This window comes from Harpia harpyja, chromosome 8, assembly GCF_026419915.1.
Source record: "Harpia harpyja isolate bHarHar1 chromosome 8, bHarHar1 primary haplotype, whole genome shotgun sequence".
NCBI classification, from domain to species: Eukaryota; Metazoa; Chordata; class Aves; order Accipitriformes; family Accipitridae; genus Harpia; species Harpia harpyja.
Genome location: NC_068947.1, coordinates 4,388,564 through 5,472,834, shown reverse-complemented (window position 1 = coordinate 5,472,834; position 1,084,271 = coordinate 4,388,564). Strand labels below are relative to the sequence as shown.

Below are 1,084,271 nucleotides of genomic sequence, written 5' to 3'. Positions count from 1 at the left end.
CTTCATCAGAGAACCTAATCGCTTCTAACACTCAACTCTTCCCACTCCCCAGACCGCGTCCTGCGCAAACAAAACACCATTTTATCGCCCGTTACTCAGAGATCCAGCTTGTGATTTCCACCCCCTCCCCAGCGGGTAAGGCTGTGACCGAGACCCACTCCCTTCTCAGAACCCACGCGGGAAAAGGCAAGGGCACCTGGGGAACGGGGACCCAAGGGTCTGCCCAAACCTGCGTGGAAATGTCTTCTCCTCTACTGGGCTCACCCCACAGCTGCCGTGCCAGAGGGCTGCAATGCCAACTGGGGGGGCTCGGCCCTCCCAGGACAGCGCTGGTACGGCAGAGCGGCGGAGAAGACAGACAAATCTTAAGCGGCCGAAGCACGGCTTGTGCGTAGAGGGCTTGTTTGATACTTAGGTTTGATTCAACGATCAACTACAAATCGTTCCATTCTCATGCAGCTTTCTTCCAAGCAGATCACTTAATGTAATCACACCTACTTTCAAGTAAAGGTCTTACTTTGTGTTGTCAGACTGACATTTATGAATTTTATTCATGGAAGGGTCATAATCATTGCAGAAGCTGATTTATGCCGGGAAGACAGCATCAACCACATCGTCCCCACACGTGGTTATTTTCATTTCCCTGCCTAAATATAAATCCCCGTTTCATTTTGAGCCCTGTAGCGTACCTGCTTCTCACATGAATTACACACCAGCCGCATCCCAGTATCTGAAGCGGTACAAAGCAGCTCTCGGATTTAAGGCAGTTTCTACATACATAAACAACTATTTCTTACTTTCCACTGCGCTCAGCTGAAAATGCATTTATATCTCTGTCCTTCCTCCATTTAAAACTAATCTTCCTCTGCACAGGTGCCTCTCTAGGTGTGGCTGTTTCCTGCTAAAAGCACTTGGATAGCAATTAGGCTGCTATTACCATGAGTCAGGTTGTTATCTAAAGCGATTATCATCTTCTCTCTCCTTCTCCCTCCCACCCCTCCTCTTCTGCCTCGGGGTCAAACGTTTAAAGAGAGAGATCCCAAGTTTTTAGTAGCTCTGTTAAATAAGTAATTTTTAGCCAGGGGCGCATCATTTCTTGACACAAGCTTATCAAAATGCTGATGGAGTCCCGGTGGCAGGGGAATGCCTGTTGGAGAAGAGAGTTTGAATTCTGCCCTCACAATTCTTCCTAATAATAAGGCTATTTTAATACAACTAAGATCACTTAAGAAGGCAAAGAAAATTGTAATGAATATTTCAGTAACTGTTTGGTTGATATTGTGACCAACTGTCAAGAAACTGATCTCAGAAGGATAGTTTATAACCACCTTCAGCATACTCTAGTAGCGTCCTTAGGCATTTTTTACAGAACACAGTACTCATTGCTGATAACACGATTATAGCAGCCAGGAGTTTTATTGTTTATATGTAGCGTGACTGTGCCCCCAAGAGTCCGAGCCCATCGCCGTGGCAGATGAACACTACCTGTGTGCCTGCAGGAAGGCTGGGTGTGCAGCGTGACCAGAAAAATCCTTGGCATGGGGGGAGAAAAGAAAGAGAGGGAGGAGGAGGAGGTTGTCAGATTTGTTCCAACCTGCAGCTCCTGCATTTGGGTTTAACCCCTTTGCAGGCTCTGATTTCTTGTCCATACCAAGAAGCGGTGGGGGGAAGAAACAGGGATAGAAAGTTCAGGCTGGGCTTTGTGCTAAACGTGAAAGTGAGCATTTCATGCTCCGATTGCTGTGTTCAGATGAAAGCAAAAAGCTGAGCACTTAAACCGAAATAAATGCAGTTCTGCAGCGCTGGTTCCGGCCAGGCGTATTGCTGGGGTTTTACCTCGGGATGCTGCTGCAGGGCAGGAGCAGGCTGGGACGTCCCAGCACCGGTGGGTGTGATGGAGCACCCCGAGGTTCAGCTCATTCCCCTTCTACTGGTCTTTCGAGGGCTGAAGCAATGGGGAATTCTTTAGGACTAGCCCTTCCCTGAGCTTCTTTCTACCATGCCTGTCTCTCGGAGAAGGGACCCGCTGAGGATGTAACCAGCTGCCGGTATAAATGGCTTGGGCAGGAGGGGGATAAAGGGACTGCAGGTTTTGTTACCATGTTAATCAGAATTGCTGTAAAATACCTTTGGTACTGGTGTGGACGGGGAGGCATCTCTTCCTCTCCCAGATTCAGGAGGGACGATTACCCATTTAGGGAGATCACCACGTTACAGCGATGACTTCCTATGGGTTTTAAACCACTATCGAGATATAAAAGGCCTTTTGCTGCACTTTTGCTAATTGGTGAAGTTGGTAACTTGCTAGTTAAACACAGCCTGCATGCCTACGACAGCTGCTCTGTGTCCGCTTGGCATCTCCACGTTCACAGAGGCAACCCATCTCTGACAGACTGATACGATGGCGATGGATGGTGCTCAGAAGGGGCAGGAATTTCTCCAGCTGCATTAATTACAGCGTGGACGCACCGGGCGGCTTCGGTGGGTGCGTTGATATCTGCCGGTGCAAACGGGCAGGGCTGGCAGCCGACACGGACCGAGCCCCGGCTCCCGAGCTGTCTTGTGCCGGGTAAAACCATCCCTGTCTTAGAAGACCATTTACAGTTTAGAAATGTATAGCAAAAAAATGACTAACGTGAGGGAACAGAATTTTAGGGCAAACCAGAATTATTCTGTGCATTGCGGCGTTACTTCTGCTTCTGCTGTACCGGGAAGAGCTGGCTTGCCGTCTCGCCGGCATTAATGCTGACAGGATTAGGGTGACTTTTCGGAATATTAAGCAGGCTTTCTAAGGGCTGAAGGGAACAATGTTCCTGAGGGTCATTCTCAGACCTTCTTACATCTCTGTCAAGGCAAATGTTGGCCGAACTACCTTGCCTGAAGTGGAAATCCCCTCAAGGAATATTAGCAGTGCCTCACTTTGAGTTAACATCTGATTATTACCGAACTCCGTGCTGCCATCCCCCCCCCCAGCATTACCCTCCCGCTTTATCTTTCCACAAGGCTGCTCACTGCGGGCTCCTGCACTTCTGCATGCCAAAACCCCCGGGACTCCCCCGAGGTTCTTCTCCCTCCTCCTGCCACGCTACCCCCCGTTTGGCGGTTTTACACGCTGCTCTTGGGCTGCTCCTGTCCTCCCTAACCTCCCCTCGCCCCTATAACCCCCCTCGCAGAAGATGATCCCGGCTCCCCTGACAACCAGAAGGACCAGTAAGACGGCACAGCTGGATACGGAGCATCTGGAGGGAAGCGCCGGCAAAGGGTGAGGATGAGGGACCCCCGCAGAGGCGGAGGAAGCCCTTGCCGAGCCGGCTTTGCGAAATGTGCTGGGAGACGGCCAGGAGCTGAGGAAAGAGGTTTCACAATTTTCCCGGTGAAGACAAGTCTGAGGGGCGGCAGCGCTTCCAGCCACTCCCCGGCTGGAAGGAGCTCCTCCGTATTTAAAAGAAGACAGCGATCTCGCCAGCTCCACCCGTGACATTTTTCAAGCTTAAAGCGTTGTAGCATCCCACGTGGGGTTTCATTCCCTCCCTCCGCAGCCGCAGCTGAGTGGGAGACGTGAGGGACCAGGCCGTGCAGCGGCTTTTTTCCAGGTTCATTTTTGTGTAACCAGCGCTAGAACTATGAGAATAAAATCGTAGATGGCAGAGTTGACCTTGGTATTTTCATTGATGCGATTCTCCGGTTTTCATCTTCACGTGCAAACTCCCTTGCCTAAAAATGGATCCTGCTTAGAGAGTAGAACAGAAAAAAACAAGTAATCATTTGAACAGCACCATTCTAACACAGGTGACAAATTCCAAATTTCCAATCCGTAGAAACTATTTATCAAAAGAAACATATTAAACATGTTAGAGATAGGCTTAGCATCAGTAGGATCACCAGTTTTAAGAAAGAGAGGTTAGAAGTTTTCGGTTCTGGCACTTTAAACCAATTAATCTCAAGGTGTTATTGACCTATTTAGCAAAAGCTGGCTCAAGTGTCACTTCAGAAGCACAACGCTTGACTGAAGAGGTACACCTGAGAAGATGAAAAAAAAAAATCTACTGAGCAGTCTGTTTTTCCATTAATAAGGTCATATTAAAAATACACAGCCATGTTCCTTAAAGTCTGGAGAAATCAAGCAGAAATTTGATTATTTGCTTATATGCACCTAGCATTTATTATTTCAAAAAAGCATAATCTAACAGGTAGGGAAAGGTTAGTCTATCAAAAGACTTTTTCCAAATATCAGCCCAGAAAAGACCAGCAACTGATCCCGAGAGGATCTAGGCAATCGCAAATCAATGCGAATTAATTGTTCAGCATCAGAACGTACGTAGCATGGTTTCAAAAGTGGCCCCTGCTTTTGCATCCATCCTTGGGAAAGAAAAATGAACCGGGAGCGGGTGGAGGAGGGGGTAACAGCTCTTACTGTGCCTCAAAGATTAATTTTTTGCTGCTTCGCTGGCAGTTCTTGTGGAGATCCCCTTGCCCCGTGCGTGCGCACAGCTCCTTTCACCCAACGTGCTTTGCCACCTTAGCAGTCCCAGTGTTGGGAAACGCTGCCGTTCTTAGTGCCGGCAATCCTGAACCTTTCTAAAAAAAAAAAAATAAACCAACCCATCAATCGCCACAAGATTCATGGTGTATTCCTGAGAAGCAGCATCACGCTCGTTGGCTGTGGCTCCCGACTGAGAGATGGGTTTAATGATAAATAGGGAAGGAACGGGCGGCGGCAGCCGAGAGGCAGGATGAGCTGGCAGATGCAAACAGCTGGTGAGACAAAAACTCATGTGGACTTAACCAGCATTACTGCTACATTCTCTCTAGCATATTCTGACTCTCTTATTACCCTGCTTTTTGGATAGACACCTAGTGTCCCCAGATTCTCTTCTTTATAACTACGTTCATGATCCTAGTGAAATTCCAGGTTCCTGCTTCCAGTGCCTCTTCCCAGATGACACTTATCCATCTTCTAGACATCTTAGCATCTTCCGAACTCAAGGAGAAATTTCCATAGTTGTCATAACCGTGGCTCAGGACAACTTATGATATTCACAGCTCACATTTACCAACACTGCACGTATTGCTACTACATCCCCTTATCCTGGCTACTCCGTGCACGTCTCAGAAATGCCTCACCTTGCTTCTGCAAAGAATTTGGACCTCCCCAGCTTCAGTCTCACAGTAACCAAATTTTATCCAGACCTATTCCAGCCAATGTCACAAAACCTGTACACTCAAGGCCATATGCAAATCATTTGGAAGTATGCCACTCAAACTGCTATTAAGACATTCAATTTCAGATGAAGCTGCACAGTTCGTAACAGACAGCTGTGAGACTAAGATTGGGCGGAAAGGTAGAGAGGTATTTATTAGTAGAAAAAAGAACTAGGGGAAATTATATTTAATTCACACAACTACTTTTGTTTTCCTTCAAACTATGTTCTAACACCCACGGTGACAAGTTTATAGTTTTAAATCCAATGAGGGTACCAGCTCTTAGTAAACATTCGCTTTATCAACTTCTCTTAGCAGCCTTGATCTGTGAGCACTTATTTAATTTCATTTCATTTCCTCTAGTCTTGCCATTTTCTTCGTCTTTTACTTTGCCCTTTGGATATACCCCTTTGGCCTTGGCAACTTTTAATGTGCTCTTCTTTGAAATAAGGATATCACAAGTACATTAGACAGTTGGATCAATGATGATATACTGAGCAGCCCCAAGGTAGCTTTTTTTTCTTCTTCTTTTAGTTCAGGCCTTGGCCAGCTAAACTTAGAAAAGAAGCTAGAGAATTAGTAATTGGAAAACCAATTAAAATGAATCAATTAGAACAACATACGGTTCTTAGAATAAGTATGGTAAAGTTTCTTTATTTCTGCTAGCCTATGGTCTATTGCAAAAAAACCAAATTCCAGACTAGACACATAGTCCAGAGGACCCCTATGGAAAACAGGACGTCTGGTAATAAATATACTTCTGAAGACTGGAGCAAAGGAGAATGGTACCTGCTAGAATCACATTCATTAAATCAACTTGAAACAATTAAAATAATAGATTCATCCTTTTGTAAAATAATACATTACCTTTCAGGCACGAACATGATTCTTTCCTAATGATTTCACCATATATCTAAGGTACTTGTGTAAAAGTCAATTAATGTGATGTCAGTTGTCATTACACACACTATAAGGGTTATCGAACCATTTATGTATACAAAATACTCTATTGCATTTAAAGAGCGAAGGCAGTTGTAAGAAGATAAACCAGTCTGAGATTGCATTCAGTTTGCATGCCAATTGTTGTATACTGGGAAATGAAGTTCATTGGTGACCTGTTTCTTTATTCTGCTCACAACACAATCAGCAGCATATTGGAAAAATCCATGATACATGTTCTTTTATCTAATGAAGTCATACAGCCTCTGATCCTTGTCTATTAGATGTGACCAACATATTTTAAACTGCAGTAAAGCAAAAGAAGATGAAAAAGAATGTGTGATCTTTCAAACACAAATTTAAAAAAAAAAATTGAAAAGACATGTTTTGTTATAGGCAAGTTGTATCTTCTTTACTCCAATTAAATAGCACTTTTCTTTGCAAGTCATTAGCTCAATGGACTGACTCATGAAACAAAGTATTATTCAGTTTGAGTAAGGGCATCAGACGCAAGCCTTTAATAAACAAAGGAAGAAAATTTCTCCAAAATATATGAACAGTAACTTCAGTGATGTGGTCGTATCTTAGAGAGAAGCTATGTGTTCAGGTGCTCCTACGCAGATTGAAGTTCCCAACATGAGACATCCAAATCTGATAATTTTGGAGGTAGCATGTTCCCATGCATTTGTCGTCGTTGTTGTTGTTATTAATGTATTTATTTATTTTGCTTTTGGTAGATGGGGTAGGGTTAGGCTGTGAGGAGATGTAACCCTATTTATTTTTATTCATGTTTGACGACAGGGAGGCGGGATAGCAATGGAGGAATGAAGAGAGAAGAATGATGCGGTCAAAACAAGGAATTAGTAAAACAATCTTCGTAGAAGGGTGGGGAAGGCAGGACTGAATTTGTCAAGGCTGTTGTAGTGCTTGAGAATGCAGAAGCTGAGAACTTGGACAACAGCCATCTGTATCTGTTGATGCACAGCTATTGTAAATGGCACGCAGAATAAATTAAGGTAAAAAGAGAAGTGAAAGATGTAGGTGTTGGGAAAACAAATACTATTGAAGGGGTTTTTTATTGTTATTTAGACAGAAGAGAATAAAACATCTTTGTACTGTGAAGGTAAAGACACAGAGGAGTTCAGAAGAAATGCAAAAGAAATGATACTGGGGATATGAAGCCATGGAGACAGACAGAAGACATCAAATTAAAAATGAAAAATTGTAGGAGAAAAATGAGAGCAAGAAAAGTTATAGTGTCCTGGAACTGAAAGGTTGAAATATAATTTTAATTTGGGGTGCTCAACAGTTCTTTTATGAAGGAAAAAAGTGGAGGATTAAATAGGAAAAAGTGTGATGGCAAGTAAAAGATGTGAAAGGGTCTGGAGATGTGGTCAGCTGAGTTGCAAAAGGATAGTCATTTATCTAGGAAGACTGAGGAGTCGTGACTGAAGCACGGGGAAAATCAACAATTATGCTCATAGGAGAAAGGAAAGAGGGTAGGAAGGAGATATCTTAAGATGAAAAATTGTCATCGAACTGGCAGAACTGGGTAGCCATAGAAAAGGTCGTGGTACTGTTGGCTAGGGACAAGTGGGAAAGAAGCCCAGGCAACGACTAGACTGGGAAAACACAAAGAGCGAGAGATCGGAGGAGGACCATGTTTGGTGAGAACAGCCCTGGAGAGGTGACGGGGCTGCCGAACGGCGCGGTGAAACGCACAGCAAAGGGGTCGCCTGGATAATTACCACGGGAGCTGTAGGCAGGGACGAGGCTGTGGAGAGAAAAAAGTGAAATTAGAATGAAATTAGAGAAAAAGACTGATGGGTTCAGATCACAGGAATCGGGAGGTATGAGGAGAGAAGAGCGTAAAAAGTTGCCTTCAGATGAGGAGAAAGAGTGCAAAGAGAGAGACTGGAAGTGTTGAATAAAAGAGAGAAACCGGAGAAGCCCAGGACGTGCTTTGATCCGGGATGCACAACGTAAATCTGCAAGGAAAGGCAGTTACATGAGTAGTACCAATTTTAAAGACATGATTCCTTGAGACAGCTAAGAGCTGAAGGAAATGTCTAGAGGCTCCAGAGGCACACTAACTTTTATAAATGGAGTGGTCATTCTACAGACGGTAAGAGAACGGGAGGAAATAGAAATGAAGAGGTGTAACGGTTCTGATGTAACTTGTCATTCCTCAGATGCATCTTCCACTTTTTGGCTAAAATGCAGATTACCACCTTTCAGTATTTCCTCTAGAGATTCCTCCAGAGATTTTCCTACTGTGGAGTCCAAATATCAGACTTACAGCAAGTCGAGTAAAGAGGTCGTGATATCGTGCCAAAATTCTCCTGAGCTACTGAGGACGTGAAGTCATACTTTCAATTTTATATTAGTATTCCAATTTTGTTTTACAGAGTAATAATAAAGAGAAAGGAATGCAGTTGAGAAGTATACTAATATTACGTGGAAAAAACTTGATATTCTGGGATGGGGATTTTCTGCAAAGTTTAAATGGATTTTTGGATCTGAGCAATGGTTTGCCGATGGAAGTGTGCCTAGCCCCGACGGCTGACTCCCAAGTCCCCTGTGGACAGGGAGAGCTGGCAACTTTCCTGCCAGCCTCCTTTTCCTGGATCTCTCCTCCTCTTCCTCTTGAAAATGAAGATGGAGAAGAGAACAGAAATAGCTGGTCATTTCTCATTCCTTACTCGCACTTAAAAGAGAACAGTCACACCGATGGGAAAGCTTTTCCTAGGCAGAATGCCCCGGAGACTATTTTTAACAACTTGGAATTAGTTAAATTTCTTTTACGTGTACGACATACCATGCCTGACTTCTCCACTTCTTAATTATCTCATTCTGGCCTGGCTGACCTGACTTGTCCCACACGAACTCAGCCGTAGTATTGCTTGCATCAGCTGTAGTGGGAGCCAGAAATATAAATGCTTTTAAAAATCAGGCCTCTGGCTTTCAGCTGGCTGTGGGAGTGGGACACGAAGAGACAAACAAACAAAAAAAACCCGCTTCAGAGCAGCTTGTCCTGATTAAAGGCACGCTACCACAGAGGCCTTGGTATCCATTTCATGGAACCTAATCCAGCAAACACACGGTCCTTACAGCCTACTGTGACTGCATGCTGTTTTACAGCCTTTGAAAGAACAGATTTATTCAAAGCATAGATTTTGTATTTGTCTTCATTTCTACATTATAGACAGCTGTGGCAATGCAGTCTGGAGGCAACAAAATGAAAGGCACTATGTCCAGACCCACTTGCAAAAGGAAGAATTGAATTTGCTTGTAAGGTAGAGAGAACTGAAGACTCTTTGACACTATATTCTTTCATTGTTCAGACTGAATGATGAGTTAAACTAATTTTGAGATTTCTCAGCACTTGATAAATAAAGGTCAGTATCTTTGACAGAAAGAAAGGTTGTAATTTTGGTGTTCCTTGTATGGCAAGCCTTGTAAGGGGAACAGATATTCTGCTGAGTACTTCTGAATTTTAATAAAACTAGAAGCCATGGTTGCTCCCTACCTTGCCAAATACCTTATATAGATACTGAAGAAGGAAAACAAGATAGCTCGTTGCCTTTGAGCTGTGAGCTCTAAGGGAAAAGAATAGGTATGCAGCACTATAGGCAGAAAGCACGTAGAAGTTACCAAATTTTGCCTTTTCTTCTCCCTGCTATGTATTTGTAGCTGGATGCATTTTTATATAAGCTCCAGAGAAGCTGTACACTATGAACAATATTTTGAAGCCATATTTAGTACTGTTTCTTCTCCATGTCTTGACCTAAGGCTTAATTTTGAAGTCTTCCTGATGCACATTGTTAGAACTAATTTGAATCAATTTTGTATCCTCTTTCGGTTTGTCTGTAAATTAACAGAAGAAAGGCCTACTACTTCTAGCATGACATGTTTTGATGAATGTAAAATGTCAGCTGGAAAGCTTCTAATTTCTTCAAAGTGGAGTTAAATGTTCAAAAATACTCTCTAGAAACAGAAGACCTATTAGAGTGTCTATAAAAACAAGTAGGAACTCAGACTGATCCATAGCACCTTGGGGAATGAAAAGCCTTTGGATCACTGAACTGTCATCTCATAATTTTATATTCCTGTTCCAGATCCTGTGAAAAAAGACTAGATAACTCCTCATTAAAAAATAATTATTTTAGTAGTATCAGTTAATTTCTTCATGCAAGTGAAATATGCGATGGTATGGGAATGGAAGAGCGCTTTGACAGCCTTCCATTCTGTTAAGCAATTCTTCAGCCGTGTATTGCAGTATGGAAAAGTCGATCATTCAAATTGGCTGACCTCCATATTTTTTTCTGCCTCTCATTAAATTTAGTCATGAGTGCAGTTTTGTTTTGCAAGAAATAAGGTGGGACAACAATCTAAAAAAATGATCGTAAGGTGAAGATTGTGGGTGGGCAAAATGAAAAGTCTTTTCATCAGAATATTTAAAGCAGTTTGGTTTTATTCAGGTTTGGGGGATTTCTATATTTGATCTTTTAACTTTTGTGCCTGGTGAACATGTTGAACAAAGGGCATTAATATTAATAAGAAGCAGAGGTATTTGGGTACTTCTCAGAAATGGAAAAAATATATTTAAGGGATTTCAGCATTAATATATGCAACAGCCACAACTGAATTTGAGAGCCAAATGACTAATCCTGAGGAAATATGTAAATAGTCTTCCTCACATTAACAGTCTGATTTAATATTGTGGTTATATTTAGGGCAGTGAAAATATATCTCAATGCATAGCTAGAAATGTATTAGTTTTCATGGTTCAAGCAATTTGGTTTTAAATTCTTTTTATAAGGTTTAAGTCATAATGCATTTAGGAACATGTTAGCTAAATTGACCTGTGCAGCAGTAATGTTAGTCCACAGCTCCTGTAATTGAAACGCATTGCATAACACGGTTTTAAAGATGGAATATTTCTTGGCTTAGACGTGTCCTGATTGTAAGATCTGATTCAAAGCAATTTCCTTTGGGAGCTTTAGTCTCAGAAGGATCACAGTTTTAAAACAAACCTCTCGTCCTCCCAAAGAGCCGCGTGAATTTGACATATCTTTTCATTACGCACAAGTTCGTAAAGTACAGAGATGGGCATGCTGCTATGATTGATTTATCGATTAATGTGCAAGTTTGACTGAGGCCAAAATAAATGTTTGAAAATGAGCAGCAAATGCTTGAAGTGAACATAGAGCTAGAGACAAATGAACACATCTTAGCCTCTGATGTGATCTTGCAAGAATTACAGCTAGCTAACTGAAAAAGTAATTTTTTTGTACAAAATGGTTGTGAAGGGAAGTTTGAAACCTGATGTGATCATAACCAGTATTTTCTTATCTGAGTCTGCAGAGAATCTAAACCAATGGCTCCGAGCAAAGAAGCCAGCGTTATATTTGCCAAGGGTAAGCCATTTTCAAAACTCGTTTTTGATGTGTAGAACAGAAAAAGAAAGGAAGAAAGAGGCCAGCAAAACAAAATCTCCTCTGTTGCTGTTTCAAACCAGCCCAGCTTCGGTGCTGCAGATGCTAGGTGGGGGTTCAGGCAGTACCTAGTCCACATTTCCAATCTCTTCAGCAGCATACCTGCCTTCATTTCTTACTGGTTTCACCTCGACGAGGGCCGATGGACTCACGACATCATTGCTTATTTCACCACCAGCAAAAGGGTGTTCTCCCCTCCTCTGGTCGCACGTGCTCTGTGGTCGTGTTGGTGGGGCAGGCAAGGCGAGTGCGAAAGCAGGGATGACGGGTTGAACGTCAAGGCGTGGAAATGGAGGAGAAAGAAAAAAAAGAAGTGATCGTTACATTTTGAACAATTTCTCTGCCCGACTTCAAGATGGGAAATCTGAGCCCGTGCCATCTCGTTACCTGCCAGATGCTAATTTCACCCAGGATAATTTTCTGGAGCTTTTCCCATGGCTGTATTTTGATGTGAGGATTTCTGATCTCTAGCAGCCCTTAATTCTAGTTCAAATATTAGTGCCAGGCAGCCCATGGAGAGGAAAGATCTCGTTATTTTTCTTTAGGATTCCACATTTGGCAGGAGCTATAGCAAATGAATTGTAAAAGGCTGGTAAAAGGGTGCATCATCATTCTGACATGCAGTTCACACACTGCTTATGTTAAAATGTCGTTACTTCTCAAAGGGGTTTTACTAGGCGGATGGATTTTGGAGGCTTTCTGAGTGGATGACACACAGTCTTACTGATGCCTGAAGCTTGCAGCTTCCAGATATTTCCAAAACCAGACTTTCCTGAGCCTCCGGTTTATGTGGTGGAGCATTACCCTTAGGACTGAAGTGTCTGCAAATCAAAATGTAGGGACCCAAGGAAGTAAAAGGGCAGAAGAAACAGAAGTATTTGGGTACTTCTCAGAAATGGGAAAAAAATACATTTAAGGGATTTTAGCAGATTCAGGATTTCTTTATCTGCTCTTGTTTTTAAGGTGGTAAAACATTAAAAATGCCACAGATGTAGTTCACAGCAGGGCCAAAGGGAGGTTAAATTAATCTCCAAACTCACAACAGGGACAGTTAATTCTCATTTGTGAGCTGTGGAAGTGCCAGATTTTTTTTCAGTCCTAGGACTTTACAAACAGGAGGTGAGAAGAAAGGAAGACTCATTTGGGTTTTTTTGCTGATGTAGAAATTAATGTTCATCAACTCACTTTCTCTAATGACTCATTGGGACAGCAAGAAGGTAAAAGCATCTCATTTTCTCTGCAGATCGTGACATAAATATTCTATCTCCATGCCACTGTAAGAAAGAGGCATTGCACATCTCTTTTTTGGAGTTGCCTGGCTGTGTTACTGTGCATAAGCATAATAACTGTTATTTTCTGTCATTTTACAGTGGTTTTGTGTTCTCTTAAACACAGGCAGTTGAGCTCCGTTGTTTTTACTGCGAATGCAAACCCAGAAATCTTCACTGAAGTCAGTGACCTGGTGTAAACCAAGATGCACACAGAACATACACAGCTTAAAGACCCAAGATACAGGGTGCTACAAAATGGCAATAAAGCACATGTACGATGATCGCGGAAAAACTCTCCTGCCTGTGACCTTCATAGCACTGCTGGATGCAAGAAAAATTCCAGCACCTGGGCGAGCTGGGATGCAGGTGGGGCGAGAGTTGGCATAAATAAGCGGGAGGTGAGAAGGGGCTCGGCTGTGATGAACTTGCCCTCGGCTCTTCTGTGCCTACATGAGAGCTAGCAAAGCAGAAATATAACTGACAACTGGTTTAGTCTTAATCTGCGGAGCAAGTTTACAAGGACTGAAAAGGGGAGGTGTAAATTGTCACATCTTTGCCCCGCTGACCAGTAGTACCGCTCCTATCAGACAAGAAATGTCCCAGCAATGCTCTGCCTGCTGGCCCCATGTTGATGATTAGGTGTAGGATGCCCCATGGCCGGCTACGAAGTTTGAAAGGTGGGAGACGTGGCTGAGCAACACGCCAAAGCCTGTGCTGCGGTCCTGAGCACCGTGCGAGGGTGGTATTTTTGGTTTAATGTGTGTTAGACAAGCTCTGTGATTTTTTGTATGTGCACTGCCCACAGCAGCAATCACTTAATGCATCATTAGATTTTGCAATAATTGGCTAGTACGGGCTCCTTTACAAAAGGAGAAGTGATTTTCCTGGCATCATGTTTTATATAAGTGCGTTATTAGTCATATGCCATTGCTGGTATATTTGACTTGTTTGTTGTCTAATGTTTGAGGTGAAGACCATTTAAGATTTATTTTGTAATTTTCACTATGCCAATGTAAAACATACAGCTTGTTGCCATCAGGTTGGAAAAAAAATTACGTCTTGATGCAAAAAGGGTGTCAAGACTTGAACATTCCCAGTGATAAATGACAGAGGCACCAAATATACCTTGTTCCTGTACATCACTTCTTTGACTATGATGTGCTTTTTATATAACATTGTGGGTTTCATTCTTGTCCCCAGAATACCCTTGGAACTGAGGAGTGCTGTCCCAGCAATGTTATTATGCTGACAAAAAGATTTTAATTTTTAGACAGGTATAAAATATATGAATGCAGGCATAATGTTTTAGTTGCATAATGTAATACCAAGAATAGCTCACCAGTCATCTTAATCAGATCATCATTCACTCAAAATCCCAATAATTTGCAGTATACCTTCCTTGCCTAAATGGAGGGCAGAGAAGACACTGGTAAGGTCAGCAATTAGTGCTGATACTGAAAGCTGGCACTCAGTAGATGGGACAGTAATTACAAACTGTATAAAACTTAAAATATTTTACACGAGAGGCTGCTACAATCTTGAGGTCTTTTTTGGCTCCTGTGAACTCTCATCCACTTACACTCATTAATGCTTTCTGATTTGAACAGATCCACAAATTAAAGGAAGAGCTGTCTTCAAATCATTAGCTCTCCAGTCTTTTTGAGTTAATACTGTTGATGTAAAGTCGCTGTTTGCAAACCTTCCAAAATCTAATCAGAGCTCTAAAATGACATTGCACCACATCTGTTCCATTCAGTTATGCCCGTTTAAAATAATTATAATAGAAATTCCTCCTTGCTGAGAAAACTCTGGACAGCTGGAGTCTTCCCTTTAACCTGCATAAAACTAACAGGCATCACATCTTTCGTGCTAGCAATTCTGCATAATATTTCTCCTGCCAGTGCCATTTAAAACACCTGGTTGCCTGAAGTAAGGTCAGGAAGATTGAAAAGACCAACAATTATGCTGTGTGCTTTCTTAATAATACGAATATATTAGATAAGTGAAAACGTTTATTTTTTTCATTGCAAGAACAGTTACAGAACTAACTTGGAGATTTGCTCTATTCCTCAATAATGATTGTCTAAATTACTCCCATCATTGGAAAGATGCTTACAAACATTGTTAAACATCAAGAACAGTTTTAGGTTAAAGATCTAAGAAAAAACTGGTAGCTGAAAACTTAGCTCATCAATAATTCAAAATAGTTCTGGGGAATGTAATCTATTTATTAGTGACGCTTTAGCTAAAACTATGTGGGTGTATGGGTTTGATTGCTCTCCTGTGCCACAAGGTGTCATTGTTTTACCAGGATCAGCTTTTAAAAGCCACACGGCAGGAAAAGATGCAAAAATCCCTTCGCCTGGCGTTTTAAGAACTTGGAAACATACACAGATAATTATCTAGTTTTTAGCTGCTTGAGGAATGTAGAAAATGGCAACCTGTCAAAGACTAAATCAGAAAGATCTCCTTGACACCCGCTAACGCACCACCAAGCTCCCGAGGTCTTCAGGTTGGTTTGGTTCTTTCCTTCCTTGAGTAAAGGCCGTTGGATACGCGGTAAGGAATTTTATTTTAATTCCCTGTCGATGGCTTGGAGGATGACACGTGGCATTTTGCCAAGCCCAGGTTTCTGTCCCCGCCGCCTCAAGGCGAAGGTTGGGTTCGCGGACTCCCTGCTCCACCGCTCGCTTGACGCCAGGACCTGCGCGGTTGTACTGGGATTACGAACGCAGCGCTTCGTATGATGCTGATCCTCTTACGCAGACATCAGGTGGGATACTGTCAAGAAGAAATTCTACTGTTAAGCACATATAGGGGACAAAGGGGCTCCAGCGTTAGTACTACAATATTTTTTTTGCAACTGCATCAGCCAAATGAACCCCCAAGAATATTTATGCATTCAGGAGGTTTTCCAGATAGATACTTAGTTGGCAACACATGGATATGTTTCTCAGAGAAAGCCTAGGGGTGGGGGGGATCCATCACTTCTACGGGGCTTGGCTGGTGGGCTGCTCAACTGGGATTTCCCCTCTGTTCTGAATGGGAACCACAAAGGGAGCTGCTCAGCCATTGCGCTATTTGCTCTGTGCTCAGGGCAGCCAGAAAAACTATTTCAGAATGAGTTCATTAGGCAAAAACCTTCCAAAAATCTAGGGGACTAAAGAGAGAGAGAAAAGGATGAGTTGAGACCTGGTATTTACTTGCAGGGCTGGAAGAAGCGCTGGGAAAAAGGGATGTAGCAAGGGAGTTGTAAGGGAATGTTGTGTGGCAGATGAGGAGGTCCTCCTTGGGCTTTTCTGCCCAGGCACTTATGACCTTGGAGAGGACATCTGAGTTTCCTAACATGAGATGGTTGAATAGGAAACTTTGATATATTAATAGGAACCTGTTGGTGTATTACACAGGCATTCACGGTTAAGACCAAGATGATGGGCTGTGAGTTAAGAAGGCCAGCTACAGCCATCCTGTGTGTATCCATAGGTTATAAAGCTAGCAACCTATTGCTGTAATAAAATAAAATAAAATAATAAAACAGATATCCTAGGTATCCTAGGCGTTAAAACGTATCACTGTCAGCTGAAAATGGATGTTAAAGATGGTGAGTAGATCCTTCATTTTGTAATCTGTCTTGGAAATCTCAGTAGACCTTCCAAAACTTCAAAACCATTGGAAATGTTTCTTCATCCTGGGATGAAGGTTACTGACAGAATGGCATGTGAAAAGCTTGCTGGAAATTGCTGTCTGAATCATTACCTTTTCTGTGCATAAATAGTGACAGTCTCTGAAGAGCATTCAAGTATAGGAAAGAGGGAATTTATCCACAGGAGTCTGCTGGATTATAGAAAGACATTATACTACGTGCTCGATATCAGTCAGATTGCCATAGGCAGAGGAAAATATGGCTCTGTTTCCTCAACTTTTCTTGTGAATTTTAGCACCGGTTAGTTAGAGATATGGTTTTTGAGCAGCCAGAGAGCTAAGCTCTTGGTGAGGGTCCTTTGTGTAATTCAGTATTGATATTTAAAAAGTCAGTAGTAAAAAAGCACACTGATTCTTCTCTCTGGGAATCCCGCTTTGCTTTTCTTACCAGTGAATGTACCAAACGTATTTTTTTTTTTACTTTGATTTCGTATGCACAACAAACCACGCTTCTTTACTCCATGTCTCTTACCTGGGTCTTCTGCAGGTGTCGTCACGCAGTGTTCGTTGGCGGCGGCGGCAGCGAGCAGCGTGGCATCCACTGCACTACGTGCTGGTGTCTCCCCTGGTCCTGCTTTCAGCTCACACGGATGCACATCTTCTCAGGCAGGTTTCCGTGTGTTTAGCTATTTCCCCCTGCTTTTTTTTCTGCTTTCATTAGGTTTCACTAGCCAACGTATGTATACTTTTAAGTATTTAAACTGAGAATCAGTCTTCACAAAACCAGTGTTTACAGTACTGGTAGTTAAAGCTCGTACTGGCAGGGAACATGACGCCTGTCTCTGGGATGGAAGGTAACGTAGGATGGTTGTGAGCTGTGTAAAAGCTGTCAAGGGTACCTATCACCTTTGCTAATGAGTCCCCAAGTGTCACCGTGTTAATGATCTCTTTTCAGCTCAAACCGTAAACCACTGACTGTCTATTTCCAAGGAGACAGACAGCGTGCTTTGTGTATAAACTGCACCTCAAACCAAATGGAAAATAATAAACAGCAATAACATTTCTGATGGAAACTGCCTTCCACAGAAGGGCTCAAAATGTCATGTAATAGTCACAAAGCTAATGTCTCATCCATTATAAAAAAACCCCACCAAACCAGGAGCTTTTACGGTGCACTTTATTTGTCCAGCCTAGGAAGAGGTGAAATTTCAGCCGTCTCCTTTGCCTCCTCGGGTGCCGGCGCGGATGCAGCGGCGGTGGCTCTGGCCACCATTCGCAGCTGTGGCTGGGATGGCGTGGTGGGGATTTCTGGAGTGGGACCTCAGAGACCTGCACACTCCCACCATTCCCGGTGACACCGTCTGCTGCCGGCACAAGGTCGGAGCACGGCCCTTCTTCCCCTGCAACCCTGGGGAGAACAGCCCAAGTGCCCGAGTGTTGCTTCAGCCTCACTGGAAACATTTCTCTGGTGTTCGGAGCAGCAAGGCAAAGAAACGCTCGTATTCTTTTCAGGGCTTGACAAGCCTCATTTCATAAAGGCTTTTTTGCATTTGCCAGATTTACAGTAGCTGATCAGGAGCTGTTTATGCAGGCGCAGCTTGGTCCCTGAATACCTTCCAGGCAGTGTGTTATCATGTACTCGGTTTGTACAGCCTGCTTTTTACACAGTGGGTATTCAGTAGATTCACTGAGTACAGTCAAGCTGTCACGCATCAAAGAAAGGGACAAAAAATCAAAGTATTATTTGTCTTGTCAGAGTCCTTCCAGGCTAAACAGGCTGCCCCCAGTAGCACGCAATGACAACGCTCCATGCTCAGTCAGATCTTGCTCTTGAAACACGTACCCACGTACAATTACCAGGGACCACGGCGAGGGCTGGCATGAGTCACGGTGACACGATGACAGAAATACTGGGGCAGTCATTCTGCCCAATTTTGGTACTCCCTTCATCACGTCGTGCAAACCAGAAGAGAGCTGTGTGGACCCTAAAGGCAGAATCAGGTGGGATAGAAGTTAACTTCAATGTGGGGAAGAGAAATTCAGTAAGGGTTAGTGGGGGCTGCCCCAATAGTCAAGTTTTGCACTCACTAGGTTTAACTTGCTTTTTCAGCTCCAACCAGACTATTGATTGACTGGACAGGAGAGTCAAGTGGATGATTTTAATCTGTGGGAAAGATAAAGAGGAAAAGAGGTGACCCCTTAGAATAACTCTTCTCAGTATGAAGAGGCTGTTACTGAAGACCACTTAAAAAACAGGTGTCTAGTGACTAAATTATTTTCTTTCTATCCCACTGTCATTATATTAATCAAAAGAGTTACAGATGCTCGTCTACCAACTTCTCACTAATGTCAAAACCACCTAACTCCTATTTTTGCCTTTAAAAATCTTCCCCCATGATACTTAATACATTTCCAGCAGTTCTTCATGCTCAGCATTTATCACATACCCAGTAATCCCTATCTTCTCCAGCTTCTGTGCTGACAAATGTTAGCCCTATATTTCAAACAAATTAATAACCACAGGGACACATTTCAACTTAACAGAAGCTTAAGATTGTCTTGGTTTCCCACAGCAACCATCAGGAATCCTGGAAGAAAATGGGTCAAATGAAAACATTATATGGCAAAACAGGAGGCAGAAGTATTATAGTCTTATTTCTGGAAGATGGCTGCACAGTTGCTGAGTTGGGATGTGTTTTACACACCAAGTCCTCTAAATTATTCTAATTAAAAAAAATAAATTCATACTGTAGGAACACTTGACCCATTTTGGATAGAGAGCAAAATTAATGGTTCAAAGGAAAGCAGCATGTACTTTCACTTCTGCATGGCATTTTAGCGATGCATTTTCTAGAAACTCAATGCACAAAACTAATTCTGTTTTTCCTGATTGGGGCATTGCCATAAAAATTATAAATTGGACAGTTAAAACAATCTATGGTGCAGATAACAGCAAAATATTGATCTAGGAACCACAGGAATTTGATTTTAGGCCAGCTTTCTCTAACACTATCCTCGGTTAGTAACACGTGAATACCTTACAGTTTTCTATTGCTTTTATTGCTGCTATTTGTTATTTCATCACAAAGTATTTGGGAGAATCTGTGATGCTCTAGAGAACTACTGTATAAAATACAGAGAGCAGGGAAGATTTTTTAAGATCCTTATGGTCCTTCCCCAAAGACAATCTGTTCTTTGCAAAGGATAAGCTAAATACGTTAGCAAATTATGCTAACTTTTGAGAAAGTGTGAAACTAAACAAACAGGGTGTAAATAGATCAGGTACTTGGACAGAAAATAAACTAGGACTAAATTTAGAAATACTTTGGTTAATAAATCAAGAGAAAAGCCCAAATTTTCAATCAAGTAGATCAAGCTTGAGAAAATATACGGGTTTAACATTGCCACCTTATTTTGAGTAGGAATTGATCGCAATCTATTGAATTCAATGAGGAGAGTAAACGTTCCTCTTGATAAGCTGACAAATTGAATTTCAGAACATAGGTGCTGTCTTTATAAGCTCAGGAGAGCAAAACTCTTCTCTCCATATAGTATATTGCTTTGGTTTTCCTCAAAACCCTTCCCATGGGAGAACACAATCAAATGCCCTCTGTAGAGTTTCTCATTTCTGATACATTAGCTGCTTCTGCACTGGATTGAATAGGGTGAGGCATTATCGAAGAACGGTTTGGTTTGGTTTTGTTTCTTTTTTTTTTTTTTTTTTTGGCTGGAAGGCATCATAACACCCAAGTCTTTTCTTTCCAGTTACATGCATTATGAAACGAAGCCGAAGACGACCTCTTACTTCTGCTGATTCTGTTCAAAATTGTTGCAGGGGAAATGTGGCATTGAAATTTTATATTTTTTCATTTTGGTTTTGCTAATTGCTTCCTCCACCCTTTCTACACCTTTCTGTCCTCTGATAACAAACACTAAATTACTGTCTACCGAGTTCTTCCTCTTCCCCTTTGGCCGGGTCTTGGCTTAAAGCCTATTTCCCACCAGGGACCAGTCTGGACTGAGCGGTCCTCTCTTATGGCACCGAGTAACTCGTGCCCCAAGGCACATTCCCCTCCATCACCGGGACCTGCTCAGCCACCTTCCCAACTCCATAGAAATACTGCCATAGGTCTGAGTGGAGGTGGGTGAAACCTCTTGCTTCTCACAGGCTCTCATCCGGACTCTCATGTCCCATATCACAAACGGGAATCTTTGTTCTGATCCATGTCTTATGAATTTGAGGCACATGAATTTGAGATTATTTTCTACGCATGATTTAACACAAAGAGCATGGTATTCTGCTTTTACAAATAAACAGGAAAGAAGTTAAGCATTAGATACCAGCTGTTGAGCTTACCATCAGCTATTTTTGGAACAAACTGTGACTAAAACTATGTAACAAGGGGACTTGCATAATAGAATTTACTTTATTCTGCATTGTAATGTAAATGTCTATGGTCTATGACTCCAGCCACAGTATTTTATATCAAAATAGCTGATGATGCAAACCAGATTTCACTATGGCTGAGACCTTGCTCTCTGATCTTTCTTTCATTCACTGGGGGAAAAAAAATACAATTTCCTTCCAAATGTCTCCCCCAAAAGCTTTTGAGAGATAAACATTTCCCCCCTCCTTTATTCTAATGTAAACTTGAACCCATAAAGTTTCATTAGAAGAGTGTAAATCTTTCCCCTCCAGAAGTTATCTGCCATGTTTCTTCTTATCCTTTGGATGACTGCAGTAATTTTTACACTGTGCTGTCAGGAGTGTAATGTTAAGTGCTTCATTAATGATGATTTGTGCCATTGAAAAGTTTAAAATGGGCAGATCCTGGCAAGGGCCTGACATTATTTATTTTCGCTCTTTGTATTAAACTCTGCAAAGAACATTTTAAGAGCACTTTTGCTTCTACTTCGGGATGCTATAAGCAATATTTCACATGCCATTGCCTCAGAGACAGCATTAATCAGGAGAACAATAATAATGGCTGCACACATTGCTAATAAATATTTGCATTTATTTGTAATAAAAGGGATACATTTCACTGTGCGAAAGGAAGGAGATAAGTAGAGAGATGCTTGTCTGCATTCGGAAACGATGATGATGCCGGAGATTTGCTGCTTGAAGGGTTAAGAAATAATAATTGGACCTCAAGGACCCAGGCCCTGCAGAGCGTGGTGCAGCGGAAAGAAAACAGAACTGGAAGCTGGGGATTGCCCTACGGGACAGACTGGGGCTCCCTGGGGTACCTCGAGTCAAAAGAAAACCAGGGGATCACACTTTCCTTTGGAGGTGGGGAGGGATAGGATGGAGCCGGAGGTGGGACGGGATGTCTCAACGCTCTGACCTGCTGATGGGTTTAGCTCCTCACCTGGCTCCTGGCTTGGGACCTGCGCCTGGGTTTGGGGGTTTCCAGCTTGTTATTTGCCTGGAGAGTGAAGCAGGGGGCAGAACTCATGCTAAAATACAGGCGGGATAAAATAGTCACAGCACAACTTAATGTCCGGAAACTGAAAGACTTTTTTAACATTTCACTGTCTATTGGAATATTAACTTTTTTCTTTTTTTTTTTTTTTTCTCCCCACAGTATATTCTAAGTGGAAACAGAGGCTCATTTGCTAAGCAAAATTCTTTGTACAAAGATCAACACAGGGTGGTATAAAATGCATATGTTTTTGTTGCTTAACTACAATTTTTGCAAGGTGTTGTAAAAACATGAAATTTATTGGAAACAAATCTGAAGGAAATGTAAATTTTGGTCTATTTGATCTAAATAGACATTTTACTACAGCTCAAATTTCACATGACCTCATTTAAACACCAGGCATAGGGAATGTCAAATGCTAGGTAATTTCATTTGTGTGTTTTAGTTCACTCTGACTATATTTCTCTAGGTAGACTGGGGCTTAAGTATGTACATTAGTAAACTGGAGAGAATTACTTCTGAAGATTTGAGGCTCTTGCCTGTGAACTCCAAGGTGGCTTCTGGAAACAAAGAAAGGGAATAAGCTGCCTTTCACAGTCAGAAAAAAAAAAAAGTTAAGAGTGCCGTGTCCCAAAAATCAGTTTTAGGAGCAGTATTAAATAACTTTGCAGGAAAGGAAAGGTCAAACACAGTATTAAAAGGCTCTGAATTAAATACCCTAGAGAAATTAAATTGTTAATAAAGACTCTTACAGCCCCTTTACGATTAGTGTTTCTTGGAACTTCGAAGAGACCAGATTGCTTGTGCAATGTAAAATGTCACTGCAAAAATATTTATTTAATCAGCATGGACTAAACTATATGAATCTTTGCCTGGCTCAACTCAGCTGCAATAATTTTCCAGCCCACATCTGCAGCGGTCAGATACCAGCCTAGCTGGGTCTGTGGTTCATAGTTCAGTCATTCATTGGTTCCCCTGTACCGGAGAAATCCAGCAATCTGTTTTATAGAGTGAAATTCTACAGAAATTACAGTTGCCACAACAGAAATAATAACACAAAGTTAGGTGTAAAGGGGCCCTCACCAATTTCAGTGGCCAGACCGCTATTTATTTCAGTACGACTGGGAAAAAAAAACCCGCACGAATGGGCTAATGACAGAGGAATTATTTACTACAGATTGTATTTAATTTTACACTTAATCAACAAGCATAATTTAATTTAGGGGTAGAGAAACAGAGCCAACAAGGAGGTACTTGCCATGGGGGGAGGAAGCCATCCCGGGAGGAGAGGAGTCTGCAGGGGGGAAGAGGAAGGAGAGATGTCCAGCTGGAAGAGCATACTGGTGCCAGTGCCCGCGAAGGGGATAGAAACTGGGACCCCTCACAGCTACCGCACTTCTCCTCACAAAAAATAGATTAACTTCTCACTAGGTTGCAGGATGCGGCAACCTTGACATGCTGCTGGTCTGTGGGATGATATGAAAGACAATAAAAGAAGGGAATGCGTTCACTGTAATTGATAGGGAAAAAAATTAACAAAGCAGCAGCAAAGAAATTTTTGTGAACTAAAGCTTGTCGGGGACAGGCCCGCCTTATGAATTGTCCAGGCAATGCTATTCCCAACAAATCCAATTAATCTGAAGTAGTGATGTTTATAACCAGGATTATGATGATCTCATGTCAGCAACAATTTGGTGGCAGTGTTAACAATGGCAGAACCCATACTTAGAAACTCCCAACACATTTAAAGCAACACAGATGTCATATGTCTACTCCCAGTAAGCAGTACAAGACATTAACAGGCTCAGTGATCAGTTTTAAAAAAGTTTTATAAAGCCTATGTACATCCATTTGCCTTTTGACTAATGAAACTGCCTTGAGGTTTTCTTTTCCCCTCCCATTTTCTCCACCTAAAAGCAGCAGTTTAGGAGTCCCATTTCCATTACAGATGCTGTTGGTGCATAAAAGGAGAGTGCTTGTGGAGAAAGCTCCGGATTAGACATGCTGCCTGTGGAGTGCTCAAACCCCATTTCTGATAAAACACGCTATTTGAGTTATTTTTCCTTTGTAAAGAATCTTCCGCAAAACCGTGCTGCAGCTTGGTCACAGTATACGAAGTGTGTGGTGCCCAACCCTTGGTGTACAAAGAGAAGCTACAGCAGCGATGGGTAACGGCCCAAGCGCAGGGTCTGCTTAGGAAACTGCACAATCACCAATAGAACCATGTGGAATTTTTCAGATTAATAAATTACTCTCTTGAAATATATCTATCAATAAATCAAAATAATTTGTCAATGTGTGCCGAATTTCCTAAGTAGTTTAGCATTCCACACCTTCCCTCCTCCCCAACTAGTACACGAAATTGTGATTTTTTTAAACCTATTTTTACTTGGTTCTTCTCCCACCATAAACCTGGATCTGTTTGCATATTTCAGATTGACCATGCTGTGGAAATCTCAGTTTTTATATTTTTAACATATTAGGGAGCTGGCTAGATAAGGAAAATCCTGTACAGGCCCACTTTGAAAAAAGGCTGAAGTAAATATTCAGTTTGTGTAAATTATCTGAGGCTCCATACACAGAGAAAATGTGTATGGAAAATACACAGACATACACAGACATACACAGGATGCATGTCCTGAAGGAGGGAAACATTGCAGGGAGAGTTAATGCCTCATCACCTTAGTCATCAGAGACTCAACTATAAGAAATTAATCCTTAAGAAACCAAATTTCATCAGTTCCAGTCCTCATGGCACTAGAATCTAAATAAAACTTCCTGACTTTTATGTGTCAAATGATGTTTTGAGGTTAAATGGATGTGTCCCTCTCTCTCACCGCCCCCGCCCCCCCCGCGTGCACCACAGGTAAATATCCTGAAAATTAAAGAAAATGTTGAGTCTCAAATGCAATCTTCCTTACTTTAGGAAGAACACTGAAAAATATTTCTTTAGGGTCACCCAAATGTATTTTTTTTCCATTTTTTATTTCTTTACCATGATTTAAAGTATTTTATTTTCAGAGTTTCAGCCATAAACTGGAGTCCCATCTGCTTTGCCACAGTTAGTGCAGAACAGCATGTGTGGTAAAACTTGTCTTTTATTTTCTGTACTGTCTGTAAAGAAATACCCATTTCTTCCCGTGACACCAGACCAGAGCTGCTCCTTCTTCCCGAATCCCATGATCCAGAAGAAGTGGGGAGCACAGCATTACTTCGCGTGCAGTCTTCAAATTTGGGCAGGACTGGGAGCGATTAGAGCTGCTCTGCCAGATCTGCCTCCTGTCTTCTGGCAGACAAGGTGATGCTTTTCAAAACTGCTATGTGACCGGAGAAATAGAGGCTAAAGGAAGACAGAAAACTCTGCCTTTAACTCTGATGTGAAAAAGAGAAAGGAAAGAACAAATAGGATTGGTGATGTGCTGTTTTAAACCCCTTTGAAAGCTAGTAATAGAAATCATGAGGCCTTTTGAATCCTGTATTTTTTGCAAAGAAGACATCGTGGCCTTCTACAGGTAGACGTAAGGGTGCTCTGAAAATGCTCTTTAGTCTGGGAACTGTGTAGGTCCACCCGTGTCCTTAAACTAGCCAGCCTGCCCGCTGGAAGGGTCACTGCCACACTGATGGCTGCATGAAGGTGACAGATGATACAGCTTTTGGCTCATGCCAAAAAATGGGCAAAATAACATCATGCCTGTCTGCAAAAACTGTGTCCTTTGTCACCTTCATGCAGGCATCATATATCAATCTTAAAAATAATGAGGGTTTTTTTTGTCCTTATCAACAATGGGAACGTTAGTCCAGGGTCTCAGCGCTCTGGAAAAGTGGGAGGAAAGCAAGCAGCAAACAGGTAAAGCAGTAAAAAAATGGGAAGAAATCATTAAAACAAAGGCAGGGGGTGGGAGGGGAGGAACTTGGAGAAACTGAGAAAGGTGCTAAAGCATGACATAGCACTAATGGGGGGCAAATGTAGATGTAGGTGTTTCTCCTACACCAGGAGAAACTTTGGGAGGTGACCTTCATCTCACAAAGTTGTGTAGAGGGGACAAGGCAATAAAGGAACAAAAAGTAGTGTGCTGTAATGTGGCCTAAATTAGATATCCTTTTTTTTTTTTTTTTTTTAAGAAAAAGTATTTCTGAATCTTTATTTCCTAATCAGGGAATGTCATGGTTCCCTGGCAAATCCATGAAATAGGACTTTGTCAAGACCAGTGATGATTTTGATAGCTGGGCTGAAAGCTTTTCAGTCATATGTTAAAGAAGGGGAAGAAGTTTATTAAAGGAATTTTTCTTCCAACTTTTTTACTGAGTCAACATGAATTCAATGTTTTGTGGCAGTTTGAATAAAAAAGCCATATACTGCATGAATCAAACTCATGTTCTCTTTCAAAGACTGGGTTTTTTTCTTATGAAAAGTATCTATATCTGTGAAGCCTGAATACTTTCCCATACTTTGACTATAGAAAATGCAGAAAGCCATACAGATCTGGTATATCAACACGCCACACTCCTGAAATGACCGTGTGTCTACTTTATATTGTAGTTTGAACCAGGATTGCATTTTTGTCTCCACCTACTACGCCTCACATCAGAGAATTGTCTTGGAGGACACAAACTAGATTCCTCGATGAAAGTGAACTGGCAGATACTGTCCTGATGTCTACGTAAGGCACTTCAGCCACTAATGAGCAATTAATCGATAAAGCCAGAGTAAAGCTCGTCCGGCATAACCCCCTCTGAAATGCTTATGGTACATAGGACAGGTTCGGGGCATCATCAGCAGATCCTCTCCCATTGCTTTGCATTACTTGCTAACGTAGTCATAGCTTAAAAGCGCCAGCACCCAGTGCTTGAGGGAACATCTAACCCACTGGGCTAAAGCGCATTTCCCAGTTGCCCGTTCTGGATGCCCACCCTGGTCCTTTTCGGTCTGCGTGCCACGGCGGGACCTCAGCGTGCGACGTCACGGGGAGATCTGGACCCACGGCCAGGGGCTGAGGTATGGTGTGTCCGAACAAGTACCTGGGCTGGAAAACTCGGGAATCAAGACGGTTGGGTATGCTACGCTAATAGAGACCACCTCTCCAGGAGCGTAGCCACAGCTGATGAGAAATAACTGCTCCTATGCTGAGTTGGAGGCACAGAGGATGAGTTATTTGGGGCCAGAAGGTTTGTCTTTATGTGGAAATATTTCTCCTGAGAGTCCCACGTGTCATTCTGGATGGTTTCTGTCTGACAAATGTAAAGCTCTGTGCTTGCTGCTTTTCAGAAGTCGCAGCTGCCTTAGGTGAATAGGATATCTGTTCTGAACGTACATTAACCATTCCTCTAAACTCTGCTTTAAATTCAAATGAAACAGATAATGTATGAGAAGCCATAAGTTACCGGTAATGTGTACAAGAATGTTGTACCTTATTCAAGGCAATCGCAAAATTAAGGAAAAACACAACAGGGAATACAGGGAAGGCCCCAATTTACTAAAATAATATTTTCTTTTTTTCCCTCAAAAAAAAAAAGTCTGTCTCCTCAGGTGTAAGGCCTCATTCCCAGGGTTTTATTTTTAATGAAGAGAAACCACCTCAAGGTTAGCCTTGAAAAAACACATAGTAGTATATTATCGTACTAGACAGACAGCTTTGTTAAATGATTTTTCCCTTCATAGATTTCTCAGGCTTCTCAGACTGTATGTGTGAGCAATATAGCACATACAGAAAACAATTTCATTCTGGACATAGAAGAAGAGGTCGGAATACATATCACCATATAGACAGTTGTACTCACTCATAAACATACATGTATACTCACATGCACTGCCAAATAATCTTAAGCACCTGTCTTTTGCCATTCTGGCGTGCATACAGCTACGGAAGTATCAGTATCTATATCATTTTGCCCATCTATATTTCTTTCTATGAATGATAAATAATTAGTGATGTAGCTATAAAGCTTATGTATTTCTAGCCAATGACACCTTCAAGGTCCCTCTGCTGCCTACTGCTTGACCTTGGTTTAAAAGCACACAGAATGGAAACCTTGAAACCAAGATCAGCAGGATTCATTCTGACAGAAAACAGATGCAGCACAATAGAGAAAAATACACATTTAATTTTAATCTTTTTTTAAACAGCCTGACTATTACCAGTTCTTAAAAAAATCTTAAGGTACAGACTGTCCTTCACACAAGTAGCATACATTTTAATACTCCAATTACATTTGGATCGGATAACATTGCAACTACAATAACTATAGCAATGTCTATATTATTCCTCCCTTTAGACACGGTAGCAGGAGAACACATACGTACCTGCGGAAGTAACATAACAAAGGGCTATGGCCTTAAGATGAGCCTTCTTAATGAAAGATTCCTGACTCCATAAAAGTACAATAAGAAGCATTTTATTTCATAATATTTGGACAGGAAGGTTACGAGGCTTCAATATAGACAGATGATACACAGTGATGTGACCTTAAAGATACTGCTTTTGTCTCATGTTACTTTTCAATTTTATGTTCTGTCTCAAGCCAGCTAATCTTAGATAGGGCTTAATAGGCTTCTTGTTTTCTGAACGGGAACGAAAAGAATATCTTTACCAAGTGGGGAACAGAATTTGAGATCACGTCACGCCACAGCGGTGCCGGTCGACATGAAATGGACAAAACCAAGCCCGGCTCTCCAGCTGCGCTTGCCCGTGGGCAATGGTCACTGAGTAGAAGGCTGTTTCAAGTCTTCCCACCAGGACGACTGATTGCCCCTGCATTATTCAGTGCTTTTATCGGGAAGAAAATATAAACTTTTGCTGATACAGGTTTACAATGTCACAAAGATGAAAGCGGTGCTTAAATAATAAAAAGAGGCAGATCACACGTACAAAGCTGCCTGGATTGCTTAAGCTGCTCGTGACCAAAGAAAGAACATCTTAATATCGCTAGAGCATAGGAACGAAGAATACAGGACAATGTTTATGAGGTTATCCTGGAAAGCAGCAATACTTAAAAGAATTAACTTAGAGTAATGGTAAAAAGGACTAGCATTATAGTTGGATGAAAAAAGGAGGACATACTAAAGGAGTAGGAAAAGATACTTATAGTGGCATCTATAGGAACAATACTGGAAGACAGTGTACATATCCAAAGTCTATTCTTCATAAGAGTATGTGGAGATGGTTTGTAAAGACAGGAAGGTCTTGAAGACCTTTCTAATGATTTGGGTAATTTAAAGAATCATAATGTGAGCATCTGATTTTTGGAGGCACGTGAAAATTAACTACATTCCACAAATGGTTGAAGACTCAATGTAACAACGATTGTTGATCCTACTCTGACAAAGTAAAAGATGGCTAACAAATTGAAAAAGCGGGTGGAATGGATCACTGTGACAACTGAATCTTTCTGTCATGCCACAAGACATTTCTGCAACAGCAAGGACTATTCCTTCTTTTTACATGGGTAAGCATTGTAGAATCTGCTAATCCATGACTCAACCTTTCTCAATTTGTGGACATATAACCATTTTTCAGCATACAAGCACAACCTTTTAGAAATTTCATGTATGCAAATGGTTAAAGAATTTCTGGACTTGTTCCCTTCTGTGAATTACATAGAAGCAGCACATAGGCTTCCAGAGGTTTCTTCATCACACATTAAATATCACAACATTCTCTTTTCTGTAATGGACATCTTTATGGACCTCAAATCACCAATGTAGTCTTTTTCCAATCTCTCCATTTTTCTACTTATCCAGTTCAGTGCTAGCTTGACGACAGTCTTAGCCCTATAATTCAGCCCAATACTTGCAAATGCAAGAATTGCCTGATGTTTCATGCTTCCTTCTGGTGTTTTCAGGCATCACCATGTCATGGCTGGCCTCCCAGTTTAGCACGGAACAAACTTCTCTTTTTGCCTTTTAATAGGAAAACAGAAACTTTAATTCTCCATTTCCTTGGGGATCACTGCCTTCAGGTATAGCCAGAGAGCCCTTGTCGTACCTATTTTAGTAAGCTGGTTTTCATCTTTGTTTCCATTCCTGCGTACACACATACACAACATACGTTCACACCCATACCTGGATATGTCTGAAGCTCAAAAAAGTTTGATTGTAAAGCTAAGTAAAATTTAGGAAAGAAAGTGCTTAATTTATTCTAGGAATATGGTTATGTATAGTTGAATAGGAGGCTTGTCTGCTATGTTACTATACAAGGGGGGTTATTTTCTTTTTATTTTCTTCTTTATAAATGGAACTTTTCTGTGGGAAAAAGTGCAGATAATAATGAGAGCTTTAAGCACAAAATGTCTGATAATGACAAGAACAATGAGAAGACAAGCAAGATGGATAAGAGAATAAAGACACTGTAAGAATGGCAGAAAAAATCCTGGAAATCTGCACATGGGCCTGGGAGCATATTATTGAATCTGAACCATAAACTGTATTTAATGTAATTTTATCCATTGCACCTAACTACAAGGGTGAACGCAGGCAGAGGTAGGAAATACTTCTATGAATTGTTACGCTTACTGTTTCTCTCTTCTATTTCTTTTTATTGTTAACCACTTGAAACTAAATTAACTTTTAGTTAACACCCTTTTGTCTATAAAACTATAAATGCCCTATAGCATGTTTTTGAAGGCAAAACAAGCTCCTAACCTGAGCGACAAGTAAGAGGAGCCTGAGGTCTTTTCATCAAAGCAGCCTAAGAAATGGTGCGTTGCGGACTTCAGCTAAGATGGTGCAGTTAAAGGGAAAGTCAATTGATCACAGGAAGAGAAGAACAAATATCAACATTCTTTATAAATTATATATATTTATATAATTATAATTATATAATTATTTATAAATTTCTAAATTATTGTGAGGGATTCACAGTTCACAGTTTTGGGAAAAGGTTAAAGCAAGAGATTTTGTTATGCAAGAACAAATCTCTCTTGGGAAATTCATTGCTGTTTAAATGATCCTCTGACCAGTTTTCCACCATTAGGTTGCTGGAACAAAGCCTGGGGACCAGTCTCCTCACCAGTGGTTATTGTGATGCTGGTTAGGATATGTCATTACTTCTTCCTGTACTGAAGCACCATAAATTAGCTAGCAAATTATGTATTTCACCCTTTAAAACAATGAAATCAGGTAGAGATTTATTTATTTATTTATTTTTTAATATGAACTGGCCTTCACAGGCTTATGCACTTGGCAAAACCTTTGTTTTATATTTTAGATTTAGGAAAACCCTTTGTTTTATATTTTAGTTTTAGAGTGCTTCTTTAAGCTGCTTAAGCATAAGTAGAACTTTCCCCTCAGAAGCTGCTTATGTTGTTTTTGAAGATATATTCATGAATGGGGCAGGTGTCAACTTCTTATCTTTTGAAGTGGTGTATCTCAGGGAGTCTGTTTCAGCTTTGAATTAACCTGCAGCTCTTGCAGGCAAACACAAAGCACTGACAACTCTACAAATACAAACAACTCTATAAATAAAGAGAGACCAAGTATTCATACACTCCAAAATGTGTGCTGATCACTGAGAAATAAGAAATGGACTTCAGAATATTTAAATGCATAGGAGACACTGTCTTAATTAGATTCCTGTATCAATTTAGAGCTTAGAAGGACATTCTCAAACGGCTTGATTCAAAAGGAAAAAAACAATACTTCTGATTTTCTAAGTAACAGCTGACAGTTTCATTTTACTGACATCTTCTAGTTCATAATTTGGTAAGAGGTTGGTTTTTTCTTTTTTTAAATGAGGGTCTATAATAAGTCCTACATTACAGTGAAATAAAATAAGACTTTAGCTTTGGCTTTGTTCCAGATCTTAAGCCAGAAATTGAATTTTTAATAATATTTATGATTTATCTTGGAATGAATATATTCAAACTACTGTTTAAACATTAATTAATATTAACTTTGCTTCCAAAATAATACTCTTTATCTAATACCTAAAAATATGGAGCAAAGCATGAGGCTCCTGCTTATCAGCTGAATTAAGCTGTTCAGCAAGAAGAGAGTCCCCTTCCCTCCTTCTCTCCGCCTGGCTCGTGGTGACATCTCATCTGGTCCTTGCCAGGCAGCTTCTGGGACTCCAGCATGTCGTAATGTGGAGCCCTTGCACTGCTTGAGAGCTTAGAATCATAGAATCATCTAGGTTGGAAAACACCTTTAAGATCATTGAGTCCAACCATCAACCATGCCCACTAAACCATGTTCTGGAGCACCCCGTCTACGCGCTTTTTGAATACCTCCAGGGATGGTGACTCCACCACTTCCCTGGGCAGCCTGTTCCAACGCCTGACTTCATTCGTTGCATCTCCAGTTAGCTTTATTACGGTGTAAGACATGCCTCTGGACATCCCTAGCCATGAAACACTAACCAACTCAGTTTCCAAAGCTGTTGTGTATAATAACGGCCCGGACAGATCCAGCGGTACAGAGCTTCAGATACCTCAGAGAGCTGCCTCCCTTGTCGGTGCTTACCTCCAACCAGGTCATAAAGCGACCTGAGATCTGAGAATCCATAGTTAACCGCAGCATTACATTTGTTCTGTGTTTATACAATAATCATAAGTCACTTTGGACGGTCCATTTTCGGGAGATGACTGCCTTGCTCTCCAGACTGAAATCTCTATTCCCTCAGCCTTGTGACTCTCGATGCACCTTTAGTCATATTTTAACCTTCAGCGCTGCACTCTCTGTCACATCTTATTGCTTAATACATGCTGTCGAGCACAGCAACATTGCACCACCAGATAAACCTCAGTGACTTCCGTATGAAAAGCAAGTTCATTTGCCTGGTTTTTAATAAGAGTTCCCCTTTAATATGAGTGCTTAATATGAATGTTCCCCTTTAATATGAATGTTGCATGCATGCCCTTGACATACTTGCTCGATAATAATAACAATAATGTCTGTGTACACAAGGGTAAAACAGGGTAGTTTTTGCCATATTATAAAATCATGCTGGTTTACTGGGTTTCATCTCATTAGATTTAATAATTCTTTTTAAAAAGCCAATTGAGCTGTAAACCACAATAGATTTGGGGATGTTTCAGGAATGACTTTAATCTCTTTACATTCAGAGACACCTTCCCTTCTATGTATTTCATATGGAATCTAGTGAAGTAACGGTAGCTGCAGAGAGATAAAGGAGCCCTGAAATGCAGTTGATATTTCAGATGTATCAATAGTTTATTCTATGGCTTTACAAACTGTATGCCTTTACGAAACCATATTCTATGGCAAACAAAACGTCCTATGCTATTTCAGAAAAGAGAAGCTACTGAGGAATATGATATGGGGTTGCTAATCCTCACCAGTCAAACATCACATTAATAAAAAGATAATGGGAATTTACCCTACATAATCTTTAAAGGCATTTTTTTTTTTTTCAATTTGTTCTTTGGTTGTTTTCACCCTTTGGAAGGAATCTGTTTGTTTTCAGAAGGGTATCAAAATCCTAGGATCACTATTCAGACTCTACCATGCACAGGAAATAAGAGACCTCACTGTTGTTTACTTGGCAACATCTCCCTTTTCTTTCCCTGTTCCCTGGCTTGTGAGGAGCTGAGATTTTAATTACCTGTTGTCCCTCTGGCCAGGATGCAGAGACGACCCATTCACAGCTTTTTCTTGGAGATCTTGTTTTCCCAATTATCTTGCTGCGATATTTGCTTGTGACCATCCCAGTGCTGTCAGGGAGCTTCCAGCTCCCACTGGCTCCTTCATACTGGTGGCAGCTGCTCACCATCCCTGGCAAGCCCTGCCCATCACTGCTCATTCCCCTTCCTCCACAGCTCTCCTATGGACACCTCCAAATTCCTCAGACCCCCCATTTGACTCTCATGTGGTCACCAAGAGGGTTTTTCACACCAACCAACTCCAACGTGGCATGCTCTCCTTAGGCTCCTCTGAGCCTGCAGAGATGAGGGAGCTGTGCCTCCAGTGCAGCTGGATACAGTAGGTGCCTAAAACTAGTTAGAAGGAACAGTTGTCTTTGTTTCTGAGATCTTAGACAACATTATTTTACCTTCTCCAAGATATGAACAGTGCTCTTACTGCTATTATGGCTGCAATTGTATTGATCATAATAACTGTGTAATTGTAATTATTGTAATAATAAGACAATATATAGCAATAACAACGATATTAGTTATTTTATCCATTTCAGTTGAAGACCTGATATTCCCAATACGGTAACATTTACTGTTCTACCACAGAAGAATGGATTTCTTTCAATATAGGCCAAGATTTTTTCCTAAAGGCCCCTCTAGTTAAACCCCTCAATCCATTTTTAGGAAGCCAATTGCAGATTCTTGCTACTCTTCACAATGGGTTCACTTATGTGCTTACAAGGAGAAAATTTTTCTAAATCTTGGTTTTAATTTTTAATTATGGCATGAATATCTCAGATTCATCATAGACATTCAAAACATAATTTTCTGTTTAGAAAGTGGAAGCCATGCATTTTCCTCAAATGAACACTGAATGTATTGCAGTTTTTACTGAAATGTGACAGAATGCATCTCTACAGTAAAATTTATGGTTAAATAAATACCAAACAGGACTGGATAGGGGAAAACCAGCAATATAATCCAAATGCTTCATTCCAGGGAGACTGCTTTTGTTTCTAGATAAGAATTTCTTATACTTCATACTGATAATCTTTATGCATAGTGTTTCACTAAAGCAAAGATAAAGAGGTTAGACACTGACATTCAACCTGCCTTAACCTCCTTTCACCACACAAGGAAATTGTGTAACATATTCAAAAAAGCAGCAGAAGATACTATTGGCCAAAGACCCATTCAGATCTTCAGATTATTAATGAAGGAGCGATACAGATTTAGTAACAAGTTAAAAGTTAATAGAACGTACCTTGCCCCTTTTTAAATACTTAGGTTTAGGCATTCCTAGTGGAGAATAAAAATATCTGTTGCATTTGTTTTATCTGTTGTATGCTGGAGAGGGTGTGGCAAGACTGGTAATTTGGGAGGAATATTCAGTGACAAACACAGTCCTAGCAGGTGGCCAGTGCAGTCCAACTTTCAGCCTGTTGGAAGATAATGGTAGGGCCAAATTCTCTACACTTCCCCATGTTCTTTCAGAGAAGATAATGCTTTCTTCAGTGTTCACCTCAAGTGTAATTCCACTCAGATTTCAGAGCCTGCTTATAAGGATTTAGGGAAATTAATTGGAAAACCTTCTCCTTGAGAGTTTATGGAAGTGAAGACATCACGGAGGTGATAAGCTTTAGTCATATCCTAGTGAGAGACAACGAGAGACTGAGTGGGATACTAGCAAGCACAGACTTATCTCTGCAACTGCAGCTAAGGAAAAGCATCATTAAATCCTCTAGCCTTTGCTTCATTACTAGGTAGTCCTTGTTGTGGCCTTATTTTCTCACCACAACAACCAGGAACGGGAGCTTGGCCAAACCTCTGTAGAAGTGGGCTGTGGTGTGGGAGGCACGGATCACATTGCTGCTCCTTGGGTCACCAGGCAGATGCATTTTGTTTCGGTGGTGTCTCCTGCAAGTCCAAATGAGGGGATCCTGAGGAAGATGGTGATGGAGACAAAGAACTGATTTCCCGCTAACTCAGGTTTTATCTTGGCTTGAACCACAGCCCCCAGCCATTAAAGTGAAAACCAAGTGGCTGGCAGACACTGCTCCTTCCCTTTTAGCATGGGCTGCAGCACAATTACATACGCCTAAACTGAGTGACTGTAACCTTCTTAGTAGCCCTTCAATTAATCCAAAGATTTGCAAATAGCTTTCTTAGCTTTAATCTGCTTGCTCTTATCCTTTTCCTGCTGCTTTGATGGATTGCCCAAACAGGATAAACAAGTGACAAGACAAATACTTTCAGAGGTGGGAAAGTACCAAGTTCGCAGTGCAGAAAATGCATGTCCTCTAGTGCTGCAGCCTAAATTTTAACTTAGGAACTCTTATTTTTGGGAAAGAGTAAAACGATGTCACCTTTCATCTGGCCTACTGGATGTGTTTAAATTAGCGTTTTCATTTGGATCTGGAGTAAACTTTTGAAACTACTCTCTCAACCCTTCTCGCTTGTGGTGCTTTGGTGTGCACCATGGGACAGTCTCAGAGTGTGTGGACTGGATTTCCTTCAGCTGAAACCAAACCCAAAAGAATGATCCAGGAACACACCTACTGTGCTCCAACCACTAATGGGCATTAATGGGCTCGACTACAGTAAATCTGAAGAAATCATGCTCTGCACTTGGAGGGTGAACGCCAAGTCTCCAGATGTAATGGTTTCACTCTACGGATCGGTTTCTATTGCCCTTTTTGACTTGCTATGTGGCTGTAAGCAGACATAACAATTGCGAATTGTTCAAAGCTCAGACAGAGTAAGCAGTTCTTATTTTATGCTGCAATAGAGCTGTCATGCTGCTTAGGTGTGTGTATACATAGCATGAATATATAGAGGCACCTCAGGCTGGAGCTGCTTCTATCAAAGACAGGCTTTTGTAAGACAAAAAAAATCCTAAACCAAAGAGGAAAGTCAGGATTCCCGCATGGGGAAAGCAAATCTACTTTGCTTTCCACATTTGGACGCCAGCAGCATTACTGTCAGTGAGACAGAAGGACCTATGCTATTTTCTGTGTCCGAAGACTGCATATAGGCACCAACAAAAAGTTCACATTGTTATGTGAAATCTGCAGCAGCAGATGGGATTAATTTCTAGTAAACAGAAAGTCAGAGTGAGGATCTAGATCTCGGAACCATATCGAGTGCAGATGAACAAAGGATGCGACTGGAAGAGGAAATTCAACGGTTTATGAGGGTAAGACATCTAGATGGTAAAACAGAACATCGTGAGACCGAGGCACGCGGGAGCTACAGGGCCTTGTGAAGCATTCAGGGAGGCACTGACAGGTATCGACAGATGAAGAGACGTTCAGGGTTGCTGCAACTCTCTTAAGCAGAAGTACCCGTAACATTGCTCAGGCTAGGAGAAGGAATAGTGGCAAAAGCTGACACTCGTTTCTCTGACTGGTCCTGACAAGAGTAGCATCTATTTGCTTATCAAGCTTGGGAGACACCTGTGGGAAATCTGAGTTAATTCTGGGCTGCCTGGTTTTTTTCCCTTGGGCCAAAATAATGGAAAGAAATATAGCGGAGAAACTACAAACTATCAGCTTCCTCTGAATATGGTTAATGGGGCAAATGGCTACTGTATGCAAAAAAATTTATTTTACATGCTTCCTGAGAATGCGGTAATAAGATCAGCCTGCATGTCTTGAGCCATCAAAGAAGAGATTGTGCAAAGTATGTCCAGCTCCTCTTTAGACCCACAAGACCTGTGAGTGCTCAGCCCCTTCCTGAAGTCCAGAGGGGATGACACAACCTGCAGTAGACTTCTGGTGATTAAATACAAATATTTAAAGTAAGTCTAAAATGCTTTCCAAAATCTACTTTTACAACCTTAACAATTCTATTCAAGGCTGAAAATAACTTTTGTTCTTTCGCCTGAAATTCATTAAGATGCTAATTAACAAATCAAACATAGTTCATTAAACAAGAACATAGTAAATGTCATTTTATTCAAAGTTTTACCTTGGAAAAAACCAACAATCTCCTCAGATGACAAAGGACTTGCAAGTACTAGAGAATACAATAAGAGAGAACTCGCAAAAAACCATGCAGGTATACTCTTTCACCACGTGCCTTCCCTAACTGGAAAAAGAGGATAGAAATGAAGAGTCCTGTTTTCTCTGCTAGTATTAAACAAAGACTGATGACAGATATTATTGAACTGCATAATAAATAGTACTCCCTGTGATCTTAAAAATATTTACTTCAATGTCATAAAACAATTATTTGAAAAAAAACTTATTTTAATTTTATGGGATTTTTCTGAAAGGTGAAACTATTTTGATACTATTTAATACACTTCAGTGAAAAATTATTCTTTCTCAGTAGACGTTTCAGGGGATTAAAAGCTATCCAAACATTAATCTTTCATATCATGCATCATTAGCAGAACTAAAAACTCATATTCTACAAGGTTTTGGAGCACAGCTGTAGAATACCCAGAGCACACCTTCCAGCAGCAGAAATTAAGTAAGCAGTTGCATAGTTTCATACAGACCTCAGCTCTCTTATTCAAAGGGTTGCTTACTAGAACAGAAATTTCATCCTTTCTGTTCCAGACACCAGCAAATCAGGTAAGCAGACAATACTCAATTTAAACTCGTACTTACATTGTTTGCTGGATCAGGACCGTAGCTGAGGTTCTTGATCTTCAGCAGAGGATTATTGCTCAGAGGCACATGGAGTTTCAGACAGCAGTGCCAGTGAAGTAGTATTGCATTTGTAGGAGCTGTATTTATTAAAAAAAGCTGTTAAAGTCTTTTGTGATCTGTGAAAAAAAAAAAAAAAAATTAAAAAATCAAGAAACTCCCCCCAGGAGCCTTTTTCTTGTTAGCCCAGAGTGCTGTGATTTGAAATATGGCTTCAGTAATGTACTCAGCATAGAAAATTCTGAGTATTCCACTGGATAAAATAAATAAAAACACTAAAAGGTTCCTGCTAAACAATGAGATTTTTAAAGATACGAAGAGCATTCAGGCCTTGTTTATGAGGCTGAGGAAGAAATACGTGAAGGAAAATGCTTACTGTTTAACCGTTTTTTTATAGGTTAGAATAATCTCCCCAGCCTTAAATAATTACTTGCACATCAGTGTAGCCTGCTTACTATGGAGGAGAGGGGAAGAAGAGGGAACTGGCTGATCCATCCCTTAGAGCTCCGTGTAGGATATTTCCCCTGCCTCTGCTGGCCATGTGAAACAGATTTGGAGCTCCTCATCCTCTTCCCATCCAATACAGTGAGGACCCTGTCCTGCCACTCAAACACCTTGCTAGCTCAGGTAGCACAAGTTGAAGCAGTAAAAAACACGATCTCCAATGCAGTCATGTCAGCAGGACTTCCTAGTGAGTTGCACTTATACTGCCAGAACTGCATTTTAAAAATATAGCTTCCTTTCCTGAAAATTCATAGCTTTACTGTGCTGGCTGTTCTAATAGAAACAATCCACAGACCTACCGGTATAACTGCAACTGTTTTCTGCCAGGGAAAGCAGCTCCTAAGACAGCTTCCCTAAGATAAACAAGACAATTTATTCTAGGAAAAGAATGCCTACATGGAAAATTACACTGATGTAACTATACAGATGGAGCAGTAAGTTTCCTCAAGACTGATCCTTCACTGTACTTTCAGGACTGGTTGCCTGAAGTTAGATCCCTAAATCTATTTTCTGGCACACAGACAAGTGACCTGATTTTCAGGAGTGCTCAGTGCTCGGCAGATTGCCCAGGAAACAGTTTACTTTTTAGTCACTACTGCTACTTTCAGAAATACCGCATGACAGATAAATCTGGGTTGCAGGGTTTCCTCCAACTATTTATATATGGTAAATTTTTTTTCCCGCTCACCTTGCCTAAAAATAGAACAATGCTACCAATTTCATTACTTTTCATTCCCTTAATTAAAAAAACCTCCATGCTTAAACAGCATCTCACGTTATGACTCTTCTCTAGCATCTGGGAAATGGTACAATCAAAATGACATTCCTATCCCACGTGATATATGATTCCTCCGGGGAAAGAAAGTCGAGACCACAGATAATACATTCTCCCTTTCTAGCTATTACAGACATCATTTAATACTGCACACAACTTTTTGTTCAAGTATTTATAAATGTCTTCAACGAACTTTAACCCAGAATGCTTTAAAATGAAAGATACAGTCATTAGGGTTGGGTAATGGAGAGAAAATTAATAGTCACAGATAAAGAAAAATATGATTTACGACCTGTCGGTTGTTAACTAACCAGTACACATGCCCACACGTGCACGCACACACACGCACTCTCTCTCGGGAAGCACGGCCCGGGAGTGACAGCGGCGTGGGAAGTGCTGCCTGCTGGCTTCTTTCCTGCTACGGGGCACCGGTCGGATCAGGGAATTTGCTGTGGGAAGGGAGGCGTTTGGGCAGTTCAGACTGTTTTCCCAGCAGAGCATTGGGTGATGCCACAGCTGCTTTGACATGGTCGGGGTCAACGATTTGCTCTTCAGTTGCGAACATGACAGTGCTAATACACGTTGCTCTTCATTTAGGATTCTGGGCACTGTCACAGCCTAGTCCTAGTAAAATATGAAACAGTGCATTGTAGATTGTTACTGTGCTGAGATTTTTGGAATGGAACATTCACATCTTTTTATATAGTTTTACTTGCTGCTATTTGAACACAATGAAGAAGTCTGTCTGCCTGCTCTAGTTAGCATTTGTTGTGGTTTTTTTTTTTTTAAGTCATGTCTGACCTTGTTCGTGTTGTTTTGTTTAGTGTCCTTGAGCTTAGCTTTAATCTTAAATAAAAGCACAAGAAATGCTACGTTTTCAAAGACAAAGCTGAAAAGCCATTGACAACAAATATTGTAATATTTTTATTGCAATTTACTAAACTCTTCTACTTGTTAGGAGCTCTGATTCAACCAAGCTAACAAGGTTATCAGATTATATGTCTATTGTCTTGTTATGACTTCCTTGGCTGAGTTCCTGCAGTAAACAATGCTGATGTGATGCTTTGTTCAAGTAGCGGAGCTGGAGGGAGCTGGAGGGAGGGAACGGTGCGGGGACGAGGGTCACGGAGCTGTCAAGGCCTCCACGGCGGTGGTGCGGCGGGGAGTGCTACCTGCGGTCAATATTAATCAGTCTTGCTACATGTGCTCTAGGTAGTCACTGCCGGTCTGTGACAGCCAAGGACCCAGGTCTGGGAACCTGCAAAACATCCCCCAAGATAACAGAGACGCAAGCAAGCAGGACATTGCAGATCTTATTTATCCAAGCTGACACATGCCAAAAACCTTTGGAGGGAGGTAATTAAAACCATTTAAAGGCATTAAACCTATGCATTAACTTAAAAATATATTTCCACTCGCTTCGTCGTATGCCAGAGTGCCTGAGTTACAAAAGGAACTGTTTAAATTACCAGTAAAAAGGAAACATCATTGCACGCTACCTTTTCTGTTCTTCTGTGTAAATGCCACGTGCATTCAGATTTCCTCTAAGCACTGTCATAAACTTGCTGTCTCCCTGCCGGTGTAATTAATATATGCAACTATCGCTTTCTACATACCAGAGAATGCCAGGGCAGCAGCTGCACGGTTGGAGAACCCGCATTAGCGTCATGCCAGTTGGCTAGCAATTCTGGTCACTTTTTGGACTGTCACGGCACTTTGAGAAACAGAAAAAATATTAACCCTTTCTATAGTATCAGTTGGTAATATGGAAGTAACAGCAGTACCTCACAGGACTATGGCAGGATGTACAGCAAAATTCAGTATTGAATTTTTTCTGGAATGGTGCATGTGGAAGTTCTTGGAAACCCTTGGTGCTCTTTCCCCTTCTTCCTCCCGCTCCCAGCAACTTTCAAGCAGCTAATGTTATTGTTCATATTCTCGCCAATAATTAGTGATTAGTTGAAGACTCCAGTGAGTCCCTGTGCAGGTACCAAATAGAGACAGGAGACCTTGAAAAACTAAGGCTTCTTTGAACTTTTTATGACTGAATCTTAAGAAAACTCGCTGCGTTCAGCTCTACGCCGACAACCAAGTCGTGGCCAGCAGCCTGCTTCTGGACAGGATGGTTCCAAAACCGTATTCGAACGTGACCACAGCTTTTACACACCCAAATTACTGCTGCCTGAGGGAAAAACGTACGCCGACTTGGACCAAGGGCACCATCGCTCGACCTGTCTGCGACGCGATCACCTTTCGCAGCTGTGAGGACCCGGCCCCAGCGCCTCGGCCTGTGGAAGCGCGTGCCCCCGCCATCTTCCCAGCGCCGTCCCCCCCATTTCTCCCCCCGCCGCGGCTCCCGCTCGTCCCCAGCGGCGTCTGCCCGGCCCCGTGTGCTCCCGGGGTCTCGGAGCCGGCTGGAGCCGGCTGGAACCGGCTGGAACCAGCACGGGGCGGTTCACGGCCGCCTCCTGCCCTGCTGCCTGGCGGGCACAGGCGAACGGCACCGTGTGCCTTAGCGTTTTAGCTCCTCTTTCCCCTTCCTTCTTCTGTAGGTCCTGATTTCCCGTAAATTACCGGCATGCTTCTTTGCTGGCCTCATTTTCTAAGTGATCTCTATCTCCTTTGTAAATGTTTTTTTCCAGGGGGACGCTGCCTCCGTTTGAGCTTGCGACTGCCGAAGTCTTTACGCCCGCTGCGTACCCTGTTCCTCGCTCTTTTGATTAAATCGTGGCTCAGACCCCGCTCAGCCTCTCACATCACCGTAGCTCTTGGCTTCATTTAAATAAACCCAACCCCCAACAAACAAAAACCTGCTCTTTTATTTTGGTTGGGTGGCTTCAGGGGGAGCATAAACTGGGAGAGGCGGGGAGCACGGAACAGCCCTGCTGCGTGTGCCGACGGGCCTCGGAGCTGCTGTCAGAGCGCCCGAACTCAAAACCACAGCAGATTTACCCAAATAAATCACTCGAGTGCCTTCAAAACCGGCGGCGGACCGGTGTACTCTGCACCCTTTCGGCTTCTCTGTTGCGTGGTAGCATTGGAAGCCAAAGGCGGAGAGAGGCCAAGGGAAAGGATGGTTGATTCCCGACGTCCTTCCACCCGCAGGGAGACCTCCTGGGGCCGTACCCAGCCGTCCTCCCCATCTCCCCCGGACAGGACCCGTCTCCTGCCCGTCCCCTTCCCTCCCCGCGGCTGGGAAAGAGTCAGCCGCACTGAAACAGTCCGTGTCCGCACCCAGGCATGCCCCTTGTTAGGACAAGAGCTTCTCCAGTTAGTATTTTAAAAAAGCCTACTGTAAAATGCGCTTCCAGACTGCTTTTTTTGGGTAGCAAGGTTCTCGCACTGTGTGCGTACTGTGCACAAGAATAGCGTTATGATTTCAAAAAAATCCTCTGGCTCCCGACAAAGCCTTGCTGGGTCACATTCGTTTCAGGCCATTGCAGTAAGGTATTTAACTCTCAGGCTGTTTGATGTTGCTTGCTTCCTAACACTTCAAACTCTATTTTACTTTCAGGTCAAATACAAACAGGGCACTTACTATTCATTACAACTAGGCATGTGTTACTAGCATTGATAGCGAATCAAATTTGACTTTTTCAAAGGGAAATGTCACAGGATCCAGAAGGGTTTGTGTATGTATATTTCTTTCAGATGCTGGTTTTCATCTGACCTTCACCTTTGGCAGTTCTCTTTGTGCCAGTAAAGTTTCAGTGGATAGAGCTAAAACCAACTCATACGGGGACTTCACCAAAATGTCTTATCCCTATAGGAGCAAATAACTGAGTCCAGTCTTTGTGATTCAGGAGATGGTGATCTACACAAAGGGCACCAAATGCTTCAGCAGAGCCTTTAAATCTCCAGACCCTTTGAAGATTTGGTTTTCAAAACACAGGAAAATTGTGGCATTACAATTACAGAGGCCTGGGTGAGCAATTCATGACTGCAGAGTACAGAGACAGCTTAGTCATTTGGGTTCTACAGCTTGAAATCCCTCTTGAAGAACCACACCTCTAACCTTTCAAATCAAATACTATGGCATCCCCTACGACCACCCGTGAGACACCCCCCACTCCCCCCCCCCCAAAAAAAATCAAAACTGAGAGAGAGAGAGTGAGAAAGAGAGAAAAGACCATGTTTCACATGGGGAACACCTGGCTAGTAGCAGTCCTTCAAAAAGGATCTGGGGACTACAGTGGGTGACAAATGGAATGTGAGTCAGCAATGTCCTCTTGTTGTGAAAAAGGCATACTACAAATTAGGATGCATAAACAAGGCTAATGTTTTTAAGGCATGTCAAAGACTCTTTGCTCAGCATAGTGGGGAGTTGGCTGTATCCATCTCCGGACACTGTGCTAAAAGTGTAGAGAGTGTGTGCAGAAGAGTAACAGGATGATCAAAGTGGTTCTTACATTGCTGGTAGGGAAAAACACAGCAAGTGGGTGCATTATTCTCCTTTCTGGAAATGACAAGAAGTCACAAGCTTAAATTGTCACAAAAAAAGGGGAAATACAAGATGGAGGACTGTGCAGCAGTAAAGCAAATTGCCTTGGGAAGTCGGGTGAATTCTGTCCATGTAGGATTTTAAGAGCAGGGTAGACACACCTCTGGTAGGAGTGACATATAAAGCTTTGGTTTCCTCAGGCAGAAGAGGAAAACTAATCTGTGCAATTCCCACTTCGCATGAGAGTTTTAACCACTGAACTTCCAGGTGAAAGGGAACAAGCCGTGCTCTGTGAAGTCTGCTTCATATGCTCCATTGGGTGTGGAAAGGGAGACAGTTGGGACATTATTTGTTTGCTGAAGTGAGTTTTCAGTTTTCTGCTTGGCACTGTCCAACCTAGGGGTTTTTTTCAGCACATCCTGAAGTGGCTTCTATGTTCCTCTGTATAAGTATTCATGAAAGCTGGTAGTTTTAGATGTCCTCAGAGGTAAGTTGAAAGCAAGCAGGAATTTTGGAGATCTGAACTTTGGATGTGGATACTTAGCAGCTTTTGGTCTCCCTGCATCCTTTAGAGGAAAAACTGCCTTGGAGAGATGGTGGGCAAGAAGGAAGATCCAGGGAACTACAGGCTGCTCAGCCTGACCTCAGTCCTTGGGGAACCAATCTTGGAAGTCACTTCCAGCCACATGAAGGACAAGAAGGTGATTGGGAGCACCCAGTATGGATTTACTATGGATTGTGCCTGACCAGCCTGATTGCCTTCTCCGAGGAGATGACTGACAGCGTGGATGAGGAGTGGATATTTACCTTGCCTTTAGCAAGACCTTTGACAGGGGCTTCTGTAGTATTCTTTAATAGGTGAGTTACAGACTGGATGGTAAGGGGAGTTGCAAATTGTCTGGATTGTTGGGCTAAAAAGATGGTGATCAGCAGTACAAAGTCCAACTGATAGCAGGTTAATAGTTGTGACCCTCAGGGTTCATAATGGAGCTAATACTGGTCAACATCTTTATTAATGATGTGGACATCTGACTGGGGGAGCAGTCAGTACGAAGGAGGAGGGCAGGTTCATTCAGAGGAACCCAGACAGGCCAGGGAACTTCATGAATTCCAGCAAAAGCAAAACCAATGTGCTGTACCTGGCACAGAACAACTCTGTACAGCAGTACATGCTGTGGGCTGACTGACTGAAAAAAAGCTTGGCAGGAAAGGACCTGGCAAGACAAGAAGTTGAACACGAACCAGCAGCAGGCTCCTGAAGCAAAGAAAACCAACAGCATCCTGGGGCACAGCAAGCATCTCTAGGGAGATGATCCTTCTCCTTTCTCTGGGCACTGCTGAGACCACAATGGAAATCCTATGGACAGTTTTGTGAAGTACAAGTACGAGAAGGTTCCAGTATGAGAAGGACACTGGTGCGAGTCCAGCTCAGAGGTACCGTAGCGGGCAGGGGGCTGAAGCACACGACGTGTTGAGGAGCAGCCGAGAGATGTGTGTTTGTTCAGTCTGGAGAAGAGATGCCTCAGGGGACATCTCACTGCTACCTACAACTACTTGATCGGAAAAGATGGAGCCAGACTCTTCTCAGAAGTGCACAGTGGGAGCATGAGAGGCAACGGCGAGAAGGGAAATTCTGGCACGATATAAGGAAGAATGTTTTCATTATAAGGGCGGTCAGACAGCGGAACAGGGGCCCAGGCAGGTATTGAAATTTCCACCCTCGGGGAGATTCAAAACATGACAGGACACGGCCCTGAGCTATCTGCTCTAACCAGACCTGCTTCCAGCCCACGGGGTCCTGGGATTCTATACAAAACACTGGACCGGAGTTTCCTTAAACAGTTTACTTAACACAGGGTTTTGGTTTGTAGATTAGGATGAGTAAAGGACAGCAATATCCGTGTGATCCTTCTGTTTGAAACTACTATTTAAATGAAAATTAAATGGTAAGGCAATGGGCATTAAGATGCTTTTCCAGTATTGAGGCTGCTATTTATATGGTATAAGTGAGCAGAGAATCTACCAGCAAACCCTGGTGGTGCATCGATCTTAAAGACACTTTGCCCTCCTGTCTGCTCCCTAGCTGTTCACCTGAGAGGTCTGAGGAGAAAGAAAAGATCTCTTCAACATTAGATGTTTTCCTTTGGTATTTGATTAGGCGTGCTTGAATTTCTTAGCCTTTTCTATCCTGGGAACATGTTGGTGTGCATCCTATTTTGCAGGAAGCGATATATGCCTGCTAAATGTGTATCTGCTCCCCTGCCTCCCTTCCCTCTCTCACTTCTATTATAGAACCAGGAATACACAGCATGAGTCCATAATTTATTTAATATTATTACATATGTTTCACAACACAGTCTGGCTGGCTTGTCATAGTTAAACTACCGATCTTCAGGGCTCACCAACAACAAAATGTATCTTTTACTTGAAACAAGTTTTAATTTGAATCACAAATTCTTTCATGTCTGATTTATCAGCAGTGTGTTGTACGGTAAGGGTATCCAGGAGTGAATCACTTTCCAATTCAAGCTCTACAATACTACCAGCTTATTGAAATGATGTATTTCATACCCTTCAGGCATTTCAAGTGTACTGCTAAAATTTCAATAGACAATTCCACAGCATGCAATATTATTAAGATGAGCTGGTGCTTTACTTGAAGTTCATGCCTATCAGCCATAAGGCTGTGCCAGGCACATGGCTCTGAATGCAAAAAGATTTTTAAAATAGTCTTTTTTAAAGTTTTTGAAGGATGACTACCAGACTGAGTCATTTGCAGCTGGACAAAGATGACATGCCATGACCTGATCAGTGAAGGTAACTTCTTCATATATGCCTTATAGAGCCCAACATAATCTTAACCAGGACAACCAAACCTTTAGGAGCCATCACATGCAGGGCTCATGAACTAATTAAGAATAAGCTAACAGGCTCAGGTGAGACCTGAGCTCCTGTCACATCTTAATTCAAAACTCAAACCAAAGGAAAAATAACCATCATTCATGACACTAGAGTTTGGTACATTTTTTAAATTCTCCAGCACAGTTTCCTAGCAGAACAAAGCTTTTGTGAGTTTGCCACCTGTCTGTTAGTCCCCCTTAAACACTTTTTAAATGTTGGACAATTTCAACAACAGTGATAGAGATTTAATGGCCTCAGAGATGTTGCATTTCTGTATCTGGCCCACATATTTTATTGTTCCAAGCTATCATTTCTGATTGGTCTCATGCAGGATGTGCTTCCTGGGCCAAGAAATGAAAGAGCAGAAATTCCATTTCTATAACATTTCTTCCCAGAATGAGACAAGGGAAAAAAAAAAAAAAAAAGTCCCACATGTATGCTATTCTCTAAGACTCTCAGCAAAATTTTTTAGATTTCAGACCTTCATACACACAAACACATGCACACACATGCAGATTTTAGTTATTTTCAGTGTTCAGTGGAATATAAAATATAAGCTTTAGTTATTAGTGTTCCTGTTTTTAGATCAGAGCTGCTGTTGGGATTAGATACCAATAAATAAAATAATTAAATTCTGCAAAACTCTGGGCAAATAAGTCTTTATTGGCAGACTTCCCCTTCTGATTTCTCTCTTCTCTACTTAAATTGTAAGCTTTTCAAGAAAGGGACTGTCTCTAAATACATTTTTGGACAACTTTTAGCATCTTGAGCTTGGCCCTCTGAGCATGAAAATAATAACACCCCCCCCCCAGTAATAATGTTTTTTCAGACTATTATGTGGGAAAAAAGTAAAATCAGTTATATGGGTAGGACTAATATTCTGTTAGGGTGGTAGACTCATAGCTCTATTTTGTGTGTGGCTGACTCTTGAATAATGTGTTTTCTCTACTGAGAACAAACCAGAAATCTTAATTTAAACCTCAGAAAAAAAAAAGTTCTTATTTTGCCCATTCATTCTCCCATCTCATTACAGTTCAAATCTTTAGGAAAGCCAAAATATTTCTAGGGAGTCCAGATTGTTTTGCTTAGCACTATTACAAAAGAAAATGAAGAAGAAAATAATTTAGTAAGGATTATCTCTAAGAAATCAAAGTGTTTTAATGAATATGTTTAAACTCTTTAAGGCATTACCTCTGAGGCATCCCTTTTGCAAGCATTATTAATTTTAATTATAGGGACATGACGCATATACGTTTGACTCAATCATCTTTTTATAAATTACTTAGCCTTAGCCTGCAGACTCTGGGGGATAAAAACTGTTTTGGAGTCCAGTGTTTGCAGAGCCTAGCAATAAGCAATACAAATAATCGTAATTTAGCCTGATCTATGCAGTTATAAATAAAGGTGATAGCTGGGTCATCCTGTCCCAGAAACACTTTTCTTACCACTGCTGATTTGAAGCATTTTTGGCATTTCATTATTACTTTTTTTCTGTTTTTCTTGGGAGTCATTTGCCTGGGAAAGCTTTCTTGAGGGGATTTGGCAGCAGGCTTGACTGCTAGGCGTTGGGAATGACTTCTTTTTCCTATCAGGGAGATAAAGGAATGGGACAATATGATTTCACATCATCTCAGTTTTGTGGGACCAGGGCTTGGAAGTGCAATATTCAGGTGACCTTCCATGGCAAATTAGGAAATAGTATTGTGGTCTTTCACTCTCTCAAGTGCCTAAGAAATTAAACTAACTTTGTGTAAGGTATTAAGATATCTTTGGCAGTTATGATGAATTAAAATATAGTACCCATGCGTACTTCTGATTTTGGCCTTTTTAATTTGGAATCTGACATGCTGGACCATGACTCTGACTGAGTCTGAGGCATAACTGAAGGTTGTTTTACTTCAGCCCTTTTGCCCTCCCCGAGAAATGTTTAACACGCTTCAATGTAGAGACTATTTTAGTTCTGGATCTGAAGGTCTCCCTGCAGCCTTCTGGAAAAGTCTCTGAAGTGCTTCCCTGACTTCAAGGTATATACAACAATGACAAAGTACCCGAGTACCCAAGGAAGCGGCGCATTGTTATATTTGTCTGTCTGCCAAGTTAAATCTCCTTCCTTGCAGCACACAAAGTCAAAGGTCAGAGGAGCTGTGTACATTTTAAAAGGTGTTGAAAATGCCTGTGATGTCACTGCATGAGTGGGATGCTTTTTTCTGAGATAACATGCTGTAGGTCATGCCGCACTGTTATACTCTCATAGACGTGTGTTCTCCTCTGTGCGATATATGCTGTAATATCCTATCTTGTCCTTTGTCACTGATTACCATGCAGGCCAGTAGAGGCAGGTGGGAGGCTAAGTGTAGAGTTAGGCAATAACAAAATGTTCTTTCTAATTTTTCAGTGTGTCCAGTCTGTCTCTGGTGATGGAAATATGGTGATGAATTAAGTTGTTTTCCTTCCCTTCCCTTCTGCACTTCTACTTATGTCTTTTTATAAAGAGGTATAGCCAGAGATGGACCTGAAACTCTTGCCCTTTTTCCCAGTTCCACCAGTCCTGAATTTTGTGCATGTTTAAAATCAAAGCTGTATCTAAGAATGATAAACAATCCTTATTTTTATAAAAACTCAAATAAGAAGAGGCCTTAAGCTGGAACTGTACACCACTGATATTGGAAAAGCTGGAGTTGGGGTGAGAAAAGCTACCTTATACTATCTGAGAACCTTGATCCCATGCTGAAATCCATCAGGGTGCATCTTGAAATCCAGATTGATATTTGGTGGCTTGTACTTATCTTATGCTTTCTGCGAGTAGAAGTTTTAAAGAACAGAAAACTACTACTTGGCTATTTACACCGCAAGTTTCTTTAGTTTCTTGTCTATTATTAAACTGAACACTAACAGTAATTTTGTGAGATGCAAAGAAATCCTACATCTTACAGTTCAGTCCCGAAAGAAGCTCAACAGAAGCACAAGCAGCCCATTGCTGTTCTTCGTATCAGTAGCTGTATACGTTTGCATAGCTCCCCTCACCTATGGCAGGTTAACAGCAGCTTCACAGTGTCTTAGTACTGGAAGCAAAATGACACTGATGTTAGATTGTCTTTCCTCCTTTTTTTCTTTTCTTTTTTTTTTTTTAATTTCATTTAGTGACCTTAAAATTCCTCCAGAATAACATTTACTTCAGTTTAAACTGTGAGTAAAAAGTAAAAGGTTAATGCATTATCAGCTCATTCTACCGCTTATTCTAAGCTTTTCAGTTTTAATTATCTATCTCCTGCTTCTTACAAGTTTAACCAGAAATGAATGAATAGAAATACCAAAGCCGAATAGATAACGTTGTCAATCAGCTGACTTTTTTGCTTGTTCTGCTTCACAATTTTTATTCATCTTTCTTAAGAGAGGATGAAAAATCATACAGGTACAAATCTTTAAGGCACTAGGGCTAGCCTGTGATTTGGAGACTCATTCAGTTGCTTGCCCGGAAACTCACTTCTTGTATGACCTCAGGCTCTTGTAAAATGAAGATAATAGCACTCTGTAGCTCACACAATGTTGTGAGAATGAATACACTAAATATTTTGAGATGCTTCAAATAGACGGGGATTAGATGGGTAATGAAGGTAAACCGGCAGGTGAATTTATATCTTGTTTTCTAAGGAGGAAACTAATGTTTAAAAGCACTGAGGTGATTACCTAATAAATCAGTAAACCTCAGTTTTGCAGTTTCAAGTTCATGTAAAGAAATTGGGAGCACAAATTCCACAAAAAGACAACAGGTTTAAGTTTTCCAACCTGTGGAAAAATATACCTTTTTTCTTTCCCTTGTCCCTATAAAATGTGAAAGATGGCTTTATTGCAACGTAAAAATAATTATCAAGATTTAGAAGGAGCTTAATACAATTTCAGTTTTCTCATGTAAGTTTTTCTGTAACACCACAGGTAATTTAAAATGTATTTGGACTTGTGTTCTGATAAAATAAGGTAAACCCTGGATCGGATAATGTGCAGAATGGAATACAAAAGTCAGTGTATTTGTTCCTTCAAGTACTAAACAGCAAAGTTTAGAGTATCACAGGAGACTAATGAACAGCAGATGACATAAAAATGAGAACTCAGTGCAGAAGCATAAGACAAATGACACAATACATTGAAGAATCACGATTTGTTTTAGAGACAATTTCATTTGAAGGAGTTCTGTTAGTACTTGTAATTGATTAAGTATGGCCTTAGCATATTTGTCAGGAGGAAGAAAGAAGCTTGTTTTCATGGTATCTAGGTGAACAAGGTCAAACCAAAGCACAGAATAAGATAATACCAATCCTAGTGTAAATATGAGAACACTTTAGAGGCTAGTTAAAATATTATAATGACTTTTCCAAAACGCACCTCTCCTATGAGAGGTTTGAATGATATTTCTCTGCTCTCTTTTAGGGTATGTGTTATCCACAATAAACCCAAGAAATTGTCCATAATAAACCCACGAAGTTGTAGTTCCAAGAATAATCAATATTTATTGTTTAAGCAATCAAACCTAGCTTCTCTTCCTTGGAATGTAGAAATGCTATTTTTTTTTCAAACCCTTCAAATTCTTTACTAAGCAATGTTGCTGTTGATGCTGTTGCAGGGTGTGCCCACTGTTATTAACAAACAAAATAAGAAAGGAGACGTGGTTTCCTAAAATTTACTATTGAGTACTGCTGTCGATTAGGATGGCAGCTGAGCTATAGGCACTGCAAAGCGTGGCAACGCGCAGCTCTCCCCTTCGTTACCAGTGTGCTGGCTCTGATGATAGCTCACTCAGTGAAGTGCTTCAGGTGAAGGTCCAGCGCTTTATTCTGTAACATGGCTAATGTTAGCCTATAATATATCATGGTGAGAAGGCTGACTTTTTGGTTCATGGCAATTAGTTTCTTCTCCAAATTATTAAGATGAATAGTTACTGTAATTGCTGTCTCAGCTATGGCAACCGCAGATGCTGTTCTTTGTACGTTGGGGCCTTTTAAAAACCTAAGTCATTTGCCTCAAGTATTTTCTATTTTCTGTTTGTTACCTTGTGTTTTCAGAAACTGCCCTCTTGTCCTTCAAAACAGGAAGGCTCGGTTGGCCCTCTCTGTTCTCTGCATTCTGTCGTATGCTTGTATCTTTTCTGTGCTTTCTTTTCCCAAACCGAATAATTAATCTTTTTTTATCTGGTTTTGAAAGGGAAAACATGCCCCCTTCATTTCTGTTCATCATCCCACAGTCTCATTTTGCCTTTTTTTTTTTTTTTTTTAGCTCGGTTTCCTAAGGCTTGCATGTGCACTCTCTTTCTCTGTAGATGTCTATATACCCTTATATGTCAATTTATAACGGCATTCAATTCACTGACCAATTTTATCTAAATTTGTCAGGGGACAGAGTTCTCAAAGACAATTAGCTCCCTATAAATAACTTTTAAACAAGAGGTTAAGAAAATGCAGCAATGTGACCTCACTTTAGCAGACTTCAGAGAATTCACACCTGACAGGGCTTGAGAGTGCTCCTGGGGAAAGTCTCCTTCAGAGAAGCTGGGCTGCCCACCTGCAGGCACTTACCAGGACCTCATGGAAGTACCTGTTTTTAATGAGGGGCCTAATTGAGAAAGAATGAGGAACTGCCAGCACGTCCGGGAAAAATACTTGTATTTTCCCTCTTCTTCGCCTTAAGTAGCTTTTAAAGTTTTGTCTTTTAGCTCTCTGCTGGGCAGTAAGGGGCCAGATCCATGTATCGTCCTGTTCCTCGTGAATTCCTTTAATCAAAGAAGCCGACCCAGCTGTACCAGTCCCCCACGGCCAACCTCCTCGCCTCTAGCAGAACGCGAGACCAGAGCCGCTCTCGGAGCCACCGGCTACGTCTGCAGCCCAGGACGGCAACGGTGACAGCCGCGAGGAATTCCCACCCTTCGTCGTTGTGCCCGCTGCTGAATTTCCTCCGCGTTAGTGCCGGAATGAGGAACCTGCTAGCAGTCATAGAAAACCTCGCGGCTGCAGTGGGGACAGTGCCAGTGCAGCAGAAGCAGTGTGTTCCGAAATGAGCGCGTGTTTAATGCGCAAGTGTTAGGAGGTGTTTAAGCACCTCTAGAAATGAGTGCTACCTCATAAGCATATACTTATTTTAGATCAAACCAGATCACATTTTTCGTTTTTACACTCAATCTATTCTTCTGTTAATTCCGTAATAATAATATTAACTCTATTCTGTGTGTGCAGGAGAGTAAAAAGGGTCCAAATGGAGACATCTATATTGTTCAACAACAGCCAAACCAGAAATACTAGAGGACGTCAAAGAGGATGATAATGGTCTCTGTTTTGCCTATATGCATCCTTAAGGAAAATATTGTACTTCTTTTTTGTTCTTTTCACCTTCTGCCTTTTATTCTTACTACTATGAAATTTCAGCTTAGGGAATATACTTGATTATTCCTGGTACCTCTACATGCTTCTTTGTGTTAACCTTCTACAAGAGATGACTCTAGTAAAAAATAATGCAAAGACAGGGCCTGTGAAACTGAATAATCCTTACTCATGTGAGCAGTCTCAGTGAAGAGAATTTTTCTAGCAGCTGACTATTCAAGTACTTTTTGCTTTGTATAAAAATAAATTATTTTGTTTGCTTACGCTTTTTTTCATACAAAACCTGTTTTAACTGCACATGCTGTTTAACAAGTAACTTGATGCTTATTGAGAGAGACTAATCCCCACAATACAAGCAGATCACAGTAAAGAATATGCTATTTTCATATAATTGGAAAAAAAGTTTCCTATTTCCACTTGAAACAAACAAACTGCTTTCACCTTTCCAGTTATTAGTACTCATAAGGCGACATTATCAGTTACTAAGGTAACATGGATCAGGAAACATATTTACTTATCTTTCAAGGCCACAAGGTTTTATCATAGTTAAGAGACAATGTTACATTAACCTAAACATCTGCTGTGTATAACAGAAAACAATCCGAATTATATTTTGAGTGTTTACTATTAATTATAAATAACAACACAGCTTTTATTCTAATGACATCAGCTGTGATGAGGACTTATAGTATAGGGTGTATTTAAAACTATTCCACCCATTTGTATATATTTATCATTGATTTTTCTTTAACATTAAATGGCTTTTAAAAACACATAATTCTGGTGTGCATTCAATTCTTATTGTGCAAAATTTGCCAGATAGGGCCCTCCTCAAATGCCAAGGGAGGTTTAGGACTGGTCTGGCAGGCCCTGCCAATGATCTGCTATCTGCAAGGGTTCTGCTGAATTCCCAAAGGAAGTCAATATTACCAGCCTGCTTAAGTAGGTAAGACTCACCCTCCTAGGAAAAAGACAGGTTTGACTTCTCTAGCAGTAGCATTGAAACAATTTTCAACATAATTTTTTATTTTGACAACTCCAATAAATGTCTTGCCTTGCTCAGAGAGATGCTTCTGGAGCAACATTCCCTTGAAGAACCATTAGAATGACTATACCCATCAGAGGACCACATATATCTTCCCAACAGAAAGCAACATTCATAAGAATAAATATAATTATCATGGCAACATCTTTACAGGGCTCAACAAATCAAAGGCATTTTCTTAAAAAAATAACATTAGGGTCATATGTGTAATCGAAGCAATATTTTCACAATTGGAGACGTGAATGTAGGCTTTTTTCTATAACTCAATTTAAGTGATTTTGCCTTACATCCACAGAATTTAGAAGAGAGTCGCGTACAAAAACCATCATACAGCAACAGATTTCTTTGGACCTGTTTCCAGAACTTGTCTTCATTTAATGTAGTTTTGTAGAGACAAATGCCCTGCTGCTAAAATGTCGTAGCTCTCCTAAAGCCAGTGCTTCTGCAGTGGATTCCCATTGAGAAAATGCTTTATAGCATGAGATTCTGAGCATCTTCCATACACAAGTAGTAGCTAGCTACATGGAGTCCAAGAGGCATGCAGTCCTACAGCTTTGCTGTGAACAGGAAAACTGTTTGTCTGAAGCCAGTACTAAATGAACCAGACAAATTCAGATCTATTAGGAAGACCTTATATTTCAAAATGTGGCCATGTGCTTTTTTTGAAATTTATGAATTCAGCATAATTTTATGTTATAATGATTTAATTATTTCTATTCCAGAAATTTTGCTTCAAAAATAAAAATGTTTTAAAAGTTGCTGTAACAGAAAGACTGTCCCTTTCCAGAGACTCAGTGGTAACGCTCATCTGGTCATTGGGTCAACTTGTCTTCTGGCAAGTTAGAATTTTTTGCATTAGTCAAAGATCTGGGGAAGTGGAGCATGGAAGAACAGTGGAGTGGTGATACTGTTCAGTGTCAATGAGGGAGCAAAAATGTGCATGGATCACCCAGCAGAAACTCCAGTAAGGCTGCAGCTGGCCTGCCAAATGGACTGGGATCGTGAGCCTCCTGCCCCCAGAACAAGGTCTAGACCTACCAGAAGCAACATGGCTCTGAGAATAACATCTGCAAGACTCTTGTATCACTAGGGGAAGCTTGGCCAAGTCACCAGGCAAGCCGCAGAAGGAACAAGGTGAAATACCTCGAAATGAGAGGTCTTGATCCAATGACTAGAAAGACTCTGCCTTTAGGAATCTGTGGTCATTAGAAGATCTTGTTGTTTTATGAGAGGAGGCAAAGTCTGGGATGCTCCATGGACCAGCGCTCAGATGTTGTGCTTAGCGATGCCTGAAAACCACCGTTGGTGTTGGATGTGCTTTTTTAACCGAGTATGTGATTTTTCCCTCTGAAGTTCAGAATTTGACACTGTTGGGTGTATTACAAGACAATGTATGTTGTGAATTACACCCAGCTGGGGGGCTGTAAATGCAGAGGCTGAATACGTGTGCTGCTCAGAGTAAATGGGTATTCCTTATTCGATGCTCATATGAACTGTATTTTTAAAAGGATAAAAAGAAACACAGATGATTCACAGAGCCACACAAAGATTTCTTCCTCTCAGGGCTTCCTGTGAGCATAGTGACAAGACCCTGAATCCTGAAGCATTTTTGGGGGGATGAGTCACAGTCCTCAATTACCTGTGAAATGTTCACAGCAGTCAGCCCTCCACCACCCACCTTGCACGGTCCCAGGTGTGTCCTGGGTGGTTCCTGAGGTGGAAAGGTAAATTGAGATTTGCTATTTACCCAATCTGCTTCTGACACTTGAACTGGCTTAATATCACTACCTACAGTGGATTGCATAGTGCATGCCCACCCTCAGGCACTGAGCTCAGACCCCTTTTCCTCAGAGGACAGAAGGACCTTTGGTTCAGATTTTTCTCTGTTGTTTGCAGAACAGCATTAACTGCAACAAAGTATTATATTTCAATGAACCATTTTCTGGCCACTTTTCTCTATTTCCCAATTGATATTGTGGCCACCATTGAGTACAGTATCCTTTCATCTTATTTTTAGTCATAGAGTCCCCACCAAAATTTTTCAGAATGCATCCCAACAGGGTAAAAGGGCACTCAGAGTTGACAATGTCACACCTATTTATGACAAAAGGTTTTGTACACTCGTCTCCAATCTATTGTCAGCAAAGGCGAAAGGACCTTTTCTCCGCCACGCATCTACATGTAGAAACACCAAGTACCAAACATCAAATACAAAACAAGACATAAAATCAAGATATTAATTACTATGCCTGCAGGGCTTCTAAAGGGAGCAACAACCACACCCCAGAGTAAACTTCCCTCCGTACCCTTCAAATACCTCTATTTGGCATTGCACCATTGAGTTGCTGGCTACCCCGGCGTGGAGGAGGGATCGTCTGGAGTCCCCAGTCAAAAGGTCGGTGCGCGCCGGAGTCTTCGTGCCATTCCCACTGCCGGGAGTCAACCAGACGAACCGGGCAAGGCCTATGGCCGTCCCATTTGGGGTGCCAAAATGTCGTCCCAGAACTTGTGGGATCGTTCACCCGGTGTGCAAGCCAATAACATGCAGAGTCGAGGTATTAGCTGTTTATTGCCGGTTCTGCGCAGAAAGCGGTGCTAGGGGGTATCCCCACAAAGCTAGCACACCCAGCACTAAATCAGTCATTCATTTACACATTGCAAATTAGCATGATTACCACACTCATTGTTTATCAACCTTTTACTGGTGCCCATAATTCTGTATTTTAAAGCTGATTGGTATATAGTGTCCTCGTCTTCATTTAAAGGTGCACTGTCTTTCAATTTTACTGCGTGAGCTCAGTGGGTGAGGGTCTTCAGGTGGAGGCGGGTATCCTAATTTCTAGAGGTGTGGTCTTCATATTATTATTAGTTAAGTTCACCTAAAAGGCATGTTTTTAACTGATTCATGTGGTATAGCCAAGCTTCCTGGGCAACCAGCCTACTGAAGTTTCTGGTTCCTAGTTTTAGGTCAATTTGTTCCTTCTAATTCATTGTCTTGTCAAGAGTTACTTATTCAAGTGATTTACATTGATTACTTATCTTTTGTTCCCTAAGTTTGTAAAAAATTACGACCATAAAGATTTCAATATCAATGTTGTGTAAGAGCTTACTCTAGGAGACTACCATGGTTCGTTTTAGCTTCTGTGAACATACGAAGCTATTACTTACAGTTGTAGTACTTGGTAAGACAGCCCTGTATTTTCTCTCATTAGCTGTTTTTCAATAAATATCAATGGTTTCATGATGGATGTTCCCCCCCTGAAGAATTAAGCATTAGATTTTTTCAGTTTCAGTACAAAAGTTAGGGAAGAGGAAAAGCATACTGTTATGCCTATATTAAAATACTTTTACAGCTGTTTACTTGAGATGATTTATTGTTTGGGTCTTAGAACAGTGACTTTAAATGGGGCTGGAGGGCAGCTCTGCTGTCAAAGCTCTGCCTACCATGTATAGTATTCCCCAATCTGGATAAGTTTAAACAAAAAAGAAATCACATGGGTATGTGTTTCAAAGACGTGCTAGCCAAATTGACTTCATTAGAGATTATCAGAGTCTGGAAATTAAAATTTTTTTGAGGTTTCTTTGCACATGGGACACTCTGCTGCCCAGAGATTAGGGCACAGGCCTTCCTGATGGTGTTCACCTCTGGCTTCAAGCATCCCTCTGCTCTGGATAACAAAACTGGAAAGAGGATGTGTATCTCCGTTATGTACTCATCCTTCTCCCTGGCAGGACTCCAGCAGTACGGAGGAAAAGAAAGAAGAAGCAGTTCCTCATGTTGCAGTGTTTGACTTTGACTTCTACAAATAGCAGAAGCTGACATTTAAAGTAAGGAACACTGGAAAGGCATAAAGTTATGAAAAGGTAAGCTAGCACCATTCCTTCTTTTTCTTTTTGTCTTTTACCAGAAAGCACTAGCGAAGTGCTTCTTGGTTGGTGATATTGCTCATCAATCGCTATTGAAAGTCTGATCAGGTGGTGAAGATACCCTTCAGCCTGCAAGAAGGATTGCAGTGACAATGACTGCTTTTGGGGGACAAAGTAAAATTAACTTCTAGGTTATCCCCGTCAAGGACCATTAAGTCCTGAACTATGAGGGACACTGTGAACAAGTCATATTTTAACCTCCCGTGAGCACAAAAGCAGGCAGGTTCTTCTCCTCCCCCCAACAAATCTGACCTTCGCTGAAATTTATGTGAAAATGAAAAAATAAAAGAAGGCTGTAGCCCTGCCAAACTCTGATGATGTGACTCATTTTAATTACTGGTATTTGGAAATTAAATGGCCTGAGTTCCATTCGGTAGTTTGTTTCAGGAAGAATGATTTAAGCAAGCTCCAGAGTTGCAGCACCTTTTACAGCAGGTGTGAAGCAAGGCATTCATTTTCCTTTAAAAGGTGTCCTTGTAAGCATAATAACAATTAGGAAGCTAGGTCTTCACATCAGAATCTCCTGTGCGCTCTGACATTACCTCCTTGGGCTACTTCATCACTTCTAATTTTCTCAACAAGTTTCTCAAATACCAGTTTCAGTAAAATGACATTGAACAACATTAGACGTACATGATTTCTCTAAAATCAAAACATGTAAGAGACATAGACAGCTAGAACACATGCACTGATAATGTAAGCTTCTTAATTAACTCTTTCCCTTTGAATGCTTTCCCCTTATTAGCTTCATTAAGCCAGAATATCCTCTACACCGAAATAGTAATTCTTCATTCTACGTATAGAAGAGTGAGGAAATAAGAGCTGTCTTATGAGAGCAGTGGTGGGTTTCCTTGCTGTTGCTTTTTTTACATAGTTTTCTTCAAACAGATAGAAAAAGAGAGAGAAAGGATCAGAGGAATACATAGTAGCAATAGTAACACTACCAACTAATTCTTATAGAAGTCACAATACATTTATTCTTTTCACAGCTAATCTAGCTGTATTTTAATGGAGCGACTTTTCATATATTTAGTCTGTCTTTAAAAGAGCACAAATCAGCTTCAAAAGATACAGGAGTTTGCAGTGCTACCTCAAAGAGAGATGCTGGACTCTCTTGAAGAGAATTTTTCAGTACCGTTCAGTGTTTCTGATAAATTTTTTTGGCAGAAATATGAATTCACACATTCAGGAATAAGTAAATGAGGCACAGCTTTCAGATTTAGTGTTGAGAGGAGGGCTTAAAATGTTAATTTGTGATTCTTGAGTTTACTCAAGAATCCTGGAATTATTCTAAATATTTTAAACATGTTTAGACTATAATTTAGACTGATGTTTTCAAATATGATGGTAATGATTATTAGTATTTTTATTATTGAGGAAATTGCACCAATTCAGACTGTTAAACACATCTTGTTGTCAGCTTTTGAAACTGTATTCTGTACATCATCCAACAACAGCAGGGGATAACCAAGGTATTTCTAACTGTTTGTTTTGTAAACTATGCTTTAAAAATGATTGGAGAAGTGAAGTTGGTACTTTTTATTAAAAGTCATGTTTTCCTCCTTGCATATCGCACTGAAGGACAAGACCAAAGGACTGAAGTACATTTTTAGACTGTTCACTAAAAGAAATTCTTAAAAAGAATCAAACAACAAATCAGATTTATAAATACAAACCATGAAGAAATATTGAGAATCTCTAGATATGAGACAGAAGTGAATGTATATGTCTGATGTGTGTTGTTATTTCATTTTGGCAATCTGTTATTGTAAAAAGAACAGCATATATCACAACAACAAGCAATATATATTTTGATATGGCTCATTGCAGGTTTTGCAAAATAAACTCATTTCCTCATTTTCCTGCGTCCCCATTTCTGTGAGAACAGGAAGTGAAAAAAATGTCATAAAAACTAAAAAACAGGGAAAGATGTAAAAGTGGGCTTTGTAAACAGAGGTAATGAAAGAATTTCAGGAAGACATCATTATAGTATATTAGTCTGTATGTTCTTAAACTTACATTTTGAGGGCCAATTAGGAAATATTTATTAACGGAAAGATTTTATGGAAAATCAAACACATTTTACTGACAATATATAATTACCTCATTATAAAGAAGGACCTTTCATGCTCAGTTCCATACAGATTAAAACTTATTTTCTTTAAATGTTCTTCAATACTCTTGAACCATTCAAGTTAAATTCTAAAGAAGAGTTTATGAGGGTCATACTGGCTCAAGTAGAAGCCGTGGAATAGTACACATCGCATATGACTCCAGCAAACTGCAGAATCCTGGACCATCTCCCTTTAAGATAATTTTTGTCCGCATATTGTAAAAATATTTTAAACAATAGTGCCTGGCTGAGATAGGTACTCCCTTCCCTGGAGTTTCTTCATAGGTTTGAGGAACTGGAGTTGTACTTTGGAGGAACAGCAGCTCAAGCTAGGATTTAAAATGGAAATACATGCCTAACTATTGATCAGAAAGGAATTAAACCACACCTACTGTTCTTTTGGATAGACAAGATTTCTACCATTATTGCTTCTTTGGGAGATCCTCCTCATAACACATCTATCTGAAGGCTAATACTACAGGACTACATTTAAAATGGTAGTGCTATAGTTCCAATAGTTATGCTACAGAAAGCTTCAGAAGTGAAGTATACTGTACCCGATCTCAGTTACGGAGCTACCCAGTAATTGTATACCGAAATTCTAAGAGAGTCCAGATTTATTGATGGTCTAGTTAACCAGAGCAACAAATGGCTGAAAAACAAAGGGTATGCAATATGTACAGATTAAGGTAAGGTGCTAACAGCTGTACTCTGAAATGAGCAAAGTACATTGTACACTTTAAAAGGGGGATCAATACTAAATGGTCAGCAAATGCATAAGATGCCTTCTTTAACTGAAGTATTCCTTCAGTTATTGGAAGTGAAGATTATAATAGGAAAAGGTGGGAAAGATATGGATATTGCAGCAGTGTTTGCAACTACTTTAGTTCTGAATTTAAATTATACTCAAAAATTACCTTATTTTCAGTGAAGGAAAAGCTAGGAAATGGAGCAGCAAAAATATGTTGCAATGGTTTCTAAGAGAGAAAAGATCTCCATTTCTCTGTAGAATGGTTGTTTGCGCTGTTATAACTACATTCACATTTTCATTCCTGCATTTCTGGAGAGCTGACGTCTTCCTGGTGTACAGTGTGAATTGTGGGGAAGGTTAGCAAATAATCACAGAGGAATACACCCATGAAATGAGATGAGTCTGTTATATAGTAGATCTTACGTTGGGTTGAGGGCTCTCGACTCTCAGTGAGCATCTGGTCTGCTCCCCATCACTACTGGGCTTTGGAAAAAAACAGAGGGCATTACTTCATAATCCCTTGGGATGGAGACTGATTAAGTAGGAGCTTAATTTCCTTTATACAAAGGGTAGCTTAATCGTTGTTCTGATGACTCTACTCCGACAGCTGCATGCTCCATTGATTCATATTTTACTTGTATACTTTGGCAGAAAGAATTTGATACTCAGTTTTGAGTTGAGTCTGTAGTTTGGAAAAAGAGTACTGAGCTAAGTCTGATGATTTTGTTCAGCTAGAGATTCATTAGTGTCAGGGGTCTTGTGATGTACACACCTGTCCTCTAAAGCTGTAACTCTGCTCTCAAATTCAATAACTGCATAATTCACGAAAAGCCACTAATACAAGTATCGATGGAGAGGATTTCTTCTTTGGTGACATACAAATTAAGGTATCTTATTAAAAATCATGCCACTGTGTATCCTAGCACTGGGAATGTCAAAAGACTGATATATGTAGCTTTTTCCATATTTTCTGTTGAATTTTGAAAGATATTTAATTCAGTTCTTGTAATGCAAACTGTATCAGGAAGAAAAAAGTAGGGAAGAGGACTGGCCTGTGTTTATTGACATAGTGCTATGATGAGATATAGCCTGTCAATGTTAGGTGCATACTTATGTGGCCATTCCGATGACATGCACATGAAAAGAATGATTTTTCACATGAGGTAATCACCTTGAATTATTCAAAGTGCAGCTTCTTCCTTCCATATCTATCATATATTACTGCTGGGTCAGATAAGTCGGTGTTAGATGGTGGTGACATATTTCAGTCCAAAGTGGGCTTTTAAAGATGAATTATAAACCCCTAAAAATAAAATAGGAGTTTATCATGGGACCTTCAACTACAGAAGCACTAGTAAGCATAATTAATACTGAGCTCAAGAATGGGCAATCTGCTGCAGTCCTCCACTGGAGAAGGAACATTACATGAATTAGAGTGCCTCATGTAATGAAGAGAAAGAGATCTATTATTACCATAAACTCTTTCTGGTTCCATTATCTTCACCTCCAAATCTGTATCAACTACTGCAGTGGTATCTATGGAAGGAATATGATAGTTGCCTCAGGAATTCTGAAATAAATACAATCTGTGCTAAAGCTACGATATGTAGCGAGATACCAGCCTTTAGTTAACGGTCAAAAAAGATACAAGCACCAGAAATTAATGAAAGGTTAACGTCAAGGATGAAATTGGGATAATTCTACCTGTGCTATAGCTTTATGGAGGGATAAAATTGGACTGGCCTTGCCACTCAAGCTACAAGGACCCTGATTAGACAAGCTGAGAGCAGGTAACAGGAGAAGAGCTCTTAAGATCAGACTGAATCATAGCTCTTTGGAGAAAACACGTTTAACAGTGAAGAACTCGGTACAGCAGGATTTATAAAAGAGGAGCATCTTTTGTTTGGCAACAGTGAAACACTGAATGTCAAACCTACCTTGATCCTCAACCATGGGTTCCTGAACAGTGGATTCCACTCATACTTGACGCATAAAAACACAGCTCTGAGTTTTTCACACCCCTTGCATTATTCTTATATTCATATCTATAGTTCTATGTGTACTGTCACATATATTAGTCACAAAAGACAGAGGCAGCATTTTGCTGTGTTTCTAAACAGAAGCACAACTAAAGTTTACTGCCGATGGTATTTAAGCCAACAGTAGATCTTTAGTACCATTCACAAATATCAGCACAGGCTAATTGAAATATCTGTCTAAAATGTGGGTAATTTTTCTTTGAAATACAGCATACACAAAATATGAAAAATTTATTTTTAAACATGCCTACGTCTTATTCCACTTTTCTTCTAAATTGTCTTTAAAAATTAAGCATGGGGAGAGAGAATAGTAAATCTTACTATTTGTAAAAAATGATAATACAAAAGATGTTTTAATTTCTTTTTTAAAAAGATCTCCACCAGCCTCTTCTTGTTTCTTCGGCAGTCTCTACACTACATGGGGTTGTGGTGCAGCTGTCCCTCACTTTCACATATTTGTCTATTTTAGGCATCCTTCATCTTTTTTTTTTAGTTCTCATTTATACTTTCCCTGGCCACAAAACACCAGGATTCTCTCCACTACACCATATAAAATGATATAGCTTTCTTTGTGTGTAGTTTTTTTTGCTGCAGTTGATAGCTATGGGTCTTAACTTTTTAAGTACAAGTGGTTTCACTATGCTTTCATAGTAGAGAAGGGGCAAGGTTTACAGGGAGAGGGCATATCTTTTACTAGAAGAGCTGGAAAAAGTGTATGGATTTTCAAAAATACAATTCTCAAACGTAATGTAATTGAAGAAAATTTCCTTAGATCATTACAGCTGCAACATTAAAACTGCAAAAATGCAAACATCAAAGTACAAGAATATGCATAAAGAACAAAGAATCTGAATCAAGTATCTTATTTCTGAAGGACGTCTTTTATATTTATGTTATACTCATTGACAGGAAAGTGTACCTAAAAGCTTATTTATTTTTCCAGACATCCCAGTTGCTTTTAGTAAAAAATTCTCCTTTAGTACTTATACTATGCCTTGCTTTTATCCATCGTGGCTGTAACAATGCTACTAATTTTGAATATAGCCTTCACCTTGACTGAGCTTCATGTCATTGTTCCTCCTGTTTTCTATATTCTATATCTCTTACTGTACCAGTAACTTTGTAATGTGTTATCGCTATTTCATCTTTCTAAAGCATCTACGTTTTTTTTCCTTTCTTTAAGCCACCCAGCACTTGAATGTATAAAGGCTGAAGCTTGAATTTTCGTACAGTTTAGTACAGTGTCCTTTTATCAGACAAGCATAACCTAGCTATCGGCATATGCAACTATATTATTGCTGTAATAATTCCTTTTTATCCAAAATATAGTGAAATATCTGCAGGTTACTGCAAGAGACTGAATGCCAAAGGGTGATTTTGAACATTTAAACATCTTGAAATGTTTAAAAGCTCCATTCAGCAGTCTTGATCATATTGCACCTCGGAGAAGAGGAACTGGGGACAGAGCTTTCTTATTTTAGATCTATTTTACCTCCTAAAATGTCTTAAAAGTTTGATTAAAAAAAAAAAGGAAAAGAAGCCTCAAGCTTATTATTCTGCCTGTGTTATGTTAGGGTGCCTTATTGTGGGCCTTAGAAACAAACAAGGAAGAAAAGACAGATGCATGTTCTGTTCTATCTGCCATTTCATGTCAAAGTGAAACAACTCCAGGTGAAGCAGTAACTTCTCTTCTCTGCAGATAACATGATCTCAGCCAGTGCAAAACTTCTGTAGTGGCCAGAAATTTCATCTGTCTCTGGAGTTTTAATAAGACGGTCACCAAGTCCCTAGAACTACCACTCTGCAACACCTCTGTTCACATCAGCAGCAAATCGAGTTTGTGCAAAGCCTACTGGGGATACCACACTGAGAGAGGTGCTGCTCCAGATGCTCCATCATAAGACAGGTTAGCCAAAAACTGTTCTGCTTCCAGAACAGGTTCTACAAGTCTCCTCTACTATACAAAATGTCTTTTCACCTGTTTTTAAAAACAGTTTACGTCTGTGTTGAATGATAAGAACATTTATTAAATTGCCGCACTGGAAACTTAAAAATCTCTTTTCCTTGATGAGATACATGAAGTGACCAGTCATGCCCTGTTACTGTCAGCCAGATGAGATCTGCATGAGCGAGGTTGGAAACTGCAGGAGCAGCTACACCAGCTCATTTGCCTCTGTGAAACAACAGACATTACGCCCCTGGCCATTACCTCCTTTTCAGAGGCAGTACAAAAACGTAGGCAACAAAAATACTTATCGAATGAGGAACTGGTCAGCAGAACGGGAAGCGAGAATACAAGCTCCCAGTACGAGAAGGAGGGCTGAGTAAGCGTGGGACTAGGGAGCACATCCAGTTTGGCAGGGGATAGGGAAGGGGCTTGATGTGAATTCTTACAATAGAGGAGAGATAGGGGCTTTTAACCTGGACATCTCAAAGGTCGTGGATCTCTGTCCTCAGAGACACAGTTTGTCCTTTAAAGACCCAACCGTACAAAGCCCTGAAAAGCCTGGTCTGAACTTAGTGTTGAACCTAATTCGAGCAGGAGATTGGACTAGAGATGTCTCAAGGCTCCTTCCAAACTGAATGTTGCAATGAGTCAATGACAGCTGTACACGCGCAGATCCGTAGTGGGAATGCTGTAGCACCAATGGGCCCCGGGCAGGCTGGACTGACTGCGCAGATGAAGCTGTTAAAGCAGACGGAGTCCTATCCTTACCACAATTATCAGGACAGTAGTGAGACTGCCCACACACTTAAAAAGGAGACTGTTGTGGCACGGGAAATTGAGTATTCAACATGCGCTGTATGTATACAAGGCATTTCACCTCTAGAAGTAACAGAATACACAATTTTCCCCTTAGAAACACACATTTAATATTATCTGTGATCTTGGAGAGATTCTGCCCTTTGCTTCCTATCGCCCTCCCCTGCCTGAGTCTGAGAGGTGCTGGACTGACTGACCACCCGCTGCACCTCGGCCACGCAGCCGCTTGTTGCTGATGAGTTTATGGATGTTACTACTCCACGGACCCACCTGTGGACCATTTTCCTATTATCTACTGCTTTCCCCAACTTTTTTTTGCTGAAGCTACTGGCATCTTTTTATTTGATGCCATGTTTATATTTCTTGACACATTTTTCAACTTCTGGCTACTGTTCCATTTTCCCCATCTAACCCATTCTCTCCTCCACCAACAGATGTGTTAGTATTTACTTTCCTTCCATATTTCCCCCCTCCAAAATATTTTTGTTATTTTTTATCAGTTAAAGCTTGTTTAGCTTGCTTTCAAGGAATTTCTCTTTTTCTTCCACCTTTTCTCAGTAATTTTTCAATCACATCAGGATGTCACGAAGCCAGTTACATAGAAGGGTTACAAATGTAAGGAAGCTGTTTAACTTGTCACCCTTCTGAAAGCATACCACCACCTGTGAGAACATATTGTGTAGACCATATATGGCTGCAATACTGTTCAAATTTTATCATACTGCAGGTAAGATACCGCAGGCCACAGCCTTGACTAGACCATTCATAATGAAATGTGACAGAGGAGATGGAGAACCCTGTCATCCTTGTATTCTATATTACGCATTGTCATCCTGTCAAGTAAAATCTAATATAAATGAATCACATGAATCAGAAAATGTGAATTTCTGTTTGACAAGCTAAAGGAGCATAACAACTTCAATTAGACTAGCTACCTAAAATTAGCTACTGACACAAGCAAGTATACATGGTCAATTTGCCTGCCTGAAACTGAAAATCAAGTAAGACTTATTAGATAATAGATAGCCCCAGAGTGAATGCAAGGCTGTAACTCATCCAATGGGCCATGCTGACGTCACATGAAACCAAAATTAATTCAGCTATATATTCAGTTTAGGGTCATCTGCTGGTGTATGATTTATAGCACATATTTTAACCTTAAATGCTTCAGGCTTTGTTCATCAATAATTCAGTTCTTTGTTTAGAAAAGATGGTAGAAGCTGAGCTCCATGTTGCAGGTGTATTCTTAAATCTTGTGCTGCTCTGGGATCCCAGCTATGAAAAAAAGATAGCAGGCTGGATAGGCCTTCTATTTTTGTTGGTTCAGTGCACAGTAGAAACATATTTTCCACAAGCTTATTAGGATGAAATAAATGGAGGAAAGAGGAATAGGGAGAATATACACATGAGCAAGGGCATAAGAGGCTTGAGTGTAGAAGATAAGGAAGGATGGTTTCTAGATGCACTCACCCTGAAGCTGAGGCTAGGAATTGCTGAGAACCTCCCAAGGTAGGGTGCTAGCTCATGATCAGATGATTGCCCTGTGGCTGCCAAGTATTCTTCAGAGCCCTGTCCTTGGAGAGCTGTGGGTATGTGTTCCCTTTTCAAATGGACAATACAAGACTAGTTCTTGGCACCCTGTGCTCCACAGGTATCAGTGTTTAGACTATCATTACCCAATTACTGACCTAGAGATGTGTAAATCTGCTTCTCAAGGCTATGTTAACTCTTGCTATCAGTGTGGCAGAAAGAAATTAAACACACACTAGACTCTTAGCAACAATCATCAGATATTTCTAACCTTTTCCACAGGGAGCCAGAGCTAAATTCAGAGGACAGATGAATTGCTTTTCTTACCACTTGCCTTCTGGATCTTCAGAAACTAAAACAAAATAGATGAGGCTAAAAATCTGTAATATTTCCAGGTTTGAAAAAATCTATCTTCCTTCCCTAAAGACCAGAACTATAATAATTATAGAAATAATAAATATCAATTACAAACCAAATAATACTCCAGCACTCGCAACATCAGCTTCCTTTAGGTTTGTGCAGCCATGATTGTGTCTGATCGACACAGAAAGCTCTGTACCACAGCTAAATAAGTATCTGCTCTCTCCTTCTTCCAGCTCTCTTTCTTTCCAGGCTTCTTTTCCTTCTCTTTCACATATTCATGGTGGCTCACTGTTTTTCATGTATTTTTTCTCTTTCTGAGAGTAAATTCCTCCAAACTGCCACAATCACTTTGATCTAGTATAGGCTACTTCCATTTCCAGTAACAGCTCAAACTCCTTGATTAACCTAAAACTCAATTAGTCTGGCAGCTTAAGCACTTCTAGAGAAATCTACTTCCAATAGAGAAGAATAAGCGGAATAAAGACATATAGATTTTGAGACCTGAAGAGACCACAATGATCATGTAGTTTGACCTGCTGCACAATGTAAAACATCTTCTACTGATTGCTGCATCAGGTACTTTATCAAGCTTTAAATCTCTCACTGTAGTCATGTGTTATAGAGTAAAGACTTTTCTCTTTAGTTAGCTCTTCTAGTATGTGAACACCTCTCCTTACTGTGTGAATAGCTACTCATCTTCACTTTAAAAGGGAGGTTGATAAATATCAGAACTTGTCCTTTGACTTTTCCAGAATGGTCCTGCTAATACATTAGGAAAGAAAAATGGCCACGGGCAAAGATTAAATACTTTGGGCATAAGGTGGGCAGGCAAAACATTGCTTTGCTTATTGTAATTGGATAAAGACAAAAGAGAACAGATGAATCAAGAGACACAAGTTCAATACATGATGAGACATCACATGCGTACTGGGCAGATGAACATCCCTTTCAAATGTCTGGCTGCACCTACCATAATACAGAAATACAAGAATTTTGGTCACATAACAGGGTAGAGGACATCAGGAAGTAACTTCAGATGCCAGAAATAACTCATTAAGCCACCTCTGTCCATTCCAATACAATGTTGAAGGTACACCTGGAGAACAGGGCATCAGACCAGTTGTATGACAAGTTGTTCTGGAATTCATCCATTCTGCTGGCTGCAGACCAGTCTGAAGAACTGTTTCAGGGCTCAGGCACATGAATGACTTGCAGTAGCCCACCATGAAATTTTCCAGATTGAGTTCATCATGCTTATCCCAGGCCAGCAGTCTAGGATGAGATGAATGATGGCAAGGGTGCCTCTCTCTGCACTGACTCTCTCTGAAGGGAGCCTAAATTACTTTGATTAAGTCTGCCTTTTATTTGAGATGAATTTCACCTCCTGCTCACATGAGATGTGAGCTCACCCCTGTTGTACTGCTCAACTTAAGTATCAGAGGTTTGTGCTGAATAAAGGGTATCGTGCAGTTACATTGACCCAGGTGATGAGCAGTAATATAGTAGGAAGCTACAATCAGACTGTCAGATCCTTACAAAATGGAGTTCTTACAACCCTTTGAGAAGAATTTGGACCTTTGTCTGCCGCATCATCTTTGCTTTGAGAGCAGCAGTTCTTCATAGAAAGCACTTTCAGCCATAATTCATTTGAACAGTGTACTAGCAAAATACATAATGAAGAGCTGCAAAACTATATTTGTGATCTAAAACCAGAAAAAGACCTCTACTAACAACATCACTTATCCTTTTCTTGGCAGGGCTATGCAGTATCTTTGGAAAGCTCCAGAAAATCCCGCAGCTATGGGAAGAGTTTGACCCAGCTTGGATCCCACTGATAAATCATTCAGTGGGGTTCAGAGGAGACTGAAAATCTCACTGGGAAGTTTGCTTTAATCATGGGGAATATTTTTTTTTATGTACTTGACTGAGAAACAAAGACTAATTGTATACATAAAAAAGGAGTGTTATCATTTTCCATTTCAGTATCTTTACAGTGTTTAATCAAATACCTCCAGCATCTTTTGTCAGTTTTGCTTACGGTTTTTAACAAGTTAATTGAAAACAGAAACAAGCTTAAACAATGCTTTTACTCCTTTAGACTTTATCTTTTGTACTTTCTTCTCTCTGTATCTCTCATAAATATAAAGATAGTACTACTATTATGAACTTCTTATTTCTAGGGCTTCCTTGGCAGACCGCTCCCCTCTTAGTTTCACTGAAGTTACAAGAAACCCTATGTGGAAGTGTGGAAGGAAGTGCCAGAAAGCTAACACAATTTATTTGAATTACATGTGAACGATGCCATTTACTTGTAAATTATATAGCAGCTCATGTGAAGAGTAGGCTGCTCAGGAGTTCACTGCTGTATTCCATTCTACCACAAAAAATCAGTTCCGGCCAAAACTCTGGGACATTGTCCAGAATATTAATTACCTGCATTATTAGCAACTAAAAGGGATTTCTACTGTTTTTATATTAATTTCTATAAGTAGCAGAAGAACTTTGTCATGCCTGTTTTCTGACTGATGATGTAATAGCCAGCCATAAACATTTGCAACTCTATGCTGTTTGCATCTGTCGAATGATTGCAGCTAGTTGCATGTACGTACTTTTCTGAAAATGGGATAATAGATATGGTAATGTAAATAGGATGCTTTACAAGTTTTCTTGCACTCTTCACACACCCATTTTATATTTCATTAAAAGAAAACAGACATAATTGTTGTTGTAATGTGAGTTCCTAGTTTTGATTTTCATATTTCTTAGACTGATAGTGCAATTAAAATTACATTAAGAAAAGGAACAGTTAACATGAATCAAGGCCAAACGATGTTTGGGGCTTGGTTGTTTGATTGTTATTATACATAGAAAGAAGAGGATATTGTCTATACAATAATTCATGCTATTATTAGCATGGATCATTAAAACATACATTCATCACAAAATCTTCTCAACCTTCACTTACATCAACAAAAAGAATTCCCCACACCAAATTCAAAATAACATCATCACAACACAAAGGTGGTGGTGTAAAGGTATTATTGTTTTTTTGGCAAGTTGACTTCTCCATGACAGGAAAGTCAAAGATCTTCATAAGCTAGCAAATGATGAGAAAATCGTAAGGGCTCTTACAATAGGGATCTTCAGATTTTCAGCATCCATGGATTTATCCATTTCTAATACTTCACAGAACTGCTAATAATAAAAAGGAATGACTATGGAATGTTAATTCTATATATCTAAAGTGAACATTGAAAAAAAAATCAGAAAATATCATTTTGAGGATATAACTTATCAGCAGTGTCATTTCACATAGTTGCTAGAGCTACTATGAAGACTGGGCAATGGATCTGTAGAGTATCACACTAAACAATAAAAATCTCTGTAGAATTTCAGCCTCTTAAGTGATACAATCACAACTGTACACAGTATGGAGGATCTACTACTTCTGCTGATATCAACAGGAATGCAAGGCATGAGCACTTTGCCAAATAAAGCGTCCAAATCTCTACCTTGTCTGCTTATGAGGAGAAATGGGCAGACCTGCCCTATTCCGGTCAGGTCCCTATGATTTTAGCTCATGTTTTAGAAACCTCTCTCTCCTGGAGTTTGTGTGGAAGGATTGCTCTTCTGTGGATTGCCTAGGTTTCAGAACACTAGGCTTATTTGGTAATAAAACCTGAATTTTCCACCATATTAAGACAGCTGTTAACATTCAACTTTGTCTTCACAAGTATGGGTTTTACAACCTTGAGAATAAACATATCAGACTGGAAACAATTAGCAGTTAAACATACATTCCTTTAAAATTGGTAATGACTGTACTGCTCAGGAAAAAAAAAAAAGCACTTTAACTGCCTGTATGCCAATTATGGTTTTGAGAAAAAAATAAATACAAGAAAAATTATATTCACTTGACTGGTATTATCAGGCACTGAGGACAAAGGAAGTTTATAGGCTCATTCCAGGATAAGAGAAGGTTTGAAGAATTTGAACTACTGCTTCCATGACCAGTTTGTCAGATTCTGAGTGCATGGTATTGCGCCAGCATCTGGCCTGAATGAAAGACAATACAGCTATAAAATTTATTAATTGGAGATGTCTGAGTGAGTCAAGAAAATCTCATGTTTATAGAGTGTTTTTATTATGAAAAATGAAACATCTTTAAGTGTATTGAACACTATGCTTTCCTTCTCCCTTTTTCTTCTGGAAATTCGTCCCCTCTGGATCTCAAATTCCAGGGTTGAAGCAAAAAACCCCCAAACATTTGGAGAGGAGAATTCAATATATTCTTTCCCCAGAATTTTCTAATAAGAGAGAAGAGATAATTCTTAATCAGATACGGTCTCTGGTTTTAATCAAAGTTCAAAAGATGAGCCTGAATATTTTCAATGGCCAAACAAAAAAAAAAGTAATTCAAATAGAAAGTAATTCAAATAGGACATTAAGACATAAGATTTTAAGTCATTTTCTTTCTTCCACTTGGGTACTGACCGTTTTGCATAGCCTTACCTAAAGAGGGAAACACCTAAGGAAAGTGCTGGGCAGCCCTCCAGATCAGCAGTTGTTCTTGTTTTCCTGACTGTTGCCAATTCTGCTCATATTCTTTTTTACTCCCACTCAATTAAGCAACCTATGTTTCAATTCCTTTAATTCAAAGGGATTTCCATTACAGCTGTATGCATCTGAGGATCTTCAGTTCTCACACAAACTCTGGAATCCACTGTCAGTGACCTCATGGATTAAATAAAGAAAAACAAAGACTGACAAAGCAAAAAGTAAATCAGCAACAGCCACCAACATCAAAATAAACTGTCAGACAAAGGAATTGCAAGCCTTGCAATTGAGCTGGAGCCCACAAGAAGCTTCAGAGCTCATATTGAACTTAAAAATTAATAAAACTCAGTGGGTATTTCAAAAAGGATGATGCAATTTTCACCTGTGCAAGACCTCTGTGACTTTAATGATGTGACTTTTGGTTTTATCTTTGTTACTGCTGGATCTCTGATTACATGTAGCCCAGAGAATCAGGATATACTCTGATGCCTAGTTCTGTTCCACAAGTTTCTCTCCTCTGCAATATTACCCACTTTTCAGACAACTGCAAAAAATTTAAACCTCCTTGGCCTCAGTTCCTTGAGTGTACGGTTCCAGCTGTGACCCATTCATTGATGACTGCAGCTTTGCTCTCAGCCTTTACACTTTGGCAATAAATTTTGTTATGCAATTTTTGCCTTTTTTTCAGGAACCTTTTGTACCTATTTAACTAGGCTTACAACAGGGCAAGGGTTGGAGGGCCGAAGCTAAAATCAGGCATAGAAATCTGTCCAAAGTCATAGGAAACCTGGAACACTGCATGCTGATGAAAGATTACAAAACAAGCTTCACAGACTGGATGCATCTCAGCCACTGATAATGCTGAAAAGATACTGTGCCTGTTTGCTGAATAAACATCACATGGAAGTCATAGAAAGCCCTGATATGGCTTATGCAAACACATCCCTTGCCCAGGGATTTTCCACAGTAGATTTGACAGGAAATAGATCCATTTAATGAGCTTTCCATTCATTTACAATGTGATTATTAAGGGCAAATGAATGTTTCATTTTCTCAGTCTATGTACTTCAGGTAATATATCTCACAACAGCTGTCAGCGCCACTTAGAATATAATCTTTAATTCATAGGAGCACAAATAATGGAGGAGAGGTGTAGGTAACAGGTATAAACTTATTTTTGCAACTGATAGTTTGTCTTTCTCCAGGCACTGCAACTTCTCTCACCTCTTCATCCCCACAAACCCCATATATTCTTTGGTCTAGCCTCAGTTTTCTCTTGCTACCTTTCAGGACAGAGGGCTGCTCAGTAATGGTTCTCCATAGGATGCCAGTCCTTTCTGCAGCTGCCCTGCTGCTTGCTCAAACTGTGGTTTCACTCACCTTTAAAATTTCTAACAAAATCTCACTGGTTGCTCACAGGATCTCAGCTGCAGGAGGAGAAGCCAAACAATGCTGATTTTGATTTTCTCTGCTTTGAAGGAATTCTTGCAAGATGCAGAATTGCTGAAGCTCAATTTCTGCTTTCACTTTGATAAAAGCACTCGGTCAGTGATGTTTCCTAATGGCAAGGCTATTATTAAAAATCATAGGAGAGGTTTTTATATGAAGGCATTTTATTTACCTGCAGATTAACAGGAATTTTTTTGGCAGCTGCTCTCTTCCTTCTCACCAATGGCTACGAATGTCTATACAAATAGTTTTGCAATTGATAGAATTTATTCAGTCTTGCAAAAGCAAAGCAATAAAGTTAAACCACCTGGTTAAAACATATCCTTTCTGCTGACCACAACACGTGGTTTATCTTAGAAAATAATAATCCACAAGTAGTCTTCTGTCTCCTTACTCAGCCTCCTCATCATACTATCCTTAGCAAGCTATTCTCATCAGTTGCTGAGGAATCTGGCACAGAAGCATGTTGACCTGAGAGAAGACTGAAGGGGAGAGGAAATGGCAAAAATATAATGGTCATATTAAGACTAGTATTGATGTGTGAAGAAGTTATGCTCTTGTGAGACTTTGGCATTACTGCTCTTTGCAGGTAGGTTCTGTGGCAGTAATTTTGAAAGCTTCAAAATACAGGTTTTCATATGTTAATTTTTAGACATCTTTAATGCTTAATAAAGACTTCAGACCTACTGATGGGAATGGATAAAATAGATGTTGTGAGTAGCTTGGAAAAAAAGAGCAATGGCTGCCTGGAGATATATGGACCAACAAGAGTTGCATATAAAGTCTATGTGAAGTACTTAAAAGACTGTTCTGGTACTTCTATCCAACGCCATAATTCTGTGTGAAAATTCACAGTAAAGGTTTTTCAAGAAAAGAACTAGATTTATGTTTCGTAGAAAGCCTATTCTGAAATGTAACCTTAGCTGTCAAATCACTCTCAGAACATTTTGATACCTACATATCTTTGTCAGTCATCCTTCCCAGCATATTGAAGAACATACACTCAATCCCTTTATTTTAAATAGGATTGTACAAGTTCTCACGTCTTTTTTTCTTCCTTTGCAGAAGTTTGGTTCAGAGAAGACAGCAGAGACTCAGTTGCCTTCTCAGAGGAAGCTGCACAAAGAAACTTAAGAAAAGCTTCTTTAGCTAAAACTGAGCCATTATTTTTGTTTCATGCTTATTACTGAAACAGTGTTCAGCATTCATTTTCATAGACCAAACAGGATACTTGCAATCTATTTATGATTTTCCACCTTGCTTCTAAAAATTTTTTTTTAAAAAAGAACCCTTCAGAAATCACTAGATTTTTGCTTACATTTTACTTCCCCCCACCATCATTAGGTCTGGCTCTGACAATAAAATATATACGGTATTGAGAATATAAGATGGCAGTGTAAAGAAAACATCCTCATTTGTTTGCAAACTGATGTACTTCCACTGAAGTCAATGAAGCTATGTTAGCTTCCTGTTGATCCTAAAGACTTTTCAACTGAAATCTAGCATGAAATGAGATTACATACCAATTGGAAAAAATAATGTAGTGTTATTTCTTTCAAATAAATAGTATTACCTATCCTTAAAATGGAAGGTAATCTGCTTTTATACCACAGCAGAGAAAGACCTATTTTAAGGTCATTAAAAACAGGCAGTACCTGATGTAACACAAACTAATGAGGCTAGCACCGTGAGAATGGTACAACCCTGGCAAAAGGCACCCTGTAGTGTTTGTTGACATTATATACGTGAGTAACAGAAGTAGGGACAGGTGACTTTTGAAGGACACTGCTGCTTGCAGGAATAGTTTATCATATGTAACATATATATATCATATATAACCTATTGAGAGATAAGAATATGCAGCCTCTCACAGCAAAATATAGGAGCTATTTTGATTAAGTCCTGGGCAAAGTAAAATTACTTCATTATTTACTCATTGAACGAAAATCAATTGCTGCAACATAATCCTATTGACAAAACCTGCATGGACACATGGCCTATCAACAACATAAACAGTTACAACACTAAAATAAATAAACATTCAGACCTTGAAAAAGACAAACTAGTCATTTTGGTTTTAGCATTAAAACTATCACACTCCTATGCCAAACAGTCACCAGGTTAACAAGCTTTTATTTCAATTAATTCACGAGAATGAAAAGAATTCTGATTCATCTCTGCTGTCCTTCAGAAGTACTCCAAGCTATGACCAAAGGACTCTTAACACTGGTTCCTCTTAAACGGAATACTATTATTGGTATCACTAGTGTGTAGCACAGGAAGCAGACAAGGCTATTTTTACTGAATGCTTGCTGAAATAACTAGTACTTTCCACATTAGAGCTGTCACGATAGCTTCTAGAGTGGATGATCCAAACCAGCTTGGCAGCGCACAAATTTTTTAAGCAACGTAGGACTTGGACATTACAAGTCAGATCCATGAGTTTATACAGGAACATGCTTTAAAGTAGAATAATTTCAGCTATAATCCAGGGAGAGAGATGTGTGAAATATTTGATAGTCCATTATCAAATCTCACTCCACATGCATTTTAATCTGCTTCCCTAAGGAAAAAAATAATAATTAGGCAATCGCCCTAAGTTTGCTCACCAGTCTGCGTGGCACTACCCCACCTCAGTAACTTTTAACTGTTTGTCCAATTTCAACCAAAGTTGACACAAGTCACAAAAACACTACATTCCTGTAATATGCAAAGTAAGTAGGTGGGAGCAGTGGGAAGGATCTCTGTTAATGGTCACACTTCAAAAAAGGCTGGTTTATGTGTTTTTCTCTCTTTAGACATCAGAAAAATCTGTGCTAGTACTTTACTGCTGAGACCAAGAGGCAGACCTTGTTTTATTTTTAGCTCACACTGAGAACACTGTGTGGGACGTGTGTTTGTGCCACAAGCAGGAAGTATTTAAACACTTAGTCTTGGGGCTTTTGCCTTTCTGAACATTTCAGAAATGCCTCGCTCTCTGATAATCCTGAAAATGCTTTTGCAGTATCTGGATGTCCTCCAAGAAACAGTTCAGGCAGTCTTTGAAGAAGTCATCCAGAATTTAATTTTGCAAGACAGATTCATTATGCTACTGAATACATTTTTTAATGCATTAATTTAGCAATTCCCAAGAACAGCAATTTCAGAACCATACCCACAGTATTAGAGAAGCTAAGAGGCAACACTGTAACTTCATCTTCAGAAGTATAAGATGACTGGAACAGCACTTTGGGAATTCCACCATCACAGGCCCCCGGAACTCATTTGCACTGTACAGCACCTATACAAAGATCAAGCGTGTATGGATTTCAAAACTGTCTTCACTATAGAATTCTTGTTTGAATCCGTGACCACAATTAAAACATTTCTTGCCTTCAATACAAAGATCACAGTTCTTGGTAAGATTTCACTGTTCTCTTTAAAGGCTTTTGAAAGGGAGTAGCATTATTTTTTGTCATGTAACAATTCATATAAAAACAACAGAAGTCCATCAGCTTTTGAAGAAATGATGTGATAGAATCAGAAATTCAATCAGCTGTGAGGGATTCTTCAAAAGCCTCGTGAGCCATTTAAGTGCTATCACAAAGGCAAATTTCTTACAAACAGTACATTCTAAGCATAATTAGATCAAATCATAGAATTTACTGTAAATCTAATACTCTTATTCTTTCATTTCCTTGCACTACCTGTTCAACGACTACATTTCCTGGATAATTCAAGAAAGCTAAGTATCTCTGTGTTTTTCACACCATGAAGGGTTTTTGGAATATCATACATATGTTCATCTTGCAATAAAGTATAACAGGTAAGAGAAAAAACTGTATTTAAATAGAAATTGGAAGTTGTTGTTGCATCCATCAGAGATTGCTACAGCATCAATAAGAAATATAAAAAGATGAATAGGACAGCTGAGAATGCATGAGCACATGTACAGTGTTGGATATCAGAAGTTTCAAAGCAGAAATGGTGTGGGTAGTGTAAGGGTGACTTTGAGAGTTAACTTTCTTATTAACTTTTAAAAGTAAGCTCTGCTAAACTGATTAATGGAAAAGTTTTTAATGGCTCAGAAGTTTAACTAAATTATTTCAATGTGCTGTAATACCAATTTACTTTGTTGTGATTTATTTCACCTAAGAAGCCTTTATAACAAAGACTGTCAGTGTCTGTTGGATCAATCATTGGAGGAATAATATAATTTAGGGGAAGAATCCATTTAGAGAAAATACTAAGTGACATGCAAATCTGTGCTTCAGACTTTTAAGGCTGTCCTGAATTTTGAATGCAGCTAGAGTTCCAACTGCTGTGCTCTCCAGAGCTGAATCTAAACTTGCATGCTACCAAAAAATATGAGAAAAGAAGGATGTAGATGAAATTTAGAAAAATTAAAACAAATTTTAAGCTGTACACTATGGTTGGAATTCTTCAAACCATCTGGGCTAACCAAACTGGGCTAATTCTGTTCTCATCGTAAGGAATGCTGGGGATAACGACGGAAAGGGATCACTCAGGCAGTGAGCTCTGTCCACTCCTGTTGCAGAGGACATTATTATACAGCCCCATATGTATCTGCTAATGGATGCACAGTTAGGCCAATGCCAATGTCAAGGAAACCATTCCTAATGCAGATTGTGTATGAATCTCGAGGGAGAAATTTATGCATATGACTGTTCTCGTTCTTTGTGGATTTGCTAAAATTAGAATTTTGTTAAGGCTTTTCACAGTGTCAGTGTCTTTTGTTGACTCCATACATTAAGGTTGTCACATACCTGTCCAATCCAGTAAGCTACTCAAGAAACAGTATAACTCCCGTATATGTGTTTGTCATTGTGTGCAGATTCCTTATGAACAAGCAGTAACTGTTCATCTTTCTTATATATATTTGTGTAAAATGTGGTTTCTATAGGTGGGGTACAAAATATTATATAAATATATGGCAGCTGAAAAAGATTAATTCTTAGACCAGGAGCAGAAAGAGTTTTACTTGGAGAAGATATGTTTTGTTTATGATAGTCCAAATACCATTAGTTTTTTCATTAGCATCAAGTAAAAGTGCATTTACCATTATCTAGCTGCTGTATTTAGTTGAGTCTGCCTAGTAGAAAAGAGCATTTCAAAGGTATTTTTATGTAACAGACATTCTCAGTATTACAGGACAAAGGAACTGAGACATGAGGCGATGACCTGATGAAATCAGTTATCAGATCTAAATAAAGGAAAGTCTAGAGGTGTAAATTTCTCTTAAAAAGACCCTCTCAAGAAAGGGGTACTGAAAAACCTCCACATCATGTCCTTTCAGGAAAGAAGGAGGATTTTAAACATTATCAGATTTTCTACCATTAAAAACTGTGCTCTTATTACCCTCTGGTAAGATACAAGTGCATCACCCAAGCAGAAGCAAGTCAATCCTCTTTCACTTGGCCCCCAAGAGAGATCTTATTTACCTCCTAACTTAAGAAGCAGGCAAACCTTGAAGCAGGAGTTGAACAAGATGGAAACAGCAACATCTGGGATGACAAGAAGTGGGTTCTGGGGAACATTCTGGATGTTTGGGTGAGGAACAAGTTACCTGCCACAGAGAATCCTAGGAAGGGATCTTTCCTGCATCCTTCAACAATACAGATCTCTGGATTTCACTGCAGTATTAAGTGTATTAAGTCAAACCTAATTCTTTACAGTGAAGCCAGCCAATTTCCTTTGCACTTTCCCTTCCCACTAGTGTATTAACTGTGCCACTCAGCTTGGTGTCATCTGTAAACTTGCTAATGGTGCACTCAATCCCACTATCTACATCATCAAAGAAGTAGCTAAATAATAATTGGTCCCAGTACAGATCCTTGAGGATACCACTCATTACTGGTTTCCACTTGGACATTGAGCTGTTGACTGTAACTCTCTGGATGCAGTCCCCCAGCCAATTCCTTATCCATTTAATAGTCCATCCATCAAATCCATCTCTGTCCTCATTAGAGGTAAGAATGTGGTGGCGGACCAAAGGCCATTTAACCAGAAATGCTCCTCATGTAGTTCCAAAACATCATTAACTTCATCTATGAATAGGAGCACTACCAAGAAGAGCAATCTTCATATTGATCATTCTGTATCTTCAAAATGTACTGCACTTACTACAGAAACATCCCAAGAGAAGTGTTAGGTTTCACACTGCAGTCAGTTGATGATATTGTGAAGGACTTAGTGATGTCAGCTTTGCTCTCCTGGAGAAATGTTCCATGTTTGGCTTTGCCATGAGGCTTTTGAGTGTAGTACAAGTGCCCTGGGACTAGGCTACAAGCATTTCAGCATTACGAGATATCTGTGGCTTGGCAGGTCACCACACAGACTGACTCCGTCTCTGCAAATGGTGATACTTTCGTCCCAACCTTCAATTCAGAATCTTGCTCAACACCAAGTAAGTTATTTTTAACACACAGTGAAGAAATATATAAGAAACTATGCCACAGAGAAAAATGGCATGCAGAGGAAGAAGCAGTGCCCTTGTGTGACTGTCTCTTTCCTCTAACAACTTTGTGCTTTCCAAAGCCAAAATAGAAAATGTCGGAGAAAGCAAAGACATTGCTGGCCTCTGCCTGCATCTATGCTTTTTCTGTTCAATCTGTTCCTGAACCCTGGTCTGGTCACATAAAAATCCTCCTTTTCTGAAGAGTTGTCTCCTACTGCTGATTTGTCTCTCATATGGGAGTTCAGTTTACTCTCTTTTTCTCCCTGGGCTCTCTATATAATAGAGTTCCAAGAGCATCCTCTACACTGAGCAATTTTAATTGTTGAAATGTAGCCTTAACCTTCCTTCCCCTGGAATAATTTTGTTTCTCATCTCCATCATACTGGGATCTGCTACAACAGCTCTCAGGCAACAGCTGTGTGAGGGATGGATAGGGAACATTATATAAAGTAGAAATACAATCACGCTGTATCTACATTAGCAAGTACTGCAGTGCAGCACAGTGGGAGCCAATGTGCAGAATAAAACAGTTAGTGCTGAGGATTCAGCATCCATACTATATGCATTTCAGGGGTTTTACTTTGGGCTAGCTCCAGTTTGGTCTGGAGAACCAATCCCATTAGCAGCCAGAGAGCATCAGGTACATTTCTGGGGAAAATCTTTCGGTTTAGCTTCACCCAGAAGAATCTAGTTTGCACAATCCAAACCCACACTACAACGCAAATCAAGACATAGTCTGTGGGGATATTGAGGAGATGCATTTTGAGAATGTCCTTCTGAGCTAAACTAAAATACTGACTGGACTGCTGTATTAAGTTCCTTCCTTGAACTTCTTTTCTTCTTCCTTCCCCCCTTCTTTTTATCCTTCAGAACTGGGTGTGAAGTAAGCCCTCTAAGATAAATCAATACAGTGTTCTCTTTAGCAATAGCACCTGTAATGGTGGAAGGAACAGCTGAGGTAATATTTTCAGCTCTATTATCCTTTTCTTCTCTTGATTTTCTGCTTAATATTTGCAGAAGCACATAGCACAGCACTGTCTCAAAGAACATTTTCTTAAAAAGTATCAGGCAAAGACACATCACAAAATACTAGAAGAAAACAGCTAAATCATTGTGAAAGAATTTGTATACAGAAAAGCAAAATATATTTCAAATACCATCTTTAAATTTGACATTTATTGTGCCTATATACTATTTTGAATATTTCTGAACTGTTAGGGATGGTTTGTTCATTGGTATCAGAGAATTATCTGTTTCTTAAGAAATGTCATCAGTAAATTCAAGTGAACTGGCAGAGCTGTTGAAGTTAAAAAGAAAGGAAAATAGTCAACCCATAACTGTCACCAAAATTAAGTTAGGAAGGAATGGAATAGCATCAGCTATTAAATGAAGGTAGATTTTTTAAGAAGGAAAGCAAGCCAAAGATAGTGGATATGTATTCATACCTGTCTGCCATCGTGGACAAGACAAATGAAGCAAAATTTGCATTTTAGCTGACACGCATGGTAAGAAGTAGAAAAGTGAGCATGACTTGAAACTTGTCACTCAGAAGTTCCGGAAACCACGTACATCAATTAATATACAGACAAAGGTAATTTTTAAAGTAACAGTCCGTAGACATGTAAGAAAACATATTCCCTTTAAAAACAGACTGATCTGTAGCCTCAAAAAGGGGCCTCAAAGCTCGCCCCTGAAAGGGGTTTGCTGTTCTTACTGGAACTACTGCTTTTACTTTTCATCTCACCTGCACTCAGCCACCTGTGAACCCAACAGGGAGAATGGCACAAGAAAATCCCAGGACACACTACAACTAAAGTGGCCATTTTTCACCTCAAGTCACTGGAATAAATTCTGAACAAACCAATCAATTAAAAATGATGTTGATGACTTTTTTCCATATAAATGTCACTGGCTTTATTACAATGTTACAAAATTCTTTATTGATAATGCCATTTATTGAAAATGGCTTTGTGAAAAAAAAAAAAAAAATCAAAACTAAACCAAAACAACCTGCACTCCGACCAACTCTACTAGCTAGTCATTAAAAAGATAGGCTTTATAATGCCCATAAAGAGTCTGCTGCAGAAGGAGAACAACAAGGCAGAAGCATTTTCCATAAGGAAATATAACCCTTTTCATACATCTGGTTGCAACCATGTCACCTGCCTGCTGCTGCCTGCTCCCTCTTTCAGAGGTTATTGCCCCCAGTAGCCTGGGGGCTCAGCTCTTACCCAAGCATTTGGTCCAAATCAGGTCAAGTTCTTTTTATGTATATCAATTTGCTCTGTAAATTCCCTAAAGAAACTAAGATTTCATATTCCTAATCTTTCATCATAATTACTTTTGAAATGGGGAGAATTAAACTAACCACAACCAAGGAAAATTTTAGAAAACATAACTCCTTATCTACAAAAGACTTGGGCTATTTACTAATTTAATAATCTAAAAACTAACTTCCCTCAGCAGTTTTTAGACATTTTCACTAGTGCAGACCTTAATCCATACGTCCACATATTTTGAGGAAAAATGTGGTCAAACTCTTCAGGAATGCTAGAGCACAGGAGAAGGAAGTGCTATGCACAGATATACCCCAAATAGCTCTAAATGAACTACCTTATACAATGAAATCCGTAACAGTTTTGATAGTGTGGCTTTTCAATCTGCTGCTTGGCTGAGCCATACCAATACAATTACACCGCTCAGTGCACTGCTGTCAGAGATAATCAAGTCAGTGCCCAGATTAGCCCTGCCCATGTTAAACTGTGCTATGTAGACTATTTCACATTGAAAACCTTAACTCTATTATGAGAAACAGTTGGAACCCTACATTCAAATTTTGTCCAGTTCTGGGGAATTTCCAAAATAAATTCTGAAACCAAGGCGGATTCAGGCAAACTCCATCTGGATTTTCAGTAAAATCTTATTCACTTCATTATTTTCATTGTTTTGTATTTTGCTCAAAGACTGGTACTCCCTGCTAATCTTTTTCTTTTTCACTTATATCTATATCTTTTTTTATGAAACAACAGTATTTTTGGCACTGCCACATAACAGTTTGCTGTGCAAATACTGCCATCTTTAAACATGTTTTGACGGAAGTCAAAGGTGTGAATTATGAGACTGATATAGCAAGAATTTAGAGAATGCCAAGGGCTATTAAAGTAGTAGTAGATCTCATGTTCTCTGACAGGTATGCAATTCTGAAAGCACTATTAGCAGCTAAAGGCACTACTGGATTAAGGTTAGTATTCAGCTCTGCAGCTGTGATTAAATGCACACAGAATTGAGCTGTTGAGTGCAATTATTTTTAATGTAGTCTTTCCTTATAGCAGACTTTCACCTTGAACTATGCTTCCTCCAGAAAGTCTGCTGAATGGTTTTCTCATTAAAACCACACAGCCTAAGGGGAAAATAACCATAAGTTCCATCTAGTCACAGTATGCAAATATGAAACAGCCAAAATTCTTAATGTAACCACTTAAAATATTTCAGTCGCACCTCTTCCTATGTCCTACTGGCAGCTCATGAGCAATACAAACTGTGGATATCACAGTGAGCCATGACATCTTTTGCCTAACTACTGATGAAAGAAAACTGTGGCTTACAGACATGAGAAAAATTTACAATAATAAAAAAGCAATGAAGAAAGGGATCTGGTGAGGTTATCCATTGTCAGCTACATTTAGAGCATCTGGGCACATTATCTTTTACCTGTGTTTATCACAAGACATGAACTCTTCCCAGATTTGCTTGTAATGCTTAAAAAGAAAGGTTAATGAAAACCAGAGATTTGTAGATACCAGTAGCTGAATTTTCTATAATTAATGAATCTTTTTCTTTAGAGATTACTAGTGCATAGTTCGGAATCATACTTCCAGTTAGAAACCCTCCATCAACCCTGTGCATTGCAGCCTTCAGACAAAGTCCTAGCTGCAAACAAACTTTCTATTTCTAGTCTCAAACATTTGAGAGCAAAGACTGTAACTGCTTGTATCTAACATCAACAAAGTGGAAAATTTCATTAAAAAGATGTATCTCCTTCCTTCCCTCTTTCCACTGGGTGTCACTTCTGACCCATACTGACAGACCAGCGTGTACTTAATCTTAGTAGTAAGAGATGATTCTTCAGCACTGTTTGGAGTCAATCCTTAACCAAGCACGAAGTTTAACACTTTGTAGTTCCTGTCTGGAGTGTACTCTACAAAGACGTACTTTTATATTTTGAAGTCTGCACAGGTACTTATCACAAGAAGCTGTTAATAGTTGCCCTTTTATTTTCTTTTAAATATAATGCAAATCCTTATCCCATTTGGGATTATTCTGGTGATCAGGAGCTAGTAACGCAGCCTGAAAATAAACTTTTGAAGTGCCATCTAATTCCGCAGTGTGGCAATATTTAGGTTTAAATTCATTCCTATAATTGGTCTTTGTATGGAACACCCGTTTTGGATGGTGTAGTACCAGCTGAGGCCTGTACTAGTATGACCATTTAAATTTTATACACCACTGCAACTTTCTTCTTGCCAACAATAGCATCTCTCATCCTCTTGCAGCTCTTGTTCTACAAGATGCTGGCTACCCAAAACATGAGGAAAAGCAAACAGAGCTGCCAAAAGATGGACTCCGCGTAGCAGCTAAAAACTTTGGGATGCTTAGAGAACTGCTCTGAAAACAAAAGAGAAACCCTGCATGTTAAAAAAGCCATCATGTTCAGAGATCAAAACTGTTGACTGATGCCTATTAAAAGGCAGAGGAATACCTACTCCACAGTTTATTTTTAGTCACTTGCATTAGCCACCACTGTCTTTTACATATTTCAGAAGCTGGGTGTGAATTAGTCTCAAAGCCCAATACTGTCTGACCAGGTTCTTTTAGATATTCCACACATGGAGGGTGTAATGTTTAATATCAAATTTAGTTAGTTACAGGTTATGTTACGTGGGATTTCTGATTTAGCAGAGTGATACAAAATACATTGCATAACACAATACAAATGTAAGTTACACTTAGCAAAATGCTTATATAGCAATTGCAATACACAGTTCAATCACAATACCAATTCCCATTATCACCAAATGGTGATTCCCACTACCAGCCTCTATAATATGCTCACCATCATGATGCTGGGTATTCCCAGTCACTAGGAAAGCATACGTAGGCTGAAGCCAGCTCAAGCCCATTGCTCTCTTCAGATTTCTTTTGGTAGTTGTTCAGGTTTTATACTCTGTGTTGGGATGAGGCAGGTATTCACTCCCCCCATGCTGGTCTGGCTAACTCAGGGAGACATTCACACTCTTCTAATGAAGTCAGGGAGAAACATTTACACTGCCAGTTGATCTGCTCAACTGTTGATTGCTGTGTACCTAAAACAAAGGCCACCCTCTTGTCCCCTTAGTGTTGAGATAAGCCAGCTTCTTTGCAACAGCTCTGGTCAGTCACACTCTGCATTATTCCCTGAGCTTCATGGGCACATCTCCTTGCCCATCTCCTCTGAGCCTTCTTCCATTGTAAGGCCTTATTGGTCCACCACGATTAGTCTTAATTTGCAGACTTAAAAAAAATCATCAGGGAGACTAAATTCAAATACAACTGAAAAACATGGAACAGAAAGTGCTTGAGTCAGTGGATATGGAAAAAAAAAAGTATGAATATAAAAAGATAAAGCTGGAACTTAGTTATGCTCTGAGGTGCTGTACAGGAGCAACTTGTTCTAGTAGGTGGAATACCTCCTTCCTAGGCACGCTATTCATAACCTGTGTCACCGCCCTGCATTACAGCTGGTGAAACTATCAAGTATCTATATAAACATCACTGAGTAACTGTCTCACTGTCATGAATAGACATTATTTTGAAAACATGCCTCTGTGGTAGGAAGGTATTAGTCCCCTTTCACAGACTGGAAACTGAAGTCTGAGACAGACTGTTTTATCCAAGGTCAGTCACAGTATCTGCTGTCCAAGCTGGGAAATGAACAGAGATCTCCGTTGTCCTACACCGGTACTCTGCCAACATCCCACCTAATGCTACCATTATGTTTATATTGAATATGACCTTAATTTAGACTTGACATCAGCTTAAAATAAGCTGCTGCTTGCAAGCCTCCTTGCAAGCTTGTAAGGAGTTAACACGGTTGAAGCTAAAACTTTCAGTAAGTGCGAGTTATTTTAATTACAGCCCACAACAGTATGGTATTTTTTTCTCCAAACAACAAGGACATAAGTCTCTACACAATAACTTTTCCAAATAATTAAAGAGAAAAATAGGTCAATATCAAGGATTAAGTGGTACAGCAACACAAGGTTAATCAAAGTTAATATTTAATTCACCAGGAGAATAATCCCGTTTTGTTGTTTTCCAGGCTATACTTTTAAATGAAGTGCTAAAATGGAAATACAATAGTGTTTCACTTCATTCCTTTTCAGTTCTTAACAATTCTAACATCAGGTCTGTAACATCACATGTTCCACTGCTGTTAAAGCATGTAATACCACAGGGGTCCATGATTCCTATAGCACAGTAGAATGTGTCAGATCTAAAATCTGAAATTTATAGTGCCAAATTAATATCATTAAGCCAACTATATGGACCTTTATAATGAAGGTAACAGTTATAATGCTTTCAGTTTGTATATCCATAATTTTCATTTTCTTTGCATGAAGAAAAAACTTCACAAATAAAAACAGAGAAAACCTCTTACTTTATGCTTTAAGGTGCTGATCAACTAGAGAACCATTAACACATGGGAAAAAATACAGCATCTAATGGCAAGCAGAAAGATGAAACAGGTGGTAAACAGAAATAAAGGTACCGTTAGGAAAACACAATAGACAAATTTAATTCACTATTATATTATTGTGAATTTCTTGAATTCCTTCAATGCACTGCCAGCATTTTTGTTAAACAATACCTTTTTTTTTCTCTCTGAGGAACATTATATTTCTATTGTCCTTGGTATCTCTTCAGATTTTGTTATTATGAAATCATTTCAGAAGAGTGTTTCCAGTGAAAAGAACACTTGGTCACTGTTCTTTGCTTTCTGAATAACTTACATGTTTTTAAAGGTCATAGATGGAACTTTTAATAAACAAACTTTTCTTTAGACAAAATCCCCTTACACAGGTGTACAAAGTCATAAATATTTTTGTTTATCATTTTTGTTTACCAGACAGTCAAACCATAGACACTGAAATAGAAGCAGAGCTGTTCTGCTTATGTTTTTGAGCTGACCATAACCATTTTAAATCTCAGAAAAATAAACTCAGAAAGCTCTCAATACAATCACTAAGTGAAGGAAATCAAGGAAACTGAACAATAAAAGAATTGGATACAAGACACCTTTTTTTATTGCTGAGTTACAAGGAAAAAGGCAAATCACAATACTACCAACAAAGTCCTAGTCCCTGTTGTTGCTATATGTTATGATGATGTAGCTAATGAAAGTCATAGGAACTTAGGAACTGTTATGCACACTAGCCAAGGAAAGCTCCATTAATGCTAATGGGGCTCAGAGTAGCCTGGGACACCTCTAACAGATGCTATAAACTCCTCAAGACAGAGGTCTACACTTCCACAATTCTGTGAATTACCATACACATTTATAACATATTACAAATTATCAGTACCATATTTTAAATATAAAAGGCCTCTGCTCTGAGTGATTGCTTTTCCGTAAAGAAAACCTATCAGTCTATTGTGTACTTTAGATCTCTGGACCTTTGCTCTTTTACCTTCGCAGCACATCACAGTATAATTGCATACAACAGTATGCGTCCGTGTGGTATACTTGAAACCGTTTGACTGACAACTATGTACTGCTGTCTAAAAATATCATTGTTAATGTGCTGAAACATTATCTTGTTGAGGTAATTTAGAGCTATAACATGTTTCCCTTCACCTTCCCTGTCTCTACACTCTGTGGTGCAGCTCTCAAGCACGGTACTTCCATTGTCCAATGATCGCCACAAAAGCGGGTATACAAAAAGGTGAATTTCAAGCAAACAGAAATGAAAAATTCACTCACAGAACTGTGTCATAAAAACAATGGATGTGGTGCAATAGACATTTATATGATTCAACAAGGAGCTGTGCAAGCTAATCAGAAAAAAAGTGATTTTACACACAGTTCATGCAGTATGGATGGACATAAAATTGAAGAAGTGGCTCTAACATGTAATAAGAGTTTACTTGCCTATTCTATTGCTTAAATTCTGATTCCCAAGCTGGTGGATAAATTTGGTTTTAATGCCATTCTACAGCAGATACAGTTTAAACTATCTGCTATTATTTTCCAAAGCCAAAAGAGACTATAGTCTTAGCAGCACAGGATTTAGCATACTTAAGACTTTAATGATCTACTCTGAAACAGTATTTGTGAGTATCTATCTGGAGGGTTTATGTACTGAGAAACATGAAACGCTGCTGTATCCTTAATTCTGTTGTTGACTTGTTTGGAACAGTAGATAAACCACACATACCTACTTCTCTTTCTGTAATTTGTTATAAACAGTAATGAAAAGGACAGGCTTTGTGTGTCCCTAATTTACAACACGTAAATAAGGAATTACAAGCAATTAGCAAAATCAGGCTGTGATTTACAGTGAAAAAAAAAACAAACAAACAAAACCCAACAGAAAAACAGAGGGGTAGAATTCCAGTATATGTTGGTTTGAGTGAAGAGAGACAGATTTTATTTCATCTTTAGACAGATACTGAGCTATTCACCCTCCACTGGCTATGCTGAGTATTTTTTCTAAATATTACTAGCCTCATTACTAAGACCGCAAGTTGCTCATGGTATTTTAGGAGGCATGTTATCCTCTAAAGAATCAGCTCCAACTTTCATAGGGGTATGGGTAAATTCTTCTCTACAAATGGAATTTCAACAGGTAACTTACAGACAATAGGTATAGAAGACTGGGTACTCAGAGGGGGTGCAAGTCACCTACAGCTGCCGATATGCTAGCACCATGCAGTTCAGTAGTGCTGTTTTTGTGCTTACGTGAATAGAATTTTCTTTGCTGATGTTCTGAGAAAAGCCTCACAGGCTTGTAGGAAAAGTAAGAGAAAGCCAGCACAGTTTCATAATGTGCTGCTGATAAGAATGTCTGAACTATTACAGTCTATTTGACAATGTCCTTGGAGCTTTAACTTAAGCTTCTCTGGGGGAAAGAGAAGTTCTAATAGATCATTCTTCTAATAGTAATGATAGCAAATAGAACTGATATCAGTCAGCTGTTGTATATCAGGAAAAATTGCCTCCTGTTTATTTTAAAATGACATGGTCAAACCCCATCTGCACTGTCTCATCTCACACATTTTCTGGAGAAAGGGCTTCTCCTGCTTGTTACTTAATAAGGGAATAATAATAATTAAAAAAAAAGTCAGTGGAAAATGGGCACTAGAAGCCTTGCTGAAATAACATGTGAAGATTCATAGTCTACATATGACAACACTAAGTTGTTTGAGACAGTAAGTGAAACGCACACTGTAGTCCCACTTCAACAGTGATGCATGATGTAGTCTGCATTTCTCTTTACCCAGTAGTGACAGGAACATCCTACTGTCTACTGACTGAAAAATGGTGCAGGCATTTTTGTTTACTGATGAAATTTTTTTGAAGGAGTAAAAAAAATGCTCCGTAGTGTGGTAAGACAAATGGTTTTGAGCTAGATTGAGTTAGGCCTGGCTGGAACAAAGTAGGGAAAAGCAAGCGAAAGCTACAGAGAACCCTGAACTAGGAATCATAAGCGAAGAGAAGGCTGAAGATAGGGTTACTGTCTTGCTTTGTTTTCTGATTATCACTAGAAATTTCAAGTCAAAAGCAGGAAGCAAATGTGTCCGACACAAGAAAAAGTAGGGGTTTTTCACAATACTTTCTGCAAAGACTGTTTGTGACACACATCATTCTTGTTGAGTTGATACAGTAAAAATGAAGAAACTTAATTCTACTACAGGTTTTCCAACAAAACAACTGCATTAACGATAGGAAAGAGGAGTCAGACTTACTTTTTATTTGTTTGAGCATGTAGAGACCTATCTTAAATATAAGCAAAAGGTTTAACAAATTAATATAGAAGAGCTTGAAAGGAAAAGAAATCCTCTAGGCTTCTATTAAATCCACAAGAAAAATGATCAATTGCATCACTAACACAATAGTCCCTGCTCAGAACAGAACTCTGGGACAGAGTCCAATCCTTCCTTGCGTGGAGGAAAACAAATACTCTTTGTTATTGAAAAATCACATAACTCTGCCTATATTTTTGTCCAGTGACATGCAACAATCTTGCCCAGAGGTTTATATCCAGTGAGAAGAAAGAGAAGTTAGTTCATTTGCTCTTTGCATGGAGACTAACTAAAGTATATGGCTTTTATTTTCCCCAAACCTGAACACAGCAGCAACCTTGTTTTACTCTTTACATACGTCATGGCAAAGTCTTGCTCATCTCAGTACATCTTTTCCTTCAGATGAAATGCTAAATCAAGAAAAAAAAAACGTAAACCAAGAGGACAAAAAAATAGTGAATTTGCCTCATGAATCTTCTTGGTACAATTTAACCATCTGCTGATCAAAACTAATTGTATGTGTAGACAGAAAAGCTAAAGACTAATGATAGAATATGAAACTGCATCAACAGATTCTGAGGTATCTTCTGCCTCCCATAGGTCCTTACCAGTACAAGCACTACTACAGATTTCAGAAGAAAGATATGGAGCACAGGTTACTAGATGTGACAAAATTCAGCCTTAAAAAAGAGAAAGGAAAATTAAGTTTTTGAAATATGATAACTCTGTGGGACAAAAAGTATATTCAAATGGAATGGATTTCATCTATACACATTTAAAAAGCATGTATATCTATATATAATTATGTACAAAATATATGAACATATTTAAGAAAACTGAAAATAAAGTCCAGTCAAAAAATCATCTAAGAATGAAGTTCTGTGAAGACAGAATGGGAGCAGGAAAAGCAAGACTGAACCCTGAAGTGTACAAAACATGCAAATAAGACAGTTACATTGCCTTTAATAGCAATAAGCTGTAACAGCAAAGAACACAGAGAAACTTGTAGGCTTTGTCATCCGAACTTTGAGATGCCAAGAGTGTTTTCAAGGTCCTCAGTGTGGATGCATACTCCAGCTACACCCTGAATCCGAGACATGATGTGGTTGTATCAAGACATGTTTCCATCCTAAACCATCCCCTCATCTCCAGTGCCTGGGCTCGGTGCTCTGTGGCATCAGAACTCGAGGACATAGAGGAACTTGTACTTGCTGCTCAATGTAGCTACTGAAGCTATCATCACCTTGTTATTTCTAATCTGTCCAATGTGTGGCAGAACCAAGGCAATTTGTGTGTCAGACTCTCCGTAACCGCAGGCCTGAATGTCATATGGATGATAAACTTTTCTAAGTAGTAAAAGAACTATGTGCATGAAACCAGTTTCTGCCAGCAGTTCTGCAAGTGCTGCAACCTGCCAGCTATAGAAATGCATCTATTATTTTAAATAGTTAAAAAGTTAAAAATCAATACTGCCAACCATCAGGGTGGAGAGCATCCAGTTAAAACAAGTGAGAATGTACAAGACAGTACATTATTTCATTTTAGTAAATTACCCTTTTTTAAAAAATGAACTTAATACTCCAGTCAGAGTAAAGATGAACATGGACTATTTAGTATACACTAGACACAGTCTAGTGCCACATAAATATGGGGTGGGGGAGAAAGCAAAACTGATAAGATCTCTAGCTTATCCGTTAGTGATCTTGGATTTTTTCATACACAACATATTGTAGTGTTTCTACTGTTCTGAATTCTAAGTAACAGGATGGTCTACTGTTGTAATGAATATGCAAGCTATGCAGAATGTGTCTTCTGCATTCTTTTGCTAGAGCTTCTGTTGCTCTAAGATCCTCTTTGTGCCATTCCCATCAGTTCCCAGTGAATGAAACCAGGGCAGAAAAGGCCTGATAAGACAGTTAGATTTTCTCTGTTTCACTGGTGAAAATGTCTGTTAGCAGAACTGCAGTGAAGACATTAGAAATAAACCAAGAAAATGTCCAAAACTGTTTGAATCATTTGGTTTGACTTTAGGTGTTACAGGACCAAATTGCAAGGCTATGATAAAGAGTTGACCTGAGAGAGAGAGGTTTAATTTAATTTCATTGAATTTAATTAATCACAAAGGCACGTTCTCCAACACTCTAAGTTTGCAAATATTATGCTCAGACCAGATTTCTTGAATCCATGGAAAATAATCATATGCCTGAAGTTAAGCACTAACAGAACTTTCCACTAGTTTGGACCTTAAGTAATGTAGTTAATAATTGTGACAAAATGTAAAATGTGAAATGGAAAACTAGCGACTAACTTGACCCCATAAAGGTAGGATACAATTTATATGAACACTTGTCAAGCTTCTGCTCCCCCTGATTACTGGCTGAGCACCTTTTAGGACTTGGCTCACCTATGATCTTTTTGTACTGTAGACTCTGAATAAATTAATTAAAAAATTACCATAACTGGAGGATTAAGTAGAAACTAATTCAAAGACATCAAAAATATTAGGCATAAAATAAAATACTAGTTATTGAGGGAAAGGAATGGATGGATGGATGGGTGGATAGATAAATGGATGGATGGATGGATGGATGATGCATAGCTCTCAGAGTCAAAATAAAATGAGCTAGGGGACAAATCAAGGTGTTCACAACCTCTCAGGACAACTTTCTGATACAACTATTTGTCTGAATCACACTGCAGGTCATGAATTGTTTTTCAGTCACTCTTGTTATCCTGATGGTTTTTTCCATCACTTCTGCAAATACTCTATTTTCTGGGTGTTTGTTTGTTCGTTTGTTTTTATTTTTTTTTGGGGGGGGGGGTGCTTTGTTTTTTCCTAGTTGATTTCCAAATCAGTGGATTTGATTCAGTCGTCTTATTTTTTAACCGAAAGACTTAGGGCATCCCCAGACTGGTAAACTTAACATTGAGCTACCAGCTCAAACCATTGACGTATTCATTTTCAAAAATACTACTCCTGTAACCACTGGGAAATGGACTTGTATTCTTATTATACACTTCTATCATCTAAACAAAAAAGAAAACCAAAGCTGGCAGAGAAGGTTTTATGAAAATCTCTAAATCTGATAGTGAATCAAATGAATCTGTGTTCCTCCATGATCTTCACTCTAATTGATTAGAGTCTTTTAAGAAAGCAATCAACTTTTCAGCAGTCATCAGATCTTGAACTTTTCAATTCATTTATACAGTCATGATCTGCTTCAGAAACACCTGCATTCAGAATGAATAAAGTACATCCATATGGTGAGATGTATGAATACATATTTCTGAGGCAAATTTAATATCATCCCTGGCATATAAATCTGAAATTTATGGAAATTGCTTTTTTTCTTTTGGCATAAGCAGAAAAAAAAAGCTGGTCTGCTTCTTGAACTAGATTTTCTCCATTGCCCTGAGTTAAGCACTTAGTTCTCAGCACCAGACAAAAAGGACTAAGCATGTAAGAACATATGACCATAGAGGTAATAAAGCTACTTAAAGGAGAGCATAACTGTACCAGTTTACTGAAAAAAAGTCAACAAAATAATTCAGTCAGAAGCACTCATTTAAGGGTGAATTTAATGGAACTAAAAAATTGCACACATTTTTCTGACTATTTGGTGTTTAATTAAAAAAAAAAATCACATATCTCTTACATAAAATTAAGTACCAAATAAATCTTTTTGATATTCAGCAAACAGTCTTCTCTACTGGGAAACTGTAGATATGCTTGCTTGGACTATACAAATTTTGCTCTGCCTACTTATTCTACCTATCTTGTTTCCATTCCCTTCTGCATGGCTCTTGGCCTGCAATGAAGTAGCTAAACAAACATAAAGTTGCTAAAGCAGAGAGCAATGTGTTTCTCTGTACATAACTCCAGGGTTCATTATTTTTATACCTGTTTTCATCGGTTCACTATGGGACTGTTAAGCTGTGCTGTTTCACTGACCAAAATTGCTGGGCTAAGCAGAGTTACATGCCCTGATAGTAAATATGTAATATGCAACAAGGTTATCACGCAGGTACAGCTTTAAATTGGGAAAACAAAGTCACTCCTCCTTCATTAACCCACTATTTATCACTAAATTAAAACACTGAAGTTTTCACTCGTTTTTAACAGTCAAATCAAGGATAGTAGAATGCAAATTGTGTGCATTAAGTTGGAATCTCACAACGCTGGCTTTTTTTTCCAGATGGTGTCTGTGAGGATATTAAGCATATGCTTAATTTCAGCATAATGCTAGGTTTCTGCATTGGAAAATCTCTGTCTTCTTCCTGTTTATGTTTTCATTTAACTTAAGCAATTAACACAAAGAACTAAAATACCACTCTGATGGCTTTTGATGATTATGAAAGAACAGACCCTCCTATCCAGCTTTTCTAACCATATTTTCTTCTTCCCAGCCCCAATTCCCCAGAAAGAGTGCATGTGTTCAAGAAATGTGACACAGATGTGAGATAGTATCTTCTATGTTTTGGAGAAAGCTACTACAGATATGAATGGATCCTGAAGTTAGGCTACAGAATGGCTACAGAAGCATTTTCAGAGAAAAACTCAGGCTTTAGAGAACAAACACCTGCATGAAAACACCATACAAGGAAACAAAGCAGATTAAGGAAAGTGGAAGAGGAAGTTTTGCAGAATTTAATCTGCCCTGGAATATTTACTGGGTGGAAAGGGCTCTGGCACTTCATCAGCAGAGGACAAATAGGCCAATGTTGCCAATGGTGGTACTAGAAATGTTGATTACTCCATTGATGTTAACTTCCACTATTTCTCTGAAAGTGGCACTTTGATCCAGAACATTCAATAGCCAGCATGATTCAGACCTTTGTGAATAGTGCTCACATTTCTCAATGCTTCATTGATGAGGAAATTGGCTGACCTCTGTTTCAGCTGATTAGAGAACCAAGTCTCCAATTTGTTTTTGTATGTTCAGCCAAATGAACATACTGTATTGAATGTGGCCTGTGGTATTTTAAAATAAAGTTGTATACTAGGCCTGGTGTGGAATGGGGAATGAAGCAGGGAAGCCATAATATGTGGGATGAATCTTAGCTCCATTGAATCTAGGGGAAAATTTGCTGCTGGCTTAAACAAAGCCATAATTCCACTGACAGATTTGCTCCCAATTCTGTTTTTGACTTCCTAAATAACCTCAGGCAAATAATTTCACGTCTTTGTTGCTTGTCCTCTCTGGCTTTGATTCTCTTCAGTCAATTGCAATAGTCCCTGTGCCAAACTGTTGACAGTCTCTTACTACTAGCTACGGAGTTCCTAAGCACAATGGCACTCTTATCTCAGTCTTTAGTTATCATCATCCTACATAAATGACAATATAAAAGCAGACTGTGTCAGGAAATCCATGAGCACTCGGTATTTTCACTGGGGCCAGTTGCAGAATTGCTGGGAATAATGATGAGTACTTACACATGAACCCTCACTGAAGAGAATCTTTTGATAGCTACAGACAACAGCAAACACCTAATACAGAAAACTGCACTACTCTGAGACACATGGCATTGAAAACAGCATATTGATACAGAGTCCCTATAAACCAGACAATGTGAGAGAATTTAGAACAGGCTCTCTCACTACATTCTTGCCCTTGCACTTATAGCACAGGTTACACATGATATGTCTGCTTCTGTGTCACAAAGCCTACTGCATGTCAACACTTACTCAGAGCAGGGCAATTTAGGGTGACAAGTACTACTTGAAGTATGTCCTTTAACTTTCCTTAATTGTCAAACTTTAAGAGTTATCTTAAATTTAATTTTGTTGCATTTAAGGTCCAGCTTTACGATGATATAATTTATTTTGGACATTACCAGTGACATTGTTCTGCCTGTCAAAGGAAACATGAAAGAATATCATTATAATGAATATCCATGGACTCACATAAATCACTCAAAATACTTCAGATATGCATGGAGATTTTCCATTGACCCTGTAATGACTTTAATAAAACTGTTTCAACATGAGCTGTGTCAGCAACAGAGAGATGAAAAGATGGTGTTTCAGCAACACCACCTCAGCTTTTAAATATTTTAGAAAAACACTGTTAATTTTCTTTTAGTAGTGTATCATCCTTCCCAAATTACAGTCTCACACTATAGCATAGACACCATATGCCAGGAACACATGGGATTTCCTTTTTATGTTGCTTGATAACATCAGGGAGCTGTAGCTATTACTTGGATCAAATCAAAGGTATTAGGACTATGTCTACTCGTCAAAATGAAGATGTGAAACCACTGTAGCTTTAATTTAGCCTTAGGAATGAAGGTGATATAACTGACAGCCTGGAGGACTTGGACAGTGACTGTCATTTCCATCACGTCAGTGCTACTCCTTCTAGACTTACTAAAACTACTCGTTTAATTTTGCAGGGTGGATAAAACCTTAGAGGACTTTCTTTGAACGGTCAGAGGCACTGCAGTTTTACATCAGCCCTAACACTGGTGTAATTCCAGTAATCACAGAAGAATGTCACAAATCGGGGTGGAGTTCAGCATCTGCCACGGAATGGAATCAGACTCTTCGTATCCTTTGGTAAGCAAGACCTTGCAAAAAAAACCCCACTCATCCAGTTTCAGTTACAGTAAGGTAATGTTTCTCTCTCTTCTTTCCACATTTTTAATTATAGTCTGACCTGCTTCAAAATGAACTGCTCTCTGCTTACCAGGAAAGACTGGCAAAGATTCAGGCCGGCTATGACATAGAAACTTTTGTAAGAACTAAACTCCTCTGGGATTTGGAGGTGGAAGGGAAGAAGACTGTTGAGAGGAAAAGGAGGTCTCCAGGGAACTTCTGGGATATACGTGTGTAAAGGACTAACCCTTGTCAAGTTTGGTAAAGAAAAGCACACAAGTTTGCCTCAGGAGAAGTAAAAAAAAGCATCAAAAAATCAGATTAAGATTTCTATGCTCTATGTGGGAACTATTATTGTAAGGACAGAACACAGCTAATTGAAAGTAAGAAGTCATACTTCAAATCAGAAGTAAACATGGCTGTTTTACTCCAAACTATCCCTCATGTAATTGCTAAAAGTTTTAGATATTAACATCTACAATCAGCAACATCCTCATTTCTCATTCTCAGACCATGCTCCTGATGTTCTGAGATTAAAAGTCCAAGGTAATGATGTGATTTACTGCATTACAGGTGTACAGAGAAAACTTGTCCTTGAAAAGAGTGAAAGATTTAAACTGAATACGGTTCTGGATGCAAGAAAAAGACAATGAAGTGTCAGTGATGACATTTTAGTTGGGTTTTTTTTTCTCCTTCTGATGTGGATCCTCTGCATGGTGCACACTGGTAAACAAAATAAATTATGAAGGTGTGAAAGAAGGAATTCCCAATCTTCCTCTTCCAAGGCTTTCCACTTCCAGTTTTCTAAGTTAAAGTTTTCCTCAACATGCCCACTTACTGTCCCTCATTTTCTATGTCACATGTACATCTTATGGCTACTCTATCACCATCCAGTGGCAGTGCCTTTCATCCTTCTTTGCAGGGACCTGTTCTTTCGCTCCTTCACACATTTCTCCTCCATCATGGGTGCTTCTCATCTAGCAACAACATACATGTGTTTCACTTGCTTGCCCCTCTGAACTAAAGCTGCTAGTATGGACATTGGAGACTAACAATTTTTTGCTCAGTAACTTTTCTGTTCAATGCTTTGCATTTTCCTCGATATCTAGAAAAAAAACCTCAGCAGATGATTCAGTAATGATAAACAAACTTCCTCCTCTTTTAACTCAGCGTTCAGTGTCTCTACCTTCTCCTTGTCATGGTCACTGAAAAACCCACAAATCCTTCATAGTCACCAAATGTAGGAGGAGTGTAACACTAGCCAATGCTATTAATTTGAAGATGATTAAATCCTAAGAAGATTTTATTTTTTACTTCAGTTCCCTGAATCAAAATGAAATGAGAAAGGTATATATATATACATCAGTACTGTAGGCTCTTTTTCATCTTTGCTTCTAAGCAAATAAAAAAATCCCAACACATAACATGCGTTATCCAAAAGTTAACATAATATAAATGGCATTCTCTCATGGACGCACACTAAATTCTAGTTCTAAACGAAGTTCCTTTATTGCTTGATTAGTATTCATGGCAGAACATTCTAAACATTATTAAATTGATTGCCTATGACACCCTTATTGAACAATTAACTCTGAAATACCTTGATTCATGTGGGGTTTTAAATGAAATTTATACTATTGATTTCAGTATTACTATCCCAGTATTTAGAGGTTTCAGAATGTTCTGAGAAGTGGACCTAAAAAATGCAAGCCTAACCACTCACGTCTGTAGACATGACAAACATCAGAAGATTCAAACTCTCACAATCTTCTTTCCTGTTCTTTTTTCTTTTCTCTCTTTTCTTCTTTTTTTTTTTCTTTCATCTTTATCAACTCTGTCTTCTAGAAGCATAAACTGCTAGCTCTTTAGGTGGGTTCATACTTACTGCTCAGCTAAGACAGTTGTGTGGGTAAAGAGACCAAACATGGGTTTGACATGAGGGAGAGAGACACTAAAGAAATGCACACTTTTGAAAGTACAAAACTTCAGTACTAGTCCTTCAACAGAAGTTGTTTACAGAATCAAATAGCTTCAGTGCACGCCCTTCTTTAAACTGTTAAAGGAGTCTGAACTAGGTAGGCTACAACAAGGTAACAGCCAGGCACAGGTCTCTCTCCTGTACTCTATGATCAGTCTCAGACACTCAAAAATGTAACCCTTGTTATTAAAGTATCATGAACAAGCCACAGCTTATTCACATATCTGCCACTCTTCGCGAAGATACTGCAGTGTAATTAAAAATGGCAAAGTTTTTGAAAGATGACAAAATTAAAAGATTTTAAAGTATCAATTCATTACTCCCATTGTTTAATTAATATGGAACAGCAGAGAAAAGAGGGTGTATGCAGTCCAGCATGTAAACAGGACATGAATAAACAAAGACTTCTAAGTCCTGTCATTTTCTCCTGCCTTGTTTTTGCAGCTAGTGATAATGAGAAGCAAAATTATCTGTCCACATGACTCTGCTGACCTGGCTAATATTTTTTTCCTCAGAAATACTGCTTATGATGTTCTCTAATGATGCAAGGTCAAGAGTAAACATTGCAAGGTAGTATCAGTGCAAAGTTTGGGGTGCACATCTGAGATGAAAGTGCCTGGTGCAATAATACATACAACCACACATATTAGAAGCCACACAGTAGAAGACATACAATGTGTCTTAACAGCTCTGGAGATGCAAGAGGAATTATACTAAAATCGATGTACTACTGGAAAAGTGAAAGAGGGCATCTGAGAAAAAAACACATCTAGAGCTATTGCCAGGAAGTATTAGAAAGGTGGTGATAATAGCTAAAAAATATATAAAAGTCAAACAATTAAAGGATTAGAGATAATGAAAGAAAATGACTATAATGGAAGACATACATTTGAGTACTGTAGTGAGTCACTGTGTTCTAGCAACACCATAAAGGTATTTTTAAAAATAATCGGCAAGTGTTGAATCAATGTTAATAGTTTTGCAATACTATTCACAGTATCTTAATACTTATCGCCTGTTTAACAGTTGACGATTACCACTTTAAGGTTCTGAAATGGCTTGAGTATCCATATGGATCTTAATATCCATCACTAAGTGGGAAGAAGTTTGCAGCTCTGCCTGCATTCTTTACCAACCAAGGCTGATTTACAATTCAAGTGCTTCACTAGAGGCTTGCAATTCTGCTTGTCACTACATTTCTTAGTTACACTCTACCTGCAAACCTACCCAACTGCATCTTTGTCTAGCTGATTCTGAGAATGCCTAAACTGTCAGAGCCAAGAGTACTTCCGAGCTCTTTCACCAGCAATGTGCAGCTCTTGATTTGGGTGAACGCCAAGCATGCCGCCCTTCTTCTTCCCTTCTTATTCCTGTACCTTGGTGCCCATGGGAAGTAGCCTTGTGCCAGGAAAGAGCAGGAGCAGCCTCCTCCGCAAGGGAAGGTGAGCCAAAGGCTGAGGATCACAACAAGGGGGACAGGGGCCATTTCCTCATTGACAAGGTGTGCATTCCCACAGTACCTCAACAAGTAGAGCGGAGCAGGTCCAGTGATGATGACTAGCGTTGGCCATAGTCCAGTGATCAGCAGGCAAGCCTGTAGCAGGTCCAAGGCCAAGCTAGGAAGTCAAGGCAGAGGGGTCAAAGTCAGGTTGAGCAAAGTACAGGGCCAGGCACAGGCATATCTACAACATAGCTCAGACAAGGAGCAAGGGTCTGAGCATAAAAGCAACCCCTGAACAAAGCAACTCCTGAACAAAGCCCAACGAGGCTTCTCACAGCTCTGTCTCGCACAGCTCTGGCCTAAGGTTACACAAATGCACATATCAGAGCTAGCTTGGAGCACAGGCAGCTAAACCCTAAGGGTCTGGGGAAAGATGTTGCAGAACAGAACCTCTGCACCTCATTTACGGCCATGGCACCCTGCGTGCGTGGATTCTAAGAAAAGTACAGGGTGTTATGGCCAAGTCCCTGATCTGGACAACATGAACAAGGGGATCATGGAGTACGCTATAATATATCACTCTGCCTAGGTTCAGCCAAAAGTAACCACTCAGATACAACATTCTTTAGATTCCTGGTAAGGCATTTTCCTGAGTGATGTGACATACCAATTAAAACATCAGCACTATGCAGTACCAATAAAGGACTTAACAAAGTTAAAAATTAAATGGACAAAACACACTTATCAAGAAGAATATTTCCATCTCTAACTCACAGGATGCCTAGGCATTCTTGGATGATAATGATCAACGGCGATGAGGAGAAGTAATCCTAGGCCAAGAAAGCTCTCCTCTTGGATTGCTGGACCTGTTCATATGAAATGCATTATAATGCAGAAAAATGCAAAACTGAAAGAAAGGCATCCTACCTCTGTTAATAAACAGCTCTCTTGTGGAAAGAAGGAGATCAGAAAATTATTCAGGGAGTCACAGCAGGCAAGCAATCTAACATGAGTTTCCAGTGAGATAATGACTCAAAAAAGTTTACATGATCCTTTAATGTATGAGACCTAGAGTAATGAATGTGAGTTGAGGAATGACTATGTATCTCTCTATCGCACTGTTGAGAACAGCATAATTGGAATATTCTGTGCATTTCTGATGTCCACTCTTCAAAGGGTGTTAGCAATTGGCAAAATGGCCACAAAGGACATCAATGGAATAGGCCTTCAGAGAAAAAACTTGTTCAGAGTGTTAGTTTTCAAGCTCTGCCTGTAACCTAAAATCTGTTTCACTTATTAAAAGATGAGTTACTACTGACAGGCATAATTCCTGTGTTCTTAAATTAGTAGGGAAAGGTGTATCAGGAGCCTAGAAGTTATAAGCTGAATCTGGAAAGTAGTAGTGCAGTGTTAATTTTATACAGTAAGAGTGATAAAATCCTGGATAAACAGACAGTGAGGTGGTGGGCTTTTACCTCTGGGACTGAGTTTTCAAATCAAAATTGAATGGTTTTCTGCAGAGGCATAGAGATGGGCAGAAGTTGCACTTCAGTCAACAAAAGCTCAGTGTTTAACAGTGCCTTTAGGAAGTCCAACAAGGGGAGCTGGTGGTTCCAGCCGGCCTTAAAGTCTCTGAATCTCAGACTAGCCAAGGATGTTGTCTGGCTGCAGCTGAGACAGATTAAGATGTTAGTACTTCTCACTGTACTTCGGGCTATCAATGACTGCAAGTACCCTAGATGTACCAACATAACTGCCGGGTCACTCCCTAACCCAGTTTTGTTGAAAAGATCTAGATTAGCAAAATCCTGTCTTTAAAGAGGGTAAGATAACCTGATTATTTTGACAAAACTGAAGATGTAGTCTATCTTGTCTGCCAGCAGAACAGAATGCCAAATGATTTTCCTGCTAGCTACAGAAGTGTGTATTTTAGAAACCTGGTGAATTGTGATTGAAGCAAAGAATGTAGCTAAAGAACTGCAGAAGTTATTTGAAGATTATAAATATTTGAGATACAGATTTTAGATTTTAGGGTGAACCTATAAATCATTTATGCATCTGTCAAACTCATGTATGAAAAATGGTAAGAAGGAAATAAATAATTTTCTAATACCATAACATGAACCTGATTTAATGAGAAATTATATCACTGATTCACCAGAAGGATGGTATTTTAAAATATCTAACTTGGGTGAAATATGTCTGAATTAAAATCTATGGAAAGATGTATAGATTTTAAAAGTCCTCACATTGCTTTTCAGATAAAATGCATGCTTACTTATAAGCTTATTTAAATGTAAATTTTTTATTAGTAGCATATCCCATGATATTACTCACAAATGTAAGTGTATTTGTGAACCTGTCAGTCTCAGTCAATCGGCTGCAATAACATATGTATTTATACAGAAAAGTCAACTTAAGAATTGGTGTAACAGATACACAGTGTCCTATTGCCATAGCAGTGCTAGAATGTGTTTTATTCTTTATGCCACAACCTTGAACAGTGTATTAAAGAGCTTAATTTACCAGCTTTTTGCCTGTTATTCATCTGTTGTTCTGTATCCACAATGTATTCCTCAAGGCAAATAAATGTAATAAGCTCAGTAATTCAAAGTTATTTCTACACTAGTATTTTATAACACAATTCCCTTATTCATGTGTCATCAGGAGGAGTACAGATCAATTTCAGATAGCATTTAAAAGATGAATTTAAAACCAAAGATTGCTACAAGCCCTCTCCCTCCTACCCCTAGTTTTTCTGCTCTCAAGATTTAGGGTTTTACCTCCCTGAGGGAGCAGTTCCACATGGTGGCTGAGTGGAATGATGGCTTGCAGCCATGGTCCTGCTCTTTCCCCCTTTCTCCTCCCACTCCTGGAAGGGAGGTCAGGCCACTCCTTTCCACCTGCTCCGGCACTGGTCTGATCCCTAGCTGAATGAGTTCAGTTCAGTGAACCGGCAGAAAATTGCATGTTTTTTCTTGATGGGCTAGACTTTTTGCTGATTCAGCCAAGCAAAATTCTGCCAAATCACAAGTGTTACAGCTTGTCAGGTTGGGCAGAAACTTCAAAAGCATCACGGGGGAAAATAAAGCAAGGAGAGCACGTTTCAAGGCTACCTTTCTTGTAATGACTGTTACAAAAATTCTGCCAGCTTAATAAAAGGATTTGGCTTACCAAGGAGTCACGTGAGTGCCAGAGCTGGCACAAGGAAAGCAAGTGCGCCTGTGGGAGTCACTCTTTCAGCTCCAATGAGCTCCTAGATTGGCTCGGCTGGTCTTATGGGACTGCACCCCTAAGATGCCACACTGGCAGATGTTTGGGAGCTGTATGAACTCACTTTGGACAAAAAAAAAAAAAATACTTATATTTAAACACTGAAATGGCCAACCCCCAATAGCATACCTAAATGGTTTTAGATTGCTGGGACCCACAGCTCTTTACAGAGCCCAAAGATCAATCTTTTTTTAATGAAGAGCTGAGTGCCTTTAACTGGAAAAAGTTGATAGTGTTGCTTCTCTTCCCCTAATTTTGCCTCCTCCAAAACATAGTTTCATTAGCTAAGGTGAATTAACATATGGGTGCAACAAAAAAAGGTCAGGGATATGTGAAGGCCTCCTTAAATTGGCTATCTGCCAGTGGAAATATGACAGTGAAGTGCATGGTCCAACAACAGTAAATTCAAATTCAGGATTCCTACTTCTGTATCCAAAATGCCATGGCTCAGGTAGCATCAATCAGGCTCTTAATATGATCCTCCCAAGGAATCCATTGCCCATCAAGAAAGGAGACAACAGTGCCATCAGGGATACATGGTACAGCATATAGGTAGAACATTACTCATGGTGATACTTTTCCTTTAATCCCCACTTATTTTCAAGTAAACACTCCAGTAAAACAGGGGAACTGTGAATGGTGGTCAGTCTAACAAATGGACAGTCACAATGAGAAGCACATGAAAAACAGCAATATACTTAAATTCCAAAACCTTGTTTTAATGGAGTACCTCTTATACAAAAGACATCTTGCTAATCATATCCTTGTAACATATTCCACACTCAACCCTTTTTTTCCAGAGAAAAAGTTAACTTCTCTTGTGCTAATCACCAAATTGAGTCTCAGTTTTTCATCTGATCTTAAGATCAAATTTTATTTTTCAGCATTTATACTGGAAGGAATAGTAGGTATTTAGAGGATATCAGGATCCAATTCCCCATTGGAAAAAAGCTCGCTCTCAAGCTAATGATGCACTAAAGCACTGACAGCATAAAAACAAATGCTTGTTTGGTCTTGTTCTGAAACTGAAGTCTTGCCCTCTGGCCAAGAACCAAATGTGCTACCAGATGAGTGATACAGAGACACTGAAGAGCAACATGGAACAGTAAGACTGCCAAGACTGCACTATATCACCTTCACATCCAAGGCTTTTGTCTGAGTTTAAAAAAAAAACACCCACAACCCCCCCCCCCCCCCCCCCCCAAACAAAAACAACCAAAAAAGTCGCAAATAAATAGTCCTTTGTCTGGAGGCATGTAAATCTATACATGACTGTACCATAAGGAGCTTGGTAACACACATGCAACATTAGATCTTTTGGCAGAAATTGGACACATCCACTTTTTGTTAAAAGTTTTTTTGTGCATTTTCCATCAAAACAATTACCTGTCTGTGAGGGATTTTTTTTTTCTTTTTGGTTTTAAATAGAAAGCTTTGTTGCCTTTAATTTAGCTTGACTGCTATAGACAGGCAGAACTCAGACTTGAAAATAAAGACTGTTCAAATTGCTAAACTTCAATATGAAAAACACTAATAAGTATTTCTAGGACATTCTTCATGTTTTAGCTAGGAAAGGGATGATCTACCCTGAAAAAAATGCCATGTACATTAGGATACATTAAGATACATGAAGAGTTAGAAAAAGAGAAATGAGTGGTTACATGCACTCATGAGAGAAGGAGGTACACTTATAACTACAGTGATGTAATTTCTGGCACTGCATAGTAAATCAACTTTCAGTTTCAGTATGGGATACCCATGTTGACATAGTTATCAAAGACAAAGCCTTTATGTATAAGTTGGTTTAGAAAATTAACTGTGTCAGCAAAATCATTATAGGACAGTAGAACTGCATCTACATTTGAGACTTGGTTGAAAGAAAAATGCCTTGAAAAATTAAAAACCTGCAACCAATATAGCTACATCAGGAAAAATTTCTATTGTAGACCTGGTATAAAAGCTAAATATCGCCTTTGTCTATGGCCCTGTGTAAGCATCCTCCTCCCATAAGAAGCAGAATGTTCCCACAATTGGAGTCCAAGGTCGAAACTGCAAAGGCAATGATCCGAGTCTCGACTGTACGCTTTCCCATAGATACCTTCCAAGTTACAAACTCATAAAAACCAGTTAGATTCCACAGTCAGTCTAGTAATATGTACCTCATGAGAGAAGTGCTAGTCAAACCAAGTAAAAGCTTAGGGATACTCATTTTCTAAAACTTGGCAAGATTTATCTCTGAAGTTAGTGCAACACCCTCCCCTCCCCTCCAAAAAACCCAAAACAAAACCCACCAGCAAACCCACAAAAAACTAAGAAGGAAGAAGACTAAAAAGGCAAAAAGAAACCCTCTAAAATCCCAACATAACAATGTTGAGAAAACACTGATGAATACAACAGGGAACAACAGAGAATGGCAAGGAAATGTTCTAGAGAAGTAAATGAGTGTTTTCCCATTACCAGTGATACTTTTCAAATGAAAAATTTGGTAACACTTGATATTATTAAATTTCTTTTGGAATTCTAAGCATTTTTTTTCCTTAAAGGATGTTTGGTGAAACATCATTGCTACTCCAGGGACCTAACTGTCCTGTCTGCAAACTGTAGACATCGCTTCACTGATGCAGTGTAACAGTTCTCCCCTACTGCAACGCCAATAAAGGGCTTTATCATATTTGCGTCTGTGGAAAAAATGCATTTCATAGGTAAAACCAAAGGTATAGTACTCCAGATTGTGGACAACCTGCATTTGGAAAACAAGGTTTACCTGAGGCAGATAAGCACTCACCAGTGCTTTATATAAAAGTGCCTTTTGTGCTGTTTGTAAAGAATAGCCCTTCTGAGTCCAATTGTGAAGAAATACTTGGAGAGAAAGGACTATATACCTATGTAAGCTGATAGGGTGGGACTGACTTCACAGGGAAAAGAAATTGCTGAGATTCAGCCTGAAGTCATTCTGTTTCTAAGAAATCCAAAGCACTCAATGATATTTGCTTAAAAGACATGCATACTTTTATTGAAAGGAAATGCAGCTTTCCAGGGGTCATTTAGACATCCCTTGGTAGCAAACACTGATGCGGCAGGTACAGAAGGCTGCTTGCAACCGGCTGCTTTCTCTAAATCTGTGCCAAAGTTCTTCCAGATCACATGAAACATAAAATGTTTCTGTTTTAACCCGCATGCAGCACACAGAAGTAACTCTTTACTTTCTGTAGCCATTAAGTACTCTTCTCTGCTGCACCTACTTTTAGTTAGGCCAATTGAGAAAGTAAATGTGCTTATTTTTCATTCAAGAGTGAAATCACATTTGGACAATCACTATTCCCGTATCCCTCCTGTGTAAACGTCAAGCCTGAAAGGATTATTTCCTTGCTTTGGAGTCCATATGCCACTCGGAGAAGATGGGTCTCAGAAAAGTGGGTATCTGAGTCTAGAAGGAAAGATTCACTTCAGGACAAGCAGAGCCTGAAAGGAAAATCGAAATGTTTTAAACTGATGGATGGAACAACGTAAGATCAGAAAGACGAGCCATGCATTGCAAAGCAGAGGAAGGGAATTATTCATGGGGGATGGTTTCACAGAGAAGCTGCAGGGGCACAAGCCCCACGACACCGTGACGGAGCCTTGCTTGCCCCCCAAACTCACACAGCCACCCTGGTTTGGGCAGCAACATGTCCGCTTCTCCCTCCCCGCACAGCAGCACTGAGGTGTTAATTAGGCGCACGGGACAGCACTCCTTAGGACAGGCACATGTAAAAGCCCTTGGCATCATTAGCGGCGTCTCCTCTTTCCCCTCCTGCGGGAATTACATTCCTCGGACCAATTCCGCCCTCCCTCCCCTCGATACACCTTCTCCTTCTCCCGCCTCACACCGCTCGGCGGCACACCGGCCGCCATTTTGCGACGAGGCCCCGCGGGGCTCTCAGGGGGCGACGGCGGAGGGCAAGAGGGGCAGGCGGCGTGAGCCGCCCTCCTCGTCCCACCCTGCCCTGCTCAAAAAATCCCGGGATAACATAAAACGGGCCGGAGGGGGAGAGAAGGGGCGAGAAGGAAGGGGGAGAGAGGGCCGCGGGCCGGGCGAGGAGGGGGGCGTTTGGCCGCTTATCGCGCCGCAGCCGATAGACGGGGGCGGCCGGCTCGCCGGCTCCCTCTAGGCATCGCTGTCTCAGGAAAGGAGGAGGGTTTTCTTTTTTTTTTTTCCCTATTCCCCCCCCCCCCTCTCTCTTTTCCAGCCAGTAAAGAGTGTCTGCCCCTTTGAACCGCTGGTACAGCGCCTGCGGCTGCACACACACACGCACAGCCGCCGGCTATAAATTAGTTACGAGCCGGGCAGAGGGCGAGCAGTGCGCGTCTCCCAGCGGGCCGAGGCGGCGGGGACCGCTGCCGCCCCTCCGAGCCGACCGACCGACCGGGCTTCCACCCCGGGGTGCCATGGCGTGCGTGGAGCGCTGCCGGTGCTGCGCGGAGAGCAGGCGGCACGGCAGCATCCTCTACAACATCCTGAGGAGCGAGGAGCGGGCGGCGCGGCCGGCGGGGCAGGGGCCGAGGCGGGGGCAGGCGTCCGGCGGCTGCCCGTGCGGGTCGCGGCGGCGGGTGGCCCTGAGGAGCCCGCAGGTGGCATGCAAGGCGGCCTCGGCCGTGCTGGTGAAGACTCTGCGCTTCGTCCAGAACGTGCCCTGCTTCCAAGAGCTGCCCCTGGACGAGCAGCTCCTGCTGGTCCGCAGCTGCTGGGCGCCCCTGCTGGTGCTGGGGCTGGCGCAGGAGCGGGTGCACTTCGAGACGGTGGAGAGCGCCGAGCCCAGCATGCTGCAGCGGATCCTCACCACCCGGCGGCAGGGCGAGCAGACCCCGCCGCGGGCACCGCCGCCGGGCCGGCCTCACCACGGCCCCGGCGGCCCCCACCTGCCCTCGGCCGGCGAGATTCAGGCTATCAAGGGCTTCCTGGCCAAGTGCTGGAGCCTGGATATCAGCACCAAGGAGTACGCTTACCTCAAGGGGACGGTGCTCTTCAACCCGGGTGAGTGACTGGGGGGGGGTCTCTCTCTCACGGGCGGCGAGCGGGCTAACGGGGAGAGCCCGCCCGTAGCCCCCAGCGAAACGGGGCGGACCCGCGGCTTTTCCTCAGGGGGAAAGAGGTGGCGGAGGAGGGGGACGCGGAGGAAGGTTTCACCCGCTGTACCCTCTTCAGGGCCGGCAGCGAGCCGGGAGCGGCCGCCCCCCCCCCCCCATCCCGCCTGGCTTTACCGCTTGGAGGGCGTCCGGCTGCGGCTAGGTCGGGGGTCCCGGCGGCTGGCGCCTTCCGCAGAGGTTTTCGGCGAACAAAACAAACCCCAGGCAGTCGCTTAGGGAAAGTTAGGAGTCCGGAGCGGTTCCCGGCTCGTTTCCCAGCGGGGCGCCTGGCGGCGTCTCCTCAGAGGCCGGGGGGGGGGGGGCGGTCACCGGCTGTGGCGGGTGTAAGCGTGCTCTGCCCGGGAGGTCTGCCCGCCGCGGAAAGCGAGCGAGACGGGGCTCCGGGAACAAAGTGCTGTTTCGGCTCTGTGTGTAGCATTTGTGATGGGTTTTTTGGGTTTTAGCCATCGTCTCTCGTTGTGGAGATTTCCACAGGTGCGGCTCTGCCAAGGGATCGATGATCGTGTCGGTGACCCGCCTGAAAGGTAGCCGGCGGGTTAGATACGGCGCTTCCTAAATATGCCGCTACCGCGTGGAAGTGGGACGTGGCTCTTCCTGTGCTCCCACTGTCAAACTGTTAGTTGGACTGAAAAGGGGAAATCCTGCACACTCTGTCCTTCCGTACCCTTACTATGGTTGACCAGGAAACTTTCTGTTGTATGCCGGAGTTAATGCTGCCTGCCACCTGTAATCTGGAGCTACCCAGAAACAGCTGTCAAAAGATGCCTTAAATGTGAATGATGCGTTTTGTAGGAGTGAACAAGTTAACAAGTTATTTTTATTGTCTTCCCCGCTGTTTACAGATCACATTTGTCACTCTACAGGTGTCTCGGAGAACATTCTTCAGTCAAAGTTTTTGTTTTATCAGCTAATCTATTTAATGCTTAAGTGAATGTTGGCAAACGTTGTATTTCAAGTTTGTGTAGTGGAGTATTATTGAAAGTCCAGAACACCAACATGATAAGATTTTGAACTGCCCTGTAGAACTTCGCGTGTTGATTCAGCGTACAAGAAGTCCTCTAGCCATTTCATTTGTTTCATTCCTCGAGTGATAAATACGATCCGTAAGCTGTTAGTAGTTGTTCTGTAAGAAGACTGTTGTTTTGTAGACAAAACCTATGTAAGCAAAATAATTTGTTTTTCTTTTCAGATCTACCTGGACTGCAGTGTACACGGTACATTGAAGGACTGCAGAGGGAAGCACAACAAGCTCTAAATGAACATGTCAGACTCATTCACAGAGGTGATGAAGCCAGATTTGCCAAGCTGAATGTTGTTCTATCCTTGTTAAGATCTATTAATGCTAATGTGATTGCCGAACTATTCTTTAGGCCCATCATTGGAGCAGTGAACATGGATGACATGCTTTTGGAAATGCTTTGTGCAAAATTATAAAGGCATGTAAAATAATGAAAATAAATCCAATGCAAAGGAAGCCCTAGAGCAGATTAGTGTAAAGTACTGTAAATAAACTAACTTATTGTTTTTACATAGATAGTATTTTTGTATTCCATAATAAAATATTCTTTGAGTTCTGAAATTAAATTTTATTAAGCACAGTGTTTTTGGAATAAGATTACAGTCATCAAAGCAAGCTTTAAGGTTGCGGAGAATGTTCATATCCAAAGTCAACTGGCTGTTCTTTTACCATGTCTCTGAATAAAGATCACACTTACGATATTGTACTTTCAAGGTGAGTAATCGCTGCTTTTTCAAAATAAGCAGCAGTCTAGGTTTACATTTTAAACATAGTTGGCATACAGAAGGGGGAAAGAACAAGCCATTTACTTCACATATTTCAGTAATATTAAAATAGGGTACCGTAGTCAGTTCTGCTCATAGTTCGGATACTGGCTCTGTCAAAGGCTTACTGCAGTCAGTGAACTACTTCTATTGACTTTAACTGAGTTGAAGTCTATAAAGAATATTAAAATATTCACCTAAGGCTTTCTTCTGTATGGGGAAAATGCGTTAGGAATATTTTGAGACTTAAAGTAGCTTGGCCAACTTGTAACACTGGGAGTAAAACATTCCATTCTGCACACGTTGGGCTCCAGGAGAGGACAGTAACTCTATTCCCCAAAAGAGCAAACAAACAAAAATGCCTCTAAAAATATCCAAACAGCAGATGCTGAACAGGGTCAGGAGAACTACTGGTATGCACTCCATGTTTTTCTTTGCTTTTCATCTAGGTAATTGCTAGCTAGGATTTTGAAAGCCAGATTCTTCAGGCTACTTTATTCCTACAGAAATACAAAATTATTATGCTGAAACATGGTGTACTTCTGGTACATCCATCAGAATTTGTCAGCTAGCATGAAGATGTCTTAATTAAGCATCAAGCTTACACATTCTTTTTTCTTTGTTTTGTTTTGTCTTGGCCTTGATACTTTCTCCGAAAGCAGTTGTGTTTTTATTGAAAAAAGTCCTATTTTAAAAGGGAAAATCAGTGATTTAAGGGGGATTTGTCTCATGGTTTTCCTTTCTCTGTGTGCAGTTTTCTAGCCTTTCCCCTGGGGAATATTGGTAAAAAATGGAGAGAGAAGTGCAACAGTGTTCCTGAAGTAAAAGTTACCAGTAACTCTATGTATCGTTCACATATACATTAACCACTAGCAATAGGAGGTGTTTTTTAAAACACAGTTAATAAAAGTTGAGGCAGTTACTCTCCTTAATAGGAGGTGTGTGGGGAAGAGAGGAACGCCTTTGAAGAGCTTTCTTTTGCTGCCACCTTGCGCAAAGGATAATCACAGCTCCTACACTCAGGTAAGGAGCAGGGGGGACACTTGTTATCTTGTACCTACCCTACCTTTGGAGAGGTAGCCAACCGTTCCTAGGGGGACAAGTTCACCCATAAGTAGTATCACAGATCTGGATTGCCATGGCAATAAAAATCTCATCATGGACTAGGATGCTGTCACTAAGCAAACAAAACAAAGCAAGAAACACAACCTCCATCCTGAAAAGCAATGGTATAGCTTAAATGCACACTCTTTGGTCCTCACGTAACTCTGGGTAGGGTTGTGTGCCCTGAGGAGCTCCCCAAAAATGCCAAAAACCAAAAAGTATGTAAGTAACGTGCTCTTCACTACCAGTCCAGACTTCAGACCAGTTCAGACCGTAATACAGCAGGCTTAGTCTTTATGTTGATGCCTTTATATGTACACACACATGCATGTAAACATATATAGCAAAGATAAACATATAAACAAAGATAAACAAAAAAAAGAATATTTACTGTGTATGTATAAATGTTTTGTGAGTTTACAATAGCTTCTAAGCTTATCTAACATCTCTGTAACATAAATATATGTATATGTTTCCCTCTGTGAACAGCATATAAGCTTACAATAGTTAGCTTTCAAGGATGCTGACAAAGCAAGCTCTTCACGAAAGCACAAAGCATGATGATAAAACTTTTAAGTAGTGGTTAATGGCAGAAGATGAATCTGTGGTAAAGACTAAAGAAAAATTCAACAGCCTCAGATTAAAACAACTTCATCTCCACTGAGAATTTGTTAATATGCACACTAGTGTTCAGACTTTTCTGCTGAGCGGCAGAAGAGACTTTGTGGGAGTACTCCTAACAATGAACTGTAATAGCTGAACCTTGGTCACAGGCAAGGATTTTCAGCTGAAGAGTCACTTTGAGACAGTTTGGATCTATTGTGCCACTAAATACAAAAGTTTTCATGACTCAGGTGGACCTGCTTACATCTCCAGGTTTGATATCTGAACAAATTCTGTATTCTGCTCAATTTTCTGAAGGTTGTCATGAGAAATGTTGCTTCTGTGCACAATGAATCCACCTTGAACTCGCTGTACTCATCATATTTCTCTTGGACCAGCAATACTGTTAGTCATTTAGCTGTTGTCTATTCAAATGGAAGCACCTGGGAACAGTAAGTAGGAAATCTGAATGGGAAAACCATTTTATCAAGGCTTTCTGCAGAGAACTGGCAAAAAACGTGTCTCTTCATAGGTCAGAGGAACAGGAATGACAAAGCAAGAAATTAAAAACAGACTTGTAGGAGGAACCAAGCCGAAGACTTGGAGATCCACGCAGGAATGGGAGAGAAGAGACTAGTATGGTTCTGGAAGAGGGTGGGGAAGGGTCTGATTTTAGCGTGGGGACAATGTACCAAGAGCTGACTGGAAGCAGGCGGAGAGAGATTGTAACTCGCAAGACGAGGCAGACCTTGGGCAAAAGGGTGTCTGTGGGAGGACTGTGTCAAGTCCAGAAAATACTGCAGAGCAGGGAAGAACCCACCCCAGGAGCTGACCCAGAGGAGGACACGGGCATCCTCACCAACCGGTCCGGGTGGCCTGTTCTCTTCTCCACCAGTGCCTCTGCTGAAGAAGGGGCCGCAGTGGCAGCTGTGAAGAGCGAGCTGCTCGGTCTTTGCGAGCAGAAGTAAGCGAAACTACTCTGTTGCCCCAGACCTTTGACGCTGGGTGCTCTACAGCACAGTTTTCCGCTGGGTGGGAGAAGTACTGGGCTAGTTCCTTAGCTCCTTCTCTGCCCCAACGCGGTCCTGTGCGCGGTGAGCGAACTCTGAACCGGATAGCCGCCGCGGCCGTGACACACGAGGTGATCTTTCTGGGTATCCCTGGCAGCAGGGGTAGGACAGCCTGCCGGAGGCCTCGGGCAGGCAGGGGAGAAGGGAAGGCTGGGCGCAGGAGAAGGACGCGGCCATGGCGATGCAGCCTTTACCAGGAGGAGTGGGGGGGTCCAGACCCTCCTGCAGCTCCGTGTCCCTGCAGGGTTAGGGGGTGAGGCGGCTGCTCCTCGTCTCTCCGGGACTCGCGTGGAGGTAGCAGCCTGCCTCGCACCCGGCGGTGCTGCGAGCTCTGCGCCCGTACGCACCGCTTAACGCTTCTCCTCGCGCTCTTACACCTACCGGCAAAGACCGCTTTCCAGTTCGGATATTAACAGGACTTCTGAGGATTTTTAAGCATTTTCTCTGCTCTCTATCCCCGGCATTCCGGGCATGAATCTTCTCACGAGCACGGGGTTTTTTCAGCCCTCCGGGATGTTAAGAGACGTTTTAACTAAGAGCAGCCTCCCAAGCAATTTAATCTGCAATCCCCACAGTGACCGTCCCAGATAGATAGAAGCGGTGCTGTACAAAAAGCCATTCCCATCCCACCCCAGCGCAGATGCCCGTCGCTTGTGGTCAGGACCGCCACGCCGGCAGTCCAGGCACCGGCTTCTAATCACAAAGCACCATTCGGCGGCGGTTACCGCTGCGCGATATCCTTCCCTCTGAAGAGATCTGAGAAAGGATAATACAGAAACGAACTCGCATTTTTAGTTAATATGGTTACGAGTGTTTCTTTTAGATAAGAAAAAGCATGGCATTCATTTATAATCTCACTTTTCCAAGTTTAACATATAACCTTTGTTTGGGTAGTCTTTCTAATAGTTTATTTTAAACTTTGCAGCAGTTTGCTGTTGTGGATAGACTGTGAATGCTGTTCATGCCTAATAAACAGTAACTTTGCTCCCAAAGGAGGGGTTCTGCAACTTAAATTTTCTTGTTTTCATGTGACCTCATATACTGGCTTGAATTTATTATACTGTCAGTCTTTTTCATTTCTCTTCAAAGACAGAACTTATTCCTCTAGTGGACCTTCTGGGCATTGCAATATATGGCAAAAATTAAAATAAAATAATACAATAATAAAATAAAATAAAACAAAATAAAACAAAATGTCAGAAAGCCAGTTGGGGATCTGTTTTTCTTTCATTGAAAAAACATCCCGAACAGCGTAAGCAAGTACTATATCAAGACATTTAGAAGTTTTGAGATGCAGCTTGAGATCTGCGCATACGTATTAACTTAGCACTCTTAACATTTGTTTTAAATTATGTAAGTCTAGTATTTTAAATCCAAAATGTACACAAGTAAGATTCAATAGCTGAAACAACTAGAGACTGGCAGAGGAACTTGGACAAAAATGTCCTTAATTCAACAAGCACTGTGAGGTCACAGGGCTATAACTTGTTAGTTGGCACTGTACGCAAATCCACAAATCGTTGACGTTGTTGATATAAATCAGTAGCCATTTCACTGCTTATGTCAGCAATGAAATTGGCCCAGCTTCTTTTAGATATTGACACCCTGCCTAGATGTAGGTAAATAACCACAGAAGTGCTTATACAAGCACACATGATATACAGACACCTTTTCTTCGGTGTGTGCTTATGTTATATAAGGAGAATTACACTAGTTTCAGGTTCAGAAAAAAGAACTTGTCCTTTCGTTTTATATAACCACTCACTGTTTTGTCGCACAGGATGAATTTCACCTTGCTTAAACCGAGCTGTCTGAAAAGTTGACATGCAGTCTAGTCGGGGCATCTAGGCTCTGCCTGGAGCGGGTGGAGAGGCACAAAGACCTCCTGATGGCGCTGGATCCCAGCGTACCTCTTTTACGGCGGTGTCGTTGATTCACACTTTGCAGAATAAGGCTAGATTCAGGTTATACACTGACCTATCAATCGCTACAGTCTGGCAAAGTGAAACTTGGAGCCTTTGGAGGCACTTCTGGCAAGGCATTAATCGTCTTCTCTCAGCTGAGACTGTAGTCCAGCTTCTCACATAGACACGTGTCCCTACACAGGTACATATGAGTAGCAAAATATAGCAGGACAATTCATATCTTCTTTTTCTAGTGGGGCTGGGTTAAGAGAAAGAACAAAAAAGTCGGTAAAGCGTACAAGAGTAGAAGAGAGGTATTTAGAAAGAAACTTTTCTACACATAGCAACGTTCATGCTAGGAGCTAGTAGGCCTGCTGCTCCAGGTTTTAAGTACACAACTAATATCTGCCATCTTTAAATAAGAATTAGCCAAAGAAAATGAATCCATTTCTCAAAGAAAGAGAGAATCCAGTTTATTTTGTCTCAGTTGACAGATCTTTTTCTTATTTTTGAAGCTGAAACGAGCAGTTAGGACTCAGTGACGAAATGACCAAAATGATCAGTACTGGAATAAGGATGCTTTTTTTTTTTCCCTTCTCTTTTTTTTTTTTTTTTTGTCTTTTCCTATCTGATCTTTACTGGGTCAGGAAACCATAGGAACAGACATAACTCTGTGTTCAAAAGATTGCAACTTAGCAGGCAGTCATCCAGTATGCTACTACTTTGTCAAGAACTCTGGTGTCCTGGTGAACCAGAGCTGGATGTGATCTTTCGGGAGGATTTCTGGAAAGCTGGGGAGCAGTGATGCATTTCTAATGTCTGAAATGATTAGGTAGAAACCCTGCTTCTCAATCAATTGAATCTCCAATAAGGTAAAGAGAGCAAAATCCTGTTGCAGATGGGATCGGAGCTGGGAATATCAGCTGTTCCAAAACAAGGTGAAATGACTGAGGAAGCATTTATGACCTGTAATGTGTAAGTTACTTCTATCTAATTTCCAGACAAGCTAAACAGTGCTGAAGTTGAGGGATGTAAGAATGACGGCTGAGTGGGCTCTGACAAAGAAGTCCCAAAGCTCAAGAAGTTACCACTTTTAACCTGTTTTGCAACAGCTTCTTTCCATCACTTCTGTGATATTTGAGTTGCGAATAAAAAACTGTCACTGACATTTGCTGTGGACAAATTATCACAGCCCAGTTAACATGGAGTAACTCTTTAAATTAAGGTTAAGTGGATCATGCAGCTGAACTTTAAGGCACTTAACGGGAATCAGCTGGAACTAGTTACTCTATCTAGAAATTCTGCTCAGAAAGAGCTCAGACATTGAAAGTCCGGCTCAATTGGAAGAACTGTGCCCTCCTGTGCCTGAATACACACCCCAGCGTGTATGCCAGCAGTTTTCTCCCTCAGTTCTCTTCCTCCCTACCTCACAGTGCTTTGGTTTTCATAGGAAGGTCATCGGATATGTGGGCTGAAAGTAAGTTGTGATTTCTTCCAGTTAGGCTATTGAGCTGGACAGCCATAGAAGGGTAATTGAACAAAGAAACCCTTTTTCCGTCAGTTATTTTAGTACAGAACAGTAAAGGTGACAAGAAAAAAAATATGAAGAGAAGCAGAAAAGCTAAAACAGGTTATAAATTATAGTGGGTATATATTCTGTTCTTCTAAGTAGTTGTATGGCTGGAAGGGATTTCGGGTGATCATCTAATCCATCCTCCTGTCCTGACAGGATGAATTATATACCATGTTATACCTGACAAGAGCTTATCTAACCTGTCTTTAAAAGTTTCAGTGATGAGGTCTCTAAGACACCCCCATTCAGTCTATTTCTGTGTTAATACCCTTAAAATTTGAAAGTTGTCCGGGCATCTAAGCTGACCCTTCTGTATTGTAACATAATCCCTCGTTTTCTTAACTTATTCACCAGCCACGCAGATAAACTTTGTGGCAGAAGACCCTTGCATATTTGAAGGCTATTCATCTTAAATTTTGTGGAAAGCTACTTGCCTGGATTCTTTCAACCACACATGTTTCCTAGACCTCTTGCCTCCTGTGGACATCTGTTTGGCCAACATCTTTCCTGAACTGCAACTGCCAGATTTTCTATTGAAATGGAAAAAAACCCAGCTTATGAATTATATTCCTCTACAATCCATTTGCACTATTTTTTAAATAGCACAGTGAATCCTTTATAGAAATACTTTATACATATTTGTTTTGTATCAGTCTAGCACTTTCTGATAGTCAATAACCAGGGATAAAACATATTTTCCAGCTGCAGTTCTAAACATTCTGCATAGGTATAAATTGCATTTTGGTAAATCAGAACACTTTTCTAACCTCACGGTTGTAGTACTTGATGTAAAATGCAGATATATTTGAAATATCTCTTGGATTTTCTTTTTTCAAGGTGGTCTTGACGCTTGTGAAATTTTAAAACTCGACTGATCTAAACAGTTAGAAATACCCTAGAGGGACTGTTCTTAAACTGTCAGTGTGGTTTTGGCTGGGATTGAGTTCATTTTCCTCACAGTAGCTGGTATGGGGCTCTGTTTTGGATTTGTGCTGAAAACAGTGTTGACAACCAAGGGATGTTTTTGTTCCTGCTGAGCAGTGCTTACCCAGAGCCAAGGGCTTTTCTGCTCCTCAGCCCACCCCACCAGCGAGGAGGCTGGGGGGGCACAAGGAGTCGGGAGGGGACACAGCCGGGACAGCTGACCCCGACTGACCCGAGGGATATCCCGGACCATGGGACGTCATGCTCGGCACATAAAGCTGGGGAAGAAGGAGGCAGGGGGACGTTGGGAGCGATGGCGTTTGTCTTCCCAAGTCCCCGTTCGGCGTGCTGGAGCCCTGCTGTCCTGGAGATGGCCGAACTCCTGCCTGCCCGTGGGAAGTGGGGAATGGATTCCCGGGTTTGCTTTGCTTGTGTGTGCGGCTTTTGCTTTACCTGTTAACCTGTCTTTGTCTCAACCCACGAGTTTTCTCACTTTTACCCTTCTGATTCTCTCCCCCATCCCACCGGGGGGGAGTGAGCGAGCAAGCGGCTGCGTGGGGCCGAGCTGCTGGCTGGGGTTAAACCGTGACAGCGGGTAAACTCGGTGGATGGGTAATTTTGAGTGCCTAATTGCCTTGAGTCTATGAAACGCGGTGCATTACATCAGTTCATTACAATATCAGCATGTGCCATTGTCTCAATGACCATTATTATGTTTTCCTGAGAGAAACAGGTTCAACTTAACAGTGGATTTTAATTTACTTCTTTAAACTATCTTAAACAATAGAAGGGAAAGAAAAGAGGAAAAGGAACCAAGTGCTTGTGTAACATAGAAGTTCTACTGGAATTAGTATGCAGAGAATATGAGAGGAAAGCCACTAATCTTGTTTGCAACATGCCCAAAGAAGAATGCTTTACATCAAAAGTTAAACACTATCATTATTGCAGACCTTTTACTTCACAAATAACACAGGCTTTTATACATCAGAAATTTTGCTGGAGAAGAGGAAAAATGAAATAAAATAAAAAGAAAGCAGAAAGATTAAAGGAGCATATGATGGCTGCTATAGAGCCTGGCAAAATCTGCAACACAGCAGGTCTTTCTGTGGCTGCTATGCCATGCTCTGTCAAAAGCAGCTCCCAAATGTGGTGAAGGAAACGTTAACATTTCTAATCTTGGAAACATTCAATGGTGCCATCTCAGTTTCATCAAAAGCCTGTAATAAAAAGCATCCAGAACGCTTTCTCTCGTGAGAGCTCAGTGAAACACAGATGTTGCTGCTCCGTGTTTTCCCAGAGACCTTCACCCACTACTTTCACAGAGACTCTGGGCTTCCCATAACCCCATCGCTGCCTCTAACAGCAGCCTCCCATTTCCATCAGCGTTTTGCTCTGCAGAATTGCTGACATTGTGCAACACCGCGCTTTTCTGTACGTTAAACTCGTTAAAACTAAGGCAGTAGTAGCGTATCATTGCTATTGCTGGGGAAGAAAGCAGATACTGCTCGTATGCATCCTAAGAAAGGAGAAGGAAAAAACCCAACTGAAGCCTGTTTCAGAACTTCCTTACGGAAATGTAAAAACAGCACAGCCCAAAAGGCAAGGGAATTACACTAATCAATATTCACCTTATGCCCGGGAAAGAGCGACTGGGATCCGTGCTGACATTATCAAAAGCTTTCTTTCTTGCTCATGTACTTTTCAATAACAGGCTTATTTTCCCTCTCTCTTGAGACTGGAATAGCCAATTAAGGCTTTTAAACATCTATGGATTTTTCCAGTAATCTGCACAGTGAATATTAATCATCTTCTATATCTTACAATGCTGCTTCATGAAAGTCAGCATTTTTAGCTATTATGTTCTGTGACATCCTTCAGTTTTCCTTGAAATCTGATTCTTTTTCTTGATCTCTATTGAAGTATTATTTTTTCTTAGTTTAAATAGTTTCCTCCCTCAAAATATTTTGCATATGAATATTGGTATAACACAGTGATTCCTGTTGAACAACACTTTCCAATACTGTCATATGCACATGCAATCACACAAATTTCGTGTATCTAAGCAAGTCCTCATTAATGTGCCTAGTTATTAATTTGGAAGAGCAATCACTGCTTACACATGGAGTTTTGAAAGTTAGACATACAAGGCAGTCTTTGTACCTTGAAGAACCTTTGTCCGTTTGTAACTCAGCTCTGTCTGACCTTTCACAATCTAACACTTAAATGGCAGGATGTATTAAGATGTATTGTTGTATTTGAGTAGTTTTAATGGGGAATTTTAAATCTGCACGTTATGGTTGCCAGCACTGATTGAGGACCTCGTGGCTATCATGGTGACCGGTGGACTCTTGGGGCAGACGTTACTTTCGACAAGTGAAACAAATCTGTCCTGTCAAAGGGAAGAACTGCGTTCAGGAAGCTAAGCAGCAGACCTGCTCAGACTTGTTAAAAACTGGTGTTCATTCCGTTAGAGGAATTTGGAATTGGAAATTCCGACTATATCATGATAAAGGATATCACGCCGGATCTGACAGCTCAGGGAGGTGAGGCTGCTGCCACTCTGTGTCCCCAGGTCCAACTGGTAGTGAGGCTGAAAATGTATTCCCAGCAGGCACCCACACGCGTGCACCCCACGTATACAGATACGGACAGACAGCTGGACATTCGGGGCGTTCACGAAACACAGGCAGCACCAGTGGCCTCATCCTGCTCCCCTCTGCGGCTGGGCGGGACGGAGGACCGTTAGTGGGAGTACACAGCCGTAGGCACAAGGTGGATCCGTCCAGCTCCGTCTCCCCAGCTGATGGCATCTGGATTTATGAGGCTGCAGCCCCACTCCAGTTGCTGGCACGACAGATCCCCAGACAGACAGACACACGCAGAGGGTAAAGAGCCCCTTACTGGAAAGCAGTTGAAGGTGGACTTTAATAAGTAGACAGGCAGACTGCGATGATCAAGGGCAGGGCCAGACAACTGCACTGACCATCCCTTGCTTACGTGCAAATGGCCCCTCTGTTTGTTCCTCCCCAAACTGCCTAAATCCCTTCCTTTTTCTCACCTCTGATTCCTCCCTTAAACATCCCATAGTAAATCCCGTGCAATCCTAAAATATTCTTCCCCTGCATCCCATAGCGTGTCCCACCCCTAGACAGCAACCACCCTTGGTCCAAAAGGTGATGCAGGGAGCTGCTCCCAGTGCCTCATGGTGACGGGTTTCACGCCTGGATACTGGGGCTGGGGCTTTGCTGGGGCAGCACTGGGAAGGACCCGGACAGGGTATACCCTTCCCGTTGAGTCTTCAGTTGGGGTTCCCCCCTGCCCGCTGTTGTGCCCCTGGGCTCCTCTGGGCTTTGATGGGCTGATGGCTCCTGGGATGGACCTGGCAGGGGCTGGGCAGGGTAATATTTGGGCTCCCCCCCTCCATTGTCTCTCTGACCCCTTTGTGGGTGCGCAGATGAGCTTTTAGAAAAGAACCTAACGCATTCAGTTTGTCTTGTAACTACAGTGACCAAAAACTCAGTAAGACTGAAAAAAATGCTCAGCTGCAAGAGAATAAAAAAGGTGGCCCATCCTAACCACCTGCCTTCTGAGACAAATTTGATATCCCGTGTGCTTTTGTTTTAGTGATATACGATAGCTATGGCCATTCTATTACAGATAGAATTTGCACGTTAGGCTGGTTTATCTCCCGTCTTTCAAAACGCACTCCCATCACTACAGAAAATACTTTTTTTCTGTATTTCTTTGAAAGAGTGCAGGATGACAACATCTCTTGAATAAATTTTGGTAGATCATAGATAATTTCATCACCAAAATTACATCAGTTATCATCCTGTCTACATTTGTTAGTTTTGGGGGCGAGTTACTGAGGAGATGTGATGATGGTGTGTCAATGCGTGCAAAAGCAGCTTTTGATTCCTAAGCACTTCATAAAAGTAATGTTCCTCCATGTAACTTCACAGTGTCATTCTTACCTCCTCCATTATACTTTGTCCAACTCATTTTACCTGCAAGCGATGTGAAGCAGAAAAAATTCAATGATCCACTGTGTAGTTTCAAAACAATGTCAGTAGGTGAGCGAATTCAGGCTAAGGCGAGACCCTTAGTATACATTCATGCAACGCCACTGATTTTTCTACAGGCAGGAGAAGTAACTTGAGCAGAACTTGGCCCACAGCATGACCGACACTTCACACAGCCATGGTGCCACATCGCCCACCCCCCATCCCCAGTGGTATTTCAGCATAGCTTCTGAGCACCAAACTCACTTTCCAGCTTCCATGCACAGTTGTGGCATGAGAAAACTCAGTAAAAACCTCCTTCGTGTTTGAAGAGCTTAACAGAGTTTCCTAAGCAACAAACGTGCTAGAAGTGGAGCTGAGAGCCACCTATCCCAGACTGCAAAGTAGTGTTAAAACCAATGGGGAAGACATGCTGGGTGGGTGTGCAATGGGTGTGCAAATGCTTTATAGGATGGGAAATTCTAAGTCATGTTATATTTACCTACATAACATGCTGAAAGTATTCCTAGCTGCAGTGCACTTGAACTTGTAATTGAGGTCCTCTAGTACAACTGAAGTCCTAGTTCGAAAAATAAAGCTTGACTTGAACTGCAAGACTCAGGGTAATTTGAAGGGATTACAGAGATTATACTAACAAAGTAACAGTCCTAAAGTTATCTCAACAGATATGTATAAAAGTGAGCTTTTGCAGTTGGTCGTGACTAGTACCCAGAACAAAACCCCCTTTTCTTCTAACACAGGTAGCCTCAACTAATTCTCTGCAAAATGCAGTCATAGCTGTTTTATATTGACAGCAGTTCTAATTTGCTCCTTTTGAAAATGAAATGGGAAAAAGCAGACAGAATATAATGGAATTGCTTGAGCTGGAAGCTAGACATGGTATCAAGGCTAGTACTGGAGAACATATAATGGGATTTTCAACTGATAAGGAACTTGATCTTATCTCTTATCTTCAAAGGAAATTCTTCTAGCAAGCTGGCGTTTGCTACCATGGTGAAAGGCAGGGATGTAAGGAGCAGACCTGAGGGAAGCATACTGCCTAGTGAGTTACCAACACCTACACATCGCAGGATTTAGATTTTTTTGGAAGCTTCTCACCCAGATACTATCCAGCCCCATCTGTGCTCAGCTTGAGAGCTCTGCTGTAGCCAGAGCTCAAAGCTGCAGGCCAAATTGGAGATGCATGAACTGATCAAAATTTCCTCTAATCCTACCTCAAGAATAAGTGACTGAAATGAATTCCATCAACTCTATACATTTGCAGCCGTGCCCCTGGCGCATTTAAGCTGATTGGCTTATTGCCATAATGGTTTCAGAAATATACTGCACTATAAATGCATGAGTTCTTCACAGTAGCATGTTACAATCAAAATTCCTACACATCTACACCTGCTATTATTTAAATCGCTCACTGCAACTCCATTGAACGTGGCACTTTATTACAATGGATGCTTAGCAAGAAAATCAAATAGGAGAGGACAAAGGGATAAAATCGCAAGAAAGCGAGAGCACATAATCAAAGAAAAAATATATAACGCTTTGGGATCTCCACTTTTATCCTCACAATATTAAATCATTCTCTTCTAGTCTGTAGGGGAGAATCTGAGCGACTAAGAAGGCTAAATGCAAGTTTGCAATGCTGAAATAGACACTGACGGGTGAAAGAAATCATGACTACTTAAAAATCATGATTGAGCCTCTCAGCAAATTCAGCATATCTAGGATTTCGTCCCAAGTGACTACAAGTGTCCAAAAAGGATTCCAAATAAGTTTAATACATTTTCTTCCTCATAACTTGGAGCACCATGTAAATCATACCCTGCCTCTAGAGAGGGAGAATAGATTCAAAACCATGATGTATATCTACTGTATTTTTCAGGGCTACACAGAGTAAAATGTTTCTAGGGGGCCCATTCAGCAATCCAGCTGCATGAAGTCGTCTGCATCTATAGGTAGCACAGGCCTGTGCCTCAACTGATACTTTTGTTTTTTCCTAACATATAGGCCCTAGCGGCCACCTTTCTTAAGATGGAGCTTCTCAGTTGGAAGAGCTGAATCCGCTGAGAATGTGCAGTTGTATCAATATTAAAGTTTCAAGAATTGTGTGCATTCTGACAGGAATTTTATCTGAAAAGAAATCCATGGATTTTTTTTTAATAGTCAAACATCCTTCTCAATATCATTGAAATAAGAGATCCATTTTTGTTTTCAAATTGCTTGTCTAGTTTTGTCTTTATCTTTATATTTTAACTTTGATGAGCACCAATATGAAGTAGCAAGAAGCAGGATTGATTGACAGACAGCATTCTTCCCCCCCAACCCCAATGAGCTCTTTTGCAGCTTGTGTAGAAAAATGCTGTGTTTCATTCCAATTCAAAACAAAGACAATTTTGAAATTCTCTGTGAAACAGAATTTCCCTATGTAGTACACCTTTATCAGTAGATATCTCATTCACTAATGGCAGGTGAAATGTTTGGACACATTTGGAAAGTATTTCCAATTGGATATTCTTCCTGGCTAATGATTTTCCAGTTAGCCGATATATTGCCTTACCTTGGCCTCTCTCAGGCATTTTAATCTTGGAAGAGACTCCTCAAAGTCCCACAGCAAGAGAAATCATTTGGTTTAAAACCTGTGATGTTAAGGTTTCCAATGGCACATTAATACTTAGACAATAATAACCATCTTCATAGTCCATCTGACTGTGCTATTTTCCATTTAATTACCCAGTTGATTTATAAAAAAAAAAAAAGTTAGTAAAATCTAAATTCTCTAAATATCTAATTTCAGTGCTCTCCTTACACTGATTAGCAGAGAACTTCATGGTTGTGTAATAACCTGCTGTATGCCTCTTCTTTTGCTACATTCATCCCCCTCTTTTAGGAATCCATCCACATTCTCAGGCATAGAATAGGAACATATCACTTTCTTGATATCTCTGTCACTATTACATTTCCATGCCATTTTCACTGCTGACTGTTCTCGAAGACTCAAGGGCCACAGTTGTTTTGTGCCTGTATTATAATTCTTAGGCTGAAAGGACTAAAGCCTGAGATTTTGTCTATCAAGAAAAACATTTTGTTCCTATCTGGATATGAAATGCAAACAGCATAATATGTCAGACTCTTTCTTGATTACTAAATATAAACTCTTTCTGTATCATATACAAGCTGCTCTATATCTCAACCCTTTCCAACTTTTTCTCTATAGGCAATCTGTATGGTATTGTTTTTCACAGCTTAAACTGCAGGCATTTATGTCTCAATAATGTTCAAGTAATCAACTTGAAAACTGGAATACTTCTCCGTTTTAGTATAAGTCTCTCTCCAGGAGCTGAAGTTATGCTAAAGTTAATATTGGGGGGGAAAAAAAAAAAAGTGAAAAGTTGCTCTGTTGTCTTTGTATTCAGTAAAACCTTTGCTATATTCATTTGCCCCCAACCCTGCCCCACATTTGTAAAGCACTCGTGGACGAATCAAATACTTGACATCTGAATTCTTTAAACTTTGCTATGAAAAAAAGTGATATTATTACTTGAACAAATATACTTTGTGACTTGGCAATAAAAAAGGGCTATAACTGAGATCCATGAATTGCTAAACATCATTTGAATTATGCATGCAAAGTTTATGGGACAGCCTATCAACTGATCATCTCCTTTTTGTCATTTGATGCATATTAATTTTATGCTCTACTGCTTCAGCTGCTATTTCATTAGAATGTTTACTGCTGTTTAAGGTATATTACTTCACAACAGAAATAAAAGTTGTTGTTACATGCACATATTCTTTCCCCTTCAGCATTGTAACCTGTGTAAAATTTATTTCCTTCAAAATTAAATACAAGAAGATAATGACTACAGTGTTGTAACTTTTGTGATTATGCGGGTATATTGTTTTCTTTTCTTCCAAGTTTTTTAAAATTAATTTAAAAATCAACAATGGAAAAAATCCAGGACCTCCTTCTTAGGTTATGGTCTGAATATTTTTTTTTAAAGACAGGGGGTAACGGGAAAGATGGGAACCAACAGCATTGACTTGAGCCAGGCAACACATAGACAGATGACATAAATATTTCACTCAGAGCTCCTGGATTTTTTAGGACTAAAGATGAATTAAATTAGAGATGTGGGATTCATATATATAGCCATACCCTACCCAAACAAAGTCCGCCCCCAATCCGTCCTCAGACTAGTTTAAAATATCTGCAGTTTTCGAAGTGATATCACAAGAAACAAGTAATTTTGCTGTGCACCTAAAAATCTCTTATTTCTCTCAATATGGTGCTGGGTGTACAGTCCTATTTTAAAAAAATGACTTTATCTAAGTGTCCCTGTGCCTTCACACAACATAAGAGTGGTCAACGTTAGCAGTATCGTTTGGATTGGGAGTGTACTTTCGAAGTGAATTTTCCAGTCGCTCCCATTTACCATGCCTTGGTCTTGAAGAGCAGGAGCTGGATTCCCTTCAGATGAAACTAAGCCAAGGAGGTGAGTTCCAGCTGCTTGCAGGCATCCAGTTCATGGGCCTAGGCTAGAGTTAGTTCAAAGTAAAATATCTTTACAGCCTATAGTGTGAATAGTAGGTCTTCAACACAGTGGTTTACAGGTCCTCCTGTGCTGCTCTACTTCTAGTCTAGGTTTGGTCTTTGACCCTGCTGTGTCTTAGCTTCTACCCCAAGCCGGTTTTGCTGCAGTCCTGGAGCTTTCATCCTCTCCTGACACGCTCTTGTCAGCCATCCCCAACCATAGTCCTGGAGAGCTGGTGGAGAAAACCAAACAAAACCAACCCTGGTGATAATTGGTTAGGTTAATGCTTTATAAATCTGTTTTGGAAAAGCCAACGTTTCACGTACTTATTGGTCATAGAGATTATTTCCCTCTCTAAGCTCTGATTTTGATGCTATACCGCAGAAAAGGAGAATGAAAGATCCTTTGATCCTTATTATGTCCTTTTTGTGAGAAAGGGAAGACGCTCTTTGCCCCTTTCTTTCCCCATTGCCTTCTCAGAGTGCGTGCACTGAACAGTCCTTGCGGTTGATACCTTGAATAATCTTCAGGACGTTATGGTCCATCTGGCTTTATAAACAGGCTGGGTCAAAGCACTTGCAAATTTTCTCCTTTAGTGTAGGTATGATCTCCTCCATTTTGTTATCTCCTTAGCCTGATGGATGGAAGCTGACGCTTCCAACTAACAAACCTACACATCCACAGGGAAATGCAATTACAAAATCTGCATAAAGAGATGACATCTACATTTGCACGCCTGCCATAAGCAATTAAAAGAGAGAACTATCGGCTACAGAAAATACATAAATAAGGTATATAACCTGGAAAGCTGAGATGTCTTGGGGAAAGGAGGAAAGGGAACACAGCTTTCGGTAATTGAGCACCGCCAGTTCTGGGGGTTACAGGGCAGGCGCTGATGTGGATGCGGTCGGTGGTCACCCGCAGGTCACCCCACGTTGGGCAGAGCGGCTAGGTCACAGCGGTTCCCTCCCCAGGAGGTCTGCCGAAGGTCACACAGGCTCCCAGACCAACGGAAAGTGAATTTTGTATGGCACACTGAGGCTAAAGGTCCTAGGAGAAGTGGAAAAAAAAATAAAAATAAAAACCCCCCTTTTCAAAACTGTTTTGTTTTGATAGTTATGCATAAACTAGCAGTCCCCTGTATTGCATATACTTCTTTTAGAATATTAGGTATATTCCTGTAAGAGGAAGAAGATATGCTGCAGCTATCAAAAGATACAGGAGAAATGAGGAGCATCTTCTTAAAAACAATCACTATCCTCAGAGGAAATCTGTGGTATTTTACTGTCCAGGTTTAAACCAATAAGAACAAGGCTTCTCCTCAAGCAGTGTAATTTGTCACAAGGGACTTTAACTTTTTATTTTGTTTTCTCACACAGTATTTCATGACTGCTGTTTCCCTTACTTCAGTGGAACACTAAATTTCATGGAAGTGTGCCTTTTCCTTTCCAGTTGAAATATTAGGCAATGTGAATCGCAGGCTGTTTCAGAAACATAAGCAAACCAAAGAGCTTGGAATATATTTTTTTAAATATAATACTTTCTATTTGTGAAATAAAACTTGTATTTTTAATTTGTGAAGGAATAAGGTGTCTGAATTTTCTGTTGTGAGAAAAAATCTTCTTGAAATGTTCCTTTCTATTCCAATAATGTTAATGCAAATGGGAACCACAAAAGGCATGAAAGACATCATAGTGAATCAAACTGCATACCCAACTTAGGAATACTTCAGTTTTAATTCTGTATCCTATCGTAAATTTCCCAAATGATCAAACCTGACATGAGATAGTTCTGTCGTGGCTGCTTCTAATACAGGGAGATACCTCAAATACAGTTTACTAGATGAGTGTCCTATGGAATATTGTTTTTTAAAGTATGTGGAAAACATAGCTCTGAAATTTCAATCAGTTATTTCAAGATAAGCATTTATATTTGTAAACTTATATTTACTTTTCGTAAATACAAATATGTAATGCATTTATGTAAATATAGCTGTATTAAAAGAAATTTATATAAAGTTATGTGTTTGCATATATTTATATTTATATGATACTCTCGTAATTAATTTTTATTCCGGACTCGGTTTGGGCTCTGATACTGTACAAATAGTACCTGGCAGGAATAGTAAAATAGCTGAGCTTCTTGTTCTGGCTTTTGCAGCCCTGACCACATGCTGCTGCAGACGAGAAGGTCTGGCCCCTCGCAGGAGTATAGCTGCGGCACATCCCACGCACCTCTTTTAATTGCCAAAGATATGCCCGGTCCTGTCCACTCACTCTCTTTAAGGTCTGAGACCTCTGGTTTAGCTGCAGTGTAAATTTGGCTTTGATTCCTTACTGGAGCATCATCTATATTTTAGGTCTGTGAAACAGCGGTGCAGGATAATGTCACTGAACGCTTACTCTGCAAGTAAAACTAGAGCAAACCTTCTCTCCTGCTTTGGGAAACCGAAGCCGCGCATTTTGTACACCCGCATCTGAAATTTTGATTCATGTCTTGCTCTGAATAAGAGAGCTACCTTACACGGCCAGCTGGGTCCCACAAAAACGTAGAAATGAGCTGACTGTATACAGGTGTTTGCTGTTTAAGTTTACCTGAAGGGTAGAATAACCTGGCTTTATAACACAATTTTACTACATAGTTCTGGTAAGGATCTGTTGATGGCACCTCGCTGCAGACGCGCTGCTGAGGAGCAGGGTACTTTGGTGTGCGCGTGTTAGAGGAGGTGGTTGGAGGATGCCTTTGAAATCTGTGTCGAAATTGTCTGAGGACTCATTCTTGTTTGGCAGCCATTTATTATCATTATCAAAGCCTCCCTGCTTATGAGACACCGTGCTCTCAAGTCCCAGGTCTAAATTCCATTGTCTTGCCCTCTTGCCAGATTTTGGACGCTAATATACCACCGAGCCACATTTAAGACACTCATTTTCTTGTAAGCTATCTGTAGCCTACTGAGAAAGTACAATGATCCTTGCTGCACTTGTAGTAAAGAAAATAAAAATGCATTAGGGAGGTGGCAGGGGAGAGAACAGATCACTGCTTCTGGGAAGCACAATTAAACAGATTTTCTTCTCTTCTGCTTCGGTGTGGCAGATGTGAAATGCGAAAGTGGTAAAAAGCAGGTTTCGTACCGCAGGCGATGCTTTGAAAACCGAGCGGGTGAAAGAGTCAATGGGACGCTGCTAAAATATTGGAACACAGGGCAAGAAGTGGGAGGATTTGCAATATCAACTTTTGACTGTACTTGAAGGCCCTGCAAGTACAATTTTGAGATAAGCAAACAAACAAACAAACAAATATATCCTGAAGCATGAAATTTACTGGGGACTGACAAGAAATTCTCATTAGCATATGGAAATGAGAACTTTGCAGACACATGGGAACAACAGCGGCAGTAAATGGTATTATTAAATGGATTGTTTATCTATCACCTCATCTCCTGTTCACCTTCCTCAACGTTTTTAGATGGCTTACTGCAGCAATAAATAAGAGTTCCGTGTGCTCAGAAGGATACAAAATGTCTCCTTGCCTTCCCAATCTTAAGACTTAAGGATGTTATTTAGTATATACAATAGTATTCAGGTGCTATTATTCGTCAAGCGTCAGTAAAATATTTGACTCCTCACAGGTAGCTCTCCAGATTTTATGCTTATTACTGGCTTTAATCTATTTCGTAGGGTAGGCAGGACAATTTTTGCTTTGTGTTAGCTTCCTAAAGCCTCAGTATTTTTTTACCATTTGATTAATTATTCTCATAATTTTTTACAGATTTTCTAAGAAACGGTTATTACAAATTATTACAAGTTATTTTATTGTCTTCCTTATCATTTTGTTAGGGTAGCTGAGTACTTTTATTATTTTACCTCAAAGCCATCCTGTTTATGCTAGTAAGCTCTCCTTCCCCTGAGATGATAGTGTTTCCATGTCTACTTTCTAAGTCCATAATTTTTATTTTTTAAAAAAACAGAATTTGCACATACCGGGAACATTTTTGGAATGCATTTCAGAGCAGTGAGAGAAAATGTCAAAATGTAACAGAAATTTAAAAATAGCTTACCGTTTCAAAGGAAAGAGAAGCAACCCAACCTACAGCAACCACACAGGGCAATCACCTTGCTGGCTGCTAGATTTAAAAGGCGCCAATGAGAAAAGCAGGCTGGGAATATCCTTGTCAGAATACAAAGCCATACTGAAACATTCAGTGATACCTGCAGGGAAAACTAATAAAAGAGACATTACTGGGGCAGAGACAATCATCTAAGTTTGACAAATTGAAAAATTTGAGATGATTATGTCACTTTGCTTCTAGGTGCTATTATGATTGTGTGGTAATAAAATCTAGGTTATTTTAAACAAGTTTTTTGTACTTAAAATTTAGTAGCATAGTAAGTCTCTTACTTTAGTATATGAAACTTTCATTCAAATACAGAACATATCGAAGTCCTTACCTACTTCACAATATGCTCAAATATAGGATAAAAATGCCTACTACAATACTCTATCTGCTCAAATACATCATAAAATTGGATTTGTTTTCTTGTTTCTGCAAGAATCTTTAAAGACTTTAAAAGACCTAGCAAAATAGTTTACTCCATTCTAAGTAATTAACATTTTATAATTTGAAAAAATCCTATCTCTCTCTATATAATTTACTATAATTAAGTAATTTAAAAACTTGATTTCATCAATCATAACCATGATCCTGGGCTTCTACACAGATGAGTCTAAAAATCTAGTAGCATATTTGAAGAAATATTATGGTAAACAAGGAAGCTAAATAAAACTGAATGTTGTCATAGCAAGCTTACTTTTTTTCCCCAGTAGCAACAGAATTGTAAAGAAAATTAACATTTTTTCCATCATCTGAACTTTGAACTTTTGTTCCTCAATATTTCACTCTTGGTTAATTATGACTGTATTGTTTTTATACACTGCAGTGCACAAAAGTTTTTCATTACCTATTACTCCATATATTTAATGATTCCCATCTTTTGGCAACCATAGACCTTCTAGCTTTTCAGTTTTAAAGGTCCACCATACTTTGGCAAATTATAGTCAAATACCTAATCTTCTGGAGAAAAACATAAACAGCCTGCACTGTATATATCATTGTCATAACAAGACTTCTATTTGCCAGTTGACCTATTATGCAGGCTTACAAGATTCATTGGTAAGTCTTTTCATACAGTAATTACAAAAAAAAATAAAAAAAAGGAAAGATATCAGCAATGTAAATTTATTGTAGGTTGAAAAAGATATAAATCATAGCCTACTAAGCTATCCAGAAAGATTGCTACATAGGAACATGTAATTTAACAATAAAGATATGTAATAATAAGGGGAAGTGCTGCCTCTATGACCCTGTACCTTTTTAATTTCATCTTTAGTCGACTCCTTACGCACATCTCCTTAGTGCATTCAAAACCCCTTCTTGGCTGGCAAGGGTTCACACTACTTTCTGATTCAGAGCGGCTCAGCTTCTAGCCTGCGAGCCACGATCAGCTTATGAAAATGCACCCTTCGACCCCTGGGTCGTTTCAGCTTTCCAGGGATGTATAAGCACATGCCAGGGAATAATTATCCATTGCTCAGGTGGCACCTGAAAACTATTTTTTGAACAGCCTCCTTTCCTGAGCTCTGTTAGTACAGGGTTGGGTTACGGGAGGCAACGCTGCATCCGTACGAGAAGAAAGGATGGTAAGGATAGTCGTCATGTGTTTCTGAATGTGTTCCTAAAAATCTTTGTACTAGTTGTAGTCCCTTGTAGTTCATACTTGGTGTTGTTCCTAAAAATGGCACCTAGTTCCTACTAGGTGTAGGCAATTACTGACAAATAACATGGACTTGTATAACCCAGAATGCGTAGCATGCCTTGTAAAATACAAATAGTTGTTTGTTCAGTCCTTCCTATCTTTATGTTTCCAGTGTAAGGAGGGCAAAATCCTGATGCTGTTGAAGCCAAATAGCTGTTTTGCTTTTGCTCCAGCAGTTAGGCTCTTTTTTTCCCTTAGGAATGCAGCTGCATTCCTGCCTGGAACCAAAGCGCAGATTTTCAGCTTAACTTTGAGATAAAATTTCAGAAAGAACATGCATTCACCCCCACGCATGCTGTAAACACCCCCACAAAACCAGTGTATATTAAGCATGATGGTGGTGTCATTTATTTCTGCATAATGAACAATATTTTAAAGAGGGAGATTTTCTGCTGTAAAAATGGAATTATAATAATGACAGGGGAATGGAAATAAAAATTGATGACTAGTCAGGAACATATTTGGGTGTGGTGAAAAGATATTCAACTACCATTTATTTCAAGGTTAAACTATCAAACGCTCAAATATGTCTGCAACTGACTCAACAGCATTATAGCTGAATAGACACTATGCGATCAGAATATATTAAATCCCTACAGAGGCAGCCCAGGAGGAGTGATGCTGATAAACATGCCCAGATTAAGAGGAGTGACAGAAAGACTAAAAATAAAGGTTTTTGACAATGTAAAAGTGCATTTTTCTAAATATTTTATTGAAAAAGACCATATTGGATCTGCCAGCATAAAAGATGGTGTAAAATTCAGGGATTTCAGGTTCTGCTGCTTGTTCTGACAAAGCATCTGACTAAATTACAGCACCAAGCAAGTACTTCAGGACAGAAATCAGGCCTCAAAACAGCTTAAATTGCCCTGCAACACTTGGTGTGATTCTTCTCACTCTTCCCCCACTCTTCCACTCGTTCCCAGGGAGGTTCAAGAGAAGGCTGTGCAAGGCTTTTTCAGTTGACTGTAGGCAGCTTCCATACGCTTGGGTTTTCTTTCAATCCAAGCTTCCCTGAATGACAACTTGTGCTGCAAAGGCTCAAAAAGGGCAGAATCAACTTCTAAATTTTCATGTTTTCTGAGGCTGATTCAATAACGTTATCATCTCTAGCCTGATAGAGAGTATAAAATGAAATATTTATGGGTAATTTTGGCTAGTGTTAGCTTGTGTGAAAAGTGCAGCAGGAGGAATGTAAACTCTCTAAATTTTCAATGGGTTTTTTTTCCCTTAATTTTCTGTTCTGCTATAGTTTAGTGTCTCATAGGTCACTTATGCAAATTTTACACAAACCAAAATGCTGTTGCAGTTAATTTGATAGAAAAAAAATTAAAAATGGACCAGTCAAAGGAAAGGTATTAGATGAGAACAACCAGAGCAAAATGATCAGAACATCAGTGACTTTATAAACTCGTCTTGGGAGTACCTTCTTGTTCTTCAGTGTCTGGGCTCTGGGGCTCCCATAACAAACAACTTTGCCCCATTGCAGTTTGGATTCAGCTGCAACTGCAACTGTTTTAGTTTCAGTTCCATTACAAACCCATCAGAACTTTGAAATACGGTTTGCTTTTTGTTCTGGTTTAAGCCAAAAAGAAAGAAAGAAAAAAAGACTGCTGCTTGTTCAACTCCCTGTTATCCATTACTCTGAAATTTGTCTTTTCAAAACACATGTATTTTTAGGTGCAATAAGTGGTAGGGCACTCTGCTACTTTTAACAACGTTACTTTAAAATTTGAGTCTGTGGATTGTGTATTTCCAAAGAATACTTTGGGTGAGAATCAGTGTGTCGCAGCACAGATGAGACAAATAGGTAAGTAAAAACCTCTTCCATAAAGCAGATTTTATCATATTTGAAAGTGGCTGGCATATTTGTCAACTTAAAGATAATGGAAGATCCATTCACAGCTCCTGTTTTTATCTCAGATTTTTATTCCTGCAGTACACTGAAACACATCCCTGATTCATCAATAAAAAGCTGAGTTTACACAAGTTATTTACTGTCAGTTCTAATATTAGGGATTTACCTTTGCATAATACTGACTACTTATAGTGGTACAAATGGTACTATGAACATGGAAAGGTCTAAGTAATACTGAAGAAAAAACACTGAGCTTTACTTAGGTCAAATTCAGTAGACTATTAATCATCTACTTCTGCCCCCACAGTCTGGTTTCTGAATAGTTGATTCTCTTGCATATCTCCATGTTTTAGCTATCTTCAGTTAGCATTCCCATCCAGAATGGTTGCTATGCTCTCATTCATAGCAGCTAGGGAATATGTGAACAATATTAAGGACAGCAGCAGGAAATGCAGAAATACAGGCAGAACATCTTCCTCGAAAAGCAGCGTTATTTTTTAAGTAACCAGAAGCATGCATCAAGAATTGAACAAGTACATGAACAGCAAACAATGTGGCACACCATCGCCATTGATTACCACTTCCAGACCAGATATATGTAGTTCACAATAGAAAACATACCCTGCATTAAATTTCAATTTGTTCCTAAAGTCCCTAGCAGGGACAAAACAGTTAGGGAAAAGGATATATATAGTCTTTGCAATAAAAATGGTCATTCAGTACTACTACTGTGCAATCTAATGATAGTGGTGAGTCAAACATGAACATTATCAGTGATGAGGAGGAGGAGGAAGGGAAATAGGGTGGCATCTTACAAACTGTGTAAAGCTATAAAATTTTTCTACCCTGGAAGAACAAGCTTAGCATAACCCTTGTCCGTAAGTAGTAATCAGTCCTGCTGATGTCAAACTGAGACTGGGCAGTAAAATTTGCATTCTTTTGATTAGGAGAACTGAGATTAACATTGGAAGTCTCCTCTGATTATATCTGAGGAAACGGGAAGTCCTGTGAGAACTCCAGAGGGAATGTGATAGCCTTTAAATGAGCACATTTTAAATGGAAGCTATCAGGTCTCTCATTCCTTTGAAGGCAAAAAAAAGAATAACTTCAGACTGGTACCATGCGAATCTCATGCAGTTTACCTGATGTTCACTAACCACTTCAGGGCTGCTGCCATTCTAAAGGCCAAAGGAAAATGCGATAGTAAGAAGCAAAAGAAAGTGGAAAACACTGGTGGTGGAATGTGGAAGAATCCTGAACTGAGTAAGAGAAAAATATAAAGCCACTTTCATGACTAGTTGTGCTGATGTATTTCATGAGTAACAATGAGAATTTGCTTTTAGACATAAAATGAAATGAAAGAAAATACATAAATCCTAGCCAACAACTTTTGATGAGAAGGAGTGGCTACATTTCTGTCTCTTACAAGGCCAATTACAGACTCCTCACAACTTTTTAAAGAGCTGGGTTGAAAGTAGGAAGATACCTATTTGAGTTTCCCAAAAAAGAGGTAATAGGCTTATTGACGCAATCACTTTTATCAATTCCTTTTATCACTATGCAATATAAATTCAGAGTGACAAAATCTCTTTACTCATGTTCTGACATCTTCTGTTGTGGCAGTCTTCTCAGGCTCCAAGCCTGCGTGCCTATCTTTTGGGGTTTTTTGGGGAAACATCTAGCAAGATATACTGTTTCTTTCTGCACATGTTGCAGTGGAGAAAGTTCCATGCATAGCCCATTATTTTGCTTAACATTAATTATGGTTTACTAGACCTTTATTGGCTTTTTTTATTCCTTTGCATTTGAGATTTTATGTTGTATTAGTATTAGTTCCTGCAAGCATGCTCGGCTTTTTCTACAAATACAGGCGTAATGGATGCACTGAGTCAGGAGAAAGTCCGCTGTACGTGGGTATCTTGTCCCTATTAACAGCAAATACAGATGTCTAGAGAACGAAAACAAGCAACAATGCACAAGAACTCACAAAGGAGCTCAGAAATTTAGGGATTTCCTTAAAAAAACCTGCATCCAGACTACTCTTTTTCATAACATTTAAGGACCAGCTCCTCCCATCTGTGCAGTGGTCTAACTCTTTTCTGAACCCATATGAACCCACAGAAACCTCTGGCAGTAAGTTCCACAAATCAGTTGTGCTTTTTGTTTCTTTGAATATTCTTCACAATCATTGCTTTGGTGCCTACCCGGGACATTTTTTCTCCTGGTAGGAAATCATGGACACATGTTACAGGTTTGACGTCTCCTCACTGCTGAAGATTTGTTTTTTATTTTTAATTTGTGTTATGGAAAGAATTATTTTTCTTTCAACATTGAAAACTTTTGCTCTTAGAGCACTGTGCAGCCCTCCAGAGATTTCAGTTCAAAACCACAAAGTAAAATACTCTTCCTTCTTCAGAGAAACCCTCAGATTATTGGGCATGCTAGAAAGACCCCTTAGCCAGAAGAAACAATGGAAAATACAAAATTTATTCTGTGCATCCCCAACAGGTATTCAGCTACATACTGCAGACTGCTGAGAGACATTTTTTTAGTCATACATGCCTGTGCCTGAAGAAGACGACCATGGTAATTAGCCCTGCTCAGGGATGCAGGAATATAGTCTGTAGATGGCACTGCTCCCTCACTAGTTCTCTTTTCAAGTGAGCCATGACTCGCAGTTTGTATTGAAGACATTATTTTTTCTCCTAGGGACATGTTTACTTTGTGCATCCTGAGCCACAAACAGAAAAATGAGCTCTCATTCAGTGTGATATTAGGAATGAAAATGCCATTAAACCTTTAAAGATCAGTATGGGCCATGTTTCACTTACTTACCTTTTGCATCGGACTGCTCATACGGTTTTAATAAAATTGTTCTTCCTGGTTCAGTGGACTAAAGCCCTTGCTTTCTGTCCAATTTAGTGTGGAATTCCTTTGTTTCTAAAAAAAAAAAAAAAAGGCTTGCAGGAGCCCACTTTACAAACGTACAGACCTTGCAGTAACATGAAGACTTGAGTGTTTCTTTAAGAAAAAGAAAAATAAACTTTCGATTGATGAGCAAACATGAATTAATGAAGGAAAAAATTTACACACACACACAAAAAGAAAGAACACTAAACAAATGTGTCCTACTTCATGCAGCAGCTTATGTTTGATCAGGCTTTCACTGGAGATACAAAGCTAGCAAGTAAATTGGACAAGGAAGAATTTTCTTCTCTATTCTCTGCAGTGTGGCACCTCAGTAAAAAATGCTGGCTAAAATTTAACACTGGACTGTGGCAAGGGAAGCAGCATACTGTAGTAATTTGGTGGCTGCATGCTCTCCTTTTATTTATCATAAGCTGAAATAGCAATAATGCTTGCAGTTAACGTTTCATAATGTTTTCAAGACTTGTTAGATAACGAGATGGTTTGCCTGAGTTACAGTATCTCCAGTTGTTTCTTCGAAGAGCCCTATTGTCTCTGTTTGTTAGACAGTAGATTTCAATTTTCGCAGAGGACTAATCTTGAGGACGTAAAGGTGGCCATTACTTCTGCTTGACTATTTACACTGATTTGACCAGCTTATAAAGCCGTTCAAAACCCATGTTCTTACATGTTTACCAGAACTCTTTAGAGACTTGCTGTAAAAATCTTGCAGCATTCAATTTGCTCTAGGCATACGCTCAACTCTACAGAAGGCTCTGCAGGTCATCTGTCTTGAGCATAGCTTAAAAAACAGGACCGAAGCTCGCCGCTGCAAGTACAGCTCCTGACGCTGCACAGACAAACTGCAAAGTCTGCCTGCCCTAAGTGAACGTGCACGGGGCAGGATACCCGCAAGGGATTTCTGTACCACATCCAGATCTCGAGGCGTTGATACGAATAGTCGCATTTAAGGGCTCCTAATAAGGCAGTGACAAATAACCCGTTTTATCAGGAGGTGTAACTGGGCAGATACATGCTCTTTTTGGTCCCCATATACGCAGTACTCAGTACTGAGGCTGCAGCCACTTTACCGTGCTGTTTATCAGAAGGAGTTTGCCATGCCCAGGCCAATCCATCGCTGCTTCTGCTCCTTCAGGTACCCAGAAGAAGAAGGGGAACACCGAACTCTTGACTTGTCACATTTCTTCCATGTCCAGTAAATTGTAAACCGCTGGCAAATTGGAGGGCATGTCTCCTGTTGAAGACAAACTCTAATGATTATTTTGCCCAGCCCTTAGCCAGCCACAACTATGGCTGAAGTTAACTAGCAGAGTAAAGCTGAAAGCAGATTGAATCTGAGATATTCCTGAGGAGTTGCTGAATATTTCCATCCTTTGCTTTTCTCCTTACACTCCTGCTACTCTTTTTCTGCTCCCTGCTTGCTTACTGATGGCAGCCATTTCCCCTCTCCCCCCTCCTCACCACGAACAAACAAGCTTACTATTTTCTTTAATGTTCCTATTTGAATTGTCCCTGTGTAAATTCAGCAGGACGATAGAAGTGTTATTGTGCTATCTACCCCAAATGTGAGTCTTACTGATTTAAACTCAAATACGCTAAAGTGAGTTTTAGATGATGATTCTTTGTTCTATTGTCTCTACAGAATTCACTGTTCTAAATGTGTAACTTTGGGAAGAAAAAAAAATTAATATCTTGTGCTTGAGGCACTCTTGGAAAAAGCCAGTGCCCCACGCGTATAACAGGGAGATACTAATCTGAACAAAAATATGTCTGTTAGACGTATGAAGACATTCTCTATGCATTCTCCTTTGAAAAGCTGTCCTAGTCTCACCCACCCCACCTTGTTTCCCTCTGGCTCATTCTAATCTGACTCCTCTGAAATTTCCTTGACCCTTCCTTACTACTCTGTCTTGACTTTTCCATTTCATGTCTTTATATATGGTAGATGAACAGTTTTCTTTGTACCTCTGACAGCTCTTTTTATAGCCACCCCTGTGGTTTTGAACAGCATTTATCTCTGGGCAAAATGGCTTTTAACTGGATTATTTAAAAACAGGAAAAACAACAAACCAATTTATATGATGTTCCAAATGGAGCTTTTTAAGCAAGAAGGAAAAGGGAAATATTTAGCAGGACTGAAAGGTAAGCACTTCAGATAATGAAAGCTGATTGACAGTTACCGTTGCCTTTTAAAGGGAACAATTGGACTGAGGTATTGGGAACAACTATTGTATCAGCTAATATTATAAGGAAGAGAAAAGCTTGACTTACTGATGCACTAACAAAGGTAAGTGCTAATTGCCTTTTAAAATGAGTAGGTTTTAATACTGAGCAAAAGAAAGTTGACAGAGGACTTGACAAACTACAACACGCACAGAACTACGTACATTGTTTTCTCAATGGTGTATCTAGGTTTGACTTCAAGGATGAAGAAAAAAGACAGTCGAGCGGGTCAGCAGGGTAGGAGTAGGGAAAAAAGAGAAATACAAAGTGGCCATGCCCCGCTGACTACTCTGCCTTGGTCGAGGACCTGCAAAGACGAGCTGACTTCTGCTGTGACTGTGGGAAAGTTTGGGAGATGTAGGGCAGTAAGCGTGGCTGTGAAGAAGTAAAGCTCCTCTTGGAAGTATCAGTTGTTCTTTCCATCTCTCCTGCCTTACCGCAGGTTGCAGCAGGAGCAGCAAACCTGGTTCTCCAGGATCCATTCAAATCTGATGCTTCCAGAAAGGAAAATTTTTTCTTTCAGCCCTCCTCTGAGACCACCCTCATAGCTCTGCCTTCTCCTCTGGCTTCTTCTGTCCCTGTGGCAAAGCGGCCCCCGCTTGGTTCCACCACCTTGCAGAAGCAATTTACCAATTCAGCTTGACTCTGGCTTTTTCTCTTTGAAACTGCTGTGAACACATTACACACTATATAGAAATAGATTATCAAAACTAGCAAGCCAAAGGCTGTCAAATGACATAATGAAAATTATTGGCAATTTTTTGACATGAATCGTTCTATTTTAAAGTCCAGAGCTTTCTACAGAAAGGTCTGGTTCCTTCTCATCTCAGCCACCGCTGCGATGATGTGAACACAACTGTCAAGCACTGAGATGCTATAATGCAGATAGCTATAGAAAACCCTGTGAGGAAATTAATAATGCTTTATTTTCATAGCAGGGATTTAATAACGTGCAGTAAACAAGACACAAGGCCACTGTTAAACAGCGAAGATAAATACATAAATACATATAAATGCACACACAACACACGTAAATAAATACCTAAATACGTCTGTAAAATAGTTGATTCAGTTAAACAATCATCTATTGCTGTTAGTGAGGTTGTTTCCTGTGGAAAAAAAGAAATAGTATGCAGCATGTAAATAAAGATAACCATATCTGCAACGTCCACAACTAGCAGTAGGCAAATTAAAATCATACACGGTACTCAATTCTTACCCAATCATTAACAACGATCTTCTGGATTTTTTAGTTTCTTGAGTTGAAATTGTCATTGTATAAAAAGAAACAAAAAAGAAAACAAATCAGCTGGCTATTGCAGTCTGTATCTCTGTTCCAGAGACCTAGGCCCTCTGAGCTGACAGAATTGCGGATGGAAGAGTTATCTCCTCATCGGCAGAGCAACACTCAGCTAGGGGCAAGATGCTTTGCAGCGGGTTTCACAGTTATCAGCTGATAGCAGCGATACCTAAAACTGGAGTCCTGTTTTCTGTTCCAAGCTCTGGGCATATGTTCTGTTGGGTATGCGCTCCTCTGCTTGTTCTTCTCTCGTATCATCACCTCTCCCCTGCCTTTTTCAAAATTTCCCTCCCCCAGTCCTGCCTCCTGAGGTTTAGGGCAAGAAAGTGCAGGGTTTTTAAATCACTCTCACAAAGTTTGAGAGAGAGACAAGAGGGTGTTGTGGTTTAACCCCAGCCAGCAACTAAGCACCAAGCAGCTGCTCACTCCCTTTCCCCCAACCCAGTGGGATGGGGGAGAGAATCGGAAGGAAAAAGGTAAAACTCGAGGGTTGAGATAAGAACAGTTTAATAGAACAGAAAGGAAGAAACTAATAATGATAATAACAACAATAACAAAATGACAATAATAATAAAAGGATTGGAATATACAAACCAAGTGATGCACAATGCAATTGCTCGCCACTCGCCGACCGATGCCCATTTAGTTCCTGAGCAGCAACCCCCCCGGGCCAACTCCTCCCAGTTTATATACTGGGCATGACATCACATGGTATGGAATACCCCTGTGGCCAGGGTGGGTCAGCTGTCCTGGCTGTGTCCTGTGCCAACTTCTTGTGCCCCTCCAGCCTTCTCGCTGGCTGGGCATGAGAAGCTGAAAATTCTTTGACTTAGTCTAAACACTCCTTAGCAACAACTGAAAACATCCCTGTGTTATCAACCTTCTGCCCATACTGAACCCAAACCACAACACCATACCAGCTACTAGCAAGAAAATTAACTCTATCCCAGCTGAAACCAGGACAGAGGGTAAGTTTTCCACATTTAATTTCGTTACCCAAGTTTCCTCCAGTGTACCTGGAACAGTCCCTGGAGGAAAGATGTCCTCAAATCCTCATAGCCCTTTGCTGCAGGCTGCTTCTCTTCCTGCAGAGATGGTGCACTCACTCTTTCCTCATCCGTGGGGGTTGAGAGGGGACAAAGTTATTTCCAGCTGAACAGCCTAAGTAATTCTTCACATTTTCAAAAGCTTATGTTAGTCCAGATGTCAGCATCTTTTCACGAGAAGGCTCATACAAATCACAAAAGCCACTCTTGATATTGACAAATATGAAACCACAGCATAGCCACAGCATTTCAAATAAAATATTTCCATATTTTTTAACATTTGCTAAATAATATGTTTGCTGTAGCTGGGAATAGATCAAATTTAGAAAGAATATTACAAGCACCTGAAAAAGGGCCATCTTAGAGGAAACATTGGACAAGTTTAACAGCAGAAGTTTTCACCTCCCCTGTGGTTGTTAATTAATTGATGACATATTTATTATCTTTACCTGCATACCCTTTAACATTTTCTTTGGATTTGGAAGACATATTTCTAAGCACAGCTCTAAAGCTACTGGTGCTGTCCCATGGAAAGAAGAGGATAGCTTTGTAGGTAAAGAACTCAAAGGAGCACTGGAAATTAAGTTTTTGGAGCTCTTATCAATATAAACTTAAAGACATCCTTTAATCTTTCCAACCCTTGCTTGCCAAAATACAAACATTCTTCTGTTTACAGCTTATGCTGTCCTCCTAAATTAAAGGCCCCCACTGATAAAGGAAAAAAAAGACAAGTCATTAAAAACTGAGCTTACTAGCCAAAGTTAGATGTTAGGCACCTTGTTCCTTTAGGCTCCTTTTGAACCTATAGATTTAACTTGCAAGCTTTTAACAGGACTTACTTTTTGTATTTATTTGTATTTATTTATTTGGTTTTATTGTCCACTAATTTTTGCATTCACTGTAGTAGAGAAATGCTAAGCTAAGCTTAGACTGACTCCTATTGCAAAATAAACAATAGAGAACTTGCAAGTGCAAATGGGTGTTTTGATGTGTGCCTATATAAAATCTGCCTAAAAATAAAAATGTATGGTTTCTCACAAGCATATGTACATCTTCAAAATGCTGTCACAATTTTAGACATTCTGCTTGTAGTTAAGTCCTCATTATCTTAGGTCTTTCAGTCTTCCATGTTTCAAAATAACTTGCTTTCCTATCTTAAATTACAGTATGAAAGCCAACTCTACAGCATACCAACTAAGAGGGCAATTTTTCAAAATTATTACAAATCAAATTACAATCTGACAAGACTGTAGGATTTAAACTACCTGATTTCTGTATTTATCTATCTGTCCTTCTGTATGCCTGTGGTGGTGCAGCCCCCACCCCAGGCCACGTTGCGATGTCAGGACCAGCCAACATTGTGTTCTCGTGCATTGGGTTGGGACAAGCTGGTCCTGGCTATGGTATAGAGAGTTCAGATGATTAGGCACTCCCTAACTGCATCTGAAACTCCTGCTGACGGGGTCATGGCCCGCCCTGGAAGGTGCCAGAATTACCTGACAAGAACTATGGCCGGAATGGAAATACACTGACCAAAGCCAATCATCTTGCGAACCTATAAACGGTGGTCCCAAGTGAGGCTCTTTGAGCTCTCTTGGACCACCACGGGCTGCCACCAGCATCTCCCTCCAAGGTGGATGCCTCTCCGAGCTCACGAACTCTCTGGTTTGCAAAGCTTGGAGGACAGTCGCCAAAACCTGATGATGGGACCTGAAACCCTTCACACCTTGAGGCTCAACCCTCGCCTGTTGAGAAATGTTGAGACATTTGAAGTGAATATTTCAGTGACCTCCAGGGGAATTTTTAATAGGTATACCTTTGTTTATATATATCTCTATATCTCTCTGCATCTGTGTGCATGCATGTGTGAATTGGCCTAGGTGTCCAGCAGCAAGTATTGTATAAATATTGCCATTTCGAATCTGTAATTGTCACTGTTGTGATTGTAGTAAATTCTATTGAATCATTTTGTAAATGTGAAGTTAGTCAATGATTAAGTGCTGCTAAATCTTGTGATCCACCATAAACTGTGAATGACCCTTAGACTGCTGCTACACACATGTAATCCCTTAAGACACAAACAGTTGACCAAGTCTGGGACTAGGAGTGGATCCAGCTGCACCTAAGCTCCATCAGGAGTTTAGAAAGCAAGGGGGTCTTCTCTGAACCTTGTGACTCAACGGGAGGGTCTTCCCTACTCTTCTGTGTCTTTGGTATCTGTATAAATCATTCCAGTTTGATTCTAATCTGATTTTCCTTTGTATGCTTCATCCTTGTATTAAGTAATAGAGTGAACCTTGCCATCGAACTTTGTGAAGTCGTGCTTTTATAAACTCCTATTAAATCTCTTTCACTCATACCCTTTATGGTGATTCTTTAAGCAGCCCAAACCACTCATTCACGACAAATTGGGATAGTCGGCAGGGTGGAAAGTAGTAACACTGATTACTTACGAAAGCACAATATTAACCCAAACCACATCTTTTCAGGAGAATATGGGTCCGTGATAATTGGTATGAATGGGAAGTGATAGAGAAGCAATTGAATGATGCAAGGGATATGACCAAGGATGGAAAAGATAAAGTAATTATCTATAAAATGTTAGGCACCTGCCTAGAAGCCACCTGTCAGGATAGGAAAAACCAAAATAGAGAGAAACAAGATCTGAGAGAGGAAATAGAAAGCAGAAAGGCAGCTGAGTTATTACTGTCCCTGAAAATTGAGCAGCTGCAGAAGCAGTTACAGGAAGAAAAAGAGAAAACACAAAAGTTAGAAGAAAAGATCGAGATGGTGCTCGTGCGGGCCCCACACCAGCCTAACCCCATGTAAATTAAGATATTAAGTGTCCCCAGAGAACTGGGATGGTGATATTTGGGGTGATCCTGACGACTATGATGAGGGAAATGATGACCCCTTTTTCCACTCAGATTCCTCTGAATATGAGGCAAGACCCATCATTAAAGCAGAATACATTCCGATTCCAGTTGGTCTTCAATGACAACTGGTGAAATTTCTAATAGATATGGAAGCACAAATTTCAGCACTAACACAACGGGATGCCGAGAAGCTGGGTGTGCGACCCGGACAGTAGAGAGTTAAAGTCACTGGAGTAAACAGAGCAAGTGTTATTTGCCAAACCGCAAAAGTTAATTTATGGCTCCCGGGCGAGAAGCGCATGCCGTCTACTTGCTTTGTAGTTAAAGATCACAATGAAAACATTTTGGGGTTTGATGTTTTAACTAGATGAACCTGGCGCTTGCCAGATGGCAGCGTGTGGTTCTTGGTACAAGTGCCGACCCCAGCCCCAGTAGAAACTGGGAGGCTACAGTGTGTGTACCCTGTGCAGCTCCTGCGCTCCCGGATTTAAAGATTACTAATGTACCGCAATACCCAATTTCTGCTGCAGCATGAAAGGGAATTTCTGAGGTAATAGCAGACTTGGAAAAAATGGAATATTATTTCCAGGACGCACTCCCCATATAATTCAGCAGTCTGGCCAGTCAGAAAACCGGGTGGGAGACAGCGACTAACAGTCGATTACTGGCCCTTAAATGCCAACACAGCCCCACTAGTAGCTGCAGTACCCGATATTGCAACTCTAACAGCCACGCTACAAGCCGCCGCACACCCATGGATGGCAGTGCTAGATGTAAAGGGTATGTTCTTTATGATCCCTTTGCAGGAGGAGGATAAAAAGAAATTTGCTTTTACTTGGGAAGGTATACAATATACCTTTAACAGACTGCCACAGGAATATAAACACTCACCTACAATTGCTCATGCTGCGCTTGCTGAACTCTTACAAACAGTCTCATTCCCTCCAGATATGAAACTGTACCAGTATATAGGTGACATCCTAATTGGAGGGACCTTCCCTGAAAAGGTGGGGGAAGCGGTAGCAGCAGTGTGGCAAGCACTACACGAAGCAGAAGTTGAGATCCCACCTGAGAAATGTCAGGGACCAAGCAGAGAAATAAAATTTTAGGTACTTGGTGGAGAGCAGACAATGCAGTAATTCCTCCAGATACCTTAAGTAAAATAGAACAGTTGCAGATGCCCCAGTCTAGGAAGGAATTACAACAGCTCATGCATACTTTAAGATATTGGAGAAAACACGCACCTGGATTTTCTATCATTGCTTGCCCACTATACTCACTTTTACAAAAAGAAAAACCATGGAGATGGAACTCAGAACATGAAAAGGCAGTCAAAACTCTGATAGATACAGGAATTAAAAACATATCAGTCATTGGGACCAGTACACCCCCCCCAACCCTATTATAGCAGAATGGGGTTTTGCTGAGCATGGTACTTACTGTAACCTACTCCAGACTGGCCCTGACGGACCAAAAAGACCTTTAATGTTCAGCTCTACTGCATTCAAAGAGACAGAACAGAGATATTCCAAGTGAGAAAAGGGACTTTTGTCTTTAGTCACTTTAGTCTCAGTGAAACAAGTAGAGAAAGTACACCAGGAACAGCCTGTGCAAACCAGAGGTCCATTTAAATTACTAGAAGCAATCCTAAAGGGGACTGCTCCCTCAGAAGGAGTTGCACAAAACTCTGCAGTCAGAAAATGCTATGCCTACTTGACAGGAACTGCAGAAGAAATGAAATTAACTGAAGGACATACTAAAGTTTCCAAATTACAGATACCTATACGTGCAGACCCATTAGCATTACAACAACCTTTTAAACCCTCACCAATTTTAAACGCACCTTCCCTCACTGAGGGAACACCAACAGAAAACATTTGGTTCACTGATGCCTCAGCAAAAAGGATGAATAGTAAATCGCAATACGAGACTGCTGCATTAAACATTACCACTGGCGAACGAGTTATAGAAGGTGAAGGTAGTGCACAAGTAGGAGAATTAAGGGAAGTTATTTTAGCAGCACAGAATGGAGCAAAAATCATATATGTAGACTCGTATGCTGTGTGGGCTGGCACCACACAACGGCTCTGTCAATGGGAATCGCTGAACTGGGAAGTAAATGGATCTCCCGTTTGGAGAAATCAAGATTGGCAACTATTATTAAACATAGCCAGAAAAACCCCATTCAAGATGGGATGGGTGAAAGCTCACGCCAAGGATAGTAAGCCAGCAACAAACTGGAAACAAAGGGTGGACAAACTGACAAAGATTAGGAAAATAAAAATAGGGAACTCCTTACATTCTGACTGGTATTGGTTGGGAGAATGGCTGCATCAAAAATTAGGTCACACAGGTAAAGAAGCGCTTTGTTTTAGTGCACAGAGCAAGGGTTGGCCCCTAGACGGGAAAACTCGTAAAGTTATTCTCACAGAATATCTTCAATGTAGATTAAAATTACAAACAAGTCACCCTGCTAAAGCACCCACCCTACATATCAATCAAGGAAAAACTTTGTGGTCTACATGCCAAATTGATTATGTCGGGCCATACAAATCCTCTACGGGGTATCAATATATCCTCACAGGAGCAGAAGTAGTCTCTGGCTTACTTGTGGCAACTAAATGTCGAAAAGCTGATGCACAACATACAGTATGAGGACTATCATCTTCGTTCTTGAGTCTACCTACTCCTGATACCATCCAAAGTGCTAATGGCTCACACTTCTCATGCAAGGAGGTACAAGAATGGGCAAACCAAGAAGAAATTCAATGGGTATTCCACACCCCATATTACCCCCAAGCAAATGGGATGGTAGAAAGAGCTAATGGCTTATTGAAAAAGAACCTTAAGCCACACGAGGCCCAGTGGGATACTCAACTTTCCAAAGTACTTCACCAATTGAATAATTGGTATGGGCCCACTGAGAGCCCTGTGAGCTGAGCATTCTTTGCAAAAGCCAAGTCTGATGCTCCCCCTTCTGATGAAAGAAAATGTCCGATAACATCACAGCCAGGACAACCTGTTGTGGTGAATCTACCACAAACTGGAACCGTGCCTATGACTCTAACTAAACCTTGTGGCCCACTTTCTTGGGAAGCTACTGACAGCAGTGGTGCAGAACATAGAATCAATGCTAGATGGATTTATCCTGCATCATAAGAGCGGTAACCCATTTGGCCTTCCCCACCAAAACCTTTTCTTTTTCAGGTGAAAATGAACCTATATTGATGGCAACAACAACGGCAGTATGCCCCCAACTCAATCTTGTTTCTCCTCTTAATTGGGATAAGTATAATCCTTCCAGTTCAGACACAAAATCCTTGGGACCGTGCACTACTAAATTGTACTGGAAGTGTTGGAATCCCACCAAAAGATAAGGCAAACCTAAACCTTGCTACTTTGGTTAGGCATGGAGATGAGGCATATCTAAAAGATGAATGGAGATTGGAGACACTATACAAAAAAAGATTTAGGATATCTTACAATAATAGTAACATTCATGAAATATTATTGCTTCAGACCACACCAGGAGAAGAAATAAAAATAGGGTGCTGGGCAATCAATGGATCTACACATGCAAACCCCACCAAAATTAAAATATACTACACTGATTTTTCTAAACCAAAACCCAACGAGAAATCTTGCTATAAGATACCACAACCAGATTGCTGGTACCGTTTCACTTTTACACAACCTATACTCACCTCTGGGGTAATTGTGGTGTAGAACTATTGTTTTATTTTATGATTAGCAAGCACAAAATATGGAATTTGTGCATGACAGGGTGGCCATGGGTTGATGCGTAGGTACTTTTTGATGTACCTACACCTGATCTAAATTTATCTGCAACAGCACTACATAATAACATCACCTTTCATAGACAGGAATGGATTATTGAAGATGAAAATGAAAATTAACAAATTCCATCTTTAAGGGGAACCAAACAAGACACCATTTTGATAGGATGCTGAATTGAAAATCTCACTAAATATATGACAACAGCTTTAGGCATTGTTGTAAACTACGTCAAAGGAAAACACAACATACATATCTGTCCTTTTAAACACAAATGCTAGTATACTTTTACTATATCCCATTCAGCACTTCACAATGTGTCTTTGGGCAGACCCAGCTCTCATTCCAGCCTAGGTCTTCAATTCAAGATTGATATCAAATAGCCAACTCAGCCCCCTATCAAACTGTCTCCTCAGGTTAATAACACTGGTCCCTACACAATTAAAAACATAGGAAACAGCGAGTGTTATTTGACCCATCATGGTCCCTCAAACGAGTGGAATTATCAGTGCAGGTTAATAGCTCTGCAGTTAAACCTACCTGCTCACCATTCCTGAATACATCTTATACAGGATGGTTAGCATGGTTGCATGGACAAACTCTCACCTCTCCAAAATGATCGAAGAGAGGTGTAACTGGCATCCTGGGAACAGAACCAGGAGTATTAAACAGCATAGATGCTGAATTTTTAACAAACAAAATAAGCTTGGCAACAAGTAAGTCGCAGAAAGTAGAACACCCAATACGATCTTCTTTGATGGCACTAGGAAGTAGTCAATGGCTTTTAGTTGATATTTTACCTAAGTGAGAAAGAACTAATGAGAAAGACCACCAACTAATTATCAATGCATTTGGCATTACCCAGAATAATGTTTCTCTAGCTCTTAGCTGCATCCAAGCTCAGCTGTGGATACAATCTCCTGTAACAGTAATTATAAGGGAAGGCGATGAGGACACCTTACCCACTGAAATTCAAAAGGTAATCTGGGATAATGCAACTAAATTTGAAAGGGAATTGCAATCTTAGTGGCACCTAATTAATTTCACTTATGACCTTACCGGCAGTAAAGCCACAGCTTTTGTTTTGACAATACGCAATGCTTCAGTGCACGTCGTATCCCCAATCATTGCGCTGGGGTTAAATCACGTTACTGTGCAACTGTACTCTCTCTGTTAGAACATAGAGTATGGGTCCAACAAAACGGAAACAAATGGCAAACTGTCGATGTTGATGCATGCGTTGTACAGGAACAACAGGGATTCATTGGTGAAAGTAATACCCTTAAGGCCCAAGATATTTGTCTTGACACTGAACAAATCATTTGTCATTTTGAAATACATCCTGATGAAACCCCTGAGACTGTACTTAAATATATTGGAAATGGATGTATTTGTATGAGAACCCTTTGTGAGTCTATATTTATAGACAACACCACTGTAGAGACAAATAATCATTCAAATATCTGTATTTATAATTTTACCGAAATTATGGGATGCGACTTTAAATGTTCAGCTCCTGTCACAACATATCAATTGCTACAATCTAACTATACATCATATCATGACTTACTACCTACCCCCATTGATGTGGATTTTACATTGATGACAAACTGTTGCAACATGATGACCTGAGTCGGTTGCTAAAACAAATTCAGAACAATGGAAAAAAACCCCCTAATTACTGTCCATCATGATGCAGAGGAGATACACCATACCCTGGAAAGAGCGAAGAAAGATGGGGAACACCACTGGTGGGATACCTTATTCGGATGGTCACTGACAGCAACAGGAACTTTGAATCAAATGTTACATACCATTGTAATTTTACTAATTTTTGTTACATTATGCTTGTCATTGAACATTATTCTATACGTTAGAGTGTGGAGGATAACTAGACAAGTATGTCTGTTAAGAAAACCTCCTCTCATATATAACATTGCTTAGTCACAAATCTAACAAAACATTAGTAATTAAGCGGATCAACCAAAAAATTTCCCTCAAATTACAGTTGGAATATGGCATCAATCTGTTATAGGCACAGAGGCAAGAGGTGACCACACCGCTACTCTGTGAGATAAAGACAGATTGACTTTGGTCCTGGGATGGAATGTGGGGGTGCAGCCCCCACCCCAGGCCACGTTGCGATGTCAGGACCAGCCAACATTGTGTCCTCGTGCAGTGAGTTGGGACAAGCTGGTACTTTCTTGTCCTGGCTACGGTACAGAGAGTTCAGATGATTAGGCACTCCCTAACTGCATCTGAAACTCCTTCTGCCAGGATCATGGCCCGCCCTGGAAGGTGCCAGAATTACCTGACAAGAACTATGGCCGGAATGGAAATACACTGACCAAAGCCAATCATCTTGCGAACCTATAAACGGTGGTCCCAAGTGAGGCTCTTTGAGCTCTCTTGGACCACCACGGGCTGTGACCAGCATCTCCCTCCAAGGTGGATGCCTCTCCGAGCTCACGAACTCTCTGGTTTGCAAAGCTTGGAGGACAGTCGCCAAAACCTGACGATGGGACCTGAAACCCTTCACTCCTTGAGGCTCAACCCTCGCCTGTTGAGACATGCTGAGACATTTGAAGTGAATATTTCAATGACCTCCAGGGGAATTTTTAATAGGTATACCTTTGTTTTTATATATATATATATATATATATACACACACACACACCCCTTTGTGTCTGTGTGCATGCGTGTGTGAATTGACCTAGGTGTCCAACTGCAAGTATAGTATAAATATTGCCATTTCGAATCTGTAATTAAGTCACTGTTGTGATTGTAGTAAATTCTATTGAATCATTTTGTAAATGTGAAGTTAGTCAATGATTAAGTGCTGTTAAATCTTGTGATCCACCATAAACTGTGAATAACCCTTAGGCTGCTGCTACACACATATAATCCCTTAAGACACAAATGGTTGACCAAGTCTGGGACTAGGAGTGGATCCAGCCGCACCTAAGTTCCATCAGGAGTTTAGAAAGCAAGGGGGTCTTCTCTGAACCTTGTGACTCAATGGGAGGGTCTTCCTTACTCTTTTGTGTCTTCGGTCTCTGTATAAATCATTCTAGTTTGACTCTAATTTGAATTTTCTTTGTATGCTTCATCCCTGTATTAAGTAATAGAGTGAACCTTGCCATCGAACTTTGTGAAGTCACGCTTTTATAAACTCCTATTAAATCTCTTTTGCTCATACCCTTTATGGTGATTCTTTAAGCAGCCCAAACCACTCATTCACAGCAATGCCCCACTAGGTAATACCTGAGTTCCCAGAAAAGCAAAATATTTGTATCACCTATTCCGTCAATTATACAATGTCCGATGTTGTGATATTGTCCTTTGTAGTTGTATTTCTCTATTAGCTGCAAATTGCTTTCTTTTCTGTGCCTTTAATAAACCCGGGACCAATAATGACACATACTGTTTCTCTGAGACAGGCTGAGGCTGAGAAATATGCAGAGCATGATTAATTAGCCAAGTGAAAGAAACTACCCAGCTGACAAAGTAATCATTGGCCCAAATGACCTTTGATGTCTCGGTGCTTTTGGCCAGAGGGTTTGGCAACTGCATGAGGGGGAACACTAAAATAATCTACAGCTAACGCACATATTAACATTCTGAAGATAGACTATTTTCACTGCAGAAACAGTGTGTTTTAAGAGAAGCCATTTCAGTTGTTATAAAGCCTGGTGGATTTAGTATTCTGGTAAAAGAAAGAAGAATTGGTACCTTAGTTTTTAATAATATATTCTCCATCTCTACAGTAAAAAAGAAACACCTACACTTTTTAGTACAGTCAATATATTTTCAGGCTCTGACACAGTGTTAAGCCTATGTGGTGGTAAATCCCACCATGTGGCAGTCATCTATGAGAGTGATACTTTTTAAATAACGGTAAATCAGTTTTCACTGAACTGAAATATTTGTAGAAACAAGAAAACAGAAAGGCAGGAGCTTTGAAAACTTAAATAGTCAAGACAGTGATCATTAGCCTCTGTGGTTAATGACAGAAAAAAGCATTTCTGGAGGATGTTTCAATATACCTGTCTTAGACACTCTTTTGAGAATGGACTGAACAGATTCCTCGCTGTGCTGCTTTTCTGCTCCACTGCTAAGGAGAGACTAGATGGCTTACCAAGACTAGCTACCTCACTTTGTAGGAGTTAACTTTGGTGAGATGAATCCACCCACAAATACATTGGTGCAGTGATCTCTAATGTATACGTGTATATACACATATTATACATAATTAGTGTATTGAATTAGCATCACAAGGCCTATACAATGGGGTCATGACTCTTAGTTGGCTCTCTTGTCACCACAATACAAAGGAACAGAACCACAATACGTAGTATGTAGAGGGGTTAATATTTTGCCAGAACTTCTTAAAGGAGTTTGTGGGAATTGTGCTGGGAAACTGCTGGAGAATCCCAGCGGCTGCTGTTTCCATCACAGGCATCTCAAACCACTACTGCTTCTCACTGGAGGTCAGTTTTGGTTTGGGAGTGTGGTCTCATCACATGAACTGGGTTCCTTTGGGGTGAAATTAAACAGGAAAAGGTGCTCCAGGAGTGCACCTAATGTGTTCCAGCCATTACAGGGCTGGAGTAGACTTAGCCTGAAGTAAAACTGCAAAGCACATCCCGTGTGGATGCCATCCAGCTGGTTCTGCTCAATAGATCTGCTCTTGCAGGGCTGAGCAAGCTGATGACGTAGGCATAGCCATTACATACTAGAGATCACGCTTGTTCAGTCATGCCCATCCACAAAGTTTTACTCAGCACTGCATGTGTCACTTAAGCTTGTTTTATTGGAGGAAGCATGGTGAGTAGGAAGGTTATCATTCCGGTGATCAAAAAAGAGCCAGTTTGTACAGCTGAACCAGTCACTTGGACGCAAAGATCCTGCTTGCTTATAGAGGCTTACCTGATTATTTCAGTTTAATCCTGACATGCATTCAGTGCTTGACTATCACCTCCTCTCAAGTATTCGTCATATATTTCTTAATATTTTACTCAGTAATTTGCTTAGCATACAGTCCAACTAACACCATATGATTGCTCATGCACATGCCATGGCTCTCTGAATGACACATTTTTGGTCATTCCCTGGTCTGCAGATCCCCCTTTGACCCCTACTCTTTCTGTGGCTGAAAAAAGACATTACAGGTACCCTTACGGGATTGGTACAGACTCAACTTTTGAAACTCAGTTTGCTGTGGTCAGTGCCTTCCCTACTCTGTCACTCAGCTGTAAGCAGTTAACCACAAACATGACTTAAATCCTTTTCCACCCAATGTATAAGTCTCATCTCCCTTCTGCCAGTTCTCTATTAAATCACAGTTGTGAGAGTAAAGTGCCCTGGGCTGCTGTGAGTCTGTATATCTCACCCACCATATGAAATGAGACTCTTGGCTTTTATGTTGCTACTGGCCTTTGCCTCCTAGCCTGCACGGTGTAATGGAGCGACATCCTAATCTGTAAGTATTGAAAGATGGGAAAATGATAACGTTTGTGACAAGCGAGATAAAAAGTGCATCTAGCTTAGATTTGGACTGTGAGAAACAGCTGGCCACTGTTAGTGCTCCAGCACCTCCTCCTGTATAAAACTGGTCCAGGAATGCATGTACCTAAATATATATATAACGACATATACGAAGTTCAACAGAGTTAACCTCGTATTTCTTAGGAACGGCTGACTTACGAAGTGCAGCTCGGCCTCATCCTTCCCTGCCACACACAGCTTAGAAACCTTTCTGCTAAAATAAAATTTAGTCCAAGCACCTAAATCAAGTCCTACTCAGGCAAATGGCAGACTTTGAGAGAAGAGAGTCAGGCTGTATTTTTACTTTAAAGACTGTAACAAGCATCAGCTTTAATCTTTGCCCAATGTACTGAGGGGCTGTGTCACTGCAATGCCTCCATTTGAGAGTCCACTGCCACAATCATATAGTCTGTGTCATCTTTGTTTTATATTCCCCAAAGCTATAGATCCAGTCGGAAGGCCAGCAGTCCCGGAGATAGGCAATGTAGGAAATGGTGCCCATTAGCATGCAGCAAAGAGCAACAACTCTTTTACTTGCTTTGCTGCAGAACTCACAACTCTTTAAGACTGAAAATGTAAATGTTGTATTAGAGACTTGCTAATAAACACAACATATATTGTTGCTAAGATCCTGGGTAGACCTGCAGGTATAAAAATCAGATGGCATGACTTGTGGATGTTTTAATGAATGATGACTTGAGAAATTCTGTCTTATTTTAATATCATTAACTGACATTTTGTCTAAGGAGGATTTTTAATCTGGAAGTTAGAGAAATTAAAAATGCCGTGCACAAGCTATTGCTGTCCAACACAGACGTGTCTGATTCGTTGGAAGCTGACCTTTTTTGGAGGACTTACGCCTCTCATTTGCTACCAGGAATGACATAGTGACCTCCTTGGTATTTAAATAAAGGCAAAGCATTCAAGTTTATATGGAGGTGGTCTTCTCAAAACTATAACATTTTCATCAATACTTTTGAAACTTGTGGCAGAGCTGGCAGATCAGCACCGTTAAGCTAACAAAGCCATTTTCTTCTCCCAACTTGTGTTGTCTTAGAACCACAGCCCTTTTTATGCTGCCCAGTTGGCCTTGCTCCTTTTTTTGTTTTTAGAAAATACCTGAAATTCTTTAAGTATTGAAGGTCAGAGAAAGGCCATTATTTCACTTACCTTGATTGTATCTCTCAACGCCTATCATTAATTCCTTCCTTAAACAAACTGACCCACCCCAACCTACTGCTCAGATTTTTTTTTTTTTTTAAATTGTGAGAAGGTTCTGCAGAACATTTGATGTTTTGATGGTTAACCAGAGCAATACTTCAGACATTCTTCCTAATATACCTACAAAGAATCTATCTTGTGAAGCAAGTGAAAGAGCAGAAGGATAATTAGGATATGAAGAATTCCACTATGCCGGTGTTATTCCAGAGAGCAATGTCTAATGAATGAGAACACAAAGGCATGCAGCAGCTGTCAGCTGAATGCATGCCACAGTGCAGAGCAGCTCTATAAATGCTTCTGAAAGATTTATAGACTTTTATTTCTATTCTGGTATTGTGTGAGTGCATTTTATTTGGAGGATAACTTAGGGGGAGATGGGATAAGGGTGGAAGAAAATGAGATCCCAAATTAGATCACAGATTAAGATGAGGGGTAGAACTGCTCATGAATTATCATAGGCTCATAATAGAGCTACTGTATATTCCATACCCCAGAAAAGCACTTAATACGTTCTGCTCAGTGCCAGGGTGATTTTGGTTAAAAAAAAAATTAAAAAAAATTAGATGGTCTTACAGCTCGCCTTAGCTAAGTAGGCATTTAGTAATTAATGCATATTTGGAAGTGTTGCTCAGTGCTTCCTTACACTTGTGAATCTGTTGGGCTGTTGTTCTGGAAGCCCGTGTGCTGGGATACACGTACGTGTCGCAGTGTGTGCTCTCGAAGATCAGCGCAGGTGTCTGTGCATGAAGCCATGTCTGCAGGATGATTAAGGCAGTGACTATGACTGGAGGACACGGCTATGGAATATATATTTGCTTCTTTTGAATTTTTGTTTCTTCTCGTTTCTGCCTGGCATTCTCTGCCAAGTTTCCATGCTTAGCTTTGTCAGTCTTCCTTTCCCTGTTAAGGCTCACTGGGAGGAATTCAGCTCTGGAAATCACTCTCTAAAACTTGTTAAATTAGAGCTCAACTAAACCATGTTCAGCTGTACCTCATCTTTTTCGTGACCATCACTGAAATAATAGCTTAGGAAAGGTTACCAGGAGTTATCTAGTTTATCACTCTGCACTAGGGTGGGATTTGCTCTCATTATGAAACCTATGCATGTTTTATCTAGTCTACTCTGGAGTATTCTTAATGGTGGTCCCCCAATTACCCCTCTTGACAAATCTTTCCATTGTCTAATTGTCCTTGCTTTTAGCATTTTTATTCCTTAAATCTAACCTAAATTAATTTTCTTTCTTCAAGTTTCAGCCCATTACTTTCTATTATATTACTCTTAATCACTTGAAGTAATTCCTCCCCATATTTTATGTTACGTCTCCTGAAGTAGTTAGACACAGTTATCATAGCTGCTCTTTGCCATTTTTCTCTCAGCTTACAGGTTACATAGCTTCTTGTCACTTTGTAGATCATGCCTGCTAAACTATGTATTGTTTTTGCTACCTTTCTTGCCATTTTCTCTAATTTCTTCCTGTCTTTTTATAGTCGGGAAGCCCACCATACACAGCCAAAATAAAACCTGTTAAATAAGGAAAAGTGAACATGGTATCTCATTTTGTCGCAGCCATTTTAAGAAAGTGTTTTGAAGGTTTATCAAGGTATTACGGACCTAATTAGTCACTTCTATAAGTACTGAGTCACTGTGTTCTGTGTCAGCATAATTAACTTATGTTAATGTATCTAATAAGTAGTCTGAATAATCAACCTTCTTAAAAGTGAATATATCATTTAATACAAAGTTTTTGTTTGGTGTCTTGGCAGAATCATTCAAAACCTAATTTAATCTCATGAACATTGCTGGATTTGTAATTATTCTGAGTTACACAAACAGTCTTGGAAAGAACAAAAATTTCGGAATTAAGTGGGTTGTAGATGCCATTCAACAGGAAGAGAGCAAATTCACAGGTGACAAATTCAGCTGATGGCAGTAGAGATAACTGCACCTACGGCAGTGAGGAAGCAGCCCTCATTTACGTCGAGAGCGTCTTTCATGCCGCTTCAGCTTGAGAAAGAGTCATATGTCAAAGCAGCCTTTATTAAAAAATAAATGTTATATAAAAGTAAAGCTTTGATCACCTTATTTTATATGACCTTATTTTGTCCTTGGGCAGGCAATTTCAGAAAGCTGCTTTACATTTTAAAACTGGTAGTTGTGTTTTAAAACCACACCAGAACTCTAGCCAACCACAATCAGCAGCGTCTCGGATAGGGCCCACGGCAGCGCAAAGAGGCTCCGGAGCCCAGGCGGTTGTCTCTAATGCTTCTTGAGCAGTTTCATATAATCCAGAGTGAACTTGGGAAGGTTTGGTCAGGAAAGCTGCAGCAATTAGGAGCCCTTCGGTGTTACCGTTGGACACTAACATCAGGCCATTCTCTTCACTGAAGAGTTTATAACCTAAATATAAGATGAGGGATGATGCTCAGGAGAAAGCGCTGGTTACATCTACTTTGTGTTCCCAGGTTCTGGTGCGTGCTGGATTATGTCTCTGTGATAGGGGAGAAAAGAGAGGTGGGTGCGTGTGTCTTCCACTTATAATCTTGGTTTCTACTGCCAGAGAGGAGCCATGGTATAATCACAGTATCCTGGTGCTGGAGCATGACAGAGCTCAGCCAGGGCAGGAGATGTGGCCTGTCATCTAGGAGAGTTCAGAAATGCCACCATCCATTGCAAAGAGCACTTGCTAAATTCTTCTTCGCTTTGTGTAAATCGCAGTGAAGTTTGTTCAGGGATTTCTTTTTCTTGTACTCCAAGAACAAGAATGATAAGAAGAATCCATCACAGTTTTGCCCCAAACTGTTGCTTCTAGTGACAAGCTCCAGGATGCTTCATTGCATGGCTTTGCTCAGACTGTGGTTTATATTTTAAAGAAACAAAACCAGCAAGACATACTAAAGTCAGACTGAGTTTTATGAATATGCATTTTGATAAAAATAGATTGTGTTTTCATAAAAATCTTTGCAACGGAAGTGGCTTTTGGTTTGGGTATTTTTGTTTTGGGTTTTTTTCTTTTTTTTGAGACTTAATGCCATGGCGTCTCCCACGTTGCCTTTCTTTCAGTGGAGTCATGCCCTAAACAACATCGCTTAAATAGGCACCTCTTACAGAGCGATGCAATTACATGGTCAGTCTTGCAGCTCAAAGAATTTGTATATCCTCATTAGGAAATAAATTATAGCTTTAATCTCAGGACCATTTAATACTGCATTAGTTACACTGCCCAACCCTTGGAAGGTGCCAACTGTATGTGACAATATGTGATTTCTTAATTGAAATCTAGCCTATTATATTTGCAAATGCTATGCATGGCATTATAGCACACTGATCATTTTCCTCCAGCTGAAGCAATTCATTCAGGAGCCACGTGCCTGTTTGGCTGCTCACTGGAGCTGGCTTGACCCGAAGCATATGCTATGTGGACGAGGGAAACGGGATGAGAATGCGTGGGTGGGAGACCAGACTGAAATTTTCCCAGATTCAGGTCCTTAGAAAAGCAGGGAGACCATTTCATCTAATTTAATGGCAGCGTCCCATGCTGGCAGCTTGCAGTCATTTCATAAAACGCAGTTGAGAGAAATGAAAAATCAACAAATATTATTGTCCATTTGAAAGCAACTATAATTCAGACAGAGCTCAGCAAATGGATTGCTGTTATTTAGGATCCGGGGAGAGCTGCTCATAATGCAGAGCTGAGCTATACAGGCTATTAATCCACACTAGTTGTGTTTCACACCTGACCAGGTCCAGATTTACTTTCAAGAACAGATAATTCTATCTATAACCATCAATCTAACTCTGCTTGCATATATGCCATTAAAGAAATAATGTATTTCATCATGCCCATTGGAAAAACTTGTGATTTGACTCAGAAACGTAGGTCACAATAATGCCCTAAGAGCATACCGTTTGCCTGATATAGTCAAAGCGAGCATTCTCATTTAGTGTGAAAGAGAAAAGCTTAAAAAGAGGAACAAGAATTCCAACATTCAACAAATAGCATAAGAGGAATTTTAATCCACACCAAAGTTAGGTTTCAGTAGGGCTACTGAAATGGGAGGTATGGCTAGAACAAAATCACTATGTCATCACACTGTTTTGAAAAAAAATCTCTGCATGTGCCTCTATATGTAAGTCTAGGATAGCATACATCATGGCAAAATCTGAAGGAAAAACCCATACTGGAGAGGATCTGAACATGGTGCATGTTTCACCAAGAAATGCTGACAATACTTGGCCTCCCCTCTGTTAAAAATAACTCATTTGGCTAACTGCTTCATAAACTCAATATACGAGAAAGTTGGTAATAAAGATTTTTTGTAGATTCATAATTAATGTAAATAATTTTACATGGGAGAACAGATAGTAATTTCTGGATTAAGAAAAAGAAACGAAGCAGGTCTTGCTGGATAATGTTCTTAGAACTTCTCTAATTATTACCGTTAATTCCTTCTGTCATTGTGATCTGGCAACATATTTAACAGTGTTTCATTGTGTAATTTCTATGGCATTGGCCCATGTGTATTTCAAACATATCAAGCATATTTCCAACATTTTGTATTTGGTAATGATTTTAAAATTATTTTACTGTTGGTGGGGCCACAATTTTTCTGAAATTTGTCCTATTTGGAAATACAACCTCGACTTAATTGGTATTTGGATATTTGAAAATCTAAGATGGTGCTGTCTTTTCAGTGCTATCAGTAAAGCCACATTGGAATTGGTTTCTTCCAAATTTTTATGCATATATTTATTTATCTTGTAGTCAACTGCTGTAGTTCTGGTAAGTAACTAAATTTGAGTTTAAAATAATCCTTGCTGAAGGCCTTCAGTTGGCAAATGCCTTTTATATAAATAACAACTGGTTCAATTTAGGTTTTCATTATTTCTGATGGAAAAGAACTAGTAATACACTGGAGCTGTGATAATGCAAATTGAACAGATGGAATTGGATGAAAATGACATAAAATTCTGTTTAATTATTCTTTTTTTTCTTTTACATAGAAAGAGCTTAGTTGTTTGTCCTTTAAATAAAAATAATGAAGAGGATTTTGTAGGAGATAATAAAATTTAATCATATTTAATATGAAATAAGGCATTGCAAAGTAACTCAGTTGTCATTGAGAATAACTTTGTAGGGAAGTCCTTCACTGTACTCTCCCTCAAGAATACAGATAGGGTACAAAAGAAGCAGTCTGTATTCTTGCGAAGTTTGTTGATATATCCACAATAAAAGTTAATGTGTTCATCAGTCTCAGAATGAAGTATCTCTTGTTTTCTTTTTCATGTTCCACAAACTTGAAAACAGCAATAAACAAAATCATACTTAGACAGTAAACTTTCAGAATGATTAAGTCATGACTGTGCTCTCATTTGTGCCTTTATAACAACAAATTTATAAATCCAAATATTCCAGTGTGCATTATTCCCAGCTTACATTACAGAAGAAAAATTAAAAAGATCATTTACAGTTTTTCTTTTTCATACCGCATTAAGTAGAAGCCTTAATGATCTGTTCCACGGTAACATCTGGAAGTCTCAGTTAGATAAAACCCTTTTGTGTTAGGTCCCCTACAAATATATGGTTGGAAAAAGTCCAACTCCGAAGGAGCTTTCACTCTCAGAAATGCTTGAGGAAGGGAAAATAATGACTCGCTTTTTGTAGCTGCAGACACGAATCACAGAAAGGTGATGTGACTTGCCCAGGGATATACATGCAACCTCTGGCAGAGCTGGGATTTACGCTTTCATCTCACTGCTCAGTGCCTTAATCAGAAAACCTTCATTCCTCTTGCAGCCTGAAAGTGACCCAGCTTTGCTGCAAAACATTTCTGGTTTTGAGGAAATCGTGTTGTCCAGCTGTTCTGAGCCCTAGCGTTCCTTGGGAACTCTCGGCACGAGTTCCCAGTCCCAAAATCTCCCTAGCTGAATTGGGCAGAATTTAAATTTGAGGGTCGATTTGCAGGACTCACAATACACATTATTAGAGACTGAGGGGCTTTAGCACAACTGTGAGAATGTATTTACAGCTGCCATCACATACATCAGCAGTCTGAGATTTCTCAGTCATTAAATTAGAAAAAGTGACTGAGTTTGTTTTAAAAGCATTTCTTTGTTTATACTCACTTGTATAGCTCTTATCCTGTGTTCTTGGCAAGCTATCCTGTTCTTTTGTAATTAATAAATTTGTATTCAACAGAATATAACAGCTGGGTTTAGTTCTTGTTATTACAGTATTTCCGTTGGTTACCAGCCATTGCCATGAAATGAGGTTTGATATCAGATCGGGGTGAGCGGGCTGAATTTCTGTGTGGTTGACATGTTAACAGCAAGGTTTGAAAGGGCAGATTTTTAAAACAGTGAGCAAAATGATTAACGTGAGACTGAAGGGCAAAGTAATAAAACTTTAAAACCACTAACTAAGCCTGGAGGCCATGTAAGAACATTGTAGTAGAGGCACAGATGGCGTGCATACCGATGAGCAGGAAAACATAAAAGAGAGAGCAAAACTGTATGGCTAAATGAAGAATTACGTAACTTTTACTGGGGCAACAGATGCATTATTTTCTAAAGCAAAACCCCACTGTAGACAGCAAAGAGAAACTCAGATGGAAAGCTATAGTAGGTTCACTACCAAAACAAAATCGGGGAGTGAAGCTGCGGAAAGAACAAATAACAAAAGATGGGAAATAATGAAGTGGCAACGGGAGATTTTGAGACACAGAAAGGAGTTATGCACCCGGTTAGCACTCCTGGGAGCCTAGAATCTCCATTGATGGTGTTGAATCTCAAGGTGTCTATAGTCACCTTGTTGGGTTGTCTTGGCTGAATGCTGAAGTATTGCAGACATCAGCCTGTGACCTCTTTTATTCTCATCTCCTGAAGCTCGTGAGTTTCTTGTCTTCTGCCTTTGGCTCTTGAGCTATGTGTGTTGGTCAGACTAATGACACACACAGTAATCACTCTGGAGGGAAATTTCTAAATCATTCCTTTATTTTCAGTCCAACTAAAGAATGAATGACTCCATCCATGTTATAAGAGTAACAAAACATTCTGCCCTCCTATTCTCCTAATAGTGGTATCTTCTCTGTTTTAAGGTGCTAGCTTTTGCCATCTACAGAGATGAAGCTAAAAGTACAGCAGATAAAGATGCAAATTTTCTGTTACTGCCTTGGAATAACTGCCACCGAACCTGAATTTTCATTCGAAAGATCATGGATACCTGCAACACTTACCATCGTATATACTCCCAGGTGATTAATAAAATGGTATTTTTTCTGAATCCATGCTGCCAGAAAGTCCTGAGAGCCACATTATTATGCAGCACCCTTTTCTACCTGAAAGGCTCAGGTCTGGATGGGAATACAGCCCTGGGAGTGTCAGCTGGGCATGTGGGAAGCAGAGCAATGGGGAAGGTCAGGCAATCACAGAGGCTGCTGATCCAGCATTTCCCTTGTTTCCAACAGATCTTCTGAAGCACCTAAAAAGCCTCTACTCATTGGTTAAACTCTTAAATCGTTACTGTCTCCAGGGAGCACCATCAACAGATGCTAATTACAACTCTTGGGTTGCTATTACTTAATCTAGCCTATCAAATGCACTGCTTCACAGCAATAGAAAAAGATTTTCCATAGAAACTGAGAAAATATTCTCAGTCCTTCTGTCCAACTTCTTAGATGCAGCGTGGCTTGCTTCACAGTCTGTCTTTGAGGCATCTCATCCTGGTCACCAGCTGTGTTCAGATCCTCAAAGTCAGTTCCTAAGTTTCCTTCATTTTTAAGTTTATTGCTATTCTGCCAAAACTTAATCAGTTCTTTTATCCCCCTCTTCACTGTTCGGTGCCTACATACGTGGAGTTCTTTTTGCATCTTCAATTTAGAAAACAGTAAACATTAGCAATATCACCCCTTCTGTTCTCAAGCTGACACAGTACTCCTTGATCCTCAGGTAGTTTCGGAGCTTCTCAGCTCTGCTTCTGAACTCAGCATGAGGAAGTGCCACGCACTATGGGAGAAGCAAAGAAAGGTGAAATTAATTCCATTTCACATTCATCTAATATTATACTGATAGCAATTGACTCGTGTCCTTGTGGATGCTTCACTTGGGATCTGCAGCTGGACTGTTACCTTATAAAGATAACTCCTTTCTTATTATCCATTAACTCTCTATGGTTGCAAAATAAATTGTCTAAGTATATGTTTGTGATAAACAGTATTGCTGAAATGATGCAAAAGCTTTAAAGATGTCATTGCGGTCTGTGTTAATGGACATGTGTTCAGTAGAATTTTATTTTTACGTGTGGCTTCAAATTTCACAGCACTTTAAAACAGATTAACAACGTTAGAAATGTGGGTGAAATACACTTGAGGCTATTCTGTGCCAAAACTAAATGTCTGCCCTTAATTCAGTGGCTGTAACTTCTGCCTTCTTTCCATATTTTAGGCAGGAGTGATGAGACCCAGTGCCACGACTGGGCCAGTGGCATGTATTGAGCTTTCTGCTATTGTGAAGCTATGTGCTAGTCTCTGAGGTCTGAACACCCTCTCTGATCCCTGTCTGGAGAAAGTCTGGTTTTCTATAGTCCTCTACCTTCCACGTATAGTGGAGATACAGCTCACTGGACCGTGGCATCAGTACCTCTCTGGATATTGTGGAGGGCTTTCAGCAAAACCAGGGCATGTTACCAGAAGCCTGCTATGAGATATGGTAGACAGCAGTATAAGTTGGGCTTAAAGAGCTGAGGTACTTATTAAAATGATAAACATAACTACATAAGTTGCTTGGTCCTTCCGCATAACATTTCTGAATTCACTAAACTATACTCATTGGGCGCCTTTTAATAGGCAACACATTTCTATTCATAAGCACAAGGTTTTAATAGGAAATACAGAAAATTTTCTTAGGAGACAAAAGCAGCAACAGTATATCTGCATGATTGCTTGGTGAATCACTCCGCCATAATATTGACAGCAGTCTCTTCGTCTGTTTCCCCACCTTGCAACAGGCTCTTTATCACAGGCTTTCTCTGTTCCGTTTATAAATCACCACATAAAAGCCTATATCTCAGGCATCTATCATCCCAGCACCTAGCAATACGTTCGGGCAATCCTGCTCTGTCAGAGCTCGCTGGGCTCTGCAGTTGCAGCGTAGGGCTGAGCGTGAGAACCTTCTCCTCGCCCTCCTCCATAGGAGCATCTTCTCGCTGCCGCAAGGCCGTTAGCATGGGGAGAAGGCGGTGAGCAGGATGCTCGGAGTTACCGCGAGTGGCTTTCTTGCCACTTCATTTTTTCCTTCCCGATGCGTTTCTACTCTCTGACCAGTATACGGTCATTTATGTTGACTCCCGAAGTGGTTTTGAGAAATCCTGGCTCGAACTCACTCCTGTGGGCACTGACACATGGGAAGAGTTCTTGATGTGCCCTGTCACCAGCCCTGGCCCAGCTCTGCTCCTCACAGAGGGACAAGGTCTGCCGGAGAAGGTCCCTGCCCCGGTCTGTCCCACGGTCCCTGCTGCACCCTGACAGGACACTCAGGGGTTGCAGGTGGGAATCCAGCACGGGTGCTGGTAGCTCCGTGCTGCTCATGGACCCTGAGGCTCTGTTCACAGTGGATCAGAAGAATACCCTGCGGGACAGTCATCTAGATTTGCTGTGTCTCAACCTTCCTTCCAGAATTCCTTCTTACGGTGACAGGATGATGTAAGCAGGTTAGTGATCATAAATACCACACAGAAATAAGATAAAAGCATCGAGGGCATGGATGCTGGTGGTTATTTATGGCAAAGGAATGGCATTTTAGAGTGGATTTTGCTGCTTAGTTCATCCAGCTCATAACCTTCTTTCCCTGCTTGAGTATCTTTCCCAAGAGCTCCTCAAAAACCATCTGCAGGCTTGACAAACTGCTCTGCTGGCAGTGACATCTCATTCTCTGTCTTTAATTTTTCCTGGGGGCCTTATGATTGCATTCGATTGTACGACATGCCCAGACAGGTAGTCGTAAAGGAGAAGGGAATAAAGGGCCTTTGGAAAAATAAAATCTAGGAAGGAGCTGCCTCTGCCATTGCCAAAGCAATTATTCTGGGTCTTCCCTACATTGAGTCTCTGAGTAGCTCCCAGGACAGAGCGGGGCTTGTTGCAGATCACCTGGATTGCTCTGCTGGCTGCAGCTCATTTTTGGTTGCTCTCTGCTCTGGTACACCTCAGACGTAGGCAGGGATGAATACCAGGATGAGTGGACTTTGCATGGAAGTGCTGGAAATGCTATGGGGTCCCTGTGTACAGGGTTGTCCATAGAAAATGGTCTGTGGGTCTTTTAGATGAAAATTGAGCACCACTTGCCTCTAGCAACCCCTAAGAGCTATCTCCTGTTTAGATCCCTGCAGTGTCAGGTCCCAAAGACACAGCCCAAGGTCAGCATTTCCTCAATTTGTGAGGGGTCTGCTAAATACTTCATGTTGAATTCCCTAGGTGAAAAGAAACTGCACCCTAAAATGTTTATCTTCCATAAGTTACTTCTAATTGCTTAACTATTTCCCAAGCACTTTTTGTTTTTATGAAAATAACTGTCAGGTTCCTACCAATTTGGGGTGTTTCACTTTTATTGTGCAGTGATGGTTACTCGGCTTTTATAGTTTGGCTAAGTCTTGATCCTTACTTGTTAATACAGGTGTTATTTAGCATACATAAAATTAAATTCAATGTAACTACAGTAAGAGCTGTATCTTGCTGGGGGGTGTGTGTCTGTATTATGTATGCATCTATTATCTTACAGCAGATATAGTATAGTATATCTATATAGTTTAATATGCAGATACTTTATAGAGGTCTCATATTCACGGTTTTCTTTTTAAAGAGAAATTAATAAGCCACATAATAATCATTCTAAACACATACAGCAAAACAACTCTACAAAAGAGGGTTTCATGACCAGAACTGATGAAGATGCAGCACTGCGTTGCTTTGGGGAAAAAAAAAAAGTCTTGGAGTGAAAAATATTCCTGGATCAGAAAAAAGGCACAAGGAAACATGCTGATTAAAAACTGAAGTGTGCTCCACTTTTGATTGTTCAAAATTCTTTATGACCAAAAAAAAAAAAATGTACATGCTTAAAAATTCTAATTATTCACCATTAGATAATATTATCTTCTGCAGAACACAACTACTATTTCCAGCTGGTTCATACCAGGACTTCCTAAATGTTCAGCTCCCCACATCTTCATTTCCTCCCTGGCCAAACTTTAATGAATAAATAGAGTTAATATTTCAAATATTTTAAGCTAAGTAAACTAATTACCTTTGTGTAGTATAAAGTCGAGATACCTATACATAAAGCTGTAACTATTGTAAACAACATGAGTAGTGGTACCAGGTGGTATATCTTGGAAAGCACTTTGCTTAAATTTCATCAGTAACATTAATGAAGTGCTTACTGAATATTACAATTGCCTAAATATTCTGCAGCTGTACAACTGAGAGCCTGAGCCTTCTCAGTTCTTGTGTTCCTTTGAACAGTGTATCTCTTCGTAAAATCTTCCAAGATTTTGAAAAAGCAGAATAAAATATTCAGTAGGAAAAAATCTTGAAAGATATTGGTTTATGATAACAATATTAATAATTCTAATACTAAACCAGATCTTTTCATCTCTTCATAAAGAATTTATACATGAAAGCAACCTTTTTGATTATGCAGTAGTTCTTAGTCCTGCCAATGAAAATTCAGTTTGTGCTTTCATGTTTTTACAAGGTACATGCTGTGTATCCAAATATTTGAATACATCTCTTCATCTTTTATCTGCATCGATATTATTTTTATATTTATTTTCAACCTTCACCTGGCACTCCTTTTTTATTTTAAACATTGGGGAACTAATAAAAAAGCTTAGCTTCTTCTATATGCTTAAGGACATTATTGTTAACTTCATTAATGCAATTCATAAAATCTCTAGCTTTATGCCAAGAAGTGAATTTTTTAATTAATTCAGAAGTATTCACGGAACAAGAATTGCTTTTCTTTGTATGTTGTTGCAGAAATTCCAGCTCCATTTGCAAAAATTGGACCATTGTTGTCTAAAATTTTTCATTATCCCTACTTTTAAATCTTGTAATTAAAAAAATCAAACTCTTCTCCCACTTCACAAGCCAAAATATTATTATCTTCTATTTTTGTGATTACCGTGAAAAGCATCTTCAATCCACTTCAAAGAGATAAAGTACAGCCGCAGCAGGATTCTTGAACAACTCAAAAATCTTGGACACCTATCCTGTGAGGGGGGAAAAAATCATTTACATCAACATGCTTATTGACTCTTAGTTGCAGAGATAACCATCCCTTTTGATATTTTTCAAGCCGCAGGGGGACCTGGTTTATAGCAGTTAATGGAGTTGTGGGGTTTGGGAAGGAGTACCTATTGCCGCACTTCCATGCCGCTGATGGGAGCGACCCAGGAGACCAGTTAGAAAGACCCAGAAGACTGGTTAGAAACCCAGCCCACAACAGACCTGTTCGCACTGAATTTTTGATGCAACAAAAGGATGGGCTTGATGAGGTTACATCCTACCGGACCACAACTTATAGACAGTGTCTCTCGGTCAGCGCATCTCGCAACAGCTGAAATCCTTATCCCAGTGCTGCCTGAAGATGGAAACTGGTATTGTATCCTGGGTTACAGACTTAATAGACTATTATAATTTCTGCTGCTGCTTCCACCTGCGGAAGGGGACTGTACCCCGTGACAGAGCCCACACTGTTATTTGAATTGGCCTGTTGCGTGTAAAGCTTTGTCAGCACTCAACCCACAGCCGCTGAGGCAGGAGTGGAGCAGCGTGGCTGGCTGAGGAGGTATAGCAGGAAGAAACATCACTTGGCAGTTTTGACAAATACATCTAGAAGTATCCAGTCTTTGTCCCCTTTGGAAGTTTGGGCCTCCTGAGGCAGGTTTGTCTCTAGGGAAATGATTTTGAGCAGGTTTATGCAGTCCAAAGTGGGCCCTTCTAGCATAGGTAATTTCATGTAGCAGTGAAAGCTCTGGATAATGGTGGATATTTTTGCCTAAGGATTCCAGAGGCAGACATCGATGGCCAAAAGAATACCTTGTGTGGATCTTACGATGTCCTAAAGATGTGAAGCCAGCCAGGACTCTGTATTATGAAATAAACAACTGTGCAGCATAGTGCAGGACCTCCAGGCAAAGGAATCTGTGGGATACTTGCAGAAGAAAAACAAATGAAAGCCTGTTATCGCCCATATTCCTACTTGTTTGTAAATGTGGGAAATAATGAAATAGAGCTGAAGCACAAGGCTCAACAGAAATTCCTCTGGTTCATATTCGACGGCCTTGCAGGCTCGTGCTGCTCGGGAAGACCAGTTACAGCTGCACAAGAGGAACTATTCATAAAACAGAATGAACAAGCTTTGTTACTAGTGGCAACTGCCACACAGGTTTTCTGACCTTGTCAGGCAACATTTCTTTGACCCGGTGTCGAACTAAAACTAAGTAAACCCATCTGTGAGGTCCCTCAGAAGGTCACTGGGCTCTCAGAAGTATTTTTGGAAGAGAAATGAGAGCGGTGCTGGACACGGTGGTGACTGAAGAGACAGCTAGTGAATGGCCCATCGCTGATGACTGATGCCAGGACAGTGGGGTACAGCTCAGCCCCGACTGAATGCCGATGACACCAGTCCATGCCCCACAAAATCACAGAGTGCATTCAAGTTGGAAGGGACTTCTGCAGGTCATCTAATCTAAACACCCTGCTCAAAGCATGCCTTGGGATAGACCTCATATAGACATATGACTACAGTGAAAATAGCTTGTATGCTGAGATCCCTAAGGAATACCTCCTCCTCTATTTTGTTATACACTACGAGTTTCAAAACAATTTTTACCCTACCTATGGGTGTCTTGGAGGTGGTAACTGGCATGGCACCATGCCAGGGAGTGGACCAATAAATAGTTCCCATGTTATATTTAAGTCAGAAACTATTTCTACTTGACAGCAAAACTAGTTACATCATCTCCCAAGTAAAGCATCCATGCCGATCATGGATTTTGCATGATGTTGGTAGCTGGATTCCATGAAGGATATGAATGACAGAAGTAAGAGCCACCATATTCATTTATGGTCTGACAGCAGGCAGGGCAGGCGAACCAGCACACCCGTTATAGTAATTTTTCCTTAGAAGAGTTAACCTTACAACCACCTCTGAGCTGAGAGTCTGAGTCTGGGACACAAGCCACATAACTCCATGCTGCTAGTTCAAATGTTGCGAGACGCACGGCAATTCGGGCTGCAGGTGGTCGGCCGGGCATGCGGTGGGTGACCCTGCCTATAGCATCCCCCAGCCAGGGGGGAGAAGCTTCCACCTCCAATGGCCGGACCAAGTCCAGAGCAGGGAGAGGGCTGTTGCACTGAAAGGAGAAATTATCCTAGTTCTTCTGGCAGTTCTGATAAAATGATCCCTACCAGGATACTCATTTTCAAGTTCTTGTTTAGTTTTGCCAATATGCCTGTTGTGTTCTTTCTTCCTGGCCTGTGGAAAATTGGGTTGAGATTGTCATCTTAAAAGGCAGCAATAAAATCTGTCAAATAGCTTTCTTTCCAAATTTCTGTAGCATATCTTCTGCATTCTCACAGTTTAAATCTGCAAAGTAAAAAAACTCAAACAAACATGCTTCTCTCCCAGGAGTATAGGACCTGGGTAGGTAAGCTGATGCAAAAATATCTAAACATGAGCTGAAGCAGCATTAGGAGTGGAGTGTATTTCATAAGCCAAATCATCCCAAACTTCTTGCATAGCATACAGAATTAGTATGTTTATATCTACACTTTCAGTTTTAGACTAAGGTCTTTCATCACCCTTCCGATGCAGGCAAAATCTTTTCTTTATTATGTGTTAGGACCTAAAGTATGCGAGAGTTTTGAGGTGAGTCCATGCATATCTTTCCCATACAGAGAGCTATTTTATGTTCTAGTAAAATATGGCATTTTCCTTTATGCTTAAACTAGAATCATTAGCTTTCTGAACAGAGAAAACTAAAACTAACCGGTAAGAAAAAGCAGTAACAAATGTCTTAAATGTGATTCTACCTCTAGCCATTGTGTCCTTGCTTCTAGTCTTATTTTCAGTCAGCTTATTGTCTTGCTGAGTTTCAGGAGGCTCTACATGCACAAGCTTCCTCTTGTGCCTAGAGAAATTCGACCTTGAGACCTGGTTTGCTCGCTACTTGCTGAGAATTTTATTCTCCTGCCACACTCTGCAGCACCTAGAACTGTTTCTCTCCTGAGCAAGCTCATCTACCCTCCAGGGTATACCAGCTGCTGATTTTTTTTTTTTTTTTTCCTTTAAGGGAACCAAGAGCAAACAATCCAGACTCCATTCATCCCAGTCACGTTTTTTGGAATAAAATTAATTATGTGCTGACTGCTGAGTTTATTTTTGTTGCATTATATCCAAGTGACTTCCCTATTAAACCCCAAAATATTCCTATTTCATTGAAGTCTAAAACTACCAGAACAAAAGTTCAGCAATTAAGATTTCAGTAAATTATCACATTAGGATTTATCTGTGTTGTACTGAAAAAGTGATAATAAACTGACAAACATACAACCAGCAGTCCAAGTAAGGCCCACTCCCTCAGAACCACTTACAAAGAGCTGCAGAAGAAAGAGCAAATGAAACAAAGCAAAACCTTCATTACAACACTCCCAGTCTGAATACAAGCATAAAACCCAATCATCCTGCTTTTTACATCTGTAGATTTTGGTATCATGCCAAGATAATCAAGATAATTGCCAGCTCATTTTTTTCTAATGTTAAAATAAAATCGTTCAGCAAGCTTCTTCACGGTAATCAGGAACACCTCACATCTGCATTATGAAACGGACAATTTAAAATATTTAGCTTAAAGCCACAATGCAAGACAAGTGGCATCCTGTATTTCACTCATCAAAACAACAGGACACCTGACTGCAAAAAACCAGAGATCATCACATCAGACAGGACAGCTGGCCGTGTTTGAGTCGCAGATATGCTTCTCAGATTCAGTATTATCAGTTAAAGGCCAGGAACGACTTCTCTTCCTTACTTTAGCTTTGGAAATGAGAAGGCTTTGTCCGAATTTCTGATGAGAAATATTTCTCGATATCCCCTTCAGCGACTGCTTCAGAACATCATGTACTTGTGGCTGTGTGGAGGCAGAGGGTGTCTGATTCTATCAAAATACCAAGCATAAGCTCTCAAAATGACGGCATCTCCTCCCACTTGGAAGCCACCATCCCAAGCTGAGATGAAATCTGTAACCTTCTCCCAACCAGAGGGACATTCCTTGGTGCTATCAGACAACGTTAGCTCTCTCTGAGACATTGCCCCAGTCCTGTTTTGGGGGTTGGAGAGGGATGTCTGGGCTTTTGTGCTCTTCCAGATCCCCTGTCACTAAAGGGCAAATGAAATGTCCACCCGCAGAGGAAGGCTGTAGAGTGCCTTTGGCACTTCTCCGTGCTGCCTAAATACTTAATTATTTCTTGGGTTTGAGAGGAGCTGGCACCTACTTTGCTCCATATCCTGATGATACACAAAATAACCCCTGGATGTGGATGATCTGGGTTTAAATCGCCATTCCAGACCAGAAAAAGGGGGTCAGCCCCAGCCCCAGTCTTCTACATGAATGAGTGAGAGCCAATCGTCAGCCCTGATAGTGAACTTGGTTCAGAAATACTCATTAAAGTCAGCACCAGACTAAACGTCCTTTCATCTCCTACCAAAGGGTGGTGGTGGTAGGGAAAGGAAGAGCGCAGAAGGAAGACTGAAACCTCTTGCCACAAATGCAAATTAAAATATGTTCAAAGCAGAACATGTGCATTAATAAAACATATCCTACTGAGATAATTCAGCATATGAGATTATCTATACAAGAATGCAGCTAACAAACTGTCGTTTTCATTTTCATGTAAAATGAAATAAAGTAAAATTTTTTCAGACCAGTATGTAAATCAAAACCTAAATAAAATCATGCAGTTGTTGACCATCTGCTTGCAGAGGACGTTTTTGACTGTGATAAGCTATTTAATGATGTTGCCCACACTAACAATGCCTGTGAATTAGAGGAGTCATGTGCCTTGCAACGATGTGCTTTTATGTGTCTTTTCCTAAGTACCTTTATTGTAGTTGTTATACACTGGAATTTATCCAAAGTAGAGAGTAATTAAAGCTGGCTGAAAGCTCGGTTCTCAGAGCAGAATGTCGAGCTCGGTCAGATGAATGCTGTTTCAAGCTCTGCCAATGACCACTGACTGGTATTTCAGCAAAAGGCAACATTTAAAGTAATATAATGTACCTGGTCGTGTTTTGCAATACTGTCCACGGCTTATAAATTCTTACTTGAACCCAACGTGATTTACTTTATCCTCTGTCGCATGAAGTTTGATTATCCAGCTTATCATGCGTAACTGCAAACATTGCCCATAAGATTATCCACTTTTTTCAAACTCAGCTGTAGCATGTGAAGGCTTGAGCTCCTCTAGCAGTGGATTGTGGAAAGCCTATCTAAAACTCATAAGTTATATTAACTTTAAATACACACACACTTGTTATTAAATGTATAGCATGGCTTACATGGTTGCAAGAGAAACTGAATAAGAGATTTTGAGTTTTCATTTCAGAACACAACATGAAAGAAGGTGATATTACTGTCAACAGATGGCAGCAGCTGAAGAAAGCCCTAGGCTCAGGGACCTAACTCCCTGGGAAAAAGAGGAATGTCGACTCTGCGTAGCAGGATTTCTGAACTTGTGGATAGTACAGAGGATGAAATTCTCCAGACTTATCTCGAATCTTCCCAAGAGACTTGGGTTTGAACCTGTAGAAGTCAGATTAGTGGGTTTTATGAAAGGGACGGTTCAGTCACCACATTGCTAACAAAGGGAAATAAAACGAAAATGAAGGATCCAGCAAAACTCATCTCCAGAAGGGTTCTGGGGCTAACACCATCTCATGGCACACTACAGTCAAGTCCTTCTGTTGTTAATTACTTGCTTGGCTTGCAGTAGAGCTGAACAAAATGTTCCTAGTAATACTCCAAATGATGTGAAATATGCTTGTTTCTTAGGTTTCATTGCAAATGATATCATTACAGTGGTTTTGTTGAGATTCACAAAAATGTTTTGAGTGAAAATGGGTCTTTGTTGAGGAGAGAGGAATTGGTATTTATAGCAAAAGCATTGAAAAAATGCTAGTCTGCCATTCTGATGTGAAAGACAGTAGAACTCGCCTGAGCTTTATTTTATATTCTCTGATCCTTAAGATGAACCTCAGGAGTTATAAATATAGGTGGAAAAATGAAACATGAGACTAAATGATAACTTATCGTGTTTCACCTTGCTTTGTTCCTACTACTTATAGCTAAATTAGTAAGAGAAGAGAATTAACTCATTAAAGGGGTAGGGATGATGCCTTACAGAACTTGAAAAATCTCATTACTTGCATGCAAGATAGAGTGGGCCTAATTTGCATTTATGTAAAACCACTGGAAGAAATGCAATTATACTAGCATAACTTAATGTGAAGATGAATCAAACTTGATGTCTTTCTTTATAGCTGTGGGGAAAAAAACTGGGTTTCACAAAGACCCTTTAAGGTGAAACTTAGGTTTCTAGTTGATGGGTTATTTCAATGTTTCTGCCTCAGGAAGGCAATTAAAAAATCCCCCCCCTCCTTTTTTTTTTTTTTTTAAAGGTGACGTGGGGGATTTACTGGGAGTTACTTTTGGGTTATGCACATATCCTTCATGTACACTTTGTAACTGAGCTAGCTGGTCAGCAAAGCTCAGGTTTGGTTGGGCTACCCTGCAAATTCTGCCCTTTGCAGCTAGTGACATCAGGCTCTTTTAGCAGGGACTCAGAGATATCTGGCCTGCCTGCCATCCACCCCACGGTGTCCCCTCAAACCCCGATCAGAGACTATGCATTTCTGTCATTCTGCTTATGTGATCACTGCTCCTCCTGCCCCTCTCCACTCCCAGGGTTTTCTGGGGGGCTCCTGGCCCAATTCAGTGGCTCACCCACATTGCAGGTCACCTCACGAGATAAGCCCTTCTATCCTAGAGGAGATTATAAAAGCCAGAACACAGGTACTTATGCAAAGTTTTCACAAATAAGGCAAGAAACAAAGAGGTCCCCCTCACCATCATCAGTGATTATATCAATGCAGGGGTGGACAGCCATCCATGCAAATTTTTGTGCAAGTAAGAACCCATGTTTTATATGCTTAAAATAAATTTTTTCGAGACCAGATGTTTGAAAACAATAATCTACGAGATGCCTCTCTCTTCTCTAAATTGTCATTGCCAGGGAACAAAGCCCTGGAAACCTTGGTCCCTGTTTACTGGTCTGAATCTCACAGAGGACTAGTTTTTTAAAAGAGGAGCTCTTCTTCAGGACATTCCTCCATATTTTTTGCTTGCTGGAGTTATTATATGATGTTCGTAGGTACAGCCAGTTCTCTGGGGAATTTTTGAGATGGGGGAAGAATAGGAAGAGCTGTCACTCATTGAAATGACGCCTTAGAGTCAGCGAGAAAGTAGTTATCTGGAGCTATATTATTTTCTGCATTTCAGACCAGACTTCTAAACCAGCATTTTGCAGAACGACTATGTTATCATTCTATGTCAGAAGCAAACATTTCAGTAAGTAAATTGGGCATTCTGTGTTCTAGAAATAAGGGTCAGGGAAAAGATGCATTGTCTCCAAAAGATCTAACCTGAACTGACACTGATGTGTATCTGGCTGCCTTTTTAATATATATAGTATATATATATTTATATAGAAATATGTAAATATATATATCAACATATATGAACGATCAAATATATAAACATTTACATATATATGTACCTGTATCAATATTCCAACAGAGGTATAGTATATTTATAGTATAAGTGAGAATAGAAGCAGCTTCTCGGAGCTGGTTATTTTACCCAAACAGCAATTCTACTGTTTCATTGATTTTAAGACCAGAAAGAAAGGCCATTAAATAATCTCCAGCATAACACAAGAACATTCAGAAGCCACCTGTGAAGCTCATAAACATGATTACAACAAGAAGCACTAAGAAGCTCTGTCTATGTTTCAGTGTAGTCAGCTTTACATTAGTTTAGCTCAGGTACCAGAAACGATCTCGTTGTAAGATACTGAGCACACTTTGGGGTTTCCTCAAGGTGTGTGTTGCTGAAGATATACACTGTTTTTACGACTCATACTGGTGTGTTTATAACTAGCTCAGCTGTCTCTAGGTGAGGGAGAGGCATAGACAGGTTCCATCTTTTGATATGCTTGGTTTGATGCATTAACCCAAGAAAAAGAAAACCTAATGGGCACCCCCTCCCAATTGCCACAACACTGCAACAGCATCCTTGAAGGTGTTGCAGGATCCAACTGGAAGTTTCTTGTCTATGTTACTAATTCAGCCCCATTTTTTTGGGCAGGAAAATTTTAACAGGTAGGTAGGTAATCCTGTACATGATTTGTACATAATGTCAGAGACATAATAAAGTGTATAAACATAACTAGAAGAGTACTGTAGTTTACTGCAGTCTCAGAACTAAATGGGGATTAAATTAAGAAGCAGCACAAAAATCAACAATAGGAATGTACCAGTCACCTGATCATAAATTGATTTTCTTACTACATTACCTCTCAGCACAGTCCCATAAACAAAATGCCAGATTTAATCAAGTTACACTAGATTAAAACTTCTATCAATTTTATATGTCCTCTTAAACTCATTTACCACTCAAATATAGCAAACATGATTATGAAATTTTCATAGAGACTTTCATGTACTGCCTTATACAAGTAAACACTCTGTCTCGTTGTTGTGACTTGTGAAATAAGAAAATGCAACACGGAAATCATGGTGGGAGAATAAATACGGTGTCCTGCAATGCCATTACTGCTGCCACTTTTCTGTTACTGAGCTTTAAGGATCCCTTGGTTTTGATCTGTGACAGAAGAACTGATTTAAAAACGAAGTTTCTTTCCCCAGTGAAATTACTTTTTTTAGGCAATTCTCCTCTGGCTACCATGCTGGCTGTCCATATGTAATAACATGTGATTCAGGTAACCTGGGAAACCAGTATTAGCAGATGTAAAGGTCTACTGTTTTCCAGCTTTTCCCATTTCTTGTCTTACCTCATCTCAGAACTGTTGATAAAGTACATAATACAATTCTTGCTATTGAACCAACAAATATAAAGATGTTATAAAACTCAGGCTACTGGGGCAAAAAGGTTCCTTCTCCAGGTGTGCAGAGAAGATATGAAATGCACGGGGGATTCAGAACACGCACATCTCTACAGCTGTCTCAGAAATGAATAGGGAAGATGTTTTTAGGATAGCTGCAATCAATGACAGTTCCAGCTACAACTAAAATGTTGAAAGCAGGGAACAGAAGATGATGTTATGTAGCTATACTACAAGAGAGTGGGTATAGGCTGATTAGTTTGATCATCACACACACTAAACTTGTGCGTGGGTGAAAATACCTTCTGGTTGCTACAAAGACAAGACTCTGCGGTGCGCAAGTTAAGAGTCGACCAGAACATTGGTTCAAATACAACTGCTCTTGTCGTAACAAGAAACAGCTTGGAAGTTTGATTGAGGGACCTCTTGCTTTCAAGGGGAGGTGGAGGGAAGGGAAGCCGACGGATCTATCGTTCTCCCACTCCTCGCAGAATGAGTTTTTCAAGAGGGGGATAGATAGCTACTGCTTTCCTGACTTGTCCTCTCTTAGTGACTGTGTGTGCAGAAGGAAAGTCGCATGTCCCACCATGAGACTTCTCTGGAAGCCACCGCATCTCCATAGCTATGTGGTGTATCTCCGTACTTCTACTTACCACAATAATTACTGTACAACCAGGTATTGACAATGTACAGATCGATCTCAAGAGCCCACTGACCAATTGCCTTTGCAAACAGGTATTTTTAATTAAATTACTGTTGGAAACTGCCTGTTCGCTCTTCAGTTTGAACCAGTGATAAGTACATGATATTAGCTAGCACATTAATAAGCAGTTGACCAATATTGGCTCCAAAACTTAACACAAAATTAAGTTAAATATAATAAAGAAGGAAAGAAAGCAAAACTTTCTAGAAGTAAATATAATTTTCTAAGTGTATCTGATATCTGTGGCATTGTGTTACATTTTTCCTGGTATAGTTTGTTGCAGATTTGAGTCTTCTTGAGTGGGTGTGTGAGAATTATATAGAATTTCATTGAGTTATCCAGGCTTACTAAAATATAGCTCTTGCTACATGTCATTTCCTAGTGACAAAGGATACACAGTAATTCTCAAGGCAATAGGAAAAGATTCATATAGCCTATCTATGGCCATGATTCCTGTGGGGATTTGATCTCCCAAGAATGCCTACAGCCCTGTCAACATCTTAGAGTCAAGCATCACTGAGACTTAAATTTATAATTTAGCACGTGTGTTCCTGTCGTAGCTTTGATCTGAGATCTATTGTACCAAATACTGTACAAACACAATTTAAAACAATTCACAGAAGAGGTGGAGTGTGAACTACACGGTAACATGGTGGGTTTGAGGGCTTCCCTTTCTATGTAGTCTGTCTTTCAGGTATGTGCCTTTTCTACTACTGGGGTTCCCAGGGCTCTGCCACTAGCCCAAGTATGAGCCTTCCCTAAATTCATTGTCAGTTGTGGGTGTTTATTCCATTTTATATGCCTCCTTCCCTCACTCACCCATTGTCTGGATGATTTAAAGACCTAGTTCTCCCTTGCTAGCTTTTCCATTTCTCCTGCTGACACCTAATCTCCTCAGCTCCTCCTCCCTCCTACAACTTTAGCCTTCTTAGCAGTATGAAGCACACATAGCTGATGAAAACAGAAAGGGAAAATGGAGATGCAAACCACTAATTTAGTATCATCTTTTTTCAACTTCTTCTTTTTAGAAACTCATCAGGGAAAATCATAGTGCTTAGGCAGAGTTTAACATAATTTTCAAACTACCCTAGCACAACTGAGCTGCATGATAAATTCTGATATCTCCAGAGCCAGAAATGACCCAGAAAAATTAAAGGCCCAGATGGGGATCATGGCTTGGTCTTGAGCAGACTGTGGATTGAAATGTGGAACTTTACAAATTTTGGATTTTTTCTTCAACCTGAAACTTGAGAAGGACACCCACCAGCATACTGTTCGTATCCCAGAAAAGATCTGAACTTTCCTTGCATGCCACCAGGAAGCTGCTCTGCTCCAAAAAACTGGATTCCCAAGGTTTTCAGTTCACCTTAGGAGAACATGCTAGTCAAATACAGGGGAAAAAACGAGTTCATATAACAGTACAATACAAACCCCTGGTGCTTTCAAGTTAAGAGTCTGGCCACAAACATCTACCGCTCCACACCTACAGAGTTGACCAGTGAGATCTGTTCGATGAAGGAGAGAGAGCACAGGCAGAAACCTACAGCACTCATGGTAGTCCTTCACAGGAAGATCAAATGGCCAGTACCAGGGCTTGTTGCCGCAAATGAGGCTGAAATCCCATTTCTGCCCCTCCAGAAATCAAATACAGCAGACTCATGCTCAGCAAAGCAGCAGAGGGTTTCTCTTTTTTGGTAAGAAAGGCAGCTGAACCAAGCAATGAAGTGCTGTTGGTGTACTTTATCTGACAAGGCAAAAAAACCCCAGGGAACTTGGGGAACCTTGTAGAACAGTGCCAGAAGACAAGCAGGAACTAGCTTCAGAATAACTTTGTCTGCCCCCCATCTCAAAAAAACCCCACCCCACAACCCAGTAAGAGGAGACTGTGGGAGGAAAGAAAGCTCTGAGTCACAGCAGAAACAAAAAAGTGATGCAAAAAAACCAGCCTCCATATGCCATAATAAAGAGACCTCTTATGTATTTAATTAGCTCATTATAGAAGGGTGTAAAGCAGATAAAGGAACCCAGTATGGAATTATTAAATCAAATGGTATTAAAAAAGAAAGCAGGGAGGAGAGAAGTTGCTCGTGATACAAGTTGTGCTATTAGTGTGTCGTTCTAAGCAGAAAGGAAAAGAAGGGATCTGTAAGGGGTAAGGAAGAAGAAGGATGAAATGGAATAAAAAAGTCTGGACATAATCTGCTGTACTGGAATTGTCCATAGGAAGTGAATGGCAACATTATATTACTGCCAACATTATTTTGCATATGTGTCTGTATTCCTGAAGAGGCTTCTCTTTCCATATCCACGTTCACTTTCAGCTCTCCAAACACAGTAATACCCCAGGTTAAAGAAATGTTAAAAAATTATGTGGTGTAGCATGATGTGTCAAAATGTAGACATCAAGTGTAACATTATCCTGACATTTAAAGATAAATGACACCAATTTCATGCTGTAGCTACCTAGCCTCTGCTGTTATATGATCTGCAATTCTGTAGCAAATGAAAGGAGAAGAGCACTTTAGGTACTATAAGTGTTCTGGCTGCAGCACACCATCAGCATAAGTTATACTTTTCAGCTCTATTGTCACAGAAATGACCTGCTAGATATTTTGGCACATGCATGCTTCGTGCTTCTTTATATTCCTTTGAGTTGCCAAAACAAAGCAAAAAAGGCAAATAGGCTTTAGAGACCATGGCATAATGCACTTAAACAAGTTCAGCAGCTTTTGGAAAAACAAGCAATCACGGAATAGTATCAGAAACACAAAGAGCTGCCTTTGAACTTACTCGTCTCCACTCAATGCAAATGGAGTGGGAGGGTGTTGTAGTAACCTCCTCTGTGCCTCTCGATATGAGCTATGCTAGATAGTAGTTGGCACGACTTGGATCCTAGACGACAGGTATTTACTGCTTTGGCCCTTTTGTGGCTACACAAGGGATTGCAAGTGTTGTACTCATTCCTTTGGCCTGGTGAGCTCTTGCACGGGGGAGAAGTGCAGGAGTTCCTTCTTCCAAGCAGGAAAAGTCCTACTCATGAGTAGAGAGAGATAGGACTTCTTCCAATACCTCTACTATACAGTACTCTCTGCTGTCTTCATTAGCAATCAGAGTAGCTGAAATTATGGATAATAGTGAAAAAATGATCTAAAAAGGGGAAGATGTAAACTCTCAGTCTGAGGCGGGGCAGAGCAGGGGAAAAATTAGAAGAGTTCTCCGCTGGCAATATAGCCCTGGGTGCACCAGATCAAGATGGATGATACAATGCTAATCTCTCCCTGTTGTACCCTATACTAGCTAAATTACAAATCTGACATCTTCCTGGAAGGAAACGTAGACCTTTCCAGTCGTTTTGGGTGTGCACTTAAAAATAAATAAATGCTGCGAATATTTATACCTCAGAGACTGACTTGTGAGGGCCATCTCCTACCTTTCAGCATCTTTGACCCTGTCCCTGTGATGCATCCCATCTTGCAGAGGGACAATTTCTGGTTAGTTATTAAGAGAGTAAGCTACATGTGAGCCGAGTGGTTTCTTATGAACATATGGTATCTATATCAGTAGTGCAGGGACTTTGGTATAGAGTTTACGCTAAGCCACATAGATCTGCAAGTACGTGACAGCCTAACACTTCACGTAGCACTCCGAGTACCCTACAGTCTAACACTTCACATTTGCTCTGCGCTGACTGGTAGGAGCTGGATACCGAATAGGCAGTTGCTGAGAAATGGTGAACTCGATGTTACCCACACATAAATAAGTGAAAGGATGCGACGCAGGTGAGAACAGGATCTCACAGTCCACAGTCAGGACTTGTGAGTCCTTTGCAGTTCTCTACACATTCATTTCTAAAGAATTAAGATAGGCGAAGCACCACTTACCTCTTAGCTTCAGTTCTATTTTCGTGTTTCTCTTTCCCCACTCCCTAGTCTCATCAGACAATTTATCCAACTGCAAGAAGGCCCAAAAGAGGTAAATTCAACCGAACATAAAAGCCATAAAAATTTCACATGGCACATAAAGCTGTTATTTAAATTGTATGTGCAGCAAAATAATTTAAAATCAACTCCAGTTGTGAATTCAAAGTGTTGCAGTTAAAAATAGCATGGGTATTAGATTTCAGAATTAAAATATCATCAATTTGATTTACACTAATTTACTAAAATTTTAGGTCACTGTATTTTGAATACTGAATTTGAAAGTTGTTACATCTTAAAATTCCTATCTTTGTTTATTTGGATAAATTTTTCTGATACTGCCTGGATAAGTCTGGAATTTTTATTCATTCCTCACATAAGGAATTTAATTTAGCTTTTAACTAAACTGGTTATGCATACTTCATGACTTTCAAGAGAGAAGAAACTCTTCAACAGGAAAACATATTCCATGGAGCTGCCTATGATTGTGACTTTTTGCTCCCTTCTTTTTCTTCGCTCTTGTATCTGCCAGAAAATGGAGACAAATGGGACTCTTCCAGTTTGTTCTGTCACTGGGAACTAGTGTTTAACAGGTGCCCAGCCACGGCTGAGAGCTTTTGGTGGTTTCCCATCTAATTACTAGACTGGCCTATCACCCCTCCATTTCCCCCATTTGTCTTAGCGCAGTCAAAACTACCAACCCTTCTTATGGAGGACATTATAAATCATTGTCCACATTTTCTGCAGCTATAGGACTGATAAACATAGATGCGTTTATTTATACAGTTCAGTGCCAAGACTGAGGACCCAGGTTTGCTGCAGCCCAAAGCGTGGGCAGTGAGGCAGCCCCATTTCCAGACCCCACTGAAAAAAAGGCGCAGCCCCGTACCTACACATCTGAATGGTGCTGACTTGCATCCTCTTCATCTGGAGTCTGATTAGGGCTAGCTTGAAACTCTACGCACGCCTTTTGGGAAGAAGCTTGTTACGCTTCAGTGGCTCTTACCCATAGTTATGGCTTATTCTGCCTCCTGTCAAACAGCATCACAGACCTCAAGGTCGGAGGAGCCTGTAGGAGGGTACCTCGCTCACTTCTCACCTGTCCCAGGCTCTAAGGCAATATCTCATTTACCTAAAAAAAAAAAAAAAAAAAAAAAAAAAAAAAAGGAAGAGAGAAAGAAGCATAGAAGCATAACTGCTAGTCTAGAAAAAGGAAAAAGCCCAGATGCTTTTAGACATTCAGAAAAAAACCCAAACCCAAACCCATGCTTTGGTATGTCAACTGCTAAAAGAGTTCTTCTTTAAAATGTGTATTTCCTGGGGAAATGCTAGGAATTCGTAGTGTCTTTTGAAACCATGTCACACAGTTATCCTGTTTAACTACCTGTGACATTCAGAACAGCAATATGGAAAATGTGAGATAAATATCAAGGGCTTGATCCTGCCCTTTGGTACAGCAGTTGAGCATCATTTCCAGTTGTTTAAAATCAGCTTCTGACTGCATATGTCCTCGAAATGTGGGAGGCAAAACAGGAAAAACTCCTTTGGCTGTGCGTATCTCAGCAGAAAAGGTGATGGCATTTTATTCGGAATTGCTGCAAGTGATTTTACCTTAGTTTGTTATGTGAGAAATGTGATGTTCAGTTTTAATTTACACTGCCAACACGGAGCAATAATGCCACCACAGCAAAAATGTAAGAACAGACTTTGTAAAGAAAACGAATCCAACCAGCCAAGTGAACAGTGCCCACGCAACTCAGTATCTCTCAAAACCACTGGCATTGTACTCATTTTCTCTCCAGAATTTTTCAGAGATGTTGGTTAGGTTTTTTTTTTTTTTACACAATGCTCATTCCTGGCACCACTGACTTGCACAGAGGTCCATATTGTCAGAAAAATAGTTTTAAAACAACTCATAAGCATAGTTTGGAGGCAAAACAGATTTATTCATATACCTGAAGATTCCTTCTGTGTCTGACTATTCACCCAAAAAACTCCAGAAAATTCTGCCTTTCCTACACGTGGCCAAGAATCCATAATATATGCTGTAATGGAAGAAATATAGAGGGAGGGAGGAAAAAGGAATGAATAAAAGGAGAAGTGAGACAGGACAGATTCAGACAAGTAACACTAATAAAATGCCTAGAGAAAATTAAGGGGAATGGGATGAACAGAATAGAGAGCAGAACAAATGATGTACTGAAACAAGCTAAGCAAAGAAGTTAAAAATCTGATAAGGGAACAGAGATGACAGAAACAAAAAAGAAAAAGGAAAGAATTAAGTTAAAAAAAATCCCAGAGGAGAAGCAGAAATCCAAGTGCCTGTTCCTTCATTTGTGACACAAGCATTATTTTTCCACTTACTTTGATGGGAATGAGATAAGACTCTTAATGAAAAGTAGAGAAATAGAAAGTTTTCTTGAAGATGAAGGAAGGGCAAGGAGAAAATGCTCCTAGAGAAAAATAATAAGAATTAATTCAACATTTTGAAGATGAAAAGTACTCTAAACCTGATATATATTATTATTGGGAATTGTAGAACTCACAGAAATTGGGAAAGAGAATTTATCACTCTCTTTTAACAACTTACAGTGGTTTCTCTTCTTGTCATAGAAAAAGCTCTCTGGAGAAGTGCTGAATCGCAGTTTACATTTCTGCCTCTTGTAAAGTTTTTGCCTTTTGTCTCTTCTTTCCTCCCTTCTTCCTGATAAGATCAACTGAAAACGGTTATCACTTTATGGAATTCACCTGGTACCTTGATGAACGGGGTATGTGGCATTTTTATGCTCCTAAAGTATGCTCAGAGGGCACAGGAGAAATACTTGCCAGTTAAAGCTGCTTCTCTGTAGCAAATCTGGAAAAAAGATCAGTCCCTGCCACAGCTCTGGGGCTGAAAATATGACTTTTATGATTACCCTCCTATGCAACAGGGCGGCATCTAAACGTGATGAGGGAAAGGTGTTTTGTCGCTGTCATTGTATGGGTGCTCCATGTCTCAGTGCTCCCAAAAGAAGGGAGAGTGTAAGGATAGGAGAGGGAAGAAGTAAAGGGGTACATCCAGTTCAGTGGTGGAGTTCAAAAGGCACCCCAGCACAACCCTCCCTCTCACTCATGGATGTATTGGTGTATGTATATTTATTTATATTTTTATATTTTTTTAATTTATGTGTATGTTCTTATATATATATGAGACCTCTGTCCTCCCCTTCCCATTAACTTTGCCTCTCCATAATCGCACTTTCCTCTTTTGTAACTACTTTATTTCCTTCATAAAGGGTGATCGAGCCCCGCAAAGTAATGGGGAATAGAGCAAACTGACCACACGGGGGAAAATATAATGATTTGGGAAGCCCTGCAAGATTGCCGTGGGAGGGGAGGAAAGCGATGGACGTCAGCTGCAAAGGCAGAAGCGTGGAAGGCAGCAGGGTCTGAGTTGCAGAAGGAGGCAGAGAAGACAAAGAGGAGTTTGAATCAAACCCTTTTGCTGAGAGGAATGAGTATGAGCTGGGTTTAATGACAACACTATTAAGTGAAGTGTTTCTGCTGCAGCAAAGCAGCAAAATGTTGTGGGAACACATGTTTTGCTGGTAGGGACAGAGAGGAATGACTGGATTTCTCAGATACATAAGAAAGAGCAGCAGGATTTAATGGCAATACTGAGGGGAAAAGAAATGAAGAGAGAAGTTAAAAAAAAAAAGCACCGACTTTGTGACACTGATGACTACAGGAGATCAGAGAGTTGCCAGTGGTGACAAACAAAGCGGAGGATTTATGTGAAAAATGTGTAAGTTAACCTCCAGCAAAATGCGAAGTATCAGCAAAATCTGGGAAAGGAGGTATCTACTGGATGATTTATCTTGCTGAGGATCATCTAGATGTTGTAGTAATTAACTTCTGAAATCCTCAGCTTCGAAACATTTCAGACACCTACGTTCCTGGGTTTTACATTATTCCCCAATTAACCAACAAAACTGTAACTTGACTAATTTCAGTTTTATCTGTGTGACTTCCTGGGAGCTGAGTGAATTGATGAAAGGAAAACAACATCACATAGGGTTGAACTTGAGAAAGTTCAGTCTCGTTGTGAAAGTAATCACTTTAAAATAACTCCCACTGTTTTCAGTACATTTTAATCTAACTCCTGGCTAAAAGTCAGCCTGTCCTTAGTGACTCAGTTTGGTGTGTTTCAAGTGCTCCTTGTTGGCTTCCAGCTGCCATTATTCCTGTATGAACTGCTGTCTCGTGATAGGAGAGGAAAGCAATTATATGGGAATGTCTCAACATGGCATTCGCCGTTCTTCAAGACGCGTTTGCGAGAGGGACTTTGTGTGAGGTTTGGGTAACTAAAGTCTCAGGTAACGAAAAGACCTCAGATGTGATCGGCGCTTTGGGCTCTGATCCCTGCCGTAGCACACGGTGCTGGAGAGGTATGAAAGCAGTCTAAAATATTATAATCCTTCCCAGGGAAGAGCCCTCTAGAGCAGAAAGTGTGGAAATTGCCAGCAGCTCTGTGGAATCAGAAGTTTTAATGACTCCTTCTGCCTCAGTTTGCCATTTGAAAAAAATGAATGCTAATTTACCTGCACTTTAGAGATACTGCGGGAGGTGACCTACTTAAAGTTTGCAAACCATTTCCCTTCATAATTTTTAAACAGTGTTATTTAGCTAGATTGAGAGCACTTGTGAACGATTGTAACCATGGGCTTGAATTCATAATTGTAAGGCATATTTTGTTTAATAAATTCACAGTGAGAGCATTTGTAGCACCTTCACTGGTTTCAAGTACGTTAGTGAAGGCTCCAAACCAAATATATGCCCCCATCTTGGTGAAAGACCCTTCTTGTCTCATTGTTAGCCTAAGATCTAAATAATAACAACAACAACAACAACAATAATAACAACAACAATAATAGTGGCAATAATCATCATCATCATAATAATGAAGCACTCTGGTTTTGGTGACTAAGAATCTTCCCATTGATTTGAATGGATACTAGATCTAAGATCGAGTCATCTCAACCTCCTTGACTGGATCTTTGTATGAAACTTTGTGTGGAACTGTTGATGTCACTGTTGTAGCAGGAATTCACAAAATATAGCTTTCAAAGTCTAATGACCTCCAAAGATACTAAAAGCCACAGAGTCAATTGAGATATTGGTTTTGTGGCACACTGCAGTTTTTCCCAAGCCATTTCCCGATAACTCAGTGTTCCATAGGTGATAATTACTAATTTCTCTTTTTGTCCCGCAGGAGCCGATGACCTTATCATCTCTTCCTTTTCTAACATCCCTTTTTTCCTGACTGATGCCATCCACATTTTTCTCTCAGATTGTCTAATTGAGTAGCATAATTAAATTAAACTCAGAGCAGTTCTTTCCAGTCTAGAACTACTTTGAAATTGCTACTTCTATTTCAGACCTAAAAAATATCTATTATTTTCCTCTTTTTTTCCCTACATATTTAGCCATGTGGTAGTTCAAAAACAGTTATCACCTTTCTTAAAAATCTTAACTCGCTGAAGTCATTATCACCCTCACTATATAAAAGAAGAAGAAAAAAAAGAAGACATATGTATCCATGTTTTAGACTGTATTGTGAGTTTTTTGAAATGTTTTCTATAGTCCCAGTTGCAGTCTGAGCAGTGTTGTTACAGAGAAAAATGGGAAGGTCCTGTTCTGTAAATAGTCACACATTGTATAATGCCGACAAAAAAAAGAAAATGGAAATGCCTGGGGACGGTCAATCAGGGCATCAGTTTTCTGCTGAAACCTTCAAAACTCTGTATCTGAATGGAGGTGGGTTTTTTTTCCCTACAACTGTGGAAGGAAGAAAAGTTAGAACATATTTCTAACCCCCAAAAGTCATCACACCTAGTTTAAATCCAATGAGCACTTCTGACAGAAGTCTACGTGTATATGGGTAGGTATGATTTTATTATGCTGTATTACGTTACTCATTGTGACCTGAAATAAATATTTGCAAAACTTTCTACTCTGGCTCAAGGACAGGACCAAAAATGAGAACGTAGGGAAATGTAAGTCTTGTAGAGGAAAACCACGTTTTGGACTAGGAACTGTTTGCTTGTTTGTTTGTTTCCTCCAAATTACATAGCTTTTTTTTTTTTTGCTACTATCATATACAAATTCTGAGTTAGTAAATCATCTGGTTTCCAAGCTATGACATTTACATTATTGGTCGTCTTGGTTTCCAGGAAATATTCTTTCTCTGCTGTTCCTCAGGGCAGTTAAAGAGCAGCCAAAAGAGAAGCCGCAGTTACACTTTCTTACACCAGAGCCCACCCATGCAGCTGGTGGAAAGAGCCTGGCCTGAAGGAAACCTCTGGGAGCAGCACTGGGCCCCAGGGGAGGAATGGCCCAGAGCTTGTTTACACCCATCCTGGCAGTTTCTGCTGTCAGCAGGTCTCTCAAGACTGAAATACTGCCCCGTGATTACTCTCATTATATCTATTATCCCAGATCCAACCAGCTCAACACAGGAATAGAAAAAAAATGATGCTAATTACTCCCTAGTTATGACTGTTGTGGGGTAACAAATTCTTTCGCCTAAGAAGACATATCAGGAAAGCTGGTGAAAGCTTAAGAGAATATCAATAAAGTGCTGACTTCCTCAGCAAAAAGAAATTGTGTCTCATTCAGCTTTTAAAAGAGCAAAATTAGCAAAAGTAGAGAATCTCTCCTGTGTGTCTGCATGCCAACTCCATTTGTTTATTTTTCTGGTATGACTGAATATCCGCTAACCCTGCTTCTGAAATATATTTTATTTTGGGATGAGAGTCTAGATCACAGACCTCATGATAATTTTTCCAGTGTACCATGAACGACGAGTATGGGCTTGATACGCTACCAGGTAATTCAGATACGGGTAAGCCCACCTATACCAGCTAGGTAATGATTCCCTTCTCCCTTTTAATTTTATGACATTAACATAAGAAAGAAATTGTAATGCAGAGGCATGGGCATGTGCAAAACATGCTACGGTATATGAATTTACAGACAAGCAATTAATCTATAGTAACTGCCCTGGGCAGACTCCTCTCCCACAATGTATTCTGGGGTAGCAAATGCTGTTTTCACTCAAAGGCAAACAACATGAATTTGCATTTACCAATGAATAATTGTGACCTGACTCCGTAAATTCACTCTCTACCTTCCTTTGTGGTAGATTGTTCATAATTTCATATACTAAAGCCTGACTGCAAATGAACCTCCACATCTTCATCTCTCTTAGCAACGCAAGAAATTGCTTACATTGGGAAAGTTTGTTTGAGAAAGTGGGCAAGTTATGTCAGTAGGAAGCACTGGTACGCTGGTATAACTGTATTTACACTGGAATTGTAGCACTATATTACTAGCCCCTTTCATGTGGCAATCAACACAGGCTAATGCAAAACTTGTGCATAGATTTGATCTAATATATATGCTAATGTACAATAGAAAACTGCCCCTCCTCTGCTCAAAATGATGGAATAATATGCACACAGCTCACCTCTCTAAGCAAAATCCTAACATTTGCTTTTGCGTGGTCCCATGATTACTAGAACAAAGATGGATTAAAGTTAATTTGTACTTTGTCACCTTCATAGAATTAACTGCCTGTATTTTGCATGTGCCAAATTTTTTTGTAGATTGAAATGCAGACTAATTTCTTAAAAATCGATCCATGTTATATGACAGTAAATGAACAAACAACAAATGAGCAGGTAATTTTTCCTCACTGAAAAGCAAACAAATACAAAATACATTATTTTCTTTATTATTTGAAGGGTGACTAATGAACCAGTTTCTTCTAGATTATTTGAAAGGCAAACAAATGATTTTACTTTACATGCTCCAAGTACCAGCAATTTAATGGTAGACATAGTCCTAATTTCAGCCCTGGTGTCTTGTCCGTCTAGCACAATGTTCTCAGATGGAGGATTATAAACTTTTCAGGGATCAGGAAAAAATGCAAAGAGCTGCAAAATATTAAAAAAAGCAGTACTTTTCTATTTGTCTAACGCCTACTCATATCAAGAAGAGGAGATGCTGCTGTCATTACTAGCTACAAATATTTATATAAAGATATGTCAAGGGTAAAGCAAAATGCCTTGGAGTGCTGTCCCTAGTACAGTTCCCACAGGGCAGAGAAACGAACATTTACACCCACGCTGAATAATTGCAGAGAGTTCTCACTTTCCTGTCCCGAGGAAGTTGATCTCCAGCCATCCCAGAGATTAGCTGAGAAGGGGCTGCTCTTCTGAGAAGTCTGAGATGCTCTAGTACATCCAACATAGCCTGATACTCAAAAAAGCCAGGCGCACGTAGAAGCAAAAAGTCAATGGCAGTGGCAAGGACTTAGCACCTTGGGCAATCAGGCCAGAAGGCATTCTCTTAATCTTCCCACAGGTGGATCAAGTGGGACAGAGGCCATGAATAGTTCAAAGCTCTTAGAAGAATGGGTGTATTTTGTCATTTTTTCAGTTCTGCACTCTCTCTCACCTTGCATTTCTGACATATTTTCTAACTAAAACAGCAAGAGAAAGAGCCTGCCCTGTAGCTGGTCTCTCTAGTTTAATTAAAAGCTTTATTTCAGCTTTGTGCAGATTGTGTGTGCTTACTCGCAGCAGTTTCAGCAAAGAAGAATACTGTCTTCAGTCCCACCAGTCATCTCCAGGTCAACAGCAGAGGTATGGTCCAGGGGACAAACAAGGACAATTGAGATATTACTTTCCAGCTCGTCACTCACATACTTGTGTTTCATCTTCATCTTTCTTTCACTTCTTCCTTCTCCCTTTCTGTAAAGGGTAAAATCTTTTGCTCTGCACTTTTTTTAACATGTGTAGTGCTTTCTATATAAATGAACACTCATTTCCCTTGTCACTGCGCAGCAACAGACTCCCCTTAGCATGAAACCGATGCAGTGGTTAAGTAAAATTATTTCTCCAAATTCTCCCAAATGGTTTGGAGTGGCTACAGTCTTTGACAACTCTACAGCTGCATCATACTCACCATAACTCTATCATGCAAAGGTGCCTCTTGCTCTTCTGCATCTCTGAAGGTTTAAAAATAAATTTACCAGGAGAAAAAAAAAAATTTTATGTAAAAAGCTCATTTGTCTTAGCATCCTAAATTCCAGTCAGCCATAATGGAATCTAACTGGCATGAGACAATGCCCCACATGGACTGCATGTGTTAAGATCTGAAATGTTTGCAACAATAATAACACAAATGCCAATGACAGTTCCACATTTCGGCCGCTCACCTTCAATCCATTGCTCCACTACAGCTCCATTTTTTTTCTGGGCCATGCCAAAGTGCTCATTTTGCCATTCCTAAAGCAGGATGCCAAGTATCATGGACTAGCTTTCTGCTTGGATTTGATATTATCTCTCTCACAAGCACTCAATGTTTACTGCTAGCTTTGAATGGTAAGCTCAGTATAAAATGATAATTTTTTTGGTCTCAAATCTGTTTACTCTCTTAGTTTTAAATATGCAAATTTCACCTCAGTCCAACAGATTAGTTTGAATAGCATTTATTTTCAGATTGAGCTTCTAAAATGCAAAAAACTTTAGCTTTGTGCGATACATAATAGATTTTATAACAGGTTCAAGTGGATTCAAAATGAATATTTTTTGCTGGACTAAAATTAAAATCAATAATATGTCAGAATATCATTATTGATATTGCATATCAATAATATGTTAGTTATGCAATTCTTTCTCTTTTGTAACCCATTCAAAAGACATCCAGATGTTGTCCTGGGCAACCAGCTCTAGGTGGCCCTAACTGAGCGGGGAGGGTGGACCAGATGACCTCCAGAGTTCTCTTCCAACCTCAACCATCTTGTGATTCTTAAGGATTGAAAGGCAGCACAAGAAATGAAGGGAACATCTCAGTATTCTGCAGATTTTTTAAAAGAAATTGTCAAGACCGCAAAGATATTTGGTTGTTAGAACATAATGACACTTTTTCTTGGTGGGACCCAGATATCGATGGGTTTTGGGAAGCAGAATGATGTTAAAAACAGGAGGATTAGGGCACTTTTTTGTATTCAATGAGCATTTTTAACATCAAGACTGTTTCTGTTCTTATCTCAAAAAAAAAAACCTTTTAAAGATTTTCTCCCAGACGGCCAGAAAGAGAGAGGCAAAGATCCTACTGCTTAGAATTTTCAGCTGACATATGAGCATGAGTAAGTTCTATGCCATATTAGGACTTACCACCTTTCTTATAAATTGATATACTGAGGGCTTCTTTGGGTTAGCCATTTCTTTTGGCCAAGGCTGCAGAGCACACTTAAGTGGATGTTTTCATGTGATACAAGGTTAACTGCAGGTAATGGTTCATCCTGTTCTGTTTCCTCTCATCCTTTCTTTCCAGTGAAGGCATATGGCTGATGTACAAAAAGTTCCAGCCGAGAAAGTCTTTGATTTTTGTCTCCTGAAAAAGTGAATGGGATTTCTCACTAGCAAAATTGTGTCTTGCCCCTACAGGTGTTGGCGACATGGGGCACTTTATCACATAAACTCAAGAACTAAAAGCTGCTCCTGGATTTAGTTAAGTTAAACAGGCATGGATAGAGGACACCGAGGTTCAAGACCCTGGTCTGATTGACAGAATTAATTGGGAATGTCAAACTGTAGGTTTCCTCTCATACCACTAAGCTACTGACTACTGTGGAGGTGTCTACTGGTGGGTGGTTGGGTGGAGGGGAATTCCAGCAGTTCAAATATCAAATTGAGAAAATTTTCCAAGCACTGTGAAAACAGCTAGGTTGTTTTTGACACATCAGCATTTTCTGATTAAAGATTTATTCGATGTTTTCTAATTGCTTCTAAAGCTAAACAGTTGGGACTTACGGGATAATCATATTAGGAGATTTTTACAATGATCGTCAGTGTTAATTACTATTCTAAAAATTAAATGTATGCAATTACAATTCAAAACTAAGACCAACAGGGCATTTCCTACTACTACATGATATTTATTTAAGACACCAAACAGGTTACTATTGGAAGATATTTGAAAGGATGTTCTTTATAATGACAAATTCTGCAGTAACCAAGAACAAAGAAAAGGATTCTCAGACAAAGAACAGATTTTAGGGCAGCTGCAAAATCACTAAGGACAGGGGTAGACACACATAACAAAATTAAACAATTAGCAGTAATTGTTTAGAATAATTCTGGAGTATCCTTTTCTGATTTCTGACTTCCCTAGTGATTTTGCCTGAACAAAAAACAAAAAAACCAAATAAGTACTGAAGAATCTCAACTACTTGCTGCCAAAACAAGAGAGACACAAAAATGCCATCATGAGTTGCATCTTATAGGTGTCTTCTTCAATGCAACTGCTATGGCTGAAAGCCCTAAGTGCAAGAGATCTTAACTGAAAATATAAAAAAGTAATGGCTGCAGCTGCATATGAAAAGCAGACATGTTTCTTAGGTAACAGAGTGAAGAGCAAAGCAATATAGGAAAACATTTGTGACTGAGATTGTATCTAACCTCAACAAATTTAGTCACTGATGTATAGATTTGTTTCAGAGAAGTCAGGGAACCAAAAGCTGACATTACAGCTTGTTCTGTCTCCTAGTCACCAGTCTATCCTCAGCCCTTGTGTCTGCTGAAGCCTTGTTGTCAGGCCCCGTTTTGCCACTTGAGCTGTGATAATCTGCTTCAGTTCTACATCCAAGACAGTGTTATTTCTTCAGTTTCAATATCTCCAGGTGAGCAAATCCCTATTTCCATTCCTAGCTATCTTTCGCCTGTCCATAACACTAGCTGGAAGCTACCTTGATAGCAGTTTTTATCCAGGGCTTGGAAAGCAATTCTCTCAGCATACAGGCATCCTCAGGGCCACGAGAAGTGTAACTGTGAGAGCCTTTTACCTCCTATTGGCTTTTTCTCCCTAATAAAGTCCTGATAACATTTATATGTTGTCCCCGAATGGTGTTGTCCTGGTTTCGGCTGGACTAGAGTTAATTTTCTTGCTAGTAGCTGGTATAGTGCTGTGTTTTGGATTCAGTATGAGAAGAATGTTGATAACACACTGACATTTTCAGTTGTTGCTAAGGAGTGTTTAGACTAAGTCAAAAAATTTTCAGCTTCTCATGCCCAGCCAGCGAGAAGGCTGGAGGGGCACAAGAAGTTGGGAGGGGACACAGCCAGGACAGCTGACCCACACTGGCCACAGGGGTATTCCATACCATGTGATGTCATGCCCAGTATATAAACTGGGGGGAGTTGATCAGGAGGGGCGGATCGCTGCTCGGGAACTAACTGGGCATTGGTTGGCAAGTGGTGAGCAATTGCATTGCGCATCACTTGTTTTGTATATTCTAATTCTTTGATTATTATTATTATCATTTTTTCATTATTATTATTATTATTATCAATAACATTATTATTATTTTCTTCCTTCTCTGTCCTATTCAACTATTCTTATCTCAACCCACCAGTTTTACTTTTTTTGCAATTCTCTCCCACATCCCACTGGCTGGGGGGAGTGAGCGAGCGGCTGCCTGGTGCTTAGTTGCCTGCTGGGGTTAAACCCCAGCAGATGTACGTATTTCATGAGATGGATGGGAGTGAAGAAATTATTGGAGTCCTCTCTCATCGGTCCCTGCTCTGCATTGCTGGCAAAATCAGATGATCATGGTGACAAGTTCACTGTCTCCCTCCCTCCAGCACACTTGGTCCCAACATCCCTGTGTTTTCTGAGGGAAAGTTTTAGTAAACGAGGGATCCGCTCCTGGAAGAAGAACAGCGTGGAGACAGCCCTCAGCTGAACCCGTGGAAACCAGCTGGGGAACGGGGAAGGAGGGTGGCCAGAATGATGGCCTCGATGCAGCGTTCCCAGGGAAGTCCGTGTGGGGACACTCTGATTCTGCGAACACACAGATGCTGATGTAATCAGTGACAAATGAAGGCTGGTAATAACAATTATAATTGCATTCAGTACTATTTTGCTCAGGTGGAGTTACTTTTCACTTCCCAAAACAACTGCAAATGACTCTATTAAAAAAGTGATTAAAAACGCCCCAAAAAGACCTGCGCATAATATGAAGCTGTGTTCAGTGTGTGCTGTGTTCAGAGCGCTGTCTGCAATCACAGGCAGGTTCAGTCCGAGACAAATCATACTGAAAAACCACTCTGATGGCATCTGATACTTCTCATAGTGTTTGGGGAGACAGAAATGACTTTGGACATTGAAATAAACATTTTTTTCTCTCTTTGCAATATAATTTATTAGTCTCGTATATACCCACACATTCATACACGCATACTCACGTCCTCCCTGTCAGCTGTGGTGACACAAGTAAACCAACTTTATGATTAGTGAGACACATTAACTGTATATAACATGAAGAGAGGAATTTGCCTGATCAAGTGGAACAAGGAACAAAGGTAAATTTGCCAATTGAAGGAGAGAATCTTACTGCACTTAGTATATTAGATAGGCATTTTGTTCCACCGTCTCTTCTATAACGCAGCTAAAAGTCTGTAATTGATTTATACTTGGAAGTGTCAGAGTTCATTTAAATAACGGTATAGAAGAGGGGAAAAACTTTTCAGAGACAGGATTTAAAAGCATTTACTGGATTAAATCAAGGAGGGGTTGTTAGTGAACAGGATCTTCTACAAGGAACAGTAATTTCAGTTCAAACAGCACCTCCCGTAATTGTGAAAAAAGAACACTTTACAGAGGGAAAGATCTTCTACAGTCCACAAAATCAGTTTTTAAAATTGAATCTAAGAAGTTAAGTGTTTTGGTCTTGGAAAGTTACTTGGTAATGTCTGAGGTTTCCCTGACCTTTACTTGCTTAAAGGAAAGTTTAACTGGAATAAGTACCAAACTGTGCATGTGTGCACCATCATATATTATGAAATAAAAGCTTCCTTTTATCCTTTTATTTGTGCCTGTGAATAAAACATTTATAAAAAAATATACTACTTGATCTGAGATGTGATTTGTGTTTTGTTTCATGAAAGAGGCTGCAGCTCAATTCATCCTCCATAAAGCTGCCAGATTTGTTAATAGAATCAGCAAATATAAGACCCTGGTACATGCCAGCAGATATTTTTTACAGTGGCATGGGAATTTGAATGATAAATCCAAAAGAAATTTTCCTGTCCTGCAGATTGAGTAGATATTACAAACGATCTCCTTAAATTTGAAGACCTGTTTCTCCCAGGAGAACCAGTGGAATCCCCAGTGCTCAACCCACACCAGATGTGGTCAGCAAAACACTGGAAGAGGTTGTAGGGTAGGGAACAAGTCTTCACAGGCTGGGGAATAGACTGGTGGACTGAATAGTCTTTGCCAACTCTTCTTTGATGAGATACCATCAAAAATCTACTGGAGAAATCATGATGGAATTAGCACCAAAATATAATTTTAAAGAAGTTTTAGTGAAGAAAAATGTAATAATAGTCCTTAAATACTCTTATCTTCTTGGCCCATGGATGAAAATTCAATGTAACAAATGTAAGTCTTCCACTGGACAAGAAGTATCTTTGAGAAGCATGTTTTGGGGAAAAGAAAAAAGAATTTCAGATTCTGTCTTTGATTTGAGATATGTACCTTGGGTTGCATCTCAGGACTATTGAAGTCTAAAGGAACAGTTTTATTCTATAATGTTTAGTCACTCTGAAAAGTGTAGGTTAAAGTATCAACATTTTATACTTCAGGTCGCATGTCATATCACTTAATTTCTATGAATGTCGTGGTTTAACCCAGCCAGCAACTAAGCACCACACAGCCGCTCACTCCCCGCCACCCAGTGGGATGGGGGAGACAATTGGAAGGAAAAAGGTAAAACTCGTGGGTTGAGATAAGAACAGTTTAATAGAACAGAAAGGAAGAAACTAATAATGATAATAATAACAATAATAACATGTCAATAATAATAAAAGGATTGGAATATCCAAAACAAGTGATGCACAGTGCAATTGCTTGCCACTCACTGACTGACGCCCAGTTAGTTTCCGAGCAGCGATCCCCCACCCCAGGCCAACTCCCCCTAGTTTATATACTGGGAAAATAACCTCCCAGTCCACATGTTCGGGTGGGAGCGGGAACGCTCCTTTTGTCCCAGAGCAACCTCTCTTCCTACATCCAGCCCGCCTCCTACCACCTCCTTGAAAGCCCCAAATCCTTTCCAAAACACCCCAAACTGGCACCCCTTCCCCCTCGAAGGCTGCCCACACGACCTGAGCTTGGTCATACCCTCCCAGCACCATTATCACCCCTCGCGGACTGTCCTGCCCTCTTCCCAAAATCCCTCACACTTCCCGTGCCAGTGTCACCATCCGGGGATCTCCCCCTGTACCTGTTGGCCTGGGTCAGACCTCAGTGCAGCATGGAACGTCATGGGTGGGTGGTCTTGCGTATTTTATAACGTGCTTATAAATCACGTTATATCAGCTTAATAAATCAGTTTAATCTCGCTTAGGGGGTGAACTGGAGGCTGGGAAAAGGAAGCGGTCTGGGTAATAGAAGATGCGTGCTAGCTCTGCTTTCACCCATGCTACGAGGCTGCAGATTGGACTCTTAGGATGCTCAGTGTCGTGGCTTTTAATATTCTGTTACGCTTCTGAAAACTTTCCGTCAGGGAGAATATTAATCTGTATTTTGAGACTTTCAGTCCAATGCGGTTAGACGGAGAGGAGGGGAACCGTGAAGCATCAGATACAGTCAGTCATCGTTGTGCTGGTTTTGGCTGGGGTAGATTTAATTTTCTTCACCGTAGCTGGTACTGGGCTATGGTTTGGATTTGTGCTGAAAACAGCGTTGATAACCCAGGGATGTTTTCGTAACTGCTGAGCGGTGCTTATCCAGCGCCAAGGGCTTTTCTGCTCCTCACCCCACCAGCGAGGAGGCTGGGGGGGCACAAGGAGTTGGGAGGGGACACAGCCGGGACAGCTGACCCCAAGGTGTGACACAGTCCACCGGAGAGGGAACGATGGGTTACAGCTCCGTGAGCACCTCCACGCCTCGCGGTAAGCTCGCGCTTGCTTCCTGATGAACTGGCACAACCACTTTGTACCAGGCTTGCAAACCCCGTGGGACCTACTCAAAGGAAATTTTTCTTTATAATCCAAAAGAATTATCATATAAATTCTACTGTAAGGATAGGGCTTATATCCTCACATAATGTGATCCTTTTCCTTTGGGATTCCCCTGAATCACTGAAAGTATGTTAAGTATTTTCTAGTAATACTTTTCAAAATAAAAGTAAGATTTTCTAAAAAGAAGTTTGCTTTTCTAGAAAGCATGGTGGAACATTTTGGATCAAAACACTTAGCCAAAAAGGCCTACTTTTTTCTCTGTCTTAAGTCTTTGTACTTCAATGCTTTCAATTCTTCACCTTTGGAAATGAAAGGAAAACAAATAAAATAAAGGTATGGGGAAGTAAATAAATAAATAAAATACAAATCAGGAAATAATGAGTTGGAAAAGTTTGAATTAAACAGGGTTGAAGTGTTTTTTTTTTCATTTGCTTCATTTCTCTTAGGAAATCAACATAAAATCTTTCTGCTTTAAAGGGAAAATCACCACAAATAGTAAAATTTTCAGCATGTTTGAAAAGTTATTTTCCAGCAAAGAAATCATTGATGGAAAAACTATAAATAATTCTTATTCCACTAATGTCTATAGCACTTAGCTGGAACCACAACATGCATTTTACAGATTAGCTGTAAATTGTCTAAAATAAACATTTCCTTTCATCAGTTTAGAATCTGACACTTGCAGTTGTGTAAGTTGGAATAAAGAAGAGTTCCAAAATGATTTGTTTTGTTTACCAACTGCATACATTTTTATCTTGTTCAGTTCATTTCCGCAGTAAACAGTCTTAATCTTCTTAATTAATCTTTGTGACTTTTTTATGCTTATAATAATTCTTATTGTTTGCCACTGAACAGTCTCAATTGCTGTAATGGTATATTTAGTTTGGATAACCAGAGCCAAATACAGTATTCAATGTGTGGTTGTACAATTTTATTTGAAGACTTTATACTTTGAGGATTATTTCTATACCGCTATTTATGCTCCTTGCAGATTCCCATGTGCATGCATGTGCTTTTACTGCCACAGCCACAATTAGACTGAGGTTTATTTTGAACGTGAAATGGTCCTTTACGTTTAGCTAAGAGGTTAGTTAACTTAGACCCCACCAAATACACTGGGGTATGTCGAATTATTGTCTTGCATTTATCAATATCAAACCAAGGCTGCCTCCATGCTCTGTATGAGATCTAGCCAAGCAGCTTCGGGGTGTCCCTAGCCTTGAGGGGGATGCTTCGCCTGGGACTGATCTTGTCTTGCTCTCTGGTCCCTTCTCTAACTCGGGAACATTGCTACTTGTGTGTCTGTGATCACACCCCACCATTACCCTTCCGCCTTACTGAAAATTGACCATTTTTTCTGCTTTGTTTTCTGTCTTTAGCTTTTTCTCATCCCTGACAGTACTTTATCTTTCATATCATGACAACTTACATTCCTTAATAGCTTCTTGTAATGTACTTTTTCAGAAGCTTATGAATAATATCTGATGAATCACGGATTCAAACTGCTCTCTGAACGTGCAGGGGCCAGGAAACAAAAAGGGAATCAGTAGATGAAAGTAATTTTGCATTATGTCAGTAAATCCAAAACTGATTAGACTGCTTGCTTAAAGAAATACCCTGCCTGCTGCAGAAAAGGCATAGATTCTGAAACATGAAATGGAGTCTGAGGATTTTATTTTGACATGGGCACTAACGCACCAAATTGTTGACCTCTTTAAAAGCCAATTGAAAAATATATCTCACCTAAATGTCTAAGTTGGGTCTCTGTTTTTAAGGTTACAGACCTAGGTCTGTGTGTCTGATGGGTGGTGCTGGGAAGGGAATGCAAACAGCATGGGCAACTGAAGAAGGGAGATTAAGCACAGTCCTCATGCTGTCAAAGGCTTAGCTCCACAGATATTAGTGGCCAAAAGCTTTTGACAGGAGAAGATTTGCAGCAACACAGTGGGAAATATGATTCTTGCTAAGGGCAGGCTGTACCTGACTGCCATGTGATGAACTGGTTAATATTTACGTTATTGTAGTGCTTGGGGGGTCCAGGTAGAAGCTAAGTCTGCATTTCACCGGGTGCTTGCACATAGAAAACGGGTGTCTTGAGGAATGTTTCAGCCACCTGAGATCATTTTCTTCTCCCCTGGCAGAGAAATGGGAGCTGTGCACACCGCTGGGTTCAGTGGGAAGCTGAGGGTCACTAGAAACCAGACTGACAAATTGGGCTGATGAGGAAACGGTTCTCTCCTTCCTTCATCCCCTTCTCTCACATGTCGCAGAAACTGTAGCATTTCACTAAAAACCAAAACACTTAAATCCATGAGGAAGTAAAGTGTATTTTACCATGAGATGATATCACCATGTCATCTGAAAGTTGTAGCTCATGGACTTGAAAACCTAGGTGTCCCTCAAGGGAGCAGTCAAATGTTAAGCTATCTTTTCCCAAATCCACTGTAGTTTCTTACGGTGATGGCCTCTGAGACATTGTCAGCCCTGGGGTCCTACAACCAGTGTGTGTGAAGGAGAGGGAAAACCAAACCCAGAACAATTTGTTCTGGGAATACACTTGTCTTTTTTCTATTTATCCTTCAGGGCAATTTAAGATTTCTTTTAAGCCTTGAAAATGGTCTTCATCTCCCTTCCACTGTTCCTTTTCTTTTTAATGTTAATTCTGTAATGAGATCGTTTAATGCTCCAGCTCTCCTCTTAGATTTTTTTTTCTCCTGGTTTCCCTAGTATTTATCAATGCAAACTACAAAATGAGAAAAATACAGACACGGCTGCCAAAATAACATCTGCAGTGGAGAACCTCTAGTAGTTGCAGATTACATAGGCATACTCAAAGTAGCTCTAAAATTTGCAAGTTTGAATGGTAATAACAGCTGCTGCAGCTGCTAAGACCTATTGAACATCTTTTTTAACACCTGCAGAGTCCTTTGCTGCTGCTGCAGACTCACCCTCGTCCAGCGCTAAAACCACGATGAGTATTCAACTGGTCGCTGTGATTGCATTTCTGGGAGGTGCAATGGTACCTTTGACTACGGTGTAGACATAACCAACAGAGATGATAAATCACCACAAGTAGTAAAATTGTCCATAAGTTAAGAATACAGAATGAAGCTGTTCTCACCTGCAAATTTCCATTACAAGGATGAGAGCTCTTCTAAAACATAATATTCTTGAAGGATGAAAAGACAGTGGTTCCCATGGTGATGAGAAAAAGGATATTGGAATGAACATGTGGAGGTCTCTTGAAATAACTAGCAAACAAATGATCAGTCGTGTTGATGAAATGGTGAGTAAACACAGAACTATGGAAATGTATGGTTGAATCAAAAGAAAGGCACAAGCTATGGGCTGCTCTGAGGGTCAGGAAACACTTTGTTTTGTGTTGGTTAGATATATATGACTTTTGTGTGTGGGAAACCTATGTTCACTTTAAAATAAAAAGCATAAACCTCATTTTTATTGCTAGATATGGATGTATTTTTTTCCCTCTAAGTATATTTATGCTGAATTGTTTTGGTTTTAAAGAAAAAAAAATCTTAATTTTACATGAAAGCAGTTTGGATTATGTTATTAACGTCCTATTTTAACAACCTTTCAGAAATTGCCGGAATTATATTGCCTTTTTGAAGGTCATCAAATATATTGAGTCTGAATTTACACATCCAGGATTTCTAGAGATCATAGTAGTGGTATAAAGTTTAAGATCAATCTTGAATTCTTCAATCTACTAAAATTTTCAATATAACACATCCAGACTAAATGTCTGTAAGCAGATATGTTGTTAACAGAATGTTTCTAATAACATTTCTCCCCCTGGTTCTCCCCAAGGAGTTAGTGTATTTTAGAGATTGTATGTATTTGGACTTTTAAAACATATGGCTGCAGCATGGTAAATCACCAGCTAATTTTTAACTTTTCAGGCATGTTCAATCACCAGATTTGAGGCATAATGAAAGAACGAAAAATTGTTCTGTGGTTTTGCCAAAGAAATCAGGCAAATCAAATGTAGATACAAAATTATTTGGTAGAAGGAGAAAAGTCTTTTGAAGGAAAAAAGTCTTTTAAAGGAAATGTAAAATCCCTTCCAGTGTAGGTGAGAATGTGACTGAGAAAAAAACCCAGGGAGCTAGAAGAGAAGAACAATCTGAGATCACATACCCATATCCCTAACTGGTCAAAAACTTCAGGGGTTAATCTGATTTTTGACACAATGAAAGCAAACTGTTAAAAAAGCCCATCTCTCCTTTAAGTCTCTTAACAACCTGGGGAGAGCGCCGCAGGGATTTGGGTTAGCATGGGTGCTGTATTGTGCCTTTTAACTGAAGCTGGATCAAACTGCAGCCTCTTTAAAATACTAGCAGGTTCCTTGCCTGCCTTATTGTTCCTCTCCTATGAAAAATGCACCTGACTTTGTCTTGGACTCTGTCAGCTGCTGATGGATTTAACCAGCCAGCCCTATTCACATCTTCCTGCTCGTCTGTTCTCCAGCTTTTAGGATCTCATGCAATTCCTGAGAGAGAGCATTTAGAATTAAATCTATCAAATGACCTCACACAGGAAATAATCCATTTTATTCAATTTCCTTTGCCATGGATTTAGCTTGCAGACTTGATATACAGAATCCTCATTTTGGTGTACTAAACAAGATCAAAGGTGACTGACTATTCCAAATTCCTTTGAAAAGCTAATCTGAATCATTATGCTTTAGACAACTTCTCTCCTAGGAGGCTTTTCTTTAATGAACCATTGTTCAACATAGCACAGGATCTGCTCAACTAAAATAAACCCAAGCATCTTAGAATTTTACAGCTGCTGCAATTAAAGAGACATTGTCAGGCCAAACTTTTCTAAAACCATGGAGCAGAGTATATTTTTGTTAGACGTTTATATATATATATATATGTGTGTGTGTGTACTAAATTCAGTGTATCAGTCAAGAACGTTTTCAGAAATACTTTAAATCCAGATATAATTGTCTGTTGCCGATATGCAAAAACTGAATAGGGAACCTGATTCAGTGATCATTATGACTGAAAGCACATTTGAGTTCATTGCTTTGTTCAAGCAGAAGACAAGAAATGATCTTATGAAATGTTAGGGCTTGATCCAGTGGAAGTGAATTAAATAGAACTGAAAATTAAAGTGAATGGAAATCTTTAAGCTCTTTGTCTTTCAGCAGGTGATGCTGCAGTTAGTGGTAGCGTTAAGAGCATCTGATTTCTTCTGAAAATATCTCTGGGCAAGAATATCTCTTCAGTACTCCAAACATGGTAGCTGTAGGTACTAAAACATTCAAAGTATTGTCATGAAAATATTCATAAGACTAGTGCTTGAAAAGACAAGAATCCATTTTCCATAAGAGAGTCTGATTCCATTATCTGATTTCCTTTAAGAAAATATGTGGGTAAGTTTTCATGTTTATTTATAGCTGCTGCTTTCATTATATCTTTCTTTCTTATGTGCCATTTCATACATTATGCAGGAGCAAAAATGAAACAAGACCCAGTGAAAATTTGGCTACAGAACAGCCCTGAATTTCACCAACTGAAATCCCCTGAAGTCTTTGGAAAAGGGAATATTTTCCGCTGCTGGTGAGAGAGGCATGGGCTGAGCCAGGGCGGTACCCAGGCGCGGGCTGGGCTCCCCATCGCCCGAGGAGGAGGAGGAGGACGTCAGCGCCCACGTCTCTGTGGCAATAAATGAAGAGCCATATCTGAAACGTGGCCGTTTTTATGTACACAAGGGAACAAAGCACAGTGGCTTTCACTCTCGTTATCCAGACAACCTTCAAGTATTACTGCGTCTAATCTGACGTACAGAATTTCCAGTTGCAGGCAGTTGATGCCTCCTCGGGCATGCCGTTGATAAGATGCCTTCACAGATTAACAGCAACTGGGTATGATTGACCAACTCTTACATCCCCTTTAAAAGTCTAGGGACACCCTTTGGTTTTAACATCTTTTAAAGTATGTATTTTCTCTCTATCTTTTCTTTGCTGGGCTTCCAGGAATTAAAAAAAAAAAAAAAAAAAAATCACGCACCCTAATTCACGTGACTATTTCTAGTCCTTTTTAATCCAGCCAGACTTCAACCATGAGAAAGATAATTTTATTCTTTTAACATTTGGTTTCACCAGTCTTCTGTAAGTTTTCTGTTAGCTGAGAAAGCTCCGTAAGGCATTTTATTACAGGTATTAATATGACATCTGATTAATACAGCCACCATTATAATTACAAACCCCTTGTTCCAAGAGGATAATTACATTTCATTTTCTTTTGATTCAATTATATTAGTATATTACACTTGCATTTTAATTTTCTGTTTTTAAAGTGTTACATTATGATAGGAAAGTTTGCTTTCTCTGAAATTTTGAATGTTTTTAAAGATTATATTTGGTCTCAATTATTAGATAATCAACAGAAAACATATAGCTGTATATAGAAGAACCTGCTGTTACCGATACTGCTATATTTTTTTCTGTAATTTGTTACTTCCAGACTTTGGCCAAAATCCACGAGAGTAAACAAAGTGCCCAATAAAATGTTAAAAATTAGTCACTTTCTGCTACATGGCAACTGATACTGAGCTGGCCAAGAGAGACTGGCTGAGGATATGGCAACCTTCGGTGTAGATTCTGTGAACAGAGTGTGTCTAAATAATCATTTGAGTCACTTTCTGTTAAACACAAGAACATTATCATTAACATTTTAACCTAAGCAAAATGGTCGAGTTACCAAGAATGATGTGTTATCTTCAGCTGACATCTTCCCGCTATAGTTGCCTGTCTCGGGCAGAAGAACGATGCTAGCCTTCAAAAGGTACGTGCACACACAAGAAATCTGGGGAGAACCTTTAACATAAATAACCTCCCATGAAAAATGTCATACATGCAACCTGGACTTAAATCTCACTCTCAAGGCGCTTCTGACTGTGGCAAAGCTTTAAAAGCCAGAGACCTCATGAGAATTTCTCTGGGCAGAATTAACAATGTCAAGATTTTTTGAAGTAGCACGATAGTTAGATGATTGATGAAATTAAGGTTGTAAGCGTCATATGCAAGTTAGATTTATTTTTTTTTTATAACTTGAAGGCTTTTCCTTTTCCTTCCTGCCCACACAATCATTTTTCCATAGGGTGTTCTGGAAAAACACCAGATTGACATTTTGGAGACATTCTGGTCTCGGCATGTGCACAGAACAAGGAACAGCACAGAAACAAAAGTACAAATATCAATGTACTGGCCCAGAAATGAAGTGTCAGTCTGACTCTGAACATTTATAAATCAAAGAAGGGTGAGATTACTATCCACTTGGAGTTTTCCCCTCCGGGGTACCCAAAAGCATGCCAATTAGTGCCAGTTGTGCTGACAGCTATTCATTAAGTCTATCAGGAAACTGCTCTGAGATTTAGGGGTTTCATTAATTCCTCTAAAAGCATCAGAGCTGGCGCTTTATCCATAGTGGGAAATCCGAATGCTTCCTTTTAAGATAGCTCATGTATGCTTCAGTGTGGTCGATAATAATTTTGGTGAGGGTCATAAATGGCAGAATACGCTGCTTGCTTTGCTCTTGCCTGCTGAAGTAAAGCAGCCGGCACTTACCGGCAGTTCTGGCCCTGGCAGCGAGTCTTTTCTTTTCTACTCCCCGTAGCAGAATCTCACCATGCACCTCCTGTGCCCGAGCCCGTGATGCGATCTGTAGTTTTCAGGGCTAAGTTCAGATCATACAGGCAAGCAAGAAGAACAACAGGAAGAGATTTTTCCACTCTCAAGGATTTTCCTACACTTCAGAGAAAAGCAGCTGGGATTTTCCTCCCGTCCCACTCCCCAGATGGGTGCCCTCAGCACCAGCTGGCTCACCCTGCAGAGCCTCTTCTCTCGTGAGGCAGTATTTATCAGTGCAGACCTCGACTATCTTGTGTTCTGGGATTCAGTTGGCTAAATTCTCCCTAGCAACAGAAATTACTATGGATGATCTTCCTCTTTAGCTTATGACATGAAGGATGAGAGTTTAACTCTTGATACATTTTCCTGACTGACACAATATGGATGCTATTATTATCCACGTAAAGCTCGAAGTTTCTTGTATGCCAAATTTTTGAGGTTTGAGTCCCAATGATTGCATTTTCCTCTAGAAAGAAAGAACCTCCGAACACTGTATCCAATTTTTACTTAATATCTTTCCATTTTTTGTCACCACTTACTCTGTTTTATGAAACCTGTGAATTGGCGATGGCAGCTGCTATTTTATATATCTCTATCGTTATATACGCCTTGTATGTATCTCTATCATATAGCCTTTGTCTCATAAGCACATTAAACAGGTTTGGCCATTAAGGTCCTTCACAAATCAATTTTTTAAATTATATTTTTTATTTCTTTTCTCTTACTTACTTCTTTTTCTATGCTATAACTTAAGGCAGGATGGCAGAACTGAAAATACTATCGGTACTAGAAAAACAACAATAATTGATATAATCTAATCATCTCCATCTAAGCTGATCTCTATTTTTCTTTTTTCTTTCTTCATGTTTGCAGAACATCGGAGTTAAGACTTGAGACAGAGAGAATAGAGTTTGCTTCAATGCAAATCATGTATGTATGAGCGATATTTTTTCTTCTAATTTTTTTCCTTTTTAACAATCAATTTACTTTTACTCACTCAAATTCCAAGACGTGTGTATTAAACAAAATGATTCCCATACTGTGGTTTTGAATTCTCATCTTTCAAATCTTTCCAAATGCAACTGGCATATTTATTATTAATAAACCTAATTTCACAGCCTCCCCATTTGCACATCGCTATGATCTTGCACAGCCTTAACTGAAATGTGTGTGTGTATACCCATATACACATATGCATTATATGAAATCAAGAACTACTTAACAAAGATGGTTTCTTTTTCCCCTGAAAACATTAAATATCTACCTTGATGGCATAGTTTCAAAAGGCACTGTGTAACTCTTCAGGATACACTGTGAAATTCCCATTAACACTAATGGGAGAAGAATTAGTTTCATGAACCAAACACTTCTGAAAACCTTGTAAAGACTCCACACGTACAGATGTTTGCAGGAACTGTAGAAGGGAACCGGGGCTTTTATATTCTCCATCTACAATTTGTTAATGCATTAGGCTGTATTAACTCTGAATTTTTTTTTCTCTTTCTTGATTTTTATGACAGACTTTTCTGTCACTTTTGCTCAGCGCTGGAAAAATAGATGACTTGAGCAAACATTTTACCATTCAGGCGAGCGTAACTGGTATCTTTTTTTTTGTCTAGAATTTAATAAAACTTTGAGTTGAGCTTCTTAGCTCCTTCTTTCTTTTCTTTGTTATTTTGTAATTATTTATGCCCTTATTTCTTTAAGTGATTCAGAAGGTGACCTTGAAAACTAAAAAAATACGGATTTTGAAAGAAATAAAAGCACTATTTAAGCACTAAAGCCTTGTATTACATATTACTATTATTAAGCTGGGCAACTGCCTTGCTATCACAGGTCTAGACCGGCCCCGGGGGGGGGTACGAGATGCCAGGGATGGCTCAGCTGCCCCTGGGTGCATTCCCCCTCCAGGAACCACTGCTTTAACTCTTTATTACCTCTAAATTAGATTGTCCACCCAGGCTGCAAATAACCTCGCCCATCACGTAGCCCCAGGGCAATGTCTTTGACTTTCTCCAATTCTAAGACCAATTAGGGTCTGTCGCTGGCTTTTCCTGCCTTCTGGCCTCCCTCCCCAAGAGCGTTACAGAAGTGTGAAGTTAGGGACAGTTACTCGCAAAATTCATTCATTGCTTCTCTGTTTTTCCACCTCCTATTGGACTCACCTCTCCAGTAAGACCCGAGCAGATGCAGTCCAGGGTCCACTTTCCCCAAGTGGTGCTTTTGGGTGGGTTTTTCCACATGGCAAATGCCTATAAGGGTTTGGAATGGGACTGTGGCCATTTCTATCCAACTAACAGTAATTTATGTCCATTTCTTGATGGCGTTTGTTCAATTGTATCTGTGTCCTCAGGTGACATCACGTATCCCCAAAAGAATTTTTAATTCTTACAGGAAGACTGTGTTCCTACTAAGAAATGTAAAAGCAGGAACTAGCCCTGAGACTGGCAATATTTTGTTATAACACTGATCTTTTCCACTGTAGAACAGTGAATTTTAGCTGATCAATTTATCTGTGAAATGCTTCCTTATGCCATAAAGTACTATACAGGAGGATGGACTCTTCAAACAACACAAGGGTACTGCTGCCAAAATGTCTTTTACTTAAATAGAATTAGAGTCCACATTTAATGATGAAAGTGCTTACATGTGATGAAAGGGCTTCTACAGCTGCACTGACTTTCTGATTAACACTTCCCAGCTACAAACCAAACTAACCAGAAGTAATTAATTTTATTTAACAGCTCCAAAATTATGACAGAACATAAGATTTACAGTGCTGTAAATCTTTCTCCTTCTCCTAAAAGAATGAAACACTTTTTGTCTGAAATACTAAAAGCAATAATTTCTTAAGTTCAGTTGATAATGGGCACTTGAACAAAACATAACCAGAAAAAAAAAAAAAAAGGGCAAAAAAAAAAAAGAAAATGAAGGAAGTTCCCATGACAGTTGTAGGTTTCCATTCTTTTAGGAACCACATCCCTGAGTCAGGTGTCTGTGTCCTGAGGCCCCCCTTGCCACAAAGGACAAAAGAACGAGCAGAGCTGTCCAAGGCAGCTAATAAGAGATTTTGAAAAGCAGGCACGTCGTTCTGACTGCGGTTCTTTCTCTTGAAACTGGTTTGAGGTTATTACCTTATGTTGGCCCTGGCTTAGAATATACGGAGAGGTGTGTATCTTTTGAGGTAGAGAGAGCAGAAGTGGAGATGGGCAGAGGAATGATGAGTTTAGGAACGCGTACCGCCGCGGTGCTGTTTACCACGCTCTGCCTGCCTGTGTGCATGTGCCTGACTTTATATACAAGAATACTTTATATATAAGAATACTTTATATATAAGAATAGCTGAAGTCTTGGTCCCTTCGTAGCCTACTGGAGTTTATGCACCAACTTTGATGAAAATGGGTTTTCGGTCAGAACTAGGGAACTTTTTTCACAAGCATATTTATTATATTGGAACATAGTTTCCCATAGGAAGTGTCAAAGGCAATAATACTAATTCACTTCAAAAGCTTTTTTCCATTCAGCTTCTGTGATCCTATGAATATTTTGGTTTCCATTTCACTTACACTAATATATCTTTAACTCCAGCTTCAAGACTGAAAAATTACATGTGTTACATGCCCTATTTGGAGAGACTCTTCCTTACTAAATATCACATACTTCATCAGATTAAATGAAGCAACATTTTGTTTAATAATCATGAGAATAATGAGAAAATCAGTAGTGTATATGTTTAAATATGTAGCCAGAGCACTAGATCCAGCTGATAGAAGAATGTAATAAAATAGCATTTAAATTCTTAGTCTTATAGGCAATCATGGTGACATTTCTAAATAGATGTTACTAAATGAAGGATTTCAGTTTACACCCCCCTCCCCCAAAAAATCAAAATTTTCTGTAGAGGAAGTAATAGGTCCAATTTTCCAACTAGCACTACTTCAGAAAACTTCGATTATGAAGGCCATTAGTCTGACCTCATTTACCAGCACAGAATTCACTTAAAACTGATTGTAGGAGCAACTTATCTGTCATGCTCTTTTTAAATACAAAGAACAAGAAAAATTGATTCAATGTAGTAATTATACTAAAATATCTTCATTTTTCATAATTGTTTTTACGTGTTAACAAGCAAGAACAATGTAACCAATGAAGTAATTACTTGTTTCTATCTGATCCCCATTTTTGTAAGAAAAAAAATTAAAACCCTGACTAATTATTTTAAAACTCTTCTTTTACCCTGCCTTACTTTTTATATCCTGGAAACCAGAAATCGATGTGTTCAGTGAAATAATTGACCTAAATGCTCCTCTTTTCTGCATATATTCATGTAATGTGTGCTGAAGAGAGGAAACAACAAACAAGTCAATGAATGGACTACTGTAGAAATTGAAATCTTTCTATTCTTTCCTGTTTGGATGACTTATCCTAGGCTGAAAGGAAATACAATTTGATGCCTTTTCTAACACGGTTTTAAATAGGATTGCAGCTGGGCCTCGCCAGCAAGGCGCTTAGCGGCGTTTGTATTCTGCTCCCTTCCCTCCTCCTATGAGCTGATGCTGTCTGAGTAGAGCGAAACGCCGCAGGCGATGCTCAGACACCGACGTGGGTGGGGATCCACGCAAATACTGCTCAAGAGAAGTGTATCCCCTGAGGTGGAGTGGCTACAGTTTTATAGGCTGTCACTGGTTTAAGCTGAGGTTAAAATGAGGACTTGCCTTAGACGTAGGTTAAGGGAAGAAACCTGCTTCAGGAGGATGCAATGTGCAGGGTGGGATCGAAGCTGGTGCTTGCATTCACTGGTTTGTTGAACTGTGTGGTTCTCTTCTGCAGCGAACAGAAGTCTCTAGCTACGGCTAAAGGCAGTGCCAAATTTTACTGCATCTACAGCTGCACGGTTATAGCCAGATGTTGTACATCTTAATATCAGATCCAGGTCACCCTTCTCTGTCTTCCAAAGTGTATGTAATCTATTTGTGTCTCAGAGACATGATAGGACATGTAGTAGTGGGCATGGTGGTGTTGGGTTGATGCTTGGACTCGATGATTTTAAAGGTCTTTTCCAACCTAAACAATTCTATGATTCCATGATTCTATGACTTTTTCAGAAGTCAGCAACAAGTCTGCATTCTGTGAAGGCTGCTGGCTTGAGTTCTACTTCCACATTTACTAACACAGCCCACCTCAGAACCACTTCTTTCTTCAAGAATTTAAGGAATTACAGATACGATACTCACTGATTCAGCTCCTTCAGTTTGGAACTGTTCCTGAAACCTAACTCAGATTCAGTCCTAAGTCAAGATTTAGCTATGTAGATACATACATACATGCGTACATATACGTATATTCTACACATATATATATCTTTACATATACACACACAAAGAAACACACCCACTCATGCAGCACAGTGACCACTATTACCCTGGAATGACAACAAGGTATTCAACTTACTGACAATTGCTCTCACCCAGTCAGGACCAGCAATGAGCCTAATTAACTCATCAGTCCCTGCTCCCCCCAAACGAATCCCTAATGTTGAATTTACTGACACAGCCTTGCGACACCCATGTCCCTCCCTTAAACATTCCTGTTGTCACTAATCCTCATTCTAGTATCAGAATGTAGAGTATTATCCACGTAGGCACTTCTGGCTCCAAGCCTGACTGCAATCCCCACTAAAGCCAAATTACCATTACAGCAGAGGACCTCGTTATACCCTTAGTTAACGGTAATACATCTTTACGAACCCTTACCCTTGCCCTGTGGTACTTGGGCAAGAAACCTAACATTTCAGGTTCTTCAGAGTCCTAACTCCAAATCTAACACCATCATCAACATGAAACTCGATTGCTTCCAGAGTTGCAGTAAATCCTGCCTGCTGTCAGAACTGTGCCACTACTTTTTGCACTTTCAAACAGGCTTCACGCAAGCCCTCAGATCCTTACACTTCCCAACAGAAGACTGAGGTCTCTTGCCTTTAACCTGAGCCTCACCCATAAGGCAGCTTTAACCATAATTAGTCTACAACTTTCCATGGGCTACTACCATATCCCTGAAAATCAGAACTGATTTTAAATTATTTGTTTCTGCCGATGTTCCTGATCCTAGTATTAGCAGCTTGAGAGGATCTCGAAATGAACGTACCTGAGTAACCGCTGCTTTCAGCCTGAGACATGATCCATGTTTTTCCAGTATCATAGCCTAGTTGCACCAATACACAAACTAGCACCATAAATCATAACCTCAGCCCCTGCTGACACCCAGACTCTTAACTCTATAAATTTAGAAGGATACAGATACAAACCTAACTCCTGAACTGTAATCTATACCTGAACACCAAGTACCATCCTTTGCTTATTTGTACTCCAGCAACCTTTTCTTGTTCAGGACTACCCTTCAAGTTGCAACTACACCAGTGCAGCTCAGCCCAACCCTGCAAACCTTGTACCTTGCTTCAATCAAGAAGCAAAAACTTTTTCCTCTGCCCTTAGACCAGAGATTGTCATATTGCTTGTTACTAAATGTAAGCCTTTGTTTGACCGCAGCGATAATCCTAGCTATTCAGTCTTTCCTGCCCTGAACCCTAAACTGAAGCTGAGTCACAGCTTCTTCATCCAGAAATTATCAGAGATGCATTTCGATTTTCTGTAAGTTTTCAACATCTTAGCCACGAGGATATAAGATGATTTAAGCAGTAAAACTATTTCTTTAGACTTTACTGCCTCAAACTCTAACTTTAATATGCTTTGCTGACAAGCGGACCCTTCCGGGTCCAGACAACAGTATGATACTTATTCCTCTCAGCCAGATACTTCTCACCAGCCTTCCATGACCCAGTTTATTCATTATTCTTCTTTCGTCTGGATTGTATTTCAAGACACAAACCTAACTGCAATATTTAACGTAGCCCAGTGACCTAAAACCTCCTAAAATATAAACCTAGCCTAATCCTCACCCAGAAACAATTGCACATCTTAAACCAGTAATTGTTTTTCACATCTGCGAATGCTCTTCCTTCCTGCTTTGGCAAGCAGATGAGGATGTGGCGAGATCAGACAAGGTATTGCTGTTGGGACTGGCAAGATTTGAGTTAGAACTAGATTTTGCTTTACCATTTATGACAGCAGGGGTTGGGAGGGAATAAGGTTTAATATATGAAGGCCCTAACCTTCAAGCTAACCAGCATCAGAAGCTATTTTAGCCGGTGATGGCTCACGAGATGAACAGGTGTAAACATATAATCATGTGTAAATTGGAAAGTTGTGTAGATGCTTGTTTTTGTTGGTGTGTCAAATGGAAAAATTATAAGTTTTCTTTATTTTTTGGGAGGCACTGTGGTTAAATTGCTGTTCTTATAGCTATTTATATAAATTGTCAGACAAAGTGATATAAGTGGAAAACTAATGGGGAAAAGTCTGAAAAGCTCATCTAACTAGCAGTGCCTGCGGCTTGCTAAGGAGTAAGAATTATGCTTCTATATATAAAACATCAACAGGGTTCGATATTTGTTTAACTTTTGCCTGAACCAAGGAGGAGTTAGCTGTTTGACTGGAGGAATGGTTCACTGAGCTCTGGGATTATTTGGGAGGCTGTGATTTGACAATCCAGACACTACTGTTTATTCATTAAATAAACTTGACTACTACCTCTGTTAAATATGCTTGGCTCCTGTCTTTATGAATGCTACCTGGGCCTCTCCTGAAACTGAAGAAAAGAAAGCACATGTTTCTGATCCTGGTAAGCTGTTTAATTCTATAATGCCAGTACGACTGCCTCCGGGCTAGCTGAGGGCTGTGGCTAACATGAAGTCTGAGGACTGATAGAGAACTGGAGATATTAACGATAATGCTAGGATTTCATCAGGCAGAATTTGTGTTAGAGTTCATGATTAAGATTAGTACTCATGGCTTCTGCCCCTCGTGGGGGCAGAAGCTGGTTTCGCCCCCAGAGTCTGTAAGAGCTAGGAGAAGGGACTGGTGCTACAAGCATATAAAAATTACATCCTCACTCCGTAGGTCTGGCATGATGTAGAAACACTTGGTTCTTTAAATCCTGTTACTTCTAGTCTTAATCCTAATGAAATTATAGTGCCACCACCCATCAATTCCTAAGAGTGTTTTAAAACATTCACTTGTGAAAAACTCCTACCCTAGCCTCACAGGAGTGAGCAATAAATCTCCCAGTGCCTTCCTGCTCTCCTGTCCCCTAACTCTAGTCTTAATCTATCCATGACAGTGTACAGCAGAATCTGTCACTAGCTCAACAATTAACATTAAGTCACCCATGTTAGTACTGTGACGGACTTCTCGGAAAACGTCCGAGTCCTTTTTGTCAGGGCAGGAGCTGGCAAGAGATACCTGCTACCGCTGTTAGAGCTGAAGTAAGATTTAGAACAGTGGAGCCAGCTGGATATTTTGGTCCTGCTAAGATCAATAAAGGTCGTTGCTGATACAGACAAATACCTTACGCAGAGTTCGGGAGGATGATGAATTAGAATGGGTTTCGTTATGGTTGGGGTTAGATGTGGAACAATCCCGTGCTTCTGCCTGCCAGTGCTGCATGTCTAACTACAAGGAGCAATCTTGGAGCAGGGAAAGTTAATCCTGGGGTGTTTGAGGACTTCCAGGTCATCCCTGGAAGAGCAAGGAAGGGTGGCCTGGATCTTTCAGGATACAGGGAGGGATATTTTTAACCCAGGGTTAGAACTAAGGATAGCAGAGGCTGAAGAACTAGATTAACTCCTGGATTATTACTGCCAGGTTCAGTTTATACTTGATTCTGAGACTGTGAGGGTTAGTGCTTTATTGCGTTAAGGCTACATTTAGGCTTGTAGTCGCAGTTTGGGGCAGCTGAGTTAGGAGAATTAATGTTAAGTATGAATTCTGCATGGCACACAGAACTGGTCCTTTTAGAAATATTTTGTGATAAGGTCCAGCTTAGATGGAGCTAATAAAGTGTTATATTAAATGTGGGTTTGGTATTAGGCTTTAGGACTAGAGGGAACAAAAATTATTGTATTGTATCAGGCTAAGTAGGAGTGAATGCCTACAGAGGTAAATGCGCTGTGATTTCTGCCAAAGAGAGGGTTGCTGGTTGACTTTGTTGAAGGCAGGGTTACATCTGAGTCAGACTTAATGTCAGTATTTAGAATAACAGGCTGAATTTAACTAGGGATTAGCTTAATTGCTTGCCTGTATGAGAATAAGCTAGCATCAGGTGAAAACGCAATTTAGTCTTAAGATCCAGATAACTGCCACTGGAAGAAGAGTATGACTGGAAAGTGCTGAATAAAGGTGAGCTATATGTTTGTGATTACTGCTTGAGTTAATTGAGGTCATTATAGTATTATGTTCTTACATAATGCCAGAATTTGGTTTAGGATTAGCATCAAGTCTGACAATTGTGGTTCACTGACAGATCCTACAAAGCCTGAAGAGCTAAGATGAAGGTCAGTGCCAGCAGTGGCATTTGGCTTTTGATTGATATTGGGACTCAGGAAGGTCACTGCAGTTGTGTGTTAATGGTTGTGTTAGGGCAGGCATTGGAAACAGCAGAGCGAGGTTTATTGATCAAATTCGCAAGATTACCGGGGCTAGGATGGTATCTTAAGTAGGTCATGCTTAGTGCAGGGACTAACAAGAATTGTTGCTCTACTGTGTTAAGTTTGTAATTAGAATTTGCTGTGTCAAGGACTAAAGAGCTGAAGCCGGCAGACTGGAGAGGAATCAAACTGAGAAGATAGGCTTGTTGTTTGTTCTGGACGTAATTATCCCTGGGCTGTGGGATACCTGATAGGATAACTATGTAGATATGTCTCCATTTAAAAAAAAAAAAAAAAAATAAGAGGGGTGGGATAGCCCAGCTGATGGAAAAATTCTGATAATAGCCATGCCCTGAAACTGATTGCATAACCTTACTTCTAGTCTATTACAATTTATAAAGCTCAGACTACCTTGAATCCCCTCCACTTTGGAGCTGGAAAGGTTGCCTAGCTCAAGTATAGTTTAGCAAAAACAGATTTATCCTGCTCAGGTACAGCACTGAATTCTAGCTAATAAGCCTTCTGAAATTCAGAGCAGTGGACAGCTCTGGCTGAGCACAGACTCATTCTGCACCTGAGGTACATCAGGACTTATTATTTCAGATGTAGCTGAGATTGCCCTGAAATATTTTTCTCTTGTAAAGCATAAACTTCTGGTGAGTTATGGAGCAGATCTTGGGGAAAAACAATACAACACAAACCATCCAAAACCTCCCCAAATTAAAAAACCCATGATACAAAAGTTGAGAACACATTTGCAAGTAACTGAAGAATAGGTTACTTTACAACCATAGTGTAACTATTCTAACTAAAATACTACACATGTGGTAATCAGAGTTGCCTTCTACATATATGGAGTTGGAAGAGGACGTCTTTCTTAAAGTCTTCTGTGAAAGTAAACAACAAGAAGAATAAGTGATATTCATAATTCCATTACTAGACATATTAATAAAATATTACTCTCTCTTTGTCTCAAAAGGAAGTTTCACTTTAAAAAAATAAAACAGATATTGCTAAAATCCTAGACATTTTTAGTTTTGCTTTAGCATAAGTATTCAATATATAGCCATATAGCAGTTGAAAGGATCTGAATTAATCTGTGAAATCATATAAAAGGAAAAAAACCCAAAGGTCCCAAACACTTTGCAAAATGGTTTTAAACACTTCTCTCATCTGAGCATCAGAGAGCAGCTGATGTGAGCATTTCCAAGCAGCTCAGTCAGATTATGAAATAGCATTGATAATGATGTTTGGTTAACGAGGTTTGGGCTCATTCTAGCTGTAAATGACAGGGACGAGGCTGGCAAGGAAGAAAAAGCCAGTGGTTAATGGTGAACAGAATGGAGAGATATTTTACACATGCATCCCTAATAAGTAAAAAAGAGGAAAGAATTTGGACTTGAAAACAGAAGTTAGAAGTGATAGATTTTTAAGGGAATTTTCTCACCTGCCACAAAAATTTTAAGTAGATGCTGAGAATGGGCATTTCCTTACTGAACTATGGTTATCTCACTATTCAGCATATATTACAAGTTATGCTCCCTTTTCAACTAGAAGGGAGATAGGCATCCTCAGAATGGGATTAATTCGTCCTGTTTTAGCTATTGCATTACGTTTGGCTAGATTACTCTCTGGAGACACCTTGGCCTCCAAAGTTTGTTTAAAGTAATAACAGAATAGGGAAGACAGTGTGTATGTTTTTACATGGAATTACCTGTTTGATTGTTGGAGTTGAACCATAATGTTTCAGTTGCAAGCACTCCAATATTAGCATGGTAACAAGTTCAAAGAGGTCATAATCCTGTCTGAGACGTTTGGATAGTTTCCAAATTAAAAAAAAAACATAATCTGAGGACCAGGATATATTGTTTTGATCTTTAATGTAGAGAGCCAGCTAGATCTTCTGCAGCATGCTTCACTCCTCTCTCACAGTATTAGTGCATTCATCATCTTACAAGTGCATGCAAGTACTTTTGAAAACAACACATGAGGGTTGATGGGGTCTGCTGTCCCTATAAAATCATTTTGTCTGACATTTTTATAAAACCTGCATCAAAAGTGCTCTCATGAAGCTGTACCCAGTTAGGTGAGGTCAGTATGTTCCTGTTGTTGTATGGTAAACCTACTCATTTTTCTGAATATGAAATGATTTTCTAAAAATAGTCGGTTGTAAAACAATCTTAACTGGGGTAATGCAGCCCGTGGTAATGATGGCTGTTCTCCAAATTTGTATAATCTTGTCCACTTAAGTGAAAAGTAACATGTGCATATATCGGCTATAATCCTGCTCTTTCAAAAATACCAGTCCAACAGATACTAAACAATGCCCAGTCACGCTAATTTTATGAACGGACATTTGCATTTCATTACATGTATATTAGCGTAGAACGATTGACACTGACGTTGTCCAGAGTTCATGTTTGCAGGCAATTTTCTGTCCATTTCATAACAACTTTATTTTTTGTAAGCACAAAGAAGGAAAAGGAGCGGTTGTGTGTCCGTTCCTCAATCAGGTGCAGAGAGCTGGAGAGCAAAGCAGCGGGTGCCGAGCAGCCCACGACCACGGTACACGCATTTCAAGCAGGGGGAGGAGGAGATTTCAGGCCAAGTCTTCTCTGGTTCCATGGACTGACCTCCCACTCGCACGTGGGGCACATTAAGTGAACTCCTGGAGAGTTTGCTGAAGTTCAGTTAGTTACATCCAAAGGGAATTCAGATCAAGTGCTCTGAGCCACCTCTGTGATGTGCGCTAAAGCATAATAAAGAGGGAGCATTGGAGGAACACTTTGAAAGAGTACTCCCGACCCAAGTAAAACACTAATGCAGACGCTCAATGAGAATAGGAAAGTACTAATGAGAATAAAATAAACATTGTTTTCACCCACTTTCAATTATGGAGATGTAAGAGTCAATTTACCTCTCACCATCACCAGCTGGCAAGTGAGATGAAGCAAACAGATTCCTTTCCTGTTTGCCTATAAACCTTGAATTATCTTAATCTCCTTTTAAATTCTGCTCTCTGGGATTATCATGGGAAATTTTGAGACTTAGACTAACGGTTCTAATTGCAGGCATAATACCAAAACGTATCCAGATGAGGAAACACAGTCCTTATTAAGTAAACAGCTGTAGAAATAGTCCCTTTCTTATTTAACAAATTGCTGATGCAGAGAGTCAGACTACCCTCTTCTTTCTTTATCAGCAGGAGAAGTGCTGGGGGTAGCAAGGCAGTTTGGGACAAAACTGGCAGGCACCCAAGGAAAGGTTTTTCCTTTGTGAACTATTGAAAAGCCAATGCTACCTATTCTATCTGTTCTCGCAAATCTTTGGTGAAATCATCAGACTGGCAGCGACTGAAGAAATGTGTGATGTGAGAAGCAGAATGTCATTCCAGTTGCATATATAACATCTGGCCTGAGGGAAAAATAAAATATGAGAAAATGAATTAAAAATAAGTTAAACAGAATAAATACAGAGCATGGAAGATGTCAGTGTGAAAAGGCCTTTTTCTGATTAAAAATTTAATTGAATTTCCAAATGCTCCTCTCCAGCCAAATGCTGAGGAAGCTCTGTTGTGTATTCACAATTTCCTGGATGTCCTAGAACTGATTGATGGCAAGCTATCGTTTTGTCACAAGAGACAGTTATATATGGAAAGAAAAAGGAAATATTTTCTCAGCGTGAAAACTGCAGGTGTATTGAAGAAGAAACTTGTTTTTAATACAGTGCCATTGCATTTTCTTAATAGGTAGGACATCTGTGATCAATCGCTTAGGCCTGAACACTCAAATAGATTTCGAAATGCTACCATTCAGCAGACTAGCCTGTAATTACACTGGGGATATGAGTTTAAATGCTCTCATTTAGTTAATAGTGACAGATTATAATGTAATCAATACACAGAAGCAATTGTTTACTGTTTGTGATAGCTAATGATGTTTAATTCTGAGAACTAATGACTTGGATAAAATGAAGAGTAAAAGCAGAAATCTAATTTGTGAGTAAGGCAAGTTTCAGTTTCGTAAAACTGCACACTGTTCAGAGAGTGAAAGACAAGAAAATGCCACTTCAACCACTACAAATATGTAATTTCAAATTGAGGGTGTTTTTTAAGTACTGCAATAAGCAACAAAGAATGATGAAAAGAAAATTTGTGTTAGTCAAAGCACAAACCAGGTTTTTACCAAAGTGTAACGAAGTCTCACAGAAGCCACTGGAAGGTTGTTTAAGATGTGCAGTTTTGGTTAATTAAATTTACAGCTCTCAAGGACATTTATTTTAAAGGATTTCATGTGACTCACAAGTCATGTAGTCAGACATAGTCCATCGTGAAATTTGAAATATTAGCATCTTTATCAGTTAATATTGGAGCCAGAATCAAGGGGTTTACCATCAAACACCTGGGTTTTTTGTGGTTTTGTTTTTTTTTTTTTTTTCCTGCTTTGGGAAGATGTGCTGAACAGACCATAACCTCAAATGAAGAAGCAAATAATATCATTGTTTTTATAGCTACTAAATCATACTTGCTAGTCCTCCCATGTCAACTTCCATTTTCTCATCTACAACCTACCGCATTCAGTTGTGATTTGCTATGAGCTCGGTTAGCTATCAAAATAAATCAAATGTGATAACTTATTGGCACTAGATTGTCATTGTAAATATCAGTTAGAAGTGTGCTATTTTTAATTTTAAAAGGGTAAGTCAATAAAAGCCAACTTCATGTGCTACAGGGCATTCAGAAAAATAGGCAAACTCTCAAATTTTTGTCTCTAATGCAGAAGAAAAATGTAAGGTGCCACTGTGGTTAGTGATCTTCTGATACACGCTATGCCTGTGCTTTTCAGGAACTAACGGATCTGAACCTTTTTGCTATTTTAGATTTAAACTTTGGAAGAATAAAATCTGAGGGAACATAATCAAACACTAAAATTAACAGGATTCTGATTTATTTTCTCCTTAATAATGACATTAACATCTCTTTACAACAAGCGCACCATTGGAACGTGTCAAGTTAGCTTCCTGTTAGGAAAAAAACTGGATTGGTGACATGGTACTAGGGTATGTTCTCAGTATCACTTGTTTCATCTAGATGCTGTGCATGTCCTTTGTAACGTGGATGGTCATAAATGTCAAATTCCATTGGAAGTTGCCTCTTAGGTGGGGTAGGCTGCAGAGGAGGATGGGTGGCTGTGGGCAACCCCGACCATCACTGTCAATCTTGCTGAGATGCACTTGGGGCTTTCTTCAGAGTCCTCAGCTTTGACGTAATACCCAGCGGCTGGAAATAAGTACCTCTGAAATTCACTGTGTTCTAGGAAATTAAGGCAGGTAGCTTTCCATCTTCCCATATCTGCCCTAAAGAACGAGTTATACAAAATCTAGTAATGAGAAGTTTGGTTTTTTTTCCCCAAAGCCTTACATGTAAATGCTACGTGCTTAGATGTAAAAGCTATATAACTATTCCCATCAGCCTTGTCTTCAGGAGGAAGGATGGAGTCGTGAAAATGAGTAAGCAAACACATGACAGCACAATTGCTTTCATGATGATGAGGTTATTCATGTTTTTAGAGACTAGTTGTACCTACAGCGAATGCAAATCGAAGCTGAAGAGGACTGTGGAAAAGAGGAGGGGAGGGGAGAACCGCACGGTCCCCGCTGCTCTTCCCGGCAGCTGCCTGCATCAGGGAATGGCAGAAACAGGTCTTGTGGCTCTCCAACACCCTTACGTGGATATGCGCCGTCTTGGCAGCCAGTCTGCAAGACCCTCTTCAGGGGCCACAAGACAATCTCTGCAGGCTTCTGTGCTTTCGTATTTGGCTGCTTCTGCTCTAATTCATAAGGATGAAGGCAATGGGTTAAAGACATCCCTCCTGTAACTGCTCTGAAGCAGCCAAGGATTTGCAATGACAAAGATTTATGCTTTATTTATAGTCTAAGTTCCTCCAAAAATTTGGAAAGGTATTTTTTTACCACAGATTAAAGAGAAGCTAGTCCCGGAGACAAAAATCCAGAGGTGGCAGACTGAAAGGGTCAAAAAAAAAAAAAGATTGGCGTTGAGCTGGGCTTTCCATTCTCTGCAGTACGTATTTCTGCCTCAGCTTATTTTTAGTTGCTTTTTCCATTACTAATGTTGATGTTCCCGTTATTCCTGGCAAAACCAGAAATATTACCTTTGTCAGCTTCGTCCTTATCATCAGGAGTTCTTGAGGGATAATTCTCTCTCTGAGCTCTCCATAGAAGATAAACAGAAGGCCACTGCCACTGGACCTGAAAGTCTCTTGCATTTAATCTGGTTATATCCATGATATACTAGGATAAATATCTTAACCAGCTAGATATATAGGCTGGTTTACAAAGACATTAAAGAAAGTACTGATGTACGCCCACTGTTGTTGGGAATGTTCCCAAAAAGACTTGTCACATTAGATCATTTATTCATGGCGTGCAGCCTGAGTTCAGCTGAGTTCCAGCTGCTGACAGGCCCGACGTTGCTGCAGCCAGTATCAGGGGGTTTCTAGGAAAGGCTGTGACAGTCTTCTGCATCGGATGCCATCGCTGCAAGGGCATTTGGAGGTTTCACAAAGCATCAGGAAAAACTATTTGGTAAGCACGTGCTGGAAAACATCCCAAGGGACACAATACACTGGAGGTTTTCTCAAGGAGCTACTAGCATGGATTACTCCAGAATGTGGCCCAAGAGAATTTTTGAAGTTGTGTAGAAATATAGCAAACCCGGTAGCTAGCCTGCCTGCAAGGCAATTCACAGCTTTTCCAAAGCAGGACCATGGAAATAATAATAACAATCATCAACCCCCCCCACACACTAGAGAGTCCTCTGTTTTAGAGCCCATGTTCCATTTCACCTAATCCACTTGTAACGCCGTACATGGCAACCGTAGGCAGGAAAGATAAAAAATTTAGTCCATGGAATTATATACATATTTCACCTGAACCATGCTCCTTGTTAATTCACCTGAGTGTTAGGTTGGACCCTGAACGGCTGCATAAGCAGTAAGGAGGTTAAGAATCAGACCCACTGCATTTTATACTTAGTATAGTTTTTGTTATTGTTATATATAGCACAATAGGGGCATCTGATGCTTGACAAGTAGGGAAAGAGCTACTCTTAAAACTGTCAGCAATTTCCATACAGCTTTTTAAAAAAGTGTATGGAATTAAGCCAATAAAAAGCAGAAGTTTCAGAAACTTGGCGGTCGGTACAGCCTTGTACTGAAGATGACTTCCCATTGCAGATCCTTTGAGTGCTTCTGGCATGGCCCATAACCAGGCTGCTCACAGCTCTCCCTCTATTTCTCCCAAACCGAGACCATAGTGTTTTAATCTAGGTGGTGACATGGTTTATGGTAATAGTCTATCATCATGGTGTTCATTGCTTTTCTGAATTTAGACTCTCGTCAAAGTTGTGCCATTATGTTCTGGTGACTGTATATCACATCTCCTAGTAAGGATCAGGTCTAGAGTGTTGTAGTGACCAAATGGGATGGGGATGTCTACTCTGTTGTCTCTCTCTGGATGCAAACCAAATGACAAGCACAAAGTATGGTTTAGTTTGTTGCTGTTTTTTAAAGGAATACGTGCACATAAATAGATAACATCTAATACCCCTGGCCACTTAAGGTAATCGTTTTTAGAGATATGCTACGTTAGTAATATTTAAATTCAGTCTGGCTTTAGTTCCATTTTCTGCACTGCTCAGCTGAAGTTCGGATTCTTTATTGTTATTGAAAACAGATATAAACTCTGATAGAAAGTGATTAAGCTATTTGTCTAGGGTAATTTAACATTTTGGAATTTTAGACAGTTCAGGTTTTAAATAGCTATAACAACTTCAATTCTTCTTAAAGTTATATACTTTTGCATTTAAAATTCTACTAATGTTTAAGTTTCAAATAATAAAAGCAATTAAATTTTATTAATTTAATAAAAGTGATTAAAGTGTTGTATTTTAAAAGATAACCTTCTAAGTAAACTCTAAAAAACATGAAGTTTGCTGTTCAGTTAAATGGGACTACTGAAAATTGCTTAGGTCACATCTGCGTTATAATTTGGTAACTGCTGCAAAATTACTTTGAGACTTTGTATTAAAGATGCTCCAGAAACACAATGTACTGCTCATTCATGTGAACACAGGAATGATCACAGAAAGAACTTAAAACTTTCTTTATACTTCTTATGAGGGTGCTGAGTTAGGCTATGCTTTATGGTAGCCTGACAATCACTCTCCCTCTGTTACCAAAATGGATTTTTTCTTATGGGCAAGAAGACAACATTGGCAGATATGGAATAGGGAGGGGGGAACAAGGGCCAGATCAGCATTATATAAAAAATCATCCATCTGAAAAAGGAATGAACACAATTCTCAACAATGTTCTCCTCTGAATTACCTTCAAAGCACATAGCCTCTTGTGAAATTTCACTCTGACCATCCTAATCGGCAGACTCCAATGCCAAGCGTGCTCCCCGGAGGTGTGTTCATATAAATTACAGCTGGAGCAAGGACCATCAGACAGAAGAGGCAATGTGGATGCTGAGGCTGAATGTGCACCATGAAGACTAGAAAAAAAAATAATTTAAATATATGTGGGCATACATTTTTAGATTTAGTTTTGCTGCTGACTTAATCTAACAAGAAGTAATGTGTCCATATGTAGTATTACTTAGAGCTACTTTGGAGTCCTTTTTAATATTCAGACACTTACCAAATGATCGTTTTACGCTTACAATGCTTTAGGTTGGTGCTGCATTTGCTTAAATCAGTGTCTGTTCTTTTATTCCCTTGGATTTTCTCTTTCTTTTTTATGAACCTTTCATATTTGTGGTACAATAAGCTACTTCTTGCAAGGTATGTCATGTGTTCTGCACCCAAGAGATGCCAGAGAGCTCCAGCTGAAGGATGCTATGCTTGGTGTAAACATCGCTGAAACCACTGTGCCTTACTTATGTTAGATAGCTGTCAGATCTGAGATCGCTTGATAGCACAGAGCTTGGGCAGAGCGTGTTTACAAGGCTGTGTACAAAAGATATGCAAAACCTAACACGAGAAACTTAAGTCTGAATACAGGCTTTACTTGATTTTCAGTTCTCTATTTGTGGGACTAGTACAGTAGTCACCACTAGTGTCGGTACAGTACTATCCCAGAAAACAAGAAGCTAAGGATAGTAAAAATACATTTTTTTCTGAAGACAAATATTAAGTCAGAAGCAAGAATTTTTGTCCTATTCTTGCAGTCCATACCATTGTCGTCTTTAGTGCTTCTGCCATCTGTGTCATGGTAAGCTTTAATAAGTTATGATTGCTGTACTTTCTCCACTTATCTGAACATAATAACAACGAAAAGCCCATTAAAATACATATCTGACTTGCAATAATTTACAAATTATTAGGTAGTCATCTTCACCCACTTTAATGTATCAGTTCTTGTGTTTGTTTGCATGATTATTCCTGTCATATAAACTCTTTGTTCCTACTGGGCATGCTTTTTGCCCTTTAATCCTTCAGGAAATTCAGGAAGGAAAAAAAACCCCAAACATTAAAATCAACCTGTTTACTTCTGTCCAAAGAAAAGAGCTAGCAACAGATTCTGAGGCATTAAAGGCAAAAGGCACCTATGTCAGGCAAGGAGAGAACAAGAAAAAGTTTTTTATTAATGGATGTGAAGCATTCTATAGTTTTCTTTTTAATGCCTGAACAACTACAGAATTTTTCTCTACTGTAAGGCCAGTAAATTAATGAAAAAGTATATTTGCTAGGTTTTTATGAAAACCGTCTACCTTTCCATAAGAACAAATAAATTAAATGGAGGAAAGCACAATAAAGTAGTACGAGCAAAGGAGAAGGACTCCAGGGAGATTCTAACCTTTAATCAAGGCTGTAAGAAATCCCACCTGTGTGAGACAGATTCTCAGACATGCTTTTCAAGAGGCAAAAAATCCCACCTATGGGACTTTCTAGATCCTCATCTCCCGCTGAAATCTTTCCATGTTTAAGTATCACTTCTCAGGTATTAATCTCGTAGTTTGTCCCATCCAGGCATATGTTGCATGGATTTACAATGAAGTCAGGAGGGACTTCTGGAAACTCAGCAATAATCTGGTGTCAAATCATTAAAGAAATTGTGTCTAGGTTTCTTAATCTCCAAATAGAAACAAACTGGGGAAAAAAAAAAACCCAGCAGTATTTATTATCTTGTCTTACAGAATTAAAACTTACTGTTACAAATTTACTTAATTGTTTTGGAAAAGTGCATGTTTTCCTGTGAAACGATAAGTGACCAGAACAAAGAACATTGCAAAAAATCCATCTACAAAAAAAAGGAGGGCTAAATTCACTGAAAAAACCCCAATTTATTGTGGGTTACAATGCCTTTGGCCATCCCACGTTGCTTCAGAAAAATCTAATAGTTAATTTGCTGGAGAGGGTGAACCTGCAAACTTTAAGCAAAGTGGGAATGGGATGAAGGTAAAAGGTATATGAAATTAGACATCCTCTTCATAAACAAGCTCCTTACCCATAGGTTCCAAAGTCATTTTACCTATTCTTTCTTTGGATTACTGAATATTGAATTACTGTATGTGAAGTGGAACAGCTTCAATGGAAGGGATTTATCCTGCCTTAAAAATCCTTACCTGATAATGCCTAAATCAGTGCCACCACCCTAGGCAGGAATGGAGGAGGAAGAGGGTGAAGCCTTCACAACCCTCGCACCAGTCTGAGTTTGAGAAGGAGTTTCCGTAGACGCTCAGCTCAGGCGTTGAATTTCTGTTGGGGACAGACAACCCGTGCTGGCCTGAAGGGAAATGTCTAACTCTAAAAGAAAGGTACACTTTATTATATGTGTTTGTTCTCACCGTTTTGTATCCTCTGGCATAGATGTTCATTACTCCGTGTGCTATTTTGTGTGATTCGCCTTCTTAAACATGAGGTTTTCTTCCTGCACGGTGCAAAGAACATAAACTCTTAGGAAGGGCTGTGAATGTCTCTAGGCAACTGTGTACCATAAAGATGGGCAGTGCATTGTCAGTCTGCACTCTGAGACTAATTTTTCTTGACCAGTCTCAAATTCCTCTGTAAGGACATGACTTATGCCTGTGTTTTGACAGGTGGCAGTGACCCTGGCATTGAAAGATCCAGTGACGGGCAGACCACGCTAACAAAACTATACTTTTGGTTTTCCTTCTCCATCCAACTTGAGAGATCAAAATCAGTCTTTTCCAACCTCCTTTTTCATTCTTTGTAGTAAATGCTCTCCAGGTCAAATCATACCCCCCGTGTATATTGTTGCAACCCTACTGATTTCCCCATTCCCTTGGTGACAGCTGTGTAGTCACATTATCTTCATTTTATGTCAGCTGTGGCACCTAGGCAACCCGAGGACATCAGTAAATTGGATCATTGCCTCAGATTGCCTTAGACTGCAGCCAGTGTTACTTTGGTTATTTCTGTGAGGAAGCTTCCACTTATACCCAGCTGTAGCTGGCTCTGCAGAACTGATAACAGCAGAAGCAATAAAATCTTACATTTGTCACCACATTTACCAGGTATTACCCTGAATAAGTATCAGAAATGATCCTGCTTCAGAGGAAAAAAGAAACATTTTTAATTTAGACACTTTGCAGAGCCACCTCCCTGCTCTCCGCCCCAGTACATTTCAAAAATTTGATGTAAGTTGACAGAAGATAAGAAGATTTAAAATAATGCCTGACACTTCATCCATAATCCTCACTGCGGTGCCATCTTCCTGCCCTCTTTTAATTTAGTTTAATACAGTGGCAGGTGGCAAGGACATGTTAGGTGCCTTCACTTCAGATTTCCTGATTCTGTTAGACCACTGTGTTCATTTGCATGTCATTGGTATACTTCATAACAAGAAACCTACTTCCTCCTGTGTGGAAAGACAATGAACAGAGCCACAAAGAACGAACAAATGAATTCTAAACCGTGGGTATGGGGTTAAGCTAAGTAGGAAATTAGATAATTGAAAGGTGCTTCACCCAGGTGAAGCAAACCAAGATAAAGTTGAACCACCTGTGCACAGATTTTGTAAGGCAAGTATTGAAGAGTTAAAATTCAGTTAAAAGTACCTTAATTGGACAGACCCGCTGCTGGCCAAAGCTGAGCTGATCAGTGACGGTGGTTGCGCCTGTGGGATAACACATTTAAGAAGGGTAAAAACTGCTGTACAACAGTAGCAGGGAGAATGGAGTGAGAATATGTGAGAGAAGCGGCAGAGATGAAGCGTTATAGACTGACCACAACACTCATTCCCCATCCCGCTGGGCTGCTCGCAGAGAGGAGGTAGAGAAGTTGGGAATGAAGTTGAGCCTGGGAAGAAGGGAGGGGTGGAGGGAAGGTGTTTTTAGATTTGTTCTTATTTTTCATTATGCTACTTTGATTTTGACTGGCAATAAATTAATTTCCCCAAGTCAAGTCTGTTTTGCCCATGATGGTAATTGCTGAGTGATCTCTCCCTGTCCTTACCTCAACCCACGAGCCTTTCATCGTATTTTTCTCCCCTTGTGCTGTTGAGGAGAGGGAGCGAAAGATCGGCTTGGTGGGCACCTGGCAGCCAGCCAAAGTCAACTCATGACATGCAAATATAGAGAAAACCTAAGATTCTACAGGAATAGCTCCACAATAAATAAATAAAGAAATAAATATAATCTCCGTAGCAGCATGGAGAGAGATATGTGAAATAAGAGAATTATTCAGCAATACAGCAAATACAGTTCAAATTGGAAGAAAATATTTTCAGTAATCTGTCCTCAAAACTTGTCTTGAAAGCTACTGCTATTGGTAACAGTTGCATGAAATAGCATCTCAATAATTCCACTACAGAGGAATGCCTCAGGGTAAAGAAACCAAACCAAAGCGGTAGTTTCATTTTTTGGAAATTCTTTTTATGTTAATCCAGATCAGGAACTTTCTTAAGATGCTCAAAATTCTTTTCAACAAAATCAAATAGTATGACTAGAAAAACATGGTATTTTTATGTAATGGGAGGCAGGGAGGCCTAAATCATGTCTTGGAAAATCTTGTTGGATAGAACAAAAAACCCACTGACTGTTGTTTTAGAGACAAAGTGCAAGATTTACTAATGTGTACCAGCTTTTTCTCTCTTTTTCTCATATTATACTACTAATAATGTATCTTTGTTTCAATCTGTGATTTAGCTGAATCTCATTTTTAGATGGCACAAAAGAAATCTCATGTTTTGCTTTCTACTTTTTTTGCTTGTAGTTGGCTGTTCTTTCAAACGCATGAAAAGCACGTTTCCAAATATTACTTGGGTTGTTGTTTTGTGCTTTCAGGTAATACATAGCCTGTCACGGTCTGATATTTCACATCAGAAGATGCTGCAGACTTTGAGAAGCATATGCGCTGATTCATGTCCCAGTCCAGTTTTCTCTGGGAAAAGCTGAAGATTATAGTGAAGTTAGGTCAGTAGATGGACTGAAAATGCCGAAGAAACTACTGAAAACACCTTTCTTATTTCTTCGGTCTTGATTAAGTCTACTGGTATAGAAATGAGGAGAAATAACAATCAGAGTTCAGAATACCATTTATGGAAAGTTTTGTGTGTATGTAGTAAGTGATATTTTTTATTTCTCCACTGGTAAGTTAAAAAAACCCAGCCTATCAATTATATTATACTATTGAGCTGAAGGCAGCTACAGTCTATGTACTTTTGAATATAATATAACATTAATTCTTTTCATCAAGTCAAAATATGTTAAAATTTTATTATGATACGATTTCAGCTCCTACGAACAAGGAGAGAGGCAAGGGTTCTCTAGGCTGTTCCAATTTCCTTGCTATCTATTTGGGGACAGAAGATACTACGTCCTTCGTACTTGACCCTACATACACAAGTAGGTTGACTGTCTAAGAACTCATCTGAAATCTGCTTGGTTGCAAGCCAGGGGATGCTTAGCAATGTTGAAATTATATGAAGTCTGTAGTCTAAAGTGGTCTACAGTATCAAGTATTCAAAGCTCTCATCAAATTCACAAGACATTTACTATTAAATACGGAAATATTTCAGGTCTGTAAACCTTTAGTGTGTTGCTGCTTAGTGTTTTCCAGATGTTTTTTGAAATCGTGAAGATTGGGCATTTTTTTCTAAAAAGGATGGTAAAATTATCCCAAAATATTTCTTTCTGAGTGCTTAAGCTTTAAGACATGCTCCAAAATGTGTGAAACTCATTATAAGATTGTGAGAATTAGCAACTTTCTGCCCTCGTTTGCAGTGAATGTGAAGGAAGAGCTGGGGAACACAGTGACTCATCTACACGAGTTAATTAAACATTGCCTGTGGTGCTCTATTATCTCGCTCTCACGTTGTTAAAAGGTTCTCTGGCATGATTTTGCTCCGGGCCACCAAGGGCTCTCCTAGTCAGTGCCTGAGCAAGTCTGCGTGACCGTTCCTAATAGACAATTTGGATAAGGCACCTCTTTCAGATGCCAAAAGAGTTTAATAGTATCAATGCACCAGTTGGCCCCAGGGCCAAAGAATGGGCCCAGTCACTGTTTGATTTGCTAGTTTCAAGGTGACCAAAGTGAGGAAGACTTGTGAAAACTTATGTGGAAAAAGTATAGGGAAGAGCAGCAGACTCATTGGGAAAATCCCTTCCTCAAAAAGAATAAAAAAAACACTCACTAAGGAATGGAAAAAAGAGATACATACTTACAAAGTGAACTTAGAGGTCTCTGGTTAGATAAAATCAACAATGGCAAAAGTCAAACTGAGTTAGAACTTGCAAACGAACTTATGCCATAAAAATAGTCATATAAATAAACAAGAAAAGACATCCCACCTCCACCCCTGCTACACAGTGAGGATGGAGCAAAGATTAAAGGCAGTGTCGGCATGAATCCAAATGTAAATCAAAGCTTTGCCTTTTTTCTGATAGGATTGATGAAGGTGGCTAGCCAACTATCCCAAAAGATAATGGGAAAGACAGTAGGCAAATGGAATTACGAAGTCCAAGAATGAAGTAAAACTCAATTTGGAGATATCCATCCCAAAGGTCTAAAACCACTGCACACTAAATCTAGGTCAAATAGTAAGAATTGTTAATACATTTATGAAGTTGATAACTGTACCTCTTGGCTAAAGAATTGGAATTGTAATATCTACATTTAAGAAATGGAGAAAAAGTGAGAGCTGAGTACAGACTCCTTTATCTGACTTTAGCAGTAAGCAGGATTTTGGAATATTTTAGAAGAAACTTCTGAAAGTTATGGAGGCAAATAAAAAGGAAGTTGAATAGTGTGGGTCTATCATCTATGCATTGTGCAACACCATCCAGGTAAGCCCTCTCTAGAAAGGAAATAGAAATTAAATAGATCTAATCAATCCAGGTTTCAGTAAAACATTTAATATGATGCTGTATGGGAAATTATTAGTCAATAAAGATGAATTGATAAAAGAATAGATAAAGGAGATTATGTTGGATTATGTTGAAAAGCAAATCTTTCAGTCAGGAGAGGCTGGTGATGGAGCTCTTCTCAGGTCAGTCTTGTGGACAGTTTTATCATCAGTGTCTTTGTTCTTAGCTGTGCTAAGGAAAAGTTCTGATTCACAACTTTGGGATGCACTGTCAATAAATAAGTCTAAGAATAAGATGCGTAAACAACAGAAGGCCTTAAGACTTAACTAAAGACTGGAAATTGATAAGGCATTATTAACAACTGCATCCAAAAAACAAAAATGAAAAATAACCACTAACCCCAAACCCTTACATATAAAGTTCATAGTTCATCATAAGGCAATTCTGAGTCATTGTCCTAGACATCCATAAACAAAAAATTATTGTAGTCAGGAAAAATATGTCCAAAATAGAGATAGACATATCAGTGACATTTTACAAAGCATTGGTGGCAGATTTCTTGCAGATCATTAACAGGATACTGCAGGCTCAACTGTGTTCAAGAAAGATGTTTTCAAACCAGAACCATCATGGAGAAACCTTAATTATGCTGAGGGGGCAGAGTATTACAGGAAGACTAGACTAACTTGTCTTGTTTATCTTAATAACAAAAAAGCCTGAGAAGAACATGGATGATACCTAATATCCTATTATTCTGTGTGTAAATGCAAAGAATGAGAACCATTTCAGCATAGAAACAACACTGTCACAGAAACAATATATTTAGGATAAATGTTTAATGACTTCTGAACAGTAGAAAGTGATGGTCTGGAACAGTATACCCAAGAGAGAACCAAGAACAAAAATTATTTGGATTTAAGCTTAAGAAAAGTACCACACTGGCTACTTATAGTAAGGACTGGACTTGACAGCCAGTAGTGTTTGTTCTAGTGCAATATTTATAGGACTGTCCTTTATTTCTACTCAGTGGCACCTTCTAAGAGCTATCTGAAGTACGTACCAAGCCTTTTTTGGACATCTCTGGGCTTCTTTCGTGGAGTGTCTTTTTCATAATTAATAGAGGAGATTTACACTTCTACCCCACAGCTTTGCAACTTATTTTCTACAGTGGCCACATCCTATAAAGTATTTTAAGACAACAAGGACCTGAAGAGAGAAAATATTTCCCCAGAAATAATTTCCCAAGTGAAGGAAGGCTGGGAAAATTACTTCACACCCACTGTAAATTCATTCGTAGTTCTGGGAAGAGGGTGAAGGTCTCTCCCTCCTACGGTTAAGGCACCTACAAGTAGGAGTCAGGAGGAAAAACCAAATTCTTTTCTGCCGTTTCTCAGTGGATATTTTTTTACCAAGTCTAATATAAGGATGAAGAGTTGCATAAATTCCTGATCTGTGAGCATAATCTCTCTAGGAACAGAACTATCTCTCTCCACATTGAAATAAAAGCTCCATAACACTATAATTTGTGCTCCAGGTTCTGCTGATGTATAAAGCCTATTAGATGGCAAATCTTAAAAATTATCTCCTTAAAAGTTAATTCAGCTTCAGACTACAATAGCTCTTGTAAAGTGGTCCATGTAGGTTTGAAGGCCAGACCTCATTTCTCAGCCCCGCAGGACAAACTCTGAAGGGAACCTCCAGCAACTGACATTTTATTTTAGCGAAAAAACAAAAATCAAGGATGGAATATCCTTCTGTTTTTTTAAGTCTGACGGCTTTTGTCACTTCTGAATCAAATCCTTGATGGTATTTTAGTATTTGTTTAAAAGAATTTCCACTTCTCCCATTTTTAATTAAAAGTTATAAAATTCATTATTTACCCAGGAGATTAGATCAGAGCCATTCCATCCTATCTACAACAAAGAGAGCCTGTACTAAGTCCTTGAAACCCCTTCTAATCTATTATATAAATATTTATTTAATCAGTTTAAAAATGCTAATTATTTACCAGAGAGACTAAGGCAACTTCTACAAAGTTGCTATGGATGAAAACATAGTTTTTGAGGGTTTTTTGAGAGTTTCATGTACTTAATAGCTTGAAACAGTTCCCTTACAAGATGCTCAAATCTTTTTTGGCAAATGTATATTTAGATTGCTATCTGTTTATCGTATTTCATTTAGCTATAATCTAAGGAGAATTTTTTTCCATGCATCTATTGATTACATTAATTGCTAACTATTTGCTTAGAAGTGTATGTTCTGTGATTTCGATCATTAGAAGAAATGCTGCTCTTCACAGTTACTTACCATTTTAAACTAGTCTCTGCTTTCATACTACCTGTACTGGGTTTGCATGGCAAGGTTTTGGTAGCGGGGGGGCTACAGGGGTGGCTTCTGTGAGAAGCTTCCCCCACGTCCGACAGAGCCAATGCCAGCCGGCTCCAAGTCGGACCCGCCGCTGGCCAAAGCTGAGCCCATCAGCGATGGTGGTAGCGCCTCTGGGGTAACAGATTTTAGAAGGGAAAAAAAAGTTGCTGTGGAACAGCAACAGCAGCTGGAGAGAGGAGTGAGAACATGTGAGAGCACCAGCCCTGCAGACCCCCAGGTCAGTGCAGAAGGAGGGGAGGAGATGCTCCAGGCGCCGGAGCAGAGATTCCCCTGCAGCCCGTAGGGAAGACCACGGTGAGGCAGGCTGTCCCCCTGCAGCCCAGGGAGGTCCACGGGGGAGCAGATCTCCACCTGCAGCCCGGGGAGGACCCCACGCCGGAGCAGGGGGATGCCCGAAGGAGGCTGGGACCCCGTGGGAATCCCGCGCTGGAGCAGGCTGCTGGCAGGACCTGTGGCCCCGTGGAGAGAGGAGCCCACGCTGGAGCAGGTTTTCTGGCAGGACTTGTGACCCCGCGGGGGACCCACGCTGGAGCAGTCTGTGCCTGAAGGACTGCAGCCCGGGGAAGGGACCCGCGCTGGAGCAGAGGACGAGTGAGGAGTCCTGCCCCTGAGGAGGAAGGAGCGGCAGAGACAAGGTGTGAGGAACTGACCCCAACCCCCTGCCCCGTCCCCCTGCGCTGCTGGGGGGGAACAGGTAGAGAATTTGGGAGTGAAGTTGAGCCTGGGAAGAAGGGAGGGGTGGGGGGAGGGTGTTTTAAGATTTAGTTTTTATTTTCTCATTATCCTACTCTGATTTTGATTAGTAAGAAATTAAACTAATTTCAAGTTGTGTCTGTTTTGCCCGTGACGGTAATTGCTGAATGATCTCTCCCTGTCCTTATCTCAACCCACGAGCCTTTTGTTATATTTTCTCTCCCCTGTCCAGCTGAGGAGGGAAAAGAGATAGAGCGGCTTTGGTGGGCACCTGGCATCCAGCCAGGGTCAACCCACCACACCACCATCTCCCCACTTTTGTATAGCCAAACAAATATACACTCCTTAACTTTACAACCATTTTTCTATGAGAATGTCCTCTTAGATGTATCAAAACAAGCAAGATATCAAAAGCAAAAACTATCTTCCCAGAAGACAGCAAAATAACGTGGTATATCGATAGTACATGAAATGCTATGGCCAAGTAGAACATATCATTAGGAGTTCCATCCAGATGAGTTTTGGAAGTTAACTTGGAGCAAGTCACCTCTTGCAGTAGGGAGTGTGGAGGTGGCCAAGCTAGCGCTGTGTGGAGGAATTCAAACGGTGTGGCTCAGCATTGTCTATCTATATATCTCATCTGTCTGGGGCCACAAACTGGGACGAAGCAAGGTCTGGTGGAGGCAACAAGGAATTTATCATGTGGGGTGAGGTGTCAACCAGCATAGGAGGAAAAGCTCTTTTTCTTGCATCCTCTTTCATGGTATATTCCTTCTTTAGTGCTTTTATATTCTTTCCATTCTCTCCAGTGCATGTGGTGCTACTGTGGGGTGCAGGATGATGCTCGCTGGAGAACAAACAGCCTGTGGTTGTTGTTGGCAGCCTATCCAGTGCTGCTGACAGAGAAGCCACAGTATATTCCCACATCAAATATTTGGGCTATGTTGCATCTGACAGCTGTCTCCACTATAGCCAGTACTAAATGTGATGATAGTCAACACCTAATTTCTCAAGCCAGAAATGAGAGTGCCATATAAAGTAATCGTAAAGGGCACAGACTTTGTCCTAGCTTTACCTTGCTCAGTCAGTGCACATTCCTCTGCAATGTAAGTATGGAGAACATATTGAATTGGCTAAGGTTCATCAGTGTTCATAGCCTAGAAGAACAGTTATTTGATTTTGTGGCATGCATATTGATTTCAAAGAACAAACCCATTCTGAATGTAACTGGAAAGTAAAGCACTTTAAAGATCGCTGACTAATTTTCTGGAGGCCTTTTTTCAACCTCTAGACAATGCATTCAGACATCACTTCTACGTTACTCTCTTATCTCCTCTGTTAGCATTATTCTCAGTACTGTAGTTCCCGTTCTGCTGAAAAATATGCTTACTGTTCATTTTACTTTTGACATTTGCTTTCACTGAGCTTTGAAACTAACCTGTCTGTCTGTAATCCATGAGCCTATTTCAGGTGAGGATGCGTTTCCCAGACCTTTTGGAATCCATTTTGAAAACTCAAACTGCAATTACAGATCTACCTTGCATTGCAACGCCTCTTTTTTTTTTATTCTCAGCATCACCTTTTGTAGTATATGACTACCAGGGTGTCTTTTGTGATTCTTAGCAGGTTGTTTAACAGAAGACCTTGGATATAGTCTTCCAGTTGAAATAAACCAGCTCTTTACTTACAAACAACAGTTTTATTTGCAGTTCAGTGGATACCATAAATACCTGAGCATTTAATTTTCAGTTATGTATTACTTCAAATGACATTCTGATGTTCCTGATGCAGTAGTTAACATATAAGCTCACAAGAGTGTGAATAGTTGTATTTCAGAGCTCTGTTCAAGAACCTATATGTTTCAATTAGATACCACACTGAATTCCTAAGGCGGCAAACCTAGTACTTAAAAGATGCATATTTTTTCATTAATTACCAAATTCAATTATCTATGCAAAATAAAGTAAATAAAAAAGAACAAGTAAAAAAAGCACATTGGGAAAAATAGAAAAGGGAAGTAAGTACTCATAAAGGAGAGGGAAAATCTACAATCTGATCAACGAATGAAGTTGATTATAATAATAATTTGGTAATCCAAAAAACCCTGGAAAGCAGAGATAGTTTCCTATGCTCAGGAACTTTGTTTCCAGTATTTGAGTTACAGTATGCTGAAGGGGAGGGCTGTGTAAGGGCAGGAGCTTCTAGCAGAAGAAAAGAAAACATGAATAGTTCTGTGGTTTTGTCAGGAAACAGCCATCATGAAATGGAGTTCCAGATAACCACTCTCTGTGGTGGTGCGGGTCAGGAGTACCCAAGAAAGCTTTGCAGACGTGCTCTAAGTATTTTGAGCAGTACTGGAGCTTGTTGGTGCTTTTTCTCTGTCTTTCAGTTTGTTTGGCTCTGTCTCTGTCTTTATTTATTTTTTGGCACCAGGACTCAAGTGCTCTTCCAAGCAATCTTCTTGTTTACTTACTTTTTCTTGTGATTGCCTCTCTTCAAGCATGCAGCCCTATGTGGCTTCCCAGTCTGTTTACATGTGCATGATTTTGGGAAGGATTACCATCAATTAATAAAATTTCTGCATTTGTACTTGTCTCAGCCATGAGTCTAAGAATTGCAAGGAATGCAGAGTAATGCAGTAAAGAATAGAGCATTGTGTTCTTGAATTTTTTTTTTTTATTAATGTCTGTTTAATAGCAATATTTAAAAAATGTAACTAAATATACATAAATATTTTTTGAATTTACAGTGGATACCATATTTCTGTGCACTTGACATGCTGGTAGTTAAGCAATCATAACTCTTATGATGTCTAACAGAATGCTAAATGCATTTCCTGCCACCATACCAGGCCAATGAATTGTGGTGATATTGGTGAAACCATGATCACTTAATCAGATGATCTTTCGTATAGCAAAGACAAAAATCCCATGAGAAGTAGATGCAGCAGACCGCTTCAAAGTTCAAAAAGGTGACTGTCTGTAGAAACAATATTTTGTAATATAGGTCACCTTGACCCCACGCTTCGGACTGCAGGTGCAAAATACAGTGGTTATATTAAAAATGCATTTAAATACGCGTTGCTGCAGGTAAACAGATCCAGTTGTCATGTCTTAAAAGTCTTGTGATACTCACCAGCTACAAAGACACAGGGTGGTCTATGGCCTGGGAGCAAGAAGATTGCTAACTCTTTTGCCAACTTCAGCTCTAGCTACAGCATATGCTCAACCTTTGTAAGAGCTGCTGTGCCCTGGTGCCTGTCTGTTATTGCGAGACCCCAAATTCTTGTGTCACAGAGGTTCAAATTTGGAGCAATTCCCCTGGAATCTGAGGGGATACACAACTTAAAAAAAAAAAAAAAACGAAACAGTGGAAACAAGTTTCTTGCATCTTTCAAAGAGTTGAGGAGATGAGGGTCTTGATAGGAAAGCCAAAAAGAAGGTGACTGCAGCTCATGCGACTGGTATAACATGGGTATAAACCCATTGCCTTGAATAATGACACTCCTGATTTATGCCATTGCAGTTGAGAAGAGAACCACAGAGCTCACAGTCCGTTCAGAAAACCAAGGACGGAATTTGTCCTGACCCAGCCATGATGTCATATTCAACAAACTTAAAACCATTCATCCAGGTTTTCAGTAATGCCTTTTTGGACATTTTCTTGTTCGCTTTCATCTGTACGATGACAAGATTGCGTGATTTGAGCTATTTCTGTTCCGGTACGGTTCCTGTATCAGTCACTGTCTTCCACTCTGCTCACACATACCACACTCACTGCTAAAAATAAGTTATTCACTACCATGTTACTCTATTCCCCTGTCACCCTGTGGTTCCAGCGGACCTAAACAGTCATAAAACTTGAGCAATGCAGTAGTAAATCAAACACATATGTGTGCACCCATACATGCACACAAAATCTTTCACTCAGAGAGTTATGAAACTGCGCTACTTGCTTTACTATGAATAAATCCATAACCCTCCTTTTTTTTTTTTTAAGAAAAAAGAACACGCATAGAATATATATATCCTAAAGAAATATCCTTAAGAAATAAAACAGCAGAACAAGAGGAAACGACAAGAAAGGAAATATTAATGGAGGGATATTTACTGTTAGAAGTATTATTAAGCAAAAGGTCAGGTTCTCAGCTGGTGTAAGCTGGAGCAGCTCCATTGCCTCCAGTGGAGCTGTGCCAGTTTATCCAATGCGTATGCTCTGGCCCAGTATGTCCTGCAAGTCAAATCACTGAACTGGAATCTTCAAAGCCTTCCCTATCATGCTGTTAAATTTGTACTGCTATTAGCAACAATTTCTTTTAAAAAAAGTTTGCATACGCAAATTATTCACATTGCTTTATTTTTTCTTTGTCAGTTCACAAAAAAGTATTTCAAGTTGTCATAACCTTGCACTTAGCCAGTGAAAGAATAATCTTGAAAGGAGAACATTTTTTTACAAACTGGACACATACCCTGTTTATTTTTCTCTAAAATTTGCACACCATAAAGCAAGTAGGGTTTTTTGTTTTGTTTTAAAACCTTCTTCAGATAGTATTATACAAAAATATTCATATGCAAGTAATAAAGATTTTTGTTTTAAACATCCAACTTTTTTAAACCTAAAGCAAAGTCACACCAAAAGGATTTTTTGTTTGTTTTTTTCTGTGGTTTTTTAATCTAGACAAAGTACACCTTGTGCTTTAACAAACCTATGGCATCATGTGCTCTTTACAAGGATTCTGGTGAATATGCTCATGTGTCATTATTCATTAAATAATGTAAAACTTGCCTACTTTTGTGGATTTTACATTTCCCTTAATCCTCTTTTTTTTTTCCCCTCTGTGTGTTATTTGTGTTTGTATATATGTGTGGAAAAGTTAAGGCAAGTGCAATCAAAGTTACAAAAATCAATATTTCTATTGCTAACATGTGCAGCATTCATATTTACTGAGTGATGTCTTTTCTCCTGTAAGAATAAAAATTGATGAAAATACAAAAATGTTTAATATGTTATAGTTGTTACAATAAGCTGTTCAGTTTTATATACCAGGCTTGGTGAATTTTCCAAAAGTTAGGATAACATAAAATGTGTTCTTTTTATAGTAACATACACTGAAACTAGGTAACATTTCGATCACGACTCTCTTGCTTCTCAGCAATGTGTATAATATTACTACAAAAATGCAGTTGCTTTTAGCTATGACCCATCTAATTTTTTTAAAAAATAAATATAAGGTAATCTCTTCAGGTAAATTATTTAATATACAGTAGGCATAAATATAGGTTGATAACCTCTACTAAACTTTAGTGCTTCTATTTTAACTTAAGTGATTTTGAACAATGTGTATAAAGGAAGCGGCGTATTTTCCAGTTTTTAGTTGTATCTGTAGCCTTAAAGAAAGCCTTGATAAGAATGCATATGTTAATCTATGGTTTATATGGCAATAGTAATGAACATTTGGAAAAGGCAATGATGCTGAATCTTCAATTAAATTGTAGAATAACCAGAAATCCATGTTCACAAATTCTGGGCCTGATTCTGCTCTTTTTTGCACCAGTTTGACACAGCCTTTATTCTGCTGACTCGAGTAGAATTATTTTTTACTTTTACCAACCATTAAGCAAATTAAGAAGAATGATCCCAAAGCCTAGCATGGCACTTGCTTGTTTCATTCCATCAATGCAACATGTTTTAAAGTTGGCAAGTATACGTTTATACCTTCAATGTATGTGCATGTATTTAAAAGGAGCTACAGAGCATTTCAAGTGTGGTTGTTCCCAGCATTCCAGAAGGCCAGCTGAGAGCTTTATTAACAAAAAATGCTTTATCAAGATGCTTATCCTGCTATTAACTTTGAATAGCACGCTCCCAAGATGGGACTGTTACTGCTTGAGTTGTGTTACTGTGCTGCTTATGGACAGCCAGCTCCTCCTGAGCTGAGTGAAGTAACGGAATAAAATTAAAGAAACTAAATCCCCTAGACAAATTGCCGCTGGTAAAAAGATGCTGCAGTTGACATTAGAATCAAACAATCCTCTACAGACCTTTGTTTCTTTATTTGTATTACATTTGCAGCTTTTTTTGTAAAAGTGAAGGTGGTGAAATTTTTCTTCTACTACTGCAAGTAGGCACATGTTCTTTCTTACAAAGGTCTTTTTGGTCATTTTGTTTTCTTAGCTTCTGAAGAAAGTGCAGTTATGTACAATATGCTAATAAAAATATATACCTATGAAATGGTGCATATGCTTAAGTTTACATATTACGAATAGCCACACGACACTAGTAACTGCACAGACTTTATAGCGTGCTTTTCTTGCAAAATTGATATGTGACTCAAAATTGTCAGCAAAATTGCGGTCAAAAGTGACAGCGGTGGATATTTAGATGTAATGTTGGGAAGATAATTTAATTCCATTTTACTGTAAGAGCTAAGATGAATATTTTTGCCTTTTGGCACCCTCAGCTCACTAACTGTGTTGGCTGCTTCACCACTGCCCAGCACTGTGCAGCTGCCTACCTTATTAGCTGCTGAACAGGTATAAAATAAAAACAATTAACAAATCTGCAAACCTTTATGGTGAAACCAAGATGTTATATTAAACTATTTCTGAGTTTGCTGACTAATATAGCAATAAAAAAACCCTAGATCACAATTTTACAGGACCTGTAAAATAAGTTATAGCCAACGACTAGCTAGGGCAGAGGGACAGCAAGAGGTGTGGGATGAAGGGGCAGATATCTGCGTTCTAGTCAGCTATTTGAAACAATCAATGATGATGATATACATTATTTCCATTGATTCACCTTGACTTTGAAACATCTGTTTTTATTTTATTTTTTGAGTCTTAGGAGAACCTTAGCAAGCCAACAGATGGCAATCAGAAGGCCAAAATGAGAAGGAAACCTCAGTTTTTTCACAGAAATCTCATCTCTTAGTGAGCACGTGGCATCAGATTCACTGTGTCTGAGACTCCAGGTATTACGGCACCTGAAAGCACCATTTTCCCTTTCGAAACCTCTTTGTCGGAGTGCCTCTGAAGTGGAGAACTGACTGAAGTGGGAGCTAAGGAAATCCAGCAGCTCTTTGAACAGGTAGGAGACTTTCAGCCTAGTTTACGACGACTTTCCTCCAGTTCTCTGGAGCTCAACTCCATTCTTTCTAATGTGGCTCTGCCATCACTAAACTAATGTAGTGCAATGGTACCTCAGTCCTGATGTCTGTTATGAAAACAAAACAAAATAGAGCTAAACAACCCAAAAAACAATACAAGGAGCTACAAGGAATGAAAACATCCTTGAAAATTATATGCATGTGCAGTTCAGGCTGTCTCCAACCCCTTATGCTCTAGAGTGCTCTTCGCCAGGATTTTGAAAGCAGCATAGCTGGTAAGGTGCCCAAAATGGCTAAGCAGGGAATTTTTCTTCAACATTCCCTAAAGAACAACTTGGCAAGTGTCATTTCAAGTAGATAGTGTCTTTGCTGCTGTTTCTCACTCTTCAAATATCTAACAGTAAAAAAAAAAAGGGGTAGGAATGCTATTTGCTATATGTCACTGAGAGCTATTCACGATCTCTTTTGTTTAGGAGAGTGAAAAGGTAAGCGGAGAAAATAGGAGATGAACCGTACTGACTCTAATTTTTATTTACAATGATAGGAACTCTGGCAGATGATTCAGGTAGATCCTGTCATCTAGAAAAAAAACATTTCCTAGCTCTAACAAGCTTATATAAATGGCTTCAGATAGCACCCAGGAGGTGAAGGAAATACCTGGTAAATTCGGGTATCTAGTGTCCTACAGGCAAAGGGTGTCTGTAATGTCCCGTGGCAGCAGGACTAGATGAGTGCTAGTCATGTCCCACCTACCTGGCTGTGACACGACCAGGAAAGATCTCCGGTATCCTTCTCCCACCCCGTGTCACCCCGAGCCACCTAGCAATGGCCTGGTTGCAAGTTTGTCGTCTTCTTGCAGCACATGGAAAATGTTGTTCTGTGAACAAACCCAGGTTTGGGGGGCTTCCTTGAATTTTTATGAGAGTGCTACTTATTTTATTTTGTTGTACTGTTCTGTGATTAAATGATTAGAAGTTAAAATACCTATGTATAGGCATAAAAACGTATAAAGTGCTTTTTGTGATGTAACAAAGATTGGAGAGTGCTTATTGCAACAATTTTTCCGCAGGTATCTGCACATTCTGCAGATTCATGTGTTTTGCTGAGGTAGGCGTAGGTTAGCGATCTCAAAGAAGGAGCCTGATGTCACTGAACTATTTTGCTAAGATAGATGGAGAGACAGTTTTGTCGCCGTTTTCCTCTCTGCTTTGTGTTTATGTAAATGTTCCATTTGATGTTGCCTGGGTTTTAAGAAGATAAATGTACAATGTTCTAATGTGATGCTGGAGGTACATGTATAATACTAATTGTTTAAATTTTCTACTGAAATGTCCCTAAGAACTTAATTAGGTCTGCAGTGAGCTGTTCACCAGAGAATATTAACTCTGGCAAACAATTTCTTCTAAGTCTGTAAATTCATTGCCACTTGTGTTTTAAACTTAAAATGAAGAATGGGACTTTCTAGAAAAATAAATAAAATCTCCCTGTGATTTACCTGTCATGCAAAGAATTAAAAGAAAATTTAGAACAGTCTCTCACATAACTTCCTACAAAACAGCAGGAGAAAACAACCTTCCCTGAAAAAAAAAAAAAAAAAGCAGCCCTTAAAACCAGGTTTAAATAGGGTTTAGTAATTGCATTGCTATTTTGCATTTCTTTGTTTATTTTTGTTTTTGTGTGCAGACCCTGCAGCTCAATGGCAGATGCATGGGTGAAAATATTTTTTGCTCATGACTGATCTTTTTAAGACTTTCTTTTTACTTCACAGAAGATTCAGGACAGTATCAGGATATGCCTTCACGTGAGCACTCTGCGGGGATGTGAAAAACGGTGTGCGAACTGCGAACAAAAATAAAAACTTTTTCCAAATCAAAGCTTTGCTCTTGTAAGGGTCTTCTCAGGAGAGAAGACATCTACTCACCCAAAACATCTCTGCAAAGAGTTTTTGCATGTACCCCAACCTCAGGGGTCACAGCTAGCTTTGTGTGCTTGTACTTTCAAAACAGCCTGCAAGGTAAACGGTGGGGAGAGGATGGGATGGGGTGGGATGGGATGGGATAGGTTGGGATGGGATGGCGTGGGATGGGCTGGGGTGGGATGGGAAGGGAATGGAAGGGATGGGATGGGGTGGGATGGGGTAGGATGGGATGGGAAGAGAAGGGATGGGATGGGATGGAAGTTGCTGTGAGGCAGCTCAGGTGTGGTACTAGCTGACTGAGACGGCAATTTCCCGTAACTGTCATTTAGTGGATTGCACTGCACACTAACCCAGCAAACTAACCTCTTTCTATGCTCAGTGTTGGCTTTTATGGGAAACACCGTCACCTGTTTCTACTCTTTCGGCTGCTTTGCAATAGGGTATCTGTACTTAGCCAGCTGATGGCACTCACGTTTACTGTCACTAACATCAAGGTTTCCTGCTCACCTTCTCTGCGTGTTGCCTACAGCAGGTGGAAGAGTCGTGATGTATTGAGCCTATAGTTCCTACTGCACCCACCTGACACAGGAGTAACTAAACACGATGGCCAAAGGGCCCTGTGCTCGCTCTCTCCGCGCACACGGTCTCCCCACTGGTGAGCTTCTCGGCTGCAGCCGTGTGGTGCAGCTCCTCACTCTGGTTTGCACTTCTTTATCCATCACCAAATGCGTTTGAGAGTATGGGCTCGGTAGGTATTCATTTTTCCTGGATGGTTTTTGAGGGGGGCAGAGAGCGAGCTAATATTTGATAAACAGAGAAAAAGAAGGTTAAAAAGGACAGGCATTTTATTTTTGGAGTAATTTGTGTGTTCCTTCTGTCATGCCTTGACGGTTGAGAGAGATGTCTTTATAAAAAATATTAAGAATATCTCCATCAAGTTCTTAGCTCTCAGATTTTGCTTCAAATTGCTTTTCTAATAATAGCGACCCAGCAAAGAGATGTTTGTACTTTCTGTAAGGTCAATACTAGATAGAGATTATCCACTTTATTTAACATATAGGTCCTAAAGAATCATGTTACTCTTAATCCACCAAAATAAAAATATTTTAACTGACTACTGAATGTTTCTGATATTACATTATATCTAGGGTATTGGCTATTTAATGTAAGAATGCTGATAGGCTTTTGGAATGAGGCTGGTTGTAATAACAAACAGAATAATTTCCTTCAACAACCCTCAGTCTAAATGTATTCATTTTTTAGTAATCTGAGCAGCTTCAGAATTTATACATTTTCCAAGTAAGGTACCAGGCGTGCCTTTGTAATTTCTGCTCTGACTACTTCATGACTCTCTGGATTCTTGACCTTGCACCCGCAGAGCTTATTTAGTCCAGAGCAAATCTCCAACTTTGTCTTAAACAGAATTTAAACAAAAAGCATAGGAAAACTCTTAATAGCTGAAGCGTTTCTATTAGTTTCTCTCCCCAGGGCAACATCTCCGAGTTCTGGAACGTCAACCCAAGGCCAGCTGGAGAAGTGCGATGCTGCCAACACATCTTCTTGGAGGGTATAGCCAGAGTCGATGGGAAATAGCCCAGCAAAATTACATCACAAATGACAGCTCAGCATCCATCCTAAATTCAGTGAATCTCAAATGAAAGACACGATAGTGTTCTCCAACCTCCACTCAGTGGGCTATTTAGGACGTGAAGAGTTGTGATAATACAGAAAAAATGCAGAGGAACTTGCAGCATTCGTTATATGAGACTCATTGTTATGAAATTGCTTACATTTTTTCTGATGCCAGTCATTAATCTCTCGCTCAGCTGAGAAATGGGTTAAAAAAAAGTGTTCTAATAACAGCAAATCAGATAAGGGGTGGGTGTGAAGGAATCTAGTTACTCTGGATAATAAACTAAGCCTGTTACGGAGATTTTTTTAGCACTGACAGATTTCTGCCATCCTCTGTTTCACAACAATGGAAGACACACCAAAAACTCTCTGTGCTAGACTATCAACAAGTACAAAATGATTCGGAAGTGTATCAGACATACAGGGACACATTTGTGTTGCTCATCTGTCTGGATGGGCCCCAAAAAAGCCAGTTGCTTGATGTAGGTGAGCCAGGGTACGGAGCTTTGCGTGACAAAAAAAGCCGTGATACAGTCAAAAACCAGGTGTGTATTTTGACCTTTCTTCTCCATTGGCCTTTAACCTATTTTTGAGCTTACTTTGCTGCGGTGATTTTTTTTTTTCTTCTTTGGATTTTAATTAAACTCTCCTTAGGCTTGCTAGCTTGACATTTTCTTCTTTTTTTGTTTTCAGTTTAAGAATGAAGGAAGCCTGTTTACCAGGCCAGTTTTCCCCAAATCTCACTGCTTTATCTATAATTTAAATGTGTCATTAATGCACAATATCCAAGTAAAACTTTGTGAATTTTAATCAGGCGGGTATAACAAGCTTTCCAATTATTTTGGAGCTGATTATCACCCATTATGTAACATACACATGGTTCTCACAGCTGTGCAGTAATAGAAAAATCTTAGTTTGCATCTAAGCCTAACAGTATTTAGCGCTGAAGCAGATCATATTGAAAGTGTTTGATGTCGGCTGCCAGGTGAGAACTGGGTCCCTAATAAAATGCAGAGGATATCTTGCTGCTGCTTTCCTTGCGGCCAAGATTTCAGCTTGTCACAGACTGCAAATATGAATTCCTTTTCTCTTTGCTTTTCCAATTTTCTTCTCTCACACAAATCAATCTTACACTCATTCAGCTTTATTAGATTTACTCTCAAATCATACTGCTGCAACTGAGAACAGAATCAGACCCAGCAGTGCACTTTGCCTTCAAAATAATTAGCTGCATACTGTACAGTCCCCCATTTCTGTCCAGCTATATGTGCTGTCCGGAGAACCTATATACTGAATTTCCACAGGCTGTGCAACAGAGTCCTTTAGTTTTATATCAAGGACTACCCTGATTAGAGAGCGCCTTATAAAGACAAAGCACCACACTTGGATAATTCATGTGCATAGAATCCACATACAGACCCAAAATTATTGACCAGGCAGAGTAAGTTTTTCCGATCATCACACTGTGCAGTTTTTAAAATAAAGTGCTATTTGCTTATGGCTAAACCTTATATGTGACTATTGCATGCATGCTTCAGGCTGCATTGGCAAAAACTGGAACACCTTCACCAGAAAAGGATGGAGCCTAAGCACTAGGGTAATGACAGGTTTGGTTGACGTTTTGGTTTTTTTTTTCATTTTATTTTGTGTTCCAACAGAACTTTTGTCAAACATAGAGCACGTGAACACGCAACAGTTTCCTTCACTGTTCCCCACACAGAGATGGAATACTAAGGAGGAATGTTTCTAAAGCCATAGACAGCTTCTCCATTTATTTCAGGTTTCGTTTTGCGGTTTGTTTCTTTTGTTTGTTTGTCTTTCTTTTGTTTAATATTGTGACAAAACATAATAAGAAAAACTTTTTTTAAGTAGTGTGACTATCAAATAGTATCCATCAATCCCTGAATCATGCTATTCAAAGTGCTTAAATCTACACTAAAAATAGAACAACAGAAAAGTACTCCCCATGTGGCTAGGGAAACACATACCGATCGTCTAAATGTGACTGCGGTCAGATAGTTATATCCTACATTTTTTCCACATCCCAGTCTTTACCCCAGGGCATGTAATGGGGAGGGAAAGGGGAAAAATAACGCATTGCTTTCAGAGGATACCAGGGTATTTGGCATCCAGGCGAATGAAGGAAAATGCCATCAGTGTCTGACAGGTGTCTGTAAGAGCAAATAAATAATAGCTTTCTTACGCTAAGAAAATAACTAAATGTGCAAAGCTCTCTTAAAATTTTATCTGGCCTGGCAGCTTCATTTCCATTTTGTGGATGTTTTGGCACATGTCCAGAGGGAGACACCGTAATAAAGAGCAGATTGTAGGAAAGGACTTGAGCAAATTGTCAGAGAAATAAACATTTTTAAGCAAATAAAAATCAGTGCACATCCCAAAGCTCTATTAGCTTGTTATGCAGATACTGAGATTTCTTGACTTTCACAACAGGAGCATAGTCATTTCCTCCCACGCTGTCAGTTCTGGATTACTCCCACAAACATCCCCCAAACTGCAGTTTAACCGCTCTCTACCCATCACTTCTCATTAAGAAGACCAAAATATTATAAGCTGTACTTTTCTCATTGTGACAATCAGGATGACCGAACCCCACACATCCATTATATTGGCCAATATCATTCAACTGCCATAAAAATACCTAAAGCTAATGAATTACATAAATAGACTATAAGGTCTGTTTGCCAGGATACCAGTTACATTTCTGCCAGGGTAAATCAAACCCCTGACTATATGACAGTGTGCTGCAACCAGTAACTCTGCCCCAGCTCCTCTGCTTCTGAATATGTTGTAGAGCTACAACACCGCTCCCCTCTCTTTCTAAAACCAGAAAGGACTTCTCCATTATTTAAAACGTAAGTATGAGTAAGATGCTTATTTCATTTGTCTTAAAGATGCCCAGATGTAAACATAGTGTTGGGTTTTTTTTCTTCCCTGGCAGCCATGGTACACGCATTATTTGCAACTCCTCAAAGATAGAATCATACATAAAAAATAAAACTAATTTATTTATTCATTAAAGTGAATAAATTGTTTTTAATACTTCCAGGTCTGATTTAAATATTAATTTTGTATAAATAAAGTTTATTCTGAAAACAATGATATTTGTTGGTATTCATGTCATTTTTTTCTGCCTGAGTTCTTACTGAAATCATGTTGAAATTAATAAAGTTTTACTTATTGTTACAAGCTAAAACCAAATGAAAGCAGATTTCTTAATCCTGAATATATCATTTTAAAGCAAATACAGTTTTTGGAACATTAAAATACAAGGGGACTCTGTAATCCACAGCAAAATAATGTTTTGCTCTTACTCTTTTAGAAAATAACACTTTCTGTAATACAAAGTGACAAACCATCTACAATACTGTCTTTTTATTCCCCTTTGGTTTGGAAGTCATCACTGTAAATATCAGCAGGACTCTCTGCACTTCAGTGCCTATTGCCTCACTTGTCTTACTCGCCTGACGATTGCAAAAGATCTTATTTGCAGGATTTTGAAAGGGGGAAAAGAAAAAGTTAAATGCTTAAAAATAAAATCCACAACCACATTAATATTTTTCCAGGAAGTGTTAAAAATAGGGTTTGCTTTTATATTTATAAAAGGGATACAATCAACTCATTCTTAAAATAATAATTAAAAAAAAAAAAAAAACCAAAAAAAAACCCCAAGAAAGCAAAAACCAAACCATCTCTAGTTTCTACACACTCTGTAGTGACTACTGTGAAGCAACCGATACAGATTGGGTATATTCTGTTGTTTGACAGGTATCTACCAAGTTACATGTTAGATGATCAGACTGTAGTGTTACCCCGAACGGGGATCATTGTAAGGGCGGGGAAGGAGCAGTGTACATTACGGGAGTAGAAACGAAACTGGAGCTCTCAGTGAGGGATGGGGTCCTTCTAAGAACAAATATTCTCCAAAAGAGGTGAACTGCAGCAGGCATGGCCTTCAGGAATCAGGCTAGGCAGGCCAACAAAATGGATGGTGCTTCTGATATCAACATAGCTTTGTCCAAGCATTCCCAAGAAAGGTTAAAACCAAACAAACCAAAAGTCTAAAACTATACTAATGAAGCAAAAAAGTTTCCTATCTATACAGCAGTCTCTTCATTTAAAAAAATGTAAATATACAAATTCCAATGACATATAAAACAAAGTCGAAAATGTGAATGGGAAGAGACATGGGTAAAACAGGAAGACTGATGCTACAAAGAAATTGCAAAAACCATATGTACAAGACCCTGTTTTTCCTCGTATGTTATCGATTGTAATGCATGTTTAACAGCAGCAGTCGAGGATGTAGTTCCAGGCACTGGACTGCAGACTCAGCTCCTACTCAAGGGGGTTGACGGCCCCTTGCATTTCGGTCACCAAATGACACTCGATATACTGGTCTCCCGTGGCAAGAGGGGCAGAATCGCACTGTTTGTGTGAGCCTCTTCGGGATTCTGCTCCCTGTTAGTTTTTGTCTGTGGCCGCTGACCGTTTATAAGTGTCATAGGGATGTTGCAGTAGGTATGCTGGTTACCTATTGAGGTAAGCGGCAGGGTGCCGGTAGGAGGTACATCGTATTCATAGCTTCGATAATAGTGTTTCTGGCGCATCTGTGAATGATATGTGTTATGAAAGGTGGAGCGCAGGTCCGGATGGGCAGTGGCAAGAGCAGTGGAGGTGGCAGCAGCCATGGAAATTGCGGAGACTGTCTGCAGTTCCCCAAAGGGCCCCTGCTCACTGACATCTAAAACCTGCTCGTGTGTGATGGGTTCAATCCTCTTAAAAGGCATTTCGTACTGTAAACGTTTCCAGAACTTGGAATTCAACTTGTTGCATTTTGGTCCGTGCCATTTAATGACAGTGAGGAGCTTGATGGTATGTTTCAGGGCCTCGACCTCCTGGTAGTTCATAACTCCTCGTAGTTCACTGCATTCAATCAGTATCACTTTGATTTCGCCCGTGACTAACATGTTTCGAAGCCGCGTTTCCAGTTCAAAGATGCTCCAGCCTCTTCTTACCACATAATTTGGAGTCATGACGATGATCAGTCGCTTGCTTTGGTCTACACATCTTGCCACGTCTTCAATGTAGGCTACAAAATAAGACAATTGCTCAAAAATCAATCTAAGAAAACACTCTGCTCCCATAGACTGGAGAGAAACAACAGAGGCAAATCCCCGCTCCCAGAAGAGCTCACTGATACATGTAAAAACATCACTTGCAAACGTGCCAGGTTTGCTTGCCAGGACATGGTCCTGGGCAACCAGCCCTAGGTGGCCCTGCCTGAACAGGGAGGTTGGACAAGACGACCTCCAGAGATCCCTTCCAACCTCAGCCATTCCGTGATCCTGCGAAACATCTCTTCCCTCGTGCGCTATGGATTGTGTTTGTTTATGAGCTGTGGTTTTGTATCAATATCTGTATCTTTATTGGAACATGTGTGTCCATCAACATTTTTTTCTTTAAATAGGCAAAGTCACCCAGGCAGGTAACAGAGCAGCAACTGTGTGCTTCAGGGGCTCAGTCTCAAACCCAAAGGATACTCTAAAGTCTACTGTAGGGTTAGATTCTACTTTTCCTCTCATGCCCCCACCACACACATTCACAAACCCAGTGTTGCCTCCTGCAAATTAATGTTTAATTTGCTGTAGATTCAAAAAACATCCATGTGATCATTCGATGTTGTGCTTTGCCTATACCAAGCATCCTTTCTTATCTTTAGTAAAAGATACTGATCTTAGTAGCGGTCTGTATGGTTACACTGAAGTTATGAAGAATGCTAGAGCAACTTGCAAAAAATCACTGTACGTGGGTTGTAATACGTGAAAGAAACATGAAAAAGATCTACTTGTACCAGCTGGAATCAATTCTAATTTTCAGTCTCTGAGAATGATCCAGTACCTCCACTACACATTTATCAGCAGTGGACACTAGCAGAATTCACTACTTTGCTCTACTGTAGATGGTATTACTAACCCTTGCCTTGGTCCAAACACAACTTTTTCTTTCCTGTCCGAATTTCTGTAATAAATACTCAGAAACATGGCTATCTTTCCAGGTAAATTCTAAGGAACAGAAAACAAAGACCTCTGTATTCATTCCTAGATAGGCAAGCTCTCAAAAAATCTGTGAAAAAATGTTAGTCTCATTCATTTCCTTTACTTATGCATGCCCTTTCTGCACTGTCTCACCTTCAATCGACATAATACAAAGACTAAAAAAATAATCCTCTTATCTGGCAAATACACATGAAGTATGTTTGGTGGCTTATCTTCACCATTCTCTAAGACAAGGGAGGAAAGGTGACATTCTGAAGGAGTAGGTGTAGAAACGATACTAAAACAATCGCTGCAACTGCTGCATTTGCTGTTTAGGAAACACACAAGCATGAAGACATGACTTACTTCCCGTGGGAATCAAATCTCTGTCTGGTATGAACAACTTGTATCCATAATGCTTTTCAAGCATATCTGGTAGGATCTCAAGAGCAAATCTTTCTTCTTCTCCAGTTTCTTGATTCCACTGGTCAGGATCCACTTTGGTATAAGATAGATATGCATCATAGTCTTTGTTGTCTAAGGAAAGAGAGGAAGAAAGTAAGTTAGCTTATCCATTATTCTTGCAGATGTCCTAGATGATAATTCTCCAGGAATTATTTCTGGGACAATTTCCCAGGAATAGGAAATTGTTTAGATAAAACAGCAAGCCTTCGCCCAATCTCCAGATACGAATCCATTCAGCTTTCCTGTTTTACCTGGTAGAGGCAATCTTTATTTACACAGATGCGAGGGAGAAGGGATCCATATCCATACACTGAAGTCGGTGTGTTCATAAGCATTTGTGTAAGGCTCCATATGAAGGAAATCCACTCAACTGTGGGGTGACAGCTTGGGAGCACAGAAGAAAAAAGTTGCTGAAAAGAATTTGAATTCTTCTCTAGCTTTCAAAGGGAAAAGAAAAGCATGGAAATATCTAAGCTAATGTGCAATTGTCTCTGTTGCATAGTAAAAACGTTTCAGTCTTGCCAGATTTTTACAATAAATTTAGGGCCTGGGGCTGGAATGTTCTAAGCATATGTGTAGCTTACTTGTAAAACTCATTAGCTTTCCAGGTCTGAAATTATTGCCAAGCTTAAATCTTTGCACCATCAGCTCCTGATAATGCAGTTTAAATCTCTTGAATTCTGTGTGCTTAAATTTGCAAATTTAATGTTGCATTAATGTACATTTCGTTACTTAACAGTGTGTTATTTCATTTCAATATGAGAAATAAATGTGCCTGTTTCTTAAATGTGCTTGGTGTGCATACTTGAAAGGCTAAATTAAAAGAGCCATCATTAATTTTCATTAGGAGGTCAATAATGCCAAGTGCTCTGGAACTAATTCAGTGGAATAAGAGGTCACGTTTTGACTTTTGTTGTGAAGAAAGCAGAAAAAAATCAATCGTGAGAGTAATGAAATGTTAACATCCTTCTAACTCTCTCAACAACACTAGGCACAGGCTATCGAGAATATCAATTGCTTGTAAAAGAGACTTGATTGAATACTCATCGGTGTGTCATAAGTAACGTCATATTCAGTCAATGCTGACTTCAGTTATTGACCGAGCCAATCCTTTCCTCATTTTACACCTTTTTGTACTCTGGTAGCATTTTTTGGAAAAGCCTGACAAATGCAGGATAGGTGCAAAGAGTATAAATGAAATTAATGAAATGTTGCTAATCTTGAATAGTCCACTTCCTCTTCCTGAGGAACCATGTATACTATGCTCATTGACATTTGCAGATGACGAAATTAAAATGGTAAAACTGTAACTCCTTTCAAACTTTCCAAACCCATGAAATGACCGTGTGCTCATTCCCTCCCCTACAAAATACACTATTTGTGTATTACCTATGGGATTGTTATATCGGCAGAAAACAAAACAAACAAACAAAAACAACAACAAAAGAAAGAAAAAAAAGAAAAAGAGGAGCACTGCCTTCTATGGTTCACTCTTCCCATTATTTTTCTTTGGAGTATTTGTGAAACCATGATCCTTAACAATAGCAAGCGCCTAATGCCTTTGACAATGCCTTGAAATAACACTGAATGGATCAAGTATGAGGTAAAGGGAGATTACATAGCAGGTTTTTGCTTCTACAGTAGGACAGTGTTAACCCAGCAAGCGAGTTAACACACAGAAAGGTCAAGAGATATATGGGGAAATTATGACAGCCGACAAAATGATGATAAGGTAATGCCATTTTCTGCTGTCACCTTAGTAATGGTCATAACCATAGCACATGCTCGAGAGCAGTGTTGCTCTGTTGGAAGTCTTTGAGTAAAGATGAGAATGTATCATTTCTCAAAGGGATAAATAATAAGAAATAATGCAGTGTTCGAACTGTTTTAAAGGCTCAGGGTATTGTCTGTTAAGATGGTTTGCACATTCTTATTTAGAGGGAAAATTATTCTTGCTATCCCACTGTTTTCTTGCATATGTAATTATCGCACTGATGCATTTATTTGAAATATACATTTTTCATACCATGGAGGCTCCAGCATTTCCACTGACTACAACTGCATTACCCGGTATTGCAGGGAATATATTTATTTCCACCCTAGTCCCCTAGTTTTAACAGCATTTGAGGGGCAAAGAATGGCCAGGATCAAGGGTACGTCTACACAGATGGGTCCAGGCAATCATTAATTTATTCAAACTCCAATCCGGCAAGATACGTAGTCTGGTTTGGGAAGCTGCTAGATGCATTAGCACAGTGGTTTCCCTGAGCTATTATACTCCCCATCTGTCAAGTTTTTTTAATTTTGTTTAATGAAAAGTAAAAAGTTCAGTTTACAGCAGAATTACCTTATGTGGTAATTTTGTTATCTGATGGGCTGACATACTGACATGAGCAGACAATCTGCAAAATGTGAAATGCCTGGGATACGCAGGGGATGATGACATATGCCTTTGTTTTACTTCCATGATATTTATGTATTAGCCTGCTTTTAGTTAACTAAAATTATTTGGGTTACATTGCCAACTCTGTGAAACATTTTAAGAACTACAGAAGGCAGATAGCTACGCAGCCATCCGAAGCTATCTTTTCTGTGATGTGATCAAAGAGCAATGGCATTATTTACTACTTTCTCTAATTGTTACGGAGAGTCAAAAAATGTAGAATTTCAGTTGTAATGAAAAAGGTGAGAACTCATAAAATTGTTGAAATCTCCCATCTCCAGGAAAGTATTTAAACACACAGTAGGTAACGTCTCTGCATGTTGTTCTTCTCCGTTAAACGGTCCCACCTACTCCTGCTTGTAATGGGTGGGACTCATGCCTACATTCTAAAGAACATCTCTGATCTTAATTCAGGTTTTTTAACGTGCTGTCCCAATGGACTGAGAGGAAAAGATGGGAGCCTGCAGACATCCAGATCTTACAGCTGAGTCAAACTCTGGGAGCTGGGGCTTGTATCTTGCCAGACTCTTGGCCACGTCACGTGGAAGCAGGAGGCTCTCGGCTTTGCTCTCAAGTCCTTTGCTCTCGGGCTGTTTTCCATGTAAGCCTTCCGTCGAGCAAAGCTTCCAGGAGTCCCCAGACTCCCAGCAAGCATGCAGGAAGTCCATCACTGCTTTTTGTTTTCTTCATCATTCACTGGAACAGGTATTTCACCCGCGAAAATATTTGGTGGCAGCACACCTGCCTTTTCCAAGAAAAAACAATTTCACCAGAAAACTCCCGATCTGTTCCTAATCACAAATCGAGTCATAAAGGACTTGATATTACTGCTTATATTATTACGTAGTATAATAATTACAGATTTGGCTATGCAATAAGTTCAGATACTGGCTGGATCTAATATGCAGTGTCAGAAAAAAAGGGCAAAAATCCAAATTCAGAACAAACAAAGCTGGTGGCAAACTAAGCTTTTCTTTAAAATGAGAATGTCCTCATTTCCCTTCATCAGCAAACAATTAAGTCTTCTATCCAAGCATCTTCAGAATGAAAATGTGATTGATTGTTGCTTGCACTTTGGCTTTAGATATAGATTATGCCATTTCGAAGATTTATTTTTTGCCAGGCTCCTGTGCATTAGCAATAAACTGGAATATAGTTACTCACTACCTGTTTCCTCCCACACTTAGGAAGAAAAATACGTGTTAATAACCAAAGGCAGGGATGTTGATCATTTAATCTGAAACTTTTTTTCTTTCCCATGGAGATTGAAAACAATTATCTACATATACTTTTGTACCTGAAAGCAGTCCTATCCTGTTAACCATTTCAGGATTCTTTTTTTAGAAACATATCAGAATAAGTTCATCCTGCATTGCCTCCAGGTATGTTGCAGAGCTGTATTACGTAGCGGCTGTCCTTTAATTTAGTGAACACAACTGGGTGTGACATGCACTATCATGCAACAGCAATATTTTGAAACATTTTGGTGTATTAAGTTTCCTCTTCTCATTCTTTGTGAATGGACAAGTAATCCTCTCCAGTTATGTGGTTTGTAGGTGCTTTCTGCTGCCTACAGGTAGTATACAACGAGGGTGGAGGTCTTCAACTCAACAGCCTCCATTGCAGTGAAGTTTGGTTGTATTCATTAATTGAAAATATTGAAAAAAAATCTAAAGCAGACCTTGCATGGCCAAATTCAGCCAGACTTGATATAAAAAAATTCTTTGTTATTGTACTGTAGACAACCGTGAGAGCATGTGGAAGCTCTGGATCAGTTAATCACAATGGGGCCAAATACAGCCCGTGCTCGAGGTATGATGCATTCATTCCACAAATATTTCAGTCAGCCCAAAACCACCAGTACCGCAAGACTCGGGTCAAAACAGACTGTGAGGTACAAACTTTGCTGTATCATTTCAACTGTTCTATAGAGTTGAAAGTGAGGACACTGGGTAATGGCCATGGAGCTGTGCTCAGCCACGGATCTGACGAAATTGTTTGGATCAATCTTACGGGTAAACATTGAGGGTGAAATCCCAGCTTCATTAATAACAGACAGAAACTTTACTTCATTTAGTGGCCCAAGATTTTAGCCAAAACACCTGTTGCACCATTGCTACTTGCATTCTTTAATGTTGTCCATTCCTTTCGGTACTCATCCAAACGTAGAATATGTTATCATATTCCCTGTAACTTTCTACAGTGTTAATCCAGCAGAAGTGATATAAACTTCTAGGGCATGAAGTTGTAAATGCTGCTTGTTATTCCAAGGATGTGCTCAGCAGCAGTCACTTAAAGGCTCAATATAAGCATAAAATGAAACCCAGGCTCTATATGCATCTACTTTGTCACATGCAAATGGGATCTTTGGGTAAGTAAATTGCTATCAGACATCTAAGGACTCATCTGTATGCATGCTCTTTTAACAGCTACACATGAAGAAATGGTAAGCTGGTGCCTACAGAAAGATAGATGAAACTTCCTCTTCTACACGGACCAGCAAACAGATTCAACTTTGAATTTGTATTACAGATGTACATGTTTTCTAATGACTTCCACGGACTCCAAGAAGCCAGAAGTTTGGGCCTTTTATTAAACCTTAAACATTGCAGATACTTCTCCTAGTGGGGGACAGAAGTATGTATATGGATGAAAAATCAAAAATAAAAAAAACCCTTCATAGAGTCAGTTTTTTCTTATCAGTCATGTTCAAGCAGATGCCAAACTCTGATTTTCAGCTGGCATGATATATTTTAGCACAAGACAGATTAACAGAACAAAATAAAGAGAAATCCCACAATGTCGTCTTTCACAGTGAACCTTATCTAAAGAAGCTGTAAGACCGAGACACCAGGCTCAACCTCCACCTCTGCCCATCCTGAAATCCTCCAGAGGAATTAGCAGTGCCTTCAGAAACACCCAGTGCACCGAAGGCAGCTGCCCACGCGAGGCTGCTCCACAGCGAGGTGTAGCCGCCAACACGGCTGGCTTCGACACATCTTCCATTTCTAGATCAATAAGGAACGGGATAGCTGATCGCCCTCCTTCGCCAGCGCACGTGCCAGCCTAGTAGAGACTCAGATACACGTTGCTGGAGTCTAGGAGGAATGCGCCGATTTAATTGAGTTTCAGGATTTCAAGCGGGGCTCTTGGAAAAGACAGACCAGATCCTCCCATTGCTGTAGGCAGTTGAGGTCAAGCAGGCGCAGGAGGCTTTCCTCTTTAAAAAACGTGCTGTGGTCAGGAAAGGTTGCAAAGTACTGGGCTTTCGAAATTTCCCAGAGACCCTAGTTGCTTCAAAATTATAATGACTATGCATTTCATAATCTGTATTTGTTTCATTACCTGTGGGGCCACGTTTAATGTACACACTGCAATAGTGTTCGTCACCCTTAACGTAATGAAAAATGTAATTTAAATGCTTAGTTGAGTAAAATGCCCAAATCCTAAGTCTTTCAAAATGCTTATACTTTTCCTCACGCTATTTACTGTTGCATATGAAGCTCACCATAACATTCTCTTTTATTTTTAAATGTCAAGCCCTTTTAATGTTAATACAAATTAAGAACTACCAACACTAGCTTTTTCTGTGGCAAAGTATTTGTTAAGTGTAGCATTCCTAATGATAGTTCATACCCTTGTGCAGAGTGGGTAATGGTGAATTGGAGGGAGGTTTTGTAAATGAAACACTGGGGAAGAGGTTAAAGAAACGTAATCAATTCTAAATAGATTCTGGAGTTTTCTCAGTATACTGCAGACCAGAAAAAAAAAGGTTCTTTGTCGCTAGTAGGCACATTTATAAAAATATTAATGCAATGGACATGCGTTTCTTTTTTGTTTTTTTTCCTCCTTTTTTTTCTACTTTTTTTTCCCCCCCATTAAGCCACATTGAACTTTGGAAGTCTAAAGAACATGAAAAAAATAAAAGAAATGCCAATTTTAAATTTGATTTTATAAGAACATTTATGAAAACCCCAAGATATCAATGCTGCATTTGACATTTCTTGAAAATTAGGAGTGATTCCCAGCAGATAAAAATTCAGTCAAAAAATAATACAATGACATGATTTCAAGTGTAAAATAAATTCTCTCTGTAAGCTATATTTTCCCTGGGTTTCTGTAATTACAGCTAAAGTTTGTCATTGATAGATACATAAAATAGAATATTACTTATTTAAACTGAATAACCTATTATTAAAGTTAATTTTTTCTCTTATATTTAGTCTGATTTTTTATTCCTAACTAAATGAAAAGCACATCTCAAATGTTTCTCATTCTCATTAACATGGAAGTTTAAATTTATTACTACTACTGAAGACATTCTACTTTCAATATAAAAAAACCTGATGAAGCATTAATCTTAGAAGTTGCTCTTGACAGATATGAAAACTCAGAGATCCTTATAAGAGCTTCATAATATTAAAAAATTATGAAAGTTAAAAGATGGTGATAGAAATTATTCTCTTGGTTGTTATGAATTATCTGCAGGTCAAACGTCAAACTAAGAAAAAATATACTATTAGTAGATACTGAAAGACCGAGTGGTAACTACCTAGCTGGAGACATAGCATAGAATGGTAGTTATCTATGAAAGACTGCAAGAAACTGGCTACTATTTAAAAAAGGAGAAAGCAGGAGGAGGCACTAATAAAGAGTGTCATGTAAGCTCTGAAAATGGAAGAAAATATTTTTTTTCTATACTAAAGAAATTCCTTAAATAAAAAGTGTCAAGAAGTGATGCTCTTATTATGGTCCTAATTCAACAAAGCAACTAGCTCTAGCTACCTGTATATAATACATGCTTAATTTTATGTATATTCCTTAGCTCTGTTGATCTCAGTGACAGTACTTGTATCTTATCATTGGCTTTAGTATTTTGAAAGCTGGAGCTAAGACAGCCTTGATCTAGGCAAAAGCAGTGAAAAGTTAAGTAAATCATTATAAATATAAAAAAAAACTCAAGGAAGAAATGGCTTGGAAACAGACTTTCAGTCTAAGATTCTTGAAATCAGATGCCAATATGCTGTGTTCATCTCACCTACCTCCAAAATCTGCAATGTTCTTTGGCCTTTGATAAAAAACCTTCAAAGCTTAGAACCATTTGACAGAGCTGCTGGTTGAGGAACAGGAGATATCTCAGCCTTCACTGATTTATATATGGTAGTCATCTTTTTTTTTTTTTTCCTACTTTATATCTGGACTTTCTAACCTATAACAATCTTCTAGTTAGGAGTCTAAAGATGTTCCTGGTGATATTGTTCTTTTATTTTGTAATATATATATATATTACACATGTACTTTAGATGCTATAAAATAGGAGGAGAGAAAAAAGCAGTTATTTTTCTTTCAATTAGTAAGTTTCAAGGAAAGAATCTAGAAAATCCTATATTCAGTGGAGACATAAATTGAGATCTTACTGTTTGAATTGCATTTCAGATGTAAATAAATAACATAAACAAGAAGTTAAGAGAAGCAGTTCTTTAACAATAAAATTGTAATTAAATAAGAGGAAAAACCCTTTTTGTAAGCAGTAATATTTAGAAAGATGAAAGCTGCATTTTTCTAAAGGTGATTTTAATAGAATTTGAAATTGATATTCATGGAGCAGGACTTCTTATTGCCACAATTTGCCAATAGCCAATAGGAATACATACGCAGTGGTGAGGCTGCTATTGCAAACTTATTCTATGGGTCCCCAGGGAAGATTCTGTAATTGCAAAGTCACTAACTTCAGCAGTAATTTCAGTCTAGCTATACCTGCATAGCATAATCATTAACACAAGTGCTTTGGCGGTGCCTAAACTGTTGGTAGAAGTTATATTTGAAAGTTAGCAACTAAGTCACACTGAAACATTAAGAATCTCAAAGCATTGCCTTTCCTTGCTGCGTAAGACGTTTACTGGAATGAAAACCAGGAAACCACTAAGAAGTGTATCTTACCTGCTCGTCTCGTATAGTTAACAAGATATTATCTGGGCAATCCCATAGGTCTCTCCATGAACCCTGTTAGTCTTTTGCAGCTAAATAATGGTAAGGACAAAAATCATGATTACCTAAGGACTCCCAGGTGCAACAGAGACTTCAAGGCAGAAACTGTTTCATCAACCTCCTAATTCGAGCATTGATTTGCTTCCCTTCCGCGAGCAGTAGAAACTCATCTCTTAAGAAAGTGCAACCAGCACAGCCAAGAAACAGCCACTATCGATGTCATGTACTGAATCCAAACAAGATTTCCTGAATTTAGAGAGCTCAGCAGTGACACATTTTAAGCACGTTAGGAGCGCTTTTTGCTTTTTTTCGGTAATGCGGGGAAAACAAACAAACCAACAAAAAGCAGCAACGTGCAGAACTGAAAGCGAACTTTCAGAGTTCAAGTGAAAGTTCAGAGGAACTCACCGGCCCTGGCTCCCAGGTGCTTTCCCTGCCTGCACCGAGGCTGTGTCTTCCCTCAATTCACCAAGGTTTCCTTGGCAAGGAAAGCTGAGAATATGATCGGGGACACCGCAGAGAGCTCCTGTCCAATGTTGTAGAAAGAGCTGATGGGACCTAAAGGCACCAAGGGTCATGGCGACGGTCATCATATTAGCTGCTAAGCAAAGCTCTCACTTTCTAGTTATCAGCTACCTAGGGGTTTTTTGTTCTTGAGCCTAAAGCTTGACTTCTTGGCAGCCTAGCTGTGAGAAATGATATTTATGTAAATTTCATTAGAAAACTATTTACAGCACATTTGTTCAGACTTTCTCTTTAATTGCGACTTTTTTATTCTTATCAATTTTAATGCCAGCCTCTTAATGTAGAATTTCTTCTTTTTTATGATAGTGTTCACCCCTTGGTTATTAATTCCTTCATACAAAAACTTCCACGAATTTAAATGGTCACTAATGTACCCAGGTAGTGGTAGGGGCTGGTGCCTGCAGACTGTTCCTGCTGCTAACTGTGCCATATGGTCTCTTCTGTGAAACTGGAATCTGTAATGCAAACTCAATAAATACGTTCATGTTTTTGAGTAATTTTGCCTATCTGACCGTGTCCAATGGTTTTCAGCCTGTCAGACATAGACTTCTAGATTTATCCTTACTATACCTTAAAGCTGGAAACTCTCAGGTCTTGAAATGGCAAGAAAAAGTTGAAAATAGCCGTTTTGATGACTTTGAGCCTCCTGTCCACTTTAAAGCAGCATCATAAATGGTGCTGCTTAGGCAGCGGTCGCACTCCCCTCTCCACCCTCGCTGTGTCTGCAGGGGCTCTCATGCCTGGGGACTGATCCTTGCACAATTTGATGAGCAGGAGCAGTCTCACAAAGGAGAAAGTTGTCCCAGGTAAAATCCTAGGAAAATTTCCATAGATTTTAGGGGGCCTGGAATTCAGCTCGTATGTAGGCAAAGAATGGATTTTGGGTTTTTTTTACAGTGGTATTATCTCTTCTGCTACAAGTAAACTTTCAAGGTCACAGAATGCAAGGTAGAAAGAAGTCAGGGCATGTATTGATCGCAGGTACTTGTAAATGTTTACTTGCATTTTTACTCTTTGTTAGTTAAAGTACGATAGTTTGTAGATCAAGTCATTTAAAAACTGGGAAAAGCAGCAAGGGAAGATCCTTGCGAAAAAAAAAAACCATAAACAGTAACTGCTAAAACACTCCGAGGATGATCACGGTATAAAATTTCTTGTGTTGGAGCTCAATTACAGCAAAATAGAAGAAATCATCACTTCTAAAAGTGATTTTCACTAATAATGTGTTAGTTCTTAAAGTGCACTTTATGGACAAGGCTTTTTAACATAAGCTTTTAAGTTTAGAGCTGCAAATCTAAAAAGATTGCCTGATGTTTAACAATGATCAGCCCTAAGAAGTTCCCAGTGAAGCATCTATTTCTGAAGATGTTGTTGTTTTCAGAATGATACTGGACATTTCTTTGCATGAAAACCATGAAAACAAAAAAGGGGGCTTCGATGCCCGTTCCCAGGAGACAATAAAGGCAAGACTGAGCTAAAGTGTTTGCAGGAGAGAGAAAAGACCAGAAGGAGAGTCTAGTCCCTAGGAAGAGAGAGAAGATGGGAAATTCAAAGCTGCAAGTTAGAGAAATGAGGAATCAGCAGCTGCAATCCCTCACTAAATCTGCAGTACCCCTACAGAAAGTAATAAATTAAGTTGCATTAGCTGTAAGGGTTAAATATTTTGTTTTCAACTATTTTTCACAATTTACCCATACCTCCCACAGAAATGCATAAGCTGGCCTGAGAAAAACTGATGTGTCTAACGCTTGGGAAAGGAAAGAGGAATTGTGATGAGATTTGACATCCTGAAGGGCTTGTTCTCTGCTCAGGGAAGAAATGAAGCCGTGCATTTTAAAAGAGATTTTCAACTGTAAATTTTAATTGGACCTCACTTTTAAAGTGTTTCGAATCCTCCCTGGGTACAATATAGTGCACACAAAAAAAAGCCTGTGATATTTTGATGTTTGCTTATCTACATGCTGTCCCGAAGTATGACAGAACATGGTGTAAATTATGAATAGCACGTGGGCGCTCTGCTGTTGCACTGCAGGAGATGCGGTTAGAAGAAGATTTTTAGAGTTCAGCATTTCGTGTCTGTCAGTAACAAACTAAGCCAAAGGAAAGGATCTGAATGTACGTCTGCAATTTATTTCTGCACAAGCCGTGGCTTGGTCTTCTGTGGGGCATTTTCTCTCTGTCTTCTTGCTCTTGCAATAGTGTAAGTGAAAGAGAGTAAAAAGCCCAACTGCAATAACTTCTTTGGCATAATGGGGTTTATCCATGTTGCTAGTACATTGAACACAGTAGGAGCTACAGGTTGCCGTTAGGAATCTCCAGGTAGTATTTTTCTTCTTATATTGCTGCTGTTAAGCACCCAATCTATCAGTACTTGCATTGATCATCTAAGGGGAAACCCTGCTTTATCTTCTTTAACAATGATCTTTGCTCAGAAGGATAAACTGAATGGATATTGATTTTCCTCCTTTCGAATCCCAGAACAGTATCCTTTAGAGGTCACTTTTGTGTTGTTTAAAACATGTGATTAAAGTGGTGTTGTTCCCAGGTGACCAGTGTTGGGATGGGAGGACAGAGAGGTAAGCACGTAACACCTGGTAAAGCAAGTTTGCAAATGAATTGGAATCTTTTGAGATAACAATAAATGACAGCTGTAAAAGTAAGAATTACTGATACTGAGAGAGAAAACATTAAATTGCATCTATTTAAACAATTATTAATTAAACTATTTCTGCGTAACATGATATGACTATTAAGAAATTCACACAATTCATACAAGTAAGCATGCCCCTTTAAACTGGGGACTGCTTTGTGGAGAAGAGACGATCTCAGCTCCTGAAAAAAAAAGGGTGTCTGCCAAAATCCGCCATGAGTCACAGTCCATCTGGGCCTCAGTTTCCTCCTCTGTAAAATAAGTAGAATAACCTAATTTTTCCCCCCACTGAGCTGCTATATTAATGCATCCTTCTTGTAAATCCAGTAGAAGGATACAAAATGTTCTAAAGTTCTTGGGCTTGTTGTTCTGAGCATCTTCTATTTTGAATCCTTGTGCATTTTTAGATGGGAGGCAGAAGTGGGTCATTCCCTAGTGATCTTATTATGGAAATCTTTCCCTTACATAAGGACCTCTAATTCTTCTCACTTATCGGTGAGAGATTTAGCCAGTGCTTGTTTATCAGTACGTATTTATTTTAATATGTCACAGTGGCTTCTGCCCACAGGCTATTACCTTGAACTGTAAAATAACTTTTATTAGTCTTTCAGTAAAAAAGAAGGTCCTGTCACCAAAGACGTAGTGGTAGCACAAAACATCAGGAACTCTGACCCAAGAAACCAAACCAAATTAATCAGAGCCTGCAGCTCAACCCAGTTCACTGTTCAACAGCAGTTTTGATTAGTAGGGCTAGAGGCAAAGAAGACCTTTTTCTTCAGTGCTTAAAAAGAGAAGGAAAGAAAATGCACGTATACATTTGACACAGGCCGGTGCATACGTTGCGGATTACTTTTGTTTAGGCTGGGTGTCCTTGAATCACAGAACAACTTTAATGACCATTAGCCGCTCTCTCAGTGATTAAGTAAATGAACTCAAGAAAATGAACTGCTGGGTACATTCCCAAACACTCGGTACAGTTTATTGAAAGTGATCAGTTTAAAGAAGCAGTAAATTGAGATTCACTTCAACCTCTACCTATTCGGCTAGTACAATTAGGGAAGACAATCCCTAGCTTATGGAGGAGTGAAGCTGGCTTTCGGTACTGACAGAAAGTAAAAATCTTTAATGCGTCAACATTGCTAATCTACATTCAGTGTCGGGAATAAAAATCTAAAAGACATGGGTGTCTTCTGGAGCTCCAGAGAGCAGCGCGTACATCAGCTCAGCAATCACTGCTGCTAATGTGCTGTATGAGGAATGCATATTCAAGTCAGAGCCTAATGCAGTGAGAAATAAAAATTGCAGTTGTTAACGCATCTTGAACTGAAATGAAATTTGGGCCTTGGTGGAGAGAAATAAAAGACAGGCATACTTAGAAAGTAGGAAATGTACTAAGAAGCTGCCTTACCTCCATCTAGTTCTTCAGCTCCAAAATGATTCCTGTAGAAGAGCATAATCTCTATCTTGTAACACTTGTAGATAGTCACTAAACAAACAAGCAGCAGCAGAATAGCACCAAGCCCACCAGCAAGCTCAACTGTGTACATCAGCTCTGCAAAGAATTACAAAACACAATAATAACCACATTCCAAACCAGAGAAAGATTAGCAGCAGACCTCGCACTTATGTTAAACATTAAAATAAAATAATGAATGATGGGTTATTTATGTATTTTGTGATAGGGCCCTTGAAGAAATACCTAACTAATAGAATTGTTTTTCCTTTATTAAACTATTTTTTCCTCTGGCACACCATCTGAATTGCTCATTTAAGAAAACAACAATTGCTGGGGATGTGTGAGAGTATGTGCATATATATAAGAGATATTTGATAACTCTCTTCCTTCGCGCTCTGTGTAGATAGATCACAGTTTGCTTTACACAGATAAATGTTGACATTCTACTTACAATGAAAGCGGAGGTGACTGTTTCTTTTTGGGGGACTATAATGCAAACACAGCTCCTCCCTTATTCCACATAAAAATAAGAAGAGTTTCAGTCTATGTGGTAAGATTACACTAAGGATTTGATTTTTTTTTTTCAAAATAAAAATAAATTAAAAAAAAAAACAACAAAAACTTGAGAGATGTGAAAACAGATTATCCCAGGAGCCCCACAGCCTCACATCTCAGTTGCGTGTTAATATCTTTGACACAGTTTCCCAACGATCCGCAGTTCATCTTTATTCTCCCCTTTCGCCCAGTGGGGTTGGCTTATACATAGTCACAGCAAACCATCCCAATTTGTCCGTTCCGACATTCCCATTCAGACCGTGCCCCGCTGGTGTCTTTGCTGCACTCTGCCACTGGAGACTCGCATGATGGATTGAGATCGTCGCCATGTAGCTCTGTTCCTGAGGACGGGGACTCTGGTCAAATACGGCCACAACTGTCTACTACCAGTAGTATCCTCAGTGGGGCCACGTACCAGTGCATAACCATCACGGACTTTCACCTCCCTCAGTCTCAACCATTGCACGCTCATAGAGGCTCACCCAGCTACGTGGCATCCGTTTTGTTGTTACTTTTCATTTGCTTATTGACCGAAAACTGGCAATGTTAAAAAAGGAGGGTGGGAGGAGGAAGAACGTTACCAACAATTTTTAATCTGAAATGAGTAATAGATGGCAAATCTGAAGACCACCCATACTTTTCCAATATCACTCGGTTTTGAGGAACGCCAAGAAATCAAACCTTGGAAATCTAAGATACACAGTTTTCTTCATAAAAATCTGTGCCGGAGAAAGCTCAGTTCCGTCTTATTTTCACAGTATGCTCTTCCAGTGGGCAGCTTCTGTCTGAGTGAAGCAGGGTAGCCCTGAGGTAACCTTTTTTTGTGTGTGGTTATGCAGATATGACACTCCAGCACAATACAATTCAATTAGAGAAAAAAAAGGTTAGAGGAAAAAGTGACAATTCCATTTATTTTGACTGCGTCTACTGAGAATCACACACTTTTTTTATTATTTTTGAGGCAACTGTAAGAAGATTTCATTGCTCTCTAGAAGACACTAAAAATGTAATAAAATAAAATAAAAAGGCATTTATATTCCATGTCATTCTCTCCAAAACTGTGCTGGAAACTCCTTTGTGTTAGATATTTTTAAGACCGACATGGTTATTTCAGACTTTCAATACTTTTCTAGTCCAGAGAGGGGAATGTTATTAAAAACACCCAACAAAAAATTGTTTGCATAGACAAGTAATACAGTATTTTAGAATATAAATGGAAATGGAAATTACTCTGCACTGGCTTCCTATGCCCTGTTTATCATTTTGTACTACAGGTGATGCAGCTGTTCAATGCTAACTAGAAGAAAGGCTTTAATATTTCGGGTTGCTAGTCACAAAATACTCTTTATGTGCCTGCTGTTATGACTCATTAAAGGCAAGGGAAAACTTTACAACTGGAAAACAAAAGTTTTTCCTAAATTAACGATTTCGGGATTAAATGGAATAAATAACTGCAGGTAGTCATCTGTTCTCTGTCACTGTGCATGAAATCAGACCGCACTGCATCACTTTTGCCAACAGAGTCCCTCTTAGTTATCTTTTTCCCCGTAAAATAATTCAAGATCATGCCTATATTTTTACTTCAGTAAAGTCTACTCAAACACATGTGAAACCGTCCTAAACTAGGCAACCGAAGCAAACAAAATTCCCTAAGTTACCCTGTAACATACTAGAAACTACCTTTTCATGTGCTGCTGCTGAGCCCATAGGGATCACTTATGAGCACAAGGATAAGGTGGTTCTTTCTTAAACAGATTTGTTTGCAAATTAAGCTTTATGCTCTATCCATCTAGCATAGCAAGCTCGTATTTTCCTCTGTGCTGGACAACATCTATCAGCACACGTTCGCTCCCTGTCTTGGGCGTTATTTGTCAGGGTTCAGAGGCAGAGAGGAGCAGTGATTAGCTTGGCAGACCGCTCCATCCTTACGCCCAGCCCTGCAAAAGCCTGAGCTGACCCCCAAAGTGCTGGAAGTGGGACAGGCGCATCTGTGGAGCGCGGTGGAAGGCGGGACGGATTGGTCCGGGCACCGTGCCGCACCAAGTCGATGGCTTTCAGGCCTTTGGGTTCGTTTCAGGCTCGGTCCTGCCTCCGCTGTCGGCCCCTTGGGTGACCGCAGCCGTTTCACATTTCTGAGCCTTGGTTTTCCCAGTGTGAACTGGGGAGGGTGCTTCTGCCTCCTTCGTAGGAGAGGTTTACTTACTGCTGAAAGGTGCTCTGCGAGCGCCAAGGGCGTTGGTGATGCCTATGTCAACGATGTCAATGAGGACGTAGTGACTGTTAAAGCTAAGTTAAAGTGTAACAACAAGGTCAGAGTGTAAGGTTACCTTCACAATAACAATTGTTTCCGCTGCTTTATTCTGCCCTTTGCATTGCAATTTGAACACAGTTGCTGCAGCAGGCATTACGCTCCCTTTGAAGTGTGATCTGTTTTTCCTGCTGAAACTCAAGTTTCCTGTAGTGGCTACACGCTAAAAAGATTCAATTTCAGCAGAATTCCACATCAGAGGGGAGAGACGAAAAGTGCAAGCCTTTTAAAATCTATTTAGCCTCTATGTTACGTTGCTCAAATTACAGACCTGGCCCTCCTTAAGGAGCTGAGACTGAATGTAGAAAATAGTAGAGGAAAATTACTCGGCTAACCCTTAGGGGGACAGGCGTTCTGTTAAACACAACAAATGAGCAAGTGCCAGGGAGTTACATCCAGAAGCACAGCAATCATTTAGTTACAGGCAATTAACAATAGTCCTCCAGTAGCACAGGAACAGTTCTACTCCAAGGGAAAACACATTGATTACTGCAGCAGTAGTAGATTGGTTTCTGAATAAATAGCTTCAATTTAAAACAAGATTTGTTACAAGCATTTTGACCAATGGCTACAATTTTTTTTTCCTTATCAGGAGGCTTTGGCCAAGCAACCCAGTGAAAGAGATGGCTAATTAAAACAAAGTACTCGTCCTCTCCAAATACCAGGCACGATAGGGCTGGTAATAAACACACTCATTTTATACCGATTCTGTCCTAATTATAGGCACATTTGTCGGATAGATCTTTGATCTTCACCGGCTTTAATATTTGATAAACTTCCTTTCACTGTGTCATGCAGGTAATTCACTTATCGTAGCTGTAGTTGTAACAGGAAAGCAAATAGAAGGGTGCCTTCAAAGATTCCTATCTTTTGACATATACGACATGCTTCAGGGACTTTACTTTTAATGATCTGTGATAATTTAAAATTAATCTTATTCTATTCATTAGTCCACATACAGCTGAGCTACTAAGAAAAATAATTATATTTCAAACATTCTTTTTTTGTGATTTATAACTCTTCGAGGACATGTGATTTATATCTGTGTATTCAATTTCTGAGCCTGTTTCAAAATCCAATTACAGTCTATCTAAGGTTTCAATTTTGCAATCACTTACGCAGATTGCTTAACTTCATGGACTATAAGTAATCCCTCTGAAGTCAACAGGACTACTCACGGAGCTTCAGGTTAGCGCATACATAAATCTTTGCAACTTTGTGGCCAAAGCTCATTTCCATTCTCTGCTTGTCTTGGACGATTTAACTCACAAAGCTGCAAGGTTTGGTTAGAGACAGTCCTCAGTTTGTCTAGGTATGCTTTCATAGACTTCAATTATGAAATGAAACATAAAGGTAATAAATAAAATTTGAAAGGGGAGCAGCTGAAGACAATACGAAAGCTCTCGTGACGACACCTGAGAGAAGATAAAGAAGGCAGATGCTGACAACCAACGCAAGACGGATGTGTCGTAACGTGCAGCTTTGGTTGTAAATGGGTGTGTGTCTTCTAAAGGAAGGAGGAGGCTGGCTGACACAGGAATACTCATCTGAGTCTCATTTCAGACATCAGCAGTAAACAGTAGGCAGAGTTTAGGTTAGGAAGAAAGAAACCCATACTCACAGTTTAAAAATGGAGAAGTGCGTGCTTTTTTTCTCTCTTCCCCCCCCCCCCCCCCCCCCCGCTTAATACAGTATTCATTATGGCATGGCTGTAAAACAATTTATCTTTCCAAAGTACAGCATATGGAACCACAGCTTTATACAGCATATGCATATCCAATAAACATATATATATATAAAAATCTATTTTCTACTTTTCAGGATTGTTTGTTTGTTTGTTTCAACATTCTAAACAAAATCTGTTTGTATTTAAGGTACCTAGATAGCTTTATGAATACTGTTGTGCATAATTACTGATGGCTATTGTAGAACGATAATACTTCTGATACCAGTAGAAATAGATTTGGGATGTTCATTAGCTTGATTATGAAATCATTTCTTAGCACAAAGTATATGCTTTCTGCCAGCATAGGCCACGCATGCCTGTAGATGTCTGCAGAGTTGACTTAAGGTGGCTAAATATAGTTACAGTTTTTAATACGGTTTTCATTGCAGTAGTTTCATTTTATTTATTAGAGCTATTGAGACCCAGTTATCTCACTTTATTTTTTAGACCAATATATAATACAAATTTGTGATTCATCTATGAAAAAGAACTAGTCGGGTTGGGGATTATATGTACATATGTATACATGTGTGCAAATACAAGACAGGGATCTTGTTAACCAGTTCATTGGTATGGCAGGCAGCATATCTGAGCCTTGGTGCTGTTGCATTTCCAGTGTTATTATAATAGAGATAGTAAATTATTATAATAGAAGTATATTCTTACCGATGACATTTTTATTTCTTCTGAGAAGTGTGGGATACCTGTTCCCAGCAGGAGAATAATTACACTATCTCCAACAGTACGTTAGCTCAAAAGAGGATAAGGTTGAAAAAATATAGATGCTGCAATGTTGCTGAAGTTTACCACATTTAAATACAGAACACTGCATTTTAAAGGCAGTTTATACTTCAGGTTGAAGGAAAAAAGTGTCATGGTGCGGAATTGCATTAATCTCTGGTTAGCTTCCCCAAATAAATGAATTGCGTATGACTTCAAACCTTACTGATTAGGAGAGCTTCTATTTGCTTATTGCACTACAGAAATCAGACAGCCCACACGATTACTTCTTTTAGATCTTCTGAAAGAAATGAATGTAAGAAGCACTGGGAGGTGCTAAAATGTGGGGAAAAATGGAGTACCAAGTTCCAAGGATGTAAGATCATAAAACATACTGTTTACATTTTTTTCTGAGGATAGCATTAATGAATAATTTAGCTCTGCATGGATTATGGGAACAATTTGTGACATTTTATTTTAAAATATTTTCATCCTTGCCAATCAAGGTTAGAACTGCACTTAGACATTATATAAAGAGAAGAACTATGATAAAAGTGGTACAAAAACCATTTTAAAAAGGAATCTGTTAAACAAACCAACTTGTTTGACACTTTGTCAGAGGAAAGTTAGATTTGTCAGGGGAAAGTTAGATTTAGGCACATGCCAAGTAATCTGACCAACCTTTTTAATGGAGATGTCTTAGTCCAATTTTCTAAAAGTAGCGAGAAACCTTACTGATGAAGAAAATGGTCTTATGAAGAGTTTCTGTCAGGCAGTAGTCTAGTATTCTACTAATTTACTGATTTTAGATGAGGTTGAGTGTAAAAAGAACAGTCACTTTTGGTTAGGTCTGGGCCAGGAAGGGAGGCAATATTCGACTTTTGTCCCTATGTCATGAACCTCTTGGGCGACTGAAGCTTTGCACTGCCACTGAAGGCTTCTTCAATGGCCATAGGGGGATGAAAAATCAATTCCTTTCAAATGAAATCAAATCCAATTTCAATTCCAATTCTAAAACCTGGTGAGGAACTCAGAAAAGCTTTTCCTGCAGTGCAGAATAAAAACTGAATGCTTTATATGCTGGAACGTATACATGTGTAAGGTCTTAACTGACCAAGTGGGTCAGAGTTTTACAACAGTTTTGCTTCCACTGAGACTCAGAGATTTGCTGGAATGTTCAAGTAATTAGGACAAATTAACAGAAGTTGAAATATTAAATTCATTGCTCTCATATCTCATGTGATGAGCTCCCATTCAGAAATTTCAGAAGCATCGTGAAGCTTTATGGCAAAGGGAGCTATAACACCTGCAGTTTCTTTGCAGAGGTTAGAAAAGAACTAGTTTCTTTTCTCTTTTAAGTCGTAATTGTCATTCACTACCACTGTGTGAAATCGTGTCCTAATCACTGAAAATGCTCATGAAATCAAAACCTTGACATATTAAAGTCGTTAAGTAATAAAACAGATTTACAGTATTATGTGAATGACACTGTAATTTAAGGTGCTCGTCAGCAATTCTGTTATCATTAATAACCATATGACGAAAATTCAGAATTACTTGCTATTCAGAATTTGCTGTTAAATTGTACAGGAAATATTAATATGATGTTTATGCATTAATAAATGATGAGTTTAAAGTATGCCTACCTATTTGTAGGTTTCCTCAAGATTAATTTCCTATAGGAAATATTAACTTTTATCTTTTTCAAACAGATATTCTCACGGACAATTTCAAACAGAACAAATCTATACCTCTAAACAATTTATTACAGTGAAAGTCTTTTTTTGTCCCAACCGAGAAAAAAGTTGTTTTAGCCATCTCTCATTAACCTATAGTCAACAAGACCCATATATGCCCATTGAGAACACCTAAAACAGAGGAAAACAAACCCAAAACATAAAAGAGGCCCAGGAAATTAGCACAGAGAAAATGGGAAGAAAGGGAAGGAGATACTTTGAAAAAAATGCATAATGTATGTTACCTGCTCTCAGTTCTGGTGTCTGTCCCATAAAAATTACAGGTATATTATTAAGCTTTTAAAATAATATGAATAAGATTAAAAAAATAATACCAAGATAGAATTTGAGATTATTTTTGCTTTGGCGTTTTAGTTGGAGACATGCAGACAAGAATTTCCACCAAAAAAAAATCACAAAATTGGGTAATAATCTGTGTTTCCAACATAGTCTATGATTAAATGAGACTACGAAGGCTTTGATCCAGCATGAAAGTCATACTTCTCAATACATAACATTGTAGAAAAGCGTTCTTTCTCCTTATGCATTACATTTTTATGTACTACATTGACAGACTATGGGTTTGTCTTCTTGAATTAAAAACCTGTGAAAAAAATAGAATTATAGTGTGTGATCCACCCCTTATATCATCTGCAATATGTGGTCTGTTGTTAATAAATTTGTGCTTAGCTGCTGTCAGTACCACTCTCAAAATTAATTTCTAGAAGGTTCCTCTACCTGCCTGAACATTAACCTGTAACTGCTACAGATGATAGATGATAGCTATCACCAATAAGTAACAAAATCAGCCTTAGATCATAACAAGTAGATTTTTTTTTTTTGCTCACACAAACGAGAAAATAACTTGTTTATTGTAAAGGTGATAGAGATTTGGCCAACAGCTAGAGGAAGGGAATGAAAGTTAAATCTCCTGGGTTCTGATCCCTCTCTTTTTCTGATTATTTTTGGACAAATTTCGTGGGAATGGACCAGAAAAGGAAACAGCATTGCCATTGTCATGCTTAAAATGCTCTACTGCCTTTAGCTCTGAGTTAAATGCTCCCTATGCACAGCATCTGAGGCAAGTTAGGAGCCTAAAAATGGTTAGCTGGCTGCACAAAAACATAGATCATAGGTTTTCTCCACTGGTAGTCAGAAAGAAAAAGAAGCTTAGGAGAAAATTGGGGCTCAGCTCCCCGAGGTGCAGAGGGCTGGCATCTGGGCTCCAGGGAGGTACCCGGAGCCCCAGCTTTCTCCCAGTGCTGGATGCCCAAACTGGGTTCTCTTGTCCTGCACAAGTGATGTTGTGTTCCGCTCCCCTCCTAAAATTCCTCTGGGGAAAAGGCAGGCTCCGGGTTTCCATTCCAGTGCCACGTCAGGGAAGGAGCAGAAGCCCCCGGTCCCCGGCTGAATGTGCCAGGCACTGGTTTGTGGTGGGGACCACCATCGGAAGGACCCTGCTTGTGTTTTCTCCGAGGTGAGTGGGTGTCCCCGCCGGGCTGAGCACTGGGAAGAGCGAGGAAGATGCATCCAGGTTTTTGCCGGTGATTTAGACTCTGAACTTCTTGCCCTTTCAGGGCCTGTGTAATTGCAGGCATATCCAAAAGCTCCCTCTGGAAGTTGAAGTTTACAGAGAATATACTGACCAGGGCGAAGCAGCAGTTGCAAGGGTGTTTGAAAGGCTTAAATTTTGTACCTGAACCCCCGCTGCAGCGTTTAGCCCTAAATACCTCTTTTCCCAAGAACGCTCTTTGTTCAGTAACAGAGCTTTCTGCTTCCCTGTCCCTTCTGATCCTGGTGATAATGTACCACACATGAAGTTTAAGAAGGATTATAATTTCTTTTTCAGGTATCCAGTGAACAGTCCAGATTCAGCATTTTCGTCGGCTTATACTGCTGGGAAAAAAGATCGCTAACTAGAAAACCAGCCAAAACTGATACCTCTGCAAATGCCTCGGTGTTCAGGAAGAAAATGTACCTATTTGTTAGGTCCCAATTGTTCTAAGTGAGCCAATAATCAGAAATTAATAAACAGCTAACTTATTCCTAGCAGAGACTAAATATGGATCTAAACAAGGAAACCTAAACCGAAATGTTGTCATGGTGATATACAGGAGACTGAGCAAGCAGTGCAAAGCTCCTCTTCCTAGGAGACCTGAGAGACTAGCTCAAATTTTTATCTGTCATGGTTAATTTATCATTTCACTGAAACAGTTGTCAACATGCAAAGTATGTAGAAGGCTTGTAACAGGTACCTTTTGTTTTTTGAGGGCACAACAGATTTTGTTTCCAAATCACAATTTCAGATCCAGCCTTACTTAAAGAGGAAAAAAAAAATATTTGGGGGAATTTTTGCTATGTTTAGCTTTTTGCTATTTATAAGGGCAATTAAATATTGAGATTACTCCCTCTTAAGCATGTCATCATGATGCCACATACTGTGGTGTGTTTGACATACTGATTTCTCCAAGAAAGGAAACAAGGAAAGTAGACCCTTGCAAAATTTATGCAGGCACACTGTTAGATTAAAAAGCTGCTGGTCACAGAACAGAAAAGACCTATGTGTTGTCAGTCTTGCAGCTACAGCTTGTATAGAAGGGAAAATAAGGACTCACCATCAGCACGTGACTTTAATACACGACAGTTAATTATGTATTGGTTTTAAAGTAATTTAAGCCTTAAAAATTCTTTATTTTCAGTGTTCTGTGCACTAATTTCATTATTGAAGACAAGCCATTGGATTTCAGTGTTTGTTGGGTTAAGATCTTGCTCTGGGTTCAAATGACTCTGAATTAGGAGTATATGGCTACTAGCTGGTAAACTGTCGAGGTTCAATTACTTAGCAAGTTAATTTCCCCTCTCAGTAAATTCAAGGAAATATGGCAAATGCCAGGCTAAGCAGAACATCTGGTTATTTACATCTGCATCGCTTAAGAGGCAATGACAAGTGTCCAGAAAAATGGCTACCAATTAGTTCTATTCAATTAATTAGAGGTACCCCCAAAATACGTTTAAATAAATGAGTCACACTATCTTGATTTATAGCTTCCTTTTAAACTTAGACAGACTTTGCACACTACAAGACTAAAACTAGGGAAGACACCACTGCTTTGATATAAATTGAGATGCCACAAGCAGTTCAGCACCACAGTAAGAACCCGCTTTGCTCACCTTTACAAAGAGCCTAAAAAAAGCGCAGTAATGACAGCGAAGTACAGACACTGCTCCTAATTATTCTTTGCTCTCTTAAACCAGCGGGATGCTGCACAAGGGTGGGGAACGTCAAGCCCAGGCATGTGGAGCACCCTCTGGGAGGTAAAGTGAACAAAGTGGATCTGGGAACCTTGCTTTGCAAGAGATTCTCCACCTCTCCGTAATTATCTCCATGGGAGATGGCCGCGGCCGTTAGGCAGGCTGGAATCACGGGATGTGAGCGGTGAGTCGAAACAGGAAGGTCCTTAGAAGTTTCTGTCATGATACTTCACTTCAGAAATGTTGGTGTTAAACAAATGTGTTAGAAGAAAAATGTCCACAGTCGGGCTGTGCAGGAGCTCCCCTGGCATGGGGTTTAGGTGGCATTTCTGATAGAAATGGAATGCATTTTTGTTGGCTTTTCTAATATTTGGGTTTGTTTCTTACAGAAAATTATTACAGTTGTATTACCTGTGGCTTCCTATTATTTTTTTCTCTATTGAGCCTTTATTAGTTTCAGAGTTCATGAATTATTAAATGCATCTTCTATATAAATATAATTAAAAGGTGTTACTGTATTTTTCCCAGTGACAGCCATAGTTAATAACAACCTTTCTGTTTTATTTTGAAAGTTGGACAAACACCTGGGAAAAAATAATCATTGCCTATTAATATCTCAGGAAGCCAAAATTCAGGCTTGCATCAGAAGGAATCTCTACAGGCTGACTGCCCCTATAATGGACCATTTCATAGAGAAAAGCTGCATATTTACCCCTTTTATGTAGAAGAATACTGGCATGTCGGCGTCCATTTCCATTCTCGACGTAGCACGAGTAATTCCCCAGGTCTGCCTCTTCCACAGAGTCAACAATCAACGAGATGGAAACCTCCTGCTCCCCAAGATGCTCCTTGAGAACCCTGAGAAAAAAAGCAACCATCGCTGCTATTCTGCTTGTATCATAGCGGAGCATTAGACAATCATGACATAATAATGCTACTTACAATTCACAACTCTCTGGCTTCAAATTTGGCTATGGTTTGATGAAATCTTAATTAAATTATATCATGCCCTTTTCTTCCTCACTTCTAATGAGGAGGTTTGGCTTTGTAAATGTTAATGAGAGCTTCAGTTAATTGTCTTTAAGCAGGATGATGTGCACACTGATAATATATTATTGCACACTCTGATGGAGACCCTGAGCGGTAGTATGTGAAGTCTTGAAATGTTAGAAGAAAGAAAAGTGAAAACCGTTATTTGGGTTTTTAGGGTCACACTAGGAGTCTGGACCAAACCCACTATTTGTGCTCTTTCTGAGGCTCTTCAACATGTCACTCAGAAACTGTGTGTTTATGGCAGGGTCTGAAAAATTATTTCTTGAATGTATTATAAAATTTGACCGTCTATTATAAATCAGTAGAAAGAACTGGCATACCAGATGCCACTCATTCATACAGATGATAAATAAAAGAAAAGACCTCCTGCCTAAGACTCCACTTCTCTTTGCATTGCCTTCTTTACCTCTTAGCACATCCATCAGCAGTTTTAGAAACCCAGCAAAGCAAATGACAAACCGCTCTAGGCTGCTCCCTCACACTCACACCCGATAAAAGAAGTGGAAACCAGCCTTCCTGCTCCTCCCTGCCCAAAACGAGGTTCTTGTCACTTTTTTATCAGTTTTCAGAATGCCAGGTCTCTGGCTGAAGGGCTAAAGGAAAGCTTTAGATGCGAAATACAGCTGATCTGGTTGTCACGTGCCATTTAGTGTATTGGTCTTGAGCTTTATAGAATAAACTCAAAGCACACTGGGGGGAAATATGCTTCCATTTTGCCTATATCTGGGGACATGGAGATGACCTTGAATGTCTATGTGGCCTTCTTGATTTTGGTAAAGGAATTTTCTCTGTTGCTTTGGTTACGCTGAAGAAGTCCAAGGTCAAGCTGAAAATGAGCGTGACTTCATGTCTTTTGATGAGATAGTAACTCCTATGTAAGAGGTGAAGTGTAAATAAGCTCATTATGTTTTATTATAGACAATCACTGTAGATAACACATCCGTGATTATTTAGCTTCCTTTGTAATGCACATTTAGATTTGCCTTCATTTCTGGGTTTATCCATGACATATAGGGCACAGTGGCATACACACATACAGAATTATAAATGAAAAAAGAATCTCTTCAGATCCGAGTAGATACTTCATATCGGATAGAAGTTGGTACGCTATGTCAAGCATGTAATTCTCAATACGAACCCACTTTTTTCTTAATTTCCAAATGAGGCAGCACTTTCAGGAGCAGTAAAAGTACATGACGCGAATTGCCAGATCCTCTCTAAAACAAGTATTTCAGCAGATATAAGCAGCCCACATAACAGGATGCTTGGCTCTCACAGGCCAGATAACATCCCAGGAAACTCGTTTTTTTCCTTGAAGAAAAGAAATCAAAACGTTCCAGAAGAGAAGCCAGACTTCAGCATTTATTTAAGGCTCCATGTCTTAGAAGACTTCTTTGGAGCTGTTTTCCTTGATGTATTTATCTATCTTTATTTCATCTTAGTAACTGTCTTAATGGTTCTTATTGTAGATTGCCATAGTTTGAAAAAATCTCTATGCAAATTCCAGTCGGTTACACTACAGTGATTGTGGGGCAGCTATTCTGCTTTTGCAGCCCTCTAACATCAGATTTGGCCAAGGCGTGCATTTTTTTCTGTTCTCTACTGGTGGAGTTGAAAAGGTAAAGAATGGGTGTTGCAAAAATAGGGACCGGGCCCAAAGCGTTCCTGAGCTAGTCTGTGATAACAAGTATTACATTAACTATCAAAAAAAGATATTGACTGAAAAAAACAAAATGCTTTTTCTTTTACCTGATGTCACTTTCCCAGACTCGACTATCATCCAAGTCCTCAATAAACTTCTCCCCTTTCATCCAGTAGATTAAAGGACTGACATCTCCACTATATCCAAAGAAAGCTCGGCAGGTTAGATTAGCAGAACCGCCTGTTACAAAGAATGTAAGAAAATATGTTATTTCAAAATTTCTAAAAAAAATTTCATTTTTGAATCAGTTGCTTTTGTTGATTTAAAAAAAAATATATCTGTAGAGACCCTCAATTTCCAGCTGCTATTGAAAATGTCCAAAAGTATCTACTTGTCTTGCAACTGTTGTTCAATATATTTTCTGAAAATAAATACAATAGAAATTAAATTAAATGTTACATAAGAACAGAATTCAATTTTGTATTCTTTCACCAAGTTTTCTATGTTTGGTAAGGAAATGAAAGACTCTGTTTTTTCAAAAAAGAGCTAACTTAGCCAAAGATTTCCATGTTTTCACTGAAAATAGATTAAGTTTAGGTAAAATAGACATGCAATCACATCTGTGCTACTTCAGCTTTGCAATGGTTTTTGCAAAGAGGCTGGTAGATTCCTGTAGGGTACCATTTCCAAAGGACAACCAGTAGAAAGACGTATGCTCATTGCTAAGTTATCTCTGCAGGAAAGTATTAAACACTGAAACTGAAAAAAGAAGGTATCTGAACTCATTCTGTACACTGTGGGACACATCTCACTGTATGAATGGGAATAACCATTAGGTACAGGCAGCAAGGAGCAGAAATTCCATATATGTGTAGCATTACTTATTTAATCATTACAATGAAAATTAAAAATATAATACGCCTTCACTTTGGTTTATTTTCATCGTGTAGTCTTATATTGTGTTAGTACCACTTGGCTTTGGGGTTTCAGCTACAGCACGTACAGGGATCGAAACAGTACTTTGCACATATTTTGTGTGTTGGTAAGATTGGATAAAACTAGCTATACTTTGGACAGCCACATAGTTAAAGATCTCCCATTCACTGCTGTAAAGATGTTTGTCACAATATCCATCAACCCTTCTAAACTGCTATGTGCATTTCTTCACTGGATAATTACACAGTGATTTAAAGAAGTGTTGTGATTTAAGGAATGTTCCCCCCCCCCCCCCCCCGGAGGGTATTTTCATGGAGTTTATATTACTGCTGAGACCAAAATCATATTTTATTTACACTTTCAATTTTTGATCTTAGGATTTTAAAGCTGACTGACCAGAACTCCTGGAAAAAAACCATATGCACTTCTAACACTACTTCATTCTGTACCGAGATGCCATGAGAAGTCCATCTGGGTTCAATGAATTTCCTTAAAAATACACTGCTTTGGGTCAGGACCGGGTCCTTCTCAAACATATGGCATTAATATTTGAACATCTTATTTACTTTTTAGTATGGCAACAAATGCAGGATGCTGTATAACAAGAAGATTAATTATTAAATAAATGTCTTATTTATCTGAAATGATTTGTGGTTTTCTGCAACAGCATCTGACTCCGCTACCGGGAACTCACACATCCATGCCAAAAAGGTGCAGAATCCAATGTTTGTAATCAAAATATGCAACGTCAAGGCAAGTACCATCTATGTTGCTATCGCAAGCTGTTTAGGAGCTGAGTTGCTTTTAGTCATTACGTGAGCTTTTGGGTGGTGCCGCACCCTTTGCCAGCAATGCCTGCTAAGGAGACAGGAGTATCCCAGAACTTGAAACGAGGATGGAGAGGAGGGTCTCATTTGTAATCAAAAGGTACGAAACCAAATCTCTGACTAATGAGACATTTTGATAATCTCATCTCATTTAGAGCAAAGTTACCAACTGTAAGCTGAACATCTTCAGCGAGAGGGCAAAAACTCTTTCTAAAGATAACCACAGCTCCTGTTTCCACACCCCAGGGACCAATGGTCAGGACCTCTCCCTGGAAACCTACCTCCTCAATCTCTACACAGCTCAAGAAGTGCCATTTGGAAGGACAGAATTTTTTTCGCAGTCTTGAAGCCATTTGCGGGGAATGAGATGAGCGTTGGGACAACGCTTCGTGTGGGTCAAGTACACAAAAACTTGTAATGGAACATGATAAACTTCCTGGTTGTGCCCAGGACATTTTATCAGATGCAAACCCAGTTTCTTATAGCAGTTGCGTAGCAGATATAAACTAGCTGCTTTTTTTTTTTTTTTTTTTATTTTGCATCATAATTATGATACATGAACATGTGAAAATGAAAATTCAAAACCTGAAAGGATTATGAATATCTTGACCGCAGTCATCCTATCTAGCACATGTTCAGGGCTGTGAAATGCCTAGTAACCACAGCAATGGTGGACTCTGATCACTCTTGAAACGGGAGAAGTTACCTGCACACCTAAAGCAAAAGCAAGTTCCTGTGATAATTGAATAACCCACATGGCATTATCTACCAGTCTTAGAGGGAAGAGTGCTACCTAATGCGTCACTGTCGCTTCTTGGGCTTTTTCTGGAGCTTTGCCACCAAGTCAAGGCCCGGTTGAAACTTTTTAGCTTTTAAGCATTGGCAAGATCACAGCTGGAGGGACTGTAGCTTCTGGACAATTTATCCATGATTCACAGAGATTAGGCACCACAGGTACTGAACCAGCAAAGCTCTCCAGGCTCTTCTAGCTAACAGGCACCCACTGAGAGTTGACTTTCGCACTGTGCAGGCCTCTAAGCCTTTTACAGGTGAATATTAACACTCGTAAGTTTGTTTTTTAAAAATAAACATCATTTGTTAAGGGCAAAAAATGCCAGAAAAAAAAGAGTTTGTAAGATTAAGGCTTTCCTCCTCATTAAATTCGTAAAGAAATTTTCCCCTTAAATAAGACAAGTAAACATATTTTTAAACACAGTATCCAAAGTTTCAAATTACTTCTGAGAAATAAATTAGGAAGGATGTAATGCCTCTTAGTAGTACTGTGTGGATTACAGTCGCTGAGCAAAGGCCATTAGCGTGCCAGGTGTTCAGCTATAAATTACCTACACTGTCTACCTTGACCAATCTTCACAATAAGCCAGTGGGAAGTTCATTAGCAGGTCATCGAGAAAGATTCAGTGACCGGCTAATGACCAACTGTGACTATTAATGAGGAGGTCTCTTACTCCGGAGCTCACAGCTCGTTGCAGAGGGTAGCGGAGCTCACGCGGCGGAGCAGAGCCGCTCGCAGCTGCGGCCACATGTAAGTAACGGGCAAAGGCTGACGGAAGGGCGATATTACGAGCGGACAGAGTATTTTGGGAGCATATCTCGGTCTCTGCTCCAGAGCTGCCCTCGTGTGAATGAGTGGGCTGTAGGACGGGCAGCGTTTGTCCCTCGAAGTGCACCTTTGAGGTGAGCGGGCAGAGGATGCTTAGCCTGGCACGGAGCGGCTGCTCTGCACTGAAGAAGAGCAGCGTCTGTTTTGAAGAAGTCTGCAGATTATTAGAAAACATGCAAAATTTAAGTAAATAAATACAAGAACTGCTTTGCTTCGGGTGAAACTAATGTATAAACCAACCTGTCAGCCAATTAAAAGAAATCATTCACAGTTAACCCTATGCAACTCTTTCCCTTCGTGTGTTTTCTGTGCCGAGAAAAACTGTAGAAGTGATTGGAAAACTGTGAAAGTTTGATGAATGGATATGTAATGTTTTCTACGCCATTAATTTAAATTTTCCTGTAAATGCTGGATTATTACAGTTTTATAGTCTGTCTCTGAAGGAATTTAAATACACGTTTTAAATTAACTACATGTTTTAAATTAAATTATTAGGGAAATCCATATCTCTCTCTCTGTCCCCTTTGCTGTGAGACGTTGTAAATTCTTGAGAATGTTCTGTCTCAAGTTACGTCCTGGGTAAACTGCTTTTTTTATGGACCCTGGAAAAGTCCAAAGGCATGAGATTAGAATTATTAAGTGAAACTGATAGTGTTGGTGTTTTTGTTAACACACCCCCCCCCAAAAAAAACAACAAAAACCCAACCAAAACCCAAAACACCCTCAAGAAAGGATAAAGAGAAAAATGGCACTTCTGACTTCTTAGTATAATTATCTTTACCGTGAAATAGTGCAATAAAGGCATGTAAGAGAACACCTAAAAAGTAAGGTTCAGCTGCATATTTCTCCATCGCCCTTATTTCTGAAGATGAATATGCTCTTACTGTATTGAGCTGACTTTTGTAAAAATTGCACTATATAATGCTACGTGTTCCTGCTGCTCTCTGAGATAAAACTGCACTTTCAACTCTAGCCAACTGGGTTCAAGATAAATTAATCAAAAGCTCCTTGCCGTCTAAACGGCGAACAATTTTTGTTACACAGGATGCTTTCAAGTAGAGCAGAAGGCAAGGAGGAGGGACCACAGCAAAGTGTACTTCCTTGAAACCACCAAATCCCTTCGGCAGAGCAACACACGAGTTTTGTGGCCATTTTCTCGAATTGGCAACAATTCTTCGAATTAGAGGCACTTTGCAAACTACTGCTATGGGAGCCTGTGTCCAGGAGAGGGCACTGTCTAACTTCTAAACATTAAAAAAACCACCCCCAAACCTCAAAGTCAATTCCTAGTGTATAAGCTCTAATTAAAAACATCAGCCTGCTAAGAACCTGCTAGATGTAATTAGCAAATAGTGAATGTTTTGTGGTTAGTGAAATGTCATCTTGTATGGGCAGTCTAAATTACACTTGCACCATTAGTCATACAAGTTAGCGTACACCGTGATGGCACCCGCCCTAGCCTTTAATTTGACAGATCCTTCAGTGAAAGACAACCATTTTGGTTGGAAGCAATGCTAATTATCAGGTATCTTCTGCAACCTCTTTTTAGAAGAATCCTCAAAGACTTTTTATGGCAGTGAAGCGCTTGAGAGCCATGCTCAGCATTTAGTAATATTGAGGGCCAAAAGAGTGGCAATGTTAAGTGCACTGAAATATGGGACTTTCTTTTCCTGTACGTACCACATAATCCATTTAAACTTATGTAACATGTAAACTTATGCACAGGCAGTACATACACACTTATAAGTATGCCATTTATTTGTAATATTAACACTTCAAAATGAAATTATAAAAGGCCAAGGCAGACGCAATCAAAATCTCTCACTCACATATTAAATACCACTCTTTCAGTTCGCGTTAGAGAAAATGTACTGACAAAGTATCAGTCTTTCAAGTGGAGGGATGTAAAAGCTGTTAACCTCCTAGCTGTGGCAGATAGGTGGCAATTCCTCACAAAGTCAATGACCAACTTATTTTGCCAATGTCATCTGCCAAGCCCAGTGGGCAGGTAGGTAGAAGCTGCTCATGTTTTCAGAGAAATCTCATGTCCTAAAACAGTTCAACAGTTCTTGAAAGCCTTGTTGTAAATGCAATTAAGGTAAAAAAAGAAAAAAAAAAAAGAAAAGAAGGAAAATAAGGTACCACTTAGTTTTGAGCCATGATCCTTCATATTCTCAGGATCTGAAAATCTTCCCTTAGAGCAGGATGAACTGCAGAGATTCCTCTTGATTCCTTCCTTGCCTATGCAAAGCATCACCTACTGCTATGCTGCCCTCCAGTTTACATATATAGTTTCACATCTTGATATCTTGTACTCTTTTACCAGATCGTAACTGTCTTGCTCCATATTTGATATAGCAGGTTAGGCCAAATTTAAAAAAAAAATAAAAAATGCTGTTTTCCAAAATATAACTGCAAGCTGGGAACTGCTAAATTCTAGTCTTGTTATTGAGTGGTATGTTGTGAAGCCTTTGGCAAGCCATCAGGTCTTGCATCCATACAATTGTGAAGATACAATGTGCAAATTCCCTCTACTTTGAATTCAGTGGATGTAGGTTTGAAAGAGCTGGGTATTATCATTCCACTAAATATTATCATGCAAACATCATACAAAGTGGCTGAATGTGATTACACAGCTGTATCTCTTCATTAATAGATCTGTCCATATTTTGCTATGCTGCAGAGCAGAATGTTGATTGCATGGGACTCTGAATTACATATTGAATGAGTTCTTCAGGCCATAACTGTGTAAATTTACAGTACACTCAACCATTCCTCCACAAATAAAACCCATCAGCTGAAGGTTTGCAACAAGATCAGAGAGAAGTTGTAGCTTTTGAACTCTTTTGAACTTTCACTGAATTTGTAGATATCACTATTTATTGGAGAGGTTAAAAAATCACTTCCTTGAATTTCTGACTTATTTTTTTTTTAATTGGAAGAAAGCCTAATTCTTGTTCCTTAGGGTTTTCTTTGGGGTTTTTTTTAGCAACTAGCCCTCATTCACCATAGGGCTAAACTCATTTGCCCACTCGTAGTCCTCCACTGCCACATGAAAAGCCTTTTACCCTGCAAGGCTTCCAGCTGCTGAATTCCAGTTCAACAGCAGGACACTTAATGGAGGTGTCTGCTTACATGTTCCCTGCCCTGAGATATTTGAGTCTGCAACGCTTAATAAGGTGCTATACTGAAATACACATGGTAAGATCCAAGATTAACCTAAAGAATATTAAAAATTTTTGGTGGACTGCTTCATAGCTTGTGAAGGAAAAGAAATCCAAATCCTTTCTGCTTTGAATGGGCTCCTTAGCAGCAGGACTGTCAGAGAAAGAGTCAATGAAGACAGCAACCGCCACAGCAGACTCCAGAAAGAGAAGTGATGTATGGGACTTTGGGCTCTAAATGCCCAGAACATCTCTCAGGTACGTATATTGTTAAACTAACCTTCATTTCACAAGAGGTAACAAAACCCCTGAACCAATAATCTTGATTTTCCTAACAGCAGGCCTCTCCTCTTGATAGATGGTAATGTCAGGCTGATAAATTAGTTGTTCAGCAAGTATTTTTCATTCCCTCCTCTTCAGAAGTAGAGACTGGAGTGGGAGACAACTATCACAAGCATAAAGCAAGAGTTGCTAAAGAAAAGGAAAGTCACTGCAATTGTTTTATAAGCTTGACTTAACTTTTACTCTAGAAGCTCATATTTTCTCATGCTTTTTTTCAGACAAATGCATTTCTCAAACACTTTTTTCCTGTGTGCTCTCTGTCAGGTCAAAAAATAATTTCTGTTTTAAAGGCTTAGCTGTTTTTAGATATAAGTCACAAGAAAATATGCTAGGTAACAAAATATCTCCAATTGAAAAAAAAAAAAAAAGAGGTGGTTCTAAATGTCAAACTTCACATGTTTTTTAGCTCTTAAAGACTTATAACTCGGGAGCTTTAAATCTGTCCACACCATGCATAGCTTAATATTGTTCAGTGTTTTGTTTCTGGATTCTTTTTCAACCATACAGCCTTTGACTATGGTGCTGTGGCTTTTGCATTTTAACGATGCTACATGGTAAGAAAACAAGCTTAGCTTAGCTAGCAGCCTTGCATAAAGGAGTCCCATAGGGGTGCCTCAAAAGCGAGGCGGGTGGGTCACGTACCCAGGGACGCGGCTGCCTGCCCCTCAGCAGACCTGACCCCCCCAGAACGGCCGCTTGCGGCTTTAGCTTTGTGAAGTCCTGCTCCGGGTCATGTTTTGGGAAACTCCTAGAAAAGCAGGAGGGGTTTCCTGGTTATCTTTTTACATTTCAGGGAGGTTAGGTTAGGCAAAGAATTAAAACAATTCCGTGTGTGTCATAAAAGACATACACGTCATATTTATTGATAAGAAATATATTAAGAACAGTAACCTCCTGGAGTTCTGTAGATGACTCTGTGCCCAAGCAACTTCAAAGCTGGAATAATATCTGTCTTAGTTAAGGAAGACAGTTTCAAGCCATTACAGCTCTCACAACATTTTCCTCCTTCCCATACAAAATCCAGAGGCAAAGCAGCAGCAAACTGAAAGTGGGACTCAGGCGGATCCTCTGAGTTAGAACACAACTGTTGCTAAACTTGTTTTGCTAAGGAGTTACTTGAAAGTAATGATAAATCCAGCCCACTCATGCCTACGACGACAATAATTTTCTAATACAGCACACTTGCAATAGCACATCTCCCTTTTCACTTTGCTTTCTTTTACCTGTGCAAGCTGTAGAAATAACTGACTTTTTTTTTTTTTTTTTTTTTAACCTGAAGAGTGTTGGCCCAACAAACGAAAACATTTAAATCTCTTGCCATGGAGGTTTTGTTATAAATCCTGTTTTCTTGTTCTTTCTGAACAGAATATAGTGGGTTTGCTTTCGTCTCTTGTGGGTGCTAGTCCACGTCAAAAACCCCTGCACATAAATCACAGCAACCAGCTGCAGCCCCAGTACCTTCTCCCAGCCTCCCTCCCAGTTGCACTGCACAAGGCTTTCCGTACAAGGGAAAGGCAGACTATGTCCTGGATTCTAGATAATGACAAATAACATACATTTTTCCAAAAGAGGTTAACTCTGGGGAGCTGTAGCAAACAATTTACTGTGTCAGATCACACTTAAATGAAAATATCAATAATCTTAAGGAACAGGTTTGGCAATTCAGTTTACATACAAATTATTGGCTATTCAACCAACCTCTTGCGGCTATTTCAGCCCCTAACTCCTCAGCCAGTTGATTTCTTCAGGCAGCGCACTTATTGAACAGCGTTAGAAACTGTGTTTTACTATGATGTCTCATAATACCTGCTCTTTAACTGCTTTGGAAAGAGGGATTGTAGTGTTTGTGCAATCATTAGATAATTTGAGTACATATAGCAAATTCTCAGCTTTGGAGTCACAAGTATATATTAAATAATAAGTTGTGGGTTTATTGTCCACTGGTCAGCCTGACTACTCTTTTCCTCCCTTTGCTCTTTCTTCATAAGCAAGCCTACCATGGACCGAGTAGGTTGCAGGGAATTATTCGGGCAAGGAAGTATTCTGAAGAATACTGTAGAGATGCTGTATATGGAAGATACTTCATGAAAGTAGCAGGCACAGTGTCACCTACACCTGCTAGGTGGATATTAAGGAAATTGGGACTCCAAATAACAAACAACAAATAAACGCTACATGTTCCTGTGGTGAGCTTTACTCTTCAGCACAAACTGGAAACATTAGCCGTTCTAAGATTTTAATGAACTAACCAGTTCTGTCAGATCACACCGTATGATGGAAAAAGTCATTTGGAAAAGACCCAGGCTAGTTTGTCAAGGATGCGGATAGGGAAAACTACCATTCCCATGAAGCAATGTGGCACAACAGGATAAATACAATTGAAATAAACCACATCTATTACGTGAATCAAAACATTTCAATTTGGTTCAAAATGATGTGAAACCACTTCTCTGTTTAAATTTTCACCAGGAAAGCCATTAAGCACCACTGAAAATTGGAGCCCTGATGAACTGAACCTGTTGATTACTAACAAAACAGATAAATAAAATCAACACCAACTTTCCCTTTTACTGCAATAAAGCTCCTGGCCATACGAAGGTATTTCATGCTTATTCATACTGGGGTTTTCTATGCAAACAAATAATATATGTTTAGTTTAGATGTGCTTCTGCTTTAAATCGTGATGTCCCCGCCTTATGTCACGAAGATATTGCAATGGACAGAGAAAATACTAGTTCTTAGCATATCCTCAGAAATAGCTGATGTTTGCCATTTAATTATCACATGGACTAATATTTGTTTATATAATTTAAAAGTCCTAACGCATCAAATAATTCTACTGCATAAAAATGTGAATGCATGCTGTTTCTAACAGCACTAAGTTTTCCGTTTTTATACGACAGCCATCACACCATGTAGTCTTTCTACTTCTCTTGCATGTGTTAGTCCCATTTTCCAAAGAAAGCCCTGAAACAAAATCCATGAAAACAAACCCCTCTCATTCACAAAGATGCAAAAGGAGAAACTCGATTGCTTGTCCGTGACAAATATGCTATACTCTTGGACCACACACATGCTGGAATCTACTGCTATTGATCAGCGTCCTTTCTACACGAAAGGCAGACAGGCTTTTTCAGTATATACTGCTACGTAATTGCATACTGATAGACAACACTTAGCGACGGCGGCTGCACAAATGCCATCAATGGAATAAAAAGAATCCAGCTAGCACTGTATACGTGCTAAGTGATTTTAAAGGGAAAAAAGTATAGAAATGGGGGCAAGCTTGAATTCTTGATGCTGTACTCTGCTTTCTGACCTGCAGGTATACGAGTGGAGTAGAGGACCTGTGTTCTAACCAGAATTCCCACAGGAGAAAAGATGGGTCTGGCTGAAGGCAGGATTCCTGCCGCACACTCCTGGGCCACGCAGCATCTTCTGCCTCCGGGTCCTCGCTCTGCGTGAGAGCTTCTGCTCCACGGCAGGGCCTGCCCACTGCTCCCACCCCCAGAAACTCGCCTTCTCTCACTGGGATTTTGGGATGGGTGAAGACCTGTGATCTCCATCCCCCTCCGCAGAGAGTAGCTGTTCTTGCACTACGTAGGCAAGAGGGGAAGACTTGTTCTTGTACTCCTAAATAACACCTGCTCGAGGGCTGGCTTTACGTCAGCGATCACTCTTTAACACGAAAATGGGCTGGCCAGGCTGGAGGAAGAAGCAGAGCCTGATGTCTTCATCTGTGTTTGAGGTAGGCGCAATCCTGGGCATCATAAAACGTGCTTCTTCCAAAACAACTTCCTTCTCAAGAGCAATTAATCATCAAATTATTTGGGCTTCTTGCACATCTTTGTCAAGAGGAGATGCTCTTGAGTACTGGGAAGTCTGGACAACAGCAAGGCTGAAATGATTTATCTTCTTGCAGCAGCCACATGGGACTTATTTCTCTAGTCCACCTTCATTCTCCTTTAGTTGTAATTTCCATAGTTGCACAGTACAGGGTCTTGCCAGCAAAATTTCTGAGAGATTTAAGGCTCCTGTATCTGAAGCCAAATACCTGAGGTCAGCAAGCAGGATATCAATCCTCATTACTAGCATAATTGTGAATTTCCTGATCAATTTGCACAACCTACCCTCCTCCTGCTGCACGCCCACCAATACTGTAATTTTTGTTTTAATTTCCTAAGTGCTCTGAGAGGCATGGGACTTGTGACATTTCTTAAAAGTAGAAGAAAGTGAAGGAAAATTTCACCTTGCTCCACAAAAGCCCCAGGAACGCAAAACGTTGTCTACAATGTTGTTTGTGGTTTTTAACGGTTTTTGCAGGTCTCAAAGCAAAGACTAAAAGCGGAGTTTGAGTGACAATAGAAATATAAGGTACGACAGCTGCTGGTTACAGGAGCAGAGACAAATATTCATTATGCAGTATTTATGATAAAAACTGTGCAAGAGGAGACGGGGCAGGCTGCTGTTCCTGGCAGAGCAGCTCTCTGCAGAGGTGCGGGGTGCCAGCCTGACCAGCAGCCCCACTGCTCACCCAGTCCTCTGCCCCTCCAGACTCGAGGGTGCCGGTCATCCCAAGCCGCACGACGGCTTTTTAATGTGGACACCTGCCCGCGAGGGACCAGGGTAAGTTTGCAAAACCCCTTTTCACTTGTGACTTGGAGCTAGAATTTTAATCCAGGTCTGGGGAAGAAGAAGAAGAGGGTGTGTTAATCCTTGCACTACATAGCCCATCATCGGGTCTAAAGAATACCATTGCAGCTATAGGCTTTGATTTTTATTGATGCAATAATTTGAAAGTGCTGTTACAAACTACTGGGTAATAAAACAGTGATGGATTTTTAGAAAGGGCTTAGTGCAGTGTTTACTTTCAGTTCTTTGGCATCTAAATGGCAACCCTTTAAAAATGTGTTATAACTGCGGACATATGAAAATGAGTATTATTTATAAAACAGTTCAAAATGAATGGCCTTAGGCATTAAATATTGCATGAGTACATGTCCAGCCAGTTTCCTAAATGTATAGTGTACACTCTCAATGGAGTTCAAATCCATACTATCTTAAATGAAGTCATATGGATTATCTAAAGTGAGAACAGTGGGGGGGGGGGGAAACCACTTTAAAATCCTCCTTCTTTCACAAAAAAAAAATTTTTTTAAAATGTTAATTTGGGATCATTAATCTTCAAACACAAGAAGTGGGAAAGAGTAGAACAGCCACCCACAATGAATCAGAGCAAAGATCCACTATCCCAGCACCCTGCACCCGAGAGCATTCAATAGCAGGAGGGCAAACGTCTAGATACGAGAGTCATAGTCCCTGAAAACAGCCTTAATTTTATCATGAAAATGTTGACAGACTTTAAACTACAGCAATGCCAATAATAAAAAGCAAGATCATATGGCTGTCCTCTGCAGGCAATTAAGCTGTCTGTTCTAACAAGATGCACATATAAAACAGGACAAGTAATCAGCTTCATTAGCACTAAGAGACAAGAAAAAATAGCCTTCTGATAGAAGTTCATCAATGTGCTTTTTAACAAAACATGTGCATTTATCTGAGAAGTTAAAAGATGGAAAATTTATTGGTATGATAAAAAGCAGCTAGGTGAGCTTATCCAGTGGAATGCTTTGCCCCCAGCTTGCTATCTTTTATCTTCTCCAGGTTCCAGGATAATCAGAGATAGCTATGACTAAAGTTTGGCAAGAGTTATTTGGGTTTTTTTTTTTAATGCATTAGATTTTGGATAACAAGTATATTAAACTTTATTTTACATAAAGTATTCTCCTAAAACACTTTGTAGTGTGAGATGATAAAGTTCAAGTGTTAAATAATGAGAGAATTTAAGAGGCATGAAAAAAAACAGGGGAAAATGATGAAAGGCAGAGGGAAAAAGGCAAAGCTGTTTCCACCCTAGGTGGTCGTTTGATGATGAAGTGAGGATTTTTTTCAAGACTGTGATGGCAGGCAGCATTTCTTTGGTGTCCAAGGCAGGTAATAGGATGACATGGGGTGGCTGGTCCTGTAACTTTTCTATTTCCTCTGAGTCAGTCTCTAAAACTAAAACCTGTCCTGATGAGTGTGAGAGAAAAGCTGACTCAGTGGGAACAGTAGTAACTTTTAAATGTCCTGCTGAATTGTATCCCCTTATACCACAGTAAGAGATTCTTGTAAAAGCTATTTCCATTTTTAATGTTTAGGTCAGTATTGTGTGGAAGGAATAGCTGGGAAGCAGAAAAAGATTGTTGCTGTTGAGATTAGGACCTGACCTCTTCAAGGGTGTGTATATGGGAAGCTGGATGATGGTAACGAGAAGATAATCATCTAGAGATGGGCTGCTGGCACCTACCCAGTGACTCTGCAGTAGCTGAAAAGCAGGTTCTAGTAAAAGGCTGAGCTGAAAGAGGAGGATATTGCTTTTTCTCCTCAAAACAAAAGCCCACAACACTCCTGTTGCCCCATGTTTCCACAGTCATCCTTTCTCATCCCATCACCTCCTCCCCATCCTGAGAGACCTCCTGCAATTTCCAGCACCTCCAGGACTAGACCTCCAGCACTCAGCTCAGGCGAGAGGCAGCCTGAACCCTGTTAACATGAAGATATACATCTTACACCTCTGTCTTTACACATAAAGTCACGAAGGCTGGAATCTGCTAGGCCCCTAACATAAGAGATCATCAAATATTACAAAATTACTTTGAGGAGTGATCAGGAAGAAAAAAAAAAACCAACAAAATAAAGTAAAACACTGCAAAAGGGATGTGGGAGAACTGGCTGACAGCAGCTACTTTCCTTCACCCATGAGAAAAATTCTTCTGCCGTACGTTTAAGAATGGCATTACAAATAAGAACTAGCTAAGAGCAGCATTTTGCCATCCTGAATAAAATGAATCATTCCTAATATGATTAGCACATGTTACATATTAGAATGAAACTGAAATGTAAGTTTGAAAAGAGCATTTGTTGAAAAGGCAGAAGAAAAAGGTTGACATGACATTTTCTGCATAAATGAAGACTTTGAAGGGAAAAGAAATCTACTTTTTATGTTCATTTTAGAGATATTTCTATTAAAAAGCTATTAGTTACTCAAATGTCAGTTTTATGAATAAAAACTTACCTTGGTGACATGGGCGATGCTGCAGATGAACTGTTGTTTGTGTAAAGAGCTGCAAGCCCCCAGATTTTCATTAAGACAGACAAAAAATGCAGAACTACTAGCTCACCCTTTCACTAAGTAGGCATATGAAAAGCTCCAACAGATTATTTAAAATTACCAAGGCAAATCATTAGATTGGTTAGACAGGAACAAAACCACATCTCCCATAGAATTTTTACAGTTTTATTTATGAACTGACCATAAATGAATGATTCAGAGACTGCACACACTGTGTTCAATAGAATTAAGTTTCTGTAGGTTAGACAGTGGGATGGAAAAGCAGAGGTTTCCAATAAAAAAGGCTTGCCATTCTGTTTTCTTGGATTTTTTTTCTGTCTGTAAATTTATTTAATTTGAATGGACTAGCACCTCAGAGCTGTTTGGCCAGGCTAGTCCCAAGAGCAAGGCTGGCCTGTTAAGCCAAGATGCTGGGATCTCTCCCAGGACTGGCAGGCTCTGAATTCAAGTGCTGCAGGAGGAGGCTTGGAAACCCTGCTGGAGCTTGACCCACCTATGTTCTGAGAGTTTCTGAGATGACAACTGTAGCCCATGGGAAATTCAGACTTCCAGCTTTACTGATTAGGTGTGAAAGGCCCCACGTGAGTGTCGATATTCAAGACCGGGGCATTGTAAACCTGGGGATCTCCACCGACTTGCCATAAATCTCAGATGTTTGATTTGCCAAAATGCTGCGAAGCCCATTTGTTCTGGGTGACACTATCTTTTACCAAAAATTTCTGACCTTGACATTTAGGTGCAGTTCCAGCTCTGCTACATCTGTTCTGTATGACTTTGGGATACTTACTGACACTTTCTGTTCCAATTTACCTGCCATCAGGGCTCAGAGAAATTTGTCCTCCCATCCTCTGTTTTGTTTAATTAAACTGCAAGGGCAGCAAGTCAATGAGGTTCCGCAGTCGAGACTCCCCAGCATCATCTGAATGAATGAGTAGGCCTGGGTATATTACATGGTAAAACAACATGCAGGTATAATAACTAAAGTCCTAAAAGCGATATAGCTGTGAAGTGCTGTATTACATCGTCTGTACTGCTTCTGTGCCAGAACTTACTCATTCTGAACCACATCGGTGATATAACTGTAGGATGCGTTGCATACTATAGATCTATCATTACTTTTTCTTCTGTATAAACCAGATTAAAATTTCAATGGATCCTCCTTCTGGTGGAGGCCAGGAAATGTCGCTGTGATAACAAGTATTGCTAGTTACATTTGTGATTGTTCATTTTGTCATTCACTTTTTTTTCATCTGTTCCTCAAAGAGGTTACTTGTTTTGGCAGGCTACGTAAAGAAGTGTGAAGAAAGGGGAAGATTTATTAATGTATTTATATAAAGGGTGTCAAGTTTAATTCAGTATAATCTGTAGGGCAATATTAGTTTCGACTTATTAGAAAAAGAATAAATAAAGCTTGAATGGCTAGACATGGGAAAGGGCTCTAAACAAATTGCTAGTGGAACCTTAGCAAAAAGCACCCTTGTTATCACTCCGGTCTAGGCTACACTTCTGCAACGAGGAAACTGCTTAACACTCTGTAAGCTACGAGATGACTCATATGCTTCAAATCAAGCATTTACATAACTGTTTATAGGCTGGGGGCGTTGGATCATAAGCTTCATGGTGGAAGAGAATAATTTCTTTCATGCTCATCACACACCTAAAACTTCATTCCTTTTCCAGAAATCTTCCTGCCTCTAGTAGGAACATCTTTGCAATGTTTGTTATAACATCCCAGATATTTTTTTACTTCCTTTTCTTTTCTCTGTTGACTTGTAGCAAATATAGTGCTTTCTGGATGTTTTTGTTCTCGAAAGGAAGGCACAGGTAAAATGAAAAAAGGCAAAGTAGTAAAGATAAAAATCAGGGAAAACATTTTGTCATTTAATTCATTGTATTAGAGAAGGAATTATAAATGGAAGAAAAACGTGTGCTGGTAACTACTTTGTTAATCTTATATAGAATCTCCATGTCATCTCCATATTAAGATGAAATCTATCTGCATATGATCTAGAAATAGATGTACATTCTTGTGTGAATATCCATGTGCTATTTAATGGTCCGGGTACTATTATTTCAACAGATTCCATGTTTCTTCAGTCAATATGTGTGTAAGTCTTTTAAAATATATCCTAAAAGCATAATTACTGTTGTGAGTGTTATTATAATAGGGATGAATTTGGACCCTAACAATATAGCCTGATGAGTTTTTACTGGTTACAGATGATATTTGCTAGAAGATGCAGATGTGAAGAAATTGAAACATTCATCACAAAGTCAGAACAAACATTTGTCCTGTCCACCCCTTATTAAAATCGTTCTCACTTCCATGTTATATAGCCAGTGTGTGCCCCATATATCGATTCACTTTTTTCCTATTTCTGCAATCCAGTGGGAAACTTTGACCTGTTTCCTTTCCCCAAATGATTCATTTCACCTCTACTTTTATGGATAGCATTTTGTATTTCTATACTGCCTTCATATTGACCATCTAAGGTATTCTACAGTGCTGTTAAACAGCACAACAACTTTTCCAATACGAATGGCTGGCTTTATGTTTTCTGCCCAGTAGAACATAATGAATACACTTCTGCGATTGCTAGCATGACGAGAAACCAATTGCTGAAGTCCTGCCCAGGCTGACAGCGAACCTCCCGTCCTAGTCTGGGATTTCACCCACTGTCTTCACAGCACCACGGCATTTTGCACAGTAATATGCCATCTGTTGATGGCTGGCAAAATAACCCTCATCATTACCACTGCCCAGCTCAACAGCTGTAGTAGTGTAATAAAATATAAAACCGTTTAAGGCTCCTATTGCTGTGAGATAAATGCATGAGGACAGTCCATACCACTCCTTCCATGCAAAAGCGTATCATCCTGGAGTCTTTTACTATGGGTGAACAGTAGGCAAATGGAATTTGGGTGTTTCTGTGGACTAAAAAGAAGGGGTTTAGTCAATCTTTCATGCATGGGTCACTGAACAATTTTCAATGCTCACAACAGTTACTGATGTGCTTCTTGTACTTCTGGCTCACGTTATCAAGGAGAGCCCTGTCGAATGCTGCCTGTCTTCCACCCTCAAATGTGTTTGTGATGATCACACAACAGAAGAGTGTGGTGAACCGGGAAGAGGAATATCAAAGTAGCTCCTTTGAGAGCTGAGAAGAAAGATTAAATCTCAGTCAGCTGGAGAGAGTGAGTAATTGTGAGGAAAGACACATCAAATCAACCCATACCTTGCAAGAAAGGAATTTTTTTCTGGTATTAGGGGATGAACACTTACCGTTAATACAAAAGGCAGTCATGGAAACACAGTGGCTGCAACGGAGAACTTTCAGACCACGGAGTCCACGTCCTTAGCACAGGATATAGTTTTCATACTTCTAACCTACTTAGTAGATATTAAACTGATGTTTTAGTAGAGCTTAGCCAAAAGACCAGCAAGAAAGTTGCATAATTATGTGTGAGATTTGGACAGAAGCCAAGACAAATGCTTTTGCATTAAATACTATATAATTAGTTTTTATTCACTATAATGCTTTAAAATTCCCTGGAATGTATCCCCTTTATTGGTAGATTGAAATAGATTCCCTTTGGGAGAATGTTGGAGGGAATATTTACCCTCATGAAGTAAATACTTATTCTCATTCTCTTCTCAACCGCCTGATAACACAGTTGTGGTAATGGTTCTTTTGCCAGCTTTGCCAGTAATCTCCGTGGTTTGCTTGGATTCAAGTTATATCTTCTCAGGGGGGATGGGTAATAATTCAGTTTAAAAATTAATTCTTTCTTCCTCTTCTAAATTCACAGAGAACATAAGGTTTCTACATGTTAAAGATGCAGTAAGAAAATCCTCTGGGTTTTTTATGCATAAAAAGGAGGACTATCCAGAGACTATAACATCATGGGAATTGACCTATTTAGTAATGCTTCCTAACTAATTCTTATCCTCCTCAGAAAGTCATCTTAAGTGAATTAAAGGGTTCATGTATATAAATTGCCTGGAACTATTCAAGGATGATAATAAAAATAAGATGAAATTTGTAATTCTGTTGGTAGAAAGGGGAACTTCGTTACAGATGGGAGAGAATGGAGTTGGTAGAAGGAAGAAATACCTACTAGTCACGTAAGGTAAGACTACAGGCTCGTTCACAAACAGAGACAGGCAAGGCCTGTCCAGATGCTTAGCAGGGTGCATTAGCTCTCATTCAGAATTGTGACAGTTCCAGTTAATCAGGACACTGCAAAGAACAAAATTCCCAGTAAAAGTCCATATAGAACGTGACTATGCCTCCTTCCTTAGATGTACACAAAGCTTTTATGTAATTCACTTTGCTTTGACCAAGGCAATGTTTTCTGCAGTGACTATCTAATTTTAGAAAACAAAGGAAGAAAGATGCAAAATTATTTGTGAATTCAGATGGGTTTTGGCTGACAGACTAGAGAAAGGTAGAAAATATCAATAGAGTTCTTCTGACATTTTCAAGGAAACTTTGTCAATATTTCTTATTCTAATTTATTTTATTTTGAGAAATGACCTACCCCGACAAAGGAAAGATTTTTCAAAGGGGATTAAAAAATTGGAAAGGAAATGCAACTTATTGTCTTGTGTTGAATGAAAGAGTTGGCTGCTCCAAAATGAAACACTGCATGACATCATTGTTGCACCAAATATTCCTGAAAAGATTATTGAATTTCAACGCTTAGAATTGCACTCTTATTTCTTACCCAAGTATTGAACCTTGGCAGAATCAAATCGTGAGGGTTGAACTGTGCTCATTAATGTGAGACCAGACTTCTTTAAGGTATTAAGCTCCTGTATCTAAATTTTCCTTTCACCATAGCCTAGCCTTTCAGGCAAATGGTATTTGGTAGAGCAAGAGGGAAGGGAGAGGTATTGCATCTCTAGATATCTGAGTTCTGTCAAGGGGTGAGATATGTAAACACAACATAACGTAACACTTTACATGCCTTCACGTGCCTTAGACTTGTACAGAAACATGCAGAAAACATGCAGAACTTCACTAAAAGACTATGTAGAGGTTTTTTCTGCCAGCCTTTATATCTCCATATGTGACAGAATGGGAGTGGTATGTAACTTAATCTTGCTCAGCATACACTTACTGGAAAGACCCCAATCTGACAGTCATTGAGAAATCTGCAGAGCAAGGATTGTCTTGGCTAAACTATCTTCTGTGAGTTCAAATTTCCTTTAAAATATGCCAAGTGAGTGATTCGTAATAGATTACGTGTTTGTATGGTCACTGTCATCCTGCTGGGATGCAGAGCAGCATGTGGACATTAAATTACACAGAGCCTAAGAAATCATGGAAGAGCCTGCGTGGATTTTACTTGACTGCTCAGTATTCTAAAATCAACAGACTGAACCAAAGGACTTGGAGAAATGATATGGAAAGAGATTTTCTGTAGGTCCTGATTTTGTCTGGGCAACATATCTTCAGAACAGCAACAAATTTTACAGTATTTTAGCCAAGAGAAGTTTATCTGTTGCTATCTATAACACACACAAAAAAAAAAAAAAGAGAAAAAAACTTTTTGGTCATGTATCAAAATCGAAATAGACCATAAATCCTTAGGCTTGGAACAGTGTGCCATCACAGAACAGTTTCTATATAGGTTACAGTGCTTTCAACAACTGAAGTTGAGGTCATTTTGACCTTTGTTTTAGCACTTCTATTCTAATATAAAGCCAGGAGAATTACTTGTGAATGTCATAAGAATAGACAAAAGGTGTTAAAATTTGCTGAACCATTGAGACAATGGTTTGTATTTGGAGTTTGACTTGCATTTCAAATAAAATATTCTTTTCTGCCGTATTCCATGCACCTCTGTAATTCAGATTTAACTATCCCAAACAGAGTATTAACTGGCATGACAGACTAACGCTCGCCATGTGGATCATTCCACCTGTTTATGTCGTATGTACCCACATTGTATGAGCGAGAGAGAATGATATTTTTAATAAAGGTTTGCTTAGGGATTTTTTTCTTTTTTTAATGTTCAGAGTATTTGGATTCATATTACAGAAGCCGGGTTGAAGAATTGCCCCAGGCACTTGGAGGGCAATGCTGGGATTTCTGCCCTATGATTCATCAGAAAAGTCTCCACCACAAAATAAGGTTACAAAGAATTTATCAGTGTAACTGTAGAACTAACCAAGGACATATCAAAACTCTCACATAACGACATAAACAAAGAGATAATTTACTAAACCAAATGTGCAGCTGATTTTTCCTGATTCTGAGGTGCTATGAGGATAACCCAGTGATCTGGTGGAAATGGCAAACAGCCATAATTAATCACAGATGTAGGACACAACCTTTCACACTGATTAAGCCGAAATACTCTGGAGATGACCTCTTGTTTTACATCTTGTCAAGGTTTTGATTCAGCAGCATGGAACATGCTTTATGGAACATGCTTTAAAAATCTCTGTCCCATCTCTGCTGCACTCACACAAATTAAATCAATTAGGCAAAACTCACAGTTTATAAAGGAAAGTACATAATTAAGAGCTAAATTGAACTGGTATCAAATTATCTTTATGTAAGGGGAAAAGATCATTTCTATCCACAAGTCTCAGTATTGGTGTAATAAACATCATAACAACACTACAGAATTACAAAAAATACATTTCACATTTTTATCCTTGCTTGTAACAGTCCTTATTACTGATGTTAAACTCATTCATCAAAAGGTTAGAGGTGAATTACAGAAATAGATTAAAGATGTACACAGATGTATGTGTTTGCTTAAATTTAAGTACCTGGCTACCCGTACTGAATTATTCAGATTCTTGAGGTTGAACAAAGTTTTGTTTTGTTGGACAAGTATCTCACAATATCGAATTTTCCCAGTAGACATTCTCTATAATTAAAACTACACCAGGCTTTTCAATTTCAATTGTTCTTAACATCTGGAAAAATCCTTTTATCCACTTCTAAAACCTTCCAAGAGTGGTCTCAGTCTCACTCATGACCACTGCCATTGCCTAATAAAGAACAGATGAACTTTATACATTAAGACAAGAAAAGTTAATCCAATAGAAAATTATACCTGGCAAAAATAATGATAGGCTATTTTCAGCACCATGAGAAGAAAATACTAGTTTTAAATCATACTGAAAAGTTTTTATTCATGGCCATTTCAACATTTTTCATTGTAGTTTGAATTAATATAGTGAGAACATAGCCATGGAAAACAAATTTTAAGCACAATTGACCATGTTAGACATACCATATATCTGAGTATAACATTGGCTTATTTAATACAGATTTTCACAATAACAGGAGACTTGCCTTGCTAATCACAAGTCCCTCCAAATCTATAGTCTAATAATGCTCTTTTTTCTTGAATGGAGAATAATTATCATGTAACACAGTAAGACCTCTATTTTAAAGATCCCAAAGACAGGAATTTAAAAATATTAGGCTCAGCTGTGCCCACATGCTACCCTTTGGTTTCAAATGGAAATTGTATATGAAAAGAGAAAGACGTAGTCTGCTCCCATGCAAGTTAGTCTGAAATTTGTACAGGTCTGGTTTTCAGTGACTAAGGCTGAATCTTCAAGTTATTAGTATGTCTGTATTTAATGTGTCCTTTATTAAAGTGTGAATAATTTCAAATGACTGACAAAAATGTTATAAAAAGCCATTTAATCCTCCTCTACCTTTCCACTGCATCCTGAAAGGTATGAGTCTATTCATGTACTATTCACATGACACCATTCCTGAAAACTGACAACATTAGGCTTGAAGGCTGCTGTCATTAAGAAAATTCAGAGCATAAGGTGATATGTATCCTGTAAAAAGGGGATTTCAGGCAAATAGGTCTGAAAATTTTCCATCACTTTGAAGTTATTACCTTTGCTGTTGCTCTGTTAAAAAAAAAAAAAAATAGTTGATTTCATCATGGCCACAATCTGGGTATGACGTTGGTTTTATATTGTTATAACAGGAAGTTTGAAATAGATTGAAATACTATGGTAGATACTACCACAATCGTTCTGGGACCAAAAACTTGCAGAAATGGTTCTGTTGCTCATGAATGCCATAATTTCATCTGAATGCCAGGTACAGTTTAAGCAGGCACACGCTCACTGGTCCCTGCTCTGCGGGCACTGCAGCTTTTGACTCCTTGCCTGTTGTTTTTGAGCAACTTCATAAAACAGTTTCCCAGGGCAGAAAGACTGCAGGCAGCAACCCGGAGAAAGAAAAATATGACTGCACATCTTTCCGTAGGCTCAAGAGTATGAAATGACAGTAACTTACTACTGTGGTCAGACATTGTATAGCTCATGGAAAAAAGTAAATAAGAAATCTAATAGTATGGAAAGGAATTTTATTCAAAGTAAATTCTGTATGGTCACAGTTTCAACAGTCTTCATTAAAAACCATGCTACTTAAAAAAAATCCCACATGGACTTATAAAACATGGACTTAGAACACAGTAACTCTTTTCTATAGATGTCTATGCAATCATGGTCAACTAAAGAGAGACTCCCTAATAATTTGAAATCAATTTACATTACAAGAGCCATTGGACATCACTGTCTCCTCATTTTCACTAAATGAAGAGATCTAATATTCTGTCTTAGCAGGTGCTCTGCTCCGATTATTGAACATAAATTGCAAATTCTTTGCTAGTCCTAGACTTCCTTTGACATATGATTTAGGAAGAACAATGATCTCTAGTACCCTGGGATCGGATCTCTTTGAATTAAAATGCTGTAAACACACTGCTCATAAAAATGAAAAAAAGAAGACTCCACAGAGGGTAGATGATGGGGAGACTAAAAGGGGAAATTACACTAAAGAAGCCAAAAGGAAATAGCTTAACACCTTCAAAGATTTGGATGTTTAGACATTTCTAAAAATGGGGAAGTCAGAAGTAGAAGTACCACTTGCTTTCTGCACCCACCCAAGGGACAAGAAACCATAACGTGTCCTTTGACTGATGGCAATTGCTTGCGTGTGACAGAAGAAAAGCAATTGTGAACAGATCCAGCTCTTGCTCTTTCCCGTGCTGTGAATGAAGAAGGTGTCTAAATCTTGTTATTTTCTTCCATGGCATTCGTGATATCTGCCCTTTCCCAACATCCCTAACCTCTGAAGATCCACAACATCCCATCTAATTTCTACAACAGCCTTCTGTCTAGCAGTCTTGTAGAACGTTCTCACCCATTGCCATAAAAACCTGACTACCTTCTTTGAAAGCAGCTTTGACTATCAAAATCCTTCATGTCCTCACCTGCAAGGTCATTCAAAAACACTTTTACTCTCTCCTTATTCAATCTTCTTATTCTTTTCTGTTATCTAAACAGTTTGCTACTCCTAAATTACTCCAAATAATGAAGTCCAGCACAATCTCTTAATAAGGTAAAAAATACTGGAAAAAAGAAATGGATGTTTTGTTTAAAAATGGAAACAAAATTTAAAAAGGACCAAATCTAACACTATCTTGAAAAGTTTTGACTGATCTGACTTATCTTGAAATTTTAATTCTTTAAAGCTTTTGTGATTTTGATTTATTTATTCCAATTGAATAATTTTGGGAAAAAAGGTCATTGTAGGTCATGAAAACTGCCTCTTAGCCAGCTATGGCTCCTTGTATAGATACTTGATTTTAAGTGGATATGTACACTGCCACTTGACAGAAAGTGCTTTTACTACTTCCTTTTCATCTTAATCTTTTCTATTAACCAAGTTAGGAGGGGTTACGCTGGCAGAACAGAAATGATTGATGCATTACCATGGTTTCAGTAGATTCAGGATAAAAGTATAAATATCTAGTTCATAGCTTTAACTCCCTTCCTTTTGCCCCATGTTGCTGGTCTAAGGATTTGAAGTATCAAGTAACTCGTATTTCTGGTTAGAAACTTTCTCAGACAGAGTTTAGCTGTGATAAATAAAGTTTACAACGGTCCAAGTTTTCAGTAAGGGAAAGACCCCGCTAGAGACTTGAAAGAAAAAGTAATTTAGAAGCATTATTTCTTCATTGCCTACTACTGGGCTTTAATCTTCATTAGCAAACGGATGAACGGATACAATTTTCATCTATTCATTTATCTGTCCAGAAGAAGTATTTCAGGACATTTTTATTACCTTTGGAATTTGGGATGTTTACAACAGCTGTTTTATAACGAAAATAATCCTTTCTGCAAAGGTGCACACAACAAGGTGTACGGTGGGCAGAGCTGGCACCGTGGAGGCACGGGAGCAGAGGGAAGGGCAATATATTGCACAGAGCAGAGACGGGAAAGACGGATATTTAGGGCAGCGCACAGAAAGTCAACCAAAACAAATCGTTCAGCTCCACCTTGGATTATCAGTAACCTGTTGCTCAACTACTGATACCACAGGAGAACCCAGATACCTGATCTTTGCTAGCTAGGGGAGGATTTGCAGCCATTAGATCACCACCTGGTTGCTTGCAGAACTCACCTACCATCAACGCTTTTTTCAGAGAGGAGGTGGTAACTCAGGAATTAGCTAACATTGGAAATAAGCCATGGAAAACTGGCAAAACCTGATAGCTTTGCTGAGTGGAAATGTCATTTTTCTCAGTCTGTGGTGTTATAAGGTTGCAGGTTCATAGTGCCTTCCAGTCTCTAGGTCACGCAGGGCACTTTGAAAATAAAAAGATGATTTTTACCTAAATTCCCAGTCCTCCACACTCACAGTGGGATCCACTACACCATTTTCACATGCTCACTGTTCAAAAAGTGGAACAATGTTGTAAAGGTTGTCTCGTGAACTGAAAATTTGACATACGAGGAAAACTCCAGCATAAGCCCCCAGCTGGATGGTGTTTCTCTCTATTACACCAAGTCTTTGATGTCTCAGCGTTCAGCTTCATGCCAGCGTCCCTTCACCCACCGTGGCCCCCTTAAATTAAAATTCATATTTGAACTACTTAGCTGTATTGGTACTTGGGTAGAAATAGATGACATTTTCATTTTTTCCTTCAAAGGGTAGCTGTAGTGGCTCACTACGGAGTTAATCTTACACAAGTTTATCATACGCAAGATAAAATTTGAATCATTTAGACCAGTAGTTTTAAAACTGTACTGTTTTAGTTGTCCTGAAATATTTTTTTTTCCCTTCATAACAAAACTCACTCAAGGGATATTAATATTGCCAATTTTTTGAACATCCACTTGCAGTTTGAGTAAGATGCAAATAGCTACACTCTGAGAAATGAAGAAAACTAGGCTGCCTTTATATTTTACAGCACAAGGTTGAAATTAAACGTGCCATTTTTCACCAAAATATTGTTTCCCATTACTGAAGAGAAGTGATGGGCCTGAGGGCCTCATGCATTACAAATCTCATGTGCTTTAAATTGCTAGTAAATCACTTGCGGTTTTGCCTTTGGTAGTTTCTGCCGAGCTCAGCGTTTATTGCTTACAGCTGAATACAGCCACCTAAATCATCCATCACATTTTTATAACCTACTGTAGCTTTCCATTTCATACACCAAGGAACTGGCACGTCTTCAGAATGGGAATGGGCTAGCACACTCTATATACACTGAATAGTGCTATACGTGCAGTTTGATGCCGTGTTTTTAATAGCAGGGGGGGAAAATACCCCGGAGTTTCAGCCATCAGCAGCCGCCGGTGTTTGCACTCACCCACGGGGACAGGGACGCGGTGCCTGACCCTTCCCCACAGGCTGAAGTTCACAGAGACTTTGTATCCAAATGGATATTACAGTCCATCCATTTACCCAACAGTTGTAAAGTCACTTAGACACATGCTTAAAGAGAACAAGGGACTTATTTCCCTGTAATTTGATTGATCTGTCCTTTAGATGCTATGGCGGTAGATTCTTACTGGAAAGGGATAAGTAGTTTTACTGCAGATACACTACAAGTGGAACTTATAATTATAATCAATAATAATTAATAATAGCTATTAATCATTAGTTACTAATCAGTATCAACTAATTATTTAGCAATTAATCACATTCACCTAAGTATTAATTATTCATTAATTGATCAGTATTAACCAACTAATAGTTAATAATGAATTATTTTTAACTACCTAAAAGTAATAAACTCTTCTTTCACAAAGGGACACTTTTGACATTTTTCAAAACTTCCTTCATATTTATTTTCTTCCTCATACTTTTAAGGGGGAACCCCTGCTCCCAAAGATAAGTCCTCTGATCCTTTGGGCGCACAGTCTGTGTTTGGGTTAGTACCAGCCTGTCACAAAAAGCCCTATATCCTTAATTTGTCCTGGTGAATTAATTCACTCCAATAGACAGTGATGCATTAAAAAAAGTTACAAAAAAAAAGTAAAAAAAAGCCAGTCACTGAGTTGGTACTTCAATATTTGAATATAGCTTTTAGCATACTCCAGACAACTGAGTGTCACTTCAGGAAATTCCAAGACATTTTCAATCAAAGCCCTTCAGAATTCATTCTTTTTTGTTGTTGTGACATACACCTTTAGCTTTCCTAATTCCGAGTATCAAAGAAATATCTACAGTGGTGCTAATGGGATATGCCACCCAGGAATTAGAAGCCCCTTTCAATGTGCTGACTGCTATCCAGACAGAGACAATCTGATGCTTAACAGACCTTGCAGATTAGTTTGTGGAGAAATGAAGACTAGAGTATCTGTTTCTTCTAAGTATATCTATAGCTTTACATGTATTACCCCAGAGTGCAGAGTCTATCAGGAAATACGATCTCATTTTCTCCAGGCATGACAGAAAAATCTTAAATTTGTGGGAGTCATGCCAAGCATTTAGGCTGTACAATGGCTATGGAAATCCAGGAGTCTTCATCAAGAAGACTTTTCTAAGGAAAAACAATATTGAGGTTTTGTTAAGGAAAAATAATACTGACACTCATTTCCATTTTTTTGTTCAAACTGCTTCTACTCACTAAATTCATATAAAATAGGATCCAAACAAAAGGAAAATGAATGTAATAAAACTGGGAACTCTGTGATTTCAGAAGCCAATATGTATTACCCAAGGTTAGACTGTGTTCATAAACGCATGCACTTCACAATTTAATATGACTGATACAATTTATTGCTACTGAAAAAATGTAAGTTTCAAAAACCAAGACAGAAGTGCAGACTGGTATATGATGACCTATTGATTTAGGAAAAAAAAACCCACAAAACCAAACACAGGAGAACTAAATTTGCTCAGAACAAATTCTTATTTTTAATTGGTTTTCTACAGATAAAACGAAGATTTAAATGATCTTGAGCTGAATGTATCTGCTTATATAATAGGTGGTTGATGACACGTAACGTGAGGGAGATCACTGAATCTCCAATTAACTGACTTCCAGTTGTAGTTTGGTTCTTATCTTTTTCTTTGAGTAATGGAAATGTTATAGCCACGCTGGATCTGTTTCAATCTATGTTTATTCATCTGCTCTTTAGACCATAGTAGCTTTTCTGGCTATACCTTCATTCAAATATTGGAAAAAAAAATAGAAGGGATAAACATGCCTGGTCCACAGCTGGTATAAATCAGCACAGCTTCTCTGTCTTCAGTGGAATGACACCAATTTATAGCAGCTGAGGATTTGGCTCTTGGAGCCAAGTTATGAGCCAGATGAGCACAATGGGATGCAAAAAGAAGGCATAATGCGGCCATAAATTTGCTCAAAGGCTCTTCACATTTCAATGATAGTCTCTTTGTAGAATTCAATTAGCATTGCTGTTTCTACTCATAAAATATATGCCCTTCCTGAATCATTTTTTCTTGTTCTTTTACAGTATCCAGAGGCCAAATCTTACAGCTGCTACTGAGGCTAAATTCTACTGATTTCACAAGATGCCTTCAGTATATAGGCTGGACTATTTGAATATCTATGTTAAACAATATGAACTCAGAAAGCAGCCTGGAAAGAGTCCTTGGAGTGCAGAATCTAACATTTGCCAGCTGTCTCAGCCCCTCACAGGTTCAACCCACAGGTTTGCCTTAGTGCAGTCGTTTTATTTTTGAAAAGTATCAATTACGTTTTATGTTGTGTTAGATTTCATGTGCTGTTTCCCTGATGTTGTATTAAAAAAGTGTATTTGTGTGTGTGTGAAGAGTATGCTATAAATCAATAAATAACCAAAAAGAGTCAGAATCAAGTATCTTATTTACTGTGTAGTAATATTGTAAAAACTTGAGAGAAAATTACAGGAACAGCCTTTTTAATCTTGTTTGTTGTGCAGCAAGTGAGAAAGTAATTAAAAACAACGAGTTTCTGTTAGTATGCCACTTGCAAACACCTCTGCCTTTAAAGGTTTATTAGAATGTTCAATATATGTAATGTTCTAAATTAAGAAAAACAGAGACAAAGCCCAGCAATACATCGTTACTGTTTTCATGTAGTTTCCTGCCTATTTAATCTTAATAGCTAGTTTGAGCCTTTTGACTGAGTCAACAACCTAAGAGGAGCAGTAATTGTGACCAAATTACAGTCCCTTCCCTGTCATTCCTGGGCTGAAAAGTCATGGCAACTGCAAAGGTCAGACTGTTATCCTCCTTCCATGCTGCCATCAGCTGCATTTTTGAGATGCTAAATCAAAACTCCTTTTCCTGTCTACCGGAGAGTGATATCTGCATCCCAAAAGTGGCCGACCTTCTCGAGCCTTTTCTAGGTACCATCCGGAAAGTGTTGCAAAAGCAAACTGTTCCTTGTGCCTACACTAACATTCTGTTTGGGGTACGTTGTATGTTTGGCCTTTTTCCAATTACATCTCAAATGTCATCTTTTCACTTTGCCTGTCCAACTTTCAGTCCACTTTTTCACACAGTTGCTAATGCAACATGTGCCCAGTCTCTCCCCTCTCCTTTCGAATTCCTCCTCAAGAACCCTTCTTAGAGATCAGCCACAAATTCTAACCAGTTCCTTTACTGGTATTACTAAGGAACTGACATAGCATAGTCTAGCATAGTCCTCTGGATATGGACCTTTTTAAGAGCATTAGAAAAAGAAGATTTATCAGCATTTTTGTGTCTAATGCGTCTGTCCAGTCATTGCCCATCTACTTTGTCTGTAAATGTTTAGGGGCAAGAGCTACGTCTTCTTTTATGTTCTACAGAATGTGGAGCTGGTTGTGAGCGCTTCCCGAAGACGGATAATCACAATAAATGACAAACAGTGCTCAGACTCCTGAGCAGTCCTTGGGCTGGGAACACATAAGACTTAAGAACATTCAAAAAAAACTACAAGAGCTGGAGAATGTGACTGTACCACAACAACACAGGCCATTGAACTGTTGAAGAGAGACTAGATCACAGGGTGTAACATTTAGGAAAAACACATCCTTTAAAATAAACATTTATAGTATATTGGAAAATTGCCTGGCATAGAAAGTTTCAGAAAGCTGATTTTATAACCAAAACTAAAAAGTATGAAAAAATCATTGGAAACAAATCCAAATATTAAACCATGACAGAATTAACAATATTCTAACAGTAAAAATAGTGACAATATAGCACAAGAATTCTTTAGCAAAGCCATAGTGAATTTTAAGATGAACTCTGTAAGATTTTCTGTTCCATTTTATCTGAGCAACAAAACCTTCTCAGAAACATTTTAATCAATGAATATAGACTTCCCTTTAAAAATATCCTCTGATTTAAAGGAGTAAAGCTGCCATTTGCTTTTGTGGTTGGTAATTTTTCATCATGTCTGGTTTTTATTTTTCACATCCGGTCTTATAATTCTGCAAACACAGAAAAAAACTTGCAAATTTTGCCTGTTAATTTATGCTAAACCGGTATTCAAAGTGAACCGCTGTTTTTGTTTGGTGCTATTGACTTTGGAACTGGCCAGGCAGCTCAAAATGAATTGCAGCAAGTTTTGGATGTCCTAGTCAGATAATATTCAATCTGTTTCTTTAGCCATATATCAGTAATGGTATTTTTGTTCTTTTCTCTGACAATGGCTGTTACATACATGAGCAAAGAGCTACTTTATCAAACAAAATTGGTCATGTACATGTGATCTTACCCTGGCCTTCATTCTTCATCGCCTGTGGCCATTTAAGTCTGTACAAAATGAACATAATGAAACTGTTTCATTTTGGCAGTATTTTATTCCCATACTGCTCGGTAAGCAGTCTTTAAGCAACAGAGATCCGAGCACATTCTTTCCTCTCACCCTCTTTGTGCAGCTAGGGTGCTAGTCTCAGGACTTTTTCTCTTCAACAAAGACAATACTTTTTAAAAAACCTATGAGAATAAGGGCTAAATTTTAGTTTCCATTTCTTTTTATTTTCAGTGATACCAGTTAGGCTCAGAAAATCCAAACAAAACAGCCTTTAGTTTGGTTTCCCATACTTAAAGCTTTAATTCTGTGCCAGATTCTAAGTGAATTTATTCTACTGGCACTGCCTAGATGCCTGAAAAGAAATCACAGGAGAACCGATGAATTTTTTCTTCATCAGGCAGAAAAAGAAAAATTATCTCTTTTCCTCTCATCTTAACTTGAACTCCCTAAACTGCAATGATTGCCAAAAGAATATCCTCCAATTCTATTTGATTTTTTAAATCTGATATTACTAACTACCTAAATTAACTAAATAGTGTGAAGAGACTAAAGGTGGAAAATAAATTATTTGCCAAAACCATCAGTCAGGTGAAGATCTGTCTTTCGTATTTCACCGGAGGCTAACAAAGGCTGTAAATAACATATGGTTAAAAAAAGATTCAGATGAGCATAGCAAATAATTGGGATTCACCGATAACATGTACTTAATACGACAGTTTTCTATGGGTCTGGATTTTGATCATATGGCAATTTTAAAACAGGAACTTCTCTTACTTTACCAATTTACTTCCCATTACAAAGTTATAAATGAGATGAAATCCCAATTGTGACTGAAGCTGTCAATTTTCATGTCCAAATTACTAATGTTTGATTAAGAGGAAATACTGATACATAGTTGTGACCATCTTTTACTGGGCTGATGATGGCTGTATGCTGGGGTCCCACAACTGACTATAAAAATTAAAATTACGATATTTGAAGGAATCTCTCACAGAAATGTCGACATAAAAATCTCCTTTTCTTTTCTTAGAAAAGCCATTAGAGATTTGTCTTTTCTAGTGAATCAGATTATGAAGGTTTTAAAAGATTCTTTTCAACTTAGAAGTATATATAACAAAAGCATTGATAAAGTCAAAATCCATCATTGTTACATGAGATTTTTTTAAAGAATTCAAGTATGGACTGCTATACAATTACTACCATCTCCCAGATATTAGAAAGAAATAAATGAAAAGCAAAAATTGAAAGCTTTTGAGAAACAGGTGCCACTTAATCATTTTTATCTGCTCATTATCATCTTGGTATCTCAACCTCTGACCTGAAGGTAATGCTTTACATCCTTTCTTCAGGTTTTCCCAAGAGAACAGCATTTGGAATAGAATACAGATTCTGAAACCACCTTCTGAAGCTCACCCGAGGGCTTTGATTCCTCTGGCTCAGAAACAGGGGAAATCATCCCCTGGATGTCAGAGCCCCTCCCTGGCACTGCTGAAATTGGGGCACCATGACGAACCCCCAGGTCCACGAAAAGTTGCCCTGTGAAATCTCCAGAGAATTGGTGTTCCCCTTCCTCGGCTTTAACAACAAGATTTGGAACTGTGTGTCTGCAGAACAGTTTATACATTTAAAACTGCTTGTTTCTAAGTTGTTTTAATAAGTCAAGGATGACCTTAATATCATGAGTCTTAGTTCATTTTCTGTTGTTTGAGAGGTATTGTTCCATAATGTTTCAAAATAGTTATATGTCTAATGTAATTAATTTCTTCACACAGAAACCTTTTTTGTCAAGGAAGGCTTCTTTGAACAAGATACATCATTTTGTATTGTGTGAGATGTGAAAGGAGAAGACCGTAGGTCATGTGCATTTGGAAACACATGTTGTTAAACATATACTGAGATGTTCTGCTAGATGGCATCTGAAATTCCTATGTCTACAATAATATATAAAGGGATAACTAAAGGATATTGGCAAATATTTTGCCTTTTAAACAGCTTGCAACTTTCAAAAATGAAGGAGGAATGAAACACTGAATTTGCACAGTGACATTTGGCTAAACTACAAGTCCAATGAGCTTACCAGATTAATAACTGCTTTAGGGGAATTTCTTCATTTTTTTACTTTACATTCTTACGCTCTTGCAGTTTTTGTATCTAGTTCCACAAAACAGTTACTGCCAAAGCCAGTGAAATCACTCATATGTTTAAGGCTAGGTATATGCTTACGTGCTTTGCTTCATCAAAGCGCTTCATGTATTGCTACAGTCACACAGCCCTGTACTTTCTGTGCTTCTTTTGTGCCTTTTTTGCTGTTTTTACTCATAGATCTGTGACATATTCTGAAATCTGCAGCTGGAAAGAGACATCTCAGTGACCAAGCTCCCTGTATCTGCTTGTTGGCTTATTTTACACAGTTTTCCTGGGGAATGGTAATATCTCTGTAATGTACTTGCCTGTTGTCTAATACAATTGCCCCAGGGCACTAAAGAAATACATAAATAAATAAACAACAAATACGATATTGTGAATCTGTTCAGACTTTTTTGATATACCACCTTTTTTGAAATCTCGTAGACAATTGGGATTAATAATCTGTTGCTAAAGTTTTGCTTTAGAAATTCAGAGAAATATTCTTGTGCATTGAATTATTTATATATGTATATATATCTATCATTTGTTACTCTTGGGTTTGACTCTTTCTTTTGTCATCCTGTCTTTGCTTTTCAGACAGCTCACCAGGATGAGACCACTTCTTCTCTAACTCCATGCGTCAGTATGATTATTTCTAGTCACTGAGTGCCACATAAACGTGGCATCATGGTGCATTGGACTCACCAAATCTTTAGGACCCCTGTGTTGAAAATCCGTCTCAGAACAGCTGGATTCTATCCACAGGCCACCGATTTCACACAGCTTTCAGATAAACCCTATGCTTTTTCATCTTTGTCATTATATGACACTTATCTGCATGAAACACTAGGGACTCTTCCTCACAAGCTATTTCATAACTACTTTGGCTACTTTAAGTATGAACGATGTTCTAGCACTATTTTTTAACTATAAAACTGGCCTAATTAAAAGACATATGAAACTTTCCTTTTCTGTGATTGATTGAACTTTTAGGAGGTAATTTAAGGTGAAAGGCTATACCTCAGATGCTTAGGAAGAGCCTTGAAACCGCCTTGGTTTCTTTCATTATGCTGTTAAAATTTTTAGTTTCAGGGACCTGAACATTTGAAACCATTCTATTCTTGATATGGGAGTGCTGGATAAACTTTTGTCTGTAATAAGCTAAGATGTTTTTAAAGCAGTATAGACTGGTAATGCAGATTTTTCTTTGATAAATATTTATTACTCTCCTACATAAAGCTATTGATGGATCCTCAAGTGATGCGAGCTGTCTGATCTTTACGGGAGGGATCACACGGTGAAGATACAAGAAGACTGAGCAACTGGAAATATGTTCTCCTGACATATTCTCATTTATAATACCTCCAATGGCAAGGGTAGAAAAAAATGATGTTAGTAAGGTAGAAAATACTGATGTTCAGTGAATAATTCCTAAGAGTCTCTAACTTTTATCATGTTTTTTTTGTGTTGTTGCTACTTCAGGTAATCTAATAAGAGGTATTGCTTCTTACTCCCAACCTCCAGTGCTCCATCAGGGCACTGTGACCACTGTCACATGGGGTCCTCTATTCTGAAGGATTCTGCGTGCTGGCAACGCTTGACTGAAAATAGCAAAAAAACTACTTTGGGGCTGGAGTGGTGGGCTGGTGAAGAAGGATGATACTGTATTTCTCTTGCCTAAGCAGCAAACTTCTGCCTGGCTTTTCTTGGACAGCCGGGGAGCTGTGGTACCCCACTTGCTGTAGGTAGGTAGAGCTACACACTGCCACAAGTAAGAAACACACCCATGCCCCAGAACGAATTCATCCAAATTGTTGTGGAGCTTTGCCCAAGCTAAAAATCTGTAATTCTCAGCAGTCCTGGGAGGTGCTGCGACAGCATGCTTCTTTATCGTCCGTATCGGCTGTGAAACATCTCTCGCCTGCTTTTCAACTGTCACGGCATGAAAAGCTTCATCCTGAGTTCATCTTTTAAGGCCATTATAATAACAAGCAAACAACCCGAGACGGTCATTAAAGATTTAGTTTTAAACCCTTTCCGCAGGAGGGGGACAGAACAGATTGGTATTTTACCCCAACAATTTCAGAACTGCTATTTCTCTTTTGGAAGATGTCTCTACCTTGCTCCGTAAAATCTCTGGGTTTGGTAATAAAGGTTTTAAATTCAGCTCTCACGGTGGATGATTGATAACTAGAATGAGTATGCAGAACAGAAGGATTATGGAGAAAAATACTGAAACGTGTAAGAGGTCTGAAGGGATTGACATACAAGAATAGATTAAAATTTTAATATGTGTAGAGTAGCTAAACAAAAACTAAGAAGGGATTGATAGTCACGCAGGGAGTAAACACAATAACTTGAGGCAACTGAAGGAAATTAATCAGAAGAAAAATTAGTGAGAAAAAAATTAGGAAAAGTAGAATCGATTAATTTCCCAGAACAAAAGGGGAATTCCCAACACTTCAAGTCTTAAATCCAATATAGAGGAAAAACATAATAAGACATTCTCTTGGGAGAATTCCTGCACTGCAAACAGATATTACTTTCTGACCTACTAGGTCCTTTTTGTCACTAATTTGTCTGTATATGTAATTAACTTTTGGAAGAATGCCAGAGAAAATACTGCAGCAAATGCTGTAGAATACTGTCTCCTTATTTTCATATGGGCAAAGGTGATAGATATTAACTGTGACATACTATGGGAAACATGTACTGATTCTGTGGTTTTTAAGAAAATGATAGTAGACTGTAAGCCAGGCTGGAAACTTCATGAATATTCAAATTAAATTATCTTTTTTTCCTATCCTCCCTACTTTGCCACCTGTCCATTGTAATGTCTGTTGCTCAAGAGGTTACCCAGAAACAAGCTTTGGGAATATATTGTCCCTTGAGAAATGTAATTAATTACTATTGTTTCCCCCAAAGGATTTAACTTTCAGATCATTTATTTTCTAAAGTCACTGATGAGCTGACTGGGAAAATGAAACACTTGAGTTTAATTACCGGTTAAAATTACAGCTTTCTGAGCAGGTACTTCATCTCATACCCTTTTTATAATTGTCTCTTCTTATGACATAATATGCAGTTATATCTGCTGCCTTTCACACTGTTAACAATGTCTTACTACCACTTTGAAGGCAAAATGAATGTAAGATGATTGTAAGATGACTTAAGTGTGGCTTTAGAGTGCACTAAGCAGAGCACAGTTTAATCTCTCACAGATGCTTACATATTTTCCCAAGACTGGTGCGGAAATGAAGAACAGAAATGAACAAGTAAATTACTTGAAATGACATGTTGACATTACAACTTTAAGGTCTTTTCAAATTTTAGTTTATAAAATCTAATGCAAATGAGACAATGGATATAAACTGCATTATTAATTTCAGTGGTACACTTCAGTGACCACTGAACGTAGCACTTGAAGCCAGATTCCCAGTGGAGGGACCATAAACTCAGGACCTGAGCTTTGATCTGCAGTGGGAGCATCCTCAAGGTAGGGTCATTTGTAACAAAACACATATCAACACTGCTAGCTGCAAAAAGACTAAAAATGTCAAGAAGTAATATTTTATTCACCACTGTTTTTTTAAGATCTGATTTTGTTCCTAAAAAAGAATAGCTTTCTTTTTCCTTGCTAGCTTGCTCAGGTATTTACAGACATGTTATTCTTTACATTGCTTATGCTGGATGATTAAATGGAGTTGCAGCTGAGTAATTAGCTAAACTAATAGTTCAGCAGTCTTTTGACCTCCATCTTCTTATATTGCCACCCTCATATTCTCTGGTACGGTCTTTGCAGCATTATTCTTTCTTCTAGGAGATGGGAGAGAGGAATTCAGTGTAGATGAAACTGTGAAAATGAAATTTAGGAACGGACCACACCAGAAGCCCAGCTCTGCAACTCAACATTTGGTCTACTCCAAGTAGGAAAACGTTTATTGCTATGATCTATACCTTATAAATCATCATTAATTCTGGTATGTATCTAAGCATACTTCAGGATTCTTAGCCAGCAATTTTATTTTATTTTACATTTGTAGTTATAAATTAGAATTACTGGAGCTAAGCGAGCTGCTAATGGGATGGAGTTATCATGCAGCTAATAACTGCATATCTTCAAAGATGATAAAGATTTTCTTTTTCAGGCATGGATAAAATTTATTCTTATTAATTGCAAATGTGAATTAATGAGACAAATATTATGATTTGAAACCATGTCATATTTTCTTTTGTCTTATGTGTTGCCTAGGGAGAGTGACATCTAAGAGAAAGAAGTAAGACTATACAAGTATAAGGTCAGTTCTTAGGATGTTGACAAACCATTTGATAACACGCCGTTTACTGAGCTTTAACACATGCACACATAAATTAGAACTGAAGATCTCCAATACCATTACTGTTCATCTAACTGGCTTCAGACAACGCTCTTATCAACTTATTGTAATGTTTCCACAAATAAGAAAAATCTATGATGCTCAGTTGTTAGTTTATGTATCACTGACTACATATCACTTTGCTTCTGCCTCCAACAAAAAAATTCTATGTGCTTTGATTCCTCCAGAATTCTCTGTCTCCTCCACTGAGAAAAACCCAACCCAAATCCACCGAAGACACAAATGTCTCTCCAACGTACTGTCTATAAATTGCTGCACATTTCTTATTATCCACTTCTTCTGGCTAATACACATGGTCATAGGCCTGAGTTACCTCTTGAGTTCTACTTCTGTTGGTTTTGGGCTAATAGGAAAAAACGCAAACCAACAACCCCCCCAAAAGACCAAAAAGTGCTGAAATCAGCTGTAGAGACCACCCAGAGGAAAAAAGTAACCCCCCCCCACATCGCCTGCCCCCTCTCTCCTTGGTTCTGGGATGTTTACTCCTTTTATTTTGATGGTGTAAAGTTACCAGCGTTTTTTTCAGTTGGGCTTTTTTTGGTTTGGTTTGGTTTTGGTTTGTTGGGGGTTTTTTGTGTCTCACACACAAGATATTTCTTAAAGTTTTTCACATATAAACTTTCTGTTTCTTATAGTTGTTTATTTGATTTGCTAGATTTGAGACAGGATACAGGTGTATCACGTGAGCAAATGCTCAGAATAGAGAATTTCTCCTGGTGAGAGTAAGGGATGTTCTGGGTAGTTTTGCTTCTCCTCCCCTTCTGCCTCCCTGGTATCCCCTTTGGTCTTTACTATATTATGCTTTCAAATTTCTGAAGTTTTTATATGACTTGACTACTAATATTTTTGAAGGCAAAAGTAACTTCTTCATTAGCATTTATACTGGTTTACTTTCAGAAGACAGGGGAGATGACGTTAATCCTACCCATCAGGAAGGATAATAAAATCTTAAAAATACAAGGATCTAAATTAAGACGACAAGAAGCAGCACATTCCATGTGAATGTCTTAAATTAAATAGAATCCTCTGAAATGTAAGGTCACAGCATATGATCTATCTTATAGAATATTTTGCACAAAGAATGGGTTACCTGTCTATTATTCAAGTTCTTTATAGACTCCAGCTAGATCAGCAAGGGCTTTAGAAGTGAAAGCACTCGGAGAAACTCTGCTTAAGATTTTGATCAGGAGTAATTTGTGCACAGAACAGAAGAAATGTCTTAGGTCACCAGATTTAATTGTCTCACCTTGTTGGCAAATAAAGCTAATAGTCAAAATGCAGCACCATTTCCTTACGATGTGCAGTACCTTTACCTTCAGGTTTAGATTAAAAGCTTCACTAAACAACAGAGACTCAAGAATTCACAGTAACTTTTAACTAAGAGACAGAAATGAAAGAACTGGAAATGTGCTTGCTATCTGTTTCCAGTTATAATGAAAAACTGGGTTTGTCTCCATAGATCATTACTGACCCTTACAAAATGGAACATCCCTCCTTCAGAAAGCGAGATTTCTATAAGACATTTAGAAAGCCTGATTTCCAAAGCAGCTTCTCCCCTTTTCCCACTTCCATTACACCTGCAGTGGGTGAGTATTAATCTTAAGAATAGTTTAAAAAAACTCAAAAAGCAGTTCCAGTCACTGCAGACACAGCAAGCTGGGAAATCTTGTCATCCATTTTTATATGAAGATGCAACAGTGTCACCTGTTAGGCCGAGCTAGAATTGGATAGTTCACATTAATCAAATGAGGACTACCTAACTGTGAGGAATTTGATTGGCCTCGGGCATTTTCTAGTGTTTGCTCAAAACCCTAAATCTGTTGTTTTTCTTAGTCATAAAATGTGCCAGACAGGAATGCAGCCATTTATATAAAAAAACAAAACAAAACAAAACAAACTATCTTTTTTCTTGTTTTCCTGCCATAACAATGGAAAACAGGGTAACATCAATTTTATCATTATTATTTTTAATGTGGTAGCTAGGCAGGATGACTGCCACATTTCTGTTGGCAGTGCATAAGCACAGGGACAGACATATTCCCTACCCTACAACGTCTAAAGTCACAAGCCGTTAAGTGGCAATCAGGTCCAGCAGCTTCCCATTTTGAAATCACGGGATTTCAAATCTTAGGGAAGGGATTTTTTGGCAAAGCTTAGACCTAACAAAGCCTTCCTTTGCTTCCTGTTTTCAGGGAGGCAAACTCTCATCTGCTGCAATGTATTTCTGACCCGACTCGGTTCCTGCATGGCTCACAGAGAGCTGCATTTTCCTTATCCCAGCCTACCTCATTTGAGTGTGCTGTTGGCACGATAATATACCATCGTCATTCATTATTAATTGAGGCGGAGTGAGTCAGTGACTTTTCTGTATTATTTTTTCAGCTCAGATCTTGCCCTGCAGAGGCAGCTAGTGAACCATTAAAGGCAGCAAGATGTTATGAGACCTGTAATGCCCCATAACTTTGATATGCAGCTCTCCCCGACACCTCGTTCAGGCAATAAATATTTTAGAAGGGAAGCAGACAGATAACTGAATAAGTGAATTACTTCATAGATTCTTATTTATGAAATGCTTGCTCCCAATTCTGTTAAAAATTTACTTATTAGAGAAATGGAAATTTGCTTTCATGAAATGACCATAAGCCTCTCCCCACCGCAGAACCCGTGCTGCGAACGGCACACGGGCTAGGGCACAACCTCCTCTTGAAGGGAGAACGCTTGCCCTGCATCAGAGATCGAAAGCCCTGACAAAATTGTTTTCGTCTCATCGCAGCATTTGTGTGAGCAGATATGCCCATCATTGAAGAATAAAAAAAAAGTCGTTTATTTTATTTATGGCTCATTACCCTGGGACTTTAATTAACTTGTAGAGGGTCAGAAAACCTGTTTATGCTTCAAATAAAGCTGCCTTTCCCCGTTGAGATAGTTGGTCTCTTTCAACTTGTTCCCTGATAAACATACGGTTGCGTTGAGGCCACCTTTATATGCAATACTCTTTCTTCTTTCTCTATCTGGGACATCCCTCACTTGGAAGATTTTTTTTTTGGCAAAATATTTATCTATCACTTCACTACTGGTTTTGATCTGTCATGGAAACGGAATATATTTTCATTTCTCAAAATATTTCCCAGCGAGACCTAATAAAAGATCCTTATTAGAAGCCATGATTAACGTATTTTAGACCAGTCTGTTACATGAACTGAGTAGGACAGACTGTCCGAGGGAATTCTTCCCCTGCCCCCAAAGCAACAGATATGCCTGCACCATGCAATGCAGGAATATATCATTACTTCCAAAAAAGAGGATTTGTCTGTACGACACAGCTGGGCTGGGCTGGCAGCTTTTGTCCTAACCGTGTTACAGGCATGCTAGCAGTTTGTATATGAAGTCTTCTACCCTGAATGCAGTTGCTAATGCTCCTGCCAATTCTTGGGCTAGTCCAGGTCTGTTGATGCAGATGTTGTAACACATGGTGCAGATTTGCTCAGAGAAATGCCCTTCCTTCCAGCCAAGGCTATTTGCCCGAGTGAGAAGTGATAGTAGCAAAAGTGTCATGTCTGAACTTTTTGACTGGGTTTTTTTTTCCCTTTTTTTCTTGTCCTCCTTTGACTTTGGATGTTTTTAAATTCTTTGTAACGGATATTTACCACTACTGCTTCCCATTTCTGAACTATGACTCACTGAGTCCACTTTAGTCTGTATCCCATAACATCCTTCTGTTATTAGCTGTCCCACGGTCCCTCTGTTCCACTGACATTTTTTCCCACCTTCTGTTGTCCTTGGGAATCTAGCATCTCCCCTGTCTCTCACCACCTTCCCACACCTTGCGATAAAAGGACAGTACATGAAATACGTTCAGTAGTCTTGGGAACCATAGCTACTAATGAGGATTTCTCCCTTTGAGGTCAGTGCCCTCATGGCAGGACAGAGAATCATGCTCTTTCATTTGCCCTCTTTCTGGCCCAATAAATATTGCGTTATTTCTTGAAAGGGACACATAGTTCCTAGGAGCTTGCAGCTAACATCCAGCAATCTTTTGGAGACAAAGGCAAATTTGTGTCCTCCCAGTTTAAGGATGCCTGGAGTGCAATCCTACTCCTTCCAGCGTGCGACGGCAGACCTAACAGCAGAAATGTTCCCACCAGCATGTTTCAAAAGAAAGGACTGATCCTCCACTCCATTTTTTTAAGATAACAGCTTCAGTTTCAAACTCTGTGACAGCGTTTAGACGCATGAATCCCAATCTGACAGGAATGCTTCTCTGCAGACCTGAGTTAAGTACCAAAGCCTCTGAGAAGAGTGACATTTAAGTTAAATCCTGCTTTTCAGTACTCATACGAGACACTTGAGGTGGCTCTCTGCTGCTCTGAAGCTTATGGCAAGTGTCTCATTTTCCCCAGGTAGGCAGTTTATGGGACTGTTTTCCACTTTGGATTCCAGTAACTAAAAAATAAGACGTGGTAAAGTTTAACTCTGCAGTGCTTAAGACACTTTTTGAATTGTTTTTCAATATTCTTTACACTCTTTAATCTTCATATTACAATCTTAATGTTTTCGCTGATTGGTGCCACGTTGGACTGACGAATCTCTTCTTTCAGTCAAGCTGCACCTTATTTTTCAAATCAAAATATATACCACTGTCATCAGATTGATTAATACAAATAATTAGCCAAAAGAGACACCCATAGAGCTCTCATTGACCTAATAATTAGGACCATATACTCTAAAAAGAAGAATGAAAGATGGTGGGCTAACAGGCAGATAATAAACTTAGATTTTTAGCTGAATTACAGTTCATTAGTTTTTCCCTGTACAAAGCTGAAGACAATAGATTGATTTTGCGTTGACTTTTAACATTTTGCAGCAGAGTGATGTTAAAGTAGATACGCAAGCATTATTTCTGTGAGCATAAGTCTCTGATTAAAACCTTGCATTATTTTATTTGTGATCACATGCACTGTGAATAACTCCACAGGACATCTGGCCCTACAATGTACAGGATGCATAATATTTCCCCATGAGCAAATGTCCCATGCCAAACCTTCTATCCCTACAGTTCCATTACACATCTTTCATACCAAAACTTCAAAATAGAAACAACTGCGAACAGAGATCCTGGAGCTGAAAAAGTCTAAATTCTGAGAAAATTAGGATTTGGGGTTGGGCCTTTGGAAAGTATGACTCACATTCTCCAAGTGGGTGTTTCAACTGTCCTTTGCTTTTGGTGAAGGAATTGGAGAACTTCCTAACAGTTGTTCTTACTTTTCAGTCCTTCTTATTTCCTTTTTAGTAAGCCAGTAACACTGAGAAGTACTGGTTCATTGTAGCCATCTCTCCTTGATCAGTCAGGAACTTTCCATACTTCCACTGTAACCTCTTTTCTTCTTAGGTTGCCTTCAGTTTGCAGCATGAGCAACAAACACACATCTTTTTATGTGAATTCTCTAGTGGAGACTTTCTTTTTCTGAACTCATCCATGTATCCAGGAACTGTTACAACCATACAGTAAAGGTTTCTGATATTTCCTTCATCGTGCTCAAGGTCTTTCTTTCATATCCCATGGGGTATAGACCGACATTATAATTTTAAAAGACAATAGCAGCTAGGATCACAATCTGGCAGGAGGAAGTAGAAAGCATTGCATGTTTGTAAAGTTTAGGTGAGACAGGGATCTTTGTTTCAGTGATATGAAAAGCCCTCAGCTGAACTGATATTTTAAGAGAGAATAAATGAGAAAATTCTTAGCCAGCTGAAATTACTTGATTTTTTTTGAAAAACAGGACCATGGACTCATAGCTACTATAATCAAAAGAGAAAAACATCCATATTTTTAGGATAAATTCTCATTCTTTTTAGCAATATATTGCTATTTAAGTGCGTGTCAGTCAAATCGCATAGGCACTACCCTGAGCTGACTGAATCCGGGGAGAAAGACGGTTCTGCTATGTCGAGAGCAGAGCTATAGCCCATTTACCTCTCCTTTTCCTCCTTTTATAAGTCTCCACTTAAACCAGTAATCATATTATCACACATTTTACATAAAATTGAAAAAAAACAGTTCTGCAGATTCCAAATGTCTAATGCAGACGTGCTCCAAAAAACCTGCACGTCAGCTGAATTTTTAGTGCAAACTCTCTATACTTTTAAAATAAACCCTTGGAAAAAGTTCTGCTTCCTTTTTCCTGTAATACTACAAAGCAAAATAAGCAAGACACATTACAATGCCAAAAAGGAGAATGCCACCTAAAAGCTTATTAAAGGCAACAAACACTTCATTGTGAATTCACGGCAATATTTCATTTCAAACAATCTCCCGTTCTTGAGTGCTAGAAATGACCCATTGTTGAAAAGCTACGTGATTTGTGACAGTGGTGGTGTGAGAGTTCAATGTAGGAATCTGTAACACACTTCAATTCTCTTTCAGTAATTGCTGAAACGAGCATAAAAGACCATTTTTAAAGATTTAGGGTTTTTAATTTTTTTTCTGTTTCTTAAATCCACATTTAAGCAGACCACAAAAATCCTTACTTTTCATCCTCATATGGCACTCCTCACAAATGTCACCACTCTTCAGGAGATCATTAAATTGACAACTTGCAACTAAAGCTCCCCCAAAATAAACACGTTGCAATTTATTCAGGGATACAAGCATGTCTCACCTTGTCAGCTTTCAGACTGTTGAGCTGAGAAAAATAGGTGCAACTTTCCATTAAAGGTCTGCTTTAAGCCTGGTAGTTAAGAACATAAAAATGGTACCTTAAAGATGGTTCCTAAATCCTAACTATGAACTGCTTAGAGCATTGATTTTTTGAAGTGCTGAGCACTCTGTAGTTCCCTTTAAAGTCATAGATTGGTCAGGGCAAGATAAATGCCTAGAGATTTCTGTGTGTCCAGCCTTAGATGCCCACATATATGGGTGCTTTTGTATTTAGGCTACATGTATAAGTGCTTAAAAGAAGACATTCCTTCCTTTTTACTAAAGTTGTTCTACGGGGATTTGTAGGCTACAAAACGGCTTCCCCCGCTTTTCAGGGTGTCAGATGGTGTGGTCAGCTACAAAAGCCCTGTTAAAAAATTTCAGATGTGAATTCTGGGAATGTAATCAAGATGAAAACATGCAATAGAAGCATAGCGGAGAATGACTGCAATTTGTTTCCCTTGTTTACCTGATGAGCCTTGAGTCTGCTGATATTCATAGCAGACCTAGCTGTTTACATGCGCTTTCTCTGAGTAAGCTGTAATAGCTACACCGTGTGCTTGGTGTTTACACAACATTTTACAAATGTATTGCAAGGCATTTTCTTAAAGACTTTGCAGTGACAGTCAACTCAACCCACTAGGCAATACTGGATGGGATGATTATTCATGATAACAAGAAATGACTGAAAGAAGCTTGCGAGTGGTCTCTGAATGCTAGGAAGGAACGCCGGGGGATGAGAGGATGATAGGAAGTCAAGAGAAGAAGAGGAAAAAAGTAAGGGAGAAGAAGGAGGAGGGAATGTGCAGATGAAAAGAAACTAGAAATAGAGAAATCAGTGAGATTGCAAAGGGTTTTGTCATCAAGAATTAATAGCTTTACCACGAAACAAAGAAGAAAAATAGTCAATAAATGGATTCAGAAAGGAGAGTGACATGATCAGAGCAAGAGATAGGAAAAGAAGATTCCTTTGGCAATGGCACTGAAAACACATTAAAATGGGAGAGAGTGGCGGGCAGTGGGGGTGGATAATTTTGGGGAATCAAATCCAGCCATGCTCAGCTCATAAACACATGGATTTCAGCAATGCAGTATTATAGAACCAGTGGCTTCCAGAGATGTTAGAGAGGAAAAAATCACATTTTCTAAGTGTCTGAGTATGTTTGTGTTTTAAAAACATACCACCAGTGGGTCTGTACTTCACTGGAAGACACATTTACATTGCAAGATTAAATTTCTTCCAAGAACCCTGAATCAAGGACATACTGCAGTCTGTCTTCTTGAACTCTAGCCCTCATTACCTTAATGGGTTTAACTTAGACCCTTAATCGCATATAATACTGGCCATTGCTGTAATGATATTCCTCAGTCATAGAAGGAAGATACATGGTTGGCAGCCTGCTAACAGCACCGTTGGCCACAGCAGGCTGGTCTGGAACTAATTTAGAACGAACTAACGTTCTAACGAACGAACGAACGAACGAACGTTCCTTTGCCGTGGGGTCAGGGGGACATGGCCGCCCCCCTCACAAGTCCTGCTGTTCAGCAAAGATGATAACGAGGAAGCTACACTCTGTTTGGTGGCCTGGCACCTCATTTTTCTATTTGCTAATTCTTTAAGACTGGATTAGGGAAGCTCTGGGAGAGTTGTAGCTCTTATCTGCCGGAGGTGATGCTGCTGCTGCTGCTTTGTGCTTCTGTTTTCTAAGTGAGTGAGTCCTGCGTAACTGCCGTCCCATTTTACACCCCAGATACACATAGCCTTGCATTGCTACTATGGTGGGATTTTCCGAAAAGGGGAAGAGGCATCAGGGGAAAGAGGTTAATTAGGCAGAGAAGACTTCTGTCCCTAAACAGTGAAGCAAGTGCCATTATAAAAGTCAACGTAATGAGGCAAGTAGGATGGACTTTGACACAGGGATCATGTTAAGTGGGTAAAATTACCCTGCTTTCTTTGATAAATAATAAAATATAATTTATACTAGCAAAAGTCTTAGCTCAATGTAAATCTTCACAAATATAGATAAAAAGTTGCTCCTTTCCCTTTTTATTAATTTTTAAAATGCTCTCTCCTATGGTCTGAGGATGTGGCCCACAGGTGAAAGGAAGATTGCGATTTATTCACATCACCTGGTAAAAGACTTGGGCTGTTAATACTGGTGTTCAGTCCTTCCTCTTGGTGGTGTGGATAGTTATAATCCAGCCAACAGTTTATGTTTGGGAAACCTTAGCTAATTGAAACCACTTTGCTAAGATGAGTTGGCCTTTTAGCTCTGCTGGTGTCTATAGAAGACTTCTCTGTGAAAGTATTAAACATAACTTAGCAATATGGTTTCAATTCAGAGAATCTTGTCCACTTCAGAAATGTCTCAGTAACCCCTACAGTGAATATTATTGATTATTCCAGTACTCAAAAAAAGTCAGTGAACGATGTAAGTACGTTATTATTTATTTTGTTAAAACAGACTCTCTAATTTTTGAGAGCAAAATTAGCAAAGCACAACAGCAAGGTAATAACGCAACCAAATTCCATCCCCTTTTAAGAACAAACGAGAGGAGTCATTTTAGCGTAAGCGTAAATAGGGGGATAAAAAGTATCTGAAACATCTGAGGTAACCGGCAGTAAAATCAGCTACAACGAAAGTATAAAACCAAAGTCGCAGAAGAATCTAGCCTTCAGGTGTCATCTCAGTCAATCAAAGAAATCACAGACCTTGCCATGGCAAAGCACTGGCATGACATGACAGCTTCTGCTGTATCTGAACCCCAGTCAGGTTTCAAGGTTAAAGCCATATTTGTGTTTTCAGAGTTTTTCTTCATAATTTGTGAGGTTATATCTATGAATATTATAATATCTAATCTGAAAATTTCTAATAGGTTAAAAGGCAATCTATCATCATCTTTAAAATGTGATGTTAACAGCTTTATAGCTAAACTAGGCCATGAAAAATGGCTAAAGGTTGTCTATGAAAAAGCTCTTTTTTATGACAAAGATAATTGAACCCATAGAGAAGAAAGTATAAGCTGAAAATAATTCAGAAAATTTATCATGAAAGAGTGTCATTAGATTAATTTAGAGAGAAAATAACTTTTTTTTATTTACCTATCTCTGATGAATTAATCTTTCTTCATACAGAGAAGCTAGGAGAATGCCAAAATGTTAATGATGAACATGTCAAAAGTTAGACTTTAACCTTGTCATATTCTGTGTAAGGCTGAGCAGTTAAAAAAAGTATTTCTGACGTGCTTGTAATGCAACATGAGATGAATCTTTGTGAGCCTTTTTTTTAATTTTTTTTTTTTTTGTTTAAGGTTAAGAGAAAGATGTTTGGGAAAATTTGAATTCAATCAATTTGTTAGCTTTTCTCATGTCAATGTATTATGCAATGAAACAGTGTTCTAGGAGCACTGAAAATTTCACTTCAGCCTGCATATAAAATGACTTAAATTATTCTCAAAATGTGGTTCTTTATCACAAGATAATGCAGATGACAGAACAGAATATGAAGAAGGGCATTTCAAGTCCTGTTACTGTTTTTTAGCTGTGAATATTAGTTGCAGTGCACACTGACTCAAAATTTTTCCATTTTATCCATGTTTGTTGAGTAAATTATAGTCAGCACTACTAATTGCCCCAGTAATGAAACCAATGAGCATACTTCTAGAACCAACAATAATGAGGCAGAACATCCGAAGTAATAGATGATAACTAAGCTGTGTCACACCCTGGCACATGTAACTTCTTTTTAAAATGAGTGTTCAAATATCATTTATCTGTTCCCTTAGACATTTTTCATAATGAACCTTCATTTTAGTTCTTCATTTTCTTAGTGTTCAAAGATAAAAAACCACTTTGAGCATCTCTATCTAGCGTTAGGACTCCACAGAATTTTGTGAATTCTCATAAGAAACGGACATTTTCTCTTCATGACAAATGAGGAGTTTTAAACAATGAGTATGGGCGATATCTCATTTGTTTAAAAAAAAAAAAGAAAGATATGAAACTAAAAATTTTATTGAACCTACTGGATATTTTAGTGGTGTTCACCACTCATTAAATAAAAATTTTGCTATTATTTCTATTTTACTGAAGTACTGATTCAGCCAGGAAATAAATTCTCCTCTTCAAAATGTAGTTGAAAGATCTTCTCTTTGGACAGGTTTTGTAAAAGAAGAAAGGCATGTATCTGGGGATGTTTAAATTTGAACTTGTATATCTCAAAAACTCCATAAGCATTGCAATGTATTAAGGTGAACTACTGACACTTAACAGTAGAAAATTGGGGCTGTTTCTGCTCTCATTTACATTGGCTTCATATGGGTGTATGCTGTTTACTTCTGCTAAATACATTTTAATTTAAATAAGTGTATGTGAATGTAAAAAGGAGTCCATTTGGGTTATTTTTTTTGCCATTATGTGCATATTTCTATACATTTCATTATAACCAAATTACAGCTGAGCAGCTGTTATAATGCACTTGGTCAAAGTTCAGGGTCCTTATGCCTCTGCTCCCTTCTCCCCCAGTTTGCTAAATAGAACAGGTCAAAAAAAATCTGTTCAGAAAAGGAGAGGAAAATGAAATATGTTGCTCTGCCTATGCTTCTGTGGCAATAGCTGAATGCAGCGTAAAGGAGTAACTGTGATGTTGCTGTAACATCTTATCGTTCCTCCACAGAGCGAAAATCAATAGTTTGATCAAACCAGATATTAGGACAGAAGACAACAAGTTCCCAAGATATAAGGAAGGAAATTTTTTATAATGAGAGTGGTGAAACACTGGCCCAGGTTGCCCAGAGAGGTGGGAGATGCCCCATCCCTGGAAATGTTGAAGGTCAGGTTGGATGGGGCTCTGAGCAACCTGATCGAGTTGAAGATGCCCCTGCCCATGGCAGGGAGGTTGGACTAGATGATCTTTAAAGGTCCCTTCCAACCCAAACCACTCTGTGACTCTATGAAAACAAATTGGTCTGCAAAAATGGCTGCACTTATGCATTACATCGTTTTTTTGTGTGGATGGGGTTGTGTATACAGGGACACAAAAATAAAAGTATATGTCTTCCATGCTCAGTGGATTTAAATCTAATGTTTGTCACTGGGGTACCTAATTAAAAATACATTTTTAACCAAGTTAAAGTTCATACAGAAGGAAGTTTATAGAACAGCACACAAAAATCTCTAAATTCTCTTTATATGTGAATAGAAAAACTATGAACTTACTTACTTTGAAGAAGAAATAGTTCAATAAAAAATTTTACTTCCTTACCTTTTGTCATAGATGATAAAATTTTGCCATAAATAGAGGGTCAGATGAACAAAAGATATTATCACAAGCATAATTTGGGAATACCTTTGATTTATTTCCATAACAAAGAACGATGCATTAAAGATAAATGAGATGTTCTACCCAGCACTTTTAGATGACATCACCTGTAAAGGAAAGCTAGCTGCAGATACTGAATCAATAGCCCACCGCTTTATGAAGCTGAATTGTAAATTAATACACACCCTTGGACATGTATTTTGAGATCTCTATGTAAACACAAGAAAGCACATTTCAAAATAATAACTAAGGTGTTTATCATTATCAGATAGAAAACAAAAATATCACTGTTGAAAACAAACTACAAGTGAAGTACTAGTGACCCACCCTCCTAAATTTAAATCCACGAAGAATGGTACAGGGCAAGAGAAAGGAGAATCTAGTAGTTTACAGTAATTCTCTTGAATATGTTGTTCCAGAGACATAGACTGTTAAACCTGGTTTTAATTATTTTTTTTTAATTAAGAAGCAAATAACCTTATTAGAATAATGTTCTTCAGCCATTCAAACTAGTTTTCTCCAAGAAACTCAATTACTGAAGTCTCTGCATGAGTTACAGAGACGATTCCACCAATCAAGAAGCAAAGGAAAGGTCATCTTTTATGTTTCATATTAGGCATACTTTATCAGTGCTGTTAAATTACTTTTCTGTGGATTAAATTCCTGTTAACTGGTTGATTTTTGCATTTCATTAACTCAGATCATTATTAATGTCATGATATGCGCTAATGAAATACAGCTTCTTTCACTAATAGACTGTCATGGTGATGCTCAGATAGATCTTTTCCTGGGTAGTCTTTCTCTCAAGTACGCCTGAGATGAGGAATAGCCAAATCAAGACAAAAACAAGCTAAAATAATTGGAATGTATCCCTTACATCTACGCCTTCTTTCATAAAGATCAATACACAGAAGAGCAGGAAAGCTATAACTCCATCTGTCCTCGAGAAAGAGGAGATAGTACACAACCTCCTCCTTGGGCACAATTTTGCTGCTAACTGGGAATGACTTGGTGTACATCAATCTTTAAGTTTCTATGGTTTTTCCAAAGATGCTTTTAGGTCAATAAGCTGCATGTTTTTGAATGTAAAGAAACCATACAGACAGAGTGGTCATCATCCCTCAGACAGTCAGTGCAGTAAGCGTTTATGTGTATTTTGGGTACCATGGGTCTCTCTGAAAGGCAACATTGAAGTATATGTACATACATATCCTCATATAAATTTTAGACTTAGTAGCATACCTACCAGGAATGACCCCGTATCTAAGTAAATTTTTAAGATTTTTCTCAAACACTTCAGCCATGAAACGTGATTATTGAATCTTCTTTACATCTGGCCATAAGTAGAAAAGGTCTCACTGGATGACCCAGAATGTTGTATTGAAAGAAAAAAAGGCTACAAATGCTGAGCTTGAAATGTGTCGGTGTGGGTAAGCTTCTAGTGGGCCCCCAAAATGGCAGCGCAGAATAAGTATCCTCCCATGACACCTTAACCTTTCACAGACAAAGGAACTGATAATCTAAAACTGTTTTTCTGAGTCAGGAAAAAGGCAATAGGTATAACTAGTTCGTACTGGTGCATAGTTCAGAATGGGATGAATAATTTTCTGGAGTCCACTGTGTTGACTATACCTGTATTGACTCCACCTGTACTGACTACAGCAAGAATGTAGGAGCCCGGCTCACATCTAGACACGCACAGGTAGGTATCCTAATCCGTAAATTCATTATCAATAATGAAACTGTAATATCTGAAGAATTATTATGAGGGAATTTACAATTTATGAGGAGATGCTGAGCAAAAATTATCAAGCTGTGTAAGTACCCAGAAAATGAAGCAGTGTCCACAGCACCAGAACTTGAGCAGAATATTTATTTCTGAACCTGTTATATCTCAGGTATTTTGTCACAAAAAGCAGGGAATGCATGCATACACATGCATCCTCCTGGTCTCCTGGCTTTTAACTAAACAACTTGAGTGTGGAATAAATTGTTCAATTTTTGCAGGAAGACAAACTGAGTTCTATGGGACTATCTATGCCCCAGATACTCCCAAGAAACTTGTGGAAGAAATCACAACCTGTAGCATTTCAAACAACTTATTTAGAAGCACTGCATGTTTATCACAACTTAATTAGCGACAGAAAAAAATAATAGTAATAGCTAATTCATGTTCAATCTAATACCCTGTGCATTTGTAAAACTAACCCCAAACCTGCTTTTCAGAGGAAGCATTTGGACATTTTGCTCACGAAGTTACCTAGAAAATCCCAGATTCTTAAAAGACATAGTTTCAAGATATGTCTTCAAAAGCAAGGTAGCATCAAAAAAAAGCAAGGTGTTTCTGGTTTTGCTTTCTTTCTTTTATTTTAACTCCTTTCTTCCTCCCCCCAGTTCTTCACTGCCCAGACAAAATGCAGTAAAGTTGAATATTATGTTAACTGCAATTACCAATTTTTCTCAAAGAACTTGTTATTTGAGCTCTTTCAATTACATCTGAAATCATTGGAATCACAGTTCTCCCAAGTGCCTTGCTTTTTTGTCTTCTCTTACTCAGATCTCATTGTGACAGTCTAGATAGAGGAAGCATTTTGTAGCATTTATTTGAGTTTTTTCTTCTGTTCTTATCTCCTACTGCTCCACGGGCAGCTTTACTAGAGTTGCCCGGCAACACAAGTGAGAACGTTTCTTCTGGATTTAGTTCAGTCTTTCTGTTTGCTTCAGATTCCTCTTCCCCAGTCTTACTAAGTCTTCAGATGATCCATTTTATTGACTGCATTTCAGGTTTCAGACCCATGGGTCTGTTGTTCCAATCCAAGACCAGTCACAAAGACTTCTATGCAAACAAATTCTAAAATGCAAACCTTGTTTCTAATTGGAATAAATTAAGAGAAATTAGAGTGAAGTACTATGGATCTAGGCCAAAGTGGCTTTTGTTTTCCACTTGAGATTTTAAGAACCCAGTTCTCCGTATCAGTTCTCTACAGCTATATCAGCAAAGACCAGGGTGATGTTGCCCTGAGATAAAAATCTGCAGAAACAGGGACTGAGCATAGAATGTCCTGCCCTGTAAATCACATATTTCCTACATCCTGCTTACAGCCATGTGGACATTGGGGTGGTTTAATTTCTTTCTGCAGGTGACTATGTTTAACCACGCATGACATAAGAGAGTCATGTTCTCATTCTGCCTTCCCCCTTTTTTTGCACATGGATCACCCCAAAGCTTTTATAATAGCGCCATCCTTATGAAGCTTGTCTGACAAAAGGCGGCACTTTTTTTTTTTTATACAGTTGTACACTCCAATTAAAAGAGTTTAAGCAGGGTACGCTTTACTGAATGGCACCATGCTACCACAGAACAACTCCAGCCAAGTGATGATGACTTTAAGTAAGTGAATATAAATAAAGGTTCCCAAACAGAAATCTTTAATGCCTTTTTTTTGGTGTATTTCATTTACTTTAACTATTAGATGTAAAATATTTAAGATAAAAATATTTAGGCTATAAAATATATCCTAACATAAGTGATTATTGCAACAGTCTTTCTGTTATTGTGTTCACATGGTTCAGGCTTAGAAAGAATTGAGAGCCCTAAGCATAACCTTGTACATGCTTAAATGAAGTGATCTTTCTTGAATCGCTTGCTAAACCACTTCCATGACTTAAGTGACAGTTTGCTCCTTTTCACATTCATGTTTTACTCATATTTCTACTCCATGATCAGCACTTGACTTCAGCGCATTTGCTGTCTGACTGCAGAACAGTGTTAAATTGAATAGAGAAGGATCTGGGTATCACATGTCGATGAAAAGTATCTGTACACAACAACTAGTACTTTGCTCTTGTCAGCGTTTGATCATTCCATCATGGCAGGAGATGGTGCCTATGGCTCAGTTCAGATAGTAATGCATATGCCTCGAGTGCCATTTCAGTTGCACTTATACAAGACATTTTGTGGGATTGGTTTGGGAGACCAATGTCCTTGCAGTTGCAGAATGGATGGGATACCCTAGGCTATCTCAAAGGACATAAAGGTGATTGAATCCTTCCCTATCTAACCTATAAGTCTATTCACCATCCACAATTTCCCCTTAGCCAAGAGTTAGAATTTTAAGCTGGTTCTTCTGTTTCTATTGCAGTAACACTTCCCTAGTTTTAAAAATATGACTGTTGTTTGAATCTTGTTTTAATGGAGACTTTAAAACTCACCACCACCTATCTTTTCAAGGAAAAGGTTCTGCACAATAAACTAGAGCGGTGGTTTGGGGGGTTTTTTTGGTTTATTTTGTTTCTGAGATACATGAACTAGAATATGCTGGAAAAGACATCAGTCACTTCTGGAATTTTAATCACAATATAAGCACTATGAAAACAGTACCACTGTCCTCGCTATAGAGGACTACATAGTCAGTACAGAGCTCAGGACACAAATTACATACAGCCCATCCTCTGGCAAACTTTGGCACTGCTGATGCCAGGTTCCAGATTTACAAAAATGCAACGCTAGCGAGTCTTTCAGTGGTAACTGGCACTCTCCACAAACAATCATTTTTAAAACATCTGTTTTAAAACGTTACTGTGATTGACTAGGGCTGAGACTGCTCAGACTAGGTCAGGTTAAAGTTCCCTCTACCCCAGTACCCAGGCACCACTGGGGGTAAATAGGGGGTACGGAGGTCAAAACTGAAGCAGAAACTATGCTTGTTCTGAGATTAAGAAGATACCGCAGTGCACGTCAGGGCATGTAGGTGCTTGCTTGACCCTGCTCTCTATTTAAGCTTGTGAAAGTCTCCTCTTCCCTTAGCATTTAAATCCGAGATATTCTGTTTTAGCTCTTCCTCTGCTGTTTTCTAAAGGGTGAGTTAATACGAGGAGGACCGTATTAATAAATCATGAATCTATAGCCCATTAAAAAAAATTCTTCCTACAGATTTCATCAAGCTGCTCAGAGCTGCAGTGCAGTTCTGCAGGCAGACCTCTGCTCTGTTATATTTACCAGGTACAGACAAAGTTTTCAGAGGAGCCTTGGTGTGAACTAAACTCTTTAAAGAGAACCCCACGTGTGCACCAAATCTGGTCCCTTTGGGCAACTTTGAGCCACATACATGGGGGGGCTGTGCAGTCACAAGGACCGGTCTAAATCTGTTCTGAAGTAAAACTCCAAAATATAAACACTGTCAAAATTCAGGCCTCAACACAAACCGCCTCAGTCTATTGGACTACTGATACTGCACCAAATTGTTTTTCAAAGTAGAGATACTCACTGCCTCCAAGCTTCTGATTTCAGTTTATAAACTCCAGTGTGAAAGTGATTTTCAGCTTCTTAAATCTCAGAATTCCCCACTGGAAGGAAAACATTAGGATGGCATATGTTGTATCTATCTTTCAGCTGTCAGTATTATTAAACCATTCAGGGGCACAAATATAGCTTTATATTTGAGACAAAAAACCCAAGCAGATAAATAGGACTCCTGATGGCAAATTGTATGCTAATAAGAAACCAAAAGATGATTTATGAGTTGAAGTCCTTCCCAAACACCTTTCAGATTACTCAATTCACTCTCCATTTTTCAGCTTCGATTTAAGCACAGAACACAGTATACTTGTATGGAAGCTAGCAAAGTTGTACTGGAACAGAACATTAGCTACAGATATAATACCTCTTATGGAAACTGGATAAAGGTAAAATTGATACATAGGAGACACAAGGGCACTTGAGAAAAGCAAGAAAGCCAGCAGCTTAAAAGCCTTCATGTGAACTGATCTGTGACATTTTGAGAGAAAAAAGAAATTAACATTTCTTCTGGAATGTGTAATATTCTTCCATGGGGAAAGGATGGAAAATGTGGTCATTTAAAAGTATACCAGATGTCAGATCTTTGGAGATGATTTTCCTCTGTAGGAAAAAAGCATTGGCAAGAATGGTGTATTACAGGAGCTAATTATTCTTTTTTATTTCTCTAATGCCTATAATTATATTATGACTGGGAAGTTATGGAAACGTTGGCTACCAGCTTGCTGAGTGGCATGGTGTATTCCAGTAATAGCTATAGTGCATTCCCCTTTATAAAATTAATTAAGCTTTATTAAACCTAAAGTAATTTATTTCAGGAAAAGGCATATGGTATCTTGTGAAAGGAATCCATATAGATGCTGGAGGAACTGCAGTTGTGAACAAATATATCCAGTTTAAAATAGAATATCACTATCCCATGGACACTCTTTGATAGGATAAAGAGGCTTGCATTCCCATCATTTGGGCTGGTGCTACTTCACAGGGCAATGGAGCAAGAGACATTGCAAGAGGATCTTCACATGCCAGGAGGAAAAAAAATGTCGATATAAAAGTGACAGAGCAAAAGGTCACTAAGTAGTGGCAGTTATACAATGGCTTTTGAATCTTAAATAGCAGCATGAAGGAGAAAAAAAAAAAACACAACAGGCTATTGTGGTCCTCAGATTCCATCAGTAATGGAGAAAGAGGGAGGGTTAGTAAAACTGCAAAAATGAACAGCAGCTTTCTTGGTACCATTCAAGTTAACTTAAATGGTATCAATGCAAAGTTGTTTGCTTGTTTATTTTGTTTGTGCTTTGGAGAAAATGTTCAGAAGCAATTCATCCTCATGTTAAGAATTTGCAATTTAAGATTTACTGTGTAATGTAGCCAGTGATAAATGGGTTTATCTATAACCTGCACATGTTAAAGCTTGGAAACATTTTTTAAACTTTTTTTCTCAGAAGAACTCTTTATTTATTTTTCTCCCTTTCCTTTCACTTTCTGGTTTAGACCAGTTCTTATTCTGTACTTGGAAAAAAGACCATGTTATAAGGTCCCTTAAATACAAAAGCTGAGTCTGTTATCATAAATGTGGCCATCACTTCAAAGACACTAATCAGCAATCACATCTGGTCTCAGTTATGAGCCTATCATGAAATGAAGTATTAATCTCCTTTATTCGTACACATGAAGTTTGCAAAAATCATAGCTGTTGTTTTATATCTTTCTGTAAAATACAAAGTTCAACATATGGAAAAGATTTCCCATTGAAATATCTGTATTGCTGTACTAGGTAAGAAAGAACATTTTACTCATAGGTTAATGACTTGCTAATTGTTTAAGGAAGAGAGAGAAGATGTCTGCACCAATCCTGTCTAAAGGACATTAGCATTTAAAGAGAAATAAGAGCAGCCCACGAAGGAAACTTCTTTGTGGTTAATTGCCTGTCAATATTTTCAAGGACAAGAAGAGATTTTGAAGTTAAATAAAAACATAAGCAATGGCATAAGTATGCAAGTTTAGCATTCTCTTCTGTCCAAAAGACCTTTCTCATGAATGTAGTCTGAAGACGAATGGCTGGCAGGACGAACAAGTTCCTGACTGTGCAGGGTAAGTATGTGTCTACAATCTGGTACTAGTCCTAGGGAGAACTCCATCTAGGTTTACAGAGATTGGATTCTGAAATAATCCAAATACCTTCTTTTCTGAACACTTCTATCTTTATAAACTTTGCTGCTAATTTTCTGTTGTTGTTGTTTTGTAAATTAATTTGTTTTCCTAATGGCATGGCTTTTATTTAGAATGATTTCAAGATATATGGGTAACATATACCTGTAGGATATTGTATACTTCCAAGATGTTCCTATGGTTTACCAAATTTCTGCAGAGAATCCACAGCATACTTCTGCACAGATGAGTTTGAGTGTCAGTACTGAAATGTCTAAATGGATCAAACACGAACTGGCAACTATTCTCAGCTAAGAAATTTCTTGTTCTGAAGGAAGTTACACTTAAGGAGTACACTTAATTCCTGATAGGCCTAATGGAGTTTATAATACAAGTATGCAAAATGAAAATTAAGATGAAGGACTCTTACAAAGGTTAGATATTTCACATGCGTTGGATATTCTCCAGCTAAGTCAGAGAACAAAGGTGTCATTTTGTACTTCTGAAACTACATATTGCTAGACAGGAACAACAGCTACTTTTCATCTATATAAAATAATGAATCTACAATACTAATGTTAATGTTTTCTTCTGCAAAGGTTTTGTGATGCTTTCTTTTGCATTGCAGTGTTGTTAAAGGTTACATAGTAAACCCTATAGTTCTGGGGGAAAAAAAAAACAACCCATAGAGCCAAAAGTTATATTTCTACCAAGACATGCCAGGTACATGAGTGCAAGATATTTCAGAAAGAATTTACAATAATGTAGAGGAAACTCTGGGGTTTTTTTATTATTATTTTTAATAGGAACAAAATAATAATTATAAGCAATTTGGGAGGGGAATGTCTGTAGCTAACACTAGATGTATCAAAATTAAGTGTACGTAGGTGAATGACTTCTTTATTGTTATATTTTTTATTATTATTATTATTTTTCATCTCATAAGGAAACAAAGCAGTGTGATAGCCTAAGTCAGCAAATATTTACATTAGGCTATCAAAAGGTAGAACAAGGGTACTAGAGAAAGGAACAGAAAGGGCAGGGATATTACTGTCCGTACTGACTGCAAAGTGCTGGAAGGTTGTATGACACAGACTGCTTTGGAGACGCGGTGAGATTGTCTCCGCAGAAGAACTGGTCAAGGTGGAGCCAGCTGGGCTGCCTCGTACACGCAACACAGCTACACCACAACGCACACCATCCTCCCACGGGTAACTGGGACTTCACTGCTTCGTGCATCCTTGTTATCACTACAGTTATCTCACTCTCTTTTATAATTAGTATGAGCTAAATGTGGGCAAAGAACAGTTTGGCATTCAGAAGATTTGAATTAGGCTATATTGCTGATTTGTCTATGACTGCCTAGTGCATGGGATGAGAGTGGGTTTATAACAATTGCTCTCCGAAAATGACTAAGGATTAAGTCACTTTTAGTTAGGAAACCCTGTGCATTGTCTCCCTCGATATTTTTAGTCTTCTGCTGTTTGACACAAAGGGAAGTACTGAATGTATATGGAATGAGGCAGATCTATTATCGTAAAAATTGATGTTTAAAAGCACTAGATAGTTCGAGTGCCTACACGTTTGCATACCTAACTTGCTATCAGTTTTTCTAAAGGGCATCTTGTCAAGCCTCTGTAAGCAGCCCTACCTTTCCCTTAAGCTACCTTAGCAGCACCTCAGTGTAGACAAAGAGCACATAAGTAGTTACTTTTGAATATCCAGGCCACAGTCTATATGAACTCTGAAGCATGAGAGTAGGTAGGGATGATGGCTCTAAACTCGATGAATTCATTCTGTGAAACCAAATGTCCTTTTCTTTATTTTTCCCCAAGAACTCTCAGTGTCCTAAGGGGGAAGACGATGGAAAAATAATACGTCACTTTTAATCCCAGTGAACAGGGAAGAACATATTCAAAATTTCATGTCATAAAAAGAAAAAAAAAAAGTAAAAAAAAAAATATTAAATTAACAGTGGCATCTCATTGCTTCATCTTGCTTTCAGTCTCAGTAAAACTACCAGTGGGAGGAGACACCACAAAAGAACAAGAAAATACGAGGACAGGAAGAAAGACTGGTACAAGTCCTAGAGCAAGAAGCATTGTATGTAAGAATCAACAGCTCAGACAACAGAAATAATCATTATTATTAGCAGCAGGTTTCCCAGCAGCGTCAGGCTCTAAAGCAGATGAATTTGGAAAAGTGACAGTAGTAAATGGCCTGCAAAAATGCTAGTGACAGGAGGTCTTCCAGGCTGGTGTCCAAATGTTGGATGATGCCACATCAAAATAAACCTTATCTATCAAGAATTTCTATTTCAGAGATCTCCGACTTTTAAATTGCAGCATAAACCTTACATAGTCTCATGTACCAGTACTGAGCTCACAAGTTCTTGAACATCTGTTATTTCTTGCCCTTTTGTAGCTCTGTGTAAGAGAGATGTGGGCAAATCTTCCCTTCACATCCCCACAGCTGAGATTTGAGCCAAGCCCTGCAGTAGAGCCCAGTCACCATCGCTTCTTGATCCAAGAGACTCAAAGGATCTTTAAAAAATAGTCTACACATGCTGTATATGAGAACTACTGCTCTGGATCAGACCCAACCTTGAGTAAGAATAAGTGATGTGTAGAGCATTACTCCCCACCTATAATTCCAGTTTCTAAGTCTCACCAGTTCAGAATCTTCCTGAAACAGCTCTTGCATCTGTTAAGGAGCTCTTCCATGAATTTGCTTCTCCTTTCTTGAAACTATTTCTATTTTTGCTCTCAGTCACATCCCAACACGCTAATCTTACAGCTGCTGAGAGCTGGTCAATAGGAAACACTCGGGACAGAAGTACGTTATAGTATGCAGCAGCATTCAGATATTAACAATGTGCTATGATTTGTTCCCTCCCAGTACCCCCAAATCAGTTATGTTTGCTTTTTTTTTTAAAAAAAAGAAACTTAAACCCAAACACACCACCACTCCCACCCCAATTTCCCTTGTCTTTAATAACAAGGACACTATAAAATATTTAAAGTTAAATGAGACCATGGCTCAATCCACTCAATTCCAAATCACTTCTTTTGTCTCTCTTTTTGTCTCCTTGATATGTAGGCTAAACCACTACCGGTTTGCTGTCTTGAAAAAACCTCCAGGTACAGGAAAAAACATAAAATTCCTCAGACTCTTACTTGAAAATTTTGCATGTGGGGGAGAGGAGAGAGGGGCTCCTGAATTTAAGTTAATCGTGCTTGTGACCCCTTCATGAAAAACACTGTCAAGAGCCAGGGAATTTCATTTCCTTTCATAGCAAAGGAATAATTAAGACAGGATTTTACTTTTTGAACATTTGCAAAGTCTACATTTACACAGCCTACCCTGAAGCTAGCTGACCCTTGGTCAATGGAATTAAATAAGGACTTGTAAGATGCAATTCATCTGACCTACTTTGGACACCACTTGCGTTTACTCCAAAGGACATCCAGATCAACAGATCAGAAGAAAATATCTACATTGCAGATTCCTTCATTTGTTCAGATGACTTTCACCCCTTCTTTGGATCCTGAAGGACTTGACTTCACTGTACGGCAGAGAGAGTTCTGGGCACGTGTGGAGTCACAGATGTGGCTGGTAACTAAACCAAATAACTGCTCCAAAATAAAGTTGAGGCATTCCTGCTTGAGGTAGCAATGAATTGCCATTTCAAAGATTACAATTGTCTGTACAGAAGGCCTGAAGATCCACTACACCTTTCAGCGCCTAAATTCTTGTACCTTACTCTCTTTTGTAGGAGGGAGAACTAGGTTTTAGGAGGCTTTGTTGTTCATTACACCTTGTTTTCAATCTCGGTGTTAGAAACAGCCACTACTGACGAGAATCACATTTGCCAATGTGTCAATACATTGCAGGCGAAATACTCAGAGGTTAATGACTTGACCCTTTTTCCATCCCAAATTATCTCCTGAGACTGTTCTACAAGCGTGGTTTTTGTTACTTCATCTACTTCTAAAAAGTATATTGCTTAGCTTTAAGAGGCAAGCTGAAGAAGAACTATAAAAATCCTTCAGCAACCTGTGTATTTCCTGCTATTGGGCAGAATTCCATTTTTTATTATTTTAATTTTAATATGTAATAAAGATTAGAAAACCATATTCCCACAGAGATGAGCACACTCTAAAATTGGCACAGCTAGGGTTTGCTGTAGATTCTAAAGAAGACAGAGCTGCCTCATTTGGTTTTAAAATGGATACATTGAATATAGCACATGTAGGGAAGAATTAACTAACTGTAGCAAAATGTTTTTCTCAACTGCTTCTCTCTGCTGGAAATCCCACTATCATACTTAAAATCTAAGATAATGAGAAAGCCTCTAAGCTGAAAAAGCAGTACCTCTAATCATTTCAATCCCCATTTAATATACAATTTTATAAAACAGAACAGCCTTCCTTATCCCAAATTCAGATTGAAATATTTTCTTTTCAAATTTTAATATATTATTTTGTTGCATATTCTTACAATGCACTGCTACCCACGCTGGCATCTGATCAACAGCAAACAGGCTCTTGCTACGCTTGGGAGACAAAAGCGAACAGGAACGTACAAAAGCCCAGTGAAAAAAAAACTGGAGGTAAGATGCCGAGTACACGCTGAGGTGTGACAACAAGCAATACAGCGTGCCAGCAACAGACAAGGACAAGATCACACGGATATACACGATAGCAGGACCTAATCTGAAATAGCTGGGCTCGGTGACAAATACTGCCAACTCCAATAAGAGTTCTACTTAGGCGAGAGGAATTTCGTTCAGCCGCGGGCGCGCGAGACTCCAGTATTGCAGAGGTGTTGACTTTCTTCTTCTGCTTATGGCACCATGGGGCACTAGGGACAAGTACAGAGAGCAGAGGAGTGATTTTCCAAGCGTGCTAGTTAGAGCGCCTAACATTAGCCATTTAAAGACTGGCTGTCCAGTTCAAAAGAAATCTAGGTTCCCTTTGTTATCACAAGATCTGCTCCTTGGGGGGAACTCAGCCTTTCCAGGTTCATGTCTAAAGTGGGGTAAGCCTCCTTTGGGAGATGTCCCTCTCTTGCCCTTAATTATATAGCAATTCTAGATGCTTAATGTTCAGATAGTCAAAGCTAGGAAACTGAACCCTCTAAAGTTTGGGGAGGGGGAGCAGGGAAGCAGGAGGAGGGATGGAAGAGAGAAGGAGGTTTCTCATTAATTTTTATGTTCTTTTTCTCTAGTATCTAATACTCAACTAGTAAAGATTAATATTCATTCCTGCTAATAGCACATACGGCACATGAAATAAATACTATCTTATTTGCAAAAAAGCCTCCAAACATTTTGAGAAACATTAATATTTCAAAGTGATGAAGGAGTTCTGCATGCCCGAAAAGCCTGGAAGCCACTTCACTCGTAAGTCTATTGACTGAAAGTAAAAACAACTTTCAAAATCTATTTCTGTTCCACAGGTTTTGTCCTATGAAGTGGCAAAATGGAAAAGGGAGTGTATTTCAATAATGCAGATGAGGTTTCTGAGTAAATCCAAAGCTTTCTGCACGCTGTGCCTTCCTGATGCCCCCTCCCACTGAGGTAGCATGCCAGCAGTTTGGCTGCCATACCGGGATATGGACTGGAAATTTATTTATACACGAAGTAGATTAACCTGACTTTCTGACAGACAGGAAATTACATCTAAACTGCTTTCAAAGTAGCTGAAAAGGTTACTGAATGCCAGACGTGCTGGTCTTCATCGATGGGCTTGAAGGATATAGTTTTCATTGCTTGATGGCATGATAACTTTTCTTTAAAAAACTTTTTTTGGTCACTAAAGGGCCAGAGTTTGTAAAAGTTTGATTTCACATTGTATTTGCAGAAACTGCATTACTGAACTGAATTATTCCATTATTGTAAAGTCAGGCAAAACTATGTTTTCTCATTGTTTTGGTTGGGATAGAGTTAATTTTCTTCTTGGCAGCCCATACGTTGCTGTACTTTGGATTTGTGACCAAAACAGTGTTGATGATAACACAGGGATGTTTTCGTTATTGCTGAGCGGTGCTTACCCAGCGCCAAGGGCTTTTCTGCTCCTCAGCCCACCCCACCAGCGAGGAGGCTGGGGGGGCACAAGGAGTCGGGAGGGGGCACAGCCGGGACAGCTGACCCCGACTGACCCGAGGGATATCCCGGACCATGGGACGTCATGCTCGGCACATAAAGCTGGGGAAGAAGGAGGCAGGGGGACGTTGGGAGCGATGGCGTTTGTCTTCCCAAGTCCCCGTTCGGCGTGCTGGAGCCCTGCTGTCCTGGAGATGGCCGAACTCCTGCCTGCCCGTGGGAAGTGGGGAATGGATTCCCGGGTTTGCTTTGCTTGCGCGCAGCTTTTGCTTTACCTGTTAAACTGTCTTTGTCTCAACCCACGAGTTTTCTCACTTTTACCCTCCTGTCCCATTGCAGGGGGAGTGAGCGAGCAGTTGTGAAGTGCTTATCTGCCTACTGGGGTTTAACCACAACGCTATGTGCTGTCTCATTACCACCTTTACAGAGGCAAAGGTTTTACATCCAAACATTATGGAGCGCAATTTCTAGTGTGAATGTAGCCAAGTTTTTGATGGATAGATTCTTGTAGTCACTTGTTTGCAGAACGTTCAAACACGAGTTTGTATAATTTTATATAATTATGTAATAATATCCAAATCTGGGCGCATTATTATTGAATTGCACAACAAATGTTTAATAGGATCAGATCTTTATGTAATGATTTGACTCTGCATTTAGAAAATAAAATAAGGAAACATTAAGTAAACATAAAAAATTAAAATAATGATTTAAATTAAGAATAAAAGAGATATCATCTGCACATATGAATACACTGTATGCATATGACTTGGGTTATGTGCTGGTTTTAACATTACATGCTTTAGATAGAGCAGCATTATAATGCAAGCATAAAACAGAGAGGCAAGTTAATAATGTTTGTGCAGTATGTTCTTTTACAAAAAAGTATATGAGCTATTTCAAAAGCATGTTGGCAGTTTGCTAGTTATTGCTTCTGGAAATAGTCCCATAAAATGAGTGCAAGCTGCCCTCTAAATTATAATGTAATTTTCTTATTTTAGTGGAAGGTAAGCATTTGGAATACCATCTTGTTTATCGCAAACAGGGAGCACCGCATTTGCTCAATGGAAAATTTTAATCAGTTAAGTGAAGTTTGTGGATTCAATTTAACCTTTGTTAGGAGTCTGGTTTAAATATTATACTACGGAATATGTTCCTGTTCAACTGATGACAGTGACCTGTCCACAGAATTATCACGATTACACATGTGAAGTTATGCGCTGCATGAGAATTTTTGTACGCTGTAGTATCAACCCTGCCTACTGGACTTATTTTAACCAGTTACAAGGAGAACATTCTAGCGTATAATAAAGTAGGGTCCCATAAAGGATAACGAGTATCCCGAGACCCAACACATAGTCTTGTCTTTCATCTAGTTTCCCTTGTTTTGTGTGGGGATGGGAGAAGCAGGGCTCTGGCCGCTTCTCCAGTTGCTGCACATTTGAGTATTTACTTGTCTAAGATGCGTGTAAGATATGTCGGACCTACTGTACGTGTATGCACTGATTAATGATTATGAATAACGATTCGTATGCAGTTAATCCAATATATTTGCCAGGCAAACTTAATGAGCATGGTAAGATCACTTTCTCTGAGCATGAACAGCATCTAGAAACCTCCCCAGATATGTCAGAGCCCTCTTCACTGTGGAGCCCTCTTTATTTTATGCATGTTTTGCACATAAGAACTAGGTCTTTTATGTCTCAGCATAACAAGCTCATAATATATGTGCTATTCTCTTCATGAATATGTGCTGAAGGTAGAAATATGGCAATCCTATCTGGAGAAGGTAAATCACTTCTCTGGGCAGTCATGCTTGGGTCCACTGTAAGTGGACCACAAAAGATGCCACTATCCAGCTCTTGTAGCACTCAAGCCCAGAGCAAAGGAAAGGTCTCCCTGTAAAAGGGATGTCCCAGTGGCTTCATTGAGTGATACTCAGGATGGTTCAGTGCCTTCAGTAACCCTGGGTAATCGGGCTTAAAAAAATCTCCAAGGGCTTTCTTCTCAGTAAGCAGTGGTCAAACATTACCCTGTACAAAGGTGTGCCAGAGTGTAAAGTATGCAGGCAAATAATGAACTAAGGACAGTACAATTATTTCAGTCACAATCATAATACATGTGAGGACTATCTGTCCTACAAATTTTAATGTTACTTTGCTTACTAGTGCTAAAACAGAATGAGGCTGCAAAGCAGTATTCCTGAGAGCCAGAACCTGTTACACATACTGGCCATGCGGTGCCAATGCCTTCAAAAGAGATTAATTGCAAAGGAAGATAATGTTCAGTATGAGAAAGGACAACATAATGTAAACCTCAGAAGTTTCACAGGTTTGTATCCAGAGGGAACCATTATGATCATCCAAATTTGATTTCCAGCAAAACAGCCCCAAAAGCTTCAACTACTAATTCCTTCACCGAGCCCACAATTCTGGTGGAGTTTGAGCATATCTTTTAAAAAGACAGCTAATCCTAATTTAAAGACTTTAAATGATGGAAAGTGCTCCACAACCCTCAGCAAATTGTTACACAGTTTAATTACATTTTACTGCTGAAGAAGTCTACCTCATTTCGACTCTGAATTTATTAAGCTTCTAATTCCAGCCACTGGGTCCCATTCTCCCTTCATCTGTAAGATTAAAGAGCCTTCCACTACCAGAAAGCTTTCCTCATGTGGGCAGCTGCGGACTACAAACAATTCACCTCTTAACCTTCTTTTTGTTTAGTTAAATAGACTGACTTTTTAAAGTCTTTTACAGTTGAGGCAGGTTTTTCAACCTTACATTATTCTTTGCGTTCTTTTCTAAATCATTTCCAAACCGCTGACATCCCTTTTACACTCTTGAAATGAAAACTCTACAAAGAATTTCAATAAGTTCTTGTTAATATCGTGGATAGCACTAACCACCTTATACCTACTTGTTACTCTCACCTTTATAAAAACAAAGTCTGTGTTTGGCTTCAGAGCCACAAAATCACTTTGTGACCTCAGGTTCAGATGCTTGTGCCCCGGGGCCTCCAACTGGTCTACTGGAACAGGTAAAGGTCCTTTTGAAATTCTTTCATTTTAGATAGAGATCTTATTAAGCTATAATTCTAAATAACTTTCAGACAGAACCATATTAAGAAATCCTTATATATAGAAAAAACTGTAGTGCATGGAAAAAGCCATCTGCTCTTACTCATGTATTATCCCAGGAATAAAACCATTCATTAGCTGAATAGGCAATAATATAGTGCTAGTATAATTAATATTTTTATTAATTATAAAATTTTGCTTAATTAATTAGGAAAAAATCAATGGGTTATAAATCATTGCTTACTAGAAACAGTTTCCACTTGGGTAATGTTAAAACTAAAATCAGGGGCTTTAGCTGAAGCTCTTATCCATTAAACACATAAAGAACTCTACGCTTACTAAGCTAGACATTGAAGTATATCCTGAATAGTCCTGATGAACAGAGGTTTTAAACTACAAACATCAGTCCAAGAAATCAGTATATGATTTTAAATGTCTTTTCTGTATCTAGAAATTTTCCACTTACACTCAAACTGAAAGGACAGCATTATTCCTCCTCCAAGTGAGTAAGCAAGCCAAAAGGAAAACAGGTATTGTCAGATTTTCTCTTTTAACATTTTTACCACCCATGCTTTGGTCCCCAAGCAGCAGAGAGATACTAGTTATAGTGGTTACTCATGGCTGGGTTGTTTAGGGCAGAGTTTCCATCTTCACAGAATTTTAATGATTTGTGCTACAAGACAACTTCTTAAATACGAATTAAATTTTGAATCAGTGGCTGAATTGGTTTTGTTCCAACACAAACAATTTTAAACACGATTTTACAGTTCTTAGTTCTAGGGATAAAGAAACATTGTTCTTGGCTTCTACTGCAATGACTGTCCGTTTTCCTGAGGGCTAGACTGATCTTCTCCTCAGCATCATTTTGGGGTTTCCTTCTTGTGAACAAGAATCTAGGGAACGTATTTGCCTCTGTATCATACTTCTCCCTAATTCCTTCTCACTCTGCTGCACTGTGTCTTTGAGGGATGGACAAAGGGCAGCAGTTAGTTCCTGCTACTGATTTGTAGCCTAGAAATTCTCCCTCTGTGGGACTTTAACCACGTTTGTCAAGAACTTGGAAAGAGAGCCATCTCCCTTCTCTTTCTTCACATTCCTTATGGACACCCACCCACACAAACTTCAGTACAAGAGCCACCAGGAATGAACATTATCACTTTCCTATTCCTACTTTCCCTCTTACTGTAGACATCCGAGGAGAACCTACAGGTTAGAAAAGCCAGGCTTGTGCTGTTCCATCCTCCACATGTCCAGACTGGTCCTTAGAAAGCAATACTGCGGTTGTTCAGCAGCTCGTATTCCTTCAATATAATTGCTGATATTTTGAAATTCTGAGATAACCTCTTATTTTCACACAGGTGAGAAAAACTGCTGCACATCTAGGGACTAGTGACAATCGGTAGATGAGCTGTGTTTTTTTCTATTCAGCTTCTAAAGAAATTACTGGAAATTGCTTCCATGCCACAAAACTGGGGACATTCTCCTTTCCTTCCCCATGACTTTCAGCAAATACTTAGAAAAATTATTAGCTGCTTTCTCAACAGTTTGTGGAGCTGTGTGAAACTGAATTCCTCACTTGCTGGAAGCAGTGTATTCAGTTTTTGTTTGTTTGATTTTTTTCTTCAGTGTTCTGCTTGCGCACGTTGAGATCTTCTCTGAAAGCCAGATTATAACAGATCCTAAACCTCAAACAGGACTGACAAATTTCACTTGCCTTTGCATATAAAACTATGTAAAGCCCTGAACTCCTCACAGAATTGCAAACAGCATCTTAATACATGGCTCACAGGCTTTGCAGCGCAGAGCCAAATCTGGATGAACTCCCAGGGTCTGTGCAGCCCTCCAGTGCCCCTGTAACTTTGTGAAATTACACTCGTCATCTTAAAAGTTCTGCATGGTGCTAATGGGTAACCCTGTGTCATAGACAAATATGAGATTTGCAACCCTGTAGATTTTTAAGGTACTCCCCATGGGGCCTATTTTGCAAATATCAATTGCAGTCAATGAAATAACTCATAATTATAAACAATGCTGTAGTTAGAAAGATATCTTGAGCTCGGGTTCTATTTTTAGTAACAGAAAACAAAGCATTTCTGTTAAGAAACATTCAAAACCACTCAATGAATTCCAAGGACAAATACTTGCTGCTATTTCTAAGGATTACTTATCAAAACATCGCAGGATGCTCATCTCTTTGTTGTCCCACAGCAGTACCCTAGACTGAATGCAAGTTCTGCACTGCTCCATGCTGAGATATACGGAATGCCTGGCAGGCTCAGAATAAAGTTTTGTTAGCCTTCTGAGCACCTGTATTACATGGTAGATCGATTTCACCCGCTGCCCATCGTTAAGGTCTCTGGAATAACTTTTAGAATGTTGCTAGACTTTGCTTCACGTCTTTAACAGATAATGTGTTATTTTGCTGGAAGTGTATTTGTTCACATTTTTTTTCAAGTTGATATTTTTAGGCTAAATTTCTAATCTCCATATAAATACTAAATCTCAATATAGATTTTATTACTTCTTTGTAGTAATGTTACCACTGATATTAATTCTCTCTCCTCTATATATCATCAGTAAAGACCGTTCATGTGAGAATCATTCCAAATTCCACAGCAAAAATTACGGTATTAATCAAGATGGATAGTAAAATCTTTTCCTGTGGAAAGCCACTAGACACCTCCAGTCAGCAAAATGCTATTTATCCTAATGATTAGCTTAGCTGTCTTCTGAACAACGAAAAGCAATTTGTTGACATTTTGTGCACAGAATCTTGCCCTCCATAAAACAACCAGCGTCTGCTGTCAGGAAAGAAAAAGGAAAAAATATTTGTGAGAGTACCACAATTAGCTATTTATAGTTACTATGGAAACAAAGCAGAATCAAATAAGCACCAGAGCTTGTGTGATTACATTTTTGTTCATTTGACAGTGTATTGAACCATAGGCCTGCTTTTAATAGCATTTTCTTTCAAATATTGATATAATTTAGTGTGATGGATTTCACATTCAGGAGTACCCTATTTGATGATGATAAGTGGAGAGATAAGAAGGCTTAAATTCTGCTAACCTATAAACATGAGCAATGTGCAATGTAGAAAGTTTTACATCTCTAAAAGAACAAATTCCCAAAGTAGGTTGTAGAACAGAAAATGTTGCTGCTCTTTGCCAGCTGTTCTTTGCTACAAAAAAAAAAAAAAGATCTTGCTTTTTCAAGTCATGAAGATGATCTCACTATCATGAAAAAAAGCATTTATGTAGACCTTATTGGGCTGCACGGATTAACTATATCACAGATAAGAAAATGGAAGCTTCTCAAGCTATGCTGAATCTGAAGATTGTTGTTATGAATGGAAGAACTTAATCAAAATGCTTTATCTATTTTAGCTTCTTTTTGCTAATAATACAAACAGCATGAAGACAATGATACATGGGGGAAAGATTCCAGACAATACTTTTGTTCCAGAATACATTTTTGCTTGGTAATGAATACTAATCTGATCATTGCCAAGTCTTATTGCAGATGCTCATAAAATTAACTCTTTAGCTGTGTAACGAATTGACTGAGAAAAATAACTCCTCAACTAAGAAATTTATAGCAACACCAACATAAAAAACTGCTTTCTTCTTCATACCTACCTACCTACTTTTAAACCAAAAAAAAAGTCAGTTTCAGCTTTTCACATGGTTTTCAGACAAAAGACAACATACAAAGTATATATACACATAGAAATAAAAATTGCATATATAAAATTTGCTTTGTAGTCCAGTTTTCAAATAATTCTTGCTTTCTCAGTTTATATTCTTTGCTTGTACTTATATTATATTATATTATGTTATGTTATTTACACATATGACTTGTGTGCAGTAATAATGTGTGTGGAGGCAGCCAAATAAAAGTTTATCTAATAGCTCCATCACTCTCACTAATACCACTATTTGCCTCTGATCCCTCTGGCCTCTCCTGATTATTTGACAGGGAGAGTTATTTAGTGGTATGTTTTTGAACGATAGTACTTCTAAAGCTCTGAAGGATATTAGTGAGATTTGTACACAAGAGTCTTCCCTGCAAACTGCAGAAATTGTTACCTAGTAAGGAAATTAAGGATTATTGGCTTTGATTTTTTGCATGCAGAAAGTTCACTGTCAGAAATTTAGGACTACCATTGCACATCATGCTGAATCTTTACTCATGAAGAAGTTAGACTGCATCATTTCTGGTTTGATTCTTGAAAGATTTCAAACATCACTTTACTGAGATAAGCCCACAAAAAATACCTAAATCTTTTTGTCAAATGGAAATATTTTGTGATATAATGTTTTCACCAATTCTTTAGGAAGGAATTTTGCCATCTGATAACTTCACAAACAATTTTTTAATATTTGGTAACAACTATGATCTTAATTTCATCCAACTATGTAAAATGTAGTCATGAATATGATAATAGCTTATCTTTTGGTTTAACTTTTTTCCCCAATTGAACACTGAACAACGCATAGGTATTTTATTTAAATATAAGGTTGTGGGTTCATTTCCAGAATAATCAATGGTCTGGTTTTTTAATTCAAAACCCTCATATAGTTCTTGGAAAAGGTAACCCCACAAAGAACCAGGCAGACTGGAACTATTCCAAAAAATTAACATCAATCATAAGCAGCTGCTACCTGTTGTAAATGTTAGCTCAAGCCCTGGAATATGGCATTAACTTGAAAGGGAACTTGAAGTTATGTATAAAAAGAACATCTTAACATCAGTGTAGAAAAGGTTTTCTTAAATGTGGGAGGGAGGCTCAGAATGTCATACTTTCTGACACCTCAAATACATTTGCTTTTTTGCACTCCACAATTTAAGTAAAAAATTGTATAATTAATTTATAGTTTAGATTATGCATTTAAAAAAATTCTAAAATTTTACGTTGTGCCTTTGTTCATATTTTGCTAAGCTCAAGATAGGCAAATGATGTGGCACGGATTTTTATTTTGGGACGGGGACACGTTGTCCAACTATGAAACTTGGAGAGATACTGATGTGTGAGGTAACCTAGAACACGTAGTGCTAATGTTATATAAATGAGTTAGCAGTTGTTGAGGAATCCAGTATTGCTCCTCACACAGTGTTATTCCCTGTCACTGATATGCTCCACGCAATTAGTGCACCTCCTCCTTAGGTATCCAATTCATGGAAAACGAGGAGGATGCCATTCTGTTTCTTTGTGTTTCAGGACATTTACGTTCTATCTACTTTATGTACCAGGCTTTTGCAAAACCCAAACCCCAAGATGAATGCTTAGGGAAAAAAAAAGTACAGGCTTTAACTTTTTGTGTTTTGGTACATGTGAAAATAGGGTTTTACATACAGGATTGATGCACCCAGTCATATCAAATCACTAAAGATGAACCAAGCAGTAGATTAAAGGGAAGAGGTACTTAGTGACGTCTATGAAATATTTAAAAAATGTTGAGAGCACAGCTTAAATGCATGAAAGTAACTGCAGCATTTTACACAGTCCTTAGATGCAACTAATTTTAAATATACGAATTATTTTGGAAATTATCTCAATTTAAGGGTATTAAAACAGAAAAAAGACAATACCGTCCTCTTACTGCAATTCATGTGTCCAGGCAGGTACAGGAGTGTCCCTGACGCTCGGCACAGATTCAGATTTATTACATGTATTTACTACTCTCGCTGTTGTTACCGCTCATGGGCACTACCATGGCAGTAGCCCCTGGGCGTCTCTATCACGAAGGACAGCCAGCAACAGATTGCTGTCTCACACATACGCTATCCATCAGCGTGTTTTCCTGAGACTCCTTCTAGCATCTTAAGTAGCTTCTGATTTTTCTTGGTTTTATCTTTACTCCCTTCCTTGGAGGAGGAGGGAGTTCATCTCCCCACCGCAGACAGAGAAGCTGCTTCACTGCTCCTTCCACAAAAGATCACAGTAATAAAACGCTTTGAAAGAAAGACCAAGCTATGGATGAAAACCAGTGCCCGCAGACACAGAGGCCACGAGTTGTAATTGCAACGGTAGCTCTACGACAAAAAGAAGCAGAAGCTCTCGGTTACTGGAGTCCAACTTGCTCTCACACCCAGAAGGATTCCAACTACAACCTATTCTGTATTTATTTCAACTAATCACCAGTTCAAAGATCCATTTCAGTCATGTAAAGAGAATTACAGTGATGGCAGCACCTAATTTTTCTAATTACAAGGGACTTGTAGGTACTAAGATTGTAATCAAAGTTTTTGAAAATATTTTGACATCTTTTACAGTGCACACATTACTGTGGTGTGGTATAACGCTTTTATTGTTACGGCTTTGGAAAGCGTCCTGTCTCCCTTACTCCCCTTCATGGTGATAAAAACATCAAAACTCAGATTTCTTTTTCTTTACCACAGCTCTTCACTCTAGTTCCTCAGCTGGGCTCGTGATAAGTTCTGTATTTAAATCAGCTTTTCTGTTAAGAATGAAATTACTTTATGGATGATATCCTGGTTCAATTTACATCAATAGCAACATTCCCCTCCCTTCGTTGGAGCCAGAATTTCATAATACAAGCTTAAATTAATTTTAAAATTATTACTGTAAGAAATGCAGCTTCCAGAGGCAGAATTTGTCTTGTTTCCAAATGCTTTTAATAATATAATTTTTCACACTTTCATATAAGTAAAGTGTATCCTTGTCCAGGAAAAAAAAAAAGGACAGTGAAAGAGAAAAAACCCCTCAATTTCCTATGGTGATACCAAAAAAAGGGGGAAAAGCAATAATTTCAAGAATAAATTTAGTACAGTTGTGTACCACAAATGCTGTAACACATTAATCAAACTGATGGGGTTTTGTAATGCTATTTCAGAAGGTTTTATCTATGACATATTTATATATGTCCTGCTTTTCCATATTTTAAGACATTGGCTTCATTTTCAGTATGATTAGAACTCCTGAATTTTCTCACTTTAGAAGTATCATAAAATCCTTGTGATGTACTCAGATAAGTTTCCAAAGAACAACAGATTCTTGAATCTCAATTGAAATTCTTTTTTGGACTGAAAACGTACTTCTATATGTTATTATGCCACTAACTGTTGACATGAGTCAAAGACATCCTTGAAAAATATTTCTATCATTTGGTGATGAACTTGCTTGGGAAGTGTTGCTAATACCTTAATAAATGAATCACTTCATATCAGATTATTTAATTTTTTTTTTTTTTTCAAACTGGAACTGACATGCACATAAAGGTCTTTGAAGGCCTGAAATTTAATAAAAATAACTACATTTCTTAGCCTCTCTTTCAGGTCTTTTTCACATTTGGTTCTCATTTTTCTGCCATCTTTCTCCTCTAATTTCTGACAACATCATGTTTGATGAAATTGAGTGAGTCAGTAAGAAAGAATGTGTTGCAGACTTCTGTTTATAACCCAACATCTGACTGATTTGTAATATTAGAACATCTTGTCAGCTATGTGAGGAAGTACAATGTGTTTGTTAGCTGGATTCTTCGTTTAGAATGTTTCTGGGTTTGTTGATAAAAATTATTATTTTTCCAAATACTGTATCATCAGGGAAAGGAAAGACAAATGTTTCCTCAGCCTATTACAATTAAAGAAGGCCTTCTGCTGCCAACAAATGTACATGTGTTTGCTTCTAAAGACACAGTCCTTATGAAAGAATTACAATAAATACATTTTGGTTGGTTTAAACAACAGATGGCTGACATCTTTTACACTTTCGTTTTCCAGTGCTATTTTACCACCATCTGAAAAGCTTGAATTGTAGCACTTCTTGTGGTTTTGTTGATTTTGTGATAGGAACCAATCTGGGAAGGAGTAATGACATCTCTGTGAAGGGTAAATGTTTTGCAGCAGTCTGCTGCACGTAAAGTCTGAGACAGTGAAAAAGGATAGGTAATCTGAAGAGTTTAGCTTTAGTTATGAAGCTTAGCTGGTGAGAGATTGGAGTGAAGAAAAACTATGCTGGCAAGAAATTTCTAGAAAAGGCAGTGTGCCTCCTTTCTCCTTATTGAAAAATATCAGAAATTGCTGGAAACGTCCAGTTCTTATTGCTACACCAAGACCTTTGACTTTGGAAATAATTGACATTGTAAAAGCTCCTTTTTTCCTCTCTAAGCAATTTACAAAGTGGAAGATGTGATGGAAAGCGAAATAAGGATGGAAAAACTGCAAGCTTTCTAGATGAAACAGAAACGTTTGGTCTGAACGCAGAAACTCCTTAGGCGTGGATTCCCTGGTGAAAGCAGTCGCGTCAGTCGGTAGAAGTAAAAATCTAAAACTTTCTCCTTGTAAACAAATGTTAGTATTTTCACTTTCCCGTGAAAGGCGGAAAGTCACGCTACACCCAACTACCTTCATCTCATGATTCTCAGGCGCAGGCTGGAGAAGACACCCCGCCGGCTCCGTGTCCTCCCTCCCCTTAACTTCTCCTTCCCCTCCTCCGCACCCAAAATACCTTTCACACTTCTGCAGGCTTTAATCTGTCGCGGGGTAGTCAAATGGATCCTGGGGAGGCTTACGCAGAGCAGGTGATTGGCAAAAGCAGAATAAGTTGCTTTAAAGCAGAGTTAGTCAAATCTTTCTGGCAAGTGAAATTGCATCAAAATGTTGTTTTTTAGAAAGCTGAAAAGCTGCCCAGAGATGTGTCAGTTTAGACAAAGATGAAATTTTTAATAAGACATGTGTGAAGAGAGACAGAGAGACACAATTCAAGCATAAATGTACCTGCATTCTCACCCAAAATGCTCAGCCAGCATAATTCTGTTCTTTGAAAATGTTCAGGGGTTTTGTTTATCTTCCAACAAGCAATTTCAAAAGAAAGAAAGAAAAAAAAAACCAAAACAAAATCCCAACACCTTAAATTTTGACACAAGATAGAATTGAGACTGCTAAATGTTGGACAAGTCTAGCTGAAGGTGAGACAACTGAAAAGAAAAAAGAAGATATTTTTTAGCAGCTTTCAAAAAATCCTGTAGTACTTTACCTGTAGCAGTGTTAAAATTGAACTTTTTAAGCTCAATTATTGTAGCCTTTAAAACTACAGTTCAAGAAAATTTTAATTACATTACTTTCTCACAATAAGCAATGCAGGGAGAAATATCAAAGTATTACCTCCCTGTAAGAGAAAATTAATTGAAGACTGTGCTAACTTGAAAAATCATGTAAAGAGTCAGGATGAATTATTATTGCATTTGAACACAGTGACATGTAGCTGCTTTCTTTTCTGTTTTATTTTTTTTCCCCCATTTCTTGAGCAGTGCTCCTTATCAAAAGTATATCATGTTATCTGAGCTAAAGAACAAGCTGAAAAAGAGCTACGTATATATCATACTCTGTATAAGTTGTCATCTTTGGGGGAAGGAAAACAAGAAAACTGAAGCACTGCAAAGTGCTTCAGTATCCACAATATCCATATTGATTCAATGTAAAGATGTGCTAGGAACTATGGTAAGTGATCTGAATTTACAACTCAGTCGGCACAGGAAGAAGTATCTTGGAGCTGAACACTTCCACTGCTCATTTTTCCACTGCTCTGAGATGTATAGTGACATTTTTTTATGAAAACCAATTGGCTTTAAGGACATTGGATAGAGGAGAGCAATATAGCGCACTAATCTCTGAGATATACAACATTTTGCAGAGGCTTTTGGGAAAAGCAGTCAGCCGTATTGATTGGGAAGGCAAAGAAAGGAACTTCCCAATAGGAGAAAAGGATAAAGAACTTGTACATGGCTCTTAGAGACCAGGGTAGAATCTCAGCTGCCCTATATATATACATAGTCATGCATATATACTGTTTTTCCAGTGAGAATTCAAGGTCGCTCCTAATGTTTAATTACAAGAGAGAGAAATACTCTTTCAGCAATCCATCGCAAACCAGAAAAGGATTCACCCTTTGCCCACCCAGAGCATCTTTCAGCGCAGCACCTTCAGCTTTTCCTTCTTGCCTTGAGAAGGGTCCATAGGTCATGTGAAAGGAGGATATGAGAAAAAGCAGGAGGCAGCGTTATGCCAGCCCCATTCTCAAGATAGCATTTATTTTACATTTTATAAACTGCTAAATTAAAAGTATCAGTATGTTATGCGTACGGCCTCATTAATACACAGAGCACAGAGCGGATTCTGCAAACAGTTAGATGAAAGGCTGGCTGCTGGCACCTCTCACCCGATATCTTTCTACATGACTCTGGGAAAATGCATTTTGTCCTGCAAAATGTAGCCTTACAGGTACAGCACCGGCAGGTACTTGCCTCCATAGCCACAGACCCAAACTTTTATCCCTGGGGTCAGTGCACAGTAAACAACAGTTTGAATTCATTGCACTGCTACCTGTGCATGAGATGGTGAGTACATGAGAGAATGGGCATATACAAAGCATTTTCGTTTCTTCTTGTGTAAGCTCAGAACTGTCTCTATTTCTGTCTCTCCTAAAAAGACACTGGATAGAAATTCATAATGCAAATGATTGCCACAGCTAGAATAAATGAATCATGAAGATATACCTGTTCTTTAGCCGCTTTTGCATACTAAGGTAGCATTCTTAAAAATGTTTCTTTTAAAGTGTGGAAATATTGGAGAACTTTTTGAATTAAGTGGCTGGAGTTATTCAACAAAAATATACAAATTTCACAAGAAACAATGCGAAGTCTTGAAGAATATAACGCAAAGGAATATTTTGATTTAGGGCCTTAAAAATGAACTAAATTTAGTAGACAGAAGTTATTAAAATGATTAATAATGACATGCAACTACTATTGTAATTGCTTTACTAATCATAGGGGCATTATGCAAAGTTCTTTAACATGAACAACATCATTTGCATGCATGCTATTGCTAATTAGTTTGATGCTTTGTGCTAGCAGAATGATCACACACTAGGAGCGTATATTTAGAGTATTTGTAACAAGGAATTTATTAAAGTATATTATTCTATGCTTGGTTATGATGGAAGGCTTGGTAACTTTGTTGAACACTGGATGCTGTCATTGCCCTTTCCTGACTATGATAAAGGAGGGCAATGCATCCTCCGTAGTGACTGATGCAAAGTGGTGACAAGAGCCATTTATGTAGTTAGGAGAAAATAACCCACAGCACTTTGTGAAAATGACATTAAGCAAACTAATATCAAAACCAACGACAGCTACAGGCTCTTGAAATTCATGTCAATAATACCCTTGTTTTCCCCTAGTAACTTAGAAAAACAGAAGAAACACAGTAAGTCGGATTACACAAAAGGTTCTTTGAAACCTTTGGTTCTAGGGAAGGACACCATCACCAGGAGGGTGAAGTTGGGTTGATATATTCAAGACACTCCTCCAGATGTAGGCTACAGCCAGAGACCTATTTGAAAAGGTTAAGGAGATACACAAAAACATCATGCTGCCATTAAAGAGTTTTCAATCTACTTTCAGCTTGGCAGAAAGCAGGTTGACATTAAATTAAATATACATGCTTACTATTACTTTGAATAAGGAATTTATTGTTGTTGCATTGAATATTTTAAAAACTTTCACGCAGTAAATAGTGCAAAGAACATTATAGCAAACTCATTCATTTTAATTAGCCATGTTATAAATTATGCGAGTGACACTGCTCAGCTGCCTAGCAGTAAGTTAAATGCCATTTCTGTATTCACATGTAAATAACTGTGGGTGACAATTAAGAAAATGTTGGTAAAGGAGTATATAATTACTGCTATTATCATTACACCTTAAAAACAATTGAGCACTGAGTTATACCTGTTAAAATAGAAAGCTCCTTTGAAGACAAAACCTAAAAGATTCTTTTCATATGCTTGTTTTAATCCAAATGATTATTATATGTTTAATGAATGCACAATACAAACCAGTATGGAAGACAAAGCAATAAGGAGCAAAGAAAAATATTTTTCTGATGATTGCATGGAATGAATTCTAACTTACTGTAATACAGTTTTTAATTAGTCTGTGTTTGATACAAGGTGAGGATGAGAGGCAACTGCCTTTTATTTAAGTTTTTCTTTTCTGTTGACATATTTGATTTGGTAATTGTAGAACTTTGTGAATAGGTATGGACCAAACTTCTGTAACCATGAAATATTTTGTTAATTCATTTTGCAGTGAAAAACTGCTTAGATTAAAAAATGTATGTATTAATAAAGTCAAAATATTAAAACATATTTTAAGAGAGAGTTTAATTTGTTTTGTTGTTTTGCAGTTTCTTCAAATCTTATTTTAAGAAACATAAACAGAATTTATTAAAATGCTCTCATTTTCATGCAACTGTCTTGGTTTATGCTTCGTTTGATCCAAAAATAGTAGGTTTTAATTGTCAGCGTATTGAAGGATTTTGTACATCCCTATTTATATATTAACAACCCCAAGCTTTTACTGATACTTAGGTAAAGACATGGGATTGCCTGAGTCAGTGTCACATCAGTGAGCTTTATTAAAAAGAGTCATCATATGTGTTGGCGAGATACTGACAAATGTTATGAAATGTAAAATAATTATTTTCCTCATGCATTGGCTGGGAAAAAATTACCACTAATAGTGTCAACCAGTTACATTTTTTTAAAAATTGTGATGTAAGTTGTTTAATTTCCATTGATCACATGATTCACATGGTAATTAATTCCAGGTCATGGGATGAATTAACCCTGTGTGCTCAGAAGAGTAAAAAAAATAATACATTGGCAGCATGTCCTATCTACAGCGGCCTTTTCTGGTTCTTTCTGTAGTGTGTCCACATGAGGGACACGTGTTATCTACTAATTTCCCCCTCCTCCCTCTCCCTGAAAAAATCAAAATAGGATGAAGCCACGGTTCTTTCCAAAGCACGCTAAGCCCATCTGCATCTGGGAGGTCCTAATTACTTCTCACCATACCAACAATGCCATCATGACTCACACGTTATTTATACTCCAACGCTTCTGCCCCTAACTTCTGCCAAATTTTCTCCATCGCATCAAGTCACAAAAATACACTGAGGTATTTCTCTTGCTGTGTAGCGAGGCTAGATTCAGCTGTGTTGTACATGGAGCACTGCGTACCACTAATGCATTTCACTCATCTCTTAGCATATAGTGTGCTGAACTAGTCTTGTCAGTATGGGTCCACTCTCAGTTATGGGTCATAAAGCTGAGCCCAGTCACCACATTAAACCTGATCTGTAACTATTCCTGAATACTTCAGGTGTTCTGTCTGAAATATTTTTAGAAATACAGTAATTCAGTCATTTTCAAATTGCCCTACGCTTATTTAGTTGCCCTTAAAATCTGATGTCAAATTGCCATTACTGATGGAAGTGTAGAGGAAGAAAATCTGTGCATAGCAGTTCCAAATGGAAGCACTTCAAGCAGAAAAGTTATGAGAGCTGCTGGGAGCACTTGCAGCAGTGACGGATCTGGTTATAGACTGATCTCCCTTGTGTAAGCCAAGCCTGCTGTCAGCAATAGCTTGTCTCTTTTTTGGCTGATTTCAAAAGCATCACACAGAAAATTAGGTAAAAATGAAAGGTGATTCTTCTCCTTTCTAAATCCCACACCGTGCATGACACAGAACTTTCTGTGGTCTGGCAAATGAATGCAAAGCAATGAACTTGCAGGTAAAATTCGAGAGTGCACAATGACTTCTAGCTGGGGAGCAGTGTAAGAATTTACAGTATCTGTAGAGACAAAACATGGTCTCCTACAGCCCCTGGAAATGGGGGAGGGAGTAGTTCAGGTAGGGCTACAGTAGTCCCTGGAGAAATGAATGATGACCAAGTAAAAAGAGATGAAGGAAAGACAGTCTAATATTTGCTTTTGAGGACAGAGTGGCAATGACAATATCCTGGTGGATCATTACACTCCCAATGCAAATATCAATGGTAGTGGCAGAAGACTTTTATTAGCCTTACCTTAATATTAGCCTTATCTTACTTTTTGACATATAAAAGCCAAGTTTGTTGGAAGACTTTGGCTGAAAATTATTTATCTTAGCTGTTCCTTCAGATTCTTTCATTTTGGCAGAATTAAAAAGCTTCGGGAGTGGGCACGAATAACAAAGTAAATAAGTAATTTGGTCAGTAATACTCATTCACCGCCTTCTCTCTTTGCTAACAAATGGTACAAATAGTAAGACTAAGACATACACTGCAGCAGTATACTATCAAACTTCATTGTGGATTCAAATAAAATGGAAAAGGAAATCAGAACAAATTCTACTTGTAAACTTTCTGTAAAAAACAGATGAGATGCCATCCTAAAAAGTATTATTTCCATGTTCTTTCTTTTCTACAAAGATGGAAGAGGATCGTTAGGAATATATATAACCCAGCAGGCAAGCAAGGGACTCTTAGACACCTCTGCAAATAGCGCATAATAAATCAGCGAAGAAAACCCATGAAGACTCCACTCTTCAAAATATGTTTTTTTAAAAATCGCTACCCCTGCTATGACAGATGTAACTGGGTGGTCTAGCTTAAAAAAAAATCCCAGACAAATGAAAAAGGTTCTTCCCAGCAGCAGAGTCCTCTCATTATTTCAGAACTCAGGTTTGAGGCTTGAAGAAGCAGCAGTAGGGTTATTATCCTCTGTAAGATTCAGTCTCCTGTGACAATTTTTTGACAAACTCTAACAGGATAACAAGGTATGCAGGGCTGACACAGGAGGATGATAATGCACTTGAGATTGCCTTTTGAGTAATTATGTGATCCCAATTAAATTATTCTAGTTTAAAATGTCTTAAAAGGCAGGTCAAAATTTGGTATTCATTGTCCATCTTTCTCTAGGAATTGAAGTCCTGCTCAGTACACTGCATAATTGCCATGAAAGTAATGATTAGAGCCTCATTGCCAGGCTTCATTACCGAGCTTCCTTTGCAGCACTCACAGTTTAGGTTGCTCCCCAGTTTTTCTTGCATTCGAATGCATGAGGTTCTGGTAATAAACGTCATTTAGGACATATATAAAGGTACTGTCACCCCAGAGATGCCTTCACTCCTAATTAAGCATTTGCAGTATTTCTAGAAAAAAAGGTTGCTATTTATGCTTGTTCTTTTAATAACTTATGAGTCTGGACCCTATACAGTCAAATATACCTTCTGATCATAATCAAAATGTAGATGCACTTTGGGAAAAGATATCCTTTGGTTAGAAATGAATTACTTTGCCAATTTTGTCTCAGAAGAGTTTTAGCACTAGTATTCCAGAAGTAATCTTTCAAAGAAGCACATTTCATCATGCAGGCATTTTTGATTACTTTTCTGCACAAAGTACATAGATTATTTGTCCTAAAGGACTGCAACTGACAGTGAAGAGACTGTTTCATTTACTTTAAAGAAAAGGATTAGCATTCAAAGTATCATGGGATCTTGGACGCTCTTTCTTTTTAGTGAGACAGCAAATGACTTGTGTTTGAATATATGCATAACTGCTATGTAATTATTTTGATCAGTGAAAAATAACTAATTCAGGTCTACAAGAAATGTAGGCCAGAAATGGCCAGTTAATTTGTTTTTGTAATTAACTGTACCCTCTTACGGTTCTCTCTTCTTGCTTCTACAGCCCCAAAATATCCTTGCATTTAGCATCAGTTATACAGCTCATCATTCAAGTAGAAGAAATTGGTCCATCTACCAGCAGAGCATTTTCAGCTCAGATGTCAGAGAATGAGATGGCACCCAGCTATTCAATAGCAGATTGGATGCAACTCCCATTAGGCATGCAGTGTCGAATTGGTCAAGGCCCGCAATCATTACTTCACTTAAATGACGTCTTTCTATAATTTGGATCCCAAATGTCAAAAGCTTCATCAGCTTGCCTGTATACATGATGGTGAACAATGTTTACCTCTTCGAAAACCCTCAAACCATACCCAAGCTAACAAGAGAGAAATGTGAAAAGGTCACTGGCAAAAAAAACCTATGAGAGGCGATCAAAAAGTATTTAATAAAATTTGCATTAAGTAACAACATCATGAGCTTTGATGTTGATTCTTTCTCCAATACAAATTGTTGCAAAATTACTTGTTCACTGTAGGAAGCTACTGGGAAACAATACCTGCCTTATTGGTTGAGATGGCTAATGCCTTCTTCTGGAAGGAAGGGGTGCTGACCCTTTTTGTGAATAACGTTGTAAAACTGACTATTTAAAAATACTAGCTTCTCATAAAATAGATTTCAGCAATTTCTTTTGTGTATATATGTGTACATATAAACTTACATTACAAACATAATTTGGCAATGTGCTATACTGTTTAAGCAATATCTACGATGGTTCACACTTGTTAAAAAGCTTTCATGATCCCAAGTATCCTGTTAGACCAAACAAAATAATCACAACAGTGTTTAACCAAAAGCTTTTCTGAATACACATATTTGGGCTGCAGAACTGGAAGCTTACATCAAACTCAGAGACAGTGAGGGGAAAGAGCTCGAGGGGCTCGAGATACGGCTTGCTACAACCCTTGACAATGAATTGCCACCGTTAATTTTTTAACTCACTTGTGAGTTGAAATCCAGAGGTGAAGCCAAGGGCATCTTCTAACTTCAAAGATGTTAACAGTTGGAAAGCCAAGTTTGGTGAGCTATTGTTCTTTCTTTAAATAAATTTTCAATTCTATTAAAAATAAATAAAATTCATCTTTTTAAGAGCACGTCCAGTGTGTGCAGCTGGAATTTCGTGATGGAAAGAGCATGGTGTAACATTTGAGTTGATACAAGATTGGCCTTTCCCCAAGAGAAAATTATAGATTTTTCTACCAATCACAATGTAACACACAGTTTGCCAGGCTTAAAGTGCTTAGCAATATTCTTGGCAAAGGCTGATATATAATCATCTGTCAATTACACTACTGCTGTGTGTGGGAAAAAGAATTCATTTTGACTACATTAAAATTTGAGCTCCTTAATCCAGGCCTTGATATCTTTGTTCCAGAGGAATACATTTTTCTACGCAACCTAAGATAGAGATTTCAAGCTTTTCAGATTATTCCCACCATGCATTACCTGGAGTAAAAATGGAAAGTGAGGGGAATACTTTGCCATTGAAGTTACAATAAAGCAAACTACTAGAAGTATAATTTGAACTTTCTTTCAACAGAAGAATGCATCAGTTTTAGTCCTAGCGTAGCCCAAAGAAGGAAATCCAAGATCATCCAAAGCTTAAGGGAAAAAAGCTGTTCACAGTATCCCTTCACAGGCAACAGAAAGTTGTCTATTGCAACAATAAAACATTATGTTTCCTTAATGCAATTTATGTCCCTCGGTAGCTGTGGAAAGCTTTGTGTTTTTCTGATTTTGTGCCTACATATGTGAGCATCCCTCTGTATTCATCTCTAATAAACTAAACTTGTTTCTATTTTATGCTTGAGCTTCATGCAGTTGAAGAATTTGTGATTCAGCCATGGTGGTTGCTTGTTAAACTTCTGATCCAACTTTCTGCATTGAAAAATATTAATGTGTCCTCAATATAATGTCATTAAGCAATTCTGAACTCTCCCGAGCCTCCCTTTTTTCAAGATTCAGATTTGCCTCTTATAATCTAACATGTCAATCCTTAGAGTTTTAAATTTGCTTTCTTTAAGCTTCTGTTTTGTCTCTGTTGTGATGTCTTTTCTCCTTTTTTCCTTGAGAATCATGAGGCCTCATGAGTCCACGCTCAGAGTCAACAAATTCATTTCAGTGATCAGAGTCAAAGTGAAAAGGTCCTCCTGTTCCTCCCTTCTGCAATAAAAACCCAACAACTTCAAGCACTGTCAGACACCTTGTGCTTTGCTGCATTCTTCATCTTGTAGCTGCCTGAGTATGTCAAGTCCCCTCTTACTACCAAATCGTGCCTTTCTTTAACTGCTGGGAAATATCATCTTCATCTGTAAGATTCCTCCCTCCATATGATTCTCCATTTTAGCATAAACACACATCTTTCTTCTGTCGTACTAATGAAATGAGAATTCAGTGTTACTTCTGGGGGCTTTTTTTTGGGCACACACAAAAAAATAATTCAATAAGTATTTAGGATATCAAAAGATTGTAAGTAAACTTTAAGTTGAAACCTCAAATCTTTGTCTTAGATCTGGAAAGAAAAAAGCATAAGTTGGGGAGAAAATATCTTGCTCACTCAGCATACTGAAATAGTGTGTTTAATAGTCTATTTCATTTTAATCTTGCAGAATATTAATGGTCTTTGCATAAACACTACTTCAAATCCTAGATTTTTATTCGCTTGGACACTATGCCATATAGTGCTGAGTTCCACAGACTATCTACATGTTGTATAAAGTAGAACCTCTCATTTTAAATGTGTTGCATTTTAATTTTGAATGGCCTCTTCTCCTTCTGGTACTGAAAAGGGTTAATAGAATTTAGTCTGTATCATTCATGATTTTATATATCACATCATGTAAAGGTTTGCTTTTTTTCCCCACAGTAAATAGGATTAGTCTACATAATCTTATAAAATAAAAGCTTCTGCTGTTCCTGCCTCCAGACTTAATTTTGCAGTACTTTCTTGAATTTTCCAATTCTATTTATTTGTGAGATTAACTAAAATCAAACATGTTTTGTAATCAACACTTGCTGTATTTTAGAAGAGGCCATCCTACCAGTTGCATGATGTTTCTAAGTGCTCTTACTTCAAGGTGGGTTATTTTGGAAAACTGTGCTAGCAATTTTAAACTAGAACTTCACAATAAAAAGTCATTTTTTGTGACGGTTATTTAACAGACTGACTTGTAAGTCTAAATCCCATTGCAAATCACTGAGACGAGGTATTATTGAAACTGCTGCCTCAGATATTCCTCTCCTTACAAGGTGAATATAATCTAGCATCTTTTGTCATGGACTAATGAACTTAATTGCACCACTAGCATGTTAATTTCAAGTGCCTTCTTACTATCAGCCCATCTCTTTTGACAGGAAGGAAAATTTAGGATTTTGAGAAAAACAGGAGAAAGCGTACTGGACTTCAGATCAGGAGACTGAGGTCCAAATAACAGATGTGATTTGAAGAAGGAAAACGTATTTCAAACTCCATTTCATTTATTTGTCTTTTCCTCTAAACAGCTTAAAAGGTCCCTTGCCCTTTGGGTCTATTCAAGATGGGGTATGGTTGGTCCCTTCACCTGAACCTTATTTCTCCTTCTCTAACTGTGAAGAAGGATCTGTCCCTTCCTTTTCCGTAAGCTTTCTTTTCTGTCCTTCTTGAAGAGAGGACCTCTTTGAACTCTCACCTGCATGCTCAGGTCTCTCCGCGCCATGCTGTACAGGACTATTTACCACTGAGGACCTGCAGGAGACCCATGCGTATCCAGTCACGCATATGTACTGTTTCCAGACTCCACGGTGTATCGTGGTGTTTATGGTTGGATTCGATGATCTTAAGGGTCTTTTCCAACCTAAATGATTCTATGAGTTTATCTCCGCACAAAGGATGCACCAGTGAGGCTGGCGCTAGCTTAAGGATCATTGCATCTTGTTCTACTTTTATGTGGGCCATTAAGCTTTTGGTAGACCTTGCATAACTCCAAGAAAATGTCTGATTCTTACTCTTCACAACTTACTGTAAATCATATTAGTTGTGTGTAGCTGCATTAGTCTCTTCCCCCCCCCCCAAAAAAAAATTTAAGCTTGAGGATGGAAGTCCCTGATGTGCAAGTTAATGAAGTTTAGGAGAATATACTGGGGAATTAAAACTGTATGTATGCTCTTCTCTAAGCACTTGTTACAGTTTGTCTTGAGATGAGAGTAAAGGACTAAAAAGATCTTTGGTTTGGTCCAGTGCACTGCAGACATCCTTTTGTTTACGTAGTTCAATTCCTTCTTGAAGCTTTCTTCAAATGTGCATGTTAGCTACCTCCCAAAAATAAGTTAACTGTATAATAATAGACAGCAGACATGCAACATTCAAGTACCAATAAAAGGAATAGAAATAACTTATTAAGCAATCCCTCCCTTCACACACGTGAGCATAAACACACACAACGTGCACCGAAAATCTTGGTTTCCCCGTACAAGTAAACCCCCCATGAACTCTCCAGGACAATTTCCTGGGTGAGCATCTGTATATATTTTCCCTAAGCACTTTATTAAAACATAATAAAAATAATCATGATTTGGATTTAAGTAATTCACAAAAGCTGTTTATTGTTTAATATGCTGTCATCACTAATTTTATCCTTCAATTAATTTTCTTCCATACAGTTAAATGAGAAAAATATTTGTATGAAGTCATCTTCTTAAAATGCATTTCATTTTCCTAGCTGAAACAGACCATCTGCATGAACACGCTGAGAAAATGAAAGGAAAACTTCACATATTTAATTTTATAAATCAGAATTATTCATATGATTAAGCTTTGTTGAGTTTAAATAACAAGCTGATTTGACATGCTCCTAATCAATTTGCAGAACTGTTATCTCAGGAAAGTAACTGAGATATGGACTGCCTGACTGTACGTGGAATTAAGCATGGGAAGCCTTGCCGGAGGGGCGGAGGGAGGGAGGGAGGGAAAGTGCCCTCCACTCTTTCTCATTGCACAGGATTTTATTTTTCCAAGGTGGGTGGTTGCCAGGAAACAGTAAATACAACTGAAGAAATGGATTCATTTGACGTGAATCCCACGAGCGGCGCGAGGGAGCAGAACACCATGCAGTGACTAAGCTGAGGATCAGTTCGAGAAATCCACATTTGTTCAGGTGATTACTGAGCAAGCTACACACAATAATTTATTTTCGCATCCTTTCCTACCCTGTGTCCATCCCCTGCAAAAAAAGGAAGATGAGTGTAGAGCTGGCAGCCCCACGGGCTTTGACGGCAGCTTTGCTGGGGTGATGCCTGGCACCCAAGAAGCATCTCTATCGCTCTCACGTGCCGGTCGGGCGCCAGGGTGCTCCCCGCAGCCCCGGCTCCGCTCCTACCTCCCGGACTCCTCTCCTTCCTACCCTGCTCTTCCCTCCTCCCTCACCTTTTCCTCCTTCCCTCCCGCTTAAAACCATGGAATTAACATCACATTTGCTTCCAGCTCTGCTTACACAACATTCATTTCCCATGCATCTATTTCATCCAGACTGAAATCTGCTGGATGCAAAGCCCACATCCTTCTTGGTATTTGGTTTTTTTTGTCTGGTACAATCAGGCGCTATTCTTGTTTGTTGCCATGCATCATCACTGCAATAAACGTAAATAATAACAGTATGCACAAATTATCCGTGATTAACTGTTTCTGGGGTGAGATTATCAGTTCTCTGGGATACACCCCTCCCATAAGAAGTCTGTAATCTTATAGTAATATTAAATCATTGAAATGATTCAGAAATGTTAAAGCAGGAAGACTTCAGCAAGGGAAGCTGAAGTCTGCAACTCCCTAATAACTGCTCTGACATTTTTCTGTAAAGCTATTTTTCAAAATACACTTTAATTGACAAATTTTGTTACAAAACTTGCAGATATCCTACCCTGGTAATTATATGTATAATTAATTTGGAAGTCTGCTGGAGAACAGAATTAGTGCAAGTAATTTCACTGTAAAAACAGGTATCTATCTGTGGAAAGACATATACTTTAAGACCACATTCAAAAATATCCCACTTTCTTTTTTATCTATTCATTTTTTAATAGATAACTGGCGAGAAATTCTTGTGTCATGGCTCACATTTCTGACTTGTCTTTGCTGTAATGTTGTAGACACATAATATTCTAGGAAAGATGTTTTGAGTTGGGTAAAAGGATATATCTATCCAAGCAGCTAGTTACAACTACTGTTGCTCCCAGAGTTACCATATTTTATTGAAAGACTATCAAAAGTTTAGTTAGTAACTTTGATCTAAGTAAGGGTAATATCCTCTATCTATTCAACACAAACCTGTAATTCATACAGATTTGAGGACAGTAGGATCTTCTTGACCTTGAATTATTTAATCTCAGAAAAATCAGGTTTAAGGACTAGTAAAAGAGAAGATTTTTCTCCAGTTAAAAAGAAAAGCTACATTTCACCTATAAGAAACCAAGTTCTTCAGAGAAATTGGAAATTCAAAAGTGTAAATATATTTTGCACTGTGTAAACAACATCTACATCAGTTTTAACATTAATGTATGCCCTCTTTTACTGCACACATTTTGCAGAGTTTAAGACTTGGAAAGAAAGATCAAAGCATAAAATCGAGTCAGTAATTATACAACCCAAGCCCATGGGAAAAGGGGGAAAAAAAGCATAACTTCTCATGAAGTCTGGCCAAGAGCTGGCTGGATGTCTTTGGTGCCTTATGGAGCTAAAAAAGCCACCGTTTCCTGGAAGTGGAACCTGCCTTGCTGCCACGGGAGTATGTGCTATGGAAATCTGGTATACGCTTACCCTGAGTAATGTGGATGTCCACCAAAATAAAGAGATGTCATAGATGTGCCACTTTCCCCAAGTGACTTCCCTCATGTCAGCACATATACTGTCAGGAGCACAATGACCAGAAATCAAAATTTCCTGAATTGCAACCCTGTATTACTTCTCTCAAATCCCATTGCCATAAGTGTTTACAATCTTTGCAGGAAGATTTGCCATAGGGAACTACTATCAAGGTAGGTCACACTTCAAGCCTAACAATTTTGACAGTATCCTTTCAGTACATTTCCTTTTTCAAAGGATCAGTGTGAGCTACTGCCACTTCTTATCATGTAAGAACACTTGCTGATCTTACTACAACCAACTTCTTCTTTGCATTACTTACTGGAAATGTAGTGACAAGGTAGAGCTGTCAGGAAACCACGTCCTCTACAAATATCTCACTTTAGCAAAGTGCTAATTCGTACTATATCCATACTATATTTGTATTATATAAATATGTATGTTCCAATGCATACTCATAGACAAAACTATTTTTTATACAATACAAACAACCATGGAAAATTTGTTAAATTTCATGATGTATATACATAGTTGCAAAAAATAAATCTTTATAGAGTTTTATTATTGTTATTTTTGTTGTTGGTTTTGTTTCTTTTATTGTTCTTACTGCTATGAAATATTACTTTGAATTAAATAAAAACACCCAGTAAATTGCCTATTAAGTGCATGCATATATGTGCATATACACAAATCCCTGGAATGATGAATACAAGAACCTAAAAATAATGCTTGCGCTGTTTCTGTACCTTTGATTTTCTCCCGTGTTTATCATTGTTCTCATCATGCTTTTCAGAATACCACCCATATTTTATTTTATCTTTTATTTAATTTTAATCTTTAAACATGAAAGTACTTTTAAAAAGTCGTCAGTGTTATTATTGCCATTTTGTTGATAGGAAACATGAGGCAGAAGATGATGAACTGACCTACTAATGGTCATACAATGTCAAGCATGGTATTTGTCATGCCAGAAGTTCACCTTTCAGTCTTCTACACATGACAAGGTGTTGCTCTCCTCTCTACCTCTGTCCTCAAGGAGCTCAGCATCTTTTCTGGACTGTTGACTGGAGTAATTTCTTAAAAAATATTCAGGACAAGAATCATGCAGAAAATATAGTTAGGCAGTTAGAATTACACTCATTCCCTGCTTCCTGATATTGCTCTTTTCCTAGCTTATGTCACGAGAACAAGGCTGTGCATTCTTTCACTCATTTTCTTGTCCCTGCAATATAGGAAATGCAACGTCACAGCTGTGCAAAATAATTTCATCAGTCTGCCTGTAGTGGAAAAGCCTGGATAGATTTGACTTCAATAATCCAGAGATGTGGGTGTGCTGAAGTGAAGCAGATGTGGGATGGTAGAAATGCACTGGATGGAACGGGAAGGGAATGAAGCAGAGGGAATGGGGAACCCCATTTACTCTGGCACTTTCTTCTAGCTGCTAATCCCGAGGATACAGATGTCAATAGCATTCTTAGTCTGTTCAAGCCAGAAATCTATTACCTGCTGCCCTGCCAGATCCACTTAGATCCAGGACAATCTGTTCCTATAGTTATTCCCATTTGTCATTAAAATCAGACCTCTATCTATATAAGCAGCCAGATACCATAGAATACTTGATGGTGGTAGTTTCATTTACTAGTGGTATAACCTAAGGCTCATTTTGTAAAATAAAAATTAAAAAAATAGTATTTGCAATTGTGTTATTAAAAAATACGTATTCTTTCAAAATGCACTTTGAGAAAAAGATATTTCTGCTTGAGAAGAAACTGAACACAGCCACATGCTAACTTAATAAAGGAATCACGGTATTTCCAACTCCCCTTTACAAATTTCTGAATTTCTTTGTGGCTTGGAAAACCTATGTCAAATCAGGAGTGTCTCTAGGTCAGGACTGACAAGCTTGTTGCAGTTCAGTGTGCCTAATTATCTAATATAAAGAAGAAGAGGAAGCTCGGTCTATGTACATTTCATGTTCATGTACCTTTTCTATAAACTATGTCACTTGCTCTTACTTCAAAGATTTTTATAGAAAAGCCAGATAATGTCATCCTCCGCTGAAATTTGGCACAAACATCAAATGTTTCTGACAGCACATGCTGACCTTGCATGTTACTTTTACTTTTTGTAATATAGTGTATAATCAATGGCTGTAGCATGGTTCCAAAGCAATTTAAACTACAGCCTGATTTTAATTAACCAGGGGAAAAAAAATCAAAGCAAGCTCTCTCAACAATTTTTTGGCTGAAATGATCAATTTCTGTCTCAGTAATAAGGGATAGGGACTTAAAATAATTCAATTATTTTAAATATTTATGGCAAATTAAGAAGTAAAATTTGCTTCCTTTAAATGAACACTTGACACAAAATTACAGAAGAAATTAACAGGTCTCTGGACTAAATACAAATACCCAGATAAATATATTTGCATATATTTCAAAATATCCGTAAAAGCAGCAGTAAGTGTGTAATCTTAGCTTTTCAGAAGCATACCTAGTAAGGCAACTGGGGTCCATTTACGACCAAATTTCCTCTTTATTATGGGCTTAAACTGCTTATGATACTGTAGTGTAGTGTGCAGTGAAAGCAGAGAAAGTATAAACCAGCAAGACTATAGAAAAAATATGTTTTTCTTCTGAACTCTGCTGAGAATTTATTCTGGAAGGGAGATTGCAGGCTGCCCTTTTGCAGTTACATACTACCAGCTTGACGTGATGTAAGTCCAATTCATAGTCTCACTGGCATAAATGTTTGTGTCTCAGCCATTGAAACTGGTATTGGAAAAACTCAAATTAAAAGCATGCTGATATCAATCTGGGAAGTGATATTGGTATCATTGTTATCGATATGGTGTGAAATAAGGAATACAATGACAATTTTTTAATTTTTTTTTTTGTAAATCAGTTGAGTTTAAAGGATTGGCTTGTGTGGTGGGTTGGTCCCAGCCAGCAGCTAATCATTCACACAACTGCTCGCTCGCGCCTCCTCCATGGTAGGATGGGGGAGAGAATAGGTAGACAAAAAGCGAGAAAAGTTGCAGGTAGAGATAAAGACAGTTTAAAGAGTCAAGGAAAGAGAAAAACCCATAAGCAATGCAAACAGCAAAGGCTGAAAGCAGCCACTAACAATCCCTGGAAGTGAAGGTACCGTAAGAAAGGGAGTGAGTGACGGATCAGGTGAAGGAGCAAATAAGTTAACGTCAGGACCAGCAACAGAAAGTAACAGCCTGCCAAGTCACAGCTAAACAGATGTAGCAGCTATAAATTCAGGCTAGCACACCTTGGTCAGGTCTGTCATTACCTTGAACCCCTTGAGCCCCACTTAGGGTATCAAAAAGAACTGTGGTGGGTTGACCCTAACCAGCAGCCAAGCACCTACACAACTGCTCGCTCACTCCCTGCTCCAGCAGGATAGGAGAGAGAATAGGAAGAAAAAACACTAAGAAAAGTTGTGGGTCAAGACAAGACAGTTTAACGAGTGAAGGAAAAAGACATAAGCAACGCAAAGGAAATCCCTCACCACCTCCCATTAGCAGACTGATGCCCAACCAGTTCTGAGCAAAGGCCACCATGGAAGCCAAAACAAAAACCCCTTCCTTTTCCTCTACCTCAATTTTTGTTGCTGAGCATGATGTTACATGGCATTGAATATCTCTTTGACCAGTCTGGATCAGCTGTTCAGGCTGTGTCCCTTCCCAACTTCTTACCCCGCCCCAGCCTGACCACTCGCTTGCGGGGAAGAGGACAGAGTGGGAAAAAGAGAAAGCCTTGATGCTGTGCAAGTACGGTTCAGCGAGAGCCAAAACATTTGTTACCAATACTGGTTTAGTCACAAATCCAAAACATAGGACCATACGGGTTGCTATGAAGAAAGTTAAGTCCATCCCAGCCAGAGCAAGTACAACTTGCTACAGATGATACTTAATCACTTACATTGCAAAATTAGCAAAAAGATTAGCAATTAGCAAAAGGGGACTGTTATGTATGTCCATCAATGCAACAGGGTTTGTAAGCAAAGAGGGCCAAACCAAGACCTTCCCAGTTCCTGGACAAGTCCCAGGAGGTTCTCGGAAAAGCCCTGAAGGCCTCATCACCTGCAAAGAAGGAGGAGGTCGTCTGAAGAAGTACTTCCCCACGTGGCAGGTGCTTGGATGACTACAACATGAGTTGACCTGATCTCACTCACATCCTGCTATGTAAGTCTCCGAGTTGATACAGAGGCTGGATTCTGGGCTTTCTTGAATTTGAGAGAATTACACCGGTCTGTTTAACTGGGAAATGCAGTGCTAACGTCACCTGACTTTTAAGTGCCATCTTAAAGCTAGCCTATCAAGGACCCCTGAGTAGTCACTGAAGGGTATAATGTGTTTCCTTAGGGAATTCAGCCAACTACTTTACAGAGGTGTCTTAGGATGGGATGAATCATCCACTTTAGGTACTTATTGCTCTCCAGGTATTGATGTAGTTGTCCAAGTGCCAAAATGCAGTATCACAAAGAGAAACTGTGAATATCACAAATTGAAGAACTATCTTGAAACAAGGGTAGAGCTCCAAAATATAACTTTTAGCAAATCTGCCCAAAGCAGTCACAGTTCATAACTGATTACACTTTATTTGCTGTTACTGACTGACTTTAATGCTTGCTCTCCAAAGGGGAAATAAAACCCAAACGACAACAACAAAAAAACCAAACCAAAACCATGATCAAGAAAGATATATAAATGCAAAACCAGAAGACAGCTGGACTTTTCCAACTGTAAAGTGAATTTTGGCCACCATTTTCTGTCACTTGAACGTGGTTTTGCAACACTTGCAAAATCTGGACCAGTCCTTTGCATAAAGTGAATTTATTTCAAACAAGCTGAATTGAGAAATTGTACAAAATGAACTCTTATCAAAACCAGGTGAAAAAGAATTATTTCAGGTTTATTACCCAAGACATAACATTTCTAAATATTGAGTTCATATTTCTGAAAATAAGTTAACTCATTTTCCTTAAGTTGCATAAAGAAATAGCTGACAAAAAGGTACTTTGATGGTTCTTATCAGATTCCTTTACTCCAAACTCTCCAGTGCATTTATTGCCGCTAATTAGTACGCTGCTGTACTGTCAGAATAGTAACTAACTTACGCAAAATTCAAGCAAGTCTGGTGAACAAAATCACTGGCTATTACAATCACATATGCATATATGCTAGAATCATTAAAGGTGAGCTGGCAAACAAAATTATGAAAGTTTCATCCACTTAACGCATACTCACATGAGCTTGGTGAAGAGACCTATTCAAGCACATAACTGAGACAGACTGTTCTTTCCTCAGGCTTCAAAGACCTTTTGTTTTCACTACATTAAACCCTCATGCTGTTTGGAATTGTATTAAAGATCATAGCAGTATCACATGGTTGTAAAAATAATTTCAATTATTCTAAAGGATCTAGTATACAGCTGGGATTGAACGAGGATGGGGAACAACTATTAAAAGTTTACGAATATTACCTCCGTGACCACTCCTTAAAACCATGGGCAACTTTAACCTGGCTCCAGTCTCCTTTCTTAATTTGACACAGTATGGAAATGCTCACAGGAATATACAGCGAGAGGATTCCGGCCCTTGCACCAAAGCTAAATGGAAGGATAAACTTTTGCAGTCAGCCTTTACAACAGGGGAGAGCACCTACGTGTAAGCTGTGAGGCAGGAACCATGCAGGCTTCTCTTCTAGCCTACCCTGCTCTTCCTTTTAGTCTACATCTTACTAACCTGAACTGGGGGTGCCAATAGAAATGAGAGGTATGGGCAAGGTTTCTTCCACCGGTTCTGTTTTTTATATCAGCAGTATTAAAATACTTCTTGGTAATTAACCTGGATTCTGGTAATTTCTTGGGTTTTAAGAAAATGAATAATTCATCTCCGCAATTATAGCTAATAAAATAGCATTAAAGAGAGGATAACAACATTTTTACAAATTAGAGCTGAATTTTTTTCAGATGATAGTGTCAACACAGAGATGCTTTACTGCTTGTAAAACAAAAATAAATCGCAGCATAGAACTAAGAGATCTTTTTCTTAACTGATTGTTCGTTGTATTATGTTTTCAATCATAACCTCATCAGTTTTATTTTTATTTTCACTTTTTTGGCTTTTTTAAAAAAAATATTCAGTAAAAGGTAAAAATGAAGAAATGAAGAAGTTATGGTTTCATTAATATGTACTGCTGTAAATACCTAACTCTGGGAAAAGAGTCTGTAGTCACTAAGGTAAGAGACCATGAGGAAAACAAACAAAATATAATCTATACTGTTTCTGTAATATTTTCCACAGTTGTTCCAGAAGTGTTACATGGTCTGTGAGAACCTGCAAATGTTGCAGACAAAGTGTAAATGGTCTAGTAAATCCCAAACCTTTCATTTCACAGACTATCAATTGTCAAATGTGTGGGCTGAAATATAAGCTTTACAAGGCAATAATTCCATTGCAGAGTGTTTTTGGAAATGTGACATTATCACCTGTCGGCTTTTTTTGCTTTGGGTAACTTGTGTAAAAACTCCAAGCTTTTTCCATGATGCAGCCTTTATGAAAACAATTTTCCATAAACTGGTTAGTATTACATCTAAAATTAATGGTTCTCTTCTATGCAAATATGCAAGTGATGCTTTTATAAAGAGTGTAGAAGATAATAAAACACTTAAAATTGATGTGACTAAGAAACTACACAAGGCTCATCATACTCCCAGAGAAGCTGTTCAGCAACTACTAAAATGAAAATCAATCCTCTCCATCTTGAAATTTATGGCCCACTGCTTCTGCTATCTTTAAAGATACCATCCTCAAGGGTCAACATATTTCCATGCAATGTTGGCACTTCTCTGAGAATAGGCTATACTGCAACTCCTAAAGCAGGCATCCATCCCACGTGAGCTCCAATCTTTCCTATGTGGTTCACTTTTCACTACCTGGAAAACTTGAACAAAATTTAGGATTTTAATGGCTGTTTGATAATTATATATGACAAAATAGATAAGATTTGACAATTAAATTTACTGTATTTTTAAGTTCAGGCTTCTGAAAGATGTTATGGGTGTTCGTCTTTTTCATCAAGTTTGTAGGTAAAAACAGTCTATGGCTAAACTAAGATCATCTTTAATTTGCTGGGCTCTCTCCTCAACTCTTGAGATTTAATGGACAAGATCGGATTTAGACTCCTAAAAAGTAGAGCAATTAGTATTTCAGTGACTATTCATTCTCTTCCAATGAAAGATACAGCTCAAGCACAGTCAGTCTAGACAAAACATGAAGTAGATGGCACATGAACAAGCTAATTTATTCCTAGTCAGTCAGAATGAAACCAATAAGATTCTACGGGAAATTTAGAAGCCACTACCAGTTCACCCCGGAGTGGTACCCTCTGCATAGAATTTCTGAATCATCCTATAGAGAGTATACATATCTATAAAAGGGATGTAATTTTTAAATGAATGCTAGAGGATCATCCAAATTTTTTAAATTAGTTTCAAAAATCTGTTGGACGTCTGTTGGGCTTCTATATAGAACAAAACATTGGCTCAAAGAAAAACAGAGGAGTTCTGTTCGGGAAACAAAGGCTAGGGTTAATGATATCTAACATTAGCTGGTCACATTGCAGTCATTGACACCTGAGCTAATAATCCTGTTTTAGCTCTATAGTGAATTGAAATGATCACATTTAGGCTATCGGTCATCTGACCTCTATTAGTCATCGATATTAGGATGAAACATGTATTTCTTTCTGTTGACAACACAGAGTTCATACAAGTCAAAACTCTGCTTTCCAGCAGTCTGTATTTGGCCAAATGAATGATATCCTTTATTCCTAAGGTTACTTTCTATTTGGTGCAGTTACAGGAACTAGACGGATGCAAAGTTCAGAATCTGCCATAAATAAAGCGATTTCCTTATAGAAGACGATCAAGGAAGAACATTTGTAGAGAGACTCTGGCATGTCTCAAACTCAACAGAAATGTAGAGAGTTAGGGAATACAGTAATTCTCTCATATTTTGACTTTTGAACAACATATTGAACATGTTGAAATTCTTGTTCAGATTCAAGCTATTATTTCACAAATTTTGTAGTTCCTAGAGCCATTTCGCAAACTTCAGAATTTGTCACTAATATTTATATGTTTTTATATGTTTATTTTTCTTTACACTTTTCACTATATATTTATTTTAATATGCATTAATAAAAATAGGGTTTATTACATGATTTTCTGGGTTTCACATATGTCTCAGCGGTATTTCCTCCTTTGTCAAACACACTGATTGATATAAAATCTCAGCATTCACCAACAATAAAGTATATTCACGCAGTTTGTGATAAAGCAATATTATATATCTCAGACACGTGAAACAGAAGTCATAGATTAGGGTACAAAAATGTATTAAGAAGATAACTTAGATAAATAAAGATATGGCATGTTTTGATTAGTTGAGGGATTTCTGTGAAAGGTCATTTCAGCTGTTAAAAACGAGACTCCACTTTGAAAGGTGATCAGAAGGATGTTAAGGTCTTTGTTCTACAAATTAAGCATCTGTGGAATATGTATATTAACCCTCCTTTGCTTCATGTGTGCCCTAGGAGTCTTCACTGCTTAGAAAAAGTTAAGATTCTTGAGTACATAGTAAGACAGCAGTGTAAAGCATTTTTCCTAACCTGAATAATGTGACAAATGAGCTCCTCTTTAGAGTATTTTAACAGTTTCAGCGACCTGCAACAGGAGGTGAAGAGACATCCCATTGTGCAACCCGTATATCTCAGGGACAGATATCAGCATGATTGATTACAAGAGCTTGAACTGAGCCTGCAGCAAAGGAGCAGCAGTTTCTGATCACTAGGGAGGGCTGGGCTGGGCTGACTAACAACTTCACTGAAGTCGATCACTTTTACACAAAGCATCTGTCAGGACTCTGCTACGAGACATTTACAAATCGCGGATCATGACAAGTACAGAACGTTCTGTGCTTCTGCTTCTGTTTTTCGCCTGGTTGAAGTTAGCAGTAAGATGATTTGTATTCAGTACTCTTGTTTTTCACCATGTTACACCCTATTTTGCTTTAAGTACAGTTCAAAATTTCTCACCACAGCACAGCCAAATTAACTCAAGTTCTTCCCTGTTTTTGCTTATGTAAAGGTACTGTAGGAGGGACCACCGGGAACAGACACACTGCACTTCTTTAACGGTGTACGTACAAAAGTTTTTTTTCCTCTGCCATCTCTGCCCCATAAACTGATTTCCTGAAGCCAAACTCTGCCACAGAGCTGACTTCATAGGTCGTGGTTAGGGGAAAAACATACTGTATGGTACCAGTTACTTAGCTTCCCACTAAAAGATATCACCATTTTGACATGCACATTTGTCAAATCCTCTGTGTTCCTCCATGCTTTTATCCAGTCTTCTTTTTCTTTTAGCAACTTCTGAATGTGATAAAATATAATTATACATAATGAGATACAAAGTATAGCACTATTACTTTATGATAGTTGTCAAAATTGCATTTAGAAAACCGTACGGGCTGCCTGTATGAATGCACTTCATTGCTGTCCCACTGAATTTGGCACTAAATTTTGCTAGTGATGCTTTAATGGAAAATCAGGAGATTAGGTATCAAAATATAAGGACTCATATGACCCCCAATGTTTTTAAATGAAAGACGGTGAGCAGGCCAGAGATTTTCATACTTAAAGTTAAAAAAAACATGTCATAATGAATCCATTTAAACTGTGCTATACTTCTAGCATTTCACCCATAGGGTATTTCCTGTTTATTGTAATGAAAAACAGTAGGGAGAGAATTGGTAGGGCACTTCCATTATCATTCAAAATGTGGTACATACTTCATAACGCAATGTACCACGTATTTGGTATGCTAAATGAGAGATAAATGCCTATAATAATGTAGAATGAATCATGCTGGATGTCGTATTCTTGACGCAAGAAATCAGAATGTTTTAGCAATTGTTTAAAGCAACAAAACCAGATTACATTTTCTAAAAGCATAGCTTTACCCCAGAATGAGTACGAAAAGGGCACTTAATTTCTAGTATTCTTATACTGGGAGGTAAAAAAGACCCAGAAAACTAGGTACAAAAGAGTTTTATACTATTGATGGATTCATAAATAGGTGTAAACAAGTCTGAACTTGGCTGAAATACAGAATACAGACCAGAGTTCATTCAGTGTGGATGTTAGCACCTTTACTCATTCTGACTTTGTAAAGGATGGGAAAAGCGACAATTGTCAGTACTTATGCAACACTTTGTCAAGCATGAAATGTGCTCCCTGCCAGGAAGTGTCTCTTCAGTTTAACCTCAAAATGTCAAAATTTCTCTGGTTCCCAAGTTTCCTGATCACCCCTTTTCCCAGCAAAGCCTGTTCGTAGCAGAAGAAAGGAAAGAAGAATTTTAGCCTGCAGCAGACTGCATCTAAGGATAAATATTCTGACACTGATTTCAAAAGCTTAGGTATTGGTTTCCTTACACTGATTTTATAGTCCCATGTTATGTTCAGCAGTGATCTTTGGGCCATTAAGCAGAGAACAGTTTAAGAACACTGAAACTTAAAATATATATAGTTGCCAAAAAGTAAGCTTACGGATGGAATACAGTATATTTCTTGCCCAAGAGCTGACAAAGAGGAGCTGAAGGTTTTGGTGGTTTTGTGGTCTAATTGGAAAAGGCACAAAGTGTGCACTCCAATTTCGAGAACCGCATCCTGCTTTCAACTAAGACATCACATTAGTTCGAGAGAATTGCCTAATTAGCCTTCTTCCAGTGTAGCCAACAGATGAAGTATTCATCCCAAACTTAGACACAGGGAAAAAACAAGGCCGACAGCAAATAATGCTGTTTAAGGGGTTTCTTTTGTATTGTTTTTGTCCTTAGTAATGAGACTAGCTTTCCTTCTGTTCAATCATTAGTACACAAGTTACATTGCAGTTAATCTCCTGCACTGGCAGATTGAAAGAGTAAGAAATACAAGAACCGTGTTCTCAGAGGTGATCCCAGAAGTCATTCTGCATAAGATCTTAATTAGAAATAAATAAAAATGATGGACATTTCAACAGTTGAAACAGCTTTTCTAAGTAATTCAGCTTTACTTACATTAAAGAAAGGCACAGTATATTATTCCTTGTGAAAAAGGAACACGTTGAAAGAATTTGCCTTTGTTCATCTCTCATGTACAAGCTTTGAAATGAACACAGCAGAAAGAGAGGTAATTTTAGAAAGGAGGTTTGGATTCTTCTACTGCAAACCTAATGCCAATAGGGACACAGGAAAATCTAACCAGGATATCAATAATCAGTTTTGTACACTGGAGCCAAACTTTTTTGCTCTACAGTAGAAAACAGGCTGCAGCTCAAAAACACTGAAGTCACTGCAGTTGCACAGATTTATAGCAGCTGGGAACATCTACCAGCATTTATTAGGCTGGCAATATTAGAGCTTTCAGTTTGCTTCTTTTAGGCTTGAATATGGGTCTTCTTACAAAGAAAAATCTTTCCTAAATCTGCTCCTAAACTGGTCTTTTTTGATAGGATTTTTAAAAGACTTTTGAATGGGGGAAACATCACGTATATTTTTCCCAGTGGGATATTTGTTGAATGAACTATATTGGCTGATATGCCATATAGCATTATTATTCTTAATGTATTATTAATGATAATGGTTGCACCATCACTAATGCAGATTTGTAAATATTTGTATTTACATACACACAAACATACATGTAAATATACCTATATATGTATACGTATGTATGTATGCGTGCGTGTATATATAGATGCACTTATAGTTGTATATCTAGAAAAGCAACTATATGTATAACCATATATATACAGACAGATCCCAGAAGCCTCAAAGTCCTTAATCTGAGAAAGTGTGTAAAAACAGACACAAAATTCCTGTGGCAGCCTGAATTATACACTGTGCCTGATAAGAGAGTCAGTATTACATGCATCTGTGACATGACAGATCACAGATTGCTGGGACTCTGAAAGAAAAACCCAAGCCTTTCTTATTTTGTGTGTTCACATTTTGTGTGTATTTAAGTGTAAGCGTATAGTATTTCTCAAAAATGTGTCAACATTAGCAGCTAAAAGAACCTGCTGACTTTTATGGAAGAAAGTTATTTCTAACAATAAAATATTTAATTTTCTTCCATTTTCATTTCTAAATGAATAATACCATAAAATAGTAAATTTCAACTTAATTGTAATACTGACATGTAATGTAAACCCTGATGGAAAAATACATACTATACATAAAATTTTCCACGACAGAGATTTTAAACCTTACATAAATGAGTAATTTTACATTTTGTCTTCTAGTGTGATTTATGACAATTATTTTTCTTACAGAAATAAAAATATATTATTAACTGAAAATGAATTTATGTTAATAAACACTAGTTTGAGTAAATGTTCTGCCTCTATTATTTGTACATATGTGTTTATCTGAGAATTTAATTTAAAAAAACTTTCTTCACTATTAATTATTATATGAACAAGATAAAAAGCCATAATAAAAAAAAAACTGAATGAAACTATTATTGATTTAAAATGTTCCTTAAAGAATAAGAATATACTAGTTACCATATGCTGTTTCCTTATAAATTGGCTTTTATGTCCAAGGAGGTGGAAACTATACCACAGTGGGGGGGAAAAAAAAAAAAAAAAAAGAAAAAGGGATGCATCTTCAAACATAATTTCCTTTAAATTTCATTCCAAAAGGTATCTCTTTTTCCATGACTTCATAAACTCTAGTATGAACATAAACTGCCATTTAACACCGATACTGAGTAGGTTAATTAGTCTCACGAATCATTCACGTTGTATCAGGACTTCTGTGGCTCAGACAAGACCACCAGTGGCACTGGCTCTTTTTCCATAGATGACATAGGGCCTGGAGTAAATCCTTAACATCTAAACTTTACAGAATAAGGAGAGCTCTGTGATCATCAGGGGATGCAAGGAAAGCTCACTGCTGGCCTGATTATTCCACATTTTGTTCTACACAAAGCATTCTCGAGTTTTCCTTGGAGACCAGAGTCAGAAGGACCTCTGATTTGCTCCAGCATGGTAATTCCCAAACTGCTACACACTGAGAGTCTCCATAGCCAACAAGCTCTCTAATCAAAGCACACTCAAAGGAACACATATTTTTGCTAGTGTTCTGCTCTGAAAGGTATCAGAACATGTCCTGGAAGAAGACAGTAAAACTGTCGGGTCACTAATGCAGACCAGCCCCCACTTCATGTGTGGCTTTTCTGCGATCGTCCCACGTGAACTATTTCTTCCAGCCCGCACCCAATTACATGTGGTTACACGACACGTGGGTGCTGCTGCAGACAGAGTTTCTGTGACAACAAGCGGAGCTGATCAGCTCTAAGGGCTACGTGGTTTCACTTATCACCTTTCCTCTCAGCCGTTTGCTCCTAAACCTCACGGACGTCAGTCCCTAGTGGTAGTTTCTTCCCCACCACCTCTAGATGTCCGTGGGACTTGACTTTGCTCACTACGCAGTGAGCGCAAGCACTCAGGGAGCTTATTGTGCGGATTTACTGTGTCCATCAGTCTGTCACGCTGGCCTTGGTCTGCACAGACTTTGCAGGGGTGATTTATCTCCATGAGATCATCCTCCAGAGTCCTTAATCTGCCATTGACACCAGGAAAGACTCTTTACTCTATTGGGAAGTTCTCCTGGCCATTCCTCCTATTAAAAATAGCGTTACTGTTAAAAATAGCTCTCTTCCACGTGCTATAGGGCTTCAACTTTCATCATCTAATGCAATTGAATTTTTTTTTCCTTGTTCTTTGACTCTTTTTTGTGGAGCAGGGAGTTCCTCGGAATGCTTAGCTGGGCCTCAAAGCGTTCTATGTAAGCACCTCAGGAGACAGTGTCAACTCAAAGCAACTAAATATGCCTCAAATTAAAACCAATAATAGGCTTCCTGTCCTGGTGTAACTATAGGCTTTTGCAACAGTCAAGACAAGTATAGACAAGGTCTAGGCAAATATATGCAAACTCAAAATATTCAATTCCTTTCAGCTTAAAGACACAAAAAGTATGATTAAGTATTAGCCACCTAGACCATGGAACTTCCTCTGCCTCTGCCTGCAGGCTAGATTTGCTTTTTACCCTCAGTCAGAAACAGAGACTTTGCAGCAAGGAAAAATAGCTATCCTGAGGCTGCATTAATTTTCCAGTGGTTTCTCTTCCTCCTAACAAATTGAATCTCCTTTGTGGGCAACTGCTGCTAAAGGAGTTCCACTTGCTGTCTTGAAAAATGGGACACCTCAGTAAAGAGTTAATCCTGGCTTCCACCCTGTCTCTGGGGAAACTGAGGACCAGCCCTGTCAGTAGTGAGAAAGATGAAAAAGATGGCAGGTAACAGTCATAGGCTGAACAGAAAATCGTTGACATCACTATCAAAACTTTACATTACGCTACGTAGGGCTCCGGTCTGTGATATCACATCAGGGATTGCCTGCTGAGGGGGAAGCGGAAGGAGGATGTCGGTCACGGCAAAGAAAGTTACCTCGGAGGTACTTTTGGCTCCGCAAAAGGCAAGTGTTTAAGCCACAAATAAAACTGGTCATTATATTTATCTGACAGTGGAGGTTTCTTCGCTGTGGGAAATGTGGCAAGCATCCTGCATGGAGAATGAGCGTGAACGTAAGAGGTATCCGGAGGTTGGAGAGAACACGTGCCCTGGTGCCATTCCGGTCACTTGTAGATCCCAGCCTTTGCTCCTTGGAGGGGCAAGCACCTCCCAAGCGCAGGGACAGCAGTCACCACCACTGTTAGGTAGGACTTGCATTCTAAACTATTATTTCAAGTGGAGATATTATCTTTTAGGAGCTTCTTACATCTAGCTGGTTGACAATTTATAGTTAAAAGCCAAAATTCCTGACTTGATTTACAGACCTTTCATTAACATGAGCTGATAGTAAAATACAGAAAATTAAACAGCTTCTACAAACATTTTAACCTGAACATTCACATTAGTTACCTGTGCATAAACATTAGAGTATCTATTCTGCAATAATTATTTGAAAGAAAACCAATGAATTGTACAAAGGAAAGTCTGCAGATAAAAGAAAAATACAAACCTAAGTTTTTGACTGAACACGTGTTCATGCCTTTTTTTTCCTCAATATTCATTGAACTCCGCTGGCAAGCTTTAGAAAACCTTGCAGAAATATGTACAGAAACAAACCGAATTCCCCCGTGTAATTCACCCCGCCCAAGATTTTGTATACATTGCTTAGATTTCTGTACACTGTGTAGAAGCATGTTGCTGGAGGGGTTTCTGCAGCTCTTTTTAAACTGAAATAACCTTTCAAAACACACTGAAACACTTCCTGACTGCTGCGTTGCAAAATTTGTTGATTTTGGAATATATTATATATACTTATACTCAATTTATATAGCTATGAAAACCATAATGAAATAACAAAACCCCCTATTATTTTGCAGTTATTTAAATAATTTAATATTAAGTATATGTATTTCAATAAGGTTGAGTGCATGTGATTTTAGTATATTCTGCCTGAGGCTCTTTAAGTGCTTTTCAGACATTAATGCTTTCTCACAACACTGCAACAGAGATAGTAAATTATTTTCCTCATTTTGTCACAGAGCAAACACATTAAAAAAACAGGTACCTTTTATTAGATGACAGAACCATTGTATAACTTTGTGATGAAACATTTCTTCATCAGAACAGAAGCTTTTTATTTAAATTATTTCCTTTTTTTTGGATTGTTTTTTTAATTGTCTCTTTTTTTTCTTCACCCGGAGGGATGGAAATCTGGCCAAATAAACTTCTGGTCCTCTATAGGTCTGCATGTAGAAATAGCATAGATAAATATAGCTTTATGGTCCTTTTTGATTCAGTTTGCCTTCTCACGTCTCTTTTAAAGAGGTTTTACTGTGTGTGAATAAAACTACTTTTTTTTTATTTTTTAGGCAGAAACAGGAACCCGCCCCCCACATCACACAAGGCTTTTCAGAATGAGGCAACTGTGATGAGGCATGATCTTTACTCATTGCTGTCTTTTCCACAATGTTCTAAACAGCTTTCCTCCCCAGTTGATGAAACCTTAAAACATTTTATGAAACAGAATTCTCATGTTATGTTTTCCAGCTTTTAGCTGTAAGTGCGGGGGAAAAAATCCTTATCTCTGGGCTCTGACAAATGATGATAATTGACATTACCATAATGTCTAAGAATTCCAACCATGTAGCAGAGCATTATCATGGCAAACACTACAACACTCATAGATGGTCTTAAGCTTGATGATCTTAAATCTATAATCTACATTTAAGACGAGAGGCAACAGATTGATATAGGCAGATGGAAAAATGCAAGGGAAAATGAGGCGATGGCATTAAAACCAGCAGTTTTCGCATACTAGTAATCTATTTTCCAAATTTCATCACAGCATCATAGTAAAGGAGAGTTTTAAGGAGGAATTTGAAGGAGAATGATAACAGCTCTGCAGAAACTCTTCCTAGCAGCAGGGACACCACAAAAAAACCCAGAAAACACTTTCTTGGTAATTTGCACCAGGTAAGTGAAGCATTTGGCTGAGGGAAGAAGAAAAGGTCTGAAGTCAGGGCAAACGTGGACCAGCCTGCAAGTCTAGATGGGGATAGCTAGCCATAGATGAGAATGGAGAATGAGACTTGCAAAAGAAATCAAAAGGAAAGAAGTAATAATGAGAATTTAAAGGGCGGCACAAAAGGACCAGCTTGCAACTGAGGAGATAAAGGATCTTGTGCCCATCAGATCCCATCCTACTCCAGAGTCTAAAATGTCATCCCCATCTCATATCAGTCTCACCATTTCCCATATTTGTTTTACAGTATTTCCAGGCAGATGCAGTCTTGCTTTGCCTATGGTCTTCACCAGCCAGATGAAAACCTACTCTGAATTGAAAGGCAAGATATATTAGCTTACTCATTCACTGTGCCAAGTGCAGCTGCATTTCTGGCTAAGCTGACATTCAAGTAGGTAATGTTGGCATCCGTTCAGAGCATAGAGGAGGTGGCATTATGCTTCTTGTGAAAAGACCTTATAGATATGTCATAAAAGTCCTGACTATGTAATGTCCAGACTATATTGTTTGTGTTTGGTATGTAATTTGCCTCACAAAATAGTTAATAGTACTTAACACCAGCACCCAAACAAAAGTACATCTTCTTTTTTTTTCCCCCGTGGCATGCAATAACAATGTAAGTGTCACCACTTGGCAGAAAGGTGCAGGGTGTGACTTGACCTAGAGGTAGGAAGATGGATCACTGCAGGTGAATCATTACTACTTCTCCTTAGTAGATGGCAAGGTGCTTCCTTGACTCCCTATGGGCTTACATTCGATCTGAATGTAAGAGAGGAGCCGTCTGCCAAAAGGTTACTAGGGGTTTCCATAGAAAATACTGTATGTCCTACCTGATAGCTGAAAAAGCATTTACTTCTCCTTTTCACAGCACTAATAAATACACTTTGTACCGGTTTCTCTCTTTCACCCTTTTTCGCTTATTTCATCAACCTACTTAGTTTGACAATCTGGAAAATTTGAGTTCTCAAAGGTCACTGTAAGGAATGGAAGAACATTTGGGCAACCTCAGAGCATTATTCAGTGAGAGACCAACCGTGAGTTGGAAGCAGAGTAGAAGATGCTTTGACTCCTAAGCATTGTACTATAACAGCAGGTGCTGCCACGAAGCCATTAACAAGTGGAGAGCACATTAGGTGACGCGGTAGAGGCTTACGGAGAGAGGGGGAGACTAATATGTGCAGAGTTATAAAGGAAGCAATCACATTAAGCCATAAAGATAACCCACAAGTAACTAGCCTGCTTAAAATGTTTAATCAGTTCTGTTCTTCTAATAAAATAACTCTACAGAGCAACATAACTTTCAGATTTAAACATGTATATGTACACAGAAACACACAACCAAAGACAGCGTATGAGGGTGAAGAGTTTTCACAGTATTTGTGTGCAGACTATTCGCTTTATCGGTATGTGTGAGACTAAAGATGCCCTGTCAGCAGCACAAAGTTTATGTGTATATTTTCTCAAATACTGTGTATATAATTTAATTGTAATTACAAAGTACGTACTTGGGAGAAATATTGATAGAATTGACTTACAGCAGATGATGTGAAGCAAAGTTTAAAGAAATATATAATTTATGATCATCACTGCCAGTGAGATACTTATTTATATTGGCATTTGTATTTATCATTTGGCTTAAATGAATTCTAATATAAGGCAAAGAAAAAGATATATATGGTTAATACTAAGCATGCATGATACTTTAAATATTATTAAAAGATCTCACCCACCCAAATGTTTGACTAACTTCCAATTTTGCTTGCTTTTCCTGGAAATTCAGTTAGACGTTAGAGAAAACAGAAGCATAACCCATTAACTCACACTATGGTACCCTGACTAATTCAGAGAACATAAAAAATGTCTGTGCTTTTTGTATCTAGTTCCACCTGTATCTTAAAAAGATGGGATTATTATACCCCAGAGGGTCACGCATGTTAAGGAATGCTTTCTTGCTCTTTCTTTATTGAGACTTTTAGTGAGAAAACTTTTACAGAATTGAATATTTTTCAATTTTAGTTATAAAAATTTTAGTTCTGAAAGAAAAAAGAAATGCTTTGTTATTGGGGTTTTTTTCCTCTGAATCCCTGAATTCTTCTTTAAAATGGCAAATTTGATTATTTAGAGCCTGAAGGAGTCTTTTACTGCCTTGCTGTGCAAGTGAAGGTCCTGTAAACACGAACTTATGTTGTGCATGTATCAAGGTGAGAACAGATTCTTCTTATATTTGGAGTGGTTAAGCAAATTATATCCACCATTGTGCATCAATACTAATAAGAGAAATTTATGAAACATATAAATTGAATCTTGCAGGTGAAGCTGCAGATATCATATGAGTTCAAAGGTGCAATTTATGTGAACAGCTTGTTCTTGATACTAAAGCGAGAGTTTGTCATCCACTCCCACGGACTCCTACTAAGAAAGGTGGCTCGATTTAAGCTTATCTCCTATCAGCATTATTCTGTATTCCTACACGCTGGACTTCTTCCATCTCCTTTTCTAGCATTTCAAAGCTGACATCAACCCTTCTTGATAAAAGATGCTCTACTGGATTCTTACATGTGCCTCATTTTCCACCCTATTCCACGCTGTACTCCTTATCTCCCTTTCACAGTATGAGGCTGATGTGAGCTCTTCTAAGAGATGTGAATTTTACCTTGAGTTAGTCCCTCCTAGTATAAAGGGACATTAACCTTGCTGTAAGCTTTATCAATGGGCAGCTACACTCCACTGTGAGAATGTGCTACTCTTTTTACCCTGACTGCAACATTGCTTTGTTCACACGCATACTTCCAGACTCTGACATCCAGGACCAAATTTCAGTCCACGGTTTCCTACTACAAGCTTTACTTTCCTATTGGCACCTTGCTTAATCTTTACGTCGCAAAGCCAGTTGAAGAAGGAGGCATGGTGTCTGCACAGCCTTTCTCGTGAATCTAGCCCCTCTCCGTGAGTCCTGTGCAGAGAGCGCGATAAAATCCCTGCGACGGGTTACGTTTCTTCATCCCACAAGTCACTATGTGGTTTGTACAGGATGGACAGGTAACATGGGAAGGAGTAGGTCTTGAGATTATTAACATGATAAATAGCTGTGCAATTTATGGGGCTAACCTCCCAGGTTACCTACATAAACCAGTGGAGAGAAAGAGGTATTTCCAGAGAGTGACAGAGAGTAAGAACCTACTCAAAATGCTCTGTGCCGCCTTTTGAAATTTTTTGGCTCTCAAGGAAGATAAGGCACCTAAAGAGCTGCACAGAGGAGGGAAGAACAGATATCCAAAATCCTTCTGAACTTTGAAGAAACAGCCCACAGCATATCCATGGGTGAGAGAGATGGGTGAAAAGGTCATATACAAAGTACTGGGTAAAAGAGCTTCGGGCTTTCCTTATAATAATGCAGTTCATTACTGACTGAGAATAAACCGTACTCTGTCATCTTCCCTAAGGACAAGACACTAATGTGTGACATGAATCTGTACATCATGAAAAGAAGGTAGATAGGCAGCCAGGGCTTTTGGGCTGTTTCGTCTGCTGTGCTGATATTTCTGGCTTTTTTCTGAACTGGGAAAGAAGAGATAATCCCCCTTGCAGTGTCAACACATCCCATAAAACTCATTATAGAAAGCTTATGTTCTTGAACATTAAGAATGAAAGATCATTTAAATGCTAAACAATGATGGCGTTTGACCTCAAAGTTAAAAACTCACTTTAAAGTACAGAGTTTATCAGATGTCAAAATACTGCATGTTCTCAGTAGTAAAACTATGTTATTCTCTAATCAATGTAAGCTAAGAATAAACATTTTTATTGATGACTGAAATTTATAAAGCAAAATCCCATGAAAGCAAATTTCAGGCCCTAATTAAGGGATAAAATGAAATCTGAAACCTATTTGGTTATGTTATCACAGTAACAAGCAGGGATTTTTCTTCTGTCATTCTCTATTGTGTTGCAGGGCAATGCATCACCTAGCCTAGAGCTGAGGAGAGAACAACTAAGCGAGAAACTGTGTTTTGTTTTAAACTCTAGTTGTCTGTATGTCTCTTCTAGTCTCATTGTTGGTTTCCAGAGTACAAGGCATTCTTATTCTTCCTCCCTGAGAGGTAACAATGTCATTTCTTGATAATACATCAAATACACTCCCATAAAATCTATTTTAGTTTTGCTGGCCTTCTTGCCAGACTTGAAGTCTGCAGGTTTGTCAACTCTTTCCAATCCCCCTGCAGGAAACAGAGAAAGGGTGACTGAAACATTTCTGCTGCCCTTTTTGTCCTGTCAAGGGGAAAAAAAGCTTTAGCATTCCCAGATGTTCAGGTAGACCCGTTCACTGATCTCCTGTTCTCTGAAACACAGCAGCAGTGCAGTACAAAGTTTCAAGCAGACATTGATCTTGTTTCATCACTATCCAGCTCTGATAACTCTGGGTCAAAATAAATTCCAGAGTGATTTGAACATGCACTTTCATTTATATCTTCCAGTTCTGTAACTTCTGCGATAGCATATTCACGTAAGGCAGAAACTATGCATTGAAATCAACGGCAGTATGTGAAGGACAGTGTATTTGGCCTGTAAGTCTTCCTCATTTAAGCTTTTCTAGTTATGGAGATCATTATCCACTGAGTGACCGCTATGGCCTACAGTGCTAATATTGAAGTGGAATACATAAAGGCTCCTGGGATGGTTGTTTGGGTACGTGGTGAAAGGTTTGCTTTTATCAGTGGAGGTACAGTCACTAATACTATGGAAACTACAGCTACAGTGTGAACACGTGTACAAAGCACTTGTGTGATTCAAAGAATACTCTGTCTCTTACTGATTGCTCTGAATGACTTAAATGCAACTACTAGATCACATAATCTGCTCAGGTTTTTGCATTTCTGTCTACACTAGAGCAACTCATTTTCTGCAAGATTCATATATAAATGTATTATACTAATACTGAAATAATTGTGTAACAGTTTGCCCAACAAGGGCACAGCTGAACTTTGAAAATCCCATTCCCATTAGCCAATAGATAGTACCTCAGTCTCAAAAACAAGGCAAAAAAGACTATCTATGAAGGCAATTGGCCACAAAAAGCAGTTACACAAAAGTGATTACGTATTTTGCCTATGTCTAAACCTAGGTCAACTGAAACTTTTCCTTAATCTATTAAAGCTTGTCAGATAATATAACTGTGCCTATCTCATGGTTGTGTGTCTAAGTAAATAACAATAAATCAAGGAAATACGATCTTTCAAAGAATGCAAAGAAACCACTTTCAATTACTCTGCAAACAGAATTAGGTATTGCTGACTTAGTTTTCAAATCTACGGTCTTAAGCAGGAAAGGATTCATTAATATTGCATTCTAACTTCATAGATTTTAAATTAATTTTTCAATTATCTTCATACATTAAGAGCACGGGAAGAGCTTACAAAAAAAGACAACCCCTCAGGAAAATAAACCTTACGTACTTAGTGAATGTATCTGAGAGCCACATTTAATTTTTTCAGTTCATGCTTGTGATATGTGTTATTACATCTGCTTAGGCAGCAATTAAAGTCTAATTAATCTATCATGGCAATTATACAGAGAAATTAGAAAGTTTAACCTGCTTGGCCAATGGTGGCTTTCTGTCAACTTTAGGTATGAGTCTGTTTTTAATGGTTTCATTATTGTTTAATCTGTTCTCTTCTTTCCCTTGCAAAATTATCTCACCAACCTGCAAATAACTCCCACGCCCCTCTTCTTTTCTTCCCTTCTGACTTCTAGTTACATTGGTGTTGCCAGCAAATACATATGGACTGTATGCAGGTAGGAGCCTTCTCTGCTGTTGTAAAAGACTCTTCAGCACGCAGAAGACAGGAAACAAGCAGTTACCCAGAAGAATCTCCATTTTTCTTGTTATCCACTGAGACAATGTGTTTAATTTCCATGACATCTCTGATTTGGAGTAAAACCTGTTGTTATATTCTCATCCGTTCATCATTTATTTTTCCCCAGGTTTAAAATCAAATGAATTTTGGAAAGGACACAGTACTTGATATTGGTTCAATTTTTTTTGTTGTTGTTATTTAAAGAAAAAAAGATTCCATTTTTTATAGAATGTAATGAAATGTGGAATAACCCTTATATCAAATGATGATATGTAGCTGCAGTGTATTGGGTATCTATTTCATTGATCTTCAAACCAGGTCAGAAACCTGACTGTCCCCTTATGGGAATGAACTTTCAAGCGTGTACTTATATTTTTTAAATTCGTGTATTAGTGTGTACAAAAATACACACTTCTCTGTTTTGTCAACCTGCTACTAGTTTTGGGTTAGGTTTTTTTTATTTCGAGTTATCCAAAAGAGGGAAAGCTCATCGCAGCCACCACTGGCAAGTAGATGGAGATGTTCCTACCCGGGCTTGGTGCTGACCCTCAGCCCATTTGCCCTTTAACAGCATCACAGTGGTATCGCCTGGCATCTTCTATTCCCTGCTCACCCCATGATTGCACAGACCGGTAATCACAGTGTCTTTACAGTGACCAAAGACTATGGATTAGCGAAGATACAATCCTCAGAAGCGCCTTTGTGCATCTTACACCACAAGATAAGGCCAAGCACCGTGCCTCTCCATTGGGCTAGCTGAGGAGACTTGGTTTTGCCTCCTAGCCCTGAAAAATGCATGGCTTTTAGACAAATTTCCCAAGAGGGACACCTTAAAAGCAGCTTTTCCTGAGCCGAAAAATCAGGACTCTGCAAAAAAAAGCCAACGTATGCACTAGAAATGTGAGATCTGCTTTGGGGGATTTCCGTGAGCTGGTTGTAAATCACAAAGCTCCAGCTTTCTGCCAGGGCTGGTCAGCGCCTCGTGCACGAGCCTCCAAACCTGGGCCTTGGTACAGGCTGGCCAGTACAGGCTGGAGCCTGCTGTGTGCAATGACCACAAAGGCCTCGGCAGCCACTTGGTCATTTTTAAGTCCTTTTCTGTTTGTTTATGGACAGTCTGAAGGTACGCATACATGGTCACTAGCGTATAAGCACGTGTCTATAGTTTAGGTGTGCTCAGGGTAGTGATAAGAAGTTACCACTGAGATGTTTCATGACATTCACGTCCTCCCAAACACCCACCGCCACCACTGATGCTATCAACGTTATTTCTTATCGAACTTCTGGCACAAAGGACTAAGGCAGATCAGGGAATGAAGGTGTACTGTGGCCAAGGCCGTGTCTGTCTCATCCCTAATGTCCTTAAGAGTCGAAGATGCCCCAGGTGTAAATTTCTCCCATAGCCTATGATGGCACTGGCGGTCCCTCCTTCCCTGCCCTTTGCTCAAGTTATTGCACTCTACCCAAACCATCCTCAGGACCCAGAATCTTCCCCTTGGTGTAGCAGCTCCAGGATTTTGCTGAGGAGCAGCATTACTGCAGCAGAGGGGGAAACAGCAAATCTAGCTTCTGCGTCCCCCACTCCTGGTATGGGGTGGGAGTGAGAGGGTTATTGCTCTAGATCTCGGGAAAGAGAAAAGGCGCAGGACAAGGCTAGCCTGCACGGTAGAGCATGGGACACAAGCTGAGTGGGACACAAACTTGCTTTAGCAATGAGCAAGTCTGGTGTCTTTCAGCTAACGCAAATTTAAAATCACCATACTACCACCTTGTTGACAGATTGCTTGTCACTAGTTTAACAGGTCTTTGAGACAAACCATAAAACAAATAGTAAAAGAACAGCTTCAGAAGCAGCCATAAAGCCAAGGAAAGTAATAGGAGAGGAAATAGGAAAAGAAAAGAAATCTCTCCATGGTGGTGACAAAACACAGTATGAACAACATGGTGGAAGCATCTACCCCCTCAGTGTTACTGAGCAGCTTGTATAAATAGAGCATGTGGCTACAACATACTATTCAAGGAAGTTAGTAACTATTCATCCGACACAAATACTCAGAGATGCAAATGGGGCAGGCAGAAATATTAAATACTTTTGAAGAAAAAACGGACTACAACGCAATTGTTCATTCTATTAATTTACAATATGAAACTATTGAATACTTTGAATGCTTATCTCCTCTATAAAATCAGAAGGACATGATTATAGTGTTAACTACTGAATTATGATTTGTTGACCCTATTAGAGTGACAGACAGTTCCTATAGCTGTTACTCATGAACAGCCATGTTGGATTTCTCTTCCCCAGGCCACTTGGACAGATGACACTGCAGACAAATCCTCTGGTCCTTTACACAGCATGTGGATGCGAAGGAGCAGATGGAAGCTATTTGCTAGTGTAAGAGAAACATTGACATCAGGTTCAACGAGAGTATCAGCAGGTAGGCTTGCATAGATAGAGCTGGAGCAGTTTAACAAAATACCTCTGTTACTCTAACATGCACAAATGTAGGCATTAGCATGCCGCATGTGGTGATTGAAACTAAGGAGACATTACATTAAAGAGGGTTAGCCATGTTTACCCATGTGGATGGCAACCTGAGCTAAGCAATAGAAACAATCAGATTAAGGTAGATGTACAAGGAATTTTTTTCCCCATGTTTTCCAGGTAGTTTCTTTCACTCCTTCATCTGCAATTAGGCATAGACCTCAAGAAAATATTTCCAATACAAAGTTTAAAATTATCTATGGGGCTTAAGAAAATCCTTGTGCACACAACACATGCGACTGATCCTTCAAATCAAACTGTTTTCTTTAGTTCTGTAGAGAAAATTTGGCTAAAAGTTGGAAGACATTAAGGTTTTATTTAACTTGAAAAACAAGAATCTAATACAAGAGTTATATTTGCTACACTAGCAGATGCAAAAAGTAATTTATGTCCCCATAATTCAGGACATAGGAAATAGAAAAACCCTCAACTTTTCTGCTAGAAGGGAAGGAATTTTGTCAATGCATCTGGGGAAGCATTGTTTCAAATGCTGAGGACAAAAGTGAATAGTGATTTATTTTTCCATGGGGAGGCAGCATGCCTACAGCTTCTCTAATGTCTGTCCACGTTGTGTGTGCAATAGAGCTTCATGTCCCAAGTTTTCCCAGCACCAGCATGACAAGTGAGCTTTCTATCTTCTTTTTACTCAGATTTTTACTCTGTCTAAAGAAGAACACAACATCTTTCACATACTGTGAATCAATAGAAAGAATGCCATTCCCCCCCCTTTTTTTTTGTCCTTAGATCATGTTTTAAGAATTCATTCCTCATCCTCTGAAAATCAGGAAAGATCACAGAAAATATAGTTTATGGACAAACTATCTGATAGTTATTCTACCTACACACATGCACAGGAACCCATAAAAGCCGTGTGTTAAAAATGAAAAGAATTTATAAATATGTAATTAAAGCTTATTTTCTAATTGCATTTTTTACTGTCTGAGGACATCCTACAATAAGTAGCCACACTGGAATAACTGAGGCTTCCCATTGTGCTTCCACACTGTACTTCTCTGATGTTAGCCCTTTATCCCTGTAAAGGTGCTTTTCTGGCAACACAGCGATTAATGGAAAAGAGGCAAGTTGTTAAACATTTAGCTTTCATGTCTTGCATTCTCTTGACAGAGATCTGTAAGAGCCACATGTACTACAAAACCCTTTGAAATGTTGCATTTATAACATCATTTTCTAAACATTTTTAGCAATTAAAAATTGAAAACCCAGTAGTTTTATAAATTGTGAAAATGTCAGTAAAGGCTAGGAAGTTATTATTATTTATTCATTTATGTTTAAATCAGGAAGATAGAGTGCTACCAGTAAATATAATATGCCCAACACTATCTCCTGTAGCTTTTAACGAACAAAAATTTCCCAGCTATCAAACCCTGCAGGCATAAGAGGAAATGACTACTTAACCATGATTTTCTAGTGTTTTCTTCTTTCATCATCTTTTAAAATCATAGAATCATTTTGGTTGGAAAAGACCTTCAAGATCATCAAGTCCAACCATTAACCATGCCCCCTAAACCATGCCCTGGAGTACCCTGTCCACTCGCTTTTTGAATACCTCCAGGGATGGTGACTCAACCGCTTCCCTGGGCAGCCCATTCCAATGTTTGACAACCCTCTCAGTAAAAAAATTTTTCCTAATATCTAACCTAAATCTCCCTTGCCTCAACTTGAGGCCATTTCCTCTTGTCCTATCTCCAGACACCTGACAGAAGAGACCAACACCCACCTCACTACAACCCCCTTTCAGGTAGTTGTAGAGAGCGATAAGGTCTCCCTTCAGCCGCCTCTTTTCTAGACTGAACAACCCCAGATCCCTCAGCCGCTCCTCATAAGACTTGTGCTCCAGGCCCCTCACCAACTTGGTTGCCCTTCTCTGGACACGCTCAAGCAGCTCAATGTCTTTCCTGTAGTGAGGGGCCCAAAACTGAACACAGGACTCGAGGTGCGGCCTCACCAGTGCCGAGTACAGGGGAACAACCACCTCCCTGCTCCTGCTGGCCACACTGTTCCTGATACAGGCCAGGATGCCGTTGGCCTTCTTGGCCACCTGGGCACACTGCTGGCTCATATTCAGCCGGCTGTCAACCAGCACGCCCAGGTCTTTCTCTGCCGGGCAGCTTTCCAGCCACTCTTCCCCAAGCCTGTAGCGCTGCATGGGGTTGCCGTGACCGAAGTGCAGGACCCGGCACTCGGCCTTGTTGAACTTCATACAATTGGCCTCAGCCCATTGATCCAGCCTGTCCAGATCTCTCTGTAGAGCCTCCCTACCCTCGAGCAGATCGACCCTGCCTCCCAACTTGGTGTTGTCTGCAAACTTGCTGAGGGTGCACTCAATCCCCTCATCCAAATCATCAATAAAGATATTAAACAGAACGGGGCCCAACACCGAGCCCTGGGGAACACCACTTGTGACCCGCCGCCAACTGGATTTCACCCCATTCACCACTACCCTCTGGGCTCGGCCATCCAGCCAGTTTTTCACGCAGCGAAGACAACACTTGTCCAAGCCATGAGATGCCAGCTTCTCAAGGAGTATGCCATGAGAGACAGTGTCAAAGGCCTTGCTGAAGTCTAGGAAAATAACATTGACAGCCTTTCCCTCATCCACTAGGCGGGTCACCTGGTCATAGAAGGAGATCAGGTTGGTCAAGCAGGACCTGCCTTTCGCAAACCCATGCTGACTGGGCCTGATCCCCCTCTTATCCTGGACTTGCCATGTGAGTGCTTTCAAAACAAACCGTTCCATAATCTTGTCCATTAAACCCTATTCTATATAACCACTTAGAGACAAGCAGCGTCAGTGTTTCTCTTTCTGACATTGTGTCTCATAGGTGTATTGCCGCAAACGAACCTAGTGCTACAGGGCACTTTTTTATCAGCTTTTTTCAAAATACATTATTACAGGGAGACCGAAGAAACTCCTCCCAACTGATGACACCACTAACCCTAAAAAGACAGCTCTATGCAAGGAATTGATTAGTCATTAGTAGCTCCTCAATGGGTCTTTCTGCTCTATCCTCTTTTCCGACAAGGGGATAGCCCTGAATGTGTACAATGAAAGTGGAAGCGTGGCAGGGAAGGGAAAGTCACTTGCCTGCTGTCGGCCACCAGGCTCACTGGGGAAATGTCCACAGCTCCTGACCCTGGCCCATCTCCGTAAGTGACAGTAATTCATTTCCTCTAGCTAACCTAAGCCTTTGCCTTTCCGTGAGGACTGCGAAATGAATGCTGATGGCTTACAGTTAGACCCCATGTAAGAGCCTTCAGTTATTGCCTGTTGAGTTACTGAGTTGGATTCACACAAGTGTCTCCCAGGAAAAAACACCATATATTTCTTAGCTGTTCCAGTCAGCTGAACCAAACCTTTAATGAAGAATTAGCTCCTGGAAATTCCACGACTCAGGTTATCAAAGCTTTGCTTAAGTGAGGATTAACATGACAAATTGCCTGACAAAATTTCTCTTTATTTAAGAACTGTTTGTGTGTTTCAGTGGGTGAACGCATATATGTAAAGGGACAAGGGTGGATACTATAAGGTCAGAAACAGACTCTCTACCTGATGATAATTTCAGAACTACTTCTGTCCTCTAAAGGCATTCCTGGCCTGCATGGATTTGATGATTGCACAGATTTTTGCTAGCAAACAGAGAAGAAAGTGTGAGTAACAGAGATAATCCAGCATATCACAGCTCAATACAATACCAAATGCAATTTCCCATGGTCAGCATAGTCCAGAGAGGTAAACAGTCACTAGAAGGCAAGCATACCCTTGTTAAAGGTAGTGCGGAGTTCTCCTGGACAGAGCCTACATCATCCTCCATAGTTGATTTTAGTCATGAGCAGTCATTCTCACAAATCTTACATGACACTATTAAGCTTAAAACTGAAAAAGAATAGTTAACATAAAAGTGTATGGGACCACTAGAATGAAGAGCGCCCTATCAATGATTCTCAAAAGACAGAGCACTTCTTGACCATCTTTTCCATCTTTTTTCCTCTTTTTCTTCTCTCTCTCTCCTTTTTTTTTTTTCCCCCCCAGCCAGGAAATAAAAAAATCATGCTTTCTGATACATGCATCATGTTTTCTGATACTTACTGAAATCTGCTTTTATGTAAAAGTATTTAACAGAAACACAACTGGATAATTATAACCCAGCATGGTCTAATATAATCAGAAAATGAATATATTTCCTGCAACAGAATTTGTTTACATTTCTTTCAGTTCCCATTTGACAAACAGAAGGAATCGGAATTAGCCTTGCAGGCTGACATTAACCCAATTAGAAGATTATTAAGGAATCTCTCACTTGGTATCTGTTATAATCCCGGCAGCAGGAACAAGACAGATTCTTTCTGCTATACCCTTATGCCCTTCCATTACAGACATAATGCAGCCGCCCAGTACACATCCTCCTTCCCTTCTGCATTTACCTGCTTCTTGTAGCACGCTACGCTACCCCAATGAGGGACTCTATGGATTTCCCTTTCCTCTGTCACCCAATGGGGACCATGTGTTGGATATTCTCCATAAGGGGTATGTTGTACCCCACGATTCCCTCCTCTTGTTCTGCTGTTTCCCAGTCTTTGCTTGTTTTTCCTCAACCCCGTGAGGACATTTTCCTTGTTAGCAGAGGCTTTGTGTGCTTCCTGCATTGTCATCGCCTGATGCCTGAACTTCTGGTTTTGAATAGCCTTGATTTTTCATTCTGCTGGAGGCTCTCTGTTTCTGCCCGTTATACCTAGTCTCCCAATCTACTTCTTATTTCTTACGCTAATTACCATACACATCTTTTCTGCTTTCTCAGAGCCAGCTGTTTGGTTAGAGGTCTTTGAAGGATACCTTGCATACCTTTAAAGTTATTTCTAAAGTTTAGGCTGTGCATTGAAATTTGAACAGAACACCAGGCATGACATATTGGAAGATTTCAATTCCAAATATCATACCTATCGTTAAAAATCAACATCTGATAACAGAGATAAGGAATATAAGAAGCACTCGGGAAAAATCTGCCATGAATATGGAACACAGCAAAAGATGCTGGGAGCATGTGAAAAGCTCTTGCATGTTTCATTAAGCATTTCTACACAACGGTTCTTTCCATAACTACGTAAACTGCTAATGAGGAAGTTTGTGTGTGATGTCTTGCAAACTCATGTATGCATAGCTCATTAAGTCACAGAAACTATATTGCTGATACAAAGCGGTCTAACAAAAGGCAAGCAGGTGCGCTGAATTCAATAGTATGCATTTTAGCATTTCTCATCAGTTTAGTCCATTCCAGAAGTAATGTAGTGCCAGAGAGGGAAACATGTTCTCTGTATTGCTGAAACATGAATAGGCTTCTGCCTGCAAATAATGATTATTTGGGATCAGTGTGGAGAAGACTACTAACAAATACTGCCTTGAAATCTGTAATCACTACACATAGTTTTTACTGCACATATGCATGCAAAAGATTTTCTTTACATTTTATTTCCCATGAAAAATTGTAGCGTGGCTAGATGGTGGATGCACCCAAACACATGGTCTGATCCCTCACAAAGCTGCTGAAATAGCAAATGAAAGCTATACTAAGCAGCATATTTTTGGATCTTGGTGCAAGGACTCCTTCTGAGATTACACTGTCACCTGACAGAGTTTTCTGTAGCCAGAAATGTCAAATGAACAATACAAAGGATCACTAGTGGCTTCTACCTTCATAAGAGTCCTGTGGGGTGCCTGGCAGCTGCAAAATGTCTTCTAGTAAGAAGGTTATTGAATAGATTGTATAGAATTTTTTATTTATCTAGTAGCATTTTCAGAGATATTTGTACTGTATGGAATAAGTTTTGTCCTCCTTTTCTTCTTTGCCTTTCTTTATGTTCTCGACTGGGAAGATAGCGGTGAAGGAAGAAGGAGAAGACAGTGTCCTTTACAGGGCTGAGACCTTTATAGGGTTCATAGAGAGGTCAGCACACTGGAGAAGAAGAGACTGAGGAGCAATAACTGTAATCTAAATGTCTTTCCCAGGAAAGAGCAAAACAATTATTGCTATTGTGATAACAGCTACCGTAACTAGGTATCACTAGTTGGGCATTGCTCTAGACAGTCTGTACGTAGTAGAATAGAAGTCTTTCCTCCAAAAGCTCACAGTTTTTGTTTGTGACGAAACAAACATATGGATAAACATGTGGAGAACTGTGAATCAAGCAAGTTTTAGTAATTTCAGTCACAGTTTGCTCTGCCTGGCCATCCCAGGTAAATGTATTTCAGCAACAAGTAGTCTGAGAGAGGATGATAGCTGCATTAGCTTTTTTGTTGCCATGTATGAAATATAGAGGTATCTGAGTGAGTGTTAGAGGATTTTTGATGCTCCTGTGGTGAGTTCAGGTAAGTATGCGGGAAGATGAAGAGGCTTCTGAGATAATGACTTCCTCTTGTTCAGTGACTTATCTGTCACTTTTATGGAGGATCCCGGGGAAGGAGAAAGTCTTTTCTACTCTCAGGATATTGGGTGAATCTTCAGCAGGAGAGGAAGCCCCTTTCATCACGGGAACTACCACTTGCAAAGCTTCTGCTGTTCCAAAAAATGCTCTTTCATGCAAATCTTTCTTGCTTCACTGCTACGAGAAGTGATTGTCCCACCTCTGCTAGCAGTATAGCCAAAGACTAATTGGAAGCTGAATACTTGTCTTTTAAATGTCTCTCAGATAGACAAGTGGAGAGCAGTCCATCACTGGCAGGTAGTCTAGCACTGCAAAAGGCACAGTGTTTGAATCCCAGATAATCCTTTGCAGTTACACTGGAATAACTCTTGGGAAATAATAATAGCAAGACAAGGCAAAGCCCAGACTAGAAAATCATCATTATTCATTACAAGAGAAAAACATTTATGGTAAGGGTGGGTAGGCGCTGTCTAAATAGAGCAAGCCAACTATTTGCAAAGAGAAATGTAAGAAACAGAACTGGAACTGGCAGAAAATTTGGTGGCTTTGGCCTTTATGTGAAGGATACGTATGTCAGCAGTATTGCCTGTAAAAGTCTCTATCTCCAGCACGCAGGGAAGATTACTAAAGAGAAAGTGTGCAGCCCTCTAGAGAGTGAAGCCTGGCAAGGAGAGAAGGCATATTTTACATGTAGATAGAATAAAATGTTGAGAGTGCTTTTTAAGTCTTTTTAAAGACACAATTATATTGTTTTTCCAATACAGAATTGATTCCATTGTCTTCAGGCTTCTGAATCATTTACATCCGTAGAGAGATGCAAAATCTTGAATCTCTACTTATCTTATGTAACTAGAAAGGCTTTAAATTGCAAAGACATCTGAAGTTGATTGGCTAAAGAGAATCGGCAAAAGTTTGGGACTAGAGAAACTCTTAGAATTCCTTTCAATGCAATACTTCTGAAATTAGTTTTGTCATTACTTATGTATGTCAAACTTCCACCTCACTATTTTTTTGTACTTATTACTTGAAGCAGTATGTTTTTAAAAAGTGAAGTTTTACGAGAAACATATATAATTTAAACATCCTTAATAATATTATCTACTTTAATCAAAATTCACGTAAAGATTCTGCCAGAGACACTTTTTCCCAGCGTTAGTAATTATTAGGAAAAAACCCTAACATTAATGCAACACAAATTTTTTCCTTCAGCTGCACATTAGAGATTGTCCCTCAAGCCACCTACTTCCAGCTTATTTCTCTCATCATCTTACGGTTTTAAAGAGGCAACGCAGATCTTTACAAGTCTTGACTTTACTAATAAGTAACTGATTCTTTTTCTGTCTTTTTTTTTTTTTTCCCCCTTTCTCAAGTCTTTGCTTAGAGCAAAATAAGTATTCTTTGGATCAATGTTTTAAGTAGGCAGAACTCAGTAGCACAAGTGCATAAGGAAGAATAAAATCGATTGAAAAAATTTTCTTTTTATTGTCTTTCTCCAGTTTAAGTTCCTATATTAAACTCCAGATTTAACAATAATGTATTTATCTTATTTTCTTATTTATTGGAAAACAGTCAATGGATAAAATCCAACTTCTCCTTGTCTCTTAAAAGACTTTCATGGCTTACTGCCATAAGGACAATGATGCAGGATGTGTTTTTTTCATCTGTGTGTAAGATAACATGTTTTTTATGGATTTATTGTTATTTCATACAGCCTGTAAAATCTAGAATTACGGTAATCTGGTCCTACTTGTGCCTGTAATCTACACAGGCAACATGTGGATGCCAGAATCCTACATTTTCCCTTTAAAAATCTACATTTAAAGGTAGACTGCTGGCTTTAAAACAATATATCCATCTATATCCTTCATAAAAAGAATAAAAAGTATTCTTTTTATGTATAGAATTTACTAGGGAATAAAACTGATGATGCTTACATATCATGTTGGCTTTTCATTATTTAGACTGTATAGTCTTACATTTCCTCTAGTTTGAACTGTAAAATTATAACAAAAAAATTAGTTTTACTTTTGTTCAGGTTTTGTTACTTTTGTCTTCTGACCTAGCTAAGTATATTTCAGTGCTGCAAAATATGAGCTACAAAGACAGCTGGTAATAATTTTTAGATACTTGTATTTGGTTTGTTGTTTTCCTAATTAATTTGAAAATAAGCCCGAAAGTTTAGTTCAAATACACTATCATGGTGAATTTTAATAAACAAAGTAAATTTATGTACATATATTTACCTGTATGATATATAATGCATTTTGGGGGAGGTAAATTACAGATGTTTACTGTATGGAAATACACCCTTCAAATCTGATATCTAAGTTATCATTCTGTAGGCGAAGGTCATAAAAAATACATATAAAGAGTCTCCTTTATTGAATGTGCTTATAAGATAGAAAGACTTTATGGTATGTCCCTGCTTTAAGAAGAGCTAAGAAAAAAAACAGAACTTCCTAGAAATGGCATTCACGTATGATAAATTGCTGTACTGCTAGCAGATAACAGAAGTGAATATGAAAGAGATTTCGAGGTTTCGAAGTAGAATATAACTTCTGATGTACTTTTGATGTACACTGCAATGTGCATACACTTAAAATTCAGTGCTTTCCAATAGAAGTTAAAATGGTCCAGACAGTCATTTCTACTAATTTATCATTACTAATTGTGAAGGAGCTGTATTTTGTTACCTTCTGAATAGAAAAAATAGATATTAGAAAGATAATTTAGTAAGGATTCCGTATTGTTCTTTAACTCACAAATGTGTTATCACAGTTTAAGGAATTGCCTAACATCTTCTGTGCCACAGTAAGTGAGAATGGGTACTGTTACCCATTTGAAAAGCCAAGAAAATCCTGCTGTCTTAAACTTCAGCAACGCTTTACCTTGCATTGACAATACACTAAATACATACCACAGGAGCTGCTGCTGGGGTCAGTTACTGAGGCTCAGCTGATCTACAACTCAGTTGCTCTTGAGACCCTGATTAAATGACTTGGAAATACCCAGCAATTATACGTACACCACAGCTTCCATCTTCAGCCATCTCTAACTAGTGGAGTCCTACTTTTCATCTGCAGATTGCTTGTAAACTGCTACTGGCAGTGCAACACTTTGTGTGTGGGGGTTGAGGAGTTGTAGAAGTAGCACCTAACATACCTGGCATTTGTACCGAAGTGGAATCAGCTCCATTCCCAAATTTTTTTGGCATATCCCTTACCTACTTCTACCTGGGATCAAGATTATCAAGGAATCTTACACTCGCTAAGCACCACTGTCAGCAGTCAGGTAGTTAAGGCTTTTCCTATAGGGCATTAGATTGGTCCGCAGTCTCTCTCAGCTTTGTCTTTCTACTCTCTTCTCCATCCGCCTGAAACCTCTGCTGTCCTGAGGATTTCGACAACTCCTTGAAAAGCTCAAACATGCTGAATACAGACTTAGAAACAGGCTGCTTTAAAGTCTCTTCTTTCCAAGAAGACTTAGACTCATTTCAACCCTAAAGCATGGGCTGCCATCCGGAGGGTAATCCAGCCCCCAGATTAATACGACCTTTATATAAACCGTGCTTAGATCCGGTGGAGCCTCCTCCCCTGCGGCACCTCAGAGCTGCCTCCAGGCACAGCCCCGGCAGTGATTTAACCCGCCCGGCGGAGCGACTGCCAAACACCCGCGTGGATCCCTTCAGCCATTAGGCTAATTCTGATCGAAGCGTACTGAATTTAGGACACAAAACCTCATGAATTACATTTTCATGCCTTGGGATATTATAACAGCTTAGAGGAGTTGGTCTACACCCACACTTGTTAACAAATTGCCACAAAGTAAAACAGGAGATAGGGGCAGGGATACTGCAGAGTGATAGATCGATCAGTGACACCATCTTGTCATAATAAGGGTAACGCTTCTAAACGACAAGCAAAGTTCAAAGGAGGAGATGCTCAAGCTCTGAGAGATACTGACTTCTCTTGGTACAGTCTTCTCTTTTGATCTGCTTCAGGCTGGAACTCTGCTTCTAATTACATAAAAAGCTGAAGCAAAATGGAGTTGAGAAAAAGGATGCGTGCAGACACTTGCTGAATGCAGTGAGGGTGAGGATTTGGTAGTTTGGCACCTACAGCAGCTCGCTATTCTTACAGAAAACTGGTTTCCACTGTAAAAGGGAAGAATTTCAAAAGCAAAGTGATTTGCTTTTAAAATTACTAATTTGGAACCATTTTCATTGATGATTGCCTATAACATAAAGTCAGACCAAAGTAAAAATAAGATATCCCACAATCCTAAGATTAGTCATATGATACCTTTTCAGTGTATTGTACAGATGAAGTGGAGTCAATAACCTTACTTGTGCAGACTGTATTAAAGTCAGTATATTTTTTCCATAACAAAGCAGTATTTCAAAGGCAGGAACAATCTTGAGATTATTTTTTTAATGCCACTAAGAGGAGCAACTAAAAAAAGTCTGAAAAATAAATCTTTTGGCACGACAATATTAAAAGACTAAAAATTTCCAATGAAAATATCATCTGCTAAAATTAAAATTGCCTTTGAAGTTTGATGAGCTGTATGACTAAAATCAACCCTTAAAAAGTATTTTTTATGTTGTTCTCAGTATCACCAATTCATCATGTATACTTCTGCTGAAAAGCAAGAACCATCAACCAGTATGCTTTTTTACTTATATAAATGAGTACAAAGGAGATGAAGCAAGAAAAACTGATAAACAAAATTAACTGAATGTCTAATTAAAGAGTTGATATGACTAATATACTTTTTTCTTTTATCACAGTAAAATGTATTCCTTGCTCTCAAGTTTCTGTAACTGGATACCAGATAGCCAATTAAGTAACAGTGTGATTCATGTATAGCTTTTAATAACATCAAAATAATAATGGAACTATCTCTTGTGTTTGGTCATGGTAAATCATTAACACATCTCAGTTTATGGAGCTACATTTCAATGAATTTAACAGTCAAAAATACAAACACATTAGAAGACTTGGGCTATAAATTTCTATGATATACCATACCTATGACATTTCCAGTTACAAAAGTCATGGTGTTAAATGGTTCAATGTTAACTGTTTCTGAAAGCTCTACTTTAAATATTTTTGAAAGCCTGGCATTCACCTTCTGTGTATAGGTATCATAAAGGAAGATATTCACACACTCCAACTTCAGGTATGTCATCCCAGATGTCTAAACAAAGAACCTAAAATCCTACACAGTGAGTGGAGCGAGTTGTCAGTGTGCCAAAGTCCAGACAAAAGCCACCTTGATGGGAAGATACAGGTAGCTGCAGAGCAGTTCCACTCTGATGTGATATGATTTATGCCACACAGGTGCCTCTTGATCTATATCGACCCTATGGGGAACCTACTGTGACCAAGTATTGACTTAGAGTGATGTTTCATAATTGATTTGAGCCAAAACACCTTTATGCTGTCTTCTCCCCACTTTTCTCCCTGGCTATGCACTCCCATTCTCACCATGTCTTGGCACTAGGGTTTGCTGCACTCATGTCACCATCAGCATAGCAAGCCATCTAGCTTAAATTGGTTTTCTTTCCTTTTGGATTGCTTTTCAGCTATCTGACGAACCTTGTGAGCGTAAGTGCTGAAGCTGGCTGAAAGAAGAGGAGAGTGAGAGGGGGCAGGTGTCAGAGCAGCACAGATTTACACCGCATTAAAGCAATCCTGAAACATCACACCATTAATGGCTAACCTACCTGCCAGATGAAATTGTGTGCCCTCGAGAGGCTCCACTGACTAATTCAAGAACCTATTTGAGCCAGAGGTCTAAAACCGCACAAAGTGAACACTCTTCTTAATATATAAATAGCAGGAACACAAAGGCATTGATAGCAGAAGAAGTTAGGCATCTCAGTGTTTTTTGTGCGTCTGACTCTAAATGGATTTTTATGTTTTTCATAACTTCCTCTTTCATGGTCACTGTGTCAGAAGCATTTTAAACAGAAAACAACAAAAACAAGGGGGTTGCATGCCCAGAGATTGCAGGAAACGGTAGCAAAATTTGCCGCCTCCCCAGACTTCTCTCTTTTGTAAAAGCAGGAGCTTGTACAGTCCCTTCTCTCTTGAGCTGCTGGTGTGCTGGCTCAGACTGCCCTGGAAACCAAACTCCATTTTCTTCCTACCCTCTTCTCCTTACCTCAAGAAGAGACTGATATAAGGAACTCCACTCCCAAAATAAAACAACTCTGAAAAAAGATGCAAGTATTCATAAAACTAAAACAGCAGGCAAGGAACTGTAGCAGATACCACACTCTTAGAAAAGGCTTTCAAATACACAGAGTTATTCTTTGTATATGTCCCTCCAGTAAATACTACAATAGCATTTTAGTCCTCATTTTAATTTTTGCCACAAATGGGTTGAAATGTTATTGTTGGTAATACGATAGTGTACATGTCTAGTATAGTAAGTAAATTATTCTGAACAACACCCTGGACAAACTAAAGATCGTTCATTCCCTAATAGTAATTCCAAATAATTTCAGTCTTGGACTTCACCCTTGTAAAGGTAACTTTTGTTTATTTGTTTGTTTTTACAAAGAAGAATAATCTCACTGATTTCAGTACTCACATGATGGGATGTATTTGCATTTATAAGCTTTTAAAATGCCTGACCTTTCCAAGGCATTGGGAAACTAAAAATGGCACCTTGGATACTGTATCTATGATAAAATATCTGTTTTGACATTGATTACCACTTGAGAAAGGAGAAAAAAAAAAAAGATTCTATAATATTGGCTGCTTCATTTGTAAGTCATCTTTCTTCATATGGGAATTGAATATCTATATTAAAAGTAGAAAATGTCTTCCAAAAAGAAATCCTCTAATTTTGACTTAAGTGGGATGAATGCTTTGTTTAAAAGAACCTAGTGAGAGATTAAAAACACACACAACAAACCCACAAAAAATCTTTACTAATATTTAAACTGTAACAAACCTGTAGGTATCTTTAGTATCAATCTCTAAAAGTATTATAAAATCAGCACCGAGAAGCTAGCCTTCCTATGATTTTTAATGAGCAGAAATGTACCATGCATGCTTTTAGAAATCCCATGAAAAATCTGACCGTGAATGAATTATTAAAAATTACAAGCATTTATTACTTCAAATGAATTGCCTAGAAAGCTGTGAAAGAAACAAAACATATGACCCTACAGCCTCATATCTCCAATCTGTCCATTACATTAGTGTAGAGAGAGGTAATTTTGTAATGCTTGTTATAATTTTTCTTAATAACCCTAATGTGGGTTAACTGAAGTATGTGCTTCATTTGTTTCTGTAGTGAATATGAATAGTCATTTCATATGTTTTATTTCTTGGTAAGTATGACACTTTTCTAATATTTCCTCCCCTACAAATATTTTCATTTACAAGCTAGTTATTGGAGTGAGATCAGTATACTTGTAATATAGCATGTATCTATTTAAAGGATACTTTAAGCAGCTGAAGTGACTGGTACAGTAGAAGGTGACATTTACTGCAGAGTTCAAGGTAGATAACCAAGTTAGGCCTTGCAAATAACTAGATCCTGAGGTATAAAAAAATTAAAATTCTGGTTTTACTGAACTGGATGCCTTCTCTCTCTTTTAATTTCCTAGCTCCATGGTTCTCAAGAGTTACCTCTGAGTTCAGTGAAACAAGTGTTTAACACCAGTTTCTTTGTATTTGGACTTTTTCTGTATATACATTCAGATTAGCATAAAACCTAAGTGCTGAATAAATCTCTTGTTTCAGGTGATATTTTACTTTCTTGTGTGGAAACAAGAAAAAGTCACTACGTAGTCCATTGTCAGAACTTTACCTTAGGCAAAAGGATAAGAAATTGAAAGAGGGCAGATTGTGGAAAATACTGCTGTTTTATCTTTTGCTTATAGCTGTCTAGAGCATTCTGAGAAGGATTTAGGGCAGAAATTATGATTGGCATGTGAATGTTGAAGCCATTGCTGGTAATTTGTTGTCAGATATGAAATTTGGACCAATAACCCTGTGTATCCCATTATCCTCAAACCTAACCCAAAGCAAAGAAGTTGACTGACCTACAGTTCTTGATCATGCATTCATCACTACCGAAGCGTTATATGAAGGTTTCCAATACATGCCATAAATAAACTATTGTTGGAATTATTTTTTTTTTAATCAGTTATGCTACGTAGCATCAAACTTAATTTCCATGAGTCTTTTTTTTTATTTGCAAGTTCCTCAGATATTAAATTTAATATAAAATTAAATAGCTAGTGAATTGGACATTTATAACAAATGTGTGTTGATTATATCTAGGGATAATATATCCTGTGTATTCATCCATAACATGCTATGTAAGCAGACAAGAATAGCGCCTCAGTATGCACAATCTGAACTTTCAGTGTTACACATCTGTTAACAAACATAAAAAAGATCCTGTTCAACTGATCGTTTCAAAATATTCATACCACTATGATGTTCTAAACTGTAAGAGTTTATCACAAGCATTTAAGCCCTTCAGCCCCTCAGTGTTCCTACAAATAACTTGCCATTTTCTATTGACATAACAAACTGTCAGATCCCCGATAATTATTGCTATTAAGAATGCATGCAGATTTAGATGGATTTTTCAGAATGAAACCTGTGTACAGCACTAAATCTTAATACAATCTATAAATCCACAGTACATCTCAGACAAAAACATTGTTCAGTGCAGCTTCTTGTAAAATTACTCCTCATTTGGACTGCATATGTTGACTTCACCAATAATGCTGAAAAGAATTTATTCTAGAATAGGAAAGCAGACTAATTCCTGGGAGAAAAAAACTGTACTAGTGTTTGTCATTCTACCGATAGCCTGAAGACTTCTTTACTGAGATCAGCTTTACACGTGAAGACCACTGTTGCTCGCAAGAGATCTGTATCTCTAGAGCAGAATATTCTGGAGGAGTTCATTAAGTTAAAATAGTTATCAATTATAAGTACTTAGGACACAGTATTAAATTTTGATTTTGACTTTTACTATTTAATATTTTATATGCTTTTGCATAGTACCATTAAGCGATGGTTTATTTTTTTTGTATGCAAGGAAACGCTTGTGTGTCTTTCAACATTAGATACGATGAAGAGCCTACCTATAATTTAGAAACACAAAGTACAGCTTGAAGCCAAAAATCTGGCAAAAATGATCACAGAACAATGTGATTCCTGATGTTTCAAATTTACACAATTACAGTCTTTTTAGGACTATAATTTCACAGGGTGGAAATCATGTACAGTATGTGCCTATTTCTAAATTGCATTTCTTGGTATATGGTATTCTGTATTTATTGTGACCCTGGTTACAGTAAGTTATATCCTGCTGACTCCCACAGAGGATTCTTACTGAAGTTTTGCTGTATCTGATTATATTTTATTCTGCTAATAAGAGACATATGATTTTTGATTATTTAAAAAAGTCTTAAATAGGAAACCAAACTTTTGGATGATTATCCAACTGATATGGGAAATTTTTTGAGTTTCCAGTCTTCTCTGATACTATAAAAATCAACTGGATGTTTAGCTTTTTAATAGGAAATGGGAAAAATTGCACAAACAATCTGAAATAGAAAATTCTCATGTATCTAATCTGTACCTAAAGAATGAAATGTACATAGTTGCAGAGAGACTGAACAGACACTTTTTATCGCATTAAATCCTATTTAGATGCTTAACATAGAAAGTGCCTCAGATAAGTATGGTTTATAGTATCCTCTAGAGCAGACATTTCTCAATGGATTATAATCTAACATGAATAAAGAAGTTTTATTATTCCATCATTAAATCAGATAAATGTCTCCCAGACAAAGCATTAATAAAGTTAGATAAAATTTGAACAAATGCATTGTCAAATTTTGTCTATACATATATATGTTATATATATACGGAGAGATTAGGCATACATGTATATATATTTATTCTCAGATGCACACACAGATGCAGAGAGAAAAATAAACATTTAAAATACATAGATATGCTATTTCTAATATCTGAACTCTGGCCTTTTAGTGTTTGCTTAAATTAGGAAAAAGAGTGGAAGGAAAATCAGTCGACATGTCACTGAGCTGTAACTGCCAACTTTTTCTTAATGCAGTTGAATGTTTCTGACTCGCTTATTGTCTCTTTTTTAGTAAACTATGTTTGGCCCTTCGTGGACAGCCTCAGCTACAGAATAGTTCAATTAATGCAATCTGAAGGTTGAAAGTCTAGAGAAGGGACTATGGGGTACTTAGGAAACATTTTTCTTTTTTTTAGTAATCAGATCTTAGTGATTAAAAACTCCCTTATTACCATGCGGTTTTCTTCTTTGCTAGATTTTTTTTTTTTTCCCCCCTGAGTCAAGACCTTTGGAAGTCCTCAGTCCATTATTTACTTTGGGAAAATAGTTCTGTGCTATTCTTCTCTTTTTGGAATTGGAAAGCTGAGCTGAAAATGCCAAGACAAAATTTGAAAATTATTTTCTCTCTTTCCAGTAGAATGTGTAAAACAACATGTATGAGATTTTGGTCAGCTTGTATCTGGTTAGATTAAAAGAACTACACGCATGGTAAAATAGGTATTCTGAGTTTCCTCATAGCATTGCTTTGGAGAAAGAAATAAACCAGCTTTTTGATCTTTCCTTCCCTTCCAACTCTGCCTCACTGAATGATACTGCTTGAGCACTTCTATAAAAAGCAGAAGATAATACTTATATTTACTAAATTTACTTAAATTGACTAAAACCCCCACTGCTGTTATTGCTGTTTCTGATACTTCATGGGCCGCCTGGTTTTCCATGAGTCTCTCCCATATGGTCCTCATTGAGCTTACAACAACAGGGCTTGAACTGGTTGAGGTATCTAGCTATTATCATTGACAAAAAAGACAATAAAATTAATATCAATATAGAAACTTTCACCCGGGTCAGAGTTAGGTAAATATTGTCCGTACATGATTTTCCTAAATGGTTGGTTTACATTTTTATGTCTATCTCTGTAGGGAAAAATGATCAAAGACACTTTTATTTTTTTTTTCCCAGATGGTGAGAGCATACATATTCTTCATCCACTTACACCACATTTCAAACATTTGAGTTTTCATGAACCAGTCTGCAGTTAAATCATTAACCGTGCAAGTGAGTCTTTAAGCAAAGCTTTTTCCATTGAAAGTGCTACAATTTGACTAAGTGAGTATATGAAACTGAACTTTAGCCCACAAATTATGATATGATATTTAAACAAAATATTTTAGAACAGTGAAGTTAGGAATTTCTCAATGAAAACTTTCTTTTAAAATATTGGTTTGTTGAAAACTAACTTTTTACAATAAATAGTTCAAACAGAAAAAAAAAGGACTTTTTATTTTTTTTTTTTTTACCTTTTCGAAACATCCCTAGTTGTTGTGTGAAAGGAAAACCCCAGCTCTCAGATAAATAAAAATATAGATTATCTGTGTGAAGTAAATTTCAAATTTACAGTTTTGTTTATTCCCATGTGAAACTGTTGCCCATATTATGTTAATCTAATCATAGAATATATCAAAGAACCAAAGTGTCCAATTGAATCACAACTGAAAAAAAGCTCAGTTTGGTTTAAAGAATGTTGGTGTAATCAAACAGATAAACTTAAAAATCCCTATATCATAATGAAAAAAATTCTGTTCCTATTACAGAGCGAATATAGCATTTAGATGAAATGTGTAGAGGTAAAAATTTATAATTGTAGATATTCTTTCATTTTAATTTTCATCCTGAAAGGAGGCACAGATTGCTAGTTAGTTCATATCACTTGAGTTTATTTATTTATACAGCTACTGATTAAGCTAGTTAAGGAGGGCTTTTATCATTAACAAGGTCAGTTTGTGTGGAAGATTTTAATGACAACACAGTGCTATAAATGAAGTAGCATTCTACTCTCCCTGATGATTTACCTCTGGAACTTCTTCGTATTCTTACTTAAGAAGCAATATATTAAAAGCGGTTTTAGTGACATTTTTTCTTGAATATGCATGGGGAAGGGGGAGAAAGAAGCAAGCCCCAATTCACTAGGTGATAACAGTCAATTTCATTTTCTTGAAATAATGCCCTAGAAGAAATAGGAAAAACATTCACTGCATATTTGCTCACAAGATTTTTTTAGTGTTGGATGAAATTCAGGAAAATGCATTTCATTCACATGACAGAGAAAGTGTTTAGGTGCCTGTCCAAACTTATGGTTTAGGTCCTTTCATATAGTGCTGGAAATCCTTTATTCCTTTTTTCTTTTCTCTAACATCAAGCCTAGCTAAAAATAATTGAACAATTGCTTTATTTTTCTAGGTGAACGTTGGCATTTCAAGATACAGCCTTGTGCAGAACCAGGAAACGCATTGAAAAATGGAAAGGACACAGGCTAACTAGTTTGTGAGGCGTTTAAAATAAGTATTGTGTGTTTTGCATTTTTTTAATTCAGATCCATTACTGTCTGTTGTGGAGGCACACCTGTCTTCTTTAGTAACATGAAGATGGACTAACTGGATACTAAAATCACATTTTCTCAAGTCAGACTAAAAGTATTCTTCCTGTTTCCTTGAGGAGGACAGATATTTGACAGTGCTGGTGGGAAAAACAATGTTACCTGAAAGACAGGCGAAACTGAAAAGACTCAGAATTTACCAATAGAGAAAACAGAACATAATTTTTATATGAGTATATATATAATGGATATGATATATTTATATCATAAATATATAACATCTACATGAATCTAGAGTTAAAAATACAGTTATCTGACGTTTTAGGATTTTTCACGTGTAAGAAACGTTAATTCCTTTCTGAACAGGTCTGAACAGAAAGGGTTGTATTTTTATTATTATTACAAGGGGTTGTTTTATGTTAGCAGGGATTTGTTCATTTGATTTTGTTAGCTCGTTGATGGTAAGAGGAAGAATATTGTGGGATGCGGTTCCTTGGGTCATTATGTTGTTCTTCATTAACTGTGCCTTGCTTCCCATTCATTGCCTGCTTTTCTCCCCTCCCGGGCATATGCTGCTGCCAGCCCACAGAGTGGCTCAGAGCTGAGTGGAAAAACACTCCTCATCTCCTTATAGTTCCAAGCTTCCTGCAGGCTGCATACTTCTGTAGGCTGTATTTGACATAATATTTTATCTGGAGTCATTGTTTCCAGAGAAGCAGTTTATATTGAGGTCACCACAGCTACCTAAGAACCCTTTTAACAGGAGAAAAGCTTAAAAAGAAACCAGTATTTTTACCCTTGCAACAGGATTAAGTTACTGATTACAAAATTGGAAGTGAAGTTACAAACAAAAAAGCATTAAATGCAGAACAGGGTAAGTTGGGAACTAATCTTTCTGTCCTCATCTAGGATTTCTCTGCTTCGTGCTTTGGCTGTCTCATGCTGCCTTTTAAGAAAAGCCTTTGAGAAATGAATTTCTCCTTCAATTTCTATCCTGTGCTGCTATCCTGTGCTTTTCTGGTTCCTATTCAGTGTAATAAAAAGAGATTTAAGATGAGGTCTCCTGACTCCTGTGACTCTCTAAGGTCGCTCGTGGAGGCGATCGGCTGCAGGGCAGGCGCGGAGCGGGGGATCGTGGCGTACAGGGGGGATTCCTGAGCCGGGGAAACCCCAGGAGAGCGTGGAAACCTGCCGGAACCGGCAGGTCCACGAGGGAGAGCAGCTGACGAAGCGTGGGCAGGGCCACGAGTAATGGCGGCCGCCCCCCGCTCCCACCAAGGGCAGCCCACGGCAGCGCGGCGAACAGAGCGGGCGAACAGGCCGCGGCGCGTCAGGCCGGAGCGCGGCGCGTCAGGCCAAGGCACGGCGCGGCGGTTGGCGCGGGAGAGCCCCTCTTCGAAGGAGGGCCGCTCCACCGGCCGAGTCCACGCAACCGCGGGTCCACACGAGGACCACGCAACCCGGCACACTGCTCCGTGACCACCCGCGCGGGCCAAGGGCGCTCATCCCGCCCGACCCTCGAGGCAGAATGGCGGGCGCTCGCCCGAGAGCAAAGGCTGCGGCTCCGGCTGGGGGATCTGCACCGTCTACCCCAGCGGTGGGCGATGCCTCCACCCAGACGGAGCTGCTGAAGGGAGAGGGTTGGAAAAGGCCGGTCGAATCTGCCGAATCAACAAATGGTTACGGGGCTGGTGCCACAGCCAGGGGTTCGGCTCCTCAGACCACGGGACTCACTTTGAGGAACCTGGTCTACTGCGGGTTGACGGGGTCTGTCTGTCAGAGAAGGAGAAGAGCATCTTTGGTCATAGAACTGCCAAGCTGGTGAAGAGGGCTTTAAACTAAAGTTGCTAGTGGAGGGGAACCTCAAGCCATCCCACTCCTACCAGTTTGATGCCAGTGCCAGCAATAGATGCCCAGAGCCTGGCAAAAACACATACCATGGGGAATAAACAAGAGGAATTAGAGACATGCGCACGCCTGCAGGGCTATGATCTTATTGGCATCACGGAGACATGGTGGGATGGCTGCTATGACTGGAGTGTTGGAATGGAAGGATACAGGCTCTTTAGGAAGGCCAGGCAGGGGAGACGAGGAGGGGGTGTCACCCTCTATGTCAGTGACCAGCTGGAGTGCCTGGAGCTCTGCCTGGGGATGGATGAGGAGCCGATCGAGAGCCTACGGGTCAGGATTAAAGGGAGGGCAGGGACAGGTGATGTTATAGTGGGGGTCTGCTACAGGCCACCCGACCAGGAAGACCGACCAGATGAAGCCCTCTATAGACAGATAGGAGCAGCCTCACATTCACAAGCCCTGGTCCTCATGGGGGACTTCAGTCACCCCAATATCTGTTGAAGGGACAACACGGCAGGGCATAAGCAATCCAGGAGGTTCCTGGAATGCGTTGATGATAAATTCCTTCTCCATGTGATAGAGGAGCAAACAAGGAGAGGTGCTATACTAGACCTTGTTCTCACCAACAAGGGGGAGCTGGTGGGGAACGTGCAGCTCAAGGGCAGCCTTGGCTGCAGTGACCATGAAATGGTGGAGTTCAAGATCCTTAGGGCAGTGAGGAAGGCACACAGCAAGCTCGCTACCCTGGACATTGGGAGAGCAGACTTTGGCCTCTTCAGAGATCTGCTTGGTAGAGTACCATGGGATACAGCCCTGGAGGAAAGAGGGGCCCAATAAATCTGGTTAATATTCAAGGATCTCCTCCTCCAAGCTCAAGAGTGATGCATCCCAACAAAGAGGAGGCAAAAACGCCAGGAGGCCTGCATGGATGAACAAGGAGCTCCTGGACAAACTCAAACACAAAGAGGAAGCCTACAGAGGGTGGAAGCAAGGACAGGTAGCCTGGGAGGAATACAGAGAAATTGTCCGAGCAGCCAGGGGACAGGTTAGGAAAGCTAAAGCCCTGAGAGAATTAAATCTGCCCAGGGATGTCAAGGGCAAAAAAAAAGCTTCTATAGGTATGTCAGTGATAAAAGGAAGACTAGGGAAAACATGGGACCTCTCCAGAAGGACATAGGAGTCATGGTTACCCGCAACATGGACAAGGCTGAGGTACTCAGTGACTTTTTTGCCTCAGTCTTCACCAGCAAGTGCTCCAGACACACCACCCAATTTGCAGAAGGCAAAGGCAGGGACTGGGAGAGTGAAGAACCACCTACTGTAGGAGAAGATCAGGTTCAAGACTATCTAAGGAACCTGAAGGTGTGCAAGTCCATGGGACCTGATGAGATGCACCTGCAAATCCTGAGGGAACTGGCGGATGAAGTTGCTATGCCACTATCTGTCATATTTGAGAAGTCACGGCAGTCCGGGGAAGTTCCCACTGACTGGAAAAGGGGAAACATAACCCCCATTTTTAAAAAGGGAAAAAAGGAAGACCTGGGGAACTATAGGCGAGTCAGTCTCACCACTGTGTCCGGCAAGATCATGGAGCAGATCCTCCTAGAAACTACGCTAAGGCACATGGAAAATAAGGACGTGATTGGTGACAGCTAACAGGGCTTTGCTGAGGGCAAATTGTGCCTGACAAATTTTGTGGCCTTTTACAAAGGGGTTACAGCGTTGGTGGATAAAGGAAGAGCAACTAACATCATGTACCTGGACTTGTGCAAAGCATTTGACACTGTCCCACGACATCTTTGTCTCTAAATTGGAGAGACATGGATTTGATGGATGGACAACTCAGTGGATAAGGAATTGGCTGGATGGTCGCACTGAAAGAGTTGCGGTCAACGGCTCGATGTCCGAGTGGAGACCAGTGATGAGTGGTGTTCCTCAGGGGTCGGTATTGAGACCGGCGCTCTTTGACATCTTTGTCGGCAACATGGACAGTGGGATTGAGTGCACCCTCAGCAAGTTTGCCGATGACACCAAACTGTGTGGTGCAGTCGACACGCTGGAGGGATGGGATGCCATCCAGAGGGACCTGGACAAGCTTGAGAAGTGGGCCCATGCCAACCTCATGAAGTTCAACGAGGCCAAGTCAAGGTCCTGCACGTGGATCAGGGCAATCCCAAGTATAAATACAGGCTGGGCGATGAGTGGATTGAGAGAAGCCCTGCAGAGAAGGACTTGGGGGTATTGGTGGATGCAAAAAACTGAATATGAGCCAGCAAAGTGCAATAGTAGCCCAGAAATCCAACTGTATCCCGGGCTGCATCAAAAGAAGCATGACCAGCAGGTCGAGGGAGGTGATTGTCTCCCTCTGCTCTGGTGAGACCCCACCTGCAGTACTGCCTTCAGCTCTGGGGCCCCCAATGTAAGAAGGACATGGACTTGTTGGAGCGAGTCCAGAGGAGGGCCATGAAGATGATCAGAGGGCTGGAGCACCTCTCCTATGAAGACAGGCTGAGAGGGTTGGGGTTGTTTAGCCTACAGAAGAGAAGGCTCTGGGGAGACCTTGTAGTAGCCTTCCAGTACCTAAAGGAGGCCTACAAGAAAGCCAGAGAGGGACTTTTTATAAGGGCATGTAGTGATAGGACAAGGGGTAATGGCTTTAAATTGAGAGAGGGCGGATTTAGATTAGATATTAGGAAGATGTTCTTTACTGTGGGGGTGGTGAGGCACTGGAGCAGGTTGTCCAGAAAGGCTGTGGATGCCCCATCCCTGGCAGTGTTCAAGGCCAGGTTGGATGGGGCTTTGAGCAACCTGGTCTAGTGGAAGGTGTCCCTGCCCATGGCAGGGGAGTTGAAACTAGGTGATCTTTAAGGTCCCTTCCAACCCAAACCATTCTATGACTCTATGATTGCAGTGCAGCCATGCTTAACACTCTCCCAAACATCAGGTGAATAGCGGGACACCTTTCCTACAACCAACCTTGCAGATAGCTTGAGCGTGATGGGAGCCTGTAGGCTCATAGGATTGAGGTGTGCAGATTCTACAGCTCTCGTTTCTTTGCTTTTGTCTTAGCACGTCAAACTGCCGTTGTTTGCTTATGCCATAAGACTCTACCAGTCACCCCTTAGAGAAGCTCCTTCCTTAACGTGCAATCACCTTTTGGTCTGATGCTGTTTTACAGAAGCCATGCAACACAATAATACAACAGGTCTGTGGTCCCGTGACATTAATTTTAATTGCCGGTGTGTAGAAGAGGCCAATATATATCAGCAATAAAGGCCAGCTATCTCTGTCACTCAGCAGTGCTAGAGCCAAATAAATGAGATATGCCTGGAGTCTTCCCACCTTGATCTAGACACTGCATGGAGGTGCCCTGTTTAAGAACTGAACTTCAGTAGCTCCTTCAGCAGCAAGCACACTGGGGTTATTGAGGGCTTCCTCAAAAGTGTGCCCAGCACCACTCCCCAGAAGCCTGCCAGCAGAGGAAGATTTTGAGGTGAACCATCACTCCTGACGTTTCAGCACACCATGTGCACCTGCAGAAGCACACACATCCCTGTAAATCATATATGTGCCCCCCAGGGCATGTCCTGCCTGACACTTGCAACCTGCTTCATTTCCAACTCAAGGTGGAGGACTGCAAGGTGAGAAGTACAGAAATGTGGGGGGAGAGCGGGGATTGTCCCAGCTCCCCACCTCACCAACTGGTGACCTGCTAACGAAATCCCAGACTACCTCAAGCTCCTAGTTCCTTGCTCTCCCTTTTCTGTGCCACCCATGCCACTTCTTCCCCTTCCACCAACAGGTTTATTTTCCAAATAAGGGACAAAACCACCACCCCAAACACATTCTGGAGGACTAACATGTTTTCTGGCAGTGTCTAGACCAGTCTGCAACATGTGGTCACCCCAAGCCTCAGGGGGGTAGGAGGCTGCTGGCTTAGATGACTCTCTAAGGTTTGACCGAGTGAATTAATCCAATGTTAAACTATTTTGTATTTTTTGAAGGGTATGAACTGGCCCCCTGAAAAGAACGCTAGCTTTCCTCAGTGAAAGTGAAACATAGACCTTTCAAACATTATCCAGCAGGACCAAGACATTAAAACTAAGAGTGGAACAACATAATTTTCGTGTCAGGGAACTATCATTTTTTTGCACTTGCTCCAGTTCTCACAGGCTTTTTCACAGGCTTTTGAACAACAAATTAATATATTCTTGTAACTTCTTGATATAAGGCTAAGTATTGTAGCTTCACATTCGTTTGCGGTTAGACTTTCCCATCTGTGTCTGAAAGTGACATTTTCAAATTAACTCCTTCATATTCATCAATAGGTATTTAGTTTTCTGAAAAGTGTCTTTTCCAAGCCCAGCACTTCTCAAATTATTTAATCTGTTACTCAGAACTATGAGAAATCGAAGATATGATTAATTCTAAAAATCATAGATAAAAAGCCTCTAGCTAGCCATTAATAATTACAGTCTTATTGAAATAGTCTCACCTATGCAGTATATTTAGCAAGACAACATCAAAGCCCCAAAAGGTTCTGCCTTTTTTTTTTTTTCCCATCAAAAATATCTCAGTAAGTAACACTAGTTAGGAAAAAAATGTGTGGAGTCACTTTGCTTTCTCTTCCTTAGGCTTGTGTTCAAATGAAAAGGTAAAATCATCTAGGATTGTCATAAAGGAAAAGTTTTCTGAGTTGGTATATCAGAAACAATACCTTCCGAACAACAGAAAGTAGCTCTAGAAGGAAATGTGTTACATCTCCCCCTTTCTATACAATTGTTTCTGAAAACATGTATATCAGCATGTCAGAATATTACCTGAATAGCATGAATCATTTTAAGTAATATTTTATGAATATCAAAACAAAGATTAATTATTCTCTGGCCACTATTAGCCATAAGCTGGCAAGCACCATAAAATGTTCTGCCAATGACTGTCAGAATTAATTTGCAAGCCTTCTGCTCTTTCTGGTGTTGTGCTGCAGAATGTACTGAGTTTTGCTTGCTTTCTTTCTTTTTTTTTTTCTATGAGATTTAGACAACCACCAGATTTGTTTCCATTTTTTCCCTGTAGCCAACATGCTAGAAGATCTATCAATAGGTTACTGTTCTGACACAAAAGCATAATTCCAGTGTAACCTACTGAGGACTGTTTGTTTCTTACAAGTTGCCCTCTGTGTCAGTCCACAAAGGAGATGGAATGTTATATCCTGCAAACCGTAGTAACTCATGCACTTAGCTTTGGAGCCTTAATTACCTGCACGGTGGTAGGAGACCAAAGTGACAAAACATACCCACTATCCACTAGGCTAGAAAAAGTGAAACAAAATGGTTTCTTCATGCATCAGTTTCTCTCCATTAATCTTTACATATATATTCATACATTCAGAATAATCAGATGCTATTATGTTAACTTCTCACTGTTTGCTGGATGTTTTTAGACCAGCACAACTTTTATAATTACAGAACACCTTTGCAATTTCGTAAGTAATCGCCAAAGCAGTCTCGCAAGCAGAATGTAAACCACAAAATCCTACTGAATCCCACAGTAAATATATATAAATATACAGAAAAGAGGAAGTTTAGAAAGAAAAGCTCACGTACACTTATAACTACAGACTTTCAGCAAAGGTGAAAACCAGTATCATTAATATTCAAGAGCTTAGTATTCAGTGTTAATTACTACCAATTTTTTCTGTGAACAACAGTCTTCTAGATGGTGTATGATACACCTCGGCATGGAAACAAAAGTATGTTTAATGCCTTTTCAATGAAATTATTAATGCCAACATACCATCACATGACCATCATACATTGACACATCTAATACCTTCATAGAATTTGAATAGAAATTATGTGTTTGCTACTTACCTAACTGGGTCTCCTGAATTGTTAGCTTACTCTCCAAGGGGTGTAAAAGCTTTGGTGGTTTATCTGTTAGTGGTGCTAGAAAAGAAAGAAATTCACATATATAGTTTTCTGATTCTTATTGGGTAGAATAAGACTTGATTTTATGCCTATTGTTTCAGGAATGCTTCGTTTTTTTCTTTTGTTTAAATAAAGTTCACACCTTCAGTTGCTGTAAATGGGTTTTTTTAGAGAGTAAATATAGCACCAAATTTAGAATCTTTCACATGCCAAGGTATTGAAGGCACTTGTGTTAAGTCATCTCTTTAAACCCTTACAAAAACCATGCACTGACATGTTAAAATTTTGTATTTTCATAAATATTATCCAGCATTTCATACTTTGTTATAATATTCAATTACCTTTCTATTAAATATAGTCATTAACAGAGAAATAAACTAAGTTACTGTAAAACAATTTTGAAGAGTTGATGAAAATTTTATTTAAAAAGATATTACCATCAGTGAAAATTTTGAAAGTGGAGTACGAGAAAAAGGCTCAGTTCTCAAAATCCAATGGATGGGTACAGTGAAATAATGTCAAGATTCCTAATAGGATGACTTCCCTCCTCCCTTTTGATCTACCCTGAAATAATATTAGTAGACTTATGCAAATTGTGGACTAGGAAGAGTTTGGTAGTGGTCAAAAACCTTCTGAAGGTTGTTGAAGTGTGTTCAATCCATGCAGCTAAATAGTGCTGCTATTCTACTAGATTCATCATCTGTATACTTAATTCATAGCAGTGACATTGATTATTACTACTTTTGCTGTTGTTAGCAAGTGTACTCTTTACTGATCTGACAGATGAGTGCATGTTATATGAAAAAAAAGAACATTCATTTATTTTTTTCTTTAAAATTGATAGTAAATGTTCATGGGAAAGCTCCAACTTTTGTAGTCACTTGGAACATTTTGATATTTTGCTTTTCAACTTTCAGTCTTTAACAGAGATTATGGGCTGTCAGAGATTTAAAGTGCATTTGACATTTTGATATAACTCTATAATATTTGTTCCCTCCAACTTGTCAAAATCACTGTTCCCTTTCTTACTGACACACACACATCCACATGTGTATAGGTTTAATCTACTAAACACACTCATCTCCTGTCAGTTGAATTGCAGGAGATCTTTAGTTGCATTCTCTTTACTCTGTTTCCCCTGCTCTTTGATTAAATTATCAATGCCCTTTAAAATCTACAGTATTAATTTGAACTGTGCATCAATTATAGAATGGATTCATTATCAACTCATACATTTCTGCTTTACAGAGGTTTTCCTTTATCTGACCAGAGCGTAAACCCACCCAGTTGGTGTCTGGGATGTTGACCCATCAGATCTAGGACTGAATCAGAATATCTCTTCGAGGATGGGAAAAGAACTGGATTTGGTCCACATACCCTCTTTCAGTTCATTCTTCCAACAACAGCTTCTACTCTCTACAGGAAATCATTCTGCACTACAGACTTTGGAGAGAGCCACAGCTGTGACAGACTTTTTGGCAACAACTCTGGGTTGATACTTTTCTTTACACCGATTTGAATGCTTTTTAGCTCTCTTTGTCTCTGGTTTTTTTTTTTTTCTTTTTTTTTTTTCTTGGGGGCTAAAGTGGGTGGAAGGGAAAAGGATTTGAAATATATTTTCCCTTAAACTGCAAAATTAGTCATTCCCATTTCTTAACTTCTCTGTAAAGGCTCATAATTTATCAGCACATTGACATTTTTTAAACATCATCCACTATGAATTTAAATTTAGTTTTGCAGTTCTGTCATTCTCAACAAAATTACCATTCATCAGATAATGTCTTCTGAGTCACTGTTGTTCTAAATCTGTTTTGAAACTCTTTGAGCAAACAAAGTTCTCTCATTGTAAGTAAAGATATAGTAACTGGTAGAGTTAATCGGAATGCAACAAATAAGTAGATTAGAAAACAGTATTTTTCTCAGTTTAAGCAAAGATTGACATTACTTTTGTGGTCCTGTACTTCAGGTCTCTAAGAGGCTTCCTACTTTTAAATGAATAGGCACAGGATGTTAATATATGCAGATAAATCATCCTTCAACAACAGTATGAAGTTATTATAAAATTTGTGCCCAATTTAATTTTCCCACATCTTGTGAGGTTCAATAGATAATTTAACAGAGAAAATGTTACTGAAAATAATAAATTAGACACATAACTGATGTATCAGAATCACAGGAACATGTAGACTGGAAAAACCCTCTGGAGGCCAAGTGGTCCAACCTCCTGTTCAAAGCAGGTCCGAAAGAACAGGTTGTCAGGACCTCACCCAGTCATGTTTTGAACATCTCTGTGGATGGAGATTTTACCACTTCAGGTGTTCCAGCCCCCAACCACCCTGTGGCATGCACTAGACTCAATCCAGTACATCCATGTCTTTTTGTACGCCGGGGAGCCCCAAATTTGTGACAGCATTCCAGATGTGCCCTCACCGATACTAAAGAGATGCGAAGGATCACCCTCCTGGACTTGCTAGCTAAATTCTTGCCAAGAGCTGTGCAGTTGGCCTTTGCCAACTCATGCTCAACTTATTGTCCACCTGGGCTACCAGGATCTTTCCTGCAAAGCTTTTTCCTTTTCAGTCAGTCCCTGGTTCTGCACTGCTGCGTGGGGTTATTCCACTCCTTGAGCAAGACGTTGCATTTGCCTTTGTTGGACTCCATGACTTTCTCCAACTTATCAAGGTCTCCCTAAACAGAAGCCCTGGCCTCCACTTTGTCACCCATTCCACCCATTTTGCTGAGCGCGCACTCTGTCCCATCATCCAGGAGTACATAAAAACCCTAATCAACATTAAAACAAAGATACACCAGAGGTGAACTGTGTTGTATATTTATTTTAAAGTGATAGTTACCAATATTTGTGGCCGGGAAGAATTCATGCTTAATAAGACAGTGCACCTCTAAGCTCTCTAAATTGAGGCAAATATCAGTATTTCAGTGTTGCATTTCCTATTGATGCCTACCAACCTAACGCTGTTGTGGGTATGTCTATACTACAACCAATCACATCTCCCAGGGCCAGTTCCTTCACCCATCTGGAAAAGAGAACACATCCCTGGGTGTTCTGCATTCCAGAGTTTTAGGCTATAGGGAAATACTGTGACTGGGAGTAATATAGGCAAGGAAAATAATTTGAATAACTTCGTATACTTAAAATATCAGATTTTCGAAGGTGATTTGAAATGTGCCCTCAGTCAATCAACACCTTTAGTGTCTGTTATTTTATCTAATTTTTAGCCTACAAATGTATGAATGTTTTCCTGGCAATTAATCCAGGTGGACTGAGGCAGAGGTGGGTATTTCTCCAGCTGCCTCTCTCCCTTTCAAGTTTACACTCTCCACAGATAGCAACGTTAATGGACAGCAGAGTTTCTGCAATCCTCATTTAGTTTAGAAACTCTGAAGTAGACCTATGCATCTGCTATAAGCTGTTTCATATCTTTCAAACCATGGGGTACAACTGGGTCAACCCACCATGCAACAGGCTATTCAAAATTAATACAATTTTCAGATGGATATATTGAGGCACAGTTATCTACTAAATTGAAAGCAAAACCAGAATTTAATCCTTTCTTCCTAAACTTTTACTAAATAGCAAGAATCAAACAAAAATTACAAAAGTCACAACTACAGCTGGTCTTTTAAACAGGTTAAATACTTTTTTTTTTTTAAGTGAATAGATGGAGGAAGGCAATAATTTTCATGTCCTACAAAAATATCCATGATTTCAAAGCACTTCCTGTTCTGTACTGTATGCAGAGAACCAGAACTCTTTTGATTGTGTTTAAAAAAAAAATAAAGAGATGGTCCTCTTCCCACCAGGTAGTAGTTATCAACATGGTTGTCATACAGGAGGAACAGAGTGTTCAGATTCCTATTCTTGCATGAGGGAGTTCTCAAGTCTCTTGGCAAGAATCTTAGTTCCTGGATATTATTATCTACCGATGCATGGGTGCACTTCTCCCTCCCTCTCTCCCCCTTCCACCCCCCCACCTTTTTCTTTCTCTTCCTTTCTTTCTCTATCACTGCCTTTTTTTTTCTTTTTTTTTTTCTTTCCCACTTAAGAGTCGAGAACCTTATCCCAGACAAAGTTAACCAAAACAGGTATATTCCTCTCAAAAAAAAGGGTTTTACAGGTCAGATTCTTTCAACGAAAAGCTGTTGGATCATAAATCAAGTTTACAGCCCATCTTGTGTTTGATTTCTGAACCATCACTGATGAATGGTTTGAAAACAAATATGTGTCAAACTTGTTTTTCATTTGAAAGAAACTAAAGTTTAAAAAAAAAAAAAATCCTAAGTGAAGTAACCGATTCTGAAGCTGTATTAAAAATATCTGACTTCAGAGATACCATTCAGCTGCAGACATACTGATCCTGCTCAAAGAGGAAGTGCCTAAATTCACATTCCATGTCTATCAGATTGGCTGTACATTTAAAACATATTGAACAATTTGTCTTGCGGTAATGAAACTGAGAGCCACCACAATCAGTCACCCAACTGGAAACTAGCCAGAAGATAATATTTTTACATCAGCCACCTACTTCCATACTCCTCCTTCTAATCTGCCGCTTTAGCTTTAGATGTTTATGGTCACATGATACATTTGCTTTATGCAAAATTCTGTTATTTGAAGAGACCAGCCACCTGTTAGAATTTAACACAGCTAATGAAGAAAAGCTTAATCCAAACGGTACATCAAAATCTGGACATCAAAGAAGGAACTGCCTCAAAACCCACAAGCTTTATAATAGAAAAATAATAATTCCAAAGATCTATGTTTATGTCTGTTTTACAAAGTGCTCTCAGATTCGTCCTTGCAGATTGTAATGATTACAAATCATTTTCATTTTTTAGAGGCACACAGGGCTGTGTGGAGTTGTCTGCAACTCAGAAAGCCAGTTTATTGGCTGGACGCTTCCCACAAGGACAAAAATTCACAGGAATGGCTGCCTTACCTGGCCAGTCCGAGTTATCTGTATTTTAGAACAGTTCTTGTTCAGCTTTTTTTATTGAACTAAAACTTACTGTCCGAGGATGAAAACCCTTCTGATCTTTCTGAGATTTGAGATAATACAATGAGATTCAACCTCTTATGTTTATGAACTTAGACCATTTTTAGAAAAAATGACTGACATCCCTGGAAGATATTGCAACTGTAGCACAGGATTGAATGGGGGAAAGAATTCATTACTATGCTAAGCAAAAAATTCCTATACTTTGAAATCAAAGGAAACCAGAGAGATGGAGTTCTTTTCCTGAAGTCCACACCATTTCTTTGAATTCATTCTGCAGTTCAGAAAGATTCCTCATCTCTTAGCTTGCCTCTAGAAACTAAGAGAATTCCTCATTACAATTTATTTTCCTGATGATTTTCTGAGCCTGGGTTTCTTTTTGTCCTTTCTTCATTCTGCTATTTTTGGCACAGGCAAATGACCTCGGGGACAAGGCACCTCTGTCAGAGGAGGGATATTAGGTCTGATTGACTATAAAGCTGAACCTTCAGGCACTTAGATTGCTAAGTGTCCACTTCATGAGAGGGGTCTTGAAATAAAGCACTGTCATTGGAAAGCCATCATTTATGAAAAGCTGCTGTAGATGGCAGTATTTAGGAATCACAGGTAATTACAAGAATAGGAGGAAAAACTATAGTATTTCAGTTGATAACTGCAGTACCTTGGAAAACACTGATGTATGCTTTTGGGTTTGCTTTATTTTTTTTTTTTCAACAGTGATGTCTGTAAAAGAAATGATGCAGTAGCAGTAGTCTACAGTAGGCTGCAATAAAATTATGTGCAGCCTGAACCTGCAGTCTTGAAACACTAATATATACAGTCACTGTCCAGATGAATATTAATATTGAGAACTCTGAGGTTCCTCAGAGCAATCGTGAGCACAGCAAAACTTAAGTAATGCAATGCAAGGATGTTGGGTTTTTTCTTTATTCCTCCTAAGTAAAGCCCTATGTATTCAGATATATCACTAGAGAAATCATTGCCTTTTAAAAAATAAATACATGGCAAGGTCTTCCATAAAAAGAGAATCCTTTATACCTGCTTGAGACTTCTAACAACCTTAAATCTCATTTCTCAGTTACAATCAGGTTAGTTTCCATTCGCAAGGGCATCGTTTAAAATCACGTATGCTATGAATTGCACAGCAGCCCTGTAAGAATATTCTGCCTCACTGTGTGAACAAGCCTGGTTATACCCTGAATCATGCAGTTCAAACTGAGGGCAGATACATATAAGGATACTAAAGATACGTGTGTGAAGCCATAGGCATATGACCGTAAATGAGCTGCCTAATGTGACTTAGTTATCACTATGACTGATTGAAGATCAGCTTTTATCTTCTGAAATGTTCCCATGAATCTTGCATCGAGAGACAAAAAGTCTGCCTCTTCTTTCAGTTTATGTCTTTCTCATTGTCTTATCCTTAGCACATATTAAAAAAAACCCAACCCTATTGCTTTGAGCATACAAATGAAAAAGGTCTTTATTTCTCATACCTAAACCTTTCTTCTGATGTTTTTCCCAAACCGAAGTTACAATCCTCAATTTTTTTATGTAAGGAAATTTTCCTAAAAGAACTATGCAATGCATTAAACAGAATATTAGCACTTCCTGCGAGAAAGTGCAGAAGCAGATAAGATGGTAACTAATAAAGAGGCCATTATTATGCAAAAGTTTCAATGATGCATATTGAGAAAAGAAGAGGCATTGCTAAAAAGAAATCTTAGAAGATGGAAAGAATGTTTCCAAGAAGTCTTTTAAAATGTTTTGAGCTTGTGAGTCCCCTGTGATTAACAACAGGTTGAATACTGGAGAAGAGCAAATGCAGCCAGATGTTGGCGTTTTCATTATCTGCTCATCTCTAACTGAATCTGATGTGACACTTGTACTACCCCTATGACTTCAGAGAAGATCTATGTATCACTCTCTTTTTTTCTGTTAGTTTTCTTGAACACACAGTGACATTTCCCAGTGGTCTCTAAGGAAAAAGTACAAATAATCAAAATGCTGTCATCACAAATGTTAATGCAGTCTTGAAATACAAAAGAACTAAAGATTATAGGTAGTTAAAACTACTGAGTGAAATATCAGCCTAACATCTTGACAGTATTGGTCTCTTTGCGTGGCAGATTTAGAATTTATATTTCGATCTTACAAAGAGGAAAGGAAGGCATAAAGCAAGGCTTTGATCCTAAAAGACTTTCTATTATAGGGACAGGATTCCCCCTCCCCCACAAAAAAAGAAGAGACCCAAAATACAAAAAGGCATATAAAAATATTAAAGGATCTAAAGTATCCAAAATATATTTTTCTCTCTCTTGCATGAAGTTCCTCTGCATTACACCATGGTTTCTGTACAAAACTAATCCCTAGAGCAAGATAATGGAAATGAGATTTTCTGTGTAGGTATATGAAAAGGATGTCATGCTAAAGCTTGATCTGTCTGTATGGGCTATTAAATTTGTCCCTCCACTTCCATCTAAGAGACATCAGATCATCTGAAAAAAACCCTGAGAAATAGTGAACAAGTTGGTTGCTGCTGTTGTTGCTATAAACGAGCATGTGATATATTATCTGTGTGTTTAATTAAAATAAAAGCTCTTGTTAGCAATAGAATGAAACCATGCGTCCAGGAGAACTTCCACCAGGAGATTCTCTGAGGTTTCAGTTTAATGTGACAGGGCACTCTTATAAAACATATCAATGGGAAATGGCATTTTGTGCAGTCTCTGACTCTTCCTTCTGCCCTTCTAGGGACAACAACTAGCAGACAAAATAACCTGAGGACGGAGAAGACCACTACAGTTGGCATGTTTTAGTACTCATGCACTATGCTCCTGGTTTGACTTTGGCTTTTTCTCCAATTTTATCTACATGGAGCTTTCCCTAAAACATCCTTGTCTTTACTACTGTGCGAGAACAGGATTAAGCAAATCCAGTCCACCTCAGTTAAACCCTATCTGCTGCAGTTTCTGCTATTGTTTCTATTCCAAGACAAATGAGAATTTCTGGGAGGCTGTTTCCTAGCAATCTTAAGTCTGGAAGCCCATACTAATGTTTTTTGGAGAGATCTATATGGACCATGACCCTTACTATAACTACTTGTAGACATACTTATTTGCAGTTAGAACACATGGGAGTATTTTTTTGCTCCTATATCTACATGTTAGGTTATGCCTTTGTTTAGAAGAGTCTTCAGTGAAGTGGTGTGTTGTATAAATCTTGTATAAGGCTAGTGAAACAAATCGAAACATGTGCAGTATTCTTAACAGCTGGGCTACCTGAATACATTACATATTTATGAAGGTAAACAGAGAGTTATATAAATCATGAGGTTTAGGCAAACAAGTAAGAAAAGCCAGACTCACACATTTCACATCAAGCAAGCATTCTGCAACACACACTATTAAAAATTCTCTGCATATCATCATAGATTTCCTTCTCACATAGTTCCCTCAATCTATTCTCTTTTCTTTTTTCTCTAGGTTAAAATATAGAAAATGGGGGGGGGGCAAGTATCATAAGGTTATGTTCTCTGTGACTAGACCAAACACACATTGTCTTAACAATGACTCTATTATTCTTAACGGAAGAAAATCTCATTTAATTATCTGATTAATTAGGGATACCTACATTTTCTTGTTCAGCCTCACTTTCATGCTTGCCAGGTGAATCTTAGTGTTCACTATTATTTCTCTTTCTCAATCTTTTCCCAATCATTAAAATTTTTCTCTGAAATTTATCATTAATTTTCATTTTTGGCCTATTGTTTTGTATACCCTGTCTCAGATTTAGATTTCAAAGCCAAGTAACTGGAGTGTATTTTCCCTCATTTAAAGTCATTTATTGTAGGACACCGATTTTAGGAACTGAATAGTAATATGTGTGAATCTGTTCCTGCCTTGCTTTTATTATTCTCTCCTTTTTAGAGAGTTAGGGCAGACAGTTCTTGGAAATACTGTAGCTCATGACCTTTGAAGACAAATTCTAGATACTCTATGCTTTTTTTTCATAATTAAATCTTTCTGCTGATAATGCTGACATTTCAGAATAAGATTTCTCAGCCTCTGAGGAGGCCTTGTAAAGGGAATAGGACCTTATGCACCCTGACCACTTCAACTCTTCCAAAGAGCTGACATTTAAAGGCCTTGCAATTAAATTTTTTACATATTGCATGGAGTTTCCTCTTTCAGGATTTGTAGTCAACCTTTTAATTCTGTTGCTCTATTTCAAAATCATCTGATTTAAAAGGCGACCTGCTCTCATGCTCTCTGTTCCAGTTCTGTTGTAGACCTGCACACCTCTTTCATTTGTTCTCCGAGTCATTTCAGTGATTTAGTCTTCTCAATCTGTCTTTGCTCTGCTAGAAATTTGGACATACTATCCTTTCTTGTGGCCCAAAAAGTAAGTGTGAAAAATCCATAATTTCTACTTCCGTGAACGCTGTGAGGGCTTTTTTTGCTTTCTGTATTTCTCTTTGAGTGCACATTAGCTTTTCTGCCCACTTAGGCAGCTACTTCTGATCTGCTCCATTCAAGCAGGCTTTTTTGCTTTTAAGTTTAGAGATTTTGGACTGTACGAAAGCAAAGGTCACTCCCATCTTCAAGAAAGGCAAGAAGGAGGATCTTGGGAACATAGGCTGGCCAGCCTCACCTTGACCTCCAGGAACGTGATGGAACAAATAGTCCTGGAAACCATTTCCAAACACATGACGGACAAGATGGTGATTGGGAGTAGTCAGCATGGATTTACAAAGGGGAAATTGTACTTAACCAACCTGATAGTCTTCAGTGATGAGACAACTGGCTCAGTGGACCTGAGGACAGCAGTTGATCCTGTTTATCTTGACTTTAGCAAGGCTTTTGACACTGTCTCTCATAACATCCTCACTGACAAATGGATGAAGTATGGACTAAGTACATGGACAGTGAGATGGGTTGAAAACTAGCTGAACTGCTGGACTCGGAAGGTTGCAACCAGCAGCACAAAGTCCAACTGGAGGCCTGTACCAGCAGTGTACCCCGAGAACGGTGCTGGGGCCAACACTGTTTAACTTCTTCATTAGTGACCTGGATGATGGAACACAAAACTGGGAGGAGTGGTTGATGAAACAGATGGGTGTGCTGCCACTCAGAGGGACCTTGACAGGCTGCAGAAATGGTCTGACAGGAGCCTCGTGAAGTTCAACAAGGGGAAATGCCAAGTCCTGTCCCTGGGGATGAATAACCTCAGGTTCCAGTACAGGCTGGGAGCCAACCAGCTGAAAATCAGATTGGCAGACAAGGACCTTGGGATCGTAGAGAACAAGTTAGACATGAGCCAGCAATGTGCTCTTGCAGCAAGGAAAGCCAACAGCACCCTGGGACACATTAGGCAAAGCACGGCCAGCAGGTTGAAGTAGGTGATCCTACCCCTTTACTTAGCTGTGATGAGACACATCTGGACTGCTGGGTCCAGTGTTGGGTTCTCCAGCACAAGAGAGGTGTAGACATACTAGGATAAGGACAGTGAAGGGCCACAGTGATGATTAAGGGGTTGGAGCATTTTGTACAAGGAGAGGCTGAGAGAGCTGGGACTGCTCAGCCTGGAGAAGAGAAGGCTTAGCGGGATCTTGTCCACGTGTAAAAAAAACTTGATGGGGGAAGTAAAGACAACAGAGCCAGACTCTTCTCAGCGGTGCTACGGGACAGGACGAGAGGCAATGGCACAAACTGAAACACAGGAAATTCCACTTAAACGTAAGAAAAAACTTCTTCACTATAAGGGTGGTCACACACAGGAACAGGTTGCCCAGAGATGTTGTAGAGTCTCCATCCTTGGAGATATTCAAAACCCAACTGGACATGACCCTCAGGAACCTGCCCTTGCTGACCCTGCTCTGAGCAGGGGACTGGACCAAAAAATCTCCAGCAGGTCTCCACCTGCTTTTTCATTTTTAGCAAATATTTGCACTTACAATCAGGTTTAGAAAGTCTGGAGAACTCCCAGGGTGTCCTGAGTAGTTAGTGTCTATGCAGCAGACTGGATGGGGGTGCAGTCGGGGGACACGCCGTGCAAATTGCACCGTACATCTCTACAGCTTATCATACAGATGTTCTGTCTGGTTCTGTAGTGTCTGTACAGACCCTCCCATTATAACAGCAGACATCCTGGCACAGGGGACTTCAGGTTTGCATTATCTCTGTAGAAATCTTGCCTGAAGTCTAAGCCCTGAAGTTTTAGTTTCCATAGCTTTTCTGTTTTGTAACATGGTAGGAAATCGAGGCCTACCATAGGACATTAAAACCAAAAAAGTTACACAGTCCATGTAAGGGGAGGGAGGGGACCATGCCTGAGAACAATAATATCTGGTGCTTATTGTCCATTTGAGGTACCGAGCTTTAAATAAAGCTCACTATACAAACCCAGTATGGCAGATGTTATATTAGCACATATCATACGGTTACTTGGCAACAAACAGAGATTAGACATCATAAACATTTGGTCTGCAGAAACGTTACCAGAGCTGGTGGTTACACAACCATAATTTAATGCTCGGTGCATAAAAAAACCACCCTAGTTGTAAAAAATAAGTATATACTTGTATATTAAAATGTCTGTAAAGCAAGCTCCAAAACCAGAAAATCTTGTTGAAAGTAATACTCCTATTACATATTGTTTTAAAAAAAAACAACACAAACCCCCCTCTTTTAATTACAAACAAAAAAAAGCATCATTGCTGGAAAACAATGTAGATGACATTGAGTTGTTTCTTTTTCAGATACTGTAATTGGGAAAGGATGACAGACTTCTATCTCTTTAGTTGACATTTTTTAAAAGAAATCTTCTCTTACTTTCCTTTAGAAACAGAAAACAGTGGTTGGATAAAGTTCATTTTATGAATTAAGGAAATTAATGCCTATTAAAGCATCTGCACATCAGATCATCTGGCCGTTTTCTTCGGCCAGAAACATGTTTTCTTTGGCTAGAAATCTATGCTGTCCTATTTCTTTGCAGAATCTCTACCAGCATAAATTCACAATAAGTCTCTTGATTGCTATTACTCAGTTCTCTTCATAATCAAATATCTTAGGCCAGAGGAAGTGGAATTGGAAGGCCTTCCCTTATTTTTCCCCAAGCTTGTCATTTCTTTGAACGTAAGGAGGAATTTGTAATGGCATGTACAGATTGTTTACACAGAAAAGTAAGGGTTATTCAGGAATTTTCTAATTCTGGAATTTTCAGTAGAAATGTCTACCTTCCTTGACAGAAATATCTTAAAAACACCACAACACATTGTTTTGGGGTTTCTGGGGTTAAAATAGAAGCGTTCATTTTGGATACAACATTTAGAGTAAGGTCTCCTTAATATTACTCTTTGTCTGCCTAGTTTTCTGCTTCTTGGTTCTTGTGGTACAAACACATTCTATTTCACAATACTTTGGTTTGAATCAAGGCCAAAATTAAAAGATCAGAAATACTACAAACTCAAATTTCAACTGAGGGACTAGCTAGCTGTGTTAGCATTTCCTAATCTATCTTGGAGTTTGTCTACAAGGCACTATTCAGTGTCATACAGAGCTGTATGGGCCCCATTAGAAAGAACATATTAAGACACTATTGTGTCTGGGCTAAAATGCTCTGTTTCAGGAGTTTAACGATCTGTGCTGGTGAGCGAGGGAAGAGTGCCCTGCTAACAAATCTGTGCTGCTTCCAGCATCTGAGCTAACTAAGTGCAACTGCACAATACTTCACTATAACATATCATTAGTGATTTAAGAGCCTTAATCTGGTTTTCAAAAATGGTATAGGTATTTAGGAGCCTAAATATCATGCCAGTTCTCAAAAACTCAGGACATGATATGGATCCCATTTGTTTAATTCCTATGCTTTTGAAAATCCCACTTGGTACCAGAATCCTTGTGTAAATCTAGGAGCAGGAATCTAAATCCCTGGAAAGCAAGTGACTTGTCTGAAAAGCTTTCTTTGGCTGAAAACTCAATTTTCCAGCAAATTAGACTTTTTCCCAATGGATAAGAAATCTGTAATGGAGTCTTTGTAGCAAGTATCAGCGTAACTCATTTTGCATAGAAATACTCTTTGCTTCTGGTTTATATGGCTGACTTCCCTTGCATGTTCAAAGAAGTGCATAACCTGCCATGCTGGAGAAATGAAAAAACCAGTTGTCACTTCAGCCACAAGATAATAAAACCAAACCTATTTAGAACCTAAAAATGTAGAGCTGTAGCAACCTCATAACAATTGAAGTTGTTTTTACTGGGAAATAGAGAAAGAAAAAGATTGAATCAGAAATATTGCAGCTTTTACAGATGCCAAATAAAATTACAGAGAGAATAGGAAAAGTTTGTTATCTTGAGAAAATCCTCATTCTTATATAGATTGGAAGATTGTTGCTTGGAAATATTTCATCCTTGTGGCTTCTGTGTTCAGTTTTGATAGTAAGGAACAAATTTTCATCCCACAAACAGCTGTGGGAAGTACCTATTACATTACAGGGCTCCGGCTCCTTTAAGCAGAGAAAGAAGGCAAATAAAAGTTATTACCCAGCAGCAGTAGCCGTATCTTTGCTATGTAGTGCATTGGCTAGGAGCCGTCGGTCTGCCCAAAAGACTGGGACCTCTGGTTAATCTCTTAAATTCTCAGTAATCACACAGGCTCTGTGTTGCTATTAATATTTAGGCAGTAAACATTAGGACACAATGCCTCCCCAGACAGGACAGCAAGCTGCTCTACCAGAGGATGACATGAGGGTCTTCTGAGTCAAATGAACAACAGATGATACCTTCTGCTCCTACATTACATTCCAAGACAAAGTAAAATAATCTCAGAAAGAAGCAATGCAGCCAACAAACCCCAAAAGACTAGCCTCCCCACTTTTTCTTATACTTTAAATAAAAACAGGTATGCACTAATTTAGGCATCTTTATGGATGTTTTAAATTCATAGTAATTATGTTACATATTAACAAGGGTGAGGGACGAGAAACAAGCATTTTAAAGGTGTGTATTTTAATTACTAAAACGTGCAGACAGACAGCTAGATGCATTTTCAAAGTCTCTGGATATCACATTCCCACTGTACCCCACAGGCACTATGTATTTAGGAAAACTAGGCACTCTGTATCAGGTACAAAGGGTCAGAATACGTGTCAAAAGCATAAAGACTGTTCTAATATTTTCTTTCTGACTCAGTTATATCTCAGTTACGTATAGTCACAATATTTGTTGTTTTCTTCCATGTAACCTCTCCCACAGATGATCCAGAAATTATTGTCTCCCTCAGAAGTTTAATCTACCTGTAACACTTGTTGCTGGCACATATGGAAATTTTCTCCTGTGTTGTCTCATACTACCATCCAGCTACAATGGCATAGTTTTTACTATTACAAGTGGGTTTCAGTTGGACTTCAAAAGCTATCACAGGCCCTTCTCATGACTGATTCATAAGATATAACCCTGGGAAGAAACACTGAAAGCGTCAGATCAGTGCCAAAAGTACATGATGACACTATTTTTCAAATCAACTAAAAAAGAAAAAGGTAATTACTACTACTTTTTTTTAGCAGTTTGAGAAATGCCATGCTTACGGTGTTCCTCTCTGCTTCCTTCCCCTCTGCTCAGCTTTCCAATTTGTCTAACACAAACCCAGTTAAAGCCTCATTGTAGTTGTTTAGAGCTGATCGTTGGGGAACACCCAATAAAAGGCGATGTAGCAAGGAATGGTACCTCACTAGGGTGGTGACAAGCTAATAGGCTGTAGTGCACTAACTTAAAGTAGTCATCGAGTGAACTAATTACAATTGCAAAGGTAGACACCGCCACAATGGAGGCTCAAAAGAAAGTGAAAAAGCACTCCAGAAAAAGGAAACTTGAGAGTACTTTCTGTTAGGAATATGCATCATTTTCAAGCATACTCAGTGACAGAGAGGAAGAGAATGAGAAAGGAAGGCAAATCACTCCCAAATTCACTTTGCATAAGGAAGAGTGGAGGAAAGCATGACAACATCACGTTTCTGCTGAAATTATCTGCTTCATGTATAAATGCAAAGCTTCAAATTCTTGCAGCACTTGAAGCTTTCTCCCCTATCATTACTTTGCTACTTATTTTGATAGAAATGGATTTATCAAGTGTTAGTGGGGTCCCAAACTAATTCCATATGTATATATTTACCCTTCATGCGTATTTCAAAAATATTCATCAATATGCTACAAGTTAAGCATTGTTCAGCCAGACTCACTTCTGATAAATTTGAAATGAATATATTTAATTCATGACAGCAACAGAAAAGCAAGTAAAGAAACAAATAATGAAAATGGTATGAGGCCAGATATATTATTCTGTGTTTCTGTTCTGGAAGTACAAGAACAGCAGCTTCAAAGTACAACGTGGATTCAAGCTACCAGAAATCAATAAGCAAGAAATTGGAAAAATTTGTGGTGTGGAAGAATCCTGGAGCCATGCCATAGCCATTTTCCTGGGGAAAACCTCATGCTAGGAAGCAATGTGGAAGGCAAAAGAAGTCACAGTGAATGTGTGTCCCTTGATGTATGCACAACTTTTCTGCAGCTCCCTCCTCCTTTTTTAAAGGGACGGGTGAGAAAGGAGGAGATTTAGCTTTAATACATACTTCAAACCAAACCAAACCATATACACCAGCTAACAAAAAATGGAGTGCAAAGAAAAGCAAAAAAAAAAAAAATTACAAGTGTATAGCAAATCATGCTAGAAAATTATCCTGTGCAATGTTGGACAGATTTCAAAAAACATATTTAACAATCAAATATTGTAAAGACAGTAAAAGCAGGCTGCGATAAATCTTTTTGAACAGAAAGTGACGCTGAAAGATTTGTAATTTTTGAAAGTATTTGGTGCTTTATATATTAATCAGAATGCCTCATCAATATATGGATATTTCAGAGAGAGTTTCTAAGAGTGTAATCATTGTGTGAAATATCAGAATCATAGAATGGTTGAGATTGGAAAGGACCTCAACCTGGAAGTCACCTAGTCCAAATCCCCTGCTCAAAGCAGGGTAAAATAACCAACTCATGGTCAAGGGACCTTAAAGAAATAATATTTGTTGTATTAGCAAATTTTTATCTTCCTAATCTTGTTGCTGTATTTTCTAGAATAAAGAAGTTTTGGATGAAGAAGGGAGGCTGTTTTGTTCCCATCCACCTCTGCTTTGCCCATGGCAGAACACCCTCGCACTGGAGTTCTGACACAAGAACTAACACGAGAATGAGACTCTCTCAAACTTTCTTAAAACAGGTTTTTGACTGCTAAACTTTTTACAAATTTACTTTAACTTTTTACAAATTTTACAAGGGCCAATTTCTCTGCCAAGTGTTGTCATTTTTTGAAAAAACAGACTTACTAAAAGCTGCTTGTAAGTGATAGCCAAGTTATTAATAGCTGAGCATTGGCAGCAGACTTAGGAACATCTAAAATATGTTTTTAATCTCAAGAATTACTTCATACAATAGACTTTATTAATTTTATGAATCAACATCAGAAAAAGGTACTTCAAAGTTAAGAACAATCAGATACTCTGAGATCATTTGCACACATGTTAGCATTTTTATTATTGTAAATGCACCTTAAGATGCACTTACTAAAATGGATTTACCTCATTAATAGGCATTTCCACTTTTGTACTCTTCTGTATAAACTGTTGTCTTCACAGTCTGCAGATATATTTTAGCTTCTCCATTCCCCATCCTCCCCAGATATTTAAGTAGCTATAATATGCATTTTTCTGGGGTTTTGGAAATACACAAATGGAAAAAAGACAGGAGTTGAACACAGAAAAGATAGACAGATGTCTGTGTGCTAATTGTAAAATAAATAATAAACATTTCTGTAATCCTACGATGGCTAAAAGTTGGAACAAGTAGTAGCAAATCCTACTGACCTCTAATGAAAGTAGGAGATTCAAGGAAATAAAATAGACTGTCTAATAGCCTCTGTCTATTAGCAGAAAGAACAGTTGTTTTTGAGAAATGAAAATTAAAATGTGCAAAATCCCCATCGTCCTTCTATCTGCTGAGAGTTATTTGCTGATAGAAGTATTAAACTACTCTGCCACAAGGTAACTACTTAAATATATTCATTTTTCTTAAAGATTTTCCTGCTGCTCAGCACTTTTGTCTGTATTTTATATTCAACCTTATAAATATTGATAGCAGTCCATATTGAACTCCTCGACAGAAATCATTTCCACAGAAACCATCTCCCGAAGTGGATCTGGATGCAGGACGCACAGTCCCACCTGTGGCTCTTCAGACAGACCTAGAGGAGTTTGTCCTAAAATCATGAGCAGTGCGTTCAACTTCCCTACCGATTTAGAGAGAGCAAGCTCTGCCTCTGGGCCAGTCGGTCCAGTCTGAGACCATTCTCACAACGTGTCACCTGGTCCAAACCCAGTGGCCTGGTCTGCTGTATTATTTGTAGGTAACAGGTCCACTGAGCAAACTAACTCATCAGCATGGAGCTCCCCTTAAGTTGGTTGTTTCACTAGGAATGGAAGTTCAAGGTCCCAGAACAAAACAAAAAGGGAAATAAATGTTAAGACATATAGGTATACACTCAAAACTTATTTTCCCAGCTATACTGCAGGGACTACAGTTGAGGGGATGGATGGAGGAGGAGAAAAGTCTTAAAACCACCTCAGTGACATCAGAAGTGATTGCCTGAAGTTAGCCTCCTTATTTATTTCCTGCTAGGCATCATTGGCTTAGGCATTTTGAAAAAAAACCTTACATGATAAATGAAAACTAAATGCTTAATTGAAATTTGGAGTGACGAAGAATCATCAAGAGATCCACATTTCCAAAACCTGCGAACAATTCTGGGTGCAAAACTTAAAAAAAAAAAAAAGAAAAAAAAAAAGAAAAGTTACCAATTTGGGCTCACAGTGAGAATACGGGAAATACTTTATAGGTCTTATCTACAAATTTCTGGATCTTCTCGTTCAAGCAATCAACATGAATAAGCACAGTTTTCCCATCTGATTTAATTAGCTGTAATCATACCGAACTATTGTAAGTTGGGCATCAAAGTTGTATGCCACATCTTTTCAAATACATGTAAAATTATTGTGAAAATGAGTGTAACAGTAGTATTCACTAGCCCAAGGCAATTACAATTATTAGAAGTGTTTGTCTGGTAAAAGGTCACAATGTGATGTCTTGCATTTGACTGAAATAGGCTTGTCACTGCACAAGCTCTAACAGTGAAAGCATATTTATAATCAACCATGATTTAGTAATTTAACTTTAGAACTAATTCCATGTGCTTCTGAATATTTTAACAGTGAAAATTTAAACTATATTATCTTGACAGAAATGTCAGATTAAACTTTTAAACTGGTTTTTATTTCTGTACTCAAGCAGTTTATACCTTTACCTATAGGCATATTGCCGAATAAAGCACGCCGGTTTTATGAAACAGCAACGCTATGACCGTGATAATTCCTTTAACGCGATGTGAACGGCTAAGAACTTTTTTAATGACCCTTTCAAAATCACGTTAATCTTCAAGTTTCTCCCCACTGTCTCCTGATTAATTCACTCGCGTTTTGCTGGAGGCTACTCGCGTAGAGCCTTTGCCTTCACCTGAAAGGCTGGGGAGGCTGCTTTCGGTACAGTTCACATCGCATCAATCAAGCACCAGCGCTCTTCCTTCATCCAGCCACTGAGTATTAGTGACCTGGTTCCTGAAGCTGGGATTCTTTGCCAGAAACCAGTTTTCCAGCCTGCATTGTAACACACTACAGCTGTAGAGGATGTAACGTAATTAGTCACTTTAACATTTGCTGCCAGCAGGTTGTCAAAGAGCATTTGGGGAGAGAGGAAGGGGAATAGTATAGAAATTGAGAGAAATCTTAAAGTAGAGTATTATGAAAATAATTATTTTTTAAGCACCGTGTGCCTCAAGAAGGAAATGGAAAGAAAATGGAAACTAAGGCGGCTCCTGTTTGAAAAACATGCAGAAAATGACAATGCATAAAGTTCCTGGTTTGCATCATGAATTAACTATGATAAACCTACCAAACCCATTTAATATGCAAAATCTATTTGTGTGTAGGGGGGAAAGATATAATGATAAAATGATATCAAATCGATGAAGCATCCCTACTAGATAAAATAATGGTTATTTCTAATAGGTTTTGCCTACTCTATAGTAAGCTACAAACTTCTTAGCAGATGGTTTCATTGCTTGGGTTTTTTCCATTTTGATTTATGAATAAAAAGCCAAATAATATGCATAATTTAAAGATGTCATTACAAGCTGCTAGCAAAAAGTGCTGCAATATAGGTGTGTACTGAAAAAGGATGGTTTCTCTCTTGTTGACTCCATGTACAGGTGAAATATAACACAGAGTGCTGTGTTTAAACAAGGCATAGTATACCAAGGCACAGTACGGGTATTTGGAATGACAAATTATCTTAACTGTACAAATAAGCAGTAGAAAGAGAATACAATTAGAGAATTTACAAATTAAATAAAAGAATCTACAACTTACTGAATTAAAAGTCTATTACTTTGCATAACCTGTCACATATGGTGACCTGTGTCATTGTTTTAAGGACAATGTTTCATCTGTTTCACCTCCTCCTTATCCTTTCCAGACATGTAACAAGCATATTGAACACCACCTGCCTTCCTATGAAATCCTGCATCCTTTCAAACTTCTGGCTTGATGAAAACCCATATACTTTATTTTCCTTTGGAAAAACAATTCATCACTATCTGAAACACCGCTGTAGTCTTAAAACTTAAATATATCCAACATTTAATATACAAAATGCTTTATCTTGTGTCCCAGGACAAACAGCAAAATATATTAAAAAAGCCATATTTTTAACTTTCCCAGCTATTGCCACATATGTCCCCCGGGAATTTTCACACAAAAGAAGAGGCTTTTTTAGCAACAAAACCAAACTGGGGATTTTGTTGACATCTATGTCTTCTGAAATAGAACCAAACTGTAGGCTATTTGCCATTGAAATAATGTGTCTAGCTGCTTTTCTCTATGATTAAACTATTTATTGATTCACAGACAGACACATTGTAACTAATAATAGCCTTCTACTTCCCTCTGTACTTTCCTATAAAGTAAAAATAAAATCAGGAAAAGTATTCAATCTTCTTATAAAAATAATTGGCAATGACATCTGAATGCTTTATTACCTCCACCAAAAAAAAAAAAAAAAAATCACATTTTTCCACAGGATATATTCTTCTGCATAAGAATCTAAAATCTCTGTTTTCTCTAAAAAATGGACTTAGTTCATGCATGACTTATAAAACTGTCTTAGTATTTTGAAATTATTTATCTTGCTTAGACACCCAGGACAAACAGTGATTACTGTCAATGCACTTCTTATTCATAAATATGTATGGCAAGTATTATAGAGCTACATAAGTGAGAGCAAGTTTGTGAGCAGTACAGGAATGTCAGAACAAAGCTACATCAAGTTAGCTATTTATTCAACTTCTTTTCATAATATCCAAACATCTGGTCTCATCTGGCACTGCTGGAAGCAGAGCTGTTCAAAACTTTATTCATTTGAATTAAAAGCAGTTGCAGTTTGTCTGTATTTGCAACTTTTTCTTAATTTTATTTAATTTACTGAGCGCAATGTTCACAAGAACGCACCTTAAGCTTACATGTTTGTTTACCAATTCCAGTTAAGCAATAGCTGAAGATGTGATTCTCCCATCTTCATCAGGTACTTAATCTCAGCACAAATGAATCCTCTCCAAACAAATTTTAGATACAACAAATATCAGATTGGCCTCTCTTTCTAAGTAGCCAGGTTACGATCTTGAATGTGAGGTTGCCTTTCTTCTGCTCCTCAGAGAAGACAAAACTGCCACTCAAGAGTTTTGTCTTTTCTTCTTGGGGGGAAAAAAAAAAAGCAAAAACCTCCTGACTACTAATGCTGTTTCTAACACTGAAATGTCAAAGCTTATCAGGGTGCTGCTTACCAGTATTAAAACTTTGAACTTATTTTCATAGGTATAACGGATAGAAATGTCAAACATAAATGTAAAAGTAAGTCAAAGCAAGTAAGCAACAGAACAGCAAACAAAGGAGGACAAAATCCGAATATCCTTCCTGTTTCACACAATATCCAAGTTCCATATTAGTGTTGAAATTTATAGCAACGACAGTGGTGGAAAATATCATCAGCATATGCACAAACATGTGGTTTTGGGGCACATGACAAACTTGGTACAAAAGCTACAGATGCTTTCATCTGCTTAGTAATATCCATACGATTATATAACGGAAAGGACTCATGAATCCTCAACGTAGACAACTACCCTTACCCGATGTGCAGTGAGCGTTTTGGAGAGTTATATTTTTAGTACTTCATTTATTTTACTGCTAGATAATTAAAAAAACAGACAAACATGTATTTCAAACCCAAAATATACCATCTAGATTTCAGGTGCTCTGTTGCCTGAATGTAAGCGCTGTTTTTCTTTAGAGATGCTAATTGAGGCGAGAGCATGAAGGCGACTTCAGAAAAAACCAAAACAAACCCAATACTTTAGTGCCAATGCTGGGAGCACCATTCCCCTGGGCTGGTGGGGAAGCAAAGACCAGAAATCGTAGTAAGGAAATATGTAGGCACACACACCAGCTACTAAATGAGACATTTTAAGGGGGGGTATGTCACAAACAGGTCACTGGCAGGTTCTGAAAAATGGTTAAATACGAGCTCTAAAACTAACGTGACTTTCTATCATTGGCCACAGATTTTGAAATGCAGTCACTACAGGCATTCATAGGAACAGTCTGTCACAGGGTGACCAGGAATCTATGAAGATTTGTTCCACTGCACAATATATATATAAACACACATATATGTAGATATATGTATATGTATATATGTTCAAAAACATATCTGCAAAGAAAGTTCGCTGCAACTCAAATAACCCATTTTCTGAACAACGGAGGATCAGAGATATCTGAGCACTGGAACTGCTCTAGATTAAGCCCCAAACAAGGGATACTCCAAACTTCTGACCTTGTGAAAGACACAAAGCTCACTTTTAAAATACAATTTTTCTTTCCAAAGAAGATTATAGAATTAAGGTTGGGATACCTGGCACAAGACTCCTTCAACACGTATCTCTACAAATTTTCCTCTATGCGTCACCATCCCTTGAAATAAACATGCTCATAAAGTGCAAGATTTCTTTTAGAAGAGGAGAAAGAACATTCTCTCTCTTGCAATTCTGAAATAACATATGATATGAATCAGAAGTAAACAGAGCAACAAAAGCAGTCATGCCTCTAACAGCCTGAAATCATAAATGCTGAAAGTATTATATGCTCTGATTCATCACAATGAATTTCACCAGGAATCTGAAAAAGGTCATTCAAATATTAAACATGCTACTGTTTCACTGAAGACAGCCTCAACTAAAAGCAAACTGTACCTCTAGTCTACAATCCGAAAATGGAATTTTGGCTGCCAAATGCCCCGATGTCCCTGGTTGCAGCTTCACTAATGCTAAGCCGTCGAAACTTCGTTTTCTTCTCTAGTGCCTAAGCTACAGCTAAATGTTATGAGACTGTCAGCGGTTAATAAACCTGTCGGGAACAACTTAGGCATTGAAATCTGGGGAGTTATTTGTAACTGAGAACTAGAAACTCATAGACTGAGGTGCACCTTGCTCCCCCCGGGGCCAGGAGGGTAAACCTCTAGAGCAACAATCTTTTAAATGGTTCAGTGCCCACAAAGTGCCCACCAGTCACCCTGTAGAAACAGGAATTCAATATGCTCTGGGCTAAGGAAGCTTATTCCAAGTTTCGTAGGATTACAATATTCAAAACCGTACACGGTGCAATAGATGTCTGGTGGCAGGAGCTGTACCCGTGGCATCCCACCCAGGGACCGCAGACACGCACGCGGAGAGGTCGGCCGCAGACCTGACGTGTCCTGTCGACCAGGTGGAATTGTCAGTTCCTGCCTTAGACTGATTTCTAATCACTGTCAGACTGGATTAAACTTTTAAAAGGTTAAACAGATGAGCTTGAGTAGTTTTACCTTGATGAGACGTTCTTCAGATCATTACGTCCTCATCAAAAAACAAGGGAGCATTATGCTGTCATTCATTCACCAACAGGTTGGGATGGAGACAATAGCAAATGTCTTGAATACAATTTCCTTGATTGCTTTCAAATTTGCTGCCATATACTACACACAGAAGACATTCATTTCATCGGCTAATCAGATGCCAGCAACCTTTGATCTTTGCTACCGATTATAAATTATTAAAAATATATTTGTCAGTGAAATCTGTCTTTAATAGAGCTCTTTGGAATCATTCAAAATATCTGAAAGAAGAGCACGATGTTTTTATCAAGTTTACCGTGGAGACTGAATTTCTACAGTTGTAACAGTACTATGGCCTATATTAAAGCCCGACTGATAACCATTGCCATGGTAACCAAAAAGCTTCAGAGAGCTTATAAGAGTTTTCATAGGAGAGCTTCATAATAACAAATTTATACTTTTTTTTCCAAAGAGTCAATCAGCTCTAAGCAAACAGTTGTTTTATATATGAGTATGTATAAATAAATACATTAAAATATGAAAGCATCTTGCAAAATTAATTACGTCCATATATTTATTGCTAAAGTAGGTAGATAGTAAATTCTTCCTTGCAAGAAATCTAGATTTTGCAATAAAGTTAGAAAATTGATTCTCTCATTTAGTCCAATAGGAAGGTACTTATAATTAGCTCAAAGCTATCTCCCACCATGGGTCACAGGCAGTTAATAACACATACATTATACAATGATGTTTGACTTTAACAGTTGTACTGTTTGTCAGCAATTATATCAGCAGACTGGGTTTTTTTCAGGTTATCAGAAATTGTTTAGGCATGAAGTACCAAACCAAATGGGATGAAGATGTATGTCGTTGCTGCAAACACTTAGATTCCCATCACTTTGCTGTTTAATGTGACTCCAGTTGGGAAGAAGAAAATTTCAATAATTTGATGTAAACTTGGCTAGCTCTATAAATCACGGAATTCATTATTTAACATTTCCTACTGGAGCAATTTCAGACTCTCAGCTACGATAAATAAAGGAATAGACAGGTTCCAGCCTCTCTTTAACCTCAGAAAATATGTAAGCCATATTTTTAAAAATACTTTTCTCCTCCGTGAGTTGTTCTAATGTATATTCTACACTTCACAAAGCTAATCTTTTTAAAAAATCAGCAAAATAACATATATATTATATATAAAATTGAGTATTTTAGCTAAAAGCAACCTTGCATTTGTTATCTAGCATGCTTACAGCTGTAATAATACACCTCTTGCAAAGCATGTGGAACACATTGTATGCCTTACATTTATATCCCATACAACATTCTCTATACTTACAACTACACATTCCTAAATGTGATATATTGAGTTTCAAAATCATAAGCATCGAGGCATAATGATTTATATTAAAGCTCAAATGAATACAATAAGAATTTCAGCATCATACAGTGGTTATAGATTATCTTATCAAATACCCATAAAATGCGTTGTTTTTATGCATATGTAAACAAACTGAATCGAACAAAATATGGATTTCCCCTTGAATGACCAAAGAATGTTCAAAATGCTTGAACAGAATTTAAAAAAAAACCCTCTCATATTCTCAGTTCTTCCTTGTTCCACTTCTCCTTGTTCTAGTCTAATGAGAAGTGAAGGGAAAATTGTTCTTCAAGGATTTCCACAGCCATGATGCAAAAGTGGTGTTTAGAAGAACACCCAGTAAACATTCAATATTTTAGAAGTGTATCGAATCAGAAGATATCCAAACTCTGTGAAAAGCACCCTAGCAATAATTTCTAGATATGTGATAACTTATAGCATGCAGATGAATACAGACACTTCACTTTCTTTTTTCTAAAGTCAATACTGTCAGTCAACAGTGTTAAAAGAGTTGATACAGGGAAAAATCATTTAACTACTGTTTCTGTACTTCAAGTTCTTCATATAGGTTAAAAATAAGAGCTATTTCAGTGATGTGGTTTTGATGACTTTTTAAATAAACAGTTGAACACTCATGCTCTAAAATGATATGGTAAAAAGCATAATGAAATGCTGAAGTATTACAAAATTATGACTCATTTGGAGAGTAATAAGCTGAAATCACACCATCATGCATGGCAATTGTATCTAGAGATTTCCTGGATTTTGCATATAAAAAACTAGCGCTGTGTAACATCAGGAGTCTAACATAAATGGGCTCCTTGCATATTCATTAATTATCATATATGCAAGTGGAAATGAGAAGCATTTAAAAATGTGACCATCTATCATTTTCTATTAGAAACCCACAGAGATTTGCCTCCAAAGTAGACACGGAGGAGTAACCGGTTCTTGGCCTCATGACCCCCCACTAAAAATCTCCCAGCTATCAAATCATGATGGCCAAGGAAACCTTGGTCCACCTCAGAATACAGTTTTCCAGGGGCTGTCTTCACACCGGACAAGACATATAGAACAATTTTTTTCTAAACTCCGTCCATCTTGTGTGCATCTGACTGTGCAAGAAGGCTCAGTGCTTAATATGGACACTCAGTCATGATGTCGGTGCTTAGGGCCTATTTTTAGGTGTAGGAACACCCAAATTAGCTGCTCAAATCAGCTATAGTCTGACAGAACTGTCAGTGCAAAGCCCAAAGTCGGTAAGGCGCCTTCTTCTCAACTCCTCTGCTAAACAGAAATGAAGCATAGCCCTTAAGATTCGTTCTTTCTCAGGTCGTTCAAACAATAGGTCCACAAACAGGCTAACTCAGAAAGGCAGACAAATGAAAGATGAGAGAAAACAAAAGCAAATAAAACCCCAGCTTGCTTTAATTTGGGGAGATTTTACAAATACACAATCAAACAAGAAAGCAAGCAAGCAAAAGATAACTTTTTTTCAGAAATGACTGGACCCCAACAGAGTATTAAAAGCTGTATTTTAAAAGCAAAAGGAGTATATGTTCTTAAGTCAATATATGTTTATCTTGTGCCAAAAAGCAAAACATCCCTGAGTGGCTCAACACACTCTCACTACGTTTGTGTAGTGTTGCTCTTTGTAAGTACGCTGCTAATCAGCTAATGATTCTGAAGTATCTTTATGTGTTATGAAAGAGCCAGTTACCAGTATAGTTATATTATTATATTATGGATCACTTAAAATACACATGTATACACGTTTTTCTTTGTTTAAAAGTATCAAGTGGTTTAATTTTCAGGTTCTGAATTGCAATAGGAGAATGACAGAAAGTTGAAGTCCCTCTGGAAACCAGTGAATACAGTTCTGTTCGGACAACAAACCTAATGACGCTTTTCCCAGTGTATTTGTTTAACCAGTTTGTTGTAACAGACATATTTGAAGGGGAATGATATCCTTCTCTACCGTGTCCTGTACAAGGCTGAAATCACTACTATATTTGAAATTTTATATGATAATAATGCTTATGCTAAGAGCAAAGATACGTAGTTAGAGCTATTTGAAGACTAATATATTTAATAACTAATACCATGTCTCACAAGGGACTATAGACAACAGTTAAAAAAACGGCATTCTAGTTCTAAACGTTGTCCTGCTAGAAGCAGATTTCTCACTTATACCTCCAATCATCATGGAAACATGAGTTATTAATTACTCTTCACTGTAATTCCCAAAATAATCGACTTCTACACACTGGTATCTTGGCTCTTAGTAAAATACCACTGCTGTTAGACTCTTGAAAGTGTGAAACCATCTTTGACCACATGATTTAACGTATCTGAAATAAGTTACTTGTACTGAAGTATTTGAAAAATCAGGTGGTTTACACTTACTGGGATGCTACTGCCAGAGTTGCCAAACCTAGATCAGGGTATAGGACTGTATGTAGCTAGGCACAATACCCAAAGATGTATCGGTACGCAAGCTGGTGTCCAACCCAAAGAAAACGGGAGCTTTTGTGACTGTTGTCACTTACACCACACAGTTGTAGCCAAAAAAGTCCCTGCCACCATGGGACTAACTCTCTGTGTAGAGACCAGGATGCATAAATTCCCCCAAATTCCGCCCCAAACCAAATTACATCAAAAGTTATTGTCAGTATGAAATCAGATAGCACATTATTTTTATTTTTTATTTATTCTAATTTTAGTTCTAGACAAAGTAAATGACAAAACTTATTTTTGCTTCATGGCTTTTCAATTTTCAGCCTTTTTTCAAACTAGTTGTACTCATGAGCATTGCCCATCAGAGTTCAAATGAACATCATTAATAGCAGAAACATCAATCCCATATTTAGATTTTCATAAAGGTTATCAATCCACATTTCCTGCTACTTGGAAAAAGCATCCCGCTTCCAAAAAGCATAAAAAAATTGAAAACATGGTGATAGTCATAATCATGGCAGACTGTACTTTTCATTTTACAACTCATTATTTAAGGAACTCTTCTACTACGGTCACAGTAATTGGTGATCACACAGTGTTAGCATATCGTCCACCTTGTTCTGAATACCCTGAAGCAGATTTTCTGTGTATCATCTGCTGAGGTGATTAAGCTGGGATTTTTCCTTCTTTCTACTAGACTTTCCAGCACACGTGTAAAGTCAAACTGGCTCAAACAGTAAGAAAACCACAGGATTTTCCTACCGTTTGAGCCAGTTTGATCTTAATCCCTTAAATTGTTCACCAGATCTACAGAGAAAAAAGTACAAAGCTAATTTTTTCATGCTGGAGGACCACCGGTACATTAAGCAGCCATCGATCGCTCAGGATGAGCGTTTGCAGCAACGCTGCTTCCACTTTCTCCCTGGTCCTTCCATAATTTCTGGTCTTCCCGTCCTGATGCCCAGGAAATGCTCCTTTCCCAGTGTCGAAGAACTTACTCTAAAAGATATGTACTGCTCAGCAATCCTCTCTGAGTTTGGAAAGCTAGATATAAAATCTTCCTTAAAGGGGGTCACTCACTATATGAACAGTTCATTATTCTCCTCCCAGACAAGAGTAAAACTAAATACCACACCAACGGCTTCTCTACATTTTTTTTACAGTTTGAAGGCATACTTAAGCTCCATCCAGAAGCAAGAAACACGGACAGTTACAAAAACCATGAAAAGAAATGTTCAAATGTTGGCTTTCGACATCTAAATGAAATATGTATTATATTTAAATGAAGCTTTAATGCAGGGTTGCAATTTGTACTGCAGAAGGCCATCTAACAAAAATATTCCCTACTCAGACAAATGTTATAGGTGAAGATGTTTTATTAGAGAATACGTATGCCATTTCGTGTCTCCTACTCACATGGCCAAATCACTCCCACCTAATAAAAGCCTTTTCTCAAACTTTGGGAGAATGCCTAAAATTATTTTTTTCCCCATGTAGTTTCTCCCTACTTAGGGAGAAGTAGAAGTGATTCTCTGTGGAACAGCTATTTTAAAGCATAGTATGTGCTTACATGAAATGAACCAAATAGACCACTTTGGGTTTTTTTTTTAAGTTGCCAGTGGCCAGTAAAAATTGTATAATATAACTTACAATCGTTGTACAGAAGCGGTTTACATTGAAGAAAAGTGCATTAGAAATACATCTAATGAAATCCTTTTGCTTATCAAATTTATTTTTTTGCACTAACAGAATAGCATTTGCTTAGCTGCTCAAAAATTAGTCAACATTTCATTTAGATATTGTGAATGATTTGGCACAATGAGATATGAGCTGAAAGTACTAATTTGCAGGTCAAAGGTAAAGACTTTTATACAGCAGCATTGCTGGATTTTCTTTGTGCAAAAACAATACTGAAAAGAGGATATATAGCTCGGATATATCTCAAACCTCCTATGACAAATTCATATTTTGTTGCTTACAGCTTACAGTGACAGGAGCTTGTGTCACGAACCACGTATTCTGTTTGCTAAAAGCCTATATAACTTGTCAGTTGATGTCTCCTAGATGCAACTGTCTCCCATGCCAAATACTCAATAAATCAGATAAAGTCTTTTCAGAGTGCAGTATTCATCCTGTGGAAGTTTTGTAGAAAATAAATAGTAATTTCTGAATTGTATTTCTAGCGCTCTGATGCAAAGGAGCTCTAAATAGATTTTGCACAGCTTTTCTGATTTACTTGGATTGGAGCTATTGATACCAGCTGTGAATTAATAAAGCCAGGAGACACAGGATAGCTATTTGTAAAGTTCCTCACGAGGCAGGTATTTCAACTGTACCGGTGTCCCGTTGGCTGGTCATCAATGGCAGCTATTCTTAAGTAAATGTAACTCTGCAAGACCGTTAGAAAAGTAGAAGAAGAAATTCTACACAGCAGTTTTACCCATAAAAGGAATAATGTCTGCCTCCGTGACAGATATAATGGCAATATTACTTTTATCTGCCATTTGTGTTGGAATTAATGATTTTTTTTTTGTACAGGAACTTGCTGAATGCTGCTTGTTGTTTTGATTACACACCTTAAGGAAATATAGTGAATTCCAGCCTTTCAGTAATTGAAGAAAAATATTAAAAAATGCTCGACTTTACAATGGACAAAATTATGAATTAAAGTCTCACCAATACTGTGCTGGACAAGGTTATGTTGGCAATCTTACCATTTTTCCTCACTGTGAAACAGTGAAAAGAAGGGAAACAGTAAATCAGAAACATGAGAGACTGTCCCTCTCATCTCAAAACCTAATGCTGCACAAGCTGCACCACTTTAAAATGAGTGGTGGAAAGATTAAAGATGAACAATAAGCAAACAGCCAAACACAGTGAGATGGCAGAAAAAAATGTGTACAGCAGCTAATTGCTTAAAAAGGCTAACTGGAAATAGAAGAACAAAATCTGAGCGTGGTTTCTACTTACTTTGCTAGCTGAGCTTCTAAACGACCTCAGACTTTTCTTTCTGACTCATGCATTTCACTGAGCAGCATGTAATATGAATAAAACAGGTCTGAGAGCTCATTCTTTCATGGAACAGTAAAAAAACATTACGATGTTTTCAAAGAATGAGCAACCGTAAAAAAAAGTATCTGACATTCCACATGGGGAATGTTCCTGTGCTTTTCTCAGCTTTTTTGAAGGAGGTCGACTTTCGCAGGATGATCAGCACAGAGAAGACACGTATTAAAAGCTTTCTGAGAGCAAAATCCTACCTTTTTGCCTGCATTAACTTTTGAGTATGTTTGCTACACAGAAAATGCAAATGAAAGTAGTGTGCACGATTTTTTTTGAAGGAGGTCATATTAACCCACAAACATAAATGAACAAGTTTGCCCGAGACCCTTCCTTAAAGAATATATTTAGGATTCTTTGGTGTTGAAGGACTCCTACAATTGAATGCTCTCACTGAGACTCATGTAAAAATACTCATTTACACCATAATTTTAAAGATTCAAATACACTTTACAAATGTGGGCTGAGTTTAGGCATCCAATTTTAATTTACGTGTGACCCTATCATACTAGGACTTTACTAACAATCTGTATTCAGACCTACAGCATTTCCGATGTACAGGAGATGACCCCGGGAAGGTGCGAGTCACAATTTTATTCAGTTAATGTGACACATTTTTCAGAAATTTTTCCATGATGATCCCATGGAATTTTGTAACATCTTACTTTTTTTTTTTCCTCATCTCTATGCCAACAACAAAAGGAACGAGCCTGCCTAGAACAATTGTTATAATAGCAACAGAAAAATCCCTCAAGTATTATGGTACATTGGAACTACAGCAGAAAGTAATCACTCCGTGTGCACATGTCTGTATACATTTATGCATATGTTACTTTGCCCCATGGACTGAAGACTTATTTTCCTTTTTATAAAAAATAAAACATAATTCTACTTTAATTTTCATTTCTGAATTCACTGCAGTATAACAAGTTATTACAGAAACTATGTAATAGAATTTAAAAAATGCTATCAATTCTCTCTAGCCTTTTTTCCATCTGTAGCCTGTTCCTACAATCCTCTCCAGATGAAGTCTTGCTAGGGAACTGAGGGGAACGGAGTGACTAATTTCAAAAGTGTAAGCGATAAACACAGGACGTCGCACTCACAGCTCTCTGCTCCTGTTATAGCTAAACAATAAAATTTTATGCCAGCAATTGATGGTGCTAGCATGGCGAAAGTTTACCACATAATAAGCTTATTTTGATAGTAAATTTTTTTGATTGTAGTTTATCTAGATAAAACTACGCTGTAAGGCTCCCCAGCTCCCATACCATAAAACAACCTTCAGCAAGTGTTGCAGGACAGAACCTTTGGATAATCTGTTCTGAAGTATGCCTACAAAATACATCCTTTTCAAGTTGTATTACCACATCATCAATAAAATCCCACAGCCATGTTGCACCGTAATCAACTTTGCTGTGATGTGTTACTATTAAATAAAGTTATTATGCTTGCTTTCTTTGTTTCATCCCTGAAGTCAATGAAACCATCAGGATACTTCAGTGCAGCTCACAGTTCCTCACAGCTTTTCATTCCGATTAAAGCAGTTGCAAAACCTGAATGTAACCAGAATGAAAGTCCGTGGGGAAAAAAAAAAAAATATGTAACTTAATAGGGTTTCTCCGTTACAGCTAACGAAGTTGTTATCAAGAAGCATCATATTACACACACCCCCCAGGTATTTTTTTTTGGTTATCGGTTTCTGGGGTGTTTCAAAATGGTTTTACTCGGAATTTAAAGGGCCTACCGCAGTACAGAGAGGAGCAGGAGAGGCTGAAAAGAACTGTGGCGAGAGGAAATCAAAGACTGGGAGGTCTCCTCCTGAGTCTGTAGGACATGCTAAGTCCTGTCGAGGGACAGCTGGGGACATAAAAGGAAAATTGTCAGGTGGGGAGAGACAGAGAAGCTGTCCTACACAGTAAAGAGGAGGTACTTCATCTCTAACCAGTACAACATTTATTTAGCCAGTATTAACTCTTATAGAGGAATAATGTGTGTGAAGTCGCGGGGACAAAGGGAGTATATGAAAATGAAACAAAAGGTTTCTTTCCAATCGGAATTATTTTACAGGGTAAAATCCACCTGCTACTGCCAGATTAGGGCATTCATCTTGTGGATCCGCACCTCGCCGCAGTTTGTAAAACTCTGGAGAAAGAAAACGCAGTGGAAACTTTCTGTTGCAATGGGCTGACTGAAATCACAAGATCTGATGTTCTCTGTTTTCACAGATGCTGGAAGTTGAAGAAATTCTCCATCTGTACATTCCCAAAAGAATCAAGCTTAAACCACATATATTTTCAGAATGTAGACATACCCTACGGGATTGTCAGCGCCAGACAGGTGCTTCTGCACCATGTTTTGTCTCCTAAAAGCAGGCAAAATAGAAAGGCGAGTTATCCAACATCACGCATTGACACCTAGGGCCAAAGCGGCACTTTGATTACGCTCTGTGTTGCAGTCTGGAACTAGAAAAATCAGAGAGTGTATGCCGAAAACAGCAGTCTGATGCGTCCAGTAAGGGTGCTTCGTTAAGGTATTGATGGAAACATAATGAGATAATGATATGCAACCTCCACAGCAGGATCAATGACTTTCCACATGCTAGCCTGTGTGCTAACCATCAATGAAGAAAGATGAGTCTAGATACAGTGCTGTAGCTTCTCTTTGTAATGACAATAAGCTATTAATTCTGGTTTAGATGAGAAATAAATTATACCCGTACAAGCTATCTGAGAAAATTAAAATAATCAAGCATAGTATCAAGATTTATATAATCTTCAGCGAAATGAAAAAGCAAACAAAATGCTATGACATTTTTTCCTCATGGAGGAATCAGAGAACACAAAACATGGGTTTATATGATTTTTTTAATTTTTTTTCTTTTAAAAGAACTTGAGATGCCCTGAATTCTGCATTTTGCAAGTACTTCAGTAAACAAATAAATTCTCTCCTCAATAAAACTGCTCAAGTACATTTGGATAACATATGAACTTATGGACAAAAGTAATGACTCTTTGTTTCCACTTACACAACAACTCCCGCTATGTATGTTTGAAACTCTCTGATGATATAAATAAGCATATATGTTATACAAGCACACAGTGTATCATAAGATATAGCATATGAGGTTGACAGCTGCATTACTTCCTCTTTGTAATGGCAACATGAAATAAATACACGATTATGATTAGTGCATAAAAAAATGCCCCAGATTCATTAAACTGATTTTTATGGCAATTTTCTTCATTTTCCTCTCTGACGGTATCACTGTAGGGCAGAATTGAAATACGTCTCCATTCCTTCACATACTTTAGATTTTTCTTAACTTAATCTAAGCAATGGATTTTCTCAGTTTACAAGTAGAGTTCAACTAATAACTGCTTTATGGGTTTCCAGGCACCGTGACTGGAACATCTGGCGTGGGCTGGAGCGTATCAGGATCCCAAACCCTGTCATGTTAATAACTGGATACTGGTTGTAACAGCGGCTCTGTGTCTGAGAGAGAGTGAGACTAATTTTAGTTTAAATTGAAGGAAGTTTTGCCCCTCAATACCAGGGAAACTGCTATTGACAACTACTTTAATGTGTATGGTAGATCTAGATGGATAACTAGAAAATATTTTTAATATTTTAGGAACGCCTAAATGACATTTAATGGCTTAAAAACAAATAGGAGGTGTGCAGTCATTGCTATTATATTGAACAATACAAATATTATTTTCCCAATAACCAGTATTTATATATGAATAATTAATTAAGCAAAGATTCTACTAGGCAGTATTTTTGAAGAATTGTTTGTTCACGCACATATTGCTTTTAAATGCTTGATTTAAGTGGAATTGAATCTACTGATACATGATTTTAAATCAAACTCTGTCTTAATAGCATTTTTTCTCTAAATATAATGTAAAAACTATTGAATATATTTTCAATCCATATAAAGTGGAAACAAATGCTAAACCTCCCCTCAGAAGACATTATGCACTCAAGTGAATAAATAGCTTTTTATGAACTGTTTGGACATTACTCAATTACTGTAAAATTACTTAAATGTATGTTCAAAATTTCATAGTCACTTTATTTTAAAGACCTATTTCTAGCTGTCAGAACTGATGAATTGATATCTTCTAAGTGTAGAGTTACACTTTATTATTCAATAACATAGGAAATTTCCTGCTGAATGGGAAGTAAACTGCCATATGCAAGAATAATGTACTAATGCAATATGAAAGTGATGAGAGACATCAGTTGTTTTTACTCTGTTTATAATCAGCTTCAAGGCCTCAGATTTTCCATACTAGTACTTCACCTTTCTCACCTGTTTTCTACTTAAAATATTCATCGAAACAGACACATCAGAACATGCACCTCAGGATGAAGAGAGTGTGAAAATTGAAATAAAAGCTTCATGTTGATGTTTTTAAGAACAGAAAATCCTTTCAGGAGTCTCAATCAATATTAAGAATGATATAGAAATCATAATACCTTGACTAAGAGTAATGGATTGATGGCTACAGCAGGATAAAAAGGAAATATCTCTTTCAGTTGGAGCTGCAGGTATTGAATACACCCAGTTGTAGCAAATAAGAACATTGATTTGCATTTGCTTGGAAGAACTAATGGAAATTCTGATCAGGGCACTGATATTGCCATCTTCTATTTGACAATACAACTTTATGTGTTTTGAGAAGGCCTGGAAAAAGCCAAATAAAAATGATTGCACGTTCAGAGCCAGAGATAAACTGTAAAATCTTTGTAGCTATATAATTAAATGAGAAAGTTCCCTTTTGTTAGACTAATTCATGAAAAACTCCACTGTTTTTTTACCATCTTCCAAAGGCTGAGATTACTATGTACGTTTTAATCTCTAGAGGACAGATGTCCAATTTTTACAAGAAACTAATAAACTCCTCTGTTTCTATAATATTCATAGCAAATCAATCCCTATAGCAATTGGGAAGAACACTTGTCACTCAGTTTCTCTGAGGCAAGGAAATAAGATATCAAGCAAAGGCTTAAGGAACAAAAAATAACATAAAAACCAGAAGCTTTTGAAGATGATTACGGCTAAAGACTTAAGCAAAGATAATTCATACTTTGGTACCGTTAGTTTATAACATATCGTCTTCATTTCACCAAAATGCTGTAGTTCATTTAACAGGACTTAGAAAAGTTGAATGCAAAGACTGGCAAGCCAATGTAACAAGAAAGCTGATGAATGAAGCGGGCATATTCCATGTCTTCAGTTATTAGGTCCTTCCAAATTTTTAATTTGTGTGTGAACAAATGTCTTGATGCAGACTAGAAAGAACTAAATCAGAAAGAACAGAAAACACTTAATTCTTTATGAAAATTCTGTCCCAATCAATTAAACCAAATCAAGATTGTCTGCTTTAATCATGGAGCCTTTCTTTAGGACCCAATCAAAATAAAGGTAGCAGAACAGACAAAAAGAGAAAGCTACACAAAATCAAGCTAAAAGGAAAAAATAAAATAGGCGTACAGGATAATGGATTTTTGCATTTAATAAAATAGGATTTTAATCCTAATACAGGTTTTACTGCCAAAAACTTGACTGATTCATCACACATTCACAGAGCAAGTGTTTCTTTGTTTCATGTTTAGTCATGATGGAGGTGCTTAGAAGCACCTGCACACAACGGTTTTCTTAAATGAAAAGCCACAGTCTGATAGGATAGATTGCACTGCACCTTTAAATAAAGATTATACTATTATACATACACACACATACTCACTGTGCATATAACACTGTCACATAATGAGTGAGAGACCTCATTTGCATATATTTCAGATTTGTTCAGTACAATTAAATATTCCTCTGTTGTATTGTCCTACACTGCAACACACCAAAATAGCATGAAAATAAATAGCGACAAGAAAGCATCACCACTTGGATAATTTCCCATGTATAGTTTTCAGCATGTTTCACTCAGTGTTTACTGGACATGAGTATCCACAAGATAGAATTGTTCTCTGTCCTATCTTGTACACAATATGTGGATTTTCCATCACAATTTCATAACCTGGAAAAACATCTTTTGAAAAAAAAAAAAGTGTTTATGCTGAAACACAGTAGCTTGCTTTCAGCCCACATTCATTACTACAAGAACTCAGTATTACTAAACATTCCTATATTTTAATGGCACACTTTCTTTTTAGATGTCCAGCATGAAAATTCTAAGAGCTACCAGAAAAGGTAGAGATTGTATTTACACATTGATACCATGCCAGCCTGCAAGAAAATGCAAAAAGGGATGGCAATACATATTCCTGCATGAAAAAGACATTAAGCCAACCTAAAGAGGTAAAGAATAATTGAGAGACCCAGTCATGTGAAACTATAATAAAATTAAAACCCTGAAAACAATCCTTCCTCCACCTTCTCAGGTTGAAAGCTAATTGCAAGAACAATAGCTAGGATGAAACAAAATTATTTTGTCTAGAGCTCAAATTGCGTAAGAAAGTTTTCTAATAAATAACAGGAAAATCAAGATTAAGAACAAGATCAAGAGTATTTTCTTCACACTTAGAGCCAGATTTAAGTAGACAGTAATTTCATAGCATCAAATACCATTTACATGTAATTTGGTACCAAATACTTTTTGACAGGGAATATAAATTTTTTTCCAAAAGAAACAAGCAATATGAGAATTCTGAGATTTAAGTAATTAGATTTTACCAAAATAAAAGTCTTTTGTACATCGTCTTTGGATGCAGTATTTTTATTCCATTTTCTTAATCAAGTATTCTCCCTGGAGCTATAGGAATAACAGCGCAGTGCATGTTTTTTAGATTTCTCACTTAAAATGATTTTTAACACACACATCTCGATAATTTATTACAAACGTGATTCATTATTTCCTTAGACTGGTACTGGGATTAGAATGACATGGACACCATCAGATACAACTAATTAGAGAGCCTGTACATAGTATCAGATCATTCTGTGATACTCTCATGAACATTGTCAAAACACACACAAAAAAATCTCACATGAGTGGTGTGAGGTGCCCATGCCACCTCAGAGTGTGTCCAGCAAGACCAAATTTCTGCCTTGGCAGGGTGGGGACATCAGTATGTGCTACAGTAGTACTCAACCATTTCATCTCTCCTGCTGATTCACGTAGAGGAAGAAATTTTGCATTTGTTTAGAACTTTTCATCTTCCTTTCCTTTGCAGGCGTGCAGTTTGCGAAGTTGTATTACAAAAGAAATTTGGCAACAAAATACAAATTAAAAATACAAATTAAAACCAAAGAGGAAACAATACATTTTAAGTGGAATAACCAGAGCACTCATAAATTCAGATGGTCTAAATAACTGTACTTTAAGAACGGGTTTAGTTGCTTGTTGGTTGCTTTGGGTTTTTTCCCTCTAATTTGATAAGCATTGATAAACAGTCTCACACCTTATTTATAATTAGACCGACTTCTTCAGTTCAGTAGCTGGATTTTGGACTCATCTCCCAGAGTTAACTTTATACTTTTTAGATTTATCTCATTTTTTGCAGCTGGAGTAACGCAGTTCAAATCAGACATGGCCTGGACATAAGAATTCTCCTGAGAGAGAATTCTCAGCCCAGTTTCTCATGGGCAGAACCCTACAGTCACTACATTTGAGCATGTTTCAGTACTGTGTGTTTTGAAGTATCCTGTCTCAGGAGAGACAACTCTAAAGTGGCATGAAAATAGGATTGTCACTCAATAACGTGTGGAACATGTCTGCTTCTCTTCCTCAGGAGTGTGATCCCAGAACACAAAATTTAAAGGTGCTCACCCATAACTAATCAGAACAAAATAAATAGCAACAGAATATTTTTGCCAATTTCATGCTTTAGTCTTTGAAAATAAAACTGTTTGTATATAATACAGAAGTCATGGAAAACCAAACTGAAGTATTTTTCTGCTCAGAATTGTAAAGGCAAGGCATAAATGAAAGACAGGACTTAATACAGGAAGAACAGCATATAGTAACTTCTATAGATTTAATTTCTCCACTTCAAGTTTTATACTTATCTAACAACTGCTGCCCACAAATAAAATGAACCTTTTTCAATGCACCTGCAGGATGACTCTCTCTTAAATAACGATTTGTTTGGAAACATATGAAAGGGAAGTAGGCTTTAAGGCAGTATACACAAAATGTTCCAAACCAAGATTTCTGGATAATTAAAGAGAATAGAAATGTCACTGAAGGTTTTTTGCACGATGAATAAGTAGAATTTTTCCAAGACATAAATCTCACAGGTTTTTTGACATGAACTGTAATTTTTCAAGTTCTAGTCTAATTTATTTTGTGATAATTATACATTGCTCTGGTAAATAACAACTATTAAATCCTCATACAAGATAGTGACATTGCTGTGTCCTCAGTGGAAGCTCACAATGCCTCCAAACACTTAGATTTGATGGATCTTGCTGAAAAGTTAGTTACGTGCCCATATATAACCATGGTAACAATGAACATGTTTATCTAGCTAACAGGTTCAAAATTAGAAAACTGTCTTCAGGAGAGAAAATTTTAACCTTCACCCACTAGCTTGACGTTTTATAGGAATAAGCTAATTAGGAAAATTTTAATATTCAAATCAGGACACATTTGTGTATGCATTCCATAGATTAAAATATCAAGAAACCAATTGAATACGGTGTTAAAAGATAGTTGCAAACTATCTGATGTTGTTCTTGTAGGAAGTAAAGATAAACAACAAAAGAGAAGAAAATGTACAATGTTATGTTTACAGTTTGGAGCTTTCAGAAATTAACTTTAAAAGATTGTCAGAGTTCCACCCCCTCGGTCCCCCAGTTTCTTTGCAGTAAATGTAGCAGAAAGAATGGCTCACGGATCCTTCACGTTTCTTATTGATTCATTAGCATTAAACGTGAATGGTTGTGACACAGTAGCAGTTAAAGACTATTTTACAAGGACACAATCAGCATTTTATGTAGTAGAAAGGTACTAATAGAATAGACGCTGGTTTGCTCGAGTCATTTCGCTATTACTGGATTTATAGTAAAACATGAAAATACTGTACAAGATTTACATAATTGCTACAGTGGATTTACTAGTTCAGCAAGTACTTTCCCAGGTCATTTGTCTGTACAATGTAGATTTCGAAATATTTTTTTGGCTTGCCTTAAGGAAATTAACTTTCTTTAAAAAAAACAAAAAAAAAAAGGCAAAACAAAACAAAAAAACCAAAGAAATCTTGGACTGTACAAGATGTACAAAAATAATTTCAACACTGTAAACTTAACCATACAGGTATTTAAAGTCACAGGGATAATTTCAGCTACATAAATGTCACTGAAATTTATTAAAAAGTGGGAGTATCTTAATTACATTTAAAAGTATTTTTCTATGGAGCAAATCACAGCTCTGAGCTTAATGACTGTAAATGGACAAAAAATGAAAATATTTGAAAACCAAAATCTTCTGTTTTCATAGGAAAACATAGTTCATCTGTGCCATAATAAATAACATTTTATGGTCAGAGTAACCATAAATTCAAGAAAGGTGCAAAATAATGTCATATTCAGGTCTACAAATCAGTACAAATTAAAAACAAACAAATAAACAAACAAAACCCAATATTATTTATATTAAAAGTTTTTTCACGAAAAATATTTTGCAGTATAGTAGTATTTTATAGTATAATAGTACTTTAAAGTATATATAAAAATACTTTAAAAATATTTTCATTTAATAAATGAAATAGTAGCCACAAAACTAATGCTAAAGTATTGAAAAAGCACGATTCAAGGCGACAAGATCTTACCCTTACATTATTAAGCTCAAGAAGGCACTTCAGTGCTCTGAACTTGCAACTTCGTTTTACTATTGAAGTATGTAGAGAGTTGTGGTGAAATAACTTGGGTGTTATGTTTAGTCCTTAGATTTTCCTCAGTCCTTTTCAATGGAAATGACAGAAGTGAAACTGGTCTCAGTAGTTTATAACCCTTCCGTAATGAATAAAATGTTAGATGACTGTGAAGATTTCATATATATGTCAGAGAATTCCATACATTTTTGATGAAGTAGCATCAGTATAATGGGTCTTCCATAGTTAGATGGTAGTCCCCTGTTCTTTTCCCCAAGAATATCTTGGAGGATGATAATGACCACTTGCTCACAATCAGTGATATCTCCCCAAGTTTGGGAGCTGTAGAGATTGTATCACCTTTCTGTTTGTTCCCTATATGAGGTTGTTATTTGTCTAATGCCCCTGCGTGTTGGCTAAATTGGGGCCTTCTTAAGTGTTGAACTGGGATGGAATCTGAATAAGACTGAATTGAATGATAAACAGGTAAATTATGATGAAAATATGGAGGAAGGTTGTTTTGGCCATTTTGTTCAAAAGACCCATCCTCCTTTTGAACACACATCAAAAGTAGTGTTAGACTTTGGGATGCACCTTTTGGCATCCGTGGACATCTCTCTCTTTTATCAGTTTTGCTTGATGAAATTGCGTGAAAAAATTGCTCATGTTGAAGGCTTTTTACCAAAGCCTATTAATACAAACATGACAAAGCAGACATGATATTACAGCTCAGTGTCATGGCTGTGTCTACCGATAACCAGGGAATCACTGTGAGCAGGACTGCTCCAATGCAGATTTCAAATACAAGCAATGAACTTCAGCTACTCCAAATCTGAGACAAGTTATAAAAGCAGTTTGCCTGGCTGTAATCCTCGAGCCCAACGTGCAAAGCACATAGCGGAGAGACGAGATCAAGCAAATCTTACAAACAACATTATTCTCATGGTACACCAGAGAAACTCCCTTTGGTTAGGGGGCTTCACTTCAGACCTCCAGGATTCTCGATGGGCGATGCACTCTTCCACTTATTCCCCAATCTCAAATACATTGATTGCATCTAATTACTAATATTCCAATACCAAAACTCCTGTCAGATCCTCCCGAAATTTGCTTTGATCGGCAGTACTTTCTGCATCCTAAGATACAAGATATAGCAGTAAAGAAGGAAAGCATTACCCCTTTTTACATATTACTACACAACACTGCTGATCTTCAGGATCTGAAACACCGACCAGCTAGATTATCATGATTTCTCACTGACATAGACAAAAGTCGTCACCGGAACACATTGCCATCCCTGTACATATTTGGAAGGAACTGGGAAAGGAATGAGAAAAAGGTAGCAATTTCATACAGATATGCTGGAGGCTGTTGGAAGAGGGAAGGAAAGACAGTGGGGGCAGAGCTGGGGTAGTACTGGCTCATTATTTCCTTCCTGAAGTGTCCCTCTCTTACATATCATCCATTTAAAAGAGAGGAGAGGTTATCAGAGCCTTATTAAGGATAAAGAGCAATTACCGTTTTGACAAAACCCAAAAACATCCGATAATAATTTGTTTGTGAAAATTACTCACTGCTCTTTAATTTCTTAAAAAAAAAAAAATAGCCACAAAGGTCTTTTTTTTGTTGTTGAGAATATTTCCATTTTGAGCAGGTTTGTACACAAGAGAATAATTCTACTCAAAGGGCTGTACTGTGTCCTGTTCACATCTTTTGCCTAGTAAAAAAACAAAACAAAACAACCAAACAACACAGAAGTATCCCATGAAAAGAAGGATCTACAGGCAGACCAATCCTCTCCTAAGTACAAAATATCTCCAACCCTGATTCCAAAACCCATAGTAAATCTCAAAATGATGCGTACATTTACACATTTACAGTAGACTGAAAGAATTTGGAATTTGTCCAGCCATCCAAAGAACAGTGATGTTTCCCTTTGTTTAGTGGAGATTTGTATACTTAGGTTGAACCCAGTGGAATGTTCTTTCCTAGATAACTGACAACATAAGAATAACGACCAGTGAGGAGAGAGGAAAACAAAATTTCCTATCAGTTCCGAGTCACAAAAAGCATAAATAGCTCTTTTACGGTGCTGCGTGCAGACAGGAGAGGCTCCCACGGTCCGCTCTCCAAGCGCAGAGCAGGAGAAGACGACTTTTGTTCGTGTTCCCTGACATTAAAAAGGATCGAAAGAAGGGCATGAGGCATCTGTGAAAGTATAAGGAGTTGGCAGGAGGGCAGCAGCAAATCGCCATGTACGTCTGCAAGGCTGGAGGGCTGGAAATATATCCCCGTTGGTGGGGCAACGCGCACAGCACCGACACCGGGAGACAGGTCGGACTGGGAAGGCAGCGGCGCAGGGTGGGATACCCTCGGGTGGTCAAATCCACTGCCAGCCACTGCGAAAGGGAAGTTTTGGGGGGACATAGGGATGAAGGGGAGAGAACGGGCAACCTAAGAAATGGAAAAGAAGGAGGCGGAGATAAGTCTTCTAAAAATAACAGTTCTAGTACGTAAACAGGTCTAGTGCCGTCTGTACGGTTTGTACGACCCCCAGCTACAGATGATGAAAGTGTGACAGCACCAGGCAGTCGCCGGTATTTTCTCCACATTGGATTTCAGTGCAGAGCTACCACTACAATGCTCAGAAAATGGATGAATAGTTCATATTTAAAACAGTATCGGATACTAGTGTTACTCTGACCAGGGAACTTCACAATGCAATATTCCCTTATCTCACACGTGAGGTATGAAATTCTCATTTTGTAGGTAAAGACTCAGGTTCAGAGACTTTAATTAATGTACCCAAGGTGCTACAGGAAGTCTTTGGTAATACTGGAAAGTGAGATGTGTCACACTCCTAGGCTAGTGTCCTGAGTACTAACCAAGCATTCCGAAAAAACACGGTGCAAATTCAGTTAAGCGCTCATGAATCTACTTGTGTTTTTTCCTCCATGCTGTGGAGACATATACTCTACTTTCTTTATTTGGGTCATAATGTAATGTAAAGCATGTGTAAACACAAATCTTAAATGGAAATTTGTCAAGTAAATTTTGAGGGAAGAAAAGGAAAAAAAAAGGAAAAAAATAAAGGTGCACTCTCATGCAATTGCCTTGCACTTATGCTGACCTTATTGTCCATATATCAGAAAAAAATCAGTAATTAGGAATTTTCTGACAACACATTTTATAATGAAGCCCTTATTGGAAAACATTTTTCCTATCAAATGTGTGGTAATAAGTTCTGCAGCCAGAAAAAAACACAAATTTGGCAGTATTCAAAGACATCAGAGATTCTCTTTGAACTGCCGTCAGAAGAGGAATATTTAAAAAAAAAAAAAAATTTACAAACTAATTGTAAAATTCAGTAAGAATGTTCTCCAGAATTTATTCTTGTGTTTTCCTCTCACAGACACGGGCAGAAAAGACCTGTACCAGACAAGGTTACGCACCTTCCTCCAGCTGCAAGGTCATATGTATACAGTGCTACGTACCTACGCAGCCCATGGAACCGCTGCAAAGGAAAGGTGGACTGGGGATATGAAATGACAGCAGCAGGCAGAATAAAATGCCAGAAGGAAAAGGATCTTACTGTCACATTGAATCAGGATTAAACTGGGGCATATGGTATCTGCACATGAGATGTTGTACCCTCTTGGCATGGACCCTGGATACAGAAGTGGAAAGGCAGAGTCTGTGTTTAGGTATTGGGCCCTGCTCTGTACCAGGGAAAGAGAACTGGCTTGGAAAATAATACCTAGCAGAAGTAGTAGTATTGAAATATGCTTTTTAAATCACCTGTCAGAAAAACAGAAGAACTTTCTTAAAAAAATCTCTCTCTCTATTTCTTTTTTATTTCAACTGAGGAAAATTTTACTATTGAATTCTCCCAGCCAACCCACCTCATTAGAGCTTGAAAAGGGGAAAGAAAAAAAAAAAAAAAAAAAAAGTCATGTTTTGCTCTGCTTTCCCCAGGGGAGTGTCCATATCCACATAGCATCTGCAGGCAGAGTGTCACTGCACCTGAGGCTCCTGAAATTAGGCACAGCTGGGTGACTGAAGCCAGCTTTCAAGAAGTGACTGCCAGAGTGGGTCTCTAGGCTGAGGAGGGAAGGAGCACGTGAGATGAGAAGTGAACTAAGCCAAAGATTCACTGGAAGGCCTGGCTTCTCCATCTGTCTTTTGCTTAGCTACAGCTATATTTTCATGCTCACTTCAGTAGTTATGGGCACAAATACACATTCATGTAAGAAATAACTCCAGTCTCTTCAGTGGTACTTGGTTCCTAGCAAGCTTATCTTATTTCCAACGGCCTTATTTCCTTCCGGACCCTGGAATTAACTAATGGCACGTGTACTTTTTCCAAGAGGAAAAAAAGCAGTGCCCAGCACCACGGCAAGCGTCTTGCTACCGGTGTGTTACACACTCTCCAGCTCCCAGTCTCATTCTGACTATGGAATGAGCAAAAGCACTTTGAGGTTGCCCAGAGAAGCTGTGGATGCCCCGTCCCTGGCAGTGTCCAAGGCCAGGTTGGATGGGGCTTGGAGCAATCTGGTCCAGTGGAAGGTGTCCCTGCCCATGGCAGGGGGGTTGGAACTAGGTGATCTTTAAGGTCCCTTCCAACCCAAACCATTCTGTGATTCTGTGACGCACAAGGATCCAAAGTTTTACATGGTAAGGCTATCAAGTTCATATTTTCTGCCCCATAGGTGTTTTTTTTTTTTTCCCATGTAGATTTTCCTGTATAGGTCATTTGAAGTAAGGATGTCAGCTTTACAGGAAGACAGACGCAAAAGCATGGACCTTAAAGGTAATACTGAACATGCTGTAAATCTAAGAAAAGGGTGCTACTGAATCCTCTCCTTAATTCTCTGAGGTGGGATGACTCATTAAGGAATTATTTCAAGATTAGTTTGAGAGCAGGGAAGCGGCACCTGTGGCTCAGTGCCAGAAGAATGGAGAGATTCTAATAGGACCTTGGGTTGGAGACCTTGAAAAGAACAATCTTTCTGATGTACAATGTAATTTTTCTATTTCTTTTCTAGGAATTCTAACAGCTGTCTTCCCAGAACTGTTATATACCATTTATTTTAAAACACTTTTTCATTTCTGAAGTGAATTATTTGCTATAAAATCTTTGTAATGACATTTTTGGGTCCCTCCATAAGAAATAAGGCAAACATATTATTGCATTCATGACATATAAAATGTAATTCTCACTGGACTTCCAGAGTGACTTCATCTGCACATTAATAATGTTTTCCTATGAAGAACAGGAGAAATTTAACATTTTCTCACCAAGATTCTTATGCAACCCATTTGTTGTGGTTTAACCTGGTGGGCAGCTAAACACCACCCAGCTGTTCGCCCACTCTGCCCCAGTGGGATGGGGAAGAGAATTGAAAAAGAGGTAAAACTCGTGGGTTGAGATAAAGGCAGTTTAATAGGACAGAAAAGGAAAGGAAAAAAAATAATAACGATACAAGAATATAAAAACCGAGTGATGCCTAATGCAATTGCTCGCCACCCGCTGATCGATGCCCAGCCAGTCCCAGAGCGGTGGGCTGCCACGCTCCCGGCCAACTCCCCCCAGTTTTATTGTTGAGCATGACATCCCATGGTCTGGAATATTCCTCGGATCAGTTGGGGTCAGCTGTCCCGGCTGTGTCCCCTCCCAACTCCTTGTGCCCCCCCAGCCTCCTCGCTGGTGGGGTGGGCTGAGGAGCAGAAAAGCCCTTGACTTGGTGTAAGCACTGCTCAACTAAACCATCAGTGTGTTATCAACTTTATTCTCAACCTAAATCCAAAACACAGCACTATAACAGCTACTAGGGAGAAAATTAATCTCAGCTGAAACCAGGACACCATTTTAAAAAATACTATCTTAGCAAATAAATTGCAGATTAACAGTGTAGTTTGAAAAAAAAAAAAAAGGAAAAAGAAACTTAAAAGCATGTTTAGGTGAAAACAATGATAAATTCCTCTTTTCAAACAAAAATAAAAGAAAATAAGGGGATTCTAAAACAATCACATAAACAACTTTCCTTCTTGATATTTTTCCTTAACAAAGAGGTAGAATCTAAAAGTTCCCTTCAGTCAACACTAAGATTCTGAAGGTGGTTTTTGTGGAGAGATTTTTGGAAGAAAACCTAGTTGGAGAGATGCAGAAAGTATAAGGATGGAAAACAGGCATCTCGCTGAATGCACTTTTTACTCTTTTACTTTCTAATGTCTAGCAAATGCTCATAAATTTAAATGAAGATCATACTTGGTCATCTAACATTATTCCTTATTATCTGAATTTTGAATATTGCCTCAATTCACATATATTTCACAAGACCCAGCTTGCTTTAATCAGGCTAAGCTGTCATCTGAAAAACTTATAAACAGTAAATGGAAGTAATTTTTTAAAGAGTAAAATTAGCTTAAATAAACAACTCCCAAAGAGTACTTGAGAAAACAACCCATTGTGCTCATAACTTTTGCACAGCTTTGAGTCTGGCCAGCGGCAGAAGGGATTCCCACGTTACCCTCAGGAGTCTCAGACTTTTTGTTGAACGATCATCTTTAAGTATAAGAAAATATACGTGCTCAGAAAAAAACCTAGTGCGACAGGACAGAATATAAGGTAAAAACTGCTCGGTGTGGCGGCTCGCCCGCTGGGAACCCTGGGGAAACGGTTCACCTCATTCCACATGTGGCTAATGCAACTCTGCAAAGGTTCCTCAAACTAATTGCTGTGTGGGCATTTTGATTGCAAATATAGTTGTTAGCAAACCTGCATTTTTAAAGAGTTTCTGTTTAAATAGCTCTCAAAGTAGGGCATCTAATTTGTCCATTTTTTATAACCTTGGTTAAAAAAAGATCGTATCAGCAGTGAAGGGAGTGCAAAGAGCCAGTGAAATAATGAGATAAACCAGAAAAACCTTGTAAGGATGACAAGACAGAAAAGCCTCTGAAATACCTCTAATGAATGGCTGTGGTTCTAAAGCACAAGTCATGTTTTAGAGCAATGTGTGATTTCAATTGGCAGCTGCAAAATAAAAAATAAAGTAAGAGCAAATATTTATGTGTATATTTACGTGTAAGAGATACACAATGGATACATAACTATACGTATACATAACTACAAAGATACATAACTATAAGCTCAACTCTGACATCCAAAGTCACCTTGTTCTTTTTTTTGTGATTTTACTCTCATCATAAATCAACTTATATTAGTGGAATCTGACATATTAAGCACATATCTCAAATTAAATTAATTGAATACATTCCATTTTAGGTGTACATTGCTTTAGTTTATGTTTGTATGTTTACATCCTTAAAAGAGTTAAATATGTCTCAATATTATGATTTTTGAAAAATACTGGGATTTTAGTTAAAAAATTAGAGAATGACAGAGTTGATTTAACTGGACATCTTTTATGTGGAAATTGCACAAGGTGTAGATGAAATGGAACAGTTTTCATTATTATTTTATTTTTTAATTAGCACTTATGTATTCCTTCCCCTATCTTCCCTATTCAAATTGTGGAGTGTTTGGATACTAATAATTTATTTCAAAAGTCTGGACACTGTGGTAACATTTAGACTGCAACTTCTAACTTTATGGACTAAAAAAAAAAAATGAGGATATTCTGAAAATACATACTTCATCTAAAAATATTTTTCTATGGCTGTTAAAAATTCATAAAATAGTATAAATTATTAGAACCTATTGTTTGACACTGAAGAACAGAGAATGGAAGGCAAGGTTGGCTAAGCATTTATAACAGTGCTAATGGAAGGAAGGTTTTCCACTTAATTTCTGGTTTGATAAGGAATAGAAATAAAGATGGTGGCTTTGATTATACTATAGATGAAGCAAATTTAACAGATACTAAAAGAATTTGAAGTTTTGTCTTACTTTGACCTTTCTCTTGTCTGTCTTCATGGTATTATCTTTGTGAAAAAAAAAAAATTCACAGATGTTCAGGAAGATTACTTCTGTGCAACAAGGATTTAATCATGTAATTTCACTCAGTTGGAGCCAAGTTGGTTAAAAGAGATATATAGCATAGAGAAACAGAAGGCAGGCAGACTGAAAGAGAAAATTAATCTTTTCTGTGGAGGTCATGTACAACATTATAGTAAATACAAAAAGTAATATTTTGCTGCAATAATAATTCCTATTACTAGCTTGATAACCATTTAGAAAGGTCAGAATATTTCTGTATACCATCCAAGTTATCCCCTACTGATACAAAACATGAAAATATTATTTAGCATGTTGTTTTCTCAAGAGTTAACATTTACAACCATGTTGAAGCATTTAGAATAACATATCTTGTCTGAGGCATCCCAAGATATCTTCACTGAGCCTAGTACTTTCAAAGTTGAGTGTAAAAGCAGCCAAAAAAGGATACTGCATAATAGATATGTAATTATTATTAAAATTTGAATATCAAGAATAAAGACATAGTGGGTAGACAACGTAGTGACACCTAGTAGATTGAGTTAAAACAAAAACCTTGTCATCCAGAAGAGCTATCTAATTAAATAGCATTAAAGTAGTCCCATGACTTTATTACATAGATACACCATCTGGAAAGCAGGTTGGTAAGGTTGCTTTATGTACCATAGCAATTTAAGCCTGAAATCCGTAACAAAGTCCTTGGACTTATTCTGGACATAGTTTGGGTTAAATGGACAAAACCCATAACTACAAAGCAATTCACAACTGCTCAACAGACCAGACAAAAATCTTTTGTCGGAAGAGCTGGGTGGCTTTGCCATAGGTTCTCTGCTGGATGTCCTTCAAAGTGCATAGGCGTCATTCAAACTTTAAACACAAGTTTAAAAATTATATAAAATATCATTATCAGTAATTCAGTTCAACTGTTCACCACATGTGTAGACTGTTGGGTTTTTTTATTATCTTTCATTCAGTTGATTTTATTATGTTTATGTTTTTGATTTGGTTTTAATTTTTATTTTGTTGACAGTTTTTAGCATGACAAAGCTGTGTGTGGGGTTTCCTACAGTGTGGAAGGGACTGAAGTTTGTTTCAGAAAGCGGTGGAACTAGCATGAGGTAGGCGGCTTCGGTGCTAGACCAGTCGAAAAACGGCTGTGCAGAACTCACTACGGGCAGCAAAATTTGCCTTCTGAAGTTAGCGCAGAGAGATAAGGAGGTTTAACTGAGCTGGGAACAATTTGCTCTTGCTTGAACATACAAAGGGAAATTCCTGAAGGTACATGGCTTTGTCTTTAAATGCCAAAATGTGTTACAAATTCAGTTCTAGCAGACTGTTCCAGGACAGCTGATAGAAAGCTTGTGGCAGACCATGGCATTGTGCCCAAACCCCTCATACTACTTTGTCTCATCCGTCCAGCAGACTGAAATTCTTCTTGAAGTTATGGGGTTTGCACATTTTATCAAACTATTGCATAAGGTAACACTCAATGATCTAGACGTGTGTCTTCACAGCCATGTAAATATAGTTGTCTATGAGCAAATATAGAATATTCTTCATATTCAGACTCTTGATTGACTACATGAATCAGTGCTAAAAATACAGTTAATCATTTTCTACTCTTCTACAACTGACAGACCAAATGTGACAAAGATTAGCCATCATAATGTGTTAAACATCTCTAAAGTTCCCACTGAAATGTATGATTCAGCTGCTTTGATATGCACATTTTGCTGAAACAGCACAATTAGTTATCTTCGGGAAAGTATACAATTGAAAGAGCAAAGTCTGCTTTTGATCACCACTTTGAAAGCTTCATTAGCACAATTTTATTCAGAGCTGCAGCTGCTTCTCTTTGCTGGTGGAAACTAATCAATCAAACTGCAAACTTATACTTCTGAAAGACTACAAAGCAGCATCCAAGTATCAGTATATTTTTGGTGTGGCTTTAAAGCACACTAATAAGGAACAGAATATGTAATTCTCTTTATACTAAATACACTATTCACAGCAATGACAGTTAATTAGCAAGGAAAACACAGAAGTAAATATTTGGCAAGATTACAACTTTTAAGAAAAGGAGTATAAAGGAACTACTGGGGCAAGTAACAGATGTTTCCATATTGTGTACCTGACAGGAGGGTTTTTTAAATGAGGTCAGTGACAAATTCTTTAAATTATGTTTTTTGTTTTCATTCAGGTCAGAAAGGATTACTAACTTGTCCCCTGTGATAGTCTGTAATTTATTAACTGGAAGCTGCTCTACAGTTGTTGGTTTTTATCTCTTGACTGCCTCAGGCTACAAGCATAATTGAGGCTGCCAAAAAAACAGAACTAACTGGAAGGAAGTTGTGAAGAAATTTGTCTGGTTTTCTATCAGCAAATGTACTAGTATGACCAAAAATTCCAGCGTGATCTTTGGCTGGACAAAGTTGCCTTCCATCACTTATAAGGAAGACGATAACCCTTCATACAACTTTGATGAGCATTTATGAATGTATAGCAAGCAGCAAATTCTATTTTGGATACTCCTTTGCATGCAAATGTTATATAATCTCAATTAGTTCAATGGAACAGTGCAGATGTCAACTCTAGCTATTTATTAATTGGTTATAATATAGATATGGGACAGGTACAGGTGTCTCTGTATGGCCATGTGGTGCACAATGGAAACACACTCCTTGCTAGATAGAAGAGCGCTGGAAGGAGAGACACATTTTGCAGGACACAGTGTCCTTAGAAAAGGGAATTATAAATTATTCAGGAGGGAAAGTATTGTAATTTTGAAATAATTAAGAGGGGCAGAATTAGCTTGATCAAGCAGCATTCAGCTAACTCCTCTGCAGCACTCAGTAAACTCTATTTTACCAGTAGAAAGGCAAACATGGCCACAAAAGCAGTTTGGTTTGATGCAGACCCCAAGCTGCACCCAGCTGTGCATAGAACAAGCTTGGGTGGGCCTGTCGGGTGTCGTAACATCGCCCAGGGCCCTGCAGAGAAAAAGACCCGTGGGGATCCAGGCTGATTCCATGATGACTTGCTCGGGATGCCACTGCATTACATCTACCCATTTCATCTGGGCATCTCAGCCCCTCTGATACAGCCAAATTTGAAGCAATGAAAAACAGCAGTAGGAAGGAAATTTTGCAATGCTAACAAAGTATCAAACACTAGATAATCAGTGAAACAACATCGTTGCATGGCAATTTAAGATAATGTAGATGTCTCCTTGTTTTCATTACATGCATTCAAAATAGGTACAGTAAGACTCAGGACAGCTGAGACTGCAGACATGTCATTCCTTGTTCCAAAGCATCTTGAAAGATGCAAAAAAGCAGGTATATGAATTCATCATTTTTAGGCTGGTGGCTGAGAAGTTGCAGTGATTTTAGCAAAATCCTTAACATTCTGCAGTCATTGAGCTAGTTGATAGTGTCAATGCACTGTGAAATAATGTAACATGACAATACATTCTTTTATAGATCTACAGGTCAAAATCATTGTGTATCCTTGCCTCTATTCTCTGAAAAGAAACTGTCTACTGATGAGATTTCCTTTATGATAATCTGTTTTATGGTACCAAACCCACAAACTGGTAGTGATTTGTGGTATTCTTTTCTCAACTTCAGCAAAGGCAGCATAATAAATCACCTGAACCTAAAAATTTTAGCCTGTATATATTAGGAAGTTACAAGCCACTGAAAAAAGCTTTTCAAAATGGAAACAGGCGATATTAAATCCAAAAATACTTTCTTGGAAGAACTTATGCAAGTGAATAATCCTTGTTCTGATACGTAGTTCAGCTAGCCCCAGGATAAGTAAATGCTATATGAATGAAGAAAAATTTGTAGCTTCTCAAATAGAGATTTTTATTAACATAACGGGTATATGAATAATGAGGTAAAGCCCTCCCTTCTATTTCCCCCTCCAAGACTGTTTTCAAACAGTTATTTGGTTCTGTCATAGGCAATCTAATAAAAGAAGATATATTCTTCTTCAGATACTATTAAAATAGCCTGTATAATTTTTTAAAAGCAATTTGCAACAGACATTTTATTGTTCCAGAATTTTCATAGATGCCAGCTACTATAAAATAATGGGCATGTTACTCACAAACACAGGCTGCAGACAAACAGTTTTCCCAGAAATCCTGATCTCATTCTGTCATTCAGAAAGAACTCCCAATTTTCTAATATGTAGAAATCTTCACATTTAGCACAACATGTACACCTATGATCAGAAGACGTGTTAATTCAAACGAACAGTAAAAGGTCCAGCAGACTTTGACCCTTTTCACTGATATTCCTTTGAGGATAACATAAGTAATGAATGGGGGGTGATTTAATTAAAAAAATGAACTCTTCCTGGTTATGCATGATTAAGTTCACAGACCAATAAAGATTAACACTTAACATTTGCTTGTTTTAACAATGCTCCACGGGCCTGTAGAACTGTGCGAGGACAGCATTTTCTCCTGTAAGAGCCAGCCGTATTACAGCGGTGGATCCAGGCTGACTCTGAAAATGGCTGGGATGTAGAGAAGATTTTTAGGTGAAAAGCTATCACCGGCATTAAAAATCATTCTAAGACTTTAGAAAATGTCTTTTTAGATTTCAAATGAGAAAACCAAAACCGGTCAGGCTCTTGGTGTCATCCTTCCCATAACATATCTCACCACCAAAGTTACATCATATATAACTGTGTCAACAGGGTAGGGTTTCTTAACCTTTCCTGTTTATGTGCAATTTCATACGTATGCTAGCAAGTCTGGATTAACAAATGCAAACCCCATTTTTTTCACATATATCCAGTGTACACGTGATCCAGATAAGAGAAAAATTAAATTGTCCCTATTGCTGGAAATTAGTTTAACTGTTAACAGTTAGCAAAAAAATGATATTGTTCTGGTTTAGTTTTTTAAACATATATAAGGTTAGATAATGCTGTCCTCAACACATGCAAATAAGAACGAACGACATTCTGCCCGTGTGAAATTAGTGTTTATAACCTCATGAAACACTACATTGACACAGAATTCTAAAGCCCTAAAGTTAACGTGGCACTTGTGCCTTTCAGCTTCAGGGATATGAAAGGTAAGCAACTCAATGTAATCAGCTGATTTTCTTTTGGAGTTCCTAGCATCTTAACATCCTAACATCCTATTAGATGTGATGAACCCCTTGTAGAGATGCCTATCTGCCTCTTGTGAATATTGCAGGACTTATAGACCAGATTTTGTGTGTTCAACTCCCATCACAAAAACATACATAGTCCTCAAACATATTAGGCTATTAGACTCTCAAACGTCTTTTACTACATATCAGACTATAGTATGCTAATAAATAAATATTTGTATAGCTTACAGATTCTAGGGAAAGCCTGAGTTACTGTCCCCAATATAAAGAAGATCTTTTCCGAGCATGAAACAACTGTTCAAAAACTATTAAAGCTCCTAAATCACGCTGTGTCTAAACAGACTCAGAAAGTTTGTTGTACCGTAAGGAAATCTGAAGAGATTAGCAAACAACTGAAAAAGTCACAGTTGTGACTCAGCAGCTTCCACAGGAAATTTCAAAGTTTATGTACAGCAATAATTCAGGAGTACGCTGCAATATTTGACCATATCTGAAAGTCCCTGCTGCTTCAAGTGATGGAGGAGCTCAGGGAGGAAATTTTCATGTAGCCCATATAACTCCAGAGTAAGCAGATCTTTCACAGTAAACGGGCTTTTCTGTGAGTTGGCGAGTGCACTGCATTCATCTTCCAAAAGTATTTTGCTTTCCAGTGAACTGAAGCTGGACATACAGACAGCTTACAGACAAACTATATGCTTACAGAAAGATATCCCATACTGGACTTTAAAACTTTACCATCCATTTCACACGCTTTAAATGAAGAACAAAATGTATACTAAATATCTGGGAGGAGTTCAGTTCTAGATGAAGCCTTATCAGGATTACAAAGCTCTTTACTGGTGCGTCTTACAGTGATGAAAGACTCTTCACAGGCAGCACCGATGACGGAAATATTTGTGTAGGAAGGGGCTTCTGCCCAGTAATCTGCTCTCAGGATTCACTTCCATTGTATTTTGCCAACGCATCCTCCCTGGGCAACGTGATCCATTGCTGAAGTGTTCTCATTGTTGTGAAGACATTCTTAACATTACATCTAACGTTTGGGCTGCAGCTCAAACATATTGCTTCTTCAATGTATTCACTGGAAAATTAGAATGACTGATCCCTCTCCTATTTTTTAGGAAGCTCTTAGGTATGCCATCCATGAAGGGAATTAGTTCCTTTAACCATCCCCAACAGGTTTTTTTTTTCCTTTAATCAGACGTTCAACCATTTTGCTGCTCAGCTCCCTTTTTAATACACACCTAAAATATGGCAATCAGAATTGGATATAGTGATAGAGTGGATGTTTGATATAAAAAATAGAGATGTACACAACATACAAAGCTATTTAGATGCTGAGGTTTAGAATTAAAGGTTTATCGAGAATGTTGATCTGGAGAAAAACAGAACAAAACAGCAAAAAACTAATGAATCTAAAATTCAGTGCAACTTACTGAAAAACTGTGCGAAAATGATACTAAAATTTGACTAAAATGTAGACTTTTTCAAATGCTCTCATATAACTTGGTTTTAAACCAGAGAAAACAAGCCAAGATAGAAAGAAAAAGAACTTATTTAGATCATAGAATCATTTAGGTTGGAAAAGACCTTTAAGACCATTGAGTCCAACCGTTAACCTAGCAATGCCAAGTCCACCACTAAACCATGTCCCTGAGTGCCACATCTACAGATCTTTTAAATACCTCCAGGGATGGTGACTCAACCGCTTCCCTGGGCAGCCTGTTCCAAAGCTTGACAACCCTTTCAGTGAAGAATTTTTTCCTAATATCCAATCTAAACCTCCCCTGGTGCAACTTATAGAATCATAGAATCATTTAGGTTGGAAGACCTTCAAGATCATCGAGTCCAACCATCATCCATGCCCACTAAACCATGTCCTGAAGTACCCCGTCTACGCACTTTTTGAATACCTCCAGGGATGGCGACTCAACCACTTCCCTGGGCAGCCTATTCCAATGTCTGACAACCCTCTCAGTAAAAAAATTTTTCCTAATATCTAACCTAAATCTCCCTTGCCTCGAGACCATTTCCTCTCGTCCTGTCGCTTGTTACGTGGGAAAAGGGACAGACACCCACAACATTTCACAACATTTTCATATCCCTGTCCCTGCACTACAGCAGTATGGCAGAGATTCATTTTAACAGACTGAACATCTCTGTCCACCTAACCTCAGTGGAATAATGCTGGGTTAAGCGGGCTAGTCCAGTTTACACATATTGAATATCATGCAACATTCATGCTGATCAGACACGGATTTTGAACTCTGAGTCTTCCTAACCCAGTAGAAAAAGAAGTCTATAACTGTTTTTATCTAACAAGCACAGAAGGTACCACATGGTCATCAATTGTCTGTTTGCTTGCCTATCTGGTGAAATGAAGTGTGATCCTAAAGTTATACATCAGAAATCCATAATATCTCTGAGTTGTTGTGGCCATTTCTGTTGTTCATGACCACCATGAGATAGCAATCCAGGAAAGCTGTCAGCTTCTTGCCTAACTGGATTACAGTCAGACACACTATGCACTTGTTTGACGGTGAAAGTATTTTCAGTGGTAATTTTCACATCTCCACATATTTAAATAAGCAGCACAACCCTGACTATGCAGTGCTGTTAGCACGGACACTATTCTGTCTCCTTTCTTCATTGCTTCATGTTATAGTGATTCAAAGGCGTATGTGGTTAAAGTAAGACAAGGAAGCCAAGGGACAACCAAAACCAAATTGACCCTCTCTTTTTCTGCAGATTTATGTTTAATATGCCGGTCCACCTTCCAGTGTGTGTTTTGGTTTCTCTCTGCCATTTAGTGCTCCTACCTCAAAAGATTATTTTCAAGATAATGTCAAATAAAAGCCAGCTGGGGTTAAAAACAAAAAGATCAAAACCAGAACTGGAAATGTTAGCAGGAAAGAAAGAATTTGTGTCACTCCAGGCAAGAGTCTGTCTGTAGGCACTCCTGTCCAGGCAATCCTGTCTGTAGACATAGCAGTAACTGCTCTTCAACGTGCTATTAACTTCCAGAACTTTGCTCTGTCTCCAGTAATATTCCACTGTCTGGATTTAAGAAGCATCCAGGGCTCAGTCCTGAGTAAGAATAATCTATTAGCCACATCAGTTTCCACTCTGGATGGCAGAAGTCTGTATTTCATAACTCCTATCCTCCCTCTCCCACTGGCCTGGTATGAATTTGAGTGACCCAGACTTTTATTTTATTTTCAAAATTCTGCTAACTCATTTTAGTCTGTACCACATCTATCTTTAAAGCTGCTAATCCTTATTTTGTCCTTGTCTTTGTACTGAAAGCAGGATGCAAAAATTCAGTTTATCCATTTTCAAAGCCTTCCCTTTACCACCAGTTCCTTTTCAAGATTTCCAGTAGTACAACAGTAGCATCTTGTTCAGTCATATTACGCTGGCATATAAATCCTCTGAGGGTGACAAAGAAAGCCAGGATCTGCTTGCCCTCCATAGCTTGTAAGAGTGGCTACTGGAGATGTAGCATGCTTTCCAGCCTCTCTATGCCACCAGTGATGTCCACAAACAAAATATATACATATATTGTATGTAAAAAATAACAGAGGATAGGCATGCATTTCACAGTCATTTACTGAAAAGTTCTCTACAGTGATTGTGTGAAGAGGTTAACAAATCTGATAGTTTAATCCTTGGTGAGATTTTTCCTGGATCTTTTATTTACAGGAAACCAGAGTTGTGGGTTTGGCTTAGTACAGACCCATACATGTCAGCTGGGTACAAATCTTTTGGTTGGAACTAGAGAATTACCTGCCAAGCTTAATGCACAGTAAACTTCACAGCTGGATGCAGACTTTGTGTGTTGAAAGACAAAAAAACAAGTGCAAGAATTGTGTAAAACATCCATGCAGACATCACTAATTATGCAACATAAAGTTGTACGGCCTCCATACCAGCCTTAAACTGTATCAGAAATTTTAAAAGAGCTGCCAAATTTGATATGCCACTAAGTGGAAAGTTCCAAAGGTCTGCAAATTCCTACCGGCAATAAAAGATGCAGCTACGAAACCCTGGTGGGAAACCCAAAAGAAGGCAAGTCACGGCAGTGTCAGAGCCCCGGAGAGCTGCGGGGTAGAGCTGGGCTCTCCTGGGCAGGGAGCGCTCAGAGGAACCCACGCAGGACCTGCGCCTCTCCTGCTGAGTTTTGCCCTCATACAGCAGCTGAGCAGAGCTGCCAGCGATGTCTGCGGGAAGAAGGTCATAAGGAGCTTGGCTGCAAATGGTTTTCCAATAAATCAGCAAATCAAGTACCTTACCTAGGTTCTGATGAGCTAATGGAAGAAACCAAGTACTCTAGGCAAGCTTAAAGAAGACTCAAATACATAAGGTTAATTTTAAAGAATATTTAACAAGATTTAGCATCCCAATTTTTACAGATTGTGCTATTTAGGGAATCATCTATGTATCACTTATATATCATGCACTCCCACAGACTGTTGCAGGCTTAAGTTCACCACATCCTCTTTCATTGATACACACATGCTCATTGACGAAATGGGGGGAAAAAAACTGGCTAAAGAATAAACTAAGTTTTGATAGAGACAGTAGAATTATATTTAAAGATTTCATCAGAGTTCCTGCTTCCCCATAAGAAGAGACTCCATAGCAACAGCAGACTAAAGTTTTGCTGACTTGGCAGGAAATTCGGGAAAACATTTTGCTGAAACGCAACCAATAATTGTGACAGGAAAGTTGGCAAGCCCAGTTACACTAATGGCCTCCCTCTATCTTGTGCGTTGAGAGAATGAGAGGAGCTATTACCCTCCAAATGAACTAGCAAATATAAAGTTACAACATTCAAAGAGAAGTTTCGCTTCTCCAACTTAGACTTATTTACAAAAAGAAAAATGTATAAATCGATGCAAAGTTGCTTATAAAGGTTTAAATGTGTACAAGAGTACAACACTAAATACAGTGATGGGCCTATTTTCTTTTCCCTCTGGTTTGAGATGTACAATGGCTGTTAAAATTTTAATTTACTCCCAATTTATCATTTATGATCTCAAAATGTGATTCAGAAGCCCTTTTAAATCTCTTGCTACAGTGACTTTACAAATAAAGTTAAACCCCTGCAGATTTAAAATTGACAGAAATTTAAAACAATAGATATTAACCACTCACTTTTGGGTTGGTTGGGTTTTTTTTATTATCTTTTGGGATCAGACTGCTGTCACCAAAATGTATTGTTCAAGAGAATATGTCACTTTTTTGATTGACCCCAAATTTCTGAAAGCATAGAGTATTCGTTACACATCTGAAATCAATTAAAAAAAAGAAAAACACCACCCCATAAAATAACTAAAACAGTTGACTGGTGTATATCTCCAGAGGATATCTTTCTGTGGATTAACTTGAGAACCTATTCCTATGATGAGGGAAGATGGTCTGTTCACGTATGTACAGATTTTACATCATCAACAGGATAATTTTCACTTTTGGCTTGCTCTTCCACAGGGGATATTGAAGCTGACGAGAAAAAAATGCTATGAAAAAAAAAAATCCCTGTAGAAAAATGAAGGAAGTTTCACTGCCTGCAATATTTAACAACTGCAGAGGGCAAAACACTAAAAGCTACAACCAAAATAACCCTCTCTATAGATGATCTTGATCTTGCATTCCTTTAAATAAGTGTATACTGACCGAAAAAAAAAAAAATCACTAGCTCAAGCCAATATTCAGAAAGGAGATTAGACAAACAGGCTAACATGTTAGAGTACGCAGATCCCATAGAGACTGGTATCTACTTAGTATCTTTTACAAAATTATATCTTTCTCTTCCTCTTGGCTTCTAAGGCGACTGTAGGACATTAACAACCAGAAGAACACTTGTTAAAACTTAAGGAAGCTGTGGTTGCATTGATGTTTGTGGAAAGATTAGGAAACAGCTTCCAAGACTATGGCGATGGCCTAACTTTCGAAGATGGTTATGGCTACACCTGCCCTGTGACATCTTCAGGATAATTTGAGGGTTTTGCTTCTCGATTCTGCACTGGTAAAGGCTACTTGGCTATCAAGAGAGCAAAGCAACAGCCCTGGCCTGGCCAAGACTTCACACCTTCTCGTATCAAAGTCCTGAGCAGACCATGTATTTTGTGCCACGAGGCTCGATTACTCCAGCTCAGCACACCCAGGTACAAAAGCACCCATCTAGAAGAAAAGCCATAATTAGCACAAAACGCAAAAGACCATCTGCTTAGCAACTCTGAGAACGCGTTATCCCTCCTTCTGTCCACTCTCTCCCAGATGAATGGAGAGATCAGCTCAATCTATCTGTTCTGACACCTAAAGCCATCTGTAGTAGTTGCCTTCCCGCGGCAGCTATCATCTCTCCCCTTGTAACCTTCTGCTGCGTTCTCCCATAATAATCAAACTGCTGACCCACACGAAGCCCCGTGAGCGCAGGGAGCGACCCTTGTATTTCAGACGGAGTGGAGTATGACATTTCTGTTGCTAAGATGCAAGGAGGACACCGAATAGCGCAACTTCCAGAACCCATAATTCAGTATTTCCAAAATGCAACTGTCCTTTCAAAATCTTTACATAGAATAAAACCCAGCCTTATCCTCCCTGACATAAATCAATGAACTAATAAAACTAATTTTATAGGCTAGAGATATTTCTATTATAAATCCAGACAGCAGAACTTTGTATAATATAATCTGACCTCTTGCACAATAAAGCCCAGGAGACTTCACTGAATTTTCCACTTGAAATAAAAATTATCTTCTGCCCATATTAAAAAATCAAATCCTTATTTAAATGGTATTAATAATAATAATAATAAAAAGCTCTAATTGCTATTCTTTCCAGTAAAAAATTCATACATATTACAGGAATTCAATGTTTTGATAGAGCTTAGATTCACTTTATTCTCCACGTCACTGCTTTTAGGTAAAATATTCTCTGCCAATTAAGAGAAGTAGTAAAAAATGATTACTTGGTAAAATCAATTTTGTATATGCTAGACTTCTAATCTACACCCCTCCTGACCTGGTGGTTCAGAAAGCATGTGGAAACAATACGAAGCTAGTTGCAAAGGAAGTTTACTTATTTACCAGACAGAGAACGTAATTTTTAATTACAAGTGCCAGTACAAATGTAATGACGCAGCCATTTACAATGAGGTACAACCAGCAAATCTGAAAACTTATTAATTTAAAAACACAAAGGCGAGAACTACGTCTGCCCTAACTGAAACTTTTAAATAATAAATAATAAGGTTATAGTAAATGACTGGACCCAAATCCATTAAGCTCTCAAAAAACCGCTGACACCCGCCCCTCCCCAAATCCCCCCTCCAAGCCTCCCCATTTTTAGACTCAAAAAGTGCTTTGCTTTATTAGATTAAAACTAGAAGGTTTAGTTTTTTTCAAATACAAACTTAAAGGCATTAGAGAAGACAGAGCTGCAACAAACAGGTTTCATCCTCCTGTGCCCTTCTGCATGGCAGAAAGCCCCGGATTTCCCTGTCTTCATCCATGGAAACTCCTCCCGACACCTGGGGGATGGATGTCCTGCTCACCCACCAGTACCTCCCCAGGTTTTTTAGACAGAATTGAAAATACACACCCATGCACTGGCATTTACATGATAAATAAAAAGTCGGAGCCTATATTCCACACTGGCCTTTTAGCCTGTCTTTTTTTAAATACACTGCTATTGAGGATTAAAGAAAAACTTTCATCTTATCCATTTTTCTGTGGATTTTTTTCAGAATACAAGTATAGTACATGGCATAGCTCCATCTCAGTATATTAGAGTAAATATATAAAGAGAGGACAAAGTAAAACGTTCAGGATTTTCACTGTGAGGATTCAAAACTATGGAAACATTTTATCAAGAAGTCTTATAACCTTAGTATCTTTATTTATATTGATACTGTTTTCTTGTCCTACAAAGACATTAACCATAAACACAAATGGGCCATGCTTTAATGATTTACTGAAGTTGTTTTTTATTACATTATCCCTGTTTTCATTTTGAGGAGTTTCATGAGTCATTAAATCAGCCAACAGCGCGCACACAATAGAATGTCAAGTAAGAGGAAATTATTTAAAAGAGATGGAGGTTTGTTAGTAACAGCAACAACAACAGAAAACTCACTCTAAATGTTAACTTCTCATTAAAAATTGATTTTAACTCTACGCTATTAAATCTTTTTTTATGCATTGCATAGTCACTTCTCCATGTCAACACAGGATGCTGTACTTCTTTCTGATCGTTGGCCCATTTACAATCCACACCGTACTAAAATGTACTCACATTTTAACTAATGAGGATACAATTTTAACAGAAACACAGAAATCCTGTGCAAACCTGAGAACATTTTTATTTAATTCCTTAGACAATTAATCCGCACAAGATGATTCAATTTAAGTATTAGCAATTTGATGTAACAAAGATTAGAAATACAAACTGCTCAGATCAATGTAAAGCCTGGACGCTGGAAGTGCAATTATCTTTTGCAATCAATTGTCATCCTTGTTTCATTTGAGATAAGTAGTAAAAGTCTAATGATTTTAATTTCCATACAGAATTTCGGAAGAAAAAAGGCAAGTGCAAAGTTACATAACAAAATACACAGATAAAACTCTGTTGCAATAGTAGCAATTATTCCTTTCTCATAAATTTTAGCAATATTTGGCATTGCAAATATTGATACTAGTATACGAATATCAGAACCCAGCAGTATGTTTCCTTAATTGTACATACATTTTAAATAAAAATGGGAAAAAAACTCAACAAACTAGCTACTAGGTATTTAGTGGGATACATTCCTAAAAGGGTGTTGGTGCTAAATATCCAACTCTCCAATGAATATTATACACAATTATTTGAGGGTCCTTTCAACATTTCCTGAAGGATACATTAAAAACTCCTTGTGATTTTATAATTAATTCTTCACATAATTCATACAAGTCATTCTTTTCTATAGAAGCAAGAATTTGGCAAGCATACCATGATGTAGAGATATAAGACAGATCAGTCCTAGTAGGAATTTCTGCAGAGGTCTAAGTGTAATATGGGCTTGGGGAAAACTTTGCAGTGTAACAGATAAAACCACAGAGATATTCAGCAAAGACTAAAAGCATTCTTATATGTAAGGATGCATTTATTGTCATTAATGCAGCCTTGAAGAAGTGGCTGTTAAATAGAAGCACACTCGTGTAAATTAGCTTAGGAAAAACATTCTGTATGCAGGGGATGACTTGGAAGAAAGTGTTTTGTATTTCCAGACTGATGCTGTGCCTGGAATTCAGAAAGGGGGATAAATGATACTATGAGACATAAACTAAGTGCACTTTCAGGTGTTTCCAATGAAAATATCTTAACAAAAAAAGATAAAATGAAGTGTTAGATATAACTATTACGTGTGGCAGACAGTCGGTGTTGGAGTGGATTCATTTATAATAGATTAATTTCTGCTTAAATGGGAAATGGAGGGGTTTGTGTAAATCATGGCCTTGTTAAAACCTTTTTTTTTTCCAAATGGAAAAATCTGGATTTATCTGGATTTGAATTCTCTATTTGCTGGTACATATCTGAGATACAACCAGATACTCCATAACCACTTTCAGTCTGCATAGTTTGGTCTAACTTTTGGCAGATTGATCACATCAATCAAAATCTTAGAGGCTATAGATATCTTCCCCAATATATTTGCACTATCATGAAAAAAATCAATGTGTAGTTTATATATGAACATAGCTGAACAAAAATAACAGGAGCGGTCATTACATCTGTACTACAGCTAGCAGTACAGACGGATAGAAGAGCTGTCGAATCAAACAGCTGGTGCTGAAGACCCGACACACACACACACACACACACATTTCAGGGTTTTGTTTTGTGCACGTGGATGACTGCCCTTTTTAAAACACAAACAAACCCCTCCAGATTAGCCCTATTCTGAATCCACAGATTGAATGACTATTTCCAGCTTTTACAGCTGCAGTGCATCCACGTGTGCAATGTAATGTGAGAATTGATGTTTACGGGTTGGAAGAGTACTTAAGCTCAAAGCTCCTCAGGTATTTTTTTTAATCCTTTTTTCATCAATGTAGCATTTAAACTAGGTACATGACATCAGAATTCTTTTCTGGCTTGCTTGGACTAAGATGTTTTGGACATTTTTGTCATAATTCTGTATGATGTCCCAGACTTCAAGGTTATCGCTTGATCAGTCACTGTTTAACAACTCTAGCATAAAACCATAATGGCAATATATTGTGAAATGGGGCTGATCACAGTGTCTCTGCTTCTTCAGACTTATACAGACCGTAAAGAGTTATGAAAACTTTTAGGGTACTGCAGTCTAAATATGGAAATCCATTATGGCATTTGTATTTACTTGACACTTTTAGATCAGTGCATACATAGTGAATTATCAAGGTGTGAATTTCTATTTTCTGTTCAAAAAACAAGCAAAGAACTTTACTATGATATGATTTTGGCTAGCTTTACATTTCAGCAGAATAAAATAAATAATTTTAGTTTACTATGTTTATTGTGTAATAAAATTGCAGTGATATAGGTTTGTTTCCAAACAAATTACCAAACTTAAGAGTTAATTTGTTTTTAAAAAGTGGAGAATAATATAAGCAAATTGTTACAGAACAAAAGAACAGAATAAATAGAAACAGAACCAGTTGTTTATAGACGACTAACAGCTATGTAAATGTGAGCTGCAGACGATAGCTAAAAAGTACATTACAAATACCACTCTATAACACGTGAACCATAGTTGTGGAGAAAATTACCCCTAAACCCACTCATTTAATTGTAATATATTTGTACTGTAGTGCATATTAATTAGTTTCCACAGTACATTGTAAAACTAACATTTTTAAAAATAAATGGAAACAGCTTTGATTTTTTTAAATTTTGCACTGTATCTACATTCATTATAGCTTTTTTGTTCATACTGGGTAATATAGGCACACAGCAAAATAATAAGCAATACTGATCAAAAAGCCAGCACATAATACTTCAAACCACTTTCCCTCCCTTCTTTCCAAAGAGCCTATTTTAACGCAGTGTCTAAATTTTCCCTCCATCTCATCTAAAACCCTTAGGTTAATCCAGCAGACAGTTATTTTGAAGCTGATAGTATATTCTACTCTGGCTTTACAGGTCTCTAATAGTCTGTTTTGTTGAAAAAGAAGAAAAAGAGAGATTTATCAAATGTGATATTTTGAAATGGCACTGATTGCTCGCTCAGTGAGCACCGCACTAAAGGCATGACTGTTCTAACTCATACATAACATCAGCTCCCCAAACCCAGATAGTTTTCTGAATACCTAAATAAAACTACTGGACTGATGCAGCCAAGTTTAAGCCAAGTCACACATGAGAAAAAAGGGCAAAACCTTTGACTTATAAGAGAAAACAGCTGAAATGACCCCAGTGTACAATACTCTGCTGATAAACAGAATTTCCCCCCTTGCCTCCAACCCACTTCCCCAGCAGCCTCGTCTTTGGCTTTCATCACGTTTCTACTCAGAATGGCAGTGACTGTCCACAGCTCCTGCGAGACATGTATCACACCGTCAGAAGAAAAGACTGCTCATTAATTTTAGCGTTTTAAATTATTTTGTTCTAAATTCATTGTAATACTTGTGCTGAACAACGCGTGGACAGGGTCCATGCACTCTAGCATTCGATTGAAAATCTTAACAGAACTGAACACATTAAACAGGAAAAATACATTTGAAAGCAGTATTTCAAAACAGTGAAACTTCTCCGAAAGCTACTGGAAGAAGGTATTTGAGACAGTTTCCTCTTACAATGTATTTTTAAACTTCAAGGTTTAAAATTTAGTTATTCGCATTGGCATAATCACTCAATATCCCTGCTGTCACAAGCTGTGACTATTATTATCACTAAAATATCATTATTTCAGATAACTTATTTAAAATAAATTAAATCATATTAGTTTGTCTTTTGGGCAACAGTATGGACTGGATTTTATTTTTTAACCTTGACTACATATAATAAATAACTTATGCCAAAATGCAAATGTGACTTGATCTTATCTCGTTACAAGCTATATTGTCACAGAAGTCACTGCTTATAAGTTGTTCCACATTGGATCTATTTAGCAAGTGATCCATTCTGACATCTCAAGAATCACAATGTGTTAGCAGCATACTCCAAAATTATTCTTGCTGCAATTTCTGAAGGTTATTGCAGCCAGCTACAACTTTTAGTCCGAACTGCTTGACAAACACTGTGTATCAGTACCTAGGAAAATCACGAAAGCAATGATAATTGTATTTTACAAACCAAAAAAATGTTTTGGAAAATAATTAAATGTTTATACTAAATGTTAACTTCAACTATTTAACTATAGATGTGCTCCTCTTAAGTTATGAAAAACTATATATTTAGTTTTGCAAAAAACGGAATAAAAATTCAAGTGTACATTTTAAGACTTTGAGCAGAAACTAACATTCAAACTTTATGAACTTGGATGAGCTTTTTTTGCAGTTTCCTGACTGAATTAAATAAAGCACTCAGCCAAGAGCAGATGTGTAATGTCGCATTGGCAGTGGGGGCAGGGGAGCTGAGAAGTAACATTATTTAGTGGGTTTTCTCATCCGTGGTCTAAAGAATAAAGTCTTTCATTGACTGCAGTACTCATGACTCCTTCAGAATTTTCAAGGCTAATTATTTAACAAATGATTTAATAAGTTATCCAGACATTAGGCAGTACAATACATTCAAAACTCAAGGATGGAAGAAACTAAACATTCTGTTAGATAGAAAAATTTCTAAGTAACAAGATCCCAATTTCAATGTGATTCCATGAAAATGTGTTCTCTTGTGTACATTTAGGAACCCATATCCAGAGAAATGCAACAGTCCTCATTAGAAAATCAGAAAAAACCTGCACATATTGCAAATTTTCTTCTTGAGACAGCAGCTTACCAAAGCATTGCACAGAAATTGTTCTAGAAAAAAAAATAATAGCATCCTTGCCTTAAGTACGAACATTTGAAAATTTAACTTTAAAGGTAACAGAGCCTCTGTTCAACGTTACAATAGTTCATCCACCAGCAGGTGTTATCTGTTTGACAGGATGCTCATACTCCAAATAGGACTGCTAGAGAGCATGTAGAGAGAGTGAGAGAAAACACAGTGCATCCTAAAAATGGAAACCAAATGAAATTCATATGGGTTCATGCTCTATTTAGGACATGTATTTTTAAAAGGGACCTGGAAATAAATAATAGGATCTCGAAAGACAACAAATATCCACTGTATGCCACCACAGAATAACGAACCATTCAATAACATGACACTCTAAAAGACAGCAAGTTACGTAGCCTAGATGAAGCTTGAGCTGGCGGGGCGGTTTGGTGCTCATGCTGTTCCCCACACAGTTCATTGCTGGATTTTTTTTTTTTTTTTTTTTTTATGAGGAGTTGGGGGGGGGTCAAAATATTTAAGAACTGTTCGTATTAGTAAGTTTACTAGGCAAGAAAAAGAGACACCTATAATTTTCTAGCTAAAGAAGATACAACATGAGGTAATTACCCTATTTTTATATATTACCATTTAAGAAGGAATGAGACATGCCCATTCCAGAACAGCAAATCCCTTGTGTTTACTATAGGAAGCTTAAGTTCAAGTCCCTGATTTGGATTTCTAACGTGTCTTTTAGTCAAACAAATTTTTTCAGGAAATCTTGGCCTGCCCCAGGCTTTCCTAGCACAGTTACTTTCCAGGGAGTACTAAACAGAAAGTAAACATTTTCAGCCTTCCCCGGGGTTAATTTTCTAATCCTTTCCTGATGTGTTTCTAAGTTTCCAATCTGCCTTGACGCATAGACCCGCTCCTGGACTTTGTCTGTTCTTCTTCCCTGTCTACTTTTAAAAGACCGCAAAGGCAGCAGACAGTAATACTTTCATTACCTGTCCATATTCTTGTGCTCCTGAGAAAGCTTTTCTGGCTCCCATTAACCTTTCCTCTCCGCGTGGGGATTAAGCACTCAATCCCTTTCACTCTAAAACATATTGCTTCTGCTCTGACAAAGGAAAATGTTGCAACCTTCTTATTTTTTTTTAACATTTGCTAACAGCAAAATCAATAAAAAATGGCCATGGAAAAAGTTCTAAAATAGCTGTGTTTAAACAAATTTGTACATATCATCTTTATCTTTTGGAGGTGTAAAGCCTATAATAAAACATAACTGCAAGGTTGGTAAAATGGTGAGATACAAACTGTTTATGATAAAAACTTGCTACACAAAATGCATTTTGCCATCACCCCTTGTAAACAGCTACCATGCTGATTCATTGGTCTTTTTGTCTAACTTTCATATCGGGGAAAAAAAACATTTCAGTAATCATATGTTCTCTGAGGTACTTTCCACAATAAATGTACTCTGTTAAGAATCTGCTAGAAGATCAGTAGACTATCATGGAGGAAAAGGAAATAAAGCAAGCTTGACTAGGTGTGTTTGCTTAGTCAGAATCTCTGTTTTTTTCTAGAAAACTAAGTGGAAAATAAGGTAAGTGCACACCGTAATCTCAACATATCTGTAATGTGACGATAGTTACATATTTTGTACACTTAAATGTGCCTCCTATAGAACATTCAAATATGTTCTTTCCGCTTGAACTTTTCAAAAATATGTCTATGTAGAAACTTAGTATTGTAGACCAGATTGCACCACAGCCAGACCAAGTCAGCCAGAATTTCTGGGCCCATCAACTGTATCAAATTGCATTTCAGAAAAATGATGGTCACTAGTAAGCTACTAATGCTCATCCTTCCAATTCTGATGATACATTAGACAAGGATATTTCTTAGGTGAATTATTATTATTAAATTTTTTTAAATATTATAGTTTTTTTTTAAATTAAGAGAGAAGGTACTTGAGACAAGCTAAAGGCTTGGTGCTTCCCATGTTCCTCACAGATCCACGAGACTAAGAAAGTGTACCCAGTTCAAGGAGCAGTTGGATTATTACAGTACAACGGTGTGCATACTGCTACATACTGCATGGATGTTTACAAAAACTGTTATTATGATTGCAAGTCACGGCAATCAGAATCTCTCCTTTCCTATCTTTCTGCTAGTTGCCATCCACCGAACTTGTTTCTTCTCTTTCTCGCTTTTCATTATAACCTCTGATTCATGTTTACTGCATGCTGCTTTGTTCTCAAAACGTGTTTCACTTACCCTATCTCCCACAAGAACCGTATCACGATAAATATTAACAACACGGTGTTGCGGTTACTGCAAGCACTCCCAGATCCGTTAGGATGGGCACTCCCAGTTTCCTGAGTCCACCCCGACCCGTGAAGGTCTGCAAGACCTCTTGGTCAGCCCTGCAAGCCCACGTGCAGGCACGGGGCATCGGGGCGTCCTGCCGGTGTGCCAAGGCTGCCAGGAGAAGGTGTTCACCCACCCCCGTATCAGTCAATGCCCAGAGCCTGGGGTCTCCAAGGCTCTTTCTCTACAGTTTTATGTCCTTCTCCAGCTTCTCCTGACAGACGGTTCACTGTCCCCATTGAGCTAGCTCTGAATGTGTTCAACGCAAATTCATCACTTGGTCCTCGGTTGCAGTTCTTCATCCTGGGGTTGCAGCTCCGAGAGTGACCCATAGATAAACAGTTCTGCAGCTATCTTAGCCATGATGGTGTCACCTGTGGCCCAATAAATTGGTAGCTATGTTCATGCAGTAATTCAGCAAGCGATGGTCAGCTTTTGTCTTGCCACGAGCAATTCTAAATTTTTGCTGGGTTGACCCCAAAAATTTGTTTGCAGACCCTCCTCACCTCAGCAGCTGCCACTGCGCCTAACTATGGGTCAGAAGCCTTTCCTGATATCAAAATAGATTTAAATTTCCTATTGCAGCTTATCATGCCAAATCTAAATTCCTCCCTACATTCCTCCTTTAATTTTCACTCTCCTCAACTGCATCTTACTCTAAGAGCCTAAGAAATGTCCAACTGTGTCAGGTCAATGTTGCATCTAGCTCAGCAGCGGCAACAGATATTATTCAGAGCCTTGCCACTTTCTGCAAACCTTTCCCCCACAGAGTTTATCGCCCCTTTTCCCCTTTCACATCACAGCACAAACATGCTCAAGTCTCCTGCATTTTCTAAAGAAAAGCGCCTTCAACTTTCCTCTCCAGCAACTCTTTTTTTGCCCTTTCTCTTCAATTTCCATGGGCACAGAATATTACAATGTCAACCCCTAACTGGGTTTCCATATATTTTCCAGAAACTATTAAAACAGAGCCCTAAGTATCTTCTGTATATTCTAAGACAAGTGGCCAATCTTCCTTCTTTCATTTACTAGCTTCCTTAAGCCGACTTTCTTCCTTTCTTGTCCTGTCTTTGTTTTTCTTCTGCTATTCCATCCTTTTTTAACTTTCTTTTTACTTCACCTGAATCGGTATTTCAGTGTATCCTAAACATAAGAATATGATCTCAAATCCTGTGGCAATTTTCTCCATAGCCACGAGTCCTCTTGGTCTTGTACATTTTCTGTTTAAATTATTTCTTTCATGAAACCTCTCCATAGAAAACAAATTTACCTTCTATTGTTACAGGGCAACACATCCCAGCACTGTAGTCTTGCCAAAAATTTACCACATGTAACTTCAGACATCTGCAGTTTACATATCTTATACCTGTGCTAGTAAACCACATCTCTCCTTACTGTCATTTCAGAAAAAAACCCAACAAACCCAACATTTTTAGGGACTGATCTGTTTCATATGGCTTTTTTAGAAAGAATGGGTTCCTAGTTGTGTCTTACTTCTCTCAGCTGTAAAAGAGCTTCTGTGGTTAACTCAGATGTTAAAGTCAGATAATCCCACTCAGACTTTTGATACATGATTTACTGGATGCCCAGCTGTAAGCTTAAGTTCTGTTGCCTAAAACAAACTTTTTCCCACTGTGCCTCCTTGCTACCTTGTTCTTGTCAGCAAAAGTTTCTATCCATCTCCATTGATCCAGGCTTTTAACTTGGATATCATCTTCAAATCATATTTCTTACTTGAGTCATCACACCTAGGCTACCTATATCTTGACAAGTTTTATTTTTACAATTAAGACAATTTTGATTTTTTTTATCATTTTAATCTTTCCTAGTATAAACCCATTTTTTTCCATCTCAAATGAAAAGATATTCAAGAAGCTTGTGCCAAATTAATAATTCACTCTTATAACTCTGATAATACGAATTCCCTCTTTTTATTTATTTGTTGAATTACTCTACTGTATCATAAACAAAAGTGGAGACAAAAGGCTTCACAGTATATTGACAGTCTTATCACTTCTCCTTCAGTATCAGGGATTCACTTTGCATTTCCCACTTACTCACAAAGTGCTTCCTTCTCCATGTCCTCAAGGGCAGTTAACTATTTATAGTTAACAATGTCTTCTTGTTTCCTTCCAATCTATTATGTATTAATCATAACGCTCTTATGGATTCTTTTTCACTCTCATATGGCAAGCTATTTAGGGAAAGATGACCTTTTCTTCATTATACAAACACCTTTGAAGAGAGGTCTGGATAAGACCTCCTATTGTGAGAGCAGAAATACAAAATTATATAATTATATAATTAAAATCTGTTTTGTTTTCCTGCATCATTTTTGGGTGCATACTTTGTGTAACAGGAAAGATTCATATCAAAAGGTCTTTCTAAGACAAGGGGAGCCATTAGCTCTCTTCCTCAATGGATGCTCTGTGGCCCATGGTTAAGTGGATCAGCTTCACTAAATTCATATCGCCCAGTCCTATACATTAAATTCTCAATTGCTATCTAAAAATTACTTTAGTTGTAGTAACACTTACAAAATACAATCCATAGGTATTCTGTGAGCTGTACTATCATATTACGGCAATTACTTTGTCATTTTTACTTTCTAGGGTTCTTTTCATTTGCAGGAAATTAAGTCATTCCAGTATTCTGCTGGGAAAATGAAATATAAGTTCTTTTTGCTTTTTTTCCCAGTAATTATGATGTAATTTTGAATACTAAAGCGAAGGGTAAATGATGGAAACCACTTAATTATTTGATCCGTTAAATGAAATCAGAGCAAACAGTCCAGAAGGAATAAAGCACTACCTCAGAGTGAAGAAACTTGTTATAATCTGCGTTTCTTTCCTATCATCGGAAGGGTACAGTAAAGAGTGTGATATCAATAGGCTGAAATCATGGGAAGGTTAAAACTATTGCGCTGAGAGATTATCTGAAATATTTGTACAGGGAATAACTCTATCATGGCACGATGCAATACGAGACGCGCGTGCAAAACCACCAAAAGGGCAAGTCACTGTACACTTAGATAACCTCTCACCAAATTCACCCTCTTGGGGATTAACATCAAAAAGCTGTCATATACAGGTCAATTACTGATGTTCTGAGAGGAGCTTTATTTCTGGTAACCAGCTTTAAATTCACAACTGGACTTAGTGTCAAGGTGCTTAATACAGCCTAGGAGGAGACACCTACAAGGTTGCCAGCCCGGCCATCAGTATGATGGAGGAACCGTTCATATATGGCTGGTGTCATAGAATTGCATGAGGCACATGTAGAGAAAGCATAGAGCAGGAAAAGAAATTTTAACTAAGAGCTTAGGTACCATTCTTGAAGGGCATCTTGATGGATGTTTCCATTTTCTGAATCCTGGTTAAAAAAATGATCTGCTAAGACCTGTAAATTATCTGCAAATCAGATCAATCTTTATACTTGCATTTTGTGAGATATATGATTAATGAATCAATTGATATTTCCCCCCTACAATTTCCTGAGTAGTTTGTATAACATACAAAAGCTGGCTCTGGGGATAGAGGGTGGAGGCAGGAGGCATATCAAATTTAACATACAAGTCTCTGAGTTTTCACAAAAACTGAAAAATAAAACTGATGATTGATTACAGATGTTTCCTTGCAACTTACAGTTTGAAACATCTTAGTATATTAAAACTAGAAGGACATTCCTTAAAACTTATGCCTGTTATCAACCTAAGGTTGAAATTAAGAAAATTACTACTTTCTTTAGAATATTTTTCACTGTACATATAAATTAACTTCTATCCCCATCACAATTTGTTTTCACAGCTGGTTTTTTGACTTCTAATCCGCAATTTGGCTCCTGAACAGAATACACAGTTCAGGTTTTTTTGTTTAAAATTCAGTCCCTTTCCCTAACCCCTGTCAGAAACCAACTTTTGAAAACTAGGATTGGAAAGTATATAAAAGAGTATTGTAATTGTTCATTAAAAGCTTTCTGTGTAATTTTTTAAGTACTAGGAGACCAGCAAGAAAACCCTCTTCCATGAACTTGTGGATTTTCACACAAAGGTAGTTTTGCAATCTTTTCTAATTCAGTTTTCAGCAACATTTGCCAACTGTAATAGTCTATACTTAACATATAAATGAAAAGGTTTTCTTCATAAGTACTTCATTTATATTAACTATGTCTTTCTCAAGATGGATTAATGTGGGTAGACTAGTGAGAGATGATAAAATACTCTCAACAATATTTATGCACAAAGTTCATAAAACAAAAATATGCAACAGATTTTCTTTTTCTTTTCTTTTTATCAGAGCCCAGTTATCAATATTTATAAACAATAAAACTCTAATAATAACCATTCTGTAAAAGCCTGTTGTGGTATTGCAAGGAAAAGGACTTTAAAATTTCAGATTTCAAAATAAAAAACAGACTTAATTATAAACTTTCTTTGTTAGTGGCAAATAGAGTCTCATGAGAAATAAAGTAAGAACGATGTACGTAAGATTATTTGATTCACAGACTTACCAAACCTGACTTTTACTTATGTAGAATATACCAATGCATACAGACGTACAAGATATTGCATTATTACATTAATGAGTTATTATAATCACTATCAATAAGACACACGAACTTCAGTTCCATTCTTTGTTTCAGTTTGTTAGCTCCTCCTTTCCATCAGCAATTACCAAACTAGAGCAACAATAAAAACATGTCATGTTACTTTATCTTATATGAAATATATTAGGTATGTAACTTGTCAGCTTCTTTTGGATGACGATGAGAGGTCCAGAAGTATTTTCCTTACTTATTCTAATGGACTTTTTTCTCTTTTAGCAGATCAAAAAAGATGCTTTAATTTTCATGATGCAGTTCTTAATCTGCCTTTTGTTTGAACTACAAACCAGAAATTCAAGGAAAACTACCCATTCTTTCAGATTCAACATCTGAGCAACTTCAAAAATGACATCACGTAGATTTTAAGTATATGTTCTTTCATCATTGTTTTCCAGTTGTTTTGTTTATGTTTTGGGTTGGGTTTTGGGGGGGGGGGGGGGGGGTTGAAGTGTAGCTATTGAATAAGCATAATTCTTGCAGCATTTCTGTTTTGCTCCTCGAAAGGAAGTATGGGAGCTGAAACCCATTAATCACGTAGGGGCTGTGCTTTACATCATGACATTGGACATGCTAGCCCCTAATCGACCAAAAGCAGTGTAGGGGCATTTAACTCATTCTGAGGTCTAGAAAGGAAAACCATACATTATTCAGAGATGTCTGGAACTTGAGGTCAGGAAGACAGATTGCCCAAAGAAGTGCAAAATTAAAGGAGTCTTAGGTTCTGACATGGATGCAGTAACTCCAGAGAAGATGAAAAGTGTGGAATAACAGTAATGTAAACTTTATTTATTGACCAAAAACACTGTAGTACAAGTTTCCTATCTTAGTGAGCTATCAGATAATAATGATCTTCAGATGCAATTGACCTGGGTGAATTTAAACTTGTGACCCGAAGGTAACAGACCATATATCCCACTATGAGTTCCTGAAGACAGCAATCTGGCTTTGGGAATTACTTTTTTGAAACAGATAAAAGCATAATAATCTTTGCACGGCATAAACAGGGATCACACAATAAATGCTAAAAGCTTTGTAAAAAAATGTTGATTTTCAGCAACTTCTTTCGATAAAGAGAAAAGATTAACAAATTGATAAATGGCCATCATATAACAGGACTATTAGATATTTGGTCATGTAAATTATGAGGAGGACACAAGTTGAGAAGCATTCATACAGCCACCAGCTAAATTCCAATTATTTCTATTATACAGCTACTCAGAAATAGTTTAAAAATTCAAATCAAAATAATTTTTTTTAAAAGAAATACAATGCAAACAGTCTGAATGAAAGGCATTTTGATGAACTATCATTTCACACTGCCTTTACATCATTATACACTTCTGCAAGTCCTAAAAAAGATTCATGGAACAGGGCTAGCTTCCATTTCCCCTTTCTCTCTTTTTTTTTTTTTTTAACCTCTCTTTTTACCTTTTCACTGCCATTATCTCCTGGATTTCCCTGGCTGAAAGTCTGTGCAGGCCCCTGCTTAATCCAGATTACATCTATAGCATTCTAGTACTAATTCTACTCAAAATAATTGTACAGATTAGAAGAAAATAAGCAAATTGGGATTTCTGTTTGAACTGAATTATAGGAGTGGCATTTGTTACCTTATTGGACAGATAAAGACATTTCTGCCAAGTGTCTTTAACATGATGTAGAAAAAGTGGCAAATGCAAAAAACCCAAACAAACAACAAAACTTCCAGCTACCATTCATTCACTTCTACCTACTTCTATAAATATCTATGTAGAAATACTAATGATTATGTTATCTACCTATTTTAATAAGTAAAAGTAATTATATTAATAGAGTGATTGTAGAAAAAGCTCCAAACTTAAGGACCTCTTGAGGAGAAAGCTTTTTTGGCTGTGCTTTTCCTTTATTATAAAGGCACTGCCAGCATAATTACTTCCAGGACTTTAAAGAGGGTAATGAAACATTTTTGGACTTGGGTAGGTATCAGGGTTCAGAAGGACTTTCTCAGACTCATGGGTTAACTCTGTGTTTTAATTTGGCAATATCCAGTCTTCTACTATGGCAAGGACTATGGGAAAACCTAGGCAGTGCCTCACAGAGGCAGTCAAGGTCTTCAGGTCATGGCTCCTCCCTTGTAAGGTATGGCAGTACCTTGATTAGTGTTACAAAAATCACAGAATGGTTTGGATTGGAAAGGACCTTAAAGATCACCTAGTTCCAACCCCCCTGCCATGGGCAGGGACACCTTCCACTAGACCAGGTTGCTCAAAGCCCCATCCAACCTGGCCTTGAACACTGCCAGGGATGGGGCATCCACAACTTCTCTGGGCAACCTGTGCCAGTGTCTCACCACCCTCACAGTAAAGAATTTCTTCCTAATATCTAATCTAAATCTACCTTCTTTCAGTTTAAAACTGCTACCCCTTGTCCTGTCACTACACTCCCTGATAGAGTCCTTCTCCATCTTTCCTGTAGGTCCCCTTTAGGTACTGGCAGGCTGCTATAAGGTCTCCCCGGAGCCTTCTCTTCTCCAGGCTGAACAACCCCAACTCTCTCAGCTTGTCCTCATAGGGGACGTGCTCCAGCCCCCTGATCGTCTTCATTACAAATCCTCTGACTGCATGTACTTATGAGAATGTTTTTTGTGGGACTGGTTCATGCTTCTTGTTGTCTGCCACATCATGAGTGGGAGGCCCTGCAAAAACAGGGCCCAGAGCAGAGAGTTAGAGGGTGGTTGCTTGCCAGGATTCGCATCCGATGGGCCCTTGGGAGCCAGATGGGCACTGATGACATGATGAAACACTCTGATGGGCCCTGCAGGGCCAAGCCATTGCCATGGTGATCAGCAGAGAACTGAGGCAGGTCACGCCAGTGTAATATCTTACAAGATAACGTAATGCTCTTACAAGGCAGGCTTGAAAACCAAGGTTCATTTAAAGTATACTGGCATTATATAGTATAATGCCATAATGGCATTAGGTGACTTGTCCAACTTGAAAGCACAAACAAGATTGATACATTACAAAATAATTTTGGGTCCTCTACAGTTTTAGTGAGTAAAGAAAAACGAAGTAACCCATTTTATGTAATTTTGCCTAATGAATGTTCTCTAGATGTCTGTTAAAAAAAAAAAACAAAACAAAACTAAAATATAACTAGTAAGTTGGTACATATAAACAAAAATCTAGGTCTTTCCTCATATTTCTCATCACCCATTTTCATTTACCAGGCCTCTTCTTATAACTATATCACCAATGCCTCACTGTGTTACACGTCCAAATGAGCTTTATGGGAGCAGTTCTACAAAAGGAACTCTATATTCCAGACTCCTCGGCTGTTGTATAGCATAGAAATTTCCACCAGTGCAAACAAGTATTTCAGAATGCCATGCTGCTACCTTCCTTCCAAGATTAAAGCTGCTAATTTTCTCTTCTTGTGGAATCCTCTTTCTTTACCAAATTTCAGTGCTTGACCTCTCATGTCATGGCTGACAAGCTTGCCAAAATTTTTTCGATGTGTTTTATTGAAGGGTTACCTGAGGTGATCATTATCTTGGTCTGATTATATTAAATTAGTCTACGTCCGCATGAACAACCATTCTGCAATGCTGGTTATTATATTCCTACATCCGATTTCTTTAATTGGCTAAAATGGACAGAAATCGACCTTTTCAGCCTCCAGAGAATATTCCTCGCTCCAAATAACTTGTGTCTGCTTTTCTTACTGAAAAATTGATGGTACCAGCTGACCAGTCATCTCTGATCAGGTAGCTCATATTTAAACAAACAAACAAACAAACTAGCAAGCTCTCTTCAGGAAGATTTACGTGTACAACAAATAAGAATACCAGATAAATCTGAAATGAAAACATACAAATAGTAAACATTTAAGGCATAACAAGTTATATCTATCAATTTGTCTTTAGAAAAATTTCACTAATTCCTTCACGTATGTTGGAAAATTACCACTTAGCCTCTCCAGATTTTCTCAGCTAGTCTGCTTGTTTTCATTTATTTATTCGCGTCTGTATCACTATTCATTGATAAGAAAGTAAAACATCCTTTTCTAGACATTTCAAGGTCACAAGCAGCACTTAAAAAGCATGGATACCAGACAGTGTTCTTCTATCCTTCAAATATGCAGGTTGTCCTACTATAAATTTTTAACAGAAACTTCAGCTGAAAAACCTCAGGTCTTTATTTTCACCTGATTTAATTTCTAATTGCTTGGTTCCTTGTTTTGGTTTATCTGACAGACAATGACTGACTCTGTTGCCTGTTAAAAACTCTGATCAAACTTTATCCAAGACAGCTGGACCCCTTTCTCTTTCTGTGATGCAGACTTACACATAATAAGACAAAACTTGACGCCTTCCAGCATTTCATTTGCTCTCATAAACTGTCTTGGTAATGAATTGCCACTCTTTCAATTTACAAAACAGTAAAATAATAAGCGGGGTTTTTGTTGGTCACTATGGATGAAATGCCACCTCTAGGTATCCTCTGCTCTGCCTGTGCTTTACAAGCACCAAGCACTCGCTTAGTGCACGGCAAACAACTGTAAAAGAAAAAAGTTATAAACTTGCCACACGGTTGGCACCTCTTTTTCTAGTTGGTGTTTCATCACTTCCTCCAGTATTAGGAAAGTTTCACAAAAGTTTAATAATCCCTGCATTAAAACAGGCCCTCCACAGTAGCACAATATTTGCCTTCCAGAATTTCTTGCAGCTTGGAAGGTGTTTCCAATATTCTTATAATTGAATTTCCATTTAAGTCGATGCTATTTACATCATCAGGACACAGAGCTAGAGATGCAAATATTGAGAAAATCTCTCTCTCATATAAAGTATCTTTACGTGATAAATTGATGAACATTTACAGTGTTCAGCCAAAGCTCAACAATATTGCTATTCATTAACTAAGTCGTGCTAAAAATTAGTAACTGCTTCACCTTCACGAGTCTTGGGAGACTTCATGAAGCAAAATCTCATATATAGGGAATACATCCATGAATATATCCAGAAAGTTAAAATCTTTCAGCAACTGCTCACATAAAGACAAAGATTTACTTAATGATTACTGTCACATTAATGCATTTTGCAGACCACCAACAAAGGGGCCACACTGGCATACAGCGAGAGACAACATGTTCCTTTAGTCATTACTAATGAAAGGTCAAATGAAGTGCATGTCCAAGTTCTTGTCTGTGTGGGACTGAAGAATATGGGATATGTTTCTACATTTATCACAGTGGGTGCCCTATAATGCATTTGTTTAAAAGATTTATCCCTTCTTTGTTTAAAAAACAAGTGTTTCTTAAAAAAGGCATTGTATGATATTTTATTATTTAAAGGGTTCTATTTCAGAGAACATGAGCGGTACTAAATTCATCAGTGTCTCCCTATCATCTTTAAGCAGAAGGATTAAGCAAAGAAATATTTTTTTTCTGTGCCTTATCTGCAGTCTCACAGGGAGAGGACTATGGCAGACCTAATTATATTCACAATGAACTCAGAGGAAAGTGGTTCAGAGGTGAAATTTTCATTAAGACAATTACTCATATCTCCATATGCTAATTCATATACAGATGCTGAACTGTAGAATGAGGAGTTTCTAAAATATGTATCAACTGTATTTGAGTGTTAATGAGCTTTCTGAATACTTGTCATGAGAAGTCACGTACTCAGAAATTTGATAAATCCCAGTGACAGAGAGGAATAGACCCATTCAGACAGTGAACCTTCAAATTACATTCAAAGCCTGACATTTTTCTCCATGAGGTATCCGAATTACCCATTAACCAACGTAAGTGGAAACAACCTGACACCGAATGTCATCAGCAACATGCAAAAAGGTCATTAGCTTGTTAATGTTATTCTCAGCACTTGAGCAACATAGGGTGGTATTACTTGCATCACATGCCACAAGAAGCATTTTTTTTTAAAAAATGTTTTGTATGAAATGATACACAACAATAAAACACTGTTTGAAGAGAGTTGCAAGTGAGTGTTTAATACTAGAAAAGAGAATGACAATTATTGTCCTTCACGTTCAGAAGTTAAATTTTAAGACGCAATTTTTGACACAGAAACCCTCTGCAACTTGATGTTAAAAATTTGTTAGCATTTTCTTCATGGTTATCTTGAACAGTATTTAGTGATATCTAATATTGCGTGGCAACATATATTTTTTTTATCACATTTGAAGTTCAGGTCTAATAGTTATTTCTCATTGACATGACTAGGGCATTGCAAACTTTAGCATCTTTCTTCAAATCAAGTAATCCCTTCAGCCTGGTTGATATTGCAAAATCTGCCCCAGGCATTTTCTTTTTAGCACCATAAATGACATAGTGTTCAGCGCTCTCGCATACTTATGCTGCATATGAAAGTGGGGAACATTTATAACTATTGCTGAAATAAAGTGATGCTAAAAAGTTTAAATTTAACCTTAAGAAAAGTGAAAAGCAATGCATCCGTTTCTGTATTTTTCACTCAGATTAAAGATGCTTACAAAATACAGAGGATCTGCAAATGCCTGGGTGAGTTCAAAGAAGCATTAAAGAGTCCTGCCGTCCTTAGCTGTATGACTATGACCAAAATCATAAATGAGATTAGGTTACCAAGAGGCAGGGAAATAAGTTGTTCCTACATTTTTAAAGTTTTTAGTGAAGTCAAATGCATATAAAATTATTGAAAAATACGCCATTCCTTTTTAAAGAAATAATAGTTTATAAGTTTTATTTCTTATATAACCATTTAGGCTCAGATCCTCAAATGCAATAGGCATCTAATATTAAACTTGGTTTAAGCAACTGACTCACAGTAAATATAGACTGAAGTGAAAGTTAGGCATCTCAATACCTTTGGGAATCTGAGTCATGGTAAACAATAACAAAGCAAACTAAATGAGGTTCATAGTGACAATCAGAGACAGCTATTTCAGAGGAATTAAAAAAAAAGAAAACCACTGTGGACAGTGATAAATACTGTTATTTTTTCCACCAAAATCAGTATTCTTACTTTAGGGACTCTATTATCAGCACTTATGCACCAGCTCAAGCCAAAACACGTGGTTTCCATGAGTGATTTATATCTTTGGGAGGAAGCACACAAGCAAATTTCAGAACAGACCTACAGGCTCAAGCTACGTAGTAAATTTTCTCTATACTCTGTTGGAAGTATATAGCTTCAGCCTCATTTAAAAAGACAAATTACCAACATCCCCTACATTTACCCCTGCAAATCAGTAGTTGATAGGTATTTCCTCTCTGCTGTTTTAATTTTATCTTGTATTAAAAATGTACTTTGTCTGAAAGTGTTCTATAGAGGTACACAGGTATCCCAGATTCCTGCAGTATTGCTAAGGTTGTGCCCTTTAAAAATCAGCTTCATTAGCACAGACTTAAAGACTTTGAAGTGGCCAGTGAGATGATGCAACACATTATTTGCATTTTTCAACAAAGCTGCTGTAACTGTGACACAGCCAAGTTATGCCTCTCATATCGCTGAATGTAACTGAAACATGCCATGCTTTCCACTGCTGGAGAGCCGAGATATTAGCTATTCTACTTGCCGCTCTCTAATTCTCTTTGAAATACTTGGGAAAGCAGTGAATCTGAAAATGATTAAACCATATATCATAAATAACTGATAAGCTATAGTGCAGTTTTTATTTAGCAATAGCTTGTACTAAGAGTAGCCAATTGTGTTAATAAATATGCACACGTGTACATCCAGAGAGAGAGAGGAGAGGGGAACGGGAGGAAGGGAGGGAAGAACCATTTCATTTTCTACTAAAATACAGCATTCTCTGGAACAAAATGAAACAATTAAAAACAGTTCAGAGAACTGCACAAGACCGGAAGCGAGCACCACAGCCAATTACAAGCGCAGCGGCTAATTACATTCGGCAGACTGTAATTAGCCCTGCTGGAATCTATCCAGAAGACAGGATCCGACCCAGCAGCTCAGTCAACCCGAAAGCTGGCTCCGAAGAGCGAGTGCCCGGGGCTGAACGCTGACTTTCACGCAGGCAGCGACTTGTGAACTCAGAGATGGCCCCGTAAAAGCCTGGCCAATGAAGCCTGGCACAAGACCGGTGCAGCAAAAAGAGATCGTCACCTTCTAGCGGGCGATAATAAAACCTCGTCTCTAGTTTTTCAGGCACGTACTTCCTTCCCGCGCATCAGCTGACTAAATAACTGGCACAATTAAAGGTGCTTCGGTTGATAGACATTCCAGCTGATTGATAATTTCAATGAAGTTACAAAAAGCCAGCACTGACATAACTTTCTCTTTTTCCGACTGGTATCACCAAACTTCAGGAAGCTATTATATTGACAACCAAGTTTAACCTGACAGTTTTTGAATGCAACTGTCAGACATTTAGTTTTTGTTATGGCATTTACATCTTATTTATCCTGTGTATGGCTGCCTAAAGTCTGTAAAGAACTGTAAAGAAGTCTGTAAAAAAGGAACATAAAAAGTTCAGACATAACCTAAAGTCAGAACTTTTGTGCTTTTCTACCTCCTTTTGCATTTGCTTGCACCTGACCTCAGCAGCCTCTCATTAAATAAAAGGATGAGGCAAGAAGCACGGCACAGCACAATGCTTAACAAAGGCAGGATTCTTGGACTGACACTTCTTATCCATATCTATTCATTTTGCCATATTTTGTTCGTTAATATATTTTCAAAGACTCACAGTGGCTGGAAGGCACCTCTGGAGATCACCTGGTCCAAGCCTCTGCTCAGAGCTGGGTCCACGACAGCAGGTTGCTCAAGGCCGTTTCCAGTTGAGTTTTGAGTATCTCCAAGGATGGAGACTCCACAACACCTCTGGGCAACCTGTTCCTGTGCGTGACCACCTGTGCCATGAAGAAGTTTTTTCTTATGTTTAAGTGGAATTTCCTGTGCTTCAGTTTGTGCCATTGCCTCTCGTCCTGTCCCTTAGCACCGCTGAGAAGACCCTGGCTCTGTCCTCTCTACTCCTCAATCAGGTATTTATACACATGAATAAATTCCCCTGAGCCTTCTCTTCTCCAGGCTGAGTGGTCCCAGCTCTCTCAGCCTCTCCTCATACGTCAGACGCTTAATCTTTGTGACCTTTCACTGGGCTTGCTCCAGTAAGTCCATGTCTCCTTTGTACTGGCGAGCCCAGCACTGGCTTTATCTTCTAAGAAAAGAAGTAAGGCTGCTCTGTCACAGCCATCTGAGAAGTAGCTACAATTTAATGTTATGGTCTGAAAATGGCAACACCACACCTAAAATACTGGTGCTGAAATTCCTTCTCACTGTCAGTAAAAACACCATAGTATTTTACTAAGGAGTTTTCTAAATAAATGTACGAACATATTTTGTATGTACCTAAGTTAACTAAGTTGCTATTTTTGTTATCCACAATTACTCATTTTACTGTGAGTCTCCCTTATTTTCGTAACTTCCTTTTGGTTTGCTCCGTAATGGAAAAGGTACTTTTGGTACTGTTGATTTTGTATATGCCACTACATATGTAATAACTTATTCAAACTTTTCCGATTCATTTTTTTCATGTAAAAAAATCTTTATAAAAGAAAAGGCTTAAAGGGTATTCAGTCTCAAGGTACATTAAACTGTGACAGTTTTATGAGTTTTCCTCCAATCTGTTGCTGAGGTAAAAGAATATTTGTAATGAACAATGAATGGGTTTGTCACTGTAAAAATATATTGATTATATGATACCTGAGGGTTTACTAATGTGTTTAGAGCTTGCATTTACTAGTTAATACATAAAATCATAAATGTACCTACATCATTTTCTCATCTAAGCCCCAGTGTTTGGTTTGCCTTTAATCTCAGAAGTTTCAGAGTTTCCAGAAAAAGAAATGGATTTTAGGAGGAATGAGAAAGGTAAAGGGATAGAAACGCGGATAAAAATTAGGTGGTTAATTGAATGAACTATGTGAAGCTTTTCTTTCCCTTCCAGGATGGATCTAGCAGAGAGTATTTTGGAAAACACAGTAGGTACAAGGGTATGTGCTGCCCTATGTGAACCCCTTTGACCTACACATGGGAATATATTTATGAGAAGACGCAGTGATGCAGAACTGGAGCAAGAGTGTCCATTTCCTGCCCTTCCAAATGTCGTCATTAGTATGAAAAAGCAAAAAGAAGGTCAGTTCCACTGTGGGATTTCAGACACTTTTTTCAGTCATCAGCCTCAGGGAGAAGTGCTGCAGACTGGACTTCCTCCGTGTGAGGGAGTTAAGTGAGAAAGATGAAGAAAAAACAGGGCGGGGGAAAACACACAAGGGAAAAATAAATGAAGAGTTTGAAAACTAGTATTAGGAATTTTGCTGTGCTAAACACATCTGTGACATTTATGGAAAATTTCTTTGCTGCAGTAAAAATTCTTTCACATGGCAAATTCAAGCAGGACTACTGAAGACTTTCTGTAACATTTCAAGATGGCATGGAAAGAGTTTAAAAATATGCCAGAGAGCTCTGGGTGGATTTCACCCTTGCTGTGTTTTACGACTAGCTAGGAGCTGTTGCTAGTATTTATCAAGTCATCATACCAATTACAGACCCTTACTGAAGACTGTATGTCCTCTGTGAGTAAAGGAACAGAGTTACGTTGCTCTGTATAAACAAGAATGCTTTTTCTGCAGTTCTGGTTCTAGAGTATCATCAAAAAAAGGTTACAACTTCCATCTAAAAATGCCAATATAACCCACATTCTCAAGCATGTATTACAATGGAACCATATCAATATAATGTTGTTACTACATAATCTATTGGATTCGCTGTTACCTTCTCTGAAAAGCACATACAATTCCATTTGGTATTGCTAATTTGATCATACTTTCAGTCACCTGGTATTTCAGCTTTCTCATAAAGGTTAACAAGGACATAAACCATAATCGTAAGTTATCTGAGAACGAGGACCATCTTGGCAGCATTCAAACCCTTCATAGGCTCTTACATTCTGAAAATGTACTTTTTGCTCAGTACTCTGCAGTTCAGTCAGAAGATGCTCCTCCTACCCACTTAAACAGCAAAAAGCACTGGGAAGATATAGAATATCTTTTCTACTTCCTTTCATATGGAGCTAGATCCTTAAGAAATCTTGCTAATGTCACATCAGGAACTATACATGCAGAGATGAGTTTGGAAATCTGGACTATGTATGTTGGATTGCAAGCACCTGTAGGCTGCTGCACATTAATGGGCACAGTGAGTTTAAAAAGTTGCTGCACAGACACATGCCAGGGATCTTGTGTGGGAAGCCAACGAGGAGTTATGTGGGATTCTGCCATTGGTGTGTTATTGTATTACAAGTTAGGTGCATCTAAGCTAATTATTTTGTCTCGGGGAGACCACCTAATAATAGCCACTTTGTTTTCAAATAGTATTATTACATGGAGAAACCAAATAAGAGACCTCAAAACCTTTTTTTTCCTGACAATGTTTTGTACCTTATTGGGAAAAAGGAAAACATGTAGACTGCTTTACTGATTTCAACACAGAAGAGTTCAAAAGAATTCAACAAATGACTGACAGTTGTTAAAAACCTGTAAGACAGTCTTTCTTATAAGCATGACACTCTTAAACATTCATGCCAGTACCTGAACTCAGTTTTTACAATTTGATTGATCCCACTAAGAGATATACACCGTTTAGTCTTCCAGGAGGTAGATATACAGGAAGCAACAGTTGAAAATATGAAATAGGGGTTCAGTGGTTAACCACAGAAACTAACGATAACTAGATAAAATTAAAGTTTTTGTGCTCATACGATGGTTACCAGATAAGTATTAAGGAGTAATAACTAAAATTTACCTTGTTTGTCAACTATCTCTATTCTACTGAATTCTATTATTTTATTCTACTGAAGAAGTTATTATAAAAGAGGATAAATTACATTTGAAAAAAAATAGTTCATGGTGGTAAACTCTCTATCTAAACACCTTTAAGAATGACAAAGGTAAACGGCAGGGTTCACAACAGAGATACTTTGAAATCTTCATAGATACTTGATTTTCTGCTCCTAGCAAATCTTCAAAGCCACTTCTCCATCACCTTCTTTATGGATGAAAAATTCCATCCCAGGCAACTAACAACAGCAAAGGAGAATGGTGAAGAGAGAGATGAATTTGGGCACTGTTCTTAACACCACCTTTGTTTTCTGAAAGCTACTGAGCTTCCAACAAGTCTGCATGTTTCAGTACAGATTACAATTTTGTAGCTGGAAAACACTGAGAGATATAGTGTTATAGTCCGAAAGGATGATCAGTGAGAGCCAGTAAGAAAATAATCATTCTCTGGTCCCAACTGCAATTTTTATTCTTCATGCCATATGAATTAATCAGCAAAACTAATATGACAAATTTATTAGGAGTGTCAAGAATTAAAATACGTCACAGTTTTAATCCTTGAAATTCTTATTATTGTCTCTACTTCTATTTGGAACAGATTTAAGGGTTCCATTACAGAAATTCTCCAATATTAGTTGCACCAAGTAGCATATTTTGTAGGCATCAGTGTTTAATTTTCAGACATAAGCCTAAGCTCCATCTATTGAGTATTTAATGAGGTTAAGATACATATTACCAGATGGGAGTATTTCTTATTAGCATTCTCCTCATAATTATTGTGTTGTACAACAGCAACACTGTAAATTGTTGATCAGTTTCAAATCCTGGGCTAATATATTCTTTTTGAGTAGTCATCTTATGTGACAAGATCTTGATAAAGCTTTAATTCCTATATGCCATGGCACCACTACATGGGAAGTACATGGCCTACATCTCTCCAGGGTGCTACTATAATTATTTTACACTGGTATAGATACACAAATGAGAGTGAGGGTAGAGTGGAAAGAGGAGGAAATTGATAAAATAGAAAAACTTGTTCCAGTTTTACCACGTGCTGGCCCTCTTTTGTCTTGCTTAGCGACAACTATACGTTGGTCATTTTTACTGAATTAAAAAAAAGGTGCTTCATTTTTCTTCATTTGATGCCGACTACTGTGAAATCCCTTCACGAGAGCAGCACTGAAAACTGTGGATTTGGATATTCAGATATCCGAATAATTCGCTGTGAGCAACTTGGTATTTAGTTTGCTCTCCCGCCCATTTCTGGGCTGGGAGCAACAAGAAAGGAGGGTTAGATGAAATACTGATGATTTCTGAGGAAGGTGATGTATCTTAAATCCAGCGTATCTGATAGGGAACACTGTCATTTAGTATTTATGTCGCAGAACTTGCAAGAGACTTCAACACACAGTAAAAAAGTAAAGGACAATCTAAAGAGATATACTGTCTGACAGGCAGGAGAAGGAAAGTACAATTGTGTCCTTTTTTCAAAGGGAAACCGAGGTACAAGGAAGGTAAATGTCAGAATGAAAAACAGTAGCAGAAAGCTGAGAGTACCCAAGTACTTCAGCCACGAGCCTGCTTTTTATCTTATAAACAAGAATTGAGTTGCTCTCAGTTGTAAATGACTGGGGATTTTTGCTTACCCTGAATGGATATAATTTCACTAACCACAGCCATGCAAAGTGTATACAGTCTCCCGTAAATGAGGTAAGAGAGAAACGGACACCCCAAGCGTGAATCAGTCAATCACAAGATGTCCTCCGTGATCCCTTGCTGCTCTCCGCTGATTACGGCAAGAGCCTCGATGACTCGCTCAGACTAAATACCTAGTGTTTTTCTAGCCTAGTGGCTAGAAAAAGGTGAGAAAAAACCACACGCTGACTACCGCCATACACATTATACGGGTTTGTTCTTTTGTGGAGTTTATTTTTCCTGAAAGTCTTCAAAATAACTTCAGCCTTTGGGAGCATATCTAGGTGACTGCCTTATACTACTAGTATTTTAAATTGATCGCTATTTTATCTGTACAGTGTAACTTCTGTAGCTCTAAAAATAATGAAAATTTTAAGTAAAGCTGAGCATAAATGCTGACAGATTGAAGAAATCTAAACCAGCCAAACAAATACTACCTTCACCTCCTTCTTGAGCATGTTTAAAAACCCAGGGTGCAGACTTCTTGTGAATTTATAACTCAGAAAATTATAAAGTATTTCCACTGGTTTCAGCACGCTTTGCACTACCATTTAGTTGAAAACACTTCAAACCACATACTTTTAGATTTGAGAACCAGAATATCCTATAGCATGACAACAGCATCTCTTTGAAGCCTCAATGTCCCATCTGTAAAATCAACTTTTTGATGTTCAGCAATGTAAATTGGACTAGAATTAGTCACTGTCAATAACTATTGACAAATATTACATTTCCTCTGAATGGCGTGTACTGATCGTAAATACCAGTTTTACAACTAGCACGCCTTCAATAAGCATCTTAACCTTCAAGCACTAAAAATGACCTGTCAACATATTTAGCTAGGCAGAATAGGCACTTATGACCATATGTATATACAATATTCTTATCCTGTCCTAAAGATGATACTGGAATCTCACATGATGAGAAGAAAAAAGTTTTAGATTTTTCCAGATGAATTATTTTTACCACCAAAAAATCCTAAACCACACAAAACATGTACAGAAATAAATTAAGAATTATATCAGAAATAACTTAAAGTATTTATTTGATCATTAAGAGATTAAGGCAATATAGAAAATTAAAAAGAACAAGAAGGCACAGGTAATGGAAGAAATGACAAATCTCAAGTAACACGGTTGATCTTATAGAATATCTTCCTCAAATATTTGTTTTCAAATTTCTATAGCTGAATATTGTTTTACAGACATACATTCTTATCATTTTCTTCAACATAAGAAGCAATGCTCATATGAGGAGTAAGTAGATAATCTGAGACTTTTCACTTAGAAAAGAGATGGCTGAAAGCAAATATTAGGGAGGGCTATAATAAAAATCACGAGTGGCCAGAAAAGCTGGGGAAGACCATTCACTAGTTTTTCTTATACAAGAACTGAAGAGCATCAAACAAAACTAACAACAAAGTTTCAAAACAAATAAAAAAAATCATTTTTCACACAATGCTTAGTTAAAGTAGTGGAATTCCTTCCTGAAAGATGTTGTGGAGGCTTAAAGGGTACATAGGACTGATCAAATAAGCGATATAGAGATCAGAAAAAGACTATTAGGTACAGTCAGCAGTGGAAGAATTCCCGGAACTTCAGGTAAGAGGAAACTGGAGGATATTCTCAGGAAATATCATGGTCATGCTTACCCTGTTCTTTCATTTCTCCTTATGCAACTACTGTAGTCCCCATGTGGAGATATGGGTTAATTCAGAGCGGAATTAGTAACATTAACAGGAGCTTCTGAAAAGTTCTGTAATTAAATCCCAGAATCCTCTAACTGAAAAACCTTTTCCCAAGACTAAATATGAGAAGAAAGCTTACTTCCATGAGCTACAGTACATAATAAAAAGAGTTTTAAATATTAAATGATATAAGCAACCAAGTATAAATACATTCCGTATGAATGTGCGTCCTATTTAAATTTCTCAGCATTTGCCTTCCATGCAGACTTCAGTAGCTACTACATTTGTCTAAGAGAAAACTTAAACACACACTGTAACTGCTTTCTTATTACTTCAATGAAAAATTCATGTCTTAGGCTACAAGTCTATGTTTTGTTCACTAAGTTTGCTATCTATTGGGAACTTAGAGTGTTGCATCTCTGCAGTTTGAAGTTATTTGGGTATTCAGGGAGAAGGTTAAGAGAGAACATGAAGGAAAGCTGATTAGTCATCTTGTTTTACATACATTTAATCCAATACCACTTGTATATAGTATTTATTTATAGCTCTACAGGCAGTATCTACAGGTCAATATTGCCAGTTTTAATATGAAATCACACATTATTTAGTTACCAGTGCAACACAAGATATAATTCTTTTTTTTTTTTTGTAATTCAAAGTGTTCAGAGTTATTCAAAGGCTCTTAACCGTGCTAAAAAATATAGCAATCAGGATTTATGTCTAATTAGAAAGTGATAGAGGTGCACGTGAAAAGTTAAAAAATTAGTTACATTCCTTGAAACACTATAATATTAGAGTGATAATTAAGGCAGGAAAACGTTATAAAAAAAACTCCAAATCTTCAATAAAGAAGTTTTTGGCATTACTATGAATTAGTACCTTAGCATTAAATATAGATATATATTTGGGTTTGTAATAGAATATAATAGGTCTGTAAGTCATGTCATACCTACTTGTCTAGAAGCTACTAATTTAATACAGACATTCAGATTAAAATATATCAGTTTTTATCCTATAAATTACTTATTTAAAAGTAAAAGCAAAAGTCAGGCTAGCTTCCTTGTATTTCTCTTTTTCACTACTTTATACACTACTACCATTTCACAAGCAGAACACATATCCATATTGTCATTACAATAAATCTAAATTTACACTTTGTTCTGATTTAACTGAAAGAATAGAGTGGATGGCAACAGGGAAAATAAGGAATGTAAAAAAGACTAATAGACAATGCACATAGTAAATAAAAATATTATGCACCTTTAAAAGTTATATTGCACACCTATCCAAACAAGTGGTTGCGGTTTTATAAAAGCTCACGTAAAGATCATTAATGCTCTTTCTTCCTTAATAAAATTATCTAAGAGCCCTTTCAAACTTTATGTTCTGTACCGAAAATACTAATAGATCTCTGTGTGTTACACATCTTCTGGTTGAACTCAAAACCTAAAAATCAGTAGCCGCTCAAATTGATGCTAGCTATTGGCAGCAGACTTTTGTGGTAACAGGGACTTCTACTCAGTTGGATCATAGGTTTATTTCCCCAGAGAGGATCAAGCTATGCTGAAAGTAACTCATAGATGCAAATATGAGTCAGTTCCAGTGCCAACTAACAAATAAAATAGTCTCACATCAATACGAACCTTTAAAGATCCTTTTGCACAAATATAATTTTTTTCTAATGGGAGTTTAACAGAGTACAGAGTTTCTGATGGATATAAATGCCTCATGAAGGAAGCTGATAATTGTAGCGGGGATATCTGTATAAACAGGCGATTTATGAGACTTTTGTTTTTTCCCTTCTTATAGCTAAACCTTATCTAAAATCAGAATTAGGGCCCAGCTAGAGATCCCATGCTTTGAAACATAATTCTGATACACACAAGGTAGCAATTTCAGTGCTTATAAGGAGGCAGCCACCAATCAGTCATGCCAGTGAGGTTTGGTTTGCCAAAGCATGTCCCTACTATCTAAAATTGACTTTACTTCCATAAAATATGCTACTAATACTAACATATACTCATCTGAGAGGCAGCATCTTTCAATTCTTTTCAGAGAAGAAACGCCCTACTGAATTCCATCTCTCACTATGCGGAAAGAACCGTCATTTCTCAGATACTGTGATATAATAAAAGGGAGGAAACTGATGTCAAAGGGACCTTTAATGCCATCCTATTTTTGTCAGCACAATTCTCTTCTTTGAGAATACATATAAGATTATACGTAGATTCATGCTCCTTTCCCCCCCCCCCCCCTCTATTGGCCACTACCATTACTACTTTAACATCTATACATCAAACAAAGCAATCAGAAAAAAGACTGCTTGGAAAACTTACTGTATAGTGTTCTAATAAAAATATTAGTCCAAATTCAAAATGATTTATTAAAAAAAAAAGCAAAAAAACAAAAAACAAAAAAAAGTCCCAAACAAAAAAACCCAACAAACTTTCTTGGAATTTCAGTGATTATGATTATTTTTAGAAATAACAATTTCAGCAACAGATTCATATCTCTAATTAGAAAAGTCTTTTGCCAATCTGAGACCTATTTTAAATACCAAATACAGAGGAAATATCCCTTCTAACTTAAGCAGTCACTTCTTCGTATTTTCACAGTTAATTACATTTTATTACAATTTTTGTGTAGGGACCAGAAATAAAAATATTTTTCCTTTAAGGAACAGAAGAAAATGGTGAAGAAAATGTATTTAGCCTAACAACATGACCTTTTTTCCTCTGTCACTCTATTTTTTTTTTTTTCTTTTTTTTCTCAGGGGACTGGAAACTATTGCAGACAGATAAAAGATGCACTGTTTTGAGAGAATAGGACTGTCATTCTACAGCTATTTTGCTGCACAGCCTCTTTCCAAATTGATTATTTTTTTAATCACTTCCTTCTGTGTTTATAAAGCTTATTTATTTACTTATTTATTGCAAAGCAAATTTCAAAAGATCACCCCCTTTTTCAATGCAACAGATAGTGCTACTCCACTTTGATTACATTCTGCTCTTTCAGGTGAACACAGTTCTAAACTGATTCCATGAATATTTAAGTGAAATCATAAGAGAATACAGTGAACCAATTTTATTTTTTTAATTTTTATTCTGCTGGTAGGTGATTCTAAACAAGCCAGCAGTACCGTAGAGAAGGGAATGACTAGAACGAACTGGGTATTTATAGTTAATATGTTAAATGTCAGAATCGTTGACAGTTAAAAGTGGTTGCTAAGAGCCCAAAGTACCATGACTAGCACCAGAGGTGACCAGGAAAGATGTAGTCGTTTCAGTTTGGGTCAAAATTAGGGGAAAAATTGGTTTCATAGGAATGATGTTTCAGGTCCGAACAGCCGTATTATTTATTCTTGCTGCTTTGTATCCGTGTGTGTACCTGTGCATGCATAGATGGATCTATGAATCTTGTGCCTATTTTTCACTTCATAAGTATCTTGTTCCTTGATAAGCAAGAGTCAGAGAGGAAAGGGTTATCTGGAGGAAAGTCCGAGTTTACAGCCAGCTCGCTCCTGATCCAAGCGCAATCTTTTGCTTGCCCCAAAGCAGCTCTAATGGCAGAGAGAGAGGTATTTTCTTAACGCTAAGCCTTGACCTCCTGGGGAAGGAGAACGGCAGTCCCGTTCATCCAACCTGTTCGCTGCCATGTGAGGGGAAGGGAATGTGGCTCTAGAAATGGTCTGAGGGTCAGCGAGGGGCTAATGAAAGTTTTCCATGAAGGATGATGATCCAGGAAGGAACAGTAGCCTACGTTAGTATCCAGGCAATACCCACTGAGTAAATCAAGTTGTAACTAACGATCCTGTAGCTCTTCATATTTCATATCTTTCCTTTTCTGTGCCTGCAGTTCTGAAACTGAGAGCAGTATTAATTCAAAATGCTTTACTTTTTTAACTAGTTGGTTTAACTTTACAAAAAAAGTCTTTCTATAAATCATTCAGGGTGAATGCTGCATTACTTTGATGTCCACATGCTATTTGGAACATAATGAAGTTATGAACCTAGCTGGACTTACAGAATCTGAAGTCAATATCTGGGGACTTTTCTTGCCCTCAGAATCTGATCAGAAGAATTTGTGACTGGAAAGGCAAGCACACAAAGAAGTGTTGCATGTCTCTATTTGTAATAAAGCAATTGAAAGTTGCTTTGGAGAAAGTTTTCGGCGCTTTACGGAGTACAAAGCTAATGGTTAGTCCTAGCACTGCCCCATCCAACCTGTCTTCATAAAAGCCTGCAGCTGACTAGAAAAATCTATATTAGCTAGAAATGAGCGGCTCTTACCTGCCAACACCACTCCGTGAGGTTTACTTGTTGCATCAACAGCATAAGGTTTGACAGTCGTAGGCAACCGCGTACTGTGGAGTTTTCACTGTCAGTTTGACACCTCGCCTAGTTTAGAAGCACTGTCAGCTTTCGACAGAGAAACGATTACCAAGCGGGTGCTGCTGGGAAGCATTTTGCACAGCTCGCCTCCAAGGAGCAGGGCTATGGGCAGCCAGAGATCCAGCGGGGAGAGAGACAAGGAACAGCACAGGAATATTTCGGCTGACCTTTCTGGAAAATTTCGATGTCTGTCTCAGCTCTCACAGCAAAGTTCAGTGTTTCGTTTGATGAGACTGGAGCAATAGCAGCGCAATGCAGCCGTGAACTTAAAGGCAACGGCTTTAAATTTGGGCAGAACGCTGACAGCAGAGTACAAATGTTCTGCCTTCCCTTCACATTTTGGGATAGGCGGGGCAGGCTATCACTACCAGTTATCTTGTTAGTTGGCAGGGGTTGGTTTGTTTGTTTTGATGCAATACTGCCTTTCTGAATGCTAATACTGATTTTCACCCTATAAATTGCTATTTGAAAACAATTATCCAAAAACTGAGTAAAAGGATTAACAATTTAACCAGTTTAATACCATTAAAAAATATATCTACCCACACCGGTCTCATAATAACTGTCTCCAACTTCATTTTAAACCTGCAGAATTATTTTGTGAAGTAACACCTCGCAGAAAATACCAAGTGAACTCTAGGATCGTGATTACAGCAATGACAAGTTTCAAATGCAAGCGGTAAAGACTGATCATCTCTTCAGGCCATCATCAGGAGTTAGTGCACAAACTAATGCCTACTGTCAGCTCCTGAACTATGTGGCTGCAAAATACAGCTGGGCTGAAGGGATCTTGTAGTGACATAAGGGAATATTGCAAACATTTTCTTCCTTTCTGTGTGAAAAAAAGAATTTGAACCTAGCCAAGGCTTTAATAACCATCTTGATTTGACATTCAAGAGTTATTTTTCCATTTCCATAAGAGCCGCAGGCAAACTCTTGAAAAAAGTTTAGAAACAGGACACAGCCCGTTTAATTTTAAATGAAGTTACTTGTCCTGAGTAGCAAACGACCACAGTATCGTGAACCAAATTCTTTTATTTATCTACAAACCAGAGCAGAAGAGAAAGTTTCTCCAACCCTCCTTGGCTAATGTACTTTTGGCACTCTGCCTAACAGTGAGGCTGGTAGCGCAGCCTCCAAAACTATTCAAGTCTCATCTTCTCTGCTGAGAGCACCAGTGAGGGTGCCAATTATCGCTGACTGTCATGGCATTTTCTGTGATGTAGACGTTTGTCAGACAGGAATCACAATGAGACGAGTCAGTTAATTTATAAACAGAAATTTAGTATCTTTTTCTCCCTCTCCTTATGAGTCTGCTACAGATGGCTGAGAGATTAAGAGAAATTTTGAGTCTGAATTCATCAGCAATGAAACTAAAGAAAATTTTTTAAAAGATCTCCAAATCTGGAACTGTCTAGACACATCCAGAAAGCTCCTGCCTATTACTGCTCTTATAATGCAGTATTACAACAGCTGCTTAGAACATGTTATTTATTTGTGTTGTTGGCAACAAAAAAAGTGTTTTTCAAGAACGACTGCCAGACAGGGCTGACGCTTCACCGACTCTAGCAGTGTCACAAAAGTCATCATTTGATGGAATCACTGTGCAAGTAACAGAATTATGTCACTCAGAAAAAAGACTTTGTGAACAGTGTGATCTTTCAAGCAGCACATCCTAATAATTAATCACCAGTAGTATTACTAAGATTTTTTTAAGCCTCATTTGCTGCAGTATCTGCCTTCTCTAACATATGACCTCCTCCCAAATTTCCTCACTTCCACACAGGTTAAGTTCTCAATTATACTTTTTTTCACTTATTTTTGCATTCATATTTCATTGACCATTAAGACTTGACTCATGATTCTGAAAAAAAAAAAAAAAAAATCTAAATAATTTTAGCTAATTTTTCCTGCTGTGTTAAGCAGAAATAAATCTCCTAGAAAGAAAACAAGGCATTAGCAAGCAATGTTTAAAAGCCTGATTTATAATGTAAGTGTTCACTTTCTTCCAGATGACATATAAGAAAAAGATTAGAAGAATTCTAAGTGCTTGCCTAGTTGTTGAGCTGCTTCAGACTCACATTTAGAATTTTTGCAGCTTGCGATCTAACCCCTATAACAATGCCCGAGTGGACTACCAGACACGTGGAATCAAGTTCCACAGGCCAGTCAAGGTTATTTTAAAACAATGCAATATATGGATGCAAAAATCTCACCTTACTTTTACCAGACAAAATAAAAAATATTCCTTATTTTGCCTAGCTAAAGTGTTGGGCTTTTTTTCAGTGCAGCAAGGGGAGGATGGAGGAGGGCTTACAGGCTGTGACAGGTTATTTGTGTAATAAAGCCACATGAAACATTAATTTCATCTTTTAAAAACCTATTCTGATATTCTTTATGGATTTACATTTCAATATTATTTAACATTTATGCATAAGATGCACAGGTATTTCTCAAATGTCTGTATAGTTAGCCACCATAACCTTAGGGAGGGAGAAAAATAGGGTCATATATTTGACAGTGTTGTTTGTTCTGCTATAATGCTATTCCTAGATTAAAAGCAACTAAGGAAGTAAACCAAAACCATGCAGTACATTACGTAGTAATAGTTTCAATGGCAATTTGGAGCCTCTCACTTATGTTACTTAGAATGAGGACAACGATTATAAAGCTTTTTAAACAGGAAAAGGCTGCATAATGCAGTTGAAATATTTCATGATGACAGGTAAAGGCAAAGCTGACAGGTAAAGGCAAAACTCTTCAATGGATTTCATATAAATTTTAAAATGATTGTGAAAACTACCCTTTGGGGGGAAAAAAAATCATTATTTATTAAATAAGTAAATGATGCCTAGCTCTGCTTTTAGCTGATGTTTTCACTGGATCAATCTACACAAACCTCGGGCAGCAAACTTAGATGAAAACATCATTTCAGTGAGATTCAGGTAGGGCACATTCTTCACCAGCTGAATGCAGAAATACATAGTGTAAAAAAATTAACTAAATATCCATCACCTTTGAACTTCTCCCAGAATCTGACTACTCATAATTCAACTGAGCAAATCTTGTAAAATACTTGTTATAGAGCCTGTTGCTATATAAACAACAAATTAAAAGCCTTACATAACCATTTTTTTTAAGAGAAATTAGAATCAAAATTCAGTGTGATATCTCTGATAATCATAACAATATCTCAATATACTACCTCAAAAATGAAAATCCATTTAATAGTTTAAAGAATGCCACATAGGCTTCACTGTAGCCATAGCAGTATTTTACCCTTCCCATGTATTCATACCTTTAATTACTTTTCACAGCAGTTTGCCCTCTTGTTTTTCTCTCTCTCTGCTATTTCTTTTATAAATCAGTTGTACAGAGTAAAAAGAAATCTAAGCATATGCATTCCACTTATATTGTTTTCTTTAATGGAATGTCGATGACTATTGTACTTCTGAAGAGCTCCATTGTACCATGGACTGCTGAAACCTACAATGGGTTTCAGAAGCTGTGATTACAGCAGCCATTCACGATGGCAGGTACAACTGTATTCACTTAAATATATTCCCACCTTCTGACTAGCTCACCACAGTCTCCAGCGAAATACCACCTTGTGAAAAATGGTACAGATTCCCGCAGTAGGGAAAACCATAAATACATTTACAGTAGGCCTTCTTTAGAAAAAAATTACTGTCTCCTCTGTGTGTGTGTTTCTCATCTCTACTAGTGGAAGCTTCTTACTCCTTCCACCTTCGCATATTCATTTTCTCCCATAGCCACTGAATCTTTCAGGGTGTATTGTTAAAGTCTTCCCAAGCTTCCATTCCATGGTAGAAGGAAAGATATGTTTGTCTCAAACAAACACGCTGTTTATCCACTCTTGAACTACTGTCTTGGTTTGAATTCACAGCAACCCTTTCCTCTGCCCCCAGCAAAACCGTCATCTTATTTAGGAAAAAGAGTTGGTGCATCACTATAGGCATGAAAATCTGCCTCTTATCTCACAGAAGAGCTTTCTAATAATATACTCTAAGCAAGATTTTAAAATTATCTTTCTCCTGTTAAAAGTGTCTTTTCCTTCCAGGGCGGAAAGTCGCATATATTTCTTCAAAGACGTGTTACTCAAAATTTGGTAAAAGTTAAATACAGCTACATACTGTTAAAAATATGTTTGGTTTTTTCTCCCCACAAAACCAAACAAACACACAAGGAACTTATTCTCCTCTCCTCCCAGATAAAAAAGTCAGCAAAGATTTTGGAGAAGGAAGAGAGGATTTGTTCGAAATGGGAATGTTTTCTGTTGACTGGTAAGCTCCATTCACATTTAGTGAATGGGTCTGTGTATGTGTTTAATTATAAACATTTAAATATTTTTAATTAAAAGCACAGCAGGTAAAACTGATTTTAAAACAATCATTTGACTATGCTTTATATTTGAATAAGTAAAAAAATCATCAAATGTCTCTTAGCTGTAGGTGAATGCACTTCTTGGGCTCTTTCAAATCTTTTGACCTAACAGCCCACCACTGCAGCGTGAATTTTTTTTTTTTTTTTTTTTTAAATCCTGTACATCCTACAATAAAGCAGGAAAATGCAAATAGTGTCAATGCAAACCCACTTCAGTATTTTGATTCCATGACAGACCTATTCCAGCACTGGCCTAGCTTCTCTTTTAATGGCTGAAATTGCAGAAAACAACTTTTTTCTATCCTAACACGCCTATAATGCTGAAAGGCCTCTAACAAAATAAACACCCTTTTACTATGCATGGTAAAGAAACGATCCATATCCTGAAAATTTAACAGTATTTCAGTTAATTTAACTAGATGTTATCAACTGCCATAAACAAACAAGAATTAAGACCCCCTCCAATTCAGTTCTTGAGTCAGAATTGCATTTCGTACTCTACTTACTTCATTTACTCTTCCATAATGTACCTGAGTAGGAGCTATAAGGACCTTCTACACATGTAGCTATCCATTCTGTAACAACTTAATTATTAAAAAAGTCTCCTTTCTGCTCACAAAATCCTTTTAAAAACCCAAGAGTAGATTCATCATTTTTCTATTGACTCAGATAGTATTTTTAATCAAGTTAATGCAAGTTTTCTGTCCTTTGATACTACGAAGCACTCAGTTTAATAAGGAAACTAGGTCAGCTGGCATGTTTTTTTAGAAGAGTTACTTTGCCATACATTCCAAAATGGAAAGAAAATTTTCAAGTCATGAAAGTCTTTTAATTTGGCCTGTAAGACCTAAAAGCATCATTTATATTGTTTGGGTTTGTTTTATCTTTGCTGAATTAAGGAACAATTTTCAGAATTGCTGTTTTAAAAAGACAGGTCAGAAAAAACCAAGTAACACTGACAACTAAAAGAAATTACCATGTTTCCTACAGAATTATTAAGTAATAACGGGACACTGAACTAGTACATAAAGATAATATTGTCTTCCAATTCACATAAAGTATAGCATAAAGTAAGACATTTTCAGTGCTTTATGCTTTCTGTCCACCCCACAGCAGGCATATATACCTGTATATCTTTCTGAGAGGAGTTTATAAATCATTATTCCCTCAGCTTTATGTGCATATCAAATCTACTATGACAGATCACGAGGATGTTCGTGAACCACATAGACAAGACGACACCTAGAGCAGAACAGTACAGAATTCAGCTTTTGAAAATATGAGATGCAATCTGTCAACTAGCATTTATAATATATTAGAATAAGGCATTACAGAGCACGTACAAAAGTCTTTTGAAACGTCCTTGACTTTTCAGAAGCCAGAAGAGCTCTTTCAAATATTTTTCTCCTTCAGTCTTTTGAGCCTGTCTTTGTCAGAACAGTAGCTGCATAGGACTATTTCCTATTAAGTGTATAGCTTTTTATTTGTGCACAAGAGTAGGCAAAAATAAATGCTTTTCCTGTTATGATCACATAATTTCCAGTAAATGTCACATTACCCACATTTTGCAAGTGTCTCTTCTGCCTTAATCTCTGTTCCTGCCCTCCCATTCATCCTAAGAAACTGTCATTCCTCAAATGTGACCAAAAAATCTAGATATTGCTGGCTGTACAAAAATGACAAACAGTTCACCTAGCCTTATTTTTCTTTTTTCCTGAAGGTGTCGGAGTAGCTCCTCAGAAAACTGAATTTGCTCATAAAAATCTAGATTTTTTTTTTTTAAAAAAAGCATATGCAACCCACACAAAGGAATGAGCCTATTTCTATTTAAATTAGCTTATCACAATGCATTTTTTGCCCTTTGCCAAGTTATTCATGAGTGACTTTTTGAATTCTGAATGCTAGCTCAAAAATTCCAAAAAACTAATGGAATTGTTTTGAAGGAACAAACCACCTGAAAAATCAAACCAGGATTTCGGCAACCCTCTCCCGCTGCATGGAAGGGCGACTGCTCAGCCGGAGCCTGTGCCGCCTCCGTTGCTGGGACGGAGGTGGGTACGCGCTCCCTTCCGCCCCGCGGAAGCAGCGGTTCCCGCAGCCTCCACCTGCAGCGGGTTAAAAAATAACGGCGAGTTCACGGCGAGTAACGCTTGCCTCCCGTGCCGTCTGTGGAAGAGAGAAGGCTTCCTGGCAGAGCTATATGACAACAAAATAATCGCCTCTCTCCTCAGGTTCTTCACCTGCCTGGGCGTTAATGCCAGTTGATAGTGACATTAAAAATGCCCTGTTGGAAGACTCACGTAAGTAGTGAACAGAAGTAGTAGTTTAAAATAAATTTACTACCTCTACACTGAAATATCATAACCCACCTACTTACTAATAAAACATTTATTCTGTTTACTGCAGCTCTCCAATCAAAACCTTTGTTTTCAGAGAGGACTCAATTCTCTTTAGGTTTAGGTTGAGTTGTATTCAGAATAGTGAAATATAAAAGGAAAGCTTTTAGGTGTCTTGTAACCAGAATCATCACTTTCAAGGAAAGAACAGAATGGAAAAGGGTACACTCTGCATTACATGTGAAGCACAGTTTATTCTAGCTGCCAAAATGAATCAAACCAGTAATATTTTAATAAAAAACCTATACTTATTTTGCACAATGCAGCTAGCTTAAGGAAATGCATGCTGTGATTCCATCCTAAGAAAACTTAAATACCATGAAAAACAATAATAGTAATGTTGTTGTAGACATGATGGCTTAGACAAAACAAGGTAGAAGCAATATATTTTATTAGACCAGATGGTATATTAAGCCCCTGAGATCTGAAGACAGCCTTGTACACCCAAAAGCTTGCTTATTTTTTTCAGCTGTACATCTCGGTCTAAAAAACAAATAAGATTCACACTACAGATTTGTTCTTGTCTGCTTCAAAAAGCTGTCATTAATTTTTGGACTTGTTTTATAACAACAAAATATTATGTAGAGCCAGCTTACCAGTTTTAAAGATTATAAACATAACAACTGTGAAACCTTAAAGTAGGATTCATATAATTTAGATGCCTATATTACAAATCTACATTTGAGTTTGTCACCTAAAGCTCCTTTGACAGCCAAGAGATGGAAGTGGGACTTTGTATAGCACAACTCATCTGATGTTTCACGCATTGGCATTAAGAGGAGACAAGTCATGCCACGGAATTACTATGAAGAGCAATTACCTCATATGCAGATGGGCATAAGTATTAAACTTAGGTGAGAAGAATCTTACCTCTAGAGAAAAAACACACAACAGATCATATACTCAGCAGAAATAAACTTCCCACAACTTGAGTAGAATTATGCTGTAGGACTGTTGACTCCATAAAGGTCTTTAAGACTGAGAATGTTTCTTGTCATATGCTGTGTCTGGAAAAACATCATCATCTTGTTTAACATGGGAAGGATGCAGTGAGGAGAGATGGAATGATTTAGAAAGGGAGAAAACTCACAGGCATCTTTCTATTCTAGTTCCTCCCTCTCCACTTTGTTTAAAGAATATGGAGGAAATCCACTGATTTATATCACTCCTCAATCTTGTTTCTATGAAGTTATATCTCATATTTTTAAATTAATGCAGTTCTGGATGTGAATATAATACTCCAAAGTGAAAGGAAAAACTGTATTAAAGAAATGAAAAATGTCATTGCTAGTTCCAGTTTCTTTCTCATATTCAGACAATTACCGTGTGTTATCAACTTCCCACAGCAAAAAATAAGTTGGTAAAATTGTTTTCCTGTATTAAGCTCTCACACAGATAAGTAAAACATCAGAAGGTAAATTATGATATAATTTTGATTTATTCATTCCTATTCCTTTTCACATATCTTTCATTTTTAAGCTTTTCAGATAAAGTACCCTAGAATAGAAAATTTGTTCTCTTGGCTGCTTTATTTTAGCCCTATACTTTTTCCAGTAAGCCAGTAGGTGCTTTATCCATACTGATTCCAGTAAGAATAGGATCAAACTATTCACCGAGTAAATTAGGAAGAACTATAGTTTCAGCCAGATCCAGAAAGAAACTTGTATTTTAGAGTCATGTAGAAATAGATGGGCAGGTTTTCCCCTTTTATTACAGTAAAAAAAGATTTCATCTACTGTTCATTCTGTTTTGGATGGTCACTATGCAGCTATCATGCCTTTTTTCCTGTTACTAAAACACAGTGACGGTATTTTTAAATTTCTTTTTGAAAAGTAACTAATTAATTGAAAGAAATTCCACAACAGAATAACCAATAAATCGTCAAGGTGATTTGCAGAGTTGTATTTTTTTAAAATCTGATTTCACTTTTTTAAATGAACTTGAGTTCTGAGCTTTCTTAACAGAAAAGTCAAAAGATGAAATATTGGCTCTGTTAAGTCAATGGGCAAACTGCAACTGATCTCAGAGAAACCAAGATTTCACTCTTGATTCACACTTGCAAAAGAATTCCAAGTAAAATTTGTTTCTTAAATTTGATATGCACTGTTTTTCCATTGTTTATATACTATGGTATTTTAGATGGTTAATTAATACTGTGAAGCAACAACATGAAAAAAAGCCTGATCACTTCTTTTTTTGGGGGTGGTGCAGGGGAGAGGACAATATTTCTGACGTCATCTCAAGACTTGAATACTCTTTAACATAAGTGTACTTTTGATATGGTGGAATACATCTCAGATACTTTCTATGTGATTTTGAGGCTACTATTCTCTTAACACTGTATCCGAGCAGGTAATGCTGCAGTAAAAATGAGATGTCTGTCATCTTCTTCTTTAAACAAAGTTTTTCCGCCTGTAATAACAATTTCAATGACTTCAGATAGACGCATTATTTGGAATTTCTCGCTGAACATATGTACTACCAATATCGTTTCACTTCATAGATCTGAGTTAAGAATTTGACTAAGCCAATTGAAAGATACTGAAAACAATGGAAAATTGCCCTCCATTTTAAAGCTAAATACTCAGTGTAATTGTGTACAGACTGTTTTTAAGGATGTGTACAGATTGTCTTTAAGGATAGAGGCAACACAAGGTCCATATGCTATTGTACTTGTACCTTTGATACTCTAGTTTATTAAAATACCATCCTGGAAGACTCCACTGTACACATAAATTATCTAAAGCTTTCAAAGAAAAGCTAGGGAAATGATAAATGCTCAGTTAGGACAATGTTGTTGGATTTAACATACTCTAGGGGAACATAAAAGTAAAATGAAGTCTTCTGATTCCATAGCAATAATGCGAAACATTAACATTGAATGTCATTTATCTACATTTTAAGAGGTTGCTTAACAAGCATCTTGGGTGCCTTAAGAACAGATTTATTTAATTTTTGTAACATCTTATTGAACTAAGGGTTTCTAAGTCTTTTATGTCTTTAGTAGTCACTAACACGTACAGTTTTGTGATAAACACTTTTGTCTACAGTTTCTTTCTCTCTGCAGAATCAAGCTCATCTTAATAACTTCACCACACTAAACTGAAACAATGGGAAGCAGCACCATGGTAACAACATCCACTCTAAATGTTTATATTTCAATATTCTGATATGACTCATGAAGAAAGGGAAACGGACTCACACAAGCAAACTTCCATCACACCAGGAAATGGCATTTCCTTAAATTTTTCTCAACTGTTGCAAAAAAAAAAAAATAAAATTGAAGTTGTTTTTTTATCTTAGTTTTTTACCTTACACACATGCCACAACTGAAGAAAAAACTGAAGAGAAAAAAAAAAAAGTCTAATATAAGGTTTAAGAGTCATCAGGTTTCTCATAACACCACTATGGACAGAAATAAGCAAAAATGTCATAATTTTTAACAACAGTGTACACAGCAATGCACCGCACTTGTTACATAATATCTAATTTAAGTGGAATTCTTCATTTTTTGTCAGGGAGTAAGAAGATTTCTTCTACTGATTACCACATGTTAAAACAACCCCTTAACTTTTACCAACACCATATTGTCAACAGGGAGTGCAGGACTCCAACAGAAGCCATGACTGTACCATCAAACACATTGTTTTGTAGCATCTGTCCAAGTAACTATCACAAGTCGTACGTATTTTTCCCACTCGTTAACATTGTATGAGATAAGGAGAGGCATCAACGGGCATGACAGATAGTGAAAAAGGATGATTAAAATAAGCTTGCGAATACTTAAATTTACTGTAATGTACTAAACCCAAAACTTTCTAATATATCTTAGGGTTTTATAACTAATGTTTTATTTTTACATTATCCACACAAAAAGCCACAAGAGACTGATCACCTCCTCTTCTGAAGATACACTATCAGGTAGGGAGGAAAACCCAGGTTATAGCAAGGGAAGTGCAAAATATGGTGTACTTGTACAAAAAGCATTAGTAAAATAAGAAAACTCAGCAATAGTGGCCATGTCCTGGAGCATTTCTTGATAAATAACAGAAAAAGATAGCAACTAAGAAGGAAAGAATGTTATAGAAGGTATATTATGCATGAATTAGGACTTTGTCCAGAATGATGAGCATGTAAACGTGTCACCCAAAAGGAACAAGTTATTCATCAGATCTAATTTAGCCAGAGGAAACTCTACTCCTTCTAAAGCCCATAGAGACTCTTTTATAAAATAAGTTCTGACCACCGAACTCTGTCTACTTCTCTGAATTACTGTCTGGAGGAGCTTCTCTCTCTCCAGTGACCACAGATAGGAAAAATCTCCAATTATTAAAGTTGGCCTTTGTGAGCACCCTAATTTAGCATATCACAAAGGTAGAAATGTCAGAAGGTCACCAGCAGCAAGGTTTAAAATAGAGCTGGGAGTCTGTCTCCCTTTACCTTTTGCATCCGTTCTTTTGCTCAGCTGCTGAAGTTGGTTTTCTAATTCATAATTTCAACCTATAACATACAGTACATGACATCATTTGCACTTACTTTGAGGTAAAATACATCAAGCCTTGCTCGTTGCTGTCTTCATATAAGGCTGGTTTTGCATAACCCACTAAACCCATTTGCAATGAATATGTTAAATGAACATTTATAGAAAATGTTTTAATCAAATCTCTACATAGCATTCTGATTATTATTACTTAAATGCACACAGGAGAGTAATTCAGACCCTTGTTTTCAGCCATACAAAAATGATTGTACTATAAAAGAAGATCACTCAATTCTAATTAAAAAAACCCCCTCCAACCCACTCTTCAGCCACAAATTTGTTAAACCTACAGGATTTTATGTATTATAGAAATGCTAGGTTGGTATTTTGAACATGCTCCTTTCATAATGAGTCTATTATTTGCTTTATATTTTATTAGTCTTTGCACAGAATAACGGTAAATAGTATTTCTATCTGAGTATGTTCTGGAGTTGAATTAAATTCATGACGAACAAAAGGAATGAGCATCAGCTCTGATAATTATTAGGATCAGCTGAAGCAAGGAGGGGCTGGGTGCATTGAAAATGGTTCATCCCTGTCATTAACTGCAGAAACCAAGCAGTCTGTTCCCAAGCTCTAAATGCTTGGAAAACAACCCTCTTTGTTCTTTAACACTTTTCTCACTTAGCACCTGCTAAAAATAAAGAGGTACATGCTTTTTGCAGCACCTTTCTGCATTCCAATGTGTTCAGTGAGAAAGAGCAGAACTGGAAAGAATTAAAGCCAACATTTGGGGGAAAAAAAGGGTGCACATTTTGTCTCACACAGTTAGAATACAGACCACTTAAAGCAGGCTAAAACCTCCAAAGTTCCCCCCACCTTTTTTTTTTTCTTCACGAAATATGGTGACTGGCCACGTATATAAGATCCAAAAGTAGAGAGCTGTGAGGCTAGGTATATAATTTAATTATAATTATTTCTTCGTACTATTTATTTTCGCAGTAGACTTTTCAGCACTAAAAATACGTACGTACATATAGTCATTTAAGATTTTCTACTATGCCGGTGAAGACTAATTCTGTCAGAAAGCAAAAGAGACAAAGCGTATTCAACAAATCCCAACCTCTAAGCAACACTACAGAGTCAACTACTGTAGAACTGTGAAACAGACAAATTACATTCCTTTTTTTTGCCTAAAACCCTAAGGATGAAAAAAGTCAGGGGTAGCAGATGGAAAAGAGTAAACTGGCACTTTCAAGATTATTACAGAAATATTTTAAACCAAGCAGGCTAAATTTAAATAAGAAGACTTGTATCAATTTACATTAAATTTAGTATTGCTATAGCTTGACTGTGAACATGCTCAAATATCTAAATCTAAAATCATGCTCATTCCAGCAGGAGTTGTTTTCAAGGGGATTTTAAGGGGACTGATCAATGAATAAAGACAATAAAGGGTATCTCTGAGGAAAGGCTTCATGAGTAAGAACCTACTGACTAGCTCTGGTTCCATCTGTGAGGTGTAAGGGCTTCTTACTTTTAACAGAATGGAAACAATATTTTAATATTTAAAACTAAAAAAGTCATGGAGGAATTGAATAAGTAATGCTCCAACTGCAAGGCTGATGGGGTCTGTTTGCTTTTTGATGTTCATCATGGAGAACTATTTGATATTGCAGTGGGGACACATATACTCTCTCTCTTAGACCCAAGCTGGTCTTCATTGGACCTGAATGAAATTCTGCAAAAGCAGAAAGAGCTTGTGCTTGCAAATATCTTGGTACTATAAGTAACAAAAAGAATATTATTAAACCTAACATTTAATTAAAAGAAATCACTGCTGGAAAATATTTTTGACCCATGTTGTGCACTATGACTAAATTAATACTATGCAGTTAAAATATGATTCTTTCCGAAGTCTGAACGTACACTTAATTAAGTATGTCGCAGAGAGCAGGTATGCCTTAATTAAAATTCCACATATAAAAGAAAAAACTGTTAATCTGACCATTCTGAAGGTATAAATGTCTACAAATATCTTTGTACATTGCAGGACTTTTTAGAACATGTAATTATATAACCGCAAACCAAGAACTACCAATTACGCTGTTTATGTGAATATTTTCATTAGTTACAAGCTAGAATAATCAGTGAATAGTTTGTATTTTGCAAAGCAGATAATTTCTAAGTCAGATCTCAGAACAATAAGGAAATTGATTCAAATCACTTAGATGATAATTTATTTTCAGTGTGAGATACAGATCTTCCAAACAATGTTAAAATCAAAGCAAAAACAATTATCCTAATAAAAACCTGAAGGATACACCCATATTATAAGAAGAAATCGTACTCTGGAAAAGAAGTAAAGTATGTACTTATTCTTGGTAAGGAATTGGTACATAACATTTGAAGATTTTGTGTATTATTTAGAAATGTTAGTGCAATGTTGCTGCCACTAACAAGACGTTTTTCATCAAACCAAAAATGGAAGCAGTAAATATTGTTGTTACTTCAAAGATGTACCTAAGGTGACATTCAGTGCTTACAATTTAAGCTAAGAAAGGGCAATTTGTTTCCTCATTCTTTAAAAGGATGGGAAATCATCTTTTTCCGTGGCTTAGGGATTTTTCAACAGCTATACTTAGATGAGATGGATACCATCTATAAAGTGAGTTTGGCCTTTTTCAAAATGCGTGAATTTCCTTCTTTTTTTTAATTTTTTTTTTAACTTTATTTCTAAATCAGAATATGAGCTAGTCCATATTTCACTATGAGGCACAGAGGTACGTAAGGCGTAAACTACTGAGGTTATCATAACAAGCATACACAACATCAGTATTGAAAATAACGTGCGTATGTAATTATATCTGTAGTTCAATAGTCTGTAATAGCAGCAATGGTTTCCCTATAGAAGACAGCAAGGCTGCCAAAGTGCATTGCATAGAAAAATAACGGGGATCCTGAAGTTAGTCATCTTCTGGAGAGAAGAAGAGGTGAGGAAGGCAGGTTGCTGCCTCTTCCCACCAATGTCATTGCTGGCTCACGCTGCCTGAAGTAATCCAGGAGCTGCTACTTAACTTACGGTATTGCAACTGCTTATACATATGGCCCTTTTCTTCCGACAAACTCTTGTGAAGATGTTCTACCTTCTACTCTAATTCCTATGCGTAATGCTAGAAAGAGAGCTTTTTATGACTGTTTCTAAGGTCAAGAAACTATTTCTGTCCTTTCTCATATTGTCCGAAGACCTCCTATCTTTTCTTCTCCAGTAAGATTTATGTTATTCTTCCTTTTTTTATTAAAAGGGCAACCCACTTCTGTCTTAAAAATCACCAGGAACTTCAGGTTACTCTGAACGTTAGTGTACTTTCAACATACTTAAGGGATACATTCCTCACAGGTAATGTGTGTATGTCACCTCCGTATTAGGGCTGACATTCTAATTCAGCTAGATCTATGGTGCCCATGACTTTAGAATTGGAGATTCAAACTTGTGTGTATTTGAAACAAAGAACAAATATATTATTTGCATAAAGTAGCACAAGAAGTCTGTGAGAGAAAGGTTTAGCATCTCTCCTACCCTAGAAATTCAGCAAAGGATCATTCTCAGGAGGTCTTAATAGTTTTTTCTTTTGATTTCATTTATAGAAAACCTAAATTATCATTTGCAAAAAAGGCTGTTTACAATAAATACCTTTGAGACATTTGTACAAATGACTGCCTGGGCCCAAACTTAGTTTCCAATCTGAAGGGAAGATTTCAGTAAAAATTGCTCAGAGAAAGGCTATGCACTGAAACAATCCTACTTTCCAAAATCATCATTTTTATCTTGTTTATTCCAATCTGAATTTTGGAGAGCCAAAGGAAGAAGAAAATTTTAGGTAACTGGAAAGTATTCCTATGATTGTGTAACTCTACTCTCTGGATATTCTGCGTGTTTCTCCTTGCCTCTACTAGGTAGAAGAAAGGACAAGAACACTGCTTTAATCTAGATCTACTCTCTGCTTAACACGCTGAATCCTCTTATGTCAACAACCAGATACCTGTGATTTCTTAGCAAAATAATTAACCGTTTGATTTCTTACTAGACAGATATTCACCTTCTATGGACTACTACAAATGTGTACCTATGTAACATCTGGCTCAAGGATTTCTTGCAGCAGAGGTGAGGTTTTTTCTGTTTCTAGAGGAAAGGCAGTACATTCCAGGAAAGAAATGTAGAAAGTCCAAATTCCAATTTTACTTAAACACATACATGGAAACATAGCACACAGAAAATGGAAAAAAATAAGTGACTGTGTTTTCTGATCATGGGGGTGCGATGCTGGCGCACCCACCATTACCACACAAGGTAATGCTAATGAATACGGAGAGTTATTTTTCATAAATCCCATTCTGATAAACACATTACAAGTTGATAAACAGATTACAACTTCCCATATGTTCTGACAAGTCTGAGGCAAATTGGTAATTCTTACTCATATTTTTGAATTTCATTTATTCTAACTAAAAGTATGTTTGGCAGAGAAATTTCAAATATCTTAGAAATAATTTTTTCCCTTCCTGTGGAGCTGGGATTTATCGATGGAATTTGTTCTTAGCAATGGTTCACACAAAAGTCATCATTTATGGACACTGCCTGGAGACATGTTGGAGACTGTACATCAGAAAGATACATCGTTCCTTTGTTTCAATTAATTATGTTTTCATTAATACAGTAAAGCAATCAACTATCAATTCAATTTTCTACTTTTAATTTGACATTTGCAACATTTATTTCAGAGTTCCTGAATTAAAGTTTAATTCCTTTTTGAAAAGAAACAAACAGTCCCTTCCAAGCCCCATTTATTCTATATATTCCTCAATGTATGTCCAGGGCAACTCAAATTGTTTTTCAGCTCACAGAGAAAGCGTAAGAGAGGCACCTAAAGCGTGAATCTCTTCCTATAAAGCATTGATTAAAAGTCTTATCAAGACATCGATACAGATGTAGTATAAAATTAGCAGTACTATGAGTAAACCTGTTTGCTCTGTTTACTCACATAATATTATAAAGATGATATGAAGACCTACAGTACTACCCAAGCAGTTTACTAATTTGGAGGTTGTCCTTATATCTGCCGGGGTTTGCAGAGGTGGAAACTGAATAATTCCCTCCGTATGCATTCATTCATTTTTAGCACATCATAATCAGCCAAGTCTCTTTCTGTCTCTGTCTAGTTAAACATTAAATACTGAACTCCTACCTACACCACAAGTGATGAATTACATTTTTTTAAACTATTACTACAAATAGTAACATGCATCTGGTTCCAATGCTTTTTTCTTTCTCCTTTCCGTCAGTCTGAGCCTGTTTGAAATACTGTTGTGCAGTGGAGCACCAACCATAGGGACAGAAGGGATCACCTGAGGACTGAGGGAATATGTACTCTTTGAATCCATACATCAGATATTAAAAAGATAATTGACAACCTCCTGGTATAAATCAAATTCTTGAACACTTTGTCTCTGCTTTCTTCATATGAGAGTCAATCAAACAGAGTATATGGATGTTTACTGTGAGGTTAATCACTAGACAGTAATTGCCTGTCTGTACTGATCAAATAAATCAATTCCATACAAAAGAAGAATTATTAAGAGATCCTGGATTTTGAGCTTAAATAAATATGATTGATTACTTGAATTCTCTCAAAACAACATAAACAATATGATTTCCAGACTAATCTACTACAGAAAATTACAAACCATAATTCACTATAATTTGTGATAATGTAGAAGGCAAATGGGATACATCAAAATAGAAAGCAAACTTTTCACCATAAAAGGAAACTTGCAATTCAGCCTAATGCACAACATAAGTGCTGTTACTAATTGTTGGTGTGCAATATATTTCTAAAAAGGAACAAGAAAAGCCCACAAAACTCCTTTTCTAAGATTTGTTTCTCGGTTTATTAGGTATTTTGAAGGTGCAAGAACTTATATATGCAAGCATCTTTTATCAGCCATATGGATCTAGTTCACCTCCAGTTTGCTAGGAAAATTCTGTTTCTGCCTTCTTTTAGGGAATATACTGTGGAACTACACTACATTACATAGATCACAATGTACTCCAATGTCATCCTACAATCCTAGAGGCTAATTTTCTACCTTAGGTATATGTTCAGCTATATGCTTCACATGTTTGCAAAACAGAGGTTAGAGGTCTGGCGAGGAACTGGAAATTTAATGGAGCATTCTTCATACCGTTCTGCCGCTCCGGACATTACTATTACAGTATATATTTTGTTTACATCTGTGATGGATTTTACATATTGACATGGTAGTTTTAAATGCAGATTTTATTAAATGCATCTTCTTCAATTGCTGTTTCCTAAATTGTAGAGTTTAATTATGTTCCATAATGACTCTGTGGAACTTGATACTTCAAAACGTTTTTGAAGCCAAGAATAAATGGATTAAAAAAACAATAATCAGACTAATGGAAAATAGGTTATTTGGTAACCACAGCACATGACGATTGAGATCAGGAAGTTCTTCAACTATAAGCTCCAGAAAGCTGGGAGACAATACCAGAGGAAAAATGCTACCATCCTTCAGTGGTGCGCTGCTCAAACACTAACCCCTCCATACCTGTCACCCAGGTGCAATGGTCTCACTGGGCTACAGCTACTGCTATGGGGTTGTAGCTACAGCTATTCTTATGTCCCATGGTATTTAAGCACATGAAGAACTGTGATAGACTTAATGATCTTTTTTTCTGTTAGAGGTAGTGCTTGCTGAAGTTGCCTGTTCCTTGACCACATTTTCCATTCAAAACCAAGACCTATCCACAAGCTTTTGGAATAGACCAAAACTCAGCCTTCTTCACAATGTTACACGTACTACTGTGAAGTATTCAGGACAGCTTTAATGTATCAACTGTTCATACCTAGGCGCACAGCAAAGTGGTTTACGTAGGTATAGTGACTCAAATAACCACAACTCAAATCGCAATATTCAATGTTTGTTCTAAATATGAGAGATAGCAAGAGCCTGTAATTACCTGTAACGGTTAATTCCGTAGTTCTTCTGACAACAAAGTATCCATATTTTAACTCACAAGTGTAATTTCCAATGTCATCCTCTCTAACTTCCCGAATGACAAGAGTGTCCTTTTTAAACACAATACTTGATCTCCATGTCTTTGACTTGCATTCCTGTTTAAAGATAATATAACACGTCAGTGACTGTGTTCTTACACTTAAATTGGTCCACTGTTGACAATGCTGCTCAAAGCCCAGGCAGCTAGGCAAGAGCCCAGGCTACTTATGAACTTTGCAGAGATTAAATACCTAAAAATCCAGTTCAGTTCAGTGTTGATTAAAAAGAAAGAAAAAAGGCTATAGAATTTTATCAGCTGACTTAATATTTGCCCTCTGACAAGAAAAAGAAGAGGAGTTGATTCCTTTGGTGGTTTTCTTTTGCCACTGGTTTGCTGAGGGGCTCCTATTTCATTTACTTATTTGCCATTACACTTATGTCCATGATCCATGACCGTTATATTACCAGTAGCTACAGGTTGCAGGGGAGAAATTTTTTTTAAAATCTATTTTTTTAAAAAATTATAATTAAAAAATGTAGAGAAACAGAAGAAGATGAGAATGAGGAGAAATGAGGATGTCATATATCTCTTTCTAAAAACATCTTAGAATCAAAGCTCTCTGAACTCTTAGTAAAAGGTGAGGTTTGTATCTATAAAAAATGAGTTAATATTTCAATTATTACTACCAACACATTACTCTTTATGCTATAATAGAGGATATACATTTTTGCATGCATGTTTCTTAGGTCCCTAAAATGATTAACTTATTTTCACCTAATTAAACCTAGGTACTATTTGAAATAACTTTGAATATTTTTAGTGTTTCTAGGTTTTCTAATTATTTTTGTATTGCAAACCGATTTATTTATAAGCTATCAGAAAAAGGGATTGGTGCTTTTCATAAGAAAAGTCTTTCGATTGACTGTCACAAAATATTTTACTTGATTACCTTAGCATACTCATTGTTTATACAGTAAGGGCTTTTTAAAAAATATTAAAGTATAAGAGGTTGTTTGAGTTCATTCACGCACATGCTGTCAATGACTCTTAAAAAGCCAATCTTTTGAGCTCTTGTTTAAGAAGCCAGTGATAGTTTTAAATTTGATAAAACTTCAGGTATAGATTGTATTACAAACACAAAATCCAAGATGAGTGTAAGCAAATAATTGGTTACACACCTCCTATCTTAGACATGCTGTCAGTTAATTTGGCCAGAATCCTTCTAGGCCACAAGTTTTTACTTATTAGATAGCATAGTCTTGTGTACCGTATTTAAAAACATTTATGTTATCAGGTAAATTATCAGACTCCTAAAAAATAATTCAAATGCATACCAGCACATACTTAAACTAGGACTTCCTATATACGCAGACATCTGTAGACGCCTGTGTAGACAAAATACACAGAACCTAAATTTCAGATTTACTGAACTGTTTGGGGACTTTAAATTGTGTGCATTAAGTACTAAAGTACTGAGTATTTCCTGCACGTGGTAAGAAATGCAGAGCTCAAGCTGCTGTCCAGGGAAGTTCTAGTGTGCTGCCCAGAGGCAGCACTATTTGCAAGAACTTGGCCCTTAAGTAATGGTCTGGAAATCAGTACACAATATTGAAATAAAGTTATTGATAAAACCAATGAAATTACATTTGAAAGTAAAACCTAACGTGTAAAGACCAAAGTTTTGGAAGTCTTTGCTGAATTTCATGCTGCAAAATTAAGCCATTCATTCAGATAATAGCAGGCATAGCTATCCTATTTATATTTTTCCAAATAGAGTTTACGTCTGAGTTTTCAGAAACACACTCTTTAGCCTGGTATAGCACAAGCAGTTGCTGTATAAGTAGCTTACATGCCTTTACCTTAGCATATCAAACCAGACTGGTAACACTTTTCTTTTTTAGCCCTCTTGTTAGCAGAAAGCTGCCAATTCTTTGTGACATCCATAAATGGATATTAAGAAAATACCAGCTCTAAAGTTTACTAAAGGAAGCATTTGAATCTCTGTCTCAGTTCATTCTTTTCTATTCTTGATTCTGTTGTCTGTTCTTAACACATTTTAAAACAATCCAAACTTCATATCATATATAGATCATAAAAAACATAAGAACATTGCATAACATCTTGTTGAAGGAGAAAATCTTTTGCATTCCTTACCTTATACCACAGAATTTCAGGCTCCCTAAATGGAAATAAAAAATCCTCAATTTCAGGGCATGAGATTTCCTTGCTTTTGCTAAGTTCAGCTTTTTCAAAATATTTCATCTTTGAATTGTAGCAGAGTCCGGTGTCATTTTCACCCACTGTCAGTGAAATGGACACTTTCATACAGTAAGTTGAGTTTCTGTAATGCAATAAAAATAGAAAAAAAAGTCCAATATGAAAAAAATAATAAATGCCAATGTACATGACATTATTTTTAAGTCATTATTTTCATTCACAAGCAAAAGACAGAAAATAAGACACTGTATTTTGTGTGTATTTTATAGCTGCTCATAATTTTACTTCTTTCTCAGCCACTAACTACAATATTTAGAAGGCGTTGATCAGCCTTACTCTACGACTACAGGTTTATCTCTCCTTTTCATCACACCCCTCCTAACATTACTGTCCTTACTGTGTATTTGAGAACAATTTCCCCAAAAGTAAATACGCAATAAAAGCTCCATGTACTTATCAGTGAAATTAGACAACCAACATCCCGACAGACACCATTCCGACAGCTCTCAGGGGCGAACAGATCACGTTGTAGTACCACGAGCAAATGCCAAATCCGAACTCGAGCACCACACCAAGAGCCACCTATTCATCAGATCTGAGCATGCTTTAAAGTGGAAGTGGAAACTTTTTTGCAGCCTTTAATTAAAATGAATCTTGTGACTCTTCCAATTACAGAAAAAAGGATGTTTTAACCTATCGGACTGCTAACTTGTTTACCTTAGCCTTCAATCCCCATACTCCCAGGCCAAAATGTTGCTTCTGCATCACCTACAGCCTTCATTAGTTTGGGCTCTCTCCTGAAACTTATTACTTCTTCTGCTGCTGGATGTTGATATGCCAGGCAGCCAGAGATGAGGGACCATTGCCTGCCTTCCCAAATTTCACTATGCACTTTAATTAGGCTCAAAGACAAAATTACTTGAAATGATTTCCCCCCCCCCGTTGGAGTTTCCAGGTGGGCAGCAAATGAGTGTGTAAAGTTGAGTTCTCCCCAGGAACACACTGCGACAATGCAAGATTTCTCTCCTACTGTTTTGTAAATGCATTTGACCCCTGATCTGCTGAAAGAGGATCCTGCAGAGAGCACTGAGGAAACATTCATTTTCTTGTTTCCATTCTCAGACTCTATGAGCTGATTGCTGATTTACAACACTCTCATGTGTATTGGACATGGCAGAATATCAAAGACGGCTACATTTTCTCATTCTCTTTAGATTTCTTAATATCTGTTTCTTTTTCTGTTCAAGAAGAGGGGATAGAAATGCGTAAGGACAAAGAATACGAGGAATTTCATTCAAAGAACTCTATAGCCTCATTTTCTAGAGAAAATGTAAACCTGAAAAGGAAGATATATAAGTAACTATCAAATTAGAGAATATTCTTAGAAATGTAAAATCTGGAACAGAATGACCCTTAGTTATGCAGCTAATTCATGGACTTGTAAGGAAAACAAACACAAAATTAATCCCTTATAATGAAGCTGTAAGTATAATTTATTACCCCATTCAAGAATCTGGCAGCATAAAGCAAATAAAGTTGTTTAAACTTTATGCAAAGCAAAGAATGCATCCACTGAATATGGATCACTCTTGCTCCTTTTAAGCTGTTTAAGAGCCGATCACCATTCTTACCTGTACATGTAATTTAAAAACATCCAGTATTTTAAAGAACACATTTTATTACTGTACATTACGTTATTCCTCCATTAAGGTGCTACTTGGAATACTTATTTATTATATGGCTTGAAAACATCATAAGAAATCATCCAAGCTAGTTTTTCCAAATTAGTAAAATAATCTTTCTCTGTTCTTGAAAGACTTATCCCTTGGAAATAAGAAGATGGTCTAAACAAACCATCAAGCTCTGGGGGTCAAGAGTACAATAACTAGATGAGAGGATTCCATTACTGGATGACAGAGACCAATACATAGGGAGGTATTGGTTATTTAATTTGCACATTTAAATGTACTCTTTTATTCCTTTCCATGTGTTTGAGCATTATGTTGTGTTCATGTTACTGAATCTCATGATTTAAAAATTTCTCGAAGGAGCTGGGATGGAAAAAAAAAAAAAAAACCAAACACAAAACCCACTTAACTGTCATCCCATTCTCTGAGGAAGCAAGCTAAGTAAAATTTTCATATATGTTTTTTTGTCTTCCTTCAGTTTTCAGAGTGAATTGGCCAAAAAATCTGATTTATGTTTTGGTCTACTAAGAGCTCTGTTCTACAACAGTGTTAATGTCAATTGCCAGAGCTAGAATTCCTTCTGAGGCACATCCAAGTTTCCATCGCAACAGCAGATCCGTTACCAGATGCAGCTTAGGCTTCCTGCTCCGTAAGAAGAGAGGTATTTTGGAAATTTCTCAGAATGTTTAAACCCATTGTTTGAAGAGGATGTTGGTATTTAATGACTCAAAGTTGTGTGTGTCTGTGATTTGAATCATATGGATATAAGCCTCCTGCAGACAGAAGCACAAATTGGCTGAGCTTTAAGGTAATTATGCTCTAAACTGTCAGCTATAAGGTACTGAAACATTTTGGGTGGATATTTTGCCAGCTGAGTTCCCTAACAGAATTTTCTCTCAAAAGCCCAAAGTATCATCAAAAGAACTTAAAGCTCCAGGTGCCCCCCGGTGACACAGACTTTCTTATTGTGACTCTAAATACTAACTGCACTGTCAACCTGACTCACCTCGTACTCTGTATCAGAAACCAAGGCTGTTGGGATGAAACAAAACTCAAAAAGAATGATACAAAAGGTAGAGCAACACAAACAGTATGAGCAAAGGAAACCAAGCTAATGGGCTCACAGAACAGAAAAAGAGAAAGAAAATTAAACAGTCCCTAGGTGGGAATGAAGAAGGAGGAGGTGAGATTGCTAATTACAACTGGAGCATGATGGAAACAGTAGATGTGGAGCCCCTCAGCTAGCAGAAAAAGTAGCAGGCAGCAGAGCCCTCCAGCAAGCATGCATATACTGCAGAGGATAAAAAATGTTCGTGTGTTAGAACTAAGAAAATTTTCCATACGTCTCTTACTGGAGGCACCAGATCAAACAAACCAAAAAAGTATGTCGTGAATTGAAGGAAATTTTATAAACCAATGGAAACCCAATGTTACATTCCTTATTAAGAGCAAATGCTACAAACAGTTTTTCTCCTTTTGCTCTCCAGCGTGGTCCAAACTGTGGATCTTTATCACCAGGCAGCTACACTTCAAAGCAGTACAAGCCTAAAAACTCAAATCTGCTACAGCTATTCAGGTAATTAAAATCACACAGGTTATGAATACATTGTAGAGGGCGTACTAGAACTCCCTGTATTTCCTCATTCTTGTCCACAAGTGTAAGTTGCTTATTAGGACTAGGAAAATATTCATCCACCTGCTACCACTGATGAATAAAAATTATTTCATATGGTATGACAGAGGGTGCTCCATTGTTTGACATGGACCCACGCGGTCATCTTCACCCTAACATGTCATTTATACACTACTAGTCTATAAGTAAAACCAATATAGCAATCATATCTACTAAATATATTGATTCCATTATAGGTCTTTTACTTTCGTAGCCATTTATCATCCTTAAAATTTTAAAGTCCAGTAGCAATGGATGTGTGATTGAATCCTGTGATAACGATAGGACAGAAAAGTGTATAAATGGCTTAAATTCTCCGTGACTTCTATATCCCAGGAGTAGTTGCTCTAATGCCCAGCTTTCCACAGTTCCCTTGAACCAATGGTTCACCTTTTCTTATCTAATATTATTTCACCTCTTGGTTGTACAGTAGCCATGTGAAAGCATATAGAGCACCGACTAACACGAGCCTGTTTAAATAAGAACAGAAGACTTCTGCTTTTTACCCTTTTCTCTGCTTGAAATGACATCCACCTCACCAGTTCATCAGTACCTATATCACCTTAATGTTAGTTGATCTGCAACTGTCACAGATGTACACTCATATATAGGATATCTGTCAGATGAGATACCTCGATATTCACACCCTGTGATAGAGAAGAGTGTGACAGAGTGAAGAGCGGAAAAGCTCTACATAGAAAACTAAAAGAACGCGGTTAAGTTTGCAGAAGAGCATGAAGTATGGAAAAGTCTTGTAAAGAAAACAACAATACAGCTGAGTAAAGAGGAAATCTTGACGAAAAGCAGGAAAATGTAGGTTAAACAACCACAAATACAGCCACATTACAAAGTCTCTTAATTCTCCAGACAGTGACCCAGAAGTCAACACCCTGAAGACGCTGCTTAATTCATGACCCAAGTTAGTAGTTTCTAAAATAAGATCAATTTTTATTTACAGTCTTCTGAGATTCTCAATTACTATATACAGCTATATTTTCCTTGAATTAAATGCAATTATAGCAATTTGTAATAGACGGGCCTCTGCAATACTTCACTCTTACAACTAAATTAATTAGGTAGACTGCGTGTCAAAAAACTTAGCATTGCAATTAACTATTTCTACAAAACAAAACTTGAAATAATTATTAGCCACTGAAACTGTTTTATGACTATCACACATTCATCAGCTCAAGGAATTGCAGTACTTGTTGCTATTTTAAAACTTCATTCTTCATATTATGCAATTATAAATTAAAGTGAGCCAGTGGAGTAAAGCTTTTCATCTACCTACATAAGCCATGCTTTAATATCAGTATAATTATCAACAATAACTTTATCAAAAGGTTTTCTTCAACTGAGCTTCTGAGCTGAAGAACCTTCTGACATTTTGAAGAAAAATATTTCTTTTCCTTTCTCTGTTTCTTTTCTCTGCTTGAACTGACATCCACTCTGGGATGTTGTTTCTTTGAGATGTAGGCTGGAAAATACACATATGCATTTCACGTTTTTTTCTTAATTGAAAAGATGGTCAAAGTAGAACAAAACCAAAGGAATGCATCTTGCATTTTAGGTATGTAGTCTAGAAGCATGGCCCACCTTATTCATGTGGATCTCTACACAAAGGAAAAAAAAGACAACTAAAAAACACCTACAGGAAAGACTGTGTGGAAAAGTGTGGGACTGTCCTGCTACAGTATCATCTGTCTCCCTTGTTGTTCGTGTCTAGCAAAACAAAGACTTTTGTGAAGTTCATCACAAAATAGCTATGAAATCAACAGCGCCCAAAGATCTATAGACTACCAGGATGTACAGGTAATATTCTCTAAATATTTTCAAGGTCTTAGCTTTTGAGTATTTTTTCGTATCTGGAAAGGCAAAGACATATGTATTTCGCATCTAGGTATTTTTTCTTTTGATCAAGCACTGTGATTATGAGAATATCATAAAGGATACACTTTTGATCACTATCAGTCAATCAAGTAGCAGAGAGGAAAATATGAGCTGTTGGCAAGAATCACGAAGGGTGAATGGACCTGCAAATACAGAACTTCCACTGATTAATACAAGGCTGAGAGCTTGCCTGTTTAAATACTTGTGAAGTGGTTCCTTATTGAGTACAAATGATAAAAGCATACAAATGATGAAAAGCATACATCTAAAATCTTATTTCCAACGGATTTTTTTTCTCTTTTTAAAGAAAAAAGGCAGAAGTCTGTACTGTAATCCAAAATATCCATGAATGGACATAGATCAACTTGTCAAACCTCAGACAAAAGTCTATACAAAGAATAGCTTTGAGAAGCTTAAAGAAGGTAGAACTTTAGGAGTAGAAAGAGTTGAGTTGAGAATGAGTTTGCTCTAGTAAGATCAGATTATCTTTGTTGGTTGTTCTAATTTCTTTGGGGTTTTCCAAATGCTTTGCATTTACAAAGGCACGACAAAAACATCTTTCTGCTTCATAAAATCAGGTTATTAATCTTCTCCTCTAATACTAAACAACATAACACATAACATTAATTCACTCTTAGAAGAAAGACATGAGAAATAACTTGACAAATAAATAAGACAGGATGTTGGAAAATTCTTCACGGCAGCCTGTGAAGACAAATTTCACACACAGCTGAAAATTAACATTGCCTCATTCTGCCCCATGTGAAAGAATACAAGGAATATGGATTAACCATATTTTTCTAGAAAAACAGGAAACTTGTCTTCATGTTCAATATATACCTCACTTCTCTTTTTAAGGGTAAGTATATAAAAATCTCTTATAACTGATTTCTATTTTTTTTCCCCTTTTTGTAGTTCTCAGGAGGTTTCATGGGTTTTTTTCACCTGCATTTTTCATTCTATCCTATATTTCACCTGTAAACAAGAATTGATTACATGGAAAGCATCTCCTTTAAACTTGGTGAAACACGAAGCAGAAGAGAGAAGAAAAAGGGATGGATTTATCACTTTGCAGAGAAAAAAATATATATCTCCAGAAAAATGGCATTTGTTGTCATTTAACAGTAGGAGGGAGGAAAAAACACACACACAAGACCCCACAAATTAACTTCCGAGCCATCAAAAAACATTATAAACTATTTTTTTAAATAAAAAATTAATAGGCAGATAACCAATAAAATAGTAGAAATAAATCTCTTACAGATTACATATTGAGTCACTATATTAAATTCTTTGTCAGGCAGGCAATAGACAATAGTAAACATTATACTTCCAGGTTAAGAAAAAAATTTAAAAGAGAGCGGTATATAAAAGACATGTATGTTTTTTTCACTTGGCTTTGCCTTGCATTTCTGTGTTGCGTGCGAGCCCACTGAATGTATGCGATCAGGAACATTCTGCATATCACCTTCATACTTAACCTTTTGCCAGGCTGCTGAGTTTTCCATGCCACTGGAAGATACAGAATCCCACAACACTGGATGTGGGATGTATGTATGTATTTTTTGCCCTCTCATGGAAACCATCTGGGGGGCAGCAACTTATGCATCACCACAAGAAAAATCAGGGAAGGAAATTATTCCTATATTTCTAAATTCTACCATGTCAAATATTTCCAAGACTTTTCTGACCTTCGTATAAGACGTTGCAATTACATTTTCGTACACTTACATACGCTTAAGAGAGGTCTAAAATAACTCTTGAATATAAACACTGGTTAGCACTGACTGTTGCAGTAGTGTCAACACCATTTTGAAATTAATACTTTCATAGGCTTGCCACCATGCAAAAAACTGTTTCTACTTTCCCTATCATTATAGTAAGCAAACTATCAAAAACAAATAAAAAATACACTCAGGCACAGACGAGATATTCATCGGCAGTAACATTAAAAAGCTTAGTGGTTTTGATACAATATGTTACTCGAGACTTTTTTTTTAACACTAATGTACATAGTGCAATGTGGTATCAGTTAATCCAATACAAAAGTGTCAATACATCTGCACAAGATGAAAATACAACAAATTATTACATTAGGAAAGAAAAAAAAGACACATGTATTTTAATTCCTACTGTTATACTCAATTTTGTGTATAATAGTGTTATAATATGTAGCGCATAAAAAATTAAAAGCCATTGTAAATTCTATATAAAAACAAACTAAAGGAGGAGGTGACAAAGTTACTAGAAGTCTCACAGTCACCATAATGTTCAATGTTTAATGGTTATTAATATGCTAGAGACTCAGCCAAGTTGCTAATTTCTGTGTCCAGGAAGAGAAGGAACAATCAATCTGAATGAAATTTATTTCATTTTTGATACAGATAGATAATGAAGAGAATCATCACAGAATACTAGTAATTACTAATAACACATTACTAATAGTTTTTTTCATTAATTACCACTGACTAGTGATACCTGTACCGTGTTACCAAATGCAGTTATATTTAAAGCAGTAAGAGATCCATTTCATCTGAATTAAGTTACATTCAAATGCTACAATATTATTAATAACTTTTCCATACACACACAAATGTATCCTAACTCTAATTCTGTCTGACTTGCTACATTTGTATGGGACCATTAAATTTAAAAGAGGCTAAAGCAGAAATACTGACCATCTACTGATGTACAGATTTGTGTTATAGCAGTTGAGAGCCTGTGGGGCAGAGTCACAAAGAATCGTAATATTAAAATAAGATCTCCCCCCCCCCCCCCCCCATGATGTCTAATCTCAGATTTTGTCTATTCTCAGTCAATCTGCCGTGATGTGGTTGCTTTGAAAACATGGCACTGGGTAACCTGTATTGGGTAAACTAACTGCCTTAACTCACTTATCACATGATACTTTTGGGGGGGGGTGGGATGTTCTGTTGTTTGTTTGTTTGTTTCTGAACAGGGTAATAAGAAGAGTTGACAAGCCAGTCAGTTAATTGTACCCTACTCTGTCCAGTCACAAATGTTCAGAAGTGTAAAATTAGCTAGAACCTTTTCCTACATATAAGTGAAGCTTTTCATTTATCTATTTTATTCAATAGATTTTCAAGCAGTAAAAAAATGAGATCTAAACAATACAAAATACAAAACCCAGAAGCAAGAAGCTGTTTGGGGATTTTTTTTTTTTTTAAGACAACAAATCCATTTAAATCAAATTTATCTGAAAAAGAAATTAAATTAGCAGGTAACTTATCGGAGAGAAAAAACAGGAGGAGGAGGAAGAGAAGACACAAGGGAGAAAACAGACAAGAGAACACACACAGAGCAAGAATAGTTTCTCTAAATTTTAGCACTTATAATATTGACATCTACATTTAAAGGAATTTCTTAGAGAACTAGACACTTAAAGCATAATTTCTGTATAAAATACATCTCTAAAATGGGCCTGTTGGGTTACTCTTACGAAACTCCGCTTTTTTCCTGCACTGAATAAAACCCGGTAATTGTCAATCTCCTCTTCAGCCTCACCACAGAGAGCTCGGCGGTGGATTTATACAGCTCGGCACTCCCCAGGCAGCATCCCTCATCATCCCTATTCATGACGGGAGGGAAACTGGGACTCTGTCCGTTACTCGTCCTCTCCCGTGCTTTGCCATGCGTATCCTTCACCGGCAGGATAACGCAGGCGAGTATAGCGCGTAGCTTATACCGAAGACACGCTGTCTCTGGGACTAGAAAGAAGTGCCCTTTGGAAAAGTCCTCACCACCCTCCTGAAGAGGGGATTTTAACCCAACCCCTGTTTTGTTTCGTTGTAGGCTGCAGCCAACTTGCTTTAAATGCGAAGAAGCAGTTCCGCTCGTCAAAGGTGTCGAGGATAAGACTATCTAGTACACAAAGGCAGCACTTGAAGAAGAGATGAAGAGGGTGGATAGACCTCTGTTGATCCTGGCATTGATCACCAGGCACAACAACATCTTTCTGCAGTTCTAAATAAGGTGTAATGGAACCGCCGTACAATAACGATACCCGCAAATGCAGCCAGACCCTCTAATAATGTTTTTCATTTAAGATGGCAGTCTTAAGTCTTTGCATTCCTCTGCATACCCTTTATTTCTCCTTCATTTTCAAGGGATGTCATACTTGAAGTACATGGCCTGTCGTGACACTGGAGTTTTGCAGGGTATATTAAACACGATGACTAATCGGGAAGTTAACTGGCAGCAGAGTAGATATGTTCTTTCAGTGTACATCATGACAGCAAATTCTTTTTTTACCCTTTCAGTAGCATTACTAGAAAAATTGCAAGTTTTGCATTAATATAGATCAGTTATTTGTACTGACTTATGTTACAGTATTATGCTATTTACCAGGGTAAACAAACTGGAAGCAAAAAAACCTCTGTTATGTTTCCCCTCATCATACAAGCTGAGCTGGGAAAGTAATTTTATTGCCAACTCCTCCAAAACTGGACATTAAAAAAGAAAGTCTGAGAAATGTCTTTTCTTCACAATATTTTAAGTTTTACTAAGTAATCTTGGCCACTGATGTCAAAATCCACTTTCTATAAATGGTCCATCCCATTTCAGGGGGAAACTTTTATTGACTTCATTAATTAGGTTTTACATGGTTTTGTAGACACAATTTGGTCCTTTTTCAGTCCAAGTAACTTCTGTTAGAGTGGTTTGGATGCCTGAAAGCTGGAGAGAAAAGCATCCATTCAAGAGAAAAACAAAACCACATTATTGATAAGCTACTTGCGCTCTTGGCCAGTGGCTCCAAAGGCTCTTTGTGAGGTTTAAAACTTTCACACAAAAAATTTTCAAGCCTTTAGATACCAGCGGGGTGGTTTGAGGACACGCCTGAGGTCTTGGGCCGCAGAGCGAGGGAGGAAGGCCAGCGTACGTACCCCACTGCAGCCAGAATTGCTGCCACGCAGTGAGGTCTTCTTGGTGGCGGGGTCTGATGCCCTCAGCAGTCTGTGGCTTCTGGCCCATTTGTTCAGGATAGCAGTTTTCTAACTTTTTATGCAAGGTTCCCTTTTGTTGTGTGTAGTGGTGGGTTTTTTTTTTTTTCCTCCCAAACTGTGGGATGGCTGGCTCCCGCACTCCCTGGCTCTGGTAGCTGAAATCACAGATTGCCTTTTCCACAAAGCTTCCAGAGCCAACAGAGCTGCAAGTGCTGGGGCTGCAAGAGCTGCAGGAGCGGGGGAAGAGTGAAGAAAAGTGGAGGGAGACAGACAGAAGCCGGGTGGAATTTTCCTCTGCGCCTTCGAAATTATCTCCTGCTTCCACACCCTGGGGGGCCAACCCAGTTTGAAAACTGCTTTTGACCTCAACTGAATTAAATAAGCACTGATTTCTTCCCTCAAGGGTCACCTAATTATGTGCTTGATACTATGAAATAACCCACGGCACACGAGCCTCTAGGACTATTTGAATATCAATGCTCTGCAAGATACTTGTTTTAATATGTTTGAATTAGTCACACCAGAAAATATTGTTTGGCTTTAGTGCCCACTTCCATCCTTGGAAACCAAAACTTTCACATTTTTTTTTCTTCTGACACAAGTGGTACATGCTGCCGTCCCAAGTTTCCCCTTCTCCTCTCCAAACCTGCCAAAAGAGAATGTCAAAGTACAAAGTCTAACTGCATTAGAGTAACGCTCTCCTTGTGTTAGGGAAAGCTACTGACTGATGTGAAAGGCCTTTTATTGATGTTCTGGACAATAAAAATGAAATACAAATTAGCCTTTAGAAAGGGAATTGAATTTTCTCATCCTTATAATACCTTAAAGCTTCTTCTATGAGTAAGCTAGAAAAAAAAATATATGTGTGTACACTTTTATGTTATTGACTTTTCTGTATGATCTCTGTCTTTTTAAAGTCTAAGCGAAACTTATCCCTTTGTGAGAGCTGGAATCAATCTGACATTTATTTCCACATTTTAATAAAACCTCACTTTCTTCGTACAAAATGCTTCAACAGAACTATGACAATAATCTTAATTAAGAACTTCTACTGGCAATTACATGGAAGGCAAAATTGCATAAAATTAACTAATTTCCCCATAAAACATATTTGTTAAAATTAAAGCTTCCTTTCAGATAAATTAAAAAATAAAAAAATTCCGTACTCTTTCAGTACAGGAATATCTAAATATTCCTATAGTGTAACTCTGTACTACATTATAGGACTATATATCCAAATACATTTTATTTGAAATTAAAGCTTTCTTTCAGATAAGTTTAAAGGAAAACTCCCATATTCTTACAACATATATACCTATTCTCTACATGTCTATACATATATATACATGTATAAATCAGTCATATGGGTGTATTAGGGATTCCAGTAACTGTAAAACTAATCAGAGAGAGTAGTATGTGTTTTAAGAAAGTTATCATATAAAGGTTTTTAAAGCATATTAGTACTATACCTATATGTTATTCACTGCAAGTAAAGCCCAGTTTTTAAAACAAATTTCTATTAAAATATTTGGTATGTGAACTCCTTCAGAGAATAGCACTTACATATGGATTGCAGGTAAAAATGTTAGAGGTGGTTAAAAAGGACGGGAATCAAAAAACCCCTTGTACTTCACAGAGTATATAGGGTGAGTACCATATGGATTACCACTAGTCTGAATTTAATAGTACATTTAATATTTTAGTGCTACTTACAAATTTAGTGCTAAATTAGCTACTCATTTCAGTGAGGCTTCCCAGGTTCGTTAGTGAAGAAATTTTGGGCCAGTGAGTCATAAAGCGCTAAAATGGAGACGTGTCAGAATGATACTAAATGTTTTCTCTGCGGCAGATCAATGTATATTCCCAAAGGACATAGAAATATGAAGAGCTGTGCAAGTATGCTCTTATAGATGAAAATCCCTTTCATTTTCTACAAACTGTAGCAGGGAGATAATACCTAACATGAAACACCTCTAGTAGACTATCTCCTCATAATTCAGAAGATTATGGCAATTGCTTTTTTTTGGAAACCAATGGTCATAAAGAAGAGTAAATTTTATATCTTCCTTAGAACCACATGTCAGAATAGCAGAAATGCAGTACCATGGCTTCTTTGGAAAATGACAAGTTAACAGAGCTTTACTATTCCTCCTATTTCTTTCATTTATAGAATCACAGAATCACAAACCAGCTGAGGTTGGAAGGGACCTCTGATGTCACCTGGTCCAAACCCCCTGCTCAAGCAGGGCCACCAAGAAATGGTTGTCCAGCACCCTGTCTAGCTGGCTTTTGAGTATGTCCGAGGATGGAGACTCCACAACCTCCCTAGGAAATCTGCGCCAACTCTCAGTCGCCCTTACAGTAAAAAAAGTGGTTCCTAATGTTCAGAAAGAGCCTCCTGTGTTTCAGTTTGTGTCCACTGTCTCTTTTTCCAGTCACCGGGCACCAGTGGAAAGAGCCTGGCTCCAACCTCTTTGCACCCTCCCTTCAGACATGTATATACGTTGATGAGATCCCCCTGCGCCTTCTCTTCTCCAGGGTAAACAGTCCCAGCTCTCAGCCTGTGCTCACAGGAGAGATGCTCCAGTCTCTTAATCATCTCTGTGCATCTTCATTGGACTCTCCCCAGTCTGTCCATGCCTCTCTTGTACTGGGGAGCCCACAACTGGACTCAGAACTCCAGGTGTGGCCTCACCAGTGCTGAGTAGAGGGGAAGGATCACCTCCCTCGACCTGCTGGCAATACTTTGTCTAACACAGCCCAGGTTGTCATTAACCTTCTTTGCTGCAAGGGCACATTGCTGGCTCATGTTCAGCTTGGTTTCCCCCAGGACCCGCAGGTCCTCTTCTGCAAATCTGCATAGATCATTATTCATGGAACACCTGTTTTCTAGGTTTTTTTTTTTTTACTGGCAGGGGGTGGAGGGCAACTCTTAAAGGAAAATACTTTTTCAAGAATTTATATGAAAGGGACAGAAAAAAATAACAGTTGGTATGAGAATGAATGGAAAAAAAATGCTTACTTACTGAAGCCAGAGGCCCTTAAAATGATGTCTACCATTTGGTGCAACAGTGCATGCCCGAGCAGCTGTGCCCGTGCAGGGTTCTGCGTTCAGGAACAACTGAGTGTTACTACATCCTGACGACTCAGAAGGTCATCAAATATTGGAACATCTTTACCACCAAATCATCCCTTTTGCAAATGCAATCTGCCTGCTTTTATAGTACCAAAACTGAAAGCATTATTGGAAACAAAGAAGATGCTGAATGGCTTCTCCCTTGTTCCCTCTCTTTGCTTGATGAATTAGCACAAGTGCAACCTACAGTTCTCAACTAGAGCTAAAGGAGGACAGATCCTATCATTTAGTCTCAAATACTGTTAGATTCTTCTGTTCAGCTGTTAAGCAGCTGCATAAAGAATATCCCTTGAAGGTTTCTGTCTTGTTTCTGAATGATTAGGTATTTATCTCTTGCTAACTCTGCATGAGTGTGTCTTTTTCTGAATAGAGATTTCTCATGTTCCATTAACACAGTTACTCATTAAAGGTAGATATGGACAGTTATCCAACAATTATAATATTTATTATAGATATTAGAAGAATGACATTTGCACATGAATAAGATTCCTTTGAAATTCTCTCCATAACTCTTTCCCATATCTACCCAGTAAAAATGGGAATAACTATGACTTGCTTTGAAACCAGACACTAAGCGAGAGGAAAATCATCACATTTATTAGGTTACTGCTTCAAAGCTAACTGTTTCCTAGCATACTGATGCCACTTCTCCAGACTCCTGGAAATTCTCTAATGCAATTGCATTACAACTCTCAGTTTAAAAAGTAAATAATTCCAATACTTATGACTGCTACATTTGTTAAGAAATAGTTTTAGCTATTCCTGTTTTACACTTACTTTCCTATGAAGAAACAATTCAGAAATCAGTCTTCTCCACCAGAAGCAGAATTAGAGAGAAGGTCTCTCAAGTAGTATGACATCCCAGAGATGAATGTGAGAGCATTGCTGTATGCAGATTGAACTAGAACTCCAAAGAAAGTACCAAGTTTCTGCAAAAAAGTCAGTCTTCGGCAATGCTTGACCTGCTATCAAAGCAGAACTTTAGAAAGGTGCAAGACCTTGATGAAATTTATACAACTGAATGCCTCAGAGCAAGTCTTGAATTCCCAAATAAGACATTTACATGCTGAAAAGAGAGCAGGATTTGAAGAAACAGATCAATAAACAAAGGAATATAATACAATTTGGATGTGTCTTTCATCCAAGGGCCATAAAGTACATAGGAAATTTATCTATTAACTATTTTGGGCTGTGTTCATATGCAAAATAGTTTCCAAAATTGCCTCAGTGTGATCCGTATCGACACAATAAATATTTTTAGCTCACTCTAATTTAGAGCTCTAAAACATGATCCTGATCCGCTTCAGGCTGTTGCTGAAGATCAGAGTCACGGAAGCTCAGGAAACAGAAACCAAAACTCAAATTTTATTCATTTTATGCTCATATCAACAGCATCCCTGAAGCCAGATAATAGGCAAGCAAGCACTTCCACCCACCCCAGCTACCTCCTCTGCCCAGTGGTGAAAGCGTTAGTTCTCAGTCCAGCCTCCAGAGCTTCTTTCCAGGCTGCCTGGCTGCCCTTGAATGTATTAAAAGTCATCTTTATGTCCACACGTTCAAAGCAAAGCGTAGAAATGCAAGCTTTATCCAGCATCAAAGCACTGCTTCCCTAGTCAAAGCCATAAAATCTCTTTTGCCAAAGAGACAGCGTGTCGCTATTTCTTCTCACGCTGACACCAAGAGGAACTGTGTTGCCCTATGGAGTGCCTCCTGAAAACACAATACATGTATCTGCATGTTGTCCGTGGTCTCCAAGACTGTAAACGTAAAAATAATCAACTTCGCAGACAAGAAAAGAGAGCTCAGTGAGCCATTTTACGTCAATGGCACTCAAGGATTCCTTGGAACTAATTTCTTGAAGCGGCTAGGGCAGCCAGAGGGGCACGCTTTTTGTTGCAAGGCTCTCAAAGCACAAGTAAGTGGAGACTCTGTGTTAAAGAATGAGTAATTCTCTTGTTCTGCAGCATCCTGAAATAAATTCATTCTTGTTTTCCTAATCTTCTTGACACGATGTAAAAAGCTAAGAGCCATGCACCTTCGTGCCTCTCGATGCCAGGTTTCCATCTCCAGTGGCCAGCCCCAAGCAGAATGTGACGCATTTGAGAATTCAGCAGAGCCTCAAGTTTCAAACATATGAAACCATACTATTCTTTGTCTCATGTTATTATCAGCCACCAAGCTAAATAACTCTGAGGTGAGAAATGAAAAGGTTACAGAGGCTTCAGCTGCCCCAACGAACAGAGAGGTATGAGGATGAGGCACAGACAGGTGCCAGACACTATGACTATATATTTTCATTTCTTGTTTTAGTTTTCAAGCTTGCTGCTACCTCCCATCCTCACAAGCATGAATCATCCAGAATATCCAGACATGAAAATCCAAAGTCATGTGAGCAGTGGCAAAATGAATGTATGAAAGCGTTTCTGCACAGACAGCTTTGAATAATTTTACCTAATTCAAGCGTGCCCGTGTAAGCTATTTTAGTTTGACAAAAATGAATTTTGCTTTACACATTTTAATCCACATCTCAAATGTAAAAGGTAAACTGAAGAAAGCTAAATACATTTCAGATAATTGAAAGTCACTGGCTCTTCTTTTGTGCTTGGACCCTGGCCCAACCTTTACGTGCCAGTGTCTTTGTACAGTGCCTTTCAGCAGAGATATGTGAGGGACACTAGCAGAGACCTCTCACATATTCTTTTTTGGCGGTGGTCTCACAGAAAAGCCCCCTTCACTTGTCAGAAATGCAGAATGTCTACTGTGGCACGGCTGGCTGCCTCCTTCTGTAGCAGGACACAGCTTCCAGCTGGGCCAGTGCTGCCAGCTTAATCATCTGCTGGTCCTTGTGACCTAGCTTCACCCCCAAATTCCCCACTATCTAAATATAGGAATAGCTGTATAACATGGTTTAGTTCAGTTTATAAATACACTATGGCTCAAACCCCTGCCATCAGTTTGTAAATCAGTAGAGAATTGAATGACTATATAAACTCCTTCTGAATAGAAAATTTGTCATTTATGTACCACACTTTCTGTTTTATATTTTTGTTTCTGCAATCTATTTCAGTCACAATTTTTTTCTTCAGATTGGGCAAGAAGAACAAAGAGAAACTGTAAATTCCTGGACTGATTAAACATTTTGTCACATTTTTCATGGCTGAATTCATACCTATTTGCGAGTATTTTAATATTCGCAACGATTTGGGTTAGCTAGCTATTTTCTAGCCATTTGTTCAGAAACATGACTTCTGCTTGCACTCTTGATGTTTTTGTTCGAGGCGGTTGAATCCAGTAACCAGAGAGATGAGAAGATGCTGCAGCTGTGTGCACCAGCTCCAGCCAGCAGCCAGGCTAAGCACCCGATACGTGTGGGTGCGCAGGCGCACACGCGTGCACACGCGTGCACACACGCAGCCGGTCACACAGGCAGACACCTACACAGATGCACAGCGCTCGCAGAAACGTGAACGGCAGAGCTGGCCCAACGCAGTTCTTCCCCTCCAGCTGAAGTCAGCTAGCGCAATATATACATATACATGCATAAACCAAGGAGCTGGCCCCAGGTCCCACTGCTCTCCCCAGTTGCCGGCACTGGCACGAGAGGTTCGCAGCCCCCAGCAGCTGCTGGAGCTCGGACATCTTCTCCTACTCCCCAGCTGAAGTTCACTAGCACGCACCAACTCTTGCTTAGCGTAGACAACACAGCCACATGGGAAATAGAAATGCCCTTTAATGAGAAGACGGGACAGACTGCAGGGCTCAGACAAGAGTATTCACCATCAGCCTATTTACGCTGGACAGCTTTTTATCTCCTTTTCCCCCTATCCCTTTGCCTTTTGCCCTGTACTCCATCTATTTCCCATGCTTGTTCTCAATACACCTTAGTCTCTTTCCCACCTATCGTCCTTCCCCTAAACATTCCAAAATAAGTTCGCCAGAATCCCTTCAAAACATCGTTCAGCAATATTTTTTACATAAACGAAAAATGCTTTTCCTCCTGCATCCCATAGTAAGTCTCCCATGCTCTTCAGCCCAAAGGCTTTTGCGAGAGGGAGCCTCTCCAAGTGATTTCTTTGGGTGGTTTTCCACTCACGGGTCATGAGGGTTTCTTACCCATCACTGCTCCCCTGACCCTCACCGAGCCTTTGTGTTTTCCAGGATCATCTTTAGGCACTAAACAACCTGACGTGATACTACACGTGTGACAGCAGACGAGGTATCAGTAGATTTATGTTAAAACCGAAGCTCGTCAACCAGTTCTCAGAGACGAGACAGGGTGACATTCTTGACAGGCCACAGACATCTTCCAGGTCTTCTTTGTTTTCCCAGCTGGGTCTTTCCCTGCATCTCTTTCTAACTGGTCTCTTCTGCTCGCTTGGTCACTCTCCTGGACAAAACTCCCATCAGGTTTCTCTCCAAGACCATTTTTTTCTATAAAGTGCTTGCTGTCCCTTCTGTGCTGTTTAATCTAAAGACTTTCAAATCATGGCATCTTGTGGTAAAAGTAACGATCACACTCAAACTGTCACAACTACGTTTGAATGCATCATATTCTGGCAATGCTGTCGTCTAAAGATTTCCTGAAACTTTCCAAAATCAAAGAAAATGCACACAAAACGTCTAATCAGTTTCTGCATCTTCCTAGAAAACTTGAAATACAACTTCTGTTTTCTTAATGTTCAGCTTCACAGTGGTATTTCTTCTACCTGGTTTTTCTCTGAAAGTTATGATTTTCTTTTTACCTACCATTTCTACCCCCACTCTAATCTATTTCAAAAATGTATTTGTTTACACTGTGAATCTCATTATAAATATATAGGTAATGCATCAATATAAATTCCTTAAGTCCTAAATATTCTCAAAACATTTATTTTTTTAGTGGCCAAGAAAATAACAGAAATATTTATCTTCTAAGCTAACCAGTTTTGGAGCTACTACAAACAAAACAAACATAAAATAGGAGCTAAAATACCAGATAAAATTCTGGGATAGCATAATTATAAAGGTCACCAAATTGTACTGTGAGGAGAGAGAGAGAGAACATATAAAAAAAAAAATCAGTAAAATCTGTTTCTTTCTGAGCAACTTGGGGTTGTTTGTTTTTTAACAGGGCTTGTTATGGGAAATCTTCCATTGTAATTACGGATTAGCAACTGCTACTCCATAACACTGAAGCTTTCTGTGTAATTTCTCTCTCTTTCCCCTTTTTTTGAGGAGAAAAATAACTCATAAATATTTCAATTTGCAATTACTGAAAGATAAAGAGCAACACTGAAACGCCGAGATCTTGAATAAGAGCACAAATTGTAGTACACCAAAGAAAATATGCAAGAAAAGGGTTTTGTTGAACTGTCCAAAGCACCGATGCAACACAAATGTTTTGAGGAACATGATTTTGAAGCCCTCATATTATATTCTGCTTCCTTCTTCTGCTGGTTGGAATTTATGAGAGACTCTTGCTGCTATTGAGATCAATAGCAGAAGTCCTACAGTCTTCAATCTACAGAGGCGGATTCTTCCTTTTTACGTGTATACGTTGGTGTTAGGGACAAGAATATTGTATGTTATTGTGAAACGTGTTTACAACATAATATTTGGCCTTTAAGAATTTATTTGCACCTTCTTTAAGGATGCACATACAATTACGGTCTCTTCCTGTTATTAAATTAAATCAACCTAGTTTTTGAATCTCAGTCATTACAAAATATCAATGGCTGCAGTACAGCTATTAATCAAATGCATAAATATACATATATTGAAATGTAAATTGCCTCAGAAATGAAGGATATGTTATCAAAACTGGAACAATAAATGGAAGTTTTCTACATTTTCTGTATGTTTGAATCAAGGAATGAATAAGCTCATTCCTCCTAACACAGTCAAAACATCTGAAACATGGCAACTTTATGTAAGCAGGCCAGAACTCAAAAAAAATGTTAAAAAAAAGTTAAAATATATTGCAGCATAAAAGCAAACATCAATTTTAATGTATGATAGCTCTGACAAACATCAGTATTACCCCAAGAGCCCTCTAGCATGACAGCAATCCCGTCTATTACTATGAAAAGAAAATAGTTATAAAACCGAAGTTGTTTTCACACAATAAAAAACACTCGTAGGAAAACAGTATCAGAACAGCTTTCCTGGCTTCATATGTGTTTTTTAGTTTCTACAGCTATTTTGCAATCAGTGTTGATGATATTAGTCTTTCACAGTAAACATGGCAAACTGCAAAAACATAATAAACCAAAACCAAACTGCACCGATAAGTACTATTAGCACTTGAGTATTATTTGTTAGAGCAAGATGGAGGTTCCCTAGGAATAGAATATTTGAGTATTCCTTACTCCTGCAGCTTCTCATTGCAGACTACCCAGCTAAACCAAACTATTAGGATGACTTAATTCCACAAATTGTGGGTTTTGGAAGGTGTTCCTTCAGAGCATCGTCATACACAATTATTCAAACAAGATGTATGTTTGAAGGAAAAGCCATATCTCGCGGTTATACTTCGGTTAGAAATAGTTGAGGCTATCTCAGCTGTCAGTATTTATAACCCAGTCCCAGAAAGCCTTTGAATTTCAGGGCACTGTCCCTCCTTTTTAAATTAATTGTAAGCTATCAGTTCTGGACAAGCAAGATTGAACACCAAAAAGCAAGCCTTGTGTAGATTTTACTTATTTGAGCAGATTTTCTCAATTTTGGCGCAAGCTAATACAGCTCCGTATCAGGAGTTATGAATCTCCCTGCAGAGAACAGAATTGAATTTTTTTTCTTTTTGTGGGCAAAGCTGTGTAACGGAGTTCTGTTTCCCGTATCAGTTCAGTGACAGCTCATCATTACTTTGTGACTGAAGGCTGCGCTGAACACTCGGCAGAACTGGGCTTATTCTGTTGACAAAGCAGAATTTCGCCGCAATCTGCTGAAACGCCTAACCAGAGGAGAGATGGGCCGCCTCTTCCAGCACACAGATTCCTCCAAGACAGCTTCCTCCTGTAGTTTCCCTGCACAGCTAGACTCGTGGCTTAAAGAAAAATATCGTCTGTGGTGGTTTCAGACAGCAACATGGTATGTGATATTCAGAAGCAGAGGGAAGTCCCTACAGTGGTACACAGCATATGCACATTTTTATAGATAGATAGATAGATAGATATTCAATGTTTTAAAACTAGGAGAATTTTTACGAAATTATTTTAAAAAGCATTGCCTTGATTATGATGAAATGCAAAAAAGAAGGAAAGCCCTGACTTAAGCGGTAACTATATGCCTTTAGCTCTACCTTTCTGTGTACCTACAATATGAATCAGTTATTAGTTATATGATTATACATTATTTTTCACTGTGAACTTAGCTGATTTACACACCCAGTATAGATCAGTGTTTCCTAACTTTCTAACGCTTACCATATCAAACTACAAAACTTTCCTTTTGACGCTTTCTCTAGAAAGCTAATTGTCAATTACTAAATCTCATTGGACATGTTGGAATTCAGAGCTGTGGCTATGAGGCATGCCATGGTGGGGCTCAGGAGCCCCTACAGATACCTTGGTTTATTCAGGGGGGAAGGGAAGGGGAAAAAAAGGGGGGGGCAAAAGGGAAAAAAGGGGGGCAAGGGGGGGAAAAAAATGGAAGCTACTTCAGGGCAGAAAAAAAGTGACATTATTCTCCAGAAGGTCACCTGGGGCTACTGAGGCCCCCAAGTTAGAATACAGGCATGGAGAGACTCTGTATATCAAGTGTAACTCAAAAGAAAAGAGAGTGGTTATATAAACCCTCCATCCTCTCTCCCCACCAAAAAATCCAAGAATAAGATTGTTCTTGAGGGGAGAGCGACAGATCTGACTGCAGCACCACTAAAATATCATTCTTTTATCACTTGCCCTCATTTCAGTTTTAATAAGCTCTCTTGGCTCTCTTATCTTTTTATGTTCACTCCGCAGCAATTAAACAGAAATGCAAATGTCATACCCATTTTTATAACAGCACCTCTTATAAAACTGCAATGAAGTCAGCAAATGATATATTTGTTAAATGATCTATCGTCTTTTTGTCAACAAAATCTAGCTAAAACGAGGATAATGCCTCTATATGTACCATATGTGTGTTTGCATGTTGTATAAACATGGGAAGATTATTAGTTACAATTCTAGAACAACTTCCGAGGAAGCATTAGATTTTGAAAGCTCAAATCAGTTAAATAAGGCAGGAAGAGAGTTTATGAATATTCAGTTTGGTTTTCAAAACAGCTGTTCTATTTGACCATTAAAAAAATTATCCCTTTTTCATTCAGTATATGCAAACATCCAGTAAAGTGAGATAACGTTCACACAAGTATCTGGTAACTACTTTAATTCAGACATGTTTTCATACAACCCTCTTCCCCCTTTAAAGGGAAGACTCATCACAGAACAAACAAGAGAATTCAGATTTATTTTTCCCTGTTTTTCTCCAAAACCAATCCAGCAATTGACTCAAGAAACTGAGTATAGCACACAAAATAATTCAATAATCAGCCATATTGAATAATGAACAACATGTTGTCGCAGTGATGACAGCTGATCACTACCGCCAGCAGAAAAGACCTCACCCAAAGTACGAGGGGTACGCTTTGCCGCTAGACGTATTTTGACACAAAACGCCCTCCGTCTCCAGCTCAGGTATTTGCCTGTGACCTCAACCAAAGGCAGCCGAGTGTTTCACACTCCGTAATACATTTGCCTCATCATCCATGAAGCGTAAAAGTGTTATTTTGCAGAGGAGTAACTGACATGGAAAGACTACGTCCCCACTCCTCCCCATAGTAATAAGACTAAATATCACAGAAATAATTTAAATCCAATTTTGAACACTTACCCTCCATAATCAACTCTATTTCTGAATTAGCATGTTACAGGGTGAAGGAGCAGGAGCCAGAAAGAACGTACAAAATAAAAAGCTGCATTCCTATTTTATTTGTAGCGTATGAGTATGACCCTTCCTTGTGACTCTTATCATTTTTTCCTCCACTTGTTCAGCATTTACACAAACTATTCATAGCCATGTGTAACAGCAGGAAAATGGCAAGAGTGAAATCAAGATGCAGGTAGCCTAAATAGCAGTGACCGAGCCTCTGTCAAACAGCAACGCATCAGGGTAGATTAGAAGAACCAGGCAAAATAAAGGGCTGTAGTGGGTTTTCAGGGCAAGGTGTTGGCAGCAGAGGGCTGCAGAGGTGGCACGGGAAAAAGGTGCTGAGATTCCCCTGCAGCCCGTGGGGAAGCCCACGGTGAGGCAGGCTGTCCCCCTGCAGCCCAGGGAGGTCCACGGGGGAGCAGATCTCCACCTGCAGCCTGGGGAGGACCCCACGCCGGAGCAGGGGGATGCCCGAAGGAGGCTGGGACCCTGTGGGAAGCCCGCACTGGAGCAGGTTTTCTGGCAGGACTTGTGATCCCGCGGGGGACCCACGCTGGAGCAGTCTGTGCCTGAAGGACTGCAGCCCGTGGGACGGGACCCACGCTGGAGCAGTTCGGGAAGAACTGCAGCCCGTGGGAAGGATGCACATTGGAGAAGTTCATGGAGGACTGTCTGCCATGGGAGGGACCCCACGCTGGAGCAGGATAAAAGTGTGAGGAGGAAGGAGCGGCGGAGATGAACTGTTATGAGCTGACTGCAACCCTCATTCCCCGTCACCCTGTGCCACGCCAGGTTGGTGGGGAGGAGGTAGAGGAGTTGAGAATGAAGGAGTGAAGTTGAGCCTGGGGAGGAGGAGGAGACTGGGGGAAGCTGTTCTTAGTTATGTCTTTGTTTCTCACAATCCTACTCTTCTTTAATTGGCAATAAATTAAATTAATCTTTCCCAAGTCAAGTCTGTTTTGCCCATGAAGGTAATTGGTAAGTGATCTCCCTGTCTTTATCCTGATCCCCAAGCTTTTTCATCTTAATTTTTCCCCCTATCCTGTTTAGAAGGGGGAGTGAGAGAGCAGCTGGGTGGGCATCTGACAGCCAGCTAAGGTTAATGCACAACAAGGGCAAATCATTAAGTTCCTATTGGCACTCAAAGTAATTTTGAATCCCAAAGGCATGAGAAAAAAAATTGGTTTTAATTTTTACTGCCACTTATTCTCTAATATTTTATTAGTGTACTATCCTGCTCTGCAATATCCTCATACATTAAAAAATGACTTTGTTTTAGATAGGCTATTATATACTGTAATCTTCAAAAAGTACATTCATTAGACACGAGTTGCATGATTTTCTGCAGAGTTACAGAAAAAGGAGACAGAACCAACACAAAGATGACATGGTAGGCAGGAGCATCACTTGTTCGAGTATCACCTGTTTAATCATCACTTTTCGAGACTAGACAAGAACATTACTTTGATGTACCATACAAAGTATTCTATTATAATTTTGAATACTAAAAGGCAGAAAAAGACCATAAAACGTAACACGACTGAAAAGCTGTCTTTAAAAAGACCAGAAGAACACTACATTGCAAAAGAAATGGTTTGAATCAAACGTGGGGGCCACTATGCACTGAGAAAGGACGATAAAATACATTACCTACAGCCAGCCCAAGCCAGAGTTCTTTTCTAAATTTGAAGTAATTTATTTTGTCTATTAAGTTTTAAAGGTGTGTTTGCTACTTTCTCTTCATCTGGACTATGACTCGACATTTTTACTTTGTCAACCTAAAAAGCTATAGTTTTCTCTGCTTTGCTCTGACTTTTTTCTTTTCTTTTTTTTTTTTTTAAATCTACACTGCATCAATAGCAAAAACATCTTGAATCTATTCCTTATCTGTCATATAATGTGATGAATGGAAAAATAAATGCAGAATCACACAAGTTTTCAATAGTGCTTCTCAAACGCTTTCCAAAACATTTGTAGCACAAGCTCAAAGCCTCTGTGTCTTGAGGTAGAGGAGTAGCTGTAGGTACAGAGCCATGTCTCCAGTATGTAACAAACGATAATAGCTCATGAACAGATGTTAAAAAATGTGGGGTTTTGATAGAGTATTTGGTGTTTCTCATAATAGACTTTCAACCTTCACTTCTGTAATTAGTAAAAATAATAACAATAATAATAAAAAACAACTAAAAGGCACAAAAATAATTCTCATCAATACCTCATCCAAAATAAATCGCTTCCAAAAAACGAAGCAATCAGTAGAGTAACTGAATGAGTAACTGAAAAAGAGACCGAGCAGCAGTACTGTAGAGCAGAACTAGCACAGACCGATTACTGCTTTATGTGCCGAGAGGTAGTAGTGTTACGCTGCATGCAAACAATCTGGCCCTCTCCCTAGAGAAGACGCCTGAAAGGGACATATCATTCAGTATTTCTAAAAGGTTGAACCAAGGGTTTGGATGCTTTCATCGTCTAGCCAATGGAAGGAACCTGAATGCAGCTGCTATTTACTAAGCAGGCTGGCCTTTATGATCTCTTTAATAGGTCACAGTTAGATACTCAACGGTAGAGGCATATAAATATTTACAACAGAACATAGATTTTACAAATCTATCTCTCTCTGTACACATCAATTTTAAACCCATTCTTACAAATGCCTTTATACTGAAAATAAACTGAAATCCCACATGCTTTTCCTGTAGTTCAAGTCTTAGAATTGTAACATATTATTTGTATTCTAGTAGTATCAAAATGCTCCGGTCAAAATGAATGCCTCCCTGTTTTAGGTGTTGTGTATAAACACTCAAGAAGAAAGCCCTTGACTGAAAATCTTACATTAGAAAAGAATTGACCTTTCAAAAAGAGGAGGAAGAGTGTTTAAGATACTAAGCTGCATGTGTTTTTTTACTTCTTGTTTCTGAAATTTTACTTCTTTTTTTTCTAAAACTGCAAAATAAGTAAAGACAAGTGTGCTTAGACTACAACTGGTGACAGGTAGATCATTGAGAAAAAAAACCTGAACTTTTAAAGAAGTGTTTGAAACGGTTTGTATCTTAAGAAGCAGCAGAATATAGGCAGGGCAAGCAGAAAGGGCGGCCTCGAGGAAGCCCGGCACTGAGATGAGTGATCTCTTAAGCATCACAGAAAAGGATTAAGGTCACTTTGTTCCTCATCTAAAGTCAGTTGCAGCAAACAGGAACTTTTCCACTTAGCTCAACAGACTTGGAGCAAGGCTGTTTTTCACTAAGTTTCTTTCCTGTCTGAGAAGGAAGAAAAGGTGGAATAAATTCTTTCAGAAGTCAGCCAGCTCGCAACCATGTGCCTCCACAAGGGCTTAATTAGACTTCAGGTGTCCTCAGCTCACCCTGCAAGAGCCGATATCAGAAATGGGAGTATAAAGTCTCCCGAGTCGTCTCTGTGCAACTCGCCCTGCGGATGCCGTCACGGAGGTGCACCAACCCTGCTCCGGGACCAGCCTCCTGCTGGCACGTACCGCCTCATGTAAACACGACCGAGGACTGCTGTTCGAGGCTATTTCTCAGGTTGCCTTTCATTATCCCGAAGTGAAATAAATCTTGTTACGATTGGTACAGTGGTAGGGAATTGGATTCTTAAGGAAACTATGTCTCTAACCCAAGTAGTCAGCAGATGCTGGTGCATAATATCCTCATTTCCAACAGCATTTTTGTCTGAAGAGCTGAGGATAGAAAAACGAAAACCCTTGAAATAATATTAAATTGGTTTATAAAATAAATCCATGAAAAGTTGCTGCAGAGCGTAAAGACCCATATGCCACTTGCATATTTTAAGTAGATAGGAAGAGGATCAGCTGCAACATGAAGCGGACAATGTGTTCCAGAAACAAGGAGGAAAATATGGGTTTGTCCGGGTGTTTAAGTTATAATTAAGCCAGCACCTTACAAGATGGAGGTTAAAGAAAGATTTACACTTCCGGATATATATTTATAAAATGGGGAAGAGAATACAGAGAAGATATGGCAAAGATGTACTAAGACAGCCCACTTATGTGGAATACATTTTTAAATACCTTTCTGTACCATAGTAAAAATGCTGTGACTATACAATTTCTTGTTTTCAGATAAATGAAACAAAACAGCTTTGAAAGCAGAGAGAAAAAACTCACTTTGAGAATTATTGCCTGTGTCAGCAGCTGTTACTCAAATTTCTTACATATGGTGCCAAGAAAAAACAGGCTTTTCAGACATATTATAGTACATTGCATCATTGTGTAATTTTGACAGTCTGAGAGATATTTATTTCTTGAATTCTGTTTAGAAGAGTACATATACCAAAGCTGAGCAGAATTTAAAGCTATTTAAACCAGTCAAAGCTAACAGAGTAAAGGCCCATATGCCAATATACAACCCCATCCCAAAAAATAGCAGTTGTGTACACAGACACAAAATCATACAGGACATACTATAAAAAACAAATCTTGAATGACTGCAGGCAGACACTTTTCCAAGGAAAATCAAGGAGTAATAAGAAAACTATTTTTTAGTGAGAAAAGAATAAGTAAATCTGCGATTGCTCTGAGGAAAACTAAATGTTTCCAATAACTAAAAAAAAAGCCCAGACTGCTTTGCCACTAGTCCACTCGAGTATGCTTTAGAGCTACCTGTGTGAAGACCATTCCTATGACTTGCAGCTGAACATACCCTCTATAGGGAAGATGGATAATTTCAGTAACCTGGTATTAGAGCATTAACCAGGACCAAGAAGCTTAGCTATGGAACTATTCAGAAATCAATACAGACTACAGAACAAAAATTCAAAGTACAACCAAGCAGACAAATGGTGCAAGAAGCAATAAAGCTTTACGTGATAAGGTACAGACTCACGAGATGTGGGGTTTTAATATATTTTTTTCTCCACTGCTTTTACTGGTCTGTCCTATGCTAAACTGCTTTTCAGTTTTCCCATGAATCAATGGGTAATATTAACACTTACATATTTAAGATAATAGAAAGACCTATACAATAGTTGTGTCTATTCAGTCTTAATCTTCCAAAGACATTACAGGATGGTTTATACTGAAAGAAAACCAACTTGCAACCTTGCCAAATGCAGAAGGAAAAGGAAACTTTTTAGCTTTAGCAATTCGTTGATCTGCTAAGAACATAATGATAATTCAAAAAAATGCACCAAAGCATTTTCTTTGGTGACAAAAATTGTTTTGCAAAACTTAACTTAAATATTCCTATTTTTAAAATGAAATAGGATTCCTGGGCTTTGCTGAGTCTTGAGTGCAGTAGTCAAAAATGGTGATAACTACAAAGAAAAATGATCACCAGTTATTAGAAGTCTATTTGTCTTTGACAGACCTATGGTGTTAAAAACCTATGGTATTGGGATTGCAATATTAATCATCAGGTAGAAATGCTTTACTAGTGTTCAAGTATATACAACCCAAATGCTTTGTGATTCTCTGTGCCTAATGTTTCTTAAAGCCAGTTAATAGAAGGTTTTCAAAGATAGCAAGCTATAGGAAATACGGTCTCATATACCTTTCTGGGAATTCCAGCAATTAAATATAGTTCTAGAATATGCTAGAGTAAAAAAAATGTAAAAAATTGACTACTTATAGTAAGTTTCAGTGGATGAAATTGTAATATATGCCTCGAGTTTATTGAAAAATTTAATTTAAGATTTTAACTATCCATCTACTATATTTTTCAGGCTGTAAACTCAGGGTATTGCTGTTATACCGTACTGATATGAAATACGAATTGTAAATAACATTTCATTTATTTTCCTTTCAAAGAAATGCTTAAAAGGAAATTATTGGGGGGGGGGTGGCTGTAAAATATGAAACAGCATAATTAATATTGCTGTGCCAATGCATCTTATTCCTTTCATAACCAGACTTCATAATCTCCAAAATTCTCCATGGAGAAGCAGTGTGGACGTCTTCAAAATACATTTCCATGAGTAGAAACACTGAAAAACACACTCCACTACAATGATATGAGCGCGGTCACTGCTGTTGAGCCATAGTTGGGGAAAGATACCTAATTTGCTAAAATACATGTTTCCTTGTTTGGTATTGTCTTCTCAATACCTCATCCGCCCATTACTTCAAAGTGGAAAGAACTCATTACAATTATTGCCACTAATCTGAGAGGACTAGGAGTCTTGCACCATCATTTATTAGCAAAGTTGGTCACACCTTGTGCGGTTTAATAATAAATGTGAAGTTTAATACCTTTCAGTGCAACTTTCTTCATGCTTAAAGTGACTAGCACACCAACTTTTTCTACAAATGCCTAGTATACAGTGGAATAGCATCCTAATCTGACGTAATAAGCCATAACGAATGAGACAACACAACATAGACTTTGAAAAGGTGTACGGGCATATAATTTATATGATGCATAGCATCACTGTAGTTTATGGCACAAACAACAGAACATTTTCAATTGTGCTTACGTGCTTTTCTCTAAAAATATTAATAATTGTTCTGAAGAAGAACACTAGCCTTTCAAAGCCATAACCATGCACCTCAGATTGGCGAGTCCTTGAACGAACAGAAAGCTTCCATTTGTATAAGCATCTACCTGAACAATAAAGGACATCAAATTATCAAGTTATTAAATAATACCCACATGTAGGACTAAAGAACTATACTTGTGGAATTCTTTTAAATACTACCTAAGTTTCTTTACAAGATATAAAATAGAAATATATTGACAAAATCTATTAATAGAGAGATTTACAGGACTGAAAAGACAATTAGACACACGTCTAGCTTGTACTTATGTAAGTTCCAAACAATCCTTTCACTTTTTACCTGTTCAGCTGACAAATTGAGGAAGAAATGCTTCATAGTACCTTGGCTGAGGAGACTGTTGTTCTGCAGTCCACTATCTTCGTGTTACTCTCATTAATAATGTCTATTTTGCAGATAAATACAGCTTTTCAAAGCCTAGATTAATCTTTAAGGTTATTCAGATACTAGATCTGTACATTTCCATATCAAATTTCCTGCTCTTTAACTTTATAACCAGAAATTTCTACCTGTAGATAGAACGTTATCTGCTCATTCCAGCTTTAGAAATCAGCATGCTTTTATATGACAATGTGCAATTATTAACTGGTCAGAGAATAGTAAGGACAAATGCCACAGCTTGGGGACTATTAAAGTAACATCAAAGAGGTAAGACTCACATTCTCATCAAGGCAATATAAAAAACTCACTCTGAAACCTTTCAAAATTTAACTTGATATTTTGCATAAAGAAGGAAACTGACATTTTATAAGCATAAAAATGAAATTAATGTCCGTAGTTAATTTATATAGAATATGTTAAATTCAGTGAAATGATGAGCGAGCATTCGAGAGGTGAGGGACTTTGATAAGTTGACCCAAGATGAATAACAATAACAATTAACAAAAAAGCTTGTTTGGCTTTTCCTGAACATTTCCATGTGCATGCGTTTTTCAATGTTAAAACTACAACAGCTGAACTATGAATTAAATACCTTTTTGAACCTTGAAATCCTTATTCCCCTCCCAAAAAGAAACCAAAGCAAGAGAGTACCTATAAAGCAAAATGCTCAGTCTTTTAAAGTCTGTATTGGGGAACTGAAACTGCCTTTAGGAGCTTTTGAGTGTTGTTATTATCAGATGGAGAAACTTCAGACAGAGCTTCTTATTACAAACTGGGTTGGTTATTTTTTTTCCTTTCAGACAAAGTTTTTGAAAGTATTCCTCCATTTTCCTCCAGAACAAAAATGTTAAAATGATGACAGTTTGCTCAAAACAGAAATCACAACTTTGGAATTTGTCAAGTTTGGATTTTAGCATTGTTTAATTCAAATTACTTAGTCTTATGGTTAAAGAGTTTAAGAAAAGCTATCTGAATAAAGTGACTGAGTTTTTCAGAAGGAATGGTGTACTAGGAATCCTCAAAGGCAGCTGAAACACATTATTTTCTTAGCCATGAATATTCTTCATTGGCATCTGAATCCCTTCCAGGGGAAGTTAGGTATATGGGTAATGTTACACAGTACTTCACTAGCATAGTCTGAATTTTATGTTTTGTTTGGAGCTCCCTGCCATCCTCAGACCAGGGATTCAACTGTCTGATCCACAGCCAGGTGTGTGCAGTGCAGCTTTGAGCCTTTGGCTTAGTTCTGCTGAGAGAATTGTTTCAAGATGTGAGAGTCTATGCAATCTAAAGCCATACAAGATTGGAAAAATAACTGTAATTGTCGAGAAAATAATAGCTAAAGATTTCCAGAGGAAACGCTACCGTGAAAGTTGTGATATCTTGAAAAAAACCAACAGAAACCCCAGGAACAGCACAACTTGGCATGCCTGAGGATCAGCCCACCTCAAGGAGCAACAGAGGCCGACTTTTCCCTATCCCATGGCTGTCTCGCCATCAGCATCTCACACGCATCTGGGGTCTCAGTCACGGTATGGATATATTAAAGCTTAACACGTTACTGCCAGTTGTCTACTGTAGGCATTGGTCAATAAATAGCTGCTGAACTTCTCTGTGCGTATACTTGTGCGTATACTGTATGCAGAGACTACAGGCAGCAGAAGATGTCTTACCAAACGGGACCCACTGACAAGTAATTTCTCTCTCCTCAGTGAAAGCTTCTCTGGAAAACTGAGTGCTATTTTTGCAAAATATAATTAACCAGACTATTGGATACGTAAATGTCTTGTGAAGATCTGGACTTTAGCCTGAAAAATGATATCTGTGTACGTTTTTATAGTCTTGTCTTAAAAGTTAAGCTCCTCAGTAAATGTTTTTTGAGAGGGAGGAAAACCACACAGTTAATCAAGGTGCTGCTCTAGGGTTTCAGCAGAGGCAGTTTCAACTTCCTCTGCCACCATACATTTTCTGTATGATATTGAGTTAGTTCAGTTAGATACTTTAAAATGTTTAAGCATTTGAGGTTCATACAAAGCAATGGGATTTAGGATCCTAAATACCTAAATGCAACCTGCCTTGTCTGCGGGTCAGGTCCCTCTTCACTCCCTCCGCCTCAAAGGAGTGTTGCAAACATGAAAGATCAAAAGTTGTTTGGATAATGTACAATACTATATACTACATTGAAAGTACTTAAAATCAACAGACTTCGGTCAGGATCTATTTTGAATGGTATTTCAGTGACTAACAAGGTTTTTTAAACTATCAGGGGAAAAAAACCCACCTAAATGCTGTGTTGCAGAAAAAAGTTGCCAAAGGAATTCAGATATGCTGTTTCCAATATTTAGGAGCATAATGAATATGGTCAGTCAAAGTACAGTAAAATGATCGAGGAAAGTCACTTCCCATGTGAATTTTAGACCTGCTTATTCATCTTCTCATTCCAGTCACTTCCAAAAGTTTTCATTCCTGAAAGTTTGTCACGTATCCTAGGTTGGCACCTGTGGAATAAGTACTTTTGATTTACTTCCAACAGCTACCTGGTCTTTACTGAAAGTTATGAACCGCATATGGAATCATAGTTACCAACTCCATACAGCAATTAAAAAAAAAAAATCATTCTGGTGTTTTACTTCACCACAGCAAACAAAGAATCACAGAATAATAGAATCGTGGAATCATTTATATTGGAAAAGACCCTTAAAATCATCAAGTCGAACAATTAACCTAGCACTGCCAAGTCCACCACTAAACCATGTCCCTAAGCACCACATCTACATGTCTTGTAAATACCTCCAGGGATGGTGACTCCACCACTTCCCTGGGCGCCCTGTTCCAATGCTTGACAACCCTTTCGGTGAAGAAATTGTTTCTAATATCCAAACTAAACCTCCCCTGGCGCAACTGGAGACCATTTCCTCTCGTCCTATCACTTCTTACTTGGGAGAAGAGACCGATCCCCACCTCACTACAACCTCCTTCCAGGTAGTTGTAGAGAGCGATAAGGTCTCCCCTCAGCCTCCTTTTCTCCAGGCTGAACAACCCCAGTTCCCTCAGCCGCTCCTCATAAGACTTGTGCTCTAGACCCTTCACCAGCTTCGTTGCCCTTCTCTGGACACGCTCCAGCCCTTCAATGTCTTTCTTGTAGTGAGGGGCCCAAAACTGAACACAGTACTTGAGGTGCAGCCTCACCAGTGCCAAGTACAGGGGGACAGTCACATACAGTGGACAAAACTCTTTAAATGTTATCTATAAAAACCATAAATAGACTAAAAAGAAAGAAGACCTGTTTGGAAAGAAGCCACAAAGTTCAGCAGGCTGGACATCAGAATCAGTGAACTTCGATAAAGTGAAACTCGCTCACAAAATGCAGACCTCAAATGAAAATATACTGAATGAGAGTACTATTTCTTTTCAATTTAAAGGAGACAAGAATGTTGCAGTCATCAGAACAGAGAATTTGGATATTTTATAAAGGGGAATCATACATCTCAGTATTTTGGGGGTTTTTGAGTATTAGTAGTTGCAGTTTGCATCTTTTGCAAACACAAATACTTAATTTTAAAAATTATTGGAGAATACAGCTCTAATAAACTTTGTTCATGAACATGTGTAATGTTTACAGAAAAAATATCTTACATAATTGTGTGTGTTTGTCTGTTTTTAAACTATCAGGAAGATTCAGAAAAAGCTCAACAAAAGACTAAATGTTAACAAATTTCTGCTGCTTCTCCAGCTCATATCATATCAGGCCACTTTGTACATTGTATTTTGACGTTTCATGGTATTTAAAAATGGAGACATGGCATCTAGTCTCACTTTTCAGTATATTTGCTCAAGGAAAACAAGGAGACATTCTCATATGCCTCTGTTTAATCCATCTTATCTACTTCATGCACAAGTGAAGTTTGTCTGTGAAAGACTTGCAGATCCTTATCTGCAAGGAACTGTTCAGCAAAAATTACTATTACCGACGATAATTGGTTGTGACGGTATTTATGCACTGCACTACCAAATAAAATTATTGAGGAAGTTTTGCTATAGTGTTTAAACTATTAGTAATTTAGGATTCTTCAACTGCTAAGTACGAGATGTGGGCAGTTCTGAGCACTCTTTTCACATTGATTTTTTGAATGAAAAGCCTTTAAAGATGGCTTACATGGAGAGAAGAGGTTCCTTATTATTACTATTTTTTAACAATTAAAACTTCAGTAATATATTGTATCAGACTGTCTAGAAAACTAGGCAACAAAATCACTAGCATCTGAATAATTTTTGTCCACCACATACTTCTGTTACTTTTTCTTTGTTTCTTTTTTTTAAACAATAATAATTACAAACTCTGGAGAGCTGCACTCTGGTTCTTTCCGTTACTACAGGAGAAAGTAACAGAATCAACTAAAAACCTGAAGAATCTCCTGCAAAGCAACAGAATGTCATCAGCACTAGAAAAAGCTTTGCTGACTGAGCTGCTGTCTCCTTCTGCAGAAGTCTACGCTCATTATATCCATCAAATTCTGTGCTTGTGTATTGTGCTCCATGAAAACTTTCTTCTGACATTATTCTACCCTGAGCATACACTTGTGATTGCAGCTCCTATTGATTTTCCCAGGACAGGGATCAGGCTGTACACAGAAGTACTGTATTATGTCCCCTCATTGCTCAAACAGGGAAAGGGAAAGCAGCTTGGGAAAATCAAATCATTGTGGGAGATAAAATATGAGAAAAGAAAAAGGGGTGAGGGTGAGAAATGAAATCTTAGGGATGCCCAAGGACATGACATAAGAAGTGAGAAAGTGGGATCTCCCCCTCCTGGCCCCCACTCCATGCTTCTTCCCCTTTGTCCTTGCTTTTTAAGGCAAGGAAGAGATGCAAGAGATGATGGGCTTTCAAAGAGAAATGAAAAATAAAAGGGGAGGAGAAAAGCAGAGCCAGCAACTCAAGAAGAGGTTCCAGAGAAAACGGGAAGGAATTACAAAGCAGGGTGCTCAATACCTGCGTGCACTAGGGCTGTCTTCTCCCTGCAGGACAGGCAGGAGATCCTGTGAGAGATGTCATGAGTTTACACCTACTGCTCCAAGAGAATTTTCTAGTTTGTACTCCTGAGCTAATTAGACCATTACCCGAGCCACAGTATTCACAGGCAGCAGAAGCTTGCCCACCAAAGTGCCCCTCTTGGATGAGAAGGGCAGGACCCAGGAGTGAGAAAACAGAAGCCATCACACCCAGAAGGGTTTCCAAAGAGCCATCTGGGATCTGACCAAGTGGGTGTCACACCACCAGCTAAGGTAGTTTGGGGGCCCCAAACGGATGCCCCATTGGTGTGGGTGGGGGCTGCTCTCCCCCAGAAGACCCCAGGCACAGGGGAGGACTGCAAACTCAAGCAGGTCCCCACATGGCCAAGAAAAGGGTGGGGGACTTGTCAGGGTCTTCAGTGCCCGCAGCCTTCATCTGTGGTGGGAAAACCTAGACAAAGGATGCTTTGTGGCTGCTTCTGGCCAGCTTCGTTTGCAATAAGAGAATCACAGTCTGAAACTCTCATGGGAGATGAAGCAACTCTTTACACTTTTCAGTCGTTCTTAATTGTCTGACCACATTTATGGGTAGGGAGGAAAAGAAAGGATAGAGAGATAGATAGATATACAGATAGATACATCAATCATAGCTATATCATTACCTACTAAGTCCTTTTAAGGAACCATCATTTCAACTGCAAGTCATCAAGTCAGTCTTTAAAGTGGTGGGGAATGAACCAAGTTTCCTATTCCATCTTTGATATAACCATCCACTAAAACATTCATCCTCACCCAGCCTTGCACACACTTCTCAGTGCAGGAGAGTTGGATTCTAGGTAATTCTGTAGCTCCTTACAATAATATCTGTCATATGTGAGGGAAAAATAATCAAAAGCAAAAGGTTACATGAAGCATCCATACAGAGCATGGATTCACAGCTGTACTGATTTTCTATATTGTGCATCCCTTTGGAACTGCTGCATGGTTTTGGCTCTACATAAATGGCTTCATATCAGAAATTAATTCAGACCAAATTAAGCCTCACTCTTTTGAATATTTTGCAACCAGATATTCCTATTTCAATCAGATTACCTAAAGTATTAAATCTGTATTGCCAGACACAGGACAGTATATTCTTGAACTTTTTGTTGCCAAAGGGCCATATTGCTCTTCTGTCCTATTCACGATATGTAGTAATTGATTCTAAATTTAGTAATGATTATGTTCTGTTTACATTACTAAATAAAAGTTATTTTCAAGATTCCTGTACTGAGATTTCAGAAATTTTTTCCACTTACCCATTATATTGAGGATGCTGATACTTTTTTTTTTTTTAAAGCACAGTGGGGTTTTTTTGCATGAGAAGAGACCAAATGCCAACTTTTTTTTTTTTTTTTTTTTTTACAGTTAACATAAACCCTGCTTAGTAAGTCCTATCTGGAATATATTTTTATTTTTGTTAATATCGCATGGCTATGACTACCTTAGTGATTAGTAAATATAGTAGAACAGATTATAGCATTGAATAATTGAACTTGTACAGAGACAGGTGTACACTGTACCTTTGATTTTCTTAATTAGAAATTTTACTTAAACTTTTAGAACATAAAAAGGTATTTGATCTCTCCGCTGCTATATACGTAAGCAGATCATTGATAGTAAACAATGATAAAATTGTTTTTCACACACAGGCAGTTCCACACTATAAAGCTGTTTCCATGCCGAAACAAACATCAGATTTCCCTCATGTGATTGCTTTTACAAAATATATTGAGTGATAATAATTGATTGATAACCTCAGAAGCTCTGTGCACTACGGTGAAAAGACAAAGTATATATTTTTGATGGTATGAAATAAAATTTTCTGCAGGTTATCAAGTGACTCACAAAACCATCCCTTTCACAAGGGGCCTGGTCATAATTCAAAGATAATATGTAGAGTGGGGAATAGCCAAGTATGGTATTAAATGTGTACTGCCTATACAGCTGTTACTGTACTGATTGGCACTTGAGCATGTGCATTGCATACGGATAAAAAATAATGAGTGTCTTCATTATAATGAGTGATTCACAATAAAAGATAATTAGGAGGTAAAAATCATGATGCAATGCCTAAGGAAGAGTGTACAAATAATAGAAAAAAAGGAGGATTCCAGGCTTGGATCCAGGCTGTTGGATAGTTTGACTTCACTGAGCACTACTAATTTCATCACGAGAAAAAAAAGTATGTATGTTTGCTATTAGCCATTGTGTCCGAATAAGTTGCCCTGTGTGACAAGTCCAGATTTAAACCTGTCTAAGGTTCGCCAAGTAAGCTAAGAATCTTTTTTCAACGGCAGAGAAGAATATTGGAGTGATCAGTATTAATAGTAATTATTTTCCAAGTGGCTGATCCTGAAAGATCCCAGAGTAGGACAAGATCTTCAGTACGCTGAGGGAAGTAGCAGCCAAAATCCTAAATTACAATCCTGTAAAGGGACTGCATGAGAAAGATAAGCCTGAATACATGTTATATATATATATTTTTTTCAGAATTTAAAATTCATTATGATGAAAAAATTTTCATTAAGATGTTAACTCAGGTCCTGTCAAAACATTATTACTGCTTGTGCCAGGAGAGAGAAAACTCAGGCCATCTGTGACTTCAGAAGCGTGGGCTTCACCATTACTGGAAAAAGGATACACTCGTACTCCAGCTACAGCCTTTATTATAGGTTTTGAGGCACGGCGCAAGTGAAGAACATCTCACCTTGCCTAAAAAAATACTTGAAGAGCAGATATTGCAAATGGGAGAAGCAGCATGTTCAAATCAAGGGAAAAAGCAATAACTGTCATGGACTATTTCCCAAGATTGAGCCATTCATTTTTCAAAAACTCATAAAACTTCTTTTAATCTTCATGTTTGCTAGGTTGCCCTCAAGATCAATCAATTTCTTAAGGCTGTACGATGAATTAAAGATGAAATTGCTCCTATCTGATCCAAAATTATAGAAACACACGCCCCTTGCAAGTAAATATACATGTAAATGGTTATGACAAAACTTGAAAAATTAAGAAGAATTTATCATAGTCACTTTATAGATTTTCTCTAAATGCCTCCATTGACTATACAGGCAATGTCATTGCAAAACTATGGAGACATCATTATTTGCATGCTTTTTAGAGCTGTTTTTGTGTAGCATTATGACTGAAAAACAATTAAAATTCAGGTCTTCAGAGGCCCAATGGCAATGCTGTCACAATGCGATTTTAGACAATTCAATTTAGATGCAGCAGCTGCTTTTCAATGAGATTTTGATGTTTACCCAATTTTGCTGCTGGGTTAATTGAGTCATATTGAGGTCAAGTGGCTTGTCTGCAATCACCCAGATGTAGGCTCTGTGAGAATTACAGCTCAGGACTATCACAGCTATAAACCTTTGTTTCCTCCAATAGGGCAAAAATACAAACAGAAATAAAATAACCAGTGAAACACTGTTGGTAGAAAACCATCAGCTGCCACAGCAGAAGATTACTTGGGTTACTTGTATTACTAAAGAATAGCCATTACGTAAAATGCAAGAAAATACATTAACAAGAAAATGAGAATAAAAGCAGAGCCAAATACTTTAGAATTTATTTCGTCTTAACAAACTGACTTATTTTAAAACATGGCAACAAGTTAAACTTGAGTAATAACCCGAACAGTAGAGCTTAAATAAAATCTCTTCCTTTTGCCACAGGACAAAATAATTTCTTACTGAACTCATTACATAAACTGACTGCTCCTCTGTCTGAAAGCAATATCCAACATCATAGGCAATGTGAAAAAACACATGCTCAAAGAATAACTTGAGCTTCTCAAACCCATTGCTGAATTCTGGGAAAAGGTGTCACAGAAAATGGTTCTATGTGCAGCTGCAATCTCAGCTGCAGCAATAAATAATTAAAAACCCTATGTTTTACAGTGGCACACATAAATAATTAAGATTAGCATATTTTCACTCTGAATATCATATTCCTCTCACAAAGCCATATTTTAAACTGTTAAGGAATCCTAATTTGGAACTTATCTATCCATGATTAAGCTGCGAGTTACAGTATGCGTGACTAGAGACATAAGTTTTGATAGGGTTTTGGAGTGAGGGGGGAGATTTTGAATGAGTGCGTTCCCATGCACAAGTACAGGTAAACAGGTACTCCAGGATGGAACTGATGGCTCAATTAATAGCAAATATGATGGATAGAACATGGCTAAAAAGTGGCGGGTCAGAGAAGCAGAAGCGGTGTATCATTTAGAGGAAGAAAAGAGAAGTAGGTGGTGGTGTCACTGAGACAACAAACTAGCAGCAGTAGTATTTCAAAAGGCCTTAAGATAGGTGACACAGTTAACACCAAATGAGGAAAAGGACTCACAGAGATGAGGGAAGGAGAAGAGCAGCACACCTACATTAGCATTTTAATTTGGATCAAGAGGACATTTTCAAAGATAACTTCTTGACCATGCCTGTTGCAGTCTCCGAGTGTACAAACCAGGCTCTTTCAGAGGAAACAAAACTGAAAGATTGCTCCAAGATCACACTTAATGTGCTCCAGCCACCACCAACAGAAGTTCAGTCCAAGGTGCTGGACTGCATCTAGGCTAAAATAACACACCAGAAATATATGTATAATAAATGTCGGATCCACAGCACCAGTTGCTTTGCTCTCCATCAAACCCTACAGCCCTGCATTACTTGCAGTCAGATGTAATCCTTTAAAAGCATTTAGGAGTTGGTAGAACCTGAAATAGTTTCATTTGGGGAAAACTAGAGAAAAGCAAGGCAAAATTCTTTGCAATTTGGGGTGAGCATCATCTTTCTAAAAAACAGAAAAGGAGAGATAAATACTATAACTGTGAATGGACCAATGTAGTCATAATTTAAGTTGACCTTCAAAGGTCATCAAATCCAAACCCCTACTCAAAGTGAAATTTAATAACAGACAAATTTGCAAGCCCATCGTAGCCTACTCCAACAGTCTGATTTTTCATGAGTAATGTTCATGCTATGTATATTACCCATCTATCATACACCTATATGTACATTCCTCAACACTTAGTGACAGCTATGGGGTTTATTTCTTTTTTAAGAAAAAGAAAAGTCCAGCTTTGTTTGAACAATTATCTAATCACCCCAAAGACACTTCAGCCTGCATACTTCTGTAAATAATGCCTAAAAATGTACCAAAAAAGTTTCTTTCAAAAATACATGAACAGCCTTCTGTAATAAAGCAAATACATATCAATATTCTTTTGGAATTTCCTACTTTTGTTGCAACAGTTCTTGGAAATAGTGCTGAATCATTAAGTAATGCTATTCCTTAGAGGCCTAGTTGTAACACTGAAACATTAAAAAGTTATAATAGCAATTATATTTTGACATAGTAACACCTACTTTTTACTTGCTGCAAATCAATAGTTAATACACTGATGAATGCAAAGCTATGCTCAAGAGGCAAGGAACAAACTAATAAAGAAGCAGAAATCAAAGTCTGCCACTACCCAGCTTATGTTTTCACACACACATATGTATATACATATTAGCATACATATATAAAAACACACACGCACATATATATACACACACACATACATATATAAAAGATATTGTCAGTATTTCATTTCAACAAACTGTTTTTTCCAATGGAAAACATTTTTCTTAAAGGTAAAAATATAGAACATGCCCATATGTTTCCTTTTGGGCTAAGAAACTGAAAGTAGTACAGATTTCAGGTGATGTATTAGTCATACAATCTCTCATCTTGAATCTCATCACTTGAAATTTGTATCTGTGGCAGAACCCTTTAATTTGAACTCATACTTTCATGAAAAATCCTAACAAACCACTATTAAATTTCCCTCTGTTTTTAATTATCAGTTGTTGACAATTACCAAAAGTGGGCCCACTCAAAAACTACTTTTACAATATAGCGCATAGCTCTGCTTTTATAATCCTATGACAACACTGCCTCAAAGGTGATGTATGGAATTAAAACTTAACACCATACCGAAGCAGGTAAGGGCCAAAAAGTGTTTCTCCTCGGAGATATTCTTAAGCCGTCTGGACATGGGCAAGCAGCTGCAGGCAGCCCTGCTTGAGCTGAGGGGTTGGCCCAGATGAGCTCCAGAGGTTCCTCCAACCTCAGCCGTTCCACGATTCTGTAATTCTGTTATTCTGTGATCTAATCTAAAGTGATGTCTAATCAGATGTAGGAAAAACACCCTCACATCAAAGCCTGCATTGCTAGACATGCTCTTAGGAGTCTCCAGAACATCTGTCCTACGTTAACAGAACAAGAACTTCACTCTCCGGTTTCTTTTCTGGTGCAATTACAGCACTGTATGTAGGATATCAAGCTGCATCAGGATTCAGGAAACATGGCTTCTATTAACCCTCCTTCACCTGCTCTCTGATCGTGCTGTCATTATGAGTCCCATCCCCATTTGGTGTAACACGTCAGATGCCACAGGGTTTAGTTACAGTGGATTAGGATCTCTTGCTTGCAAACAGCTCCGCATCAGCAGGTTGTAAGCGTAACTGCAGGAGAAATAAAGCCTAACATTAACTACCTGTTCTTAGCACATCTCAGACTAATTTCCATGATACATGCTTTGTACCTTTTGGGGAGTACTTTGGTACGGTTGAAGAAGTTCAGTTATTCTGGATGAGAGAGGATAAGCTGCTATTTTATTTAATTTTTGCCCTTCTAACTCGTGTTGCTGATGCCTCAAGACTTGGATGGGTGCCCCTTCTTTTGTCATCAGAATGAATTCATTAATTCCTGTGTCAGAAGAACCAGTTTCAACCAGAAGATGCAATTGATCACAATTTTAAAAAATGTAATGGGAAACAGGGTGGAAAGCTTATCATTCTGACCTTGTAAGTGAATCATGAAAATAATGTTCAAAGGGATCTTCAAGAAGTGTTACATAGCACACGCTGTCATTTTTTAAAGTTGTATTAATAATATTTGAATTTAACTTTTCAACTGCAAACTTTGAGCTTTGCTAATGAGAAATATAACAGCAGTAGAGAATTCCTCTTAAGGAGAGTAATTCTCTTTATTAATACATGATAGCACGCTCTTATCTTGACTTTTAGGCACACAGACAAATGTATGTATACACAGACAATGGCTGTATATACAAAAATACTTGAGGTTTTTAGCCTGCTGACTCCAGAAACTTTAGCATTTGTTTTGTCTGTACTAGTAAGATGAAAGGATAATATTCATGTTGCTTGGGTATGCTAGGCAATAAAATGTTCTGGCGGTTGATTAAATACTAGACCAAAGCCAAGACATTTAATCAATGCATAAAGCCTTTTGTTGCCTGCACATTCCACCATCATGAATTTAACTGCTACTCTGACAAAAATAAAATACTTATGGACAACATGATCTTATAAGCTGCCTCTCTTTATAAGCTCCCTTTCTTATTTTCAAAGCGTTACATGTCATGTGGTAGTGACACAATTCATAATCCACAATGTTCTCCACAATCCAATGTCAAAAGATGAATCTATCTGCATACATAAGATTTATGCATTGATTTCACATTATTTTTGTCCCTCATGCATACCCTCACATGTGGAAGAAAAAAAACCAAAGTACATTTTCAGATAGAATTAATGAGGTTGATTCATTGTGATTTTATCTGCTTTATGTGTTTCATTTCAAAGGTCCATAGGCTACCTTGGCTGCCTGTCCATTAATTTCAGTAAAGCATCTTGCTAAAATCATCTATGAAGTTTTGTCTTTTCACGTGTAATATGAATTATGTACAGATCACAAATAACACACAACATGAGACAAATGCATATAAGTTCACGATCTGGTAAATATTTGCAAGTATCTGCCTTAGAACTCCTGAAGTTTTTCAAATGATGTATGGAAATATATTCTAGGTCCTGGAATTCTTTGGAACCTTTTCTTTTTGCTGTTTGTAATTTCTTTTTCTTTTTTTCATTTGGTACGACTGGACATTTACATGTTATCATACATACATCATGTCATCCTTCACTACACTATTAAAAAAAAGGATTGAATGAAAGAGCAATGAAGAATGAATGAGACAGAATGAATAACAAGGCTACTGGTCAGACAGGAACACTCATTTAGCACAAGAATACAAAAGAACAACTATTGCACAGCATTACGCCCGTCCCTTTCTTCAGGCCTTTCAAAGCTCCTTGTTAAGTTTCCTGGATATAACTAATTTAGGTTTCTTCTCAGGGAAAGATCTGTTTCCTAATAAGGTGCATTTTGAGGAATAGAAGCTGTCATTCCATTGTCAAAGATTTTATTTTTTTTAACATCAGAAGGGATCATACTATAACCCTGTAGTTTCCCACCACAGAACCTTGTCCTGCCTTTTGCTGAGCCATCCTACTTGATGTTCCCACCCTCTGTCACATATTTAGGGTACTAGATGCAGAAACAAAACAGGAGCTTATGTCTGCTGAGCATTATTTACAATGACTCCATAGACCTCTTCAGTCACTGCACTCCTAGGCAGAGTTCTTTACCCTATACATGTGATGCATGCTCAGTTCTAGAAGTTTTAGTGCATGTATGATGGGATTAAACATTCACATTTTGGAAAAGACTCCACATTATGAGAATTAAAATCGGTGTCTACAACTACCTAATTTGTCATCTGCCAGATGTCTCACTTGCGTAGATCTGCCAGCAATAATTATGTATTTTCTCTAGAAAACAGAAATCTAATGGCCAGAGAAGGGATTGAAATGTTTAAACAACCCATTACAAATATACAGTCCTAACACAGCAGGGTTCTCTCTGCTGTCTGTCTATGAAGGGTCTCAACCTTATCCCCATACTTTCCTGGATTTAGTTTATTAATTACCTCTGCTGGACATTACGTTAACTGGTACACTTCAATACATGCTTTATTTCAGCTGAACTCCTAATATTTCCTCATTGGAAAAAAAAATATATAATAACAAGCAACTGTGTATTTATAGACTTGACTACTCACTTAACCTTTTGGAAAACAAAATTTTCAAGTTAATTGCAAGATCCTTGTCTGTTAGTTTTTCAAGTTTGTAATAGTGGTAGCTACAGTAGGGTTTGCACAATACGGGAAAGCATAAAAACATGGATCACGGTATGGTTTTGTAAAATAGCTGTTTTCATATTACAGTACTTTGAACGTAATATATTGCATTCTTGATTTCACTTGGACTCAAAAGAGTAGTATATAAATGATCAGACTTTGTTTTCCACAATGTATTACTAGATGGTTAGCGAGATATTTTTGGGTTGTTCTCTTTACTGAAATTACAATTATTTTGAAGGCATGATTAGTTACATTTACAATATATTTTTAGGTTCCCTAAAGTCCATTAAAAATCATTACAATTAAATAAGACAACGATCTCTAAACTGCTTAAATCACCACTTAAATCACTTAAATCGCTACTTAAATCATCCTTCTTCTATGAGAGTACTACATACTAGAAGAACTAATGGGCTGTGAACTAGAAGACAATACCTGCAACTGTCCCTCTTTCAGTGTGTGTTAAGAACGTATATATTCTTGAGGGAATTCTAAACATGTATATCCTCCTCTCCCTCCTTTCCTATACATACCCTAGAGAACTGGAAACATTTTATGTTACCATTTGAAGAGGTCAGTCAGTTCTCCAGCAGAAGCCATTTATTGCTAGCAAGAAGCTAACCTCTCAAATTTACAGAAGATAATCATGCCTGCGCATAATGCCTGTTCTCCAAGTCATAAAAGATTAAAAAGAGGAGGCATCATTTTTGTTGCCTCTGAGGAGAAAATATGTATCTTCAAGGCTATATGAAGAAAATTCCACAGAGATCATAGAATATCTCAAGTTGGAAGGGACCCATAAGGATTGAGTCCAACTCCCTGCTCCTCACAGGAGTACCGAAAACTAAATCATCTAGAGATACAGTGGTAAACATAGGAATTTTCAGTAAATATAAATAACGTGAACTCTCACATCCTTATTTTTTGTGATCTTTGGAGTTTGGGCTCGTTTTGAACATGATGTAGATTGGCTTTTGCATAATTTCCACTTCCATCACTTATCTAAATGCATTTTCATATAAAGTTCATGACCTAGCCAGGATCACAAATACTGTAAATATGGAAAGACCTTTTTGACATACTCTGCACGTCAAACCCCTTAAATTTCTTTTAACTGAAGTAGTAATTTGCTAATTAATGAAGCTGAAATTACTGAAAAAATAGACCCTTTAAGCACTTAAAATGATAACAGAAAAATAAACTGCAACAATTCTGAGAGTGTAGTACAGGATGAGTAAATCACCCCATTTGATAGTGATTGCTAACTATATTGCGACATCAAAATCACTCTAAACACATGAAAATTACTTCCTTACCAATTTCTATCAATTGCTGCATAACAGTAACAGTTATTGAATAGCAGAAGATGGTCCCCTTGCACTTAATATTTTCTCCTTTTCTTGGTGACAGAAAATCAAAATCATCAGCCTACTCACAGTGATTATTTATACTTTTAAAGGAAATAGCATCCACGATGCAATTCAGATTTACATGAATACAAAGACATATCATTTTCGGTATTATAACTTGCAAAATTTCCAAATTTGATATACAGTGCTTCAACAAACATAAATTTGGCTCTCACACCTCTTCCAGATAGAGCTATTAAAGAATCAGAAAGAGGTAAATGTTGCTGCATATAAAATGCTCGAAACTTTATTGATCATGTAGCTGTTCACTCAAAAACATTACTCCCTCTTTAGCAGTCTTCACACTGCTAAAACAAGAATCTGTAACAGTCATTCTGTCACTCAAATTAAATTTCTCTGATGCATTTTCTAAACACCAAAGAGTAAAACATGGTGGTCAAAGTAAGTACCGCATGTCGATGATTTTTCTCAGTGGCAGCAAAGGACTGAAACACAAGCAGACCGCTCATTTAAAGTTACTGTTTAAATGAGACTTTGAGAGGAGAGACTGACAGCAGGGTTCGCTCTAGTTTCCCAAAGTTAAGGTTTTCATGCAATATTTGCTGTTCTGTTTCATGCAAGAACATTACACCACAGGCTGCTATAGAGCCTCATCCACATTTTCACTCTGCCCTCCCATCGTTGTCGAGGGAAGACACACATGCTTGGATACCCGCCGTATCCCACATAAGACAACGCCTGGTGTCCCGTGTAAATCACTTTATGTCAAGTCTTATGTGTGAGACCCAGCAGGGACCCACTGTCCAGCACAGCTTAACCCATCCAGCAACCAGCTGTGCCTTCTCTGCCCTGGAGGGACTGGGGGACTCTCATTTTCAGTGCTTGAAAAATGCCTCAGAAGAATCTGGATCGTAACGTACTTTTCTCATGTTATTTTGTCCATGCAATTGTATCTTACTTTTTTCACTGATGGAACGTTACTGCCATGAAAGCTGGTGCAAGTCACATTTTCAGACCATATCAAGTCCACTGAAATGGCATTTACTGATTAATCTCGTTGGTCTTATTATTTTGTATAGAAGCACATGTTAGAAAAGAGGAGAAAAAAATTCATCCAAACTCTTCTATTTTAGCTGATTTCATTTCATTTGCCCTTTGCCAATTTTCCTCGTGCACTGAACACCCACAAGATTTGAAGACGTGTGGGAGGATTTTTCTCATAAAGAATAGGAAAGTACAGCTTAAAAGTACCACTCTAAACAAATGGTACATTATTACATACGCTGCTGGTTTATTGCTCTAATTAACAACTAGGTATTTTCTCTCTGGTGAACCACAGGAGAGGTTAACAGAGTCCCTGTTTTCATTCATTCCCTTTTGAAGGCTCCCTGTGACCAAAAAGTCTAATGCTGGGACTGGTACCGTTTTAGAGGGATTCCCTAAATAAATAAAATTTCCTACAAAAAATAAACAAACCAATACAGAAAAGTACTTGTAATGGAAAAAAACGAACAGTTTTTCAAAAGCAAGGGGCAATATTTCAGGGCAGACAACTGTTCTAATATAATACCCCTTGAATAATGAACAGACCTGAGCTTGAGAGGGTGTTCCTGGGGCCCATAAAGGAGTCTGCACGCTGTTTTGGCTTCAGCCCTTGAGAGCCAAATGGAAAAATTAGCCATTTCAATAAGCACAAATGGAGTATTTACTGTGAGTGTATCATAACAGTCCAGCAGATCTCTCATTTACCCGAGGCCATTCTTCTCATTTCAAGCAATGAATGGATCGATGCAACATTGCTGTCAGCAGGAGAAGGGACTGTCACTTTCCAAACCCAAAAGCAACGCTACTGCGAAGGAAATCTTTTGGGGAGAGGGTATTTCGGCAGGCAGCAACCAGCGCTTTGCAGTGGGGAGACTGGACGTACCCTCAGTGTCACCGCCGGCATCGAGCGTGCCTGCCTGGGGACACTTGTCCTGCTCATTCCTACATGGGGGGCTTAAGAGAACAAGACGACCCAGAAATGGGAAAGCTGTGTGTGTCGCCATTAAATCTCATCACCATCTTAGAGAAGTTTTTAAGAAGGACAAGGACACAATATTATCCTATACAACGTTAAATCTATACAATTTGTTAATAACTTTTCTACCTATAGTGCTATAGAGCCTGGAGTAAAATTTATAGAACAGAAGAGTCGGAGATGACATTAATTTTAACAAGGTATACACACCCCATTAAAATTAAAACCACACAATTCTACTGCCATGCAATCTGTAGATTTAAAATACGTGAACCAAAAACATGAAGTAAAAAAAATTAGATGTAAAGGAATGCAGTAATTAAAGTTTCCTTAATCCTGTCACCCTGTGTGCCTATATTACAATGTTATCTTTAAATACCATGAGCACATTTCTTTTTCTCTAGTCTTTCCTCCAGTCAGCCACTTCCTCTTCTTATTTGGCACCCTGGATGTACAATGGATGTACAATCCCCAGTAAATGTGCTCTGATCTCATCTTTCTTTCTGTCTTACCACTCAGTATGCAGGTCCCGATTTTACTTACTGCATATCCTGAACTGAATACAAAGGATTTCATTTCCTTATAAGCTCGTATATAGTTTTATCACTGCACTATCCAAGTTTTTCATTAACCTTTCACCTTTCAAACTAGAATATTTGACTGCAGTCTCCAAGAGAAATTATTTTTCCTTTTTCTGCCCTGTCCTGAAAACTTGAGCCAAACGATTCATAAAGAGCTAGTTGTTTTCACTGGAGAGTTAACTGAAATTTTCTGTTCTTAGATTAACTCCTCTCAAATAAACCTTGACTGAGTGAATGTGACCATTAAATGACATGTACTTGGAACAACTGCATGAGCAGCTGAAAACTCTTAGCTTATTCCATATGTAACTTATGTAGACTCAATTCCTGAGTTCCAGCTGCTTAACTGAGTACCCCTACATTCAAGAATCTATGTGGTTCACAAGGACATTACCAGCAACACTTGAATTATACTTCAAATGAAAACACATCAGCGATGATAGAAGGAAAGAATGCGTTTGTATTTTTTAACAGCTCTGCAGCTTTTAGTGTGAGCTGATAACTGCAAATCCGGGTCCCACTGGAGTTATCAGCCAATTTCCAGTGACTAAGAAGTCAAAATCTCAGTCAAAACTCAGACACTTTGGGAGGGAACAGTTTTCTATTGAAAGGTACTCGCATTTTCTACACTTTACGAGCATAACCCTTTGCTTATTGGGGAAAGAACTGTTCCTTAAGCAAATGAGATGCAGGTGCTTTGAAGCCAGAACAGTGGCTGCAGTTAACGCCGGTTTTCGCTGCAGCATTAGGTTAAGTGCACATCCTCAAGATACTCTTTTCCAGCTCAGCTGGGAGTCATGGCAAAAACTGCCTGTCAGTCCTGGAATATTGCATATCCAGTAGTCCTGTAGCGAATTGAGTCAAGAGGTTTGTTTAGAAGCCTCATCTTTTGATTTTTACACTTTATTATTACTGTTATGCAGCAACATACTGCAGGACACTGCATCCCACATGTCCCTTGTCTGCATTCCAGTCGAAAGACCTGGGGTTTGCTGAGGATCTGCTCTGTTCAGATGCTGAGCAGGTACAAAGCCAGGAGGTCTAGGCACCTTATCCTTCTTTCCCCCAGCACTGAGTGAAAAGGGTAGGTATCTGGAAGCATATTTCCATTAAAAGGCAAGGTTTTGCTTTTTATTTTTCATTTGCTTAACTGTAAATATTATGCTGAAATAAATTTAATTTTTATAAGACCTTGTCTTTTGCCAAGAATCCACAAACAGAAAAACAATACAAGAAAACTGTAGCCAAAAGCACAGATGTTACCAGCAAAGCTACTTTTAGTATGTAACACTAGTAACAAACACAACTTTGAATGCATTCGATTCAACCTTTGGCAGTAAAGTACCATATTAATAGTTGTACTTTAAACAATACTGAAGATACAGTGAACCACAGTTATTTTAGCAGATATGTCACATATACAGAAACTGCCTGTGACACTCATTTGCCTATTATCTGTAAAGACACAACCAAGAGGGTGTATTTGTGTGTGCGTGCTCTTCATTTAATAATATACCACAGCTGGGGGTTACTGACTGCTACTTGTAACATACAAGAATAATGCTCACGGCATCTAGATTGAGAGTAGCTGTGAACCTGGGCCTCACAGTCATTAATCCTATTACCACCTGCATATACATATGCATGCATGTATATTTTATATATATATGTATTTATCTTCAAATAATATACAGATATGCATATTCAAATCTATGTATGAAGGAGAAGAGTTCCAGTTATTAAGGCAGCAAAAATGCAGAAGCACCTTTCCTAGAAACTGTGGGGAAGATAAATAGTTCTTGCTCGATCAAGAAAGGCAGCAGTAACTGAAGCCCACTTTCTGAATGACGGAGCACAATGTTAAATACAAGAACGCAGGATAACAGATGAAGTAAGAAGAACTGGAAAGGGAGTCAATGGCAGCTTGTATGCACAGGTGAAAACCTGTAGTTTCTTAAATTTTGCCCTTAAGCATTGAAAAGATTTCTCTTGAAGTGCCAAAGACATCCCCACACTCGTCTTCTTTCCAGCTGTCGACACCAATGGCACACCTCCCCTCCCTGGACCTTCCCTCTGTCTTCTCCCCCACGTCCTGGCTGAGGCTGACCTGCCTATAGAAGAAAAATCACTTGTATCTTTCCTAATATCTTATGACAGCCAACGCTTCTTCCTGCAGTTCTCTACAAGCCGTTATTGAAATACTGTCCCATCAGTTATTCAGGACATGTTTTGGGTGCTATAACACACAGTGAGACCAAGAGATACCGTGCCGATGTCTTGTATCTTTTTATTTCCCCTTCATGTACTTTTTGTAGGCATCTCACTTGGGCATTAATTGTGTAATCCAAAGCCTGACTAATACCATACAAAAATTCCCAACCTGCCTGGCCTTGGCCTGAGGCTAGGTGCCACACATCAGAAAGAAGAACTCCCTTCAGTTGTCATATTGTCATAAAACCTCACAAAACCACAGCAGAGTTAGAATGAATATTGAGGCAGAACTACACCTGGGACCAAACACTGAACCAAGCTGTTTATATTGAATGGGGTTAATTGTAATGTCCAGAAAAGGTAGACAGACATTTCGGGGGGGGGGGGGGAACAAAGTGCCACAATAAAAACATGTCATGAAAGTGTCATTGAAAAGACATTAGTACTTGTGCTCATTTGAGCAATCTCTGTCACTTTAATAACCCACAGTTGAAGGTGATGAACTTTAATCTGTACTCTCTGCCCTTAGAAGCCAGCCAGCTTGACCTTAAAAACTCAAGAACATCACAGAAATGAAGCTGATCGTGTAGTTGATTACTCCTTGCTGCTAAATCTATCCAGTTCACCTTGTGCTAGAAAATGGAAAGAGTTGTCTGAACGGGGGGTGGGGAACCCATAACTGTCCATTATTTGTTCTTTTCACTACATATTGTAAATAACTGAAAAGAGAGTATACAAAAAGCATTTTCTGTTCTTCAAGACTATCATAAAGCAACTTAACATATCAGGCAAAAACCAATTGTTTATAATTTCCTTTTTGGACTATTTTTTAAAAAGTTTATTTATTTTTTACATACAACCCTCTAACTAAATTTCATTACCTAACTGCATTAAATATAAAACTTTGGGATCTTTTTCACTGTCAGACAACAGGTATATGTATTAAAACGAATCTACATAAAACAGCTAAACCAAAAAAGCCACCTTATCACGTTATATGTTGCCATGTATTTTAAATAGCTTCTGTCAGGATTTAGCACGCAAGGCTGAAAAAATAAATGCCAAAATCATGGAAAGGTCATATTATAAAGATTTCTTGCTGATTGACAAATTTAATTTGCATAGTTATTATTAACATTATATCAAAGAAAAACATGAAATAATGTCTTACAGGGGTTCTTTGCAGTGCAGTCTGAAAAAGACTGGCCAGAATCCACAGTGCAACCCCAAAAAGAGTAAGGCCAAACTCATTCCAATGACTTGGCCATTTTCACATAAGTCGTCTGTGACAGACAAAAATTAAATCCAGTTTTCAAGCACGTCCTCATCAACTGTATTCAGACCATCCCTTCCTGCCTTTAATTCTCTTTCTTGGTTCACTATGCACATATATATATGTATGCATATGCTGGTGTGCAACTATGGATATATATGTGCATGCGTGCATGTGTGTGTATGTATTAGTGTGTGTATTTACATGCACACATTAACTTCTGCAGTAAGTGAAAACACAAGCCCTCTTCACTATCCAATCTTGATTAATTTTCTAAACGAAGTCCAAATTTAGCACTCAAAGGTTATACCATAATGCTTCCTGCATTAAAAGGCTGAATTAAGATTATAGAGACAATCTTGACCTTTGATCATCTTCCCAGCCTCTGCAATTAAATACCCCAAGATCTGCTGGGTCAGTCTCGTCACCTTTAACATTAGCAGCACCAGGCTATGTTACTTTGACAGACAGTAGCACTAAGCAAGCACCAAATATGCAAATGTCATTAGTTTTCCTCTATAGTGGGAATATCTGCACAATATTACTTTCAGTGTTACAAATAATTTTTACTTGCTAAGTCTGCTTGTAACCTTTATGTCTGGAAGATATTAAAAAATAATTTGTAAATTCACTGATTTCAGACTACCATCAAGTCTGGATATATTTACTACAAAAGAGCTACACTTTAGTCATTCTACACTCACCACTGGAACTGATGAAAGAATTCATTATGAAATACGGTCATTGCAAACATGGACCTTTATTTATCTTATGCTTACATGTGAACTCTAACTTTATCATAACAGAAAAAGAGAGAGAAACATTCTTTAAATCCAAACGATTTAAGTGTTACAAGATCTCATTTTATTACTTCTAGCAGATCAAACCTAAAGTTACTCTGAGGTCTTGTACGACTTCTCCAAGTACTCTACCCTCTTCACACTAGACTATTGATTCATGTGCATCAGCACTTCTATGGAAAACCTGCTCTTTGACATTGCCAGACTCCGTAAGTAACTCGCTCCACCTCACGTCCTACGTTTCCAAGGCAATCTTTCACCAACATACAGGCTGTGTAAAGGAGTATCTGCTGCTTTTGTCCTCCAGTTCCCTCCATGCTCACCAGCTATCAGCTACTTTGTAATGCAATCATGAACTGTTTGGGTCAAACATCCATATATACTTTAATGGACATGAACATTTGAGAATGGATGCTACTAAAAAAAATTATTATTGACCAAAATATTTTTAAAAATATTTAATCCAGATCCCCCTCTCTCTCAGTCTCAGGAAATATACAGATGTAATGACATCCATTAACTGTTTTTCAAGTTATTTACTATCTTGAGGCTCTGGATCTTCATTATTCTTCAGCAACAGTGTTAATAATTAACTATACCATCTCAGTGAGATGGGCAGCATATAATTTACATTTTGAAAAAGAAACAAAAAAACCCACAAAAATGCTAAATGTCATTTTTAGCAGAACAATGATGCATAGTCTTTCCAGTAGTAGTAGGTTATAATTATATATAACATATTTTATATAACTAGTATTAAAAAAAAAAAATGTATAACAGAGACTTCCCTTAGCATCTATTCTCAAGTTTCTGTTTTTATTAGTAGACTTTCAGATTACTAAAATTTGATTAACCCATCTGTGGCTATTGGAAGATACCCTTAAAAACAGGGATAATGCATCTTAATAGCCATAACTGTTTAAAACAATTCTATGTAAGAAACCCTTGCCATAGTGAAAACAGATAAAATTCACAGGCTTCATCAACATAATCCACTCCAAAATTATTTAGAGACATGACTGGAGAAACAGAGGGTTTTCTTTATTTCTTTAAGACTTTAGAGACTGAAAAAACAAGCAAAACAAAATTAAGTCAGAAAGCGGCTTTCCAACAAGAGAATATTGATAGCTTGCCTTCAGGATTCTATAGGCTAATACATTTATTCTTCAATTTCTTCTCCACTTGTTTATCACGCTCCCCTCCCTGCAACTCATCCTGTTCTTTCTTTTTGATTAGAGATACCATTTTTCTTCCAAAAGGATAGGCACAAAATTTTTGATGTTGAAAACCAGTGGGGTAAAGTCCTCAAAATAATCAAGACAGTTTTTAATCTCCCAATCATTCCCTTTATTATTATTACTTCTTTATTTGGTCTTCTTACATTTAAAGCTTTGCATTTTGGTCATGTAGCATAGCTGATTAATTTTCCTTCATATGCCTTGCTAATGAGAACCAGGTACTTTTCCCCTGCCCAAAAAAACCCAAAACAAAACCACACAGAGAAATCTGCAGCCACGTGTATGAGCTGAGAGATATCTTACAAGCTTTCTCCAGTTCTTTTTTTTTTGTTAATGATTCACTGCTTTCAAGATTTTCTCTGGAACAATAATATTACCACTAAAAGTTGTTTAAAAAAAGGCAATCATATAAACAAAAAAAACCCAAAACACACCACACCTGAAAATCTCTTACTAGTGCTTTTGTCTAGGAGCCAGAATTTCAGTAAAATTATTTACTGGACTGCCAAAAAAAAGAATCTGTTAGACATACCGGAAAACTTAAATGAAAACATAAAATTTATTTAAATACATTCTACTTATTTTTCATTGATACTTTTACCACTGGTTTCCCCCTCAATGATTTTGTTTTGCCTACAAGTTTCCAAATGTCCAGCTGACTTGGATCTAAATTTTCTTGAAGTATTTCTCCTCATAGGTATTAAAAAAAAAAAAAAAAAAAAAAACAAACCCCAAAACACAAAACCCCCAAACATTTTTCTCGTTTTAGATTTTTATCACCATGCCATCCTCTTACATTTACCGAATTTTCCATAGCACACATGAACACCTCCTTGATAAAGAATAAAGCCCCAGCCTGAAGACTTGCACCAAAGATGTTTCTCCTTCCTTCCTATATCAGATAAAGAGGAAGGCACGGGGTTTTTTTGTGTTTTGATCAATAGAGGAGAAGCTTGAAGAGAAGAGAAAGAGGGGCAGAGGCCTCTACCTTTCCAATCTTCTGTATGCTGGGGACCACAAAACCTCTTCCTCATTTTTGGTCATACTGGGTGCCTTTGATTTATGAAGGGGGAGGAAAGAGAAGCACGGATCAGAACAAGGACCATGAAAGAACTTCTGAACGCTGCTAGGACTGCTTTGGATCAGTCTTGGTTTGGGGGAAATACTCTAATTGCTGGGGGAAACAAGGGTTGATCGAATTTTTCCGAAGACATCCTGAAAACATAGCACCTTCTTCCCATCTTTACTCATTCCTACCATAGTAGCACCAGAAAGCAGTCAGTAGGCAGGTTCTCTCCTTTCTCTCTGCTGTATTTGTAAATTTTCTGGGTTACAGCACACACCCCCTTTTCAGATTCAACCCTTCTGAAAAAGTCATGCAAGACTTCACCACAGATCATCTCATATTTGATGCTTCTTGGAGTCTGACTAAAGAATCTCAGCTGCTGCTTTTCTTTCCCATTCCTAAAGGAGCATTTGTAATATTTATTTGTGCAGAAACCTTGGAAATGTTAATCTAATTACTGAGAAAGAGTCTTGTTTGTTGAACTGATGGCTTTTAAGTCAGTTTGATGAATTTTGGGAGCCTCAACCACTATTTCGGATTTGCATTTCAGAAGAATTTAGATCATAAGTTAATTCAATCACATTACATTCCTACATTATAGACTCTTCAAATAAGTTTAATATTTTAAAATGTCAGTCTCATGACATAGCACTGAGTACAGAGATATGTCCCTTAACTTTCACATCAGCCAGTGCATTTCCATGTATGTGATGTGAATACACAAATGAAGTTAATTTAGTTTGGGATTCAGTTTAGGACATTTCAGTTCTGTGATCCACTTACATTCATATACCTGTTTGCTATGTCTTAACTCCTACTGTAGCTGTCAGCCTGGCTGATGGAGCCTAGCAAATGGTTTAGCTGAAAAGCTACAAAAAGCTCATTTTATTTACCAAAGAGTGGGTGCGTGGTGGCATGTGGCTTGCCGAAATGTATCCCACATTCAGCCTCCTCCAGATCCAGTGCCATATATGTCATTCCCTTGCAAATGTCTTGGAAATGCTCCTACTGCCTCTAAAATAATATTAGACACCTATCCCTGTGTAACTGAATCAAGTCTTAGCTATATTTTAACGTCAGCTAAATTGCTCTCTGGCCGGAGAACAACAGGAATTAAAGAAGAAAACAATTCTCATGCAGCTATTTAGCATCTAGATGCTTAAACTGAATTTGATGCCAACAACACAGAGGTAAGCATTTGCAGGACAGAGATTCAAAATACAATTTGAAACAAGATGTAAAGAGCAAACTTAAACGATCATGCAAGAGGTAGGAGGCCATATTATTACTAGCTACACAACTTGGTTGTTTTGAATTCTGTTAGAGGAAGCAAAAAAAAAAACCCACCAAACTATAAACAAATTTTGGAGACAAAGAAAAAATTGAAGCCATTGTTTTGAAAATATGTGCAAGTCCTTTTAGTTCTTTGCCTTTGTGTTCCATTTTCTCTAGTGCCTGGAAGAAAATTATCTACCCTTGACTTAACATCTGCTATATGGAATTAATTTTATCTGTATTTTCTACTTCTCCCACATTTGCTAAAAGGGCAACTGATAGGCAACTTTTTCCATATTGTTACAGGGCTTTTGCTCTTTTCCCAAAACGGGTGAAGTTAGCAGGAGAGGGTAAAATGGACAAAATACCGCCTACTCTTTTAACAAGAGAGAAACTGTGTTTCCTACTACAAACAATGCATATTAATGCAACCTGACTACAGGTTAGGACTTTTCCCACTGAAATTACAGCTGCAAAAACAAACATCACAGTCATATTTTACTATTATACTGAAATGAGATCTGAAACATTACTTTTTTGGTCAGAAATACTAATTTAGTTGTGACAAGAAGAACTTTGACAATCAAAGGGCAAGTGAAACTCATTTACTAAAAGCACTCTTAGGGAAAAACAAACAAACCTCTAATAAAATAGTGGAAGCAAAAGTCAGGCTAAGTTATTTGTTACATTGCTGTATTTCAGCAAATATCTCAACAACAAAAGAATTAGTAGTAAAAGAAACTTGGTAACACATAGAAGGCTTTCCTTCAAATAATTCTCTCCTTAAGCATTGTCTATGCCATTCCTGTAAGTTCAGAGCTGTTAGAATGGGATATTAACAACGCCTTCTGCTCAGTCACATACACCAACCTCTTCTTTTACAATATCAACACGTTTCCCCTATTCTATGTAAGTACAGGCATTACTTATTTTTCCCTCAGTATAAATTAATATATCTTTTAATGGAGTCTTACCTAAAACAACTCTCTGGACTAGCTCTTTTAGCACTTAGACTTGCTTACGTCCGGTCCACTAAGACTCTTCACTTAAAATCACAATTACACCCACTGTAAAGATCATATTGCTCTTTTATCTACTCACCACCAAGCTTGCTTGTTTTTCAGTGTCAAGTTCTCACTAAGTCAAGCAAATAGCAAACACATGCTGGAAGTTAGCATTATACATAGCTTATATCAACTTAACCATGAGAAGAGCTACCCTGCACTCACCTGTTTCCCTCTTCAGTATTAGGCATTTGTTTTGTCCTAACACAGGTGAAAGATATTTATCATGTACCATAACGATGCTAATGACAGACAGCTGACCTCCTGCAGGGTCAGAAGGACAGGGGGAATGGTAGATTTATATCACCTGACTTCTAACAAGCATCAACTTCAAGAAAGTCCCAGATCTCATTTATTTCTAAGAACTAGCAATTGCTTTTTCCATCTGTACAGGACACTTAATGTAAGCTCCAGCAACCCAACCTGTATAAATTCCTAATGTTAGCCTGAAGGCTTTTTCTACTCACCAAGGCATCCCTAAGTCACAATGAAAAATTTCATGGATGTCTGGCTAGTCTACCAAGCTTACATTTGAAAAGGAGATGGATCAAACCTTGATCACCATAAGATACATTCCTTGTCAGGGTTACCAGACACTTTCACAGAAGAAAAAGACCTTGGAAAAAGCTCAGACAAGCTTACAAATGGAGTGTAGGAATAATGAAGGCACAGTCAATTGCCTTCCCTGCTGTCTACAAACCAAACCAACACGAAGGAGGGGACCAAGGAAACTCCATCTCCTGCGTGCAATAAATGTTCTCCTGAACTCGCACACCACTTCAAGAGCCTGTCAGAGTTGTTGACTTCTGTGCAAAGACCTGTAACGGTGGTTCGAAGATTTAAATAACCCAAATGGTGCAGACATCTCCATCCTTATTTTTTTTCTGTTTTCCTTTTCCATCCCCTCAGTTTTCTCGCCATATGGCTATGAATGCCTGTTTTCTAAATGCTTACAAAACTACTTTCTTTTTTTTCTTTTTACTTTGTGGGCCAATGCTCTAAACCAGGACTTCCAGGCTTCACTCAAAAGCATCCCAATAAACGCAAATCATGAAAACTTGCAAATCTGCATTCCAAACTACTTTGGAGTAATTTTAAATCTGTTTCTAGTGCTCTTTTTCTGTTAATTACTTTACCACTGTGATGATACTTAGTTAAAGGAATTAATAGAAAAGCAGGCTCTTCTGAGAGTTATTTCTGTGTATTGCTAGCACATTTGGTCTTCCTTTAAGAAAGCTTACTTCTATCCATTGTCAGAATTCTTTGTTACTAACAGAATTAAAATGTAACCAGGGATCCCATCCAGATCTAGGGAACACCATGTTTTTGAACTTGTAAGATAAATTGCTGTAAGGCTTAATTTTCAGATATTTTCTCTTTTTTTGTTGGTTTTGATTTTCATTCAGATTTAACATCTCATTATCTGAACACTTACTCTTTTCTTAAGATAATCATTAGTAAAAACTTTATAAAGAAATAAAAATATTTGTAAGTATATATGGCCAGCGTAAAAGCCCTTCCTACAGTAAGACTGACTTTAAAAATGGCTGGTACCATGAAATGGTAATTCCCATTTGTAAATATGTTTTACATTATTCAAGAGGATGAAGAAATGGTGCTTGCACAAGGTTTATGAAAAATTAATTGTATTTCTTTTTTGCTCACCATTTCCTTCACTAAAGCAACGGTTTCCTTATACATTCTGTATTCAGGATTTCTGATAATGCATTAAACAATAGTGTGTGTACATACTATAACTACACGCAATGTATGGGTTTTAGGAACCAACAGAATGATACATATAGAAATAGATAATCTTCTTAAAATTAATAGAACAAGACTTCATAATATCTGAAAGAACACTGGTAATTCAACAAGTTACTGCACGGGATGGTTAGGCTCCATTGTTTATAAACAAACAAACAAAGGACTGAGGGAATTTTCTCTAAAAATAAATTGCATCTATTCTTATTTTAAACTTCATAGTTATTATCTCTATGTATTTCACAAAATAACTACGTGCTGATAATAATGCATCATTCATATAACTGCAATTATTTTAAGTAGCTATACATAAACAAACAGTAAAATAGTTACATTGGTTAAGCTATAATTGACACGATCTATCAAAACCAGACCTATTAAGCTACAGAAAATCAATATTTTTGTATTTGAAGATGATCAGCACAGGAACACATCCTATCTAACAGAAGAAATTTATGCTATCTAAAATTAAAATGAATTTTCACATCATGAAGATGAAGGAATATTTTTCAGAAATTCACAGCAATCTCAGGTTTCCAATCATGCCTAAGAAGAAAAAAAAAAAAAGTATTGTATATTCTCCTACACTGTGATGCTTTTCAAAGGAAATTTGAAGAGTTTTGGTTGAAAATTTTATAGAGAAAATTAATGTTCTTTTATTTAAAATATCTCTAAGGTATTCTATTTTATTTCTGTCCTAAAAAATGATACACTAACTGAACTATATGGCAGGGAAGTTATGTGATGCAGCAACATAACGTCTGTAGGTGTGGATGCATGTGTATATCCGTGTGTAAACATAAAAACAAAAAACACAACTGCTGTGAAGTTGAGCAGAGATATTTAAAATACAGCTGAGCAGCAAAGATTAAAGCCCACCTTAGAAAATGAGTTAGAAACAGTTACGTTTGAAGCCTCTACCTTCAGATGTGCAAGGCCATAGCAAGGGTAATGAAGCTAAATACAAGACTGGACAAAAATCTGACTCCTTCCATCCTTCCTTCCTTTCTTTCTTTCTTCTTCTTTTTCTCTCTCTCTCTTTCTTTCTTCTTTCTTTCTTTCAGAAGTAAATCCAGAAAACTCTATATGCTTTACCTCTTTGTCTCAAGTGCTAGATTGTGTGTGACTAACAGAAACAGTTAAAGATTCCCAAGCAGATGCTCAGGTTTGTTATTGACTGGGGCTGCAAAGAGATTTGAACTATCTCCATAGTTGCTGTTATTCCCAGTTTGAACCTGGTAGTCAGGTCTGAATTTGAAACTTCAAAGCTGAATATGATTGAACGAACTATAGGCAGTATTTTCATGGCTGTTAAGTACCTAATGAATTTATTTTAAGTGTGTTAAAGTTGGAGAAGGTTTTTGATCTGTAATGTAATTTATAATGCATTATTTAAACTCCTATTGTTACCTGGTTTTGTCGGGATCCTATGCTTACTTTATAGCCACTCTCATGTTTCTGAACAAGACTTGGTTGCTTGTATGTATTTTTCTCCACTAAATATTTCAGCTTACCAAAGCAATTCATGTTTGTAAACATCCAAACACATAAGTCTGCACAAAGACTCAACTACAGAAAAGTAAAGGGGCTGCTACCACCATCATTATTAAGGGCAAATGGAGGACAAAGTAAGATGTTACATGTTTTAAGTCCAAACTGATTTCTACAAGGGAAAATATATTATCTCTAGCTCTAAAGTGAGAATTTCTAGTTACAGATGTAAAAGCAACCTGATTTTAAAACATGAGTTTAAAAACAACAAGGTCGTTAGTTAGTGTGAGCGTGTTCAGATTCAGAAAGATGTCTGAATTGCTACTTATACTGTATGCAGTAATAAAGATGATTTCTAAACACTATTTAACTGAGATACCGATGCAAAACTCTGGCTGAATGTATCATAAAACCCTATTTTGTCTTTTGCAATACAACTCATTGTAGCACTTTACCATAAATCCCAGCCCAGCCTTCCTCTCAGGCTCCATTGACCTGAGCTGATGTTAGGTTGGGCCATTACTGGAGATACTGTAATAGAAGTTTCCAGGCAGGGAAGGAAAAGATGAAAACATGAAGGAAATGTCAGTTTAACAGGAACAATATTTCAGCTTTTTTGTAACATTGAAGGGGGCAGAAAGTTTGTCAGAAACTACTTAGTACTTACTGTTATCCCAGGTGTATATATACACATTATTTCTGGGAGCTTGAGTTGAATATATATATTAACTCTTTGTACAGCTTATCTAGTTATATTTACTGCCCATATATGATAAACAAGAAGCAACCAGGTGATGTGACATCTACTGAAAGACTTAATAATGTATATCTTTTGCTTCCTTAAAATTGCAGCATACAGAAATTGCAGCAGAATGGGACAGTGCTGTACCTGAAACAAATTACATATTATTTTCTTCCTTGAAAGCAGAGTATAAGCCCATAGATTTTCTACCAATCAGCTCATGGTCCCTGTTTTGACGGTAGTAAGCTGAAAGGTATTTCTAGGTGCCTATCTCCTCTTCTCTAGCTATAGGTGTGCAGCAGTGCCTTGATAATAAGGCTCAGTCTTGATTTTCTCAATTCCTTTATGGCAGCCAGCTTCCGTAGGAAGAAAAGCAGGGATAAGAAATTAAAGGTGAGAATATTGTGAACACTACTGAACAAGGATGAAGGTCGTTTCTTTGCTTCTGAAGGAAAAAGAGCCAGCCTTCACTACTATCCCTAGGTTAATTCCACTGAAAACATGAACTTTTCTACCTAATAAAACTCCATGTTTCTACTGTAATGTAGTCACTGTAGAAATTAGTTTGGTCCACTACAGTCTGCTCCAGCATGTTGTTCTCTACATATCCCGTGTAATGGATATATTTCTCTTCCTTACTGTTGGCACAGGTAGCAAAGGCACAGAACTGTGCAGAAAGGAGCTTCCGAGCAGAGAAAATATTAAGTACTGGACTGTTCCACCCCTTCGAGTAAGTTTGAAATAAAACTAGGCAGAGCCATTTATTCAAAGCACAGTTCTGCTTTTGCTCATTTACCCTTTACTGCCTGCCCTCATTACCTCGCAGGTCCATCTCTTCTCCCTGCTCTCCTACTCAAGTTACTGCAAGCATCGCACTCAACAGAAGTTTGCTACTAGGTAATTTTAAGCTTCTTAACTGAGCTTCTCAGTTGTGTCTTCAAAACTAAAATAGCTTATAACATCATTCTGAAGGCGTTTAAAGCCCTTGTCATTAAAATAAACAAAAACTTCAAATCTGTAAGAAAAATTTCCTAAATCCCATCCCTGCAAGCTTCACTTTGTTCCTTGAAAGAAATTACAGTTCTTGTTCACTAATCTTTCTCCAGATTCTCTGGTATAATCTACCAGTAGCCAAGCTTAAAGTGACAGTGGGGCCGAGTATTCTGATTTCAGTGATGAGACTGAAGAGCAGTAAAGAGCAGTAGACAGCTATTTTATGTGAGAGGTTTTTCTAGCTATTTCTGTAGCAATAACTTTGGAAGTACAGAGAGAGTACATAATTTTGCCAGATGGCATCAGTTCAGCCTCTTATATTTTTCTTTGTCAGATAATCACTTTATAACGTAAGAATCTGAAGGAACGAGGAAAAAAAGGGAACCATTATATTGCTGAGTAATTAATTTTATATATTTCAGATTAAAATATCAAATACATGCTTATCTCAGGAACATAAAGTATTAAGTTTTAAACTTGATTCCAAATGGGCATTCAAAACTATTTGAAAGTAACCTTTGACTGTATGCACAAAACAAAAAAATATATTTCTCTGATACTGAAATGAGGATTGTGACTTCTACCAATAAGCGTCTTGATCATACCGTTGAAAGGTTCCATCCAACAAATCTAAAACTGAAACACTGATAGAAGACCAAGCACAGACTCCTTAGTACCAACCCTTAAACAAATACTTGCTTATTCTAGTGGGTCTCCTCAAGGTGAAAGGCTTTGTACCTGTTCATAAGAGTATTCAGGATCACAAACTAATTAGTACTGTATTTTTTAAAATCTGTCATCAATCTACACATATAAGCACTGACAACTGGAAATTAAGCATGTGCTAAGAAAGCAGTATGTAGCTCAAAGTAGATTAGAACATGCCCTTACCCACCTCCAGATTAAAATCCATTTAGAAAAAGCATGAATAAAAGTTGACATGATAAAGACATTTTAAAGTAGGTCTGATTAGCTAAATTCAGCATTAACTTATACTTGCTGAAAAGTGCAATATCAGCTATTTAAGGTTTTCTTTATCTAAATAGAGGGGATTCATTATGGCATTTTAAATACTACTATGGAATAATTGACAAAACTGTTGTCATTTTCGTGGCTACTATTACACACTTAGCTGAAAAAATATTAATTTAAACATAACTAAATACTCTCCTTAAGTAGCTTAATGTGTAGGTTTTTTGTGGTTTTCTTTTAAAGAAAACCATCATCATCATCATCATCACCACGCTGAAAGTGCTACAAAATGTCTCACAGGTTATGTAAAGAGCTCAAAGAATAAATGTTTTTAAAAACACATCATCTGGTAAAAATCTCCTTCACCATGCACAACCCAGACAGCATTCCTTGCCTCCTCCCTCTCCCCACCAAAAAAACCCCCCAAAAACCCGCTAGACACTAAACATCTCCAGGTGCTGGTAAAACAATTTCCTTATTTTCTTTGCAACATTGGAATAGCTTCATCGTGCGTTCCTTTTCCAGCCACTCAGCCTTACTCTTTCTGACTCTTTCTATTGTGTTTGAGTAGTAAGACCTTTTTTATAGATACGCATACAGAGAGGAACACTGCTTCATCTGTTCAACTAACTGCAAAACCCAACTTTTTCAAACCTTTGAACAATTGGTAGCGACTCTTCTCTGTACTTTCTATGTACGAATTCTAATTTGCGTCATTTCGCATCTAGTGAAAATCTAGTATAAGGCTGTGAGACAATATGAAAGTGCCTAGATGATCTTTTTGACTGCAAAGGGCTGGAAACAACATCTCAGTGCAAACCATTTTAAAGATGCAAAAAGAAGCTGAACACCTGTTCCAGAAAGCAGGAAGCAGAATCTAGTCCAATTTATGGTGATGAAGCTCGGTGCATCGGAAGGTTAAATACCTTTGGAAGATATCTGGCACTCAGCCTCTATTATCAGGTTAGGCCAGATGTGTTTCTAGAGGATGTATGTCTGTAAAAATGCTGAAATTTCACCTTCCATTTTCCTTGATGCAACTACTTTATATCAAATAACAATTTTTTACAGAAAAAAAATGAATTAAATGAAACCATCTAATAAAATCCATATAAAATTAAATCTGAATGTGAATAAGAAACTTTTTACGCTAGGATGGTGATTGTAGGAGTTAAGCCAGAATCAGAAGGAGGAACACATGACTTATGCACCCAGTCCCACCCATCTTATAAATTTTAGATTTTGCTATAAATGACTTAAATTTACACACAAAAAATTATTTAAAATGTTCAAGACACTCAATAGTAATTTCTACTTAAGCATGAAACACTTCAGGGAAGGGAATACCAGGAGGAGAAGGAAAAGGAACACACTCAGAAAACATTTCTCTTTGGCACAAAAGTCTCACTCTTAAGAGCCTCGTTTCATATCTGGTTAACTAAAATGCAGTATATTAAAATATAGTACCTTATAACACACGCATAAAGCCCGCTGTCTTGTACCACTGTCGGTCGGAACCAAATGGAGTCTTCTTCTTTGCTCATTCTAGTTCCATCAAAAGCTATAGGTTCCTCAAAATCTCCGGGTCCAGAGCTTTTGTACCACATCAAACTAAGTCCAGCACTTTGGGCTAGGGAGTAATTAGCTCTAATATATCCATAAAAGAGTGCACATTTTATACGAACAGGTTCTCCCACTAGAACTTGATATTTCTTGTAATCCACAGACCAGTCAGTGCATCCATCAGCTAAAAGAGAAGAGAAAATGACAAAAGATTATCAAAGGCTTCCGAGAGCACTATTCACACAGCAACCGTTATTGTGGGAAAGCATTGCATTTGAGAAAAGGTCCATTGAGTGACTAGCAGTACTCTTTTGATCCCTGAAAAATTAACTGCATTTTCACACCGTTAATGTCTGTACTTGTCTGTGCAGAAGAGAGTTATTATGAAATTTTTGTGTTAAATGTTGATGATTTCTGAGATAACTGAGCAATTGCTCTTTTTTCTTTTGTGGAACTCCAGCATGACCAGTTATAAAATACTGGAGTGAAATCAGTGCAACAGAGAGGCCATGTGGTACACGGGGTGTCATAATCTGTGAACTGCATCAATCAAATACCTCCAGGGTAACCATGTAAATGAAAGAAGGTATTACTCAGTGTCAGAAGACATTAGGACAAGGAACTGTGGCCTGAACCAAAAAGTGTGAAACTTCGGGTTACATTTGGAGAAGGAACTGTCTTAACAAGAAGAGCAAATGTGCAAAATGATACTGCCAGGAAAATTACTGTCAGTATTTTTAATGGATTATTCAAGAACGACTTAAGCAGATCTTACTTGAAATTCCTGACTTTCTAGAAGTACATTACAAATTAATTTAAATTATTAATGTTTTTATTTTCCCCTATTGTGATTAGCAATAATTCTAGAATAATTTTTGTATTCTTCACCTGTTGAATAATGTCAGCCACTACCAATACTGTCCCACAATAACTGTTCATCAGAAAGCAACACTAGATTTTTTTTACTTTCTCAACCCCAGCAACATAACCAAACCCGAAACACAAAAACCCCACCCAACCTCCCTCCCTCTTCCCCATTATTTTTAGTTAAGAATACCAAAACAACAAAAGGAGAACTGATACCTTCTACAATGGCTTGCTTAGCAAAAGCTTATGGGTTTTTTTCTTAAGGAATTTCCACCATGGAAATTCACCATTAGGTTCATTCACTTAAAAATTTGGTGTCCAGCCTCAGCTAGTTAATCAGGCCCCTGATCCAGTCAGTAGAAAGCAACCAGTACATCCAAAGGCCAATTTTTTTCCATCTTAAAATGAATAGCTATGACTCATATAAATATTTGGTCTTTGAATTTTCCACTTCTTTTTATTAACATTAAAAGAGCTTGGACAGCTAGCTAGCTTAGAAAATCGACTTTTGCAAAGCTAAAGTCACATCAAATGCCTCTCACCCTAGAGCTGGTTGAATACTGACTTTAATGGAGAATTCAAGCTACTGTGCAAGATAAAGCAGTATTCGTACTTTAAACACAGACAATGTTTTCATCTCTTATTTGGGAGAATAGGATGCCAGTTAGTGCTTTTTGAAATTTAAATTTGGATAATACCACAGTACCTGTTATACATAGCAAAATAAGAAAGACACAAACATCTCCACACATCACTGTGTAAGTAATAACCTAAGTTGATACAACATTGAAAGATGGACAAAAAAACAAATAAAAATATTAGAATCAATTTGCATTGTGAACAGAATTCACATAGAGAAATATTTCATATATCTTTGGATTGTCTCCTCCTGCCTTTACTTTTAAGACCAGAAAGGGACAATAATATGTCCCTGTTCCAATTTTCCTACTCAACAGTCCCTAAAAATTAGCAACCTTTACAAGACCCTAATACAACATAGATATACTCTTGCAGAAATTGAAGTGAATGGTGACAAGGCTACGCTATTAGCTTCCCCATAGGCATTAAGAAACTAACTTCCATTTATATCAGAATTCATTTACATCTTTGATCATTTCATTTTTTACCTTTCTGAAAGAGCATTCTCTCTCTGATCTGATTCCGTTTCTCTCTGCTTCTAAATCCCCATGCCAAAAAATGAATTAACAGGCACCTCTAAGCAGTGTTAATTCCATTATGTAAGTTACCAGGTAATAGCTTCTTCATCATACTTTATTATCAAATTGTAATCTTGCCTTTCACTGCCTAATTAAGTTAGTATACTTTGGTTTCTATTATTAGTCTGCTAGTCATGTTTTCTCTCTCAGGATATTCAGTTCTAATGGTTCCCAGTTCCTTGAGCTTGATGAATCCATGAGAACATATCATATAATAACACCAACTCTATTTCAAGCCTTCATATTGAATGAAGGATTAACTATGCAAAGCAGATATCCTTGACTTCATTTCAGCATGCTATTCCTCATAAAAAAGTGGTAAGGATCACCTGCAGTCTAGTTTAGTAGGCTTAGGCAAGCATGTTAGCAAGTATTCTATATTCATATGCTAAACCAGAGAGAACTTTATCAAACTTTTGAAAATTAACATTATCAAAGTTCAGTTCCTGAGTCTTAAGGAGAATGTTAACAATAGATTGAATATGTAGGCTTTGTATTTACATTAATGCTCTGTGAAATAGTTACTCCAAATATATAAATTGGATGACATTTCTATGGAAAGAGAATACAAATCGAACACTCCTAAATGCCTAGAATCATCTAAAGTTTCACATTAAGGCTTCATATCACAAAGTACAACCAACATTACATTTTAAGGTAACTATTTACTGAACTATTTGATCATTTGTTGGCACTAACCGCATCAACATGTCCCACCAGATAGCTTAAGAAAATATCAACTCAAGCAAATACGAATACTGGCATGCTCAAAATATTATGGATTGGTATGTTTTATCTAGTGGTGTATTCCAGGGGTGAACACCGGGCCCAGCCCTGTTTACCATCTTCAGTAATGATCTGGATGATGAGGCAGAGTACGTTCAGCAAGTTTGCTGATGATACAAAACTGAAAGGAGAGGCTGATACACCAGAGGGTCATGCTGCCATCCAAAGGGTCCTCAACAGGCTGGAGAAATGGCCTCACAAGAACCTCATCACATCCAACAAGGAGAATTGCAAAGCCCTGCACCTGGGGAGGAACGACCCCAGGCACCAAGATGTGCTGGGGGACACCCAGCTGGAAAGCAGCTTGGCAGAAAAGGACCTGTAGTTCTGGTGGATGCCAAGTTGAACATGAACCAGCAATGTGTCTTTGCAGCAAAAAAGGTATGCTGAGCTGCATTAGGCAAAGTAATGCCAGCAGGTCGAGGGAGGTGACCCTTCCCCTCTACTCAGCACTGGTGAGGCCACACCTGGAGTTCTGAGTCCAGTTGTGGGCTCCCCAGTACAAGAGAGGCATGGACAGGCTGGGGAGAGTCCAATGAAGATGCACAGAGATGATTAAGAGATTGGAGCATCTCTCCTGTGAGCACAGGCTGAGAGCTGGGACTGTTTACCCTGGAGAAGAGAAGGCGCAGGGGGATCTCATCAACGTATATACATATCTGAAGGGAGGGTGCAAAGAGGATGGAGCCAGGCTCTTTCCACTGGTGCCCGGTGACTGGAAAAAGAGACAGTGGACACGAACTGAAACACAGGAGGCTCTTTCTGAACATTAGGAACCACTTTTTTTACTGTAAGGGCGACTGAGAGTTGGCACAGATTTCCTAGGGAGGTTGTGGAGTCTCCATCCTCGGACATACTCAAAAGCCAGCTAGACAGGGTGCTGGACAACCATTTCTTGGTGGCCCTGCTTGAGCAGGGGGTTTGGACCAGGTGACATCAGAGGTCCCTTCCAACCTCAGCTGGTTTGTGATTCAGTGATTTATTACAGTTACATTCAATGATAATCTTAAGAAAACATATCCTCTTCTCAGTGTGGTCTTTCAATGAAGCGAACATGAGTGTTTCTCTTCCTGCTTACAGAAATATTACACCAGTTAAACTCTGCCAACACTGACATTCGAGTCACTTAGAACTGTATTAACCTTATTACAGCCGGAAGCTTTAATACCTTAAAAATCTTCCAGAAAATACCTCTCACTACTGCTCAGCCAATGTGCCTTCACCTATGAGAAGGTGCTAATGCAATTTTGACAGATGTAATATAAGTTCATCATTCTCATCATAAGACACAGACACTCTTCTGTGATATTTTGTGATAACAGTGATATTTCAGGAGATAACTGTCTATCTGTGCTTAAAATGCTCCTATTCCCCTGTAACTGAGGAGTATAAACAGAGGCTTAAAACCAAATAATGGAAAGAAAAATAGACTGTCATGTCCTTAAAAATGAGATTACTGTGAACACTCAGACAGATGATAGCGTGCATGCACAGTGACTGACACTTCCTATGTGCACTCTGCACGTGGCGAGTAGAGCACACGTGCATTCTTCAGTCTAGGAAAACTTGGATGTATCAGAAACCTAATTAAAATCCTGATTTCCAAATTCCTTGAAGCATGTAAAGATACATTTTCAGAGACCCAAAGACTAATTGTACTCATGATGCCTTTTACATTCATAGAAATCTTTAGATTTTTCTCTTGACATTGTCAGCTTAAAAATGTTACATATTTGCATGTTAAACACTTGTGTTATTCCCTTCATAAATAGGGACAGAAAAGACCAAAGGCTTAATGTTCATTCAGACTTGTTAATATTAAACAGATTGAGGGATTTCTGTTCAGGTTTGTATTCTAACTGTGGTCCATTTCTATTTTGACTGGATTTTCTTTCTTTTCTTTGTGTATAAGTAGGGCATTGACCAAAGAAAATATCTAACATTTCCCTTCTTAGCTATGGCTGCTACCGACACACAATCAACACCTACTTTTATGCTGGTTCAAAACAACTGTGGGAAAAAAAATACACTCAAGACTTTTCAGTGTTTTTATTTCTATCGTCACATCATCAAGCAGTCAATCATCTTTATTTTATTTTATAAATTGGAAAGTACTTGAATAATTCAACAGCTTTGAAATTTCAGAACTGCCTTCAAATGAACGGTTGTAGTCCCTGATCTCTATTTTAATATGCTGCCAGTTATTGCTACACATAATAGCACAATACAGGGTCCGGGATGAATATCATTCACTCGGTTATTTCCTTGAGTGATTTCAGGGTATGAAATAAACCACACTACATCACTGTCCTAATAATGAGATCATTCTGCTGGATAAACAAGCTTCTTGCAGGCTGTACCTGCTGATAGGATCCAGCACACAGAATATTTAACATTACTGAAAAGGTCTTCCCCTTCATTTTTCAGGATCATATGTATCATTTTCAAGGCAAAATTCAGTGCTGAAAAGGAGAAAAAAATAAAGCTAATAACTCCTGGGTCCACTGCTACAGCCTGGCTTCGTTCAAAAGCTTCAATTCAATTTGTAGGCTTCAGAGTTAGTAGAAGTGTTCAAGTTTCCAAAACATTGGTGGAAATCTGAATTCCAGACATCTAGAGAAATTCAGGTCTGACAGGTGAAAACAGTTCTCCTAAAACATTTATAACATTAACAGCAAATTCTTCTAAATTTATTGCACTTAATAATATTTAATAAAATAAAAATTAACAGGTTGATTTTTTTCCTGCTTATCTGTTTGTAGTTCTGTTCTTAACATCATTTCCTACAGAGAGGTTTATGCAATGTCACTGTGCGTTCTATTTATTTGTCAGCCACTTCGGGATTTTTGAACACATTACACATTTGCAACCAAATCTGACAAAGAAGTGATCTCATAAGCTGTGAAAAATGTATAAGTAAGGGAGACAGCACCAGGTCTTGTTCCTAAAGCTGGGAACTTGTCAAGGAGGGCACTGGCGGATGCCGAAATAAGAAAGTAGTATGTAGGGAGAGTAAATATCATGGGTAGAGAAAGCAAACAAAGGATATTGTAGCAGTGCAGCTAAGATTTTTGGGCAGGGTGGAGAAGTATGGGGCATAATCTGTCAAGAAAACAGGCTTCCCTTAACCGGCTGTTCATAAAACAACTTTTCAAAAAGTTTATCAAGTGATGCCTAAGACTCGAGGTTACTTTCTTTACAACAATTTTCACAACAATATTTTACCATCAAAATCGCAGTCTGTTCTGGATTATCTCTTTTCACCCTGGTTGTTTCTTTTTGCTTGTCGCTTAGACTAGCTAGCATTAGAAAAAGAAAAAAAATCAAGATTTTATACTTTATAGCACAATTATTACAGTGCCTGAGCCAAATAACTCTATGCAACATAAAACATGGTATTCTAGCATCTATTTTTGGTTTGTGTATCCTTTTATTTGCTATAAAAATGAACTCTGACAGGAATGAAGAAGCAGAGCTTAGAAATGCAACACACTATGGAGATGAGAAAGAGAACACGGTCAGTTCTATTCTTAGACCACTTAGATTTTGTACTTTCAAAAAAGTATCAGTATAAAATTGGAAACATGAAAAAATATGGATTTACCATTACTACTGTTTTCAAATGACCACGTCAAGTATTTTTTATACACGATTAAATTTCCTTTTGCACTAAGACTGCTATTACAGCTTTGCACATTACTATGCTGCACTTCTGTTTGAGATAGCATTTTCATTTTGAAATGCCATTTTTCATTCTCCTGAAAACTCTTACAAAAATTATGTTGTAGGCTAAAAACTTACATATTTCATTCTCAGTCTAGAAGTGTGTAGTGGCTGGTATCAGGGGGTGCCAGTAAGGGAAAGAGATGTTGAAGGACATTTGAGGGAGACAGAAAAATTATTTTGGATACCATCACCTGCTAAAGAAGTTAGCTCCTAAAAATTGCAATTGTCCCAGCCCCACCTGAGAGAAGTTTTAAAAGTGGCAGATTTCATAGTTGAGGAATCTTGGCAAATGCACTAGCCCACAGCAAGAGGAGTAATGGAAAAAGAAAGCTATGGTTCACCATAAATTGAAAAATAAAAATGCTGTATTTCTTGGCTTCAGAATACTGCACTAACAAGAAACAGAGTACATATGCCTAGATAATGGACTACTTGCAGGCAGAATAAGTGTGAAAATACCTTTATGTCTATCGGGGGGAAGTTTTTATGTCATTCTCTCTTTTACCTAAACCAAGCCAAATTAAATAGTATTTTTGTCTGAATTAACACTAATCCTTTAATTATCACTATTATGTTGTAGTAAAAGTTAAACCATGAAAAGTTATTTTTAAGAAAAAAAACAGAATAAATATACTATGTAAGACAAAGCAACCAAAGGAAGAACAAATGCATGTTGAAATTCTTAAGTTCCTACTCTAAAACAAGAATTCTTCCCTGACGCTCATTTAGTCCCTCTCGCTTCTTCCAAACCCTTCTTTTCTGGTTCACCATGTCATATAAAATAGGAGGCTTAGTAAACACACCTTTAAAGGTAGCCTAGCCCATACCGACCTACCAGGTTCTGGTGGGTTGACCCCAGCCAAGCACCCACACCGCTTCTCAATCACTAAGCCCCCCACGCAACAGGACAGGGGAGAGACTAGGAAGAGCGAAAGCGAGAAAATTTATTGGTCAAAGATAGTTTAAGAAGTGAAGGAAAGAGAAGAAAACCACTCAAGCGATGCAAAGGCACTCACCACCTCCCACAAGCAGACCGATGCTCAGCTAGTCTCTGGAACTCTGGAACTGCAAACGACTAAAACAAAGAGTAACCCAACCTGAAAAGAAACTACCATGGGAAGCGGTTACACTAATTTCTAAAAATTGAACAAGCACATGTAAGGACGTCTTTTAGAAAGATTTCCAAGAAAAGAGAATCTCTGGGCCATACTGGTGTATCATGTTGTATAGCAGATAGCAAATTATTCAATCCCTTCCATAATCTCTTATTGTTGAAACTGCTTCTGAAAATACGTGCTGTTCTCCAGTAGCTTCATTTTGGAGATTACGAGGAAGATCAAGGATTTCTTCATGTTGGAATTTCAGTAGCACTTGAGTAGCAGCTGCACTTTATACCTTTAGATTTTTTTCCTACAAAGAACACAACTGCTGAATATCACAAACAAGTTGCTGAATATCAGCTGAACTGTGATAACTAAATATGTGAAGACTCTCCACTTGGAGTAAATATGAGAAAATTCAGCAGATTAGTTCATAATACAAGAGGATTAAGATTAATCAAATTAAGACGTGCATAGGAGAGTGCAAACACCTTGTTGCAGTGTCTTAGCTAGCGGAAATTTCTTAAGCTCCATTATCATGACTATGTGACTCGGACTGTGCAGAAATGAAAAGAATTGCAGTGAGTGCTTCAGAAGAGCTGAGACCAAAAGAAACACTATTTATTTCAAACAGACAATAAGTCAAAGGATCATTTTTTACTGTAAAGTCTCAAAGATTAAAAGTTCTAACCATATAATTATTAAGTATACACGGGCCGTGAGGTTGCCAGCAATAGTATATATTAAAAAAATAATTACATATTTCTGTTTATTAATCTGTTCTACATTACCTTCACTCTTAAAATACTGGAAGAGAGTTGATATATTGAAACTGTGCTCTTGAATTAACAATATCAATATTCTTTGTCAAAGTATATGTTAACTGCATACAACTCCTAGTGATTTTGATGTCTATTTATTGCCTACAGGCAGTCCTACTAGACTCAAGCTGTAGACAACAGATTTATTTACGGCTGTCAGGGCACCAAAGCATGGCCTGGCCACGAGCACCGTTGCATTGGGAGACGAGAGAGTTTTTCCACGGGACAGGTCAGACCGGGGTCTGCATTGCCCTGCCATCAGACAGGGGGAAATAATGATTAAAGACGGGAAAAAAACCCACAAGCTGCACCTTCCATGTAGCTGTCTCTTTAGCAGGTGACAGATGTACTTTAAAACATAGTTGTCCTTTTTAAGAGAGATAAGTCTATTCTATGTTGTGCAATTACGTATCTTAACAAATTGAAAAAAATATACACAGTTAAAAGATATTTCTAAATATTTGGTATACTGCTTTGTGTACATGTATACAAGCACCCAAGGTTCAGAAAGGGACACATTATTGCTTCTCTTTTGCATTTCTTTTTAATCCCGAGAGCCCTTTAAAATTTTCTGTGTGAACAGCAAATTGGGTAAATAAATTCTTGACATCACTCTGAAGCTTACTACCAGCGCACAATACATCACCCAGTACCATAACAGTTAGAAAATACATACTAGCCAAAATAGGAAACGTAGCCATTGTCAGTTTGGAATTTGTTACCTAAAGTAGATCCCCTTTTATATAAAAAATGTTATTTAATGACTACCAAAAGTGGAATATAACAGACTGGGGGGGGGGGGAAGTATGCTTGTTCCATAAAACTACAAGAAAAGCTTCCATATATGTGCAACACTGGGATAATTTATCATCAAACTGCTAAGAAAGAACACATTTGCTTATGAAATAGAAATTAATTTTTAATTGAAGAAGTTTTTATGATATATGCTCTTTTCCTGCAGATGTTACCAAGTACAAAACATGGTAGTTTAAAGCCAATAGGAACCTCATGAAAGACTTAGCAAGGAACAACAATATTAACTGAACTTTAAAGAGAAAATATTAGCTACAGTAAATCTGCACTCCATGGATTACAAAAAGTCATTATAAATCTGTTTGTACACTTTTTTCTGTTTTAGAAGAAACCATATTATTATAGCATCTGGCATTTTCCTTCCTTTTTTTTTTTTTTTTTGTCCATATTAAGTCTAGAAGCTAAAGCTTATGAAAGATATTAAGTTTTGTAAATCTTTGCTCCCCAGTTTGACATTTCCTCTGTTCCCATATGCCACATGTTTGCCACACTTGAGGCAGCTTACCAAAGAGAAAGAGGTCACCAGAGTAATACAGTAGTTCAGTACTTTAATCTCATTAGGCAAAGGAAATGAAAATCATTACTATTTGAGTTTGAGAAGAAAACTTTGCTCCTTTCACCAAAGCTTACTTTAAAACTTAGCATGAATGTTTTGGCTGAAGCAAATCTAAAGAAATAGAATGGATTTAATTGAGTTAGGAATCCAAATCTCACAAGAACCAGATAAAAAGCTTCCTCGGGTACCTTTGTGGGTCGGGTAAGGACGCTGATGTGCCTAGCAGCATTGAATTTCAAAGGTGAAATCAAAACATCAGAGCATTTCCCTTTCCTTCCTTATGCTATATCCTAGCATAGGTCCAAAACAAAATTAAGACTTGTTAGATAAAGCAAAGAAAATACATTCTTATATTCAAATACATTTTTGCATCCTGACTCAATGCATACCATAGAAATATTTTTGGAATGAAATACTGCAAACATTTTCGATAAGAAAAATTTGTCACCTTCAGTTTAAGGACAGATTTTTAGTATATTATAAAATAAACTTTTCATTCTGGATTAGTGAACAAACACAGAATATTGATTTGATCGTGGAACTGCTTTTTCCTACAGTGCCATTAGGACTCATGATCAGGTCAGATGGCTCAGGTTTGCCCTAGCAGCCACACTTCTTAGTGGTCATCTCATACAATATCCTTGCAGCCATAAAAACTTTTGATGAATGATGAAAACCAAATTATACCACTGGACATAGGGTTCAGCATGAAAGTTGCACAGGAGAAAGGATTTGGACTTTGGACATCCAAATCACAGCTTCCAAGGTAAAGAAGAATAATGCAGTTTTATGCTGATTTACTTCAAGAATTGTTTTGGTAGCCCCATACTAGCTACTATGAAGCAAATTAAGTCTATCCCAGCCAAAACCAGCACAACACCAAAATGAAATTCCACAGATTGGGTCAAACCAACTTCAAAAGATTTTATGATGTTTTAACTGTTCTTACACTAAAGCTAGGTAATGTAGCAGACACTCATTGAAAACTTAAACCTTATAAATCCCACTGAACAGAAAGGAAATCTATATGTATTTAAACAAAAAAGAAACTTGCACTGTCTCTATAGTTCTAAGTTTGCATGCCAGACAGGCAAAGTGGATCCTGAATGCTCATCGACATTTCTCAAGGCAGAAGTAAAGAATTCAGCCCAGTGGTGGTCTCCAACTTCAGACTTTTTCCTGGGTGTTTAACCTCTGCAATCAACATTTGTACGATATTTATGCGGTACTCCTTACCTTCCTACATTTGGTGCTAACCATCAAGAGGTGAAAGAGAAGGCTTTTCTTTCTTGGTGTAACAATTTGGCTGGGAGAAGGGACAGCATTTGCTAGGAAAGCAGCGGTAACTAACCATAGACAGAAAAAACACTAGGGCAAGAAGCACAGATACCTCTGGAGAGAGTAAAGTTCTGCAGATACTAATTCATGTGTCAAAATTGAGAATAAATTCATAGATAAAGTTGGCATCAAGACATAAATTTCAGGTTAAGGCTGGGGGATCTTTTTGCTATTGCTGTCACGTTTGTTTATGCTATGCAGCATAGATAACCTCATCAACAGGCAGCAACAACAAAATCCCTGTGTTTTAATTGTTTTTAGCTGTTCTAAACCTTAAATTTTTCTTAAAAATGCTTTCTGGAGGAAAAATTACAGTTCCCATTTGCAGAATGCTACCCCTTTGCTTTGAATAAATTGAATCTCATGCTGCATTTTCTTCCACAGACTAGAGAGATTCCTTAGCTGACCTTAACTATTTTCTATGAGACATTAATCTGCCCTTTCTTAGTCATTAGGTGGATCCTTACAGGATATATCATCCAAAGAAGCCAGGCACACAAGACCAACAGGACTAGGAATTATAGCATCATATACGATGGTAGCAATATTCCCCCCCATCTTTTTTTTTTTCTTTAAAGGAAGAATTATTTTTCCTGTGAAATGCAAAACACCCTAAAATAAACAAAACTAAGTATAATAAACTATGCTTTCAGTTAAGCTTAGTACTTACATGGCTGTCTAAAGATAAAGATGTTTCTTTAGTCCAGAGAAGGCACTAGGCATGACTGCACTAGATAAACATCATAAGAAATTTCTTACTCTCTATGTTTTTAGTTAATTGTATAGCATATGGTCATACTTGAGTTACATGAAAAACTGAGCTACTTTTAATAAGTGAACAATTTTTCTGAACATGTTCAAAAATCCACTAGTGCAAAAAATTAAATAGAAATGTCTATGTTTTAAATTAAAGAAACTGGCCTACAAACTCATACTACGCCGTTCCAGTCACTGAAGGAATGAACATTTTTATAAAGGAATTCAATGAAATTAGAAATGGTTGTAAGAGCACCTTATAACCCAAATATTCCACCGAGAGTAAATTTTATTGAGTGATGCTTCACTCTGTTTGATCTCTGTGCAGCCTTTTTGCTACCTCAAATGCACCGAGGTAAAGAAAATGCTAGTATATTTTTCAAGATAAGGTCACAGAGTTGAAACAGACTTTGATCTATGATTATTTAAAATTTCTTCAGGGATTGTTCAATTTAGTAACCAATTCACCTTCTATCTACCCTCACTGTCCTCCTCTGCACATATATGCACACTTAAATACACGATTTAATTATTAATGATGAATTTTGCTGCACAGTGTAAGGAATACCGATGAGAGTGAGATTTGAGTGCAAACTGGAGCTCTGCAATTTGAGGGTCGTTGGTGTCATAGCCTGCTGCTAATATCCTAGGAAGGCAACATGTGGAATGGACAAACATTGGCTCAGATTTCTGCCAGAAGAGAGGAGATGTGACTGAAGTAGACAAATAGATGCAGATCCCATCATCCGTACAGCCAGAGACGAATTTGTGTTTGTATGTCCAGACTGAGAGGAAAAAAGGACTTTTTCTGTCAGAAAAAGGAAACAGCTTCCCTCTTTTTCTCTCCCAAACTAAAAGGAATAAAACTAAGGGGAATTAAGCAGAAAAAAGAGGATATTAAAAGTATCCGAGAGAACCAAGACTGGCAGACACTGAAAAACAGAGAAGACGACATATGAAGATACAACACAGTTAATAAAGGTTAACGCTTGTTTATGAACACTAGAGCTTGTACTGCTCCTTGGTTTTTTGTTTTGGTTTTGTTTCTTCTCAGTATCCAAATCTTTTTTATATAAATTCAACAACAAACAAGTGAAGTTCCTGGAAGAGTTCATATTATCTCCCCAAATTTCCTTTTCTGGGGTACATAATATATATCAACTTAGAAGACATTCCAACAATAAGTTTATGCATGAACATGTTTGACTGCTTTATGATGTGTTAAGCTTAAGGTCTTTCTCTTATTTTCTTTCTGGAGAGGACTGCAATTTCTGGTAGAAAGATATAAGAAGATATGGAAGAGCCTAAAATTACAACATTCACTTCTGAATTTCTAGCAATTCAAATATGGGGAGGAAATTTCACCTGAATACAAGATCCTTTTTGCTAATCAAGTTACTCATTTTGCTTGGACCTCCTGCAGTTTCTATGCCTTCAGATGAAAATACTTGGGACATTCTGGTTGCTCCAATGGGTGTTTAGACACTGGGTTAACTGCCTGAAATGAGGATACAGCAGGAGAGCAATAGTCTACCAGGACTCTCTAAGGAGCCAGGAAAAAAAAACCAAACAACATATGTAAATATACACATATATGTGTTTTCTTCTCACCCCCCCCCCCCCCATATTCATACCTATTCTGAGTGAAAAAAACAGTTTACATAGATTTATAAGGCAAGATGAGGTTGGCCGAATTTAGCCTGCCCTGAGTTGACTGGACACGAAACAGCCGAATATTAGCACAGCAGAGTGCACAAGCTGTTCAGTTTTGTACTTCAGGTTGGGAGCAACTCTGTGCTAATGAGACCGCACAGCTTCCAGCCTGGAGAGCTGCAAAGCTCAGGACTGTCAGTGCAGGCATCTCCAAGCAATGCGTAATTTCTACTTCCCTTTCAAAGATCAGCTCCGTCTCTGAAAGCAGTCAGAGAAGTTACATCAACCCCTCATTCATTTTTTCACACGCGGCCCCCAGGGTTTTGTGACTAGTGCCATTCATTGTTCATTTTATAGTAAGAAATCAGTGCCGCTCCAGTAGCTCAGGATGGCTGTTCACGTGGTATTTTTTGGCATATTAGCCAAACAGTAGGAGAAATCATATGTGTCTCCCATTTGACACTTGAGTCTCATTTTACACTTGGGTTTGTAAAGAGACTAAGAAATAATCTTTATCAAGCTTTTCCCCAATACAGTCATCTTACTATCAAGGGAAACTTGTCTTTGAGAGCTGAGCAATGTTTTTTACACTGCTGTGTTGCAGTCCTTAAATAAACTTAGCTCTTAATACGGGTCATCAGCAGTTTAATTACCACCTTTCTCTAAGGCTTGATCTTTAATGGCAATAAACACACCTGAGGAAAAGGTTTAATTTTGTTTGTGGCCTAACCTTAGCAAACAATGTCTTCCACCAGCATGTATAAAAAGATTATAGCTTTACAGAAAAGACCTGATTAATGTGAATGACCCTGATGTGGAAGATTTTGATATGAATCTCTTTTTCTTTCAGCTAACCTTTGAAATTAAGGCCAACATATTTCTAAAGGATTACTTTTATTTAGAAAAATCCATATTATGATACCCAGAACTACAAACAGCAAGACAGAATAAAGAAAATCTAAGGTAAGATTATACGCCTCCTGAAATGGCAATTGCAAATCAGTTCTTTAATGTGTCACTAACCAAGAAGGGTAGGCAAGGAAATAAAACCAAAACTAAAACACGTCCCCTGTGTAGTACGTGTGAAATTTGATGGGATTAAACCTCACTGTATGGCATACGGTGTATTATTTCACACATGTAATAGAGCAAATAAATGGGATGAGGCATGTAATTATTAATCCCAAGATTCTCACAGCCTTCATCCTCAGGAGTCTTGTTTTGTTTCCTCAGAAGTCATTTTGCAAATGGTGACAGAAGAAAGAAGGAAAGGCTATTTTTAATTGTACAAACCGAATGATCAAAATTAAAATCCAGGTCTCATAATTAATTTGGAGCACTTCACATGATTATATATGAACTCTGGATGATATGACTTTTTTATTATTATAAAAAAATTATTGGTAACTCCATAGTTAGGGCCACATTGAGATTTGCACTGAAAGTGGGATTAAAATCCTTTCATTTCACACTTCATTGACTGAATTTCTTTTCCAGAGTTAACACAATATCTTCAGAGCAGAACTGAATTTTTTTTTCTGGAAAATACTACCTCTCAGAGAAAAATTCATAATACAAAACTGATCCCTTCTGGAGTTCTCTTTCATGTTCTAGATGACTGTTATTTTTCTTCTCAAAATCACAGTAATCACACAGTTCAAACTTACATTATATATGCATGTATATAGCCACATTTTAGACAGGTCACGTTTCAAAGCACATTTTATTCCATTTATGCATTATAACCCCCACATAAAAGTGGAATTACAAACCTAAGAGCTTCTTTTCTGTTTTCTACTATTCAGCATCTCACCCTATCACTATGACTAGTTTGTCTCTTCAGCTTTTTGAAGAAGAGATAACTGCAGAAGCTTCAGCAGAATTATCTGTTCAATTCGCTGAAATCAGAGTGCCTGTGAAAATGGGTCAATCTTAATCAAAAATCTTTTTTTGAAAGAAAGTTGGAAAAGAAAACAAGCGGACAATATTAAACAGTAAACTCAAGAATATTTTCACTTTTCCTCTAGAAATCATTATATTTTGTATTCATAATACTGGCACAACAACATAGAATTTAATAAAATATCAGCGCTTGAAATAAAACATTTACTAGACTTGAATTTTTTCTCTTTTTTTTGTGACAAAATGGTCAAACATGGTTATTCATAACAAATCCAAGTTTTAAAATGAACCCTACTTCACAAAATTGTATTGCCAGCCTCTGGACTTGCCTTATCCTGTAAAATCTCTGCTTTCCTTTCATTGGAAAGCTCCTCCTCTATAAAGAAGTTCCCTGACTCGACACTCAGTCAGGAGTCACTCAGCTTTATTCTCCAGGCAGATTGGAAATTTTCAGCTTGACAAGAAAATTAATTCATGTATAAGACTTTCAATTCATCTTTGACTTCTCCACTTTCTTTTTAAGGGATTCTTATGCTTGATTTTTTTTCCTTTCCCGCAGATATCCAACATAGCACTATAAAGTTACTGAATATTGTCTGCAATAAAAATTTTCTTTAGAATATCAAATAATTCCTATTATGATACAAATAAATACCTTGACAAGGAGTAGAAAAAAGTTTTTAGAACTAACACTGCTATGTGCCTGATATTTTGTTTCCAGCCTGAAATAGCCTGAAGATCTATTGTGGAAAGCCTGTTTAAAAGACCCATTTGAATATCTGGTCCCATCAAGGCATTCAAACATGTAGAGTTATTAATTCCTTTGTGAACTAGGCCCTATTGAAATGGTGACTACGTAATGTAAAAGAATTAACCACTGCAGATAAAAGACATTGAAATTAAACTCTAAAATGTTAGAATTAAAAAACTTACATAGTAAACGTATGGTAATGAAAAATCATCCAAAAAAATAAATAAGAAACTGAAGATTTCATAAATTAATATTTCCATCTTTTTCTTGAGTTGCCAACAGCTGCTTAGCTTTTAATTTAATCTGCATATAAATGCATTTTTCTATCATTTATTAGACAGTTCTTGACATCATAAGATCCATTTCACCAAAATGAACATGTAGAGATACTGGAGGTTAATGAAAATAACCTTTCACATGAAAATATGCAATATCTGCTTGGATACTAAATAAAATGAAGTATACACAAATGGAAATGAAATCCATTGAGTTGTATCAGAGAGTAAAACTACTCCTAGACACTGTCGTAAAGTTTGCCGACGAGGTACAGACTTTGAAAGAAGAAAAAAATGCCCACTTTTTCTCTCCCTTAATGAAATCACCCACTGTTCTTAATGGCAGGACTGGGCCAGGTCTTTTGAGTCACTGGCTCTAGTTGTCTATCGGCTCAATCAATGAAGGAAATAGAGATTCTTACATCAATTCCTATCTCAAGACTACTTAAATATTTTTTTTTTCTGAAACTCCTGCTGGAAATTGCTTCATAATCTCCTTCCTCTAGTGTTTAGAAACTATCTTGTAACTCATAGCCCAAATTTAATTTATAGCTTACATTCATCTGTGGTCAGTTTCTATTTGCATTTCTTTGTGCAATCGTACCTCATTTATCTTCTCTTATTTGTGACTAGCAATTTGGAAAAGCCCTGCAACCACCTTATGGTCATCTCTTATGCTTATCTGAAATGCAGAGGGGAGAAAAAACAATTTGACTCATCGATGTGTACCTTGATCACTGTAGTACAAGGAACACTCCCTTTTGAAGAGGTGGGATATTACTAGTACTACCAAGAAGTATACTTGTAGCATAAAATTATATTAACAAAACAATGATTTAACTTTTGAAGATACATTAAACATCTTGGAACAAGTGTATTTTAAAGATGAAATTACAAAACAAAAGCACTGAAAATAATTGCTTCAGCTACTGATGCTACAAGTTGGCCTCTATCAGATGGGTCTAGCTTTGTCAGAAGAAAAACACAACCTTACTGATTTTAATAAAGCCTTTAAGAAATCTCTATCAATATCTTTATCAATACTCAATATAGTCACATCAGACTATATTCAATTATTTCCTTTAAAGGTTTCTCCAGTTTGATTAAAACAACTTAAGTTTTTACTACAGTCTGTACAGTCCATACAAAAATGTTATAATGTCTCCTTTGCTTAATTTTTCCCTTGTGTTCCTAACTAAGCAGATACTCATCTACAGATTCATAACTGAAAACTTGATATGCTGCCTGGCAGAATTTGGCATCACTCCATGAGAACAATTACATAACATTTTCATTCTCTGTTTGGTCATTATGATATATTCTTGACATTTTAGACCTATTGTAAAAGTACACACAGAGAAGCAGTAGATCACAATACAGCAATTTGAAAGATCGGAGAGATGCGTTTGTAAGAGAGAGAAAACAATGTCATAAGCAGTATATTTCCTTCATTTTACCAAGAGATGATTCTTAAGAAAAATCCAATTCATATATTGTAAAACATATGGAAAATCAACACTTCGGAGACTAGTCAGATTGTCTACTTCAAGTACCTAACTTAAGTGCCTAACAGAAACATGGTTTTCTGTCTACTCAGTAGCTAAAGGTCTGTGAGGGGGCAACCTGGAATGTGAAAATTAAACACTTAAAATCAGGTGGTGACTAAATTGCCTGCGTATGCAGACGGAGACCCTGAGCACTGAGTCCTGGGAGGTGAGACCTCACCTTGGGGTGGCAACAGCAGCACCTGCCCCTGCTGTCCTGTGCACCTCCGCTGCAGGGACAGATCATCTGCCTGCCTAGGAGCTAATGAACAAAGACAAATTACAGCACAACAGATGAATTAAAACCAAACAGATGAATTAAAACCAAGCTCATTGCCAATTTATCCAATGATACTTCATTATGAACTGTGATGGGTCCTGCAACAAGGGTAGGAAAATGCAAAGGAAGGTTATGCTGCATAGCCACAGATAATAACCACTACAATTTCTAAGACAGAGAGTCAGCAATTATATAGCATAGCACCTACACGTGTTTGCAAACGGACTTTTCCTTTTTGCTATAAGGACAGAGTAATCCCCAGTTTCCCAGTGAAAGAAAATCATACCTCAGCTTTTTAGTTTTGTGGTCCATACATACTCACTACCAAGACACTCATCCCTTTCCCCACACCCCTGCCAAGAGGAGGGCTGGAGGGCAAGAGACAAAACCAAGGTGGCATTGCTTCCGAGAACCCCTGGTTGAGCATGTTTCCTCTCCTTTCAGCAAAACACAAAATGACTCCCCCCCCATGAGTATGAGTCTCCAAAAATCAGCTCTCAGCAGCTGTGAAGCAGGAGTCAAGCTAGCTAGCCTGTGTGAAGGAATCAGGCAACTGAACCAACCCAGGGGCTGAAGTCAACCCTCAGTGCTCCACAGATATTCTGCTCGAAACCATTTCAAAATCCACACACAAATACATTACAGCAGATTGCTTTCACCCAGTGAGAAACAAATTAACATCTATCTACAAAATGATGCTCTGTTGTACACTTTGTCCTTCTCTGCGAGTCCCTCTCCGGTTTTCATTCAATTTTAATTCCTGCTCAATTCTGTTTTTCTGAAGAGTGAACAACTCGGGGATTGCAATTCTGAGCTGCATGTTTTCTAGCTAGTGAAAAATGTATGTGTTCCAGTAGGTGTTCTTGCCAAGACAAATACAATGTAAAAACATAGTGATTTTCATTATTAAGCCTGCTTTGTCAGATACGGGATTTTCAGAGTCCCTGAATTCAGTAATAATATTATCTGCTATAAGAGATTAGGTAAGCGAGTACTAATTAAACTACTGGACAACAGCCAAGCTATCACTGCTAAACAAGAGTTACCTGAACAGATGTATCTCAAAGAAAGGCAAGGGATGCTACTTTAAATACCTGTCTGTTTTTTCAGTTCACCAAACCTTTCAGATGATACAGTCTGAAGCTTACAAACCTAATGGATTTTGTCTTTTGGTTTTGGAAAAAAAATTAACAAAAGAGTTGAATTTAAAAAAACGGCAAACCACAAACCAATACTCTCAATGGATGTGTGATTTCTGTAAATTCTGTAAGTTTCTAGAAGACAATCTGACTACCTTGCCCTTTCCAGCTGCAGGAAAAGTTTATCTTTCACCTGGTCGTAGATCAATGTAATATAATTAGTTAGAGAGTCAGGATGTTACCTGCTAATTCTAGTACACATTAAAAAAAAAAAAAAAAATTAGAACACAAACTATAGGATGGTGAAAGCAAAAAAATCACTTTCACAGACATATAAGCTACCACACTGTATCTCACTGATGATTTTACAAGGGTCACCAGCTCACGTGAATTCAGAATCTAAAGATATCTTTGAGTAAGGTGTTACAGGCAGTTTCCTGTTACCCATTGTGAAAATCAGAAATGGGATTTCAACACTATGATCATTTGAAGTCTTTTAGAGCTCTTCACAATTTTCAACCGGATCTTCGCTTTGATAGCTAGATCAGTTCAGCACTTTTTACATGCTTTTTGTAAATGTGATGCCATGCTTGTGTTGATGAAAAGGAGTGCTTCAAATGTGTAATACTCTCTTTCTTGAAGAGTAAAGCTCCCACATACATTTTTTTAAGATGGAGGCATTATTTACCAGGCCATCAATCTCATCTGTACGCAAAGTATAAAACAGTAATTAATGAAAATGAATGGGGATACTAATTAGGTGGGTTTGAATACCTGCTCCAAATGTGTAAATCCAAATAAATCAAAAAGTTGTAAAACCAAAGTATAAAAAACCTCCGCACAATAACCAAAGTTGCTCTGACGTGCACTGCCTGACAATTTCCTAAACTACTGAAATACAAACAATTGCTAAAATGAAAGCAATGTGAAATCAGGCCAGAAATGAACGGAGGGGGAAAAAATGTGTGCCAAAGTGCACATTTCTCAGTGTTCTAACTGGCAACCACCAGTGGAGAAAAAGTATGGCGTTGGCAAAAAAAAACCCCTCAACGTTTTTATACTAACCAACAGTACTTTAAAGTGCCAACTTCTATTCTGTACTGGCAATGCAAGCTTCACATTTTTTAATATACACTGTAGCTAGTATTTTTCTTTTGATACTTAGAGAGAAGGACAGAGGATAATTAAAAAGTAAATTTCGGTTACTACCAAAGTGTTTTCTTAACCTTCACCTATGCTTTTTGACCTTCATGGCAATAACATAATAACAGCAAAGTAAGAACTAGCACATGGTTTTTGGTTCCTCGGTATCTTAAAACATCTGTGACAGAGTTTTCAGGAAATAATTATTTTGATGATCTTAATTTTCTACTGAATATAAAACGACTTCATGACATTCCCTGCTATTAGGAATTCATGATATAACAAGTTCTTTATAAGTGAATTTAAAAGGAAAAATAAGATCATTCACGGAGTCATTAGCATTCACAGGCTACAAATACCATAAGGTATTCTTACATTGCTGGACAGCAATTCCTCCTCTCTGTTCATTGCAGAATAAAACTTCTTAAAGTAACGTAAGAGACAATCTCGATTAACAGACAATAAAGCTTTAAAAGGAAATATTTTTCTCGAAACAAAACCCCTCAAGTTAACAGTGCAGCTGTGCAGCTCAGTAAATCACAAAATCACATAAGAGCTGAGGCTGGAGGGCACCTCTGGAGATCGCCTAGTCCAAACCCCAGCTCAGAGCAGGGTCAGCCAGAGCAGGGTGCTGAGTCGCATGCAGTTGAGTTTTGAATATCTCCAAGGACGGACACTCCACAACTTTGATGAGAAACCTGTACCAGTGTGTCACCACCCTCATAGTAAAGAATTTTTTTCTTGCATTGAAGTGGAATTTCTTGTGTTTCAGTTTGTGCCCATTGACTCTTGTCCTGTCACTAGGCACCACTGGGAAGAGTCTGGCTCTGCTGCCTTTACTTCCACCATCAGGTATTTATCCACGGGGACAAGAATCCCGTGAGCTTTTTCTTCTCCAGGCTGAGCAGTCCCAGCTCTCTCAGCCTCTTCTCATACGACAGATGTTCCAGTCCCCATACGGTCTTCATGGCCCTTCACTGGACTCACTCCAGTATGTCCATGCCTGTCTCGTACTGGGGAGTCCAGCACTGGGCCCAGCACTTCAGTTGTGTCTCACTAGGCAGGATCACCGACTTCAACTTGCTGGCAACACTCTGGCTTATACAATCCAGGACACCGTTGGCCGCCTTTGCTGCAAGGTCCCACTGCTATCTCATGTCCAGCTTGGTGAACACCAAGATCCCACGGTCCTTCTCTGAAGAGATGCTTTCCAGCTGGTTGGCTCTGGCTTGTGCCAGCGGCTGGGGTTATTCCTCCCCAGGGGCAGGATTTGGTATTTCTTTTTGTTGAACTACGCAAGGCTCCTCTTGAGCCATTTCTCCAGTCTGTTGAGGTTCCTCTGCATAGTAGTACAACCACGTGGTGTAACAGCCACTCACCACAATTTTGTGTCTTCTGCAAACTCACCGAGCGTGCACTCTGAGCCATCATCCAGGTCATTAATGAAGATGTTGAGCAGTGTTGGCCCCAGTACTGACCCCTGGTGTACATCACAAGGTGACTGACCTCCAGCTGGACTTTGCACTGCCAATCACAAGCTTTGAACCCAGTAGTTCAACCAGTTTTCAATTCACCACACTTCTATAGTCTTTGTTTGGTCAGCTTGTCTGTAAGGATGTTATAGGAGTATTGAAAGCCTTACTGAAGGCAAGGTAAACAACACCCACTGCTCTCCCCTTCATCTACCAAGCCAGTCACGTCACCAAAGACTAGGAGGTTGGTAGAAGGCTACGAGGCTGGTAAATAGCACAGTATTGCCATAGTTAGTAAAAGGTCACAAGCTTTCTGCTAGTTCTGCAAGGTCTCAGGACTTTCCAGCTTTTGTTTGGCCTTCTCATGGCCTGCCTGGAGGTTTGCTTTCTTTCATCTGTTTAGCAGTAACAGCAGCTTTTCTGAGGACAAGGTGGCTATCGTCTAATTTATTTGCCATGCAATTATATGAAGTACTGTTAAGCATAATTTTTATATACATCAACAAATGGACGCGATCAACGAGGGGGGGCTCATCCAAAGCTGCAGCAAATGGGGTTCCCCACATCAAAAGGCATGTAAGATCACTATCCCTTTTCTACTACTTCTATTCTTTATACAGTAAATCAGTTAAGTAGTTTGAGTGTCAGTGCCTTTCATACTGTGATCCCAAAAGAATTGGGATCTCCTCAGTACCAAACAGTGCCTGAACAAAACTCCTCTACCTCTCCACTCGCACTGAAGTCAACGGCCTTATGACTCAGAGGACCAGTGGAAGGATGAGCATAAGAGCATAAAAGCAGGGAAAGGCATGGATGCAAGAATGTATGTGTGTAGCAATTTTAACTACAGTGTTTAAATTCTGGGGGGTTTTTTTCCCGTATTACTATTATTCTTTTTTTTTTTTTTTTTTCCTCTCTGCTTTTCTGTAACAATCAGATATGGACTAAAAGTGATTCCTTGATTTTAAGATCTGATGGTTAAGATTTTAACTGTTCTTGGCTTTGTTTTTGGCTTACATATGATGAGTAGTCGCCTTTTTGCCCATAACAAAACTGAGTGTAACATCAGTGGAGAAGGCAGAAAGATTTTGAGTGTAAAACCAGCTGGTTTTAAAGCAAAAAAATTGGTTAAAGCATGAACGATGCACTGTTGAAATCACTCTAGCATCTATATGACTTCAAAAGAGAAACAATTAGGTTATTCGTGAGCTACTGCTGCTTTTTTGTTTTGAGAAGTCACTGCATCATCATTAGTTTATAAGTTGCTATCAAAGACGCTACTGGGAATGAACAAAATCTGTATACGCATTGATGTTTACTACTTTGCACAGCAGAAATTGCCATATCTATACATATTTTAGTTTTGGTATAACATAAATTATTCCTGTTGGTCAACTCCAGGCATCCAGCCCAGTAACAATCAAATATAGTGTTAACCAAGAAACAAAAATGTGTAACAGATAGCCTTTACAAAACAACATTGCTCCAATGTATGTGAATATTGCATTATTAATTAAAATATTAATAATTAAAAATAATAACTGCAATATACTAAATGTATGGCAGAGGAAGTATCAAAAGGAGTAGTAATACCAAAACATACTTTCTCTCCTTTGACCAGGAGGTTGAACTTCACAGGTATGGTATTTTAGGGGGACTAATAAAAGGACTCAAAACCTCATAACTTTTCCTTATTACCTACACTTACCTCATAATTCCATTTGTCTTCTGTGGGTTCAGAAATCCCTAAACTGAGCCTTTCTAACCCTTCAGTTTCAGTATCTTTTTGCTTAAAGAGAAGTCACCACTTACAGCTTGGGCTACTTACTGGGTTTTAAACAATAAAAAATTAACAATGCATGTAAACAAGCTTTTATCTGTATTCAGTTCCCCTTTTACACAGGAATGATTAGCTCAATTTTCATAATTTCAGATGACAAGCTGTCAAAAACATGCTTTTTCCCCTCCTGATTTATCTTGAAAAAGCACTACCTCTCTCCTATTAAATTATTCAAAATCACTAACCAGAATATTTAGAGTGCTTTAAAACAAAAAAAAAAAAAAAGAGAAAGAAAAAACAAAACATGTACTACTGCAATACAAAGCTGTGTGCGATGTATATGAGTTAACACAAAAGTGCCATTTTTCTTCTCCCAGGCATCAGATCAAGCACTGCATATATATGTCAGGATTGTCAGAGGGTAGCAAGAGAGTATCTACAGAGAACAGGTGAATTAATGTTGAAAAACCCTAAGTATTGATTTATAAATCCAGTAAAACAAATCAGTGAAACATCTATTTCTTGAAATAATTCTCATCTTTCCCACATGTCCTAAAAAGACATTTTAGATATTAGATGAGGCACTGTGCAATGCTGATACTCATGTAGGGAAAAAAACAGTCTACTCCCACTTTGACTGTACTATGCTGGTCGTTAAGAGTTCAGGAGGCATACAAAATACTTGGGTTTCATTTCTATTTCCCTCTCCAAATTTCCTTCTGTTCACTAAAAAGGGTATTTCTCCTTATTGAGTTCTGTTCTTCGTTATATACATTTTTATTAATGTTTGTAGTCTGGCTTTCCAACTTTAAGGGTTTGCTAAGGCGTCTCCTGGCGGGATCTGAACCTGACAAGGAATAGGAGGACGAGATGGATGCGTAGCTGTCAGCGAGTGCCACTTTGTGCTAACTGCCAGAGTCTTGGCAGCTCTTCTCAAGATATTAAAACTTGGATCCTGCAATACTTACACAAAAGCAAAGTGTATTTTAAAGAATTTGAATGGCTGAAGTTAATAAGACCTCCCACGAGCTGAGGGTTATGCAGATGTCAAATGCCTACAAAACTGAGACCCAACAGGCTCTCCTCGGCTTCTTTTTCTTTCCTGCTTTTCCACCCTCCCTTCTTCCATTTCAAGCAGGTAAGAAGCCGCGAAGCAGATTCGATGCGGTAAAACACACGAACACAGGGAGCGTGTTCGTGAATGAGATCTCCAGTTTAAATGTGACAGGCAGAAGGTGGTCTGCCTCTATCGTATATTCGGCTTTCTGAAACCCACACCGTAATTCAGTATGCCTTCCCATACGTCAGGGAAGAGTACCATTTTCTGAAGCTTTTACCAGAATAGGCACAAATGAGGCAGCACCACGCAGCACAGAGGCTCTCCAAATCTTTCAGTGCCTTCGACATCGGTAATTATTTAGTCAGGAAGCATACAAAGGAATTAATCCCTACCTGAGAACCATTTGTTGTTGCAGCAATAAAACCCCTTATAGCAGCATGAGTTGTCCATACTTTCATAATAGAGCTCTTTTTTTCCCTCTAAGCTTCATGTAATTACATACTTAGAAGAATTCAGTGCAGCAGACTTCAGATTTACCTATCATATGTCTTCCAGACCTCATTAGGAACAAAAGGAATTGTGTGAAAAAGCTAATTCATTTTAAGGTTCCAAACACATTAAATTTGCAGGTGGATGTTAGAACTTTGCATCATTTTTCTCTGGCATATATAGTCATTGTGCCTATATAGGTGTAAGTATAAGTATGACATAGGTTAAAGAGTGTTAAAGGTGCTTCTAATCTGGTGACAATGAACATTAAAGCTAGCGCAGTTTTTCTATTTTCTTCTATTTCCTTCCTAATTTCAAAGAAGTCCTCCTCTCCCCCTTGTTCAAAAAGTTGTTTTCTTCTCAGAAAAACAAACACACAGACAAAAAAACAAATCACCAGGTCTGAGATTCAGAAATTAAAAAAAAAAAAACAAACAAACAAGATCATGAAATGGAAAACATCTACTCGTATATAAGCTTTTCCTTTCTTGGTGCTGTTTCACACACACACATTGGGTTTCAGACTCGGTTTATGATTATGCAAGTACATACATAACACAGCTACATCCTTGCCTTTCTTCCTCCTATTATATTTAAGCTGTGCCTCATTTTGTACTATTAGTTTTAATTGCAGTCATGAAAAATCCACAGGATTCTCATAAAGTCTAAGAAAATATGGTTAAAAAAAAAAGGGAAAAAAAGCTCATTGAGTTTGAAATGATTGATTCATCCAACTTGTCCAGCAGCTTTTGTCAGATATATTACAGAGGTATCAGTAGCAACACCACAGTTAATGCTGTATTGAGATGTACGCTTAAAGCAGGATTAAAATTCTCCCATTTCACCCTTCAGTGATTAAAATTAGACTCCAAATGATGTAGCAACTTTTCAAAAGACAAGTACATACCAGGCAATTTACAGATGAACATTTGAAAATAATTCCCTATTAAACGTTTTCCCCAAGAGCCTTAATGCACTGGCATCACCTTAATACCACAAACGTAATGATTTTTCACAAATATACCCTAATCTTAGAAACTTTCAAATTCAAAATGCCTTTCAGGTAAGCGTTTAAACATTGTCATTGACCTTGTTTCTCTTTTTTCTTGTACAAGTCAAACAAGATCATGTGCTGAATCTTTCAGCTGTGCCTAAGCCATGTAAATACCTCTGTGCTTTATTTGCACCACTGTCTGGTCACCTCCATAGCTCTGACTGTAGTTTTTACCATCGTCTTGTACTGATTGATTACGAAAAGAAGAAATTGATGTCACCACTGAGAAGTCCTTAGATGTTCCCAAAGCTTTTTTTAGTGGAAAACCCAGAAAATTCACGCAATTCCTTAAGCCAAGGAAAAAAGTTTCATGAGAGACAGTGTTCAATTAAAAATAATAATAGTCTTGCATTTTATATTGCCTTCCTCAAGTACTCTTCCTCTCTCGGATGAGGGATGTTCTGAGGTAGCGACGTGTGTGCACAGAAGTGCAGCGATAGCCCAGTGGGATCTGTGGGCAGCCGTAACAAACCAGAACAATTACAATTCACCTCAGCCACCAGGCCATATATTTCCCATGAACCAGATACCACAATATCTTCAAAATCAGTTCTGACATATTTTAAAAAACCAAACAAATGCAGTATTTCATAATAATATTCAAATCTTTTAATTAGTTACAGGGTTTTTCTGTTTCAGAGTGATGGTATCTTTTGTATTGTGTTCAAGTAAAGCAGCAAGGAATACTGGGTAAAAGCAAAGTTTTTACACTGATAATAGTCAAAAGAATTAGAGATATTGAATAGAACATTGTGAAAAACTTAAGCAAATCCACCGTGTTGGTGAAATAACTACAAATAACTCAAGGTATTTTAAAAAATCTTTCTGTGCCCTATAGCAGAAAGGCTTTTTCCTACAGAAAGACTTTATTAGTTTTATGAAATGACTGTGAAGCACATTTTAATGTGATTATAGTTTCCATCCACGGATACCAACATAACTCAAGTGACACAAGTGTGGTATTGAATTTGTACTGTCCTTCATGTTGAAGCCCCATGGTGTTTGCCAAAATGATTAAAAATTAATACCAAAGTAATATGTTTCTGCAAGATTGATAGGATCTTATCTAGTAGAGTCACCAGTGGTTCCTTGAACATAAATCCTAAGTGGAGTTACGCTGTGCAAACTGTCTTTTTAATCTCCTTAGTTTCTTTTAACATCTCACCATACCTATATTATTTGTTGAAACATCAACAAGTTTCTCTCTGGGTGGTGTGCAAGATCACATAATAAAGTCTTCACAGTAGCATCATACTGTTCAACAGATGGATTATTAGCATAGAGTGCAATAAATTTTTTCCAATATACAATGCCTTGTATGCAAACATTAAAGCCAACCTGTGACTTTCATATTGTTATTTTGTCATAAAATAAATTTTATTCAGTTTAGACAGTCTTCCAGTGTGTGTGTCAGGGTGAAAATTACCAGTAGGATGCACAAAAGCCCAACGTAAAAACTTGCAAGACCACAGTATACAGCATTTTAAAGAGAAAGACAGTGGTGCCTACTCAATAGTTGGAAAGAACCATTGCAGGTTGTAAATCTTAGGTGCTGTATAAGAACTCTAATTACTTAACAGTCAATATTTGACTTCACTCTAAGGCTTACCCATCAACAAGTCTGCAAAAGCTAACTGGTAAGCACCAGACTGTTGTGTTTTGAATGAAGAGTCACAAATTAAGCTTTGGACTTCTCACGGTGATCTCATACAGGGCTTCCCCTAGAGAAATGGTTCTGGTTCAAGATCTTCTGAAGGAAAATTACATAAGCTGAAAGACATTTCATTTTACTCACGTTATTTAACTTGTAATTGATTTGTGACCTGTGGAGGTAGTAGGATCCTCTCTTCCTCTGAGATAAAGTTCTCTGAGTATGAATTAGTTGGAAATCCTGCCATGCCACTCTTTCCAAGGGGTTTTAAATTTTGCACCCTGCTCTAGGTCTGCTTAAGCTTTGCATTATCCCAAGGCAGCCGCACAGTCGAGTTTTAAGCAACCTGACATCCAGGCAAATAAGGATTTACTCGACTCAACCAGTATCCCAAAGGACCCCAAAGTGTATTTCCTATAGCTGTTCCCGAACAGATGCCAGATGATGCGCTGATGAGTCTTTCTTGAAACTTTCCAGTATCCCAGTCTGCCTCCCAGCCTATTCAAATGCCACTGATTTTGAGGACAGTGAAAAATCACCATTCTGACATACTAACATGAATTGGCCTTATATGACTATTAAAGTACTTCGCCATCACAAGAAAGTTTTTTGGTTTATTTTGCTGCACTCAGGCATTCATGCTGCCAAATACCAAATGGCTCTGCTGGAAATCATATAACGTTCCATAGAGATGGCAGGCTTTTTTAATTTTATTTAGAGAGAAGTAATTGTAGAGGTTGCTGTGCTTTCCAAAAATAGATATCTGCAAAACAAATTAATTTTACATTTGCATTTTATAGCCTCTTCACTGAAGAATTTTCCCTCAAAATATGTGAGTTCAAGAAAAGTAACACATTATTAGTCACTTTCTCAAAAACACCAAACATGCAATATATATTATCTAAAAGCCTCTGCTTTATTTCATAGCATAAGTTTTCTCCTTTGAAATGTTTTACATGAAATACATGACAGAATTGTCACCTTATTTTGGAGTTTATGATATAAACAAGGTCACTGTATAATTCAGAGCATAAAAACTTGTTTTCTGATGGGGAAAAAAATGGAGTCTTAGTGTCACACTATAAAGTTAATTGGACCACTGGGAAAATATATTTTAGGTAAGTAGCTACAGTAGATATTGCTTTGCTACCATGTATAGATATTTTCTCTGAATCCATCAGTTTGGTTACATTTTCTCTAAGAGAGTAATTTAAATTATGCATAAAGCTTCTCTCTAACCTATTTTATACTAATATCAATACAACATGCGAATCTTCAGCAAGATGCTCTTGCTGGGAAGTGAAGTTCACTGCAAAAGGCTAACTTTACAAGGAGTTGTGAAGGCCTGTTTCTTCTTTTCTGGACGTGTTCTGATTGCATGAATCTTTGTTTGGTTTCAGTATGCTGGACAGGATAACTGCTAAGCAGAAGCACAGAGGTTACTACCAGATCAGCGGAGCCCAGAGCGATTGCTCCTCTTTTATTACTTTCAGTAATAATAATGTTCCACTTTAAGCAGAACTATTCATTATTGGTCACGACTTTCAGTAAAGTTGAAAACAGAGGAAGAATTAACTCGAGCTAAGAAAACAGGTGACCAAACCGATATGAGGTACGATTTATCCATGGATGACTCTCACGACTAGGATTAAAACTTACAGTAATGACATCATCAGATAACTCTGACGTTTCTTGTGATGCATATTTAAAATCAGAAATACAAGCTTAAGCTGGGGGCACATAGCCAAGCTTTATAGTTCCTTTAGCTCTGCCTGTTGATCTGACCTTAGCCTTAGCTGACTTGCTTAACTTGCCAGCCTCCAGATGGAAATAACTTCCTGAAGAATGAAGAGAAACACCAGCTTTATGTTTTCAGCAGAGTAAAGCAGAACATGGAAATAAGGATAAGAGATTTTACACATCCTGTAAGAGAATAGGAAGGATAGATTACTCGGAAATATTTCTTCCAAACCACTAACATAGCTCTTAGAGCTTTTACCAAAACACACCTCTGAGCAGGGTTAAAAAATATTTATACTATCCTTTAAGAAAGTATGCAACAATCTGTAGAAATACAGGTACATGTTATGTATGCAGCATTTCTGGTGCTAATTGTTTCAACTAGATTTTTCACTTTTAATATTGGTATAATATTATGAGGTACAATCTGGAATAAAAAGAATGGCTGTGAGAGTGAATAGTAAGTTGCATTAAACAGTACTTCCAGCTGGCAATGCTTTGCCTTAAGTGATTCTTTGAAAATGCAATGTAAATTAAAGGCCAGCTCGTGTAACAGGACTTGATACTAGTTCATTGATTATTTTTTTTAATACAAAAATTCCTGTCTATGAAACCTCTTATGTAAACATTTATTTCTAGGCAAACATAATCATGCATCTTCACAGCCATACAAATTAAAGAGGAAAACGAAACATTATAATAATAGATAAAGATTCAATTTAGATTCCATTTTCTACACACATATGGGAAAACCGCATATCATTTTATACAGGACAGTCCTCTTGATACGTGTGTACATATAAGAACAGTCTCTTAACATCTTCCCAGTTGTTTTTCCCCTCTTCACTCAAATGACACCTTTCAATATTAAGACTGAATTATCAGGCAGTGAAGGTCTAGCTGTATTGCTGGAATTGTCATACATGAAACCCACAGATGGACTGCAAACATCTGCTGGATAAATAATATTTATCATGTAGCTTTGAACTTTTCACCTGCATTATAATCATTAATATAGCTTCCCCTCTCCCAATTCTTTTAACAATGCCAACCTCTCTGCATCCGTTAGAAAGCATCCTGTTACTAAACTATTTTGCTTTTTCTCTTCCAAATGTTGATTTTTGCCCCCCACCAGTTCACATTATTGTGAAATCTAGGACAGTCATCACTCGGTCCTGAGCCTGAAAAAAAACGGAGGATCTCTTGCCCCTGCTGAGTCAGAAAAGGTTTCTTTATGCCACAGGAAGGGAGTAACTGACAGCTTTATAATGGGATTCACTACAGGAGGTAAACACAAAGCGGAGGACTTACTTCACGCTAGGTACACTAGTTCACTGATTTCGATTCTATAATGTTACTGGCACATAAAGAAAGAAACTCAAAGGTGAAGCAAATCCTTTCAAGATTATTGGAGAACATACTTGTAGAATTAATTATCTGATTGCTAAAACAACATTCACATAAGGAAAATTCACCATTAGTCCCTTGCTGTGAGGCAATGTAAAATTAAATCACGTCACATCAGGCACCTCGAGGTTGGCGCAGAGGCAAAAATTCTCACATTTTATGTTTGATGATAAGGAAAATGAATAGCAAAGGTACTTTTGGTCTTCCTGCCTTCAGAAGGATGTCACCGGTGGCATTTAGTAGAGTCCGACTACTACAAGCTTACATTGCAACCTTTAGAAAATTCTGCCCTTCATCAGTTCTTCATATTGAAAATCCTTCTCTCATAGCTTTGTTTTGTTTTGTTCCATGAGATTTGCAAGGTATTTAGGGCTGGGACAGTGCCTTTATGAGTATGTGTACACTGCTGACCACTGCCAGATTCTGAGCTGTGCCAGACACTGTAGCAACACTATGATTATGATTTACCATACTCCTTTCATCCACGAACAGTGTTACAAAATTACTTAAAATTCTCATTGCTTTTGATACCCTGTTTTTTTCTTATGACAAATATGGGAAGACGCTTGTAACTTGGTAACAGCATCTTAAGACTTACAAAAAGAACTAAAACCCCAAAAGACACAATGAAATGCTGTTTTATGATAGAAACACAAGTAGGGAATTATGAGGAATGGAGCACTCCTTTTAAATCCCCTCTGTCAAACCTGAAAATTATTTGTTTTTATTTAGGGTATATGTATGAAAACTATTACTCCAATAAGGATGGAATGCCTATAAAATGGTATTTCTATGAAAAGAAAGTCCAGCTAAAAAGAATAGTACTGAAAGAAGTGTTGTGTAACTTTTTTTTTTTAATACATTTTATTGTCTCGCTTTTTAATTTCCAGTAATCTACAAAATCAGTCTACAGGCTTCAGCACTCAACAGGGTTGGTAAATTTGACCTAGAACTGGCTTCCAACTGAAAAATAATGCTGGATAAAAGCCGCCTTATTGCTCTCTTCTTACCCATAGAGATGCTATATTTCTGCAAGTCAAGCTGTACATAATCTGTGCAGTGTCAGAAAATGCACTCGTGCACTCACGCTGTGCCACATAAGTAAACAAGAGCAGTTATAATCACAATAATGCAGGACACCCCCACTCACTAATATTTCAGCTTCTCCCTTGATTTGCCGTAAAGAAAGGGGGAAAATCCACAGGAGTTATTGGCTCTTACTGTGATCATTTGACATAAGATACTCAGGTTCAGCAACATCTTGCCTGACAAGCAGATTTTACTGTTATATATCCCTTATCAAGAGCATCAGTGTTGTAAAAATTTTTTCTTATCACAGTATGTATTTCTACAATCTCTGACCTCTTTGTGCTCTGAGCCCAGAATAGTCCCATATCCTTCAGCAGCAATTCTGTACTTTCTTTCACCAGGTATGACTGTGATATACCTTCTTGTCAGCTCTTGGCAGGCTGCTCGCTTGCAATTTTCATTTGAACTATAAATCTTTTTTTAAGTAGGTATTTGTTTAGCTTATGTACTCAACAAGTTGCCTTTGGGGTTTTTTTCCTTTTTTTTTTCCTCCCCAAAAAAGAGAAAGTCTGAAATAGATATTCTGGAATGTGTAAAATTTCTCTCTCTCTTTTTTTTTTTTTTTTTTGTTTTTAAGCTGTGAAGTCTGCAAACCTTGTTGACATATCTAAGACTATTAATTTACCTTCATTGTAATGTCATATCTACCAGACTTGTTTAACAACTTCTTGGCTCTCCTCCTATCTTTTTTTTTTTTATTAACATGCTGCTCTCATATTTTGGACTTTCAACCCTGTGGCCATGACCATCTTTTTGTGCACATGCTCACGCCACAGCTACCTGTAACTGTGGATGTACTAACACAATATAAATATGAAAGTGTAACAGTAATGTTTAAACACCTCTTAACACCTTTGTCTCCTAATTTTGCTCCTACTTGTCTATCCACATTCAGTAAAGCTGATGGTTTACAAAGCATTTAGATAATGAGCTTTACCACCAGCAGTTGTTCACAAATATAATCAAAAGCACCGATAAAATAATCATAATTTAGCATCAGCAACCTTCTAGAATATTAATCTTAATTTCCCCAAAAAAGTGAATCTTCCCTCCTCCCTCCTGTATTTCTTCAAGAATTCTATCAAGAATTCTATCAGCTTCAAGATAACATCAAAAAAGCTACTAAATCTTTCTTGTAGAGTTTGAAAGAGACATTGACTTGAACTGAAATTTGACCGGATATTTTCAGAAAGGTTTGGACGTGTCTCATTATTGCACTTGTAACTGGGTTGACGATGCAAATCTGAGTACAAAAATCTCATTTGAAAGGCAAAGCATTTTTCTGCCCAAAGTTAATTTTATCAGCACAAAAATTAAGGTCAAAAGGAAAGTGCCTTCCCTCCTTATGTCTCAGACTGCCAGAAAAAACAATGTTTACAGTGCATTCTCCACTTAAGCTGACTACAAAGCCTTCCATTACAAATCCCATATTTTTACCAGAATGCTAACACCACAAACCATGGCAAAATAAAGTCACACAGCTCAGTAAATATCTGTACTACAATACACTGATGTACTACAATTCCCCAGATTCCCAATTTTTCTTGTTACCCAAGGCTAAGCGGTAATGTTACAATAAATTTTCTATGTAACTTCTAAGAGGCCCACTGGACTCAATGATCATTTCTCTTTTTATGTAAGAAAAATATGTACTGGGGAAAAAAATTGGCAGGTTTAGGATTTTAAGATGTAGCCTAGTTATAACTTGTTACCTACTTGTAAAGGATTCTTCCCCCCCAAATAAACTTGTTGGGTTTATTCCAATCATGTGTTTTGCTTTCTTTTCCTGATCATTTGTACTTTCTTAGCTAGTTTACTTTGCAATTTATCTACTGCATTTATTTTTGCCTGTATAGAGTTCCTCCCTTTCCTAGGCTCCCTTCACAAGGGACTAAAAATTTCTAATACGGCGTACCATATTACTTCTTATCTCAGCATTCTGGCCATGACCTTCAAAATTAACACCCAGGAGAAAGAGATTGGTGATGCAAAACATATATTTGCAATAAGAGATACGCAAATACAGGAATACCTGTATAGTCCACTTGAGGCCTATCTATCACTCCATCAAAATTCTATAAAAAATTCAGAAAGACAAAATTCTCGCCTGTCATCCTCTTACATAAATCTTCACCTCCTGCTAATCTGTTTAAGGTTACCAAAATTTTGCATGCAGGCTAAATCTAAATAATTGAGTTTTCCATACTATATCCATAAACTAAGTAACTGACCACTCTTTTAAAATAAGTATGTGTAAATTAATTTTTTAGTGATAAAAACAGGGCTTTTCCACAATAATATGGAATCAGAAGATACATGGCTAGAAATTATCCAGATTAACGTGCATAAGAGGTTATTTTTTAATGGTAGCATAAGTGTGCTCTACGGAAGAAAAAACGCCACATTTATATTCCTTGTATAAACTTCTTGTGGGCACACTTTAAAAAAAAAGTCCTTACTCTCAAACCTAGCCTGCAAACGGAAGGACAACTTGTTATCTTCAAAAGCAAATTATCTCATACACAGATCTAAAAAGCTAATAACCAGATGTTGAGACATCAGCTGTAGCAACTAAGAGGTTTCTTCATTGTAAAGAGCAGAAGATTGAGTATTATGTTCCATAAAGAAAGAGTAGGACAATGAAATGCTCTCACCAGAAAACTGACAAAACATCTACTGCAGATTTAGGGGGCTCAAATTTTCCTTTTCCCGGGGCGGCGGGGGAAAGGTCTAGGAAATGATGTGCCATTCTGCATGCATGTATCCAATGGGATGCTCATAAAAGAACTGTTAAAGAACAACTTGTCCTACGCAGCTAAATAAAAGAGCATAAATAGGCTCTCATGATGAATCACAGCCATCTGTGCAGGCCAATGTATGTAGAATTAAAAGGTGGTTCTGGAACTATTATAATATCCCATCTTCAATCTATGGAAAAAAAGAAAGTGACCTACTTCAGTCTCTCCCTAGGTGGATTAGATGGTCTTTTCCTTGAAAAAATGGAAAAAAAATAAAGACATTTAAATTACTATTGGACAAATGTTTTTCTAGTTTTTAAGATCATGTACACAAGAGAATAACTGTCTCTGTCTACCCATATAAGCCTGGATACCTGTGAATTTGACCTAGTATTTTTAATATACTTGCAGAAAACCTTCCAGCCTCCATGTTGCTGCATAACCTTAACCCAAGACTGCTTTGGCCTAGGGAAAGCACTAAGGCTTTGAATAAAATATTTTTATATTTACATTTATTTAACTACGTCAGGGAGTGAGAATTAGCTTCCATTCATTATTTTTCTTCAGCTATATTAGGCTAAGGCAGAACTACATTCTTTCCCATTGGAGAAAAAACTCACAGGCTTTTCTTCAAGCAAAATACTTAAGTCCTGGTGGATTGCGTGAGTGCCAGGAGAAGCTACCTAAGGAGGGCAAGCAGATCAAAACTTTGGCAACTCAGAAATGAGCTATAATTTCTCAAGTTCAAGCACCTGTTTGTAGCTCAAGCTTACCAGCACTAGTCTGGGGGCCAACTTTCCTTTTCTTCTTCTAAACAAGCTCTTCTAATTCAACCTCTTCAGTGCTCAGCAGTCTCCACATGATGGCACCATAAATATCTGAAACTGCTTTTCTTGACTCTGAAATAAGGCGGAAAGCCTGGTGCCAGTGCATCAAAGTGTTGAGATCATTGTTGCACCATACCTGTACCCCAAAACATTGTATCTGGCTACTGGTTTGTCCCTAATATTCTTAAATAGTTTTGAGTGTTCCTCTCTAGTCAAGAAGCAGAGTAACATCTTGATCATGCTTTTTTGTTCTTTGACCAAAATATTTGACAAGCAAAAATTTTTCCTCTTCAAAGACAAATAATCTAACTTCAGTAGTTAACCTGAAGATTTTTTTTCAATAACTGTTACTAGCCAAAAGATTTTTTTAAAAATTAACCAGGTGGGATAGCTTACAGGTAAAGTTGTTATTTGAATTATGCAAGAGGACTATTTTATGTTTTTTAAGATAGAGAAGTTGCTAAAAAATTTCCCTTGAAGTCAGCCGCAAGCTGACAAACAGCTTTGTAACTATTTCAAGCAGTAAGGAAGAACTGTTTATCTTTCTACCTGACAATCAGGAAAACTTGGTAATTCTTGTTTGTTTATTTCGTACTTTGCTTCTGATAGCAAATTTTGCCTTACCTAAACTATATTTAGAAGTTCTATGAGTCAGACCTTATCCAAAGAAAATCTTTATCTTGCAAAGTTTGAGATTTTCAGTTTAGGAAAAAACAGAGACAAGATTTTCAAAATAAAGCATGGAAGATTCCTGTATTCACAGCAGGCTCCAGACAACTTCAGAGAACTTTCATCGCAAGGGTGGAAGAGGATAACTTTCACTGAAGTTAGTCACTTTCACTTCCTTCATTCTCCCAAATACAGTCCACCTTCCACACTTGTCTTCGAGAAGGTGATTAAGTAAAACAATTTTTAAGTTGGCACCAGAAAAAGGTCATAAATGGCTTAAAGAATTTATATTATGCTACTGTAACAATGGCTGGCTACATCAGAAATATAAAGTATGCGATTTACTTTAATGAAATTAGAAAGTGGTTTGAGAGAAATCCAACAGTCTGTTTTAACCCAGTGACAGAGCACTGGATCTTTTGATGCCCTGTCATCTTAGGATCCAGAATGAACATTTGGTGTACTCTTTTCCTTCTGTCTTTTTTTTTTTTGTGTGTGGTACCTCCACTGGGCTGTGTGAAATTCCCTGTCGGGAAGAATAGCTTTATTTAGCATCAGTAGATCTTTCAAGAAGGAAGTGACTTATGAAGAAGTTGAGTAAAATGTTGATCATACAGTGCCTCAAGCTTACCCATTTGTGTGATCTCCAAGATCAAACTACTCTGTCCCCCTCACCCAAGGTTCAGAGCATAACTCTCCTACTGACCTTTTTAAATCTCAAATATTTCACCCATTTTTTTGTTGAATTATATAGGTACTATAGGACCACCTCACAGAACAAAGTATATTACAGTATTTATCATCACTGAGAACCATGTCAGCACTAAGAGAAGGGTTCTGTGCATACCTAGCTTGTTTCTGAAAACTAACCCACAGTAGTTTCCATCAGAGGAGCAGAGCTGTTGGAGAATGTCCACGTCATGAGATACAACACAGTTTGTCCTCTCATTTATGACATAACTCAGAGCCTTTTAGCATAGCCTACAAACATGATCCACTAGAATTTCCACCCTGAAAATATTTATACAGATATGTAAGAGCCACAACTAACCCAAGATCTGACATTCACAGTTTCATAGAACTGCAACGAGCTCCCCGGTCCCAACTGCAACAAGTCTTTTGCTAACAAGCTGTACATCTTCTCCTACTGAGAGCCATGTGTGAAAGCAGGAAAGACTTTCATACTGTTCCAAGAAGTTATTCAATTGTTTTAATTGCCTCTAGTGTGTCTGCAGGGCAGTAAGTAATTTGTTTAAATGCCTGCAATGATTTGGAATATAACAGGAAAAATGGAAATAAGATGTTCATTAACTTGTTGAATATATTTGCATTAACATCAGTTTGAAGGCATGTAAATTGTAGATCTCTAACTCAATATACAAGGAATTATCACAATATATCAGTACAGAAAGCATAGTAACAAAAAGTTAATGTCAGTAAAACCCAGTACAGCTTATTATAAACTCACAGGCAATTTGGAACATGAGTTTAAAATAGATTCTTTCAAATACAGTTGCTCTTGAGTGACTTATTTTATTTTTGCTAATGGAATAAGGTTAAAATGACATGATGATAAGGAGTCTCAACTTTTTAATTATGTATCTCCTCTCATTTTAAGCCTCTATTCTAGTATAATTTCTCTTCACTGACATACAGGCTCTGGCTCGACTGATGAAAGCAGACTCCATCTGCCGGTATTCATCAGCTGCACGTTCGCTGCCTCTGCCCGGGCACGGGAAGGCTGGTGCCACTGGGATTGGAGAGTGTGGCTCAGTTCTGGAAATGCAGCCTTGTTCCAGTCATGCCAGGTCTTGTCTAGGGACATCATGGTCCTCCTCCTCCTCCTCTTCCTCACTGAACCCGAAACAAGTAACTAATGTATTCCCTTAGGCAGAAGCCTCACACAGTCCTCCTTGCTAGAGGGTATATATGAGATCATCAGCCATTAAAAACAGAAAGGGTTAAAGTAGGGCTACTTTTATGTAAAATGCAAGTATTTAATCATTATATATACTGCCAGGACAACCCTAATTTTGTACTTAAGTAAATTAGCATATATCCTAACCATTTTTATTGAAGAAATATTTTTGAATTTTTATGATTTATGCATAACTTCCTCATTTATTATTAATTCTCACTGAAATACTTCTCTTGCCAAGTGGCAAAAGGTATATTTACGTTGAAAAAAAGGTTAATTCACACCCATTTCTGGCCTTCCCCTCAAGAAGTTGAAGGAGGGAGAAACTTCTTTACATTCCGCGTTTTCCCTCTCACATTTGGGTCCCTTGGTCCCCCCCTGCAGTGACAAAACAGTTTCTTAGGTTATCCTCAGGGAAGCTCCTAAGTGTGGGAATGTAGAAATTCCGGCAAGAGGTAGTGGGAGCCAAGCGCTGTACTTTGCAGAGGCCGGGGTTACCCGAGGGTAGTTAATTCTAACATAGGACATGAAACAGCTCCGAGCAGCTGAGTGAACACACGGGGAAATCCTCAGCTTCCCCCCCGCTTCATGCCCTACGGGGACTGTGTTGATTTTGACAGGCCATGCCATGGAGTACCTTGCCAAGTCAGTCTGTCAAAGCGTCTCCTAGGACGCTGGTTTACCTCGCATGAACGGGAAAAATCCGTGACCTAGAAATAGCAAAAATGACTGCCATCATCCCACCCAAGACAACCGCCAGCTTGCAACACGCTATTGACAAATTTGCTGTTAGAATATGTGTTCCAATAGCATATTCCTTGAAGCACTATCTGCTGACTCATGTTTCAGTCCTCTGTTGCAAATGCATTCAGCATGGCTTCTCTCGAAATCAATTCATATCTGAGAAAGTCAGAGGAGCTAAACACAATGCTACTTTCATGACTGGAAGCCCTATCTCCTTTCTTTACAACATGATGAAATTAGTTATTGGTGCTTTGTCAAAGGATGGTTCCACTTCCCTTTCACTTGCTCCACAGAAAATGTTTTCCTTTCTGTGAATAAAGGGAAAAGCAGAAATATTGGGTTTGTGATTTTATTGCTATGGTTCGTGGGAGCTGTGGTTCAGAAAACAGCCACACAGCTGCAAACAGTTGTTTCCCAGATGGACAAACATCTCTTGATTTACAATGAGTTATGGGAGATACACTGGATTCCAATGCTAGAATAAAACTGAAATAGTTGTGTAAGATAACATGAAGACCACCATAAATACACACATTACTTTTGCTTACATACATATACATAGTCTTCCCCAATCAGCAAAATTCGCATTTGATTTTGTGAAATTCTGAGGATTTGTTTTCATGATTTGGGTTTCCTTTTTGTTTATGCTCATGTTTTCCTTTGAAAAAAAAGTTTATCTCTGAGTCTAGTTCTTTGTCAAATATCACTACAACATTAAAAAAAATAAAATATGAGCTCTACTTTAAACATTTCATATTTTATTAAGACTTTTTATTCTTCCATGCACTTCTAAATATCATAAAGATTTAAAGATTATGATGCATATGAGAATTAAGTGACTTCAGTGTAAAAAACCCCAACTTATCATATCACTTCTGGTTCGTAAAAAAGAAACTCCATTTATTCCTTCTTCAATCAATATATTTACTGCTTTTAAGAAAAGTTATTATATTTTAAAAGTTTTTTCCTATGAGACAGTAATCTTAATCCCGACAGGGAAAGAGACTCCCCTAACAATAGAAGTAATGGCAGTTCCACTGATGTCAACAGTCACTTTTCAGTACTAGCTGGATATATAATTTCAGTTATTTAAATTCAGATGTTCTTGACCTAGTTTCCATTTCTTTTTAACCTAAATAACTCAAATATCTAGAAAAAGGCTGCAATGTTTCTATAGAGATTGACAACATTGAGCATATGATAATACTGAAGTTACATGCATATATTTCCTTATATGTTGCCAGCCTGCTTGAATATAGAAAGCTGAATCAAGTCAGGAAGGTAAGAAAAAGGCAAAGCAATATCAAAGATGACATTCCCCACACTGTTTCATGACAGACAGTTAAATAAGCCTCAGCCTGACACCCGCTCAGGTGGTAAATTTTACTCAAATGGAAAGAAACACTACAACCATAAGGATGCTGGTCTGGAAGGCAATGGAACAGGAGAGAGGTGCACCAGGGCTGAGTTACAAACAGCCCACTGCAAGAAAAAGTCATTCTATCCGAGGAAGAGATGATATTAATTGGGCTAAAAGGAACTGTCAAAAGTAGGCAAGGAAGGATCTCATTTTACGGAAGACTTGTAAGTATTCTGTGCTTTTTGGTTTTGATCGCTTTGTTCTGTAGGTTATATAACTTGGGATGAATGAATGAACAATACTTTATGTGGGAAAATCTTGTGGTTGGTTGTTCGCTGAAAAACTGTTTCACCACACATTTATTTTTCGAAGGCTCATGGGCCAAAACTGATTTGGCTTCAGGCTAACAGGTTTTAAAAGCAGCAAGATTTCAGCCTAAAAATGCATTTAAAAGCGGCTAGGTGGTCTGGCTTCTCCTCAGAATGAGGAGCAGAAAACAAGATTTGTCATTAGAAGGTGCACTCAAGAGTAATTAAAATGAATTTGAAGCATAGCCCTCTCTGGTACTATAACATCTGTTTTGTATTACCACGTATTTGGAGTAACAGTTGGTCTTTGCTCTTTATGGCTTTCATAATGAAGTGAACCTTAAGAACTAATTCCTAAACATCACCAGCTTGGATTCCTAAGCATGCTCAATTATGAGCCTTCTCATGCCCAGAAAGGGCTATTATTTTCTTATTACGGATAAAATATAATATGGAGGGTACCACCACTTTTTGCCAAGAAAGAATGTTTTAAAAGAGATGTTCATATATGTCTACTGCATGCTACAGCTGCAACTGTAAAACAGCAATAAACACTTAAATCTCTAAACCCACCGCCTTTTGCTAACATGAAGTAGGAATAAACTGTCATTTAATCACATGACTTAGAGTGGGGTATATTCCATATAAACCTTAATATTACAAAATAATGCTAGTTGCTAGAAGGGTCTAAACTGATATACGTTTTTAAGCCAGTTCTAAGCAGCATTTGATTTGTATCTTTTGTCTAATTTGAAAATGACCAATGGGTTTTCTTAAACTATGAAAACCTGCTGAATGCATACTTCTTTGAAGAAAGCTTTATGTTTATAGAATATGCTGGGCATCCATCCATATAACTTAAATACAATGTTTCACACAACATTTTTGAAAACTAATGAAACGCAAAGGTGATCTCTCGAGAAACGGAGGACAGTATGATGCTTCTGCTTAAGGAGTCACAATTCAGTTTTCAAAACACGAAATGTTTAAAGAAGAGAAAGGCAGGAAAATGAAAAAGAAGCCATCATTTTAAACTGATTTAGTTAGAACTTTATTTTATATTCATTGAACTTCACAGCAAACTCCCACTGGCACCAGTATTGCTGGATTAGATATTAAGTGACACCTCTACACTCTGCAGTTAGACTGCCAAAGCCAGTGTGGTTTCCTACATCGCTTTTAATCTCTATTTCATTACTTCTGACCACTTCTTATTGATATTCCTTAACCACCAATAATAGTTTCCCAATTTTTAAATTGCTGAGGTCACAGAGGCTTAGTTTTAAATAGTATTAGTCTGCATCAGTTACCAGCTCATCTGTTCCTCTTTTTCTATTACATTCAGTACACCTAGTGCATACCATCACCACACATTTTAAGCAGCTTCAGACAAATATTTTCTTGCATTGCTTTGATTTTTTTTTTTTTTTAAATTTAGATTTAAAATTTGTGTTTGGATGTAATTTCACAATGATAAATTGAACTAAAGCTTTCTTGGCTTTGCTTTTCTTCTTCTGAAATGAAGAATTATATCCAGAGTGGAAAAGAGTGTTCCCCCTCACAGACTGCCTTGGTGAGACTTTTATAGTCTTAAAAAATGAAAAAGAAAAATAAGTTACTTAAGAAAATTAGTTTCAGTGGAGTCTCTTCTTAAATTAAATACTTTTCCTGATACATTTTGATAAAGTAAATATCCTCCTTAGTGATTTAAAAAAGAAAATCAACAAAAAGATCTGGTAATAAATTTTATACATCATGCGATTCAGCGGCAATTCAGAGAGCTTTCAACCTAGCTTTTGTGACTTTGCCCATTCCTCCATAGGAGAAGATCAGGTTCGAGAACATCTAAGGAACCTGAAGGTGCACAAGTCCATGGGACCTGGTGACATGCATCTCAGGGTCCTGAGGAAACTGGCAGATGAAGTTGCTATACCACTATCCATCATATTTGAAAAGTCACGGCAGAGTGGTGACGTTCCTAGTGACTGGAAAAGGGGAAACATACCCCCCATTTTTAAAAAGGGAAAAAAGGAAGACCTGGGTGAATACAGGATGGTCACTCTCACCACTGTGCCCGGCAAGATCATGGAGCAGATCCTCCTAGAAACTATGCTGGGGCACATGGAAAATAAGGAGGTGATTGGTGACAGCCAACACAGCTTCACCAGGGGCAAACTGTGCCTGACAAATCTGGTGGCCTTCTACGATCAGAGTTACAGTGTTGGTGGATAAGGGAAGAGCAGCTGACATCATCTACCCGGACTTGTGCAAAGCGTTTGACACTGTCCCACATGACATCCTTGTCTCTAAATTAGAGAGACATGGATTTGATGGATGGACCACTCAGTGGATAAGGAATTGGCTGGCTGGTCACAATCAAAGAGTTGCGGTCAACGGCTCAATGTCCAAGTGGAGACCAGTGAGGAGTGGTGTCCCTCAGGGATCTGTACTGGGATCAGTATTATTTAACATCTTTGTTGGCAACATGGAGAGTGGGATCAAGCGCACCCTCAGCAAGTTTGCCAATGACACCAAACTGTGTTGTGCGGTCAACACGCTGGAGGGAAGGGATGCCATCCAGAGGGACCTGGACAGGCTTGAGAGGTGGGCCCATGCCAACCTCATGAAGTTCAACAAGGCCAAGTGCAAGGTCCTGCACGTGGATCAGGGCAATCCCAAGCACAGATGCAGGCTGGGCGATGAGTGGATTGAGAGAAGCCCTGTGGAGAAAGATTTGGAGGTACTGGTGGATGAAAAACTGAATACGAGGCAGGAATGTGCAACAGCAGCCCAGAAAGCCAATCGCAACCTGGACTGCATCAAAAGAGGGGACTCTTCCCCTCTACTCTGCTCTCGTGAGACCCCACCTGCAGTACTGCATTCAGCTCTAGGGCCCCCAACATAAGACAGACAGGGACCCACATGAGCAGTTCCAGAGGAGGGCCACGAAGATGATCAAGGGGCTGGAGCACCTCCCCTGTGAAAACAAGGTGCTTCTATGAAAAAATGATAAACCAAACTCTTTCTGCTGTCAAATAATAAGTGCATCAAAACGTTGTCTGCATAAGATATCTGCAATATAAGGAAATCAAAATCCTAACCTTTTGTGAAGAAATTTAAAAAACAACTCTTCACGAGCTAGAAGGTTTGCAGCATATAGTATTTGTACATACATGCTTCAATTAATTGCCAAATATATTGCTTTAATTTCTGAAAGGGTTTTCTTCCTTTTTGTTTTTAACATGTTCTACAAAAATCTCCCTACTGGGAAGACTGCAAGTGAGCAGACATATAGAGTCATAAGTAAATACACTGTATTTCAGAAACTGAAATTTATATATTAAAGTCAAGGAAAGATGTCTGGATGTGTGCTATAACATTAGAGTTTTGCAGATGAGTTGTGTAGGACTGCGTCAAACTTAACACATTTGATGGAGGTCACAGAGTTGGTACATGGCTTTCAGGGGAATTTTTAAAATGGGTAAGAAGTATGAATAGCAGCTTTCTACTGATGTAGACAGCCAGCGATTATCTAATGGAGTTGCATGTGGTTCTCTGTTCTAATTCAGCAGGAAAAAATCCTCTGAATTCAGGATGCACATCAGAAGTACTCAGTCTCCTCAGCAAAGAGAGGCACCCCTTTTCTGTCTACCTCATCTTCCACTACCATGTGACAAACGTAGGGAACTTACTTGCCTATATGTTTTCTATCCACCATACATTTATTTCTATAACAACTTCACTGGCACTCCAAATCTCATTCTTTTCCCTCTAATTTGGGTTGTACTCTTTCCTCATCGTATTTCTTTATAGAAGTTCATTCCAGTCTAAGCCTCTGTCGTTAGAAAGATTTCCGCCACCACATTTTCTTATTGTGAAAATGTCTTTTCCTAATTATGATTTTTTCCACCCCAAGTTTCTTTGCAACCCGAAGTTTTATTTTAAAAGCGTTAAAGCACGCTAATACAGAGTTGAAAATAAACAGAGTCAAAGAAAAAACATCCCACAGAATGCCATGATGCCCAGGACATTTGCATGATTATACAGACACTTCAATTTCTATCTGTTCTGCTGAATTCTGCAGATGGGTTTTTAAATGAGAAACTTCTCTCATGCATGTCATTGTAAGAAGCAGCGGTAACAACACCCACCCTAATTCAGTAACTGTTTATAGGTGCAGGTCTGTCCCACACTTGCTTAGAGCTCCCTTGACTCTCAGAAGTTCTCAGCATGGATACTGCATCTTATACATGCTCAGTTAACGGCAAGTCCAGCGCCTTTGCCAGTACAATTCTTCAAAGATGTCAAGAAAAAAAAATCCTTGCCTTATTTAAAGTCCTGGCAGAAATCCCACCAATTTTGCTTGAAGCAGGATTTCACCCAAAATGTGGCAGTTAGCAGGTTAAAGAGCAATGGTTTCAGTTTCACTCACCTCATTCTGTGTTGGTAACATGCTAGTCCAAGACAGTTGCATGAGCTTAAGTTATATACTTGTACTTTCTGATACCAAAACACAGCATTAGCACGTGTCCTTTGAAGTCTCAACCTGCCTTCTAATGGTCTGAGATCACTCTTGTTTGAAAAGTATGAAAGGAAACAAATCAAATAGGCATACTAAAATTACTGTGCCATAGCATTTTATTCACCATAATATCTTTATACCTAAACACACTGTAATACTGGTGTTGAAAATGGAAACGTTTTTGCAATTACTTTCCCTGAAGAACAGAGTTTCAAACTTGACATGGACATTCAGTCTTCCCTGTGGTCACTAATGACAGCATAAGAGTTCTTAGGATGAACTCATTTTAATTACACTTTTGTCTTTTTCCTGGGGAAAAAGATAATACTGTGTTCTGTTGTGTCAGGAATGGTCATAGTGGTGGTGTTCAGCATAGAAAGAAAAGTATTTCTTAAAATTCAAAAGGAAAAACCATGACTGATCAATCACTGAGTTTGAAGAGAACAGGCATTGGGGAATATGGTAATGACAAAAACAGGTTAGGAAAGGCTTAAAAATGTCTTTTGTGAAAGAATTCTTGATTGCTGTTTTGACTCCTCAGTTCTCAACCATAGCCTTTTAAACAGTCCTAAATGTTCAGCTTTTTATTAGAAAAATCATAGTAAGATCAAAATTGGCTTTTAAATCAGTGGATTTTTTTTTAAATGCTCATTTGATTTAATTTTCAGAAAAGGGAGACTACTTATGTTATGGTTTTTAAGGTTATAATTATTTTGATTTTGTTTTGAACATAGAACAAAATGGCACATGTCTCTAATTTTAAAAAGGGTTATGAAACACTTCCATAAAGCAAAATAACCAATCTCCAAACCCTGTTGTTACATGAAAAAGAACAAAAATGAAAGTGGCAATAAAGGTCTTCCTGCTTTCATTGTTTTGCTTAAAGGTATAGGCAAAGAAGAAAATTTATTACACGGCACAAGTGGATGTGACTAACTTCTCAGATCGCTGTACATATAAAAGTTCCTTTCAGGATAATTCTGGAAAGGAAATTGAGGAGAAGGACACAAAATTTCAGTGATATCCAGATAGATATTCAATATATCTTTGTCTAACTTGTATTTTTAACTGTAGAATAAATGAGCAACGTAGGCAATGTTACAAAAATGATGGCCAAAGACACGCAAGCTCTTAAATACGGTTGATGCATGTGCTATAATGCATGATGATAGATAGGATTTTCCGTTACAGTGCAGAACATCTGAATTCAGTACAGTGCTAGCTACTATTTTGAGAAAAGCACAAACGCCCTCTTCAAACAAAACAGATCGTTATTTCTGAGGACACGAAAAATAGCTTATCAACATTTTATAGTCAAAAACCATTATGGATCCAAAAATCACCACAGGACGACACACCAACAGCATTGCTGCTCCAAAAACTTTGTGTTGAATAGTCTTAAGACCTTGCAGCTATTTAGCTATTAAAAAAGCTCTTGCTAAATGTTAGTAAACCCAAACATTTTTCTTCTGCGTTATCAGTTGAGTTTCCTTCTACATTTTCTCCAGGATGAGTATAGATTGATCACATACTCAAAACCAAGCTCTAAGGAAGTAATAGTGGAGATAAACCCTCATACTAAAGAAAGTCAGTTTCATTTTTCTTAAATTATAATGAAGTGAGCAAAGAAATTCTGAAAAGAATTTCTTGAAGAAGGGTTTTATAAATAGGAGCGAATCTTCTTAACGGGCAGAAATGAAGTTTTTCAGTAAAAGAAGCCACCTCACTGAACACATTTTTTGTTAGCAGCTTTCTGCAGGTTTTACTGGAAAAAATGTAGTTAAAATCTATATATAACTTTACGGGTTTTTTCACACCAAAAAACCCCACAAAATAGATATCTCACCGCCTGTTCCCAAGGTAAGTAGCCCAGAGAACTCGGCAAGCCCTACGGATTTGCAGCACGATGGAGCCGGCCAGCTTTGGGGTGAGCCAGCTGAAGACAGAGCCCTTCAGGGAGCCGCTGCTCAAACCAAACCCCAGGCGCCCGCGTCGCTTCGAAGGTCGGCGTGACCGCAGCCGCGCGCGCCCGGGGACCCTGAGCATCCGCGATGCTGGCGACGGAGACAGCCCCGCTATTTCTGCCTGGGCAGGACTCAATATTTCTCATGGAAAGGACTCGTGGGGAGGCGTTTGGCTCGGGGCACAAGTTTTCCTGCCCGAGAGCAAGGGGACAAGGCTGGAGTCCAAGTTCATGGCTGCTACAGAAACCCTGGCTGGAGACAACGCGGGGCGGGAGGGCTTCATGACCACAGTCAATCTTTTCTGGGGGGGGTGACCTTTTCTTTCTCTGGGTATTCTGATTACTTCTTTGTAGAGTAAACCCAGGTGCTTTGCATTTCCTATGCGATCAAGCATTCTGCTTTAACTCCAGCCCATGACACAGACACCGCTGGCTATGAACTGCTCTTAAAGCTCCAAGGTCTCCTCTAGGTATGACTGCATAGCCCCCAGTACCTTGTGATAACACACTTCGTTTATACGTGACTTTCTTTCCTTGCCACTTTGTGCAAAGATGACAACATCTTATGAAACTTGAGTTAAACTGCTGGAGAGAAGCCAAGCTAGAAACATGAATTTCACAGGCTTGTACAGATAGGCAGATCGAGTGCCCTAGGAAGAACTCTGACATATATATATAACTCCGCTTATCAAATCAGAGAAGGTAACATTTTCAACAGGCAGCTGCGCAAATCTTACAATCTGAATACTGGAAGGGCACCTTGAATGAGATGAGATTCTTTGAGCTAGGAAAATGAAGAATAAAACCTGCAGCCTAAATGGTCCAACAGACCATACCCAACTGAAAACTCAGAATGTTCAGTTTACGGAAAAAAAAAAAAAAATAAAAAGAATTTGCAGTGACTAAGACTGAAGAATGTTATGACCACATTATCCTACCATATTTTAGTATAAATGAAGTGGCTCAATCTTAAATTCAGAAAATAATAACGGTCACTATAAATGGGGAAAAAAGGTGTACTTCTTCCATCCCTCCAAAAAAAGTTTTTGTTTTTCTGGTGGTTTATTTTACATAAATTTTCAGTACTTTGCAATGCTATATTATGAAGTAGATGAGATTCATCATTTGCCCTGATAAACATGTTTGTTTGCAATGAGAAAAATTAAGCTGCCCTTAGAATCACTTCTGTATTCTGTGGCAGAGAAAAATCCAAATGCAAAATGAAAGCACATATTCCATTTCATCTCTAGAAGCAATTTCAAACAACTGAAAGTACAAGACTATGTTGCTATAGTTCTAATTTTAAAGCTAGAACTACACCTTGAATACAGCTGCTGTTACAGAAAGTACAGAATGCTGCCTTAGAATATATTATAAAGAAGAGTACCAAATGTTTTAATGTTAAATTCAGAGAACTTTTAATCTTTTAAAAGAAAGAAAAGCTATACTTGAACGTTACCTTCACTGAATAAAAAAAATGTAGCCGCTGTTTTATTTTTTAATAAAAGTCAGATAATAAGGTAATTGCTTATGACTGTTTTTTCAGCTTTCTTATTTCTGAGCCTCCCTCTCAAATGTGCTATTAGGTCTTATATAAGCACCAACAGCAATAAACACTACAATGCTTGTTTTAGTAACAAAGCTAGAGGTTTCCTACGATCATAATTTCCCAAATAGTATTAGGAGTCTATGACATGAAAAAAATCACAAAACTAGAACATAGTTGTTCACTTCTAGCCATTGCTGCCTAAATGAAATCTGCCTGCTTACCAGCAGCTCTTTAGTTGCAACTTTATGACTTTGCAGGGGCTCAGAACGTTTCTCCACAGTATACCAGGAAGATGATGTACAGACCAACGCTACTGACATGACAGAAAAAAAGATCACTTGACTGAGAAATAGGAGATTCACGCAAGTTGCTCATTTCACCATCGCCAATATAATAAAAAATTAGCCTTCCCTGATTTTCAATTTGCTTGCAATTTTCCTCTAAAAAGGACACACATTTGATCAACACACAAAAAATATACAGAAAAGTAAATAAGACTAGAAGACTTTATTGCCCCCGTGACTTTTTAAGAAAACTGGAGAGAACACCAGCACAGGCACAACCCCTGCCTGCAAACATATGCAAGTTCATCCCATGAAGATGAGAAGTTCCAAAGACAATTGGGTTCCATTTCTTAGTTCTTGATAGCCAAGGGCTCAGTTTAATAGTAAATCGTTTTACCTATTGAAAGTATTATGTTTATCATATAGAAAGTATTCTTTTGGCACACATTCCTTAGTAAATATTTTTCTGCATGCTAAAACTTCTTTAGAAACAGACAAAAATTTCAGTTTTCAGATAACATTTGAAACATGGGGAGTCAATCCAGATCTTAGACATGCAAAATTTAAAAACACTGCAGTCCAGGAGTTAAGTCTTCCCAAAGCCAAGAAAAAAACACCAACCCAAAATCTAAATTATTATGTTTAATAGCAGAAACTTTATGGAAACATAATCTATAATAGAATCTAACTATAGCCCATGTCAGCAGATTATAATATTTTCATGCAAATTGAACTGACAATAAATCTGTCTGATAAAGAATCAAAATTAAAAATGTAATCTTAGCAATAGTTGCATGTAATTTGCATACACATTGTTCATTTCCCAAGCACGTTTCATTGACTAAAAGTAGAGGGGGTTTTTAATGTAAATGTGCGTGTATATGTCTATGTGTGTGTGTACACATAAAACTCCCTTAATAGAAAATGTAAGTAAATAGTATATGAAAATTGGTAATTAAAATAGTTTAGTGTTAGGAATGTAATTGTGTAACAAATCCCTAAAAGTAATGTTACAAGTATCATTAAACAGGAATCTCTAACTGACTAAAAGAGAAAGGTTAGGTGTATTTGCAAGGTTACAAATGTATAATTGCTGGTAATGCTGTATTATTCTCATAGGGAAGAAAAAAAGTTCTATGTGTTTTTTTAGAACAAAAATGGAACAAAGTTATTAAATTGTCTACGTTATATTCTTCCCCCTCCTGCACTAGATTTTGATTCTTGTAATACTCTAGCTAATGCTCCAAGATACAGACCTCTATGCAATTACAAACAGCATCAGCTGGCAGTTATCTGAGTGAAGCAGATAATCCTGGTTCACTTCTTTTACAGTCTAAAATCTATTTTTTCCTTTTTCTTTTTTTCAATCAGATGCTCTGTGTCGTCTAAAGAAAACAATTTGATCACATAGGAATGAAAATCGCTATGAAACATAAGGCATGGCAAATGAAACAGACAAGTTCCTCATTTACGAATATTTTAAACCAGCATGACTATCCAAGCAATGTCTTTCTTGAGTTCCACGACTTTCCATATTTCTCACTTTTCCTTTTTTTCTTTACATTTTCTTCTCTGCCATGTCTTTATTACTAAAACAAAAACAACTCAAAAAAGCCAAAAAAACCCCCAACCCAGAACCAAAACTGTATTTTTGTAAGATGAGTTGCTGTTTAATGCCAGTCTTAGATTCTGCTTAACAGTACTGGGTGCTTTTTGGCGAGTTATTTTCATGAGGCGACATCTGCATATACCAAATACAGATAAAAGAACTCCCACAATTAAGCATCCTCTGAAACACCACCTTTGTAAGCTAAATATCAATTAATTAGATGTTGACCAAATCCATGCATTTTGTGGGAGATACCCGAAGCAAAAGCTTGCTGGGGGTCATGAAATCAGTCATTTATGTCCTCCTAATGTTCACATAAACACACTGAAGTCTGCTGCTATTGAATAGCTTCAAGATGCTGATTAAAAGTTTAATTCTATTGGAGTCACAATAGGTTTTCCAATATTAAATATCCAACAACTTAACCATTCTACTTTTATCTGCTGTCTTTGAAATGGAAAATAATCTTGAGACCCTCACACACCTCATCACTAAAGATGTCAGAATAGTTCTGGTGTTGCAAAACCAGTGTAACCCTACACAAGAGAAGCACATTCTGTTTCTTCTGTGAAGTTATTTTAGCACGTGACTCATTACTTGGAGCTGAGTTTTCTCTGTTAAATGTATATGACTCTTCTGAAGTGCTTTTCTAGAAAACTGAAAGATGTTTTATACAGTAAGTGACACAATTGTGCAAGTACATTGCAAATCACAACATAATAGCAAGTGGCATTAGTCATGAGATTAACAAAAAAAATCCTGCAGTTCTCTAGGCTAACACAACTAGCTATAAACTTTCCAGAAATAACTGAGATGACGTAACACCCAGCTGGAAAAGCACTCAATCTTGACTTTAAATTTCCCAACAATGAAGAAAAAGAAAATTTTGGAAATTATTCTAATCTGAAAAGTAGATGCTATTAATTGACTTTAACCCTTTTATCAAGTGTCTCTAAAATGTACAACGTGCAAAGGTGTCAGGTAAGGAAGCAACCAGAAATAGCAATTTGGAGTTCGTTACAGCCTAATTCACTGTATTTCTCAGGGTGAGTTTTCAGGTGAATTGGGAAGCCTGGTAGGTTGGTATCCAAAGAAATCAGTGCAGTCATGGTACCATCTACTTTTATGTAAGCTAATACATACGCAATTGATCTAAGGACCACACAACATGAAAACTTTACCAAGTGTGCACAGATTTTAAAAACTAAAGAAATATCTTGTCACAGTGCATTCAATACCACTGAAACTGGGATTTAGTAATGTATATCCAATATAGAGAGAATTCTGGAAATAATAAATCAACCAGGTTTCTTAAAGGTTTAAAAGACAGGTATGATACAGAGGATTTGCTCACTTAATTCAAGACTGTTTAAGGGAATCTACTGCCATCAAGCCTTCCACACCAGCGAACACAGTTTCCTTCCCCTCCCCACCATCATAACCAAGGAAATGTTAAGGCTTAGGAGTATAAATTTCCTGCTACATTCTAAACGCTTTTCAACTACTTTCTGCCACTGCCAAAATTTATCTAGAGGACAGATATAAATGTAGGTTGAACACAATGTGTTTTGGAAGTAAACCTGAAGTTCAGTGTGGGATAATACAATAAAAAAGTACGTCTGAAGCAGTTAAGAATAAGCCAAAATATTTTATGTGGTTGACCAACAGGAAAGGACAAAAGATGTCTTCAAATGGTAACGTCAGCCTGTTTTTAGACCATACTTAGAACCTTTGTTGCATTTACATTGTGTTTTATATCTGAAAACCCTTGTTATGAGCTAGCTGTGTGACAGCTGGGATTCATACTGATGAATATGTCTGATGAAAGAAAACCTGAATACTCAGTAGAAATTTTTTTTTTTTAATATAGAGGAATTATATAAACTCTTCAAGTTTCATTTTAAATTCAGTATGTTTGCCCTATAATTCTTCTCAGAACACTGTTCCAAAACTTTTAATGCTTAGAAAATTTGTCAGTTCTAACACATTTGTGATCAATTTATAGCCACTTGATCCTGTACCAGCACTGCTTTTTTAAACTATTTCCTTCTTCCTTGATGCTTACCTTTTGGACAGAAAATCATATAAGCCCTTAACCTTTAAGAAGACTAACGAGTTGACTATTTCTTCTCATATGAAGAGCCCTGACCAGTACTCTTAACCCATTCAGTTTAAGTTAATATTTTTGATTCTGAAAACCTGTAATTGTATATAATGTTCCAGACAAGACCTTGCTAAATTTAAACTTATTCTATCTAGACTTCCGCAGCATCCCTCTTCCTATCATGGCAAAATATAGCAACATCTACACTAGAGAAGAGATTCATGCAGTCTAATTTATAAACTTCACAATTTAGTATCTTATCTTCAAAGAAAATCCCAAAGAAATCTAGAAGAGCAATGTAAGGAACTGCAGGTTTCTCAGTGGATGGCATCTTCCCTGAACATGCAAAGTTGTGTCTTGTAATTTTGTTTTCATCTTATCTCAGAAGCTACGGGAGATGTCATGAAAAAAAATTTTGTTTTGTTTTGAACTGTCAAAAAAGTATTTGGCTCCAATTTAAAATCTTAACATAATGCGTTCCATGTTATAATTATGCAGCATTCAAGTTCAAAAACAGCATTCAGTTTCTTGACACTTACAAGGTTAAGTTCTCAAGCTTTTGTATCACAAGAATATGAAATTAAGAGATCTAGCCTAGTACTGCAGAACAGCCACTTCTCTCCAGACATTAAAAATAGATCTGATAATGTTCTGTTACTTCCTTACAACATAGTAGGTAGTTACAAACTTCAGATATGGGGATGGCCTTTCTAAGTTACCAATCTATTTTATTTTGAAACAAAGCACATTTTCATAGGCAGACCATAGCAGAACACACAATACAAATTAAATAATCTATCAGTAACATTTACATCATGTACACTTATGAAACAAGTGTAGAAAGTTTTTAATTCCCTTATTAATCATTATTATGATTAAAACCAGATCTCTTTCCAAATGGATACTTAAGGCCTATAATGTGCTTTTACTAACTCAGCCTTTTTTACCTTGATTTTAAAAAACCCATAAACTTAACAGGAAGGACTAAAGAAAGTGCAAGAAAACAAAATTCATTTCTAATGTAGCAGGTTAGAGATATGCAGTGTATAAGCACTTTTCGACTTTCTGCTCACAGAAATGTATCTCTATTATGACTTTAAAAATTTAACTATGCCGTGAAAATAATTCTAAAACTTAAATCTACAAAATTAAAAAATATTTCTGTAGGTTAAGAATTTAGTCTCCAACATTGACAGATCTAAAACTTTTTTGAATTTTTTAAACCTATTTTTCAATTTCAGATTTTTTTCTTCAATTCTGTGTTGCTGATAAATGCTCAGCTAGACACCAGTTTCTGTATTATTTCCATCACCTGAGGCTTTTGCATACCTTATCTTGGTATCCTGTTTAACGTATTTGCAATTGCTTCTAAACACTTATCTAAAAAAATATAAATTTCATGGGGATATCAATGCCAAAATTTCCATACTAAAATTTAAAACTGAGGGTTACAAAATTGTTTCAGGTTTCCATCCAAGTTAAATTATGTAAAAGAAATAACTAGATACACATTATCGACCAATGTTCTACATTACATTTCCAGATCTCTACTAGGACATACTCACGGCATAGATCAAAGCCTGTCTTCTCACTCCCCTATACTTGTCTTTCCCAGTCATACCCATATTATGAGAAACATTTCCTAGAGAAAAAATTTTTTTAGGCATCCTTTTACAAGGCCCAACTACCTCTGTAGTGGGAAAAAAAGGCAAATCAAAACAAAAAAAGTAGTGCCTTTTCATGTCTTTGTACAAACACATTTTTTTAAGTGTGATTTCTCTTGTTTATTCTGATACAAGAAGAATAAATCAGAGAAACAGAGTTTCTGAAAAAAATACTCTCATTAAGTGAAGTAGAATCAGTATGACTCCATTACATTTACAAATTAGTAACAACATATAATTGTGATATTGAACTAACACAAAAATTTCTCCATTACCTCTGAGTGAGAGGAATTTAACTAATCTTTTCAAAGAACTGCAAGAATTTCTCAAAGAATTGTGGTAGGTTTAACCAAAGCTTTGGATAAGATATTCTTTAGCTTAATCATATTGTAATGCAGTACAATGCAAATGACTGAATAAGAGATTAAAAGATAAATGTGTCCAAGCACTTTTTGGTTGTCTTTGGGTTTTTTTGTCTGTTTTGGAGTTATAAAGCACCAGAGACATTTATTTTCTGTTTTGTGACTGGGTATGCTAAAGAAGATAATCTGAAAGCTAAGGAATGGAAAAAGGGGTGAAGAAAAAAATAAATGAAAATATAAATGGGGTAAAAAACAATTGCAAATCTTGTTTATATTTTCAAAGCAGCAAAAAAGCATTAATGATTGAATAAAAAGAATTAAAAAATGCTAACACAAATTACTGAAACAACTTCAAGATTTATATAATCTTTAAGCATAAACATGATTTAAAATTTTCAACGCTGTTGTAAAAAATATTTTCAATTAGGTCCATTTATCTCATGAAAAATATATTTTTATTGATGTGTCAGCTGGTAGTAAAATTAGGTCTAACCTCATCAAAACTTTACAGTGTTAGGAGACTTTTTCATATTTTATTTTATAAACATCTTTAAGTATGAAATTGTAGCTGGCACTAATATCCTAGTATGTCACAGATATTATCAGTTTTCCAGAGTAAGGGACTTTGAAACAAGACAGCATCTAAATGCATAAAGACTCTGGAACAGAACAGAAATTATATTCTCAGTATGATCCAAAAGCCATTTTTTAGAAACATGTTCTAAACCCAGCTCCAGAAGAAGGCAGAGAAAATGTTTCAAAAATCTCAATTTATCATCCATCATGCTGTATTTTTATTATGTTATACTCAAAAGCCCTTTAGACTCCTTTCAAAATTACTAGGTTAAATTTGTCCTGTCACAGGTCTCTCATTAATGTAATACAGATACTTTCTTCAATATATCATTCACCAAATATTGGAACAAGATGTCCAAGAAATCCATATAATCACTAACGTTTTACTTAATGTGTTACACAACTGAGACTTGTTAAAGCTGTGGCTTCGTTGAGTAACTACTGACATACTATCTCAAAACACTCGTTAAAAGCCATGCCTTTCTGACAGTTGTGAAAACACTGTGAGCAAATTTCTAATGTAAAGGAGTAGTCAATCACTTTCACCATCCCTGCAAGGCTACTCATTCCAAAATATTACATTATTATTAAAAAAAAATAAAAAAATCACAAATACTTATTTTGCAGTCAGAAACTTGACGAGGTTAGCATGTTGCTTACAATTATCACTTAGTAGGTCTCTGCTTTTTAGGATTTCTGATTTCTAGGGTCAGCCTTTTTAAAACATTTAAGGAAGCATTTTACTTTCTTTAACAATAGCCATGACATATTGTGCATATGTATAGCTTTCCCTTTTCTTATGCAAATAAGTGGTTTATAATCATATTTTGAGATAAAAATTAAAAAAAAGTTCAATCAATAAAAAGAAATACAAACCCCCAAGTACTCGGCCTGTATTAGATTAGGCACTGTGAATTAAAATATTTTAGTTGATACTTCCCAACTTAAAACTAATTGTTTACAATTCTGCCTTCTAAATGCCTCCCACAGGTGGACACCTGAGGTTTGTAATAAATATCTAATGAGAATAAATACACCAGGATAAATCATGCTGAGAGGCCACTGTATTTACTTCAGCTTCTGTCAAGAGAGGAAGCCCAAATGTGGACACAGTTCATACATTTTATGCCACAAAAGTTATATTATAACAAGTTAAATTGTTACTGTGCAATTAATTAGAAAATATTTTGGCAAAGGTATAAGCAACCCTTCCAGAAAAAGTTTAGCAATGTTTATATGCCATAAGCAATCATCAAGCACTGTCTGTGTAGTTCTCCAGAGAGCTTCATTTATTTTTTTTTTTATAATTGGGTAAAACAACAGTAAACATCTTTTTGAGGTGTCATATGTGAAAAGAAACTAAACTTTCTGTTTTGAGTGAGCTGATTTACCGTCATCATAAGATATTAACATATTAGTATTTATTATCCAGATATCAAGGGACTAAACTGAACAATTAAAAAATTATCCTCCCCCAGTTGTAACAAAAGGCATTCATTACTGTAATTTAAAACCTTCTTGTGGTTTTTTAGTGTTAGGTTTTGGATTTTTTTTTTCTTTTTCTTTCTCTAATTAGAGCTTTACCAAACAGAACACTCCTTACCTGTAGAAAAAAAAGGACTACCTCTGTTTTGCACTTCAGGGCACTTTAATGGTGTTAAACACTCAGGACCTTTATAAACAAAACTGCACAAACACAAATGGCCCATGGAAACAAATAGCTGAATAAATTTCTGTGTTTGTACCGTGCTTTGAAAAACCTGGAGTAAAGCTCTACCTTGGCAGGAGGCTTGCCATGAATCTCCATATGACCCACAGTTTCACCTGTTTTCATAGTCTTAATTATTTCAGATACTGAAAGAATACACAATAGTTTTTTAAGCAGGTGTCATACAAACCTGATGGACTATAGCTTCATAAATCTAGAATTGAGACAAGTGACATTTCTCTAATTTGATAGCTAGCTTTGAAATATAAAATTCTGAATCTCATTTTTGTGAGAATCAGTTTCTTCAGGACAAGCATGAACAAGACTTATCTAAATGAGCCATAAAGTAACTAATATCTATTATTAGCTATCACTTCAAAAATGGTGTAGCTCCTGCTGAATTCAGTTAAAAGATGTGAAAGATTCTCTTCATACACTCTTAGGAAAAAAGCTGTTTATCACTTCAGCTGCCTGTGAGAAAATCAGTATCTTCTTACTCTAGCCTAGTACACAAACCCCACGATCAACTCTTCTCTCAAAGATTATTGTTATATCCTTCTAAAAAACATTAAAAATAAAACTTTTGTCATAACACAGTCCTCTTCAGAACCAGCAAAAGAAATCATTAAAATATGCGATGAAATGAAATATTTACTCTTACGTGCAAGAGAAAGCCTACTGGTATTCCTGACAAGAAAGCGCAAATAGGAGGTGAGCGGAACAAGAACAGGAGCTTCCTCCTGTACATCTTCACATGCGATTAGTTCACAGGTATGTTTGGCAAAAAAAGATTTTCGCATTTTGAATTTCAATTCTGGCTGTTCAAATGTCCCTAGAATCTTTTTGACAGATTCGGTTTCCTTTGCTCAGGGTACAGGCGATGCCACTATTTCTTTTTTTTTCCCCATTGCTTTATTATCTAAATTAATTAGATTAAAGCCAGACAGTAGTATTCCTGGCACCCCCCACCTTTAACAGCCCAACTGGACTGACCTGTAAAGAGTAAAAGTGAGCTCTGGGAGCTGCCGGTGATGACAAAGAGTTACGAAAAGGAGAAGATGGTCATGGCAAATTTCTGTAGATGCAGAGACTAGATTAACTTTCTTACATGATACAGGTGGTACATTTATTTTAAAAGTGGTGAACATAATTATGTGTATGCTTTTTAATTTACTTTTATTTCAATTCATGAATATGGATAAAAAAATAGCTTGATGATGTACAAAAAATACACTTATTAACTATCCTTCTATTGACCTACTACATTCTCACTGGGTCGTATTCATCCCACCCATTAACTGGAACACGTGAGTATGACCTATCATACACGTTTTAGCTACTCAGAACAGTTAACCTGTGAAAAGCAGATCCAAAAATCATACTACAGGTGTGAAGCAGAGATGTATAAGAAAGATGACTATACATTCATCACAGAGTAATAACGCAGCAACTGTTAAAGACCAGCTCACATCCAGGTGAACTCAGGGGACATTTCCTGATTTATTTCAGTTTGGAGTGGGTTTTAAAACCAGGTAGCTAAAGATTGGTCATGCTTTCAGTTTGGGGCAATCAACAATAAAAGAAATATTCAACTTTATTTTAAATTGTGCAATGATTTCTATTGAAAGTTGGCAGCTGCCAGCATTCCAGAAAACGAGCCTGCTAATTTATATGCCAAAATAGGAGCATTTAGCTGCTGAGAGACTTGATAAATCTATCTCTAAATGACTATTTGCTAAATCAAGTACATATTTATAACTGCGTAAGATTATATTATTTTTCCCAGCATGAAACTAGGAATGTGAATTTTTTCTGCATAGGAACAGATCCACTGGATTTAATCCGATCTGTTGCTTAATGCTATACTGCTCAAAATGTTCTAATGATAAGATCCAGCCCGAAGTTACCCAGATCTTGTTTTCCTATCAAAATAGCCAAGGAACACTTTATTATAACTATCAAGGATACTATTTAATGAGGCAAAATTTAATTTAGAGTTTTGACTTAAGGCATAATGCTAATAATATTAGTTTACTGTCCTTAATGATACCCAACATTAATAACCGAGAATATGTCAAAAGACATTAGAATACATTCACCATACAAGTTACAGTAAAAATTACCTGGAGGTTTCAAGACTAAGATTTCATTAGCTAACAAATACAAATAAAGGCACTTCAGTTACTTTGGAAATATAAACAGTGACAGAAAACATGTAACATACTGGATTAGAGTCCCTAAGCTTAAAACAATTTTTTTCTTATTACCTCTTCTACTGATTAGTGTCTGCAAAATAAATTGAAGTTAGCGGGATAAATATACAAAACCCAATTTAATTTTCATGCATGTAAGAAATTTGTATCAAATTGCAGTGGTAATAATGAATGTTAAAATTCTAATGAAATTAAGTTAGTTCTTATAAATTAAAAACGTGTAAGTTGTCAAACAGTAATACCCAAATATTTCATATGTTACAGCTGGAGATGAGATAGTATTCTGCTAGATTCCTCTAGTCTTATTTTTAAGCGACATCTGGTTTAAATGCTAGTTGTTATAGGAACCTTAAAATGAACTTTTCAACAAGTTGGTACTGAACAATTTTCATTTGCAGTTGTTAGAATACCTTTTTTTTTTTTTAATTATTTTTATGTTCCTGGTTTAACTGTGGTCCTTGAAAGCTACTTGCACCTAAGACCTGAGTTGCACCCAATTCCTTTTACCTCAGATCATTCTAGACCTATAAGAATGGAATTAATATCAAACATGAAATGGTGGGCTTATGGTAAAGCAAAGTTGCTATGGAATTATTTCAAATAAGTCAGGGATAATAGATTTACAGTCGTTTTCCCTGAAAGCTACTTTGTGTCACCAAGCTTGACTACAGCAATAGTTTCCGTAAGTGTCATAAAACATAGATGGTGTAGTAGAGTGGCTGGATATAAATAAGTTACCTCGCCTTTCTGCATTGCATTTGCTGAGTTTCCAGAATTTCAATTCCTCTGTGAGAGCTATAAATAAATGGTCTCTGGTGATTTCACTTGTTTGTATAACTAAAGGTGCAGTCAAGTTTGGTAATCATGACTGGGAGTTGGTAAACTGATATCCTTTCTTGCAATAACTATTATCACAGACAACAAAAAAACCCCTGCACGTTGTTCCTTCTCTCTCTTTCCAAATGGATCTCTTACTGGCGCACTAGTTTTACTCAGGATTGTAAGGTCACAACTCATATTGTACAACACAGAACCAGCAGTTCATAATTCCACTATCAAACGTGTAATACCTTTGATAAATTCATACACAAACACACATTGAAGCAGAAGAAATACACAACTTGTTAGAGAAGAGAATGCAGAGAAAATGCTGTGTGTGTATACAAATACATTTCACCCTTCGACTGATGATTTATGGAGCCTTTCTTCTTCAAACCTGATGGCATAAACCAGCTTGATAACTATCTGTTGAACATCTAGGTTAAGATAAGGCTTTACAAGAAATGTATAGACAGTAGTGAACTTATCTCTGAGTATTTCGGTGAATTTATGTGAATGGTTTAAGTAAGAAGAGTACAGCAAGATTTCATTCAATTAAATTAATAATTTTAGACTGATGAAGATTTACTTTCCATAAATACTTCAGAATTCATACTAGATATTTGGATTTCACTACAGTACCACCTCTTGGCATTGCAGCAAATACAATGGCAACTGCTAAAGTCAGTGCATGACATGAGGCAATTGTTTTCAGTTATTCTGGGGACAGCCTAAAACTGACTATTACTACTTAGGATAGAATTTCAGTAGGACTTTCCTTTAAAGTGTTTAAACTTAAGGTCATTACAATGTTTCTCAGGCAAATTCATTTTATGCATATACAATTTCAGACAAATTTTATTTTTTTTGTTTTGACTTATTTTCTCTATAACTTGATACAGTGTATTTTTACAAGTTCTATGTCCTTTTTTTTTTTTCTCTTGCAATACTCCTCCTACATCTAACAGACTCTATTCCTGTTTTTCCTTCTCTTTTCATTATCTATACTAACTCTGCAGGATTTTGTATATGCTGATTAGATGTTATTTGCAGCACCAAGCTTTTGCTTAAAAGATCTTTCTCTTCCCGGTCTCCATAACCCTAGAAAGCCACTGAAAGGTATCTTACAAATATAGTCTTGAGTATTTGACTTTCTCATCTTACAAAGACCAGTCTCCTCAAAAATCTTATCTAGCAAAGTCTCTATTTCTTGTCCTTACTTACCACATTTCCTGCATTTTATGCCTTCCAAGTCTTTCTTAAACCAACATTTCAAAAGATACAACTTTCAATTTGACAGCCTATGAAAATCTCTCAAATTTCTAATTTCTCAGAGAACTCAATGTTCTCTTAATTAAGTTGACCTAATTATGACAAAAATTAAAGAGAAAATACTTCACTTTTTGAAGTGTCTTTAAGGCACTTTAGCACAGAGCTGGTATTTAACTAAGGCATTACTAATGAATTCAGGTATTTAAGCCCATCCTAACGGTTCAGGTTGTTTTAGGAGCTTAACACCTAGGCGCAAGCTAGTTAATTCTCATGGAATTAATCCTTTTATGAAAGCCCTTTAACTAACATTGTTTCATTTTAAAGGTTTAAGGAATCTGTTTTGATTTAAATTAAATGAGTTCTTGAGTATTTAAAGTAGTTTATCTGTTATTTTTCAGCTTTTGGGAATTCCAAACGTGAGTCTCTTCTAATAACAGTTATTATAACTGGCAGAAAATGCCCAATATATAGTTCAAATTATTTACACCTCAAGTTCTATCAATGTTAAATAAAAGAAAAATATATTTGCCCTGCCTCCCCCCATGATTAAGCTGATCTTCACCCACAAATACAAAGCTTGTTGATGTCAGACAATGCCTTCTACACCTGTGGAACCACAGAAAAACCTCTCGGCAGCACCACACAGGGACAACCCACAAATACAGAACCTTGTTAACCATGCTAACAGGAATTTGATGATTCATGAGCTAAAAGAAACTTCTTCTTACCATCCCTGAGCTGAGCTAGATCTATAGAGTTGATTACGTGTCAACAGTTGTCAAAAAGTAACACTTGATTTCTTTCTCAAAGAAATGAGATGTGATAGATAATATACAAGTAGCAGATCTGATACTGCTTATGTAGGACTTTCTTAATTAGGTCCCAGACTGCATATCAGCTTAATTTAACATGGTGAAACTCAATTAAGCTGTTTTAACTCAGCCAAGCGCTTGAACCAGTTTAAGTTCTTAAAATGGTGTACAATTTACTTTAGAAGTTTAATGAGTGTAAGGTAGTGATTCAACTCCTAAAATGTGTCTATTGACATTTAGCATTTTTCCTTTAAATAGGTCTTACAAATATAGAATCATCATTTATCTACTCATTTAACTGACTAAGCTAGTTTTACTTTTTTTCCCTGTTTAGTTCTGATGGCCCTGCATAGCTAATTTGCTGATGGGAAAGCCAGCTGGAACCTCTTATGTTTTATGAACGTTAAGGCAAAACTCTGACCTCAGTTTAAACTGTGCAGGATCACTAATACCAACAAGAAAAAGTGGGAACATAATTCAAAGACAAGTCTTCTGCAGTTGAAACGGAACAGATAATTTGGCTTGGTTATCTATTTTTGTCACAACATTTCATAGTTTTCCATGCAAAAGGAGCGATCCCACAATATATTTTGAATTATGGCCCCCCAAAAAACCCAAACCCAGAAGAAAAGTGAAGCTCTTGGAGGTGAACACGAACTACTTTGAACAAAAAACGGTTGTCTGCATCTAGATAGTCATTAAACATGACACCAGCAGTTTTAGGTTTATACAATGAAATGCACTGCAAAACAAGTCAGAACAGAGTGGGATTTTTTCTTGCAGGGAAAACAGTTTAAAAACTTTGTAATACCAAGTGCAAATTCAAACAGCTTTGAGCTGAAAGTCAATGACATGCAGCAAATATGCAATCCCCAAAATGCCGAATTAGGAAACGCTTTCAGAGGAGAGCCACTTGTGAGCAGGAAATGCTGTCTTAGTAGCTAAAAAAAGTACAGCTTGTATTCAAAATCACTAGCTGCTTCTGAGAACCTAATAAAAGTCGGGACCGCAGGACTGAAAGATATAATTCAAAACACCCATGCATAAAAAGACTGAACAGAATTTCTTCAGTCTTTGTTTTTTCCCCTTGAAAACTCAGAATTTTCTGATTTATTTTTTTCTTTCTAATTTTTCCACTTATAAACCTCAGGTGTACCTTGTCTATTGCTCACATGTCAATACCTGGAGAAGACTATGAAGTTTATGCTCCTTAAAGAATAATGTGTGCTGTCTCTCTGCATCCTGCTCTCTTCTCAGCCTACTGAGAACCTTCCACCCAACTGTGGAAAGAGAGGACTGGGGAGCTAAGTGCAGGGCTGCACACAATTCTTCTAGTCCCATTAAGAACTTTCAGTGAAAGCCACAGCTTGTATTAACTCCATTTGTAGCTGAAGAAATACGGCAGTCAAGTCTCTAACAATACTGTTTCACTGGAACTGGAGCAATGAGAAGGACCAGTCACGTCTACAACCTGCCCCATTTGTCAGTCTGATGAAGAGCCATGAGGCCTTCCTACAACCATCACCCTCAGCAGAGCTCTCTGAGAAATAGTAGGAAGGTTTCTCAACCAGTCGTTGTCACACTTTAGGCAACGGCTAGCAGGCTTTACTAATTTTCTGAGCTGAGGCTAAGAAAAATCAGACAGGGGCTGAGGGTTCACAGTATGAACCAGTAAAGTACCAGCATGTTTTAATAAAGACTTACAGGGATGAAGGTTTTAAGTCGCAGAATTTAGACAAGTTCTTGAGCTTTAAATAAAGTTTTCATGTAATTTTGAGTAAGAACATGACACTGAGCGTACCCAATGTCTTGGAAAACTTAACCACCTACAGCAAATTGAAAATTTATAAGGTTTCCCCAATTGTGAACAAATTCTTACTGAATATGCTGTATAGCTGAATACCATGTTTTCTGAGGGACATTAACAATTCTTGATGGATGTTTCTGCAGAAGCAGAAATAGAAGGGAAGACAAAAGATTGCATTAGAAGAGTCCAATAAAAATAAATCTGATTTATTATTTAGATAATCCCTTTATTTTGTGGGATAATCATGGGAGAGAAGAAAATATCCTCAAGACTTTACTAACATCCAGAACACTTCTGTAATTAACAGTCCTGTTGACAAATCCCTAATATGCAAAAAACCCCATGTCTTGTAAGTGTGGCAAACACTTACAAAGATAGGTACAACACATGGTATTCCATTTTTTCCTTTAGATAAAGGAAAGAGAAGTTTCAGCCACAGATATAATTTTATCATGTGAAAACTGTGTTCCTTGAAAAATGAGCTGGGAAAGTAAATTAAGCTATTTGTAAACCCTACAAGAAATGAGTGGCACTCAGGAATTGTATGGACTTGTGACTATTACCTAGCATTTTAACAACTGGCTTTACATGATAAAAGTGCCAAACAAGATGATGTTCATGATTCACACATTTGTTAAGTATTCAACCTGCATAAGTATAGTAAACCTAACAGTAAAATGACTAGCCTACTGAGGAGAAAGACCTACAGTCACACTAAATGTTAGCTCTTCACTCTCTTATCATGGCATGTTTCCTCTCCCGAGCTTTTTTTTTGTTTTTAATAACTCAGAGAAATAATGCTCCAATAACAATTCTCATTTCCAAGTCTTATCCCATACTCTGTGATGGTTAAAAAATCTTCAGGGAGACTAAAGGAGGTTTAAGAGCCCTTTTTACAGATGAGAACCAAGACACAATATAGCCTTCACTTTAGTTGCCAGGAGGATGAAGTAATTGAGATTTTTGAGGTATTTGGATCCTTTGGCAACAGAAGCTCTACAAACTCATAGTTAAATTGCTGCAGTAGACAGCATCCTACCTCTCCCAGTGGATGCCATCTCCTGCGATCACACACTCCCCCACAACATTTTAGAGGGGAAAACAAGCAGATTAATCAAATGAACCTTGCCACGTTCCTTTTTTTTTTTTTTTTTTTTTGACAGTTTCTAGTGTCCAGGCTCTTGAACAATTCTAAAAGCCTCTTGCTTATTATGCAGCATGAATTTCTACTCAGTTTCCATGCAAAATCCTTAGGATCTCATGATGTGGCTTGATAAAAATGCATTTCATACCTTCTATATTGCTCTCTCTTTCTTTTATAATCTATGTCCTAAAAACTTTTCCAGTTACTGTGTTCTAGCAATAAAAGTTACAGTGCTATGCAGAGGCAACTTATCAAAGTGACAAAGAAAACCTATGATGAGAGAAATTGGTTTTAGGTGTCTGAAAGGCAAACACTTACAAAGATAGGTACAGCACATGGTATTCCATTTTTTCCTTACATTAGGGAAAAGGAAGAGTTCCTGTGAGAGAAAAATGAGCTTGAAAGCTTCCATCCAGACCACGCTCAGTACGTATTTTCCTTCACTTTTTCCCTAAGTGCCTTTTGGTATATGCATGCCTTTTTTCACTGTTGGAAACCTTGAATAGCTTTTCCCCTCCCACCTTTGCTAAGTTTTATCAAACTTTGTGTATATTTCCAATTTTCATTTAAACATATCTCAGAAACATGTTGACAGAATTTTCTGGTCTGTCTTTCAGGTCATATAAGCAAGTATTGGAAAAAAAGCATCCTGGCATATTAAATGGAATGTGAGATGCTTCCTGTAAATATCATTATGATCTTAATTCTGAACACCATTTTTTTCATGGAGGTTTGCATTCCTTTTCCAAGTCATCACTTATATTTAAGAGGAACTGAGGTAGCTTGGATCAAATTTTAGGCCAGACTAACAAAACAAAAAGCAGCAGAGATGGTAACAAAAATTAAGTGCATTATTAAAAACAATAAAATAGCCGTTTTCTAAAACTCAGCTTTTTCTCTCTCTTTGCCTATGCACCTTCACCTTCTTGCTCACCTCTTCTGCCTCCAGTCATTTGTGAGCCTTCCTCCAAACCAGAAAAGTTTTACCTGGCATCTTAAACTGTGTTTATGCTGAGCTAAGACGCAGAAGAGAGAGAAGCCAAACTGCAAACATTGGGCATATTTTTCTAAAGCCTATAAAATACTTGCAGCAATTACTTTTAAAGGGGTTGACTGCTTTGGGGTTTTTTTATGTGAACTAGGAAGCGTGATGCCAGGAGTTACACTATTCTTTGAACATACAGGTGTGCAATAAGGGACTGGAAAGGGTGGAGAAGGTTTGGGGACCACCACGAGGAGGCTGGTGAAGGAGGAGCGAACCGCAGCCACCACCCACCTCTTGGTGCTCCAGCTCACCACCCGCTCCAGCGGAAACCGAAAAGGTTTCTTTTCCCACCAGCCACTTTGCCTGCTAAGAAGATCCCACCAGATCCTAGTCAGTACGGAGCATCCTCTTAATGCTGTTACTCACATTCACCTACCTGAGCTTCTGCTGGAGCTCACCGGCACGAGTCTTTAGAAACCATGTTCATTTTCTGTTTGGAAAGAGCTATCTGCGTATTTCCTTTCCCCCGCCATATCTGAAGGCAGCTGTTACAGCCAACATGCGCTATATTCTCATGGATTCCCAAACCACCACAAACATCAGAGAAAAAAATGGCTTTTTAAAATACAGAGCAATCCTGTCTAGTGCGTTATTTCTAGTCTAGGAAATCACTAGAGACTGCAGAAGAACAACAGAGCAAATTCTTTTCTTCTTCATGTTGCATTTCAAAAATCCTACGTATTGAATGAATTAACCCTTAATTGTGTTTGTTCTCTATTCCTCTTCTGTTTATGTGGCAATAAGACATACAAATAAAATGGGCAAATGGACCAATGCTGCCGTACTAAAGAAAATGTAATTGTATTATCTAAAAGTCAGGTGTAGAAAAGTTCTAAAATTAGAGATTAAAACTAAATTGTATAAAGGAGAATTTGGAAAGGGCACCTATGTTTTTGTACATTTTTTCATTTTACAGACAAAATAGTTACTAAACATCTGCAGTTAAGCTGGTTTCAAATATTTTTCACCTAGTTCAGGCCTGAGCTTTAAGCTATATTTACTCTGACCAAATTCCAAAAAAACATGGTCTTCCTCTGCATACAAAAGACACGCAAAAAAAACCCCCACAGGTTAGGTATTACTTGATATTAGCAATGTTATTTTCTATTTCCAGGTTAATGCCTTCAGAAAACTAGCTAATAAAGAAACATCCAGAGCTTTTTTCCAGTCCATTAAATCATCACCTTATGATTTTATGGGTGATAAATAAGGAGTTTTATTTTAGACACACTGTCAGGAAGATCTTTATTTATAAATTCATATTTATATATGCATTCATTGAATAGTAAATTCTAAAGTGATGGTACATGCTGCCCATAATTTAATGACATGACCTTGTGTTTATGCTCTCTGAAGGGACAAAAGGTGGAAGCTTGCATTTTAAGCCGGGAAACATATAATCACCCTTTTATAAACCATGGTTCCAGTACAGTTCTCGCTTAACTCGTTGTAAAAGTTCTTCACGCTTTAAAAATTATAGAAATTTCTATGCACGTATTACATCCTCACACGTTGTTTGTGGACAGTATGATTTGGAAGAGAGGAAAGAGGATTTGTTCTCTGTTTGGTCCTCACCAGCACTACAAAGCATGAGGAAAGATCACCTTTGCTTTTGTCCTTATATAGGGACATCACAATACCCATTCTGGAGAGTTTTCAACAATGACAAAAAGTTTTTTCACTACTGCAGACAGGAAAAGTAAGCAGTTTAAGCTCCTTTCAGTACTGCTACAGGCATCCTTGATCTTCATGCTCTTCCTCCAGAAAGCTCCAACCCGCTCATATTTTTCCAGTACCACCTTGGTTATACCTTATAAACTCAACACAAACCGAAATGCTTAAGGGAATTGTTTATTTATTTAGGGTGCATGGGGAGTGCACCTACTCAATTCAACCACAGCAACCTACATTCGACATGGTAACATGTAACACGTAAGCAGGGGCTGGTCTGGCCATGCCCTATACCTGGTCTGTCCTCTCTTCTCATTAAACTCCATTTTGGGCTCTTTTCCCATGTGAGGGGCTCTCTATCTGCGTGCACGTGGGTGTGGAGGTGTCTGCGTGGCAGTAACTGGAGTGGGATCAGGGCTTACGGGGCCGTGTGTGCCCGCCAGCCACCCACGGAGGGCGTGAGGGTGCGTGTGTCAGGGCACGTCACCAGCGAACATCAGCCTGGACGGGCTGGTGAGTTGGGTAAGCGGCCCGGGATCCAGGGATCGAAGAGGCCAGAAGTCTGGGGAAAGAGGTGGAAAGACCAGAGTCTACTGGAGGGGCCAGGGACTCCGTGCCAGCTACTGGAGAGACCTGAGAGAGAAGCGTGCGTGTGTACGTGTGCGCGTACGTGTGCGCGCACATCCACACGCGTGAGGCAACTTGGGTTGAGACGGCCCAGGGCTCACGACTGGGTAGACCGAGTCCGACGCTCCATCTAAAGGCCAGTTATCGGGTGTATGCACGCGTTCATGCGCGTGCTTATCTTTTGGTAGCGGCTGGGCCCGTAGGCACGGAGCTGTGGCAGCTTCACCTCTACCAGGTTCAGCTTTCACACAATTTATGCACATCTTCTCTGTGTTTAAGATGCGTTTGCTATTACAGCTACGGCAGATTATCTTTGTTTTTCAATCTTTTAAAACACAAGGGTTCTACTTGGCACACAAATAATTTAAATAATTCATTAGCCTCTTGACCTCAATCAACACAAAATTATTCTTACTTCCTCCTCAATATAGCTTTTCTAATCTTCAGACATTTCACTAGATCATATGATACAAAGAGGAACGAAGATGAATAAGCTCAGTAAGACACAACACCAGTCTTAACTAACACATCTTAAAATAAAGGACAGATGGCCTTCCAGAACACAGGACACACAATTTTCTCTCTCAGTTATTTGTGAAAAAAACGTTAGGGCTCATGAACAAGTATAGAAGATTGTCTTTTCAAAGCACCCAGGTACTAATGAAAAATTCATTTTTCCTTCAAAATCACACTGTCTCAGGAAAGAATAAATACTAATAACTACATAAGAGGCACCTTACCTTACAGGGTAAATTTTATGTTACTGCTGTTCCACTATTTCCGTAACCTAACATTCTCACTTGCAGTGTGATCATCCAAAACAAACAAAAAATCATCCCTTGCTTTTAAAAAGCCGGAACACAACAACAAAAACTCACTTTCCAAGCAATTAAGCTATTTTATCTGTTCTGGCAACTCTTCCATAGCTTCTGAGCTGTTCTTTACCTGGAAAATGATCCAGAATGGAGGACAGAAATGTTGTAAAATTAAAGCCTTTGATGAGAAAGGGCTGTGCTAGTTACAATCACAGCTAGGTCCAGTAAATGCAGCAGTGGACCTGATTACAACCAGTCTAGAATAACTTTGAAGAACACTGGGATCATTAGACTGCTTCAAGTAGTTGTAAAAGGCTAAGTATAGATAGATAAATTTTATTTATGCATATACATATACATACATACACACACCCAATAAGACTGCAGGTAATCTATGGGAAAAATAACTAGTAAGCCTATTAAGGGCTAAATAGACATTTTTAGATTTATAACATCAATGTTTACATCTCTATCTCTGGTTAGTAAGCAGCATGTATTCTCTTTTAATGATTATCCCTTTCTGACTTTTTATTTTCTGTTTGTTCACACCAATTTGTTACATCCATCTAGTGACAAGCCAATGCATTGAATCTCAGACCACAAAACCATGACAATATAAAATTGGTCCTAGCAGGAATAAAACATTTGAACTGCCTTACAGATGGTCAGTCAGACCCATATTAAAAGCTTCTGTGCTAGGGAGAAGGGCAATGATCTGAGGAGGGTGAGAACCTCCAAGGGACCTGAACAAAGACTTCAATTAATAAGAAGTTAGTACTCCTTTCAGCTCCTGTCTCTCTACTGCTGGCAACTAAAAACGTGAGGATCCACTGCAACTTAATACATGGTCTCCTTTCCTTCGCCAGGGACTGTCCAGTATCTTCAGGACTCAAAAGTTCTTATTAGACCGAATAAGATAGGAAGAGGAGTCTCTTTTTCTCTTCTTCAGCTCTCTTCTTCATTATTTGTAACTGCGCAAACTAATATTCCTCCTTATTCACCCCCCCAAATGGCTTTCACATGCTGATTAGATGTTTTCCAGCATTTATTCTTCCCTTCATCATGGGAAGAATAATGGATAAGAGATATTCGTAATGGGATAACCTGACAATGGAACATCTAAATATTCATAAATTATAAGAAGAACTCGGTTCTGACAAAATACAAGTGCCTGCATATGCAACGCAAAGAGTTTAAAAGTGAAACTGTTTTTACTGTGAATTCATTCAAAAGGGCAATGGAGATAATAAAACCAGCTGAATATTGAGTACATTTTAGACTTCTCCTATTATTAAAACCATTACATATAATATAATGGTAGCACTCAAATCATGAATCCCCTTTAAATACAATTGCATACTATCACAGCAATTTAAAGCAGACAGTTGTTTTGCATGTCTCTTGAGATCTCTAATGTTTTAACTGTGTTTGTCTTGAGCAGATACTGTGAACTGCCTAAACTTTCTGGTTTACAGTATGTCATGCTATTACAAGGTTAGTAATCTTTTTTTTAGTTTAAAAACAGGGTCTTCAGATTGCATTTAAGATCAATAAAATTCCCCATCCTTACAAAAATTAAAAAAAAAAAAAAAAAAGAATCTTGCTTATAAAACATTTGAGGAGTATTTTTGCAGACCTTTCCATACATATAAGTTCTTGGTGCTCACAAAGGGATTATCTGGTAACCACAAAGCAAGAGATACTGGTTTTATTTACTTAGCTTAAGACCTGCTTAATGAAAGCCAAGAAGAGATTCAGACTGCTGTAAAGGGAAGAAACATAGGAGAGCACTGAGCAGACAATGTGTGTGGGTTTTATCACACCAGAGCCAATTCTCAGCGTGAAGTCTGCAGCAGCAGTGGTTGTTGAACAACTGCCTGGATGTAGTGGTTCAGACCAAGTTAACTCCAGGAAAGCAGAAACAATTACTTGTCTGCCATGAGAGTTTCTATCTGAATTATTTTTTTAAATCTAGAAATAAAACATATAAGAAACAGAACTAAGGGCAATCACAATGTTTTATCAGTTCTAGGAGGCACAATTTTCAAGGCATCTCGCTTAAGTCATTATTATAGAGAAGAGTTTTTACCTTTCCCCCCATAAAATACTACATACTTTCATTTCTAGCATTTTTCTCCAGCAATATCACTCAGAAATGCTCAAGTGGATGTGCATTTTTAGCCAGGGTATGTCATTCTCTACAGTGTCTTTGCAAGAGAGATACATAGTGAGAGTGTGTGTGTATATATACATATTATTGAGTGCCCTTAACATGGTCTCACTTCTGGACCACCACTATGTGTGGTGTCAACTTCAAGACGTACCAGAGTTTGGAAGGTCCCACCAGAGCCTTTCTAACAGAAGACTGAGCACAGCTATGGCAGAGAAAGACAGTAAATTCCAGTCATTCTGCAGTTGGCTACCATCTCACAAATGGATGAGTAGAGGGAGCAATTTTCCAAAGATGAGTTAAAACTTCTGTTGCTATTCATAACCTTATCATATCGCACTAACTCCTTCTCTGTGAGGGAACAGAATGAATCATCTGCCTCCGTCATTTTTAGTATAGACCCCTAATCTACAGAGGTATTGTCGAGGTTCAAGGTCTTTAATATGGTCAAAATCCATGCTAATACACTGGGATTAAAAAGAAGTTGAATTTCTAAGTGGAGAGGCACTGCAGATGGCACATGTGCATCATAACAGACTGTTTTAGAAATTCTGTTCTGCTTTAGAGTACAGATAGGTTTTACTGCTGTCCCAGATGACCTGTTAGAATTTCCTAGATTCATTTTTTATATACAAAAAAGAAAATTATTGTATGGTAAATTTTCAAAAGCAGCCTACAAATTGAGTTTTATAGATGTAAAATTTGTTCTCACAAATATCTATGTGATGTTTATTTGCAATTGTTGCTTGTTAACATCATATACATATTTAGTGACTTGATTCACATGCATCAATAGCCATCCTGGAATGACCTGAGTATAAATCTGGAGGAAGGCTATAAAGTTTGTTTTCCCAAAATACAGAACAGTTTTTCTCTCTTCAATCTATCCAGCTTTTTGAGAGCAATGAATCCTTAAAAATCTAGTGCTTTTATTCTCTACCAGCTCTATTAGTCTATCTCTTTGCAAAGTACTTTCACTCAGACTTTGTATAAATCAGAAAAAGAATTTACTCTGTCCTATCAGAGTTAACAACATTCTTCCCTTTCAGTGAAACTTTGCATTAAAAAGAAAATAAATTTTAAAAAGCAGCTGGATTATCATCACCCAGTTTTCTTTCTTTGTCTCTATTTTGGAGATATTTAGAAGCATTTTGTTATTAACATCTATCCGTGCAGTCATTACATTTGTAAACAATAATTTCCTGATCATATCTCTATATGTGTGCATGCATGGAATGGAGAAATAATGATTAAACTGACAAATTAAGATGGAGAAATAGTATTCTAGGAGCAAAAGTCTGTGTGTCTTCTAACGTGCCAGCCTTGTACATCTACACTGCAGCTGGACTGTAAAAGGTGTATGGTGACACAGTTGACAAATTAGACCTGCCAACAGCTACAAAGAGAGGAAAATGGAGGGGATTTCTCTACACAAGAAAACAGCATACTTTCTTCTTTGAACTGAATTTACAGAGAAACCTAGTGTGTGGTTTAAAACAAACATATGTAAATAGAGGACTTTTTACAGAAAACAGTCCTCAGACAGAAACCCTTCATAACAATAGCCTAGTGAATGGAAAATTGAATTGACCCGCGTACAAAAAGCCTGCTATCACTCTCTCTTTCTTTTCCTCCTGATCCAGCGAAGCAGAATAATACCTCACCGCCTGTACAGTCTTTCCGTTCTAGGCTAGGAAAAACATATACTACCTGACAGAGCACCAGATTCCCTGGTGCCAACCTTCAATTTAATTATACAGACAGAAAGGATTCTGAAAAGACTGATGTGTCAGTAGCTATCAAGATCATTAAATCCAATCCCTATGAACAAAATGTTGAGTCATTTTCAAGAGGCTGAAATGGAATGGCTCCTGGCCTTTAGCAAACTCATTTTGAATCAGCGCCCACCCTAGCTCTGCTTATCGCATACAGAATCTGCTTTTATAAAATTTTGAGCTGAAGAAAAGTCTTTGGGCCCCTTGTGAAGAAAAGGCTCCGGGGCTGCAGCCTGCACGCTGGCAAGTTATTCACCAGGTTTGCTCTATTTGCATCCCACGCTTAGATGAGCTCATTTGGTAGCAGAGCTCCCAGGTGTACATTACTTTGATTTCTGGACCTTGTGACTAACCTACATGCATCTTCTAAAATAAATTAAAGTCTGATTCCATTTCCTGACTTTAACATTTCCAAAACTAATGCAAATTCATTATTGATTAAGTTAGGGTCATGAAAAATTTTAACTCCTGATTCTAGTTTCATTCTGGTGTTTCTCCAGTATATGGCCATTAAGACTACTGGAGTCACTCCTGATTTATACAGACACATATAAGAAGATTTCTGACACTACATTAAGAGCAGATATAAGCACTGGGCAGAAAAAACTATTTTCGTGCACAAAATTTAATTGAAGGCATCCAAGAACCTATTGGCATTTAATCATTGATTCAATTATACGCCTCCACAAGCCTGAGAATATATGGGTTTTTAAGTGAAAAACTGAGTACCTCATAGTATCACAGAATGCGGTAGACCATGTTTTTATTTCAAAGCTTTAAAATACTTTTACTATACACAGCCACAGAGAAAGACAGTATAAGGAAGAAGAGAGGCATATTTTCTGACGTGAGAAAGAAGAGAACGCACTAATAATCAGTTGAATTTTAAAGTTCACGTTTTCTTACAGCTTTTCATAGTGTTTTGCTGCAGTTTCCTTTCACACATTTTTAAAGAGAATGACCCTGAATATATTTGAATGCATGGCTTCCTGTCACAATTATCCTAACCAAGATTTCACAGTTCTCAGCTTGAAACCTATAGACTTAAATGAAGCGTGTGCCCAGCTTGAATGAAAATCTCTCCAGAATGCCTGTAGAAGATTCAGAGAGCTGAGTCAGTATATTATAAGCAATATGCACACATATTACTTGAGGCCGTATATGATGTGCCCGCTTCAGCCCTCTCCTCTAACATGTGGAGACAACAGAAGGAAAGAGCATGATCAGATCATGTCCTATTTCTCCTTTTCTTGTGAAACACCTCGCTCCAATAACAAAGCATTAATATGAACACGGAGGTTACATAGTCTTTCTTTCCTATGGTATCCTCATACTTACTGTGGGAAACTGAGATCATTATTCTAATAGAAGAAGACAACTTTTTTGAATGTTAATCTACCCATAAAAATAATTTTTTAAAAATTGATAATTACAAGGGAAAGAAAATTTAGTGAATGTATCTTGTCTCTACTACTTTTGTAACATGTTTGTGTCCACAACCTTTGATCTACTTATCCTTGCAATGAAAGCACGAGATGATTTTCCTATTTTATGAAGACTATGAGAGGTATAGAGATTTTACATCTGAGCTACAGGATTTGGGAGTTTTCAGCCACATTCTGTATTCATATCAGAGTAAGCCCATGCATGCACAAGTTCCTCCACCTCTCAGCTGAACCACGGATTCTATGGAAAGGAAGTGCAAGTGTATGCCTTGGATAGAAATCCTGGAGGGTACGTGCAGATGCAGCTAAAGATGCTAAATAGCGTGCCATCAGTGTCTGGAAGTACTGGAAAAGGAAGCTGGTCATGTGTAACCCAAGTTCAAAGTACATTCTTTGGTATGGATGAAGAGCGACTTGAAGCAAGTAAGTGGAATTTCTCCAGAATTAAAAATGTGTGAGAGCACAATTAGACTTTCTTTGTTCTCTGTAGCGAGTTACCAAAATAAAAACTGTAAATATAGCTTTCATTTTAAATGCAGCCAGTTGAGATTAAAAAGCGTGCCAATCTTTTTCCCCCTATAGAGCAGCATCACACATTAATGGAAATTAGGTCAAGAAAGAACTTTGTATATCTGGTCAAATCTCATCTATTACAGGACATTACCTTTCAACAATGTATTTATCTCCTAAATTTAATAACTGGTAGGTAGTTTTCTCAACTAGATAAATACACTCAGTGTTAAAAAAACAGGCCTTACTTATTGTATGAACTTGGCACCAGCTTGTAGGTGCTGACGCTTTCTATACCTTTCTCCCTTATATTTTCTCTACATTACTTTTCTCCATACAAGGCTATTTATACAATAAAATAAAGTTACTACTTCATTCATTTCTTTTTTAAAGAAAGAAAAAGCTGAATAGACAGTGCCCTTTCTCAATGGCATTTTCACCAGGTTTGTTGACCTCTTCTGTGGGTTCGTTTATCCTCTAGTTTTCTAAATCCTTCAAGCAACCTGATGGTCATAAATGCGGAAATATTGGCCATACTTGTGCTCCGCAGAGAAAGAGAACTGAGTGTGGATTGGAAAGTTTTCTTTTGGCTCAAAGTTTATTTTCAGCCTGAGGTTGAAAATGTTATTTTCAAACTTTGTTCACCAATATATTTAGAAATGTGACTTATTATTGTTGTTTTTATATTATTCCAGGATGTAATCATGTATATTGCAAAAGGATATCATGTCAGGGTTGTATAATATGACATAATATAATAGTCAAATTATTACGTTATTTAAAAAAAATAAAGTCACTTCCAGCTGGTACGATTCTCCCCTTATTTTCTACTTCAAATTATCTATAATTTTGAGGTAACTAAATATTAAGTCACTTTTATCTTTCAGTAAAATGAAAATGTGCTGAGAGGACTAGGACTTGGAGAAGTGGTTTTCAACGGTCAAGAAAATAATCCAGGTTAACACAGGTATATTGGCAACATCTGTTCTCCTAATTAGTATATTTAGGGATTCTTCTGCTTCACTGTGGAAAGTGTCAAGATGTCAGAACAATTTCACACCCAGTTCCAGTAGCTAAATGCCTGGCATCTCATGTCTGTCACTCCACTCTTCCATGAACTGCCTCCAGATGCTTCTTGGTCTTCACCTCTCCCCATAAGAAGCTGTGACAAATGAGCCCTCTTTGTATTTCTTAACAGATTGGTGGAAATAAAGGGGATACACCTGAATTCACAATGGAAAGGGAGATCCTAATATACAGAATTTGAGTTCTACTCTCTGCCTTCCATCCCAGCTTTTCTCAATGGATGACTGTCTTTCTGAAACCAGAATATTATGCCCTGGTTAATCCATGTTAAATGCAGAGCTTCAGAATCAAATGCACTATTAACATGGTAGGAGGCACTCGCGTATGCTTATTGACTTCAAATTAAGCATCACCAAACAGTTAAATCAGTGAAGGAAAAAAAGATTAAAGGCAGGGCCTAATTTTTGAACTGTGTTGTAAAAGAAATGCTGATCTAGATAGTAACATCTCTTGTCAAACTGCTGAATAATGATATATTTTCCACCTATAGAGTTCTTATGCAGCACTGTTACTCCTATGCAGTAAACACAACATGTGTTGCATGTGGCTGTGAAAAAGACCTATGAGTAATGGAACACTGTTTGAATCAGAAAAAAATCTCCCTATCCATCAGATTTTTCTCTTTTTTTAACATTCTCTGTTATTAGTTAATTATGCTGTACATCATAAAACCAACAAACTGGAAATGATTAAAAGAAAAACATGTAAACAACTTTGTTGTTCCATTAATTTATTTTGTTATACCCAGATTATTGTAAAAATAACAGCTAAAGTATATTTTGTGATATGCCCTCTTGTACTGACCCCTCAAGAAGCCTACTCTCATCCAGTTTTCAACTTGCTTTACTCTCACTGTTGCAAAATAAAGATTCTTTTCCTGCTTTACCTTTTTTATCTTTCGAGTCTAGCGAATTTGTAAATTGGAATCTTAGAATAACAGTTTCGAGAAATCGTCTCTCCTTAACAGCAAAAAGATCTATGGGAAGACTAAGAAACTGGGAAGTTTCTAAAAATAAAAGGCAAAACCAAGGCCATTTCCATGATTTTAAGAGTTGGGTAATGATTCTATTACAAAGAGGAAGAGAATACAGCAATCTCTTGAAAAACGTGATTAAAACCAGGTGTGGTTTCTCCCTCTGATACAGGGAAGAACTTGTGATATTAATTTTGTAATCTATGTCTTAGTGGTTCAATTTCAAAAACAAAATTCTAAATGAATGTAGTGAACACTACAGACCGAGTCTTCATTCTGTATTATGTTCTCTTTCTTCATATTCAAATAATTCTTTCTAGTGCCACATGTCGATTTAGGCAATCTTGGACAACCTGACTGGAATATTACAGCTTCCTATGTAGGATAAAACATGTGAATGACTTTTTCTTTTTATCCACTAAATCTTTCAGCTTAAGTATATATCTATTTCAACTCCCACATACCTCCCTTTTCCAAACACGGCTAAGATAAAATATATCTACTTTTTTGTCTTTTATGTTTCAGGCAAAAGTATCTATTTCTTCCTTGATTTTTTTTTTTTTTTAATTTTTTTGGGGGGGGGGCAACAGGCTGAAGAAATCTTTATTTTAACTGTCCTTTTCTTGTGATGGATCGGCGCAAGTAGGTGCAAGTAGCAGCAGCTCTGTTTCATTTCTTTTCTCCTGGACAATATACCTAATTTTCTGTTATCTGTGGCTATAACAAAGATAATTTTCATATTGACCCGTGTGATAAACATACCGAACAAAAATGAAAGCTATTTATCAACTATATTGATATAAACTAGTTTGCACTGATCCTACACATAGATAAATAAGTAGATAACAGAGAGTAAAAAAAAAAAAAAAAGGCCGGGGGAAGAAAACTATTTAGGCTGTATCATTATAGCTGTGAAAACAGTATATCCATAGTTTATCTCTTGGAAATGACATCTCTGGTTTGGAGATCACCACGTTATTTTAAAATGTACTAACCTTTTGCTTGTATTTCACACGAGCTACTTAGCTGCTGCAGTAAACTTATATAACATTGCTGTTTGATGAATAGAAAAGAACTTATGCTCAAAAAATGCTCAAAAAACCAGCTTGCTAAACAAATACGATTCAATTACACTATCACTAGCTACATGTAATATGTTAAAAAGAAACTATCCTGGAAGAATCTTCATTTTAAGTTGTTTTGACAGTATTGCATATTCCCAGCTGAAGTTCTCAACTGAACTATACTACAGATAAGTGCAGGTTTTAACCAACTCATGCAGTAAGTGTTTCATTTTTATGTTTTCCAATAAATTAATTTCTTGCTCTATTTATTTTTCCTCTTTTTCATAAATGAAAAGATTTTTTTTTTAGACTGATTTTAATCTTTCCTTGAAGCCTATAATACACATAACATTAATATCAACTTACTTTCAGATAAAATTCAAAGCAGGAGGATAAATGTTTTTTTAAAGGAATAGCCCACTGTCCTAATGACAAAAATTATTAAAAATTACTAAATTATTACCAAACTATTAAAATAATATTTAGCAACCATTAAAGCATCAGTAATAATTTCATAATAAATACATTATTATAATTAGTAAATTATTTAAAATTAATAAAGCAGGGGCTTCCAGCATGATCTGAAGGTCATACACGTGCAAGTAACACTATGCATGCTCCTCCCCACTTCACAAAATAGAAATAATTTAGAGAAGTGTGTCCTTCTAAAATGTTTAAAATATAAGTTTCTCCCTCATTGTAGTGCAAATATTCCAGGATCCCAAGGACTAATTTTATTGTTTAATAGATAACTTTATTGCAGCACACTCCCCAAACAAGAGATTTCAGCTAATTTAGTCTGCCATTCAAGTTTCTCATGAGGTCTGATACATTCCACCCAGATGGCAAATTACTCTGTGGTTCTGATTATGACAAACTCGTGCATCTAACAAAATAATTGTCTCCCTACAAATTGTCTGCTTACAACAAAAGTACTCCTTTGAATAACTTCAGCGAATGAAGAATGATCTTTTTCTTCTCCAGCATGAACAGTATATCTGTCTTTAACAGGAAGCTCCTTCGTGACTTTTGACATTTACATTGACTGTGTTCTTTTGATCCACCCCCACCAAGAAGCTGAAGGGGTGGGTCATGAACTTCCTTCCCTGTGCTGTCGGAACACGCTATGTATATTATAAAACTATCTTCAGCAATACTTATTTCTGTTACTAGTCTTTTATCTAAGTTTCTCAACAAGCTTTGGTGAAGATATTGGGCTTAATCTGCTCCTTTCTCCACAAAGCCTGTCTCGGAGCTGAAGAAAAGAATAACTTACATTATTCGGAGAAACACCTAGTTCTAGGTTTTTTGCTCACATTCTGTTTTTGTCTCGCTGTGTTTCTTTCCATCAAAGCTTTTCATCCTTTTTGTTTCTCTACAGGGGACTTTTTTTACCATCTTCCCTTAAAACTCCTTTATCAGATAGAAGGGGTCAAATTCCAACGACAAATGGACCAACACACAACTTTAATTTGAGACCAGAGCTTTGCTGACCCTCATTACTTTTTCAGGTACAAATGCTTTGCTTTCCTTCACTCTTTCATTCTCCTCTATCTGCCCCTTAATGTCAAAAGGAGGATGATCTCTTATCTCTCTCATTAATCATCTCTGACACTCAGCTAGAAGCCTTATCCACAGCAATCTTTCTGTAGCATGCTATAAGCTGGGTTCACCTCACCATAGAAGAGGACACAGAGTCTTTGACACTGTGATCTACAGACATAGTCTAGGTGGGCTCTTTTGCTCTTTCAGTGGTTTTTATGTGGAATCTTCATCATACGATGTCATGTCAACCTACATTACCTAAGCGTGACAAGATTAAAGAGCATCAGCCTTGAGTATGATGGACGGGAAAAACTTCCACACTGCTGTGTGATGACACTGACTGATAAAACTGCTATAATGAAAATTATCAAGCTTTCCTCAACGTAATTTCAAGAAAAATCTTATTGCATCTTTAACAGCTCTTGCATATTTTTTTCCTCTTAGAGACAGGTAAATAAGGTGTAATAAGAATGTTATTATATATCACATACACAGCTGCTTATGGATATTTATATAAGTATACATATGTATGTATGCAAATGTATGCATATTTGTGTATATAAGTATACAAATACACACATACTATATGTATACACTTGTATTTATGAACACATAAATTTGTATAATGTCACCTACCAAATGGCTAACACTGCAAACAGCTTTATATACTTAAAATGCTTTTTTGTCTTATATGGGATGAAATCTGACACAATCTGTGACCATGAAAATGTCACAGCTAATATAAGTTGGATATAAAATCTAGTTTGGATTGTCAAAAGAACATAGACATTCTTAATGTGTACCAACAGAAGAAAAATGTGACTACTCTATGAAACTTGGGGACATGATCTTACCTGTAGCAAAGGATAAAATTCATGGTCTTAATACCATTTAGTACACTGGAGAAAATATTGCATATTTAACATGTTAATTAGATTTTCTCCCCCAATTTACTTTGTTCATGTTGCAGGAGAATACTACTGAGTTGGTTAATTAGTCTGAATGTTTGCAACAACAAAAGCATTAATGCCCCTGAGTAGCATAGAATACTCATTGGAAAGCTATGCTGCAACGTTTATTACTTTACAGTGTTTCAGAGTTACTTTTATTAGACTTAAAAAGAAGCACATCATATCAGATAGATAACTTTTATATCAAAACACAATTCTGATATTTGTCTAGTATAACTATTTGACTATTAAATGATTTTTTTAAAAAAACAATAAAAATGCATTTTCAAAGAATGTTGGTAAAGTACGTTTTTCAAAATAATGGTATATTCACCATTATTGTGCACAGAAAGATGTGCAAGAGGACTTATGATCAGTAATAATGAGACCTTTCCCTGTATGTGATTAGCAACTGTTGGAAAGACTAATCTTCAAAGACATAGGAAATATCTGAAGTATGGATTCGTATTTAAACAAAAATAAATTCTGTAATATCTAATATTTCAACTTTAAGAAATAATATGATGAACACACATTCCAAACCTGGAAGCAGGCCAGCTGTGTCCCCGCAATACTGAACAGAACCCCCCAAAACTAGGTTGCTTCCAGAGAGAAACTGCCATCTCTACAGGACGCTGTGCTGGGTGGATTTACCAGCTCCGATAGCTCCTAGCTAAAGATCAGCAGCTATTCAAACCGCTCTCTTGCATATGCACTGGAGAAAAGCAGCAATGCTTACCCAGTCCATTAATTAGACTCCCCTGTGGGACTGGTAATGGGCTACAATGAAAATAACTTTTGGATACACAGCATTGTGCTTTCGCGAGTTTGGTGGATGACTGCAAATTCATCGTTAGTCCCAAGAGGCAGAGAAAGTGTAGGATCACCTGCCTTTGGCAATCTTCAGTCAATACAGCTCCCAGACATCATGAAAACTAATAACGTTCATATCTGTGTAATCAATTTCTAATGGAAAACAGCAATTGCTGCATCAACCGATCTATTACTATGCGCTGAAATAGAAAACATGCTATTTTTGTACAGACCTAAATGTAATGGCACCATATGGACAATATTCCAAAAAGTACAAACCAGCAAAGTTTAGAGATTTTTTTTGTAAGTATATTGTCAGGAAATATCCTTAGATTGATTACTTACTAATTTTTTTAATGTATCTCATGTTAATCCTTCAGGATACGCAAGGCAGGTGAAAATCAATATCAAGCGGCTATTAATGGTGGCATTTACACTGACTGAAAGATGGAATACCTTTTTGGTGCATCTTGAAAAAGACATAATTTTCTTTTGCATAGAAAAAAAAAATCTTACATTAAACTTTTCCTTTCTGTGTGCTTCAGGACCCTGCCATAGCCCATGCAGAATTTCAAAAAATATAGTCCTAAGTAAAAAAAAAAAAAAAGCAGGTAAAAGAGCACCAGTTACGAGTCATTTAATGATAACACAAGTCAGAATCTTTCTGAAAACACTAATCCAAAACTGACCTAAAAATCTTTTACTCTCAGGCCCTGAAGTGTTACATTAATATGACTAGTAGCCCATACTGAAAACAACCAACCGACCAACAAACGGCAACAACAAAAAAACCCCATCTCATGATATTCTGTATTGGCAAAGGGAGGGGAGGGAAGGCAAGGGACTGTAAGTTAAGTCACACCAATATTATGACTGTTGATTTCTAAAATGTATCACATCTGAGCAGCCAGAGAACTATCCTTTTGAAAGAAGAAAAGACATAGAGCATAACAAAAAATTCTAAGTCATTATGGACCTATCAAAATGTCATTAAGAACTGCAATATAAATAAAAAATATGGCCCACAAGTGTTGCAGAAGGAGTCCTCATGGACCATATTAAATGTAAAAATAATGCTAAACAGTGATTGAGAACTGGAAAATCCAGTTTCCCACCAAGGACATAGCAAAAGAAATATATACTGCCTAAACCCCATAACTCATGATTCAAGGCATTTCTGAAGTCTTTGTGTTTTCCCAAACTAGCTGAAGTGTTGTCAGTTCCTAAAATATATTTCAGAACTAGGCATCATTTAGGAAATATGCAGTCATTTCGAAATGTAGTGACCTATGGCATATTGAATCATGAAGATTTTGACCTTTAGTCTATTAAATAATACATCCTTTGTGTAATGCTTTTGGACACTGTCTCCAAAAACTATGTATACAAGGGCATAAGTTTAAGACTAGAAAACAGAGAGGCTTTTAAAATGTAAGCTGTTATTACAGAATCTATCAAATAATTAAGAAAAGGATAGGGACAAGTGTCATGTAACAGAAAAACTGCTAAAGATTTTCTTGCCTATAATATAGACATATTCTAATACATTTAATCTGTTTACCAAATTGAAGAATATGGAAATGAATACAATGCATCATATTAGAGAATAGTAAGTGACAGGAATGTAGGATTCAGACTTCACTTCTGAACTATTGCAACATGTGCCTGAGCTACAGAAACAGAGTTCAAGAGTCTTTAGTTTCAGTAGGTCAGACAAAACTTTCTGTCCAATTAATATTTTGACAAAGCACCTTTTCTCTGAACGACACTGACAATAAAATCCTGTATAGTATTAGCAGCTTGTATTTAACAGTCTTAGATTACTTCAAACTTTCCAGTCATTCTCAAATGTTACGCACAGTCGTCAGTTGACATGAATGGACCAAGTAACATGGTCCAGCTGGAAACAGATATCCCCAGAAATGTTTTTCCTCCATTGGCCTGGTTCAGCTGTAAGTCTGACCAACAGGGCCATTCCCAGATGCCATGGTCTCCCAGAAAATGCTCCAGATTCTTCCAGAATATTTAAAGAAGAAGTCATCAAACCCAGATGACTTAGATATCAACCAGCAAAGCTGTTTCTATCGGACATACCTCCAGTGATCCCCTACTGCAGCCTGTGAGTCTTGTGGCTTGCACACAGCCACACTCGCAGTGACTGCTGCTCTCAGAAATTCTCCTAAAAGAACCTTTCTCACACAATTACTCTCAGTCTGGCCCCAGGCTTTACCCATTTCGGTTTCCTTAGTTTCTTGTGTGAAGTAAGTCTATGGGAAAATCAATATGAAATCCAAAGATAGGACACAGTAGGATCAAGGAATTTTGCCTTCTTTACTTGAAAAATAGTGTATACAATATTTTCTCTATATAGCAGCGCAAATGGAATCGCAATCTGGTCTAACACTTACAGGGGAGTCATAAATAACTCAGTAGAAATACATTTTTGTATGCTGTTTTTTCCAGCATTAAACTGATTTTGTTCCTTTAGAGAGGTCAATGTAAAGTGTTTACATTACTGTATCTTAGCATTTTCCATGTGCTTCTGGTAACAGTGATGAAACAAGTTACAAAGTGTGAATTGTGTTGCAGACATCAGTAAGATGTCATTGCAGTATCAGAATTTTTTTAACAAGAGAGCTGCATTTCCCTGGAAACAGAAAAATTCAATGAAGTTAGGTTTAGCGCATGAGTCATCTAAGCAAATTAACTATTTCTCCTGTATATAAAACATTACTCACTTAAAGCCATAAATATATCATTAAAAATATAACAGTCTACAAATAGAAATGCAAACACATACTTAAAGTTTTGCACAGATAGCTCCGACACCTTACCTTAAGCATTTCAGCAAGCTACTTCAGTAATTTCAAAGTCTGTTTTGTGTATTATAATTACTGTATGGAAATGTACTCAGGGTATTACATGGCCAGTACCTAACCATTCATGTGAACAAGTCTATTAGGTTGGCAGAAACCAACGAAACCCCAGAAAGCACCTGTGTTTCAGTATGAAAATCTAATTCCGTAGCAATAAAAGTAAGCTAATATTACATTCACCGAGTTGTGAAACCACGAAAAGGGGGTTGAAAACTCGAGCCTTTCACGTGACGGGGCCCTGCAGCGACACAGCATCAGGGCCTCTCTGTCAACGCTTTAATTTTTTCAAAATTAAATTCCCCTGGGACAGCGTGCCGTGCAGTCACAGGGCATGACAGTTCTCCGGGCAAAAAGAACCAAACTCGATTACAACAGGTAACACCGGAGAAAGCCGAGCGGTGCTGGGGATAGAGGCGGTTACGTCTCTTCATCCCAAAGTCTCGGCGCTGCTCCCTGTTTTCGAGCAGAGAACGGGGAGGGTGGAGAAGGAAAGTCGGCGTCTGGCTCTGCTGTCCCTCCTCTCCCTTGGCTAATGGAGGTGCCAGCCATGCCAGCAGGGCACACTGCACCGTGCTAAAAGATAAATGATGCTCCTTGCGTACCCTCAGCAGCTGAGGGAGACGTTCTGTGCTTCCAAAAGCAGTAACTCCCGGCGGCTCCGCAAGGCAAACAGAGATCTGCATCACCCCGACTTGATCCATCCCCAAACAGTCACAGTCTGGCACCCCAGCAACCAAGGGACTTCCAGAATGTGACATAAGCGCTTTCTTTCAGCGAAAGTAACAGGTTTCTCTAATTCATTAAGAGAAAATGAGGTGAAAAATTCCCACAGAAGAGGGTTTCATTCCAAAAGGCACTACTAGCCCATGCTCTCTGTAAGCTAATCCACACCAGGGAAACAACATCTGAGTCTTGTTAAAGAAACTTTATTTGAACAGCTTGATTGCTATTATGAACCTTGCCGTGGGAGTTTGGCTTTTAGCATATGTGAAAGTAAGCATGGTGTGCTCTGCTTTATGCACATAAACAATTTCCCCATAGTAACATAGTAGACACCGCACAAACTAGATATGGCCACAAAGCCCAAGCACCTCCTTTGAATGACTCTCCTTGTTGAGCAAGTTTTAAAACAAAAAATCGTTCAATACACTGCTAAAGTTATTGTGGGTATAGAAAGGGTACGTATATTTGCAGTATAAAAGGGGAAGGCAAGAAAACATGAGACAGATCTCTAGCTTGCTGTGACTTAAGCAAAAGACAAACTAGTGATGAGGGGAATAAACAGACCACACTGTGGGGTCCAGCACATTTATATAGGCTTGATATGTAAGGGCACTTGGACAGAAAGACTTTTATGCTGGGGAAGAGCCAGAACTGTGTGCATGGAGCGCTGCTCATGCTGCAACATAAAAACTTGAGCAGAGAGTACTCTACGGGGTGCTGAAGGAAGCTGCACTTCTTTTTAAAAAGTAGGTAGTACCTCAAAGTTATTAAGTAATGCAGGACACGCTGATGCACAGAATGCTCATAGAAGAAAAAACAAAGGCAATGTTTTTAAGCACTTTTGGGGTCTGCCACCCTACATATTTCAGAAGTATTAGAACATTGCCCTAAGCGTCAAGAGTCCTGTTCTGCATTACTGGAGTGCCCTCACAAAAGGGCAAGGAAAGTGATCTCCACTGGCACTGGCCAAGTATGCAGGGATGGATCATGGTTCAAGGCTCTGAGGATAAGAATGCACACCCACGATTGCACAGGATTTCAAAGTGAGTTAGGAACAGGAAGATTTAAATACCCTAGCAGGCATCTATTCAACCTTCGGATGGCTAAATATCTTGTAAAATCTGTTCTCCCGTACCAGACAAACAAACAAAACCAGGTAACTTTTATGTATTTCACTGCTAGCTACAAAATTGCTCTAAGATGATGGAAACCTTTATACCCCCAACACAGAGGAGGGGCCTTCTGGGTTTTGCCAGCTGCCTACAGAGCCTTCTCCAAAAAGGATTAAGAGACTCAAACAATCTGAAAACAAGACACCTTTACACTTTGAGTTGTAGGATCAATCATTCACTGTTACATATTGGGCCCCCTGTGTCATTTTTCCCTTTTCCATGATTTTTATTTACTACACAAGTTTCTTTGTCTTCTGCCTTTTTCTTCTTTCATAGGATGGAATGGCTGAAAAGGATCTGAACAGGTCACCTAGTCCAACCTGTTGGGTCAGTGTCAACTAGCCAGCCCCTCTGGGTCTCTTTTTCTCCCTTTAACTCCTTTTTCTGAAAATTGCTTCTTCCTTCTCTAGATTGACTGGGTAATTTTACAGCTTTCCAAAACATAATAAAGCTTTTCAATCACTTGTCTGCATATTATGAAAAAAACACTAAAAAACTAGGTTATCAAAAATTCAGCAACCAAAGACATGCATGGCTTGTACTTTATTAAACTGAACAAAACAAAAGCCCCTCTGAAATAAGTACTTAATGTATTTTGCACACATTCTTCCTGTAACAAAGGAATATTCATTAATATGTGCATCTCTCTGTTTTCTAAGCAAATACCCTACAGGCATTGCATAAAAAGATTTTGAATGTGCTATGTTGCCCCAGTATCTTCAAGCAGTGGAATAACCAGTGATTTATGGACCGAGAGAGTCTGAAGAACTTCCACAGAAAACAGAGAAGAATAAACAATGGCAGAAAAGGTTGACAATGATGTATCACTCAAAGCATTTTTTTTCTCAGTAGACAAGGTACAACCATTTTTCTTGTAAATAGGAATTTCATCATATCTCTGGTCAACCTGGTGATATCACCCTAGCCTTGATAAAAAGTCTATAACATGCCTGAAGGATAAGTATCAGACACTAAATCAAGGCTCCTTTGTGGGTGCGCTGTAAGGCAATAAAATATCTTCAGAGCAGTATTTCCCAGTTTTCTTTCCTATTTCTAGTTCTTTGAAACAGAGTAATTTAGATTTGTTTTTAAAAAAAAAAAAAAAACTGACTAACTTCATAATACCTGGAAGTTTCCAACAACTAAAAATCAGAATAAAATAAACATTGTTCTATGTTTTACACGTTTCAGTTTTCATTGTCCTATATTTTCTACAAGTTTCAACTTTGTACAGGTTTATACAAGTACCGGGAAATTCTAAAAACTCACCTAAAACTTTACTTAGACAGTTTTCTTTTCTAAAAAACCACTGATGTGAACTCACGACCACATGCTTAAAAGCTTGTTGTATGCATAAGCATGATGATGGATTAATGCTGTGACTAATTAAAGCTTCAGGTTTAGTTAATCATCTCATAATTTCATATTCTTCAAAATCCCTCAAACTTTAATATTGGAAAGAAAAGCTGAAGTGACATCTTTTTGTTTATTTCCCAATCAGCCAGAACGAAGGCCTTTCATCAGCACTTTTCAGGCAGGGAAAATTGATGAAACAGGGAGAGTTTGGAGCAGTATCAGAGAAGTAAGAGAATCCGATTTTGTTAGACAAGCCCATGGAGATGATGCTATCCAAAGATACAGAGGGGCAGATAAAATGGGTTGTTTGTGTCCTTTCAGGTTCTTGGAGCAATGCCTTACTCTTCAGTCATATAATGAGCAATAACTAACACCCCTAACCTGTCTGTGTGCCAGCAGCGGTCAACCTTGGCCTAAATGGTCAGGTGGACAAGGTGAACACTCCTTAGAACAGAAAAAAAATTAGTATCTCTAGAAATTGCATCCGTTTGCCATATATAATAGTTCTGAAAGCAATGCAAAGCTTGCTTATGTGTTTTTCACTTCACATGTATGTCTGTATTCTACGGCAGGTTAGATAAATAACTATGTATTAAAATGATAACATGTGCTTTGATACATCAATGATTATTACAGTTTTAGAAAATTATGCAAAATTATATTTATTTTCAAAAGTAGGCAAAATGTCAAAGTTACCTTAAATCCAATTTTGTACTGGATTTAATGAAAATTTCTATTTATTTAAAGTGAATATATAATTAAAAGGTATTAATTTAGTTTTGTGTTGAAGGCTATTTATACAAAGCAAAAATTGGGTGAGCTCTCCAGCTAACATACAAAATTAAATGGGAGTAGGTTTCATGATAATATAGCAAAACAACCTTAGGGCTAACAGGCAAAAATTGACTGTTTTCCAACCTAATAAGGTAGTTGTAAGTTCAAAGTAGGTTCAGAGAAAAATATTTTGACCTAAACTTTTAGTTAGTTTTGATTAGTTCAGTGGGTAAAGAGCAAAACCTTTCTGGTTTTGGCATACAGAAAATGACAATAGAGAATGTACTTGCACTAAAGGAAAAATGGCCCATTCGATTTCTGCTGCATTCTTTATTTCCTGAGTCCAAACATGACTGTATTTTAGGTGTCAAGTAAAATTACGTTAGACAGGTTTTCCTTGTCCTTGTTTGTTCACATCACAAAATTGGCATGTTTTTCCAGTTCAGCTGGAAAGAAACAACAGAGTTGAACTAATGGACTCAGGTTTGAAATGATGACAGTAAAAGAAGAAGTCTGAGCAGTATTTTTCTGCACCATACTTAACTGTAAAGTACCTTGCAAAAAAATCTACTTTAGGAACAAAAGGCTAGTTCAGAGTGGCCAACAACTACATCCTGAATCCTTGCATGAAAGAAAACATGACCTAAATGCTTTACTTTGACGCCATATGGTAAAAAAGCACAGCAAAGCCAGGATTACCCCCATCCCCGATCCTACAAATACGTAGTAGAAAGCACACAATGCTTGACAGTGGCTCAATACAACATATCGTTTCTCATCCCACCTCCAAGCAGGCAGTTTGGCAGAATTCTGACATGTTACAGTTTTGAGATGTTGCTTACAGAAAAGTGAAACTTTAATAAACCTTAATCTAATAATCTCCGAGTAATCAATCTTTTTATTTTCTTTTTTTTTTTCTTTTTTTTTCCTAACAAATTTATTTTCATTTGGGTTTTTCAACAGCCTAAAAGAACTTTGAGTTCCCAGGGCTTGAAAGTATCCAAGTAGTTAGCATCATTCTCCTGACACATATTTCCAATGTGAGGGACCAACGGAGGATGTATCTAGAGTTATCTGGATATACCTAGAGCTGTCTAGATATATGTAGACATATATCCTGGAGAGGTGGGAGAGAGGAAACCGAGGAGGACAAAGTGGCATAAATTTCTACTTCCCATCTCTCTCAAAGGACTTTCCTGTCTCTTTGCTCTCTGGAAATACTTACGTAATGATACTGAGATAACAGTTATCTCAAAAAGACAGATCCTACGTATACGTCCTTAAGAGAACATATCTCTGATTGCACTGCCTTCAGTAGTAAACCTCAGACTGACGCGCACCAACCCAAAGTGATAGAAGATTACTGCATTCAGAGTTTTCAGTACCGCCTTTAAAGCATAAGTGAAATCTTTACTTTTGTAAAGTTCAATGATCTTCATTTGCTAGCAACACAACTTTCCAGCCCCTCAAGTCAGAATGCTACTGCATGTGTTTAAAAGATATTATTTTACTATCCTGATGATCAACGTTCTCATCTGCTTCTGCCCCGCAACCAATATTGGATAATATTGGAAAATATGTTTTGATGTAAAACACTTCCCCTGACCTGTGGCGAAACACAGGGTTATTAATCGTAAATATGCTCTCTAATGAAGCAATTTCTTCACTTGACCAGTGCCTTTTGTTTGTCATTGCTGAAGATTGACTTGGGTTCTCACCTACAACATTATCTGTAAAGGATATTGAAGAATATTTCAGTAATGAATATGTTTCATTTAGAGACAATGTTAGTTCACAGTCACATTAAGTCAAAAGAGAATGTTTTATTACCCTTACATTAGTGGGGTGATTGATTTTTTCAATGTACTCCTGAAAATCATTAAGTATTCTCACACACAATATTGATGTCTCCTTTATGAGTTTGAATTTGTTGTGTAGAAATATCATTCCTTAAAATTTTCAATTGAAAATTCACAGAATATCAAGAGCAATTGCTTTATCTTATCTCAGTCAACATCCCATCCCTGATCCAGTCACTTCAGAGGAAGGTTCTCTGTATTGGACAATCAGAGAGTAGCTGTGAGGAAGGTTTCCTCTTAAATCTGCAAAGCCAGAGAAAGTCTGACTTATGCTCTATAGCTTGTTTTACACATTTCCACATCAATAGCATAAGTTTTAACACCAAATAGTTTTGCGTTCTATATCAGTGATTAATCCTTTTTCTAAATGCCTGATAAGACAGAGTGGCCATGAATTGCACATTTTGTGGGAACAATGCTTTTAAAAACATATTTCTTCTTTCAATTACTATTTTTTATCTTATTATTATGGGGAAAAAAATTCTTTACCTTTCTGTTTTACCTTTCTTCTTTCTAATGTAAAATAATATCTTCCCAGTCTTTATTTAATGTTTTCCTCTCTAATAAGTTTATTCTCATTTCTCTAGTTCTCCTATACCTATTTAAAGTGGAAGATCTAATAACTACAAAATATTTGAAGTGTAGACTGTGTGGACTACTAATTTATTGTTTATTGCCTCGCCCCGATTGCTATGTATGTCACTCATGTAATGCATCTTCTGGAAGACTGTAACATTAATTAAATTTCTTTCAGCCTGATGAAGGTTCTTTTCATAGAATCTAGTCAAACAGACTCTAGATGATGGGGAGAATTTTCTGTGTTTGACTCACAGATTCTGCATTTTCCAAAATTACTATTTAACCTGGAATAGAAACTTTTGAAATATCTGTTTATTAAGAGGAAACCGAAATGATATTACAGGAAGGAATGAGTAGATTTGCACTGAAACACAGTATCTGAAAGACACCATAGGGATTTGGGGCTACATAAGAGGTTGATTGATGTTGATGATACTGAGATAAGTAGCGGAAATGGAAAGAAATGGTTTAACTGAAATGTTTGAAATATATTTTTTGGTTGGATTGTTGCTATTTTTAAAAACTTGAAAACATAAATCATCATCTTTAAATTCTAATGCAAAATTGTGTAAATTCTTTGTTCCTATTCACCTTTCATCTATCAAGAGTGAAGCTTTTTACTCAGCGTTGCCAGTGATTTCATAACTCAGAGTCCTTCCCTCAGGGTACCCGTGCGTTATGGATATGTTATGAAGGGTGTGGATAGAACTGTGATTCAGACAAGACCTGAAGAGTAGGTATTAAGGAAACTGCTGCTCCAGCAGCGGTTCTGAGAACTTCTGCCCCTCTTAGACGAGCCTGTAGGTCATGATTCTTCCATTTTGCCCAGCTTTAATTTATGACGTGCAAATTTGGATTCAGCTGTTTGAAGGAGCTATAAGGTGAGTTAAAGCCAAACATACCCTGGGTGTATACCCTCGAGGAGATCTCTGAGGACTCATGCCTGAAACATACAGACCAAGTTGCAGTCTAGCTCCCTGAATGCATCAGAAATTAGTGAAAGAAAGTAGAAGACAAAAACTCGGTTCTACTTCTTTCCATCAGCCTCTTTCAATAGCTTACTGCATAGGCTTTTGCACATACCTTATCTTTCTCTAATTTATTTTCCCTATCTGTAAAACAGAGATAGCAGCAGATGTACCACAGGCTGAATACAAATCAGATTCCTCTGAAGAACTTTTTGAGATCCTGAGGTAGAAGGCATCTTGTAAGTGCTAAATATTATTATAATTACAGCATAATTATGTGTAGTAATATTATCTTTTTGTCACTATGAAATCACCTTACTACAGCAGTATTTTCTTAATTGCCATATACCCTGGTGGAATCAGGAATGTGCCATTTGACCAATTGTCCTAATTATTTGAGATCCTGAGAAATATATCACGCTGGGAGATTTTTTTAATTACTATAAAAACAGGCTTAGGTAATGGAACAAATACCTTTCTCTATATATGTGCCTGGTAACACCATAAAACCAAATCACACCCAAAAATGAAGTCAGAAACAGTAATGCATTTTAAAAACCTGGCTTGAAGTAGGTTTTATTCAATAATCTTCTCAACAGAGTAGGGAAAAGCTCAAGTAAAATAAAAGACAAAGTAGGGTATCTGTGACTATGTAGAAAGTTGTTCCTGTTAACTTCAATGAATTAACTTTTGCACTAGACCAACTGTTTTGCCATTTAATCAGACCAACATCACCTTCATTCACTGCTTTTAATTAAAATACCCACTGCACTGTTACTTCATTTTGCTGCTTCACCTGTTTCTTCTGAGTGTTTCCCCTGGACTGGGAGCTTTCTCATTTAGGTATCTTTAAAGCTCTGGCAGTTGCAAAACCCTCGTATTTTACGTATAAGCAGTTGCAGGGCAAATAAAAGCAATACCAGAGTACCTTAATCTCTTCAAAGTAGTTCTCTTTATTAGATTATTGCCTCAGCTTAATTATTTCATACCAAAGGACTGATATATTACTCTAAATAAAAGTAATACTATTTTGCTTTATTACTAACTTGCTTCTAATATACTGGTAGCATTCCCTGTGCCTCTCTCCCTCTCCTCCCTCCCTTCATGGCTTCTTTAGGAATTATGGGAGTAGAGAAAGACAATGAATACAAAAAGAAGAATGAGCACCTCAGAAATTCATTCTGACGTTGAGACTTTGAAATGAGACCCATGTAGACTAAGTCTAAAACCTCAGAGTCATAGTCCCGTTATGAAGAAGAAAAAAAGCAGGATTTAGTTTTGTAGAATCTTGCAGACACAAAGCATCCGTAAGCACTCATCAAATCAGGGCTTTAGCTACTGCACTGCCTGTGATGGGTAAGCAAATAGAGAAACAGTTTCCCTTCACACAAATGGGGACTTCAATGAATCTTTTTAAGAATACTAATGCTAGATAATGCACAGGGACCTTCCTTGGGCTTCCCTCTGCCTTCTTAAAACTAAATACTTCATTATTAATATTATGCTGGACAGTCATTTTGAAGCAAGGAAATGCATTCTTGTGTTGTACCCTAAATTACACAATTTCCTAAATTCTACTTGGCATGGGCTGACCCCTCCGTGGCAGGTGGGATGAGTGCCCCTCTATTAGTTGCAGATGCAGAAAAATAGAGAAGTGAAGGTCTGGAATATGGTTTCTATAAGTCACTCAAAAGAATAATTAGTTTAAAATTACATTTCAGTAAGAATGAATAAACTTCTGTGTTTGTTGGGAAAAAAAGAAAAAAGTTAAAACCCATTAAGTATACTGCAGACAGTATCACAAACACCTTCCCATCCTGCTTTACATGTGAGAGTATGACTACCAAAGAAAGCGGGCAAAGGGCCCTCTAGGAACAAGGCTTCATATCTTTGCTCACTGATGGGGTGTCTCCTTTCCACCACAGGATATGTCGTTATTAATTTTTATTTTCCCTTTAGGAGTCATGCTGTAGTCTCAGTTGCAAATTTGCATAACGTGTTATGGTACCTGTTCTCAGGGACTAAAGAGAATACCATCCTGAAAACTATCCAAAAAATCCAGTTACAATCACATATGTCCACAAGCTCCCCAATCTAAAGCTTTAAGCCCCCAGCTCAAAGGGCTTTGACCCAGAGCCCTGATGTCAGCAGAATGTGCAATAAAAGATTCAAGAATCACATTGCCCCTGCAAGGAGGAGGAAGACACACACCCTGGCAGATTCCTAAGCCAGCAGGTTCCTGAAAGAGGAAATCCTTTCTCCTGACAGTGTGATTTTTGCTACATCAGGGGAAGTTCAGATTGGACATTAGGAAAAGGTTCTTCACTGAGAGGGTGGTCGGTCACCGGAACAGGTTCCCCAGGGAAGTGGTCACGGCACCAACCCTGCCTGAGTTTAAGAAATATCTGGACAACATTCTCAGTCATACGGTTTAGTTTTAGGTAGTCCAGCAAGGAGCAGGGAGTTGGAGTCAATGATCCTCATAGGTCCCTTCCAGCTGGAGGTATTCTGATTCTGTGATGCCATAAAATCCTATGATTTCAGTCATACCTCAGGTGAGACAAAGCATCCCTTTTCCTGGCTTTAAAAACACATTACTTTTGGGCACGTAGACATAAAATGAGCTGCTTACGTGTTGGCAGTTTGTTTGAGAACAAGAATGTGTAATGTCCGCAAAGAAAATTTTCAGTTTCCTTCTATCAGATTTTTCCTGTTGCTTATCAACAACAAAAAGCATGCAAGCCCAGTACCAATCTACCTCCGGCAATTTAAGAGTGGGGAATACTGAATTTCATGCTAGTTACTTAGAAGAAAGACAAAACATTCCTGATGCATATAGAACATATATAATTATTCCTTCAATCTGAAAATAGGACATGAAAATGATGAAGCTAAGCAAGTTTATAAAAATCACCTGTTGCCCGTTAAGAAAACCAAAACCAAGAGTCCCTGGAGCTGCGTTACAAGCCGCTTGTACATTACTTAGCAGAAGCCATTTTTTCCCCTTCCTTCCTTTTTTTTTTTTTCATTCTTTTTCTTCTTGTAAATCTGAATTTTAGCTCAATTCCTCTCTGTTTGCCTAAAGTATGTATTAAGGATTAAGTAGATCTTCCAAAAAGCTGCATAAAATAATTACTTATGATTAGGACATATCTGGTGAATTGACTAGTTATATTTCTTCCATTCTAAACATTAGCTAAAATATGCAACTAGTTGGTTAATTCTAATATACTATTTCATATAGTTAATGAATTATTCATAGGTTCATGCAGCTGCTGAAGTACTGCAAAAGTTTAAATTTAGCACTCAGATGGTACACGTGGCAACTCGGCAATTTTTATTTTTTGGAATATGGCTTTTAATTTAAATTCATATGTGATTGATGTGATATGACATGCTGAGAGTACAACAGATATTTTAATCAACAAATGGTCCTTATGAATAATGTTGATGGTAAAAGTTCTATTCAATTTCATGTCACTTTCCTCATCCTAAAAATGAATTTCAGTTCTTGTTCAGCTCTTGACATTCAACGCGTTGTTTTCTTCCATTGCAAAACATCTTAAAACACTGAGGGAGGATGGACAGAAATGCAAATAGGAAATACATTATGATAACATTTAGTGTTTTCTATGAGTTTCATTTCCATTTCTACTTATCTTCACTGGCTTGGATTTGGTCCAACATTTTCTACCAATTACAATAAGGTTTTAGATCAGACCCTATGATCTGTCAATATATATAAAAACATGGAATAGAGTTGCCCTAATTGGCATGAATATTTTTCTTTATCGGAAAAGGTTCTAATGACGGTTAGTGAAGTTCCTTAATTCATAATGGTCAAAATATCATCGAGAGGCAGAGCACTTATTTTCATGACACTGGAGAGGGGCTTGCTTTCAAGATATTATGGCAGCAAGAACCAAATTCTTAATAAGCTAGATACTTCCATGGAAACATAGGAGTGTCAAATGTCTTTCACTCTAAATTGCATAAACTCTTGTTTTGTAAAAGCTAAAATTTAAGTCCCTATTTCTTTGAAAAACAGAGCAGAAAATAAAGGTAGTATTATGCCTCCTAGCTTATGGTCTAGGAAAGGTAGAAACCCATGTATGATTTTCACATATGCAGGTTGCTGGACATGCAAAATGTTACCTCCAGAATAAATGTTATGCTGTCATTTATAACTCAATAAATAACTGGCAAACCTCAAAAATACTACTCTAAAAATGAAGATGACTATAGATCTCAGAAAAAAAAATCACAGAAAGTGATGGACAAGCATTACTACTATGCTTTTTCTCACTGCTACTGCGTAAAGACATTGGGTAAAACAGACAGTAGACTTACTCTGCCCTTTGGATACTGTCCTGAAGACGTGCCCTGTCCTTCAGAAACTCCTTCTCCCAAGTGGGAAGGGAGCTTCCCACAAGCTTGCATCTGTACCCCCTTCCAACCACTGCTGCGGGTAGGAGCTTGCAGTCCTCCCGGCTCCAGGTGCTGGGGACACTTCCAGCTTCTTTATTTCTCTTGCCCCCACTCTTACCCCACCCCTGTTATAGCACTAAAGCATGTGACTGGCGTCTTTCTCTAAGAATGAGAACTAGGGTCCAAATATGTGCTTAGTATGTTGCTTTGTGTTGCAGGTATATGTCCTATTAAAAGCTGTAATCTGATGTTTTCAGTATGACTGGAGAGTAACACATACCAGCTTTCCGAGTTATGATAGATATGAGGAACTAATAGGATTTAAAGACATCATAGTGAAGATAAATTCATTGGTGAGGGTAGATAAAGGCTGACAGGTTTTTTAGGTACTGCTTCTCTCAGCAAAAAGCTAGAAAAATGTTTTTAACTAGTCATCTCGTTCTGTTCCATCTGTAAAACTTAACAGTTCTACAAAGATTATACTCAAATCAGAAAAATGAATCCTATTTCCTATGCTGACTGGGAAAAAAAATCCCATGATCTTCTAAATACCTAAATTTTAAGAAAATACAACCTAAGCTTTCACAAGACTATCTTGTTTTTCTTTCGTTAAGACATTTTTCACATGTTACACTGAATATTAAATGGTGTTTTATTAGTATTCAATCTTCAAAAACATAAATAAAAATAGAGAATCAAAGATAATGAGGAGTCACTTTCTTAGACTAATTCTGCTCCTCTGTAAGCACCTAAATGAATAAGCCTATTTTATGAAGAACTTACTTCAGTAACAGTGCTGCTGGAAATTTTGGGTTTGCCTAGAGATAGGTAAAAGATGAGTATTTCAAGCATTTGTAGATGCTAAACATTTTTTTGAAAATCTGAACCTTAGTCTGCCCAGAACAAGGTAATCAGGGCTAAGAATGATCTTGAGATGTTAATAGCCACTGTCAAGTATCATTTTATAGCAACATAAAAAAGGTAGAGAAAGACATTGAACTCTACGGTTGTCTACCATTTGCTCTTTGGGAGCAGGCACCTGGAGCATGGGTGTTCTGCCTATCGCTTAGAAAAAAGTACCTATTCAAGACATTGAAAAATGCAATGGCATAATTTGCTAGTTAAACTGACTGGTTGAGAATTCACACTCGAATAGGTTGAAGAATTGTTCTATGCAGGGAGTCTCTCTGAGACACAGAGACTCCTCAAGTATGTGAGCATATGGCATGATCTACACTTCAGTGTAGGGGTTGCATTCTCTGCAGAAGAAACTTAAGGCGTACTTGTTATGCTCAAAAGCTCTCTATTGGCAAAAGGAAAAAAAAAGCAACCCACCTTTTATGCAATGTCAAGAATTTATTGGTTCTGCAATTGAAATTACACAAAGAAAGAAAAAAAAAGAAGAAAAAAGAAGGGGGAAGAATACTATTTCAGGGGAAAGTCTCAATAATATTACAGTTATAATGTTATACAGGAATTTCTTAGTTTGTACCCGTTTCTGTGGGGTTATTCTCACCCTTCCACTGCTTCTATAGGTCCTACAGTCTGCAGCATCAGTCCGGGAGTGGGGGACTGTAGGATGCCATCGGCACCCCATAGTGCTTCCCCGAGGACTGTTCTGTTGACATTGATAGCTTCTTGCTCCTCATTTGAGGGTCAATTGTATATGTTTCGAACACAGTTTTTTGCACCTTGATTGGTTTTTGGTTTGGTTTGGGGTTTTTTTGTCTGGAAGGCCCCTACTATACTGGAATCTACTATATGTCAAACACCTTTCCTATCTTGTATACTTGTCCTTTGTTCTCCTTGTTACTTCTAAAAACCAGTTCTACCCAGCTCTGAAGGCTGCATTTCTTTATCAATAGGTAATTGACCACTGATGAGTTGTTTATAGCCCTGGGACTTCTAGTATCACCTTGTGCCACCTCTGTTATCATCCCATCCCTGTACTCTCCCTACACTGCATGCTCTTTCCCCACTTCTAAGGGCTCTGCTTCACTCCCATTCTTTTATTCCATTACACTACATCACTATGGTAGGGTCATAAATAGTTCATTCTACACAGAATAATTACTTAGTAGTACTATCTATATAAAAATTATGGTTATACTACACAGTTACACAAAGCTCAGCAAAAGTAAAACAAATTAGGAAATAGCCATCTGGTCATTAGAATATTGCTTTTACAGCTAAACAATGTGAAACATAGCTCTGAGCAGTCCAGGAGAAGTCCTGACAAAGGCTGAAAAGTCCTGAGGCTTTGCAGAGCTACTATGAAGCCTGAAACCTGTTATTAGCAAGGTCAATACTATATTTATTAGGTTACAGGGCTTCATTTTTAGATTGTCTCATATACATTCAGAATAGCAAGACTTGCCTAGAACATATGATTGATTTTTGTAGATTAATATAAATACATATTAATTGACTTGGCAATGCAATGGAATAATACACAACAAATAATTACTGAAGGTTTACGATTTATGATATGCTACCCAAGAAAGAAAGATAACTGAATGGCTCATCTACAGTGTAAACTGAATAATCATAACTGGATATTTTTGCAGCAGAAAATGATTTTGATTAAAGGCCAAGCTTTGCCCTTAGTTACATATGCACAGCTGCTACTGATGCCAATTGTAGTTATGGGTGTGTGTATCTGAAGGAAGGATCTGTCTCTGAATAGGGATGGAAATCGTGTTATTATTTGCTTTCAAGAAATAATAGCATTCTGGAACCTCAGATATTTCATACGTAACAAAAGGAATTATTTGGTAGGGCTAAAAATCAATTGGAACAGATTCTATCACCTTTGTGGAGTAGTACCTATCTACCTATTTGATAAATAATCTTTCTGATTCAGTAGAATCACATCCTATATAAGAAGTATTCAACATGAATAACAGAAAGAAGAAAAAATGGTCTTAGGAGCTATAAATGTTTCCCAAAGTTTAAGATGTATTATTATACAGAAAAAGCAGAAGACATTAAAAGAACTCGTTTCTGAAACTCTTTTTATAAGTCATGTAAATTCAGATTCAGTCATTTTAGATGCAGGTAGAGCTCCCATGAATTTAAAGCATTCTAAATTTGAAGCAAAACCACTTTGCCACTCACATTACATAAAATTACCAGTACGTATCTGAGTTGTATATTGACAAATTAGGCATTAGAAACTCAGATAACCGAAAAGACAATAGCACAAATAACTTAAAAGATCTTTCAATTAAAAACACATGATCTTGTTCTTACTCGCATTTCTGGGATATAAATAACACACCAAAATATTTGGGTTTACACAAACATATTTTTTCTTTTCTGTGTAAAAGTAAACAAGCAACTATAGAAAGTACACCTAATTCGCATTACAGTAATTTCAAGCCATATTTGGTTGTTAAAAAATAAATTGTAAATTTAACACACCTCTTATTGAACATATGTTGACATACACAGAAAACAAGTATTAACATTTTTCCTCTCCTGTGAAGTTTTCTGCTAGCTGCTAGGAAGAGAAAACCATGACTTATCTACCTTTCTTTTAAGATCTGCTACATTTCTCCTTAATGTTTGTCACAAGTCTGAACTCTTCAAATTTCACCTGAAAAGTTCACCTGCTCTGCAATTTGATAAAAACATCCACATTCTAACGTGCAGCCTGTATCTCTATTTTCTCATAACTTAACTTCCAATGTCAGCAAAATAAGAATGCCTATTTGCAATGCATTGTAATAAAAGCAGTTTAATACAAACAAATCAAATACTCATTTTTCTTCAAATGTAGACAAGATCTTAAACTTCATGGATCACCACCAAAATCATTTTAATCCAAGCATTTTGGATAATACAGTCACTATTTTGCTAAGTATACCACCTTTATGCAAAACAATCATTTACTTCAGTCACCGAGCAGGAAGTTGCCCACAGATGTACTTTATAATTCAAAGTTTCTCAGGTATAATTTGTGCTTTGTTACCTTTCTAAAATATACCTACTCTTCTTTTACATGTACTTTTGCAGTAGAAACATGGGGCCCTGAATTTACTGAAGTCTTTGTATAGAATTGAGAGGGTAAACGTGGAGAGGTAGAGAATAAGGTTCAGTGATGCTCTACCACTTTGCACAGTTGCACATATTCTCCTTACGCTTCTCCTATGTATACTGTAATAAATACATGTGTGCAATAATTTGCTATACTCATAGTAAAAAAAAAATAGAAATATATTTTTAGTTTTGTTTTTAGGCTGGTCATGAGAATGAGAAAGAGCTTTCTGTATTCTCAGCATAGACAACTGTAGCGTTGTCACACGAAAAGAGGCACGCTGCTGCCCTCTCCCTTCAGTTTCCTTGGGCTATGACTGAAGCGAGCGTAGAACAGTTTTCTGGTCTTTGCCTGGCCCTTCGTTGCAATCCCAAGTTATTTTTACCTCCTGTCTTTATGAGGGGGAATTTAATGGTAGAGTCGAACAGGTAGAAGTGAAGCAGGACTTTGGGGCTGATGCCAGTGAAGACAGGAGGAACAATAAGACTTCGATAGTAGTGGTGACCTGTTGTAATAACTCAGTTGTTTGGGAACTAAGGTCTTAGTCAGCAATATGCCTTAGTTGACATGAAATTTGATGGAAATAATAAAAACAAGGAGTACCCGTCAAGCTGACACAGCTCATTTCAGAGCTACGGAATTTATGTCCCATTGGGCCTCCGATATTTAAGGCGCTGAGACTGTTACATGTCATGGGCGTGCAGAGTCACTCATGTCAGCATCCACCTTTGTCTGCATTCTTAATTCTTGAATTAATTAACAAAGGCAAGGAGACGTGACTTTAGGTCAAATGCCTGATTTTTCTATAGTTACAGTGAAAATCTGTCCTTTGATCTTCAGCATGTGCTGACCACAGAGGAGTAGTAGGCTTGGTGTACACGCTACCGTTAGCTATGCAGACAGGGATCCAGACTGACAACGACTTCCAAAAAAAAGAAAGTGTTTGAAGGAGTGTCACTGTGAAAGGAAGGGGAAGGAGGAAGCTAAAAAGAATATGCAAAACAAGTTTGCCACATTATTATGGAAATATCGTTCCTATGGTAATACCTTGCTGAACTGATCAGCGGCACTAGACTTCAGAGGCAGTGCATAGCCAAGGACAGGGCGGTTCATGAAATACCCAGTAACAGTTTGGTTTATCTCTGTTTCCTCTGTGCTTTCAGACGTGCTTCCACACAGGCACAACCTAAATATTTTGCAACTTGTCAACTGACAATCCCAAAAAGAAAAATTCATATTTTATCGAGTCCCTCAGCTGAGGTTTCTACCAGCCAAAGCTGGTATAGTCTTTCAAGGCATTACAACCAGAAACCAACGGAATCTGGGTTTGGGTATTTGGTTGTTAGATTTCTACTTTCTGTTTTAGCCACCTAGATTTAAGTATAATATATCCTATTTTGGAGAAGACAAAAAAGAAAAGGAAAAAAAAAGTGAATCTGTGGCCAGCTGTACCCAGCAACTCAGGGTAAAAAAAAAAAGCAAGCATTAGGCAATCCCTAACTTTCTAGCTTAGCTACTAGCACCAGTGTTTAAAGCATGCGAATGTGTATGTAACCTCAGGATTTGGGAGCTGCACAGCTCTCTACTGGCATGTCACTTTACAAACAATTAATTTGTTCTGGGCTTTACTATGCTGTGCCAAAAAAAAAGATATTACTCCTCCATGTCCTACTTCATCAGGCTGCTGGGACTGTATGCTGAAGTATGTAGAGGACTTTAAAAATATATAATGATAGGGAAAACTTGTTATTTTAACTGAACACAGAAACGGGATTTTGAAAAACAAAAGGGAAGTTTACCACCCAGAAGAAAGTCAGTGGGCCGCTTCTGAAATTCTCCTCAATATTAATTTGTCTCCTTACTCTGCTGTAGATAGCTAAGAAATAAGAAAAGCAAAGCTCTGTAGTCTAGGGTTTTGTTGGTTTTGTTTGGTTGCGTTTGCTTTTTTAGCCTGCCATACCTTCCTGTATCTTTTCAAGCAAATAATTTCAAAGCTAAAGTGCAGTCCTTTATCTGCTTCTGATAGTTTGAAGCACTGACCTTAATAAATTCACAACAGAATAAATTTAGATGTTGTAAAATAAGCTATTATGACTGTAATCTCACACACACACAAAAGATATCTGTATGTATTTCTAAGACAATCTAAAGCTCAAAAATTAACTACATTATATTCTCTTGTTTAGAAAACTGAACAGATATATATCAAGTTGAGTGTCCTATGGCAAAAGTTACTTATTTCTCTAATCCTGAGAGGATAAGACTACCCAAAAAAGCAAAAATAGACATTAGAAAATATTCATAGTAGCTGATTACAGGGGGTTTTGTATAATATTAAGAGTTAAGGACACAAACATAAAATTTTTTAGGAAAACTTATGCTCTGAAGAGAGCTGATGTCCCTCTGTTAAACAGCAGTGGATAATCAGGCTAGCATCCCACTTGGTAGTAAGCCACTTAGAGATGTCAACAAATAAATTTATCTTGTTAGGGAAATCGCCTTGAACAACTGCGATCCTGAGATACAGAGAACAATCTCTCCAGACTAAGCTGCTTTTAGAGATTCAAGAGTCATCTGCACACCAGCAGATCTAAGCGAAGAGGGAGTAAAGACATATTGGACAACCTTCTTGAGCCTTTAGTAGTATAGCTTTAAAAGACAGATAGTGAATGATAAACAACAGCTCCTGGTTTTGGAGACGGATACTAAAATGCTCTAAGCAGATGAAGTAGAAATACATTGTGGCATTCTGTCTGTGCATTTGAGTTGGGAAAAAAAGCCCTGCCCATCCAGAAGTTCCTGCTTCTAGAGGAGCAACATAAAAACACCTACAGTTCAGCACAGCTCAAATCAGTCAATGACTGCAACAGTAAACACAACTGGCAAAGCATTTTTAGAGTGTTCACCTGAGGAATTCTAATAAAAATAGCAATTTAGGGTAGCTTCTTAAATATCTACATTCTCCTGACGGAACAAAAGGAAACTATCTATGTTACATGTTGGAAAACAATGACAAAGTGAAAGTAGTAGAAAGGGACAGAGAGAAAGAGGGGTAAAAAAGAGCACTGTCCCAGCTCTGCTTTAGTAACAAGCCTGAATTTTATCTCCCTTCATCCTCTGTGTTCAGCCCATATGTTTTTGCAACAGCTAGATGATAAACTGCATTCTGTTTTGTTTTCTTCTGTTCCAGTAGACTGGCCTATTTAGTAGTCACAGTAAGAAAACACCAGTCTTCCAGAGAATGATAGCAGCCACTGAAATGATTCTATTTGGGAACTTAGAGAATCACAAAAAGAAAAAAAAAAAAATCTAAAAGTAAGACCAACCATCATAATTATATTGAGATAATTGAAAATAAAAAAATTAAGCTAATCTGCTGGAATATCTTTTCAGGTTTTATTATGCTAGAGTTTAGAATGTCAAGATTTTCAGGGTTTCTTGAACAATTAGTAAAATAAGAAAATTCTTTTGTAAAAATCTGCAAATCAAATTAAGAAATCGAAAAATGTTTTTTATTTTATGTTATTATTTTATTTTATTTTTATTAAAAGTCAGTTCTAAGTGCAATGCTTTATAGTCTTCCCATAATTCAGGTTTCCAAGACAAACCAAAAATTGGCAACTGCTATTAAAAGCAGTCATTATCTTATTCCAAACTTTAACAGGTAGCTTACCATTCCTAAATCCAAGAAACTTGAAAAAATATTATTTCTATTGGATAAGAATGCTTTTTCTCTAGGTAGTTTATACAAGTTCTTTACACCTTTATACCCTTTAAGTAAACTAGTATGGAATAAAATTTCAAATGAGATAAGTAGAATCTATTCTCAACATACGAAATGAAAGCTAAGCAGTCAATGCTTATTATGCTTTTGCTTTCTTTAATCTCACTAAGCAAATCCCATATGATCTTTTTGCACCCATAAAATAGTATATGTGTCTCTATCCTTTTATGATTTCTATCAACAGGCAGATAAGCAGGTACTATTTCTGTATATATAAACATTGGATAGACCATTCTCAATCAAAACGCAAGACCTCAGAAAATGACACTGAAAAATTAAGTGTGTGTGGAGTGTGTTAATGTTGCTGGTTTTTTCTACCCTTAAAAGCCTTCTCTTAGAAAACAATACAAAAAAATTATTTATCTAAAAAGGGCTATGTAATAAGTTCTGTCCCATAAACAAAACCTCGGAAACGTATGGCAATGGGGAAATATTTAGTCAAAAAGGTGGCTCTCCCTCTGATAAATAACAAAGAAAAAAAGAGAAACAATGTTTCAGAATCAATGTATTACATAGGTTGAAAAAAAGTAAAGCTTTTTTTACAAAGGTTTGTACATAAAAAATGACAGATATGCAATTCTGGGAATTTTTGTAACTTTCCCATATTTTAAGGCTGACAAAATTCCTTAGACATAGTGAAGAATGAGTATCAGAAAACTACACTGAATTACTTTTTTTTTTTTTTTTTTTTTATATTCTAGCCAGCTAATCATTACAATGATGCCAATATTAATACACAGTCAGGCTGACTTTCTCCCTTGGAAAGAATAGAGCGAGTGCTAAGATGTATCTCACCCACCTTAACAATGCATAAACCTAATCCAGGTCTTTACGGCATTTAGGCACAATGGTCTCGGAGGACCTACAGCACAAAAAAAGCTTATCAATGTTTAACAGACCTCAGTACAATGTTGAATATAGGATTAGAGACAAACAGGAACGCATATCACAAGATCCTTAGGGTTTCTGGCCACCAGCAGCTAAATTTGTCTGTAATTGGTGCATACGGAATAAAACAGAAACATAAAACATGTTTATTCTCATCCTTTTTCCTTCTCTCTTTTCTTTAACCAAGAAGAAAATTTTACCTACAAATTATTTCATTTTTCACACTTTTTAGCAATATGGGTGTCAGGCAAGAGTGCACAATAGTGAAACAGCTGATCACTTCTTGCTTTAGGAGAAAAAAATGTAGCTTTAAGATTTATCATTGTTCAGGCTCAATTTCAAAGTAGTGTTTATTAAAGACTTTTTAACAAAGGTATTTTCCGTACAGCTGTATAGCACAATGCAAAAGATTATGCCTTTGACAGCTAAGAAGATATTTTCAAAAGATGTAGTACTCTTGAAAACACTAATAAAGCTGAATGAAGCTATTTGCTCAGAGATGTAAAAAAAGGTTGTAGTTTTTCGTTTATTTGCAGCACTTTCTAAATGCTTTGTGCTATATTTTCCTGCCCCTAACTGTGCCAATACAGGTTTTATTTTTGCATTTGAAATTGAAATGCAAAGTTAGGTGTTTCTTTCATTAAATATAGCCGGTGTATGGAGATTTTTCTAAATGCAGATACACATGCTTAGTATTTGACACTCACAAAAGGATATACTCTCAAAGTAGAAAGAGTTAAAGAAGTAGAAAGGTTGAAATTACAGCAGAATTATTTCAAATTAAATGGTATCTGGAGGGCAATATGATAATAAAATACACTTCTGAACACATGAGAGGGGACTGAAGTTCCAGGAAATTGGCTTAATTCTCCTAATATACATATTTTTTTCTCCTTAGGCTTTATACAGTTTCCACTTTTGGCAGGAGGCAAAAGTGCTGCCGTTGCTGTAAAAAGCATTTCTACAGCGTTTCAAACATGACCCTAAGGAGGGTACACTACAGTTCACATGAATTAATCCTCCTAACTTTTTAGGCTGGCTTTGAAAACTTCATCGACCTGCGACATTTGGGTATAATTAGTTGAATCTTCAAGCTTTGGATCAATAGTCTGCATTGCCACGCCTTTGAGATTTGTTAAATTGTTGTCTTAAAATGCCATAAAAACTCTGAAGTTCTTGGTGAATAATTTATTCAAAGTAAGTTCAGCAAGTCACTGTACAGTATGGCTTACTGATCTCAAAGCACTGCATGAGACAGATTATGACTTGGCTGAACTGTTCTAAAAGACATCTCAGAAGCGTGAAGGTTTCTTCTTCCCACTCTTCTTCCCGTTTAAGAAAGAGATGATGCTTGCCATGATCTGTGTTAACTTCCATTTTTACAGCAAACTTTTCACATATTCCGTTTTGCATATTTTAAAACAGAAATTCTGTGTTAAAGGTAAAGCTAAATGTTTATTCTACTAATACAATTAAATATCTTTGAAGAAACTTAGGAAGTACATCATCAGTGCTTATCCTTTTATCTCTTTGAAGTTACTGTGAAGGATTACAATTTTCAAACTGAAAATCTGTTTAGAAAATAAAACTTTTCACAAATAGAGATTTAAGATTTCACTTAACATCCCTCTTTTTCTATCTTTTCTTGGGCAACCCCTTTCCACTGGTTGCCTGTTTAAAAAACAGCACTGTTGGATATAATTTAATTTCAATGTGAGGAGTCCCTCAAAAGGGTTTCTATTTATTTTAGTTAGATTAGGAAGACTGGGCATTTTTGGTTATTATGTTTGGCTGCAGGCCAGAATATTCTCTGTTGACAAACATGAAGAATTTTTCAAACTAGTTTAATCCCTTATAGGTTTTGAAGTCACTGTGTTCATCATTAAGCACTTAAATAATCTTATTAACCTCATTCTTAAGAGTCTGAATTCCAGTTAGAGGATGGCAGCCAAATACTAAAATCCTGTTTATAATGGGAGGTAGTCTAATAAATCACTTATATAGTATTGAAAATATTGCCCTGATGAATAGGTTTAAGAGGAATTTTCTCTTATGGGCACATTATGCAGAATTATCCATTACGAGGTTTTCTCTTTCTTCAAAAGAATCACCTCTGACTCCTGTTCCAGTTTTTCGCTCAAGTCTTATTTTCCTTATACCTCCTTAGAAGTGAAGGTATTAGAGATCATTTTGATACATAGAATAATTTATGTGAGAAGATCAACTGGATGTCAGAAGATCATCCGATACAACCTTCCCTCAAGGCAGAGCTAATTTCAAGGTAGAACAGGTTGCTTTCAGCTTGTCCAGTTGAGACTTGAGCAAGTCGAAGAATGGAGATTTCACAGGCTTTCTGGGACAGCAGAGGGACAATTGAATATGTTACTACGTTAGCCAAATAGTCCTCTTATGCCATGACTAGTGGAAGTGCTTCTGCTTTATCAGTGCTTGGATAATCGTTTGAACCCGGACAATGACCACTAAACTTTCAAAGATTTCAAATTATGGGCTGTGTTCCAAGAACTCTTTTTCATATTCCTCAGTCCCTCAAGCCTATTGCTGTCTTTCCATTCCAGAGTTTTCTCATTGAAACAACAGTATCAGCGTATCAGCGTTTAAAAAAAACCAAAACCCAAAACTCTCAATACAATTCTGCACATAACTCTATTACACCAACACTGCAACGTACAGAGGATGGACAGATATTACACATAAAAGTATAAAAGGATATATTAACAATTTAAAGTGAATGTCTTTGTTACTGTGTGGCTTTTTCCCTAAGAATTTGCAAAAATTTTCTTCATATAATTGTAATACTTACAGGAATATACTCAAGTTATAAAACAGTAGAGTGAAGAAAAAGTCCAAGATAATGTATTTTAGTCATTTGAGTTAGAGAATGGAGTGAAGGGAATAAGAAAGCTAGAATACTTTTTAATGTCTTACGGGCTTGATGGAGACTCATAAACAGATATACTTCTGAAATTTCTCTTTCTCCAAACTTATCCCAAATAGAAAAACAAAACAACTATGTTTTACTAAAAATGAAAGACACTTACACAGGATCCTTTCTTAAAGTTGGAAAAGATAGCTTTGTGGGTAAAGTATATGAATTATTTATGACCTATAAATGAGGAGAAATCATTGGTCATAATGGTTGTCAATGTGTTTCAAACCTGGCCCGAAAACATGTCATTTGGGAATGCAGGAATATCTTTGGTTCTAACTTTCTAAAAGGAAAAAGGAAGAATGAGCACAGTGCCTGGAAAGGCACCCTCTCACATCTGCAGCCATTCAAGAGAATCAGTTCTCCTGAACCAGTTTTTGACCTGGTGAAAAGAAGTGATGAGGACTCCAACAAGCTGCATGAATTCCTCAGCGTAGATATTGCTGGTGGCACGCACAGTTCTTGAATTTCCTCATTACAACACTTGCATGCCGTGATAGAGATGGAAGGAATAATTCGGAACATCTAGTTTGATTTTCATTCTTTTCAAATCTGAGGGATACCTAGCTTAAACATAGAAACCTACGCACACATAGATATATAGTACATGCGTGCACATATGCACACATGCACACACACAAACATCCATCTGTAATACGAAATAACGCCACAACAAGTTTTAATTACTGCTGCGCTGAATAAAGGTTACATTTTTGGTGTTCCTGTATTTCTTCCATGTCCCTCTGTTTGCTTTGTTTATCCATCTTCATAAACGTATATTATGTACTTGCAAAAAAAATGGCATTTTGCTGCACTCGTGAAACCTTATGGACCGCCATTGATCCAGAAATCACAACGCGATAAACACTGCTTTACACAGTTTGATAAAGTAGCTAATTTTTCTCCCTCTATGAAGCCAGTACACTGCACTATTTATATACATCCTTCATAATAGATCTTTCAGTTGTCCTTGCTGAACGGTATTCCTGAGGTTTAATCCAAAACGTAATCCTACCAAACTACTTGGAAACACAATTATTATGCAAGACCTGCAGACCTTTCTCATTGCATTGACTATGACAAAGACCAGTTTCCCGTGACAATTTGTAGGCAGAAGGGTAGGAAAGGAAGCTGAACTAGGCATTAGATGCAAGCAGGGATATATTTGGGATTTACATGGAAATGGGGGCATATATTTCCCTTAGCATCTTTCAAACTTTACAGACAATTGCTGAGTGACCACCACTTAATTTCCAGGAAAATAAAGAAATGCTGGTACTATGCCTATGAAAACAAACAGAGCTAAACAGCTACAGTGGGCTGCGCTGAGTTTAACTGGTACTTCATTTGATTACAACTTTTTAATAATTGCAGATATTCTGAGCAAAGACAGTCATGAACTGTACAAACCTGAGTCTCTTCCTCTCCTTTCTTTTCTCTATGTTGTTCATCATATTCTTAGATCAGGAACCTAACTGTTAGCCTACAGGTCTTTTAAGAACTTGAATACACACATATTTATATTAGCAATGATACTACAGTGTCTGTACTTCTCTGTCTGCACATGTTAACCTATGTGCAGAGCCACTGGCACAGTACAGAGAAGGATTTGTAGGATGATTAAAGAAACAGAAACAACGGTTAAATAAAAGAAGGATAATACTGTGCCTGGAAGGCTGATGTATGGCTAGCTTAGGCTACGAAACCAATGGGGAAAGACGGCTTGCGACATTTCCTTCTGGCAGGGAGTGGGAAGGAGAGAGGGTGAGAGAAAGGGAAGAGCAAAGAAGAGGAAGCGAAACCTGCTGTTTAAACTAAAGGACCGGATTGGTACAAAAATACATGGATGCAAATAGCCAGGAAGACGGGACCGTAATTTTGGATGAGTCTTCTAATAGGGCAGGTAGACGACAAAACTAAGGTGGACCTTTACCAATTGCTAAAGGTGTGATATCCCAGAGGTCAAAAGAATTTGACTTGATTAACCTGAATGTCCTCTTGTCCTGAAGAAGCAAGATTATCAGTGTCTCTCTTCTTTTAGATACCAATAAAACCTAAATACTGATTGTCTGTATGCTGATTTAAGTATGCTTGTGGATCTATAATTACCAAGTATATGTGAAGCATTACAGTGGCAATTTCCTAATATGATTTGCTACGTTAAGTAGTTGGATCCTGCCTGACCACAGGTCATAAATAGAGTAAACCAGCCATACATTGTGTACTTGGATAATACATGCAGATGAAACAACAGTTTCTGTAAAAAAAGGCTCATGTGGGCATCGCAAGGAGCAGGGCTTACTTGAAGCTTGGTATTAAAACCTTTTCTGATGCTGTATTAACAGTATTTGCAGATATACATAACACTTCCTTTTATTTCTGTCATCCCTCTCCTCATTATTACTGTATTGTCTGGTACATTGTCATCTTTGACAGATGGAGAAATCTTTGCTAATGTTTGATTTCCAAGTGCACAATATGAATAAGAGTAAGAAAAGTCATCCGAGAAAATAGCAGCTGAATTTTGGTCTAGTGCAAGAGCTCTAGCAGATAGCATAAAGAAGTTTCACTGCTCAAACATCATTGAACTTTCTGATAAAATAAGAAAGAAGATTGTGAGAAAAGTGCCTTAGTGCAAAGAAGCCTTACAAATACATAATCACCCAACAGAACAATACAGGAAAGGTCAAACTGGCTCACTGTGCTTGGAAGGATACAGGAGAATACTACTAAAACACATCTATAAATGGTGGAAAAAGACAGCTGATCCAATAAATGCTAAATGCTCCCCCCTCCTGGGTCCTCAGGGAACGCATCACTTCATCAGAATGCCTACAGCACTTTGCAGAACTGAGCAAAGTAAATATAAAAGCATTCTGAACTAAAAATAGGGTGACCACTGAGCTCTGAAAAGGAAGACTAACGTGAACTATAATAACCTATCTCTTTATTGTTTGACAACAATGTGCCTTTTAGATGACCATCTAGTGAAAACTCATTGACTGTTGCATGCTGCTGAGTTAAAGGGAATCAAGGTCAAGTTGTTAAGGAAGAAAAGAAGGAACAAGATCCTAAAATCAATCAGTGCAGTCCAGAACCAGGGAAATTAAAAGGAATCCTACTTACAATAAACAGCGAACAAAATCAATTGTTTTCACTTCTTCCAGTGATGCCAGTAATTATCATTTTATAAAAGCTCAACATTTTTTTCTATTTTTTCTTTAAAAAAAAAGAAAAACAAAAAAGAAACTATGAGAATCTGAGCTTCTATTTTCAAAGCTAAATTTCTAAATTTTATAGGTTTGCGTAGAAGTTTGAAATACAGAAAACATGAAACCTAGAAGCTCTAAAGTAAGTACAGCACAAAAAGCGAACAATATTATTTAAAATTTTCATTGTTTAAGATCAATGTCATGATAATTAGTTTAAAAATTACTAGTTTGTGGTTTTTGCAGAGTATTTTTTTTCATTGAGGGGGAAGAAGAGCTTTCTCAAAAATGGCAGAAATGGAAAAGACAACTCAAAAACTCACAGAAGCATTTAGATCTGCCAATCAAGGTGGCAGGCAGACTTTTTGTAATACAATGGTCTGAATATAATTTTTTTCCACAAGCAATGAATGTCGGTTCTACAACGTCACATGGACCTTCCCTCAGGAGAATATACTGGTGCCAATACTGTTCAGCATTATCATTAATGATCCAGATGATGGGACAGAGCACACCCTCAGTGAGTTTACAGAGGGTACAAAACCAGGAAGAGCGGCTGATGCACCAGATATTGGTGTGCTACTATTCAGGAGGACCTCAACAGGCTGGAGAAATGGGCCAAGAGTTTCACGAAGCTCAACAAAGGGAAATGCCAAGTCCTGACCATGGGGAGGAATAACCCCAGGTCCCAGTATATGCCCCACCTGGAAAGCAGTTTGGCAGGGAAGGCCCTGGGATCAACACCAAGCAGGACACGAGCCAGAAGCTTGCCCTTGCGGCAAAGAAGGCTAATGGCATCCTGGGCTGCATTAGGCAGAGCGTCGCCAGCGGGTCAAGGGAGGTGATCCTTCTCCTCTACTCAGCACTGGCAAGACACATCTGGAGTGCTGGGTCCAGTTCTGGGCTCCCCAGTGCCAGAGAGATATGAACATACTGGAGTGAGTCCAGTGAAGGGGTTCAGGGAATGGAGCGTCTGACATACAAGTTGAGGCTGAGAGAGCTGGGACCACTCAGCCTGGAGAAGAGAAGGCTCGGGGGGATCATAAATACCTGATGTGGGGAGCAAAAAGGACAGAGCCAGGCTCTTCTCAGCGGTGCCCAGTGACAGGACGAGAGGCAATGGGCACAAACTGAAACACAGGAAATTCCACTTAAACATAAGAAAAAACTTCTTCATGACAGAGGTGGTCACGCACAGGAACAGGTTGCCCAGAGGTGTTGTAGAGTCTCCGTCCTTGGAGATACTCAAAACTGAACTGGAAACGGCCTTGAGCAACCTGCTGTCGTGGACCCAGCTCTGAGCAGAGGCTTGGACCAGGTGATCTCCAGAGGTGCCTTCCAGGCTCAGCCGGTCTGTGAGTCTGTCATTCTGTGTTTTAATGAACAAGTTACACAACTCAAAACTTCTTTTCCAGAGGACTAATTGTATTTTTAGATCGCAATCTCTTCTTCCATGCTTCCCTCTCATTAAACCTGTCAGTATGACCGATGTGTTTATAATGCTGATAACAAATTTCTACCTACCTAACACATACAGTACTGCGTAAGTCCGGGAAACGAATTCTGGTGAACAGTGGCAGCTCCACAGCCACTACACTCTTCCTGCTTTCCATCATAAACAATGAATGCTGATGACTTATTATCTAGAGGGAGATGAAATGAATCTTTATAACCCTCTTTTCTTTATGCCTTGTGTTTCAATATTTTGATGCTACATCCACACTGGTCACTGGCAATGTACGTGCACATAGTAGAGGGAATGCTCCGGTAGGCACTAAGGGCATGACTGATCTTTCTCAACAGATTTAGTTGTCAGTGTAATACAAGCACACTATCACTTATTGTACCTCTAATGAGTCGTAAGATAATAAAGGGCTTTGGAAGAAGATTTATATTTTTAGAAAATTTTTGAATACCTAAACAATTAAAAACAGTTTTCAATAGATTCAGAGCTAAACATAAGATATACATATATATACATATATAAATATATATGTGTAAAATATATCAAAGTTACAGCAAACTCCTGGAAGTGAAATTGGGAATTTAAGCACCACAGGTGCTTAGGTAGAAGAGTTGAAAGAGATTTTTAATGTAACATCACATTCTGGGTTTTTTGTTTTGTTTTTTTTTTTTCATCTGAATACAGCATGATTAAGAAGCACTTTATTCAAGATTTAAGACCAGGTTGGTTTGTGTCCATCTGACTGATATCGGCAGCCCAGACGCTAGTCTTGAGAGCAGGGCTGTTATTCCCAGAGGAACAGAACTCAGCTTGATCTGACTAGAGACTTCGTGCTGAATTGGACAAGGGCAAGGTAGGTTGTTCATGTGGACATGGTCCGAGTCTCAGATCAATGCGAATTATCTTGTGCGTGCACCCGTTAAAATAAAATCAGCTTGTCCAATATTTGGAAACAGCTGTTGCAAGTGAACAAGTGAGGTTTGGATGTCTGTCTTCTGCAACAAGCTCTAAAAATTGAGAAAGGAAAAGGACAACCTAGCCACTGTGTATGAGGCAAACATAGAGACAAGTTGTGAGAAATCCAGGTTAGTCAGGACATGATGATTCCAACTAGTATGAAGCTGTTCATAAGTTTACCTGATTGAAGAACTGCTCACAGCTTGTCAGAACTTCAGAGCTCTGTAACAGAATTGAAATGAGTATGTAGCAGCTTTCATTACACAGAAGCAAAAAATAATTGACATCGACCACCTGCTGAGAGACCATCAGCACTAATGTAATGAACTTCAATTTGCAGAAGACAAAAATGCTTTGCCACGGTGATGAACAGATACTACTATACACTTGACTTCTGAAAGTGGTGTGAAAAGCTGGAGTCCTTGAAAAGACCATAGAAAGAAAATCATACTCCATGATAGCTTTACTGAGCTAGCCACTCTGGCAGCTAGGGTCTGTGTGCCTCCTTCTATGCCTAAATATGCTATAATGAATATCCATAAATGCATATTCTAAATATGTTTACACATATACACGTGTACACATATCCATACACGTGCATACACTTATATACATGTGCATATACACACATATCTGTATATTCACACACAAACTTATGTAGTCTCAGTATATATTCATCCAAGAGGGCAAGCTGGAAAGCACAATGAATGGTCATGAAGAATCATCAAAAAAGAGCTCATAGTTCCTAGAAAATCCTTGAAAAAGAACTAAAATATACATGAAAATATAAGAATCCTCAAAATAGATGAATACAATTACGTAAAGCTTTGCAGAGTCTCCAAGTGCATGAGGAGTTCCAGTAATAAACATAAAAAGAGAAAAATAACATCAATGTTTGAAAATTTGGTATGCCCTTACAAAGGAAGGAAGAATTGGGAGGAAGAGTGTGCTCTGTATAGCTCTCCAGAACCACCACACAAATGCAAAACTAATAAACCTACAAATCAACCTGTGGAAGATATTGAGAGAAATGACTCCAGAGAATAAAAGGTCACTAAACTGTTTAAAAGTCAGTCATTCTGTAAACCAATGGAAATTAGAAGACAGAAAGTATTTCAATATTTGTCTACACATGTCTATGGGCTGAATTCTTTAGAGCTGTAGATGATGCTGATAAATAAATCTATGTCACAGGAGCACCGCCTTTAAACCAAATGAGGATTTGACCCACTAATGCTGAAAAAGTCTCACTGGGGATGAATCTGGAGAATTATACTTGATAGAAAGTCAGAGATTTTAGAAAACAATGAATTACAGTCTGCATCCTTAACAGTGTATTATCATGAAAAAGCATCCCTGCAGTTCTAACTGTGGGCTCCAATGCAAAAGCCGCTAAGAGCCACCAGCATTCTGGTAAGCACTTCTGGAAAAGATTAGGACTGAAGCAGCATGACAAAATTTTATTTTTATTTTTTAATATACCAGTGTTTTTTTCCTTCATCTGACGTGTTTCTTACTCAAGCTGTGCTGCTTATTCTGCTCTACACCCTGAAGAACATCACAGCAGAGACCCCTTTTTCACAGAATTTTCATACAGACAGACATGTTCTGTCCTGGCACACAGGCAAGTAGGGCAGAATTTGGATGTATTTCTTCACCGACAAGGGAACTTGCACAATATTTGGTATTCTGAGCACACTATGTTGGTTAACAAGACTTTAAGTCAGTCTTTGATAGTTAGGCTACCTTTTGGTGCAAAATTGTGAACATTTATTCAAGTTAGATATGCTTTTTTCCTCTGCGCTCTATACAGAAAAACTATGCCCAGGGATTTCTGTCTGCGGTGGAATCACAAGAACCTTTGAAAACTAGAGAACACAGAGATAAGGCTAGTGAAAGTATGTTACGTAAGAACATGCTCTTAAAATAATAATTAACATAGTGTGTAATCAAAACCAAAGACAGTCACCCCTCAGCATAAGGGTTTTTCTAACAGAAAAAAATCCCAGTTCGAATTATATGAGCACTAATATTATAAGTGACACCATACTGATAAACAAGAAAGACGTACCTTATTTATGGGAGACTAGTATCATCCTTCACAGGGATATGTAACTCTGTATGGCAATGATATCTGGAAATGGCTTTCGTTCAAATTCCTGTATTATCTACTATTTAAGATAATTTGCAGAAATAAAAATCTGTGATGCAGCAATTAGGTGAAAATCTATGTAGAAATAAGCTGATCATTTCCATAAATCCACACAGATTTAAAAAGGGGTCAGTAGTCTCAGAAGTTCAATGCAGAATTGAACTGCTCCACCCTGCCCTAAACTCTCTTCTAAGTTATTTTCAACTGTGATTATTATAAGGACACCAAATTTAATTAACTGCAGATTAATCTACAAGAGATATGAAGATACTTTGCAGAGCTCTGGAACAACACGTTTTGAAATACAAGACAATGAACAATTGAATAGTCAAATGCAATATGAAAAAAAGTATCTTGTTCAGTAACATGTTACCTGAATTTCCCAATTCAGACAGAAGGAAGGTATTCAGGTTTGGAAGTGATGTAAGTATTATACATGTATTTCTAGAGTAAGAGAAACTGAGCTGATAGACTTAATCCATTTAAAAAAATAATAAACTATATTCCTTAAAAATATAATCCTAAGTGTCTCATGTTGTTTTGGATGTAGACATGTTGACATTTATAGCTGGGACTGCATCTTGCATGATACTCCCTCCTATTCATTGGTCACACTGGAAATTTTAAAGTAATGGCACCCATGTCAACACCCTTTTCCTCCCACAAAATCTGCACTGTGCCTGTCTGAAGTGTTGTCACATTGTGTAGAAAAACAACCCCGTATTAAAAAAATCCTCGAGCTCCTGTAATTCACATCCATTCCATGGAAAATAGTAAATTCTCTCCTGATGGCTTAAATTCCAAAGTAGGGACTTTTTGGAAAATGTGTGCTAGGCAATCCGCAAGTCATCCTGTAGTCAGACAAAATTTAAAGCATTTCCTGAAGGAGCACCTTGATATATGGCTTACAGACAGTTAGATGAAACAACCTAATGGTCTCTTCTGGCCTTAAGTCTATAAGACTATGAAAACTATAAAATAATTTAAAAAGTCAACAGAGGAGTCAAGATCATTTCAAACACTTTGAATCTGATTCATAGTACAGCCCCAAATACATGTAAGCTATCAATATATATTTGACTTTTCTGGTGGATCAATGTCTCTCTTTTGAAGCAGTTTAAATAAAGGACACTTGAGGATTTTGACTGAGAAAACCATGCTGGATTAGGATGATCACTGCTCTCAGATCTTTAATCAGATGACCACAAGTGTGATTAGTGGTTTTAGTGTATCTATCACACCACCTCTGTGAGTCAGAAAGATATTGTTGTCTCCATTTTTAGTTGGCAAGCAGGTGCTAAATGATTTACTGAACACAGAACAGAGACTTACTCAGGATGGAGCAGGAAATTGAACTGTCCCAATTTTTATTTGTTTGTTGAAAATATTTTGTAAACAAAGAACAATTATTATTTTCAGTTATTAGACTGTCACTTTTAAATTAAAGGAACAGTGACAGCAATCTGCAATGCCAGTCTGCGGTTGTCTTCTCCATTCCACAGACAAGGAAGATACCTGTAACAATAATTGTAAAGCTTTTTCCCCTAACAAAGTTGTGTGAAGGTAGACGAGAAAATAACCCTGGCTTCCAGCAAAAAAAGTATTAATGAATACATGCAAAGCTTGCATGAAGGGTATAAAATCCTATATATATAATATACCAGTATGCACAATTATATATTTTATATATTTACATCTATTCATGCCAGTATGTATATTTATACCAGCATAAGGTATAAATGACTTACAAGTACACTCAATTGGCTTTTTGATATGCCTTACTATGTGTTTTCAGCTGGAATTATGTACTATGGACAGGAAATGCTGTACGTACACTGGATCATCTGTTATCTTAGACTGCTACACTGGAGCAGACTGGTGATGGGTTCAGTGCTCTGTCTTTAACACTGGCCAGGGCCACATAGATCAGAGGAAGATGCAACGTACCCATGGTGGAAAATGATGGAGTAATCTGCCTCCTTAAAACATATCTTTGTGCTCTTGTCAGTTAAAGATTATCTTGTGCCCTAAAGAGCGATGTTAATGACTTGAAGGATGAAAGATGGAAGCTTCTTGTTTCAAGCTGCAAAGTGTGACAGATATAAAAAGAAATACACTCTCCGAATGGGTTGTTGTGAATATGCCTGCTACAGTACTCTCTGAAACATATTATCTTCAGTGGTACCAAAGAGAAAATACTAGACTAGATGGACTACTAGTCTGCTCTTGTCTGCTTGCTGTTTCCTTTAAAATATGGAGAATTACTTACTATCCTTCGGTTATTTTACTATACAATTTTATACTTATAAGGATAGCCAGTGGTGGTAAGGATTAATATTTTGTAGACAATTATCCTCTAGGAACTGGGATAAGATATGTCATGTTGCTTTACTAACTGTGTTAAAAATTTGCCAATAGCAGAGTTAAAACACTGAATGGAAATGCCTCTGTTTATTTTTGCATTTAAATTCTGAAGCACATATTCAAACCTTAAATGAACAAGAATAATTTTTTATTAAATGAGTAGACAGAATGTTGAAAAAAGTGTCAAAAGGTGCAGAAGAGTAATGTAACAGTACAATAGATAAGCCAATACTGAAAATAATAAAATTATGCACACTGGAGAAAACAATCCTGATTTTTTTAATGTAAACACTGAAGAGGACTTACTACTGGAAGTTAGTAACTACCCATTGTTAACCTTACTACTTAGACAAAGATCTTGCAATAATGATGAAGAGTTCTATGAAAATATTAGCTAAAGGCTAAGGAGTTAAAAAACTAAAGAGTAAAAAATAAAACCAAAATGTTTAAGAATGATAAGGAAAGGAAGAGAGAATAAAATAGTTCTGGTCCTCACATCCGCAAAAGGATAATAATACTTGAAAAGAAGCAAAGAAGGGCAGCAAAGATTCTCACAGATATACAAACACTTCTGTGCGAGAACTGACCTTTAAACCTCAGGCACATAAGAGAAGTCTGTAAAATCATGGATGCCAAGAAGAAGGTGAATAAGGAATGAGTGGGTTTTGTTTGTCATAAAACAAAAATGGAATTAAAGGACTGAAATCATCAGACTGGAGGTTCAAAGTAGGAGATATGCTATCACTTTGCCCATGATTAAACTCTGTGCATGCAGGTAAATGATTGCCTCAGTTTGCATAGGCTCGAAACATTTCTCCTAATTCATGGGAGAAAACAGTCATAAAGAATGATTCAAAATAACAACATCTGGCTAATGGAGAGCATGAGTACACCTGAAAAATATAATAATATGGTTGCCCCTTGCCTCTTCCCTGTCTGCCACGGACTGGTGTCAAAATTAAGGTACTGAACTAGATATAATTTTTTTTCTGATCTGGTATGGCTAATCTCATACAGTATCATAGTAAATTTAAGCTATTACAATGCAATTTCCCAATCTCTGTTTCCAGGATTGCTTCCTGTATCTTGTCCTTTGCTAATGTATCATCAGCCTTGCTTTATTTCCTTATTTTCTTAAGCTACTGTATTTAATTCAATCTTTTCGTCTGCCTCATTTTCAAATGTTACTATACATTTACTAAAATATATGTTTTATACATATGGATATATATATCACATATACGTATATAATATATATGCACACACAGTATATACACTATGGTGTCATACAACTTTATACAAATATAATTATTCTTAGTAATTTTCTGCTTGGTCGGAGGAACATTCTCCTATCATGAGGAACTACTAGGTAGTTTCACAATAATAGGTGGTATGGTTATAGAATTCAGTTCTGAACTTTAATGAGGAATTCATATCCTTGTTATATCTACCTCTGAAATTCCAAGTGTCAGGAAAATAGGAAAATACCTGAAAAAAACCAAATCCTCAGTCATAAGATAGTTTTGGATTCAGGTGCAAAACTTGACACTGATTTGAAGCAAAGCATTTTCCCTTCTGGCAAAATATTACTGCTTCAAAATAACAACCATGAATGTCAAGGAGATTTTTCCAGCTTCCTGTAACAGAGTTTGTCCTAAATTCTGAAAAGACATGCAACAGAGCTGGTTTATGACTTTCCTGTTTTCTGATATAGTTATGTCTACAATTGATACTCTAGGCCAATATTTTAAAAGACACAGTTGCATTTTTCTGGCTCAAAAAGAATATTTTTTTTAATATAATCTGTAGGTAGAATGAAGGAAAATATACTTAGTTCATTGACTTTCAACTTCAAAACAAGCCAAAATGTTTATTGTGAACTTTCCCCTTTCAGGTAGGAGTTCCCAGCTTTGTCTATTGTTCTCTTGGAATAAGAGCCCATTTTTTAATTAGAAACAACATACAGCTTTAATTAGATAATAAAACCACCTCGTTTTCCTTGTTGTTTCTCTGGTTTATGTTCTAAAATGAATGTGGTACTTATAAAAGTTGCCTGATGCATTGCTCTCTGGAGATTGTGTTTGAAAGTATGTGCTCTTTATCCTATTTGTGGTGATCCAAGACATACCATTCCTTACTGGTTTAACAATTTGAAGAAGCAGCAATACCTACTTATTTAAAAAGCCATCAAATGCAGTCTTTTCATTATAGGCAGTAAAATTATGATCTTTAGAGAACCTCGTGTTTTCTGCAAGTCTTCTCTATTCAGATATTTATTATACCTATACAGGGTAATACTGCTTGTTTCCTTCACAGAAACAAATATATGTGTCTTAGTCACTCTTAAATGATAAATGACAACTGACAATCTGAATTCACTTAAAGTCTTATGGAAACAAACCACTTGGCATTCTCAAGAAGATACCATTCTCAAATATACTAAAGCACAAGCTAGATTAGGTGAGCAAAACACATACACATTTGTAAGTGACAAGCTACACATAAAAGAACGTTTCTGGTTGAGACTTTAATTATGACCCAAACACAAACGTGGAAAATTATCATGAGCAAAATGAATAAAAAGTAAGGCTATTACTTGAATTCTATTTTGTTTATACTGGAACATAACGAGACATGAGTAACATAAGCATGTTTTTCAGCATTTATATTTTAAACTTAAAGCTAGAATTTCTACATGGAACAAAGCAAAATTTCAGTCCAGTAATGCAATCATTTAAGAGGTTTATTACGTGTGTAGTCAGGTAGCCTGAGCTCAGCTCCATCCTACCACGCTTATCAGGAACACTAGGAACACCCCACACTAGGAACAAAACCAGCCAGCTGATAAAAACCCAACCAAGCCGCATCTACACTTCAGCGTAAGAATTTTTCCCTTATTCTCCCCTTTCCATCTTTTCCACTTACATCCTCAGAGCATACAAATTAACTCCAATCAAAAGCCTTTTAGAAATCCTTATACTTAATTCAGCATCACAGCACTGCCCGGCCCAGGAGCCGACAGACGATGCCCGTGGTCCCTCGGAGCGACCGCGCCGGCCCCAGCCCAGCCCCGGCCAGCCGCTCTGCGGCCGTGGGTCGCCGCTACCCCTGCGTGGGTGAGGGCACCCAAAAGAAGGGCTCCTGTGACAGTTCCCACGCGTTCCACTTGCAACTCATTCCCTTGCTTTTGCCTTTGAATGTGCCGCTTCCTTGCGACCACTTTTCAGTGGCACAACAGAAATGGGATTTGGGTTCCCCCACCCCCCTTTTCCTAATCTTAAGGAATTGTAAGTGTAAAATTGGATAAGTTTATAAAAAGTAACTTCCCCTGTTCTTATTGAGACTATGCAAGAACATATGAAGAGTCTACAGCAGGAGTGTTTGCCCCTGTAGATATATACATGAAGCATTGCCAAAAATAAACAACAAACAAAACCACAAAACAAATAGCAAGGAAAAAAGACACCTCAGAACTCTCCTAAGGAAGTTTGTTTTTCAAAATGTTTGTATTTATAGAATGGCTTCCATATTGTTGTTTTGTTTTGTTTACTTTCAAAAATAAATTTAAGAAGTCCATCTGTCTAGTTACCTGGATGGTCTCTTCCTGGCTTTGATTCAGCTAAGTATCGTTTTCCAAGGAAATTCCTATCTCATTTTATCCTCAGTAAAGATTGACTGATGCTCTTTTCTCAACCCTGACAACCCAACGTGACATCTAAGTGCCTGCTGCAGCAGAAGAAATGACCATTGTTTATTTGCCAGGTGGCCTGTAGCTTTCCAATTCTTTTTACCAGCTCCAACTTAGCACTGAGCTGTGCTCAAGCTGCACATCATAAATGGGTCTGTAAAACCTCCTTTCAGATCCATCAAGCTCTTTTTCTTTGAGAAAAATCAGTCATAGCTTGGTGGACATGGTCTCACAAAGGCCATCCTAGACTAGCTGTTATGGTCAGGAACGTTGCTTTTTGAGTTGGTTTATGCTGGCTGGGTGAAAGTGCTTAAAGCAGCATAGGAGAGCAATGAGAAATAGCCAATGCATATTTTCCAGCTCTGAAAATTTATTTTTAAATTGTTGCTTGTTGTTTTGCCAATTCAGTGGGTTGACATTTCACTGCAATATAGAAGAAAAGGTAAGCGTGTCAGCGGTGGTCGGTTTGATAATGCCAAAACTTAGCTTCCCTAACAGAATTTGGCAACTTTTTCTCCACTTGAAAGCCTGACTTTCCACTCAGAGGTAAATATCTTATATTTAATGCTGTTAATAAAGCAGTTGTTTTATTCTGAAGTAACTTATACCAACAATATTTCTAATACCATAGCATTGTTGTCTCACAAGATAACCCCCAAAACCAACTGGAAATACACTAATATAATGAGCGATTAAGTTCAAAAACTCACATATAGAATTCCAATCTAATGGATTTATAGATGGTAAAGTGAGAAAGAAGGTAAAGTGTTAAGAAACTGTAATCTCTTCCTCTTCTGTTACCGATGCAGAATGTAGTACATATACTTTTATATTAACTGTTATATTCCCCGCCCCTCATGATTTACAGTCTAATAAATGTCACCATATAACAAATTTTCCCTTACTTTTAGCTTTAATCGTCTTGAACATTTGCTGGGCAGTTAAGGAAATCAGCATTCCCAGGACAAAACAAGCTTTCACTCTAGAAGCCTTGGATCATCTGCCACGATGGCTGTTGACCATTGCATAACAGACTGAATTTTTTGTTCGATTGCTTGCATGGCACTGAGGTAGAGTGGCAAAAGGTTTTATGATTGTGAGTCCTATTTCTAGTACTCACACAAAACCAAAATATTTTTTTCATCATCACAAAGCTAACAGTAGGAGAAAAAGCACTATTAAGCAGAGAAAGGTACTGATGAAATATGAATTTGAAGGTTAGGTTTGAACCTTCTCAGTTCTGTCAGTGCAGCACTTTCAAGCACAAGAATTTTTGATATTTAATACTTGTAAGTATCTGCTGCTAAGTGTCTAATAAAAGTCACTGATTAGCGTGTCATGAAGGAAAAGATTAAACACCATTTCTTTGACTGCTCACTTCCAACATAATTTCAGCATTTAGATTACAATTTTCCTTTCTAAAGTTCAACCTATGGCTCAGAATGAGAGCTGTGGTGAACGCGGTTCTATCTACTGTCTGTTTGAAAGTAATTGGTAGCCTGCCATGTTGTAATTCAGCATTTTAAACCTCAATAGGCACTAAACTATTTTTTTATTGTTGTTATTATTATTAGTTGTAGCTGAAGGGATATGTGCACAGAAGTTGGTAGCTTGGCACCAACAAGGAAGAAACTGCAGGTGATGGCATATTTTTGAAACAGCTGGGAAGCTTACTTATTCAAAACCTCTCAAAAATATAACAAATAAGAGATAATCACTTAACTATGCACTTATGGTAAATGACTTCTGGGAAATGAGCATGAGCAACTCACATCAAAGATTTATAATCCTCATCTTCATAATTCAATCTGAAAATTTTTCCATTTGAAACAAATACACTCAAAGAGAAGGATAAGATTTCCACATTGGAAAGCAGCCACTATCCTTTGCATTCTGGTCCATGAGGTACTGCTTACTTTAAAAACCCACCTTCAACAAACAGAAATACCCACATAAAACCCACAAAGCCTTATTTCCTTATGGCAGCTATGCCCACTCCAAAAAAATAACTGGGACCTGACAGCTATGGTTTGTCCTTTGGTTCATGCACCTCCATCTCCGTCGGCCTGTTGGGAATGGGCATTGCTGCTGCTGGGGAACGGGAGGCAGTCTCCAGTCACAGGACAGATCTCATATATGATAGCGACAGTTAATTACAAGCGAATGATAATCAGATGATGACTAATTAGAAAAGTGGATTACTTGACCTTCTGGAAGCATCTACAGGATATTGAATAATATTGTCAAAAAGGTCCTGTGGAAGCAGAAGTAAGTTCTAGGCTGCTAACTAGCTGGTTTATTATAAGAAAGGATGCATCATTACTATATATTAACAAATCACTGGAATTCTATAGACTATCTTAAGAGGAAGATAAACAACTTCTTTACAAATATTCAGAAAAATTAATTAAATTGTCCTCAAAATAACAAAGCCGTATCTGAAAATACCTTTCTTCCAATACTGCAGTCTTCATCTTAACTGAGACAGGTAAGCATTGCCGCATCTACTTATGTTGATAAACTATATTAAAGCAAACACAAATAATCCAACCTTTGAGGGAGGGATAGGTGAAAATTCTAATGATGATAAAATATATTATAGTTCATTTATTTTTTATGTTAATACAGAAATTTTCTCTAGTAACTTAGAAATACTGTAGCATGAAAAACTATCATCCCTGGAGAAACCTATTTTTTTGAGCATCTAATATTTTAAAGGACATATCACTAGACCACAGTGTATTTCAGAGTTACTTATTAAAAAACACTGTAATTCTTTCTTGGGTTTAAAGATGTTATTTTGGGGAATGCTGTTTCTTTTCATTAACAAGTGCTTCACTGCTTCAGTGACTTGTGATAGTTGGGCAGTTACAGATAAATTTGATAGACTTAAGGTCATGATATTTTGATGTAAAATAGCCAGGCATTTTTTTCCCCCAAATTTATTTTTTACTATTGTAAAAGAAAGTCAGACATTTTTTTTTCTATTAAGTATTCCTGTGTGCCTTTTTGCTAGAAAGTCTTTGTATGTCCTGAAAGTTGAAAAAGACTTTTTTTACTTCATTAGCTCTTCATATTTTTATCACTCTAGCAAAGACAGGAAATGAATTGACCTCAGACTATCCTAAATCTTTTTTTCCAGAACTTTTGAGCTACAACTGCCTTTTCACTTAGTACGTGGTTCAGATATTTTCAGGACTGTATTCAGTATACCAAACAAAAGAAAAACAGAGGCTATCTTTAGAGGAAAGTATCTCATTTTCTAACACTAATTGTGGGGTTTTTTAAGTCCACGCACAAATAGACCACAATAGAAATTCTGCCTAAATACCAAAATATATAAATCTAATTTGCAGAAAAAAAGCGTGACAACTAGAAATACACCAAAAATTCTGCAAGTTGCATAGTGAGTCTGCAACGATGCTGGAGATGCCAGCTGAATTCTACACAAAACACATACCAAATAAAATGTGCACCACAAGCGCCCACTAATGCATTACCCATTTTGCACAAGAGCTTTCAGGGCTGAGGACAGTACCAGGAGTTTTTTCTTCCGTCACCTTCGCTGCTTCTTGCCAATATGGTCACACTACAGAGAGAAAACCGCCACAGCCTCCTGGGGGACTTCAACCTGCAGCTGGGGCCACACTCCAAAGAAGCAGGAGAGAAGAAAAGATTCCCTTTTCGCCCTCTTGATTTTCAGACTTTGGACTAACTACACAAGAATTAGTTCCTTCTTTTTACAGGCTTCTCCTTAGGACTCCCTGACTCCCAAGACACAGCCCCTCTGCCCGACACAATCCTCCAAGAGTAGTGCTGTGTATACAACAGTCAACTTTGTACTTAAGAGTTCTGGCATTGTTTAATATCATACACACCTAAAAATGCATTATATTTTCTCTCAGAATCCTGTCTTTAAATTTTTTACACCAATATCCCAGCAAAACTTGCTGTCTTTTAACCAACACACTGCCAAAGAGTTAAAAACCCATCATTTTTGGAAGGGCTATTGCTATTACACTTCTATTAACATGAGAGCTCAGCAGTTTTAGAGGTGGAGGAGGAGAAAGAAAAAAGACTGATCAGAAAAATTAAAAAAAAAAAGGTGCTGCTTTCATCTGCATTTTGTGCCACCTTTCAACACTTACATATTCTTTCCCTCTCTCCTTATATTCTCTATGCTCCTTGAATTGTCCACTTCCTAATTTTTGTATTCTTCCCTCGTTTTCTGTCCCCTGTATTTGTCTCTTTTCCCATGTCTCTTCTTCCTTGGTTTGCAGTTAACCTTAAAGCCTTCTTTAAGACCAGCTCCTTCCCATGTATCAGCTCCCCTGTCATTGCTGAATTATCAGGCAACAGAGACAGAAGGAGCAATGAATGCCACCCAGCCTAGCACAGGCAAAGATGGGTGAGACATTTTTGTTATCAAATGCACAGAAACAATTTCACACAACTTGACAGATGCAAAGAAACAATATTCTTTAACCACAGAGAAATATTAAGTTAAGAGCTATTTGTAGCAAAATAATTTTATTCTTTGTTCAGCTCAAAAACGATTTCAAACTGATGGTGCTCTTTTCAACTTCATTTCACCCCACATGCTCTAGGCCCCCTGGTTTATTTATGTTCAGTGTTTCCAAATCTGATTATCATTATTATTTCAAGGTTAAATTAGCGTTTGCTCTTCTTCTTACAGTATAAGCTGATGCAAAAATATTACTCTGAATTATTTATTGCCTTTTCTCTTGTATTATTACATTCAGAAAGTGCTAGTTTGTTCTAAAAATGTAAGTGGTGAAACCTTTGCCCTTACTTTTTGGCCTCACATTACAAGGATCAGTCAAAAATGCTCATCTCCTTCCTCACCATTCCACTCTGTGCCATCAAGTGTTAAAATGGTTTTTACAACCTGGTCTGTGCTAGTGCATGAAGAATGGTTAACTGGCTGAGAAAATAATTTTATTGCTGTTTTGAATCAAATTACACTGTTAGTACAGGGGAGGCGAGTGTTTCCTGTAAAATATTCTCCCTTCTCTTTTTGCTCTAGCATGATGACATGATTATTTAAGACCCTTTTATTAGACACAGGTTATACATATATGTATATATACATATTTATATGTACCTATAAAAATTAACCACCGCCCCCAGCTCTTCTCATAGGAGTTTGGAAAAGCAGAGATTGTCATGAAATGTGTAGTCATGCCCCAGTTTTACCAGTTCCATGCTGAAGTCAGCACGTAATAGCTCATACAGTGGAGAATGCTGAGATGCCAACTTGTCAAAGACTAAATCGGGGATTATCTCGGTGATGCTTCTGTTTCTTTGAACAAGACTCTCTTGGTGCTCGGCCAAGCCGTTGTTAAGTTACATATTTCCATGTCTATCTGTCGGTCTCTTTTAGAACATAATGAACTACGGAGTTTTGTGAGATTTTGAGGATTGTGATTTTTGCATCTTTCCCTACATATTAGGCAAATTATAATTATACCCTTACATAAGGTATGCAGTCTGGGCTCCTTTTTTTTTTAATTATTATTTTAGCAGCTGTCATAAATACCACAGAGTAAAATGTGAACTTGTTATTCCTTTCTACTTTGCATGCCAGGAATTATAATTCCGCAATGCTTAACAAGTCTAGCAGAGAGTTTCATCTACAGTATACTTCACGTCAATACATATTGTCAGGATCAAGCTTAATAACGTAGGTAGTGCCTCCTCCTGAGCATGGGAAGGAATAGATCTGCAAACAAAATGGCATTATTCTCCACTCGCTCTGCAGCCAGGGAAGTCTCCTTCTGAACTTGAGTCGTGCCTTCATACAAACCACCCTCCTCTGATATCACACCCTGTTATGTTACGTATGATTTCTAGACTAATGTCCTTCTGCATGGTTTGTTTGGTTTTGCAGGAGAAAAAAAAAAATGTTTCCTTCATAGAAGTACATCCAACAACTTGCCTAAGCGAGTTAGGATCAATGTTATTTTTCTTACTTATGCACTATATAGATTTTTCAAATACATACAGATCTAGATGACGTTCCTCTATCAAAATTGTAATCATGTGGGTCTCAGTACTTTTTTACTTGACTTATAATGGCCTTGCCAGGGAATCCTATGCTTTAGTAGACAAAATGTCATCCAAGTACATTGGAGAATAAATCATACCAGCCTACCCCTCTGAAGAGTAGATGGAAAGTCAGTAGATTTAACAATACATTGATTAAAATGTCCTTCTGATGGAAAAGGTGTAATATAATATATCACAAAACCACACCATTTTTTCACGTACCCTGATATCTCAGGGAAAGCTCAGTTTCTATCACAGTTTTGTGTTGGGTTTTTTTGTAAGGACTAAGTGTTGAGAAAGTCCAGTCCTGAAAATGATCAATAAACTACATTCCTTCCTGTTAACCCTCATTTTACTGTCATTCTAATGTGGGAGAACATACGCATTGTACTTAAGGGATAATGCAGAGAGAGTGGGGGGAAAAGAAGAAAAAACAACCCTAATTTTTCAAATGCTATTTATATTTTAAAAGCAACCAAGGAAATGACTTTTTTTTTTTTTTTTTTTTACATCGTGTCTAAATGTGATCAACTGAAACGGGAGATTTCAACTGGATTTAAGTTAAAAAAATTTTGCTGTGAGGATAATGAAGCACTGGATCAGGTTGTCCAGAGAGGTTGTGAAATATCCATCCTTGGAGGTTTCCAAGACCTGACGCGACAAAGCCCTGAGTGAATTCAGTACTGTCATTGCTTTGAGCTCCTGGTTGAGCAAAGATTGGGCTAGAGACTTCTGTGGTCTCTTCTTTCCCGAGTGATCCTATGATTTGTCAATGAAGTAAGGTGTTCAGATCATTATTCATATCATTATACGGCAAGCAGTCAGTAGCTCAGCATGGCATCGGGGATAAGCTGCTCTAAGTTCGGACTGCAAGAAAGCAAGCTTTTACCAGTAACAACATTTTCACATTTCTGTCATTCTGCATTTGTAAACCCTTGTTCCATTTTCCTAGAGCTTTGATTCCAGCCTCACCTCCACCAGTAAATTCACTATGATCTTAAGGACATGTACTCTCTGGACCAGATGATTATTTGTCTACGTGTACGTGACTTTCTAACCGATAAAAGCAATACCCATGTTTCTAAAGCTTTTTGGGGAAAAAAAAAAAAAAACCAAAACAAAAAACAAACCACTTCAAAATAAAAAGAAAATAGAAATACATTAAGTGCTTATCTAGTATGATGCTTTTAGTGACGATTTAAAATAATCTGGGAAGATTCCGGAGATCTGAAGGTCATATTTTTGCAGTGACTTAGATGACTACAAACTGGGCTGTTTTCCAAAGTGCCTAATTACTAAGATTTAATGGGAATTATTTGCTCACCCCATTTCATTTCTTCTGAAAAATACATCTATCCACTCACCTTCATTTTACTGAACGTATATACATTTCAAATTAGCCTTAAAGTAACTAGTGTTTGAATTAAAGGTTTAAATTTTTCATTACTCAGTTTAAAATCCTTTTTAAATGATCTAATTTTTTTTTTAAATCTACTGCTGTAAAATTTAGCCTTTCTTCTGTCTTGCATTCGCTGTTTAATACAAATGATTGAAACTACTGCTTACTTTGGGAAAAAAAAAAAAAATCTTGGCCTTATAATTTTAGGTCTCTCCGAAACACAAGTGACCAAAGGCCGTTATTTAGCTTCATTTTATTGTCTTACACTTGGTAGCCTGTAGATTTGTCTAAAGCAATAAAGTTTGTTACACAATCATCAGGTATATCTTGTTATCACAAGACACAAGGATGAATCGGAAGGGTGGGCATCAGCTTCTTACGCACAGATTAGGCATGTCTGATGCTGTTTAGATTTCCTGAGGTATCTGGCAGACACGGACTGTAGTAGGAGTACCTCACCTTCTGGGCAGGCAACTGGAGACCAGAAAAGGCACTATGGAGTGTCTAATATAATGCTAAATGCTTACGTTAAGGCAAATGAATTACTCCCTAATAGCCCTTATGCAAGATTAACTCATTAAATATAGTGGAAAATAGTGGAGTGTTAGTTGATAGACTTTGTCTGTGACTTCACAACTATTTTATTTTAATTACAGAAAAAAAAGACCTGACCTTTGATACCATCTATGTATGTTCACTACAAAACAAGCAATATACCTTAATAAAATATTTCTCACTAGTTTATATCATCTCCTTGAAAAATTAACATATTAAATAGAAAATAATGAGATTCTAGAAATAAGTTATTCAGTGACCCTCCAATTGATACTAGATATACCACCTAATGGTCTCCCTTACAGGCCATCTTTTATAACTCCAGTGGTTTTGTAAGCAATTGATTTGAGATCGTCTCTTAAAGACCACATTTATTTCAAAACTCCTGTAGTTACAGAATTACATAGCAGTCCACAATTCTCCAAGGAGCTATTATACTTGATTGTGTCAGCTCTACCACAGATTTTGTTCTTCTGTCAACATTTTGCCCACAAAAACTTAACCAGCAAATGCAATGACTGTGGGTTCGTCCAATGGATAATACATCAAGCTCCACCTTTTCTGAGGTGGAAGATGCAGCAAAGTGCTCTTTCATTAATAATTCCTTCCATGCTTCATGGGCTTGTAGCATGTGAACAACAATAGCGAGTTTGTTCTGTAGTAGCATCTGGAGACACACCACGCTTTTTTTTTTAACATGTATTACCACAGAAGATAGTATTGTAACTACTTTGCATCCCTATTATGAGTTTGATATGTCACGTATTTATGCGGGTCCATCCCACGGGACAGAATATCACATAAAACACAAAGTTACACCCTAATTCCAGAGCATGCAAAGGCAGTCAGTGAGGTTCATCTCCCCTTCAAGTAAGCCATCCAGGTCAGAGCTTTCTTTTGTAATTAAAGAGGTGGAGAAAACTAGTCAGCCACTCTGCCGACCTTTCTGTCTGTCGTCTTCTAGAGGCGCCGCCTTCTCCATGGACTACAGAGCAAGCATCAGGTGGCTACATCTTATTTCTAGACTATTAAATTTGGCCAGATGAATCCTACCTATATCTTCCATACCACAAGGAAGACATCGCAAAAATGGCTTCTTATGTTAAATGTTATACTGCGGCAGAAATAAAACATCAAACACAGTAAAACCTGGTGGTAAACAAATTCAGATTTGAATGTCTTTTTTCTTTTTTTTTGGGGGGGGGGGGGTATCTCTACCTTGAATTGTTTGCTGTGGTTGACACCACTGGACTATACTGCAGATTAATTACTTTCCATTCTTTCAACTAATGAGAAGCACTGATGGGGAGGGAAAAAAAAAAGAAATTCCAGCCAGTTGCACACAGGGTGCACACTCTTCACACACTCATCACTGAGATGTGTGTGTATGTTTCTCTGATATTCAGGTATGTAGACAATGACGAGTTAATTTCAGAAAATGAAATCACCAATGTCTGATAAAATTATTATCTGTTCCTTTCAACTAAGAGTTATCTTCCCAAATCGATTAATCTTGAGACTCTTATGTCCAACAAATCTATCATAGATTAATTTATTATTCCACATGCTACTGTTGTCTACAAAACCTAGCAAGACATTTCATGACAATAATGCAAATTTTTAAAGTCCCTTCTGTGTTTATTGTTCCATGAACCACCAACAAATAATAAATAAAGTTGTCTCAGGGCAAGTAGAGTTCTGCTGTCTGCAGTGAAGACACAGCTGAATGAAATTATATGGGCCTAATAAATAAAAACATAACTGTGTCCTTCCAAATATAAAATGATAAAACCCAACACACTAGTGAAGACATTGCTTAAGCATTTCTATCCAGATTTAGGAATGTTTTAATTATTCTTTAAGGAAATATAATTTATTTTAATTATATGATATACCTGGTTTTGGTGGTGGTGGTCATAAGTGATAGTGATTTTTTTCCTACCAAAGTAATATGCCTTTTCTCCTAAATGGTTATCTTCACATTAGATTCTGTAAATAGGAGGAATACTGATTTTTTTCAGTGATGCCCTTTTGTATTGTATTTTAATTGATTTCACTTTCCTTTAAATAAATAAACTGCACTCGTTTTAAGTTTAATCTGTATGCAAATCATCATTTGCTTAGATGTCAGAAGCTTTACTTATGTTAACATTGAGGTCTGGCCTGTAGCTCTTTGTGCTTGAAAAAATGCATTTCCTTGTAACTTTTTCCAAGTTCTCAAGTACTCCTAACAAGAAACTCGCCTTGAAAAATATAAACCCCTAATTATTAATATTCCCTGCTCAAAAGAGTGAGGTCAAATTCTTGGGGTGATCAGCTTATTTGAAAAAGTACTTATCATTACTTGCTTAAATGTCAACTCATGCCTTTGAATCTGAATATTTTATTTAAGCTTTAGAGAAAATCCTAAAATAAAATGAGGAAAAAAATGTGTTAATAAACAATTTTAACCACAAAATAATTACATTAGTGTAAGGTGAAGTGAAATTTCTGTATTTAATACAGAACTAATTTTTTCATGACTCAACCTACCTAATACAATAGATATGATATAGTTATTGAAGAAGATTAGGTATGATGCTACACCTTTAAATACACATAAAACATATTTAGGCACAAATCTATGGTTTTAGAAAGGAACTGTAAGTGAATATATAGCTTATTAAAATAAATAATTCATAAATTGACAAATTTCCCCAATTTTCATCTTTTTTTTTTTCTATCGGTCTGGTTGCTCCTGTAAGTTATGGAGACATACCATATACTGTACCACATTCACCAGGGAAGCAAAGAAAACATGCCTTCAGAAATTAATTTTCTAGCTTACCCTGGGCATAAACACTAACTATTCTAACAGTAACCAAATGCATTAGTGTGCAGATTCAGAGAGAACCATCAAACTCAGGTGCTGCCTCTGGCAGATACTGGAAGAACATTATAGAGGTGACAACAGGTATATCCTCCTACCATATGCTTAACAACAGCAAATCCTCCTTTCTACAGAAAATTCAATAACCAGAAAATACTTTGTGATTTTATTTTTTTCTTTTACTTGGTTGCTCAAATAGATCTTTAAAGAAGTAACACGAAAATTATTTTTTGTCCCAGGAAAAATATACTTTGGAATTTGTATTTTCAAATTTTTTAATCAGAAGAATGAACAGTTTTGGAACTGATCACAAAATGAAATGAAAAAGAAATATTTTAAATCAAGTCAATGCTTTTGATAAATTCAGCATTTTATAAGATTTCTTTGGATTGACTAGATTGACTTAACATTTTCTTATATAGTACATAAGGATGACTGCTAATGTGTCTGTTCCATAATAAGAGTCACTGCAGCAGTGGATTCTACATATGCTTGCAAACCCCTGTAACTGAAAAAAAAGCCACAATTTTTACAAAAATCTATAATAAAAAAGGATTTGGTTTGGTTGTAGCATGCAAACAGAACTTAAAGTAGTGCTCTAAACACATAATTTCAATTTCCACCATTGACTTCTGGAAGTACACAGCCCCTGTTGCCTCGCTGGGAAAACAATAGCCAAAATGTTACTATGGGATTTTTTTTCCTCCCCTAAATGTGCAAATTGCTCATGCACCAAAGAGTCTGCAAGGGGCATTGGTAACAATGCCAAGTGCAAGAGTCCAGAGAAACCATTTTAACAGAAAATGACTGATTTCTGGAGTTGTTTCAATGGAGCCAGAGCTACAGCTGTACACAAAGTTCAAATGCTGTCCGCTGCAGAAAGCTGGGTAGAACCTGTGACTTGTTACGCTGTACTCTATCTTAACTGCTTCTCCTGGAAAATACACCTTGCTAAAGCTAACTGAAAAGGAGTTCTGGCCCTTTTACATAAAATAACAATTTAGATATGCTTTACACATATGATCACTCTGTGCATTGGTACTTTTCTAGGTGGGTAGTTGCTATAGCAGAGTACCATTTAATCAATTAACTTTAATTGACTCCAAGAGAAAAGGAAAGATGACAAAGTAATGAAAACACAGCTCCTGCAAAATCAAACAGAAGATGCAAAACCAGGGGTTAGCAGAAGATTTTTAGGTTCTTTTTGTGTGCCTGCTAAGGGTATGCAAGAGGTCTGGAGAGTAAGGGAGGATGTCTGCGTAAACCAGGTGGATCACATCATGAAGCACACCAGCCTGGGAATAGTTAAGACTTGCTGAGATACATGTGAAAGTTGGAAGGGGGCAGTTCCTTACAGGGCACACATATTCTGCATCGGTGACAGAAAAGTTGCGCGAGGAGATGGAGGTAAACAAAAGGGAGACAAATCAAGTGGTGTACGCCAGTGGGACAGAGCTAGATACAGGGGAGGGAAATGAGAGAAGATGATCAAAAGAGCTTTTGGAAACTTATTCTGACAGGAGCGGCTCCTATTGCTTCATCCTGTTCCACCATCTGCAATGGCTCGTCCCTTGAGAAGTGTCCAATGTTTTCATAGGTTAAAGCATGCAAAAAGCATGCCCTGTTCCTTCATTGGTGTGAATGCAAAAAGCACCACGCAAGTCATTGGGAGTGAATCCTGTACACCTACAGAGAACCTGTGTCTAATGCATAGTTATTAAAAAAAAAAAGGAATAAAAACCACAAGGTGTTGCGTCTTTTCCATGAGTTAGAGAGGTCAACTCAACTGCTTAAAAGATAGGAAAGAAAATAAGTATAACGGTCAAGAAAAAGCTAAAACATAGGAGGGAAAATGACCACTGAACTCCAATATGGCAAAGAATAGCATGGAGATTCCCATACCTTCTAGAAGATGAAGGAATGAGCGAGTCCTCCACGGTACCATTCAGTTCACACCATTATGTGTGTTCATAAGGTGCAGAGCTTACACACTAGCCAGAAGCTCTTGGGAATGCAATTAAGAATAACCCTAACAAGTTCTCACTTTAAAGGTAATACACAACAGATGATGCAACATTTCATTAACTTTATGAGGGTTATGGTAGGAGTAACATTTTATAAAGGATGAAATTATCTTGATCAGTTTTTTCTGGTTTAATACCAACAAATAATCAGATAATTTAGTATTTAACAGAATGAAATGAAGCTTATGAGAAGTAAATGTCCTTCATTTAAATAAAAGCAAAGAAAGTTATTTCCATCACTTGCATTAATAGCAAAATTATCGAGTTAAAAATATATCTACTGCAATGCACATCTCCACGTTTACTTATGTCTCATTCTCTTCAGATGGTTGGTTTATCTGATGTTGTACCAAGTTTGCTATGAGGCAGTGTCTTTCATTTTTTAAACAAACTCCCCAAACCTCCTATGATATCAAAACCAGTACTTTACTGCACTGAAAGTCCTTCTCCCCACCAGCAAAAATGGTAAGACCTATTTGCACCAGCATTTCAGCCCAGGTAAGGATATTAACCACAGGGAGTGTAAAAGTGAGAGCTTGTCATTCACTGGGGTGACTCAGATTACAATTTATGCATGCCTAATTTCAAACAAGATAAATGTCTATAGCTAGAAGAAAACCATCAACTGCAGAAACTTTTGAAGGGCTTTCTTAAATGGGTAAGCACATTGACCAATAAATGGAAAAAGAATGTCTGTTTTACTATGTCCTGCTACATAACATTACTATATCTAAAATTATTTGCAATCATTTGTATAAATTTTGTTACTATACCAAAACCAAGGAGTTTTATACCATGACCATGCAAGCCTTTCTGCAAAGCTTATAGGATAGTGAATATCTAGGATTCTCTCTTTGATGTCAGAATTTCTATGCATTTCTACTCATAAACCTTGTATTTCCTGTGAAGTAGGTGGAAAGATAGCAATGGAAATAGCACGTGCCTAGACATTTCTACTCTTAAAAAAAAAATCCCTGTTTGGGGAATTCCTTAGCTGACAGCAGACTTTATCATTCTCTAAGGTTTGGATCAAATATCTAAGAAACATTATTTCTTGGTTTCATGTAAACCCATTGAGATTTGATGAAGTTGTAGTATTTTTCATTTTCATGGATGGGGAAAGTACATGATCAAGCAATTAAATATTACAGTATAACACAGCTATTAAAGAAATAAAGATTTTCAAGAAATGCTTTCCTTTTAAGGATTTCTCTTTGTAACCATATTATATTTTTTTTTTTCTTTTCCCCATCTTAAAGCAAGTCTCTGTAACTGCACTTCCTCTTCCTGAGCAGATTTAGAGATGCTTTTGTAACAGAAAAATAACTTGTCGTTTCTTAGCTGGGATAAAAGACTGTTCCAGTGTGCTGCTCACAAAACAAAATATGAAAGGGAAAGCCCACAAATGTATTACAGAAGAAATTCAAAGTCTATTAGCACAGGAGCAAAGACTATGACCCTAGAAAGAGAGAGCGCTGTTTGGCAAACAGTTCATTAGAAAAAGAGAACACAATACTAAGACTATAGGTGGTAACCTAAATTCTTCTCTTTAAAAGCATGGTATCCACACTGTTTCCTTTCATCTTGTCTCCAGATAACTGTGTGGAAAAATTTTTATACACACATACACAAAAGACATCGTAAAGGTGATTATCACCAACTAGTAATTTTAATTTTAGATCCCTGAGACAAAAGATCCGTGGTCTCTTCTTCCACCTTAGTTCACTTATGGTTGGAGCACTGGTGGTTTTTCTTGTATAAAATTATAGTGCTCTGTGTACCAGCTGGGAATTTTTTCAGATTTGCTCAGAATAATGCTGAAGAAGTGCCAGTGTCCCTGATTTTAGCCACAAAGATGAGGGAGAATTTTGTGAACTGTGTTTATAAAAATCACTATCATTCTAAAAGACCTCACTGTAATTTGTGTTGTGACAAGCAGAAAACAGTCTACACCAAAATAGTTTTTGTACGTTACTCTTAAGAAAGAGAGGATCTCAGATATAGGTTTACAGCTGCAAGTTGTCAGATAGAGTGGAACTGAGAGAAGAGGTATTTTGATAAATGAGGAATTTTCCACCTCAAGATGCTCTTGGATAAAGATGACTCTGCAGCCCTGTTGCCAAATTTCGCAGATAAGCAACGAAGTTCTGTGGCAGCTCATATACGCTAACGACGAGCAAATATAATTTAATAATGGAGAAATGTCAGTACCTATATTTGGTCCGCAGTCCAAAAAAGATGTTGAGTAATTATTTTAAAATTTAGCATGCACTGGCAATGATCTGATCCATTCAAATATTTTGCTTTCCACACTGTACACGTTCCTAATCCATTTACATTTGGTGAAGTTTTTCAAAGAGTTAATATAAAAATAGTAAAGATTGAAACATATCGATAATGACCACATTTCACTTTACCTAGTTTTAAAAGTGTATAATGATGTAGTAACAATATAATAACAATATTTTTATTACACTCTAACTCAATTGCAGAAAAACTGTCATGAAGTTAAGGTTATCCACTGATTCCTTATGTACAATCTATTTCTGAAATGAAAAGTTATAGCAAGGCAAGCTGAAATTTCTCAGTTTAATTTGCCTAATATCTTTTCAGTAGTACTCTACGGGCAAGGCCCCAACTTTCCTAAATCTGAACACTAACCTGACACATACTGCTGAATAAGGCCAGTACAGAATGCATGAGCATTTTAGGACGAAGTCCTAAAATTCAGGCTTATTCCTGACTACATTTGGCCTACACAACCTCCACATAAAGCACTCAAACTTAAATCTTAATACTCTTTCACTACAGTACTCAGAGTTCCTGCTGGGTTTTAGTCTTTTATTTTTTTATATATATATATACACACATATATATATATTCTCTTCAGTGCTTACTAAATCCTGGATAATGTCAGTCTTCATGGTAAGATCCTTATATTTATAGTAGCCAGCATCGAAATAGGCCACATATACTTCCTTAATATATGTTTGCGCCAACTGCAGCAAAAGCTCTTCTATTCTGTCTCTAGTGAGTCCATCATTCAGTATGGTTTCACCTCAGAGTAACACATCTATAATACATGTTACTATCAGTTTAAAGACTACCTTTTCTTTGTATTTCCTTGTATATTTTCCCCATTGCTTCGTAATTTTTTCCAGCCAGAAAACACAACTAGTTCATGCTATCCCCTAGCAGAGGCTGTTGAATTATTACTGCTTGTATGTGTTAAACTTACCACCTTCTGACAGCCTCTCTTCCCAACATGAAGGCTGCAAGAGATGAGGAACCTGTCATCAACTGGCAGCTTGTTAGCCTTTGAACCTCTCCTTGTTCCCGGTATGAGTTCCCAGAAGACACAGGGGAAGGAGCCGTGTTTTCCCTAACTTTGTGTTCTCTGAGATCTACATTTGTGTTGCCTGAACTGAGGTACAAATAGCGCCCAGAGGAGAGGAGAACAGCGAAGCGCTGTGGCCATGAAGATATTCCCACAGCGCGTAAGAAAGAGCTAAGTAATTGAGCAATACTAATGGTGGGGAGAGATGTCAGCCCAGATATAGAGTCTTACAGAATAAATCTGTGCTTGCCTTAATAATTCATTTTCTGGTTTTTAGAAGTTCAAATTTAATAATTTCTTGCCCTTTAAGTGTGCGAGACATGACTGAGCGATTTTTATTGTGTCAACAGCGTTTTAAAGTAACGATCAAAATGACAGGCTTTTATTTGGATTTTAATCCACAATGCGCTGTAGAAGTGATTAAAGAGGAATATCATGAAGTTGGTATTACAATTTCTTCATATGGCAAGAGATATCTATTTTTGGAGGGTGCTGCAGAGCACTTGATTACATGATCAACATTAAAAAGTTATAATATGCTCCCTTGTAGCCAAGTAAACCACTAAACAGAGTCTCTAGATGGATCTGAGAAAAAACGCAATTCTGCAGTTGTGATTTGCAGAATGAGAATAAGTGGGAAAAAGAAATAACAGTAGCTCAAAATACCCATCGCCCAGGGAAAGGACATACATGGCTCCCATTTCCTTGCTAACATGATGTTAGGAAGCAGGCACCATTTTTGTCCTGGAGATAAAAAGCAATCTTGTTGTATGTATGGGGATGGACATGATTCCAGACACTGGCAAACACCTGTGGAGCTGGATGAAGAACCAGCCACCCAGCAGAATTCCAGCTAGAAAGGAATTAATAGAGAGTAGAGAAGGGAATTAATTTATCAGGTATAATAATTATACACTTCTGTTTCTAGGAGATTCTTGAACATCAGTATTTTCCTTTTTTGGTATGATTTTGAACAGTTCAGCTCAAGCTTTCCGAAAGTGTGATTCCCCTTTTTAACTTGCCATCTTTTTGTAACCTCCTAACGGCACAAACTTATAAAATGTCACTGTCAAATGATTAATAGAGAAAAAAATCAGCTTACTTTAGGGATTGATATATAGTTTAGTTATAGACAATAGATATAGATAAAAGTTCTAGATTTTTCTTCTTAAAAAAAAAAAAAAATCTTTTCCAAAATACTTGCAACCACTTTTGAGCCCTTTTATGACCTTGTCAAAGAAACACTGAAGGGGAGTCACCTCTCTGAGACCACTGCTTTGCAGTCTAGCAGGAGGGTCAACAGGTATTTCAGATTCAGTAAGCAAAATAGAAATAGAACATGCCAAAAGCAAACATACAAGGTAGGGAATGTATTTTGCTCAAATATGAGTTGACTCTACACGTCTTATGTTTTTTTCCTGGCATTTCCCCCCCCCCCCCCCCCCAATAAATGTATTGTGACCATTCAATGAGAGGTCAAAGGCTGCTTGGTGAGGTAAAACCTTGCATTTTTTTAGCTCGCCAGGGCACAATATGCCAAGAACAACATTCTCAGAACACATGAACCCTATTTTAACATGATTCATTGTGACAAGCTTGCTTAAGCACAACATTTTTGTTATACTAACATCAGAAAAAAACTTAAGATACAGAGTTTAATCCAAAGTTTTGTGACAAACGTAATTCTTCAAATATTTGCTTGTGAACTCTAAGCAAGTTTCATAAACCTTTTACACAGGGAACAAATATTTTGTGAATTTACTTATTTTATAATGTTCTGATCACAGAGATTGCTCATCAAAACCTGACCTATTATTTTATCTTAGCTTTTCTTTTGTCCCTCAGACATTTGTAATGGCCTAACCAAAAAGGCTGGGAAAGTTGCCTATCCTAAAAGCATTTGAGATCAGCTATCCCAAACTGTAACAAAAAACCCAAACAAATAAAATTTGGTAATTTATAATTTTCTGTTACTAAAATTCAGAAATGTTTCATGCAGATATTTACCCTTTCACTTCTCCTTTTATGCATGCAGTAACTCTACTGCCAAGGTAAATGTGACCTAGAATAAAATTAAACTTTCATTTTGAAAAAGAAAAGTTCTTATTTTCATTACTTTAAGACTTAAAAATGGTGGCTTGAGTTACAAGTTAAATAAAAAGGGGCTTTTTGAATGATGGTATCTCTTTTCCAATGAAAAAAATACTATAAAAATTCCTACCCATCCCTCCCACCCAACCTTCTCTTCTTTTCCTTGACCTGTTAATTTTTAACGTTTTCCCCACTAGAATTAAATTCTATCATATGGTTTCCAAACTAATGACGAAGACAAATGGCAGGACAGTACTCAGAATGGTGAAAGCAGAACGCATGGTTCAAAGAGGAAACATGCAACTTTTCACAGCAAATTCCCAGACCTGACTCCAGCTCTGACATCATTTCCAGGCTCTATATCTATGTTCCACTTAAATATCACAATAAGTATCACATTTTGATTTTACATAAAAGGAAAAGAGAAGTATAAAGCAATATAGAAGAAATATAACCCACTAATTTCAACAGGGAATAAAGAGAAGACTCAAGGAGCTAATATAAGAATAACTCGAAAAATGCATGGTAGATTTTGCATCAGTTGTTTACATAAATGTAGCAAAGGCAGGGAAGAGCTTCTAGGAAGAGAAGCTTCTGCTCTGCAATGTTAGGTTAGCACACAAGTAGAAATAGCAAGATTAGTGGCAGGATGATAGGAATAGTGCAACACTGGCACTGGCATATACCACAGAAATAACAGAAATGTCTAGAATTACAGTAAAAAACCAAAGAGGAATTTTTTTGAAAACCGATAACTGACAAGGAGAATTTTCCTAAGAGAAGCCATCTCCTGATGGGCTACAAAAAAGGCTGTACTGGGAAGATGTGATTCTCACTCTGATGAGGCCAACAGGGGATGATAAGGACACTGGGCTAGAGAGGCCATCGGTCGGGGCGCAGGTCCATGTTTGTAGGCTCTACAGTGAGGCTGAGAACAGAATGCAAAAGGGATTATTTTTAATTATCCCAAGGGGAAACTCCCTTTGGACCATGTGAGCAGCATCAGCGGGGTAAGCTCTCTCCTTGACTGTTACCGAGGAACCTGTTTTGGGAATACAGAGGAGATACTTGTCTCTCGGACTGCCACCTGCCTGGAAATTTCCAGTAGCTTTATATTAATTGGCATTTGAAACTATTATAAGGAAAAAGAAGACTTTATGAGAAAGTTCACACCACTAGATTTTGTTTTCTCTCTTCTCTCTCTTTCTGTATTTTTCCTTGCAGATTCGTTTTACCTATGACCTAAACAAGATCAGTCTCAGCAAGAGGTACTTCCTGAGACGTATTTCAAAAGTACTATAGGTCTTATGAAAGAAGATTCTATTTGCCATTGAAGATGTATTGGATTTTATTTAAAAGGACCAAAAGAAATTAGTGTTTTCCCTATTCATGAGAATTCTGCTCTAAACACTGGTTTCGAGCTTATTTTCAGCACATGAACTCCCACTAACGCAATAATTTTTTTTATAGAGTTCATACTGAAAGCCTCGTATCTTCACTGTTAAGTCTTCCAAAATCTCCTTTGTGCCGCTGAGCTATTTTTCAAAATCCAACCAAAGCCTTAGAGAATACTTCTGAACTCCAAAACACCTAGTTTCTTATCAGTTTTCTTCTTCTTGGTACAGGTTTGCACCAATTTTTACTCTCAGCTTGTTCCTTAGACAACCTACTGTTTGAGAAGATTTTGGCATAAAATACAGCTCGGGAGAAAATAGTGTACATTAAAAATAGAAGGGATTTAGCAGACATGAAAGGCCTGCACTCACTGGTATTTACTTGGATTTACTTTTAAAGTGTTAATTCCAAGTTGTAGATGCTTTCATGAAACACAGAATAACAAAATCATAACATACAAACTTACCAACCACCTTTAACTGCGTGTTCCCCCACTATGTTTCACATAAAGCTATTTCTTACAGAGACTCACTGGGTTTTTTCTTTTCTATTTTCCTTAATACCTCATTCCAACCCACCATGCATAAAATGAACAATGTTATATTATTACTTCAAAGTCATCAGATCTGAGTTCTGTCACAGCAGACTAGTGAATTCCTAAATCTAGGGTACCTGGCAGAAAAAAAACAAGCCATCCTGAAAAGCAAATTAATTTCCTGTTACTTGTATTTCATTTTGAATGCAGTATTGAAATAATGATGATCTTACGCAGTGAATAACACAGTTTGCGTTGAAGGCAATTTCAGTGTGTGACACTTTTAATATTGTAATTTCTTTTCCATTTGACATTTTGTGTTCTTCCTCTATGAGTCAAATTTATCAAAAGGGGTTTTGCTTTGTTTGCTCTCATGTATCTTTGGATGCATTATTTTTTCTACGCTGATGGGCAGTAGCCATTGGCTTTGTGTTTATTAATAGTCATAAGAGATGTGGGATGGTCATGAAGTAACTCTCAAGGTTATGTATAGGCCTGGACCTACTGTTGAAGAAATATAGCAGATTAACATTTTGTAATGAATGTCTTTCTGAAAATTTTTCAAAATAATTTATAGGGAAAGACTTCTGTTGATACCTATCATTTTCAAAAGTGACTGAGAAATAAAAAGTTGTTTAAATCTTATCAGGACCTTTCCAAAACAGAGGAGAAAAAAAAAAAAAAAAAAAAAGGTTGAATTGCAAGATAATGAGTAAAAGGAAAAAATAAAAAAAACCACCATTAACAGAAAAATGCTGGGCTCACTTTAATGCTGAATCAAGATACAATGAAACATTTTGACTTGTCCAACATATTTTAAATTTGGCATTTTATAAGGTATGTGGTTAAAACTGTTCATTTTTTATATCTCTGATACACTTTAAAACATTTAAAAAAAACCCCGAACTGTGTTTTCATTGGGTTTTTCTATTGTAGCAATAGGTAAAAGCTTTTAGAAAGACATTTTTATTATAAAGGCTTGTGGTTCTAGAGGTCAGGGTAGAGTGAAGTAGTCCCAGCATCCTTGTTCTCTTTTCCTCCCAGTGGGGGGAAAACAAAAGTAAAACTGTACAGTTTAATATAATGGTTATAGAAATCTTGTAGCTAGACACTGCTGACAGTTGTTTCGGGAGCGTAGCACCACCAAAAAGGCCCAGCTGACCTATCAGAGCATGGCTTTGAGCAATCGGTGTCCTCAGCAGACAGTGAGATAGAGTGAAGCAGATTCTCTGAGCTCAGCTCTCGCCTTTCTTTTATTTTTCAATCACTTTGATTAAAATAAGCTCTCGATCATTCCCGCCCTGTGGCTAGCGGAGTGCACATCGTGCCGCAGCTCGGACGGCACAGGATAGCCACAGCGGTGTAGCACTAGCAACAACATCCAAGAAACAAATCTGTCACCTGGTCACCTTCTGACTCTTCTTGAGCATTCCCCTCTTACTCAGCGCACCAGCTCCCCCAGTGCCTTTCTATAATCAGTGATTGAATTATCCTAGTACCTACCCTCATTACCAAAGACTGATCAGCGTTAAAAGGTGGAAGTTACATTATTATTAATACAAATCATTTGGTTCCCTCAAGTTTCATCAAATTAAACAGAGAACTGGATTGACCAGTAATTAAACTAGGCAAAAAGCAAAATGCACAGTAGAAATCCACACTTTATATTTGTTTTTTTAAACTGAGAAAAAAAATATACGGTAATTGCACAGCTGCTTTGTTTTCAGTAGTTCTTACTAGAACTGAAAGGAATATGATTAGATTTCAAGAGAGATGAAAAGTTTTCACTGGTGATAAAACATATATATACACATATGTATTCACCTCAGTTCAACAAAGCCATAAGCCTGAACTTAAATTTCTCCCTGCTTAGTAAAGTACATAAAAGTGCATTTAACTGTTTAAGGCATGTAGAAGAGCTATTTCCTTTGTTGCTGGCTCATTTGCTGCTCACAGAAATAGCAATTAAATGACTGATAAATCTCACAGTTCCCACTCATTCAGTACCAGTTAAAGTATGTCCAAGATGCATGAAATGGAGTGATCTGCAGTGATTTACATGGGAGTGTGTGTGCGCTGGGAAAACCTTAACCTGGTTCAAGCCGAGTCATTGCTGCACTTAAAAAAAAAAATGACAAAAATCCCTGACAAATAGCAAAGTGACACATCCTATTTGTATTTCACAAACTTCCTACAGCCAGGAAACTGGGGGTGGGGGTGGTGTGGTTATCCCCTTATCCTTTCCCAGATGACCTCTACCACTGAGATAGAGGGATTATAAAGTTTTAATTCTGGAAAGAATTCCATTCTTCTAATTTGGACAATAGAGGTTATCTGTCTTCCACCGCTTGGGACCTGGTGTGCCAAAAGTGCTCATCGTCAGATTATTGTGTTTATGCCTCTTCACCCTATTTTAACCTGGTCAAACAGCCATGCTGACCTCCTGTTTCTGGTTGTGCATCCTGCATTCCCTCTGAATACTTCCGTCACCCGTTCTTGCTCTGCAAGTTTGCCCAGCATCTTAGGAAATGTTGCACCTGACCTTTTCAAAAGGGCAAGGCTATAGCTTCGTTTATACAGCGGATATCACAGATCTCAATCAACACGTCCACCTCTGTTTCAACAGAGCTAGAAATGAATATCCTACAAACTTTATCAACACTGTTCTCCCAGCTAGCAATCAAACTGTTAAGGTGTTGTGGCAAAGTCAGACATTTTTCCTCCTCACATAGAACATGCTTTGCACAAATTATTTTCTTCCACAACACAAGAACTTCTTCAACTTTGCCAACTAAATTCTTCCCTGCAGTTCTTCCTGTCATTTCTGCTATTTTTACCACTTTGAGTATTTGTTTGTATTGCATCTGCAACAATTCTGTATTTGCAGTTTGAAGGCATATGAATTTTACAGCCTATGCTTATATCAAAATATGAAATTCAGTGAAAAAACAACAGGCACCTTCCCTTCTTCCTTCCCCTAAAATGTTGACAGATCCAAGAGTTTTTTGTCAGATGGGTTTTATTTTCTGTCCTTCATGTGTTGAAGGTGACAATGCGTAATTTTAAAGTCTTTTTCACTCAACTGGAGTTGAAATGCATGTGTGTGCGCACGCGTGCACACATGCATGCATGTGTATAGATATGCATGTCAACTGAGGAAATAAAACCCAATATTTATTGCCATAGAAGATTGAAGCTAATTAGATATTAACAACGTTGAGGAGGAAGTCAGATCAGAAACCCATGAACTACAGGGTTAGGCCAAATATATAATAGTAAAACAGAGTAAAAGGCACATCTAATCTTGCTGATTAAGAATTAAATAGGTGATCAACCTCTCTATTTTTTTACTTTTTCTCACTTGATACATAATCATGAATGCAAAAAGGAAAAATTCCCCCCCAAGCCATTCCAAATTATATTCAAGGAAATTAACCCTCATATTTGGGCTTGCTTATCTAATTTATTATATATTTCTTGTTCTCAACATTAAATATGTTATGACACTGTAGGAAAAAAAAAAAAAAGCCTTCAACAAATTTAACAAGAACTATTAGTGTTGAGTCTCTTCTGGAATGGTAAAAGACTAAAATACACTTACAAGTGAGGCATACATAGTGATCCTACCTGGAGGACCACTGTACATTGTGGAGTTAGTGATCCACATAAGAGCTGACCCGAGCAGACATTGGACAGAGGATAAACTCGTCTGACTATCATGAAGGACATGTCTGTACCTGCTCCCACTTGGAACCAGGCAATGACGCCAACATCATACCCTTGTCTTTATCTCAATTCTGCGTACATCTGAGAAAATACTATAAAAAGTCCAAAGACCACAATGTTCTGAATCCTTTCCTGGACAGGATTTGCGCAGCGTGCTATGCCCTGACTGTACAGCCCCAAAGCAGCACAGCTCAGGGGTCCCAGCATCTGAAGGGACATAAGTTATAGTTCCAATAAATAGCAGTTTAATTCAATACCTTATGGAGTACCTTTTTTACTGGCATCCATAAGGAACACTAGCATCGGCACAGTACAGCATCAGGCCTCTTATTGCAAGTCTTACCTCACAGAAGAAGGAATAATTTTCAAATACCCAGTAAGTGATGTGTGCATGTTTGCTCATGCATTAGCAGCTCATTTTGTATGTTAAATAATATCTATTCCTACATATTATATACATATAATATATCTAGAAATTATAGAAAGGCAAATAAATAAAAGATAGATACTAACAAATACATATTGTGAAGGAATCAAAAGTATTATCAGTTCAGCTCAGCAAATCAGGTTTCCTGGTAGTGACGTGCTTCTATTTTAAAACTTACCAGATCACCTTTCAGTCAAAAGGTACAGGACTTTGTAAGTCACGCTGAGTACATTCTATTAACTAAGGAAATGGGGCAAGCAATATGTCTGATTTAGATTAAGTAAAAGACAACCAAAATAGAATTGAAAAAACCAATGAATTAGGCTAATGTTGGCTGTGGGCTGTGAGATGCATATGCAGGATGAGCGGGTAATAACTGAAATGAAGAAATTCCAAGGAAAAAGGATATTGCCTCATACAGTATCCCAAAGTGATAATTTTTATACATTTAAGTATACACTGCTACCTCCATAGTGAGACATAGTATTTCTTTCAGCAAAGATTAGAAAATAGTGATTTATAAGATGATTAAACCTTTTTTAAAAATTTCCATGTTCATATACGACATAACCTTTAAGCCACAAGGAACTTTCTCACCTATTGAAAAATCTGACATCTGGAAAAAAAAAAAAAAAGAGTCAACTAAATGTGATATCAAATAAGCTGTTCTACTTGCTAAAAGAACAAAAAATAGTTGAAAAAATGGGTTAGTCTTCATTTGCATGAATAAATGCAGTTACAGTCCAATTACCATGCTAATCCAATTACTACTGGACAGATCTCTGAGTACATCTGCAGACTTTTTGGTCAGAACTGAAAGAGAAAATAGGGAAAAATGTGACTACCTTTGTATTGTCTAGATCCCTTGGGCAGCTGCAGCCTAATTTGTTTTGTAAGACAGAGCAACCACGAAACTGCTCCAAATCGTTTTGCCTAGTAATTGTCTCACAGGGGCTGTTACATTGCCCTCACCTACCAAAGCACATAGGACATTAGCTGTAATGCCTTCATTTTAGCCTAGTATTCTGCGACCTCTAAGGAATTCTTAGTTTTTCTATTTAGGAAAATTTCTGGCTCCACATGCCACCAAGGTTTGATATAATTTTGTCCTATTTGACATCATCTCTCTTTAAAAATTCCATTTCATTTCTGCTTGTGAAAATGGAAACAGGGCAAAGGAAAAAACTAATTCTTCTGTGTCATACTGAACAATATAATTTTAAGTGCTTAACCTTTCCTAATATGCTTAAAGCATCAAAAAATAAACAGCTGCTGTCCTTAACTGTTCTTTAATTAGATAGCACACTTTACACAAACTCAGATTTTATATGAGATTACATCACATTAAGTGACTCTGAAGTCTACTGCAGATATTTTAAAACTGTTTCTTTTTACTTAAACGGAAGCATTTGTCAAAAAGTTCAACGCATACTTAGCAAAAGCATTCAGGGTATGCATTTATTTTAAGCCTGGATTGTGTGTATTAAACCTGTTGGATGAAATCCATTTGCAGTCTCCAAAACTCACTTCTAATGCGATAACTCTAAAACGTGACCTAGGATGTATGAGTTTCTTTGCACCTCTTCTCTTTGGCACAGGATACTTTGCCACCTTGCCTTTTAAAAAAAAATATCACCCATGATGGGTGACTCCCACCTCCGAGCGGAGAGGGGGCAGGTATGGGCTTCAACCGCTGGTGCTGCAGAGGGCAGAGCCCACGTCTCCCACTGGGTGGGTTCCCGTAAAGCACTAAGAAGCTTTCAGATGAAAGCAGAGGGACAGAGCACTCAAGAAAAACAGGACTAAATTCCCACTGCGGTTTAGAAAGGACACATTATCTCTGTTCCATTTTTCAAAGTAACTTAGGCGCCTAGAGACAATTACCAAACAGCACAGGGTATTTCTACACTCACAAGTCCTACACCAAAGACCCTCAAAGGCCAACAAGCATTAAGACGTACCCCTGTATCTGACATTTCCCATTGACTGAAAATTTAGCATACAAGCTGTTACAACTTTCTCCCTGAAATAACACTCTCCAGACCCTGTACAAGAAAAAGCCTAATTAGCCAAACCAGTTACATAGATGCAGATCCCAGTTTCTCAGTGCTCTGGAAATACTCAGACCAAACACTCCTAAAAGTCACCTTCTGAAGGCAGGAAAGGGTTTATTGGATCTGTACAGCAAGTGCAGGTCTGTCGTCCCACGGTTTTGAACTCTCCCAAGAGCTGTGGACTGCTTTGGGCCCACACATCTCTGTGTCCTTTCCGTAGAAACCAGGGCAAAAAGAAAAGATTGTCCTGCCTGCGTGGGGACAGGATGCAACCCAGACATTGTTTTAAGAGATAGAAGCTCGAAACTGTTCCAGTAAACACAGTTGAAACATAATCTTAGAGAATCAGGTTTTTTCTAAAAATTACAGAAATATGGCTATATTAGGCTAATACGGCTAAAATTTCAGTAATGAGAATTAACAGGTGAAACTTCACAATTTCATTTTAGCTTAACATTATTCGCATCCAGTTTATATAATTCTAAAGCAAATGTACCGCACAGACTAAAAGCTAGAAATTGATTATCAGCTTCTGTTAAAAAGGAAAGTATTAATAAATTTCTCACTTTTATCTAACTGACATTTTAGCCCTAAATTGTGAGATTATGGATTTCTTAAGAAATCTAAGTATGATCTAATACCCAACAAGGAACTTAGCAAATACAGAAAGAAAAACTGGGACCAGTCATAAATCAATATGAAACCAGACTTTTCCAATACCGTTCCTACAAATCCTTCCAGGCAACGACAAGCTCAGTAATTAGATATCTGACCTTTCCCATTGTTCACACTATGAGTGTTAAACTTCCCACATTACACATTACTGTTAATTTTAATGATTAGGTCAGCCAGATGTACAGCATATTAACATTCTGCCCAGAAATCAAAATGTTCCTTCTTTCACCCACTCTATTTCTGGTAGTTTATCAATTTGCATATGACAGTATTCCCTTTTTACATGAAACGTCCCCGACTTTTGGCTCAAATTTGCGAACGTTCAGAATAAATTTCTTATATGCATCATTTCATTGCTGCAAGTTGTTGCATCAGATTGGAATAGTGATTTTGAAATTAGTAGAAAATACTACAAAATAATAGATTGTTTATTTCACTCTGAACCCTCCATGTTATGACTAGTTTAGCTACGGAGCATCCAAAGTTTGCTTCCTCAGATAATTTTTTTTTTTTCCAGGAGAAAAAATGTTCTGTACAAATAGGTAATTATTATTATGAATAATAGTTAATATTATTCAGAAAGTAGAAACTGCAATAACAAATTTCGTGTACGTCATGACATTAAGTGTGAAGGACCATTTATAGCAAGGAAATACAAGTGTAGTACACTCACTTCCAGTTGGGCTGGAAACATGACTTACAATTTGCACAATGAAGGAGTTTTCAGCAGTAAAAGCTGAAAAGGGAATATATATTGCAAATGAAACGAGAAATTAAAAATAAATGGGAGGCTATAAAAACTCTTACAATCTATTCTGTCCTTATACCTCAAAGTCCTTATCCCCTCTGATTTTCCCCACCTCATTTGAAGATGTAGCTCCAGCACTGACAACAGATTATACCTTATGCAAGGAATAGTATGTGTATGACATTGTTCAAGTTTTATTTTATTTATCGTTTGGGTTTTTTAAATTGTGTACAATGCTACCTTGTTTAAGGTTTTCTTCAGGGACAATTACTCATGTTGCCTCTGTAGACTAACATACCTATTAAACGGAGCAGGAAGCTTAATGAGATTGATCCACACACAAAAGTGAATAATGTTTTCCTACATACAGTTTGATCTTAAAAGTTCATTATTCTGAGAGACCTAGTATCTCTCGAAACATGGAACTCTTATCTTGACCACTTCTATGATTTTGAATGTTTAATCAGTATACTCCTTGGAATGGAAAATGTAAATGAACAAAGTTGTATTTTATTGATTATATTTCTTTGTGATTCTGTACGAATTCACCCCCACATACAGACATACACCTTTGCATGCCTTGTTTTCTTGGACACCCATCAAGATCAATCAGAAGTAACTTTTAAAATGGATTAGTTAAACTATATAAAACTCCTGCCTGGACACTCTCATTCAGAATTAAAAAGGCTTGCATTTGGTTTAATTTAATTTATTCAGGATGTGAATCCACTAATCTACTTTAATTATGGTGCTCTGAATTCACAACTTTAGTCAATTTGGGTTAACTTTCCTGATTGCCTTTATGTAGACAAGTCCTAATGCCATTGCAAACCTAAAGCAGGATTACCTTATAACCAATTTACATATTCTTACTGTACATCCAAAGTCAAGATAAATTTCATGGGTTCCTGGATGGATTTCATGGGTTTATGTAGCTAGAAAGGCCAAGATGCAATCTAAATTCACAGAAGACACAGCATTTCTCTTGAGTCCACCAAAAAACCTGTTCAAACAAACTGCATTGAGGTAAATGCTTCTAGCTGGAAGATAGGTGTGATGGACACTTTAACCACGTGGGTCACTAAGTATCCCGTAACACTTTTCGCAGGATTAAAAGTGTTATTCCCGAGATACCCTGAGTAATTACCTTCTGTCTTCCTAACTCCCCTTGCAATCTCAATTGGATGCAGTATTCTCTGCTCGGCAGTGTAAGAAAGGAAATACTGCTATGACTCCTGAGCAGCTGCCACTTTGCATTTCAGTGGCGGATTGGGTGACCTGTATAACCAGTTGAAATATGGTTAGCAACCTCAGAATCCTCAGAAAGCAAAAATATATAATTATTTATACACTTTTTTTTTTTCATTTGTTGTATTCCCTGAACTGAAGAACACTACATGTTGGCATTTCAGTAAAAGGGAGATTTGACAGAGGTTCTGTCCCTTACAGTACATCAAATACTTCCCTAGAAATGAGAAGAAGCCTAAATAGGCATTAAGGAAGTCACTATTAAAATTGTATTAATTAATTGGAAATTTAATTAATATATTAATTGACTTTTTAATTACATAAGTATCAATGCTTAGATTTGTTAAATACAAACTTTAAGAAACCTCAAAATTTTAAACAGTATTTTTAAATTCCACCAGCCTAAAAAACCTGAGATCTTGTCCAACTACTGAAAATAAACATATTTCTTTCATGCCTGTCTGTCACTGTAACAACAGATTTTGACGTTTTCTTATGCCAAAGCCTTAGCTAACACTATACCTGCTACAACAAAGCAGGAGGTGCAATTGTTTCAAAGTCAAAAGGTATTTTTGTTCTTGCATCTAATCACTTCAACTGATAAAAGAAATACAATGTTATATAACTAAGCATAATGGCTAAATGACTGGACAACAATACTAAAAAAAATTAACTGTATTTACAGATAAAGTTATTCAAAAAATGAATTACTGTTTAGATCCTGAGAGTCCCAGGATGACACCCCCCCCCATACACACACGCACACAGATTTTGGCACTGTTTTCTAAAAACCATTCAAAACACTAGAGTATCTGCTTTCTCCTTTTAAATAAAGTGTAACTATTGCAGTTTACTGTACTATAGTGTGTTGTAAAATTTGTAAAGTCTGAGTCTCTAAGTAGACAGAAAACATAATACACAAGAAATTTCAGATATATTACTGTTTTAATCAAGAAGCAAACAAAGCATCTTTTTTTAATTTTAAAATAAAGACATATTGGAGTTTATACTTTCAAAAAGTCTTGCATGTTGCCTATAAAAATAGCTTATTGTTTTCTTCACATGGAAACAGCTAAAAGCAGCAAGGACACTGAAGTCAAAGTCCTGGGGAAAAAAAAAAAATCACCTCTTCAGTGATTTTTCTCTTTTCTCTCCTCCTAAGTATTTAACTTACTGCCATTAGAGTAGCTTTTCTGATTTTCATCCAAGAAACAGTCAGTTATTTTTGGAATTGCTGCTAACATTATTAATAATGTGTAGTATAGCTTTTTTTTTTTTTTTTTTTTTTAAAGTATTAGGTGATGACATGGACATCACAGTACGCTAACGTTTCGAAAATTGGTTAGGTAGCAGGCAAATGGAAACCTTGATCTCCTAAAAGCCTAATAAAGGCACTACCTACCTTTGAAATTGCTACTATGAATTTCTTTTCATTATAAATGCAGTGATGGTGAACGTAATGCTTCTACTTGTACAGCACATTTTAGTCCAGAGATCTGAGTATAGTACACAACAATGGGTAAGTAATCTGTATTCTGTTTTTAAATACAGAGTAACTGCTGCATGGAGAGATTAAACATTTCATCCACAGTCACACTAAATGGCTTATTCTCCATCACAGAACGGCTCAGTGGAGGTTGTAGAACAGGACACCGTATTTCGTACACCAAGAATGTTCATTTTCCTACGTAAGTTGTTATCATCTACCTGTCATATAGAGTTGCTATGGGGAAAACGATTCCAGTTTAAAAAGTTTAGGATGCAGGCATCTTTGAGTTAAAAACGTGTTCTGGGAAATCTGCTCTATCAGCAAAAGCTCAGAAAGATTATTAACGGTAGCACTTGAGCAGGTCAGCTCTGGTAGGGACGTGACAAATCCTGTGCAGAACAACTAAATAGGTCCCTTGGGAGGAGAGCAGGAGGGGTCCACGAACATAGTGCAGAGGGAACTGAGGATCTGTAATTGGACCACTGTGAAGTATTACGAATTTACAAAAGTATTGCTTCAGATTTAGGGTCTATATGCAGGTCTAGGTCTCCCTGAAGAAGCCAATGAGAGATAACAATGTTTAAGAGCTGATATTTTGAGTCTAAATTCCCCAAATGGATGATATTGGTCTTGTATTTTTAAAAATAACAGGGGGACTTCTGCCTACTCTGGTCCCTCTACCACTTATTTATCATTTCCTGTAGCATTTGAAGGATTTACAAGGAGGTTCTTTTGAACACTTTTTTTTTTGTTCGTTTCTAAAATCAGTCTGAAGCTTCTGAGCTCTGCTGTATCTCCAGGCGTTGTGTGGCACTTCGTCGTCTGATCCAAATGGGCAGAGAAAGACAAGCTACCATTAAGTACAGCCGTAACTACTAGCCAGTTAACAGGAGTTCTTAGGAGTAGGAGGTGGGATTTCTCTGATATAAACCCTGAGCATATAGCCCCCTAAGGATATATTTTATAGATATTTTTTGATTTATATGAAATGCCACTTATTTTAATTGCAACTGCATAGGACCTTGATCATCAAGTAGTGCTAATGTGGCTTTTGGTCTGTAAGACCCTAGGAGCTGGAACTATTTTTTCCTCTTGGTGTAATAAACAAGAATGAGGTATCACCCCCTTTACAGAAACTTTTGATGCTTCTGTATTAATAATCTACCAAAGCAACCTTAACTCCTGCAAGTAGTCAAAGTAAAAGCTTAGTAAATAACCATATTGGCACTGAATTTTTTAAATTTTTTTTTAGACATCTGAATTTTAATGGTATAAATCTGCTTTAGCAAACTACATATTTACATATTTCTTAAAAAGTACTGTATTTCTGGGATGTGTGTGCATATGTAGGAGGCAAGGAATTAACAGACCTGAAAAAAACTTTAACAAAAATGTCACTATCAAAATAATTTTTTTCTATTATTTTAATTGTCACAAATAGAAATTAATCTTTCCTACTGAGATATTGGTGATAAGATAACCAAATCTATTTAAAACACACACATAAAGAGAAGGCGAGAAAGAAAAAGAAGAGTTGTTTGGTGCGATACCCTGATTTATGTTGTCAGGAAAGCTGATATTTGTCCTTTTGTCCAACTATTTTAGCATCTGTTATTCCATGTAGAACAGATCTTCAAAACACTCATATACAAAATCATTTTTAAATAAGGAACAATGGGAAATTCTAAGTTCTGACTTCCAGGAAGAGAAAATAACTGGTTGCCCTCTGAAAATAATCTGTATGCCTATTTTTGGTTGGCTCGGTCCTTTTTGGAGAAGGTCCATGAACAGTTGAAACTATTTATAAAATGAAAAAGCCTTAAAATGCGAAGGAAATAGGGATATACATTTCTGTAACAATCATATCTTTGTAGTGACTCTCCAGATAATACATTGAGATTGTATCACAAACTCACATATATCCATACACAAAGTCAATCAACCCATTTACAGTCTCAAAACAGCACGGATCACTCTGATGATAAAAGTTAAATCCACTCAAGATTATTTTTCCATTCTCTAAAGTTACCAAGAGGCAGGTGAAGTGAGCTTGCTGAACCACTGTTTGGGATACCTCAACAATATCGTTAAAGTGTAAATTCTAACACTGTGCCATCAATTACTCTTAAAAAGCCTATGACTGAAGCGCGCCTAGATTGACCACAAGGACTTCTCAGGAGAAATACCATTTCTTGCAGCTCTAATAAGTACACTTTTCATTAGAGCAGCAGGCAGGAGGAACTGGTTGCAAGCAATAATAACACGGAAGGAAAAGTGTCTGATCCTTTAAATGTATATAGGGGTATGCGTGCATTTGTGTGGGTGCACCTACAAATATATGTATCTCTCCCCCGTTGAAACATGTATGGTATTCATACTTATTTTAAAAGAGATATACTTAATGGAAAAAAAAAAGGAAAGAAAGAATCTTAGTTGAGACATGATTTAAGGTAATTTTCCTAACTAAAGATTTATTATGTCCAATAATATAAAAAGGGACCCTTTTTTCCCTTTAAATGCTTATATAATTTAATATTGTTGAAAGGTGTTTTGGTTTTTGTTTCATTTTTGAGGTTTTAAACTATTTTTGTAATAAAAACATGAGGGCATAGATTTTACTAAACCATTTTTTCTTTTTCCCCCCAAACTGGGAAGTTTTGTTACAGCAAGGTACATTCACTTCAGTGTTCATAACAGGTACAAACATTCAAAATAACAGGTACAAACTATACCCAAACAACATTCACTGGTTTTGATAGAGGTATATGCAAGACGTTAGGGCTGGGATTTTGTTGTTGTTGCTGCTGCTGTGATGAAGACCGCTAAATCATCACCGAAGCAACACTAACCAAATGAATTTAGGGTGATCACCTACAGCAATGCTGCAGTCTATGGCAGGAAGCACAGTAGCTTTAAGCAGCAAGAAAAGTAACAGAATATGCGCCAAAGTGAAATACTAGGAAAGAGGTTTTCTCATTCACAACCACCTCAGGCAAGACACTTAGTTGTCTGTCACAAAGAGTTTTATCAATAGGGAATGTAACAAAGTTATAGATAGCACGGATGGCTTTTCCAATCAGTGATTGTACAAATTCATGTTTGTTAGTGATTGGCTGCAAAAACTGAGGTGGTTTATCTAATTTCCTTTGTCAGGGAGTTTATTGCTCTGTATTAGGAAAAGGTTAAGATGAACTCTTCCTTAACATTTTGAGTGTGCAAAATATCATTCCTCACTAAATTTTACAATTTCAGAACAGAAGCGATCTTAAAGGTTAGCAGCCTCAGATCAAATTATTTTGGTTATTATTTTGCAAAATGGCTTTGCCTAGTCAGCATCAGTATTCAGTTTTGTATTTGCTTATTTCTTGTAGACAGTCACTCATTAGCAGTCGATACAGAAGGCTAGACATAATGATGCTGCTTAATCTCACAGGTTTTATAGCAAACTGTTAAATGTTTACCACCTTGCTGTAGCTGGGTCTGAAGATAGCAGACTTTACAGCTTTGTTACTTAAATTCAGAGCTGATTTTCAGGCATAATTTTGAGATCAAGTCTGCAAAGGAGTTCCAGGTACTGATTCTTTACCTGCCCTGTAACAAATATTTTTTTGTTCCAGAACCATGAGTAAATGACCTTAAAAGAGCCACTGAAGAAGAGCCTTTAAAAAAAAGCAAACAACAAACTACCATCCATCTTAATGCCACATGATTAGGCTCAGAAATTTATTTGAGAATGAACTAGATAATCTGATCCGTTCTTGCAGTTTGTCCAAACATTAGTCAGTGCCTAGTTCTTTAACCAAACGGGCGTTCAGGTGATACGGGAAGCCAAAGATTTAGAGAATGGTATAGCAGTAGAGCAATTTCTCCTGTCATTTCCTATGGGTTTCATCCTGACTTGAAAGTACATGATTTAAGATAAGACAATTAGCAACTTATATGGAAGGCAGTATATAGTATAATGCATATGCATATACAGTTCCCAGTATAAAATAGAATTTGAAACTGGAATACAGACAGATTCCTCAAGCTGTTATGCAAAAATCAATATCCTTCTTCATTATATTAATTAATATAATCATACAGAAAATCTCGTTCTTTGCAAATAGTAAGAAAAATATTAATGAGTATTACCTGAACCATAGAACTGCCCAGGTTGGAAGGGATCGTGAAAGATCATATGGTCCAACCTCTGATGGGAAAGGAAGCCTAGATGAGATCATCTAGCACCCTGTCCAATCACATCTTGAAAACCTCCAGTGATGGGGAATCTACCACGTGCCTGGGGAGGTTGTTCCATTGAATGATTGCTCCTACTGTAAAAATTTCTTCCTTATGTGGAGATAAAACCTGTCTCAGTGCAACTTGTACCCGTTGCCCCTTATCTTGTCCATGTGGCTCCTTGTGAAGAGACAGTCTCCATCCTCTTTATAGCCACTCTTTAAGTATTTTGCTTTTGCTCCTCAGTACACTGGTCCAACACACTACATTTCATTTATTTTCCAAGAATTTTGTACCAAATGCATCTACATGGAACAAGATAAGTGACAACAAAGCCCTTGAATATCTTACTATTTTAATTTATTATTTCTTCTTTATTTTCAAATTAGTTAGAATAATTTCTTTTTTCAATCATATCTGCACCTTTGTCAGTTAAAGTTCCTCTCTTTTTTAGCTTCAGAGACTGGAATATACACCATTATATAAAGGAGGCCTTAACAATGCCTAAAATCATGACAGACTTTTTGAGGGGTATATTATGTTTGCAGTTTGGTTATCCATAAGAGACTGACTAAACCAGAGCTGTGTCCTGAACTGCCACCTCTAATTGATGTGCTTTTGGTTTGTATTTTTTTTTCTTATTAGCTATGAACTGCCCTAGTTGTCTTCAGTATTACCAAAGTCCCCATTGGCATATTTCTTGTTCTTTCTGTAATGCCATTAATCAACGTACTAATGAGGATGAATCTGAAAAATTATCCTTGAAAAATTTCATTACTAATCCTTATCTGGAGAACTCTTCTTTTAATATAAACCCTGTGCACTCCCTTGCTTAACCAGTTCTTTATCTCCTTTATAGCTCTGCTCTTTATTTCCATCAGCTACCCCTTAAGTCACTCTACTTTAGCAATTAAGTAAATTATCTATTTCAATCTAGGTAAATTAGAAACCCCACATCATATCTGTCTCAGATGTTATTTTTGTTACTATAAAAGCATATTTAAATAATTAGATATCATTTACCTTTGATATAATCTTGCAGATTTTATCACAATTTCTATTTGTTCCCCTGTGAACATTTGCTCTCCTTTAGAATCTGTTAAAAGATGCTTGAAAATTGGGCACCTAAATCAATGTATTTTTTCAAATTCCTGATTAAATGACCAATGTCTTCATATGATAATCATCCACTTCAAATAAAAATAACAGTCTATTCTGAATTTTAAAATGAAGATTGTGTGCTCAAATTTGAGTATCACAGTTATTTTGCTTAATAAAGTCTTATTCTTAAAAATACTTTAATAATAAATATTATAGCCCATGAAATCAAATATATTTGCAAATATTTTACCTGCATTTTTCTACCATTTGACTTGTTTCTAATCACTGTTCTATAAGAAACTGGCTGGGAGGAACAGCAAAAAATTTTAACCTGTTTTTTGTTATCTTTACTTTTGTAATATTCTATTCTATTTGCTAATAGTTCTTTGCAAGTCTCTTCTAAACAGTAGTCACCAGTGATGTTCCCATGATATGTCAAATACTAATGCCTGTTAAAGCAGCAGCAGAAAAAGAACTAATAGGTTTCTAATGACCTTAATCTGAAAAATTTGAAATATTTTAAAAATTCTAATTGGATTATTTTTTCTTTTCCTTTGCTATTTTTTAAATTAGCAAAATGAGCAGGGGGAAATGATAAATACATCCAATTAGTATATTTCAGTTTTTCATCATTTTCAAAATTGATAGCATTTTAAAAATAAACTTTTCTTTAAAAGTAGACTTGTTTCGGTAATACTCTCTGTGAAAAATGACCAATTTTAGTCTTTATGTTCTTTTTAAAATTATATAAAATCATATTAATAATGGTAATTTTTAAAACAATTTCATTAACTTTTTGGGGGCGGAAGCACAGAATAGGGGATACAAAAGCTCCATTTAGGGGTCTTTAATCAGGTCATAAATGATGTGACCAATTGACCATGAGATGATATGACCAATTCAGATACAAATTGAAACTTATTTTCAAGTTCTTCAGCTGACTGTAATTATTGTAGCAGTAATGTGTCATTTGCAAGTTAAATTTTTCCCAAGTTACAGAGGCTGAGCTGAAGGGTTACAGCAGGGCTTACAGAAGCAGAAAAATATTTTTTATATTGTTGCCTTTGTGTAAGAACTTAAATACTGATCAAAGTAAATTGAATGTTAAGCAATAAAGCATAATTACATATCCAGAGAGCTAATAATAAAGAGTAAAGTAAAACAAACTGTAATCCAAACACAAAGGCGAAGCATGCAAATGAAACAAGCAGGTTAAAGATGATGAATTGGCAGTGTTAAAGATTTATAGAGAAAGAACATCATTTAGCATAGCAGAAAAAAAAAATCTATTAGCAAATATAATCTCCCTGATGCACTTCCTTTTTGGTACATGTTAATTCTTCTATTAGCAAATCTCCAATGATTTTGCACTGAATATTCAAGGGAACTGAATCAATATTAGGGAATCATATTATTCCCTGCCAGAAAGGATTCATTACAGCTACTGAGAATTTATTTAAACTTATGAAATAAAAAATTGCCAAGACGCTGTATCAAGTGATACAGGACCCAAGTGCTCGAGACCTATGGAGTTCTCATGGTAACCACCACCCCTGAATCTAGGATGTATGATGTCTAACCTGGAAGCAGTGTGCCTCGTTGCTCCTGCCTTACTTTAGATTTTTGTTTCTTTCGTTCAACTATTATGTTATGAAGTACAGCCAAGCTTTATATGTACAATAAATCCAAGAGATCAATATATTATATATTAGATCCTAATGAAGAACCACCTTAGTCAGCTCTTGTGCGTGGCGGAGTACCGTGCTCCATTTCTGGTCTGGAAAGCTTTAAACCCTTAACTACTACAAAATGATATCCCTACCTCTTAAAGTGAGTACAGCTAAAGCACTTTGTTGGATAGAGTATGAGTGACTGATTTTCTTTGTGCACAGATAAGATGAGCATAAGTTTACCTCTAAATTAAGTTTACTTTTGTATTTAAGAAAAGTCAAATATAAGAATTCAATATACATCCACAGACTATCCATATTTTAGAAAATCTGGCAAAAAATCCTTTCTCGTTTTGTGTGTCTCTCTGACTAGATTTTGACTCACTGCAATTAAAACGTACCTAACTAGCAGCACCTAAAGTAGAGTACAGGTAATTTGATTTTTACTTGGCATAAATGACTGGACAGCATTTAGATTGCAGGGTGATGTCTAGAATTATTCATATACACTGCAATATGTTCCTCACCATTGATAATTTCTAGCCAAAATAAGCATTAATTACATTCTGAGAATGTTTATCATACAGCTACTGGGATTCTCCACTAGCAAGTAATACACAGTGTCTACTGCTTCAAAAATGCTCTTCAGTCTGAGTTAGAGGAGTCTGCTCCATAAGGTGTTAGCATTTGAGGTCCAAGCTAATAACCACAACCGACTTACAAAATATGATTTCCTACTATCAGTTCTGTCACAGTTACAGAGGGAATATAATTTTAGCTAGAATTCAAATATATGAATCTGGAACACAAACTGGCTTATAGTTGGCACAAATCTGTAAGCATTTAATCTTCCTAAGGGACCAGAAATTATACTAGCTTTTCACGCGGTATCCAACACTGCCAGCTTGCAGTTACTGCTGAAAGACTCAGCACAGGACCTGAGCCCCTTGAAACCCAAGGGCGATGCTGGGCATCGGTGCTTTGCCATTCCCCAGGCGGGCTTTTGCCCACTCCCCAGTGCTTCCAACACGTTTTCACTCCTCCCATTTCCTATTCCACACCTAAATGAGAACGCTCCCTTTAGCACTTAATGACTAGGGAAAGGGGCAGGTGAGGAGTAGAGAGCACAACTGAATATTTGTATAGCTCTAATAAAGCTAAATATGTCCATCTGCTAATTCAGTTATTAAAAAATATTCCCTCTATAACCTTGTTCAGAAAAGCACTTAAACATTCAAGAGGTGTCTCTGAAATCTGTGGTGTTATTCACACTTTAAAGCTAAGTGCTTTGTTGGACAAGGGTCTTCATACAGGTAATAAATTTACCTATTCCCCATTCCCATCCAGCAGCTCAGGAACTTTCCTTTTGGAATAACTAAGAAAATTTTTTTAGAAAGCTTTTTTACTACAGCAACAAAAAATTATTTTGACTTACAAATAGGATAGAAAATTTCTGCCTTCAGTGAAAAGGCTAAGCATTTCATCAGAAAATTGAAAACCAAAACCCAAATACTGTTGTCTTCTGCTTTTAGGTGCCAGTTTCCGGTACTTTAGAACAAAGAAAAACGTTTTAAGTTTTGGTTTTTTTATGTTCAGCCAAAATTTACATTTCATGGGAAGGAGGGAACAAAGCTATGTGACAATGACCTACTTCAATCAATTAGAAATTGTAGATAGTGGTTTTGAACTTTGAGAAGGGTTTTTCATTGAGCTCGTTTTATTATGTCAACAGTCTTAGCTCCTGTAAGAGTCACTGCATTGCTACCATGGTGAACGTGTTTGAGGGTCTGCATGTGCTTTCTGCTTTTCTTTCTTGGTGGGAAAGAGAAAGCTCCTGTGCTGTGACAGCTCAACTACTTACAGTCATCCTGAAGTCACATCCAGAGAAACAATGTACTTGGCAGTGTCAGGAACAACTGGGTTACTAATAACAGAGTATTAAAGTGGAATCACAGAGGTAGAGGATCAGCGAACAGTAAGATACTCTGATATTGAAGTCGTTTTTCACACCTCTAGTATAGCAAATACATTACATTCATTCATCTGTGGCAGACCTTACTGGTCAACCTGCCTTTGTGGGCTCACAGGGCTTTTAAAAACACTTGTCACCTAAACATGTGCACTATTACAAGTTTCATTAAAAGCATATTTAAGACAAGCCAAATTGGGTTCTTGGTCACCAAAATTTAATGGTTCATTGCCTATTTATCTTGGCAGCCAGCTAATCAAATGCAACGAAAAGTGACACAGCAATGCCTAGTCGGTGAACAAACGCATGTGTTTTTAGCATTAATAAAGATCTTACAATACTGACTACTGTCAGACTTGGCTGGTGATGAGAAATAAAAAAAAATCAGCTCTCCTTACTGGTGTGGAGTCTTATTCGCATACATAGATGTTTTAATAACTTGAGTTCTCTGTATTTCTTAGGTGTAACAAAACCGTAATGAGTTGGTGATCTTCTAGGTGTCCTTCATGGAAATATCTAGTATTTCTGCAAATAGAGATTAATCTCCTAGCTGGTACATTCTTTGCACTGAGTTTAGTGTACTGTAGTAGTACTACTACTACTGTACTGTAGTACAGTGTACCACAGTATGTAGTTCTACATACTGCCTTGGTGCAAGATAACGAAATATTAACCAACAAAACAGAAATATTTTCGCAAGCCAGAAACCGTAAAATCATAAACAAAATTCAGTATATTTCATGCTCATAGCTATTAAGAAACTAGTCTGCAACTGATAGTAGTCTTCTGTCACCGGGTCCATGTTAAAAATCTCCCTGAGGCAACCTTTCCAGTTCAAGGCAAATCAAAGCAGAGAGGAATAATTTCCTGCCTCTTTGACAGGGACACAAACTCTGAACAGAGTACAGTCACATTCTGCCTGGAAACTGTAACAGCTGCAGCAAACATATGGAGCTGCCATGGAAGAAAAGCTGTTCGGTTTGTGGAGTGAGACCCTAATCAAAGTGATTGATGTTGGATATGATGCAGAAATGCAGCAGATATCCCTTTTGAAGGAAGATACTTGAGAGAGAAATACAAAATGCTCTAACAAATGGGACAGGCCGAAACACCTGTAATACCTCTAGGATACATGTTAAAATCACTTAGAGTTATATTAGCAATGAATCATTTTTGCTAATACAAAATATAGAAGATATAAAGTAAAAATGAATTACTGGTCCAGTACTAACCACAACATCTGGATTACAGTCATTCTATCTCCCTGCTGCGCATATCTGATTTTTTACACTATTAATTTATCCTTTTGTGGTAGTTGGAACTGTTACATTACTTACATATTGGAAAAAGGGGTGATACAGTAATTTATTTTTAAGAGGATACAAAAGTAGGGTGTAGTCACTGAATCTCGTGTTAAAGGCCAGATTCTGGTAAACTTGCTTACATTGAGTAATACCATCAAAGAGAAACTATATTAAAGCCACTGGACCTTTGCCATTGCTGTTGAGGGAAACATCCTTTTCTTTTTGAGTAATTAGAGCAGGATTCTGCAGAGAGAAGGCAAGAGTTCCTCCTAATGAATCAACTATAGATAGGTATGATCAGTCATGTTACTTTTCATCTTTGTTAAATACACAGTAGGATAAGCGATAGCAGTTGCAGTTTCACAAGTTCATTAGCGACTAAGAGAAAAGCTGAGGAAAGTATTACTGACATACTATTTTCATGAAGAGTTGGTAAACTCAGGATCCCTCTGTTCCACACATACGTAAACTGAAAAGACTGGTTTGGGGTTAAAATAGCATGTCTTCTAAAACAGTTCTGGCTGCCATTCATGCTTTTTTTTTTTTCCCCCTACGTCTTTTATTTATTATCATATATAAGGAAAATGATAATTCATTCTTATTAGGTGTCCATTTAACTGGACAGGATGCCATATAAAACAATAAACTGCTAGACCTTAATCTAACTCTAAAGAAAATTCTATTGGTTCAAGTAAATGATTAAATACAATCTCAAGCGCAACAGAAGTATTCTACTGTGTCTTCAGCTCTGAGGCCAACAGATGGGTCTGGATCCAAGCAGACAATGTTCTGTGCATCCTCAGACCCTCAGAAAGTGCCACCTTGACGATACACCTGCTGCTCTGCTAGCAATAGTAGGCTATAGGTGAAGAAAAGACATTTACCAACTACTATGAAACTGGATAAGCATTGCAAGGAACGTGTCTGGATGAATGCTAGGATGCCAAAAAATCTGAAAATTAAAAGTATTGTATTTAATTAAGGTGAAAACTATCTGTTATATTCCAGGCAGGAAAAAAATAACATGGCTACCAGTAAAAGTTAATCAAGCATTATTAGAATTTCATGACAAGACTCCATACTGTGAAACACCAAAAATGTTCTGTTTCTCTGTTGCCTTTATCTAACTTCTGATCCTTGCTTTTGCAATATGATATGGAAACAAGCTTCTAAAAAAAAAAAAAAAAAAAAAATTCCCCAAACTTTATATATATGCATTAGATCATGCATATGCACTGAGCCATAAAATATGACAAGTACATAACTACAAATACATACTGGTAATTATGGAATTTTCAAAGAATGTCTTCTTAATAAAAATGCAGAGTAATTGATGTTTCAGCGTAAAGTGAATTCCCAACAGTAAAGATAATCTATAATAGACAAAAAAGCACGTGTGCAGATTTCAGTAAACCTATAAGAAATCTGCCAGTCAAATGAGTCTCACCTCCTCTTAGATCACTCTAGTGTACTGTACATCAAGTTTCAAATTAAAATAGTCAATTACTTCAGCTACCATACAGAAGAATAGACTTACAGTAAACATTAACACTTCCTTTAATGCTGCTATTTTTTTCAGCTGGATTAATTTTTTTAAATTACAGTCCTATTTGGATTACCAGTGAAGGGAAATACATTTTTTATATATCCAATGTTAGCCTGTGTTGCTGTCATAAAAGCTAACAAAAAAATTAGTATGCGTGTGTAGCTTGGGAACATACAGTTGGACAGACACATTCAGAATTAACTAATTTTCAGGCTGCTAACTTAGCTTAGTTCACTTCATCTTACTCTAACCATTTTGTTAAGCTTTTAGTCTAAATTGTTTTTCTAAGTATTCCAGCCGTTTAATGAGGACCAAAAAGGCAAGGAAAACAGAGCTGAGGTATCTAAAATGAGTGAAATAAATTTGCTTTTTGGAAATTCTAGTCTCTCCCCTTGACTTTAACAGATGTCTACACAGCTAACTTAGAACAGACAACTAACTTCTAAATAGCTCAATTCAGGGGAGATATTTCCCAGTCACTGCATCAGAATAAGAAAGAACATGTTTTCTGTTAAAATAGTCCAGCTGGTAAAGTGATTGGCAATAAAAACTACTGCTTCCAGATACAGTAGAACTCTTTTATGTATTTATGATATTTGGCAAATGTACTGCTCTTAAAATCCCGGATGCATTTACCTCCCACTGAAGTAATTGAAAGCCAGCAATTCTCAGGATCAGTAACTATAGGACTCCATGAAATTATTTCAGTTAAGTCCTTTCTTGTATAAGCAAGCTTTTCCATATACAAAATAAATTTTCTTTCATAAATATTTTAATCACATCGCAATCTGACTGATATCAAGACGTCTTTGCAATCAAAAGCAGCAAAGGCTTTTTGGGCAACCAGCAAAGCCTTCAATTTTTCCTTGCAATACTTCTGCTGTATGCTCCAAGCAATTATATATAATTTAACACATATTACATTCTGAAAGGAAAGTCAATAGCTTGCCTATCTTCTGAACCTTTAAAATCTGATGAAAAATATCCATGACAGTAGCAATAATCCTGTATTTGGCCAACCATATATTTAGGGACAAGGCTATAAAAAGGTTTATATTATAATTTTCCTCCACTCCATTCCTCTAAAAAGAATGATTTATTTAGTTAGGGATATGCAATCGCTAGTCATGCCCTCACTGCACACACACTCACGCTCTATCCCCACCTGAGCAGAGAGAATAGCTTACACCCAACTCCTCCTCCCTTTACAACCTAACAGCAAAGGGAGCCCGATTTCATAACTGCTGGAACTGACTCATGACCGTGGGACCCTCGTGGTGTCCTTTCACTAATAGAAATGTAAACGTCAACTAGTAAATTGTACCTAATTTTTGAAGTAATATAAAAAAAAAAAAAAAAAAGCCCCATTGCATTCAAGGGTAGTTCTCCAGAGATTTCTTCTCTCTCACATGCAGTTTCTCACTTTCAAAAACTGTGAAGAGAGTCCTACTGATGAAAATTGTGTTAAAAGCTTGTCTTCCATACACTTATTCTAGATACACTTTAGTCTTTAGATATACTAGAGGCTCTTGAAGTACCGAAGTTGCCCTCTACATCAAGACATGGATAGAGTGCGAAGAGCTGTCTCTGAAGAATAGCCACGAGCAGGTTGAAAGCTTAAGGGTAAGAACCAGAGACCAAGGCAACAAAGGGAACCTTGTGGTTGGTGTCTACTACAGGCCACCCGATCAAGGGGAGCCTGCTGACGAAGCCTTCTTACTCCAGCGACAGGAGGCATCGCGCTCGCCGGCTCTCGTCCTGCTGGGGGACTTCAACCCCCCTCTACACCGTGCTTGGAGTACTTCATCCAGCTCTGGGGCTCCCAGTACAAGGAATTCATGAACCTGTTTGAATGTGTTCAGAGGAGGGCCACAAAAATGATCAGAGGGCTGGAACACCTCTCCTATGAAGACAGGCTGAGAGAGTTGGGGTTGTTCAGCCTGGAGAAGAGAAGGCTCTGGGGAGACCTTATTGTGGCCTTTCAATATATAAAGAGGACTTATAAGAAAGATGGGGACAAACATTTCAACAGGGCCTGTTGTGATAGGACAAGGGGTAATGCTTTTAAACTAAAAGAGGATAGATTTAGATTAGATGTAAGGAAGACATTTTTTACTACGAGAGTGGTGAAACACTGGCCCAGTTTGCCCAGAGAGGTGGGAGATGCCCCATCCCAGGAAATGTTCACGGTCAGGCTGGACGGGGCTCTGAGCAACCTGATCTAGTTGAAGATGTCCCTGCTCATTGCAGGAGTGTTGGACTAGATGGCCTTTAATGGTCCCTTCCAACCCAAACTATTCTATGGTTCTGTGCTTCTATGATACTGGCTGCAGTATAACCCCATGCCATGGGAGGGGAGTTTCCTCTTGGATCACTAGATCCCAAATAATTTAGTAATATGAAGGAAAATCATCATTCAAGACTTTCTTTGTGTATAAGCAAGAAAACCCTTCATATTTTTCACTTCCTGAACCTCTGAGGACAAAAAATGCAGCAGAAATCACAACTACCGCAGGAACAAAATACTAGATTCTCTGACTGAATACAGTACTTACTGGGATCAATAAAAGTATAGCACCATGTCCACTGCAGATCATTAGAGACTTCTATAAACTCAGTTATAAATGCAATAGCTTTGGAATAAATACACAGAATAAAAGAAGCGACATGAGTCACAGGAGGTAGGCTGTGAGGAATTAAAACACTTGGTTTCATTTCACTTAAAAATGGCCACTTCTTCCACCAACAAGGAGTACATAAGCGCTTTCCTTAATGTTTTACAAAAAAATGTTTTCCAAAACCTCCGTGCCCCAAGTCTGAATCAATCTTAATAAAAAAGAAGAAAAGGACAGCCAACCAGTACTAATTAAGTTCAGTATGACTATCACAGCCTGATTTATCTTGATTCTCCTTAAGAACATTAATTAACTTTACAGTAAAGACATAAGCATACAAAGACATATCTTTTAAAACAGGACATGTACTTTCAAAAGACATAAGTTGCAAAATACTTCACTATATTCTGACTGTATACGTACAGACGTGACTAGGAACATGTGAATTTGTAAACTGATGACTAACCAAGTGGTGGACGACTTTGAAATGAAAGGTTCATCCTTGCTTATCAAAGAAAAAGTGATCATGTTACTTCAAGAGATAGTATTTCATCAAAATGCTACTTGAAAAGGCAGCTTTTAATTTATACAGTTCAGATTTTAGACAGCACATGTGCAAGAGCTAAGTACCAACTAAGTACTGGTAGGAGTACTGGTATTAGCAGCAAGCATAGTAGGTGACTGGTGTTCTTTCCATAAAAGATAAATATTCGTAATACTTATAAGGTAGTCAAGTCTTGTTTAATCTTTCTTTCCAAAGGAAGTTATTTTCTTTTTCATACAGCCAACAGTTGCTACTAACCTCCATTTCTCAGTGCTGTCTTCTTTTCACTATCTGAACATCTTATTATTTAACTCTTACAAGTCCCCTAACTCAAGGTGCATTTGTTGCTGTCTAATTATGTTGAAGATTTAACAGAAAGTGGTTTGCTTGTTCTTTTAGGATTTGGAGGGTTTTTTTAGAATAATTTGTTTCATTCTAGCAAATACAGATTTAGTCAAAGGTCTGTATGAATCAACCAAGGGAATTCTGCAAGAGGAAGGAACAGACAGACAGTCTAACTCTCAGGTATCAAACTTTCTATTTAACGCTCTTTATTGCTTTTAGAGTAATATGTCTGTAATAGGTTGTCATAGACAAATGAGTTTTTAGGGACCTGAATCAAATTCATTGACAGGTAGAAATTACATTTGTGACCCTATCTAAAGCCTAATCCTTTCCTAAGACAGTTCCTTCTCTTCCTCCTCTTATCTTTCAGCTTCTTATACAAGCTCCTGTAGCTTACATTGAATTGATTTCCTTCGTCCAAGGTTTCCCGGTTTTGCAATACAGCTTTTTTTCCCTGAATGCCTGTAGGTTTGCCATCCTGACCTGTCCTCATTGCCGTCTACATGTTATTCATTACGTTCCTTAAAACAGTTCCTATCTTCAGTCAGACTTTCGATTCTTTCAGACTTTATCCATCCCTGTCTCTCAAATATCATTTACTGTCCCAAATCAACATAGCCAAAACATAAGATCTCGTCAACTCTTCCTCTTTCCATCGTGATTAGTCTTTGGATCATTCTCCTCCAAGGTTTTATGAAGTTTAAAGATAGACAAACCTGGACTTAGAGACATTTAGAATACTGCTTTCAGCAAAATACTATTCTTTTTTAAGTACTGACATACGATAAATATCATTCTCGGATATGTATCAGTATCTCAAAGCTTGAGAATATTTTGGTGCTAAAATTCCCACTGGATATATTTAAAATGTGCTAGGATATTGACTGTTTGAAAGACAGTTGAATATGGCTGACATTTCTGAATCTTTGATTCTCATTTATTCTTTGCCTATAAGAGATATAAATTCCCAGGAAAGTCTAAACTTGAGTTAGAATCTCTTTTTCCTCTCTATTTCTATTTTAACAGCTTCCTATTCAATCTCTTTCTCCTAAATCCTTATATTTTCCTGTTAAGTAGAGTTTTTATTTGTGAATGGTTAAATGTCAGATATATGATTGCACCTTTGAGTTAACATATGCTTGTCTCCCATGACTCACTTGGGTTCCAGAAAATTAGAAAGCTGATTAATTATACCAGGAACTGAACTTCATTATCTCTGTCTAAGGAAAGAATGTACTACGTACATACATAGTTTTATGTATACACTTTATGTATGATTATTATGTGCAGTTAAAAAGGTATTTAAGTTCACTTAAAAAAAAAAAATTGTAATTGTCTTGCCTATAGTCCTGTAGAAAATAGAAGTTATTGGTTAATTTTCAAGGGAGTTATCATTAACAGAAGAAAGGAATGTGAAACTCATAACCAGCAAAACAAACGAGGAAATATTGATTTCAGTAGGAGTAGAGTTGGACCTAAATTTGATAAAATAGTAAATACAAGATAAGATTGTATCGAGGGTTCTCAAAGAACACTGAAGTTGAATGTCCAACTGTTTCCATCTGGTTTATTTGCTTGGCTCCATTAGTAATTCATCATCTTTTGAAACAGAAAACAAAATCAAAGTACGAAATCTTCTAAACCTAGTCAAGAAACTCATATGAAAAGTAACATATGAAAATAGCCACACTTTGATTTGGAACTAGGTTTCTGCACACATAAGTGAGAGGATAATCACTTATTTGAGAATTACAGCTGTATTTATTTGTCCTTACAGATTTTGCACAAATGAGACTTTACATTTATAACAGTTTTTGACAATGTGTTATCTGTATTGTGACACTACCCAGATCATTAGCATTCATTTTTAGCCACAAACACAAGTCGTACTGCTGAATATATCAAAACCTGTAAACCCTATTAATTAGTAACACTGGCAGTTGTGTGATATCTTATTGTCATTCATCACACAGCTTTATTTTGGTTTAAAATTATATAACTAAAGGGCTTTTTTCCTCTGCCATTCTTCATTTACAATCTCAAGCGGGGACAAACCCACACAGACACAAACCCACACATAATATGGCCTTATTAACTGAAAGCAAATGCATCTGAAACAAACAATCTCTGCTCATAAAATAATATTTGAGCAATTTCTGACAATACAATAGACAAATTGCTAATCCAGCAATTCAAGATGATGCACATCCTAGAAACAAGTGACTTTAGCTGATAACATTGTAAAAACTACATTTCTTTTGAAGTAACATTTACAGGAGTTCTTATTATCTGTACATAAACGCCAATAATATAGCCTGAGTGCTGACCGTAATAAAATCAGACTTTTTTTCTGTATCTATTAGAAAAGCTTCCATCTGTTTTATTTACTTGGCTTCATTAGTAATTCATCATCTTACCTTTTGAAACAGAAAGCAAAATCAAAGGACAAAATATTCTAAACCTAGTCAAGTAACTCTGCAGTTGTACTGAAAGAAAACCCAGACAGGCTGTAAAGTCAGTCCCTCAGTTTTAACATGAAGTCAGCAATACAAAACCATGCAAACATAAGAAACCAACATTTACAGATGCTGCAGTACGTGCTGCTTGTAAGAACTCACAACTCATTCTAAAGTCACAAACCTCTTTCACTCGGAGAGGAATAATCTTGTTTAACTAGAACAACAGAAGCTTCTACCACAAAACAGTCATATGCCTTTAAACAGATATTATTAGGTAGCAATATTAACCAGTGGGTCAAGCATTGCACTGGTAGTCAGGAAACCCTAAACAGTAGTCTGATTTAACTGCCTAAGCATAGGCATCTATTGCCAGATGAGAGGTATCCCTCCCTTGACATCACCTGTTGCTCCCAGAACGGTGCAAATCTCTGCAGGCTGTCACACACAACGGCATGAGGATGTCTCGGATAACTCAGCACACCTCAAATAGCAATATATGGCTACATGAAAATACTACCCCTAGTCGATACAGGCAGTGTTCTGAGGCAGAGATTCACTTTACTACTCAGTGTGACCGCTTCAGAAGGAGAGGAGTTGCTCTTCAAATACACTGATTTTATTTAGCTGGTCTCCACTTATGATAATGAAATTCTGAACACATGGCAGAGCTGTAATTACTCATGTAGACACCTGAAGAAAGGTATCTTACTCTTGAATGGTATCCCTGCCTCAGATATCCAGTATCTCAGTAGCCTACCTAGAGTACCCCAAATAAATGCCAGTACCAGCCAATGAATCTTAAATGCAGTAACGATTAATGAAATGTTTACAAAGCAGTATCCGAAAGAAAAGTGAAATTATATAAATTGGAATCTTGATTAATACCAAGTATGAGTATGTGAAATGAACAGAAAATAAAAAGCTCCAAGAATGAATGACTTCCAGACTATGGAAGAAAAATCTGCTGAAAATTATCAATGTAATACTTGAATTGTGAAGGAGCTGGGAAAAATTACTCTTTGGGAGGCAGAAAAAGAATTGTTATTTTCTTCTATTTATCTTCAGAAGTCTTACAAAATGTAAGCATTTAGAGTTTTAAAGGTCAAAAGTAGATTCCCTGGTGCCTTTTTCCTTCTTATGAAGGAGAAGACAGAAGTTGTATTTACCATTTTAAGTCTAAAGAACAACATAATTTTGAAATATCACATCAGAAGTTCATTAGAAAAGCTCAATTTCAGAAAAGTGTTCCTGCTGCAATATCACTAACATTTCTCAAAATAACTGTCTTCAAAAGAAGGAAAAATTCTTTCTTCTGAGTAGAAGCACATAAACTATGCATAAAGTTAATTTGATACAAATCCAAATGGTGGATTCCTAGCTAAACTTCTTCAGGTTTTTGACACAAAACTTAACAAATCATTTGGCAAGAACATACCAGCACCTAAACCAAGCATGTCCATATTGAGATAGAACTTCTAAGAGCTCTCCCTCTGTAGTGCTAAGAAAAAGAAAAATGTTATGAAACGTCTTCTGTTAGAAATTAAATATTTGTGCTTAGGCAGTAGTTGAAATAGCCCAGCAGAAAAAGCCTTATATTGTTCAAAAATGTGTACTTACGCAGAGCCAGAAAAAAACCTACCCCAATTTACTTGTCCTCTATGATTTGTATAAAAGTTCAGTAACTACCAGACTAATATTTCAGTTTTCATCTCATAAAATCTCTGTTTTCTCTCAAGTAGCTGTTGTATTTCGTAGAATGTAAGAAATGAACTAAATAATGCCTCGTGAATCTCTATTTTACTACATTGTGCACAATCTCCGATTTCCTTATGACCTGTTAAGTGTCACTCAGTGCGTAAGAAGTGAAAAACACACTTGTTATGACAAGTATTGCCTGTGGGCTCTGGAGTACCCCACTTTCTACATAAGGTTTGTCACTGTGTGTAATTTTAAATATTTGACTGGGAGTTGTCATAGAAAAAGATTGAATGTGTGGTCTTGCACAGTGACATTATACTGGCCTATTTTCAAAGAAGAATACCTTGAATTTTGTTTAAAATGAGATGATGTTCCACAGCAATATATAACAGCCAGTCTACTGGACAGATGGAAGAAAACAAAGGCATTCATCACAAAGAGATCTGATTGCTTAAAGAGAAAAAGGAAAAGCAGCACTGATACATGCATTTATGTCCACAGGTCCAAAAGCAGCAGCAGTTTTGCTCAAGTCACAGACTTTGAATTTGAGTTATTCCTAAAATGAAATGATGAAGTGGAATCATGATCCAGTGCTCTCGAAGCCTGAAGTACTTCACTGTCCCCAAATGCCTGCATTTTCTCAGGAATTGCTCTAGTATATCTGTCTCTTTATTTTTGAGAGACGAGAGGAGAGAGAAGGAGAGAAAAGGAGAAAAGACATTATTCTTTAAAAAGTTAATCGTTGTCTTTCTACTTGAAACCACTTTAGTTGACTGAAATTATGAACATTAAAAAAGGACAGACTGAGACTATATTCTGCAACTCTGCAGAGGAAAAACCTAGTGAAGAGGAGTAGAGGCACTGTCATGATACACCATAGCATGAATTCAGAATTGATTTTCTTTACTTGCTGGACAAGAGCACATTTTTATACAAAGCTCTGTTCATGTCCCATAGCTATTTAGGGTCTGTAGGAGGAAATGTTGACAGTCTCTTTCTTAAGCCTTCTTGTAGCTAATACTGCAGCCACTGCCAACTTGGCATTGCTAGGCTTCTATTGGACTCTGTGTAGGATTTGTAAAGCCCAACAAATCGAGAAAAATACTTGCCTCACAGCAACTACAGAATTTTCTCTTAGGAGATAAGTATTATGAAATGTGTGTTGCTTTAATGATTAAAAATTTCTAGCATTCAGATAGGCCACAAATCTACGGACTTACTGTGATTAAAATCTATACTTTAAAATACATCTTTGTGTTGGAAAAATCAATGTTATATCTTTTAATATCTCTGCAGTGAAAATACATGAAGATTTGCAGTGACTCTCAAACAATGAAGAAGTAACAAGTGCCATTTCAAGATGCTATACTATTTATTGCTTTAATTAAATTTACAATTAACATTATAGTACAGTTTAGAGAGGTTTAACTTTTTCCTCTTTTCAGTAATACTACTCAAATGGGCCCTTGCAACACAGAGCAGATAACTCCACATCATTTTAGCTGTTTTAAATATGAATCTATAGTAGAAATACAATTAACAAATATTGCCACTAAGAGCCAGTGTGCTGCATGCATTGTTGAGCTCCAGAATGGTTAAGTATTTTGCATTTTGTATAAGCACAAGGTTCATGAAGAAGTAGAAAGTGGGGAGAAATTACTGATATTTTTGCTGCAGAACTTTATTCTGTATTTCTGGATTCTCTTTTGTGTCATGAAAGATACTCATACTGAACACATTTTTTGATGGTATAGAACACAGAAATGGCTGTGCTGAGTCAGATCAAAAGCCCACCGAGCCCAGCTTCCTTCCCACAGTGGCCAATAGCAGATGCCTAAATAAGAAAAAAGGCACCACAGCATGGTATGTGCCAGCAGCACTCTTCCAGCCTCCAGCTCTGCTCTTCTGCAAGGAAACCTTTGGTTCAGGTTTCATGAGAAAAGAAGAAATGTCCAGGCTGAGTATATGACAGGTATTCACTGTCACAAAGTAATTGTTGACCTCCTTTAACTAGCACCAAGCAGGAACTGAACACCAACAGGCAATAAGAACAACGTTGTCTATTGTAAAGGGGAAGGAAAACAGCCAGGATAAAAGCTGCTTCTTGACTTTGTACTTTGGAGTAGTGTTATGTCCTCAGGTTTTCATTTACCTGTAAAAATCCTGGGGGAATTAAGGAGGACAACGCTGGTGCTGGGGGCAGTGATAACTGTGAAGACCCTTCTGGCTTTCCAGACACTGCATGTTCATTCAGGTGAACTTCTAATGTAATACCGTATTCCTGCTGATATAGTTTAGGATGGACTTAAATCACATTACTGAAAACTGTGGCATATGGTTAGGTCATTGATCCCCCTCCTGGTATTCCAGTGAATACTAAGATGCAAATCTAATCCTATGCTGTATCTTCAGCTACAAAACTGTTATTTTAAAGTACTGGTCTATTGCCATTCAGAGAGTAAAGCCATTTTCTGAAATGCTTACCACTTCACAAAAATGTTTTCAGTTACACTATATTCAAAGTTTTGTCAGTTCATAAAATCCTGTGCTATTGAGTCTCCTCATAGTCTTATGTTTGGGTTTTTTTTTTTTTCCTCTTTTTTGTTAAAGTTGCTGCTGTTATGAAAATGAGATCAAGCCTTTAGGGACGTTGGGACCTGTATTTGGCATAGAAAAATCAGCTGCTGCTTTTACATGCCCTTGTCTCTTTGTTCAGAGTGAAACCCATGAGTGGCAAGAATTTACCTTGATATGCACCTCTATTCTCTCAGCAACACAGTTGTTTAAAAATTTAAAATGGCAATGATTTGTGAACAGCAACAGTAAGTGGAATCGATAATGAAAATATCTCCTTTATTAGTTCTCTAACTGCTCCTGTCTCTCTATGTGTCTTCTGTAAGCTTGATACTCTTTCTTCCAGGTGTTAGATGAATGTTTCAGATTTGTAGCATTTGGTGGGGAGGAAAAAGACAGCTTATCATCACCCTAAACTAGGTGCCTGAATTAAGAAGCTAAACTGAATCACCCACTTCCATCACTTCCATCATGGAAGTGATTCTATTTTTCCATTGTCTATAGAAAGACTGAAATGACATTAGGCTCATAAGTCTGTTACCAAGAGTTAGGCAGTGTGAATACGTAACGCACTGAAACCTGCTTAAAAAACCACAATGATGCCAAATAGACACTGTAAAGTTCCGTGCATCTTACATCTCATTAATGTTTCTGGGCACCCAATAATCTTGCTCAATTGTACGTATACATGTTTACAGAAGACGGTAGCCATTAAAAAAAAAGGAGGAGAGATTTAGTATCTACAGTATTCTAAAATGACTCTGAACTGTAAATTTATATATATAAATTTTTTATATACATAGATATATATAAAAGAAGACACGACTACAAAATATAAAAATCTATGTGATACTTATGTTCAGGCACATCCCAAAAAGTTAGCCAATGAAACAGTATTTCAGTGTTTCCAATCCAAGCTTTCATGTGGAATCTGCTCTCCAAAAACCATACATATATTACTGAATGTTTACTTCATTACCTTGTCTAATAACTAAAACTAATTTAAGAATTCATAAGTTCCAAAGACCTTGTAGACTGTCAAAAATACATCAGAGAGTTTCCTTAATAATATCTACCTAATGCAATAATTGCATTTACTCCTTTACTGTTTGTGTGGGCAGGAACAGATTTAATTGTAAAAGCAAAAATGTAGAGCTTTTAGCAAATTGCTAGTTTCATTCGTTAAAGAAAAAATAAAATAAAATGTAGGCCAAACACTCTTGAAATCACAACCCCCTGGTTTCTTAACACTACAACAAATAAACACAGTATTTACTATACATCTACATGTCCAATAGAAATTGATGCGGACAGTAAAACAGTTTGTGTTGCACACCTGACATCTATGTACACTTTTTTGCAAATTTTAGTTTAGACTGGTTCTAGTCTAGCTCCACAGGCTGAACACGCAATCGTGACTGGAGATTTTAGTTTAGTTTTATGCAAAAAGAAGCCCAACTGTTCATTCCAAGGCTGTCCAAAGATACGAATTAAAGTACAGTGTGTAGGGAAAACAAGGACATTCACTTAAGAAAGATCCCTCCTAACTTCGACTAAAACACTAAGGTACATGCAGATTAATTAACATAACAACTTCTATATTTATTGCTGCTTTAGTACTACTGTAAAATGAAACGTCCTCACTAAGGTATTTCATTTAGTTTTGGTATCCATTTAATGAAAGGGGAATTATTCTAACCAATTACAGTTTACAGCATTTGGTTATACAACTCTTGGCTATTTATGCCTCTTTCAATGTGACACTTAAATTATCAGAGCAAAGGCTCAAAGCTGCAATACCTGAGTAAACATCATCTACTTCAAGAATAAATAAGATCTATACTCTATAAATCTGGAATGTCTAAAGACTTGCAAATTTGGGAAGAAAAAATTGCAACCATTTTGAAAAAAATATGTTGAATTTTATTTGTAATTCAGAATTCTGCCTTTAAGCACCAATCAGCTAAACATGAGACTAAATGAAGACAGTATATGAAAAGACTAATTTTTTCATTCACAGGGTAAGAAAAGGAAGCTTTAAATTTCTTAGAACAATTGCTGAAACCAATTATCTCTTTTCAAATCTACGTATAAAAAATTGAAACGCTCATCTTCTCCTGAAAATATCATTAAATATTCTGGAACAGTCTCTTCTAGTCAAGCATACGCCCCAAGGCCTAGAGCATATTCCCGTGATGTGCCATTCTCCCCAGGGTGCACCCATGCTGTCAGTTAAGCCCTGTGGGCCTCTAAGGGTGCACATATGCCCTTATAATTGGAAAGAGTAATTTGATGTTCCTTTTTTTATTCCATTGCCAAAAAAGTTCCAACCTCCCAGTATTCTTGTACTAAGCAAAAGGTCTACTTAGGCTGCATAAAATCATATAAATGTCCAGTTCAATAGAACAGAAGCAAATTAATGTCCAAACATTTAGGGAAATGAGTCATCATTATCTGCATCCCAAGTCATATCAATGACTGAAAAAATTGTTTACACTTTCATTTTTTTCTGTCTATTTTCTACAGACATTAGGATATGATCATTTAAGCAATTTTAGCACAATCTCATATAATCAAATATGTGTGAGTTTGTTTGGGTAAGGGGAGGAAAACAGAATTTCTTTCCTATTTGAATAACAGAAGAGACTGGTAGCACTGAGAGAGACAAGCCTTTTCACAGGTAGTAGTAGGGTCCTGGTTCTTCTCCATGTCTGAGAAACTTTGAATGGCGTGTAATTAAGTGTCAGTTGGAGGGATGGAGAACTCAGATCAGTTACTGTTATTTGACTGTGAAACATTTCAATTGTTTACAGGTCAGCATATCATTTGGGGTAACTGATACAGAGGGAAAAAAAAAGTTATTGACTATAGTCATTTTCATGATGCCATAAAACCGTGCAACTCAGAGTGATAGGAGACTTCCGAATGAAAACAGATTTCACTAAACCCAGAGGATGGGAGCTACAGAGGCCCCAGTGAGTTAGGAGCTTTGATAGAGGATTTTTAGGATCTCTGCAATGGAGCCATGTGCTCAGTCAAGCCTCTACAATTTTAGTATTTGACATCTTATTTCAACACACCCTGAAGTGCAGCCGTAGTGGACTTACAAACTCCACGCTATGAGCTGGGAAGATCTTCTCCCCAGCCCAAGAATCAAAGACACTGAAGCCAAAATATTGAAAGCCTTGAATGCCTTTCTAGTGCCCCCAGATCTTGGGAAGCCTTGCCATGCATGTTCTCTTGGAATTTTAGACTTACAGTACAGGTGATTCCCTGCTCAATTCTTTCTCTTTTCACTTTGGCTGTGGCAAAAAATTACAATCAGCTATTTTCATAATCAATTTCCCCTTCCAGAATGAGGATACTCAGTCAGAATATTCAAACAAAGTAGAAAAGGTAGCATGAAACTACTTCTCCACAATTAACTAAAACATCCTTTTTTTTTTTTCCTTTATATATAGTAGTATAGATTGCATACATTTTGCTGCCTGCAACTTTGGAGTACAATATACTAAGACTGAGATATGAAATATCTGGTTTGTTCTTTTCTATTTCCCAGGTGGCAGTACTAATAGTATTATTCAATCCAAATAAAATGTAATAAATAAACAGTGTAAAGGTAGTGCACACAGCAAAACATCCATAAAGAACTAGTAGCTACATTTTCCTTGAAAGTTACATGTTCTGGTTCCTAGTAATATAAATCCGCAACAATTTCTTCCAGAATATAAATATGCCATTCATACACACACACATATCTTTTAATAATATTGGTTTCTATTTATTCAACCAATCTTCATGACAGAAGACTTATATATGTGGCTCATTGTTAATGGGTAAAAAAGTACTAAATATAACTCTATTTGATAGTCAGATTATAACTAGGGGGAAATTACCATACATTAATGTCACAAAAATGGTAACAAACTACCAAACTGAAATTTTATTTTCACACAGTGCTGAATCACTACTTTTTCTGGCTATTATCTATATTCTATACGAGATACTCTACCCTATATTAGACTGTGATTTGAAGAGAGAGAAAAGACATACGAAATTTTACCATGAAGAGCAATGCATAAATTTGAAAGATTTTATGAAGATACCATTATGAAATCTTTTATGATTTTCTACTGAAAATTTCTATTTAAAATGTAACATACCATTCAGAAAGTTTCTGAGAAATAAATTAAAAAATATCTAGTGCCATCTCAAGTTTAGCTGTCCACGTATTTAACTGATACTACTAGGAAAAAAACCCAAAGTTTTTTATCTGGCCTGACAATGCCTTAATTGCAGTTCTGACAATCAGATATTCTTTTATTGCTATTTGACATGTCATTACTCTCAGGCAAATCTTTTTCATTTGAGTGTTTACCTTCCTCATGCAAGGCAGCCATCTTGCATATCTTTTAGATGCATTAAATAGCCTCTTTAGTCTCCTGCTGTTTCATTCATTTCATTTTCGTCTGAGACCTATATAGACATGCAACTTTTTTTTTTTTAGAGTGAACTGACTTTTATTATATTTTCTTTTATATGTTATTATGTGGTAACAGTAGTTTCTTTGAATTTGTATGATATGACTTAAAAGCCCCAAACTCATAGCAAATAATATTTTTAACACAATGAATTCTGAAGAATTAAGTCTACAATAAGTATTAATGACCACACACCACATTTTGCATTGCTCTGTTAAATACCCCCAAAAGCTAACTCATAAGCAGGAATTGTGTGGGAACAGAATTTGTTCTTTTTTTTGTGAGATGGCACTTGTCTTTAAAGTACCTGCCTATTTGGGATAGTTTTGAAACAGGCAATTGCTAGAAAGTCTATTCCTGCCTTTAAATTCAGTCACCTTATGTGCTAACAACAATTGATAGGCAATCTAGTGATCCTGTTCCATTCCAATCAGTAGAATTATTATTAGTGACTTGAACTGCAAATGGACTGAATCCCAAATAAACGTGCTGTAGAAACAGATTGTACATGCACCATTGAAACTTATACAATGTTCTACCCCCCCCCAGTCACTAACACAGAAGTTTACAGAACATTACAATCCAGTCATTTGTGCCACAATATTTAGAAAAATGTCACGGAGACTTAAAAAACCAAACAGCTATTTTTTACTGGAGGTGTATAATACAAAAATCCTACATCACCTCCCCCTTTTTTGTGCATTGTACTCTGTTCTAGTACCTAATAAAAATAATATTGCTTTGAAGATGTTAAATGAAGACATTCAGTACTTCAGTTTTATTTGTGTAGAAAAAATTAAGAGCTTGATGCTCTATTTCTTTCCATTTGCAGATGCATAAAGCAGTCACTTCAGAAAATGAACACTGTTAAATTTATAGCTAGTGTGTTCTCATTTAGTCTAATCTCTGCTGGCTCAGCATAACATGCTGCCTTTACAGAGTGCCTACTAGTAAATGCACCCTAACAAATTTTGTAACAGCTAAGGAAGGAAAATCCTCCCTTTAAATGTTAGTATACTTTATAGAAATAAAATGGTGTAATATTTGCATAATAAAAGTATCATTAGAAATAAAATAAATAAAGTTATAATGCAACTTTTCATTTAGTAGCTGAGCACCTGGACACAGAATTGTTATTTCATAGCAGATTGATGACAATGTTTACCTTTTTATATTAACAAGGACGTAATTAATTTTGACAAAATCATTAGAGAGCCACATAGTATACTGTCAACTGTCTCTTGTTCTCAGATACAGTAAACAGCAAGCTTACATCAGCTATAATCCTTGGAAACTCCTTTCATAGTTCTACATTGCAACTCTGGAAAATTATCTTCATGAATAGATTAACCTGCCGAGATGTTGGATGCCACTGGTTAATCTGCAAAACAGAGTTTTTCTTCCAGCCTCAGAACATGAAGAATGTTTACGGTCTAAATGGTTTTAATCGGTAAGTACTGAACACCTCTGAAAAACTTTTGTATTTTAGATAATTTTTGCATACTGGCATGTTCACCTTGCCAGAATGCATGTCTAAATAAGCTTATCAGGCAGCAATGACATTTCAAAATAATGTCACTGGTTGGATCAAAAACAGATATTACTACAAATGTCCTTAGATAACTGTTGCATGGAGATAAAAAGCTCAGCAAACGTTAAGTACGAAATTGGCTTGAACTTCAAAGTTTTCTGACTCCTGCCTGTGTGTTTCAGACTGTACAATGAAGAACTCGCATTCCTGCAAATCCCCTTTTCATTTAATAAGTTGCTATGAGCATCCTGGACTCAAGCCCTTGCTAAAATTATGTTTCCTTCTTTATGTCCCAAGCACCCTAAACAGTCTTGGAATCTTTGTCCTTGATAAAAAAAAAAAACAAAACTTCTAAGATCTGATGGGGACAGCAGATCTGATAAGGTGCAGATCTCTTACCACTAACAAAAATGGAGATCAGAGGAAAATTCGGCCCTCAGTATGAGAATAGTCTCTGTTTATTCATTTGAACATTAATGATGTATTTACAGTTCTGATGATTTGCTTATATGAATCAGAAAATACAGTTTAAATTCTTCACGTACTTCGCAATAAAAATGTTGAAAGATTATGTTTTAGATTCCACGTGGGTAGAAGAAAAGGTTAAATCTCTTTATCTGAATAGATCATAGCTATAAAAACAATACCAAAAGAAATAAGAAAAAAAACTAACTACTTCAGCTAGAAGAGAAAATGCTGATTTTTTTCTTAGAGAAAATAGCCTATGAAATACATCCTTTCATTTATCCTCATATTATGTACGATTGAGGGTCTAGAAGGTAACCATGGAGTTCTAGGTATGAGTAAGCTAAGCAAGCTCTCTTCCTTATCAAGAGATTCACCTAAGGGGTACTTCTCTTTGTTTAAAAAAAGCTACAACAACAAAAACAAACCCCACCTTTCTGCACGAAAGAATTTCGACCTCATAAAATAAAATGTTCTCAGCATGTTTTCCTGTTATTTTCCACATTTCTGTATCTAAACTATACTAAAAACATGATCAGTTTCTGTAAATCTATGGAAGGGATGCTTGGCTGGCAATGGGAATATTTGGTATCACTGTTCCATTCTTTTTGATAGACCTTGTTTCTGTAATAATTAAGTTGAATTATCATCTCTGTTAACTAAAACATTAAAATAATTCTCTAATTTTGGAGACTATCCACAGTAACCAATCTACGAACACCACAACCAATTAATTCTTTTCTCCTCTTAGCTTTATATTTTTGAACTCTGTAACAATCAGACAATGCTTGATTAAAAATACAATATTTAATAGATGTATTATCACTAGATCTTTGCTCTTACATAATCACAATTATTTAAGCCCAGGAAAAATGCATGACAAATGGTAGTCTACTATGCATATTCTAAGTAGTGCCATAAAACAAGCTAATTTGATTTTCAATGGAGTTTGGTAAGTTTAGGAAAAAATATACACAGTTGTAGCAAACTGAATTTGATGACTCCTTTGGAAAGGGTTTTATATCAACTTCAGACTTTTTGTCCCCATACACGGCTCCTTCACAGAGTTAGTTAAAACTATTATAATAAAAAAGCACTAGAGGTTTGGGGTGACATCAAGAGACATATCAAGCATGTTGGAAAAGCAAATCCTTAAAACCTCACAATTCTCGAAGCAGGACCTAACTAAATTTTGGTTCATTGGGGTTGTGTGGTTTTCTATTCTGTACAACAGCCATGCAACTGCAGGGAAAGAAGAGGCAGCACCTTGAGGTTAAAGGAGGAAAGAGCAACTCTACACACACATGCGTGCACAAACCAACTCCCCCAGGCCCCCAAACATGAAGAAAGATGAATGTTGAGTCATCTTTGTCATTTCTTTTCTTAATTTGCTTGTCTATTGCCAGGAACATACCATACATGTTTCTGTTACCTTTGAAAGAGCTTCCCCATACCTCTAGTACACAAAATTGGTATGTCTGAATTCTGTTCTACTTAATTTAAACTGAAGTATAGAGATTGAGTTTTAAATGGTCTCCCAACATATTTTTTTAAGAGAAGCACTATTGATGCGAGCTTTTAGGGTGAGGTAAGTTATTCTGCTTTTAAGCAGATAAATTCTGAATGTAAGTGATGTAAGAAGACTAGCTCACCCTTCCCATAGTTTGGAAGGTTGAATTTTGGCAGTGCTTTTGGATTACATAATGACTAACTTCTAGAACAAAAATGTCTCAAAGAACAAGTTCAGGAAATCACCTGACAAGAGTGGATGGATACTATTGTGGGATTGTATCAAGCAGAACCGAATTAATATTACAAATTACTTTTAAAAACAAACAGAAGTCATTGTATGGTGCTTTTACATTACATTCTAGGTCCTCTGACTTGACGATAAAGAAAAGCTGAGGTGATAGTGATAGTAATTAATAGTAATTAATAGCAATAGCAATAGCATAGCTATCTTATTTGGTGGTTCTTATCTTCCAAATAGGAATTAGGAAGAGGGAAGGGACAAAGGAAAGGCAAGAAGAATGGAAGAAACAAAGCTTAACATATAGAAGATGTCTCCTTACCTCAGTAATCTGTCTCAAAATAACTTGGCCTCTATTCAATGTTTTTAATAGGGTCTGCCTACCAATATATTATGTCTTTGTTTTTCTCTTGTCATGGATACTAATATAACCATCTGTATTGTGCATTGGGGACTGTTTCCATGCTGTATGTCCATTATTTCTTTTTAATACTAGACTATTTAAATAGCTGAAGCAGAAAACTTAAAAAATACTAGATATATCTGATAGCAGACAAAGAACAAAAAGCTACTACTGTTATTCAGGAGAGATGTTACTCTCATCTTATTTACCTGAATTAGATGAAATAAGCCCTTTAAATCTGAAAAACTGAGTTACAAATCTAAGTTTCCATACAGATTATAATCTCAGCTCAAATAATAAGGCTGGTGACATTATAAAAAAGTTTAACAGTAGAGAAAAGACAATCTTCTGGTTTTGGTCAGTACAGTTTGGAATGGAAGAAATTTAGGAATATTTATTCCAACATCAGCAGCCAACACATCATGATCTATCAGATCTATCATACTTGCTCTGTGAAATAATTTCTTGATTCATAAATCTAGAAGAAATACTGAAGCAACTACGTTATATTTTACAAACAGATTACCCTTCTTAATTATATTAGAACCACTTTCTATGCCATAACAATTTGTTTGTAGATCAACTATTGGTCATCATTAGCTGTATCCAGGTAGCTGGGAAACAATCAAATTAATGATCAATAGATGATAACCAAAACTTTCTGTAATGTTGGTTTAGGTCATGCACAAGTCAGTCAATCTCTTAACAGTTCAGTAATCACAAAGCTATTAGCAAAAATATGTTTCAATTTAAATATATGGGTCAGAATCTGCTGATTTGTGCCTCAGTACTTTTGTCAAATAGGGCAGTAGTTTTGGTCCAGTTCAAAGTATGTAAGTATCCAAGCCATGATACTTGGATTGGCAAATACTGTGATGACTGAAACAAAGTTTGCACTTGTATAAAAAGGAGCTTTGTTACCTCACTATTAATTAGTCTGCATTCATAACTTACAGATGGTAGTAAACACTTAAAATCTTTCAGAAGCTAGTACTAGGAAAAAAAGAGGCTAATAAAATGTTTATTATTGTTGTGGCAGTTAATTAAATAAAATTTCTCTTATATGAAAGCCTACTTTTCTAAAGCACACAGTAGTATACCAAAAGGCAACATGTAGCTCTTTAAATAAATACCGATCAAAGCCTCTTGCCTTTGAAGGCACAAATAATCTGTGTAGCCTCATGTACAGCTTTATTCTTCTTTGCTTCTCCTGCAAGACAAACAGGTCTTGACCTCGAACAGTTCAAACAGTGACATAAGGAAATACCTATTTAGTTTCACATCTGAATTTCTGGAAGTAATTTAGATATTCAAGGGTAAGTACACCAGAGATGATGTGGTGCTCGTAGCAGCAACATGGAAACTATATTTGTGCAAGATACTAAGAATTAAGACCCCTGGCTTTTGTTGTTAGTTTTGACTTGTATCGCCTTGGGCAAGTAACTTCATCACTTTACATTATGTTTACGATAAATGAAATAATAAAAACCTGCTGAGTTGAGAGAATACAGGATTCTGAGAGAGCTGAATCGTACAGGTTGGATTCCCAAACTATCATGGTGGGGATAGAAATAAAGTGAATCCAGAAATCACATGTTAAAGTAAATTGTAAAAAAGGTATTCTGTTAACTAGCATCAGGTATGAATTCTGTGGAAAGTCTGTGGTATTGGTGGATTCTGAGGCCTTTTACAGGATTAATTTGATAGAAGGTGGTGTTGAATGCTGGTTTTAGTGTCCTAGGATTTGCAAGACATCTGTGTGGGTCTGGCAGATACGGATCTCTGAGAGACCTCCACTGCTGTGGAATCAGAACCAGAATCCTGATGGGATAACCTAGAGAATCTACGACACTAGACACTGATGGCAGTGCTAATTACCTCCTCCTTTTATACTAATATTTACTATATTACTTCTAAAAGTTTCTCTTAACACATCTCATCACCATTTGTTTTAGCAAACTTGAAGGGTAAACTCTCCTAGAAAAATTTTATTTACTATGAATTTTCTGTCCTCTTCTTGGGCAGTTTGCATGGCCATCAGCACCCATGCTGCAAATTATGATAATAATGCTCAATGTACACTTGAGAGTGAAATACAGCAAATAACATCATAGATCAAAACTCATTTTCTCAAGCCCAACTGACACACACACACCACCACTACCCCAAGACCCAAACAAACAAACAAAAACTTAAGTGGTAGCTCTAACCAGTAATAACCACTGGTATATTCCATTTACGCACAGCAGTCAGAGGTTAGTGGATGTGACTTCTGCAGAACATGTGTTCACAAGAAAAAATAAAAAATGAACATGACCTGGGAATTTCAAGTTTCATTATTTATCCCATGTTTGTGGTATGAATTTCTTCCCACTGACAGCATTGGACTGAGAGAGATTTTGTAAAAAGGAAAAATGAAAATAAAATCTAAATACGAGGCCTTTAAAAGGGCAGCAAGATATGAAAAAAAATGTTAGAAATAGACCTGTATTTCTGCTCCCAAATTTCAACACTACTGAAGTGTGAGGCAAAGCTTGGATCTGACTTTCTGATAAGATGATTCTCTTATTTTGATTGCAACGCTTATTCTTGGGATCCAAACTTCTGAAAAGTGAGTTGTTCTGGGTTGCCAAAGTGGTGTCATTAATATTTTACTCCAGTTCTACCTGTTTATGATAGCTTTAGTTTGAAGGAAATTATGTAGCATCCAGAAACTAGCTGTACTATCTAAATCTGTAGCTATTCTAGTGGAAGCTTTCATTATTTAAATCCTGTTCTTTAATTTCTTTTAGAAGTGAATACAATACGTACCACTACATTTTGAATTTTACTTCTAAAATTTTAGACAAATCAGGTCTTTTCATTATGCCAGCAGTACACAAATGCGTCTTTTCACTTACATCATCTTGTTTTCTCACCTGCAGGCTTGCAAATAGCCTTACAAGGTGGAGCAGATACAGGAACAGGGAGCAGTGGGATGAATTTAGGACATTCACACCTAAACCTTCTACAGTCCTGCTTTGTGGCAGCTTCTTTCCTTAGGAGCTGCAATGAAAGAAGCAGCTAAAAACAGAACCAGATGATTTATGAATCCAGGATGTTATGGCTGTTAATGGCCTTAACAGGATTTTTTGCAGCATGGGCATGGCTGCAGGGGTCACAAATGATTTACTTGTATCATCACTCATCTTGGAAGGATATGTAATCAGTTTGGCTGCAGGAACTGGAGAAATGTATAGACACTCAATTCCTTGGAATATTTTGGAAGAACACAGTTTCCACAAATAAGTGGCTAAACGTTACACATTTTGGGAATCCTGCCATCAGTTTGAACAATATGGATATTAGACCTAGCAAAATCAGAGAGTATTTCAACAAACAGAGAATGAATTTAGCAATAAAACAAGCAAATAATAACAAACAAACAAAACCCCAAACGGTCTCTAGGAAGTGACTTTGTTCTCAAGCAAATATCATGCCAACATGAACTCTGAAAAAGAGGAGGTAGGATATATGTTAGAATACGTGGAGGAAAAGGAAAGTCTTTATGTCATCAGAAGCAACAAAGAAGGACAACAGAATCTTTAAATACTCCATTTTCTTCTAGATGAAAGAAAAGGACATTCTGTAGCTACCACAAAATAGAAAAAAAAAAAACATAGGAAGAGCCACCTAGCCAAATGGAAACTGGGAAATAAATGTATAGTGTAAGCAGCTGGAGATGGATGAAAGAAGGGTCTGTGTATGGCACCAGGCTAAGGTATTACATGTCTCAGGTCTTAACATCTGTCATCAGTTTTTATATGCAGGTAGCATTGTAAGAGCCATTTTTCCATGAAGTCTTATTAAACTTAATTTTTTTTTTTAGAGAAATTTAAAAGTTAAGCATGGATTGATTGATAGGAACTTCACCTTCACTTCTTAAATATTCATTAAGTTAACCACTGTTTTCCACTTTTATAAAAGACATGAAATGATATTCAGTTCTAATACAAACAGGATGAATGCATATGAGTTCTGGAACATAAAAACCTCTTTAAAAGTATTCCACAAATACTTCTTCATATGACATTTAAATCTGTCTTCTGAGAAGAAAAAAAATTAGAAATATAGATATTGTTAATTTTGCTTCTCAGTTCAACTGTAGAACTTATAGCATTGCCTGTTGCAATAGGACAAGGGGTAATGGTTTTAAACTAAAAGAGGGAGGATTCACACTAGGCCCAAGGAAGAGATTTTTTTTATGATGAGGGTGATAAAACACTGGCCCAGGTTGCCCAGAGAGGTGGGAGATGCCCTATCCCTGGAAATGTTGAAGGTCAGGTTGGACGGGGCTCTGAGCAACCTGATCGAGTTGAAGATGGCCCTGCTCATTGCAGGGGGGTTGGACTAGATGATCTTTAAAGGTCCCTTTCAACCCAAACTATTCTATGAACACAGTATTAATTGCATAGCACATAGAATTCTTTTTAAAAAACTCAGGTCTGCAAAAGCAAAGGTGAGACACAAGAAGTGTGAAGTTCTCCTAAAACTGAAGAGCAGATAAGTTAAGATCTCAGACTCGCACCTACAACCAAAGCTGCCAGCTGCTTCCCACACTGACCTCCTCATTTTAGCATTGCATATGAGGGGGAAAAAAAAAAAAAAAAAAAAAAGTAAAATGGGTGGTTACTTCATTAAAGAAGCAGCAGCCCTGTATTTAACACATTTATGTTTAGCACCTATATATATGTATAGCAACATTAGCTATTATAGCTCTTTTTCGAAAAGATCTTTCATGTAAAATGGAAAGTGTTACCGGAATGATCCCCAAACATTTCTCATATTTAGGGCTGTATTAAGTCTGACAGACTGCAAAACATTGCAGATGGAACATTGTGAACGTACTTAACACTTTATTATAAAGAAAAGAAGGATGTTCTCATCTGAAAAGTTTGCAATGTCTGTGAAGCTAATCTAAAATAATAAAATGAGAAGAAAGAGAAACAGGCAACTAATATCTTCCCTAAGGACTGAGTAAGCTTCATTACTAAGTAGAAAGTTATACTCATCTTTATCATTTAGTGGAAAGATTATTTTAATGTATAGAAATACAGTATCATTTTCTCTGATTGATGTAGTACTAAATTAAAAAAAAAGAAGAAAATTATAAAATATTTACTAGATAAACACTTTTTTCTTCCCTGGAACTACACTCCATCACAAAAATACTCAATCTGAAGCTCTGAAGCTCTAACGATTGCTTGCATTTAGAAAAGTACAATATATGAAAAGAATCTTTGTAACCTAACCAAAATGGGCAGGATATTTCAGGCTTAAAAGAAAATAAAAACTGGGATCTTTCAGAAAATAAAATGAATCATAATTGGAAGATTTAACCAAGAAATGCCTAGCTTTGTACTCAAGCCTTTTAGTGTAAATTACAGATGGATAAATAAAATATAATAGACTAAATAATGTGAATCTGTTGAGTTCAATGTAGAAACTCTAATAAGAATCAATAGCAACCTAGTGACATCATTCCTTTCGCTTCTCAGAACAAACTTTTACGTTTTGAAACATGAAAATCTATCAAATTATTTACTGAGATATTATGATGGTTCCAACTCTCTCCTGTGCCCACAATGCACAAGAACTGTACTGCTAACATAGCTGAAAGTTCATGGGCAGATTCTCCCCTGCAGGTAACAAAGATAGTCCAGTTTATGGCAGTTAATTATCTGGCAAAAAGAAAGCCATGCTCTGATAACTGTAACATAGAATAATCTGGAGTGCCTTTTTTAAGACACATCTTAAAATAGAAGGTATGATTCTGAGATATTCAGCTTATCTTTTGTCTAACCCTGAAATACTGCACTTAGTTATTAGTATCATTACTTCTACCTGAGAAGCTTCATAGGACCTTCTCATTCTGATGCTCCCTCTACATTTGAACTTGTTCAGCAATACCTTGGTCCCAGATCAGGAATAAAATCAGAACACGATCCAGGAATGTTTAATCCTAAGGGAATGTGGTATGGTATTATGACAATTTGTGGTATCAGATACAGTTGTATTTTAAAGCAAAGCTGTAAGAAATGTTTATAACTACTAATTACGATTGTCCTATAGAAGAAATCTGTATCACTCCTCTGTCTCAAATTAAGGTGGGTCACCTTGCTGAAAGGCACTCAAGTATCAGGGTTACAAATAGTGGAGAAACAGGAATCTGACTTTGTTGCTTAGTGGTAAATCTCTTTATCTGGGAGAAGGGAGACATGGGATCTGATGCCTAGCCTCTTGGACTAGTTTCAAATTAACCAACTAAATTTTGATAAATTTATCAATGTCCCTGGAAGCAAGGAGTAGATCTGATAACTCTCCTAATCATCTGAATGATCCAACCATTATGCTACTGGGAAAACGACTGTCTTTCATATTATCTTCCTAGCCTAATGAAACTTCCCTTCTTCTGCAGCACAGGAGAGCTGTAGGGAGGAGGTGCAGAGCCCCCCTTTTTGCACAGCTGGGGGATGAAATCCCCCCCCAAAATGTGTCAGACATATAATCTGAGCCTCCTGGATGAAAGCTCAAGCAACATGAAAGAGCTATCTAGGCTCAGGAAAAAAACACATATTGCATTTGTGTCTTACTGGATAGTTCTAATAAACGCACTCATTTTGGACGGTTCTCAGTTAGCTTTTTGGTGGTTTATGATCCTACTATAACATGCTCAACCGTTCCTGTGCCACATATGGCACAGTTCTCTGAAAGAGAGCTCTGAATTTTGTTCTTGTGATTAGAGTCTATATGTACTATCACTAGCTTTCAGGAATACACAATACAGATTCTTTAATGGCTGTAATCCTAATTATTCCTGCATCAAACGGCATCACAACCTGTCCTACCGGAACTGCAGTGGTCCTACAGTGGTCCAGTTAACAGTCATTGGGATACATCAGCCCAGTGAGATGGGATGTCACCCGTTCTATTACCTTTCAGCTATGGGACAGAAAGGATGGGAAACCCAACAGCTGAAAAATCTGCTTTAGGCCTGATATTTATCACTGTATCCATGTAGCCCTAAGCTGGGATCTGGCCCTTCCTGCTGAACAGATTGGACTTCCCAGTAGTATGCAAAAGAATGATAACGTCCTTTCTGAAGGTATTGATTCTTTCTCAAAAAACTGAACATTATTTTTTTATAACTCTGTCTCTGATTCCTGCCGCATTATAGATGGAAATACAATAAATATTGAAAACATCCTGGTTACTTGCATTCTTTACTTGTTTAGGACATCCAGAAAATTTATAAGGCCTTCCCACGCACATAAGCTTAAAAGTCTGAATTCATGAAAAGAAATTATTTTCTTTTCCAGTCTTAATGTTGTTTTAACATATTTAGGGGTTTTGAAGTTAATTCCCAAGTTTACAGTCTGCTGTTACGAGAGTGCTTGGAATAGTCCACGTTTTATCTTCCGCACTGTAAATCTTAACAGTGCAGAGCACTCCACGTTTCACACACAACGTAAAAGATACGTCGTAGCCATTAACCTTTCCCTTAGTTGCTGATAAAGTAAAATAGGCCCATTCTTTACAGTAACAGTAATGTATCTATTCAGATAAATATTCCTCTTGCTGCAATAAAGTGTAGTATTTTACAGCTGCATACCATCTTTGCAAACTATAAAGTGGCAATTAAAATTGAATATGAACAGAATACTAAGTGAAGATTTGAAGGCAAAAGGGACGAAAGAGCTTTTGCTAAAACTTCCCTCAGCAAAAACTGAAGTTCAACATATAAATCAACTAATGTTTGCTTATGTGATTTTTGAATCTATAGCAAAGATATAATATTAATGAATTCCTGGTAATCACTTTCTGAAGGCTGTTAATTTGATATAGTTAAGCATCTAACATTTATATGCCTGGTACTTTTTTTATTGCACGCAAGCTAATTACATCAGGAGGCTGTAGCTGAAGGACCGGTATAACTTAAATTTTAAGAAGCTGTTTTGTAAATATATAAACAGCGTTACGCTTAACAATATCAATAATTTAATAAAATGTACTATGATTTCACAATTGTTCATAATATTAAGTCTAGCAAGAAACTGAGATTCAGGAGCTCTGCCTTCGTCTCGTTTCCCACGTAGCCTTGTGCAAATCACTGACAGTTTCTCTAGGATGCCCACACCACAAGATGTACTTTAGCATCTCCCAACCAAGAAGCATATTTAGGATCAGCTCAACACTGACTGTGAGGATCAGCTCATCACACTCACGCGCAAGAGTCAGTTGGTGGCCTAAGACAGTGAGATCCACAAAGTTACAGATCTCCTCTTTCGTCACACTTGTGTACACAGCACAGTCATACATCACTCATCGCAGATAAAGACTTGTGATGCTATAATGCCCGAGAAAATATGCAGGATTTGCACTATATAGTAATATTAATACTCCTGAAAAAAAATCCATTCATGGCTCTCATCATATAATCTTATAGCCACAGAAATTTTTTACTGGGTGTGGCATGAAAACAGCCACATTACTTGCCTCCTTGCATATTTTGCTCATGACTATTATCACTGAAAGACTTTTTGACTGACTTATTTTAACTAAAAGTTAAAAGAGATTCTGGAAAAAAAAATAACAACTTCAGATACAAAGTAGCATAAGGAGACATGCAGCTTACCAGTTTTGGAAACTACTGGGAAATAAATGCTCAAATACTGGTTTGAGATATTTTTCTATTCAGATATCACTGTCAGTATAATTTTAATCTCACATATCAAAATCCACTTCAAATCAGCCAGAAGATTTTTCAAAACAATAATTTATAATAAATTACGTGATCAACAAAGAAAGACGACAAATTCCTTTTTTTACGGCTCTCTAACTGCTTATCATATAGGGCCACAGACCTAATGCCACACAGAAACTGAAGTTTGAAGCCATGCTGAACTAATTGTGAAACAATTCTCTTCCCTTTTGCTCTCTGAAAAATGTAATTCCCAAAATTACAGAAAAAAATAACATGAAGTAGTGAAATGAGCTATACCTAGGTCACTGCCAAACATACAAGATTCAAAAGAAAAAAGAAGAAAATGTGTATTTTTGCCAGTCAAAACTATTCCCATCACAGTCCTGTTGTGCTTCTTGCCACAGTACCAGATGAAAAATAAGCAAGCAATGTAACAACTTTCCCCTGCCCAAACCCCTCAACTCTTAAACATTAAAATCATTTGAACTGGAATGAAAATTATCAAAACGTATTATGGCATTATTAAGTGATTCAAGCTATATATATTGGGGTACAATAAGCTAACATGTTCCCTAAAATGACACACTGATTTTTAAACTGAACACTTAAATATATATTGAAATATACTTTAGTCAAATTCCACCTTGCAGCTGAATAAAATAACTAATTTAATACCAAATAAGAAATTGTTGTGCATCAAGAAAGAAGAAATTGTCACGCATCTGAAGGTAGATTAAAGCCTCATGTGCACAGAGAGACATGTAATATGATGCAAATATACATTAAACCCGCATGATACATACACCCATGTATGATACATACGCATATGTATGGTATGATACACGTTCATGATACAGGTATGATAAACATATATGCAGGTTTAGCTCAGGCAGCCTGTACAGTTGTAAATTGCTCCTAAGTACTGCTAAACTGATTCACAGATATGAATATGGCACAGCATTGGAGCTGTATGAAAATGAATACAAGGGTTGTAGGGGTTTTTTTGTTTCACCTTGGGATTTGTTGCAATTATGGAGTACTGCGTATACTGCAGAATTTTAGAAGGGGAAGTAGATTTGACTAAATTCCATAAAAATACGCTCAAGCACTGGTGTGGGCATTATTAAACGGTAGATCTTGAAACAGTCAAAGTGCTTGAAGTACTTTTGTATTTACTGCTTCACCCATGATCTTCACCTGATGCTTTTTCCATTGCTGTACTTTCAGGTGCCATGCATTCTTTTCTGTTTTAAACATGCCTGAATGCAGACTTTTTATCTGAAAAAACCCAAACCAACCACAACCAACCAAGCACATATTTTATTTTTAAAAGATTAAAATAATAATAATAATAATACCCTCATAAACAATAGGCATCCATGGCCCTGACTGCCAGAGCTTTTCACCACACATGCCTCTTTCTGACTTTCCTATATCATGTGTGAGTGCTGTGGGAACAACTTCCATCTTTTTTGTCCAGTTCTCAGTTTAGTTCATTATTGTTCTTGTAATTTTCGAAAAAAGAGAAAATACAAAATATAAATTGCAGTTTTAACAGTGAATGCTACTGGAACAACTAGGAACAACTTTCAGCTTCTGTACCTCAACCACCACTTTTTCTTTAAACTTTAAACTATTATTAACTATTATTAAACTACTATACTAACAGGTTTCTGTTACTCATCTCCCAGCACTGCGATGGAGATTGGAATGTTTAGCTATTAGCTGTTGTGAATTATACTGGAGATTAAAGGTACCAAGGATTATAATACCTGTCATTCAAAATCTCATGTTTTGACTATGTTATACTGGCGATTTATACTAATTTCAGCCATGAGTGACAATTTGCTTGCAGCCAGTCAACTCTGAGAGCTTCCTGATGGTGGCTGCCCTATTGTTTCAAGGTGACCTACATCTACAGCATTGACCGAAAGATAAAATCTGACTTCTTCCCTTGTGCTGGCACAGGCACTTGCATGCCAGCCCACTGAGTCAGATTAGCGACTTGACATGTCGCTAATCATTTCTTTTCCATTTCTTCTTTAGTTTCCAATTTAGTTTTTCTAATAAGGTCTCTTTGGACAAATTAAAGTTAAAATGATACCTAAGAATAAAACAAAACTCAGCCATATGCCTACGCTGTTTTTCCTTCATAATTTGCAAGAAGTTATATGTGTTAATCCCAGACAAAATTGTACCCCAAGGAGTTAAGAAAGCATCACTAGTTATGAAATTTTTCTGATGTTTTTATGAAAGCAGCCAAAGAGAATGAAAAAGCTTCACAAACTGGTAAAATGCTTTGGGACACATTGTTCTATGTAATTACCGTGGAAACCCTGGACACCTGATTGGTAAAAAACAACCTTTTAAAAGATGACAGCTGCTGCAATCATGGAAGGAAAAAGAACAAAGCAATTGTGAGCACTGAAACAGAAAACAAAATAGTCATTTCTGTAGTTAGTACAGCATTTTTGACGCTACCAGCACATCAAAGTCCTTTTTTGCTTCTTTTTTTTTTTTTTTTTTTTTTAGCAACTTACCTAACATTCAAGAAAAGAAAATGTATATAGGGTATAGTCATTTATTAGTTCTACTGACAATTGATTTTACTTCTCCAGAATGTTTTATTCTCATGCACATTCTGGCATAAGCAGGTCTAAGTTGCAACAGATCCTTCAGAAGTGAACTGTTAATCACTGATTCAGTACCTATTGCATTGCAGTTATTCATAACACCAGATTAGAAAGGATCAAGATGAAAGGCTAATTACAAAAGGGAGGCAGCAGAACAACCCGGTAGTTAGACCCCCCAGCATTGAGCCTGTTAGCAGAGGCAGGACAAAACAATGTGCAATTTCTTACGTTAGATTTTGCTCATTGTAGCATTTTGCACCTCTTATCACTTCTTCACTTTTACATTTCTACGTAGCAATTCTACAAGACTGTGTGGTTGTAAGTAAAGATCTAAATAATTGTTTCTGCTTGAATCACAGTTACAACTTGACATTAGTATCTCACAAGTATGCACATCAGTCTACAACAATAGTATGACTAGGATGGTTGAAATACAAGATTCAAGAAAGACTGCAAGTCTTTAAAAAAACACGTTCTGGTTTATTGTTTTCTGTATCTGGGATTTCCAAGAAGCCTCCCACCCAAATGCCAGCAGATGAGGGACTGGCTGAGTTCGAATACCAGATACATTTAGTTTGGTACGGCAGGGCAATCCTCTGTTGTTTAAAATTTAATACAAATATACAGTAATCATGTCTAAGAAAAATTGTAGCTCAACTAGAAGGGAAAGGCTCAATATAGAAAGATCTTCAAGAAACTCCATCAGTGGCATTGCTCTTTGTATGCTACTACATTCTTGTGTAAGGAAAGTCTGATCGAATGCAACTGTCTCTCAGTTTAAATGTTACATATACATGTACATATCTGACTGTTTTACTATATCTGTATTAAAGGCTAGATCTAACTCCATTCCTCAATTCCACTAATGTCTCCTTGTTGGCTTCTAAAAGGCAGCAGGGTCCTGATGCTGTAATTACTTAAGAAAAATCCTATTTCAAGACAGACTCAAGAATTTCATGCTTAGGAAGACAGCTACTTGTAGAAGTGAGGAATTTTTATCCTGGAATATTACATTCCATACTCCTGAGGCATGCTAAAGTCAGCTCTCCACTAAGCTATTTGAACAATCTTTTTCAACTTCTTTGAACTGCATTATTTTCAAATTTTATCACAAAGTATTCAATGTAAGTTTACAGAAAGCATTTTTGTTACCGAGCAAGCAGAGCACCCAACCTAATATTATTCCAATGCTCAGAAAAACAGAAAATTATAGGTTATTTTACACCTATGTTAATTCCATAATAAAGTTTTCAGAAATAAATGTGTAAAAATAGTTTTAAGAATCTGTGAAAATATTCTAATTTACTATGGTCAATTTTTAACATTTAATGCGTTAGTCACAGTTTACGTCATGTCTTTCTCAATGCATAAAGAGAGCTGATGTAAGCCTTGTTTTTAAAAATCTGACTCTTTTTGAGTCTTCACTTTTATCTAGAAAAATCTTGCAACAAAGTGATCCTTTTACTGATGGTGATTAATTGTACATGTTATCAGAAGGCAATTTAGGAAAAATAGTTAGAAAGAATCTTTGTTTATAAAGATTTACAAGACTTTGCATCCTTAGTCATGACTTGTGCAAAAAAATACTGAATGATAAAGGATAGCTTTTAATCTGAATTAAATGTTTAGTCACAATTTGTAAGCAGTACTCATAATCTTTTAGCAGCTTGGATGCTTACTCATTTTTCTTATTTAACAAGATCCTTCCCTACACTTCAAAACAAAATAATAAAAACCCAACATAAGCTCTACAATCCCCTTTTATTCCTCTCACCATTACCTGGAAATATCCTAAATGTCCACTGCAAGATGTTTTTGGAAGCATTCCTAAGACTGTACAACAGTAAGGCTGAATGGGGGAGGGAGAAATGGCCAGTGACTGATAGCTGAACAGTTACCTAGTGAAAGATCTGCGCTCTGCAAATCTGTTTCAGAAAAGCAGAAGTTTTCATTCAACAAAGTCCAGATTAGATTTGCAGAAAACAGAAATGAGAAAATGGCAGATAGGTCACCCGCTCCCAGGGAAATGCGAAGAAGCTTCATGCTTACTTGTTCTGCTGTGTCAAGGTTTATGGAGTTCACGTAAATAAGGACTCCACTTGATTCTCTGTTGATTTGTGAAAGTGGTATTATTAGGAGCACGTTAAGTTATTCTATTGAACAACCTTTTAAATCTCATTCAGTCAAAGAATTTAAATCTATATCAGAATTTTTAATCTTCCCACGAAGAATTATTTTTACACTGTTCTTGTTAAGTATACTTTCTTATATATGATATATTTATGTGGATTTTGATTTCTCTTGCAAAACATTTATGATTCCGATTGTACAAGCCAGTATAGAGATAATGAATTTTAGCAACTACTAAACATCAAAGTGAAGAATATGTCATATACTAGGAATATATCTTTCCCCTGTGTGATATTTCTATCACTCTTTATCTCTAAATCACCATCTTTCTAAATCATCCAAAGGTTTACTTCCTATGACAAACATCTGATTCTAGAAATACTGTTCAATAGTGATGCCTATTTGCTTCAGTTTTTGCTGGTTTCTCCTATTTTGCTTTCTCTAGTTGTTAAAACATGGCTTTGTTTGCCAAAGTTTGCTCTCTCAATGGTATTATAAAAATCTGTTACTATAGTTGTCAGTTTACTTTGTTGCAGAAGATACAGAATGGTATAACTGTTCCAACAGTTCCCTTCTTGAAGGAAAAAAAAAAAAATAAAACTTTAGCCAAGATTGACTGTCAGTGTAGTGTTTGCTAAGAAAGCAAACAAAACATTAAAAAATCAGTAGCACATACCATGTTACAAAGCTAATGGGACAAGGATAATGGGACTATCATGAAGTACAAGACATAGGAGTATGCTGTAAATGATTTCTGATACAGAGCCCTGGCCATTCAAAGTGATCATGATGAATTATTCTTCAAAAAGAAATTCTAATTCTGAAGAAATAATATGGTCTAAATAACATTTTTCATGAAGGGTGATGAATAAGCATTCCAAAGGTATTTAAGATATGTAGGAAACAGTAGGGATTTTGTAACAAAAGAAAACAAGTATTTATAAAGACGTATATACAATTCTAGTTTATCAATCAAAACTAAAGTACCTGCAGGAAAGGCTCCATTTCACGTCTAATGTTGAAGAACTGTAATTTACATAATGCTAGGAGAAACCTAGAGCTGGGATCATACAGTCAAGAACAGCAGATAAAGAGGATACGTGAAGGAGTAACTGGTCGAGCTGATGTATTGCCCACTAAGGGTCTGACAGCATTGCACTGCAAAGCAAAAGTCCCATTTTGCAATTTTTAATCCACGAGTAACAGACAAAACCATGTGCAATTCTCTCAGTATTGGGAATAAAGTACATACAGCATTGTTCTTAGTTAGAATTATTTAATTTCAATTAATTAGAATCATAAAATCGTACGTTGATAAGAATAACATATGCAGAGATCGCAAATGAAAAATCCACAAATTTGAATTTTATCACCACAGAAAGCAGAAAATACTTAAAGGAGCAACTTCCTACCTGATTTGTGAATAATGGGAACATTTGCATTATATTTATTGTTATTGTATGCCTTTATCTCTTTTATTGTTGTGCTGCAGTATAGCCCTTTGAAGGTCTGCCAAACCACTGCGGCTTGCTCAAATGCAGGGCTGAATTTTAATTAAGTTTAGCAAAATACTTATTGAATTTGCTGAGCCTGATTAGGCCAGTCAACCTGATAGACGTGCAGAGGGCATCTTGCTTACTTGTTTTAATAACTGACAGAGGCAATTAATAGATTTTTGTAAAATAATGTGAAAAATACAGGCTATCATCACCTCTTTTCACCAAGAATCTTAGCTTTTTTTTGTGTTTAACATGGCTACGAAAGATTTATTGGAATTATGAAGTGCTGAAGGGTAATTCAGTATTCATATTTGTGAAGAGTAACTCTAAAAGATATGCATGTTGTTTCGCTAAAGTATTCCCCAAATATCACAGTCCAGTGAAAAGGAGTTTCCATGGTCTCTGCACAGTAATGTTAAATATGCATGGAAGTGGATGACTTGTTACAGACAACTTTTTACTTTTTAATGGAATTGATACAAAGACCTCCTTCCAGCTTATGCAGTTAGGCTATCCCCTATATATATATATACACACGTATATCTATCTTCAATCTTTCCTGTGAAGCATGACTACCAATTATTCTTTATCTTTTTTCTCTGTGACAGTGACAACTTCACTTCTTTAGAAGTTCAAGACACAGGTGGGTTTTGACATAGTAGCAATGCCCTTAGGACACTGCTTAGGAATGTTGGTTTTGCTGTTTTCTTCTACCTATTTCCTCAGTAAGTTTAGGGGAAAAAAAGCTTGTGACGTATTAAAAACAAATGTATAATAGCTGTACAGCTATCCAGCCAGTTATTCCTAACACATTCTAAGAAAGGAATAATACTAGATAAAAAAGGCAAAGAATATCTAGAAGGATATGTGACAGCATTCACCGTAAGACGTTCTAGGTCCTAACTCAGATATAAAACATTACTAGGGTACTGAAGTACCCCAACCTTTTGTATGGCGAGCAAGACCATTGATACTCTTTAACTTCAGTATTATTGTCAAGAAAGGATAAGAAAAGTACACCAAAATTAATAGAGAGAATTTACATTCACTTCGAGGGGCTTGGTATCCAGCTATAAGTAAACAAATTTCTAACTATAAAACTAAAGATTCCTTATTCAGTGACTGAACTTCAGTGATCAAAAAATCCCAGAGAAAACGAGAGTGACTTGCAGCAGAAGCAAGAGTAGTAAATAAATTACCACAAACCACAACACTTAAAGACAGAATTACAGAGATCTAAGAGCTGTCCTTCCTCTGACTGGAAAGGTAAGAAAAACAGAAATGAGGAAGATGTATAGTTGAAATAGGGAATAAGTATAGTTAAAAGAAGGACAGTAAATTAACGTTTTAGTGTCCTTCAGTTTAACTAACAGTTTGCCTATGCACGCAGAACTAAAGGGTGCAATAGGTGATGCTAGTGTTTGATTTCACTGCTCAGTAGCAATTTCCTTAAGTTTTGGTGTGCAGAATCAAGGCTGACAGTACCAAAAATACAGAAGTACTTGGAAAAAATATTCCATTACAGGACTTTGTCTCAGTCTACAGACAAATGCCCAGAAAACAGAGTAATATATTTTTCAAAAATATTCATTACATGTTTTCAATTCATTACAATTTTCAAAAACTGTTCATTACACCTCTTTCCCCAGCCTCTTGTAATTAATCTTCTCTGTTACCAATCAAGTTAAAAAGACACAAACCTATGTTATCCTTACTATTACCTTATTAATCCAAATGTTTCTATGTCTAAGCAAAGGATTTGTTTTTACTAAGCATATCAGAATTGGACAAGGACAACATCAGAAAACAAACAAACAAAAAACAAACCCAACAACACAAAGCCCTTTTACTGATTACCTAATCTACTGATCGAGAGAAGCTATATGGCAAAGGATTGTGTGAATTACACAGAAAATTTCCAGCAACATTGGCTGTCAAAATTTTGCTTGGGGTAAAGTATTTAAACTTATTTTCTGCAATTCTGTTGCCACATAAAAGAGGAAATGAACACTTACATGTACTGTCATCACCATGTTCACTGCTGCTATCCATGGCATCCTCATGTTGTCAAACATAGAAGGGTCAGCCATATCCCCAAGCTGGTGTCTTAATTGGGGTGAAGCGTTTATTGTTCAAAGGACTGATGAAGCGTAAAAAATAATTAGCATATTCCTGACTCCGACTTTACTATGTTGGTTACAGGAATCTCCCTTTGAGAGCTATATCAATTACATGCAAATTCTTTCCTGTATCACTGCCTAGCTTCAAGGGTATCAATCCAAATTTATAAAGCAAACCCCACCATTACTGTTTTTTTAATCAAGATATATAAGCTTTATTGAGCTTAATGCAGCTCATTATTGCAATTTTTCATCTTATAACTCTTTGCCACAGAGATATTATGTATTTATTAAAAAATCTACATGATTAAGATAAATATTGCATTATATTGTTCAATAGACAGATCAAGGTCACACAATAAGTAAGGAAAGTAGAAGCAGCATTTACCTTCTCAGGAAGCTTCAAATAGATAATAATTGTTTATCCTTACAAGTTTTTTCCAAAAATGATCGGAAAATTGCTAGCATTTTTGGTCTATGTCCAGAAGAATGATGGCATTATCCAAGACATTCAAGAATCATTCATGTAAAAATTAGTTTGATACAGTTATAGACAGCTTTGCCAACAGTAATGCTTTATCTTTTGTTTTTCCACAAGTACAAATAAACATTTTTTTCAAGAGATGTTGTGAATTAATTTCAAAGGTTCTCTTTGAACATCAAAATACTGAATCCTCTTTTTTCCTAAAGCAGCATTTTTTATTGCAAATTTTGTGAAATCTAGGCACCTATCAAGCTATTTGTTCACAGTAGGTGCCTGCCCATCACGAGCATTAAAATTTTGGCAGGCTTCCAGGACAGATACCCTCCATCTGTTACTGCTTCATAGAAATGGTACCTTGAGGTCCACTTGACCTATGACCCCTCAGACTCTCCAGCAATTTAATAACATTTTTTTCTCAGTCAAGTTGGCAAAAAACGCTGTGTGGAAATATCTCAGGTTCTACACTTTATCCACCCACAATTCCCCAATCCTGGGGTTTTCAGGACTTCTCCGACAAGCTAAGACTTTCAGACTCTGCCTTATGGCAAGAATACTGGAAAGCCCCAACAAAAGGTGTCAAAATTTTCCCTGAACCTTAAAAAGAAATTAAGTCAAGTGTTGTAAAGCCTGGGGCTCTCATGATCCAGGGCTGTGGTCTCTAATGACAGAACATGGAAGTGCTGAGGTTGACAGACTCAGCTGGAGGCTTAGGGCTTCTGGGGTCCCTCCTTCACAGCCAGAGGTTTGGAGACTGCCATTGAGAAGAGGAATAAATGTTGGAGTTTCACAACCCATGCATTTGGTGGGACTACTTTAGAATTACAAAGTTAGGGAAACTAACATAAAAAATTCTGTTACCACAAGCATGAATAATTCACAAGTGTGATGGGATGTTCTGCTTCCCAATGTTTAACAGAGCACCAAAACCAAGTTCTATTCAAAAATACTAATCGTACTGATACATAACAAGAGATTTAAGACATGACACCACAGAAAATGTGCTTTTATTGTTCTGATAATAAAATGCATAAGGCTTCTGCATGCATGACACGTTTTCTGGTCATCGTTTCTTTCACATTTATAATAGAGAATCTGTTGATGAATACGTATTGCAGAACTCTTATTTCAGAGGAATCATCGTGTCACAGGTTCAACTAAGAAAATCTAAAAGCTGACACTGACTTGGGACATTCCTATGTTAGATTTCTGATTTGTTGGCAAAGGCTAATTGTTTGATTATGGCATCATTTCTCAAAGATTGTGTCCTGAGTCGTCTGGTTATCTAATGAACCTTAAAACTTCCAGTTACCCTAGAGCAAAATACTAGGAAGAGAAAGAGAATAGCAGGAATGAAGGTTGCTCAACTCTGAAGGCCTGGGCAAACACGTTAGATAGGGAAGTGAATAAAGGGAAGGGAAAGGCAAAAAAACCACATAAGAGAGAGGGTGGAAACAAGCTAAGTGTTTCATGTTACAATTCAGAAACATTCTACATTCCCACCATCAGAAACAAGTTCTGAAAATAGAACGCGTATTTTTTAGCATGTCTACTTTATGTCTTGCGAGTATCTGATATAGCCTAGATCCAATTATATTAATGAGAAGAGAAGCAGTCACTGACATCCTGATATAGCTCAATACCATCAGACTTCTTGGCAAACAAGTAAAGAGAATTTGCATTATTTCAGGATAGCTCAAAACCTCAAAGAGGGAAAGGCTCACACACACACAGATGCACACACAGATTATCTGCAGTCAGAAACTGTATTAACAGAATATTGGCTTCACAAGTATTAGATGCACATCTTCATAGAGATTACATTACCTATTGTCAATTGTTCTGAAAAGGGAAGCCTTAAAGCTATGAAACCAACTTTTTCTTAAAGTAACTCTTCTTATAAAGTCATGTGGAAAGTTTAAATAATTTTCACAAATGTTTCTAAGTGTTTTTACCTACTTCAAAATATTTTTTTACTTATGAAATAATATGCGTGAGTCAAGCTGAAGTACATACAACAAACACAAGTCAAGCTGAAGTAGAAATTACAGTAGAGATTTTTTAGGTTATCTATTTTTATACATGTACTTGCATGGGTGCGCATGTCCTTGTGCACAGAGGAAGAAAAAGAGAAAGAGAAAGAATATGCTGCAGCGGAAGCTTGTTCTGAGGAGAGATGTGGGAAATCATCGCTTACATTGCAGCATCTATCTAAGAACTGCATCTGGATCTACAAATGAAGGCCCCAAGTCTTACATAAACAGAAGCTAGTCTACTTTGCTGAGAATGATTAGCCTTTTTTTCGGAAATACCAAGGAAGAGCACTGACATTTCAAAAGTTTACATGACAAAGCAATAAAACTTACAGCTTTATTTTCAAACACACACAGGAATTTTATTCAAAAGAATTTCCTTTTTGTTACTTATATCAAAAAGTCCTCTTACTTTAGCTCTTGTATCCAAATGTCTTGTTGGCAAATACATCAGTACTATAGGAAAAAGGTGAGGAATCCAATTTTGTTTAATGTGGCTGGCTTTTTTTGGACTTTATAAACAGAAGTACATGTTCCTGAAATGAAATCCTGTCCTCAACTGCAGTCAACTGCAAAACATTATGTGACTACCTTATCATCCAGACTTTATAACAAGACCCTTTTCTAAAAACATTGTGACTGACAAATAAACCCCTACAATGGAAGAAGGCTCAGAGGAGATGGGCAAGGAGATGTGCCCATGAAACTCAGGGAATAATGAAGAGTGTGACTGACCAGAGCTGTTGTAAAGAAGCTGACTTATCTCAACACCAAGGGGACCAGAGTGGCCTTTATTTTAGGTACACAGCAATCAACAGTTGAGCAGATCAACTGGTGGCGTAAACATTTCTCCCCCAGTTCATTAGAAGAGTGTGAATGTCTCCCTGAGTTAGCCAGACCAGCACGGGGGGAGTGAATACCTGCCTCAGCCCAACACAGAGTATAAAACCTGAACAACTAACAAAAGAATTCTGAAGAGAGCAATGGGCTTGAGCTGGCTTCGACACATACATATGCCTTCCTGGCGAGTGGGGATGCCCAGCATTGTGATGCTGAGCATGTTATAGAGACAGGCAATGGGAATTGCACTGCTATTGTGATTGAACCGTGTATATTGCTATATTTTGCTAAGTGTAACTTATATTTGTATTGTGTTATACGATACATTTTGTACTGTTCTGCTAAATCAGAAATCCCGTGTAACATCAACTGTCTTCATATAAGTAAATTTGATAGCCCTCCACATGCAGAGTATCTAAAAGAACCTGGTCAGAGAGTATTGGACTCTGACAAGCATATGTAAAGAAGGTAATGCTCAAAGGAGTAAGACAATTATTTACAAAACATGCATCCCTCAATTTGCCATGCAGAACAATTACAGCACATACGGTTTTCTTAGGAAAGTGCCATGGACAAGACAAACTCATTGCCTGAAGAACAAAAATCAACTTCGAGGAGAGAAAGCATTTCTATACTGAATGACAGAAACCTATGTCAGTCTCTGGATAAGGCTTAAACAATATACAGCAAAGGTTTGTTCATGTTATCTTCGCAGAGCTAAACATACCTACAGGGGAGGGTATGAAACAATTTTATACTGGAAAGCCTGTAGTGAACACTGATGCTTGTTGCTAGCTTGAAAATCACGCAAACAAAACCTACTGTAATATTGAAGTGCCAATATAGAAACACTTTTTTTTTTTTTTTTCCTTCTCTGACCTGCCGTAATTACTGCCTGGTTATATAGAGAGTGGAAAAAACCCGGTGTTTGAGGCCTTTCAAAATGAGAGCTCCATTCTATTTCCACCAAAATCAGATTACAAAATTTCATCTGACATTAATATGAACAGAATCAGTTCCTCAGAGAAAAAGGATCTTGGGGTGTCTTGGGATATTAGTGTATCACAATAGACTTACTCCTTTCTATTCCTACACCTTTGCTCAGATTTGCTTCTGGTTTATATTATAGTTTAAATTAAACATAAAGTACACAAATCACAAAGAAATCATGGTCATGAGTAAATTGTAGGAATAATGCTGATTGACTTCAAATAGACATGGATATTTTTTTATCCCTCGTCTCTCCTTTACCTCCTTGGGATATATGTTAAGTTTCAGGAAAATATCACTAGACCCCTTTTTTTAATGACTTCAAAAAGAATAATTTTCAGCAAAATACTGATGCTTACACTGAACATTAGAAAAGAACCTTGCAAAACTGGTAGTGTCCTATAATTCAAAATCTTAGGCAACACAGCATAAAGGAAAGACTAAATCTCCTAAAATCTCATCATTTTTCTAATCCAAACTTTTTATTGTTTTTTTTTTTTAAAAAGAAACTCAACAATATGTCACAAACCTGAATTCTAACCATGTATGTATTTCATCTGGTCTTTCTTTTATAATTACTGCTCCCTAGTCTCCTATAATTTCCAAGAATCCTGTACGCATCAGCTATGGTAGACTTTCTCTAAAAACTTCAGCACTACATTATCTGAAATGCTACTGTTATTTCTTATGTTAGCTATCGAGAAACACTGCAAATACGATGCTGGGGTAATTGATAGCAAATGTTGACATTTTAATAGCAGCTACAAAAACAGGTGAGATTAAGGCCAGAATGGATGAGCTATTACTTCTGCACCCTAGATATAAATGGCATTCCTATGATTTATGAGTAAATTTAATGGCTTTCCTCTTTATTGTGCTCCACAACTAAGGAAAATAAGTGAAAATAGAAAAAAAAAAACCAAAATTCACACAACACAATGCTTTAAAAAAATCTAAAGCTAGAACATTCTCATATCCTTTTAAGAAGAATAGAAAGTAAGATTAAACATTAATTTTTATTGCAAGTAAGAATAATGACTGCTTGACAACTTGTTCATGACAGATAATGGGGCAAAACTTTCCTTTGTTTTTCTAGAAGTAAGACTTACTGAATGTATTTCATTAACTGCTCCGTACCTGGTCTGAAAACCTCTTGACTGTTCCATCTTTAAATACAAAACACCCTTAGGAAACCTCTCAGGAAAACTACTTAAAAATGAAGAAGTAATACGCAGTGTCATACTTGCCTGTAGCACACGAGGTTTCTGTCCTAATGCTTGCATAAATGCACACTCAATGCGTGACTGTGAATGCACAGAGTAAGAATTGCTTTTTCTTCCTCCCTCCAGTATTTATTCTGTGCCTGGAGCTTCTGACACGATAATAAAAGTAAAGAAAATTAACAGCATACATTATGCCCCTTTCCAAGAAAGCTTTACTTACATAGTGCATATATCAACTCAAAGGTAAATCCAAACTAAATCCATTATCTTCACCAGGTAGCGGACAATTTAGCGATGAACTAACTGGTAATGAAGTAACACGTGGTCTCCAAACATGATCATTTGATTAGGTTTTCTGTGGTCATTTGAAAATCTGTGACCAATTTTTTTTCTGACTTTATGTAGCAACAAGAACATGACAAGAAAAAACAAGCAAACAAAAAGCACACAGGTGTAATCTTCCAGATATGTAGGATAGGACCAATGTATGGAAAAGGAAGGAGGGTGGGTAAGGAGACACGTTTTTAACACGGACAAGAGTCTGCCTCAGTTCTGATCAATCTTTCACAGAGACGTACTATAAGCCTTATCTGAAGTCCATGCCACAAACTCACAGACCAGATGAGGCAGGAAGGCACCTCCAGAGATTGCCTAGTCCAACCCCCTGCCCAGAGTAGCGTCAGTGAGAGCAGGTTCCTCAGGACTGTGTCCAGTTGGGTTTTGAGTATCTCCAGGGATGGAGACTCCACAGCCCCTCTGGGAAACCTGTGCCAGTGTTTGCCTTCAATATAAAAGCATCTGTTGCGTTGACAAGGAATATGATGAGTTTTGGTTTGTGCCTGTTGGTGCCTGCCCAGTCAGTGGGCACCACCAAGAAGAGTTTAGTTCCCTCTGTATTCCCTCCCATCAAGTATTTACACGCACCAGTAAGATCCCCCTGAGCCTTCTCTTCTCCAGGCCGTCCCAGCTCTCTCAGCCTCTCCTTGTATGCCAGATGTTTCACTCCCTTAATCATCTTTGTGGCCCTTCACTGGACTCACTCCAGTATGTCCATGTCTCTCTTGTACCAGGGAGCCCAGCACTGGACCCAGCACTTCAGATGTGGCTTCACCAGGGCTGAGTAACCAGGAAGGATCACCTCCCTCGACCTGCTAGCAAGACTCAGGCTCGTGCAACCCAGGTTTACCCAAGTAAACCCCTTATTTGCTGCAAGGGCACATTGCAACCTCATGTCCGACTTGGTGTCCACCAGGACCCCACGGTCCTTCTCTGCAGAGCTGCTTTCCAGCCACCCCTGGTCTGTACTGGTGGCTGGGGTTATTCCTCCCCACGGGCAGGACTTGGCACTTCCTTGTGTTGAACTTCATACCGCTCTTCACAACCCTCTGGGCCCAGATGTTCAGCTAGTTTTCAGTCCACTCATCTAAGCCATACTTCATCAGCATGTCTATGACGATGCTGAGAGACGGTCTCAGAAGCCTTACTAAAGTCAAGATAAATGACAGCCACTGCTCTCCCCTCATCCACCAAGCCCATCACCTCATTGTTGAAGGCTATCAGACCGTGTAAATGGAAGGAAGGGTTTAGTTCAGGCCTTTGGTTTCTAGGTGAAAGGAAACTAATGGACGAGGTGAGGACGAGATAAAGAAGATTCAGACCAAGTACATATTTTGCAAATAGAATTTTGTATTGCTAGATTACTAATATTTTGAACTCAAAGGGGCGAAGAAATGGGCATCCTCTCCTTTCTCAAGTAATTAACCAGGACATTGAAATGTTGAATAAATACAATTCCAAAAATCAGTACTGTTTCTGAGCTGCTCAGCTCAGTTTCGTGTGTTATGAACAAAGGAAGACAAACATCTCCCTATACATTATCATCATTACACAGGTAGCTGTTTTGTCCCAATTCAATAAATTAAAAGCATTTCAGTGGGTAAAAAATAGCACTGCATGTACTTTTTAAAAAGAAAACGTTAGTGAAATGCCACTGTCAAAGAATTTTAGAACAGTAAAAAAGAAATATATATACCTTCAATATTTAGAGAAGTGCTTCTTAATCAATTAGTACTTAAATCAGTTAATAATAAAATGCTAGTTTTGCCAGACATTACCAGTACTCTAAAGAAAAAAGCTGACTTTCCTGTAGCAAGAACGTAAATTCAGCTTGACTATTCTATATAACCAAAAGCCTCCTCTGAAAGAGTAAGTATGTCAGAATGGGATGAGAAATCTCTTGGGTAGCAGATAGCTAGACTCAGGTTTGGAAAAGGATTTGTCCAGTTATTTTAGTTTGTGACTTCTCTGCTGAAGGACTTGGACCATGTGTTTAAGTGCTCTGCTGACCAACAGAGCAACAACCTTGTATTTTGCTTGTGTGCTTGACTGGTTGATTGGTTCTGTTCCTTCACACGTACCAGTTGCAAAATTAAAACATCTGTCTAGTTTTGATCTGATACTGTGATAACCATTATTATATCTGAATGCTAGCTACTTTCCATGTTGAAACAGATCATGGCCTAATGTTGTACCCTTACAAATTCCTCTGGTTTTCATCTGCTACATAAGGATTAAAATAGGCAAACAGATTAGTATATTATCTTTCATTAAATAACAATCATTCATTAAATAAAAACATTAAAGCAAAAAAATTTAGATAGATATCTCTTTCTTGGCTGTTTTCTCAGCCTTGAGATCTCCACCCTGCATACTTTGTTCTCAGGATCACAAGTTTTACTAGAACTGGAAGAAGTCTTTAACCTTCGGAGACATGGCGGAGATAGATTTCATTAGGTGTCCAGGTCTCTGGGGAGAGGGAATTGGGTTGATTTTGGTTTAGAAAAAATAAGACTGCAGATGTGAAAAATAGAGAATTAAGCAAAAGCATACATTTGCTGGAATATCTGACTCTGCAAAAAGCAGAGATAAGAATCTCACAAAAAAAAAAAAAAGTCCTTTAAGGTAGGAAAAATATTTTTAATAGTAAATCTGTAAGCTTTTATTTATTTACTGCCAATATACTAGGATGAAAAAACTAAATTTTAACTCAGCTTAGGAATTATAAGGGTACTTTAAGGAGGCATTCCTTTGTGAGGCAAATCTCTCCCACACCCATAAGTTTTTTTTTTTCTTTACTATCTTTGTACTTGAGATACATTTTAAATATACTTGGTGTATATATATTTAAAATATTTACTGAAACTTGGCTAAAGCACGACTATGTTAAAAATATGAGGACATACTGGAGGAGTGATTAGAGAAAGGGAAAATCATGAGGAGAATAAAAGCACAGAAGCTATGAAAGAACGAGATTCAAGAAAAGAAGCATGTTCCAATTGTGCTGAAGGCACAGGAATGATGAGACTGAAGTAATGGCTCTGTTACCTGGTGAGGAAGAGGTCATTTGAGTAGAGTGCCAGGGAAAAAAGGCAAATTGGAGAGGGACTGGGTGGGGATGAAAGGAGAGGAGCTCCAGACATCCATTAAAAACAATGTTCCATGAACTTAAGAGATTAAAGCAGTAAAAGGGATGGTGTGGTCACTGGAGAGGTAAATCAGGTCAAGCGTGTTTCCTTTTCTGCCAGGGAAACTAGGACATGTTTACCTTGCAAGAGAAGAGTACCAAGAGAAATTGAAATGTTGAGGAGAAAAATAAGGGAGAGGGAAAGAAAGGCACAAGACAGAGCAGCATGAAGTTCAAAAAGAACCAGCAACCGTGACCACTGAAGAAGGGAAAGAGAGGGCAGGAGCCCACAAAAGAAGGTAAAAAGTCACCAATAATCTCATACTAAAAATCACAAAAAGGTCAAGGTACTGATTTAAACAGTTTCAATTTTACCTAGTCTTTGCATTTGCTTTATAGCTTTAAGCCTTCAAAGGTAGTTAGTGAGGAACAGTGAAGTCAGGCAAAACACAGAATTTAGAGAGTGTGAGCCAGCTACTGACCAGGCTGACAAATCAATAACAAAAAGACCAAAAGTCTTATCAGATGAGGCTAGTGGAAACGAGGGACATAGACAGCATATAGCTAATGCAGGTCTATCTGAAGTTAAAAGTGAAATAACTGTTATTAAAAAAAAGAAAAAAAAGGAATATACGAGAACTTCCAGAATCAGGCCTGAAATGTGTATTATGCAATTTTTTTTTAAATGCACATACAGTTAAATTGCTGAATATTCACAGTATGTCCCAGGGATAACTCTCCCTATCTGTATTCTAAAGATATAGAAATATATATAAAGATAGCTATGATTCTTACTGGAATTAGAAATTATTAACAATGGAAACACTAACAACATGAAAAAAGATTGGATTTTTTACCTGAATAGCACCCAAGATGCAGTCTCGTTTATTTAAAATATAAAATGTGCAATTCCTGTCTCTGTGTTTTCACATTCTAAAAGCAGTAAGAAAAAGAATCTCTTGGAGTGAAAACCTGTTACTAGTAACTTGTTTCAAGTTTCACGTGGATGTCAATGGAACCAGGATTTCTAAGTAGAGGTATTAGCAGTTCTCTGTTATATCTGTTTAGTTGTGCCTTTAGTTGTGCCTGTGTAAAGGAGAAATTAATTTTTCCTCCTCTGAACACAAACTATGAATAAAGATACATTTATTAGATATAAACCAACTATTCTAAAAGAACACTTACAGTATTGCAAAACTAACTCAGGCCTGAATATTCAAACCCTCTGCATATACATGTTTTAATGACATGGCAATATAGTATTTTTTTTCCATAGAATCCCTGCTGCATTCAATCATATAATGGGCTGTGCTTGTTTAATGACAAGTTACTCGACATCCTCTTTCCTCCTCATTGTTACACCCTTCAAACCATTTTCTGAAAACAAATTGCAACATCTCATCAGCTTTTTTGACTCTTCATAGCCATCAATAAATAATTTCTGCACCACTATGAGACAAGAGTGCACTACTGTCCCATTCTACAGAAGAAAAATAGAAGCACAGAAAGAAAACTAAAAGTATCTTCTAATTTCTTCTAATATTTTTACAGAAGATTCATAATAAATATGCAAATGCAGCAGAACTGAAGCTGCGAACTTCCTAATGACTTCCAATATTTCTACAATATTAATTAAAACAACATTAAATCTACTGGTTTACTACATTTTATACACTTAATTTCTATGATTTTAATAACAGTAAGTGGGACAAAATGCATCAAATTAATCATGGCTAAAAATATGAATTATTCACAGATTTCTGAAACAGAGTAACTGACAACAGTAGCAATTTACTGTCTACAAACTACGTAGTGAGACACTGTGCTTGAAAAATATGTCTGTCTTCTAATATCAGAGGAATGGTGAAACACGGACTTAGAAGTGTCTTCAAACAAATATAGACTCTTCTACCCCATTCTCTCTGACCTTTCACTCAAGCCTCTGCTCCTTGCCTCAGACTCAGGCATTTTTCCTTAAATGCTTCATCCAAACACCACTTTTCTAGATACCATACTGTTTCCTAGTTTCTTCCCTTTTCTTATACAGTCATTCCCTCATTTTTGTCCCAAATACCTTGATCCATGTTCACTTGCCCAGATGCTCCATTCCTGCATCTGCTTTCCCAAAACTGGCTCCAATAGTTGTGCTCCTGCTCACATCTCCCCTCCCAGGCACTACCCATGCCCACCAACATTGGTCTCGGTCCCTTCGGTCCCTTTCTCCGCCTGGGTCTCCCCATCAGACCCACCCTCCTGAATGCCTTCTTCCCTTCTCTTCCTCCTCTTGCTCAAGTTTTTCTCTCAGCCTTCCAGTGGGATTTCAAGAACATCTCCCATGTCTGCCTGCTCCAACTCACCTCCCATGAAAAGGGCCAAGATTGCTCCCTGAGTTTTCCAGACGATTTAAGCATTGTCCATTCCAGTTGCACTTCAGAGAGCACTATCACTGGCTGCAGGAGAGAGGGAAGGAGACAGGACCCTCCTACAGCTGTTCCCTGCTGTAGAAATGACGGAGTTCATGGAGCTCCACAGTAACCCTACAGAGATGGGGTGGGTTGCTTTGGAAAACAGGGAGGCCATGCAGCAAAACCACCAAATTGCTAAGAGCAGGCCTGGGCAGGTACAGCAAGAGAAGTGCAATCAATAATATTTCATTATTAATAGCGTCAATGTCTAATACACCAGATTGTCGTCGGTATTACATACACTGAGAGCACAGATATGAATGTATTGTCTGCACAATGCTGCCCATTACTTAGCGTAGGAGGTTCTTACTCCCAGCACAGAAGAGTTTGTCTCCTTCTCTTACTTGCTTTCAGTTCAGGTGCCTGAATCTAGACTCAGCATGACCCAAGGAAAGCCTCCCTCCGCCCCAGCGGGCCACGCTCCGGGCAATCCGGGGCTCCCACCGCACCAGTGCCAGTTGTGCCCCGTGCAAGGCTCACATCTTTGTCAGCCAGGCTGCCGAGTCCTGGGGAAGACCAAGAGTGCCAACCTCTACAAAATCCCCGGCAAGGTTCAAGTCTCTCCCCTGTAACATGTGCTAGACCTTTCCAACAAACAGCTGCCAGAACTATTACTTTTAAGCGGGTAAAGCTGTATCTTTTTCCCTGCTTTTGTCTTGAAATCTGCTCACCAGTTTGGACCAAAAGGAGTCAAAACTGCCTTGAGGCAGATTAGCAGTTGAGCACTAATCCCTGTGCTACAGAGTCTGGAAAGTAAGTAAGAAGGCGAGGAGAGAACTTCCTCCATGTTATTGCAGAGCCAATTTAATTTTCCTTAGGTATGTACTCTGTACATAACACTTGTACACCTATAAAACCTCCACATCCTTTTCAACAGTAGTGGCTGCATACTGGATCAATAACTGCTCATCTAAAGAGTCTCAAGAGATTTACTTCACATCAGCTTTACATAAAACCACAATGTTTTGTTTCTTTGTTTTCACTTAAATCAGTTTCAGGATTAGGGGGTACATGGGGCCTGAAATTAAGGTTTTTTCTTCTTTATAGTTAAGTTTGGATTACTTAGCAGGGTTAAAGAAATGCCATGGATTTTACTTCCTTTGCTTAAATAAAAATAGGGAAACATAAAGCACACTCTCCTCAAGTCGAGCAGGCTGGTATTGGTCCTCACAACATTAATATTTTTTCTTCTTCTGACATCATTCCCTTTTTTCAGCTACTGAGTGTATGCTATTTTCTGAAGCATATTTTCTCTTATTCATTGCACTGATTTATATCAATAGTTTTGGTATGTGTTGCTCAGTCACAAAACCTAACCTAAGCTCCCTTAATCACCCTCCTACAGGCATTTTGCTTTGCCTACGTGCTCATGAAAAACTTAGAAATTTCCAGATATTTCCATTATTGTCAGTAAACTCTAAGCTGTCTTAGAAAAAGAATCAGGTTTCTCTCTAGCCCCACTATTTTAAGATAATAGTCTATATTTTTTAATTTAGTATTTGCAGGTTGAATAATTTAAAGTCATCATGTCTTATGACTCACTAATGGTTAACAATTCAAAAAGCAGTAATTAACATTCTGCAAATTCCACTGACAATTCCAATTATATACCACTGTATTCTTATTTGACTACATCTCAGATTATGAGGTGGAATGAAAGGCTGTACTCTTATTCTCTCTTTGTTTTGGGCTCAGGAGGAATAAAAGGGTGGCTATATATTTATATCATTGTGATTCCATGACTTGTAACTCCCTGGCTGGAATGTAAGTGATCAAAATCCTAATTTCAGACTTTCTAAATTTTTGCTTATCTTCCCCATCATTCAGAATAAGAAAGGCACTTGGGGACCTCCATATAATTTGGCACTGTCAGTCTATTTTCTCAGTTCGCAAGTCTTTAATGTTATTTCCACTACCGGTTTTGATATGCGTGATCTAAATCTGTTGAGACTGGTCAAAAAGAAAAGGGAGTTATGAAATTTTAAAATGAAAGCTCAAAATTCAGAACACACAAACATGTAAAAAAAAACCCACAAAAAACAAAACAGATATTCTGACAACCAAATAATATTTTAAAGAAAATATTCTTTCAGTATGTGTTTTCCGTGAGTCAAATATCAAATCTTCAATATGAATCCAGATATCTTTTTTTTTTTTTGAATGACTGTCTTCATAAGCTACTAATTATATTCCACTACATACAGTGAGCAAAAAGCAGGGATTCCACTGTGTGTGTGTGATTCAGCTTATTGGATGAACTCTTGTTGACTTGGTGAATTTATTCTTCTGCATTATGCTAATTTTTGCTCTGCTATTTGCCTGGCTCAGGCATTTGTTGTTTTGTTAAGCAGAATAAAGGAAAAAAGTTTTCTTTCAGTATTTGAGAGTTATTTCAGGATAGTTGGTACAATTCAGAATCTGAGAACAAAGCTGCAAAACTGTCAAACCTGGAAAGTGTTTCACATTAGTTTATCAAATACTTATGATCAAATTATTTGCAAGCAAACTGTACATCTTTTTATATATTTTCAACTATAAATACTGAGAAAGAAAAGTTGTCAATAAGATAAACATTGGTAGAAGTTTAAAAATTCAACAATCACTTTTTAATCTCATGCAAACATTAAGATCTCCAGTGAAGTCAGCGGAGTATTTCCAACTTATGTCAGTTGGTGCTCTGCCTATGAAAAGTAATAATTTTGTCTTCCAGCATATCTAAAACAAACATGAAAATATTTCATAACAGTCCTACAATTATTTTAACAATTATTACTTGCGTACTTTGTACACAATATCACCTAAAGATCAAGAAAAGCTCCAGTGTTTTGTGGAATTTGTTGGTATTTCGTTCATACCCAGTGATGCATTATGCTGGTTCTCAAAATGTTTTCATAAAGTTCCTATATTTCTATTAAATCCCAAGGCAGAATAAAAAGATAACAAAACCCCAAAACAAGTATATAGTCAAAAGTCAATTTACAGACTTCTGAGTACCTAAAAAGTGTCCTAAATATTCATTAACTGCTCCTAACCTCCAATAACAATAAATACTTGTTAGAAGTGATGACATTTTATACGTAGATGCTCGTTTTGAAATGCTGAGGAGGTAAGCAATCAACCTTAGACAAAGGCCTTTTATTCTTTTTCATAGAAATGATCATGGCTTTTTCAACAAATAGAAGAAAATACAATTATTTCACTGTATTATGAAGAGGACATCAAAACAGTATTTTCTCCTGATATTCAGATCAAACCAATTATTAAAAATAAGACCTAATGTAAACATAATACTTTGATTAGTAAGAGAAAGGTACATTGTTATGTTTAAACAGTCATTGATTTTCTTCATATAAAAGGAATTTTTTTATATTTATGATGGTTTATGGCCTAATAGCAACCATGTTTGTTTATTCTGTATTTCACAGTGTGGATAAAAAACTATTTTAAATACCTGACTACATTATTTTCTTACATGAGAATAAATATCCAAGCTTGAATAAACCCACTGAGGATTTTAAACTATATCATTATTTCGTTGCAAATATATCTCAGTGAAACACTAACCAAAAATACTGATGTAAAAGAAATGTTTAGCCGGTATTTGCATCCTCTGAAATTATTGGCAATTTTTTAGCTTTTTTGCTGGTGTGTGATTTAACACCTCTACATTTAAATTAGGAAAGAAACATAAAAAAAAAAAGTCAGAAGTGTGTTCCCCTTATCTTATCACAATAGTTTACATGCAGATCCAGTGGTGATGAACATAACTTCTCCTCGCAAAGGTACCTCCAGGTATCACCTCATAGTATAGATGTCACTGCTGCTCTACTGTTCTCACATAAATTTTGGGTTAAAACGTTGTCTCAGAGTAGCACAGGCACTTGAAAAAGCATTGCACTTTGCTTCAGAAGTCTTTCGTTGCATTTTGATTAAGTTTGCTTAAAAGGCAGAGGTTGAAAATGCCACGGTTACATATTAATTTGTATTGAGGACTGGTATTCCCAGGGTGATTGAGTATCCTTAAGGCTCACTGTAGAGATTTGGGGTTTGGAGCTTTTTTTCCTGAATTTTATGAAGTTTAAGTCTTACTTCGTGATGCCTGGTTGCACAGTTTAGAACTACAAAAGAGTTAGATAAAATACAAAGAGTAGCAACCAAAACGGATAAAGAGGATAAAATGTGTGAGGAAAACTGAGAGATAAAGGAACAGAGCGTAGTCTACAAAACCTGAAAACTTCAGGGGATGGATCATATCTTCAAGGTAACAATACAAATGAAGGAAATAAATGACCCCATTTCTGAAACAGTGAAATAAAGAACAATTGTCCACAGAAGAAAAAGCGTGGACTGGGATAAATTAAAAAATAAGAACATTATAAATGAAAGTGGATAAGAAGCATCATACAAAAATATTTACACACAGTATGGATGTAGTCACTTAACTGACAATGGTAGTTGTCCTGCAGTGGCCAGGACCACAGACAAGAGACCTCTCATGTTCTACAGCTAATAGATTAATCCTCTATAGGCACGATAACCTCCAAACTGGGAACAACAGCATCTCTAGGGAATGGGGAACTACAGCTGAGTCAGAAATACTTGCTTGCTATTTGAATCAACTCAGAAGAAAGAAAAAGAAACAAAAAGAAAAATAAAATATGCATTACCAAAATGTAATGACAGTTCATGACCCTTTTCAGAAAATCATCTGAAAGCACTTTGATGTAGTTAATTAAACTGTGGCATCTTTTGGGGACTAGAGCAAAACTGACCTCAATTTTATAGTTTAAAAATTTTAGAATATGTTTTCTAAAGAGTCTTTAAAGACTGAATACTTAAATACGCCCCTGACTCCCTCTCTTATTTCATCATTAGATATTTATAATACTAATGTTTCAACAAAACTGATACACAAAATGTGCTATTATGGACTGCATGTTAATTTATCATGATGTCAGTATTTATATTATGACGGCTACAGGGAATCAAAAAAGCCCCCAAACAACCCAATTTTTGCATGCCTGTCTTTTCTGGAGCTAAACTTTCCCAAAGTGATACCTCAGAGGCAGCTCAGTTCTAAAAAAGACATGATTCTAAAAACCCCTGACAGTGCAGATTTATCTGCTTTTATTTTCTCTTCAACTTTATATTGAATCTTCTTATTTTCCTATGGAAAAGTTATTAAGCTGTTCAGACCTTTAAATAATATGGCAAACAGCAAAGAACCACAATACCTCTTGTTACAAGAAATAAAGTTCTGACTTAAGTCATACCTCTTACAATATTTGTGCAATATTATTCTTTTAAGACGACTCACCCGGACAGTCTTTCAGAACATCTTAAAGGGGTACTTATGAATAAGGCACAAAAAAAATCAGTACTAAAGGAGACTCCTGTGAATGTTAAAAAGTTATCCTCAGGTTAATTTACAGCTGATTGATAGTTATCTGTCAGAAAGCAGAAAAGACTAGGTTACAGCCTCGCTACAATCGGCCTTAGTGAATGGGGGGAGCACGCAGCTGAGCTGTGCAGGCAGGACGCGGGAGAAGGAAGCACGAAGCAGACCCAGAGCTCTCCTGCGCTTCCTTCGGCTCCCTGGGCATCCACACCAGCACCGCTCCCTCTGCTGATAAATAGGAGATACTTATTATGTAAAGTAACTGCCCAGCTGCTGTTCACTCTGTTGAATAATAAACTAGAGCCTTCTAAAGTCACTTTAATTCTGAACGAGATAGTCCACAGATGTTTAAATACGCTTCAATTTATGTATGTTCACTTCACATCTTGAGTGTTTAAAGAAATTTTAATTAGGCTTATTGACTTTACCCGTGAAGATGATTCATCTGATTTCTCTGAATCTTGGTCCTAGTAAGACCAAGCAGTAAGGTGCGTTTATGTTTATTCTCCTCACAAGAGAGGAAGTGCTAAAATAGTTAATCCCATAATTAGCCTCATAGGTAATGAATAATATACAGCAAACTCAGAAGACTGGATCTGAAGAACTATCATGACATACAATTTAAACCAGTATCAATAGAAATACATTTACAGAAAGAAAAGAGTATAATTTTAAAAAAAAAGCAATCAAGCATGCATACAATTCATCTGAGGGGAAAATTTTATGCCTCAGAAATCTTGTTATTCAGGAAAGAGATTTCCTTCCCAGTTTTTGGAATAAATTGTTTATTATTACTTGTTCAAGCTGCAATTACTATGTGTGCCAACTATACTGAGGAAAACAGAAAATCTATTTGCTTGAGATTAAACTAATTTGATTTTCTATTATTTTATACTCACAATTTATTCTGAAAGTAACACAAAACATAAGAACTTCTCCCTGTATCAACTACTTTGATAAAATGCAGTATTTGATAAAAGACCAATGGGAGAGAGAGTTCTGTTTTGTCTTAAGAATTCCTCTGACAACGCAAACAACATTCAGCTGGCTATTTCAAGAGATGGCATGAAGAGAACTAACTCAGTGTGGATGTTCTCACCATATTTTCTATTGAAAGGATTGTCCCCAAAGTCGGTAACATCTCAAAAAATCCCTGATATGTTACTTACTACTAGTGACTGACTGGTTAGTGGAATACCACGCAATTTTATGAATACCATGAGGTTTTGAAATTTGCTAATCACCACACTGAAGTGTTATGGAGTATTGTGACTCTCAATCAATTCCTTAGCCTTGCTCCACATCCTTTTTTACATTTTAGTTACAAAATCCCATCTTGGACCCAAGAAATTATCCTAGCATATAAAGAAATGCATTTATATAAAAAAAATTGTTTGGTAAAATGGAAGTTTGGAAATCCTTGCTTAATTCTTCACTTCACCATCCTGCTTCCAACCTCAAATAACATATCATAATCATTTAGTATGGTTTAAATAAATACAAAATAAATGGATAGTTCCTCTCTCAAAGTTTACAGTTTAACGATTAATATGTCATTTATAATTTGTATGTGTTTTGTTACGATAGCAACTAGAGAGGGTTGCCTGAGTTTTCACCAACTCTACAGAAAGAGCAGGATGTGAGAAACGAAGATTAGGAACTGTGGAAAAAAAATGAAAATAAAGGAACAACTTATCAGTGATTCTGCCCTTTTAGTTAATAGAGAAAAATGCATAACAATTTAAAGACTAGCCCATAGCTCTCCACAATTTTCGGTACCTGCCTTTCAATTATTAATGTCTAAACAGTGTCAGGACAAAGTCTTTGAAGTATACATCTGAATGAAAGAAGGGAAAGATTGTGCTTGGTAGTTTGTTAATTATACTGGTATTATGGATCATTCCCTTTTGAATTTTCCTTTGGGGTAGGGACCATAAAAGAACTCTAATGCTGGCTCCAATGTGAGTAGCTGAAATGTCTAAAAGTTGTATATCGAGATCTGTGTGGTCCTTTGGAATAAAGTATTTTTTAAAGGATTTGCAAGCAAGATTGGACTCAAAGATAGGAACATTCTATTTATTTTGTAAGAAGCACAGCATATTAACCATAAATATGGCATAAAAATTATGCCAACTGACCTTTTGTTTAACAAATTTTAACATAAAATATGGTTTTGTATATTCTTTGCTGACATTTTGATGCATTTATTAAATACCAATATTTTAATTTGTGAGGGGTTTTTATGTAGCACGATGTACATATTGCATCAAGTACAGATATACTAATTCTGGAATGCTTACACTGCAGCTCATTTAGCTGTGTAAAACGCTTTCTTTCATATATTGCTCCTTCTTTATAATTTGCCCAGTAGCCAGCCATCAGCAGCAGGAAGAAAGAGGAACTCATCTCGCAATTAAACACTAGGTAACAAAACATTGCTAGGAATTTCCTCTAAGGTTTGTATTCCTTGCAAATCTTGCCCTTGGTCTTACTCTTAAGAATAATTCCAGAATTACAGGAATTTGTCTACTCTGTGTGCCATAATTTCAGTATTTCAACTATTTGAACTTTCTGAAGTTAGTTCCTACAGTGAATTTATTTTCTACACAGTATCTTCTGAAATACTTATCACCATAGTATTTGAACACTTTCATTATACCAAACAGTGTCCTTACCCAAAATGATGCATAGGTAAGGAAAAAAGTTTTTCATGTACTAAAAGTACATTTGATTATAATCTCATTATGGAAACACAACTTCTGAGAAACAAAGATATATCATTTTTTTATTTACATGCTGGGTTTTTTTAAAACCAGGCTTATTCTGGTTCAATTCCCAGACATATGTTAAAAGTTCTTTTAAGCTGTATATTGTTGTAAAAATATGTTACTGTATGTCCCAGAGGAGACATAGTCTAAAAGAATAAGTTTTGGGGGAACTTTTAGTAGCTACTCTCAGTTGTGCCACTGATGTGCGCTTTGGCCTTGGGCAAGTAAAACCTGTCTGCCTTGGAATTCCCCATACATAAACTGGATTACAAGCAACCATGGGAATGTAGTTTTGATTTTTCTTAAGAATTTTCTGCTGTTTTCATCATGAGAGGTCCATTTCTATAACTAGTTTCTATAGCTCTCTTATTTTACACTGCACATGCTGCTCTAATACATAAGCAGCTCTAACTGTAATTTTAGTACAGTTAGGTCTTTGTAGACCTTTCAAAAACACGTTGCGTTTTTTTCTTCTTCTTTTTAACTAAGCCAGAGATGATACAAACGTAAACACTATGGTATGTGATTTCAGCAACTAAAGGAGATTCCCTACAAAGTTATGTTTACTGGTACTTTCATTTGTCAAGCTAGATCAATGTGGAAACAAATGAGTCACTATCATTCATAAGTGTTCCAGGAACATGTCTCTGGCTCCTCCAGAAAGAAAGTATCTGCAGCCAGCTACATTGCAATCACAGTCAAAAATTCAACAGAAAACAACAGAAATAGGGCAGAATCAATGAAAGTGGGAGATCCCATTGCTAGCCATTCTGAATTTGGCTTTCCTTTCTAAATCTTATCCACGGAAAAAAATGTGGTTTTGACTGAATGAGAAAACAGCAACATGATTTTAAATTCATATTCTGTTTTTAGTCTTGGATTACAAATAGCTGCATTTACTATATGTTCTACTACTGATGTTCACAGGGACTTTTTTTTTATATTTATGCATTTGATTATTACTTACACCAAGACATCTGCACACTATAAAAAAAATCACTCATAAAATATGGCTCAGCAGTATATGAGCAGCGGTTGCCAAAACCAAGTTCTACCAGTGTACTTGACAGAAAAAGTCTTAAACATTGCTGTTTCTTCTTTATTTCACCAGGGCAGTGGAGATCTATACAAAACTAGCAGATAAAGTACAGGCAAATCCCTAGAGGACAGAAGAATATGCATGCTTCACAGTTCCACAGAAAATTAGTATCCTTAAATAAGAATATTTTCCAAACTGTATCTTGTTTCAAAATGTACGATGGGGATTGGGGATACAATCTGAATCACAGATTATGAAGTAACTCGGATGTTATCAATTTCTAAGTTTAGGTGAGTTCTTGGTTTAATATGTATGTAATACCAAAGTGCTCTTATATGTAACACGACTCCTTGATTTCTTATTTAAAGCTTTATTGTTGTTGTTTGGGCAGTGGGGTTTTTTTTGTTCTGTTTTGGTTGGTTGGTTTTGTTGGGTTTTTTGTGTTTGTGGTGTTTTTTTTTTTAAATGAGCCATACTCAGGTTTCCTTCTAGAAATGAAGTTTCCAGAAGTTCATACTTCATGACAAACTTTACAACGTTGAAAAAAACTCATGTATCTAGATTAAACATAATTTGTTATTTAAACCCATTATGTACTGACTAGAGGTAAGAAAACTGAGTGCTTTTTAATGTCATTTTAATACCTACTGCACATATAACGGGCACTGAACAAACTTGAAGAGGAAAAGATAAGGCTTTCTTAGAGGCTTTGAAAGGGAAACAAAAGCTTGAAAGGTACATTTGTTTACTAAAAGCTTTTTTTTAATATTTCTTTTTGCCTAGTGATGAACAAATACACTAACAATTTAAGAAAAACACAACATACTCTAATACGTTTTCCTCCTTAGTTCCCTCTCTTTCATTTAATTTTAACCTTGATGGCTCAAGGTTGATTTCTTTTTATTATTTTTGTCGCTATGTAATATATGGGAGTACCCATGCGTGCTTATATTTGTTTCTCTAGGATGGTTCTGAAGTGCCTATGGGCTGTACATTTACTTTCTGTTTGACCTCATGCCTAGCTTGTTAATTTGCTTTCCTTCAGGGGCTTTCTTCTGCTTTTATTTCTAGTTTATCCTAAACTAATTGAAATGTAAATTACATCAAGGATATGAAGTCTGGAAAAAAAAAAAGTGCCTTAAAAATAGTAATACATTCATGTGCCATGGATAACCTGTGCACACGGAGCAGCAAAATTTATGGAAAGAAGTATTTTTCCCATCTGCCCACTCCTGTAAAAAAAGTTCACTTTAAAGAGATCCTAGAAAGACCAATCCAGAAAGGGCAGAAGATATTCATAAAATATATGTATTTCTGCCAATAACTATCTGAATAACTTGATACTGAAATTATACTGCAAAATTTAACTACTTCACTGTACATAAAAATTAAACAAGAGATTCTGAAACAGATAATTTACAAAAAGCAGCAGCACATGGAATAGTCTGCAACAGATACAAGTTAGAGATAATTTTTCATTTTTCAACACTGAAGAAGAGTCAGCATCATAGCTGAATCTGGGAAAAAATCTCAGAAAAAATTAACGGATGAACTGTAATTAATCATATAAAGTTTTATATATGAATTTTCTGAGAAAAATAAGTCACCATTTCTAGAACAAATTTCACGTAGGGTGTTTTGTGCTCTGACATCTTTGTAAATTTGTTAGGATTCAAAACTCAACAAGAGCACTCTGTAATTAAAATATGTAAAGTTTTCAGTTGGATTCCACAAAAAGCATAGCTCAGATATGCCTGTGATGTGGCAACATGAACAAATATTCCTACATTTGGAAAAGCACGCTAGGGCTGCATGGGATTAAACTGCTTTGCAAGGGTTTGCAAGATTCAGCAAATTCTGTGTATCACCGGTAGAGTATGACAAAAGTGTTTCTGGGTTAAAGACCTCTCCACAGAAAGAATGGACAGGGGTTCAGCAAAGGTGAGGAAATTATGGTAAACTAGGCACACACATCCCATTATGGAATAGGTTACAGGTGCCATACAATGTAAGTGCATATATCACTAGTGTATAGTGATATTAATACAGAGAAAAAAAAGACATAGTGAAAGGTAACTGGGTTAAACATGTATAGAGGTGTCAATTAGGGAAAACGCATTGGGAATTTGCAAATTGTGAACATACATAATAGGAACACCTTACTGAGAGAAAATTACATCTAATTCTTTGTTTCATTAAATGGATCGTTTCTCTTTGAAATGTATTTATAAAACGCATGAGATAGAAGGGATGTCCAGCTATCACTTGGTAAATCAGGAAATTTCAGCACAGTATCATGCAAAACTGGAAAGGTCCACTTACCTGATGTCAAACATTGTTTTCAGTCAAACAACACTAACACTGTTTCTCTTATACTAATCGTTATGTTCAAGTGACTATGAAACACTTAGCACTATTACTAGAATAGCAGACAAGCAAGCCTCCTTTAAGGCTAGAGACAAGTATTTATTTGGAACTACAGATGCACCGTTGAATTCTGGAGAGATACGGGAGGAATAAGCAATCTCACAAAAGAGTGTTTGACAGGAAAGCAGAAGAGCAAATTTCAGAGCTAGGCTTTGGACACTTCCAACACAAGGGGAAAAATAAAATCTCTTTGCTTTGACTGTTATTGCCTGTAATATCAGTTACGATGGAACTCTGAAGAAAATAATTAAGGATAGCAAGAATGCCTGGAACACTCCATTATCAACCCTTTTATCAATTTAACACAGAGAGCAAAATATAAGATAGAATTTTACTTAAAGGCACCATATTATTGATTCTTAAAGTGTTACAGAAAAAAATGTGAAAATTTTATGAAATTCACTTGAATACCGAGCAAAACAGGAGATAACATTTCATAGTGGCCTCAGAAACAGTATTGCTTTTTAAGAAAAATACTGATGCTTGTTTTGTGTAAGCAGAACTCAATCCACATTAAGCAAAGGAATCCATGCTCCTGGCATACAGCAGTTGAGGTTTTACAACACAGTTCCTTCACAGTAAGCTCTCCTAAATAACATAGGGAAGGTGTTGAAAATTAGTGTCCTTTCTTTGTTCTGGTCATAATCTTTTATTATAAAGCTGCCTCCCAGTTAATAAACATTCTGAACAATACATTGTACATATGATTCTCAGGGATTAGTAGAGTTTTTAGAGTCTTCAAAATATTTAAGTTTCCTATTTTTTAAATACTGTTAAATATAAGGTAAGGCTTCAAAAAAGACAAACAGTAATTAAGCTGAAACCTTCAATGAAAGTCAGACATCTGTATTTTATGATTCAGAAACATCCCCCAGATCCAGTTTTGAATGGGTCTGATTACTTAAAATGCGTGCTATAGCAGTACTTAATTTCCCACATCAGAAACTGCTCCTTATCAAGTAGCTAGTATAAAAATGCTAAAATGACAGTCTTTATCCCAAACAGATTCTAATCTACTAATGAACACTGCAGGACTCAAAATTTATAATTTGCAATGAACAAATATGGTTAAGAACTGGTATGGCAATGAAAAAAGGTAGAAGAGGTCTGAGGTTACAGTTTGAAGTGTGTAATGATTTACTACCTGCCAGAAAAATGTTACAAAAAAAAAAAATGCATTGCAGGACTTAATCTAATTGACAACAAAATACCTAAACTGTAAGGTCTTCACCAAAACCAGTGTGAGTGTTGTTGGTTTTTTTTTAATTAGGACTGCTGTGTTAACCTGTAACTTATACAGTCTTAAACTAATTTCTGATAAATTCTGGTAGATATTAAATTTATCCCCCAGGATGGTGGAAACACCTGGATACACATGAATTTGTAGGGCTGTGATTCTCAGAAGCATGATGAAGAAAACCCAGACTAAATATTCACATAGTGTGAATACTAAAAAGACAAGTCTCCTTCTCTACCCGACTCCGGTACACTACCTATTTGAGAGACTGTTTTGGCTAGACAGTACAATTATTTTCTTATAACTACCTGCCTGTGATTTATAGTTCTGACTAATCTTTGTTGAAAGTTCCAGAACAAGGAAATGAGCAGAAGGAAAAGATGTATTTTGTTCAGACAGTCTTGGCTTAGGCAGAATTGAAGATTATTTTGCTGAAATGACAAGAATCAAGCTAGTATAACTTGAATCATTCCAATTTCAAAGGAAGGGTGTTTACCAGCAGCTACCAGTTGCTAGAGATGGAAATGAGAGTCTCCTTACCACCATGTAAAGAGATATGCCTCATCTGATAAGCAGCTGGGACTTCATAATATCTGCAACCAAAATACCTGTTAGAATTAGTCTAAAGTATCTATTTTTAAACATTTGGCCATGGTTTAACTTTTAGGATTCATTCAAAGTCATTTGGTAAAGAAGTGAAATCCCATGTCTAGCCTTGTAGCTGCTTTGGAGCACTTGCACAATGGCTTTAATTGGGCACCTAAAAACCAACAAATCACAGACATTTCTGAAGAATGTGGAAACTTGAACTGCAGAGAATATGGGTGATAAGTCTGGATGTCCTGGAAACTTTTAGCTTAACTTTCACTGAATACCCAACAAATGTACACACGTTGCTATACAGAAAATCTCAACAGTAATATGATATTCCCAAATATCCCTGTACTCTTTAACTTCTCAGGCAGCAGTACTTAATGTCCTACCACACATAGTGAAGTGTATTCTCACACCTTTCATCTCATCTGCTTCTTCCTGCTGGAAACCCAACACCTCACACCAAAATCTCCAGGTCTTCCTCTGACTTGGAAAAATCCAGCCCCATGCCTCATATCCCATCTTTCCTCTCCCACGATGAATTAGAAGTTCAGGCCCCAGAAAGGGATATGACAGGGAAAATGTACATCCACTCAAAGTGTGAAATGAAGAGACCAAAGTTTTGTGCCCAGCCATCATCTTATTCCTGCTCTCCACACACAGTTATGAATGTATGTCTTCCTTTTTCTCCTACTAAACTTTACCAGAAATTAATTATTTCTCTTTTTAGTTTCTGAAAATGTTCATAAAGAGCTACATAAAATCAGTGTTCCTAGTTTAATAAAAAATATTTATCTGAATATAATTAAATCTGTAATAGATGATGGTGTCTGTCTTTTCCCCCCTTTTCATTTTTGGAAGGTGAAAAATATATTCTGGATCACAGAAATTCTTCCTTTCATAGTTTTTCTCAAATATTCTATAGTACATAAGATAGTTTTACCCTAATCAATGCATACAGTTACACCTTTCAAATGCCTTGAGGGGAAAAAAGTCTGACCTTTTGTTGCAAATCCGGAAAAAATCCACGATGAGAGCAAATGGTTATCATCATCCTGTCTACTGAGTGATTGCTGATTACACCCATGTTTTGAGTACAGATGCTTCGTCCCCAAGTTCACAGTTAATACAGAAATACAGAATGAAGATTCTCAGCTGTTACAAATCAAGAGATCCCCAACAACCAGGGCAGGATCAGTAGGTGGCTGAGAGCTGGGCTTCTCTCCCCATGGGTAAGACTGTGACGGCAAGGACTCAGCTGGCAGAATGCCCCATCTCCATCGCTGGCCAGTGGCCCATGCCCAGCAAACGCTACGAGAACACCCATATCCCAGCACATCTCCAGTTAACCCTGTCAGCTTCCAGCCATTGCTGGCTCAAGGACTTCCCAAGCCCGTGGTTGTATCATTTGGTTTTAATATCCCTTAATGGACTACTCTTTCACGTGCTAATCTTTTTGCAGCCAGGCAAACTTTACCAACGGTCTGTAATGAATCGCTTCTGTACCTTTGCACTGTCATAAACCATCCCTGAGGATGGTGATGAGGGTCTTACAGAAATCAAAGAATATCATCTTTTGTGACCAAGGATCTAAGCATAACATCTATAAAAGCATAAAACCTTAATTTGTTAGTGTAGGAAAGCAGCGTGAAATGAATGGAAACCCAAAGAAGACTTTGACATCCAATTCAATTATTATGAAGTAGTGAAATTTTAGTAGCACTATTTCTGTTTTACACAGCTACACATTCTGTGATGTGGAAGTTACATAGAAAATATTTATGATGTGAAAAAGTATTATATGAATTTAAAGATACTTTACTTTCAATGGAACAAGGAAGAAACACCATGATTTATTGTGAGATAAAAAAAAGTAATTTCATTATTCTCTTCTGCCTAAATGTAACTTCATGAAGTACCAGTCAGTATTTAGAGGCAATCCTAAGGATATTTTTAATTGAAAAATAATTCTGAATTATTTAAAATGTGACAGTAATTTTCAGCTGACATTTATGTTAACAGCAAATCATTGCACTCCTTTAAGACTGACTTGACAATTTTGATTACTAAGCAAGGCTTGACATGAGTGATATGATATAACAATACACATTTTAAAAACTGTCTGAGGTGTCTGGATCAATGAATGAATTTGACTTCTCTAAGTCTTTATTAAGTATGTAATGCTGCATATAACTTTAAAACATAGTAAAGCATGTGCAAAGGAAAGATTCAATTTCAATCTCTGCCTCCAAAGACAGATAAATCAACGCATAAAAGAAGGTAGAGGTGAGGAGAAAAATGAAATATCAGTGCAAACTCTGCTCTGAATTTCAATATGCTTACCAAATGACTCTTCTATATTTGGATGGGATAGCTTCAAGTACAGGTGCCTCTTATTAAAAGCAAACAAGATTCTCTGTTTCAACATGTTACTTCACAGCAGCTAATAACTGACAGAACACGCTTATCCCATGTTGTAATTCTGATAGTGCACCAGTGGTGCTGCTGTACCTACTAGATACTAATAACAAGATGGTACCAAAGCATTCAACAGAATCACAGAATGACTGAGGTTGAAAGGAATCTCTGGAGGTCATCTGATCCAACCCCCTACTCAAGCAGGGCCACCCAGAGCCAATTGCCCAGGACCATGTCCAGGCAGCTTTTAAATACCTCCAAGGAGGGAGACTCCGCAACACCCCTGGGTAATCTGTGCCACGGCTTGGTCACCCTGATGTTCAGACGGCACCTCCCATGTTTCAGTTTGTGCCCATTGCCTCTTGTTTTGTCACTGGGCACCAGTGGAAAGAGCCTGGCTCCATCCTTGCACCCTCCCTGCGGGTATTTATGTACATTGATAAGATCCCCCTGAGCTTTCTCATCTCCAGGCTAAACAGTCCCAGCTCTCAGCCTGTGCTCAGAGGAGAGATGCTCCAGTCTCTTAATTATCTTTGTGCATCTTCATTGGACTCTCCCCAGTCTGTCCATGTCTCTCTTGTGCTCAGGAGCCCAGAACTGGACACAGAACTCCAGGTGTAGCCTCACCAGTGCTGAGCAGAGAAGGAGGATCACTTCCCTCGACCTGCTGCCATTACTTTGCCTAACGCAGCCCAGGGTACCATTGGCCGCCTTTGTCGCAAGGGCACATTGCGGGTTCATGTTCAACCAGGTATCCAAGCAGGACCCCCAGGTCCTTTTCTGCCAAGCTGCTTTCCAGCTGGGTGTCCCCCAGCACATCTTGGTGCCTGGGGTTGTTCCTCCCCAGGTGCAGGGCTTTGTACTTCTCCTTGCTGAACTTGCTGTACCTATATGTTTCTACACGTCTTCTAATGGATCGCTCTTTTTGTAGTCCCCAAAAGTATGAGCACAAGATACAGACAGAGGCTTTGAACCCGCAAGCACAAGATGTATCAGAGGCCCAAGGGCTATCAACACAAATCATAAATAGTCAATTACTGTTTAATGAAAGACCTTGTGAGCCTCAGTAAAGATGGTTTTGGGGATAACTGTTAAAGAAAGATCAAGCAACCAGGCTGTGTTATCAAAAGTATAAACACAACCCCAGGCAAATCTGCAACACCCTGCAGCCACATCACACTTCTACTGGTGAAGGACTGGGAACACAGACCACTTGCTGAAACTCTGCCCTTTTGTAATACTGCTTCTCCATGGAGAAGGCTGTTGCCATTGAATTTGGGACCCAGAGGATCAGGAGAAGGGTAAGCATAACAACAGAGAAAGGGTGAACATGAGAAAGTGTTTCAGTTTTCACTGTAACACTATTGAGAATTAACAATATTATTAGTTAAGACAATCTGGAATTTGTTCATTTCATTGTAATTTGACCTCCACCTGCCTTCTCCTAAAGCGTGTGGCATTGGGACACTGACCTAAAGCAGAACTGCACACGGCAAGCACATTTCCTGCGTGCAAAAATTCAAATCTGTTTTCTGGTTTGGTGATAACCACCAGCGGAAGAACACAAGAAATTAGATTATGTATCAAAAAGCAATGAGGCGATGGTGACCACTTATGAACAAAGCAAAGGAGCAAATAAAGCAGGAAGAAGCTTCAGCCAAGTCAAGTCTGATTGATAAAAAACCTTGTCTATACAACTTGCAGAGCTCACACTGTGCTGAGGCTTTGCTTGCCCACAGAGCCCAGAAGGATCTAAGGATTTTGGAGCGCAGGCAAACAAGATCCAAACATCAGAAAAATCATGAATTGCAGATAGCAACATCTCCTTTGTTCCTGAAGTAAAAAGAATCCTCATGACCTAAGAACCTAGTCTATTCAAATTAGCACTGCTTGGAGCAATTTGTACTAATAGTAATTCTTTGATTAGAATAACATTGAATTCTCAACTTTGCATACAAGGTATGCTTCTTTAGTTTTCATAAATTAGACAAGATATTTGGTTTGGTACCCTGCCCAAAAGGACCGGTTGTTAAATCTGAAAGCAACACCAAACCACACGGCAAATCACAAAAGCGTCCACTCCTTTTGGCTCCAATAGGGTCTAGTTCTAACTTGAAGTGCCTAGTTCTTAATTTTAAAATCACTTACAGTCTTTAACATAATTTCTTCAACAAATTTATACTGCATCATTATAATTAGATGCATGCATGCATAAACTCCTTAATCAGAAATAGCCGAAGTCAATAAAAATACTACAGATGCAGATAGGTATAATTCAAAGTGAAAAGTTGTCTTTCTACTTTTTTAACAATAACAGCATCGCTATATCCTTTCTCAAGACAACAAATTATGGGTTTTAGCAAACACATTACAGGAAATTGGCATTTTAAAATTGAAGGCAACCTGAAGTACTAGTGGCTGACACAATTTCTGGATATACAGCATACAGTGAACCTGTTAAACACTGCACATTTGACAATTTTCAAAGTCAGCAACGATGTGACTACCAGCATTTCAAGGATTTGGAAGTCCCTGAACAGGAATCTATTTTTATGACTGAGATTATTGTTTATATTTTTATACATATATGTATATATATTTAAGTTAGGAAAAAAAATCTATATTCTCACTGAAATTCAAAGTTGGCTTCAAGAAATAAATGATAGGGGGTTTATTATATTTTGTATAATCAAATACTTTGTAATATATTTCAGACTCAGATGTATACATGGCTCTGAACGTCACTGCATACTTAAATAATCAATTCTCATATTGAATACAATACACAGAATAGATAAATTTATATTTCCCACTTCTCCTCTGAGTTATAAATATCACAAAGCCCACTAACCTAAGACAAGAACATGAGGGGCCAAGTTAAAAAGTACATTCCAGCAATATTATTTTTTTCCAGCAATATTTATTTTTCCAAAGGGGAACAGTAAAGAAGCATGGGGGATTTTGTTTCTTAAGCTTCGCATGTCTTTGTTTTCTGAAATGACTGGAAAAACAGAGAGTAAGTATGACAGGACTCCGGCAGACTTGCAGGGTAGTTTAGCTCGTACTGACATCAAAGTTGAAACCCTAAGCTATCACTCTTGTAGTGAACTAAATAAACCTTGCTTTTCTTACTGGTTTTGAGCAGAAATTCTACTCAAAGAATCTGAGAAGCTTCATCATGGAAATCTCGAAATTCTCTTAGGAAATTTTCATTTTAATAAAATAAATTCTCTGGTGAAAATTCTTAATACAAAGAACAAAACAAGAAAACTAAAGCCAACATTTCCAGCAGTCTGCTCAATAGTTTAAAGGAGTAACCCTCAACATACACTATTTCCTCACCTGCCACCAATTATAATAACACAAAGGCAAAGAAACACAAGACTATTTATGTCATTTAAACAGAAACTACAAAATAAAAGCATATGTAATGGTAGAGAGGGCTTTGGGCAGGCCAACTCCAATTTAGTCTTGCATATTTCACCAGAGCTTTAATTGTCTTCCCTCATGGACAATGAAATATGGCACATGTGACATCTTCTTAATTACTTCTTGGGCTCAGATTAGTTATTTTATTACGTAAAGTGTTATATTGTTGTGTTTCATACAGATTTATAGATCATTAGCTAATTATATCTAGTATGAAACAGGGTAATTAAATTGTCATTAATGACAGTTAATTTGATGTTATTAAAAAAGTGGTAATTTTATTCTACTTAATTTTAATGCAGGAATGAAGTGCACTATAGCTTAGTTACAGCTATGCAAATAATTAAAATAAAGAAGTCAGAAGTGTTCTAATAATAGCATCTTTTGCCCCTTTAAAGGCACATTTACTTATTTTGGTCTTAGTCTGAACTTCAATAACTTGCATTGTACTTCCTTAATTAATGAATAATTCAAGAAATCACAGAGCATGTAGTACTGAAAGCACTGGACATAAAATGTTCTGGTATAGCGTACTGCTTTAAGCATTTCAATATAGTAGGGAACACAACTGCTCTCTCTGATACATCAATTCTATAATCTGTTATTTGGAAAGGAGTATTTCACACAACTCTCTACCTTTTAGATAAACAAATATATAATAAATACAGAAAACAATGCAATGTGGATAGCACTTAAGACATTCTATGTTGTCATAGTCATTGATTATTCCAGGAAACTTGCTGACATGCCCAGAAAATTTGTATTCATTTGTTTAGGATCTGTGTCTGTACTCTTCTGAGGAGCAACGCATTGCTCCTCCAGTTACCTTCTTAATTTCTAAATTAAAACTCTCTTCTAATCTGAATGTATAAACCAACTTTACCTAAATGAAACCACCCAAACAAACTCTTTCCCTGTATTTACTATCTAATTTTTTGCTATTTCTAAGGCCATGACATTACAGATCTGCAGAGCTCTTTAGGTCTGTGCAACACCTTATGGGATCAAAGAGTCTGGCTGTGTGCATGCCTGATCCAAACACTAATTCTCAAAATTCCAATTTGCAATTCACTAATTCACTTATTTGCAAAAATGGAGATTGAAGTATCACCCCCAGATGATCAAATGAAGGAGAAATCAATGTCTTTACTTTGGCTAATTATACCTATGTTCACACATAACATTAACCATCAGATTACTGGGAATTCACCCATGAGGAATCTATACAAAAAGAGCTTCTACACAAAAAGCAACATTTCATATTTATATTGAATACACATGATTAATGAGATCTGTCAAGGTGACCTCTGTAATACAAAGTTTCATAATGGAAGAGGCACATTGTTTCATTAAATCTTACTATGTCCCATAAATTCAGTAAAATATGCATGCTTAATAAAACTATGCATATAAACAATAAGCAGGACTCAGTTGTATAATTAATTATTGTTTAGTGATCATGGATGAATGTTCAATAATCACATTAAAACAAACTCTTTTTACCATGATGCATTATCAAGAAGACATGGGTGATTTTTCCCTTCTAACAAATGCATCTCACTGATTTTTCTTGTCTACAGTTTCAGTTCGCCCATCCAAAGAGTTTTAGTGCTTTCAGAAACACTCTTGATCTACAAGGATTCAGTTTTGTGACAATCTTCCAGATGATATGAGGAAAAAAATAGAATTTACTAAACTTATGGAAAACTGAAAAAAATTCAAACATATGACAGCTGCAGTTCAAAATCTCTCATTAATCAAAATCTATCTGCACTAAAAAAAAAAAAGTAATTTCATAAGCAATGTTTTAACCCAAGACTTTGGCTAAGGACTTTAGTTCTGCTACTGATGCTGAAGAGCAGAAATTTTTTATATAAACTAAAGCAAATGGATTTAAAAAAAAACCAACAAACCCACAACATTTTTTTTCCAATGTTAAATAGGCACAAGGGATGCCTATGAAAAAGAGAATATAGACTGTAATTCAAACATTCTTACCTAAGTTTTCAACCATAAAGGGGAAACTGTATTTGCCAGGAGAATACACTTTAAGCATCAATGTTTCACAATGAAATATTTTGTAAAATTATGCTTGTAACTTTTTAAATGAGAGACAGCATCTATCTTTAGTGATTGCATGTAACTAAGGATGTAGTGTTTCCCATTTCAGAAAATAATTTTTTACAAGCTGCTTAAATACAAACATTTGAGCACTTAATATTAAATAAAATATTTGATTTTGTAACAATGATTTTTTTCATGCTTCTTCAATTACCACTGAACATTTTCATATAATACAATTCAACAGCAAAGACTAAGCAAGCCTGCTATAGTGTAGTTCTCATCCCAAACCAAAATGGTCAGGTTGGAGGCTGGCAGAGAGAGTACTTTTCTCCCTGAATCAGTGAGAGAAGTTCTTTTCACATTTTCAGAATTCAGGACTGTGGGCTGCAGTTTTTCTTTCATAATGCAACTTGAATATCTAATTATTTTCTACCTCACAGCTTGAAGCCATGAAGTGTACTTAAGTCCACTAAAGGATGGTGAACGGTAGTATTGCAAATTTATCAACAAATCAAGCATGAAGTCCTCCATGTAAAGACCCTGATCATCGTGACAGCTGAAGCTGGACAATAAACTTTATGCTGTTGCAACTGTATTATGTTGAAATGTTTTATAAACTAAAACCAAATCCAATTTCCTGAAACTTAATTGGCAAAGCAGTTGCCGCTTAGTTAATTTTGCAACTCTATCCAAAGCTCTCCTCTACTGTGAAAGTAAAAACATTTTCAAACACGAAAAACCCACTGGTTAAGCAGAAGTGTGTATGTTGGGTAATATAGCAGGTCTTAATGACCTAACAACTTCAAAGCTTTTTGGGGATCATGAAGGCTCTGGTTCAGAATATTAAAAGGTAGAACATTTCAGATTGTAGCATATAATACAAATTAATCCTAGGGTAACCAGTGAAGCAATATTGCTGTTACGAGTATTTTCAAAAGCATGGGTTGCATTTTGGTAAATCCATTTGGTAAATCAGATTTACAGGCACATTTTGCAGATAGTTCTTAGAAGAAAAAAAAAAAACATTAAAAAGGGAAGCATATCAATAATGTGGCAAGCAAAGGAGAAATAGAAGTTGAAGCCACTGCTATTTTCTTGAATTTTACCTATTTTTTTTCCCAATATAATTTGAATCAAAGATAGTTTAGCCAGATCCTCATGCAATTCAAATGAGCATAAAATCTATTAACATCAACAGGACTATACTACAGAAAGATCCTCCTTCTTTACTATGGCCATGCAAGAAAAAAGAAACCAATGGCACTTTGCCTTACAATTTGCATCCAGAAGCTGGTGAGATGCCACTGTGCAATACTGGGAAGATATGAATTGTAAGCACCGCACGGACGCAATAGGAAAGGAAGGGTTCATAATTCATGGGGCTTGATAGGGCTAAGCTACATGATCTGTACTTTAAATACTGCAGAAATCTGTAGATAACTTTGGTTTCCCAAGAAGTTATCTACAGAAGAAATTTGGACTTCACCTTTCCCAGACTGAACTCCGGCTACTGTGTGACTACCAGCAGACAAGGAAGGAAAAAGATTATGTCATCAATAATGTCTGTGTTCTCATTCCCTTTTTCTGTGCAGGAACAAAGAAGTCAGTAACGTATTTTTATATACAAATCTTGGAGGCACAGTTTAAGACTATGTTTATAGAGTACACTCTGGCCCAGAAATACAGGAATACACAATACTGTTCTGAAATGCTTTGGTCATCTTGCTATGATATTTACTTTTATAGCTTCTCTCACTTTTGAGTCAAAAGGTTATAAAACACATTTTAAACAATTAAGCCTAAATTAATGTTTTTATCACGCCATTTTAATTCTTTGTGCAGTGTTCATGTTAATTTAGTAAGTTAAAAGAAAAACTCATTAACTTATCATAATATGAAAACTAAATTTGTCACTATAATATTTTCTGAAGTTAGTTATGTAGTCATGAAATGTACTACTGAAGGTCATCTCAGAGATGAGCTCATGAGTGTTTAAGTGGCTTTGGAAACTTCAGCTTACATGCCATAATGGTTTTGTCCTTAAACTGACAGAAGAATCATACACCTCTACAATGAATGTATGCACCTTTATATAATTTTTGTACACATTAAAATATACTTCCTTCTTGAGTCATTTCACTGCAACTATTTCTTTTATTAGATAGATTCTAGAGGAACAAGGGCAAGGTTGTCAAAGTCATTTAGGCACTTAATCATGGAGTTCAGCCATTGCTAGGTCTTTGAAAGTATGAAAGTCACATTCCTGCATGCAGGAAATTGTTTCCTAATAGACTACGGTAATTTTAATATTTTCATGTGAAGCTTCAGAGGTCTAACTCCTACTGCAAATCTACGATTCAGTGAGCCTCTGGTAATTTTTAAGTGCCTAAGATTTTGATTTTGTTATACTAGTTGTTTCCACAGCATACCAGACAGCAGCACTGTATTAGAAGAAATGCACAGTGTCAAATATAGACTCTGACACGTGGTACTTATCCCTCTTTTCCTATTTTTGTTTGAAGTAAGGAGAAACCTAACATCTTGTAGTGGCAGCATAAACTTGAACCCTGACAAGGTATTACTTGAGTGTGAGGTTCTAAACCAAATATAAACCTTCTACAAGAAGGTTGAAGTAGTTGATATAAATGAAGAGAGACATTGATATAAAGGAACAGAAACAGTCGATAACTACTTGTAAGTAGAAAATGTTGCTCTGAGATGTAAATGGATACTTTGCATTGAAATTAATGATCTTGACACCGTATTGTAACTAAAGGAACAAATAGAACACAAAATACAGTGAAAAAATCTCAGGTAGCAAGGTTTTGGTTCGAATGGAGTGCACCGGAGCCTATTGGTATTCATGAATTCATAAAACTTCACAACTGATCACTCAGATTTGGCCAAACGAACATTTGTCGCCATGCATGTATTTTCTACCCCTTCCAGTTTTAAAACTAAGAATATAGCTGAAGTACTTTGCAAATCCTCAGTGTATTGAGTTTATACTGATATTCTTCAAATGCTTTCTCAACCAGAGATTCAAGAGCAAAAATTCACTAATAATCAAAAAGCATAAGAAGTGAGGGTAGGATTCAAGCGGGAAGAATGAAAAGAGGAAATTAGTAAGCATTAAATTTTGCTAAAGACTAGCTTATTTGTTTTTGCTTCTGTATGTGTACGTTTGATCATCTGTTCAAGACGCATCCCTAAACAAATCCAGATACCTCTACTGAAGCCAGTTATACTTTACAGAAATCATAAGATAATCAGATCCTCATAAATACTATAGCAATTTCCTGTTGGTGCTTTTATAAGTGGAAATTGAAAGAAATAAAGATTACTCATATTTTTAATGCCATATTTATGAGGAGAGGAAGACTGGGAATGTAAGAACCGGTCAGTTTTCATTACACCAAACTGTCCTGCTGCAGATATATGCCCCTTATCAGCTGTGAAAACATGGATAAGCAAACATGTGACCTAGAGCTTTTATCAGACTGACCACTAATCATAAAGCAACTTACTCAAAGGGTTTTACAGATCAGTAGAACAAAGGCTTCTTAACCCTATTTAAACAGGTTTGATTAATAGAAAGAAATAGTGAAGATGAAGAAGGAGGAGTTGAGCTGTTTTCAGTAAGAAGCCCAAATCAAAGTCATTTTGCAGAAATATTGTTGTTTGCTGATTGAGGAGTAAACGATGGAACCATTAGGGGAAAAATGAAGAAGAAACAAATACAATGATACAAAAGATGATCTAAAAGACTATTCTAAAATGGTACATTATATATAAAACATACCTTGGGCATTACAACCACGTTAGTATGGTTTTGTTTTCGTATTAAAAAAATCTGAATAATGCAGTTTGTCTCAGGATGGCCAACTATCTTCATAACACTGTTAAATAACTTCAAGATAATTATGAATTATAAAATGTCAGCCAGTGAGATTACGAAATTATACTTTAGTTTAGAAATTAGTCTGAGTATTTAATGGGCTAAGAGTTATTGAGCACTATTTGCAGTATAAACATCCTGTCTAGAAGGTATGCTTTATAAAAGTCCCAATAACAGTGGTCATCAGTGGGATTGGAGTACTTAATTACCTTTTACGGTTCTAAAAGTTCTGGCTTTCTGTTTCAGTGTTCATTTTATTTCTCAAACTATAGTCTAGAATGTATATGTTAAGTAATTTTTCATATGGTTTGTCATGTATTTTTTTCATCTACTTATATTAAAATAACTATACCTAGGATGTCTGCTTTATGGAAAAAGAAGTGGATACATTTCTATACCTATCTAGATTTCATGCACTGGTGATGTTTCAAACGCAGACTAATTAAAGAGAGACATAACTGAGGATGAGGAATTACAGAGATGAAATTGGAGGAACTATACTTGGTTTCTGGAATACAATTGTTTCAGTTTTGCTTTTTTTTTTATCCCCCAAGTTGTCTATGGTTTAATCTCCCTGTATGTATTTGTCATTAGAGCATGACATTTTAGAAGAAACATTTATTCTTTACAGGAATGAATCATAGCAAGTCCCTCTATAATTAAAAAAGTCTGTGTTATTTTATCGATAGTCAATGAATCTATTACCTTTTTTAAAATTTTTTCTTATTTTAATATTAATTGCTGGTAAAAGCCCAGTAAGAGAATGCATCAGCTGTGCATTGGATTTATGAATACATGAGAAAATGAGGTTAATATACCCATCTAACTGCTGTTCTAAACTGTAAACTACAATACCGGTTATACAATAACATTCGGACTAAGCTGTGCTCTGAAAAACATTAAAGAAAATAAAATTTCTTTTCATGAAAATATACGTGTTATGCATTTCTTAGTTTCCTTAATCTTACCAGCCTGTATACCATTGCAATGTGGACACCATCTTTTGTGGTCAGTCATAATGAAAAAGGTTTTTATTCCTCATTCATTTCTTTTATGGACTTATCTAAGTGACAATTATCACCGAGAGACAAGATGTATTATATCATATGGTGCTAGAACCTGTAGCACAATTCTGGACAGGATTCATAAGAGTTCTGGTAGTTTAGCATATTCTAGGATTACTCCTGTGTGGGAAGAGCCCAGGTCTTCCCTTAGGCACTGGCATTTTTTAGTTCAGAATTAATTGTGCCTTGTGGAAATTCTGAAGAGGAGAATGAAGTCTTTTTTATGCTAAATGTCTTCAAGGGGCTGCAGTGAACACAGATGACTTCTCATGCAGTGAATGGGAATTCAGGTGTATTTGTTCATGTGTCTAATTCTACTGTTTTCACCTAAATTATTTCATTCTGATCAGGTAAAACTTTGGCTATATGGACAAAATGTAATCATGTTCATCTGTCAGGAAACTTCTAATTTATGCATCTGTCAGAAATAAATTACATTCTTTCTGAATTTGTTCACGTTTTGCAGGTGAGTGCTGGTCTGTATTACTGATGGGACTTCAGCATTTCCCTAATAGGATGAAATTTTATTCTTTGAAATAGGCAGACCTTTTCAAGGCCTTAAAAATGGACAGGATATACAGAGACTTTTAAAAAGTTATTGTTCTTTGAGATACTAATAAATGATACATCAGCAAGGCTACATACACTGACAGTCTTTGGCCCTGACAGCAGAACTTAATTAATCCATCTAATTTATTAATTTAGATGTAAAAACCCTTCAAAGCTAAAATCAGCCTTTCAGTCATTCTGAGTTATGAAGTACAATTTATTACATAACTTCCATAAGAGGAAAATTAAAGAAACCCCAAACTATCAGTCATCTAAAAGGTGCTAGCCAGGCTGGTAAATTTATTTCTAAAAGCTATATTGGACTCTTAAATTTACAGTAGCTTCTATTTCATGTCAATTTGTAATGGAAACAAATCTGCTAGATTAATTACTTTCTATACCTTCGAAATGGTATGGATAATAGGTAACTACAGTGTTACTCATGTACTCCAGTTAGGAGGTTATACAGCCACTCATAGACTTATAAAAGAAAAATCCTTATCTAAAGTTTTAAATTGTACAATGACAGAAATGGTTTCCAGTACTTCCTCTGAGACTCAAAAATTCCCAAGAGAAACAAGGAAACCACATGTTCCAATACACCTTGACACTTAAAATAAAACAGAGTGTGTAGTTTAAGAGGACTTGAGTCCCAGCAGTTTCATGTACAGATGAGTCAAATAAATTGCTATATCATGGCTCCTCTTTAACAAAAATAAGACATTTTCAAAATGCCTTTTATCACAAACACTTATCTGTGATTCAGTTCCAAAGTCCATTCCACCAGAACAAGATTGCATCAAGTATCATATCATATCATGATAAGAAGATGCAATGTAAATGTTTACCACACACACACAGACTTATGTATTAGATTAACACAAAGATAGGCATTTTTTTAAAAATACATACAACTTTCAGCACTTCAATTTAATTCATGGAATTATTTCAGCCCACGCTACCATCTTAGTCGCCAACCTTCCTCATACACTCAGAGCAACACCTAAATCTCTGCAAGTCCACTAGCAGAACTCTGAGTCTAAATTGCACTTTGTCGGTTTTTCATGCCTCCCTGTGCTGAAATAGCAAAAGATGAGTTGTGTTATTTACTTCTCACACAGGCATCCTCTAAAAGATAACTAAATACTTATTTAAGTATCAATTTACCCTGTGTCAAGACATGACTCAACCCTTTAAAATAAAGCTCATATTTCTCCCACACCTAGAAAGGAAATAACTTTAAAACACTGTGATATTTCAGTGAGGTTGGTATTATAGAAATGCAGAACTGTAGATACGTTATCCTCCATTTGATGTGAAACATTACTGGGATTTCTTTTATACTGGCAGACTGTTCATTTGAAGAAAATGTGTCAGTATTATAGCATAGTATAGAAAAATCATCTCTCTCCATATGTTCTCTTAATGACTTCATTATTCTTTTCAAGTTCTACGAACAAAAAAGATATTGATATTGTCGCACATTTGAAAATTTGATGACAATAAGTGTTGTGAACACAAAGTGAAAGACTGGTAGCATGGCACTTTGTAACAATGAAAAGCATCCAAGTCAGCAAAATGTCTGAAAAAAACAGGAAATGGAGGGTAAAAGTAGGAACGCATACAAGCACAACTTGGCTTTGCATCCTGAAAGAACCAATCAATCAGAGCTGCCTACAGATTTAAGCTCTGTTAACATTATTACATGAAATGATGCAGAATTATGATGAGATTAACTGAAATAACTTACAGGAGAATTGTATATATACACGTATTTTCCAGGTGGTTGGATTTAAAGCAGCCTGGTTAGATACTCCTCAGCACAATCCCTCCTTACATCCCTACAAGTCAATCAGATCACAACAACTGACAATCAGGAAAGGACATCACTTACAGCGTCCACACGTGAGCAAGGCAATCTCTTTCATTGCAGATCATCAGTCTACAGCCCTTTTTATTCCTTTGGAAGCCATTTTACGTAAGTTTCCCTAAGATGACTGGAGGAAGGAGAAATGCTGTTCACTTGATGGAATAACAGAAACTGGAGACAATTTTGCATGCAAACTGAGTTTAAGCTTGATGTTTTTAAGTGAAATTTACAGCAACATTAATTGTTTAGAAAAATAGATTTGCCTGCCTTATAGTCACCTGCATTTGGAGAGTGGGGAAGTGGGAGGGGCATGGCTAAGTAATCATTTAATTAAATGTATCTTTTACTTGAACATAAAGTAGAGCCCTGAATCATACACTGTTCTGTCTGTCACTACTTTTTTCAGGGACCATCTGAAATAATCATCTGGATTTATTTAACATTCAAAACCAGAAAGAAAATAATTTTGTTTTCTTTTTCTTAAGAACTATGCTCTGACACACAATTTCAGTTAAAGCAAGATAAGCAACATCTTTGACACACTAGTTGGCACTTTTCACATAACAGGTGGAGAGGCCTTTAGCACTGTGCAGGTCGTTAAAGGATTTCCTCTGCTCTAGGAAAGATGCAGTTATATGACAGAAATAAAGGCCAGAGGTAGTTTTTAAAGGCATCCCTAAAAGAACTAGATGACTTCTAGTTATATAACAGATGAGCAGGTGAGATTGGATGAAATTCTGCTTTCTTTGAGGCATTTTCCTTCACTGAATTGTTTCCACAGATGCCAGGAAGAAACTGTGGGATGCATCCTTTTGAAAGGGAGCCAACAAAATAAAAAGGAATATCATTCCAACAGAAAAAGTAGCCAGGAAGAAGGAAGGAACTTTATCTTCTGAAGGAGGGTCCTGCTCAGAGCGCAGCCAGAGAAGTATCTGCATGGCTCTGTGCAGCCAGGTCCCAGCCGTACCTGGTGGGTGCTCCAAGGGTGCCTGGACTCATACCAGCCTCCAATGGTAGACTGCCATTGGCATAACACTGGACTTGAGTTACAAGTCCTTCACATGTCAATATGTGTGTAATCTACTACATACCAGTAACATAACTGCTCGGGTCAGTAAAAACCACTGGGGCTGTGGGGGAAAGAAAAACCCAGAGCACAACATCAGAGGCTGGGGTTCAAGTGTATGTAAAGCAAGGCAAAAGTGGATTTACATCTGAAACCTTGCCATCACAGGTGAATCTTCTAATCACTTATCTTTTTTAATGGACTGTGTCTTTCTCTTTTCTTCCTTTATGGCATGTTTTTCATTCTCTAGTCCTCAGCTTCCAAACATTGCCAAATATTTGTTCAAAATGTACGCATTTCTATATGAAGTGCTAGGGCAAGCAGAACTTGCCTACAGAAGATGGTCAATAAAATGACATTCTAAATCAGTTAACAAAACAATAAGAGCAATCAGGTATAGCTGCACTACTCAGTAAAACATCATTTAGCTGTTAAAGTTGTTTGGATATCCTCTGAAGTCACAGCAAACCACTACAACCATATCCTGTCATAAAATATGTACAGATTATCACAGTCCTTTAAAAGGAGATTCTGCATTCTGCAGTAAAAGGTGGAGGGGAAAAAAAACCCTTGATTTTACCATACTTCATATATATAAGCAATGAATATTGTATGCCTCAAATAGATTTGCTATAGTCTTTACTAGTCACTAGATTAATATAAGCAATAAATAGTAGACTAATAAAAGTATTTTAATTCTAAAGCTTCATTATCTTAAATAGTGTGTCTTTCAGAATGCAATGATTCAAGTCTCTGATCACTTTTGCTCTTTTCCTTGGAATAACAATAATGGAAGGAGGAGGAGAAGACGACGCAGAAAACAGAGCCAAAGGCAGGGAGAAAGTAAGATCCCGTTTTGGTTTCAGAACCCTTAGGGGATTGCGTTCTCTCAAAAACACAAGACTAATCACAACAACTACTGAGTAACTACCACCTACTGTTATTGTTAACATATTACAAACCTAAGTACTGTTTTTCTTTTTATTATAACAGATCAGCTTAGGAATATTTTAAGGCAGAGAAGGAACCCTACTAGCCCTATCACGCTTACCAAAATTAGAAGATTGGGTAATAAATATTGCAAGGTATTAAATGATTATACTGATACGGTCCAACAGAAATTCTTCTTGATATGGAGAAGAAAGCCATTTAAGATCTAAAGGAAAAAGTCATTGGAAAAATGGAAACTGAATTTCCATTTTAGAATAAACTCTCAGTACCACTAAAAACATTTTTAAAGTGACAATAATGAAAGAAAATCTAAAAATTCTGTGTTATACAATGTAAAACACTGGTACTAGTTCATTAGTATATAGCTGATTGTGCAGTACAAAGATACTATTTTATTCTTTTCTTGGTATTTTAAACATTAGCATTAGGAAAGAAGTACTCAGAATAACATTTAATCCAAACACTTCTGTCGACATGAAAAACTCCAAAACACAATTTTTCCACAAATTGTTTCCAGTCTTTTTCAAGTTAAATCTGTTGTTGATACTCCCATTTTTGACAATGAAGTCACGCGCTAGTGGAATAGTTTATATCCAACAGAAAGCCAAATTTTGTATTTATGAACAGCATATTAATTTAACTAGCGCATTAGGTTTTGTTTAACATTTATTTCCTGTTTCATTTTTTATTCCTGATCCACACACATATAAACAGATTTTGTGTGTCTCTTCACAATATACTACCTCCTGCTAGCAGCTCTCAATTGTGAGCTTTGGTAATATAGTTCTGGCTAGTAACAACATTCTGCCTCTTTTGATTATTGTTACTTAAAAACTGTTTATGAAGAAAAAAAACCAAAAAACCACACAACAAAACCAACCAAGACCCCCCAAATAATATTAACAGTTTCTGTAAAAGGTGCTGAGAAAAAATTACTTCTGACTATAATGAGATGAGAATAGGATAATCAAAGATATAGTAACATAAAGATTTTTATACATGTTCTTAATTTTAAATAACTAAAAAAAACAAAAAAGAAAAAACTATTAAAGAAGAAAGGTAGCACAACTTAATGAGGAATCCAATACTCTACCTCAATATAATCATCATTCTGTCACAAATATCTAGACATGGGAGAAGATCAACTCTGGTAAATAACAAAGAAGTTACATTATTTTATCTATGTGTTAGAACAGTAGCTTTAAGAAGAATTCTTGATTAAGGAGCAGTACAGTGAGTATTAAGCAGAGCTACACCCCACTTTAAGGAAAATACAGTCAAGGGAATTGTGAAGACAAGCAATGCATCCTTTTATGATGGCAGGCATGCACACCAACCTACACATCAGGATTAAAACAGTCAATGTCCTTGGAGAAGCCAAGCTGACAGTTATCAAGAACAGTGTAGAAAGCGATAAGGCTTATGTTGCTTACACAGAAATCTAAGAGGAAAGAAAAATGATGTGGTGAAAAAAGCTGGTGTTTTCTTTATTTTTGATGTTTCAGTTACCATGATGGGATCCTCTTTCATAGTGCATTACATGAGACACATACATATATATAAACATGTGTCTATAATACAAATATATTACATATGCATTTACATAAAAATGCATGTTATATATTACATGTAATACATACATGTTTTACATTTTTTCTCAGTATTGCTTTATTCCTCCATGTTAGCTTCTAAATTCCAAGGTCTCTTATGACTAGCTGCAAGTCTTTACATAAAAAAAAAGGAAAAGTGATACTATTTTGAAGAAAATGAAAGCTTCATTACCATTCTATGAAGAATAAAGACAAACAATCAACATATCTAACTTATTTAGACAAAATCAAATTATAATTTCCACTTTATTTTTTATGTTAGAAAAAAATAACATATACATAATGTATACATAAAATGTCTTTGAGAATCAAGTGCCATTAAACAATCTCTACATAAAGTCATTCTACAGAAAAAAAAAATTGAATTATGCCTGTTTTCCTTTGTCATGTGAAAAGTCCTTTTGAAAAAAGAAGCTATTTCATTACTGTTAGATATTAGTTGCATGAAAGACCAAGTTCCACTGCTACCACCAGAAGGAATTAATTGAAATGTCATTTTTGGTCCTTTGTCCTTGAGTCTTTACTTAAAGGCTCAGTCTTTGTGACTTTGGTGTAAAGTCTAAACAGGGGCCTTCTAATTGTTAAACTCAGTTGAAGTTTGGATAAGTATGTATTTGAAGTAGTAATTTCTTCTTCAGAAATGTCTAATTGGGATTTGAACTATTTTTCATTAAAACCAATTTGGTAATTCATCATATATACTGGAGCATTAGAAATATATATGGAGACACATTCATATACAGTATAATACATATCTACTCATTCTCTGTATACGATTGCTTTACCTATTTTAATAACAATTCATTCTTCATAATACAATGCCTTTACTTATGTATATTCCTCTTTTTTTCCCATTGTTTTGGAGACTGGCTTATCTTAAGAGGAATTTATAATTAAATTATAAATTAACATTTAAGAAAATTTATCACTATAACACACAAACTCCTAACTTTTATTGGCTAAAGCTAAAACCCAAACACTTTATTTTAAGTTAATCTAATTCTCTTTGGAGCAGTTATAAAATTCAGTAGTAATTTTTGTATTGGACACTGGACATTTATTATGTGCAAAACATAGGCCAATGAGTAATCACAATTTCTATAAAGCAGCATTTCTTCACATTAAAGTGATTCTTTGATAAAGGATGGTATCATATTAGAGAAATGAGATTGCAGAAATACTAGATTTAGTGAAAATATGGAATAATTACACATGAAGAAAAATATTGATAGTCTGGTATTCATAGATTCAGAAAGCATATGTGCCTGTGCTATATAAGACTGAAATGGAAGAGAGATGGACAAATGAGGGAAAATGCACCATATTCCCTTTCTTTAGATTTGTTATTTTATTTTATTTTTACAGTGAAGGAAAACCTCCCAACTTCCAACAACCCATTTTTTGTTTTGTTTTTCCTTTAAAATATTATGGAGGAACATATTGTAGCATGAGTTTGACATATGAGAGCATCAAAGTTCTGAGTATCTCCTTTTCATCTCAAGCACTAATTGGAATAACTAACGCATACAAAAAGTCTGGTGTTAGTAAAGATCTCAAAGTCAATCATAGCTCCAGAAATACTCAAGCGGATATTTTTTATTGCCCTAAGCTATTTGGAACACAGTAACATTCTGATCATAAGTAACAAAGTTGTGATGAAGCATGTTCTGCACAGGCATCTCACCAAATATGTTTCTGAAGCATTGCTGTCATTGCACAAGATTGCCATAGATCATCATCACTAACATTTCTGGAAAGGCTTCTGTTGAGTGTGCATGAAGCAAAATGATAGCACCAAAATGACAAGCAGCAACTTAAGTTTATTCTTCACTAAAGAGAAATACATTTTGTTTGCATGTTTTACTGGCTGGTAGAAACAGACAACTTAAGAGGGGAGAAAATTATACACAAATAACTTGGAGGAATATAGAATTCATTCTAAACATGGTCTTAAGTTATTTGTTTCTTCCTAACATTATTAATGAATAAACCACAGTGCCAGACGTATCATCTAACCTGGCACAAAATAGCAAAGGCAGCTATAATGAAACATTCTATCCCTATGAATTAGCACAGTGTAAGAGATAATTAGTGTTTGACAGGCATGCTCCCTAGAATATAGTTTACAATAGATATTCTTTTGCCAGTGTATCTGAGCCCATAACTACCTGAATATAAATCACGTTGGGTGAAATATCAACAGCAGTGATGGATCCCTAGAGCTCTGATTCTTGTATCATGAGTCAAATCATCAGTTGTTCTGTATAGGCTTAGCTGATTTCAGAGAACAGACCCCTACATCGAGAGACTACTGTACATTCCCATTATCTTCATAATGTAGCCCTCTACATATATTTTTCTTCCAGTATCAACCTGAAATAGAATTTATTTCCCTGCAGATAATTTCTCTTAGCACATTTGCACATACACAGAAATAGGGTAATTTTTTTCTCTTTATATACGTAGAGGCTAGCACAATGAAGTTGTTACACTTGACTATGACAGCACTACAATAACACTAAGGAAGTATTTTTCCTATTTCTTATCCCATGAGGAGCAGCAAAATCAAAGCAAAATCATGTAATCCATTAACAACTTAAGGTTTTTATTTGTTCCTAAAAAACCTTTCATATCTGTTTGAATATCACACTATTTTCTCCTACATTATTTCCTCTAAGTCAGAATATATTTACCATAACATTTAATAACTGAAGGAAAAAAACTACTAATTTTTCCCGTTTCTATTATTCTAGGGTGCTTAGCAGCAGCTGTAGATGCTTGGACACAGGTAGAAGAATGGTCCAAAACTACACAAAACAAAGTATCTTAAAACCAAGTGAATTTTCTGGTTGTATTTTTGACACTCAATGTGATAAAATTGAAAAAGATGATAAAATATGAGTAGGGAAAAAAATTAAATATGCTTTTGTTTGGCTATGATAAAGCTATACTGGGACAGTGATAGATTAGGCTTACACCAAGCACATCTAAGTGGCAAAGACTATCAGAATTACTCATCTGTTGCATTTCCAATTTTCAAGATTTCAATGCTATGACAAGCAAAAGCTAGACTGTCCTTTTCAAAACCTCTTGGAAATCCCTCACCATGGCAGCTGAATCTGCCTTATTGTTTTCCTCAGCTACATCATAAGGAGAACCCTGGCATTTCATTTAGAAAAAGAAGAAATACATCACATGGTAAATAGAGGAATTGAAAGAAACTGAAGTAAACCGAATCATAAGTAGAAAATTAAAATAATATTCAAGACCATCAGAAAAACACAATCCTGTCACAGAGAAGTTTGCATGAGCAATGATGACCTTTCTCTTCATTCTGGAGTACTTTGTCATACAGCAGAATACCGCACTGTGCTATTCCAGGTTTGGAATTTTCATCTTTCGTTTTCCACATTAAGGTAATTTGTTTGTCCTGGTGGTGATGTACTAGGGTTGGAGTTCTACACTCAATTTCAGCAGCTATTGAGCCCAGCCCTATGTCTCTGGAATTTTCTTTTTGGTATTATCCCATCTACAAAATGAGTAAGAGTTTAATTTCAGGAAAGAATGCTAGCCAGAGAAATAAAAAATGACTGTCATTAGAGAAGAGAGAAACCCAAAAGGTCTATTGGTGAGGAAGGAAGAAAAGGCAGAATAAAGAGAAACAGAACTGCAGCACCTAAAGACATATCAGGTCACTCAGGAAAACTAAACATGTGGAAGAGAGGCTTCTAAACTTTCACATTTATTTTTTGCATTATTCAAGTGAATATAGACCCCCATTATAAAGTGGCGGAGGAGGATAAGGAAAAAGTATTCCCTAACCCAAAGACTTCGCAGAATTAACGAACAAGCCTAAACATCACAAGAAATTTTTAATTATCTGTTTAGAGGACTAAGAATAGTTCTGCAAAAAGGCTTTCAAATACAAACAAAAAAGAGTTTGTACAAACACAGAATCTCCTGACACTGAAAGAATATGAGGATGAACAGAGCTTTTTTTGTCCGTTAGCTTGTTTTTTGTTTAGGACATCTGTGTCTAGTATAATAAGCTGTATTGAAGAGACTCCTTACCATAACAGAAATTTTATAGATATTCATGAAATCCCAGGCTTGTGTGTTATGTATATACTTATACAAGGTACTAATCTGCTACCAGCCCACACACATACATCACACACAAGCTTGTCACCAAGGTGGTGATTAATAGAGTGCTTCTTATTAGCATTCGACCGCTAACTTTTTCTGACTCATGTTGGCAGGTGTGCCTCTATTGCTGGAGGCAACTGCGATAAAGACAGGGAGATCTAGAAGGAATCATTGAAACAGCCAGGTTTGGGAATGAAATCAGAGATTTGCAACCTGTTGTTATGATTTCAGTGACAAAGGGAATAAATCCAAGGGTGTGAGTTTGAACTTTTGCACCATTCATAGCTCTTACCGGTATGAGAATGCAACCCGCCTAAGAGTGTGGTATTTTCCCACACAGGCATTGTGAAGCTTTATTGTTGCTTTTGATAGCACAGGGATTGTGAGACTCCATGTGGCTCTGCCCCAGAGGCAGCTCTCAAAAGCTCTACTGTCTCAGCTATGAGTCACTCGGACTGCCTCTGGCGCTCAGAAAAGCTCAGAGGTGCTGATGATACCATGACTCTGCCATCCAGATGAGATCAGTCCTTCAGAGGGATGCAAAATAACAAGAACGGAATGTGTATTCACTAGCATCCTTCTTCCTGCCTAGGTGCGTACAGCAAGACGTAAAAGCCAGAAACTGGCCTGGATGAGCAAATGAAAAGCAGAAAAAAACCCACTTTTAACATTAAGAATGAAATCACGATAAGCAACATATGATCTACCTACAAACCATGATGTATAAGCTATTCATACTATTCTACTCTTATAAATACATAGGCAAGAGACTTCTGATGCACAGGGAGAATATCTCTCTGAATAATTCAAATTGGACTTTTAAACACCAAGTTGACACACAGTTACCCTAGCTGGGCACAGGAAGCACTCATTTGGCTACCAGGAAGACCAGTCACATGAGCAACAGCTGGAATTTACATGGAGTGTTAATCCTACAAATAGTAACAGATACCACCAGTCTGGTGGTTTTTCCCAGGAGATGCAGCAGACTGTTGGCACAGTAGACAAAGATGGTCACACTTCTCTCGTATGCTCAAGCTGTGCTTCACAAGCCATATTGCCATTTCACAATGAAAAATAAACTGACATTATATAGAGTGCTGCGCAACCAAAGACATTACTTATTGTTTTTCTCCTTCTGAATTTTAAATTTTACATGGGAACACACAGTGACATATGCCTATATTTGCTTAGATATCTGAGGAAGTGCCACTGCATCTTTAGAAATGTTAACCCAATTAGTAAACTCCAAATGTCAGAAGACTAAAAGAAAACTGGGAAAGCCTAGTATGTATAAACAATGCACAGAACTATAGAGCTCATAGAAAAAAAAAAAACCATCAAGTTCATGTGCTAAAAGGTGACTGAGATAGAAAGACTCCCAATTAACATACATTGCTGGTATATCATTACGGTCTTGTAATGAAGGAACTTTTTTACTGTTCGGAATTACTTTAGGATTTAATGTGAAAAATATGTTCAACAGAAACAGTTTTTACACCCATACAAAAATTTTAAAGGTACATTTTAAGTGTATGTCAATTATAACCTAGGGAAAAGTTTGAATAGAAACTTCAGGTTTTTTATTCATTTGCTTTTCCCATCAGACAAGAAGGATGGGAGTGCAAACTTTTTTTTTGTCCTTGCCCAAAGACAAAGAAATAATCAGGAGCACTGGATGGATGGACTTCCATTTACAACCATTAAATAAAAGCCACTAACAGTTGCTTGCAGGCATGAAAGACACCTTTGGGATTAGCACTTTATAAAATTCTTTTGGCTTAATAGACAAATGGCTGTTTATATACAATATATATAAGCTCCTATTCCTCAGACACTTAAATCCTCTTATTCAGAGAAAACGTACATGCTTTGTGATTACATATCCATTGGCACACTTACCAAGCAAATAGTCATAAATAAAAGTGGGAGAAGGAAGGCTGTATTTCAGGCTTGCAGATGTTACCCAAATTTGCGGCTAGATTTCAGCCACAGTTACTCATACTTTTTTCCCAAAATATCTATTTGTTTTACACAAATTGATTGCATGTCCTATATTTGGCACTGAAACTTCTTTCCACTGTTCTTTGCAACACTACAGCAAAGCAAAAATGGAAAGTATCACAAACTTCAATCATTAGGGTTTTATTTGAATCTCAGACCCTGAGTTCCTGAAGTCAAATGACCTGAAAAGGAAAGGAAGAAAAAAGATGACAGCCCTCCAGTCTGGCTGAGATGGAGAGAGAGAAGGGGGTGGCAGGGAAGAGGATGAGCCCCTAGTCCAAGTCTAACAATGCATTTAGTCACTTGCATTTGGAAATATGGGGGAATCTAGGGTTGAACATTAAAAAAGGAAGGAGAGATTAAGTGAACCCAGCCAAAAAATCCAATAGAATATATAGAAAAAGGCAGATTTATTTTAAGCTTGATATTTCTAATCACAACTTAAATTTACAGAGGTTTGTAAGATAATCACAGAGCTTTGAAAAAATACTGAGTTCATCATTGTAGTATTTATTATGCATCATAAATATAAGTATACTTTTTCAAAAGATTAACAGACTGAATCGGGAAAGAAAAAATGTTCTTTGACAGTTAGAAACATTCCCATTGAAAATTCAGAAATACAGAAACTACTTTGTCATATCTATTGAAACTCTTCTACGCATCTTGGGCAGAGTAGACAATGCAATGCTGTATTCATTCTACCTTTTCAAAAACTAACATATTACCAAAAAAAAAATTAGGGGTTAAATTATACTGGAAGAAATGTGTAAATGTAGTTTTGTAATACTGTGGAGTACCATCTTCACCTTTAAGAACAACCTAAAACTGTCAGTGTGCTGCTGTGCTGTGTTTATCAACAATTCATAAATACAGCAACACATGTGCCACATATATGGCCACACATATACATAAAACTAGCTACAGGACACTTTTGAAGTAACTCCTATTTGAACTGGAAAATGTTTTTAGGAGGAAAAAATTCCTTGTGGTGGGTTGACCTTGCCTGCCAGACAGGCACGCAGCCATCTTTGTTAAAAAAGAGAATCAACCACCATCACTCTTCCAAAGGTTAAACAATCATACTATAAAAATGTCTGCTTGATAGCTAATCTGGTTTTCCAGCTTCAACCTTCAGCCATGTTGGAACTTTCAGTCTTCATGATTTTTACTACTACATCATGGATATTTGTATTAATAAATGTCAGGGCGTATTAGAAAGAATGATGCTTTTAAGCATTCATTTTCATAAATTCATTTCGCATTCAGTGTAATAACAGCAGTCGGAAGAAATTTGTTTTGTAGTAATGTGGCTGTCATATCTATTTTCAAAAAAACTTTGTTCCAAGCTAGCATGATTATACTATTAAAATTAGGTGCCACCAGACAGTTCAATAAAGATTTATGATGTAGATGTGTAATGTAAGCAAATCATTGCCTGATTATTAGTTAAAAAAGATACCACAGAGGCTGTGTAGGTCATCTCAAAATTTACCATCAGGAAGGTTTTAACTGATTAAATTCTGGAATAATTTCTTGTAAGAAATAAACAACCTGCAGCACTTAAAAATCCATCCCCGACTGTTCAGCTTCTGCCTAACAAATCTGTAAGTCTGCGAAATATACATATAGAATTATCAGCCTGTCAGTTTTGAAATACTAAAATGCAATGCAACATCTGCCCTTTCCTCTGAGGCTGTAATGAACTCCAAAGATCCCTTCTCACAGTCATCATATCCACTTTACTGAAGAAAGCACTGTTTTGCCACACGAACACTTTTTTTTTTTAAGCACAACAAAACAAGCAGACAAGCAGAAATGCAATTTGTTTAAGAAAAAAAGTTAATGAAAATGAAGGAATAAGCCTCATTAGAACTCCTGTTTTAAATACCATAGAAAAGTGATGACAGATCTCTAAGATGCTTTTTTGGAGAATTCTCAGTCTTGAAATTTCTCCCAGTACTTCAACATATTTTTTCAAACTTTGTCACTTTTTTAAAAAAAAAAAAAAGAATGATTAAATGCTAGAGGAATAAAAGGTTTTGGTTGAGTTTTTTTAATACATAATTACCAGCTCTTCAGAATGATTTAAATGTCAATGTCACGCTTGTTTTAACTAAATCTTTCACCATCACACAGTCAGTGAAGTAGAAAACAGGTTGTAAAACAAATGAGGAAAAAACTGCCCTCTACCAGCTGTTTCAGAGATTCACTGATTAAAGGTTTTTAAAAAAAGAACAAACCAGAATTTCATGCCAGATTGCTCAGGTTAACTAGTTTCTCTGAAGAGTCAGAGTACAACCCAAGTGACAACATTTAGAAGGATGAGTTATCTCTTTACCACAGTAATCATTAGGACACAAAAATACACAAATCTTATGCATGATTAAGACTGACAAGAAGTGGCAATAATTCTACAAAAGGACCAATCAGTTCTGCAAGTCCATGCAACAAGCAGTACAGCAGAACAAACCATAACGTACTTCAGTGACCCGAACAATTACTGAGATTAGATATTGGGGGTAGAGGAAGGAATAGATCCAACAATAAAAAAATCCTCACATTCAAAACAGTGTAGAAGTAAATTTTTACAATGGTGAGGCTGTGGATCTGCTCTCATGGGAGGTTTCCAAAGCTGAGGACACCTGCACTGAATAGAAAAGCCACTACAACAGGCTGGAAGCAGAGCCTTATCCAACAGCCTCCAGAAACTCTTCTTTTACTACAAGCCGCTGTGGATGTTTTTGATTGACTAGATATCTTCATCTCTGAGGAATTATTTTTTTTCTTTGTTGAATTACAGGTATTCATGGAAATATGCGGGGTTAACTGAAGATTTTTCTAAGCAACTTGACTGTGTCTCAGGATGGTCTGTTTGGTTCTTCCAGTACTTAGGAGCATCATGTATAATTACAGAATTTAGATTTAATGCAGCCCGTGTACCTGAAGTTGTTAATAACCAATGAACTTCATAAATGTCTAAAATCTGAGTTGCATAACTTGAACATTAAATTTCCATTATTTTAGTTTCTTAGCTATTGTGCGTTGCCATTCAGAAGTTTCGTAAACAATCCATTAGCTACTGAAAGGATGAAATATAGAATTGAACGGTCAGGCTAAATAATTTTGGCTGTCTTAGAAATATTGATGATTTAGGGTTTCTGTTAATGGCAAAAACATCAGGCTTCCCACACCTGGCACTCTGTTCCCTGCCAAAGCATGACAAATGATAAAAAATGTTCTGAATACTAACATACCCCATGTCCCAGATCACAGCAGAGTATTTTCAATCCAACAGGAACACATGTTTAAAGATACTGTATGCTTATTGCAAGAGCTCGGGATTTTGAGTCACAGTTGATTACCTTTCTTTAGAGATGAATCAGACCAAAACTTAGGGGCTTTAGGTTTGTTTATGGGTTTTTTTGGTTTTTTTTGTTTTTTGTTTTTTTTTTTTTTTGTTTTTTTTTTTACGAGCACATAGTAGTACATAGGGAAAGTTTCTCCTTCACAGTACACATGATCTAAAGCCAAGCTGCTAAGATGTGCAAATTAAAGGATTTGGACAGGACAGACGCCAAAAAAACCAGGTAATTTCTTTATAATGAAAAATATTAGCAAATTAAAATACTACTAGGTTAGTGCAAAATATGGAAACGACCACGTTAATCGTACTAATAGGCAAGACATTAAACAATAAAAAAATATAAACAAATGAAGGGTATTCCTATTTCAGAGCTATTAGGACTCTGTATGTTGTTAGAAAGGTAAACACAGAATACAAATTGTATTACCTTTAATGAAGATAGGTGCTGTCAGCTTGAAACGTATTTTTATGAGAAGGGGATGTATTTGGTATGTACATACATATCAGATTTACAGAGGACCTCTAAATAGCATAACTTCTGTTGAATGTATTGAATCATGACAGACAAGGAACAAAGAAGCCAGAATATATTGTTATCAACTGTTCATTTGGATCGCTGTCTCTTGTCATTTCTGCAAAGAAGGAATCTACCAAATTCCATACATAATTCTCCCCCAAGGAAAATTAAGCCAAAAAAACAAATTTAGATTTCACACTCTTTTTTTGAAGGTAATTCTGATGAAGTAAAATGGAGGCATTGGATAAAAAGACGTTTGCCCGGTTTTCTTCAGGAATGAAGTACTGATTGAGGAAAGAGAGACACATGAGACAACTTATGAAGGGAGAAATAATAAAAGATATAATGACAAATAATTATTTGAATACAGGATCATTAACAATAAACCTACGTGGGTTTTATTTTTCTTTCTCCTTGTATTTTGTTTCCCATCCGATAAAAAATAATTTCCATGACACGTTCAATTTTTATAAGCCAGAGTATCTTTCAAGGATTTTGTTACAGGTGACACAAAGCTCACTTAAATTCACAAACACACTGTTGCAGTACGAAAGCCTTCTCCTTAAAAATCGCTAATCAATAGCGATGCTTTCAGTTTGTCTGAATAAGTGAAGAAATTTCAGCACACACAAATGAAACCTGACCAGAAGAGGTGTCAAGCCTTGATGCATTTGTCAGAGAGAGTGCATGATTTGGCTTCATAATTGACAGACCTTGTAGCGATCTGGAAAAAAATGAAGGAAAAGATAAAAAATTGGAATCTGAGCACATCTCTTGGCATTCTGCTTTTCCTGCAATGGAAGTTAACATCCGATAAACAATTATCTATTTCTAGTGAAACAATAAACCACAGAAATGCTGTCTGAGTGGTTTGTGATGAAGAAATGTCTTAAAGTAAAGGTATCTGTGCAAGGTGAGATGCCTGGAAATATTTTTTTTACTGTTTTTTTCCCCCCTATATTTTTAGCATAGCTGAAAGTGCTCTATCTCTGATCAGGTGGTTTTTGCCTTTTCAGCACCTCAGGGATGGAAAAAAAAAAAGTTAGGAGTGTGTTGGAAGGAGAAAGCTGTGGTTCCATTTAGGATTTCCTCCTTAACTTTGTGGAAGAAATCTGGAAAAAGAGAAAGGCATAACCTAAACCAGGCCGGTTGGTACTACTCAAAGAACCAGGGAAGCTGTAGGATTTTGACTCTTATGCACAGATGAGCAAGAATAAACAAGAGAAATTTGGGTCATGGGAATAATTCCTAGGTTGCCTTAAGGAAATTTACTTTGAAGAACAAGAAGAATGAATGTCAGAAACAGATCTGAATATGTTCTAGATTTATCAGACTGTGCCTGATTATGTTATTTTAAAACCTGGATGGTTGGTGTAATCAAATATGACCTACCAAACAGATACAGCAAAGGCTTAATTACGTTAAAACGTGAATGGACTTCAAGGATGCGAACTGCAGTACAAATCCAGAGGGCAAAATATGTGATTATGAGCAATCTGATAATATCTCAATAACTAGTCCTCCTATTAGCTCACAATTGATTTGTCCCATGGTGTTTAGCATGAGTTATACTGATAAATACTCATGGATTATCAAGTTAGCAATGACGCTGAAAAGTTGCCGTGAGCCTTTTGAAAATGTTCCAGTAATTGTTTTTAATTTACTCCAAAGAGCTATACTGCTATCGCATTTATAGAATCAGTTTAGTACTTAATAGGTTTTAATACATTTCAGAGGAAGGAAAGCTTGTCTATGATTTGTCCTATTTTTCAGGATAAATACTTCAGTGCAAATTCTTCACTGTCATTGCATAGACAAACTCCAAGCAGTTACTGCTTAGATCTAAGTTATCCAAAAATCTAACTAATGCATTTAACTTTGTTTTCAGTTCAGGTGTTTCTGAAAAGAAAGCTTTAGGGAAGATGCTGAAATATTTTTTACTTTGTATGCCTGCATGAAAAACAAATAATACTGTTCAATGGCCCACTGTCATGGGACTAGATGGAGGGGGCGGGGGGGGGGGGTCAGAGGGGAACTCTGTTCTGCTACTATTTACATTAAGGTAACCAACCCTGTGGCATGATCCAGTAAATACATCCAGAGGATTTGCCAGTTCTCTCACAACAAGGATTTGGAAGTCAACTTTGTACAAAAGCAGAGACAGTCAGAAGCTAAAAATTTTAGTCTAGTAAAAGACACTTCTTTCTTCCTCAACCTTTAATCTTAAAATAAAGAGAAGGGAAAGTGTGCATGAATATGCAAGGACTTAGTCTCTTATATTTTCTTTTGGGGTGTTCAATTATTTTACCTATTATTTCTGGGAGCACCTAGGCACCCGCTCTATAACATCAAGTCTGAAAGCAAACACTGTGCAGGCAGAAAAAAAGTGATGATGTATCTCTAGTAGTATGTGAATTATTGTCATATGGGTCCTAGGTGAGAGAAGTTAGTAATATTCTGACCTGTTAAACTACAGACTGTGAATCGTAACTTTCTTCTAGTTTTCTAGTCCAAAAAAAGAGTCATTGTCCTAAAGAATCTACACTCCAATCAGTGATTTTTATAGCACTATTTTACATTTCCCTGTAACGGCATTAGTTGCAAGCCGATAATAATTCTGTTCAAAACCCAAGGTTTTTGGTAGGACTTGCTCCCTCAGCAATATAGATACCTTTAGAATTGCCATCTTCACAGCAGCAATTCTATGCATAGGTAATGGTATCAATATTCATACGAGAAAATCATTGACACAAAACCAGCACTCTACACAGACACATTATGTTGCAAAACATAATGAGATACAGGCAAGACAGTGAATGCCAGAAAAAAAGGCTAAAGATGCAGATTTCCATTTGGCTGGAGTTCTACAGAAAGTAGAAATAAGAAACAAAGGTTATGTCACTGTTTAGCAAAAGCAATTTTTTGGCCCATTGGCTCCGTATATTTTATTTTAGAGTTTGCAACTAAAGATGATAATTTTTTCCTCCTTCTCAGCCTGCCTTAATATAATTTTTGTCTTGGTTTTTATGTCTAAGTAAAACAGGTTGGTAATTATTAGTAATGGAAGAAATAATTATATGTTCACGATTACTTCAGTGAATAAACTGTAATCATTGAGCCTTCTATGAAAACACATTGGATGTTAAGTTCTTCAAGTGTAAGTTATACCATGTACTCTTAAACACATGATTGTATTTCTTTCTGAACAAGTAAAGGGAAGTGTTGATTGGATTTACAGTCTGTATCTTACATTATTATGGTCTATTTCTTATATTTACAGCTCAAAGAAAGCTTCCTGTCCCAACCCTTAGTAATATAAATTGTCAACATTTATTGCAGCCAATAAGCACAGTGAATTTATACCAACTGAAGATGCATTCTACCTTTTTTAAAGGTTGATTTATAATGTAACACATAAAGGAATTAAGATAATCTAGTTGTAAACTTTGTTTTAATGCTTTGAAAATACACCAGATTCCTTTGTGAGAAAAAAGCAATGAAAATTAACAGGCAAAACAAAATAGAAATATTTTGGATGGATACTTCTACACTTTTTCAGCTGAACCATAACATAGTAAAAGACGGGTACCATTATAGGAGTTTAACATTTTAGTAAAAAGTTTTCTTTTAAATAGCCAGATTCAAAGGAAAGTATTTTTCACCAGTTTCTTTTGTTTCCTACACTTTCCTTATCCCAAAAATACTTTGTAAATGAGTTACTATCTTAAGTGTGCCCTGCAAGCCTATTTTCCCATTCTGCAAAGTGAAGTAAAAGAATCCACTTGAACCCATTCATCTCATAAAGACATCCTCTGTTACCACCTAGGAAATGGTACTTCTTGAGTAAGTTTCTGTAAAGCATGTGCTCTGAAATTTCTTTACAAAGGAGAAGACATTATGTATATGAAAAGTGGAGAGTATAAGACCTTGGTTTAATAAATAGAAAAAAATTCAGTTACGTGTTTAAATGATGGGGAACTTTTTGCTGCATTAAGAATAAGGTTTTTAGACTAGGCTGCAATGACATAACAGTAGTACATTTTAAGCATTACTAATTTCATAAACTGTGTTTTCTTTGATCCTTATGCTAAAGGAAGCCCTAAAACCCAAATATCCTAATCATTTTTATACTTAACACAGCAGTTTGACCTCAGGAGCTCCTTCTCCTTCTCTGACCTTTTCCCATTCTTCAGAGAGAGAAAAAATGCAGGAAATAGAAAATTTGACCTCTAGAAAGACTCTGCTTCACCATATAGAAAGCATAGTTTGTTTTGGTGACAGCTTTATTCACACAGCAGGATGGAAAAGGGGCAACATGTATCCTAGGCTGGGTGAGGGATGTCTCTGAAGGTTATTCTTTCAGTGTGTATGTATTGGGTGTACCTGGCAAGGTTTTGGTAGCGGTGGGCTTCTCTACATTCTGTGAAAAGATGTCAGAAGCTTCCCCCATGTCCAACAGAGCCAGTTCCAGCTGGCTCCAAGACAAACCCACTGCCAGCCAAGACTGAGCCCATCAGTGACATTGGTAGCACCTCTGGGAGAACATTTAAGAAGGGGAAAAAACTGCAGAGAAGCAGCAGCTGCAGGTGGGGTGAGATTATTTGAGAGAAAAAACTCTGCAGACCCCAGGGTCAGAGAAGAAGGAGGGGGAGGAGGGAGGTGCTCCAGGCACCGGAGCAGAGATTCCCCTGCAGCCCATGGGGAAGACCACAGTGAGGCAGGCTGTCCCCCTGCAGCCCAGGGAGGTCCACAGGGGAGCAGATCTCCACCTGCAGACCCCGGAGGACCCCACGCCAGAGGAGGGGGATGTGCCCCGAATGAAGTGGTGACCCCATAGAGAGCACACACCAGAGCAGGCCCTGTGGAAGGGACCCACGCTGGAGCGGTTCATGAAGAACAGCAGCCCATAGGAAGGATCCAAGTTGGGGCAGTTCATGGAGGAGTGTATCCCATGGGTGGGACCCCATGGTGGTGCAGGGGAAGAGTATGAGGAGGAAGGAGCAGCAGAGACATGTGATAAACTGACCACAACCCCCGTTCCCCATCCCCCTGCACTGCTTGGGAGGAGGAGGGAGAGAAATCGGGAGTAAAGTTGAGCCTGAGAAGAAGGGAAGGGTGGGGGGAAGGTGTTTTTTAGATTTGTTCTTATTTCTTATTATCCTACTCCCTTATTAATTAGCAATAAATTAATTTTCCCAAGTCAAGTCTGTTTTGCCCAAGATGATAATTGCTGAGTGATCTCCCTGTCCTTATCTCTCACATGAGCTTTTTGTCATATTTTCTCCCCCTGTCCAGTTGAGGAGGGGGAATCATAGAGTGGCTTGGTGGGCACCTGGCATGCTGCCAAGGTTAACCCACCCTACTATTTTATTGTTAATCTTCTACATTTTCCTGTTCTGTCTTCAATTATTTCATCTGTTGTCATGAGACACGTTCCACATTAAACACACATTCTTTTGTCTCCACTTTTCACCATACAAACTATCATCTCTGAGAAAATATTGAAAAGTCAGGTTCTATGTCTAATATTCTGAATTTGAAACTTGACTGCTATATTTTGAAATCAGATCCTTTGTGGATTTTTTGCTATGACAATGAGGAGTTTCCCACAAAGCTCAAAGTGCACACTTTAAAAATAGCACACACACACCCCCCCACTCACAAAAAAAAAAACCTCCCAACCCCACAGCCAGAAGACAGGAAGAGAGCCAATTACTTTAGAGTATTAATACTAAACATCAGTCAAGAAGCAATGAAAAATGGACATAAAACGAGTCATATTTACAATGAATTACCCATTCTGCTATTTCAGCTCATGCTGCACTGGGCTTTAGTTAATAAGTATTGCCACCAAGATGAATTCACTAAACACTTAGACTATTAGTAAGACTCTGAATATTCTTGGCAGTAGAAAAGAGTTTGCTTACATTCCTCTGCTTGTCCAGAACCAAATGAAACAGAAAGTGTTCCTTTCCCCCCCATCTCTTTTTCTAATATCATTCTTACATACTTTTATCTCTACTAGTTCAAATAAAATCCTTCAGATTTCTTATGCCTTGTTGATTTACTAACTTTCCCAAAGAACAGACACAGGGAGTGTTATTTGTGTCCCTTACTATGCATGATGCACTCTCACACAACAATGAAAAGTATAGATTGCTCAAGATAGTAGGCACATTTGTTGGCTTTCTCGTACTTGTCCTAGCTCTACATAACTGATTATACAACAAAATTCTCTCTTTGTTTTTTAGAATGTGTTTCATTCAGTTATTTACAAAATTACACAGACAGAAAACAGCTTTTAGAGAAAATTATATGTTCTCTTTCCCTTAAATATAAAATAGACTTTGTCCATTTGTATGGTATGTATGCATATTGCACCAGGAACTAATTGCACTTAGTGGTATTTTAGAGAACACGTCAAGACAACACTGATACATTAAAAAAAATTCTGTGAGGGTGATAGCCTTTTTTCATGCAAACATCTTTCACCAACTAACCCATTAGAGGCCTGTCATTCCCTTTTCTTTCTTACTGTTAATATTGAAGAATTCTTTGGGAAAAAAAAATCTACACAATCATAGATAGTAGCGGTAGATCAAAAAAATGTAAGATTCATACAAAAGTTAGTAACTTTAAGGTCTAAAGCTGAATATGAAATGAGTCAAAGGTCAAAGGCCCAATTTTGCCCTCTGATTCTACAATGCAATGTATTTTATAAGCCATTTGCACATATTGATTAAGATAGGAAAAGAACAACACTCAAGGAATCGCCCTTTCTTTCCTAGGTAGTATTTAGGCTGAAGTGCTAGGAGGCCCTTTTCAGCTTCAGAACTGCAGCGGCTGAGAAATCTTCACAGCATTTTTGCATAAAATAGCAAGAATAAAATATATATAAAAGTCATCTTGCGTCTTTGATCAACAGTGAAGGAAAGGAAGAGGATAGAGAAGCCACAGTAAGATTTCTTCAGTTCATCAAATTAAATAAAACCAAACCCACAGCAAGGCTTGATGTTTTTGATTTTTTAAAAACTAAGAGTTACACAGATCAAACTCTAGAACACAAAATGCAAAACCTCCACGTTATGGATGAACTGCCCACACATTTGGTACTGGTGAACCACCACTGCAGTGGAAGTTTATCTCACTGACATCTCACTGAGCTGGAACATAGATCTGCTTTATTTGTTTGTTCAGCATTCATTGTGTATGCACTTGTTTTTCTTTTTAAGGGTGAGGCTGGACACCAGAAAGGCAAGCTGCTTTATCCTGACTGCTGCCCTGTGGCTCAAATGGGACACTTCTGGGGGAAAAGGGCATAGTTTTCTTCTTGAGAGTAACTGAGTGTGCTCAGAAATAATTTGAGTGCAAATGCACAGCACAGAATAAGAAAGACCATAAACATGGGATCGGTAGAGGCAGCGCAGGCAAGAAGTGTCCTGTGAAGGCCAACAGTCCCAGAGGTCTCAGAAGTAATGAAGATTATAAAATTTTCCTAGGGATCCAGAGGACACTACAGAGCTTTTGTAAACCCATGAGCCACTGAAAACTACTGGAATGAGAAGGACCCCTCCTGAAAGGATACAGTGGATCAGGAAAGCTTATTTTCAAACATCTTGTATTAAACTGCCAGATCCAGAAGATCTAGGATTTGTCTATTGACAAAATTGCCTTTTGCAGTTGAATTCTAGCAAAGATGTACTTCTGGTAATTAGCCCCTTTCACTGTGTTATTGGCATCCATACTGAAGGGAAAGGATGGGGCTCTTCCCCCTCAAAGTTTGGCGATTCATGATCCCATCAATATTAGTAGGATAAGCGCTTTAAGGAACTGGAAGATTTGGTAACAGTTAACAGGTGTTCATGCTGGTATAAGAAGCCTTTCCAGAAAAGGGCTGTGAGAAATTAAGTGGAAGCATCTATTCTTCTGAAAACAGAAATCCTCCCTATATCATCCTTCATTTTTATTTTTTAGCTAAACAAAAGTAAGCCTTAATTTTTTTTTTTCCCCAAGAAAAACAGTATCAGTTTATGCCTTTAAACTTTACCCATGACACAAGAAGATCACTACTTTGTAAGGAAGGAGTTGCAATGAGGCTTGATGCCAAGCTGAGGATAATAAGGAAAATGTGACAAAATCAGAGGCTGCAAAGTCAAGGGATAATCAATGTGAAAGCTGGAAATTTACAGAAGGAAAGTAGAAAATTGGTCGAGAGAAAAGTCTGGGAAAGCAATAACCTCCATGAATACTGCAGTTGGTAGAGGCTCTGCTTTGTGATTTGCTTCATCCTTAGATGACAATACTTACGTAGCCTTTTACACTGAGTATGTCTGTAACTTTTCTTAAAAAAGTCCTATTCCATCTCAAAATGGAAACAACCAACCTGACACACTGCTGAATAAAAGACTTTCCTCATATATAAGTATGGAATGTTGACGTCATCCTAGTCTAAAGCCAAAAGTAGTTTTTTTCATAGGAGTCCTATCGTATCAAAATTGTATGGAGAAGGCCATAGAAAGAAATCAAACTCATGAGGTAGACAGATTTTTCTTGCATCGGATCTGTTTGTCCACAACAGTCATGAGATGGCCAGATACTGTTATCCAACAGCAAGGAACAGCAAGTCACTATGACCCCTTTGTACTGGGAAATCTACCACACTGACCTTCTGTGCAGGAACAGTAATAGATTGATCTATGGAGCAGTTTCTTCAAATGGGCTTCAAACCTCTCACAAAAAAATATCATAAAACTGCATAAAGTTTTTCATACAAGTGGTTTACATAATAAAAATTTCCATGTCTGTGATGCAGCAATGTTCTGCAATGTGCTGCAACAGAAGCCAAACACTGATAAGCTCTTGATCAAACCTTTGCAAGCCTAATGCCTTCTTGGATATTGATATTTTAGTTGATACATAATGAATTAGCAAACACTGTGGTCTGGACTGGAAGATCATGAAAGAAACATGAGCGGAAAAACAGTTTGCAGGAACCACTATCACCACCAGTTATATTCTTCAACCTGGCATCCAAGCAAAGACTGATAAGCCTCAGGCTGAATCTTCTTTGCAGTCTGTTATATGGGCATAATAATATGCATGCAAGTCTTACGAGGAATGATATCCTACTAGGATGTGTTAACAGGATCTGTCTCTTTCCACTTTGATTAGCACTCCTTTTTTCCTAGCCAAGTCTGTATTTTCAAAGTGTTCATCTGTACCAAACTTGGCCTGCAAGCAGCATAAGGGAAGAGACAGGCACTAAGGAATTATCTGCTTCATCCTAGGAGAAGGGAAGTCCCCACCTCTGGATAGAATTTTCTCTCTCCAGACTTCAAACAGGAAGCTGGAATGACTTGCTTAAACCAAAATTAGGGGAGATCAGTATCACCGCTCAGAAACATCTGTTTCCACTAGCTGATCAAGCCAGTCATGACACATCCTGATTTAGGTATAGCTTCAAATGCACGCAATTTCAAATATATATTTCTAGAGATGACCCCTCTGCAATTTGAATACCTTCTTTATATTTTTATTTTCATTTCAGGACTTTCCAAGATGTCTGCAAAACAACTTTCCTGACCAAACTCTCAGCTCACAAAATCACTCTCAAAAAGGGGAAAGAAAAAAAAATTTGCTTCTCTGCCTTGCTGATATGCCTTAGGGTTCATTCATATCATCCATATCTGGGAGGAATGTGTGCATCAGTGCATTTGATACAAGATTCCTGGCTCCTTTTAGAGGCTGTTTTTAGGATGCCTGTTCACTGGGAATTGGGCTCTACTCATTTTATACATGAAGTAAACAGTTGTCAGTTCTGAGGCATCAATAACTCAGCCACATCTGACGTTCAACTTTTCTCTGAAATATATAATCTACGATTATAATATTTAATATAATCAACAATTCTTTTAAATATTTTTCAGACAACCTGAAAGGAGGACAAAAAAAGTCTTTTGAGCATTATACCATGCATTTCGCTGATACAGTCAAGCCTATTAGGAAGTAAATATTCATGGCTAACTCCCACACCCTCTTTGTGCCAAGAGAGTGAGGAAAAAAATATATGTATGTTACTGCCACAGTAGGATTGTTTGAAAAGTGAGTCATGGATGAATGAAGAAGAAAATATAAGATACCCCAAAAATGCAGCATGTAACGAGGACTGAGATAACACCCCAAGCACTATTATCTCATTATCTTTCCAATATCTGTACAATGTCCTTGCATCTTTCCTACTAAAAAATGAGTAAAAATTGCCTTAAACACAGGGTCACATACATAAGCAACCTAAATAGTGGTATATGTTACTGAAAAACTGAATAGTTTGCTTTATTGTCTTTCTTCGGCCACATACACATTTGATCTCAGCATGTTGTGCATTTGTTTCATGTCCAGTGTATAAAAACTCAGTACAACATATATCATTTGCATGTCTCCTCAGCTATTTACCTGTGATAAACAACAGCTCAAGCCACACTTAAAGCTGTTCTTGACATTAAATGAAAGCTCTGTCAGAGATAAAATGAAACAAACTGCATTTTGGAGTTTAAGCAGAAGACTAACACAAGAATATATTTATTCACTTGCGATGCCAACACAGTTCCCTTTAGTAAACAGAAGTATTGCTATTTCTCTTCCTCCAATCTTCTCACACACCTCCATACCTTTCTGCACAATCTGCCTGAGATGGTAAAATAATATAAAGCACAACACACATCTCCTCTTAAAAATTATTTTGGCACAAGCAAACATACTTGCCAACTTCAGGCTGCAAAATTGCATTATATCTTAATAAAGGAGTACAAAAAAGTTGCATTTACTCATCAACACAACAAAGTAAGGAGCTCCACATACCAGGGTTATCTTTAAATACGTAAATAGATACCACCTGGTGGTGAAATTCCAGGCAATATTAGGTTCTTTTGTTAAACACTATTTTCATCAGTGGTGGTAAAGACACTAGTAAACATTTTGACAGTCATCCCTAAACACAGCCCTCAGAAGTATTACAAAATCTTGGAGACTCTTTAAGTACTAGAAATCTTCCAATAAGCCTCTATTATTTTATGGATCCATATTCCTAAAGGCTTTTTGGCACAGTGACTGCCAACTGCTAATATCCAGCTGATGAAAACAAAGAGAAAATAGCTTAATTTAACTATTTGTTTTTTTCTAAAAAACAAAGCAAATCTGCAGGAAAAGAAATCCTTAGTTGTTTAATGAATACACTCCCCAGGACTTCATTTAGTAGGTAATCCTGAACCTTGAATTAACATTAAATAGTCATGTTAAACATATTAGTTTTGTACAAGTCAATGTCAATATCAGTATCAATTTCAGTGTATACTGACATCAAAGCAGGATGCAGAAAACAACTTGCAAAGGAAAAGAGGAGACACAAAGGCTGGCTATTTGGACTGCTGGCACACCCATCAGTGCCTGCTATTACTTTTTTTTTTTTTTCCTCCTTATTGATCTTTAATACCTCTTTCTAGCATGAGTCAGATGGTGATATTTTCAATAACTGAAATCAGTAAAAAACGTTATTTCTTTCACAGATATTTATGAAGAGGAATAAAGACAGAGAATTTATTTTAGTTGAGATCTTTTCACTAGGAAAATTGCTCCTCATATTTACCTAAGGATGCAACATTTGACTTCGAAGGGCCTGACCAAGCATCCACTGAAGTGTACTACATTGATTTTCAACAGACTTGAGTTTAGCCTCTAGAAAATTGGCAACTTTTACTCAGAAAAAGAGTGCATTGTTATAACGACCTTTACACATACAGCAGTTTGTTTGATTGTTTGTTTTTCAATTCTCAAACTGTTTCTTCATTACTTTTACCTTTCCCAACTCAAACCTTTTCAGCCTACTCTATAACCGTTCAATCCCTTCACAGAACTAAAGTTGCCAGGGGAGAGGAACCTCAAGCCATCCCACTCCTACCAGTTTGATGCCAGTGCCAGCAATAGATGCCCAGAGCCTGGAGAGGGATCCCAGGTCAGCAGGAGAGCACCTGAAGAGCAGCACAAAGGAATTCCAGCCACTCCAGCCAGTAAGGCAGCTTCATCGGGGGCCCAGCTTAAATGTCTCTATGCAAAAACACATACCATGGGGAATAAACAAGAGGAATTAGAGACATGCGCACGCCTGCAGGGCTATGATCTTATTGGCATCACGGAGACATGGTGGGATGGCTGCTATGACTGGAGTGTTGGAATGGAAGGATACAGGCTCTTTAGGAAGGCCAGGCAGGGGAGACGAGGAGGGGGTGTCACCCTCTATGTCAGTGACCAGCTGGAGTGCCTGGAGCTCTGCCTGGGGATGGATGAGGAGCCGATCGAGAGCCTACGGGTCAGGATTAAAGGGAGGGCAGGGACAGGTGATGTTATAGTGGGGGTCTGCTACAGGCCACCCGACCAGGAAGACCGACCAGATGAAGCCCTCTATAGACAGATAGGAGCAGCCTCACATTCACAAGCCCAGGTCCTCATGGGGGACTTCAGTCACCCCAATATCTGTTGAAGGGACAACACAGCAGGGCATAAGCAATCCAGGAGGTTCCTGGAATGCGTTGATGATAACTTCCTTCTCCATGTGATAGAGGAGCAAACGAGGAGAGCTGCTATACTAGACCTTGTTCTCACCAACAAGGGGGAGCTGGTTGGGAACGTGCAGCTCAAGGGCAGCCTTGGCTGCAGTGACCATGAAATGGTGGAGTTCAAGATCCTTAGGGCAGTGAGGAAGGCACACAGCAAGCTCGCTACCCTGGACATTGGGAGAGCAGACTTTGGCCTCTTCAGAGATCTGCTTGGTAGAGTACCATGGGATAAAGCCCTGCAGGGAAGAGGGGCCCAAGAAGGCTGGTTAATAGTCAAGCATCACCTCCTCCAAGCTCAGGAGTGATGCATCCCAACAAAGAGGAAGTCAGGCAAAAATGCCAGGCGGCCTGCATGGATGAACAAGGAGCTCCTGGACAAACTCAAACACAAAGAGGAAGCCTACAGAGGGTGGAAGCAAGGACAGGTAGCCTGGGAGGAATACAGAGAAGTTGTCTGAGCAGCCAGGGAACAGGTTAGGAAAGCTAAAGCCCTGAGAGAATTAAACCTGCCCAGGGGTGTCAAGAGCAACAAGAATAGCTTCTATAGGTATGTTGGTGATAAAAGGAAGACTAGGGAAAACGTGGGCCCTCTCCGGAAAAAAATGGGAGACCTGGTTACCCATGACATGGAGAGGACTGAGGTAGTCAATGACTTTTTTGCCTCAGTCTTCACCAGCAAGTGCTCCAGCCACACTGCCCAAGTCACAGAAGGCAAAAGCAGGAACTGAAGAACTGCCCACTGTACAAGAAGATCAGCTTCGAGACTATCTAAGGAACCTGAAGGTGCACAAGTCCATGGAAGCTGATGAAATGCATCTGTGGATGCCAAGGGAACTGGCAGATGAAGCAGCTAAGCCACTATCCATCATATTTGAGAAGTTATAGCAGTCCAGGGAAGTTCCCACTGACTGGAAAAGGGGAAACCTAACGCCCATTTTTGAAAAGGGAAAAAAGGAAGACCTGGGGAACTACAGGCCAGTCAGTCTCACCACTGTGCCCGGCAAGATCACAGAGCAGATCCTCCCGGAAACTGTGCTAAGGCACATGGAAAATAAGGAGGTGACTGGTGACAGCTAACAGGGCTTTGCTGAGGGCAAATTGTGCCTGACAAATTTTGTAGCCTTCTACAACAGGGTTACAGCATTGGTGGATAAGGGAAGAGCAACTAACATCATGTACCTGGACTTGTGCAAAACATCTGACACTGTCCCACATGGTTTTAAATTGAAAGAGGGTAGATTTAGATTATATGTAAGGAAGAAGTTCTTTACTGTGTGGGTGGTGAGGCACTGGAGCAGGTTGCCCAGAGAAGTTGTGGATGCCCCATCCCTGGCAGTGTTCAAGGCCAGGTTGGATGGGGCTTTGAGCAACCTGGTCTAGTGGAAGGTGTCCCTGCCCATGGCAGGTGGATTGGAACTAGATGATCTTTAAGGTCCCTTCCAACCCAAACCATTCTATGATTCTAAGTATATGTTCAGTACCATAGAAGATCAGTTTCAGAATAAATTTGGCAAACTGAACTCTTTTCTCAGGGTTCGCATAAATTCCCCTCAAAAATCTTAAAAGCGGTAAATAACAATACAGATAAGAATTCACTGGAACCTGTGAATTATCTCAATTTGCACCTTATTTAGAGGCAAAACTTCCAACATATTCCTTTGTAGAAATAAAGACTTATAATTAATTTATTTAGCAACAAAGATGGGAGATAAAAATGACAGCTATTACAGTTCAACTATAACTTTCAAACAGCTGTGATTATCTTAAAAGCCAATTCACCTGCTTTTGTCTTAGAATAGAAGAGTTAAGGTCTGGGGAACTATATATTTTCCTCTTTCAATAAGTTACCTTAGAGAATCTATGCTGCACATTTCAAGATACAGGGTAAAGTTAACATTACTGCATTGATCAAGCATAATAAGGAGACAATCACCCTGTGATGTCTGCTGCTGATGTTGAACGAGCAGAAACTGTACAGTTTCATGCAATACCATACACCTTAACTCTATGAAGTAAATGATGTAGCAGAGAGGTAGCTTACCCTTAACTATTTTATTTTAGGAAAGAAACTATATAAACAGCACTTGAAACTAGAAAGAATGTAATGACCTAAAAAGACATAAAAATATATGAGAGTTCACTAAACTTTGTGTTCATTCCCATCCCCTCCAGAAACAAGCATCTGAAAGTTAGTTATTAGCCCCTATTTAGGAACCTTAGTAAAGTACATGATTTTCAGAAATGTGCAAAGAGCACTTAGATGAAATAAGCTTTCAAGTTCAAGATTTATTTTAGTATCAAATTTGATTTACCAAAAACCTCAACTGAATTATTTCCAAAATTAAGATCTTCATCAGTACTGTAAAAAATGGAATTTTATCATGGAATTAAGTTTCATAGGTAACTCAAAGTCCATGAACATTTTTTCATTTTCCTCAGAGAATACTGAAACAAATATTTATAGTGGACTGATTTCAACATTTGACTTAAATTCAAGACATGTAAATATCAGGAAATACTGTAATCATCATGCAGTGCATTCAATTTGATAAAATCTAACCAAAAGAACTCTTCTAATGATAAGTAGCAGTCACACTTACATTGGATAGCAAATAAAAATTACAACCATTAAAGCTATAGGGTCTAGTGGCACGCACATTTTCACTTGGATAGAAGGAACTGAACTGATTCCCTCCAGGGGAACTCCTGGTGGTTAACAGTAACTGGGTAAGTAGCAACTGATCAAGATTAATACAGAGAATGCAGAGACTGGACCAACACTGAACACATTGAAAAGTTATCTGAAGAAAAAAAGTATTAATCAAGAAACTGAAAACAGCAGAATTCAGTCTCCCATAATATATTCATACACTGCTGGAGAGTGTAAACACTGATAACGGCAGAAAAAAAAAGGGAAAATTAACCAGGTTATAGAAAGAGTCTCTGAACACTTTAAACTGAGACTATAAATTACCCTAGATAAAAAAGTTCCATGTTCAGCACTGTCATTGACAGGTACAGGAGGTACTAGTGTCTGTATGATGACACATCTGATACAAAACTGTACTGGTCAGGTATCATTTCGGGCATAATGATCCCAAAATACTATCTTCAGACGTGTAGATGTGCTGCCTAGTTTATACTGAACTTCCTCCTCCATTGCTGTTTAAGATCTTCCAATCTACTTAAGAACTTCAGGGTAGTACCATGACTGTCTTGTTTGTTTACCATTCTCTACATAGTTTCATGCAAAAGTCAAGTAAGTAAGTTAACCTTACCACTGTTCTCATTTCCTCTTCACGAATAGAATCATTAAGTTAGGAAAAGACCTCTAAGATCATCAAGTCCAACTGTCAACCCAACACCACCATGCCCACTACACCACGTCCTGAAGTGCCACGTGTACATGGTTTTTGAACACCTCCAGTGAAGATGACTCCACCAACTTTGAACAAATCCTATCTGTCCTAATTAGGAAGGGCGTGGGGGGGGCAGGGGGGGAACCAAAAACATTAATCATTTTATTGAATCTTTATAAAGAAAACCATATGTCAGCAACAGTTTAGATTTTCATTTCAGTCATTTTATGCAACCTTTCTGAAATGAAAGGATAAGCATGTAAGGGTATGATTACTTAAGATTTTGGCTTGAAGACATCCGGGTGTTTTTTTCCTATCTTCAAAGCTGTGACTCAAGTCATAAATTTGACAATGCTTTCAAAATTTTTATGCAGAAAAGCCTATATTTTCTTCTCTTTCAACATTGTGACCATGACCTTGGATTCTTCGTTCCCAACATGATGACAGCAAAGGTAAAATGAGTAACCAAGAATGATGTGAAGATAATTGTAAAATTGAAAGTAAAACCGCAGCTGCTCTGAGGAAATAAAAGGCAACTTATGGCCATTACTTTAGCATACTCTGAACGGAAATTGCTTTTGCTACTCTTTCACCACAAGAAAAGACTTTTGTTAGAAATGTAACAAAAATCTTCACACCCAAGTTGTAGCTTATATAATGTACATTATATTCAAAAGAAGTTTTACTCATCTATTCAATGGAAGATTAAACAACTTTATAATGACTTCAAGTAATCAGTAGAAGGGCTTAATTGAAGTGAGAATTATTTTTGTACACTATTTTTAGGTTATTAACCTCTTGGGCCAATGCCTACTCAAATGCCCTAGAGAAAATCATAGCTATAAAATGCTAGAGACTACTACTATCTTTCCAAAGCATAGATTTGTCAGCGGGATACTTCATTAGTTGTCACTGACAGAGGTTAGAAACACATGCTCAAGTTAATTCCGAAGATACAGTGTCAGAAACTAGGTTTTGTATTCTTACACTAAAGGGTGGCGTCTCTGCAATTTCTTGGTAGAGCTTGCAAGCCATATTTACTAGGTAGAGTACTAGTGAAGCTGAACAGTAAGAAAATGCATGTGCACTATTCAGATTCCTAGTTGGAACTTAGCAATGCATGCAAGAAAGTCATCAACAGTTAAAGTTTATTCCCTTTAAGGAAAGATAGCACAGTTGAAGTTAAACAGGTGTCCTCTTGACCCAGTTTTCTGAAAAAGATAGCCCAAGCCTAATAATGAAGGGTTTGGGAATATTCTAGAGACCTGTGACCTAAAGGAATGGAAAAAGGTTCAAGAGTAAACCTAGTAGTTTTAAATTATTCCCTCTGCCATGCTCAAGAGAGTCATGGAGTCTTTATGTGCACAGATATTATTCCACTGCAAAAAAAATAAAAACAACATTCTCAGAGTTTGTATAACATCAGCATCCTTCCTTTTCCTGTTTTTCCTTGGAAGTTTTAATCTAGAAAGCCCTTCCGCAATGGACAAATCAAAAAGAATTTGTAATTCACAGATGCCACCAAAGTTAGCAAAGACTGCATTCTCACATCACGCAGCTGAATATTAGAATTTCTCTGATAATCATTAGCTCTTTATTTCACCTCTTTCTTTCTCTGAAACCACATGGCATTTCCTTTCCTCTTGGAATCAAAGTGAGACAAATAAATCATTACCTAGTTTCCATAGCAATAGGAAAACCACACGGAAACACTCAGCGTACAGTAATTCCTGTCTTGGTCTTATTTCCAACAGTTTTGAAATTCTTCTCTATTTGAATAGTATGTCTACAATTTAAATATTTTATGCAAATTACAAGTTAGCAAAAGAGAGGAAACAATCTGGTTCACAAATCAGCCAGTCCTAAGATCTCTCTCATTACTCACTTCAGAAGAAAACTGATTTTTTTTTTTAATGCTCCCTTTTACTCCTGCTTTCCCCTAATTCAGGAATGGGTAGTAGGAAAAAAAGAAATCACTTGGGCTATAATCCTGCATATATGTAGCTTTTCACTGTCCTTAGAGTCATTGGTAAATGAAACCAGTGAAAAATGTGAAAATTTGTAGGATCAAAGTCTGTAATATTTGCTGGAAGTTATCTAGATCAGTAAGAGCTATCAAGAGATTAAGGAAGGCAGTTTAAATATTCTTTTAAATAAATCAATTCTAATTGCCACAGTCCTAAGATTAAGAACATGTTGTCTGTCTCAAAAATTATACATTAAAAAAAGGAGAAAAAAGTTTTAAAACTATTTGCATACTAGCTGATGAAAAAACCACAGGCAAACTTAGGTTACTTTTTTCACAGAACACCGATTACAAAATTTAGAGCCTTTCGACCATCATTTTAAACAAGTCTCTTCGTAATATCACTGAATCTTCATTTAGTTTCATTACTGATTAATAAGTTGATCCAAATCAAATAACTTATTCAGTTACAAGACTTTTGTAATATAGGAAGTTTTCTTATAATTTTTGTTTCAATAATTGCTGGCTTTGCTAAAATCCAAAATACACATAAATATCAACCATCACTTAAGGTGATCTTAATCACTTGGTAGTCAACACATGACTGACTGTTGTTTCATTTATATTCGTTCCTGCTGACCTAAACCAATGCAGAGATAACACAGGGGGATAGTGCAATGGTTTTGAGGGATGGACCTTTTCTTTAAAAACCCAGTTTGCTTTTAGGCATAAAGTGGGTGAAGTCACACAGAGGTTGCAATATTAATATGTCATACCAAACACCAAGAGAATAAATGTCATAATATTTTCAATGTGTATCACTGATGTATTAAAGTATTTATTATATTCCAAATTAAGTCCAGTTAAATCAAAAGGCAACAACTAAAACAAGTGTAAAAATGACAGAAGTTGAACATGTATTTTATTTTTTAATTTTTTTTTTTTAGGTTGTAAATCCAGAAAAATTAATAGTATTGAGCAGCATGAGTAGTGAATCACCACAGAAAAGAGACTCAAACTGTTCCTGACTCTGAAGACGACTTTCAAGACTTCATAATTTTATTCCTTGCATTATTCACATCAGTATCCACTGGTACTGCAGCTTATCTGTATGTACAGCAGTGATAATTTACACAAACTTAGAATTTCAATCATTATAAATTATTTTAGTTGGTGGATTTATAAAAGAATTCATACACTAAAATAATATTTGGTCAACATTAAGGATGTCTGAGTAAGAATGAATCACTACCGCCATATCGAGTCAGCAGTTCTATTACCCTGAGGTAAACTGCAAGTAAATATTGTATAATACAGCTATCAGTAATCTACGGGTCTGAAATGCCATTTCAAAGTGCATAATATTTTTTTCTAATTTTAGTGTCTGCACAGTACCTCTTGGTGAAACCTCTAGGTTTTGACAGTAAAATTACTGATTGTAGATTGGTATTCTCTGGGGTGATTCATGCTTGCATTACATTTTTCATTATTTCCTCAAGCTCCCATGAAACATGGTGGTTACAAGCCGATTGTGACTTTTTCAGTTTTCCTTCTAAGAAAGTTAACTGGGTTTTACAGAGGCTTCTCTGTGAAAAATACATATTTATCAAATACCTTGACTTCCTTACACCTTTACTGAAAAGAACTGACATAAAAAACCCCCCCGTATTTGTCAGCACAAGAAATAGCGGACAGATCCTCAGATGATTGCACTGAGCTAAGGGAAGCATTACATGCTTCACATCCAGAAATGAAGCTAGATCCCGATTTTAACTATACACATCCTTCAGAGGTAAGTCAAAGTGTGGATGTAGGGTCAACTCCACAATTCATAGCCATACTAATTGAGGAAAGCAGTTGCTGTACTTCATTTACTCCATCCTTGTTCATTCTCCTTTCAAACTCCCAGTCTGGAGAGAAAAGGGTTGGCAGAGCCTCCTTTCCCCAATCGGCAATGGCCTGGGCAGCTCAGATTTGCCTTTGAGGGAGGGAGAGGCAAAGGTCAGAATTTGCTCCTGAAAATTATTATTCTGATAATAGTGAAATAAAAGGGACTATTGCAGGGACAAAGATGGGCTTTGAAGGAGGAAACTTTCACATCTGTCCATATGGTAGGATTGCATAATGTGAGCCTTTTGACCTTGAGCATCCTCAGGGCACCCTTGCCTCTGACACATTCACTGCAAATTTTGAGGAAGTAAATTTATCATCCAAGAGAAAGGAATTTTGTTCTGAGGACACTGACTGGCTTTTTTTCATCCCAGAAGTAACATGGACACCCAATGTGCAACAAGAAAAATATTTTTTGTAGGATGAAAGCTAATAGCCAAGTCTGACAATTTTTATATCAAAATCAGGTTTGTATTCCAGATGGATTTCGATACCAGTTTCCAACATCTGTAGTCAAATACATCTCTTACAATGCTAGTTCTTACCAGTCTAAAGACACTCCTGCAAACCAGACATTAACTTCAGCAGGACTAAAGTATCTTAACCTGCTTCAAGACAAAGACACAAATCCATGACACACAGCTACTACACCACAAAGTCATCAAGATCCCTGATGTTGGTGAATCCCATTGCTTAGAACGGCCCTTCAGTGGGAGGAGGAGTGTCTGCACGCCCCAAGTGAAACACCAGAGAAACCCAGTCCTAGGACAGAGGGATCAACTATTAGCTGGAATGCATCTTAGCAAGGATGCTGCTGTTATCGTGCAGTCACTATTGCTGGATGGAAATTCTATCACAGAGGAAAGACAACTAAGCACCCAGTAGATTTCTACCAAGTATGAGTTAAGTCAAAAGATGAGAAAGTCAGCATTTTCTTACAGCTGAGACAACGAAACTCATCTTTCCAAAACAATGGTAGCCTGACCTTTCTTTCCGTTTTAAGGAAATACTAATCATAGGTTCATACAGATAGGCTGTAGTGTGAAAGTGTATATAGAAAACACTATAAAGGCCATCTGCAAAACAGTCGTCTTTTAGCTTAGATCACAGATACTCATCATTAAAAAGCAAAATCAAAACATCAGCTGCTCCTCTATCAATTGTTTTTCCACAAATTTTTGTGTAGTAATTATATCAAACTACAAAAAATTCAGATCACCATACTAGCAAAGCAAGCCTCACTACTGCAGTAGTAGAGTAAAACCAACATTTTTATTGCATCAGGAATTGCAGAGAGCATTTGTTCATAAGGTAAAATATGCTTAGTGTTTAAATCCTACAGTACAATATAGTAGTTATAAAGCTTTCACAGTCTCCAACTTCATAAAATGCTCAAGGGTGAATTGAGTAACTGTAAATGTGTCTGCTCTGTAGTCTACTGGAATATTAAGCATCATAGCAGACTTCAATACAATAGATACTGAAAAAAAGATTATTGGGGGAAAAAGAAGGAAAAGAAAAAAAAAAGGTCCTCCTTAGAAGCTTAAAGTATCAAAAATACTCAAGTCGCCACATTTTTACTAGAACTCCAAACATTCTTTTCCATCTTACTGAAAAGTTGTCCTTCCCCTAAATATCTCTGGTAATCTTATGGTATGTCTCATGCAACATAACACACACAATGGAAGCAGAAAATAATTTAATACAAGAATATGGCAGCATATGCAACAAAACATGCCTGAAATACACAAGCCTCTGACACAAATGGCATTAAAAACATGTATAATTAAAAAAAGGGAAAAGAATCACATTTGTTTGCGTATGTATTCAGAGTTTCATCCAACTCACTAATATTCCTTTTAATAATGGCAGTATCTCTGCCAGATAAGTGGTGGCTATGAATACATCATTTATGAAGGGCTTCTTTGCCATAGAGGAATGATTTTAATCTTTCTTAATTGGAATGAAAAACAACAAATTCTACTTATGCCTTCTATTTTTAAATGCCTTTGTGCTCATTTTCTATTACAACCGCAATTGTAACCATTTGTTATAGATTTCTTTCACAGTGAAAGAACTATGGTGCAGTTACTTTGGATAATGTGCATCCTATCCAGCCAGAGTCCTCTGGCTACTTCTTCTTTGACCTTGGGAAGTCACAAATTCTCTGAATAGGGATTTCCAAACAGATATGGTTTATGAATAAAAAATTGACTAATCCCCTCCCATTAGTCTTCTGATTATTTCTTTTAATGGCAAGTATCTAGTTTACACAGAAATGTCCAAGCTATTTTTTTTCTCTAGTATTTCTATTTTAATACACTGCTGTAGGGTTTCAGACAACCATATATTTGCTGTTCCATTCTTCTGCTCTGTTTTATATAGCAAACTTCCTAAGTAATCTACCTTTTATCCCTTCATGAACCCTGGAGATGTACAATTTTCCATTCTGAGGAAAGAAGATGATTGGGTTCAGAGTCAAAGACGGGGACTATGTACATGATGAATATGGAAGTACAGAACCTATAAACTGCCAAACATCCACAAGGAATTCTTTTCAAGCTTTGACTGGCATATTCTAGTAGAGTAACGTTTAAACACAAATGTGTATATATACACAGACGTACAGATACACAGTTCAGCAGAAAGTTAGATCTCACAAGCTTTACTTAGAAACATGTGAATTTAAAAAAAAAAGCCTAGATGTAGAATTGACCAGAAAACCAATATTCTGTTACGTAAGAAATATCAACATTTTAGACTTTGTTATAAATTGCTAGTAGGAGAAAAGAGACAGATTTGTGGGTTTTGTTTTGAATTTATCATTCCATAAAAGGGCTACTATGTACTCCCTCAACCATTTACATAAAACATAGGAGACTCAGATTCACATATCTGAAGTAGACAACTAAAAATTTCCTGTGCCATATTTCTTACTTTTGAACTAATATTCTATTTCAGCTCTGAAAATATTTCCAAAGTTTTAAATTTATACATCAGTATTTCCTGCCAAAAAAAGAGAAAACCCAAAACCTCAGAACAACCCCCCCAAGCAAAGTATTCCTAATTTGCCTTTCTTCTTTTTTTTTGTTGTTTTTTTTTGGTTTGGGTTTTTGTTTTTTTAATTCTACACTTTCTATTTCAGGACCTTAATCTGTAATCATAAACTATATGAATATTCATCATATTCAGGGTGCTGCAGGCTTTGCGATATTTTAACGCTTGAAATTTTTCTTTTGCTTGCCTCTTTCAAAACATAAAAGATGCCCAGTGGCAATTAGTTTTGTATTGTCATTAAACATTCAGGTGGTTTTTTAAGCTTTTTTTTTTCCCCCAAATAATTCTGTTTCCTGAGAAAGATATTTCTGATATTCATGCTCAATTATATGTGACTACATCACCTACTTACCAATTTTTAAACAAAGAGACCAAAGGTTTGGGTAACAATTGTATCTTAAATTCATAGTTAACACGTATAAAACTGATGATTCCTTTTTGCAATGGAATTTGCAAGAAAGAGACCGGAGACTGCAGAAGTTCATATACCTAATATTATTTTTCTTTTCACTAAGTTACATGGATCTAGTCTTGTGCATAAATTTACTTACATACTTCTAAACCATTTATAAGGATCTAAGTTCAAGCATTAATAAACTGGACAAAACGAGACTAGTGGAAGAGGGCAATGGATTATTCTCTATTTTTTCACCTCTTTCTGCTCTCCTCCAGAACAGTACTGTAGCACTTAATATTTTCAAAGACCTTTACAACTTTTATCTTTCCTACAACATTGCTTTTAAGAACAGCTGTACGTTGTATATTTCTGTTTTAAATTCAAGGTGCCGAATTTGAACTTTAAATCCATAAAGAAAAGTAATACGGAAATACTTTCCTCAATACTTTACCTCAGAGACCATAGCTCTTAATTGAAAAGATTGTCTTTCTTCTGTTTTATATATAACAGAAGTTAGCTAAGGTAAATAAAAAGTATGCATAAAGTAGATTAAAATAATATTACCTAGATGTGTCTTGATGATGGGGGTATATCTAAGGTTGAAAAGGCTAAAACTGAGTACTAGAGTGAATGACAAGACTGTAGACTTTTACTGAAAATTGTGTTACAGAAACACACTTAACTTATTACTAAATTAGTTAACTGGCAAATCTGTTCTGATTTAAGAGTATTGCACAACAAGAACCACAAAATGGCTTAGTCCTAGGCTATAACTCAGAGGTTGCTTAGATGAACAGAATGAAACTCCATCCTTGATATAAAGATGAAAAGCCAAATATCTTTTCTTTTTTATTAGTTGCATCAAGATTTTTTATTAAACAGAAAATATCAGAATTCTTACACCTTCAAGTACTAGCTTTTCTACTGTAAAACTACTAGACAAACCTACTGAAAATACATTCCAAGTTCCAAATATTCTATCTGTATTTAGATCCATTTCTGTTTTACTCAAAGAAACAGAAATCATTACAACAAAGTATATATTCTCCATTCTGATCTGTAGAAGTGCATTTCTGAGATGTGCCTTACTCTAATCTTATATCTCCCATCATTTAAGCAAAGATGCTAGTATTCAGATAACAGAAAAGTACAGTGATACTAATCTATGAAGTAACATGTAAAAATACCATCTTACTAAATTATGACAGGTCTAAGATGATACTTTTTTATTTCCATATGTTTTGAGATAAAGTTTTACAAATGGTTCGATATTATCTACCTGTGAGCTTTCTTCTCCCTAATCCCAATCCTTGGCCATGTATTACCATCCGTTCCTCATTTTATATTTTGGGTTCTTCCCTCCTGTCAGATTAGTCATCCTATGTGACCCTCTGCATGGACATGTAATTGCCAGTGCTGATACCAGAGGTAGCAGGTGAGGTAGAACCTCCTTTTCCAGTAGCAGCCCAAGATCAACAAAAAAACCCCAACCTTAGCTGTGACACCAGGGATAAAGGAATAAAGCAGAAGAAACACTGAATTCTCTAGGGCATTTGTAGATTCCACCCAAGGGCAGTATGACCATTGGCCATTACAATGTCTTGGCTATATAACAAAATAATGAATCAATCTACAATGTATATTTCCTGAAGAAAAAAAAAAAGAGGTCTATTCCAGGAAGAACAATTTTTATAAACAACTGTTACATACAAATCATAAACCTGAACTCTGGAAAGTTTATACACACACACATATATAAAATCACATATAAGAGTTACACATACACATATATGCATGCGCCTTCTATAAAAACAATGGTAACTTTCCTACCAGCTGTATTTGTTACTTGGCAGCTAATTAAAGTGTTAATATAACACAGAAAATGTCAGAGTTATCTATATTAACTTTTTCCAAAAAATTTTCTCCAGTACGCCATGTCAAATGGTCGGGCAGAGGCTCACACATTCAGTCACTCAAAATTTCCCACCTGTATGCAGCTTACAGATGTGATGCAGGAGCAAAGGGAGGGTCTGCTTTTCTGCATGGGCAGCTGGAGGCCAGGCTAGATTCCTCAGGGTATCTCAAACAGTGCTACACACTCAAATTTAGGCACTTGAGTAGAGCCCTAACAGACTGTTCCATCAGTAACATCAACCAAAAAAAAGTTCTTAAAACTTATTTAAATAAGAAAGGTCCCAGAGATCGCTTGTTTGTTCACCAGTCGAAATACTCAAACTTCATTGTTTATGGAGGACCATTATCCCTAATGTCAACAACACATTCTTCTAAAACATATTTTACCACCACTAGTTACAATTAGTTTGAGGTATCTAAACAGCTTTGAAAAACTGCCTTTAGATTGCCAGATATGCCATGATTCATAAAAGCAGCCTAGGAGGAAGAGGCAATCAGCTCCAAGTCTCCCCATATCCTGGGCTGGTTCCCAGTTACAGATTCCCTCATTCCACTCCAACATTGAGTGTGAGAAATTGGCACATTTAACCCATCAGTGCTGATTCTCAGTGGCTGTACCAGTGATTTAGCAATGAGCAAAGGGTGACACCAGGAACATCAGGAAACAGAAACCTACCCCTAACAATTTCTGGTTTGGTAGGTGACTGACAATGAAGTTGTTTCTTTACTTTAAGAAGAGGATTTTCTGAAGAGAATATTCTTTTCACTTTTAATATCTGGAGGTAAAAAATGGCTTAGAACCACAACTCACTTCTATGACTCACTAAGTACATTTCAATTTATGCTTTTCCCTACTTTAGTATTTCTTTGGTTACACATACAGCTTCAGAAGTTCATCAAATACTTTTTTCCAAATTGTAACTTTTTAATTATTCATTTTCCCTTTTAGTAAATGCAGATATGCATATGTATCCACAGTGTTTACAGCAGTGCATTATTCAGTCTATGTACTTAAATGCCTACTAATAATTACAAATGTACACACATATTAATAGGAATATTGAATAAGAGAAAACATCAACGGGTGATACAGCATATCCACTACAAGAAAAGAGGCTATAAACAATGAAAGCAGAAGAAAGTTTTGCAACATTCCACCCTTTTGGCATACTTCCTCCTGGCAGTCTCTAGTAATGACTATACTTATTACGAATTGCCTTCACCACACTCACATGAGAGTTATATTCAGCTTCCTGGATTCTCTCTTATCAATCTAAAAGCAGCTGCTTTAAGCACCCTACCAATTCTCAGGTGCAAGACACCTAAATGCTTTTAAAAAAAAAAAAAGCCCCCTGAATCTCAAATACCTATGCGCTTATAGTTGTCACCCTCATAGTAGCACTTCTAGAAGAAAGCTATGTGTTTCAGGGTTTTCTTAAAAACCTATTTATCCTAAAGTGTTCTGCTTTTAAGAGTATCATCCCAATTTTTATCCTGCTATATCATTATATAATAAATTAGGTTGTGAAAGGTCAAGAAAATGCCTAACATGTTTAACTAAAGAGTTAGTAAACTGGATAGCATAAAACTCTTTTACCTAGAAGCTTTTCCCAGTCAGAGCACCATTGGTCATTTTTCTCCTGAACTGGCTCCAATCCCACAGGGTTCTTCTATGACACAAAAGAGCTCAATAGATGATAACAGGAATGGGCTGTTAAGGAACAATACACTGAAAAGCAGAAAAATCTACACAGGATAGAATCTACATAAACAAGCTTTTGTATTAAATTACCAAAGTATTATATTCAATATGACTGTTGATGGGAGAGAGATGACATTTCTAAAACATCTGCTTTAGTGACCTGAGTGTTCTTTTTGTACAACTGTAATACAAACATTAAGTTATAAATACATTTTGAAGAAATCTTTGCTGGGCGAAGCCAATGTTTATGATAAAATACCTCCCTATGTTTGTTGTTTTGTTTTGTGGGGTTTTTTTTTCTAAATAGTTGTGGCTTCAGGTTAGAGCATATTCATGGTTTTTAAAATGATGATTGTTCCTGCTCCCTGTGTTTCTGAAAATAATCTCTAAATGTATATGCTGTCTACCTAGACTGACCAAAAAACTGAGCCTGGAATTCTCGCAAGGGATTTAATATGCATGGCTGTTCTTTTTATTTCTCCAGAATGCTCAAAAGTGTATTTTAATGATAGAATTTTAAATACGTCAACCTACAGCAAGAAATTTCACCTTCATGAATCAAGATCAAATCATTACATGTCAGGGGAAAAAAAAAAAGTCATATATAGAAAAGCAGACAGTACTATGTACAGGATTCTTGGTGCGAGTTCCCTGTACTATTTGATCTACTTCAGCCAGCAAAGTTTTGACGTGATTACTTCCTTTAATTTTGTTAGTCAGTGACTGTCTATTTGGTTTTTGTTTGTTTGTTTCAGAAGCAGCATTTGTCTTTCACTCTCTCTGAGATGACAGGCTCCCTATTCTCCTATTTAGGTCTCCAGCTCCAGTCTCAAAACTGCTGGCTCCTGCCCGGGGGGACTCTATAGCTACCATCTCAGTGCCTCCTCCTGTGAGGGAGGTGCAGCCTGCTTTAGCACTGCCATTTATCAGTGTGAATTAGAGAGCAAAGAAAAGACTCAGCATGGAAATCAGTCAGCATGGTATTCTGGCAAAGCATTTAATTCATCCCATCAGGACAAGAAGGAGGAGGAAAGAAAAATAGTTGTGTGTCCATCTCTATGAGAGACACTAAATGAACACTAAAATGTAGCATTGCTTTGTCTTTGCCAGTGTAGTTACACTTCCTAGGGGGGGATTAATTTTTTTATTAAATGGTGCTTTATGGAAGCATAGGTATTTTCAGATAGGAACAGGAATTATGCTGGTACAAAACACATTTATACTTATGAAAATCCTTCCATATTAAGGCTCTTTCAGCATGGAAGAAAACCAAATTACACCACTGTTTAAATTAAACAGCAGTACTTCAAGTATAGACACTTCATTTAACACAAGAAAAGGAAAGGGAGGCAAGAAGTTGATATGTGAACTCCGCATTGAGTTTATTACTAGGATTTACGCAAGAGCAAGAAATTTTCCACCAGGTCATTTGATTGTTTTAATTATACTATCTTTGCAAATGTGCAATTTTATTAACTGAGATCCACCATAAATAGAAATCTTTGCTTTATGTTTTGAAAAAATCTGACAAAACATCCTTCCTTGGCCAAAAAGAATATACTTGGCTTAGAAAAGAAACCTTGCATAACATGTGATAAACAACTCTTTGGCTCTGGAAAATCTGTTGGAGGCATAGATTACTTCAGCTCTACAACTTTGCACAGATTACTTAAAACATCCTCAAACTGATTGTGAATATTTTTAATCCTTCCCATCTTTGAGTTGAATTCACAGAAAGCTATCTCTTGTTGCCCTAACCCACATAATCTTCAAGACAGGAAAAGTAACAAATCAAGTTTAGTTTCAAGGAGCCTAAGCCAAAGAAAAAAAAAATCAACCAAAAAAAGACTGATAACAATATGTCCACAAATAACATCAATCTTTATGCATTTAGTACTGAGTTAGACTCTTAAATTCCTGATCTGTCTTGAAACACTCGGATTTTATTCCTCTTTATAGCATTGGCAACCTTCAAGATAGAAATTTTCACAAAACATGCTGCAAAACATCCACAAGAACACAAAAGTTTCTGAAAGATAAAACCTTAATTTGGCCCAGGCAACCCCGAAACGCTTTTGTGAGTACAATAAGCTTAGCAGTGAAATCTTTTAGTCACTATATACATAACATGAATTAAAGCATCTTTAGTATAATTTCTTGATGCAAAAACTTCCATCTTGTACAACTTTTGAGTAAGACCACTTCTGCTGAACATAAAGTTCATAATTTTGCCTTTGTTTAAAAAAATAACATAATTAGGCAGCATCTCTTATGCTTTCTGGATTGTTTAAAACACCATCGTAATCTGGGATGTTTTGTTTTACAATAAAAAAGTAATTATTACCTAACCAAGACCGCCATCGCAGCCCATACTGAGTACAGAACAAACATCAGTTCTCAGTCAAAACAACGATTTGTAGAAGTTAGGTCTGAACAAAATTCAATCTGTACTCTTTCACAAAAAACTATTTACTTTGCTCTTTCATGGCCACCTCAGCTATACTCATAGCTTGTTACTTCAAGAAGCTATAATAAAAATAATTCATTACAATATTTTTCAGTGAAGTAATGCATGTTTCATGAAAGAGTACATAAATTAAACAGGCTCAGTTACATTACCTAATTTAACTCAAATCAAAATATCACCATATGGCAGATTTAAAAAGTCTTGAGAGCCTCAGAAGTGGAGCATGGAGGACATCCCACAGCTCCCAAGCACTGCCAAAAGCGTAATCGCGCTGTAGAAAAGGCCCAGTTAAAGGACACTCAATCTACTCTCAGCAGTTCTCCCGAAACACATTTAGTATGAGTCTGGGAGAAACGAACAACCCAGAATTAAACATGAAACATAACTAAAACAATGCTCTCTATTGGAGTGAAAGATAATAATTTAGTCTTGCTGAAGAGCATGAGACTGATGCAAAGGTGACTGCTGCAAAAAACTCAGTATCTTTGGGGAATGCTGCAAGTAACTTACTCTCTGTAACTCCTTTTACTTTGGTGGTATACATGTGTATATGATTTTCCTCCAGAATTCATACCCTGACACACAGTCATACTCTGACAGTACATTCAAAACGGGTGTATTATAGTGTTTCTGGAACTGTCTCAAGTAATTGCAAAGAAAGAAAATGAAACCCTTCTGTGATAGCCTTTGTGACAGCCTATGGTAAAAGTTTGTGAATGACCAGTGAATTTGGAGGATTTAAAAACAATGAATTTCAGCTCCTCAACTAGGTCAAATCAGTTTAAATCCATTGATTTTAGTATTTCAGAGTATGTTAGCATCGTACACTGTTCCCTAAAGCCATATTCAGACCAAGAGAAAATGCTAAGGAAGGCACAGTTTTAGAGTGTTAACTAAGTACACCTCTCCTCAATAAAGCAGCATCTTGGTCCTAGCTACATGCTTTGGATATTTTATAGGTTAAAATAATTAGACTAAACTGCAACCTTACCTATATTTTAAAACATATTTTGATTCTTTTATGGATTTCTATGGTTGAAAAAAATTAACTTATATTGCTAAAGAATTTGGTTTTAAGAAGCTGACAATTTCATAGTGTTACTCGATTTCACAATGAAAGGAGTTGATTTGGAGTTGGGAATGTAGCAGGTTGAACAGCATATTGGTTACGATACGTTCTTAAAACTATTAGAAATAGGAGAGGTTTTTAGGTTTAAGTGATAAATATGAATTCCCAATTGCACTTACAGGAAAAGGGGTTTAGCAAAGAGAAAGAAGTGCCTAAGTAGACTCAGAACAACTCTACAATAGCATTCAAATCCTCACACATTGACGTATGTATAGACATATTCCAATTTAAAAACACAATGCATTTGTTTTTCAAGTGTGAAAAACCAGCAGTTTATTAGTTCAAAAGATTACTGACTAGATACTAATGTATTCAGAAAGCAGTCATGTAATGTACTTTAACTTTCTGCTACTATTTATACAAGACATGACTGCACCAAAAGCTGCAGATGTGTCCTCATCAAAATAAACAGAACTTAATCCCTTTTTTTGTGACTTTATTTTTTATTTTATTCTTTTTTTAACTTGCTAGTGGGGCATTAAAAGATCAAGAGAAAGAGTATACTTTCCTTGTCCCTTGATTCATCAGTTCATTGTTTTTCTTTTCCTCAAAGCCCAGCAATTTCAAGAAATAATGCTTTTGTCTTATTTCTGAAAATTCAGAACCAGAGGAAGACAAAACAGTAACTATAATTCTGGAAAATACATTCTCATCACACAAGTAGGCAACTGAGTCCAGAAGTGACTACATGGAACTTTACAGTTTGCACCATAAAAGATCAGATAATGTAATATTCCCCTTCAGGCTTTAATTTCATAGATTTTATTAAAACAAATCTTTTAACTAAAAAAATTTGTCTGGTGTCATAGTGATCACTGGGATTTCACACAGTTATCTAGAGAAGGTTATTTTTTGATTATTCTATACAGAGAGTTTTATTATTAAAAGCAAAGTACCAGTTGAGGACTCTTTTCAAAAAAACAAGTTTGAATCCATTTCCTCTGCACTACTAAATGAAAAAAAGGCAACAATAAGTATATTTTGATCATCACGCAAGATGACAGCAGTCTAATTAGGAGGATCAGGCAGGAAAAGATGACACCACAAGAATATTTTTTCTACATGTGAAAAGAAAAAAAAAAACCATGGTCATTACTGGGTATATTACTACTTAACGAAATTTTAATTACTGAATCTGACAAACATTGCTTAAGTGAGTTACTTTTAATTAAGCTAGGAAAAAACAGATAGTAGATACGCTAAAATGTTAACATTATTGAATATTTGTAGTAAGAGATTATAGAGTCTGCACTGTAATTACTTCCCTAACTTTATCGTACCTGCACTTATCAATAAATAAGTCTGTTCAATACTGCTGACAGGAAGATTTAATTAAATGCATTGCTAGAGCATAATATAAGATGTGTTCAAAGACCTTGCCAGTAAATGTAAAGTTATGGGATTTTTTTTTTTCCCCCAGATTTTGGGGAAATGATGGAAAAAGATGAAGACTTCTTCAAATCCTTTGATTTTAACAAATGATTGAATTAGCTAATTAGGTCATGCAAGCTCTCTGCACACTATATTGAACCTCTTCTTACTACACATTAAATCCTGAAACAGAGCTCTTAAAAACTAAGTAAACAGTCCTTAATTATTAATTGCATGTGTAGTCAATTTTGTATTGTAGCAGCAAAGTCTAAAAGGACAGGAAAGGCTAATTTACTACTGCATAGATGTCATGCAAACTAAGATACTTACAGACAGCCAAATTCTGAAAAGTCAGTCTTATCAACTGGACTTTATCAGAATATTCTTGCAAAGAGACAGTCCAAAGTAAGTGTTAAAATTTGCATTATGTTATCATGTATATAAGATTCAATTTGTATTAGGATAAATTTTTATGCAAAGCTACTGTGATTCAGTCCTTAAGTATTTCTGTACAAATTTGTTTATCTCCCAAATTTTATGTTTTTAAAAATCTGGATTTCAACACGTATTGGCTGTAACTTATTTTATTTATAGACTATCTCAGGGTATCAGGCCTCATATAGGAATAATTCTCAGACCATGCAAAAATGTATTGGTAGAACGACAGGTACGTTCTTAGACAAGACTTGACCCTCTTAGAGCAAATCTTGCTGAGCTATTCATTTTCCAACAGAGCTAAAAAGCATTATCTGTGTTCTGGTGGAACAAAGAGCTTTTTACTGTAGTAAAGGTTTGCAGTGCAATACTCCTGAAATATATTCTTTAAATCTCAGGAGAGGTTATGAGGATCATGTAGCAACACCAAACTGGCTATATATCATTAGAGATGCTGCTAAAGAGGATGCAAATTTTAATTTTGCCAAGAATTATTTTTTTAAATTCCCCCTACCTTCATGTTACCTAACATTTTAAATTATTAGTATACTATTCATTAAGCATATTTTAAAATATGACCAAACACCAACTCTATTTTTGTTTCCACTGAATATAACTAGAAATATCTGAAATATTTCCACTATCAGAAAAGTGTGTACCAACTAATTTGATACAGCTATACTATGGATAACATCCATATAGTAAACACTAAGTTAAATGAATCTATTTTCTTGAGTATCATCTAAAGAATATTATACTATCCAGCATCAGTAAAAATCTTCCATATAATTTGGGAGTGGCCCAAGGTCCTAATGAAAAGAAACCCTTTACCCTCCCCCCACAACTACAAAAGAAACAGAAGTGCCACAAGTAGTTTATACTATACTTTTTCTCTCTCATAGCAGGTGCTAAGATCCATAAATACTCTGTGGTAGCAGGAGTTCACACTATTGTCCTACTTGTCTTAAAGCTGAAAAAAAGCCCATGCCTCACTTCTGTCCATGAAGTGATTTCCCAATTATTGGTGCTTCTCATTCTCTGAAAACTAGTTTCCTAAAAACTGATACACCTGAATCACTCAAAAATGTAGAATCACACAGTATCTCCTATAAGAACACAGACTGTACATATTTTTACTGCCTCCAGCAGTTCCTTATGAATTTGAGGATACTTTGGGAAGCATGCTACTTTGCTGTAATTGCATTTTTACTCCACTTTACTGCGAGCTGATGAAAATTCATACAGCATGTTAAAAAAAAAAAGAAGAAAAAGTTATCCTCCACTTAATTTTCCACAGTGTTACCTTATCAGCTTCTTGGAAAGAGCAGGTACACAGCTCTGACATAACCAAGCTTGTACCCACACTGTGCCCTCGATCAAGGCAAAGGAACAGGAGATGGGGAATTAGTAAAGTATGAAGAATGCATTCTGTTTCTGTTTGCAAATTTTATAAGGAAAGCTGCAATAAATTTTATAATAATCAAAGATTTGAAAATGGTTTTAATGATGACAACTATGGATGAAATTAGGGAATCACAATCCAGATTCCAGTTTTTCCTTGTGATATTTAATTTTACCCTAAACTTGAGAGCACCTCCATCTACGAAAAATTAATCTTGAAAACACAATGAATCAAATAAATGAAGCAAATAATTCTGCATTCATGGACTCATATTAATAATGATACTCATGTAAGCCCTTTCTAGAAAAAGAGAACAGCAGCTCTTTAAATGTTTTGGTTTACAATCTGAAAACAAAGAGAAGCAAGCCAGATAACTAATGCATTCTCATTTCATGACTGTTTTATAACAACTTTGATATAAGACAGAACACTCTGATGGGGTGTTTTTTTTTTTACCTTCAGTATTCATGTGAGTCACGCTTTTCTTTTTGCCCATTAAATGTTCTCTACCTTAACTGAAACCCTTCAGAGGCTAACATACATGGATTTTTTTTTCCCCTTTCTTTCTTTTCTTAGTCCACATCATCCAATCCATTAATTTTGAGTCAGCTGCAAATAACAGAATTGTATACTATAGGGAAAAGGTGAAGTAAATCTATTTTGAAAAGTAAAAAGTAAGTATTTTAGGCACTCATATTTGGCAACATAATACTGTAAGACTTAGGAAGAGCTTTATCTTCCTTATTTTCTCCTTTTCACTACTGAGCAGCCATATGAGTAAGACCATAGTCAATTTTCTGTTGCGCACTTCAGTGGAGCAGTGCTTTCTTTACCTCCAAGCCTTTATTCAGCAATTTCCTCTTGCCCCTTTTAAAGTTAAGAAGCAAATAGCTATGTCAAAACAAAATGTTTTATTCTGTGCTCATGCACAGTCAGCAGTAAAAGCTCATGCCCTATTCCCAGAGCTATATTACCAGGGTGTAAAAAAGGAAAAAAGCAATTCTTAGTGACTGCTGATTTGTGTCCCCTCAGAAAAAAAAAAAAGAGATTAAAAAGATCACAGTTTACCATATCTGGAAGGACAATATTGATGAGAATAAAAAATATATTCAGAAGTTCACAAGAAGGCACTGTCAGTAAGAAAGAACAAATACAATTAAAAAAAAAGAAAACACATCCTGGCACACAGTCTTTCAAATTATGCCACATGGGTTTGAATTCTTCAACAAAAAGTTGTAAGCAAAGATTGTTACTCTCTGTTGTTTTTCTTTAAGTTACTGAAAAACCACTTAAGCTTTCAAAAATCAGGAGTCATTAGTATTGTATACAACAGGGGGGAAAAAAAGATACTATTAATAACATGCTCCTCCTTCTATTATACCCAACTGACAAAGACACATGACTGACAAGAAGCAGAGAAAAATGTATACCATGTGTGGATCCCAGAGTAAATTATTTGCATTTAGACTACACTAAAAGGAAGTTCCCCTGTGATGACAAGTTAAATCACCAACCAGTTATCTAGCCACTTTTTTGCTGAGTGAATAGGCTTTATAGTTTTTATTTTACTGCATGCACTGATTGGCTTAAAGATAGGAAGGAGATGTTATATATTCTACGGAAAAAATCCGGAAGAAAATGTTTCTTTAAAAAGTGAAGATTTGCTATTTTCTGTGTAGAACCTTTAAATTATGCAAAATGACATTCATGTCTGGCCGTTATTGTGGTGGTATTACCTTGATATAAAAAGTCAGTGCGGGAAAAGAGGATCTAGCAGGCCAGAGATCCATATACACACAAAAACACATGCAGAAAGATTATTTGAATTCAAACTTTTTGATAGAAAAAAGTGCAAATTCTAAATATATATTATATAATGTCCTATTTTAAGTCTCTTTCTACACTTAGGAAAATCATAAAAGGAATGAATGAAAACAGGTAGTAGTATTAGATTTGCTGCATACTTTCAAACAGATCTTTGCTTACTCAACAAGACTGTGGTAGGTCTGTTGTTGTTACTATTGCTATTATTATTGTATTATTAACAGATGGGCGACGGTTCCATGGAGGACAAATTAAGCTAAATTGTATTTTTATGGTTTCCTTCAAGCAGTTTCCTAGGCCTAAATCTTTGTATCTAAACACACAGCCTGACTTTTCAAGAAGTAGTCAATGACTAACAACTTTTCTACTTCCAATTCAGTTACCGACCACAAACAAAAATGGTGAAAATTAAGGGATTTACATACCTCCCTAAATTCAGTCTTAGTCTACCCTTGCACACAAGTTTGGGGTGAGGGAAATAGCCAGAATATTTTATCCCATTTTTCCAAGTTGTTCTTCAACATCATGACTAGGATTCAAAACAAAAATAAAAGTGTATTTATGCATTAGTAGAATCCTTTCTATCAGTTTATGAAATGCTAAGGGAAGTTTTTGTGGAAGAACAGCAAAGCTTCCAGAGTACTTAGGCACCTAATGTCCTGGCCAGTTTCCTGACATTCACTGCCATCTAGAAAGGAAATTAAGCTCTTCCTGGGTGTTATTCAATGACTCTGATCATTCATGCTGGGTTCTTACTCTTTGGGAAATCTCTCTTCAAGGATTTTAAGAGGGCAGATTAGCAGACAGATGATTCAAGGTTGGGGCACTTCACAAGCTTTTACCACTCAATTTCCCACTGTGCTAGAGGTAGAACTGACAAGCTTCTCCTCTCTCTCTCTTATGGACAATTGAAAAAAGCAGAACTCAAATCAATCTAAGAAAAGTTTTAAAAGTGTTTTCAAAGAGTTTGGGGAAAGCTTTTAGTGACATTCAGTAAATAATCACTGGAGTTCGAACAAATAGTAAAAAGAAGATTTTGCTAATTTAAATTTTTGTGATCCATCAACAAAAAAGTCAATAGTTTCACATTGCAATGCTAACAAAAAATGCAGATACTTTTTTGGGCAGAGATCTTGTTAATAATAGGTAAATAAGTATCTTGAAAATGTACTTGGTAACAAAGGATCTTTCTCCTTAAAAAGATAAAGCTGAAACTACAAGTCCTACTAGTTTCATACTCCACAAATGGCACCTCCAGGTCAGGTATAAGGCTCGCATTTAACTGCATTTACTACAATTTTCAGTTTCCTTCCATTTCTCAAATGCTTTCACTTTCACTGAAACAAAGAGCTGAATTCTGCTTTGAAATATGAACCTTAATTACTGACAAAAGCAAAGACCATGCTTCCATCAAAACCTATTCAGCCAACTCCTGAATTGTCCTACCACTATTGCAAAGCTTTATGTTTGTAGGCAAGGAAGAAAGAAATTCTGATTCTTGAAAAAGGGTAATTAATTCTATTATTTTGACACCCAAATTATTAATAAGCCTTTTTTCAAATACAGCACTATTTTATTTGTTTTCAGGAATTAACTGGGAAAACAATTATGCTGCAAAAAAATCAGGAACTGCTTTACTCTTCTCCTTAACCCCTTTTTTAATTTAAACCTTGAAAGGAAACATTGCTATGAAACAATTTGACATTTATACAAAAAGAAGAGTGACAAGCTCAACTATAACGATCTCTTTAAAAGCACTAAAAAAATTGGCATAAGAGATTCTGGATTTGTCCTCAGATTCTTTAAAACTCTGCACACTCTTCTGCTTCACTCAGGTGGACAAGACTACACCACTTTTCATTCCAGTCCTCAGTTAATGAAATCTCCGAGACTGTTATCACATATACAGCAACGTGATTTATTGCAATACTGTTTTTACAGTTACAAAGACTAAATTATTATTATTGTCAAAATTAAAACCAGAATTGACTACCACAGAAAAAAAAATTAAATCTGACACACATTAGTGGATGGCTGAAATAGAACTGGTTGTATGACTTGCCACATTTCTAGAAGAGGAACTTTGAAATAAAAAAAATAATCTTATAATATAATAACCTTAGGAAAAGAAATTAAATGAAGAAATGATTAGAGCAGAACATGTGATTTATTATTCTTGTAAATTTGAATGTCTTCACCTTAAATTAATAACATGTAAAGGCACTGCAGCATTTCATTTTCCAATTTCTATTAGCTTTGAAAGACTTTTTTTAAAAAGTCATTCTATTGTAAAAAAAGTAATGATGCATATTTACTGTAGCATCTCTTATTTCACAAAAACTTGAACAACTAAAGAGCTGAGAATTGTTTTATTTCTAGAGTTATACACTGAGTTCGCATTTCCTAAGTCTGTTGGAAACAGCAAACGTCATACTACTGAAGATTTCTTTGCTTGTATAGTAAGAAAGTATTTATATTAATTTATATAAGCTTTACAAACTTTAGGTTTTTTTCCTAACCACTATGTTGCTTTCAAAATTAATTCCACAGCATAATTTGTTTGCCATTTGTCTTAAATTTATTCTTGTTAAATGGATTATGCACAAGTGTGCACATAGAAGTTCAGAGTTTGATTTAGCACGAACCCACAGATCCTAGAAACTTAAAACAGACACACAGATTGATTTTATCATGAATGTGTGTATAGAAATGACACTGGAACACAGCTTTTGTAAATGTTTCTGAACACATAGAAGCTAATATCAAACCCCATTTTTAAAAAAAAGTAGTTTAATTTGGTGAAAAATGTAATCCAGTTCTATTCAGAAAACTACTCTGTGTGAATCCATTCATATTGTTCAGCACAGGAATTACTGATGTTTTATGTGCTACAGAGAGCATACATAGGAAGCAAGCTCTATTGTTGAAAAAAATATTGAAAAATAAGGTAAATACCCATATAGAAAGTGGATCAAGCACAACTGAATCTGTGCATCACAAGTCCAAGTTGTGCCAGGGATCATGCTATAAATGATAACACTTGCTGATGATACTAAAACAGCAGTGACACCAAAGAAAGAGAGGAGGCAGTAAAACAGAATGATTTAAATTGCTCAGGAAAATAAGCAGCTTATACAAATTATCATAAAGAAATTAATGGAGACTGGGGGAAAAAGGGGAAGGAGGTGAATGCATTCATTGTTCATGCTACAGACATACTGGAAGACAAAAAGGATCTAGGAATATAAACAAAATTCACACTGTTTTGCACAGCACATAATAGCAGTAAATAAAATGACAACAAAATTCTAGCATGAGTAAATAATAATATTGAACATATCCCTGCCCATTCTATTTTAGGACTCTAAGAAAGAGTAGCCAAGTACAACAGGAAATACTATATTCCAGTTTTGGCATGTGCATTTATGCACATTAAAATGAAAGTCATAGAAATAAATAGCATAGAAGATAGAAACCAGAGGCTTTTAACTGAAGTTTAAGAAAGGAAATAAGATATTTTAAAGAAATTTTCCAGTTTTTCTAGAAATCTTGGAAACTACATGTAGTTACTAGAAGATGCTTACAAGAAATCCCAGGGATTACCACTGATGAATAGAAAAATGAGAACACTGGAAGCGCACTGGTAGCCTAGCAGTGTTACATCTGCTGGTTAATAGAGATTTTAAGATACTTTGCATGCATTGTGGAAAAAAAAAAAAGGGTAAAAGAAGTAGCCTAAATAATTCAAGATCTTTTTGCCAAGACACAGGCTAGAACTATGCAACACAATGTTCAAAAGATACAGAGAAAAGAGCTCCAACCTATGCCATCCTGTAACTGTAACTAAACCTGTCTGTAGCAGAAAAGTTCCTACAGCTACTGTGTTTTTACACCATAGGTGGTCTTTAATGGTTGCACACAGTTATGAAGAACCACTTCCACCCTGGCCCATCTAGAGCGAACTACAGCACACAAACACAGGGTAAGTCTTCATATACCTTTGAAGACTTGATAATATGTAGTAGAACTGTACTTACTGGATTATCTTCAACGCCTTCTACTGTGTTTCTTCAGGGCACAGGATCAGTCCTCAGTGTTAGGATAAGTTTTTAGATATGCAGCAGATAAATACCTGGAATCAAGCACTAGGGTATCAAAACAATGAAATTATGGTAACTGGTTCCCAAAGGGTTTATAGAAGCATCCAAAAGGAAAAAAACCAGACCCGACTACAAAATAGAGTAGTTGAGTAATCCTCAGACTGCCTCTATTAAAATACACTTTAAAAGTACCAATAATAAGAAGAAATGTAGGTCTGTTAAAAATCTTGTTCTTTTTTTGAAGACCATGTCTTAGACATGCATATTCCATTTCACTATTCTATTTCTTGTATCATTTGCTCCTCTGAATCTCAGACAAACCCTTGAAATGCACTATAGAATACTTAAATTACACTTGCTTGAACATCATTCGATTGCAAGCCAATCCAATTCATTTAAAACCCCTGAAGATTCAGGTTAGACTTTTTTTTTAAGCCAAATCACTGATATCACAGTAATTTCCATTGACTTGTCTCTAGCACTTATTAAAATACATAATATAACAATTTAGTTTCCTATTAGCATTGCCATATCAGACCTTTGTCTGAGGGTCTGACTCACAAGTAATCAGCAGATAATAACTCTATGAGAGTCAGGAAGACCCTGTTAAACTGGTGCAAATGAGGAGAATCAGCCTACACTAGAATGGTCTTTTAAAACAAGTCTTCATTATTTTTTTCAACTCTTTGAAGCTCTAGGGAAAGCAGAAATCAGAAGACTAAATCTGGCTTCCATTACAGCATAATAAACATGAAAAATCTCCATATGTTGAAGGAAAAGAAAACATAGGAAATAAAAAATTGCCAGAAATAAAAGCAGAAGTGATTGAAACTAACTTGAGTATATTTAGACATAAGTAATCTGCATAACCGAAAAACAAAGTGTTCCATTATTTTTAGTGAATGTAGTTAAGTGAGAGAGTATGCTAATACTGACTGATTCCAGAATATAGAATCAAATACAGCAGCATGTATAATCAGACACCATATAAAGTAAAACTCAATTTCCATAATGTCATAGTCAAGGAAGAAAAATTAAACCTAAAGAAATTGTAACTCCATGAATTTTCTTACACTGATTTTGACATCAGTGAGACAAATGTGTACCATGTCCTCTTCACATTTGGTTTATAGCATAAGTATTTTTCCAAGATTGAAAGGATCATTCCATGAATTTTTCAGTATCTAAAAAATGAATTAGGAAGAACAGGGTTAATCTATTGATTAACAGTTTGCTTTCTCTACTGGCTAGGAGCTAATGAATTCCTAATTAACTGTAAAAAAATCATCCCCACAGGCATGATTCAGATGAACATTGGTCTTGCGATGAAACTAAACTAGCTAAAGATAAATTTAAAGAATTAAATAAGGCTCACAATAAGTTTAGTGGAAATTGGAATGGGTGGTATCCTCCATTCAACAACTGAATGGGAGGTTTCTGTGGTAAACGCAACAGAGTATGTTGTAACTGAATTAATCATAATTTTTTACTTCTCACTAAAATAACGTGCCAAGTGGTTCTTTGATGAATCCATATGTAGCTTCAAATATTTATCTCTTATTTACAGCAGTGCTCAGATATTGGTTTTTGCCTTTGACCTAGCTTCTACCAAATTCCTTGGAAAGATTCTTGCACAAAATGCTTGCAAGTGTTCCAAGCGTATTCTCTATGTTCGCAGCTTAAACTTGCATCACCCTTAGCGAAAACAGTCTTGTTGCTTTTATTCATATACATGGGGAAGTACACAATCACAGATAAGCGTATACTTCTGGAAACTTTAAGGTAAATGTCTAAATAGGGTTAAATAAAAATTAAAAAAAAATTTTGTTTCCAGAATTTGGCATTCTATTACCTTGAGACGTCACTAAAGCTTGTGTTGGAAAAATAAAGTTAAAGACATGCTTCCTTTTCTAAGGGACAGGACTAAATTAAATGCATCCTATTTCTCCCAAAAGCAGTGAGAGAGGATTGGACAGATACTCCCAGAGTACACCAAAATAGATATGATTAGGCAACATAATGCTCAGGACGCACAAGTGACAAATCTGGATGGATTGTAAACCTATTGGAATTTTATATAGCACCCTATGAAGCTACTTACAGTGCTTGGAAGTAGAGAGATAACTATAAGTATCAATCTTTCCAAAAGAGAAAAGATACTTTTTGTGGAGGTGATTTGTTTTCTATTTCAGGTGCAGAATTTAAAAACTGATGTTGATAAAAAGATGTAGCTTTTAAAAGCAGTTTTGTAGGTATGCTTACTTCAAAGATAAATGAATTAAGTAATCAAAGAAATGAAAATATTGAAAAATATCAACCTTTTAAAGAAAGCCTGGATTTTAAAAATTTAAAGTCAACTTCTGAGGCTTTGAATAACTGGTAGTTAAAATTTAAATGAGACATTTCCAGTGATTTTGATCTTCTCTTCACTCTGTGCATGTAGTTATATAATTACAGTCCAGGAAAATATTTTAAAATAATATCATATATTCACAGTAAGCAAACTCTGAAAACTGTAGCTGAACAAAGGGAAACAAATGTATTTAATAGTCAGTTCCTTCCCCGGGGAAAAGAAACATGAAGCAATGCGCAATGCAGTCAGGAAGTCATAGTTAAAAAAAAGACATTTTTTTCTTGGAACATTGAGATGAAGTATTACATCATGTTACTCAGCAAAACATCAGTTTCATTAGACCACTCAAGGTTCTTATGTGCAATGAGACAGATGTTAGATGCTTTAGAAAATGCTAGTAGGGCTCACATTGCTGATGAAAGATGAAAAGTTTGAATAAACAGCACTGGTTTCTGCTCTGCACATACATCATGGAAGAAATATGTCTTCTTTGCAGACAATCAGATGGTTATTATCAACTGACTAAATATTGGAGGAAGGGAGGGAAGTGCCTCAAACCACACATGGAAACATATGATACTGGCATCAATTAAGCTTAAATTTGCTATGGGATGTTGGGAAGCCTCTATGGCTAAAGATCCATAGAACTGTTCTGTCATGTTCCCTTCTGAACAACGTGCCTCTTCCATTGCTTTTCTTAGCCTTTGTGGAATTGAATGTTAACTGTCTAAACCGGTCCTATGCACTTGATGGTAAAACCCAAGAGATTCCACAAAACCACCATTGCTCAGACCTCAGTCACTTTTCTCTGCATTTCTGAACTTTGTCTGTTGAAATGAGCATAAATTTTTGAAAGGTCCCCAAACAGTTTCATATATGATAGCCACATGCATTATAAAATAGTTCATCACATCCAGACCTAAATATAAAAACCACTGCCTTTAAGCCAAGTAGTCTTTAACTCCTCTCTCAAAAAGTGAAAAATGCTTGTATGAAGCCTCCCTTACTTAACTATGTTCCATTGTTTTTAGTACCACATTGTAAATGAAAATCTGCTACAACACTACCTGCTTAACTTTTTAAAATTAGAATTGATAAAATTTATCTCTAGACCAAAAATAGTCCATATCCCCAAATCCTAGCAATAACACAGAAGTAAGAGTTGAACAAGATTTTTTCCTTCATGCATTAATAAACTCAATACAGTAACAATGTCTGTTGGGTTTGGGAGAGCTTTTAACATTTCATTAACATTTCAGTTTCATATCTGCTTTATGTGGACTGTGATTCTTACAGCAATTTTTTATAAAACTGCAAGTTTATGCCCAAATCCATGTTCCAATCTTTCCTTCCCTGCTCTGTTGAATACAAAGTCTACATTGACTGCCACTTTTATTTTCAGAAATTACTATAAGTCAATTCTTTAGCTGATGGTAATTGACAGGATCTCTACCACATGAGCTCCCACACCAGAAAAGGATCAAAAATAGTTGAGAGGCATGTTCTGAGATAATTAAACTGAGAAGCACCTGGCTCCAAAATGCTATGTAACATGTGACTTTTAATATTTAAATTTTGTCTCAAAGTATTTTGTAGAACCTGCCTTCAGCTGAAGGGTGTTTGCTTAACTTCTTTCCTTAGTAATATAACACTGCATGGTCACAGCTTTGAATTACAGTACATGTATAAAAGTCAAACATCAGAAAAGAAAATTACTCCTCCCTGTGACCATAACATAAATTTAAAAGTGGAGCCAAATTTTATGGGATTGAAAATGATGTGGCTATTAATTTAATAAAACAATTTTGTAGAAAGGCCAAACATATCATGCAGTCTGCCTGACTGCAGCCCCGCCAGTCCTCCCCACCACCAATCGAACAGGTTATCCCATTGTGTTATTTTTGATCTACTAACATATTTCAGACTAGAAGGCAAAAATATACACTACACTGAACAGAGGAAATAAATGTGATGCCATATAATAGAATCTCTCCTAGAATCATAACATTACAGAAAGTGTTTTATTACTTTTGAAAAAGTTCTCAGTCAGCGTATCAGGGATGTGCAGTGCAACACAGTAAAATAAATTAAAAGGTATATAGTCATGCATAGAGAAACAAACAAATAGAAAAATCTTCTTTGATGGTCAAAAGGAGAATTTCGGAAGTCAAATACTGACTTCTGACATTTGACATCTAAAAAAACATTTTGTTTTTAAAGCAGTGAGTTGGACTCAGTCCATAGCTCCACTGATTTAAATCTGGATATGCTGTTTTGCAAACACTGAAGGAAACCTAGCCCCTCCCTAAAGATTAGAAACTGTCTTTAAAAAATTAAGTGAACACATGAAAAGTGCAAAAGTTGAACATTCATCCACAATTTAGTTGAACTGCAGGCAAAACTAATTTAACTTTAACATCATCACCACTTTATTATTTGTCATTTTTTGATATGCACTTAAAAATGTCAAAACACTCCTACTGGAAAGAGATGAAAATTAAAGGGCTCAACTGTTACTGAACAAGGCACTTTCTCAAGACTAATGCAATGCAACATCTTGCCTCATTCTTTGTTTAGTCTGTCGAAAACATGGATCAGGGAGCATTTCGTGGCCAGAGAATTGAAGCTACACAGATAGGAAGAGATGGTAGAGGAGAAACTGGAAACTTTATGCTCGTAAAATTAGGCCAGCAGCAAATTACTACCCTCCTTGCCCAGAGCAAGGATGACACAGGAGCTGTGACTCAGATATGTGTCTGAATTTTGATGCCTCTAGGGCATATCATGAAATAATTCTGTCCAACTATTGCACCTTCTGTGCTTAATAAAGGCAATACAATGCTAGAATCAATTATTGGGAGAAAGTATGTAAAAGTTCAGGCTATTTTAAAATACATAGATGATCCCTAAGGGCTATAATTGATGAGTAGTTCGCCATTTTGTTTCTTCTTGTGAAGTAAAAGAATGAAGTGTCATACAATTCACTGGAAATCTACTGAGTTTCTTGAAACTGAAAAGATTTACATCTATCATGAATGTATTCTAAAGATTTGAGGAATTTGATTGTCAAGAGCAGTGATCTTGAAAAGCAACTAGAGGAAGTACTTTCTATTCACAGAGATTGTCAAGTTGAGAAGCTCAATAACAACTCAGAAGTGAAGGGGGAAACTTGCCAAAAGAGCTGGATTGTTGGACAGAGCTATTGTTGGATAGAAACGAGTATCCAGAAAGGAGGAAAGAGTACATTTGAAAAGGTAAATAATATTAACACACATTTAATTAAAATCTAAGAAATTATCTTGGTAGACTAAAGATTGAAATTTTTTATGTTCTCTGCCTTTTTTTTTTAATTTTTTTTTTTTTTTAAATACACACTCCTCATGGAAGTACCCAATTTGGTAAGTTAACATTTTCCTTATATTCCCACACGAATATTTTATAATTGCCATGTTTAACTACACTAAAGTCACTATGCAAGTTACTTCTTTTACTTGTTCAGGATAAATAACGTTTCCCAGACCTTCCAATATCTGAAATACACTAATGTAGCTGACTTTAAATAAGGATGGCTTGGTTGTTACACACAACTGATTGGAAGATTCCACATCATTGTATTTGGAGATCTCTTCAAACCAATGCTGCACCTTTGTGTGTGTCCCTCTCTCTAAACCTGCGGCTGGCTCATCACATAGATCCTTCTCATACGTGAAGCAGACTCATGCCACCGATGCTCTGTGTGGGGCTTGCAATTCAGTACAAGGCGAGTTTGAAGTTGCTCATCCAGATTTTGTTTTAAAAAAAATCAGCTCTCCCTTCATCTCAGAGTGCTTCACCTCTGCATAATCCCATGCTAGCTGCCTTCAGCCAAGACTGAAAGTCAGTAACTGAATGCTTCTAAAAACCAGTTTGAAGTCTCAGCTTTAAATGTGAACCACTCTGCTTTAGGACTGTTTTGTTTATGACATTTGTATTTTATTTTAAAGCGTTTTTCCAGACACAGCCCTATAACTGTCTTGGGAACTGAAGAAAATGGAATGTTACACAAAACAAAATGAATTCAGAATTCTCTTTTTCATTTTGGTTTGTCTTTTTGTTTTTAAATCACCTCCTCTTCTACCTCTGGCCAGAGCTTTATCTCTTTTTTTCAGCAGAAGCAATTCAACTCCTCTTTAGGACTCTGAGTTTAGCTATATATGTATCAATTCAATTACCTGTGATTAGCTTCTGAGCTGACACACTAATCCCTTTGGATGTCAACCTCAGAAAGAAAGCAAAACTAACAAAGCGAACCCCACAGAATCTGACCACTGTCTCAATGGCCCAACCTTGACCTATATCCTACAGATACCCAGAAGAGTCCTGAAGAAGGTATTAGAAACTGGAACATCCCATTCAGAAGACCCAAAAAGTGCTCTTTCTACCCTTTAAAGCAAAGTTTAAGTTAAAGATTAAAATGCTGTTGAAAAGTCAATTGTGGCCAAGGAGATTTGGTCTACAAACATTTTAGTGCTTACCATGAAAAAAAATTATCCACTGATCCCATCTGAAACAGACAACATCCCTAACCATGCTGGAACTTCTCTGTCCCCCCACTCCCCTACAGTTTCCATCAGTCTGCATAATTCTATAGTTTTAAGTCATATATTGGAAAACAGGACCCTACGCATGTAGGTAGAAATAATATTTTTTTTTAGGAAAACAAGGATATTCAAAAATATAATGTGCAGAAAAATAATGTTCAGAAATATTTACTCTATAAGCAGGAGATGCAGGTAACTATAACATGAATTACACAATATTCAAGGTAGGTAAGCTTTTGCTTGGGAAAATTTTGTTTCTCAGGGACAGGAAAGTCGTCCTTACAGCAATAAAGTTCTAAGGAATTGTAAACTTGAACATGTTTACTTCTGAATTATAAAGCCCTATAGAAATGGAATAGTTTCATGATAGTCCAGCTTAATCATTGTGTCCACTGAATTTGGGTTAACTCCTTAACAGTTTACTTTGTTTTCCAGGACACCCCGTCATTATGCACACTCTCCTCCAGGTGATCTGCTTCCCCACATGACCTAACAGTGACAAAGACAACCTTCTTCAACAAAGCACCCATTCATCTAATAAAAGATATTGTGCTTCCTAACAAACCTTTCCTTGTCTATATCCTTAAACAACCAGTGCTACAACAGTACCATTGTAAGTTATTAAAATTTACATAAAAAAAAATTTTTACATATTTAATTAAGAGCTATAATGGATTTCTCAAAGCAATAACTGGTAACATTGTGCTGTTAAAAATTATGAACAGAAGCTTTACTGAAACAATAGTAACCAATACTGTTAATGCAGCTGTAGGCTCTTATAACTGGACACTTTGACATTATTGCTGGATTCCTATGATGATAAGGATGGGTCCTTTTGAATGATTGAAATTTGTGTGATTTAGTATTTTTGTGCCTATTTCCTAATTAAAAGGAATAATATGAGTTAAGATTTCTATCCAATACAAAAAAATATTTTATTTTGTAGTTAAGTTAGGTTTTTTTCAAAGGACAAAGTATAACGATGCTTATTACTGCCCTCTTTCTAAAAAAGTCATAGAAGCTAGCTAATTCAAACCTGAGCTTGTTACTCAATAATTAGTGTCATTCATTGTTTCAATGAGGTATTCCAGTACACTAGATATGTATCAACTTAAAAACAGTTTTTTGATAGTAGAGGTTTTATTGCCAGAGCTAGCAACACTTCTTGGAATTAAAAAGAACATATTTATTCTAGTGATCAAAAGAATTATAAAACTTAAGGCATTTTTGAAAATTCTCTAAAATTCTTCCCAATCACACAGTGCGTTTCAAAGGTCTCACTCTTAACTACTAATATATTAAAAGAAATCAGAATTGTTATTTATTTAAAAACCCAACATTTCATTTAATATATTTTGAAGGTATTGCAATGAATTAAATACATTTATATGTCAACAAAATACAAAATGGAGTGGTCCATCAGGCTTTTAATCACATCAGGAATTTAATTTCCACTAGCCTTTAACAGAAACAATTAATTGCCCTAAGGAAAAGAAAGAAAAAAGCTTAGATAAAAGAAAAGCATACATATGGAAACAAATTGTGCAGAAAGTTGAACTAATTGTATATTAAATTCTCTTTTGATTTCATCATAGAGGTTTAAGGAAAAAGTTAATTTACTTTTTTTTATTTATATTAATTGTTTTTTTGATATTTTACTGCAGTTGAGTTTTATCAATCAAGCCTATTATCAACTAATTAATTTTGCATGTTTCCTTGGTTTTTTAGGGGTTTTTTTGATTTTGGGGTCTACATCAGGCATAGTTTTTAATTCATGCATTAGCTCATTCTGAACCATGAGAGAATATTTTATAATAGAAGAGCACTAGCAGAAGGCAAGAGGCCAAAAGTAACTAAGTCAACTCCCCAGAGAATATGTGCAAGCTCTATCCCTGGAGGTTTTAAAACACTCATCATGTGGATAAAGCCCTGAGCAACCTGGCTTGATCTCAGAGCTGACCCTGCTTTAAACTTGAGACCTCCAAAGGTCTGTTCCAACGTGAATTGTCCTACAAATCTGAAAAATCAAAAGTATTACTTGACTTGGCCAGCTTCAGCTCATGACTAAATCTTCATGCTAACAAAACCACCTAAATTTAAAAAAAAAAAAATCTTCTTTTGTGGTCAAAAAGCACTTCAATATTATTCTGCTAACAACTGTACCACAGGAAATCCACACCAGTTACGTATCTCACATTTAGCTGCATTTCCTCACAGGTCTATCTTTAAATCATGCTGTTTAACCATATCCTTATGACAAAGACATAAAGATGCACTGTGCAGAACAGTAATACAACAAACCACCTCTTCTTTCACTATATGATAAATTACTCTTGTATAAGCAACTCACTGATGTTTTCAAAATTTGATATATTCTACTTAAAATTAGTAATTTGGGGAATATTTCTATACAGTTAGCATCATTACATTATCTTGTTTCTGAGAAGTTTCTCAAAGAGTATTCCAATAGTTTACTTATGCATCAGGTTGGTTTTCTCTCTAACACCGTTGTGACTCATATTGGGAAGATATATGAAAAGAATAAAAAGAAATGTGGCCAGCAGGTCAAAGGAGATGATTCACCCGTTCTACTCCGCTCTCGTGATACCCCACCTGGAACACTGCGTCCAGCTCTGGGGCCCTCAAAATAAGAAAGACACGGACCTGTGAGAGTGGGTCCAGAGGAGGGCCATGAAAATGGTCAGAGAAGTCTCCTATGAGGAAAGGTCGACAGAGTTGGGGTTGTTCAGCCTCGAGAAGAGAAGGCTCCGGAGAGACCTTACTGCAGCCTTCCAGTACTTAAAGGGGGCTTATGAGAAAGATAGAGACTTTTTACCAGGGCCTGCAGTGACAGGATAAGGGGCAACAGTTTTAAACTAAGAGGGTAGTTTAGATTGGACATGAAGAATCTTTTTACAATGAGGGTGGTGAGGCACTGGAACAGGTTGCCCAGAGAGGCTGTGGATGCCCCATCCCTGGCAGTGTTCAAGGCCAGGTTGGATGGGGCTTTGAGCAACCTGGTCTAGTGGAAGGTGTCCTGGCCCATGGCAGGGGAGTTGGACTAAATGATCTTTAAGGTTCCTTCCAACCCAGACCATTCTATGATTCTAATTAAAACTAATATTTTTATTTTAATGAAAGTGCTGTGCATATGTATAAAACATGTAAGCAGTAGCATATATAGATATATGACTCCTTTTAGTCTGAAATACTAAAAGCAGTACAGCTTTCCACCAAAAACCAACCTCATTTTTGCATGCTATTTTTTCTTATCTAAAAGTAGGTATAATCACAGTTGCAGTCTTTCAAAATGTTGAAAGATGTTTTCAACTTTATTAGGTTGAAAATTTGAATGCATTGAATAGGGATCAATGTGTTAATGTAAAATTCCTAACAAGCATTAGAAAAAAAATCCTCAGGGTCAAAATGTGGATCTCTTGCTCAGGTTAACTAACCAACTATAAAACGATCCTACTGAAGTTAAGTTATACTTTAAAAAATTTATCTAATCTTAATAAAGAGATCCAACTTATTACAATAGAAACAGACCTAAGTAAAAAGGTTAATGGTAATTAAATGAGTCTGCATCTATTAAAATAAAAAGCTAAATAACCAAAGATATGTGAAAAAAAGGGTAATGGATAATCTACCGTGCCATCTGCAAAAAACATTAAAAGGTCAGCAATGACCAAAAAAATTATTTATCTTTGTGAAGCCTCTTTCTCAGAATATTTGCTGTTTGTATATCTTATCTTTTTGTCCTAAATCTTGCTGTGTGAATTTGTTATTCATTACTTGAGGTTCAGGACTGAAAGCCACACAGTATGCATAATTTATCAATAGGTATAAGACAACTGTTTTCCTATGTGTTTTGGAGGGAAGATGCATCTTGAAGTGGAACTAACCATCACAAGTACAAAATGTACAAAATTAAAAAAGTAACATTACACAAGAACCTGCCATGCTACTATTTCAGTAAAGTTACAAAATTACAAACTTCAGATTTAACAGTAGCTAAAAGTCATTTGTGGTAGATTAAATATTTTCTCCATTTTTACCTCATTCAAATGGAAATTATCAACTCCATATTTGTTTTTCATATACACAAACAACTTTAATCATTTGTATTTAGATTAGGTTATTATGCTCCTCTAAGTCAGAGGCTTGTTCAGCAGGTATTACAATTTCCCCCCAAAATGACAAAATATACAGCACTGTACTACTTATACCAAAACTAACTATAATAAAAAAGAAATCCAACCCCCAAAATAATCCAGAAACACACAATAAAGCCCAGCAAAAAAAGAAAGAGGTCTTCAAGAAGGGGGAAAAAAGCAAGTTCACCTTTGCTTTGACTGAAGCAAATGTAAACAGAAATTACTCTCACATGTGACTTGTCATTGAGAATTCATCACAGCAGCAAAAGACTGTGAACAAAGCATACATAACACATTACTATGCTCTCTAGAGTGTGATGGAACTTGATGCCTGACCTTTCCCCATAAGAGAAAAGATTTAAAGCCTTCATACTAAATTTGGCCTAGAAATTAAGATCAGGCAAATGGGAGAGAAAAAGATCTATTTTCCATGAACTTATTAATGAAATCAACCTAATAAAACAGAAATTAAATTCAATTATTTTAATAACTGCAGCTAGGAAAAGAGAGGAACTGCAAAGTTTTTGAAGGGTAACAAAGCAGCTTTGATGTAAGCAAACAGAGAATCAGATACTTGGAAAATTACATGGCACAGTGTGTCACAGTAATTCACTTCCAAGAGTTTCTATATATTGCTAAAAGCTGCAACTGCCTATCAGAAAACTAGATTCCTGTGATTTTCAGTTTAAATAAAAAAAATTGAAGTTCTGCTTGACAGAATTCAGAACTTGGACATAAAATCCTCAACAGCAATGTTTTCAAAGAGTACAGTTGTTGCACTGTCTACAGCTATGTAGAAATTACATGCAGCAGACAGAGGCCTCCTTCTCTCTATTGATCACAATTGTCAAAACCTTGAAGTTGATGAATACATCTTGGCACAGAAAACCAGCTTTTAAGCCCTTTCTTAGGTTTCTCTGCCCAGGAACATCTAACAATTTGCTGTTCAGTGATGGGCAACTACCATACCTTGTTACATCTTTCACCTTGTGTGTCTATACTGAAGGAAGGAAATGGGAAAAAGTCTTAAAGTACCATGGAACATGCATTTTTTCCTCATCTAGCTTTTAGTAAAAGACTGAGTCATAGAGAATAACTAAACCCAAACAAACAAACAAAAAAAAAAATCAAGCCTCGTCTCTCCCCAAAGTTATTAATTCTGGAGACTTAGCACAGGACTTGGGATCTCATGGCTAGACTTACCAGAAAGGAAAATTTTAGTTATTTCAAACACACAATACATTGATGGTGAGGAAGCAGCTCTGCTGAATGGTCTTGTTCAAGCAGTTTGAAATGAATGACTGATTCTCCCCACTGAAAACAATAGCATTTGTAGGTATGAGCTATCATGAATCTTAAGTGCAGCACCTACTCTAGATTTGGTATCAACAGCAGCATTTTAACATAACTGTCTTCAATGCCTAACACACACAAAACATTCTGGCTTTGTACATGTATGAGAATAGCATGACCTATTTTGAAACGCAGGTTTATTACACATGCATTACTTAACAGTGACAAAGTGAAAAAAAATCATGAATGAAGCAGTCCACCTAATTAAACATGAATAAGATTTCAATTCTTTTAAGTTTGCCCTGAATTACAGAGAGCATGACACCAGTCACATGATAGCAAGGACAGCTGCTTTTGAGTCAAATCTTATTGTGAAGGAGAGTTAACAGCTTCTCTAGGCACTGTAAAAGTATAATCACGCTGGAATTCAGTCACTGCATTACCTCCTAAAAATTGTCCTCTGCTTTTTATAGCACATAGTCTTTTTTTTTGGGGGGTGGGGCAATGACCTCTTGCATTTTGATGTACTGTAGTAGTAAACTCTTACATTGATAAATTTTTAGGTTGTTAAACGACATCCTGTCCAAACTATTTTTTGTTAAATCACATCATTTTATGCCACAGCACAGACCTCTGATAACTGAACAAGAAACTGTAAAAAAAAAGTTCAGATGATAGTAACAGTTGGTGGCTATTTCAAGAGAATCAATAAAATTTATTAATAGACTGAACTGTTTGTCATGGATTTGTCATCTTAGAAAATTTGAGAAGAAATAATAGGTGTTTTCCTTATCGCAAATCTTATGAATTATTTTCAAGTGGTTTTTATGGAATACATTTCAAATATATATAGAAAAATTATTACAATTAAAAAAAAGCCATCCTATTCTATCATTCCTATTGTTTCTATCAAACCAGAAGCAATTTGTTCCATCTCTCCTTCACGACAGCTACTTTTCCGAATAAAAATGCATTTTCTGAGAAACATGGTTTGCCACAATTTCTTCCCAGACTATTTTAAGTTTCCTACTTGATCCGTTAATAGCCCCATTTTGCTAAAACTTCACAGCAAGTAGTATACTATAAAACGAATACATGTATATTTGTAAGCTTGCTATTCTGCTGAATAATTGTTTCAAAAAAATTTTATTACCCAACTAGAATGTTCTATTACTGACCCTTATTCAATTTCCTAGAAAAATACAAAGCTTAAAAACTGATTTTTTTTTTCCTGTCTCAAATTATAAAAATATAAATTATATTTAAAACACTGCCAATGGCAAAAATAAACCTACAATATGAAAAAGTGATTTTGTTGCTGAGTGCTTAAAATGGGCTGGCACAGTCAGCAGAATGAAAGCAGGGCATTCGCTGGCCTCCAGGAGGCCACAAGGTATGCATTAGTCACTCCTAGAAAAGGCAGCTTGACTCCTTGTCACACTTGGCTCAATCTGTTTGATTAGAAAGGGCTCAGTTTGACAGGGTTGCTCCATGTTTTCCATCCACCTTTGCTGCGCTGCACCCAGGCAATCCCCTATGCAACAGCTTAACAACATCTCTATAGGTTCCATGATCCCTAGGAAGGAATTGAGCCTTCCCTCATAGCACAGGTATCTATGCATACATAGAGATTTTGCATTGCTCCTTGTCCGTCTGTTTTGCCTTCAGGATTCACTCTGGTTTATATGGCAAATGACATTCAGCAGAAAATTTGGAGTTTCAGACAAGCCAACCTTGTATTAAAAAAAAAAAATAGTCACAACAGCTTTACTTCAGGCTGCGCTCTTCTTATCTGGACAACCCATGTATGTTGCTGGTTTTCTTGAGAGTTGTTGACTTTATGGCCTGCTCTTTAATTTTTAATATCCCACATCACTGTCTTTGTTCTACCTACTATGACAAACCTCACTAAAAAAAAGATCAGTGAACTATATAAAAGTGCATGAAGGTAGCATTCCTAGTATTAGCCAATTACTTTTCCCGTAAGAAAATACTATGTTTGTTGTATTATCAAGGATATTAACTATGGCTAAATGTGAGGTGGCAAGGGAACAGTAAAAAACACATTACGTACACTCATTTTTCCATGGTCTTGAAATAAAGACCAAAAGAGCAAAAACAAGCCTGAGCAGGAATGGCAGAAGATTTCAGTACTGCAATATAAAGGACGACCATCTCTTTTCATGCAAAGTTGCTTCCCACATATCTGTGTGTACAGCACTGACAGCGCTTTCTCCCTCCATCTTTCAGAAAGAACAAGTCAGTAAGTATTTTAATCTAGGACAGATTTCATCAATTTTAATTTGCTTTAAGTGTAGCAACAAAACATTCTAATGGGCAAAACTTATTATCACAGCTCTTATTTCTGTATTTTAATACTATTTCACAACTGAGTACACTTAAATAAAAAAAGACAAGTCTATCAGACAGTCATCACTTGTCCTTGAGGTTTTTTTGTCTCCTTATTCTCCACAGTCATTATTCTACATAAAATTGACAGCATAATATTCAAATAAATAAATCTTCTGCAACAGCTATTTCTGATCAAAGGTCACTTGTTCTTTTACATCTTCTAGGCCATTTGCCATCAGATGCCAATCAGTGAAACAACCACTAACCATTCCCCAGGGAAAATAAGGACTGTGGAAGCAGAGAGTCATTCTAAACAGCTACTAAAATTCAATGACCGAACTATGTAAGAATATCTATTACTGTCCTTTTGGCTTTAGATTTTGCTTTGTCTCCTTTACTATCATTAGTCAGTTTTTAATATGTATTGCACACTATAAAACATTGACCCTTTGCTACCACAAAGACAGTCTTTTCACATACTGTGGTATTATTCAGCATCTCCCAGGACTCTGAAAAGTATCAGTATGGATCCTAGCAACAACAAAAGGTCATATAACTATTTTTAAAATGCCAGCCATCCTGTTCATAAATGCTCACAGGACAAGTAACAGTTACTGCTTTCATAGTGCCTCCAAAGTAAGTAACATGTCACAAAGGATTTATGCTTGCAATGCAATCATTCCTTATTGCTCAAATCCTCTGGCGGAACAGAATCGTGTTTCTTTCTTTCTTTATAATATAGCCCCCACCCCCTCTATAGTAAACAATCCGCATCATTGCTGTTCATTTGACATATTGAACAGTGTCCTTAGCTTAAAAAAAAATAGAGACCATTGGAGCTGAACCATCCCCATGGCCAAGCATCTGCTTAAGCTAACCAGCAAAACTAGTATTCTTTCCAAAAAGATTATTCTTCAGGGTTTTTCAAATGAAAACCCTACATTGAAAATCACTCCATAGCAATGCTACACATGCAACATTCTGTAGCTAAAGAAACATGCAGTATTGTAAAGGATTATTCTTTTAAAGAAAAATACACACTTCCCACATACAGTTGGCATAGACAAAAAAACAGGTTCAAAATCATATACTAAAGGAACCCTTTAATTCCCTGAATATGCAAAATGTTACTAAATAAGTTAACAATTAACTCCTCCTTTCTTCCAGTATTCCTTGATTCACAAAAAGCAAGTCATGCTTTCCTCCTAACAATAATCAGGTGGGTTTTTTCCTTCATAAGTTAAGAAAGAAGGTGAGGATCATATCAAAACTGGCATAAATAGCTTTGCCAGAATTGGCTGCAGGATAGGGATACAGATACTTTTGCTGTCTAAATAAGGTGCTTCAGGACACTAATGGCTCTTAACATCCTGAGTCCATGTAGAAATAGCAAGCCACAAAACTCTTCTGTGGGCTATATTAATTCCAGGAGGCCTCACGGTTCTGTCAGACAGCAAAAGTTCAGGACAGAGCAAAAGCATTGAAGGAGACAGAGCATTTACACTGTCTTCACATCTCTAGATCATCTAGACCTCCCTCCCAGCAGGCATAAGGCATCATTCATCTCCATTGACCCCATTACTATATATTTAAGGGTATTGTTGTTGAAGATTTTCTATCTTTAAAAGAAACGTGCAAGTAAGAAAGCAAATAACACCCTCCCCCACCGACACACACTATACAAGGTGTATGCCTTATAATTAGGCAAAATCCAAGAAAGTGGATACACTCAGTCAATTCATTCTTCAAATACAAAGAAAAGGTTTTAACATTAAAAATAAAACTTATTGATTTCTACTAGACATTAAAATGGGGAGGAACAACCATCTTTAAATTGGAACAAAAAGGGTGCAAAAAGTAAACAAAAGCATCTTTTATTCTTAGGATAAAATGTGGAAGAATATTAGTGTTAAAATCAATATGGAATGAATGAATAGGTCAGGACATAAGAAAGTTGCCTGAGAATGAACAACAAGGATTTCTGTTTATCTCCATCATGGTTTTAACTGCTTCCCCTCATCTTTCTCTCTTCTCCCTCAAAAAGAAAAATGTTTCACAGTTTTCCCCATTCAGTCCCACAGCTACAACCACAAACAAGGCTGCATATTTATATGCCAATTCAAAATGAGTGTTTTGAAACAATTCTCATATGAAGTAAGGTTCACTTCTTAATCAGGTCACAATGCAAAAATACTCCCGTCCCCTCAATGAAATAAAAAAGGTACATACATCTTTGCTTAGGACTGACTTTCACTATACTTTTGCTTCTTGTCACCAAACAGAGAAACAGAAAAAGGTTTTCATTGTAATAACAGTAGTCTTAATTGTTCCAACTTAAAAAAATCCTTGCTTGTAGAAGTTAATCTTGTACATCAGATAGACATAGATAGACTCTAAATATTATTTTAGGTTCTGTGTAACCACCCAAAAAGCCACAAGCCTCATAAATTAATAATGGAAAACTAACATTCTGTAACAGAGTGAGAACAACAGCTAGGGGCCATTAATATCAATTGACACAAACTCCTATGGCTTACAAGAAGCATACCCTTTAATTGCTGTAAATGCTTTGCTCCAAGCTCAGTGTACTTGGAGTACTGTATATATGAGTGTTCTGCCTACAAATTGTGTAAGAAAAAGAACAGATATATGCCTATCCATTTATTTTTTGAACCATCCAATTACTATTCAACACATATCAGATCCAATATGACATTCATCAACTAATTACCTTTTGACAAGAATCCAAAAAGAAAATACTTAGGCAATCAAAACACAGGCAGAATGAAAAAGAGAATGGCACCACTAAAGGAAAGACACTAGGAAGAATAAGATGATCGATGTAGTACTATGCACTTAGGACACCAAGTCTCACCCAGAGGGTTATAAAAAATAAAAACTACAAATACTCAAATTCTGGGTACCAGACCTCTGCTAAGCCTCAGCACTTAATTGTGTGCAATTTCTCAAAGTGTTTTTGCCACGTAAGCTGGATTCTATATATAGATATTAAATTATTTTCTGCAAAATAGTGACAATTCAATTATTAGGTACAAACAAGTAAACTAAATTCAAAAATTCTTCCTACCTGAAAAGAGTTCTCAAACTGTCTTGACTTCTGTAGGTATATTCCTTATATATAGCACAGATGAAGATTTTTTTTTTTTAAATAAATTACTGAGTTCTCATTATGACATTTGTCATGAGGTGTAAAATCTTGGCTTTGCTGATAAGGCCTACATTGCACAGGTCATGTGTTCCTTTTCCAGTTAAAAAATGTTTTTGAAAAAGAAAAACTGTCTTGTTTGTGCAGAGATATCCTTTATACATCTGATATTATGCTTTAAAATATACTTATTCTTACATGAGAAATAATTTGCACAAATTCATAGAGGGCTGTAATTTAGAAAAATGTCTGCTTATAGTTCTTAAAGGGTATAGAATTTGTCAAACAGAATAACTACTTGAGATTTCTAGTATATATTGCCAGTCTGTTCCTCAAAATTCCACTCATTTTAGAACAAAAAAAAAATCTTGAATTATTTTTACCTAGTTAAAATTAATATTTTGCTCCTACAAAACAAACTAAAATTCAGAAATACCAACATCACAACATCAAAGCTCTTCACTTCCTTTTTTCATAATGTTTATCTTCCATACAAGTATAACAACTAGAACCACCCATATTCATTCATAATAGCTAAGGCACAGAAATACTAGACATTAAGAAGAGAAGTAATCTTCTGCTACCTGACAAAATACATCTATAGACTTCAATCTCATACATATCTTAATACCCCACCACCGGAAAGAATGTCCTTCCAGTTAAATTATTCCCTCACAGAATAAATTTAACCTAGAAAATTTCCATTCACAATAGCAGAACTGAACACCGAATATTAACTCATAAGGCATAATAATCTGTAGAAAAACAGAGAACTACAGACAATAATAACAACTCTCACTTTTTTGATACAAGGCAAGACCAGATTGCTATTAGGCAATACGAGTGTATAAAATGCCACTACACTAATACTGTCTAATTCTACTAATCAAGTCATAATTCTTAATGTAATTTAAACAAAATCTTTTTACATACTTTTCCCCCCATTCTCCCTTTTAGCAGATTTTTTTTTTTTTAACAAAAAAAAAATTTATTTGCATTGTGTATTCAGCATCCTTGGGAAAAAACCACCAGATGGCAATGCAGCGTTCAAGTATTCTATTTAACATACATGTTACAGGGAAAAAATCTGTACGGATCAGCATGAGGCTCCTTCCTAACCTACTTCCTCTTTGATGAATATTAAATAATTCATAAGCAAAAACTCTATTCACCACGAGTGATCAAATACCACTCAACCTGAAAAGAACAGACTGTAAGAAACCTAAGTTTCTAAGGATGTAAAACCACATGGATTAAAAAAAAAAATCCACAATTTGGTTCAAACTATGAAACAGGAAAATTTCAGGAAAAAAAAAAAAACACGGAAAGGAAAACATTTAGAACTGCATTACCATAAAGTTCTCAAAATACTATCAAGGACTGCATTGAGCAACACTCAGTGGACTGCACAAAAAGTAAATCTATGCACTTTTTAGGCATATTGTAAATTTATATGAAGTTTCACAACACACTAAAAAACAGGCATTATTTCCTATGCTTTTGAGGTTTAATCCAATTCCAGTAAAACCACGTGCTGAACAAAATCAAAATGTGTAGGCTTTAACAGAGGAACTGTTTCATGAAGCGAGATGCTTTGAGATATTTCAAAAGGCCAAGAAGTAGTGCAAGAGCCATCTTCCCATTTAGCAGATCACATCTGATATCCATTATGTGCCAAATGAAAGTTCATCTTTGCAGTTACTGTTGCAGGCTCTGAAGCCTCTCCAGAAGTTCACGGGGATTTCACCGAATACCTAAAATACCCAGTTAACAACGATTACATCTACTCTGAAGTCAGTGGTTGGAAAGGCAAGGCTTAAGGCAAAGGATCTTTTCTTTCTTGCTTGAGAAGGCATTACAACTTGTAGGTGTTGTGCATTCAACTATAATTGACAGGGAAAGATTAGGTGTGCTTAAGTCTAATTTAGTTTTCACATACATGGATATAGGAAGAAGTTTCTTGCATAATTTGCATTTATTAATGGAATTGTTACTGGAACTGCTCATCCAGCCATTCTTATGTAACAAACAGTTATTACATGCTCTAAATGTAAAATAAATCCATTCTATGTTAAAGAGTAATTTGAAACTGTTCATTGTATTACAGAAATTATTTAAAACATTAACTGAAAAAAAAAAGATGTATCTTCTGTCAGATAGGAACAGAATCATACATACAAGATAAAGTGTTAAACAGGTACGTCACACAGCTGTGAGCAAGCTAATTTAAAGCATGTTTTCCTGCTAATGTAAAATTTGATTAATACTCTTCCCTTTACACCCTATGTTATTATATTTAACTGATGAATAGCACACAGTGGTAGAAAGATTCAAGGACTGCCTTTAAGTAATGTCATTTAAGTGCTTTGCATAATGACAGCTCTCATGATCAGAGATTTAATCCAATGCAGCACAACCTAAGCTTTCTCTTGTGATTTTTTTTTAACCTGCTTTTCAATCAACACAAAGAATACTATATTGATACTAATTGTTTACATATATAGCTAATTATTTGATATAACTTCAGTCCTGAAAGCCAACAGACAGTTGGAATTGTTATCCATTTTTAAAAATAAAACCAGAATTTGAGCCTATAAATTATTCCACCTTTTTGGTATGCTGTGAATCCTCACTGACTTTCTGAAGGTAGGTTTTCACGTTCTTGACAGATCAGAGAAGTGGTTGGAAATGTATTTCTACCAGATGGAGAAACTCATACTTTTATTAATCACTATCTTTTTAGCACAGCTGATAAAAACTTACAAAAGAAGAGAGCTGAAGTACTCTAGCAGGAAAAATCCAACTGACAATATAGAAAAGATGTATGTCCAAGGATAGATCTCTTTTTAACATAAAATACTGAAGCTAAATATATAAAGAACACAAGATTTGTGTTTTCAGGTTTGGTACTTAGAAATAAGCTCAACAAAAGTGAATTAGAAGGGGTAAGTCACAATTAAGACAGTATTTAGCATATTGATGCAACAGCTTCTTTACTTCTAATACATGCCTTTAATTCATGACAGAGGAGGAAGTACATAAAAGCAACACATCTCTAAAAGGTGGATACTACTACTCCATATTTGTAATTATAACATCTTGTAAGTATAAAAATATGCAAACATATTTATTTTGCTATTCATTTTACTTTAATGCTGATATTTCAAGGACAAAGTGAACTCACAAGTGGAACTGACTAAAGAGACACAAACCATGTCCTCACCATCCTCTGCCTCTGGTTAACATGTTCACATAAAACTAAAGGTCTATTTTCCAAGTTGATTTTTTTTTTCCTGCTTCCAATTATAAGTTGCATTAGTTTTAGGAAACCATTTCTATTCTCATATTACAGATAAGTAAATCTTATTTTGCTAAAACTTCTGTTAAGATACATAAGGTTTTCTCTGTTGAAACACTTCAGGATTGCAAAATAGGCCTCCCAAGCACCCAAGGGAGGAAAAAAACAAACCAAACCAAAGAACAACAACAACATAAACAAACCAAGCAGCATAGCACATGTTACTACATTCCACCTACTTCTGTGGAAGTTCTTCAAGTCTAAAGTCACTAAACAACATGACCAAAGGCAGCAAGATCTGAGATTTCAGTAAATCAGAGATTTTTCCTTTGCGCACATACAGTATGACAAACAGCCCTCTCGGTGGTACAGCTAATTGAAACTACACACAGGGTAAGCGGATCTCACAGGACAACACCAAGAACTCCATGCTGCAGTAACATATGATCCAAGGACTTCCATTACAGTTCTCCCTTTTCATTACAGCATCAGGATGAGAACACATTCTGTACATCTTAAAAAATATGGTATGCTCTTTCTTTTGCTGGACAGCAATTATATTACTTTCCCAAGCGGAAATTAAAATGTATATTTACCACTTTGCATTGGTTAATCAGAGGAATCAGTCCATATATTCCAGTTTTCCTGAGTTTAAATAACCCCAAATATATTTTAATCTCAAGTTTTGGTTGAGGAATACCTTACTTTATAGTGGTACACCTTATTTGCCTTCCCTCCATCTACATTTCCAGTCGCTAAAATATTGGAGACAATCAGTTTCATAATGTTACAAAAACATTCCATTGACAACACAAGTTATGATTTAAGCTGTTGCCCAAAATGTATAAAAGAACTGTGTCCTCCCTAAGCACCAGTTTACAACAGCTACCAACCAACTTGTTGGAAACAGATTTAAAAAAATACAAAAAGAAATCAGAGCCAGACTTCTGGAACAGTACCACAAAAGCTACCTAAAACACTCCAATGAAAAAAGGAAAACGACTAGTAACAACAAACCTAATTAACTAATTCCATCAACATGGGAGTAAGACTTCCATCAAGGTTTTAGTGTCCTTCAGTGCCAGAGCAAGACAGTTTGCAGAAGTAGTACCCTATAATTTTTTCTTTATCCAATGAAAAGTGAAAGAGGGGAAAATTAGAATTTCAGGGTGACAAACAAAAAATGAACCCAAAACCACCCAACCATCTCAGTATTGGTGTTCACTTTATTTACATATGAAGATAATTCATCTATAGTAACAGTATGAAAGATGTTTGGTAAACATGTCACCCTCTGCTTGGTTTCTGAAAAACTGCTTGTATTTTCTTTGCTGAATTAAACTCTTCAAGCATGTATCAGGTAGCCCTTTCAAAAACACATTTTGCTGTTCACTTTTCATGGTTATTAAATTTAATGTGCTTGATCTATTTGTTTTGTTACAAAAATCAGTAGCCTAAACCAAAACTGCATGATCTTCATTTCCAAGAGATTCTTCACCATAAAGTATATAGTCAAACAGATAAATCTAGCAGCTCACATAAACAACACTGACTGCAACAAAGTCTTTTAAGTTAAACAGTTCTGGGAATAACTTTCCTTTGGCAGATGAATTGTTACATTGATTTCACATTACATATCCGATTCTAACATTTTTGGGTTTTTCCATCAGGTTCACATGACACAGTACAGTCTAAAAATATAGAGAAGCTACTAATTTTTTTGCTGCAGAATTTGAAATCCACTTCACTATGTTCCAAACCACCATAACACCACCTTAGTACACATTTGCAAATATTAAGCACTTCTTTCCAAACCACATTGTAACCACAAAGATAAATATTTACTTACCTGATCCCCTTTTGGTCACAACCTTCAAGCTCTGAGTTAGAGTAGCATACAAGAGAATCAAGTTAGGAATAGGAGCTTTCATCTTCTGTCTTTCCGTGACTGCTTCCTAGAGTACCAAAAAGAAAGAAAGAAACACTGATTTTATATTGGTGCTGAAACAGCCTTGAAGTAACTAATCATAATACTGACATTGTGGAAAAGCTGAATACAGTGTTTGTGAGCAATTTAATGCACCAAAAATGATCTACTGCTCCTGAAAAAAAATATGTAAACTAAAATCACCATGAAACAAACACATGCACACACTACATTTAACCCTGGAGCTTAAGTTCCACTTTTGTCTACACATTGAAAATTCATTGGGTCCCTGTTAAAACTTTACAACAGATCTCCTGAATGAAACAACTTTGATCAATTTAATCCATGAAAAAAGTGTTATCTTTTCACTAAACCTGCAAAATAACATCTAGTTCTTTCTTTTTATCATATAATCTATTTCCACTCCCCCTCCCCTGAGGAAAAAGAAAATAATGCCCTTCTTCATTAGTTTTGCTTCCATTTATTAATTCCACAGATTGAGCACAAGATTCACAATGCAATGAACAATTAATTAAAAACAAATCCAGTCATCTTCTTAGGAACAGCAAAAAGCAGAAACATAAGAGTGCACCAGAGAAACCAGCAGGGACTCCTGTAACTTGAAACTGAGCTGAAACCTCAGGAGCAAGTTCAAACTAACATATTCACTGCACTAAATCAGAAGTGAATGTTACCAGGATGGGAGAGAGGTGGATCACAGGTTGTGGCTCAGCCTCCGCCTCCAAGATGTGAATAAAAGTTTTGCATTTCTGTTACTTGTGTCCTCTGGGGATTAAGTGGTATGAGCAGCTGGTGAAAGCAGGGACTAAACATTCTGTTAATTCCCCATATAACTAAGAGTGTATCATCTAGTCATGGTGATTATCAGCTTTGTTCTGGAATGGTTGATAGGACTAACATCTCACATTTCAATGTGTTAAAAGGTGAAAGGGAGGCCAAATGTGGGAACCAGGGAAAAGAACCATGTGATCAATGGTTCTTTAATATTATAAAGACACAGAAGAAACCAATGTGGTTTTGATATTGACCTCTGTTAATCACAGCACTGTACAGCAACTGAAAAAGTTCTCAAAAGAAACCACATAGTACAGGCTTTGATTTCAAAAGAGACCATGAATCTTTTGCATTTTCATTGACAGTCAGGTGACTGAGTACCTGAGACATTTTTGAAAGCAGAATCTTAAAATATCTTAATCTCAGAACACGTTAGAAATAAGAAATTGTGGGGGTGTAAAAGAGCACATTATGGGAAGAATTACTTAAAACAATGATGACTTCATATAGAATCCATGTTATAGCTTTACGGTTTCAAGACATTTGAGAACTAAGCACAAACCTACTGCATTCATGATGATGGCTTTATTAAAGATGAGGGAGTGAGAGAATACAGTTTGACAACAACATTTTGTGATAGCTTATTTTTTATAACAATATTTATACTCCCAGAGAAACACACAAGCATCAGTATGTTTGCTCATTCATTGTCTGAGAACAAACTTTAGCATTTTAGCATCACAGGTGAAGGACTATCATTTACCTGCATTCACATACAACTTCAGAAAAGTAGGCAACAAATTGCTTATCAACATAGAAACTAAAATATGAAATACGGGATTTCTGCGAGTTAAATTATGTGCAATGGTAACATTTTTAGTTAAGTTTATAATTTAACTAAGTACCATGGCAACTGGCAGTTATAAATAATATAGATCCTAAGAATTTTAGAAGCTAGAAGTGAAGGTTAATTTTCCAGGGGCACAGTGAATAGATATCACAAAGTGTCATGCCATATTTTACTGCAGACCCGAGTCAAGCTTTCTGAAATGAAAGTCTCATTTCTCAGTCACTGCACTAACTGATGCTGCAGGAAATCCTGAAGCTGATATCTTCAGCCTCCAGGGTACTAGCAAGAGTCAACTCCTTGCTCTGTGTGAGCCTAATAAATACTGTCCAAAGAACCACAGGATCTTACTATGCAATTACAAATTCACTAAATAGGTTCTGACTGTGAAAGCAGATCCAAACACATCCTTTTTGACCATACATCAAAAGATGATATTGCTGATCACTGTGAAAGAAATGCAAATATATACATACAATTGCATATATGTATGTATGTATCTCTATGTATTTATACATATTTTTGTAGGGAAACCATGCAGTAGCTATAAAGCTTGAAGTTATCAAAGAAAGGCTCAGTAAATACAATAATATCAATAAAAAACAGTTCAGTCAACTAAATCCTTCTTTTGGTCCATGCATATATCACTCATTTAAGTTGTCAAGTCAACCAGGAGAACCATATTTATTACAATGGTATAGCAAGGACTGCATTTTAAACATGCAATGCCACTGTGGAAGCCGTTGTGATGTACACTTATTCTCAGAGATTCAGGTCTAGCTTTAAGGCATAAGCAAAATTGGCTGTTGCCTACGTTGCTTGTGGTAAATCCCTAGAAAGTAAAGTCTGCTACTGTCTCTGAGATACCAGAAAGCACATACTGCTAGAGGGGAAAAAAAGGGAGGGATGGCTCCCAGCAGCAGCCATTGCCTCTTTGCAGCAATATGAGCAACAAATTAGATCTTACATGGGCTCTCCCCAGAGTTTTCCAACCCTTCTCTTCTGTTACCACTTCCTTTTCTGCACGAGAAGGTTTTCTGCTCTTTTCTTAATTTTAAAAATCAAAAGCTCAAACAAAGAGAATGGAAAGAGTTAAAGATCTGTGTAGTGGAGCTGGTGTCTTATGGCTTCGGAAGTTGTCTGGGAGGTTGGAAAATCAGACTCATCTCATTTGTATGACTGATTCAAAACAGGTACTTAACATTGCATGTCCCCTGTTCCAGGTGAACGCCTCAGCAACTGGCTTTTCTCGAAAATGGCACCCTAGTGAAATTGGTTGTAAAAACAAAATAGGCAAGTCAGAAGAAAATAAAAAAGAATCATCCCAAGGGAGATCCCACAAGTCCACTTGTGGGAAATGCCCCCACTGCTACAATGAGTATGCCTGAGGCCTAGACCCTGTAACATTCACTTAGGTTTTAAACTGAAAAACAAAATAAAAGGCATAATTTTGAGATGTCAAATTCTTAACACTAACTGGAAAGTGATATGTCATGAATTGGAAACAGCGTTCTTTCAGCAATGAATTTGTTAATGAAGAGACTGTTTTACTAGTCACCTAGCTGTAATTTAATTTTTTAGAATAACATTAAGAAATTCTGATTTTAAGAAGTAGAACAAGTCTGCTGTTTCTTTAAGAAATAGGCAGATAAACAGCTTGCTTACACATCTACAAAAGTCCTTTTTTTTTTCTGGTTTTCAGTTACCTCCACCAAAAAGCTAAGACAATGTATGGTAGTTATAAACTTAATTGCTGCTTTTTAAGTTGCATCAATGTTGGCATGTTTTACATGCTCTTTGGCTATAAGACTGCTAGACTCCATGGGTGAATAGCAGACTAACAAAATCTTTTAGAACCAGGGATTCTTGGTTGCTCGCTCTTTATACGATAGCAAGAATTGAAATATTTTTCATCTTTAAGCAGTATTCAAAACTTCAGATTTTTCAGTAGTGGGTTGTTTTGTTTGCCTGAACCACAACACTGAAAACATGTTGAATATTCCTGGATAAATATATTCCACACAAACGTTAACTGGGCATATTATTAATTTTTTTAAAAGTCTCTTCTGTCAAAGGTGTCATTGCTTGACACAAAAATGACATAGAAAGCCTCTAGCATCTGTATCACCAAATATCTCATTTTCCAGTTGAGACAGAAATGGAAATACAGCTGTATCTCAACACTAACATTCTTTGGGGAAATGCCAAGAATGCTTTTTATCTTAAACTGTCATAAACACTCACTGTGAGGAAAATGCATCCACATATACACATGCTTCCCAAAACAGCTCAGCAGAGATTAAATTAACAATAGTAAGGCAATTCCTGATAAGGCAGGAAAATGGAAAAGAAAATTCTCATTTCCTAATTTTACTTATGTTCATTTTGGGCCTTTCCCAAAACTTGAATTAAACTTAATTGAAGTAAGAAATTTTCCATTGGCTCAGTCCCTTACAATAACTTTAAGGAGTTGATTCTCAGTTAGCCTATAAATGCTAGCTAGCTTCCATTACCTAATTATCTGAAAATAATTTTTCTTCCTGTGCTGCCTTTCTAACTTTGAAGAATGTTCTTTTATACATGTTCAAAACCACTTCATTATCTTCCTCCATCATATCCCCTTCAAACAAAAAAAAAATTAAAAAATTTCAGGATCCTGTGAACCCTGTTGGCGATGTCATGAAAGTGCTGTTAGCTAGCAAATTAGTCTGCTTTAAAAAAAAACAAACAAAAAGCAAAACATACAAACAAAACAAAACTAACTCTTCACTTAAGCCTGTGTATTTTCGTGTGGCAGAAAAGCCTTTAAACAGTAGTAAAAATATCACAGTTTTCAACTTCCCTTCTTGACAAGTGATAACTGGGGTATGCACTGAAAAATCTTTTTCTTGGTGCCGGTATTGTGGAATAAGGCACAAAACTATCCGTGGTAAACTATGAAAGAGTAACAAAATTACAAGGAAACATCACCTGAATACATAAGAAACAAACAAAAATGCCTGTTCAGTAACAGTCTCTTCTTATGTGACAGTTCTTTACAAATCTCTGAACAGCATGTCATTAGAGCTCACAAAGTGTAAAGGACAGTACAAAATATTAGTATAGTATTAAGTATCTTTGGTACATCCAGAACACAACTCAAGCAGCTTGAAAACAATTGCTTTAAATTCTTAAATTGCAAGAAAAAAGTAAAATTAGAATCAGTGTGATTTCATAAACAAATAGCAGATCATGACAATGAATTGACGTTACTGCCCTAGAACAGAGCACGAGCCCTAACAATACTTAAAATGTTAGCTGGAGGAAAATGCACCTGTTTCAAAGACAGAAGTCAATAAAAACAGTCCTTTCCAGAGTCCCAGAAAACAAAAAGATTCAGCAATCAATTTTTTAAGAACTCATGAGAAACCAGTCATAAGCACCAGGAAGGCAGTAAGGTACTGGGTTTCCTTTGCAAACCACCCTTGTTCCTCCATGCTAAGCAGCATTCCTAAGTTCAAGAAAGTTGTGACTGTCATGACAAAAAACCAAAAGGAGATGATTAAAAAAAGCAGTAAGAGTTGAAGGAATGGTGACAGTGTTTTAAGCAGCGATAACCAAAAGCCAATATGCCACCTGTCCAGCAGAGCAGGCTGTGAATAGGAACTCAGCGGAGTCCTTTGGAGAGGTTTCCAACCAACTGCATCATTGCATTTCCCACTAAACCTGGCACTCGTTACTGCTTTCTTTTAAAAATACTTTTTATTGCTAGGATTTTCATCTCCTTAACACTCCATCCATCATGCAAGGTACAGTACACATGGCAATTTGGCTGGAGGAATCTAAGATTGTTCCATGTATCTCTCTATATAAAAATATAATGTGCCATTCCCGAAAGTTTCTGTTAAGAAACATGCATTACTTAAACATATAAAGTAGTTAAAAATTATTCTACAAGCAAGAAACCTTCTGTCAGGACCAGAATCCTGATGGTCTGGCTCAATAATTATTTTCCTAGTCTTGTGTAAAACAGTAATGTCAACAACAGCATTTGCACTTAACATGATGGACTGGCAAACATTCATATTTTGCACACTGTTTACATTGCTTAATGTGTTCCTAATTACTTCATTAAGTGACTTTTTTGTGTGGTAAGGGATAAGATTTCTGAATAGTGCTTTTTCTATTAAGAGACAAATAAATTGCAGCAGATTGCAGATACCTGAAATGTAACATATCATATGCTTGAGAATCCTCTACTGAAGAAATAGTTGAACATCTTGTCCCTCTGAACTATAGATTAAAATAGTTACATAGCTGAAAACTATCTAACACATACTTTGGGGAACTGCTGTGGCTAAGAAGAGAAAGTACAACTTCAGGAGAGACATAAAAAAGGGAGATGACAGTGGCTCTCCAATGGTCTCATAGCACTTTGTGGGATCCAGGTCAGCAGGGCGTCCTTCTCAGTTCCAGATAATTCACCAGGGTTGGCTCAATCAGTCAGAAGTGCTAGTACAAAAAAAGGCAGGAAAGGAAAGCCTTGGATAGCGTGCCAGCGAGTTATTTACTCTCAGGGTAAGGGAACAAGGGATTGACAGGAGCCTCTGTTCATTCCTAAGAGCCTTTACATGAGATAAAGAAATACATCAGCCTAGGATTAAAACAATCTAGTATTGTTAGCACAAGTACATGCACCTCCCTCTTCATAGTAAAGGCTTTTGCAACAAAACATGTGGAACCAAACTGGACTGAAACACTTGATGGAAACAACGTATCTAGTAGAATACATAAGAAATGCGTGGTCGTGATGCTAATTAGGCCAATGGGTTAATGGAAAATTTGAAACCGTAATTTCTTCTGCTGGAAAGAAAACAAAAAAAAAGATAGCAACTCAGCAGCAAAGTTACAGACAATACTCAAAAATTAGCTCAACAGCGATGTTTAAAGCTAGCTGGAAAATAGTTGCACCATTACTTAGTTTCTAAAGGGAGATAGACTAGCAGCATGAAAGAGAATAAATAAAACATTTCTCCCTTTTCATAGTCTGAAGTACGTAAAGTTAGATGAAGAGGAAAAATTCAAAGATGATCTTTAGCGTGGCTTTGAAATGCTGTCCTTCCAGAAGGGAAAAAAGCCTTCCTTCCAAATCTGCATCCATGGGTAACCAGCACTCAACTTACTATGGCATGGTTTTGGCAGGTGAGATATCTAACCTTCACTATCTGCTCTTGCATTGGTTCCTTGACTATTCTGTATCTTTGCTTTTTGGGGATGGGCAGCCTTGTTCTTGTATCAAGCTGAAATTCCATCTCTGCCAAAACTGACAAAAATTTTTAATACTGCAAATATCATTTCATTGGATAACTAACTGGCTGTGTTTTCAGGCAACTGAATGAGCTCCTGAAATATTTACAATAGCAGCAAAATAACCTTGCTCTGCTAAGTATATTCACTATATGTGTTTGTGGAATTCAAACTCCTTTTCTACATATGGCAAATTTCCAAAGCCATTTGCAGCAAAACCAACAGCAGAAAAGCTGGAATACTGTAGTTTCCTACCAGTAGTTTTCTCCCATTTTCTACTCAGCAAAGAGTAGGAGTTATGCAGAAACATAATATGTTTGAAAAAATAAATTTGCAAGATGTAACTTAAAGTAAGAGAAGAACTCTAATTTTGAGTTTAAGTTAGGATAAAAGCACTTTTTAAAAAGTTCAGTCTTCCTAAAATTCTCTGAATAGATACTTGATAAAACAAGCACAACATTCCTCTGACATTGACAGAAGATTCTAGGCACTTCAACTAGCAATAAGCATTACAAGAATGATTTAATCCCCCAAATTCTCTAAATAGTATCTCCCATCTGATTCACTAATGAGAGAGATATTTTGCCTCAAAATGAAGGACAGAAGTTATGTGGAGGATGAAGCTCCACTGTGGATGTTCTGACAGAATGTTTACATGCAGGATAATAAACCCCCTCACCATCACTAAGATTATCGGTTTACATAACACCAACATCAATTGTTTTCTTTTATGTTATATACAGTACATTATATATTTTCCTTTTTCCACAGTTGATACTTGTAACACAATCTAACTAATGCAATGTAATCTTAGACCCTTAGAGCATGACCTGTTTCTAATTTAACGCTTACTCTACGCTGCCACATTAAATGTTAGGAAAGTGGCCTGTAATTTACATTACGCTTCATACTGTATGAGCTCACTTTGGAGTTGTGAAAAGGGAGAAATAAGTGCTTCATTGTCATGGTTTAAACCCAGCCGGTAACAAAGCACCATGCAGCTACTCACACACTCTCCTCCCACCCCCAGCGGGATGAGGAGAAAATATAAAGAAACACCTGTGGGTCCAGACAAGGACAGGGAGGGATCACTCCCCACTTAGGGTCACAGGCAAAAGACAGGCTCAACTTGGGGAAGAAACAAAATCAATTTAATTTACTACCAATCAAATCAAAACAAGGATACTGAGAAGTAAAACCAAACCTTAGAACACCTTCCCCCCACCCCTCCCTCCTCCCCAGCTCAACTCCATTCCCAGTTCTCTCCACCTCCCCCCCCCAGCGGCGCAGGTGGACGGGGAATGGGGGTTGGGGTCAGTTCCTCACACCTTGTCTCTGCTGCTCCTTCCTCCTCAGGGACAGGACTCCTCACTCGTCCCCTGCTCCAGCGTGGGGTCCCTCCCACGGGAGACAGTCCTTCATGAACTTCTCCAGCGTGGGTCCTTCACACAGGCTGCAGTTCTTCACAAACTGCTCCAGCATGGGTCCCTTCCACAGGCTGCAGTCCTTCAGGCACAGACTGCTCCAGCGTGGGCTTTCCTGTGGAGCCCCGGCCATCTTGGGGGGCATCCCCCTGCTCCAGCATGGGCTCCTCCCCAGGCTGCAGGTGGGCATCTGCTCCCCCCTCCCCTCCATGGACTGGGGGACAACAGCCCACCATCTCACCACAGGCTGCAGGGGCATCAACCTCCCCCAGCACACCTCCTCCCCTCCTTCTGCACTGACCTCGGTGTCTGCACAGGGGTTTCACATCCCAATCTCCTTCCCCACTGCAGGTTTCCCCTCTTAAATCTGTTCTCCACAGGTGTTACCACTGTCGCTGACGGGCTCGGCCTGGGCCAGAGGTGGGTCCCACCTGGAGCTGTGGAAGCTTCTAGCAGCTTCTCACAGGAGCCGCACCTGTGGCCCCTACTCCGCTACCAAAACCCTGCCAGACAAACCCAAAACATTCATTTAACCCTTCTCTTTCCGACGCTAACTGACAAGCCCTTTACACTTGTCCAAACCAGATTTTGACAACCTGCGGTCAGACCCCGAGAGCACTACTGGGCCTGACTCTGTGTGCCCACCCTCCCCTGAGCCGCCCGCCACGGGCCCAGGACGCCATTTCAGCTCGTCGCGGGGCTGTCAGTCCCTGCCTCCGTGACGCCGCAGGAGTGCTGGTCTCCAGCTCCATCCCTGGCCCTGCCTCCTGGATGGTATCGACACTGGAGGTAGCCCGTCTCAGCACGGACCCCTCGTACACACGCTGTTTCCAGCCCTGCCTCTTCAGTAGCGTCTGAAATCCAGAATAACTGTTCGCCCATGTCTCAAACCTGTTTGTTTCCAATGGGAGAACGTTGCTCATGTTTTAATGCTATAAATAACCTGGGAAGAGTCGCTACTTCCCCTTGAAAATGCAGGGATTTTAAATAGTTTTCTGTTTACAGAAATAATAATAAAAAGCTTTAGAAGTTCACAATTTTACCGATTTCTTTATCTATAATAAAATTATCTTAAGACGTCAGCCCACTATAAGAAAGAGGATCACATATAAAAGCATTTGGGTAGCTGCTATTCAGCATCTGTATGGGATTTCACAGGCAAGCTACGGTCTGATAAGGACAAAAGGATCCATATGATGAATTTACTGTTTGTACAAGAACAACAAGCAGCTGAAGATAAATTAGCGGACAAAGGATAAGTCAGCTTTACCATTCAGATACAGCATCTTGTGTATAATAATTAAAAGCAGAACAATTTCTACCAGGATCACCATCATTAAATTCATTTGTAAAGGATTCAAGCATTGATGATATAATATATGTCTTTGCAATTTATTAAAGTTATAGGGAGAAAACTTCTAGACTGCATATGACTAAAATTAGTTATGTCTACATGACAACTTGTTATGCCACGTAGGACTACCCAACACAGTGGCTGGAAGATAATCACTATTTCAAAGGAGAGGCATTCCTCAATTTTGTTTTATTTTCCTACAACAATGGTGGGTATAGCCATCATCACAGCAGCTCTTTCTGCTCTGTTCTGCACCCCATCACTGCGAACCAGCTCGAGTACAACACTGACAATCACATCACAATTTCCTAAGTTCTGATCTTCTACTGTAAAAAAGAGCAGAGGGGTATAAGGAAGAAAGGATTGTAAATGGTGCTAAAGCTCCTCCCATTAAAACTGGAAAGCGTTTAGCTGCACGGAACGAGACAACTTTGAAACTGCCCAGGCCCATCGTTCAGTGTGGAATGACATTCCTTAATCCTACTTCATTTTTAGTGTTGATTTTGTTGCTTTGTTTGGCTGGTTTTTGAAAAGCATGTCTTGATGCCTTTAATTTCTTAGCCAAACTCTGCTCGCTACTTCACTGCCCTAGCACCAACTAGCTACCTAATAATCCCAACACTAAAGAAACTTTCATTGCTTGAGTAGAAAGTAGCAGACCTATGACTCTATTTCTTACCTTCAGCTGTGATCTAAAACTGTACTGAGATCCAAGGTCAGACAGGGGTGATGCTGGCCTAACCAACTACAACTTTTAAGTGCTGCTGAATAGTACTGCTTATTAATAGCTGCAATTTATGCTTTGACACTAAAAGGAAGAGGATATTTCCAGAAGAGGCAGATCTTCCTGTTTACCAATGATGTACTACCAATGTGTATCCATGAAATACACAACGTACAAACTTAAAGCTGCAACTTAAAGCTGATGGATAACACTAGCTGTTCCAAAGCCTTCAAAAATTAATTTCAGATTATAACAATTGAAAATATAAATCAAGTAAAGATTTACATATATCCAGGTCACAGGCTGAGTATTACACTGTAATTGCAGCACATTCAGTATGTTTCTGGCAATTTTCATAGCTGGGAGCTATTATAATGACATTCTTCAATATCTTGATTTGAGAATAATGATCAAAAATTACTTTCCTCTGGAAATTAGGAACATTGTCTTCCACCATGACAGGTACTCATCTACCCTGTCAAAACTGGGATTTCAAATACTCATGGATCAGGAGGAGACTGAGAACCACTTTGCTCTCAGCTGTGGTAGATCAGACTTGGGATTCCAAGCCCCTAATTCAAAGCTTTTTGTCTTAAAATGGATGAGATGCTTAACAGAAATAACAGAAGAAGAGACTGGAATCCGGGGACGCTTCCTTTCCTACAGAAGTGCTATAACTATTAAGCCAGAATTTGTCTCCTTTTGCTTCTTTTTCCAGGCCCCTGAATTTAGTATGCACAGCTGCACAGTGCCTTGTTTTCCCCAGAAATTATAGAGATTGCTGTCATCAAAATAATTGGATGAGGCATTTGGGAAATGTGGGTTCAAATCCTTCAAATCAAGAAGACTTACAAAATAATGCTCCCATTTCCTGAGCATGTGCTGTAACTCCGTAACACATATACACATTGTGTGCTTTCAAAGGAGTAGTTTGCACTGAGTAAAATGTTATCGTGTAAAATAAATGCAGCAAATGTTTATGGGTAGCTCATTCAAAACTATTCAGTTAATTTCTACCCTGTTGTACAGGGTAGAATGATTCTCATCATATTCACTAAACATAAAAGTAGAGCATTCCATAAAACTTTATCAGCTCCCATTGTGAAAGCCCCCAGGAAGCCTTAAAACCTCACCAGAAATGCATCCAGTTTCCAGAGAATTCAAAACGGAGCATAAATGCATTTGTCCGTGAATCCATCCTACTGACTGACTACCAATAAATTACATATACAAAATCTATATTCAGGATAACACTGCTGAGGTTTTACCTTTTTGAAAAATGGATGTCTAAAATGTAAGATTTTAGGCACATTCTAAAAATACAGGCATCAACAGCTGACGGTTATAATAGTTCCACAGGATTTTTAATTCAGGCACATACTCCCCCATGCACACTAAGAAAGAACATGATCTCTCACTCTCTAATAGCAGCCATCCCAGCCTCAGACAATGAACTGGGAAGGCAGTATTTTTTGGGTTGCTGCAGAAGTACCAGAAGACCCGCAAGAAGTGCCAGTCATCCGTCTGTTCCTGCCTCTCAATTGTTCGAGGCTGTTGTGCTCACACATTAATTGGGAAATTAGAAGTGGATGCATATAGGAGGTAAATTTATTTCACAGGCAGTTAATTTGATACCATACATACAAATCTTATTAACTCTTTGTTGGTTATAACACGATGATATTAATAACAGCTATTACAGGTATTAAGTAAGCTAGAAGTAGAACAGTTTATGGGCTTCTAGTCCTTTCTTCTTCTTTTTTTGTCTTTTCTTTTTACATTTATTTAATGGAGGTTATTCTGGGGAAGGAGTTTGACCTAGGGCTTCCAAAAACCAATTCTGGCGTAAGAGTCTTCCATTGTTTCATCAGAATGACCAAAGGACAATAGTTTAGAAGGCCAGATACCAAGTGGACTTCTACACAGCCTGTTGTTAGCTCAGTATAATTCATTAATTGTTTACATGATGAGAAAAATATTTTATTACATTTCCAGATTAAACAAGGTGGAATGAATTGCATAAGTATTTGAGGTCAGGGACAGTACTGAAAATTATCTTGACAGACCACAGAAATAATATGAAAAAATAGAGAAAACTCTAGAGAAACAACAGTAAATTATCAAATTAAGCAGATGTAATCAAACAACTACAGAAAGGATGAAGAACAGCTGGCTAGATATTGGTTCTCTAGAAAAGGACCTATCAATTATAGTAGATTAGAAGCTGAATACCAGTCATACTACGTTTCCTAAAAAAGTAATTGCCATCCTGGGATGTGCACAAAGCAGAGTAATTATGGAATCCTTACCTTTAAAGAGCTAAGGATCTTTAAAAAGTACATTTAAAGTTTACACACATTGCCTCAGTACAGCTGACCTTGACATTGGGCAGTGGAATAGTTTTATTCCATGCTTTTAATTCTATGAAACTTCCTCTGAAAATAAGAGTGGGATATCTCTGAAGTGAACACGCTCTGGAACATAGTCCTTCAAAACAAACAAACAGGGAATAAAAGAGTCATTAAGAGAGAGCGCAGAGTATAGAGCACAGATAATCATCAGTTCACCAGTATTGGCAGTAGCCACTGCTCGGAATGTATTGTTTAGAAACAAATGATGGTCCCACAAGGACTCACTCAACAGTTAGTGCAGCCAACACGGGTTGAAATACTGGTTTTGTCTGACCTGTTCAACATTCAAAGACAATAAGCATTCCTAGAATAGATACTGGCATTGCTCATGTGTGCCCACAGTTTTGGGATAAGAAATTCTGAGGTGGATCTAAAAGCTACATGTGTGTTTCATTTGTTATGGCTTTGTGGCTCATGACAGTGTCGAGCCTGGCCTATCTGCGAAATTAAAGCCTGTAAACAATGCAGCTTAGCTTGTGTACCACACCTCAGCAATAGCCACACTATCAGCTCATCTCATATTTTGTGGTAAGAAGGCGACCTTCACAGGGTTTCCTATTAAAAAAGGAAAAAAAAAAAAGAAAAGAAAAGAATCAAAAGAATGGCTTAGAGGAGATGAAAAGACACTCAAGGAAGACGATTACATCAGTGTCATTGGTTTACGGTAAAGCACAGCAACATGTGGCACTGTGAGTCCAGGCATCACAAGGTGTAAGGGGTATAACTGGTGAGTGAAGAAGTAGGCATTTAGCTCTGGAACTGTGAATCAGGCAAAAAGTAGCAAGGAGGAAATGTGAATTGGGAGAGTAAATCAAAAGTAAGAGAACTGCTAAATTACAGGTAAACAAAACATGAGGTTTTTACTTGTGGGTATTGTGTCTAGAAGAGACCATCATGCTTGAAATGCCCCCACAGTGACTTTCATCCTTAGCCATGCTGGAGAGAATATAGGGAGAATATAAGAATTCAGGGTGAGGTGTCTTTCAGACCTGCATTAGACCCACTTTACACAAAAGGTGTAAGTATAACATCCTTGCTCCTTGCTAAATTACCTGTTGTAGCTTGATATTTACATCTAGCTATTGCCTGCTGTTCATTGCCTTATACATCCTGCTCACAGTTGTACACACTTTACGGTGTAATGCCTAATAGCTGCAATCATTACATATAATAGGGCCAGCTAAAGAAGTCAGAAGAGTACATTCCTTACTGACTTTTGTCCATTCAGGACAGAAACCTATTTTCTGTTTAATGTGCATGCATTGTTAGTAATTATGTGCAAATGAACTGTCGAAGGAGACAAGTGTAATAAGAAAATCCTTAAGTAAGCAGAGGTTTTAGCAAGTGCAGAATATTAGCACAGCTCTAATGGAACAAGTCTTAGATACTCACCAAGAAGCTTTTAGCTCTATTATATATAAGCCATTAGATACTGTCAAAGTTTTGGCTATCATCTTGTATCAATCAACTAACTTGAACTTCAATTTTTAATACAAGTATTTAATAAAACGTCTTTCAGTCCCATGTGAATCAATTCATCTCCTGCTTTCAAAGTAGGGGACATGATAAGGGTTTAGCATTCTCAGGCATACTCTGTTTTCTGTATCTGCCATCAGATAGTCACTGAAACTTTATATTTTATACAGAATCTTCTCAGCACATGCAGTATTTCAAGGTATTTCATACAGTCTACAATATTTAAAAGACATTAATCTGCCATAAGGATAATTTTGTCTTTGAAGTACATATATTTGGACAAGTAAGGTAATTCTCTTAGTTTTATACTGTGTACAAGTTTTAGGCTTTCTTGCAAACTTGTTCGATGAACAGAACGTCAAAAAACTTTGCTGAAACACGTACTAGCATGAGCAGAGGACAACTCCCAAAGAAATGGAGAAGCTGTCTACCCTGACAACAAAACCTTTGTTGTACGGTTATTTTTAAGCAAGTATTAGCACTAAGCATGTTCAATATTACCTAGGCAGAATATGCCCCTTTCAATGCTACTGATTTTAGGGCTCGTCAATACTAATTACTTTGTCCTGAGAGTGCAGGGGTAGGTGAGGTGTGTATAACTCCTGCTTAGCGAGAGAGCCGATGGCTTATGCTGGGCACTGCTACTAAATCTGCTGCCCACACAGAGGCATGACAGTAATTTAATTAGCCATGAAGTATCTAGGGTTCTCAACTGTTTACTTATTGCAGGTTAGGCAACTAATAAAAAGGCTGCCTCCTGCACAAAAATCCGTTGCCATTTTGCAGAAAGGACCCTTTTTTACTTCTTTTTTTTTCAGGAGAACCTATTTAAGGTATCGCTAACACAGGGCAAAGCTACAGTTTCAGTGACGAAGCAAGCATCCCAGCTTGCGTTAAGACAGAAACCCTCATTTTCTCCTTCTCAGTTTTACGATACGGTGACACAAGCACTAGAGGTACATATATGGCAGTTAAAGGGAAAATAATGTTTAAATCGTTTACTAAACTGCATTTCTTCTTTAAAAACATTAAACTAACTGTGTGAAACAGCACCTTCTGCTTTGACTGAGCAGACTCACCCACGTCACAGCTCCCCACGGTCCAGCACCTCAGGGCTCCCCACGCGAGGAGCGACGGGGCAGGTAGGGCCCGGCAGCCCGGGCCTGTCCCCCTGCCCCAGCCAGGAGCAGGGCAGCCGCGATGGGGGCACCGGGGCAGCCCCAGCCCCGGGCATCTCCCCCGGCTCCGGGCCCAGCCGGGCCATGGGCCCACGGGTGGGCCCGGCTCTGCAAGGCCCGCGGTGGGGCAAAGGCCCGAGGCGCGGCAGGGCCTGCAGCTCGGGCCCCGCGATGGAGCCTGGGCCGGAGGCAGCTCCCAGGGGCCGGGGATGGCCCCGGGCTGCCCTCGGCGTGTCGGGGAGCCCGGCCCTGCCGTCCTCAAGGGGAAGGGGCTGCCCCTGGCCGCCTCCTGGGCCCGGCAGTCCAGGGCCGGGGAAGAGGAGCCGGAGTCCGTTGCTCCGTTCCTCCATAAGTCTGGACGCGTGTCGCTGTGCAGGCCTGCGCGTAGGGTAGCTGCACCTGAGTCCAGGCTCTTATTTAAGGCTTTTTAGAACAACGCTAAAACGTTATGGAAGTTTACGACCCACTACGCTATTCTGTAAGGGTTAATATTTTCAAACCACGGGGAAACATTAGTTTCTGGATGCTTCCGGATAAAAAGGCAGTGTAAAGGGTAGGTGGGGGTGCGCACTGAGGAAAATCTATTCCCAAATTTCGGTTCGATTTAATGAATTGATAGGGTCCTTATTTCTAAGACTGTTTTTACTCTGTCCTCTGTCACGCTGTGTAAGATGAGATAGGCGTTGTACCAAGGGTCTTGTCAAGGACTAGCCTGACAGCAGCATAAATATATTCTTTTATACTGAAGAGTGTAAGGGCTACTCAGGAGCTAGGAGAATAAAAGTAACAACCACATCACAGAGAAAACATATTTTCTCCAGCCTGTGTCCGCAAGTATGCTCCAAAGCATGGCACTCCCCCCCAAAGCAGAATTAAAAACTGCTCTTTTGAAGAAAAAGACATCCCCCCCCCCCAAAAAAAAAGCTACAGGACTTGTAAAGTCCGAGAGAAAGGAGTCTAACAATGTGAGGACACATATGGCAGAATCAGAAGAGGCGCAGATGTAGGCTTGAGGCACTGCTGCAGACGCACAGTTAAGCAGCCGTCTTAAAAAGGTGTCTTGCTCCATCACCCCCTGCCTCTGGGTCCCCTCATCGTGTATATGCACTTTGTGATAGTTAAGAAGTTCTAAACACTTTAAAATATTTTCTTCGCCACCATTCTGGTGCATCCCTAAAGACAAGACAAGACTCCACCAGAGGCAACAGGGATAAATGTAGTGGTGTGGTAGGTAATTAAGCTTTGCAGAGAGGTCTAAAGAGAAGGTGGAAGGCAGCAAAGTCAGGTTGCAAGATCACACTTCAAATGAAGTGGCTAATTAGCATTGCATGTGACAGAAGGCATGGCAGAAGCCAACACAAGATGCCACTCAGACTCATAAAGTTTGAAGCACAAAGTCTTAATATGATGAAACTCTACAGCAGTTTGACAGGTGTCCACCAAAAGAAATTTCACTTGAATTGTCACAGGTAGATTAAAAGATTGATTTGTTAGAGTAAAACAAGTCAGATCCAACATCAAGATTATAGAGTAGGTACATCCCTACGCTTACTTTATTAGATACTTGTCTTTCAAGCATGTTGTTGAAGGGACCCAAAGATTCTGTTGATTTTACTTCTTAATTTTTTCCTCATTTGATTCTACAGTTGAAAAATAACTACTCGGCAGTTGTACTTCCATTTTTGCCCCCACCCTTTGTGCCACCATTTAGCATACACTTCACTGAGCTGTGTGAGTATGCTATTCACTTTTGCTGTGAACAAGGAATCTTCAAGGAAGGGTCAGATGATGCGGGAGGGAAAGAGGAGATGGAAGTAGGTAGCATAGCTACAGCTGTCAGCACTTAGGTCTCCTTAGACTGTCACTGAACCCCTGGCTTAAGTCACCTACAAAGTTCATGACGCCATCCCTCTATCTTGCTGACTAACCTGACTTACTGCAATGTCCGAGTATAGTTTTGGGTCAGCAAAGCAAGTAAGGTTAGTGTGCAATGCATTTATTAATTCTGGATTAATATCCTGTGATATCAAGCAGCAATGAACTGTCTATATAGTTCACATACATAAATGAAGTTAGCTTCAGACAAAACAGTCATCCTGGAACAGAACTACATATTCAGCTTGCTGAGAGGCCCAGACCACCTACATAAAAAAGAGCTCCCCCCAAACATCCAGTAAGTGTTTGTGAAGTGCAGTTTCTGAAATGAAAAGACTGCATTTGGACCAATTGAGCAAAGCCCTTTAGCGTGGATTTACGGGCATGCTTAATTAAGACCATTATTAAACAAACTAAATAATCTTAGTTCAACTGGTCTGCAGTTTTTCCACTTTTTAAGTAGATGAGACAAAGTATTTTTCAATAGATGCAGCTTAATTTAAGTAACGTTATAGTGGTATGAACCAGAATCAAATCAGAATGCTTCTCAAAGTCAGATTTCTTTATTGAATTTTTACTTTTCAATAAGATATACAATTTGAGTAAGTCATTTAACAATTAACTGCTTATCACTAAACATGTATTTAGATGGGGAAAAAATCATGACTTGTATCTGAAGTTGTTACTGTTGTAAGAAGCATTGTAAGAGTATTGCACACTCTCTTACAACGCCCATAAACTACAAAAACTTTACTGAAATAATTTAATAGAATAATAACTTTACTGGAATAATAACTTTACTGGAATAATTACTACTGAAGTATTAAATATATGTATTAGAGTTCAAATGTACAAGCTTTTTGTTTTGTTAGGTTTACCTTAGCTGGAATGTTTTCTGCATCTCTTCCTCTAAACTTCCACACATTAAATGGAAGCTTTGCATATGTTAAGTAGACTAAGCATATGCAGCTTGTATGCTAAGGACATTGAGTTAAATATGGCAGTTAAAGATTAGCTAAGATTTGGGTTGAATGGTTTATCCTGAGAGTCTTCTGCCACTGTAAGTCTGTCACCAGTAAAGGTTTGTTCTGATCTTTGCCAACAACAGTTAAAAATCACGTCCATATGTTATCTTTTCTGGTTTATCATTCATACCAATTTATCAGCAATTTTGTGAAAATATCAGTATTACAGCCAAGAAAGTCCTTCTTCTGAGTGTTGCAAGTTTAAAATTACTTGTTTTACAATGTTCTCAACAAGGCTAATTCTCCTTTCTTTGTCAATATGTCTAATTGTCAATGGGAGTTTTTTATATAAAAGGGATGACTTGCCTCAAATTGTAGTCTCTGTTCATCCCAGTTAGTTGAAAGTTTGGACTGGAGAGGAGCAGACTGCAGCTCTCATTTAAATTCATTAATACTGTTATGAAATCATTTAGCTGTTTTATGTATTACAGCAGCTGCTAGTGTAAGTTAAAATAAAATGGGAAGGGACCATTCTGCTTTCAACAGAACAGTCTTTACGGGCTTGAATTTGGTAAAGACATCATGCTATCTTTTGATGACTGTTCCCTGGATGACTATCTCCCTAACAACAGATGATGCTTGTGTAATATTGTCTGAAACAAAGGGGCTTCAGTTTGTAATCCTATTCTCTGCACAGTTTGATTAACAAAACAGGCAAGACAAGGAGCCAGATTACTTAAAAGTATCACCCTCTCACCACCAGCCCCCCAGAAAATCTGAGGTTCTTAGAAGATTGTATCTCAGCTTAACTACATCACTTCTGAGTACAAGAGACCAGTTTTAGGATTAACAGATCTCTCTTCTTGCTTTTCCTTACCCTTTTTAAAGGCAAATTGTTTCCAAGAAGATGAGAACTCCTGTTTTATTCCTATAATCTGCATGCTCACCAAAGTCTCTGAAGACCATCATCTGTATAAACTCCACCAGAAAATATTCACCCACTTTGGGTGAGAGCATAGACATAAAATCTCAAGGACTTCTTCAAAATTGATTTTCTTGTCACGATCACTTTTTGGAATTAATATGTTCTCAAATGCATCTGTTTTACAGGTTTATTACCCTTCATTTAAATCAGGAGTCTGATAAGGAAAGGAAGTTTTTAAAATATCAAGGGTACGCATCGATGTTTTTCTGAAAATCTAGACATTTCTTTCACTCATTATGGTTAATATATAACCAAAGATGTACCCTCAAGCCACTAGCTCATAGTTCTGCTGCTGAGTAATACTCCCAATAAATATAACTATATCCATAATGTTTATGATTTAATATTAAAAAATGAATTTTTCATTTCTATAAGGGTTGCACACCCAGTTCTTTGTTTTAAATAGTAGCCTCTATCCAGAACACAAAGGGCAGACATGAAAAGAGCATGGAAATGCTCTCCGATAGCTGAAATAAAAATGGTAAATTAAAAAGGAGAGAAAAAAAACCCTAAGAAAAAAACCAAACAACAGTATTTGCCAGCTTCCCACTTATTCAAAGGTTAGAAAATAACAGCAAAGCTTATTTGAATATATTCCAAATGACAGCCCTTGTGAGGGACTGAAAGGAGTTCATGAGATTTAATAATTAACCTTCACAGAGGATGTACACCATGCCAGAATGTTTTTACACTTCCCATGCTCTGTCTTGTGCCTTTAGATTTTTATACTTTAGGCAAACAGTCAATGAGGTACAGACTTCTCTGAGAACCCACTTAGAGACCCCATTTTCATAGAGAAATACATTTGCCAAACAGCATCACTTATTCTTAAGCAAAAACAATGAGTCATTTAGGAGTCTAAATTAGAAAAGATCAGAGTAATAAAACCTTTACAAGCTGTCAGATGGTTCAGTGTTTGGGCATATGACTTCTATGAGGGTAAACTTGGAAAATCCTGAATAATTCTGCTATAATGCTGTTTGGAACAATCCTTAACCTTTCAACCAAATCAATTATTTATGAAAGTGAATGCTTTGTTTACAATTGCATCTGTATTTTTAGGAAGTGCTGGAGTAAACATGATTTTGGTGTTTAATACCAGCCTAATAAATTCTGAGTGCCACAGCAGAGTGGACAGGAGAGAGAATAAATTCTCTGAAGTTTTAATTAAACGCTAATGTGTTTTGAGATTGTAAAAGTGTTTTGATGAATTGATGATTACAAAACAAAGAATTCAATTACCCATTCTTGCTTAGATTTTACAAATGCAGTAAGTGTGTGGGGAAGGAAAAGAAATTAAGTAACAAAAGGATGTCATCTGTCAGATCTACTAGGGACCTAAGGGGAGGAACGTGCTGAGCCTTGCAGGGAATCTGCATTATAGTGCATCATTCCCTGCAGACTGTGCTATGGCATCTGCAAGAATGCACTCTGAATTTATCTTTTATACCTAGCATAGTTCTGAGTACACGTTCTCCTCTACAAATGGAAGAGGATTTTTAGATTCATGTTAAATTGCCAAATGCTGACCTGGTTTTACAAAAGATGTTTTACATTTAAAATAATAACAATAAAAAAGCAAGTTTCTTTTCAAACTTTTTATTCCCTGTTCCTGCTTGTTCAAATGAAAATGAGTAAATGGTGAACTCAGTTTCATGTTGAGGATCACAGAAGGATTTAGTTTTAATTTCTGGTTAAATTATACATGTGCACCCATCAGTTATTAATTTTAGCATTGAGTGTTTCCCTTAATGTTTCTCTATGTCCTTAAAAAGTTTTCCTGTGCTTTAAGATTTATTGAACATCTCTCCAATTACAAAGTAGATATATTTTGGCCATTTTTAGACAGAAAATATTTACTATATAGGTGTAAAAAGGCAACTACATGAGCTAAGTGCTAGTCTCTCTACTTTGTTGATACTCAGCAATAAAAAACATACTCAGTAGTAGAAACTGGAGTGAACAGAAAAACTCTGTAGTCAGGGTTAGCTTGATGTAACAGAGAAGCCATGTCCTTTTAATCTGCTCCTTAACCACTACAAAGGGCAGAATGCTGGGCTGGCTAAGTATATATATGTCAAGTCACAGCAACTGTCCTGATGGGAATTAAGAATGACCTCCATAGCACACCTTATTCCTAGATAGTCCCTGCTAAATTGAAATAATTTTATGCCAGTTTAACAATCCAAAGCACATTTTGTATTTCTTCTTGTACATAGCAATAAAAAGAATACAAATATTACTGAGGTAAGCTTTCAGAAAATCGACAATGACCCACTTTATACAAGAATGTTACCACATTGTCTTGAAAGGATTGCTCGGCTTAGAAGTTTGAATAACTGCGGTGATTTTTGTAAGGAAGTGTTAATTTAAATTGCTAAGCCCACTGAATAGCCAGCAATCATAAAAAGGTTTTCAGCTTTAATGGCATTATTTATCTTCATGCTGTGAACTGTACTTGGCAGCAGATTTCTAATGTTTAAAAGATACTCAACTTCTCATAAAAGCAGAGAATAATCTTCTAACGTAGGAAATGTCTAACTTTTATACTAGCAGCTGTATACTCTTTCAAGGGCTATAGCAGAAGGATGAGACTGGAGAAATCTAATCTAATAACAGAAACAAGGGAGATCAGCTGGAATCATGACATTCCGTAGACTTTATCATAATGCTTCTTTCCACAGGATTGTAGGAGAAAAAAAAAGCAATGCAGAGAAGAAATGCTAGTCTTTTTAAGGTATAACCTCTATGGCAGCACTAGCAACAGCTGTTCATTTCAAACAATAAACAGTTTCTAGACCAATCTGGTTTTGTTCATTCCTTTTCCCAAAGAAGACCATTATGTCCTTAAATCCTGCAGCAGAATAAAAACGGTAAAAAACACGCCCTGCATATACCAAAGTAGGTGTGAGGGAGCTGAGTCAGATAATAGTGTGATAGAGCAGTTGAGATGTTCCACCGACAATACCTCTTTGGTGACCTCTGGATAATATGTGCTTCTGGGATAGGTACCAATCTCAATATATTCCTCTAAGGAAAGCCATACAGCAAATTGCTTGAGTGTATTCCCTTTTCTTTCATTTACATAGGAACTTGACCAGATTTTTTTCCTCTCTCTGTGTGTATTTTCCCAAAGAGACAAGAAAATGAAAATAATGTTGAAATAGTCAGACCTCTCTGCCCTCCTTTAAAAAAAATGAAACTTTTTGATGAGGGTTGGGTATTTTTGAAGGTCAATACAATATGAGATTCTCCAACAATTTAGTTGATTCCTTATCTAGAGGAATAAACTGTACACTTTTCTGTTATATTTTTGCAAATGAAGAGCTGCTTCCCAGCTCCTGGACTAGCAGTTGTCTTCCTGACTTCTGGCTATCTTACTTAGAAGTTGTTTATATAAAATACAATTGTTCCTATCCTCCGCAACCCTTTCAATTCCCAGACTGACATCCCTGGTAGTGTGCATCCCATGTATTACTGCAAAGTAATCATATCGCGTCACAAAGTAGTGATGAAATGGAAGTGGACCAAAAGAGTAAGATCCTGTCAAAAGGGATATACTCGTCATAGTTGCAGGTGGCTTGGAAACCATATTTAACTATCTGGTGTACAGGTGAAAAAAAGCTACATCAGGAAACACAGAATCAAGGATTTAAGCTACTTCAGCCCTTTGCCCAGTGCCATGTGTCTCTGTACTACATGTTACATGTTTACATGTTGTTTAACATCCTGTACATATGAGAGTCCAGTCTGCATAATATAACATCGTCTTTCATTGACTCCTCAGTGAACAGGCTGATATACTGAGATTTATGTTTTGATGCTCATTTTTCTCAAAAGAAACCTGAAAAATTACATTCTTGAAATACTTTCTTTTCTATCCATACTTTCCATACTTTCTTTTCTGTACATTTCCCCCAAATGTGATGTAAGGTATGACATAGCACCAGATCTTAGCACCACAGTTTAGACCAGAAAATCACCCAGGTCAAGCTGTAGACCCAAAGATATTAGGGGGATACACACATGGAGATACAGCAGGAGACACCTGAACTGATACAGCCCCTGAAGGGACAGCAGTTGGTGGAGGAAACCATGCTGGAGGAGTTGAGTGATAAACAGGGAGCAGCAAAAAGCAAAGGAAACACAACACACTGACCTCCACCTCCTCCTGCGCTGCCCATCGCCTCACCGAGGGGATGGAGCATAAAGTGCTGCAAGGAGACTGGAGAGCAGGGAAGAGGGGTGTCTGGAGTGAAGCCGAAGCATTTTTCTCTAAATGTTTAATTGTTTATCTATTTATTAATACCAGGATCAGTAATTAAAAGTTATGCTAACTGGCAATAAATTAAATTAAGTTAAATTCCCCAATTTGAGATTGATTTTGGCCCATGACAAGTACTGTGAAGAAAAAGGTTGAAGACTATGAATGTACTTTATTTCCTGACTTTTTTTACATTGGAAGACAAGACAGTTAGCTTCAGAAAACTTGTTTAGTTCAATTGTACAAAAAAACCCTCCAATTCTGCAAAACCAGATTAAAAATGTTCTTAAGTATCAGGAAGAAAAAAAAATCATCCTTTATTAAACACTCCTAAAAAACTTACTTCTCTTGCACTTCAAAGGTTATAGGGTCCACCCCACAAATGTTCAGATTTGAAACGATGACCTTTTATCCACTGTCTCAACTTCTGTGCAGTTTAATATTCCTATTCAGTAGCCACACCTACCTTCTTTAAAAAAGAAGAATAGAGAAAGAAGAATGAGGCAAGGGTAAATAATCTTTCTTTCTCAAATTATTCTTGCAGACCTATGATATTTACTGAAGTTTTAAAGGCAAATAGAGCTCAATATCACAACCATTAAAAAGATAAGAGTATTATTTAGGTGAAGCTAGGTGGCTGGCATTCATTAAAAAAAATATGCTAAGACTGCTTAAGCAATTCTGCTGGTCACAGAGCTCTGCAAATTACATTTTACAAGCTGTCTAGTGCAGATGAGCCAGAAAAAGCTTTATCAAATGATTTTTAATACACATGACTCATATTGAACAAACAATAAATGAATCCAAGTGAATGAGACCTGATGTGTGTAAACAATGTAGTTCAACTGTCCTTATTCAGTATTTCTTTCCTATGTTATAGTCAATTTTCTGACTATTATAATAAAATATTCATGAAGTAAATAAATGGCTAGGAGCTTTTCATTTATATGTCAATTTTTAAAAAAAAAAAAGTGTTTAAAACAATAAAACTCACCTTTCTGAATTACAGAGCACAGTACATTGCAACTTAATTCAGATGGGCTTTATCACACCAAGAAAACTAAGTTAGTTTTGTGGGTAGAACAGGAAAGGAGAGGCAGAGAAGGGTAATAGTGTTGCATGTGACATGGAGCAGGAGGATGCATTTTTTCACCGTTGCCATTATTTGTAAAATGGCAGTTTCACCTTGGGAAAGTTGTTCTTCATGTGTATCAGCATGAGATACGGATAACACCAAGCTTCAGAGTTTAGCATTTACATAAGCATGCACACATACACACATAGACAAATAAAAGGTAATTTAACAATTCAATAGTACAGCAGCCACACTTAAAACAGCCTAGCAAGGATAGTTAATGATAACTGAAAAATAAAATGATGCTGTGTCAAAAGCTTTGTGCTTGCCTGAATAACACAAATCAAGGATCACAATGATCTCTGCAGTGAAAAGTTCCTTTTTTTTTTTTTGGTAGGGGGAAATGGAGTAGAGGAACAAGATATTATCGCCTTAGAACAGTCTTGACACATACAGCAGTAATTATGTAGCCTGCTAAATAGATACATGGGCTAAATAGCAGAAAACATGCTGCAGCCAGCTGATATTAAAAATCCACAGTAAAAAGTGTACATCTAACAAGGGGACATGTACTAGCTTAACAAATATTTGGGTCATAGTGTTAATGGTATAAATTTGCGCTATTTTGCTGACTTGCATGGCGCTGCAGAAATTTCTGTGAGCTGGAGTGTGAGCCAAGGTACACACTCATTTTACAGTGAGTAATACACATTTGATTCAAACAGCCATGCAAAGACAACGGACACTTTATAAGCTGACTTTACAGAATATAAATAGATAGTGAAACACTTAATTAAATCCGTTTCCGTAACATTTTGTCTGATGTACTTCTATATCATTCCTTTGGAATTGACCAAATCGGGAATGGTGTTTAGATACCTCACGATAACTCCCATGCATCGTAAGATATCCTTGCAAGGTAAGAGCACAATACTTTCTCTTCCATCAGCAGCACATCTCTGTCTAATACTGAGATCCCATATGCTCTTTGCTAGCTCTTGCCAAAAATCCCACTGTACTGTGGAGCAAAATTCAGCATGGAGAACTGGAGTTCCCGAAAGACAATGCTTATTACAATAATACTCTGAGGGGAAATGCTTCATCGGTTTGGCTTGTAGCGTCGGGTATTTGTGGGAAACCAGTCCTTAACTCAGGTTGCTCAACTAACAAAGACGACACCCCGACTCCCAGCACCACCTCTCTGTCTCACACACACATACCCTCACTCACTCACAAGCATACCTGCGTTCCAAAGACTTCTTAACTTAATAATTTTCTAAGAATCATTTAATTACATTCAGTAGAAGATGGGGATACGGGTATGTAGTTAAGTAATTGAAAGGAGAAAAAAATAAAAGGAAACTCCGTTTCTTCTTCAGTTGGCAGCTTTGTCTAAAAGTAAGGCTGCATGTGAAGCACAATCAAAAAGCCAGATTATATAATTAGCTAATAGCCACTACTGACATGTAAATTCAATTTATGACAGCTATCCTAGCAAAGCCAAGCCAGTTTAATGCAATAGATTGTGCACCATTCACTTTTAAAGTTTAATCATTGTTGGTATCGTAAGGAAGATATATTATGCGTGTACACCCAGTATGCATACGTACAGTAGGTACCCAGAAGTCATGACACAATATAACCTAGAATGCAGCCAGCCTACGTACTGTCCTCGAGAGACTAGAAAATTCAGCTTTGGCACTGGCGTTTTGCAAATCGTTGTCTCCAGTTTTGAGAGCAGAACTCTTTGGTAAAGTCTACGCTGGGACAGAGCACTGTTGCAGAACGGTCTGGGGCCAAGTGCCAAATATGACCTCAGTTCTGGCCCTAACAACGAAGGTCATTGTTAAGGCTAGTATTGACAAGGTTCACATTTTCTTTCTTCTTTCTCCTATCATTAGCAAGAAACCTATAATCAGCCATGTCTTTCTTGAGAACAAAAGCTGTAAAGTGAGGTAAACAGCAATGTTCTAAAAGGTTGAAAAGAGAGTTATATTAAAAGCAAGCTAGATTTGCTTTTTCATAAACATTGTTGCAGTTTATAATTGGCTACTTCTTAAGCCATATACTTGTCAGCTTTCAAAATATACATTCACAGCAGGGAAGCATTCAGCTGGAAGGTTTTATCAGATGAAACTGAAGCAAGCCTTTAGCTGGGGGGCAGAATACAGTCGTCAAGATCCATGCAACCTTAAAGCTTGTGAGTAATTGCATTGTATCTGGGAGTTTTAACTTCAACAGGATTGCTTGTGCAAGTAAGGATTATACAAGTCAGTAAGCATTGGTAAGTCAGTCCCAGTATGTACATTCTTTGAAGTGCATACATTTCTAGAATAGAACTAGGAACATCTCTTGCATGCAGAAGTATACTACAGGTTTTTATTTTGCAACATTGAAGATGTGCTAAAACCAAACGTTTTACATGAAATTATCATGTTATCAGAAACTGTATCACAAAGATATTTTTTCAAACATGTTAAAAATATTCTCTAACACTCTACTGTTACAAAAGTTATTGGGACAAATTTAGTGTTGGTATATGATCTCCAGAATTCCACCTATTTCAGTGAGATAGCAGAGGATATAAACCAGCACAAAATATGTTCCTTCCGCATTCAGTAGGCACAAAATGATAGTATCAAGGAGACAGGAATAAAGTTTTTGAAAGCAATTAGGAGGGGGAAATAGACCTATATCTGCTTTGTAGGTTATGAATCTTTACGAGACTGATAACATTGAATGAGCACTGAGGAAATAATTTAATTTTCTGTGTACATTGATTTTACTCAGCTTTCAGATTAGTGTTGATAACAAAGCAAAAGATTTCAATGAAAATTAAACTAAAGATATGGTGTCCCTCTAGGATGGAATAAATTAGTGCCTTCACTGGGAAAAGCTATATAGCATTCAACAGAAAGTAAATTCCTCACCTTGAAATATCAATACAAGGTGAGTATACAGAAAGGTGAAAAATAAGAATCGATACAGTCAGACAGAAGAATTAGAACTAAAAGCTAGTATGCATTGAGGTAGAACTCTCATCTTTTCCAGTGTTTTCCCCAAACTCTTATTTTCCTTTGTCTGTTGAGAACTAAAGTTTGCCTGGGATTTTGTTAAGACTCATGATCTAACAATTTGTATTCTCTCCTCAGAGGTTAAATATTTTTCATTAAGCATTTCTACAAAGGCAAGCAAAACAAATATTTGTCTGTTAATGACAGCTGTTCTTCCTATGACCAGGAACATCTCAGAGGACAAAAGTACTTACTCCAGTTCTCCCCGATATGGACAAAAGGCAAATAAAAAATATTTCCTAAGTGAATTCTTACAAATCCTGGGGAAATTCTATCTCCAGACAACTACAAAAGTTTTAAATTCACATTCTATTTATCATTTCATGTCTGCATGATCCATCATTTTCCCAGACCTCTCCCACTCTCATATCCCCTGGCGATACATGCCTTGTTACCTCCATGGCACCTCCCGTTCCAGCTTGGAGCCACTGAGAAACAGAAAGTGTCCACACTGTCACTATGTCCCTTAATCGTGTAGGTGAGTGTGTGTGACGGGGTGGAATGCACTTCAAACTTAGTATTCCCTAAATTTGTCTGAGCTGAGCTGAGCTAAGCTATGGCTGGCTGAGAAATTCAGTAAAGCTTAATTATGTATCCTAAGGACTGGAATACCCTAGAGTTTACCAGGTCATTCACAGATGGCTTTATCAACATGTATCAAAGATGACTGTTACTTATAATTCATCAACACAAGCTCTGAAACGAATACTGAAAACAAAAAAAATGTAGAAGACGAGAACACACTTGTAGACTTTATTTCATTTTTATCTGACCTTGCTGCTTCAGCATCTTGCAGCTACCTGGTCTCCCTACAGTACCACTCAAGCTCCCACCAGAGTACCTCTGCTCGTATTCCCTCCAAAGCTCTCAAGCAGTAAGGCAAATCGGCGGCATTATACAAAATGTGGCCTTCTTACTTCAATGGCTAGGCTCTCCAAAACCATGTAAATGAAATGGAGCTTGTAAAACCAACTCTAGATCTTATCCAAAAAATTGTTTGGAAATATGTAATGGAATTTTTTTTGATGATGGATATAGTTACTAGATACAAATGACGATTGCACAATTGGCTATATTCTAGAACAGTGTAAGATTTTAGTTATTCATGCCAAAAGGGAATCTTAATGTTGTTGAAAAAGACTTTGGGGACACAGAATTTATATTCCTTCTCTGTTTTAGGCAAAATGAAGCAATGACTTTGTTAACATAGAAACATCCTAACCTTGAATAATCAGGTCAGTGGACTTTATGTCAAAAAGGCAGTAAAAGGTAGCAGTACAAAGTTGCTAACTTCTTTCATAGAGATTTACTGGAGTGGCAACATGAGTTTTACCAGTAAATATGACAGCTCTTTAATGGAGCTATTTACAAGTCCACGTTTCCATGACTGGCAAGTATCAGTGCTTTATTATTTATAGAATAGTTTCTTTGTCCCCTAACCTTTTCTGACATCCATAGCTCCTGCTTAGTCTGTGTCATCTGTACTTCTTAGTCTTCTGTACTTCTGTCCATATTCCCAGAAGCACTTGCTGCTGATCTCATTTCTGTCTCCATCTACCATACTCTTCATATTTCCTTCCTTCCTTCTGCCACTACACAATTATAGTTTTTCTGTGTGACCACAAATATCCTTGCCTGGATCTTCAAGCAATGCAGCACCTCCTGTGGGGAACAACTGCAATGTTCAACTCCTGCAGTCAAACCATGTGAGGTCAGCATAAAAATGCTCTATAACCATGAAGCATCAGGAGATTTTTCAGATACTTTGAATGGTAGAAGTCTGTGTAGCTTTGTAGCATATGCAGACTGATTAACATAATATGCTCTTTCACATAGGACATGCTATATATGAGGAAACCACACTTTGCAAATTTCAGACTCCTCTTCCAAAGCATGGAGATACTAGCACGTTTAAAAACATGCTGTTTTAAACTTTTTTTTTTTAAATTAAGAGTGTTGCATAGCCTTGCTAAAGGTGATTTTCAAGTCTAAATATAAGTAATTTTAGAACTACTTGTATCCAGGCTCTCAGATATGACTCTGTAGCATAAACTAGACATAAAAGTTACACTAAGCAGCCATATTCAGAGGAGACATGCAAGCAATATCAATAATTCCTCAATGTTTTCTGTTGTCCCCTGTTTCAAAACTTAGTCTTTTAATATACAATAAATCTATAGAGAGTTTCCCCTCCTTTAATATGAGAATAAGCAGTAACAGACAGATCAAAGCAATATGAAGTATTATGATTTCACACAGTTTCTGGAAGCAAAATAAATTTTTATATGGTACCTGTAGAGGCACGTGTACTCTAAGCATTTTCTTTAGCATATTTCATGTTATAGCTCAAAATACAAAACCTGGAATCTGAAAACATCAGCCTGCTGTGGTTGATGGAGACAGAAGTAGTTGAAATCACATATACACAAAATACAGTTCATATATATAAAACCTGTTTTCTGTATAAGAAGTCATCACATACAGATTGGTATTGCTTTAAGTCTACTGAAAAGCAAATGAATGAATGCAATTAGTTCTCTTTCCTTACAGCTGAAGAGCTATTATCAGATTTTCATCAACATGGTTTGGCCTCCATTTAGGCTTTACAAATCCTGCCCTTCTGAGGATGACTTCTGTTCCCTCCATACTGTTTTCCCTCTTTCAGAGCCTCACAGCATTTCAAGAGTCAGAGGCTTTAAGTGAAGCTAATTCAGGGAGCTCCAAAATCCTGTTTACACTTTCCTTCCCTTTTCCTCCAGTTCCTTATTCTTGGTTGTGGGGGTGAGAGCTGGATGGGAGTGGGGGGAAGAAGGAGGAAGGCAGAGAATTCAAAATTAATGCCTTTTTTCCAGGTCAGTCAGCATTCATGGTCTTCCTCAATCATCAGCTCATGATTCACTGATGACTTTCTAGCCATCTTTTTCCTGAAGGGAAGCACATTGTCTCTTTATTTTTCCCTTTAATTCAATGTTTTCTTTACACTAAAAAATGCCTTTTTTTGTTTGTAACTAAGCCTGAAGGTTATTACAGTTTGCCATGCCCATCATCGACAACAAAAGGGGATAAGGCCAGCCATTAAGGCTTTTTGCACTCTTTAATAACTTGCATAGGTGTCTGCACACACCTGGATGGATTTGCAAGCTTAATTCTTACAGATAAGGCTTGTTTAAAACAATTTCTTCTTTTGCATTTTCCTGCTGTACAGTGTCACTCTCTTTTCATTTGAGTGATTCAGAGTAATAGAGCTTTATCTTAAACTGCAGCAGTTGAGCACACATTGCAGAAGGATAGCAAGAATCAGGAGACAGTAATAGGAATGGTGCAGCCTTCATTCATTACTAAAGCCATTCCTGTGATTCAACACAAAATGGTTATGAGAGGGGGAGCTTACACACACGCCAGAGAACCAAGTTCTTGAGAACAGATAACACATCACCCCAATAACAGCACTCAAGGCAATCAAGGAGAGGTCTTGTTATTATGTCAGATTTTCTTCACTCAACAAATATTCACAAAGGTGAGGGACTGCATTTCATTCCTTCTTCTGCCTCTGAAAGGCCCGAGTCATTGCACTTCCTAAACCTTTACCTTCATTCCCGGTGACTTCCACCTGTCCGAAAAGCTCTATCTTTGTGAGGTTCAGGAAGGAGAGAAGAGCAGGAACCCAGAAAGTCTTTAAACCTATTATTTAACATAACACATAGAGAACAGAGCACACAAATGCCTCCCCAATTCCCACTGAACCCCTACTCTTTGAAGTACCTTCTCACAATTTAAGACACGCATCCCAGTAGGAATACAAGAAATTAAGTTCCACACGTTCTCCGAGGCGTTCATCAGGAAAACACGGTCAGCTCACAGGGGAGCCCGGCAAATGGGCAGTGCTGGCAGCCTCTGGACCCGCTCGCCCTTAGAAAGGCTTAGCCATACCTGTACAGTATCATGGGCATTTTAAGCATTAAGACTTGTAACATATCAGTGGGGAGGTTTATTTAATTCAGAGGTGATACATCAATCAGTGTTATAAATGGCAATCCACAGTGAACTGAACTGGGCATGTAATCTAGATCAGATGCTACGGCAATTGGTCTAACAAGCTGCTTGCTTGCAGTTCATTGTACCTCTATTGTACCTTCATACCGCTGGAAAAGGCGTAAATAGCAGCACAGCCAAGGCTGGCTGTTGGTTTGCTCCTTTTACTCTGCTCCAGCGCCCAAGAGGAGAGTTTGCCTCCCTGAGAGCAATTTTGCATGTCTGTGCATCCTTCCTTTGGAGAAATCTGCTTGGGAGGTGCAATACGCAGATGGCCTCTATGGGAGGTATGGACAGTCCTGCAGTGCTCCAGGAGCTATAAAGTAAATCCACGTGTGTCCTGCTGTTCTTCTACCCCTACTGCTGCTCATCTGAACTGGGAGACTTTTGAGGGAGACAGAATACTGCTTGCAATCGGGAGCAGATCCACAGCAAATTTTCAGAGGCAATGGAAAGAAGGTGGGATCCTTATGGAGCTGGAGGTATGGCACAGCATTTGTTGAAACTAGAAACTCATACCAAGTTTTCAGGCTGAGACCAAGACTGAAGCAATGGATTTTTCTCACCATGACAAAGCAGACATGGGACAGGCTGGTTTTCAAAATTGCTGTTATACACGACAAGAGAAGAAAGCGGTCCTTCAATAATTTCCCTACTCAACCAAAATTTTAAAGCTAAAGCAAATGGAATGTATGCATTGCTGTGGTACTATCCACCTCACTGCTATTTAAGTAATAACAGTGCCAGAAGAAAACCTTTCCTGATTCACCTTCAAGTTCTGACCTTGCAAAGAATTGAAGAAATAGAAACAATACTGTATTTTCCTTTCCAGGGACTGAAAAATCAGTTATTTAATTACAGAAGTGGCAGAATTACTTATAGTGACCAAAAAAATCACTATTTTTTGTTAATGATAGTAAAATGTTCACCGTGGTTGTGATTATAAACAAGTAAGATATGGTAAACTATTCTGTTCTCCTAATTAAATTACAACTATTTCAGCTTGCAGTTTTGAAGAAAAAGAGCAATCAGAAGTCTGCTGCACTCCTTCGTATCATTCCAAATTACAGTTCTATAACAGCACATCTCCTGTTTTAGTTGACTTAAGAAAAGGCAAAGGAAGACAAATTAATTCATAATTAATTCTCAATGATCAGACAGTTAATATACTGTAAAATGTTTCCCAGGAAAGCGTGACGTCTGTGGAACATGGAAAAGCAGTGTGGTGCTTTCACACTATTTTATACATTAGTATTTTGTACCATTACACGAATTACTTGCAGGTTCATTAATCATTTTTGGAACTGGAGTGTTAAATTATGCCAAAAGTGAAAATGAAGTAATTAAACAGTTACAGTCCTTTTGTGAAGAAAACAAGTTAAAGTTGGTGCTATACATATATTCAGTGAATCGGGTATTTTGTTAATTCATTGATGTGCTCCACTCTGTGAACTATGTTTTACAGTTCTGTGAAATACGTTTTACAGCTACATCCAATGGGTAACTACAGTTCACTACTGAATCTCTATAAAACCCCTGTAAGACAGGTGATGGCTATTCCACCTTACAAACAGAGCTGCTGCAGATGAATTTTTTTTTTAATTATTTTTTATTTTAACTCTGAGTGGTTTAAGCAGCCCAAGTAACCTATACGCAGCAATGCCACAGCAGAAGATGAGAATTTATGACCCAGCATTCCAGGGTCAAACCCACCAGATGATGTTGTTCTAGGCAGACTTCACAGGTCTGGTCTGTTCAAGGCTATTTACAACTGGCCGTACGGTGTTGGTCATGCAATTTAACAGAGCTCTGCTCAGGTACACAGAAGAGCTGGAAAGCTACTGGGAAAGAACAATGTCTGGGGTTTTGGGTTTGGGGTTTTTTTTTCATTTTTCCATGTATGAACTATTTTAAATTAAAAGGCTGAGGAAAAAAATTAACTTTTATATAAAGGTGGCTTTAATGTTACTACTTTAAACATTTCAACTACAAATTATGAAGTCATAAAAAGTGTAGCCAAATACATAGTTTATCTAAAGTAAGAGGTAAGCATAAGAAGTTTGGGGTTTCTGCATTTCATTAATTTCAATTACATTTCCAATTACTCTCTATATACATTACATCACACTGTATAAATTATTCTCTTTTTTAATCAGTTTAATATTCTTTATTTACCTGGAAAAAAAATTCATTGTAACTTTCTCCTATGGGCTCAGGAAGTCATAATAGTCAAAAAGATCAAAACGCTATACGTATTTGAAACTGAATTCAAATTTACCACCTACTTAGTAGTAGGACATTTGTCATTAACTGGTGATGGAATCTTTCTCTGACTATTTGAGTATTTTCAGAATATTTTCAAGCAGGGAGAGGAAGAAGATAAATAAGGTGGCCAAGAAAAACACATCCAACACGGAAAATAGCCTTGCCTCAGACAAAATGTATTTGAATACTTCCTCTTATGTGATAAAGATCTGGGTGCCCTATTATGCTTTTTTAATATCAGCCAAGGATTTATACACCTAATTAGTACTTTGATAAATTCAGATGCATGCAGTTAACAAAATTAATAGACTAAAATGTTCTACCTGCAATGATCCCACATTTGAATAGGTAAATATCTCTAGAGAACATTATGATGTTTATTAACCAATAATGCTATGCAGGAGGGGTCTTCTTTTATTCACAGAATGTCTTATTTTTGTTTATCTTGATTTTTAATCCCCAGTACTTCTCCTGTTCCCCTAGTTCTCTTCCTGGGTAAGCATAACAGCTGAATCTTGCTAGCTCTTTTACATAGAATGCAATATGCTATCCTTATTAAAAGATATCAAATGTTTGAAAGCACTTGCTCAGAGATAATGATAATGACTCGAGTAATGTTATCAGTATATGACACAAGTAGAGAAAGTCTTCATAGAGGCAGAACAGATTAATTCATATTTCTTACAGACACTTTCAAAAGTGCTACACTGTTATTCCCTATTGCTAGAGAAAAAAAAAGTACAAAAAAAAAAAAGAAACCCTCACCCACCCTTGAATTTTGAAACCCAAACCAGGCCAAATCCTGATAGGTACTGAGCTCTTCTGTCTCTTGACTGGAGCTACCATTAGTATTGAATGCTCAGAACCTCTTGAAAGCTTCAGAAGGATTGGGAAAATATTGGCTGAGATGTAAGATGTTCTCCAACTAGTGTACTGCGAATCCAAACCCATTATTATTCTGTTTCTGCATTAAATAGCACATTCATATGTGATGCTTTATGATTGTATATGAATGTCAAAAACTTTTAATAAGGATGCTGTATCTGATTTCATAAACACAGAACTGCCAGGGTGCTGAGTGCTGTGAGCTGAAGCCAAAATATAAGGGTATTAATCGCAATAAGTCAGCTGTAGCAGTAGACATGTTTGGTTTTGTCTTACAACAACTTTTGAGCTACATGTAGCTACTAATGGGCTTTTTATTCCTATGCATCAATTTCTTGTCTAAATATTCCACCAACAGGAGATTTATGAGCTTCAGGCTTATTTTTTTCTTTTCTACAGCTATATCTGCCTACAAATCTTGATTACATTTCTTTAATATTTGATTTACATTTTAAAAAAACCCAAAACATAAACCAAACTAACAACTGTTGCTTTCATTTGAGACTAACGCCTAAGCTTAGAAATGCTGCAATCCATCTTCCTGTAGAAATGTGTTGTTCAGAACAGTTCTCTCCCTTTCTCTCCCCTTATTTGTTATATTAATTATTCTTGAACTAAAATTCATACATCTCTGTTATCACTTGGCTGCCTGGTAATATACCTATCTCTTTCCCTCCCACTTCTCCCTTTCCATATGTTACTTTTTCGAATAATCTCTGACAAAACTGTTCCAGAGATGACTTCACTCATACCCACTGTTGTGTGAGAAGAATGGCAATCTACAGTTAATAGCTTATAATGGTGATGGAAATTTAGTTTGGTTTTCATAATCTACTGAAGACACGTGCATAGTTAAGAAGCTTAAATTATACTTAAATCCTGGAACGCACTAATCCTTTGTAAGAATACCACCAAGACTGTATTTCTTTCTTTTTGTTAGTTGTTATCCCACAGGGGACAAGCCTGAAACCCAGAACTGAGCACTCCAAATCTAAGTAGGAGTTAAGATTTGAATCTAACCAAGCCTAACCTATATTTCAGTTGCCAACCATGCTTGTTTAGCTATTCTGAAGTACAAAGCTGTTCCTGCTGAATGCTGTTGCTTTTCTTGCCTTTCTTCTGAAAGGTAAATGATGACCGTAATAATAATTCTTTTGACATTTCACCAGTCACCTTGTATTTCTCTGCACTTGCAATCCAATAAAGTTTTTATTCAGAACTATGAATGAAATATGTCTCCATTAAGTTATCCTAGGTGTATAACAGTTTATCCTTGATATGATACTTACTGGCCTGGCACACAAGCCTTTTGTGCAGCACTGTATCAGCGCTTCTTAAAGTCCACATACGTTCTGTCCATGCTCTCCTCTGCCTTTGCTCCCTTTCCACGTGCACACACAAACACACACACACACACAGACACAAGCTTTGTTAAACATGAACCTCTCTGCTCATTTTGTACCTCTTCACCTTAATTATATCCTACCTTCAGAAGGCGGGGTGGAATACTGTGGTCCCTGAATATTTCTTTATTTCTTCCATTGTACTGCAGGTAAGGGTCTTTGTATCCCTGCAAACTGTTTAGTTCTAGTGAAATGTTATGTATATTGTTAACTCCCAAAGGTTGCTGCAACTTTTTTAGCATTCTGAATATGCCTCATCCATCTTTGTCAGTCATTAGACATTTTCTTGATCATCTTTTTTCTTCCATGAACCTGATTACTGTAATTATTTCCCCATACTTTTCCCGAGTCAGGTATTACCTCTTTTAGTATATGTCACTCATCACCAAAATTTCCAAATACCACAGCAAATAACTTGCTATTTTTATTCCAATAAGTAGATGTTATGTTTACATGAGAAGAATCCCAAAGCACCTAATCTTTAAAACAAACCTCATGCCTCCAAATAGGCAAGATTTCTTTTCCCACTGGACAAAACATCCAGAGAAAATTACTCATCTGCTGTCCATTCTCCTTTTTCTCAAAATCACTGCATTAGTCATGACCTTTCCTCTACGACATGATTCCTACCCAGTAATATATTTACTATTATCTGTCTAAGGTACTTGTTTTGTCTCCTCCTTTCTCCCTTGCCTCCAGAACTGCTACGCTAGCTTCATGTACTTAATTTCAAGCCCCTTTCTGAATCAAGATCCACATGAGGAGTATTTTCAGAGGAAATTTGAAAATGGAAAATCAGAATTCAAATTTTGTAGTGGTTTTACAATGTACGATATCAGAAATGAACCACAATTTTGCAGATCACTAATTTCAGACTAATTTTTTGTGACTTTTAATGGAATTTAACTGAATCAGTGGTATTTAAATGCTATGTGTTTTAACAAACATAGGAAAGACATTAACTTTGTCAAGTTAGAAAGAGAAGAATGCACTAAATGATTGAAACTAGAAGACAATTTAGCAAGCCTGAATGTAATTAACAGTGTGACTAGGACCTTCTTTGAAAACTGCCTGGAGATGTCTAGTAGTTTGGATCAAGTAGCCTTTTCCTCCTTATGCTGTATAACCCTGAATATTATTTGTGTCAGGAATCCCACTGACTTATCACAATAAGATAAGCTATAGAATTTGAATAGTTCTAAATTATTATAGCCGAACATCATCTTCTTAACATGCTTGGTTAAATGTATGTTGAACACCGACTACTTTGAACTGAAGTTTCAAATAATATTTGCCCTTCCATCTTTTGCATGACAGTCATGGGAATTCAAGTAATGGTCTACCTGGCTTGGACATGCAAAAGTTAAGTTTAATACTTTGTAGTAAGGTATTTATACGTGACTGTGACTGACCGTGAAAGGTGAATTACTTGAAATCTCTAACAAAAGGAGTCCAAACCCCCTACGTTTGCCTGCTTCCTGTGAATTTCTCTTCTCTGGTGTGGTGGGTTGACCTTAGCTAACTGCCAGCTGCCCACCAAACCACAGTATCATGCCCCCTCCTCAACAGAACGGGGGAGAAAATACAAAAAGCTTGTGGGTCAAGATAAGGACAGGGAGATTACTTATCAGTTACCATCACAGGCAAAACGGACTCCACTTGGGGAAATTAACTTAAATTACTGCCAATCAAAATCAGAGTAGGGTAATGAGAAACAAGAACAAAACTAAAAAACCCCTCCCTTCCTGGGCTCAACTTCACCCCCAAATTCTCCACCTCCTTCCCCTGAGCAGCACAGGGGGGATGGGGAATGGGGGTTGCGGTCAGTTCATAACGCTTTGTCTCTTCCGCTCCTTCCTCCTCACACTCAGCCCCTGCTCCAGCGTGGGGTCCCTCCCACGGGAGCCAGTCCTCCACGAACTTCTCCAACGTGAGTCCTTCCCACAGGCTGCAGTTCTTCACAAACTGCTCCAGTGTGGGTCCCTTCCACGGGCTGCAGTCCTTCAGGCACAGACTGCTCCAGCGTGGGTCCCCCACGGGGTCACAAGTCCTGCCAGAAAACCTGATCCAGCGTGGGCTCCTCTCTCCACGGGGCCACAGGTCCTGCCAGGAGCCTGCTCCAGCATGGGATTCCCACAGGGTCACAGCCTCCTTTGGGCATCCCCCTGCTCCGGCGTGGGGTCCTCCCCAGGCTGCAGGTGGAGATCTGCTCCACCGTGGACCTCCCTGGGCTGCAGGGGGACAGCCTGCCTCACCGTGGTCTTCCCCACGGGCTGCAGGGGAATCTCTGCTCCGGCGCCTGGAGCATCTCCTCCCCTCCTTCTGCACTGACCTGGGGGTCTGCAGGGCTGGTGCTCTCACATGTTCTCACTCCTTTCTCCATTTGCTGTTGTGCAGCAGTTTTTCCCCTTCTGAAATGTGTTCTCCCAGAGGCGCTACCACCATCGCTGATGGGCTCAGTCTTGGCCAGCGGCGGGTCCGACTTGGAGCCGGGTGGAATGGCTCTGTCAGACATGGGGGAATCTTCTCACAGAAGCCACCCCTGTAGCCCCCCTGCTACCAAAACCTTGCCAGGTGCACCCAAAACATCTGGTTTAAGAGCTATAAAAGACTTGGCCTTCTAGTCATTACAGCCTTCAGAAACTACGGGTTTCAGGGTGGAAAGACTAGTCACCAGTCAGTACTAGTCAGTCTGCCATGAAGTCACCAGAACTCACTAGTTTTTTCATTATCTGTTTACCTGGCTAAACAATTATCTGTTTCTGTCTTTACATAAAAGGACGTTTTCTTCCTATCTCCAGGAACAAAGTTTTACCTTGAGAGGATGGTATATTCATGCAAATAATGCCAGATTAACCTATCCCTGATAATCTTTCAGAATTGTTTATTGAAATCTTTCAGATTATCTTTAAGTCTATCCCTGATCATCTTTCAGAATTTGGCAGATGAAGTTCTCTGTTTTCAGTGACAAGGGTAGGAGTTTGTTATTTTTTTTTGTTTATTATTATGTAAAATAAAACAGTTTATTGTTATCTTGTAGACACTTCTGTCAGTTCCATCCTGCCCTAAAAGGAGGATGAATCAGAGATGGATATCTTCCCTGAACCATCACCTCTCCAGCCCTCGTACAGAGATCAAAATAAGTCATTTTTCCTGTACACTAACCCAGGAAAAATAGTAGAATTCTAAATTAATTTGTGATTTGTATCTTGTGATTTAATTTCACGTCTAGAACCCACACTCAGAAGTTAGAGGTTTTCTTGTGCATAAAGTTTCAAAGCAGTTCTAAGTCAGGCAATGCAAAGTTGCATATATAAGCAAACAAATAAATACATAAATATCCAGTATTAGAAAAATTTCAGCCCACTGTTCCAAAGAACTGATGTCAGCAGTCAGGAGACTAAGAGAGTAATTTACCACCGACCAAAGCATCAGAAATCTTTGTATGACTTCTCGCAAGCAATATGGATCTAACTGTCTCACCTTTGTTCTCTACTCATAAAAAACCATCTTCCCACCTGATACAATCTATCCCACATCTTGTAGTTCTGATGCTTTCAGCTATGGACCAAGTACCATTTAAATACCTCATCTGTTAACCTTTACTTCTCTGAAACACTCTACTGAGGCAGGTTTGCTTGCAAATGCTCTTACTTATTCTTGAGTTGAAGAACACATTAAAGAGTTTTCTCTAAAAGTTTCTATCCAGGGAGCACTTCTGTTTTCTAGAAGTCTATAAAGCATATATTATAAAGATTCTATATACCCAATTCCATAAATACACTTTGTGATAATTAAACTGCAGCCATGGGATGTGTAAATACATACTAAGCATTTATCAAAATCTTGATATGTAAAGATGGAGAAGATACACCTGACTGTTTAGCTAATCATTTGGAAATGACTCATTTGGTTACGTTACAAATCTTCCTTGCTTTATCAGTACCTAAAACGGGGAGGTTGACATGCTGATTAACACTCAACTGTTATTAGTTTTGAAACGTAATAAAGATGGGCAAGAATATAGATAGCATATTTATATTCTCTTGGAAAAAAAAATTTACTTTGCTTCTGTGCTATTTATGATACTGTCCAATCACTGAATATTCCATAAATGATCTACTCATATAGGAACAAGTGTCGAATTCAAAAACAGTCTAGTGAGGAATGAGTATCCATATGAAGTTTTTGCACCAGAAGACACTTTGCTTTCTGTTCTCATAAATACTCCTCTTGCTGGCATTCCAAACCTTTCATTCCATAAGCAGAAAAAATATGAGATGTTACATAAGGCTACGCAGATTACAAGTAATAGTAGTCTAGAATTATAACTGAGATAGCATCACACTTCCCAAGTTGAAATACATTCATATAAAATGTTTAGGTACCAATTTTCAATGCATTAAACATCAGATCGTGTTTACTTAATTCCACAAATTATTAATACATGACAAAAATATTTCTTCTCTCCAGGACTTTCATAAATATGACTTGACCATCAGGTATCATGAACATTGTTTGTGTTTGCTCTTAAAGGAGATTTCAATACATTGCCTTCAAAACCTTGTCCTGGGGGTTTGTCAGGAGGAATAGCTGATTTATTATTAAATCCTTCTGTTTGTCACAATAAAAAAAGCTGACTTACCTCAATTTTTCTGTAGATCTTTCAAAGTTTTAAAATTGTAAAACACCTGGAATTAAATTCCAAGGGAAAGAATTAGTGTGTGAAGCATTTCACACTTCTTAAAACTAGCCCCAATGATATGGAGAAGCTGATTATAGTCAAATTCCCTTTCCTTGCATTCACTGTGCATTCATTTTACACCTCGTAATTTACAATCTACCTGTATGGCACCACAAGTGCCAAGAATGTTAAATAGTTATCTTATGCTGAATTTGATAGAAGCTTAACATTAACTTCTGGTATTGTTCCTGAAGCCCAAAGTGAGCACTTAGTTGAATCTATTTGATCTGAACAGGAACTCAAGGGTGCATATATTTGAACTTCGAGAAAATAGAGAAATCATTATGAGATGAAGACGCGTGTGTGTCAAACATCTGACATGTCATGCCACCAGCTGGAAAAAAATCTTAGTCTGTCTCTAAGGTATATTGCTTCATATCAGTCAAACAGATACCGAAGGAAGGAACCATTTCATTTGGAACGGGCGAAGTTCAGTGTCATCACTAAGATTTCCAGACTCACTGAGAGGAACTCAGCAGCAGTTGCAGCGAAGTCACTAAGAAGCCCTCTCAAACAGCTGGCACCAGACCAGAGAGGACACACGGTTTGGGGCATTTTGAGTTGTTGGCGTTTTTTGAACTAAAGAAAAAAAACCCAACATAATTTACTGTTGCCTTCAGGACAGAGAGACAGAATCCTTACCTTTTAAAACAGGTAAGAGAAAATAATAACAACATTGACATAACACTGATGGTATTACAAAATATATTATCAGACTGAATCTAAAAATCTGAATCCAGACTACTGCTAACACTGTACTATCCAGATTGTTGTTCCTGCTTCAAGTCATCCAGAGATAACAAATCCACATGAGAGCTATCTAAGATTTCCCTTTCTGCACCTGTTTGTTCCAGGAACTAAATAGTATTTAAAACATAAGAATCTCACCTACTTTAAATTCAGAATTTTCAACATACCTACATGAAAGAATGAATGATTCTGGCTCTTATGAACTGAGATATTGTGCGAGAAGTGCCAAACTATTCCAGATGTGATACTTGATAGGAAAGGGTGCTTAGTACTCTTTTTAATTAATCCTTGTAATCTTTGAGTATCCTTAGTCAGTTGATTTGGAAGTTAAATGTAGAAATTAGCGCACAGTGGTTTCACTTCAGAAAACACAAATTCAGCTTTTAATTTAGGTCACTTTATCTCTGCTTCCTTCCCATGTACTCACTGTCAGAAGACTGGAACATAATGTGACTCGGCTTGACTCTTCTGGCAGTATCTCCTCAACAGAGGTTCAATGTTAAGACATTTGCAGGTCAGGGCTGATGTATACTGGTGGAGCACTGCAAGCATTAGTGTGCCTATCTGCCTGCAGTCAGAGCTATCAGTGCTTTGCTTTTTATCAGGAAAAAGTTCATTCCTTTTCCTATTTATATATCGTTCCAATAATTAACTTCATAGTAACATAACTTCATAGTGACACTTCTATTTGCTTAATAGCCCTTTTTTGACCCAATTCCAAATATTCCTGCAATCATTAACCCTTAGCCTGTGTTCCAGATTAGCATGTAAAAGACTTTCTGCAGCTTACTGCTTTAACACTTTACCAGTCAAATATATTATTTCTGCAGTTAACTGGCTTTTAGCCTAGAAGTGGGTCAACTGCATCTACCAATCTAAATTGGTTATATGCAAACATGCATGAACAAATGCAGGGGCATTTGTGTGTCTCTGACTTGTTTGTGGAGCAAAGGGGTTTGGATAGTTAAACTGTGATTCGGGTCACTTTTGAGAGCGTGCTCTTCCATGGCAGGGATATAAGCAAATATCCAGCATATCACTTTTCACAGCCTTCTCTTTTTAACTTTTTCTGACATGCGCCTAAAGGAGTGATCAAGATACAAGTGTCTCTTTGAGGAGAAAAGTAGTAAAATGACATAAGTGAGAAGTGGGAAAAGAGACATCAGATAATACATCAAATAGAAGCTGAAAAGCCACACAGACTCCAGCAGCACAAAGCAACATCAGTACATGGTCGCCCTACACTGAAAAAAAGAACGCTTCAATAGAACAGTGACAGCATGAAGTAACAAAACAGAGTTGCACAGTAATGATTTTATGATTTCTTTTCAGCTTCACTCAGGGACAGGAGGGAGTGCTCTCCAGCTTTTCAAAACTGAGCACTCTGCATCATCAAGAACTTGCCATTTTTTTTCCTAACAGATTCATTCAGTTTCTTGTTCTGAAAGATAATCTCAGCAAGATTTGTATTTTTTAATCTTTTTTTTTCAATTCTCTTCCTATCATGTTTTTTTTTAATGTAATCGTAAAGTTGAAACTCATCTTATTGCCTAAATGCACTAAAACTTTACCAATAAAAGCATGTTCATGCCAGTAGATGTACAAAAATCTAATTCAAAGTTTTCCAAGTAAAGCCTTGAACACTACTTATTTTTTCTTAATTTTGAGATAAACAAGTTATAGTAGTTTGATACTTTTTCTTTGGGATTCATCTACCAGCTGATTTTTTATATTTCCTGTGATTTTACGTATTATTACAACTATGTCAACCTCTAATGGCCTTTGGTCACATATTACATGACTTATCTGCGTGTTCTTTTACAGTGGGGCAGCAGGGCCACAATGTAAAGAATAATACAGGGCCTAAAACACCTATGTACGACTGCTGAAACAATCTCTCTGATTTCTGTACAGTGCCTCAGGACTTGTAACTGCGCGGAGTCAGCACAGTGAGCCTACACATTGAAAGCTGTCGCACTGGGCTTTTACAGCGCTGCCTCTCTTCCCTGACAATTTGCCTTTCTAGATCTCACTAGGTTCACACTATTACTCATCATTCTCACTAGCATGTCACTATTACTCAAGATATCCTTCCTACATCTCTGAAGCAAAATCTATGTTCTACACCTCTTATTCTTGATTTAGTTATTGACCTTATGAATTCTACAGAATTAATACCTCTGTGTTTGTAGTATGCTATGCAAACTATTTTCATAAAACCTCCAGGTTTGAAACAAAAATGTGTTAGAGCTGTCTCAAAATATAACAGTGTGCTAATTATAACACGAGTTGAAATGCAGTGCCCTGAGATCAGAAGAAAGATCTTACCAAAGGACCCCTGTGTGATAATTTATGTTTATTTACTAAAGGCAGTTAAGTTGAAGGTGTATTTTGACAAAAGAAACTGCAGATTGTGGATACGTCCATATAACCAGTGCTGCTACAGAACACTTCAATAATTGCAGTATAAAATCAACGTCACACAGAGCAATTAGTTTCAATGAAAATAAAATATTAGTGAAGTTCTAAAACATATACCCAGATCCTTAAAAAAACACCAATCGACCATAAGAAAAAACCAAAACCCAAATCATAGAAAAACAGAAAAAATAGCATGGCCCGTTAGTGAGCACTATCACGTCACTTAGGTACTTCTTCTTTAAAATACTAGTCCAGTAGAACTCACGTCTCTTCTGCTCATCGGGCAAGTGTAGCCTGACTTCATCTATTTAAGGTTTATTGCATACTTTCTTCTATGTTTAATCAATTTTCTTCCAGCGTAGAGACCAAGAGGTGAGAAAAGCACAGGAAGAAGCTTCTTCACAATCACTCTGATAGCAACAGTAGCCTTAAATCAGGCTGGCGTTCAGGTAAGTGGGAAAAAACATGATAACCCTAATCCCTGAGCTATGAACATAAATTAAAGAGGAGCTAGGGAGGGAAAGATATTTTTTTACATCCTTTCTTTCTTTCTTTTATACTTAAGAGATTCATTTTAGAAACAGGCCCCCAAAGACTACATTTTCAAGAGCATTTACTGTAGTTTTTAAGGATATTATAACCTGTTAGATAGGCAAGGTAAAGCTCATTTCCTTTGACCTTGAAGTCCTGCTTGCAGGGATCTTTGCAAAAAGTTAGAGCTTCAATTTCTACATGAACAGTTTGAGTCAGTAGTTTTCCAACAGATGTAATTTGGAGAAGGTACTTCCCTGTCACTTTCTGTTTGCATGTGCTTACGCCGCCTTGGTTTCAGGATGTTAAAAATGCTGGTGAAGTTTGCATAGTCTGGAACAGCTGAAATTTTAAGTGTTTCACTGAAACTCATTCCACACCCCTTATTGCCTGAAGGAGATTGTTCAAGTTCAAATTTATCATACTTTAACGTTAAAACAGTTCCTACTCCTACTCCACTTTCCCCCAAACTGACTTAAAAGGTAATTTGCTTATAAAGATTTTATAGACAATATAGTAAGATTTTCATCTTGGTAAGAGGTTGTATTTACTGATAATTGTGCTCAACACGTTTGGTATATTCTGGGTTTTTTTATATATATGTGGTTGGTATTTGGTTTTCAGTGCTTTGGTCTTGTGTGGCTGCAATGGAAAACCACGATTTGCACATTAAGTGTTAGCTTTTTAAGAAAAAGTAAAGATGAAGAGTGTAATTGCTTCAGCGCTGTAATTGAGTCTTTCTGGTAGGCATGGATATCTCTTAATATCATAGTTTATTGTAAATACATAAGAGTGTTTGTTTGTTTGTTTGTTTGTTTTTCCTGGTCTGTTAATATGTGTAATGAAGAGGAACAGTTTTAAAATATTTTTTATCCAGTTTAGCCAGTCTGAAATGACAAGTGAATAAAAATCTCATTAGAAAATTGATCGAGGAAAATCCACATTTCTACATAACTAAATTTAAGCCTACAGAGACATTGACTCACGACACTCAAACATTGTATGACAGAAACTAAGGTGTGACTGTGTTGCAGCCTGCAATTTTATGATCATATACGTGTAATCACACAGTCATATGCCTTATCGAATGAGTATAGATGATGAACATAGCTGAAAAGCTGGTCTGTGTGTCTCCTGAGGTTTCCTTCCTCTCTTCTCCTTTGAGCAAAATTTAAAGTCCACTACCCAATTTCCCAACATTTCATTCTATTGTCTGTATCTCAGCTCATAAGAGATTCATACTGAATCTCTTGCTTCTTAGGGCTGGCCCTTTGCCATTCAGCTGAAACACACTGTATGCTGCATAGAAAGACCTCCTTATTGATATTATGCTTGGACAACGTTAAATTATTTTTTTTCCTTAATATTTAGTAAGTTCAATTGGTCATTACACAATTTAAAGAGATTTCTTTTTGCTTAATCTTTAGCTGATAGATGAACTCCATCATTACTAAATCTATCCAGTCAACCACAGTGTATTTCCTCGCACGCAATTTTTGTACTCTCAGCCACGTTCGCAATCTAGTATTGAGTGTCTGTCACACTCTGATGATGAATCCTTGTCATCCAGCACAGCACCTACCTCTCTCAACTGTATCACTGACTAGATCAGATACTACAGCACTAATGTAACCTGTCCAGAGCAATTCAGGAAACTTCTTTTCTTTCCCACTTAATTCCATACCAGTTAGCTTTCCGAAGTTTTTCTCATCCCACTGAAAATCTACGTCAGTTATAGGACTTCACGGCAGTAAGTACTGATGTTGGTCTTGTCATCCCATGAAGGAGATACAGCTGTGATCCCACCAGCCCCATGTAGCCATATAGCCACATCACTATTTTATGTTTAAGGAAAAAGAGGGCAATTTTTTTTTTTTTTAAATCCAGTTCTTCCTACCAAGGTATCCCTGCTATCAAATGAAGAAAAACGTCTCTAATTCACTTGCATACTGATGGCCTTTTATGAGCACCCCGTTCCTCTTTAGAAATTTAGGGTCCAGCATGACCTGAAATTCCATATCCCCACCGAAATCGGACCATTACTTTTATTACACAAAATAATATTTTATTGTAATGATAACACTATTATATTGACTCAGGAGGAACCCCGTGCTTCCTTGTCATCCTTCATAGCTCTGGTCACACTTGAGATGACAAAGTGTCCCTGTGCAACAACCGTAGTCGGTAATCTGCCCAGACTGCCTTGGTGAGGTGATGCTACCAGGCAAATGCCCCAGTAGTACTGCGGCTGGCAAAGAGTTTCCTAACTGCTTTCCACCTTGAAAATGAGTTGTTTAATTTGCATCCTGAAGGAGGTGGGATTTATCCAGTGTTCACTGCAAGCCTGTTCCTGCATATTTGCTTCGGTGCTGGCTCCTCAAAGCTGTCATCTTCTTTCCCTGTTTTTCTTCCTCCTCCTCCAGAAGTGCTCTGACTGCATCGAGCCCAGCCCTTCCCCCAGGATGCTAACTGGAGGTCTGACATCCGAACAGGTTAAAAGCCAGAATCGTGTCTGACTTCTGTAGGAAGCAGAACAGAGGCTTAGCGCTGCACTTCACCAGGACCCCAATTCCCGATTGTAACTGCAGCCAAGTCAATGAATGATGAGTAATAACCTTGAGCAGTTGTGAAGCAATGCTATCATTGACTGAGGATCCACAGAGGTAAGAAATGGACGTGGGCTCCCCTGGCACTGTCATTCTGGAAACCAGAGCCTCGTGACTTTAAAACCTTGACCAATTTCCCTCCCCACAGATACCTCTCCTCATACTATCTATGTCCCATTGGTTTTAGCCCTTCCGTTGACTGCAAATCTCTAGCCATAACGCGACATCTGACCTCTTCATGTTACACTACATAAGACTGTCTCAAAGCCTGCCAACAGAGAGAAGATTTGTGTATCTGGTTTTGACGGCAAATTTTTAAGAGACTTTTGTCAAGACTCCTTCCAGCACATTGTTGTTTTTGTCTTCTCCTGGCTGTTATCCCTTCCAAACCCTAAGCAACTGCCATTCACCCCAACTCTCCCACATGCTTGGCTGTTCACTTTTTTTCTTCCTGGTGGTTTTCATCCTGCCAGCCCCCAGGGAGAGCTCTGAAACTGAGCCCTACCTGCATTTGCTCAGCACCCTCTTCCCCACCCGCTGTTTCAAGATCCTCTTTATTGTCTGGACTACTAGTTGGGGCAGAAAAGCATACCTTCTCACCCTGGGGAGGAATGGTTTGACTGCTTGACAAATAACCATCCCAGTAAAGGTCTGGGAGCATGGGGGAGACACATTTGGTTGATTATACACCACGAGATTTCACTGTGCTAAATTCTACAGTTATTGTTGACGGAAATTGCAATGACCACATCTAAAATGGTATTGGAAGAACATCCTTCCAGTATCCTGGTCAGCTGAATCTCAGTTGCTGTGCTGACCAAGTCAGAAAGATTTGTGAGTCTTGCTCCCAAGGTGTTCGTGTCAAATGAGACTGGTAATACTGATGGTCTTGATGTCCATATTCAAGGCACTTTGTGTCAGCAACTTTGACACGGCTGACCCTGGCATTAACCCCAGTGAAATACTGCCACATACCAGCAGTTTGCTTATCCTCATACAGGTATCACTACAGAGGGTTATGTCTGTAAAGTCTCCTGAAGAAAAACGAGTAGCATTAGTAGCCATGCAGCAAACATATGGCACCTCAGAGCAGCTGGGAAAACACTGTGCTCCAGCTTTCTTGATGGAAAGCACTTTTCCTCTGCCAACTGCATTTTGTAAAACAGTTCAAAGCCTTTTACCAGCTTTCAGGGAGCTGCTTGCCACAGGGAAATGCTTGTGAAAGGAGTGGGCAGGCAGGCACCCAAACAGCAGAAGTCATAAGATACCTAGCTACATCTCCCCATCTTCCAGCTTCTTCACAGAGTGCTGGGAATAACTGCTGAGAGCGAAAATTGCTTACGGTATTTGGATACAAGTAAGCCCCCTACAACCACAGGATGGCCGGTTCACATCATGAGATAAACTGGGCATCAGCCTTATAAACACGCGTTCTCTAGGAATGGTATTGCTGAGTCAGTCTCTCCCCGCCACCTACTTCTTTTGACTACGCCCCACTGAAATCCTCCTTCTTCTTGGCCCACCTTTCTTCTCTGTGGTCAAATACCTCCTGATCCTGTATCTTGCCCAGTCTGTATTCATACTGTTAACTTCAGATCTAACGTTCAAGCACATAAAACCCCTGGCTAGATCCAAAAGGTCAGCTGATTGGCATCTAAGAGCCCCCTTCCACCTTCTCCTCCAAGGGCAGCCACCCTACCTACATTTCTCTACTGGGTTCTGTCAAATACTGCAGCTGAAGTTCAGGTAATGGCGCTGTCTGTCCGATTTCTTGTCCTAGTTATCATAGCTCTCCTTCAGACTTAGAACCACAGAACCACAGAACAGCCCAGTTAGAAGGGACCTCAAAAGATCATCTGGTCCAGCCTTTTGTGGGAAAGAGAGCCTAAAAAGAAAGGAAGACTTTAAGAAAGGAAGAAGAACGTTATGAGCATCGAGTCTATCAGTAGAAGCCATCATACAGAGGATAGGGAAAATCTGAATCATAATCAAAATATTTTCTTAGGTCTGCTCAATATAAAAATCCCTTTCATGGGACAGCCACACACCATTTTACTTCCCAGCTCAGAACAGCAGCATTGTGTGACAGCTGCTCCCTCGAAGAGTAAAATAACTGGAAGAAATATAGGATTGCCCACAGGAATCATATGTTCTCTATGTGTCCTTAGTTAGTATTTTCCCATTCAGGAAGGGGAACCATATTACATATTCTGAATCCTTGCTGAACATAAAGGAAAACTGTAAATCACAGTTTTCCCTCAAAATAAATGAATATATCCCATGATAATAAAGCATCACTCTGAAACATTGCAGTGAGACCAGCATCTTTATCGAACAATGTATTGAAATTCCTCTTCTCTCTCAAAATGTTAAAGAAAAGGAGGAAAAAAGGAAAAGGTACTGCTGAGTCCTACATATCAAACGATACCGGCTCCAAGAGATTCAGGGAGCAAATTCCTTAGAAAGCAACCCTTTCCTCCTTACCCTCCAATAATAACGATTAAAAAAAAAGATAGCTTGCCACCAACTTACCCTTTCTCAAGCAGGGGAACCGATTTCAGCTGTGACTGCACCACATAGGTGGCCCTGAAACCAGACCCTAAATCATACTGGGTTCCGTAGGTCAAGATCGGCATCTTAACCTCTATCCAAAATCTAATCGGCAGTCAGTGAAAGCTACACAGCACTATATGAAGCAGACCTTAGAAACTGGCCTTCTGTATTCTCGACGAGTTCTATTTCCCAGACAGTGCCAAGATGTTATCTAACCACTTTGTACAAAGAAGAGAGAAAGGCGCTACAAGTATATTCAACTGAATTCTTACAGTGTGAAAGCAGCTATTTTCCCTCAATACCTCACAGACCATATAGTGTATATTAATACATTTATTTTGAAAAAACTCTGGTTCTTACACTTAGAAATTGTGGTCAGGAGATGAAGCGGCATCCTTGCCTGCTAGAACAGCTACTAGGAGTAAAAATGGACTAACCCTGCTCCTACATTTATTCAATTCAATGTAATCCTTCTCTTTTCCTGAATGTTCATATGAAGGGAAAAAATTGGATCTTAGTATGGAAACTTAGTTAATATAACACTAATTGTATAACAGCAGGAATAGTATCTTACTTCGAACTATATTGTCTCTGGAAAATTAGCATGAACAAAAACGTGTATTTGTCCTTGAAATGAAACGATAGGACCGAAAATCAATGTAACAGGGAGCATCTTTACAACATGAACTTTAGAGAAAAAGTGCTGTTCAGTAGACAAATTGTGTCAATGCCTACAGGAGTAAAAGAGAAGTGAGTGTATAATGAACCTCATTCTCTCCTTAGCACTATTAGTATAGGAGTCTTAATTCAGGTAAGCTACAATATGAACACCATAAGGGAATGGTATGGCAAATCTGCAAAAGCTTTTTTCATGGATGAGCATGCCCCAATAGTCACATTTAGTCTTTGAGTGCTGCCAACTACCAGGAGACCTAGACTGAGAGCTACACAAGAGCCACGCTGGAAACACGATTATGCTGTATCCTGACATTTCATGTATCTCCTGATCTGTTTCTGCGCTCCTCCTAGAGCACTCCGTTGCGTCACACCTTATCCCAGTGTGCATCGTTGCGGGAAAACTGTATGTTTCGTGCTCCTTTTAGCACTGGTAAATATATGAAAAGTAAAATCATGAAGATGAACAGACAAAAGATAACAAAACTTCATGGATGATATTTCAAAGCTGTATGTGTGCCAATGTGCATTCACTTCTAAGAACACATGTATCAGCTAGTACTGATGGCACTAAAGATTTGTGTGTCTGATTTGGCCAGTCCCAAATATCTTGTGTTTATACTCATACTGTCTTTTACATCTTCTTTAGTTAAATAAGAATACAAATTGTCTACCAAGTGTTTGGGTCTGTGAAACAGGCCTGAATTTCTGTTAGTTAACAGAAGAAGTGTTTCTCAACTCTTAAAATGTCGGAAGACTGATTACTTTGAGGCAAACACCCTTTTTTGCTACGAAAAGGTGACTCAAGCTTGTACAACTCCTATCCAGACATAAACGCTGTGCTTTTGTAATCCACTCATTGTTCTGTGATCCTAAACCCAGCCAATACACAGTCTCATAACTACAGTGTTGCAAGGACCTGCATTTTCTTAAAATCATTGCAGTAACTGCATTGAGACATAATGCCATTGTTTCAAAGAGAACAAAAACTCTCCAGATTTTGGAAAAGGAATGATACCCAGTTGACATAGCTGAGGAAATGAAAGTCAACAGAATATAATTTTCTGACACAGTAATTGGTTAGGGCAAGCGCTATTCTTCTAAAGCATCCCATACAATCTATAACAACCACTTGAGGGCATCTCTTTATTTTAAGGTTCTTTTAAAAGACAACAGCTTTCAGAAGCAACTTAAGAAGAGATTTTGGTGCTGAAAATATTCAAAGGAAAGACTGCCACCTACTGAATCTTTCTGTCCCTATTCCTCTAAGTCCTGAGAACATTTCCCATCCTTTAAGCACTGGGAAGTCCAACCTTTTCTTTGCTAAACTTATTCATCGGGCAGGATAACATCACCACCAAAAGAAAAAAGAAATAATGGATTTATTTTTATCCTATTGAAACTTCTATAAAGAGGTCAAAATTAAATATTGGACATGTGACCTTGGTTTTTAATCAGTTTCTGTTTCATGATTAAAAAATTCTACTTCAGGGTGTAGATACATTATGTGCTACATATAAGTACTCTTAGTTATATGAAGCTAAAAAAGCCTTCCTAAACCACAGCACTTCTACAGTAACTTCAAACCTTACAAAATAGCCCCTTTAGAATCTGTATTTGTTTTCCTCGATTTAGTTTTCAAAATTAGCCCAAGGCCATTTTTCAAATAGTGCCTTGGCATATTCTTCACCTTACATTCTTAAAAAAACCCCCACAGTTCCAATAGAAATGATTACATCATGGCTCCTTAGCAGTAAAGACAACAGTAAGATTATCAGAAGAAAAACAGACTAGATTGGCTTTTGCCATTACATAAATAGTGATAATCAAAGGAGATTAAAAGTGAAAGTACAAAATATATGATATGTTTGTAAGGTGTTAGATAATACCCCCAATCTAGATATTACTGATCATTTCTCAGGATTATAGATTCAGGTATAGATAGTATCCAGGGCTGTTACGGACATGAGTGAATATACCTTGATCTCCCAAGCTGGGGAAGCTTTTTCTTTCAGTCTGTTAGCCCTCAGGTGGATATACTGAAATATTCAGATCTCCATGAATTACAATCATTTATTCATTATCTAACATATAACCAAAAAGCTATAAAATTGCTTGAAACTGCTTCACATTAAATTCTATAAAAACATTCTCAGGGAAAAAACAGGATTTGTCCCAACAAATTTGGAATGCAGGCTCTTTGTTTCCACACCCTATTTTATATCTCTGATATATCCATATTTAAAGGAAGAAGTAAATGTTTCTTTTACTGTCTAATCTGAACTGAAACATTATGAAGCTTTTCTTAGCATCTTTCATTTGTTTCTACTAGTGCCTAGACAACTTGGATCAAATTAAATAACTTAAAGCACTGTCTTCAGTCAAAACAAATTAAATAGCTCTTTTGTTACTCACCCTTTCTCTAGTTTGCACTATAGACACTAATGAGAAGACCACAGAGTAGGTTTCATAACTGAGGAATAACTAATATTAGGTTTTTTCTACTTTTTTTTTTCACCTTGCACTTAAGCCTGTCATCAGTGCATGGGTCCTTTACTTAAATACAGGCTATACAAGACAATGTTTATACAGAATAAAAGCTACCACCTTTTCCTGTGGAGATTGCATCTCATGAATAGATCTGGTAAAACAATTTTCACATTGGTGATTATTACAACTTTCTCTTCAAAATATTAAATGGTGGCAAGGAAAGGGCAGACAGTATGCCCAAAGAAAGTTTGATGACTAAGGATGGAGGGCCAGAGAAGGCAACCCTCCACATAATTTCTGGAATCAGTGATGGTCTAGCAGCATTTCTACTGACACATTTACTGGAGAAGAGTTTTAAATTGTAATTACCCTTTCAGTGATTACTGTGGAGAACCTAGTCAAGGTCAGTAGAACAATAAATGTATCACTTGAGAGATGTGATCTGATAGCTAGGAACTGTTTCTGATAATCCAAGAAGTCCTCCAAGTAAGTCAGTCATTTGTTCCTAGAAACTACGCCTTCAGAGTCAGTGAAAGCCAGAGGTTTATTATGAGGCAATGAAATCAACGTGTAGATACCGTGATGTGCTCCTTTGTTGTGTTTCCACAGGATTCACCGAGAGCAACACCTTGCGGCTTAGCAGCTCTGAAAGTAAAACCGTGTAAAGGGATGATGTACATGGAATGAAGAAATCCATCTGCACCAAAATTGTGATTTAATAATCTAATAATATTTCACAGATACTATTTTGCCTCATGGACCAATATATCCTAAATATATCATTACAAATACTTCTCTTTTTTTCAGGGGCTGGGGTAGCTTTCCCTTAATTTTAGAGTCCTTCCCCTCAGAGAAGCCAAATCCATCAAAAAGTTTTGAAAACATGGGAAAAAAAGGAATTTCTGAGTGTTCTGATAGAAATGGACTTGCAAGTTTTTCAGTTTGATTTATTCTTCTACATAAAAAGACATTCATTTAAGTTTCTACTTTATCACAGACCCACATGTCGTAGAATACAATGATTCTGAACTGAAGCACATTACTGTAGCTTTGTTAACACAAAACTGTATTAATAAGGCCCACTTTCTCCAGATTCCTTAGCGGGTAGCATGTATTAAGTTGTAGAGAATCATTTTGTGATTCCCACATCAGAAATATTCTGTGAAATATTCTGACAATAATTTCTGTGCTGAGCTAGCTTTCTCTTCTTATCAGTCACTTCTTTCCATAGCTCCCTTTACAGGACAATTCTTGAAGTTCAGACCAGCTGCAGAACTATATTCAGCTCACCCAGATGCAGACACTTCCATTCAAGCACCAACTTGCTCTCTAGTTGGCATTGACTACGTTGACTAGATCTCTCCTGACTACACTGGAAGCACAGATTTTTCAACCTATCTAAATCTAGAGTTGAATCCCGTACCTATTGTCTTCTCTTTAGCTGGCTTGTAACAGTTTTTATACTGATAGGGAGGAGGGGTGGAAGGAGGGAAAGGGAAGGGGTCTGACTGGCAACCTCTTAGTCACCATGAAGATCACTAGACTTAGTTAAACCTTTTCAAAAAACTAGCATATTGGTATATATGTATTCCCTGTCATAACAACATATGTTGCTTAATCTGAAAAGTCTAAAATATCATAAATATCAGGTGTCCCCAAAATTTGGCAGTGCAATACTACAAATGACTTGTAGATAAAAGAATGTGGTTCCATTAATTGATAGATCCTATATACTTCTATGTAAGTACACCAACATATCATCAACAACTCTGACAAAAGGCCATAAAGTTCACATAAAATGGAAAAAACCCCTATAGTAAACTCTATACACATATACATGATCAGCTCATTAATATTGTTCCAGTCTTATCGCATTCTATATCTAAAGGGGAATAAGCAAGGTACACACTTTATCTTTCACCGCACAAATGCTTTGTTCGTGAGGTCAGAGCTGGTATCTGGAGACCGCCTGATAAGAGCTGGAAGGTGTTAAGAGCTGGAAAGGATTCTAGCACTGTATACTCAGAGAGAAGGTAATCATCTTTAGATGGTGACATAATGAAAGGCAGAACGAAATCAGATAGAAAGCCCAGTCAACAAAGATATTCAGTCACTGCAATCCAAGCCTTATAGTGTTTCCTCTTTGGCAACCTCCTGCCTAGCAGAGTTTGCATGCCTGACTTAAATGAACAGGTTCATCATGGATGTAAGGAGATACTTTCTGAATCTTAAGCCTTGCATGCAAGAAAAGGTAAGAGGAAGGTAGATTTAGGGACCACAACTAAGTAAGATATTAAAGTCGAAATATGGAAGCTGCAGTGAAAACCTGGGCAGAATCAGGTTTACATCCCACCTCTGCTTAAACTGGAAAAAAGACTTTGAGTTTACGTCACTCTCCTGCCAGATTAATGTTTTAACCACCAGACTGTTAGTGTATTCTGACCATTTTCCCCTAAAATACTCTCATATTGTCTAAAATATTCCATATCTGACCCACTGGGCCTGACAGATAGTAAGTATTTTTTAGTCATGGTACAAATCCGGAAGCAATACTTAAGTGTTTTATCCAATGGAGATTAAATTTAACAGGTAACACTAAGGAATTATTACCCAGAATAACCTGTTACGCAGGCAACCGTTATCCACGATCAAGGTCAGCCACTTGCTCCACAGTACTTGCTCCTTTACCTATGCAGAAGGGATATGAAATGTTCATTCCATGTAAGTGCCTGAAGCACAACATGAGGAAATTCATCATCTACATCTCCTGAATGCTTGTGTCTGGGTGAGTCATGCTCTCCTTAAGGGGCATGCAACAGGAACAAACTGAAACGCAGGAGGTTCTCTCTGAACATCAGGAAACACTTTTTGACTGTGAGGGTGACTAAGCCCTGGCACAGGTTGCCCAGGGAGGTTGTGGAGTTTCCATCCATGGAGATATTCAAAAGCTGTCTGGACACGGCTCCAGCTCACCCTGCTTGAGCAGGGGGTTGGACTCCATGACCTCCAGAGGTCCCTTCCAAACTCAACGCGCTGTGATTCTGTGATTCATGACTGTTGAATTTGCCTCCTCTACAGTTTAGGTGAAGTGGAATGTCTGTTTTGGGAATTTTGACACCGGGCCTCAATGGCAGGAAAATAAGCTTCAAGATCTTTTGTTACTTCCAAACTATCATGTTACTTTCAAATTATCACCACTAGGTTAATGTTTTGACAAATCTTAGAAATATGTAATGTTGCATTAAGGGGTTTAATGTGACTGTTATCTATAGAGTTTGTAGTGGACTTATCCCAAAATGCATGACAAAGAAATCAGAAATATTTGTTAGACTTCAGTCTACACAACCAAAGTACATATAAGGAAATATAAAAGGGCTGGATGGAGATAGGAGAAATGGAAATTTTACCTTCAAGAATTCTTTCTGAGATGTAACACAAAACATAATGACTATTAAACATATTGCAATGATCAGAGTAACCATGCCCCCATTACATTTCTCTATCCTCTGCTCTGATCTGCTCGGTCCAGGAGAGATTTGTGTTTGATGACAGCAGGTAGTGCTAGTGATGTCATACTAGAGTCATTTCTCCATTAGAAAATACCTTAAAGTTACAATGGGGATTTAAAATGAAGTTTCAAGCCAGGCTGTTGTAAGGAATGGAGACACCAGTGCTCTGATCATTCCCCAGGCAGTGAAAGGGCACAGCACTCGTAGGGCCGTGAAAGGCTGCTCCAGACCTGACTGCGATCCTTCCTCCCTTTAGCTTGTCGCTGTCTCAGAAAGCCTATCCCATACGAGGTAACTGGCAGAAACTGGAATCACCAGGGATTGAATGCAATTCGTGTGAATTAATGTTGTTTTCTGCCCCCTTTGCATTATGAGACGCACAAATTATGTCTGAATCTTGAGGATACCCGATACGAGTGCAGTAGAGTGACAATGTCATTGCTGCTCAATGTTCCAACAGTTACTTGACTTGCTGAAGCTTCTTTCCTTTTCTTGTTTGCTTGCTTGCTTTCCCTTCTTTCTCTGTCTCCTTTTATTTTTTTCTTTCTTTCTTCCTTTCCCTCTGTACACCTTGATTACTTAAAGGATATGCAAAATCACTGCGTCGAGCACTAAATGATGCATGAAAAAGAAATGGCAATATACTTGCCCTCTGTGTGGTGCTATGCAATCACTGCTCTGCTACTAGGCTCTGCTTCATATGTATAACTGCAATATTAAGCTCAGACTCATGTAGAAAGAAAATAACTATTTTCTTGTCTCTCACAAGCAGCCAGTCTAAGCTCACTCTGAAGTCTTCCAAGCAACACAGGAGTGTAAGACAAAAATGCCCTTCACTTTTGTGGGAAGAGAGTAAGTACATAAATCTAAGAGATCCTTCTTACAGATGAGGATGGCAGAGCCACTTACTACCTCCTGGTTAAACATTCTGAAAAGTATTTCTCATGCTTATATTTTCAATTTGGTTCCATTTCTGACAAATACTAGAAACATCACACTCGCTTGCTTACAAGCTAAACAGTGACACAGACAAATTGTTTGGCTAGTCTGCAAAAAGGGAGCTCTTACACATTCCTCTGTTGTTACACCCATCCATGGCTGGCTGACCTGTTTGATGAGCATAAACTAAAAAAAGACTAGGATTTTTTTTCTTTACTTTTTCTTTTTTTTTCAGAAATGCTATTAGTGTACCAGCATTTACTAGTCTTGATTCTGACTGCAGTCAGTACTATACAATTATACATTATTACAGCTCTAATGACTTCTATAAATTCTCTAACAGATGTGGAAATCTAGCTTTCTCCCTGTCTTCTTTAGCTTAATGTGATGGAATTTCTTGTAACAAGAAAACCGAATTTAATCCAGGATAGTAATAATCATAAGTAAATATTTAAAAGTTTATGTGTGACACAGCAAAAAATGTCCTATTGAATGGAAAAAATGAAGATTTTATCTCGATTCAAACAACATCTTTTCAATCCATGTGCTTGTTTGCTTTTTAGCATTCACCAGGACACAGTCTACTTTTAGAACATGCTCATTCTGTGCTTCTTGCTTTAGCTTCAACCTGAAGTACAAAATACCAGAGGTGTACATTTCTCATTTGCTAACTAGACCAACAGCAGCAGAATGCATTAGTAAGCTGGTGATATTCCCATGCCAACTGGCAGGTCTGAAAGGCTTTTGATAAACTTTGGCAATGGGCTTCCCAAAGACGTGAATGAATAAACACAACCTTTAGAAGTTCAACTATATCTCAAATATGCAACATCCATTACATGTACTTGATAAATTAACAGTCAATTTGTAACAAGCACTTAGAGAAAGAGAATAATATATGTGTGGGGAAAAACAACACACTTCAATTGTAAATGTAGAGAAAGCACAGCAGTAACCTCTCTGGGGTGATATTCAGATAACTGTTGTGATTTATGTCCATACAGCGAGACATGAGAGACGATGAGTGTTTTTGTCATCTCTTTCAGGCAGAAAGAATGACAATAATCAGGTAATATATTCTTATCATGAGAGAAGAAGGGGGGAGGGGGCATTGGTTGGTTGGTTTTGTTGGTTGTTGCTGCTGTTGTTCTTCTTCGTCCCCAGAATTACCTCTTAAAACACATGCTGAAAGTTCAGTACATTCATAAAGAATGTGTCTGTGTAGCATAGCCTGTATTTCTTAAGGTCTTGCCAGGAATTTCTTTAAACATATAACAGAGCATCCATTTCTGGAATTATAAGTACTTTGGAAAATCCTTCTGGGAGAAAAAGAAAACAATGGTCCATAAAGCTCCTCTTGCTATGTGAAAATAAAAGCATCTGGTAGTATAATGAGTGTCTTGTTGACTCAGTGCAGTTGATCATCTCTGTTCTCACAAGCACATGCACTCCAATCAATGGAAACTGCTGCAGGAAGTACCTGGGGACGCAATGATAATTGGTCCACTCAAAATGTGTATTTTATTCAATAAAAGGTAAATGCTACGAGAAAATACTGGAACTTTAGCTAGGAAGTGTATATAAAAGAAACTCAGGTTTTAAATAACTTTGAAAGTGGAAATAATTGATATCTTCACAACTATTCCTATTGATAGAAAACTGAGAAGCTGAGTTTTAAATGTTTTAAAAATAAGCAAACAAATGAATGGAAAAGTAAATGAAAGAAGGACATAAATCAGATGAGTCACCTTTACCCCAAACCCTGGAACTCTGTACAGAAAGTTGTAGCTGTGGGATTAGATGAACTCCCTTATCAGTTTAGATGTAGTTTACCTTTTTCTTCTTGTTTAGTGTAACAAGGTAATAGCTGCTTGTATTTGCAATTTAAATATATCTCTCTAGTCTGAAAAGTGATTCCAATGGTGTAATATAATTATCATTTTCTTGCCAATTATTTCCAGGTCAAACCCTCTCGGTTTTAAATGAGAAATATGACTTTCCATTGCTAGCCCTGCGTATAAATTCCTGAATCCGAGAGTCAGACTGTTCCTCTCCTCCACATCTCCCTAACCTGTTTTTTTTCCTTTCCTTACTTACCATCTTCCGCAGGTTTTGTAACAGTATCTTATCCAGAAGTTAATTTCAGCGGCCTAGAATAGAACCCTGTGGTTTTGCCTGAACTACATTGAATCCATAGTGCCAGCAGAAGTGAAAAGTAGTCAGAATTATCTCAGCAAAGTCAGCAGAGGTGACACACATAAACACAAAGGACAGGCCTGTTGCAGAAGATTCACTTTTTGTCACTTTCTTCAATCTAAGGAAGATTAAAATACTTCCCTAGAAAAACATCTCCTGCTCAAAGAGAAGCAAAACATGGTTGCTCATATGTTCTCAGAAAAAAACAAAAAAGAAGAGAGTTTATTAGAAAAAAATGCTATTGCTACTGTCTTAATCCATATCAACATGATATTTGTAGTACCAGATGACTGATAAATCTAGGAAGTAAATGCATGTAGATAGATCTTAAGCTTGCCAAAAAAACCCAGTTTGATCCAACATTTAAGAGTAAGACCAAACTGATTTGGCTTAAAGATTTCTGGAAAAGCTACACACTACTGAAATTCCTCTACTATCTAAGCAGTCCTTCCTTACAACAGGAGTCCTGAGCCAGAGCAGTCAATAAGCAACAAGGATCAGTTTGATACATTCCTGAGCATGCGCCTGGCTTTCTAATAAAAAAACCCACATGAATTTATTTTCTAATCCTCTAACTTATCTGTACAAGGACAGGAAATGCTGCTACTTGGAACAAGAGATACAAAGGGGCAATGGAATGAAACTGAAAGAGGGCAGATTTGGGTTAGATGGAGGGATGAAATTTTTTATGATGAGGGTGGTGAGGCACTGGAACAGGTTGCCCGGAGAAGTTGTGGATGCCCCATCCCTGGCAGTGTCCGAGGCCAGGCTGGATGGGGCTTGGAGCAACCTGGTCCAGTGGAAGGTGTCCCTGCCCATGGCAGGGGGGTTGGAACTACGTGACCTTCAAGGTCCCTTCCAACCCAAACCATTTTACAATTCTATGATAAAGTGGGGCTTATCAGGACCTTTCCTTTTCCCAAATGTTGTCTCTGCAAACGCTATGTGTATACATTGATTTTTATATACTTTTAATTCTACCATCTACCTATACCCACATTTTCCTTCACATATATGCTAATGTTGATTCAGAATGCAAAGAAAGTTAAGCATACATTTTGCTGGATCCTAGCCGTAACTTTTTTAGATGACTACATGAAAATAAGCCTTTCTGCCAGAGAAACTCTGATCAATAGAGGTCAAAAATGTTATCCTTGCCAGCTCTCAAAGTGGAGTTCTTACATACAGTTGTAATAAAATGTTTCATCTTCATAGGTTCAAGCCCTAATGGCTGTGAAGATGACAGCTGTGATGGCAGAAAAGGATCCTCTAAGACGTTCACCAAGCTATGGGGATCCTATCCATGGAGAGCTGCCTTTCTGTACAGCGGCGTGCAGTCCACCAGCTCTTCTGCACACACAGCAGTCAGGTCTGATATATTTATGAAGCCTTACTCCTTAATGCAAGCTGTAGAAATTGCACCAAAAGCCTGATGTCCCTACATTAGCAATTAGATTTGCTCTCTGTAAAACAGTATCGAGCAGGGTGTTTCAATATGTTGCAACCAAAATTAGCCATAGTATGGCAGACAGGAAAATGTTAACAAATGCTGAAATGGAAGTTTCATCTGATGGAAGATAGTCCAATATTTGCGATTGATGTGTTCTGGTATGGAAAGGCACATATTTTTCATAAGGGAAATAATTAGAAAGCTCAAAATAAATAGCAAGCTGATTAAAAAAGTGGTGAGTGAGGGAAACAAACAGCAAAAAACAAGCAATACATGCAGAACATGTATGCAAATAATAAAAGCTGCATTATCTCCTGGAAAATCAGTCTATAAATGTTTGCGTTTTGGGAAGGCTAATTCCCACCTTATCTAAGCATCTCTCAAAAATCATGCTGTAACTGTTGGTGCTTAACACTGGGAAAAGGACCTCAGTGGTTTTGTTTTCTTTTGGTTTTGATGTGATCTGTGTAACCCAGAGCAGCTTGGAGAATCCACCTTCCTTTCTAAAATTCCTGAACACTGGAGGAAAGTATTATCTTACTAGTGTGGGGAACAAATCCCTGCTATTATTTGCACTATTTCTATGAAATTAATACCTATCAGTACCTAGGAGCACTAGCTACATTCTTTTGGCATTTTCTAGGAAGACATGAGAGACCCTCTTTGCCCCCAAGAGACCTATTCAAAATACACATGGTGGTCAAAGAACAGGAGAAGATTACGTAAGTCCTGATAAACTATATGTCATATGTTCCAGTTAAAGTACTGCTCTAGAGCATAGGCCGTTAACAAAAGACACATCTCCCTCTTACCAGACCTTTGCATCATCAATTTCATGATACTTTGGCTTGGTGTGTATGATTGCTTTGCTTTGTATGCTTACAGCAAAACATATTAAAGACTCTAGCCTGTAATATTTCACATTGGATGCTTTGAAAACATTAGCATAAATATCCAAGTATGGGAGTAATAGATAGATTTCTCTTAAAATCAATAAACATTTAGGAAAAGATTATGAGATAGCATACTTTAATACCGTTTGTAAAGTACCTTTCAAAAATTATGTGATTGCATGCCTTTTTAAGAAAGGTATGGCTGGAGCCCCATGTTGTCCATGAAACACCGTAGAAGTTTTAAATGAGTTGCTAAATATTGATCATATTTTGTATGAACTTGTATTTAAGATAGGATAAATATGCATATTCCTGGACAGCAAACACTGCTAAGCAGCAGTATAATAAAGTTGGAACCAATGAAGCATCGTGATTCATTATTATTTTAGTGTATGTTACTATAATTTCTCTGCTATAGCATAGGTCTCTTGACCTGTTCTGCTTTTTTGCTATAAATTTTCATTGAAAACTCAGCTGTGAACATATGCTGTAGAATAAAAATACTACGGAGATCATTGTTAAGACCCCTTGCATATTCCTTGTTTGAAATTTTAAATTAGCATATTTGAATGTTTGAGCATCACAATTAAAGGCGTTCAATTTTTGAAATGATAACTTTTCCTATTTTCAAAAAATGCTAATAAAAAAACACTAGCATAAAAACATACATAAAAACACCCTCTTTCTTCAAATATTATTATTTTCATTGTTAGTTGCATAAGGTTGTTCCCCACCATGATAGGCTCTATACCAACAGTTCATCCTCAGATACCTTTCACTCTGAGCATTACCAATTTAGGCCTAAATGAACGAAAACTAACTTCCAGTGAATTTCCATTAAGCTGTTTTGGGAACCCAGCCTCCAATAAAAAAACCCACAACCTGTAGAACTCTCTGCCATACTGTTGCACTAATGTTTGCAGCCCAGTTAAATTACTGGGAAGAAGGAACAGCTATCTTTTTTATTTCTTCTTTTTATTTTTTTCTTTTACCAGTGATGCAAGCTAAACAGAAGCCCACCAAATACAAAACCTAAATATTGTACTCTTGCTGATTTGTATTGCGTGAAAATAAAAGGCAATTTCTCATTTACTAAATGTCATCAGTTATCAAATATCTTCAGCTGCATAGGTAAGTGTTAAAGCACTTGGACTGGAGGCACCGCATCTGTGAGTCATGCCATTAAATCTCTTTCAGAAGGAGTTCGGTGTCTGTAAGGATACCAGACCTTGGCCCTATAACTACTTATCCACATGAATAACCTCAGTTACATGAGACAACCTGATGAGCTTGGCACCGTCATTAAAAACTCATAAAACTGGCTCTGAGCCAACACATGAAAGCCGAGCTGATATTCATATATTAGTAGTAATGATCCTCACTGGTTTTCAAAGACATCAAATGAAAAAATGAACATATTTACCTCATCTAAAAAAGAGATGACGTGTAACAGACACTCTCTTTTAATTAAAACACCTTTGCCTTTTTCCAAAATCATGTGCCATACTGAAAGCAAGCTCCAAGGAGCTCCTGGGGATGCTCCTGCTGGGGTGGGAGGAGGAGGAGGGAGCCCGCTCTTCTTCCAGCTCAGACCACGGCACTGGTTACCCTTAGCCCTTCCTCTGTCACCCCATCAAGCGGGGTGAAGGAGGCACACACAGCACGGTCTTCTTCACCTCCCGTTTTGCCTTCCATTACCTCATTTCACTGCCTCGCTATCTCTCTGGAAAGAGATAAGTCTACATAGAAAATGCAACAGCAAATATAGATACATCTGTAAGACTTACATGTGTGGCAAATTGTGTTGTAGTGTAGAGATGCTAAAACCAGCATGAAGAACTAATTGCGAGTGTCCTTAAAGATTTTAATAACAGGCTATGCAAGTGAAAAGAAACTTTCTACGATAGTAAGTAAATAAAAATAAAAGTTTCAGTGCTATTTAAATAAGGGTACCCTGCTCAGGTCATAGATCAAAGGAGACCTTCTTAAGAGGCCAGAGGCAAAATAAAGTCATTTGCCTTATCTGTAAATGTAACATGGGTTATACACAATTGTGAAACTTTCAAATGAAGTAAAACTGATTAGGTTTGCTAGTTCCTAATAAGCATTGCCCTTCACTACTGTGCAAAAGAGTGTGATACGCTCAGACACCATAAATGAGCACAAGAAGTGAGCCCAGGCCCTCTTTCCCATCTGAAATACTTCAGCTGCAGTTTGCGTGAAGGGAGATCGGATTGTGCCATAAAGGGTATAATCTCACATTACCATTTCGCGTACCATTACAACACTATGGATTGTGCTTTAATATTAGCTGTTCTGTTTCTTTACCACCTCAACCACCTCAGTGTCCAATGAAATTAAGCAAAAGCCAAGGTTAAAAAAAAATTCAGCCTTAAAAGATTATCATAATCAAATGCAGATTGAAAAAAGTATCAAGACAAATATGTGAAACTGTGGCCTGTGAACCCATCAGCCACAAAAGCATTCATTTACTCCATTTTCCAACAGTAAATCTTGAAATTCATACTCTTCCCATTGCAAAAACGTCTTAATATTTTTTTTGTTTGCGTCTACTATTCAAAGCTTACTTTCAATCTTAGTTCATTTTAAGTTGAATTATATTATCTTTCTCAGTGATGTTACTTTATAGGAGATATTTCAATGCACTGAAAAAAAAATCACAGCAGATTAAATCAGCAAAATTGTCACCTTTTGAGGTCTGGCAACAAAATTTAAGGTAAACTCTGTAGTTCTGCAAAACATAAGTCTCCATTAATTTTTGCACGTTTCATCAATGCATTTTCATTGTCCGTTTTCCATACAAAGAACAATAACACTTGTAAAATAATATAAATTGATACATTTTCAGCAAAAGACTAGTTTTTGAGAGCATAAACAGACCATCTTCAACGTAAAATGCATCTTCTATATAAAATCTAAGAACTACTTGAGAAAGTCTTTTACAAGGTATTTCTAATCTGAATACAGCAAAAAAAGAAATGTTCTTCAGGATCAGATATTGAAAGTCACCTGCTCTGTTTTGTGATAGTGACAGGGAACCACCAAGCATATCCCCATCCTTGACTAATGAAAGTCAAAGAAGCTAAAGTGATTCTGTCAAATGGCTCATCCTAAGGCAGTAAAGTAAATAAAACAAGCTTATTCTAGTATACTAACTATACGAAGAAATATGTTAGAATTATGATTTGAGAACTTTATTCATATCTCCATCCAGCAAAATTCTTGTCTGCTTAACTCCAACCACAAAGAACGCCTGAAGGCTTGAGTGAAGCCATTAATGACTTGAGCATGTGCTTTGTTGCGTGAAAGCTAGAGCACTTGGCAACCTGTAGAATCACTCTTTCACATATAAGAACAAGAACAAAATCCCTTGTTCTATTCAACAGTTACAACCAACCTCAGTTACAGTTAAAAATCAAAAAGAGTTAACCAAGACATGCTGGCTAAATTCAGGCTGCTACATACAGTATTATCTTTTGTTTCAGGACTGCGGCCTATTCATCCCCTCTTTCTAGATCGGTCATTTTCAAGCATAATGAATATTCAGCACCCTTCTTCAAGAATATTGATCAAGTACAGCATTGCTTTTTCTGAATGGCTATTAAATAGGTAAGCACAGGTTCTATATTTTTCATTTGTGAACTAGACGAAAAACTATTCATGAGAACTATTTTGAATATTTTGTGTAATACTTGAATAAGTTTTCACTTTTGCACTACATGAATTTCACATAGTTCAATTTTTTTCCTTACTTTTGTCTAAAAAACTCTTTAAAAAAATACTTTTTTTTTTTTGTTACCATGAATTAGGATTCTTTAACTCATTAAAATGGTTGTCACGGTTAAGTTTCCTAGTTGGAAATGTATCATACTGGAGATCCCAAGACCCAGAGAGTACTGAACAACATACCAAGATAGTACAAAAAGGCTCAAGAGCTTACGATCCAGGTAAAGTTACTTATTTTTGGCCAACGTAAATTCAGTTTAGCTAATGCAAAATCTTCTTTAGAAACCAAACAAAAAGAAATACACAGAGCATCAGTCTTCCAGATTTTTTAGCTCCTTGAGCTATGCCACGTGCATGCAGATTTGATTCCCAGCAAGAGGCAGTAGGTGTGCAGGGCTAAACCCAGGTCTGCTCAGACAAGCTCCTGCCCATTCCAGCGATGTGCTGGGTACACCCCTTTCCTACTGGGCTGCACGGGAATTCAGGCTGCTCAGTACTGGGCAGGAGCGGGACCCACCTTCTGGATATTTTTCTTTTTTGGAAGAGTTTTATAGTAGTCGCTTAGGAATGTGTTTAGTGAGACTACAGCATGGCTGGAAAGCAACGAAAAATGGGCCGGAGAAATCAAGTGTAACTGAACAGACCACTTAGCGGGAGAATCGGATGTTCCATGCGCACAGGGTACGAGGTGCCAAGAAACTACTATGTACTCAGGGCTCAATAGCTTTTATTAAGGCAATAATAAAGTAAGCCTTGTTTGTCTATGCAGCTGGCGAAGTCTCCTCAAGTCGCCGTCTTCCAGTTTCTACTCTAACATCTCCTCCCCCAGCTTCCCTTCAGTAAAGGAATGACCGTCAACTAACCTTATTAAGACAAATGGCATTTTAGAGTTAAGTAGCGAACAGAATTTGTGTCAATAAATTCTTACGCATAAAATACCATTAAATTAACGGAACTGCATCTGGACTCAGCTTATGATATTCAATAAAGCAATTACTGCAATTAAAAAAACAGGGACAACTGCCATTTGAAAAAAGCATTTATGTGATGTGTCTTTACGGGAGAAAAGTTAAAATTTAATACATGCTTTGTATTTTTACTATTAAGACATCATTCGCTACTAAGACAGCACCGACTATTGACTAATTCTTAAATTCAGGTGGACCTAATCTACTGACCAATTTAGGACTCCAAATTTAAATTTGGATATGAAACAAATAATGCAAATAAATGCAACCTCATTATATAACTGCATACGCATCTCCAAAATTTCTTAGGTCTTTGTAGATTCTAGTAAGTGGTGCTACTAGAAAAACAGTCAGAAATGAAAACAAACAGATGTAATTTTGCAAGTAACATATTAATTGCAAATATCATAGTTCAGCTGTACACAGTTTACAGCTGCCAAAATCTGTTGTCTTTGTAGTGCTGTTATTCTAATGTTGCAGGTCAAAACCAGCCAACAGCTGTTCAATATCTGAGGATTTTACTAAATAATGCAAGACTACACAAACAAAGGGATATGTACTGAGCCAGCCTCAGAGGAAAGCAGAAAATGGGAAAATAATTATTTTTAATCCTGTTATGGATTAAAGGGCCATATGATATAATGAATTTCTTATGAAACCTGACAAAACAGTGCTATGAAATGTGTAAATCTCCTCTTCCATTTTTTTAAATTTCTGTCTTTCTTTCCTTTTCTTCTTGTGCCAAAGTGTGATTTCAGCAGTTTTAAAACTATTTGCAAAACTGGGTCAGATTCAGTAACCCGTTTCTGCTTTAAAAAGTTTGGTTGTCAGATTTACAAACTAGCTGAAGAAGTGGAAACCTCCTTTAACCTAGGAGGGCAGGAGGGGGAGGCTGGAACACGCATGCACACAGTTGATGCTCCTGTTTTAACAGGAGCAATGGCAGCTCTAGAAACAAACTTCAGGCTGAGCACTTTAAAAAGCCTAGCCCACGTGGCGGTACTTTGTTAAATTTTTATTTAATTTGCTGACAGATGGTTTTACAGGATTATGTGAATGGTAAAAGCACTTACTAATTATTACTCATTTTCATTTTTTACTAGGAAGCTAATTTCTTCCATAAAGGTAAAGGGGCTTCTTCATTCAACTCATTCACTTTATTTTACCAGCCCACATATGATACCCTTCATGCATTTACCACTATCCTCATAAACTGCCGCCTTTTCGCTTCTTCTGGTTTCATATCATTGGGCTTTTCACCTTTTCACAAAAAAACCTACTCCCGTATTATCAGCTAATGCATTGCAATCAGAGTGAAACAATAATTGGAACAAACCCCGCGGCATGGAAGCCCCAATTTCTACACTGTGCCGTAGATATTGCATTTCAGAATAGATTTAATCTGGTCCTTGAAACCAGCTCGGGGCTGTTCGGAGGTTCGGTCAGGGGTTTCGATCCGAGGTGCGGAGGTGGAGGGAGCTGCCAGCGGTGCTCCGTCCCCCAAGGCAACCCGCTTCGTCCGCTCCAAAAGCTGCCTCGGAAACTGAACCGACGTGCGGGAAGTGCGAACGGCCAAGGGATTTGTTTCGAGACTGTGCTACTGCTTCAAACCCAAGTGCTAAGGTAGATCGAGCCCATTGTAATTGAGAACTTTTTTGTGACAGTCAGCTTAATTACCATTCAGCCCACAGCAACATTCGCTCTGACCCAGTACAAGAACGGGCAGGGTTGTTTGTTGTTGGCTTTTTTTCTTAGTTGTTCTTTGGTGCCCTCTGTTCTTTGTTCTTATGAATTTTGAAGAAATTATCTCTGAGTGAGAAGTGCACTAATTCTCTTTAGAATCTCATGTTGAGGAAACCGTACTTCATCTACAATATAACAATTCACTTTTTCTTGTATCCAAGAGTGGTTTAAACTTTACTTCATTGAACAACATAAATCCTCTCTCACCTTTGCAAACTGGAGAAGAAATATTGTGAAATTACTACTTGGGGAAACATACTCATTTCCTGTGTTCTCCGTGTAGTTTGTTTCCTCTAGTGATATGGAAATGTGCATGTTGTTTACCTTGAAAATATTCAAAATGATGTGTAAATGCCATGAATACGATCACCTGGCATTTATTAACTTGACTAAATGCACAATATTAATTTCTGCAGGGGAAAGTAAAATCAAACGAAAACAGTATCTAACAAACATATCTCTATTTTTTTCCTGTCATTTTTCTTCAGGTGGTGTCTGGGGAGATTCATCTGGCATGGCTCTATTACTACTAGCAAGTGACAAAACAGTTTTACCTAAGGGGAGGGGGAGAAGACATAAGCCTGAAAAATTACTGCCCTTCTCCTCGTGGAAATACTATTTCTCCCCTGGCTAGCTCCTCCACACTTCTGCAGGAGCAGCCTTAAAGCAATCCTTCTTCCCCCCGCTGCTTCCTTGGGCAATTATTACATCCTGTGCCAGGATGAATACACCTTTGCCTAGCTGCTTAAATATACCCGAGATTAGTAAGAAAAGCAATTTTTGCTGTGTGTCCGGTCGTGAGACAGAAGGGCCTGTGAAGGTGCTTCCCGTCTAGATGTGTCTCATTTGGCTCTCCGCTGTCTGCTGTAGGTAAGAACATATTGTTTCTGGATTGCTTTTTCCTATCTGCCCTTTCCCATCTTACACATTAACGAAGAAAAATGATACCATTTTTATGCAACATGGGACTTGTTCCTATATTATATCTTTAGTAATTTCTTCCTTAAAACTTCCTCATTTACCTTAATAAAGAATGTTACGTCACTATTCTCATCGCTGCACCATATATATATATTAGGACATCGCTAATGCCCTTGATTTCTCCTGCTCTCCTTCTGCGGCACACTGTAATTTCTGGGGCTTTTTTTTTATTCTAATTAATTATAGGATGTTGGGAGTTATTAGCTTGGAGCTCGTGACATGTAAGTGGTGTGGGGTTGGTGCTCTGTAGTCTTTTTTAAACCAACCACGTGTTGTGTCTTCGCAGCCAGCTAGACTCCCTGGCTGCACCTGCGCTAAACGAAATAAAGCCAGGAAAAAAGCTCAAGCGCTGGACGTGCAGCCGTCCCCACCGCTTCCCTGGTGTGGCTTTGGGGTGGGGGAACCGCGGGTCCCTGCCCCGACGTGCGGGCATCCCGTTAGGCAACACAATTCTTCCATTTATGCTATGGAAACGCCAGGCTGGCAGGCTGCCATCACGTCCAACATCTCAAGCGAAAAAAAAACCCAACCCAAAAACCCTCTCACAAAACCCAATAACGGTGTCTTAGGCAAGAGGATTACCCCTTTGAGCCATAAATTACAGAGCAGAAATACAGCCTGGCCTCGTCACTTGGGGCCTCAGGGCCAGGGAATGGTCCACGGCTCTGTTTCATTCAGCAGTACAGGCGCGGCCACTTCTCCAGATGGGTTTCTGGCATCTTAATCCTACAATTTAAAATTATCTGATACACCCTCCCCGTCTTACTGCTATACTTAAAAGCCATTCTGAAACACTAAGTGCCTAATGTAACTGCATTTTTTAATACTGGTTATGCAAATCTGAGATGATACAATCAAGGCTGGGGGTTCCTAAAGTAGTTTTATTTTGTGTCTGACAGATGTCACTGTCATTGATGATCATAACTCACATTGGCTATACTGTAATTTTACATCCTCAGTAAAGCTTAATTGTATGTAAGATGGAGAGTTTTATAACGAAATTTGGTACACGACGAGGCCATGGGGCTGAGGAACCGCTAATGAAATATTTAGGATACCAAACACAGTGTTTGCCACAAATACTCTATTAAAGCTAATTTACATTACTCCTAGCTAAACTTAGCCAAAACCTGGTTTTTATACTTAAAATCACGCTGATATTACACTTTACCATCACATGACTTTCCTAGAATCCCTTCTTTTGGAAGCTCATACTCTTCCTATGCCAGGTGCATTATTCTTCTATTTCTTGACTTTTTAATAATGAGGTATCTGAGTATTGCCTGTCCTAAACATATGCCATGTGAAGTTTCTCTAAGTCTGAAATAAAAAAAAAACCACAATTTTTCTTAGCTGCATTTGTGACTTGCATTGGAATGCCAGATTTGCTGGCATGGTTTTACAGCTGAGAGGAGGGGATTTTTAAATAGTATCTGATAACTATAGGAACCAATGAGAAATACAGTGTCTTGTTATGGTAAGATAAGACATATTCTGCGAGGTCTCTGCCTCACGCATATCACTATTTCTGGTGATTCAGTGAATGTGCTCACCCTCCGTGAGTAAAACTGACCTGCTCAGTCTTACAGACCTATATATCAGTAGCTACCACGATATCCTGTATAATATACCTACGAAATAGCACTGAAATAGGCAATCCTTCTGGTACCAGGATGAATTTTTAAGCAGGCTTAAGCTATGAACACCGAATGCCATTTCCCACATTGCCAGAAGAAAGACCGCTGTTAAGAATGCTTACAAGAGCAGAGCGCGCAATACTTTCGGCGACTGTTCAGGTTCTAGGCAGATTCTCAGCATTAAATACATACTTAAGTAAGAGTGGTAAAGCGTTACAGATCGGCTGGGGCAGCCACAGACTCCCAGTAAAGCAGAACGCCACTACACGCCGGGTGTTAGAAAAACCGCATGGGATAAGTACAATCTTCTAAATGACAAATCAGAATGACATATCACTGAATAGCTGCAAATTTAGCATCCGTATTTTTAGACAGGTATGTCGGAGAGCTACTGCGTATGGCAGTAGCGAGACCTAGTCTGGTATAATGCAGAGGCTTCTGGCCAGTGTTCTCCAAAAGATGAACCCAGATCACAAGTGCAAAGACGGCTGCTGAAGGACATAAGGGGCATAGAAGTCTAACTCAAACAGAAAATTTTAGCTTGTTTATTGTGATAAATATCAGAGAAGTTATGACTGCTTTCTGTATACCATTAGGGAATAGACATGAGTCAGAAGAAAAGCCATGTCAATTAAAGGGCGCTAAATCTGAGCTGTCCAGCAATTATTTTGGCCTTGAAAGCAGAAACCAGAGTAGGACAAACCCAAAAGCAAGCTGTTTTAAGAAGGACTAGGGACTGCATAACAATAAGGCCCTTTACTCTGTTCCTAAGGATGGGTACATATATTGAGAACTGGAGTATATCCTGACTAGCAAATAATAGGGTTTACAAAATAATTCACAATTAAAGTTTATGTATCACTGTAAAATAGACCTTAAAAAATAAACACAAAGATAACTTGTTCCAGGAATCATTCATCTGCTGAACAATTTTACTGTATTAGGGTAAAAATTAATGTGGCGCCAGGAACATGTATCTACAAATTCATGTGGTGGTTAGCACATGTTCATCAGTGTCCTGTCTTACATGGAAACAGCTAGACAGAAAAGAAAAATTAAATATATCTCATATGTGAATTATGTTAATTCATACTAGAAATAGAAAACTATTTTTTTTTTAAAGATCTAACAAAAAAACTTTACAAAGGGGCTTTGAATAGCTGCCTTCTTACTCTGCTTTACTGTGCAAACACCCATCATTCAGAAGACATCTTTCTACAAATTTCTTTCAGTAACTTCTGTCTAGTCTGGGGATGGCTACTGGAGGACAATTAATAGGTCAATGCATTTTTCAGAAGCAGACATCATGGTCTATGAGCAATACTCACAATTCAATTAATTCTTTCTGACTGATAAAGGTAGTAATGATGATATACTCAATTTAGATTGTCATAAGGTGTTTCATTTGGTACCATGTGACCTTCTGATTATTAAGAAAGTAAACTGACACAAAGTCTGCATTAAAAATTAAATATCCTTCAAATTCAAATAGATTAAAACTTGCTTATTAATAAGAGGTCAAAAGTCTATATTCAAACTAAGAGCCCAAATATTTTACTTAACTACTCTGAATACTGTGTAATATGAAATTAGGCTTACCTCCCCTCAGTGATAGTCTAGTTTTCTGTTTTCTAAACTTAAAATGTTGTGATTTCACTGACGGGGAAAGATTTATGCCAGAGAGTTCTGAAAGGCTCACGGGAATTTGTGCAGAAATTTCTTCTTCCGTAGGTAAAATCACCTTACAGAATCAACACGATTATGAGCAAGTTAATTGTTTTGATAGCCCAATGAAAACTGGGCTATTGATTGTTTTTTCTTAGGCGACATGTGCAGGTGGTCTGGCATCGTAGAAGCTTTGTGCTCTTCCTCCAGACAGACCTCACCCTTTGTGAGAATTGGCTGCTACAAAATTAAGCCTGAGGTGGCTTTTTATAGCCTTCCTCAATCATTTAAGCAGACTAAAAAGACGGTGAACTCCAACCTCTGTTCCTTCAAATCCCTTCTCTACTGCGATGCCTACGAAAAATTGAGAAGGCAGTGGTAGCTGACGGCTACTGTCAATAGTGTTGCCAATATGGTTTTGTTATTACCTTGTGCTCCCCAGCTGCCCCTATCCAATTTCTATCTCTTGTAAGCTGCATGGTATGGGTTCTGAGCATGCACAACGCGGAGGGAAATGGATACTGGGCGATTATGGGCAATCTTGTAATAGGAAGAAATAGTAACAATTCCTCCACCAGCACTAAAATCCCTATTCCCATCCAAACGCTAACCACGATGCCTGCCTCCTCCACCAGCAGACACTATTGCCAATTCAGACAGGGCAAGGTAAAAGAATTTTTTCCACAACTTAATCATAAAAGCTTTCTAAGGATATAGGCAGATGCACAGTTTGTCTGTATAAAGTCATTGTATGGAGTTACGTAAGGAGAGGAAGGAAAAAAATATGCTGTGGAAAAAGTCCAGCTTGGCCTTTAAAAGCAATAACACCCTTAATTAAAATCTGCTGAGCAAACACGATCTGCTGGAGTACCGAGTGCATTTCAGCTCTCCTACAGATGGGGATCATGGCTGTGTCAAATTCTGTTTTTCAATGGAATTGTTTTACCAAACCTTTGTTTCACCAGCCCTTTTTTGGCAGGACAATTTGTGGAAAGGAGTGTACAAGACCAAGAAGCTTTGTAGCTCGCTTCCGAAGAGCAGCTGTGTTACAGAGCGATACCCCAAATGGGACCTGCACTGGGGACCAGTTTGCCTTCCCAGTCCTGGTTCGGAGAGCAGCAGGCGCACAACTGCCCATCCCGACGGGGATGAAAGAGGCTGGGGGAAAGGTGCACAGCTCTGCACTGACCTGTCTCAACAGCGTTAGTGATGGGAAACGGGTTTCTGAGGCTTTTCAAAGGGCAATAAAAAAAGAGGAACAGGCATCTTATAAACACTGATACAGCCAGACAGCGCTCCAAAGTGTAAGGCTAAGAGTGAGCGAATTTATTCTCGGGAAAAAAATACCTGTTTATAAATATGCTCTTCATATTTAGTTAGATTACCCCTCTTTATTTCACTCTTCCCTTTCACGTGTGCATGAGTTTTACAATGTAATAATTAGGAAGTACCATCTGCATAACAAAATCCCCCAAAACAACCACAGAGCCTGTGATTATTAGCTTGCATTTCAGAGGAAGCATACAGCATGCATTCATGCTTTCCTGAAGGAAACCCATCCGTCTTCTCAGACAGGAGTCTACCTTCTGTACTCTCCTCACACCGCAAAACACTGTATCTTACCATATCTTAACATCTCACCGTCTCTAACGGCTCACTATTCCCTCAGTGAGCCAGGGAGAAGTGCTATCGCCCCGTTCTGCTCGCGGGAACTGAAGTCAGGCAATACGCCTGCACCGCCGAGTAACGCGGTCCTTGAGTAAACTCTCTCACGCCGTTCCCAGCCCATCCACGCTGCCTAAAGTCAGGTCGTGGCTGGTGTCTCTTTGGAGTCAACAGGTGAGGGAAGACAGCCGACTCCAAGGACCGCCTCGAACGTCAAGGTGATGGGCTTGGTTCAGTCTGTATTGAACTGTCCCCCGATACCATCCCACCCCTAAGCTTATCCCTGCACGTAGTCTAGGACACGCAACATCTACCACCAGTTTTGTGTGTGGAAGAGGTCTCATGTTGAGGGGGGGCTGCACTTCACACAATCGAAACTAAAAATACTTCCAAAACCTACAGAAAACAACAACAGTAATAGCAATAACTAAGTGTTGGGACCATCACAGGTGGCTGAGAAGAGACCCAAGGCCAAATGATAAATCCCGTGGTCCTGGCCAACTTCCTTGAGAGCGGATGGGCACCGGGCCACGTGGCTCTGAACTGCTCTCCACCACCTGGCCGTCACGGCCTGGAGCACGCCGTCCCTCTTCTCGGCGCCTGGCCGGCCGGCCCCAAAGACCTGCGGTGGAGGGACAGCCCCCCCACCTCCCCCGGCCAAGCCCCCTCCTTCGCTTGGGAGCTGATGTTAAGCCAAGGCTTGACGTTGGCCTAGGAGGCAGGGATGGGCGCCCCGGCAGCCAGTCCACAATTTGCCTCTAGAAAAAGGTTGAACTTTGTCAAAGCCAGGCACACGATCTAATTGTGGAGCTCCTGTTATGTTAATTGGCAGGTAGACAGCTAATTTTCCATCTGGGTTATGAAATCTCAGCAACGACGTACTGCATAAATACAGTATTGTCGTATAACGTAAGTGATGGGTGCAGAAGGGAGTCGCAATCACTGTCAGTGACTGGTGACAGCCAGAATGTCTCAACTGATAAAGTTAAATAAATTCCACATAATTAATGTATTTGTATATCACAGCACATAAGACATAGGACCACTTAAGGATATTTATCCGTATGGCTTTGTTTTCAAGTAAACTTTAGTGTTCGCTAAAAAAGAGGTGTGGCCAGCCGGAGAAAGTGAAATCCCCATTTGCTCATAGAAACTGATAAAATAGTTCTTGTTTCGTGCATGTATTATAGATTGTGGTCACCTTAAAAGCTATGCACTATGCGCATCATGTAACAGTAAAAGTGGGCTAGACTTCCAGACATCAGCAAAACACAACCTCCTGCTGAAATCCATATGTCAAACACCAACAACTCTGTGTGCTATAAAACTTTTGCTTAAGTTCCGTAAACTAAATTTTATGGAACCCCAAAGAAGTATATACTATTTTGATACTAAAATCAGTGATGGTGCTCCCTTCTGTATTTTAACTCTTTCTGACCGTCTAAAGGAGAGTGAATGGTGCTGGACAGCATGTTTTGTTTAATTTTATTCCTTGATAAGGACTGAGTAAAAATTGGTCCTCGTCATACTGAAGCTATTTTAAAAATAATCTTTAATAGTAAGAGGGACAGTCTGCCCTCTAAGATAAGCAGAAAGACAATTTGCACTTTAAAAAAAGTTATAGATTTAAAGAAATGTGTATCTAAATTTAATTTCCAATCTAGTTACAAAATGTTGTCTCTTTTCTGGTGTGCCCCTCTCCTCTTCAGGCGTTTTTTGTGTGGCTTTTTTCAAGTCTTAATAGATAATCCTTAAAACAAAATCAAAAGTTTCTGGGTGTAAAAAAAGCGGTGGTGTTTGAACATGGTCTTACTCTACTATTTTTCCTCTATCCTGCAATAACCTTTAGACTATACATTTTCAATAAAAGAAGAAAAAAGAAAAAAACCCTTCCTTTTCAAGCTACGAATACCGTGCCAATTTTGGTCAAAAAATTACAAGATAATGCTATAGGAAACTGTCTCTAGTTGCAAATTCAGTCATCCTCATTCATCACAATAAAGCATAAGGTTAAAAGCTTATTTGAGAGCACTCTGCAGGGTTAAAATCACAGAACCAAAAATAATAATAAAAGCAAGGACTGTAGAACTACAGTTCCTGCCAAACAAACAAGAAATTTACTTATTTCCGTGTTTCAGGTGGCACTGATACAGCCTGATACACTTTGGACTACATTATATTTACATTTCCATTTTCACTTTCAGGTTTTATTATTAGGTAAACCACAGTCTGACTATATACGTTGCTTTCAAGCAATGGTTTTCACAGTCTGTGTCAGTGTGGGATTAAGCACACCAAAATACGTGTTAAAATCTCGACTCCTACTGTAATCTAAACCCATCTACGCAGCAAGCAGCTCCTGCCAATCTATGAGATATACTGCCCACAGCTTCCCCTATTTTACGAAACACCGACTCCCTCTGAGTTATGGATTCAGGACTAACACAGAGCCAGTAGCCTGTCTTGCACATGTCAAGATACCGTCATTCAGCTGACTGGTGGCCTCTTGACTCCTTGACTTTCAGAAACTTTGAACCAGCTCATGTGGTAACGCATGAAGGAGCTCAGATGGAAAAACACATGTAGGTCTAAACTAGACATACAGGCGAGACTTTGTGCAGTGGGTCTTGGCCAAGTATTGCAATGTCCAATTCAGTGCTCTTGAATTCCCTCGGAACAAAATAAAGGAGCATTTTCTGTCTAACAGTGAGTTAGACCAGGCAGGGAAGTGCAAGAAAAGGGAGACTCTTGCGGTTAAACAGCCCTTAACTGTGTAAATACAAGGATAAAAGTAATGGTAAAGGTAACATATGAAAATTGACATTATGGCTGTATTCTTCAATATTAACACCTCTGATTTTATAATAAAAGACAGCTATACACATGTGTACCTCTGCTTATATTTATATATATGCATGTATATATACATCAGCATTCTTTGAAAGATGTCAAAATAAACACAGATTAAAGCTAAAAGATTCATTTTGATATGAGGCATTTGAGATGGCTGGCAAGCCTTATTTACACGTTTCCTGTGGTTTTATATATTTAAAGAAACATCAAAGGGTTTTAACAAGAAAATTATATTCTCACAGCCATAAAGTATGCTCTTGTGATTGCATTAGAGCGGCTGTACAATATAACTTCTTTGCTTGCTGACAATGGGGTTTGCTATGTTAATTAAATAAGTAATGTGTCTGTGTTCTTTATTCATTAAAATTAATGCAATAATATCTATGTCGAAGGTCCATATTGGACTCAGTCTGGCAAGCCGAGTGAAACGGCTTCACTGGAGTTGCTCTAAGCTTATTCTTGATGTAACGCAGAGCTCTGACAGGAGTTTCTGTGTGAAATCGGTTTACCCTTGCTTTGCTGACTATTATTCCCCATCAGCAAACACGAGGATCTTCGGAGCAGACAAAAATGCCTCGTACTGAACAAAGCTACGGAGACCATGAGTCTCCAGGCATGGGGCGAGAGGTCGTGCCGGGCGCGGAGCCCGCCGGCCGGCTGTATTCCTGTGTCCGACCGTGACGGGGGAAACGCCGCCGGCATCGCCGCTGAGCTCCGTGGTCCGGCCACGGGCGAAAGCCGTCGGCCGGAATTAGCCCAAAGGATGGCACTGAGCACAGCTTGTCCTTTCTAGTTAACGAGACTTGAAACAAAGGGCAGAGGTTTCGTGTATGAAACCCAAAATCCCCTCGCCGCTGGGATTATCTCCCAGCGAAACGGGAACTGCCTTGCTTCGGCATCCCCTTCGGAAGAGCTGCTCTTCACAAAGGCGGTACCCCTGCGTGTACAGCTGGTGATGGTCCTGCACTGACAGGCAAATGCACCGCGTGAAGCAAGAGAAACTTGCTGCTAAGGTTTTAACATTCCCAAATCTAATTCGCTACACACCGAGACCAACGGTAGCCTTGTCAGCAACTCCTCCGGTGCTGGATTAAGATCTGATGAATAGGAGCAAACATGGCATTAAAGTTCAGCATCTAAACCAGCAAGGCCTATTACTATTAATATTTTTGTTCTGTTAACTCGGTGGGTGGTTACACCTGAACCCTGGCAAAAAGGAAAAACGCAAGCTACCTTTGATTTATACCCATCCATATTTTATATACAAGTAATTCAGGCAACGTGGAAAAAGAAGATGAATAGTGCGGTAACCTTAAATTAAAAAGGCTGATTAATATTTAGGAAACAGGCAGCTGACCCAGCCGCCCCCAGTAGTATGACTCACAGTACTATTTTCATATTTGTATTATTTAGCATCTGAAGACCTTAGCTGAGAATCCTGTTCTGCTAAGAACTTGCATTAAGTACTCTGAAATTATCTTCCCTGATTAATTTTCTACAGAAAATAAATTTTTTCATTAAAATTTTATGTGTAAAATGTCATCTTTTGATTCAATTCTCCCAAATCTAAGTACTAAATAAAAAAAAAAAAAAGAAAAAAACCTCACCCTCTAACCAACATGGAAATTACTTTTTTCTGGAGGAAAGCAAATACTTGCCATGATTTTCACGGGCTGGCAGAAAATTGAATTTTCACTGAGGTAGGGAGAAGGAAGTGACATGAACTCTTCCTCTAACCCTACTCCACATATAATAAAACAGAAATCTTAAACAGAGAGTTTATATCATAAATAGATGAAACACTTAAAAAGACAAGAAGGCAGGAGGTGGTTTTGTCTTCCTGAGTTTAGAGACAGGAAACTGAAGCATGGATAAATTTAGTAAAGTTTTACAGAGAGGAAATATTTGGAACGAGTGAAAGGGACTGATTTCAGGCCTTGGAGGTCCAACACCTTCAATTTAATTTTACTAAACATCAACAGTCCTGGGAAAGTAGTATGGTAAAGCAGTAACTGGAATTACATGTCACTCATCTATAATCGTAGTTTTATTTGTCTTGTGTTGAAGTACTCAAAACTCATTGCCAAAGACTTGTTTCTTTGTTCCTACCAGGAACATTCAGACAGGAAAAAAGTTGATAGTGACACCACAGATCCTAAAGCTAGCGTCCGGCTCTCAGTTGCCCCTGAAAGCACATCTCCCTTCAGTAACGACAGAGAGGGCCTCAAGTTTTGGGAGCTTTCAAGGAAACCCATCTTCCTTTGCTACCTAACCTAATTATTGCTATTATCTTTGTTCCAAACCTGCAAAACTAATTTTAGGATGCCAAAGAAATAAAAGACATACATTACATTAGCCAATATGGAAGTCTTAAGCATTAAGTGCTACTACAAACAGACACAATCCAGAGAAAACACTAATTAAGGAAGGTCCCTTGTAAGTGAACAGCCATAAATAGACGTACAGTGTCTGTCCATTGAGCCATGTGATTGTCCTTTAATAGAACATACGTTATAAAGCACTAAAGAGGCAATAGGAAGGTGGATATGTTAATCTAACTAAAGAGTAAAACATATCTGTAATTTGATTAACCTGCCGAATTTTTAGAAAGAACTAGCTCAGGATGTACAACAATACCGCATATATTTTTAGTGATTATTTTTAAAGGGCTTTATGATCTTCCCATCATAGCAATTGAAAGCACCAGAGACTAGCGATGGCCCAACAACCTTTCAAGAATCTAGACATTCCTTTCTACGAAGAAATAAAATATGAGGGTTGCATATCTTTTAATGATGGAAAAGTGATGGGACTATGTTGTCAATAACATAGTGAAGCTTTATTGAATTCTATTAAAGTTTACAAGATTTTCTTTTTCTAATCAATGTTAACCTACTAAAGATAAGAAGCAGTTTCACAGAAACTAACAAAAACGAGGAAATTAGATGATAAAGCTGGAGATTGATCCAAAACCTACTGACTGCAGTGGGCATCTTTCCATTTCCTTCAGCGGGTTTTGGATCAGGACTTTAGTAATGAGGACTTAAACAGACAAATGAGGTTGCCCAGTCAGCACTAATAAAGTCTTTCTCAAGCTGTGCCGCAACTGCCGGATTTGTAAACCGAATAGGTAGTGAAGAACTATGCTCACAGGAACACACTTACAGTCCATCTAGTCAGACAGCAGACCTCCAAGGGAAGCTCGTAGCAAAACCTTTGGATGAAGCATCCTTTAACACTTTAGAAATCCCAGACGCACACATCCATTGATTACACTATAACTGGAAGTTAGCAGGTGGTCCTTGGGGTACACAAGGTGATAGCCTTCTAATCTATCTGTTACACAGGCTGATAATCTTCCTATCTAGCTACCTATTACAATGTAAAATTTTAACATTTTGTTTTTATTCATGGACTTACTCAAGCTATTCTATTCTACCAGACCTTTTTCTTCACTGTGTCCTTGCCAGTAAGAGAAGAAGAATTTGAATGAACTATGTAAAAGAGTGCTTTCCTCTACTCATTTTAGATTTGTCACAATATCATTTTACTGGTCATCAGGAAAACAATATATGAGAACCCAAAGTATCTGTCAATAGCCATCAGTATTCCCCACTGCATCCCCTGTTCTCCCATATCAAATCTTCCTCTTTTTTCTGAATAATACAAAACCTTCATCTCTTTCTTCAGATGAGAATCTTTTCATGTGGAAGTCTTTTCTTTTTGCTGTCATTCTCTGGTCCTTTCTTCCTTAATAGCTTTCTGAGTAAGAAGTGACCAAAGGCAGACACATTATTCATACTGAATATGAGAGTCAACAGCTGGTAAAGCAAGTGTTACACAAGAAATACTGAACAAAGTTTTGCATTCCTTTTATAATATATAGAGCTTGCTTTCTTCTGCTATGAACTGAGCAAATACACTGATCGAAATTTTCCATAATAATGGCCAAGAGATTTTCGCTAGTATCTGTTGTTCTGTTGGAGACGTATACAGGAAACACTTAGATTGTACCTTCCAAAGCGTTACCATGTATATTTCTAAAATAACAGATGATACCATATAGCCCTGACTGGTGATATTTGATAGTCCTTTCAAAGTATGTTTTAGTTTGGGCATTCCAAAATAAATTTGTGTTGTTTTCAAATAAGCTGCATTTACAGATCATTAAAAAATAAATTAATTCTAAATCAACCCTCAAAAACAGCTACCATCTCATGGTATGTTTGAATCGTGTTATGTTTCCTACAGTTAGCCTAAGAAATAACTAGACTACTTTCTCTTTATGGCTTGCTCTCAGTCTTCCTACGTGGATGTATGTGAGTAAATGCATATGTATCTGAGTAAATGCATATACATGCATATGCATACGCAGGCGTATGTATTTGTGCACGTGTGTGTGTACATAACTAAATACATATATACGTATGTATATACGTGTAAGCATACCAACTTCAGCTATGGGAACCCCCAAAGAAATGTCTAGTAGAAAGGCCTTTTCTGTTTCGTAAGAGATGTTGAATAAAATAAACTCTATGTATAATAAATATGCAGATCTTACTGATAGATTGATACGCAGACATACACACATATCTCCATCATACACACAACCTGCTGAAATGGAAGTGCCACGCATTTCCAGCTACGTTATTCTAAAATGAGCAAAGGTAAGATATCCTGAAAAAAAAAAAAGTTTTCATCTGGGAGGAGACAGCCAGAAAGCATTGAAGAAAAGTCAAGGATGCAGGAATGCCAAGGTGCTATACGGTAACAGCTGTGCTCTGCTGCCATCCTGAAATTCTGTGCACTGAACAGCAACCTGACAGACACAGGGCTAAAACTGTTGCCAGGGATCAGTGCCACACAAAAGCATCCCGGCCAAACACGTCCCTCTGCAGACATTGTGGCTCCATCCCAAGGTTTCCATCATACCGACAGATCTTCTTGGTGTAGGAATTACCCTTGAGGCATACGATCCACTGAGCTCAGAGTCAAATCCAGTAGAGATGCGCTGCCAAATAGATGTAGGCAGGGACGAATGTACGTGCAGGTCCCTCGCACCGTTCAGGCGCAGCAATTCTCAGTCTGAGGCAACTGGTCTGGCAACGCAGACAGGTCACTGCTGGTTAAACTCACCGCGAACATCACCAGCAGAAGCCTTTCCCTGTGCATTATAATGATGCACGTTACTTTGACTTCATTTTCCTTGAAACAGTCTAAACTTTTGGCTGGGATTGAGTTTACCGAAATTGCTACTGACAGTCCGAGCACACATTATTAAGTGGAACTTAATAGGTGAAACTGAGATATCAAGGTTTTAGGCGGCAGTCGCACTAGCTTTGTAAGAGGCAGTCTTGTAAGAGCGTTGTGAGATTTTTGCTGGAAATTCCAATGGTTTGTGCTTTGTCAGAGGAAAATTTGATTTGCGTCAAATATCTGCCTTTTCTAAAATAGCCAACAGGAAACATTCTTTCTCTCATGTCCCTGCCACGAATTTATTATTTTACAGAGAAGCACCTCAAGTTACCTCAACTGAGAGATCACAGTCTCATTGTGCGACTGGAAACACGCATGAAAACGAAAAGGTGATGGCCCTTGCACTGAAGAGTTTAAGAATTTAAAGCATCTGGGTCTCACTAGTGAAGAACAGACGAAAGGAATACAGAAGTATACCCCATCTCTGAAGAGACAGGAGCTACATCACCAATGTCTGTATATTTATACGCTTCTCTGCCCCCTTTTTTAACCCATTCTGCTAGTCTTCATCTTCTTCCTCTTTTACAATGCACTATTCATTGAGGACAGCTGTGAAGGACCAGAGAACAGAAAACTTTCTGACACCACTAGCCATCCTATCGCCAAGTAGTAGTACCCCTTGTCTGCCTGTTGACTGTATAGATTTGTATAGATTTTATCGGCCTTCTCAACGCATGAATTAGGTTTCTGTGTTTCTTTTCAGAAGCTACACTGAGCATTTCCTAAATTATGCCCGCAACTGAAAATAAAATGGAAATAATATCTACTGCATTGGCAAAAATCTAAATGTTTTCATTTTCTCCCTTTCTCCTTCTTCATCCCCAATCAAAAAAATCTTTGTGGGTAATTGCTGCAGTTGGTGCTACGACCATTGAAGGACTATTGTATGTTTGTGTGCTGTTCTTATGAAATTTCTAAGCACAGAAAGCAGTAAGACTGATGTCCTTGGTTCATTTGTTCGGAGCTAGTTATTGAAGCATAAATAGTGTGCTGTGTAACACCATGAAATGACCTAGGAGTGCCTATAATACACAGGTACAGTGAGACCTAGAGAAACAGAGTACCCAACATTAAAAGAGAGAACCAGCACTACCTGATTTCCTTGCCCTGGTCTTACACAGCTTTGATGAATAACACAGGATTTTCCCCTTTTGCAATAGATGGAGTTCCATATGTGACTACCTTCGAGGAACATGCAAAGCTTGAATATTAACCCCAAAACCCCACAACCTTTCATCTTCATTCTTCCCCCTTCCCCTCCCCCCAAAAGAGCTTTCTTCCAAACGTGCATTAATTTTTAGCTATCACAAGTAAAATTCGTTGTTGCATTTGATCTGGTTTTGTTTTAAGAATATGAAAACAATACGAAAGTGCATGAAAAATGACAGGTTAAATGATCCCTCCTGAGTCACTGTGGTCCATCATCTCATATTTAATTACCTTTTAAAATGAAACAGGCATACACTTGAACTGATAGAGCATAATGGCTGCCTTGGTGCTGCTGTAGATGTACATGTCAAGACTTAAAGAAACACATGGATTACTGACCTGACAGGCCATGACGGTAATCCAAAACAGCCGTTATGGTCTCTACTGTAAATTCTTCTTATTTCATGGACCCCTGACACAACGGATGGCAACAAGATAGAGGTTTATAATAGAAATGCTGACACAACCTTATCTATAGCTGTGCAAATGGTGCCACTATAATTAAACTTTACAACTTGAGCACCACTAGATAAGTTGCTAGTTTTTAATCATATTAATCAGAGCTTGGATGTTTCAATGGCCATATATTATCATGCAGCGTGCACTATAAAAATAAGAAGATTCCCAGCCACTAAAGATCATAGCTGTTATGAAACATAGAAGTATAACCAAACACTTCTCTGCAAGTGCAAATACACTGAATGTAAACCTCGGTCGGTTATCCATTTTTTCCTTTGTTTCCCAATACACGGGTTCGACATAATAGCCACAGAAAGTACTCTGAATACATTACAAGAATATCACTGAATAGTAAAAAAGCTTCATTAAGATCTGCCCCGTATGTTTCAAATTTTCCTATCAGCAGTAAAACAAGTCTACTGTGTTCAGTGACGACAGTCAGAAGCCTGCTCTTTCAGAGGGAGGCACTGAGATTATTCTTCATGCACTGCTGTTTTCTTTAAAAGCCGGCTTTCCAGCGCTAGCGAGGAGTGGGTGGTAAAACTCTCACTGCTTTCAGTGGTCTGAGATTTGGAGCCTGGGAATGTTTTATGTAAATATTTCTCTTCACATTTTCTCTTCATTTGTCCGAGTGATTTACAGTTTTACTTCAGCAAGGAAAGTTTCCTCTCAAAGAAGCTATATTTGGTGCAAACTGAACGGATATTACATTGGAGCTGAAACCCTCTATTTTTACCGAATGGGTATTGCTAACTACAACAATGAAATTAATCTATAAATAAAACTTGGTTGCTTACCGCTCCGTATTACCCTGCATTTGCAAATCCTTGCATGCTGCATGCCAGTTTACATGCACCATGCGATATATTCCCACCCTGTCAATGCCTGCTCTTTTACAGCACCAGTTTTATAACACTTTCTGTAGACAACTGTGCTTTCCTTTAAGACGGGTGGCACAGGTATGTAGCCTGTGTGTCACAAGAAGTCCCGTAAGGAATTAAATGGAGAGAGCATGCCCGTAATCATGTGTGGCGGAACAGAGTATGCCATGGACATTTCTGAAAATTTTAAGAGCTGTAGCAATGCATAGGAGTTGCCATAGTGTTATTCTGACCCCTGAAGGATGGAAACAGAGTTAACTTCATATCCTTTTTTTCCAATTTACTCAGTATACTCTATGAATGTCAAACTCTAAACTACATTAGCAGGATTTATTAGTGCTTGCCCAGAGTTATCCTCAAGAAATATGAAAATAGTCATGAACTAATGGTGAACCAACTTTAAAATACTGATGTTTTCAGGGAAGCAGAGGAAAAAATGATTTTTCAGGCTGGTTCCATGGTAAAATTACTGTGAGTTTGATAGTGCATTAAATCTAGTAGGTATGTGAAGATCATGTTTATCGAGAGATGTAAAACCCACTCTGCCCTCACCTCTTCTTAACTGAAAAGTATTTTAGTGAAATTTTTGCTAGAATGAATTCAGAGTGAAGTGGGGAAGGACGTAGGCCAATGATGATAAGATCACTCATTTCAGCTGAGTTAAGATTTCATCAGGTTTACATTCTTCAGAAAATGCATCCATTAGAGGTAAGGGGCCTCAGCAGTGCCTTTGCAAGCTTATCTCTCTTCAAGGAGTACTCTTCCCCCCCCCAACACACCCCCCCCAACACCCCTTTCCTCCCAAAGAGATAGGAATAGTGATGTACGATTCTAAAATGGATATTAAAGTGAAGTATATCCTGATACTACTATCTTTGTGGACAATTTGCTAAACAAAGTCCACCTGAGTTAAACCGAGGGGACTCCTGTCACACCTTCGCTCTTCGCCTACTCACTTCTGGGATGCTTGAAATGTGTTAAGGGACCACCTTTTAGGTTCCCTGCGAATGTAACAGGTAGATTAGGCTGTTCTATCTGACAGTACTTTTTTCTAAAGTCAGTCACGCTTGCACTCTTAAAAAACCGAAGCAGCATCCTGCTAAAGCTGCGAGGCAGTCATCGCACACACCGAGAGAGCCGACGCTAGCCGTGTTAAGCGCCGCAAATACTCGGGGCGAACCGGCATCAGCTCTGCCTCGAGCACTGGAAGAGGGGTCGGTGGGCAGAACGACGTCTTCGGAGGTAAGGCGACGGCGAGGAGGGGAGGAGGATCAATTTTAATTTCGGGTTTGTTCCTCCTCGCCTCAGCTGTTGCCACGCTCCGGAGTCCCAGGTTGCCGTGTGACCTTGCCGAGGAGCAGGCAGGCGGATCTGGTCAATGGGACCATTGTGCAGCCCTTGCAGGGGCTTTTCTGGAGCCCTCTCTCCGCGGGTGTGGCGGAATTAGCGACTAAGGCAGCCTCCTCCTTGGCGAACTCCCTGTCCCGGGGAAACTCCAGGCTGATGCAAAAGGCAGCCTGCAAGAGGCAAACCCCTCGTCAGGAGCCGAGCGAGGATCTCCCCTCCTCTGCCCGGGTCGGGAGCGCTACAAAGTTAACCCAAGTGATCGATACGCTATATGAGCATATTATTCCACTATCGGCGACCGATGCCACTGATGTAATCAAGTTACATAATCGCCGTCTTTGCACAAATACATCCATCTTCCTACAGACAGATCTGCATATCTTCTTCCATCCATTATGCATGAACCCACCAGCAGTACATAAGGGTATATATTCTCGCACACACTATATAACTTTAGCATTGCAGTGCATTGCACTGCACAACGTCATCACTATTGATTCCCTCAACCTTCCCCCGTTCTCTCTCTCAGAGTTGATTTTGCAGAGAAAGATCAGCAATGTGCATTGCCTGGATCCCTTTAAATCTTTGAAGGCTGAAGTGCTTCCCTTGCTCGCTTCTGTTCTTAAGAAGACGATCTTTTCTCTCCTTTTCCTCCCTGTCTCGCTTCACACCACAACTAACAGAGGAATTAATTCACACACAGTCCCTCAGCCAGATGCATATATGTATGAAATACCGAAGATAGCATCTCTGTTTGCAAATCTTCAACTCCCATACACGTGGTCTGAGGTTTCGGTAGGTAAGTTATTGGGTGAAAAAAATATTTTATAAGAGCAGGTGGACGAGAGATTTTCAGGCTAGTGTCATTTATGGTATTTCTCTGCTATCGAGATGGGATTTTTTTTTTCCTCGCCATCCCTCAGCTTATCATTTCCTTGCCGGGTTTACAGGAACGGTTGTAATCCCAAATTACCAGTGGCATTTAACCCCCTTAGCACCAGAGCACCGTACCACAATCAATAAGGATAGCCACCTTAAAGTTTAACAAGTTGAAAAGCAGGCTTTCTCTGCCTCCATTGCAGCTATGAAATGCAGCAGACTGCTGCACAGAGTTGGAAACATTTGTTTTAACCAGCGGATGGGATCCGATCTCCTATTAAAGAGATTCCATCACAGGGAGCTTTACTATCGCATACCCTTTCCAGTCAAAAATATTACAGCCGGGGGAAAAAAAATAAAAGAAGAAGAGGAAAAATGAAAGACTCCTTGCTCTTACAGTACTCCCCCAAATCCAGAGGGTGCAAGAATAGAGGGGGAGGAGGAGATTTTTAATTATTTTTTTATTATTATTTACGGCTAAAAGCACTCCCCAGAAGACCTACTGCAGTTATTCCACTCAACTGCCAACAAGGGCTGGAGCCCCTCGCATCAGGGTAATGCAGCAATCCCGAAAGTAACCCGTTCCAACCACCCGCCACCAAGTTTAGCAACGCCGGGCTTTCGCCTGGTACAAAAATGACCTTACCCACAGGAGTCTCCCGAAATATCCCTCCGGTGCGATCCGTCAGCGAGGCGAGTGCCGGTCACCACTCTGCGCACTCGGCCGGAGAAGCCCCGTGTTTACTCCTGGGGCTGAGCTGGCCGCCAGTGCCGCGGACGCGGCGCCCATCCATCCACCGCTGCCAGCTCCGCCGCGGGCGCAGGTAATTCCATACAGACTTCGGCGGCAACCCCCCTCCCCCCCCGCCCCCCCCAAGTCGCCCCTTCCTTCCTAGTTCACAAAGTGCCCGCGTCGCCGGCGGGAGGTACCATCCAGGTGCGGCGGGGGGGGGGGGGGGGGGGGGGGGGAAGGTGGCCGCCCAGCGCGCCGCCGCTGAGGGCCGGCTCGCTCCGGGCTGCCGCGGAGAAGTATCCGGCGAGCGGCGGTCCGGTGGGGGGGGGGGGGTGTTTCTGGTGCGGGGATGGGGAGGGTGCTTGTTGGGTCCTAGCACCCTCGCCGCCGCGCCACAGAAAAAAAAGAAAAAAAAAAAAAAAAAAGGGAGGGGGGGGGGGCGGTTGGGGGAAAAAAAAAAAAATCTCCAAAGGGAAAAGAAGCAGCGAAAAAAAAAAAAAAAAATCGGTTGTCCGCTTGCCCCGAACGATACTAATCCCCGGTGAAAATGACAAGTGATCAGCAAAGAAGAGGAGGTCTTGATGGATAACCACAATCCACCCAAAATATCCTAAGGAGCAGAGGGAGAGAGGGAGAGAGAAACTGCAGTGCATAAACGATTCCTGTGTTTCTACGAGCCGGGCTGGTTCGGCCGAAGGCGTCCTCCGCCGGGCCGGCACCGAGCTGCCGCTGCTGCCACCCGATGGCTACCGCGGCACTCGCCCGGCCGCGCACCCGCTGCCAGCGGGCTCGGAGGAGGGCTGGCTTTGGGTTCGGAGGAGGAGGAGGAGGGTCTTGGGGAAGTGGATCCTGGAGAAACTCCCGGGCAGCGGGCCGCCCCTTCCCTCCGCCCCGGCTCCGCCCGCCGCGCTGGGGCCGCGACGCGATGCGATGCGATGCGGCCGCCGGGCGAGCAACGTGCGCGGGGAGTGGGGGGGGTCAACCTGCTTCTCTTTTCCCGTCGTGGTTTATTTCCATTTTTTTTTTTTTTTTTCTTCCCCCCTTTCCCCTCCGGTTTCCGAAGCGAAGTGTTGTTTTAGGAGAGATGATACATTATCTATTCTTGGATTTTTATAAGGCAAACTGTGGGCCTCGCTGTTGCCATGGGATCTTCTTTGTGCGAACTCTCTGAACTGTGTGGGAACAGTTTTATTTCCTTCCCTTCAGATTTTTTTTTTCCTTCTCTTTTTATTTCTTCCTTCTCCTCTGTAACTCTTCTGAAGATATGTATCAGAATGTAACTGCATTATTGCCAATTAAGATTAACAGCAGCTGCAAGGTGCATCTAATTAGGAATGTTAATTACTTCATGAAATAAATAGTCATTTGCAGATGTTTATAATACTAAACAAACGTTCTATAAAATGTGACTCTCAAATTCTGACGTTCCCCCCCAATAAATTTGATCGCATTCCTGCACAAAGGCGCAGGGGAGTAGGCAGCCCCTCTTCCACAGCACTAGCCCTGCAGGCGTGCGCTCACGGGAAAAGATAAGCGGAGTTGCCTGTACATAGGTAGGCGGTCGGGTCAGAGGCATTTCATACTCTTGCAACCCATTGTGTGGGGCGGGAGGGTGGAGGAGAGGGAAATATCTGAGCAACGCAAGATAAACACATGCAGTTATGTATCTGTTTATGTCTGTGTAAATGGCGCTCTCCAAAATGGGGACAAAGAGACTGGGCGACATTCAGTTACCGCTAAATCCATCCTGGCTTCCTCATAGGGCCGTAGAGAAGAATCCAAACTGCTGCAGTTGTTAAACCCCCAACATCTTACAAGAGAAGAGAGAAAAGAAAAGCAGCACGTGGGAAAGTGTGATTTTATTACGGAACATGATAAAGGATTATCGATAGGCAGATAATGTGCCATGCAGAGTCAGTGGGTTGCAGGAGCGGTGGGAGCTGTTGCAGAATTTGTGGAGCTCGCTCACATGCCACCCCACCTCTCCTTATGATAAAAGAACAGCATTCTTCATGTTGGTTAAAAAAACAGAAAAGAAACTAGAAATGAATGCAACAACCAGTAGTCAAAATTCCGTTTTAAAACACAGAAATTAATGTGACTGGTTAAACCAGGCATTTGGGTAGTACTATGATGAGTGATCCATTCGCGTGGGTAGGTAAAAAAGACATGGAAAACTTTATGGGATTCTCTTTGTGGATCAGTACAGGGCATTTTAAGTTAGCTAAATGACTCATACCATCTACTTTAGAGAGCTGGTTTGGGTGCCTGATTTAGAAACCCAGGCGTCCTAGCTGGTTGAAAGAGAGACGGCCTCCCAACTTTGATTCTCACCGTTACCCTTTGGGAGAGCTGCTTTCTCACCGTTGAGGAGCGATACCAGACTCCCAGCGCAGGCACCTCCATTACGCGACATCAAGGGTCTTCTTTGCGCCCGGACAGAGCGACGAGCGCTCGAGGCTGTTCGTGCTCTGCAACAGGCAGGAATTAGGAAGGAGGTACTGGGGGCTACCACGTCGGCCAGGCACTTGGGCTGTTTGCCTTCAGTTCCTGACGTTTTACGGATTTCTCTTCCGCTGATAGGCAAGTCATTTAATCTCTCTGTCCTTTTGTTCCTTCTCTGTATAACGTGAGTTAACACCGTTCTTATTCACAAGGGTGCAGTGAAGATAAAAAGGCATTAATGTTTGTGAGGTGTTCGTATACAGCGGTCATGGGAGCTATATAAGTTCCCAGAGAGGCTGATTAAGGGTCTGGCAGGAGAAAGGGAAAATGAAAAAGGGTGGAAGCCGCAAGATGTGAACAAAATACAATGTAATTGCTAAAATGGCTGAAACCAGACTAATAACACAGAAAAGCTGTAGACCATTCACACATGCAGAATACAAAGCGCCTGCGTTCTTGGGTTAAATTCATCCCTGGGTTAAGGAAACTGGATTCGGTTCATTTCTCAGTTACTGAATTGCTATGAATAGCAATGCAGTTGTATGGACACAAGTAAAAGAGATTTTAGATTTATTTTTTTTTTTTCTGAGCCACAAATTGAATCTCTATTTGGCTTCGTCCTCCCATTAATAAGTACGGCATGTGTAACATAGAAGAGGATCTCCTTTGTCCTCATCATGACTTGAGTATTTTCAAGATATTTCACCAAAGAGAGAAGCAAAATCTTACCTGTTTTCTAAACATTGTTTTAATTCCGTGGCGTTCGATGCATGCTGAATGGGTTAATACGAATGAGCAGTGTACCTTGTACCTGCACCGTGTGTACGATCTTAAGGCATCGTGTCCCTTGAAGTAAGAGGCACAAACCACATCCTCATCTATACTTCAGTAAGTGACTTTAAAAGGATTATCCCATTTAATGTGTATTAAGGAAAGCAAAACAGTGCAGTCAAAGTAAACTTCCTTTTCTAAAAGTAATACATATTTAAAATGAAAGGGCTGACAGAGCGTATAGCTCTGAAGAGTGCTAACATCATGCAGAATGCTTTTGGTTAGTAAATTCAATCTGCTCGAATGGGTAGTACCCAAGAGCTAATACCATCCCTTAGCTGCATGGTATCCTTCAAAACTTCCTGGCCTCGTGCTCACCTTGCTGGCAAGTCTGTCCAGAGGGCCCAACGACTGGTAGGTCTTGATTTCTTGCTACCTACTTGTGGACTTCAGGTATTAAATAATGTTTCCATTTGTGTATTTAGCTTACACATTTTAGCAAATGCAATGGGAGAAACGGGCTAAGTAACACGGAACACCAGCACTTGCACATTCTCTTGCTTAGTGTGCATATGTAATAGAACTATGACATGATATAAATCTAACAGCATGGAAAACAAGCATAGTTTTTTAGATAAAAAAACCCAATGAAATGAAAATTTCTGAAATATACCTTCACTCCCCCAGTAAAAACACCAAACAGAAGCCCTGCTCATGTAAAAATCTACATCTGAACCCTGTAAACAGCAGTCTCAATCTAATTACTGAACAGTTTCAGTAAAGCAAAAAGGTCAGCATTTTATCTATCAGGTTTTTTTTCTTTTCCCCTTTTCAAAACACAATTGCATTGATCTTATTAAAAAAACAGCTTCCCTTTTTGTCCACTTTTGGCATGACTAAGTACTCTGGAATGCTTCAGAGAGAGCGAGGTAAAACCTGAAAACTGCTATCTGGTTAACTTCTCTGATTCTCCTTGAATTCTTGTGTATTTTTTATGTTTTTAATTTATATACAATTACATTTTATTTATGTTGTGTGCTTTATATATTGTACATTACATATTACATACTTCTAACAAGTCCAGGCAAGAGTGTTCAAGAGAGCAGATATTTTAGAAGGAATAATCCATAATTCCATGTCATGTGAAAATTTCAAAAGCAGTTTCCTCTACAGAGAAGCCCGACTCTAAAGAGTACATATCTAGTCAGGGAATAATACTCATCTCATAACTAAGAGATTTAATCACAACAATTCTTGTTTATAGTTTTAACTGCAGTTATATGTTTCTCTTCCTGAACTACACGTACCTTTCCGTAAGTATAAGCATGCCGTACTCGCTGATGAGCTATGTTGTCCCAAATGCTACGGTTTTACCGTGCTTTTTTTGTCGGTACCATTTCTGTGTGACTAATCCCGCAGCTTTGTGCAGAGCATGTCAGACAGCTCAGGCTATTTGATGCACAGCTCTGCCAGGGCCTCGCTGTCTCTATATGCAGCTGAGACAAGCCTTCCTATGTCGAGTAGGCATCAGCTGTAGGTGGCCTGAACAAAGCACGACGACACCTATAGATGGGAAGTGACATTACATAAAAGCTAGATACCTTGCTACTACTTGGGTGGGAGGATACTTTCATTCAGAAAGCCCTTCCTTCGAAACAGGCATTTCGTTGACTCTTAATGTTTGAAGAAGATGGAATTAGATATATAGAGACATAAAAAATTAGCTTGGTTGTCCTGCAACTTGCTGCTTGAACCTAATTTAGCAAAGGATAATGTCAAGATAATTAAATGCTCATCTCTTGCACATTTTTAATTTTGTAGAATAAATGGTTACTTACTGTTCCTCTAGTCTCTCATTAGGGTATCTCAAATGAAGATAATATCCATCCATAAGCTACTTAGAACATATACCTCATCTATTTAATTAAATAGTACTCTATCACAAGATGAGAAAATAAAAAGATAGGGTGCATTCATGCATTAAAAAAGATTTGTATGTTTCATTTCAGAGTTGCCGCTTTTTGGTTTTTTCCCAAAGATCTAACAGAAGGCAGTAATGAGGGATTATTTTCCTTTGAGGATCTGTTTACTTTTAGAATACTCAGCAATGTAAATCTCATCCAATCCCTATGAAGTCAATAGAAAGGCTCCTACTACTTCAATAGCAGTTATGGCAGGTCTTGCACTACTGTTATCCAGTGAAAGATCATAAACTGGAGATTTTAAATATAAGCATTATGTGGAAAACAGCTGCATAAGGACGATTGACCTGAGTTAGGAGAGTAATGCACCTCGGCCAGCGATGTATGCCCAGCAGCCGCCAGAACCGAACGACAGCGGGTGAGAAAGGCAGGGCTGAGGAAAAGCAAAAGCGATATTCGCGTAATATACCTCCCGACTTCTGACAGCCCTCGGTTCAGGGATTTTCACTTTTCTTCATGAGAAAATGCCAATCACGGATATGAAAAGTGTTAGAAATTGAGAGACAAATGTGATCTGGGGGGAAAAAAAAAAAAAACTAAAGGAAAAAGCAAGAAAGCAGGCAAAACCTTGTTGAGTCATCCAGCTGCTTTGTGAAAAACTGACTTTCAGTCTTTCCTTTTCTCTTTTTTCATTCTAAAAATCACCAGAAGGTGGAAAATGTGCCCGCAGAGCAGATCCCGCGGGCCACAGCTCCCTTCCCGCTGTGCCGCTCCCCTGCCCGACACCTCCACCGCCCGCTCCGGCCCGCTGAACCCCTCTGTCACTGAAAGATTTTTTTCAGAATAAAAGGGATTTTGGGGGGGCAGGGGGAGGGGGGGCAGGCCAGGGCAGGCCGGGGTGGGTGGCGGCAGGCCAGGCCAGGCCAGAGCAGGCCAGGCCGGGGCAGGCAGCGGGTGGGCGGCCTGGCAGGGACCCCCACCCCAGCAGCCCCGTCCCACCAAGCCCAGAGGCGGCGAGCCGAGCCGGGACAAGGACAGTATTTGTGGCCCGCCAGCTGTGTGGTGAACAGCAGGCAAAGGCAAGGGCCAGAGCCAGGCCCAAGGGGAGCCCGGGGCCCACAAGGCTGGGGAGGGTCAGCCGGGCCTGCTGGTGCCTTCAGGGCCCGGCAGCGTAGGAGCCTGGGGATGCAGAGTGGGTGTTAGATGCAATTTAATAAATTTTCGTTATGCAGTCCTGGACGTCTGTCAAAACCCGCCCGTTGTCACTCTGAGATGCAATATCGGTACTGTTTGCGCGGATGAGGTTCAGGTGGTCGCCATGTCGTTAATGGGTGCGTAATACAAATTTTCTTCCTTTGACTGCAGGGTCTTCCGCTGAAGCACTCACTCGCTGCTGAAATGACTTCTGCGGCTTCGGTGCAGGTAGACCAACCAAAATGCGACGTCGTGTAGGTCGGTGTAGCGGTGGGACTACCAGAAGCAGGGCAGTAAGGTGTTCACTCAGGTGCAGCTCCATATGAGCGAATTCCCAAAGGAGTACGGTTACTTCCATCCTGAAGTACATTAAGTACTGAACTTTCATATATCAAAGACTGTGACTGACAAAACCAAAATCAAATCCAGAAACTGCCTGTGTAGATGTAAACCACTTTGACAGGAACAGACCAAAATTTAACTGGTTTAATGTTCCTGAGTAAAAATAACCTTTTGGAAAGTTATGAAGCAGAATAAGAGACTGCTAAAATCAAAGCTGTGTGAATTACCTATCTCACAGAGCTCATGAATCAATTACAATAAAGCTATACATGTCAAAATTAATTAACCTAAGAAATGTTTATTATTCAGTGTTGCTGATTTTCTGTCTCCCTCCTACACATACACACATGTGTGCATACAGAGGCACTTGATTTTGTGCTTACCAATGCACCCGATTTAGCAGCTGCAAAGGTTTATCCCAGTTATTAATATAAGTTATTAGGGTTCATCTGCAGTCAGTATGTTTTTTAGCTTCATTTTGCTATTTGGATGCCATGGGGAAATCTAGACTTCTACATAAAGGTATGGCCTGCGCATGTGGGAATAACTTACCCAAAGGCAAGGCAGGGACAACGCACACAATGGAAAAAAGGAGGGGAAAATCAAGGTCTTCATTAGATGGGTGACAGATCTTGATTAAAATACCTGGATGGGAAGAATGTACTAATACACCTATACTATGGACCACCTATCTAAGATGGTAACAATGACTATAAAGGAGATTAGAAAGATTATGAAGGCAAACAAAAACCAAAAAAGATGGTGATACAAAACCTCAGTTACTGTATGTGGACTAGGTAAGTTATGGTGGAACATGATGTGGTGATTAAAGTTTAGGACATAAGAAACAGTTGCTCTTTGGAACAACTAAGCAGAAAACTCACAAGAAGAGAAGCAGCTCTTTAGTTTTGAACAGTGCACAGGACCCAGTTCAAGAGCCAATTATTTAAGTGCCACTGTACAGTAATCACTGTGAAGTATTCAAATTCCTGGAGCAAATCTCCCCAGATCCCTCCAGAAAGATACCAAAACAAGCTCACCTTCTCTTACTGAAGCATTGCTTTACTGTAAAAAGGGGCAATACCTAAAAACATGGAAGTTAGGTAAAATGAAGTTAAAAAAAAATACCCAAAAGGGTAAAAACGTCCATTGGTGCAAAGGACACTGTTCAAAGGCATCATGTTACATGCTCAGTGAATGAACCTATCAGATCCTTATAAAAGGGCTAGCTAGTTTCAGCAAAAGAGTAAAGGGTCTTTTAGAAATGAAAAAAAAATTTTTTGAAATATGAAAATCACAGCCCAATAATTGAAGATTATGTGTAGTAAATTAAATGTAAAGCTATAGCAACTCAGCCCTGACAAAATTGTTGAGAATCAACCCACTAACAGCATACAGCATAGAGAAAAAATATTTTCAAACTCATTAGAAGATGAAGCTTGTCATCATTGGTAACAGCAGATGATTCAGTAGGATGAGAATCAGTAGAAAAAAATCAGTGAACAGAGCAGTAACAAGCTGCAAAATATTAAATTTATAGACAATATTTTCATTGTTTTAGTACGTATGAGATAAATAACCCTAAGGATGTTAAAACAGTTATTGCTACCACAGTTTGAACTGGTTTTGATTCCACAAAAATCTGGTAGTACTCACAAGGGAAACTATCAATATCACTATCAAAATTTTTCAAAAATGTCAGCTTAATGTTTAACAGTCTTCAACAAACAATCAAACCATCAAGAATGATTGGGACAGGAAACAAAAACAAAACTGGAGAGAAACATTATGCCACTGTATTAATCCATAGTGCACTTTGATCTTGAATATGACACATGATTAGGTCATGCCATCTCAAAAAAGTCATAATTAGTAATTAGTATTAAGCAAAGCAATTAGCAAGGTAATAGCCAAATACAACACGTTTACTCAGAGAGATGGGGGAACACTGAACAGAGTACGTCTGTTTGGTTTGCAAAAGATGATACAGAGGGAAATATATTGAGACCGCTAAAGTTACAAGTAGTGATAGAACCAATGTTTTCATTATACAAGAATGAGGAGGCAGCCAGTGAAATTATGATGTGGCATGTTCAAAACAGATGCATAACAAATAAGTAAACTGTATAATTCATTCATTGCCTCAGGATGTTTTGAAGACCAAAATGTGAATCAGTTCCGAAAGATTAAGTACATTCTTGTTGGAGAGGCCCCTCTTTTGTATTCAACAATAATCTGACTACAACTTCCCAGTCAGAAAATGCCTAAACTACACGTGGCCAAGGTGGAAGGACACACCAGAGAAAGATCTCAGTCTGCTTCACTTGTTTTTTCACCCTTTGCCTAGGCTGCTTCTACTAGTCATTCTTGGAGACAAGATAGTGGGCTAGCTGGGTCTTTGTGCTGACTCTCCGTGGTCATGTTTTTTTCCTTTTATGGTATATGGACTGTGAAGGTTTTGCATTATTGAAAGAGTTAATGCACATTATGCAGGGTTAATGCAACACAGAATCTGGAAACAAATGACAAGGAATGTTGCTTGCCTGGGTATAGTGTACAGGAATTTCATTTTCCACTGGTGTTTACTTCCAGCTAAAAAGGGAGTAAAAAACTACTACCAGGTGACAGTTTCTGCATTGATTCAATGCTCATTTTTACAGGTGTAAGTAAGCAGACATGAATGCAATAGGAAGAAGGCCAAGAGATCCTGAAAAAGCAGGAAACTCAGGCTGAATTTTAGCTCTGTCTGTCAGGCCTCGTTAATAAATTGAGCCGTATTAGGTATACCAGTTAGTTCAAAATGGTACAAGTTACACTTTTACAGGTTTTTTTTTAAAATCAGTTTATTCCTGCCCTACAACCTGTAACCTTACTAGCAGAGCTGCTAGTATTTCAGGAAGGTTAAAAATTCTGTTCATAGGACAGAAACCTTCCTAACATTCCCTCAGGATTGGATGGACTAAAAAATGCATTTGTGGGTGATGGCAGCATGGCAGGGCCTCTGTGGTATCAGCAGCAAAGGGGTTAAAGAAAACTGGTTTTAACATGGCTGTGGGGGAGTTTCTGTTGCCCTCTGAATCTTTCTTCAAGTCTATAGAGAAACACGAGAGCCTTGGTGGGAGAGTATTGTACACTACTGAAATGCTCTGTGGCTACAGGACAACTTTACAGCATAAACAAATTTGAAGCTTTGCACAGCTTAATAAGGGTGCCAGCTTTTCCTGATGTGAATCTATAAACAATTTCGTTAAACTTTTGTTATCCATATTCTGAAATTCAGATTTCCTGGATCCAACATCTTCTTTGTTCCGTCTTTATTTCTTATGTTAAATATTCTCTTGAAATAAGCAGCATAAAGAAATGCTACAATTTTAGCATGATTGTAACAGAAGATCTGTGACAGCACAGAAAGCAAGCTGCAGACAATGAAAAATGGAGCATCAGCAATTACGAAGATTTACAAGAACACTCCTGTGTAACTTTGTTCTGTGGACCTGGAAGAAACGTAACTTCAATTTTAATGTGTAGTTTTGCCTTGCTTTAACTTAAAAATGCCAGTTGGTTTCAAAGGCCAGCGTTCGTTCTTCTTACAGGAGGCAACAAGCTGTTCCTTATGAGAGCAACAGTGACAGTGTAGCGTTTCCTGAAAGAAGAGAGACGACTGTCCAATGCAAAGGAGAAAGTTTTGTTTTCAGCGGTGGAGATGATAGATGAATCAGAACAAGAAAGAATAAAGGCAGAGGAGAGTGGCAGGGTCTGAAATGAAGGCAATGTGATCTGAATGTTGATGAAGAGGCATTGACAAGATGAAAGATCTCTCTCTGTCACGCTCTCACCCTCTCATTTCCAGTGTGTAAAATCTGTCCTGTTGACACACTCTTGCGCTCTTTTTATATTGGAAAACTGGAACAAATGGGATTCACAATCAGTGGTGGTGGCACAGTCCCTGTGATAGATACTTGATAAGGGAAGGGCTCAGCAGCTGCCTCCCATTCTCCCCCACTTTTGAGACCCTTCAGTGCATGGAACTGGAGTTCATCAAGATTTGAGAATTCTTCTCTGAGTAATTCAGGCTGATTACAAATAAGGGAGGTCTATGAGGTAGTGACAATTCACATCCACTCTCCAGGGAAACATACAATATAGTTAAATACATTAGGTATTTTACCTATATGTAATTTAAGTGTATTCATGATGTAACATAGTTCTCTGTTGGATGTCAGTACTCAGAGGAAATCCTGCTTTGGAAAAAAAAAAAAATCCCAATCAGACATGCCATGTTTGAAAATAAAAGGTTGCCAAACTGTAAAAAACATAAAACACCTTTACAGTAGGTACACTGACAACTGCTGAAGTTCTTGCTTCAACACATGCTGCTGCATTGGGGAAAATGTCACCTTCCAGCCATCAAGCCATTGGCTTTGATGGCAGTTCCTTTCAAAGGATCGGGGTCTTCAGATGAGCATGGGCGTTGCTCAGAACAGTTTGTATTCTCCCAGTAATTATTTTTTCACAGTGTAGGTCCAAATATAGTGACATATATCAGCATAATATGGATAATAATAATAATAACCCATAATAAATGGGTTGTCATATTGTGAAGTATGCAATATACAGGCCACAAAATTGTACAGTGAGATAAAAAAACATTTTTCTAAAGTTTACTTGCTGAGGCAGTATCGGCTTAATTGTCCTACTGTATAATGGCTTTTTGTAGTACTTCTGAAGCTTTTTAGTTTTTCCCTCTCTGTAGTACAGCTACAGGGAAACTGATTTCACTGGAATCAATCAAGAAAATCAAGGAAACCAAGGTGCTATTTCAAATCCTGCACTCTTTCGTAAAAGGCATGTTCACTTTTGTAGCTAATTTGCCTGACTAGGAAGTAAAGAGTAAAAATTAAATTATTTTATCTGCATGATATATAGGAATCATGAGGTTTAGTTAGTTAATATTGGTGTAGCTTTTCATAAAGGTAAAGTACATTTGATAATTGTTTCATGTTTAACAGTAAGGAGTAGGCAGAACAGTTTAGTTAGAATTTTTCAAAGGCACTTATGATAGGTTTCCCTGAAATTCAGTAGGTCTTGGATGCAGTAAAGTCTGATTTACTGAGATGCTTGAATCAAAGCAGATTTGTTACCTTGATACATATCCGTGTGTATACTGTTATTTCAGCATAAAAAAAAAAAAAGGTGGTTTAAATTTGCCTAAGTGCAGTTTCAAAAAATAAATATGACTGCAGTGGATGCAAAATTGCTAAGACATCCCAAACAAAATTCTTAGCTGGTAGGCAGTTGCCTGGAGCATCAGACTTCTGGGTACTATAAAATGGCTGTAGCCTTGCTTCCTCCTTTTCCATGTTAGAGCCTCAGAGAGCCAGGTTTGCTGCTGATAGTGACCGTGTGGTAATGTGGACGTGTGGAAATGCCTTGAATATGGGCCCCTCATCTTCTGGGGAATAAAATTCAAAATTAAGTATTCCACTGAGAAGCATAAATTTGCTCTAGGAGAAACTATAACTGCCTAACCTCACCTCCATCTCCTTTTACGCTTAAGATCAATGTGTTACAGTACTATTAGTGCAGCTTCATATCCAAGTCACACCTTAACCTGATCACACCTGTGTTGAGCAAAAAGCATGAATTAAAAAAGAAGCTGTTAATGTTAATGCAACCCTAATCTATTAGGATAATTAGGAAATTCTAATCTTTGTTATTAACCATGTTTTAAAGACAAGGAAAATACAGAAAAAAAACCCCAAAACCGTAAGCCAAACCCAGTTTCTTTAGATGAACTCCTATTCACATTCTCAGTTCTGAACTGAATACCTGTCAGGTAGAAGGACAAATTCAAATATGAGTGTTCAAAGGCAGAATGTCATCAAATGGGCTGCTGTTATGTCTTCTACATCAAGTTATGATAAGGATAATTAAAATTCCTACCAGGCTGAAAACACTTAACAGCAATATCCCATTTACAAGAAAAAAAAAAGCATAAATCACAAAAAGAAAAAATGCACATCTTTTTTATAACTGCATCTAGTATTAGGGTTTGGAACAAAGAGCAGTTAACTAGCAATTCATTTTCTCAGGACACGGGGGTTTGGAATTCATATGTCAATGAACACTTTGTGTATTTGCAATAATTTTACTATCTCTGGTCAGTACATTCACACTATCACACACGTTTTCATATTGGGTAGTAAGGACCTCTTCTTGCTGATACACAGAGATACAATAGAGAAGGATTTAGCATTAATAATAAATTGAAGGATTATAGATTGAGAGGTTTTTTTCAGGTCATTTGTTTCCTCTCTCCTGTTTCATTTCCCTGCAGTTCTTCCCCACAATGCCTTATCTCTAACATATTTATTTTGTGTGGTTTGACATTACATTAAAAATAAACCCACTGAAATAAATGACCAAGATGTTACTGCCAGGCTGTTCTGAATCTGTGACTTATGTCTGACTGCATCTTTATGAATTTTTAAACCAGACATACTTACAGTAAAACCACCAAACAAAATTTGAAAAAAAACCAACCCAAAACCCCAAACCAAAACCCAAACCCCAAACCAAACCAAAACCCAACTCCTCCACAAATCAAAATCTGGTTTAGTGCTGTATCGGCAATGATGGAAACAGTTTCAGGTGTTTCCACATGGGCTTATAGTGTAATCCAAATATATATATATATATATATAAAAGAAATTACAAGGCAGTTTCTTAAAGTGAAACATTCTTAAGCTAGTCTTCGATTTTAAATAGAGGCATGACTATCATTAATGACAGTGAAAATATTAAGCTTCTTTGTCAGAGGATCACAAATTGAATAGTTACTAAAATTGGTTTTAAAAGATTTGTCAGAGTGAATACCAAGAAAACTTTGTAACAAATTAAAACAAATTTTCTGCCACTGCAATCTGCGATGCTAACTCTGATAATTAGGGCAGAATTAATCTTCCATAACTTTAGGCACTCGGAGTGTCGTCATCATCCTGAGCTCATCATCCAGACTACCTTTGTAGGCACTGGGGAGAAATAGGAGCTGTTTTAAAATGATTCAGCTCATTCTAGTGTAGACATCTTAAGTGAATCTCACCTTTGAAGGACCTATTTCACTCTCTCAACTAGACAGAAAAATAGATGAAAAGCTTGGAAATAGAAAGTATATGACAGATGCCTAAGTCTGCATGAGGTTATTCCTGTCATTAATACATAAACAGGATGTAAAGTAATAAGTACAAGTGAACTCGTAAATTTAGAAAGTAAGGCATCACACACCAAAAAAAGTGATTTTCCAATAGTTCCAAGAGTGGTAGCAAGAAATACTAGTAAAATTTATGGAGATTATAGAAAAAATATATCTTTATCCTGTATTTATACCCTTGCATGCAATACAAGGATTCCAAAGGGCTGCTAAAAAAGCTACTCACTTGCAGAAATACCTTCTTCTATGCCTAGAAACATAGAAAAAGATAAACAAAATTTTTTGTTGTTGTTTCATGATGCTTTATAATAGCATACTTATACAGACACTCAACAACTTTTGCAAAATAGCAACTCAATACTGATATCCTGAAATCTCTAAACACCTGAAGACCAAATACGGGATTGTGATTAAAGGCCATCAGGTCTAAAAATAAACCTAAAAGCACAGGTTTTCGAACCCACAAATAGATCTCTTCTTATACCTTGTGATTATATCTGGCATGATGGGCAAAGCCTTATAGGAGAAACCTAGGTATTTCTTAAAAAAAGAAGAATGAAGTGAAGATTATAAACTTTCTAAGGAATCTCACTGTTGAAATGTGCTCCAGCATCTACTGCGCTCTGTCAGTGGGCGTCAGTGAAACTCAGGAAAACATTTTCACTTATTTCAGTGATTACTGCATCTCCGAATGGGAAACAACTGAAGTCACTGTCTTTTCAGGAACAAGCTGTTTGAGACACTTTCCCTGATTTCTTTTGTTTTAATTAGCTGTGGCGGGGGAATGTCATTAATTCTGCCCTCAGCTCCTGTACTGAGATTCCATTCATGGGAACTCCCTTAACAGCTTGTTTACACGCACGCAAGAAAGTTAAGACAAACCAGCTTAAGATATCTATTTCAAGCTGTATTTATGTTAAAGCACATTGTATGGATAGTTTACATCAGAAAGTAGGTATTAAGTATGACATACTTCTGGTTTTGTATGGGATTATTCCTCAGGGATTTTAACTCATTTCCTTCAAATTTACAACTTAAGTTACTTTAACTTTTACCGGTGATTCTAAACACTTATCTAAACTATGTCAGAGATGATAAAAAATAGACCCAGAACTGGAGAAAGACTCATGTATCTCTTACTTATGCCTACTTCTTAGGACATAGTCAAATAATCAACAGCTATTACTTTTCCTCAGGGTTATGTCACTTTGGCTAGTATATTTTAATGACTTAATTAATGACTTAATAATAAATTTTAATTTCTTTTTCTCTTCTAAGTGGCAAGGTGCTGCAGTCTTCAGTGGGACAAGAGAACAAAATTGGAAAGTTTCAACAATAAGGAGTATTTATTGAGTCACCTTCTTTTCCCTCTTTTCCAGGCTGAACTTGTGCTTGCACTCAGAACGTTTATCTAGCTTCAGAGATGATCACTGCTTGATGTTATCCCACAATATTAAGAGTATGATGGGCTGATAGGAATCTGCATATATAAACAAGGTATGATACTGGAGATTTTACTTCCATATGATATAATACTGGCATCTAATGCCATCTATGGCTATTGTTTCATTGCGAAGAAATTAGCAATCTTTAAAGTTGTTTTATTACTTGAGATTATTAATTTTGACAGTTGCCACTGTAATTTTCCCCTGCAGCCATATTTGCAGATGTTCTCAAAGGTAATTATAAGAGAAAAGAATCACACTTTTTAGGGGGGAATGTCACCTTTGTCCATAAGAGCCAAGAAAAAAAAAAACCTAATGAAAAATCTTTCTCCAAATTTCCTCCTCACCAAAAGGACAACATGACATAGCGTGAATAAATTCTTAACTAAGTATAGTCTGTCAATAAACTTCCAATTTCATGGATACTGAAGCAAAAAGACATCAAAGCTGAGGTTGTAACTAATTTGTTTTGTCAGGAAGTGGTTGCAAGAGCTTAAGATATCTTTGAATTGTAATCAATGTTCTTTTCTCTCACAACTACACTTCTTTTTTTCTTGTGGTTACAACTATTTGGTCATTAATTGATTTTTTTAAAGCTTGGTTAATTATAATTTGCCGGTAAAAGTAGCGAGTTTAGACTAAGGTAGAGAGAGGCTCCTCTATTAAACAGGAGAAGGCAGAGAAAAAAGTATTTTCTGAAAATGAGTGTATGCTTATCATCATCACCAGAGGTCTAGAAAGAGTAAAAGAAATTAAGGAAATTCCTAGTTCACGTTTGAAATTTTTATAAGGCAGGCCTTCCTCCTTACTTTTTGAACTCCGAACACACTCACACACACACCACACATACATACATGCACTCTCCTTGTATTAAACTGATTTGATTTTTCACCCAATTAGTGGTAAAAAGTGGTGGAAAGGACACTCTTAGGAAGAAATTCCACATTTCGTTGTGGAAGAAGCTGATAGAAAATAAAAGGTGAAACACGACTATGAGATAGGTATTGTGAGGGTAAAGGTCATCTGCTGGCAATGTCTAGGGAGAATAAAGTAAGTACAAGGCCCTATTTCAGAAAACGGTTTGTAAGGTGTTGTTCCAAGTTATTAAAAGCTGAAGTGACATGAGAACTGAGACAAAGTGATGACAATTTTGCAGTTTCATCTTCCCCATTAATTCTATTTAGAGCAGACGTATTTGTGTCCATTCACTTTCAGGTTGATAAACCTTCTGATTTCTCTGATACCCAAATTTCAGCACACTTTGGGAGTCCTGAGAGTGCTGACACTTTCCATTCATATCGCTAAGGACACATAGTACAATTTGCACATATTCTGCCCTAGTATTTTTTCATAATCACTGTGTGCTGCTCAGAAACTCCACGTGCAGACAGGATGTGCAGCGCTCCAACACCACCACGGTGAGTATTGGATCTCTTCCTGACAGTATTGAATCTATTACAAAGTGCTGAACAGTTTTTCAGTCTCTTCTCCATATTGAAGGAGATTTTAGGACTTCAGTTTTGGAAACAGCACCCTCAACAGGCTCGTAAGAGTTTACTAACTATCTAGCTTTGGGCTAAACGAGCTCTGGGAAAATGAGAAGCCACACTTACGCCAATGCCAGAGAAAAGAGAAAAAGTGCAGGACTGCTTAAACTGTGAGCATGAGACGTCTCAGAAACTCTTAATCAGGGAGTCCAGCATACAGCCTGTGGTCGTGGATCAGTCCACCTGAGTGGATGAGCGGGAAGTGCATCTCTTAGAAGAGAGGGGAGACAAACAGTGGCTGCTAGAAGACGCTTTGCCCATCTCAGGGTTGAAGAGTGGCTGCTCTGCGGTTGGTGTTCAGGCTGGTGTCCCTGACCACCCTTCTCACCCTGGAGAAAAGGGAGCAGAAGGCACTACAGCAATGCTGCTTCTTCACCCACAATAAGAATTACAGGCCCTGCCTGGCCAAACCCATAAGGATCCTTGCAGCCTCTTGTCCCTGTTTGTCCTTTTGCAGTTTCCCACATGACAGTTTGTCACAGAAAGGGTGTGCAGCAAGTTCTGTGAAGACACTGACGTGCAAATGCTTTCTATATAGGGGAAGACATGGGACTAGGTATGGACCGAAAGTGTAGTACAGTGTGAGTGCTTCTTGAATTTCCTGGCGTAGCCACAAAGGCTTGTGCAGTGTGTCTTGCGCCAAGAGGGGCTGTGCTTTCAGTGTTTCAGAACTACTCCGCGAACGTGTCATGCTGATGGAAGTGGAAAGGTCCAGACTGAAGCAACTACTACTGTCTTTGGGAATGTCTTCACTCCCACGTTCAGCTCTCTATATTTAAAATGGAGCTGAAATTTGTTCAGAGACCTCTTATGATTCACTACATTTACTTACAGCTCCTTTGAGAGCTTCTGAATGGGAGAGGCGCTAGGGGATGACACCAATATCCTTGTTTGTACACCCAAGAGGATGAAAGAATTTGATGGCACCAACGTAGAACCAAGTATTCCCCATGTCAGCTAAACCCTGAGTAGGCAATCTCTGTTTACAGGAAAAAGATTCAGCCAAATCTTTATCCCTCTCCAGCAAGCACAGTGTAACTCAGGATGTTCTTGGCCCAGTTAAGCAGTCATGCCTGCCCTAGATCAGTGGGAAGGCTGAAGCCAGAATGGGTCTTCTCACTTTTATAATATTTAAAATAAGCTACATTTGAAAAGAGGGGTTGTAGCATTTGTTAAAAGGCTGCATTTGAACTGCAGAGAAGCAAAGGCCTTTTAATCCTTTTTCTCCTCATCTTTCCCTTGGAATTGTTAGCTAAGAACACACAACAAAGAGAAGATATAAAACATCCTTCAACTTTTCTGTGAAGCAGCAGGGTTGCCAAAAATTCATGCTCAATCCATCTCCAAATAATCCTCAGTAGAGCAGTTTTATTATCCCCCATCCCTGAGGACAAGGTAGCTGAGAGTAAGCTAGCTATATCGTAGCTCTCCCTCCCTCAAGGTGTCTTTAGAAATTTCTCACTCAAGAGAACTAGGCCTGTGTGACCAGGGGATCAAGACAAAATGCATGGCTTCATTTGGCTCCATGCTATGGAGCTTCCTAGCCCCAGGATTTGTTCCACAGCCATTTAAATTAACATAGCATTAAAATATGACAGGATTATGTTCTACGGACTCATTAACACATTCTTCTGGTGCAATGGGAGACAAGGAGTGCTTGAACATTCAACCACCCGAGGCATATATTAATGTGACTGACACCCCCTGCAATGTCTCAATACATTAAAATACAACTCCTACTGAATACAACTTTCAATTTACATGCAATTTTTCAAATGTACTGTGAAAGTATTTATCTTTTCATTCCACCAAGTAATTCTCAGGTTTGTGATGGGAGAGGAAGCATCTCTGTGAAGCTACTATTAGATTGTAATATTTTCCTCATTCATGTGCCCTTCCCTTCTGTCATAATTTTCTTGCCTAACTCCCATGAATTTAGCAAAGCAAACTATGATACTTCAGGATTTTATTTTTTTCCCTTGATGCCTTTGCCTCGCTGCTGCACTCAACAGCCCTTCAAAGGCAGGCTGAAATGCTTTCTAGCTTCTTTGTAGTTAGAAAGCTAAATGGAAAGCTGATCACTGTTCCCCATTCAGCGTTTAAATACAAACAGCTCCGTATTTGTGTTTGTAAATACAAACAACTATGAAATCAACTAGCCACCTCTGAATCTCTATTAAGCCTACAGGCAGTGGAGGATGCAAAAGCTTGGAACCAAAAGAAACCAGCTTAACCTGCACTTACCTACAGATCATTAGGTGGCACTCTTCCCTCTGGCTTAGCACCGAATCCAGAAGGGCAGAAAAAGCAGCCCGGTGTTGGAGCAGACATTGTTTTAAAAATACTAAGAGACAAAACTGAGATTATTAAGATGTGTAGTCATTAAAGATGTCCAACCGTTTTGAAAAGAATAAGGTCGTTGGGCACAGTATCTTGACCACATTCAATTAAGAAATTTTCTCTACTCCTGGACATACCATTTTGGCCTCAACTGTTGTGGGTGTTACCACAGGTGATCATGTAACAAACAAACAAACAGGTAATATATGAAATGTGAAAATGCATGGCTGTAACTCAAAACCTAAGTACCAATCGTTACATGTGCCTACTATGAGATTCATGTTCAATTTATATTGTTATAAACAGGCAAGAGTCCCCTTGAACAAAAATGAGCTTCTTTCTAAAAACCCAGACATTTGAAAACCAAAAAAGAGCTGAATATATTTCAGAGAACAGTTTAACACACTTTGCATACTTTTTTCTCTGCTCACGTATGTGAACACAGAGCAAATCAATTACTCTAAGTCATAATTTTCCCTCAGTATAGCATATTTTAAAGCCTAAAGAACACATGAACTTATCTTCTCCTAGTCCTTGGGAGATAACATGGATAATCCCCGTTTTGTAGAATGTTTAAGCATTTTGCCAGTGGTCAACCAGATAGTTTGTAGCAAGGCCAGGAGTTGAAGCAGGCCCAGATGTTCAGGTCTCTCCTTTCCTTATCTGTTATTACCTATGACAAGAAAGCCTGCAGTGCCCTCTGTAAGATGTTATCCAAGTAGAACTTGATACTGCTTGCACTTTAAGTCTATGTTTGAGCCCCTGGGTATCTACTGAGCTGTTTTATCCAAAACTGAGAAGGAGAGTTCTCTTGCTGTCTTTTGCTGTAAATGCTGTCATTTACAACTGTGTCTTAAGTCTAAAATTTGTCACTGGAAGCTGGGAAGTGTTGATTTTGTTGGACTAAATCTTTTCCTGCACCGTTACCTGTGACTACAAAAGGCAGGAGACCTTGAGCCTTCTGGTAAATTCTAGTCCTATGTTTCTGCGAAAAAAGTTTTTCAAAAGGTTTGTCTTCTATAATCACTTTTTATCTTGATCTGCAACACAGCCTGTTTGCATCTAGAAGAGTGCATGGCAGACAGCATCATACTTTGGTCTTCCTTTGGGTTTACGTTGACCTTTTTAACTTTGTGGGGCTGTAAATCACACTGGAGGGTTCGTGAGTTGAGAATTGTCGCCTGACAGAAACAAGGTACCTGGAACCTCTCTTTACAACACAGAGAGGAAGCTATGAGTTAAGCTTCACGGAGGGAAATTGGATAGGACAGCAAAAATGAATTAGGCCCCATAGTATGAGTGAATAAAAAGTTGAAGGACATCCTGAGTTAGTGATATTTTTGCACTTAGTTTCCCTCGTCCTACATTATTACCTGTAATACGAATACATAAAGAAGCATAAAGCCTGTGATAAAATGAATGTCTCAGTCTGCTTTTGAATTTTCTAATTCCACCATGAGTATGTTTTATTTTCAAATCACACCCATTGACTTCAGTCTGTGTGTGAAGTCAAAAAGCTGTGGGATTGTTTGCAAGTTTGAGCCAAATGTAGAGCTTAAAGATTTCTAGCTTTCATTATATGCTGAACATTTTTAGCCACTTCTCTCTACATTTCAAAATAATGAAGGTGAGAACCTACCCTTTTGCCATCAACAGGTGCTCATTTTGCAAACAGCTGCTTCAGTTAAAGTCTTTAACACCATCCATATGCCTATCATCTTCAGCTGTGATGGTAGAAGGATGACATGAGCAGTCTGTAACCTCATTTACATGAAGTCAGCCAGCTAAGTTTATATACCAAAAAGCTAATTTGAGTGATTTACTTGTCTTTGTCTGAACTACCGACAAAAGATTTTATGCTACTAAAGGTATAGAAGTACAACATCCTGTAGTGAGTGTGTGTCATATACAAATAGAAGTAATATCTTCAATCAGCTCTTTATCTTCAATAAGATATTTGTCTGCTGAATTATTTATCCTTTGTTATTTATCTGACTGTAAATGGGGAAAGTAAAAACTTATCTTGCTTGGAAATTGAAGTTTTTACTTCAAGGATAAGGTATTAAGTAAATGTTAAGAAATGTTAATGCATTGCTTTAATCCTTATAAAGTTTTAAAAGAGCTTTGCTTGGCTTCTAATTCATTACTCCATAGAATGCTTAATGTTTTTGTTTTGTTTTTAAGGGGTAAATTTCACAGTTTTTTAGATTTAAACTAATATAAGTAAGCCTTTATGTAACAGTAAGACTTCAGCAAGCTAGGTTGCCTACCCGTTATCTCAGTGGGCTTTTCTTTGACAACACACCCTCCCCTAAATTTATAAAAGTATGCATGATAAAGCAAACTTTTCAAAACAACGCCATGAAGACTTAGTTGTTCTTTATTCTTTAAATCTTTTCTTGCCTGTGGTTTTGTTTGTCTTTTTATTTTTTATAGGATCAAACATTAGTTCCTTGCAGTTATAGTACACCCAATATCCAAGGGCAAAACCACTCCATCGGTTCTAATGCTTGTTGAAATGAAGTGATGTAGACTTATGCTAAAAGGCTGAAATAAAGTCTGAAAAGAGGGAGTTAAAAGTACACATATGACGAAATACTAGATGCCTTTTCTTTTTACTTTGTCTGCTTTCAGGCCTTGAGCTGTTATATGTAAATTCAATGATTTGTAGTTTTGAAAGTCAGTTGTACTTCCTGTCACCAACACAAAACAGTACGCAGGAAATATTTGTTCTGACTGGCCAAAGTAATTAGAATTAGCCTGGTTAAAATGTCTGTTTGGCATTACAGATACGTACACAGTTTGTACAATGCAATGTTGGGAACTGATGCATGATCAAACATCATGGCTGTGGTCGTCTTTTGGATTCATGACCGTAAGACCCTGGTTATTCAGTGCACACTATCAGTTTTAGTGGAGTTCCCTCTGCAAGAAATGCAAGCTTATTTTTGCTAATACAAGAAGCAAACAGCGTTGAAGAAAAGTGTTTGCGTTGGGGGACAAACCATCAAACTTGTTTGTATGTGGTAAATATTTAATTTTTTTTTTTTAAGAACAAAGTAAAATATATTTCTGTATTTCTGCACTATCTTTTCATAAAGACACTTGAAGTTATGTTCTAAATCAAATTAGGCTTCAGGGTACCTTGCATATTCTCTACAATCTGACTGGAGATACTACATCCATGATGATTGATGCATGGACACAAAGGCTTTTCCCCATTCACATCAGAAAAGAAAATTTAAAAAAAATATGGAAGATTTTCAGAAATAGTCACAAAGAGAGATTCTTTACTAAAAATATTATTACCCAAGTACTAAAGATAAAAAAATCGGTCTTCTCATGGATATATGAATATAAATATGAAGAGATAGATATATATGCCTTCAGTTTGTATATATGCACAAGCTTGTCCCCTCCTTTTGTAAGTAATGAAGGAAAAAAAGAAAAGAAAAAAAAACAAAAGAAGAGAAAAGAAAAAAGAAAAGTAATGCCTGCCTGTCATGTCATCTTTTCTCCCAACTGATAGAGCATGAACCTTCCTGTGTTTGCCATACATTATTTTTGAGTATGATAAAAAAATATTCTGAAGCTTGCAGTAAGAAAAAAAGCTAGACATTATTTTGTGAATACAAGAGAAATAGTCGGTAGCAGAAAGGTAATTAACCTTGCCCTGACTGACCTAGCTTTTAAATTAGTACATTTAACTATATTTAGTAGAAGTATTGTAGCACAAAGTATCCTCACTAGCAATATATCATTTAGACGTTCAAGTGCTTTTATGGACTTTAAAACAATGCTGGCTTAATTCTGAAAGAAGTACTTCTGTGGTTCTTTATTCATCAGATTGTTTCTCTGAGAGTGGTTTGACCCCCCCCATTGTCCCAAAATTTCCATAAGACGTTTATACCTCTAACATTTAAAATAGCCTTTCAAATATTCATGCTGAAAGGAAACCACAAAGAGGAAGATTTGGCTACCTCCTGATGGCTGAATAGTTATCTTCGAAAACGTTCCTGTAAATCTGGTGAAATTATATTGACCAACTTTATTTGCTTGTGATAGAGGTTGTAGCAACTCAGAGTTGTTTTGGGTTTGTCTGGCAGGGTTTTGGTAGTGGGGTAGGGGCCACAGGTGTGGCTCCTGTGAGAAACTGCTAGAAGCTTCCCTGGGTCTAAGTGGGACCCGCCTCTGGCCCAGGCCGAGCCCGTCAGCGACAGTGGTAACACCTGTGGAGAACAGATTTAAGAGGGGAAACCTGCAGTGGGGAAGGAGATTGGGATGTGAAACCCCTGTGCAGACACCGAGGTCAGTGCAGAAGGAGGGGAGGAGGTGTGCTGGGGGAGGTTGATGCCCCTGCAGCCTGATGGTGGGCTGTTGTCCCCCAGCCCATGGAGGGGAGTGGGGGAGCAGATGCCCACCTGCAGCCTGGGGAGAAGCCCATGCTGGAGCAGGGGGATGCCCCCCAAGGTGGCCGGGGCTCCATGGGAAAGCCCGTGCTGGAGCAGTCTGTGCCTGAAGGACTGCAGCCTGTGGGAAGGACCCACGCTGGAGAAGTTCGTGAAGGACTGTCTCCTGTGGGAGGGACCCCACGCTGGAGCAGGGGACGAGTGAGGAGTCCTGTCCCTGAGGAGGAAGGAGCAGCAGAGACAAGGTGTGAGGAACTGACCCCAACCCCCATTCCCCGTCCCCCTGCGCCGCTGGGGGGGGAGGTGGAGAGAACTGGGAATGGAGTTGAGCTGGGGAGGAGGGAGGGGTGGGGGGAAGGTGTTCTAAGGTTTGGTTTTACTTCTCAGTATCCTTGTTTTGATTTGATTGGTAGTAAATTAAATTGATTTTGTTTCTTCCCCAAGTTGAGCCTGTCTTTTGCCTGTGACCCTAAGTGGGGAGTGATCACTCCCTGTCCTTGTCTCAACCCGTGAGCTTTTCTTTATATTTTCCCCTCATCTTACCATGGCCGGGGGTGGGAAGAGTGTGTGAGTGGCTGCATGGTGCTTTGTTACCGGCTGGGCTGAAACCACAAGAAGAGTGTAAAAGAGGTGTTTGCAACTTTAGGTATAAAATATCAGAGTGTTCACAAGTGACCTTTTTCATCATTCTTTTTGAATTTGAAAGAGAGAAAATATATTGTCATAAAAATATAGAAAGAAAATTTTGATTACTTAATTATACATTTAAAGTGGAAAAAAAGACAATTGTGATGTATTTGCATTTATTAGAAATGCTATATTTCTTCCTACCTGACCCTCCAACCCCTGGCCCCATACAAAAGCTTTTGACTTCTTGCTCGGAGTTAATTTTATTCCTGTGGTTTTTGTTTATGTCCAGGCATGAAAAAACAAAAGAAGAGGAATATAGTTGATTCCTTATATACTGTTTAACAGAGGAATACGATAATTCTGTTTTTCTGAAAATTTTCTTGGAGCAGTTTTCAGATCTGTTATCATATACTACTTCTCATTAATCATGGGTAGTCCTCAATACTTCCTATTCCTTCCATGTTTAAAGAATAAAATGCCAGAATGTTTTATTACACAGGATCATTTCTTAAAGCAAACATGGTAAATTATGGACCTCTTCAATCTTCCACCAAAGAAAAAAAAATTAGAAAGATTACAGCTCCTGCCAGGGATCTGACTAAGCCTCCAGCTGTTAGGACAGATGGAAAATTCTGTAAGTCTTTGCATGGTAGCCCTAAGAATTGTGAATTTATAGCCAACTTTTCATATCTCATTATTCAGCCATCCTTGACTGAAAAGATAAGTAAGAGGAATAGAGGCACAAAGAAGAATATTTAGTGTTGTCATTCCATGCCTTTGTGGCAGATGAAGAAGAAAACTAACACAGACTACTGATAAGTCCTTTAAGTTGTCTACTGTTAGTTTTGAATTTAAACAAAAAATAGGAAAGCTCATTTGGGGCTGCATATACAGCAAACAGAAATTGGCCGGTTTCATCAACTTTAATTGAGTTATGTGGATTTTTATCAGATGAGAGTATATCCCATTGCAAAGATTTCTGGGCTAATGCATCAACAATGTGTTTCTAGTAACTATTTCTCCAGAAGAACAGGAGAAATAACAGAAATGTAACAGGAGATATAACAGAAAAATGAAACAGCTTCTATATTCCACCTCACTGTAAAATAACTAGTTGTGTATTGGTTGGCAAGTCATATTGTATAAACATCCAACAATACTTGGCATCTAATGTCGGCTTCCGTTTATAATTCTCATTGCATGTTAGTTATTCTAAAAAGACTCTTATTGACTTAGTAAAACTGAAAAAAAAAGAAGGAGAATGCATATTGTTGTCAGATAAAATGCAGAAACTCTTGCAGTTAGTGGATTGTGACATGCTAGCGAGGAAACCGCTTTGTTGCTTTTCTGAACGCGTTTTTATTGGAACAATGCAATTTATGTTTTTTTTGTGGAAGAGAGGCAAAAATGTTATGACTAAAAATTGTTAAATACACAAAGGACTTAAATTGTTATATCTGTTTAGTATAAAAACGTGGTTTTGATGTATGCTTATGTATGTATGCTTTTTTCTGATCCTTTCGCACTCAAATATCTTCCTGATTAGCCAAACTCACTGAAAGTCTGCTTTGGACAAAGAAGGTTTGCTTTAAGACCATGTTTTTAGTCTACCTGGTAGATTTATTTAATTTTAGACCATCAATTCACAAACTTTGCACTTAAATTGTATTTCTGAATTCAGAAACTCGTATATGCTACTTTATTGGCTGATTTACTGGACATGCGTTTTCCCTGTGTCTTTAAAGGCAATCTAAGGTCATTAGTTCAGACTTTCCTATTTGGAAGTTAGAGTAGATGGCTCTTTAGTTAGCTATTTTGCCCCACTCTGATAAAGGAAATAACCATGCCTGTTTGTATGTGGTTTTGGTTCCAAAATCTCAGTGTGGTTCCCATGTTCCTAAGAACCTTTAACTAAGGTTCATTTCTGCCTCCTTTGTGTAGTGTTTTACTACTTTGTTTCACGCGAAATTGTTACCATACAATCACTAAACATAAGAATTAGTAATGCCATTTTAGAATAGCTGTAAAGTTGGTCAGCCTAGTCTGAGGAATTCCAGATCTATTACAAAAATGTTACTGTGGTTACACAGTGTTTGTCTGTGCTGCTTTGTGATAGTGAACGCTCTTTCTGTAAATCGCTTTGCCTTCATCATTTTTCTTCTCAGATTTATAATATGTGCTGTATCTACCCTGCTTATTTTCTCCCATTTTTCTTCAATGTCAGGTGGATAGATTTCACCACAACAGAATTTTTCCATGTAAAGGAGCAAAAAGTGCAGTAGTACAGAAACCCATCCATGAGCTTGGGCTTGTTTCACTGTGCATTATCCATTCCTAATTTCCACAGGTCAAATATACAAACCTCAAATTCATTAGCTGTTAAGAAAAAGCAAACTGGTGAAACACCTCAGTTGATAACTCCTGAGCAAACCTAAGTACAGAATGGGCTCCTGGGGGTCACCTTGTCCAGCCCCCCCTGCTCAAACAGAGCCACCTGGAGCTGGTTGCCCAGGACCCTGTCCTGTCAGCTTTTGAGTATCTCCAATGATGGAGACTCCACAACCTCTCTGAGTAATCTGTTCCAGTGCTCAGTAATCCCCACAGGGTGACAGGCAGACTACTAGTTGTCTATTAATTGAATGCTGAAGACCTGAATATAAATTAATAAAAACACATAGAGAATGTAATCAATTAATAAAAATACATAGACTGGAATAACAAGAAAGAACATGCCAATCTAATAACTGCTTTAGTAAATTAAAATTTATCCACGGGCAATCATCTCTGGGTTCTCATTGGGTTATCGCATGTTGTAGACAGCACTATGCAAAAATAACCCCATCTACCCTAATAATTTTCATAATTCAAGAAAAAATAATAGAAATAACGAAAGCCAGAAATAATAATAAAGTTACTGTAATCTTTGTATATGTCTCCAGAGAGATGATTAGCATAAGTCTACTGCACTGTCAGATTCAGTAGACTGTAATTCAAATCATAACATATGGAAATAAATGAACTTTCAAATACTGAGTTTGAACATGTCACTACTGAAAAATCTTTTGGACTGTCTGAAGTAACCTGAAAACCTATAATCCTTAAGTAATCGTGTTCAATGGTATAAAACCATCAAGGGTGTATAAACTGAGGTAAAATAAGTCACACAAAGCATTGTCTTGAGGTGATAAGAGGGGAAGAAAAGAAATAATTTCAAGTTAAAATCTTACCATTTCTTCTCTTCCAAATTTGCTTCATGTACCTTTTCCAGGATTACAAAATGTAAAGTAATCTGGTTTCTGAAACGTTAAAATCTTCTCTATTAAATTACAGTAACGTTTCTGTATTTAATTAGTTGTTATAGGCAAGAAAAAAAAAATCAGTGTTATGGAAATGCACTGCAGCTTCATCTTAACCAGCACCACTGAAGTCCTGGCAATGCTCTGAATCAGGAAGTTGCTTCCCCTTGATGTTGAAATGCACCTTTTTTTTAATTCTCTCTTCTTTTACCTCCTTTGTTGTTGCTTGCTGACCAGTGAATATGATGAGCTTTGATAAAAGTTGTAGAGTATACAGTAGGAGCAGAGGGAAGACTTCTTGTCGAATTCAGAGTTTTTGTAGTATCTTCCCAATCAGTTTGTCTTTTACAGAGGAGAAAGAAAGGTACATCTCTGTCATACTAGACTGGCTGCAGAATTAGTTTTTTTCACTCTCTTGTTAGCTCAACACCTTCTTAGGGGTTAGCATTTTGTCAGTAGCACAGGAATAGTTTAAGGAAAATGTGTAACTGTGGGAGAAGGATGTGAGAAGAAGGGGGAAAAAAATAATTCTCTTTAGTTCTAATAAGATCCCCAGCACATGAATGAATGTATAGTTTGCTTAATGATGCTCTAGCTGATTTTTAATAGGCATTGTTCTTGCAGAAAGTTTTCAGGGTATTCTCAAAAGTGAAAGGAATGAAAGAAAATAAACTCCTCCTTAGCCATTTCTTACTCTCAAGACTTCAGTAGGAACTGAAAATCTATTTTCAGTGAGCCCAAACAATCTTACTTTTATATAGAAACTTTTATCTTTGGGGAAAAAAGTCCTTGAGAGTGAAGGAGAATATGATACTTAAAACATTTCTTTAAAGTATCCTTCTTCACTTTATGTGGAGGTGACTGAAATTTTTCTAAAGGAAGACGCTTAAATGTTGTCATATTTTTTTATCAGTAGGAATTAATATTGTGGTTTTCTCCCTAAATGTCTCCATAAAACCACCCGTTGTGACTGTGCGTAAATGTACATAAACCGATTCATTTTTATCACAGATGATGAGAAAACTAAAGTTTGAATGTTGATGTGATGGAATACAATTATTTATACATTTTAAAGAAAGGGTGCTATCTCACACACAGAAGTGCTAAGAACTGCACTGTGGCTCAGAGATATCAAAAAGGTAGTATAATCAACATCTGTGAAAGTTTTCTCAACACAAATTTTCTGTTTGCAAATTAAAGATGCTTAGGTACTTCACTTCTAACTGGAAAATATATATACTTATGCTGGAAATGTCCTACATAGCTTATTGACTGATTATATATTATTCTTCTAAAAGTATCTTCTAATAAGAGGTTTGTTCTTTAAAGATGATAAGGTTGGTTATTTGCATATTCATATTATTTAGGTATTGATACAAGTTTTTATTTTATTTATGTGGCATAAGTTTTAGCCAGTGTGTTTATACATTTTTTCCTAAACTAAAAGTAGAAAACATTAGTGAAGAAAAAAATAATTAAGATAGAACTTACAAAAGCTGATTTCACTGCTTGCATAAATACATTTGGGTGTTTTATGGCACTTGAGACTATGTTTGGGTAACAAAGCAGAACTCTCCTAGAATGTGTTTAATTAGCTATAACATTTGCCACTACATTTTGTAAGCATTTTATATATAAGAATAGTGTTTGCATCCTCACTGAACCTGTATGGCAGTTTGTGCTTATTTTAATGTGTGCGCAGTTGTGTATATTTTTTAAAAGCAACACTTTTATAAAAACATTGAACTTTTTATCCTAACACTTACTCAAGAGCTTTCAAATCCCTGAAGAGTAGTGGAAAAATAAAATGATTAATCATACTTACCTGAATATGTTTGATATAATTAATCCTTTTAGTTTTTGGAGGGATCGATTGTGTAGGCTATTTAGCATAACTTAAATGGTGTTAATATTTGAAAAAACATTGAGACCACACCTATACCTTTGCAATAGTGTATTGAAAAATTGTGAAAGTGACAGGGACAGTGAAGCGATATCTTTAAAAAAGACAGAAAAAGCACTTCAAACATGAATGAAGAACAAACCAAGAAATTTCTCTTGTTAGTTCTTATTATACCAAACAATCTGAAATACTTGTTTTAATGGTAGAGACAAATAAGACTGAAGACAGAGTTTAAGTCAGTAAGGGACTTTATTACTGTATACAGAAAAAACTAGTCTACTGAAAGAAGAGTGAGAATTGACTAAATGCCAAGTAATTCTAATGCTGAAAAAGGCTTGCAAACATGTTCAGCAGACCTGAAAAAAGGGCTTTCTACCCAAGAGGTGTTGGGGTTTTTTTCTTTCCAATTATCTTAGCTGAACTTATAAAAAACATTACTTCTTTACTAACATTTCAACATTTAGCTTAACGTGTTCCCTTGGCACTAGGTAGAGTTAATCAGGGTGAGGATACTCTTAAATATTTGCTAGATTACGACCTATTATGCAAGCAAGGGGTCAGCATAAAAAATAGTTTCAAATGCATTTCAAAGAGCCATTTCAAATTCTCTGCAGCAGAACTGCAGAGACTAACACAAAAAAGTAAACAGTTAACATAAAAAAAATGCAAGTTATTGAATCCTTTAAAGAAATCACTTTTTCCCCAGGTCTGTGATCGTTGAAGTAATTAGAAAATTTCTTTGGTTTTTAAAAGACTTCTGATTTGGGCAATATTTCTCCAGTGCCCAGAGAGATCTTTGTCACTCCAATGTGTAAATCTACTGTGGATAAAGGATGTAAGCTGCACTGGGAAAAAATTTTATGTGGTTCTCTGTAGCTCTATTCTGCATCTTTAGTTCATACTGGTATACAATAATGCAGACTATTATCTGATTTAGAAAGCACATTCACTGGGAATGGATTAGAGAGTGATGTGAAACCAAGTGGAAGTGAGCTGTATGAAGAAATATTTACATGTGAGGTTAGAAAGCACTGACTGTTCAACAGTTTTGGGAAAATCCTTTCACAACAGTCTTATGCTTGTAATTGAAAATGTATTGGTAAATTGTGATCATGATTGGGAAAGAAGATAAATGCTTTTTTTAATCCATGCTATCATGGCTGTAACAGGATGCTATTACTAATATCAATATGTCTGTCTGAATGCATTATTACCACAATGTATCGATGCTGTGAAAGCCACACACTAAAATTGCAAATAGTTGGACTGAAACAAATCATTTCAAGTATAAAACATTGATCTAATTGAAACATTATACCCTCTCAGACTATGTCAGGATATGTTCATGGAGTCAGAGACTGCTGTGCCTCTGCTGAGCTATATACTCAGGCATATAACAATGACAACCAAATGTGTTACTCTTTAGAAGCAATCAGAGGTATGTAAACATTTACCATTGCTGTTGGCTAACTTCTAGATTAAATGCCATTTGAGAAACACATTTATGCCATTTGGTGTGATCAGTTCTTTAGAGCTTAAATTGAGCTTATTTAATAGGGACAATCTCCAAATTCAGTTGTTTTATCCTCTCATAGGGAAGTCTGCCTTTATTTCACAGCTTCTCTCACCCACCTTTGTGTGACTTAATCAGCAAAGGACACTTGTGGAAAGATGCAGACATCTAAAGTGAATAACCTGAGACAAGGGACCAGAATTAATAATTCCAAGCATTGAGTGCCTTACCGATGTTGAATCTTCAGAACTCTAATGAAGCCCAAGTTGTCATCTAGAAACAAATACAACCACCAATACCACAGACATTTCTTCCTGTAGGTAAAAAAAAAGGTTTAATTCTGTTTCGTGGTCTATGGGGCCAAAAGTCTTGGGTAAACAATTTTTAATGTAATTTATATGCAAATAAGAAAGCTATCTGTGCCTCGATTTCCTAAACTAAGAAATAGTTTTAACTATATTCATTCTAAATGTCATTAACCTAAGCACCTTTGCAACATTGAAATATGGTTTTGATGTTTAGCTTCTACAGCCATACTAAAAGCAGCAGATAAACGTATTGCTCCACGTTGCAAGAATGTACAGGCTCGTATTTCAAAGCCCAGACAATTCTTACCTAAGCAACAGTTACCAAAACTGCAGATGAAGACCAGTTTTGCCAACAGAGCACCAGTACTTTTGCCTTCAGATCAGTTATCCTGCTCCAAAACATTCATTCCGTTCCATGGAAAAAAATATATTCTTGTTCTGGATGAATTGTGGTGCCCCCCCCGGGCCCTTCTCTGAGGAGGAGCCTGGAAAGCAAGGGGGTCCGCTCTGAGCCCCCGACCCAGCGGGAGGGATCTCCCGGTTCCCTTCCCCGAACCGACCCCCACAGAAGCAAGGCTTCTCGGCTGTGTGCGGTGAGGTATGGCTGCCGCGGGTGACACGGGCCGCTGAGGGAGTTCCCTGCCCATTCCCGGGGTGGGAGACCCCGCCGGCTGCTGGTACAAACTCCCAGCGTCGGGCCGTGAATAAATAAAGCGTTCCACGGACCCTTTGGTGTCGTTTCGCCCGAATTTAGCCCCAGGGAATTCCGAATTCAATGTCACTCCGTGCTCTGTCCAGCCCGGGTCGTGACACTGGCCCAGTTTTATTTTAAGTACATCTCCCTCTGCATCCACAGAAAGGCATCATCTGGTCTCTAGTTCTTTTTAGAAAGCAGATGTTTTTACCGTAAGGTTTGCAATTAGCTGTTGACATTTCTGAAACATTATTTTTGCGACTTTCTTCTGTCCCAAGACTTTAAGGCAGAAGAAGTTTTCATTGGAATACTAAAAATAATTGCCCTGTTTATAATTAAAATTTTATTTTCTTTAGTAGATCAGAAAGCTAAATTTTGAAGCCCGAACGATACCTATTTTCAAGCAGGCAGTTTCTGAAAAGAATTTGGCTGTGTTCCTGCTTGTTGAAACGCTGAACTCAAACCATGAAACAATTAGTTGGACCACAAATTGAGTAAGAATCTTCTTCCATTATTGTAGTTACTTCTTGAATGCCAGCTCAAAAGGAATGAAATGGGCTGCTAGTGTACCTGTTATAGACAGTGATAAACTCTCTTTCAGCTTTTTGCCTAACACAGTTAAGATTTAAGCAGCTGATTTGGCCAAGCCTGTTTAAAGCAATAACATCTTTTTTGTACATAAAATAGTACTTCATTCCACGTGAGCAATGAACTGTTTCACTGATTGTGAAGATAACTATTAAAAATAAATTAGAAATATTTTGCTAGTCCTTAAATACAACATTGAACCCAAGATTTACAATCTGCTCCCTTTCCAGTGTTCATTCTGATAGATGTTAAGAGGCTATTTTTTATGTAAAAATGCTAATTAATATGAATAGAGGTGATACACACAGGGTCTTTGTACAATACCTCCCCTCCCAAATATTAATAACTTATGCAACATTTGGCAAGAATGGGAGCCTGTTCCCTCCGTAAAGTGTTAACATTACTGTGGTTTTTTGTAACTAGATAAAAAATCCAGGAATAAATACAACTATTGGGTGGGCTGTTGCTTATAGTTACATGCTAAAACGCTGACTTGTAAATGCAAAATCATTCCCTCTAATCCCCAACTCCTCGGTATTTTATGTCAAACCACATTACTCATTTTGTATGATTCAGTTTATGAGGTGTATTGTTCAATTGTTTACTGTGCACCTTTCCTCTTTGTAAAATACTTTTTTCCAATATTTGACAGACATAAATGCAAAGAAGACTCAGAATATTAATATCTGAATTACTTTAAGCTTTAATTTATACCTGGGGCCCATGAAGTTGGCTGGAGAGGCAAGGGTAGAAAATCTTTTCTCATGGTAGCTTTTGGACTCGTGTCTCTTGTAAATTAAAAGCTTAGGTATGAAGTGGATTTGTACCAAAAGGGCAATACAGAGCACAGTTAGTGTACTGGATCTCAGAAATAAATATCAGGCCTAATCTAGCTCTCATAAATGTGAATGGAAATCTTCCACTTTATTTCAGGAGGAGATGTATCAGACCCATGCTGCTAATTTCATTTTAGCCTCGAGCAATGTTGGCCTGAAAGTTAGCCCTGGGCACTGCAGAGCTCCATGGCATAGCTGTAGGAGTTCAGAGACTTGGATGCACATGTTCTTATCCATTTTGACACAAATAAATTTATGATTAGTCTCACATGGAAAATAGTTTATCTGTAGGCCTTAGAGACCTGAATACTTTGCTATTCAGGGTTATATCCCTTGGCAGGGAAATTTATTCCCCTTGTCTTTGGCATTTGTCACCTCTTGGTCATAGTTTTACCTCAATTTTTATCTCTGATCTAGTGATTTTTAACTCCTCTTCATCTATGCTTCTGACTTTGTCTCTGTCCAGATGTCGTTTTTTGTGATTAGGTAATGAAAGCTCAGCTGCCAGCTTTTATGACAAGAACAGTGCGCTCTCATATGTATTCTAGTATCCTGCATCAAAGCAGACTTTCATTTCAGCACCACAGTAAGATGCACTTAGCTTATTTTTCTCCATCTCTGTAAGTCAAGGAAATATTCCACACACCTTTCTGACAAAAAAAGTGTATTAGACAAAGCCAAATATACATGCCTATAAGCAGTGCTTGCTGCTTTAAGAAAATCTAAGCTAGTAGGGTAAATCATGCAAAGTCTTTGTTACTGAGCAGGTATTAATGAAATAGAAGTTCAAATGAAGAGGAAAAAGGTCTCAAATTACTTATGATTTTGAAAGCTTAATGATAAAGCTATAGGAAAAAATCTGAAGAAACCTAAAAAGGCAAAATAAGAGGGAAGGAACCCCCCCACAGGTGCTACATCAAAGGAAATACCTCTTCAAAAATTATGTGATTAAGTCTCCTTTTACTCTAATCTACACTCTTGTCACTCAGTATATAATAATTTTTATCACCTGATTTAACCTGCTGTGAACTGGGGAAAAAATCAGGTCCATCTGTCAGCACAGAAAGGTTTTGATGGAGGATTAAAAGATTTATTCAAATTGAAAAAAATAAAAAATAGGTAATTACAGGAAAAAAGTTCCATCCTCCATGTCTGTCTCGGAGCACTAGCAGTTCTGCCATTAATATATAAAATAAAGTGTTTCCTTTCTCTAACAGATACTGAAAAAGACAGGGCTCCCCTAGTTTCAGTAGACTTAGTATCTAGTAGATACTTATTTCACAGCAGCCAGAAGAAGAAATCGTCACTGCTTTTTCTCCAGAGGTTAAAGCACTCATCCTGGGTCATTTTCTTCTTTCACCTGTGAAAATTCAGGCAATCATAACATTTACCTATAAAGTAGTGTTCTAATGAGGTGATCAAATGAAGCTAAACTGCTAGGTAAACAGACACACTTTCTGCTTTTTCTGGTGTTGTAAGACAAACAGGCAGAAGAATCCTTCTGAACCAAGCTCTGAAGGGGCTGCAGAGGGAAAACTAATATAGCAAACCCAGAACGAATTGAGAATGAACTAGACTGGAACATGTCAGTATCTGTGAAGGCTGAATCATGTTTCTGGGCTTATGCAGCAGCAGAAATTGAAGTGTCTGGAAATCTTGTAGAAAACTTGAATGTGTCAGGATGACTGCTCAAAGTTACTTCCTCCCTTGTGATATGAAGTGTCATGTGTCATGCTGATGCCTGTTGGTGTCATAGATGGTGCCTTTCTGTTCTCCAGGTGCAAAGTATCTGTAAACTCAGCCTAACTTGGTGATACACTCTTTTGCAAGGGCTTCGATGTCACGGGAACAATGGATTCCTGCTGGCGTGGTCTAGCGAATTTCATCCTTTTGCAAGCAAAAGGAGCTGTTTGGAGCAATATGTTTCCCCTTCTGGGTGATTAATTTGCTAATTGGAGTTGTTCTGGTCTGCCTCAGTGGAGCTTGGATTAAGTCAGTTCACCACGTAAAGGGAGGAAGACTCCTTGTCCCCTGCACTCAGGAGGAACTCCGGCTGACTGGTACTGAAGAGATGCTATCATCTGTACTTACCATATTCTAGTCTTGATGTCTAATGGCCCTGCTTAAAAAGAAAAAAAATGAAGTTCCCTTTTCCATATTAGTTTTTGCAGTTGATGATTTTTGCAAAGCACAGTGAGATCTGATGAAAAATCAACCTAAATAAGACCGTGTGAATAAGTCTAGTTGCCTGAGATACTGATGAAGTTAGCCTTTTTGTCAAAACTAAAACCAAAAATCTATTCTGGCTGACTCAACAAATGATAAAAGTACATACTCAGATTTCTAAAATATCCATTGCAGTAGGCAATGGTTACTACATGCCAACAAAAAGCATTAGTATATTCAGCTAGGATACAGGAAGCCTAGATTTTCTTTTCATTTTTGCTTAATTATTCATGTGTGTTTTCCTAATGAGCAGGAGTAACCTCAAACCACTGTGTAAAAGACTATGGCACCACAGAGCTTTCAATTGCTGCTCTGTTTTGTACAGTTTAAAAGTGTTTATTGAAGAGATGCTTTTTCTGTTGTCAGCATGCATAGTATAATGTAATTAAACTGGGAATTCAAGAGGAGAATGCCTTATGTCCCATAGTTTCAAAAATCCAATCCCAGTATAATTTTTCAGCTGAGTCGTCTTGGCCCATTGAAGCCAAATTTACTAACAGATTCCAGGGAAACATACTAACTTGTTTTTAATAGCAGAAGGCTGGAAATCAGTTAGTTGGTGTATTTATAGATACATGGTTCTCATGCATATAAATATATGCATACATATATGATTCTTGAATAATTCAAGCCAATGTGATGCTTGAACACATCTTTAATTGTGTAAAGATTACATAAAAAGGATCATGACAGAGCCATGAAAAACAGGTTATTGGTGTTTTATCCTTAATTCTGCATTCACTTTGCAAAACTTAACATGACTACCATGCCAGGCAGTAAAGTCCTCGTCCCTGTGCCAGAGCCAGATGCATTGTAAATGTTCGTAGCTGCTTTGAAGAGCCACAGCGAGTTCACCCTAGCTAGAATTTATCCCTCCACTGCTCCCATGCACTTTACTAATGGGAACCAAGTACTCTTTTTCATGCATGTGACAATGAAGAATTGATCCCTAGGAGTCAGAAATGTTAGATTCATGTAAAATGGATGAGGTTTTGTACTGCCTCTTTTTTCCTTCTTTTTATTACTCTCTATTTATGCCATTGATCACTTTTGATGGTGCTCAAAGTTGTTTACCAGTAATGGCAAAGCAGCACCTCCACTGCAGGCTCTGTGTAAAAGAGTGCAGTTTGCGTCAACTATTATTCCTTTCGCTTTCATCAGCTGAGGTGGTGGCTGAGGCTTGAAAACCCTCCTCACTATGGGCAGTTGCTTGAAAGAACACTCTTCATATATATCGAGTTTCAGGTGAAGTGATCTTCAACTATTTCTGATTTCTGACTAGAATTCTAGGAATTCATCTACTGCCTTTCAAGTGCATTGAGCTATATGTGCTGACTCTGACTGAACAACCTTTTGTTATTTGTGTTGGTTCAGTTAAGATTCTCAATACAGTGCAGTAGCAGAGAGAAAAGGTTCCTTTTAGCAGCTTTTATTTGGGAGATACATAGCCTCTTAAGAGTGAACTTGGCAGCTTGCATCTAATGTAAAATGAATTTAACTACTACACTGAAAGTAACTGAAGTCTTTGAAGCTTTTTACTTCACATTGAATCAGGGATGATTCCAACCATGAAAAATTGATCTGTAGAGATCCTGTACTTATTGTTAAAGCAAACATCTAAACCCTGCTTCTTGTTGTGTTACAAAGTATGTAGATTGAGATTTACGAGGTGGAGGAATCACTTCTTTAAAGCTCAGATTGAAAAAAAAAAAAAAAAAAAAAAGTATTATTTACTTTTAGTGGTAAATGCAGTTTTTAAGAACTATGCAACATAAGTATACCAAACTAGAGAAACTGGGCTAGTACCCTTTATTAAATTAATAATCAAAACAAACTCAGGGTGGGCTGAACTTGTGCACGTGCACACACACTACTGAAAAATGGATAAATTATCAGTAAATGTTCAGAATATATTTTTTTCCTGCTACCATACTGGTGCAAAAAAGAATTTACTTCCAGGATAGGTTGTCACAGCTTAAAGTAGGTCTCAGTAAACACAAGTCAGTTGCTTCCAGTGCTGTCCACGAAGCTGTGCACGTTAAAGCAGCTGAAAACCTAGCCCTTGTATAGATGAATACTTCAAGTTTATAAAGGTAGTCTTGGTGCTCTGACGATAGCAGCTTCAAAGAAATATTACATGACAGAGTAGTTATCACATAGCTTGACACTGCACTGTCAACTGTTCCTCATCTCTGATATTTGATGGTGCTATTGCTGATATTTTCTTGGTGGCTTTCAGCTGTTCCCTATATTACAGAAGCTAGCAATGATTCTGTTGCCTTAGTTTCTCAAATGACTTCCTGTTACATTAGCAAACTACAGAGGAAAATAGTGCTCAATGAGAGCCGCCAAAGCAATGTAGACTGTCATTAGTGCTATAGTCTGTGATTTTCAGGTTGTATTTTAAAAGTGCTTAAAAGCCACAGTTTTCTTTTGTGGATCTGCTATCTGCTACACTCCAACAACTCCGAGTTTCTGAGGCCAATGACAAGGTCTTATCCATGTAAATGAGGAAAAGAAAACAGTGCAGGCCCAGTGCTTTTCCTTCATATGTCTATACAGCACATTCTTCATTGCTTAAAAACATCAAAACTAAAAGAATCTCTCTTAATTCTCTATAGACTTAAAGTTGGAGGCTTTAAAAAGCCTTTGTTTTATCTTATCTAATGAAAATGTCCTTTTGCTTTTCTACCACACAGCACACATCTTCAATTATTGCCCTTACATACTGTTATAGAGTGTTCTTTTACTGGTAGCAATGTGATTCTGCTACCGTCTCAAAAGTAAAAATAAAGGTATGGTTTCTCTCCTCTGCTAAAGAGCATTAAACGCATGCATGCACATGCAAAAGCATATTACTAAACCACATCTTGTTTTTTTCCTATAGTTCTTTGTCTTAACTAGCAATCCTTTCCAAATATGCTTGTCTTCACATTCTAAGTCAGTGAGAATCACTTTGGTTTATTTTCTATAGTTGCAGCTTCAGCCTGGTAGGGTGGTGGCTGACCGAAGATACTGTCATTACATGCTTTTTTCCTTAGAGCAAAATTTATTCTTTTTCCTTGGCTTCTTTAACTTATCAATAGACAATACTGCAGGGATTAACATAACTTTTCTTTCAGAAGTACATTAATCTCTGACCTAAATCCTTTCCAAAATTCAGAAGGGGTGTTCACAATGTGTATGTCCAGATTGGGAGTATTTAGGAGATGTAACTGATGTCAGACAGAAGGCAAAATACCTGACTATATGCAAGACCAGTGCCTCTTAATTTACCAGAGTGCTAATATTGTACAACTATTTGCTTTTCCCAGATTCTTATATCTTTTACTGAAAACTTCTATGATGATAGTTTACCAGTGCAGACCAGGAGTAAGTATACGTGCACTATTATCTCTGTTGCCTAACGTAGGTTCCTAAAACACCTCATGTATACAGTGGAAAGAGCAAAGCATGCCCCCATCTAGAAAAGTCAGAGCATGAAGATCAACTAAGTTAAGCAGTATCTTCATGTTTAAGTAGCATGGAAGTATCTTCTGAAGTTACCTCCTTCTGTTGACTCCATAGGATGGCTAAGAAATTATAGTCCTGACTAAAACACGTGGGTGAAGTTAGGAAGTGCAAGAGTTTGCCTGTGGTACGAGAGTGCTTCCACCATTAAGCCCAAAGATGAAGGAAAGGTAAAGGAAACTATGAAGGGAAAGAGCATAACTGCTAGGTTATCTGATGAAAGGCTATGCAGAGCAGACTCAGAGACCCTGCAAGGATCAGGGGAACAGTGATAAGTGGAGGACCTCTAGTAACCTCATCAGTGAAAATGTAATCAGTGAAAATTACAGAACACTGAATGAGCTGCTCCTAAAACTATCAAAGGAGAAGGACTGGACCACTGAACCTGGTGTGTAACCCACCAATATAAATTAGTGAAAGAAACTCTCTTTGCAGTACCATGTAAACTGAAGTGGACTATTGCCTATGGGATGCAGGAGGGAAGAGCGTTTTGGGATTGTGTAAAACTTTTTATGGGTTGTTTTAAGGGGATCGTTTGGGGGAAGGAGCAGGGTAGATAAGAGAGGAACAAACATGAGAAAATAAAAGGAAAAGGAGATTAAAGTGGGCTGGTGATGTGCAAACAGGTTACTGGTCAGCATGCTTGTCTGATTGATCCATGCATTTCAGCACAGCTTATCCTACCCTCTCACTAAATCCCATTTCCAGCTATTTTCAGCGCATGTGCACTCTGTGTTATGGGTCTGTGCGCACGAGCGCTGATGAACACCAAGCCAGCTGAAGGGTGGGTGGGTGGGGGGAGAGGTTAAGCTGAATGCCAGCCCTGGAGAGAGGCATGGGGCTGAGCGTGCTGCGGGGCCCAGGCCAGCAGCTGGAGACTCCCAGCTGTGGGGCCAGCAACTGGGTATACTGTGTGTTCAAGAGCAGAGAGTCCTCTCTGTGTGTGTATGTGTGTGTGGACTGGACGTCCCTGATGCAATGTGAAGCAGAAAGCTTCAAAGACTTCAGTTACTCAGTGTAATTGTTAACTTAAATCATTTTACATTAGATGCAAGCTGCCAAGTTCACTCTTAAGAGGCTATGCATCTCCCAAATAAAAGCTGCTAAAAGGAACCTTTTCTCTCTGCTACTGCACTGTATTGAGAATCTTAAATGAACCATCAGATGGGGATGGGAAAATCCCCTCCATCCTGGAGTCCACTGGGTCTGGGTACCCCTAGTAGTAATGAGCCTGTGCAATTACTTCCAGGGTGGTGTTGGGGAAAACTGAACCAACTGATCTTCTGATTCACACCATTACCCAGTATCTTCGTATTCTTCTTTTTTGAAAGTAAGACTCAAACTACATCTTGAAAGACTAGGGAGGCCCAAAGCTCTAGTCTTCAGACCACAAAATGTGTCTATTTACCAAACAAAAAAAAGATACAAGTAGACTGAAATACCTAGTGTAGGTGACTGAGAAAACCTCAATCATTAGTTTTATTTTAACTGCTTAAATACTCCACTTAACTTCTTTTACCCTTGCCTCCAGGCTTCCAGCTGATATAACTCAAATGCCATCAGTGTAATTATTCTGACTGAGGCACTGATTCAGCAATGTACTTAAATATACTGCAGAAATTAAGCAAAGCTTAAACTGTGATGTGTATTGAGGGAGAATCTGGTTTTGTGAATCACAAAGAAAATATTCTTATAATAGTTTATGCATATATTTGTACTTTGGATGGACATTAATCTTGCCTCCAGCAAAGCATCATCAGGTGGGGTATCTGTCCTTTATGTTGTTAAATCTGGGATATTATTCACAGAGTAGTGATATCTGTTCATTATATGAAAAATGGTGAATTTCATCTAGACGATTTTTAGGCACTACAGTTAAAACATCTGAGACAGTTCTCAGCTGCCAGATCTATTGTCCTGTCTTGCTGCACTTTAGCATCTTGTTGACATTTTGTAACACCCATCTTGGTTTTATATTTTAAAGGGATTTTTTGCAGTTCTTACAACTAAAAAAATACTACAATATAATGAAAGGTAAGATTTGGGAGAGCATACAGGGCTTTCAGATATGAGCCTGGTAAAAATACATACTTGTGTACTGTTTGGGAGTTTTGAATTTATATGTGCAAGTCAGAGATTCCAGTGAAGTCATTGAGATTACGTGTGTACTTAAAGATGTGACACTAAATACTTCCCCAAGGAAATATTCCTATTCCCCAAGGACTTTTCAGTGATAAGAGTCTTGGTTCTGAGATATGATATATTAGTATATAAAGATACTAAAATTTGACACTAAGGTTGTTTTCCAGTTTGAAAAAAAAAAAATTGATTGCAATTTAGAAATAATAACCAATGCTATCTGAAATTAGAAATAAGACCTCTGTCATTTGTCAGGGACCAAATATAAAGTATAGGTAGTACCCCTTTCCAAAACATAAAATACTACAAGTGTGTTGTGTCCTTTCCTGAACTACAGATGTTAACTGCAACACTCTCACTCTCTTCCTCTCCACCTGCATAGATACACACACATATAGATATATACGCACACATACATCCACAATGTCATTTTAAAACAAAAATTGGAACATTATTAAATGCAGCCAAATAATATCTCTGCTTATGCTTCTGCAATATACTTACATTACATTTCTATACTTTTAAGTGTAGACTCTATCCCTATTCAAATAGGATGCTCTGTAACTTCACAAAAAGTTAACAAATAGACACAGCTTGAAGTACATATCAATATAAAGAACATCTCATACACTGATTACAAGATAAAATATCAAGAGGTAGGAGACCTGCATAGGAGTTGACTGATTAAAACCAAAAGACAAAACAATTCTAAGACATAATTGCTTTCAATTAATTTCCCAAAACGAGCAGAAGTCAGTAGAGGTGGCCATTTAATGGAAACAATTCAGTACCCTAGAGATTAGCCTTAATTAAATGATTTTTTTATTCAATATGTTGTCCTGGGGGGGAGGAGGAAAAAGATACTGCTTCTTATTCAACTTGAAATGATTTCCAGGCATCTCATCTGTAGTAACAGAATTTTTCAATTTGTGATTATGATATGGCCTTAGCCTTTGTGTAATTACCTTGATTTTTCAGATGTGATGAATACTTGCCATTCGCGTTAATACAGTGTTTCAGAAAAGAAAAACAAAAATAGAAAAATCAAACTTGCTAGAGTATTTAATAGCATAATCTCTTGATTAAGCAATAAAACCTATTCACAGCCATTCGGTCAGATTAGAAACAGTTTACTAGTGCAGTTGCTGCAATGAACACTCAGGACACTGCCCAAGACAGTCCTTAGCTGATGGATTGTAGGAGTGCTAGAAGTCTGACAAAAACATTAATAGCAGAATCCATCTGTAGCAAGGCAGCTCCTAAGAGAGTTATTGTAACAGTTTATGTTGTCACCTTCCACTCTTTTAAAGCTACTCAGGGCAGAGTGGAAACACCCAGATTCCTCTTGCTTAAAAGCAGCGTGATTTCAAGGGCAGATCAAAGTTAGGTTATTTATTCCTTTCTCATTTAATGCAGTGTAACTGTTCAAAGGGAGGCAACAGAATGGAGACATACAAATATCCCAATGTGGAAACAAATAAAATAAAAACTAAGGTGATAAGTTTATCTTTTCCTCTCTAACTATATAGTGAGATATGCATAATTCAATAACAGTTTCCAGAGTGAAGATTTTCACACAGTATGGCTTAGCCGCTAAACAGAAATGAAACAGGCACTGCCAGGGTGTTGTTAAAATGTTGCTCTGTTTTCAACTTGACTGTTAATACAGAAATAAGTAGCTCAAACTTTGTCTTGCTTTAGTTTCTTCAAAGAAAAAAAGGTGACGGGGAATTTGCTTTCTCTAAATACAAGCTGTGCAGCTATCTCTTGTTATTAGAAGGTGAAACAACAGGCTTTGTTACTTACCAACCCACTTTCCTGTGAGATACCTTTTGCCCCTGCTTACAATAGTAATACATGGCATTTTAAGAAGATTGTTATCTTTAAATAATTTCATAGTTATTCATCTGTGACATTAATATTCATTGTTATGTAGTACTGATGTAATGCAGTAATGAAGACCTAACAAACAATTTTATTTGACAGAAATTGTGACACAAGTTACTGGCATAGTTCAAAGTAGATCTTAAAGGATGCTGGAAGTCAACACTAGGTATGGTACCAGGTTGTGTTTAGGTCAAGACATATAATTCTTGACTTTCCTGAGAAATTATCAAGTAAAATTAGAGATCTAGTCTCTGCAAATATAACTACACATAACTACTCTTCAACATTTAAGTCATTCTTCTTCTAGTTGCTCATTTTGTTTGTGACAATTTCCACATCTACCACCACTTTAACAATTTCATTACATTTCAAGGTTAGCTATTTTAGTTTTGTCCTTGTAAATCTACAAAAAATCTGAATCTTGACCGTATTCTTTTCCTACAAATTGAGCTATACCCAGCAGTATGTATCTGTCCCCTAACATTATTGAATAACTTGATCTGTTGGATTTAATTTCTTTGTTTCTTGTGGACCAGGGGCTCCAACGACTCTTCTAGAACCTGTTATTCTATTGCTGTATTAGGACTGACTCCATTCTCTGACTTTTACCATCATATTGATGACACTTAGATTTCTTGTATGCTAAAATATTTCTGACATCATCTTTATCAACTGAATTCTGAAAACACTTGACGTCTCTAACACCATTCTTTCTGTCATGCAGGCCTGTAATTGATTTTGTTTTTACCTGAACTTTGCCTTTGACATATGCATCTGAGTAATCTTTAAGTATTTTTGATCCATCTGCCATAAGACTTCTACGATATGACTTTCTTCTTCATGCAAATACTTTTTGCTGTGAGTATTAGAACTGTTTTAAGTAGGTGTTTCTGATATCACACACTTTCTTGGCCTTCCTTGTCTCTATGAAGTTTTTTCTGTAACATGTTGAAAAAGCCACTCATCTCCACAAGGCACCTGTTGAACATCCATTTCTCTCCTCTCAGCACGCATTGCTCTGAAACTACAGTTCCCATGACAGCTTTAGCAGATGCATCTAGCTTCATTCTGTATTCAGCTGAGATTGCATTTTGCCTGAATTACAGGCAATCAGGAACTTCTAGTACACTTTTTCTAACACTGTGTGCTCATTGAACCCCAAATAGCAGCCCAAAGCTGCAGTATACTTCAGGGCAGACGTGTGCCACTTCGGTCTTTGCCAAGTTCCAGGAGTGCCTGCCCTGTCACTTGCCTTACCTTACTATAATCCTGACATTAATCGTTTGCATAGAAAGATGTCTGAAAAGACAACAATGTATATTTCCATTAATGACTGCTAGGAGAGGAGTTACACCTTTGCTTTTGTTTTCTCCTATTCAGTTGTGTCCTTTAGTTCTGCCTCCCTTCTTTTAGGTAAACTCTGTGGATAAGAAAAAAACCCCTAACACTGTACACTTGTCCTTAGAGATAAAGTTAGTGCTGTAGAAGTCTCTTTAGAGACAGGAGGAGAGAGACTGGAAGATCTGTATGTATCCAGATATTATTTTTATGAACACATCACTGTCCTGGTAGCATTGTTTTACTATTTTTATAAAATACTCTTCACAAGTTCCTGTTTCTTTGAATCAACTGAAAAAGAAATCTCCACAAAGGGAGAAATTGGTTTCCTTCCTAGCAGAAGGCATTAGGGAGGTGCATACCACTAGGGCTAGTGGAAGGAGATCCCTTCCTGGCATCATCACACTTCTTAGTGGACACAGGTCCTCTGCCCTCTTTGTCTTTGTAGGGAGACACGGGCAGTGGTGCAGAGTGGAAATACGCAGCACTGAGGCATATGTAAGGGCAAAGGATCTGCTGAATTGTCTTTAGAAAAACTTGGGTGCAACAGTTGGTGCCAGGCCTGCTTCGGTCAGGTCCATGCTACCCAAAGCGGGTAGTGAAATAGCCCCTCCAGCACGTGCAGGTTCCTCTGCCACAAGAAGTTGCTGGTGTAAGCTAAAGCAGAGACCAAGCACACAGTATCAGATAGATGGTATGCATGACGGGAACAGTGATGATACGGATATTTTGAGGAGAGTAGTCAAGTCCTAATGTCATGCTATAAAACCAGACTATAAATACTTCTGCCCTGAAAAATACCATCTCTATTGCATCTAACCAGATAAGGAAGTAATTTGTGCCTAAAAACATGAGCTCAAATCCTTTGTTGTTACTGGAAAGAGTCTCCAAATCTTTAGTGTTCTTCTCTCCATGTAATTCTTAAAGGTTTGGGTGTATCTTCGACCCCAGAAATCTTTTTGAAGTTGAAGACAATCTTTGCCCCACAATTCAAAATGGACTTTGAATCTTCTCTTCTCCTGTCCCCCAGCTTTTTCTGTACGTGTGAATGTTAAAGGTCATAACGTTTTTTGATCTTAATACATCATGCTTTCTGGTGCTTACTTTGTGAAACACAAAACTTCTAAATTATACATTACTTTATTTCATAGCTATTCACATGGTAATTGGCATTGTATAATGCATGAAAAATCAGTTCACTGAGCTGAAGTCTAGTTTTCAGTATGGTTCTGACATATATTTTATTATTAAAATTATTTTTAAATGCCCTTTGTGTATTTGTGTAACAGCTTTTATCACAGAGGCAATCCGAGCTTCTGCACTGCAATGGAAGCTATGGCTTTGTGGCATCTGCACGATTTTTTTTCCCTTTGACCTCATCTTTCCTTATGGTGGCACTTAATCCTGCACAACAAAGGAGACACAGACCAAAATTTAAATGCTGCTTAACACAGATTGTTCCTGTCCCCGCAAGCCTTGCCTTTCCACCTGAGAACTGAATACAGAAGAGCTATATAATGCCTGACTTTGAGAAGAATCTCTTAACTTCTGAACATTGAATGCACTGCATGGTTAATTGATTTTTTTTCTGTATTGGGATTTGAAAGGTGGAGTGTACTGGCATAGGTATAATGTCAAGCTTGTGCAATTTTTTTTATATTTTAAAATTATAAAAGTGACAAATATTTTTGGTATCTTCCTTTTTCTGCAGTTAAAAAGTATATCTTGTCAAGTAAATGAATCAGTTTGTTTTTCTGGCTTCTGTCTTAACATGAAAATGAACACAGTTGCTATCTTTTCTGGAGAGATATATGCCAGGAAGGAAAAGGAACCTGAGAATTTTGTGTGGATTAAGGGAAATGGCCTCTCAGACTTTTCCTTAGCCTCCATTGCATACAAAACACTAAAGAAGATCGTATTTGAATGTTGGATGGTGAGAGGAAAAAGCATTTCTGCACCTTCCCCTGCTACCGCTGACCGTGCTGGGGGAAAGACGCAGTTGTCCCTTGTACATCTGTCCTGAGTATGAAGCTCTCTTAAGTTGTGGAGCAGCCTTACTGACCTTCATTTGGAAAATACTTTGAATTACATTTTTGGTATATCACAGCGCTGGCCAGCTCTGAGATTCCAGACTCAGGACAGAATCTCTGAAAGTGGCATGTGTAAGATTTCCAGTGCTTTTATTTATGTATTTATTTATTTGTACTTTCTTCCCACTCTCCTCAAAGCCTGTCCCAACTTATTCAGGAGTAGGAATTGAACTGAAAGTTCGCAATCCTGGTAAAAGCCGTTGGATTTTCATCAAGCTGATGTGTTGGGTCCTCAAGCACTGAATCTTTGTATGTTTGCTGAGATCAGTAAGCAGTTCCTCTGGCTCCCTTCCCAGGCATAAGCTTTGTTTTTCTGATCCCTTTATGAAAATAAGACTCTAGAGCTGACTCCTCAGGCCTTTGTGGAGCATGCCAGCTTGCTTTCCCCAGCTCACTGTAGTTAATGTTGTTTATGTAGATTCTTGTCAGCGATTCCACCCATAAGGATAGTCTGGATTTTTAGTTTAGGAACAGGTTCATGACCTAAAAAGAATCCTCAGATGTAGTTTCCCAGCTTTACCTTTACAGAGAGCTATAACAGACTTTACATCTGAATCATTGGCTAGAGTTGTACCACTAAGCAAATGGATTCTTCTCTTTTCTGAGCCCAAGTGACGTGAGATGATACACATCCACCGTACATAGCATTCAACTATCAGTCAGAGCCCCATGTGTCGCGTGGCCCTAAGATACAAGTCATTTTTGTAAGTAGTTTTTTCAGTCCAAAGTACCTACAATAATGTGAGGACAATGTTTCAGCTTAGCAGAGTGTTAAAACAAAAGGGAAGGCATGCATTGGTGTGCTAAGATGCCAGGATACTATTAGAAGACACTATAGAGCAAAGAGAAATGAAGCTGGTGCACACTTGTCCACTATACCTAGTGAGAACTGGTATCCCGTTCATTGGCCCCTACTGGTAGGTGCCATTCTGCGAATCGTGTTCGGGCATTGTCCTGCAGAGAGCTAGTTTGCTTCAACCACGCTTGTGCTTCGTGAATGTGTTAGTAATTAAGTTGTAGGGGTGATCAGCCCCACAGTATTGAGCTTGCTCCTGTTTTAAATGTAGGCACTGAGCCTGTCACCTGTCTCGGTGCTGCAGCATCTTTTGATGGCAGCTGGCTCCTCGGGCATCTGTGTATGTGTGCCACCGCTCACCCTGGGATCCTGGGCTTCCCGGTGCCCCCCGATAGTAAGTTGTGGCCACTGCGTGCCCAGAGGAAGGGTTGAGTTTCTTTATGTGGAAACCAGTGTGCAAAGAGAGAAGGCAAGGTGCTAGACTCTCTCCCCGCCATGGGAGCAGACACGGCTGGGGTATGCCCCTAGCACCAACAACTGAAAAACACATCCAAGCCCAGAAGTGCAAACACTGTCACAGTTAATCAGCATGAACTTGTGTAGACTTCTTCTTTGCCCAAAGCTGCCTCTCTTACTCTGTCAGGCCCTTGGGTTTATGTCCTATCATGCACATTTGTTTCCTTGCTTTGCTTTTGTGCATTTTCTAGTGCTGTTTCCTCTCCCTGTAGAGAAACCAGCGGAACAGCATCTCCTAGATTAAGCTGACTCATTACTCCAAGGTGTTTCTACTGAACAATGTTGCATTATTCTTTGTCTGACAGATAAATGACACACCTGTGACACACAAAGACTGACAACCCTCTGAGATCTTCTGTGCTGTAGCATTATCTATAACATCAGCAAGTCTCCATAAGCTGCTATTAGGTGGGTTATACAAAGCAATCAAGTTCCAAAAAGTGTTAAAATTACTTCTCCATGGGTTGTGCTGTGTGCTTAGTACAAATAGGAATGCCTAAAGGTGCTGCAGAAGTCTTGGCAGAATGGGCCACTTCTTCCATTTTCTCTAATAAAATACAAAGCTAAAATACTGAAACTTTGCACTTTTAAATCCATCCCTGTGCCTGTGTTTCAATTTCTTTCATGTTTGTTGAAATCATTGGGTGTTTTACTCAGGACAACACACGAGCACGGTTCAGTGTCCCTCCCCATTTCTGACACCAGCAGTTCATACACCACCCACTCCTCTCAGGACTCAGGGTCACATCCTTGTGGGTGACTCCTCCTTGGCATCACATCACTCATTTCAGATGAATTGTCATCATTGCTTAACTGGGAGTGGATACTTCTTTAAAAAAAGAAACCTTTCGGAAGGGCTCATTTACTAAGTTGTTGAACATTTTGAACCTATCAATTTCTCCTATCATTTCATTCCACTAAAGTCAGTTTAAACATAATTTCTGACTGTACAACTGCTGAACAGGAAATTACACAGGAACAACATTTTGACTTTTCTCATCACAAGATGTGCTGTTGTACTACACTTCCTCTCCAGACCAGGATTTGTCTTTGTTGCTTTGGAAATTTTTTCATGTGAATAATATTTTTGGATTCACTGAGCACACTCTTTGTTTCCTAAGTCCCAGGATGGCTGTCATCCTGTGCTAACATAACCCTCTGATATACCTTTCTAAAGATAAAAATTATATTCATGCAACATGAGAAAATCTAAAGATAGGAAAAAGGTGCTTATAATGTTTATTGATGACTATCAAAAAAATATTTTCTGGAGCGGTGTAGTTTTTTTTTCTTTATCAGATATAGCAAATTGTATTCTTGGTTGTAGAGTCCCCTTTTGCTTAACATCTTGGTGGCAAGGAAGAGAAAAAAGATATTAAGGTGAGTAAGCATTTATTTTTTCTTGATTGTCTCACACTTCCATGCTAAATTTTGTTGTACAGTTATTAAACTAGAAATTATGTTTGACCAGCTATATGTCCAGCCAAAACAGTTCCCAATGTGTGACATACTTGCCTGAAAAAGGACAACATTTAGAGGTACACCTATTTCTTTACATTAATTTAGAAAGTTGTTAGACATTCAGTTATCTGGATAAACAGAGACCGTGGGGGTAGTAACTCAATTCTATCCTAATGAAAAGTTGCAATTTTAAGAAGTAAACTCTGGCTATTATGGGTACTGCTGGTAAATTCATTGCCTAATACTTATATACTGTAGTCAGCAAATCCTTGTTAAAATCTTTAATGTGTCTGAGAGGCCAGATAAAGTGAGGCAGCAATAGTCTGAGCAATTAAGTGAGTGAATCTTATTAAAATTTTCTCTGACTGGAAATTAAATGCCAAGTGAGTGAATGGAAATGTGTGATGAAGAGAAGTCAGAAGCAAAGCTGTATAAACAATTTGGCTGTGCCTACACTTGTCATTCCTAATACATTTCTCAGCGTAGTTTTAACAGTACTAGAGGTGTTCGAGAAAATGTTCAAATACAATAAAACATCCAGACACACCTGCAGAATGTTAGTGAAGACAGCAGTGAAGAGACGCAAGTGTCTGAGAACCTGAAAGACTTTTATGCCTGAGGGTTTCATGAGAAGCAATTAAGTTCTTTTTTAATTTGCAGCATCTGTATATGGAAAAAATATTTCTGAGCTTATAGTTTTCTAGTTTTCAGGGGGAAAAAAAGACAGATGTTAAAGCCATTTGAGCAAGATAGCAACTTCCAAAGTTGAAGAATTTTTGGAGTACAGACAGACTACCTAAATTTCAGACTTCTAATTCATGTATGCTGGACTACATTCTTAGCTCCCATATTTCAGTTAGACAACGATCTTGGCCTGTAATGGTCATAGAATCCAATTTATTGAAAGATATAGGTACAAATAATTACCAAAAGAAGCCGGCGTTAGCTGCCAGGCATCACAAGGGCAATGCTGAATCTCCCGATTCTGAACAGAACACGTTACAGCACCTTTTGGACAGCAGATGCTTCGGCATTCGATTGAGCTAGGCACGATGAACTTCTCCAGCTCATGCTTTAACCTGTCTTTTTGCAAGTGCAGGAGAAGTAAGAACAGTGACTTTTCCCTGTGTGAATTCCTTCCTCTTCTGTCAGCAAAGCTGTGGGTGATACCCTTACATAGTAAATACAATCAACTGCCATTAACATTTCAGTCACTGCCAAGGCCAGAAGCAGTTGTATAGCCATTTCTCCACCAACTGGAGGAAACTATGGCACTGCATCCTTGGTTCTCTCCTCTGTTAATTCAATGGCTTATTATCTAAATCTTAATAAGGGCATTTTTTGTGAGGTAGGCTAATTGCCATAACAATGTTATAACTGATTATAAATAGGAGTTTTATGTGTAGGCTGTGTCTTTATTCTGTTTTCTATATCATTAATCTACTATTATCTTTTACATGGAAGAATGCATTGCATAGGTCTAAAATTCTGCCTAATGCTTTCAAATAGTCTTCAGATGCTTCCATGCTGTTTCTTCAAATTTACTGTATAATTGTTGTTTATTCTCTTTGCCCGTATTTTCCCAATTGCAAACCATTTATTATGACTATTTTTTTCCTTTAGATTTTCAAATTCCATTCAGCCTAGAGAAGAGAAAACTCAGGGGGGGATCTAATCACAGCCTTCCAATGCCTGAAAAGTAGCTACTTGCTTCACAAGGATGCACAGGACAAGAGGCTGTAGGCACAGGGAGAAATTCTGCCTGGATACATGAAACAATTCTTCATGGTGAGAACAATTAAATATTTGAATAAGTTACTCGGAGAACTGGTAGGATCTCTCTCACTGGAAATACTTGTACTTGGCTTGCCAGGGCCACAGATAACCTGATCTAAGACCCTGCTTTCAATAAGCAACCAGACCAGTTGTTCCCCAGGGGTCCCCACTGTCCTGGGCTGTTCTGTGATTCCGGCGCTCAAAGTAAAGCTCTGGCATAGAAGAGGAGGGTTGAAGAATCCTCTTAGGCCTTCAATCTATCAGGGGAGATACCAGATAATCGGGATTAATGAATTTTTAAAATGCTCAGAAACTTTTCCAGTTTGAATCACACAGACCTTGCCTGAGGCACAAGTCCTGGAAAAAAATGATGCTATGTTTATTGGCAGCACAGTTTAAATGCAATTTTCTCTTGTCACATTGAGATAAAATAATTGCTTGCACATTCCCTGGTTACAAAAGGTTCAGTAACATTCTTGCCTGGCTCATTTGTTTGATTCTGTGCTAATTCTTTGGCAATGACAACAGGACCATATCCCCAATTTGTACAGTATGTAAAGCATTTTTCCATCCAACAGGAAATATATCAAGGGTGTTTCATTAGTTGGATTATAATTTTCTGTCTTTATCACAATCATTGATCCAGAGTAATTGCATGAGAATTTGAGGCCCCAGTTATTCTGGATGTGGCTGGTTCCTTGCTCAATTTAATCAACTCTGTGTAAGTCTAAACCTAGTGGTTTTTAAATCTGTGTAATTTAGATCTAGTGTTTTCAAAGGGGCAATATATGTTATTTTGGGAGAAATAATTAAAAAAAAGTTTGATTTGAAAAATCATATCAAAATCTCTTTCATTTTGCAAGGCTCGTTTCCTATCCATTTGTATTTCACATTGTAAATATTTTGGAAAAGAGCCTTGATTTTCCATGTCAAGATTTTTATTTTGTTTTCCCCCTCCTTTTACCATCCATTCTACTTCTCGCCTTTTATTCCAAGTGAAAAAAAGGAATAAAAAAGAAACAACAAGAAAAACCAAAAACCCGTAAGCATTGAAAGTGTGGAAACTCATCTTTTTTTCCTCACTTCAGTGTTTGAGGAAACAACTTTAAAAGAAGTGCAATAAGAAAAAAGCAAACCAGAAGGGATCTGTCCTGCTTAATGCCTCTGTCAACAACCTGGATGGTGGCACAGAGTACACACTTAGCACATTTGTAGATGACACCAAATTGGAGGGGGCAGGAGGAAGAGCGGATATGCTCAAGGGCAGTGTTGTTTTTCAGAGAAAATTCAGTAAGTCGGAGGGATGGGCCCGCAAAGACCTTATGCAATTCAACACTAAGTCCTGTTCCTGGGAAGGAAGACCCCCGGCAGCTACCGGCTGGGGGCTGAGGGTCTGGGGAGCAGCTCTGTGGAAAAGGCTCTGATGTCCTGGTGGGCACCAGGCGGGACACGAGCCAGCAGCGTGTCCTGGCAGCGAGGGCACCCAGCAGCACCCCGGCTGAATTAGCAACAGCACTGCCCTCAGATCAAAAGAAGGGACCATCCCTCTTTAGACCCCACCTGGAGTGCTGCCTCCAGTTGGGTCTCCCAGTAGAGAAGAGGCTTGGGCAGACCAAGGCAAGTCCGAGGTTCCCCCAGGATGGTCGGGGTGGGAGCAGTGGCTCTATGAGAAGGTGCCAGGAGAGCTGGGCTTGCTGCGGGGCCCCAGCAGCCGCCTGCCCCTACCCACGGGGAGGCTGCTGAGGCCAAGGACCCCTTTTCTCAGGAGGATGAGGGACAGTGGGCACGAAACACAGGAGGTTCAGGCTGGTCCAAATGGTCAAGAAGCGAAGCAGGTGGTCCAGGGAGGTCGTGCAGTCTCTGTCCTTGGAGGGCTTTCAAGAAAAAGCCCCGAGCAGCCTGCTCTGATCTCATACCTAACAATGCTTTGAACAAAAGCCTGGACTAGAGACCTCCCGAGGTCTCTTCCCATCCGAGTTATTCTGTAATTTTATGATACGCAAAAAAAGGGACCACATTAAAAGTGAAAAAAGAGAAAGAGAAGTGAGTTTAAAACATACTTATGTGCACATATGCCCCCATCCTGCAAAGGAAATAGAAATTCATTTCTACTTTAAACTTTAAAAAAATGAAAGAAAGCTTTACATTCTAATAAAAACAGAGCACAATTTTCCATCACAATATTGTGTTTTAAATTAAAACAACTCCTGGAGAAAAAATAATGTTTCTGTTCAGTTCTAGTTTCTGAGTGCTTACTAAAACCGCTGAAAATCTTATTGGACTCTTGTCTTGCAGTTAGACTAATCATACACAATGAGTGGATCATGAGTAATCTGGGACAGGATCAGACCCTTATAGTTTGGTGCCTCTGCGTGTTCTGGCTCTGGACTGGATTCTCCTTTACCTAAAACTGTAAGTGGCTTCTTTGAGCATTTATACTGCAACACATGCATTTACACCAAATAAAATCCTGCACTTCTGAATCTTTCTGCAAGCAGTTGTATTTGTAAATCCCAGTGAGCTAAATATTTTTAGTGGAGTGGAACAAGTCCCAGCTTTCCAAAATAAACATACTGAATCTTTGAGTGAAGAGAGGTAGTTTTTCTTTTCATCTTTGTTTGTTTGTTTGTTTGTTTGAATGATAACATTCAGCTGCCCAGTGGAAATTGATAACATTTAAGATGATTTAATATATTTCATAGATTTTTCACAGCTGGAAAACATTAAAAAAAATCAAATTGAACAAAGGGTGAAGAAAATGCTCTCATTTCTGAGTGATAAACCATTCACTTGAGTTCATTCCACTGTAGAGTGCATCAGGCATTGGAAAGTTAGACAGATGGCATTGAAATGATATCTTGATGATTACTTCTCACAACTTTTTTTAGCTATTTCAAGATTTTTCTTTTAACAGAGGATGATTTTTATGGAAACCTCCCTTACTGAGTCATTTGCAAGCAAATTATTTCATTCTTACAAGAAAAGTGTGGTGCTTCTAAGACAATTACCTGAATATGTGATACTGCTTTCAGTTTATGCAAGGATTTCACACAGACTTCTATAGACATATGAGCTCCTTCTTCTCTTCTTTCATATGAAAATGTCTTCCAAGCATATCTCCTATTTTATGTCATTTGCAAACAACTCTTCTAAAATCACTACATACAGTCAAAAGCTAGAGAAAATGGAAAAATGAATTTCCCAGTGGAATTCTTTAGATGAATGATTTCATATTGTTACAATTTATCATACAAAGTCTTAGCATAAAATCTCACAGGATGATGTGAACTAACACTAGATTTCATTAGTAGGGGCCAGTTTAGATTGACTGAAGGGTGTCCTGAGACTTCTTGTAAACTCATGTATCCTCTTACAAGTCTTGTGATTTACACTTTCACTCTGCAAAAATCTATAACAAAAAGATTGAAAGAAGATATCTAATTTTTTGTGACCACAGAATTTAAACCCATTTTCCATTTCTGTCATTCAAGTTATGGAGGAACTTAGCTGAATACATAAAACAGAGTATTGGTATCTTTTAACACCACATGCCTCATATTGTGTCTGTGGGTAAACATGTGTCTTTGCCAAAGTCTGATGGATTGTTACTTTTTGCATTCACAAGTCTGTATCTCCCATGAAAAAGTCTGAAAAAGCTTTAGAGAGAAAGTAATATAAAACTATCTTATATATCCCAATACATTTTTTGTCCATCACTTTTTGAGACTGTTAGCAGGAATAATATGATGTAAATGAATATTTGTTTGTGCCACTAAGAATATCTTTTTTAAATATTCAAATTTTGCAGTTTTTCCTTTGGCCAGTAGCAATTCTTTTAATGCTTTCTGATAGTCATGGGGGAAAAACTGCTCTAAATCAAATCAGGATCAAAGCAGTCTATTGATTTCTTAAAAACACATAAATAATTGGCAATCAGTGAACAATAAATTCAGGACTGATATCACTAATACAGTAGATAATCTGCAGTATTAGACACTTGCAAAATAAATAATAACAAACAAAACAACAAAACCAACAACAACAAAATAATAATAATAATAATAAAAAATTTCCTAAATGTTCTTCTATAACTAATCCCCAAAAGTTCATATCACATATGCACACACACACACACAAATAAATGATGTTCACAGCTCGCTTCCCTGAGGACATGTGGGTTACCAGTAACCCCCCACCCTCCTGGGCATGGGGGCTGCCCCGCTTGCATTCCTCTCCTGTGGGAGATGTAGAAGCCCCGGCTCTGTGCGTACCCCTGCTGCCCCTTACAACCTGCTAACACACACACACTGATGGGAAACAGCCCCCCCAAAGTCGCTTACACACACCTGCGGTGGGTCCCCGCTTGTTGCCCCTACCCCGCGGGCAGCAGCCGCTTGCCGGGGCAGGACCCCGAAGGCTGCTCCCTCTGCCCTGGGCAGGGGCTGTGATGCTGCAGGGCGACTTCTGGCAGTGCCGAAGCAGGTTTCACTCCTGGCATTTCCACTGCAAAGTCTCTCCCTCTGGTTATGAATTTTCATGCTGCTTTTATACCACTCCCAGTGACTCCTCCTTTGTATCAAAAAACTCTTTATAATTCCCCCGTTACTGTTTAATCCAGCTGACAATCACTTTATTCTCGAGCATGAGCAGTTTGGGGTGAATGTTGCAAAAACCAGGTTTCTGTATTCAGTATGTACACATGCGCGCGCACACACACATCCCCACTGTTCGTGCTCACGTTCCCACCAGAACAGGTCATTTGCCAAAGGTGGGCTGTGCAGGCACCCCCGCACTCATCACCACAGGAACAGCGTGTGACTTCTCACTCTGTGCTGAGGTGATCAGGACGGGCATTTGTGGCATTTGGCATTAAGTAGTCAAGTAGCTAAATTTGTGAATTGGTTAAAATATTTCATTTGAAATCAGAATTTTCATCTCTCTGCTTCTTCCCAAGAGGAAAAGAATCTTTCTTACCTCCACCTATTTCTCTTCTTTTCACCAAGGTCACCCAAAATTTCAGCAAAAGGAGTAGGAAAATATTTATTTTCTTTACTTTCAAGAAAATCTGGAGAAAACATATTTCATGACTGGCTTTCCAGTCAGTTTTACCATGTAGCCTGAACAAGAGCTTGCAGGATGAGCAGCAACACCTTGCTGCAATCTGGCCAGTATGAGTTGCACAAGGAGGGGCACCAGGGCAGCCCAGACTCCCGAAGGGGCTGCAGAGACCTCTGTGGAGCCCTGAATGCCTCAGCTGTGATTGGAACCTGTCCTGGTTTAGTTTCATCCCCAATAGTTCTGGGCCAGGTGGATTATGGTTGTTTAAATAAACAATGCGAGTAATTCAGGTTATATACCTGACTTGCCGCTCTTTTCCTGCATTCAGGACAGACATATCCAGGGCAATTTCACTGAGAAAGGAGGCCAAATGCAGCTGCAGGATGGAGTAATTTATACTGCCCAGTGGGCCCTTTAGGTTGCTGGTAGGATAACCACATAAACCTGTTCATCTGTCTGTATCATTTTGTTTCTGATCTAGTGGTAGCTCTGGCACCATGGAAAAAATCACTTCTGAAAATCCTTGTGGTTATCTCCATATCAAGAACTAAGCAGTGAAGCAGATATCACACTTGACTGGTAGGCATAGATTTTGAAAAAACTTCTTAAGGTCTTCAAAGTACAGTGTAATGACTCACCAATTTCTTTCTAGCACACATCAAACACCATTTAAAACTCATTTCTATGCACATTGCAAAAGTGAGAGGCTTTCCATCACTTTTCTAAGAGAACATTCCACTGTCTTAAAGGTCTTATTGTTAAGAATATTATTTTCTTCATGTTTAGCTTAAATTTGCCACTGCATTTTACCCTTAAATCCTAGTTCTATTTGCTCTATCTAATTTATTCCCAAAATATGATTGTCCTTTTCCCTCTTTGGATTTTCAGGGATGCAGGAGGTATAACCTGAGGACTAACACATTTACCTGTAGGATTTTCTAATTTAACTGGAATCAGACCCACCTGTGAACCAGTGCTTACCTTATTCCAATTTAAGATGTATCATGATGTCTTAGATTTGATATGGTAGGGAGGCCATTTTTCTCAAGGTCATCTCTGTTTCATTCTAGAAACTCCCCTGTTAATAAAAATGGGTAAGTCTCCATCTCTGAAGCAAAAGCTAGACCTCATATGACAGAATCATGGAATGGTTTGGGTTGGAAGGGACTTTCAAAGGTCATCTAGTCCAACCCCCCTGCCATGGGATTTTCCACTAGACCAGGTGGCTCAAAGCCCTGTCCAACTTGACCTTGAACACTTCCAGGGATGGGGCATCCACAACTTCCCTGGGAAACCTGTTTCAGTGTCTCACTATCTTCACTGTAAAGAAATTCTTCCTTATATCCAGCCTTTTATACCTTTATATCTACCCTCTTTTAGGTTAAAACCGTTGCCTCTTGTCCTGTACCTGCAGGCCTTGGTAAAAAGTCTCTCTCCACCTTTCTTATAAGCCCCCTTTAGGTACTGCAAGGCTGCTATAAGGTCTCCCCAGAGCCTTCTGTTCTCCAGACTGAACAACTCCAACTCTCTCAGCCTGTCCTCATAGGAGCAGTGTTCCATCCCTCTGATCATTTTTGTGGCCCTTCCTCTGCACCCACTCGAACAGGTTCATGACTGTCTTGTACTGGGAGCCCCAGAGCTGGATGCAGTACCGTAGGTGGGGTCTCACAAGAGCAGAGGGGGCAAATCACCTCTCCTGACCTGCTGGCCGCACTTCTCTTGGTGCAGCCCAGGATACGATCAGCTTTCTGGGCTGAGAGCACACACTGCTGGCCCATATCCAATTTTTCATGCACCAGTATCCCCAAGTCCTCCTCTGCAGGGCTGCTCTCAACGCATTCATCCCCCAGTCAGTACTGATATTGGGGTTTGCCCTGACCCATGTGCAGGACCTTGCACTTGGCCTTGTTGAACTTCATGAGGTCCACATGGACCCACTCCTCAAGCCTGTCAAGGTCTGATCTGAAGGTTACAGTCTTTCACCTTTTTTGACTCCTCTTTCACTTCTCATATTTTCCAGGGTAGAAGGGAGTTTGACCAAGATATAGGAAGAAGGTGGTTTAGTCTTGATTCTGTGTATTAATTGCCATTGCACTTGAAGTATGGAGCATGAGGTTGAAATGGGGGAAACATGCCAAGAAAGCAGGGCATAAACAGTGGTGTCCCTTTAACAGAGCTTCATTGTACATCTAAATCTGCTTTTATGTTTACAGTGGCTAAAGAAGAAAGGAATTAATTCATTAGATAATATGTACTGATTAAAGTGAAAGATACACAGCTACTTACTGTGTTTTTCTTTTAGTAAATAACTATTCTCTAGAACCACATTTTTCATTCATTTTCATCACAGTAGCCAGATTCCAAACACATTTAATTTCCTGAGGCCTAAATCTCATAATATTTTGATGTTTATAAATGTATTGCTAAAAGTTGACTAAGTGTTGGAGCTACCATTCTCCACAAGAGTAAAGGACAAATGATTCCACAGTATAAACATCACAAGAATATCAAACTTAGTGGCCCAAAGAGCAAAACACTAATGTACAAATAAGATTTATCCCGATGCTGCCAAATCTGAAGCCACAGGGGACTGGTTGAAATACCAGCTGATGTTTGCTGCACCTGCTAATTGCCATACTTACTGTTGAATACTGTGTTGTTCCATTTTGTCTGAAAGATCTGTAGTAGCTAGCTTTATTCTCGAGGGGGATCAGGATGCTTCTAGATTTTCCTTGAACACAGCTGGATCCCACAATAGACTCTGTCCCCCACCACGCCTTGTCTAGCATTAGACTGCCATTCATTACAATTTTTCTATAACTTCAGCAAACACACAAACTGCTCTGGACATGCTGTTTTAATTTTTCCACTTGGCTGGACCTGGGAAATCGGGACAGTGGGACACTGGAGGCAGAATCCAAGGGCTGGGGGTGGGAACTGGATCACGGTGGCCTTGCGGAGAGTACCAGAGCTGTCATGCTTGCGTCGTGGGCAGGAAGGCCATCAGTGTCCTGGCAGTGCATCACCAGTAGGTTGAGGGAGGTGATCCTTCTCCTCTGCTCAGCCCTGGTGAGACACAGCTGGAGATCTGTATTCAGTGCTGGGCTCCCCAGTACGAGACATGGACATACTGGAGTGAGTCCAGCAAAGGGCCATAAAGATGATTCAGGGCCTGGAGCGTCTTGTCATATGAGGAAAGGCTGAGAGAGCTGGGGCTGTCCAGCCTGGGGAAGGTAAGGCTCAGGGGGATTTATCCATGTGCCTGAAGCGGGGAGTAAAGGCGAAAGAGCCAGGCTCTTCTCAGTGGTGCCCAGTGACAGGACGAGAGGCAATGGGCACAAACACACACAAGAAATTCTACTTAAATGTAAGAAAAATACATTTTTACTATGAGGGTGACCAAACACTGGAAGACGTCGACCACAGAGATTGTGGAGTCTCCTTCCTTGGAGATACTCGGAACGTGACTGGACATGTTCCTGAGCAACCTGCTCTCACTGACCCTGCTCTGAGCAGGCGGTTGGACCAGATGATCTCCAGAGGTGCCCTCCAGCCTCAGCTGTTCTAGGAGTTGTTAAAACATTTCTTTAAGATATGGGCGAGAACCTTGGCTAATATAAATGAATTTCAATCTGTGAAAGTGAATGGCTCTATGTCATTTTACACACAAGCAATATATTCTGTTAGGAAGACATTTGGTGAAAACTTAAGCAAGCAAGATTTTGAAATAGATTAATATTGTATCCATTGTTGTGGAGAAAGATACAGCCTTTTCTTCGAACTTCTGCCTCTACATCCCAGTCAACCAGACACACTGAGAAGAGGTAATATTGCAGGTTTTTTTAAACAACAAATGCCCTTGGGTAGAGTAGAAGCAAAATAAAGGTTACAATTAAAACAAGGCATTAAAACTTGCAGTAAAAATTTGATCACTCAATTAACTGTGTGTGTTCAAGAAAAGAAGCAGAATTGTAACAAGGCTACCAAATTTTGAAGAAAAATCTACATCTACAAAATGCTTCACCTTTTTTACAGACCTAGGATTTTTTGCCATCCATATGCATGAAACCTCATGCACCTTACAGTTACTATATTTTTCTACAGATATTTTATCATTTCTATATATCTTTGTACGTTCCTTTTTATTTACCAGTGTGGGTGATACCCATAAAACCCCTAAAGAATGCTATTTTTCCATGTAAAAGGAAGTGCAACTGTGTCAGTCTCATTCAGTTTATTTTATGCAGAGAAGCAAACTTTCATATCATACTAGCACGGCCAGATTAGAGCTCTAAATTGGTGGACTATAGCCCAGTCACTAAACCCCTATGGTAAACCAATAATGTGTTGCACATGCTGCTGTTTCATTGCTTCTCTCCTATTCACATTAATTTAATCAAAATGTAAGACCCACTTTGTTGGCACTATCAAAGAAAGTAAATAAGCCAAAGAAAGTTATGATACAAATAATTACGTGATAATAGAGGTTAATCCACTTGACTTGGTCTCACCTTGAAAATAAATGGGGAAAATAGAAAATGCAATTTACATACTTTTTTTCAGAAAAGAAAAAAATATCTGATGTGACACTTAACATGTATTAAGTAATGATAATTTTACAGGAAAGTCAGGCAAGAATGGCTCAAGAGATAGATGTCTGTAAGGCCCATGAACATACTTCCCATAGCACAGTAGCTATCTCTTTTTTGTTCTTCTGTCTGTTGCATGTTTCTCATCTACTAATCTCCTCCATTGCAAGATTGTAACTTCTGTTGTCATGACTTGGTGTCCTGGTTTTGGCTAGGATAGAATTATTTTTCTTCCTAGTAGCTGGCACAGTGTGTTTTGGATTTAGTGTGAGAATAATGTTGGTAACACACTGATGTTTTAGTTGTTGCTAAGTAGCACTTATCCGAGGTTAAGGATTTTTCAGTTTCCCATGCTCTGCCAGCAAGCAGGTGCACAAGAAGTTGGGAGGGAGCACGGCCAGGACAGTCAACCTGAACTACCCAAAGGGATATTCCATACCGTCGAACGTCATGCTCAGGATATAAACTGGGGGGAGTTGGTCAGGAGGGGCAGGTCGCTGCTCGGGCATCGGTCAGCAGGTGGGGAGCAATTGCACTGTGCATCACTTGTCTTTTCTTGGGTCTAATTTCTCTTAGTTTTGTTACATTCCTTTTCATTATTATTATATTTTTTAGTATTACAATTGTTATTATCATATTTTAGTTTTGTTTAGCTAGTAAACCGTTCTGATCTCAACCCACAAGTTTTACTTCTCTTTCTCTGATTCTCCTCCCCATCCCACTGGGAGCGGGAAGGAGCAAGCAAGAGGCCGTGTGGTGCTTAGTTGCTGGCTGGGGTTAAACCACGACACTTGGCTTACAGGGAACTTCTGTTGATCTGTTCATATGACAAGAAGTTGCTAGGAATTTCTCTTATTTACCCCAGATGTGCTTTAATTTTAGCAGTAGATGCCTTCAACTTAATCAAGGACAAATTTTTCCCAAAATGAGTCTGTAGAGGTGGTCTCCTGAATATCCTTCAACGTTGCCTAGCTTTTCCACAGTTACTGTTAGAGGGCTAAATACGGGAGATGAATATATGGGTGCACGTGGATTCCCAAGAACTTGCATGGAGGTCACATGGCATTTGGTAAGGAAGGCTTGGAAAGGTGGTATGAGAGTAGAGTCATGGCATGTCTTGTGCTGAGTCACTGAGACTTAGATATGAAAAGCAGCTCAACAGTGTTGGGAAGTTAGTAGATCCAGGCACACAGATAGCATGAAAATTAATGAATATGTATTTAACATTTTCAACCACTCCTTCATGAGTGTGTGCTACTTTTCCCCTTAGTAAGAGAGAAATATTTTCTGTGCCATAGGGAAGCACTCAAGGTGTCCTAGGAAATGTCAGCTAGTTCAGCAGCCTCATGCGATCCCTGTGGAGAAATGATGGCCTCTCTCCCTGTCTCCCTCTCTCTCTCATTTCCTTTGTGCTCACTCTCAAAAGGAATTGTATTGCTGCACCGAATATGAAAGAGTAATTTAAAAAGAATGATTCCCCCACATGTAAGATGAAGGACTAGATGACCTAGTAAGGGCTTCCTATTTCTCTTCCAGGAGGGAAAAAATACAAAGACATCTTCCACTGTTTCTTCTTTAAAAAGACACCAAAATTCTTGATTGTTAATGTTGAATATATTTATTTAATGTGTTTTACTGTTTTTTTTCCAGATTTTGTGTATATGTGAATATCCAGACATACGCTACTTCTTCGTCTCTAGTCATGAACACAGGTGAATCACTTTTCTTTTATGAATTCAACCTTCTATTTACTGGTTTTCCTTTGCTGTTTCCTAATTTGATTCATAGAGTGGAAAGACACAAGAATAACAGAAATGAAAACAAGTCGTGTAATGCTGCACGTTTTCCCTACTCTTTAGCAATACACTCCTATCTTGAAGGTTTAGGGAAAATTAGAAATTATGCATGATAAAAATCTCTTGTGTAAGCTGTTCATATTCACTGTGCTCTGTGAATTCACCTCTGATGCTGCAAGCTCTAGTGTTATACACAGAAGGATTCAGCTTCCTGCAGCCAATATTGAGCTCATCATATCTTTTTAAATGAGTCTGGAAAAATTCCCCAGTTATGCATATGCCTGCTTTTCTAACCCATACACCAGAAGGTTAGGCTGGCTCCATGTATTCCTTGAGAATTGACTTCTCTCACTCTCTCTCTCCCTCTTCCCGCTGAAACATCTGCGCGTGATTTCTATTTGTCAGCTGGCAAAAGGAAGCTGAAATACCTCTGTGACACTTATTCACAGACGCACAGTTTGTATGATCCATCTGTAAAAAGTACCATGTGTCATCTGCTTTCCACCGAGGACCAAGGACTAGATTTGCAAAACTATGTAGGTATCTAGCTCACACTGTAATCAACCATTTTGGGGCTTACAAATAACTGCCCAAATCTACAGTTTATACTTGATCACTATTTAGTTTTCTACTGAAATTACTGTGTAAATATTGCAGGATTTGAATTTCTTCACAGCAAAGAAGAAAATACGGAACAAGAGATGCAGAAAAGGGGAAAGAACATATCTGATAAGCAGTGACACTCATGAGAACTAAAATGTATCGGTGGTCATGGTGTGTGAGTATTTCTGAAATCATGTTTTGCAAAAACAAAGCTCAGGTTCTGATATTTGTTTTGAATAATGTTAAGGTGAACAAAGTTTTCATGGGGACTGAATGATCTTGACAACGAGCTTTGTTACGCTTCCTATAACCTCATGCTCACAGGATACAGTGAAGGTAAAACTTTTTTTTGAAGCTCACTGCATCATGGGCGAGGGCAATAATCTACAAAAAATCACAATGAGCAGGATCTTTCCCACACAGAGTCATTGAATGAGATACAATTCCTGTTTTAAGAGCCTGAACCGGGTTTAAAAATTGTGCGTGATAAATAAGCGTTAATAATAATGTAAAAAAAAGAGGTAGAAGGAAGCAGAGGGATTGTAGAGTTATCTTATGTGATAATTTTGACTGGATTGAGATGGGTAAATTGAAGAGTTGAAGGATGCATGTATGAAGGTCAGAGTAAAGAAGTTAGAACAATGCATGGAAGGGAAGTGTCCTTGGAGTTGATGATGATGAAGCAGCTTTACCCAGTGACAAGGCTGCATAGCTGATCATTACTGGGTTCTGTTCTGTCTGGTGTGTTAGTATAAATCTATAATAAAAGCAATAATATGTTGTCCTAAGGGATGTTATCCCTGAAATAAATATTAAGCTGTCTTCTAACTTAGGTGCAGGTCATTATTCCACCCAAAAAGATTGCACTGAAGTCAATTGTCACTGGACAGAGAAATTATCATTATTTTGCTCCCTGACTCATGCTATGGGAAATAATGATAGTACTAAACACAGTACTGCACACTGACTGAACCTCAGTTAACTCGTTTTCTAACTGGATGTTTCTAAGCCTTTAAAATTACCTAGCTAAATGGAAACAATAGCAAAAGTGACTATATACAGTTTAAACTGTATTAATCTGGAGTAGGTACTTGATCTTCAGTTGTTGTACATCCTTCATTTTATGTTAGTTGAAAATCTAGGTGTATTAAACATTTGAGCCATGTCTGGTGTTTTAATTTTTTGACTATTGGTTTCTTTGATTGAATGATGACCACAGTGGGTATTTTTGTTGTATCAAAAATGTAAAAGAGAAAGAACTGCTTAAAGTAAGCCTCTCAAAAGTTAGTACCTGCTGTGCAATAAAATTGAAAATTGCCACATTAAAAACCACTTTCTAAGTATAATCTATTTTCCATGATTCATTAATATATACTGTCAGAATTTTGATTTATGCACATTAACTTTCAGAATCAGGTATATTGCTCTGATTTATGTATGCTGCATATAAAACTTATTTAAAAATCTTAAACTTTAGAGTACTGATTTAGTATGTGAGTATATAAATCTTTCTGCTAAACTTTCAGTTTAGTTTCCTGATTTATATACACAAGGTTTCATGCTATGTATGGATCGTAATGTTAAAACTCTAATTTAATACTGTAGTTACTGAAAGAAGCATTAGTACAATAAAATATGCAATAGTTAAGAGGCTAGGATGAAAATAATCAATGATTTCTGCAGACTGCACCTCTGGCCCAACTTTAGCTGGTGTAAATCAAAGTAACTTCACTTCAGGAACTTTCTCTGGCTCACAGCGTTTATGAATCTTGCTTTTTAGTCATAATATGCAAATATAATTAGAAGCACTGCATTTGGAATGGTTTAATGAAAGGAGATGTTATATCATAGAAATACCTTTTCTCTTTGATCTCAACTCTTTATGATCTTAATTTGACAGTCATCAAGGAAAATATACCTAGCAGAGATGTGCTGTTACAGATGCTCTCATGAATGTTTTGGTACATTAGCGTATACTTCATTTCAGATAAATGAGATGTTTTGATATTCATCAACTCTTAAAAAAAAGTCATAATACAATTCTAGGTCATAATTCACTGCTATGTTCAGTTTGCCCATGAGTTCAACTGCTATACTGCTAATCTTTCTTACACAATATAATACAGTATAATATAATAAACTATCACTTTTTGTTTTAAATAGGCAATATGAGTTAGTCAAAAAACCAAACATGAAATCATCCTTCTATGCAAGAAGAGATATTAAAAGAGTTCAGGATGAAACACTGGTGAGAACTATTTCCCAAAAAGCAACTACCTGCTTTTACAAATCCATTTCACAGCCTGAGAAGCCAAGTAGCTGAGTTTGTAATGGGCAGCTGTGTGGTCTCCCAGGCTAGAAGGACTCTCCTCTCTCTAACAACAATGTGCTCAGAGATTGATGTAGAAGTATCTCCCATTCCCAAACAATTATGTCTTATCTAAAATGGTCAAGGAAACTAAGCTATATTCCTGACCCATAAAGGGTCACATAACCTTAACTTACTCCTACTTTTTGTGTATGATATGTCTGGAGTAATTTTGTCTCTAAACATCAGTTTTACACAACAGAATTTCCACATGCATATAATCAGTTTCTTTGTAACTGAAAATATTTATCTTTATTCAAAACAGGGAGCTGCCCATACTCAAAAAGAAAGGAAGAGCATAATGTTCCTCTGTATACCACTGAATAGAATCACAGAATAGTGGGGAAAATGCGTTTCAACAAATTAACACTTTGGAGACAAGCAAAGCTTAAGTTATCCTATCTCAGTTAATTTCCATAGTCTAATTGAAAAAAACAGTGGCAACAAAATGTTCTCTATTTTCTATTATACTGTATTTTGTGCTTAGGATCTTCTTCCGGATCCCGTGTAAATTTCCTATATACTTATACATTCCTTGTTTTCTGTAGGCAGATGAATTGCTTTGTCTGTTTCTAACCCCTGGGACAGATCATCTGGCAGGGAAATCCCCAATTCTTACGTTCCTTGCTGCATAAATAGATGCCTTCGCTGTGGGAGTTGCAGACTTCCTACAATGACCCAGTGTGACAGTTCCTCTCCTTCTTCATGAGTGGAAGTGGCAGTGACAGAAAATCTTTATCAGCCCTTCACTAGTGTGGCTGCAGTTGGACGACACACTCAGCTGAAGAGCTGAGCATCCTGAAGTCTTGTCTGTTAGACTAAACGTGAGGTCCTGGCAAAAATATTTTTGAAGCCAAAAAGAAAGTATCCCAAAATATATTTGTCTATGCAGTTTTAATCAGCAAGCATAATTATAACAGACTACAATATGGTTGTTTGGGTTTTTTTAATGTTAAAACTTTGCTGTAAACAGCCCATCAGAGATGTGAAAAATGGTCATTATTAAGGGTGCACCTGTGAGTAAAAATAAGAGAGGGAGGGTAGTGATACGTTGTGCCAACTTCCTTGCATTTTTCCACTAAGCAGTCTTTAAATCCTCTTCTGCTTTGTAGATTTGAATGTCTCCTGCATCAAATTTAAAACTTCACGTAACTACAGAAACAGAAAAGTGATAGCCATGAATTGTACAGTAATAGTGGTGTGCTTAGAGGCTTGGTTAGCAGCACCTCACAGCAGCCATTTCATGCAGTCTTTTCAGGCACTCTCACGCATGATTTCAGGACCAATAGTTTTGCTATCATCAAAAGCCTTAATTAAATGAAGGAAAAAAAACAAACCAAACCAAAACCCAACCAAACGACAGTAAGTACATGGATTTAAAACTGTTCCTTTGTAAGCATGAGCTGATAATGCAAATAATGACTTGAGCAGAAAACATGATTTCTGGGAAATGTATATCCATAATATAGAAGTAGACTATTCCAGTGGAGAGTGTAATAATCCTGCCCTGCCAATGTTTTATAGATTTAGTCATGCAGAAGCATGCATGCACACACACACGCACAAATGCTATCTGAGACCTAAAACCAGATTCCAGTGATTCCTGCGGGGGTTAGTTTGAAAAAGCCAGCACTGCCTTTTATATTAGAGCTCATTTTCAGCAGAAGTTTTTCCTGACTCAGAACTGCTGGCTTCACGAAACCCAAGTGTCAAAGCCTCGGCAACCTGGTCATGCATGACCATGGCTCATCTGGATCCTTTAATATCCTGAGCAGCTTCAACAGCAAGACTTTGGGAGAAAAGTGGGAATAGACTAAAGGACTGGAGAGGGAAGAATCTGGAAGGAGAAGAAAGCACTAAATTTGGCCGTGAAAAGAATAAACAGCAGGAGAGTTTCCAGAAAAGGATAAACTGAAGGACAGGAGGCTGAGGCATGAATGGATAGTAATGGGGCAGGGAAGAAAAGGAAAAGAAAATTATTTGCTAATTTTCAAACTAAGCCATGGATTTTGTGAAGTGTATGAACACTTTTAGCACTGCAGAAAATTGAAGATTCAACTTTTAAATAGTATCTCAAAGGAAGCAGAAAGTCCTTGTCTGTGATAGTTGTATTTCAGATTGTCACCAAGAAAATTAAATAAAAACATACTTATGTTGAATTTATGTTTAACTTGCGTTACTTTCCTGCTGATTAACAAAAATCGAGAGGATCGGCATCATTATCAGGGTTTCTAATAATTTCTTATTAAACACATTTAGACACAAGATCAAAGTTTCTTGAGAAAAATAATTCTTTAATTAGGATTAGAAAAAAATAATATTTTCAGCAAACCTGGAAATGTTCTTTTACTGAAATTTTTGGTAAATTCTGAAGAATTCCTTTTACAAAACTGTCAGTTTAAAAGCAACCAGACATTTTTACTTATCTCTATGCATGCATGTACGTGTGTGTACATTTGGGGGTGATGTGTCTGCATACAACTGAAATCAGTATCAATGAAGAAAGTAATTCTAATAAATGTTTCTGATTTTACTTACATATCCTCCATACAGGGTAATTGCAGATACTTAATTCAAGTTAACAGGCTGAGTATAAAACAAGTGGTTTAGTTAAACTGCATAAAATCCCTGTGTGAAATCTGTAATGAAAATTAAACAGGGTTTGATTCAATGAGTTTAAATCACTTCCAAAGTAAATCAAGCCAAATCAAATTAAGGTCAATACAGTTTTCTAAGACACTGTCCAATCAGGGGTTCAACCCAGATTAACCACATCACTTTAATGACTAATTCAGAATGATTTTTCCGACTCTCCTTCCCTGTCCAGACCAGCCCTTTGACTAGGTCACCAATGCCTACCTGTGGGGGCTGCCCAAGCAGGCAACCTGCCTGCACTGGCAGAATTGCCTTCTGCCTGCTAGTTCCCCTCCACAAAGGAGTTTGCCACAAGAGACAAAGCTGTTCCGGCAAAATAATAAAGTTCACTTAGGATGCTGATGATTATTTATATGAGTGCTGGCATCCCAAACTCATTGAGAGTTCCCTTTTCAAACCTGGAGACTGCCTGTATAAAGGCTTAAAAAAACAAGCTAAGACGACAAAAATGCATTTAAAATAGCAGCATTCTTTGAAATTCAAGTATAACGTTGGGAGACTTTTTCTCTAAATGAAAAAAGAACTGAGAAGCCGTTCCCGTGCTCTAAGAAATACACATTTATTTATTTATTTATTTATTCATTTCATGCTGGTTTATCCCAGCCTAAACAATGCTTGAAAGAAGTGAAGTTGCTGCCCTGGGGAAAAGATTTAATTTTTATTTATCCCCATTGCTTTTCCTTCTTGTTACAGACAGAAGCACTATGACAACTGAGCGCTACGCCTCCACAGCTCTTCTGACGAATGGCGCTCTGATTTCACGTCAGGCCGGGCAGTCGACAGTCTCTGGCTGCAGTGCAGGTGTGTAACCACCCAACGCAGGCGGGAGTAGCAGAGGCGCGAGCGCCCGCGTACACGCCCGAAAGCGTAAGCCACTTCTCCCCCAAGGCTGCTCGCCGCCGGTGCCGCCGCGCGTGGCAGGGGCTGGAGAGCCAGGGGCGATGGCGTGGCGTGGCGTCACCATGGGGCTCTGGTGCCTGTGACGGCAGAGAGGACACGTCACAGAGGGGTGACGCCAGGGGTGCCCCTCTGAGGCGCTTCCGTGCTCAGCTGCCGCCGAAGCAGGCGAGTGTTCTGTGGAGAAGCGGGTTGGGGGCTCTCTTTTCACCCCCTCTGTAACTCAGGCTCCCCGCCTGCCCTCGCTCCTCCGTCAGGGGGGAAAGCTGGGTGGGAGAGGCCGGCGCTGGCACGTCCCGGGAGCTGGCAGCGCTGCTGCCTGGGAGGCAGCGTGGGAGCTCACCTGCCTGCCGGGGCTCTGCCGGGCACGGCTGGGAGGAGAAAGCCCCTTCTTCCCGTGGGACCTGGTGCCCCCACTGCCCCGCTTGCCCTCCTCCAGCCCTCCTCCGGCTGGCAAGGGCCTTTGGGAGCTGCTTTTGGTGGGCAACTAACCTCCCCGGTGCCCTGAGATGGCCAGGGAGGAAGCACAGAGATGGAGTCACCTGGGGCACCGAGAGGGTAATCCCGCCTCACCTGGAGCCCTCAGTACCCAGATCAGTTACCGAGATGTACCTGCACTTACGCTGCTCCTACCTGCAACCACGTGGCTGTCCAAGCTTACTAAATGCTCAGACTTACGTTAAGGTATAGCAGAAAGCTATTATCTTAATATCTGTGCTTGCTCTCAGCCCACAGTTCTTTGCAATTATCTCTATCCAGTTTCTGTACCTAAAGGCCAATCAAAATCTTTATGATACCTGATCCCACAGAAGTAGTTATAGTTTTTTTTATACACCTGACAAAGCTCAGAGGAGATGTTTTGCACACAGCAATGAGGCTTCGTGAACCATATCCAAGTAGTCATCTGCCTAATTAATGCTTTATACTAGCCAAGGAAACAACTAAGAGGAAAGAAATATATGAAAGCTTATTTGGAGAGTACTCAAGCCTACGTCAATTGTGATACATTTCAGGTATGCCAGGTGTAGCCATGTATGTACTGCAAAATGACTGTGCAAACCTGAAATCACACCATGAGTTAACAAGTTCCCTTAATGTCTTTGAGATCTACTCAAGGGAGATTTCTGGTAAAGATGCCACTTGCTGTTTCTTACCTCTAGCCGGGACCTGGAGCAAAGGAAACATATTTTAATGCTAATTTGAGAGCTTCACACACATTATTTGTCTGCTCTTTTTTGAACTGGTAACTCCTCACTCTGCAAAATCTCCCTGGCTATAGCATTTCCACAGCCCTTGTCTCACTTACTCCTTGTGAGCTTTCTTCTTGCTGTCTCTCTTTGCCAAACCATGGTGTTAGGCGAGTGACCTCTCTGCCTGGAGTGAATAAGGGCTGAAGGAGAAACGGTGCTGGGAAACTGGGGAAGAGGACTGCTCAGTTTTTAGTAGAGCCTTGGATGGGCAGCACGGTCAGATTCAACAGGCTCCTGCTTAAGATTACATCGCCAATAAGCAGATCAAGCAAAATGTGCTGTGAGGTAAGACTGTAGCCAAGAAGATTAAGCTGACACCCAAGATTGCAGCCAGTGGCTGTGAGGAGAGAGGCTATGTGCTTAGTCAGAAGAACAAGATTTTGTGGGAAGTGTAGTTTCATGTGAGGGGCGATAACTAACAGCATTAAATGTATGAGGGTGCACAGCCTAAGATGATATCTAAGGATCACCCAGATGCCTTTGTTGTTGCCCACAGACTATAACGGGACCTCAGATGTATTATCTGTAATGGGCAGTATTATTTACAAGAGGTAGATCTCTCATTTTAAGCAGTGCTTATGTTTGGACGTATAATTTTAGTTGTATGAATATTCCCTAAAAAGAGTTGTTTTATTTAACCTGGCTGAAAAATACAGACATTGCAATTGCAGGAGGAACAGTTACCATGCTGTGATTTTTCACCTCACCATACAGGTATTGGAGGAAAAAGCTTACAAGTTATAGGAAAGGGCTCAATGAAGCAATCCGAGTTTCCCAATCCATGTGCCCCAATAATTAAACAAAGCTGCCCCAACAGGTAAATGAAGCTTACCTCATTCATAGAAAAATTATAGCAAACATATTATTTCAGAATGCAGCCTATATATATAAGCTTCTTTTAATGAAGTCAAGGTGAGTTATCTGTCTAGATCTGTTTTTTTTTCTCTGAAGTCCATTAAATTGCATAAACATTACAGTTTATAGTTATGCATAGTTTATACGTGTAAACATCACTGCATACAGAATACATATAATACTACAGTATTTCTTTTCTGCAGGGCAATTTCTCCAATCTTTAAAATGATGACTAAAATGGGTGAAAGTATTAAGGATAACTAACTTTGTCCAGAAACAAAATGCGTACAGGGCAAAAGTTAGGCAACAGGAAAATATTCTACGTATTCCAATTATGCTGTTGAGTCCAACATTATGCAAGATAATGAAGAGACTGATATGAATTTATGTTAACATAATAGCTTTCAGTCTAACAAAGACCAAAAATCCTGATTGGGTCCTTGGGCTATAATACAAGCAATCATTACAATAGTAAATAAATTCTGCATTATTCCCTAATAATTATTCATTAGAAGTTGAAGCAGGAATAGCTTATACAAAAATGAATCAAACATCAAGATATACAAAATATTGAACATATTTTAATGATGATATATGTCAACAATTGTTTTATTTAATCATGCGTATTTAGAAAGCCAAAAATACCATAGAAGATTTCACAATATTCAATAACTCAAGAGAAAGTGTCTCTGATCTCAGCAGAAATTGAATGTGACCCTATCATTGTGATATAGATACAAAGAAAGAATTACTGGTATTTTGGCACTGCTCAGGAACAGTTGTGAGGAACTTGTATATGTATGCACAAGTGCCTGGCATATACATGGACTGGATTTCTTGATCATGGTCAGAATTGTGTATGTACTTCTATTACAAAAAGCTGGAAACATGAAGTGTTTAAGGATTGTCTTCTCTCGGTTTGTACCTGCATACCTCAGCCATGCGTGTAAGTGAATTCGTACTGTAAATCACAGAGATGGTAATCTCTGGACTGTGGCTGCTATCTCAGTTTAGTACAGCAACATTCTGGGACTTCTAAATGTGTTATACAGGATCCTTTTGACTTCCTCTTTGATGAGTCAGTTCAGGCTAAATCGCAAATTTTACTCAACTATTCTTCAGTTACTCTAAGTGGCTTCCAAGTGATGCCTCCAGAACTCCAGCAGAAAACTCTTATTTTTAAGATATAAACTATTCAAACACAAAGACTATGAAAGGTTACTTACTACTTAAAAAAAAAAGTAAAAAAATCCATGTAAGAGCTAGGCAGATTTTGCAACATAATTTGCATTAAACAATAGTTTAGCATAATCCAGATTTGAAGTGACAGAAAGATATCTGTTACGCCTTGACTACAGGGTTTTTTTAAGTTCAGTGTTTGTCCATTTTCGCTAAAGAAACCACAATATATAATACCACCTACAATTAGAGGCACAAAATTCAAGTGAAATTATGAAGTAGCTAATTCTGAACCAGTTACGTGATTGCCTAACGGTAACTTCACTGTGAGGATCTCAACTGTAACACGTGGAAACTAGAGCAAAAAGTGTTTGAAAATTTGCCCTTACCCATCTTTAGATTTAAAACTTGCATATTTTTGCTTCCATTCTTACATTCAGACCTATAGAAATGAAAAAGTATTAAAAACTAAAGCATTTTTGATAAGTGAAATAAGGCAAGGAGGGAAGAGGAATCATCATCACAGTTCAGTAGACAATCCTTTTAGAAGCATTATGATGTAATTAGTTTATATCACAAAATCATTTTTAAAGATTTTACAGCAATCAGCTTAGCTTTATTTATACATCAAAGAAAAAAATATCTTTCTGTTCCATGGATGTTAAACCTAGAGAGCCAGGCAACATGAACTAAAGAGAAATAGTTTTTCAAAACTGGAAAAAAAGGGGGTCTTCTTATCTTCTTTAACAGGTTTGTATCTGTATGTGTAACAACTAAGCAAAGGAGCTAATTCCTATTATCTAACATCACATTTGGTTAATAATTCAATCTGTTTGTTGTCTGGATAGAAAGTTCACATGGGGTTTACATTTAAAGTTCTGTTAGCTTTCTTCCCTTCATGTTGCTTAATAATATCCAAATTAAAAAAAAAGTCTTTTCTGGAATTAGTGGCCTTTGTGTTTAAAAAAAAAAATCTCACTGCACTGAGGGTAGTATATCAATTGCCTTAGGGGAAGATGGCATGTATGTGCACACAGTACAGTCAGGTCATTGTCCCAAGAGACGTGGTTCTTCAGGTCAGACTTACCAAACTGGGGAAGCTCAAAAAGGTATAGAATTAACACCAGGAAATCTTTCAGAAACTATAAAGCAGTCTGAAATCAAATGGTACCTTCATCTTGTCAGACCTTTGTATCACAACGGAAGAACTGCCATCATACTAAATTGAACTGAAAGTTCATTTAAAACTATACTGAGCAGAAGTAGAGGTTTAGGAAAAGAATATGGAAATGTCACTGCCCTTCCTGTGTACTACTGCATATTACACCCTGATCGCTTTTTCCCTGGTTTTCATGATTTTATATACAGCTCTATCCTGTGATAGTCATTTAATTTCTAAACCAGAGAGCTCTTGTCTTTTTTGTCTCTTCTCATTCAAAACCCATTTCATACTTGTTTCTTTTTTTGTGTACTGTGTCTAGCTCTACTATAACTTTCCTGATATAGAAGAATGAGAACTGCCTGGAGAAGAATTGCAAAAGGAATGTGCTGTATGGATTTATACAGTGATACATACCATGATGGTTTTTGTTTCTTCCTTTGCTATTAGTTTTTGAGCATCTATCTAATATTTTACAAATCTAAGCACAACTGCTCAAATCTCTCCTGAATGCCAATAGCTAGAGTAGATCCTATGATTTCATATTACTTTGCTTTTAATTACTTTAAGCATTTCATCCCCCACTCAATCACTATTACAATATCTTTCATAAACTTTCATACTGAATTATAGTTCTTACTTCCTTGAAAAACACCATGCCAGTAAACTTGGTAACCATCACACCTTTTCCCAGATCACTTAGGAATATGTTCAATAACATTGATTCCCATGGATCTCTCCATAATGGTAAAAGCAACCAACTTTTCCAATGACTTTTTTTTTCTTCTTTAACCGCTTATTAACGGTTACAGGAAGATTTTCTCCCTTGTCCCATGGCATCCTGTTTTACAGAGGGGATTTCTCAAAAGTATTTTGCAAACCCAAGTAGATATACCAATCATTATCTTTGCCTACTTTACCGCCTTCTTTATAGAGAATTGCGTTACATTTGTGAGGCATCACTACAGAACCTGTCGACTTCCTACTACATCATATTTACTCCTTTATTCTTAATCATAGGTTCAACAGTTTGCTGAGTGCAGATATAGACTTTCCATTTTATAGTTCTCCAAAGCCCTTTTAAAAAATTTGTATCGCATTTGCCATTTTCAAATCCTCCCGTACAAAGGACATTTTAAGTGATAGATTACACACTATAGTTAACAGCTCAGCACTTCCATATTTCATTTTCCTTAGAACTCTATGTGAATACCATCTGTTTCTGGAAGTTTGCTGCTATTCATTTTATTAATTTCTTTGAAAACTCTTATCAACATTTCATCTGAGACAATTCCTGAGCACTGACTTCTGTTACAAAAAGCTTTCATGTGTGACACTCCTAAGCTCTTGCACAATGCGATAGTTAATTCATTTTGGTTTTGTCCTATGGCTTCATTTTACCCAGACACCCCTTATAACATATTTACCTTTGACCATACAGAATTTTGGAAGACTCCTTGGTTTTGGCATTGGAATTGGTTTGAATACATTATTATGGAGGTTAAATATTTTCCTCGAACAAGATGTTTCTCAAAGTCTTGTTTCAGCTGTTGTAGTACAACACAATTTACAGTTAAGTTATAGTTTCATTATTTGTATACAATTTCTCTTTCTTAAATAAGACTTTTCTAATTTCTAATGCTTTCCCTCAATTTGTATTTAGCCATGCCACCTTTTTGGTGTTATTTATAAAAGATACTTTTTTAAAAAATTAAGAAGTATATTTTTAGACTAAAATTCTTATATAGTAGTAACATTTTTAATACAAGCATTTTATCTCACAAGACTTTCATCATTTTGGCTGCCTGCTATGTTTTCTTCATCTTTACAAGAATGTTATTTTTGACATGTTAATATATTAGATTTTTTTTCCTACTTTTTATTTCTTTGCTCTGACACTTATGCTGAATGCATGATAGTAATTATTCAGGTTAGCTTTTTACTAATTATGTCTTGATCCAGGTCTTGTACATAGATTGAGACTACCTCATCTCTTTATATTTTCCAATTATTTGTTTTAAGGTGAGATCATTTAAGAAGAAATGCCTTAAAAATTTTGTTTGTGCATAATGTCCATTCTGACATGAATCTTCATGAGAGTAACAGTTTTCTGAGTGTTGTCTGCTCTCACAGCTTTTCTGATTTTTCTTAAGATGCCATAGACTGGGTCACTGTTCTGTCTAGCTAGCCAGCTAGTATTTCTCTTTTTTAGTCTAAATTTTCACGTAGCACTATGTTCTATCAATATTCCTTCATCATTTTTACCCACTGAATACTGCAGCAGGGGCCTCCAACAGTGTAAACGTAGGTTGATATCAGAGGCCTTGAAAGTACTGGGACATGGAAGACCTCAAGGCTATAAACACAAATCACAGATGATCAATAACTGGTCACTAACAGATTTCAGCCTGGAGAATCAGGGTGGACTTCTTTCAAGGCATCTAAGAAAGAAAAAACTGGCATATGGATTCAGTAAATAAAAAACCCAAACCAAACATCAAGAAAATACAGTGCAGATAGCAAGAGTGTAGAAAAGACAATCAAATATACAAGAATGGAAACAAAAGAAAAATAGGAAGAGAGGAACTGCTCCTATACCGTACTGCTAGCCCACTCAGGGTGCTGTGCCTCATCGACACCGCTGCTTATCCACTGCAGGTCCTTCCTCTACTCTGGTTGAAAAAGGACATTGCTTTCGGTTTTGCCATTCACCACATTTTGCTCCTGCTTTTGTCCAAATACCTGCCTGTAGTTGGTCTTGGTCTGGTTACCTACTTCTATATGTTATGCTTGTATGGAACTTTCACTATTTTTTGCTGTTCTCTCCCAGAGTTTTATTCACCTTTAACTTGTTTTCTTTGGAGGCAGAGGTTGCTGACTTCACTTGTACAGAGTGTATCATTTAGCTCTTTGCATTCTTGCATGCTTGTTAGGTTTTATCTTGTCTTTAGCTTAAGCCTATGAAAATAGTTTTGGGGGTTTGTATTCTTTTTATTTTAGGCTTAGCAACATAGTTTTATTGTGTTTTAGATAAAGCATGCGTGCCCACAATAGGCTGTATTTATTCCAAAATCATTGCCTTATTCGCTGCTTCTAATTCTTGCCCATATGTAGATTTTCTGCTTCTGGACACACTAGTGCAAATACTTCAGAGAAAACTTCCCATTCAGTAACTTACATGTTCTTTAGTATCTCTTTTCTTCTCCTACATATGCATTAATTCTCCTAAAAGTGGACAGAAGGAACCAAGACCTGCAATAAACTCTGTATTTCTCAACTTTCTTTCACACAGTCTTACCTTTCAGCTTCTAGGGATAATAATTTAGGTCCAAATGAATGGACTGTGCATTCTATCATTTAAATCAATACAGCTATGGAATGCATACCGTTATGTGAGATATGATGGAGAATTGTAGGTAGGAGGTCTTGGTTTTTTAAGCAAAAATACTTAAGTCACTTTTGTGTAAGGCTTCAAAACAATAGTAGTTCAAATGTATCTTATGTACACCAATTTTTATGCACATTTCAGTTGCTAATCATTTAAGTATCTATACTTACCCTTATTACCATTGTGCATCTGCCCTGATCCTTATAACATTATACGGATTTGCTAATATTTATTTATATACTGTCATTGTGCTAACTCCATTTACATGTTAATTATGTTCTTTAAAAAATATGAGCTGTCCATTTTGCATGTAAATATGGTAATGAATCATTCATTTTAGGAGTAACCTAGTCTTACTAGTAATTCAAGAAATCCAGTACAGTAATTGAAACATAGACCAGGAACAATCAGCAATCAGTAAAGATTCTCACAAAAGCAGATAGCTGTTTCTTTTTCTAGAGGCTATATGACTTTATTTGCCACAGTCTCTGAGAAGATCACAGACAGCAATAGGCATTATACACACAAAATCTGGAGAGAAAGTGAAATAATAATTTAATTCTAACAAAAAAACCCTAACATAAGATAAAGCATAATATAGTCATAAGATTAAGTATTCTCATACTCTGATCTGAAAGACTGCTGAAGTTGAAAGTTCAGTGTAAGCTTTGTGCCCTAGTTCCTATTTATGTAAAAAATAATTTATACATAAGAAATGCAATGTATTGCTGACCTCTGTAAATATAATACTTATCGTGATGGTATCCTATCAGGTAATTTGGCACTTTCAAAATTAAAAATATAGAACATGAGTTTTACAGGATTTCAGTAGCATTTGTATTGGTACTTTGCAATTTAAAAATCTTCAGCCATATTATAAGACAATCCTATCAAGCATTAGAAAAAGCACTGAATTAAAAACACTCTTTACTTCTGTATTCCTTTAACTTTTTTCTTTTTTTTCCAAGATATTTATTTATTTGATTTACATTATTTGTGCTGGAGTCTAGGGTGTAGGACAAAATGTTTAACCATACAGTATCATGTGCTTGCATACAAAAGTATTTGGTTTATTGGTAAACAAAAATGACAAAGTCTAAGTCACAAGTAGTTCATCCAGCAGCTGATGCTGGCCTGTCTTTATCTCCTCAGTCTTTGTGACACTTAGTCAGCTTTTACTAACACTTTCATATCAAGATATTTTAAAATATCACAATTTAAATATTGCAGTATGATATTTGAAACCCTTACCTCAAGTTTGCAATCTTTTGAGCTTTCTTTCCACTAATGTTTCCGAGCATGCATCTGTGTCAAACTTTTCATCACCTGAGAGACAAGCAAGCATCTCTTTTGTGATGCTACAGAGTCTGAGTGCCTTCAGAGACTGTTAATAAATGTCTGCAGAGATTATAGTACCTTACGATACCATAATTTCTCTCTTTATTTGTAAACACCTACACATATATAGAATCATATTTCCAAAACTGTCAAAATCTGTATGTCCCAAAATATATATTGCCAAATATACATATTGCCAAATACACATTTTCAGAAGTGAACTGCTTTATACACGTGTTTCTCTAAGACGAATACATTTTGTTTGCAAAATGTCATCCCTTTAAAGTCTTACAACTGTACTTAGAGGCAAAACAAATGCAACACTGTCCCCTTCAAGATTTTCAAAATTCTTGAAAGAGGAAGAAAGAAGCTATTTTTAGGAGAAGGAAATTAGATTGCACAGTGAAATGTACTCTTCTGCTTGCTACCTAGTAGGGTGCCTTTGTAAATGCTGAAAAAATGTATTTATTCCAAACATTACTGTTAACAGGTCACTGCCTAACTGAAAATAGTTTCCCCCAATAGGTGCCATTCTGCCCAAAGTGAATTCAAGCAATTGATCTGATGAATGCAAAGATAGCACTCAAACCATGTAATGATGAATTGTATATGAAAGTTATAAGTAGTCTGAAGCTGTAATGTGCAAGCTGTAAAGACTTAATAAAATTATTAGAAGTGAGGAAAGCAACTACCTTTACATCATCACATGAAAACTTATTTTCTGTTTTTTAAAATATGTTTACATAGTTACCAGCTAATTAGGACATTCTTCTTCAATCTGAATAGAACTTAAGTGTGGCCATAGACAAATCACCATAATATTTATATGGCAGCAGTATGAATCCAAAATTGTGTATATCTTCATACTGATTATATTGTTTAATACATGAAGGACTGTGTTCTGCAACCTAATTCCATTCAACTAAATTTATCTAAATATGAATGAAATAAAATCAGCCTCATAATTTTGTTGTTTTCCTGTCAGTACCATAAGGTTTTAAAATTTTATTGCTTTTTATTTTTTTTGAAAAATATCTTATATTGGTTTATAAAGCTGCAGACTATTTTCTTCTAACTGAGAACTTATAATTCATGGCATACGGTGTAGTACCTCTTACGTATACACACTTTACCAGGCTACTTGATTGAAATGTATCTTGTTTAGTTTTCCATAGAAGTTGTGTTCCCAGAAAATGCTGCACTAAGTGTCACATGCTCCAAAGAGTGGAGAATGGTAGATTTTCCTGGAAACACAGAAGATGTGTATAAGATACAAGTCTTAAAATATAAAAGTTAGTTACAGTTTTGACACTCTTATCATGTCTATTGGACTGAATACTTTGAGAGACTTCTGACAAACAGCTGAGTCTCTTCTTTGGTGAAAATACATACTGAAATGTAGTCACCACATCAGGTCCCATGCTGCTAATATATGTAAGTAGCAAATTCCCTCAAGTGTACTGAGATACTAAAACCAAATATCATATTTTAGGCCAGAACTGTTTGCATACCTTTAACAGACACTAGAGGAAAATCCATTATTTATAAGCATTGACTGTGTTGGTTGTTGGATGTTTTTTTCAATACATTTTTTAGTCCTTATTAGCACTGTTTAGAAAGAAATACCTACAGAGCCCAAACATTGTTGATCTTGTGCCAGCAGAATACCACAGTCAAGTATGGGGTAATAAGGTGGGTGCCAAAAGATATTTTGTAATACGATCTCTGTCTATTTAAGAATTTATTGCAAAAAAAATTGTTCTCTGCTCTAAAATATTTCTGTGAAAAGACAATTCTCTAGTGCGGTTCTGGTCCTTTGTAGTAGTAGTTTGTTTCTAGAGAAAAGGGAAAACTTTTCAAATTATACTGATGTTGGTCAGGGCATGCAACTAATCTGAAGAACGTAAATGGGCTATTATGCATGTGTTCTAAAAGTGGGATGCAACTATGCAGAATTTATTTATTTATTTTTTGCTTTTTAGCATAAATTTATTTTGTATGTCACACAGGCTGCTACAAAATAAGAAGGAAGCTCTGTTTCCATTGTCAAAATCTGATCTCCACAATTTTGATAGGATTTGGGATAGAAAAAGGAGGATAATACTCTTGTAATCTCTTTTATTCTGTTGTAGAATAATTATGTGAAACTTATGAAATAATAGTAATAGTACAAGAGTTTTAAAGTTAGTGTTCCAAAACTTTCTGTATTGCTGTTTTCTGCAAAAATAATCTTTTTTTTCTTGTTTTTAGCACTGTCATATCTTTAAGTTTAGACAACTGGTGTCCAAGTATTTTGAGATTTGGGAAGGGGATGTCTGGGGATGTGTTCTTTGATTTGAGGGGGAAAATGAATAATACATCATTTTAAATGTTGATAATTGTGCCAAACAGGGACAAAGGTATTGAATGAGTGCTTAGGAAAGCATATGATTTAATGGGCAGAGTCAATACACAGCAAAGACAGTATGAGATAAACTTTTAGAGGTTATTTTAACACATGATACTTTCTAACAGAGGGAGCTGGAAAAAGTCATAGGTAAGTGTCGTATGGGAACAGCAGACAATAGAGAGAACGGTAGTAGTAAATTCTTCTCCACTCTGAAAAATGTCAAGTATTCATCTAGAATTTCCAAAAAGACAGACATCAAAATCAAATTTGCCTTGCCAGTTTTCTCCCACTTCTATGGGAGTCGCCAGCCATCTTTCAGCAGTTGTAAATTACTCAATTGCTTCACATTATAAGTCTCCATTGCCACATAGTCTTGCTATTCTTTTTATGCTGTCAATTTTCAAGTCCTTGCTCTTATTGTTTATTGTTTCAGCCCAGTGTTAAGAGTTGTGTACAAGCATTTTAAACCCTGTGCTGGAAGAAAGCTCACTGCCAGTGAGCAGCACTCTTGACTTAAAACAAACACTGTTCAAGTGCTGCTGCTGCTGCTGCAAGAGCAAGGTTTTCTTCATTCTTTGTAGCCAATACTTCTCAGATCATTAGCCTGCTAATTCAGAGGCTTTTTAAATTTTTTAAAATGGTCATTATTACTTATTAACCATGGAATCATTTTATAAGTGCATATGAAGTTGGTAAAAACTATTAGACTTTATAGTAAATTCCTGCGTGTCTCCACATGTCTGAGCTCTCATTAAAGTTAGCGAAGAGCTACTCAGTGAATTTATAGTCTATAGCATGGTTCAATTCACCCTAAAGTAGACAGCTGGGTTTGGTCAGCTGAACACAAGAGAATAATCTGTTTACTGCATCAGCAATATCTCCATTGAACTTAACAGGACCTAGACCACATGAAGACACTCAGGCTGCTGTTCAGCTGCCTAAAGAGAGACATTTAATGCCATTTGAAATACCCTTGGGAATCCAAGCCCTTGATGTAACCCTGACAGGTAGGACTAGCGAGACACCTATGTCCTTCCCTGGTGGTGGCTGAAGCTAGGACAGATGTGTAAAATGGCACCAGACACCTGAATCCTACCCCTGCAGGGAAACACATATAAATATCTTAATTTGAGATCTATTTCTCGTCTGACTTCCAATACCACTCTAGATGCCTTAGATTCTCCCCTCTTGTTTCCATATGCCACTCCAGAAAGCTGTGAAACATCTATTGATCTTCTAGCTATTCTTCTGCCTCCATGGGAATGGCTTGGACACTTAAGGACTGGATATCCGCCTTCAGGCTGAATTAGATCATAGATGTCCATGCACACAGTATGGGCCAGTTCCCTTTCTGTACTGCAGTGGCATGCTGTTATCTTCTCCATTTCAGTAATGTGGTTGAAGAGCTTTTGAAGGAATAGCTTGTTGGAGAAGCTTCTTCCCCTTAGATATAGATAAAAAACAAAAAAAAAAGCTTTGTTTATGCATTCTTCCTCTTACCTAGGTTTGTTTTTCCAAAACTCATGGAAAATGGAATCTAGAGTGATTGTGTCAGCATTTCCTAATGCGAATGTTTGTTTTTTTTTTTTTTCTCCGAACACACACAGTTCTGGGGGGGGAAATCAGGAAAGAAATATTTCCTCAAATTTTCAGAAGAAATCAATAAATACAGTGTGTAAACACTCTTCAGGTATGAATTTATAGTGTGCTAGCAGAAGCCCCTGCAAGTACATACCTATATGCTTTTTCAAGCTTTTTCTAAACAAAATAGACTACTTCTTTCCCAGGATGTTGATTTCTCTGTGTTCTGCACTGACTGATGCAGGTTCCTAGCAGCATAACTGCAGCTGACAGCAGACGACCTGTTCTGCACAGTCTGAGCTCTAGAGATAGAAACCTGAACACTATTATGGACCTACCTAGGTTTCTTTGTTCAACTGAAGCTTTCATCTCTCACCATTTTACAGCCAAAATCAGTATATTAACTAATACTAATTAACAATTTTAATGGATAAGAAATACAGACATATTTGAGTGACACCCAGGAAAGTATAAGAGAAAAAAAGTAAATTTTATATATTGAATAATAGATTTACATAGCAATATTAAAGGCCTGCTTTTAAAAATCTGTTGTGAAGATCTGTGTGTGGTCCTTTCCTGTAGGAAGCAGGTGAGAAATGTTTTTGAGGGTCTGTGAGGACAACAGACAGTCCAGCACACAGAAAATTATATGACCGCTTCCAGTTTTTCAGGATTAAGCAAAACTGAAGTCTTGGTTCTATGACTGCTACTGAGCAGAAGGGCTCCATACTATGCACTAAATGGCAGACAGAATTCCACTGCTTTTGAATTACATTTTTCCCTTTAACTACTTCAGAGTGAAACAAATAAGCACAAATCCAAACAGCAACCCAAATAAAATACTGACTTAGTTTCAGCTCTCCAGCTAGGGGAAAAATTAATCTTGGCTTATCCAAATCCATGAAGCTGCACTGCAGATATTTGGACGCATCCTGCATGATGTGCCGAAGTGGCTCTGCACCAGTGAAAGTTCCTGGAGTCTTTCCTATTTATTCTGCCAACATTCCTCCAGGACTAATGGGGTAGGACACTGTCCTGGTTTCAGCTGGGATAGAGTTAACTGTCTTCCTAGTAGCTGGTACAGTGCTGTGTTTTGAGTTCAGTATGCGAAGAATGTTGATAACACTGATGTTTTCAGTTGTTGCTCAGTAGTGTTTAGACTAATGTCAAGGATTTTTCAGCTTCTCATGCCCAGCCAGTGAGAAAGCTGGAGGGGGACAAGAAGTTGGCACAGGACACAGCCAGGGCACCTGACCCAAACTGGCCAACGGTGTATTCCATACCATGGGACGTCCCATCCAGTTTAGGAACGGGGAAGTGGGGGGGCAGGGATTCGCCGCTCGGGGGGACTGGCTGGGTGTTGGTCGGCGGGTGGTGAGCAATTGCACTGCGCATCATTTGTACATTCCAATCCTTTCATTATTGCTGTTGTCATTTTATTGGTGTTATCATTATCATTATTAGTTTCTTCTTTTCTGTTCTATTAAACCGTTCTTATCTCAACCTACGGGTTTTGCTTCTTTTCCCGATTTTCTCCCCCATCCCACTGGGTGGGGGGGAGTGAGTGAGCGGCTGCGTGGTGTTTAGTTGCTGGCTGGGGTTAAACCACGACAGACACAGCAGAGCATGGGCTGCTAAACAGACTGAGGTATGCATTCATAAAAGAAATACGTAGACTTTTCAGGCTACATAAACACTAGCTTTGCTTCTAGATAATGTGTAAACTCCGAAAATTATTGAGAGAGCGCTCTGAAGAACTTTATGCAATGCACTGCAGGAGCTACATATATGTATTACATTTGAAATAATAAGTCTTCCTGTCTCATGGATTTCACATTCTAGATAAAGAAACTAAACAAAGCTAGGCAGAGGGGAGCATGAGTGTGATGATACATATCTGGCAGGAACTGAAGCTCCAAGAATTAAAAAGACCTGCCCAAAATCCATGAAACAGACCAAAATGTAGTATAAAGTAGCTAAGTCCCTGCCTAAAATTTTGTTTTCCCCTGCTGAGGACAAATAGTCTCTCTCTTCCTTTTTCTCATCAGTCCTTTTGATTCCATTAGCATTGCTAAAAGGAAGCTTTTCATTTGTCACCTTAGGGATTTTTGTCTTTGGGGGGGTTTTGGGGTTTGGTGGGTTTTGTGGTTTTTTTTCATATTTTCTTAAGCCTGTGATCACAATACCTTGCATTTCTAGGTAGTGTCCTGTATATATGAGCATTAACTAAGCACAAGACTGCTTAGCTTTTGGCATGAATTTTGATAGGGATGGTGAAAGCAAGGGAACACTGTGCAGCTAAAAAAATACTTTTTAAGCCATGTCATTTTCACTCAGCTCTAAGTACTGTGTATGTATTGTTAATGTAGATGATTATGTTAAATGTAAACAAGATGCTTTTGCAGAGTATAAATTGATCTTCTGTGCAACAAATGCCATTCTTTTGATGACCATCGCTATCAAAAATTTCCCTTCATATAATCCTCCAGGAAGAGTAAAAGAAAACCAGATGTTATTTTACAGTACTACGGGTATGCCAACAATTTTGCTATGGGGTAACTTCTAATGACCACAGCTCTTATTAAGCTTACAGACTTATGATAGAGTTGTGATAAACACTGAAACATTTTCCAAATGCTGCGTGCATGAGTTTGAGTGAATAGAATCATTCAAGACTCCTGCTTAGAAGCTTTCAATCTCTAATTATGCTCTAATGCAGGCTATCGCAGGAAAACAATATTTGACTATGCATTTCATCAGATAGCTTAATCAATTATTCACTGCTCTAGATCACTAATATTTCAACTAATCCACAAGACAGTTTATATTCTGTATGTGCTTTTACTAGAGGTGAGCCATGAACCTCAGTTAGGTTTAAAAAACCCTACAAAACTGAATTATCTTCAGCAGCTCTTTATTTTTCATATTTAATACCATTTAAGCAACATCCTCTTGCAAGATACTCACAACTCAAAGAATGACTACAGCCTAGGTACAGCATTGCATCTCTAAGAATCCCGCAGAGGATATTGTTCCTCTGCACTATAGTCTTCCTAAGTCTAAAGCCATACAGTAAAACTAGGCTAGCATCTAGGTTCTGCTATGAGTATGTATTTAAGTATTTCAGTACTCCTTTATTTTGAATACCATTTTTTAATCATCTCTTTACTAACACATGATAGAGAAAGGAAATAAATTAGAGCTTATAAATGGCTCCAAACCAAATGACTCTGGAAATTAAGTGGTACACAAATACTCAGATCCAAAAGAAAACATTTCTCTGAACATTTTTTTGCTTTCTTTTTCATATCCCTTGAAAGCAAGTGTTGTTTATGGTTCCCTATTTCCTCTAATAAACCAGAACTATTGTAAAACTTGATTGAGGACACATCAACTCAAGCTGCGTGCCACCGACATTGTGTGCAGTTATGCATCTGGACAGTTGTCTCAGTACATACAGCCCCTGGGAAATGTTAATTTAAAATGCAGTCCTGAAATAGTGAAAATGCTAACTGTCCTGTGGGAAATGATTACCATTTTTACAGACACTGGAATGTATTTTGCAAGGGAGGACATGCCAGATTAAGTAAATGGAAAGGGAATATAGTAGCATATAATCAGGAAAATGTCATGAAAGTATAATTTCCAAAATCCATGGGGTTTGTTTTGGTTTGGTTTTGTTTTCATTCATCTGACCGAGACAGCTGGATGTTTGCTTGCTTGTTTGTTTCTTCCACTCCCTGAACATCTGAGATGTGGGTATCTGCAAGGTATAATTTTAAAACTGTGTCTTTATGGACTACCATATATTTTGCATACATTTCATTAAAGCTACTCCTCTTAGTTTATCTTATTCAAGTGCCATTTTGTATTATATTTCACTGACACCTGTAAAATTGCTTTCATAGTGCATCTTTATTCAGAATATGTCACAAATGAAATAATAATTTAAAAGTTTCTTTTGGCCTGCTCAGTGACTGCCATGATTTGGAAATGTGTGGGATTCTTTTAAAAAGTATAGAAAGTAGATACTACTAAGAAGAAGGTAAAAGAAGAAAGGAACAAAAGAAAAGTATTCCGCAAGGTAAAAGCTCCTTCATGTTATCCAGTATGCAAAGAGCAAAGGAAGGTGGTTGAGATATTTCTACAGACTATGTAGAAGTAGATGTTTAGGACTGATAATTTGAGGTCTGTTTCACTTCAGTTTAATGTGCATTTGAGATTGTTGTCTGGACTTCCTTTATAGTTATTGAGAGAGGAATGAACATGCCTACAGTACAACAGATATCAGTCTAAGGTGGGCAAACAACATAGATGAATCAGCCCCTCGAAGTCTCCATGGAAAGTAAAATCAATCAAATTAGTAGTAGCTTTGATGCAGATGCCCAAATCTGGATAGATGAATCCTACCTACGCTGTCCTTTGACTTTCTATATGTCCACTCCTTGCCTCACTAGCTTAGGGGAACTCATCTTTGTTCAAGGCAGAACTCATTTTCTCGAGAATTGTCAGTCCTTGAGTAGAACTCAGTCATGAGCCCTTTGCAGTCAAGGTGAAATAATTAGTGTTTTGAAAGTACAAATGACCCGTATTTGTGTAACATACAGGCGTCCAAATTCAGTTACCCCTTTTGGATGTTTTTCATTACTAAAACCAGAGAGACCGAATAATGAAACTGGTTATTTGAAAATTACAAATTTTGAGCAGCTAAAGTAACGTACCGGTTAACATGATCATGGGTCTGCAGTACAAGGTAAGCCAAATACTTTCTGCTGTCATAAGTATTTCAAACCATTTGCTCAAGCATATTAGACACAAGTACTTCTTTTTACACAGTAGAGGAAAATAATCTAAGGCGCATTCTGTGGTAAGAGATAAATTAGACTATTCAAATGCTCCAGAATTAGAATAAGTATGGAAATATTAGTAACCCAGGGTCAACTGATTCATTGTTTTATCAGAGAGAAAGAGGGGAAAGCATTTGTTAGGAAAAAAATTAAAATGTCCATATAGTTGACAAAATTGATAGTGAGATGGATTGT

The 1,084,271-nt window shown here is 37.9% G+C and overlaps 2 protein-coding genes and 1 long non-coding RNA gene across 5 annotated transcripts; 1 reads left to right on the top strand and 2 right to left on the bottom strand.

The window, feature by feature from the left end:
• Window positions 1–39,841: 39,841 nt before the first annotated feature.
• Window positions 39,842–108,745, bottom strand: LOC128144822 (uncharacterized). The gene is made up of 3 exons (XR_008236223.1): window positions 108,542–108,745; window positions 103,457–103,618; window positions 39,842–40,125 (listed from the first exon to the last, which is right to left on the bottom strand). It is a non-coding gene; the product is annotated as an uncharacterized LOC128144822 (long non-coding RNA).
• NR0B1 (nuclear receptor subfamily 0 group B member 1) lies at window positions 107,771–111,700 on the top strand. 3 transcript variants are annotated; one of them, XM_052794123.1, is made up of 3 exons: window positions 107,771–108,569; window positions 109,872–109,964; window positions 110,282–111,700. In XM_052794123.1, exons 1-3 carry the CDS (start codon window positions 107,984–107,986, stop codon window positions 110,293–110,295), a joined length of 693 nt encoding a protein of 230 aa, XP_052650083.1. In that variant the 5' UTR covers window positions 107,771–107,983; the 3' UTR covers window positions 110,296–111,700. The 3 variants fall into 3 exon arrangements, with proteins under 3 accessions (XP_052650083.1, XP_052650081.1, XP_052650080.1); XM_052794121.1 differs by lacking the exon at window positions 110,282–111,700 and adding an exon at window positions 110,053–110,266; XM_052794120.1 differs by lacking the exon at window positions 110,282–111,700 and having other exon boundaries at window positions 107,772–108,569; window positions 109,872–110,266.
• A 135,034-nt stretch (window positions 111,701–246,734) lies between these two features.
• IL1RAPL1 (interleukin 1 receptor accessory protein like 1) lies at window positions 246,735–997,106 on the bottom strand. Its single transcript, XM_052794856.1, has 11 exons — window positions 996,906–997,106; window positions 908,817–908,922; window positions 591,601–591,880; window positions 527,950–528,136; window positions 525,757–525,910; window positions 414,925–414,999; window positions 275,704–275,836; window positions 273,614–273,759; window positions 262,557–262,700; window positions 249,444–249,614; window positions 246,735–248,131 (listed from the first exon to the last, which is right to left on the bottom strand). The coding sequence occupies exons 2-11, from the start codon at window positions 908,896–908,898 to the stop codon at window positions 247,413–247,415; spliced, it is 2,091 nt and encodes a 696-aa protein (XP_052650816.1). The 5' UTR covers window positions 908,899–908,922; window positions 996,906–997,106; the 3' UTR covers window positions 246,735–247,412.
• Window positions 997,107–1,084,271: the final 87,165 nt, after the last annotated feature.

Bases quoted from the DNA above. Each gene is read 5' to 3' on its own strand.
- NR0B1 (XM_052794120.1), top strand. From the start codon at position 107,984: ATGGCGTGCGTGGAGCGCTGCCGGTGCTGCGCGGAGAGCAGGCGGCAC. The intron at 108,570-109,871 runs GTGAGTGACTGG...TTTTCTTTTCAG, and splicing joins GACGGTGCTCTTCAACCCGG to ATCTACCTGGACTGCAGTGT.
- IL1RAPL1 (XM_052794856.1), bottom strand. From the start codon at position 908,898: ATGAAAGCTCCTATTCCTAACTTGATTCTCTTGTATGCTACTCTAACT. The intron at 525,911-527,949 runs GTAAGGAATGCA...ATCTTTAAACAG, and splicing joins CTGAAATTCTGTGGTATAAG to GAATGCAAGTCAAAGACATG. The intron at 249,615-262,556 runs GTAAGGCAGCTT...CTCTTTCCTTAG, and splicing joins AGCTGAAGAACTAGATGGAG to ACAACAAAGACTATGATGCA.